Source organism: Pleurodeles waltl, chromosome 4_1, assembly GCF_031143425.1.
Source record: "Pleurodeles waltl isolate 20211129_DDA chromosome 4_1, aPleWal1.hap1.20221129, whole genome shotgun sequence".
NCBI lineage: Eukaryota > Metazoa > Chordata > Amphibia > Caudata > Salamandridae > Pleurodeles > Pleurodeles waltl.
In genome coordinates, this window is record NC_090442.1 from 470,625,254 (window position 1) to 471,778,686 (window position 1,153,433).

General features: G+C 44.1%; 2 protein-coding genes across 2 annotated transcripts; one reads left to right on the top strand and one right to left on the bottom strand.

Moving 5' to 3' along the window:
• Window positions 1-85,752: 85,752 nt before the first annotated feature.
• On the top strand, window positions 85,753-90,539 carry LOC138287846 (uncharacterized). Its single transcript, XM_069228754.1, has 2 exons — window positions 85,753-87,715; window positions 90,144-90,539. Exons 1-2 carry the CDS (start codon window positions 86,410-86,412, stop codon window positions 90,173-90,175), a joined length of 1,338 nt encoding a protein of 445 aa, XP_069084855.1. The 5' UTR covers window positions 85,753-86,409; the 3' UTR covers window positions 90,176-90,539.
• Window positions 90,540-272,632: 182,093 nt separating this feature from the next.
• TMTC2 (transmembrane O-mannosyltransferase targeting cadherins 2) lies at window positions 272,633-858,260 on the bottom strand. The gene is made up of 12 exons (XM_069228756.1): window positions 857,955-858,260; window positions 677,696-678,266; window positions 599,392-600,220; window positions 554,584-554,698; window positions 514,939-515,024; window positions 506,020-506,204; window positions 500,135-500,213; window positions 458,251-458,372; window positions 450,829-450,910; window positions 412,345-412,459; window positions 386,066-386,129; window positions 272,633-275,632 (listed from the first exon to the last, which is right to left on the bottom strand). The coding sequence occupies exons 1-12, from the start codon at window positions 858,035-858,037 to the stop codon at window positions 275,453-275,455; spliced, it is 2,511 nt and encodes an 836-aa protein (XP_069084857.1). The 5' UTR covers window positions 858,038-858,260; the 3' UTR covers window positions 272,633-275,452.
• Window positions 858,261-1,153,433: the final 295,173 nt, after the last annotated feature.

The window sequence follows — 1,153,433 nt, forward strand, 5'->3', positions numbered from 1 at the left end:
GCAGTCGCCACTAAGCCACATAGCCTCCTTTAACGATCAACTTCTTTCGGGCCCAAGGTGCCAAGAGGACGTTGAGCTGAGCCAGAGCCAGGCATCTGGCTCGAGCCCCACTCAAGCTTTCAGTGGCATGCCCACCTCTACTTCTAAGCATTAATTTACTTTTGAATAAAAGGGGGGGCAATATATCCTGTTTGTACAGTGATCCATGGCACAATAGCTACACTACAGGTAATGTGAGCTTCCTACATTTGTATTGGATTTCTGATGCACTACTTTCATACCCAGAGTTACCAATACCAGGGGCTTGAGAAATTCAGTGATGCGAAACTGTGGGCCATCATGACTTGCATCCTGAAAAATAGGGAATGACTGGTATGACATGCTAGTTTCAATGGTAGACTGCCCATTTTGGGCCTATTTACAACAAGAAAAAATGTGCAAAGATGGGAGAGCCATCATTGATGTGGTGTGCGTTGTATCACCAGTAACCCAGATGCAGCTGGCACCTCCCTCTGCCAGGTTCCAAAGAAAGCTGTAGAGATAGAATGCCTGGCGCCTCACACCTCCAGCAGCAAACAGCAATGGTGTGGTCTAAAGTTAATGTTTCTTTGAAAGGAGGTTTAATCATCAGTCATTCAATAATTTGATGCTCCATTATTATGCGCAAATCATTTCAGAATCTTGCTTTCTTTATTCCAGGATCACGTTTTCCCTTAAATCTCAGCATCTCAGTTTGTAACACCCCCATTAATTGATGACATCAGGAGTATCTTAGAAATATCATGGAACAACTGGCTCACAGAAAAGATTCTCTTCACAAGGAAACAGAATTGAGTTCTTCCCTTTTAAAAAAGGTATGACCTCGAAATGTGTTGGCCATGTTATAGTTGAGGATAATTTTTTGTCTAAAGAAAAATAAGAAATAAAAAAAGCTGATGATTAAACCTTCTTTTGAATAAGCACCTGCCGCGGTCAGCAGCATCAGCGATGCCAGGTAGCTCAGAATGAGGGCCTGAGCGATAAATGATCCTAGTTTGTTTCTGTGAGGTACTTAACGGCTATAATTAGAGGGGACAGTATATAAAATGTTTAAGCTTGTGGTATGCTTTACCTTATTGATATAGTGTATGCTACTGTGACGGAAACCACCTCACTGACAAGTCCTCTATATAAAAAAAACGGTTGAAGCACCAAATACTTATTAGGCCCTTCACTTTAGTACCTCTCGTGCTAAGGATAAGATGTTTTTTTGCCTGATTTTCATACTTGAGCCTGTCAATCAAGGCATGAAAATCGAATAAATGAGCTAAAAATATGCACTAAAATGTACTGGCTTGTTCTATATATTCATTAATTTTAATAATACATTTAGTTACACCTATAAGTACTCGTAAAACACAGCAAGACAACATTAACCCGCTAAATGCCCCCACCTAGTGTAATAGTAATTACCCCACGCCTACTCTTGTTCTAATTTTCTAATCTACCGAGACATACACAGAACCTGGAGACATACACCTCAAATGGCTTCTAAATACTCAGCAGGTCGTCAAAAGATCACGAGAGGGAAAGACACAACCTGAACCTCTGAAGGAAAACAATACAGAGAATTCCTTGGTGACTTGCTAACTGCCCAACCGTCTCCATACAATGTTGTCCCTCCACGTGTAGTGCAACCTCCATCACAGCCAGAGAGAGCGGAGGAGGGACAGACCCTGTAGAAACCGTGTGTGCACATAATTCGCAAGGACCCCAGAGGGAAGTTTACCCTTTGCCACTGCGAATCCTTCTCTAGAAGTCCCTAGTACATCTGTTGTCACTACAGCTTTAGCTTCAGTGCTACAATCTCAATCTGAAAGTCTCCCTTCATAATGATTCATGTAAAATTAAGAGCAGAATTCAAAGAGCTTGTAAAGGGAACTCTTGAATGATACTTCATTAATACACACAATGAGGTTGCACTTTTGTTTTTGAGTAGGACAGCTGGCAATTCGCTTAGAATGGCCATGCTAGACTGGAAGAGATGGCTGATGAGTCTGGGATTGATTTGACTAAAAATAAGAACTTGTAAAAGATTTTCAGGATGGTAATGAGGATAAATTAAGGAAAATGAGAACAGCATGTTTGTTAAAGAATTAGTGAAATACATTAGAGAGAGGGGAAAGTGCAGAAGTAAAAAAGCAGATGGTTGAAGCATAACGGGAATAGGATGAAAAACAAAGGGGGCACAGGAGAAAGGGTAGAGATGGCTATTGTGAGTGCCTGAAAAGCTAGGTAGTTTCCCTTGAGGTAAGTGCATGAAAGTGTGTATGTTCATGTGCGCTGGAGTCGGTCTGGTCTTTTTTCATTCACAAATCAGTTTCCAAAGTTGAGAGAGAATGCTGACAAATGGTACACTGAGGTGGATAGGATTGCGAAAATCGCAAAAGTGCTTTGGGTAGATTTGAATACATTTCAAACTGTGGGGAGAATGCAAAGTGGTCGTGGTTTGGCATGACGACGAACCAGAAAGAGATGGCCAGACATTTGTACCTTCCCCTACTTGCATGGACAAGTACATCCAGGTCATTGCTCATTTAAAAACTAAAGTCTAGCAGAAAGAGGTAGATTTTTTCAGAATAATCAGATTTACTCAACAGTGCAAAGAGTAGCTTATTGTAAGAAGCTGATGCAAGTTTTCAGAATGCATAGTGGTTTAAGAATTTTGAAAGGGACATTCTTAGTGGATTCCTTTCTCAGTTTATACTCAGCTTGCGTCCAGAAATTAGTTCCAATATACAGCAGAATGTATTTTATCACAGTCAAAGTCCTTGGACGAGGTTCTCATGTTTGCAAATATTGCAGTGATAATTTGGAAGCAAAGCTGAAGAAGAGTAAGGAGAAATTTATGTTAGCTGACTAGGTTGACTGAAAAAGTATGTCAGAACTATGGGGGTCATTCTGACCCTGGCGGTCCATGAACGCCATGGCGGAGGGCGGCGGAAGCACCGCCAACAGGCTGGCGGTGCTTCCTGGGCGATTCTGACCGCGGTGGTAAAGCCGCGGTCAGAAAAGGGGAGCCGGCGGTTTCCCGCCGGTTTCCCGCTGGCCCAGGGTATCCGCCATGGCGGCGCTGCTTGCAGCACCGCAATGGGGATTCCGACCGCCTTCCCGCCACCCTGTTTCTGGCGGTGTCCACCGCCAGTACCAGGATGGCGGGAACGGGTGCCGTGGGGACCCTGGGGGCCCCTGCACTGCCCATGCCACTGGCATGGGCAGTGCAGGGGCCCCCTAACAGGGCCCCACAAAGATTTTCACTGTCTGCTTTGCAGACAGTGAATATCGCGACGGGTGCCACTGCACCCGTCGCACCCCTGCAACTCCGCCAGCTCCATTCCGAGCCGGCTTCATTGTTGAAGGGGCTTTCCCGCTGGGCCGGCTGGCGGTCTTCTGGCGGTCGCCCGCCGGCCCAGCGGGAAAGCCAGAATGGCCGCCGCGGTCTTTCGGCGGGAACCGCTTGGCGGGCGGCGACCGCCGACCGCCGCGGTCAGAATGACCGCCTATATGTGAGCAGAGGATTCAGGGTTAAACTCTGTTCCCGGTGTCGGTGCATCAATGCAGGGAGTTGTTTACTAGATGGTGGCCAGCTAGCTCAAGTAGGGAATGTTGGTTTGCAAGGCAGAGGCCGAGAGATGGTTGACAACTGTAGGTATGAACATAAACATGTACATATGTAATCTATTAGCATCAAAGGTTTTGTCACAGTTAGAGTTCAGTTTTTCAATTAAGCAAACACACTTGCACACATTTTACATGAATTTTGCCCAGCCAGGGGCATGTCTGCAAGATGAGGCCAAATTGTGCATCTGCAGTAAAAATGTTATGAGACAAATGGTACAGATAACTTTGGTGTGGCCCTGCTAAGAGCAATGCTTGCTGCCTGGAATGTCTTCGAAGTCCTGCCCACTCTCACAGACAGGACAGGTAAACTATTTCCATTCTATTTTATTTAAGTTTTGCATTTTGACAAACAAATTTCTAATGATTATGATTTTCAAGTGAGAAAAACAACTTGAAATGTATCTTGCACAATCTCGTAAAAGTTTAAAGTACCAGTTATTCGAATGAATATATGAACTGGAAATATAATATCAAAACACACATTAAATGTAATGCACACGGTTGAACACTAATGAAAATAAATAAATCAAATATTGCAAATGAATAACTACTTATGCGGCCCAAAGCATCAATGACCAACTCAGTAAAGACACAAGATGGGGGGCTCATTATAGGCACACAATGCAAATACATATATTCAGTGAGATGGGTCTGGCAAATTATTTTGCCACAGTCCACTGTGCACAGCTGAAGACCATGCATAATTGGTCAGGTGGGGTGGGCCTGGACACAGGGCCTCATCTCATTGTTGGCTAAGATCTGTTCACACAGGCTACTGTGCATCACCAAAGGCCAGGTAAAGTTTATCTGGGGAGACAGGTCATGGGTCACTGAGTAAGGTCAAACAAACACATCAGAATTACCTATCACTTAAACTATAGGTTTTGTCAAATAATTTTCATGAAAAGAGATAAGCGTATTTTATTGTGAATCTAGTTAGCCCTTAAAAGAGGGTATAAAAGCACCATCAAACAATTGTGATTCAGTGGTACACTGTCCTCTGAAGTGACATTTCACTATTCTGTCAGCTGTAGAAGTAATAGGTTTGCAACACAGTGCCATCTATCTACTTGTAAGTATAACACAAAAAATACAAATATAACTGAAGTAAATTGCTAATCAGTAATATTAAATAAAATGAATATATGTATTTTCACAGAAATAGTTTGCAGTAGTACGCTGCACTTCCTCAAATATTTACTTTATAAAAAAGCCACAATTTATTTACATTTTTTAGTTATACATAAGTCCTATCAATTGGTATTTATTAAAAAATAAACTCTCATAATCAATATTTTTGTCCACATTAAAAAAAACATGTTTTTGTTAGAAGAATGATATCAAAACAGAAAAGGATTGTATACATCTACTTATTACTTTTTTTAAATATTCCTGGTGAGAATGTTATTAAAAAATTATCAATTAACACCTAAGTAATATACTCCTCCATCCCTCACCCTTACATCCCTCTCTTTAAAATATTTATAATTTAAATGAATATGTATATTATTTGTAATAATTAAATTAATTGTAGAAATTAATACACATGTTTTATGATTAATATCTGAGTATTAATACACTCCTCCATCTATTATCCCTACATACCTTATATCCTCCTTCAAAATTATTTGGAATATTTTACATTAATATAGATATTATTTTATATTGATCTGAATCGCACCAGAGAAATGGTAGGACTGGCTAGCCAAAATTGGGTCAGGAGGGAACACTGACGGCGAGGTGCTTAATATGCCCACTTGCGTGCCACATAGGTTTATAATAATAATTGTTAATGTTAATGCAAAAGTTATTAACAGAGGGGCTGTCCAGAAGATGAGAGTGGTGTCTGCGGTTTACAATACATTGGTTGTTCCCAGAGTAATGTAACATATGGTAATACTGTTCTACGTCATGTATCAAGATCAATGGACAAGGATATTTTAATGTACTACATACTAAACCCGTTTCTGTAGCTGCTGCAGATAATATGTTTTGAAATTAATAAAATAGATTTACAAAAAAATATATAGAGATATTATTTTTACATCTTAAAAATTTGCAATAAATTACCACACAAGTATTAAAATTAATAATTTAGCCTTAATATACTTACCCATCCATTACCCCATGCCCCTACATCTCTTACATCCCACTCCTAAAAACATAATTTTATATACTTTAAATCGATATACATTTTTATTTTAATATTAAAATGCTAAAATAAAGTAATAAACGATTTTTGATAATACCTGAAATAATATACTTTCCCTCCCTTACCGCTTTCTCCCTCACATCCACCTCCTAGAAAATTATTTTGTAGATTTTAAATATATGGAAAACATAAAATAATTTCAAAATTGGGTATTAAACCCCAAGAACTTCCATTTCTTTATTATATGTTAATATATTCATCAAGAATATTTTCAAAAGGGGTTTACCTACCCTTTCCTCCTTCTGCCCTCCCTTGCAAAATTAAAAGTGTTACAACTCAATCTCCTATACTTACCAATCCTTACTTACATGTACCATTATGCATGTTACCAGCATGCATGGTAAAAAACATGCATTGAAAAGGTCTATGCGTGGTAAACTCTGGGTGGTAAAGACTGGGTGATAGAGGGTGTTGACCCTGTATGTGGCCAAAGGGTGTGTGTACCAGATTTAGCAGGACAGGGCCTGCGCCAAAGGCCCGCTGTGCTTGGCCAAAGGTTATACATAGCTGGGTTGTTTATGAATAATAAAAAAGACACAGTGCAGCTGAGAATAGACATAAGCCATGCATAGTAAAGCTGTGGAATGTGGGCTGTGTGCAGGCAAAGCATGTATGGTCCGGATAAACATCGAAGCGGGCCATAGGCCAGCCCTTGCCCCCAGAGCTGCTGCACATGCCAAAGGTTGAAACATGGGTGCAGATAGTTGGTTGGCTGGGAATATGGTTCAACCATAAGATTGGACCAATGCTCGAGCATGTTAATTGTATCCAAAGGCTGATGGTTGCTGCGTTAGGCTGGACAGAGAATGGTACAGGGCCAAGCTTTAGGCCATTCCATGCAGTTAGTATTCAGTGGGAAGGACCTAAAAAGAGGGATTGGCCTACAGCCAAGCCCTGTCAACACAGGATATGGGTGAATGCCATCTACAGCTTGCTCCATGGGATGGGAATGAACACAAGGTCAAAGATCATGCACAGCTGTATCAGTGCAATCCATTGGGCCAAGCAACCCCTTCAGGAATTTGACTTCTATTGCTGATATATTTATGTTTACATGTCCAATGTTCAGTGAGACTTGTGTTATACCTCCAGAGGATCTATGTGACAAACTGACCTCCTCTTTTCCTTCAAGGTCCCCACAGCTGGAGCCCATGAGAACATGTAGTGCCATTAATTTGCTTATAGGTATCACTAAAAGTGAAGTCAGTAGAGCCCTTCTCTGTCTAAAATCTGAATCTCCCATGTCTGGACTCCACATTTCCTGCTTTGGCCTCAGGCGTTACCATCTATCTAGCAGAGATTATCACTCTCTCAGTAGGTTTGCATATTGACATGAGGGCATGCAAAAAAAGGAGTAATTACCCACTCCTTAGAAAGCCTGTGCTAGACTCAACTATATCTGAGCAGTTGTGCACCAAATACTGGCAAGGTTTGGACAAAAAACATGAAATAGATGTGGAGCTGCTAGTCAACCTGGATGAACTGTCGACTGAAAGGACTGAGGACAAGCATTCGGTACTCATATTGCTCTTTCCATCAGCTGCCCTTGACATGCTACTTTGAAAAGTTGTCCAAAGGCTACAGGTCTGGATGGCTCAGCTTGGAATTTGCTCATATATTTCGTGTGGGGTAATATGGAGGTAGAGTCACTTTCTCCTTTCACGGTGGTGAGCAACCTGTTAACTGTAGAGTACTTCAACAGTCTTCAAACCTATTCAACCTTTATGCACTGCCTCCATGGAAGCTTATTTGGTCCTATGGATTCAAAACTTTCTCCTATGTGAATACATCTCAGATTTTGATGAAGTTTTATCAGTCGGCTTCCATTGACAGTCTTGAAGAGAGTCGCATTGCCATAGAAAGCTAGTTAGCCTCAAACCTCTTGTAACAAGTTGGTGAGTAGACAAGGTCTTGAATTTTTATGGGAATCAGATCTACATAGCAATGAGGGTTCTCTGCCAGTCACAGTCTCTAAACAACTAAACTTGGGCATCATCTTTGAAGAAAATCTCTGATTTGATACTAAGGTGCCAGACGTCTGGCTGTTGAATTCCCTGCAGATTTGTTTGGCTGTAAAACTTCCTACCATACAGATCTTATTGTTCCTGTGTGTAACCATAATTCTACGCTCATTTGCACCACTATATTCTGCTGTTTGGACAACGGAAATGCTTTCTCTGGGGCTTCCAGAGTTTGTGATTACCAAACTACAGAGAATTTAATACATGCCCTTAAGCTTTGCTTGATTGACCCATTTAACTATGTCTTTCTGGGCCTATAAGTTACTACACTGGCTCCCAATGAAGCAAGAAATTCTCTTTAAGTTACTTTCTATGGTCTAGCCAACCACAAAATGGGCCTAAGCTGTCTATCCATTTTTGCAAACCTGTATATCTCCTAAAGATCCCTATGATCTAGTGGTTTCAACTTGTTGGTAGTCCTCTACTTCTGGTGCTTTTGTGGAGCATTCCTTGCGCTATCACAGAAAACTCAGGAATGGTCTGTCTCTTTACCTCCTTTCAGTTGCTATTCATTGGCATTTCCACTGTTGTGTTTCCTCTTTTTGATCTACTCGTTAGATCCTCCCCCTAATTTGATGCTCCAAAGTAGTTAAAGTGGTTAAAGATACATTTCTTATACCTGTTCCCTACTAGCTTGCTGTAGTTTACGGTCACTTTTCCCCAGTGTTTGGCAGTGGGATGTTCTTTTACCTTGCTGTCAGACAAGGGTTTTACAATGCCATTCCTCTAAAGTAAATACAGCTCTATGTTAATGTGGACAGGGTTCAGTCCTAGTCTGTCTATTCTTTCTTATAGAATACAACAAAGGTCATCTATTTTTCTGTCTCTGACTCCGCAGCCTTTTCTTTGCTTCAGTAATGTCACTTTCAGTTAGTTTGTACAGCTCTTATTTCCTTAACAATAAACCATTTCCACATACCATTTCCTTAGGAACCTTTCAAATTACTGAGCTATCTTGTCAACTACCTGCTATTCTGGTTGTGGAAGATAAAAGCAACTCATTGAAAATGTTTGTAAAATGTTAGAAGTGAAAAAACTAATTGATGTAAGTATTCTTATATATGTCATATCACACATGAAACACGTCCAGATTTAATTTGCATCTCAAAAGGGCATGTAAAGAATTATAATAGATGGAGTCATGTTTGGCATGAATGTGGGTGAACAAATAAAAGGCTCTAGCCAGCAACCCAAAGAACACAATAAAATAATGTGGCTCACAGAACCACAGAAGAACCCACCAAATACAGAGGAAGCAAGGTGCTGAACCACCAGACTCTACAAACGGCTCTCTGTCTGGTTCCTGAGCATCATGCTCAATGGAGAGAATTGATTACGCCTTTGTTGGTATGTGTACCGCCACGGTGGAGGTGGCGGTCTCACGGCGGCGGTCCTGGTAATAAAGACCACTGCATGTCTCCGAGGAAGAGCCGAGGCCAATGCCAGCCGCATTGACTGTGCTGACAGGGGGGGCACTGCACTGCCCACGACAAGGGCATGGGTGGTACAGTGGCACCCCTTCTGCCCCTTCTCAGCATTTCCGCCGACCTTTCCATGGTGGTGCCCCCACCATGAAAAGGTCAGCAGAAAGGCAGGTCTTGATCAGCACAGCAGTAGCAACATTGGTACCGCCATGACTGACCACAGCTTTCTGCATCGCCCCAACCATGGGATCTGAGATCCTGGCGGGTGCAGCGGTTTTGTGGTGGTCCGACAACTGAGGATGCAGTTACAAAAGTGTCTTACAAGTCATTTTTCTCAAATGTGTAAAGCATATGTGTCTAATGTTGTCGTTTAAGAAATAATAGAAACACATCTATATTAAAAAAAAAAAAATTCAAAGTTCGTCCAAGCTTCCATCAGGATAATGGGCACTTACCCAAAATTTGACGTAATCAAAATACATAATTTGTTCATACAGGTGTTCAAATATTTATCATAAACTAACCAATTAAGAACGGCTGCATTACACATTTTTTAAAATTTAAGTTCAATACAATTCAGTACTAGCACTAGACAAGGTAAAATGTTTTTCAAAATAAATGTAAAATCAATGTTATTTCTAAAATGAAATCATAACTGTAATTTCATTATGTTACATATCCCCTTGTGTAGTTCATTTACTGTATTTTATTACATTTCATTTATAATTATTTTTAAGGTGTAATGCATACGTGTTCATTTTTTCACTTATTAAGTCCAAATAAACACACCTGTGTTGACATTTGAAAATAAAAATATGAATAGTATTTTTTGGTTTAAGTGTCCATTATCATGATGAAGGCTTGCACCAAAATTTTAATGTTCATTACATTTTCAAATGTTTCTAATGTTTGGACTGCGCAAATATGTCAGAATAAAAATATTTTGTACTTACTGTTATAAATGTAAGTAAGAGCCTGTATTTCACATTTTTATCATTAAGATTTTTAATAATGAATAGTATTGGTAAGAGAAACTTTGTAAATGTAACATTTTTTATTCATAAAGGAGATAATTCTCTAATGCAAATTCTTATGAAATGAAAAAACATTTAACAGTAAAAAATGATTGTCCGACACAACAACTTGTGGTTTCCTTACCAATAAGTAGACTCCTATTCATATTCCAAGGGTGATCTCCTCAGGAAGGGGCATCTATTGGACACAGAGCAGTCAACTCAAGGTTTTTTCTTGGGAGGGGTAAGGTTAGGTTTGGTAGGGCTGAAGGCAAGGTAAGAGAAAAATTCGGAAGGAGGAGTAAGGGCAGGAAGTGTGGTAGAGGATTGGCTTGTGGAGGTAGAGGGAGCCGGAGTGGGGGATGTGTTTGTGTCTGTATGTTTGGCAGTTCCATGTGGGTCTAGTATTTGTTGTGTATGTTTGGATGTGTGTTTTTGGCTAGAGCGTGATATTCTGTTGAGTATGTGTGTTTGCTTTTGGTTCGTGTTGTTTTGTGTGCAGTTGTGATTTTGTGTGAGTGTGTTGGTTTTGATGAGTGTGTTGTGGTGGTTAGTGTGGTTGTGGTGGTTGTGGGTGTGGTGGTGGTGGTTGTGGTGCTTTTGGGTGTAGTGCCGATAGTGCGTATGTTGTTGGTGTACTCTTTGTGCTTCTTTATGTTTTTTGTGTGTTTGTATTCATGTGTGAGATTGTTCTGCTTGTGTCTGTTGGAGTGGGTACCTGCAAAGAAATGAGTGTGCATGGGACTGGGGTGGGAGTTGGGATTTGGGCTGAGGAAGGGATCTGAGTTGGGAAAGAAGGTTGGGCAGCTGGAGTGAGTGAGGAGGCTGCTATTCTTGCAAGCAATCAATGCATGCCAGCCATTAAACTGTGAATGGCATCCAGAAATGCATCCATTTGTCCCATTTGGCAGCTTAGCCCCTGGATGCCATTCACTATCACAGCCTGGCCCACGGAGATGCTGCGTAGGATGTCAATAGCCTCCTCACTCAGCACCCCTGAAGTGATAGGGGCAGGGGGTGAGGTGCCTGTGATAAAGGAGACACTAGCCCTTTTAGAAGATCAGTTTTGGCCAACTGGGAGGGAACAAGAGGGAGGGTGGAGATGTGTATATGGGTTGTGGACAAGGATTTTTATTAACAGTTCCATTAAGGTCCACCACCACTAGGGACTGGTCTGACAGAAGGCTAAAAAAAAGGCTCATTAGATATTGTATTTATAAAAATAAAAATATGTGTCAATGTGTGCTAAAATTTACAGAAATGTTGTACCAACATTTGTATAAATTGAAAAACTTTTTTACATTTTTTGGCCATCTCATAATGGAAAAACTTACTTTTAAAAAAAAGTATGTTAAAGATTTTTTTTTAAAAGATCAAATAAAATTTTTCATTTCTGTACTTAAGTTGCCTATTTATGTATCACACCCTATGTATTTACTTATGCTGTTGAAGCAATCCAAAAAATATTTTTTGTTTATTTTTAAATTAGTTCTATAGCATAGGTATATATATATATATATATATATATATATATATATATATATATATATATATATGGCTTGATACATTTTCAATCCAGTACAGATAAAAAAAAAAAAAAATTCTCTAAAATATCTTAATATAATTTTTGATTTTTTACCATTATCAAAGTTCTGCCTTTGCGGTTAGTCAAATTTTGGTACAGTATTACAATGCAATTTTACACACATTTATCCATATGGTTTAAAAAAAAAATCTAAATGCAATTTATAATTTAAAAAATGTTAACTTCACATATTTCAAAATCAGTCATTTTGTGTGCCTGGTTTTGTTTTTCGAGATGGAATACATATAAGTGACAGAACTTCCCCTTGTCAAACTCCAACTGCATTATGACCTATTGTCCTTGGAATAGGTAGGTCAAATTATCTGTTTTGTTTGTGACAGAACATTCAATCTGCAAAAGTCTCTTTAAGGAATCTATTTTTCTTCATTATTGATTTTTCATCTGGATATAACAAAGGACATGAAGTTAATGTGTTTTTGCTATGTATCACCCTGTCACTAATGCGTTCACATTCCTGTTTATTTTTTACAAAAAAAGTATGCCTATATAATAAATTTCTCTAAAAACAGGCTGGCTTACATGCACATTTGTGAATGAGTAAGACATCATGCAAAATTGTAATTTTTAACAAATTGATTTTTTTTAATTCAAAACATTTTTAATATGTTAATAATCAAATGTTTATTCATTTAATCTTATGTTTTGGTCATGTTGGCTCACATGTTTAACCCTGATTGGTTACAATATTAACTCACAAAGGTGAAGTTGGAAATATCCACTGTATCATAAGTGTATTTTATGCTATATCACTTGTCATGGGGGGGACATAACAACCTTTACAATTGTGATGGAGTATCACACCTGACACAAATAGAACATTTTGCCCATTTGGTACAACTATCCCTTATAAAATGTAACAAAATTGCATTACATTTATTTCAAGCAGGCATGTGTCTGCTCAAATCAGTCCTTTGTAAGTGGTCAAAAATATAATGGTATCGTTTTTAACAAATCATTTTAAAAACACATCATGACACACTTGTGCAAAATGTACACGTTCAAGAACACTTCTTGAGCATTGTTCATGTGTCACCCCAAATTATGAAGCCAAAACTAGTTCTTAAAAATAAAAAATAAAAAATAAAATACCCACTTCATGCCTCTGTCTGTCTTTCAACTGCTCATCAACCTGGGGATAGGCCACCTCAATATGAGGGTCATTAGTTGGGTCAGGGTGCGGTGCACACGCTTGGCATGTTTGGAGGACTAGCCAAGCCAGACTTCTGCTGATTTCTTCATCCAGCATAGTAGGTCCTCCCATCACTTTCTGCAGTGGATGCTGCACCCTTTGTTGACCCCTATGGTCTGCACCATTTTGGTGATGGTCTTCTTCTTATAGGAGTTGACATGTATGGATACAAAAAATGAAAGAACAAAACATTTAAGTGACTTATTTTTTTTAGGTAAGGTACATTTTTTTGATGTAACACAGATTTGAGAAATCAGTCACAAACATTCTTGTACATTAAAACAGCATAGCTTTTTTGCCTTTAAAAAAACACATATTCGTAGTAATCATGTCCTTTTAGTAATCCAGGCCAGTGACATGATATAGGATGAGCTATTTGTCCAAATTTCACATTTCAAAGATTTTTTTTGGTATGTAAAAATATATATGTTAATTCATATTATAAATATATATTCATTTTTATTTTATTTTGCAATAAAAATAGTATTTTTGAAAAATAAAAATCACATTTAAAAAATACATACACATATATACATATAAGAAAATACACATCATTTTTTTTAAAAAAGCTGTCAAACAAACAACACATTCTCATGTTGTGGTGTTGTATATTTAAATTGTTTTTAAAAATGCACACCATAATTTCCAGTCTATTTAAAAATAAACAGAAACTTCACTTCAATAACTACACTTCACTCAGTAACATTCTAGCCGGTGTTTAAATAAAAAATAAGAAGTTACTCATAATTAAATTGTCAATTAGAACATGTACCTGTTCCTCTGGTGAGCCATACAGCTCGCTATACAGAGACAGAACTTCATCTGCCAGCACTCCAACTAATCTGGCAAAAATATTTCTCAGTCATTGTAGCTCCCACAGGCAGGAAACAACAGCAAAAGTTGAGGAGTTGTTGTTGCCACTATTAAGAGGCAAGTGAGCTTTTTGTTAACACCGCAAACCTACACATGACATGTGAGACCATCAACAGGAATGGACACTTCCATTGGCTTTTGCATTTTCCTTTCACCCAAATTAACCTATGACTGTGTCTGTTGTGGAGTTTCATGTCCACTACCCCGTCAACTTCCACCGACTTCGGTCTACTTGCAAATGTCCTGACATTGAGGTCAGACGTCCACCGTTTCAGATTGTTAAGTAGTGTGTTTGTGAATGCTAAGTGTGTCATCACCACTAAAATTGGTGGCTAGTTTGTATAAATATGCAAAATATTAATTGTATTTATTTGTTTTGCCAAAAATTTATTATAGTGCATCACTGTGGTAAGATGCAATATATGTGCGGTCTTCTTTATACTACTGTTGACGGAATTTGGAATAAATGTTTTTTTTAAAGAATGTGCAAATAATACATTTTAAATGTCTTACACACACATTTGTTTTATAAAAAAATAGGCATGTCAAAAAGTGAAAGTAAAAAATATATTCCCAAATAAATGTTGTGTAAAATTTTGTATGCAAAAGCAACTCTTTCAAACAAAATTTGATTTTGTGGTTTGTTTAAAAAATATATTTTTTAAATTAAAACAATTTTTAGCCTTTTAAATGCAGACATATGAACCCAGGAAGAGTGAGAAAACAACTGTTTCAGGTTATGAGACCATTTGCAGACCTTGCCACCATGTAAGAATGGGATGTAACCAAAAAGGAATGATTAAATAGACAAACTATTATTGATTTATGTCATCAGCTGGAGCAAGATCTGCCTCACAATAGGAATCCCAAACCAATAATACCAATAGTGAAACTAATGGCAGTACTTCATTTGGTGGCCACATGATCATTCCAATACACTGTTACAGTGTCTGTGGACAACCAAATTCCAGTGGTGTGCTACAAGAAGCACTTTCTTCAGTGACAAGACATATCAACAGCTTCATAAAGTTCCCTAAAAACTAGGATTTTGCCTCTCTGGTCACAGACGACAGATGTAGTACTCTTCGGATCTTCTGCGCATTGAAAAAGTGTTTTGTAGTGGATGCCTGGAGATGCCCCATTTATGCCTGGCACTAGCCAGTGGGTGGCAATGATTCACAGGCTCACCTTAACCAAGGAGCTAAATGTTCTCAGGGGGACCACTTTTGCAGTAACTGCTGTTTGCCCTAGTGCAAGCAGGCCCAGAATGTGTCAGGGTCTTTTCAAGAATGTGAAATTCTTCTACCACACTCAATTTGGGCTCTGAGGGTGAGCTGTGTGTGTAGGCAGGGTACTACAGTAATCCTACTGTCCTCCCATATCTGACATTAAAATTCAGTTTGATGCAGGCACTATGCCCCCAACAAACCCAGAAACAGAAGTTTTGTAGGATAAAAACAGGGTCCAACAGCAATCATACAGTAGAATTGTCTTGGTATCCTGTTCTCTGCCTCTCAAGAGTGTCCAAAGTTTTACATCTGGCTCAACAGAGTTCTCTAGCAGGTTGTGACACTTTAGTATCAAGAAGAATGCCCACTGCCCCACCCTGCATGTTCTATTGAGTTAAGGAGTCATCAGCTGTGCCTGGTCAGGTCATCCTACTTTTTGCTCAATGGTGGCATTTCACACCTTTTTCATACATATTCAAGGCTTAGCACATGCTGAGAGCTGGCAGATATTAATCAGACTGCTGACAGTTCAGGCAGGTTAAGGGTAACTTCATAAAAGTTGCTTTTCCACAGTATTTATTAAAATCAGACTTCACAGTTTAATAGGATTTTTAATGACTATTAAAAGAGTTGTTTCATTATTTTTCTACCTGGCCTCATTCCTGAGATACGCTATTAGTATTTTAATCTGGTTGTCTACATAGGAAAGCCCAGCCTACCCCAGTGAAATAGCTTTTAGGGCCTTGTCACTGTAGGGACATGGTAATGTTACTTTTTGACATGCCCAACTTTAAATTTCATGTGCCCTACCTTGTGAGCTTCAAGTCTCACAAATGGTTGGCTTTCTAATACTCAAAGCAAAGGTTTTCTCTTGAGTCAGGCTACAGTGGTATGCCTGAAGACATGTTTTGCCCTGCTGCTACAGTGGACAGCCCTATAAATGCTGCAGTTCAGTAGTGGCATTTAACTTCCAGGCCCCAAGTACATTTTGTATCTTATATTAGAGACTTATAGGCAAGTTGAATATAACAGTAAAAATATGCAAATGAGACCATATTTAAAGAGTGAGCACAGGCACTGTCACTGCACTCCTGTTTAACAGGTGCAAAGGCCATAGAGTTCTCAAACCAACAAAAGGCAACAATTCTGTGGTGAACAAGCAGAGAAGGCAGATTTCCTACAAAAAAAGATACCAGCTTAATGACCAACAGAACAACACATCACTTGAGACAAAAATGAAAAAGTTAATGGGGTACTGATAGCAACCCATAATATACTCCCAGTTCTGATAACAGACTTCAAAGAGGTCATCAATGAGAGTAGATATGTAATTCTGAAGGGATTTTTGCAGGAGAAAGAAGCTACACTCACTGTCACATATGCTCCAAACACAAACCAGGACACATTTGAGGCTACTTGCTCACGCACTAGAAGGTTGGGGGGTTGATCTATGTTGGGGACTTCAATATGGTGTACTACTCAATAAGTGATTGATTCCCACAAGACAGATATATAGGAGGAGGAGGAACATCCACAAAATTAAGACAAACCCATACACGTATGGGGTTAAGAGATGTCTGGAGAGAATATCACCGAGTTTAGAGAAGTGCATCACCTTCTCACACTGCAACATGGAATACTCTTGAATCCGACCCCACAGCTTTTTGCAAGTTTGCGATTTGCAATTGTTCTGCGAAATCAGCGGACTTTCGCAGTGCCCGCAATTTTCTGAAAGCCTACTGCAAAAAACCAAACAAATGGTGTCCAGCTGGTGTTTGTTTATTTTTTTACGCTACCTTATAACACTGCCTGGCCACACACAAGAACGAGAATAGAAAACAAAAAAGACACGGACATTAATTTTTCTGCTTTTTGTTTAGCCTGCAACATTAATTCTGTACTGCTCATTCATTTGGCCTTCCACCCGTCCTGGACGTCCAGGGTGGCACAGATTAGCATAGCAGATATTGTCATGGAGCTGCCATGGATGACATGGACAGAATGCCCTGTAATGTACCCCTTTCGCTCTGCTGGCTGCCTCTCCCTGCATTGTGCAAATGAGAGATAGATAACCTGAAGCTTTTTGGATCCCTACAGTATATCTCGTCAACTAAGCAAGATAAGATGCACATGTTGAATCCAAGCAGCTATCAATTGTTTGTAACTGTGTGAGAGCGAGGTGATGTGGCCTAACTTTTGAACTGGTGATCAAGGTTTGAGCCCCGGAATCGGCTCATTTACTTGTGAATTTGGACAAAACACTTACTCGCCCTGTGCCTAAAAAATAATCTGATCTTGTGTAATAACATCTTGTGTTTATGTGATGCACTTCAAATGTCCTTGGGGCGAGTTTGAGCAATATAAAACAGGAGTGGACGTCTTCTGGTGTTCACCATCAGGTTTGGCCCAGAGCAGGATCAATGTGTGCAAGACTGGCACAGAGTGAAAGACAGGGGCACCTCAGCCAGGCGGGATGGAGACGGCCTGTGTGCTAGCCACCCGTGAATGTGAATAAGGACCAGAGAGGCATGAAGGGCTTCCCCCAGCCCGCACAAGTGATAGGCAGGAAACAGGGGTGGTGAAAGAACTACGCACACAAATAGAAATAAAGACCAGCCAGACTCATATTCAGGAGACCATCAGCAGGGTCCGACGACCCCCACCCCCTCCATTTCTTTATTGCTGCCTTTTTCCCCTCTTACTTCCTTTTCTTTAGTGCACATCGGCCCTGAGGGTTAAAGTACCCAAGAACAGAACCAGACCCGGCCATGCTAAGGGGTGGGTAATTAACACATTTGCCCAAAATCGTGCAGAAGACATTCACCTTACTGCATAAAATGATATCACTGCATTGACAAGTGGTACTTTTTTAACATGAACTTAGAAAAGTTTCGCCCATCTTGTCCTGATGACAGTGCCGTTAGTGAGCTAAGAAGCAGATCAGTTGTCCTGTATACCCTATATTTGACCGGAATTCTTCTTATTGATGGAGAATCATTATAATAATTAAATCTAACCCGACAATGTCTTGTACAACGCACATCCTAAATTCAAATATAATAAGTTGTTCTGATATGTGATAGAGTAGGAAAAAAGAAGACTTGGTGAAATGCAATTTTTGCCAAGGATCAAACAATTTGGACAAGCGGAATAGCTGGGATTGATAGCAGGTTTTTGGGTTTCACACTGTGCAATTCAGCCAAAATGTGGGTATCTCTTTCTCATATGAAAGGTTCTTGTTTTGTCTTTAATTCTTGGAATCTGAGGTTATGGCGTGGATAGTAGACAGAAGCTACATTTTCTTTGCAGTTCTACATAGTGTGACCTTGTCCCAAGGACCTATGAGCACTTCACAAAAGACGCAGACTATGTGAATCAAAGGAAGAGCAAGTGATTTTCCTTTGATTCACAGGATGCCAGTTGAGCAGGGCTTGGTTTTGAACCTATCCTACTTCCCAATATGGCTGTCAGCAGCTCTAACCGCTAGGCCACATATCCTCCAGTGAAAGCTTGGCTAATGTTGTGCATGAGTACATTGAGCTGATGAAGAGTGAGGCATCTGGCTTCACCTCTAGGATGCCCAGGCTGTGGTTTTGTTATTTTTACCTACGCAACATATCTCTGGGTCACGTTGTAATATGCTGTGCAGATTGAACCCGAAGGTCAGTCTCAGTTATGTTATTTAGCTGAGCTGCTCGCCATATCCTGTGGGCAGATGACTAACTTTATGCCCATGGGATTTTGTGTTTTATTCGTGCGGTCACTCTCATCCCCCAACATAGGTCAAAGTTTTTTAATTGCCAACCTGTGCATGTTGACTTCACACTGCATTTATGTTCTATTTCGCACTGAGGCTCTAAACAGCTACTGAAAGGTGCCCGAGGAAGGTGTCCAACACAGTGTTTGTCAGCAGGGATCTCGGAATGATATAGGGGGTCATTCTGACCTTGGCAGTCCATGACCGCCATGGCGGAGTGCGGCGGAAGCACCGCCAACAGGCTGGCGGTGCTTCCTGGGCGATTCTGACCGCAGCGGTAAAGCCGCGGTCGGAAAAGGGGAGCCGGCGGTTTCCCGCCGTTTGCCCGCTGGCCCAGGGAACCCGCCATGGCGGCGCTGCTTGCAGCACCGCCATGGGGATTCCGACCCCCTTCCCGCCAGCCTGTTTCTGGCGGTGTCCACCGCCAGAACCAGGATGGCGGGAACGGGTGCTGTGGGGCCCCTGGGGGCCCCTGCACTGCCCATGCCACTGGCATGGGCAGTGCAGGGGCCCCCTAACAGGGCCCCCCAAAGATTTTCACTGTCTGCTTAGCAGACAGTGAAAATCGCGACAGGTGCCACTGCACCCGTCGCACCCCTTCAACTCCGCCGGCCCCATTCCGAGCCGGCTTCATTGTTGAAGGGGCTGTCCCGCTGGGCCGGTCGGCGGTCTTCTGGCGGTCGCCCGCCGGCCCAGCGGGAAAGCCGGAATAGCCGCCGCGGTCTTTGGACTGCGGTGCGGTCTTTCGGCGGGAACCGCTTTCCTTGTTAGATCACATTCTTATCCTGAAGGGAGACTATCCACAATTTCCTAGCACAAACCAAAATTCTCTATGCCTTCAATGAACTACAAATTGTTGTGGTACGACTATCTTCGTTCAAAAGTTACAAGTATTTGGGTACTGCCCCTACTTTAGGACTTCAGAATTTTTGTTTTGGTAATATTCGTTCTTGCTTCGACTCAGTCTTGGCTCAATGTGGCTGCTGTGTGCTTCTGTCACCTGAACCCTTAGCTCAGGTCTTTTCTACGTTCAACGCATGCAGGCTGTAGCAATGGAGATGAATCAAGCCTGCAGGCTAGAGTTTTGGTAGCTAAATTACATAGGGGGTTATTCCAACTTTGGAGGAAGTGGTAATCCGTCCCAAAAGTGACGGTAAAGTGACGGATATACCACCAGCCGTATTACGAGTCCATTATATCCTATGGAACTCGTAATACGGCTGGTGGTAAATCCGTCACATTTGGGACGGATTACCACCTCCTCCAAAGTTGGAATAACCCCCATAGTGTTTATTTAGCGCTACATATTGCATGAATGTCACCTCAGAGTGCAAGTGCAAAGGTAAAGCAATATGCAAAGCTTATGTGTGGTTGGAGTGATGTTCGTCTGATCACTAAAGGAATAAATGGTCAAAAGACCAGACAATTGCAGGGAGTCATTTTTTGTGACACCCATACCATGAACTACTATGGTCCTTCTCTTCAGGTGTGAACTCAGCAGGAGCTTGTAAAGTCTATTTTTCCCATTCACCAGCTCTCATGTGACTGTAGACACTGTGCAATTTCATCACACAATGGGGGTCATTAAGAGTTTGGTGGTCTCAAGACAGCCATGTTGGTGGTGGCAGTTAAACGGCCAACAGGCTGGCGGAGAAGACCACCAAACAGAATACAGCCAAACTAGTGCCAGCACTGCCACTGTGGTGAGGCCGCCACGGACAACAGTAGCCACCTGCAGGCCGGTGGAGACCATGTTTCCTCTGGACAGATTACGAGGTTGCACACTGCCAAGGTTTCCGCTACAGTCACACCACCACTGAAACCCAGACAGAGACCAACTGTATAAAAGAAGACACTCACCTTCAGGTAGCCATACTAGTCCCGAGCCACAATGGAACCTGTACTACACACCCTCCCGCTGCTCCTGCTCCCCCAACGACTTCGAACCAGGGATGACGACGACAGCAACCGTGAGTACACACACTTACCTGTCACGGTTGTAAATTGTCAAAGTACATACGCACACACAACTTACAAATCGGGAAAAGGTGGCAAGGGCGACACTCACACATGACCCCACACTGAAGCTCACACAGCCACATGCACACCCGCACATACATGGTACACACCCTAAGGTCATCACACACACACACGTCTAAAACACACACCAAACCCCAGATACACAGCACTGGCACAATCACACACAACACACACCACCACCAAATGACACAACTACACCACAATCGCAACATCATTAAAACATTGTGAAGGACATGCAATAGACAATACCCCTTGATAAATCATACATACAATACCTAGTACCACCAGGGAAGAAACACACACAACCACACATCCAAAAAAGGCAGCACACAACATACCTCGCAAACACACTTCACAACGTACCTGACATACCAAATGTCAACCCAAACAATACACAATACCTGCACTACAACATGACCACAACATACACATGGCCATCACACAACACACTCATCACACATGGACAAATCCAAAGCACACAACCCCACATGCTGCCCAAACAAAACAAGTAGCACAACCACCACTGACAAACTAATGCTCACCCGCACACACTGTCAGCAAGACCAAAACTGCCATAAGTAAAGAAATGCAGGACAAAGAAATGATGTAGAAACCAACAACAGGTTAGTCCTAATATATATTTTCATCATAAAAAAATATCAATGTCCAAGGCCAGAGGCCAGTCTAACAAATGTGTGTGCAACATGCACAGAAAGCACATGTTAGTGCCCCCAACTTGACTCCTTACTGCCATGTAACCTCCACAGGTAGGGGCATCTAGGGGCAGGCAGGCACCTCAGGGATTGGAGGTCGGTAGGAGGGGGGTTCGGGTTTAGGATTGGGAGGGGGGTCTTTGTGTTTAGGTTTGAGAGGGAGGGATTAGGTTGAGGATTTGTGGAGGCTTGAGTACCCTGGGTAGGGGTTGATTTCCTGATGAGGAGTGGCATGGGTACTAACAGGGGGCAGGGGAGGTCTGCGAGGTGGAAGGGCCAGACTTGGGGAGTGACACAGTCCATTTAGAGGTATCACAGGGTGGGAGAGGAGTAGGGAAAAGGGAAAACTCAGCGAGGAAAGCTTTCTTTGATATACGGGGATGGTCAAAGCAGAAGGGTTTGGGTGTGGAAGGAGAAGGGAGTGGTTGTAAGAGATGTAGCTGTTTGATGTCTTGGGTGCATGTGCGTGCATGGTATTCTTGTGGATGGTGGGTGTCTGTTGGGTGGGTGAGTGTGGGCGTTTATGAGTTTTGGAAGGAGGGCTGGGAGATGCCTTGGTCTGCAGGTATGGTGGATGTGCTGCATGTAGTCGTACCTGTGGTTGTGGTATCTATGGATGTGGTGACTGGAGTGGATGTCTGAGGGTCTGCTCTCATGATGTCTGTGGATAAGATAGGTGTAGTGGCTGGATCAGTGAATGTTGGTGTTTTATCTGCAGGTGTGTCTGGTGTTGTGTATGTGATTCTGTGGGTCATGTGGTATCAAGGCAGGTTGTGACTCTTGAAGTTTCTGCAGGTGGATGTTGCTTGTGTTCATGCTGGTGGTGTGTCCTTTGGTGCTTGTTTTTGTCAGAGCTACTCTTGGATGTTGATGTAGATGCATGCTTTTCTGTCTGTGTGCTTTGGCTGGGTCAGGGAAGAGGGGTTTGGGATTGGGAAGAGGAAGGTGGAGGGGGGACGGAAGACAAATGGAGACTGGCTGCTGTCAGTGTGGAGGCCAGAGCCTGAAAGGATCTCTATTGGCCAGCCAGTGCACCGTGAATGCCCTTCAGGAACGCATTACTCTGTTGGACTTGAGTTGCCAATCCCTGGATGGCATACACAATTGTCGACTGACCCACAGAGATCAACCTGAGGAGGTCAATAGCTTCCTCACTGAGGGCAACAGGGCTGACAGAAGCAGGGGCAGAGGTTGGTGAGGCAAAGCAGACACCCACCCTCTTGGGTGAGCAGGCACGGACCACTGGGTGGGGAGCTACAGGGAGGGCAGTGGTAGAAAGAGGGTTTGGGGACAAAGATGGTTCTGGGGTGGCCCCAGATCTGTCCGTCACTGACAGGGAGTGGCCACATGAGAAGGATTCCGAAGATGATAATGTAGATCCTGTCTCCCCTATGGCCCTCACTCTCTGGTTCACTGGGTCCCTCACTGTCAGTGTTCTCAGCTCTCCAGGTCCCTTGGCTGGCAGCATCCCCACTCGCCTGTGACCTGACTCCTTCACCTAACGATGCTGATCCACACAGATAGAGAGAGGGAGGGAAAGAGAGGGTCATCACATCCTTCACATACACACATTACATCTCCTGGCAAGGAACTCACAATTTAAAATCTTCAGATCCCACATCATATCCAAATATGATACATCAAACTACAACATTTGTCAAATGTCCACCGACATCATAAGCCAAGTATTTGAACACTACTTTTCCATCAAATCACATGTAACTCAAAGACAGTATGGTCATCATGGCCTTGTCAAAGCACATATGTCATCACCATACAACACATCACTGTCCTTCAAGCAATCAGTCAAAGGTAATGCAGTTGACAGATAATATCATATAATTGCTACTCAGACTACACACCTGCCTAGTGCCTCACCAAAAGTCATGCTCCATGCAAGGAATGTCATTTCTCATCACATACGAGACTGCACCTAGCCTTACAATCACCTGCCTAGTGGATTCTTGTGCACATACTTGACACAATGGCAACATATGAATACACAACATGTGGCAGTCCCATACAGTGTCCATCTCAATTTAATTGTCTGGAGAACAGCAATGTCAATACTTGTACCAAATCTGACAGGATTGTCTGCAGTCACTATTCACAGACATTGACAAATACACCATGACTCCATGTATTGGAACTGTGGGCTACCTGGCACCTGTGATACATCCACAGACAATTACAGAGAGAATAGTTACAACAACAAACCATGGAGATCCCACAATGTTTTATGAGTGCTCATACCATTTCACCTGACATGCTGAATCAGAGCCACAACACGGCAACATGTATACACATACTTCACATACACCTGACCTCACATGTGCTACCCACGAGAAAAGTACTGACAAAACACCCCACTGAAAACCTATGTACACATGAATGACACATGCACCTAAACAACTGCAATGTAACTGACTACATATCCCACAACAACAACATGTGTTAGTGAAATGGAAGTACAGCTAAACTATAATATGTGGCTCAACATAGTTGAGCCAAGACCAAAACCTTTCCAAGCAGGGCACATCAGCTAACACAAGTGTGACAATTAATAGTCCACTGTACAGTATCAGCCACTAGGTATCCTCTGAGGCATGATGTAGGTAGGTTATACCATATGTAGCACTCTTATAGGTGTGGCATTCTAGTAAGGACAAAGCACATTGTCCAAGGGTAACACTGCATATCCACTTACCTCATGTATAACAAAGAAATTGGGACACAATGTATATGTCCACCTGTCATTGTAATTTCAAGAAATGTAAAGGGCTAAAATACAACATAAGTTCCCCAATGTTGGATGTCCTTCCGTTACAAACTCCACATACTCCATTGTATGGTGTTGAATTTACTATGGGAACACCTCCTCAAATCACATATAGACAGTACTATATTGGACATACCAATTGCCTGAATGGGATGCCTGTCTCATATGAAGTATACAACTGTTTCAGGACATAGGATAACTTGGTCCTGTAACTAATAGTTCAGGCCCAATGTTTCAAATAGAGGAGATGCATTGTAATGGGAGAGGTATAACACCCTAGAGGTACATGAGACAGTAATAGGATTATTGGACTTGGAAACACTAGATGGGAAGGATGATACTCTATCCAGCCATATATATGTCAGTAAGGTGCAGTAACACATGTGGCTCAGACACATGTGCATCTCCACATGCACTCATACAAATTGCTGGATACAGATGATCATTGTGTTTCCATGCAGAACCCTAAGGCAAGATCACCAATTTTTATAACAGCAAATGAAGTATTATGTATTCCCATTAGTCAACATACCTGTAGCACCTACGTTGTTGTCACTGCTGCTATACTGAGACAGCATACACCAAACTAGCAGAATAAAGTACATGGATTCAGTCAGTACTTACCCCCTTGTGGCTGCTGTGCTGCCCTCAAATGCCCATCCACCTCAGGGTAGGCCACTGCCAAAATGCGGGCCATTAGGGGGTTCACAGTGCGATGGGCACCCCTCCTTCAATAGGAGGACATCGCCAGCTGGGCCTCAGCAGTCTTCTGGGCCCAGAATCTCAGGTTCTCCCAGCCCTTTCTATAATGTGTGATCCGGCAGCTGTTGACCCCCAGGGTCCACACTTGCTTGGCGATGGCATGCCAAATCCCCTTCTTCTGATGGGTGTTGACCTGCATGGATGACACAGACAAAAGGAGAAAGTCACGTCCTCATGCACCATATCAATAGGAGCGGACAGAACACATCAGTCACATCAAGTTGGCACACATAATCGTCCTCTCAGCTCACATGCCTCCACAATATACCATCTGGATGCATCAACACCTTGACAAGTTGACATCAACGGTACACCGTCTGACACAACACCTATCATACATTGTTATGTCATTGGACTCACCTGTTCCTCTGGTGCTTCACATAGCTGTTCATACAGGAGTAGGACCTCCTCCACTAGCTTGTCAAGCTCTTCTGGGTTGAAGGATGGGGCTCTATCACCTGCAGAATGTGGCATGGTAGCTTCAAGAGGTAGTACATAGCCGCTCAGGTAGTAAAGGTCTTGCTGGCAGCAGTGTCAGGAGTCAAGTGAGCAAAACTGCAGAAGATGGCGGTCACGGCCACCACATACATGACCATCACCACTCGTGGACATCGCCATTGGCCCTACTCCGCCAAAGGCAGCTATGCCTTCTAAAGAGCAAGTTACACAGCTGACAACTTTCTCCAGTGGCCTTCAGTCACTTCCACCTGTCCAGTACAGTAAGTCAGGCACTTGTCATTTTGAGCACATTTCATGTATGATGCTGTTTCCAAATCTGCATCACATATTTTACCACCTTTAGTGCTGTACTTCTGTACATACTGCCCTCCAATTTGGGTAACATATTTTTTAGATGTGCAGTATAAGCTAAGTTGTGTGAGGACATGTGGTGATAGCTCTGTACAGATACTCTGGTGTTACTATTTTTCAGAATAAAACAAATAAGTCCAAACATGTGCCATGTCTGTATAAGTGCTACGTCTTTCACACATTGACAGTTACAGTAGCTACAAAAGTTCTATCCCATTGTTATGTTTGGCAATGTGCAGCAAGGAGGGTCAAATAGGATACATAGCTATGGGCGACACTGTCTATGTCAGAGGTAGTAGCTGTCCTCAATAGCTGTTCAGTGAGAGGAATGTAAATAGCTGTAATAGATGTGTGCATTCTGAATTTTTCATACTATGTTTACTTTCTTCACATAGTTATCCTGCCATGCGGAGAGTAAGACAACCACCAGTGTACCATCCAATGGTAGACATGCACACCATGGAGGAAAAGCATGTCATTCAGACATATCATCGGAATCATCATACCATCCTGGAGCAATGTGATCAATTGGAGCCATATCAGAAGCCCGGCATTCACAATCCCTATAGCATACCTCCCATCATTCAAGTTTTGTCAGTGCTACACTTCTTGGCCACAGGGTCCTTCCAGAATACAGTGGCTTTTATGGCAGGGATGTGTCAGCCCATGTTCATTCTGGTTTTGAAGGATGTACCATGTGCATTGCTGAAACACCTGAACAGCTACATCAGGTTTCCCCATCAAGTGGATTTGGCCTATGGAAGACAGACTTTTATGAGCTGGGACTCATTCCACATGTGGAGGAGCCATTGATGGCACCCATGTAACCTTGGTCCCTCGCAGTACAAATGAACAGGTGTATAGGAACAGGACAAACTACCACTCAATCAGCGTTCAGGTGGTGCGTTTGGCAGACCAGTACATTTCAGAAGTCACAGCCAAGTATCCAGGATCTCTACATAATTCCTTCATCATGAGAAACAGCAATGCCCCGCCATTAATGGCACGACTCTACACAGAGAGGGCCTGGCTGGTTGGTAAGTTACCACAGAACTGTGTATTTGTGATTTATGTCCCCTGCAATCACATTATAGCATGTCAGACATACATGTTTGTGTTGTTTACACAATGTGTTCGCAAGTTGACTCTGGATATTCAAATCTGCCTTGGCTGTTGAAACCAGTGAGGTACCCGACAATTCCAGAGGACGACTGCTACAATGAGGCCCACAGGAGGACAAGGTGTGTAGTTGAGCAGACTTTTGGGCTTCTAAAGGCAAGATTTAGGTGCCTGGACTTATTTGGAGGTGCTCTTCTTTACTTGCCCAACAAGGTATGTCAGAAAATAGCTACCTGCGGCATGCTCCACAATCTACCTCTGAGACATCAGATACCATTGATAGCAAATAAGGGGGAGGCAGCTGAAGCTGTGGCTGGTAATGCTGATATGCCAAGTGATCAAGAGCCAGAGGAAGATGGAGCTGGTGACTCTAGGGCAAACCTCAGCAATTAGTACTTCAACTGACACACAGGTATGTGAATTAGAACTATTGCAAAGTTGTTTGTGCCCAACCACATATTGATTAGTGGCATCACACATCCTTATCTGCTTCTTCTGTGGGGGTGTAATTAGCTCCAATGCCCATGTGTGAGATGTGAATACAGACTGAAAACTTGTATTGTGTACAGGACAGATTGTTCTGCATTCACATATCTTGTTGTAGCAGATACTACCCCGAAACCGGTCCCAGGATGCTTGTTTCCAGTCCAGTGAGGACCTGGCTTGGCAGTTCGGTCTGGACTGTTCCCATGAGGAACAGGGTCAAGACTGATTTGCATATGGCTGGGTCCAAACTGGGGTGGCATGGTGAGCAAAAGAACGATGGATTAAACCCAGATCTATGACTGGGGGTGAGTGTTTGACAATGTTCAGCATTCCGTCCATCACTTGTTGTTTTTGCTTTGTCGCCCTAAGTGGGAAGGGTATGCCCAGACTTGGGTCCCGTGCTTCCCATGCCACTGGATTCAAGCTAGCCTGGCTGATGAGGGGTGAAACCCCGAAACCGGTCCCAGGATGCTTGTTTCCAGTCCAGTGAGGACCTGGCTTGGCAGTTCGGTCTGGACTGTTCCCATGAGGAACAGGGTCAAGACTGATTTGCATATGGCTGGGTCCAAACTGGGGTGGCATGGTGAGCAAAAGAACGATGGATTAAACCCAGATCTATGACTGGGGGTGAGTGTTTGACAATGTTCAGCATTCCGTCCATCACTTGTTGTTTTTGCTTTGTCGCCCTAAGTGGGAAAGGTATGCCCAGACGTGGGTCCCGTGCTTCCCATGCCACTGGATTCAAGCTAGCCTGGCTGATGAGGGTTGAAACCCCGAAACCGGTCCCAGGATGCTTGTTTCCAGTCCAGTGAGGACCTGGCTTGGCAGTTCGGTCTGGACTGTTCCCATGAGGAACAGGGTCAAGACTGATTTGCATATGGCTGGGTCCAAACTGGGGTGGCATGGTGAGCAAAAGAACGATGGATTAAACCCAGATCTATGACTGGGGGTGAGTGTTTGACAATGTTCAGCATTCCGTCCATCACTTGTTGTTTTTGCTTTGTCGCCCTAAGTGGGAAGGGTATGCCCAGACGTGGGTCCCGTGCTTCCCATGCCACTGGCTTCAAGCTAGCCTGGCTGATGAGGGGTGAAACCCCGAAACCGGTCCCAGGATGCTTGTTTCCAGTCCAGTGAGGACCTGGCTTGGCAGTTCGGTCTGGACTGTTCCCATGAGGAACAGGGTCAAGACTGATTTGCATATGGCTGGGTCCAAACTGGGGTGGCATGGTGAGCAAAAGAACGATGGATTAAACCCAGATCTTTGACTGGGGGTGAGTGTTTGACAATGTTCAGCATTCCGTCCATCACTTGTTGTTTTTGCAGATACTAAGTTACACTGCTAGTACTGAATTCACAGATCTGAGGTATGTTATGTGCAATTTCCTATCCTCTTTCCCTTTCACTCATAGATATGCCTAGATTCTGTTTGGCTCTGCAAACTTGGCATGAAGAATACTGTTTCAGAAGCAGTCGGGAAATGCTGACAGACATGAGAGGTGTACCTGACAAATACCTGGTGATGTAAGTTTAGAATAAGTGGGGTGTAAGGTTATTGGTTTAACGATCATAAGACTGGGGTGGGAAATGGTTTCTCCTCTTTTTTCACCTGTGGGGTAGAGGGGGATGTAACATGGTGTATCATGTGTCTGGCACATGTATTAAGGTTGGATCATAGCCTCCCACTTCACTATAGGTGAAAGTAAATAGTGATGGCCATTGTACCTAATTTTCATTTAATTCTGACTTTGCAGTCAGAGGTGCATGTCACTGTAGATTGACATAGGCAAGTGACAAACTTGCAGGTACAGGACTAATGTTCGTGTTGGCTTTCACTAATGGGTTCCTCTGTTCTGATCTTTGTATTTTTCATGTGATATGTGAATTATAAACTATGGTATGGGTATGTGAAGAGCCTATACCAGGTCATATAGATGATCTATCAGTTAGGCCCTGCTATGTAGTTAGATAACCATGAGCCTGACTTCTGTATCCTGTGTCTATGCATTTTATGACACCATTGCATACATCCTGATGGTACTCTCTGTCTGCAAGATTGACTATACATTTGTAGTGACCTGGCCTAACATAATTTCCTGCAATGACATTGACTGCTGATGCACAGCATACCTTCGTTTTGCATACACCTCTGTGACTAGATATCCATGCTCTATGTTTGAAGTTGTTAAACTAGGATGGTACAGATTGCACTGCAGATGGGATATGTTTATTTGATTATTGACATGACTCTTCACCTCTGTTATCTGGTGATTAGTCAGGCTTACCAGATGTCACACATCAAACCTGCACAATGCACAAATGTGTCCTACTGGGAACACAGTATTTTGGTATGCAAGGGACATTGGCCCTCATTACAACATTGGCGGTAAAAGCCGCTTACCGCAGTGCAGAAGACCGCCAGCACACAGCCACGGCCTCGGAATTCCGCCACAGCTATTATGACCCACATCTCGGAATCCGCCAAAATTCAGACACCCACACAAGTCCGCCACACCAAAGGTCAGTGATAAACTGGCGATAACAAAACCTCCACCGTCACGCCAACAGAAATACGCCCACACTATCACGACACATGAATCCACTCAGCGGTCTTTCAACCGCGGTATTCCATTGGCGGTACACACCGCTGCGCTCAAAATACACACACCTGAGACACATACACACACCACTCCCACACACCCATTACAATATAAAACACACACCCACATCACCCACAAACCCCCACGACAACAAATACAGAAAGAAGGCCAGAGAGAGACACCACCAGCAAGTACAACAGCATCCACAGGCACATAACACCATCACCCACACAACTTCCACGCACCTCACACAACACACCACTACATATCACCACACTTATCACCACACACTCCAACCCACACATCACCTACACCACCCCATGGCATGGCAAAGACACCCCAGGTTCTCGGAGGGGGAGCTCAGGGTCATGGTGGAGGAAATCGTCCGGGTAGAGCCACAGCTATTCGGATCACAGGTGCAGCACACCTCAATTGCAAGGAAGATGGAGCTATGGTGATGAATAGTGGACAGGGTGAACGCAGTGAGACAACACCCAAGAAATCGGGAGGACATCAGGAAAAGGTGGAACGACCTACGGGGGAAGGTGTGTTCCGTGGTCTCAAGACACCACCTGGCGGTTCAGCGGACTGGCGGCGGACCCCCACCTCCTCCCCCAAAACTAACCACATGGGAGGAGCAGGTCTTGGCGATTCTGCATCCTGAGGGCCTCGCAGGAGTAGCTGGAGAAATGGACTCTGGTAAGTCAAAGCTTTACTATTCCATCCCCCAACCTACCTGCATGCTATCACATACCCTCACCCCTAGCACCCCAACTCCTCACAAATGTACCAACATCACAAACCACCCATCCCAACACCAAGCCCTGCATGCAACAACAAAGCATGGACACCCATCACCAAAGCATGCACACTGTACATAGCCATACACCCCCCTAAACCATCATCACACAAGCTCCCACACAGGAATGCCAGCACTGGGGTACACGGCCACCCACCCATTGCACACCATGGCACACACAGATGCAATAATCATGCCTTTCCACCCCTGCAGGACCCCTACCTAACGTCACCAGAAAGGATGGTCCAGACATGTCCACTCCACCCACAGAAGAGGCCCACAGTGATGACAGCACCTCTGTCCAACTGGATCTAGATGACCAGCCCGGACCATCGGGGACCTCTGGACAGTCGGTTCCCCTCACACAGGGCACAGGCCACCACAGACCTTCCCCCCCTCTGGAAACACCAGCGCAGCACCCACCCAGCGGGCCCATACCTCCGTCCCCAGGACACTTCAATCAGCTGTGTGTCCACCACTACAGGGAACCCAGGATACCCCACCACCCCAACAACAACAGGGACCTGGGGGCAGTGGCAGTGGGCACACAGTCCAGGGGACGGAGGCCCAGGAACACAGGGGAACTGGGAGGGCTGCCGTGCAACAGGGGGCGGACATGCCAAGGGAACCCACTCTCCACGAGGCCCTCTCCTCCATCATGGGAGCATACCACCACTCCCAGTAGACGATGGCAACGGTACTGGCCAAGTTTCAGGAGACCCAGAGCATGCAGGAGGAACAGTATTTGGGCTTCAGGGAGGAACTCAGAACCATCAGCTCCACCCTGGGCACCATCGTAGGGGTGCTGAAGGAAGTACTCAACACCAGGAGGGACAGTGTGGCACTATAAGGGGCCCCTGACACTAGCATGGATGATGAACTGCCCACTACTTCCGCCGGCGCTAGTGGACAGGACGCCCCGCCACAGGACCACCACACCAGTACCCCACCCCGTGCAGATGGAGAACCACCCCGCAAACGGTCCCTGAGATCCAGGAACAAGACAGAGAACGATGCCAAGATCCCCGCCAAGAAATGAGACCACCCTGATTGTCATCCTACTGTCCCACCTTGTCACCCTGTCCATAATTAAACTGCCCCAGCTCCACTTCCTATGCCCATATGGGCAATGCACCTGTGAGACTAATAGACTGGACTCTGCCATGGACACTCCTCCGCCATCACCCCTCACCATTTAACTTCCCCCTCCAATATTTTGTATTTAAATAAACACACCTAAAGCACAAAATGATCTGGAGTCTGTCTGTGATTTCGAAATAGTGTATTTGCAATTACAGTGACAAAATGTTTTTGAAATAGTAATGTCAACATACCTATGTCACACAGCTCTAGTCCATGAGGAATTTAAGCAGATGACACACAGTGGGACCCACATCTGTGAAACCGTAAGGGAAAGTGACAACTCAGTGACCATACACTGGGTGAAAACGACAGACAGGATAGAGGTAGTATTGTAAAAGTACATGTAGTAGGCAGGATTGTATTCTCACCTGTGTTTCACTGGAAATATTGCTGGATCTCTGAGTCCCTGTTCTGCATGTCTTCTTCCTCTGCTTCATCCTCATCACTGTCCACAGGCTCCACAGCTGCCACAGCACTGCCATCTGGACCATCCTCCTGCAGAAAAGGCACCTGTCGTCGCAAAGCCAAGTTGTGAAACATACAGCAGGCCACGATGATCTGGTACACTTTCTTTGGTGAGTAGAATAGGGATCCACCTGTCATGTGGAGGTACCTGAACCTGGCCTTCAGGAGGCCGAAGGTCCGCTCGATCACCCTCCTAGTTTGCCCATGGGCCTCATTGTAGCGTTCCTCTGCCCTGGTCCTGGGATTCCTCACTGGAGTCAGTAGCCATGACAGGTTGGGGTACCCAGAGTCACCTGCAAATGGCGAGGGACAACTGTTAGACACACACTAACCTGTAGGGATAACCCCAGACAACCATTCCCACTGTCTTGCTTCCAGGGGCTCACCTAATAGCCACACACGGTGCCTCTGGAGTTGACCCATCACATAAGGGATGCTGCTATTCCGAAGGACGTAGGCATCATGCACTGAGCCAGGGAACATGGCATTCACATGGGAGATGTACTGGTCTGCCAAACATACCATCTGTACATTCATAGAATGATAACTCTTCCGGTTTCTGTACACCTGTTCACTCCTGTGGGGGGGGTACCAAAGCCACATGTGTCCCATCAATGGCACCTATGATGTTGGGGATATGTCCCAGGGCATAGAAATCACCTTTCACTGTAGGCAAATCCTCCACCTGAGGGAAAACGATGTAGCTCCGCATGTGTTTCAGAAGGGCAGACAACACTCTGGACAATACATTGGAAAACATAGGCTGGGACATCCCTGATGCCATGGCCACAGTTGTTTGAAAAGAGCCACTTTCAAGGAAATGGAGCACTGACAGCACCTGCACTTGAGGGGGGATTCCTGTGGGATGGTGGATTGCTGACATCAGGTCTGGCTCCAACTGGGTACACAGTTCCTGGATTGTGGCACGGTCAAACCTGTAGGTGATTATCAAATGTCGCTCCTCCATTGTCGACAGGTCCACCAACGGTCAGTACACCGGAGGATGCCGCCATCTCCTCACATGTCCCAGTGGACGGTGCCTATGAAGGACAACAGCGACCACAGAGTCAAACAACTCAGAGGGACGTACCCACAGTTTACACAGAATACCAATCATACACAAAAGGTGGCCTGTATGTGTGTTGAGACTAGGCCTAGGTATGTGTGACGCAGTTGAAAATGAGGCCATGTGGGCCCCTGAAATGGCGGCTGCCTGACCTCTAAAGTGGGACAATGGGATGTGAGCTAACTGCGCTGGCGTTGTACACCGTCGCGGTAGGCAGTCGGAGACCGCGGCGCAATGCTGCATTGGTTAACATTGGACCCTATGGGTCCCAGGAGCCAATGACGATGTATGCCAGCGGTGATTGTACGCACCGCCGCGGACGTGACCGCCATTTTCTATCACTTCAATCACTCGATACCTGATCTTCGACAGGAGAGGACCTACACTGCAAGTGTTGCTGTGACCTCAGTCTGGAAGAGACAATGGCTCGTGCGTCTGGGGAAAGGGCCCCTGCCTTCACACCGGAGGAGTTGGAGAAGCTCGTTGATGGGGTCCTCCCCTAGTACACGCTACTCTACGGTCCTCCAGACAAACAGGTAAGTACACAGGGAGCATGTTATATGGGCTATGCTGGATGTAAGTAGGAAGGGGGCAGAGTGTTGCGTGCATGTAAGATGGTGAGTGCATGTGCCACATGGCAAGGGCAGGGATGGGGGCCACTCACTTTGATGGTGCAGTTGGTAATGACTTCTCTTCTTCCCCTGTACATTTCATGTAGGTCAGTGCCCAGCAGAAGAAAGATATTTGGTGTGCCATCGCCAAGGACGTCCGGACCCTGGGGGTCTACCACAGACGGAGCACCCACTGCCGGAAAAGGTGGGAGGACATTCGCTGCTGCAGCAAGAAGATGGCGGAGGCTCAGCTGGGGATGGCCTCCCAACGTGGGAGGGGTGCCCGTCGAATCATGACCCCCCTGATGTTCAGGATCCTGGCAGTGGCCTACCTGGAGTTGGATGGGCACTTGAGGGCATCACAGCAGGCACAAGGGGGTGAGTACACTCTCATTCAGCTGACTTTGCACGCAGTTGAGTTGTCTGGGTGGGGGAGGAGGGCTGTGGGTTTCCCTAGGCCAGGGCGAGTTCCGTAGGCTAGGCCCCTCCGTAATGGATGGCCCCTGTGGCCCCCACCCCACCTCTGTAGAGTGCCAAATACAGCTATTCATGCCCCTGTGTCATCTATGTGTGCAGATGACGTCCATAGCCTTGTAGGCCATTTCCCAGGAATTGCACTGTGGAGCCCAAGAGCGCGGCGTAGTGCAGGGGGCCTCTGTGTCTGTCTTGTCCGCCAACTGTAGCGGTAATCCATGCACTCAACATGTCTTTCTTCTGTCCCCCCCCTTTTTGTGGTCTCCCTGTTCTTGTGTGCATTAGCATCATCAAGTGGAGGAGCAGTGGCACCGGAGCACGAGGGAGCTGCATCCCACATGGCCCTGGAGGGCGAGACTACAGACTCGGAATTCACCAGTGGGACGGAGGGCCAGGGGAGCTCCACGGCGGGGACATGAGCTGACACTAGCGACATGGACTCGTCCTCTGATGGGAGCTCCCTTGTGGTGGCGGCAACATCTGTGCCCCCCGCATCTACAGGTACAGCCGCCACCCCACCTACCAGCACCGCCCTCCCAGCAGCCCCTCAGCCTTCGCCCCGTGCCCGTTCAACCAGGAGGGTGGGCATCACCTTCGCCCCAGGCAGCTCAGGCCCTGCCCCAGTCACCCCTGCTGCCCTCAGTGAGGAGGCCATTGACCTCCTCATGTCACTCACTGTTGGGCAGTCTATCATTTTGAATGCCATCCAGGGTGTAGAAAGGCAGTTGCAACAAACTAATGCATTCCTGGAGGCATTCATTCTGGTCAGACGGCCCTTCACCGAGCTTTTCAAACTCTGGCGTCAGCACTGATGGCAGCCATTGTCCCCGTCTCTAGCCTCCCCCCTCCAACTTCCTCCACCCAGACCCAATCCCCTGTACCTCTGCCTATCCCAAGCACACCATCAGACCAGCCTGCACACACCTCACCACACAAGGGAAGCTCAGGCAAACATAAGCACCACACATCCCACAGGCACTCACGCAAGCAACACACACATGCAGACACACCAACATCCACCGCCTCCACTGTGTCCCCCCTCGTCGTCTCCCTCCTCCCTCCCAGTCTCGTCTACACTCACACCTGCATGCACTACCTCTACAGCCACTACGTCCCTCACCAGCACACCCCGGTCACATGCAGTCCCCACCCCCACTATCATTCACACGTCCCCTGTGTCCTCTCCCAGTGTGTCTGTGACGCCCCCTCCGAAGATACACAAATGCAGGCACACACCCACCCAACAGCCATCCACCTCATGACAGCATCCAGCGCATGCACCTGCACCCAAAGTCACCAAACGTACACCTCCTACTACCACCACCTCTTCCTCCACTCCCAAACCCCTCCAGCTACCCGTCCCAGTGTGTCCAAAAGAATTTTCCTGTCCAGCCTTGACCTTTTTCCCACACCTCCCCCACCACGTCTATCTCATAGGTCCCGAAGTATCACCTCAGCCACAACATCTACGGGACCAGTGGTGCCTGTTGTCACAGGTATGTGGAGTGCACTGGCCACCAGGACAGCCACTGTGGCACGGAGCCAAAGCACAGACAGTCTCCCCTGTGAAGCATCAGAAGTTGGCCAGTGCCCGGCGGGAGAGGGGGAAGACTCCAGCAACCAAAGCCGCTCCCAGGGGTCCTGGTGGGAGCGTGGAGTCAGCTGTTACACCTCCCAAGGTGGGGAAGGGCCACAAGAAACCCGGCAAGTCTGGGAAGAGCTGCACGGCAGAGAAGACCGCCATCATCCCCGCTGCCCAGGAGGCCACCGCCAGCCCAGCTGCCCAGGAGGCCACCGCCAGCACAAGCCCCGCTGGGCCATGAAGGACCGCCAGCACAAGCACCGCTGGGCCATGAAGGACCGCCAGCACAAGCCCCACTGGGCCCTGAAGGACCGCCAGCACAAGCACCGCTGGGCCATGAAGGACAGCCAGCACAGGCACCGCTGGGCCGGGCACCGCCAAATCAAGCACTGCTGAACAGGGCACCGCCAACTCAAGCACTGCTGAACAGGGCACCGCCAACTCAAGCACCGCTGGGCCGGTCACCGCTAACTCAAGCACCGCTGAACAGGGCACCGCCAAATCAAGCACCGCTGAACAGGGCACCGCCAACTCAAGCACCGCTGGGCCGGGCACCGCCAACTCAAGCACCGCTGAACAGGGCACCGCTAAATCAAGCACCGCTGAACAGGGCACCGCCAACTCAAGCACCGCTGAACAGGGCACCACCAACTCAAGCACTGCTAGCCCATGAGCGGCAGGGGCACTGACGCAACTGGGTCCGTCACGGGGTGAGTGATGCACTCTGGGCACCAGTTCCCCTCCAGAAACAGTGGAGAGATCCATCCACTACCTCTGTCCTTCACAGGATGAAGCACTCTGGGCACCAGTCCCCCTCCAGAACCAGTGGAGAGATCCATCCACTACCTCTGTCCTTCACAGGATGAAGCACTCTGGGCACCAGTCCCCCTCCAGAACCAGTGGAGACTGTTATCCACTTGAGAGACTGTGGCTTTGCACTCCCCAGGATATGACAGTGGGCAAACCACCCACTTGTGAGACTTGAGAGACTGTGGCTTTGCACTCCCCAGGATATGACAGTGGGCAACTCACCCACTGTAGAGACTTGAGAGACTGTGGCTTTGCACTCCCCAGGATTGAACAGTGGGCATTGAGCCCCCTCGTGGATCTGGCGTCGTGCACTCATCCGGCTGAGGTACCCCTCCTTCCCTTCCCCCTGAGGTGCCTGTTGTATTTCTATCTGATGCCCCTGCAGTGTTCTCTCTGTTTTGATTGGGTATCGAGTGTGGGCCTCACCCATGCATTTTGGGCCCAGTGGTCCACGGACTATAAATGGTGCAATACCTGGACTTGTATTATTGGTGTATATATTTGTTTATAGTGTATATATATTTTTGAGTACTGGATTTTAATAGAATACAATGGTTACACTCATTTCCTTTTGTCTTTGCATTCTTCCGGGGGGTTTGGGGGGTGTAACTGTAATGTATCAACATGTATTAGTGTGTGTGTTGTAGTGGGTGAGGGTGGGGGTGTTGCGTGTGTGTGTAAATGTTTTTTGCCTCCCCCCTCCCCTGTGTCGTAGGTGCAGTACTCACCGTGGTCTGCGCCGCCGGCGTTCGTGCTCCTGGTAGAGGAGCAGGAAGACTATCGCAGGTAGAATTTGGAGTTCCAGTTCCATGGTGTCCTCGTTCCTCGTGGGGTGTGTAGAGGTGAGCGTTTTCCCTTCGGAATTCCTGTTTCCGCCGTGTTTTTATACGCAGTGAATCCTCCCCAGAAAAGGTGGCGAATTGGCCTGTCATAATAGTGTGGGCCGTACATTGTCTCCTGCATGTCTGTTGGCAGTGACCGCCAAGCTGTTTGTTTGTACCGCTGTGGCAGTCGGAGTGTTAAAGTGGCTGTCTTTGTTGGCGGTTTCCGCCACGGTCGTAATTGCAATTTTTTAACCGCCGGCCTGTTGGCGGTCTTACCCCCGCATTAACACCGTCCGCCAGGGTTGTAATGACCCCCATTGTCCTGTATAGATGTTGTGCATGTGCATCGACTCACCCATCTTCCTTTCAAAACCAGGTCAGTCTATAATTGGTTTTGGATATTGATATTTTTTTCTATGGCCAGTAGGAATGGTCACTCAGATGTAGCTGTGTTTTGCTTTGGTTGCTATTGTGAGTGTGCCATTGCATTGCTGTCATTGCCATGTACTGGTCCTCACTGGAACAATCTAGATGGTGTAGCTAGTAATTGAGTTGTGCATGCATTGCATGTGATGTGGTGTGCACATTCCAGGTTTTCACAATAATGGGTTAGTGCATTCTGGGAATCGTAGTGATATGATTAGCCTGTAGTTCACGTGCCATTTCCAAGGGCTGTTGGGCTTAGTGGAGAGGTGGCATGCTAGAGAGGGTATTCGGTGATTTGGTGAGAGGTGTAGTGGCTTTAATAGTAAAATTGGGTGGGATTGGGTAGTGTGGGAGCATGCAGGACAAGACGATTATGTAACATACACGTTGTGGGTACTTACCAGACTCCAGTCCCCCTGGTATGCCTGAGAGGCCCTGTGGGTGCAGTATGTCCAAGACCTTTGCCTCCCATCATGTAAAGGTATGGGGAGGAGGTGGGGGCCCACCTCAAGTCTTCTGTACAGCTAGCTGGTACCTGGATGCTGTGGAAAGCGCCTTCACCTGTAGGTCGTTCCACCTCTTCGTGATGACCTCCCTTGTGTGAGGATGACTTCTTACAGAATTGACACTGTTGACTATACTTTGCTACAACTCAATTTTCCTGGTAATAGATGTTTGTTGGACCTGTGCTCCGAACAGGTGTGGCTCTACCCTTACAATTTTATCCACCATAACACTCAACTCATCATCAGTGAAACATGGGTGTTTTTGTGGGGACATGGTTGTGGTTCTGTAGTCAGTGTGTGGGTTTGCTGTGAGAGTAAGGGTGCAGTGCTGGGTAATTGGTGTGGTGTGGGTGCTGAAATGTGAGTTGGACATAGTTGTAGAGGATTGTGGGGGTCATTACAACATTGGCGGTATAAGGCGCTTACCGCCGTGCAGAAGACCGCCAATACACCGCCGCGGCCGCGGTAGACCGCCACAGCCATTATGACACACATCACGGAATCCGCCGAAATTCAGACACCCACACAATACTGCCACACCAAAGGTCAGCGAGAAACTGGCGGAAACACATCCTCCACCTCCACGCCAACAGAAACACGCCCATGCCATTATGACCCATGAATCCACGCGGTGGTCTTTCAACCACGGTATTCCATTGGCGGTACACACCGCCGCGCTCAAAATACACACACATCTCCAAAACACCACCACATTTGACAATTTGAAATACACACACCTGACACACATACACACACCACTCCCACACACCCAATACTATAGAAAACACACACCCACATCACCCACAAACCCCTACTACCAAAAATTCAGAGAGAAGGCCAGAGAGACAGCACAGAACAGACAACCCCATCACACAGAGGCACACAACACCATCATCCACACAACATCCAAGCACAAAACACCACATACCACTACACTCACCACACTCATCAACACATACACCACACCACACATCACCTACACCACCCCATGTCACGCCAAAGACACCCCCGCTTCTCCCAGGAGGAGCTCAGGGTCATGGTGGAGGAAATCATCCGGGTAGAGCCACAGCTATTTGCCTCACAGGTACAGCACACATCCATAGCCAGGAAGATGGAGCTATGGCAAAGAATAGTGGACAGGGTCAACGCTGTGGGACAGCACCCAAGAAATAGGGAGGACATCAGGAAGAGGTGTAACGACCTACGGGGGAAGGTGCGTTCCACGGTATCGAGGCACCACATCGCGGTACAGCGGACTGGCGGCGGACCCCCACCTCCTCCCCCACAACTAACAACATGGGAGGAGCAAGTCTTGTCCATCTTGCATCCTGAGGGCATCAGAGGAGTCGTTGGAGGAACGGACACTGGTAAGTCTAATCTTAACCATCATACCCCCCACCCTACCTGCATGATATCACACACCCCCACCATTACACCCTCCCCTATCACCCCAAATCCTCACCTATCTATCCATGACACCAACCACCCATCCCAACCCCAAGACCTGCATGACATAACTAAGCATGGACACCCATCACCAAAGCATGCCCACTGCACAGACCCACAACACCCCCCAACCATCAGCACACAAGCCCCCACACAGGAATGCCTGCACTGGGGTTCACGAACACCCAACCATTGCACTCCATGAAACACACACATGCAATAATCATGTACTTATACCCCCGCAGGAACCCGAAGGAACGTAACCACACCAGAGGGTCCAGACAACACCACTCCACCCCCAGAAGAGGCCCACAGTGACGACAGCAGCTCTGCCCCAATGGATATTGATGACCAGGCCGGACCATCGTGGGCCTCAGGACAGTCGGTTCCCCTTGCCCAGCCACAGCCCAACACCGAGCTTACACCCTCTGGTAACACCAGCACAGCACCCACCCAGCGGGCCCAAACCTCCCTACCCAGGACAGGTCAATCAGCGGTGTGTCCACCACTACAGGGCACCCAGGCGAACCCACCACCCCAACAACAACAGGGACCTGGGGGCAGTGGTAGTGGGCACACGGTCCAGGGGACGAAGGCACAAGAACACAGGGGAACTGGGAGGGCTGCTGTGCGACAGAGGGAGGACAGGCCAAGGGAACCAACTCTCAACGAGGCCCTCTCCTCCATCATGGGAGCATACCACCACTCCCAGGAGACGATGGCCACGGTCCTGGACAAGTTGCAGGAGACCCTGCGTCTGCAGGAGGAACAATATTTGGGGTTCAGGGAGGAGCTCAGGACCATCGGCTCCGCCCTGGGCACCATCGTAGGGGTGCTGACGAACATTCAAAAGACCTTGAGGGACACCGTGGCACTCCAAGGGGCCCTTGACACTAGCCACGACGATGAAATGCCCACCACCTCTGCCGGCGCTAGTGGACAGGACGCCCCGCCACAGGACCAACACACCAGCACCCCATCCCCTGCAGACGGACAACCACCACGCAAGCGGGCCCTGAGATCCAGGAACAGGACAGAGCAAGATGGCAAGACCCCTGCCAGGAAATAAGACCACCCTGATTGTCCCCCCACTGTCCCACTTTGTTACCCTGTCCAAATCGGAACTGACCAAGCTCCACTTCCAATGCCCAGATGTGCAATGTACCTGTGAGACTAATAGACTGGACTCTGCCATGGACATTCCTCTACCATCACCCATCACCAGTTTACAACCCCCCTTCATTTTTTGAGCACTTAAATAAACACCCTTGAAACACTAAAAACAAATGGAGTCAGTCTATGATTTGTAAATCTGTATTATAAATTACAGTTTCATAATGGGTTACCCATTGGAAGGCTAACATACCTATGTCACACATCACAAGCCCTTCAAGGATGCAAACAGTTGACACGTAGGTTAACACACTTGTGAAACTGAAATGGAAGGGTACAACTCAATTAACAAATAGTGAGTGAAATGTAGGTACAGGATAGAGGTAGATGTGTGAAAGTTAATGTAATGGTAAAAAAGAAAATGTTCTCACCTGTGTGTCACTGGAAATATTGCTGTATGACTGACTCCCTGTTGTCGTTTTCGTCTTCCTCAGCTTCATCCTCATCACTGTCCACAGGCTCCACAGATTCCACAGCTGCCACAACACCGTCATCTGGATCATCCTCCTGCAGAAAAGGCACCTGGCGTCGCAATGCCAAGTTATGGAGCATGGAGCAGGCGATGATGATGTCGCACGCCTTCTTCGGTGAGTAGAATAGGGACCCACCTGTCATATGGAGGCACCGGAACCTGGCCTTAAGGAGGCCGAAGGTGCGTTCGATAACCCTCCTAGTCCGCCCATGGGCCTCATTGTAGCGTTCCTCTGCCCTGGTCCTGGGATTCCTCACTGGGGTCAATAGCCAGGAAAGGTTGGGGTAACCAGAGTCCCCCAATAGCCATACACGGTGCCTCTGGAGTTCACCCTTCATATTAGGTATGCTGCTATTCCTCAGGATGTAGGCGTCATGCACTGAGCCAGGGAACATAGCATTTACTTGCGAGATGTACTTGTCTTCCAAACAGACCATCTGGACATTCATTGAATGATAACTCTTCCTGTTCCTGTACACCTGTTCAGTCCTGCGGGGGGACCAGAGCTACATGGGTCCCGTCAATGGCACCTATGACGTTGGGGATATGTCCAAGGGCATAGAAGTCACCTTTCACTGTAGGCAAATCCTCCACCTGAGGGAATATGATGTATCTCCTTACGTGTTTCAGCAGGGCAGACAACACTCTGGACAACACGTTGGAAAACATAGGCTGGGACATCCCTGATTCCATGGCCACTGTTGTTTGAAATGACCCACTTGCAAGGAATTGGAGCACTGACAGCACCTGCACGTCAGGGGGGATTCCAGTCGGATGGCGGATTGGTGACATCAGGTCTGGCTCCTACTGGCTACATAGTTCCTGGATTGTAACACGGTCAAACCGGTAGGTCACGATTAAATGTCTCTCTTCCATTGTCAACAGGTCCACCAGCAGTCGGTACACCGGAGGATTCCGCCATCTTCTCATATGTCCCAGCTGACGGTGCCTAAGAAGGACAACAGCGAAGAAACAGTCACTATTCCTCCAGGTATGTACCCACAGTTACACACAAGACTACACCAGACACAAAACCCTTCCTGTATGTGTGTTGAGTGTAGGCCTCAGTATGTGTGACGCAGTTGAAAATGAATCCATGTGGGCCCCTGAAATGACAGCTGCCTGACCTCTAAACTGGGACAATGGGATTGTGGGGTAACAGCGCTGGCGTTGCACACCGTCGCGGTAGGCGGTCGTAGACGCGGCGCAATGCTGCATTGGTTAACATTGGACCCTATGGGTCCCAGGAGCCAATGAACAGGTGCGCCGGCGGTGATGATGCGCCCCGCCGCGGACGTCACCACCATTTTCTATCTGTTCAATCACTAGATAGCTGACCTTCGACAGGAGAGGACCTACACTGCTAGTGCTGCTGTGACCTCGGTCTGGAAGCGACGATGGCTGCTGCGTCTGGGGAAAGGGCCCCTGCCTTCACTGCACAAGAGTTGGAGAAACTTGTGGATGGGGTCCTCCCCCAGTACATGCTACTCTACGGTCCTCCAGACCAACAGGTTAGTACACAGGGAGCACGTTGTAAGGGCTAGGCCTGGGTGGACAGGGCTGGGTGGAAGAGGGAAGGGGGCAGAAGTCATACTACAGTAAAGCATGGGAATAAATGGGCCACATGGTCAGAGTAGGGAGGGGGCCACTCACATTGATGGTGCAGTTGGTAATGACTGTTCCTCTTTCCTTGTGCATTTCATGTAGGTCAGCGCCCACCAGAAGAGGGACATTTGGCGTGCCATCGCCAAGGAGGTCCGGACCCTGGGGGCCCACCAGAGACGGGGCACCCACTGCCGTAAGAGATGGGAGGACATTCGCCGCTGCAGCAAGAAGACGGTGGAGGCTCAGCTGGGGATGGCCTCCCAACGTGGGAGGGGTGCCCGTCGTACCATGACCCCCCTGATGTTCCGGATCCTGGTGGTGGCCTACCCGGAGTTGGATGAGCGCTTAAGGACATCACAGCAGACACAAGGGGGTGAGTACACTCTCATTCTGCGGACTTTGCGTGCAGTGGAGGTGTCTGGGTGGGGGAGGTGGGCTCTGGGTGTCCCTAGGCCAGGGCGAGTTAGGTAGGCAAGGCCCCTCCGTAATGTAGGCCATGTGGCACTCTACCCCACCTCAGTAAATTATCAAGTTGAGGTATAGTTGCCCCTGTGGCATCCATGTGCGCAGATTTCCACCAATGCCCTGTAGGCCATATCCCAGAAATTGCATGTGCAGAGGGCAGGAGCGCAGCATTGTGAATGGGGCTGCTGCGTCTGTCTTGTCCGCCAACGGTAGTGGTATTCCATGCACTAAAACTCTCTTTGTTCTGTCTCCCCCCCTTTTCCTGCTCTCCCTGTCCTTTTGTACATCAGCATCAACAGGCGGAGGTACAGTGGCACTGGAGCACGAGGGAGCTGCATCCCACATGGCCATGGAGGGCGACACCACAGACTCTGAATACACCAGTGGGACGGAGGGCGAGGGGAGCTTCACGTCGGCCACCGGATCACCAACCAGCGACACAGACTTGTCCGCCGATGTGTGCACCCCTGTGGTGGCGGCACCACCTGTGCACCCCACTTCTACAGGTACAGCCACCCCCCCCCTACCAGCACCGCCCTCCCAGCAGCCCCTCAGCGTTTGCCCCGTGCCCGCTCACCCAGGAGGGTGGGCATCACCTTCGCCCCAGGCACCTCAGGCCCTGCCCCAGTCACCCCTGCTGCCCTCAGTGAGGAGGCCATTGACCTCCTCAGGTCACTCACTGTTGGGCAGTCTACCATTGTGAAAGCCATCCAGGGTGTAGAAAGGGCATTGCAACACGGTAATGCATTCCTGGAGGGCATTCATTCTGGTCAGGCTGTCCTTCAGCGAACCCTGCAATCTCTGGCCTCAGCACTGATGGCAGCAATTGTCCCTGTGTCCAGCCTCCCCCCTCCAGCTTCCTCCACCCAGACCCAATCCCCTGTACCCCAGCCCATCCCAAGCACACCTACAGACCAGCATGCACACAAGTCAACACCCAAATGTAGCTCAGGCAAACATAGGCACCACACATCCCACTGGCACTCACACAAGCATCACACCCATACAGACACAGCAACATCCACTGTCTCCACTGTATCCCCCTCCTCCTCTTCTCCCTCCTCCCTCCCAGTCTCGTCTACACACACACCTGCATGCACCACATCTACAGGCACTAGGACTCGCACCAGGACACCCAGCACCACAGGCAGCTCACCTGCACTCACCACCTCCACTGCCATTTACACGTCCCCTGTGTCCTCTCCCAGTGTGTCTATGACGCCCCCTCCCAAAGTACCCAAACGGCAATCACTCACCCAACATCCATCCACCTCACGACAGCCTCCAGTACCTGCACCTGCACCCAAAACAGCTAAAGTGACACCTCCTACAACCACCTCCTCTTCCTCCACTCCCAGACCCCCTCCAGCTACCCATCCCAGTGTTCGTCAGAAACTGTCCCTCTGTCAAATTGACCTTTTTGCCCCCGCCCCTCTTCAGTTCATCAGTGCCGTCGTAGCGCCTCAGCCAAAAAGCCACCAGTACCAGTGGTGCGTGTTCCAGGTTTTTGGAGTGCACCGTCCACCAGGGCAGGCAGTAGGACCCGGAGCCAAGGCACTGGCAGCCCACCCCCTGTAAAGGCTCCGAAATTGGAGAGTGTGTCAAGACTCCTGGTGGGACAACAAGTGAAATGGGATCGAAGGCGATTGGTGAGTCAGCTGTAACTCCAAAAAAGGTGGGGAAGGTCCCGAGGAAGTCTGCCCAGCCTGTTGTGAGTGTCACGGCGGAGAAGTGCGCCATCATTTCCGGCAGTCCAGACACAACCGCCAGCACCGTCGTCACTGGTCCAGAGCCCACCGCCAGAGTCAGTGCCCAGGAGGGCCCAAGTATCGTAATGGATCCAGAGCCCACCGCCAGAGTCAGTACCCAGGAGGGCCCAAGTATCGTAATGGGTCCAGAGCCCACCGCAAGAGTCAGTGCCCAGGAGGGCCCAAGTATTGTAACGGGTCCAGAGCCCACCGCCAGAGTCAGTGCCCAGGAGGGCCCAAGTATCGTCACTGGTCCTGAGACCACCGCACAAGACACAGCCCAGGCAGGGACAGGATGCCACAGCCCCACTGGGCAATGATGGAACGTCATGCCACACACCAATGTCCAGTGTGGAAATCGTCATGCCACACACCAATGTCCAGTGTGGAGTTCGTCATGCCACACACCATTGTCCAGTGTGGAGTTCGTCATGCCACACACCAATGTCCAGTATGGAGATCGTCATGCCACACACCAATGTCCGTATCAGAACCGCCATGTCAAAGCACAGCTGAACAGTCCAGAACCGCCATGGCAAAGCACCGCTGAACAGTCCAGAGACCGCCATGGCAAAGCACCGCTGAACAGGGCAAAGACAGTCATGGCAAAGCACCGCTGAACAGTCCAGAACCGCCATGGCAAAGCACCGCTGAACAGTCCATAGACCGCCATGGCAAAACACTGCTGAACAGGGAAAAGACCGCCATGGCAAAGCACCGCTGAACAGGGCAAAGACCGCCATGGCAAAGCACTGCTGAACAGTCCAGAGACCGCCATGGCAAAGCACCGCTCAACAGGGAAAAGACCGCCATTGCAAAGCACCGCTGAACAGGGCAAAGACCGCCATGGCAAAGCACTGCTGAACAGTCTAGAACCGCCATGGCAAAGCACCGCTGAACAGTCCATAGACCGCCATGGCAAAGCACCGCTGAACAGGGAAAAGACCGCCATGGCAAAGCACCGCTGAACAGGGCAAAGACCGCCATAGCAAAGCACCGCTGAACAGTCCAGAACCGCCATGGCAAAGAACCGCTGAACAGTCCATAGACCGCCATGGCAAAGCACCGCTGAACAGGACAAAGACCGCCATGGCAAAGCACCGCTGAACAGTCCAGAGACCGCCATGGCAAAGCACCGCTGAACAGGGAAAAGACCGCCATGGCAAAGCACCACTGAACAGGGCAAAGACCGCCATGGCAAAGCACCGCTGAACAGTCCAGAACTGCCATGGCAAAGCACCGCTGAACAGTCCATAGACCGCCATGGCAAAGCACCGCTGAACAGGGCAATGCACCGGGTAGGAATGAATGGCCCACCACATCAGGCATCCTTATCCCATGTGCAGCTGGGACAGTGACAGGACACTACCTTTCATGGGGAGACTCATCCAGTCTGGGCACCAGTCACCCCCCAGTACCAGTATGGACCTGAATCGACTTGAGAGACTGTGGCTTTGCACTCCCCAGGATGGTACAGTGGGCAAGCCACCCACTGTAGAGACTTGAGAGACTGTGGCTTTGCACTCCCCAGGATTGAACAGTGGGCAAGCCACCCACTGTAGAGACTTGAGAGACTGTGGCTTTGCACTCCCCAGGATTGAACAGTGGGCAAGCCACCCACTGTAGAGACTTGAGAGACTGTGGCTTTGCACTCCCCAGGATTGAACAGTGGGCAAGCCACCCACTGTAGAGACTTGAGAGACTGTGTCTTTGCACTCCCCAGGATTGAACAGTGGGCAAGCCACCCACTGTAGGGACTTGAGAGACTGTGGCTTTGCACTCCCCAGGATGCATCAATGGGCATGGAGCCCCGTCGTGGATCTGGCTTTGCATTCATCTGGCTGAGGTGCCCCCCCTTCCCTTCCCCCTGAGGTGCCTGTAGTGATTCTATCTGATGCCCCGGTAGTGTTCTCTCGGATTTTGGTCAGGTATCTATTGTGGGCCTCGCCCATGCATTTTTGGACTGTTTGTGCACGGACATTGCTGTGCACATATCTGCAATACTTCTCAGATTATTTATGTAAATATGAGTGATTTTGGAATACATATATTTGTATATTTTTGTATGACATGTATATTGGCACATTATAATGTTTGCCCGAAATTCGCATTGTCTTTGCATTCTTCCGGGGGGATTGTGGGTTGTTACTGTTCTTTTTGTGACTGCATTGGTGTGTATGTTGTACTATGCGAGGGTGAGGGTGTTTGGTGGGTGTCCCCCTAACTTTTGCCTTCCCCCTCCCTGTGTCGTAGGTGCAGTACTCACCGGTATCTTCTGCGCCTACGTCGCTGTTGGTCGTGAAGGAGCAGAAAGACAAGGGCAGGTAGTATTTGGAGTTCCGGCTCCATGGAGTCTTCGTTCCTCGTGGGATGTGTAGAAGGTGAGCGTTTTCCCATAGCAAAAGCTGTTTCCGCCATGTTTTTATCCACGGTGAATCCGCCCCGGAAAAGGTGGCGGATTGGCCTGTTGTGAATCTGTGGGCGGTACATTGTCTCCCGCCTGTCTGTTGGAGGTGACCTCCGCGCTGCTTGTCTGTACCGCCGTGGCGGGTGGTGTGTTGGCTGTCTTTGTTGGCGGTTTCCGCCAGGGTCATAATTCCCTGTTTTTGTCCGTCTGACTGTTTGCGGTATTACCGCATCTTTAACACCAGGGTTGTAATGACCACCTGTGTGTGTTAGTGATGTGTGTATGGTGATAGTTGTACTGATGTGGGGTGTGTGCTGAGTGAAATGTGTATGTGTGCCTATAGTGTACAACCACAAAATCTTTTCTTTTAGGCTTCTTGGTGTATGTGTATGGTGTTCTGGATGCAAAGGATTCTGGGCTAGGTATGAGTGTGTTATATGGTGCTGTGAGTAAGTCTGTCTGTTGTGTGGATGTGTGTCAGGGGTGGGGTGTTCAAACTATCAATGTGGTGATGTATTCTGACTGAAGTGAGTGTTGACTGCTGTGTTTCGGACCGCCAATGGTTTGCCGTCATGGAAGAACCACTGTGGTGATTTGTGGATTGTAATTTGGTGGGTGGAATTGTGTTGGGCTGGTGGTGGGAACGCCTCTTTTCTGTCCTCCAGTGTCCTGGTGGTTTTGGAATTTTGGCTGTTTTTTGGCAGACTTCAGAATATGACTCTTAATACGGCAGTCAGATTACCGTCAACATGGCGGTCTTTTCGTGTTTTGACAAAAGTCCACCAAAGTCATAATGAGGCCCAAATTGTCTGTGCCTAAAAAGCCAGCTCTCACTGAGGGTGTCACTAATGAGCACTGGACAAGTATTTAGGCGGGAGACCATTGGTTTAAACCTAAATCAGAGCTCATAGATATGAATGACCTATGGTTGCCAAAAAATGCTGCAAAATTGCAGCAAAAATCTCAATAGTGTGCCACAACATTTAAATTGTTGTGTTGCAAATTTTCCAAATCCATGCTGCAATATCCTGGAATCGTTCAGAATTTGGGGTCATACACCATAATGGGAGCCATGAAACAAATTGAAATAGGCCTCCTTGCCATCTCACATTACACTCTGGACTGGTGGGATTTTGCACAGTAAAGAATCTTCAGCAGGGCAGCTGTATGGAGACTCAACTCTAATTTCCTTAAGAGTGCAGAACATGTGGAAGAATTATTTGCTCAAATAAAAGAGTACTTCATTCAGAACCAAAAGCCCATAATCCACCGCATTTAGTTTGGGACACATTCAAGCATGTAGTATATGGGAAATCAATAGCAATTAGACCAGTACAAAGGCACACACGAGAATGCACCAGAAACAAATTAGAGGACAGCACAGAACAGCAGGTTAATAATAATAATAAAAGCTGGAATTCCTAAGAAAACGCATCTAAATTGAAGGAGCAAATGAACCTCTAACAGAACAAGCAAAATATCTCTCCTGCATTTTTTAATACTTCATTATTGAGATTGTATTTGCACAATGACTTCCAGGGTGCATCTCACAGTTATACAATAACAAGAACAAATCACACCAATGAAGTAGCCTGCAGATGTCATTCTGACTGTCTGATGGACGGTATCACTGACAAGGGTGAGAATCTGAAAATGGTGTCACATTTATACTTGGCAACCAGCCCGACCATGACTCCTGAGAATCTAAAGCATATGTCAATATCAGCAAATCCTAGTTGATGAGTGGGTGTGCTGGTCATATCTCCCCATTTACATCATCCTGCCGCTCACCCACATCTGGAGTATATAACTGAAAATTTGTGCAGTCCAGCTTGCGGATGTAGGTGTGCAGGGAGCGCATGGGGTCACTTTTGTCATAGCCTCTTTGGAGGGCTTATCATCTGATTCAGCTTCCACGTTTGCAATATGTTAGACCTGGCATCCTTAGGGTGGACTTACCCCAGACGTTTTGCCTTTCGCCTCCTGTTTTGTTGCTGGATCTTTTTGTTGGCCTTAGGATTCTGAGCACTTTAACACTGCTTATCAGTGTTAAAATGCATGTGCTTCTCCCATTAACATGGTACCATTGGTGTATCCACAGTTGACATTTTAATTCACTTGTAAATCCCTTATAAAGTGGAATTCCACATACCCAGGGCTTGTAAAGTAAAAGCTACTAGTGGACTTGCAGCACTGATTGTGTCACCCACTCAAGTAGCTCTGTAAGCATGCCTGAGGCCTGCCCTGCAGAGCCTGTGTGTGCAGTTTCACTGCCATTTTGACTTGGCATTTAACATCTCTTTCCAAGCTTTAAACTCCCCTTTTATTGCATATGTCACCCCTAAGTCACCCCTAAGGTAGGCCCTAGGCAGCCCATGGGGGTATGTAATTAAAAACCAGGACATGTGGTTTTATATTTTACATGTCTGGTAATGAAAAACTCCCAAAGTTGTTTTTCATTACTGTGACGCCTGCTCCTATCATAGGCCTACATTGGGAATTCCTTAATATACTTTTAAGCTGTAATTTCAGATTCTAAGTTCCAAGGAACTGCTTCTCTGCATTGCTCAGCTGCCATGCTGCCTGATGATCTCTGCTCTACTGAGGTGAAGAACTGGAGCCATCTTGCTGACCAGAGAAACTCTAAGGTCTTGCTAGCTTGCCCCCTGTTCTCCTGCAGTCTCAGGGACGTCAAAGACTGCTTGCAATTTTTGTGGTGCTGCTGGAATCTGCCATCTGTGAATCCTACCCTTGTCTGAGGTGCCCCTCTCCAGTCCTGGGCCTCAGAATTGGGTTCTGCCGATGATTCTTGTAAAAAGCAACTCATCACCTCAAGTGCATGTAAAATTTCACCGCATTGCTCCATCAACTCCGATGCATTCACAGCCTGCACAGCTTGATGACGACTCTCTGTGCGGCTCAATGACGATGCATCGCATTTACTTCAACAGAGCTCGACAACGACATAGTGACCCGACTGAGTGGAAAATACCAACACATTGTGACCTCAACGTCGAGGGTTTGTTCCATCAAAGGTACTGTTTCAGCGGGCCCTGTGTGGGTTCTGTAGCCAGCCTACCCTCCATCATGGTTAGTCTGAATTTTGGATTTGCACCTGTCCCTCATGACCCCAAGTAACCTTTTAACCACTAGTGACTTCTAAGCATTATTACACATTTAGGCGGTCATTCTGACCGCGGCGGGCGGCGGTCGCCGCCCGCCATGCGGTTACTGCCGAATGACCGCCCCGCGGTCAGAAGGCCGCGGCGGCCATTCCAACTTTCCCGCTGGGCCGGCGGGCGACCGCCAAAAGGCCCCCCGCCAGCCCAGCGGGAAAGCCCCTGCAACGAGGAAGCCTGCTCCGAATGGAGCCGGCGGAGTTGCAGGGGTGCGACGGGTGCAGTGGCACCCGTCGCGATTTTCACTGTCTGCTAAGCAGACAGTGAAAATCTGTATGGGGCCCTGTGAGGGGGCCCCTGCACTGCCCAGGCCAGTGGCATGGGCAGTGCAGGGGCCCCCAGGGGCCCCACGACATCCGTTCCCGCCATCCTGGTTCTGGCGGTGAAGACCGCCAGAAACAGGCTGGCGGGAAGGGGGTCGGAATCCCCGTGGCGGTGCTGCAAGCAGTGCCACCATGGAGGATTCCCTGGGCCAGGGGAAAACCGTCGGGAAACCGCCGGTTCCCCTTTTCTGACCGCGGCTTTACCGCCGCGGTCAGAATAGCCCAGGAAGCACCGCCAGCCTGTTGGCGGTGCTTCCGCTGCCCTCCGCCATGGCGGTCATGGACCGCCAGGGTCGGAATGACCCCCTTAATCTTTAAAAATACATATCTCAACTTCTTCCAATTGGATTTTTGTTGTTTTGTTTTTGTTTTAATCAGCTAAATAATCTCCTCTATTTTGCCAAACTGGTGTGGAGTCTTTTTGTGGTGTTCTCATGGAGTTATTGTATTTTAAGTATGTTGCACAAATACTTTACCCATTGCCTCTTAAGTTAGCACAGGTGAGCACAGGTGAATTTAAGGTGTGTGTCTGACTTACCCTGGCTAGGACTGTGGTCCCTAATTGGTCAGAATGCATACCTCTGCGAACTAGAGACCCACATTTCTAACATTGGTGGCAGCAGTGAGATACTGTATAGTAATTCAGTGTACAGTACCACTCACACCTAGACCAATTTGAATCAATTGTCTCTGATCTCCATCATCGATTTTGTCCTTACCCTACTCTCTTCAGTTGGCATTTTTTACTTTTTCAGTTCTTTCTGATTAGAATTTTTTCTTTTTACTCTAAATCATGTCACTGATTGGAGGATCTGCACCTGAAAGAGTGGAGTTTAAACTGGCCAAACCTGAAGGTTACACTGTGGCCCAGCTCAAGGATTTATGCAAGGATTTTGGGCCTGTAAAAAGCAACACAAAGAAGGTGGAGCTGCAGAAGGCACTGCAAGCCTATTCGGAAGCTCATGTGGCATTAAATGAGACCTCAGGGGAGAATGAGGCTAAGGAAGACCTGGATGTGGAGGATGTACAGGGTCTGCAGGTGAGTCCAGCTACAATATCCCAAAAGATATGGTGCCCAGGTACAGTGTAGGGATGACATAGCTAAATGGTTGTCAGCCTATGAAGTGACTTTAAAAGTGTACAGGGTACCAGAGGAGTTCTGGGGGTGGGCCTGGTAGTCTTTGGCAGCACATGCCCAGAGTGGGACATTCACCTTTCACTAGAGGACCAGACAAACTACACTGCCATGAAGACAATTTTAGTCAGTATATTTGGGTTGACACCTGAGAAGTACAAGTTGCAAACTCCCTTCACAAACATGGGTGGCTTTCTCGGACTATTTTAGCAAGGCAATGAGGGTCTGGGTGAGAGGCAGCAAGGTTGATGATTTTGAAGGGCTGTACAACTGTTTTTATGGAGCACATGCTTCATAATTATTTATCAGAGCTGCACCAACACTTGGTGGATAGCAAGCTGACTGACTCCAGGAAGCTTGCTCAAGATGTGGACATCTGGATCAGCACTAGAGTGTCTAAGAAGGTATTTGGTGGGACTCCCAAAAGGGTGGTCAGGGTTCTCAATAGAAGAAAGAGAAGGGAGATGAACAGAAGGAGTTCTCTAAAGGCTTTCAAAGCACTTCATAGGGGAATGGGTCTGGTTCTCATTCTCAATCTGGCCACCAGAAAGAAAACTACCCTGACAAATGTTAGCAGCCCAAAATGCCCAAGTGCTATGAGTGTGGCGAATATGGACACTACAATTGTCTAAAAAGAGCACACTCTCCCAGTGCAGATAAAAACCCAAAGGTGGCTAGCATAGTGCTGAGGGAGGAGTTTGCCCCAGTTAATGGTGGGGGTTTAGTGGGGCTACCCTAGTGTCCCTAGGTAACAGTGAGATGGTTCCTAAGATGCATGTGCCTTCAAATACTACCCAGTATAGGCAATGGGTCACCATCAATGGGGAAAGTGTTGAAGCTCTGAGGGACACATGTGCCAGTATGACTAAGGTGAGAAGTCAGCTGGTGTCCCCATACAGTCCACCAAGTTGTGGTAGCTGACAACAGAAATGGTCAATATCCTGCTGCCCTTGTTCCATTTGAGTGAGGGGGATTCAGCACTTCTGAAGGTTGCTGTGAGTCCTTCAATGCCTGTGGACTGTTTGTTGGGTGATGAGTCCTCTATCTGGAAGGAAGTGGAACTCAAGGCTCATATGGCGATGTTGAGGCTACCTGATTGGAGCTGTGCAGCAACAAGATCCATGACTACTCAGGAGCGGAGTGAAGAAAATCTGGAGCCCTGCTAGAAAGTGAAAAGGCAATGAACGTGGGAACCCAGCCCCTGAGTGTACCCCTAGTGAGATAGATGGGGCACCTGCCGTGACTGCCCCGGAGTTCTCTGACGAGGACGCTGCTCCCCTTGATAACCTGCCAATACCTGCTGACTGGTATGTGGAATTAGGATCCACCATGGAGGAGTTCTGTAGGGCACAGAGGGAATGCCCAACCCTTGACAGCATGAGGAAACAGGCCAAAGCCCAAGCAGCCAGTGATGTCTCTAGGAGCTATCACATTTACTGAGAGGACAACCTCCTTTACAGCAAGCCTAGGGTTCCTGTGCATGGGACAGCAATGGCCCTGGTGGTCCCCCAATGCTACAGGGCCTTCCTACTAGAGCTGGCTCACAATATTCCCCTGGCAGGATACTTGGGTCAATACAAGACCTTTGCAAAGCTTGCCTCTCACTTTTATTGGCCTAAGATCAGAACTTCCTCAGACACGTTCTGCAGGACCTATGTGACCTGCCAGGCCAGTGGGAAAACAGGGAACAAGCTAAAAACGTCCTTCAAACCACTACCCATCATTAGCACCCCCTTTGAAAGGGTGGGTACCGACTTTGTTGGACCTATGGATCCCCAAACTACTTCTGGTCACAGGTTTATCCTGGTTCTGATGGATCATGCCACACGCTACTCAAGGACATCCCTCTGAGGACCATCACTGCATCTGTAGTGGCATGGGCCCTGGAGGGGATTTTTACCCAGCTTGGTTTCCTCAAAGAATTAGTATCTGATAGGGGCACCAACTCCATGTCTACATACATGCAGTCCATGTGGAAAGTGTGTTGAGTAACTTATATGTTCTACACCCTTTACCACCCCCAAACCAACAAGCTTGTTGAAAGGTTTAACAAGACCCTGAAAGGCATGATCGGAAGTCTTCCTTATGGCATTAGGAAAAAGTTGGATATCCTCTTGCCCTGTTTGTTGTTTGTCTGCAGGGGGGTACCCCAGAAGGGAGTGGGCCTCAGCCTCTTTGAGCTTCTATCCTGACACCCATTCAGAGGACCTGACAATTTGGTGAAGGAGAGGTGGGATCAAGCTCCCAAGAAAATTCCCCAGGATGTAGTGAGCTACATGCTGGTCTTCTGAAGCCAAATGGCTAGGATGTTGACACAAGCTTCTGACAACTTAGGAGCCAGCCAGGTTGTGATGAAAGAGTGGTATGACCAAAATTATACCACCGTGGAATTCCAGCCTGGGCAGAAGGTGTGGGTAATGGAACCTGTGGAACCTGGGGCCCTCCAGTACTACTGGACTGGGCCCTATGTTGTGATTGAGAAGAAGGGTAAGGCCTTCTACATGGTGGACCCGACAGGTTGCTTCAAATAAATTGCCTCAGACCACACTTAGAGAGGTCTGAGGTCACCATGCTGTTGGTGACTGATGGGGCTGAGGAGGAGGAGAGTGAACCTCTCCGTGACCTCTTAGACTCTAAGGAGAAGTATGGGTCTGTGAAAGAAGTAATCTTTTCCACCTATCTGACTACTGAACAGCAGCAGGACTGTCGCCAAGTATTGGAGCAGTATTCCTCTCTTTTCTCTCTTACTCCTGGGCTTACCTACCTGTGTACCCAGGATGTAGACACTGGGGGCAATCTCCCTGTCAAGATCAAGGGGGTTATTACAACTTTGGAGGAGGTGTTAATCCGTCCCAAAAGTGACGGTAAAGTGACGGATATACCACCAGCCGTATTACGAGTCCATTATATCCTATGAAACTCGTAATACGGCTGGTGGTATATCCGTCACTTTACCGTCACTTTTGGGACGGATTAACACCTCCTCCAAAGTTGTAATAACCCCTCAAATCTTGTTGGATAAGGTGAGGGTCAGCATCAAGAGTGAAGTCTCTAAGATGATGGTGTTGGGGATAATAGAGCCCTCCAGTAGCCCCTGGTCCAGTCCTGTAGTTCTGGTGCCAAAATCTGCCCCACCAGGCACTACACCTGAACTGAGGTTCTTTGTGGATTATACGGGGCTAAAGTCTGTAACCAAGACTAATGCTCATCCCACTCCCCGGGAGGATGAGCTCATTGACAGGTTGCAGGCTGCCAAATACTTCTGTACCTTTGATCTTCATCAGGGTGTTGGCAGATCACAGCCAATGAGAGGTCAGCCTTCTCGACTCCAGAGGGCCATTATCAGTTTAGAGTGATGCCCTTTTGATTAACCCCTTCTGTGCCCAGGACGTAATGGTTACGTCCTGAGGCACAGTGCTGCTGTGCCCAGGACGTAACCATTACGTCCTGTGCACAGAGCCCAGAGGGAGCGCTCTCGCTCCCTCTGTGGGGTTCCCCCCCACCCCCCCAAGTCAGGGATGGAAGGGGAAGCCCTTCCCCTCCCACCCCCGACCCCCCCAACCCCCCCTGTGACGTCAGCGCGCGAGTGCGCGCTGATTAGTCACAGGGTCTCCCCCATCGCGCTGGAAGCAGAGCTTCCAGCGCGATTGAAAAAGAAATGCTTTTGCATTTCTTTTTCAATCCCATGGGGGAGGCCCCGAGAGGCTTCAAAGGGAAGGAAATGTATTTCCTTCCCTTTGAAGTCTCTCACAGGTTTCAAAAGCCGGATTGCTTGCAATCCGGCTTTTGAAACCCCACTAGACACCAGGGATTTTTTTTTTCTTCTTGAAATTGGCAAAAAGGGAGCGACCCCTTGGGCAAGGGTCGCTCCCAGGGGGGCATTTTTTTGTCCCCCTGGGGGCAGATTGGCCAATTTTAGGTCAATCTGCCCCCAGGGGGCAGAAACCACTAGGCACCGGGGATTTGTTTTTTGCCGCCAATGTCACGCAGGGGGAGCGACCCCGTAGGCAAGGGTCGCTCCCGGGGGGGGGTGGGGGTTGGGGGGGCAAATTAATTTTAGGCCATTTCTGCCCCCCCGGGGGACAGATCGGCCTATTATTAGGCCGAACTGCCCCCGGGGGGGGCAGAACACTCTAGACGCCAGGGCAATTTTTTTTTTGTGTTTTTTTTTTTTGTTGTTTCTTTTTTTAGAGATGGGGAGCGACCCATCAGGCAAGGGTCGCTCCCCTGGGGGGGCAAATTGTATTTAGACCATTTCTGCCCCCCTGGGGGCAGATTGGCCAATTTTAGGTCAATCTGCCCCCAGGGGGCAGAAACCACTAGGCACCGGGGATTTGTTTTTTGGCGCCAATGTCACGCAGGGGGAGCGACCCCGTAGGCAAGGGTCGCTCCCGGGGGGGGGTGGGGGTTGGGGGGGCAAATTTATTTTAGGCCATTTCTGCCCCCCCGGGGGACAGATCGGCCTATTATTAGGCCAAACTGCCCCCGGGGGCAGAACACTCTAGGCGCCAGGGCAAATTTTTTTTGTTGTTATTTTTTTTTGTTGTTTCTTTTTTTAGAGATGGGGAGCGACCCATCAGGCAAGGGTCGCTCCCCTGGGGGGGCAAATTGTATTTAGACCATTTCTGCCCCCCTGGGGGCAGATTGGCCAATTTTAGGTCAATCTGCCCCCAAGGGGGCAGAAACCACTAGGCACCGGGGATTTGTTTTTTGGCGCCAATGTCACGCAGGGGGAGCGACCCCGTAGGCAAGGGTCGCTCCCGGGGGGGGGGGGGTGGGGGTTAGGGGGGCAAATTTATTTTAGGCCATTTCTGCCCCCCCGGGGGACAGATCGGCCTATTATTAGGCCGAACTGCCCCCGGGGGGGGCAGAACACTCTAGACGCCAGGGCAATTTTTTTTTTGTGTTTTTTTTTTTTGTTGTTTCTTTTTTTAGAGATGGGGAGCGACCCATCAGGCAAGGGTCGCTCCCCTGGGGGGGCAAATTGTATTTAGACCATTTCTGCCCCCCTGGGGGCAGATTGGCCAATTTTAGGTCAATCTGCCCCCAAGGGGGCAGAAACCACTAGGCACCGGGGATTTGTTTTTTGGCGCCAATGTCACGCAGGGGGAGCGACCCCGTAGGCAAGGGTCGCTCCCGGGGGGGGGGTGGGGGTTGGGGGGGCAAATTTATTTTAGGCCATTTCTGCCCCCCCGGGGGACAGATCGGCCTATTATTAGGCCAAACTGCCCCCGGGGGCAGAACACTCTAGGCGCCAGGGCAATTTTTTTTTTGTGTTTTTTTTTTTTTTTGTTTCTTTTTTTAGAGATGGGGAGCGACCCATCAGGCAAGGGTCGCTCCCCTGGGGGGGCAAATTGTATTTAGACCATTTCTGCCCCCCTGGGGGCAGATTGGCCAATTTTAGGTCAATCTGCCCCCAAGGGGGCAGAAACCACTAGGCACCGGGGATTTGTTTTTTGGCGCCAATGTCACGCAGGGGGAGCGACCCCGTAGGCAAGGGTCGCTCCCGGGGGGGGGGGGGTGGGGGTTGGGGGGGCAAATTTATTTTAGGCCATTTCTGCCCCCCCGGGGGACAGATCGGCCTATTATTAGGCCGAACTGCCCCCGGGGGGGGGCAGAACACTCTAGACGCCAGGGCAATTTTTTTTTTGTGTTTTTTTTTTTTGTTGTTTCTTTTTTTAGAGATGGGGAGCGACCCATCAGGCAAGGGTCGCTCCCCTGGGGGGGCAAATTGTATTTAGACCATTTCTGCCCCCCTGGGGGCAGATTGGCCAATTTTAAGTCAATCTGCCCCCAAGGGGGCAGAAACCACTAGGCACCGGGGATTTGTTTTTTGGCGCCAATGTCACGCAGGGGGAGCGACCCCGTAGGCAAGGGTCGCTCCGGGGGGGGGTGGGGGTTGGGGGGGCAAATTTATTTTAGGCCATTTCTGCCCCCCCGGGGGACAGATCGGCCTATTATTAGGCCGAACTGCCCCCGGGGGGGGCAGAACACTCTAGGCGCCAGGGCAATTTTTTTTTTGTGTTTTTTTTTTTTGTTGTTTCTTTTTTTAGAGATGGGGAGCGACCCATCAGGCAAGGGTCGCTCCCCTGGGGGGGCAAATTGTATTTAGACCATTTCTGCCCCCCTGGGGGCAGATTGGCCAATTTTAGGTCAATCTGCCCCCAAGGGGGCAGAAACCACTAGGCACCGGGGATTTGTTTTTTGGCGCCAATGTCACGCAGGGGGAGCGACCCCGTAGGCAAGGGTCGCTCCCGGGGGGGGGGGATTGTGGGGGCAAATTTATTTTAGGCCATTTCTGCCCCCCCGGGGGACAGATCGGCCTATTATTAGGCCAAACTGCCCCCGGGGGGGGGGGGCAGAACACTCAAGGCGCCAGGGCAATTTTTTTTTTGTGTTTTTTTTTTTTGTTGTTTCTTTTTTTAGAGATGGGGAGCGACCCATCAGGCAAGGGTCGCTCCCCTGGGGGGGCAAATTGTATTTAGACCATTTCTGCCCCCCTGGGGGCAGATTGGCCAATTTTAGGTCAATCTGCCCCCAAGGGGGCAGAAACCACTAGGCACCGGGGATTTGTTTTTTGGCGCCAATGTCACGCAGGGGGAGAGACCCCGTAGGCAAGGGTCGCTCCGGGGGGGGGGGGGGGTTTGGGGGGCAAATTTATTTTAGGCCATTTCTGCCCCCCCGGGGGACAGATCGGCCTATTATTAGGCCGAACTGCCCCCGGGGGGGGGTGCAGAACACTCTAGGCGCCAGGGCAATTTTTTTTGTTTGTTTTTTTTTTTTGTTGTTTCTTTTTTTAGAGATGGGGAGCGACCCATCAGGCAAGGGTCGCTCCCCTGGGGGGGCAAATTGTATTTAGACCATTTCTGCCCCCCTGGGGGCAGATTAGCCAATTTTAGGTCAATCTGCCCCCAAGGGGGCAGAAACCACTAGGCACCGGGGATTTGTTTTTTGGCGCCAATGTCACGCAGGGGGAGCGACCCCGTAGGCAAGGGTCGCTCCCGGGGGGGGGGGTGGGGGTTGGGGGGGCAAATTTATTTTAGGCCATTTCTGCCCCCCCGGGGGACAGATCGGCCTATTATTAGGCCGAACTGCCCCCGGGGGGGGCAGAACACTCTAGGCGCCAGGGCAATTTTTTTTTTGTGTTTTTTTTTTTTGTTGTTTCTTTTTTTAGAGATGGGGAGCGACCCATCAGGCAAGGGTCGCTCCCCTGGGGGGGCAAATTGTATTTAGACCATTTCTGCCCCCCTGGGGGCAGATTGGCCAATTTTAGGTCAATCTGCCCCCAAGGGGGCAGAAACCACTAGGCACCGGGGATTTGTTTTTTGGGGCCAATGTCACGCAGGGGGAGCGACCCCGTAGGCAAGGGTCGCTCCCGGCGGGGGAGGGTGGGGGTTGGGGGGGCAAATTTATTTTAGGGCATTTCTGCCCCCCCCCCCCCTGGGGCCGGCTGAGCTACAGGCTAAACACCACAGGTAGGCACCTTGCAAAAAACACCTCTGTTTTCTGTGAAAAAATATGTTGTGTCCACGTTGTGTTTTGGGCCATTTCCTTTTGTGGGCGCAAGGCCTACCCACAGAAGTGATGTACCATTTTTATCGAGAGACTTAGGGGAACGCTGGGTGGAAGGAAATTTGTGGCTCCTCTCAGATTCCAGAACTTTCTGTCACCGAAATGAGAGGAAAAAGTGTTTTTTGGGCCAAATTTGGAGGTTTGCAAAGGATTCTGGGTAACATAACCTGGTCAGAGCCCCGCAAGTCACCCCATCTTGGATTCCCCTGGGTTTCTAGTTTTCAAAAATGCACTGGTTTGCTAGGTTTCCTCAGGTGTCGGCTGAGCTACAGGCCAAAATCCACAGGTAGGCACTGCTTTTTATAAAAAAATGTGATGTGTCCACGTTGTGTTTTGGGCCCTTTCCTTTCGTGGGCGCTAGTCCTACCCACACAAGTGAGGTATCATTTTTATCGGGAGACTTGGGGGAACGCTGGGTAGAAGGAAATTTGTGGCTCCTCTCAGATTCCAGAACTTTCTGCCACAGAAATGTGAGTAACATGTGTATTTTTAGCCAAATTTTGAGGTTTGCAAAGGATTCTGGGTAACAGAACCTGGTCCGAGCCCCGCAAGTCACCCCTCCTTGGATTCCCCTAGGTCTCTAGTTTTCAGAAATGCACAGGTTTGGTAGGTTTCCCTAGGTGCCGGCTTAGCTAGAGGCCAAAATCTACAGGTAGGCACTTCGCAAAAAACACCTCTGTTTTTTTCCAACATTTAGGATGTGTCCACGTTGCGCTTTGGGGTGTTTCCTGTCGCCGGCGCAAGGCCTACCCACGCAAGTGAGGTATAATTTTTATCGGGAGACTTGGGGGAACGCTGGGTGGAAGGAAATTTGTAGCTCCTCTCAGATTCCAGAACTTTCTGCCACAGAAATGTGAGGGACATGTGTTTTTTTAGCCAAATTTTGAGGTTTGCAAAGGATTCTGGGTAACAGAACCTGGTCCGAGCCACACAAGTCACCCCTCCTTGGATTCCCCTAGGTCTCTAGTTTTCAGAAATGTACAGGTTTGGTAGGTTTCCCTATGTGGCGGCTGAGCTAGAGGCCAAAATCCCCAGGTAGTCACTTTGCTAAAAACAGCTCTGTTTTCTGTGATGTGTCCACGTTGTGTTTTGGGGCATATCCTGTCGCGGGCGCTAGGCCTACCCACACAAGTGAGGTATCATTTTTATCGGGAGACGTGGGGGAACGCTGGGTGGAAGGAAATTTGTGGCTCCTCTCAGATTCCAGAACTTTCTGCCACAGAAATGTGAGGAACATGTGTTTTTTTAGCCAAATTTTGAGGTTTGCAAAGGATTCTGGGTAACAGAACCTGGTCCGAGCCCCGCAAGTCACCCCTCCTTGGATTCCCCTAGGTCTCTAGTTTTCAGAAATGCACAGGTTTGGTAGGTTTCCCTAGGTGCCGGCTGAGCTAGAGGCCAAAATCTACAGGTAGTCACTTTGCAAAAACAGCTCTGTTTTCTGTGATGTGTCCACGTTGTGTTTTGGGGCATATCCTGTCGCGGGCGCTAGGCCTACCCACACAAGTGAGGTATCATTTTTATCGGGAGACGTGGGGGAACGCTGGGTGGAAGGAAATTTGTGGCTCCTCTCAGATTCCAGAACTTTCTGCCACAGAAATGTGAGGAACATGTGTTTTTTTAGCCAAATTTTGAGGTTTGCAAAGGATTCTGGGTAACAGAACCTGGTCCGAGCCCCGCAAGTCACCCCTCCTTGGATTCCCCTAGGTCTCTAGTTTTCAGAAATGCACAGGTTTGGTAGGTTTCCCTAGGTGCCGGCTGAGCTAGAGGCCAAAATCTACAGGTAGGCACTTCGCAAAAAACACCTCTGTTTTTTTCCAACATTTAGGATGTGTCCACGTTGCGCTTTGGGGTGTTTCCTGTCGCCGGCGCTAGGCCTACCCACGCAAGTGAGGTATAATTTTTATCGGGAGACTTGGGGGAACGCTGGGTGGAAGGAAATTTGTAACTCCTCTCAGATTCCAGAACTTTCTGCCACAGAAATGTGAGGGACATGTGTTTTTTTAGCCAAATTTTGAGGTTTGCAAAGGATTCTGGGTAACAGAACCTGGTCCGAGCCACACAAGTCACCCCTCCTTGGATTCCCCTAGGTCTCTAGTTTTCAGAAATGTACAGGTTTGGTAGGTTTCCCTATGTGGCGGCTGAGCTAGAGGCCAGAATCTCCAGGTAGTCACTTTGCAAAAACAGCTCTGTTTTCTGTGATGTGTCCACGTTGTGTTTTGGGGCATATCCTGTCGCGGGCGCTAGGCCTACCCACACAAGTGAGGTATCATTTTTATCGGGAGACGTGGGGGAACGCTGGGTGGAAGGAAATTTGTGGCTCCTCTCAGATTCCAGAACTTTCTGCCACAGAAATGTGAGGAACATGTGTTTTTTTAGCCAAATTTTGAGGTTTGCAAAGGATTCTGGGTAACAGAACCTGGTCCGAGCCCCGCAAGTCACCCCTCCTTGGATTCCCCTAGGTCTCTAGTTTTCAGAAATGCACAGGTTTGGTAGGTTTCCCTAGGTGCCGGCTGAGCTAGAGGCCAAAATCTACAGGTAGGCACTTCGCAAAAAACACCTCTGTTTTTTTCCAAAATTTAGGATGTGTCCACGTTGCGCTTTGGGGTGTTTCCTGTCGCCGGCGCTAGGCCTACCACGCAAGTGAGGTATCATTGTTATCGGGAGACTTGGGGGAACGCTGGGTGGAAGGAAATTTGTAGCTCCTCTCAGATTCCAGAACTTTCTGCCACAGAAATGTGAGGGACATGTGTTTTTTTAGCCAAATTTTGAGGTTTGCAAAGGATTCTGGGTAACAGAACCTGGTCCGAGCCCCACAAGTCACCCCTCCTTGGATTGCCCTAGGTCTCTAGTTTTCAGAAATGTACAGGTTTGGTAGGTTTCCCTAGGTGGCGGCTGAGCTAGAGGCCAAAATCTCCAGGTAGTCACTTTGCTAAAAACAGCTCTGTTTTCTGTGATGTGTCCACGTTGTGTTTTGGGGCATATCCTGTCGCGGGCGCTAGGCCTACCCACACAAGTGAGGTATCATTTTGATCGGGAGACGTGGGGGAACGCTGGGTGGTAGGAAATTTGTGGCTCCTCTCTGATTCCAGAACTTTCTGCCACAGAAATGTGAGGAACATGTGTTTTTTTAGCCAAATTTTGAGGTTTGCAAAGGATTCTGGGTAACAGAACCTGGTCCGAGCCACACAAGTCACCCCTCCTTGGATTCCCCTAGGTCTCTAGTTTTCAGAAATGCACAGGTTTGGTAGGTTTCCCTAGGTGCCGGCTGAGCTAGAGGCCAAAATCTACAGGTAGTCACTTTGCTAAAAACAGCTCTGTTTTCTGTGATATGTCCACGTTGTGTTTTGGGGCATATCCTGTCGCGGGCGCTAGGCCTACCCACACAAGTGAGGTATCATTTTTATCGGGAGACGTGGGGGAACGCTGGGTGGAAGGAAATTTGTGGCTCCTCTCAGATTCCAGAACTTTCTGCCACAGAAATGTGAGGAACATGTGTTTTTTTAGCCAAATTTTGAGATTTGCAAAGGATTCTGGGTAACAGAACCTGATCCGAGCCCCGCAAGTCACCCCTCCTTGGATTCCCCTAGGTCTCTAGTTTTCAGAAATGCACAGGTTTGGTAGGTTTCCCTAGGTGGCGGCTGAGCTAGAGGCCAAAATCTACAGGTAGTCACTTTGCTAAAAACAGCTCTGTTTTCTGTGATATGTCCACGTTGTGTTTTGGGGCATATCCTGTCGCGGGCGCTAGGCCTACCCACACAAGTGAGGTATCATTTTTATCGGGAGACGTGGGGGAACGCAGGGTGGAAGGAAATTTGTGGCTCCTCTCAGATTCCAGAACTTTCTGCCACAGAAATGTGAGGAACATGTGTTTTTTTAGCCAAATTTTGAGGTTTGCAAAGGATTCTGGGTAACAGAACCTGGTCCGAGCCCCGCAAGTCACCCCTCCTTGGATTCCCCTAGGTCTCTAGTTTTCAGAAATGCACAGGTTTGGTAGGTTTCCCTAGGTGGCGGCTGAGCTAGAGGCCAAAATCTACAGGTAGTCACTTTGCTAAAAACAGCTCTGTTTTCTGTGATATGTCCACGTTGTGTTTGGGGGCATATCCTGTCGCGGGCGCTAGGCCTACCCACACAAGTGAGGTATCATTTTTATCGGGAGACGTGGGGGAACGCTGGGTGGAAGGAAATTTGTGGCTCCTCTCAGATTCCAGAACTTTCTGCCACAGAAATGTGAGGAACATGTGTTTTTTTAGCCAAATTTTGAGGTTTGCAAAGGATTCTGGGTAACAGAACCTGGTCCGAGCCCCGCAAGTCACCCCTCCTTGGATTCCCCTAGGTCTCTAGTTTTCAGAAATGCACAGGTTTGGTAGGTTTCCCTAGGTGGCGGCTGAGCTAGAGGCCAAAATCTACAGGTAGTCACTTTGCTAAAAACAGCTCTGTTTTCTGTGATATGTCCACGTTGTGTTTTGGGGCATATCCTGTCGCGGGCGCTAGGCCTACCCACACAAGTGAGGTATCATTTTGATCGGGAGACGTGGGGGAACGCTGGGTGGAAGGAAATTTGTGGCTCCTCTCAGATTCCAGAACTTTCTGCCACAGAAATGTGAGGAACATGTGTTTTTTTAGCCAAATTTTGAGGTTTGCAAAGGATTCTGGGTAACAGAACCTGGTCCGAGCCACACAAGTCACCCCTCCTTGGATTCCCCTAGGTCTCTAGTTTTCAGAAATGGACAGGTTTGGTAGGTTTCCCTAGGTGGCGGCTGAGCTAGAGGCCAAAATCTACAGGTAGTCACTTTGCTAAAAACAGCTCTGTTTTCTGTGATATGTCCACGTTGTGTTTTGGGGCATATCCTGTCGCGGGCGCTAGGCCTACCCACACAAGTGAGGTATCATTTTTATCGGGAGACGTGGGGGAACGCTGGGTGGGAGGAAATTTGTGGCTCCTCTCAGATTCCAGAACTTTCTGCCACAGAAATGTGAGGAACATGTGTTTTGTTAGCCAAATTTGGAGGTTTGCAAAGGATTCTGGGTAACAGAACCTGGTCCGAGCCCCGCAAGTCACCCCTCCTTGGATTCCCCTAGGTCTCTAGTTTTCAGAAATGCACAGGTTTGGTAGGTTTCTCTAGGTGGCGGCTGAGCTAGAGGCCAAAATCTACAGGTAGTCACTTTGCTAAAAACAGCTCTGTTTTCTGTGATATGTCCACGTTGTGTTTTGGGGCATATCCTGTCGCGGGCGCTAGGCCTACCCACACAAGTGAGGTATCATTTTTATCGGGAGACGTGGGGGAACGCTAGCTGGAAGGAAATTTGTGGCTCCTCTCAGATTCCAGAACTTTCTGCCACAGAAATGTGAGGAATATGTGTTTTTTTAGCCAAATTTTGAGGTTTGCAAAGGATTCTGGGTAACAGAACCTGGTCCGAGCCACACAAGTCACCCCTCCTTGGATTCCCCTAGGTCTCTAGTTTTCAGAAATGCACAGGTTTGGTAGGTTTCCCTAGGTGGCGGCTAAGCTAGAGGCCAAAATCTACAGGTAGTCACTTTGCTAAAAACAGCTCTGTTTTCTGTGATGTGTCCACGTTGTGTTTTGGGGCATATCCTGTCGCGGGCGCTAGGCCTACCCACACAAGTGAGGTATCATTTTTATCGGGAGACTTGGGGGAACACTGGGTGGAAGGAAATTTGTGGCTCCTCTCAGATTCCAGAACTTTCTGCCACAGAAATGTGAGGAACATGTGTTTTTTTAGCCAAATTTTGAGGTTTGCAAAGGATTCTGGGTAACAGAACCTGGTCCGAGCCACACAAGTCACCCCTCCTTGGATTCCCCTAGGTCTCTAGTTTTCAGAAATGCACAGGTTTGGTAGGTTTCCCTAGGTGGCGGCTGAGCTAGAGGCCAAAATCTACAGGTAGTCACTTTGCTAAAAACAGCTCTGTTTTCTGTGATGTGTCCACGTTGTGTTTTGGGGCATATCCTGTCGCGGGTGCTAGGCCTACCCACACAAGTGAGGTACCATTTTTATCGGGAGACTTGGGGGAACATAGATTAGCAAAACAAGTACTATTGCCCCTTGTCTTTCTCTACATTTTTTCCTTCCAAATATAGGAGTGTGTGTAAAAAAGACATCTATTTGAGAAATTCCCTGTAATTCACGTGCTACCATGGTCACCCCGGAATTCAGAGATGTGCAAATAACCACTGCTCCTCAACACCTTATCTTGTGCCCTTTTTGGAAATGCAAAGGTTTTCTTGATAGCAATTTTTTACTCCTTATATTTCAGCAAATGAATTGCTGTATACCCGGTATAGAATGAAAACGCACTGCAGGGTGCAGCTCATTTATTGGCTCTGGGTTCCTCGGGTTCTTGATGAACCTACAAACCCTATATATCCCCGCAACCAGAGGAGTCCAGCAGACGTAACGGTATATTGCTTTCGATAATCTGACATTGCAGGGAAAAGTTACAGAGTAAAACGTAGAGAAAAATTGATGGTTTTTTCACCTCAATTTCAATATTTTCCTTTTTCAGCTGTTATTTTCTGTAGGAAACCCTTGTAGGATCTACACAAATGACCCCTTGCTGAATTCACAATTTTGTCTACTTTTCAGAAATGTTTAGGTTTCTGGGATCCAGCATTGGTTTCATGACCATTCCTGTCACTGACTGGAAGGAGGCTGAAAGCACAAAAAATTGCACAAATGGGGTATGCCCCAGTAAAATGCCAAAATTGTGTTGAAAAATTGGGTTTTCTGATTCAAGTCTGCCTGTTCCTAAAAGCTGGGAAGCTGCTGAGTTTAGCACCGCAAACCCTTTGTTGATGCCATTTTCAGGGGAAAACCCACAAGCCTTCTTCTGCAGCCACTTTTTCCAATTTTTTTGAAAAAAACGAAATTTTCACTGTATTTTGGCCAATTTCTTGGCCTCCTTCAGGGGTACCCACAAAGTCTGGGTACCTCTAGAATCCCTAGGATGTTGGAAAAAAAGGACGCAAATTTGGCTTGGTTAGCTTATGTGGACAAAAAGTTATGAGGGCCTAAGCGCGAACTGCCCCAAATAGGCAAAAAAAGGCCTGGCACAGGAGGGGGAAAAGGCCTGGCAGCGAAGGGGTTAAAGAATGCTCCTGCCACCTTCTAAAGGTTGGTGATCCAGGTCCTTGCTGAATTAGAGGCCTTTTCAGCTGCCTACATAGATGACATAGCTGTCTTCAGTAATAGCTGGGAGAACCACCTCTTTCACCTCTGGGAAGTGTTTCATGTCCTTTGACTGCAGACCTGACTATCAAGGCCAGTAAATGCCAGACAGGGCAGAGGTTGGTGATGCACTCGGGAAGCCTGGTAGGCAGGGCCAAGCTGCAGTCCCTCCAGGCCAAGACTGAAACTATCATAACCTGGAAGCTCCCCAAAACTCAGTCTGAGGTCAGAATATTCTTGTTTTTCAATGTGTACTATAAGAGGTTTGTCAAGGGATATGTCAGCACTGTTGCCCCCTTGACTGAGATGAATTTTAAGGAGCAGCCCAGAAATGTGATGTGGATAGAGGCATTCCAAAAAGCATTTGAATACCTGAAACAAGCCACATGCACAGCCCCTGTGCTCAAGGCCAATGTTCCCTGTAAGGCGCGCGCGTGAGCGTGCGCTCACCTTTCCTTCCCCAATCGCACAGGCCCCTTTGGCAATCGCGCACGTTAAAGTCAATGAAAACAGCTTTTAAATACCGCGGGGAGTGTTTTAAACATCATTTGGCGTGCTTTAGCATACAAGCGGGCAAGTGATATTTGTCTTGAAAATCAATGGTTCATGAGCTAGGAAATGCTTCAGAACAGTAGAAAATGTGCTGTTCTCAAATGTTCCACCATTCCTATACTTTGTGGTAGTTTATATGCTTTATCACTTTCTGAGCTTTAATAAGCCTTTTAGAGCGATATACATGCTCCCCTAAGGCAGATAATACTCATATTTGAATCTGGATTAAAGTCAATGAAAACAACTTTTAAATGCCGCGGGGAGTGTTTAAACAACATTTGGCGTGCTTTAGCATACAAGCGGGCAAGTGATATTTGTCTTGAAAATCAATGATTCATGAGCTAGGAAATGCTTCAGAACAGTAGAAAATGTGCTGTTCTCAAATGTTCCACCATTCCTATACTTTGTGGTAGTTTATATGCTTTATCACTTTCTGAGCTTTAATAAGCCTTTTAGAGCGATATACTTGCTCCCCTAAGGCAGATAATGCTCATATTTGAATCGGGATTAAAGTCAATGAAAACAACTTTTAAATGCCGCGGGGAGTGTTTTAAACATCATTTGGCGTGCTTTAGCATACAAGTGAGCAAGTGATATTTGAGTTGAAAATGAATGGTTAATGAGCTAGGAAATGCATAACGTTTTGCTCACTTTGGTATGACTGATTACTTCACATTTTGTTGCCTGCTGTAGGAACAGAATGGCCCATCGACAAACTGGCTCGCTGTGCTATTGTTGATTTGCTGTGCCACAACATGTTTTATATTTTCACCTCTTCCTTTAGAGGCTCCCAGGATACATTCGAAACGCATTAATGATAATACAACATATGTTTCAATTGGTGTGATGGAGCAATGATATCCCTTTTTTTGCTTTAGTGGTATGGAGAGGCTAATGCCAAAGATCTTGGCTAGTTATGTGCTGCGCGCGCGTGAATGGTCAATTTCTTGGCACACGTATCCTTGGCTGCAGGGCACAGAGACCGCACACTGCCGCACACAGTGGAAAAAAATTAGAGGGAACATTGCTCAAGGCCCCTGACTTCTCCAAGAAATTAATTGTTCAGACAGATGCTTCAGAGCATGGCATAAGGGAAGTTTTTTCACAGCTCTGTAAAGAAGGCTTGGACCAACCTGCAGCCTTCATCTCTATGAGGTTACTTCACTGGGGACAGAGGTTGAGTGATTTGCTGTCGTTTTGGCCCTGAAGAAGTTGAGGTCATACCTGTTTGGCGCTCTCTTTCTGATTCAGACTGCCCACATGCCCCTCAGGTGGCTTTTGCAAGCAAGGGGTGAAAATCAAAAACTGTTGAGGTGGTCCATTTCCCTACAGGTTATGGACTTCAGGGTGGAACACAGACCTGGGATAGACCACACCAGTGTGTATGGTCTACCTAGATTTTTCAACCCTAGTGATCAGTACTCCCTAGAGGTTAGATAACTCTCCCCACTTTCAGCTTGGAGAACATGTGTTAGACCTAACAATATAATTTGCTGCTCTAGAAATCAATGCGCAGCCACAGTCTTGTACAGAGTCCGAGTCAATTTGTGACCCTGGTATAAAATACCTGTCAGACTCCCAGGGTTGGGTGTGGGCAGGATTTGTGCCCACTGCTTTGCCTCCTGTTGCTCTGTGGCCTATTGTCGGATCTTCAAAGGTGTCACCTCCTCGATTGCTGCTAGCGCCAATCCACCACCTCTCCAAGCTTGGCAGCTGGTAAGCCTACCCCCTTCAATTGCAGCCATTCCCAAACAGTGTGTGGAGAGGTGAAAAAATGTGTTTGACTATAGTCGTTCATTTTCAACTTAGAAGGGTGCATGAGGTCATATCTGAGGTCCAATGCCTGCAGTGGTTTCTTGATTTCACTTTCGTTGAACATTGTTAGTGTAGTCATGATATATGCGGACTGTGTTCCTGTCCAGGAACCCAAGCCCCCTTGGTATGCACAATTTGTAGTATGAAGTCTCTGAAATTAAATATTCTGGCCACTATGGGGCATCACAACGACCCCAGAGGTGAGGCCGACCTGACACTTGATGGGCCATTTCACTCAATAAGAACTTTAGGATTTTGTCTTGCACAACCACTATGGTCACCCACTCTTTTATGAATAACTTGATGTTATGGTTCTCATTATGTTCTGGAATCCCAAATGATTCTCGTATTATTTCAAAATGAGCTCCCTTCTGCATCCTCATCTCTAAATTTCAAAGTATTAACCTCCTCCTGCACAGACTTTATTTGCACTTGAATTTCTACCACAGTAGGATGCTTAGTCACAAATGTGGAATCAATGCTGTCAACCCTTTCTGTTAATTTCATATGGTCGTCTCTGAAGAGGCCAACCTCTTGAACAACTGCATTAATGTTACCCCCCAGCATCTTTTTGGTACCTTGGATGACTTGAATGATGGCTTTGAGTATCTTATCAAACTTGCCTGTATGGCTGACTAAGTTGAGTTCTACATGACTCAGGGAGCCTGTACTTTGCGAGGGCAATTAGGGAGGTTATGGAGCCCTTCAGAGGATATAAGGAGCCTGCCTTGGGTTTGGGTCCTAATGAAGGACCTGCAACCCAGTTTGCATGGGGCTGCCTCGCAATCAGAGCTCCGCATGCCAGCGGGCTGATGGTGTCTGGCCACTCCAACAAGCTCAGATGGTACTGCCAGTCCAGCTGGCGCAGAAGACACGGTGTGGCAGAGCACTAAGAGGAGCCGCTGGCATTAGACCTGTACAGCACAGCCCAGAAAAAGGAACCCCGTGACTCCCGGAACTACAGATCAATGTTTTGGGGCATACCACACTTCAACAAACTAGAGACAAACTAGAACAAGAAATAACAGTGGATGTAGTAGAATGGTTCATAAATCAGCTACCTTGGAACAAAGCCCCAAATCCAGGTGGGTTGACAAATATATTCTTCAAAAAAATTGAAACAGACACTAGCTCAACATCTAGTGAATCTATATGGCTTCTTCCGTTGACAAGGTCACTGACATGATGAGAGAAGAGTGTTATCTTGGTACTGAAACAAGATAAACTGAAGGATCAATGTGCCTTATGTAGGCAAATGTCCTGACCAAATGGAGACTTGAAAATCACCACAAAGATAATTGCAAAAAGACTTGAAATTAATGCCAGAAATCATTGACCCAGATAAATCAGGTTTCATAAAAACAGGCAATCATCTGGCAATATTAGAAGAGTGCTCCTCCTGACCAAAATAAACGGATATAAATGAAGCATATCTATGGTAGTAGTATCGATGGATAAAGAGAAGGCATTTGATCGAGTTGAGTGACCCTTTCTTAGAGACGTGTTACAGTAAATGGGTTTTGATCTCATAACAGCCGCTTATATGTGCAAGCTATGTCTCTCCACAGGCACGATTTTTGATTCATGTCTCAAGATCTAAGAGATTAAACTCATAAGAGAACCAGACAGGGTGCCCATTGTCATCCCTCTTGTTTGCACTCTCCCTCGACCCCCGTCAGCAGCTAGTAGGACAACTTACAGACACAAAGGAATGCTGGTCAGGACCAGGATACATAAGATCCATTGGTTTGGAAATTACATCCCATTGACACTGACAAACCCTGACACTTCTGCCCCTAAGACAAAAGCAGCAATAAGGAAATACGAGGAGGCCTCTGAATTCAAGTTGAATTTGGGGAAATCATAGATTATGATATAAAAATAGACAAATGTACCCAGGAGCCTCTCTAGAGCTTGGCTAAACATAGCATTTAATACCTAGGGATACAAGTAGCACCTACTTTTTAGGTCCTATTTGGGGCAGTCTATCCTAGGTTAATTAGAGTAATCAAAGGGGACATGCAGCAATAGTCCCCATGCTTTATCTCATAGTTGGGGCACATTGTAACACCTAAAATGAACAACCTCCCACAACTTCAATTCCACTTCTAGACGCTTTCAATCAAAATACTCAAACAACAATTTAGGGCCTACAAAAAGCCAGTGATAATTGCATTTGGAATAATGAAAACCTGTGAGTATTGTGAGCCTTACTACAGACTCCAAAGAGACTGTGAGGCCTAGGCATGCCAGATGTAGATTTACAACACAAAGCCTCCCAAATCAGGGTAGAGTTAAAGGGTTACTGACGCATACTGTTGAAAACTGGATTCATGTAGAAATGGCTGTGACGGTGAGGGCCCCTTGGTCTGTAATATGGCTAACTAAGCACCACAGACCTAATGTGGCATTCGCCTGAGATCAGACAACCTCTTATAGACGTATGGGATGATTTCTCAAAGACTCTCACATTGCCACGTTCCCATCCTCTTTAGCCCCGAATACCAATCACCCCCACTTCAAACCAGCATATGAGGGACACAAATTTGCTTAATGGCAAATGGGGTAAATGCAGAAAATCAGACAAGTATTTTTTTCAAATCATGAGATTAAACACTTGAGGCCTGCGTAAAACGGCTTGCGGGGAATAAGGAGGAGACACCCAAGTGCTACTAATTAGGAAACTGGGTACTACGCCTCAATGATACCAATGATAAAGAAGCAGGAACCCATTTGAACAACTATTCACAGCATTCAAATCGAAAAAGGGACTAATCTCCAAGATTGTAAACTTAACAGGCGCCATGCAGGACTGGGCTCTTCAAAGAAAGTGGTCACAAGGGCTAGGAAGTGATCTAGAGATGGAGAGATGGAAAGGTTTATGGAGGCACACCGAAAAGAGTACAAAGTATACAAACAGAAACTTGGTACAAAATCATGTACGGGGGTATATAACTCCCCCAAAAAACAAGCGAATATTCCATCACATACCGAAAATGTTGGAGGGGCTGCACAGTAGATGGATCTCATAGTCACGTTTGTAGGTATTTTGGAAGGAAAGCTCAAGCCACTTAAAGGGGGGGTAGTTTTCCCTAACCCTCATAACTCAGATATAGTAATTTTGGACAAGGGGCCTCATACGCTGGATACTCTATTACAAAATGATTGGACATTTAGAGAAGGTTATGGCCCTAATGGCAATGCAAAACATACAGTGACTCTAAGAGAGAGACGAAAAAAAAATGTGCATACACATGAAATGCCATCATGACGTGCTTAATGGAAAAGAACATGAATTTGAATGTCCCAAAACCTTTAGAACCCTTAAAATGATCTGGATGCCAGAAAATGGGGCTTACTGAATAAGGGGCAGGTGGGGAAGGGGGGAGAATCTGTGGACGGGAACCCCAAGGCGACACGAAACATAATATGCATTCAAGGATACTTGAAAAAGCTCTCTCCATATAGTTTTTCAGTTATTCCGTAACAAGCCACAGAGTGTGAGGGTAGTCAGGGAGCGAAGGGGGATGAACATGAGAATTACTTTGAAATCGCTGAAACGTTTACCTCCACAACTACTCACCAAATGTAAACAAAGCACGTTCAAGAGGTTAAATGTATCCACTCACACAAATCTATGGACTCCTGGGGCCATTTTATAAACTTATTCCGCGTGTGGGTTGAATGTATCTGTGTGAGTGTTTTGAGTGACATTGAGCTGTCTAAAGTGCTTGGGCTAACTTGGTAACTGTATTTGTTAGTCTACGAGCTGCAAACACTATAGCTCAGAAACATAGGGCCTTATTTATACTTTTTGGTGCAAAACTGCACTAACTCAGTTTTGCACCAAAACGTTTTGCACCGGCTTGCACCAATTTTTAGCACCAGCTGGGCACCATATTTATGGAATTGTGCAAGCCGGTGCAAAGGGTAGGCTAGCGTATATAAAAAAATTATGTTAGGCAGGTTAGAGTCAAAATAAATGTCTCTAACCAGATTAGTGTCATTTTCTGACGCTAAGGGGCATATTTATACTCTGTTTGCACTGAATTAGAGTCTTTTTTTTTTTACTCTAATTCGGTGCAAAGCTAACTCCATATTTATACTTTGGTATTAGACCCATCTAGCACCAAATTTATGGAGTTAAAGTAATTTTTTGGAAGTGGAAACCTACCTTGCCTTAATGAAATGCAATGTAGGCGTTCCCGTGCAAAAAAATGACTCTATGGCCTTAACGCCATATTTATACTCCCATGCAAAAATGGTACGAGGGAGGAAGGGTCAAAAAATGGTGCAAAGCTTGCTTTGCCCCATTTTTTAAAGCCTGGGTCAGGGCAGGTGTTAGGAGACCTGTGGGCCTATTCCCATGGTGGAACACCATGGAATAAGCCCACAGGTGCCCTCCCCTGGCCCCAGGGGCACCCCCAACCACACCAGAGGGACTTCAGAGGATAGGGTACCCCATCCCAGGTAAGTACAGGTAAGTATTTTATTTTATTTTTGAAAGTGCCAAGGGGCCCTGAAATGGGCCCCCATACATACATGGCACAAGGTGCAATGGCCATGCCCAGGGGACCCTTGTCCTCTGTGATGGCCACTAGGGTGGTGGGCATGACTCCTGTCTTTTTTAAGGCAGGAGTCATGTGGCATGGTAAGTTTAGCACCATAAAATGGCCCTAATCTGGTTAGAGCCATTTTTTTTTACTCTAACCTGCCTAAAGTAATTTTTGGGTGCTAAACCCTCTTCTTCTATACTGCCAGCCCCACCTGACTAAAGGCATTTCTTTTTACTCTAGTCTACCCTTTGCACCGGCTTGCACCATTCCATAAATATGGTGCCCGGCTGGTGCACAGAAATGGTGAAAGCCGGTGCTAAACCTTTTGGTGCAAAACTGAGTTAGTGCAGTTCTGCAACAAAAAGTATAAATAAGGGCCAATATTTTGTACGTTTGTGCCACTTTTTCATTAATAAATGGCGTTAATGCGGCGCAAAAAAAAGTATACATCAGGGCCTTGGTGCTAGACGGGTCTAGCACCAAAGTATAAATATGGAGTTAGTTTTGCACCAAATTAGAGTTAAAAAAATGACGCTAATTTGATGCAAACAGAGTATAAATATGCTCCTAAATATGGCGTTAAGGCCATAGAGTCATCTTTTGCACGGGAACGCCTACCTTTCATCTCATTAGGGCAAGGTAGGTCTCCACTTCCAAAAATGACTTTAACTCCATAAATTTGGCAGTAGACTGGTCTAGCACCAAAGTATAAATATGGAGTTCGTTTTGCACCGAATTAGAGTAAAAAAAATGACGCTAATTTGGTGCAAACAGAGTATTAATATGCCCCATAGTGGCAAAAGTAGCTTCCCATTCTGCTGCCTGCAGCTCTTACAGTAGCTTGGACAATCACCAAATTAGTGCATGCTGCATGTGCTGTAGACAACATGATTCCACTGAAAACAGGCAGATGATCTTGTTCTGCGCCTGTACAATAGCACAGATCGAGATCAAGCTATAGCCCTTTTTTCATATTTTATTACGGTGGACATTGTCTTTGAAACGTATTCTGATCTTGGTCCCCGTGGGCATAGAAGGTTGTCCTAGTGTCATTATATTGAATTTAAATGCTAGGCATGGCCTTATGCAATTGAGGAAACATCACTGCTCCAGCACTAATTCCACATTAGAGAAACAAGCACAGGTATAAATAAGATGTCAGAAGGTGCACTGAATGTGTGCCGACCATGAAATGGTGTAGTTTATCCCCCTTTGAGAGCACAACTTAGGAGGTGACACTTTAGTCCTATGAATCCTCCATGCATCCTCCCGACAGGCAGGTATAGTTGTACAGTAGGACTACCATTTTTAGGTCAAGCGAGCAAGCAGTCTGATGTGTTGTGATCCATCTGTGGGCGTTTAACCATGCCCACCGCACGTTCATCACTATCACTCGTTCATGGGCTTGCCTTTCAAAAATACTTTGTCATCATTGGTAAATATTTATCTTTTGTCCCTCGTTGGGACTGTTTTGTTACCGCTGTGGCCATCGACCCTGTAACATGGATAATTGCGCTTTTGCCAATACGTTTCACTACAAGCAGACTTCTTTTTCCTTTTGTCTGTCTCCTTCGAGCTCATTTTAATGGCAGCTATAGTGCTTTGAATCGGTTCACTTATGTCAACTGTTTTCCTCTTCATTTTCAATTTATGTGGCAAGAAAAGTTGAGTTAGGAATTTACAACGCTAATAGCTCTAACTCGAGCAAACGCGAGACCCCATGCATTGTAAATGCTTGTTATATATAGTAGACCACATAGCCTATCAACACCTAGTACACCCTCCCCAGCATTGGTGCACACTCCCTAGTATTGCACATTTTGCATAACACAGATTAAGCGTGTACTACCAAAATGATGATGGCCCACAGCGTCAGCCCTGCCTATGTAATAGCACTTTCCGAAAAATCCGTCGTGAAACATTTTTGGAACTGTGATGGACCACTGCTGAAAGGGTATAGAGGAAAAGAAGTGAGAACTTTAAGTGCCAGTACCTCTGAAACATTATAGCAGAAACAAATCAAAACAAGAACCTTGTTTAGTCTTAAACTTTTATTGTGTCATTTCATTACAGGCAAAGAGAGGGGATGGAATTTTTATGTGGTTGGAGATGTTTTGTCACAAATATAGTAACATGCACTGTTTGACCTATCAAAGCCCACGTGAGACAACTAGGCTCCCACCATAGGATATCATATTGATGATTTATATCTTAATCCTGCTGTGGGACTGGAATATAATAATCTAGCACCTCTATTTATGCAGCAAAGGTGCACCTCATAAGGAATGTATACCTATAGTGCGTGCAAACTCTATTAATGCAGTGAGCAGAAAATATGGATGTTGATAAATTGTTTAGGAAAGCGCGGTGAAACGCTATGCCTGGTTTGAAAGGGAGGGCCTCGAATGTTTCCCTTATGTACAGGAAAAACTTTTCAATGAAGTAATTATTGTGCTTAGTTACGAAATTAAAAAAATCACAACATATTTCGAGTCTGATAAAGTCACTGAATGTAACTTCACGTCCCCGTATCACCCCCGGTGAGTATTTGTCATCCTGTCTGGATCCGGACGTTAAGCAATGGAAACGGGGCATGGAAAAGGTAAACAATCTGTTGCTCTTGGAAACTCCAGGTCCGGTCGACCGCTAAATCCTAAAACTCTGCTTGCCAGGCTCATGATTTAGGGACTGTTACTAGCAGACCCTGAAGTGGGGAGGAGTGAATCAGGCTCACGTTCGGGAGACAATTAACTACTTGAAAGAGTCATAACATCGTTTTGATTAATAATCGTGTTACTTTAAAGTAAGACTAGCAAAGAAAGCAAACTTGATAAGGAATCCAATTTGTCATGCACTTCCTTCATGAAATCTGAAACTCACTGCCCTCAGCTACTTGTAAACAATTTTTCATATTTTATTTTGCTCCATTGCTAGCTAGTGAACCAGTCAGGGTTCAAAACCGTTCTGCGGCATCGCATTTAAATTCTAATTTACTTACATTTTGTGCCAACTTCTGTCATTTTTTTATAAGCCAGCTGCAGTAAAAGAATGCAAAGGAAAACTCAGACACAGCAGATCAGACTAGCAGATATATTTAAGCTCCACTTTAGGTACTCCACATGAAGCTGAAACAACTCTTCACAGCTCTATACCAAATCTAGTGCAGGATTCCTACAGGGGACATCTTAATAAACCCCAGGGGACTTTCAACATGGAATACACCAGTCACACTTCCTTGGTCACAACACCAACACTCCTACACGTTCTTACACAAACGTGACAAAAATGAAAGCAATTCAATGTTATTAATGCCAAACAGGCATTGGATAAACAACTAAAATGAGTCCTGAAAGTATGAAGATGGATTTTCAATCAATCAATCGACAATCATTAAATTTATAAAGCGCGCTATGTACCCGTAAGGGTTTCAAGGCGCTTTGGGGCAGCTGCTATTGGTCGAAGAGCCAGGTCTTGAGGAGTCTCCTGAAGTTGAGGAGGTCCTGGGTCTGGCGCAGGGGGGTTGGGAGGGAGTTCCAGGTCTTGGCGGCGAGGTAGGAGAAGGATCTGCCGCCGGAGGTCTTGCGTTGGAATCGGGGAACAATGGCGAGGGAGAGGTTGGCAGAGCGGAGTTGGAGGGAGGGGACGTAGAAGTTGAGTCTGTTGTTCAGGTAGGAGGGTCCGGCGTTGTGTAGTGCTTTGTGCGCGTGGGTGAGGAGTTTAAAGGTGATCCTCTTGTCCACGGGGAGCCAGTGGAGGTCCTTCAGGTGGTGGGAGATGTGGCATCGGCGGGGTATGTCGAGGATCAGGCGGGCGGATGCGTTCTGGATGCGTTGGAGTCGTTGGATGTCTTTTGCTGGGATGCCTGTGTAGAGTGCATTGCCGTAGTCAAGTCTGCTACTGACGAGGGCCTGGGTCACAGTTTTTCTGGTTTCCATCGGGATCCACTTGTAGATTCTATGGAGCATGCGGAGAGTGTTGAAGCAGGAGGAGGAGACTGCGTTGACCTGTTTGGACATGGTGAGGGCGGAGTCGAGGATGAAGCCGAGGTTGCGTGCGTGGTTGGCTGGAGTAGGGGGGGGGTCCCAGCGCGGTGGGCCAACAGGAGTCGTCCCAGGCCGAGGGGGTGCGTCCGAGGATGAGGACTTCCGTCTTGTCGGAGTTTAATTTTAGACGGCTGTTTCTCATCCACTCGGCGATGGATTCCAATCCCTTGTGGAGGTTGGCTTTGGCGGTGCGTGGGTCATTGGTGAGGGAGAGGATGAGCTGTGTGTCGTCGGCGTAGGAGAGGATGCTGAGGTTGTGCTGACGGGCCAGTTGTGCGAGGGGGGCCATGTAGACGTTGAACAGTGTTGGGCTTAGCGAGGAGCCTTGGGGGAAGCCGCAGATGAGGTTGGTGGCTTCGAAGCGGAAGGGTGAGAGTCGGACTCTCTGGGTTCTGCCGGAGAGAAATGAGGAGATCCAGTTGAGGGCTTTGTCTTGTATTCCGGCTTCGTGGAGACGAGTTAGTAGGGTGCGGTGGCAGACCGTATCGAAGGCAGCGGAGAGGTCTAGGAGGATGAGTTTCGCTGTTGTCCATTTGCTGTCTGATGTCATCTGTGGCGGCGGTGCAGTCTTGGTGCTGTGATTGCGTCTGAATCCGGATTGTGAGGGGTCTAGGATGGAGTTGTCTTCGAGGTAGTGGGTGAGCTGGGCGTTGACGATCTTCTTGATGACCTTCGCTGGGAAGGGGAGGAGGGAGATCGGGCGGAAGTTTTTGAGGTCGTTGAGGTCAGCCTTGGGTTTCTTGAGGAGGGCTTGGATATCGGCGTGCTTCCAGTTGTCCGGGAAGGTCACAGTATCGAAGGATAGGTTGATGATCTTACGAAGTTGGGGGGCGATGGTGGAGTCGGCTTTGTTGTAGACGTGGTGTGGGCAGGGGTCTGAGGGGGATCCTGAGTGGATGGAGTTCATGGTCTTTCGGGTTTCGGCGTCATCTACGTGGGTCCAGGTGGTGAGGCGGTCGGCGTAGGAGGAGTTGTCAGGGGTGGGGTCTGGCGGAGGTGTGGTGTTGAGGCTGTCGTGGATGGTGGCGATTTTCTGGTAGAAGAAGGTGGAGAGTGCGTCGCAGAGTTTCTGGGATGGTGGGACGTCGTTGACGTTGGCGCTGGGGTTGGAGAGCTCCTTCACGATGCAGAAGAGCTCTTTGCTGTCGTGTGCGTTGTTGTTTAGGCGCTCTGTGAAGTGGGAGCGTTTGGCGAGTCGGATAAGTTGGTGGTGCTTGCGGGTGGCTTCCTTGTGGGTTGCCAGGCTGTCGGGTGTGCGCTCGAGAAGCCATTTTTTCTTAAGTTTCTGGCAGGTGCGTTTGGAGGTGATCAGTTCATCTGTGAACCAGGCTGCTTTTTTCTTTTCTTGGTTTACGGTGGGCCTCTTGAATGGTGCGAGGGTGTTGGCGCAGTTGAGGATCCACTGTTGGAGGTTGATGGCGGTGGAGTCCGGGTCGGTAGGGTCGGTCGGTGGGTTCTTGGCGAGGGTGCTGGTTAGTTGGTCCTCGGTGACTTTGCCCCAGCGGCGATGCGGTGGTAGTGGGGTGTGGTGGTGTTCTGTGTTTTTCTTGAATGTGAAGTGGATGCAGTGGTGGTCGGTCCAGTGGAGTTCGGTGGTGTGGCTGAAGGAGATGTGGTTGCTTGCAGTGAAGAGTGGGTCTAGGGTGTGACCGGCGATGTGGGTGGGTGTGTTGACCAGTTGTCTGAGTCCGAGGTTGGGGAGGTCGGTGGTCAGTGATGCGGTGTTGGCGTCGTTGTTGTTCTCCAGGTGGAAGTTGAGGTCTCCAAGGAGGATGTAGTCCATTGAGGCGAGGGCGTGGGTGCTTGCGAGGTCGGGGATGGTGTCACTGAAGGGGGCTCTTGGTCCTGGAGGTCGGTATATGAGAGTTCCTCTGAGGGTAGTGTTGGGGTCCGTGTGGATCTGGAAGTGAAGGTGTTCAGCTGTCTTGAGGGTGTCGTCCGTGTGGGTGTGGATCTTGAGGGTGGATTTGTGGACGATGGCTATTTCTCCGCCGATTCCGTTGGTGCGATCTCTTCTGGTGATCTTGTAGCCGTCAGGGATGGCGATGGCGATGTCTGGGGCCGAGGAGTCGTTCCACCAGGTTTCGGTCAGGAAGGCTACGTCTGGGGCGGTGGTGTCAAGCAGGTCCCAGAGCTCGATGGGGTGCTTTCGTGCAGAGCGTGTGTTGATGAGGATGCAGTGGAGGTGGTTGGTGTGGTAGTTGCAGGCTTCCTTGTTCTGTTGCAGGTGAAGTTGCAGGTGCAGCAGGAGAAGGGTCCTTTGGTGTGCTTCGGAGTGGCCTGGAAGCAGGCTGTGGAGCCTGTGTCACTTATTTCACAAGTGTAGCTCTCAATGGTGCAGTAGGTGCAGTGGCACCTTGGCCCAGCGGTGTGAGTAGCTCAATGCACCCTAATTAACACTGTCGGTTTTTTAACTACCCACCCTGGGATGCAGGGCATTTGTCCAACTTGTATTATAGCGCAAGATTTTCTTGTTTCAACACTGACATACCCTCTCGCTCCTACAAAGAACATAACTTCACGTTTCTCTTCAACCGTCCTCAATATTGCCATTCCTTTGACACACCACAATAAGGGCAACAGTTATTAAAGTGTTGTGTTGTCCTTGCATCATGCAAGGTAAAGCAACAGCAACTCAACGTTAAAGTCAGATTTACCAAGCCACACAAGGCTATCTTGCAAGGCACAGTGGTGCTTTGCCAATATGAACTAATGTGGGATGGGCAAGTCACTCCTTGTGTAACTCTCCCCCACAGAGGTGTTCCATGGGTGGAGTGTGAGTGTTCCATGCATCCACCCATGTATTTTGACTCATTCCCAGATTTACCATGGATGATAGACCTGGGAATATGTCACAATGCTACACCTTCCCAGGGGAGGCGTAACAAGGACAAATACCTTTGTTTCTCCTTATTATCTCCTCTTTCTACGTCCATTACACACCATGACTCAAGGATGCCTGAAATGGCAGTAGGCAGTCAAAAGGGCACCAGCACAAGGAGAGTACTGGAATGCACCATATAATGTTAAATATCACATTAAATATCACACATTCCGGCCCTCTCTCTTTCATGCAACACAGCAAGGTGTTTGCTGCATTGTATTGTATGAAATATTGATAAATATTCCCCTCAGTTTCTCATTTCACACCCTGCAATCCAACATTCACAAAGTTTGCCATTAACCTTGCATGTTCTCAAAGTGCTCCTCAGTTTCTTATTTTCTACTGCACCTCATCAACACCAGGCTCATACTTGAATTCAGTTTAACCTACACAAAACCTGGAAATACATTTTACCCATGTATGCATAAGAAGTTTGACAATAGTTTACTTCTACCACCTCCTACCTCCACTGCCCATTATCTGTGCTCTCTTTTCACTCTTCATGTTAGTGTAGTTCAGAGTCTCAAAAATATAATTCATTGTATGATGACAAAGTTTAGTCGTTTTATTTACAATGTTATTTTCCTTTAAAAAATCTGAAGTATTGTGGTATGTCTACTAACTCCACAGCAATATTTGCAATCCCCTCCAGCAAATAAGCAGTGAATAAACTGTATACCCTTGGCACAAGTTACACAGATAGTGAAACAAAATCAGAGTCAGGAATAATAACAATGCACCAGCAACACTAAAATATTGGTTTAATTTATCAACACAAATGGCACCCAGGGCATTCAGACCATCCCAAGCCCGCATCAGAGTGTGCAAGCTAAAAGAAACCAGCAAGGCAATGGCCTCCCTTAGATCCTTTTCACTCTGAGTACCGTTCCTCACCACAGTATCTACTACTGTGTCACCTTGGGACATTGTTAGACCTGGCAGCCATTGCGTTTTTTTCCACATAACCTTTTGCCTTCAACCCCCCTGTTTTGCTGACTTTGCTTTTGCTGGCTTTAGGACTCTGCAGACTTTACAACTGCTGTCCAGTGCTAAAGTCCTTGTGCTCTATACTTAAAACATTGGCCTGAACATAATAAGAACATTTCATTTACTTGTAAGTCCCCAGTAAAACGAGAGTTTATAAGGATGGCTTACTGATTTATGTTCCTGTTAATGTGGTACATGAAGTCAGACTGAGATAGGTGCTTTAGGAACTTAAGAGATAATGGCTTGACTTTGAAAAAGTCTGTCTGCAAATTTGATTGTGGAGAAATTGTGGATCTAAGTCACAGGATAACTAGAAAAGAGGTCAAACCAAAGGAAGAGTTGGTAAGAACTATTATGGAGTTGGCTGCACGTGAAAACAAAGAAGAGTTAGATAAGGTCCTGGGCATGACAGAGTAATAAAGTATGTTTTACTTAGATCTGCTGATCGATCAAAAATGTGAGAGCATTGTTGAAGAGAGGCACTGTATTTCACTGGTCTTCAAGCTGTAATGAAGAATTTAATTACATCAAGTTTAGCCTAACTAATGGTCCAATTGTTCAAAATTTTGATCTTAAGATAAGGTAAAGTGTAGTAACTGATGCCAGCATTAAGGGCATAGGTACCATTTTGAGACAAGCTGAGTGTGAAAAGGAAAAGACAATTATGTTTATTTACAGGAGTCTGACGGGACCAGAATTGGACTATCTAGTCTTAAAAAGAGGCACTAGGAGTTTTGTGGACAGTGAGAAAATGATGAAACTTTATGGATAAGTAAATTTGTGATTGTAATTGATCATAAGTCTCTGAGAGAGGTGTATGGTAAATAAGCCATTGATGTGATATCCAGCAAGATAAACAAGAGGGTAGCAGCTTTACTAACATTTCACGCTATGCCTTGCTGCAATGTGTTACATGAAGAGAGACATCAGATATGCACCACATTTACAAAGATAAGCCACATTATTGCTGCCTTTTTGCTTCAGGCACTCTGATTCTCAGTAAATTCACTTCTTATCCTTAAAGGCATTTTCCTTTATCTATGTGTGATGTGGAATGCATCACACATAGAAAAAGAAAGTTATGAGGAGAATCAAAGATATTTCTCCTTATCATGCCTGTGTCTGGTCAACGTACCATTTTGACGCATTCCCAGGTTTACTGTTCTTTGTAATATTGGGGAATGCGCCAAAATCCATGGGCGGATGCATGGGAAGGCCCAAACTCCACCCATGGAACGCCTCCTTGATGCTAGGTAAAACAAAGTAGCAAAATGCACTGCCTTGTGTTAACTTGGATTTCCTAACCCATGCTAGGTGGCTTTGCATGGCTCCATAATTCCCAGTTAATGGCTTGTTTTGCCTTGCCTTACACAAAGGGCAAATCAAGCCCTTAGTAAATCTGACCCTTGGTTTTAGATTGTGCATTTTCCTTTTGCAAGAAATCTGTGGCTTATTGTCTGTCTAGACTAGTGAAAAAGAAAGTGTTCTGTGCTGCAGGCTGATGGAAATCTTGGAAACTTTGAAGAGGTAAAAGTTTGTGAAGTAACAGAGGAGACATTCGGAGACGAAGAGTGAAAAGAGTTGGTATCAATAGATAAGATTTTATAGAGCGAGGGATGGAGATCAAAGGCAGATAGTGACAATGAGGACAGAAAGTATTGGAATTTCAAAGAAGAACTGTTTGAGTTTTCAAACTGTTACTCGCTATGTTCAATATTTTGAATGTGCAGAACAGTCCATCCGGGTAAGCTGCATTTTGCATGTTTCAGTTCAATGAAAATCATTTGCAAGTAGGTGTTTTAGAAATTCATGGTTTGATTTATTTCCTGTGCAAGTAACGTTTTAATACCACCTGCTTATGTAATAACATGCCATAAAACTGTGTGCAGTTTTTGTCTAAAACATTATAAAGGATCTTCAAATAATAAGTAATGCTGATTTGTTGGATGTATGCTCTTTCTTTAGATATTTAGACATTTTGCCTTAAACATTCAGGCATTTTGGACTTCAGATTTTTTTACATTTTGCCTTCAAGCAGTGCACATTTTAAAACTGCTGTGGCTGCTCACGTTGTTATTTCTACTCTGCTAGGTCTGATGAGAACAGAGAGAACTGCTTTTTATTTTAATAGATTTTTGGGCTTGCTCAAGGCTCTACTACCACTCCCTCCGTTACTCGCACTGCATTTGGTTCAGTAGTCAACGACAAAAAATTACTTACAAATATGAAAGTCACAACTGTGGGTGGTACCTGCTGGGGCTGTATCTACAACCTCCCTTTAATGTCCTTCAGTAAAGGGCCTTTGGTCCCCCGTCTATAATCACAATTTAGGAGGCAGGTTTGATAATATTTGATGCAGCAACACAACTTCTGCACTGCGTCAAATGGAGAGGTCAGGAATGAGCCATACCTACCAACATACGGCAGATGTCTGCTGCAAACATTAGGCAGATGTATGCTCGCTTTCTGGCCTGGTGCACTAGCGGTTTCCAATCACCAAAGAGGTGCAAGGTGCCTGTGTTGCAGGCAGGATTGTTTTCGAGCAGGAAGGGATACCTTCTTGCACAAAAACAATCCTTTGTGGCTGTTTCTCTTTCGATGTGTGCTGCAAAATGCATCACATGTAGAAAGAGGACAAAACTAGGAGAAATAAACATATTTCTCCTTGTCACACCTTCCCTGGGAAGGTGTAGATTTTGACGCATTCCCAGGTTTTCTATTGTTAGTAAATCTGGGAATGCACCGAAAGTCATGGGTGGCTGCATGGGAGCACCTATGCTCCAATCATGGAACAAATTCCCAGGGCAGAGTAACCAAAGGCAGCAACTGGTGCCGCCTTGCATCACTCAAGATTTACTATGACTCGCTAAGTGGCTCTGTGTGGCATAGCAAACCTCAGCTAAGGGCTGGAGTTGCCCTTGTGTGAAGCAAAGGCAATGCAAGCCCTTAGTAAATCTGGGCATAGGTGTCGACCTGGACACAAATTGGACACAAATTTAACTTTTATGTCAAGACCGGAGGCTCCTATTATGCGTTTCTTTTCTTGCTTTATTTAATGAGCAGCAGTCAAGAAACTACAAATCCCATAAGGCTTAACATCTGTAGCCAATGGGATTAAAAAGATAGTTCAAAACACACAGAACCAATAGTAATTACGATATGGCATTATGACGTCACTTGACTGCAAGCAGCCCTCTTTTCTTGCTGCTGCAGTCGAGATAAGTCGCATTTTCTTTTCTCCTTGTTAATACATTATCTGATATTTTAATGCTGTTGGTTTGTAAATAATACTGTATTTTGGCCTTTGTCATGTTAGACGGCAAGTTGCCGCATGTTTATATCCGACTCCGACCACTCGTCAACTGTATTTTTGTTGTTTGGAGCTGAGCCCGTCAGCTCTCAATTTATTTCTGAATTTCAGCACGCGTCGCGTGCGTTCCGCTTTTAGGCATTCCTTTCATGCCTTTCCAGCTCACGGCAACTGCCGTCTGTTTACATTTCTTCCGGCCCTCTCTCAGAGGGTTTCCAGCCGTGCGCTCCAGCTGACGCCGGCTTTGTTTACTTTAGACGCCCGGCGCGCGCGTTCAAAAATTCCGAACATTCTTTTGCCTCAGGCAGCAACCGTCACTCGGTTTGCTCCTGAGGCAGAGACGTCGTATATCAGAGCGCTTCTGACGGCATTCTTCTTTATTATCTAGAGCAACTTTAGTGGCTTCTTTTAGACCAGGGTTATTTTATTAACCCTTTCTAGTCCCTCTGCTTTCAAAAAGACTCCGTTTTTTCTCGCTTTTGGTCTCCTGACTTTTCAAAATTAATTTTTTCAATTCTATTTTATTTCTACATATTTTACTGTCTTTAAAGACATAATGGAACCTGGCAATTCCTCTATGGAACAGAGTGTTTCCTCTGAACTGGAAGACATGAGACATGAACTTTGTGATTTCATCAGAAGCTCTGTCCATCAGGCAGTTTCTTCCTCATTACAAAAATTATCAAAAAATCTGGAGAATAACCTTTCTAACTTAATTTCCAAATCGGCCCAGACTGCGGGGGAATGCAGTACGCGTCCACCAGCGAAGCCAGATATGGGGACGCATATGGAAAGTGAGTCCTTCTCACGTATGCCAGAGGACGCGGTTCCTCACAAGGCTCCTGCCAAGGAGTATAACAATATGGCGCCAAAATCTTCTCTAAAACGAAAATCTAAAGAACGCAATGTTCTCCCGGTTATTTCTCCAGTTATTCAAGATACAGACGAAGATATGCCTGATGTAGATTCAGATTCTTATTTATCTGACAAAGACGATGATGAGTCCTTTTCCATTCCTCCAAAGAAACCAAAAATAACCTCTGCTACCCCTTCTCTCTTTGACTCAGAGGGTTTTCCTATGTTCGATCCCTCTCAAATTCATCATCCCAATTCCACGGAGTGGTTTCCAGCGGACCATGTGGGTCGTTATGTGGCACAAAAACTATTTTCTCCACTAGACAAACAAACCAGGTCCAAATTAAAGTCTGAATGTCCTCGTCCCGTACTTTCCAACAAAGCCACTATCACTCCTACTATTGATGAACAAATGTTGACTTTCTTCACCAAACAAGGCAAGGACCCGCGCAAGGGCGTAGATAAAGCTTGGTCCTCTTGCCAAGATAAACTCTTAGATATTACTGGGCCTCTTACTAGAATTTTCGATCTTGTGGAATCAGCCAGACTAGACGGGTCCTTTCTGGACCCAGAAGAGTTATCTTTATGGATTCAGCGTTGTTTCTGCCTTTTGGGAAATGCAAATTCTTCCTTTATTCACGAGAGACGTAAAGGTCTACTTATTAAACTTGATCCCAAACTCGTCAAATTGGCAACCGTTCAACCTCAGTTCCAATCGGATGGACAGCTTTTTGGAGACTCCTTTATCAAGGACCTCGGCAAATATGTTGCTACTTTCACCTCGTTAACCAAAGCCCAACAGTCCATGAGAAAAATGTTTCACCAGCGGGTTTTTGCCAGGGCCGGTAGAGGCAGGGGTCGCTTTACCGGCCGCGGATTCACCAATCAAGGCTCCAGAGGTTATTACAGCTCATATCAGCAGGACTTTAGACCTCAGTTCTACCCCCAACGTGGCAGAGGATACCGTGCCAGGTCGACCAGACATTCCAGAGCCACCAACCCAACAGGTAAGCCTCTTTGTCGATTCTTTCCCGACAGGAGGTCGTATTTCCCATTTTCTGTCAAATTGGCATGCAATAACAAAAGATGCTTGGGTGTTAAACACAGTTCTAGGTTACAAAATAGAACTTTATTCTACTCCTGTCCAAACTTTTTTCCAACCTCCTCCCCAATTTTCTACAGAAATGGTTCATCTAATTTCCCTAGAGGTAGACACATTGTTACGCAAACAAGCGATTGCGCCCACTCTTCCCCTTCCTTCTTCTACCATCGTCAAAAATAAAATCCATAAAATCAGAAATTCTACAAATTCTCCGAAATTCCCTCATTTCCCTCCGAACTCTAGCCCGAGTTGTAGGTCTTCTCTCCTCCTCCATCCAAGCAATCTTTCCGGGTCCCCTTCATTATCGTGCCCTTCAAAGATTAAAGATTCAACACCTGAGAAAGGGGCTTTCGTATTCCGATCTCGTTCCTTTGGACATAGAGTCTCGCACGGAGCTTCAATGGTGGATAGACCATTTAGCTGCTTGGAACGGGAGAAGTATTTTTCCATCAGCCCCAGATCTTGTGTTAGAATCCGATGCAAGTCATCAAGGCTGGGGGGCCCGCTGTGGACCCATCTCGACTGGAGGTACATGGTCAAGCGAGGAGTCCAAATTGCACATCAATTGTTTAGAGATGCTTGCAGGCTCCTTTGCAATCAGAAGTCTTGCAAAGAACAAAGTACATTGTGCAATCCTGCTCAGGATGGACAACATATCTGCAGTCAGATATATAAACCATCTTGGGGGCACACGATCCAAACCTTTGGCAGATCTAGCCAAGAGCTTTTGGGAGTTTTGCCTCTCAAACCATCTTTCGGTACATGCAGAGTATCTTCCTGGGACTCTCAACACAGTGGCGGATTGGCATTCTCGTCACCTTCGAGACTCCAGCGATTGGAGACTTCATCCTTCCGTGTTTCACAGCATTCAATCCTTATGGGGCCCTTTTTCCATAGACCTTTTTGCATCCCGACTCAACACACAACTTCCCCAATTTTACAGCTGGCGCCCAGATCCCTTAGCCTTAGCATCAGATGCTTTCTCTCAAGACTGGTCGTTTTCCCTCAACTATGCCTTTCCTCCTTTCATAATGATCAACAGGGTTCTGGCTCAGGCCAGACGTCAACACGCCTCTCTCTCTCTTATCGTCCCGTTTTGGCAATCTCAAATTTGGTTCCCCACTCTTTTAGAAATGTCAATAGATTTTCCCTTGCTAATTCCATCCTTTCCAGATCTGCTGCTAGACCCTCTTCACCGTGCTCACCCCCTTATTCTGAACAATATCCTAACCTTATCCGCTTGGAAAATATCAGGAATCCCCAGTCTTCCCCTGTCATTTCGGCAGAAGCTTCCCATTACATCTCAAGCTCCTGGGCCCCAGGCACCAAAAAAGCCTATAAGGCGGCCTGGTCTCTATGGGATTGCTGGTGTGTGGGAAGACAAATTGATCCCTTTTCAGCAGATGTTATTTTTGTCGTAAATTTTCTAGCCTCGGAAGCTATCAAAGGTAAAGCATTTCGCACTATCAATCTTTACAGATCTGCTATCTCTTCCAACCATATTCATGTTCACGGGAAACCAGTAGGCGAGCACCCGTTGGTCTGTAAATTATTGAAGGGAGTAAAATTTTCTAAACCTCCGTTACCAAAATACAACCACTTGTGGGATGTTAATATTGTTTTGAAATATTTGATTGCATTACCAGATAATTCAAGTTTATCATTAAAGCTTTTATCTGCTAAATTAACAATGTTATTATGTTTAGTTTCTATTAAACGGTTATCAGATGTTAAGGCTTTGGACGTCTCCAGCCGTCAATTCACCCCGTCGGGTGTGTTGTTTTCGGTTGTAAGACGCACTAAGACGAATTTGTCATCAGTCTTTTATCCCTATTTTCCGCTTCAACCAAAATTGTGTGTAGGACAATGTCTCAAAGTCTATGAGCATAGAACCGCAGATTTGAGAACATCCTCCTCCCAACTTCTCATATCTTTCAGAAAACCCCATAACCCTGTTTCTTCTGCTACACTAGCACGTTGGGTAAGACTGATTATGTCCTTGACTGGTATTGATGTTTCCAAGTTTGGAGCTCATTCTTCTAGGGGGGCTATGGCTTCCAAAGCCTTTTGGGCGGGTTCCCGTTTGGAGGATATTCTAAAATCTGCGGATTGGTCCAATGATAATACTTTTAAAGTGTTTTATTGCAAACCAATTGATAATGCTTCTTTCAACGTGATTAATATGCTTTAAACTCGCATAATAGGAGCCTCCGGTCTTGACATAAAATGTAGATTTTCCTAGTTTATGACGGAAAGTCTTAATTTTATTAAAGACACGGAGGCGAGTATTATCCCACCTCTTGTATAACTTTGTTTTCCCTCCCTTTCTCTAGTTCCGGCTTCAACCACTCAGACAACGTCCTAATCAGATCCCGTCAGGTCATCCAAACATTTCGTTCCCTTCAGGACTTGGATCATCCCTGTCGGTTTGGCCGGACCACCCTCGCTTCTGCAAGCTCCTGGACTTTTTCTCTGATGTTTTTGCTTTCCTCATGGCTCTGTTTATTCTTTGCTTGTTGTTTCCTTTGTTCACAGTTAACTGACTTCATTTGCAAGAAAAGAGGGCTGCTTGCAGTCAAGTGACGTCATAATGCCATATCGTAATTACTATTGGTTCTGTGTGTTTTGAACTATCTTTTTAATCCCATTGGCTACAGATGTTAAGCCTTATGGGATTTGTAGTTTCTTGACTGCTGCTCATTAAATAAAGCAAGAAAAGAAACGCATAATACTCGCCTCCGTGTCTTTAATAAAATTAAGACTTTCCGTCATAAACTAGGAAAATCTACATTTTATTCATCACATCGCCAATCTCTCAAGTGTCTGGGTTTTTTCATTTACAAAGTATTGTAAACATTTTACCTTTTTTGACACTATCCACTATATCCCGGTGATAAATGCGCTTATCCAGTCTCAAGTGGATTAAGGGAATGCAATTCTCTTATGTGCCCCTCAAAAATGTTTGTCCCACTACAGCTGATTCAAAACATGGATGCCGTTTTAATATACAGAGTTCCCAAATGTAACACATTTCTCCTTCTTTAAAGCAGTTAGGTTAACTCCCAGTGCAATACTGGATAACATTTAAAGCTATGGTTATCCCTTCAGTTGACAGTGTATAAAAAAATTCCATGATTTCAAATTCAAATGGTATAAAGTGTCTTGTCATTTGCAGTCCAACAACCTATTTATTTTGAAAGTTCACAGAGCAAGAACAGTCACTTCTGGTGACCTGGCCGTTTCGTGACCGTTGCTAACTTGACATTTCTTGCGATCCGTTCGATTGACCAGTTTAAAAAAATAAAGCTATAATCCTTTCTATTTCCGAATTGACCCAGTTTTAGCATTGGCCTCGTTTAGATTATATCAGTTCCACGAAAGCTCGGTGTATGTGCGCTGCACAAGTAGCCATAGCATAACATAAATGTCTCTATTTTAACCTCCACAGTGACTGCCACTCTGGTTTGGGAACAGGTTCATAAGAGCCACACCGTACAAGGGATGTTTCATTACATATCAATCTCAACCAATGCCCAGTGGAACATTAAAACAGCATGATCCTTTAACACGTATCAAGCTGTGATGAACGCGGTCGAAGTTAATCAAGATCATTATCGTGCAATCAGAACTCTTGGCCAGGTCGGTTCAGGTCGGTTTGCACACTGTCTACAATGTGATCAATTCATTGCTCTGTCCCTTATGTGTAGATCTGGCAGAGGGCAAAGTGGCTCGTCACAAATTTGTAGAAACGGTCCTTTATCACTAAGCATGATGTCTAAAACATTGTAAAGTACCTGCAAAGTCATGTCATGTTGATTTGTGGATTTACGATTTTTCTTTAGGCATTTTACCTGAAACAGCCAGTCAAATCTTTTTACAATAGATACTTTTACATTTTGATTTCCAGAATTTCACCTTTAGAAGTGCTGTTTCGTCACAATATTTGTAGAAACCGTCCCTTATCAATACGAATGAGGAAGTTTTCCTTCTGCCACCCCTTGTGAAGAGCTGCAGATACAAGGATGGAGGTCTCTTAAAGTGCTGACACTAGTGTCTTTTATCAAGACGGGGATTGCACTGCCAAGGATGAAGCAGCACATCATGAAAATATGTCAGAGGGAGCGTGTCCTTGTGACTTCTTCTTGCTCCTCTTTATTTACTCAATAAGAGCTACCCACAAGTAACGTTTTTCAATGTTTATCAATTGATGAAGCTGTTACAAATGTTAGCAGAAGGGCAACACCTCCTTGCTCCCCATTTTCCTTGGACTTAGAAAGAATCAGAATGTTGAAATTGTGTTTCTCAAAGTTGTGATTCACAATGCCATTGTAATATATTAAAGTTTAATTTATTATAATCCTGGAGTTTTGACGTGAAAAATAAATTGAATAATCGCGCAGCTGGTCTCCACAAGATTTCTTTCAGTTCAATAAATAGTTACAGTGAGATGCGCACATGCTGACCACTTAAATCTCAATTTGGCACTAAGTAGGACTGCATACTAATAAATAAATAATCCCATCTCCTTTCAGTCATTCAGTCATCTCTGGCAGTCCTTGAATCCTACTTTCATTCATTCGATTCTTCACATCTAGGTCACCTTAACCCTTTTAATTGGTGTGCTGCTTCTCTCTTTAACAAATTATATTGTATATTTAATTCAGTTATTTTCTAGGTCAACCAATTTGGCTTTGTACAAACAATTCCAAGTAAGAGGCTTATGTGGTGGAGAAAATTAAACTTACTATAACTGTGATTGATGGGAGTGCTCGGTGCAAGTGTAGTTTAGCAAGGTGGATATGCATCACCATATCTTCAGTAAGCAGCCATCAAAGGAATTCTGAGTAAGGACCACTGTTTTATTAACGCACACAATGATCACTTTATTCATTCAAAATACTTAGGGGGTCATTCTGACCGCGGCGGACGGCGGTCGCCGCCCGCCACGCGGTTACCGCCGAAATACCGCTCTGCGGTCAAAAGACCGCGGCGGTCATTCTGGCTTTCCCACTGGGCTGGCGGGCGACCGCCGAAAGTCCGCCCGCCAGCCCAGCGGGAAACACCCTTCCCACGAGGACGCCGGCTCAGAATTGAGCCGGCGGTGTGGGAAGGTGCGACGGGTGCAGTTGCACCCGTCGCGAATTTCAGTGTCTTCTAGGCAGACACTGAAATACTTTTTGGGGCCCTCTTACGGGGGCCCCTGCAGTGCCCATGCCATTGGCATGGGCACTGCAGGGGCCCCCAGAGGCCCCGCGGCACCCCCTACCGCCATCCTGTTCCCGGCGGGAGAACCGCCAGGAACTGGATGGCAGTAGGGGGTGTCAGAATCCCCATGGCGGCGGAGCGCGCTCCGCCGCCATGGAGGATTCTCAAGGGCAGTGGAAAGTCGGCGGGACACCGCCGACTTTCCGTTTCTGGCCGCGGCTGAACCGCCGCGGTCAGAATGCCCAGCGGTGCACCGCCAGCCTGTTGGCGGTGCTACCGCCGACCTCCGCCATGGCGGTAATTACCGCCAGGGTCAGAATGACCCCCTTAATGTGGTTACAATAACCATACAAGTTACAAAATAAATTATTAAAATACATGTTGTGATCACTATAAAACATTTAAAATAAAAAAGAGTTTTAGAAGTAAAAACATGATCAAAAGTGCACATTGCAAACAAGAGCTCAAATAGAAACATGACTCATTTATAGCAGGTAGAACAATGCCACTTAATCACCCACCCTCCATCACAACATAATCCTTAGCTTAACGAGTTTCTGCATTTTATTTGTCACACCACAGCAAATATCCACAGAGTACAACAATTGCAGATATCATAGCGCTGGTCTGCATTGTGTTAACTATGTAGATTTCAAGAAAGTTTTCAGAAAACGCCTTCAAGGTGCACAGTAGAAAACACAGGAAACAAAATGAAAGGTGGTCTGGGGCGAGCTGGAATCACGGGGCAATGTAGTAGCAATGTAGTAGTAAGTCCTACTAATCACAGGGGCAATGTAGTAAATGTGCTTTGCTAAGCCTATAGCGGGTAAGAAAAAACTGTGGTGTAAATTGGAACCCATTTTAAGAAAGGTTCCTTTGCTACAGTTGTCATAGAAGGCAAAAACGCCCTTACATTGTCTTTAAGTTATTTGATACACTCACTTCCTTCTCTCTTCCTTCGCAACATAGCTTAAGAAAGTGAGCTTTTACCAAAGCCTTAATAGATTTAGAAATGCTTTCAGGGTTACTGTACAATTCAGGTAGGCCCATGCTGAAACACTGGGTTGTAAGATAATTAAGCCATGGGCTCTTGGGAGCCTTTTCTAACTTCTGGCAATCCGAGAAGACCAAATGATTAATGTGGGTTTCACATTTTCGAAATCTAGAGTAACACAGGGCTCACTTTAATCAAGTCTAAGAAATAATCTTAGCTTAGTTTAGCATTATATGTATATATATGTTGAGGCGCGAGAAGGGACTGCCAAAAGCCTTCTGGATTCCTTGGATAGCCTTTTGATCACTGTAACTCCAAAGTCTAGCTCAATATGTGGCTATAAGAACACATTTCGACCATATATGGTGGTTATTTCCTTTAAGGACTCAGCCCCCAGTCTGGTTGAGAATCCAAAAAAAGATTCAACACTCCTGGCAAATTCGACATTCTTAGTAATTCCTAAGAGCGTCCAGTGGATTGTATCCAAAGTATGGGAAAGAGAATGTTGTCCCAATACCTGAGGCTCTAACTGTATAAGATCTTGGGTTTTCTTACACAGTGACATATACCATTATATAGGTTTTACTCTGATGGATTGCCTTGAATGAAGTGAACAGATTCTACCATTTCTACTAGCTGATGGGTGCCCGGGCCATCAACAACGCATCCTCAGTGTACAGTAATGGTTGAATCTGTAGTGCGCCAATATCAGACTCTAATAGATCATTTTCAAGCCTATTGCTGCCTAACGTGAATAGAAAAGGGGCAGCCATGCAGGCCTGTCGCATTTCCCTATCCAACTTAATAGGCAGCATGGTTTCCATATTTAGACCATATCTCACACTAGCATGGACTTTGGTGTGAAAGTGTTTTAGGAAGCAAACAATGTACCTATCAAGCCCCATTTTCATTCATGATACCGAGGCGTTTTGACCTGTTACCAAGATCAAAAGGAGGACTACGGTCCGTTACTGCCAAGTACAGGTTTTCTGACTTGGCTTTGGTATATTTAGTGACCAGAAGGTACAGGTTAACTGACTATTCAACTGTGCTGAGCCCTGGCTGAAAGCTGTACAGCAAATCAGACAGAGTATTTTTTTCCTCAGCCCATTTCTCAGTTGAGGTAAAAGAATTCTACCAGCAATTTTTGAGTATAGAATCAATAAGTGAGATGGGGTGGTAACACATGCATTCTCCCTTATGTCCTATGTTATAAATAACTGTAATGATCGAGTAAGACCAAGAGTGCAGCAGGCTGCACTTTGCATTGCTTCTCAACACATTGGTCAAAAGTGAGGCCTAAATTGGCAGATTGTTCTTGATGAGATATGCTGGTACCCCATCAAAACTGAGTGCCTTGCCATTTGGACCATCAATTGATAGCTTCTACTGTGGTAGATGTCTCAAAATCGAGGATAGCAGACATATCCACTAAGGATCCCAGAGGCCCACTAATTGTCTCAGGGCTGAATGGTGTTAGAAATTGGGTTTATGGTTGGCAGAGATATGCACCCTGATCAAGTAGGAACCCTAATGCTAGTCAGGGTAAGGGCCAGGCAAGCCCTAAATTAACCTGTGCTCACCCTCTAATAGCTTGGCACGGAGTAGTGAGGCTTAACTTAGAGGCAATGTGTAAAGTATTTGTGCAAATCTTCATACAGTAAAACAATGAAAACACCACACAAAAAGATACCACAGCTGGTCAGAAAAATACAGAACTCATTTCAATAAATAAAACAAGACCAAAATGAAAACAATCCAATAAGCAGAACTTAAGTTATGAATCTTTAAAGAATGAACTGTAAAATAGCATTTAGAAACAAGAATCACCAACCAGGGATATCTGGTTGTACCAGTGCAAGACAAAGTCAAAGGTTTAGGCCATCTGCAATGGAGTGTGAGCTGGATACAAGGATGCAGTGTGGCCCGCTGAACAAAACTACCTTAATCCAAGTTGCGTTGTCAATGAAGATGCAGGATGTAGCTGAAGTGATGTGCCGGCCTGATCCCTGCAGCAGAGGTGATGCATCGATTTTCCCCAGGCAGTAGAGGGGATTCTTCGATTTTTTCCATGCAAGTGTGCAATGTGGCATTTATGAGATGTGGCGGTCTGAGGCGATGCGCCGTTTCAGTACGTGCAACAGCAGCAATGTGCATGGTCTATCCATGCAGCAGCAGCAATGCACCTGTTCCGATCCAGATTATATGGTTTCTACTAAAACAATAGGACTGCATACTAGGACAACAGAACTTCAGAATGTGGGGACTCCGTATGTCTACACCATCAGGAGCTGTCAGACTAATTCCTGGCTAGCTCACAATGCCACTCCAGAAGCCCTAAACTTGTCCGGGTTTGAAGGTGATTATGTCAACCTGAACATGATACTCTGATCCCCAAGGGAATTGTGGTACAGACCCTTTCATTGTCTCACTCATGCATGCCCAGTGAAAACACAAGAAAAATATGAGATAAGTTTTCAGTACGCTTACTGAAACAATAGCAATTTTAAATGGAGAGAATGAGCTGCAATACTTAGGCAAATGAAACAAAACAATGTTATTAGCATTATGAACAACAGTTCAACAATGGCAAATGATTTCTATAGATTGCTACCGATCACTAACCCTATACTGAGAACATAGTGAATGTACTTTCTGCCTTCACCTGATCTGAGAGGATAGCCTTAGCTCCCATACCTGGAGAACTAAATCAGAAATCGGCATGTAATACAAATGGCAATCCGTTCTGCAAACTGGAAGACCAGCACCATTGAATCAATCAACCAATCCATCAAAACTCGTTTATATAGCTTGGCTTATCAAACAGGGGGTTTCAGGCGTTACCCAACAGAAATGCATGTCAAACACAGCATTCATCCCATGATGGTCGTGGTTAGGGTGCTTCTCTACCCGCCTGGGTCAGTGCATCATTTATAGATTCAAAGCTGCACTGTGTTAGAGGCACAGCTTTGATGCAATAATATGTCTAGATGTTAGATGCCAAATGGGCAACGCAAACACTAGGATATTTATACTGTGTTCCTAGCCTTGAACACAACATACAGGCGACATGATGAGAGAGGCTAAGTAAAACAAGCAACTCGTACAATCTATTCCTACAATAATAACATGCAAGGCTAAGTGTGTAAAGTGTCAGTGCTAAAAATGAAGTCAGCTAAAATGTGTAAAGTGTAAAATATAAAACAAAGCAAAAATGGAAAACCAAGATAGGTCCAAAAGGGCCTCACTGCACAAGCAGGAACGGCGATGCATCAGGTTGACAAGGGATGCATTGGTTCTGCTGAAGCAAGCACCGTAGACCCACTTCCAATGGTCCAGGGCTGGGGTGGCACCACTTGGAAGTATAGTCTAACAGCGGGTAGAGTCCAGGTACAGAAGTAGGTTATGTCCCTGAGACTTCAGACCAGGAAGCCAGTCAGCTGGCCCTTGGAGTCACTCAGAGTTATGGGTTGTAGAGCTATTGGTCCAGTCCTTCTCACTACCAGTCAAGAGGGCAGCAGGTCAGCCTAGTAAAGCAGTAGTCAGTAGAGTTGCAGTCCAGCAGCATGGCAGCCCTTGTAGCAGTACAGACGTCCTTCTTTCTGCCAGGGAATGCACAGGTTCAGAAGTGTACTAAAGTGATAGGGCCTAAGGCCCAATTCATATACCCAGTGGTTCCTTTGAAGTGGGGGAAACTTAAAAGAAGGGTCTTTTAAATGTACAGACGCACTCCCTTCCTCACCTGGCTCCAGACTCACTACTGGGGGATGCAGCCCTTTGTATGGGGACATGACACAGCCTATCAGATGTAAGTGTGAAGCTGTGCCAGCTCCTCCCTCCTATCCTCCCAGGATGGCTCATCAGATCACACCTACGCTCCCGTTGTGTGTGGCTGTCTAGAGGGCATACACAAAGCCCAGGCGTGCAATCAGAGACAGGCTGCATGCACACAGGGCTAAGAGCAAGAAAATGCCAACCTTCTAAAAAATGTAACAATAAAAGTGCTGTTGCCATTACAGAAGAATTATCATCACAATTCCATAGGTTCTAACCATGACAGAGCTACCTCATCTCAACTAGGAATTACAGCTTCTTAAATGTAATAAGGAATCCCCAACTTTATCCTATGAGAGGGGAATGCCTCACAGTAGTGAAAAACAAAGTTGGGATTTTTCACTACAGGACATTTAAACTTACATTAAACAGCATCCTGCCCTATGAGCTACCTAGGGCCTACCTTAGGGGTGACTTATTTGTAATAAAAGGGGAGTTTAAGGCTTGGCAAGGAGTTGTAAATGCTAAGTCGACATGGCAGTGTACCACTGCATTCAGGCTGCAATGGCAGGCCTTTGACATTTTTTAGGAGGGCTACTTAAGTGGGTGGCACAATAAGTGCTGTAGACTCACTGGTAGCATTTATTATACAGAACCTGGGCATGTGCTGTACCACTCTACAAGGGACTTACAAGTAAATCAAATATGCCAATTGGGAATGTGCCATGTTTTAGGGAGAGAGCACAAACACTTTAGCTCTGGTTAGCAGTGGTAAAGTCTGAGGCCAACTAAAATGAATACAGCAAAATTGGAGGCAAGTAGGCAAAATGTTTGGGGGAAGACCACCCTAAGGCTGATAGGTCTAACAGATGGTAATTGGTATGCACCTCAGTAAAGTGGGTCGCCCATTTATTGGGGGAATTTGAGTGTTGTGGTACGGTCAGTTGAATCCCTGAAAAAAGGGAGATTAATAGCCTGCCAAAATGCACGTCTGTCCCTCTTTGTCAAGCCAAGAAAGGCCGTGACCTGAGTCTGGGTCTTGGGAGGGTCCCAGTCCTGAATGGTCTGGATCTTAGGTTGTAGAGGTTGCACTTTGCCTCCAACTCCAAAGTGGTCCAGGTACACAATAGAACTCTGCCCTATCTGGCACTTACTGGCCTTGATAGTTAGGCCTGGCTGCCTGCTGCAGGGCTTGGAACACTTCCCTTAGGTGGACTAGGTGATCCTCCCAGGTGGAGCTAAAGGCAACAATGTCATCCAGATATGCTGCACTAACGTCTTCCAGGCCTGAAAGAACTCGATTCACCAACCTTTGGAAGGTGTCAGGTGCCATTTTCAATCCAAAGAAAATAACAGTAAACTGGTAGTGGCCATCTTGGGTGGAAAATGCAGGCCTCTCGTTTGTTCCCTGGGTGACACCAATTTGCCAATATCCTGAGGTTAAGTCAAAGGTACTTAGGAATCTTGCTGCACCCAACTTATGAATCAGCTCATCTGTCCTAGAGATAGGATAAGCGTCAATTTTGGTAACTGCACTGAGGCCTCAGTAATCCACACAGAACCTCACCTCAGGTTTTCCACCTTTGGAATGAGGTTTGAAGACCACCACCACTGGGCTATTCTAGGGACTGTCAGAATGTTCAATGGCCCTAAGCTCTAACATCTTCCAGGTCTCAGCCTTTCTGCAAGCTTTAACTTGGTCTGAGAGTCTGTAAATGTTGTTTTTTACAGTGCCTCCAAGTTTCAGGACACTACTCTGCTCCCTTGGACCACAGGAAATTCTTAAAGGAATCCTGCACCTTTAACCCTACCAAGGCTTGTTGGCTGCCAGTCCAGTAACTAACCCCCACACTCAACACCGCAGGTGCAGGGCACAGCACGTTGCCTGCATCTAAATCTGCAACCCAGCCCCAGCTGAAATTGTGCATCCCTTTGTCAGTGACATTGTGTAGGCGGCAAAGTCAGAACCAGCGCAAGTCCTGGTCAGCACCATGGACAGCCAGGACAACTCTGCACTCGGACCTCATGGACTAGAGTGAAGTGAGCTGACTTCTGTGGCCTAGTCCTAGGATGTGCACAACCTTAACCCTGCAATGGTTTTCCATAGCACCACCCCCAAGTGGTGTATTTTCACCAGTGGCTCCCTGCCATTGAATTCAGCGCAAGTCCCATTCAGCTCCACAGACAGTAACAACAATTCTGCTCCTGGACACCATGGACCATGTTGAACTGCACTGACTGTTATTATCTGGTCCCAGGGACTGCACAACCTTAACTCCAAACTCACTTTCTAAGTGTGTTTTTGCAACTGGTGCCATTTCTCCCATAGACCTCAATGCAACATTTAAACACCAGATCTGCTGTAATTTAATATTGCTTCTAAAAACTATAACTTCAATTATACTTATCCAATTCTTTTCATTTTGATGTCTAAATTTATATAAAAAATAAGCTTTATTTTTATAAAGTGGTGTCAGATTTCTTTTCAGTTGTGTCACTTAGTTATTGTCCATGTTGCTGCTCTGAAATGCTTAACACATGTTCCTCTAAGCCTGACTGCTCTTTGTCACACTACCAGGACTGAGATAAGGATTTACTAGTGTGAATCCAAGGACCATCTTTGGGGCATTGTGTGAGTATTACATGGTGAGGAATAACAACCAACACTATATAATACTCAATTGTTCTACATTGGTGGGATCTTGAACTTGTGTTTCGCAGTACACTTGGTCATAAGTGTATTTTGTACAATAAGTCCACTAAATTGACTTTAGAATCAACAATTACAAAATTCTTTTGACTTTTCTAATTGGCTTGTAAGGGATCTGGGTAGACACTCATTCTATTAGACAATCAAACAGGCGTAGTGAGTTAGGATTTGTTTTCTAAAGATGTTTCTAAATTTCTTTTAATAAGATCCCAACTCTTTGGTGTAAAAGCATAATGGGTGCCAAGAGTCTCTGCTTGTCCATCCTACCAGCCCTCAGGATCAGTGACCTGAGAGTGTTGTGCAAAGCTAGAGGCATTGGCTTAAGAGCTACAGCCAGAAAGGAGGAGCTTGAGAAGGTCCTCAGCCTCTATGAAGAAGAGAGGGTAGAGAAGGAGGCTTCTTCCCCAGAAGGTGAACCTGAAGAGGTGGAGGAAGATGCTCTTGCCCCAGAAAATGAAGGGGAAGAAAGTGAGGATCATGGTTCTACGCCCTCCCCAAGACCCCCTTCACCAGTGGGAAGTGACAGAAGTCACTTTAGCAGACCCCCTCCAATGGTAAGAGGGTAGGACTCCCTGAGGATGAGTAGGACTTAATCTCCCAGGAGGAGAGAACACTCAAAGTTGAGGAGAGGAAACTACCTCTAGAAGAGAGGAAGGTTAAGCTGTGCCTTAGGCCCAAAGATGATAGCAGCAATACTAACAGGGAAAAGGAGGAATCTTTTTACCCAGAAATCCCCAAAGGGATTGTCTAGAGGTTGAGTGATGGAGGTAACACTAATGAATGGTTTGTAGCCTTTGAGAGGGCTGCTAGAAAGGGGAGGGAGGGTACCATCTCTTCACCATGGGACGTATTCCCACTTAAGGGCAGAGGGGGGCTTCTGGCCCTTCCTGAGGAGGTGGCTGAGCCCTACACACATATGAAGGAGACACTCATAGAAGAGGAGTATAGATTGAAGTTTAGGGACACCCACAATGGTCAGAATCAGACGTGGATGGACTTTGTGGGCCTTTCAGTCAAAGCACGACAGGACTGGATAAAAGACAATAAGGTGGGCACTTATGATGTGTTGTGCAGTCTAATTATGAAAGAGTACATCCTAACTAACTGCATCACGGAAATCTTGTGTCAGCAAGGGTGAATTCTGAGTTGTCTTCTCCCAGAGAGCTGGAAAATATACCTGACAAATGGGCCAGGTCCAGGGTGCCTAAAAAGACCTTCCTAGCAGTGGAAAGATAAAATTAAGGAGTTCTCTAAAGAGCCCCTAAAGACTTTTCAGGAGGGTGTGACCGAGACTTTTCACAATCTAAATGAAAGGGGTATCAGGATAAGAACTGGGACCCAAAGAAGGCGTCTGAGTTGTGCCGTGACTGTCATCAGGCAGGTCATAAAAATGGAGATGCAGCATCCTCCAAAAAGTCTCCAGTGGGGCACAATTTCAAAGGTTGACTAGCATAGGAGTGGGGATAGTAGTGCACTCTGGAGGGGCCAGTTACATTGAAGGTATCTTAGTGTTGATGGGTGGGATGGATATCGAGACCCTGGCTATCTTACCTCCAAGCACGGAGAAGTACAGACCATGGCCAAAGATCAGTGGGACTGAGGTAGAGATTCTGAGAGACAGAGGTGCCAGTGTTGCTATGGCGGTTGCTAGACTGGTCTCACCAGACAAAATGTTTCCTGGTGTCAGTCACCAGGTTACTAATGCTGACAACGAGACTAGACTAAGCTACCCAAGCTTCCCATGGCTTTGGTGAGCTTACAATGGGAAGGGGTTACTGACCCAAAACGATGCTTGTCTCCCCAGCCATCCCAGTCAAGTGTCTGTTGGTTAATGATCTGGAGACTTATGCTTGGGAAGAAGTTGGAAAGAATGCTCTTGCAGAAATGCTGGGCCTCCCTGAGTGGGTGTGTGTCTACACAAGAGCAGAGATGGCAGATCAGGGGTAGAAGGTGGGCTTGGTTTCTGAAGCAGTGGACCAAGTCACACTTAGCAAAAGAAAGGGAAAGAAGTCTGCTAAGGCCGCTTCCAAGACATCACAGGACCAGGGGATGACTTCTCCAGAGGGATATCCCCTGTTGTCTGAGGAGGGAACTGCAACTGAGGGAGTCTGTCTTGACCTGACAGAGCTTCTCAGTGCAAGGTGACATATGCCACGGACAAAGAGAATGCCCTACTCTTGAAGGCCCCAGGCAGCAAGCTGCCAGACAAGAGAAGGGTGCTGTCAGTGGTACCCCCATGGTGTACTGGGAGGATGGGCTTCTCTACACTGAGGCCAGGGGCCAGGAGAGTGGTGCTCCCCCACATTGGCCCATGACATCCCCTTAGCTAGATATTTAGGACAAACCAAAACCTGGGACGGGACAGGTTGGTTGCCCATTTTCACCGGCCCCAAATGTCTGAGAAAGTGAAGGAGTTCTGTCACTCCTGTGTGTCCTGCCAAGCCAGTGGCAAGACAGGTATACCCCCAAAGGCCCCCTTATTCCCACTCCCTGTGGTTGGGACACTTTTTGAGAGAGTGGGGATTGACATTGTTGCCCCATGGATCCTCAAACTGCCCCAGTAAATTGTTTTATCTTAGTGGTAGTGGACCACATCACTAGATATCCAGAGGCAATCCCTCTTAGGACTGCAACTGCTCCTGCAGGAGCAAAGGCCTTAATTGGTATCTTCAGCCTGTTTGGGTTTCCTAAAGAGGTAGTGTCAGATAGAGAACCTAATTTTATGTCTGCCTATCTGAAATCACTGTGGGATGCATGTGGGGTGATTTACAAGTTTACCCCCACCCCGGTCACTCCCAGACAAATGGTTGGTTGAAAGATTCAGAAATACCCTAAAAGGCATGATAATGGGACTCTCTCACAAACTCAGACGGAGGTAGGATGTCCTGTTTCCTTGCCTGCAGTTTGCCTACAGAGAGATATCACAAAAGCTAGTTGGGTTCAGCCCTTTTTAACTTTTATTTTTTGTTTGGTCATCCTGTAAGGGGTCCACTGAGTCTTGTAAGTGAAGGATGGGAGAGGCCTCTCAAAGAGCCAAAGTAGGACATTGTGGGTTATGTGCTAGGTCTGCATTCTCACATTAAAAAACAAGACCCTTGAGACTGCCAGGAGCTTATCAAGCATTGGTATGACCAGAAGTCAGCACTGGTGGAGTACCAACCTGGTCAGATGGTGTGGATGTTGGAGCTTGTAGCTTCTAGGGCCCTCCAGGACAAATGGATTGAGCCCTATCGAATATTAGAGAAAAGGGGGGAAGTCAACTATTTGGTAGACATAGCCACCCCCAGGAAGCCTCACAGAGTCCTACATGTAAATCTCCTAAAGCCCCATCAGGACCAGGCTGACATGGCCATGCTGATGATCACTGATGAGGGACAGGAAGTGGAAAGTGAATCCCTCCCTGACCTTCTGTCAAACACCCCCTCCCAAACTGGGTCAGATGAAGGTGTTGTCTTGTCTGACACCCTCACTGTCCAACAGCAGACTGACTGCAGGCAAGAACTCAGCTAGTTTACTGAGTTCTTTTCTTTAGCTCCTGATCTGACAACATGGTGTCCCCATGATGTAAATCTGTTTCCCCATTTTCCAGACATCAGCATTTAATAAGGGGCTGGATTGCCACTCCAAGAAGATACTGGACCACCTGTTTTTTTACAATCCCACGGCGGGACCAATGGATGGTGAAAATTTGGAATCTACAGGTGTTTTACCTGCAGTTTAAAGGCGACAAGAGACAATAGACAAGGGAGAATGAAGGTGCTTCTGGCTTCCACATGTGTCCCTGTGGTCGGGAGAGCAGAGTTTCAACCAAGAGTGAAGGTAATGCATGCAATTCCCAGTCTGATGCCTCAGGGACAGAGTTTCCCTCTTTTGCTTTGGAGCAGTGGGCAGAGTCCGCTTGTCGGTGATGCAGAGCTTCTGTTGCTCCCTTTTTGAAGTTGGTCAATCAGATCCAAGGTTTTGGTGTCAGGGGGGTCCCTTATATCCTGGATTCAGGGGAGTTAAGGATGTGGAGACCAGTAGCCAATGGGCAACTAGCTTGTATAGCTAATCCGCACCTGAGGGACAGGTCACCTTTAGCTACCCAGATCCCTCTGATCTGCCACTCCTAAGATGGCACAAATCAAAGTTTTCTGCACATTCCAGGCTGCTCATCCTACAGGTGTGGTCAGCTTATTGGGGGTGTGCACTGACCTACATAGCTAATTTCCTGTCTAACCATGAACAAATGGGCATGGGGCAGGGGAGGGCTGTTTCCTTGGTGGAGGACAGCACTGATAGCTATTGGGAGCACTGAATCCTTTGAAGCTCATTGTCCTAATTTCTCTACTTACTAGCCGGACTAGGAGGGGGGAGGTGTGACTTCCTTCTTGTTCCCTATTTCATATATAGACTGATTAAAGTAATGTTATAGTCTGGTGAAAATAGCAGTTTAAACTAAAAAAAAACACTGAAATTCACAGAAATTCAACCTATTTAACCAAAGTAACTATAACTTGTGCACTTGCCATGCATAGCAATGTATTTAATGATTTCATTTCAAATGTCAATGGTGGTCAATTATGTAGAAAATGTCATGAGTTATGCCAGGTCATAAACCCAACTTTTAGTTACTTCAGTTAACTGTAACTGGTGAATTTCAGTATTTTTAAAAATATATTTTTTTTCCCTCTACTATAACATCACTTTAACCTTTCTTTTTTCAGTGAATTCCTAAGTATCTTTTAATGTAAAGTAAGGTTTTACCATGCTAACTATAACATCACTTTAACCCTTGTTTTTTGTCTGTAAGTTCTCTAGGTTTTTTTTCTAATATTGGGTAAAATTTTATTAGCATTACCTCCCATAGCACATCACTCATGGCATGTTCTATAACATCATTGATAACATGACTGCAACATCTGAAATTACATCATTGATCACAGCATTGTGCATGGAAGGGGTGCAAGTTATAGTTACTTCATGGCTCGAGTTACAGTTACATGAAATAACTATAACTGGAGAATTATGTATTTTTATTCTTACGTTTTAACTGATATTTTCACCTAACTATACCATCCATTAAAAAAAAAAATCAGTAAATATCTAAGGTTTTATTAATTGAAAAGTAAGATATTGTTACTATATCTAATTATAACATCACTTTAATCTTTGTTTTTTCAGTTAATTTCTAGGGTTTTTGTTTAACATAAAGAAAAAATGTATTACCATAAGTAACAGCAACCAAACACCTCACACGGCCTTCGACCTATTGCCACAGTGTAGTTATAGTTAGGTCAGAGATGCCAGAGGAAGACCTTTGCTTGTTTTTCAATACTTTGGCACTGTGTGATGAATCTGCACAATAATTTTTTTTTTAACAAAAAGTTTCTCTAATTGGCTCCTTCATAGAAAGGTGTGTGCCAATTCGTCAAGCAGGGCTAAGAAAGAGGGGGTTCCCAAAAGTGTAATTTTCCCATATAAATTCTCACAGGCAAAATTGTTCTCTGATACAGAAAAAATACAGCAAAATTTAATTACACCAAATCTGGCAAAAAGTTAGGACTTCACTCAGAAAGCATTCTTTTTGTGATTTGATGTAATCGGTTTACCCATTTTCCAGACATTAGCATTTAATAAGGGGCTAGGTGTGGGCATGAAGAGGTAATAATGTGGGTTAAAAGTTCAAGATATCTTTGTTGTTGGTATCCAGATTTGCTCTGACTGGCCCATTTGAAGGGGATAGATGCATCCTCAATTGCTGTCCTCAACAAACAAAACGTGCTGCATTCTTTCAGTACCTCTCCCAGGGGCCCCATCTCCCCAGGGATCAAGAAGGGCATAAGATGAGCACTACTCCCACCTCCATGCCCATGTCTGACCCCGAGAGAAAAGAGTGCTTTGTCGCTGCTTCCACCTGCAGTCAACACAGGCAGGAACAGAGAAGGATGCCTGCTCTTGCAAAGTATGGAGAGAGCGAGCAAGGACTGCAAGGGTCTCCCATCCCACCCACTCCGGTGAAAAATTGACACGGTTGGTGTCCTCGGTGGAACAGTGGCATCCAGTATTAACAAAAATAAATAAATAAGCAGTTTAACCTCGGCGGCCAAACTGAACGGCCTCCACATCAAAGTGCCGCCACTATGCTCTGAACAGCTGGGGCTTGGAGTGCCTGATAAGCTCTTGTGAGGGGTTTTTCTAATTTGCATATTATATTTTTGGTTCCCAGAGAGGACAAGGGCACCACAAGCATGTTTCCAAATGTTTGTGGGGGCACCAGGAGTGTGGGAGTCCCCACAGAGTTCCTTTCAAGGGTTTTTTAAAGTCTCAGTATGCTTCCCATGGGTTAAATTTGTGACCCCCAGGAACGTTTTCTCACAGATTCAAGCACTCTTAGAGCCTGAACTTCTGCTCAGAGGAGTAGGGATTCCTGTAGTATTTTATTATCACCTCAAACGTGGTAAACAATATGTTTCAGCCATGACTTCATTTGTGAAGTATGAAAGATTGTCCCAGCTTATCATGGCCAAATGCATTATTTTGCCACCGGTAAGGTGACAATAAAATCCTTTGCACCGGCTGATTTAGAATGCAGCCTGAAATGTCACCATATATATCTTAACTTTATTTTTCATAAGGCAGCACAGTGACATTCGTTCAGCTTGTGCCTCACGGAGTTGATGAGGTAGCAGCATCTCCTCACACTTCAATCCAGAGCTCCCGCTAAATCCAGAAGGAGAGACCACACTCGGGCCAATCCTAAATATATTTTTTTGTACCAAAGCAACAAATAGGAACCAGTATGGCTAACGCCTTTTTGAACAAGTATTGTGTACATGAACCACAGAAAGCCTGTGCCCTCTGGAGTGGGAAATAGAATGCATTACATCATCCTTACTGTGCTGTGGACTTTCACGACCGCTCAGAAGTCTTAAATATGGTGAATTGCTAATTGCATCTAACAGGCTCATTTTGAAAGAGAGGAGGCATGCAGCTAGTGACTCTACCTTCACCCCTCCCCCTTTCCGCCTTGTCATGAAATATAATTAATGTAGCTTTCTCCTGCTTGGGGCACTTTCCTTTCTAGGACACAGGGAAATCCATGTTAATCTGTTCTGAAGTTAAAAGAGCTGAAAATCACTAACAATTAGTACATCATTTTTTAGATCATTTCTGTCTAAACAAGTAGTATAAAAGCAATAAATTAACACGTTGTGCTTTATAAAGAGCACCCTCACGTGATGTCTATGCCATTCAAACAGGAGCTACAAATGTTGTCGAACTTTTATAATGCAAAATGCATCTCGAAATTCCACAATGTCGGTAGCGTTGAAATAAAGAGTGGAAGGCATAGCTGCTTTAACCTGTTCACTTAACAATGCTATTTACATTTCTATATTACAACTCTGTAGTTTTCTAGGTCCTAGGCCCACTCAATTTTGGTTCTTTGAATAAAATATACAAATGCAAATAAGTTAATTGCCTCAATTAGTCGTTCTCTTCCCCTGATATATATTAACCATCATTTGCAGCTGCTTAATCAACTGAAACATTAATTTTCATAAATTAGGCCTTTACATTTAGCCTCACTTCACTGGAGAAAATGAAACTTTAAGCATGACCCCCTCCCTGATTACTTGGCTTAGTCTATCAATCATGATTATGGGCCTGGTACAGTAAGGGATTTAAGCAATTGTTAAACCACATTCCGCAGTGGACTGTGAAGAGCAGTTAATGTATAGATATTAGAGGTTAAACTGCAGGTTCCTTCAAGTAATCCCGAAAGCAGCAAGGGAGGAGAAGCGAAGAAGGGCAGCCAGTGAGGGTGCTTTATCACCAGGCGCTGACAGCGTGTCACGGGGGCATTAAAAATGCAGATACTTGCCCAGGCTTGAAAGGGAGCAGCCGGCATGCACAGACTGCAAGGAAGGGAGCGAGCCTCGCATTCACATCACAGATATCCCGAAGACAAATGTGTCCTGCCAGAAATAAACTTAAAATTCCGCTACCCAGGCTGTTGCAGTTTAATTGTGCGAATTATTTTGTAAAACTGTGGTGTTTACTCGCTGATTAGTGCTAATCCCAGATGCTGAACACAAAACAACTATATTATCCCCAGTTCGGCTACTAGATAAATAAAGGCACCGCTGACAGCATAAGCACTTCCTCTAATCTTAAATAAATACGATGCACTATTTATGTCGGGCCAGTTACTATAAAGTATAAAAAAAAGGTGCTTGCCTTGTGATTTAAGATTAAATAAAGGCCTATAGCATAAAAACACCTTTCTATGTAACTCTCAAGGCAGAACAGTTCGTAAAAAAAACATATTAGAACGTTGCAATTTTAACTGCAATTTGCAGGGGCTGAGTAAAGGTTCACGTGAAAGTGCCTCTCTTTTCCTCATCATCCGTTAAAAGATTCAAGTCCAAATACATATTATCTCATTTTCAGCCTCTAAATATCAGTTGAGTAATGAATTAGCTTATGTAAAAGGTAGTTTATGTCTCCCAATAGGAAGTACAGCATTTGTTCAGATATTTATGTATCTTCAGAGTTTTGAGAAAACATTCATCAGATCTGGCTCCAAGTGCTGTACAATGTAAAGCATTGTACTCCTCAAACCTGCACTTTGTATTACTTTTGATTTATTGATTTGAATTTTAGAAGAAGGGGTTTATATAGCTTCAAGATTGTGCAAAAGAAGGTAGGTGGCTCGAGAAAAAGGGGGATCTAATCCGTGTTGCTCGCCGCATCTTTCCCTAGTGGTATGGGGCAAACCGAACATTCTCAGTTAAAGAAACTGGACAACGAGCTCCCTGTTACAAGTGGGAGATAATTTCTGACCTCTGAAGAAATTTCGGTCCTCGCAGAGTAAATAATTCGTAGATGTTCTGTAAACCAAACACTCACGCATTTGCCCCCTTATTAATTGTGGAAGGTTAAGTCTCTAAAAATTTGCTGTAAGAAACATGCAGTGAAATTTTACATTTGTGGAATTTGGTGCAGAAAATACTGCTTTCCTGTGTAATCTTCTACTTTCAAGAGGAAAACTAAGAACAGGAGGTATTTAACATACCCAGCAAAATAACGTTATTCCAGCATCAGCATGTACTGGGTGCAATAAATACCTCACCCTTATATGCCCTCCGGTAATCACAGCCAAAGTTGAATGTGTGAGTATGTGTGTGAGTGTCTATACACACACACACACACACACACACACTCAAGTTCTGCCAAATTATATTATCAGATAGAGAACCAGGTATACAAAATCCAGAGTTGCCATTGGTTTCGAAGCCTAAACTAGCATTTACTCATGTAGATAAGTTTTCAATTCGACACAGATCAACAGTAGACAATTAATTTAGGTTAGATTAGGCATCATAGTCTTGAAGTGCCTTAGGTCCAAGTATTCTTCACTTGCTCTGCTATGAGTACGTCTGAGAGTTTCCAAAGGGAAGATAAAAGTCCCCAAAGGACAATTTCTCCTGGAATGGGATGCACAAATCTGGTTAGCTCAAACTGGAAGAACAACAGATTCAAGGCAGAAATGTTCCATGTGGGAACAGACTATGGATAAAGCTTATCAAAGGATCTAATCCAATAAAATAAGTTTTGTTGTTGAATTTGTACCCTTTCTGCAAAGTTATCTCTAAACTTTTTGCTCTAACCCTCCTGTTTTCTGAACCAGTTTTAGTTAGCTTTCAGGACTCTGCACACTTAACCACTTGAAAACCAGTGCTAATGTGTTTGTGCTCTCTCCTATAAACATGGGGACATTGGCTTACACCCAATTGGTGTGTTTAATTTACTTGTAAGTCCCTAGTAAAGTGGTATGCATGTGCCTAGGGCCTGCAAAATAAATGCTATTAGTAAACCTGTTGCACTGATTGTGCCACCCACTTAAGCAGCCTTTTTGAATATGTCCAAGCCCTGCCACTGCAGCCTGTGTGCAGTTTTAAACTGCCAATTCGACATGGCAAAATACACCTTTTGCCAGGCCTACACCTTCATTTTAAATGCATTTAAGTCACCTGTAGGGAAGGCGCTAAATGGGCTAGAGGGCATGGTGCAGTGTATTTCAAAAGTTGGGCATGTATGTTTACGTTTTACATGTCCTGGTAGTGAAAACTCTTACATTTGTTTTTTACTACTGCAAGGCCTTCCTCTCCCATAGTAAAACTTTAAGTTACCTTATTACATGCTAACTTGGATTGGGAACAGGTAAGTATTTCATGTTTGGTACAGGAAATTGTAATAAATATCCTCTTCAATGATAAAGTTTCATTTTAAGTTACATTTTGTAAAATGCAATCTTTATAAAGTTGGCATTTTCCTGCCCTGAACTATTTGGTGCCTACATTTCTCCAGGATCACTACATGAAGCTAGCAGTGGGGTTTGTTTATACCTCCCAGACAGCTACACAATAGTGGGATTGGTTGTGTCTGGATGGGCCATCAAATGGCAGAATGGAGTGGACAGAACTGGGCACAGTCCCAAGTGCAACTGACTAGGCTGTTCTCTGCCTTCACTCAAAGGACTAGTCACAACTGCATTCGGCAGGGGAGGCACAAAACATAATGGATTTTAAAGATAATTCTAGAGCAACTTTCTCTACTTCAAAGTGGGCACCAGGTATAAATACCTGAACCTTAGACGCAACTCTTCAGTACAGTCATTGACCTGTGGATGCTACAGAAAAAGGAGTGCTGTGCTCCTTTGCTGCCAACAGGACGGCCACTCTGTTGCCTGCCATTCTGATGCTCTGTTGCCTATTTCCCTGTGCGCTGAAAAGTGGAAAGCAGAACTGGACCCTTCACCTCAGGCTGAAGTGACTCCAAGGGTCAGCAGGCTGATATTCTGTTTTGAGCTACATAGAGATAACAAGCTTTAGAGACTCCCTACAACTGCCCAGATGACCTGCTGCCTGGACCTACAACTGGATCTGCAACCTGACTTGCCTGAGTCTTGCTGGCCTTTGCATGAGTGAGTTCCTGACCCCCAAAAGGTGCCCTTCAGGTCCTGGACTGTTGGTGTGACCTACTTTAAGCTCCTCCCCAAAGTAAAAAAGAGACGTTCTGGGCTCTTCGCGAATGTGACAGCTTGAGCCAATATCCTCCAATGTGAAGTTCCAGAGAACCCAACTCTTTGCTCCACAGAAACCAGCAATGATGCCCGGCAGCACGAGAACAGCACTTCTTGCTACAGCACTGACAGCTCACATTGACCACCAACGCAAAACTCCAGCAATGACCATCCATGACACCTAACAGGATCTTCACACTCCAGCAATGATTGTTGGGACACTCGTCCTGGTCTTCACGCTGCAATGAAGACCACCTGCAATGCTCTCCCTGATCCCCGCAGCCCTTTCCATCGGAACCAGCACTTATCATGCTGGACTTTGAAGGTAACTCTTTCAGGGGGACTAACCAAGTCTCTGTATCTGGCTTGTGCTCAATTGTGGGCGGTCTGAGCTTGTGACTTTCACCGAGTCTCGTACAACCAGATAACTGTAATTCATTGTATTTTAGGCACTTTACTTTTCAGAAATATTTAAAATTGCATATCTCCAGTTCTACAGAATGGATTCTTGTTGCTTTGATGTCAAGTAACTTGTGCCAGCTCCCCTGTGACAGTCTCCTATCCAGCTTGACCTCTGCGACATTCTGCTGCCTGGTTCTGCTCATTGTCAGCTCTTTTTCTCCTCTGCTTTGCTCGTTTTCTGCACCTTTTCCTCCTCTCTTGTGTGTGTTTTCTGCATCTTTTCCTCATCTTTTCTGCTCATTTTTGCCCTGCTTTTGTCTTTTCTGCTCCTTCTCCTCTCGTCACCATTTCACTCCTCCCATCGTTTCCTGACTTCCATCACCCAGCACCCCGCCCTCCCAGAGGGCCTACTTAGTGGAGGCTGCCATGCGACTCCATTGAGCAGGTCCTCGTGCCAGCTCCCCGTGACAGTCTCCTGTCCAGCTTGACCTCTGCCACGTGCTGCTGCCCAGTTCTGCTCATTGCGTGCTCCTTTTCCCCTGTGTCTTGCTCAATTTCTGCTCCTTTTCCTCCTCTATTCTGCACATTTTCCTCCTCTCTTTTGCTTGTTTTCTGCACCTTTTCCTCCTCTTTTCTGCTCATATTTCTGCACCCTTTCCTCCCCTTTTCTGCTCATTCTCTGCACCTTCCCCTCCTCTTTTATGATCATTTTCCTCACCTTTTCCTCCTGTTTACTGGACCCTTTCCTCCTCTTTTCTGGCTGTATTTGCCCTGCTCTTACCTTTTATGTTCCTTCTCCTCCCTTCCCCATTTCCCTCTGCCCACCATTTCCCGCTTCCCGCCACTCAGCACCCCTCCCTCCTCCCAGTGCCAGGAACCTTGGTCCTCAAGCTACCCACCGCTACTCCACTGAGGAGCTCAGGGCCTTAAATCTTAGATGCAACAACAACTGCTGCACCACATCCCCTGTGCTACCAAAGGACACTTTACCCACCAAAACTGCTTCTTTTCCTGTAGCACAGAGCTGCCAGCACACAGAGGACCTACACCACACCTCCCGGAAGGCCACGGACAACCCAGAACCTCACTGATGTATCCTGCTCAATGCCTGATCCCTCTACAAACAAGCCACGGAAATCTGGAACACCATCACCTCCCCCTTGCCATATGTTGCCTTCATCACTGAAACCTGGCTAAACCCCTACACGAACCACAACATCGCCACTGCAACTCCTCACGGCTTCAAGATCATGCACCGAGGCCACAACAGCAAACACGGCAGGTACATTGCCATCATATTCAAGAACACCATTTGATGCATCGCCAACAACAACAACATTTCACCCGTCATGAAACGCCTCAATTTTCAACTACAAACTGACGCCAAAACTACCCAAACTACTCATTAACAGAACCCCAGGACCGCGACCAGCCTTCTGCAATGCCATCCCCAACATCATCACACCACTAACCATCGACTCCAACCAATACATTTTACTTGCCAACCTCAATTTCCACATTGATGACCCTAACAGAACCAACTCCTTCAGCCTCCTTGAGAACATGAACAACATATGCCTCACCCAAGTAGTCAGTGTACCTACACATAAGGACAGACACACTCTCAACCCCCTTTTTATCTCCAGTGACAGAGTCAGATTCTGCCATGTCACAGAACTCTCCTGATCTGACCAGAGCATTGTCCACTTCACCATCGCAGATGCCTAACACACCACCAACAGGAACCACAAAGCTGACTACCGCAGCTGGAGCAGAGTAACTGAATCACAGTAGATGCAGGCTCTCAGCTTTTCCAAACCCAAGGCCTCATCTGACACCAACCAGTCCATCCTGAACTTCTCCTCTTGAATCACCAAATGCACCGAATCAGTTGATCCAATCAAACCAACCAGAACCAACAAAACCTTTACAAATTCCACCTGGTACACTCTGGAGCTCAGAGCCACCAAGCAGCTGCTACAAATTACAGAAACAATGGTAATCCACCAGGAACCCCTTTGATAGAACAGCCCACAAAGAAGCCCTCAGGAACTACCACCAACAACTCAAGGAGGCCAAGAGAGCGGCCATCACGACCCGCATCAACTCAACATCTAACAGCACAAAAGAACTGAACTTATCAAGATAGTTAAAGAATACTCCAACTCAGCAGCCACAGAGAACACCACCCACCCCTCACAAGAACTCTGCAATATCCTCTCAGACTGCTTCCACAGCAAGATGGCCACCATCTACAACTTCGACCCTAAACTGATGATCTCCAACCTCAGCTCTCTCGACCCCCCAGCGCACACCAACAGTACGATCTCCAAGTGGCACTGCTCAACTCTCAATCCACCTCAGCCATCATGTCATATATTCACTCCGGGGCACCCACCGACCCATGCCCCATCACCTTTCAACCTCAGAACCAACCACATCAGCACAGAACTCACCAGCATCCTCAACATTTCCATCACCTCAGTAGTTTTTCTGGACAAATGGAAACATGCGGAAATCAAACCCCTCTTGCAAAAACTCTACACTGACCACAATGATCCCAAGAATTACATCACCATCTCTCTAGCTGGTGGCCAGCGGAACTCGGACCCACACCTAAAGACCATGCTCGCAACCTTAACATCATCCTTGACAGTGATCTGACCATGAAGCAGCAGATCAATGCAGACACCTCCTCCTGTTTCGCCACCCTCTGCATGCTCCGCAGAATCGTCTGATGGATCTCAGCTAACACCAGAAAAACTGTTACCCAGGCCCTCATCACCAGTCGCCTTAACTATGGCAGTGCTCTCTACACCAACATGTCCTCCCAGCTCCGAAGAGACTCCAAACAATACAGAACACCACCACCAGAGTCATCATGGACCTTCCAAGGTGCACCAACATCACCCTCTACCTCAGAAACCTCCACTGGCTCCCTGTCCAGAAGAGATATCATTTTATGTACCTGACACATGCCTACAAAGCCCAAGATGATCAAGGACCGGTGTAAGGAAATGCCTACTTGGCATGGTTACCCCCTGACTTTTTGCCTTTGTTGATGCTAAGTTATGATTTGAAAGTGTGCTGAGACCCTGCTAACCAGGCCCCAGCACCAGTGTTCTTTCCCTAAACTGTACTTTTGTCTCCACAGTTGGCTCAACCCTGGCACCCAGGTAAGTCCATTGTGACTGGTACCCCTGGTAACAAGGGCTCTGATGCCAGGGAAGGTCTCTAAGGGCTGCAGCATGTCATATGCCACCCTAGGGACCCTTCACTCAGCACATGCACACTGCCTCTCAGCTTGTGTGTGCTGGTGGGGAGAAAATGACTAAGTCGACATGGCACTCCCCTCAGAGTGTCATGCCAACCTCACACTGCCTGTGGCATAGGTAAGTCACCACTCTAGCAGGCCTTACAGCCCTAAGGCAGGGTGCACTATACCACAGGTGAGGGCATATGTGCATGAGCACCATGCCCCTACAGTGCCTAAGCAAAACATGTAAGTGCAGGGTAGCCATAAGAATATATGGTCTGGGAGTTTGTCAAACTCGAACTCCACAGTACCATAATGGCTACACTGAAAACTGGGAAGATTGGTATCAAACTTCTCAGCACAATAAATACACACTGATGCCAGTGTACAATTAATTGTAAAATACACCCAGAGGGCATCTTAGAAATGCCCCCTGAAAACATACCCGACTTCCAGTGTAGGCTGACCAGTTTCTGCCAGCCTGCCACACACCAGACATATTGCTGGCACATGGGGAGAGTGTCTTTGTCACCCTGTGGCCAGGAACAAAGCCTGTACTGGATGGAGGAGCTTCTCACCTCCCCCTGCAGGAACTGTAACACATGGCAGTAAGCCTCAAAGGCTCACCCCTATTGTTACAGCACCCGAGGGCATCCCAGCTAGTGGAGATGCCCGCCCCTCCGGCCACTGCCCCCACTTTTGGCAGCAAAGCTGGAGGAGATAATGAGAAAAACAAGGAGGAGTCACCCACCAGTCAGGACAGCCCCTAAGGTGTCCTGAGCTGAGGTGACCCTTGCCTTGAGAAATCCTCCATCTTGAGTTTGGAGGATTCCCCCAATAGGATTAGGGATGTGCCCCCCTCCCCACAGGGAGGAGGCACAAAGAGGGTGTAGCCACCCTCAAGGACAGTAGCCATTGGCTACTGCCCTCCCAGACCTAAACACACCCCTTAATTCAGTATTTAGGGGCACCCCAGAACCTAGGAAACTAGATTCCTGCAACCTTAACAAGAAGAAGGACTGCTGACCTGAAGCCCTGCAGTGAAGACGGAGACGACAACTGCTTTGGCCCCAGCCCCACCGGCCTCTCTCCCAATTTCGAAGAAAACTGCAACAGCGATGCATTCAACAGGGACCAGTGACCTCTGAAACCTCAGAGGACTGCCCTGCACCCAAGGACCAAGACACTCCCGTGAACAGCGGCTCTGTTCAGAAACCTGCAACTTCTTTACAACAAAGAAGCAACTTTAAAGACTTCGCGTTTACTGCCGGAAGCGTGAGACTTCCCACTCTGCACCCGACGCCCCCGGCTCGACCTGCAGAAAACAAACACCTCAGGGAGGACTCCCCAGTGACTGCAAGCCCATGAGTAACCAGAGACGACCCCCCTGAGCCCCCACAGCGACGCCTGCAGAGGGAATCCAGAGGCTCCCCCTGACCGCGACTGCCTGTAACAAGGGACCCGATGCCTGGAACCAACACTGCACCCGCAGCCCCCAGGACCTGAAGGAAACAAACTCCAGTGCAGGAGCGACCCCCAGGTGACCCTCTGCCTAGCCCAGGTGGTGGCAACCCCGAGAAGCTCCCCCTGTGCCTGCCTGCATCACTGAAGTGACCCCTGGGTCCCCCCATTGTTTTCAATCTAAAACCCGACACCTGTTTGCACACTCCACCCGGCCGCCCCTATGCCGCTGAGGGTGTACTTTCTGTGCCTGCTTATGTCCCCCCTGGTGCCCTACAAAACCCCCCTGGTCTGCCCCCGAGGACGCGGGTACTTACCAGCTGGCAGACTGGAACCGGGGCACCCCTGTTCTCCATTGAAGCCTATGTGTTTTGGGCACCTCCTTGACCTCTGCACCTGACCGGCCCTGAGCTACTGGTGTGCTAACTTTGGGGTTGCCTTGAACCCCCAATGGTGGGCTACCCTGGCCCCAACTTTGAGACTTGTAAGTGTTTTATTTACCTGCAAACCTAACCTTTACTTACCTCCCCCAGGAACTGTTGATTTTTGCACTGTGTCCACTTTGAAAATAGCTTATTGCCATTTTTACAAAGACTGTATGTGATATTGCTTTTATTCAAAGTTCCTAAAGTATCTAAGTGAAGTACTTTACATTTAAAGTGTTTGATGTAAATCTTGAACCTGTGGTTCTTGAAAGAAGCTAAGAAAATATATTTTTCAATATAAAAACCTATTGGCCTGGAGTAAGTCTTTGAGTGTGTGTTCCTCATTTATGCCTGTGTGTGTACAACAAATGCTTAACACTACCCTCTGATAAGCCTACTGCTCGACCACACTACCACAAAATAGAGCGTTAGAATTATCTACTTTTGCCACTATCCTACCTCTAAGGGGAACCCTTGAACTCTGTGCATACTATTTCTCACTTTGAAATAGTATATTCAGAGCCAACTTCCTACATTGGTGGCAGCAGTGGGATCTAAGACTTTGCATTTGCTGGACTACTCAGCCAATACCTGATCACACAACTAAATTCCCAAAATTGTCATTAGAAACTGATTTTTGCAATTTGAGCTATTTTTCAAAATTTAAAAAAAAGTCCTGCTAGGGCCTTGTGTAAGTCCCTGTTAGCATTTCTTTTAGAGTTTAAAAGTTTGGATTAAGTTCTAGAGATAGTTTTAGATTCTTAAAAAGTATCCCAACTTTTAGAGAAATAGGGGGTTATTCTAACTTTGGAGGAGTGTTAATCCGTCCCAAAAGTGACGGTAAAGTGACGGATATACCACCAGCCGTATTACGAGTTCCATAGGATATAATGGACTCGTAATACGGCTGGTGGTAAATCCGTCACTTTTCCGTCACTTTTGGGACGGATTAACACCTCCTCCAAAGTTAGAATAACCCCCTTAGTGTCTAGTACAGATGAGATGGTGGTGGAACTCAACCTCACCCCTTACCTGCATCTTAGGATGTCAGAGTTAAGGACTCTCTGTAAAATAAAAAATAAAAACTGGATCAAACCCTACCAAAGTACAGCTCCAGGAGCTTTTGGCAGAGTTTGCTAGAGACCACCCCTCTGAAGACAACCTTACAGAGGGGGAAACTAGTGACCTGGAGGATAATTTCCCCCTTCCTGTCCTAGTTAGGGAGCCCAGGGTTTCTCAAACCCTGACTCCACAAATGATAGTCAGAGATCCTGCTTCTCCCACAGGGGAGTCCAACAACTCTGGAGGCATTGAGGGTACAATGAAGATGACCTCCTGTTCGCCAGGATGGCCAAAAGATTGGCTTTGGAGAGACAGCTCCAAGCCATAGAAAGGGAAAGACAAGAGATGTGCTTAGCTCCCATCAATGGTGGCAGCAACTTAAATAGGGTCAAAGAGAATACTGACATGCTAAAAATCCCCAAAAGTATTGTAACAAAGTATGAAGCTGGTGATGACATCACCAAATGGTTCACAGCTTTTGAGAGTGCCTGTGCAACCAGAAAAGTAAACAAATCTCACTGGGGTGCTCTCCTTTGGGAAATATTCACTGGAAAGTGTAGGGATAGACTCCTCACACTCTCTGGAAAAGATGCAGAATCCTATGACCTCATGAAGGCTACCCTGATTGAGGGCTTTGGATTCTCAACTGAGGAGTACAGGATTAGGTTCAGGGGAGCTCAAAAATCCTCGAGCCAGACCTGGGTTGATTTTGTTGACTTCTCAGTCAAAACACTGGATGGTTGGATTAATGGCAGTGGTGTAAATGATTATGAAGGGCTGTATAATTTGCTTATGAAGGAACACCTTTTAATTAATTGTTTCAATGATAAACTGCATCAGCATCTGGTAGACCTAGGTCCAATTTCTCCCCAAGAATTGGGAAAGAAGGCAGACCACTGGGTCAAGACAAGGGTGACCAAGCCTCCCCAGGGGAAGAGTGTTGAGACATCCAAGGGAAAAATTAAAGAGTCTTCTACAGGGCCCCAAAAACCTGCTCAAGAGGGTGGGTCCAAAGCCTCTTCACAATCCTCATTTGGGTACAAGGGTAAAAACTTTGATCCCAAAAAGGCCTTGTGTCGCAGCTGTAGTCAGCATGGACATCAAACTGGAGACAAGGCCTGTCCCAAGAAAGGTTCCACTTCAACTACTACTCCAGTTAGCACTGGAATAGCTAGTCTCCAGGTGCGATCAACAGTGTGACCAGAGCAAATCAGGGTTCATACTGAAGCTACATTAGTCTCTGAGGGTGGGGTGGACTTAGCCACACTAGCTGCCTGGCTGCCTAACATGCAAAAATACAGGCAGCAGCTCTTTATTAATGGGACTAGAGTAGAGGCCCTGAGGGATATAGGTGCCAGTGTCACTATGGTGACAAACTAGTTTCCCCAGGACAATACCTGACTGGACAAATTATCCAGTCACCAATGCTGACAATCAGACTAAAGTACATTCCATGGCTATGGTAACTTTAGAATGGGGAGGGGTCACTGACCTGAAACAGGTGGTAGTCTCTTCTGCTATACTAGTTGAATGTCTGCTGGAAATGATCTGGAGTCCTCAGCATGGGCTGAGGTAGAACTCAAAACCCATGCAGCCATGCTGGGCATCCCTGAACTGGTGTGTATCAAGACTAGGGCACAGTGCAGAGGTCAGGGTGAAAAAGAGGTGTTGGAGTCTGGAATAATGGCCCAGCCCTCCGAGAGAAAAGGAAAGAAGACTGGGGAACCAGCATCAGCACAGAAAAAGAAAAAGAACCTCTCTTCTCAGGAAGAAGTTTTATCCCCTGAGGGAACTGAGCCTTAAGAGTTGGAACCTTATCAGGTTGAGCTCTTGGGCCCAGGGGGACCCACAAGGGAACAACTGTGCAAGGGACAAGAAACGTGTCCCTCTCTTGAAGGCCTTAGGCAGCAAGCTGCTGAGGAAACCAAAGGAAATGTCAGTGGAACCCACAGGGTCTATTGGGAAGATGGACTCCTTTACACTGAGGCAAGAGATCCAAAACCTGGTGCCACTAGGAGGGTGGTAGTGCCTCAGGAGTTTAGGGAGTTCATTCTGACCTTAGCCCATGACATTCTACTTGCTGGGCATTTGGAACAAACCAAGACATGGGAGAGGTTAGTCAACCATTTCTATTGGCCCAACATGTCCCAGAAAGTAAAGGAGTTTTGTGCCTCCTGTGCCAAAGACAAGTGGCCACCCAAATGCCCCCCTCATTCCACTTCCAGTGGTGGGGGTCCCCTTTGAAAGAGTGGGAGTGGATATAGTGGGTCCACTTGAACTTCCCACAGCCTCAGGGAATCAGTATATCCTAGTAGTAGTGGATCATGCTACTAGGTACCCTGAAGCAATTCCCCTTAGGTCCACTACTGCCCCTGCAGTAGCCAAAGCACTCATTGGTATTTTTAACAGAGTGTGATTTCCTAAGGAGGTGGTTTCTGACAGAGGTACCAACTTTATGTCAGCTTACCTGAAGCACATGTGGAATGAGTGTGGGGTGACCTACAAGTTCACCACACCATACCACCCACAAACCAATGGTCTTGTTGAGAGATTTAACAAGACATTGAAGGGCATGATCATGGGGCTCCCTGAAAAACTCAAAAGGAGATGGGATATCCTCTTGCCATGCCTGCTTTTCGCCTACAGAGAGGTGCCTCAGAAGGGAGTAGGGTATTCCCCTTTGAACTTCTGTTTGGCCATCCTGTTAGGGGACCACTAGCTCTTGTGAAAGAAGGCTGGGAGAGACCTCTTCATGAGCCTAAGCAAGATATAGTGGACTATGTACTAGGCCTACGTTCCAGGATGGCAGAGTACATGGAAAAGGCAAGTAAAAACCTTGAGGCCAGCCAACAACTTCAGAAGATGTGGTATGACCAAAAGGCTGCTATGGTTGAGTTTCAGCCAGGGCAGAAAGTCTGGGTTCTGGAGCCTGTGGCTCCCAGGGCACTTCAGGACAAATGGAGTGGCCCTCACCCAGTACTAAAGAAAAAGAGTGAGGTCACCTACCTGGTGGACCTAGGCACTAGCAGGACCCCCAAGTGGGTGATCCATGTTAATCACCTAAAACTCTTCCATGACAGGGCAGATGTAAACATGTTAATGGTTACAGATAAGGACCAGGAAGCAGAGAGTAAACCTCTCCCTGATCTCCTCTCCACTGACCCTAAAAATGGAACAGTAGATGGAGTGATCTACTCAGACACCCTCTCTGGCCAACAGCAAGCTGACTGCAGGCAAGTCCTCCAGCAGTTTGCTGAGCTCCTTTCCCTAACCCCTGGTCAGACACACCTGTGTACCCATTATGTGGACACAGGGGGCAGCATGTGTGTCAAAAACAAAATATTCAGACAGTCTGACCAAGTTAAGGAAAGCATCAAAGTGGGAGTCCACAAGATGCTGGAATTGGGAGTGATTGAGCACTCTGATAGTCCTGGGCTAGCCCAGTGGTCTTGGTCCCCAAACCTCACACAAAAGATGGCAAGAGAGAGATGAGGTTCTGTGTGGACTACAGAGGGCTTAATTCTGTCACCAAGACAGATGCTCATCCCATTCCAAGGGCAGATGAGTTAATTGACAAATTGGGTGCTGCCAAATACCTGAGTACCTTTGACTTGACAGCAGGGTACTGGCAAATAAGAATGGCACCAGGAGCAAAAGAGAAAACAACATTCTCTACACCTGATGGGCACTACCAGTTTACTGTGATGCCCTTTGGCTTAAAGAATGCCCCTGCCACCTTCCAAAGGTTGGTGAATCAAGTCCTTGCTGGCTCGGAGGCCATTTAGTGCAGCTTATCTTGACGATATTGCTGTCTTTAGCTCCAGCTGGCAGGATCACCTGGTCGACCTGAAGAAGGTTTTGCAGGCCCTGCAAGCAGCAAGCCTCTCTATCAAGATCTAAATGTCAGATAGAGCAGGGTACTGTGGTTTACTTGGGACACCTTGTAGGTGGAGGCCAATTTCAGCCACTCCAACCCAAGATCCAGACTATTCTGGACTGGGTAGCTCCAAAAACCCAGACTCAAGTCAGGGCATTCCTTGGCTTGACTGGGTATTATAGGAGGTTTGTGAAGGGATATGGATCAATAGTGACACCCCTCACAGAACGTACCTCCAAGAAAATGCCCAAGAAAGTTAACTGGACCGTTGAATGTCAACAGGCCTTTGACATCCTGAAACAAGCTATGTGCACAGCACCAGTTCTAAAAGCTCCAGATTACTCTAAGCAGTTCATTGTGCAGACAGATGCCTCTGAACATGGGATAGGAGCAGTCCTGTCCCAAACAAATGATGATGGCCTTGACCAGCCTGTTGCTTTCATTAGCAGGAGGTTACTCCCCAGGGAGCAGCGTTGGAGTGCCATTGAGAGGGAGGCCTTTGCTGTGGTCTGGTCCCCGAAGAGGTTGAGACCATACCTGTTTGGTACTCACTTCATAGTTCAAACTGACCACAGACCTCTGAGATGGCTCATGCAAATGAAAGGAGAAAACCCTAAACTGTTGAGGTGGTCCATATCCCTACAGGGAATGGAGTTAATAGTGGAACACAGACCTGGGACTGCCCATGCCAATGCAGACAGCCTTTCCAGTTTCTTCCACTTAGAAAATGAAGACTCTCTTGGGAAAGGTTAGACGCATCCTCTTTCGTTTGGGGGGGGGTGTAAGGAAATGCCTCCTTGACATGGTTACCCCCTGACTTTTTGCCTTTGCTGATGCTAAGTTATGATTTGAAAGTGTGCTGGGACCCTGCTAACCAGGCCCCAGCACCAGTGTTCTTTTCCTAAACTATACTTTTGTCTCTACAATTGGCACAACCCTGGCGCCCAGGTAAGTCCCTTGTAACTGGTACCCCTGGTACCAAGGGACCTGATGCCAGGGAAGGTCTCTAAGGGCTGCAGCATGTCTCATGCCACCCTAGGGACCCCTCACTCAGCACATGCACACTGCCTCTCAGCTTGTGTGTGCTGGTGGGAAAAAATGACTACGTCGACATGGCACTCCCCTCAGAGTGCCATGCCAACCTCACAGGTCACTAGGTAAGTCACCCCTCTAGCAGGCCTTACAGCCCTAAGGCAGGGTGCACTATACCACAGGTGAGGGCATATGTGCATGAGCACTATGCCCCTACACTGCCTAAACAAAACATTAGACATTGTAAGGGTAGCCATAAGAATATATGGTCTGGGAGTTTGTCAAACACTAACTCCACAGTACCATAATGGCTACACTGAAAACTGGGAAGTTTGGTATCAAACTTCTCAGCACAATAAATACACACTGATGCCAGTGTACAATTTATTGTAAAATACAGCCAGAGGGCATCTTAGAGATGCCCCCTGAAAACATACCCGACTTCCAGTGTAGGCTGACCAGTTTCTGCCAGCCTGCCACACATCAGACATGTTGCTGGCCACATGGGGAGAGTGCCTTTGTCACTCTGTGGCCAGGAACAAAGCCTGTACTGGGTGGAGGTGCTTCTCACCTCCCCCTGCAGGAACTGTAACACCTGGCGGTGAGCCTCAAAGGCTCACCCCTTTTGTTACAGCGTCCCAGGGCATCCCAGCTAGTGGAGATGCCCGCCCCTCCGGCCACTTCCCCCACTTTTGGCGACAAGGCTGGAGGAGATAATGAGAAAAACAAGGAGGAGTCACCCACCAGTCAGGACTGCCCCTAAGGTGTCCTGAGCTGAGGTGACCCCTGCCTTGAGAAATCCTCCATCTTGAGTTTGGAGGATTCCCCCAATAGGATTAGGGATGTGCCCCCCTCCCCACAGGGAGGAGGCACAAAGAGGGTGTAGCCACCCTCAAGGACAGTAGCCATTGGCTACTGCCCTCCCAGACCTAAACACACTCCTAAATTCAGTATTTAGGGGCACCCAGAACTTAGGAAATTAGATTCCTGCAACCTTAACAAGAAGAAGGACTGCTGACCAGAAGCACTGCAGAGAAGACGGAGACGATAACTGCTTTGGCCCCAGCCCCAACGGCCTGTCTCACAACTTCGAAAAAACTGCAACAGCGACGCATCCAACAGGGACCAGTGACCTCTGAAGCTCAGAGGACTGCCCTGCACCCAAGGACTAAGAAACTCCCATGAACAGCGGCTCTGTTCAGAAACCTGCAACTTCTTTGCAACAAAGAAGCAACTTTAAAGACTTCACATTTCCCGCCGGAAGCGTGAGACTTCCCACTCTGCACCCGATGCCTCCGGCTCGACCTGCAGAGCCCATGAGTAACCAGAGACGACCCCCACTGCGCCCCCACAGCGATGCATGCAGAGGGAATCCAGAGGCTCCCCCTGACCGCGACTGCCTGTGACAAGGGACCCAACGCCTAGAACCAACACTGCACCCGCAGCCCCCAGGACCTGAAGGAACCGAACTCCAGTGCAGGAGCGACCCCCAGGCGACCCTCTGCCTAGCCCAGGTGGTGGCTACCCCGAGGAGCCCCACCTGTGCCTGCCTGCATCATTGAAGTGACCCCTGGGTCCCCCCATTGTTTTCAAACTAAAACCTAACGCCTGTTTGCACACTGCACCCGGCCGCCCCTGTGTCGCTGAGGGTGTACTTTCTGTGCCTGCTTGTGTCTCCCCCGTTGCCCTACAAAACCCTCCTGGTCTGCCCCCACCCGAGGACGGGGGTACTTACCTGCTGGCAGACTGGAACCGGGGCACCCCTGTTCTCCATTGAAGCCTATGTGTTTTGGGCACCTCCTTGACCTCTGCACCTGACAGGCCCTGAGCTGCTGGTGTGGTAACTTTGGGGTTGCCTTGAACCCCCAACGGTGGGCTACCTTGGCCCCAACTTTGAGACTTGTAAGTATTTTACTTAACTGCAAACCTAACCTTTACTTACCTTCCCCAGGAACTGTTGATTTTTGCACTCTGTCCACTTTGAAAATAGCTTATTGCCATTTTTACAAAGACTGTATGTGATATTGACCTGCAGAGCCCATGAGTAACCAGAGACGACCCTCACTGAGCCCCCACAGCGATGCATGCAGAGGGAATCCAGAGGCTCCCCCTGACCGCGACTGCCTGTGACAAGGGACCCAACGCCTAGAACCAACACTGCACCCGCAGCCCCCAGGACCTGAAGGAACCGAACTCCAGTGCAGGAGCGACCCCCAGGCGACCCTCTGCCTAGCCCAGGTGGTGGCTACCCCGAGGAGCCCCACCTGTGCCTGCCTGCATCATTGAAGTGACCCCCGGGTCCCCCCATTGTTTTCAAACTAAAACCTGATGCCTGTTTGCACACTGCACCCGACCGCCCCTGTGTCGCTGAGGGTGTACTTTCTGTGCCTGCTTGTGTCTCCCCCGTTGCCCTACAAAACCCTCCTGGTCTGCCCCCACCCGAGGACAGGGGAACTTACCTGCTGGCAGACTGGAACCGGGGCACCCCTGTTCTCCATTGAAGCCTATGTGTTTTGGGCACCTCCTTGACCTCTGCACCTGACCGGCCCTGAGCTGCTGGTGTGGTAACTTTGGGGTTGCCTTGAACCCCCAACGGTGGGCTACTTTGGCCCCAACTTTGAGACTTGTAAGTATTTTACTTAACTGCAAACCTAACCTTTACTTACCTTCCCCAGGAACTGTTGATTTTTGCACTATGTCCACTTTGAAAATAGCTTATTGCCATTTTTACAAAGACTGTATGTGATATTGCTTTTATTCAAAGTTCCTAAAGTATCTAAGTGAAGTACCTTACATTTAAAGAGTTTGATGTAAATCTTGACCCTGTGGTTCTTAAAATAAACTAAGAAAATATATTTTTCAATATAAAAACCCATTGGCCTGGAGTAAGTCTTTGAGTGTGTGTTCCTCATTTATTGCCTGTGTGTGTACAACAAATGCTTAACACTACCCTCTGATAAGCCTACTGCTTGACCACACTACCACAAAATAGAGCATTAGAATTATCTACTTTTGCCACTATCTTACATCTAAGGGGAAGCCTTGGACTCTGTGCACACTATTTCTCACTTTGAAATAGTATATACAGAGCCAACTTCCTACAACCGGACTACATCAACCATGTCTACACTTCCACCAATCCACCAGACACCTGTGATCTTCCTCTCTGGCCCTTGTACACACACCCAGAATCTGGTGCAGCCGCAGTAGCTGCAGCTCTTTTTCCTAAATCACCACCAAGACCTGGAACGACCTACCTCTCCCCCTCTAAACTGCACTCTCACTGGTAGACTTCAGAAAGAGACTCAAGACCTTGTTCTTTAACAAAGACATTGGCCCCCAATGCTCGGATGCCCCCAAGGGTACCAGGGACACACTCTACAAATGACTGATTGATTGATTGATTGATTAGAATGTACTCTATTTATCTAAGTTGGTGTGGGACTTTTCTTGTGTTGTGCTTTAATTTTACTACTGTTTGTGCACTGCATAAATATTTAACACATTACCTCTAAAGAAAGCCTGACTGCTTTGTTCAAAGCTAACAGAGATTTAAGCACAGGTTAATATAGGACTTCTTCTGGTTCATCCTGATGGGGATAGTGGCTGTTGCTTGGAGAGGAGTTACTCCCAATCAACAACCCAATTCCTCACATGTGTTATATGCAGTGAAAAATATAGGTTATGAGGGGGCTTCCTCCAATGTCATACATGGAAATCTTATAGAATTATCTGCAGTATACATTGTCGGAATAGGTATAAAGGCAATTTGTTTCTGTATATTATTTAAGGGCTCTACAAGTGCATTGTGCATGACTCACTGGTGGGGCTGATATGCACAGTTAGTGCACTGCTATTTCCCTTAGATAGCATTGTGGGCAAATATTGTGGTGGATGCTTTACAGTGTTTTGTGTTTTCAATCAAGATGTAATTAGTCCCCAACACAATAAAATAAAATTAAATAATGTTGCCACCTTCATCTGATGATGTTAGGCCTTCTTTGAGGTGTTTTGCCTGTTTTGAAAGGGTTACGTAAAGGTACAAAGGATTTATGATGACTACTGTGCTATACACATTTGAAGGTAAGTACTAGCAATAATATATAAGATATGTGCAATGAAGATATGATGTCAGGATCTTCAAAGGGTAGGAAGGGAAACAAGTGTGTATTTTTTTAAAAACTAGCCAGAAAAAGTCCAGATAATACTAATTATATCCACAAGCTTCCCAACAGCACTTTATTGTGTCAACATGATTGTCTGACCTGTAGTGTACAAAAAGGAAGTATACAGATTATGTTCATTAAAATCATTATCATGCACATGTAGGAACATCATAATTGTATATCATACTCTATGGCATATTAGTTCTCTTTATATCATTGTGAGAATATTCTTATTTAAGCATGTTCATCCCCACTTTTTGTGAATTAATACTGTTGGTTTTGTAAACTCTGCATAGTGTGACACTGCTACCTAACCCCAATTTCTGTGCTCCGACTCTTAAATCATGATAAAATTGGCTAATCCCCAACTGGCATATTTAACATTCAAGCAAGACCATATTATATTATATGGGAAATACACCTATGACAGGGAAGTCACCTGTGAACTTCAGCACATATTGTGCGGTCCACAAGGCTGCCAAGGAAAACATGGCTTCAGTCCTGCATGTGTAGCCTGACAGCTACAGCTTTCAAGTACGCAGGCAGACCTCTCAACATAACTTTGTGTGGGAGGAAAGAAATCTACTTTTAAATATTAAGTCAATCACCCATAAGAAGGTCTTGCAGTTCAGAAGATAGGGTGCCTAGTTTTTAAAAGTAGAAAGGGAAGAAATTAAGGTTGGCATTTTCTCATAGTGACTAACCCCAAACTCTATTTTTACTGTATAGGTCCTCTGACCTTTTATATGAGAAAAGCTAAAGTGCAAGTAAAGTGCTACTTTTGTATCTTTGGCTCACAAAACTACTGTCCTTTCAACCACTGGTTTAATATATATTAAAAATCCAAACCCATGGGGAAGGATTTTTGATAAATATTCAGGAAAGGTGATGTTTTAAAAGTTATACTTTTCCCATTTAAATCTCCATTAGACTAATCAGCATTAGCCTGTAGTTGCGGTCCCTCACAGTACTTCAGCCCACGAGGAGGTGTGGAACTGCTCTTAGAGCAGAGAAAATGCCTTGCACCTCTTGGCAGAGTGGCCATAGTGTGAGGTATGCTGTTCAGCTTATCAGAGCAATTGCCATTTGGAATGGTTGAGAAGCGCATTAACTCAAAATAGACCTGGGTGAGTGGTCATTAATAGTTAATTGAGAAGTGAGAGCTGGGGAAAAGGGGCCTTTTGATCTGAGGCTTGACTTCCTTTCTGAGCACACACTTGGAAGCATACAAAGCAGTAATGTGTGCTATAGCACTGCTTAGCTAAACCAGAAAAACAAACTTCAAAAGCAAACTGCAGTGGGGCTGGAAAGCCAATGTTGAAACAAACATTTTTATGCACAGCAAAGGCAGATGAGTGCAAGTTTGCGGTCAAAGTAGGCAAGCTCAAACACTGACTGGCAACTAATCAAGATAAGTGCATTATTTTCCAGAAGATGTAAATGGGTAATGACATGGAGGCCACTGCCTTACAGGAAATAGCTCAAACCTTCCCAGAGTACTACTGGAACTATATTGCCAAAATCCATGTAAACATAAACAGATGGAAAGAGATGTTGGTAGACCTACCTGTCACTCAGTTATGGAATGATGATAGCCTAGACTTAGACCAACCCCTATCAATGGAGAAACTATCTGATACCCAGTCAGCCATTCTTCATGGAAAAATTCCGGTCCTAATGGACAACCTAATGAAATGTTTAAAAAGCTTTCTCCAGTAATCACCCAATATTTCCACAAGGGAACATGTGGGATCACTTTCAGAAGATCTACAATGGACCACGATCAGGTGATACCACACCTATATCAACCTCTTGTTAGCTCTGGAGCATATCAACCAATCCCACCTATAAAAGTTGAGACCAAAATATTAGCCAAAATTCCAGACAACAGTTTAATCCTCCTTGGTTCACTTGGACGAAAATGTTTTTAGCCGAAGTGAGGGAGAAGACATGGTGTTAACGCATACTTTACCTAGACCGGCAGCAGTCAAGTTGATTGATTTTGTTATGCAGATTACTAAACCAATGTATTTAAAATATATTTGTTTTCACTTATGAACTCAACTGTGCAAGTACATGTTATCGTGTTGTCCTGATTTCCAATACAGTAAGGTACCACTATGGTAGCCCACACTCACCCTTGCTGTTTGCCCTGGCTATCAAGTCACAACTTGGATCTGGCATGTATGGGTTGGTACAGGGCTTGTACTGCGGAGGCAGTTGAGACAGCTGTGTGTCATTGTATGCTGATGATTTACTACTGTCTGTTAGATACCACAAATATTGTCCTAAACACTAGAGAAATTCAGGGACATGACCATTCTCCCAATCAACTGAGACCAATCGTGTATTTATCTACTAGAAGGAGATGAGTCTGCAGTGAATTAGCAAAGCCAGTTGCCAATAGCAATGAATGTTTTTTTTGGTACCAAGGTTGCACATCACACACAATCCACTGCGTGAAAAAAAAAAACTACCTCTCATCACTCATCAGGTCTATGAGGGCAAGATTGACACAATGGGATCTACTGCCTCTCTATCACAGGCCAAACTACCTAATACAAATGTATCTTGGTACCTGAGTATTGAACACAGTTCAAAATGATTCCTTCCAGAAACCAGAATAATTCTTCCAGAAGATTAGGAAGGAGGCAAGGGAGTTCATACAAGCACATAAATTGCTCAGAGTAGCCCAGTAAATGATACAGCATGAATGGATATTTTGGGAGAGGGAAGATCTAGCCAAAAGACAGAGTTAACTGAAACAGCTCTATGGGGTACACTCTCTGGCAGCAAAATATGTTGCAACATAATCTGCCACCTACCATCAATTACTAGCGCTGTCTTTGACAGCTGGAATAAGGCACAGAAACCGGTGAGTTAGAACAGACAACTAACAAAAGAAATGCCACTCTGGCATGGAAGCTAGCTGAAACGTGTTAGTAATACAATTTAACTACATGCATTCGGTTTTTTATACTGTGAGGGCTGGGCAGACACCTTCTATGTCGTGACCAAGGTGTCAGGCAGACAAAGGTTACTTATATCACATAACCTGAACCTGCCAAGTCATGGAAATGGACACATCTTCTACTGTAGAAACCTTAGACAAAATAATGCAACTACCAGTGACTCCCCACTCCTCCCCCCAGGAGGTAACGCTGGTGGGGATAATGAAGAAAGAATGGTTCCCAAGACAGATGAAAAATCTGAAAGCATTAGGCTATCTTGTCATACAAAGGGATATTACCAGACACTGGATGATGGCATACACACCTACTGTGTATGAACAGCACCAGTAATTATAGAGATATGGCATACTGGAGTAAACAATTTTTGAGAGTAGAGGTTGCCCACATAAACATGCATGCACTTGCGAACCACGGTACACATATTTTGGCCTTGATATTTAAAGTGGAATGCTTTTTAGGGTCAGTATTTAATTGCTAGGACAAACAAACACCTTCTTATGATTTAGACATGATGTTAAATTGTACTGCTCCAAGTGCTTTATATTGTTAATCAATGAAAAGAATAAAACACAAAACATACGTGGGTTATTACGAGTTTGGCGGTCTCAGTCAGCATGGTGGCGGCAGTGGTTGTACCGCCGCCAGCTAGCCGGTGAGGACTGCCAAATTATGACCATGGCGGTGTTCCCAACAAAAAACAGCCAAACTACTGCCAGTAAGTCAAGTGCAGTCAGACCACCGCGGACGGCGGTAGGCACCTTCAGACCAGTGGGGGCAATGTTTCCACCGGACACATTACCAGGTTGCACACCGCCAGGTTTTTTTGCCACATTCGCACCGCCACCAAAACCGTGGTGGAAACCAACTCTATAAAAGGATGTGCCCAGACCCGCAATGGAGCCTCGAAGTCCTCCCATTTCTCCTCCTCACACAATGACTTGACTCGGGAACCAGCGACGGAGACAACAACCATAAGTACACACACCTAGGACACACTGGAGGGAAAGGCATTAGTACAGACCCACATACACATCTAGGATGGCTTGTGATGGGCACACACACACGTAACCACACACTCATATGAACACACACCCACACCTACATACACCCACACATACCATACACATGTAGACATAAACAGCATACACCACTGCCAACATACATGTGCCGTACACACACCAACCTGCACACACACAGCACCACCAATGTCCAACACAATCATGCACAACTTCACCGACTCACACAACCACATCACAAAAGCGTAACTACATTAGTGCTTCGCAAAGAACTCACACTGCACACCTCCACATGACAACATATACATACAATAACACGTAAGAACACCACAATACCAATCAACACAAGCACACTGCCATTCAACGAACAATTTGACACACCACTCCTACACCACAACACAATGCAAGGGAAATAGCCAACACCACACACACGCATGCACACACAACAACCACACAAGGACACCACCACACATGCCAACAATTACTATACACATTTTGGCTACATACATGCCTGGAACAAACACAAACATATCCAACACACAAAACACAGCAATTACACAGGGGCCAACGGCAGGGCAACACACACACAGATGAAGCCCAAGCACAACCAACAAACACACACACAAACCAAAGCCCACATACACCAAACAGCCATGTCATGAAGCCCAAGCACAACCAACAAACACACACACAAACCAAAGCCCACATACACCAAACAGCCATGTCGAAAGAAAGGCAGACCAAGCATGTTAACATCGAATCCAACAGCATGTTGGGCCAGATGTATTCAGAAGGCTAAAATGGTTAAAAAATGTCCAAATGTGTACAAAAATAAGGCCATTGGCCAGCCCAAAGTCCACACCTACAAAGGCCCCTACGTGACTCCTGACTGCAAAATGACCTCCTCAGGGTAGGGGCATCAAGGAGGCAGGCTGGCACCTCAGGGACTGGGGGGTCTTTGGGCTTGGGAGGGGGTCCTTGGCCTTGGGAGGGGCAGACTTCTTGGCAGGGGGAGGGGCATGGGCTCCACCGGGGGCAGGGGAGGACTTGGAAGTGGAAGGACTGGACTTGGGGAGGGACACAGAGCACTGGGAGATCTCATGGGGTGGGAGAGGGGTAGGGAACAGGGATAACTCTGAGAGGAAATGTTTCTTTGACACACTGGGCGGTCATGGCAAAAGGGTTTGGGATTGGAGGGAGAGGGAGTGGTTGTCAGATGTGTTGTGATGGATGTCTTGGGTGCAGGTGCATGCATGGAATGCTTGTGTATGCTGGATGTCTGTTGGGTGGGTGAGTGTGGGTATTTAGGTGTTTTGGGAGGAGGTAGGGAGGAGGTGCTGGGAGATGCCGTGGTGGATGGTTGACTGTCTGTTAGGTGGTGTCTGCAGGTATGGTACATGTGCTGCATGTGGGGTGTCAGTGGTGGGTGCGGATGTGGTGACTGGGGTGGATGTCTGCGGGTCTGATATTGTGCTGACTGTAGGTAAAATGGGACTTGTGGCTGGATCCGTCAATGATGCTGTGGACACTGCAGGTATGTTTGGTGCAGTGTCTGTGATGGGGGGTGGTTGCGGAGCCAGTGCAGGGAGTGGATGTTGTTGTGTCTGCAGGTGGCTGTTGCATGTGTGCATAGTGGTGGTGGGTCTTGTAGTGCTTATGTGTGTCTGTGGAAACCTTGTCTGTTGAGGTGGATGCATGCCTGTCTGAACGTGTGCTTTTGATGGGTATGAGGAGAGGAGTTTGGGAAGAGGTAGTTGGAAAGGGGGACAGCAGACAAAGGGACATTGGCTGCCATCAGAGTGGAAGCCAGAGCCTGAAAGGATCTCTGTATGCCTGCCATGGCACTTTGAATGCCCTCCAGGAACGCATTGCTCTGTTATACCTGAGCTGCCAGTCCCTGGATGGCATTCAGAATGATCGACTGACACACAGAGATGAACCTCAGGAGGTCAATAGCCTCCTCACTGAGGACAGCAGGGCAGACTGGGACAGGGGCAGAGGTGCCTGAGGTGAAGGAGATGCCCACCCTCCTGGGTGAGAGGGCACAGGCCCCTTCTCCTTCGCCAGACGATGCTGATGCACACAAAGAGAGAGAGAAGGTTGGGGGGAGGAAAGGGGCAAAATGGCTAACATGTATCTTCCATTGACACAGGTAAACATGTACATTTGTCGCAACATATATCATGGCTAGGCAATCGCATTTGCCAATACACATAACCTACATAACATCATTACATGTCACCACTACCCACACCCGTCTGCCAACCCTCATACCTAAGTAGGACAGCACTATAACACTCATCCCCAGGATACCAACCAATGCCATTAGAAGCTGGCACAGCATGCCCTGGATGCAGTATCAATACAATGCCTGAATACACATCTTAGCTCTCCATACCCCTATCACCCATTGGATGTGCAGCTGGCACAACATAACACAACAGGCTTCTACAGTGACAACACCAGGTTAGTCCATTACAGTGAAGACAACTCCACTCACAAACCACATACCACCTACCTGTCCTCAGACGTGGCTGCCCACTCAGTATAGTGATGCCATTATGGAGGACAACTCAGATTTAGCCAGTACCAGTCAGAAATCCAAACACTTCACATCCGACGTGTACTAAGTGAATCTGTGGTATTGACATGTGAGTAGTCAGACTGTCTCACAGAGCTAGAGCTGCTGACACAAAACACATACATCACTACTCAGCATCCTGCTAAGTGCATCTACAATGGGCCATATACCCCATGTTCACCGTCCTAACACATCTACTGAGTGCCATGTCCCAACTGATGAACCTTTTGAACACACATACCACAAAATGGACCACTTCCCATGCCACCACACATGCAGCTATACCAGTTGGAATAGGCACAATGACAACCCCACCCTCAACCACACCATTCTACAAATGGCAAAACCTGTCACTGAGCCCAAACAACACACAACACATGAGTAAATACTTGCATGCATTAGGCACGCTTGGACAAACACCACTGCCAGTACTCCTGATACACATCCCACTAACACGTAAGCAGCCTGAGGAGACAGAATACAAAATCACCTTCACCTCAACATGCCATGTGTTATGCAATACCCAAACCACTACTTATCTGCCACTACCTAATAGCCAAGGCAAGCTATAAGAGTCACAGGCCATCAGAAGTGCCCCAGATATCCATGTCGACATGAAGTAGGCAGTCAGTCAGCAATGCAGCATAGGACTAGCTAGGGCTTTGTCAGCATGGTGACACATAAAGGTCTTCCCAGGGCACTTACTACCTCCAATACTAAACCATAGTTTGGAAGGCCACATCCCCAAAAGTATTGCCCCCAGGAATGCATTTTCTGTGCAATCAGACTTAATAATTTCAACATGTTTCATAATTCTATGCTGCCTACCTACACTTACCCTACAGCCAGCAGAAAACCTATATATGCCCAGACAGCCATCAGGCCAATAAACCTGTACCATGAAGGCTAGTATTGTGGTGGAACTGTTATGCCATGCCCACAATCTGTCAATATCCAGAACCAGTACATGACTTATCAAGTCCCAGTGATGAAGGAGAGTCACACAGTCGCATATGCAGGTAGGCTACACAAATGGCAGTGGACTGACACCCAGAGCCACTGATGCAGACCGCAAGAGCTGGTCATACGCAATGCTCAGGGAGATACTGACACTCACACCTATTGTATGGCCAGGAAGGAGTCACACATGTGCTTATGTCACAACATTACTGACATGGAGAGGCATGGAACAGGGAGATTTACATCCAATGACTGTTATGCATGGCGACACATCTACAAAATATACTCTGCCAGGGGGTCAATTTACCATTTCCTAATGTTGATACACATGTAGCATGTAGTTCAATGCCCCTCTGCCAGGAATGAGGCACCCAAACCCATTTCACGCCAAGCAAGTACCAGAACACAGTGATTACTCAACCTCTTGTGGCTGCTGTGCTTCCCTCAAATGCCCATCCAGCTCAGGGTAGGACAGTGCCAAACTGCGGGCCATTAGGGGGTCAGGTTTTGAAGGGCACCCCTCCCTCATTGGGAGGACATCCTCAGCTGGGCCCCCGCAGTCTTCTGTGCCCAGCATCTCAGGTCCTCCCACCGCTTGCGACAAAGAGTGATCTGCCGGGCATAGACCCGCAGGGTCCGCACTTACTTGGCGATGACATGCCATATCCCCTTCTTCTGATGGGCGTTGACCTGCATGGGTGACACAGACAGAAGGAGAAAGTCATGTAGACAGGCACCATACCAACAGCAGTGGACTATAGACATCAGACTCACCAAATGCCCACACATACCCATCCTAATGCATCACACACATTCATTCCATGCCTGCTGCATGCAGTTACCCCCTGACCGGAACACGTATGCCATTCACCCTCATACACACCCCAATCACACATGACTATGGCATTGGGCTCACCTGCTCCTCAGGTGCCCCATACAGCAGTCCATACAGGGGTAGGACCCCTTCCATCAACTTCTCAAGCTCTTCTTGGGTGAAGGCTGGGGCCCTATCACCTGCAGAATGTGGCATGATGACTCCCAGAGACAGTACACAGCAGCTCACATAGTTGAGGTCTTTCTTGCAGGAGTGTCAGTTGTCAAGTGATCAAGACTGCAGAAAATGGCAATCATGGCCGCTGAATACAGGACCGTCACTGCCTGTGGTGATCGCCATTGGCCCCAGTCCTCCATAGGCAGCATTGTTAACCAAAGAGAAGTTGCATGGCGGTTGCGACCGCCTAACGCCATGACGACATACGCCAGAAGACTTAGGTCTCTTCCATTTGTCCAGAGCTTCAGGACAAGTGGTTGCCATTTTCTGCACATTCATGCTAAATAAGTGCACCACACACTTTTAACAGCTGAATGCGGAGTAGGCCTATGTTGTGCCATCTTGGTCCAGCTCATACATGTGACATGCATGACACAGTTGGCTCATATGGCTGGTATGTCAACAGTGTTAGGTGTGTGCAACAATGATATGTAGTGCTAACATGTGTGGAGTGCATATCACATTGTACAATCTCTCCTTTCTATCCTAGATACCATGTCATGAGGATTTTGAGACATGCACCAGTGTACCATCTACTAGTGGACCTCGCAACCCTGAAGGAGAGGCTTATAATTCAGGCCTATTGTCTAAATCATCAGACCATCATGGATCTATGTACCCATTTCAAGCCTGATCTATTGTCTGCCATACGTAACCCTATGCCATCCCTACCAAAGTTCATGTCAGTGCTACACTTTGTTGCCACAAACTCCTTCCAGAGAACAGTGGGCTTGTCAGCAGGGATGTCACAGCCCATGTTCAGTCTTGTGCTGAAGGATGCACTGTGTGCTTTATTGAAACACATGGACAGCTACACCAGGTTACCCCAACGAGGGGATTTGCCCTATGTGAAGGCAGACTTATATGATGTGGGACACATCCCTCATGTGATAGGGGCCCACGTAGCCTTGGTCCCTCCCAGTGCCATTGAACAGATGTTTAGGAATAGGAAAAACTACCACTCCATCAATGTTCAGAATGTGTGTGTGGTAGACTAATACATTTCCCAGCAGACAGTCAAGTTTCCTGGATCTGTGTATGACTCCTACATTCTGAGGAAAAGCAATGTCCCCGACATGATGGCACGACTACAGAGAGAGATAGAGCTTGGCTCATTGGTATGTATGCAATTGGATATGTGTCTCTGCAATAGCACCTGTCATCACTATCTTCCCTGTGTCTGTACTGCATTGTGACATGTCCTACCATCTGTGCACACAGCTGACTCGGGCTATCCTAACCTTCCCTGGCTGTTTACACCAGTGAGGTACCATGTCACTGAAGGGGAACTCCATTTTAATGAGGCCCACAGCAGGATGAGGGTTGTAATAGAAAGAACATCTGGCCTCCTGAAGGCCAGATTTAGGTGCATGCACCTGTCTCTGGAGGTGGCCTTCTCTAAAGTCCCGAGAAGGGATGCCAGATCATAGTTTCCGGCTGCATGCTTCACAATCTAGCCCTGAAATGTCAGATACCCTTACTTGCTGATGATGAGGAGGCAGCTGGACCAGTGGCTGGTGATGCAGTAGTGGAATGTGATGAGGAGGCAGATGAGGAAGGTACAGCTGACTCCAGGGCAGAGCTCATCAATCAGCATACAGGTATGCTGTGTGTGTATTTGCATGTGTACTGTTTCAACATACTTTGCTGTCAATGGTCCTCCTGATTTGGATTATCAGTGGTGGTGTAAAGGGCCCCTATCCCTATGGGTGTGTTGTGTTAGGTGACTGATTACATGTAAGCTGCTGACTGAATATGTATCTTCTCTACAATGTGTACACTGTCTCCAGGTTGCAAGATTGACATCTCCCATGGACAGCCCTGTATTGTGGTGTGTGTCCTGCGTTCTCCTGTTCTCATGTCATTCCAGAAAGTAACTGTGTCCTGGTCATCCTTGCCACTTCAACCTATTGCTTGAACCATTCATGTTAATTGGCCTTTGGTTACTGTTCACAGAGTTCAGCTTAGCACAATACAGATGGCAGCTAGAGTGTTTTGTGATTTATTACTGGTGATGTGGAAGTAATATCTGTTGTGCCCTGTTTAAATTGCTATCTACACTGGACAGGAAAACTATGTACTGCATATGTGCTTTGTGTGGTACCTTGCCTACAATCCTGATGGTAGTCTGTCATGACCTTTTTTGCGGGTTGGATATTTGGATTCACTGTGGTGTGTGTGGCTGTAGTGGTGACTCTCTTACATCTACCCTGGGCCATTTCTGTTGTACAGTGTCTCCTGCAGAGGATGTCTCCCTCTGTAGTCCATTTCACTGCCTGTTGGATAAGAGGGCCATACTTACATGACATTTTGCAGACCAAACATTTGGACATGTGCAAATAAACACAAAAATGCAGTTGCTGTGATTTAAAGTGTTTATTGTGGGTACAGTGGCAAATAGGTGATGACTGGGGTCATGGTAGATGGTACCTCATAGTAGGTGGCACAGCTGTTGGTAGCCCAGGTCCAGTGTCCATGGGCTGTTGGAAAATGGAGTAATGTCAGTGAACAGTCAGCAGGGAGTCTCAGTGGCATGCAAGGGAGTGTAATCAGGAGAGGGTCACTTCCTGGCAGTGGGTCTGTATTGGCATCTGCTCCAGCCGGATGGCTGGTTGGACATCCACATTTGCGGGGGATTCTCCAGCTCCAGAGGGAGGGGTGTCTGAGGCCTGGGTTTGCCCTGGCAGTGCCTCCATTCCACTAGTAGCCGCAGATGGAGATGGCTCAGATCGATGTGCCCAGTGGAAGGGGCCTGCTCCTGGGTTGGAGAAACAAGCAGTGTGGCGCTGATGTCCTTTAGCACCCCTGCAATGATGGCCATTGTGGGCCTGCCATTGATGCATGACCTCCTGGTGGTATCCCCTCTGCAGCCTCTGGTTTTCCCCCATCATGGTTATTATCTGGCCCATCCTGTCCTGGGATTGATTATATGCTCCCAGGACTTGGGAGATGGCTTACTGGTCAGGTGACTGCCTTGGCTACCCTCTCTTCTAGCCCACAGGTCCCATCCCATGCCCCCTGCCCCATGTGCCCATGTCCATCCCCAGTGTCAGCAGATCCGTAATTTTCTTAGGTGTGAGGGGGTGACTCAGGTACCTGTACTATGGGGCACACAAATGATTGTACAGCCCTTGGGGCACAGGTTTAGGGACGAAGGGTTGGCTGTGATGTTGATGCCACAGGGTGGGGGGGTGATGTGGGCAGGGTGTGGCAGGGAGTGGTAGACTGACGAGGGGTCCCAGATGGGCCAAGTAGGTCATCAATGTCCAGACATCCTGCGGCATTGTCCTCACTGGGTCCTTCATCCTGAAGAGGGCTGGATGTCTCTGTCATCTTCTCCCTGGTGGCAGTGGCAGGCGTACCTGTGGATGGAGTGAGAAAGGGTTAAATGGTGGCGGTGTGATTGGTTGTCTGTTTGGCTGGTGCATACAGTGGCTTGACTAAATTCACAGCAATGGCAATAACAGGTGCAGCTGTGCTGAAAAAGTTTATGGATGGTGGATTGTGATATGTGTACCATGCTCCATAGGGGTTGTTTTGCATTGTGTAGTGCCAATGCATCACTGCATTGCCATGTCGTGGTCCTCAGTCAAAGCACCCAGTTGTTGTAGGTAGTGCAATAGTCATACATGCAAGTGATGTGATATAGAGTGCACATTGCAGGTATTGCAGTGGATGGGCTAGTGCACTCTGGAAGTGGTAGTGATGTTAATTGGCTGTGCTGTCCATGCACTTGGCAGGTAGGGTGTGGGAACTGAGGCAGGGTGGTGGTGTGGCATGCAGGAGAGGGGCATTAGGTGGTAAGGTGGGAGGTGTAGTGGGAGATGGGGTTAATTAGGGAGTGTTTGGGTGGTGAGGAAGCATGCTGGACAGGTCTTTTAGTGCCAGGGGAGTGTTAGTTACTCACGAGAGTCCAGTCCTCTGGGTATTCCAGCCAGGCCCTCAGGATGCAGTATGTCCATGATTTTCACCTCCCACAATGTGAGCTCTGGGGAAGGAGGTAGCGGCCTACCGCCAGTCTTGTGCATGGCTATCTGGTGTTGTGAAGCCATGGAACGCACCTTCTCCCATAGGTCGCTCCATGTCTTCCTAATGTCTCTTGTGCATGGATGGTTGCCCACTGAGTTGACCCTGTCAACTGTTCTCTGTCATAATTCAATTTTCCTGGCTATGGATGTTTGCTGTACCTTTGCTCCAAGCAGTTGTGGCTCATCCCTGATAATTTCATAGACCAAGACGCTTAACTCCTCATCACTGAAGCAAGGATGCTTTTGATTTCACATGGTGGTTGTGTTGTTGGTAGGGGTGGGTGTTGTGTGTGTAGGGTACAGTGTAGGGTGCTTGGTGGGGCGGGGGTGTTTTTTGTGAGTGCTGGTTGATTGTGGTGTTTGTGTATAGTTGTGATGTGTGTATAATGTTGTTTGTGCAGTTGTGTGGTGTGTGAATTGTAAGTGTGCCTATGGTGTATGTGTGCTGGGAAACAGGTTTGTGGCCTCGGTGTATGTGGTGATCATTTTAGCCACAAAGGTATGTGGGTTTTGTGTGGGGGTGTTATATAGTGCTGTGATTGGGTGTGTCTGGTGTGTGTGTGTGACAGGAGTGGGGTATTCAAACTGTCCAATGTGGTGGTGTGTTCTGTCAGGAGTGTATTCTGAGCGCAGCGGTTCAGACCGCCAATGGTTTTCTGCCACTGTAAAACAGTTGTGGTGATTTGAGGGTCTTCATCTGGTTAGTGGAAGGTTGTCGGCATGGCGGTGCTGGTGGTGGAACCGCCTCATTCCCACCCTCCTGAGTACTTGCAGTGTCAATTTCTTTGCTGTATTTTGATGGTCTTCATAGTGTGACTCTTAATTCGGCGGTCGGATTACCGCCAACATGGAGGTTTTTTTACGCCCACCACTGCGGCGGTCTTGCAATTAGACCGCCAAAGTCGTAATGAGGGAAATAGTACTGAGATACCTTTTATACCAGTATGTGCTAAAATTTTAAAACTGCTAGATGATAAAGACAGATGAAGATATTCACTTTACTCATAAGTGTAGACTTACCCATGTCCACTCCCTGAAAAAGGGGTAGAAGCTTAATTTACAACAGTTACTATTACTAGTAAGCCAAGCACCACACATGGCCAACTCCTGGTACTGCAACACTCTTCAATAGACAGGAGAGGCAGAGGAGTAAACTCCGCACATTTTTTTTTTCAACGTCATTCTGAAGTATGTTTTATAGTATTGAAAAACATACACCAAAATGCAGTTTTGAATGGGCACCAGAGTGTGTGCCGTAATTTTTCTTTGATTACATAATATGCTTTTCCTCAACCAACATTATGTCATGTACTTTTGTCAACATGGCTACATAATTTGGTCATCTTTTATCACATTATCCTTGTTAATAATGTTGCATTACACAATTTCATAAATCTTGCAAATCTGTTTTTTAGGGGATATGATGCACAGCAATATTGCATCGTAGTGCACAAAAACACTTATCTTGAACTTCTGCCATGATATCCAGGTCACAAGGTCAATCTTGCACGGTCAGCACTTACAGGTCTGTTCACAAATGTAACTTCATTTGTGAGTAATTAACATGTGTAATGTATTCTTACATTTTTTAGCAACTTTACTGTATTTAGCTATTCACAAAATCTGAGTGTAAAATTAATCCAAAATGTAGACATTCATTTCTCCACCCCCTCAAAAGGGGGAGGGGCCACATGTCCATAGTAATTAATTAGTGCCCCAAAAAATTGTAAAATGTTTAGTCCCACACATGATTAAACATTGGGACTGTGACACCCTCCCATATAGAATAATGGAGTGAGTAACTTTAAGTAAAACCCTTTAGGAAATAATGTTAAATCAAATTAAAATATTTAAAATTGGTAAAAATAAGAATACATATACTTTGATGGTAATAATATCTGAAATAAAACTTATTTTTAAAATATTTTAATAACGTTTTTGATTATTGCCAGTATTGTAACATTTATTTGAAATAAAAAATTACTGTTATTTATTTCTCCACATCACTTTTAATAAATAATGGAAAAATAACTTTACTTGAGGTGAGAATACATGTTTTTATTTGAACTTCAGAAACATGATTCCAATTTAGTTTCATGAATTTCAATTTACTAAATATTTAATTGAAAATGAAATTAATAGTACTGTCCCATTTCTTTTGTTCTACATTTAAATAAATATAAATATTCATTTTCATGAATGTTCATTGTGAAAATAATAATAGTTATTTATTATAAAGTTTAATAAACTTTTTATATTTTCCCTATATGTTATCATATTGAGTTCTCCACCCTGAAGTTTGCCTATCGTCAAATATAGGGACAAGTAAGAACGTTTATTTTTATTTAACTCAAGCAAAATTGTAAAAACACATTTGTTAAGTAATAATGGAAAATAATGGAAAATCATTTTATATATTTATTTTAAATGTGGAGCAAAATAAAAAATGCTACATCATAATTAACATAATTTTAAGTTCATTCTTTATTTTTATTACATTAAATTAAATAACTGTTTTTCTGAAGTGTAAATAAAAAAATTAAAAAAATTCCTACCTGATACCTTAAAATGAGGTAAGGAATTCACTCAAAGTAATTTAATTATAGTTTAATAAAATTAATCTTTCATTATTTATCAATTCACAATCAGGGTGATCTCATGCAAAGTTACAGCATTATCAACAAAATGCAGCACCCAACGCAGAAACAAATACCGATCATGACTCATGATTTCAGAAGATATGGCCATTGCCATCAAGAGCCTGGTAGACCAAGATGAAGACAGCAATGGCTTCTTTATCAAGCCCATCAAAGAAGTTAAACCCAACTTCTTCAACTCTTCCAGATTTGTGGGACTTCACCAGGGAACTCTAGAGAGGTGCTTAAATCTGGCACTATTGTCCTGCAAATACTGTTCAGCAAACAAATATGTCTGCCCAACAATCTCACTCAAAATACATTATCCATAAACATCTGAAAGAAATCTATGGGCAAAACGTTTTCAGTATTCACTCTACACCTTGTGACAACAGTAAAGGCAGGCAAAGCCGGCTTCATCATGTTTGGGGCAATCCAGAGTTCAGCTCTTCCAGTGGGAAGCATTGCAGCCCCAGGTTGCATTCCAGATGCCTCTTGCTGCACTATCGACACATCAGTGTCCTCAAAAACAGGCACTTCATCCACACTAATGTTTCATCATCAGATGATTCCTCTTGGACAAAAAAGTCAGTGCCAGAATCTTGCACTTCCTCATCTGCCTCAGATGCACAGTCAGTCTCATAATCATGATCAGAGGAAGATTAAAAAAACATACCAACAGCCTGCTGAGTGATTATCTTGTGGCTAGCCATGATCCTTACTAACAAAAGTAACTTTACAATTAAGGCAATAACAACCAACACTGCATAAAATGAGGATTAAAAAAGTGTGGCTTTATCAGAAAGACCTATATACTCAAAAACAGTACCATTCACTTGCCAGAGACAGCTAGACTCACCAGCACCTACTCTGTACAGACACAGCAAGTACCAACGATATCCCACTAACAAAAAAAACAAAATAAAATTATGCATAAGACAACACAATATACATCTGCACAAATCTAAGGACAGTTTCACACACAATAAAACAGAAGTTACTTAGCTGCTATTATTACACCATTTTCAAAAAATTCATTCATGCATTACAATGATACTCATTTGGAGTAAATAATACAAAACGTTTTTCTTAACAAGCACATGCAAATACGCAAACTGCAGGTCTACCACTGCCAAAACCACAATTAGGAGTTACAGCAAAGGAATCAAAAGCTTTGAACTAGAATAAAAATGAGAAATAAAACATTATGATCACAAATGCAAATAATGTGCCAGTCCACAAACACCCCGCTACCAAACATTCAGAAACTTTCCCTGGTGTCTACTTGTTTTCTGTACCCTTTGGGGCAGATGGGTCTAAAACAAATGGCTGCTCTGTCCCCAAGGCGGGAAGAAATGGCCAAAATTGGTGTTCCACCAAAGGGGGAGACCCTTCCTCAAGGGGCCTCTCTCCAAACACCAAAATAATGCTCCAATTGAAATCCCTGGTGACCACTACTGGTTTCTGCCCCTCCCTTGAGGGCAGATGGGCCTAACATAAAGAGGCTGATCTGCCTCCAAGGGGGGAAGAAACAGCCAAAATACATTCCCCCAAAGGGTAGTAACCCTTGTCCAAGGGGCCCCTCCATAAATAAACAAATAATGTGCTGCAAAAAAACCCTGGTATCTAGTGGTTTCTGCCCCCTTAGGGACAGAGACACCTCAAATAAAAAAGCCAATCTGCCCCCAAGGGGAGCAGAAATTGCCAAAATAAATTTCCCACAAAGGGGAGAGACCATATTCAATATCCTCAATCAGTTCTAAAATTTAGGAAGACGTATTTAGCATGTCAAAATGTTTATGTTTATCATATAATTACAATTCCATAATGTAATAATCCATAGTTAAAAAGCCGGAACTGGCGGGCAGTATTGCACAATATAGGAGCTAGATGACACTTAAGCATATAGATGAATGGATGGAAAACACACATTCTAAACATATTTCTGCTGATTTGATATTTAGCATTTGATTTGCTTTAAGTTCACTCTTTTAGAGTAATCTTTGCCTTTTCAGCCTGTAGTTTACATAATCAAATATATAAAAAAATTGTGGCAGAAGCACTGTTCATTTGATGAGAGATATTGAATCTCGCAGTGCAACACATTATATGTATGGTAGCCCCTACTCCTGCCTCCCTCTGAACAAGGAATCCTGGGCTCTGTAGTCCACCACACAAGTGCAATGTCATGGATACTCAAGAACCTTCGGAAACAATCCCTGAAGGAAAGAACCTAGCTGATAATGTGACATCAGAGAAATCTGCAAGTTCTCTGCTGTCATATCACTGTAGACACAACACTAAAGCTTGAACGGAGGGAGTGACTAGCTGCGGACCGTAATGGCTGCCTTAATGGCCGCCTAAAAAACTATCTCCGGCATCCACCCAAACTAATCCCCCATCCATCCAACTCAAATATCTGCCCACCGGCTAGAAGTGACATTCCCCCATGTCGGCCGATACCGAGGATACCAAGAACCTGCTTTTGGGAACGGATGACCTTCCAATGACTACATTGTATCGCCAGGCCTACTGCTGCTCCAGAAGCCGGGACCTCAATTAAGTGGCCTAGGCAGGCACATCTGCCTCCTGCACCGAAATAGAGTGCTGTTCTGTCCCACCTCGCATGAGAAGCAGTACGTGACACCTGGCGGCAAACACTACCAATTCCCCCCCACTACACATTAACACCAGTGCAGGTGGCACCTCATCTGCACAATAGGAGGACACCCCCTGTCTGGATGCAGCCACTCCACACTACTCATCACAGCCTGTTTGAGAACTGGCTCTGATCTAAGTGGGGTCTGGAGCAATATTGCCGCCCCTCCATCAAGGAAGGGAACTATAAGCGTGGCGCAAGCCAGAGGGGCCATGAGGGTGACTTTGAAAGGCCTGATATTACACGACGTGGCCCAGGGGACAGGCAAGGCCTACCTACCAACGCCTCTAAAGTCATATGAGAGGTCACATTGCAAATGATCTGTGGCCACAAGAGGACTATCTATGATTCACTGCTGCAGCTCTGTAACTTTTGTGGCCTTCGGACCACTACATTCCTATCAAAGCCTACTCAGCTCTGCCGGGGACCGCCATAGTGACGCATGCCAATCTGATTGCCACTCACACTGGGGCATACACTATGTGGGGGGACAACTGGTCTCCACTTCCCCCTTCAGCTGAAGAAGACACACTTGTCAGTGGCACTAAAGAGGAATCTCGGTAAAGAAAGTGCCACCTCTCATCCCATCTACCATCTCAAACAATCGTCAAGCCTATATCGGGGCCACACACTGACTACTTCTCCTCCACTGAAAACTTCCAGGATGGGAAACAATTCCTGTCACCAGCTGCTTATCCAAGAGACCCTCAGAAATCACCAATCTCTGGGGTGCAATATTCTACCCTCTCACTGTCGTTACAAGCAGCCAAACCCACCAAAATCGCAACTACAAAGGGAGGAAAGAGCTTGAAAAGAGGGCATTAGACAAAGTTAGACAGATTCCCCCAGCCCAAAGACAATGCTCGGGCCCCCACAGCAAAGAAACCACACTTAATTATTAACCCAGCACTCCTGGATGACGACAATGTTACTCTGAAATACATTCTCGCAGCCATACAAAATGTCCATGGCTCTCTCAAAATGAAAATTGACTGAGGTAACACTCATGAGAGCAGATATCCGTAATCTAAGGCCTACAGTTACAGAAATAGAAAATAACTTGAGGACACTGAAAGAATAATCTGCCACTCTCAAGGAGCAAGTTGGAGTGCTCAAAGCCACCACTGCCGCACTTGGGGAGAAACTCGAAGACCTAGAGGGGCGCTCACGTAGAAACAATATCCGCACTCTCGTCATTCTGGACAAAAAAAGAGTGACTGGCTGTAGACCTCTTCCTGGAAGGCCTGCAACCATGTGGACTCTTCAATTACTTTTCCATGGAAAGGGATCATCGCATACCAGCCACTCCACCTAAAACCGGTGCCCCATCCCACCCCATGATAGCACGTATCTTCAACTTTCTAGACTGTGATGTTATTCTTCAAACGGCTCGCAACACTCCAACGCTCCAAATAGGAAATCCAAATGTCATCTACCTCCCTGATTTCACTCTGCATGTACAGAGATTAAGACACAGTTTTCTTAAGGTCAAGAAAACCCACAGGTAAGGGATCAAATATTCCATGTTGTTTACAGCACAGTTATGGGTAGTGGCCAAAGGCAAAACACACTTCTTTTCCACTCCAGAAGCAGTCTGGGATTGACTGGGGGATGGCAGAAAGTCGGCGAGTCAAAATATCATGATCTGCTTAAAAAATTCCAGGAAGAGGGTCCGCACCAGACCATCGCAGGACTCCAGAGGAATGAACACAGGACAACAACACTTTCATCAAGCCCTGGCAACTGTCTTCCCCAACAGGAGAGAATCAGGAAATACAGAAAAACTGATTTGAGCCCACAGACTGAAAACACAAGTACGGTGTGGATTCTAAGGCACGCCATACTAAAAGGTGCCAGATTATCCCTATGAATGTTCACCCAAGACGTACCTGAGTTGATGAGGCCATGGAACTTTGACAGTTGACTTGGTAAAACCATTCCTATTTTGGGGATCACACAGGGTATGTCGGGGACTGCCATGCTTCCCTATTAGTATAATGTTTTGTTTGGGTGACAGGTGCTCTGCACAGTTGGGGTGGCAGGTAGTTCTAAGTCTGCATTGCAGGGATGCAGGGTGGGGGAATTTGTTGCATAGGGAATGTTGTTTGTGTTATACCGCTTTTCACACAAAGACAAGGTACACTCTGCTAAGTGCAAATGCAAAGACATACTGTTCTTATGCTACCGTAGAGTGGACCCCTCTCAAAGGCAGCCAAGCCCCCTCCCCTCACAGCACAGACTGACTGCATCTCACTATGCCCACCCAAGTAAATACAACAACACTATGCATTCTCTTCTGGAATGTTAATGGCCTAGGAGACAGAATCTAGCGAGGCATGGTTTTTCAATATATAAAGAGACATTCCCCAGACGTAGCCCTCTTGCAGGCGACTCTTCTCCTGGGCAACACATCATGTTCTCGACTGGTGGGGAAACAAAATGATTGCATGTGCAAGGTGTACCACCACCTCCAGAGGTGTAGGCATCCTAGTGAGGAAATCCCTACCACTGTCCGTTCAGCAGGTAGAACCAGACAGACATGGATGATATGTGTCTCTCATGGGATGCTGGGAGAGGGTACCAGGCAATATACTCTCAATATATATCCCGCCTAGACTACATAACTCCACGCTCCCAATTCTGACCAGCATGCTACATAATCTCCCATTAGCAGAAATGCTAATTGGGGAGGCTTAACGTGACAATAAATGACAACATGGACTGCCACCCCTCCCAAGCACACATATCCAACCCATCGGCCATTTTTCGACTTCCTCACAGGCCAGGTGTTTAAGGATTAGTGGCGTACCCTCAATCCAACTTCACACTATTATACATTTCTCTCCGGAGTACACGGTAGTCTCTCCCATATCGCCTACTTCATTAAACCTGCTTAAGAGCTTCCATGAGTGTGAGAAATTGACCTTGTCAGTGAACTGCACTGCCACCTCGCAGCTCCACCAACAAGTGAAGCCCTTCTGTCCTTTGAACCTTGACCTCTGTCAGGAGTTCGAGGCCCTCCTCCACCCACAGGCTTCTGCCTGGGCTTCATCCCTGGTGCCTAGTGGGCGAGCTCTGCTCTTTTGCTAGGCTGCCCTCTGCCTCTTTTTTCCTCTTTTTGCCTCTTTTTTACTCTCTGTGCTGTTCCTTTTTGTTCTGTTTCCTTTGGTGCTCCATCCCGGCCTCTGCTGCCCCTGCAGCCCACCCCCTTTTTTTGTGCCGTTTTCTGACCCCGAGGCAAGCCAGTCCGCGACCCAAACACGAGCAATGCCAGGACCCCTGGTCCTGCCACCCTCCGCCTCTACACAGCAGCTGAACTCATCGCACTCAACCCAGGACGCAACAACAACTGCAAACAAGCAGCTCCAGGAAACACACATGGTCTTCAGCTGCTTCTGTTGCTGTCAAACCTGCACCACCACCAAGACTCGGGATCCAGCACAACCCAACCGCAACAACTCACCGAACCCAAAACCACTGGAGTGCATCCTCCTCAACGTTCGCTCCCTCCATAAATTCGCCACCAAAATCTGAGACCTCCTCGACAGCACCACCCCAGACGTCGCATTCCTCACCGAGTCCTGGACCAACAGCACCACCCCAGACATCGCCATCCCCCAGGGATACAAGATCGCCCAGAAAGATTACCCCAGCCGCCCTAGGGGGGGGAATCAGCCTTTGCCTGAACACACACTCCGAAGACTCCAAAGAAGCCATAAACCTGAGGGAACACCTCCACTTTAAGCTACACACCAGCATGACATCCACCATCAGGGAAGCCATCATCTACCACCCCCCCTGACCTCACACATCCTTTGCTGACTCCATCATGGACTTCATCTCCGCTCAAGTCATCACAGCCACCAACTACACCCTGCTGGGAGACTTCAACTTTCACCTTGAGAATCTACAAGACCCCACTTCACTACAGGAACCTCCGCTACCTTCAGCCGCACCACTGAACTCCCATGGACAGATCACTGATGCATCCACTTCACTTTCAATACACCCACCATCACCAGACCCCAACTCCAGCCATTGCATACTGGACAAGAATAACTGACGATCAGTTCACCACCGCCCCCACCATTGCACACAACGAGGACCCAAACACCGCAGCACGCACCTTCCACAACTGGATCACCGACTGTGTCAACACCACAGCCTCCCTCAAAAAGAACAACCCCACTCACGGTAAGAGAGCCAGCTGGTCCACCTCCGAACTCCAGGAATCGAGACGCACCTGTCACCACCTTGAGAAAATCTGGAGAAACACCAAATCCCCAGAAGCCCACAGCAACTTCAGAGCCGCCACCACCACACACCACCAACTTATCAGAAGCATTAGAAAGAAGGCTATCCAAGACAGGATCTCTTCACACGCACACAACAGGAAGCAACTCTTCAGCATCATTAAGGAGTTCATCCAACCCAACAGCAAAACAACGGACATCCCACCTTCACAGGACCTATTTGACAACACCTACTTCCACCAGAAAATCAAGACCATCTGAGACAGCTTAAAGAAGGACAACCCACAAGCAGAACCCCACTTCCTAATCCCGACACCAACAAACCTACAATCTCCACCTGGACACCCCTCTCCACCGAAAATATATTGAAAACCATGAAGTCCATACACTCCAGAGCCCCCATGGACCCATGCACCCATCACGCGTTCAACAGAGAAGCAGTCACCATCGCCCCCAAGCTCCGCCTCATCATCAACTGCTCTGTAGCTGCTGCCACCTTCCCCGATGACTAGAAACATGCCGAGATCAACCCCCTCCTCAAGAAACCCTTGGCTGACCCCACCGACCTCAAAAACCTCAGGCCCATCTCCTTACTTCCATTTCTTGCGAAAGTAATTGAAAAAGCAGTCAACAGCCAACTCACCATGTTTTTAGAAAACCACAACATCCTCGACATCTCCCAACCTGGATTCAGGTCAAACCACAGCACCAAAACAGCCCTCCTGTCCGCAATAGATGACATCCACTCCCTACTGGGCAAGGGAGAGACAGCAGCACTCATCCTACTTGACCTCTCGGCAGCTTTCGACACTGTCTCCCATCATACCCTGGTAAGAAGACTCCACGAAGCTGGAGTCAGAGACAATGCCCTTGACTGGATCCAATCCTTTCTCTCGGCAGAACCCAATGAGTGACACTCGTCCCTCTTCCTCGCAGAACCCACACCCACCACCTTCAGAGTGCCCCAAGGATCCTACCTCAGCCCCACGCTGTTCAACGTCCACATGGTCCCGCTAGCCACCATTGGCAGATGCTAGAATAAACATCATCTCCTACGCCGACACCCAACTCATTCTCTCCCTCTCCAATGAACCAGGCAAGGCCAGACACAACTTCCACGAAGGCATGAATGCAGTCACCAATTGGATGAGAGACAGCTGCCTTAAACTCAACGCAAACAAGACCGAAGTACTCATCCTGGGCCCTCAACCCAACGGTTGGAGCGACTCCTGGTGGCCACCCACTCTCGGAAACCCGCCCACCCCCACCAGCCATGCCCGCAACCTCAGAATCATCCTGAACCCTGGCCTCAGCATGAACCATCATATCAACTCAGTCACCTCCACCTGCTTCCGCACCCTCCGCTTCCTACACAAGACCTTCAAATGGATCCCCCTAGAACATAGACAGACTGTCACACACGCCCTCATCATCAGCAGACTGGAGTACAGCAACTCACTCTACGCCGGAATCAACAAAAAAACTTACCTGCAAACTGCAAAACATCCAGAACACCGCCGCCAGATTGATCCTCGACCTACCCCGACACTGACACATCTCGCAACACCTACGTACTCTGCACTGGCTCCCCATAGAGAAAAGAATCACTTTCAAGATCCTCACCTTCGCACACTAAGCCCTCCACAACATGGACCAGCCTACCTTAACCAGCGACTCAACTTCCATGTATCCAACTGGGCCCTACACTCAGCCCAGCTCTCTCTCGCATAAGTACCCCACATCAGGAAAACCAGAACAGGAAGATGCTATTTCTCCTACTTCACAGCCACTGCCTGGAACACCCTACCCATCGACATCAGACAAACCACCTCCCTCCCCAGCTTCATGAAGGAACTGAAGACATGGATCTTCTAAATCCACCTCTGGTACACGCTACACTATTCCCCCCCAGCACCTTGATACCCTAACGGGTGAGTAGCTGCTCTTTAAAAACATTGATTGAAAAATCTGTCACCTGGCCAGGGGCACTTCAGATCATTCCCCCATGTGGATGATATATGGTTCGGGCAAGAAACAATGTCATGACCACATTACTTTGTACCCCTGGTACCTTAGGCTGCTGAAGGTCAAGGAGGCCATGGTGGGGGCAACAGTGCTTACTTCAAGGACAATGATTTTTCATTGGGGCAAAAGAGGGGAAAAGGGCCAAATTAGAGACACTCAAATGGGAACTATTGACACTAGAGGCTGACATACTGGAGCAAAAAGACTAAGGTACTACTCAAGCTCTAGCCTTTAAACAACGAGAATATCATGATGTCGCGCAAGTGGCCTCTAAAGTCCACTATAGAGCAGTACAACACTGCCTCAATTAAACTGGCGATAAAATTGGGAAACTCTTGGCCTGGCTAGACAGGAAGGAGATGGCAAATAGAAGGGTGGAAGACATCAAAACTGAAACTGGAGTCAGCAACAGCAAAGGAATAGCAGAGGCCTTTGCACAGTATTATGCCAGACTCTTTTCCTCAGTGGTCACTGCTACAGAAGAAGAATTTGCGGCCCTGGTGGTGGATGCCCCTACCCACAGACAACAGGGAGTCTCTAGAAAGGGAGTTTTCAGAGGAGGAAATAGTGGGAGCGATCCAGGACTTGAGGTCTGGCAAAACAATAGGCCCTTATGGGATCCTGTTAGAGCTGCATAAGCGAACAGCCATAAGACCTGCCCCCCCTTAAAAAAGATGTATGTAGCCATAAACAAGGCATGCTCCCACTAGATCAACATCTAGCCTCAATAGTGGTCATGCATAAAGAAGGAAAGCCTAAAAATGACTGTTGCTCCTACCGACACATCCCTCTCCTTAATCCTGAGGCTAAAATACTGGCCTCCCGACTTATCCCAATAATCCACATACTAGACCACCCGGACCAATCTGGCTTCATGCCATGCTGCAACATGGTGCTCAACCTTCGCAGACTACACAGTGTCCTCGACCACATTGACACAATTCAGGAAGATGCAATATTCCTATTACTTGATGGCCATATGGCCTTTGAGACTGAGAATGGCCATATCAATTTGCAGTACTGGAGAGATTGTGCTTCGATCCTTGATTCATATCTTAAGTGCGCCTTCTCGACACATCCCCACTGGCCCAAGTGGTGGTAAATCACTCTACACCGACTATATCTTACTATACATTGCAGACCCCCCTTCTGCACCCTTGACTGAATAATGCACTTAGTGACCCAATTTGGACAATATTCTGGATATACAATAAACTGGGCAAATTCCACCATTTATGTTCTCAGGAGGAAGGGCCTGACTGCCTTGTGCCTGTGAGGCACATATAGTGATAAATGGCTTCAAATACATAGGCATATTTATAACCACAACCCAACATGCTTCTATTCCCACAACCTGCTTCCCTTTTTGTCCCGACTTATGCATGACGTTCAACACTGGAGAACTCTCCCATTGTTGCATTGTTGGGGAGAGACGCTCTTTTTTTAAGATGGTGGCCCTTCCGTGCTTTTTGGCAATCCTGCCAAACACGCCCTACCCTGTCCCCTCACATTACTTCAAAGCCATGGATAGCGAGCTTAGGATTCTATTATGCGATGGGGGCTCAGTAAGAATAGCATTGACCAAACTGACCAGGGGATGGTGGGATGGGGGGGATTGCCCTTCCTGACATCCGAAAATATCACTGAGCATCACAACTCACTACCATCAAATAATGGATGAACCAGCTTACTGCATGGATAGATGGCAAATGCAACAGGGAGGCTACCTGAGAGTTATCTATGGGTCCCCTAGGTGGTGGCACATTTGCGGACCCACTGTGGTGACAATCACTGGCACACCACACTTCAAACACAAGGATGGAAAAAAACAATAACAGTGTCCAATCCTCTTTGGGATTCCGGAGCTCTGGGTACCCTGGGGACTCTTCCCAGATTTGATAAGTGGGACCTCATTGGTATCTCAAATGTGGGTAACTTCTGGCCACAGGGTTAGGTCCTTCCCTTCACGGAACTGCAGAAAGAATTTGCACTGACTCCTTTCAAGTATTTTCACAACCTCCACGTGCGACATGCCCTCCAGGCCGCTATTCCCAGGGGGACAGAACTATGCGAGTCCTGCCCCTGGAGAGTAGACTGCTTGAAGAATATCTACTCAAGAAAGCCATCTCTCTTAACTATAATAAATTGATCAATACCTCCCCAGACCTGTTAATACATCTAAAATCACAATGGTAACAGAACCTTCTTCATGATCTAGGCATCCTTGAGGATGATGAATGGTGTGAAACCCTGGTTTCCCCACAGGAATTGGGAACTAGATCCAGATTTCATTTAATACAACTGAGAATTCTCCACAAATCATACCTGACATGCTCATTCAAGGCCAACATAGGCAGGTCTTCCGACACTTGCTGTCTCAGAGGGTGTGGACGGCAGAGATCCTTTCTGCATATAATTTTGGACTGCACGGAGATAGAGGCTTATTAGGATTCTATAATCACATACATGAACAGGGTATGTGGTAGTACGTTAGAGACCTCAGTAAAATGGTGCCTGCTAAACATATGGGACAACACAGATCTCCGAAGAACTGAGATATTGTGGATGACTCTCAGAATGATAGTCGCCAAAAGAGCATAGTGAAACTTTGGGGAGCCCCACAACCATCCTTATTGACAGATTGGAAAAAGACATGGATTGGTGCATGCTGGCAGAAAGAGTGATGTACGAGAGGTGGGGATACCCACAAAAATGGGTTAAAGATTGTGGGATTTGGAACACCTGTAAAGGACACCCATGTGATACTTCCTCTTTTGTGCACAATGACTGATCTGGGGAGATCCCATTTATCTCACTTGCTTGGATTTGCAAGGGAAGGGAGTAACAACAGACCTCCACTCTTAATTTGTTTTTACGAATGTTGCACCTTTCATCATGACATAATATTCCTCCCACAATGTGTATTGATGTATGCTGTGTTCTCTTGCCTTGATGTCAATAAAAAGAGTTATACAAAAATACAATGAAGTTTGAACTGCTCAGCAAAGGTAGCAGCTTCAGGCATTTATAGATATATTCATGGCACAAAAAGACGCATTCCGAATCCGGCACAAATATAATAAATATAACCAACTTGCTTGTTATTCTGATGCAGATATTTCAATTGGGGATTCATTATGTCCTTCTCCCTATACATAAGGGAAAAATATAGGGAAGTACCTAGCCTCCATGTTTTTCTCTCGCACACTTTCAAGTTTTCCTTCTGCATATCACATATGATACATTCCAATCACATTTCCCATTGTTTGTCGTTGCAAAGGGTAGATTGTGAAGGAGCCAGTTTGGCATATTTCCTGTCTGTTTCTTTACAGTTGTCCTCTAAATTGAATTTCACTAATTCCAGCTGCAGACAACATACTCTCTATATCTATAGATGCATACTATTTCTTTTGGCCTTCAGATATTGGAGAACTGTTTTACCTTCTCTTGATTAGACCATGCCAACTTGCTTTCACCTTTTGTTGCCACTCCATTCACAAAAACAATTGGTTCCGTTACCTAGTGGCCAAGGCCTATTATTTGTATAGTTTCTTTCAAATCTAATAGCAAGAAGACCACCTTTCCATTAATGTCCTCTATTAATTCATTTGGCTGTAGTGTTGTGGCTTTTAGTTGCATCTGGATAATTGTTCGAAGGGAGTGGACTGTTTTATTATGCTTTAGTACATATTGATTTTGCTTAGCTCTAAGGCAGCGGCTCACTGTGTATTCTATTTAGGATACATCTTGTTGGCATAATAATGTATTTTAATTTGCAAAGATATAGCCACAAGGGACAATTCTAATTTAACTAGCTATCTTCATACCTTGAATCGTGTTGTTTAGATCTTTTTGTTTGTTCTTTGTAGAAGCAGTGACAGCAACAGACATGTATGGGCAATTATGCAATTTTTATTAGGAACTTACCATTGTTCTTTTGGAATCGGGGCTCATGTGAATATATAATAACATTTGCTGTTGCTTCAGTTCAGGGTTCCCAGTCTAAATGTTCATTCGCTTGTGACCTACGGAAATACAGAAGATGGATGTCTAGAGTTTACCTTTTTATGTCAGCAACATGTATATTCAGCAGGGCTTCACTGAGCTGTTCGAGAAGCATGGTACAGACGACTCATTGGTATGCACGTTTGCTTGTGTGATGTAAAGAAATAATTTGGATATTATTTGATTTTCTGACAAACATGCTAGTGAATGTGAACGCCATTTATTCAGTTTTCCTACTTTGTAGCAGTCTAACTTTTGAAAAATATTAATGTTCTGTTTAATGCCTCATCATGTGCATTTTTATTAACATAGCCTAAGCTGTTGAACACTTTTAAACTCACATTGCACAATGCTAAAATTACCATTGATGAACTGGTTTCTGGGGACATCTTTGAGCCAATGTTGGTTGAAATGCCACATTTTTGTCTGGTACAAACTTTTCCTTTGCCACTGGATTTCCATTTACAATTAAATAATTCGGACCATCTGCGTGTATGACGTACTTCAGATTACCCCCATCGTTAAACGTTTCTTATCCAAAAAAAATGCCTCAACGTTTGCGGTAGGATTCAATTTTCCTCCAAACAACTGCCAAAACGTTTTTTCTTTACTTTTGTGATTTTCTTGTATTTTGCTTAGGTCGGCCCTCAGCAAGTTTTATCAAATATTTCATTTTATTTCGTAACTGTATGAACAACTTTCTTTTATTAAGAATGTTTGTTCGATTGATTCTTCAGTCTGCTGGGTTTTCTTAAGTTGCTTTCCTGTTTGATTACATTTTTCCCTTCTTTTAAAGGTTCTCAAATACTTCACTTGGATAACATGCCCTTCATGTGTTGCATTTTGATCTTTTGTGTTTCATGTGGCAGTCCTGGTTGAATCCTATGGCGTGCAGATGGTATCCTACTCTGAAAACACACAGATTCTTCTTACCTAGGGCAGTAATACTACCAATGCCCAGAATAGATTCAAAGCATGACATTCAGGAGTATTTCAGTGGATGTGCTTTAGTAATCTTCAATGCAACACCAGTAAAACCGAAATATTAGTCTTTGGCACCCCTCCTCCATCTTGGGGAAGTAAATCTTGGTCCAGTTCTCCTCCATCTCCTCCTACCCTTGCCATGGCTGTACGCAAACTTGGGATGAAGTTCGATTATAAAGTATCCTTCAGTTCTCAGCTGGACAGTGTGGTACAAGTGTGCTTTGGCCTTCTGAGATCCCTAAAAAAGTTTTTATTTCTGCTTTCTTCTCATTGCTATGAGATGGTAATCTATGCCTTGTAACCTCACAGCGGGACTATACCAATACGCTGTACTTTGGTCTCCCAGCATACCAATTTAAGAGACGCTAGTTAGCTGCAGAACGCTGCACCCTGGCTCCTACTAAGGGGCATATTTATACTCCGTTTGCGCCGGAATTGCATCGTTTTTTTTTACACAATTCCGACGCAAAACTAACTCCATATTTATACTTTGGCGTTAGACGCGTCTAGCGCCAAAGTCCATGGAGTTTGCGTCATTTTTTAGCGTGGACACCTACTTTGCGTTAATGATATGCAAGGTAGGCGTTCACGTCTAAAAAATTGACTCCGAGGCATGTGCCCCGTATTTACACTCCCGGGCAAAATTCACACCCGGGAGTGGGTGGGTCAAAAAAAATGACGTACGGCCGCTTTTGCGCCGTTTTTTAGTGCCTGCAAAAGGCAGGCGTTTAGGGACCTGTGGGCTCTGAAGGAGCCCAGAGGTGCCCTCCCATGCCCCCAGGGACACCCCCTGTCACCCTTGCCCACCCCAGGAGGACACCCAAGGCTGGAGGGACCCATCCCAGGGACATTAAGGTAAGTTCAGGTAAGTCATTTATTTGTATTTTTTTTGTGGCATAGGGGGGCCTGATTTGTGCCCCCCTACATGCCACTATGCCCAATGACCATGCCCAGGGGACAGAAGTCCCCTGGGCATGGCCATTGGGCAAGGGGGCATGACTCCTGTCTTTGCTAAGACAGGAGTCATTTCTATGGGGGTTGGGAGTCGGAAAAAATGGCGCAAATCGGGTTGAGGCGAAAAATTTGCCTCAACCTGACTTGCCCCATTTTTTGACGCCCAAGCCCCATATCCCCCTACGCCGGCGCTGCCTGGTGTACGTCGTTTTTTTCCACGCACACCAGGCAGCGCCGGCGGCTAACGTCATTGATTAAATACGGCACCCGCATGGTGCTTCAGAATGGCGTCAGCCGGCGCTCATTTTTTTGACGCAAAACTGCGTTAGCGCAGTTTTGCGTCAAAAAGTATAAATATGGCCCTAAATCTCATGAAAAATGACCGCATTCATCAGCACCTTAAAGAACTGCACTGAACTTGCTGCCAGTCCATGAGAGAGTTCAATTGAAGAGGCTTGTACTGGACCACAAAGCCTTCTATCAGTCAGGTCCCCAATATCTGGCAATAGACGTATGCACAACCTTCCAGTAAGAACTCTGTATTACTCTGCTGCTCTGTTGGCTGCTGTGGCCGCACCTCTTTCTTGGCTCTCGCCACACCGGCTGGAATGGTCTTCCCTTCTATCTGAAGGCCACCAACGATGAAGGTTCTTTTAAACCTAGCTTAAAATCTGGTTGTTTTAACTGGTTTTCTAATAATCTCTCCTGACAAGTGGTCAATGAACCCTAGTGCCGGGACACTCATATGAGTAGCTGCACACTTTACAAATAACCATGATTGATTGTTCATTGGTATTTTCTCTTCTTGTGTCTCATCATTTATAAATGTTTGGCTTGAAGGTCTTCATTGTATTGTGCTTGCTTCTCTGCTTGTCTCTCTATTGTTCCCACATGTTTAACTTCTCTTTTCTGTTGTATATCAGAGAAAAGGGAGGTGGCTTCTGGGATAGAAAGAGTGAGGTTTGGACAGAAAGATGGGGTTACACAATAAATAAAATTAAATAAGAGAGCTAAAGCTGGGAGAAATAAAGAACAGTCATTTAAAAAGAAAGACAGTGAGTGTCTCTGATAGTTTGCAATGAAGATGGTGAATAGGAATGCAAAAAAGAAAGAGAAAATAATGGGAAGATTCATATAAAAAGAGCAAGGGAAAACACAAGGTCAGTTTGAAACAGTTTCTGGGACAGATACATAGAAACATGCGAATGGATATTGTGAGCTGAGAAGAGAACAGGAGGGGGTTTATTGTTACAGACATCTGAAAAGGGACTAATGTGTAAAGGGAGAGACAAACAGAAAAAAGGCCCTGAGACTAAGATGAGTGGTTTTGTCATTAGTGTCCCTTGAATCACTGTGTTTTTATAAGTATTACACTTTTATTTTAAGGAAGATTCAGTTAAATGATTTTAACCTTTTTTTACATAGACTTAAATATTTTAATACTAAAGCATTGTCGTAGTTGGACTCTTGCTCTAGGCAAAACTGCTGATTTAAGGATGACAGTACTTATGTTTGTAGGTGACTATGCGAATCCTAAAACAAGTCGCAACTGTCGGCCCAACCCTCCCAGCTCACAAGCAGTACCTCAGCAAAAACCCAAACAGTAAAATGCGATTTGTGGCAGCTTTTATGCATGGACTCAAGAGTGTGACATCCCGGGGAGTGTCGTGGTTAAACAGAGATTACCCCTTTCTCACATGAACAACATGTCTCCATCAAACACAGGCAATGAAGAAGATGCTGTAAAGTTTCAATATGTTTTATTTTAGCAAAACTGCAATATGCGATACGTTGCATGGGCTGCAATGATTAGGATAATGAACAGTGCAAGAAACAGAATGGTAAAGACAAGAGTCATTAATACAAAGACCCTCACCATCTTTCAATAGCATGAAATGACATGAAGTGTGAAATATGTCCTAATACCCTAATGTCATGTACCTAATCCCTAACCTAGAAGAGAGCTAGGCATGATAAACCTAATCTGCCAATGCCATGTCCATGAGAAGAGCCCCCAACCCTTGTTACCTTGAATGAGGTCTCTATCTCAGACTCCATAGGGACACTAAGACTGGGTCAGCGTCAAGGAGACGTGCAGCATCGATAGCAGCGATGGCATCTGGTCAGAATCCCTCTGACTATCTGTTTAAGTGAGGAGTATTAAAACAGATCTGCTTGGACCCCTGAAGTAGGTCTGTTCCCTAACAATAGATAACAAGACATGTTTGGGACGGTAATTTATATAAACAATTCCCTTGAAAGCGTGAAGAGGGAAAGTACCTAATGTGAACACCTACAGTTTGTTTATCTTTGTCGCTTGATATTGACGCCTTAGCACGTGGCACTGAAAACGGAAAGTAAAACATGGGCCTAACTAAAAACAAGGCAGCCATCTTAAAAGATTTATTTAAATAAATGCGCTAAAACAGAGAAAGGGTAAGTAGGGTAAAAGTCACTAGGTGACGGGGAGCACGAGTCTGCAAGCCAAAGGCTATGCTAACTCCTGTATCCCATTAAAACAAACTAGGATTCACTACACATGATTGTTGATCATGCTGTAACACAAGCTATGATTATGTTTTTTCTTCTTCAAAATGTTCACCTTTTTTAAGTCTTGCTTACAAGACAGCTTTGAGCTTAATGGGGAGATAATGGCATGGTTTCCCACCTTAAGTAATAACCACAATCTTTGTCAGAGTGAAGCAGTAATGTCACTAAATTAATTTGATCTCACATCACTGGTAGCTGCGACACAGAGCAGACAGGCTTAGCTTAGAGGAAATGCGTAAAATATTTATGTTATGTTGTCATTTGTAGAGTGCACGTACACTGGAACAGTTTCTTGGTGTTGAGGTAACAGAAGTATTGTGTGCAGCTAATCAAAACTCAGTCGTATACTTATTTAAAAAGGTGTGTTTTTAGTGAATGTCTAAAACTCGTGTAACTGGGGGTAACTCATCGCGAGTGGAATGGCGTTCCAGATATGAGGAGCCCACACGGAGAATCTGAAGCCTCCCAGTTTTTTCATAAAATTTAGGGATGCTGGGATGATTCATATTCGTGGATCTGAGATATCAATGGGGGTGTATTTTTAAACGCGAGATAGAATGGAGGCCAAGTTTCTTCCGTGGAGGGACTTGAAAATAATGCAGCCCATCTTGAAAGTTGCCCTTTGTTAGAAAGTACCAAAACAGTAATAAAATCATAACACAACACAATAAAAATCCTAAACCAAATTAGAAAAATAGAGACTATTTCAATAAATAAAATTACATAAAAATTACCAAAATCCAGTAAGGAAGCTACAAATTTGTAGAGTTTAAGGTTCAAAATAGTCAAGAAGCATTAAGCAAAGGTAATGGTCATCTGGTTGTGCTTGACCGGTACCTAGGTGCAAGCTAAGGTCAACTGTGATGGAGCATGGGTTGGATACAGAAACCAGGTTCGATACGGTCAAAGGTTTTACCTTTAGACTTGGGCCCAAATTTATGAAACCTTTGCATTGTGCTTGCTTCAAACAAGGCAATGCAGGGACAATGGACAGGCTTCAGTAAGATTTGCAAAGCCATGCATGGGGAGATTTGCTCCACATTCCAAGGCTTTGTACAGAAATGTAACACAAAGCAAACATTTGCATTTCAACTGGGAAGGTGTTCCATGCGTCAAGTATACGTGTCTTCATGCATCCATGCATGGATTTTGGTGCATTCCCAGATTTACTAAAGCTGCTAAACCTGGGAATGTGTCAAAATCCTATGCATTCTCCAGTGAGGAATAAAAAAGGAGAAATATATTTATCTCTCCTTGTTCTTAACTCCTTCCGCGTGTGCTGCATTGTGCAGCAGACATAGAAAGAGAAAAATGCCTCACTGGATTGTTTTTATGCAAGAAGGTGTCCCAGCCTCTAATGAATCTAGTGCAAGGGTGCCTGCATCGGCCCTAGCAGCACACGGTGCTCCTGCACAATGAGAGAGTAGAAATGATCAATATCTTTGCAAACATGGAGCATTTCAGATCTCTTTCTTTCATGCAACACAACACAGAAACTTTTCTTACTGTCCTGCCTTGCGTGAAAGCTGAGTAAATATTGTAGTGAATCCCATTTTGTTTTAATGGGAAGCAGGAGTTAGCTTAGCCTTCTGGCTTGTAGACTCGTGCCCCTGTCACCCAGTGACTTTTACACTACTTAGTTAGCTCTGTTTTAGCACAATTATTTAGCTATATCTTTTAAGATGGCTGAATTGTTTCCAGTTAGGCCAATGTTTTAGTTTCATGTTATCAGTGCCACTGTGCTAAGGCATCACTATCAAGCAACAAAGATAAACTGTAGGTATTAATATTAGGTACTTTACCTCTTTGCGCTTTTGAGGGAATTGTTTATATAAATTGCCACCACAAGCATGTCTTGTTATCTATTGTTTGGGAACAGACCTACGTCAGGGGTCCTATCAGATCTTTATAAATACATCTCACACAGACAGTCAGATGGATTCTGATCAGGTGGCATCGCTGCTATTGATGCTGCACGTCGCCTTGACGCTGACCTAGTCTTCGTGTCCCCACTGAGTCTGAGCTAGAGACCTCATTCCAAGGTAACGAGGGTTGGGGGGCTCTTCTCATGGACACCGCATTAGCAGATTAGGTTTATCACACCTAGCTCTCTTTAGGTTAGGGGTTAGGTTCATCATGCTAGGGTATTAGAACATACATTATATCTAATGTGATGTCATGTTATTTCAAGATGGTGGGGGTCTTTGTACTAATGACTCTAGTTTTCACAATTCTGTTCCTTGCACTGTTCATTATCCTAATCATTGCAGCCCATGCAATTTATCGAAGATTGCAGTATTGTTATCAAAAACCTATTAAGACTTTTATTGCATCTCTTTCATTGACTGTGTTTGACTGAAACATGTTGTTAATGTGAGAAAGGGGTAATCTCCGTTTAACCACAACACTCCCTGAGATGTCACATTCTTGAGTCCATGTGTAAAGGCTGCCACAAATCACCTTTTACTATTTGGATTTTTGGTGAGGTGCTGCTAATGAGCCAGGAGGGTTGGGACGACAATTGCGACCAATAAGGCTTCAATGAGGTCAGATACCCTTGCTTATCTTCGCTAATTGGATTTGCTGCTGAAGGAAAGCTCAGGGCGTTAAATGCAAAAACAATAAGGTGAAGGATGGAATGCTTGAATTAATTGCAGGCCCATATGCCCTACTGCAAACAATCCCAGACTGGCCATCTCTGCCTAAATCCAAGATGGTGAAACCTCTCTCCCTGTGTACAGGTCTGTGTGCCTACCAGAGAGGTGTGGCCAGAAAGATGCACAACCCTTCCCTCTGTGGCCACTCTGAACCAGATTTGAGGGAACAAAGGAAGGGCTTTTCCAGGTGTCATCTAAAATGTGCCTGTTGCATGGTAGGTCACTTTAAAATTAACCATGTTCCTGGGCACAGCTCAGATGGTCATTGTACCAGAGAAATATAAATACTTCCCTACACCCAAGAGTTTGTTCTGCCATGGAAGCAGGTATCACACTTCACCAAAGGGACAATTCAGCTGCCACGTGACAGTTGGAGCTCATTCAAATGGGCATCCAGAGGCTTTAGGCAGAGGAAAAAAGTAACTTTCTAAAAGTACTGTTTTCTTAATAGCTATTGAAAATGTGAGTTTGCCACTAAATTGGAATTTTAAATAACCATTAAAAGAGTCTTTGAATGATATTCCATGCTCTTTCCTAACCAGAATTAGCATTGGTAAATGTAATAATTAGCCGTGTGCTTTCTTATGGAACACCCAGCCTTGCTATAATGAAAATAGCATTTGAGTTTTTTTCACTGCAAATTCATGTTTAGCATTAAACATTTACATGTTCTATTTTTACATATCATGCACCCAGCTTTATAAGCAGTAAGAACTACTTGAGGGTGAACTATAAATATTTTTTTTAATGGCTCAAGTCTGTCAAAAACGGTTATTTTGATAGGTCAAATTTGCAGTTTAAAACTGCAATATCCAATCTACAAATGGTAGGTCTGTAGTCTTGTTTGCACTGTCACTGTAGTGGATGGCAAAATGGGTTATGCAGCCCACTAGTGACATTTATGTTATAGGCTCTAGGTACAATTTGTAGTATGTAACAAGGGCTTACAGGTAAGTCAAATATACCAATTTAGGGAAATGCCAATTCTGTCATGTTGAAAAGAGGAATACAGGCTCTTTACCACTTGTTAAAGTTCCACAGCCAGAAAAAAACAGATAGGGCAAAATTCTGTGGATACACCATATAAAATATGTTAATTTCCTACATGGACCATACTAAAAACATACAGTGGGCTTACAGCCCCCTGGTGCTTAACATATGTTGGATTTATTGTCACTCTCATTTTCTTGCTTCCTATTGAATGACTTACATGCCTCTTCTTGTTATTGGCCTTTCACTGAAGCACAGCCTCTTTACTGTTCTTTTAATTGGGTAACTTATATCCTCCCACTGGTCACATTTAGAGAACTACTTTTCTCTTTTTCATTCAGCACTTCATAAGAGTGCACGCGTTTTCTAGCTCTATTCCTCATTTGATACTTCTCCAGCATAGTTTCCTCCCGCACCATGTTGCTCCCCACCCCTGCCAGTTTGTCTGCAGATCCACAGTAACAGGTATAAATAGAGGCTCTGACTAAAGAGCAAAAACTAAAGAATGTTACACAGTCAACCGGAATATGGTACAGTCAGCACGGATTGTGGCCCGGCTTGAACTACGTGCGCAGTGAGACACCTAAGCTTATATTGCAATGTTCCATGTAAAATAGCAATGTTTCTGACACACAAGTGACCCTGTGGTCCAGTATCATGGTATATCACTGAAATATTGTGCTGAGTATCTATTCCTGGCAATTCCGTTAGTAACTGTAGGTTTTTCATACTGAAATGGTGCTCTCAGACTTTAGCACCAGGTTGATTTCAAGATGAGCCCCAGATATGGGAATAACTCCTGGCTTCCTTCTTTTTGTTTTGCTCTCCGATGTCACCGCACTCTCCTCCTTACCATGAGGGTACGACATAATGGCTACAAATAACTTATCTCCGTGCTGAATGGGATATGAAGGGGGGCATAGGGTCCAGGCGCTGGGGTGGTAATGCAGAGGTGTTGCCTTGCGATCACCACAGGGTATTGATCGTCAGTGTAGCGTATAGTTTCTGGTTCATAAATTGTTATTAACTAACACACAGAAGCAGGGGTATGGGGCGGGGACGACAGAGGAGTGTGCTGCCTAGTGACTGGCAGGCCGTGTCTGAGTTACTGCCCAAGGGGAGAGTTGTGAGCAAGTGTTGTATTGTTCTTACCATTGTTTTATGGGGGAAATGGCTGTTTGGACAAAGGTATGATGGTGCACGATAAACACAAGGGACTGTATCATTTCCTGGTCTGTAAGCTATCAACATCAGACATGACAGATGGCGGATGAGGTATTCAAATTCCTGATGTGGGACATCAGGGGATTATGATGTAGAGTATTTGCCTACCTCAAACGTTATCACTACCTGTTGCCTTACTGCAAGAAACATGTGTGGGGTGAGTGTGTCCCGTGCTTACATAAAAGATGGTGGAGACAGTTGGTTGCTACATCCTACTCTGGCTATGCACAAGGTGCCATGATTTGGATGGCTCCGAGGGTCTCTTTTCAGCACAGGGGTCACGTTTTGGACCCAGAAGGCCGCTTTGTTATCCTGTTGGGTGCACTTGATGGACGTGAGGTGTGTTTTCTGAATTTTTATGCTACCAACAATGATTGCCTGCAATTTTTTGCTGACTTATTAGCAGCTGTAGCCCCATACCTGACAACTGAGTTGATAGTGATAGGCAGCTGTAACTGTGGGCTGGATGGAGTGTTGGACCGTGAACCCCCCCATGATAAAACAAAGCCACGTATGACTGGACAGTTGAAAGAAATGATACAAAGCCTCCTGGATGTGGGGAGGGACAGACATTCAAGTTCTAGATTGTTCTCCGGCTATACCCCTGCAACTGGGGCATATACCCGCTTACACTACTATTTGATGACTCCTGGGTTGGTGCAACGGGTCCAGGAAGCATCCTATTTGGCACAATATATCTCTGAACACTCCCCACTTCTGTTGAGCCTGAGAAGGGGCTACAGCCACCCTGCTGTACCCCTATGGCACCTGCACGCTGAGGCATTGACTGACCCACCATTTGCTACCACACTCCGTGAGGAGCTGGATAGTTATTTCTGGGAAAGCTGTGGGAGCTCAAGTAGCAGAGCCCGTGATTGGATCACCAGGAAGGTGGTGATAAGAGAGGTTTTTCTGGAAACCAGTTATGGGGTGATACACCAGCTGATCCATGATCTGAATCATAATGACTCATGCCTGCGGGCTACAGAACAGGCACTTCCCTCCCAACCCCAGAAAATGGAGGAATGGCGTTGTGTCCGTGGTGATCTCCTGGGGCACTGGCAGAGATGAGAAAAGTATACCCATACAGCATGTCGTCACAGACTACATGCTTAGGGAGACAAGACAGGTGCCCTATGGCACGCCTAGTGTGACAGCAGGATTCCAAAGATCCAATATTGGTAATATGTGATAAGAACAGCACTCTGGTTTACTCCCAGATAGTCATACATTAACTGTTCAAGAATCACCTTAAGACAGTGTACACGGAAAGAGAAGGAGATCAGGAGAATGATGGGGAAGCCTTCTTAGCAGATATAGATGTCCCTAGGCTGGGTTCAGAGGGTAGGGAGGCTTTAGATGAAGACATAACAAGGAATGAGATCATTGCGGCGATACCTCACCAGAAACCAGAAAACAAAACTGGGAGGTGACGGCCTGCCGGCTGAATTCCATCACAAATACACAGATGTGATAGTTGATTGACTCCTAGGTGTATACCAGGATGCACTTCAATGTGGTAACCTACCGGACATAATGCATGAAGCACAGGTAATACTGGTTCCGAAGCAGGGCAAAGAACCTTTGGAAGTGTCATTCTAAAGGCCACTTTCACTGCTAAATGTTGATGCTAAAACACTGAGTGGTCTCTTAACTGCAAGGTTACTCTCATATTTACCGACTGATACATGAAGACCAGTGTGGCTTCATCCCCCGGAGGAGCACCATGAATAATCTGTAATGTTTGTTTCACAATGTACATTCCCCAGGCCTACCAAAAGATGCTTACGCATTAGCGTTTCTTTATATCAAACAAATGTTCAACTCAGTTTCATGGGTAAATCTCTGGAGCATCCTAGCGTGAATGGGATTCAGAGCCGAATATGTCTCCTGGGTGAGGCTATTATATGCGGAACCGAGACCTAGAGTTAAGATGAGAGGGATAATATTGCTGTGCTTTCATCTGTGTCGCAGTACCTGGCAGGGTTGTCCCCTGTCACCCCTATTATTCACACTTGAGATGGAACCACTGGTGATACTCCTTCACAGATGCCTGACGTCCTAGGAGCTCTGAGTGGAAGATACCTCACATGTGGTGTCTCCATATGCTGATGATGCCCTGATATATCTGCGTGACCCGACAGAGTTGATCCCTGTGCTGTTGAGCGCCCTGCTAGAATTTCAGGATGCGTCGGGCCTAAAAGTAAACCAACATAAATCTCGATTGTTACCACTGGGCAATTTGGCTGGAACAGACCCCAGCCTACTCCCAGAAGCTGGACTGCCATGGGGTGCTGCAGGTCATGAATATTTAGGAATTAAACTAATTTATGAGAAACAACACTTCATAGACCTTAACATCGCAGAGTGTTGGAGGGATTGCGTGCCTCAGTGTGCTTCTGGAAAGACCTCCCACTTTCTTTGCTGGGCAGAGCTTCCCTGGTTAAAATGCTAGTATTGCCAGGATGTTTGAACAGGCTACAGAACACATTATACGAGGTATTGATGACGCAGAAAAAGAGGGTCCAACATATATTAATACACATCATGTAACCAAAAGCATATAATGTAGTGTGATTTTAGTAAAGAAAATAATGTACGAGGGAAATTGTGCCCTCGGGGTGGTTTGCCATCATTATAAACGAGCTTTATTAATCATGAAGAATTGAAAAATGTAGTAATCCGTCATAATTGCAAATGTATGCCATGATTTCTTATTTTGAAACTGTTTTGCTTAGCTTAAATTTAGTAGAGGCTTTGGCCTAGTTGCCTGGTTTCAAATTCTAACTGCGTGGCTTTTCCTTGAACTAATGAAACATATATTCTTGCTTGAAGTTGTATTTTTCCAGCAGAGATGACTAATACACTTATCTTCAAGGTTTCGTACTAGGCCGGTTTCATCCCCTTTGATACAAGGTCAGTCTCTGCAGGTGCGGACAATGAAGGTACAGATAGTAAAATAATTGGCAACCCATGTTACAACTTGTGTTCCAAGGCTCCAAGGACAATGTATGCATAAATGAGCGCTAGTAAAAAGACAATTTTCATTGCACAATTTGAAGCCAACCTATGAACCCTCCAATGGAAGACCCTGCAGAATTTGGAATGTTTCTTATTTAAACCCACTGGACAAAGAGAAGTCAGCCATTTTTCCTTGATGCCAATTTGAAGCCAGATGCCAGACTCCATTTTGGACGACACCCTGATGCCCTTTTTCTCTATTCTAGAGAAAGAGACTTTAAGAATTCTCACCCTAGAGACTTTAACTTTGATTTGCCCCCGTCTTGCCCATGAAGTAATTTTGCCCCATTCTCCTTGCCACTGCAAGGAAGTTTGCCCTTAACTTTGCCCCTTTGAAACCTGCCTCATGCTGATCGAACCGGTACCTGAGGGACGAAGACTTTTCTTGAATGCTGTTTGTATTTGGTAAATATGAAAGGATAAATGTATTATGCATTGTGTTTTTCCTTTTAGGTACCAACTGCTATTTTTGATAGTGTCCTAGCTAGAAGTTTTCCAAATTTGTGTTGACTAAATTCGTTTTGCATGAAGCCCCACATGCCAATGCTAATTAGAGGTTAGTCGAGGTATTCATTCAATGTACCATGATAATTTGAAATCTTGTTATGCTGACCAATGTATGAAATTAGTCAAATACAGTTAGTCATATTAGTGATTTGCATTGCCATAACTGAGTGTATCATTATTCAGATTTTGCGTGGATTGCGTTTCTTCTGCCGTTATGGACAGCCAGTAATGTTCATATACATATATCATTTGGTTTTGAGACTTATATACATCGTGCTAGCTTTGTTAATATAGGGAAATAAATTCACTAACTTTTAATAAACTGGTGTGGTTATTCATGACTGAAAGGTCATGGTGCGCCGAAATACCAACTGTTATTGATTTCTGATGTGTTATATTGATCTATTAATTGAGTATAGATTACCGATTACAATAGTTATTGATTATTGATCAGAATGACCCGACTATTCTAGGATGAGGAGAGCCCAACTCGGCTAAAAGATTCACCGACCTCCAACGTGTCCAGGTACAGGTAATTTATAAGGGCTGGACGCGTTATCAATCCTGAGGCGATACGTTTGACAGTTAGACAGCCTAATTGTAGAACTCCTCTGGGCATATAAACGCTATTGAGTAGGATTAACCATGCTCAAACAGACATGGGAACGGGGAGGTATTGAGCTTCCTAACTTGTAACTTTATCATCTCGCATCGCATCTACAACACGCAGTATATTGGCTAGATGAAAATGATAATTAGGAAAAGCGACTTCTGGGGGGCACCCATGGGGATCATACACTCCCTGCACTGCTCATGTTACACAGCATATACCGGCAACACCGCCATTTCTGATATGACAGATGTGTTGTGTTTGGGGACAGGCAGTTATAAGCGTGATTCGTTGTACGCCTTATGCATGTAGCGTGCCGATTTGGTTATTGAAACCGCTTGCAGACATAACAAAAACCATGCAGATCCAGAGGTGGCAGGATGGGGGGTGCGAAGTACTGGGAGTTTATTACACGTGAGGAAGCAATTGACTCATTTGTGCTGGGTCCTGGACAATATTTACAATGTGCTAAGATATTTGCTACAATACGAGGCATCTGCCCATGCTTGCCAAATAAACCCTTGCCTTTACTAACGCTGACTGGCTTCTTAGATCTGTCGGGGTGTCGAAGACTGATTACACATCTGTATCGGGCCCTCAGAGAGGACCTTCCTAAAATGGCACCTGCGGTACAAAATGGATGGGAGGAAATGTTAGGTTACTCTATCCCTGATCAAGACTGGGAGAAAGTACACATGGGAACACGTCAGCTGCAATGCCCGCCTTTAAACTCACACAGTATAGATACATACACCAAATGTACCTTACACCCAAGACATTACTCGCTATTTAACCTGACCGCACAGACAGATGCCCACGGTGCGGAACTGCTCACTAATTGGGCTCCATTGGAAAGAAGTACTGCGCAACCTAATAGTGCAGCAGGTTGGGAGGTCACATATAGCCCCAGGGAGGGGGGAAAAAACGTAGCCCTAAGTATGTGATGCTTTCGATTAGTGTTAGCTAAAACACGAATTGCTGTTAAATGGATGGGTACATGTCCACCCGTGTATGAGTGGTGGCGTGATATGTCAGAATGGGCGGTGGGTGAGAAGGCCTGCATAAAACATGTGCATTACAACGACCGACTTGAAGAAGATTTAGCAGCGTGGAGACAGATGTTACGGAAATTTCAGGGTGGGTCATTAGTTGAAGCAGAAACTAATGGGGAGATATGAGACAATATGATGTTATGGAATGACAACTAGATAGAAAGGAAGTTAGCCTATCATGAGCTCAGACCGAAAAGGATCCTATACACACACACAAGACAGCCGGAAAACTGACGACTACACCCATACCACCCACAGAATGTTGTACATTATGCTACTTGCATCACATCAGCCTTGAACTGAGAATATGTGTCCAAAATACAGATTATGTTACTTTGTACGGAAATGGGGGTGGGGGTATTTGGGTAATACATACGTTCACGTGTTGTCAGATACTGAAAGCATAGTATATGCATGCTAGAATGCTTACGACATTGTACACTGTGATAAAAATGATATCTCGTGTCGATTGCTGTTGAATTGTACAGTATGTATTTTGAAAATCAATAAAAAATTATCTTTAAAAGATCTAAAGATTGTTTTGTTTTATTTCCTGATTTCCACATATCACTCAGAAGCTCAAGCATTGGCATTCAAAGGCTTTCATTACTCTGGGGGAAAGTTTGCCTGCTACACTCACTTAACTGGCCTCTGACACAGAAGGTGTAATTAGCATGGCAGAAAGGGGTGTTTTCCTACTCCTGGAGGCCTATAAATCTACTCTCGGGGACCAGTGTGTTGAAGCACGCTTCAGTTCAGAGCACTGCGCAAAATACACACAATAATAAGTGAAAACTTTCTTATTATTTTTAAATTCAGGTTTTCCTGGATAAAACGCATCTGAAAAAGAAACCATGCCATTTATAAAGCTTGCAATTACTGCATTTAGTATATAGAGTTGGCATACCTCAAGATATTCTTTTCTTTTCTTCCAGTACTACAAAATACTAAAGAAACAGAAAGGTGTAGAAAAGTCGGTTATTAGTAGGTGGTGGTATTCAACCTCAGCTAGTAATAACACCACAATCACTAAACGGTCCTGTCAAGTATCAGTGAATTAATCATTGCTTAACCTTGGCAGCTTCGCAAACAAGCAGTCAGACTTAACTTAGGAGACAGGTAGGTGTAAAGCATTTAATACCACTAAAACAGTAAATAAGTAAAATGAACAACACAATAAAAATCCAACACTACTTTATAAAAATAAAGAATATCATTATCTTCAAAACATCTCCACAACAACAAAAATCCAATGTAGGGAACTGGAGATAGAGATTTTCAACTATTAAATAAAACATTGTGCATGTTTGTGCCAAAAAAGCTTAAAGTGCCACTCGCTGCAACCTGGTCATGCTGGACCCAGACAAATCAAAGTTTTAAGCCAACTACAGGTTAGATAACTGAGGACTAGGTCCCGGTCAAAAATGTACCTTCAGACTTAGGGCCTGATTTAGAACTTGGTGGATGGAATACTCCATCACAAGTGTGATGAATAACCTGTCCACCATATTACAATCCCCATAGTCTATAAAGGGATCTTAATATAGCGCACGGGATATCCATCATGTTTGTCACAGAGTATTCCCATCCACAAAGTTTTAAATCAGGTCCACAGTCTTTTTTATGGAGCTCTCCTCTCGACGGTGAGTCCTCCGGTTCACCAAACCTCGTTTTCAATCTGATGACAGTGGCCTGCCGCAGCACGATGTGTCTGTGAGTTTCTGGAAGACTTTGTCCGCGAAGTTAATGGCGAGAAGCTCCAGAGCTTTCAGCAGTGCAAACCAGCATGGTCAGGCTGAATCATGAGCCGAGGACGGTAGCTTGACTCTTGATGTCGAGCTAGTCTCCTCCTGGTGCTATTTTGCAAAACTTTGCAGAAAGTTTCCAAAGTTTGAGATTTTAGTTTTTATAGGTTCCATTGAGGTACAAAAGGGTACAGAAGCACTAGCCATGAGTTCAGAGACTCTGGATTGCCTCTTGGGGGCTAGGGCTTAATTACTCACAATGTACCTATGCAGTTCAAGAAAATTCAGTTGCAACCGATCAGCTGGGGCAATCCTTTCTTTGGCTTTACAGGTGGCTTCTTACAGCGCTGATGTCCTGTTGCTGATCAGGGAGTCCACTCCTTTTCCTCTGAGTCAGACACAGTACTTTCTTTGCGGAGCCTTGTGCATGCAGCAGATGCAATCTTTCTTAGTTCAAGCCTTCTGTGGTGCAGACCATGGCTCAGAAGGGCTTTCTTTGTTCCAGGCAGTGTTCTGAGGAGCTCCTGCAGCACTTCTATATTTATCCTCCCTTTTGTGCTGGAAGGAGGGGCGTTTTCCTAACCAATAGGGTTAAATCTACCTCCCTCTGGTAGAACTGCTTCCTGTAAAGTATGGCACACTTGTGAATATTCTTTCAAGAATCAAAATCGAGAAAATCTGTGTGTGTCTGTGTAACCCAATTCAAAGGTGTGTCTGACAGCTGACTGCATTCCCTTTCCAGCCCCTCTCCTAATCTAATTAGGGGGAACTCCCATCTGGCTGGGATCAAGGAAGTGGGGCCTGGCTTGGCTCTGTTCTCCTGTCTTTGAAGTCCAGCTTATCTCCCCACCCCCTTCCTCTCCCTGTCTTCCCCACGAAACAAATCTACCCCTACCAAATGACTGTATAGTTGCTGCCCCAGGCCTCTTCACACCTTATTTGCTACTCTTTCACTTCCAATTTATATCATTCACTTTCACTCCTACTCTCTGACTCTAACTTAGACTCCCAGTTTTCCCTTCTTCTCAGCCCCTCTCTTTTTCTTTTCTTTTTCTCTCACACAATGAATATCTTTCTAATTCCATGCTTTACGCTTTCTCGTTTTGTCCTGTACAACTCTCACAGTGTCCCTTAGTTGCTATATATGCATGCCCCTCAACTACTCTTGGCTTTTGTTGCTCTCTGTCCTATTCCACACCCCTCTGTCTGAACCTAGTTTGCTCTTTTTTCCTTCCATGCTCTCCCTCATTCCCCCTAGTATGTGTGATTTTCTGCCTTTTATGACCACTTCGTTTTTCTTTCAACATTTAGATGCTGAGCGCTCAAATGAAGAAAACGGAGATGATCAGGCCAAACACTAGGTAGTATAGACCCTTCACTCTATAAGCCAGTTGTAGGAAAGTTATCCTTTATGCCCTGATCACCCCTGTTGTTCTACTGATGCTAGTGGTTGCTGACTCTGAAAGTGTCCTGGGCTCTGCTACCCCAGTACAGGGCCAGTGTTCTTTTTTCTTAAGGTATATGGTAATAGCTATAATTTGGATTGCCAAAGACAACCTACCTGTAAGTCCCTAGTATATGATAAAGCATGTACTTTTAGAGACCCCAGTGGACAATGCACTTAAGTGCAAACTGCTGTGGTGTCTAGTGTCTAGTGTCCTTTTAATGCCAGACCTCCTTTGCAGGCTGTTTTCTAAATAAACCTATGTCCAAATTCTACTTTGTTCCGCTTTGGAATTAAAAGTATTTCCAAAATTAGCCTTTTATTACTTATACATCACCCCTGAGTTCTGCCCTAAGTGCCCCACGGGGAGGCTGTATAGTTATTAAAAGCAAGGGTAGTATACGTTTTATATGCCCTGATAGGGAAAACAGCCAAAGTCCCTTTTACCTATTATAGTATATCTTTGCATTGAAGCTAACTAGCAATGCAAGTCAAAGTATAAAAATAATGGGCACAATAAAACTTGCTAAAGTTATATATTTATTATAACCATTACAGGAAAGAAGTTTTGCTGTGGATTTTTTCCACACTGCAAAAATGCAAGTCTTGATTTTTTGAGATGGCAAAAAACAATCTAGTGACCCCTTGTTTAGCCAATCACTTTTGTCACACCATTAAAAAAACATTGATAGGAGGGACGGATCAATGGTTCACCACTTTAAGCTGCAGAAATACCAAAGTGCTCACACTTGCAAGCCCACCCAATATAATTTTAGTACTTATACCAGACAAATGACTGAACTGATTTGCAACAAATCAACCAACTCCCACTTTCTGAGCAAAACTATGCCTTCATGTCAAGATTGGTGAAAGTCTATTGTGTGGTTTGCCTCTAGGTGCAAGCAAAATGTACTCGGGGGCTAAAATGGGAAAACATAGGGGGTTATTCTAACTTTGGAGGAGTGTTAATCCGTCCCAAAAGTGACGGTAAAGTGACGGATATACCACCAGCCGTATTACGAGTTCCATAGGATATAATGGACTCGTAATACGGCTGGTGGTAAATCCGTCACTTTTCCGTCACTTTTGGGACGGATTAACACCTCCTCCAAAGTTAGAATAACCCCCATAATCTTTTTCAAACCATCTTAACTTTTTTTCCACTCAATGCCTCGCCATGAAGCTTGACATGGAAGATCTTGGGTTATTATGCCAAGAGAATGCTAAATTTAATGCAGATGCTTTCATGGGGTCAAAACCTACAGTAATTTAAAAAAAATGATTTTTAATGGAAAGTACAACAAACCATAAAGAGGCAACTGTGTAATATATATATATATATATATTGCCACAGTTTAGTTATGGTCGGTCGCTGCATGGAACCCCCAATGCACACAGTTAAATGCTGAATGAAGCAGGGTTGGCCACCTTTGGGGGGCTGGGTGCATGACCTGCCCTGTGGTCAATCTCCGCTCCCACCACCAGCTGCTGCCCAATACCCGTGATACACACTGTCTCACTTAATCTCTTACCTTCTCACTCTCCCGTGTCATACTCATACCCTCTACCTCACTCCCGCCCTCATATCTTTCTTTACTTTCAAACACTCTCAGTCACTCCCAATCCCAATTTCACACTCAGTCCAATCACTTCTTCTCACTTACTTTTTCATGCACTCTTTCACTCAATCACCGCACCTCCTTTCCATCACTTGCTCTATTTCTCAATTGCTTTGACTCACATACAAATAAAAAAACATGTATTTATTGTTGGTTAAAACATTAATGTTGTTTCGGAAAAGAAACATTATTTGGTTTTTAGTTTTTTGTGTTTTTACTATTTTGAAGAGAAAAAAAATGCGCATGGACAATTTAAAAAGCCTAACATAATGTTCTTCGTAGCCCACAGTTGCAAAGCAGAGATCAATATTTTCTTTCACCTCCTGCATATAGCATCAAGCAACTTCATGCTGCAAGCGATAATGTGTTGCAATGCTGAAGAAAATGCACTCTACTCTTTTGTGCCCCTCTTCCTCTTCTCAGCATTGAACTGCCATTCATGTACTCTGTAGGAAATTGTTTTCAAATGCAATGGTGAAAATTTTCCAAATGATGGATTCATGTTGTGACTTGGAATCCTGAACGTGAATACCTTCCAGGTCTTCATATTCTTCTTGCTCTTCTTCCTCTGCATTTCTCCTCACATGTTCTTGTTCAGAAGCCATTACAAATGATCAAAAAGTTCTGGTTCCTCTAAAAACAAAACTATATAGACTACAGATCTCTCCTGTGGAAAGGAATGTAAATATTGGTGCAAGAAAGTCAAGGACTGTTTGAATTTTCAGGAGCAAATCAAGCCTCTTTAATGTTTCATAAGGATTCACAGATTTACGGTGGATTATTAAGAAAGGCATGGGTGGGTCCGGCATGCCCTCAGTTTGCCCTTCTAATTCCTGGTGCTGTGCAAATCAGAAGACTTACATGGGGGGGGAAGTGAAATATAACACTACATCTGTAATTTGTTTTGTTGCATTTACTAAGTCCTACTTCCAAACAACATATTACAATAGTTTTTCTACAAAACACATTTCAAAACGTTATGGGATTTGTACTCGGAACAAAGACTCACCTTTTTGTGATCAACCTAGAGTCACAAACTAAGAAAAAGTCTTACGGTCCTATAATATTGTGTCTATCAATGGACCTGCTGAGGATCTGAAGACCGTGCACAGCATGGGGTTGGCTGCATGTGAGTGGTTGGCCCACATTGTGGGTCTGTAAATGGGTGTGAGTGGCTCTATGGGTGTATGAGTGGGTGTGTGAGTAGTTGTTTAGGTGTGTAAGTGGATGTGTGGGGCTGTGGCTGGGTGTGGTACTGGTTTTGTGGGTCTGTGAGTGGGGGTGTGTCTGGCTGTAGTAATGTTTTTTTTGTGTGGGTGTGTGTGGGTGCATGAATGAGCATTTGAGTGGGTGTATATTTTTTAATTGTCCTCTGGATCTGTGGATCCGTTGCAGATTCACATAGGGGGGTCCACACTGAGCGCCTAGGAAGATCCACAGATCCTCACAAGCCCCAAACAAAATACTTTTGGGCGATTTCTTGCCCATGATGGGTCCCTCAGACACCCCTACATTAGTCCCATGGGGTCATGATACTTCTATCCTGACCCCTTCTATCCTATTTAATCTTTATCCACCCTTCTCCCCTGGACCATGTCCTGATTGATAAAATGGCAGCTGCAACTATCCTCTCAGGTTGCGCCCAGCCAACCACGGCATTGCTGCTGGTGGGTGGATCTGCAGATCCACAGTGGTGGGATTGGCTGCCTGTTAAGGGGGTTGGTAAGAGAGCTTGGCACTGAAGCCAACCTCTCGCCACACACGGCTGAAGGTCATGTGCAGCATGGAGTTGGCTTCCTGTGGGGGGTTGTTTGTACGACTCTCTACTAAAAAAGGACAACAATCCTGTATCATGTGTCTAGAGAACAGAGCACAGACTTCACCAACAATGATGAACAGTAAAGATTCTAACTAAAGTGAGTGTTATCATGCTCTGTGTCTACCACAATGCATCTGGGCTAATTGTGTGCTAGTATGCCAGGCAGTGTGCTCCTTCCTCCTTTTGTGATTAGCCAGTCATAAACTGTTGCATCATCGGCATTTAACATAGAATACAGCGACACAATATAGCACTATTTCTACCTTATTGACCTGGATCACAATGGTCAACTAACACTTATTTTTAAGTTTACCATTGTTTACTATTTATAAAGGTGGTTTACTAGTACTATCTTTATGACTGCGGAGTGTCTGCACATTACGAGATAGGACTGAAAAGTGCAGAGACTCCCCATTCATAAAAATACTACTCACAAAATACCTTTCTGAATAGCAAAAAAATCTGAAACTTACACAAAAGTATATGTTTACCTTGGTGAGTCAGGCCATATAACTATAAAGCTATTCAAACAATTTAGATGTACTACAAAAAAAGGACCCCTAAACCCCATAATCCACATTTCTGACACATTTCATCTAAATCTTTTCATCATTTTCACCTTACCTATTTTTAAACAATACTTTACAACACAACTCACCACTACAATTTACTCTACGACATGCCTCTCTACTCTACAACAACCCTGTCCACTCTATGACAGCTCCACTGTATGATATTCAATGCCACTACACTCTATGTCACTCTATGGTATACCACTGTACATCACTCAACTCCACTCCATAGTATTCCACTCCACACCACTTTTCTCTAAATCACTCCACTGTACAGTATTCCTCTCTACACCATTCTACTCTATGCCACTCCACTGTACACCACTCCATTCTATCTCACTCCACTCTGCCCCACCCCACGCTATTTCACTATACGTCACCCAACTCCACTTTACTTCACACCACTCCAGTCTACACCACTACAGTCTAAGGTATTTCCCTGTATGACACTCAACTCTATGCCACTGTATGCCACTCCACACTATTTGACTCTATGCCACTCCACTGAACAACACTGCACTGTATGCCACTCCACTATAGGCTATTCCAATGTATGCCACTCAACTCTACGCCTCTACATTCTATGCTATTTCATTGTATGCCACTCAACTCCACACCATGCCACTCCATTGTACTGTACAATATTCCATACTGCGCCACTCCACTCTATTGTAAGCAATCTAAGCTATTTCACTCCAGGCCACTCAGCTGTATGCCACTTCACTCTAAGCCATTCCAAACTATGCCACTCCAATCTACACCATTCCTCTCTAAGCCACTCCACTCTATGCTATTCCACTCTATGCCACTCCACTGTACCCCACTCCTCACCACTCCACTCTATACCATTCAACTCTACTCTACTCAAAACCATTCCTCTTTACATTATTCCACTCTGTGCCACTCAGATCTACCCAACTCTGGCCAGTCCATTCTACAGTATTCCACTCTAGACCATTCTTCTCTTCGCCACTTCACTGTACAGTTTACCCCTGTACACCACTCCACCGCATGCCACTCTACTGTACACCACTACACTGTATGCCATTCCACCTTACGCCACTGCACTCTACCCTATACCACTCTACATCATTCCACTCCACGATATGGCATTCTACGCAACTTCACTCTGTGCTTGTCCTCTATGCCACTCCATGTTACTGCACTCTACCACACTCTACTCCATGCCAGTTGATGGTGAACTAATCTACACAATTCCATTCTACACCACTCAACTTTCTGCCACTCCACCGTATGCCACTCCAGATCATTCCGCTCTATGCCACTACAGTCTATGATATTACAATCTATGCCACTGCACTCTAACCCACTCTACCTCACTCCATTGTATGCCACTCCACAGTACGTCACTCACAGTTATTACACTCTATGCCACTCCACTCAATGCTATTCTACTGTATGCCAACCATGTTATGCCACTCTACTGTATTCCACTGAACTATATGCCACTCCACTTTATGCCACTCCACACTATGTTGTTCCATGCTGCACCACTCAGCTGTATGCCACTCGATGCCACTTCCCCCTGCGGTATTCCAATTTGTGCCATTCCACTCTAGGCCAATTATCTCTATGCTATTCCACTCCACACCTCACACTCTACTCCACTCTATGTTACTCCACTGTACACTATTCCACTGTACACTTCCACTCTACACTACTCCACTCTACTTTACGCCACTCCACTGTGCACCACTCCACTCAACGACACTTCACTCAACAAATTGAAACATGTTTTCATTAAAAAATCTATTGAAATTCAACCCAAAAAAAAACATAGTTATCGGTAGGAAAACCTTCATTGTTCCTTCTATACAAACCAAACTTAAACTAGACAACTATTAGAAATTCTAAGGTTATAGTCATACCTTAAACTATTAATATATATATACATCCATATATATATATATATATATATATATATATATACACACACACATACATGTGTGCATAAAAGAAAACTGTTTTCAAAACTGAAGAAATACAAAATTAAACACAATAATTAATGCATGCTAACCACCTCAAAATTGAAAACTACAATAGTTAACAATGCTGCAGGCCTAGAGCAGTTTAATCAAAGCATTTAAATCATCTCAATCCATAAATAAACATTATTCCAGTAATCGGGTTGTGGTGTCACACAAAATAGTCGTGTGCTTTCCATATCAAATACTTTGTGCATCAAGAGAACAGCTATTCAATTTGCAGACAACATGGAAGTATTGGAAAATCATGTGTGTATTTATAATAAATGAAGTATAAAATAATGTACTGTGTCCTGTAATAAATTCATGAAAATGCCAAAGGACTGTTCAAGCAATCGATTATCCCTCAAGCATCTATACTGTCAAAAAGAATCCTACCCCCGCTAATCCCGATAATCATATGCACATTGTATAAAATCTTCTATGGGGGAAAACAGTACAAGTCAAGGTAGCTAGGCAACCTTAAGTTAGCCCTTAAAGTACTTTACTTGTGCATAACATAACACATGTCATCCCAAATGTCAGTCCTGTCATCAAAGGTGACACCACACTCAGATTTATATACTGTTTTTCAGCAAAACATAATACATACCCACACTGTTTCTCCACTGCCTACCATTATCACTTCAGATATCACGACCTTCGAAATCGCTAACTAATAGATAATTGTGGCAATAATTCAGGGGTATCTTTAAAGTCTACACTGATAGAAGTAACATATCCCGGATTTGGCAATCTGGATAGAAAGGGTGGATAATACCTTCGTTATCCTCGTCATGGTAAGTCTCCCATTGATTGTCGCCCGTAAAATGTGAACTAATAACAACTGCTGGGGCTTTCCTTGATTTTTCCACACATGACCAGTATGCACAATTTGATTCACCAATTAAATAATTTATTTGCACGAATTCTGTGCAACTTTCCCAGTATTCCGACACCCCCTGGTATTCACGCAGTAAATTGATGTATGTGCCTAGTGCCTGTTAATAGTAAGAACATTTGCATATGTAATTTTTCTGGCGTTGTGTACATTTTATGTAGAATCGAAATTGAGCCATTTTAAAACAGTGTTAGTGATTTAGGGCCATATGTACGAACACATTTTCCCATAGACACAGAATGGGCAAAACTGCTTGCTACATCTGGCCCTTAGTCACACACAGAAGTTAGTTTTCCATGCACTTTCCATGCAGTGTTATGCATTTTGTAACCTTTACTAATGCAAATTTATTGCACAAATTCTATATATGGATGCTTTATTGATAAGGGTTCGACTGTTATGGAATGCTTAATACCAGGACGAGCATGGTAGTTTAAAGTTATAGTATGGATATGTGTTCAATGGGACTGCCAAATTTATGAAAGTTAGGAGAACAATTGTTCATGCAGTTATTTACTGTCAAATCCCTAAAATCAGCAAAACACAATGACAATGCATATTCACAATTATTACATTGACTAAAAGGTTTTAATAGAAATTTAACTGTAATATGTTCTGGATCGTGAAAGGGTAACCTCATTTGTAATTTAATTGCTGGTATTATTGAAAGTTGGAGGTATTTCAATTTGTTCTGTGGTATTTTACAACACATCATATTTTTCACAGGTTGATCTTCTGTACAGGATTTTTATCCTAAGTAGAAAATATGCTTAATACAGCCATTTAAAATCACTGTCTTAATTTGATTAAGTGATACATTTTGATGTGCTGCATAAAATGCTTCCATGAAAAAGCTTAGCACCAGCTTTAAACATTTGGGAAAAAAATGAAGCTGTTTTTTTTATTTTTTTATCAAAATATAGTTTTTAAAATGGACCTGAACTTAAAATTGTGAGGCTTTTGAGGACAATTTTAAAGCTGCTATTGTGACAATGACGTTGAGATATATGACACTAGAAAATACATGTTTGACAGTTCATTATTCATTCATTAAGTGGTCGATGTTGTCATAATTAGGATCCTTTGTGTCCTATTCTGCCCATGAGGTAGCAATAGGGAGATACAGGGTTGTTCATTTCCAGTTATTTCAGGCATGAAAAAGCTAGACCTACCCCTTCCCCTGAATTTCACGGGGTTAAAGATGACTGGTTGCATACCAAAAGTGAGTTCAATCGTTTAGCAGCTTGGACAGAAAAACAGGTGCCCTGATAGTTTTCTTCTGTTAAAGTGTATAATTAACTGTGTGCTATTCTGGAATGTGGTGTCCTTTTTTGTGATATATTTTAAGCTTCATCTGCAGGAAAACAGGCTGGTTTCCATTTATTACACTTAAGTAATGCAGAGTATCTTGAAAGTAGACCACCCAGTGACAGTGAAGGGGCTTTAAGAAAAAAGAGATGTGGTCTTGTATGAGTAAATGTAAGGAATGTCTCTGAACCTTTAAAAGCATATCAGAACTGAAACTGAGACTCCATGGCACATGGCAACATTAAATTGTGATATAATGGTGGGAGTAGTTGTATGGATCTTCTGTGGAATCGCAGATGTACGTAAATATGCCATAGTGTCTGCATGGTATGAAATGTAGGTTTTGGTATTCGGTTTACTTGAGGATTCATAGGCAGGGCTAAGTCCATGCTAACTCCTTGGTTTCCTACTTCAGCTGAAGCCATTAGTGGTGCCCCTAGTTCTTTGGGCCAAGTTGTCATGCTTCATAGTTTTTAAGGTCCCTGAATGTTAGAATCTCAGTTTAGGATGCACTGAGTTTAAGGTGATTTATTATCATCCAGTGTTAAATGGAGCAGATCTAGTTACTTAGTTTTGAACATTCAAGGTCATTAAGTTTTTCCAATTTCAGGTTTCTCTAGGTATCACCCTTGTAGTTACAACATAGAAGGTGAAAGGATTTTATGAGTTCCGGGAATGTGTTCATGTTTAAGCTGAAGAGGAGTGGTTGGATGATTGAGCCTTGAGGCTCTCCTTGCCTTATGCTGTATTGCATATGGGTAATGCTTGAAATGTCCATAAAGAAGGCATTTCAGTTGAGGATGGTTCCAGCAATGGAAGGTTCTTTTAGTCTCTATAGTAGGGATTTATGTTGTATAGTGTTGAAGGTTGCTAATAGTTCAAGGTCTAATAGTATTGTTACCTCATTTTTATCTGTAGGGGTTTTCAGATCATCTGAGATATCAGAGCAAAAAGTCTGTTTCCTGGCACAAGCCTATTTGTGGGTCAGACAGTAATATGTTCTTTTAGAAGAAATTTGAGATCAGGTAGAAAGACACTTTTTCTAGGAGTTTTTGAAGGAATGGCCTGTAATTGCTGGTCTACTGGATTCAAGTTTTTGTGAGTGGTCGTATATAAAGTATCTTGAATTGTGCTGTAAAAATGACCATGGCTAATGATTTGTTGGTTACGTTAATTTCTGGTATTGCAACTGAAGTAGTTAGTAGAAGACTGTTAAAAGTTTATGGAAGCCATGAGTCTGATGTAAACTGGCTCGACCTCTGGCTTTCACCAGATCATGGAACTGCAGAGATATTTGTTGGAAGGAAAAGCAAATTCCAAAAATGTACATTTAATTTATGCAGTGAAAAAAACATAATTTGTATTGTTGAGGTAACTGCCAGGAAGGCTTTAAATCTTCACCTTTTTATGAAGTTGCAGGGGAAGAAATTAACTATGTTTCAAGCTAAAACCCACATAAACCAGTCTTTAGCCATTTGTGCCAGTACCACAGTTCACATTCAACATGCATGTTATAATCCAAAGGGAAACATTAAAAGTTGGGAATAGGAGCATGGCATTCATGTAGCATGACTACTAGTCGCTTGGCTGCAAATTTTCAGTTACTTAGCTCCTCAGAAAATATCCCTTCTAACTGTTTTTGGGACCTTCTCTGCCACCAATCCAATGTGATGTGAAGTGGAATGAAGTACAATTTGCTCCTATCCACAATGACAGCAGATTTAAAATGCTCCTCAAAAGTCTCATAAAAGTGAAATAAGGCCCATTTTAAAAAGTATATTTCAATATATAAATAACTATGTTTTTGCTATATTTTTTAAAATTGTCCTAAACAATTTATGGTGTATGCAGCATGCAAAAATGCACCACTTAATCAAATTAGGAGAGTGTTTAAAATAACTGTATCAACTCATTTTTCTTCTCAAGGTGCAAATCCTGCACAAAAAAATAAACCTGTGAAAGATATATGATATGTGTTTTAAAATAACACACACCCTTCGAGATTAGAACTCAAAGGAGAGAAGCAATTAGAGAGAACCCTTAGATATCCCATCCATCACTCACAAAGTTCTAGCATAAGCAAGTAAGTTAGATTTAAGCATATCCACACAGCAAGGTTATGTCCAATAACAAGAGTAAACTTCTTACTTTAGACACCATGTTTTGTGGGGGGTAGTGAGGTGGCAAATACTCCCATGGAAAGTTTTTTAGGAGTTCCAGTGCAGACAGGGTTCACTGGGCTTGGATTATGACAATCAGAGCATTTTACAGTTGGTGCCCTAGTATTACTGTTACTACTGAGAGCAGACCTGCACACCAATTACACTCATTTAGAACTTGAGCCTCAAGGTAGAAAAGTGTAGCAGTCTAAGGCTTGCTCAGGTGGGTAGTCTGGGTTAGACACTCGCAAATCAAAAGACTATCCAATACAAGGTAATAATTCAATGTCAAGCCAATGCATATAAAATTTCAGAAGTTTGAACCACACTATCTCAACAAACCCCTTTTCATTCCCTTCCATATGTTTTCAACATACTTTATAATTCAGCATTAATGGCTTAATTGCTCTATTTTGTCGGTATTTTCAAAGAGATATCAAATTTATCATATCTCCATTCAAAAACATCCAATAACAAATCGTGGTGGCCATATGCAGTATATATTATCCAATCGTACTAGCTCTAAGTTTAAAACCACAGAGTTGGGAGTAGTGATGTGGTTTTGAACCATCCTATGTCAATATACATTAGTAGTTTCTTCATATTTGTAGTATTATAGTCTATAATTAAGCATTAACTACATTAGTTTTTAAGTTGGTCAATGTTTTGCAGTGAAATCAAATTTATCACAGCTACATTAAAAAATCTGACACTGCAAAATGTCGGACACATTCAGTAGTTACGGATTATGCATACATACTGGCTTATTTCTGAAAGTATAGAGCTGGCTTTAGGACACTGAATGAATACATAGGCTGCCAATTCAGAGATGAGTAAACATATAGCAGGGGTTATCTATTGTCATGTAAATGTTAAGGCTCAACATTTGCATGGTTACCATGCAGATGTCATACTTTAATTAAGCCATTGGGACAGTTGAGGAGTCCTCTATACCTAATGGGTAAAAATGTTATGTGTTCCATCTTTTGACATTTGACATCTCTCTTCTAAATCAAGTTGTCAAGAATTTCTTTCCTTCTTACTGGTAGGATGTACGATTATTACAATGCAACATTTTAAAGGTAGTGCTACAAGCAAATAGTATTGAAGTATGTTCACTTAGGAGGTAAGTCAATCACATAAAGCATAATAGCAAGCATTGAAATAAATATAGCAATAGATGAGGTCATGGATCTAGTTTGTATGTACACCAAACTTATCGTTTATCATGTCTTATAATAACATTATTTTTGCTGTTGATCACTTCCATGCAGATTTCATAATAAAAAGAGTGATGCAAAAATATATTCTCAACCTCCGTAGATGGTGCATAAATAACAAGAAAATAGGGTATTTGTGAAGACTTTAGATGAATAGCATTATGACAAACTTCTCTTAATATTGGATACACCATTGTAGCACTGACAGTTTATACTGTAAAGTAAACATATCAATAGGAATGAGTATAAATTTGCCTTCAATGACTTCCATGATTTTCTTTTATTGTTCACTTTATAGTTATTCGTTTGTTAATTTGCAAACACTTTCATATTCAAAATGTAAAATAATGACGAGAGACTTGGGTGACAATGTATCTGAAGAGCCGAATAGAGGATATATTAGGTTAGAAATCTGTTTCTTATATGAGTCATTAATGTTATTATTATACCATGTGGTCTTTTATTGTTTTGCAAATAATATTTGCATACTTTTGCTCTATAGTCACACAAAGAATTATATATCTGACCCAGTTGTAGTCATACTGCATCGTCAGCTGTGTACATGTTTTCATTTTGCAGCACCTTGAAATCAATAAAAAATATTGTAATTCATATTGCTGCCTTATGTGCATTTTTGGAGGAATTGACGGTGTCATGGATGATGAGGAGCAGGTGAAGAGTTGTATCTATCTATATCTATATATATATATATATATATATATATATATATATATATATATATATATATATATATATATGCCAAAAACAAATACAAATCTGGCACTCATTGCAAATCAATGGCCTTCATTTATTTCAGAAATCCATTAGACAGAACATAGGGCAACGCGTTTCAACCTTCACGGTCTTCTTCCTTGGCCCTTCTTACAAAAAATACAACACTGTAACAATCTAATGCATTTCTGAAATAAATGAAGGCCATTGATTTGCAAGGAGTGTCAGATTTTGATTTGTTTTTGGCGTGGATTTAAAATGGGTCCTGTGCCCATTTACTGAGCACCAACCTCGATAGGCGAGCGCTGGAAGGAACACAGGATTGCCTTTTGATGATATATATATATATATATATATATATATCTTGTCAATGCATGTTAAGGATATTGGAGTATACATATGAAAACCCAAAAGCACAACTATAAACTGCAAAACACATAATGGCATAGTATGCAAAATACATGCTTGTTCGTTAATTCCATGTAAGGAAGCTGAGCAAATAAAATAAAATGAACAATTATAAATATGACAAATTTTGTGCAGTTCTAATTTATAGAAGAAAGACGTTTGGAAGCTAGATGTTGTAAGCTTTAAGGATTATGAATTGCGCTGCTTTTATTTATGTGATGGAAAATGAAATATAGAAATTATGGTGCACCCATGCAGTCTCTTGTTATGCAAATTATGTGAGTCTTGTTCAGAGGCGCATAAATCAATGTAACACTAAAGTGTCAGTCTATAATCAACCTGTCTATAATTGGCTTTTGACTGTCATTTGGATAACCACTGTGCAGAAGCCACAAATAGTCTCTATGATGCTTTAAGAGGGGTGTTAGGATCTCTACAAGTCTTTCACAGGTTCACCCCATAGATATGGGCTTTGGTTCCCTTTATCTGTTTCTCTGTCTTCTACAGTATCTTTTTGTCTGGTTGATTAGAGGGGCATTGTTAAGTGGTCCGGCCAGGCTGCTTTTCCTCATGTGGTGTGCACTGCGTGGCCAACAGAGGGCAGTGTTTTTGCATGTGAGTGGCACCTGCAGCTCTGATGCAAAGAAACAGTTAAACAGAGTAGCTCCAGCACCGATGGAGCAAGCCGGTGTTAAGCTTTGTTACTGGCAGCTTGTTGGATCTTGCAGTTTGGGTCCTTCCTCAAACCCAATCGCAAATCCCACTACCCAAACAAACTAGGTGCCTACCTCATATCACAGAGGTGAGTACTCAATTCTTGTTGCAGGGCTTTTCAATGATGTGTGATTTCCTCCGTAATAGTGTTTTTTCCTCCGGGGGCTGCTGGTTGTGGTATGTCTTCTCCAAGTGTCTTGATACTCCTAGGTACTTAGCTTCACAAGAGAATTCAGATAAAGAGACATTTTCCAGTGCATTCCTATTGCAGATGAGCACAGGTCAAGCTGTGGGACACTTGAGGATTCCTGAGCCTCATCCTCACTGAGAGTACAAGTCCTTCCTGCCGTGCTGCACGAGACATCTTTGGCCCATCCTGCCTAGGCTTCTTCACAGCAGCTCTCCTTCGCAGTAACGTCGACTTCTTGTAGAAGCATCTTCAATGTCCCTCCTGAGCTGTCAGCCAGCTCTCTTGCACAAAGAAAGGTCCAGGCAGCCTCACCTGGAAGTATGGGTTACAGTTTCCAAAGTTCCTAACCTGCTACAGCACAAAGAGTTTTTTAATCACTACATTTGTGGAGACCAGGATTCTGGATGAGAAATTTTTGCACTCTTCCTGGAAATTGCTATTACATCTTTATTCCAAATTTGTATACAGCAGTTTTGTAACCCAACAGTCAGTTGCGAGTCTGGTTCTAGGCTGTTCTGGCACTTTTCCTTTTTACAAAGAAACTGGTCCACCCAAAGTCTTTGTTATAAACTGCTAGCAAGAATGTGGGGCCGAGCTGTAAGTATCATGGCAAGAGAGACCCAAAACAAGAGCACAAGAGCACAAAAGAAATGGAGGCTGCCCCACTTACTTACCTTTTAATCTGTGAGTGAGAGGCCTCCCAGTGAACGATGGGCCATGGAAGGACAGAGGGAACACCCAATATGGTAATAGGGCTGTGCCTCTTCCCCAAATTCAACACTCTGACCCACTACAAAGGATTCTGGGAATGTTCTAGATGAGCCCTGCAATTTACAACTTATGCTGTGAGTTTATTTAACCCTCCATCTTAGGTGCCACTTGGATGTTGAAAATGCAAAATGGATTCCATTGTGGTTATGGCCACATGTGTCATACAGGTTTCACAGACATCCTCAAAACACAGCCATAATTGATTCATGGAAGATTTATGTCCCAAATGTATTGGCAAAGGACCCAGTTGCTCAGGACTGGAAGACCAATGAAAAAGGAGGGATAGGCCAGTAGATGACTTTCCCTTGGAGGAACAGCTGAAATAAACTCTTGCCTCGACATTGAGACCTTTATCAGAGCCATCACTGCCAGTTCCTTACAGATCAGTGTGATGGCAGCAGTCATGTCCGGTAAAAAGGGTGGCCCTCCAGACCTCAGTGCCCCACCCTGTGTCCCACTCCATGACATAGAAGTACATCCTCTGGAAACAGGTGATTGCCATGTGCACTGAATAGGGGGCTTAATAATCTACAGAGCTCGCTATCAAAGCATGAGCATATGCTCTCCAAGGCCAAGCAGGGAACCCCTCTACATTTCAACACATACACATTTTTCAAGAGCAGTTTTCAAAAGTTCCAGAAAAAGAATATATTATGGCCGGAGCCACTTGCAAGGAGAGTTGTAAAGAGCATTGCGGAAATCCAAACTGGAGCATCTCAGCCCTAATGGTACTTTCACTGAACATACATAAACCCATTACTGATTTCAGGAAATGTGTTTGTGCATGTCTAGTCTGGTACATTAGTTGAGTACGATGGAGTTTCTGGTCTTCGTCTGTTTGTGGGGAATGTAAATGTGTCACATACTATAAAAGAAAAATAAACAGCAACTATAAATAGCAAACACTATTGAATAAAACAACTTAAAAAGCATCTGCTTGACTTTGAAGTGACACATTCAAAATAATTCTCCTTTTTGATGTGATGGGTATGGAAAAGAAATATTGGACTTGGTTGATTCAGCCTATGCAAATGAAGAACAAAATATTTAACCCCTACGGTGCCTGGGACGAGCTTGTCTCACCCTCAGCCACGGTTGCAGTGTGCAGAGGACGATGCTAGCTCGTCCTGCACCAGGCCCAAGTGCTCATCCCATGAGCCAACCACCCTCCACCCCCCAGGGCAGGGATGGAAGGGGAATTGCTTCCCGTTTCACCCCTCGACAATCCCCGCACTCCCCCAGTGACCTCTGATGATGTCAGCGTGCAAATTGGATGCTGACCTCATCAGAGGTCACCTCCAATCCAGCGTGATCCAGGAAGAGAAATGCAAAAGCATTTCTCTTCCGACCGGGAGGTGGGGTGGGAGAGGCATCAAAGGAAAAGAAAGGCATTCGATCGGGCAGCAGAAATGCCCACTTGACACCTGGGATTTTCTTTTTTTGTATATATTTCAATAAGGGGAGCAGCCCCTTTGGTAAGGGTCACTCCCCTGGGGGCAAATTATTTTTTTATTTTAAATTATTTTTCGGCCATTTCTGCCCCCGTTGGGGGCAGATCGGCCTATTTTTATTTGGGCAATCTGCCACTAGACACCAGGGTTTCTTTTTGTATAGATATGAATAAGGGGAGCGGCCCCTTGGGCAAGAGTAGCTCCCTAGCGGGGCAGTTATTTAAGGCCTTTTCTGCCCCCCCGGGGGGAGATCGGCCTACTGTAATTAGGTTGATCTGCCCCCCCGGGGTGGGGGGGGCAAAAACCACTAGGCACCAGGGACTTTTTTATTTTATTTTTACAGATGCGGAGCAACCCCTTAGGCAAGGGTCGCTCCCCTTAGGGGGGCAATTTTATTTTGGGCCAATTCTTTCCCCCTGGGGGGCAGATCAGCCTATTTTTCTTAGGCCAATCTGCCCCCAAGGGGGACAGAAACTACTAGACACCAGGGATTTATTTTTTTCACGCAAGGGGAGCAACCCCATAGGCAAGGGTCGCTCCCCTGGGGGGCAAATTTGTATATTTGTTTTAGGCCATTTCTTCCCCCCTTGGGGGCAGATCGGCCTATTGTAATTATGTCGATCTGCCCCCGGGAGGCAGAAACCTCTAGGCACCAGGGATATATATATATATTTTTTAAACTTTTTTAGACTGGGGAGCGACCCCTTAGGCAAGGGTCGCTCTCCTGGGGGGGGGGAATCTTTTTAGGCCATTTCTGCCCCCCCCCTAGGGGGCAGACCGGCCTATTTTTATTACACAAATAAATGGGTCCAAAGTTGTTCTGCCCACCAGTAGACAGATGGGGCAATTACCCCTGATCTACTCTCCGGGGGGCAGAAAGCCTACTAGATGCCAGGGAATAGAAAAGAAAATAGTGGGGTGGTGGCTACCAACCAGTATGAGCATGGTTATGCCCCCACCCCAGCTGAAGGGGTAACAGTCTTTCAGCTCTCCCCTGCACACTAAAACATGTTATCCCACTGCAAGCAAGAGGAAATTTGATGATTTTTGGTTTTGGTTTTACATTTGTGCCATGAGAGCTTGTCTAACTCTCAAAATGGTCCCACTTGGAATGGTGAGGGCTGCACTTTTTGGATTTTAGGATGCTGCCATGTAGAAAAATCCACCAGACTTAGACACATCTGAAAACTAAACATCTGGGTGAGTCCAGGGTAGTGTGCTTCACATGCATGCCGCACCATTTTCTTACCCACAACGCCCTGCAAACCTCCAACTTTGCTAGAAATCACACATTTTTCACACATTTTTGTGATGGAACCTTCCGGAATATGCATGAATCCACAAAATTCCTTTCCACCCAGCATTGTCGCATCCATACCAAAAAAACGTCTGCCCCACTTGTCTGCCTAAAAATTTGTTTTTTCAAACTGCCCTTTTGGACTTTGGTGCCCCCTAAATTTCTACGTGTTTTTGGCTCTTCCCTGTTACAGGCACTTGGCCCACCTACACAAGTGAGGTATCAGTGTAATCATTTATCATATCATAGGCAAGACAAAAATCTAAGCGTGCAAGAAACTGAACATGTAATTTTTTTTAAATTACATATTTTATTTAAATGTGATTTTCTACTCAAACACAAAAGCGTATCAGTATTATTGCATAAATGTATGTTGCTCAGAAATAAAAAAACTATAAAATTAAAAATAAATTACATTAGTAAAAAAGTTACTTGCACAACACATTAAGGGGGTCATTCTGACTCCCGCCGGGCGCGGTCACCGCGCGCCTGGCGGGAGCCGCCAAAATACCGTACCGCGGTCGGAAGACCGCGGCGGGTATTTTGAGTTTTCCCCTGGGCTGGCGGGCGGCCTTCAAAAGGCTGCCAGCCAGCCCAGGGGAAAACGACCTTCCCACCATGAAGCCGGCTCGTAATCGAGCCGGCGGAGTGGGAAGGTGCGACGGGTGCTACTGCACCCGTCGCGTATTTTACTGTCTGCTATGCAGACAGTGAAATACAAGCGGGCCCTCTTACGGGGGCCCCTGCAGTGCCCATGCCATTGGCATGGGCACTGCAGGGGCCCCCAGGGCCCCCGCGACACCCCCTACCGCCATCCTGTTCCTGGCGGGCGAACCGCCAAGAACAGGATGGCGGTAGGGGATGTCAGAATCCCCAAGGCGGCGCAGCATGCTGCGCCGCCTTGGAGGATTCTGACGGGCAGCGGAAAACCGGCGGGAGACCGCCGGTTTTCCTGCACTGACCGCGGCCAAAGCACCGCGGTCAGAATGCCCTGCGGGGCACCGCCGGTCTGTCGGCGGTGCTCCCGCCGACCCTGGCCCCGGCGGTCTGAGACCGCTGGGGTCAGAATGACCCCCTAAGTCTTACAGTGTAAATAATAATACAAGTATATGTAATTTGTATCAAATACATTTATTCTAAGGAAAACCAGTTATACAAAGATATTTACTTAACCTTGCCATTGACCGACACTGGGGAGCTTTTTTTTTTTAACATCTGGCTCCTCAGGAAAAGCTTTCCAAGCGACCTGAATTATTTTTTTGTTTTTTTTTACTGCAGTGACAATCAGCGCACAGGATTTGCTGATGTCATTGCAGTAAAAGTGAGAGTAAAACAAGCAGATGGGCTTGTTTTACTTTCACTGAATCTATGCTCGGGGCATATCACAGCCTGCTGAGCACTGATTCTGATGGGAGTTATCAGAAAGGGGAGATTCTCTCCTTTCCAAAGGTACATCTGCCCAGTGCATCCCTGCTTGTGTATCGCCATAGGAGAGCGATTCCCAAGCAGGAATCCATCAACTCAACACCAGGGAGAGGGGAGTGGCCCCTTGGACAAGGGCCTGTGCTCCCCCTTGGCAATTTATATATCTTAGTCTTTCTGCTCTCTCTCAGGGGCAAATGGGGGCAATTACCATCTCAGTTAGGGCCAAAATCTACAGCTACCCACTTTGCAAAAAACAGGTCCAAATTAAAGTGGAAAAATGTGATGTTTCCCTGTTGCATTTTAGGCCGTTTCTTGTCATGAGCACTAGACCTACCCACACAAGTGAGGTACCATTTTTATCCGAAGACCTAAGGCGATTCTGGATGGAAGGAAGTTTGTGGTTTCCCACAGATTCCCGAACCTTCCTTTGCAGAAAGGTGTGGAAAATGTATTTTTTTAGTCAAAGCTTGAGGTTTGCAACGGATTCTGGGTAAAACAACTGTTTTCCCTGGGTGTCTAATTTAAAAAAATTAACAGTTTTGATAGATTTCCCTAAATTTCAGCTTAGCTAGGGCCCAAAATACAGTCTACCCACTTCCCAAGAAAAGGGTCAGTTTTGAGTGGAAAAATGTGATGTATCCATGTTGCATTTTGGGCTGTTTCCTGTTACGGACACTACGCCTATTCATGCAACTGAATTTGAGGAAAATGCGTTTTTAGTCAAAGTCTGAGGTTTGCAAGGGATTCTAGGTAGAACAACCTGGTGAAAACCACACAAGTTACCCACAGCTACCAACCTTGCAAAACACAGGTCAGTTTTGTGTGGAAAAATGTGATGTCTCAATTGCGTTTTGGGCAGTTTTCTGTTGCAGGCACTAGGCCTTTCCACCCAAGTGAGGTACTGTTGTAGCATAGGATATAGGATTTCACTGCATTTGTGCCTTGAAATGTAAGCCAGTGTGTAAGAAAGAAGACATTTTGAAAAATACTCTCTAAATCATATGCTCAGACAGGTAACCACAAATTCAGAGATGTACAAATAACCACTGTAAACGCTATATCTTGTGCCCACTTCAGAAATACATAGGCCCATCATGGGCGAGTACGAATAATGTATGGCACACAGTATATCAACCTCTTCAAGCAGATTTGTATATGCTGTATAGCATTGTTTATGTTTTAGATCCTGCTATGTCGGTAGGCTGGAGCAAGAACGGCCAATACTCGGAGAGAGGGTTTCAAGCAGAAAACGTGTTTGACATTTTAAATGAACCCGATACAGTATTGTATGATGACAAGACAGCCATAATAAATATTTCTTAGGATGTTCCATACTGTAACTGCACAGGAGAGATGCCAAGCCAGAAGGCTAACAAGAAATTTCTTCCACGTTAGCAAAAGTACGTTTTCTTTCAGTATAGTTTGGAAAAAAAACTAGGAACTTGCCTAATTACCTAAACCATTGCCTGGAAGTAATAAACTAAGGCTGAGCAGAGACTTACATTTAATGTTAGACAATTTCCCAGGTGAAAAGCATTACGAGGTCATATAATCACTGCATAATTCTCTCCAATTGGCAGTCTGCTCAAACAAGCTCAGAACATTCACTGCATAAACTGAGGCAATGGCCATGGGCTGAATTGCTTCCTTCCACCAAACGTGTATTTTGAAATAAATGTGGGATTGGATTCAAAGTGATGCCGATTAATTTCCAAAAAAGCGCGAGGTTGTTTACTACCTGCATGGAGCAGGTGGCAGGCTATCAAAAGACTCGAAGAAACCTTATCCCTTAGAAACTCCCACGGTGCCCTTGTGTCTGCAGGAGAAAAAGCCCCTTGGTGCATCGGGGCCTGTATGATTAATAACCTGCTGCTTTATTGCTTGCATAAATAGCCTGGTCATAGAACATGAACCGGGGCAACCCCTGAATAAATCTGCTCACAGGTGTTGCTGGCAAGAATCCTACATAAATAAAGACTGCTGTTTTGTATGGACTACAGATTGATGTGGGGGATACAGTCCCTAATTGTAGACACTTGTAACGAAACCTAAGGAATATAACCCAATAAAGTGCCCGTTAAACACACTTCCTATGATAGGATAATGTTAAAAATACCAAACCTAGAGAATTGAAAGTTAAGGCGCCACTCAATGTTAAGCAAAGCTCCCATCTTTATTGATGAAATGAGAACGAATATTACTTCTTTGCTGAGAGTGCATGCAAACTGCTAACCCTCCACCCCTCGCTACAACTCGAATAGGCATCTCTGGCCAAACGCTATGCCTGCATTAAACCTAACCTTGGGGGAAGAACTACCAGCAATTCAGGAATTCTCCTCCAGACTGAACATTAGAGTAAATAATACAGAGAGGTTGTAGTGAGTGAGAGAATACCAAATAGAGAGCTTTCACTCACATCCATGTGGGCTCCAGCTTCCCCATGTATCAGTATAGGTAGCGCACTCTATACAGTGCTCTAAAGTAAACGTTAGGTGGCACTTAGCTATAGTGAATGTTTACGTAAATAGTAGACTCCTAAATACTGATGTTAGGAAGTGCGACTGGGGTCCTGAAAATCAGGGCTGAGTACGATGTACTGACTGAGTGCTTTGTGGTGTGTCTTATGTTTGGGGAAAGTAATTCACGATAGTGGTTGCTGTCTACTCGCCAAACCTGACTTGTTTTATGTGCAAGTGAGGAGTTCATTAAGGCAGGACAAAACCGACAGATGAGTTGCTCTGTAGGAGAGAAGCAAGGCCGGAAAATAATATAGAACAGCTCAGGTTTTGACATCACCATTGTATAACTAAAAGTGATCAAGCAAACACTATAATCAGTGCAAGCTTTAGATAAAAATAGCGTACAATTCACGATCTATTCAATCAGTTCTAAAAAAAACCCTGAGAACATAGAAGAGGAAGAGTACAAGTAATTTCACAAGTGCACTGGTTTGAGTAAGAAGTGGAATGCCTTTGTCATGTGTATGTGAGGTCTTTGGATTTGATATTGTGTGGTGTGGGCGTCTGATGTCATCCAGTACTAGAAGGTTTCAATTGTAGTCGACTCAATGTATTTACATCTGAATGATTTATACACGGTTAGAGCCTGCTGCAGGAGGGCTGAGCATCCCGGAAGAGGCAGTGTGGGTCACATACCGGTACTGAGTCCAAGGAGTGTCGAGACTCTATTGTAAGGAAACCCTGACTCCACTCTGAGATGCGCTTTATCGCAGAGAAGATTATTTAAGGTATAAAAATCATTGTTTAACATCAGACATGGAGAGAGAGATCATTCATCCTTCACTTACTCCCCTATAGCAAACTGAATCAGTGTGCAAGGCATCTCAAATCATCCATGATAACCTGTGCTCTAGCATGAAATTTACTGAAAATACAATAACCATTTTTAAAAAGTTCTAATTAAGCCATTGTCGACCATGGTGCATGACCCTGGAACTACTTGACTGTACAGTACTTTCTCTTGTTTCCAGGTTTATTCCCAAACTGCTGCCCATTTCCTCTTACCATTCCAACTGCCAGGACAGGCCAGCAAATACCTCCTACAATTCTTCTCAATCCCTCTTCCTAAGGCATACAGCCCATGCATCCAAGTGGGTAGGTTATGGGTGTCTTTCCCTCTTTGGACCTGGAAGAGCTAAAATCCCTGTCCTGTCACACTCCTCCCCAAGCCATGTCTCTCTCTCTCTCTAGCTCTTCTCCTTCCTCAGTACAGGGCAGGACAAATAAGGGTTTGAGTCTGGGTTTAGTGCTAAAGCCAGTACCACTGACCTGTCTCACACCACTTTCCATTCCAATGTACAATGTTACAACTCATGACTTTACCACACAGATGCCTTAACTATGCATGTATATCTATATTCACTGAAAAAACAGAGGTTAAAGGGACATTATAATCAGGTGAAAATTTTACTAACTAAACCACCAAAAGTTATAATTATCTCAGTAACTATAGCTCGTGTCCCAAAGCAATATTAACTTGCGCCATCGCGATGCACAGTGTTGTTATCAATGATGTAATTTCAGATACCATTAGGGATGTTATCAATGCAGTCACTGACTATGTTGTGAATGGCGTAATATATGAGAGTACAAGCAGAGAAATACTTTTTTTCAGGACCTGGGCCCCCAGAGTCCTAAAATGGCTTCCACAAAATCTTAGCTGATTGTTAGACCAGACAGCCATAGGGTGGTTATCCCCCAACTTTTTGCCTGCCTCCCTCCACTTTTCTGACATTGTTTTTGCTGGGTTTAGGACTCTGCGCACTTTACAACTGTTAACCAGTACTAAAGTGCATATGCTCTCTCCCCTAAAACATGGTAACCTTGGTTCATACCCAATTGGCATATTTGATCTACTTGCAAGTCACTAGTCAAGTGCACTACATGTGCCCAGGGCCTTTAGATTGAATGCTACTAGTGGGCCTGCAGCACTGGTTGTGCCACCCACATAAGTAGCCCCTTAATCATGGCTTAGGCCTGCCATTCCAAGGTCTGTGTAAACAATTTCACTGCCATTTCAATGTGGCATTTAAAAGTACTTGCCATGCCTTAAACTCCCCTTTTTCTACACATAAATCACCCTTAAGGTAGGCCCTAGGTAACCCATAGGGCAGAGTGCTGTGTAGGTAAAAGGCAGGACATATACCTTTGTGTTTTATTTGTCCTAGTAGTGGAAAACTCCTAAATTCATTTTACAATGCTGTGAGGCCTGCTCCTTTCATAGGCTAACATTAGGGCTTCCCTCATATACTGTTTGAGTGGTAGATTCTGATCAGAAAGGTGTAAACAGGTCATATTTAGTATGACCAGAATGGTAATACAAAATACTGCCTATTGGTGAGGCTGGATTTTATATTACTATTTTAGAAATGCCACTTTTAGAAAGTGAGCATTTCTCTGCACTCAAAATCCATCTGTGCCTTACAGCTCGTCTCTAATCCACGTCTGGGCTGGGCTGGTTCACAGCTCCCTTGTGCATGTCACCCAGACAACCACAAACACAGGATACTCAGTCACACCTGCACTCATCTGCATATTGAATGGGTCTTCCTGGGCTGAAAGGGTAGAGGGGCCTGACACTTACATTTCAAAGGCTAGTGGCCTGCCCTCACACAATGGACTGTCAAACCCACTACTGGGACTTCAGCACACAGACCTGTACTGAAAGGGGACCTTGTGCACTTCAAAACCACTCTTTGAGGTCTCCCCCCCCTCCAAAGGCACTTTTAGGTATACAACCTAGGTCCCTGACCCCACCAACTCAGACACTTCCTGGGACAGACACTCTGAACCAGATCCTGCAACCTGCCAAGAAGAGCTGCCCCGCTGGCCAAAGGACTCACCTGGACTGCTTTGCTGTGAAGGACTGCTGCCTGGCTGTTGCCCTTCTGCCTTGCTGGCCTCTGACTCTGCTGAGAAGTGCTCTCCAAGTGCTTGCCTCCTGTTCTCAGGGCCAAAAAGACTTCTACTCTTTAAGAAAACTCCTTATGCGGCGAAAATCGATGCACAGCCTGCTGGAAACGATGCACAGCCTGCCCAGTGGTGAAAGAATAACCGCATTGCCAAACCGGAACGACACAGCCCGGCTCCCCAAGTGGAGATCGACACATCGCCTGCATTGCGACTGGAACCTCGACACACAGCCATACCGGAACAGTGCATCGCCAAGCCGAAACGTTGCAGCTAGGCTTCCTGCATGAGGAATCGACGCATCGCAATACCAGATCAATGCAGCACCTGTGACTTTGTCCTGCACGCCCATGATTTCCACACATCGTCCCTGGGCATCAAAAGACCCCGCATCAAAGTGAGGATCCAAGACTGCACCCCGGATAACGACACAAAGCCCTTGCCACGTGGGAAGAATCGATGCATCGTCTGTGCGCGTCAGGCAATCCGACTCACACCTTCCTTTTTCCACGCATCTCCACCTCTGCAGTCTTTGTTTGTGTAATTTTGACACATACCAGGTACTTTGTAGACACAAGAGAGAGATTTGTTGATCCGTAAAAGACTTAAGACTCTTCTTATCATTGCAAAAGTGATATTTCAACTGGTGCTCATCAAATCTTGATCGTTTTGACCTTAAATTACTCAGATAAATATCTTATATTTTTCTAAACCTGCATGTTGTATTTTCACTGTGTTATTGTATGATTTATTGCACAAATACTTTACACATTGCCTTCTAAGTTAAGCCTGACTGCTCAGTCCCATGCTACCAGAGGGTGGGCACAGGATAATTTGGATTGTTTGTGACTTACCCTAACTAGGATTGTGATCCCTACTTGGACAATGGTGTATACCTCTGCCAACTAGAGATCCCATTTCTAACATTGGTGATCAGCGGTGAGGATAGGACTTGTGTTTTGTGCAGTAACATACAATAGCTACATGTACACTACCTACCCACAGTGAAAGGTCAACTTGATTTTTTCTCCTTTTCCTGCAATTTTGTTGTTCCTGCTTGACATTTTAACCCAATCCATGTCTCTGGCTAGGTCTCAAGGAGGAGCTGGGGAGTTTGACCTAGTCAAGCTGGAGACATAAACTGTCAGCCAGCTGAAAAGGTTCTGCGAGGGGATGGTAGTACCTACCCGGGTGCCTCCAAGAAGGAAGAGTACCAAAAAGCACTGAGGGCCTGAGCAGAAGCCCGTTAACAAGGACATGTTGAATTGGGAGAGCAAGAGGAGTGCTCTCCAGAGGATTTGCCACAAACAGTGGGGAATGTCACCCCCGGAATTGTGCCCCCTGCTAAACCAGTGAGCAGTATCTCTAGTCATGGCCTGACCGCAGAGGAAATGAGGGAGTAGAGAGAGTTCCAATTGCAAATGGCAAGGTTAAACATGGAGGCAGAGGAACGGAAAGCTCAGAAAGAGGCAGAGAGGGGAGCCTTGGCTGAAAAGAAACTACTTGTGGTTCATGAACTGAGTCTAAAGAAGCGGGACCTCAAGTCTAGGCAGTCTAAGTCCAGCAGTGCTGGTGGCAGCAGACATACAGGACCCACTGGAGACAAAAAGGTTTGCATGCTCAAAAATGTGGTACCAAGTTATGTGGTGGGAGATGACATTGACAAATGCTTTGATGCCTATGTAGTTGCACCAAAGGCCCATGGGGTTTCTGAAGATCAATGGGGAGCAGGTCTGTGGAAACATATTCCAATCTTTGGGATGGGCACACTCCTCACATTACCACCAGAGCACCCTAATACATACCCACTCATGAAAGCCATTTTAATTGACAAGTTTGGGCTGACCCCTGAGAGATACCATCAGAGGTTCAGGGACAGCACCAAACTCTCCACACAAACTTGGGTACACTTTTTTGATTTTCCCAGTAAGGGACTGAATGGATGGGTACGGGGCAGTAAAGTAAATGGTTATGTGTGGTTGTATAGTTTGATCCTGAGAGAGCATATGCTCAGTGTTTTCTTTACAGAGTTGCACCAGCACCTAGTTGACTGCAAGCTGACTGATCCTAGGAAGTTTGATGAGGTGTAGACCTCTGGGTTAGCACCAGAGTGTCCAAACAGAATCTGGGGGGGGGCACCCACAAAGCTGGTCAGAGTTCCCATCAGAAGAAAGAGGGGAGGGAAAAACTTAAACATAAGAAGTTCTCAAAAGGCACCCAAAATAATTCCCAGGGACGTTGTGGTAACCAGTCCCAACGTGATTCTGAAAAGAAGCCGGGGCTCTTTGACAAACAGAAAGGGAGGTTTGTACCCCAATGTTTATAGTGCACCAAGTATCGTCACTACAAGGGTGACTCTAAGTGTCTAAAGAGGGCCAGCCCCCCACTGGAGGGCAGACACCTGGGTTGGCTAGCGTAGCGCTCGGGGAGGAGGTAGCCCCAGATAGCTTTGGGGAGCAGATAGAGGTAACCATAGTTTCCCTGGGAGATGAGGAAATGGTGCCAAAAGTACACATGCCTGCAAATACTTCCAAGTGTAGGCAGTGGGTCATCATTAATGGGCAAAGAGTGGAGGTTCTGCATGACACAGGAGCCAGCATGACTACTGTCAGGGGTCAGATGGTGTCAGCAGAGCAGGTCATCCCCAGTACATTCCACCAGGTCATAGTCGCTGACAATCGTGAGAGTCACCTACTGGTGGCTCTGGTTTCCTTTGAGTGTGGGTGGGTCTATGGTACTCTGAAAGTAGCTGTGAGTCCTGCCATGCCTATAGATTGTCTGTTTAGCAATGATATTGAGCACACTACCTGGAAGGAGGTAGAGCTCAGATCCCACCTGGAGATGTTAGGTTTACCTGAGTGGGTCTGCATGACCATCAGGTAGATAGTTGCCCGGGAAGGGAGTTAAGGGCGTCTGGAGCCTCGAAAAATGGCCCAACAGCTGCAAAGAAGAGGGTCAAGGGGCGTGGTAAACCAGCACCGAAGTTACCGCAGTGGTTGATGGTGTCCCTGAGGAGGGGGGCCCCTGAGCCAACTCGGGAGGACATTGCTGCCTTGGGTAACCTGCCAGGGCTTTCACTCAAGCTTTTATTCTCAGACACACAGATCTAACCAAGAAGTTTATTGTGGTTACTGATGGTCCACATTGTTCTGAATGAGCTCTGCTACGCCAGCTCTAGGAGTAGGACAAACTGAAGCATCATACTTTTTAACTTCCCATGTCCTCAATTCATGTGAGCAATGGTATTCAGTTCTGAAACACAAGCTGCTGCCCTTTAAGCATGCTTGCATGGAGTGATGGCATATTTTAATGAAAGGAGTCCAAACTTGTGATGGTTGAACAGACCGTGAAAATCTCCAGTTCCTGCAGAGCATTCAATGTAGAAACAGCAGACAAGCTTGCTGAGCCGATATCTTTGCTCAATGCGATTTCCATGTTACTCACATCCCTGGCATAAAGAACCTTCTTTCTTTCAAATGCCTTGTCTAGACTGGACATTTTGGTTGAGGCTTCTGAGAGCTTTGCCCTTTTACTTTCCGACAAATTTGTCTTTATAGTGTATGAAAGACGCTCATATTAAGATCTCTCTGGAACCCTCTGATGCTGTGCAGAGTCAAGTACCATTGGCCTACCATCAGAACCTATTTCGTTTACAGCAAGCCATTGTGATCCCTACTAAAATTATTTGAACTGTAATTCAAGAAATATGCCACGACACTGCAGTAGCAAGTCATCCTAGGTTTAAGTCTCAGTAAATATCCTATATACCTTATGGACTACCCTAGACAATTTGACACTCTGCTCTGTATCAATAGATTATTCCTGAATACTCTTCAGTAACATATTGCTCTGCTCTAAGAAATCTACTTCCTGGAATAGCTTCACTAATTCCAGCAAGCATACGAGCACGTGCTTTGGTCAATCTACCAGATGCTCTTGCAGATATTTCAGTGTATAGTAGTTTTGTGTCAAATATGGTGACTTTTGGAATAGCCACAAAATGTTGCTGTTATGTGAGGGAAGCATACTTTACTTAAACATTTTGAATCTGTAATTTCCTCGTTTGTAAATTGTTTTATTGTTCATGTTATTTTTGGAAAGGTAGTGGCTGTGTTTTTCCTCTCTAGGCATTGCTTTAGTAGTCACTGTATCTGGTACGCAGATGAGTAACGGTCTCTTACTAAAGCGACAGTTTTTTCCAGGAGCACTTAAATACGCTGTATGTGTACATTAATTGGCCACTGAACCGGTGGGTATATTATGCTAAAACAGCACAATACGAGTCCCCCATCTGAAAGTTGAACGAATCATTACTCAAGTGACACTTGGAATTATTCCAGCGAAATGCCTCTGAAAGTCTATTTTATAATGTACTTAAACAGTTTTTTAAAATTCTGTAAGGGGGCTAGGCGCGCTCAGTGGCATATAAACTAGAAGAATGCAAAAAGAACAATTTGTTTCATGACATTATGTTTGAGATGTGTCCTCCTCATTTCAACAGTCAGTAACAAAGCAACCAATGTCAAGGCAATATCGCTCCGACCGCTATCCCTTAAACAGTCAAAACAAGTAAAATACTAGGCAACCAACCTGTTTGAAAAACCTACAACACGCCCTGAGTGACAGTCTTGTCGGGCCTCATCTGCTGTATTTTAAGCAGAGACACATGCTGGAAGATTAGTTTCCATACCACTCCCAAACTTAGGAAGGCTAGAATTTAATTGAACTGAACGTGAGGCAGCATACATATAATTACTAATCACCAAAGAGATGAGTGTAGATTCTATACAACTGTTTAGATTCCTGGCGAGTTTTGCATTCTCAGGCAGCATGGACTTGCTGTCTGATCATGGACCTCCATGTTCAACATCTTGAACTGTTTTTCTAGAAATCAATGGCCAATCCTGAACCTACTTGACAGGAGCTAAGTCAAGGGAAGTGGAAGTGGAAGGCTACCATGGCAGAGCATTGGCATATGGCTTACTTCAAGCAGTCGAGAGAGCAGGAACGCATTGTTTCAGTTAACAGGAGTAAATTGTGTTTAAAAAGCACTATTTATGTCACCACTGTTCACTGCAGCATTAGTGGGCTCTCTTGTGTTTTTCAAAACTGAAGCTGCCTAATAAAAAGATACTTCACGTGTATCTGGTATGATTAAGTTTCATAATTATTTAATCACCACTATTTTATTTACACTCAGCCCAAGCTAATCAGTTCAATACTATCTTCCTATTTTCTTCAATAAAATTAGTATTTTAAATCATCCTCAACTATAAATTAAAGTATTTAAATGAATACTTACCCTTATCAGATGGTTGATATGCACACGATTTTACTTAAAGAAATGGCCCTTGTTGTTACGTACCATGAGTGTCATATTATTAAAACCCATTGCAGATTAGCATAGCAATAGTATGGGTCCCTTATGTTGAGTCTACAATTATATTGTACTTTGGTTACTTGTCAAACAGCTCTACATTTGTTATCAGCACAACGGGCAGCCATTTTACTAAAACATGGAGAAAGGAGAAGGCGTCTTGTGAACCATAGTTGTGTGAGCTCCTTTAAAAGTCACGTGACTTCCTGCCCATTCACATGTTGGGTAGGAATTTAATACATTCTTCTAAAAGAGCCATTGTTAGATGATCTAGTATAGGCTTCTCCACTGCGTAGCTCTCCAGCTATCTGTGAGCAGCTCCCTTATGTGTAGCCCAGCCTAGCAAATGAACAGCTTTTGTTTGGTTGAATTAAGTATGTTTCCAAATTTTAAAGGTAAAACGTGGTATTTTCAGGTATTTTGAGTGGTAAAACATGCTGATTTGAGAAGTCTTATTACTGTTTTTTTCCGTGGTTGCCAGGTTGCAATGTGTATACAATTGCTATATAATTGCTATGACGTGAATAGGGCATCACAATTGAAATTGATAAAGCTCTCATAATTGCTGATGACGTTGCCTAATGTACTGAGGTGGGCACTGTTAATAATCCTGCATGCAATAGGCTCAATGACATCTAATCTGAAGTGGTCACTGTTGTAACAGTGAATTGTGTTAGGACCATGGGATGATTTTTACTGAAAATAGCTCTTACAATATAAAAGGCAGGAGATCCCTGAAGTAATACATACCTTAAAAACTGTTGTATTCTATCATCCTGAAAAACACACCAACACATTAAAGAGCATGAAAGCAACAAGAATACAGCATTTGTTTCATACGTTATTTGTAATTGGTGGCGTTAGAAATCAGGTCTCTATTTGGCAGAGGTATGCACCCTGTCTAAGTAGGCACCACAATCCTAGTCAGGGTAAGTCAGATACAGAAGCTACATTTACCTGTGCTCACCCTCTTGCAGCTTGGCACAGAGCAGTCTGGCTTAACTTAAGAGGCAATGTGTAAAGTATTTGTGCAACACACTTAAGATACAGTAACTTAACGAAATCACCACAAAATGACTCCACACCAGTTTAGAAAAATAAAGAATATTTATTTGAGTAAAAAAGGCCAATGATATCTACTGATTGGATGATAACAATCCAGTCAGTAGAAGTTGAGATATGCAAGTTTAAAGATGAAATGTGAAAACAATGCTCAGAAGTCAATAGTGGTCAAAACGTTACTTGAGGTCGAGAGGGACCGGTGAAAATTCAAACTCCAGGCCAACCACGATGGAGGATAGGCCGGCTACAGAACCCACGCAGGGTCTACTAAAACAGTACCTTTGATGGAGCAATGCGTTGACATTGAGGGCACGATGCGTCAATATTCTTACCACACTCGAGATACTGCATCATCGCCGGGCTCCGTGAAAGTAAATGCAATTCCCCGTCATCAGGCAGCACAGAGCGCCATTGTCAGACCTTGCTGTCTGTGGATCCACTGTCATTGGGCAGTCATTGCATTGCTATTGGTGAGTGATGCGCCAATTTTCCTCCCGCACTCGGGCGCTGCATCGCTTTTTGCAGATTTCAGCTTCAGAACCCACTTCTGAGGCCCAGGACTGGAGAAGGTTACATTAGGCACCTTCTGGGTAGGACTCAAAGATGGCAGAGCTCAGCAGAATCAGGAGAGTTGCAAGCAGTCTTTGATGGTCCTGAGACTGCAGAAGAACAGGGGGCAAGCAAGCAAGCCCTTGGAAATTCTTGGGTTCAAGGATGCAGACAGCAAGTCCAGTCCTCCTCACTGCAGGCAAGAAGCATCAGGCAGTAGGCCAACACAGCAAAGCAAGTAGCAAAGTGTCAGTCCCTCCGACAGTACAGCAAGCAGTAGGCCAACACAGCAATGCAGTTGCAGAGTGGCAGTCCCTCCTGGCAGCACAGCAGTTCTTCCTCCTGGCAGAGTGTAATTGGTTCCAGTACAGATCTGATTTAGTGTGACTTGGGATCCATTAACTATACCCGAATGTGCCTTTGAAGTGAGGGAGACTTCAAAGAAGCCTTTGAAGATCACAAGTTCCCTACCCTTCCCTGGCTCCAGGCAGTCTACAGGGGGTTATGCATGCCTTTGTGTGAGGAGAGGCACAGCACTATTCAGGTGTGTCAGCTCCTCCCACCCATCTAGCCCAGGAAGGCCCATCAGCCCAGTGATGGGCCATCAGGATGCAAATGTCAAACCCAATCTCCCTTTGTGTGTGACTATCTACAGGGAACACACAAAGCCCAGGTGTCAACAACCCCAGACGAGTATTCAGGGACAAGTATGGTACAGAATGGTTAAAGTAAGACAATGTCAACTTTCTAAAAATGTATTTCACGCTACACCAATTACTGAACATCAAGATATTACAGGTTTGCATTGTCCTTCGACTTTTTATCTACCTATGAACCTCATGCCTAAAGAATTGATAACCTTTGAAAATGTAGTATTGGCTGAAGTGGAACAGGTTTTGAAACAAAATAGATATGTGGAATACAAATTCTCCAAAATACAGCAAGCTGCCTTGTTCTCTCTGGCTTGTCGAAAATATATTTGTAATAAAGCCAGCAGACAAAAGGGGTATTATTGTTGTGCAAGATATGAAGAATTATGATTCAGAAACAATGAGACATCTACTGAACCCTAGTCATTATCAGCGATTACCTGGGAATCCTAGTCCACCTATCAGAAAACAAATATTGACACTGACCTTGACAGGGTTACATGGACAGTGTTTGAGTCAGAAAGAATTTGACTACTTGAATAGAGATGATTATACTATACCAGCTCTTTATACACTCCCTAAGATTCATAAAAATGAGAAAAAAAAACTAGAAGATCTATTATGGCAGGTGGCCAATCTGTTCTACAACCTCTAGCTGAATATGTGGATTTTTTCATTAAACCATTTGTCACATCTACAAGATCTTATACACAAGATAGCTTGGCAGTCATTACAAAAATAGAGGGACTTGAGCTTCACCCTTTAAATGATATTTTGGTTACTATGGACATTGAAACCCTTTACACCAACATTCCACAAATAGAGGCTTTAGCAGTCATTGCCATAACATTAGATATGAGACCATATCTCCATAATGTGCCTACTTACTTCTTCAAAAATTGTGGTAGGGTCACTTTAGAGCATAATTTTATTATGTTCAATGGCAATTTTTTTAAATCAGATTAAGGGCGAGGCTATGGGGGCTATTTTTTCCGCAGATATTGCAAACCTGTATGCAGCCGAATTAGAAGAAAAAGATATATACAGTTAAGAACTCCTAGTTACTACCTTAATCACAATAGTGGATTTTGTGCCTTAGGCCAATGGATCGACACAACATTTATATGAGGGGATGTCAAGGATGTAGGTCATAATAAACATCAATAACCAATAATAATCTAGTCTCTACTCAATAACCACACCAGTTTATTATGAAGGATTATACATATGTTTCCCTTTATTAACAACTCTAAAGTCATGAAAATAATTCTCAAACATAAATGATAAGCATATAGAATCATCAACTGTGATTTGAATGTCTTATGTATCTGAGTTTAATCAAGACAAGTAGACAAATTAACTCAAGTATTATAACACAGCTTGGTAACACCAATATTTGTTACAGTGGAATAAAATACATTTGAGCAAAAGATCAAAGAATGTCAATATAAATCATGAGAATGTAAAGACAAATTCCCTCACTAACCACTAATTAGCATTAACATGTTGGGCTTCATGTAAAAGAATTTGGAAACACAAATTTAGAAAAATATACAAGCTCGGGTTATAGCTTAGCTAAAATAATATCATTATGCAGCGATTCATTTATGATTTGGAGCTGGTACCTGTAAAACAAAAGACAGATATAACAGTACAAATTTATACATCACCCATAGAACAATACCATACAGAACACTTCAAGCAAGGGGAAACCATCAGTAGAACGATCCCTCAAGTCTTATGACTTGAATATCACTGGAAAAGCTCGTAAGGTCTGATCTGCATCAACAGAGAAACCCACTTCACTAATCCGACTCTCCCTATGTAAAACAGGAACTCTCTCTATAAGAATAGGTGTCAGATCATTATATTATTCTCTACAAAACTCACAATTGGTCAAAACATGGGGTGTTATACAATTCAGCCAATAAAATTAAAGTTTGATAACTGGAAGTTACACGTTCATTGTACACTGAATGTTTATATGTTCATACGCCATTTATGTAATCATTACCTAGACTCAATTTATAACAATTTCTTCTTCGCTTCTGTCTCTACTGTGGATCCATTGTTCCATCTCATCAAGTCTTCACTTTTCAGGTAGAAACACCTCATATTGTAACATCTACTTACATCCTTGAAGAGGAAACCACACATTAGTGACAATTTTAAACAATAGGACAGTCAAACTCGAACAATGACCTAATAAATCTGACCTTGTAAGACATAACACAAAAGCCCACTATGGGTAGCTGTCTACAAGTCTATAAGCTATTAATCACACTCTTTTAAGTAGGCTTTGAGCAATGGGAAGCAACTACAATTTTAGCTAACATTTACCTAAGTAGAAAACAAAATGAAATATGGTGGCCATTTACAAAAGTCACCCGTTATTCACACATTAGTTCATGAATGATCAGTACATTATTAATCAATAAAATTTCAGATCCTGCACAGTGGAACCAATCCTTATTTGAACAACATGAAACTCTGGTTAAGATATGTAGATAGTGCTTTATTAATGTGGCATGGCTCTATGACCATTGTGTTGGAGTTCCATAAGTGGCTTAATGTACAGAATACTCATCTTCATTTTACAATAGAATACCATAATTGTTCTATTAATTTTCTTCACTTGAAAATCTTTCATGCAGATGGTCATTTGTTTGTAAATTTATATACAAAACCAACTTTAAGGAATACTCTTCTCAAATACACTAGCCAGCACCCTTGTAATTTGAGAAATAATTTCCCATTTGGGCAGTTTTTACGTATTAGACGTAACTGTACCAAAAACGATGATTATTTCAATGAAGCAAAAGTATTGTGTTCCAAACTGGCCACATTAGTGTATCCCTACAGATTGGTTACAGGATCATTGAGAAGGGCATGATTTTATGACTGAGAAGCCCTATTACAAGTGAAGGAGAAACAAGTTAAGTCTAAGATCACATGTGTAAAGACCTTTGGTACAGAGTCTAATATAATCAAATGAGTTATCCTAAAAAATTGGCACTTGTTAAGTACAGGTCACATTTACCATGACAGACCCTTATTTGCTTTTAAAAGAGGCAAGAATTTAAGGGATATACTGGTCCGAGTCTACAATGATCCTGAATCAGTTTCACTTCACCAATTATGATGGTTAGAACCTGTTATTGGGCATTACTCATATGGAAATTGCAATGCATGTAGTGCAACTGAAGTAGTGAAACATGCAACATTAATTATGTTAAATATCACTATGTGCTTTTTATTGGCCTGCCTTTGTTGTTATATCGTCGAAGATGGTTACGCACAATCTACCTTCAACTCTGCCTATTCTCTGTATCAGAAGTATTGCAGGCCCTTTATGTCCCACCAAATGAATTGTTCTGCTAAATAATTTTTTTACCTTTTGAAAGTGTCTTTTGAAATTGCATTAATTATATTATCTAAATCAACTTGTTAGAATTGGGGTCGGTATACTGTTTGGTTGGTCTTGTAGGTCATATATTTTATGGTTCTGTTTTTTTCCCCATAATTTATATTGTGTTTTATGTGGATCTCCATGTGCGTTCCGTATCATAAATAAATAAATTGATTGATTGATTGATTGGTTGATTATTTTATTTAGATGTTGAATTAATCAATCAGCAACTACACAGTGACCAGTTAATTCTGTAAAGAGCATCACACTGCACAGCAACACTAGTGGCAGCATTATTAGTGACATTTGATATGCATAAGCATAGAACACATTTCTTTTTGCTAAAATCTCCAAAGTATGCATCAGATGATGGATTAGTTGGGAAATGATTTAACTCTATATTTCTGTAGTAAACGTTGCAGCCACTTATTCGCATAATTCCAGTGGCCCTGCATATAGGTGGGGGTGTGTATGAGTACAGAAGAGAAACACTTGCCAAATATATCTTAGAAAGGGTTGTAACAACCAATGTATGTATGTATGTCTGCTCTTTTAATTGAATGTAGGTCACTATGGATATGGATATGAAATTGAGTTTAAAGTCCAGATGTTTGGACTACAGGGGCCAGTACAGATTGTCACATAAACTAACATCAATTTAGTGGAAATTAGTCCCAGAAATGGGTCTCTTGTGTGGTCTGGCTAAAAGCGAATCGGTAGCGAAAAGACAATAAGAAACAAACTTATCACTGACTGTTTTTTGGAAGAAAATTGAATGAGCGCTTAAGCCGCCAGCTACTAAACTGAGCCCAAGGGCACAGCACAGTAGAAGGTTGCCAATTTTCTGAGTCAAAAATTGCCAAGAGCGGTATATATAGAGCCGTGGAAGTACCTCATTGCTGTAAAATTGTGAAGAATAAAGGAATAATTATCCGGCACGGAAGAACATGAGTCTTTCCTCTATAAACAAATATCAAACATACTGAAAACAAGTTGCATTCAAAGGACAAAACTGAGCAAGAATGCAAATATGCAATGTACAATAGAAAACACACATGGTAAATAAAAGTAATAGAGGAAAACAATGAGCTATCTAACACACAAATGGACAATTATGAGAAAACAGACTATTTTTGTTAAAAATAAAAACAGAGATTCCTTTTTTTGCTAGTTCGTTCAAGCAAAAGCGGTACATTACCAATAATGAATCTTTTGAAGCCCATATAATAGGAAATCAGTGTTCCAATCTTCCATCTACTGAAGTCATTTTAAAGGGAGTTGCAGCATAGTATCCACCTGATCTCCCTCTATTTCAGGACGACTGTCTCATTACATATTCTTTATATCATATGGCTGATTTAAGTAATTTGTAATTTAAGTTCATTTTTATTATGGTTGTTTTTAGTAACATGGGACACCAGAGGGCAACTGGTGATTTTGCAGCGTTTCCTTCTCTGATGTAGGCTTTTTCTTGATTTTACCTTTTGGGTGGGTTGGCCAACCTAAATAAGACCCTTGGGCGATCATATAAACAAGATAACAATGGCAGAGCTACAATTGGAAACCTAATTCAAAGTCTGGTTAATCTCATTATGCCTCAACTATATCACAAGTCACTTTTTATGCACCAAAAGAAGGTAATGCACTCCGACATTTATCTTCACATTTAATCTACAACTAAAGTGTATGGATGCATATGCAGCAGGAAGTATAAACAACTGTAGCGAAAAGTCTAGTTGTCATGGTATTGCCTAAAATGAGAAAAGTGTACTGAAAACATTTTTTACACTGTAATAAGAAACGACAGTGTAAGAAATACTACAGTTTTTTAACATTACACATGCATTATGAGAAAAATAGTAGAATACGCTCACACAAAATAAAATGAATACATGAAATATGTCTATGCAGGATATGTTTGTGCTTAACAATACACTTCTAGGAGTAAACTATGTAAGTCAACATTTACAAGTTGTTTTTTACTACAAGCATTCTATATTTGAAAACATGTGCTCGTTGTGCTTCTGTTTATGTTGGGGGGCTGTGGTTGCAAAATAGTGGTGTACAGGCAAGCAGAAAATTAGTGTCGAACATGACACTGTTCAATAGAAAACATGGTAGCGCAAAAAACATGCGTTTTAAGTTTAATGGAACATATTGCAAGAACATTGGCAACGCAGAGAAATGATGCAATTCTATAAGGCATTCAACACCGCCCCAAAACGTATTTGATCATGCAGCTGTCTGTTCCATATGCTACCAATATCAGGTAACATTTCCTCTCATTCATGTTTCACACTATAAATTCTTGTCGCTTTGATCTTTCACATCTAAAAGTAAAGTATGCTGTGGTGGGGGACGTGAATAGCAGGTGCAACAATGCGTTGCCCAACGATAAATACAGCTTTTGAAATAAATGGTCATTAAACTGCAATGTCGACTACAGATGGATAAATGGCATGCTGGGCGTGCCTGCGTTTGTGAATATTTATTTACTTTGTGGTTTCATTTTAAAACCAGTCACATATTTCTCATAATTTTACTAAAGGGGCAGTCCAGAGAGGAGAAACAACAGTTCTCTTTACAGTTTCACATCTCTGCAATCACCAATAATAAGCAGCCCCGAAAGTTCCTTTATTTGATAATGTCTGCTTTGAATTTTGACACTTATTGTAAGGTTGTTCTCTCGATCCTCCCTTTAACATTTGCTAATGGTAGCAGAAGGGTTTGCGACTTTGCATGAACGGTGTTGCCAATACACTTTGTGACCATTATGCTTTTTATTTTATTTCTACAGTTTTGACATTTTACCTAAATTGTCACCTTCGTTTTTGTATTTTCCTTGCACGACATTCTCTTAATTTTTCGTATCAAAGTGCATGTGCACCTAATGAAACTAGCATGGTTCACAATGAAGAACAGACCTTCGGCCTCATTACGAGTTTGGCCGTCCGTCAACTGCCACTGAGCGGTCCAACCGCCGTCAGGTTGGTAGTCGGCTGACCAGATTACAAGTCAGGTGGGCCTCTGAAGCTAAGACCACCACGGTCCCACCGGCACCGCCAGGCTGCAGAGAACGCTGCAGTCACAAGTCAGCACAAACAGGCCAGAGGAGGCTGTTGCCGCCAGACACATTATGAGGTTCCACACCGCCAAAGTGATCATGGCAGTCCAACCACCATGCCTCAGCAGGCAGAAACAGACAGTATAAAGGGAGACACTCACCTGCAGGCAGCCTCAAATGTCTGCTGCTTCCATGGAACCCATCACGCACGTCCTGCCGCTGTTGTTGATCATCAATGAAGCACAAAATCCACACCACCCTGGGTGCAACTGACACACACATACCTGTGCCATTACGCTTAACAACAGATCGTTGCACCATCGTTAACTTCATCTGGGGGTCCCGATTCAGGCACCAAGTACACGTCTCATCGTGTACACAGTCAAAATTATACATAAAGATGGACACACAATCACAATAAGCCTCCTTTGGGCATGTCACACACACTGCACAGCAACACTACACAAAAACACAATGCTATTCATTTCAGCCACAGGGATACTGAAGACTAAACACCATTGTCACACACATCACACTTACAAATGCAACTCATATACTCACATTCCTCACAGGCCATGGAACGTTGTCACATATAACACACATATGTATGGATGTGACATGGAACACAAACAACACTACCAATAAACAGCCCTGCAATGGAGCCCCTCATCACATACATTACAGCACTATGGTAGGACAATGGCATGCACAATAGACAGAGAGCCAAATATACAAAGAGCACACTGCTAACCATACCTTCACAATAGGAATGGGGGCATCAGGAGCACTCGGGGAAGAAGGCTGCACTGGGACACATATCACTTTGCACACACACCTCAAATAACATTTGCACAGGAAATGGCCCTACATGTATCTCAGGGACAAACATTACTAGACACAAATGACATGCCCATCTGCACAATGTGAAAGTGCAAGTTAACAAAGCACATACAACTCCAACTTCATTGAACATTATCTACAGGGACTAGCTGCACAGGACAAACAGCTAAATGAACACATGGACTGTCAAATACAAGCCAAGCTAGCATAATTGAACACAGTCCATGTCTGCACAAATAAAACTCAAGCTGACACACATTAGATGAATCCATAACCTTTATCATGGGGACAAGTCTGACACCATACATGCTCACATTGGACAACTCAAGGTGAAATACCATATTAAACATAACACAATGCAATGACACCACAATTGCATTTACAAACACATGTCCATACACTCAACATATACCTTTTTCTTGGGGGACACCAGAACTGCCTACAAAGTCAGATACTGCAAACAACAGCAAATGGAGCAGCAAGCAGGCTGAAACACCCACAACTGTAAACTCTAATAAACTATTTGGGTTTATTAAAAAGGGGATTTAAAAAGTCCAAGGCCATTGACCAGTCCAAATATAGGTCGACAATAGCACAGTGTGGTGCCAGAACTTGACTCCTAACTGCCAGGGAACCTCCACAGGAAGGAGCATCAAGGGGACAGTCACCTCAGGGAGCATGTTTGGGGGGAGGGTCACATGTCTGGGGGCTTGGGTATGGTGGTCTTCTTTTTGGGAGGGGGGTCTTCTTCTGAGGGGAGGGTTATGGGTGCTTGCGGGGGGCAGGGGAAGCCATGGATGTGGAAGGGAGGGGCTAGGAGCTAGGTTTGGGACAAGGGTGGAGTGCACAGGGGGAAAGGTCCATGTCAAACAAAAAAAAATTCTTAGGGACACAAGGATGCAAAGGGAATGCCCACCCTCTTGGGTGACTGGGCAAGACCAACTTGATGGGGAGCAACAAAGAAAGTGGCAATAGAACGGGGGCATCATGAGCTATATGTAAGGAAGAGATGTCCCCAGAAGCCACAACACAGTAAATCAGCAAGCCCCAGGCTAATCACCACTAATGTCTGGCACTGCTTACAATGACATACTCTGAGTACCTCAGTAGAAGACATTAATCCTTTGCATGTTGAAGAGACACAGAAATTTGCAAAGCCTTGTAGTAGGCCCTCAACCATTTGCCTGATGTAAAGCTACATCACTGCCCCCATTGTGGTCAGTGATGCATGCCAAAAGTCAGGGCACAAACCTTACCCATTACACATGTGCAGTGCACTTTTCCACATGATGCCACATCAAGGGCATAGATATTCACATAGTGGCTCTAAACTCTAGGCCTACCTGTAATGTCCCTCATTGCAACTGCAGTAGTACATGCCAAATGACATGCTATGTGTCAGCCAATAAACAATGGTGGCACACTCCTGTATGTGACACAATATGAAGTGTACCCCATTGTAAATGTACTATTCCACAGTTTGCCATGTACATGTATGTAAGGGAATACAGACATCATCTGATCAGCATAGGTAGACCATGCATTAAACTGCAACCTATAATTGTTTTCTAAAGAGAAAGGACACATGCTGATATGTAGGCACAAGGAATGTTGGTAACAGTGATGGCACATAAATCATGTCAATGGGCATTCCCCACTTACTAAGGGAAAGTATTGACCCATAGCTGCATCCTAAGAACAATGTAAGCCCTGTCACATGTTTGTTGAACTTTACATTACAGACTGCAGTGAGGCACCATCACCCATCATACGATGAAGAAAACTAGCTTCTGGATGGCAGATACCTACATACACATTTACCCAGACACATGGCAGAGGACAGTGATCCATCACCTATTTATCTTTGCCCTGTAACATTTAGGAGTAGTGGTCTGTTGCATAGAAATTACACCCACTACAACAACAAACAGTACTTGATTGATCAATGTATACACAGTTGTGTCCTGGGTCCCTGGGCCAATAGTCAAGGCACATCAGTATACAACACATGACATGACTACACAAACAATCACTCATCCACTGTGTGAGACATGGCTCATCCCTAATCATCAGGGGGAGCTGTCAAAACCTGATTCAATCACTTGGCAATGGGACAGGTAGGAATAGCACAGTACTCACCCCCTTGTGGCTGCTATGTGCCCTCAAATGCCCATCAAGCTTCAGATAGGCCACCTCCAGAATACAGGCCATTAGGGGGGTTGTGGTCCAACAGACACCCCTCCCACTCTGGGAGTGTAGACCCTGCTGGGCCTCTGCCATCCTCCGGGCCCAGCTTCTCAGGTCCTCCAACCATTTTCAGTAGTGGGCGCTCCGCCGGCTGTGGACCCCCAGGGTCCGCACCTTCTTGACAATAGCTCTCAATATTCCCTTCTTTTGATGGGCGTTGACTTGCATAGATAGAAAAGACAAATCAAGAGATCGTGTTCACAAGTCTCGTCACAAATGGTTGAGTCACATACATGTCAGTAACACCAAGCTAGAACTTTCCTATTTGTCAATACTCCCCAAGTGCGACACGTACAAGCCAACAGGAGCAGGGACATGACTACACATTTCCCAATCTGAAAGCCAACCCACCACCCTGCTCAGGCCCTACAATGACTAAGCAAGATCACTGACATCATGTGGAACATGCGCTAGTAAGCTAACTGAGATGTGAGCCACTATGCGACACATCACACCTTTGTGTCTTTTGAAGGGTAGACCCCTTGGGCATGAATGGACCAACACACTCATACTCTGTGAGAAGGCCTCTCTGCACACAGTACCTACAGGCTACTGCCAGAGTACAAACTCAAACATCACACATGGGTAACAATGAAGGGACTGGCATGGCGGGTACAGAAAGTGTCTACCTTGTCCATGTGTGGACATGTGGCCTAACAAATGCAGACTCATGCCACTTTAGGGAGTGTGGTTCTGTGATACCTACCTGTACCACAGAAAACACTTTTGGATGTGTGTGTCCATCCTACACAGATGGCATCCAACAAAGGCATGCATTGTACAGTTTCTGTTATGTGACCAAGCTACTGAGTCACATATCATGGCCTTCCAGGAATCAACACACTGTCTGCACTGTGGGAATGTCATCTGTGCAATAATCCTGCACAGGACAAATATGACCTGTGTGAAGGTGACAATAGGGCTATGGGAGTAAGAGACCTGTTATGAGTCAAAGAGACACATTGACAATGATGCTAAGTGCACATGTGGACTAGATCAGTGACTCACCTCTGGACCCATTTATATTCTAATCAAAGAAATGAGGCATTCTGGGCAAGATTTGACACTAGAGGCTCATATTGCCAAAATGACAGGATCTGTTGGGGTACAGGGAGTGGGCACAATGCCACAGTTGTATAGCCACATTGACTCCACCCCAGCCTAGACCAGGATCCATGCTGGGAGATACATGTGACAGGCCATGGTCTCAACATGTACCATAGAGCTGCCCATACGGGTAGATCCTCATCAACTAGTCTCTCCCGCTTCTCTGAAGAGAAGGCTGGGCCCTATCACCTGCTGCACATGGCATGATTGCTCCTAAAGGCAGTACGCAGCAGCTCAGTAGTGGAGGTCTTGCTGGCAGCAGTGTCAGAAGTAAAGTGAGTGATTCTGCAGAACATGGCGGTCGTCACTACTGGTGGACACAGCCATTGGCCTGCAACCACCACAGGCAACAACATTAGCCTATGGCTGTGTCCACCGCGGTTGCAACTGCCTACTGCCGGCGGTTCCTAAAGTCCAGTGGAGAAGGACAGGCAGTTGCCATTTTAGAGGCCTGAAATGAGATACTGGGCTTCAAAAACTGCATAGCACATCTGAAAATGTGGTTTTGAGCACACAAACATGCTTATCCTTTCTTGTCATGTAGGTCCTACTACTCAGATACCACTGTAGTATGTTGCAGGGTACAGATGGCATCTTACAGTGGGGCACAGTCCACTCCCATCAAAAGTCATTTATGCCGTTGGGATATCCAGTCACATTTCAAGGGGCATTTGTGATGCACTTATTTGAGTTTGGTCCAGATACATGTTATGGACACGTGGCAAATCATGGGGGCCACGTGTAATCCTTGTGTTATTAGCAGGTGTGGTGTGTACTGGATGCCATGTCTTACCCTTATAAAATGACTAGTCACGTGTTATCATTGACATGCATCATATATGTAGCTGGAGACACAATGACTGATGTTAGAACTCATTAACTGTCATATAGGTACTCGGGGAGAGGGAGTATGCGTTAGCCACTTATCTACCATCCACTGCCAGACAATCAGACCATAGAGGAACACCATATTATCATGTACTGCCATCTGAATAGGCACATAATAGTGGACTTATGTCGTCAGTTGGAGCCAGACCTGATGCCAGCTATTAGTTATCTAACCAGCATACCACCCATTATACAAGTCATATCAGTATTGCACTTCCTAGCCACAGGGTCCTTCCAATATACAGTGGCCTTGTCAACTGGCATGTCCCAACCTATGTTCAGTCTGGTTTGGAAGGATATCCGCTCAGCATTCTTGAAACGCCTGGACAGATACATCCAGTTTCCCCGACATCAGGATTTAGGCCATGTGAAGGCTGACTTTTATGGTTTTGCATGCATTCCACATGTGGTGGGGGCTATTGATGGCTCACATGTTGGTTTGGTCCCACCGCATGCCGATGGGCTAGTCTATTGCAAAACAAAGAACTTGTCTGTTTGGCATCTCTCTACATTTCACAGGTCTGTGCCCATTAACTGGGTTCAGACTATGATTCATTCATTATGCGGAACAGTACTATTCCCCAGCTGATGTCACAACTGTACCCAGAGAGAGCCTGGCTAGTTGATAAGTCACATCTATCCTGTGTGTGTGTGTGTGCAATTTCTGGTGCCACAATTCTGAAAAGAGGGGCTCATTGTTGCACATATGTCCCATTCCTTAACACAACACTCTGCATATCCAAACCGTCCTTGGTTATTAACACCACTAAGGAATCCAACTACACCAGGGGAAGTCCGCTTTAATGAGGCTCATGGAGGAACAAGGCGGATAGTGGAGCAGGCCTTTGGGCTCCTCAAAGTCTGATTTAGGTGTATGGACGAGACTGGTGGAGCCCTCCTCTACTCTCCCGGAACAATTGTGTCAGATCACTATGGCATGGTGCATGCTCCACAGCATTGCCCTGCACATCCTGGAGGAGGGGCAGCCTGCAGTGCCACCGGGTGAGCCTCCTGAAATGCCAAGTGAGGATGACAGTGGCAAAGAGGAAAGAGCTGACTTGCAGGAAGATCTCATCAATACCTACTTTCCTTGAGTGTAAGTATGTCATGTGATGTAATGAATGTGACTGTACGAAGTCATGTAGTTGTTAGAATGTGTGTAATAGAGTGTTTTTGCAAAAACTTGTATGACCTGTACGTAGTGTTAGATGTGTTTCATCATTGCAGGCCACAGTGCCTGTGCCACAACACTGACATATGTTTGTGTCATACCACCAGATGTTTGGTCATTGGCTCATGATATGCCTATGATTAGGGACTGTTGTACTGCCTTTGTCTGTACCTTGGTGTAGGTGATGTATTGCTTTGATGTGGTATGTGATACGGCTCAAGCTGGTGTCACATCCACTTTTCTGTTTGCCTATTCTACAGGACAATGTCTGACAAGACCCTTCCTTCTGTGGTCTGAGGGGCTGTACCTTGGTCTGTGTACCTTCACACAGTCTGAGTCACCCATTCTTGACATTCTTGACTAAGATAGTCCAGACATTTCGACAGCCTATGTGCTGTACAGTGGAATGAAATGTTTGGTGTGACCAGATACTTGTACTAATGCATTTGTTTGCTGGTTGTAATTCTTAGCAGGACACTGTACCTGTAACACATCCCTCCTTGCACTAGTATCTTGTGTCTTCAACATTTGCTTCACATGCTCTTATATTTCTACATAGCAAAATTTGAAACAGAAGCAAGCAGACCCAAACTTTGCTATTTATTGTACGTTTGTGCATAGAATGAAAATAGGGGGCATGACGGAACAGAACAGTGAAGGGTTCAGTCATGGTGGATGAAATCATTATAGTAGATGCCACAGCATTGGAAGTCCAAAGTCCAGTGTACTCCTCCCATTGGAAATGAAAGGTGGTTGGGAAACAGTCTACAGAGTGAGCATGTGGCACACAAAGGTGGTCATTTGGGAGAATGTCACTTGCTGGCAGTGGTAGGTGTCTTGCCAGCCGCACCTCCCAGACAATTCCCTGGATGTCCCTACTTGTGTTTGTGGGTGATTTGCTGCTGCAGGGCCAGGGGTATCTGAGGTGGGTTCTTCCACTGGCAGGGCCTCCCTTCCAATGTTGAGGTGCAAAGTGTAGATATGCCAAAGGAAGGGGTGGAGTATTGCTGTTGATACCTGCTCAGGGTGGTGTTGATATCCCTCAGCACCCCTGTTAGGGAGGCCATGTTGGTATTGTGGGCCTCGCACTGTGCACGCACTTCCTGTATGAATTCCCTCTGTAAGATGTGGGTAATGGTGTCTTGGCCAGAAGCATTCCCTATGGCCTCACCCCACTGGCCCACAGCATCCCTCCCACGGCCCTTACACCCACGGGCCTGTGCCCTTGCCACAGTGTGACCTCTTCCACTGATTCCTGGATCATCATTGTCAGAGATGTTGTGGTGATACTCAGGAGCCTTGACTGGTGGGCAGAAGACGGTTGTCAGTGTTCTAGGGGCACAGGTTGGGGGGGTGCATGGTTGCCCATATTGTTAAGGCAACCTGGCTGGGAAATGTTAAGGTGGCCACAGTGAGACTCACTGATTGCGTCTGACCAGGTTCCCAGATGGGCCAGAACCATCCTCCACATCCAGAAGTCCAGGAGTGTTGTCATTATTGAGGGCTTCATCCGAGGTGTTGTGGCTGTCTTTTCAGTGCCCTCTGTGTGGTCAATGGCAGCACGACTTGTTGATGTGAAAGATACAATCTTACTGGTTGTATTGAGACACCTAATTCCAATCACTTACAGTTACGTTTCCCAGAGACCATGTACATAGTTGTTTAGCAGGTAAACTGATTGTGACAGGTACACATGGTACTGGTTGTTTTGACATGACATTCTTGGAGTGTTGGACTTTTGCGCTTATGCAGGGTCATCCCCAATCCTTTTGCCTCCTGCCTCCTATTTTTTATGACCTGTTGTTGTTGGCTTTTGAACTCTGAGCACTTAACCACTGCTAACTAGTGCAAAGTGCATATGCTCTATGAGTAAATTGTATGGTTGATTGGTTTATCCATGATTGGCATATTTGATTTACTAAGTAAGTCCCTAGTACAGTGCACTAGAAGTGCCCAGGGCCTGTAGATCAATTCCTACAAGTGGGCATGCAGCACTGGTTGTGGACCAACATCTCTGTAATTGTAATAAGCAGCTCTGTAATTGTCTCAGACCTGCCACTGCAGTGTCTGTGTGTGCAGTTTTAACTGTAAATTCGACTTGGCAAGTGCACCGGCTTGTGAGGCCTAAACCCTCCCTTTTCTTACATGTAAATCAGCCCTAAGGTAGGCCCTAGGTAGCCCCAAGGGCAGGGTGCAGTGTATGGTTAAGGCAGGGCATACAGTAATGTGTTTTATATGTCCTAACAGTGAAATATTGCTAAATTCATTTTTCACTGTTGCAAGGCCTGTCCCTCTCATAGGTTAACATGGGGGCTACCTTTAAATATGATTAAAGTGTAGATTCCCTTTGGGAGCGGATAGACATGTGGAGTTTGGAGCCTCTGAGCTCACAATTTAAAAATACATCTTTTAGTAAAGTTGATTTTGAGATTGTGTGTTTGGAAATGCCACTTTTAGAAAGTGGGCACTTTCTTGCTTAAACCATTTTTGTGACTGCCTGTTTGTGGATTCCCTGTCTGGGTCAGTTTGACAGTTGGGCTGGTTGCACCTCTCACTAGACAGTGACACAAAGGGAGATGGGGTGTAGTCTGCATTTCATGATGAGCCATCTGTGTTAGGAGGGAGAGGAGGAGTGGTCACTCACACCTGAAAGGGCTTGGCCTGCCCTCACACAATGCAGTCTCCAACCCCCTGGTGTGTGTCTGGGGCCTGGCCTGGGCAAGGCAGGATTTCACAAACAGAGAGACTTTGATTTGAAGTAGGCATACTTCAAAGGATAAAATGGGTATAAGAAGGGCACCCAAAACCACAGACTTTAGAACATTTCTGGAAACCAAGAGGAGCCTCTGCCTGGAGAAGAGCTGAGGAAGAAGAGCTGCCCTGCCTGTGAGTGTGCTCTGTGGAGCTATCCTGCAGTTGCTGCTTCTGCCTGTGCTAGAGGACAAACACTGGACTTTGTGTCGCCTTCCTTCTTGTGAAGATCTCCAAAGGCTTGATTTAGAGCTTGCCTCCTGTTGTTTGAAGTCTCAGCGACAGCAAAGACTTCTCTCTGCCAGCACCTGGAGCCTCTGGAGAGACTCCTACTCTGCCAAGTGGTGCCCATCCAGTTCCTGGGACCCTGAGAAGAGAACCTGGCAGCCCAAGAGTGAGAAATCCATGCACAGACCACCATGCGGGGAAATGATCAACGCAACTCCGATCTGCGGCTGAAAAATCGACATGCCACCGGCTTTGCAGCTGTAAATCGATGCTCGCCTGCAACACGCCCAGAAGATCGACGCCCGCGGCTGGGGAAACGACTCGCAGCATCGCTGATGGAGGCTAGTGAGATCGCAACCCGCGCTGCGTAGTTTTCGGACCATTGTGCGGCTGAATTTTTGATGCAAACACCGCTGGGTGTGTAAAAAGACGCAAGGCCTGCCCGGACCCGAGAGTGCTGACGGGATCGACGCATCGTTCTCCAGCAGAGAGGAGAAACAACTCACGCCGACCCGACTAAAGGAGAAACAACGCAGTTCTCGCTCGTGAGTGAAATTGGCGCATCGCAAGCCCTTTTTGATGCACACCCGCCCATGCGGTGTTATTTTTGACGCACCCAAGGTACATTTTCACGCTAAAAGCGTTAGCGTTGTGTTTAAGATTTCATGAAGACTCTTTTTGCATTTTTTGTGATAACTTGACTTTTGTATTGTGGATTCTTTTCCTTTTGGTCTTGTTTTGTTTAGATAAATATTTTCTATTTTTCTAAACCTTTGTTGTGTCATTTTGTAGTGTTTTCATTAAGTTACTGTGAGTGGTGGTACAAATACTTTACACCTAGCACTCTGAAGTTAAGCCTTCTGCTTTTGCTTGGACATGGGGTGACCTGACTGCCAACTAAAGACCCCATTTCTAACATGGAGCATGCCAGCTCTCCTTGCCAGTTACAGCTGCTGAGATGTACAAAACATTGTCCCTTGGGGGTATGGCCTGAGAGTGACAACTTGCTACCAGTGCAGGCTAAACAGTGGCTAGGCAAGTCAGGTTTTGGGCCATTTTGAGGCTTAGTTGAATATGATATAGGCAGACCAAGGAGTTTGTAGTATATGTGACAGAAGTCATCATGTGGTTAATGCAGTGTTTATGTGTGTGTTACTCATACCAGTCTGGTTATGCCTCTTGCGGCCTTTGGGATCATTGTTTAGCACACGGGTAAGCTGTCCTGCCTTTCCTCAATAGTTTCATCTTGGGTTAGTAGGTTAAGATGGAGCTAGGTAGCCAGACACATCTCAGAGTTGGGCATGATCTGTATGCTGCTCCCTCCCAGAGGAGTGAACCTCAAATGTGACTTATCAGGCAAGAGTATTTGATCAAGTGACCACTGGTGTGTTTTTTTTATATTTGGATAAACAGCGCCTCCTGGGAGTCAGAGTCATGTCACTGTCTCCACAGCATGCACTTGACAATTTACATCTTCCAAGGTGTGTAGAGTTCATTTGAGACTTCTCTACTAAAGGGGTTTGGGCAAGTGAACACGGATTTTGGTTTTGCAGTTTGTGAGACAGGGCCTATTGGGCTTAGATTTCGGGTCACACCCTCTACTTCGCAGCATTTCAGAAATGGTATCCTCCCAGGTGAGTACACATCAATTGGGATTTCACAGACATGGCTATTTATGCATATGGACCCTGAGCGTGTGTATGGAGTATGAGCTACATAGGATCCTGGCCTTAGCAGTCCAGTCAATCCCTCTACTACGATAAACGATATCCACATATCTGAGCAAATTGACATTGAGAGTTGGGAAATCGTGCTCTTTGATTGAATGTACACTGTTTTGGTGTTTGTAGTCCGAGTAACAGTGCCTCCTGTGAGTTGCAGTCAGGGAAATCCAGGTACTTGACACACCTAACCAATGTCACCCCCCAAGGTGAGAACACTTCATTTGTTAGTTGACAGACAGAAGTATTTGGACAAGGGTACACTGTGCTGGTGCTTGGGTTGTATAAACAGTGCCTTCTGGGATTTGCAGTCCTGTCACTCTCTTTACTACACACACACACAATACAAATGTTGTTCTCCCAGATGAGTACACTTCAATTTAGAGTTAAACAGCAAGGGCATTTGGACAGGTACACACTGGTCTGGTGGCTGAGAGTTGCAGTCAGGTCACTCATTCTACTTCACACACTATACACATAGTATCCTTCCAGGTGAGCAAAATGTATTTGAGAGTTCAAAACAAGGATATTTGGACAAGTGCACACTGGTCTGGTGGCTGGAGTTACAGACACAAGGCCTGCTAGGAGTTGCAGTCCTGTCAGTCCCTGTAGTGCATACACTATACAAATACGAACCCCCTCAGGTGAGAATACTTCACTTGAGAGATTACCAAAAGGGTCTTTAGACAAGAGAACACTGTGTTTGGAGTTACAGGTTACAGAAGCAGTGCCTGCTGGGAGTTGCAGTCCTGTCAGTTTCTATAGTACACACACTATACAAATGTGACCCTCCCCCCCCCAAGGTGAGTGCACTTAATTTGAGAGATTGCCAAAAGGATCTTTAGGCATGAGTACACTGTGCTTTGTTTGGGGTTGCAGACACAGGGCCTGCTGGGCGTTACAGTCTTGGCAGTCCCTGTAGTACACACACTATACAACTGTGAACCCCCAGGTGGGTACACTTCATTTGAGACTTGCCAAACAAGGGTATTTGTAGCGGTGAACACTGGGCTGATGGTTGGATTCACAGAAACGGGGCCTTCCTGGCCTTTGCAGTCTTGTCAGTCACTGTAGTATATACACTATGCAAATATGATCCGCCCCCCACCCCGGGTGAGTACACTTCATTTGAGACTTGCCAAACAAGGGTATTTGTAGCAGTGAACACTGGGCTGGTGGTTGGATTCACAGACACATGGCCTTCCTGGCTTTTGCAGTCTTGTCAGTCCCTGTAGTACATACACTATACAAATGTGACCCTCCCCCCAGGTTAGTAAACTTCATTTGAGGGATTACCAAAAGGGCCTTTGGACAGGAGAACACTGAGAGTTGCAGTCTTGCCAGTCCCTGTAGTACACATACTATACAAATGTGAATTACCCCAGGTGAGACCACTTCAGTTGAGAGATTACCAAAAGGGTCTTTGGACAAGAGAACACTGTTCTTGTGTTTGGAGTTACAGAAACAGTGTCTTCTAGGAGTTGCAGTTTGCCAGTCACTGTAGTACACATACAATACAAATGTGAACCCCCCAAGTGAGTACATTTCATTTGAGACTTGCCAAACAAGGGTGTGTGTAGCAGTGAACACTGAGCTTGTGGTTGGAGTTACAGTAACAGTACCTCCTGGGATTTGCAATCCTGTCACCCTCTGTACAATGCACTCTATACGTACAAGTAAACCCTAGGCCAGGTGGGTACACTTCAATTGGGAGTTCACATACAGGAGTATTTGGAGGGGGGGCACTGGGCTGGTGAGTGAAGTAACAGAAATTTAGGGAAAATGTGAGCTGTGGCATGCATGACACAGCATTTTGGTGACATTTTTAGTGTTGTGACTTACCAGACTCCGCTCTCCCAGATGTTCCTGTCAAGCCCTCAGGATGGCCAAGACCGACACCTCCCAGGGAAGGAGATGTAATGGGGCACTGGGAGGGCCACCGCCAGTCTTCTTGGCCTGCAGCTGGTGCCTGGAGACCAAGGAATGGACTTTGCCTCGGAGGTCGTTCCACCTGTTCCTGATGTCCTCCTTTGTGCACATGGTGGGGCCTACAGCATTGACTCTGTCAACTATCCTGTCCCACATTTCCATTTTCCTACTAAGAGGAGTGTGCTGGACTTGGGCTCCTAACAACTGTAGCTCTACTCTAATGATTTCATCCACCATGACTGTCAACTCATCCTCAGTAAAACGTGGGTTTTTGGAGTGTGACATGGTGGTGTACAGGATAAAATTGAGAAAAATGGATGACAGTGAGTCACTAAACTGGTGCAATGCAAAAGGGTTTGACTGGAGTGAAGTATGTGCAGTGCGTGGTATGGGATGTTAGAAACAAAAATGGACAGGATGCCTATTCTAGTTTTCTTTTTTATGTGCTCTGGCTTCTGTGTCTAGCAGTGAAGACGCAGAGGGTTACAGTGTGTGTAGGGGTTTGTTTTACTGTCTCCTTTGTAGGTGTGTCCAGTGTGGCAATGTGTGCCAGCGGTGCTATTTCCAAATCCATCAAATGTGCAGTTGTGTATTACTTAGGTGACTGTGAACCGCTGTGGTTCTGACCCCTATTGGCTGACTGCAATGGGTGCCACCACTATGACTTTGAGCTTGAAATACGGTCAGTAGTTGGTTGCGGTGCTGTCAGGGGCTGGAGGTCGGACTACCTATTTCTGGGCCTCTGAGCCAATGCTGGTGTGCCTTTTTCGGTTGGCGTTCAGCAGTCCTACCGTATGACTTGTGATAGGGTAGTCTGAAATATTTTTGGGGCTGCCAACATGGCGGTCTGACCACCAAACTCGTAAAGAGGCTCTTTATGTTCTTGAGACTAGTATTTAGATATGTCTCACAGGTGAACTTTTTCTTGAATATTATCTTCACAACTAATCCAGAACATACTTGACACCAGGAATCATTTTTGCTTTGCCTTTATATACTTAACTAGTACATCTAAGAATTCCTCATCATTTCATTTTACAGACCACTTACAATCTACATGGATTCGGAATGAAGGCAAGTAAGCAGTTCTGATATTTGGGAGCTGTCTGATAGTATATTATAGATCATTAAGTGCTATTCAGGACTCTACTAATGGATTGGATTGCCTGGTAGGGCTCTAAAGTTGATCAATGGTCCACTTCACAACTACAACTATCAAGTGTGCATCAATCAAGATCCATGGATTGATGAGTGACACGCCGCTGCAAACAGCGTTGGATCTTTCATTACACTTCATTTCTACTGTCAAACAAGTCTTGATAACCCCCTCGGGCACATCACACAAAAAAAGAGACCTGTGGGGATCATAACCAAAACAGATCAGTGACCTGTTGTTCATATAAATAAATAACAGTGTCAATGCATGAATTTATCTGTGTTCAGGAAGATAATCTCTTTACTGCAACCCAACCACCAGATAGAGCCAAAAAAACCATTTGTAATAGGCTAACTATAAATTTGACATACAATCTACAAAGATGCCCAGGAAAGCTAACAAAATGCAACATGCCTTGACACAATCAATGAGTCTGGCTGTACTGTGCCAACACAATCAAACAGAATTTGTCTATGTTGTCTGCATGCAATAGCACATTAAATCAAGACTGTGACAAGCTATCTCTTTTTCTATGGTCATCCTCAGTTTTGATAAACTGATGCTGATTTTTTTTTAAACTGTGCAGACTGGGACACTGCTGCCCAGTCCCCAGTGTATATGCTCTGACCCCTGAAACCAAGATAGAATTGGCTAACTCCTAAATGGCAAATTTATTGTTCAAGTAATGGCAAGACATATGGTCAGGAATGGTGTGGAAATGTAAATGTCACCTTGTGAGGAAGGGGAAATTGAAAGGGGGCCAGAAAAGGAGCATGAATCCTATGTATCAGCCACTCCTACACCTGTTCACACTGGTGTTTGGACAAAATATTGTTTTAAAAATATCAACTTGCAGAAATATCAAGTTTTAAATATCCTGAGACAGAAATATTGTGAGAAAAAATATTGTTGACAAAAATATTGATATTTTAAAGGTAAGAAATGTTTTTTAAGGTTTCTTTGCATGTTTAAATAATACTTTACATGTCTCTGTTTTATATTTTTGTATAATTGTTATTAAATATGGTTTGTAATTTTAAATTATTTACATTTGTAAAATAGTAATTTATAGTGTCATGGCGGGTTGTGAGGTATGTAGGAGTACAGGGTGGTAAGTTAATTAAGTATAATTAATTTCTATATTTTGTAATTCATATTATTTATTTTATTATTAAGTATGTAAATAATATTTTTAAGTTATATTTTAGGTGCAGATTGTTGGGTTTGTAGGGGCATAAGGTGGGAAATTAAATAATAAACAATAAATTATCAGTTCTTTATAAATTACTAATTAATTGTTAACTATGCAAATTGTGTAATTATTATACTTGTTCAACTTGCATTTTAGGTGCAGGTTGCTGGGTTTGTAGATGTATAGGGTGGGAAGTTAATTAAATAATAATTGATTCGTTTTAAATTATTTATTTATAATTAATTATGTAAATTGTGTAATTATCATTTTTAAATTTAGATATGTTTAATGTGCTATTATAGTGTGGGGATCTATTGAAATAATTATTAAATAACATTTTTCTTATATTAATTATTTTAAAAATGGTTAAATGTTTTAGCTGTTTTTTTTTTTAATGCATATATTTAATTTTATGTCAATAGTCATACTTTTTTAAATTAATACTTATTTTACAATAATGTATGTGCTTGAAGTGAAATACTTTCCCTACTGTTACACAGACTAGAGAGGGAATAGTAAATTGTACCCCTCCCGAGTCCAAAGCTTTCCCTACTGTTGCGCTGACTGGAGTGGGAATAGGAAATTATACCTCTTCTGAGTCCAACACTTTCCCTACTGTTGCACAGACTAGAGTGGGAATACTAAATGTTACCCCTTCTGTGTCCAACGCTTTCCCTACTGTTGCACTGACCGGAGTGGGAATAGTAAATGTTACCCCTCCTCAGTTCAAAGCTGTCTTTACTGTAGCACAGACTGGAGTGGGGATATTACATTTTACCCCTCTTGAGTCCAACGCTTTCCCTACTGTTGCATTGACTGAGTGGGAATAGTACATTTTACCCCTCCTGAGTCTAGTGCTTTCCCTACTTTTGCACAGATTGGAGTGGGAATAAGAAAGTTTTTGCCCTCCTGAATCCAACACTTTCTCTACTGCTGCACAGAGATGAGGTGGAATATTATATGTATTATTCCTAGAAATGTATAGTTTTGCTTATATTGTATAAAAGTATATTATTATGTTTATGTGTATTGTAAATTCTTTTAAATTATTTATGTTTGTAATATATAATATATTTTTTGTGAAATATATTTTTGTTATATTGTTTACTTTTTATGTGTAACTAAACTAGTACTTTTTTACATTTTTACCAGTATATATGTTATGATTTATAATTTATTCTGTGTGGAGATATATATATATACATATGTGTGTGTGTGTATGTGTGTATATATATATATATATATATATATATATATATAATATATATATATACTTGCTAGATTATTAAATTAAAAAACATATTAAATTCTAACAAACATTAAAATTATTATTTTAATAGTTTTACGTTATATGTGTAAATAAACATATACATGCATATATGTGTTTGTCTAAATAAATATATAGTTATATATTTTTATATTGTTTAAATATATTTAATTTACATTATATGACTGTTACATGTTAATATTTTTAATGTTTACTATTTATTAACTATAGATATTTAAAAAAATGATATTTGAGTCTACATTTATTTCTATTAGTGTAAAACGATATTTGTTTTTCAATATTTTTGTATTGTTAAATACAAGTATTTGAAAACTATATGTTTGTGCTCAGTATTTTTGACACAATATTTCTGTATCACAATATTTAAGGATGTGATATTTTGTCAGTGAACCGGTTCACACCATGTCCCACCCGACGCCACCTGAAAATAGACAGAGAAAAGAAATTGCATTAGAAGGGAAAAAGAGCAAGTAACCGGAGAAGGAAAAAATATGTAAACAGGCAGAAAATTGGTTATGTTTTACAGAGAATAGGACAGGAAGAAAAGGGATGGAAGTTAGGCAAAGGAGAAGAGACCGAAGATGAACATAGAGAGGAAGAGGGAGTACAAGAGGAGACAAGCGAGGAGACTGAGAAAAACAAAAGTAGTGGAAAGACGCTAAACTGGTGGCAGAGCCATGAAGATGGAGCTGTGGTAGGACAAGATGAGAAGCTCATAGAGAGACGAGGGAGGCAACCACTTGTGCCACCCTACCTCCCGGACTGCACATTGACCAGAGAAGAACCCAACTCCAGCCACACTCACTGTGAAGCCTGTCTTGACAAGGTTAGTTTCTGTGTACAGGAATGGATAGGTCACACGGGGTGAAGGGGAGGAGGGCAGCGGATTAAGAAGGGTCTCACTAACCTGAGAAAGGGAAAATACAGGAAGGGAAAAAGGTTACACACATTATACTGGTTGTTGCAGTGTTCTGGAGTCACAGGGTAAATCAGATGAGAAGCTAGGAAAAGTGCCACAAGAAGGAGAATTCCAACTTGGCAGAGTAGATTTTTTGGTTTTGTCTAATTTTGATCCCACCAAAATTATACTATTTCTTTTAAGATTTGTGTCTGGCGGGGGTAGGGGGCAAGCCCCTAGAGTAAAGAAGCTATGAGAAGAAATTGATGGCTTACGAAGTTTATATACTAAGGGCCAGATGCCCGAAGAAAGCAAATTGCGACTTGCAATTTGCGAGTCCGTGCGACTCGCAAATTGCAAGTCGCAATTTGCTATGCAGAAAGGTGTCTGACACCTTCTGCAACTCGCAATGGGGTCGCAAAGACCCACCTCATAAATATTTATGAGGTGGGTCGCAGTTTGCGACCCCATTGCGAGTATAGGCACTCGCTAACATGGAGGCCTCCATGTTAGCGACCTGCTTTTAAATAAAGCAGTTTTTTTTTTTTTTTTAAATGTAGCCCGTTTTCCCTAAGGGAAAACGAGCTGCATTTCAAAAAATCCGAAACCTTTTGTTTCGGTTTTTTCAGGGCAGGGAGTGGTCCCTTGGACCACTCCCTGCCCTGAAAAAATGTTTTGGGGTCCATTCACAAAGGGGAAGGGGTCCCATGGGGACCCCTTCCCGTTTGCGAATGGGTTACCATCCACTTCAAGTGGATGGTAACTGCGACTCCATTTGCGACCGCATACGCGGTCACAAATGGAATTGCATACCATTGCGAATCGCAAATAGGAAGGGAACACCCCTTCCTATTTGCGATTCGGAAATGCATTTTGCGAGTCGGATCCGACTCGCAAAATGCATTTCAACATAGCAAAGTGGCTTTTGCGAGTCGCAAACGGCGTTTTTCGCCGTTTGCGACTCGCAAAACCCTTGCTACATCTGGCCCTAAGTCCCCTAGAGATTGAGAAGAGAAAAGGAAAACTCAAATATTATGAGATCCCAAGAAAAGGAAGAATTAAGCAAAGAGAAGAAAATGAAATATTTAGTAAAAATAGAAGAGAATAAGAGAGGAGAGAAAAAGAATGAGTAAGGGAAGTAGTAAAAAAGGCAAAAAAGAGTATAAGAACTTACCTGTCTGTCTCTCGTCTGCCTGAGCTATCTGGTCTGGCTGAGGGAAGACTCTAGAGGAAAAAGAGAAGAGACAGTCAAGGTCATGGACCATGAAGACAAAAAAAAACAATTTATAATAGCACAAGCATTCTCAAAAATTCCAGAAAATCAAAGAACAAGAACCCAATCCTTATAATACAGAGCAGTCCTTTTACCATCCCATATCCTTACACACCTATCTACTTCATCCCATGATGTACTATCCACTATGCTAACAATGAAACCATGGCTTTAGGCCTACAACTATAGCCTAACTGTTGCAGCTTTTAAACCTGCAGGCCTACATGTCAAAATAACCCCTTTTGACAGGAAAGAATCCTACTTTTGAATATCAAAAGTCACCTCTCGGTAGGCCTTGTAGCCCACAAGATGCTAAGTATTTAAAAGTGGTCATACAAGAATTAGGGCCTGATTATGAGTTTGATGGTTGAACCACCTGAACTCCAATAAGGTGGTGGGGAGGCAGACGTTGAGCCGGTGGCCTCACCGCCTTCATCTTACGATGTGTCCACCGGGCTGACTGGCAGTAACACTGCAGCGGCATTGGCCTCGGCCCCGGCCCCCAGCACTTTTGGAATGCGCATTGTCTGCCACAGCAGACAGGACGCATTCCAGTGGTGCTGACAGGGGGGCCCTTGCACTGCCCAAGACATGGTCGTGGGCAGTGCAGGGGCCTCTTTGTAGCCCCAACCCTGCCTTTCTGCCAGCCTTTTCATGGCAGGGACCCCACCATGGAAAGGCTGGAAGAAAGGAAAGCAGTGATCAGAACAATGGTGCTGAACTCTGCACTGCCACGGCTGACCACAACTTTCACCACCACTAACCCATCTGGACCACTGATCCTGGTGGTGGTCTACTGGCGGTCCAACCTCCAGGATCATAATCTCTAGGTTGGACCGCCAAGGGTGCTGTGGTCGGACCACCACCTCAGGTACACGGTCCTGTACTCATAATCGGGCCCTTCGTTTTGACATGGTCCTACAGTGACTAGCCCTGAAAAGCTTTTTACATTGTAAAGGGTTATAGCTGATACTATGAGGGCAAAAAATTAAAGTGTAATCAAAATACTATTTTTGCCAACGTTTGTTTGGGATAAGCAATGTCAATGGTTCCACAACCATTTTCAATATGTATTAAAAATCCAATTCAATGGTGAAGTTTAACGTTTGATAAATACACAGGAAATGTAATTTGTAAAAAGACTGACTACCTTAAACATTAGCCTGCCAGCAGCTGCTCCCCCGTCATTGCTTTCCTCTTAATGATATGAACTGCTCAGCAGGCTACACGAACTTAGTTAACTTGAAAAGGACGAGGCTGAAGCCTGATCATTCATAGTTAAGTGTAAAGCAAGGCCTGCAAGAAGAGGTCTTTTGACACAGGGCACAATGTAGCTATCCTGGCACCATCTCAGTGGGAAGGGTAGCTAGTCTCAGAACCAATTTGGTTTAGTTAAGATGGAGGCAACTGCTCAGTTCCCTAGACAAACTCCTGGCTGGACCACAAGTGTCCTCCAGGTGAATAAGGATTCTGCCATGCTGGATTTTACTCAGAATCATGTGCTGTGGGGTAGTTTTCTGTATGGCCAACAGGATGTGCTTCAGAGGTTGCAAGGGTTGCCCTTAGATACCTTTTTACATTGCTTTGGGAGAGGCCAGGAGCCTCCCGTATCTACTGGTTAATGAATTGTACAAATGTGGTAGCTCACTAGCAGCTCCTCAGAACACATCTGAATGCATGGATGAACAGCAGACAATGGGCCAGCTGTCTGTGACCTCTATACAGACATGAAAAGCTGGACCCACTCCCACTTATACTCAGGGCAGGGATGTGGCCTGTAAGGGTCAGCTGGCTAACCTTCTTGTGTGACTACAGGGACACAACAAGCTGCAATGTGCCTCTTCCATGACCAAAAGCAATTGGTAGCAACTGGACATGAACTGCACCTTGAGAGTGGTTGTTACTGCAGTGAATCTTGGTCCCTAACAGCTCTTCCTAAGGTCTTGGGAGCCTTAACAGAGACCACAAGGAACTGCTCCATAAAATCTGAAAATCTGGGAAAATCTTTGGAATTCTGTAACCACAGGAGTTTCAGTGGGCCCTCATGACAATGGTATCTGATTTTGAGAGAACTTTGTTTTCCAGAGCTTCAGGCTTGTCCTGTTGAAGAATTGTGAGTTTCCAAAGAGACTAAGGCCCTAATTTATATGTTGATGGAGAAGGATCTCCTTCACAATGGTGACAGAGGTTCTTCCCCAACAAAATAGTGTTCACCCACCCAATTTAGATGCAGACAGACTAGGTTTGGCTATGGCTGTGGCTTCTCCATCATCACCATGGCCATACTTCTCCGATGACCTGACAAAGTAAAGGCCGTTGGAAAATTGACTATATGCCCACCCAATTAGTATGGGCAGACATATGACCCTTTTTTTTTTACTGTCTGTCACTGCCAGGCAAACCCTGGTGGTGATAGACAATAAAAAGGATATAACGCCCCTCTCACCTTGGGAGATGACTCCCATGGTGAGGAGGGCATTAGAGTTTTTATTTTAAAAAAGAAAATCCAGTTTCAGGACTTTGTTTAAAAGAAAAAAAGAAAATTGTTTGGTGCAAGGTTCCGTCAGGTTGACGGAGTCCTACACTAAACAGTGACATTCATCGAGAGAAACCATTGTCATGGTGGTTCATACCAATGCTAGATGAATGGCCGCCAATTTTGTGGCCAATTTTAAATCTACCAGTTAGGACATCTGCCAGGGTGATGGAAGAACTTACTCTCTCACACTGGCATCACAATGGCCCAACCACCATTACATAAATCTGGCTCTAAGTCTGAAGGTAGAAATCTTGACCTGCGAAAGCGCAAAATCATCTGACTCACAAGAGGACTTCAGCAGATGTGAAATTTGAACTGTCCCGCTCAGAGTCTTTCCCACCAAAACCAAAAAGGCTTCAGTGGGAGCTTGCCGAACAGCCATCTGCAATTAAGGGGACTTTACTAAAAACAGCCTTCAGTCTTGCCCTGCTGGAGGATTTCAACTTCCATAACAAAGTCTCCCCGCCATGAAAATGCTAGTAGAAAGCTAGTTCTGCGGGCCCCCTTGCCAGCTCCCTCGGAATGCGCACCATCTGCGGTGCAGGCAGTGCGCATTCCGAGAGTGCTGCTGTGCCATGGCATTGGCCTTGGCTCCCTTAATAAAGCCGAGGCCAATGCAGTGGCAGCTTCTCTGCCGGTCTGGCTGGTGGAAACATTGGAATACGATGTTTCCGCCAGTCAACCCAGTAGAAACATTGTAATATGACGGGGGGAGGCCACTCGTATGACAGCAGCCTCCTCCACATGGCTTTGGAGGTCGGTTAATTCTGACAGTCAAAATCGGAAGGAGGCCCTAAGTCAGAAGGTAAATGTTTTGACAAGCACAACACACTTGGTATATCCAGCCTCTGCTTCATTGCAGTCAATCTACAAGCACACCTAGTTCCCAGTCAACCATGAACAGTAACTTCTGATTGACGATTTACTTTTTCTTGGTGCTTTTTGCTTTAAAGCTTTAGAAATTCAAGTCTCTTGTTCCCCATATTTTATTTGATGCATGTTTCTAATTAAAATGGCCTCCATTTTTCGAAATTGGTTGTGAGATTTTTTATTGTCTTTAGTTTTGACCTTTTTTATTGTTTTGGTATTGCTAAATACTTTACACACCTTTCCTAAAGTTAAGCCTGTTTGGTCTTTGCCATTGGGGTTGAGCCCCCATTTATTTATTTTTTGACACATGTGAGTTGTACCTAACAAGTTACTGGGCTACTTCTTGGGAAGGACTCATGTCCCCCATACATAATAGCCTATTTTCTCACACAGACTTACTAGCTTTTGACATAGACACACACAGCAGTGCCCACATAACATATTATATACACACACCTATGAATACAGCCAAACAGGTATTTATGTGCACACTTCTGCAACATGCAGATGGGCATCTATGGAGCCATACAGTACACAGAGGAACATTACATTTACACAAAACAGATATAAATTATAGACATTCACTGTAAGGTCACAGGCCTTACTCTTGAAGGCATAAGTGTTCAGCTAATGCTACACAGCCCGGTCTTAAGCAGCACAAGGAGACTAGAGGATATACTGTGTGTGCCTAGAAGTTGGCAACATCTTGTATTAAGGAAGAAAAACGTCATGCATGTGAATTAATGGAAAACAAAAACAGAAATTTGGCTGAAGCCAAATAATGGAAAATCAATTTTAATAAAAGCCAATTTTAAGGAAATACAAATAAATCTAAAATTAAAGGAACAGTTTAAGGGAAAGATAATTTCAAGGACAAATGTGAAATTACATTAAACCTGGGAGGAGGTTAGGGGTAGTGAGGGGTTATGGGTTGAGGGATGGGTGGTGAAGGGCCTTTAGGGTTCAATGATGGGTAGAGTTTAAGGGTGGTGAAGGATTTTAGGCATCAGGAATGTGTGGGATTTAGGGGGTTTCATGGTTCATGGATGGGAGGGGATTAGGATGGAGAGGTGTTTTAGGGTTCTTGGATGAGTGGAATTTATTGGCAGAAGGTTTTAGGGCTAGGAATAGGTGGAGTTTAGCAGGGCTACGATTGAGGGAAGGTTGAGGATTAGGGGTGCTGTTGGCCTTTCAGTGGGTAGGAATAAATACGTTTTTTTTGGCATCAGGAGTGTGTGGAGTTCAGACATAGAAAGGGGTTCAGAGTTCCGGGATAGGTGGTGTTTAGGGATGGGAAGGGTTTTTCAGGGATGAGCAGTGGGTGGTGTTTAGGTGTGGTCAAGGGTTGAATTTAAGGGTAGTGAGGGATTATTAAGATTCAGGAAAGTATGGAGGAGGTTTAGGATTCAGGGATGGGTGCGGTTTAGGAGTGGAGTGGCAAGCGGGACAGCTGTGGATGGTGTTTAGGGGTTGTGAGGGGATCAGCAAATTAACAGCATCCGAAGTAATTCTTTGACAATGTCTGAGAAATAAATCCATAGTAACATCTTCTGGAGTAAAGCACTGAAATGAATACCTCAATTAAAAATGTTTCTGAAAGGGTGCATTGCTTGAACCCAAGCATGACGGCTGTCTGAGCTGACTACTCCAGTCCCGATCCTCACCTATAGGGGCCCAACAGGCACAATTTATTGTCCCATTGCTACTGAAACGGCACACAGGGTGCACAAATGTACTCCTGAAAGATGATCCACTCCTTGACTCAAAGGATGTTAATAGATATGGATTTCACCAATACTCTGAGAGAAGGAGACAAGATGGTTGCTGCCATCGACTCTGTGTTTCAAAGTACACTCAACAGCTGATATCTATAGATATATGCAGTGTTGAAAAAATTGGGTTCTTGCAAACTACACTGCTTACCGAGCAGTGGGCTGTTGTGCCGGCCAGAGCTCCAGGCACAGCGAGACAATAAATTGTAATCAGCACCGTTCTTGAGCCACGCTGCCATGTACCAGACATGATGCTCAGCGTATGTAACACTCCTGATATCTTTCAGCAGTGATTAATGGCCATGCAGCACTCCCCACATTCCACAACTCATGACATACCTTAACGCTCAATTGTAAAAGTCGCTTCAAACTCCTTCCAGGACCTTTGCTGATCCCTGTGACTGATGATATGGTGGTATAACAAAATAGTGGTCCACAACTCGCCGGCACAACTTGTAGCCCATTCATCTGGCAAGATTTGCACATCAAAAGCATAAGTTACTAAGGTGCCTCCAATTAACTCTGATATCCATATGGTGATTTTTAGTACTCTTTTTACGTCTGTGTTCCACGCTATATTGAAAGGACCATCATTTATTCCTATCGGTGCTAATAAACCATGCTGACGTCCTCCGTCGATTACACGTTTTGCAGCCCTAGCAGTAAGGAGATAAAGTGCTATTTACTGCATGCAAATGCACCTCCAGATACAATCCACTACCCAGCACCAAAGCATATCAACTTACAGAACTCAGTGATGATCCACATGTCCTGTATTCTCCTTGTACGGCAGGCCATATAATGATATCACAGGGCTTGCCAAACTGCTTCAACAAGAAGTTTGTGAGATTGCTAATCCCTTTGGCACCAGGTTGAAACTCTGTTAGTATTGTACGCATTTATCTCTTCATGTATATGTGCAAACGTCTATGCTACAGGTGGTTCTATGACCACCTATCTCGCACAGCACCTTGTGCTTACAACAAACTCTTCCATACAGAATACACCTCATCAGATCTATCTTAACATTTCCTTTCCTCACATTCAATCACATTAATGGACCAGAATAAACATCACTCAAGATTACTCTAAGGAAAGAGTGTCCATCGGAAAGGGATATTTAGCTCTATAGCCAAATTTGAGAGACCATGCTATTCCCTTTTTTTTTTTTTTTTTTACAAGTCCAGGTAGATTCTACATCGTCTTCAAGGGGAAAACAATGATCTTCACGGATCCCTCTGCTCTCCAGTCATACCTCGAATCTTAACTCTCTTCGGACATGGTAACATGAGGTGACACTGCTCTCGCCTTAAATGGAGGCATTGTTGGTCAGGTTGTTGGCATATCACATCGGAGGGGTGCAAAATATCTACACATAAAAATACACATTATAACACAATATCTTAAATATACACATAAAAAATAAATCCCTTGCCTTACACTGCAGCTCGATGTTCTGCATCATATTCTCTGGGCACAAACAGCCAACTCAAGACTCTGTTCTCATGCTGTTAAGCAGCATGAGTGAAACATCTTGATTGGTTGGAGCAGCCATGCTCTATGCTCCTAATGGCACTGTAGGCCTGTGCCTGCTCTCCAACCCAGCTGTCCAAGACAGCCGGGTTGCAAAGGTTTGAATTGCATAAGTCAGTTTGGCCGTAGCAAGGTAGCCAACCAAACCAACATGCGCATAATCATTAGCAGCAGTGACGCACTGGCCCCGTCCTGCCCTCACACTCCGTTTGTTGTCAGAAAGCATAAAAAATAAAAGGGTAATAAACATTTTTTATCACAATTCGATTTTTGATGCTTTATGCACAGCAGTGTAGGGGGCAACGCTCCTCTGCTCCCATGGAGGAACCACCGCTGTTGATGGTTATATTGTTTCTTCTGCCATGATGGATGTTAGTTGATATATTCACTGTTACCACTCCTTTGCAAAAGGTCTGTAAATCTTCATCTTTGTTACTTCTGTGCTGTCTAAGTGGCTCTATAGCATGAGTGTATCCTTATTCAATCTGGGGGTCTGACATACTTACACTCCATCTTACCACCTATGTCACTAGATGTTATTCAGTACTGATCGTCATGTCCTACACCTGCTACCAATCCAATTAGATTAGATAACATGATAGCATTTTTATTATTCAATACATCTTCCCTTTGCTTACTCCATATCGTTTTACTCTTCTTGATTGTAGACATGTTAATATCCTTATGATTAAAATGAAATGAATATGCTGTTCGATATTAGATGTTGATGATACCCACCATGATTAGAAGTCAATCCAGTATGACTGACAGTCAATTTCATCATTGGACAACATTGGATGAGAGCTAGACCGGAGAGCCTCTAGCTCAAGTTATCTGCTGCCAATGTTGACACCGACATTATTTTAAAATATTTGATTAATCTGTGCTGTTGAGTGCTGTTACATTAGTGCTTTTTCACATATGTTACTTAACTGAGAGGGTTGGGAGGATCCTTAGTTGGCTCATGCCAGGCCTGCTTAACCCAAGTGTCTCTATTAGATAAAGGATGGGGAAAAGCATCCTGGTCGCATTTCAGGGGAAGGGTGGAGGGCAGGTAGAGCTCAGGGGTTCATTTCTATGTTTGTTATACTTCTGTATCTTTGTCAGCCTTTTACATTTTCTGCCCTCTTTGTTCCTTTCCTCTCTTTAGGCTACCTGACAGGTGCATCATGTCATGCCACTCCACTTATTTATGGCACTACATTGTACAATCATAGGTCCGACTATAAGAGCGTTCATAAATAAGGCTATTGGCACTCACACTTGAGACCTCGTCTTGCTCATTCCTATCCTAGATGTCCGTCTTGTCCCTCATGACATTTCCTACCAACACCATGTATTTTCCCCTTAAGATACTCTCACATTATCACACCTTGGGATACGCACTTAAAATCCATTCAAGACGCAAAATTCAATAGCTCATGGATCGCGGACATTGGTATTTCCCCAGCTACTCAAAAAAAAGAATGGAGTCCTCACTCTAATATCAAGAAAATTTGCCATAACTTTGATATCTCGCACACACAATCAACATGGTATACAGTTCATTTCCAGAGTTAGGAAAAGGGACCTAGGGTTCTTTATTGTTAATATCTATGCACCTAATGATATTGTGGTGGCCTTGCGTAAAGACCTAGATAACAGATCTCCCCGAGAACCTGGGGTTCATTTTAGGTGGAGACTTTAAACTTCCAATGGTTAGAAATCTCGACCGAATATACGCACATAAATTTGTGAGTAACATTTCCCATAAACAAATGAACATGTTGCTACAATAACAAGGACAATACCACTAGAGATGAGATAGTGTAGGCCATTGATCAATTCTTTACAGAGAATAATACTTGAAGACACATCCCTATCCCCACCCCAATTACCCCACTAGATGGGACATTCTTAAAGCCAAGGTAAGGGGAATCATGATCCAACAAATGTTTCTCAGAAATAAATCTGTTTCTGAATGACTTACAACTCTATAGGATAGTTCAATGCTACATAAACAACAACACACTAAAGGTTCAGAGGCTCTAGCTATACTGTGTGCATTGCAATACTAATACAACCAAATTCTAAGTAAAAGAGCCCGGAAATGGGTTGTGGTCATAAATGCCGGTAAACTTTGCAGTAGAAATAGAGTCAGAAAAAACACAGGAGAACTACCTGAAATACACAAAAGCCAAGACATTTATTCCCATTATAAGAAACCCAGATGGAGAGCTCATGTTAGCCACACAGGATATCCTTGAATCCTTCAGATTATTCTACTTGAAGCTATATAATTCTAATGAGCCTGCCCCTTCCCTTGTTGGCAGTTAACAATTATCTTGACTCCTGTAATTCTCCTAGGAATTCCTCCGACAAAAGTTAACCCTTTAACAGACCTACTGGGAAGAATGAAATCATTTTGTCAATAAACACTTTCAAATCTGAGAAAGCCTCCAAGCCCAGATGGCTATACGGCCAAATTCTACAAGCTCTTTGCTGACAAAGTGGCAGCATTTCTACATGCCATTTTCCATCATTATTTTCTATAGTTGGTTCCGCCACTGAAGCTACAATTGTGGTCATTCCAAGAAGAAGGGAAAGACCATGTAGATGTTAAGAACTATAGAACGATCTTCCTTATTAACCTGGATTGCAAAATATATGCAAAGATTGTAACTCATAGACTTGAATTGGTAATACTGAAACTGGAGGCCACCTCGCAAACTGGCTTTTTAAAAGGGAGGCTTACCTCAGATAACATCATAATGTTTTGTTATGTCTTGGAAAAGGCTAAATTGACACACACTCTGGCAGTCACACTTGCACCGGACGCAGAAGGTATTCAACAAAGTCTTGAGGCCCTTCCTACAGGCAGTTTTACACAAATACCATCTGGGGTGTGAATTTATATGGATGATCATGACCTTTTATTCCAATCCAACACTAACGGTCAAGGTTAATGGCTGTTGGACCTGGCCCTTTTTGCAGGGTCATCGCCAAACTTTTTGCCTTCGTCCTCCTATTTTTTTACCTGTTTTTGTTGGCTTTAGGACTCTGGGAACTATACTACTGCTAACCAGTGCTAAAGTCCATTTGCTCTTTGTCTGGCAAATGGTTTATTCATGATTGGCAAATTTGATTTACTAGTAAGTTCATTGTAAAGTGCAGTGCGTGTGTTTAGGACCTCTTAACCAAATGCTGCTAGTGGGCCTGCAGCACTGATTGTGGCACCTACATGAGTAGCCCAGTAAACATGTCTCGGACCTGCCACTGCAGTGTCTCTGAGTGCAGTTTTAAACTGCCATTTCGACCTGGCAAGTGCAGCCACTTGCCAGGCCCAAACCTTCACTTTTACTACATGTAAGGCACCCCTAAGATAGGCCCATGGCAGCCCCATGGGCAGGGCACATTGCATTTAAAAGGTAGGACATGTACTGGTGTGTTTTACATGTCCTGATAGTGAAATACTGCCAAATTTGGTTTTCACTATTGCAAAGCCTATGTGTCCCATAGGATAACCTGGGGATTGCCTTGCAATATATTTTTAGTGTAATTTCCCATTGGGAGCAGATAGAGATCTGGAGTTCGGGATCTCTGAACTCACAGTTTAAAAATACATCTTTTGGTGAAGTTTGGTTTTGAACCCTGAGTTTGAAAATGACACTTTTATAAAGTGGTCATTTTCTTGCTTAACAATTATGTGCCTCTGCCTGCCTGCTGAATAGACATCTGGGTCAGGATGACAGCTGGGCTGTTTGTGCATTTACTTTAGACAGTCACACAAAGAGAGCTGAGGTGTCCCCTGTATATCCTGATGGCCCATCATCAGGCTGATGGGTCTTCCTGAGCTGGAGTAGTAGGAGGAGCAGACCCTTGCACCTGAATAGGGCTGTGCCAGTCCTCACACAAAGCAGTTTCGAACTCCCTGGAGTGTGGCTAGGGCCAGGGAAAGGCTGGGTCTTGTGGAATACAAAGACTTCTCTTTGATGTTTGTGAACTTTAAAAACGGGAATAGGTATACGTGCTGGACCGCTGACCCCACATAATTAGAACATTTCTGGACATTCTGCCAGGAAGAAGAGTTGGATGCTGTAGCAGGGACTGCCACTCTGGCTGTTGCTTTGTTGTTCTGGCCTGCTGCTTGCTGCTTCTGTCCGGGGAGTAAATAAACTGGACTTTGCTTTCTACATCCTGCTTTCCAAGGTTCTCCAAGGGATTGAACTGAGCTTGCCTCCTGTTAAGAAGTCTCAGGACCATCAAAGACTTTACCTGTCAGCACCTGGGCTCTCTTGCTGAGAGTCCTGACTTGCCAAGTGGTGCCAAATCCAGTTACTGGGGGCTTAGAAGTGAGCTCTGGTGCAACTAAGAAGAAATTAAGCACATTGACTCCAGAGCGACTTCAGAACCAGTGCCTGTGACACCCGACTCTGACTCAGCCACAGCACCTGTGGTGTGATCGTGACACTGCACCGTTGACCTCTTGCATCCTGACCTGCTGGGTTCATCAACCCCTCCTTGTAGTAAGGAATCAACACCTCGCCACCGACACCGAATCATCTCACCTGCAACCGTAAGGAACTGACGCCTCACTTCAGACGCCATCAAGATGCCGTGATAGCCCCAGTTGGAGCTATTGTGTTTCTAAACTTTACTATGATTTCATCTCTGAAAATTCATAACTTTACTTGTGTACATTGAATTTTTGTCATTTTCACCTTGTTTTACTCAGACAAGCATTGGCTATTTATTTAAACTGGTGTGGAGTACTTTTGTGGTATTTTCACTGTGTTACTGTGTGAATGTGTGTGTGTGTGTAACAAATACTTTACATCTTGCCTCTGAGATAAGCCTGATTTGCTCGAGCCACGATACCAAGGGGGTGAGCGCAGGGATTATTTTAGCTGTATGTCTCCCTTACCCTGACTGGATTGAGGGTGCCTACTTGGACAGGGTGCAAACCACTGACATTTAGAGACCCCTTTTGTAACAATGGACATTTGTCACATTCATTTAAACTGGCACATGGAACCCGTCACGGCTGCCCACTTTCACCTGTTCTCTTTCTATTGGTCATCAAACCGTTGATTTCCTCCTTCAGAGATAAACCTGAGATAACCGGCCTCACTTTCTAATCAGGCAGACAAGTAAGTAGTGGCGGAATATGCGGACGACATCCTTCTGTTCACTGAGGATTTACCAAACGCTTTTACAAATCATTATGAAAGAAATAGAGAGATACTCAATGGTGGCAGGATAGTCTTTAAACAGGGATAAAACTAAGGTCTTCCCCCTAAACATCCATTGCATGGCCGCAATGATTGGTACTCTGGGCCTACAGTGGCAACCAGATGCTATCAAATACCTGGACATAAGGTTTGGTAAAGACCTTAAACAATCTATTTCCATCAACGAACAAAAAAAACCCTCCCAAATAAATGAATTACTCAACACGTGGTCCCCCAAACAAATTATGTGAGAGAAAATGTGTGTGGATGGGCCTGAATGGGTGCTGCGGGTGCTCATATTCTCCAAATAGTTCTTTACAGAAAACAGGTAACCAAATTGATGTAGCTAACATGTTTCATCACTGTGGTGAACCTACCCAGCCTTCCTCAGGGCTACAGTTGGATAAAAATGTATATTCTGTTACATATGATAACCAACAAAGATTGCCTGTTTCGTGTCAAGAACTATTTGGAGAACATGAAAATTGCAAAATAAACTGATTTTGAATATATGGACTTTACACGACTTTGCAGTAGCTCGGGAAATCAAACATATTTCTTGGTGGGGCCGAGTGGATATTGTAAAAATGATCAAGCCAGACTTGAGCACAATCCAGGTTCTGGCCTATTCACAGAACTTTCTGGTATCCATTAAGATTCCACAAAATTGGTTTGTCTGTATCCAGTACTTGCTGGAGGTGTGTGGAGGAGAAGTGGGACTTACAGCATATGTTTTTCACGTGCAAGATGGTCTGTCCTCTTTAGGATAAAGTCACTAATCCGCAACATAACTGGTGAATCCCTCCAGATCAATCTTTTAACCGTCGCCTTGAACATTCATGCAAATTATCTTGCGATGGACCTGCCTGATCATACTTCAATGTTGGTTGACCTCCTCTCCCAGGGCACTAAAACAATACTCTCAGACTGGAAACTAAGTTCTGTGAGCTCTTTTGAAAAATGATTGTGCTGCGTTACAGGAGCAGATAACATTCTATATGCTAAACTACATGGTGCTTCTGGTGCCAGACATCTTTGGGATGCCTTTGAAGAATATTTACATAAAAGCAAACCCCCATAGGTACCCCACACCCCAGACCAACAAATCCTTGTTCATGGAGTGCTTCTGTTGTTTGCTACTACTCTCTCTGCGCCCTAAGGCCTTCGACTAAAAGTGCTGTTGGCCTTTTCAGCCTAACTTAGTGTAGCCGCATCTTCTCTCTTCCTTCTTCTATCCTTTGCCCCTGCTATTATGGGAGGGTTTTTTTCTTTTCCTCTTTTCTTTTTCTTCCTATGTCATTATATTAAATAATGTTAATGCTTCTGCTAAACAACTCTAGTTACCTTGGTTCCACAGAGAATCGCGGCTCACCGTTGTTAGAGATATTTATCACTTCATCCTAAACAGGTATGATTCTGAAAATGGTGTTTTAAGGATGCTGACTATCCCTGTGAGTTTCACTTTTGACTTTGTTAGCAGTTTCCTTATTTCAGAAGTGTATTGCGGATTTACTTGTCATGGCTTTGATTTCTGAAAATAATAAAAATGTCTGAAAACAAAAAAAAAATGTTTCTGAAAGTAGCACCTGCAACTATTGCAATTACACCTTAAAGAAATAAGTAGGCAAAAGCCAATTTCACAAAAAGACATTCTATGAATTGGTGTCTATGAAATGGTACATCTTATTCGTCTTCATGATTTCCAGTAAAACAATATAGATGAGATAGTTTCTCAGTAATGGCATTCAATGAAATCGTTTTCTATTAATCACACACGCCCCAAAAAGAGTTCTCAACGTGTACAATGTTGCTTTTATCATTTTGTAGAGGAAATTATGTAACATAGTTGGCCGTATCAATTTCCCAGTAAAAAGAAGAATGTGCGTGATGTTTCAATTCAATATCAAGGCTAGGTCCAAATACGCCATGATACAAGGTGAGGATATCTACAATTACTTCTCATTCTTGAATTTTTTGTTTTGTTGGGGCAGCATGCTTCACAACATGCTTTTCTTTGCAAAGCCAGGATAAAGACTGACTGAAATAGCCTACATAATGAGGATGTGATTAAAGGCCGTTGCAGGAATTTCAGATACAGAGCTAGCTTTCCGGGTTTCACACTTATTACCTGAAGTTCACAACAGATGCTAGAGTACTAGCTCTCTTAGGTGTCTTTCCAGATGTTTAACCGATTTGATCGAGAGCAAATGGGAGGCAATCATACACAATAGAGATGATTTGCATATTAGAATACAAAGGCAGTATGAAAGATGTGCATACTAAAAAGAACAAGCATCAGAGACATCACAGATGGGTGATGTGGATTTTCTTAAATGGTAAGTGCTGCTTGAGGAAGTGATAGAAAAGCAGTGGATGAGCTGCATTGCTTATGCAGTTTACTTCTGTGTATAACTACAACAGTACTAAAGGTCTGTACATAGAATTTGGTGGTGCACTACTGGGTAGAACCATGTAGGCAGAGCTCTCAAGTTTCTCGCCCAGGCTTGAGAATCTCACCCAGCCTGGTGTTTGCTGTTCACTCTAGGTCTTGCAGTTCCGTTCTTAGTCCAGTATGTAAACAGGTCTACAAGTTCCAGAATGCAAAGCAAAACCTGGACCGGTTAAGCCATTCACGCATGGACCAGAGAAAGTTGAGATTACTGAGTAGGTTGCAATTACATGGCAAAGCCACCTCCACTGGCATGCTGCAACCGAGTGGAGGAGTGAAGTACATGCTGGGCTGCCCTCCAGGGAAGCTGAGCATGTCCAGGAAGCTATGTGAACAGGTGAAAGGGAAGCACATCAACAAGCAACCAAAGTGCACTGTGGGACCCCACACTACATTTATGGGTGAGCATGTCTCCACCATGCTCCCTATGCATTTATATTGCACCTTTCACAACAGGATAGTGATGTGGTGCCTGATGTACTTGACATGGCAGGTCTATAAGACTCGTCATATACAAATAATTCAGGATTGGCACATGGATCGTACAGCTCAGCAGAGAGAAGAGGCTAGACAAAGGGTGTCAAAAGCAGACTAGCATCATGTTATGAGGCCTTTTTCTTGTGCCGTTGGGACTTGCTTCACAAAGAGTCTCACACCAATCATTGGTCCACATGTAACACTAGCAGAGGTACTTGGAACGCACAATAATAACCTCTAGGCTCGTCCAAGAGGTGGCTGACAATGTCACAATCCAATACTAAAAGTGGATGAACCAAATATGCTAATAATTCAAGTGGACTGACAAAGCAGACTATAGGTATATTATAAAAATGGTGGAAACTATATGTAATATTCACAGTTGTGCTAACTACTTTAAAACTGCAGAAACAGGTGGCCACATTTTTAGAAATGCAATCACATCAAATCAACAGTAAAAGTACGTTAATGGCTCCCAGCAGAGCTGGATATACAATTCAGGTCCTTCTGTACCATTAAAAAGTCTGTTAGAACAAAGGACCTCAACACCTGCAAAATCTGGCTTCCCACTATACCATGATGGGGCCGTGTGGTCTACCAACTTGCACCTTATTCAACAGTGAAGCAATAGATGACTTAAGCCGAGAGTAGATAAAAGGGAGTCTAGAGTCACAAAACCTGGAACACTATGAACTCCAGTTTCAGAGCAGAACCGAACATCTCAAGTTCAGAAAAGACAACTCTTGGAAATTAAACTCTTTAGGAATGTTCTGCTAATGAGATGGGACCAGGATAGCACTGAGTTGAGAATACAGGTTGGGGTACTACACCTTAAATCTACTTGAACTCTACCTATCCTATATTTTGCACCACAGCAACAGCACGAGTATTCTAATTCCTCAGCACTGGACATGAAGTAGGTGGGAAACCGGCACTCTGTTGCAGCCCCCCCACTTTTTACCTGATTTCTGGATGCAAATTGAATTGGAGTGCACTGGGATCCTGCTAACCAGGACCCCAGTGCCAGTGTTCTTTCACGACAATTGCAAAGGTATTGGTACAATTGGCAACACCTTCAGCTGCCACTATAAGTGCCTAGTAAATAGTGCATAGGTACCCAGGGCATGGGGTACTAAGGGTAGGCCCCTGAGGGCAGCATCACAGTGTGTGCCACCCTCATGGGCAATGTATCCAGATGCACCCAGCACTGCTATCACAGGCTGATGTTCTGCTGCAATCCTAAAATGAAAACTGAACATGGCACACAGCCTGTGTTCCCTGTTGACTACACACTGCATGCAGTATAGGTAAGTCACCCCTCTGGCAGGAGTTCTAGCCCTAAGGCAGAGTGCACTATACTGTATGTGTGGGAATAGATGCATGAGCAATATGCCCCTACTCTGTCTTTGCCAAACCTGGGACATAGTAAGTGAACAGAGCAGCCATTTTAAATGTGTGTGCTGGAAAGTGGTCAATACAAGTTTCACAGCTACATGATGGATATTCTGAACCCTGGGTTGTTTGGTATCTAACAACTCAGAATGATAAATTCAAACTGGTACCGGTATTGGATTTATTGCAAAATGTACTCAGGGGCCAGTTTAGGGGTGACCCCTGCAAATCCAACTAACCCTGGCATGCTTGCTGGCCTGTCACAACAGCATGCCACCACCAGACAAGTTTCTAGAACCTTATGGTGAGAGTCTCTGCTCTCTGGATCCAGAGAACAAAGCCCTTCCTAGGTAGAGGTGTTGCAGCTCCTCCCCCAGGAATGTGCACAGGCTGCCTATGAGCTTCAAAGGCCTTACTGCCCTTGGAACTCAACCCCCAGCCATGCTGCTAGCAGCAGACGGCCACCACCATTGCAAACCCTCACTTTTGGCAGGAGCAACTGTGGGAAAATGCACAAAGGACACGGGGAGTGGCCACCCCCAGCTTACACCACCCCTAAGGTGCATGCAAGTTGGCCCCTCCATTTCACTTTCCTGCATATTACATGGAAGGAAATAGCTTATCAGGGATAGGGAAGTGATCGCTGCCTACAGGAAGCGATCACTTAGAGGGTGTAGCCATCCTACAGTAGATGACCCATTGGTCACTACTAGGTACTCCCCAAAACGCTCACTAAAAACAGTATTTAGTGGGCACCCCTTGACCAGAGATCCAGATTCAAAGGACACAAGAATACCAGCAACAAAGACGACCAAAGACTCTGGAACTGAAGTCCTGCTGCATTAAGAAAAAGGAGCCAAACCCTGTCTGCTGCACCCAGGACTCGACAAGCCCCGCTGAGGGGTTGCTCGGACATTGGAAGGACTCTACAAATCCCCAGAAGACTTCCCCTCTTCTAAAAATCACTAAAGGCTTCCCTCCAGAGTGAAGGCATCACTCTCTTGCAAATAAGACTAAAAGACCAGTGAAGTCCAGTTCACTGAACGGCTGATGACCAAGGAACCGGACACCACAGCCAGATCAAATTTGACCCGACAGACCATGAGGACAAAACCTGCAAGTGTGTCAAGTTTAGTGGCACTGCGACCTCTAGTGGCTGAACCATGCAACAGCCCCTGGCACTGGTCACTCAACATCGGACACCAGGGAGGAACGTCTACTCTGGACTTAAAAAGGACCAGGAGGAAGCCCCAGTTGAGAGACTTCAGAAACCACCAGACCCACCCACCAGAGTGGTCCTGCTGACCTGCAAACAACACTCCAGGTGACTTCCCTCCTGCTTCCAAGGACACTTTTGCGCACATCTCTTGCCTTAATGATTCGCTCTGCACCTGCCCGCCCTGCACCAAAGATCCAGCTGTGCCTCCCTCCTGCTTCCAAGGGCACCTTTGCGCACATCTCTTGGCTTACCGATTCGCTCTGCACCTGCGTGCCCCGCACCAGAGATCCAGCTGTGCCCTAAGGGTTCCCCACCCTTTATGACCTCAACACTTCAAAGGGGTTCCCCTGGATTCACCTTGAAGTCCACCAGTGCAGTGCTTTTCCAAGTGGTCCCCTGCAGAGGCCTAGCACCAGCTCCAAAGACTTTCTGCAGCTGCTCCCACCGAAACCAGAAGCCGACCAAACTTCTCTGGCTGGTCTACAGGGCCCACCGACCACCCCGACCTCCACGAGAGGAGACATTGTTAAATGCATTGCCTGAATTTATATGCATATTTAAAGTATTTCTCCATTGATTCCTATGGTGCATAATTATGCACAGAACTGAGCCATTTTCTAAATTTTGAAAAAATCATAACTTAAAAAGTACTTACTCGATTTTGATGATCCTGGTCTTAAAAGTTTTGTAACAATCTGAATTATTCTGTAAATTGGTCTTGAGTTATTCTTTTAAGTATGTGTCGTACTTATTGATAATGTGAGTACAACAAATGCTTTGCACTTCTCCAAGATAAGACTCGACCACGCTACCATACAAATTAGAGCATTATGTGGTGTAGTTTTTACCTCTGTAAACCAACGTGTGGTTGCCCAGATCCTCTGCCCAGCATTCATTGTTTTGCACACTACATAGAGTGCCAGCCTCCTACAAAGTGACATTGTGCTGAAACATAAAACTCACAAATAACTCCATATATTGTATGTTGGGGTTCAACGGTGGTGGATGTATTCTCCTATGCAAAGTATTCTCAATTTGACTTTCCATAGAGAAAATTATTTGACAGTGCTTTTCTGAATAAAATAGCATATAATGCTTAAAAAAAACAATGTTCATAAAATCATCATAACAATAAAAAAGTAGTAAAAGCTATAAAGTGCCTTGTGCTGCTTGCTTTTGCTAACGTATCAGTAGTTCAAGTTTTTCAAGTTTATTGACATGATTAGTTAAACCATTGCAATGCAGACCTACATAAATACTTAGCATACCTACTATATTAAATAGAAACTCATAAAAACATATATTACTTGTTTAAAACTAAATCTTGTCATGGTAATAAATTGTGCGCGACTAAAACCTACTCCACTGATTTCAACCTTGCTCTTAAATTTAGGATTTTCTTACTCCCATGTTAAAACTACGTTGCGTCCTGGTTGCTGAAAGTGAGGCTCAAGGAATATCCTAAAGTAATTAACACTAGGTTCTACCTGTGACTAATTTCTGGCTGGAGATAACCATTTGGGAGTTTTTCTGACATAAATTGGTAAACCATGCACTCTTGGCTAGCTTGACTTTATTCTCAAAATCTTTCTGGGCCTGTACAATGAATTTGGTCCCTCGACAAGAAAACGGAATTGAGATACCACAAAGCCAACTGATAACGGCCGGACTACATGAGCGTATATTCAATGTCCTAAAGTTGTTTTTCAGATACAATGTCCTGAGGCCTAGCAAAGCCGGGCACATGCAAAAGATGTGTTCTAATGACTCCTGTCTGTACCCACACAGTCAACAGAAATGTGTTGGATCTTGCTGTCTCCATGAAGGGACCATATCTTTCGTTTCCATTAGCCGAAATCAAAAAAGCATGAACTGATGTTTCAGTGACTGGTTGAAGGATGCTGCTAGATATTCCTGGGCCCGTAATGTTTTGTATGATGTTATTACAGTCCAGGTATGCTGTCTTCTTGCCAGTTTATGTTTGTCAGAAATTAAAGATTTCATCTTAGTGACAGCATTTGCTTTCCAATAAAACTCTGTTTTGCCCACGTTCCAGCATGTAAACTAAAAGGAATATTGTGTCAAAAATATAATGGAATAGAATATTCCCCAAAAAACAAAAGAATATACATTTTTTAAAAGATATTTACAGTATTAGGTTAGCAAAAAATATAGAATTTAGATGGGTCTAATAATTAATATAAAAAATATATATTTTAAATATAAACACATTAATACAATAAATTTAAAACAATGTAAAAATTAAACATATGGTACCAAAAGAAGTATGTGATCTAATTTAAAAATTAAAATTCATATATAATAGTTTTAATTAATACTGTAAACTAAGAATACAAATAAACTGCATACAGAAATATAAAAAGTTTTAAACAACTTAAAATACTTTAATATGAACAGTTACTAAAATATGTAACCTTAAGAAAAATATAAATCACACAAATGAAATTGAAATAATTAGCAAATGAAAAGCATTATTAAACAAATATGAGCATCAAAAAATAGAAAGCAAAACAAACAAAAAAATACCAAAAATAAGAAATGACCACCTCGACATGACAGCCCAAGTAAATGCTGTGACTCCCACATGCTTCTACATCCTGAGGATGCTACTTAAGATCTTCAATTGGCAACCAGAAAAATCCAGAAAACAGTCACACAGTCCCTGATCACCAGCAGACTTGGTTATGGTAACACACTCTTTGCAGGAGACACCAAGAAATTCCTGAACAGGCATCAAACCATTAAAAAAGTCACATCAAGATTCATTCTTGACCTACATTGTCACATCACATCACTTGACACCTCAGGGAACTTCAATAGCTCTGCTCAACACGTTAGGGAACTTCAATAGCTCCCGACATACGAATGAACCCACCTCAAGCTCCTCACACCCACATATAAAGCTAGCCCTGCCTACCTCAACAGCAGTGTGCACTTCCATTTACCTCTCAGGCACCTCCGTTCAGCCAGACCTCACTAGCTCACTTAACCCACATTCAGAAAATAAAAGCCAGAGGCTGGTCTTTCTCCTACAACTCCTCCAAAGCATGGAACGATCTCCCACATCACATTAGAGCTTCCTCACAGCTTCTCGAGTTTTACAAGAAGCTGAAGACCTGGATCTTTTAATCACCTCTTCAAGAGGACACCTGCCTATCCTCTTACAAAAGCACCTGGATACCCTCATGGGTGGTTAGCACGTTACACAAATCAATAGAACTGTCTGTACATGAGGCAACAATGCACTCTAACATTAGGCTATCAGACATGGTGGGGAAAGCAGTGCTACAGATCCATGAACCTAACCATGTTTCTCTTATGTTAAATGGAGCAATCTTATAGTTAGCCTAACTGTATCTGCACTAATTGCAGTATACCATAGTAACCTTTTGGAAGTTCGGAAATTGTAGTCAATTTTCATAATCTAGGTGAGGGAATCTAATGCAGGGAAACATATTATAAAGTTTTTGTAGCATATTAATCGTAGTTTACTTTGTACAATTGTGAAATCCAATGTGCAGCACCAGCACCTAGCCTCACTACAAAACTTGGCCACATGTTAAAAACAAGGATTTCAGGTAGTTTCCAAGAACTGATCATCTTCAATTGTTCGTGGACAGTCTTCTCTGCTATAAGATGGATGCAAATACATTTCTGTTTCTGGATTTTAAAGTTGAATCATAACCTCTCTTCTACTGTGTTCAGTTTTACCACTCAGTGCTATAACTAAGGTCACTAAGGTCCAGGTACATACCTACTCATCTGTTTAACTAGCTGTGGGTGCCATCTTTGTATTGCTATTTGGACTCGCACAAAAGGACACAATATTCGCCCTACTAGCTGACGAAGATGGTGACCAGCTTCAGATCTAGAAAAGATACTTGGCATTTGCCACATCCTGGTGTAGTACTAGAAGTATTACTACACACCATTGCCAGCCTCTGACTTCTAATGTAAAGAAAGATGAGCCAGTTATACTACTGTAATGATCACAAACAGCGGCTGCAAATGTCACCTGACTTTTTGCAGACAGTAATTTATTATTACGAACAGAACTATATACTAATAAGTCGGATCGAAAAAAAAAAGGAATCTGAGGAAGTTGCAGAATGACCTGCCTAGTGAATATTTATTAGGCAAATCGCTAATTGCGACTCCCGCTGATTGGCTAGCTTTATAGACATAATGGCCTGCACGGAAAAGCAGATCACCATACCTGTGACAGCATTTCAAAATGTTTTTTAAAACAACTAGATCTTCCCAGGAAATGGGTCTGCTTTTTAACAAAAAAATCAATTTTGAGACACTAAAGTGAGAGCAAGCCATTGATACATAGGCTACCAAGTCCCAGTATGGAAATGACACCCCAAATATGCCCTTTGCAAATTGCGGATAGGTAAACATTTCTAGACTAATTTAGTGATTCTGGAAAATGTTTCCAGAACTGTAAATGGGTATAGTACAGTAGATAAAGGATTTTACCAGTCACAACCCTCTCTCTTGATTTAGCAAATCTGAGAGTTTCCAACCAGTAAAAACATTTGTACATCTGGCCCCTTGGCCATCTGGGACAGTTGGGATAAGAATATTGTAGGCACATTTTGGAAGAAGTGATGAATGATGATAACGAACGCAACATGCATGAAAAACAAAAATAGTTCCATCCGATTTCGTTTTCATGAGGGTCATGAGTGTATTTTAGGAACATTAACATTGTTATATCGCACGTTGTAAGCAGAAGCTCAAATAAAAGGAGTCTACATGTGCATAACGCGTGAGTTAAGCCAAGCTCCTCTTCAGCAGAAACGTTTTCAATGCCCTTTTTCCATGGAATCGGAGCGAGCCTTTCCAAGGCGCAATGAAACCGGGTTAACATATCTGTGGAGGAGTGCGGTGATAAATGAAGCGACGAGGTGCCAGAGACCACGTGTCAGGCTGGTGAGATGCAGAATACCCAACGTTTAGAAGATAGAAAACAGGTGCACAAATCTTCTACTGTTGATGGAGCAGTAGACTCCGCTTCAGAGGAACTCGCCGGTTTTAAATGCATTGATTACAAGGGAAAGCACAGCGTGTGTGTAAAGCAATTTCACAATAAAGGCCTTCTGCGATGGATTTCGTTGCGCTTTGTTTAGAACAATTACTGTTGCAAAATATAACAAATGAGTTAAATTCTTGATAGCTGCCTATTTTGTCAGAGACTTATGCGACAGCTTGATGTCTGCTTTTTGTCGTTTTCCAAACGTTCCCTTGCATCTAAGTGAACCAGCCTTGCTTCCCTATTCTCCGTGTAACAGAGTAATGCAGTTTAGCTACACAGGCTGTGTTTCATAGTGACAGACTGATAGATTTAAGATTCCAGTGTCTAGACTAGTGCCGCTCCATAAATTAAACAAGACTGCACACAATCCTTCAGGTGTTTTCCATTTCATTAAAGTGGCACTTAAGAGTCCATATACCTGATTGACCAACGTCTGCTGACATGTAGTAATGGAAATAGAAAAACAGTACAACTGTGAGGGCGCGCGCTCTTAATGCTGCAGGATTGGGAAGAAAATAAAACATAGGGTACTTTTCGACAGCCACACGTTGTTTGTTGACAGAGATGCAAGAGGAGCCATCATAATTCGGGCCCCTCACCGCTGTCAGGTTTCCCTAAATCACAAATTAAGAATTGGCTTCATCCTAGTTTTGCACACCATTTAATTTATTTGAAAACTCGGAGGAATCAGGTAACCTAACTGAAGATTGTAGTAACCTAGGGGGATGGCCCTCCCAATGCTCAAGTATATGCGCAGGCTAATATAATGCCACCAACAGCAATCGCTCCACAGTTACGAAAGTTTTGCCACCTAAAGAAGGGAGGTTACCCAGAGGTACTATCAGGGGACTAAACTAGGTGAACCTGGCTAAGCCCAGGACAATGGTTTACATTATCAAAAAGAAAGCAGTCTCCTGCGTTCATATGTTAACTCTTAATTAGTACTACTGCTGAAGCCAGCAACGCTCAGACACAGGTTGGAGATTCACCTGCTTTCCTTGCTCCAGGACTTCCAACGTTGAATGGGAAGCAAATGAGGATGCGTGCAGTCACGTCTTGCGCCCACCTTCATGGGCGCAGAGGTTCAATGTGTGTATACTATCATAATTAGATAATGACAGTGCCATCCTTGTAATAAAGTCAGTATCTCTATGGGGGCCCCATTATGCCTTCAAAGTCATCCATGGACAATGTCATAAGGGGGGGGTGCAGATTATGACTGCACGTTTTTTGTTGACGTGCTCTGTTGGGTCTTTGTGGCCTTCGTTACCCACTCCTACACAGCACATACAGATATGTGCTAAATGTGAGTCTCATGCTGGATGGTTCACAGTCAGTGCATTATCAAGAGGATTCTGAGACATGGCAGGGCTCATTCTCTTGGACCTTTCTGCAGCATTTGACAGTCTCACACCCCACCCTCATCAGGCACCTGCACGAAATTAGCATCCAAGGACCCGCTCTCCTCTGGGGCTGCTCCTTCTTAATGAACAGAACACAAACTGTCAGCCTGGCACTTTACTCCTCGGAAACCCACAAACTTGTCTGTGGAGTTGCCTCAAGGTTCCTCGCTTAGCCACACCCTTTTCAGCGCATTCATGATCTCTCTGGCCAATGTAATGTACTCACACTACATCAACATCCTCTCCTATGCAACAACACATAACCCACACTAAATCACTCTCTCTCGGACAAGACCCCCAATATAAGAATAATCCACCACAAGTCCCACCATCCAGAACTTGGCAGCCAGACTCATACTTAACCTCCCACACAGAAATCAGACCACACCACACCTCAGAGAGCTCCATTGACTCCTAATACACAAACACTCATTTCAAACTCCTCACACACATTCAAGGCACTACACAACCTTGGCCCCACTTACCTGAACAATTGCACCTCCTTCCACCAGCCACTTAAACAGTGCAGGACTCCTACTTTCACACATCCCATGCATACACAGAACCAGATCAGGAGAAGAGGCATTCACTTGCATAATTCTTAAAGCATGGAATGGCCTCTCACTCCACATTAGAACCTCCGCCTATGTTGTTGAGTTCCACAAGAAGCTGAAGACCTGACTTTTCAATTAACCAACAACCATAGGCAGGGCTAGCCACACACATCTGTTCAGCACCGAATACCCACACAGCTGATAGTGTGCTTTAAAAAAAACACATAATAGAACAGAGAACATGCAGTTGCATGAATGCATTGCAGAGTACCTAAAACAGAAAGAGTTGGACAAACAGATCTAGGTCTTGTTTACAAAGGGCGGCCAAAGCACAGTGCACCAGCAAAGTACGTATGCAAGTAAGGTCCCTTGCCACTTGGGATGGATTCAAGTTTTGAAGGCAAAATGTCTCCTTCCATCACCAACAGCTTGCTTTGCTGTTATTGGCACATGAATACCATGAAATTGTACTTATGAATGTTGGATGCATAACTGAATACATTATGACTAACCAACATTAGCAATATGTCTAAGGGCAGAGGTTTGCTGAATTACAATCCAATTTATGACCTTCATATGTAACTGAATCAGTTTTGCCGATCCCATAGCAATGCATTTTTCAGGCATGGGCAAAGTTAAGCCTGTTGTGGAGTTTTCAGCAGTCTTCACTGCATTGACCACTGCACCACAGCACTGCAGGTCACGACGAACACGTCTCCAGTCCTGAGCTTTCAGAGATAAATCATTGATTTCAGGTGGCTCTGCGTTATTAGTTCCATTGAAGCTGAAGACAATACCCAGAATTCATTAAACAATCACACGAAGAACCAGGACTGGAAACAGTGTCTGTAATGATATAGGGGGTGCGTGTCACCCTAGAATTATGCTATACTGCTACACTGATGCAATGGTTTTGGAGTTTGGGAACAGCACACAGCTGTATGGATTTCTTTCTAAAAGGGTGTTCACAGAAAATCAAACTCCACATTTCTTTTCTTTCAATTTATGACAATATTGACTGAAGTCATCAGGCAGTCCCAGATCTGATATCAAACACATACTGGTCTGCTAAATGACAGAACGCAGACAGTCAATGGATAGAAGATTATGACCATATGGAAGCTAAGAGACCAAAGGTTTTTAAACGCTTACTCATATTCAGTGCTCATCAAGCAGCAATCCTATGGGTGAGCCCAGAGTGGCACCTAGTGGTGCGAGCAGAGAAAGAAGCAATTCTGGTGCCACAGAGGCGCAGAGTTTCATCAAAGGGCATCAGCTGTCACCCAACTTCTACACATTGCCAACTTGCCATAGGTTCTGCTGCCCACCCTCAGGTTCAGCTCGAAGTTCTGCTGCGGGTTTCTCCAGAGGATGTTGGAGCTCGACCATCCCAGCTTGTCCATGCTGTGTGCGACGATGCCCGTGCCAGGGAAAACCCGACAAAAGCACATACAACTTGTGAAGCCTGAAGAATGGTGACAGTATAAAAGGGGTGGCATACGAGAGAACATGACAGAAACACTAAGCTGCTATCCATCAAGCTACCCTGTCCCTCATTTGGGATGACGTCACAAGAACTTGATGTGGCAGAGAAGGGAATGAAGAGCGCGCGTGGTCTGTACACATGCGCTGTTGACTGGGGTTTCAAATACAATCACAACACAAGCCTCCTCCAGCTAGTGTGAAAGCTGTTTCCAAACCAAGCCTGGTCCGCGTAAACTGCTCACATCACTTCCAGATTCGACAATCACATGAGCCGTTACAAAAGCAATTCTACAGATAAACCAGATTAACGTCTGTAATGCAAACCCAGAAGTCGTGCGCATTACCTTACAGGAGGCAGCCATCAGCCACGTCCCGTGACTTCGCTTCCCATGATGCTTACACAGACAGGGGGAAACTTTCATGCCGCTGTGCTCGCATTATTCCATTCCACTGCCTCCCAATACACGATGAGTTCAACATGCAGCGTCTACCGTAACCAGTTGGAACCTAGCAGGGTCTAGAGCGGTACTCGTGTTAGTAATGCTTCACTTGTGGCATGGCATGTATCTGTGAAACCTGTAATCTAATCAGTAATATCTGCAGGGGCAGGGTCTTATGCAAGTTAAGGTGTCCTGTGGATGCTGGTAAGCTCCGCCACGGAGCGATGGCAGAGTTTTTTGCGGAACTCTGCACTCCGAATGGCAAAACTCCTTTAAGTCCACCAGCGGAGCAGAATTTACCACCCACTCGTAATTGTAATGCAGTACTTTGGGATTTTGAAGCTACATGGATAAGGCATATTGAAACTTTATATAGAGATTTCACAGTAAGTCTGGCCTCCTGTCGTTAATCAATACTGAAATGTAGTTATCTTCTTGTGAGTTCAATAATGGAAACACAGTAAAGACCATCAAGAGCATTAGCTATAATGGGCTTCCAGTTTCTGTGTTTTAAATCAGATAACTATCTACGGGATTGGATGTTTATGCATCTCTCCAGACTGGTTTACTAGATTCCCAGGTAGGTTTAGTGCTTTAGCCTCTTTTCAAGAAGGGCCACGTGGAGGACCCAATAAATTATCTATTGACCCTAGGACAGTGTTTCTGAAGTGTATGCCAGGCTCTTAGCCTCTAATGCTCCGGTGACATCAGTACTTTCCATTTTTCATGTCTCACACAGAGGCCGATGATGATTAGGGCAGAGACAAAGAAGATCACACTAATTAATCCAAAGAATAAATATATTGCATACATCCTCAAAAGTGGGAGTTGGGGCAGCATTGAGGAATCTAAGAGCTACTGTATCTACCAGGTTACCAATCGTGTTATTAGTCAGCAGATTGTTTCAGTGAACCACTCCTAAAGCATCCTAAAGGAGGAGTTTCAGTACATCCTGCTCATCAGAAATGAATACAAGAACAAAGAAGGTCCTCACCAAACTGAGTTATGATCATTCTTCTAAAGTCAGAATATAATGCTTAGTATAGGAATGTAGTAAAGTACAACATATAGCATTGCTGATGGCTTGGATAGGGACTACCCTCAAATGAGCAGAACATGTCCCCTCTTCTAAAACCAACCCTGACCTTCAAACACCAGCTTGCCTGCAATTTCACTCAAGTGTTTCACACTAAATTTAAGCATCTGTAAAGGATTTTCTTCACACTGCTTCCACAAACAAGGAGTCTTCAAACGCACTGAAGATATTGTCAACAGATCCTAAAGGTTTAGTATTAGTTATGTGATAGTTTAGAGGTCTAATTTTCCTTGAAAGGATGAAAGTATGATAGTGATATCACCTGAGACTTCTGACACTCTGTTGATACTTTTGACAAGAACATGGTTTCACATAAAAATAAAACCTTGTCTTTTAAAATCAACTGAGAGGGCTTGTTGCACTTGTAATTAACTCATCCTTCTGGGCAATGGTTTGATTTACAGCATACTGGTGACACATTAGGGAACAATGCATGGGTTTTAACCAGATGACAATAACAGATCACGGTCTCCCAAGGCAAACCTGAAAGGGAATTGAAGGGAAGTAATTTTGCAGTGCTTTCAAGAACCGCAGAATCATTGAAAAGAGAACCATGAGCTGAGGAACAGATACAAATCAAAATAGCAGTGAGCTATGCTTTGACTAGGCCTATATTAAGGCTTTTTCAGCCATTAAATTTGTGGAATGAAAGCCACACATGCAGCAAATGAATCTAAGGATCTCCTGCAACACTAGAAGGCAAGCACTGACCACTCAGTAGGATAAATCACTCATCAATGGACATCTAACTGCTACAAGAACATCCAGAGCTTGTGATGGAAATGTATACGAGAAAAGGGATAGCCACTCAATTCCAGACATGCACATCTTCGGAGCTTAAGCCCGGATTAAAATTCCTACCCTTTCCCTAGGATAATAGATCATTCTTTGGTGGCAGAGGCCAAGAATATGAGTGACTCAACTGGAGAAGGTCTTGATACCAAAGACATGTCCCAGTCGGGAGCTATCAGAAAGATCCAAGCCTTGTGAAAAAGGTTTCTGCAGTACTTTCTTTAAAAAGGGGGAATGCAGAGTGCAGCATAAATGTCCAGGGAAACATAAAGGTAAGCAGAGAGCCTCCGATTTGTGGGTCACTAAAGAAAGTCTTTTGATGATGTCAACAGTCATGTATCCTTCCCCTACAAATGAGCTACTGATAGAACAATTAATTTTTTTAATATCGGAGCACTATAGACTCTGCATACAACTGCTTGGAATTCAAATCCTCGCTTGTTCAAATAAAATATGGTGGATGTGTTTTCTGACGTAATAAAAGATTGTTGTCCATGCAGGTGTGGAAGAAAGGCATTTAGAACTAGCTTGACTGCTTTCAGCTTTATAAGACTGATGTGGCAAGAGGGTCCCTGGTCTGATCAGCGAGTATTGAACATTAAGACCACACAGGTGACCCAACCTTGAAAAGAGGCACATGTGACAATTGTTAGCGAGGCCAAGGATTGTGACATGGTTTGCCTTTCAGTAGTTCTAAGGGGATTTCCCAATATGTCAAGGACTGCAGAAGTGCTGGTGTAAGGAGGGAGCATGGTTCTCCAACAGAAACTTCATAGATTGAGTCTTTAGAGGCTAATCATTCAAATATGGGTGGTACAGATGCTGTGATGATGTAAGTTAACAGGCAGCATAGCCATCAACTTTGTCAATAACCAGATTGGGAGTGGTGGTCCCGCACAGTGAACCACAAATGCTACTGTTAGGAGAGATTTATTTATTTCAATATGTATCTTGCAGATCAAAAGAGATTAACCAGTCAGTAAACGAGCACAAGGAATGTGCTTAACATCATATTTCTTCTTTTAATAAATCAAGAAGAGCCAGCCTCTTTCTTCGGAATCAGAAGCACCTGGAATAGCTATACTTCCCCCATTCAGAGGGAGAGAACAGCTCTTAGATAACCTTGGAAAGAGAAGAGATCTCTTCCATCAAGATGTTGATGTGGGCCATGAAGTATGCAGCATAGTGGGAGACAGAAAGTAACACAAAAATATAAGCTGAAAGGCTAACTTGTCCGAAGTTATCCTCTGCCAATGAATAAGAAACTAACACACGGCCATCTTGTGATTTCATATGAACAACCATAGCTGGCTTCAGAAGATGAGCCTGAGATGGAAAGCTCAGGAAAAGGTAAAGAAGCGGTTGGAGCCAAGAGAAAAACACAGAGCAACAAATTAACAGCATTATACAACAAGCATTTGCATTGGAATGTGTCTCGCATTTGCTTGAGTTAGAGCTATTGGCACTGTAAATTCATATAACTGGAATTTTCTTGCCACATAAATTGGTTAACCCTCCGTAATAATTTTGTCATATCCTGCCACATAATTCCAGTGGCACTGCATATAACTAAAGCACTTCCAGTTACCTTCTCCCTCTCTCTGCAGCCAAAAATGAAAATGTCATTTAGCATCCTAATTTAAATCTGCCATGCTAACTCCAAAAGAATACCACATTCACCACCCCACCATCAGAGTTGCTGCCTGGCTAACACAATTCCCAGAACTAGACAGCCACGGAGGAGGAGGAGTAACAAGAGACAAACTAGAAGGGCCACCCAAACAGATCAAGAGTGTTCAAACTGTCATAGTGTAATAAGGATGTTAAGTTGGCCCACAATGCTTACAACAGTTCAGAGCACTTGCACGCTCGACCTAAAAAGGCTGGAGTTAAAAAAAACTGAATGACGCAGAGCTCGATTAAGGCAAAGATGCATTAGCCCATGTTACAGCAAATGGAGCAGTAAATCCAGCAAAGATATCTAACATGGCTCTATGGAGGGACATTGTGAGGCAGGGGAACCTTGAGGAGGAAGTCACCTGTTTACACATAAGCTTGTAAACAGAAACAAGGTCAGAGGATCACAGTTTTTTATTAGACCCATTTATCTTTTTCATGTGGTGTAAAGAAGAGTGCTTATGCTCTTTTGCTTTTCATGTGTCTGTCAACAGACAAGATGTTTGAGAGCAGCTTTGTATTCTGGGTCTTGGTTTCCTTTTCAAAGAAGCCATACACTTTTTGTCTCACTCTAGCAAATATTTGTAAAGTGCATTTGAGAGCAGAGGTGGAGGAGACATGTGACTACCCAATGCACAATTAGGATAACCAATTTGCTCAAGATCATTGTAGACACTATACCCAAGTCCTGACCTTTTCATCTACAAATTATTGCTTTGATGTGTGTTAGTTTAATTAACTCAATGGGCAAAAATCAAGACTACAACATCCATTTAGGTGGTCATACCAAAATTCAGGCCTGGAAACAAAGTCCTTAATGACCTGGAAGGAGGTGGTCATCTTAGTCACCACATACTGGTATTGGTAAATAAAATCCGTTGATGATAGGGTAAACAAGCTTGAAATTGGTGTATTGTTGTAGGCTTTAAGACTTAAAAAAAAAAAAAAAAAAAGAATAACAATTGAAAGCTGTGAAGAAAGGAGGATAATTCCCAGGCAGCTCTGGGTGCCATGTCTGGTTTCACCGTTGTGGGTGCTCCCAACAGGGCAAGTTAACCACATTGGTTAAAAAGTCTGGTGACTGGGAAAGCATGCACTTAAAGAACATGCAATCTTTAACAGTCTTGCCCAGCCCCTGTAATGAATAGTCAAGGCCATGTGGGGTCTTGGCACAACACAAAGGCAATTGCTACTGTAATGTTAAAGCCCTCTCTAAGGTAAGATGCTGCCTTTCGGACAAACCTACAGCCACACTCTACATCAAAATTAAGCTTTGAAAATCCAGACTATCATTTTGACATATACTACAACTCCTAATTCTAAACAGTAAAGTAAACTAGATGCTTCAACTAGAAGGCAGTCCACATCAGATCAGTTATTTTCGACAGTGAAAGACACAGGAGGATTCTGATCAGACTAGAGGGAGGAGACAGGTCATCTAACAGCATATTCAAGTGTGCACTGGAGTGCCATCGTTTGCTATTAAGGTACTAGATTAGAGGGAAGAATCTTTAAATAATTCAGTCTTCCTGCCATGTGTACCCACATGCCCTGGTCCAATTCAGGTAGTCCTGAGATTGTCTCCATTCTTCAGCCTGAAGGAAACCAATCAGATGAAAACATTTCCCTTTAAGTTAGCAGTTCTAGGTAACAAACATTGAACTTTGGTACCCACGAGTTTTGACAAAAAAATCCATCACTTAGCTAAACGCTTTCAGAGTGGGACTTGGTTCTTGTTGTCAGGTCACTCAAAGAGTGTCACGTTTCCCCCTTGTGGGAGCAGTGAGCATATCCCTTTGCGGAAAGCCAGATCTCCAGAATGTCTTCGTAAGAGTGTCCAAACACCACAATTTGAAAGGGTGTGACAAATTGGTAGACCAAAGTGAGAGGTTTCTAGACTGGACATGCAGCAGAATTAGCCAAAGCCCAGTTGCTACCAATTAGATTTGCACAGAACAACACATTCTTCAGGACTGCTGAATTTGAGAGACAACGCCTTTTATTGTGCAGGAGAGCCATCGACTTTATAGTTTATGTCAGGAATTACTTCGGGTACATGCAAGCCATGTCTTCAACTCAGAGGAAGGTCTTGCCTTAAACATAGCATTTACCAAACCTCACACATTACGTAACAAACATACTTCGTCCTCCTGATGAGTGAGGTTTAGTGTGATTCCGCCAGTAATAGGGTGCCCATGTAGTTTGATGATTTCAACAAAGACCATAAGCGGGCTACTTACAGAAAAGTCATTTGAGTCACTAATATGGTATTGCATTTTCAACAATTTTACTTTGTTAAAATTAGCTGACCCGACCATTTCTTAAGGGTAATGAGAGCAATGTCAGAGCATGTAATAAAACAAATTAATTTGGGATTTTTCATATGGCTAGTCAGTTATTAAGCACCTCTAGCTGGCAGTCACAATTCTTTGAGGTGCCAATGAAGAGACATTTCCTAGTTCAAAGCAAAGATAGGTCAATACTTCTGTATTCCTCTGTTTAAATAAATCTGCAGACAGTTTTTGCAAAGTACTGGTGCCTTACATGTGGGAGGCTGGTCTCAGCTATTGAAACCTGATTTGCAGGTGACACAAATTCTTCATACCGAAGTGCCATTTAAAATAGTCTAGAACTATGAAAAGGAAGATTCCACAGCACACCTAGAAATTAGGAGATCCGGACATACTCCAAGCACCCAAAACCTTCGTCGTAGATTTTGTGAAATGAGATTACTTAAACCTCATTGTGGGGAGATTTAGACAACATTTAGCTCACTTGCAGGACAAGGACTTGCTTTCAAAATCTTCCACAAAACACCGGTCCTCTCCCAACTGATGGGGAAAATATCCTTTTTACTGGCATCGAATATGGACATCTTGCTCCACTGAAGAATGACATAAACAGGGATGCCGGACTTAAGGGGACAAAGCATTTCAACTGGATTACAATCATTCTAGACTGTTTTAACTTCTGATGCCTATTGGAATCAACACTGTAAAAGGTCCTTTGAGGAAGACACATCCATGCACCATTTAACTTTGCAGACATAATTATGATCTTGTGGCGTCTGTGGAACAGATGTAGCTTTGACATTCAGAATCTAGTTGTGTAAGTAGAAGACACACCTTCACCTGCTGAGCTCCAAGAATTGGAAACAGCATTCTGAAGATCTGACTGACACTGTCAGTCTTATAATAAGGGGGAAGGATCTCCCTTAAATTTCTATAACTAGGAATCATTTGAAGAAGGACCCTGCACCTACTCTTACCATGTGTGGCAATCTATTGCTACAGATTAGGTTTGAGCTTTGCATTTAGTAGGACCTCCCACATATATACATACAGATAAAAAGTAAGGATCTATACTTGAACGAGGATCTACAGTGAGGATATTGAAAAATCCTGAGTGGATACGCTGTTAGGCAGAGATGTCCTTCAAAACATAGTCAAAGTCTGACCCCATGCACACCATCAGTTGCATTTCTAGTGAATTATCCCCTTTCTTCTGTGAAAGATATACACTAATGCAATGTCAAAGTTCAACATTAGGCTTCTTCAAATCTACTGAAGGTACTTTTTGCCATGAAACGTGTTGAAGCAGATATGCTGATTAGAAATTATTAATGAATGTTTATGTGTTTTGATTAACAAGAAGTTGACAGAAAAATTAAATGTAGAGAAATTAATGTGCACGTTTGAAAATGTGCCCACGAAGAGTAGCTGACAACGTTCATGAATTATATTTAAAATGACAAAAAATGTGTGAAATAATGAAAGAGTAATAATAACATAGTAATATGTCATATTAAGATGTATAACCTATGTTTTGCATTATTTTGTAGAGTTAACTTAGTCGAAGTTGTGGCCTATTTGGCAGGCCTCATGCAGAAGCTGAATTACTAGCGCACTGTAGAGAAGCTGATGCGTTGAACTGACCATGAACCGCGTATGTTAATAAAGTCTACTTGGCTAGAATTTTCTGCAATGTACCGACAGACAGGAGATGATGGAACTAGACATGTAACAAATTTGGTGTAAGACAGACTCAATGTACTTTCCCAGGACTTGAACAATAGAGTCACTGACGGGAGAAGAAGATGCAACATTTTCGATACCTGATGAGTCGGATGATGAGGACCTCGTACAGTGAGCCAATCAATGAACTGAGAACGGCGTAATATTATAATTCATAGATTTGCAAAATTAATATTATTGGGTAGAGTCTTATCTGGAGACTAAGGGGGGTCATTCTGACCCTGGCGGTCCAAGACCGCCAGGGCCACGAATGACGGAAGCACCGCCAACAGGCTGACGGTGCTTCCTATCCCATTACCGCCGCGGTCAGAAAACCGGGTCCGTCGGTTTCCCGCCGGTTTACCCCCGGCTGGGCGAATCCGCCAGGGCAGCGCTGCAAGCAGCGCTGCCCTGGGGATTCTGACCCCCTTCCCGCCAGCCTGTTTCTGGCGGTTTTCACCGCCAGGAAGAGGCTGGCGGGAACGGGTGTCCTGGGGCCCCTGGGGGCCTCTGCACTGCCCATGCCACTGGCATGGGCAGTGCAGGGGCCCCCTAACATGGCCCCCAGAAGCTTTTCACTGTCTGCTTAGCAGACAGTGAAAAGCGCGACGGGTGCAACTGCACCCGTCGCACGCCCGCAACACCGCCGGCTCCATTCGGAGCCGGCTTCTGTGTTGCAGGCCTCCTTCCCGCCGGCCCAGCGGGAAGGTTGGAATGCCGGCAGCGGTCTTTTGACCGCGTAGCGGGCAAATGGCGGTTCCCGCCTAATGACCCCCTAAGTGACCAATTAGGAATTAGGGGGATGGACTGGAAAACTTTAATAAAAAAGTCATGACAAGAGGGGAAAACTTCTGATGTTCAAGGTTAGGCGTGGCTGTTCGAAGAGATTTGAGATTCTGTCATTTGGGCTCATGCTCTTGAGAGCCTGATGCTTTGCTGATCGATTGATGACCTGAAGACGAAGACTGACTTTGTCATAGCTACATATCCACAGAATGGATCAGCAACAATGTGACTGATTAACTTTTGTGCCTTTCTTTCTAGGTACCAACTGCGCTGTTTTTATAGTTCTTCTCTAAGCTAAATGTTTTTCCAAATTCATGTTCTAAATTGTTTTCGCATGAAGTCCCACATGCTGATGCTAATCTGATTTATGTAAGGTTCCCTTGGGTGACGTTGGCAGTGACAAATGGTTGACGAACTGATTGCTGAACTCTGCTATTAATGTTGATATATTCATCTTCATTAGCTTATGCTGAAGCATTAGAGCATATGTTTTCCCAAGTTCTGATTAGATTATGTTATTGGTGGACACTAATGAATTAACTCTGAGTCGATTGAATAAAGTTTGAATAAACCGGATGGTTTAGAATTGTAACTAATAGGGAAATAAAAATTGTTATAGCATATATTGAGTTGCGGTCATTCATGAAATATTGATATAATTGTCTAATGATTAATGATTCTCTTAGTGGATAGTGATTGGTTATATTAATTATTGATAACATTGGTCACTACATGGCTAGGGTACTCCACGCGATCCAAAAGGTTAATCGTCCTATACACGTCCCCTTGTAAATGTACTTACGAAGGACCAGGCGCGTTAGCACATGCATATTGTATTTTTCACTGTTTTGTTTAAATTGGCTCAACACAATTTGAGAATCAAATGCCTTCTATCAGCTGTGGCACAAAGTGAATTAGAATATGAAGTCAAAAAGATCTTGGACCCTTGCCTGTGCCACTGCCTTTGAAGGTATTTAATTGAATTGGAGATGTCTATTCCAAAGGATGACTCTTTGCAGTTTTCTGCTTAAGAATATTTTCCAGGGCTAGATAAGCCTTGCCACTGGTCTTTTTCAATGAAACGCAACAGTTTTGGGTAAGAAACATAGCAAGGTGGTGAGTCTAGTTTCCAATGTCAGTTGCAGCAGGCCATTTCTTGCAATCCCTACGATGGACCTTGCTTTGCTGCCATTGGCTGGCAACAAGTGACAGTCTGTGGATGCACGTTTATCTCACATCTTGCTTACGCATGTGCTCCTCTTGGTTTGGGGAAACTACATGCATCACGCTCAAAACGCCTAAGTCCTGATGAAGCCATTTTGTTAGCTAGGAATCTATGCATAATATAAACCTTTTCAATACTCCCTGCTAAAAGAATTATTCCTTTCAAAGAGCAGTATCATATTTTCTTTATGGCCCTGCCTAGCCCCTGATGCATCCAGCAACTCCTGGTTGTCCTAGTAGTGTGTACAATTAGAAGGATAGCATTATTTCCTACTGCACGTTTTCTCTGGAAAGCAGATTTTACAGGACGTTTCTTTGGACTTCTATTTGCCTACAAGAGGCAGTCAAGAAAAAATATTTTCCTATAGAGGTTGTATCATTAAACTGAAGGAGTCATCTTAGAACTACAATAAAAAAGAAAGTTGTGCTGCAGTAAGATCCTCAATATCAGATTAACCTAATGCTCAGGATTTGGAAATACATATTGTTTGTTTTAATTAAATGAATTGTTGGAATGCTCATTGTTATTTTGCACCATTGATGTAACAATCAAAGAGCACAGTTCTTTGGTTGTATCAGTACTGCATACTACCTGCTTCCGGAATCAATCACTTAATGGGTGTGGTGATAAGCCTCCAGAATAATTTTCTAATTCTTAGGTCCTGGTCTGTTATTGTCTAGTAAACACACCATATAAAGATTGTTCTTAGGTTTGAACCAAAAGTGCATACAGATGAATTTATACAAATTGTATTTTTGTTCTCTTGTTCTTCAATCCTACTCCCACCTGCACCCTGGCCTCTTGTATACTATGTTTCTATAACCTGATATAGGTTCATGTAAGATAGGAGCTGGGAAACCTCACATTTAAGAAGACATTAGGATCTATCACCAGGTCTGGGGTGGTGAAGGTATCCTTTCCAGTTTTTGATTTGGGGGTTGGAAACACTTTGAAGTGGATATCATTTACTATAAATAAATGATTATATCATGGGCTTTTGGAGGTGAAGGTAGGTAAGAGTGTAGGGCTTTTCAAAGGCAGCTGTCTCTGGACTAGAATTTTGGCAAATGTACAATCCAATAATGGGCTGACCAGTTTCCCCAGCAAGAATGCTAAAGAGGGCCTACAAACTTTGTACATAGTTTGAAGAAATGTGATTCAAGGCTCATCTACTATGAAAGGCAGAAGAGCAATAATTTCTTAACTTTGTCTTGGCTACATATGTAGTTCCAAAGCTGTACCATTCAGCTTTCTACTTGATCTGCCGGTGCCTGGACGTTTATTTCAATCAGGTAGCTGCACTGCACAGATAAAAGAGGAGTCAGGTGACCTTGGTAGTTTCTGAAAGACAAGAGGTGTGTGCTCCCAGCCCTGGTAAGTAGGATCTGTGAGGAAATGTTTGCATACTGCGTGGTTACCACTCCCAAGAGTTCTGGGTCTGTAGTCTAGCCTCTGAAGAAACCTGAAAAGGTATTTAGACATAACAACTGTTACCACACAGTCCTGCATAGTGGTAAAATCTGAAAAGTGTTGAGATCCACAAGGGAAGTTGAAAAACCCTCCAGTGATGGAAATATTCTACCTACAGAACTTGAAGAAGTGTGTAATTATAAGCAGAGAGCTAAGGGTCCAACATAGACGAGAAAGGTGAGACCAATGTGAAATGCCTCCCATACCAGCAGGAGGTGGTCTGACACAGTTGGCATTTCCTACCGTAGAGCTGGGATTTCCCTTTAAGGCACTTGGCGCAAGTGGCTTCAGAGGAAGACTGTGTTAAGGCAATTGGACTTTTCCTGGCTGCCATGGTGGAACTGTCATCAGAAACGTAGCTATTGAAAATGTAACTCCAGCTGAAGGTATATTTTCACTGCCCACATAACAAACATCCCTGGTGTGCTGGGAGTTTTCTCCCAGTAAAACAACAACATTTGAAATGCTTTCTGCACAAGACTACTACAGTTTATATAGCAGTCCTGCATAAAGATGATACTGCCAAAAAAGTTGGTGCGACAACATAGCTAACTTGTGCTGATGGCAGGACCCATCCTCCTGGGTCACTACAGCAGTCTTATGGTTAGTAGTAAGACTTTACACCATGAGTTACACTCAGTGGCGGTTGGTGTAGGAGGCTGGCCTGGCTTATAGTGGGTACCTGATGCTACTTACACCTTGTGCCAGGTCCAGTTATCCCTTATTAGATTAGTGGTGTTCTAGCAGCTTAGGCTGATAGAGGTAGCTATAGCAGAGCAGCTTAGGCTGAAGTAGGAGACATGCAAAGCTCCTACTATACCACTTATTTCATATAGGTACTATATCATAAGAAAGACAATACTCAGAGTTACTAAAAATAAAGGTACTTTATTTTAGTGACAATGTGCCAAAATATCTCAGAGGAAATACTCCCTTAGGAGGTAAGTAAAATACACAAAATATACACACAAACCAAAATCAGGTAAGTAAAACAGTCAAAAATAGTGCAAACCCTGTAGAATACAATAGGATGCAATAGGCCTAGGGTCAACACAAACCATATACTAAGAAAGTGGAATGCGAACCACGAATGGACCCCTAGGCTATTGTAGTGTGTAGAGTGTCGCTGGGAGTGGAAGAAAACACTAAGGGTGTCCAAGAACCCTACCCCAAGACCCTGGAAAGTAGGAGTAAAGTCCTACTATTTCCCCAGAAACATACTAAACTCGTGAGAGAGGGTTTTGCAAAGACCACAACAACCTGCAAAGCACTGAAGACGGATTCCTGGACCTGAGGACCTGCAAAGGAAGGGAACCAAGTCCAAGAGTTGTAAAAGTGTCCGGGGGGGGCAGGAGCCCACTAAACCCCGGATGAAGGTGCAAAATGACTGCTTCCGGATGGAAGAAGCTGAAGATTCTGCAACAACAAAAGATGCTAGGAACTTCTCCTTCGTGCAGAAGATTTCCCACGGAGTGCTGAGGATGCAGAGTTGTTTCTTTGGCAAAAGACCACAAACAAGCCTTGCTAGCTGCAAGAGTCGCGGATGAAGAAAAAGGGGGCTGCCCGTGCCCAGGAAGGACCAGGATGTTGCCACTTGGGAGAGGAAACAGAGTGGGCCCTCAGCAACGAAGAAAGCCCACGCACACGAAGGTAGCACCTGCAGAAGTCCTTGAACACGGGTTCAAGATGACTGAACATGGCGGTCATCTCAACACTGCAAAAGGGGGTCACACAAAGCCGGAGATCAACTCAGGGAGCTGAACATTGCAGGACAGAGTGCTGGGGACCTGGGCTTGGCTGTGCATGAAGGATTTCTTGGAAATGTGCACAGAAACCCGACTAGCTGCAGTTCACGCGGTGCACAGGATTACTGTCTGGAGAGGGGAGATAAGGACTTACCTCCTCCAAAGTTGGATCACTGGCCAGTCTGGGTCACTTGGGTCCACCACCTGTGTTCCAGGGGCCACGCTCATCAGGATGAGAGGGGTCCCAGAGTACCGGTAACACTGAAGTTTGGTGCCTGCTGAAGCAGGGGGAAGACTCTGTCAACCCACAGGAGATTTCTTTGTGGCTTCCAGTGCAGGATGAAGGCAGGCAGCCACCAAAGCATGCATCACCAGGATACAGTCAAGAAAGCTGGCAGGATTAGGCGCTACAATGTCGCTGGTAGTCTTCTTGCTACTTTGTTGCAGTTTTGCAGGCGTGCTGGAGCAGTCAGCAGTTGATCCTTGGCAGGAGCCGAAGAGAGAGTTGCAGAGGAACTCTGGTGAATTCTTGCAAGTTATTATCTGAGGAAAAGCCCACTGGAGAGATCCTAAATAGCCCTCAGAGGAGGATTGGCTACCTAGTCAGGTAAGCACGTATCAGGAGGGGTCTCTGACGTCACCTGCTGGCACTGGCCACTCAGAGGCCTCCAGAGTGCCCTCATACCTCTGGATCCAAGATGGTAGAGGTCTGGGACACACTGGAGGAGCTATGGGCACCACCCCTGGGGTGGTGATGGACAGGGGAGTGACCACTCCCCTTTCCTTTGTCCGGTTTCGTGCCAGAGCAGGGACAGGGGGTTTACTTAACCGGTGTAGACCGGCTTATGCAAGGAGGGCACCATCTGTTCCCTACAAAGCATTTCCAGAGGCTGGGAGAGGCTACCCCTCTCCATCCTTAACACCTATTTCCAAAGGGAGAGGGTGTAACACCCTCTCTCAGTGGAAATTCTTTGTTCTGCCTTCCTGGGACTGGGCTGCCCAGACCCCAGGAGGGCAGAACCCTGTCTGTGGGGTGGCAACAGCGGTAGCTGGAGAGAAAACCCCAGAGAGCTGGTTTGGCTGTACCCAGGGTCCATAGTGGAGCTCCGTGGATGCATGGGATTGGCACCCCAATACCAGATTTGGCATGGGGGACAATTCCATGACCTTAGACATGTTACATGGCCATATTCGGAGTTAACATTGTGAAGCTACATATAGGTATTGACCTATATGTAGTGCACGAGAATAATGGCGTCTCCGCACTCACAAAGTCCGGGAAAATGGCCCTGAACTATGTGGGGACTCCTTTGCTAGTGCAAGGGTGCCCTCACACTTAGTAACTTTGAACTTAACCTTCAGCAAGTGAAGGCTAGACATATAGGTGACTTATAAGTTACTTAAGTGCAGTGAAAATAGATGTGAAATAACGTGTGTGTTATTTCACTCAGGTTGCAGTGGCAGTCCTGTGTAAGATTTGTCTGAGCTCCCTATGGGTGGCAAAAGAAATGCTGCAGCCCATAGGGATCTCCTGGAACCCCAATACCCTGGGTACCTAGGTACCATATACTATGGAATTATAAGGGTGTTCCAGTGTGCCAATTAGAATTGGTAAAAATGGTCACTAGCCTATAGTGAAAATTTTAAAGGCAGAGAGAGCATAAGCACTGAGGTTCTGGTTAGCAGAGCCTCAGTAACACAGTCACTACACAGGTACACACATTCAGGCCGCAAACTATGAGCACTGGGGTCCTGGCTAGCAGGATCCCAGTGAGACAGGCAAAAATAAACTTACATACATGTAAAAATGGGGGTAACATGCCAGGCAAGATGGTACTTTCCTACAGTTGGTAACAGACAAAAACGGTGGGGCACTATATGGACATACATACAAATAAACATTTAACAAATAAACATTTTAACTTACCTTAGCCTGCAGCACATCCTCGATGTTCTCCAGTCCGTGCCTCCAGACTCCTCGGAGCGCGAGGTCCCACAGACAACTGAACAGAAAACGATGGCTCATTTACAAATGTAATTTCAATTGAAGATAGTTTTCAAGTCTTCTTTCATTTGACGCCTCAATTCAAGCCCTTCATAAGTCTTTGATGGCGGGCGCGATTAGACACTGTGAGAGCTGTTGCAGATTAGTCAGGCAGAAAGAGTAAGTTGGAATGGATGTTTTATAGAGAACGTCACAGGATACGACAGCAGATAGGTACAGAGTTGTTCCCTCAAATTACAATTATGGAATAATTTAGCACTCTTGATTCTCCTAGATTACTGTCCCTACTAACCATGCTGTCAGAAATGTAAGTGAGCAATTCATTCTGCTTTTATTCATGCCAGATATTACCACTGCACAAGAAGATAAAGACATTTGCGGTGACAGGCGCAAGGTTAAATGGTATCTTTATGACTCTGCAGCCATCAGTTTTGACTGTGCGATAAAATGAGCCGACTTGGGCACTGATTTCTTCTTTATAGGAGCCCACATTATTATGGGCCAGAGTTTATTGGTGCGTGCGCAGCGCTATCTTTTCCAATCCAGGCGTGGCGCTCTCTTTTCCAATCCAGACGCTTCTCTCATGCTGTTAAGCAGCATGAGTGAAGCGTCTGGATTGGCTGGAGCAGGCTGCCTCGGCGCACCATAAGGCACTGGAGGCCTGTACCTGCTCTCCAATCCAGCTGTCTAAGATAGCTGGGTTGAGAGGTTTGAATTGCACATGACGGGCTAGTCGTAGCTTGTTAGCCGACCAAATCTACATGTGCACTTCAGACTGAAGTGACCACTTCTCATTTCTGCCAATCAGCAGCAGTGACGCACAGGCCCTACCACGCTCTCACACTCATTTCAGCTGAAAGTAAAATAGAAAATGGTAGTAAAATTATTTTATTTTTCATGCTCCTGTAGCAGTGGGTGGGGGAGGGAATGAAACTCCGCCGCTCCAATGGAGGAACCTCAGCTGGTGACATAGCTATCCAGTGGTAAGCAGAAAGGACTGCAGCTATACCTAATACAAATCCTGTAACTGCTCATCTCCATATCGATGCTGTAGTCCAAGGGGATAACGTTTGACCAGTTCCAATCTTCCATTTAGGTCGTACGTACTCACTGAGCAAGATTCCTTTTTATATTTCTTAAAGAGTACTTGTTATGTCTGCAACACCATCGGGTAAGAGGAGTAATAGCATTGGTAACATTTTTGTTCATCTCTGGGATTCTGGATAGCCAGGACTTCAGGTGAAGCACGTAAACCACACCTAAGTCTCAGCTCTACTAGCAGGATTTCTACAGCGGTAAACAAACCATACGAACGAGACTATTTTTGCAATTGTTTCTCTTCCATTAATGCTGCTCATTTATTTACACACAAGAAAAAATCAGAAACTAGAAAATCATGAGGCTGCATAATTGTATGTTTGAAAAAAAAATACAACACTTCATCACGCCAAATTGTTATCAATTCTTTATTACTGAAACAAAATGGAAAATTATCTTTTCAGGCACATAAAACAATTATTTCTACAAAAAGGAAAGTCTACAAATTTTACAAATAGTATTTTTCTCAAAAAATAAAATTTTACTTTAGTAAACTTAGTTTGTGCTCATTTCAGCACAGTCTGAAATAATCTGCCATAATCCCTGAGCAGAGACATATATTTTAACACGTTGTTTGACATACTTTAAAAAAAGGTACTTAAGTCTGGGATGACAGGACACACTGGGATATTTTTGTCAAGGTTCATTCTTTTGCGGTTGAACAAACTCCGTTATTATTGATACTTTAAGACCATAGTAAACTATAAATCAATGGTGTCAATGAACAAAAAATAGAAGATCGGTTTGCATTAAAAGAGCAAAGGGCAGAAAAAGAGAATAGAAACAGGCACCCAGCAAATTCCAATGATTGTGCAATAGTAAAAAATCGGCATGAGATATTATGCTAATCTTAAAAATTAAGTTTGTATTTCAGACAAGTAAATGTAGAAGAAAATGCTGAAAGTCACCACCTCCTTCGCATTGTTGTTATACATATATTGATATGCAATGTTTTTAAATGTGCACTTTGTGATTAAGCGAATACCTCGAATCCAGGTTTCTCCAATACGATAGCGCTGTATGAGATTTTTACTCTTTTGATATGTAATTTATTTTCAAGATTATGAAATACATATCCAAAACCTGGGTAAGAGTGTTGCAAGAATGCTTTCTTAGTGATCACCACTGCTTACAAATAAAAACTTTAGCCCAGTTGCTGGACTCACTACCTACAGTAAAACATTTTTTTAAAGCAGCGAGGGTGACAAAAAATGCATGAAGTATCCACTGCGCCTTTAGTTGATTGGATTTCGCCAGATTTCAATGTGTAGGTTAAGACACTGCACGTCTGATCTGAACTTGTCCTACTCTGAACAATCAAAACCTTGATTTTCAGGTCTCACCATCAATCAAGCAGCCTTTTGAAACTTTCAGGTAAAAGACTGCAAAATGTAAGGTAGATAAACATGGGAAATTTAAATGGGCACATACATGTTGCATTGAGGATAGACGCTTTCAACTTGACAATGACATAGGTGGCAGAAACTGTTACACAGAGTGCTTGATCGGAGGAACTGAAAGAACAAGGGAAGTAATCCTATTTCTCAGATAGTGTCTATAGAAAAATATCATGTGCAACTCAACCTAGTTAAAATTATAAGTTGCAAAATAATTCTGTATTAAAAGAAATGTTTCCTCAAATTTGAGAAAGCAATCTTCAATAAATAAATAAATAGATTACTGTATTTTCTTCAAGGATTACACAGTAATGGAATGCTACTCCATATTTATGTAGTTCATCCCTATAAATCTGATGTCAAGAGCTTAAGAGAAACTGAATTCCATCGATAACTGGCATGTAAGTTATGCAAAGTCTTACTTCTGACGGCAAGCTAAAGCTGGACAAGACATTCAGTGACTGGCATAAAAGACGGTAGAGACTATAACTACACTGCAGCTAAAAATGTGTTATGTGTATAAGCTCTGGCACTCAGAGCAAAAACTAAAGTCAATTTAAGACCAATATCTGTAAAGTATCCCTCATATATTACACAGTTCAGTAGGACTGTGTTTGTGCATTTGAAGCTGCATGATTTTACTATTTGTTTATCTTTCAAGAAGATAATGATTTTAACACCATTGCCAATGTATAGACTCTGCCACTGATTCCATCACTAACATTGGCTTTGACTGTAACTGACGAAAGACTTCCATGTAATACAGTAGGGACTCTATTGTGTTCAAAGAAACCAAGTGATGCCTTCAGTCATGCAGCGATACTGACCATGGTAAACTATTCCCTTTTTGGCAATACTGATTTTAGCCATATTCCTACCAGGGTGCTTCTAGTTACAGTAAATTCACATCTACTATTTACTGCACATCTCACTAGAAGAAAATGTGTGTAAAACAGAAGTTGATCGTCAGAAAAAGCCTCTCATATCAATTAAAGAATGCTACATCGATTCGAGTTTGTGGTTCTCAAACTCGAAATGAGTTAGACTCAAGATTATGGCTCTCAAACTCCATATGCTCTCGCTTTCGCTTTTAAATTCAGACAAATTATTACACTAGCCTAGTGGTGATCTAGTAATGTTTGCGGTTTTTAAGGTCTACGTAAGGCATAGCCAAGGAGACAGTAAGCCAAATTTAGATAACATTAGGCTGATCTTAATTTAAGGCCAATCAATTATTTAGCACTTATCTACAGACAACCAAAATTAGTAAACAACTAAAATGGAAGTCAAACAAAATATACATATACATGGTCTATTAAACTGAAAAACAAATGATTGGATGTAGAGAAATAGGGTAGCATTTGGATAAATTGTGCACACATTGCATGTATTTGGCCAAGCATATGTTTGAAGCTAAGGTAATGGTTACTTTCAGGGGAATGTACACCATATACTTTGTTTGCTCGCTCTGTTTCATGGGCAGTGCATTTTCAATGATTGCAATGAGGCCATAAATGAATATGCTGTTGCTGAGCCTCAACAAGAAGACCTAAGTGCATAAAATGCACGACTTTGTTGCGGCCATTGCTAACACTTTTAAATCCTTCATAAGGTTCTGAAATACTAACTACCTCTCCTTTTTGGCAAAACTACAGCACCAGAAGCAGAATTATCTCCTAGCAGCAGTGGAGATCCGCAGATCTGTGCAGTTAAATTCAGTCCGATCTTGGAAAACTCAATTTTCCACAAAATACAATCTCCTTTTTCGTTCCTCGTGTCACGTTTTGGACGTTTTTAACCCTTGCTTTTCCATGATATTCCAAAGCTTGCGAAGATTTGATTGAGTGATGTTATCGTCAGGTTTGAAGTGAAGAGCCCGAAGGTAGTTAGCTTCAGCCTCTACGAGTTTACCATTGAGGTGAAGAATGGCTCCAAGGTTCATCAAGGCTGCTGGGTACTAGAATATAAAAAATAATAGTTATTGGCAAAATCTTCTTATGCTCTATAAAGACATTCTTACAATTTTCTTGCTTGCGTGAACATATATGGAAGTAAATGAACAGCTATCTACCTGTGACAAGCAAAACAAGAACATGTTGTTAAGTGGAGCTAGATGTACTGTGCTCGTTTTAGAGAATTTAAATATATTTTTGCACTGAGAAAATTCAGTACACTTAAACGTTCATTAAAATATACCAACAGAAAAATGACAAAGAAAACATATGATGAACACTGGAGAGTGAAGGCAGATTCAATGTGACATTAAAGATAGGTCATCGTGCTCTAAGCTCTCATGAGTATTCCATAGTAATACATGAACAACAATGCGGAACATCAACATTTAAGCTTGCAACTGGTTATTGTTAAACTGCAAAGCAAATGGTCAGTGGTTTGTAATACAACATACAACCAAAGGACTTCCTTACAAACCTGTTGTTTAAGATTCATCTAGTGTTCAGATTTACGGCTAGAAGAAAAAAAATACTTCTTAGGTAGTTGAATATTGCCCAAATGTGGTTATAATGTATGTCCTGCTGGGGCACAACTGTCCCACACTTAGACTCCAAATATGTTGCTTTAGCTGTCTTCAAATGTGCCGAATTTAGCTGCACAATGTCTTAGTCGCACAAACATCCAGCTATTGCACACTACCGCTTACTGGAACATGCTGGGTCTTAAATGACCTTCTCGTCCGTTCCTGTTGAGGCCAAATGAGATGTACAGCATTCTGAACCGATCTATTTGTACCCTAGGTATATGCCCAGCTGGCAGTGATCTGAACCGATGTAAATAACACAACATACCGAGAAGCATCGACCTCACATGTTATTCATGGCAAAATTCATTTGTTGGGGGGGGGGGGGGAGGGGGTGAACTGAAGTGAAGTCCACTGAGAGCAACATTTTGCTCCTTCTTCAACCTTTCCAGACAAATGGGAACGTCATCGGGAGCCACATTTCCAAGTAAGGCTTCAGGACCATTGTTTTTAAGATCTACAAAGGGTCAACTAAACCATCAAAGTGTACAGTACAGTGAAGTCTTGCGAGCATATGATAAAACAAAGTGCCAATCGTTTTTTGACATACGGTACTGTTATATATTTAGTCTGAACATGGATCGTCAGTGTTCCAAAGAATAGCCCACACTGCCAGGTACCTTCCCAAAGTGTGTAGCAAAGGTACAAACCACTGGGCTGAAAGAAAGACTTAAATCCGAGGGCGGGTCAAAAAGAAGATAAATATACATGTTCATAATTAGCTAATTTGAAAGTGTCATCCGCCTGGGGAAATCTGATAGGGTGCACACCCCATGCAGTTTTCTTCTGCACTCCTCTCAAGTTCGTGAGTCACTGCACGTCAGTAATTCACTGGTGAAAACAAAATGAACGTCTTAAATTACAAATCCCAATGCAAACAAGCAATTACAAAGTCATCTCAGAGCCTGTGAGTAACGGATTTATTCCACTGACAAACATCTCTCGAATAATTTTGGCATAAATGGAGGTAAAACACAATTAAAAGTAAACTCAGCAATAGAATCTGCAAATGAACCACTTTATTCCAGACCATTGATTTTTGGTCAGGTGGCTCTGGGTCAGGACTTGACATGAGCCAATGGTTCACTTAAAGGTAGGGCAGGTCTAACAGCACATGAGGCGATTCCACTGTACTCATTCTCATGAAGGGCTGAAACAGTTGTACTGCTAGGGCTCGGCAAACGAATTTATATAGCTCTTGAAAGGAAGACACTCAGCAAAAAGAAAGTCAAAACATTCTGTGCATTGGCTTTCTGCCAATTTAGCATTTTTTGGGGGGTAATTCTTGGATTCTATTATCAAATTACCTATAGAACAAAATCGGTTTTTTAAGTTTATTACATTGCATCACTGAGCACTGCAGATAAATTTACCTAAAGGAGACTTTCAAATAGCACATCTCTAACTTTTATATGCAAATACACCTCAGCAGTCTAAGTAGGGTGGCTGATGCCATCAATGGAACTATTCAAAGTCTCATCATACGACTAAACCAAACTTTAGCATTTGACATAAATAACCAGAAAGCCCTGCTCAACACCCTAACCTCACGAATCTTCAGTGACTAACCCCCCTACCTAACAGATTCCAGTTTATCCAAAAGAACAAGTAAAAATTACAGTGTAGCCCTGTGACCAATGATGTTCTTGAAGGCACCACTGTGTCAACTGCCATCATCAACCTCCACACATAAGTGATTAAAGGACACCTGGCCAGCAGTAATGCAAATAAAGATTCACCAACGCATGAGCAACACACAGCTCTACTGACATGGTGATATGGTAGTGATGCTGATGATGAAAAGACTGCCGCACTACCTGCGTATCGAAAGCCACCCCAAAACTAAAACCCTAATAAACAGAGTTTGCCCGGACAACTAACGACAGCACAAAAGCTCGTGTTAAGGATCAGTGGCCTCAGTGTCAAAAAGCACATTGCTAGGAAGATTCATACTGCTTGAGACTCACTTTCACTACTTTGCAGTCAAGGTCGAACACAACTTTAGAGCAATTATTCAAGCGTAGGTCCTAACACCACCTGGATGGAAGCAAGGTACTGCTCGATACCAACTCAGACGTGGCACCTTAAAAAAGGATCTCCTATGCTTCTGCGCAAGTGGCAGAGGCTGAGATGGATCAATGGGATCACACGGACTCCACTGAATGCCTCTGCACAGCTGCACAGACACCGTGATAAAGGGCCCTTCTGCCTGCATTATGAATTGGCATCGCTCTCGGTTTCCCACCAGATCTCTTGTAAAGGACAAAGCTGCTATGCGTGATGTACACACACATAGATGTATTTGTATAAGGGTTGCCCTTGGGACCTACTTGCGGGACGGACTGCCTTCTAATGGTGCACACAACTGCAACACCCTATCACAGCTGGAATTTACTTGCGAAAGGGATAACTATCGCTTCTTCTCAGGGGAAGAAAGTAAGCTGGAATCATCCATCCTGCTGGTTCTATTTCAACGGGAAGACGAGTCTCGCATGAAATTTATGATGTTGCTTTCAGAACACAGACGACGACTGACATCACTGGTATAGTTGGAAGGCTATTTCTTCCTGTAATAATAAGCATGTCAAATGCCTTCCATTGAAATAAAATTTCACCCTTGACATACAATCAAATGAGCAGCATTTATTCCTTTGAAAATGAAGTCCATGGGTTATAATCTCTTCAAAATCTGTATTCCGAATATGTTCAAGTCGTGATAATATTTTATGTTGAATGTATTCACTAAAACATCATATGGAATAGCAAACCTCACAGTATTTGATAAATCGCAAAACGTTACAAAGTACTAATTATCAAAATACCTATTTCAAATAAAACAACAGAAAAATCAACTGAAACAATCAACTACAGAAAGTTCTAGATGTAGGAATCCCAAAGGGGCTTTACCTGAGTGGCTGTAGCAACAGTCATGCAAAACTTGTTAAAGGTGTCCAGGGGTCTTTAAATGTGGCAATATAGACACATTTATAGAAAGCAGGACAGCCAACATGTTTTGTTACAGACATCTGCGCTAGGATCTTAAGGGTTGGTGACCTTTATACATTAGTCATGTTTCCGGCGTTGCTCATTAATATGAAAAGCGTGTCATTAATAATGAATGCTCACATTTTACCAATAGTATTGGAAAGTGTGATGGCTATGAAATTACATCATCAATTTGAACAAACGCAGTGGCAGAAGGCATTCGAAGTAATGTGGGCCAATATCCAGGCTGCAACACATCTGGGGTATGCATGGTTTCAAAATGAGATCTCTCAACACAGCTTGTGGGACGGGGTGCTATCAATGCTTGGAAATGAGCACAGCTATGTGCTTCTGGAATCCACACCTCCACCCTGGAATTTCTTACAAGTCAGATCACCCCTCTCCCCACATTGTAGATACATGTTTTCTTCTATGGAGAAATCATGTTGCCGTAGAAGAACGTTTCAAAAGACGTTAGGTAGACAGTCTATAAAAAGGAATCACACATGTTGGTTTCCAATGATACTAAATCAGGTTTTGTACCATAAAATATATTTTGTACCATCTGAACGGCCACACTTCTACAGGGAGTGCAGAATTATTAGGCAAATGAGTATTTTGACCACATCATCCTCTTTATGCATGTTGTCTTACTCCAAGCTGTATAGGCTCGAAAGCCTACTACCAATTCAGCATATTAGGTGATGTGCATCTCTGTAATGAGAAGGGGTGTGGTCTAATGACATCAACACCCTATATCAGGTGTGCATAATTATTAGGCAACTTCCTTTCCTTTGGCAAAATGGGTCAAAAGAAGGACTTGACAGGCTCCGAAAAGTCAAAAATAGTGAGATATCTTGCAGAGGGATGCAGCACTCTTAAAATTGCAAAGCTTCTGAAGCGTGATCATCGAACAATCAAGCGTTTCATTCAAAATAGTCAACAGGGTCGCAAGAAGCGTGTGGAAAAACCAAGGCGCAAAATAACTGCCCATGAACTGAGAAAAGTCAAGCGTGCAGCTGCCACGATGCCACTTGCCACCAGTTTGGCCATATTTCAGAGCTGCAACATCACTGGAGTGCCCAAAAGCACAAGGTGTGCAATACTCAGAGACATGGCCAAGGTAAGAAAGGCTGAAAGACGACCACCACTGAACAAGACACACAAGCTGAAACGTCAAGACTGGGCCAAGAAATATCTCAAGACTGATTTTTCTAAGGTTTTATGGACTGATGAAATGAGAGTGAGTCTTGATGGGCCAGATGGATGGGCCCGTGGCTGGATTGGTAAAGGGCAGAGAGCTCCAGTCCGACTCAGACGCCAGCAAGGTGGAGGTGGAGTACTGGTTTGGGCTGGTATCATCAAAGATGAGCTTGTGGGGCCTTTTCGGGTTGAGGATGGAGTCAAGCTCAACTCCCAGTCCTACTGCCAGTTCCTGGAAGACACCTTCTTCAAGCAGTGGTACAGGAAGAAGTCTGCATCCTTCAAGAAAAACATGATTTTCATGCAGGACAATGCTCCATCACACGCGTCCAAGTACTCCACAGCGTGGCTGGCAAGAAAGGGTATAAAAGAAGGAAATCTAATGACATGGCCTCCTTGTTCACCTGATCTGAACCCCATTGAGAACCTGTGGTCCATCATCAAATGTGAGATTTACAAGGAGGGAAAACAGTACACCTCTCTGAACAGTGTCTGGGAGGCTGTGGTTGCTGCTGCACGCAATGTTGATGGTGAACAGATCAAAACACTGACAGAATCCATGGATGGCAGGCTTTTGAGTGTCCTTGCAAAGAAAGGTGGCTATATTGGTCACTGATTTGTTTTTGTTTTTGAATGTCAGAAATGTATATTTGTGAATGTTGAGATGTTCTATTGGTTTCACTGGTAATAATAAATAATTGAAATGGGTATTTTTTTTTTTTTTGTTAAGTTGCCTAATAATTATGCACAGTAATAGTCACCTGCACACACAGATATCCCCCTAACATAGCTAAAACTAAAAACAAACTAAAAACTACTTCCAAAAATATTCAGCTTTGATATTAATGAGTTTTTTGGGTTCATTGAGAACATGGTTGTTGTTCAATAATAAAATTAATCCTCAAAAATACAACTTGCCTAATAATTCTGCACTCCCTGTATATCTGAATGCGAGATGAGTAAGCACAAATCAAATGTTGGTCTGTGATCAATGTGACCCTCAAGGATCGCATATGTAAATAATTTAGTACGGTTATAAATCATGGTTATGTAGCAGTCATTCACTTTCCAGTGGGGGCATGAAGTAATTATCACCAACAGATCCTATTTACTTACATAGGAAGATCTTTTTATGCTAGCAACATTGCATGCCTCACAGACTAAATATTCAGGTGTTCCCACCTACTTGTCTTTTGAAGGCTTAGGGAACACTAGCACTTTTTGCAACTGTGTACTGTTATGTGCCAATGTTTGTTCCAAAACCCCTGAAAGTGCCTATCTGGTGAGATTATTTTTCCATTTGTATTTAACGGTAATCAAAAATGTCTTTCTTAGCACCATCTTCCTTTGATATTGGGATGACTGACCTCTGATCACACATGGGGAGCAACTTGGATGACATTTGCCTTGGAGATGGCTTAAGCCTGCTTCCAACTGCAGTAAACCGTTCACTGCCTCAATATGTATTGTTTCAGAGAGTCAAACCTAGAACTGGGAGTTTTGAAAAGGACCTGTCACTGCCAAATCCCACTGTTGCTGGCGCTCCTTGCCTTTTGAGGAATGCTCTTGAGAATAACACAGGTGATGGTTGGGTCCCCAAAGAATTGTGAAAGCCAATGCATTTTTCCTCTTTCTTATTGTTAAAGAGAGGGTACAAGTGTCTACATGAAGTACCCAAGTTTCTATAATGCCCAAATACCTCATTTACAGACAACCGAACAGACAATCCAAGCCATTATGGTATCCGCTAGTCTCCTTTTAGGGGCTGGGCAGGCTTAAGTCTCAAAGCTCTAAGAGGTGCTGCAAATGAGGACATGTGATTCAATGCAGCACACTCAAAAACTACTACATTTAAGCACATACAAATGAATTTCCACAAATCAATAATAACTATTCCATAGGATATTACTATGTGGGAATTAAGGCAAATATGTACCATAAAGGCCTACTGAGAATTATTGCAAAAGAAATCCCTTTGTAGAAAATAACCAGTGTGGATAGAAGCCATCGTGACTGAGCTGAATCTTAAAAGCCTAGTCTGTGTACTGCTGGGGAGTCAGCTAAGAGAAGCTGTCTTCACAGTAGGTGGTTGCTGTTGTTTAGGGCTCTCTTAAGAATCTCTATTGCAATATATACTCAAACAGCAGTTTCTGATTCATACGGTGTAGGGTCTGCTGCCAGTAAGGACAATGCTGCAAAATGCAAATGACCAGATCTTTCATTGTCCTAAGGATGTGGATGATTTTCGCAAAATGTGGTTTTACACTCGATTACACGTGTACCCACTAATATAACATTGTTTAAACAAGTTTCCTACGACATACAGAAGTATGTTTCCTGAATCTTGTTAACAAGGTCTCAATTAGGGCCTAGCAGCCATCTTTTCTAAAATGGGTGCTTCCCTCTGCAAATTCCACTGTTACTTTTGCAGTACACAATCAAGAAGTCATTTTTGTTTTTTTTCCATTAACACTGTTCCTGTTGTGCTGAAGAGAAAACTTTTGATGACTACACAAAACTGTATCTGTTTCCAAAATGCATCGTTCAGCTCACTGTTCGCTATTCACTCACAATACCTTCCCTGTTGTTTAATGTCATTAGCAAATAGTGGGCAGAATCAATATTCATGTTGTGGAATAGCGTCTAGGTGCTAATGCAATATGCCTTTTAATAAAACAGTGCTCTAATTTGCTGGGAATGTCGCATTTTCGATCGCATCACAGTGATTCTGCTGTTTTAGTTGTTTAATGTGCAAAAATAGTATGTATATACAGTTCTTCGATTTCGGAGGTCAGCCATAAGAAGTTCCTAGAGATCTTTCCTTTGCTAATAGGGATGCTGTCCGTTTCTCTCTTCATTTTGCTTCCTACGTGGGACAATTTTTGAATTTGCACTTCTCTGCAATGCACTATACGCTGACAGCCTTTATGGCACTGACTCTGCATTGTCCTACTTTGAAATTTTGTACTTTAACTCTAACCATTCTGCAGATCTAGAAGTCAGTTGTCAATTACTAAGTGGGTCCCTTTACACTATCTGCTGTAATTCTGATTTTTTTTATGTGATGGTAGGTGCCATGCCTCGGGACACACTGCCTCATGAAACCAAGGTTTAACACCATCTACAATTCATTGAATTGTGGATGTTCTATGGAGGTCAATTTTAGGGCAACAATACCGCGGGTACCCGTGCCCACAAGGCCACAAGTGCTTGGTGCCAAAATTGAGCTAAATGGCCAGATAGAGCCTGTCAGGCACGTCCTCCCAGGTTTGGTACACTCATCCGTTTAATGGTTCCAAAATGGCATTGCACACCTTTTCCGGTGAACTCAAGAGATATAGAGAACATTTTCATCAGTTTCTCGCCCTTTAAAATGTCTTTAGCAAGTCAATATTTTAGCATCAAGAGGCTTTGATCAATTAATGCAAAAAGAGGCTTCCCCATCAGTCTTACTGCTTATTTGACAGGCAACAGAGAAACCCTTGCTAGAGCAAGGCACGCGGCTTAATGAAAAAGTGTTGTGACTGGGATCCTCTGGCCAAGGTCATTTTACTCAAGAATCCAGAAGGGAACCTCTCTCCCCTCTTCATCAATGCATTTATTTATTGGGTTTTTATAGAGCACATGCCTTAACTCATTAGGGGTATCCTGGCTCAAGAAACACACAAAAAACCTTCAAACTCAACGACTACAAAAACGTTGCTTGCTGCAATGAAGAGTTAAAAAAATAACCAGGTTTTTAACAAATTGCAAAATTTTGTAAAATTATCTCCTTGCACAAGGTAAACGGCAACCGATTCCACTGCGTCATTGCAGCCACTGAGTCCCACAGACTTCAAAAGAAAAGTGGGAATCTTGAGTAGAGGTTCGTCCTTAAAACAGAGATCTCTGGTTGGATGATACCATTGAAACTGCTAAGTTAGTGCAGAAAGTTGGAGGTTAAACATTGCCCTTTGACTTAGGCACATAGACTTGAAAAGTATGTGTTACAGGTAACAAGTCAACAGAAAGCAAGGCTGAAGTAATATGACTTCTTGGACACATGCGGAAAGCCGGCCTGGCCATATATCTCTGAAATAGCTGCAATATTTGAACGAGTCAAAGCTGCACTATAAAGGGAATACCTACAGGGGGGTAGATCAAAATATCTTTATACCGTTTCAATGTGATGCGGATATTAAACGACGTGCCTGAAGACAGGGGTTTAATTGACAAGGATAATTGCCAGCTTGTACCATGTTTGGAACTTTTGATACTTATATGCAGAACATGTCCTTTTGTAAAAACTACACAGCCGAGGACTCCAGAGTTCAGCTGAGCCAAGAAGAGCAGTAATCAAAATGCGAATCGGAGACAGCAAAAAGCATCCTTTATACAAATTAATTGTTTCAGCGTGTGCTTTAGCGAGGTCTCCGCGACCTGTAAACTGAGCAACATCACACAATCTGTCACTATGGAAAGCGTTCATCAAAAATCAATATTACACTGGTAAATCCGCGGGAAACTACGGTGCAAGCATAAGCCCGGAGGTGACTTCAAGCAGCTTCTTTATTATGACAGTCACCTGGAAGTATGTTATGGGCACTTGCTTTCATGCGCTGTAACACACTGTTACAGAGGGATCACCCAAACCACACAAGGGGAGGGCACCTCATGCGCGCGCAGGATTTGTTTCTATCAGGTAGTTTGCACGTGAAATGCGCGAACTCTATCTTTCTGATCTTGCGGTCCCTGTGGTGGTGAGTTGTAACTATTTCCATAACAGCATGGCCATGTTTCGTTATTAAAATCAATAAAACATATTTTATTAAAAAATAGATCTCAAAACGGGGACACCCCCATTAACATTCTAAACAATAATTTAAAAACACTCAATGTGTTTGTTCCTCCAAATCATAAGGGATCCTTAGACCGTGTTCATATCTTGAGTAATAACATCCCACACTGAGAAAAGGAAATACAACTATAATGGTACAATCTCATCATTCTTGAGGAAGGCAGAGCTTCAGAATAGTCTGGTAGCCAAATGTTTTAGGTTCGTCAATAAACAATTACGGTCAACAAATATCTCTTCACTATCACATTTATATTGAAGCAAGAAACATTACAATCTGAGTACATAAATTACTGAGAAGTGTCCGAAAATTAACAAAACTTTGAAATGAAGAAACCCCATTATGCAGTTAATACTGAAGGTAGACAAGCCAATCAATATTGGACTAACCTTTTTATTCTATTGTATGGTGTAAAGAGTAAAAAAAGAATGGAAAAACTATAATATCGGGGACCTCGTTTGAGAAAAAAATCCATAGCCACAAAGACAAACAGTTGAACAGTTAACTTCTTGGAAAAATTTCACTAACACCACAAATTACTTAGGAAGGCTAATCTAATTTCAGAAAATTACTTTAAAAGAATTTGTATCTTTAGCTGAAATTGCTGAGATTGTTCAGCCGTGAACACTAGAGTGTTGAGCAGGAGGATTATACGGAAGTGCACGGTTTTTATTACTAGAAGGGTGTTGCTGTCTTTCAAAAAGGGTGGCGCAGGTCCGCCTGAGCGACATCCCCAACCCCACTATCAGGGTTCCACCTGGATGACAGTACTCTAGTTCAGTCATCACCCTCTGCCAGACACTAGAACACTGATAGATTTGAACATGGCGGCAACGTCACTAGATTCGTCGAAATTTCAGACCACCCACTCAATACAATGAGGCAACGGCAGAATAAATGGCCACTTGCTATAAGTCCAAACATAGAAAAGTGTACTACTGTACTAGGTGTGGCGTTGGCAACAACTAAAGTTGTAGAACGTGGAAAAGAGAAATGAAATTGAAGTCATAATCTGAAGGTGCCCGACGTTGTGCTTCAACATGGCAGCAGACTACAAGGGCTGTGGAGGTTGTACATTGGCTCTTTTTACCAGTCATGACTAGGTGCTCCTTTATAGTCAATAGCTCTGGTGTAGGTGCTTTGGCACTAATAGGGGGAAAATGCAGCATTGGAATTACAGCTAAATGGCATACTGCATGCAGTTACAGTATACTTTACATTTTTCTTGCATATTAAAAAAGTGCATTGCCTACAGTCATCACTTTATCCTGTTGCATACAGATTCACATTGTTCCGTGTAATTGTTCTAGGACTCTAAATTGAGTCACTGAAACAGTAAATATTTAAGAACTGTCTTGAACAGGAAATGCCATCTTAAACAACACTATTTGTCTACTAATGGCTGAATAAAAAGACTGGGGCCATATAAGTAAGAGGGCACACTGGACCTGTTCGCCCGCAGTCCACTTTTATTTTGGTGCAACTGTCACAAACTGAAACTGTGCACCCTATTGCTGATAGTGCGCCCCTAGGACCGATGGGAACTAGTGCATTGGTGAAAGACAGAGCAGCCATTCCATCTTTCACAGAGCGCGCTGCCTGCACTTCAAGAGGAGGGCAGCATAATGGATAACTGCACCCACCTGAATGTAATGTCCATGGGACCCTATTTACCCCTTTAAGAGGACAGCCCTCATGTAATACACTTTGTGTGCCATCTTTTTGTGGCATGCAGTTAGGGTACCTCCTGAAGTCCCTCTTCCTCTTGGCCCATGGCCATAATACAGTGCGAGCACTGAGGCAAAGTCGTTCATGATCCTTGCAAATGAGATAACATTTTCTTAAGACAGCACTAGTGCTGTATGCTTGCTGTTGTTATCTCTATTACAGACTGAGTTGCACAAGACGCTGCATTTTTTCTGTAATAATACAGTGAAGTTACTGGAAATAGTGAAAGGCCCATTGACCACAAAGTGACTTCCCCTTAGGTTGACTTGTTTGTGCTTTTCGTCCTAAAATCTAAATACAATAAAAGCTCTATAATTATGTGTTTTAGCCATCATATTGGTCTTTTTTTTTTATATTGTTTTAGTTTCAGATATTTCGTTGATTCAAATTCGTAAACATGAGTAAAGCAGGTGGTAGCAGAGGACCTTTACCTCCTGGCAGAGTGTTGCTAACTACAAAATCTGAGGACTCCTTCAACAAGGAAAAATGTGTCATTTGCCAAATTATTCTGAAGGAAAAGCTAACATCAACTGTGGCTGGACAGAAGAGAGTTTGAGATGCTGGAGAAATACGGCAAGAGGAGGTTCACCGAAGACTGAATCTGATGGGTAAAGAGGATCAAATATTATATCATTAACAAGTGCTACAGGTCTTACACAATGGAAAAAAAGCCTGCGAAAAAATACTAGAAACCAGGGAATCGCAACAAGAATCCGGATCTTCCTGAAAAAGGGACGACAGCCAAAAACCATTGCCTATCCACTTAGAAGATTGATGGCTACACCTCGCCCACCTCCAACAACTGATCAGAAACCAGAGGATCTTCAATGTGTTATCTGTAGTTTAACCAGAAACAGGGCCAAAGGGATTGACTAAAGAACAAAGTAGAGTATTTGAGTCTCAAAGGGCATACATGTTTTAATCTGCACCTAGCTTCTTCCAAGATTAAGTTTTCAGTCTGATCAGCTGATCTAAACAGCAAGGTGAATGTATCTGCAGCGGATTTGGGTGCCCATCCAAACTGCATGCGTGCATACATTTGAAAATATACATTTAGAATAAACTCCCAACAGCAACGTAACCGCCAGCCTTCAGTTAAGTTTGCACTCTTTGAAAAACCAAATTAAGTTTCAAAGGTACTTGAGTGCTGGCGACGGGTTCCCATTGATCTATAATAATGAAATTTGGATTTTTCTTCTGAGAATGTACAATGAGAGAATTCGTTTTTGTCAGTCTAACAAAAAGAATGAGCCACTTATGGTGTTCTCAGCTGATACGACTCCTGGAATCCTTGTTGCCAAAATAAGATCACAGGGTGCAGTAAAATCAGCAGGAACCATTTTAAGAAATGTCCTGCAAGATTTTGATTATGACTTTGAAGATAAAGGCGAAGAAGTGTAAGACAATTCCATGAACCGACAGGCTTATGTGGTGCACATGTACTGTCTTTTCCAGATCATGCTTTATGAATTATATCACGGCAAAAAGAAAACTCTGCTACACGTGATGACTGCTCATGCAATCAATGACAAGTGCAAAAATAGAGATCTAGTCACTTCAATTGATAGGATTGGTCGATCAACAAGTTATTAAGACACAGAACAAAGCAACTTGTTAGCAGCTCATGCTGTAAAATCTTGTCAATCCGACAGCACACCACTTCCAAGTCACTTTACCAGGAAAGGATTTACAATTCCTGCTTTTGATAATTTTGGTTTTGAAGACAGCTCTTCGTCTGGAATATCCAGCACACCTGATACTGACATGGTGCTTTTTCAAGACTATGCCAATGAAGTAGCTGCTGGAAAACAAGCTGTGTCTGCTGTAGGCATAAACAAATGAAGGTGCAAACTTATAACCCAACTGCCTTGCCAATGCGTGCAAAATCACTACAAGCCATCAATATGTCCCAGTCTACCATAAAGTTCAAAAGTGGCTGAGGACATGGATCTCCTACCTGATGATGCAGGACGCAAAGCTGATTTAACTGAATTTATCATATCAATAATTCTGTGCTGACTGAAAGAGGATGAAAAGCCAGTTCCTCCATGGGCTGGAATTCATGCTCTGATCTCCTAGAATATCGTCCCACTGAAGAAAGTTGGGTTTTTACCAGAAATACCATCTCCAGACACAAACTACGCAACAGTATACACAGCTTTGAACAAATTCCAAAATGTGCATGCTCAGCTTGAAGACAAAGCCTATCCTACCAATTTTCTGCAATGAAGGTGTTTTCTGAATTGTAGTTGACATTTGTATGAGCAACCCAGTAGAATTTGGATCTATGTCCAATGATGGGTATTTTCCACATAACAAAAGTTATGTTGCGGCTTGCAGGAGGTTGTCTCAGTGGATATGGCATAGACAATGCACCTATTGAGGTTGAAATCTTTGGAAGCAAAACTGTCCAGTCAGTATTGAGCGGAACTCATTATGTTTTTTAATTGCAAGGTATGCATACCACAGCTGAGACTATGGAAACATTGCGCTGGAATGCTTTCTAGAACATGAATGCCAAATTAGGTTTTGCATATCTTATCTCAGAAGTGAACAAGGCACATGGTACACTTAATTCAAAAGGCATAATGCAAAGCCAGGCAATGTTCAGAAAACTCGGTTCAAAATTATAAAACCTGAAAATCCAAGTTTGTAGAGTTTGCCAAAGAACGTGAAGAAAAATCAGAACTTGCAAGTACTGGAGAAATATTTACACAATAGCTCTAGTAAAGAAACTTGGTACATGCTGATCAGGAAGACGATTGGCAGCTGCACATGAAGACTGTGGAGTCACTGAGTACTGTGTTTCACAAATTTGATTGCATAAACTACATGAGATAGGGGTCCTGTTATTTGGAAAGAGTGAAGAAGCTAGAGATGGAAAAACCATACCTCTACAGAAAGTTCACCAAAAGACATTTTGTGGCGAAAGTCAGAAAGGGAAGGTTCAATGCTGTGGCTCCAAATATGAAAATGGAACAGACGATCCAGAGATCACAGGAAAGCTCCTAGGAAATTGTTGGTCAGACACGTAAAAGGCAATATGTTGCTCAATCGCAGCTAGTTTACCATGAAGTCCTTTCTATTTGCAATGTTTTCAGACAGATGAGAAATTCAAAATGAATGGACCATCGTGAAACTGTTCCACACCACAAACTTGTGGGAAAGAGAGGAGAACATTTTTAATAAACATGTTGACAGCCTTCTTCATTTAATGCAGCAGCAAGGCAACCCCTTTGAAATGACTGAGTCTGTGCAATTACACAACTTTGTGACCAAACAATATATACAATATAAAGACATGTCCACTAGATGTCCTGGAACATGGATCGAAACTATACACAGAACGGAAGAAGGAGAGATTTGTATTGAAAGAGAAAAGGTTGACACAATCACTAAAGCTAAACTTCAACGCTTTAATTGGAATAGTAAGAGTTTCATCCAACCAGTCTCTACAAAAAAGGCTGACAAAAAAAAATAAAAAAATTCGCAAACACAGATAGATGGATGTAGCAAAAAGGGGTGAATTGATCAAGGACATTCTTTGCATGATATTCTTCCAAAAAACGCATTATTTGATGGACATGCTGCAACTAAACCAGTGAAGCACAAACTCATACAAGAGCTTGAAAAAAAACTTTCACCTGCAGAATTTAATTTGAAAAGGTGTCCTCACTGAAAACTGCTGTTGTTGTGGGCTATATGTCACAATTGAGAATGGTTAAGATTTTATCCATGTAAAACTTCTGAGGGGTTGTTCATACTGTTTTACAGATATCAAAGTCAGTGTGCACCTTGCAAGAACTGCACATTGTCTTTGACAGTTATCTTGAACTATCTGTCAGAGAATGTGACAGAATCAGACAAATGTATACCAGTGGAATGATTGACCTTGCCTGAATCAAAAATTCGACACCTATACCTGTGCAACCTGATAAATTCTGGTTACTAACATCGAACAAGATGAACTTGAAGATGTTAACTCGCCAAAACATTACTGATGCTTCAGTGAATACTGAATTTCCAATTATTGCAAGCAAAATGATTGTAAATGAGGAGTTGGTGCCTGCAGAGATATATTCAAAGGGTACAGGCCATACTGTTCAAGAACTTAAGAGCAAATTGAAGGAAGCTGACCTTCATGTTGTGTTGCATGTTGAGTGGGCTGTTTGAAGTGGTTCCAATCGAGTTACTGTACTATCAAATAACACAGATGTTATTACTGTGCTACATAGATTTGTTGCTATGTTAATAAGTCAAGGACTGTCAGAGTTATGGATACATTATGAAACAGGTGAGAAAAGACACTTAATTCTGCTTCATATTATGTACAAGGAACTTGACCCAGAGATGCCCAGCGTTCTTATCAAGGCACATATTCTTATGTGTGATGACACTGAGAAAAATTGGAACAAAGGTTGGAGCTTTAGCTGCAGAACCTCTGACGTTTCTAAAAGGATTTGCGGAGACAGAAGAATGAGACTTTAAAGATGTAGAAAAATACCTTGTGCATGTGTGGAAAACGAGTTCTGACTGTCATACATTTGCCAATCTTTGGTACAGTCAGTTCAAGAGATCAGTCCCGCTAAGTGACCTTCCACCGACATCATATTCTGTGCATGGACACATCAAAAGAGTGTTCTATTTGATTAGAAGATGTGTAAATGTTTTGGATCATGCATATGCAGAGAAATATCCATGTGAATTTGGTTGGGAAGATATTGATGGGGTGCTAAACATTTCTAAAGCCTCTACCCACATGTACTTGCAAAACCTGTGCTAAAAAAAGATGTCCCTGTCGATATGCTCTTCGGCAATGTTCAACATTCTGCAAATGTATCATGAGAGATTGCCGAAACAAAGTGAACTATGAAAATGTGTCTAAAACAGGAGTGATAAACTTTATTTCTTTTTCATATTATAAACATTGTTTGGTGTGTACATAAAAGGATTAAAAAACAACATTATTTGTTTCATTACTATATATGTCTCTTCTTCCTCTATTATAGCAGCCATTTGGAAAAATGGCAGAAGAGTTGCTCTGTGGAGTTATTTTCTGTCTATAAATATACTTGACCCCAAAACCTATGTTTTGACACCGAAATGAAGTATATAGATCTCATGGTTACTGAAATATTACATCATCACAGCAACACATCTGCCATTTTTAAAAATATCGTCCAGAAAAATTCGGCCAGGATCAGCAATGTCTACCCAAGCTAAATTACTTCTCTAATGATCCAGAAACAAAAATCAAAAATGAAAATCTCTCAACGTTTTTTTTTTTTTTTAACGGAGGTATTTCAGGGGGCTGGGATTACTTACAACATCCTGCAGTCAAGCCCTTTCTTTAGTGATTTGCACATAATGAGTGGTCTAGTTACAAAATAGGTAAGAAGCACGTTGCATTTAGGAGGTCAGAATGACACCCCCTCATTTATACAAACAATTACATGGATCTCTGGAATCTACAGTAAAGCGTGGGACTTTCATCCTCACACTCACATAAGGGAACTCTATTGAGTGGACAATCAGTCTGGTACTGCTGGGGCATCAAGCTACCAACAAGTTTAGGCTCGCTTTTGGGAGCCGTTAGGAACATGACATACTAGTAGCATTAGCACCTTCTCAAAATTGGCCTCTTTTAGTCTAGAGGATGGAGAGAAAATCTGGGCCTTAAATAGCTTGCACAGGTTGTGCTCGGGTGACCAACTTTGATGATGGTTTTGATTGCTATTGTGCTCTTTTGTCTTAAATGGATAACAGTAAGTACTACTCCAGCCTTTGAAATGGTGCCAAGGTCTGCTCATACATCACTGTCTGGTTTATTTGGCCGATTGTAATCGTGCTCTTTTGATTTAAGCAAACAGTGCTCTGGAGCCCAACTGGGTAGGCTGGTGCTGCCTACATACATTTAAGTAAGAGAGAAAACCAAAGACCTGCCAAAGTTAATTAATGGCTGAAACAGAGGTGCGAAGAAATACAGAAATATCCAACACTTTAAGCAGACCACCTTGTATATATCCAATTCAATACAGGGAAGCTCACTAGACAGCTATGACCATGTTCAAAACAACCCTTTCTATCATGACACACCCAGATAAAACATTCACTTGGCAGTACCCAACAGCATTCATCAGAAGAAACAACACACATCCAAACACCCCTTCACAGACACTCTACCCACATAGCCATTCACCCACCCCGATTCCCGTCAGCCTGCCAGCCACTGGGCATGATGACAGGACTAGAGAATTCACAGGTAATTTGCAGAAATCTTCGGCCTTATGAACGAAGGACCAGATGTACTAACGCAGTTTCTTGCCGCAAACACTGTGATTCGGTATCTTGTACACAGATAATAGAACTTTAAAACTGCATGATGTTATCCTTCATGATTTGCCTCTGATTAGACTGGCATGAAGCTCAGATCAAAATAAATCAAGTTAGTACAGATCTAGTGAAGGCTCTGCTGTCAAAGTTACTATTTGGTCTAAATAACTGGAGAGACCATTTCCCAGTCCAGGGTTCCTTAACAACCAAATGCATTCGTGAAGTTGTAGCCGTGGTTCACTTCAAATGAACTATTTGGATTAACACACAGAAAAACAATGGGTATTAAAACTCGACGACTACAGCATGAAGTGATTGAAAGTAAGTTCAACTGCCCTGTTTACCTGTCTGCTGGTGTGGGGTGTTGAAACATCACTGTTGATTTCCACATTCTAACGGATGCGTGAGTGCAAAAGGTTTGCAGTGGTACTGCCACTGCTGTGTGCAGGTCTACTGCACTCTGGCAGCTTACGGAGGCGCTGTGTCTGACCGACACGTGCAACTCTGCTGTGCTGAAACAATGGTTTGTGTATGGGCGCAGTAAGCGTAGATAAGGGCAGTTTGCACTGCTCATGTGATGCTTTACTCGTTCTATGGGTGAGGAAATCTTGCACTGTATGTACGTGGGTGTGTCTGTGAGAGAGACAGTGTATGTGTGATGAAAAGTTGCACTGGTACTACGCATGTCATACCCGGCCCATATTATGGAACCCTTACACTCACTACTTGTCCACGTCACACATATTTGACGTATTATGGTGAATCTTGAGGGGAAAAAATACTACACAAAAAAACGACTGGCTTTGTATTTTTTGTTGTTACTGCTAGTGCTGTTTGTCTAGGACTTCTTACAAGGCAGCAATCAGCGTGCGGTACTAGGCACAAGGCTGTCTACCAATAAAAAAAGACAAATAACTAGACACAGAAGAGTGTTATTCGTTTCTTTTTAGTGCAGATGCCAGCTCTTTTAGGATGCGCCTTTTGTTTAGAACGATGGTCGATGTTACAACAGAAAAAAAACTTGTTTGTCACTGATACTTGACAGACCTGCTGCTAAACCCCTCTAGATTAATGTCTTACAGCGTCTCTGTTGAATGTTTACATCAGATGTACACCAAATTAAATACTCCCCCTTTTCCACCTCGCTCCATCCCCCAAAGCAATCTGCATGTTTTAAGTTAGCAGTGGACTTCTCTGGCAGGGACCAGGGTTCACTGAGAGGACTACAGTAATTATTTTTCTCAGACTTCAACGAATTCCTAAAATTGAATCCTAATGCACAGTTTGAAGACACCACTCAAAGAACTACAGGGCCAAGAAGCAGAGGTAACATTTGGCGTGTCACTCATAATTATACAGCACGTATTACTGGTGGAAAAATCAAAGGTCCCCTGAAGTCATGACCTGTATCAGCCAGCTGCAAACAGCACCCCCAGAAGCGCTCTTGCAAATAAAGGCCGTACCGTGAGGAAGAGCAGCTGCTTCACGATTACGGCTCTTCCACACAATATGTGCGCCCCTGATGCATTTATTCTCATACCACATCCATGCCATGATGGCATCGAAACCAAGGAAGTATGACCACGACATTGCTTAGTGTTCGATTGCCTTTTTTTTGGCAGAGACGTGATTTCCTACTAAAACTGAAAGTGAACATGCCAGGGAGGACATTTCAGAAGGGCAGAAGAACACCACTTTATCAAACAAAGGACTGTGCAATCTAGGTGAAAATACTGGGATGTCAAGGTTAGATGGGGGAGAGCGTGGGTTGGGGGGCTGGTGGTGGGGGCGTACGGGACTGTCACGGCAAGGCCCTAACAAATCCGTAATGTGCGTGCAGAGCTTTAGCCTGGCTCAGGACTGAGGCGTGATCTGACTAGAGCTCGCCAGACTGGTGAAAACGTGTCACCGCTTTTCCCATGACAGGAGTAGGAGAAATCTTGGCCTTTAAATTGATTGTTCTTCCAAATGTTATATTTTTTGTAGTAAGTGTGGAACAGTTAGCATTTTCCCTCCCTTTAAAAAGGTCTATAGCTCCTGCTGATGTCCCCAACTGATTGCTGTACGAACTGTTCTTTTACTCATTCCATGTACTTTCAATTATTTGGCAGTATCACTGTCTTGAAAAGTTAAATAGTCATGCTGCATGTTACAATCTGAATTGCCGGCCCCGCAGGGATTATGCTTTTTGTGGACACACACAGCTCTCTGTTGCTCCTCGGGCTAGCCCGGCACTATGCCAAGTAGAATATGTGAGAAACCTAAAGCACAGGTGGCCCAGAAAATGCAGTGCATCTTCTTTGCAGGCCACCATTTCTACTACTGGCCTTTTTGGGATTCCACTGTTCCGAATGAATGCTGTAGCACAGATGGCAATAGATAAGCACACTCCAAAATAACTTACTGCAGATCACCTTGTGTAGATCCAACGCCGTACAGATGCATTATAGGTATAGGTTTGCTAGAACTGTGCTCACATCAGTGACGGCCGGCAGTTTTAGGAGGGAGGGGGGCGGGAGGGGCGCGCACACACACACACACACACACACACACACACATGCACGCACATCCATTAACAACACTCAAACCATTCAAACATGCACGCACGCACCAAACATTAATTTTAAAACATCACACACACTCATTCTTTCACACACGCACGCACATCCATTAACAACATTCATACCATTCAAACATGCACGCACGCACCAAACATTCAATTCGAAACATCACTCACACACACACACACACTTGCCTTCGGCCTCCAGGTCCTAGGATGGTTGGGACTGCTGCCTTCCCTCATTGGCTGACCTTAGGTCAGCCAATGAGGGAAGGCAGCAGTCCCAGCCTCGTCACAGAGTGGGATGGTGTCAGTGAGACTGCTGACCCCACCCCACTCTGTGACGAAGTGTCACTGATTGACAGTCGCCCTGGGCACTTCAGGGCTTAAACCTGAAGCGCCAAGGGAGAGTGTCAATTGGTGATGCTTTCCTCGTCACCAAGGGGAGGGCCTCGAGGCACCTTTGCTGGGCTGAGGCGGTCACGCCCATAGGAGCTGTGATCTCCTCAGCCCAGCAAAGTTCAGCTCAGGCAGCCAGGAGTCTGTGCAAATCGCACATGTCTGCTCCTGGCTGCCTGACCTGAATATGGAGAGTGTCTGTCAGGCTGACCTTTGTTCAGCCTGACAGACACTCTTCATGGGGGGAAAAAGGTGGGGGGGGCGTGGCCCCTCCACCCTAAAGGATGGGCCGCCACTGGCTCACATGCGACACAGTGACACAGATGCAGCAACATCGAACACAGCACAGTGGACAGAACGTCCAGCACAAGCAAGGTAAGCTAAGGAGTCTGCTGTTGTTTTACCCAGTACCAGTAGCCACTCAAATAAATCACTCCTCTTCACTCACATTTATAGATCACCTTTCTTAAACAGAACATGCTAGACGGACGGCAGATACCATCATGTGCACACTGTGCCAAAGCCATAAAGTCCCACGCCAATATTCATCTAAGGGACATTCAGATTAAGTAAATTTATCACACCATCAAGTGCTCACACAATTTAATAGCCTTTTGCATGGTTAGCGATTCTAATTATTTTCTAGTCCTGGTTTAAATAACATGGACCTGACATGAAAAAAGGCAAAACCGCAAAGCCTTCCGCAAACCCACCCAATACACCAGACACTATGACACTATCAACATATTTAGCAGGACCAAACTCAATTTAATCTCAAACCACCCACCATTACTAAACCTGACTTAACAAAGCTCCAATAAACAAACACAACCGAAGAATTTAATACCTGCACCTTGCAAAAATGGCACTAAGAGTAAGAAAGCACTGTGGGGTTATACAAGTGCTGATAACACAAATATGTGGACTATGGCACAAAACTATCTAAACTGTCATTGTTAAAAAAATCTCTATACAATTTAATGAGCATGTGACCCTTCCGTAGGTCAATACATGTAGCTAATTTTCTGGGTCTACAGGTACCTAATCTTTGTTTCATCTTCTGTGACAGTAAGAGTATCTACTAGGACTATGATCTTCTCTCCTCTAGTTCTTCAAAGCCCCATGAACTTCGTAGTTCTACTGACTTTTTGATTTAAAATGTGTGGGCCTTCTAATCGCATAAGAAACATTTCCGCATTTACTGCGCAGGATAACATTTGAGAAACCTGACCAAGTGGCTAGTTTGCTTAGAGCCACATCATAACACTGTTTGCAAGTGCTTGTTCAGGTGCATGCCCAGCAAAGATGTTTCCAAGCATACACCGGTTGGAAATACAAAGACGGTGTGACGTTACAAGCGGAGATATCAGACTAATGATTTGCTACCATTCAATGGTTCTTGGCTGTACTCATGTCAGTGTATTGCTGTAAAGTCTGTAAGATGTTTCTCCAAAGTCAGTCCTACCCTTCGTAGTATGGTGGGGTCAGAGAACTGTACATCCTACCAATTTACATCTGTGCTGCTGTGGGCTTTCCCTCCGCCATGCTCCTTCACCCCCGCCTCTTGTAAATACCACCATCAAAAAACACTACATAGTTATTAAATGCGCAAATTAACACTCTTTTTTTAAATTTATTTTAAATTTTTATTATTAGTCCTCATTTCATAATAAAAAAAACCCTAACAAGAAAGTTGACACCTGAGAGCTAGACTTCATCAACCTGAGAAAAGGAGGCATGAGGGCAAAAGATGAGAAGCAGTCCCATACCCTCCCCTCCCCTCTGTTGTGTCTTATTGTTTAATAATTGGATTCTTACCTATTCAAATATCAGGGGCACAGTCATGTTATGCATCCCCCAGACTAAGGACAGGAGAGTTATTTATATAGAAGACTAGAAAGGGTTCCCACATTTGTCTGAACCGTTACTGCAATCTAGGTCAGAGATTCTCTTCATCGACAATAGCCAGTCTGTATAAGTAGGGGAGAATTTATATATCCAATTAATACATATTTCCCAAAGATCTATTAGCACCAGGTAAAACATTAGATGAGCCTGAAGCTTCTTCAGTTTGTCATGTGAGCTCCTCTCAAACCCCTCTTGTAGCCCAAATACGATAATTGATAGGCTTATTTCTATTCATATGTTTGTAATGGTTGAAATCGTCTTACCTACTTTTTGCCAGAAAGTTTGAATTTTTGGACACTGCCACCAAATAATGTATGTCTTCAGCATCTTCCAGGGCACACTTTGGGCAGTTACTCTTCCTATGGATTCCAATTTTAGCTAACTTTCTGGGAGTCCAATAGGCCCTTTACACAGTAAATAGATGATTCCTCCTTAGGGGTTTAGATTTCGCAGCAGACCAAAGTGTGCAAATTGATACCGGCCAATGATAATGAGAGGTCAAGGGCAGGCAGATCAGATTTCCAAACATCTTTCAGTAGCTGGAGAGAAATGTCTTCTTCTTGTGTTAGTGACCAGTACCATTTTGAAACTTCTTTCTTTAATATCCAAGTGTCTATTATTGCGTTTTCCCAGTCTGTGACAAGCTCTACCTCAGGTTCTCCTTGTAGCCAACTTTTGATTTGTAGATATTTAAACCTAGATAGCCTGGCATTTGTCACGTCTGCTAGGGAATCCCATAAAATTGCAGAACTCCCCATGTCTACTTGTCCTCATCGTGAGATTCCCACCCTCTATTAATGGGGTTGCTAATGCATCTTGTAAACATATCGAATCCCAGATTGGAGCCCACTCACTGAAGTACGGGATTCCCAATTTTCTTCTCACTAGAAACCATATCCTACAGGCCGTGTTAAGAACGCTTAATCTTACTTTTTGTGTAGTACCGTGGATGACCAAATTTATAGAGAAAATAAGATCCCTGCTCCCGGAAACCTTCTGTTAAGGCCTGCAATCAGGAGGATGTATATTCCTTAGACAATAGTAGTCTGATGTTTTTCAGTTGAAAAGCCCAACAATATAACTGAAAGCCTGGGAGTGTAATTCCTCCATCTAGTTTCTTTTTCCTCAGTTTCTTCCAAGAAATTCTTGGATTTTTCTGTGACCAAACAAAACTGATTATTTGCCCCTGCAGTTTCTGTAGCCAGTCAGCTTTAAAGAATAGGGGCAAAGCATTAAACATAAAGGTAAATTTAGGTAGTACCACCATTTTTTAAAAGTTTGTTTTACCTAATATGGCGAGTTGTAAATGCAACAATTGCTGGAGAAGTCTCTTGGTTTCCCTCAAATGATTTGAAAAGTTTGCCTGAGCCATCTCTGCCAAGTTCTTGACTACCTTTGCCCCTAGAGTCGAAGGTGATAAAATCAAAGACTTGGGCATAACTTTAATTAAAGAACATATCCGTACTGTAGCCCCCACCAAACTCGACCTGGAAATACAGAGTCCATCAGATCCCTTTAGGAGGAATCCTAATAGGGATAAACCTAGGAAGGTTTTGGTCAACTTCGCTTCATATCGAGTAAAGGAGCAGATCCTCACAGAAGCTCTTAAAGTTCAGGGCTTCATGCACAAGGGCTGTTTTTTTTTTTTTAATAAGATCAGACATTTCCTGGGCAACTCAAGATCGACAAGGGGAGTTGGGGAAGTACATGCAGGAGCTTAAGTCTTTAGGTGCTATCCGCAACTGAAATTCCTCACTACCCAGAGAGTAATGTGGAGAAACAAAATGCATAATATTAGGGATCCCAAGAAGTTGTGGCATTTATTGAACAGATAAAATGGGAGAGCTAGCTGGCTTCAGAGAGGCAGGGCTCAAGTGTAGGATGGAATACCCAGTCTGGTTAAAAAGAGGGTTCTCCAGGGAGGGTTGGGGGAAGGTTAACTTAGGGGGTAGAGTGGCACAAAGTAGAATGAATACGTTCTCATGGTTAAGTTTTCACAGGGTGGGGAGCATGTGGAGGGAAAAAACCCACTAGAAACAGGAATAGGATGAAGGGGTATGGTGTGGGTCTTAAACTCAAAATCTTCATCTGGAATGTAAATGGACTAAGGGTAGGTAGCAGGAGAAGGACAATTTTAGAATTTTTAAGACTTTCAGACAATCAGATCATTTTCCTGCAAGAGACACATTTAAGACACGAGGAGTGGGCGAACATGCTCAAGGCGCAAAAGTGGATCACCCAGTTTGCCTGTACAAATCAAACCTGTAATGTGAAAGGGGTGGCAATTACTGTTAACAACATGGTCCAAGGTCACTTGACTGATGTAAGGGCAGACCCTAAGGGTAGATGGTTGATTGCGAATATACTCTGGCCTCCTAATATGGTCCGAACATGGACGACCAAAGCCCACTTACGGAACTTTATAATCAGTTCTCAGATGCTAGGAGTCTGATAATAGTTGGGGGAAGACTTTAATGTCTGCTATCAAAAGTCAGGTGCCTAATACTTAGGATGCATTATCTTGTTTCTGTTGCCTCTTTAATCCCCCATCAGACACTTCATAACTCTTTTATCTTACATCTGCACGTCTACTTTGTCCCTTTTTCAATGTTGTTTTTCTGTCTTTCCCCCCCTCCTCCTCTTACCTTTGTAATTTTCTTACTTTTTCTCTGGGCCAAAGTCTGTTGAGGAACATAAGTGCTTATCCCCAAAAATGAATGCCAATGAGACCCACCTGTAACAGACTTAAATTAAACACTGCCCACATCTTAAGAACATGAATGTGAAGTTTCTGAGATTTTGTAGATCACTTTTGTAAGTGGGTAGTCTCCAAACACACCACCAATCTCACACTGTAAAGGATGTGTGGAGAATGTGTAGAAAGCACAAACCTAGAGAGGAATAGTCAATGCACTAGTGAAGGAGTCTTCCAGAAAGATGCATTTGGCACGCAGATGGGTCAAGAAACATCTTAAATGGGCTAGTATGGCCTCAAAGAAAGTTTTTGACCACAAAATCAAAGAGAGCAATTTTTCACATACCGCCCTGCCACTCTGTAAAGCCTACCCACCAAGACCCTGATCACAAGTGGCCCAGTTACTGCGTCCATAAGATTTCCAAGTTGTTTTTTTTCACAATGAGGTTTCAGTTGCTGAAAGCAGCTGAAATCACTTTACGTACAACTAGAAGACACATGAGAGAATCTGTACAGAAGAACTGATTCTCGCATGTTATCCTCCGAAAATCTTCTACTCCCTCCTTAGTTCCCTTCCGGTATATTTACTGGGATCACTGGTAACAGTATTGTTGGAAATTGGGTCTCTAGTTGGCAGTCAGTTTGCACCCTGTCCAAGTAGGGACCCTCACTCTAGTCAGGGTAAGAGAGATACCCAGCTCAGATAACCCCTGCTCACCCCCTGGGTAGCTTAGCACAAGTAGTCAGGCTTATCTCAAAGGCAATGTGTAAAGTATTTTTACCAACACACACAGTAACATAGTGACAACACCACAAACAGACTTCACAACAGTTTATAAATATAGGCAATATTTATTTAAATCAAACAAGACCAAAACGACAAAAATCCAACATACACAGGCAAAGATATTAATTTCTAAAGAAAAAAGTCTTACTCCATAGAAATCAATGGAGGCTTTGTTTTAGCACAAAGTACCTGGAATGCGTCAAAATTCAAGCAGCGAGGGCAACAGTGCATCAGAAAAGCAAGTGATGTGTTGATTCCTTATTCACAAGTGAGGCAGTGTGTTGATTCTTTACTTGCATATTAGGCCGTGCGTCGATTCTTTACTAATAAGGGAGTCCGTGCGTTGGGTTCGGGTGCACAGCCTCAGATCTGTGCAGTGTTGTTTGCAGATCATAACACCCAGGATCTGTGCATGGAAATTTCCAATGCGCTGTGAGAAAAGTCCGTGTTGAGAACAGGCGCTGCGTCATTTCTCCAGCTACGAGGCAGGCGCTGCATTGAATTTTCAACTGTGGGATGGGCGGTGTGTCGATTTTTCTGACTTGCACGGAACAGTGCATGTATTTTCCCCCACAGGTTACCAGCTTCCACCTCCAAGGGCTCAGGGACTGGATCTGGCATCCGCTGGGTAAGTCAGGCCTCTCAGCAGAAGAGCCCAGGCACAGGCAGATGAAGTCTTTGATGTCTCGGAGACTTCAGAACAGGGACAGGCTCAGTCCAAGCCCTTGGAGAACCTTCACAAGCAGGATTTCATCAAGCAAAGTCCAGATCATTCCCTCTTCAGGCAGAAGCAGCAGCAGGCCAGCATAGCAAAGCAACAGGCAGAGTGACAGTTCCTCCTCAAGCATCAAACTCGTCTCCTTGGCAGAGGTTCCTCTCGATCCAGAAGTAATCTGAATATGTGGGGTTTTGGGTCCACGACTTAGGCAAACTTCAAAGGAAAGTCTCTGTTGTTCACAAGATCCTGGCTTGCCCAGGCCTGGCCCCAGACATACACCAGGGAGTTGGAGACTACATTGTGTGAGGATAGGCACAGCATATTCAGGTGCAAGTGTTAGCTCTTCCTTCCCCAGGAGACTCATCAGGATGTGCAGGACATTCCGCAGTTCCCTCTGTGTTACTGTCTAGAGGGAATTCACAAACAGCCCAACTGGCAGTCTGACCCAGACATGGACTGAACCGGCAGGCAGAGGCACAGAATGTCTAAGCAAGAAAATGCCCACTTTCAAACAGTGGCATTTTCAAATAGACAATCTAAAAACCAACTCAACCACAAGATGTATTTCTAAAATGTGAGTTCAGAGCCCCCCAACTCCATATCTATATCTGCTCCCAATGGGAAACTTCACTTAAAAGATATTTAAAGGCAGTCCTCAAGTTAACATATGGGATAGATAGGCCTCACAATAGTGAAAACCGAATCTGGCAGTATTTCACTATCAGGAAATGTAAAACACAGCAGTACGTGTCCTACCTTTTAAATACACTGCACCCTGCCCAGGGAGCTACCTAGGGCCTACCTTAGGGGTGACGTACATGTAGTAAAAGGGAAGGTTTGGACCTGGCAAGTGGATACACTTACCAGGTTGAACTGGCAGTGAAAAAATGCACACACAGACACAGCAGTGGCAAGTCTGAGACATCTTTACAGGGATACTCATGTGGGTGTCACAATCAGTGCTGCAGACCTACCAGTAGCCTTTGATTTACAGGCCCTGGGCACCCATAGTGCACTTTACTAGGGACTTACCAGTAAAACAAATGTGCCAATTATGGAAAATCAAGTACCAATATCTTTAAGACAGAGAGCACTTGCACTTTAGCACTGGTTAGCAGTGGTATAGGTGCCTGACGATCAAAGCCAGCAAAAGTGAATTACAGCATAGGATCCAAAACAGGGGTTCAAAAGCAAAAAAGTAGAGGGAGCTCACGCCAAGAGCTGCCAGGTCTAACAAGTATTAGGTGGATGGGGAAATAAAAGGGATATTTTCAGGAATCTCTCAATTGAGGCCCACAAAGTTAAATAAGTTAAAAGCTTGGGTTCCAGAAGCAATCCGCACACTTTTGATGCACCTGCTGTTTAACTGAAGTCACAAGGCAGCATTTGTCAGAGTCAATACCCATTCAATGTGCTCTTGTTCCTTCTGTATCAAAAGGCGAATGAAACAGAATCCCTTATACATTCACATGATAACTGATTTCCTCCAACTGAACCATCAAATGTTAGTTTAATTGTAGATTCTGACGATTAGATGGGTAAAAGTTACTCTTAGCACTGACACTGTGGATTTTCTTCAGGCTCATGGGTTTGAATTCTGGCAAGTCTACCATGAACTTCCATCCTTCCAAAATGTATAAATTGAGGGCCACTAAATAGTGTGATGGTAAGCCTTGTTATCTACCTCACTAAGAAACCGGCGAAGTGAGATACGTAATTGAAGAAAACTTAGATTGCACGCTGGAGGTAAGTAGGATAGTTTATTCATACAAGCGACCAGGAGGGAGACTAACAGCAACTGCCGTCAGCACCATTCCATGATCAAATTAGCATACGTGTGTGTAGCACGACGCTGCACACATATTCCATATTAACATTACACATCCCTCTCCATTATTTTGAACATCCCTCACCTTCCTCGTTACACAACAAACAAATATATACAATTCAAAAAAGTATCACAATACAGTACAATACAATAAATAATTATTAAATCGTTTTTACATTACAAACTCATCTAATCTCTTGGGCAATTTTATCATCACCTTATCTCGCAGATGTGGAACACGTCTTCTGTTTTCCAGAAGAAAAGATTCGAAGGGAACACCTGCAATCATTTTTGGATCAAGACACTTTGGATCAATACACTTCGAAACTTTTACCACCTTGTTACGATTCCACATGCTCCCATCACTTAACAACAATGAATATTCATACACTTTAACAACTCGAAAAGGCTCAGAAACTCTGGATTCACACTTGTTGACCCTGCCTCCTTTCAAAACAGAAACCCAATGACCAACTACGTAAACATCGTCTACACTTTCCCACCTTACTTTCTTCCTTTCCACCCCCTTTCAAAGTAAGGCCCTATGCTTTCTTCCCCTCATTGTGCGGTATGACCAAATCAGATCCTTTACCACTTTACGCCAACATACACCACTGCTCTTAGCCAACCGTAGACTATCCTTCAAAGTTCTGTTTCACCTCTCAACAAGACCATTGCTTTGAGGATAGTAACCTGATGTTCTTGACACAAATTGTGCCTCGTTATCAGACACAATAGCTTTTGGTACCCCTTCAGATTCAAATAAATCAATTAAAAAGTCCACTACCACATCAGCTGTGACACTTCACCACTGGCCATCTTGGAAAATAAATCGACCAACACTAGTGCATACTTAAGTATCTTTCCTAGAGCATAAAATGGTCCCATAACATCTATGGCTACCTTCTTCCAAGGTCCGTCAGATTTGTTCGAATGAAAAGCAGGCTTTTTCACCACCTTCTGAGACTTGTCACTCCAGGCACAAAAAACACATTCTCTGATGTGATGCTCAACATCTCTGTCAACGCCAGGCCACCAGTATTCTGACCTGATGTGCCTCTTAATTGCACTCATGCTCAAATGGCCATCATGGGCAAGTTTCAACACACGTCCACGCAGCATAACAGGAAACACAAATTGTTCCCCTCTCATCACTTTGCCACCTACCATAGATAATTCAACACTCACTTTCATGGAAGCAATTCCTCCTGTTGGCTACCCTTCCCGCACATATTTTATAACTTCCTGCAAAACCAAATCTTCCTGCATGACATTACCCACTCATCATGAGGAATTCTACCATCAGTAACACTACCTACATCCACATCAACAGCCACTACTAATTCCTCTGGTTCCTCATCCTCTTTTACTTCATTCTTTAAAGGCAACCTAGATAAGCAATCATCTAATGCATTCTTCTTATCAGGCATACACTGTAATATATAACTATACTCCAACATTCTTATCACCCAATGGGCTATCATAGGAGTGGCTCTACCAGCACCTTTAGTATAAAAAAACACTAATCTGGGGTTGATGATCAGTCGTTATCACAAAATCTGTACCCTATACATATTTCCTAAAATAATTAACACCCCCACCAACAAGCAAGAGCTTCTCTTTATATGGTGGAGTAATTTTTTTCTGCCTCCTTAAGAGCTCTTAACGCATATGCAATGGTTACTTCCTTGCCCTCCCTCACTTGTACCAATACTGTGCCTAAACCAACAGAACGTGCATTTGTGTTAATAATAATTTGATCCTTGGTGTCAAACAGTTTAAGTGCAGGTGCGGCAACAATCAATTTTTTCAGTTCCACTAATTCTGACTCACACTCCTCACTCCACACAAATCACTCTCATTTGCACTTCAACTTCCTCATGAACCTTGTTTTGTCAGCAAACATACAAATGAATCTCGAGTAATACTTGGCCAAGCCCAAAAAATATCTGAGCTGATCTTTGTTACTTGGAGAGGGTGCATTTTCAATAGCTGATACCAATTTCAGTTTTGGAGAAATACCTTTCTGGTCTATTCAATGACCTAAGTATTCTACCCCAGGTACACCAATTTTACACTTCTCTTATTTGATGGTTAGTCCGCTATCCCTCAAAATGTCAAGAACTGTCCTCATAGTATGATAATGCTCACTCTGGTCTTTCCCGAACACCAAAATATTGTCCTGAAAATATCTCACAGATGGAACTTCTTTAAAAAAGTGATGCATAGCCCTCTGGAAAACAGCTGCTGCGGAGGCTAAACTAAAAGGCATGCATTTAAATCTAAAAGCACCTTTAGGAGTAATAAAAGACATTAGTGCTCGCAAATCAGGACGTTTTACTATCTGATGATAAGCAGATGATAAATCCAGCAAGGAAAACACTTTAGCCCCCTTCAATGTAGTCAGCATTTCTCCAATATTTGGCAAAGGATGCCTATCAATCCAGATGGCTGCATTAAAGATCTCTGAGGTCCCTCCACAAACGTCACTCCCCATTATGCTTCTTCGCAATCACCACAGGTGCTAGCCATTCAGATGCTTCAATTTCTTCAATAACATTTTGATCACACAACTTTGCTAATTCTTGAAGCAACGGTCTTATAACAAGAAGAATGGGGTGAGGCTTGTGACCCTTGTGAATAGCATTCTGTTTCAGTATAATCGTATGCATGAATCCTTTCAGTCTTCCCAACCCCTTCCTAAATACCTGTGGAAATTCTTCCACAAAAGTGTGTTTCTGCATAAAATTCACATTTGTGTATGGCCCTACAACTTGTTCAGGATGATCAGGATCCAATCGTATTCCAAGATCTTTTTGTTGCGGCCAACCCAACAGACTGGCACCATCCTCAACAAAATACACCTTGGATGTCACGCCTACACCCTGGAACTCCAGCTTGGCCTCCATGAAAACCACCAAATCAATAGGTTTATTACCATCAGCTACCAAACGCACATCAGGAGGTTCGATTTCACGTTCAGGAAACCTTGATGTGTACTCTTTCCCAATCAAACTGTATTGTGCACCTGAATCAGCCATCACTCTTACATCCACGCCATCAATACTAATGACACAATAAGGGCCATCCATCTTTACACGTCCAATGTCCACAACTTGCAAAATATATTCCTGACCAAATTCTTTCATCTTGTCACATTCCACAGAATTGACCACCCCCTTGGCTTTCCTTTCCCCAAACTGTCTTCCCTTGCATACTCGTAAAAAGTGTCCCTTAGCCTAACACCTCCTAAAGATTTGACAAATTGCAGGACAATGTGAGTCAGATGCTATAGATCCCTTTAAACCACATTTAAAACATGTTAAATTCACTTCTTTCTACTAACTTTGTAGATGTACACAGCTGCCCCATTTAAAAAAAAAAAAAAAAAAAAAACAATTTATATTTGACACCATAAAGATGAACAGAATTCACTGTTCCGGTCAGGGTTGACAACTCTTTTAAACCATCATCCGCTATTTCTGCTCTTTTCATTATGCTATCGCCAATTGTAAAGTTAAATCTTTTGTGTTTAATAGCCTTCCCTGCATTTTCTTATTGTGAGCTTTCAGAACTAGCTGGTCCCTTAGCATTTCTTCCTGAGATTTTTTGTAATTATATGAGGATGCTAGGCTCTCAATCCAACCACATAACTTTCCACTGATGTGCCAGGTAGTTGAGACCTTGTGGCGATCTAAGGGCAAATAACAACGCGGGAGTCGGCCATCCCATAGGTAAGTGATGTTTATTGTTTAGTAATTGGGTTTGTGCCTGCTGGTTTTCTCTCTTGGTTCTTCCGTCTTTCTCTGCTGCGGCTACTTCGGTCCCTGGTTCTTAATCTCCTCCTTGATTCTCGTTTCTTAGGTCTCCCGGGAAGCGCATGTGGAGAAAAGGAGAATAATATTGGTAAGTGATTTGGTTTCCTCCTTATCTATCGATTTCTTGCTTTGCGTTTGTTCTGTGCTTTCCTTGTCTGATAACCTCCTCTTTTCTTTCCCTTCATGTCAGTGTGCTGCCTTAGTCTTCTCCTGTCTCCTCCTATCTTCCTGTTCTCTTTCTTCTGTGGTCCTGTCGACTGCTGTTTCTAGGTTTTCCTTCTATTTCTTAATGATGTGACCTGGTACCGGCATTCTCTAATATACGCTGGTTTTAGGCACCCCTCACCTCACCCGTGGATCTCGTGTACCCCAGTGCTTAACCCTCGTTTTCCTTTTCTCCTCCACCCCCTTTTGCACCACCCCCGTGCTTCTCTGTATCCGCTCCTCCCGTCCTCCCTTCCCTCAACTACGGCGTTTCTACACACCTGGATATGCCACGCTTCTCCTGAAGCATGGCGGGAGTTTGCGCTCCGCTTCCCGTTTCGTCGCGTTATTCCGGTCTCCATTGGCTGCTTCGTCGTCTCGATTCCCAGGTTGGGGAAAAAACATTCCTCTGTCTCCAAGGTCCTCCGGCTGGGGTTATTCTCCACGTCTTCCTCTCGTTCTCTCACTCCTCCGTCTCGTTCCTCTTCCTCGTCGACCCGCTCCTCTCCATTCTCCTCCTCCTCCTGTGGTGCCGACGCCGACCTTCATTTCCCTCCTACTTCCCGCGTCGAGCCTGCATCGCCTCTCCCATTGGTGGCTGTCCTGTGGTGTTCCGGCACATCACCGGCAGCGGCAGCACAAGTCGGTCGAGTGTGCGCGCTGGTTCCGGCCAGCCCGTCACAGACCTTTAGAAGTGTAAACCATTCCAGTACCACATTCTTTTCCCCCCCGAAATCTGCATCCAATTGTTCCATGGCAAGGCCATATTAGTCTCTTTCTACTGTCTTCATCCTCAGGATCAGGCAAATGTTTTAAAATGTGCCTGTCTTCAGCTCCCAAACAATGTTTTACCATGGCAAGTTTTCTAGATGATGTGAAAATATCACCACCCACAGCCAAAACATACGCTTCAAATCCTTCTTTCCAATCCTCCCAAGCCGTGAGTGGTTCACCTGGAGAATTAAGGAAGAACGTTGGAGCTGCAAACCCTTCCATGTTGCAATATATGACATCGGAAAGAAAAATAAAAAATATAATAATGACTGCAATAGTTATTATTGTTAATAATAATTCCCTCTTTTTTTTCCCTCGTGTTTTTGTTATAGATATAAATGTATTTTTAAAGCAGGCACATAAACACATGGGCGTGCCCGTCGCTGAGAATTGAAGCAAAAAGAGAAGAAAAAAAAAAACTGAAGGTAGCACCAAACACTAGGTTTCAGTGCAGGGAAGGTACCTTAATGGACATTGTGTTGATAGGAGTTCAGTTGCTGAGCAACAGGATTCTTGAATCTCTTGAGAGGCGCTGTTGTCAAAAGCGCTTGAGACCCGCGGTTGCTGAGCAACAAGGAAAGTGGCACCCTTGGGATTCGCTTGAGATGCACAGATACACCCAACAGCAGTCACATACCACCAAAATATATCCCGGATATCAGTGGAATTATGCCCACATGAACAAAGCGTCCCTGAAGAATTGCTGTTAACCCAAAGGATTGTTGTCACCGCCTACAGGACAAACAGCACAACACCAACCTTGGAACACGTCACTTCTCCTTGAACACCGTAACAGCCACGATCCATCTGGCCGCCTCTCCTCCCGGTTGCGAAGTCCCTCGTCGCCAGTGAAGTAAACTTATATTGCACACTGAAGGTAAGTAGGAAAGTATATTCATACAAGCGACTGGGAGGGTGAATAACAGCAACAGCTGTCAGCACTATTCCACGATCAAACCAGCATACGTGTGTGTAGCACAAGGCTGCACACACATTCCATATAAACATTACAGTAGTGCTATGTAAAAGAACTACTATCTCAGTTGCATAATGCAATAAAGTTCAGAGATGAGCATTCAGAAGGAAATCGGTTGCATGTCGCCTGTGGTTCTGGATAGCGAGAAAGGGGAAACTGAATACTAAGATTGTAGGCATTTTTGAATGCAAGTGCCTGTTTTCTGGGCCACGCTGCAGCATTAAATCTACTATTACAATGATCTAAGATAGCAATGTAATATTTATGTGGTTTTCTGCTGGTATGAGAAAGCATTCTTTGTAATTTCAATGAATCATTGCCAGAAAAACAACCTTAATTATGCCTATTAAACATATGCATATGCCTATACCTCAGCTTTACTCTCGTTTTATGGACAATGAACAATATAGAAAGCAAAAATATGCCTACCCACCCACAATCCAAACAATACTTTCTAAACTTTTATATCAAATTATATGCACAACCAGTCAATATGTTTTTTCTAGTTATGTTATTTTTTAAGATTACATTTTGAAACAATAAAATGTCCCTGAACAGGATACCCCAAATCACTACAAAGTGAAGTGTGGGTGTGCAACTTAATAATAAAGAAGAAAACCACAAAAACATGTCCTTCAGACCTCACAAAGTGCTTCTAATTAAAAGTCTTTAGCTTTTCCATTCCAAGCTTAGCTGTGTATTCCAGCTCGCACAGCATGTAATAATTATACCCAACTTTCGTAGCATTTTACTTTCCAGCTCACATGTTCACCCAAACATCTTCCAAGCCCAAGCATGTGTTTATACGACACTAAAGTAATGTGATCATGTTAATGTTAACCTTCTCTCCAACTACTTTACGCAGCCGATATTTCACTAGCCAGTTCATTTGAAGGTACTTGCACAATCTGAGGCATACAAGTGAGAAGTGTAAGGTGTGGAAGGATCAGAGACGAGAATTTCTTTTTATTCTACATTAAAGGTAAACACACAAGTCCACACAAAGATTATACTTTGGTAAACTACGGTTTATTAGCAATTGCAACCCTAGTAGGACATTAAATTTCAACACCTGTTTGTCCAGGGTTGCAATTTTAAATTGGTCAGTAAATCCTTCGCCCCTGCAAGTTTCCCCCGGTGAATTCCGTAATGTCAAACCTGCTGAAATACACCAGGTAAAAAGATGTAGTAAACTGCGATACATGAGAAATGCATTGTTTAAAGCACTGAATTCTGCGCGCGGTTTCTCATTTTTACAAGTAAAACTCAGAAAAGGAACTTGTTACTGCATCCGGTAAATACCACATCCATTGTGTAGGTGTTTTACAGGCACGTTCAAATCCTCACCCGCCTGGTCCACTTGTAATCGGGGCCAAAAGACATAGCTCGTAGGGTGTAACGATGCTCCCTGGACCACTGCAGCAATTTCAAACAGACTCCTGTTGAGAATGAGAGCAAACATCCCACCTGCCACTCGCGCTAAAGGAAAGGGATAGTTGTACTCACTATTTTATTATATATATATATATATACAGAAAAAACGTTACAAGTCTGCAAATGATACAAAGTGCAACCTTTAACCACCTTAACCAGAGAAACCTCCGTCGCTAGCCTACCCGGCTCCCTACGGCCTAGCAGGTTCGTGGTTTTAAATGGCCACAGAATAACCTCATCACTGTGAACCGTTCGGGTATCAAACAAAAGATCAGCTGCTGCATGTTCGAAATTTCAAACACCCACACATTATATCTACAGCAGCACAACATAGGTACCTCTTCCTAAAAGAAAAACAAAAAAAAAACACCACATAGCTGCATTCACGTCCAAACGAACTCTATCTGCCTATCTGCCCGCCTGGACAGAGTTCTCACCATCAATACATAGGATGGCAGGATTAGGCCAGTGATACCAATTGACTTCCTTGCACCACTGTTTAAGGAAGTCATTCTGATGTTTTTGAGCACCTTACTCTGAGCACGCATTCTTTTTCTGACTTGTCCGACTGACTCCAATGAAATACCCTTTCTATTGATTCGAAAACCTTTAATGCACACAAACCTATTCTCTCAGTGTTTGCCTATAAATACATTCTCGCATAGGTCAGTATGTAAGCTGCAACTTGGCCAGCACAGCCAAGACCTGCGCATCTTTACAGCTGACCGAGCGCACAGAGCTTAAAACAAACTGACATGCACAGTATGTAAGGTGAAGCTTGCAGAGTTAGGGCACAAGGTGTCGCCTTGGAGGGGGCGTGACCATGGACAAGGCAGGACCTTGTGCCCAGAACTAGTAAAAGGCACTTAAGTGCCCTCCCCCCACCAAATCTCCCCAGGGACCTAATCTGGTCAGTAAGACTGAGGGGTGTGAGTTTCAGATTTTCCAAACAACTGGCATATCATTACAAAATACATACATGAGAAGCAGGGTATGAGGGAGATTAAGTGGGAAGGGACAGCAGTGCGGATTGTTAGTGGCAATAAAGCACAATATTTTGTAAAGTAACAAGCATTTTTGTAAACTTCAAAACAAGCGAGAGAAAAAAGCGTGTGTCTGTTTTGGTCTGAGTGCATATAAAAATCGGAGGTGAAATCAGACAAACTTCACCGTACCCAACTGAAAGCACCTGTTCCCAACTATTTACTAGAAAATACATTTATGAGGTGGGTGTAACACTACAAACACACCCCTCCGCCACCTAATAACAAGCCTGCTGAAGCCGGTACTGATGTCCTGGGGTGTTTTCGCACCCCATGTTGGATGTCGGCTTTTAAAAGGCTCCAAAACAAACAAACAAATAAATAAATAAATAAAAAGCAGCTGGAAATTCACTCTTTGCAGTGGTTTCCAGCTAGATTTTCCTGCCACAGTGTGATATTGGCTCTTCACCAGGTGGCCGTGTAAAGGAAGCCAATAAGGTGTGACACACAGTGGCAGTGTGTGAGTTGGTGGGTCTGCAAATGTTGCCTTATAAACACCAAACTGTGTAATAATCAATAGCAGAAGCCCGCCCATATAGGCTGAGGAGCCATTCCCCACCTGTTTCACAACAAGGACATTGTCTGTCAGCCTGACAGACACTCTTCTTGTTCAAATCAGGCATCGAGGAGCCAGACATGCACTAAATACACAGATTCCTAGTTGTCTGAGCTGAACTTTGCCAGGCTGAGGATTTCACTGCCCTGTGGGTGTGACTTCCTCAGCCTGGAAAAAGTGCCTCAAGGCCCTCCACCTCATGATGAATGAAGGGTCACTGATTACATTGTGTGTGGGCACTTCAGTTTTAAGGTTTGAAGTGCCCAGGGTCGAGAGTCAATCAGTGACACTTCATCACAGATTGGGGTGGTGTCAGCAGTCTCACTGACCCCATCCCACTATGTGGCAAGTGAGGGACTGCGGCCTTTCCTCACTGGTTGTTCTTGGATCAGCCAACGAGAGAAGGCAGGAGGCACAACCCTACTGGTTCCTTCGAGGCTTCCCTCGTTTCGTTTTTTGATGCCTGTGTGTATGTGTGTGTTATTTGAGTGAGTGTTGTGAATAGATGTGTGCATGTGTGTGAGTGCATGGGTGTAAGTCAGTGTATTAGTGTACATGTGTGCCCCTGGGTGCCCTCCCTGCTAAAATTACCGTCCGCCACTGTTAACCGGGCAGAGATTTTGTAGGAGGCTGGCATGGTTTGTAGTGGGTATCTATGGTACTTACACCTTATACCAGGTCCAGTTATCCCTTATTAGTTTAGTGCAGGCAGTGTCTAGAAGCCAGGCTCTCTACAGGTAGCTGTGAATGAGTAGCTAAGGCTTATCTAGGTGACATGCAAAGCTCATGCAATACTACTGTAGTCACATAGTACTCACAAACATGAAAGAAAATACTAAGTGTTACAAAAATAAAGATACTTTATTTTGGTGACACAAATACTAAAAATACCATAGAGACTATACTCCCTTAGGAGGTACGTAATACACAAATTATATACACTAGTATGCAGAAATAGGCATAAAAACAGTTAGAAAACAGTGCAATTAGTGAAAATCACAATAGTTGGAAATGGGCCTGGGAGAGCACAAACCATATACTAAGAAAGTGGAATGCAAAAGTTGGTCTCCCACCTACACAAGTGTAGTGTGTAGAGGGGAGCTGGGAGTACTAGAAAACCCCAAGGGTAAGTAGCAGAACCGATCTTAGTGCCTAGGAAAGCAGGAGTAAAACACAGTAACTTTCCCAGAACACACACAGAAAAGAAAAGAAGGATTATGCAAGAACCAGAAGAGACTGCAAGACACCAACAGTGGATTTCTGGACCTGAGGACCTGTGGAAGAAGGCGACCAAGTCCAAGAAGCACAGCAGACTCCAGGAAGAACAGGAGCTCCTGCTAACCCGATAAAGGTGCAAAAGTAGAACCACCGGTGAGGAAAAACAGTCAGTACTGCACCCAAGAAGATGGAGTCCGGTTCCTGGTTGATGCATGTATGTCCCACGCTGGATGGAGGATTGCAGTCTGGTTTACATTGCTGGAGTCCGCCTACAAGCCTCGGCACATGCAAAGCTTGCGGTTAGTGGAAAATGGCGCTGCCCGGGACCTGGAAGGACCAGGTGGACTCTACCCAGGAGGGGGAGTCAGAACAGGCCCTTAGCAACTCGGAGAGCCCACAGAAGAGCAGGCAGCGTGCACAGGAGTCCCCACAGCATGGAGACAATGAGGTGCAAAATGAGGCACATGAAGCACTACAACAAAGGCTCCTATGTTGCTGGAGAACCACTCAGGAAGCTGTGCATCTCAGGATAGAGTTCTGAAGGTCAGAGCTGCAAGATGCACAAAGAACTTTGTGGAAGGATGCCAACAAGCCTTGGCAGGTGCAAAACACTGTGCACGGGGGCAGTGTCTTGTGTGGGAAGGCAAGCTCTTACCTCCACCAAAGTTGGACGTCAGAACCACTTCAATCCACCACCCGTGATGCAGGATCCACGCAGCTCAGCAGGAGAGGGGATCCACACAGCCAGTTGTCATTGCAGTCGGTGTCTGCTGGAGCAGGGGAGTGACTCCTCCACCCCACGGGAGATTATTTTGCTATTCTGTTGCAGGTTAAAGACGGGCTGTCCTCAGAGGATGCACGACTGGGAAACAGTTGCAGTTGCTGGCAGGAGCTGAAGATACAATGTTGCAGAAGGCGTCTTGCTTCTTTGTTGCAGTTTGTAGAGTTCCTGGAGGGTCCAGATGCAGTTATTTCAGTGAGAAGTCGAAGTGGAGGATGCAGATGATTCCTGCTGAGTCTTGCAATCCGAATCTGAAGAACCATCCAGAGGAGAGACCCTAAAAAGCCCTGAAAGAGGGATTGGTCAGCTAACCAGGTGAGCACCTATCAGGGAAGGGCTCTGACGTCACCTGCTGGCACTGGCCACTCAGATGCTCCCAGAGTTCCATGCCAACTTGGAATCCAGGATGGTAGAACCCAGGGACTCTCTGGAGGAGCTCTGAGCACCACCCCTGGGGTGGTGATGGACAGGGGAGTGGTCACTCCCCTCTCCTTTGTCCAGTTTCATGCCAGAGCCGGGACTGGGGTCCCTGAACTGGTGTAGACTGGATTATGCAAGGAGGGCACCAAAGTGTACCCTTCAAAGCATTTCCAGTGGCTTGGGGAGGCTACCCCTCCCAAGCCTGTAAAACCTATTTCCATAGGGAGAGGGTGTAGGAAATTGTTGTTTTGCGCTCCTGGGCTTGAGCTTTTTAAGCAACAGGAGGGCTTAAACCTGTATGTGAGGTGGCAGCAGCTGGGGCTGCCTGGAAAACCTCAGAAGACTGCAATGGCAGTACTGGGGATCCTCTAAGGAGCCCCCAGAGTGCATGGGATCATACAACCAATGCTTTCAAAAGCATGGGGGTATGATTCCTACATGTTTGATACCAAACATGCCTATGTTCGGAGTTACCATTATGTAGCTGGGCATAGGTCCTATGTCCTATGTCCAGTACACACACTCACAAAGTCAGGGAAAATGGTCCTGGAATTCATGGGGGCACCTCTGCTAGTGCAGAGTTGCCCTCACATACATACGTACTTTGCGCCCTGGAGGGTCTGCTGTAGGGGTGACTTATAAGTTACCTGGTGCAGTGTAAACAGCAGTGAAAGGGTGCTTGTACCTTTTCATGCAGGCTGCAACGGCAGTCTTGCAGAAGCCTTTGCATGGGCTCCCTATGAGTGGCAAAATATATGCTGCAGCCCATAGGGATCCCCTGGAACCCCATTGCCCTGGGTACCTAGGTACCATATACTAAGGACTTATAAGGGGGTGCAAGTATGCCAATTGTGGGTGAAATACTGTGTTAACAGTAACCAACAACCAAATTTAAAGGGAGAGAGGATAACTACTGGGGTCTTGGTTAGCAGGATCGATCCCAGTAGACACAGTGATGCACACTGACATCAGGCAGAAAATGGGTGTAACTTTGCCAAGAAAAGAGGGTACTTTCCTACAGATTTACATTCATATTGAGGGTAAATTTGGAGAGAAACTTCAGTTTCTGATCAATGATCAATCTGTTTGCAGAGTGAGAACAGGCCCTCATGAACTTCCTACTCCATGTAATTACAAGTAGTTAGTTGCATCTCCCCTATACCATAAGATCTTATCCTGTCCCTGAACATTTGATGACCTGGTCTCAAGAGTCCAGAAGCACAGATCCTGTCCCTAATCACCAGATGGTCCCTTCTGTAAACTCCATTAGGCAAGAGTCCAACTCCTACATCTATGAAAAACATAGCGAAGAAACATTCACACTTCAAGCATAGAAAACTAGAATGCCATGTCATCCTTTCAAGACTGTCTATTATGTGGAAGAAGATTGTGTTACTTTTCACATATTAGTTATCACATATATGAACTGCTATGTATGAATACGGCTGTATAAATGTGTACTTGTATGTAACATAAGATGGCAATTTATTGACCACCGTACACTATTAAGGGTGAAACAAAATACTTCTTTGAATTAGCTGTTGTTCTCACTTTTTAACCACTCTCGCCTCAGCCTTTATATCTGAGTGGTCATCCTCCCTAAGCTTCTAGGACTCTCAGCAAGTAGGTTACTCCAAAAAGTACTACCCCTTAGTGATGCCTCCTAGAAAGGAACAAAGTCTATCAAGTAGTACTGTGTAAAAATGGCCCTCACACACAACCATTTGACAAGTCTCCTATTATACTGAATCGCAAAATAAATACCTCCAATGGCTAAATCAAGCTTTTAGCCACATAGCTGCTTTTAAAAAATGAGGTGCACAGGCCCTTCTCCTCGTGTCACAGAGGGCTCCTTCCACATAATCAAAGGGCTCATGGATTCAGCCCACAAACAAGAAATGCATCTCTCCTTGCCCACCATATGGTATGCAACTCTTAGTTTGTGTACCAGATGCACTGCTGCCGCACACACACTGACCCACACAATCTTTCTCCAAGGCACATAAAACTCCAATATTTATGGCACGCACTGATCCATAGATTACAGGCTTAAGATAAATTAGATAATTTTGAGGAGTAGTAGTCTCAGTCGTGTGATGGACAGCCACAAAAAGGTATCATCTACATGGCTTGAATAAATAAGACTGTGAGGGTACTGTCCCGCTTACCGCAGGCTAGACTGCTAAAGCCCTGGTTTGTTTAGGCAGGGTCATGCTGGAAGGATCTTTCACTTCTAACTCTTAGTTCTCTGCTGTTAACGTGGCTCTGAGAATAGTGTCATGGAGAACGGGGCAATATTGATAGGAATATGTTGCTGGGGGGTAGAAGACAGAGGGTGAAATTGTGAGCATTTGCGTACAAAGAGAGAAATTAGTGATTGTGCATGAGTGAAAATGTGTGATTGGAAGAACGTGTCTGCGAGTCTTCGTGTGAGAGAGTGCGTATTCAAGAGAACTTGCCAGTGCATTTAAGTGCTCGGCCTTAAACCTCCAATCATTAGATGAGAAGGTGGAATTAGGGAAAAAGTAACATGATCAGAAGGGTCCCAGAAAGAAAAAGGAATATCATAAAAACAACGCAAGGTCTAGCTTCCAATCTCTACTCGCATAGCTAGCCATTCTCTCCTCTTGCAACATTTAATGTATAAACGATGCTGAAGGGACTACTGGAAACAGCTAACTGGGAGGGGTGGGTGCCGCTTCTTTAGTTGCCTCCCTCCCTTATCATGCCGGTAAGCATCGCTGAGCACTTCCAGCAGACAGCAAAAGACGGCTTCTTATCTTTATATGTTAAAGAAGATGCTTGATAGCTTCCCTTGTAGGTTTCCGGCAATGCTGCAGCAAAAAAAAAATCCTTGTCAAAGCCAAGAGAAAAACATATTTTGTATATTTACCAGCTGTGAATCTGATGACCAGTTCATGGTTCGGTTTAAGCTCAGAGTCCTAACATTATATGTTTTTATAATATGAAGAGAGGAAGTGAATCTAGCATGCAATAATCACATTCAGTTCTAGCATCGTAATTAATTCTTCCATTGTTTGTAATCCCTTCAGGAGGGTAAAAGATTGGGACCTCAGCCTGTTCTGTGCAGCCGTTTTCTGGCTGTACTTCAACCACAACAACACTTAATCATCGAGAAAACAGAGCTGCAAGCCTGGCTTCGTTAAACATCAAAACCCTTTTTTTATGGTGCAATTTGGAGAATACCCGTTTAACAGACTAGCTAAAAAAAACTATTCCCAATGCAGTTTTAAAACGCATCTTTGTTGTTGTTCACTTTGTTTTCAAATATATGTTTTTCAATCTCACTGATAATATCGCCCCCTGCTGCAGGCTATTTGTTCATACGCTGCAATGACAAGAGTGAAGTCCTTCTCCAACTGACAACACAAAAGAGGGAGTGACTAGGCGTTCCCACATAGGAAGGGTTCAGATCCCTTTGACATTGTCAGGAATTTTTACGTGGAAACATCATGCACACGAGGTGGAAAAAGTCGGTTAAGGTGATGTTATATGCTGGCTTTCATGTTTGCAACCAAAAGCCACAAGTGCTGAATGTAAGGGAGAGAAGATGTAAGAGGACTCTTCATGGAAAAGTTTAGGGCCCTTTGACCAATAGAAACCAAATCAATGCAATTATATGGCTAAACCAAACTGGTTGGCTCTTGGTGTCTGTGCTCAGTGCCCGGAATATTCCTTTAATTTCTACTACCGCAGTTAGTGGTCTAGCCTGCCATCAGCCCTATCTAATGGTGGCTGGTGCGCGGACAAGAGGGAGACTAAAGGGAGTTTGTTTCTTTATCTTCCTGCTAAAGAGCATATTTTTAGCGTTTTATTTAGTTTTCATTTTCTTTTAATACTTTTAATCTGGAGTGACTGGGATAGCCTGAATACTCATTGAGAACAATCTTTTGCATGGACGGACATTCTATCTTTGGAGGCTCTTGGATTGATAATCCTTTCTAACTTGCATGCTGCTTTTTTGACAAATCTGCACTTTAGCATAAACGTGCATAATTTCATTGGGGGGGGGGGGGGGGCAGAGTCCTTCTTTAATTTCCACTACCGTGGTTAGCGGTCTAGCCTGCCTTTCCCACACTTTTACTTTTAATGGATTACTGATCTACCGCCTTCTGGGATCAGCTTCAGAATTTGTGAGGATCATCCCAGAATATTGAATATGTATAGTCTTCAGTCAGCTAATTTTACCTTACTGGTGGACCTAAACATTCATCTGGAGGAGTCAAATGTTTCATTGCTTTTACAAGATTTAGCTGCAATTCAATTATCTCAGTTAGTTAGTTCCCCCACACATAATGAGGGACATATTTTGGGCTCAATTTTTAACAACATAGTGAATATTCCAGTGGAGTCTCCTTTCCAAACAGTCTGGATTGACCACTATATTATTCCATTCTCTATTCCAAAGCTAGTCCAACAGACTCCTACGGCTAACATCCGCATAAAGTTCTGACAACAGCTGAATCTGGATGTAGCCAATTGGGAACAGGCTCTATGCATGTCAGCTCCACTTACAACTGATCTAAACAATGTTTCCTCGTTCTATGTAAAACTAAAAATTGGGTCGACAAGGGCACTGGATGAAGTCGTCCCAGTAAAAAGTTGTAAAAAAAAACTAGACAGAGGGGAAAAAATAGGATGGCCTTCCAAGGAATTGAGAAAACTAAAAAAAGAATGTAAGGTTAGGGAAAGGAAGTACAGATTTATAAACCCTCCTTAAAAAAATATCAGCAAAGCTCGGCTAAATGAATTTGCCAATACAATGAATCTACCTCAAATTCTGTGAAAGAAATCTGTAAGATTGTAGACTCCTTTCTAAAGCTGAATCCAGTTGATGGTGGTCCATTTCCTTCTAAGGAGCAGTGTAAACTACTGGCCGATCACTTCCTTGGGAAAGTAAACAGTATATTTGACTCTCAAGTCAGATAGGAGATCTAAAATTAAGGCCTCTAAAACTGAACTTTCAAATTTTCCTCAACTGAGCAAAGAGGAGCTCACTTGTGTGGCAGGCTCGGTTAAATCAGACACACCTCTTGATCCTGCCCCAATAGGTATTTTTGTGAAGGGTGGAGATGCACTACTCTCCGCTCTGACAGACTTATACAATCTGTCACTGAAGACTGGGCCTGTCCCTTCAGAGTGGAAGCATGCTATTTGCCCTCTACTTAAGAAGGCCAGGCTGGACTTAGAGGCAGTTAAAAATGATAGTCCTATATCTCTACTGCCTGGGCCTAGATTCCTTCTTAAATTCCAGCAATATCCTCTATCCTACCCAGACAGGTTTTTGTGCCGGCTATAGTACAGAAATAGCACTCCTAAAAGCCATGGAAGATCTTAAGTTGGTCCTTGATCAGGGAGGCTCAGCAGCACTTATTCTTCTTGATTTAAGTGCTGCTTTTGATACGGACTCCCATTTCATTCTATTGCAACGTCTGGAAGAAATTGGCATAACAGGAAATGCCCTAAACTGGCCTACCTTCTTTCTGGATAAGCAAGGCTTCCATGTCAGGTATTAGGTATTCCTAAATCACAGTCAGCTAGGGAAGCTCTAAATCCCATCATTGTCTGCTGATAAGCTGTAGAGTTCCGTTTAGGTTCTTTGCCTTGTACATCTGGCTGAATACAGGGTGGGTCCCAAAGTTCATTGATTGATCACACCCAATCAACCCAAAAGGAGTCTCAGATCTAATAAGCTTCATCTTCTAGTTGTGCCCAGAATAACCAGAGCCAGATGTAGGAGATGCTCTTTTTTTTAATCTTGCTCCTAAGCTTTGGAACTCTGTGTCTCTTAATGTGAGAAGCACATATAACTTTTTGAACTTTAGGAAGCAGCTAAAAACTTCTCTCCCCATAATTTGTCTATGTTTTCTTACCTCACTGTTCGTTTCTCTAGCGCTGGGAAGCCCGGTGTCGGGTAGCCATGCACTTCACAAATATGGTGAAACAGATCAATAGAAACTGAGCTCCCTGGGGCTCTACACACCTCCCTCAACAAGAGGAGCTGCCTCGCCTATAAAAGTACACCACATTTTAATCTCTAGCTGCACCTCTCGATCATCTACTTCAGACTTTCTTCTACTGCTAATAGTAGCTGTAGGTAATTGCAGATGTATCTAAGTATCACTAAGCACCCTACAGGAGTCAGTAACAATCTACCCCCGTGGCCTGTCCTTGTACAGATAAACTGCCCTGGGCCCCGTCCTTGTGGAGATTAGACTATGGGAAACCGCTGTGAGGAACAACTAAATGAAAAACAAGAACCAAGCCTCTAAGCTTTTTCTGAAAGTAGTTTGGTCTGCCTCCTTCTCAAGAAGGGACTTACAAAGACCCAGGAGTTTAAAACCGAGATAAAACGGAGTTCCTTCTCCGGAGTTAGTGGTACTTGCTATCTGACAATGTTAATCCACTTCTAAAAGCTGCAGGAAAAAAGCGGATACAGAACTAATAGGTAATAGGCAAATGCCCTGAAGGAGAAATAAGAGAGAAGTGGAGGTAGGTACCCAGAAATTAGGAAGAAGGGACTTGAGATTGCCCTACATTGTGACACACTGGCATAAAATAAGGGGTAAAAAAAACTTCACAAAGTTAAGACTCACAAACTAATTAACTGGTGGTATAGCGGCAAACTCCCGTTTTAACTGCCATGCGATACTTCAAAGCCGCACTTTCGAGATGGGAGATGTTTCAAATCTAATGCTAAAATCAATGGCTTGAGAGACGTCAGTAAATTATTAAAAGACAAAGTCAATTCAGTTGTCAAAACTCTACAACTCAAGAAAAAAAATCCCACCCTGCAGTGGGTGTATTTTACAAATATGCACATAAGGTTATGGGGCAGTGGGTCAGAGAATGAAGCAGCTTGCCCAAACTTAGCAGGAAGCTAGGGTTTTAGTGGCCAGCTGTGGCTCTCTTTGTACCACCAGGTTTGCAGTTTCAATCTAGATGGCACTTATCTCACCGGATCAACTCATCGTGCCGCTTGCTCACGAGTGCCAGGTTTGCTGCCTACCAACGAGAGGCCGTGAACATCCGCTCTTTGTTGTGTACAAGGCGGCCACAAGATGAGAGCAGCCGGGCCTCGTTGCCTCGGGCCAGCACGTTTTGGGGCCACCCTCTCCGGTTACAACGTGTTTTTAAGAAATAAAACAGAAGGCCTCACTTGTTCCTTCCCAATGCAGCAACATAATGAGCTGCCTTTTCACTTTGCAGTACATTTGATTTGTTCTGAACTGCTGTTCGGATCAGAAAGCTAAGATAGAGTTCCCACACATTTTTTGACACCCGGTCTCACCAAAGCTTCCTAAAACCATGTCTGATTATATCTCTGTGGGGGGGAATGCTCCTTCTGCCTCTTTAAGTACACACCATCTACTCCTATACTCCACAAAAGGCCTACCAAAGGGCCAATCTGTTCGCCTAAGAAGTCTATACACCGTAGAAAGCAGAGCTAAACAATTATGGCTCCAGCTTTTGCTATATAAATATAAAATGCTGTACAATCAAAAGGTGTATAAAATGATTGGGTTTATGATTCTACCTAGTGTCGCCAGGATACGATAAGATAGCAAAATAAATACTGATGTGATTAAAAGAGGAAACCAGGGTGGATTTGGTCAGTCTCATCTCTGCAATTTATGTATGCGAACAATACAGCCCCAGAATTAACCTAAAGTACAATGCTGCATCTGCCAGGATAACTAACACCAGGAGCGTGGTTAAATAATGACCTAGTGATACAGGCCTCGCTTCAGATCTTCTGGTGTGAGGAACAACGGTAGCGATGTTCCACTGGCTCAACTAAATACTTCACCCCGGATTTCAATTTGAAGTAACTGTGAAAACAATAGGTTTTAATTGTCCACACAAATCCTTTCCGCCAATACAAAGTAGTCAGTCTGGCATATGTTCCTAAAGTTATGCTAAGAAAAGCTGCAAACTGCTGTAAAAGAAGCAGCCAAGGCCAAACATGTAAAGTCCATTAGGAAAGAGTCACATGAACAAAAAAGCACATTGCGACTCGAGAAGAACAAAAATGCCATTCGCACATTGAACACTTGTTGGCTGTACAGAGAAGAGCATCTGTACACTTCAAAACCACACAACGCCACTCTGCATTTTAAGTGTGTAGTCATTTATGCCGTAAAACCCTATGCATTGACAATGACGTTTCTCTTTAGTCTTTTAGGTCCAAAAACCATTCATTTAAAGTCAACAAAGATAGATTTTAACACATTTCAATATTTTAATTTATTTAACAAATGTATATCCCACACTTGAAGCCCAGTGAGAGCTCTGTGAGGGGGCACAGCATTAGGGAGATATCTGAAAAGGCATTGGTAAAGCCAAGAGGACTGTCCTTGGCTGCCAGCCTTTGGCTTGGTCAATGCTTTTTTAGTTTTCACATGTTTTTTCTAAAACTTATTGCCAGAGGAGCTGCAGTGCCCTGACAATATAAAAAGTGGCTAAAAGCACAAATATTTTGAAAAAAAGTCCATACTGTCATAGTAACCCATGCCACGTCAAGAGAACTACTTTGTGGGAGGATGTTCTCCTTGTGAAAGAGTGGAATGCCGTCACATACAATGAAGTTAGCCAATGGCTAAAGTAGTCTGATTCACTGTCCCACGCTGTACTGGATGAAACAAACGTGAATGCTAAACAAAAGATCAAGTGAAGAGGATGGGTGGCGTAAAACCAACGCAAGTAAGTATACCATACATATGATTTTAGTAACTTCAAAAGGTCTTGGGTAACATGAGCCCTGAAAACTACATCACTACGAATAGGAATAACATTAAGCAATATAATCAATCAACTATGGGGCTTATATAACTCTTGCTTAACAACTGCATCAACGCACTTTATGGACATAGACCTTAATACAACAGAGAGTCCAAGGATTTCTTAAAGACCAAAATATCCTCTACACATCCCATGATTACAGGAACTTTATTCTAGACAGAATATGGTGAAACTGGAATAGCCTTCCCTCTAGTCTTTTTCTTCGTGTCCTTTTAAGGGTTCTGGTGAATTGACAAAATGGTTCAAGCTTTCCATCAAAGACGGATTTTGCTTTTAATGATGTGTTACAAGCGTTATGTTTGGTCTCACCTTCAGATTAGAATGTTATGTCTTACTAACTGTGCTACTGGTTTGTATACCTGAGTTTGCCTTATATGATCTTGCATGAATCACAGTTATCTCTGGTAGAAGGACAGCATTCCGGTACAAGGGATATTAAGGAAGGCCTACCTGACTTTCCCGGACAAACAGCTAAATGCCATGATATCATTGGAAATAACCTTAAATCTGTGAAAAGTTGTTGCATATGTCAAAGTCAACCTCATTTTAAATGAATTCTCTTTCAGGCACACAGACTTCTTCAGTTAGTTGAAGACTTCCAAAAAGTATACACCATCTTAAGGATTTCTGTTATAGCACTCCAAAATGGCAGAGTTGTGAGAAGAACAGCACAGACCTAAATAGTTGCCAACACAACAGAACAGTAACATTGTATCTGTTTAATAAACAGCAAGAATCAGGACAATCTTTGGAGAAGGAGACTGTCCCGTCATCCCCAGCCTGCTATCCACTAAATGACTAGGTCACATGAGCTGTAAATCACACATCTTTATTCCTCTCCATGTACTTGTGAACTCAAACATCCTAAAGCAAGCTTTCATACATTCTATTCTAGCAAATTCGTCACATACTGATACCGAGTCCGTGGGGAGTCAGAAACATTCCGTTCTAAATCCTGTAAGACTCTACATCTTCCCCTCTGTTAAATGAAAAATTGCACATTTTCAGAAAATCATGAGACAGACACAAATATCTACATATACAGAAACACATATACAACTATATCTCTTCAATTAGTCTTATTAGCGCTTTGATCTGTGGACCCACCTGGGTACTGAAAGCTGTAAATGGTCGTCTTCAGTGTCAGAAATTAACAATGATGGTAAGGAATCATCAAAAGTCACTACATTTTCACAATGTCTTTCTTTCATCATCTCGAGTTGAAGACCGATGAAACACAGGCCTGAAGTGAGAAGAGTCTCTGGCAAGAGACTTCCCAGGTTGTAGGCGATCACCATGTGTTCTTTAGTAGACACTACTTGAAAAGGTTTAGCATCATAAGGAGCATCAGATTTTCTTTTCCTAAGCTGAACAATCACTAAATCTCCTTTTCTGAATGAGATGTCTTTTGCATGTCACCTCTTGTCTGCATAGTCTTTATGTTTTTGAACCATGTCCCTTTATGGAATTAGGTTTTCAATACTCTCTCTTTCTGTGATCCACTGGGGTATCTTGGTTGCTATTACTCTACTGAACATGAAAGTTGCAGGACTTTCACGTGTGGTTCAATGGGGTGTTGAACAATAAGTTCGTAAAGTAGAGTTCAGCACTGTTTTTAGACTGAGCTTTTCAAGACTTGCACACTGCACTGCTTTCTTTAGCATACTTATAAAAAGCTCAACAAGTCCTTTGGCCTGTGGCCACAAGGGAGTAATCTTTTAATGCTTTACATTCAGAAGTTCCAGAAACTCTTCAAATTATTTGCTGTTGAAGAGTGGACCATTGCCAGACTTCAAAATGTAAATAGTCATTTATTATCACCATTAAATTATGTCCATGGTCAAGTGGACCAAAGAAATCAATGTATATTCTCTCCTAAACATGTTTAGGGAGTTCTGACATGTTCAAAGAAACTTTAGTTGACAGACAATTGCATTTGTGACAGGTCTTGAGTTCCTTTTCAACTCTTTCATCTAGGTATGGAAACCAAACTTGGTCTTGGTGAGCTCTCTTTGTAGCACAATTTCCTTTGTGAGCCACCTATGTCACCTTTCGTCATAGACTCTCTGGAATCAGGATCCTCGATCCTCACAGTAATACGCCTTCCTGAGTTATGGACAATTCATCGTTGACATTCTTGTACTTTTGATATTCAACATCATTACTGAGAGGTTGAATGTGTGCGCCACGACTAATGTGTAATTATGTCTTTTAACTTGAGCAGGTAACTAACATGACTCATAGCAGGTACAACCTGGGGTAACAATACAGCAGCTGGTGTACTTGACTTGACAATGAAATTGATATAGGTCCAACCGTTTTAGGTGGAGTACCATGACCTTGATTAGGCACTATCGAAAAGTACTCAGCAGGATTTTGATCCTTTCCTGGTCGATGCACAATTGTATGATTGTACTCTTGCAATCGTAGTCCACATCGTTCAATTCATGGAGATCTCTTGGCTTTTTGGATTGCTGAAGATGGTCAGCAATGCTTGATGATCAGTCACCAGGGTAAAAGGATTCCTGTACAGGAATACATGGATATGTTCACAAGCCCATTCTAGAGTCAAACTTTCCTTTACAGGCTGTGAGTAAGCATGTTCTGTTTGAGATAAACGTATACAAGCATAGGCCACAATATGTTGTCTTGCATTTGGGTGTCCACTATGCTGTGCAAGTATAGCACCTAACCCAACAGGGCTAGTGCCAATTACAATCTTAGTACGGATCTTTAGACTGAAGTATGCCATTTTTGTAGCAATTTCTATGGCATGTTTGATTCTCTTGAAACTCTTTTCACATTCTTGTGACCATTTAAAAGGAAACATTTTCTTGGTTAACGATTGTAATGGAGCAATAAATAACAGTGGCAAAGTATTTTATGTATTGTGAACAGTAGCTGGCTGTTCCAAGAAAAGAGTATACTGTTGAAACATCTTGTGGGGGTTCAGCATATGTCAATGCTTGTACTTTCGCAGGATCAGGTATCATGCCCCTCATCAGAAAAGATATGGCCAAAGATTTTCAGTTTTGCCTTACTGAACTCATACTTGTCTGCGTTTAAAGTTAAGCCTGCATCATGGAGTAATTGACATATGTGAGGGCTCTATCATGCTCCTTCTATGTAGCTCCAAAAAATAATGTAATTACTTTAGTTAAATGCATTCATAACAGGTCGTATGATGAGTCGTATGACGCATTGGAAAAGAACTGCAGACAATGACACACCAAAAAAAGTCTCTTGTATCTAAACAAACCAAGATGTGTAGCAAAAGGTTGTAATATGACTGCAGTTTGCTTCTAGTTTTAACTAATGAGAATCTTTGTTCAAATCACGTCTCGAGAAAATTTTGGCACCATTCAATTGCGTGATCAAGTCTGCAATGTGCATCCCTAGAGGGTACTCTCGTTCAATTGCTTTGTTTGCTTGGTGCATGTCAACGTTTATGCGCACAGCTCCTTCATGGTCCTTTTCAGGCACTACTACTATGGGAGAAACCCATGGCATTGGACCAGTGGAATGTTTAATAATGTCAAGCTTAAGTAATCCTTTAAATTATTTTTCAACAGCTTCTTGTAAATGAAAAGCTACTTGTCTAATTCTCTGAGCAACAGGACGGACATTCTCATTAATATGTAGTTTTACTTTTATACACTTTCCTAAACCATGAAAAAATAAAGGGAATTTACATACTATATTGTGATGAGAATTCATGTTGGATTTCACTGAAATAAGTCCCATGTCAGCAGTCATGCTGAAAGTGAGCAAGAAGGCACTTGCTGCTGTGCCTTGAAGTACATGGATTTGTGCTTGGACTTTGGTTTTCTTAATTTTTATTGTCACTACATATAAACCTTTGCTCTTCATGGGTGTTGATGCGGCCCAATTGTATACTGTAGGGTTTGAAGGCGTAAGCCATGGCAATGGAGAGAGTTCATTGAACTTTTCTTCAAGCATCATATTTATAGAAGCACCACTATCAGTAATGAAAGGTATTTCCATTAATTTTCAACGTAATCTTTGGACAACGTTTGTATGATTTCATTAATTTGACACGTCAACTTTTCTCCTCACAAGCAATTAGTCCGACGTGCACATTTTACTGAAGTAAATTTTGACATGGCACAATCACTTTCTTCACTTTCACGTATTACTGAGGTAGAAGAACTGTTTGACAGTGATTTAGATGACAATCAGCTTCGTTTAGTATCAATTTGCCTGAACTGATGTCACCACTTGGCCGTATGGGCGTGCGTCGAACGTTGCTTCTGGAACATTCTGGCGGCTATTTTGTCTTTGTACCATGACACACTTCCTTTTTCTTTCACTCTACACATGGTCACGAAAGGGTTCTCCTTACCACAGCCTTTGCATATCTGACCAATGGCAGGATACTTTCCTTAGAGTGGAAACGCAAATCCGCATTGAAAACACAACATCTTGTTGGGTATAGATACCACTTTGTGTCCTTCAGTATTTTGTTTCAAATTCATTTTCACAATCATAACTGACTTGCTCTGGGCACCTCTGGCCTCCATGTCTGCAGCTTGTCTATCAGCACGTTCCTCAGCTCTGGCAGTCCTCAACACTCACTCCAGACTAAGATCTTCGCTTAGCATTTGTCATCTGAATGAATCGGACAAGCATCCATCTAGCATTCTAAACCACATAGCTTCCTCATCATTAAATTCATTGAACTTACAGTGTTGATGAGTGTCAAGCCTTTCCACAAATTCATCAATTGTTTCACCAACTCTTTGACGTTCTTTGCTAAAAACATATTCATAATTGACATTTGGTACTGGATTAAACTTGAGTTTCAATGCATTGTTAATCTGACAGAAGGTGACTTCTTTGTTAGTTCTGGGCATTTTCTTTATGACTTCTTTCACACCATCACCAGCAAGATTTTTAGATATGTGATAATCTTCTTAATATCAGTCACTTCAACTGCACCAATGAAATCGTCTCTATCCAGGCAGTCCATCTAGCACCAATGTTTTGCTTTTTGGCAGTGTTGAACGGTGGTTGTGGTTTGAGGAAGGCAACAGCATTGTAAACCTGGGTGGAACTTACTGATGTCGGGATGGGAGCTTTTCCCGGCCTCTGACTGAAAATAAGGATCATTTCTATTCATGCCTGACCCTAGCCCTGGGATGAGCCGGCCTCAGGATCGTCCTTGATGGGCTCCATCAGCACAACAGCCTTCTGGCCACTGTAAATATGGACTGTTGCTTAAGCACAACTCTTGTGCTTGTTCTTGGCCTGAGTGTCAGCCGTGATGCAGCAACTCTTTAACAGGCTCCTTTATGTTAATATTTTTTATACTTCAGTTTGTATTATTTCACACCTGGTTGATCTGCCTTTAGCTTAAACACTCCATATATTGTATAACTTTATTTTGCGTGGCAGTGCAGTACCTTTTTTGTAGGATCTTGGTCATAGTTTCTGGAGTAACAATGCATAGGCTTTCCCGTGAAGCTCTCTTCTTTCACAAGCTTCACGTCGGCTGTAGTCACGCTTTGACTCCACATACGGCAACCATTGCCTTGGCACTTCGACGAAGGCAGACGTGGAACGCACAAGCAGGAGACAACTTTCTTCTGCATGTTATTTATCCCCTATCTTGTCTTCAGTTCTAGCGTCTTTACCAGCCTGGTACCGGTTAAATGACTAGGCCACACATGGAGCTGTAAATCATGTCTTTATTCCTCAGGGTGTCTAAATAGTCAAAAGCAATCTTTCATGCTTTCTATTCTAGTGATTACATCAAACAGTGATACAGAGTCCTCAGGAGCCAGAAAAGGTTCTGTCCTAAATTATGCGCTACAGAGGCCACTGTATGATCTGACTAAGAAAGAGAGGATTCTAAACTGCCAAAAGGATGGCCAAAATGAAAGGTCTAGAGACCAGGACATAATAAAGAAAATGCACGTATGCCCTCTCTTGTGCAAATAAATTGATGAAAACTTTGAAAATAACTTGCATTTTATAGGAAGTTGGCTCTGTATATACTATTTCAAAGTGAGAAATAGTGTGCACAGAGTCCAAGGGTTCCCCTTAGAGGTAAGATAGTGGCAAAAGTAGATAATTCTAATGCTCTATTTTGTGGTAGTGTGATCGAGCAGTAGGCTTATCAGAGGGTAGTGTTAAGCATTTGTTGTACACACACAGGCAATAAATGAGGAACACACACTCAAAGACGTACTCCAGGCCAATAGGTTTTTATATTGAAAAATATATTTTCTTAGTTTATTTTAAGAATCAAAAGGTTCAAGATTTACATTAAACACTTTAAATGTAAGTTACTTCACTTAGATGCTTTAGGAACTTTGAATGAAAACAATATCATGTACAGACTTTGTAAAAATGTCAATAAGCTATTTTCAAAGTGGACACAGTGCAAAAATCAACAGTTCCTGGGGGAGGTAAGTAAAGGTTAGATTAGGAGGTAAGTAAAACACTTACAAGTCTCAGTCCTGGGACATAGGCACCCCACCGTTGGGGTTTCAAGGCAACCCCAAAGTTACCACACCAGCAGCTCAGGGCCGGTCAGGTGCGGAGGTCAAAGAGGTGCCCAAAACACATAGGCACCTATGGAGAACAGGGGTGCTCCGGTTCCAGTCTGCCAGCAGGTAAATACCTGCGTCCTCGGGGGGAAGACCAGGGGGGTTTTGTAGAGCACGGGGGCACAAGTAGGCACACAAAACACACCCTCAGCGGCACAGGGGCGGCCTGGTGCAGTGTGCAAAGCAGGAGTCGGGTTTCAGGTAGGAAACAATGGAGGGACCCGGGGGTCACTAGCGGGGCAGGCAGGCACAGGGGGGCTTCTCGGGACAGCCACCACCTGGGCTAGGCAGAGGGTCGCCTGGGGGTTACTCCTGCGTTGAAGTTCGGTACCCTCAGGTCCTGGGGGCTGCGGGTACAGTGTTGGTTCCAGGCGTCAGGTCCCTTGTTACAGGCAGTCGCGGTCAAGGGGAGCCTCTGGATTCTCTCTGCAGGCGTCGCAGTGGGGGATCAGGGGGGTCGTCTCTGGTTACTCACGGGCTCGCAGTCACCGGGGAGTCCTCCCTGAGGTGTTGGTTTTCTGCAGGTCGAGCCGGGGGCGTCGGGTGCAGAGTGTAGAGTCTCACGCTTCCGGCGGGAAACGTGAAGTCATCGGAAGTTGCTTCTTTGTTGCAAAGAAGTAGCTGGTTTTGAACAGGGCCGCTGTTCACTGGAGTTTCTTGGTCCTGTAGTCCAGGGCAGTCCTCTGAGGCTTCAGAGGTCGCTGGTCCCTGTCGGATGCGTCGCTGGAGCAGGTTTTCGAAGTTGGAGACAGGCCAGTAGGGCTGGGGCCAAATCATTAGTCGTCTTCCTCCTTCTCTGCAGGCTTGTAGGTCAGCAGTCCTTTCTTCAGGTTGCAGGAATCTGGTTTCCTGGGATCTGAGGAGCCCCTAAATACTGAATTTAGGGGTGTGTTTAGGTCTGGGAGGGCAGTAGCCAATGGCTACTGTCCTTGAGGGTGGCTACACCCTCTTTGTGCCTCCTCCCTGTGGGGAGGGGGCACATCCCTAATCCTATTGGGGGAATCCTACAAACTCAAGATGGAGGATTTCTCAAGGCAGGGGCCACCTCAGCTCAGGACACCTTAGGGGCTGTCCTGACTGGTGGGTGACTCCTCCTTGTTTTTCTCATTATCTCCTCCAGCCTTGCCGCCAAAAGTGGGGGCAGTGGCCGGAGGGGCGGGCATTTCCACTAGCTGGGATGCCCTGGGGCGCTGTAACAAAAGGGGTGAGCCTTTGAGGCTCACCGCCAGGTGTTACAGTTCATGCAGGGGGAGGTGAGAAGCACCTCCACCCAGTGCAGGCTTTGTTCCTAGCCACAGAGTGACTCTCCCCATGTGGGCAGCAACATGTCTGGTGTATGGCAGTCTGGCAGGAACTGGTCAGCCTACACTAGATGTAGGGTAGGTATTCAGGGGGCATCTCTAAGATGCCCTCCGGGTGTATGTTACAATAAATTGCACACAGGCATCAGTGTGCATTTATTGTGCTGAGAAGTTTGATACCAAACTTCCCAGTTTTCAGTGTAGCCATTATGGAACTGTGGAGTTCGTGTTTGACAAACTCCCAGACCATATACTCTTTTGGCTACCCTGCACTTACAATGTCTAAGGTTTTGCTTAGGCATTGTAGGGGCATAGTGCTCATGCACTTATGCCCTCACCTGTGGTATAGTGCACCCTGGCTTAGGGCTGTAAGGCCTACTAGAGGAGTGACTTACCTATGCCACAGGCAGTGTGAGGTTGGCATGGCACTCTGAGGGGAATGCCATGTTGACTTAGTCATTTTCTCCCCTCCAGCACACACAAGCTGTGAGGCAGTGTGCATGTGTTGAGTGAGGGGTCCCCAGGGTGGCATAAGACATGCTGCAGCCCTTAGAGACCTTCCCTGGCATCAGGGCCCTTGGTACCAGGGGTACCAGTTACAAGGGACTTACCTTGGTGCCAGGGTTGTGACAATTGTGGAGACAAAGGTACAGTTTAGGGAAAGAACACTGGTGCTGGGGCCTGGTTAGCAGGGTCCCAGCGCACTTTCAAATCATAACTTAGCATCAGCAAAGGCAAAAAGTTAGGGAGTAACCATCCCAAGGAGGCATTTCCTTACACATTTGTTACAACCCCAAGCTAGCAATGCAAACCAAAGATGGCATGGTTCCTTCTATCCAAAATACATATCTAAAAAGGGGGTTTGGATAAAAACGCAGGGTAAGGAGTGACAGGGTTTGATTCAATCAATTTTTGTAAAGCGTGGCTATTCACCCGTGAGGGGCTCAAGGATCTGGGGGGGAAGGAGCTAATTCGAAGAGCCACGTCTTGAGGTTCTTCCTGAAGATGATGAGCCATGGGCTTTGTCTGAGGTGCAGGGGGAGGTTGTTCCAGCTCTTTGCTGTGATGTAGGTTACGGATCGTTCTCTGGGGGTAGTTTTGCGAATGTGAGGGATGGTGGCTAGGGCCAGCTGGGCGGAGCGGAGAGATCTGGCGGGGGTGTGGAAGAAGATGCAGTGGTTCAGGTAGGCTGGTCCTGCATTGTGTATGGCCTTGTATGTGTGGGTGAGTAGCTTGAAGGTGATTCATTTCTCCACCTGGAACCAGTGGAGGGTCCTCAGGTGTTGGGAGATATGTCCTCGGCTTGGGAAGTCCAGGATGAGCCTGTTGGTGGCGTTCTGGATGAGTTGTAGTTTTCTGATGTTTCTAGTCGAGATGCCGGCGTAGAGGGCGTTGCCGTAGTCGAACTTGCTTGTGACTAAGGCATTTGTGACTGTCCTGCGGCAGTCTGCTGGGATCCATCTGAAGATCTTTCGAAGTTTTTAGAGTGTGTGCCAGCAGGAGGAGGCGACTGAGTTTACCTGGCGGGTCAGAGATACGGAGGAGTCTAGCATGATGCATAGGTTGTGGGCGTGCTCAGTCGGTGCAGGGGGCGCTGAGAAATGTGGTCCCCCAGGAGTCGTCCCAAGCTGAGGTGGCGTTTCCGAAGATGATGAGCTCAGGCTTGTCGGTGTTGAGCTTGAGGCAGCTTTCTCTCATCCAGGTGGCAACGGCTTTGATTCCTGAGTGGAAGTTCCTTTTGGTTGTGTCCGGGTCTTCCGTGAGAAAAATGATGAGTTGTGGGTCATCTGCATATGACACAATGGTCAAGATGTTCATACCGTGGCTTCTGACGATGGCTGCGAGAGGGGCCATGTATATGTTGAACAGTGTGGGACTCACTGAGGATCCTTGGGGGACTCTGTAGTTGACTCCTGTGGGTCTGGATGTGTAGAGCAGGAGTGTGACCCCCCCCGAGTCCTCCCGGGGAGGAAGGAGTGGATCCAATCCAGGGTTCTTCCACGGATTCTTATGTCGTGGAGTATGGTGAGTAGAGTGCTGTGGGAGACTGTCGAAGACTGCTGATGGGTGGAGGAGTATGAGCGATGCGGTGTGGCCGCGGTCTAGGAGTAATCGGATGTCGTCGGCGGCTGCCAGGAGGGCTGTCTCCGTGCTGTGGTTGTTGCAGAAACCGGACTGGGAGCTGCCCAGGGAGTTGTTGGCCTCGATGAAATTCCGTAGTTGTGGGTTGATTGCTTCCTCCAGTACTTTGGCGGTTTAGGGTAGCAGCGAGATGGGAAGGAAATTCTTTGGGTCGGCCAAAGGTTTCTTCAGGAGTGGGCGTATTTCGGTGTGTTTCCAGTCCTCGGGAAGATGCCAGTGTTGATGGAGCAGTTCATTGTGTTTCGGAGCTCAGGGGCAATGAAAGTGCTGGCTCTGACGTATATGTGGTGTGGGCAGGGGTCCGTGGGGGCTCCGGAGTGGGTGTTGTTCATGATGCTGATTGTTTCCTTCGTGGTGAGCGTGGAGCAGCTGTGGATGGTCTGGGTGGGTTCTGTGGGAGTGGGTTGGTCGCAGGTTCTGGTGCCAGGATTTTCCAGGAGGAAGTTGTTGTAGATGTCCTCGATCTTGCAGTGGAAAAAAGTGGCGAGTTTGTCACAGAGGCCCTATGACGGGGGGATGCTACTGGCTTCGGAGGGGGAAGTTGTGAACTTGTTGATGACTGAGAAGAGTTCCTTAGAGTTGTGCGTGGCCGTGTTGATGCAATCCTGAAGTGCGACATTCCTTGCGTTCTTGATGTTTCATCGGTGGGCAGCGTTTGCGGCTCTGAAGAGGGTAAGGTCTTTGCTGGTTCGGCTGTTCCTCCATTTTTTCTCTAAACGTCTGCGGGTACGCTTTGATTCTTGGAGTTCGGTGGTGAACCAGGTGGCTTTCTTAGGTACGTGTTTGGCCAATGTCAGTAGGAGGGGAGTTAGAATGTTGGCGCATTCGGTGATCCATGCGTTGAGATTGCGCACTGCTGTGTTGACGTCATCGGAGGGAGGGATTTGGTGAGCGATGAGGTGAGTTGCTCGTTGGTAATTTAGTTCCATTTCCTGTGGTGGGGGGGGGCTGGGGGTGTGGCTGCTGGGTGCGGTGATTGCGAAGTGTATGCAGCAGTGGTCGGTACAGTCTGGGGTGGAGATGCTCTCAATGGTGATCCGGTTGATGGAGGTGAAGATGGGGTCCAGGGTGTGTCATGCGATGTGTGGGTGCGGACACCAGCTGTCTGAGGCCGAGGTTGCCGAGTAGAGTGGTGGTGTTTGGGTCAGTGCAGTCCTCGAGGAGGAGATTCAGGCCGCCCAGGAGGTGGTAGTCGTCTGACGCCAGGGCCTGGGGGGTAGCGATGTCTACAACGTCATCTATGAATGGAGGACGGGGGCCATCTGCCCTGTACACCAGGGTGCCGCGGATGGAGGAGTTGTGGTTGAAGTGGACCAGGAAGTGAAGGTGTTCCATGATGGTGCATTGTTCTTCTGGGACGGCCTTGGCACATGGTGAGGACTTTGTACGATGGCGAGTCCTCAGCCCAGGTGGGAGGGCCGATCCCTCCTTAGGATGCTGTATCCAACAGGAATGGCGATGGCGATGTCTGGTCCTGAGAAGGGGTTGGTCCAGGTCTCAAGCTGACTTCAAAGAGAGGAGAACAATTGCCAGTACAGTCACTTAGTAGTGTATTTTCCAGATACCAGTATGTTAGCTTCTCTGATCAACAGCAGGAATATCCTCCCATTATCCAGAAAAAGCACTTGCCTTAAATTCCTTTTTACCTTTAAACAGGGGCCAGGGATTCCATTGTAACTAAAGTAGCAGATGCAACCACAAGAAAAGAGTCTAGGGCAGCACTGCGCAAACTCTAATGGGGAGAGTTGCTGATGTACAATTCAACTTGTGAGATATAAGTGCAAAGATTAATACAGCACCAGATCCGACACTGGGGACCACGGAGGTGATCCAGTTCAGATGCAGCAGTAGACAAGAATGAACAGGAAAAAAGCAAGACTCAGGACAAGAGTCATGAGAAGCTGCTGGGAAGTGAGCAAAGATCAGACTGCCAGGGTGAGATAGCTGCATATTGGGGTAGGGCTTGCAGGTCAGACGAGTCCTGGTTAGAATGTTCAAGTGGGAGGCTAAACCTGCACACCTACAAAGATGATATAAGAGATTCAACTTGCTGCTGCTAATTACTAGCAGGCATGTGAAAATGTCAGCAGTACCTCAGCCTGCAACAATATGGTCTACTGAAATATTGATACAGACCTGGTTTTAAGCAGCCTTTATTTCTGGGACTTCCATCATTTAGAACAAATACGGGGACAATGACAGTGTGCTGCGCCACTCTTCAAAGGAGTGTTCTTTTTTCCCTTTAGATCATTTATGCGGAAAATAATTCATCAATTAAATGAGGTCTGTTAACTCTTCCAATAGACCTCTTGCTAAAGTCAATATTTAATAAACTACCAGGGTATTTATACTGGTTCGATTTCTGTTGTCTTTGTCATAATATATCTGTCTGCCCTTTCAGCAACAGCAGTGTTACGTGCATGAAGATGTAGAAAAGACCAAGACTTGAAGAGCACTTTGAAGGTATGTTCACTTCTCCCAACGCAGTCTGCGACAGAAGGAATATTAGTTTTCCTTCTTCCAGGTCCATTTGCACAGCAACCCGTTGCTCTGTTGGTGCAGGTGGAACTCATCCTGGCAACTCTAATACCAGCAGGAATCCACTTGTAATCATAGCTCTCACATTCCCAGCATGCCTAAGAATTATGTATCCTAGCCCCAAGCAATACTTCCTTGCAAAGGATTTATAGAAGCTCCTTGAATTAATTACTACTAGGCGAAGTAAAGGTGCGTAAACAATGGTTCAGTGAATCTGTTCTAGCCATGGGGACCTTGGTCTCAGAAGTAATGACCTGATCCAAGCAGACCAAGTCATTTACGGGAATAAACTTGTTTTGTGGTAAAGGTTTCTTTCCTTCGCTGATCCAACAGGAAATAAATAAATGTGTTTAAAAACATTTGTATTACCGTTCCATTTTTAAACATCACTGATGCACAAAGTTAATTCTCTTTAACACAAATAGAATGCATACAGCTCAAATTTTGTAAAAAGCCTCTACGTTCAAAAACCACCACAACCCGGTCAAATTAATAGCTTATCGTCCTCCCTGGTGTTCCGGTTTTCTAGTTATCTTTATTTCTGAATTACATATTCACTTCTTCCCCTTGTTTTATTAACTCAGTTTTCCAATTCCACCCAGCAGTCATGTGGGTTAGTCAAATGCAGGATGTCGAGGCATTCCGGTCTGCTCGCTTCACAGCGAAATCTCTCCTGGTCGCCAAAGGAGCATCGCTCTCTCAAGTGGTCCTCTACTGTGCACTGATCCTGGCTGCCAAGTACCCTGGAATTGTAACTACGGACATCTGCTGGAACCTGTCATGACTATTGAGTGTTTACCTTCACCATAAATAACATGTATACACTTGGTTCCAGTTCCATGCGCTTTCCAATGAATAAAAAGATGTTTAAATGTGTAATGAATGAGGGGGCTGCAGCGGCGATGGGCGAGTCTATTCACGCGACCCTGCCGCCAGCACCTATAGTGTAGTACTTACAGGGACCAGGACGCGTGCCCTGCGCGAGGCCTTAGCATGTTAGTTGTGCCTCTTGGCTGATTTAGCTCTGATCCAGAGGACATGCATATCATCGATAAACCACATCCCTTAGACTGAGTGCCGTTTAGGTCTGTTTGATGAACACATTGAGAAGCGGCTTTACACAGTGGGACTCGGGTCCTGCTGTCCTTCGTGCAATCAACATAGAGGCGTCCTGATTTACGATTTTATTACAGTAATGTATAAAGTAGTCTGCACTGGACTATACGAGAACAGTAACGAAAAGGCAGTCCTCGCCACCATGGACAACAGGAAGCAGTATGGTGATGAAGGTGTTCTCAAAACTATCTTATCATTCTGAAATACAGGATGCAAGAACACCTTCGTTTTATATTTGTATAGCTCCCACATAACCGCATCACTTGTGCGGGTCTTCATTCCACTCAAACGCAGTACAAGCGATGCTCTTACGTGCTAAATATAAAAATATTATTCCGAGATTATTTTTTCACTGGTTACCAATCAGTAAAAAAAAACGTCATCCACACAGTGAAAACAGCTTTCAAACCCAATGTTGACGGTGCTCATTCACAAGTAAACATACAGATCATCCACGCGCCGACTGACTGCTTCACCGGGAAAAATAATCACGCCCCCCGCTGAGAGGAGCACAAAGCCAAGTAGGTTTCACAGAACTGGGATATGGCTGCAAGCCAAGTGTCTGCAAGAGGACAGGACTGCAAGGGAACAGAGCATCTCGCTATTCCGCTAAAGAAAGAGCTTTTCTGTATTGGACGTTCAAATACTTTTGTCATACTTTCCTCCTGAATATTACTGGGGTACTGGCAGCGCAGGCCGCCTCTTGAGTCAGAAGGGCGCCCATTCTGAGGTCATGTCAAACAAGGGAGCCTGGTGCACAACACTGGCAGCTCCTCGTGCTACAGTGACGGAGGATGCAGTAGTACCATTTGTACTGCACGAATGATACTTTTTGGCTATATAAAATTACTAGCTGCATGCATGGGGTCTAACTACAGTAACCCAACACGCAGAGGGGTTCACAAGTCACAAGCCTCTTGATTAGAAAACCGAATGTTTTTAGGATAAAAACCCTCACCCACCCTCAGGGACATGCAATACAGTTGTGATTCAGCCCATCCAGTTCAATTTTTAGCCTTTTCCACTTTCATTCACCATACAATTTGCCAAAGCTCACCCGTACTAGATAGTTCAGATTCATGCTCACCCCTAAAAAACACCCACAAGTGCTCCTCTCCATTTTCGGCGAGTTGTAGCCTGCTAGACCAGGTGTTTTAATACATTTTTTAATGAATATTCATGTATTCGGAGTAATGGATGCGCGTAGAAACTGTAGTGATCAAGAAAAATAATGCACACATTTGAATATGTGTCCACGTGAGTGGCTGCCAATGTACACAAAGTATACTTATTAGTGGCTTATTATTATGAAATATGGAGCTGATGTTTGATTAATGTAGTAGTACATCATATTAAGGGTTATGCATTATGTCAGCTTTATTAATTGTAGGCCTTAACTTAGCGGACATCCTGGCCTAGTTGCACGGCCTCATGTCAAGCTGTATTTCTGAACCGATTAATAAAATGTCTGCTCAGAGAGTTGAATTGTAGTTTTCCCTTGTTCTGACTAAATGTGCTCGTAGCTAAAAGTCTTTCTCTTCAGAACCACTTGTGAGAAGATGATGTTTTTGTAAAATGTAACAGTTTAACTGTATGTGTTTAATACTGATTTTCTCAGTAGGAGAACACTAGAGATAAAGACTGGAGTATAAGCTGCAACAATTTTGTTACCTGACGAGCCGGACGATGAGGACATTACAAGAGAAGCCAATCAGCGGCGTGTGAACTGAGTACTAGTAGAAATTATAGATTTGATATTTAAGTTTTATTAGACAAAGTATGAACTTGAGATCGCTTGACCAATAGGGACTTGGGAAATAATTTTGGGAAATCTAACTTAGCCAGACTGCATGAAGAAGAATCTGCCATTGCGACTTGCCACTCGTTTTTCTCCCTATTCTTCTTGAGGATTTACCTCTATTCTTTTGAATTGCTTAAAGACTTTGGGGTTGATTCTGAGTCTGGCGGGCGGCGGAGGCCGCCCGCCAGACTTCCCCCACCAAAATACCGCTCCGCGGTCGAAAGACCGCTGAGGGTATTTTGGGATTTGCCCTGGGCTGGCGGGCGACCGCCAAAAGGCCGCCCGCCAGCCCAGGGCAAATCATCCTTCCCACGAGGACGCCGGCTCAGAATTGAGCCGGCAGAGTGGGAAGGTGCGACGGGTGCAGTGGCACCCGTCGCGTATTTCAGTGTCTGCATAGCAGACACTGAAATACAAAGTGGGGCCCTCTTACGGGGGCCCCTGCAGTGCCCATGCCATTGGCATGGGCACTGCAGGGGCCCCCAGGGGCCCCGCGGCACCCCCTACCGCCATCCTGTTCCTGGCGGGAGACCCGCCAGGAACAGGATGGCGGTAGGGGGTGTCAGAATCCCCATGGCGGCGGAGCGCGCTCCGCCGCCATGGAGGATTCACAAGGGCAGCGGAAAACCGGCGGGAGACCGCCGGTTTTCCGCATCTGACCGCGGCCGAACCGCCGCGGTCAGAATGCCCTGCGGGGCACCGCCGGCCTGTCGGCGGTGCTCCCGCCGACCCTGGCCGCCGGGGTCAGAATGACCCCCTTTGCGTTTTCAGAACTTTGATACTGAATCCTGATGCCTTGCTGATCAAACTGATGTCCTGATGACAAAGACTATCCTAGCCCGCAGATCCAATTGAGGAGAGGTGTACTGTTACACATGTGTTTTGTGTTTTTTAGGTACCAACCACACTATTTTGATAGAGCCATAGTTAGATGTTTTCAAAATTTGTGTTGACTAAAATGTTTTGCATGAAGCCTAAAATGCTGATTCTAATCTGGTGTTAGATAAGGATCCTCACTAATGAAACTTCGCCATATGGAGTAACAATCGATGCCTTTCCTTTGCTGAATCTAAATGTATGTGATATCGTTTGCGCAATTTTTCTTGTTATCGATTTGCACCGTAACCTTAGACTGTGTAATTGTTCAAGCTTTGATTGGAATACATTTATTTAGCAGATTTGGGCAGCCAGTGATGTTTCTGTATGTTTATCACTTGATTTTGGGATTATCTTATGTGACATTAGAATTGTTAATATAGGGTAATAAATATTCTAACTTTTACTAAAAGGTGTGGTTATTCATGACCAAAAGGTCATGGTGTGTGATAATTACTAACTGATCATATACGTTATTATCATTGATGATTGATGTTATTAATTGGTTATTGATTATTGATCTGCAGGTACTGGATCTATGGTGGGAACATCTTAAATGCGAGTCAAAAGGTTCATCAACCTATTCGTGTCCCCTTGTAAGTTTACTTATTAAGGTCCGACGCGCTAACAAGCCCACAGCCTTACCCCCCTGGGAAGTAGTGTGAGACGGGGTTTAATGGTAAAGCATGCCACTTCAGGTTGGGTAAGGCTTTTCGTCTCTAAAAATATTAGAGTTTCTAATGAACACACTTGTGATCCCTTCTAGGTTTGGGGTTGCTCTTATTAGATCCTACACACTTACCTGGTGTTTTTGGATTGTAGTGGGGGTAATGCTTTATGGTTCTCTAAACACTCCCCAGTGACATTCTCTGTAATAGTAATATAAAATTACTACCAAGTGTACAAAATAAACGGCGAAAAATATCATATTGATCAACGCACTCAAACTGATGAGCAAAAAATAAAATGCCTGGTGAAAGAGAAACCAGAGTGGGCTTTGCATTCTACATTTAGGACTGTAGGAATAAAGCAGTTGCCGGTCATGCGTTCTGTAAAAATGTATTTGTTTCAGTAAAACACCAAGATCTTCACACTAATCAGACATACCAATATGAGAGAAAACTGTTATGTGCTCATTTTTTGTACTAAAAAGAGGACCATATATTCAAGGGGGTAGGACTGAAATGCTGAAAAGGTTAGCAGATGCTGGCACATTCACCATTACCGAATATGTACCACCTTGCAGGCTCGTTTACTGGAGATAACAGTGTTCAACTTGCCTGTGATATTCACAAGGGGAACTACAGAAGGGACTCAGGAGGGATCCATGAACTGCTCTATAGTAAGCAGTGGAAACACTCACGGTCACTGAGTGGGAGGAGAGAGATGCCTTCTGTTCCCCTAGCTCCTCTCTTCCTAACACATGTGCAATTCCTGTGTTCCCAAGCAGAAAACACAATTCCGCCTATGTACATTTTTTGGGTGTGTGTGATCACACTCAATCTGGAAAGAGCCACCAGGCCCCAGTGATAAAAGAATTTGCACCACGGAAGACCACATGAAAGTCTGGCGTTTTCACTCATCCCACAGACAAAAACATGCTGCTTTGCTGCTACCAGCTGCAACATGGCATCCCCTGCATCCACTGGTTGTGATAGCTTATGGGTGCATGAGGGGTTCACCAAAACTACTCTACTGTGAGTAGAGTGTGAGGAAATCAAAAGCAGGCAAGTGAGCCACGATGATGTACACACCTTTTAATCAGAGAACACTAAAGAATAACTAGGTAGCATGAGTATTTATGGGCTGTATGCATAAAAGTATGATGTACACAAACATTAAATGTTAATTTTATGTCAAGACCGGAGGCTCCTATTATGCATTCTAATCTTGCTTTATTATTACAGCAGCAATCAAGAACTATAAATCCAAAGAGGCTTAGTAACAGGCTGGCCAATGGTATAAAACGACATAACAATAGCAAGCATCAATGAGGTAATACTAAGGACCATAGAGTACACACTTGACTGCACGTAGCCCTCTTTTCTTGCTGCTTGCAGTCAAGATAAGTACTCAATTTTATTTCTCAATGCAGAAGCGTTCAACATTATGTAATATTATGGTTTCCGTTAATTATATCGTGCCTACACAATCGGAAAGCTTTCCTTTAGCTCCATCTGCTCTGTGGCCCTGCGCGCATATGTTTACTTTCCTGTTGTGCCTCACGCCCTATTTCCATCACACGGGTCTCAATCCCGCCATCTCCTTCTCTAATGGCTTGCACATCTGCAATTGTTTCAACCATCGCAGAGCCTTACCGTTGTTATTCGCCTCATTACCTTTCGCTCCAGCTGCTTCACTTCAGAGCCACGCTGCGGGCTCTCTGTTCTTTGACTCGTGAGAAGGGGCGCGGTCTCAATCTCCGCATCTCCTTTTCGTACCCACCCTTTCAAGCCTCAAGCACATGCCTCGGGGAGTGTCTTTGCTTCTTTCACCACCCTATGCCTCCAGCTCATTTTAACGCCTTATTTACTGAATATTTGTATCTAATTCCTTAAAATGGAATAAGATAGCTCCCGTTTGATGCCCGACATCAATGATGATGGGGAATCTTACAAACAAGAATTAAATGATTTCATTCAATCCTTGGTGGAACAAGCCCTTCAGTCTTCAATGGAAAAAATGTTTAAGAACATTGAGAATACTGTAATGAATATGATGTCCAATACTTTACTGGCCCAATCTGCAGGGGAAAGCAGAAAATGCAAATTAATTGCACCACTTATAAAAAAGAAATATACCTCTATTGGTGCAAAATTGATAAGTAAGGTTTCCTCACACCAGACTGAGGATTCATTTCTCCCAGGCCTCCGTGTAAGGAGGGAAATACTTCTAAAAACTCAGCCAATCTGCATTCTAAACACAAATCAAAATTAAAACATAGATGACAAGCCAAAAAGAATAATTATTTCAAATAAATTGGACACAGATGATGACATGGATGATTTGGACAAATACAATATGGCTGATGATAATTCTACATCCCCCCCCCCACCTTCTAAGAGAAGCAAATTAATCAGTTCTGATCCTTTTCTTTCCAATTCTATTATGGATAATGAAGGGGTTTCCATGTTTACCCCTTCCCTTATCCAACACCCCAATTCTACAGAATGGTTACCAACCTCCCATGTTGGAGAATATATTTCTTTTCGCCTTTATCTTTCTTTAGACAAACAAAAGTGAGCAAAATAGTATGTGAATGTCCTAGACCTTCTTTGCCTTCCAACATCACTGTTACTCCTATCGTCCAATCCCTAATAACTTTTTTCACCAAATTTGGAAAAGATCCTCAGAAAGGGGTTGATAAAGCCTGGACAAGCTGCCAGGACAAGTTACTAGATGTGGTTGGCCCGCTCGCACGTATTTTTGACCTGGCTGAATCAGATAGCCTGATAATGAAGAATTCAGTCCTTCAGACCTCTCTCTTTGGGACCAAAGGGCCTTTTGTCTTTTAGGTAATGCCAAGTCTGCTATTATCCATGAAATAAGAAAAGGTTTACTACTAAAATTGGACCCTAAATTCACTAATCTGGCCACTCTCGACCCTGGTATATAAGCAGAAGGCCAACCTTTTGGCGATTCTTTCATCAAGGATCTCAGTAGCTACGTCACAATGTTTTTGTCCATCGACAAGCCCCAGCAGTCTCTAAAAAAAGGTCTTCAACCAACGTGTTTATGCACGGACCAGTAGAGGCAGGAGCCGCTTTACCAGCCGTGCTTACCGTAACAAGGGTTCAAGAGACTCCTTTAACGCATCCTACAGTGTCCAGGAGTACAAGCCCCAGTTCTATCCACAGAGGTCCAGAGGGTATCGTGGACGTGGACAACGATACTTCAAAGCCAATACTTCCCAAGGTAAGCCCGTTTTCCGGCCCTCCCGTGGGAGGGAGTCTTCCATTTTTTCTATCAAAATGGCGAACGATTACAACAGACCCTTGGGCTTTAAATACAATTCAGGGTTATTTCATAGAACTCTACTCCCCTCCATTTCAAAATTTCTTCCCTCCCACTCCAAGGTTTTCCTTTCAAATGACCAATTTCATAACTTAAAAAAATCAGTCTCTCTTAAAGAATAATGCGATTCAACTTTCTTCCGGATTCCATGGGTTTCCTGAGTTCCCTCTTCCTTGTTCAAAAGAGAAACAAAAAGTTAAGACCTGCCATCAATCTCAAGTTGTTCAATCATTATGTGGTATACCGCCATTTCAAAATGGAAACTATAATACATCTCAGATATATTTTACTTCAATACAACTGGATGGCGAGACTGGATTTACAGGATGCTTATCTCACTATACCCATTCACCCATCTCACAGGAAATATCTCCAATTCCAATGGCAGACAAAAACCTATCAGTTTTTTCCCCTTCCTTTCGGGTTTTCTTGGGCTTCCTGGTGTTTCACAAAAGTAATGAAACCGGTAGTCACCCATCTCAGATCTCTAGGTATAAGATTCATAATCTGTCTAGATGATATCCTTCTCATGAGCCAGAATGCTCAAAACCTTTACTCCCATCTTCATCCTACAAACAATCAATTTTTATTCCCACTCAGCAAATAGAGTTCCTAGGTTTCTTCATAGATTCCTCTACAGCTACCCTTCATCTCCCTATTTCAAAGTTAAGTTTAATCAACAAAGAGCTCCTTCACACCCTCCACAAAGATCAGATCTCCCTCAGATCCCTTGCAAGAATCGTAGGCCTTCTTTCTTCCCCCATTTTAAGCCATATTTCCAGGACCCCTCCACTATCGGGCTCTACAACGCTTAAAAATTTGCCACCTTTGCAAAGCTATATATAGCCTATTTTGACCTTATAAAATGACACGGAGCGCTGTCTAGAACTTCAATGGTGGATCCACCATTTAGACACCTGAAATGGCAGGACCATCTATGCCTCAGCTCCCGATCTTGTATTAGAATCAGATGCAAGCCTGACAGGCTGAGGCGCCTGCTGTGGACATGGTCATAAGAGTCCAAATTGCACATCATTGAGTAGAGATGCTTGCAGGCTCCTTTGAAATCAAATACTTCCCAAAACACAAAGTACAATGTTTTATTGTTCTCCGCATGGACAACGTCTCTGCTGTCCAGTACATCAATCACCTCAGAGGAACCAAATCAAAACTTTTAGCTCAACTAGCAAAGAACTTTTGGAAACTCTGTCTTTCCCACAAGATTTCACTCCAAGCAGAGCATCTACCAGGTATTCAAAATTCCATACAGACTGGCACTCCTGCCATCTCAAAAACTCCAGCGATTGGAAACTCCATTCTTCAATATTCCAAATTCTGACAGACAAATGGGTTCTTTCAGCACAGATCTCTACGCGCCCCGCCTGAATTCACAGTTACCACACTTCTTCAGTTGGCGACCAGATCCCTTGGCCCTAGCAACAGCTTATTTTCTGCAAAACTGGTTTCCGACACTCAACTATGCTTTTTCACCTTTTATCATGATCAACCAGAGTATTAGCCCAAGTCAGACGTCAGAAAGCTTCCTTGGTCATAGTGGTCCCCATTTGGCAGTCTAAAGTTTGGTTTCCCCCTTTCACGAACTAACAATGGACTTCCCAGTCCTTCTTCCATCTTTTCCTTCTCTTCTTCTAGATCCATCAGGATCTCCCCACAACCTCATAATCAACAACTCCCTAACATTCTCAGTTTTGAAAGTTTCAGGTCTTCCCAACACGGCATCTTCATTTCATCAGAAGCTTCAGAATTCATTAACAAAGCCTGTGCTCCAGGAACAAGAAAGGCCTATAATTCAGCATGGTCTCTATGGTCAAGCTGGTGTGTGGGAAAATGTATCAATCCCTTTTCAACTAATACAATCTATATCATTAACTTCTTTGCTGCAGGAGCCAGTTCCATTAAGTCGTACATAACAATCAACTTATATGGATCAGCAATCTCCATGAACCATCAGTATATCAATGGCAAACCTGTCAGAGAACATCGATTAATCTGTTGCCTACTGAAGGGAGTAAAACTTTCCAAACCTCCTTCTCCAAAGTACACATATTTGTGGGATGTAACTGTAGTGTTAAATCTGTTTATTACTTGGCCTGATGACGCAGACCTTTCTTCGAAAATGCTTTCAGCAAAATTGACTATGTTATTATAACTTATTACTATAAAATGTGTGTCTGATGTCAAATCTTTAGAAGTATCTTCTTGTCAATATACTCCTACGGGGAGGGTTCTGTTTCATATTAACAAACACACTAAAACCAATTTACACACTGCTTTTTTACCCTTTCTTTCCAAATAAACCAATGTTTTGAGTGGGATTGTGTTTAAAAGAATATGAGAACCGTACGCTCAACCTCAGAATGTCCTCTCTCCACCAACTACTGATTTCCTTTTGAAAACCCCACAAACCAGTTTCTTCTACTAATCTAGCTCGTTGGGTTAAATGGGTCATGTTTTTGGCAGGTATTAACATTTCCACTTTTGGGGCTCATTCTTCCAGTGGTGCCATGACCTCTAAAGCTTTTTCGGCAGGTTGCAATCTTGAGGAAATTCTGGGGTTGGCCGACTGGTCCAACAACAACGTTCTTAGAACATTCTATTGTAAACCTGTTCAAACTTCAACTTCAATAGTGATTGATATGCTCTGAACTAGCACAATAGGAGCCTATGGCCTTGACATAAAATGTAGATTTTCCAAGTAATTTATGAAGTAAAGTCTTAATTTTATTGAAGACACGGCGATGAGTATTATCCCATGGCAATTACTATTAACATTCTTTTTTCCCCTCCCTAACAGCAAATCCAGCGTTACAACCGATTTCAACATAAAGAGACCAGTTTTCCATCTTTATCTTCCTTCTCCTCGCTTCAAAAGATTTCAGGATCTCTTGTCTTCAAGACCCCCAAGTTTTATCTAGGGATTACTGGATTGTGTACTGTTGCCAAGAACTCTTGTTTATTCTGGCAATCACTATTATTTGCTCAATCTTTCCTTTGTTTTATGACTCTCCTTAACCTTTTCCCACAAGAATAGTAGCTGTCATAATAAAGCAAGACTAAAATGCATAATACTCGTCTCGTGTCTTTAATAAAATTAAGACTTTCCTTCAAAAATTACTAGGAAAATCTACATTATGCCCAACTATGTAAGGAACCATTCTACAAAAATAACGTATTCCATTACTGGCTGTTTTGCAAGCACCAATAAGGACAAATGAAAAGCAACGTAATTACTCAGCTTAAAAACTGTACACAAAATGTATTTACTGCCCACCTTTTTTTTTTTTTAGTTTAAAAGAAAGTTTATTAAGAAATAGTACAATAATCAATGTATAAAAGTGCAATAAAAAGTTTGAAAAAAACAGTTTAACAACAGTTCAATTACATGCAATTTCATTCAATCAAATTATTCTCTCCTAAGAAACACAACTTTTATGGTAACACCATTAATTACTGTGCATCTGATGTAATACAAACGTAAGAGTCCATGTTATTTAGTTGCACTCCAGCGTTTTTGCCCATTTCTAAGGGCTGCCAAATAGTATTACTAGAAGACGGGGACGCTAGCCAAAAGACAAGCAGTTGATTTCTTCAGAGTCACACAGTTAGGGCAAGTGAGGCCTACTGGATTACTCAATAAGGGGGCAGAACACTGGAGGGGGAGGGGCTCCTGCTTGCTGCAGACACAGTTTGGAACGGACGCTGTAAGGAAATGCCTCCTTGGCATGGTTACCCCCTGACTTTTGCCTTTGCTGATGCAAAGTTATGATTTGAAAGTGTGCTGAGGCCTGCTAACCAGGCCCCAGCACCAGTGTTCTTTCCCTAAACTGTACCTTTGTCTCCACAATTGGCACAATCCAGGTAAGTCCCTTGTAACTGGTACCCCCTGGTACCAAGGGCCCTGATGCCAGGGAAGGTCTCTAAGGGCTGCAGCATGTCTTATGCCACCCTAGGGAACCTTTACTCAGAACAGACACACTGCGTGCCAGCTTGTGTGTGCTGGTGCGGAGAAAATTACTATGTCGACATGGCACTCCCCTCAGGGTGCCATGCCAACCTAACACTGCCTGTGGCATAGGTAAGTCACCCCTCTAGCAGGCCTTACAGCCCTAAGGCAGGGTGCACTATACCACAGGTGAGGGCATAGGTGCATGAGCACTATGCCCCTACAGTGACTAAGCAAAACCTCAGACATTGTAAGTGCAGGGTAGCCATAAGAGTATATGGTCTGGGAGTCTGCCATACCAGAACTCCACAGCACCATAATGGCTACAATGAAAACTGGGAAGTTTGATATCAAACTTCTCAGCACAATAAATGCACACTGATGCCAGTGTACATTTTATTGTGAAATACACCCAGAGGGCATCTTAGATACCCCCTGGAAACATACCCGACTTCCAGTGTGGGCTGACTAGTTTTTGCCAGCCTGCCACACACCAGACATGTTGCTGGCCACATGGGGAGAGTGCCTTTGTCACTCTGTGGCCAGTAACAAAGCCTGTACTGGGTGGAGGTGCTTCACACCTCCCCCTGCAGGAACTGTAACACCTGGTGGTGAGCCTCAAAGGCTCACCCCCTTTTTGTTACAGCGCCTCAGGGCATCCCAGCTAGTGCAGATGCCCGCCCCTCCGGCCACTGCCCCCACTTTTGGCGGCAAGGCTGGAGAAGATAATGAGAAAAACAAGGAGGAGTCACTGGCCAGTCAGGACAACCCCTAAGGTGTCCTGACCTGAGGTGACTCTGACTTTTAGAAATCCCCCATCTTGCAGATGGAGAATTCCCCCAATAGGATTAGGGATGTGCCCCCCTCGACACAGGGAGGAGGCACAAAGAGGGTGTAGCCACCCTCAGGGCTAGTAGCCATTGGCTACTAACCTCCCAGACCTAAACAAACCCCTAAATTGAGTATTTAGGGGCCCCCAGAACCTAGGTAGATAGATTCCTGCAACCTGAAGACGAAGAAGGACTGCTGACCTGAAGCCCTGCAGAGAAGACTGAGACACCAACTGCTTTGGCCCCAGCCCTACCGGTCTGTCTCCCCACTTCGAGAACAACTGCAACAGCGACGCGTCCCCCAGGGTCCAGCGACCTCTGAAGCCTCAGAGGACTACCCTGCATCTAAAAGGACCATGAAGCTCCCGAGGACAGCGGCCCTGTTCACCAGAAACTGCAACTTTGCAACAAAGAAGCAACTTTTAAAGACCACACGTTTCCCGCCGGAAGCGTGAGACTTTCCACTCTGCACCCGACACCCCCGGCTCGACTTGCGGAAAATGAACTCTACAGGGAGGACTCCCCCGCGACTGCAAGCCCGTGAGTAGCTAGAGTTGAGTCTCCCCTGTGCCCCCACAGCGACGCCTGCAGAGGGAATCCAGAGGCTCCCCGACCGCGACTGCTTACTTCAAGGAACCAGACGCCTGGAAAAGACACTGCATCTGCAGCCCCCCGGACCTGAAAGAACCGAACTCCAGTGCAGGAGCGACCCCCAGGCGGCCCTCTTCCTAGCCCAGGTGGTGGCTACCCCACGGAGCCCCCCCTTGCCTGCATCGCTGAAGAGACCCCCGGGTCTCCGCATTGAAACCTATTGCAAACCCGACATCTGTTTGCACTCTGCACCCGGCCGCCCCTGTGCCGCTGAGGGTGTACTTTCTGTGCCTGCTTGTGTCCCCCCCCTACAAAACTCCCCTGGTCTGCCCTCCAAAGTCACGGGGACTTACCTGCTGGCAGACTGGAACCGGGGCACCCCTATTTCCATTGAAGCCTATGTATTTTGGGCACCACTTTGACCTCTGTACCTGACCGGCCCTGAGCTGCTGATGTGGTAACTTTGGGGTTGCCTTAAACCCCCAACGGTGGGCTACCTTGGGCCCAACTTTGAACCCTGTAAGTGCTTTACTTACCTGTGAACTTAACCAATACTTACCTCCCCCAGGAACTGTTGCTTTTTGCACTGTGTCCATTTTTAAAATAGCTTATTGCCATTTTTGCCAAAACTGTACATGCTATTGTGATGATTCAAAGTTCCTAAGATATCTGAGTGAAATTCCTTTCATTTAAAGTATTGTTTGTAAATCTTGAACCTGTGGTTCTTAAAATAAACTAAGAAAATATATTTTTCTATATAAAAACCTATTGGCCTGGAATTGTCTTTGAGTGTATGTTCCTCATTTATTGCCTGTGTGTATGTACAACAAATGCTTAACACTACCCTCTGATAAGCCTACTGCTCGACCACACTACCACAAAACAGAGCATTAGAATTATCTCTTTTTGCCACTATCTTACCTCTAAGGGGAACCCTTGGACTCTGTGCACGCTATTTCTTACTTTGAAATAGTATATACAGAGCCAACTTCCTACAGATGCATTAAATAAAGGTGTCACGTCAGTACACAATGGCAGAAGAAAAAATATGTTGTACATGACTGCAGCGACACTGTGGACACTAAGTGTCAGACTTGAATGCAAAGGCCCCTGGAAACTATATCTAAAAGGGTATCACACTCCTTAAGACTCCTAGGCGGATGCTAAACGGACTACATTGAGAATCAAAACAATATAAAGGAAGGACTGTACACCAGAATTCGTTGTACACAGAACAGACATACGATTGATGCCACAAATACAATGAGAGGTGATTTAAGAACCCCCAGAGAAAAAAAGACTTTCAGGATGGACAGTGGAACATAGTTAATTAAGCACTATATGTGACAGGACCCCAAACTATTGTGCACGCTGGGAGAAGTCCACAAGTCCTAAAGGGAGCAAGAGGGAGCATGCTGAGTCCACAAGTTAGCTCTGCTAATGTGTCATGCAAGGTGACAGCACTGCTATCACGTGCCTGGGGTATGCTTCACCTCTCCATTGTCAACTTTACATGCACCATGATGCGGGTCATACAAAGTACTGAAAACCATTCAAACCTCCGGCTCTTCTCTTACACTGGTGTGGAGGTTGGTCAACCCCGCACTGACCTGCGAGGCTCTTTAGTAAGGAAAGGCAGGCTGGCCTTCTTAAGCCACGACAGCTCTTTGCGAGCCTGCCCTGTTTGACAAACCTCATCAGACCTCATTAGGCCAAAGCAGAAGTGGACACGCCCCACACTTGTCGAAAACCAAAGAAATGCAGCTGGCCACGTCGCACGCAGGGAGACAATAGGGGGACAGCTTCCTCGCTTTGCTCCCCTGCTAGGGATGCAGATGGACAAAAGGGGCCATCGTACTTAGAGAGGGTGGTCCACCCCTTGGTTTATGGGCCCTAGGTGTCAGGAGGCAGGAGTGAGGCCAGGTGGTCTCATAAGGGTTGACCTCTCAGGGCTGGGCCTCTTTGGACGAACACCGAGAAACTGGACAGCAGCGGATACCTGGCTGTGGGCACCCGGAGCGAGTCAAAACCAAGGTTAGTCAGAGGAAGTAGGGGGCCAGGGCGCTGCAAGGGCGGGGAATATAAAGGGGGATGCTCCTACTGCCTGCAATCCGGTGTTTGTCTTACTATGTTGTGTTTGAATCCCGTCTACTTTCTGCTGTGGGATACAGCAGGGACACGAGTGGGACAAAGATCCTAAACACGTTTCAGGGGGGGTGGGTCACGAATTCCTGCATGCACGGACTTGTGCAAGCTTCGTTTCGTGCAGCTTTCCATAAACTTAGTATCGACAGGGATGACCGCCGAAACCCCTACCCAAACCAACCCCCCCAAACTTTTGGTGCTGGGGATGCAGGGCCCAATATATGGAACACGTGTAAAACGCGTATGCGCCCCAAAGCCCCACCCCTCCTTCTCCCTGTTCCTCACCTTCGGCAGCGGCAGCAGTGATCACGGTGGGTCGCGGCGAGGTGCAGGCGCCCATCACCCGTCCGATGCCGGAAACGAAGGGGACGCCGGAAGGCAGGGCACGCCCAGCATCAGCCGCGCTAACAAATGCGCGAGGGTGGGACACATGTGGGCGTGCATGCAACTCCCCCGCCACACCCCCTCAAGGTAAATGTACATGCGAACCGGCGGAAAGGGAGGTCGCGCCCAGCATCAGGCGCTCTAAAAGAACGTGCATGTGGGTAAACGTACACGCGGGCGGGAAACGCACATCCAACTGACATAGCACAGCGGCAAGTCTGCTACCTTGGGTGCGGCAGGCTACCTGTGTACAGGGGTTCGAATACAGCCAATGCCACTTAAATATAATTCAGCTACCAGCGGAAAAAAGAAAAAAAAAAGAGAGAGGAATAGACAGGTGCGATGCATCGTGTGCCTAGTAGGGCAGCTGGCCGTCGAGGCAGGGTGCTGGCAGACATATGTGTAAATAAATAAATAAATGTATCTTTGCTCGAACTCGAGGATTATTGACAAGGGGTCGAACAGTGCTCAGCAGGCGACCTCCAATGGCCATGGGAAATCACACGCGTGGGTCTCAAGGCACCTGGCGGCAATCGCCCATTTTGCAAAATTGAGGGGGGAGGGAGATCCAACTGTGGGCTTCCAGTTGAGGGCAGCACTGAAAGGTTGGGCTAGACAAGAAGGAAAGACACCTGACCAGAGGGCACCCATCGATTTAGACATGCTAATGGGTTTGGTGGGGGTACTCACAGTCATTTGTAACACACAGTATGAGGAGCTGTTATTCTCAGTCACATTTTCCCTAGCCTTTTTTGGGGCATTTAGGACTTCAGAGTTAGTGGCGAAAGCGAAGAGCGACACATCCGATAGGGCACAAAGGTGGGGTGACCTCAAGATCGGTCAGGACATGGCTGAGCTGAAAGTGCGGCGCTCCAAAGCTGACCAGAAAGAGAAAGGTGTGGTGGTGCGTTTGAGAGGACTAGGGGACCCCAAATGTTGCCCAACAGAACTGCTCAGGATGTACACAGCATGCCGTCCCACACAACCAGGATACCTATTGCTTCACCAAGATGGCCAGCCTCTCACACAGTTTCAATACAGAAGGGTCTTGAAGTGGGCAATCGCAAAGGCGGGGTACCAAGGGCGCAAATCGTCAACACATTCCTTTAGAAGCGGTGCGGCCACCACGGTCTTTGAGGAGGGTTTGCATGCGGGGCTATTAAGCGGATCGGGAGGTGGCAGTCGGACAGATACAAACTGTACACATCGGTCCAGAGACTGGGAAGGGTTGTCATCGCTACTTTCCCAATGGCAGAGCAGTTAGTGAACCGGGGCATGAGACTGGCAAGGGTCCTAGATGAGAAGTGGGCATTGCGGTGGTGCTAAATGTGTTGAATGTATTGTAATGTTGTTTTTCCATAGAGTATATATGGCGATCACAGATGTCAATAAAGTGTGTGATAATGGTTACCTTCTCGTTCATCTAGGGGCTAAGACAGTATGGGTGATGGGCCACTCCTTAGTGGCTAGAGCAGAACACCGGGCCAGGGAAAGAGGCTGGAAAAATGGTTTCAGTAACGTTTGAACTCTCCTGGATGGGAAGCCCAGGAATGAGATGGGCCATGCTGGAACCTAGAGTTGGCTAGCTGGTGGGGAAGAGAGGGTTTAAGCCTGACATTCTTTTGATCCATCTGGGTGGAAACGATCTAACTACTTGTGGGAGGGGCCCACTGTTGCAGGCCATGAGGCAGGGTCTCGTCAGGATCGCCGTCCTGATGGAGGACGGGGAAATAATTTGGTCTGAGATTATCCCGCGGAGGTGGGGCAGGGAGCCAGGTCACCGGCCGCCATCTAAATGTCCAGGCGGAGAATCAACAGGTCCCTGCAAAAATTTGCAGAGCAACAGGGATTTGGCTTCATCAGACATACCCTGGTGAGTAGACACCTGAGCTGTAATTTTGCACCAGACGGGGTACACTTGTCTGACGCAGGTACGGATATTTTTCTACTAAATATTAGGGACACTCTAGAAAGAGCGGGCTGTACGTAGGGGTAAGGGATGAGCACAGGTGGGGGGGAGGGGCCTCGGTTATCGCGAGATGCCATCCCCGAGGCTTGGCGGAGTTACAGGGCGATCCTAAAGCTTTAAAATGATTAAAAGGCCTCCAGATGGTGATTCCTGGAGCCAAAAGCAATTCCTCAGGCAACTGGGAGTCTTTACGGCGGGGCCTGGGATGACGCGACGGCGCTCCTTAATCCAGCAAGGGACAGTTGGAATCCTGAGCCACTGTGGAGACTGGCCTGGGTCTCACTCTGACTTGTCAGGAGCATGACACATAAATAAAGGAGGAGAGTGGTAAACCACGATAAAGGAATGAGCTGAAAGAATCTAAGTACGCTGGTGCGGAGAACACCAGACCGAACAGCTCTAGCTTTCTCAGGATGGGTGTCAGACAATGTTAACAAACTCATCTCTGACTCCGGGATCACCCGTAAGCTAACCTAACCTGTGTAATCAATAAACTTGCGACATATTATACCCACAAATGGTGTCCTGTGCGTTTTATGATGTTGCACGCATTGTATTGTTGTAAGCTCCAGTTGCACACACCCTAAGGGGCTAGGAGTAGCAGCGCTAAGTAATCTCCCTTTACATTCCTAGCTTGCTTCTTGTCGTATAACAGTGCCTCAAGGAACGTCCAACTTAAATGTAGTGAAAACTCCAGCGTCTTTTCACTGTAGGCAGTAATGTTTTTATCAGAGAACGAGTAAACTGGAAACGGAACACATTAGTCCTTTCCGTGCTTAATTTGAGCCGGTGGGTGGCACCGGCACGTACTTTTTTCGTCATCCGGCATTTACTGTGAGCAAAAGACACATATGGGAAAGACGGAGGAAGAGAAAAACGAAAAAGTGTCACAAATGTAGAAAGCTGCAAGAGTAAACTGAAGGGGCAGAGAGTGGCTGTAAATGGTTAATGAGGCCAAAGATGGCCTCAGGATTAGGCTGCCTTTTTACTCTGTGCTCGCACATTTAATTGCAGCAGCCCCGTGTTTCAAAGGAGAGAAGGGCACCGGCACGTTTTTATTTGCAAATTAAGCACTTCGGAAGTTTACTCTCCTACCTTACTTTAGTCACGTGGAGGCACGCTGCTTTCATAAATGTCTTCTGAATGTGTTATTCTCTAGAAAAGTGACACAATGGTTGTACACAGAGTGGGCTGGCAGGGCTTCTAGGTGAATGCGCGATTGCTGCCGAGATGATTTGGAGGGCTTGATTTAAAACGTGGCAAGGCCGACTCAGCATTCCAACCTTTTGATGTTGGTGCAGTAAGTATTACTAAACTTAATGGTAATAGCGCTTCGAAACGGCACAAGAGCGGTAGGTATGAAACGCTGCATAAAATGTAAGTTACTGTTACTACACTGATAATTTTCTTTAACACTGTGGTATCCTCATGTTTACAATATGACCAACATCTGAGGGAAGTGAAAAGACATTCATTCCACTATAAATAATAAATGATTCTGTCTGCTCATACATAAACGCTGGCATTTTACATATACACAGACGACACATTTTAAAATGTCCTGCGTCGGAATGCCTCAAAGCACTTTCCTTATACACATGATTAAGCCATCAAGACGCATGCATGCTTCACTCTCCTTAAAGGTGAAACCTAACTACACGGGCGCATCAAACGGCGTGCGGGCGCGCGCGAGTCCTGGGGTCTGCTGCTTCAGGTCGACGTTTAATCAAACCTTTTTGAAGCGGCCAAATGGAAACAGCTGCCCCTAACAATGTGTGATGACAGGAGGCTTAGAGCTGTCAAAGAGTTGCAGAATCTTAGCAGCGCTAATACCGGGTGGGAGGGCACTAGCTTCCAGGTCGCGGCATCGCCCCATGGAATGCATCAGGACCAATCAGCTCAAGATGGCGGCTCAGGTCCCACAGATCTGCTCAGCTTTGCTTAATTCAGTGGTGGCGAGACATCAAAGAGCCCGCTCTCCTAGTGAAGCCCTAACCAGATGTGGGGGTGTTTTATCAGCTTTTTTAAGATCATTTCAAATTTGGTCTTCATCAAGACCGAACCACGTCGCAATATAAAAAAGATGTCCCAACAGAAAAGTAGTTGAAAAAATAAACATCAGCAGATGATTTTCTAAACAGCAATCGAAAATCAAAGCAAATAAAATGTTCCACTACAAAATTAGCTCAAAGAAAGCTCGAGGAGAGGGCGGGGGAGGAAAGGAGAGGCGGAAGGGGAGAGGCAGACGGATATTAGACAGTTTGCTTTTTATTGTCTATAAATAGGAATTCATACAACATGAAGTGCAGAAATGATAAAAAACATGTTCTTGACCTAGAATTATTCCAGCAATCGCCAAGGTTAAATGAGCAGATGACACAGGATAAGTCTAGTTTTAAATATGGCCCTGCTTTGAGTGGTGAAGTTGAATTGTTGCTAATGAAGTACATTAACTAAAAGTATTTGAAGTATCTGAACAAGAGAAAATTAAAACATGCCCTAGTGAAGAGCATCAACATGAGCTTCAGCTGCTCCTCTCAAGAAAGAGACATCTCCAGTAGTTTCTAGGCATGTTTCACATATTACTCTTGAATGCATTTTAATCCACATAAAATAGTCACGTTTGTAAGGTTAATCGGATGGCAGAACTATTTCAGAATGAACAATCCCTATGTAAGTCATGGAATGCACACTTAGCACGCTATGCTCTAGTCCATCACTTGCTGGAAGCTGACTGGAACAATGAATGGTGGTCCTGAAGTGATTCCACCCTTCGAGTGACTGCAAGCAGGCAATTGAGGCATTTATGTTGGTTTCATGTTGATGCACTGTATCCAAACCTACTGCATTGGCATTAAAATACTATTAAGCACAGTTTCATATCCAGGATATTGTTTAAAGACCTACAAAAATTGATGGAAGGAATGCCTGAGTTCATTCTAGCTGAGGGTACTCTTCGTGGCCACATTCTATTATTTTTAGCTTCTCTGTGCCATTATAGACAGGGATCAACCTGAAGTAAATCAGTCCTGGCACCATTCCAAGAGGGTCAGTCCAGCCCAAAGAGGTATGCCACACCCCTAAAAACGGTAACACTAGCAACCCCAGAATATAGTTAATTTTTCTCTAATGTTTAAAAATGACACAGACTATCCTAAACCATGAAAGGTCATAAAACTGCACTGGTAACATACCTATTTGATTCGTAAAGTAGAATTAAAACAAAAGAAAGCAAAACTTACTAAAGGGAATCGACCGATATTCAGCGGCAAATGCAACAGTAGAACTTCAGCACCTAATTACGAAACACACCAATAGCAGTGACCAAATACAGACATTTACAGTTATGTCAAAAATGAAAACAGTGGTATCAGAAAAACACAACAGTGGAACAGAATTTGAAAGATGTGAAAGAGCCCTAATAGTAGAGTTGTACTCCTTACTCTATATACTGCAGAAGGGTCCTTACATAAACGTCGAAAGGTGGGTACCAACTTCTAGGCTGCTATTTGAGCTCAAACAATAACAACCAAGAGGTATTTCAACCACTCAAATTTTAAACTCATCACCTAGGCACTCCTGAATAGGGAACATAATATACATTTATCTTCAACCATCGATCAGCTTGTCTTAAAATGGACTTTAACATAGACTCTTATTTTCTGGAACCAGTTACTTCATACCACCTCTGAAAAACGTCCCTGGCAAATCCGGAACACAGCAGCAGTGACAACTGAAAAGTCCATTACTGAACAAACCTGCATCTCACATTCACTTAAAGGACTGTACGCAGCAGGCCTTCAGTGAATAGCCCAATACAAAGGATAGCATTGACATTGACTAGGGATAGCATGAACATTGAAGGAAGCAAGCATTAATCTAGTGGTAACCAGACAGAAAACGATTTGCCCTAAAGGCAGTAAAAACAATCAGAATACCAGATGAGGTTGAAGGCGAGAAAACAATATACTTGTTTTAGTTTGTCCTGAACTATGAGGCAGGGGTACTGCTCAAAGCTTTCAGAACCAATGAAAACAAGTGTAGCAGCTGAGGCAATCAACATGATGGAATACACAAAGTCAATGCTGGTATGACAGTCCACCACACAGTACCATCCTGTGACTGGGGATTTTAAAGGTGCCCAGGGCTTGTGGATTCTCCTGGAGGGGACTGATAAAATAAGCAAAATATAGCAACATTTTGAGTTTTGTTTTAGAAAAATAGGTAAAAAGTGCTCCAGATAAAAGTGTCTGTTTTTTTCCCTAAAAATGGCATCCACAAACGGTTTGCTGTACTAAAGTCACCATCTTCCCAGATTTCAGGAACATGCAGAGCTGAATCAAGTTGAATAGTCTTTATTCCGATTATTCAAAAAAAATCCATAAAAGCTTGCAATCAAAAACATTCTTCACGAAAACAAAATCTAATGCGGTCACCAAATATAAAAGGTTGTAAAGTGCAAAAGCCTAAAGTGCAAAACGACATAAATGAATAATATATAGTAGCAATATAGCACCTTGGGGTCTTCAAATGTGCAAAAGTGCTGTAATCTTTATATTACACTTAGATCGAAATGCCATTTGATAAGTCCATATGGGAGATAAAACATGATAATAACAATAAAATTAATTTAAAATAGATAAAAAGACAGTGCGTTATTAAGGCAGTACCATTTTTGATATTGTACATTCCAGTTAGACCCAATTCACCATAGATGTTTCGGGAAGGGATACGTTAGCTGTGCAATTTTGGCAGAGGCAACAGTAAAAACCAAGGCCCAGATTAGTCTTTCTCATAGCACAGCCTTTCTAAATGGCTAAGTGCCTTCCACCTCCTGAAAGCAATTTCAATATGTCAGGGTTGCACAGCAAGTTTGAGCATCATCCAAGCTACATAAAAATTGAAAAGTCTCCTGATAATAAATCAACCTCTGTGTGACAAAGGGCACAGTATACGTAGTCTATTATCTTTTTAAAAACTGCAAAACAGCAGAAAATGGATGGTTGATTGACTAGATTTTCCATCACAAGGGAGCTTAGGTAAGTTTCCGGATGCCTCTGGTTTAGGAAAAGCAACCCTGTGATGGATTACTTGAAAGCATAGCGTGGTCTGGTAGAATCTATCCAGTGGTTTGTTTACAATTATCATGTGAGCTTGTGCCCCTTGTGTTCACGATCCCCGGCAATATCCTTCCACAGTAGGCGTGGTTCTCTCACACAGCTCTCTAACAACCTCCGATTTTCTTCATATATACTGACCTTAGCTCTTTTTTTCTATACAGCAAAATACTTGAGGGAGACAGAATACTTAGATTGTTAAAGTGCTACAATTAGCTACTTCCATACAGCAACCACAGGATTTTACCATAATGGTCAAGCTCCAGACAATTTGTAATGACATCTCTAGTGAACTTGGTTCCCTTCTTGCCCCACATGCTATGCCATTTAGTCACGGTACTAAGATGGATGGAGTCATCAATATGCACAACATCTAATTCTTTGTGAAAATAATATTCCCAAATAGCTGAAGGTGTTCATTTGTTCCAGCATCCGACCCTCTTTAAAATGGCTTCTGCCCTTCTTTCTCCCAGCTCCACAAACCATTGTATATGTTTTATTTAAGTTGAGTTGAAGACCTCTGCACTCCATAAAGGTCACAAAGTTATTTAACGAAAGTTGGAGGCCATTAGCTGTCCTAGATAGCAATTACCGCATCATCTGCATATAATAGGGAATAAAATAGGGCGCGAACAGCCTCCAGCTCCGGGTGCATCAGCTTTTACCCCCTGGAGGAAAGCCTCCACCACTCAATGTACAAAGAAGCAGGAATGGGGCAAGAACACAGCCCTGCCTAATTCCATTTGTATGGTGGAAATTATCCGTGCATTCCTCAGTTTTCCCAAACCATACTGTAGGTGAGAGGGAATCATATAGCTGAGATATAGGACATATGATATCCATTGGGGCTCCCATGTCTTTTAGGGGCTGCCACAGTTTAGCATGATTTACTAGATCAAAGGCACTACTCAAATCTGCAAAGCAGAGATGAACGTGCCCCTGCCGTGCAATGGTGTACCTACTAATTATCAGGCTTAAATTGATGCACTGTTTCACCGTACCAATATCATTTCTAAATCCAGACTGAGTCAGTTAAAACTTGGTATAGCTCGGCTCAGGTTTCTAACCTGCCTAAGAACATCCTTCCCATTGTTTTAACTGAAAAATCGAATAAAGATATTGAGTGGTAGCAATCTGCGTCCCCTCTGTCTTTTTTTTTTTTTTTTTTTTTTTAAATGGGTATGATGATACTCTCGCTTCATGTTTGGGGGAGGGGTGAAATATCCTTCAGCTATTGCATTAAAAACGTGAGGAGTTAACATGTGCTCCCAAAGCGTATGGGACTTAAAAACATCAACTGGGAACCCATCAGGTCCTGGCGAATTCCCAGTGGCAGTACTTTCTAAGGCAATTTCTTCCAAGCTTATCGTTTTTGGGGATATTAATGGCGAGGCTATCAGCACTTGGGCCAATTTCTAAGTTGTTTGGGTTGAAGATCCCTCCGAAGTGGCTAGTCCAAACTCCTGGAGTCACCATCATCTCCACAGTATGGTAGAGGTTATCCTTTAAAAAGACAGAGTTAACGGCCTTCCAGAACAGAGTGATATCTCCTGTTTCAGCACCACGTTCTAAGTTTTCCCATGCCTTTTCTTGTAGTTCTTTCTTCCTAACCATTAATGCTACTTTATAAGTCCTTCTTAGCTCCTTAATCTCATCCTTATCCTTAGGGGATTTTTTTAGGGCTTTTCTTAAGTTCTGGTTCGCTCTTTTGCAATGTTTATTGAACCATCAGTGGGCTTTACCTATACTACGTGATTCCTTATAAGGTGCTCATAGACTGTCTGCAATGGCTGCAATGATTTTTTGAAAGGCGATCAAAAGAGTTTCGTAATTCACACCCCATTTGATGCAAATGTTGAAAGCTTCTTGATTTCCCTTTACTATAATGTCTAGAAACCTTACACCACAAATACCTGCCCACTTCAGGCTGATGCCAGTTTTACCCTTGGTTTCAATAGGGAGTGATGCTTTCAAACTCTTCAGTTGGTCACACATAATGTTAAGAGTGGACTTAAGAAATGAATGATCACCAAGGGTAGATGGCTCTAGCTTAAGTGATCTATCCCAATTTGATACATTCACAGAAATAATTATGTGATCAATTATAGAATAGCGCCCATTTCTATGAAAGGTAGGTTGCAAAATGCTAGAAACCTCCTTATCCTGTTCAGTCAACTCCATTTTTAACTTGCATGGTTTAATTTGATAATTCACCATGGAGAAATGCAATAAATGCATGTGGGAATTGCAATAAATCTCTTCCATGGCAGTCTTGATAGCCACAAACGGAACTGCATGAGTGATGGCATTTACCCGTACTGAAGTCCCCAACCCAAATTACCATATTATTCACACCAGCATACTTCTCAAACTGTTCCGGATCCTTCCTTAGCCCTACCACAACTGTACTTAGCATCTTGTTAAAAAACATAGAAATTAATCAAAATCATTTCATATTTATGATGTATAAGTAAATAAACCAATTGGTAATATGGGTAGCTACTAAAGGATTTCTTCATGGTGATAGGGGCTAATGTAGAGATGAGGGCCACTAAACCTCCCTTGGCTCTACCACTATCTGACGGAATAGCAGGGGTATAAATAGCGGCAAAACCGTCTATATAAAAACCATCCATCAGCCAGGTTTCTTGTAAACAGATTAAGTGGGTGGAATTGATTATGCTTAACCAACTGCCATTCCCCAATTTCTCTCTCACTCCTGTAATCATTTCCAAAAAGCAGTTTGCTTTGCTCACTTCCACCACGCCTCCCCTCTCACAGCTTTTGCTCTCTTGGATTGCTAGAACCATGGGGCAAAAGTATAACCCTATAGATTCCTTCCGGCAATCCTGCTTGTCTAAACCAGACAAAGGGGCAAATCTGTTTGATGTCATGAGCAGGGATGGATGATGTCGATCCTGTGGCTAAATTAGTGCTTGATCCCACCCCATTGTCAGGGTGGTAGGTGAAGAAATTGAGGGTCTTCACACTATACATGGGGAAACATTTGATCGACAAAAGTACCTTAGTGGGAACTCACTTATCTTGCTCAAAGAAGGGTGTTTTACTGGGAAAGTTGCTGTAATAATTAGGCGGCAGTCCCAGGACTCCTAAAATTGATTATAACAGTACCTCGGCGACTCCTTCTGGTGTGTGCCACAACAAGCCACCCTTCTCACATGCATAACTTCCTGGGAAAAGTCCCCCTTTCAGCCAGAGTTGGATTTAAGCCAAAACAGTGACTTATTTTTCAGGGCCATGTAATCTTCCCTGTGTTATGGGGATAGCAAATCAAATCAAATCATTAGCATTTATAAAGCGCGCTACTCACCCGTGCGGGTCTCAAGGCGCTAGGGACAAAGGGGGTGGTTATCGCTGCTCGAACAGCCAGGTCTTTAGGAGTCTCCGGAAAGCGGAGTGGTCCTGGGTGGTCCTGAGGCTGGTGGGGAGGGAGTTCCAGGTCTTGGCCGCCAGGAAGGAGAAAGATCTCCCACCCGCCGTAGAGCGTCGGATGCGAGGGACGGCGGCGAGTGCGAGGCCAGAGGAGCGGAGGGGGCGGGTGGGGACGTAGAAGTTGAGCCGTCTGTTGAGGTATTCCGGTCCCTTGTCGTGGAGGGCTTTGTGTGCGTGGGTGAGAAGTCGGAAGGTGATCCTTTTGCTGACTGGGAGCCAATGCAGGTGTCTCAGGTGTGCGGAGATGTGGCTGTTGCGGGGTACGTCGAGGATGAGGCGGGCTGAGGTGTTTTGAATGCGTTGCAGGCGATTTTGGAGTTTGGCGGTGGTCCCAGCGTAGAGGGTGTTGCCGTAGTCCAGGCGGCTCGTGACGAGGGCGTGGGTCACGGTTTTTCTGGTGTCGGCGGGGATCCAGCGGAAGATCTTGCGGAGCATGCGGAGGGTGAGGAAGCAGGCGGAGGACACGGCGTTGACTTGCTTGGTCATGGTGAGAAGGGGGTCCAAGATGAAGCCGAGGTTGCGGGCGTGGTCTGCGGGGGTCGGTGCGGTGCCGAGGGCCGTGGGCCACCAGGAGTCGTCCCAGGCGGACGGGGTGTTGCCGAGGATGAGGACTTCAGTTTTTTCAGAGTTCAGCTTTAGGCGGCTGAGCCTCATCCAATCTGCGACGTCCTTCATACCCTCTTGTAGGTTGGTCTTGGCGCTGGCGGGGTCCTTGGTGAGGGAGAGTATAAGTTGGGTGTCGTCGGCGTAGGAGGTGATGATGATGTCGTGCTTGCGTACGATGTTAGCGAGGGGGCTCATGTAGACATTGAAGAGTGTCGGGCTGAGTGATGAGCCTTGAGGTACGCCGCAGATGATCTCAGTGGGTTCTGAGCGAAACGGAGGGAGGTAGACTCTTTGGGAGCGGTTTACGAGGAAGGAGGCGATCCAGTCCAGGGCCTGGTCTTGGATCCCGGTGGAGCGGAGGCGGGTGATTAGGGTACGGTGACAGACGGTGTCAAAGGCAGCCGAGAGGTCAAGAAGAATGAGGGCGACTGTTTCACCGTTGTCCATCAGGGTTCTGATGTCGTCTGTGACTGAGATGAGGGCGGTTTCAGTGCTGTGGTTGGTTCGGAATCCGGTCTGTGAGGGGTCGAGCAGGTTGTTGTCTTCCAGGAAGGTGGTCAGCTGTTTGTTGACGGTCTTCTCTAATACTTTGGCTGGGAAAGGCAGAAGGGAGATGGGGCGGAAGTTTTTCAGGTCGCTCGGGTCAGCCGTAGGTTTCTTTAGTAGGGCGTTGACTTCGGCGTGTTTCCAGCATTCGGGGAAGGTAGCAGAAGAAAAAGAAGAGTTGATGACGGTCTGGAGGTGCGGGGCGATGATGTTGTCGGCTTTGTTAAAGATGAAGTGCGGGCAGGGGTCCGAAGGGGCGCCGGAGTGGATAGAGTTCATGATGGATTTGGTTTCTTCCGTGCTGATGTGGGTCCAGTTGTTGAGGGTGATGGTCGGGGATGTGGGTTCGGTGGTGTTAGGTTGGGTCTGGTGTCCGAAGCTGTCGTGGAGGTCGCTGATCTTGCGATGGAAGAAAGTGGCGAGGGATTCGCATAGATCCTGTGAGGGCGTGACGGCGTTGGCGTTGGCGCTGGGGTTGGAGAACTCCTTGACGATGCTGAAGAGTTCTCTGCTGTTGTGGCTGTTTTTGTCCAGTCTGTCGGTGAAAAAATTCCTTTTGGCAGTGCGGATCAGGTGGTGGTGTTTGCGGGTAGCGTTCTTGAGGGCGGTCATGTTGTCAGCGGTGCGGTCCTTGCGCCAGGCTTTCTCAAGTGCGCGACAAGTTTTCTTTGATTCTTTGAGGGTGTCAGAGAACCAGAGGGGTTTCTTGGTGTTGTTCTGTCGCTGCGAGCGTTTGAGGGGAACAAGGTTGTCTGCGCAGTTGGAGATCCAGTTTGTGAGGTTGAGGGCTGCGACGTTGGGGTCGGTGGTGAGGGTGGGTTGGTTGGTGGCGAGTGCGGCGAACAGTTGCTCTTCAGGGATCTTGTTCCACTGTCGGCGAGGGATGGGTTGAGTGCGGAGGTGGCGGGTCTCGCGTCGGAATGTGAAGTGGACGCAGCTGTGGTCGGTCCAATGAAGGGCGGAGGCGTGGCTGAAGAAGACGTGTTTGCTGGCGGAGAAGATAGGGTCGAGTGTGTGTCCGGCGATGTGGGTGGCAGTGTTCACCAGTTGTTTGAGGCCGAGGTTGGCGAGGTTGTCGAGCAGGGTGGTGGTGTTGGGGTCGTTGTTTTGTTCCAGATGGAAGTTGCACAGGGGCATCCTTAAGTATAATAGTATAGGGAGCACATTCAGAAGGTAATTGAGGGTGGAGAAAGTAGGGGTGACCCGTGACATTAGGTGGATAGTTAATAATAGTGTCCCCTGTGGTATAGGCCCTGACAGGCCCGTTGTTCGGGACTCCATACCAGCTGTGGACATCCCACTTGGTTGGGCCTGTCAATTACTAGAGTCATTAGGTATAGTGGATGTATGGGGTAGGTTAGTCACATGGTCTGAGGTCTTGGAAACTTGAATATTCTGTTCCTCATGTGCTAGAATCACATCCTCCCATACATGTACTTTAGCTTTCTGTGTAATTGTCTTTGTGTTTAATGCCAAATGGTTTGCTAGCGCCACGATTTGAGCTTCCATAGTGACAAGGGGGGCCAGGAGAGGAGAAAACTCAATTATTACGGTCTTAAAATGATCAAAACAACTTTTGGCAATAGTGTTCAGGATGTGCTGGTTAACAGGTGGTAATTCCACGCCTCCTACAGCAGATGGCAGAGAATCAATAGAAATGTTTTGCGACCCTACCGCTTCTGGCACTTGCTTCTTTGTGGGCTTTAAGAGATCTTTGAGGGCCATTAACATTGTTGCTCCTGCTTGTCCCTTGAGCTTCTAATTAGGCTTTGGGCCAGGATCTGGGCCTACATTATTTGTTTCTATTACCGGGGGGCATGTAGCAGGGAGGCATGTGGGGTTGTTCAGAGTGGTGACAGGTTTAAGACTGGTCTCAGAGCAAGGGTCAATAATAGATGTATGTATGTTGTCCGTTTCCGTAATGGCATCAGGTAAAGCGGTGCCATGGTTCAATGATAATCTCTCTGACAGCTCTATTTCAGTGGTAACAAGCCCTATGGCCCTCTCAAACATACGGTCTATGGCAGTGTAATTTGCGGGGGTAGTTATTTCAATTTCAACCATAGGCATTTTCCTTTTTACCATTATGGCCCAAATATTGATATAATGGACACAAAGAGAAGAGATTTGTAGGGGATGCACACACTAGGAGCATGGACCAACCCCAGCGGGGTAAAAAAAAAAAGAAAACAGCTTCTACTTCCGCCTCCAGCATATTTTAGTCAGTTACTACCCAGGAGCTACTGGGCCAACCATAGGACAATCTCGCTTCATTACCCCGGTTTATAGGAGTTAGGAAGGTGGCCCAGCCTCAGTCGGTCTTGGACGGGTATGCCATTGACCAGGGCATGGCCTGAGCGCGTCTTGTGCTGGAGGAGGATGGGCGCGCTATAAGCATGGTGATGTTTTTGCCCCATCCCTCTCCACGCATGTTGCAGCTCCTCTGGATGCTGGTCCTTATGGTATCAGAAGTCCTGTGGAAGTAATTATAGGAAGCATTTTGTGCCACAGTTGTATTTTTCTAAGAGGTAGCCTATTTTCCCTACATTTTGTGCTTGTGAGAGAGCGTAGTTTAAATATTATATATCTAGATGTGAAATGCTTATATTAACAATGCTGCATTAATAATATTATTCATTGAAACGTATTTTAAACGTGGAGAATTATCATATGCATAAACTAATGTCGACTGTAAGAAATAATTGCTTGTATTATGATTAATCGAATATGTTAACACGTACGAAGATTGCATTTATTAGAATCCATAAGCCTTAAGTTAGAGTGAGTCGAAAACTAGCTGTGTAGCTCTTATATTAAAGCATATTTTTTTGTTTCTTCAGTGTGCTGACTCGCAAAAGGCCATGACCTAGCAATTGTTCTTTTCTCCGCTTATTGTATCATTAACAGTTATATTCCCATCCGCATGCTAGCTGCTTTAGTATAAAATTTATAAGCTTTGCAACAAAATATGGACACTTTCAAGGACATTGAACCACGGAAAAGAGAACTCTTGACCCGAAGAGTGTGCCAGAAAATGAAGTAACCCCGGATGTACCACCTACGAAAAACGTCAATTATGAAGACCAATCAAAATGTTATAAATTATCATAAAATGACAAATGCATTACTTAATGTATAATTTGATAGGTTACAGATAGTGGGGTAAAGTGACTATCCAATAGAATTTTGGGGGAATGTATTATTAAAAAGGGATAAAAACCCATGACACAGGAGACTCGAGAGCATTAGGTAGGGAATGATATCGCTCGCATCCAGAAACTCTGTCACTTTGTTTGGTGACTTGAGACTTAATAAAACCATCCTCACCCTTAGTCGCCCCATTACATTTCCTCCTTATGAGGGAAGTGTCCCCTGTCCTTAGACTAGATAGACTGACGGCGATCTAACTGATGTCCTGAAGACGAAGACTGATCCTGTATGCTGACATATTCCGAGGAGGGTAATTATGCTGCTGCTATTGAAATTCATTTATTTGCCTTTTCTTTCTAGGTACCAACTGCTGTGTATTTTTGATTAGAGACCTTAGATAGATGTTTTCCAAATTGATGTTCTAAATTGTTTTGCATGAAGCCCAACATGCTGATGCTAATTTGTGGTTAGATGAGGCATTCACCTTGACTGACGTTACTGACGTGGTGCTATGCTGAACTAAGACATATATGAGGTTCTATGCATTTTGATTTGTTTACCTTCATATTACTATCTTATGTTTGTGATCTTTGCATTGTTGAAATCTTTGCATTGTTGCCGCATTGTGACTATGCTCTTTGCTTCTTGGTTTGAGATTAATACATCTGCTATTAGATTGTAATCAATAGGGAATAAAATTCACAAAACTTAATAAGGTGTGGTTATTCATGACTGAAAGGTCATGGTTGCGCCAAAGGTTTAACAAATGTCTAAAGTGAAATATATTGTGGTGATATATGTTGACAATATTATTGATATATTGCTTGATATATTGATCAGTTACCTCGTCTTACGGTGTCTCACCACTGGGTCCAAAGATTCATCGGCCTAAAACGAGTCCTAATGTGTATAAATTAACATAGAAGGACGCGTTATCAGTTCTGGTAGCAGAGCGACGGTTTGGCCCTTGGGGGCCCTAGGACGGAGTCTCATTGTTTAATTTGTTTTTCTGTGATAATGCAATTTGGAGATATGATGGGTTGCTAAGTTCGCCATGGCTTTCCCGGGATCTCGGAGCCTGCCTAAATGAGTTGGGAATGTTCTCAGCGCCATAGTGTGCGTGGTTAGGGTCTTTGCGCTTGCCTAAGCTTATGCATCTTGCAGGTGGTTGTGAAAAGTTTGTGTGTATTTAGGCCAAATTAAGTGTTGTTTAGCAGGAGTGGACGTACTCCACAGTATGAGAGTAGGGAAGTTGGTGTACTTCATGTGAATGTAGCGCTTGTTGCTCAAAATTATCCACGTGGTTGGTTGTTGTGTACGGACCAGTCGAGGTCTAAGACTCCGGAGTATGATGATAAATGTGGTTCATGTTGTAATCTGTACGGTTTAATAGGTCAATCGGGCGTGGTTGGCAAGTCGAGTTTGAGTTGTAACGTATGAATGAAACCTTCGATGGAGATTTGACAAATTCTAAAGTGCACTAGAAGGAGTCATTGACAAGTCGAGAGTAGAATTTGCGGGTCGAATTCTGCTTGCGTATGAGGGAACTGAGAAGGAGAGAGGAGTGGCCGAGGCTTCAAGTGAAATCTCTGTAAAGTTCTGAAGCGAATGTGTTACCCTTCCTGTAGTAAACCGGCAGATTTGTGTTGTCATTTTAAGGTGCTCGCAATAATTTGCATTAGTTTGTGTGAGTTGTAAGGGTCAGTGAGGAGCGGACAAGCCGCAAGACTTTGTCAGCTGCTGTGTGTGTGTGAGTGTGACGTCAGTGGTGCCGCGCTGAGATAGGTCAGACGTCGAGAGGGGTCGCGCACGGATTGGCTGCCGTCCGTGAGAGGCAATAGGTTGAGAAAGGGTGGGTGAAGAGTGTCCTGGGAACTAAGCCATTTCTGATCAAATATAAAATAAGAGAATCGCAAAAATGAATTTTGTCAAAGCATTCAAAAGCGCTCTAAAGGGAGATGTGTATATTGTTGCAACCGATGGAGAACCCACACCACCTGAGGGTACTCCGGCTTACACGGTTATGGAAGAGAAAGTTGTTGCACCTTGTTTATGGATGAAACAGTGGCGCAAATTAACAGAAAAAGAAGGGTGTTTAGCGTTTCCAGAGCATGGGACGTTTAATCCAAAGGTACTAGAAAATCTGAGGTGGCTGTTAAGTACACAGAAGCCACCTCCGAGACCGGCACAATACGAGGCTTTGGCGATTTCGGACTTGATGGCCCTCAAACATAGACAAGAAAGGTTTCAGAGAAGGCTGAGAAGGGCAGAAAAATCATATGAAGAGGCTAGGTGGGACAACGAGAGCAAAATGTGGAGAAGGGGAATCGTAGATGGGTTGAAGTTATTCCCAGCAATAACCCAGGGAGAAGAGACACAGGGAAAGAAAGCCTCTTGTAAAACCGACAAAGATTCAGGCAAAACTAAAGAAAATAAAAGGTCCTGGGAAGAGGAAGATGATTCAGATGATTCAGATGATGAGGAATTTATGGATAGATTGTTACACGATCGCCCGCCACCGTATGCGGTGAGCGACAGCGCTCCAAGCACTAGCTTGGATCCTGGGAACCAGACGCAGGAGAAGGGAGTTACTGATATGGTACAGACTAGCGATACAGTTTTGATACAGAATGGTGTCAGTGTACCCACTGCACCAGACTTGCCGATACAGTTGCAGCCTCCACCGCAGATAAAGAGAATCTACCCTGATGTTCCAGTGCTTGAGACTACTACAAACTTGATAGTGCCGCCAGACCCGATATACACAAAGCCAAAGTTAATACAGATTGAATCGACTCCGAAGCTAATGTCTCAACCACCACAGTTGATACCAGGGTATAACCCTGTAGCGGGACCACCGTTAGTACCTGTACCGGGTACACTAGAGCAGACCTATGGTGTTGAGGCCCCAAGAAGTTTGGGTCCAGGTCAGGCACCTGCCGCCATATCATTACCCATTACTGTTGGTCCCCCCGTACCATTGTATGCACAAGGTAAATCAGGGATGTGTGATCAGGGAGTTATGACTCAGGAAGCGATAAGAGGAGGGCCTATGAGAACTCCACAGATAATGGCCCCGGGAGAACAAGTAAATGAGCCACTGAGATCCTTAATGGACCTTAGTCCAGTAGGGGCACCTCTCAAAGCGATGCGTCAAGCAGGGTTGGGAGTTTTAACTCCCCAAACCATGAGTACAAATACCTGACACTCTCCAATGATACATGCAGGGAACATTTCATTGCAGGGTTTTACAGTAAAACAGTTAAATGAGTGGTTAGAGAAAACTTGTACCTCACAAAAGACTACAGTGACCACAGTTGAACCTGAGAAAGAGAAACAAGACGAATACCTGAGCCTTGTACGATTAGGAGCAGAAGCTGCTGAGTTAGTAGAAGGGACAATGGGAGTAAATAGATTGGAGTCATACACAGAAACAGAATTAAGATACCTGTGTCCCAAAATTACTAAGGAAGTAGGCAAAGTACATCAGAGATTGACAAACCTAGCGGATAAATATAATATTGATAGCGGAAACACTAAGCATTTGAAAAGAAGTTACAGATTAGATTTTGACTCCAAAGATTTTGAACACATGAGATCTGCAGGAATGAGGGCACATCTGAGAGAACTGTTGCAAAGTGCACAAATTTGGGGTGCATTGGAGCAATGGGAAGGCAGATGGGCAAAGAAAAGAGATAAGGGAAAGGGAGACAGTCCAGGGTCTAATCAAGCTAGGACCTCACCTAATCTGGATTCAGTAAAAATACTGCCTATGAGAGAGACAGCTGGCGGTGTTTTAGTGCATGTACCATGGACTAGAGGAGACATTTTATCCTTTACGAATGATTATCCTAGGCTAAGAGAGAAGCCGATCGAGTGGTATCAACAAACGGACAGGTTTGTGAAGCTTGCAAAGTGTCTCTGGGAAGATCTGAATACTTTGTTTGAGATCATTGTTCCACCAGATTTGTGGCTCGAGTGCAAGAGAGGGGTAGATTGGCCCACGAAGGAGCCGGCAAGAGATAAGGTGACTGGAGCACCTTCAGAAGAGGTGATGAAATATTATAAAGTAATTGAGTTCTTGAAACTAAAGGTGTCGCCGAAGGTGACCGATTGGCAGAAAATCGACCGGCCCTCTCAGGAGGTTAAGGAGTCAATACATGCATATTACGAGAGATTATTGAAAGCGTTCAAACATTACAGTGGTACTGAGACTATCGAACCGAAGGACATGAATCACCTTGTGTTTAGATTCGTTGAAGGGCTGAGACCAGAGGTTAGCCAGATGATTAAGAATCATTTGATTTGTTGGCAAGCTAAACCGATTGATGAGGTGTTGAGTAGGCGAAAAACTGTAGTGATGAGATTGAGTTGAAGCAGAAAAAGTTGAAGGAAAAAGTGATGGTGATGCAGATAAGGGCTGCACAAGCTGGAATACAGGGAAATGGAGTTCAGCAAATGACACAGCAACAACCGCAAATGAATGGTGTGTTTCAGGCACAGCCGAGAGGCAGAGGTCGAGGGTTTGCGAACCGTGGTTCGGACATGAATAATGTTGTTGTTCAAAATGATGGTCAAGGAGTGAAAAAGATGTCACCATGTCCCGCGTGTGGGGGCGTGGGGCATTGGAAACGGGAGTGCCCGAATATGGTGCAGGATGGTGCAGTTCAGCAGAGCATTAATGTTGGTACATTACAAAATTCACGAGGTCCAAAAGTGAGACATCAAAACCTGAATTTTCAGAATAATTTTTTACAAATGCAAGGGGTACAGCCCATGCAACAGATGCAAATGCCATGTTTTCAGTCAGTACAAATGCAACCAGTACAACAGCAGATTCCTATGGTGCCTAGACAGCAAATGCAATTACCAATGGCTCCGATGGGACAGCAACAGGTGATGCTTCCTCAGCAGGTCACAGGCCAGGTAACCAATCAAAATAACACTGTGCAACAATTCCCATTACGAGGTGAAAATGGCATGAATAAAGATTGGTCAGATGACAGCTCAGACAGTGAAGAGTGCAGGCTTGCAGCATCTCTAGAGGTGGATCAGAGAGGCCCGTACGTAGAGGGAAAAGTAATGGGCTATAAGGTTTCATTTTTGGTCGACTCAGGAGCTACACGCTCTACAGTTCGAAGCGACGAAGTCCTGAGATTACCTCTCTCAGGGCGTACTATACGAGTGGTTGGTGTGGCAAATCAGTACCTAACTAATCCGATTACTGATCCGGTGCAGGTTGAAATTGGCAACTTTCAAGGGCTGCATAGATTTGTTGTATGCGATTCAAGTCCAGTATCCTTACTAGGAAGGGACTTGCTGTGTAAGACAAAATGCTCAATTACCTGTTCCAACGATGGAATAGAAGTACAGACAAATAGTGACGATGAGGGAGATGAGAGTCAATTTGTAGAGGAAGAAGCAGAAACAAATGAAGACTACCCTTTGATTACTTTGTTCCCAATGCATACTTTGATCGACCTACCTGTTGAACTACAAAGGACCGTAACAGAGAAAGTGTGGGATTTGACTGGGAAAGAAGTAGGATTGATAAAAGGAGTAGAACCAGTCAAGGGTCAGATAAAGCCGAATGCAGTGTTCCCACAAGTATCACAACACCACATGACCCAAGACGTCCTCATTGAGGTGTCACAAATAATTGCAGATTTTCTCAGACAGGGAGTCCTGAAAGAAGTCTTGAGCAGTCCGTGTAACTCTCCCATAATGGGTTTAAAGAAGCCCTGTGGAAAAGTTCGAATTGTGCAGGATTTGAGGAAAATAAACGAAATTGTGATAAAATGCTGCCCTGTGGTACCTAACCCAGCGGTAATAATGTTCCAGGTTCCTTGTGATGCTGAATGGTTTACTGCGGTAGACCTATCACAAGCATTCTTTTCGATACCTCTTCATGAAGACAGCCAATTTTTGTTCAGTTTCAAATTCCTGGATAAGGTGTACACTTGGTGCAGAATTCCTCAAGGGTTTTCTGAGTCACCATCCATCTTCAATAAGATATTGAAAAAGGATTTGGAACCTCTTGTGCTGCCTTTTAATTCGACTCTTGTGCAGTACATTGATGATTTGCAAATTGCATCCAAAACCAGAGACAGTTGTAAATATGATACCATTGCATTATTGAATCATTTGGGAAAGAATGGATACAAGGTGTCACCCAAAAAGTTACAATACTGTCAAAAAGAAGTGAAGTATTTGGGACATTTGATTGAGAAAGGGTCTCGGAGAATATCAAAGGAAAGAATAACAGCTGTTTTGCAGATGAATACCCCAACAACAAAAAGAGATGTCAGGATGTTTTTGGGAATGGTAGGCTACTGTCGTCAGTGGATACCCAACTTCTCAATCATCTCAAAGCCTTTAATAAAATTGACAGGAAAAGAAGTCAAGGATGAGCCATACACAATAACTTTGACAAAAGAGGAGCTTGAATCATTTGTAGAATTAAAAGAATGCATGTGCAGGGCACCAGCATTAGGAATGTCTGACTATGAAAAACCTTTTCTGTTGTTTTGTCATGAACGTGATGCTTGTTCTTTGTCTGTTTTAACACAGGTCCACGGAGATGCAAATCGCCCTGTAGCATATTTTTCAGCTACCTTGGACCCTGTCGCAGCAGCCTTACAGGGTTGTTTGCGGGCAGTTGCAGCAGTTGGTCAAAGCCTTTCACAATGTGAAGGCATAGTCATGGGATACCCTCTGACAGTAATGGTTCCACATTCAGTTGAAATTCTGTTGACACGAACTAAGACACAACACATGACAAATGCACGTCTCACTAGATATGAGACGATTATACTGGGGTCACCAAATGTCACACTAAAGAGATGCACTGTGCTGAACCCGGCAACCTTACTTCCCAATGAAAATACTGAAATCAAAGATGGGGAAGAATTTGAACATGATTGTCTTGAGGTGACTGAGCTCTGTACCAAACCTCGCCCAGACATACAGGATACCCAGTTAAAAGAAAACGATTGCATTATGTTTGTTGATGGGTCCTGTCTAAGAGATTCAGCAGGAACATTGAGAGCGGGTTACGCAGTATGTACCATAACTGGCATTGTCGAAGCCTCCTGGCTCGAGAAAGTGTTTTCTGCACAAGTGGCAGAATTAATAGCTCTTACTAAGGCCTGCCACGCAGCTGTAAATTTGAAAGTCACTATCTATACTGACAGCAGATATGGATTTGGAATTGTGCATGATTTTGGCCAACTATGGTCACAGAGGGGTTTCATGACCTCCTCTGGTTCTCCTGTGAAAAACGGTGAACAAATAAGAGATTTGTTACATGCGATTCAGTTACCTCTCGAAGTTGCCGTGGTGAAGTGCAGTGCTCACACCAGATCACAAGATTTTGTGTCTATGGGAAACAGCTATGCAGATCAAGTCGCAAGATTTTGTGCATTGAACTGTATATCGTTTAAAGAGCAGTGGGAATTGTTACCACAAACTGAAAACGACACAAGTTTAAATCTAGCATTACGAGTGGTTGATACCTTAGACGATCTGAAAACATTACAAAGTCGTGCTAGCAAAGAAGAGAAACGTTCCTGGCAGAGAATGCAATGTGTACAAAGAGCAGATGATCTATGGGTTTCAGAAGAGGGAAAATTGGTTCTGCCAAATAGTCTTTTATCTCAGTTTGCCCGGCTCTATCATGGCCAGGCACATCTGGGAAGAGATGCCATGATCAGGTCCTTTAAGATTGATTGGTTCAATCCAAAATTTAGACATGCCGTAGAAGTCACTTGCCACAGGTGCGTCATCTGTCAACAGATGAATGCTGGAAAAGGGACTGTGGTAACTTTGAGCCACATTGGGAGAGCTGGAGGTCCATTCAACAAAATGCAAATGGATTTTATCGAAATGCCTGTTTGTGGAGGATTGAAGTACGTGTTGGTGATTGTGTGTGTTTTCAGTCATTGGATTGAGGCATATCCCACACGTAGGAATGACAGTCTTACAGTTGCAAAACTACTACTCAGGGAGCTGATACCAAGATTCGGGTTTCCGGTTTCTATAGAATCAGATAGGGGGAGACACTTCGACAATGAGGTGATTAAACTTCTGTGTGCTGCACTCAACATTGAACAAAAGCTGCATTGTAGCTATCGCCCTGAAGCATCAGGACTAGTTGTACAGATGAATGGTACTTTAAAATCAAGAATGGCAAAAATGTGTGCAGCTACAAACATGAAATGGCCAGGTGCTTTACCTCTAGTACTGATGTCTATGAGAAATACCCCAGATAAGAAAACGGGACTGTCCCCCATGAAATCCTCATGGGCAGAGCAATGAGATTACCAGCGGTATCTGCAAATGCACTAGTGAATATTACAGATGATATGGTGTTGGATTACTGCAAAGGTTTGGCTGACGTGATTTGCTCTTTTTCTCACCAGGTGGAAGCTAACACGTTGCCACCAAATGGCGAACCAGGTCACTCTCTGCAAGCTGGAGATTGGGTGGTTGTCAAGAAGCACGTGAGAAAATCGGGTCTTGAGACGCGTTGGAAGGGGCCGTATCAAGTAATATTAACACCCACCACTGCTGTGAAGTGTGCCGGGGTTCCCAACTGGATACATGCCAGTCACACAAAAAGGGTAACGTGTCCTGTTGAAGAGGAACTTGAAGTTTCGGGTACAGCAACTTCAGGAAGAGAAGTCTCAGAGTCAGAGATCAGTCAAGAAGGAACTGAGACTACTGAAGAGCCCACTGAGAACAGCCTTGACCCTCAAACTGTCAATGAGTTCGAGAGAGGTGACAGAGTTCCTATCTCAGTCGAGGCAGCAGGAGAACTAAGCCAAGGAGAAGTTCTCCCAGAAGTAGACGAGTACGGGTTAGAGTCCGAACCCAACATAGAACCAGAAGATGAAAGAGAAGGAGAAACTGTAGATACAAATCAAAACGTGTCAGAGTCTCCTGAACCAGTTGCAGGTCCGTCAAGAGAAAACACCATATCACAAGAGGAGGGTGCTGTCCAACGTCCTGAAGGAAAACATCGAACCAAGACACATAGAGGCGATAATTGGCCAGACAAGTCACATCCTAAAATAAGAGAGGCATCGAATGACACAATAATAGAAGAAAGTGATACTTCACAAGCAGATGATCTGAGTGAAGGAGAACAACAAGGTGAACGAAGGTTAAAAAGAAAAAGAATAGCGAACAGAAGATATACAGGTCCTGAATGGGCATATGCTACAACCTCTGAATGGCAACAAGAATTCTTAGCATTTTGTTTTGATCGAGAAGTACCAGGCCAATACTACGGTACCTGAAGATATTCAAAGGAAAACTCGGCTAAAATTGAATTCGTGAAAGCTGAAAAGAGAAAGAGACTTTAGAAACTACTGGAAGTGACACTAAACCGAACTTGACTTTAAAAGAAGCCTGATTACGACAAGCTGCTAATCGGAATCGACAAAAGGGGGGGGTCCTGGAGTGAGTGAAGACGCTGTAATATACGCAAAGAGTTTATCATCAAGTTGATTATTGATCTGCTATTCTGATTCTATACAAACATGGCTTACAATAGAAATAGTAGCAAGGGAAGTAAAGTGTGTGGTTGGTTAGGTCTTATAATAGGTGTTGTATGTGCAGTAATGATTGTGGGAGTGATTGTGGGAATGCCATGGAGAGAGAAAGAAACTATTAATGCAACTTCAAAACCTGAGACTACCACTAAACTATCACCGTGGGAGAGATTTGAGCAAGATGCAAGGCATATGCATGAGGGAACTAATGCAAAAGGGGAACTTTCTACTAATGTCTTCTATCGCTTATTAAATGAGTATGTGGAAACTATGGATGCGAAAGATTGTTATGTTTGTACTAAAATTCCTTCATCTGTGCAGGAGGGAGTTACTTATCATAGCCTCCCTCTTACTTATGGAATTAGTTGCAGCTTGCTATTAACAAGATTCTATAATCAAGAGCATGTGCAATACTTTTATTCAAACCTGGATGTTGTGTTTTCTTTTGTGCCTGTGATTGAATTCCTAAATAGATTAGCAAAAGAGCATGATATAAAAATAGTTAGAGGATTTACATTTGGCACTGCTTATGCAAATCGCAACAATTTGACTTGCTTGCTGTCACCGGTAGAAAATAGCTTTTTAGATCACACAGATGATAGACTCAAGGCGTTGAAAGAAAGATTAGAAAAAGGATTCGAGAAACGTACATATGCAAATGATTATGCTTATACTGCAATCAAAACGCAAGGCAAACTAGCTATAGATGCATTACACGTAGGTAGGCTCTGCGTATATAGACCAAAATCTGATCAAGATAATTTGTTTGTGGGTACGAGTGAATGCAGGCATGTGTTTTTGTTTCAGAGTAAATGGACCTTTATGTTGAATGGACAAGATCCAGCGATCCCTGGAATTTATTATATCTGTGGACTAAATGCATATTACCGTCTCCCTAAGGGATGGTATGGGACATGTTATTTGGGAATAGTATTCCCAAAGATATAGCAGATTGATGACTTAAAACAAATACCTAAAACGTCCGAATTGCAACATTCTAGACAAAAACGAGAATCAGTGGCGGCTGTCATTGGTGATATATTTGGAACTATAATCCCATCAGTAGGGGTTATCTTGAATTCTATGAAAATTCAAAAGTTGTCTACTATAGTGGATAACATGCTGACATATTTTACAGGAGCCATACTCCTGATGGATACTGAACTTGCTGCAGAAAGAGCTATGACTCTTCAAAATCGGCTTGCTTTAGACATTCTTTTAGCAAAGAGTGGAGGTGTCTGAGCAACAATGACACTCATTAAGCATTTTGCATTCATACCAGATAACAGTAAGAAAATTAGAAGCATGCTTACTAGCCTTACTAGAGATAGTACAGACTTGAAGGATCTGAAAGAACCTGGTGTTTGGGAGAAATTTGGGAAAGGAATTGCCCGAGTGGGAAGCTGGTTTACCAACATTTGGAATGGGGTACTTGCAAAAATTATGATGGGTCTATTAATCATTTTGGTTTGTCTATTAGGATTATGGGGGGCATGTAAAATCAACGACAAAGTAAAAAGAAATTGGACTAAAAGAGCCCGACAAAATGAAGAAAGTGAAAGAGAGAAAATGTTCAATGAAATATGGGAAAGCTCACATAAAGGGCAAGATGTTGAAATGCGTATTATGCGCAAGGTGAAAAATTAGATCAAAGAGAAAGATTGTGTGATGACGAGCATCATCAGAGGAGGGACTGAGAGAGCGTAGTTTAAATATTATATATCTAGATGTGAAATGCTTATATTAACAATGCTGCATTAATAATATTATTCATTGAAACGTATTTTAAACGTGGAGAATTATCATATGCATAAACTAATGTCGACTGTAAGAAATAATTGCTTGTATTATGATTAATCGAATATGTTAACACGTACGAAGATTGCATTTATTAGAATCCATAAGCCTTAAGTTAGCGTGAGTCGAAAACTAGCTGTGTAGCTCTCATATTAAAGCATATTTTTTTGTTTCTTCAGTGTGCTGACTCGCAAAAGGCCATGACCTAGCAATTGTTCTTTTCTCCGCTTATTGTATCATTAACAGTTATATTCCCATCCGCATGCTAGCTGCTTTAGTATAAAATTTATAAGCTTTGCAACAAAATATGGACACTTTCAAGGACATTGAACCACGGAAAAGAGAACTCTTGACCCGAAGAGTGTGCCAGAAAATGAAGTAACCCCGGATGTACCACCTACGAAAAACGTCAATTATGAAGACCAATCAAAATGTTATAAATTATCATAAAATGACAAATGCATTACTTAATGTATAATTTGATAGGTTACAGATAGTGGGGTATAGTGACTATCCAATAGAATTTTGGGGGAATGTATTATGAAAAAGGGATAAAAACCCATGACACAGAAGACTCAAGAGCATTAGGTAGGGAATGATATCGATTGCATCCAGAAACTCTGTCACTTTGTTTGGTGACTTTGGACTTAATAAAACCATCCTCACCCTTAGTCGCCCCATTACATTTTCCTCCTTATGAGGGAAGTGTCCCCTGCCCTTAGACTAGATAGACTTACGGCGATCTAACTGATGTCCTGAAGACGAAGACTGATCCTGTATCCTGACCTATTCCGAGGAGGGTAATTATGCTACTGCTATTGAAATTCAATTATTTGCCTTTTCTTTCTAGGTACCAACTGCTGTGTATTTTTTATTAGAGACCTTAGATAGATGTTTTCCAAATTGATGTTCTAAATTGTTTTGCATGAAGCCCAACATGCTGATGCTAATTTGTGGTTAGATGAGGCATTCACCTTGACTGACGTGACTGACGTGGTGCTATGCTGAACTAAGACATATATGAGGTTCTATGCATTTTGATTTGTTTACCTTCATATTACTATCTTATGTTTGTGATCTTTGCATTGTTGAAATCTTTGCATTGTTGCCGCATTGTGACTATGCTCTTTGCTTCTTGGTTGGAGATTAATACATCTGATATTAGATTGTAATCAATAGGGAATAAAATTCACAAAACTTAATAAGGTGTGGTTATTCATGACTGCAAGGTCATGGTTGCGCCGAAGGTTAAACAAATGTCTAAAGTGAAATATATTGTGGTGATATATGTTGACAATATTATTGATATATTGCTTGATATATTGATCAGTTACCTCGTCTTACGGTGTCTCACCACTGGGTCCAAAGATTCATCGGCCTAAAACGAGTCCTAATGTGTATAAATTAACATAGAAGGACGCGTTATCACTTGCAATCCATTTTCAGTTTGTGGTGAAACCCCTGGGCTATCCAGAAAAGCTATAGAGTTCTGAAAAGTAGACAGAATTCTGAATTCAGTAAGAGGGCATATGTGTAGATCCCTCAAGGTTTTCTCATGGAAAATAGCAGTTGAAAACAAAATATATTGAAATTGACTAGGAAACAATGGGCATTTGTGACAAAATTTACATTGGTAACCTTCTGTCACAATTGCAGACTGACAAAAACAATATACCATTACATCCGCCAGACCCTTCCGGTCACAGGGATACATGGGGGTTTGTAGGTTATCCAAGAAACCAAAGTACCCAGAGCAAAAAAATGAGCTGCACCCTAAAATGGGTTTTCATTCAGTACTAAGAATAGATAATCTTATAGCGAAATAGGCAGAGTGAAAAATGTGTATTAAGGAAACGTATGTTTTTCTGAAATGGGAACAAGATATAGAGGTTAGGAGCAGTGGTTATTTCTACATCTCTGAATTTGTCGATACCCGTACTAGTGTATGATTTGGAAAGTATTTTTCAAAATGTCATCTTTCTACACACTCGCTTACATTTGAAAGGCACAAATGCAGTGAACTTCAATTGGTAATAACAACTGTTCTGATACTCTATGCTCCTATAAGTCTCCCGATAAAAATAGTACCTCACTTGTGTAGGTAGGTCTAGTACCCGTGACAAGAAATGGCCCAGAACGCAACAAGGATGCATCTCATTTTTCCACAGAAAACTAACCCTTATTCTGATGTCGGTAGCTCTAGGTTTTGGACCCTAGCTCAGCCGCCACCTAGGGGAACCTAGCCATGCTGTCCATTTTTAAAAACTAGACACCTAGGGGTATCCAGGGTGGAGTGACATGTGTGATTTGCACCTCATTTTCTTTTTTTCACAATGCCCTGCAAACCTCAAACTTTACCTGAAATCACAAATTTTCCTTACATTTCTGTGACGGAAACATCCGGAATCCACAGGAATCCACACAATTCCTACCACCCAGTTTTGTCCCACCTGTGCCGATAAAACCGCTGCCCCACTTATTTGGCTGGACCTATTGCTGCAACTGAAATGGATCAGACCAAGGACAAAGTGAGCCCTTGCGTGGTGATCCCTTTTGACCTTGGCTGGATGCGTTCCTGTCACTGGTGCTTGACCCAGCCACACAAGTGGGGCAGAGTTTTTATCTGCACAGGTGGGGCAATGCTGGGTGGCAGGATTTTTGCAGATTCCTGCAGATTCCAGATGTTTCCATCACAGAGATGTAGGGAAAATGCATGACCTCAGGCAAATTTGGAGGTTTGCTGGTCATTGTGTCTAAGAAAATGGTGTACTGTGCATGTGAAGCACAATACCCTGGAGTCTAGTTTTCAGAAGTGTCTGGCAGGTTTTTCCAGGTGGCAGCCTACACAAGCCCCAAAAGCGCAGTTGTTCACCATTGTAAGTGGGACGATACTGGGAGTTAGCAAAGCTCACCTGGCCAATATGTAAAATCAACACCCAATTGAGTCAAATGTTATCTTGCTTGCCATTGGGATGAGATGCTTTAGTCCGCAGGGGGAGCAGAAAGACTGCTGCCCCCATCAGTTGGGGTGGGGGCATAATCATGCCCATGGAGGTGGGCTGTCCCCCACCTCTATTTTGTTTTATTCCCTGGCGTCTTGTGGGCTATCTACCCCTGCTCTGCCCCCCGCCCCGGTGGGCAATCTCCTATCTGCCCTCAGAGGGGCAAAAAGACTTTGTCCTCATTTACTTGGGGAGCAACCCCTCTTTTCTAAAAAAAGAAAATGTTTCCCTGGTGTCTAGTGGGCTGCTTGTCCCCCCTTTCCTCTTAGGGGGGCAGATCAAGGGTAATAATTCCTATCTGAACCCGGAGGGCAGGAAGACTTTTTTGGAGGACGGGGGGCACATTGCCTTGCCCAGGGCTGCCCAGTCAAACTAACCCAAAAAACATAGTCCCTGGGGTCTAGTGGGCTTTCTGCCCAGCCCAAATCCCCCCCCCAAATGGGTGTAGGGGGTGGGATTAGTACCCCTATCTGCCCCCTGGTAGGACAGAAAGACTGTGGACATTTGTTTGAGGTGGGTTCATTGGCATGCCCATTTACGGCAGCCCCGCCCCTATGTATTAAAAAAAAAAAAAGAGTGCCTGATGCCTAGTGGGTAGAAAGTCTAATTTTGCCTAAATCTTAGTGGGAGCAAACACCCTTGTCTAAGGGGCCTTCCCCCCTCCCTGGTATCTAGTGGAGTGGATTCCTGCTTGGGGAAATCGCCCTCCTGCGACGATCCCCAAGCAGGGATCCATTAGGGTGGGGTGCCATTGGAAAGGTGAGAGTCTCCTCTTTCCCATTATACCTTTCACATCTGCCTTAGTGCTTGGTGGACTGAGATATCCCCAAGAGCACTGATGCAGTGAAAGTGAAATGAGGCAATCAGTGCATTTAATTTTATTTTTCAGTGAAATGACGTCAGTGCACCATGTGTGCTGATTGTCATTTCACTGAAAAGCCAAAAACATCCTTGTGTGCTGGGTAGCTCTTCCCCAGCTCCCAAGGTTGTTTTTTGAAAAAGGAAAACCCTTTGGTGCGCTCACCAGAGGGATATCCTGTGCATTGTGTTTGGATGGCTGGGAGTCATCCGATACACACGAGCACCGTGGCATCGAACGACTTCCAGCCATCCAACACACGCAACAGGTTAAGGAAATGTGAAAAGCATTTAGTAGGCCCAAAACAGATACAAAGTCGAAAACAAAACACAATAAAAATCCCACTCCAACTTATAAAAATAGAGAGTAATTTAAAGCTCAAAATGACACATAAATGACACAAATCCAATAAGGGGAATCAGAGATATTAATTGTTAAAGTTGGAAATGAAAATACCACCAATTAACGTTAAGCTCCATTCACAATCATCTGATTGTGCGAGATCACTACACAGGTGTGATTTAAAAGTGACCCCATTGAGGCACGGTTCAGATATAGGAACCAAATTTGAAATGGAGCTGTTGACTTTTGGCAGGAAAGCTCCAAGCGGTAAAAATTCAAGATTCACACCCAAGGAAGGTCCCGCAGCTGGATACTTTTGGCACCTCCTCCTAATGACATTTTGGAGCTTGGATTCCTCTATCGGGCAAGGCTGCAAGCTGTAGTCAAATAGGGCTCCAGGAGGCTGGATACTCTCTGTGCCATCTCCCATTGAAATGGATTTGATGTTGCAGAAAAGCTTGAAGCGGAAGCAACGTTAATCTCAGGCCCACCGGCAATACACCTTTGTCGGATTGACTCAGCTGCTCCGTCCTGGGCCTCTTTGGACCAAAACATTTCTAAGTCCTACATTTTTTAGGATATTAAGAAGAGTACACTTTGGCACAGCCAAGGGTCCCAGGACTTCAGGAACAGCACTCGGGGTCAAGACTCACTCCAAAAGAAGCCACCAACACGGTCCAGGGCAGGTTCAGTTAGAACTGGTCAGCTCAGTGCTTCAGGACGAGGGCTTCTTACAGCTTTCTGTGTTCCTGTAGCTTAAAAGGTAGCTTAAAAGGTCGCTTAAAAGGTCAGCCAACTGACCCCTGAACTCCACTTCTTCGACCTGGGTACAAGTAGGAGTAGGCCGAGCCCTTCAGATCCCCTCACAGGTCTTAAACAGCAAATGTAGTTCTCCTTCTGCTCTTACACAGGTCCGGAGTATTCTGAAGAAGGTATCCAGGGGTGCCACATTTATGTCTGCCACTAGCTTGTGGGTGGAGGAGACTCCTGTCCCCTCCCTGACCAATAGAGGAAAAGTTATCAGGTGTAACCCTACCCACTTTTGCAGCAATTTCTGTCTGCCTCACACAGACCAATCCCACACTGCACCTCTCTACCTACATCCAATGTGGCAGAACCCTTTTTCCTCTGCTTTGGAGCCTTTGTGTACTAATCAGAAGAGTGGCCAGGAAAATGGGCAGCCCCTTTTCTATGGCCACTTCAACCAGTTCTGGAAGGCAAATCCTCTCCCACTGGGATTGTGTCTGCCTCAGTGGAGGAATAAAGAAGGACCCTGATGAGGTGTCAGCTAACATCTGCATGTGACAAGGCAGACCTCTTTGAAGTTAATCGAGTTCCTGGACACAGCACAGAGGGTCACCCTGCCAGAGGAGCTGAAATGCCAAGGCCTTTGTCCTGCTCTGGGGGTAGTTTTTTCACCTCACTGAGGGGAGAACTGAGCTGCCAGGTGATAACTGGAGCTCATTCAACTGGGCCTCCAGATGCTTTAGAAAGAGACAATAAGGTTCTAAACGTACCTTTTCATTAACAGTTATTACAAATTTGATTTTACCATTAAATTGGATTTTGGATTTTGAATAACTATTTTAAAAAAAACTGTTTGAATTTGATTTCTGACGGTTTCCTAATCAAACTTAGCATGTTAAATATAATAACGCAACCCAGTGTTTCCCTATGGAACAGCCGAAGTTGCTGAAGTGAAAACAGCTTTTGGGCTCTTTTCCCTGTAAGGACATTTATAAAAAAAAAACATTTATATGACCTACTTTTAAATGCCTTGCACCTTGCCTTATGGGCAGTAAGTCCTACTTGGATGTAACTTATTAATATTTAAATAGAAGGTTTAGGCCTATCAAAACAAACTATTTTGACGGGTCGAATTTGAAAACTGCAACACCCAGGCTACAATTGTTGGCAGAATGGATGCTACAGTTCACTTGTGACACTTAACTTACAGGTCCTAGGTACACTTTATAGCATATGCTAGGGACTTATAGGTAAGGTAAATATGACGATGAGGGGCATAACCAATTTCAACATGTTTTAGGGGACAGAGCACATGCCCTGGGGCCTGGTTAGCTGAGACCTAGTGCACAGATTCAGTACTTCTGTCTCAGCGAGTGAAAACATTCCAAAGGTAATGGAGATTAGCAATGATCCTGTATCATTGTTCGTAAGTTCTGGTTTTAACTCATATTATGGCTATCAAAAGCTGGCACCAAAGTATTAAGAGCACTACCGAAAATCACCATCTGACAAAAACTCTTAAAATTCAGACTTCGCGCTGCCTCAATCTTTTATAAGATTTCATGCATTGAGCGATATTTGTGGTTATTTGTTGGTTAAATTGTAGCTGTTGTACTCCTCACAGACAGCCCCAAACCAGATGATGAGGATGGTAAGTGTGATTCTTTACCTGTCAGAACTCGTTCGAATTACTGCAGGCGGGTGTAAAAGGATCTTTATTTTTTACAACAATGGTAATTGTGTCGCTATCCTGATGATGTGCAGGAGGTGCCATAGTTTAAGTAAACAAAAAAAAGCAATTTAAAAATTACAGATACAGAAGGCTGTTTCACACTCCCTCCTCCCCCCACAAAGTTGAATTAATTACATGTGCAGGCTGCACATGGTGGTTCCAGCAGTCACACGATCACAGCACCCAATAGTTATTCTACACTAATATTAATCTCGTCACTATTTTTTCCAGCAGAACCATTCTCAGTTTTAGGAGCAGTTGAGCTCGTTTATGACAAGTGTTCAGTCCTACTAGCATCACTCCAATTACAAAATCAAGAAGAGAATAGTGTGATCTATAAGCTGGCAATTATTCTTTCAATGGGCTCATCAGGGAAGTCGCCAGACCTTGACAACTTTTCATGGCAACACTTTACCAAGTGCGGTTAGGCAACCTTTGACGGCGTCCCAATGGGGAGACGGCAAAGCGCTGATGGCTGTACATTTGATATAATATTTTTACCCATATTGCTTCTCATGCACTAAAGAACTGGCAACATGAATTACTTTACATTTTTTTTAAATACGCTTTTGTTTAGCCCCCACTGCCAAAGTAAGATTCCCTTTATATAAGCAGTTACCCTTTGCCAGAGAATAATTTCTACACATTAGCCATAATTGTGAATATTTGTAAATACTTACATCGGGCCTCAGTCCTGCTGCCATTTCATAATACATCTCAGCCTCTTCGTTAAGACTGGCTTGGCTGAAAAAAAGGAATAAACAAACAACACACTTTAAAAAACACAGAAGAGTCCTGAAAGGCCAGTAGCCTCACCCCCCTGTATAGTTGAGATGAAAGTCGGTTTTACCCCAAAGCTCCCCGCTTGAAATGTATCCATCACTCCCAAAAACAGACATGTAATAGTGCTTTGGAGATGGACTGTGCAAGTCATGGAGCATTACCAGACGCTCCAAAATGTAGATATGTTACTAGACCCAAAATATTGCTGCTGGTTCCTGTTTTTCTACTGGGACTTCCAGTTCAGAGCAGACTTCGCCTAGCAGTTCAGGCTGGGCTGTTCCAACTGGAGTAAGACCAAGGCTGATCTTCATTCGGCAGTATCTGGTCTGCGGTACATGGTGGGCAAAAAAACAAAGGGACTAGGATGCAATCTGCATAATCGCCAGTGGCTGGGATTAATTCAAGTATTCCACCTGTCACTTTTTGTATCCCACTGAGCGACTGGCACTGCTAGATCGCTGCATCCCGATTAGATAACTAAGTCATTGGGGATCTTAGATCTCTTTTACAAATCTCACCAAGGGGTGAGATGCTGTATGAAGGTCACATCTGTCTCCCGTCCAGTGGTGCCCCAGCCTTCAGATATTCTTTAATGGGATCCTGTGCAAGGCCAGTAAGGATTACCCACTTGTGATGGTACTTCAGTAGTGCTCTCGCATATGGTGTTACAAAGAGTACTAGCAACTCCACCTGTGCAAAGAGTACACTCTCTGCAAACAGAGAAGACAAAGTTAACCTTCAAATATGAGAACAAGCCCATGTTTGAACATACCGGTCCAGAGAAAGGCAACACATTTCTGCAAACGAAGAGAACATTAATGCACTCCGTGATTCCTACACTATTTATCAAACCGTTCAGAAAACAACAGAGGACCGAGATACAAAATTAGTGTTTGCCTTAAAGGTCGCATTAGCCAGTTCAACAGAGGGTAAGTTCCTTCTTGGTAAAATTAATTCTCCTACTTCGGCATAGATTCACAGGCTTATATATTTCTACAGAAAGCCATATGTTGATTAAAAAGAACTGGCAAAACTATGTTCCACTAATATCAGGAGTTTCCTAAAGCCCTGATCAACGGGATTAAATAAAACTGGATTATATAGACAGCAGACCAAGCTGCTGCATTCGACCTTTTTTGGGAAAGCCTGGCATGTCCTATTCATTTAGTGACCAAACCTATCCTAGGAATGTAATTTTAAATAGGTAACTTTTTTTTTACTAGAAGGTAGGATTTTCTTCAGATTTACACCACTGCTCAGAGAAGATAAATAGTATGTAAAAAGGGAACCTCAGCATACTTTTTTGTACGGGATGGATGCGGGATAAGTGCAGAAATGCCTCCCGATCTCTTCAGAACCCCCACCCCTCATCACACCATGATTTTTAGGGATGAGCGCAGCGCTCTGTCCCTGTAGGAATCGCTCGGTGGGCTTTTAACCACGCCCATGTCAAGCCCATCATTTTGTTGGTTTGTGGGCTTGCCTTTTAAAATTTGCTTGATTTCATTAGTGAAAGACATGCATACGTGATGCCTTTTCCAGTGTTTAGCCCTCCTCAAGCACACCAGTAAAGTACTGAAAACATACGAGGCTCTGTGTTTTTCATGTATTTTCTGGACTACTTTTTCTCCTTATTTCATAGGCAGCATGATCTTGCAGGGCTGCAGTGGTGCGCTTCGCATGACATTGACCCTGTTACATGGATCCTTGCACTTTTGTCGGTTACATGGATAATTGCACTGTTGCCAATAGGTTTGACTGCGAGAAAATGTCAGTTTCCTTTTGTGTGTTTGCTTCACACTCATGGCGGCTGTCGGCTCGCTTATGTGAAACTGTTTTAATTTTTATTTTCAGTTTATGTGGCAAGAAAAGTCCGGTTAGTAGTTTAGAATGCCAATAGCTCTAACTTGAACAAATGCAAGACCCACAGCATTGCAAATGCTTGTTATTTTAAGTCAATGGGTTTGCCATTGCTAAAGTAAATGTGTGCCAAAGAATGGGGTACACTCCGGGCCAGCATACGGGGGTGCGGCTGCACTGGGTGCTGACCTGCAAACGGGGGCCGGAGGGGTGCACTGACCTCTAGGGGCATGCTGAGCAATAACACACAATATAAAAGCACCTGATGCAGAGTTCCTTGTATGTCCAGTGTTATGCCTCTTGTGATTCATATGAGAGAGCGAGAGCGAGAGCAAGAGCGAGAGAGATGGGAGTTTTGCCTAGTGGCAGTTTTGACGCCATTCAGTAGCGCAGAGGGTTTATATGCCTGCTTCAAAGAACAGAACTATATGTGGAGATCTGAGTGGATTAGTAAAGCAACCTTTACTAGTGCTTTAAAACAAATGAAATGTATATGAGAAAGGGGCTATGGAGAGATGAGTGGCACTTTTGCCAGGTGGTAGTGAGGGAATCCGAGGAGGAGGTCATGGGGGAAGGGGCACCAAAAAAGACAGTCCCACCGGGCACCACCAGCGCTAAAGCCAGCCCTGGGTACATTTCTATTGTGCAAAGTAAAACCTAAGCAATGGGGACTGTTTGAAAAATCAGATATAAAGAGTTGGCCGAAAAACACAATAATAAGCATGATAAATACTCCCCCGCTTTACTCACGGGATGATCCTTTTCTAGAAAGGATTAATCTGCCATTTTGCAGTATTTGTGTTGGTCACAGTGCTTACAGCCATTTTCAATAATTTAGAGTAGGCAACCCAACCTCCTGTGCGAGTTAAAGTATACTGGACTACACTGTACTAATTATAACTGAATAAATAACTATGAACACAGATTTCTTTTAATTAAAAAGAACTCTTTTTAAAGCTATTCATTTTTTTTTTTAACAGTCAATCCGAGTTTCTTGTTGAAAACTTGTTATGAAAAACATCGGCTGTCTTGCAAAGGGATGGCTTTGAAAGTAAACGTTTAACTACTCTAACAGTGAAAGCAAACAAGTAAATACCCAATAAATGTCACTTCCTCCCACATGGTGTACAGCGTGCTTGCATTCAAAAACAACACTGTAGGAGCATCGTGTCTTCATTTCACTGGGCGCGCTGCGTTCGCCAATACACTGTATTAATTAGCGTGGGGACCTTACACCGCAGCTGCACGCAACTAGCACGCGCTCTGGATCTCAGGACTCAACAGGCCGAAGTACCTCTTCCACGAGCCACCGGATGGAAGCCATCCGGCCAGATCCAGCCCAGACGTCTTCATTCTGTCCTGAGCTACAAGGATGCTGGGGCTTCGTGGATCAGCTTCGAACCAAACAGAACATCGGGCTTACAGTTAAAAAAATAAATGAATTACATCATCATAAATAAAAACATCACCATTCACGGTACCATACTTATGTTTACGGATAACATTTCCTGTTAATTTCCTGTAAACCCTCCGTGAACCTTTTCCCAATCTACTTCCTAATTCATCTTCACAAGACAGCTATACTTAACTGCATAATGTCGCAAATGACGCGACTATGACCTTGGCCTAACATTCCACTGCGATATGAATAAAGGAACAAACGTAAAATGAGCATCGGATACCCAATATGTAGGGTGACCACCTCGCATTGAGGCAAATTCTGGACAGGACTAAAAAGTTCAAGACAAAGGGTAAAAATTCAGGACAAAAATTCAAGATCAAACGTCAGTTTTACAGACACACCCACGAGAGGCCATGCCTCACTATGTTGTCAGTGCATTTATTTACTCTTTTTTACCATAGCACTATTTATTCACTGTGGTCTTTTTGTGATTGCCTCCTGGTATGCTACATTCAGGTCTCACAGTACGTCCTTGTTTAGTAGTAAATTAATGCCCTTCAGCACTGTGTCAAGGCAATCGCCCCTACCCAAATCTACCCAATCTTTCTTGAAGAGAAAGTAACCGCAAACTTTTGATTATGTTTCTGTACATTTTAAAACCCCTGGCAAACAGTTTGGGAAACATTAAGGTAACTAACCTTATGCTAGCTTAAACAAATTGAACAAAATAATCTGGCTCACCCCAACCGCCTGTGGACTTTCAACCTAAAAAAATAAATAATGAGGCAGGACAGATGGTGTGGGTGACAATCTCGCACCTAATGTCAGGATGTGAGGTACCCACAACTCGCCTGCAGTCTCACAGCACTAGAGTGTATGTCTGGGACTCTACATTTATCTCAGAAATGGGAGTTCAAACTACCAAAGATAATAAAAGAGGAAGATGAAATTCAGACCAAATAGGAGGTCCACGGCAAGTGATTCCAAGGGTTGTTGCTAAAAACCGGATACATAAGGAAGAGAAGAGCAATGTGGGACAATTCCTAAAATCAGACAAGATGGGTCTACCAAGACTATCGGAAGGTATTGGGTACCTTGGGAGTTGTCTCTGCACACAGGAGAGAAACAGAAGAGGCACTGTAAAGTGGTTGAACAAGCAACACCCATCCTCCTTGGCAAACTCTTCTGGTGCAATGGTCTGCTGTTCGTGCTTGTGAAGAGTGAGCAGGGGCCAGACCCCTTGCAAGGTTGTGCAGGACAATTGCCCGCTTTGTCCATGTCTTTAAATGGTTTTGAAATTGAGCAAAAGCCAAACTAGTGATTTGGGTTATCCCTAAGTGGCAAGTACATATAGAATCTTCAAAATACTTGGGATGTAAATTGCACAAACAAAATGTAAAAAATGTTAAAATATACTTAGTGTTTCTTTAACATATGTACATCACTCTAATCTACTCTGCATCTCTGCACTTTATGCCACGGCACTCTACACCACTTTACTCTATGCCATCACACTCTATGCCACTCCACTCTACCCTCCACCTCACCACTCTAAGCCACTTCACTCTATTGTGAAACAATCTACTTTACGCCACTGCATTCTGTGCCACTGCATTCTATGCCACTGCACTCTATGCCACTGCACTGTGCATCACTCCACTCTCTGCAACTGCACTCTACAGCACTATACTCTACTCTGCACCACTCTACACTACTCCACTCTACACCACTGCGCTCTCTGCCACGCAAGTCTACTCTGCACTCTATGCCACCGCACCACTCTCCGCTACTGCACTCTATTGTATGCCACTTTACTCCACTGCACTCTATGCCACTCTACTCTGCCCAATGCCACTCCATGCCACTGCACTCTATGCCAATGCACTCTACGCCACTATACTCTGCACCACTCTACACTTCTCCATTCTGCACCACTCTATGCCGGTAAGCAGCCTTAACCGCGACTCATGAACAACGAAGTTGTGGACAACGAAAGCGGAACAACGCTTTCGTTAACCACGACTTCCTTGTTCAGTGCCTTAACCACGCATGTGCTTAACCACGCACATGCGTGGTTAAGGCACAGAAGAAGAGAGTCGGCTGAGGAGGACAATGTGATCAGGTAAGTGGGGTGGGACTGAGGCTGTTTTAGGGTGCGGGGGGGGGTCGGGGTATTTTTAGTTTTAGGGGGTGGGGGGTCAGGTGGTTTAGAGGCGGGGGTGGGGGTATTTTTAGTTTTAGGGGCGGGGTGGGTGGTCCAGGGTATTTTTAGTTTTTGGGTTGGGGTAGTTTAGGTTTTAGGGGTGGTGCGGGTTGGGGTGGTTTTAGGGCTGGGGTCGCAGTAATTTTAGGGGGGTTGGGGGTCAGGGTGGTTTTAGGGGCGGGGTGGGGGTTGGGTTGGTTTTAGGTTTAAGGGGTGGGGGTGGAGGGGTCGGGGTACTGTTTAAGGGTGGGGGTGGGTGGGCCAGCGGGGTCGAATGCAGGAACCATGCATGCCATTCACTAATGCCTTTACCAGGAATGCCTTTACAACGCAAAATCATTGTTTAGGCATTCGTGGTAAAGGCATTAGTGGTAACAACACGGTCATTGTTCCGACCGTGTTGTTTAGGCAAGCGTGGTTCCAGCATGGGTTGTCGCGACATACATTCCTCTATGCCACTGCACTCTATGTCATGCGAGCCTACTCTGCACTCAATGCTACTGCACCATTCTACAATACTGCACTCTCTGCCATTCTATGCCACTCTACTCTGCCCAACGCCACTCTAAACCACTGCACTCTGCACCAATGCACTCTAAACAACTGCACTGCACCCACTGCACTGTACTCTGCACCACTGGGCTCTACTCCACACCACTAGGCCACTAACTTTAGCCATGCTGAACAGCAGCCACTCTGGTGTATAACATGGCTAAAACGCATTGACAAAGCCAATAACTCTTGGTTAGACGAAACCTATTGGCTTTGCCAATGCTTGTTAGTACTATGAGGTACTGAGGTCCCTGAAAGAACTGTGAATGTGTAAATCCTTATTATAAACATGAATTTGACGTCTCGTTAGGGGTAGTAAGCGCTATATAATGAAAATGTCACTTACCCAGTGTACATCTGTTCGTGGCATCAGTCGCTGAAGATTCACATGTTGTGCATAGCCCGCCATCTGGTGTTGGGTCGGAGTGTTACAAGTTGTTTTTCTTCGAAGAAGTCTTTCGAGTCACGGGACCGAGGGACTCCTCCTCTTTGTCTCCATTGCGCATGGGCGTCGACTCCATCTTCGATTGTTTTCCCCGCAGAGGGTGAGGTAGGAGTTGTTTGTTAGTAATAGTGCCCATGCAATGGAGTGAATAAGTATGTACGTATCTAAGATTTAATATATTTACAAATGTACAAAGTTGAAGCTAACTTCCAAACGGCTACAGGCTCCCGGGGAGGTGGGTGGGCACATGTGAATCTTCAGCGACTGATGCCACGAACAGATGTACACTGGGTAAGTGACATTTTCAGTTCGATGGCATCTGTCGCTGTAGATACACATGTTGTGCATAGACTAGTAAGCAGTTATCTCCCCAAAAGCGGTGGCTCAGCCTGTAGGAGTGGAAGTAGTCTGAAATAAGGTTCTTAGTACGGCTTGACCTACTGTGGCTTGTTGTGCTGATAGCACGTCTACACAGTAGTGCTTGGTAAATGTGTGAGGCGTAGACCATGTGGCTGCCTTACATATTTCGTGCATTGGAATATTCCCTAGGAAGGCCATGGTAGCGCCTTTCTTTCTGGTTGAGTGTGCCCTTGGTGTAATGGGCAGTTGTCTTTTTGCTTTAAGGTAGAAGATCTGGATGCACTTAACTATCCATCTGGCTATACCCTGTTTCGAGATTGGGTTTCCTGCGTGAGGTTTTTGAAATGCAATAAACAGTTGTTTAGTTTTCCTGATGCTTTTAGTTCTGTCGATGTAGTACATTAGTGCTCTTTTGACGTCTAATGTATGTAGTGCCCTTTCAGCTATGGAATCTGGCTGTGGGAAGAACACTGGTAGCTCTACCGTTTGATTTAGGTGGAATGGTGAAATAACCTTTGGCAAAAATTTAGGATTGGTCCTTAGGACTACTTTATTTTTGTGTAGTTGGATAAAAGGTTCTTGTATTGTAAACGCCTGAATTTCACTTACTCTTCTTAGAGATGTGATGGCGATGAGAAATGCAACTTTCCAGGTTAGGAATTGTATTTCGCAAGAGTGCATAGGTTCAAAGGGTGGACCCATGAGCCTGGTTAAGACGATGTTAAGGTTCCATGAAGGAACGGGTGGTGTCCTTGGTGGTATAATTCTTTTGAGGCCTTCCATAAATGCTTTAATGACAGGTATCCTAAATAGTGAAGTTGAATGGGTAATCTGCAGGTATGCAGATATTGCTGCTAGGTGTATCTTAATGGAAGAGAAGGCCAGGTTCGTTTTTTGTAAGTGTAGTAAGTAACCCACTACATCTTTTGGAGATGCGTGTAATGGTTGAATTTGATTATGATGGCAATAGCAAACAAATCTTTTCCATTTGCTTGCATAGCAGTGCCTAGTGGATGGTCTTCTGGCTTGCTTTATGACTTCCATACATTCTTGTGTGAGGTTTAAGTGTCCGAATTCTAGGATTTCAGGAGCCAGATTGCTAGATTCAGCGATGCTGGCTTTGGATGCCTGATCTGTTGGTTGTGTTGCGTTAACAGATCTGGCCAGTTGGGCAACTTGACGTGGGGTACTACTGATAGGTCTAGCAGTGTTGTGTACCATGGTTGCCTTGCCCACGTTGGTGCTATCAGTATGAGTTTGAGTTTGTTTTGACTCAATTTGTTTACTAGATATGGAAGGAGAGGGAGAGGGGGAAAAGCGTACGCAAATATCCCTGACCAGTTCATCCATAGGGCATTGCCTTGAGACTGCCTGTGTGGGTATCTGGATGCGAAGTTTTGGCATTTTGCGTTCTCCTTCGTTGCAAATAAGTCTATTTGAGGTGTTCCCCAACGTTTGAAGTAAGTGTTTAGAATTTGGGGGTGAATTTCCCACTCGTGGACCTGTTGGTGATCAAGAGAGATTGTCTGCAAGCTGATTCTGGATCCCTGGAATAAACTGTGCTATTAGGCGAATGTGGTTGTGAATTGCCCATTGCCATATTTTTTGTGCCAGCAGGCACAGCTGTGTCGAGTGTGTCCCCCCCTGTTTGTTTAGATAATACATTATTGTCATGTTGTCTGTTTTGACGAGAATGTATTTGTGAGTTATGAGTGGTTGAAATGCTTTTAATGCTTGGAAAACTGCTAGTAGTTCGAGGTGATTTATATGCAGCTTTCTTTGATGTACGTCCCATTGTCCTTGTATGCTGTGGTGACTGAGGTGTGCTCCCCACCCTGTCATGGAAGCATCTGTTATCACGTATTGTGGCACTGGGTCTTGGAAAGGCCGCCCTTTGTTTAAATTTATGTTGTTCCACCATAGAAGCGAGAGGTATGTTAGGCGGTCTATCAACACCAGATCTAGAAGCTGACCCTGTGCTTGAGACCATTGTGATGCTAGGCACTGTTGTAAGGGCCGCATGTGCAACCTTGCGTGTGGGACAATGGCTATGCATGAGGACATCATGCCTAGTAGTTGTAATATCATCTTCACTTGTATTTTTTGTGTTGGATACATGCGTTGTATAATCTTTTGGAAATTTTGAACCCTTTGTGGACTTGGAGTGGCTATTCCCTTTGTTGTATCTATTGTGGCACCTAGGTATTGTTGTACCTTGCACGGCAGAATGTGTGATTTTGCATAGTTGATGGTGAAACCGAGTTTGTAGAGGGTTTGCATGACTTGATCTGTGTGGTGCGAGCACCTTGTCAGTGAGTCGGTCTTGATTAGCCAGTCGTCTAGATACGGGAATACGTGTATTTGCTGCCTTCTGATGTGTGCAGCCACTACTGCTAGGCACTTTGTGAAGACTCTTGGTGCAGTTGTTAAACCGAAGGGCAATACTTTGAATTGGTAATGTATTCCCTTGAATACGAACCTTAGGTATTTCCTGTGCGACGGATGTATTGGTATGTGGAAATACGCGTCTTTGAGATCTAAGGTTGTCATGTAGTCCTGTTGCTTTAGCAATGGTAACACTTCTTGTAGCGTGACCATGTGAAAGTGTTCTGATTTGATGTAGGTGTTTAGTGTTCTGAGGTCTAGGATTGGTCTCAGTGTTTTGTCCTTTTTTGGTATTAGGAAGTACAGGGAATAAACTCCTGTGTTTATTTGTGTCTTAGGTACTAGTTCTATTGCATTCTTTTGCAATAATGCTTGAACTTCTATTTCCAGAAGGTCTGAATGTTGTTTTGATAAATTCTGTGCTTTTGGTGGTATGTTTGGAGGGATTTGCAGAAATTCTATGCAATAACTATGTTGGATAATTGCTAGGACCCAAGTGTCTGTAGTTATTTCCTCCCATGCTTGGTAATACTGACCTATTCTTCCCCCCACTGGTGTTGTGTGGAGGGGATGAGTGACATGTGAGTCACTGTTTGGTTGTAGGGGTTTTGGGGCTTTGAAATTTTCCCCTATTCCTAGGGAATTGTCCTCTGTATTGGCCCCGAAAGCCTCCCCTTTGGTACTGTCCCTGGTAGCTGGACAGTGTGGCCTGTGAGGTGCTGGCTTGTGTGGCTTGACCCCGAAACCCCCCTCTAAAGGATGTTTTGCGGAATGTGCTGTAAGTGCCTCTGCTCTGCGGGGAGTAGAGTGCGCCCATGGCTTTAGCAGTGTCAGTGTCCTTTTTGAGTTTTTCAATCGCCGTGTCCACTTCTGGTCCGAACAGTTGTTTCTCATTGAATGGCATATTGAGCACTGCCTGCTGAATCTCTGGTTTAAAACCAGACGTTCGTAGCCATGCGTGCCTTCTGATAGTCACAGATGTGTTAATTGTTCTTGCAGCTGTGTCCGCTGCATCCATAGAGGAGCGTATCTGATAATTAGATATGTTCTGTCCTTCCTCAACCACCTGTTTCGCCCTCTTTTGTAGCTCTTTGGGTAGATGCTCAATGAGGTGTTGCATCTCGTCCCAATGGGCTCTGTCATAGCGCGCAAGTAGTGCTTGAGAGTTAGCGATGCGCCACTGGTTTGCAGCTTGTACTGCGACTCTCTTTACGGCTGCATCGAACTTGCGGCTCTCTTTATCTGGGGGCGGTGCATCCCCAGATGTGTGGGAGTTGGCTCTCTTGCGAGCTGCTCCTACTACAACGGAATCTGGTGGCAGCTGTGAGCTGATGAAAACAGGGTCTGTGGGAGGTGCTTTATATTTCTTTTCCACTCTTGGTGTTATTGCTCTACTCTTGACCGGCTCCTTGAAGATTTCCTTTGCGTGCCGAAGCATTCCTGGGAGCATAGGCAGGCTTTGGTAGGAGCTATGGGTGGAGGAGAGGGTGTTGAATAAGAAGTCATCCTCGACTGGTTCCGAGTGTAGGGACACGTTGTGGAACTCTGCTGCCCTAGCCACCACTTGTGAGTATGCTGTGCTATCTTCCAGTGGTGAGGGCTTTGTAGGGTACGCCTCTGGACTGTTGTCCGACACTGGGGCGTCGTATAAGTCCCAAGCGTCTTGGTCCTGATCACCTTGGCTCATGGTGGTGTGAGCCGGGGAATGTGATGGAGTTTGTGCCGGTTAAACGTTAGTTACAGGTGGAGGAGAGGGTGGCGGAGTTACCTTTTGAGAGGGTGGCGGAGTTACCTTTTTCACCATTTTTGTTTGTGGTGCTTGATCTGATTGAAACTCCAGTCTCCTTTTTCTCCTAATAGGGGGAAGGGTGCTTATTTTCCCTGTTCCTTCCTGTATAAAAATACGTTTCTGAGTGTGGTCCACTTCGGTGGATTGCAACTCTTCCTCAAATCTATGCTTTCGCATCTGAGAGGACAGTGATTGCTCCTCTGAATAGGAACCGGTAGGTGGGTCGGTTGCGGGTTGTTTTTGCACCGAAACCCTGTCTGTACTCTTTTTCGGCTCCGAAGTGACCTTCTTCTTTTTCGGAGTCGAACCCTCTCGGCGTCGATCTTCCTCGGTGCCGCTGTCTCTGCGTCGAGCAGTTTCGGCTCAGATATCTCGGCGTCGATGTTTTTCAGCAGCACTTTCTCGGTCCCGAGAAGGCTGTGCGCCGGTGTCTCGACCGGAGTCGGACGATCTCGGCACCATTTCGGCCTTTTTCGGTGCCGATGGTCGGTCACCGAATTTATGGGTCGAGCCATGGCCTGGTGGCAGTGGCGTCCCCTGGGCCTTGTCACTTTTCTTGTGTGCTGGCTTCGACGTCTTACTCACAGTTTTTTGGTTGTCGAATTCTTCGGAGTCCGAATCATTGATCAAGAAGGTTTCTTCTTCCTCTTGTTCCTCGAACTCTCGGTGAGCTGTCGGCGTGGACGCCATCTGCAGTCTTCTGGCTCGACGGTCACGGAGTGTTTTTCGGGACAGGAACGCACGACAGGCCTCGCAAGTCTCTTCACTGTGCTCAGGCGACAGGCACAGGTTACAGACCAAATGTTGGTCTGTATACGGGTATTTGTTGTGGCATTTAGGACAGAAACGGAACGGGGTCCGTTCCATCAGCGTTGTTTTACATGCGGTCGGGCCGACCAGGCCCCGAAGGGGGATCGAAAACTACCCCGAAGGGTACCGGAGCTCTTCACTCTTCGATTCGGTGTCGATTCTAACTAAGCCGATCCCGAACGCAACAATACCGACGTAATTTTTCCGATATTTAGCTAACTTTCCGTTCCGAAACCCGGAGCGAAAGGAACACGTCCGAACCCGATGGCGGAAAGAAAACAATTGAAGATGGAGTCGACGCCCATGCGCAATGGAGACAAAGAGGAGGAGTCCCTCGGTCCCGTGACTCGAAAGACTTCTTCGAAGAAAAACAACTTGTAACACTCCGACCCAACACCAGATGGCGGGCTATGCACAACATGTGAATCTTCAGCGACTGATGCCACGAACAGATGTACACTGGGTAAGTGACATTTTCATTATATAGCGCTTACTACCCCTAACGAGACGTCAAATTCATGTTTATAATAAGGATTTACACATTCACAGTTCTTTCAGGGACCTCAGTACCTCATAGTACTAACAAGCATTGGCAAAGCCAATAGGTTTCGTCTAACCAAGAGTTATTGGCTTTGTCAATGCGTTTTAGCCATGTTATACACCAGAGTGGCTGCTGTTCAGCATGGCTAAAGTTAGTGGCCTAGTGGTGTGGAGTAGAGCCCAGTGGTGCAGAGTACAGTGCAGTGGGTGCAGTGCAGTTGTTTAGAGTGCATTGGTGCAGAGTGCAGTGGTTTAGAGTGGCGTTGGGCAGAGTAGAGTGGCATAGAATGGCAGAGAGTGCAGTATTGTAGAATGGTGCAGTAGCATTGAGTGCAGAGTAGGCTCGCATGACATAGAGTGCAGTGGCATAGAGGAATGTATGTCGCGACAACCCATGCTGGAACCACGCTTGCCTAAACAACACGGTCGGAACAATGACCGTGTTGTTACCACTAATGCCTTTACCACGAATGCCTAAACAATGATTTTGCGTTGTAAAGGCATTCCTGGTAAAGGCATTAGTGAATGGCATGCATGGTTCCTGCATTCGACCCCGCTGGCCCACCCACCCCCACCCTTAAACAGTACCCCGACCCCTCCACCCCCACCCCTTAAACCTAAAACCACCCCAACCCCCACCCCGCCCCTAAAACCACCCTGACCCCCAACCCCCCTAAAATTACTGCGACCCCAGCCCTAAAACCACCCCAACCCGCACCACCCCTAAAACCTAAACTACCCCAACCCAAAAACTAAAAATACCCTGGACCACCCACCCCGCCCCTAAAACTAAAAATACCCCCACCCCCGCCTCTAAACCACCTGACCCCCCCACCCCCTAAAACTAAAAATACCCCGACCCCCCCGCACCCTAAAACAGCCTCAGATGTGTGGGAGTTGGCTCTCTTGCGAGCTGCTCCTACTACAACGGAATCTGGTGGCAGCTGTGAGCTGATGAAAACAGGGTCTGTGGGAGGTGCTTTATATTTCTTTTCCACTCTTGGTGTTATTGCTCTACTCTTGACCGGCTCCTTGAAGATTTCCTTTGCGTGCATAAGCATTCCTGGGAGCATAGGCAGGCTTTGGTAGGAGCTATGGGTGGAGGAGAGGGTGTTGAATAAGAAGTCATCCTCGACTGGTTCTGAGTGTAGGGACACGTTGTGGAACTCTGCTGCCCTAGCCACCACTTGTGAGTATGCTGTGCTATCTTCCGGTGGTGAGGGCTTTGTAGGGTACGCCTCTGGACTGTTGTCCGACACTGGGGCGTCGTATAAGTCCCAAGCGTCTTGGTCCTGATCACCTTGGCTCATGGTGGTGTGAGCCGGGGAACGTGATGGAGTTTGTGCCGGTAAAACGTTAGTTACCGGTGGAGGAGAGGGTGGCGGAGTTACCTTTTGAGAGGGTGGCGGAGTTACCTTTTTCACCATTTTTGTTTGTGGTGCTTGATCTGATTGAAACTCCAGTCTCCTTTTTCTCCTAATAGGCGGAAGGGTGCTTATTTTCCCTGTTCCTTCCTGTATAAAAATACGTTTCCGAGTGTGGTCCACTTCGGTGGATTGCAACTCTTCCTCAAATCTATGCTTTCGCATCTGAGAGGACAGTGATTGCTCCTCTGAATAGGAACCGGTAGGTGGGTCAGTTGCGGGTTGTTTTTGCACCGAAACCCTGTCTGTACTCTTTTTCGGCTCCGAAGTGACCTTCTTCTTTTTCGGAGTCGAACCCTCTCGGCGTCGATCTTCCTCGGTGCCGCTGTCTCTGCGTCGAGCAGTTTCGGCTCCGATATCTCGGCGTCGATGTTTTTCAGCAGCACTTTCTCGGTCCCGAGAAGGCTGTGCGCCGGTGTCTCGACCGGAGTCGGACGATCTCGGCACCATTTCGGCCTTTTTCGGTGCCGATGGTCGGTCACCGAATTTATGGGTCGAGCCATGGCCTGGTGGCAGTGGCGTCCCCTGGGCCTTGTCACTTTTCTTGTGTGCTGGCTTCGACGTCTTACTCACAGTTTTTTGGTCGTCGAATTCTTCGGAGTCCGAATCATTGATCGAGAAGGTTTCTTCTTCCTCTTGTTCCTCGAACTCTCGGTGAGCTGTCGGCGTGGACGCCATCTGCAGTCTTCTGGCTCGACGGTCACGGAGTGTTTTTCGGGACCGGAACGCACGACAGGCCTCGCAAGTCTCTTCACTGTGCTCAGGCGACAGGCACAGGTTACAGACCAAATGTTGGTCTGTATACGGGTATTTGTTGTGGCATTTAGGACAGAAACGGAACGGGGTCCGTTCCATCAGCGTTGTTTTACACGCGGTCGGGAGGAGACAAAGAGGAGGAGTCCCTCGGTCCCGTGACTCGAAAGACTTCTTCGAAGAAAAACAACTTGTAACACTCCGACCCAACACCAGATGGCGGGCTATGCACAACATGTGTATCTACAGCGACAGATGCCATCGAACATACAATTACATCATAATATAGGCTGCTACAAAATGCGCAAATACATTTTGGTTAAATAAAAAAAAGTCCTTCTAAAATACAGATTTGAATAATATACAGTTTATACCTAGTACTAACATTTTTTTAATAAAAGTCCATTAAAAGCATACACTCCACAGCGCACCTTGGAACACCATTACAGTACCTCTCTAAAAGAAAATATCTTTGTCATCAGAAAGCTTCAAGTGACTCCTTTGATTAAAGTCAATGCAGATTTTCATGCCCCTTTTGCATTTGCAGATTCACCAGTTGCCCACATTTGCATTTCTTTAGGGAAGGAGACACCCTGGCAAGAAGGTCTCTTTTTTATCTGTCTGCCCCTCCCTCCCTCCCTCAGAGCACGGGAGACACCCTGCCTTTCAATCCAGGTGGGAAACTCATCTGCCCATAATTTCGCCCTGCCTCCGTTGTCTTTTAGGTGAAAGACTAAAATGCCGTCCGTTAAGCCTTTCATCACGGACAACGGACGCAGGGCGAAATTACGGGCAGTCCGTTAAATTTACAGACGGGTGGTCACCCTACCAATATGTCCTACTGGTAGCTCATGAGAATCGTCTACAAACAGCAGATCTTCAGTTAGGTGCTTTAGGGTGGCATTTCATTGAACTGAACACGTTACCAAAGGAAACCAGATGCCCACTGGGCCACTGCGCCAGTTTTAGCACTTTGGCAAACTTTAGTATCACAGAAGCAGACGCAGATGAGCATGCAGCCCACCCAATACACCCTTGAAAGGGCACAACGTTAGTGCCCGATGAATGTGAATTAGGTGTTCCATCTGGAGGGAATGCAGGTGGTAGTGCACCAGCTCCATGTTACCAAGGTACAGTGCAGGTGCCCAAGGGTTTCGCGGCAGGTCGGGGTGATAACACCCAGCTGCGTAGTTCTGATTGCACGTCATGCCACTTTAATCCATCACCAGACACTCCCAGCCCCTTTATTTCATTCTTGCTGGTTCTTTTTCATCCCTCTTTTCTTCCTTTGTCACTGCTTTTTCATCTCTACTTTCCTCCTTCTTTCTTCCTTTTGTGTTTTTCTCTCTATTGCTCTGGAACAAGGTCTCTTGAAAAATAAGTGCCAATCCCCAAATATACTGCCAGTGGACTCATTTGTCACCACCAGCTCGAATCAAGCGCTACTAAGACAGGTGGATGAGCATGTGAGAAGTGGGTATTCGCTCATTTGCATGCAGGTACGGCCCATGCATATGTGGAAATGCCGGTATCTATGCAATAGGGTCACATAACAGAGGCAGATAGTGGCACAAAAAGAATCTGTATGGAAGTGATAACTCTGCACCAGCTTATCAGTGTCACTCCCCATTCCGCTCTACTGGGTTGTGAACAGACATTGTAGAGACTCTCCCTTGAACAAGAGCGGTTGCATTCATAGAATGATGGTCCCTTGTCCCCACCAAATGCAGGCAAGGGTGCGCCCTTCAGAGCCACTGAAAGTCACCACATTGCCTGTACTGGAGGAGGCACAAACTGTACACTGGCCCCTGAGTTGGGCATGAGTGGGGGATGTGTCACGCACGATGTGGATGCTGAAGGCCCACCATTAAGTGTCTGAAGAGCCTCCTACACAAAAACACAAACATAGGTGAGCTGCTGCTTTGTGTTTCTGTTCTGCGCTGTTTGCAGCACAGCTGCGAGCGTATACACAGCAAACTTATTTGGGGTTAGAATAAAAACAGTTGGTTTGTGAGGGATAACTAAGAATGTATATTGAATTACTAGCATCTTGTAGCTTGAAGTAGGTAAACACATAACAGACCAGCTCATTCTCTGAAAGCATGAGACTTCTCTTTGGAAAACCCATGAGATGCTTGGATAAAGTTGGTAAATATACTGGCTTTGCATGTTTAACACTTTATTTAAACACTTGGGATTAATTTTTTTTATCAGTTTACACTCTAATTTTTAATTGATTCAAGTAACCTTAGTATTTCTTATAAGGCCCCTGAGAAATGTGCATGAATATACATTTCTTGAAACGTGCCTTTAAAGAAAATCTGGATCCCATCAATGGGGCTTCGGCCGCTATGAGGTAAGGGGATATCTAAGAAGGGTGTAGCTCTTGATCTCATCGGTCTATGTCGTGGTGATGGTGGTATTGTACCCTAGCGCTTTTGGTTTTCTGATCTGCATTCCAATAAACGTGTTATTCAGTGCCAAGACACCCAAAGGTTGAACACCACTATTCAAATACACCATACATTGTTCAGCACCACAGCTTTTTGGCTACTGCTATACATGTGATACTGCTTGCAGGATCTTTCCAACTCTTTGGTTATGCATCAAAGGACAAAGTCACTGTGTTAAACATACCTGACACCTGAAACTGAACCTCTTTGTCTTGATCACTGTAGAATCCCAGCTGCTCCCCATTGTAATCTATCATCTTTGTGAAAATAATGGGATAACTGCAGGCTTCGTAGGAGATCGGCGTGCACCATAACATAAAGGATATACAACTGAATCCAAGACAGGACGCACTTTCTTAAAACAAACCTTGAGAACACTAATGCGTTGCCGCCAGCATCTCCTTCTCTGCTTATTTGGTCACTGCATACTCTAGTGGTTTGTAAAGAGTTGCTCTTTCTCAAACAGTGTTCCTACAAACCATTGGATTAATGTATTTATAGCTTGTATAATGCAGATGTACAAACCCAGTGCTCCAATAGCTCACATGAACAGCGTGAAGAGAAAAATACAGGAAAAATATGAGTTTTTGAACTAATTTAAGAACAAATGCTTGAAATGTTCTGAAGTTGGTCTTGCATAAAGAAGGTAAAGTCAAGGGGTTTACTTGAGAGTGCAGGAACGTTCTCCCAAATTATCTTTATCTATAATAATGTTGCATCAACAAGAGGTATTATGTGTGATGTGAGGTCAGCATTTATTATAGGCTTGTCTGAAGCACATTGCTATAAGGACACATTGGAGATGCTTGGAATGCCCCTTTTTGTCAAATCTTCAACCATTTTTCCTACATGTCAGAAATACTTCCTGCAAAATAATGTTTTGTTTTTAACAGCCGCGGCCGGTCCTTTAGGGCGGAGGGGCCACGCCCACCCACCTTTTGCCCCTCATGAAGAGTGTCTGTCAGGCTGAGCAAAGGTCAGCCTGACAGACACTCTTCATGTTCAGATCAGGCAGCCAGGAGCGAGATAAGCACAATTTGCGCAGACTCCTGGCTGCCTGAGCTGAACTTTGTTGAGCTGAAGAGGTCACAGCTCCTATGGGCGTGACTTCCTCGGCTCAGCAAAGGTGCATCAAGGCCCTCCCCCTCGGTGACGAGGGGAAGTGTCACTGACTGACTACAACCTGGGCGCTTTAGGTTTAAGCCCTGAAGCGCCCAGAGCGAGTGTCAATCAGTGACACCTCGTCACAGAGTGGGTTGGGTCAAAAGTCTCACTGACCCTATGCCACTCTGTGACGAAGTTGGGACTGCTGCCTTCCCTCACTGGCTGACCTTAAGTCAGCCAGTGAGGGAAGGCAGCATCAGCCAGTGAGGGAAGGCAGCAGACCCAACCCTCCTGGGACCTCCAACTTGAAAGTAAGTGTGTGGGTGTGTGTGTGTGTGTGTTTTTTTTAAATGAATGTTTGGTGTGTGCGTGTATGTTTGAATGTTGATGAGTGTTGTGAATGGATGTACGTGAATGAATAAGTGTAAAGGTGAATGTGCTTTCCACACGCCACCCTCCCCCTAAAATTACTAGCCGCCACTGTTTGTTAATACTAGAAAGACTACTTTACATGAATGCCTTTTTGGTGGGGTTACCTAGGAAAAAGTATGCAATTAGAATGCATTTAGAATTTATTTTACTAGGATGATGGGTGAGACATGGACATTGGATGATGCAATATCAGTATTTTACAATGGTCACTGGCTGCCTTCTGAGAAAAGATTAGTCTTCGTCAGATATAACAACCATTTGTATGACATGTTCTTCCTTATGGAGCTAGGAACCTGAAACTGCTGGGCCATTCCATTAAGAGATTCGAAATCAATAGACAATTTGAGCTTAATGTATTATGTTGGATTATGCTGATTGCCTTGCACAAGAGAGCAAATGAGTGGTAAAGATATTTCGACTGTCCGGGTGACAACAGCCCTCCTAACTTTCTTCATCAAACTGGCTGAAGTAAAGTATCTTTAATTATATTTGCAGACCTAAAGAAAGATAAAGAACAGTCCAGGGCAAACACTCCACATGCAGTGGCTTAACATTCCACTTTACATTCCTCAGCAAACTATGCTCTTAATCATAATTAGAATGTGACCCACAGAAGCTGACAAAGATTGCTACAGTTGCAATTACACCAGGATTGGCTGTTTCAATCACAGCGTTGCAACCTTTAAAGTCCTGTACAAAATTCAGGTGGCAAAAGGAAATGAAATACTGTGGAGTACAAGGGCATCGTCCATCAAGCAGTTTCAATAATATCATTAATCACACTTGTCGTTTTTCAAAGTCATCACAGCCCCAGAGACAGCAAAGTACGCTTATAGCCAGCGTGCTGTTCCGATTATATTTACCTTTTATATACTTGAAAATTCCAAATCTTCGCAAGCTGCAGTAAAAAAAGCGTGTCTGCTTTCATATCTGCCACCTTCAAATTTCTTTTGTGATGGACGACTTTAAAAAGGCTTACGAGGGGAAATGAAAAGAGAACAGACGATCCCACCCTTTCATGCCTGCACAGAGAGGATTACAAGCATTGTGAAATGTGCCAAGTTTGCAGTAACACTAAACAATTATTCCTATACTATACCCGCATATCCGTCTTTAAAGGGAAAGAAGGGCTTACGTTAAAACGGTGTATTGCTGAGGTTTCAACAATAATAATTAAAATAATCCCTAAATTTCACGTCACGGACACCGTTCATCTCACTCTTAAGACTCCAACACCAATAGGTTGGGAACATCACCTCCCGCTGGGACTGGAAGCTGCGTCATCCAGATGCTATTATCCATGAAAATAGACAGAATCATTACTGTCTATAGGTTGCCCCATCCTGAATATCCCTAATGCGCGAACCTCTGTTCTCCAGAATCACCACCAGTTGTAACCAGACCTTGCTGTATGCTGAGAGGAGATTATGAGTGGTTGAAGCAGTGGAAGAAAGCCACAGTGCCCTAAGTAGCAGATATGTCATCAAGTGAGCTTTGTCCAACTCTTCCATCTTCCTCATGTCCCAGAAAAGGTCCTGTATCACAGAAACATCTAGTTGATAAGGTGACAAGCCTGACGTCAAGCAAAGTCCTGGATGGATGAAGTCAGAAACACATATTTAACTGTCAAAATGGGAAGCTATATCCTCTCCAGTTGCGTTTTTTCGGCATTTTCAAAACCCACTAACACTTACTACAGGGAAGCATCAGAAAATGGTATCTTTGCTAGATGGTGGATTTGTGTATTTGTTAGTGGGGTAAGCTGCTGGTGTGTGGACGTTTGTGGCGTGGGTCTTTCTATAAATTGAACAGTGGTTTCTGCTAAACAAGTAACAAGAGAACTATATGGCCCAGAAACCAGTAGCTGATAAGAAGTATTTTTGCACTCAGGTCACCAGGACTATCAGCACTGCACAGATAACATCCACAATGAAATGAATAAACTAAGCTGTCATGCTCAAGCTAAAGCAGAAGAGAAGATCTTGCCTTCTTTCGGAATGAAAATTCTAAGCAGATGAGCAGACGTATATTTCCTTTCAGTACCAGTTGTCAGGCTTGTGCTACAGGGCTCAGTACAAAACTGTTAGACCTGCCAGCCTAGGGTGGTCATCCACCAACTTTTTGCCTGCCTCCCTCCACTTTTCTGACACTGTTTCTGCTGGTTTTAGGATTCTGTGCACTTTGCCACTGATAATCAGTGCTAAAGTGCAAATGCTCTATCCCTTAAAACATGGAAACATTGCTTCATACCCAATTGGCATATTTGATCTACTTGTAAGTCCATAGTAAAGCAAACTACATGTTCCCAGGGACTGTAGAGTGAATGCTACTAGTGGGCCTGCAGCACTGGTTGAGCCACCCACATAAGTAGCCCCATAACCATGTCTCAGGCCTGCCATTGCAAGGCCTGTGTCTCCAGTTTCACTGCCACTTCAACTTGGCATTTAAAAGTACTTGCCAAGCCTTAACCTCGCCTTTTTCTACATATAAGTCACCCCAAGGTAGGCTCTAGGTAACCCATAGGGCAGGGTGGTGTGTAGCTAAAAGGCAGGACATATACCTGTATGTTTTTATGTCCTGGTAGTGGAAAACTCCTAAATGCATTTTCCACCACTGTGAGGCATGTTCCAAACCCACTAACACTTACTACAGGGAAGCACCAGGGATACCCTCATATACTGTTTGAGTGGTAGATTCTTATCAGAAAGGGATAAACAGGTCATGTTTGGTATGGCCAGAATGGTAATACAAATCCTGCTTATTTGGGAGGTTGGATTTTATATTACTATTTTAGAAATGCCACTTTTAGAAAGCGAGCATTTCTCTGAACTTAAAATCCATCTGTGCCTTACAGCCTGTCTCCAATCCACGTCTGGGTTGGGCTGGTTGACAGCTCCCTTGTGCATTTCACCCAGACACCCACAAACACAGGACACTCAGTCACACATGCACTCATCTGCATAATGAATGGGTCTTCCTGGGCTGGAAGGGTGGAGGGCCTGACACATTTCAAAGGCTAGTGGCCTGCCCACACACAATGGACTGCCAAACCCCCAACTGGGACCCTGGCAGACAGACCTGTACTGAAAGGGGACCTAGTGCACTTCAAAACCACTCTTTGAAGTCTCCCCCACTTCAAAGGGACTTTTGGGTATATAAACTGGGTCCCCGACCCCACCAACTCAGACACTTCCTGGGACAGACACTCTGAACCAGATCCTACAACCTGTGAAGAGGCGCTGCCTGGCTACCCAAAGGACTCTCCTGGGCTGTTTTGCTCTGACTGCTGCCTTGCTGTTGCCCTGCTGCCTTGCTGGACTCTGACTGCTGAGAAGTGCTCTCCAAGGGCTTGGATTGAGCTTGCCTCCTGTTCCTGAAGTCTCAGGGCCAAAAAGACTTCTACTCTTCAAGGAAACTCCTTGTGTGGCGAAAATCGATGCACAGCCTACCGGAAACTATGCACATTCTGCCCACCCGTGAAAGAATTGCTTCATCGCCGGAACGAAACAATGCAGCCCGGCTCCCCGAGTGGAGATTGATACAGTGCCTGCGTTGCGACCTGAACTTCAACTCACAGCCATACCGGATTGAAGCATTGCCGAGCCGGAACAACGCAGCCTGACTTCCTACGTGAGGAATTGACACAGCGTCTGCCGTGCGACAGAAACTCCGACGCATCACCATACCGGATAGACGCAGCACCTGTGACTTTGTCCCACACGCCCAGGATTTCCACACATCATCCCTGGGCATCAAAAGACCCTGCATCACAGTGAGGATCCAGGGCTGCGTGCCGGAAATCAATGCAATGTCCTTGCAGCTTGGGAAGAATCGACACATCGTCTGTGCCGCGTCTGAAAATCTGACGCACATCTTCCTTTTTCACACATCTCCTTCTCTGCGGTCTTCGTGCGTGTAATTTTGACGCATACCAGGTACTTTGCGCACACAAGAGACATTTGTTGATTTCTAAAGATTTAAGACTCTTCTTATCATTGCAAAAGTGATATTTTAACTTGTGCTTTTCAAATCTTGATCGTTTTGACCTTAAATTTCTCTGAGGAAAACCAAGTGACCCCATAATAAATCATTTGAAATTCGGCTTGTGGAATACTTCTTTAAAGGCACTCATCCTTGGTAGTCTATTCTTTAGATAAGGTAGTGTATTTCAAAAAGCCCCCCCTGCTATGGGATGCTCTGCCACACCTGTGCGCCACAGCTATGGAATTCTGGGCTTTCCAAAGATCATACCAAGTTATCTGAGTTTCTAAAATTCATCTAGCTCTAAAGTTGCTTTGCTTTTTTGGTTTCTCAATTCGCCTTACTCACTCTTAGACGATTACCAGTAAACTATGAATGGAACTTGCAAGGAACCTTATAACAGGAAGAAGCTGTGAAGGTTAATCATTGATGGAAAATAATTCTGCATGTCTTGAAACAAGACTTATGTGGCACAGAGTTAATGAGGGAACATCTCCAAGATATAGTGAGGTTTTGCTATCAGAGTGGAGAAGGCACATGGGAAAAAGATACTAACTGAGCCGTGCAAAAGGAAGACCTAAGAGGTGAAATGCTTAAGGACTACAGGGAGTCTGAAAACTTCCTGTTCTGTTCACATACTTTTTAAGACACTCTGAGGCACAGTTTCCAATCTAGCCAAATGATATAAGGAATCCTATGTAGTAAAAAAACACCTTGGGCGACATGCAAAGGCAATAACAGTGATGGAAAGAAAGAGGAGAAGTCTTCATTTCCAATCTTGTCTGAAAAGGTGCAACACGCAGAGTGGAAGTCTATTTGGCAGAAAGAAAGACTCAGCAGGCTTGCTAGTGAGAGTACTCAGACGAAGCAAAGCTCGCACGTTTGGGTGACTGCATGCACTGAGCCAATTGTGACTATGAAAATTAGTTCTTCTATTGGGGTTTTAAATACTATGAATGGTGGGTTCCTCAAAGGTGCCGCAGGAGAGCAACTAGAAGAAAGATCAACATTTTACTGTCTATAAAAAAATATGATACTCTCAATCCGAAAAAGGAAAGGTTAAAAGAGACTGAAAAGATTTTGAAATTAAAATATGTTTGAACACTGTTAGCCCTATTAAGAATGTTATCTAAAGTAAAGGATATCATATACTGACGATACAAAATAGTGTGCATGAGTTAATGGGACATTTCATCACTTTTAGGTATTACTACCGTATGTTATAGTACATCCTTACATTGAAAGGAAAAACAGAGAGGAGGAGATTTGACTTCATGCATTAACTTGCATGTGTTTTCTGGTTTGTCATTGTTTGCATGGGTTATCTGTCAAGGTTATGGCTTTTTGAGGACGGTAACTTACATTGCCCCATTTTCGCTCTGATTAGGTTTTTTTGGGTAGTTCGTTTGTTAAACTACCAACAATGTGTACCTGAAAATTGATACCCAGTTTGTGCTCTTTGTTTGCTCTGCTGACACGAGGATATTTTACTTGCCGATTTATGACTAAACCGGTTACTGCCTCGAAGCCTAAGCTTGTCATAAAATGAAGGCAAAGTGCTAGTCAATAATGGCCCTTGCGCGTTCATTTGCGTTACTTTCCCCTTACAATGAAATGTTGGATTTACGGCATTATTTTTAATTCACAAGGATCTAATATGTACTATTTTGCTGTGTATGTCTTTTTAAGTTTACTCGTTTCAACACAAACTTCATCTACTGTCGCCATTTCATAACACTTATTTGAGGGCACATTGTAACTCTGACAGTGAAACCTGTTAAACAAAGGGACCCTTTCAAAATCATTAAAAAGCACCTACATGCAATTGTGATAATATAAATCATTCTTTCTAAGCGCCTCAATGACTCTACCTTCTATATGTCATGATGTGAATTGTAAGCAGGACGAATCATGTACAGTATCAATTGTAATAAGCCAATCATTTATCAGCAAAAGCATGCTTTCTCAATAAGACTATACTTATCAAGCCTACCACACCTGTCAAATCTAGCTACCATACCTATCAAGTCTGCCTACCGGAACTACCATGCCCATCTACCAAAACAGGCCTGTCTACCTAACATACCCAACCTACCACAGCTACCTACCATACCTAAACCAACATACCTAACCTACCACAGCTATACCTATCACAGCTACCTACCTTACCTAACCTAAAACAGCTACCTACCATACCTAACCTACCACAGCTACCTACCATACCTAAACCACCATACCCAACCTACCTTCAACAAGTGTATATCTTACACCCGCCACATGGTCAGTTGTCTGGAAATGGAGTAAGTTATGCCTCTGGGATGTCTAGAAAGGGCTTAAGGTAATGCAGCTTGCTACTGAAAGCTCATGCAAGTAACTCGCAGGACCTCCAGAATCGTGCTAAAGTACTGGAGCCTGCATCAAGAAAGTAGACATTGCAGCTTTTGAAGGGTATGCAAATGTGAACACTGTCGATTCTTTAAACAGAGCAATAGCTGTTGGCTTTGGTATTGCCTGTTTGGCATCTGATGTTCTAGGAACTCCAAATCAAAAACCACAAAATATTTTCCACAGTTTTTTTTTTTTTTAGTACAGCGTTGGATATGTTCATATCATCTCATTGCAGCTTCATAATTAAACCTGTGCAGACTATAATGGCGGCCATTTACATTCACGCATCTGTGTAATGTATAAAGTAAAAAAAAAAAAAAAAAATCAGTTTCTCTTAAACAGAACCAAGAAAGGTAACTTACAACCATCAGGGAAGGGTGATGCTATAAGTCAGGCACCTTAGCAATTCCGCGAAAAGTTATTCTCTACAGGGAAAATAAAATGAAAACTCAAATAACTCTCACAGTGGAGGGGGAATGGAAATCGGTGTTCTCGGATCTGCAGTATGGCTATTTATACAGCAACAAGCAAACAAGGCCTCTCTGCTCTGTGCTGAAGAACGTTTTCGAGCAGTGCTGAATGCAGAAGAGAAAACACTTACGTCATCGCGTATTTTTCCACAATTTCTTTATTTTGCGTCTGAATCATATTAAACATTGTTCTCTGTTTTGGCTCAACATCAAAATAAACGTTTTAAAAAAGGAACAAAGCAGTAAAGTAGACATGTTGTGCTCAACTGTACTGAATTTAACTGCTTTAGAAATATCTCACAAAGGAAAAAATACTCACAGGCAGAATAATCTCGGCGACCTCTTTAAAGTTCTTTGTACCAATAAAGAAGGCCAATATGTTTTACTAACTCGTTCACATACGTTTACTTTAGTGCACTCCTCCCTGAGACATTTGCATTAATTGAAAACTGAGGGATGGAGAAGGACTTTTTCTAAAATAAGGAATAAATACGTATGCTCTTCTCTGAGTACCTTTCTACGCCTGCGATCGGTGATTTAAATGGGAAGGTACCTTTTCAGAGGAAAGTGCCTATACTCCTTCACAAAGGTGCAATACTTTTAATTGAAGAGAACGTGCACCTTTCATTCGGAAAAGGGTACTCTGGGATAGTGAGTACCTACACTTTTATGTTTCCATTCCAAGCACTCCCAGTGAAACAAGAAATAATCACTATTGTATATGCTAAAATACCATCTCACTCGCACCTCTTGTGGTAAGTGGCACGAAAACAATACAAGCGCTACATTCAACCAACGTGCAGCATCGTACTGGGCCCAACCTACCGGAGCATGTGAGCTGCATTGAAGACCACGTCGAACTCCGAGCTGTCCAGTTCCGCCGCCTTCTTTGCCATTTCAGCAGCTTCGATTAGACGGGATTCTTCCAGAAGGAACTGCCCTGCAAACAGGGATGAACCGTAAGGAGAGTGGGTGAAACAATGCACGTGCGCTACCATTTTAGGATGGATGTAGCCAAAGACATGTTCACAATTTAAAGAAATCAGACGTGTGGCAGAATGCCACATATGCATCTTTCTATAAGGCTTTCTTGTATGCAGCGAGCACAGAGGCACCTGCATGGCGTAGCATTTAAACTGTGGAGCAGCCGCAGTTCTTCGACGGAGCGAGCATAAAAGGTAATTCACAGGAACTCAGGCTACACAGAGGTTGCATATCCTTAGGGTTGCGCTATTTTCATTCATCCATTCCACGCACTCCTACTGTCGCTACTCGAATGGCACTTATTCTTCATCATACCGGGGGTTTCTCCCTTTATAACCTTGGACCTGCTCTATAGTTCTCCTGGGTTTCACTCACGTAGGCCAGTTTTCTACACTAGCACGTGCTCTCCTGTCTTCTCACCCTGCATGGATTCTCTTTCTTCCTTTAGTCTCCATCTATTCTCCCTGTAGAGTCGCTCATGCACTACACAGACCGCCTTCGCACTACACAGATCGCCTTCGTACTTCAGCACCTGTCCCACCTTCATGTAGGTACACTCTTACCCTTCTTTGGTCCCCTCCTTCCAACTCAGGCACCAATTATCACTTACTCCTGATCTAGGCCAGCTTGTGTCTTCCTTTCTAGCCACATATTGACTTTTTCTACCACGGTCTTTCTCCTACAGGGGTCCTCACGTCTTCTCTTCCTCTCACCTGGGCTTATCTCCACTTGCCCGGGTCCTCCCTCTTGAACTGGACACTCATTCTTTAACACTCATGGGTTTTTCTGTCCTGTTGCATGGTCCTCCTTTCCATATTACCACCCATGTTCCTCAAGATCTAGGTCTCTCTCACTTCGCCTGGATGCTTAGTCGCTTTTTACTTGTTCCTCCGCCCCTACCCCAGAAAGCACCTCCAACCCCATAACCCACCTCCAACCCTAGCTCCAGAACCCCCTAGCTCTGAACCAGCCCGGATACTCAGCATCCCATCTATTCCTTACACACAGATCGGTCCTGCCTACTCAGACCTGTCCCCTGGATTTTTCTCCCACTGCACAGATCCTACATCTCTGTACCCTACAAGCGTATCCCTGGAGTAGAGTTTCTATTATAATTACTCTTTTTTTTTTAAAGAGGTTAGGGGTTCTTGTAAAACAAATGAGTCAGTCACAATTAAAACGCTAAATAGAAAGTCTACCATATGCAACTACAAATATGAGGTTTCACTGGAGTGTGTATGGCGATGGGGAATTCATCAAGAAAAAGTGATGAGAAGTCTATATTCAGTTTTTTTTCAAGGCTTTAAGATCTGTACCAAAATAGAAGTGCTGTGTGTAGAGTAAAAAAATGTGTACTGTGTGCATGAGGGTATACACATACATTCTCAAGTAAGCTGGTGACACTGAAAGAAAAATATATATTGCAATTGCAGGCAAACGAAAGCTACACACACACACACACTTGCTTTACTTTCACTGGGCGCTATTCAGTGGTGTCCTGCGCAAACAGGGAGGTAGGATACTATCCCGCCAGCATCCACCTGAATACATAGAGAAGCTACTCTGAGCACCCTCAACATTCAGAAAGGAAAACAAATAATTCGTCACTAAGTCCTGTTTTTAGATTCATGGCTGGTAAATTTAGAGGGTGTAGCGTTCAAGACAGTAACACAGGGGAGGGGTGCCTGAATGGCACCACAGATCATGCAAGTTTGTGTAAGTTTTTCATTCATATCGCCTAATACATCCACAATATATAACCATGCTGCGAAAGCCCACACAGCCATGGTGCGGATTGGAGGCCTTAGAGCACTAGCACTCTTTGCACAGTCTCCCCATACTCTGTCTGAAGTAGCGATAAGGCAAGCTTGACTTGCAAAAGAAGAACGATCAGCCTCCAGCTCTATTCTAGCTTCTGCTTAGAAGGCCCCCAACCAGACAAAACAGGCTTACGGACCTCCCCCCCTCTGACAATGCAAAGATTATTGGGGAAGGCCTATCTGCCGGCAGGAGGGGTGAACCTTTGTACTAGAAGGCAAAGCACTGTGCAAACCGACAATGAGTGACAAGAGCTGTCCAGGGTCACAGATCACTTCAAATAAAACTGTCTGAAAATGGCATCTACGGGACCAATCTAGCCAGCAAAGCTGCATTCCTCCCCTGCACACCTTGACAATGACGCCTCTCCTTGCATCTCAGGCCACCAGAGCTACTGCCCTCTACCGTTACTACCTCATGCACCTGCTGCCACCAAAGCCTACGACCATAGCCCTCTCTTATGCCGCATTAATGAGGCCGAAATAAAACTGGATTCAGCCCTGGCCAGCAAACACACTGTCTGCTGCTAAAGCCAGCCATGGCTATCGCCAGGTGGTTTTTAAATAAATCCTCCTGCAAGCAGAAGGAAGCAGTTAAAATAAAATGCTGACTAAACTCCCCACGGTGCTGGCGATGACTGGCCTCGGCAACAAGCAACAACTGGCTGGACTGTTCTGACCTGACTCGGGGTATATGTTGGCTCCATCCCCTTGCAGCAGAGTAGAACAGTGACTCCCAGCCCAGAGCATGGGCCAAAATGTAAAAAGGCCCTCAGTGACTGGTTGGGCGATGTCAGCGTGGGCCTTGCATGAGAGATAACAGGCGTGTGGAGCTAGGTACAGGTCTGCCTCTTTCCATTAACTCCCAGTACAGGGAATCTGTTTCTACAGCAAGTCTGAGTTCTAAGTATGTGCTGCATGTGACTATAGAAGTCATTGCTTCTTTAAAACTTCCATTGATATAGACTGAGGCAGTGGGATCAGAAGCGGTTCCTGAGACACCATTGTCAGGGTCTGGAGATTTCTTTCAGTCATTTCCATGAGTGGCACTCTTACATCTGTGAGAGAGACATAACTGCATTGGGCTACAAAATCACTATCCTGTACTAAAAGGCATCGACTTGGGCTGAGACGCACCTTCTCGGAGTTCTGATATGGTTCTGAGCATTCCCGAGAACACGACTAGGGCCGGATGCTAATGCCAGATGCTCAGATGTAAATGTGAGGTACTTACGTAACTTCTAGAACTGTGATATGGCTATCAGGGACTGTTTTAATGATGCTGTTACATCACTACCAAGGGCTGTGAAACCACATCAAGGGACTGGCATCAATACCAAAAACTAGGACAACTGTGCAATGTATAGTTATATCTGTGAGCCAAAGACTGCAACATCACTGGCCAAAACCTATAAGCGCTTGTGCGTCTCCTGACATAACTGCTCCCTCACCTGCCTCCGCAGGCCACAGCATCCCTCTCCGAGCCCAGACGGTCACCTCAGTTGCATACTCCTCAACATCTGCTCCCTCGTCACAAACACAGTAGAACTGTGGGACCGACTCGATCGCCCCTTATGTCGCCTTCCTCACAGAGACCTGGATTAACCCCACCTCAGCCAAGGACATCGCCACCGTCATTCCTGACAGCTATAAAATTGTCCACAAGGGCAGAGTCAATCGACCAGGAGGAAGCGTCGCCATAGTGTTCAGGAACACTCTCCGCCTAACGATCACCATCGAGACGCAGAGCCAGCCAACCACCTCCGAACACCTGCACTTCTAAGTTCAGACCGACCCAAACAACTCCCTCTGCGGCACTCTCATCTACAGGCCCCCCGAGTCCCAGCCTCAGTTCAGTGAAGCCATCGCCAACCTCGTGCCCCCCACACACTTGTCTCCTCTGATTACATCATCCTCGGCAACCTCAACTTTCACCTCGAAAACCACGTCGACCCAAACACAACATCCCTCCTGGACAACCTTGCCATCCTCGGTCTCAAGCATCTATTCAACCTACCCACTCACTCAGCAGGTCACACCCTCGACCCCGTCATCTTGGCAGGAAATAACAACATCCTCTCTCACACCTCCGAACTGACCACAGATGCGTCAATTTTGCTTTCACATAGACCACCATATGCTACCACGCCCCACTCTCCCCCTGTCAGAAACTGGAGCAAGGTCACTGAAGCCCAGCTCGCCAACGCATTCAGCCACTTCCCACCACCAGACGCCATGGACGGTAACGACCCGGCATGCAACCTTCACCGCTGGATGAAAGAATGCGCAAACACCGTAGCGTCCGCGAGAAAACCCACCAGAAACCACCACCTACCTGGTTCACGACAGAACTCCAAGTGTCAAAACGCACAAGCATTACGTCATAACTTTTATAATCATACATCAACATCTCTCATTCGATTACATAATTCCTGTCTAGAATCCACGTATGACCTCGAGAGTCCTAGTGCGCATGACATCAAAGACACTACATCTCCCCCCTTGTTAAATAAAAAGTACAAACAACATTAGCATCATATTTCCTCAATGAGCTGTTGAGGCGCCTACACTGATCTCTCAGATCGGGTGGTATGAGTTAGTTGAGGTGCACTGTCATAGGACATCGAGAACATAGGCTCAGGTGGGTGATATGGACATTCAGGTGTGGGTTGCTTTGCTTGCGATGTCAGGAGCTGGGAAACACTGAGGTAGTCATTAAAGTGTGACGAGTCTCATGTGATTGATTTTTTGGAACAATGGAGTGTCACCATGTGTGTTTTGCAAGTCACGACTTTCAACAAACACAGCGTTTGTTTTTCACTTATGTTTCTGTTTCACCAGTAGCAAGTCCCCTTTCTTGAAGACTGTTTCCCGGGCACGTCAGTGCTGATCGGCATACGTTTTCATTTAGCACTTTTGAGAAGTGTCCATCACACAAACCTTATTGGCATTCACCAATCAGCTTCATGTCCATTGCGGTAGTTTGGTTCCAATGGTTCTTTCAACCTAGCCATATGGCACGGTCTCTCACCAGTTGTGGAGTCGATCAATAGTACCGAAGTGCTGGGCACAGAGTTTTACTTAGATTGATTCGTTCCATCGATGCTCACTGAATTACTCTCTTGAGGATGCCTATAAATTGTTCAACAACACCGTTAGCTTGGGTTCAGAGAGGTTCACTCTTTTGATGGTTAACATTGAATTGATCAAGAAACTCCTTGAATTCTTTGCTATTAAAAGGCGAGCCATTGTCAGATTTGAGAATAGCAGGCATGCCCCATGCTGCAAAGATGTCACCAAGCCACACAATGGCTTCATCATGGATTGTCAATGATAAATCTTGCAAGGAAACCACGAGGATTCATGAATGACTACCACAAGATGATGTCCATTTTCTAAGGGCCCAAAGAAATCAACTCTCCCCAGGCATGCGCAGGGAGGACATACATCGTCACTGGATGCTGCATCACCTTGGGAGCATAAACAGTTGCAAAGATGCCATATTTTTAGCTCTTTCTCAACTCATTCGTCTAAGTAAGGGAACCACACTTGGTCTCTTTTGGTGGCTACAATGCCACAGTGTTCTTCATGGGCTAGCTCAATGAATTGCTGACTCAGGCTCTCAGGTATGACACTTCCCAAGCCTCTCAATATGACACCCTCTTGAGTGACCAATAACTCATTCTTTACCTTTTTGAGCTTTTGGAATTCAACATCAGCAAAAGGTTGAACACTTGTCTTCAAAGATTGCGTTCCAATGAGGTCTTTGAGAGCAAGCATTTCTTTATCTAGCTTGGTAGCAACAATAGGCTGTTCAATGGACAGAGCTGCTGCCGTGCTGGACCTCACAATGAAAATGAGATACTCTTCAGCCGCTCTGGATGTTGAACTGTGGCGATGTAGGGGATCTCATAAAAAGTAGTATGCAGGGTTTTTGTCCTTCCCGGCTTGTGTACAATCACGTAGTCGTACTCTTACAGTTGCAACCCCCATCTCTCAATGTGTAGGGGCATCTTAGCTTTTGGGTTTCCAGAACTAGTGAGCAAAGTCTGGTGGTCGGTGAGGATAGTGAAATGTTTTCCATATAGAAACACATGAAAATGTTTGCAGGCCCATAACTATAGCCAGACTCTACATCTCCGGCAGAGAGTAGGGACGATCTGTTTCAGACAGGCTACTACTGGCATGGCAAAAATGTGCCTCTGGTCATTCGGAAGGCCATAGTGCTGAGCAAAGACTGACCCTCAACCCCACAGGGCTCACATCTACTATGATCTCAGTATGTAAAGTGGGGTCAAAATATGGCCATTTGAATTGTATTCTCAATAGCATGTTTTATTTTACTGAAACTACAGTCACATTCAGGAGACCAATGAAATGGGACTTTCTGTTTTGTCAAGTCTCTCAGTGGGGCACTCACTGTAGCAAAGTCACATATGTACCTTGAGCAGTAACTGGCCATGCCTAAGAAGGATCACAGCATGGGGGGGGGGGGGGGGGGGGGAAGCAAGTAGATGACAGTGCTTGCACCTTATACGGGTCAGGACTCATTCCCCAATCAGAGAAGATGTGCCCAAAGAATTGAAGTTTGGTTTTGTGAAATTCCTACTTTCCTGCATTCAGAGTGAGACTCGGATCAACAAGTAATTGACATACTCACGCAAGAGTCTTGTCATGCCCCTTTTTTGTTTCTTCCAAATGCCAGTATGTCATCACTATAATTTAAAGCATTTGTAACAGGTTGAATAATTCAGCGAGAAACATCTGTAAATATTTCCGCAGCCGAAGATACCCCAAAACTCAGGGCCTGATTTAGAGTTTAGCAGATGCGTTACTTCGTCACAAATGTGACTGATATCCCGTTCGCCATTTTATGATTTCCACAAAATATTATGGAATCATAATACGGCGGACGGGATAACAGTCACGTTTGTGATGGAGTAACCCGACTTTCCAAACTCTAAATAAGGCCCTTAGTCTTTTGTATCTGAACAAACCAACATCAGTCAAAAAAGTAGTAATGTACCTACAGTTCTCTTCCCGCTTGAGTTGATAAAATCCTTTGTTCAGGTCAAGACAGTACAAGACTTTAGCTGCATTCAACAGCATGATCATGTCTTCTATATGGGAACAGGATGTCTTTTTCTCTTGATTACTTTGTTGGCCTTGTGCATATCAACACAAATGTGCACTGCACCTCCACTGTTATTTTTTGGTACCACGACTATAGGCGAAACCCACAGCGTAGGACCAGTGGAGCGTTCAATGATGATATGTTTCAACAGTGTTTCTAGTTCTTTCTTAACAGCGGCTTGTTAGTGAAAAGCGACTCTGCAACGTTTTTTGGGCAACAGGTTGAACTCTCTCATTGATATAAGTTGCACTTTTGTCTGCTTGAGTTTTCCTAGGCTATGAAACAACAACAGGAACTGACTTACAATTTCAGCCTGAGCATGGATTTTGTAGCTGGGAAATATCAGTCCCATGTCAGAAGTGGTGCCAAAGCTAAGCAAGCATGCACAAAATGATGTATCTTGAAGGATATGGATTGGTGCTTGCACAGATAGTTTTGTGTGGCAAAGTTGCTGTAAATGACCCTTGACACTGTAGTAGTTGTGATACAGCCCATGTGTATACTTTTGTGTTTTGGCATAGTCAGGCGTGGCACAGGAGACAAGCTGTTGAACTTTTCTACTGGCATGATGTTAATCGACGCACCACTGTCTTTAATGAAGGTTATGGGGCAGCTGTTCACTTTTAGTCGTATTTTAGGAAAATGTCCAAATTAATTTTGTAATGTGGTTTTATGACTTTCTTTTGATTTATAATCTTTTCAAATAGCTAACCCTACATGAGCATGTCGACCCTTAGTTGATATCATTAGCACACATCTGTCTTCTTCACTAGTGCTTGATAATGACGTTGAAAAGCCTTTATACGACGAACTTGACGATGATCGACTGAGCTTGATTTCTACTTGTCATAAATGATGTTGCTTTTTGGCCTGGTGGGTGTGCAGAGAATGCCTTTGGAACCTTCTGTCAACTATTTTCTCTACTTGCTGTGACACATTCAGTTTCTTTCACTTTACAGACCGCTATGAAGTGGTTTTCTTTCTCGCAGCCTTTGCACATCTGTCCTATGACTGGACACTTACCGTCATGGGGAAATGCAATCCTGCAACAGAAGCATATATTTTGTCTTCGGAGATGTCAACTTGCATGTATCTATTTTGTGATTCACTTGCTTTTCATGATCAAAGCCAATTCATTACTTATTGTTCCTGCTTCCATCTCAGCAGCTTGTCCATCTGCTTTTTCCTCTGCCTTGCAGCCATTAGCATTATCTCCAAAACTAAGTGGCTCTCTCAACATGCGTCTTCTGAAGGAATCTGAAAGGCAGAAAATGGCTCGGATGTGCACGGCTTCTTTATCACTTAAGTCACAGAACTTACAGTGTTTAATTAGTGTATCAAGTCTCCAAACAAATTCAACCATCATTTCACCAGCTTGCTGTTGTGCTTGGTTGAAGATGTACATTTAGTAGTTGACATTCAGCATCAGATTGAACTGAAATCCAACACTGGTATGATGCTGCATCAGCTTGTGAGACTTGCTTCAGCACTTCTTTCACTCCATTACCAGCAGGGTATTTCAAATATTGAATGATTTTCGTAGTCTTCTTCTCCTAGCGCATCTATGAAGTCATCGAATATGTTGATCCATGAAGTCCACCTGCCACCAATGTTCTGCTTCTTCGTAGTATCAAACAAAGGTCTAGGAATGTAGCCGCAACGTACCTTGCACTTTCTTTGATCGCAATTGAGAGCAACGTGCTGTTCAGGCAATGTTCACCTTGTACAGCAGGATTGACTGACAACCTCTCCATGCAACTCTCGTTGCTTGGGTCCTGGTAGTCACACCCGATTTCGAAGTCGTATAGCACTTTACTAGCCAGTGTCGGTAAGTGAGTTTCTGTTTCGTACCTAGTTCTCACTGCCTTTAGTGTGTGCTTCATATTGATGATGGGTCTGTGTTGTGGCGCTGCACAGTATTTCTTCTTTAAGCTTTGCCAATGGATTTTGGCGGGGTTTTCAAATGTGCTCCTCTGCAGGACCTTCTACTTCTTCGATGGTCATGTGTGGGTTGGAGTAGGGCGTCAACTCCACATATGCCACTCCCAGACCACTTTGCATCTATTTTGGGGTGTAGGGGGCATGCACAAGCAGTTTACTGTACTTTTGCAAATTCTCCGGGAGAGCAGCTTTCTTTCTTTGAAGCACATAGTCCCTACTCGTCGCCAGCCAGCCTAGGACCATGTAAATGAACACACAACACATGTAACAGACACCTTTATTCTTCAACATACTTCAACATATTATCACTATAACATCATAACTTTTATAACCACACCTTAACACCTCCCATACAATTACATAATTCCTGTCTGGAGTCCACTCAGGACCTTGAAGGCCCTAGCACACATGATATCAAAGAGGATGTAAATACTGAACGTGATGAGCATGATGTAAATACTGAGCGTATTTACATAAAATGAAAATGTGTTTCAAGGTGAAATGTCTATTTTTAGAAATTAGCAAACTGATGTTCTGAACATTTCTAAAGTATATTTAAAGTAAATATTTGGAAAATTCATTCAGTTACTTCATTCCACGTTTATTTCATAACCTGAATGAAGGCATTTTGTCTTCTATAAAGTTTTTATGTTATCACAACTGCCACCTATTCACAGAGCATGTAAGATAGGCGTAATGAATCCAATCTGATTCTGTGTAACTTAGCGGTAAAACTGGCCCTTTAAGTCCGGTGCAGCTCTACTGTCTACGAGACATGATTCTTAGATTTGAATTACCTTTGAATTGCCCAGACTGCCTCTGCTGTGCAGAGTCTCAGACATAACATAGGACTGAAAATCAATATGCATGCACACTTTGTGCCACGTTTTTGTTTACAGACGGACAATTTGCAGCCTGCACTGAAATGCCTAATTAAATAGCACTGAAGTTGAAGGTGGCAAAATGCCCTGGGCAGGGTGGGAAGCATCCCCCCCATTAAAAAAGAAAAGAAAAACAGTAATCACCACAGGGCAAACACCGACATTGAGAGGGTGTCGATGTTTGGCCTGTGGTGAATTGTCCGCAAATCCAGAGAATCTACGGTGAAAGGACTAGACTGAAATAAGTGAGTTAAGAAACATTTTATATACATTCTGAAAAGCGATAAACCATGTTACCTTGTATTACAAGATTTACTTCCTGCTTGTAATACAGATCTATGTAGCTTTTTTTTTTTTTTTAGCTAATATTACATCCATTGTATTCCCACTATTTTATCAAAGGTTGCTGGAGAGGCAACATCCTGGGGAAGTTATGGTCTGTCTGATATACAACAAAATTATTAAAATGCTTTTGACAAGGTTGTTTTTCCAAAAATGCCCGACCTCCTAAAGGAAGTCCGGTTGAGGCTGGGTTGGTCACTGTCACTTCGATTCAAGGTAGGTATTTACAACCAAAAACTTTCAAAGTTCATCAGCTCTTCTAAGCTGTGGTGCACTACTACCACAGTGCCTGCTTGCAACAAACAGTACTGATACAATACAGACACAAAATGCATGCTTCACTCAAACACAGGCAATGTGCCAGACAGACATGCAAACATAACTCACAAAGAACAGCTGTAGCACAGTAGGACATGCTGCATGTACAATGAAGAGTTAAAACATAGGCAGCAGGAATGCAAGTGCCACTCATGCAGATACTCACATGCAGAACTGTCTAGCTGCTGTGCAGTACTAACACAAAGGGATGGCAGAATGGCAAAATCAACAAGACAAGTTACAAACCAATGTAGTGTTAAAGGAGAGGAATTAATATAATAAGTTCAAAAGCAGTTCTGGCACGTTTGTAACATTTGCACTGGCTATTGAATATCACATGCTCCAATGTTTTTGCTGAATTCATTGGTCCAGTTTGGGCTAAGGTTTGTAATCTTTGTAATAAATGTAATGTTTTGTCAATAAACTACTCTGATTAGCACTGTTCGGAGCTAACCAAGTAAGAGATTAAGAAATCAGTTGCAGGTGTGCTCGATTGTGGTGCTATAACATTTGAGAGTGTCACAACTCAGTTTGACTCCTGTGACTGTTAGGTTATCCAGTTCAGTACATGAAGGAAAGCATTGCTAGGTATTAATACAGTGTCCTGTGTATGCAGGGGGTAGCTGCATTATACTAAAATGATTAGTAACAACTTAAGCAGATCAACCACAGTCAGCTAGAGCATCAAGAGGATTGTGACAGAAGACAGTTGGCTGGAAGGGAAATATGGACTCAACCCAACAAGGTTGGCACTACAACCAAACAGGCAGGGATAGTGGTATACAGCAAAGTGCTTTAAAATAATTAGAAGTTATCAACCTGCACTGTATTATTAAATAACCCAGTAGATGGCACCATGCATGCTCCATCCCAGAAGTTATGGCCACCCAAGTACACTGATGTCATTTTCTTTCTTGACACAGTCCGCAGCCTGAGACGTGGAGCTAAAAGAAACAATTGTTTGTGCCATTGTGCAGATCTCTGATTTGGGACTTTTGTAGTTGGAAAAGAGTCCATTCAAAAGAATGGGAAGGTAGTGAGGTATCTGCAGTTAAAGTATCCAGCAACAACTACTTAACTAGTAAAGGAAAGTAACTTCTCCTTCTGATGGATACATTAAACTGCAGATGCCTCATTTTTAGGACTGATACCACAGATGGATGTGTGTGATGGTATGGTTAATGAGCCACCCTCGGTAAGAGGCAGGACTGATGCTGAAACATCAGGATCATGGCCCGAATGGCCTGGAGTCTCTGGTCTGGAGGGAAGGCCCAGTAACGCAATATATCTAGAACGGCTCTGATGAAAGGGAGCCTTTGCGAAGGTGTCCGATGTGACTGACACCTTGATAAGGATCCTTTATGATGGCAGGACATTCTCCTTCGTCTGCAGGTGGTCCACAACCCACTGTGGTGAACTCCCTCTTCCCCTCACCCCCATTTTAACACCTCTACTGTTGAGGTGGGGGAAGGCGGGTACACCCAAATCTCCAAAAGTATGGTGCGACCACCGCATCCCCTTTATGAACACCTGATGGGCACTGTTGAGGCTGAAGGGATCACAGCAAACTGAAAGCTCACTGCCAACCTTGACCTGCAAATAGAGTCTGTGGGCCTGCACAGCAGAGACCGTGAAATAGGCTTCCTGAAGGTCAACTGCTACCATTAAATCGCCTCAATAGAGACAAATAGAAGCCAGGCCAGTGGTACCATCTTGAATCTGCCCTTTTGCAGGCAGAAATTAAGAAGTTGAAAATTTAAAATAGGACTAAGATATCTGCCATTTTTGGAACAAAGAAATAACAGGAGTAATATCCAGTTCAGGTCAAGATGGTTTCTATTTGGGGCACAAAGGGGATCAGCAATGTCATCCGCCATCATCAGCATCAATGTCAGCACCACTGGAGCAGGAACAGGCATCGGTCATGGTGCCAGACATTAAGTCAGCTCCTGAGTCAGAGTGGGATCCAAAGCAGAGTCAGGAGGCACGGACAGTGCCAAGGCTGGACCCACCAGTGGTAACCTGACTGGAGGCCTCCATAAATCCTTGGGGGAGTCAGCAATGTCCCAAAGATTAACACAGTAGGCCCACTGAAGGCCTCACTCTTGTGGCATTATAGACAGCCCAAGAAACTTTGGGTGCTTTGCGATCAGCTGTGCAACCAGCTCCTCAGTGGTAGGGGATGAGACTGAGGGGCAAATTGAAATCCTTATGACTTTTCCGAAGGAAAGTGGCCAGGCTAGGGCGAAAATGTGTCTTTTTTTATTTTTATTTACCCGAAGACTTGAACCGCAATGAAGACATTTCAGAGGAGTGGCACAGAAAGCAAGCATAGAACCGTGACCTCGACTTTGAGTAGAAACAGGACTTGGGTGCCTTCATACAGAGATGAGTGACATACGGTATGGATTTCCAGTCCTGAATAACCTTTGGGTGTATAACGGCACATTATTCACACCAGAGACTTACTTTGTGGGGATCTGTCACAGACATCTGTTTGCGACAAACATGGTCCCTTGCGCTCTGGAAAAGAATTTGGCAACAAAAAAAAAAAAAACAATTAACGAGAAAAAGTTAGGAGCTAGCTCTGAATTCACACATGAAGGTGTGGAAAAAAAGGGAACAGACATCAGTGTGCTTGGGAGGTGTTTGTACGATGCTCCAGCTATTACTTCAGGGGCACAGTGGGGTAGGTGGGGAGCCACACTATACTACCTACTGGTGCGCAGGGGCTATGCTGCTGAAAAAATGTTTTGGATCCAATCTGGCACATGGGTTATTGTAATGGTAAGGAATTTGTGGTTAGAAGTATCCCTCAAAAGCACACTGATGAGAGAGGAACATGGAGCATGGGAGTAGAGAAGCACATGGGCACCAGAGAGAGACAGATCAGCACAGACTTCGGGAGGAAGCAGACGAGGGAGACAGCTGGAAAATGTGTCAACTCTCAAGCAGCCCTTGAACGTGTGCCGCTGCAAAAAAAAAAAAAAAAAAAAGCATTTGCGATGCAATAGGTCTTGCATATTTAGAACAAGTTAATTGTCATCTTTTGACAACAACACCCACGAGCAAAAACAAAAGAAAACATGCAAGGAAACTGGGAAGAGAGGACTTGGCAAAATAAATAAGTTAGCTTAAGAAATAAAACTTTGCAAATGTTTTGTCCTGCTGGGCATGTTTTTGCCAGTCACACGCCTTCTGTTTGCGGGGCAAATAGTACCTCAATCACATCAGGATCAGTGGATGGGCACTAATTACGTTGAACCAAATTAGTGCTCGATCACTGCTCCACACAGAGAAACGGAAATGATGCATGGCGTGCCTTGTCGAATTGCCAGGCTGTAAAGAAGAGTGCCACGCAAACCAACAAATGGTGAGTGACAGACGGGATCCAAGCCTTTTACTGAACACAACATAGTCTTGCAAGCACTCACAGGCTCGACCCTAAAAAAAAAAGCTGCAAGTGTGCAGTAAGGCAGACTCAGGCTCCCCATTCTCCTAAATTCAGCACCATAAACTGGGTAATAGTCACAGGAGCTACAGCAACCAGAAACAGCAAAAGTGAAATGAGTCACTACATAAAAACAAGTCATATCTAGCGACAAAATGACTCCAGATGTACAAAGAGATAACCAAATCCTAATAACATAATCAAACCGATACAATGAAACAAACAGTGCTTTGTTTAAAAAACTACATAATTCGATGATCTGATGGTGGACCGCAGGGGAAGCTTGAAGATTCGTGGCAATCGCCCCACTAGCACAATTTGAAAATTCATACCAGTTACGGTATTCACAATTGGAGGGCTCCAAAGGGAAGCTGCCCTAAAGAAGGCGTATCCAAGTTCAAAGATGAGTAAACTTCATATGTATCCAGTAAACTAAGAGGCACAAAAATAAAACCGAAGAACAAATTGTACTGGCGAAAGCAATTTTGAAGAATCACGAGTTTAGCTTAATAACATTCACAAAATTCTGAAAATTTTGCATTAAACTGTCTGCGAAAAGGAATAAAGAGTGATGGCCAATGACTTCGGCGAGCCCCTTTAGCACACATAAAATTCACCTCGGTGTGCTATGCTAAATTAACCGAATCTGTCACAAACTTCCAGTGGAAGCGAATTAATCTGACAACTAATTTCTTCTATTCACTGCACAATTGCACCCAAGCCGCTGCAGATAGCCCAGACATTTCAGCGGAGCTCACGTCTCACCAAATGTTATAGTAAGGGTCTAAAACACTATTTTCTCAGCCATTTGCTCAGTTAAGGTTTTCAAGAAACTATATTCTGCAATTTGAACAGGAAGGGAATATAAATTACAGTAACTATGTGCAGCTGTTCTTCACCGTACTGTTTCAGAAAGAGGCAGCTAGGAGATTTGAGAAAAAGGATTCACTTGACACTTCATTGTTTCACAAGAGTTTTACGATATTTCTGAAAGAAAGGGTTCCTATTTCTTGTTTACGAAAATACACTCTGTTCTGCTCATTTTACTATTTTCATCTTGGTTGAGGGGATTAGGGGCCAGATGTAGCAAGCGTTTTGCATGGTGCAAACAGCAAATTTTGCTGTTTGCGTCACGCAAAACGCACATCGCAATGCTCATTCCCATTATGCAAATCGGTAACCTGGTTACCGACTCGCAAAATGGGAATCCGACTCGCAAATAGGAAGGGGTGTTCCCCTTCCTATTTGCGATTCGCATCGCGATGTAGAATTGCTTTGTGACTGCGAACGCGGTCTCAAAGCAATTCGCAGTTAGCACCAATTTCAAATGGGTGCTACCCATTCGCAAAAGGGACGGTGTCCCCATGGGACCCCTTCCCCTTTGTGAATGGCTCTGAAAACATTTTTTCAGAGCAACTCCTCTGAAAAAAATGAAACAAAAACGTTTCATTTTTTCGTGTGTATTGCAACTCGTTTTCCTTTAAGGAAAACGGGCTGCAATACAAAAAAAAAACTGCTTTATTAAAAAGCAGTCACAAACATGGTGGTCTGCTGTCTCCAGCAGGCCACCATCCCTGTGTGTGCTGCGAATCGCAAGGGGGTCTCAAATTGCGACCCGCCTCATTAGTATTTATGAGGTGGGTCTTTGCGACCCCCTTGCGATTCGCAGGTGGTGTCAGGGACACCATCCTGCATCTGGGTTTGCGAATTGCAAGTCGCTCAGACTCACAATTTGCAAGTCGCAAACTCTGACTTACCTACATCTGGCCCATAGTATTTAGCAGTGAACCGGGGACCACAAAGAGTTTAGGAAAATAAACAAACAAAAATCACCACAGGCTGCACTAAACGAGGATGTCACTCTCCTAATCTCTCAGCTCCTCAATAAACGATTGGGGGAGTTTTCTCCAAAGGAATACGTTATTTTCTATAGTGCGCTTTCTGGTGGCTATTCTAGCTATCCACATATTCTTCACTTCTATACTATCCCCAGGTGCTACACTGGAACCAGAGAATCCTTCAGCAACACTTGTGTGTATCAGTAGGAAGTGGTGTATTGTTCCACCCCTTCGCACAAACAACATTTTGTTGTGCCTTTTTTCATACCACATAATCAGATGGGGAATGCAGAACAAATCACAGAGTGCTCATTTTTTTACTTGAAACCAGTGCTTAATTTGAACTGGTGATTTCCAGTCCTCAGCATCTGCACTTAATTGTCAGAACCAGTGCTTATGGCAGTCTGCCACATGGTGGCACTGCCTGCCTAATTTAAGTATGAGCACAACAGCTGTTTATTCATTCAATATATATATATATTAACATATATGTTAATAAAGACTAATTCCTATGCCTATGCCATTTGTAGAGCTTTGGGGGACTGGAATAGTATGAACTGTCATGCTTGCAAGCATGTGATGGTTATTAGTTGTGCCTGTATTGTCACTGGCAACGCCGGCAGGGGCAATCGATGGCGCAAGCTGCAGCATCCTGCTGACGAGGGCCCTGGCACTTTTTTTTGTTTAAAAAATAAAATAAAATAAGCACTGCTTGGAACCTCTTTAGATGTTAAAGAGGCCACTTCACAGAACTGGCAGGTGGGAGGGTAATGAAGAGTTTGCAGGTATATCCACCAGAAAGAGCATTATTGAAAAGAAGTAACTTGTTCTTCTGATTGACAATTCTAATGGCATATTCCCCACCTTTAGAATAGACAGCCATATCAGAACCTTTAGGCAAGAAGATGGAGCCTCACTTCCTTTTTTGAGGGGCGAGGCAGGGAAAGTATGCTGACAGAGTGATCGATTAGAAAAAAACAGAAAAGGTCACAACCTTCCCCACTGGGTCCACTGAACCAATTTGTCTGGAAAAAAAGGTGGGGTTGGACGATTGCACCAGAAGCACTTGCCATTTAATCACATTAAATTTTGAAGTAAATGCGGAAGACAATTTTCAGTGTTAAGAGTCTTAGAAAACAGTTCTGCACAGGTCAAAGGGGGTACGCATGAGTAATGTCAAGACAGTTTGAAGAAGTCTGGATGCAAGGATGTCATCAACTACCTCGACCAGCAAGTCAAACTCATTTAGACGCCATAGCTCAATCTCCATGCATGGAAATGTAGGCTGTGGATGCTCAGATGCTGAGACAGGAGGTCCTCCAGAAGTGGAAGTCTGATATGATAAATGCTGAGGAGCTCTGGATAACGCACATTCCTGACCCAATCGGGGCAATGAGAATGACTTGGGTCTTGTGTGTGCCTTCCTAAGGACTCATGGCAGGATACAAAGAGGTGGGAATACGTACAGGAGTCCTTCCTTCCATTCCAGCTGGAATAGGTCTCCAAACAAGCGCATTAGGGGAGACTTCAGCATGCAGATTTGGTGACACAGTTTGATGGTGGCAGATAAATTTGGCCAGGGCATATCCCATTGCTCAATTATATCCTGCACCACCTCTGGATGAAAACCCCAATCACAGCCCACCACACAGTACCTGCTCAGTTTGCCTGCCCTGGAATTTACATACCTGGTGGTTGGCGACCAAGAAGATGCTCTGCTGCTCCAGCCACGTCCAGAGACGTAGTGCTTCCTGACACAGGATCCAGTACCGCACTTCATCTCCTTGTTGCAGTACCACATGATAGTCACATTGCTCTTAAGGACCAGCCTGCCTTTGGTGAATGGCAGGAAATCTTTTAGGGCCAGATGAATTGCCTGAAACTCCAGTAGACCTATATATAGCAGGCTCTGTGCTCGAGACCAGCAGCTTCTGGTCTCGACCTCTCCCAGGCACCCCCTCAAACCAAGCAGTAATGTGTCTGCCAAAACCCTGAATCCAGGTGAGAAATGGAGCGTGACCTGACACAGGTCAGGTTGGACTTTGCCAGCCACTACTGCACACCCTATGCAGTCTTCCTCAAGATCTAGATGGAGATAGAAAGGCATCCCTAATGCTGGGCCAACTGGGTTCTGAGGTTACACTGCACTGCCCCACTTATGCAACCTGGCATTTAGAAGGAGAAAGATGCATGAAGCCAGAAGCCCAAGAATCCTCAAAGCAATCCTCATTGAAACCCAGGATCAATATTGAAACATAGGGGTTATAACCTGAATGTTCCAGACTCGCTGCTGTGGTGGAAAGGCTATGAACACCAACGTGTCCATAATTGTTCAACTGAATGGAAGTCTATGCAAAGGGTTCAGATGGGACTTCTGCTCAATTATGGTGAAATTAAAGTTATTTGATAGCTGCTGCAATATGGGAGGAAGAAATGGAGGACTGCTATCCACTGCCTCGTTAGCTGAAACAGTTTCTGCGGGAGCCAAATCAGCAGCCTTGAAAGGCCACTGTTAGTTATACAGGTTGACAAGGCTGACGTCTGTAAGCTTGCACCATGGAACAGCGTCTAAATTTTCAGTATTCACTATTCACGGGGAAACATTTAACTGGTACCAAGAGCCCTAAAGATCACACTGTGGTGAGACTGTAGAATTTTTCAACGCTGAATCAACCTTTTCTTCAAATAACTTGGTGCTATCGAAGGACATATTCATTAAGGACTTGTATATCTTCAGAAAACGTCATTGAGCACATCCAAGCATGCCCTCTTAGCACATCCCTGGTGCCAATAGCTTCACCGGTGCAGTCTTAGAGTCCAGTCAGCACCGAGCAAATACTTGCCATCATGTTGCGCCTGCACTAAAGAGGCCCGGGGTTTCACTGGGTCAGCTAGCAAGCTGTCATTGGCCATGACCCACAGTGTATGGATGTACCTCCTCAGAAAGCAAACTGTGTTTATAAATCTGATAGCCAAACTTGCTGTAAAAAAACTTTCCATTTCCAAAGGAATCAAATGTTTTTGATTCCCTAGCTAGAGGATTTGCAGAAAAGAAATTTGGATTCATCTTGCTTGTTGAGACTTGAACATTTGTGCATTGTGTAGGGTGCTTGGTGAGGAAGTCCAGGTCACTGAGAGCCAGTCTGCCATCTAGCCACAGCTCGACTGACTGGTGGACATGAACACGACTTAGACCATGTTGCCAGAAGGGCACCAGTAAGGGCTTCATTAAACCAAAGGAAAAGCTCAGAGGAAGCCAGCCCGGGTTGAGATTCTAAGTAAATATTTTTGTTTTCATCTCTATAGTGAGCAATTACAACTCTAGTTCCTCTATTCACTTTCTCATCATCAACATCATCAGTGTCCTGAGAGACACAGGGCGTTTCTTAACAAGAGCTTTTCCTAATCAGAGCCAAAAACAGCATCAATCCTATGCAGGTACAGGCACCAGGCAGAGGAACTAGAATTGAGCCCAGCTGAAAGACTGCTTGTTAAATATTTCCAATTTCATAGGGTAACATAGGCCTGCATTTGGCTAATGTTCATTTGGGATCAGAGATCGACACCAGTGGAGTCAGTGTTGGTGCCAGTATGTAGGGAACGCCCATATACCTTGATGCCAGATTGGAAGTTGGTACCAGATAGGAAATTAGTGCCAGGGTTGGCATGGGCCTTTTAGCGGGCCCCACAGAGGCAGGCAGCAATTGGGGTCGACGGATGGCAAAAGTCAGAATGGAGACCCCAGCGGCTCCGTGGGGCCGAAGGTGCACTAGAGTGTGCATAATCACATCAAAGATCTGCATGTGGAGATTTGAAGGTGCTACCTGCTACTAGATTAACGACAGCCCAAGAAATTCGCACTGGTTCAGATGGACAAGTTACTTACCTTAAGTAACGCTTCATATGGTAGAGACAATATCTAGTTTCAGATTCCTTACCCTAGAATTTCCCCCAGGTGTCAGTCTGGATCCGAAGAGTTTTCTAAACAGTACCCATGTGCCGTTAGGTGATGTTGATCAGCTCCACATCTGTTGTCGTCTGATAGGACCCTGCAGGTCTTATATAGTGGGACACCCGGCATGCTGACGGTTTCTTTTCATGACTTTCCATGTCAGAAGTGCAGAGCATTGAAGAACAATGACCGGTGGTGCGTCACAACTTAGGCCCTAGAAATCAGTTCGCAGAGCAGGGAGGATGGGTGGGTCGGGAAAAATCTGCAACTAGATATTTTCTCTACCAGATAAGGCGTTACTGAAGTTAAGTAACTTGTCCATCTGATAGAGACATCTATTTGCAGATTCCTTAACTTAGAATAGATACCCAAGCAATACCATCCCCAGATGTGGGTCTGCAAACTAAGATCACATTACAAAGTCCTGCAGGAACGAACAGGCAAAGTGCCCTTCCCTATGGACCCGACTATCCAGGCAGTAGTGTTTCGTAAATGTGTGCAGAGATTACCACATTACTGCCTGACAGAAGTCAAGGGCTGGATCTCTGCCTGCTAACGCAGTGGTCATAGGTTCTGCTCTGGTAGAATAAGCAAACAAACCCTCATGGGGTTGCTTCTTAGTCAGTGCATAGCACATTTTAATGCAGAATAAAACCAAACTGGAGATGGTTCTCTTCTGCACTGCGCGATCTTTCTTCGCACCCACATAACCAACAAAGAGTTGATCATCCACCAAAAACTCTTTGGTACGCTCAAGGTGGAAAGCCAATGATCTTTTTGGGCTCAGACGTTGGAGTTTCTCCTCTTCCTTAGAAGGATGTAGGGGTGCATAAAAAGTAGGCAAGGTGACAGATTGGCCTACATGAAAGGGTGTGATCACTTTTAGCAAAAAGGAAGCCCTAGTGCGAAGCACCACTGTCAGAGAAAGAAAAGGGATCTTTGGTTGGTAGTCAGGTTACCCCCTGTCCAATCAAGGACCCTTAATCTAGTCAGGGTAAAGGAGAATCACCCTCAGTTAACCCCCACTCACCCCCTTGGTAGCTTGGCATGAGCTGGCAGGCTTAACTTCAGAAGCAGTGTGTTAGAAGTGGGGTCTCTACTTGGCAGAGGTATTCATCTTTTTCCAAATAGGGACCACAATCCTAGTCAGGGTAAATCACACATAATCCAAATTATCCTGTGCCCACACTCTGGTAGCTTGGCACTGAGCAGTCGGGCTTAACTTATAAGGCAATGTGTAAAGTATTTGTGCAATAAATCATACAGTAACAGTGAAAAACCACAAAAATACACCACACAGGTTTAGAAAAATATAAGATATTCATCTGATTAAATTAAGGTCAAAACAATAAAGATTCAATAAGCCCAATTTGAAATATCACTTTTGCAAGATTAAAAAGAGTCTTAGAAATCAACAATGGTCTCTTGGTTTCACAAAGTACCTGGTTTGTGTAAAAAATTACACGCATGGAGACCACAAAGGAGGAGATGCGAGGAAAAATAAGGTGTGCGTCGGATTTTCCGGCATGACACAGATGATGCGTCGTTTCTTTCCATGCTACAAGGGCTTTGCGTTGTTTCTCAGTGCACAGTCTTGGGTCCTCACTGCGTTGCGGGGTTCTTTTTGACATCCAGGGGTGATGCAGGGAAATCCCGAGCATGCTGGAAGAAGTCACAGGCATGTGGCAATGCGTAACATTTCTGTCGCAGGCACTACATCGGTTTCCACTCTGGGGAATCGGGCTGCGTCGTTCCGGTTCGGTTGTGCATCAATCAGAGGGCTGGGTGGTACATTTTCTAATGCAAGGCAGGCACTGAGTTGAATCTTCACTTGGGAAATCGGGCTGCGTCATTCTGGTTCAGCTGTGTGGCGATTTCTCGGTCGCAAAACAACTGTGTGGTGTTTACGGCAGGCTGTGTGTTGATTTTCAGTGCACAAGGAATATCCTCAAGGGGTGAAGTCTTTTTGGCTTAGAGTCTTCAGAAAACAGGAGGCAAGCTCAATCCAAGCCCTTGGAGAGCACTTCTCAGTAAATTGAGAGGGCAGCAGCGAAACAGTAGGTAAGCAGTCCTTCACAGCAAAGCAGTAAAGATGAGTCCTTTGCGCAGCCAGGCAGTTCCTCTTGACAGGTTGCAGGTTCAGGCCCAGAAGTGTCTTAATTGGTAGGGTCAGGGACCCAGTTTATGTATCTAAAAGTGCCTTCAAAGTGGGGGAGACTTCAAAGAGTGGTTCTGAAGTGCACAAGGTCCCCTTGCAGTAGAACCCTGTCTGCCAGGGACCCAGTTGGTGGTTTGACAGTCCATTGTCTGAGGGCAGGCCACTCTCCTTTCAAATGTAAGTGTCAGGCACTCCCACCCTAGGAAGACCCATTCAGTATGCAGATGTGTGCAGGGTGACGGAGCATCCTGTGCTTGTGGTTGTCTGGGTGAAATTCACAAGGGAGCTGTCAACAAGCCCAGCCCAGATGTGGATTGGAGACAGGCTGCAAGGCACAGAAGGATTTTAAGTGCAGAAAAATGCTCACTTTCTAAAAGTGGCATTTCTAAAATAGTAATATAAAATCCAACCTCACCAGTCAGCAGGAGTTTGTATTACCATTCAGGCCATACTAAATACGACCTGTCTACCCCTTTCTGATAAGAACCTACCATGTTTTAAGGGAGACAGCATATGCCCCTTAGCACTGGTTAGCAGTGGTAAAGTGTGCAGAGTCATAAAACTAGCAAAAACAGTGGAGGGAGGTAGGCAAAAAGTTGGGGGTGACCACCCTAAAGCTGTCAGGTCTAACACAATGTGTAACGTATATGTACCAACGCACACAGTAATACAGTGAAAACACTACAAAATGGACACCACCCCAGTTTAAAAAAATAGGTAATATTTATCTAATTCAAACAAGACCAAAACAACAAAAATCTAACATACAGAAGTCAAGATATGAATTTTCAAAAGAATAAGAGTCTTAATCCTTATAAAACAGTGAGAATGTTGTTGTTACACAAAGTACCTGGTTAGCGTCAAAATAAAGCCACACAGACGAGTGTGTGTCGGAAAAGTCAGCAATGCGTCGATTCCTTAATCGCAAGTCAGGCCGTGCATTGTTTCCTTCTCCGGTTGGGTCGGCGATGCGTCGTTTTTCTCCCTAGCAAGAGAGCGTTGCATCAATTTCCAGACGGGGCACCTTGGATCTGCACAGAGTCGGGTTGATTTGGATGCCCGGGGACAATGCATGGAAAAGCATGTTGCGTGGGGTTTGCGTTGTTATCAGCCCCCATAAGAAGGTGTTGCACGTCATTTCTCCAGCCACGATACGTAAATCTCCCAGCCACAATGCAGGTGGAACGTTGATTTCAGCCGCAACGCCGGCGGTGTGTCGTTTATTAGCCATGTTTCAGAAGGTGCATCATAAATTTCCCCGCACGCCGTTCTGTGCGTGGATTTTCAGTTCTTGTCTGCCAACTTCACCTTTCAAGGGCCCATGGACTAGATAGAGCGCCACCTAGCAGGACAGGAGTCATAGCAGAGAGTCCAGGTGCTGGCAGGGGAAGTCTTTGATGGCCCTGAGATTTCAACAGCAGGAGTCCATCTCAGTTCAAGCCCTTAGAGATTCTTCTCAAGCAGGAATGCACAACAAAGGCCAGTCTTTGTCCCCTTTCACAGGCAGAAGCAGCAACTGCAGGATAGCCCAACAAAGCACAGTAACAGGCTATGGTAGCACTTCTCCTCAGCTCTTCTCCTTGGCAGAGGTTCCTCTTGATTCCGGAAGTGATCTAATTCTCTGGGGTTTGGGGTCCACTACTTATACCCCTTTCTGCCTTTGAAGTAGGCAAACTTCAAAGGAAAGTCTCCCTTGTGTGTAAGATCCTGGCTTGCCCAAGGTAGGCCCCATGTACACACCAGGGTGTTGGAGACTGCATTGTGTGAGGGCAGGCATAGCCCTTTCAGGTGTCAGTGACCACTCCTCCCCTCTCTCCCAGCACAAATGGCTCATCAGGATATGCAGGCTACACCCCAGCTCCCTTTGTGTCAATGTCTAGAGGAGAGGTGCAAACAGCCCAACTGTCAAACTGACCCAGGCAGAGAATCCACAAACAGGCAGTCACAGAACGGTTTAAGAAAGAAAATGCCTACCTTCTAAAAGTGCCATTTTCAAACACACAATCTAAAAACAAACTTTACCAAAAGATGTATTTTTGAATTCTGAGTTCAGAGACCCTAAACTTCATATTTATATCTGCCAAGGGAATCTGTACTTTAATAATATTTAAAGGCAGCCCCCATGTTAATCTATGAGCGAGATAGGCCTTGCACAGTGAAAACCCAATTTGCCAATAGTTTACTGATAGGACATATAAAACACATTAGTATATGTCCTACCTTAACCATACATTGCACCCTGTCCATGGGGCTACCTAGGGCCTACCTCAGGGGTGACTTACATGTAAAAAAAAAAAAAAGGGAAGGTTTAGGCCTGGCAAGTAGGTATACTTGCCAAGTCGAACTGTCAGTTTAAAACTGCACACACAGACACTGCAGTGGCAGGTCTGAGCTATGTTTACAGAGCTACTCATGTGGGTGGCACAACCAGGGCTGCAGGCCCACTAGTAGCATTTGATTTACAGGTCCTGGGCACCTCTAGTTCACTTTACTAGAGACTTACTAGTAAATCAAATATGCCAATCATGGAAAGCCAATGACATATACATTTTACATAGGAGCACTTGCACTTTAGCACTGGAGAGCAGTGGTTAAGTGCCCAGAGCATCAAAAACAGCAAAAACAGAGTCCAGCACACATCAACAACAAGCTGGGAAACAGGAAAAATGTTATGAGAGACCACGCCAAGGATGCCAAGTTTAACAGTCAGTATACATGGAAAGATAGGGCAGTTTAGATGACAATGCCTGCAGCTCACTCTCCCTGCAGCCAGATGTAATGGCCGCAAGGAAGGTTGTTTTTAACGTTAGAAGCCTGAGCGGACAATGGTGAAGAAGCTCAAAAGGAGTGCACATCAGGAATGTCAGAACCAAATTCAAATCCTCCAGGGGTATAATGAATGGAGATGGAGGAAATATATGAGCAACGCCTTTAAGGAACCGATTTACAATCAGAGACTTAAAAAAGGAAGAATGATCAGGCAACCACAGAAAAGCAGAAATGGCAGACAGATAACCTTCGAGAGTGCCCATAGCAGAGCTTTGCTGGGTCAGAGAAAGAACTAACAAAACCTCAGAAAGAGGGTCCAAAAGGGAATCAACAGACTTGTCTATGCACCATGCCATAAATTTCTTCCAACTACAGACATACACCGCTTCGGTGGAGGGACGCCTGGCTGTCAAGATTACATTACAGGCTTCAGGTGCAAGGTCAAAATCTGTCAACTGCCGCTGCTCAAGCTCCACACAAGAAGGCTAGAGTGGACAGGTTCGGGTGGAGAACCTTCCCCCGCTGCTGCGACAGAAGATCCTCCTGAAGGGGCAGTCTGATCAGAGGATCGATGGCCATGTTCAATATCTCGGGATACCAGTCTCTCTGTGCCCAGCCTGGAGCCACAAGGATTACTTGAGCCTGGTCGTTCTTGACCTTCTTGAGAACTCTGGGGAGATAACAGGAGGCCTGAGATCCACTTGAGATGAAATGCATCATCGAGCAATTGCAGCCTTGGAAACTCCAACGTGCGAAACTGCTGATATTGCATGTTCTCTGCAGAGGTGAACCGATCTAACCAAAACTCTCCCCACTGATGAAAGAGACCTTGCGTCACATCCAGAGGGAGACACCATTCGTGATCGACTAAGCATTGTTGGCTGAATTCGTCCTCTCTGACGTTCAGAGAACTTGCCAGATGTTGAACCACCAAGAAAATTACCTGTTGTTCCAGCCATACCCAGAGGTGCACAGCCTCCTGACAAAGGGTCCACGATCTCTCCCACCCCCGTTTGTTGCAGTACCAAATGGCAGTGATGTTGTCGGGGAACACCTGCTCTACCTTCCTTTTGAGAGAGGGAAGAAATGCTTTCAATGCTAGTATGATCACTCGAAGCACCAACAGGTTGATGCATAGTGTGGACTCTGTCGGAGACCAGATGCCTCTGATTGCTGGCTCTCCCAGGTGGCCACCTCATCCAAAGAGTAATGCATCTGTCACTACTAATTGGGGAGAGGAGAGGGATAGGCCTCTGACCCAACTGCGGTTTGTTAGTCACCACTGCAGATCTTGCGCATTTCCCTCTGAGATCTGGACCATGGAGAGATTCCCCTGATGCTGCTCCCACTTGACCTTCAGGTCCCAATGCATAGCCTGCATATATCACATGCATGCGTCACCAGCAGAATGCGGGAGGCCATGAAGCCCAGCAGCCTCAGAGTCATTCTCACCAAAAACCAGGATAGAGGCTGAAATATCTGTATCTTAGCCTGAATATTCTAGATTCATCGCTCAGGAGGATAAGCCTGAAACAGCTCAGATGAAAGGGAGCATCTGAGAGGGAGTCCGGTATGACTGCGGCACATTTCTAGGGAATCCCAGTGAATGCAGGAGGTCTGCCGTAGTTTGGAGGTGGGAGACGACAGCCTGGGGCAAGCAAGCCTACAGCAGCCAGTCGTTGAGGTAGGGGAAGACAAACTTCTGACCTGCGCACATGAGCTGCAACCACCGTCATCACCTTGGTGAACACCTGAGGGGCACTGCTAAGGCCACAGGGGAGCAGAGAGACTGAGTGCTTGTGGCCTACCATGAACCGCAAGTAACGTCTGAGGGCACGCAGAACGGGAAAATGAAAAATAAGCGTCCTGCAAGGCCCACGCTACTATCCAGTCTCCTGGGTCCATGACAGATGGAGCCGAGCCAGACTGAGCATTTTGAACTTCTTCCTGAGAAAGGGATTGAGGGACCGAAAGTCAAGAATAAGGCATAGGCCCTTGTCCGTTTTGGGCACCAGAAAGTAGCAGGTATAGACCTACCTCTGGCAAAGGGACCCTCTTGAAAGGCTCCCTTTGCCAAGAGAGCCGCAACTTCCTCTCAGAGAAGTGCCAAGTGATCCTCCGTCATGCAATCGTCAGACGGTGGCATGGATGGAGGAGCAGTCTCAAAGGGGAGGGAGGGAGCAGTCCCTTCGTACTATCTGCAAAACACACCTGTCTGAAGTAGACTGCCAGCAGAGCAGGTGATGGTGGATCCTGCCTCTGACTAGTCCCTGGTGGTGACGTGTCAGACAAAGAAGGTTTGGAGAAAGCTGCATCGGGCGGTGGGTGGGGGATAAGAGGGGTGGGACTCGGGCATGGGTGTAGGCGGGCTGTCCAGACCACTGGCTTCCTGATCCATGAGGATGGTGTATCCCTCGTCCCCAGCAGAGGCTGAGGAGCATGTGCGGCACAGTGGCTGGAGGGGTACAGACATGACAGGGAGCCCCATCCGTAGCCACGAAAGGGGAATGAAACAGGCTGAAGGGGAAGAGGGGCTGCCGCGAGTCCCAAGGACCTGTCCCTAGCACGAAAATCCTTGAAGCGACTGAGCGCAGAGTCTCCTTTCTCTCCGAAGAGATGGGTGCCATCAAAGGGCATGTCCATAAGGTTAGCTTAGACATCCACTGAAAAGCCAGACATCCTCAGGCAGGAGTGGAACCTCAAGGCCACTGTTGAAGCACCCGCTCTGCCCAGTGAGTCAGTCGTGTACAGTCCATATCGGATTGTGAATTTTGCTGCGTCTCTCCCATCAGCAACTACTTCGGAAAGTACAACCCGGGCCTCCTTCCGGACCTATGGCAGCACTTGAACAATCATATCCCACAGCGTGTGGGAATAATAGCCCAAAAGGCATGCAGTGTTCACAGACCACTATGCCAGGCTGGGGGAAGAAGACATCTTCTTCCAAAGTGTGTCTAGCATCTTGGATTCCCTATCTGGCGCTGCATGATGGAACGCACCCTTGGTAGTGCAGGCTTGGATAACCAAGCTGATAGGGGTGGGGTGTTGCAGCAGGAAACCTGGGTCACTAGGTGCAGGGCAATGCAGAGGGCAGTAGTTCTGTTCACAGGAGCCCTTGTGCTGGGTTTGGACCAAGTACCCAGAAGGACATTCTAAGGTGGATCAGGGGTTTAGAGGATGAAGCACCTCTGTCAGGAGGTTAGTCCTGACTGCCACCGAAGGCAGCTCAAGTTCCAGGACCTCGGCTGCTCTCTGCACGACCACTGAAAAAGAAGCTCCCTCCTCCGTAGTCAAAGTAGAGGGAGAGAACATGCCAGTATCTGGGAATGTATCCAGTCCACTGGCTTCACCCACGTTCGTACACCAGTCCATGGGATCTCAGAGCTGGTATTCTAAAGGGTTGAGCGAACCCTACCCTCCCTCACAGTAACCTAGCTCATAGTAAGAAGGCTCTGGATTCCACACAGGGGGCAAGGCCCCTGCCGGAGTCATACGACGCCCATTTGGCTCCGTGTCTGAGTCAGCAATGAGGATGGGAACTGCGCTGCCCGGGGACACGAGCGGCACCGTGAGTGTTGATGTCGGAACCAGCATCGGGGAAGGTCAAAGTGGTATGACTCGGATCCATGAATGGATCCCTGGGTGCCCCTTGAAGTCAAGGCCAAAGCCGCCAGCGCAGAATACTAAGGGGCCCCTTCAGACTCCGTGAGGCCCGAAGACATGCCGGTGGAGTCGGACTTAGCAAAAATGAGGTGCATGGCCTCAGAAAACTTTTGAGCCTGGGCAGGGGTCACCCCAGCTCCCAGAAACTCTTAGTAAGCATGAAGTCAGCCCACATGCAGGCTCTGCAAATGGAGGCCTTGATTGGTGATGCTCCCCCATTTTGTCTCTCAACGGACAAGGTGATGTCGAAGAACATTTCGCCTCCTTCGACTTCTTATGCCTCGACTTACCCAAATGTCCCAAGGACTTGGAGTCGGATGAAGAAGATTGGGGAGGGGGGGCTCTGTGACCGATCCTGAGACCTTCCTCTTGACCAAGATCAGGACTTGCACGGACTCAAGTGCCAGGCCGCCATCAGCTTTAGGGACCTGTTCCCTCAATGTCTTCAGATTCATAGCCTGGCACTCTGAGCATGACTTTGGGCCGTGGTCCTGCTCCCGAAACCAAAGGCACATGAGGTGCAGATCCATCATGGACATTGCCCAAAGGCTTGAACCCGATGTTACGTGAAGGCATCCCTCAACCCACTAGGAACACTCAAAAAACGCTTCGACAAAAGTTGAAAAAAGACCGTTCAAAAAGTGACTACGGGATCGCTCTTTCTTCGGATCAGAGCTGGCTGGTGTTGAAAGAAAAGAACTGACGTTCGTGCGCCAGGTGGAGTCAATATAGGACCCACAGTGTCATATCTGGCACGGACAATGCCAACGGCAAACATGTAGCTGATCGACGCCACCTAACGGTGTGCAGGGGTACTGCTCAAGAAAAATCTCCAGAGCCAGACTGACGCCTAGGGGAAATTCTTAGGTAAGTAATCTGTAACTAGATGTCTCTATCAGATTCAGGGGTAGTGTGATCTTTATCTTGATGCCCTTGAACTTTCTAGCTAGACTCCGAATGCTGGAATGGGATCTTGCCCTATTTGTGTTTTTTATTTATGCTTATGTTTAGATTTTGACTTGAGCATACTGGAAGGCTTTGACCTGGAAGTGTTTTCTTTGAGTGCCTTGTGACCAGAAGCAGCACAACCATACCTCAAGGGACTCCGTGACTGACGCCTGCTTCCTGCAGTCTCAGTACAACTAGAATCCTGTTATTTTTGGTTAGGACACGTTCCCCTAGCACACGGTCTATTTTTTGGGGGTTTTTGAGTTGTCAGAAGACAGACAAGGATGGAAGAGGAGCTCCGGATACATGTTAAAGAGTGAAGGAAGAAAGGAACTGACTTATTTGCAGGGGTGGTGCTTATATGTGACTCTGCACCATCACTTCCTGGGAATGGAACATTGCTGAAAATTTTCCCACATGGAGTCTAGCTTCGGAGATCACGGTAAAGGAGAGGAATCTGCAATTAGAAGCATCAATCAGAAGAACATTTTTTCGGAAATGAAGTGCAAAATATAGTACTACAGTAAAGAAAGAGAAAAGTTATGTTTAAAAGACAATTATACAGTGCTTTACATAAAAGGGAATGTAAAGACTTGCATACCTGTTAACTTTACATACCAGGTAAGGTGGAAAAGACCCGATTTTCATGTTGCTTTCTTTCTAAAAGCACAAAGTTATGCCAATGCCCGTAGTCGAGCAACAACCAAATCCCTGTTACCTAGATCACTTGTTACAATGCATGCAGCTACGGTGCGGACTAGAGCCCTGTTGAAGAGACCTATCCTTTCTGTTTCCAACTCACTCACAATAATCAAGCAGGCAGGTGCAGTCAGGATCAGCCTGCATCTGGCACACAAGTTGTGAATTATTGGATAGAAGTATCCTTAATCTGCTCTCTAGCACTGCAAAATTTACCAATGAAACCTGCAAGAAAGCTGTGACGTCTTACGCCAGTTATTTGTGCATGGATTTTGTTTAGCACACACAGCTCTGCTATACCGCTTAGCACGTTTCTGGGAAAAATCCAACTGTGCAGGCGGCCCGATCTCCTGGGGTTTTGGCACATATAAGTAGCCAGCTTCCACACACCTGCCACCTCAGATACAAATCTACTGCCTAGCATGCCAATCTGGGCTTGTTGGCCATTATGGAAGATACAATGCCTATTCCACCTAATTCACAAGCTATCTTCTGATACCACACAAATCTTGAATTTCTACATCGAAGGTGCCACAGCCCTCCCACCAAGCCCATCAACTTTTATTTTTGCAAAATATTATTTTTCATGTATAGCAGTAATTGGGACACTGGGGCTGAAGTTTGCAGATTGGCAGCAATAGACTTCCGTTTTGAACAAATGTGTCAACTGCAGAGGTTTTGTCTACTAACCTATATGTCTAATCCTTGGGGTCCTCATCACGAAGGAATAGATGGCACTACAGTTTATATACAAATACACACTTTTGGAACCTAAAGGATTACTGCGCACAGTAAAAATCAGTTAAATTACTAAAATGGTTTCCGTGATGCAAGACACTACGGAATGTAGACTAATGTATTTCACAAATTCCAGCACAAAGTTAATTAACAGAAATGTTTTTCAGTCATTGGTATGGGCAAAGGGAAGCTACGTCTTCAAGATACATGATTACGCACGAAACAATTATTCCAATTTTTCAACTAAGCTTCTTCAATTACTGTAATTACGGTCCGTGGTACTTTAAGTGCTCTCAAAGGTAAGGTACATTCATTACAGAACGCAGTTTGCTTGAGTGCAGCTGAAGTCTGGGTAAAATGATGTGTGTAAAAGCTGTCAGGCAAATAGTGGTGTCAATTCTGTTTATGCTTATAGCAAAACAAGATTTTTGTCAATCAAGTATTATCCTACAACTATTTTCCTAACAAGTAGCACTATCTTCTGGGTCTAAATACTCCATAATAAACAGCACTACATAGAGATTTAGAATTTGCAAGAAGATTTTGATGCAAAAAAATGGTCCTTGTAAGAAAAATCGATTTTGCAGGAGTTTAGTGTGTGTAGTGCATTGCCCGTTTTGGACGAAGATCCAGACTGGCTAGTACATTAGAAAGAGGATAGGAATTAATTAAACATTTGCTATGAGAAAAATGTTCACGAAGAAGTGAGCAAAATGACTCACATACTAAAGTAATCACGAGAAGTAGCAGAGGAGGTTTAAAACCGAGTAAAAGGTAAATAATACTGATGTAAGGTGTCAAGTGAACACTAATAAAAGTGGACCACAGACACCTTTAACTTAAAACAGCACTCATTCTGCATGCAATTCTGATCTGTTCAGACATCTGACAGTAAGCTGTACATTTAAAATGTAAAGTGAGGGATCCAGTGTCTGTCTCGCTTGGCCCAAACCATGAACAGCACAGACTGAGTTCCAATGAAAGCCATTGTGCTCATACATTTATTTACAATGTTACTACAGCTTGTTTTGTTACAATGTTATCCACAAACAGGGCAATTATGCCATAAAATGAATCCCAAAGAAATTTAAAATGGATACAACTCTGAAGGCAAAGGGGAGAGGATAGAAATCAATGTTTCCACTGTTTTTGTTTTTCAATTTGTCAAAGAGCGCATGCTGCACAGCGGCCAAAGAGGGTCTGTCATCTGCACCTAAATAAATGAAGCGGCGAGAAACAGCTCGTGGAAACCATGTGAGATCAGAACATTCCCACTGATTTTAAATCTGGGTCTCGAATGACGTCAGCAAGGAAAACGTGATGTTTTCTAGGTCATTTGGAATGTTACTTTTAATACAACTGGTGATGGCATCAAAAATGACGTTAGACTTCTAGAAGTAACCGCAAGTGTGGAAGTACGCTACATTCTCCACGAGGCCCTATAGAGCCTGCATTCAATTACTGAGCTAATAGTAGCTTTCTGTGATATTACAAGCGTTTCAGATCAATAATTATACAAAATATGTATTGTACTTGTACTCTGTGCGATTCAAGGACAGGTCTTCCCTCTTTTGAGCGTGGTGCGATAAACCAAGAAAAAGAGAGGAGTGGTGGAGAGAGAAGGAAACAAAGCCAATAGCCACCACTCATTTCTTTAGCATAGGGAAGTGACTTCCCCTGTAAAATAACACGCAGAACACATTCAGCCAAACTAAGGGCCTTTAGAGTGTGGCGGCCAGGATATTCCATCACGAACATGGCCACTACATAGGGAATATGTCAATTTTTAATAACAAACAGTCCTTTTGACGTCAAAGTGTAGCAGACAAAGACTTTTTATTCCCAAACTATATTGCTATAACTGTGGGGAGGGTTTCGGATATTTGATATAACTTTTGAGTGTTTCCACAAAGCCTACACCATATGGCACAGGTTATGCCTAGTTGTCATGCTCTTCAGTCCCCAGTGGCTACTCAGAATTTTTAGCTAGGTGAAAGTCGTTGGCACAGCATACCACAGTTTGCAATTGTGACTTCACTTTTGATGGTGACCTGTTATGGGTTGGTAATTGGTACTTTGTGACTGCTCAGCAGCATTAGAGTAAGATACAAAGAGGGTCCTTTAAAGGTCATGAAGAAACCCTAGGCTTACACATTGTGTACATGAGTATGGTTGAAACGTCAACAAAATACAGACAATAAGGGCAGAACCCTGAGAATTACTTTTCACCCCACGCCCTTTTTCAGTTTTTAATCTTGGACAGGACAGGTGTGATAAGGTGAAGTAACGGAGAATTTCTTGCCTGCGAGAAATGTGTTCCACCTAGTGATTTTTGCTTTTGGGACTTCTGTTATGAGTGAATCTTACTAACTGTGTCTCACTCATTGTAGAACTGTTAAAATGGACTGGGAGTGCTAAAGGCCAAGGGCCCACCTTTCAGGATGAGGATCAGTGCTGCACACCAGGGGTAAGATGATCTAGGCTGGTTGCATATGATGAAACCTGCCCCCCTTAAGGCACAGACATGGGAGACAGGGGAAATGCTCACTGCTTCTTCCCCAGCTTTGGTCTCCCAAGGTGTGATTTCCTCTAAAGTACAGAATCACTTGTTCTGTGTTTGGTCCCTGGTTGGAAATGAATGTGTCAGCACTCACCTTTTTATATGCTTCCTTTCTTTGGTATCGGTGCCAGGGGAGATGGAGCCCCTGGAGGCAATTAAATCAGAGGCGAGGGGGCTCCACTCAAGCCCTCTCCTGGCATCAAATATGCTGACCCTTGTGGCCTATAACCCTCACCAGGGGTGTTGGGACTAGGAGGGAGCAGGATCCATGAATGGCTCTGAAGTGAGAATCTGGGAATCCTTGGAGTAGGTCTCTAGACCGATAATTCTTCTTGTCTCAATACCCCTGGTGAGGGCCAAGGGCCACGAGGGTCCACATATCAAATATTTGGTGCCAGTAGTGGGTGCATGAGTAAAGCATCCTATTTAATTTTCCCTGGGCCCCCCAATCTTCCTAGGTACCAACACCAAAGAATGGAAGCACTTAAAAAGGTGAACGCTGCTGCATTTTTTTACCAACCATATCTCCGGGGGCCTCCATCTCACTGGGGAGCGTAGAGCGAATGACTGCCACTGCACTTCAGAGGAAGCCATGCCCTGGGAGGCAAAGCCGCAATAACTGGTGTTTTCCCTACCCTGAAAGTCCATGCCTTGAAGGGGGCAGGTGCAGCAGAGTCTGGATTCATGTGCGCATGCATGGCTGCAAAGCATCTGAGATGCACGCAGGGAGCTGGCAGTGCCTGCAAGACCTACAGAAGATGAGATGCTTTCTGATCTAGAGGTTCACATCTGGATGAGTTGGTTAGCGGTTGGCAGGCTTGGAAGGCAGCTACTGCAGTCACTCAGAGAGACAAAAGCATGCTTCCCTTCTGTGGAACAATACTTAGTGGATAGCAAGCCTCAGAAGTTACCATTCTTTCCAGAGTCTTGGAAAGCCCGGAAAGTCCTACAAGGGTAAGACAGTTTGGTCAATGGAATCAAAATTAGGTTTCTTTAACAAGGGGATGTCAAATGCCCGCAGAATCCTCAACTAACAAAAAGATAAAAAACTAAAGAGGAACATACTTTTCCTAATTGCTTTCTAGCCGTGTAAATGAAGCAAAATGGACGTGTGGAAGTGGTCGGTGTAGGAAAAGAAGAATCCTTATGATGCTGGGAGATGTCAGCCTGAATCACAAGACTATTGCATAGAAAAAATAAGTTAAAATTGGAGCACAGGTCTTGAGAATCAGTAACAGCAGTCTGTTTCAACCTCGGATTGAGGGCATTTGCATGGCAGAAACAAGCTCTTGTGATTTTTTCAGGGCAATTACATGTTTGCCAGACAGAAGACACATTTTGTTTAACAGGTTAAGATGCTCCTGAGAAGCTAGGCCTTGATTTTCTTTAATTCTAGCATTCTTGTACGTGACAAAAGATTTGTTTAAGCATAATAGGTTCTGCAGTAAAGAAGCTGGGAATAAAGAACAGGCAAAATCGGTTTTCGACACAGTTCTCAGATCTGTTTTTAGAAAGTTCTGCACAACTTTGTGTCCCAAGCACTCTCATTTCCTTAATTATTTGCTTACATCATAAAAACGCTACCACAGTCAGATCTGGAAAAAAGGGAGAAGCTACCAGAGCATTTTCAATAAACAACGAGGTCAGGCAGGTATATGTACTGGCTCTAACTTTGTGTACCTTTTTTGTTGAATGGGGTAGTGGGACATTTATTCTCCTGTTCACACAGTGCACCAACGCCTGCGGGGTAAAGAAGTGACTGGTGTCTGTGAAGACACTTTATTCATCTGGAAAACAGCGAGTGGTTACAAAAGTTATGGAACCGTTTTTTTTTTTTTTTTTACCCTTTCCGCCAGATGGGTTTTTACAATAAATGTAGCAAAAACAAAATTAATGAGTTTGACTAATTAAAGCCATCTATTGCAAAAATTAGATAATTGAGGGTGTTCATTAATTTTACTCTCTAGGAATTAGGACGGCTGGCAATGCAAAATGGACAAATAAACCTGGTACAAAATACAATCACTTTAGTCCATAAAGCTAAAGCCATGTAAGCCTTTGCAGACATATACGATCCTAGATGATTTCTTCATCAATGGATGTTTGGAGAGCACAAGCTCAGACAGCAGCACTGTATGATGCATAGTTATGGGGAACTGTGGATCTGAAAAAATATTAGGGCGGAAAATGGTATCCTTAAAGCCCTCTTCATATTGCCAAGAAGTGCAGCTACTCTACCAATGCTGACAGATCAGGGAATCCAAAGTACTGATCATACTGCTAAGCTTAAGCCTTTGACTTGCTGGTGTAGGATATAGTCAAACGATGCATTACTTACACTATAGAGCAGTTCTCAGTGAGATGCTAGCAATCAGGGATTCACATTTTAAAAAAATGTCCTTGGCTAAGGTGGATTGCACCTTATTGATAAATCTAGGGCTGTCCCATTATTGGCATGAATTAGAACAGATTACACCTGCTTAGGAAATTACTGAACAGAATATATTGGACTAATGTGGACCATGAAAGGCTGCTGAATAACGACTATGGCACTTTAACTGAAAGTTTCGTATTGCTCAAGCATGTGACAAGATATGATACCTTCTAGAACTTCATACAGCGAGTCTCGCTATGACAATATATATCAAGTTCGAATGTATGATGGAACAAATAACGATGGAACCACGCATGCCTGAACAACGCAGTCGGAACGACTGCGTTGTTACCACGCATGCCTTAACAACAATTTTTGTTGTAAAAGCATGCCTAGTAAAGGCATATGTGGGAACGGCATGCATGGTTCTAGCACGCGATCCCCCCTCATCTGCCCTAAGGCCCAAAAGTACCCACACCCCTAATCCTAAAACTACCCCGAATAAGTGAGCCCTAATCTCTTCCCCAACCTCCCCCACCCGCCCTAAAAACAACCGACCCCTCACCACACCCCATAAAACAAAACTACCCCACCAACAAACTACCCCCCCACCCCAAACAACCAAACTACCTCGATCCCCCACCCCCAAAAACCAAACTAAGCTAACCCCACCACCCCCAAAAACCAAAGTACTCCGATCCCCTCATCTCCAAAAACCAAACTACCCCAAACTCCCAGCCCCAAAAAGCAAACTACTCCAATCAACCACCCCCAAAAACTACCCCACCCCACCCCTAAAACAAAACTACCCCCGAATCCCCACCCTGCCCCTAAAAACAGAAGTACAGCAACGCCCCATCTCTGCCCCTAAAAACAGAACTGCCCTGATCCTTGCCAAGTGGTTCTAGCATGTGACCCCCTCCTGATCTGCCCTAAGGCCCAGATGTACCCCACCCCTAATCCTAAAGCTACCCCAGATACCTCCCACCCACCCTGAGCCCTAAACTCTTCCCCGACCTCCCCATCCGCCCTAAAAACAACCGACCCCCCACCACACCCCATAAAACAAAACTACCCACCACCAAACTGCCTCAACCCCCACTCCCAACAACCAAACTACCCGATCCCCCACCCCCAAAAACCAAACTAAGCTAAGCTAACCCCATCACCCCCAACAAAGTACTCCGATCCCCTCATCCCCAAAAACCAAACTACCCCGAACTCCCAGCCCCAAAAAGCAAACTACTCCAATCACCCACCCCCAAAAACGACCCCACCCCAAAAACAAAAGTACCCCGACTCCCCACCCTGCCCCTAAAAACAGAAGTACTGCAACCCTCCACCCCTAAAAACAGAACTGCCCTGATCCCCCCCACCCCTAAAACCCACCCCACAACCCTGCCCCAGCTCCTCTTACCTAATGCACTCTTCCTTTCTCTCTGCCTTAACCACGCATGTGCGTTGTTCAGCACATGCATGGTTAGAGCAGACAAAGAGGGAGCTGTTAACGCAAGCGTGGTTCCGCTTGTGTTAACAACGTAATCGTTGTTCAGGAGTCATCGTTCTGGACGTTTCCCATTAAGTTCAGCTTTACCAAACTGCAGTTAGAAGGTTTTACCAGGAGCCTGGTGCAAGTTATCAGGACACCTCAAAAACTGATGAATGTCTTATTGTTCTGTCCTCTGTATGACAGAATTAGTAGTTAGTGGATATTAGCAGTTTTTCGGAACTTGGGAAACTGAAGTCACTTGACAGTTTTGAGACTAGGGAGGAATTTTAAAATCCATAATAATGGCATTTGCTGTTTCTATATTTTTAATGCATGATTGATAAGAAAAAATTATACTTTATTTGCCAATACTTAAAGGTGCTGATATGGATTACTGTTGATTGACTGTAATATTGTACAATTAATGTAGCAGTCGCAGACACATTTTGCGTTTTTTATAGTAAATTTGTAATATTTGCTCTTATTGCTCTGTTCAATGCTTAATACTATTTTATGGATCTTTGTCCCCGCAATAAACCATAAATAGGCTAAAGAACCCGATGGAAAATCAAAGTCAAAATTAAAACTTGACCAAAGCATGAACCATTTATTTCACACTGATTTAGCCCTTCCTGGAGATTTCCCTGGGCCCTAACCTCTGGAAACCAATTAAATCACAAACTTTCCGAAACTTACGCGAACAGAATATTTAAATGTACGTGCATAACGTGTTAATAGTAGTGCATTTTAAAAGTCGATCTTTCTGAATGTCTTGAAAATATAAATCAACCCAGTAATGACCCAAAGAAAGGAAAATATTGGAGAAAATACTACATGTTAAAGAGGGAAGGCTTTAGGAAGCTCAAGAAATTACAGCTCGTTTCCTTTAATACAATACTTATGTCAAGCACACATCAAAACACAATCTTCTGAAGCCCACCCATAGCCTGGGTGGAAGCCTGCGCGGCCAATGACAGGTCTATGTAACCTTCCACAGATGGGGCCTGGCTCATTGCAGCACACATGAAGCCATGTTGACTACTGACATTCCTCTCCTGAGAAGAGAGAGCTTCAAATTGCAAATATATATCCTGGACTGATTTAAAAAAATGTAAAACGGGAGGTTGTCTGCACAGAAGATTTGCTTAAGTGAGGCAGAGAGTGACAGTAGGTTATTTTCAGTCCATAATCATGCTGCATGATTAACAGAGAACCTGGAACACACGAAAAAACGAAATCTAAGCACAACTCACCATAATGCATATAACAATTTCCTTTGGCGGGATCCAGCTTTATTGCTTTCAAGAAGTACTTTTCAGCCTCGCTCTTGCGGCCCTTAAAAAAAAATACATTTTAAAAAAGAGAAACAAAACACACACACCAAACGCCCCCTCTTCATATATACAGTCAAGCCAGCTATGTAAATTTTTTGGCCAAGCTCCATTTACAACTTTCGAATTACTCCAATGAGTTCACATCTTTCAGTTCCGATTAGTCCTTATAGAATGTTTACATATTCCTTTAGGCCACCTGCGGTACTCGTGAAAGAAGCTGAAGGAAACGTTTCACTCAGGATTCGAAGTTCTGAAAATTGTCTAATTATCCGAGTGTGCACTCGTTGGGATAGATTTCAGAACCTAGCCCTACCCTGCACACAGATGCGAGTCTGCGGCCACCCACAGACTTTACTATTCAAAGAAAGGAAATGAGCGCTTTGAAGAAGCCAGGTGCCTGCGCCGTGCGCGTGACGCACGCTCCAAGCACGTGCACAAGGAAGGAAGTCATTTGCCTCTTTCGTCGTAGTCTGGCTTATTAGCCAGTGGATTCAATCATGGAGAGCACTCCGGGTCGGATTGGGAAGGCGGGCACTTGGGCATTGACCAATGGATCGGTGCCTCAGGGTCCCCCGTGGGCTGGTTTTACAGTCTTTTACGGCCCGCAGAGTCTTACTGCCTTCCCCAGTCACTGCCACGCCACTGTAACGTGGTTTAGCATCACGGGCACTCCCCTGCCATGCTGTCAAACTGAGGCTGGGGGCTTAATGTTGCTCTGACCTTTAGGGCATTTTCAACTCCGGCCCCCTGCCTTGTGTGACTGGTCCGGCCCAGAATCAGTGACATTCCCAGCCGGGCTGTCACTTTTCAGCCATGTTGTGCATTCCCACCCAAGCCCCCTGGAGCATTTGTCCTGTGCTTTTCTTGACTCCTCCCATGCCAGTTCAACGCAGAGGCTATGGCGGTCTGGGGAGGGAGTGCGTAAGATAATTGGCATCAGTAGAGGGCAGGTGGGCAGGTGTCACAATATTTTTTTTTTAGGTCTTTGTGGCGGGGTGAAGCATTATGATCAGAGCTACCCACGCTGGAACTGGGTTTGAGTTCCTCAGTCAACTGGACATCCTGTGATTGTAATCACAATCTCCCTACATAAAATAAAAAATGTATCTGATCCTGTGTAATGTAACTGGCGTTCATGTAAATTGCTCTAAAGGCTTCAGACCGAGTTCACATTATATAAAACGTAAAAAAATACAATAATAATAATGATTCGAGATTATGGGCCACTTTTTGTGGGAGTGCCCGGGCCTAATTGTGATCTCAACCCGACCCTGCACTGATTGCAATAGACACGGGGACCTACGCTTTCCTAAACGAGCTGAAATGACAAGGCCTGAACTAGAGATTTTTAAAATGAAAAACACATTATACCGGTGAAGCTAGTTGCAAATGAAGTCCAGTAAATCGTAGTCTTCACTTGGCAACCAGTGCCTAATTTGAGCCAGTGGCCATAGGTTGGGTCCATCAGTCCTCATTTTCGGGACTGGCACGTATTTCCCCTCAACAGACTAACCCCAGAGCAAGAGAGAGAAAATCATAAGGGGGAAAAGAAATATGGAAAAACAGTAACAAACAGAAAGCAGGGATGAAAAGGAACACGAACAAGGAAATAAAGTGGCACGAAGTGTCTGGTGGCATCATGCCTGTGAAGCTTAAGGACCCATCTTTTCGACCCAAAACCACAGTTATGCATTTATACAGTAGTATACACTAAAAGGAAATAAGGTATTGCAAAAGTACAGACATACACCCACATGGACCATTCCATGCAACCCTTATTTATATAAGAAATAGAAATAGTCTGACTTGTCACACCTGTAGGTGAGTGCTGGTACTGACATTGGCATTGCTGGCAGTGGCAGTGATGGTGCAAGCTGCAGTTGCCTCCTGCTGAGGGCCCTGGTATTAATTGGCTGTTTCATCACCAGGACAGAAAGCACTTATGAAGGCTTGGCACAGATGAAGAACTGTGATCAAACGTCTGTGTTTCCATCCTCAACAAGATCACTGTTGCATAAAAGGGATAGTCATCTGTTTGGGTGACAGATTTGAACCGTGGGATGCCACCAAGGGAGATCTCCTTTTCCCTGACTAGCACAAGCAGTTGAGAGCCCTGTCCACCGGCGTCCACATAGCCCTTGTCCTGGATGGGAGAAGTACACATCAGCAGAACTGTATCGTCAAGGGAATGCAGCATGAAAACAATTGCCTGGGGCAAAACCAAGTGCTGCTTCTCCCCTAGCGAGCCTCCACATCAGCACTGTGGGACACAGGATCAGCCAAGAGAACACTGCAGGAGGCGCTCTCGCCCCACAGTCTTAAAGATAAAGGCGGTCATTCCAACTTTGGCGGGTGGCCGCCCGCCAGGAGGGAACCGCCAATCGTGGCCATGCGGCCAAAAGACCGCTGCCGGCATTCCAACATTCCCGCTGGGCCGGCGGGCGCTAACCAAGTTAGCGCCCGCCGGCCCAGCGGGAATGAGGCCGCAACACAGAAGCCGGCTCCGAATGGAGCCGGCGGTGTTGCGGCCGTGCGACGGGTGCAGTTGCACCCGTCGCGCTTTTCACTGTCTGCTAGGCAGACAGTAAAAAGCTGGCCGGGGCCCTGTTAGGGGACCCCTGCACTGCCCATGCCAGTGGCATGGGCAGTGCAGGGGGCCCCAGGACACCCCTTACCGCCAGCCTCTTCCTGGTGGTGAAAACCGCCAGAAACAGGCTGGCGGTAAGGGGGTCAGAATCCCCAGGGCAGCGCTGCTTGCAGCGCTGCCCTGGCGGATTCGCCCAGCCGGGGCAAAAACGGCGGGAAACCGCCGGCCCCGGTTTTCCGACCGCGGCTTTACCGCCGCGGTCAGAATGGGCTTTGAAGCACCGCCAGCCTGTTGGCGGTGCTTCCGTCATTCTGCGCCCTGGCGGTCCAAGACCGCCAGGGTCAGAATGACCCCCCAAAGTGTGCATCTAGGAATTGGGACCACAAATAACTTGTACTGACATCGAGACAGCTATAATAATAAGCAATAGACCTAGGCAAGCATTACTTCCCAGTCCATGGCATAATTACTGCTGTGAGAGGGTGTGGGGGATGAAAGGAGACTGCACACTAACAGCCCTTAAAACCAATGGTTGTATGTCACACCAACATTGTGAAGTTACCTGGAAGAACCTGGGAGTAATCACACAAAGTAATACAGAATCTCTGGTGAGACTTGTGTCTATCTATTCTAGCCATGTACATGTTTTTTTGTGTGTAGTACATTACTGTGTACTGTGAATAAAGTACTTTTTTGTTTATAAGCAGACTAACTGGTCAGACAATGAACTGACTGTTAGTGGATGCTTAACAGTCGACACCACCTCCGTGAGAAATCGCTGGACTTCTCAACTTCTGCACCCTGAGGGGCACATGCATATATAGGGTTCAACAGTAAAGCCCCAGGACACGTGTGGTAAAAGGCTCTGACAGTCATAATTTGAGTCCAACATCCACTGATTGCCTTGCAACTCCGTTGATAAATAATAAATAGATAGAATTCTAGTTGCAGATTTATGGTTTGCGTGGCGATATATATACTCACACATATATATGTATATATATATATATATATACACACACACACACACAATGTCAGATGCGATCGATCATTTAGTGCCTTTAAACAATTTACATGTAAAGTCCCAATACTATATTTTTCGAGAGAGAATAACAGTCTGACTATTGACGTTGTTCCCTCTTACAAATACCAGAAGACTAACAACACTGTTCCATTTTAAAATGTAAACCTACACTGGTATCTCAATACATCTTAAAGGGTTAGTTACAATGTTCTTTTATGCATTGAAAAAACGCTCTTTTTAGGAGATACCTGTACTGTGCCCTAAAAGATTACAAACTGCACAATTAGGTTGTGCATCAAAACAACATCTGTTGAGATTGTCCCAGTCGTTACAATTTTACTCAGTTGGGCGCCAGTGCCACATCCCCATCCAGGAGGATGCCAACTGCTACGGGGCAGCATTCGTGGACTACCACCCCTTTTGTGCCTGCACACCCAAAAGTATGCTAAGCAAAGTATTACCTGAAGAAATCGCAACATTTATGGCGCATCCACGTCATGCACATCCAGTTCTATCTTGCCTTTCTGCAAAGGTTAAACATTCTCAATAGAAAGTTATCAACGATTGAACAGGAGAGTGACAAGAAGCTCTAACGAGAAGACGTTTTTGTGAAAAAAGTGAGGAGATCATGAGGTGGAATTACTGGAAGGGGAAAAAGTGCTGGGGGTAGGATGATACTGCGAGACTGATATGAGCATTTAGGAGACAGATTGATTAAAATCTTCAGGCAGAAATCTGATGTAATACACCCGATTGCTCTTGTTTAGGTATAGCACAATAAGGGCTGGGGACAGCAGTGCTGTCAAACCAGACCTAAAAAGGGAAGCTAAAGCAAGTTTCTCCGTTATGACGTGATAATCATGAAAATAAAATGGATTAACACCTTAGTGTAATTCTAGGCGTCTAAAACCTTTCTGGTATTTCATGTATTCATTAAGGATCAACAACAACATTAACAACACTGAAGAAAGCAAAGGAGATTTACAGTACAGATGTGTGAACAGTCAGGGCAAAGAGACAAAAACACCCACATGGTGCAGTGATTTGGGAGAGAAGATGCATAGATAGGTAAGACTCGCATGTGAGGAGAACTCATTTTCTAAAAGGCTTGCTCATGCTGTCTGCTCCAATACCGAATCTGAATTCTTTACAATGGATAATGTTCCTTAAAGAAAACTTAACACAAGGAACAACGGATATTCTACAGTTACCTCCTTATTTTATAGTTGAAGAATAAGCGTAATCACTCACCTTTTCAAATACTGTGTAAGGGGATGAAAGCAGCAGTACCTTATCCAGAGTATAGAGTTACAAAGCCACCCAAACAGCAAGGAGAATAAATGCCACAGAGACCCAGCTCTTGAATTTGTACCAAACTGCACATTTTCGTATAAGTTATAAATTATAGCACTCAGCTTGTTGAGGTGAGATCCAGCACTGCCCGAGAAACAGTGATGTACGTAATTGTTGAGCTGTTATCAAGAACGCGACAGTGAGCACTTTATATTGAGTATATCTGTTTACATAGGTCTGCTAGTTAGGGTTTATAGCATATTCTCTTTGCTCTTCCTGTGTCCTGGTTTAGGACTCTCCATGGTACCAATGAAGAGGGGATGCTGAAGGTGCGAAGAGGAGCAGGTGTAGGAACCTAAGCTTCAATTGATGGACTGCGATTGAAATGCCAAAAATTGCCCAGGAAACAGTGGGCTCCACTCAACTATGGAGTACATTAGTTTGGATGGGCTAACTAAACTAATGTGCTTAATGTAAAGTGCTTGTTCTGGCTGTCACATATTCATTGTTATGGGCCATCATATTCAATTTGCCCTTTCCTGGGTCCTAGTGGAGGACACCCTGCGCTGCGAACAAAGTGAGGATACCATTGGACAGGTGGAACAGAAAAAGGGGGGCACTTAGACCCTGAGCCCTGCTGATTGCTCAACACAGTTTTCGCAGAAAGATTTTGTTTAGGACAGATGTAACTAGAGTGATTCAACAACGTGCTCACAGTGAAGACCTATGACTGTCAGATCATGTAGCCAGAAAGCAGAAAGGCAAAGAGCAGTGAACTCTATCCTGTTTCAAGATCAAGAGGACACTTTGAGCTTAACTCAAATAAAATATTTAGAGTCTTTTCAAACCCGAAAATTAACATCAATCCTCATATTTTTAAAGGGGAGTGCCGGGTAACCGACATCACATCATCACAATTTGTCATTCGGGACAAGGACTGGGTGATTAACTCTCCCAAGGAACAATAGTATAGATAGGGAAAGCATATATAATAATGGGCTCAATAACGAAAAGTAAAAAAATATTGTCTTGGAAAACTGCACGTCATTGCTAACATTTTCAAACCGTCAATGACTGCCTTAAACAACTTTATCTGATTTTCACCTATCCTACCTCCAGGAATCCTGGTGTTTTGAAACACTGGTCCTTCAGAACTACTCAAGGTATGACGTTGTAGCAGCTTAAAGAGTGAGAGGTCATCGAAGTGGTGTCATACTACATATACAGAATAAAAAAGCTTAACATTTTTAGGGCAAGGATGTATATATGGAACCCATGTCTCTGCAGCCTTAATAGTTTAAGGCTCCTTGGTAAAATGTTAATGAAATATTTTTCGTTCTTCTAAGGCGGTAATTGATACTACTCAATTAGAGTCAGTGTCCGCTACAGTTGATCACTTTGCTGTGAATTATATAAACTGTATTTAAATTCTTTTTTTTTTGGTAATAAAAACTGCGGATGATTTGCAGTTAGAGGATATCTTTTTACCTACTCAACCATTTAAGCCACAGAGACCAACGGAAAGCTGTAACCAACACTTAGGGCCTTAGAGAAACGGTATTGTATTATGATTTGGCTAAGAGATTCAATTAGTAAGCAGTTACAGTCTCCAAGTTTCTCGAGTATGTGCATGATGTTTCTACCTAACTGTTAAAGTACAGGATTTCTATTGTGTTTCTTGTACGGCTATAGAGTGAATGGACTAACGTGGACTATAAGGTGCCAAGGAAAGCGAGAGTATCAGATGGTAGAATGAATGGAGGTTGTGAACTTAAGAGTTTGAAAATCCTTTTTTTTTTTTAAATCAGGATGGTGTATCACTGATCTACAGAATCAAAAAGTATGATCCAGGTAGGTTCTGTCTCTGAGAGGGGACAGAATAGATGAGGTATGTGAAGAAAGTTTTGTTAATTTTATCTTGGTAGCTTCAAGATCCTGCTGCGATTTTCCAAGCAAGCAACATGGAAAGAACAGAGGTACAGTCATCAACAAAATCAGTATCGTGCAAACATTTAGAAGAGGTAAGATGCACCAACACCAGTGCTTACCTCCAGCAAGTGGTTGATGGAGGGCCACACTGTCCCTCATTTTGGCACTTATTTTTACGCATTAGGCATTTGCTGGAAGCAAGAGAGAGAAAACATACAAACGGGAAAGGAGAAAGAAGTGGAGGATGGAAAAAAACGTCATCAGAGGAGAAAGCAGGAACCCCAGAAGAGTGAGATAAAAGGGCAGGGAGGGACTGGCACTGGATTAAATACTTAAACAATAAATATTCTGCACACTGGCACTTAATAGTGCAGGCTGCAGGGCTTCTGAATAGCATTTGGGCATCAGCACATATTTTACAAATTGAGCACTGACTAGCACCACTGTTTTTCCATGTCATTTCACTGCCAATTGTCTTTTTCTGGTGGAGGACATCTGGCTAACTCACCGTTAGTGTCAGAAGTTTCCCATAAGTGAGATGCGCAGGGATATGATCTGGTTTTGATCGTAGGGATTCCACGTACCAGTGCTCCGCTTCAGAAACCTTGTTCTGTCTCATGTATGCTTCTCCTACAAACATAAGAAGGTGAAGACATTTAGTTCAAAGGTGCATCATTTTTCACATGCTTGAAATTTGCAACAAATGTCCAAAGCATGTAACCACATCTCTCGATGTCTCACATTTTTCCCGTCACCTTTGGTTGACTGCAAACCGTCTAGCAGTCCTTACAATGAAATAAAATCGAGTTCCAATGACTAGATATTACAAAGTGAAGCTTTTGGGGCCTGTGGACCAAATGGGAGTAATATAGCGTGAGAAATTAATGTGTGCATTAAGAAATATAAAGAGATTACATGATTGTGAGTTATTCCTGTACAGAATTTGAGAATTGTCTGGAATTAATTTTGCTAAATCCGAACATAATCTGTAGCCTTCCTTTTAGTATTTTTTAAAATAAAATATATAACACTAATGAAGTTATTTAACTGAGTTGAGATTTCCTATCCAAAGGATTTTAAAGGTTTGGGCAATATTGTTCATGTGGTATGTGCGTGTATGTGATATGTGTGGTCTACGTGCGTGTGAGTAAAAAACACCTAGGCCAAAGAAGGACCAAAGGTTTTGGTAAAATGATGCCATTTTCACAGATTGCACTTCGCTCCAGGTGGCGCCAGGACAAAAGGTATGCTGGGGAGGTTTTGTGGTTCATCACACAGAAAACAATTGACCCATCCAAGGCACTGTTGTTCTGTCCTCGCTGAGCGGCACTTACCCATGCCTAGACATTATCGGAGTTCAGTCATTATCGCCAGGAAGCCTTCATGCTAACTGAAACAATATTGTTAGTGCAAAGGAGCATCAGTAACACTGCCAGCAATTACGTTTCCACAGTCAGAAAAATAATTAAGAACATAATTGGCACACGAGGAAATGTGTTTTTGAAGGAAATGTGAGCCGGACAGTTTGAAGGAGAGATTTGTTTTTCCAGGAGGTCACCTTAAGTGCAGGCCTTCTCTCTGTCCCACACTTCATTGTACTTTTGTATTTCTTGGTTTTATCAAAATAACAATAAAAAAACCTGGAATGCTTTGAAACAATCTTAGTGATACAACAGATTTTAAATGATTAATTAACATCGCTTAAGTAGCCGTATGTAGCTTTTGAGACCAGTATTGTGCTGCATGTTACAAGCTTGTAAAACACAAAGAATATGGAAGAAGGGGGAGTTGGGGAAATACAGTAGGGAAAGGGAAATCGAGGGGAGAAAAGCGTCACAGACAACCTATATTATAACGAAGTAAGGAGGTTGAATACCTTGCAGACTAAACTGGAATTTAATGCCAAAGGTTGTAGCTGGCACAGTACAGAGTGGAGTTCGCCAAGACGAGCTATCCAATACAATGAAATTTATTCTACCAACAGCCTTAGTGAATCCAACACAAATCTGTACATATCTTCCATACAGAATGGTGTTTAGATGATCAGAGAGATGCACTAGATACACAACGAGTGAACTCCAGCTGGTCAGAAGACATGACAAAGGATAAGGACACCAGAGGACTACATCCTCGTGGGGACAGAAATTTAAAGTATGATTGAATGCCTGCTGAAATCGGTTTCGCTTTCCACTTAAAAAAAAAAAAAAAACCTGAATAATATTTTGAACAAAAGGAGGTTATTGGGTGAAATGCTCGTACACAGACGGGGAGACTAAATCAAGCAGCGAAAGTCACATGCCCCCCTGGAAGGCAGAAATACGACTATTGAAATCCCAACTATCTGTAACTCTCAACATTACAATAGAGCTCGCCCAGAAAACTGCACTTGAACTTCTGAAAACAAGACTCACAAACTCCCCAAACAAGCCCTCATGCATAGGCTGCATCCTGAGAAAGAAAACCAAACACAGCAGGACTGATCAGTATCCGATAAAAGGTAATCAGGTTGATTAGGGAAAGAAAAAACACTTATCAAGCAATGTGACCAGAATCCCACACAAATTAGGGTAGGCAAACCTAATAAGTTTTCTGACAAACCATGAAATCTTAGTCATGTAAGAAAAATGGCTGCAGCAGCATGGGAAATCCCAGGTTTCATTAACAGCAACCTGCCTCAAGAAATAGCAGGTGCTTACTTATAGCATGCCTCAAAAAATAGTGGATGCTTACTGATAGCGTGCAGTATCAAAAACAAAGCATGGGACAATATGCACAAAAGTCTAAAGGTATGTAATATCAATTTATTAAGTAACTCCACAAGGTGAATAATAAATATTTATGCCCAGCAAGAGAGGCTAGAGGGCCTCCTCAATCTCCTTACTTGCATCAGATAAGTGATTAAGAAACCCACTGAGTCAAAAACTATTACCCTCATACGTGGTGATTTTAACGTCAAAATGGCAGAATGAATAAACTAGTACAATAAAACAGTCCAATTGAAATCATCAGTCGGTATTCCATCAAACCAATTTCACACACAAAAAAAAACAAGACACAAGAGGTAAACAAACGCCTTGCACAGTTCTTTACCAGTGACGGCATGATCTTGCCTTACAGTTTTAAAGAAAATTCGGATGCTCGGATTCTAATGTACAGTGCCTGTGGGGCAGAGTCTAGTATGGACTACAACCTCCTCTGAATTGGATGACTATCTCAGTCTTCTCCGAATTTAATTTCAGTTGATTGTTATTCATCCAATCACGGATGAATAACATCGTATTTTGAAAGGTTGTTTTGGATTCTGGTGAATTATCGATGGTGAAGATTCATTGCGTATCATCCACGTAGTTGTATATTTTTACCTTCTTCAGTGACTGCACTAGAGGGATATATATATATATATATATATATATATATATATATAGAGAGAGAGAGAGAGAGAGAGCGAGAGAGACACACAAACACACACCACTCACACACACACAGTGTGGGGACAAGGCAGATCCTTGGGGTACCCCGCAGGTAAGCTGAACCTTGGTAGAGTTGAAAGAAGATAGCTGGACTGACTGAGACCAGTCCTGCAGGAATGAGTAAATCCACTCCTGTGCAGTGCTATACAGGCCTACAGCCTCAACACAGTTCTCCAGAATCTCCTGGTCGAATGTGCTTAAGGCCACTGAAAGATCAAAAAGTACCAGCTCCCAGGTGGTACCCCCGTAGGCTTCCTCACTTAGGTCATCCATGACTAAAAGGATGACCACTTCAGTAGAGTGCAGTGGCCGAAATCCTGCTTGATGGGAGTCAAGGAAGTTGGTTTCCTCAAAAAATGAAGCCAGATTGGTGGAGCCAAATTTCACTTTGGTCAGCAGGTCCATGATCCGCGCCTTGATGATGGCGGGCAGCTAAAACAGTGACTGGGTTCTGTCCTCAATAGATATTGCTGGGAGAGGAAAACTTGAGGCTTTGATTGCCGTAATCTTGTCAATGAAGAACAAGTTAAGGGCCTCACAAAGGCTTTAAGTAAGTGGAAGTGTTGCGGTCACTCTGTCACAGTTTCATAAATTAGCCACAATTCCAAATATTTCCTTGGACTTAGTAAGTCAAGTTTATAAATTTGGCTTATATAATGAGTTTAAAAAAATATTTTTTACGAGATAAACTCCTCTTTTGTCATAATAGACAAATGTTTTTCCACATTTGCATTTGGTTCGACAGAGTTCAAGTTTTTCTAGTTTTAGATCTTCTTAAAACCATTTTGATGCATTGTGGCGCCTAGGCGGTCTAGCTTTCCAAAGGGTGGTGGTGCGGGGGCATCCGTATCTTTGGTTTCTATCAGCCACTTTGCGATTCCTTCCTAGTGTCCGTCCAATCGGACATTTGATTCAGTTAAGGTGGTTGCCAGTGAGCTAGATTGGCTCGGCCTAGATTCTGGATAGAATTCCTGCACAGAGCTGGGGTTTAGGAAGGGCCACATCAGTAAGTGAGAATTTAATTAAAGAGTGGTCCGACCACGCACAGGGCAGTACAGATATGGTTGATACTAATAGGTTCATGGACCAAGCCTGATCCAATGTTTGGCCTTTGTTATGAGTTGGTGGGAAGACGTGTTGTTTGAAACTCAGGCTACTGAGCAGGTCGGTGAGCAGGGGCATAGCTTCAGGTGGAGGGCGTTTGGGGTGTTATACCCCCTTAATAAATGTATTTTCTGTTAAATAGTTCAGTTCAAAGGCTTTCGGTCAAGTATGGCGGGGTGTCTGCCAGATTTCACCAGGGATTTTTACATATGTACAGACAAAAATGCACACAGACTTTCTCCCTCTTGGTTATGAAAGTCTCCAAAAATGTTTGTTATTTCACAAAATATTTTGTTTCTGCTGCACAGTAACCCTATCTATCCACATCCCTCCTCTTTCCCACTGCCCACTAAGCCCCTCTCATGCCATCTGCTGGCCTTCTAAGTATTTTAACATCACATCCCAGCACCACTGTTGCCGAAACTAAAGATCACACTCCCCCCCAGTCTTACTGACCAAGCTACGCCTGTGCCGGCGAGGTTCGGGGATGATTGTCCACCAGTTTCTTCATTTATCCAGAAGTTAAAATCTCCTATTATCAGTGTTTTCGCAAAGTCAATTACTACAGGGGAGATGTGTTCCACTAAGAATTGTGAAAAATCAGGCAGGTGGCCAGGGGTCTATACCCCAGGTCACGAGTTAAAGAGAAGGCAAGTTTAATTATGAGGCTATCTAACTGCTGGGATGTCAAATTATGCTAAGCTAGAGAACCTTAGATGTTTCTTGATGATAGCTGCTGCTCCTCCACCTATTTTGCCTGTGGGACAATTAGTTTGAAGTAGAAAAAAGCTTTCTGGAAGGGCGGCATGGATGTCCGGGGAAGATCTGACCGTTAGCCAGGTTTCACTATCTGGATTGTCACAGTGCAGCAAATGGAATAATGCTCTTATATTAATACTAATGCGTAACCATTGACCTGGTATTCAAATAGAAGATCCGAAGGCAGTTGGAGGGAAGAGACCTCCCAGTAGGAGCAATGGTGGGAGGAGTGGTCGGTTTCATCAGTTCGCTGGCAGAACTGTTTTTATCAAGTAACCCTTCGTCAGATAGAAGTGATACTGTAAGGGGGTGTAGCTGCAGAGTGTAGTAGTTTCAGGTCTTCAGGGGTGTGACTGGGTTTTTGGGCATAGTGACTAGCCCCTAGCTTAGACCAGCCGTGCAGACGGGCTTACCTTTGTAGCATCAGCAGCATGTCCGCTGCGTGACCGCGCCACTTGCAGCGTTTAAAGGGCTTAGGGCTCGGACACGCTCCACCCCCTACTTCCTAATTAGTTCCCCCAACAAATCAGTGCCAAGCTTAGCACGCCCTCGAGTGGCAACTTCAAGCAGGAGTGGTGACTTTAAAATGACAATAAGGTGCAAGATATTTATAAAGTGCAAAGTCTTAAAAGTTAATGATGCCAAAAAATGCAAAAGCAGCTGGTGCTGCTTCTGTTAATTGGTGCTGCGTGAAGGAAAAATCAGCCGCCTCAGCCGAATAACACACACTATTCATTATGCATTATAGATGGCTGGCTTTTAGGGTATTCTACCACTGAAATTATAATACAGTACAAGAAATAGTGAATCTTGTGTGAGACTCGAAAAGAATTATCTTCTTCCACTAATTTCTCCATTGCAAGTTTAGCACAATCGCTGAAAATTACCTATATAAAATGGGGATACTGAAGTTAAAAATATGGTTCCATTTTCTGGACCAGACATTTGACAAATTTAGAAACTTCTTTTTTTTTGGACCAGGTTCCAACATATTTGTATGGTACGTATTCTGCCTTTGGTAAGACTTCTTGCTAAGTTCGCTTTTCTTGTCAATCCATAGTTTTCTAATAACTATGTGAATTGCTCCCAAAAATCACAATGCAGGCATTTCGGATGCACACGTGTGCCGCTGCTTCAATTTGAAACTGAATGTGTTCTAGACACTCTACTTCCACTAGAGAAGGTGCACATTATTTCACTCAGACCTAGCTACCTTTCCTAAATTAATTTCCCCTCTTACGCTAATTAACGTTGTGAATATTAGCCTCCTCCAGCTGTGGCATGGACAAGATGACACTATTTATGAGCACCAGTTCGCTGAAGCCGACCCAAGGATGTTTCCACTACCCCCGGGTGTAACACATATTGAAGGACTTGCTGGTGGAATGCTTTCCTTGGGGCTATTATATCACCTGGCAGAATGTGAACTAAAACCAAACATAATTCATACCCAAAAGAAGATATCAATCCCCTCGTAAGGCATAAAACCTAAAAGAGAACAAACAATATGGTTGCGATCATTTATTTTCACATGCAGTAATCTAATTATTAAAGTAAGTTATTCATTTGGGAAAGTATTATTGAAGGACATGTGAGCTGGAGAGGGCGTGCAGGCGCTTGTCTGCGAGCCAGGCCTCTTCTCTCTCCCACTTCCCATGGGCCAGTTCCCAAGGGAGCGGTGGTGGGCTGAGCGCCTGCGAACTCAGCTGAAATCTCTTCCAAATGTGATCTCGCTTAGACATCTTCCGTGTGTGTGGCCCAGAAAAGACAATGCCTGACACTGAAATAGTTATCACAAACAAACACAATCACACATCTGTGATCCACACTGCAAGCAGTGCGATACCGCAAATCACGCAATCGCATTTTAGTAATTTAGTATTTACATGTGGAACAAAAGTGGTCACTGATGCAACATTCTTGTTCCATTGGCGACGGCCAATATCTACCATTTAATAAATCTTACTATTATCAGGTTTATATTAACATTGGGCAGTGCCAAAGCTGTAACTTTCACACACTGATTAGAATTCACGTTTGAAAAATAATCACAAAACCAAATATACATTATAAAACATAAAACCTATTTCTTTTGTGCAACAACAACGAAGACACCAGAAGTTCGTTCTGATACATGACAGCTATCTCTTGTGCAACTAAACACACTGCTGTATGGAAAAGCACCGAACGTGGCGATTCGCGACTAAACGTTTCCTAAATATTGTCCTTTGTTTCTGTGTAAAGAGCCACTCCATCTCTCTAGTTCTTCCCTGTAAAGCACACGAACACCAACCTGGTGGGGTGGCCACCCGGTTTGGAGGCAAATTCTGGACAGGACTGTAAAAAATTCAGGTCAAAGGGTCAAAATTCAGAACAAAAATTCAGGACAAAAGTCAATTGCACCAACACATCCAAGAAGAGACCACACGAGACAACTTTATCAGTACATTTACTTACTATTTTCTGCATAGCACTATTTATTCACTATGGTCTTTATGTGATTGCCTCTAGGAATGCTACATTCAAGTGGCACATTATGTCCTTGTTCAAAAGTAAATGAATGCCCTTGAGCATGGTGTCAAGGGCCTCCGCACTATCCAAATGTACCAAATCTTTCTTGGAGAGAAAGCAACAGCAACATTTTGATTATGTTTCTGAACATTTTAAAACCTATGTCATACAGTTTGGGAAACATTACTAACTGGGAGAGTGACCTAGCTAAATCTCTGCATGATGTGAACTGGGCTAAAATATTGGAGTATCCCCAGAAAATATCCAGCTCCTTCATTTAAGTATATTCAATTTACTATTCTGAACAACTGACAGAATTAGCAAAATATACCAGGGAGCCACAGCTGCATTTGTCCTTACTGTAGGTAATTAGATGTCGCTTTTCTTCATGTGCTCAGGTCTTGCCTCACACTCTTTCATACTGCCAGAGTTTTCTCGAGGTGCTGTCAACCATGATGGGCTGGGTACTAACAAATTCCCCAGTAATGATCCTATAGGACGTATTCCCCACCCTAAGTTCAAGAAACACTCTACCAAATTCCTTGATCCAGATTCTTTTCTACCAAAAATCAATATTACACTGCACTGAAAGGATTCACTTCCCCTGTCTATGGTAAGTTGGCCCAAGGTCTCTCTCTCTTGGTTTCGAACTGAGATCCCCCTGTTACACAGAGGAATGAGCAGGTCTGATAAAATATTTTATTGCACAGAAGTGGGATATTTTGGTTGAGGGCTTTAAATACTGCCCCAAGGGTGATAACTCTCCCTGCGTAAACTACCCTGATACATACACATCTAGGCAACTACACAAGGCAGTGGGTTAACAGCACCCATCTCGGACACACTGCCATGATTTCTCTGCTAGAAAACTTTCTTCTGAGCATCGCAGGGTTCATTGCATATGCTGATAGGTAAGGCAGCGTCAAATGGGCAGAGGGGTCTGGATGGATCAGTTTGTTACACAGAAACATGTAAAAATTGTGTTCTATCTTTTCATAAATGTATGTAACCCAGCACTCTTCTTCCGTAAACATACGATGGAATCTGTTGCTACTTTCCGGGATTCTATCCTGCTATGCAACCTCTTTTGGCATACAATAAAATCTTTTTAAAATATATGGTAGTGACAGTTTCTAAACATGAACTTTAAAACATTAATTAACCCACCCTCTTGACAACACCATGAGTGAACAAAGTGAGTTATCTGGTGTCCCTTACATCATGGCCAATATTATTTTTATAGATGGTGGAACAGTACAGGCTAATAAAACATACAAGTGCGTTTTTGTACACAGTCCATCTTAAACTGAATTTAACTTAGATCACATAATTTAGTCATGCAGGGAATCCGGGATTTGGACCCAGGCTTCACAGTCAACATAGTGCATGTAAGCCACTGACTAGATTAATTTCTTTTTCTCAATCCCATTAAAAATGAGAAGACAGTGTTTAGATAGAATTATTTAAACTTAATAGTACACTGTGTTAAATAAATACATGCCACAGGATATCTGACGCAATAACTAAAAAAGAACAAGCATTGGCAAGGCCAATAGGTCGCACCTATACATAAACTATTGGCAGACTGGAGTGAGAGATTGGAGTAGGGCAGATTGTTCTGGATTGTAATAGGACAGCTTGTTTTAAAGTGGTGCAGATTGTTTTGGATTTTAGAGGGGCAAAATAGAGTGGGGCAGATTAGATTTGGGTGGGTTGGAATGGTTTGGAGTGAGTGGTTTGGATTAGGATAGATTGGTGTGATGTCAGGTGGACTAGGGTGGATTGTAGTGGGGCAGATTGGAGTGGGATGGACTGGAGTGTACTGCATGATTATGTATTAGAGCATAACTTTGCAATATTTAGAACAAGTTAATTGTCATACATTGCGAACAGTGCCCAGGAGCAAAAACAAAAAAAACATGAGTGCAAAGTGAGAAAAAATGACTTGGCGAAATAAAAGAAAGTTAGCTCTAAAAAAATAAAACTTTGTAATTTTCTTTGTCCTGCTGGGCACAGTTTTGCCAAACACAAGCCTTCTGTTTGCACTGTACTAGAACTTAAAAAGAAGAAAATAGTATGTTAATCACATTAAGTTGCATCAATCAGTGCTTCGTCCCTGATCCACACAGAGGAAAGGAAAGCCAACAAATGGTAAGCAACATGCGGACTCCGAACCCTTTTCTGTACACAAAAGAGCAGTGCTTAATTTGTGAAAGAAAAAGTACTGGTGCCCGAAACTCTGCCCAGAAGCCTGCAGCCGGTGCACTTAATCATCTGTGAGGCAAATACCAAGGATGGTAGTATTTAATCCAGTACCAGACAGTTCCTAACATTTTCTCTCACTCTTGCAGGTTCCTGCTTCCTTCCTTTGCAGTGGTTTTGCCATCTATCTCAGTCTTTCCGATCTTTGTGTGTTTTCACTCTTTCACTCTGTGAATATTTGATGCTTGCAAATAAGTGCCAGCCCTCCAAAATAAGTGCTGGTGCCCCTCACAGCAACCACCAGCTCAAATTAAATACTGCAACAGAGTCTTGCAAGCGAGACACATGCACTCGCAGGGTCAACTCTAAAAAATAAAAAAATAAAAATAAAAAAATAAAAAAATAAGAAAAAAGTACATAGTGAAGATAAGGGAAGGTAGGATATCATATCCTAATATGACTGGCTTTTTTAAGCATTACAGGGCAGATTTAAGCAAGGTTTTGCTTTTTCCTTGTGCCACGCAGGGCAACGCAAACTGTAGAATGAGATTTATCATGCCACACAGAGGCATCCTGCATGGCTTGGTAACTCTGTGATAATGAAAGGCAGCACAAGTTGTTGCCTTGCGTTACATTACGTTGGAAAGGTGTTACATGGGAGGATCTTGGATGTTCCCACGCATCCACCCACGTATTCTAAGGATTCCCAGTTTTACAAACGCTGGTAGACCTGGGAATGTGTTAGAATTGTACGCCTTGTCAGGGGAGGCACAACCAAGAGAAATATCTTCATCCTGCGGCACACACAGAAAGGGAAAATGCCTTTAAGGATTGCTTTTGTGCAGGAATGTGTCCCATCTTGCACAAACATAATACTGCCTGTAACACAGGCACACTTGCACCACGGTGTAAGGTTACCTGTGTGGGCGCTAGGCTGCAGAATGTTCTTAGTGCAGGCAGAGCGCAGCAATGCGCCATAATTTATGTCATGAAACCTCTGTTGGTTAAATCAATCATTACAGATACCTATGTACGCAACCAGAGGCTCAAAAAATGTAATCATTTTAGTGCAGCAACAAAAAGTGAAATTTTTTGAAGCTATGAGCTCCCTGAGAGCACTGTGAATGTGTAAGTCATCATTTTAAACGTGCATTACACAGAATATAATATAGTCTGACACAAAATGTGCATATAAATGTAGGTTACAATTAAAAAAAAAGCGAAAGTATTTCAGTAACAAACATTACACCTTTTGCAAAACGTTTTTTTTTTTTTAATTAACTGTCCATTATAAGCATGGACTCCACAGCTCAGCTTCTAACATCCTTACAGTACTTCTCAAAAAGAAAATATATTTGTCACAGGAAGCTTTAAGTGATTCCATCAATTAAGGGCTGCCTTGGCTCCATACAGGGGCATAGCTACAATGAGGATGTTTGGAGTGTTACACCCCAGTAATAAATGTATGTTCTGGAAAATTGTTGGGTACAGGTGCTTTCTGTCACGTATGGTGAGGTATCTGATTTCACAAGACATTTTCACATACACACAGGCAAAAACACACACAAACCTTTTCACTTTTTGCTTTTGAAGTCTTCAAAAATGTTGGCTATTTTACAAAATATTCAGTTTTCTCTCAATTAATACTCCTACCAAACAGCATTTCGCTCCTTTTCCCCTGCTTCTTTATGCCCTCATGTGCTCTGCTTGTCATAATGTATTTTCACATTACATGCCAGGGTGACTGTTGGAAAATCTGAAAATCCCCCACTCTCCAATCTTACTGAGCAAGCTACGCCCCTGGCTCCAGTGGACCTCTTAGGATTGTAGATTTAACCAAATGCAGACATTTGCATTTCTTTTCTGGGAAGCAGGCACCCTGCTAAGAAATCGGTGTCTGCCCCTCCCATGTGAAGGCAGAAAAAGTGACTCCCTCCCTTCCACTACAGAAGGGGAATTCTAATTTATTTTGTATTTTGGCTGAAAGGTCAAAATTACGGACAAATGCTGCCCGTTAAAACTTTTAGAACAGACAACGGACATTACGGTGAAATTACGGGCAGTCGGTGAAAATTACAGACATGTGGTCACCCTACAACTTAGTGCAGTGGTGCACTAAAACATTCAAACTAAATAAAATAAACAAATAGACTTTGTTTAGGAATATATTGTGCAAAAGTGTCCACAAGTCTGAGGTATTTATGTCACAGAAAGGTGCAGGGTGGACTTTCAAGGGTTAATCTTTTGCTGATTTGGATTTTTAACTGGTAAATTAGTCTTAGTCGTGATTCCGGATCACAGTAAGACTGGACAATAAACATTTTGAAAACGATCGAAAACTAATTGTATAAGCAGAATACGTAATCGGATCTATGATGGTTGAAAAAAAATACAGTATACTTGATCACGGGAACTTAAAATAACCCCCTCCCCCTCAACCACAGGGAGATATGAAGGGATCACAGAAAGGATGATCCTACAGACTTTCTGTAACTTTGTAGCGAACATTTACTAGGCACTTCCCTGCCTCCCGTTTGGGAGCAATTTAATTATGGAGACAACTATACATTCATCCTCTTTGGAGGTCATTAGGGGACAGTTTCAACAGAGTTGCATTGCGTTTTTTTTTTCTACCTCCATTACACTAGCCATCTTGAGAGTGGGTTACTCGGCCTGCCCTGCAGGTGGTTCAGTTTTTTCATGTGCTGCAAGTGTAGAGCCTACACAGAGGCTGCTGTGTTCACACAAATTGCTGCAACAGGTAGTTAACGCCCTTAGGACCTTGTGTAACTTTTGCTAAGAGAATTTTCTAGGCACCATCTCTTTCCTGCCTCCCCTTTGGTAAGACCTATATTTGGGAGAATGTATTCACCCATATATGCCCCCAAGCTGCCAGCTATGCTGCCACATCATTTTAAGCACCCAACTTCGCTGACAAGACCCTCAACCACCCTATGTGAAGAATAGGATTTTCCCCCTGCCAGAGTTTGCAGATGCCATCCAGCATTTAGTATCACAGTAGTTAGCGCCTTATACCATTCTCACCTTACTACGAACAATCTGAACTATCTAAAACTGCACTAAGCAAAGATATTCTATACTGCAATGTTCCTCTCCACCAGGTCCGTTCTTACTTGCCTTCACATACAGCTACTGCTAATTCCAATTTCATTCCTGAAGCTACATTATGTAATATAAGATCATCTGCTAAATATTGCCTTGAAATAGCAGATCGTTGTGAGGGACACGACTTGGGTCCATCCACATTGCCTTACGAAATCTTAGCTGTATGACAATACAGATTAGGGAAAAAAAAGCTACTACCATCAATAGGCTTAACAGCCGGAGGAAAACCATTGGTGGCATAAGAGTTCTATATAAAGCCTATTTGCAGTACAAAACTGACGTTCTTGGAGGTATCTTTCCTAGGCAAAGTACTGGCATGTGAACGTAGTCTAGGTTCAATAAAAATAAATGTTCTTATATAACGTCCCCCTCAAACCAGCATGGAAGCTACAACTGCTCTAAATGAGAGTGTACTGGAAATTGTTCCTTCGGTAATGGACATACCATTATTCTTGGAGACTTTATTCATTTGCTAGAACAGACAGATGGTGATGCTTCTGGTATACTTAAAAACTAAGAAGCGTTAATTCTAACACTAAAAAAGGGTCCACACATCGCACAGAATATCTCCTTCATGGTCTTTTTTTTCTACAGCTCTTATAAATTGCAGGCCCAACTGGCCAATCCCTACTTGGGTATCTCATCTTTAATTTAAAAGCTCAGAAAATATAAAGTTAATGGAGAGAGAATGGAGATCCTGCTGTCCCCCATGACGCTAGTAACATATCCACCTCTTTCTCCCTAAACACCCCATTCGCCCCCAACATCAGAGCAGGATATGAATATTAACACAGCTTTAAGAAATTTCCTTCAGAATATGATAAATGTTCTTGACATAATTCTACCAAATAAAATCCCACTAGATCGTGTAAACCCTCAACCCAGAACCAAACAACGGCTTACAACTGAATTGCAGCCTACAAATTAGATACTGACAGCAGAATACTTCTAGTAATTAAAAAATAGTCCGGAATCCAGACAGCTGTATTGAATATCGCTCTACAGCTCAAAAACAAATTTACAGTGTGGCTCGTATTCCACAAACACCTAATAAAACAAAATAAAATGTTGAGTGATTGAAGAACTTACAGCCCTCGTAACAACATTCATCCCGCCCTCTCAATACTTATTGAATCAACTGTAACTTTTTGATTACAAAAGATTTAGGGGGTCATTTCGACCTCGGCGGTCTTTTGACAAGACCGCCGAGGGACCGCCATGCTAAAGACCGCCAGTGGTGGTGGTTTTCCGCTCGCCGTATTATGACTGCTGGCAGCCCTCCGTCCTTTTTCGGACAGAGAGCCGCCAGCAGCCATACTGGCGGGCGGCAGGGAAGTGGAGGTTGCTCCACCTCCACCGCCACGTCAACAGAACACCGCCCACCGAATCACGTTCTGTGATTCGGCGTGGCAGAGTTCTGTTGACGGTGTGGTGGCGGCGGAGCAGCCCCGATGGATCCCGTCCCCTCCCGGAGGATCAACGGACCAGGTAAGTTGATCGTCCGTTAGGGGAGGGGGGTGGGAGGGTGTTGTGTGCGTGCATGGGGGTGTGTGTGTGCGTGTATGCATGCAGGGGTGTTGTGTGTTTGGAAATGAGTGCGTGTCTGTCTGTATGTATGTCTGTATGGATGGATGTGCGCGTGTATGTCTGAATGTGGGTGTGTGCGTATGACTGTGTGTGTGGCTGTTGGCATGTATGTTGGTGTGTGTGCGGGTATGTGTGTTGGTGGTGCCTGCGTGCGTGTCGGGTGTGAGTGTGTAATGTACTGTTGGGGGTAGGGGTGGGGAGGGGGGTCCTGCCACCTTTGGGGGTGGCAGGGGTGGTGGGAGGTGTAGGGGAAGGACTCGGGGTGGGGGTGGGGGAGAGCCCTATCAGTGCCAGGGAAGGAATTCCCTGGCACTGATAGTACTCACCGCCATGGATTTCATGGCGGTTCCAAACCCCATGAAATCCATGGCAGTCAGCCGGGTCATGATACCGCCGGCGGTATTGTGATGACTGCCGGGCTGGAGACCCAGGTCTCCAGCCCAGCGGTCGGATCGGAGAAGTGGCGGATGACCATGGCGGTAACCGCCATGGTCATAATTCCAAAAATGTTACCGCCAGCCTGTTGGCGGTAAGACCTCCGCTTCTCCGCCGACCGCCAGGGTTGTAATGAGGGCCTTAGACTATAAGATCCTAAGACGAAAAAAAATCAAATAATGATTTAATTCTCAGGGAATCTACTTCCCTTCTACCTCGGCCAAAACCATTCTGGCATGTTTCAGAGAAATTACCTTTAAAGATATAACAGATACTCTGGACTTCAGCAAATCAATTACTTAACCCTCGGATATTTACCCTGCTAAAATCATGAAACAGGTAGTTCTGTTCAGGTCGAAAATAACGCCTTTGTGTCTAAAGTTTCCATCAAAAAGTTAAACACCAAAGGAAATGAATATAAGAAATAGTAAAACCTTTAAAAACCACCTCATGACCACAACCATCTGTCGTTACTACCTTATTATGGGAATATTAGGGAAAGCTTGTCTTCACACAATTGCATTTTGTGGAATCTAAGCAGGCTTTAGGCTTGGTCACAGTGCAGAAATAGTGGTATCTTCAGAGCTAGATGTTCATCATAGGTTGGTGGATAGTTGTAGTGTAGGGGCATGGTGTTGCTAGATCCATCAGTTACCCTAGACATGACCATCCTTTACTTTTCAACAGACGATATTTAGGACAAGTGGTCCCAGATTCGATTTCTTGCTCTAGTGATATCAGAAGAAAAACCTATGGTGTGCACAGTCATCTCTGCTTTTACATACTAAGTTCATTATGCATATGCTCCCTCTATTCCATACACTTCATTTAATGTGTGTGCAATTTTACATATTTGCACATGATAAACAACTGATCTTTGAACAGGTGGAAGTTAGACAATCTTTATGAACTGCCACATGTAACCCCACTTTTCTAGCATTTGTTCATATGTTGCTGACTTCAAAATGTCTAAAGCCAAATCTCATTAAAACTGGGCTGCTGATCAACAAAACACGATACATAGGCTCCTGATTACCAAGCAGAAACCGTGTGCCAGCCCCTTCAGGCCCACTTTAAGTTTGCACAATCTCTGGATTCATACTGATTCTGATGTGTTCCTTCAAACACAGATTTCCAAACTGGCAAGCTCTTGGTTTTTTGGCAAATAAAGCATCTGAGCAAATTTCTCTCTTATATTGGCCCAGATCAACATGTTGCTGTGATATTGGCCCTTATACAGTCCACTTGGTTACATGAACTCAATTTACTTAGATTTTCCCGACAAACTTTTATGCCATCTTTAACCTGTGCAAAACACAACAGCCTACCTGGTTGCTGGATTAAGCCATCAAGATCACATTACTCACACACCAAGGTTCCTTCATTGGCTACCCATTAGAAGAGTAGTCTTCCAATTTTAGTAATTGTGCATTGTGTTATTCATTCGGCTCTCCCTGCATTTAAAGTATCAGGACTCCAGTTTAATACCCTCCAACTAGTATTATAGTCTCCTGAAACATTTATAATGGATATACATTGGTCTCAAACGGCTTCATTTGGTGACAGTGATTGTTCAATTGCTGCAGTAAAAGAATGGAACAAGCTTCTGCTGTGTGTATGTGCGCTTCATTCTTTTCTCACTTTTTTGGTTAAAATACCTTACAACCACATTACACTTATTAATCCCTTTTGGATCTATTTCAACATTTTTTAATTTGTTTTGTTGCTCAAAAGCTCGAAGCGTTGCTGTATACGCACTGAAAAACCATAATATAACAAAGTACAAACATGTTAAATAGTTTGCCTCAATTAATAAACGGTTGGAATTCTGGATGAGTTCATCAATTTTGGGGTACGAGGAAGCACCTTGCTTGCATTAAGCCTCTGTCAGCTTAGAAGCCGCTATTCTCAGACACTGGTTGTGTGTAAGGTATGGCTTTGCAATAACTGTTACATTTTAGGGCATGTTTTAGGACCGAACCACAATCTCCTTTCTATTGAAATATTGTACAGGTTAAGTTGCACTTTAACTTTAAATTCGTTTTGTTGAACTGTGCTTCCCTTGACACATGTGCACAAATGTGACATAATAAAACTAAGCTGAATGCTAATTGTCAGTCAAATTTTAAGCAGATTTGGCAAACGCCACCAAAGTTATAAGAAAACCAAACAAGCACTGGCAAGGCCTATAGGTCTTGTCTATGTAAGTACTATTAGCTTTGGTAATGACTTTTAGCCATGTTGTAGAGCAGCATGGCTGCTATGCATCACAGCTGAAAGTTATTCAAAAAAGTGTTTTAAAAGTTTTTTTTTTAAATGACTATTGCGTGGGGGGTGTACAAAAAAAAAAAAAGTGCTATGGCGCAACCACTTTTTTTCATATGGTGGGTGGGGGTGTGGCAATACAGACAACGGGGGTGTTGGGAGGGAATAGGCAATGAGGACAATGGGAGGGTGTGAGGGGAGGGGAAACATGGACAGAAGATTGTGGGTGATAGGAGGGAAGAAGAAAACAGACAACAGAAGTGTGGGGGCTGGGAGGGACGACAAACAAGGAACGGTGGGAGGAAGAAGGGGAGACAGTGGGAGGAAGAAGGGGAGGCGGGGTCAGAAGAATAAACAGGACGGAAGAATAAAACGTAATAAAAAATATAAAGCGGCACCATGAAAAATAGTACCTCAATCAAAGTGCCAGTGACGGAAGGGCCATAAGAGCATGAATTATTATCTATCTAAAAAAGGCAAACAGTATTTTTGTTTCCATGGTGCCTGTGGTACCAGAGAATGAAAAGCACCAGTTTACAAGATGGTTGCTACAACTGGCCTCTTTTGAACGTGAGGCAACTGGTCTTTGCTATCTCAGAAAACGTCTTGTTAACTAATGGAAAGGGTAAAGAAGGAATGCGGAGTCATTTCATTTTTCAAGATATACAGCAGCGTGGTACTTACGTCACTACATTAATGTAAACACTAACGCTGTTATATAAAAATGAATATCTCAGAGACTGACGTTTTGCTAAAGAAAAGCTGGTTCCTTCATTAAGCTGTTGCAATGGAGCAGGAAAGAAAGATATTTCTAAATGGCGATCCCTTCTAGGTATTCTGATATAGTCTAATGACATACCAATTGTGATCTTAGGCAGAGTAACTGCAATGGGCATTTTGTACAAGAATCCTGGACTGCTGGAAATTTCTGAAAAAGTATGCTTAGTGATCAAAATGCACCAACTAGCAGTTAAGGTGAATGTCATGCTGAAAGCGGTCACTAAGTTTTTTGACTGCCATGTACATAATGTTGAGAGAGGTCACTATGGTGTGACTGAGTTTGCTTTGTCTCTATTTCAATAAGTGTGGTAGTCTGATGATGGCGTCCTGATGAGACCTCTAGAATTTGGTTGGGGTTGAAATGTCGACAAATATTCCCCAATGGTTGAAGTCTGGAATAAAACCAGGAGGATGGGCATATTTACTAAGGGCTCTTATTTCCAAATCTAAAGTCATAGACATCCACAGGATTGTTTCAGTGTTATTTTGTTTTTTGGTTTCCTGTTTGTTAAATGATTCACTTTACACTATGTCCTCTGCACCATAGATTCACATTGTCACACCTGATAAAGATAGATATGCATTAAGATAATACACATTTTACCTGGTCCAGCTTTGCATTGTTTCTTTCTAAATAAGCAAATTTAATTTATTGACCGTATATGTGTGATACCAAATGTGTTGAAACACCAATTGAGTTTTTGTATTCAGTAAAGTTCGGCAGTGGAGAGAGCTTTCTAATCCACAAATAAGAATTATCTCCCCTAAAGAGTCCCATGTGATGCTTTATACTCTATGATGATATATTTACCCAGGTCCTGTAGGCATATTGGGTAGTCCTTACTTTTGGTTAATTATAAAAGAGGTCACTAGGCTCCTAAAGTTTGATTTTTATGATGACCACGTTCGAATTACGATGTGGAAACAGCCCTAAGTTGAATAGGCAATGTATTTTAATACTGAAAGACATGTGCTCCTTCAGAGTTTTCGCCACTGGTATATTTATTTCTCATTGGGACTAAGGCAGTCATTATGATTTAGGCAGACGGAAAAGCCCATCCGCCGAAATCCAGACAGGGAGGTTGCCTCCACTGAGGCTGACTCCCAGCCAGGCCCATTTATGAGTTTCCTGCTGGCCCAGCAGAAATGGCCTATGGCATTGTCTTTGGCTTGTAATTGAGCCGGCGGCAATGCACTAATGCACGGTGCACCAGCACCCTTGCAATGTTCACTGAATGCAAAGCAGAAAGTTAAGAATGCAACGGTGCTGGAAGGGGCCCCTGCACTGCCCATGCCAAGTGCATTGGAAGTGCAGGGGCCCCTGTGAAATTGCTGCCAGAGAACGAAGTTGTAATCCACTGGCCAGCGACGCTCTGGCCGATTAGGACTACCAGCACCAGGAGGCTGACGAAATCTGGCGGTGCTGGCAGTCCGACCACTAAGACACTGCCGTGGTAGTAATATGGTGCTCAGACTGCCGCATTGGTGGCAGTTCAACAGGCACCGCGTACCTGGCAGTCCTGAGACCGCCAAGTTCGTAATGAGGCCCTAAGACTCACAGGCTTTTGACAGTGAGCCAACTGCCAATACTGCTCTCCCCCCCACCCCAAAAAAGAGGAAACCTGAAAAATAGTACCTCAATCACAGTGCCAGCAGCAGAAGGAGCCTTATCAAGCTAAAACTATCTGTACTCGGTCCATGCTCCCAAGGAAATAAGAGTAAGTGAATTTGGCATGCGCTGCTCAATTAACATGTTGAAAGTGAGAGTGCATGGCCTGCTGTGGGAGAGACCTAAAAAGGCCTTTTAAATGAAAAGTGCAACTAAGACAATGACTGGACAGTTGCTATAACTGACTGCATCATATGTTATGTACACACACACCACACAGTTTGTATTGCAGTCTGTTTCGGAACTTTACAAAAAGATTTATCAATGTCTATAAATGTCCCTATAGGTTTTCGTTTACTCTAAACTGCTTCAAATTCTGCAATATTACACTTCCCCATAACATTTAACTGTTACATCTGCAGATCTGCATCTACCTGGGTGCCCAAGAACTGCAGTATTTTGCAGGGTCCGGTGGTTGAGAGATGTCATATGAAGCCCACAGCTGCACCAGGGATGTCTCTCACTAGGCTGTTTCCTCTTGTTTACACTTCTAGCAAAATAATCTCTTACAAGAAATTATATATGCATAATTGCATTTAAGATCATTCTCAGACAAATCACAATTCATAAATATAACTTGTTGCTGATCACCTGTGAAAATTACAAGCCCGTCAATGCCTTCTTCAGGTCTGTACCTATCAACTTTAGGGGAGCCTGAACCCACTAAAGCCACCAGTTTCAAAATTAAATCTTGTGCTCCTGGGCTGCTGGCTGCTGCTCAATCTCTTTTCAACTCCAAAATGGCAATCAGCAGCCTGAGGTTTTGCAGCTGCCTTTTTAAGGTGAGACTGCAGCTAGTCAACTTCAGGTTTTTGTTCTCTTTTCTTTTCCTTTTCCATCATGGCAGTTCCTGCTTTGATTTGTTCCAGAACTTCCCAAACCATTGTGCTTCCCATAATGAGAAGTCTGATGTCATTTCCTATTTTTTTTCTATTTAAAGCCCTTAGTCTGGTTGGAGGGTGTCGCAACACAGGTATGTTTTCGTTGCTCCCTCTAATTGCTGACCCTGCCTCTTCACTCTCGAGATGTCCTTGCCTGGATTCTAGACTCTTGTTTTTTTCCAACCCTGTGAAAACTTCATCAGTAAGGAGTTTTTTTTTTTTACGCATTTGGCTTTTAACTCCTGAAAAGGTGGCAGCTTCTCAAGGCCATTTACCTACCACATAATCCAGTGTGAGCTGACATTGTTGCTTTCGGCAACAGTTGTTCTTACATCAGACAGCGGAAGACCTGGATCTGGATTACTGGTTAGCATCCCAAAACCATAACTATGTAGAAAGAAAAAATAGGCCATATGTTTCATGCCCCTTTTGACATAGCAGTCTGAATGACCATGTTAGAACTGCCATATATGTAGATTTGTAAAATATTCAATTCTAACCAGCTTGTGACTGGTCCCAAGTGGTTTAGTATGTTGTTCAGGTTGAAAATGTGTGGGAGGAAACACACCAGGATTAAACTGCAGAGAATTCTATGATTGAAACAAGAGCTTTATATTGCATTATAGCATATTTATGGTTTTAAATGGAAATAATTTTGCTAGCATATAATTCTTTGCAACTCAACAGCCATCATTCCAGCACTCCCAGTATTGTCTTCAACTTAATCATAAATCCGAAGAAAATGTGTATCAATTTAAGCCAAAAAATCCAACTGCCTATGGTCGAGATTGGAATGTAATACTTGGCTCATTTGCCTATCCTTAGCCTCACACTTCCAAACCAATTATTTCCCTTATTATCTCGGTCCGAGTTAGAATTTTAAGAACTCCACTGCAGTCATGGCAAAACAGAGTGTTAACCTCTTCAAAAGAATGGACAGTGAAATCCTATGGTTCAATAAGATGGAGATCTGGGTGTATGAGCATGTGACTTCTTTGATATAACCACAAATGAAGAGAACAAATGAATCCGAGAGGGGAGGTTGCTCCTGTGTGTGATTTATAACATTCTCAGTCAGCATTTGAACCGTACACAAAAAGAGAACAGAATAGTTATGCAAATAATTGATTAGACTGATAGGTGTCAAAAAGCATCCGAATTGTAGCGTTGCAGAGCGGAGAACCAGATTGTATTTTTGCACATCCAAAATATGGATATGACTAGGAAACAGTGGTTGTGCAGCCATTCCAGAGAAGGCTCAAATACCTTTAGGGATACTTAGCAAACTTGTAACACTGCTATAGCACAGCCAACTGCTATGATCCAAGCATCTTATGTTCTTACACTACACTTTACTACTACCACCAAAAACGACCACACCGATGGCAAATGGTTGCTGCTCTCCAATGTATAAATGGTATGCTACTAAAATACTGTGCAACAGACATCCACATGAGTCTGAATGCAACTGAACATGCCTTCTTGTGTTACACACATTACTTTGATTAGGGTAGGCCCTATCATGAACTGAATCCAAAGGAACAAAGGCCATTGATGGGGGTTGCCAGTGGGCTCCACCAGCACTCTTTTCTGGCACTAAGACTTTTTCATTTATACAGCAGAGTGTAGTTATTGCAGAAGAAAAAGAAAGCCTTGCTGCACTATTACTGCCTGCTCTGTCCCTTTTGGCCCCTCCCAGGTCCAGGACAAAATTATTTTCTTGGCCTGGGTGGACGTCAAAAGGGCCAGGACTGGCAGTTATAGTGCAGTGGGAATTTGTCTTTAATCCCAGTATGGTGGGCTGGAAATGTATCTTTAAACACTGTATGGTGGGCCAGGTGGAGGAGTTGATATTTTACTTTGGAATAAAATTTTACATCACTGCATGGAACTTTTTTTTACAATATGAAACTAAGTTAGATAAACAATGGGGCCACCAGTGGCTTGTCATAAACACAACAGGGACGAGCCAATACGCCCGCAGGACAGGGGTAATATATAACCAATAACACAACAAGTGTTGCATGGGACCTACTCAGTCACAACTGGCAACCACTGGAGTTTGGGAGCTTGTGTTATCAACCTTTACATTCCTTCTAGTCAACTCAATTGGAGACCATGCTACAAGAGTAGGAATCACTTGACTATTCATCAATCAAACTCCTAATAGTGCTCTTGTACGGTTGCTCTTTCTGGACACATAATCCATTTATACATATATATTTTATAGTTGATTCATAGTTCAATATACGGGCAATCAAGATAACAAGTGTGAAAAACATGAAATAATACTGCAGACGATGCAGTGCTTCCATAAAACAAAGAAAACAAATAGTACACAATAATAACACACTGTACATTCACCAATGTTTATGTCACTAGAAATACGTCCTTTGGGAAGCATGTGCACTAGGCTCAACCCTAATGTCAGAGTAAGACCTCAACCACGTGGGTTAATATTGTTGACGTTTCAACACCAAACAACTCAAGGGGTCTCATGAGGATGCCGTCATCCACCTATCACACGCATTTAAGCTGGGTCATCCAATGCCACAAGTAAATCTTGTGTCTTCCATGAAGCGTTAATCCAAAGAATGCTGTGATTGTCTCCAAGAGCCTACAATCAGTTTATAGTTTGCGTCCAAAGAATCCCATCACCTGCAGTGGTTCAAGGACCCACCTCAATTTTCTTACTCTGTGTGTCTAGCCAGCTTCTCAGTGCACAGAGTAAGAGAACAGAGGTGGATCCTTGAGAATAGATTTTCATGTTTTTGTTTCTTTATTTTACATATGAGCAACTGAAAGCCCTACCAAAGGCAAATATACAAATGTATAAAGGTACAATATACATAGTATAGCATAAAACTAAATTAGTATAGCATAAAGTAGAAGATCAACTAAGACACTAGGGCAATACGCTGAATACAAAGCAGAACAAGCCAACATATGTGATACATAAATTGCAAAAATCACTTTGAAACAAAAGGTGTACCCAGACCTTTGGAATAGGGGAGGTGCACGCCCACCAGCAACATCAAATACAAAAAGGTGACATATTATTCACCTCTACTTGTTCAAAAGCTCCCTAAAACGAGGCCACTAAACACAAAGATTAAACTATTTTAGCTAGGGAGATGTTGTCAGGTCACTCAAAACACCACATTGCTTGTCCTCGTATTTAGGTTCCTATTGCTTGTTTAAAGGGTATGGTAAAATATCTGGGAAAACTCCTCCACAGGGCATGGGATGGGGATGTTCTGAGCTTTCACTGTCGTAATTCCCAAAGAATCGTAGCTGACATCATGTCTTCTACAAGAGAGACTGGCAAAGGTAAACAAAGCAAGTAACTACCAATTTGCTCGTCCAGGAGGCCTAGTTTCACTCTACATCAATGTTGGTCCTCTGGCTTGTGTTCAGGTGTCACCTCTTCGATTACCACTGTTCTGTCCCGGGTACAGCAGGAGCATCCAAACTGACTACTTCATTTGGTTGCAGCCGTACATATTGGCCCACACTTCTTGCTGAACAAGAATATTTATGTAACTTTAAGCACCCGGACACAGCCTGCAGTGATTTGTTGCACCGCAGGAAAAAGAAAATCACATTTAAAGTTTACGCTTTAATAATGCAAATTTTAACAACACCCCGGTGTAAAGCAGCGGCCAATATCATTAAAAAAGGTTTCACTGACATTTCCTTAAACAGGGAATTGCAGACTGCCTGGACAAACTTCAAAGAATATATTTGAACGTTCTGAAATAATTCACCAGGCAGGAAGCACTTTTTAAAAAGTTCAGCATTATGTTTCTGTCCATAGTAACAATGTAGAGCAAATGTTTCCCTTTGATTTCATTTGTCTGAACACATCTGCTTTTTGGGATTTTTTGTCACCCGACTCAAACAACTGAACGAGATTCCAAGTTTAACCGGTGGAACTACATAATGTTTATAAAGTTATGCACATATTTGTGAACTGTGACTAGGAATACAATTCAAGACACGTTCAGAAAAACAGAAAGGGCGGGCCCACTCTTTGGTGTTTGGTACAGGATTTCACAAACTACATTTAACTGGCAAAACGCCCAGTTCTGCAGATAACTAGCGTATTCGTAATATAGTTCCAAATAAATGTCATGATTCGTAAAACAATACATCCACTGAGCCGGGCATGCATTTATCTGGTGCCCTTCTTATCCTGCTGGACTAGTAGTGAACCGAAGGAAAGAGCTGGCACATTAGCATGTTGAGTATACATTGTCAGAAGACACTGGATGAGGGAGGTTATGAGATTTTGTATAGAAACTATCGTTGCCTCGTACTTTGGTGCTGAGCTCGTCTGCAGCTCTGAGTCTGATCGTAAGGTGACGTCAACCTCAGGGATGATCCTCAACACATTACACGTGATGTGGGTTGTTGCTGTCTCCACAGTCTGATGGCACTGCAGGTCCGGAATATACTGTGCTCTCATGTACAGATATATATATTAAGAGGTAGACCTCGGAGAAGCTGCCCTGATAATTAAGCCTGGCACTAGCTCATTTCATTCTGAAAGACTTTTAAACCGAACAAAAACTATAGCAAGCTCTTGTTTGCACAGTGCTTTCAAAATTCAAAAGACGTAGAATGGGGTGGGCACAAAGCTTGCAATTTTAATATAAAAGTGCGTATTTCTGATTGGTAGAAAATTAAGCATTTTGAGTTAACCTATCAGCAGTCACCATGAAGCATACAATTATCTTGGGCGGATGCATGCTTGAGTTAAAACATGTTTTTTCCCATAAACACAAGAATCAAAGGGCACTGTTATCGTCTGACGTTCATCCTCACATCTTTGAGGATCTTGTGAAATGCAGACCGAGCTATACACTGCTAGCAGCTTTATGGTTTCATAGTGAACAAAAGAAAAGTAATTCTTTTGTAAGTAATGGGTTGGCATCCCCTGACTCTTCGACTCATCGAGAACAAAGCTCAAAGAAGAGAATTGGAAGAGTGCTGCCTTGGAGTTTGAACAGTACTAATATTCAGCTAAACCCCATGCGACAGCTGTCACAACAGAAAGAAACATAGATGGATGCCAGTTCTTCTAATGCTTCAGTTCCCCCCATTGCAAAAGGGAGCAACATCTATTACAGCCTGTCACCGTGGATGCACTTAAACAGGTTACATGTGCTTTGAAGTATGTCTAATCTATTTAGCACTAATGGTTTATTTAGTTCACTCTGGGGGCGAGTATAATTTGCAACCACTACAAATATTTAAGCAGGAAATATTGCGTTTGCTATTCCAAGTGCCACAGAAAAGACTATGCCTTGAAGATAGACTAAAGCTTACAAGTTACAATCAATACAACAACATTTATGACTGCTTATAGGTCCAGAGCCCGAGCAAAGTCAGGGCAGGGCTAGGCAGTGCCTGAAGGGCTGGTCTAACAGGTCACTGCACGGGCCACTTTGCGACTATTTGTGGGCCTGTTTAATGGTAAAAGCTGGGCCAGTATTTACTCTTGATTTCCCCAATATTAAAACAAGCATTGTCTGTAGCAAGCTCAAGTCCATGCCGGACTTCCATATCTTGCAAAACACTAATATATTTTGAACTTACAAGATCAAAACTGACACAATTTGAAAACATGGAGTTTTTTCTTTAAGCTATCTTGATTCAGTAAATGGGATCACCTTTATTTTGATGCCTGAACAGAGATTAAGCACAATATCAACAAGATGAGACCATCACTGAGACAACAAATGTAGTCAAGAAGGTGACAATCAACAGGCACACCCGTTTCACGGCACAAATCTGATGAACAAAAAATATTCTGTGCGTGACAAAAGGGGCGCATGACAGCTTTGCTGGTATTGCGGAAGTGAGGCGGGAAAGGAGGCACATGACTGGTGGCAGAGTTTTAGGTAGTGGAAGCATGAAAACCAGATCTGACAGCACAGGCAGGGATCCAGGGTTGCTCGGAAGAGGCAAGATATTTTAGAGGCTGGGAGGGAACTATATGGCACTAGATTGTTTGTTTTGCTAGCAACAGGGTCGATCAAGATCCATGGCACCCGATATTGTCATTTTAGCTGAGAATGAGTCTACACCAAAGGGCTGGTTTATAGGAGAGGAGGAGAAAGCATAATGAAGAAGCTCCACAGTGAACAAAGATTTTTTTTTTTTTTTTTTTTAGCGGGAGCAAAATTTGTGTAATATGCTTTTGAAAAAATAAGGCAAAATTACATGCAACTAAGCAAAATGCCAATCCGTCAGTTTGCGCTATATTTTAGCATGAAATGCATCCTTGTGTCTATTTTTGGGCTGAGGATGCAATTATTGAAAAGCACTGTTGTTTTTGTGTGTTTGAAGAAAATATTTACTGCGAATTGCATCATTTTCTGTAGATTTTTACAGCAAAAGGTGCATATTTATGTGAAGTGGCATAGTTTCAGGAATTTCGCATAATAAATGTAATACGAAATCCGCAAAAATACGCAGGCATAATTTAAATTTTGCGAGACCTAATTTTCATTATATGTATGACACTTAGCAGACAATGGTTTAGACCATTTCCTGGCGGGTAGAGGAAAGTCATTTTCTGTGGGGGGGGGTCCCTGGTGTATTCATTTAGAAGCTGTAGGGTCATAGGATGGACACAGGGCAAGACACAGGATATTTGTGGTTAAAACGTTGAGAACATGACTACCACAGGATTTGCTTTCATTCACACACATATAGCAAAAGCAATACAAGATGTTTACTTTTCTGTGACCTACATAGTATGGTGCAAAAGAGGGCCTTTAACTTTACCTCAATAGCAATTTATCTAGGCTGGGAGGCACTACCGAAACTGGTAAAACTAAAGGTGGAGATCAACACAGGATTATTTAACTGGCTAGTGAGGTGCTGAGTCACAAAGGCAAATAAGAGAGTTATTCTTTGAAGAGTGTGCTGCAGCATAGCAATGCCACATTTTCAGTGTTGAGCCTATGAGAGCACGCCCTAGTCGCTAACAATACGCTATTGTTTACAAAGCCTACCTCTTCTTTGCAGCCACCTTAATTGGCCAGTCCTGGCCAAATGTCATTTCTGATCCTTTCTGTAAAGCACGGATCAAGAAGGGACTGATTCAAGTTAATCTATGCTTGCCCATTGCTCTTGACGTGATGGTACAATTTCTCCACCACCTTGTCCTTCCCCACTGGTCCTGCCTGTTGCTCCCTCTATAGTGCCTTTTTGTTCTACATTTGATAAGCCAGAAGCCCAGCCTGTGCCACACCTTTACATTGCTTCCTTCGATCCATGCAGTAGGGCTTGCGTTTAAATATGGTGAGTTTCACTGTATGCTCACCACCTATCTCCTCTATCCTATTCTGAAACATTCTTCCGGGTGAGCTCAGATGTTGTAATGCACCTATTGCCCCTTTAATTTCCCTGATAGAGAAGATTGTTCTGATTTAAAAAAATGCTTTTTAGCTTGGCGTGCCCTCTGCCCTGATATTCTTACCAGCGTTCAGTTTGGGATTCAGTCTGCTGCAAACGTTGATAGTCGGTTCTGGACTGTTAGCATTATCCAGACTGTGTTTGGAGTAATACCTGCAGCCAAACACTCACTCTTGAGTGTCTTTGGCAGATTCCCTATACATTTGGCATTAATTAGGTGAAGTCTGATGCTGCTATTTTTGATATGCAGTGGCTGTTCTCTCTCAGCAAAACGGAGTGATGAGACTACCACCAGCCCAGCTGTGTTGTTAACACATGATGCAGTATTTAGGAGCTTCCTTATTTGGGACGCTGGAGCCTGATTGGTCTGACATTCAGACCAATCTTGACGTGTACCCAGCCAGTCTTCCATTGCATCAGGTGCCTGTTTAAATGTGCACCTGTTGTGTGCCTTGCTGTGCAGACTGCACAGCAAGCATCCTGTGGAAGGATCTGTTAAGGTTTTCGATGAGCGTTCATTCACAGACATGCCATTTGAAACTGCAGTAGATTTGTGAGGCATCCTATGAGCCACCGCTTGTCGACTTGCTAGCTCCTACGACATCTGGCACAACGGAAAGTGCTACCTATGCAGTTTAATCCGCACCGGAGGCTTCTGCTCACTATTGCTCTGTGGCTCCTTCTGCCAATACCAATATCTTGATCAACTTGCCACCTGCCGAAGTGGAGTCCTTCTTGGTCTCAATCTCCCTTGATGACATTGGAAATTTTTTGCAAGAACATGATTATTGTTAAAGTATGACCATTAGCCTTTTTTCCAAAAAGTAAAATATGACACCAAATTGCCTTTTAATTTGGCCTGTCTGTTGATCTGCATGGCTTGTCAATTTAGACATTTATTTCTTATGTATGTTTTTAGCTTTGCTTTTAGAGTTACAACACTTATTAGAGCAAAATTTCTATGAGGGGTCTTCAGCGTCCATGAAAGGCTGCCATAAATCACCTTTACCAGTTGAGTTTTGGTGAGGTATTGGTAGTGAGCCATGAGGGTTGGGCCGACAAACTGCCATCAGGCGTAGAAGTTACTCAGTTGCCTACACCTCAGAGGTGCTGCCGCCCCAAATCCAACAGTCTTGTCAGAAAACGAGCGTCCTTATGACAATATGCTATGTAGTCCTGGAGAAGTGGTGGTCCCAGGGCAGTCCGTGCCACCTGTTTCTTTTTTGATTATAGCCCCCAGGGAGATGGTTGTCCCAAGGGCTACCTAAAGCCCTAGGACGGGGGCCAGTGAGCCCCCTCCTTAATATTTTTTAGTGCACATTGCCCGGGACCTAGTCCACCCGAGGCAAAATGAATTAAAAGCACAAACGACTGAAGTTTTTTCAAAATTAATTTTCAGAAAATCCACAGACCCATCCGTGTATTTTTTCCAAAAAAAAAAAAAAGCTGAGTCCCAAAATGGTGTCAACAATTCCTGGTTGAGGTTTTGGCAGCCAATCAGATCTCAGCATGAGATCCCTGGGATCCACAAATCCTCTGCATCTCTTGATAGCTATATTTTTTAACTTTGTCTCTAAAGCTACTTAAAGGATTTACACAATCACAAAAAGCATGATCTGCGCACCAAGATCTAGCTTCCTGACAAATTTGGTGTAATTCCATTCAGGGAATGTAGTTGTGTCTAAAAACCCAAATTAACATGGGAAACACTTTTTTTGACCCCAACTTTATGGATCATCCCAAAACTTTCCATGAGCAACAAGGCCCTATAGGACACTTTTAAAAAAATGTTTAAAGCTTTTGTGAAAATTTGTCAAACGGTGCCAAAGATTTAGGCAAGTCAAAAAACGCCTTTCCTATGGAAACTAGGTCCTAACTATAGCTACCTACTGACGACCACCAATAGGTAATACACACACACCCACTTAGTTTTAGCCAGTATTTACTGGAACATGCTGATTTTGGTGCAGGAGCACTGAAATCTGTATAATAATTCCTGCATTAGCAAAGCCAATTGGTCTTGCTTGTGTAAGGGCTATTGGCTTTGCCAAAGTCTTTAAGACAAGTTGTACAGCCATGTCTCTGTAGCATGGTTAATGGTGAAGTTAGGAAAAAGTGGTATGACATTATAGCATTTTTTGTCTAACTTTACTTTTAGCCGTGCTGCACAGCCGTGCTGTTGTACAACATGGCTAAAAGAAATTGGCAAAGCCAATAGCTCTCACAGAGGCAAGGTCTACTGGCTTTGAAAATGCTTGTTAGATGTGGTTCTTGGTGTTATTATGCCTTTTTTAGGAAAGGTTAGAGGAGCATGGATTGTGGTGTTCTGCATCTTCACTCCAAGAAAGGAACAAGGGTGGGGTCAGGGAACTGATCTGGGGGGATGACGCGAGCAATATAGAAACTAGGAGAAGGGAGATGCCTAGGTTAGAGGGAAAAACAAGATAAATAATTATGCCTGCTGTGGGATAACATCTATAATAAAAGGGGGTGGAAGGTTAATGGGATGGGGAAAGTTATGTAAAGTGGCACACATTGTGAGGGACAGCACTGATGTGGGATAATGCACTGCTTTAAATTAGAGCACCGTCCGTCACTCAAACAATACAGGAAGGCAGACGACTGGACATGAACACAGATAAATGAGGTCAGCGTAAACAGAGGCGCTAATTGTAGTGTAAGGAGAGGGACAGATTAGATATAAGTGCATTAGATTCTGTGTGTTCGCCGTTGACGCAGCAATCCTCGCTCTTTTCCCACAACATATCTTAGACTGTCATTATCATCTGCATTGTGTTTAAATAGTTCTCCCTGGCTTTTCCATGAGCCATGCCAAAAGCAAGTTTTAACAATACAACAAAATGAGTTTTGAATAGAATATCCATGCAACCAGAATAGGACCTTAATTCTACAAATGAGTGTTCACATGTAGATTTGATGACTCATAATCAGAAGGAGGTGAGTGAGAACAGTGATGTTTTATTATCGAGAATGTGGCAAGTACATAGATTGTCTAGTCGGCTGGGACAAATTCTTATATTATTTCTTCTGTGGATAGGGGTTTATGAAATCATGGCTCTGTAAAATTCGGGGATTCTGCACAGAGCACTTGAATACAGTATTGCAGTGGTTACCGACTGCCAAGGAAAATATAAAGTATGGACTGAAAGTGATGTGGTCTGTGGATTTTATTGTGAAGGGCAAAGATTGATTAAAAGTCAATCACTGTTGGTCTAAAGAGTGCCTAAGGTGACACAATGTTTGATGGATGAAACATGCATATTGGTTACTTTTGTGTACTGACTGTCTGAGAGGCAGAAGTTATTGCACTGGCTGAGAAAATATTTTTGATTTGGGTCAGACCAGGGAGTTCCAGGGACACTTTTATTATCCAGGGTAGATGCGGTTTGTTTCACTGATTAATGGCACTCAAAGAGCACCAGAAGATGTTCAGGTGCTAGATCTATTGTTTTGCCCATATACTCCCAGCCAGGGAGAATTCACTATTTCTCCATTTCCCCCATTGTTCCACTCCAGTCTGAAGTCTTCTTCCATGAACAGGATGTGAAGAAGGTAAAGCTCCCATCACAAGCACTTGGTAGCAAAAGACTACCTGCAGACCGGTATGTTCAGATTGGCAAAAAGCATTTCTGTATGAGGTAACAAAAAAAAGGACCTCTCTTTTTATCTCAGACGCACTCAGTGACGTGGAGTTTTCTTCAGTGTCATTCACCCTGCGTACAATTTTCTTATCCCAAGGTTGGGGTATAATTGCCAGATTATTCCCTGTATTATGGCCCTGGAATCAAAGTTTGATTATTTATGTAGTAAGTATTCAGTGCACAGGAACATCCTTTCGAGTGTAGTTAATTGTGTTTAGTTCCCATGTTGGCTGACTTTGAAACAATGGAGAGAGTGAAGACATTCTTTCTTCCCTTATGCAACATCTGACTAGAAAGATTCTGGGGACATGAAACATACAAATGCAAGAAAGATCTAGAGGAGTTTCTTCTTGTGGAGGAAAGAGTACTGTGGCCTATCCTGTGAGCAAGTAGCACCAAACCACAACAACGGGGAACGACGTAGTGTCCTTCCCTTTCATTCTGCGCAGTCTCAAAAAAGGACTACGCAGCTAAAGTACCATGAAAACCCCTATGTGTTTTATCGGAGAAGTCAACAACAAAGGTACAGTTGTACAAGGCAGATTTTTTTACATAGATCACACTAGGTATTCTGGTGGCCTATGATGAGGTTCTTAGGGAAGAACCAGCAATCTAAAAATCAATATAGCTAAGCAAAGACTTATTTTGTCTGAGTTGTAGCAGTTTAGTGGAGCAGGACTCTAGAGGCGAATACTTTCAAACTAGACATAGGAGAAAGGAATGGCCACTACATGTTTTGGAAACAACACCAACACACTCCGTTTCATGAACTTTGTGCATCTTTTCAGCAAACACTACTTTACTTTGAAGGATGGAGAGAGGCGACTTGTGAAAAGTGTGGAAAAAAGAAGGGAGTGACAGAGAACGAGAAGGCGGGTAGATTCATAATATTTCCACTCCAAAATAATGGCTCCTTGTGAACTTATTTTGGTAAATGTGCAAAAGTAGTCAAAGGAATAAGGGTCTAGTCACTAATGGTAAGAATAATGTCTACTGATGCCTTGAGCGAGGTGCCATAACCCTGACAGCGCGTGCCCTCATGAAGCAATGGCTTGACGCCATTATTACATGTTTTAGGGTTTCAAATACACACATATATATAGATAAATATATATATATATCATTTACCGTGGAGTTTACAAAACGCAGGGATCCTCAGTGTAATGGTAAGCCAGCCTTGTTTCAGTGCTCTTTTAGGTTTAAACCTACTATCTCAAAATGGGACGTTTTTGCCAGAGTATGAAACGTGTGAAGCTGCATAAATGGTGTAGATGAAATGAAAAAAGTATAAAAACGCTTCACATCGCACAGGTTCATACATTTGAAAGAAACTGAATGAACTAAGTTTTTTTTTTTTGTTGCTAACGGGGCATATCATGGAATGCAGTAAACACTCAATATTTGTTATAATGTGCTTGGACTGCTATTTTTTAAGCCTTTCGGGTATGCACCCCAAAGAACGCTTAGTCAGGTGACAGCAATAGTTTCACTTGCTGTACCTTTTTGAATTCCGACTAGAACACTACTTTGATAGATCAAATATGACATGATACAAGAAGAAAATCCCTAGGCTTTTGTGGGCAAACTGAAAGAACCCCTTTCACATTTTTTGTGGAAACCCTAGCCCTAACCAGTAGTGCTTGCCCGGTCAGTCCTTTCACGCAGCGTTCTCCAGGTAATTCTAGCACTTTCAGACTTTGTACCTTGCCACTCGCTGAGGAATCACGAATGACTAACAGGTGGGGCTCTGTGGTTTTAGGAGCGATGGAACACAATAAACTCTATAATATCACGTTTCCAGGGAAGGAAAAGACATTTAAACTCAAATCTGCTCTTTAAGCAATCCGAATATTGTCATTAAAACTGCCAGAGTCCCATAGGGACCATTACATAGTTTGACCCCAGGTTTTAATTTAAACTTTAGACAAAATATATTAGAATTTTAATGGAATTTTGCTGCATTCTGGGTCTTGCAGAGCAAACTTCAATAACGTCCAGAAAATTAATCTCGGCAGCAACAGCTTATGGGTGATCTTTATTTAGAAGCAAAGTTAATGACATAAAAGCAGTTACAAATCAGCATCATGTTACATGTAAAATGTCATCTTGATAGTTTTCCATCGTGCGTTCAGAATATAAATGTTCTTTCCTCAAGCACAGGCATTACGAGTTTACCTTTTACCAGGGTCCAATGCGCCCACAAATATAATAATAATAATAATGGAAGCAATTGTCGATTTAATGTTCGGAACAAATTCTGGGCACCAGTGGATGTCACTGGTCAACTATGTACGACTATGGTTTAACCCTATATTCTAATGTGTACTGGTCTGGAGCAAGGTCCGTTTAACTTTTCCTGTGCCTTACAATTAACAATATTCTCTCTAGAATTCGCAGTAAAAATAAATAAATAACAAACAAAAAATTAAAAAATCAGCATAAGGTTTAAGAGCTTCTGTGAGTCAAAAATGCTCTCACTCAAAGCAAACAAGTCACTGGGATGGGAACATGTTCAGTAACATGAAAGGTAGGAGTATCTGGCAACACACAAAGTTAATCAAGTCATAATGTGGTGAACTCTCAGTGAAGCAAGAGCTAAATACTACTTGAATGTCATTGTCATTTAACATTCTGATCAGGATTTCAAGCTGTAATCCATCTGAAAGAAGGCGGCCTCTGTTCCGTTTGTGGGCATAAAAAAAGTATAGTAAAAAACTAGCTAGGTGTCACCATCATTAACAGGATGCAGTGGATCTTGCAATTGGGATTTTTTGTGTTTATTTACTGACGGTGTTATATATTGTGAATCCTATCTCCAGGGTGGATACACTAGCACAATATTACACTGACCTATTTATCCAGCTTATAAACAAAAGGATGAGCAAGCCCATGCAGCCACATGATATAAACATATACACACTGTACACAACATATAACCACATATGTTTACATGTTAAATCACAGGGACAGCGTCATGTCAGCAAGTCAGGAAACCGATGAAAGACCTAACAATTTATCGCTAGAGATGATGTAATAAGTATTTCCAATCTTTTCTTCAATGTCCTGTATGAAGGTTTGTTTATCTGGCTTTTCAGCAAGAATCGAGTTCCAGTATAAAACCTTGCTTTGAGAGGTGCAAAGAGGATTTTGGAATTCTAGACAATGAGTTCCCTAGCATGCCTAGGGAGGACTACGTATCGAATTACAGATTTGAAGTAAGATTATGAGATGTACGACTTAATTCCATGGGAAGAAACTGAGTTGGTGATGGATGCTGTGCGGATTGATGTTTTTTTTTTTTTTTAAACTAGAGTGCAGAATCTAGAAGTTTGGTGCATTCAGGAAGTGACTGTTTAAATTCCAGAATTGGGAGCAAGCATAGCCAAGACTGGGCCTAGGTATTTCTAAGTAGTCTTAAATTGTATGTTGTGTTGTTTTCCTTTAGATATCTGCCAATACCTTTCAAATGATGCCATCAAAGATCAGGGAGAGATGGATAACCACTATCTATGTACTTGGCAGTGACGCCTGTGGGAGAAAACGTGTTTACTCCGCCTGACACAATAATCACAATCTGTAACTCTTCAAAAGAAATGGCAGACTTCTCTTGTGTAGACCAATGCAGTGATACATTCCTCAAGGTGAAACCACTTTACACAAATCATGGCTAATTGTCCTTTGCCATATGTTCCAGAGACAGGTCCCATAAAACCATAGATGGGATGCTAATCATCCATTTTCAGAGCTGGGTGGCTAGCGTGGGCTTAAGAACACAGAACTGCCGCACAAGCTTCTCTTTAAGACGTGGCATCTAATGTAATAAAGAAGACATTTGCATCGCTCATCTGAAAAATGCAACCAGGCGCAGGGGTTATGTGCACGATGAGAATGTAATTAACTATGAAGCAAGATCGCACAGAAATTCGTACTATGAGGCGCGTGTTCATAACAACTTACTCCAAAGGTGGAGCAAACCAGCATCACGGTGTAAATTTACACGAGAACGTACGCTGCTTATATCTGTGTTATCTTCAGCCAGCTGGAAGGCACCCTTGCCTGGGCTGCGCTATATAAAACCTCAAAATGAATACAATCACTTCCAGCGTGGCCGCTCCTAAAATCAGACCGCCCTAATGCTATTATACACAAAAGAACCCATGCTAAGTGGTGACTGCGTCAGGCGTTTTACCTCAGACACCAGTGACAGCTGCGGAGGGACGCCACTCGCTCTGCATTACAATCCGAGAAGCAAGGCCGCCCTGGTTATAGAGAACTCTCTCTCTTTTGACAAGTTGCTTACCAATATTTACTCGCACACTTTTCTAGTAAGCACGGCTATGAAATTCCTTCGCATTTCGTCAACAGAAAATAATGAGGTGATAAAAATACCAAGTCATTTTACGGCTCAGCCCCTGGTGCTCTCGCGCGAGTGTAAATATAGAACTCCTCGCCGGGGCGGCTTGTGAGTGGCTTGCATCGGATTCAGGGGGTGGGAGCGCCAATGTACGACTCAATTCTGCACACGTCTGCGGCCGCCTGAAGGCGGTGTCTCACCGTAGATTTCCTATACACCTTTCTATTGCCTTCTAAAAACCAGTCAATCACTCTAGCTTCTCTATATTTAGATCCATCTGACAACCAATCATCGCATTCCTGTCAGAACGCAGCCTGTGCTTTTCAGTCTGATTAAAGTTCCCAAATCCTACTAAATCCAAAGGCTCAGAGGGCTAATGGGCCCGCCCAGACGTCATTGTGAAGCTCATACCTTTATTTCCCAACAGATACTCGGGCTTTTATCCTTAAAAAAACGAAGTATCACTGAGATGGATGACATTAGCACCTGTTATTTACAGTGCTCCAAAACTACCAAATATGTACCAACTAGGGTGACCACCTGGCACTGAGGCAAATTCTGGACAGGACTGTAAAAAAATCAGGACAAAGGGTCAAAATTCAGGACAAAAATTCAGGACAAAGGGTCAAAATTCAGGACAAAAATTCAAGAACAAACATCAGTTTTACAGACACACGCAAGAGAGGCCATGCCTCACTATGTTGTCAGTGCATTTATTTACTCTTTTTTAACATAGCACTATTCACTGTGGACCTTTTGTGAGTGCCTCCTGGTGTACTACATTCAGGTGTCACATTACGTCCTTGTTCAGTAGTAAATTAATGCCCTTCACAGCAAGGCCATCACCCCTACCCAAATCTACCCGATCTTTCCTGAAGAGAAAGCAACAGCAAAATTTTGATTATGTTACTGAACATTTCAAAACCCCTGGCAAACAGTTTGGGAAACATTGAGGTAATTAACCTTATGCTAGTTTAAACAAATTGAACAAAAACATCTGGCTTACCCCAACCGCCCATGGACTTTCAACCTCATTTTTTTTAAAGAGGCAGGGCAGATGGTGTGGGTGACAGTCTCACACCTAATGACAGGATGTGATGTACCCATAACTTGACTGTAGTTTCACTGCACTAGAGTGTATGTTTGGGACTCTACATTTATCTTAGAAATGGGAGCCCGGACTACCAATCAAAGATAATAAAAGAGTAGGATGAAATCGAGATCAAAAGGGGGGACCACGGCAAGTAATTCAAAGGGTTGTTGCTAACAACTGGATAAATAAAGAAGATAAGAACAAGGTGGGACGATTCCTAAAATCAGACAAGATGGGTCCACCAAGACTATTTGAAGGTATTGGGTACCTGGGGAGTTGTCTGCACACAGGAGCGAAACAGAATGGGCACTGTCAAGTGGTTGAACAATCAACACACATCCACCTTGGCAAACTGTTCTGGTGCATGGTTCGCTGTTAGTGCTTGTGAAGGGTGAGCAGGGGCCAGACCCCTTGCAAGGTTGTGCAAGGCAATTGCCCGCTTAGTCCATGTCTTTATATGGTTTTGAAATTGAGCAAAAGCCAAACTAGAGATCTGGGTTATCCATAAGTGTCAAGTACACATAGGCCCATATTTATACTTTTTGACGCAAAACTGTGCTAACAAAGAAACCCTATGCTCCTGCACTATCTTTGCTAAGCCTTCCCACTCGCACAGGATGGCTGTGCTCAGAGAAATTCCATCAGTGGCATGTTGCAGGTGTCTTAAAATTGGGGACTTTGTTTCTGAACAGTGAGCTACTAAATTTCCAAACCCTTGTGGCAGACTACCATCTTCACCCCGGTCAACTCCTTACTTACAACCACCTTAAATAATCATTAAATGCCCTATTTCATGTCTGCTACCTAGCACTAACCCTACAAGAGGTGTGCCAGAAGCTCTGCACCATAGGAAATGGTGGCAAACTGATGTAATGGGTGTACAGACCTATCCTGCAACATGGAAACCACTCCAGGTCTTCGTCCCTTCCCTTGCCAAAACCTTGTTTACAGTATCCTGCTGAGTGCTCCCTTTCTGTAAACAGGCCTGTAAATCTTGTTCTTATCTTACCATATTTGCTGTGCATTCAAAGAACAAAGTCAAATGTCAGGCTCTGTCTTCGGTGGGAACTTAGTGTTTACTTCCCTTTCTCTGACTTCAAAGTGAGAGGATTTATGCGGCAATCTTGCTGGATACTGGGGTTAGGAAATAGTTTTTTCTATCACATGACAACATTTAAATAGACTTCAGAATATATCAGAATTAGAAGTACAAATCAAGCACATTTTTGTTAATTCTGAACTGTGCTGGAAACAAATACCTTTACATGATTAAAACAAATCATTGCATTAGGTGATGCAATTTCCACACATCATCGTCCTTGCACAGTATAGTTTGATTTGAAAAACTGTATATCTGTGCAAATGTAATGGTCATTTCAATCAAAAATGTGTTGTGTGTAATGGCAGTGTGTTACCACACCAAGCATGCTCCACTCCACTCTGCTCTGCTCTGCACCACTCCACACCACTGCACCCTACTCTGTGTCACTCCACTTTACGCCACTCCATTCGGAACCACTCCACATTATGCCACTGCTCTCTATGCTACTTCACACTATGCCTCTCTACTCTACTCTAAGCCACTGCACTTTACGCCTCTCTACACCACTGCGCTCTGCTCGTCTGCACGCCATACCACTCCAGTCTAGGCAACACCAATCTAATCCGCACAACTCCACTCTCTGCCACTCTGCAAAGCTGCACTGTACGCCACTGCACTCTAAGCTAATACACTCTATGCTAATGCACTTTCCTCTGTAACACTCAACTCTATGCCCCTGCACTCTACATCAATACACTGTACATCATTCTAATCTACTCTGCACCTCTGCACTCTATGCCACGGCACTCTACACTGCTTTACTCTATGCCATCACACTCTATGCCACTTTATGCACCTCCACTCTAACCTGCACTTCTCCACTCTAAGCCACCTCACTCTATTGGTAAATAATCTACTTTATGCCACTGCACTCTGTGCCAATGCATTATATGCCACTGCACTCTACCCTGCACCTCTCCACTCTATGCAACTGCACTCTACTCTGAAACAATCTATTCTACGCCACTGTACTCTATACAACTCTGACCACTGCACTCTAGTTCAATGCACTCTACACCACTGCAAGCTGACACTCTGCAACACTGCTCTGGCAGCCACTATACTCTACACCATTCTGCTCTGTACTACTGCATTTTGCACCAGTATACTCTATTCCACTGCATTCTATGGCACTCTACTCTGCCCAATGCCACTCTATGCAACTGCACTCTACACCAGTGGACTCTAAACTACTCTGCACCACTGTACTCTATGCCACTGTTCTCTGTACCACTCTACACCACTGCACTGACACTCTACTCTGCAACTCTGCACTCTACACCACTCTACTCTATGCCACTGCACTCTAAGCACTATACTCTACTCTACACCACTCTACAATACTCCACTCTACACCACTACACTCTATGCCACATGAGTCTACTCTGCACTCTATGACATTGCACCACTCTGCATTACTGCACTCTCTGCTACTCTACTGTATGTCACTCTACTCCACTGCACTCTATGTAACTCTACCCCATGCCACTGCCCTCTGCGCCAATGCACTCTAAACTGCACTGTACGCCACTGCCCTCTACTCTGTACCACTGTACTCTATGCCACTGCTCTGTGCCACTCTACTCCACACAGCATCACTGCACTAACACTCTACTCTGCAGTGTTGCACTCTCCACCACCGTACTATACACCAATGTACTATGTACTACTGCATTCTATACCACTGCACTCTATGCCACTCTACTCTGCATCACTCCACTCTACAGCACTTTGCCCTACTTTGCACCACTCTACACTACACCAATGCACTCCCTGCAACGTGAGTCTACTCTGCAATCTATGCCACTGCACCACTCTACACTACTGCTCTCTCTGCCACTCTATTGTATGCCACTCTACTCCACTGCACTCTATGCCACTCTACTCTGTCCCATGCCACTCCATGCCACTGCACTCTAAACCACTGCACTCTACGCTAAAGCACTCTAAACAACTGCACTGTACCCCACAGCACTATACTTTGCACCACTGGGCTCTACGCCACTGCTCCTATGCTACTCTACTCCACTCCACACCACTATGCCACTAGCTTTAAGCCATGCTGAACTGCAGCTACTCTGGTGTATAACATGGCTAATGGCTAAAACACATTAGCAAAGCCAATAACTCTTTCGTAGATGAGACCTATTGCTTTGCCAATGTTTGTTAGTACTATGAGGTACCGAAGTACCTGAAAGAACTGTAAAAAATACAATTACATCATAATAAAGGCTGCTACAAAATGCGCAAATACATTTCGGTTAAAAAAAAAAAAAGTGCTTCTCAAATACAGATTTGAATAATATACAGTTTATACCTAGTGCTAAAAAAAGTATAACACTACATTAAAACCATACACTCCACAGCTCAACTTGGAACACCATTACAATACCTCTCTGAAAGAAATATCTTTGCCACCAGAAAACTTCAAGTGACTCCTTTTAGTAAAGTCAATGCAGGTTTTCAAGCCCCTTTGTATTTGCAGATTTACCAGTTGCCCACATTTGCATGTCTTTAGGGAAGGAGACCCCATGGCAAGAAGGCCTTTTCTTATCTGTCTGCCCCTCCCTCCCTCAGAGCACAGGAGACCCCCTGCCTTCCACCCAGCTGGGGAAACTCCTCTGCCCGTAATTGCACCCTGCCTCCGTTGCCCTAAAATTACGGACAAATGCCGTCCGTTAAAGCTTTCATCACGGACAACGGACAGCAGGGCGAAATTACGGACAGTCCGTGAAATTTACGGACGGGTGGTCACCCTAGTACCAACAAATGTAATGGAAAACAAGCATCGGCAAAGCCAACAGAATGCAGCTGAGAAAACCAATTGGCTTTGCCAATGTTTTATTTTTATACAAAATAGCCACTGCGCTGTCTTGACTCTGGAAGAGGAGAAAGCATAATTCAGAAATGTGAGTCTAGACAGGGACAGTCCTGACAGACATCTGATGAATAGAAAGCTATTAGTATTTGTACAAGAAACGTGTTGTGGTGCAATAAATTGCTACATATGAAGATGATCAGCTTGGGATGGCACATTTACAGGTAAAAGATACATTTAAAAGATGAGAAATGAGCAATGACAACAGTGGCAGGGGTTACAGACATAGCACACGTTGACGCCTACTGTTTGCCTCGATTGGTCAGATTGAGGGGCAGGTGGAGATGGGAGATCGGTGCGGGTTGAATTGATGAGGGGTGGTAATGCCATCATCCACCAGTTTGCCCAGGCGAGTACTGAGAAGTTTAGAGTTGTGTTGAACAGCGCGAGAAGGACAGCACTCATGAGTTATTGCAAGCAAGGGATTGGTAATCATCTAGCATGGTGCGGGCCCTAAATTACCATCAGAATACAAACACACATGAATTTTAATTTGGGCACCCAAACACATTACCCACACATATTATGCAAGAAAAAAAAATAGAATGAAATGGAAGTCCCACCTTTAACTTTGGGAACTCAGCAAATGGCTATCAGACAAAATCAGGGAAGGGAGTGAGAAAGTTACCAGCCCAGCTGACAAAAGTCCGCCATCATTGAATCAAACAGCTCATCAACTCCTGATATACCCTGCTGACATAACAAACATAAGCGACATCGCAGTGGAATCCCAGGCTGAGGTGGGGCCTCTGACCGTGCAGCTATTGGCTGAAGATGATTACAATTAGCACAGCAAGCACAAGGAAAGGCAAGGAAGAATGACAAGAGCTACTACATTCACTAGTGCATTTTACTTCTCACGCATCTCTTGGACAGAAGGAAATTAAAGATGAGCTGTGCAACTGTTGGCAATGGGTCCCAGAAGAGACTACTTATTGTGTGCAGCACTCAAGAAAGAATCTCTACCTCGTACGTATTTGCAACATCTGGTGTCAAACCCATCTGATACTTTTTATAGTACATATTTCAACCCTCCATTCGTCTTTGCCACGACATGTCAACCAAGAAGTTCTGTAAAGTTCTCACCCATCATGTTGTACAGGCTCTGTGGTGCAAACTGCCTTGGCATTTTCTGTATTGCTTCCTGGTATACAGCAAGGGCCTCCTGCCATTTGGGAAAGAGAGGCGAGTGAATGAGACCAATGGGACATCAACCCATTAAAAGACATCCATTCTCAAATTACCCCCACCTATATAACTCATATAAACCTCACAACTGTTTGAACCCGAAGACAAGGCTCCCCATGGTAATTCACAAAGTAAAAGCAGATTTCACTGACAAATGCCAAATATTTTGGGTAATTAAAGACCAACAGAGAAAATATACATCTGTACTCCATGCAGAAAACATACAGTTCTATTGCTTTTCAGAAGGAGCTACATAAAAAAATTGTAGACTGCATTACTTTAACATCTGTCACACAAAAGGCATTGAGGAAACAATATATCATTGTCTATGGAAAAGAGCAACATTTGAAAAGTAGAGTGATTAAGAAAATAGACCCTGGACCGATATTACAAAGATTTAATTTGTGTTCATTATTTTTCATGGTCTTCTACTCGGCTTCAGTTGAAGAACTTGGATCAGGTGAAAGAAGGGATGGCAAGAGCAAACGCTATCGTTATGGTAAAGTCAGAGTTTTCAACGAAAATTACTTTTTTGATTTGCTAATTATTTCGTTGCCGTTTGATTAATCTGATTACAATTTTGCTGTCACCTAATCTGTGAAGCTAAGCTTCGGCTTGCCAAGATCTATCCGTATTGCGTGTTGTGAAAGGACTTTGGAGTTGGGGGCCTAGCGAAGGGAGGGTAGAACAAAAGTTCATTTTTCTACTTCATCTGCCATAGAAGAGTTGCTACAAAATCGCCGAATTAAATTAATCCAAACTTGGCATGAAACAGGAACTTAACTTTGAATAATGCCTCGAAATGGCGAGCTGTAAATCAGATCAGTGGCCTCAGAAATTCGCAACATAAAAATGTGTTGGGTGGTACTGAAAAGGGTAATCAGTGTGAGACGCTGGTATTATACTGCACATTAGCAAACTGTTTGAAAATCTCAATTCACTAGTCTTCAGAGGAAAACAGATTTAAAATATATACAAATCTAATGGGAGATTGGGCTTTTTTTCACTTTCGCGAATTGGAAGATAACACGAGCTGCGTAATCTACGCATTTTTGCTGCAGCGTCTTTTATAGGATGCCAGGTACCACAGCTTGCACCCTCAGTGACAGACTAGGTATATGTGGGCTATCGGAGCATTCCTGATCCAGGAGGTTGTGGGAGGGATCCCATAAAAACAGATATTGTCCATTAAATGAATAAGAACGACACCATTTTCAGATTCGAACTGGGGTGCACAAATATTCAGGTGGGTCAGCAATTTATGGTCCGTGTAGCTAAAAATAACTGATGAATTGTAAAGGATTTTCGTGTTTAGACCAATAATTCCACATCAACTGTTTTTCTGTGAGGGGAATATTACTGACCATATCTACACAGCCAGGATACCATCAGATTGGAGAAGAAATGTAAAAATGAAAAAGGAGCTAATAGGCCTTCTCCATCAATGCACCAAGGATATGAAACAATATCCCTGTGTTACTCAGGGCCATCCCAAGTCTCCTATTTTTGGTAGAGAGCTGAAGGCAAACCTTTCTAAGGACTATACTCTCACAACAAATTAACAGTTCATGTTCACTCTCAGAACACAGGTATCATGCCAATGACCTCTAGACTGTATCTTTGACCCTGTACAGCAATCTGGTCCCTTTCTTTCAATACAAATACCAATATCCACACATACACATGTGCATATTCCCCCAAAAAGAAAAGATCGAAAGGGAGTTAAAATTGACGAACACATTGAGAGTGGTTATGCCACAAAAATACAGAGAAATTGAATTCAAAAGTTAAGATATAACCGAGACCTAATCTTCCACCCTTACTGCAAAATCAGCCTTTACTCCTACCCCACCATGCACTCTTAGAAACATCAAACAAGTCTGAACACGCACAGTAACAGTTAAGATTCATAAATTAGTAAACTTTGATCTGAAAAAGTAATGAGCAAAAGTGGTAGTGTGCCTAACCAGGTAGTAGACTAGACCTCTGCCTAAGCAGTTTCTGCCATTTATGCAAGTATTATCCTATACTATGTTAGGATAAGCACAAAAAGCATGCCTTGTACAGAAGAGGAGCTCTCTGGGATGATCCGGGTTGTGAATAACATCTTCTCAAATCAGTGACGCAAGGGGGCTGATCCAAAGCGCACCCTCTGAATTTATTCAAAGCAAAAATGTCTTCGATGAACCAGACACAAACAGAGGCCACAGAGAACTCCTATGTTATTATAAGGTACATGGACACGGCCCGTTTCATTCATATTCTAGATTACAAAGGTCAATTCACCTCTTTTAAATACAGGATTACATCTGTGCCACAATCTAGGAGTCCCTTCCCTACAAGAAAGGCTCATTAATCATTATATAAAAATCTTAAACTTGGCAGCAGTGTTTCCATGTGACCTGACTAAAATATCTTACTTCATTTGATCTTTATCTATATGGAGAATGGGTTATCTTGCACATATTGCTGTGTGGCAGAAAAATCATGTCAAAACAGGACCTTTAGTCATCCCCTAGTGTGTCTGGCTTTTAAATTCTGCAGCTCTTGGAGTTATCCAGAAAACAGTTGCTAATAACATCAAGATGGAAACTGTAATAATCAGTTCAAATGAATGAATAATTACTATGTTTTAACATCTTTAAAATATATAAGAGATCTTATTATGTGTAACAGTTTGATAGTTGGAGAAACCTGTAGAAACCACCAACTACATTGTCGTTCCAAGGACAAAGCATGGTACCAGACTAATTCTAAACACACAGTCCTAAAGCATTTCAGAATCTTATCGTTTAATGCTGAGAAATGAAAACGTTAACTTTGCAGAGAAGATGAGACAAAATAACTCATTTTTCATGGTGTCAAAGAAAGGTCTGGGGTCAAAACCTATAGGTTTGTTAGGAGGCAGGCGGCCTTTATTCGGTTTAAGACGTGCTCCTGGGTTACCTTCTATACATCTCTGTTGAACAGAGTTGGGTCCTTATCATAGGCAATGAAGCCGCTATTGAATATTTTAGGTGATTTCTTTATAACACGTTATCAACACAAGGAAACAATGGGGTATATTATTGTGCCATTATGCAAAAGTGAGTAGGCAAGAGTATTTCTTTCTTGAACAGAGCAGTAACATTGACTGAGAAAAGCCTAGCCCAATATGTCCAAAAATATATATAAGCAGTTCTTAGTTTGTAAAAATTAAAGTGCCAGGGCCCTCCGCAGGAGGCCACTGAAGCTTGAACCAGCCATTACTCCTGCCAATGACAATACCCACACCACTACTAACCATCACACTCTAAGAGGTGTGACAATTAATCCTATTCCAGGCCCCCAAAGCTACAAAATGGCTTGGGTGGCAGGTATTATTCATTGATAATGTATATTAAATTAATAAAGTACTGTTGTTGCGCTCACCCCTAATTAGGCTCCACCATGCCACAGGCTGTCATAAGTGCCAGTACTGACATTTAAGTGCCAATGCAGTATACCAAACACTACTGGCTCAAATTAACCACTGTGTATAAGAATCAGAAAGCAATGTTGTGAAGTTTCACACACAGACATGTTTATCTTTTTATGGACTAATTGTGCAAGCGACAGGATGCACACAAAAGCTTCTTCCAGAAACTCTCTATCACATGAACCGCCAACAACAAGTGTGTTGATAAAACGGATAAATATAACTCACACGACTGAATGAAGGCCTGACTTTGCACTGGGATGACAGACTCAATAAGATGTAGTTATCCATGCTCTTGCCTGGTCAGTTAAACACGAGGTAAGTGACTCTTATAAGGAGATATTACCCTTCTTCTGAAGAGGACTTTGTGCTTGACCTCAACAAACAGACAAAAGCCGACAGGCTCTTTTCTATCTTTTGGAACAATCGCACCAGACTTCTGTACTCACTAAAATCATCTGAGATTCATCTCTTTATACATGGTTTATATATAGCTCTGTTATATATGTGTATTAATATCGCACGGCAAAATTCCAACCTCTTTTCCTAACACATTTAACTTCGTAGCTCAACAAACTATTTGGAGATAATTTATACCAAAATCCATATGCATTGGACCCTCATATCTGGGCTTAATGTATAACAGTTATCCAAGTTACTTTATTCACGCATTCGCTTGTTAGATCAGAATTAACAATATTTTTCGCTTATAAAAGTATATTTTGTTTGTGGAGCATTAAAGTCCGTTCCTAGTTGTCCGTAGCACAGCTCTGGCGAAAGTGAACTAGGCATAAATTGCCCTCAGCAGATCTAATTGTTTCACTACCACAGATATCCGTGAATCAGTCTGCTCCTGTATAGCACGGATTTATTATAACCATTTTGTATGTATTCTCTTCACTAGGGGACCTGTGCGTCTTAGAGGGTCTCAAATGGCCTGTATTTGCCGGATGGTCCTGGATGCATATGGAAACTGCAGATGTAAGAATGTCAAGTTTACAACATTCATAGAGTATGAAGGGGCTCCTGGTGCGTTCGTCAGTAGCACTCACCCCTTACTCTGAAAGGCACCCAGTGGATGACCTTCCACAGAAGAAGAAATGCTAACTTGTGCTAAGCGGGGGAATCAATCAATTATTGATATTGTCTCCAGTTGTAAACGGGGAAGGAGATCAGGAGGTCTGAGAGATTGCAAAATCGTAACCATTTTTAAGAAGTGCTTTGAGATCACACTCATCATTTACTTTATGTGGTCTATTCTTTATACATAACAATAACTACAGTTCTTCTATTGGAACAATTACCCTAATCCCATCTATGTTACAGCTAAAGCTTGAACGACTGATAAACTATTCAAAATTCAAGATTTATTTAGTTGGTGTATCTAGAACAGTTGCGGTTTCTCCATAGGAGCGGACGAGTGTCGCTGCCCCCCACCCACCACGCACTACTGCAGAAACCATGAAAAATAAAATGGTAATTAAATAATTTTATTAACATTATATTTTTTACTCTCTACTGAACGGAGTGAGGGAGCAAAGCCAGTGCGCCATGGCTGCTGACTGGCAGCAATAAGTGTAACTTTAGCATGAAGTGTGCATGTAGGTTTGACTGGCTATCCTATTACTGCCAGTCCAACATGCGTAATTCAAACCTCTCCAATCCACCTGTACCGAACAGCTGGGTTGGAGAGCAGGCACAGGCCTCCAATGTCTGACGGAGCACTGGGCCAGGCGGAGTTAGCCAAACCAGACGCTTCACTCGTTCTGCTTAACAGCATGAAAGCAGCATCTGGATTGGACAAGATAGCTGGCTGTGGAACCTCGTGCTCGTAGGAGTCTGGAGCTAGGGACTGAAGATCATCGAGGACGTGCTGAAGCATACGGTAAGTGAAACCTTTTCTACGTTTAATGTTTATTTCTAATGTATATTTGTAGCGCCCCACCATTTTTGTATGTCACCAATCACCACTGTTCTGGAAGATGCGAAATGACGGAACTTGGACTAAAACCGCGCAGTGTTAAAAACCATACATTTTTATACTGTCGATGGCTTTATGCTCAGTTCATTTTCTTTCGGCTTACCCATTCACAGGTCTTTTTTTTTTGTACCACTATTAGTTTGGTGCTCCTTTCACGGTACTCCTTATACAAAATTCTCGTAATCAGTGACAAGCAAAACTATATGCACGTCTTAAAGTAAATCTTTATGTGGAGTTAATCTTATTTTATGGTAACTGACTGACAGAAAATACTAATGATAACACAGATTTTTTTCCCTAAAGGGCACTGCATGAAAATTAACTGAATTCAAAGACTGGGCTCACCTCGTACTGGCCTTTTTCGTGAAACAGTTTTCCCAAGTTGTAGAGACAGCTTGTTACTGAGCTCTTGTGTGCATGAGGATCTTTCAAGTTTTCATCCGGGATTTCTGAGCACTTCACAAACGTCCTTCTGGCTTCATCAGCCTTTCCCTCGTTCATTAGGATAATGCCTGTATTCAAGTATGCAGCTGGAGAAGAGCAGAACGGAGGGTTACGGCCTTTAACATTTCCACGTATATTACAGACTCCAAAATACAGTGATGACTGACTGACAGTGGTACAAGAGAGAAGAAACGTGTTTAGTCTTATTTACAATGTTAGAATTAAATATTTAAGTAATTGAAATATATTTGTGCATTTAAGTAACACTTCATTAGCTGCACTGTTTTTTTCCAAAAATTTAAATGCAAGAAGAGCTAATCTGCATTTTCCTCGTCAAAATGTTATAATGTAAAATTGATGTGCGAGTATAATTTTTATTCGAAGGGAATGGAATGTCCTTATGTTAGTAACAAACTCTTGAGAAGTAGCACAGGCCCAACTATGACTTCAGTGAGTCACCATCCCATCTAATATACTTAATTACACGTGTCTGTAACCTACAACTGTAGCTTTACCTCTGAGCCTGGGGAACAATTTCTGGAGTACTCAAATGTGTAAGATTTACGTTGGCTCAATTTACAACAGGAGTAATGAGGAGGAAATGCACTTTCGCAAGATTAACTTTTCTTTTCTCAAAATGGAAAAAGAAAACCTATGGAGTAACATCTTCCTCTCTAGTCCCTTTTCCATGGCAAAAAACGATCTTGGATTATAAATTCAAACAAACATATGCTTTGGTGGGTATCAATTTCAGTTTCGAGGGCAACCTCTGCTAATAAACGTAACTTCGCAAATGTAAACTTGGAAGATTTTCTGCGACTTAGGAACAAAAAAGCCCATCATTCTTGATTCTAAATATCAAGATATGGATTTAATGTTTTAAAATTGCTGTTTTTGTGCACCTAATCATACCTTGTATGCATGTGAATCAAGCCCTCCGATATTAGTCTCCTTAGCAGCCATTTATTTCGCACTGGTAAAGATTGCAAGCTATTAACGTACACAAGGTACAGGAAAATAAAAAATAAAACACCGTTTAATATCACTGCGGGAACAAATGCCAGAAATTCAACGCAATTCTGTTTGTCCAAATGTGATCATTTGAAAAAAAAAAAATCTATGTGTAAACTGTTACTGTGCACTGTATCTGGTACTGTGAAGGTATGAATGGAAACAAAGACTTTCAAGACTTTTCAATGAATACTGTGACAAGGGAAAAGAAGCCTGGAATCTTGAATTTTATTAGGTGTACTTTAGAATTAATCAGCTCCAAAAAGCTACTATAGAGCAGAAACTGTTAAAAAGCAGAGCCAGCATGCCTGGGTCTAATGTGCTATGACATGTAGCACTAGCACATTAGATCAAAACAGACCGGAGGGAGACAGCTGAGAGGGTATTCAAAGCCAGCACTCCAGTCGAGGTGGAAAGCTACACTCACATAGCCAACAGAATTAGGTGAGAGATGACTACTACACTGGGCTGAGCCACGATGTGATTGGCAAAGTCTGCAGCCAATGCCTAAACGAGGCTGGCTGAGGAAAGCCAATGGCTGAAAGGGCTGGATCTAATTCCTACTCTGTTACCAACAGGTGTGAATTGAGCTGTCAAAACCCAGACCTGATGTAAACTGTGCCACTGAACACTAGACATACAAGATGAACATTACTTAAATGGAGGCAAATCAACATACAATGAATGGACTCAAAGCAAACCCTCCAATTTAGGTTTTCTTGTTTAGTTACAAGTAGCAGCAAGGAAGAGTAACTAACACTTGTGCAAACGTATCTACGCTGCCACCATGGACAGATAGCTGCATCTTTCCAAATCATCAAGTCTAAGCTCTTTGCACTGATCAACAGTTTGGCATACATAATGGGCCTAAAAAGCATTAGGATTAAAAGGCCTCATTGTGATAATGCATGTGCACCCCTGCCCTGAGTGCCCCAACTGTAATGATGTCTGGAACCCTAATAATGATTATTGTTGTCACAGGCAAACACGGATCATGCGTGTGCACTGTGACATAGGCCTGTCTCACGGATTACGGTCTTGTTGCTCAAAGCGCTATTCTCACAGTGGTCAAAGGCTACTGCCTTTGCCAGGAGCTAAGCAGCACAAGTGCAGTGGTGGCAGCATAGCATGTAGTGATCAGTAAGAGTGAACGGGTGCGTTTTACCTGTGTCACTGGAGTGAGGCATACAGGCTCACTCATTTAAAGTTCTGCTACTGTGTTTTTAACTCACCCTTGGCCTACGGTGGTTTGGTGTGAAGTGCTGCTCAGTGCATGCGTGGTGTACATGCGCTGGATGTATGTGTGCCTGTGAATGGTACAACACAGAGCCAATAAAGTACTGTGCAGTGTGTGTATGTTATATGCACGTGCTGGGTATATTTCTGCCTGTGAGTGGTACAATATATGAAGGATGCAGTGCAGTGTGTGTATACTGTGTATATCTGCTGGATGTATGTGTGCCTGTGAATGGTACAATAACTAGCTGACTCTGGGTGTCATTTTGCAAGACCCAGGGCTGCATGGTGAAACATGAGAAGAGGGGGTAGAGCAATAACTCCAGAAAGATGCGTGTTTTGCTGCATTTCTGTCTGCTGGGTGGGATACACTGGGCAAGGGAAAGGCAACCCCCCAGTACACTTTGAAGGGTGTTCCTTGGTTCAGAAAGGTCACAAGGAAATGTCCTTGGAACCTCTCAGGAAAGAAACATGGCTGATTAGAGAATGATGAAAATAGGGCTGAGGCCACATATCACTGTATCTGACATCCAGGTGTGAACCCTACTCCCATTGGCCAGTGTTGTGGGGCAAGCAGCTTTGGAGTCACTCAAGCTGTGCCAGATTGCTTTCTAGAGGAAGAGAGGTCTGAAGAGTGATCACTTCAAAAAGGAAGCAGACCCAACAAACTCCAAAGACTCAAAAGCACATTTGGTGTCTGGAAATGGACTACAAGTAGGGGAGCTTGAGACTCCAAACATAGTCAAACTGTCAAGCCGTTAATTGGGATGTGCGAGGGGGAGAAGCTCTGAAAGACATTTGCCTTTGACAAGGACTAGAGACCAATGCCTGCTAGTGTCCCAGCTGGGGGAGGGGACATCATCCAGGGAATCGAAAACCTGCTGCCCTGAAGCATGAGCACCTGACTTCTTGAAAAGAATAGTGTGCCCTGTGAGGAAGAGGAGAGACTTGGAGGCAGCAAGGTCCAGTGGGGAATCCTGTCAAGTGGGCTCCATTAGCGAGGTGTGAGGAGATAGCTGCTGCATTGATCAGGATGTTGCCCTCGTATGCTAGATATGTGACGCCGTGAAGTGAGCTGTGATCGTCGCTGTGCCAAATGGGTCATCGTCTGTGTGTAGTGAGGGACCGGCGATACTGTATGGCAGGAGGGGCCTCAGTGGACTGATTGCTGTAAGAGTGGACTGTAGCTAGCGCATGCATAGTAATAAGTTGGATGACCACATATACTAGGAGGGGCAACCATGAAGTAATCTGCTGTGCTGATTAAGCCTGTGTGCAGTAGAGAGACGATGACCTTGTATACCAGAGGGAGTCCACAGAGATGAAGCAAGAAGAGTGACATGGTCGGGATTGTCACCGGAGGAGAAAAGTTGCAGTGGGGACCCCTGTGGACCTGCACCGTGATAACAGAGGATCAGTGTCAGTAACTTCACACTCCCCCCCCACCCCCCACCCACCCACCGTGGGACAGATCAAAGAACTTACCCAGCTTTGAGAAGCTACGAAGTGTGTGTGAGGAACTAAAGGATCAATGAGCACAACTGGCCTGCACTGTGAACTCACCAGGGTCAGAGCTGCTGCCACTCTGACTTTAAGTCAGAGTCAGAGTGGAACTCTTGAGATTCAGACTACTAGTGGGCTTACCTTGAGTGGTGCACATAGTGAATGGAGAATAACCACTATGCTACAGCAAGGAGGGAGTGAGAAATGGGAAACTGACTAAGAAACATTAGAGCCCTGACCTCAGGGTTACTGTGGAAGTTGTTTGTGAATGTCGTATTTTCCCTTTGCGCTGGTAGCAGTAAAATAAAAGACTTCTTTTTTCATAAACGCGATTATTCATCTGGACAATAATGTATTGCTACTGTTGTGCCTGTTTTCACCCCCAGCCCACTCGAGGAAGCCTTGGACTGCTCTAATCACAAACCACGCTATTACTGAGAGTCAAGTGCTGAAGAGATACTTGGGCCATTTCCTCAGAGTCCATAGTAGGTCAGGCCAGGGACAACTGGCGTAAAAGGCCTCAATCTCCATGGTTGGGGCGAGTAATCCCTGCTTGCCCTGTGACCCTTCAAACGGGGTTCTGACAAGGATGCTCAGCCCACTGTACAGAGCCTCAACTGTCTGTGCTAGTGAGTTCTTTGCAATTCTACCTAAAATGTTGTTGGTCTTCCCTGACAGCATGATCGCCATTCCCAATATTTGAGGGTTTCCTGCGATGAGCAGGAAAAGGTTCACACAGTAGAACCTGGAAAGATTTTGGTTCCAATATGATCTTTTTCAGCTTCTAGAACTAATATCTAACTCCATCTGACTTCAATTCCAAGCCTTTATATCAGAAAATCAACTCCTGCCAGTAGGTGTATGCCTGACAGGTTTAAGCTTTCATGGTCTGTTTTCATTTAAGGCCCTATATTAGAGTGTTACATGTGAAAGGTCCAGATTTGATGGATGCTGCCCAAGAATGAGGATGGGAAAATTAGAAATTACACAGATCTCATGATAAATAGGTAAACAGTGGAGCAATCTATCAGATAAGATAAGATTTCACAAGCTCAAGTTAGCAACGTCACAAGGTTCTGAATGAAGACATAACCAAAATGTTGCATCCATCATAGGAGGTTCTGGCCTGAGATGGCAGTTGTGAGGATGATCTAACAAGAGTTTAGAATTTAGATGAAGGCAAGTCTACAGACGATAGCAAGAAGTGCTCCTAAGCCTAAAAAATAATGTAATTAATAGTAGGAGCCCACTAACCTAGTGTGAAATATTATTCAAATATCAGGAGCAAATTTATCATGTAAAAACAAAAATGCTGTATCCAAACATCAGCTTCATATTTTCTGAAGAGGCACACATTATGTGCCCAGATAGCAGTTTTTCGTTCAGGGAAAATAAACTAATTTAACCGAAGTAGAAAGTGCCATTTCTTTGAAGGTAACTATTCAGCAAATATGGGTTTTGCACCATGAATAAAGTTTCTAATTTTCATCAAGTACGTACCTGTGCTGTCAGAAAGCATGGACAAAACCTACCTCACATGACTATTGCACATATCCCAGTGGTATCCAACAATTGTCAATGACAGCAACCTCATTTTAGGATACTCTTCAGAAGATATAAATGGCCATCATAAACCTTGGGTAGAGTGATGTCTAGGAACACAATGTATACAGTATGCCATGGAAGGTTATGTCATGGCCACTATAATGCCCACTATATGTCAAGGAAGGCCACCTTTTGACGGGTCATTATAAAGTTGATAATTTCCTCAACATGCCTACAAGGGTGACCTTACGTCATAAGTGTCATACTAAGGGCATACCAGAGCCCAGATGGTGGCAACCACTAGATTCCAAGAGTAAGGCCAGCACACTCAACAAGCAAACCTACATCCCACCTACTGATGCCAACAAACTTTGTATGCGATGGTACTCATGTTAGTGCCATCATCTCTTCCTCTGCTGTATTCTCCCTGCTTTGCTGCTTCAATTAGCTCTTCCTGATCCACTCACTGACCCGCTGTCACTGAGGGAACTGAGTCAAAGCATATTATAACACAACAGCCCAGACGGGAACTGAATAACAGTAGTATCCTCTTCCCTAGATTAGTTCCTTGCTTGGAAGCACATGAAATGCAGAGTAAGTGACACTGAAGAGCATGCAACACATAGGCCAAGCACAATGAAGCTTAATGGAAGTGGCATCATAATTGGCCAGTGTGTTGCAGGTCCATGCCACCAGATATAAGGCTGGGTATTTGAGCATGAGGGTTGTTGCAACTGTACTCTGAAACATCTGCAATCATGCTGAGGTAGAGCAGTCTAGTCAGGTACACACTTGTATGATGCCTGATTTCATGACTACATGGCAGAAGACCACATTCATGACGCCTGATTTCATGACTATATGGCAGCAGACTACATGTCGCAGCCTACTGGAAAATAGCTGGTAACAAGGAAGCCAAATTCACAATTCTAACCAATTCATATTTTGTCTCTTCAGCAGTACCCTATGAAGCTTTCAGTGCTATGTTGCACTCTGTATGTTTTCTTCACTAACCTGCCTATCCGCTTCTTCTTTCTGGAAGGTTGTCTGCATCCAAAATTATTTTTCTTAACATTCATTCTTCCCTAGGTCTCCTTCATGTACTGAATACACAGTAATACCCAACTGCAAAGTACCTAGAATCCTGGAGTACCACCCATAGTATATAATTTTCTCGAAAGTAGTCTATTTGACTCACCTTAAAATACTTCCAAACTCCCTGAAAGTTCCTTTTCCTAACTGCACTGCAAAATCCCACCTCATATTTTATATCCCTATCCGTGCTTTCCAAATAAGACTACTTGTACCACTCCCATCAACTCATCCAAAACCTTACGTTTCTTATTGTACTTTTCTATAAACCCACATCTTCCATCTCCTTCAAACTATTCACTACTCACACAATTAATCAAAACATTCATATTCGGCAGATTCTTTGTCCTACCCATTTTAATCATATTCCATCATGTGATATCTTCAGACCCCAAATTAGTCAGTGCCCTCGTCCACATCAAAGGATCTGGTACTTGCATTACAAGTGTATGCTGACAGGACACACACACATGGGTATACACATTAGTCACCACAAAACCCCAGAGGGCATCTTCAAATACACTTCTTTACTAACATGTTTCCCACCTATGTCCCCCCCAGATCTACTCCATGTTCCAAGCATAAACCCCTCTTATGACAAATTTCTGGGTATTCGTGCTCACACTGTTAGTAATCATGTTTGTGGCCTTAATGTATTCCATCTTCTCGGTTACAGTGCTACTGATCTCTCGTACATCAAGTATCTACCAGCTTCAACTTGTCAAATGTCTATTGATTCTTCATTACCCTCAGAACGATACGTAATCCTTTTCTTAAATTCACATAAAGTTATATTTTTGTTGCATGTAGGCTAATACTTGTGATTTCTTTTTTAACATCAACAACCAAGGTGTGTGTGTAAGTAGTGTTTCAAGCGTTTTCGTGTAAAACTTGTTCCACCACAGATCTTCAGTTCATCTTCACACTGTGGTCCTTTCAGCCACTGCGGTCCTTTGTCAGCTCCACATTGAGATCTTCTCAGCCACTGCATCCCAGAATTACTATCAAATTCCCCCTTTTCACTATTGACATGTTATGGTCTTCTTTCTTTGTCTTGGCTATCTGCTCTGTTTCACTTTCACAATCAAACACTTAATATTACCAATCCTGAGTGTCTCTCTTGTCCTCCTTTTGTGTACCGAATTTAATTTGCTATCTCCAATACCTGTATAACCAATGCCCTTCCTGTTTTATCATCACTAAATCCCAGGCCATGCATATCTCCTTGTTTTCAATAATCTCTCTCAACAGTAATTACTACTTTTTTTTTTTTTACTCTTTAGCCGCCCTTCACGTTTTTCAATGCCCACTTTAAATAAATGTATGCCACTATTTTCTGTAAACACATTGATGAATGCCTTTAAGTAATTTCCCTAAGCATATTTTTCTACAAAGCATGCCAGATCTTCAAAGCAACATGTGCCTGACTTCTCCAGGACCATACATTTAAGTATATTGCCTCAACCTCTACCATGTGCAAAAAAGCTTTGCCCTCTCTTTAACCATGAAGCAAAACAAAAAGAGAGCAAAGATTTCAGTGCCATAGTCAAAAAATTTCAAATGCGCCACACATAGGGCCTCATTTCAACTTTGGTGGTCCCAACACGGCACGGGACCACCAAAGCCGCTGGGAGGACGCCACCGCCATGGCACCCTCACTCCCCCCTCTGCCCTATTACAATGTTCCCACTGGTCTGACTGGCAGGAACACTGCAATAGAGCATTCCTGCTGGTCAGATTGGCAGAAACAGTGCTATGAGATAGCACTCAGCTCCCTTAAAGGAGCCGAGTGCTATATCGTAGCAGAGGGGGTTGACAAGCACCCACGGAATCCCCACAGCGCGCATTCCAAGGGTGCTGGGCAGGGGGGGACCCTGCACTGGCCATGTCATATGCTCCCCAGGGGCCCCCAGCACACCCTCACTGCCAGACTTTCCATGTTGGTGAAACCGCCAAGGAAAGGCTGGCGGTGAGGGGAGTTGTAATCAGCCAGATGGCGCCGAGTTCAGCATCACCCTGGCCGACTACAACTCTGACCACCGTTGGGAACCATGGTCCCGGCGGGGACGGCGGTCCTCTGGCAGGTCCGCCCACCAGGGTTGTAATTGGGTGGCTGGACTGCCTGGACTGTGGCGGGCCAACCATCGATGCCAATGTGGGGGTCCTTTGACCGCCACGCTTTTAATGAGGCCCTTAGAGTCTGAAGAGTGGGCTAATGGAGATCTGAATGTTAAATCGAACTACAACACACGCTTTAAAAGGCACCTTATCCACTTGCTTCTATTTCTTGCTTTCCACAAGATCAGGATTACAACTATATGTCTCTGACAAACACCAGAATAATTACCAATGTGTCTTGAGTCAATACATATAACTCAGCTGATATCACTGGAAGAAAAAAAACAAGCAAAAAAGATTTACTATGTGACTTACATGCTAATGTAGGTCTGCTACCGATTGCTAGTTTATAGTGCCGAAGAGCCTCAGAAAAGCGACTGCTTTCTTGTAGCAACAATCCCCTACAAGACAAAAAATATATTATTAAAATATGGAAGATTATCAACAGACCGTTCAGGTTCAAAAACAATGAAGCAATGATCTTCAATCACACGAAAGATAAGAAAGCAATATCACAATTTGCCCAGAGCGGAAAAAAGAAAAAGCAGTGAGGTTAGCTTGCTGAATAGCTGCTGGTCAAAACTTTCAGTGATAAATTATTTTTAAGGATCTACTTTCGCTGCATGGCGTTAATAAAGATAAATGGGACTCTTAGCATCTGGATAAAATAGCATTAACGCCAGTCTATAAAATAGTGCCTTTATTAAATAAAAGTACAAGCTGGTTGTATTTTTAAACAACTAACGTTTCCCTAATTGCTGAACCTTTTTGTATCTGTACACATTTCCATTTTCCTTCACTAGTTCATTTTTTTTGTATTGAACATATTTTCGTGCTACAAGCTCTGACATCTTTGCTCCGATTCCGATGTACTTTGATGCACCTCAAGGTTCATGAATAGTTACAGGTCTGAGTAATGTTTGCAACTGAGCTTTTAAACTAAACTAAACTATAATCTCTCTGAAGCACCCGGGCCAGCCCTGGACCTACTTCTGTAACTGGGACATGATGACATGATCATCGGTTGAATATTACAAAAACAGTACTTTTAAACATTGGGCATGATTTACAAAGAGAAGCAGCGACTTTGCACCCACTGTGCTACTCCTACAAATGGTTGCAGATTTACACATTTTGAGAATTCATGCAAATTCCAAAGAGTACGCATGGAAAGCTGCACCATGCACAGGTTTCCAGGAGTACAACTGGGAATGTCATGTGACATATTTCCCGGGATTCATTTCCCCCCAGTGGATAATTTTACATATATTACATTTACAGACTAGGGAAACGCAGCACACTGTGCAATTTACTATTTTTCACCCACGTGAAAAGCATTCCCCCACAGAGAAACCCCTACCCCAACATGCCCTTCAAATTTGGAGGTTACCAGATCCCCTCCTGTCACCCGAAATATAGTTACTCGAGCCCGGTGCTGTAGTACACTCTTGCCCTTCCTAGAAATAGTTGATCGGATATTCTGCACACAAACAAACTGATCGCTTCAAGATAAATCGCACCCTGACCCATCCACTCTTTCCCTTTCTGTGGGATTTGCTGTTATAGATTTCTCTGCATGAGTCGAAAACTCCGCAGTAGTAAAACCATTCACATGTCAGGAATCCATCTGTACATTCCTGACAGGCACAAATGAAGACATTTCAGCCGCAAACCTACAGCTACTTGTAAACCGGGCCCATGGAAATAATGAACTCTGTTCATTAACAACTACCCATGCAACCTGCCTTTGTTTAGCCAATTTAAACGCATATAAGTTCGAAAATAAACTTGCACCCTAAGGAGCCTAGTTCTTTGGCATCACTAATTTCATCTACTTGCCTGTACTTGCGTGTACGTGACATATGGGAAAGGCACAGCATGTAATTTGGTCAGATCCGCCACTTCCTAACTTACCTTTCCCAAGTAGATTTTCCATTTGTTTAGAGGTCTTCTGTGTGAAATCATTTTGAAAGTTTAAATGAAACACAAGCCAATAGGATCTACTGGTACTATGAGGCAAGAAACCCTTGTACCACCAAGGAAGAGGGGTTCTTGCCAAAACACCACATGTGTTGTGGACTCTGACGCATATTGTTTTTGCGAAGAACTGGGCAATATGTTCCTTCAAAAATGATTGCACTGACTTTCAATTCTTAAGAAAGCAATCATCATAGCTGTTAGTATGCAACCGCAACTTGTAAGAACTTTTAATATCTCAAGGTGCAGAGCTCTGCTTTGTTATGCCATAAGCAGCAAGGTTTGTTTTGTTTAACCTTTAAGATGCACCTGCCCCATATTAGGCCTTATTGTTTTTTTGATGTAGCACCTGACAAGTCCAGCTTCACAGAAGGAATAGAAATGTGGGATCTCAAGCAGACGTGTATAACTCTGGAGTGCTCTCAGCAGAAGTCAGGTAGAATACATTTCACATTCCTAAACTAGTGGAAGGATTATTGGACCTTTCAGACTAGACTGTAAATTGATTTATTTTCTCTTAAAGCACACAAATTACCAATGTAAGATTTAAAATATCTTACCCATTTAAACCATGTCACGTATTAGGCTACTGAGACAACCTGTAATATTTCCAAAATACATTTTTATATGTTGATCAGCAGTTTATCCAACTGTATCATGAAGGGGAGCAAGGTGACAAACTACTACAAGTTATAAACTAAGGCACTTCATGTGTGACACCAGTGATTACATACAGAATATGAAAAGCCTGTGGTGCACAACATGTAGAAGTAAAAGCAAAGGAACCAGTACAATAGTAGGCACCTGGACACCTTAGCCTGCCACTCGCTTGTGGCTTCCAGTTCATGCTTGTTCCAGACTGATCCAGTGATACCGCAGCTGCCTGGGCTTTCCCACCAGGGTTTTCCTGACTGGGTTTTCCCACTCACCATTCTTCCTGCCAACAGAAGCCCCACCTACACCAGGACCTACTTAATGCAGGTCGCAGCGCGACCACATCAGTAGGTGCCTGGACACCTAGTATGACACTTGCGTGTGGCTTCCATTTATGCTTGTTCCAGACTGATCCAGTGACACCGCAGCTGCCTGGGCTTTCCCACCAGGGTTTTCCTGACTGGGTTTTCCCACTCACAGTTCTTCCTGCCAACAGAAACCCCACCCACCCTAGGACCTACTTAATGCTGGCCCCAGTGTAACCGCACAGCGGATGCACGCAGCAGGTACGGTGATGGTGCACCAAAGGCAAACCCGTCTGCACCCATCCGTGCCTGAACCGCGCCCAGCACCACAACTGCTAGTCCTCCATCCCCCAGAAGATACACTATCGCTGAGCTCTACATCCTCAACCCCTGATGCCACAACAAACACTGCTACCGCACCAACCCACGCTCCCAGTTAGGACCTTTCATCTGCACCAAATGCCACTTCACCTGCCACAGCACACACACCTGCTCACCAACCAGACACACCCCAAACACACTACCTGAACAAAAACACCAACTTGCATGAAACCTTCTCAACACACTCACTGTGCAAGCATTTCAACGAATTATGGGACCTCATCGCCACCCTCGCAAACAACATCGTCTTCCTCACCGAGACCTAGCTCAACCCCATATCCGCCCCAGACATTGCCACAGCGATCCCTGGTGGATATAAAATCACTCACCCGGAGAGCACCAACAAGCCGGGAGGAGGAACAGCCATCATCCACAAAGAAACCAGACAATGCACCACCATCACAGACTACACCACCACCCCATGGAACATCTCAATTTCAAGCTCAACATAGACGACACAACAACCATCAAAGGCACCCTCCCATATCGACCCCAGGCCCACACTCCAGCTTCTGCAACACTATCGCTGACTTCATTGCACCCCTAGCCTTAGACTCCAAGGACTACATCTTCCTCTGCGACCTAAATTTCCACACAGACGACCCCAACAACAACACTGCACACCGCATCAACAGTATGATCAGCCTCTGATTGACCCAGATCGTCCACAACCCTACACACACTGCAGGACACACGCTAGACCCCATTTTCACCTCCAGCTACCACATCAAATACAGCCATGTCACAGAACTCACATGGACAGATCACTCTATCATCCACTTCATCATCTCCAGCCTGAGCACTCCCAAGATGACCACTACCCCCCACGAGAGGTGGAACAAAAGCTCAGAGACCAACTGGGCAGGCACCCGCAGCATCTCCAACCCTGTTACCGTGATTAACCTTGAACACTGAGTGAAAAACTTCAACACCTGGATCACCAATTGTGCCAACATCATTGTTCCCATCAAGAGCAACAGCCAGATAAAAACTTCCAAAAAAGCCAGCTGGTACACCAAGGACTCAGAACAGCGAAATGAGACAGCAAACAGCTGGAGCGGAGATGGCACGCCAGCAAGGATGTCTCCGACTGAGCAGCCTTCAAGACCCTCCCTCAACCTCTACCACCACCTGCTGAGGGCAACAAAGACGACAGCCCTTGCCGCACGCATCCAAACCAGCGCCAACACTATCAAGGAACTTTTCAACATTGTTAAGGAATTCTCAAAACCGGCTGCCAGCGAAAACAGCATCACACCCTCACAGGAGCTGTGGGACAACCTCGCCTACTTCTTCCACAACAAGATCACAACCATATATTGAAACTTGGAACACCAACCCACACCTACGAACTTCCTAGACAGATATGCCAACACCGTATTTGACACAAACCACAAACTGACCACCTGGAACATCCTCTCCAACCATGACATAACCTCCACCATTGAATCCATCCACTTGGAGCTCCCATAGACCCAAACCTGCATCACATCTTCAACCTTAGAAACTAAAGGATTCCACCCTGCTCAACACCTTTATCACCACTGCAACATTTTATGACACCAGGCAACATGCCGAAGTCAGACCACCTCACAAAAAACCCTCTGCCGACCCCAGCGAACCCAAAAACTACTGGCCAAACTCCTTGCTCCCAATCTCAGCGAATGTATTAGAAAAGATCATCAACAAGCAACTCATGACATACCAGGAGCAGAACCAGCTACTCAATACCTCCAAATCGGGCTTCCACAGCAATCACATCACCAAAGCTGCCCTGATCACAGCCACCAACGACATCCGAACCCTCCTCGACTGAGAAGAAACAGCAGCCCTGATCCTCCTCGACCTCTCAGCAGCCTTCAACACTGTATCCCACCACATGCTGACCTCCTTCCTTACCGGAAGAACCCAGAGGGTCCTCCTCCCACCTTTCATCTTTGAACCCAAGGAGGTCATCTGCGGGTTCCCAAGGGCTCATCCCTCAGCCCCACCATCTTCAACACATATATGACCCCGCTGGCCAACACTGTCAGATCCCACGGTCTCAACATAATTTTCTATGCAGATGACACCCAACTCATCCTCCCACTCACCAACGACCCATCCACCACCAGAACCAACTTCCACAGGTGCATGACAAGCGTTGTTGACTGGATGAAGAACAAATGCCTGCAGCTGAACACAGACAAGTTGGAAGTACTGATCTTTGGTAAGAGCAGCAACACATAGAATAACTCTTGGTGGCCATCAGACCTAGGACCTGCACCCACTTCCTCCGGACCATGCCAGAAACCTCAGAATCATCACTGACAACAAGCTCACCAAGAAATCACCGATCAACGCCGTCTCCTCCGCCCACTTTCTCACTTTGAGCATGCTATGCAAGATCTTCAAGTGGCTACTCCTACACACGAGACACACCGTGACACAGGCCCTCATCAGCCAACTGGACTACAGCAATGCCTTCTAAACAGGAATTGCAGCACACCCCCTACAGAGATTTCAGACCATACAGAATGCCACAGACAGACTCATCCTCGACGGATCTACATTACACCCCACCTTGTGCAACTCCACTGACTCCCCTTACAGAAGAGATGCCAATTCATGCTGCTGACCCATGCACACAAAGCTCTACTCAACCAAGGACCAGCGTACATCAACCTCAGCCTGAACTTCCACAACCGTCAAGAAGGCTATGCTCTGCCTCCCTTTCATTTGCACATACTCCCTGCATCTACTGCAGCAGAAGGCGAGGACACTCCTTCTCTCACATTGCAGCAAAGACCTTGAACAGCCTACCCAGAAACCTCGGGACCATCACCTCACTTCTGGAATTTCAATTGGCTCTCAAGACCTGACATATGAGTCCACGACCTGCAAGCACCTGGATGCTCTATCGGGTGATTAGACGCGATTTATAAATCCTGATTGATACCATTCCATGAGCACAAAATCAACATATGGAATAGAAATCGAAAATCCACAGTGGCTGGAAACTTCAACGAAGCACAAGACAACATAAAATCAGTTAATGTTCCTAATATTATGAATAATGCATTGAAATTAAGAATGAGACAAAATAAAACTTATTTGAGATATATTCTGGATACAAGCTACAGCTTACAAAGTGTAGAAGAGCAACTAGAATACAACTGTTTTCTGAAAATATCTCCAATGAACTTAGCTGAAAAACATTAGAGAGCAACAGACAAGACAGGTTTACGCTGGGTTTTGGGTACAAGAAAGGCTCAATCAATCAGTATTTGTAAAACACAGCTACTCACCCATGAGGGTCTCAAGGCGCTGAGGGGAGGGAGGGACCTCATCCGAAGAGCCACGTCTTGAGGTTCTTCCTGAAGATGGTGAGCGACAGGCTTTGTCTGAGTTACAAGGGGAGGTTGTTCCAGCTCTTTGCTGCAGTGTAGGTGAAGGATCGTCCTCCAGTGGTAGTTTTGCTGATGCAGGGGCTGGTGGGCAGAGCCATCTGGGCGGAGCGGAGGGATCTGGTGGGGGTGTGGAAGGAGACGCAGTGGTTCAGGTAGGCTGGTCCTGCGTTGTAAGTGTGGGTGAGAAGCTTGAAGGTGATTCGCTTCTTGACCGGCGGCCAGTGGAGGTTCCTCAGGTGTTGGAAGATGTGTTCTCGGTGAGGGAGGTCCAAAATGAGTCTGGTGGTGGCATTCTGGACGAGTTGTAGCTTTTTGATATTCCTAGTTGAGGTGTCGGCATAGAGGGTGTTACGGTAGTCAAGCTTGCTAGTGAATAAGGAATGGGTGACTGTCCTGTGACAGTCTGCTGGGATCCATCTAAAGATCTTCTGAAGTTTGCGGAGTGTGTGCCAGCAGCAGGAGGCAACAGAGTTTACCTGGTGAGTCATGGATAGGGAGGAGTCGAGGATGATTCCTGAGTTGCGGGCGTGCTCAGTCAGTGCAGGGGTGGCGCTGAGGGATGTGGGCCACCAAGAGTCATCTCAAGCTGAGGTGGCATTTCCAAAGATGATGAGCTCAGTATTGTTGGAGTTGAGCTTGAGGCAGCTTTCTCTCATTCAGGTGGCGATTGCTTCCATTCCTGAGTGGAAGTTCCTTTTGGCCATGTCTGCATCTTCAGTGAGGGAAATGATGAGATGTGTGTCCTCGGCATATGACACGATGTTCATACCATGGCTTCTGACGATGGCAGCGAGAGGGGCCATGTATATGTTGGACAGTGTGGGACTCAGTGAGGATCCTTGGGGGACTCCACAGTTGACACCTCTGGGTCTGGAAGTGTAGGGCGGGAGTCTGACTCTCTACGTCCTCCCGGAGAAGAAGGAGTGAATCCATTTGAGGGCTCTTCCGTGGATTTCTATGTCCTGGAGTCTGGTGTGCAGAGTGCTGTGGGAGACCGTGTCAATGGAGCTGAGAGGTCGACGAGTATGAGTGCTACGGTGCGGCCGGGGTCTAGGAGCAATCGGATGTCAGCGGTGGCTGCGAGAAGGCTGTCTCCATGCTGTGGAAGCCGGACTGGGAGCTATCCAGGGAGTTGTTGGCCTCTGTGAAATTCTGTAGTTGTGTGTTGATTGCTTTCTCCAGTACTTTGGCAGGGTAGGGTAGCAGCGAGATGGGCCAGCTAAGGCTAATGGTGAATAATGCATAATGGTTTGAAAAGTGGATGATGTTACTATATACAGGGTACGGCAGAACCTCTGCACAGTCTTTCAACAGATATTTCTTGGTTATGCAAGTCTGACTGTTTAACATATTGGGTATTGCTAAACTACAGACATTGTGAATATTTACTTTATTTATTGACATTTTTTAGATTGAAGTTGAAGAACAGATTAGCCAAAATGGCAAATGTATTTAAAATATTGATTCAAGAAAAGCAATTATTAACAATGAAGAAACAACCCACAACCAGTGGGATTATCTACAGAAAATACACGCTTGCCTTTAATACACTGATAAAAGATTTTTGCATTTTCTTAAAAATATTACCGGAGAAATTAGGGACTCGAGAATGTATCCATGACTTCTCTCCATCTCATTTCTATAATCTCCTAACTATACTGAGGCACTGTGCACAGACAGTGGTATCGCCGTCGTGACAATTATACAATATAGTAAAAAAAATAGTTGTCTATTTAATTGAAGCTCATATTGATGAGACCTGTTAATCAGGTCTAAGCAACACATGTTAAAATAAAACAGAGTTAATTCAGCTAAGAGATAAATTTTATTACACAGGAGAAACGCCACCATATTGCTCAGTGTTTAAATTGCCTCGGATTTAATATGCAAAGTCACCCTTTACAGGACAACTATTGTACACACACACAGACACATGAAAACAAATCAATTCCTTGAATGACTAAGATTAAGCATGGGGGAACAATTGATGGGGCTGAGTAAAGGTGCGTCATAGGAGATGATTAGCGTGTAGGTTATGGAGCCCAAAATGGATAAAAATGGAGAGGTTAACCTAAGCACAGTCAATATAGGCTTGAAGTATGGCACATCAGGTCTGTGCTGCAGTTGGAGTCTAGATTGGAAAACAAAGTACAGTTGCCAAGGGCTGGGTCTCCAAAGTTCCTACGCTGGAAGAAGGGAAGTGCACGGAGTCTTTCACGTCCCAAAATTGCATTCACAACAGCTGAGAAATTGCGCTTTCCCTGAAAATGGTCATTGGAATCAATACAAGGGGGGCAGAAAGAAATGCGACTGTAATAGTGGGATCATTGATGTTGCTGTTAGATGAACATTTTAAAATGCCATGAATTAAAAAGGAAGCAAAACTGAGGGATTGTAGAATGCTATTAGTTACAGAACAGAAGCCCACAGATATCACAACAGAGATGCCTCATGTGTGTGGGAAGTTGCCACAAATGGAGGTTCAAGTTTCTAAGGAGCCAAAGGCCTGGCTGGGTCTCCATTACATGGGAAGGGAGCATGTTTTCTTTCACCCAGATACTACAAGAACATGTATTGCTGACATAAATGAGGTTCGGAGATTCTACTAGGTCATTTGGGAGTAATATTTACCCAAATAAACACGAGGGCCCTTCTTTGAACAATGCTGTTGAATGTTTGGCTAAGTTATAATACAATCACATACTCTCCGCCCCTGGAGCACACCCCCACCGTAAGGCATTACATTAAAGATGTTGCAAGATTTTACCACTCACATATGATTGATTAAATTTTTCCTTGATGCAGTTTAACAATAGTACTTGGTATTTGGCGTTGCACAATTTTAAATTTTTCTCTCTCCGCTATTTCCACTCTTATTCTTCTGTATTGGTCAACCAGCAGGCAGGTTAAGAATTAGTGTTACGAGTACAATCCATCAAAATAGTGCTACGTTGCGGCATTGTTTCCTATAGTGTTTACTCTCCCACCCCTAATACCCCAGGCTAATCAAAGGGCTAGAACTCTAAATTGATTAAAAACGACTCCAACACAGTCCGAGCATGCATGAACTCACGGAGGGGCCACAGAACTACAACTCAACGTATTACACACAGACACGCAGACCCAACCTAGACAGAGGGCACTGACTCCATGAGGATACTGAATGATGTTCAGAGCCCCGCAGTTAATGTCTCCGTATTAAAACCCACAAAGTAACTTCCTTACACTGCACCTTTTGAGGACCGGCTCCCATAGTTCATGTTTCCTTTACAACTATGTTTGCTTGAGAGACTTTACCATCACCACGAGGCCTGGGCCGGTTCCACGGCGTCTGCCTCAATACGCTCGCTGGGGACAGCATAACCCAATCCCTACAGAACACAATAAAAGGCCATATTGCTGCTTATCATAATAGGAGGCCATTCTCTCTCGCCTCGTGTCCAGCGTGAATGCATTTTTTTGAGCCAGTGGTTGACAAGTGAACGGGCTGCGCCTTGTTGAGGTGTGAATACGTCTATATTAACACGCAAGAAGGCACACGCAATAAATAAAAAGCCGCATCTTAAAATGTAAACTATTTTTTCCAATCATTATTATCCATTATTGGGCCTAAGAGCAGCTTGCTAAGAGCCAGCAATAAAACATGCCATTATGTACTAAACTATATAACGCAGGCTTCCTGAAGTCAACAGGACGCGCAGCTAAAGCCTCTTAAAAGGGACACGGGGCCTTTTCATCTTCCATTTCCACTGGCTCCCATGACACACATCAAATCAAAATACACTTTGCCAATAATGGCAAGTGCGTCTTATCAAGGTCACCCGTTTCCCAATTACAACATTATGTGGTTGGTCTGAAAGGGCAAGGGTCAGACGGTTAAAAGGATTTTACAGAAGTGGATAATGAGGTCATGACCCAAGGGAAAACCAATTAGCTTGTTTGGGTTTTAACATCATTATTTATGTACTCTGGTTGGCATATTCCCAGTGCCTCTAAGTCGGCTTTTGAAACTTGAAAGAAATGATTACGAAACGATTTTTCAGCGAAGCCTTTATTCTGATAGCGTTTTTATGAAGGTGTCATGATTTGACACCGAGTGCAGTTTGAGTCTGCCGTACAGGCGGATGACCTGGTAATTTCCACTGCCCCTTTGCCCTCCTTGCACAGGACCACAAGCGCCATAAACTCTGCTTCTGCCTTGTTAGCGCAGCAGAATATGGACCGGTTGAACCAAATGCGATAAGGCATGGGTGTGTCCAACGTAGGCCCTAGAGGGCCCGATCCATTCCAGCTTTTCATGATAACCTCGAACTTTGTAAATGGAATCTCTACAGGTCCATTGTAGCCTGAATTATTTTATGTTGATAGTCTGAAAATTTGTGTTGGTTAAGCACCACCTGAAACTATGCTGCACACACCTTTCCAAACAGATGGTTGTGGGGTCGTAGGGATCCATCTTGAATACTTATCATGGGGATGAACAATTGATATTTAAGTATATATATGTATATATATATATGGAAAATGTCACTTACCCAGTGCACATCTGTTCGTGGCATTAGTCGCTGAAGATTCACATGCTGTGCACATCCCGCCATCTGGTGTTGGGCTCGGAGTGTTACAAGTTTTTTTTCTTCGAAGAAGTCTTTTCGAGTCACGAGACCGAGGGACTCCTCCCATTTCGACTCCATTGCGCATGGGCGTCGACTCCATCTTAGATTGTTTTGCCCGCAGAGGGTGAGGTAGGAGTTGTGTATGCTAGTAATAGTGCCCATGCAATGGAGTGAATGCGTATGTACATAATAAAGTTTTTAGTAATATATTTACAAATGTACAAATGTTTAAGATCTACTTCTAAACGGCTACAGGCTCCCGGGGAGGCGGGTGGGCGCATGTGAATCTGCAGCGACTAATGCCACGAACAGATGTACACTGGGTAAGTGACATTTTCCGTTCGATGGCATGTGTAGCTGCAGATACACATGATGTGCATAGACTAGTAAGCAGTTATCTCCCCAAAAGCGGTGGTTCAGCCTGTAGGAGTTGAAGTAGTTTGAAATAATGTTCTTAATACAGCTTGACCTACTGTTGCTTGTTGTGCAGTTAGCACATCTACACAGTAGTGTTTGGTAAATGTATGAGGCGTAGACCATGTTGCTGCCTTACATATTTCGTTCATTGGAATATTTCCTAGAAAGGCCATGGTAGCACCTTTCTTTCTGGTTGAGTGTGCCTTTGGTGTAATAGGCAGTTCTCTTTTAGCTTTAAGATAGCAGGTTTGAATGCACCTAACTATCCATCTAGCAATGCCTTGTTTTGAAATTGGATTTCCTGTATGAGGTTTTTGAAAGGCGATAAATAGTTGTTTTGTCTTTCGAATTAGTTTTGTTCTGTCAATGTAGTACATTAGTGCTCTTTTGATGTCTAATGTATGTAGTGCTCTTTCAGCTACAGAATCTGGCTGTGGGAAGAACACTGGTAATTCTACCGTTTGATTTAAGTGGAACGGTGAGATTACTTTTGGTAAAAATTTAGGATTGGTCCGTAGAACAACTTTATTTTTGTGTATTTGAATAAATGGTTCTTGAATGGTAAATGCTTGAATTTCACTCACTCTTCTTAGAGATGTGATGGCAATTAAAAATGCAACTTTCCACGTTAAGTATTGCATTTCACAAGAGTGCATGGGCTCAAAAGGTGGACCCATGAGTCGTGTCAGGACAATGTTGAGGTTCCATGAAGGAACTGGTGGTGTTCTTGGTGGTATAATTCTCTTTAGGCCTTCCATAAACGCCTTTATGACTGGTATCCTAAACAATGAAATTGAGTGCGTAATTTGTAGGTAAGCAGAAATTGCCGTAAGATGTATTTTAATGGAAGAGAAAGCTAGGTTAGATTTTTGCAAATGTAGTAAGTATCCTACTATTTCTTTTGCAGATGCGTGTAAAGGTTGAATTTGATTATTATGGCAGTAATAAACAAATTATTTACACTTATTTGCATAGCAGTGTCTAGTGGTAGGTTTTCTAGCTTGTTTTATGACCTCCATACATTCCTCTGTGAGGTCTAAGTGCCCGAATTCTAGGATTTCAGGAGCCAAATTGCTAGATTCAACGATGCTGGATTTGGATGTCTGATCTGTTGTTTGTGTTGTGTTAACAGATCTGGCCTGTTTGGCAGTTTGACATGAGGTACTACTGAAAGGTCTAGTAGTGTTGTGTACCAAGGTTGCCTTGCCCATGTTGGTGCTATTAGTATGAGTTTGAGTTTGTTTTGACTCAACTTGTTTACTAGATATGGAAGAAGTGGGAGAGGGGGAAAAGCGTACGCAAATATCCCTGACCAGTTCATCCATAGTGCATTGCCCTGAGACTGATGTTGTGGGTACCTGGATGCGAAGTTTTGGCATTTTGAGTTTTCTTTTGTTGCAAATAGATCTATTTGTGGTATTCCCCACATTTGGAAGTAAGTGTTTAGTATTTGGGGGTGAATCTCCCATTCGTGGATCTGTTGGTGATCCAGAGAGAGATTGTCTGCTAACTGGTTCTGAATTCCTGGAATAAATTGTGCTACTAGGCGAATGTGGTTGTGAATCGCCCAATGCCATATTTTCTGTGTTAGGAGACACAACTGTGTTGAGTGTGTGCCTCCCTGTTTGTTTAGGTAATACATTGTTGTCATGTTGTCTGTTTTGACAAGAATGTGTTTGTGTCTTATTATGGGTTGAAATGCTTTGAGCGCTAGAAATACCGCTAACAGTTCTAAGCAATTTATGTGAAACTGTTTTTGCTGTATGTCCCATTGTCCTTGGATGCTGTGTTGATTGAGGTGTGCTCCCCACCCTATCATGGAAGCATCTGTTGTTATCACGTATTCTGGCACTGGGTCTTGGAAAGGCCGCCCTTGGTTTAAATTTATACTGTTCCACCATTGAAGCGAGATGTATGTTTGGCGGTCTATCAACACCAGATCTAGAAGCTGACCCTGGGCTTGTGACCATTGTGATGCTAGGCACTGTTGTAAGGGCCGCATGTGCAACCTTGCGTTTGGGACAATGGCTATGCATGAAGACATCATGCCTAGTAGTTTCATCACCAGTTTGACTTGTATCTTTTGATTTGGATACATGGTCTGTATCACATTGTGAAATGTGTGAACTCTTTGTGGACTTGGAGTGGCAATCCCTTTTGCTGTGTTGATTGTTGCTCCTAAGTATTGCTGTGTTTGACACGGCAGAAGGTGTGACTTTGTGTAATTGATTGAGAAACCTAGTTTGTGGAGGATTTCTATGACATATTTTGTATGTTGTGAACACCGTCTTAGCGTGTTGGTTTTGATTAACCAATCGTCTAGGTACGGGAACACATGTATTTGCTGCCTTCTGATATGTGCAGCTACTACTGCTAGGCATTTTGTAAAAACTCTTGGTGCAGTTGTTATTCCGAATGGCAACACTTTGAATTGGTAATATATCCCTTGGAATACAAACCTTAGGTACTTTCTGTGTGAAGGATGTATTGGTATATAGAAATATGCATCCTTTAGGTCTAGTGTTGTCATGTAGTCTTGTTGTTTGAGCAGTGGGATTACGTCTTGTAATGTAACCATGTGAAAGTGATCTGATTTGATGTAGGTATTTAATGTTCTGAGATCTAGTATAGGTCTCAGACTCTTGTCTTTTTTGGGTATTAGAAAGTACAGGGAGTAAACTCCTGTGTTTATTTGTTGTTTTGGTACTAACTCTATTGCTTCTTTTTCTAGCAATGCCTGAACTTCTAGTCCTAGAAGATCTATATGTTGTTTTGACATATTGTGTGTTTTCGGTGGGATGTTTGGAGTGAATTTGATAAATTCTATGCAATAACCATGCTGCATAATTGCTAAGACCCAAGTGTCTGTTGTTATTTCCTCCCAATGTTCGTAAAACTTGGTTAGTCTCCCCCCCACAGGTGTTAAGTGTTGGGGATTTGTGACCTTGAAGTCACTGCTTGTTTGGAGGAGTTTTGGGACTTTGGAACTTTCCTCTGTTCCTTTGAAATTGTCCCTCTATATTGTCCCCGAAAACCTCCCCGCTGATACTGGCTCTGGTAAGTGGGCTTTGTTTGTGAGGTTGTGGCTTCTGTGGTTTGCCCTCGAAACCCCCCTCGAAATTGTGTCTTTCGAAATGTGCCTCTGCTTTGTGGGGAGTAGAGTGCGCCCATGGCTTTGGCCGTGCCAGTGTCTTTTTTAAGTTTTTCGATCGCAGTGTCCACCTCCGGCCCAAACAACTGCTGTCCATTGAATGGCATATTCAGCACAGCTTGCTGTATCTCTGGTTTAAATCCTGATGTACGCAGCCATGCATGTCTCCTTATTGTTACAGCTGTGTTGACAGTTCTAGCAGCTGTGTCTGCAGCATCCATTGCTGACCGTACCTGATTATTTGAGATACCCTGTCCTTCTTCTACTACTTGCTGCGCTCTTTTTTGGAACTCCTTGGGTAAATGTTCAATAAGGTGTTGCATCTCATCCCAATGGGCCCTATCATATCTGGCTAGCAAAGCTTGCGAATTTGCAATACGCCACTGGTTTGCTGCCTGTGCCGCCACCCTTTTGCCTGCAGCATCGAATTTTCGACTTTCTTTATCTGGAGGTGGTGCATCTCCTGAAGTATGAGAGTTGGCTCTTTTGCGCGCTGCTCCCACTACAACAGAGTCTGGTGTTAGCTGTTGTGTAATGTACACTAGGTCTGTTGGTGGCGGTTTATATTTTTTATCTACTCTTGGAGTAATGGCTCTCCCTTTAACAGGCTCCTCAAACACTTGTTTGGAGTGTTTTAGCATTCCGGGTAGCATAGGAAGACTCTGATATTGGCTGTGTGTGGACGACAGTGTATTAAAAACAAAGTTGTCTTCAATGGGCTCTGAATGAAGGCTGACATTATGAAATGCAGCTGCTCTTGACACCACCTGTGCGTAGCCTGTACTATCCTCTGGTGGCGATGGTTTAGCTGGATAGCATTCTGGACTATTATCTGACACTGGTGCGTCATAAAGGTCCCATGCGTCAGGGTCATCTTGACTCATTCCTGTATGAGTTGGGGATTGCATCATTGGTGGAGTGGCTACCGGTGATGGTTGCGGAGAGTGATGTGGGGATGGTGGTGGTGTTACTTGTTTAGCCACCTTTGCGTGTGGCTGTTTGTCTTTGTCTTGGAAGGCAAGCTTGCGTTTCATTTTGACTGGAGGAAGAGTGCTGATCTTCCCTGTATCTTTTTGAATAAAGAGCCGTCTTTGTGTGTGATCTGGCTCTATTGCCTGTAATTCCTGTCCAAATCTATGTGTCTTCATTTGTGTGGAACGTCCTTGTTCCTCAGTGTAGGAACTTGTTTTCGGTTCCGAAGCCGGATAATTCGGTACCGAAACCTTTTCGGCTGCTTTTTTCGGCTCCGACGAAACCTTTTTTACTTTCGGCGTCGTGCTCTCTCGGTGCCGACCCGTTTCGGTGCCGCTGTCTCGGTGCCGAATCTTCTCTGAGCCACTATCTCGGGCCCGAGATTGCTGTGTGCCGGTATCTCGACCGGAGTCGGATGACTTCGACACCAGCTCGCCCTTTTTCGGTGCCGATGAACGGTCACCTACTTTTTGGGTTAAGCCATGGCCTGCTGGCGGTGGCGTCCCCAGGGCTTTAGCGCTTTTCTCGTGAGTTCTTGTTTTCGACATCTTACTCACGGTTTTCAGCGTTTCCTCGGGATCGATCTCCTCAGAGTCCGACTCCTGGGTGGAGAATGTTTCTTCCTCCTCCTCGAAACGCTCTTGTCCTGTCGGCGCCGACGCCATTTGCAGTCTTCTTGCTCTTCGGTCCTAGAGTGTCTTCCTGGACCGAAAGGCTCGACAGGCCTCACAAGTATCCTCCTTGTGTTCTGGTGACAAACACAAGTTACAGACCAGTGTTGATCTGTATATGGATACTTGTTATGGCATTCTGGACAGAAGCGGAATGGGGTCTGTTCCATCAGCCTTGAAGAGACACGTGGCCGGGCCGACCAGGCCCCGACGGGGATGGAAGAAATCCCCGAAGGGCCACCGGAGCTCTTCTTAATTCGGTGTCGATCTGTTGTAACTAACCCGATACCGAACGCAAACAATACCGACGATTTTTCCGAGATTCTAACTAACTTTCCGACCCGAAACACGGAGTGAAAAGGAACACGTCCGAACCCGATGGCGGAAAAAAAACAATCTAAGATGGAGTCGACGCCCATGCGCAATGGAGTCGAAATGGGAGGAGTCCCTCGGTCTCGTGACTCGAAAAGACTTCTTCGAAGAAAAACAACTTGTAACACTCCGAGCCCAACACCAGATGGCGGGATGTGCACAGCATGTGTATCTGCAGCTACACATGCCATCGAACATATATATATATATATATATATATATATATATATATATATATATATATATATATATATATATATATATATATATATATATATATATATATATATATATATATATATATATATTTTTTTTTTTTAACAATGACCCGTTTTAACAGAGCCACAGAAATTAATATCAAGCATACCCTAAAGAAAGAGAGCAATTCCTTTCTAAATTCCACGGGGTAAGACTTTTGAGTGCAAGTTCAATGTCTCAGACTCTCAGGTAGACTCAGAAGCTTTCCAGTGCCATCTTTGGCAGTACGATGCACACTTTCTCTCATCTAAGAACCATGACAATGAGTCATTATTTTCACCTAAGGATTACCATTCCAAGGAACTCAAAGTCCCTAATTGTTAAAAAAAAATAACAAAAAATGGTAGGTATTCTTGGTGAACTGAAAATAATCTAATTAGTCCAAATAAATAAGTTAACCTATGAGCATGCACACGATTGAGCTTCCGGCACTAGGCTCAAGCTATAGCTTAATCTCCTCTGCCTAACGCACTTCTCTGCGCTGCTGCGCCTGTGTCTGAGCGTGTGTCCACGCATATGAAACTCTTGCCCCTGAATCCTCCTCGCTTCTATGCCAGGGCGAGCCAAGTCACACTACTCAAGTCTATTCCGTAGCACGGGGAAGTGTGCAATCCTCAGCAAAATACCTGGCAGCATAAATTAAGTATGTTAAGAAACACTTCAAGTCCACAGCTGCTCATAAGTCTATAAGGGGGGGCGTGGCCAAGATGGCGGACTGAACGGACGCGCGGGTCCGATCTCCGCTGCCCGGGCTTCTTAACTGCCTCGGATCTCCCAGCCTGGGGGGCCGCGGGGTCCGGCGTGGTTCCCGATGTGGGGGAACCCCTGGGCGCCCCACAGAGCCGAGTGCGCTCGCGGCTGGATTCCCGTGTGCGAGGTGAGGCGCGTCAGAGCTGACCCCGGCGGCCGGCACAAGGGCTGAAAGGCGCGCCCTGTCCTGACGCGTGCCTGGGACCCGGCGGCTCGGCCGCGGAAGTGGCGGCTCTCGGGACCAGGGCCTCTGAGGGAGAAATCTCCACTGGGAGACCAGGGCAACGCTAGCTGATGGTCCTGGAGATGGCGGTGCCTGTTTGCTGGGCCTATTTATAAGGGGCCCAAGAGGACAGAGGTGTCTGAGATACGGCTGAGCGCATGGCGAGGTGCTAGAGGTGCTGCCGGGCACTTGATGGGCCTGGGCCTTTAATCGGTGGTGCAGTCAGCCCGCGAAGGCCCTAGCCAAAGCAGGGCTGGACTGCTGCAGGAGGCCACACGGCCACTGGCGGTATTGGGCAGCCAGGAGCACTTGATCCCCGGGTGTGAAGTGCAGTGGTCCGACTGGCTGACCTGTCCTTCCGTGGTTTGAGGTCAGCGGTGATGGTGACCTCAAAGGCAAAGAGAGACCGGACAATGAGGGACATGTTCACGGGGGGACGTCCGTTCTTGGGTGAGGCACATAAGGAACCGCCGTCCACGAAAGGCCCTGAGATGCAGAGGGAGATGGCAGAGGATGAAGCGGCACCTGTTACAAAGGCTTTTCTTACCTCCCTGTTTGATTCCCTCCGTAGCGACTTACAGACGCTCCGCAAAGACATATCGCAGGAGGTGAAGGAGGTACGGGTTGAGCTTACCTCCCTGGGCGCACGAATAGCACAGGTTGAAGATGGGGAAACGGCCCAGAGTGAGGAGCTGGCAGACCTGCAGCAGGAGGTTATTCGCTTGCGGGAGCAGCAAGACCTCCTCCAGATGGCGGTGGAAGATCTGGAGAATCGGACCCGCAGACATAACATCTGCATTAGAGGGGTACCGACTGGGGCCGAGAAGGAGGACATTGGTGGCTTTGTGACAGCGTTGTTCCGCTCTGTCCTTGATCCGGAGGAGCCTCGGGAGATCGTCCTAGACAGAGTACACCGGGTGCGTCGCCCTGGTGGAGCGGGGGACCGCCCGCCGGATATTTTGACTTGCATCCAAAACTTTGGGCTGAAAGAAAGCATCCTACAGCGAACGCGCAACCTCCCGCAGGTCCACTTTAGAGGTCATCAGTTCCAATTATTCCAGGACCTCTCGGTTCGGACTTTGCAGCGACGGCGTGAGTTTAAGCCTATCATAGAGCACCTGCGTCAACATGGGGTGTCGTACTCGTGGGGTCACCCATTTCGCCTTGTCTTTCGCTGGGAGGAGCAGCTTCGTCAGGTGAAATCATTGGCAGAGGCGAACCGAATCCTGGGTTTGGAGGAGGATACTCAGGGCTCGGCCTTGATGCTGGGGGCGGCCAATGGGCCACGTCCGCAGTGGCGAAGGAGGGAGAAACGAAGAAATAGACGGCGTCCTACTGTGCCGGAGCAGATATCAGAACGTCAAGCGGCAGTCAGCAGTGTGGTGGCTGGGACAAGTGCCTAGGTGATGGGAGCCGGGAGCTGTTGATCGGTTGGAGGCAGCTTGGGCGAGCCTACGATCCTTCGAGCGAGGTCCGGGCAGCGGGTCAGTGGACCTGGTGGACGATACGGTGTGGTTCTACGGCCTCGTTGGGACATTTCCTCTGCGGGATGTGTGGGAGAGGACTTTGTTACTTTGAGCATTTGTTGTGTGTTATAAGTTTATGTTGGTTTGCTTCCCTGCAAGACTGGTGTATATGGGCTTCAATGGGCGGGCCATGCGACTTAGAGTGGCCGAGGTATTGTGTTAGGCCCAGGCTTTGGTCACCCTACAGATCCCTTCCTCCTCACAGCAAATTCTGCCCTGAGATGTATGGCAGTTAAGTGCTTGAGTCTGAATGTCCGAGGGCTTAACAACCCGACCAAGCGGCTTGCAATATTGTCAGCCCTAGAGAAATCTGGGAGCCATATCTGTTTATTGCAGGAGACACACCTGTTGCACAAAGACACTTTCCGCATGCACTCGCGCTGGTTTCCTAGACAACTTTGGACCTCGGCAGCTTCGAAGCATGCAGGGGTGGCAATACTGCTCTCAAGGTCCTTCCCTGGGGAAGTGGTGGGTAAGGTACATGAAGTGCAAGGCAGGTTCCTGGCTATTAGAGTAAGATTGGGGCCCTTCTTCTTCACCGTTGCCTCCCTCTACACTCCAAATGTTCAACAAGAGGCATTCTTGAGACAGGTAGTTTCCTCGACACTTAGCTCACCGGATAGCGCCATCTTGGTGGGCGGAGATTTTAATCTAGTAATGGACAACGAGCATGACCGCTCGGGCCAACGCTTTGGGTAGGGAGGGGCGCTATCAGAGGCTGGACGACAGTGGCTGGCTGAATGTGGGTTGGAGGATGTATGGAGGAAGCTTCACCCTACGCTGCAAGATTATTCCTTTTATTCTGCAGCGTCCAAGACTTACGCACGGCTTGATCTCTTCCTGGCCTCACACGAGTTTCTGCCCCGAGTTAGCGAGCCCACGATCGAACCGAGAGCCTTGACTGATCATGCTCCGGTTGCCGTAGAGCTTTCTGTGGAAGTTGGTCGAGTGGGTACACCGACTTGGTGTTTTAGGGATTCCTTGCTGCAGAGCGAGACGGTTAGATCTTGGATACAATGCGCCTATCAATACCCTAGGGCGGCGGTTCGGGTTAATGGCATGCTCTCCCTACCGTTCCCAGTTAGGCGCGGGACTAGACAGGGATGCCTGCTCTCACCCCTCTTGTTTGCGCTCTATATGGAGCCCCTCGCGCAGCATTTGCGAGACAGTCCTTCGGTCTCCGGTGTAAAATTCGGGGGGGACCACCATCTTATTACTCTTTATGCTGACGATGTTATTCTTACAGTGGCAGAGCCCATGACCTCGTTGCCTGCGCTATTGGGGATACTAGATGAGTTTAGTTATGTTTCGGGACTTAAGGTGAACATGCAGAAATCGCAGATCCTGAGCTTATCAATGAACCCGGATCACGAGGCGGACCTGAGAGCGAGATACCCCTTCCTGTGGTCATCTACACGCCTTTCTTACTTGGGTGTAGATCTGGCGAACTCGACTGAGAAGACAGCGAGCGCGAATTATACGAAGCTGGTCCGCGAGATCTGGAGTCATGGGGGAGACACAGGCTGTCATGGCTGGGTAGAGTGGCAGCGGTTAAGATGACTGTTTTACTGCTTATTCTTTATGTATTCCAAGCGCTCCCGCTGACCCCACCTCCCCGGACGATTGCCACTCTTCAATCGGCGGTCCTGAGGTTTTTGGGAGGGCCGACCGGCGCGACTTCCGCAACAAGTTTTGTATCGCCCTAAGAATGGGGGAGGATTAGCGATTCCGTGTCTCCTGCGTTACTTCCAGGCAACGCAGTTGCGTTTTCTTTTAGAGTGGAGCCGTCCGCTCACGGAGAAACACTGGTGCTTTATGGATCAAGCGGTAGCAGGCTCCCATATATGGAAGGAGCCCTGGCTCCTACGTCGGCATAGAGCTAGGGGACTTTATTCTTCTCCGGTCACGGGAGTAACCCTGCGAATATGGGACACTGTGGCTTGTCGTTTGGATTTGACGTCTTTCCCGTCCCCAATGACCCCCATTGGTGAGAATCCGGACTTCGAGTCTGGGCTTAATTTGGAGGGACTGAGACGCTGGTACGAGGGGGGTTGTAGGAGAGTGTGAAGCCTCTTCGATGAACAAGGGGTATTGTCCTTTGACCAGATGAAGGAGATGTACAGCTTACAGGAGGTTTATAGGCTGATGTATTATCAGGTCCGGCACTGGGCCCTCCTGCCGGCTAATAGAGCATTAATAGATAGGCCCCTTACACCATTCGAGAAATGGCTGCTGCTAAAGAAGGGTGATAAGAGTGCCATCTCCGAGCTGTATCGACTCCTACAGGGAGAGAAGCGACCGCCCAAGTCGAAGGGGCAGCTGAGATGGGAGAGAGAAATGGGGAGGGAATTTACAGACGACGAATGGGACAGCATATTATATAGAACACACCACACAGCCTATAATGCAGCAGGGACAGAGACATCATATAAAGTGGCCTTCTACTGGTATTATACTCCAGCGAGCATCCATGCATGGAGTCCTGATATGGCAGATCGGTGCTGGAGGGGTTGTGGAGCCACAGGTACACTGGTGCATTTACTATGGCACTGCCCCAAGCTACATCGTTATTGGGAAAGTATACTAGATGATATAGATACAGCATTTCACACTGAGATTCCAAGGTTCCCATCGTATATAGTGCTGGGATTACCCAATCCCCTTACTTTCCCCCTAAGATCGCTAAAAGGGAGGCAGATGGCTTTGGTGATTAATGCTGAGTTACAGCAGATTCTTGCTCTCTGGGGTACAGACAGAGCGCCGACGCGGATGGCATGGTTACAGAAGCTGTGGTTTATCCTGGCTATGGAAAAACTCTCTCTGGCCTCCCAGCAGCGAGTGAGTGATTTGAATGAATTATGGAAGCCATTTCTTCAGATTCTATCCTCAGAGTTTACGGAATTAACATGACCGGCCTATTTGAGGGTTTTGAGATTGACTTGATCTAGGTACAGGTTACATGGAGGGCAGACTTTGGAGAGCTGAAGTCGGGGAGGGGAGTGGTGGGGCCCGAGAGAGACACGGAGAGGACTTGGACTCTAGAGGGAAGCATTGTTCGTATGTTTTATTTATTTGTTGGGGGGATGCACATTAGCAGGATCCGCAATCTGGAAGTGTATTAGCACTGCTCGCTGACTCTCTGGGTTATGATATAGGGATGGTGGGAGGCTGCCTTCGGTGTGGCCCGGAGAGTGGGATTTCAATGGGCAGATCTCCTGCCGTCAGTGCTGTGGTCTTTGTTGGAGTGAAATATGTTATCTATTGCCCGAGTTGTATTGTGTTGTATTCTGTATGTTTATATTTGCAAAATAATAATAAACAGATTTGATCCATAAGTCTATAAGGGTGGAACTGGCAGGAACTCCAACAGGTGAACCCCTGGAGTCCTTAAACCCCTTGGAAAAGGAGGCTGTGTTTTTACTAGAAAATCTAGTGCTACTGCACCCCGACTTTCCTCTTCTCCTTGTCTGTTCCGCCTAGTACAACTCAGCTTTGCAAGTTCTGAAGGGGAGTCAGAGGCATCGAGATGTATCAAGAAGGAGAATGGAAGTAGGAAAATACCTGAAAAAGGACAACTTAGGGGAACTGTGGCTGCTATGTCTGCTTTGGCCGGAGTGTTTCTCCATGGTGAGGACCCTGGGACTTCGGCAACTTCCGGAGCAAATATAGAGTCTCTATGGATGGTCCCTCCCCGATTCTGGACGTCCGTTTATTAATGCAGAAAACCTTGAATGAACTGCTTGAATTTTCCCTTGCTACAAATGAGGCCCTGAGAGCAGAGGTGAGCGTACTCAAGGAGATTTTTGGTGACCTGAAGTCCTTCAGTTCTTGTCTACCTTCAATCATAAGGTTGTTAACCTTTCACTCCCTAGAAATTAGATGAGGTGTCTCTGGTATAAATGGGGGGAGGGGTCCAGGAAACAGTGTTTGTATCAAGAAGACTAATGCTGGTTAGAAGGTGGTATCATGGGTGGCCCAGGAACTAGTGCATGTTGCGTCGTATTGGGAGGAAAGGTTTCAGGTCAGGTAAAATCCTGAGGAAGTCCCCCAAGAATGTTAAGCCTTCTGGAGGCATAGAAAATTTAGATCAACCCAGAAATCAAGGGCAAAATAGGAAAGTATTACAAGGGGAAATGGGGGTGAGACAAGGATCAAAGGATTTGCTAAAGGCTGTTCCAGTGATCCCCTGGCCCAAACATAATGGTACTCGAAATTCATCCAACAAGGGGAATAAGGACAACATAAGATGAGGGAAAGGGGTCTATGGTCCGGGGACAAAGGCCACTCTGCAGTTAGGCAAGAGCGCTAAGATTCAGAAGTGCCAGGATAACAGTACAACTAGACAACTCGATTCTGAATGAGCCGCAGAGCAGACTCAGAGCCTCCTCCCAGAGCAAAATATCTGTACCTAGAAGGGACATGTAAGGGGAAGAGAGTAAGTAAATGGGGGCTGTTGAATACGTCAAGTCTGCTAAAGTATTTGTTGCCTGTAAGGATCTGGAGGAGAGTCTCCTTCCGGGGAGGTGGACAGGTAGACTAGGTAGTTCCCGCACCTGCCAACCTGAGAGCCCTTTTGTGGAATGTACATGGGCTGGATAAGCTCATTAGAATAAATAGATCTTACTACTATTTGGGAAGAGAATGAAGTAATCTGCTTTCAGGAGACCTGGTTGGTGGGTGAACAAACACAGGTGAGTGTGTTTAAGCAATTCGTAAAAAAGGGAACTAAAGAGAGGCCAGGGCACCTACATATTGGGCGATGACCTTGGTATCTACCAAACGTAACAAAGGAGCCAGAGTAATACCGAACAGTAGTGAATGGTTCCTGGCTTGCCTCCTGGATCTGTACTTTGTGCCTCACTGAATCAATAACTTATTAATCATCAATGTTTATGTAGACCTATGTGAATGCCAGAAGAGTAAGTGGGAGCAATTTTAAAGAGACCTGATGGATTTAAGAGAGCTTCAGGGGGGACCTCCAATCCTCTTATTAGGGGGGTTTAATCATCAGTTAGCCCCAGCTCAAGTTAAGGTCGGTGGGAGTAACATGCTTGAGAGTTATGGTATTCAAAACGCAATCTTTACAGAATGCACCAGAAAAAGTATGATTTGCAATTCATAAAATTTCTCTATGAGCTAGGCTCTGTTAGCCTAAATTGTTGGTTTAGGGGGGATTCTAAAGGTCTAGTATGCTTTAGAATATATTTTAGTGGTCTCTCATGGAACCCACTTTTAACTGCCTATCATGCGATGGTTCCCTCACAATGCCTTTTAGCTGCACTACTGTCTAAGTTCGGAGACAAGCTAGGAAGAAGGGCGAGGACAAATGTCCGAGAAAATTGTTTGGCCTGCCTATAAGCGTGGTGGGACCAGCTATAAGACTGGAAGGGGATTTGCAGGCTTGGAATTTCTTGGCCTACAAATCAACCCTGAGGTTCTGGAATAATCTGTGGACTGCGATGGTCCTAAAGGTATTGCTTCTGTGTGCAAAGGAAATTGTTAAGAGTGAGGTAAAATGGGTGGTGTATGTCAGGAACAGATTAGGGAAAATAGCTGCAACTTTACAAATGGAAAATTTCAGGCTGGCAGAGGATACCCCTTCTCCCCCACTTCTCTAAAGGTGAAATGAAAAGTGCATGCAAAAGAGTGAAGGATATCCGACTTAGGGTATGTAAAGAGTAAACCCTTGGAATCCTGGGATAACCAGAGGGCTTTTCCTTAAATGGCAGCCTTGCCCAATGCCCAGTAATGCCTAATACTTTAAAAATTTCGGGCAGCTCTGATTGTGTGCTATTTAAGACTGAGAAGTACTTCTGAATGCTGAGAATAATTGTACATGCAGTCTAGGATTCCAAAATTTTAATTTTAATTTTTTTATTGGATTGTTTGCACTTTTATAAGATACGCTGTGTAATTTAAAAAAACTTTTTTACAAAATATAATATTTTTCATCGGACTGAATCACTAACACTTTAGACCAATCTGGAATTTTTGGCATGTGCCCTTGCAAATCTCTTAAAAGCAAGTTTGAACTAAGAATACGGCGGTGCAAAATATTAGGCTCATAGTTGCATATGAGGGACTGGCTGAAGAACTACATGATGGTGAGACACGAGGAACTTTCTTGGTTGTTTATATCGGTCGTGGCAGTCCTCTATGGGTAGTAGGGTTTTGTAAGGTTTAGGGGGAGAGGGTTGGGAGTGGGTGTTATTTCAAGTCTATGCATGTATTTATTGTTTTAAAGTCTTTTGTCTAAACATAAATAACCTAGAACTGAACTATAAACAAAAAACGTTTTCATAATTATAGCTTATTTTAAACAAAAGTTGGCTAATTTATTCCACAATCCAGATTTTACTACAAATTTAAAAAGAAAAATAAGTTTTCCCTCCCTCCAACCTTCCTTTAAAAATAGTTATGGAGTTCTGTACCCTTCACAGACTCAGGCACTTGCTATTTTTGAATTCTGAAGGAAGTCAAAGACCCCTGAAGTCACTTATGGGGCACAAAGCAATCAAGTTCATGTGGCAGGCTTAGCAAAACCAAAATGCAACACAGTAATCAATTTTACGGCTAAGCCCACTGTGATGCTGAAAGACTACAACAAACAAGAAATGTAGGCATCATCCTGGAAGACAAGCTTGACGTGATCGCCCAAGTTAAAGCAGTGACCTCCACCTGCTTCCGTATCCTGAGGATGCTGCACAAGATCTTCAAGTGGCCACCAGAGAACACCATGAAAATGGTTACACAGGCCCCAAGTACCCGCAGACTGGACTACAGAAATGCATTCCATGCAGGAATCACCAAGAGACTCCTGAACAGGCTCCAAACCATCCAAAATGTTACAGCTAAATTCATCCCCAACCTACCTCACTGCACCCACATGACATCTTCACTCTAAGAACTCCACTGGCTCCCCATACACAAACACAATTAATTCAAACTACACACACAAACAAAAAAAAGCACTACACAACACTGGCCCGGCCTACCTGGACAACTGCAGACATTTCCAAATACCTCTCAGGCACCAGCATTCAGCTAGATTCTCACTAGGACATGTTCCCCCATTCACAAAACCAAAGCTTTTACATCACATCAAAGCCTCCTCATAAGCTTCTTGAAATCCACAAGAAGTGGGAGACTTTGCTCTCCAAATAAATGCACCAAGAAGACAGCAGCCTACAAATCTGCACAATGCCTGGATGCTCTCATGGGTGATTAGTGGGCTACAAAAATAAACATAACATAACATCAGTTTGTGAAATTGAGGTACAGTTTGAAAGCATTAGTTTATTGGCCTCACAGGTATAACAGCATTAAACAAAGCATCTACATTGTTCTCATGATGTGTCTGCAAAAATATCCTATGTGCATTGATGTAGGAAAAGTCCATGGCTTCACTTGAGATGTATCATAGTGTCTGTGATCACTTCAGAAGTTCGCTACCATGTGTTCTACTATTCAATCTTCTTATAGTTAATCTTCTGAACAACTATTTGGATGAGGCGCTCCAAAGGCTATCTCCTCTTTTCACAGCTGCAAAGATCTATATCAGAGTTGAAAGCTGTAGGTCCGTTTTGTTCCATTTTATAAATCTTTTTAGTGAGGTCGCCTACCCTCAACTAACACCACTGGGCCCTGCCAGAAACAAAGAACCAATATTAATATAATAAACTTGACTAAGCTCTTTTCAATACACACACTTATCCAGGACAGAACAAAGGCAGATTTGCCTTTCCAATGTAGCTTTATGGTAGCAGTCTAGACTAAACTGTGCTCCATACACCAGTAGGATATGATTGGGCAGTTCTTCAGGGGTGCAATCAGTTTAGGCTCTGATTACAGTTTTTAGCCTCTCTGTAAAGGCAAATGCAGTTGAATAGATTTCAGTTGGAGACACATCTTTGTTTCTGAATGTATGGGATGAAGTAAAGCAAAAACAGGTTTTTAAGCAGATGAAATACTGCTTGCAACAACATGATGCCTTAGTGCTAACTCTACGGATACTCACCATATCAAAGGTCTACAAATGAAGCTTTATCTAGTACGGAACAATCTATCAACTGAAGTTTTGAACCCCATTGTTTTTCAAATTTTGTTTTACCCTGAGTATAAATGTACCAAGCAGGTATGTATTACATAATTACACACACTGAATTAGAGCCAATTTAGAGTACAAGTATGTTTAGCTAGTCAATACCCCCGTAAGACAATGAACTAGACAATGCCATGACATCATAAAATCCACCAAAATGTTATGATTGAACACAATGATCTTATCCCTTTGACAAGTCGACCATCCCACCCTCAGAAGCATTCTAGAGTCCTGGATTGGATTTACCAGCAACGTCCTTCATTGGTTCCCCTTTTACCTTTCTAACCAACACCAGTTTGTTGACATGAGTACCGCCAGGTCACAAAATATCCCTATCACCTGCAGAGTTATCCAGGGTTCCATACTTACAGATAACATCACCAAAAGTCACTAATATGCCCATGATAGTCTACTTGAAAGTCTCCTCTGCATCACACATCCAATTCGTCAAATCCTAATTATACATCATCCAGACCTGGATGTCCAGTGACTACCAGAAGCTCAACCCAACCAAGACAGCAATCCTGTTATTTGCAAGGAAAACAAACAAGAAGCAGTACAACCCTGGGTCAATGACATGAACTTTGACAGTTGTGAACCCCAACTTTCATCGGATGCCAGGTCACTTAGATTCACTGTAAAGGGACACATTTCCAAAAAACACAAAGATGGTCTGGTACGAGCCCTCTCTTAAAGAAAATCAAACTGTTTCTTCTAGAAATTGATTTAGGAACTGCAGTTTAAGCCCTTGTACTCTCACAGCTGGATGGTGGTAATGCCCTACTCCATGGCCTTCCAGACTCCACACTGTCAACCCTTAAGGAAATACAACATGTGCAGCATGTCTCATCCAGGGTCTGAAGAAATATGATTACATCAATTCCATCAGAAGGAAAATCCTTCGGCTCCACTTGCTGGCCCACATCATCTTCAAAACCAGCTGCATCATTTACAGCTTATTCTGCAGACAAGCTCAGCATCTCTGGTGGTTCTCAGCGTACCCACAGCCAGGGCACCACCACACTGCACGCTAAGAAGTGTAAAACATTTAAAACAATACAGCAGGCCTTTTCTATCTATGCACCCAGGATCTGAAACAATATTCCTGCATCCATCAGGACATTCCCAATGCTGCTCTATTTTACGAAAGACTTGAAGACTTACCTCTTTAAAGAGTACTACGTCACAGTGCATTAACCATCTACAACCCACCTTGCTCTGCTATTACTTGTTGATGTTATGCTTGGTGTTGGTCACGAAGAGGGCTGCCCTGCGTTTTGGGTAGGTTTGCACTATATGAATACCATAAGCATGTATAAATCCTATGTATGGTACTGCATCTGTACACTGGAAGAAAGCAGGTTTGAATTGGTAAATGGTAATTCTGTCTGGCAAGGCTCACAGATTACATCATTCATTAGGAGAATGATTTTGTTTAAGGCAACCCCAGAGGGAAGAAAATATTTGTGTGCTTTCATACTATGTTGCAGGAAGGTTTGCTACTATCAAATTAGCCATGGGCAAACGATATTTGTAGACCTCTTCTATTTAGGAAGAGACATTTCATTCTCAAATTCTGCCTAGAGAGAAAGAGCAGGAGCGTGTGAGAGGAAACAATGCTGGAATACTTAAGAAGGGTCAACATTCCATCAAATAATGGCTTCTTTTCATTGTGCTTGTGGAATCTTAAAATATGTGGATATTCTTAATCACAAATGAAGACTGAACCCCAAATCGATTTTTTAAGTTCAGCGTCAGGATATTCTCACCTGTGATAGTGGAAATTACAAATACACAATGCATAACAGTGTGCCATTGTAGGGACACCAATCCTTACAGCAAAGGTACTAAATGGCTAATCTAGATTACTACAATGGGCAGCAGTGGGGAGAGTGGGACTGCCAAGCAGGTTTAGAGGCAACATGTTACCTCTGATGGATGTGTGACTACAGGGGCATGCTCCCCTCTCCTCCCATGCGGCATTAGTAATTCCTCAGTAGTCAGTCTAGAGCTATTAAGGCCATTTAGAGGAGGGGAATATCTCACCTTGTATGCACGAACAGCAGTGCATGTTTAGATCCTAGGCAGTGTGTTTTGTCCTGATGAAAGCCTGGGACCCCAGTGGCCATAATTAAAATGCTGAACCATGTTGATTATTAGTTAAGGGCAATAGGGCCGTTATATCCTTGCTCCCCTTTTTGGTAAGTTAATTTTACCCATACTCAAACAGCTGTTAATAAACGGATACAGAGGTTGGTTTGAGATATTTTTGTCCTTTTAGGTACCTTCGCTAGGGAAAAAATGTGCTTCTGAAAGAAGATCGAACATCCAGGTTTTTAGGGCCCAGGAGACCTGATGACGAAGCATGCCGCTAGTAGAGCAGGTGAGGGTCTACCAAGGAAATAAGGAACTTTTCCTTTTTTCTTTTTCCATCACTAGCAAGGCTTCTTTTGGTTAGTGATTTTGTACACTAGGCAGATGATACCTTTTTGTGACTGTTGGTTCAAATAGGGAGACTGTGTCCCCTTTCCTGCATTTTGAAATTCTCTCTTCCCTTCTCAGGCGTGGGATCTGGTTGGATTTTGGCACAGGTTGATTGGTTTGTACTACTTCAGACTTCAGCCTGTGGTACTTTGGCCTGCCGGGGTGGTGCAGGGGATGACCGCCTGCCAAATTTAGAGCTCTCCACCTACCTTGTGGCGATGTGTGCGCCTTCAGAGGAGCTACTGCAACTCTTCTGAAGACACTGTGCCTTTCCCGAGTGCCCACCATGTTACATATGGCACCTCAGCAAACTATTTATGTTTTTCGAAGACCACTAAAAAAAAGTGGGAATTTGCTTTCCAAAAATAGAAACTAATGGCCCTGACAGTCTGGAACTTTTTTCCCCACATAGTGTAATTTTTTTTTTTTTTCAGTTCAGGACTACCAGGCTTTTATGTGGGTTCCACTGGCAAAACCGTCAGGGGCTCCAAAGGCAAAAACATGATGGTTTGCCTGGTACACCTGGCTAAGCAGAGCAGATGAACTAAAGATTTGGCAGGCAGAGTAGGCTGCCATGTCTGTGGTGGAGTACCCCCTCAATTAAACTCTAATGAAGCCCTTACGTTCTTCAAATGGCTATCCTCAGGGCCTTCGGTGATCATTCATCATTCATTTGGTGGTGAAACTGGATAGGGTTTGGCAATTGACATTATTGATTTTTGTGTGTAGTCCATTATTACTCAAGGACAGTATATGGATGTGCCTTTAATTCAATGATTGAGAACTATTACTCTTGGTACAAAACTGTTTCCCCTTTGATGTTCTTGTGAAACATTAGTTGGCTAATAATACTGATTATCTGTGGTGAGCACTATTACTCTAAGAGGGTATTCTGACATGTGAAATGCCTTTTATGGGGGGGGGGTGGTACTTGATCACTGCAAGAGGGCATTTTGACATGTCAAATGTCTACAAACTTTCAAATTTGGATTATCCGTCTAATCAATGGGCACACAAAGAAGACGAAGAGAAGGGTGGCCAATTTGTAAAAATATTAAATTTCAATATTTGAGAACAGTGATGTTTACTAGTTATAAAACAAATTGCAGGAACAAGGTATGCATTACTTACCTTGGCTCTACCATAAGATCCCCTTGATAAGGAGAAGGAAATGAGATAAGCTGACGCTGCTGAACCGACTTTTCTATTGCCCATGACAATAGAAGGTTTTCCCGTATTTTTGTTTTTACTTGCCGCAACATGCAGGTCGTTTATTAGTCACACCTTGAGATTTATCACTCTCAGTACAAATGAGATACACTACTCTGATGGCCTGCTATCGGGGTAAGGAAGTTGACTGTCATTATCATACATCACTGTACAATGAAGTCTTTATGTGCATCTGTTGTAGTCTTAGGATAACCCAGGAGCACTGATATAAATAGAAATTAGAGAAAAGCAGAACAGGTAAAAGGGTAAGTAAACACCAGTCTATTAGGTGTTGAGAACACCTCTTGCCAAATTCTTAAAACACAAACTCCAGTTTTCCAGCAACTACATTCTTTAAAAAATTGGCTTTGAGAAGTCTCTGAATACAAGTTTCAAAACCACAGAGATTGTATGAATTGCTTGAAGTCTTTGTGGTTAAATAATCGTCACTAAGGGAAATACACCCAGACTAGGAGTGGGCCCAATGATTACCACTGGACCTTTATAGTCCTACCATGCTTTGGACTGTGTGGTTGCTGAACCTCAAACCTCTTGATAGGTCAGAGGGGCCAACATGCAGCCTGTAGTGAATTTTACATTTCTCAACTTCATTCTCTGAGCAGGCTGTGATCAGTCCATTCTACCAAAGAGAGTTGCAATCTTTGTCAAAGCACCATCCACAGATCCCACCAACCTAAATTTACGGCATCACGTCCTGCATGGATTTCAGCACCATGACATTGTAAAGGACCCATGGCAGCCAGTCCTCACTAAGCACATTGAATGGACATGAAATGGAGGCAGGTTGCCTGTCACATTGGTTTGCTCATAAGGGGCATTTATGGAACAAGGTTTCTGGAAAGGGGCTCCAGATGCAGTGCTCTGTCCCTCGCAGGAAACCAGAATCCACAAGCACCTGGGAATTGCCCCACAACTTGGTAGTCAATCCTGAGAGAGGAAAGTACTAAAAGACCTTGAAGAAGTGTTACTATTTTTTGATGTCTGCTGCCAACATCCCAACTAACACGGTGCCACTTTGTGTCACACAATATTGGCTGCCTTCACCCGGTGAGGAGCCAATATCACACGATGGTAGGGAAGACTAGTTGGAAACTGGGTTGCCGTATCGTCATTGGATCAGTTTAACAGCTAATGTCCATTAAGGGGTGAGAAAACACTCCAAGATATAAGATGCAGCCACAGCACTCTTTGTTTTATTCTTTTTTGCAGGGGAGTGGGTGGGATAGATGGGGGTCAGGGTGCCTCTTAGATGGTTTTTTGCACAAGGCCCCATCACCTCCAATGCCCCCCCCCACCCCCACACAAAGTGAAATATATTTTCAAGTTGGCTTGTCTGCTGCTGGCCAGCCAGAAAGGAAGAAACTTCAGCTGCAACACCATCCGGACCCCACGTGGGGGGAGAATCATTCTTCACTTCATCAAAGGGCACCAACTTGTGTATGCCAACAAATCCCGGAGAAAGAGGGCACTCCTGCAGTAGGGCTCACAAGCAGCACTTGCAGCACAACACAAAGGAAGGCATTCACTACAGTTTATCTGCATAATTATTTTGCTGGTTCTAAGGAGAATATCATCTCTTCTTTTGTCAAGGCTTTTCTGTCCCTTATAGTAGCACATACTGTGTGGAGAGTTGTCTCACATCAGGTCTCAAATGCCATCTGTCACCTATAACTATTATCTGTTTTGAGGTATTTATCACATTTTTAATAAACAAAGCACACTCACTTCATGCCTTACACAGCAGGGTGTAAAATCCGGTTCAAAAACATGCAAAGGCACTACATTTCTTTGAGGTCAACATTCTAAAGGTATCTGCTGTACCCTCTTTCTCCCACAAGAAAAGCAGGCATATGTTCCATCTTACCTAGCACGTACAAATTAACAGCCGACAACTGGAATGTGTGCCTTGATTCAAGAGTAAACATCCTTTGCGATGAGCTACTTGTTTTGTGCAGCATGTAGGTGACTGTGGTGTACAGTAGGAAAGCAACTTCACACTGAGAATGGCATTTAGATTGCCTTTGCTCATCAACAAATGAGGTTATTGTCCTGGAACATTAGTGTGTTCAGAATAATATTAGCAAGATCAGTCTTTTCTTTCACATAATGTTCATGAAAAAAGGACAGAACAAAACATACTATCTAAAAGAACAAAGAATTCCTGAACCAAATAGTATTCAAGAGGAACCATTTTTTGCAGAAGTACCCCTCACTCTCTCCCGCCCCACTCTGGCCTGACCACTCCTTCAACCTCTGCTGAGTTTTAATTGCAGGCATAAGAAAGGGCAAAACCTATATTTGCTGCTGTACACTACCATGTTTGTAAACTGCACTTCCATTTAAGCGTTTTGTAATAGTGGACGACACAACCCTCAGAGCCTGCCACATCATGTACAGTTCAGCAAGTGGGTAAAATGGACCGATCTTCCAGAGCAGCTACTCTAGAATACCCAATGAGAAAAAAAAAACTCAATCACAGCAGCACATAGCCCAAGCACGAAGATGGTGTCTGAAGTATTTGTGAACAACTCAGGGGTTAATGGTGCACTGATACCTCTCAAAAGAAGCAGGACCGCAATATATTTACTATAAAAGGCGATTTAAAATGTATGGTATTTAGCAGCTCCAATTCAATTGATGTCCCAAATAAGGTAGTCAACAGCAGGTCCTTCACCATAAAAGTGAATAACCACCCTTGGTATTTCTATGGGATCCATTGCTGAAACAGATCGATTCCAATTTGGGCAGATTGAGAAACTGCTTGCAGGTCGGAGACTCTCCAAAAAAGAATCAGAAAAACTAAAAAAAAAAAAAAAAGATACTCTGTTTTCGAACACCTTTGCAAAACAGTATGAAAACAATGTTTAGCAGGCACAAGAAATAAAATTCGGTGTAGGAGCAGTTTTGTCACTATCTGCAAGTATCTGGGTTTTATATAATCAGCTTCACTCTTTTTAACGACGTAACACTAACCAACAATTAAAATACACAAATGGTGAAAGGAGGATGCTTGCAATAAGTTTAACCACTGGCAATCGATTAGGGTAGGATTCCAACCCATTATACTTTTACCCACCATGCCACCCCAGATCATATCCAGCCACATAAAAAGCTGCTTTTCAGCTGAATAAAGAGTGGAGCAAGCCACTCATTATTTATTCATAAAACTGGACAAAGAGTGCCCAATAATGTCCTGAACATGCATATTTGCATATTTACTGTTCCTTGTGGTGGCCCCAAAATGCACACCAGCTCCATCATATAATATTAGTAATTTAATGAGTACTACTTAATAGAGTATGTAATAAAAAATACTTTTCCTTTTTAAAAGAAAAACACCGACTGGACAATACTTTGAGTGGTGATGTGTGTCAGGGAATTGGGGGTGCTAGCCCACGCACCACCCCTCCTGAGTAGGTCTTGGATTGCTCTGCTTCTCTACTCTGGGAAAGTAAAGTGCTAGAATGTGGTACTTGGTTCCCTGCACCGAGACCATTGAGGACTTATTAATTGAAAAGGGCGCGCATTCTTCACAACTGATGCCCAATTTCTTACATTGTTTAAATTGATATTTTATACACAAAAACTAAATATCACGGTTTTATTTTGCGCAAGAAAAAGTGACCAGCTCCCAAAATAAGCAGACTTAGTTCGGAGGGCTATGTAACTGCAAGGTAAATATCTAGAACATGTGATGCATCATTGACCGGCAGATGCAAAACAAATAGTTTTCCAAACAGTACAAAAGCTTGCGGGGCTTATTCAAATGCCATCAAAAGAAAAGATCAAATGTAATTTGTTGTCATTTTTCCACATGAACGAGCCTGTGTAATCGCCACGCACAGTTGGGCCGAACAGGCTTCTTATGAGATTACTTTAGATACATTCATACTGTGGGCAGGTGCGCATGGCGTCTTACTAAACTAAGCAGTGCTTCGGTCCTTCTGACTAATAATACACTTTTCTACTGTGACTGAAGCCTTCCAACAGCTGTAAATATTCAAGTCAGTCTACCCCATAATCTCAGGATTTATGCCAGCATTGGTTTCAGTCACGTTTTACAAAAGCATCATACAAATGTCTGAGCAAAAAAAAATAACCCCCCGCGACACCACATATGACAATGCGTATATAACTATGTATGCAGGAATGAGTGGATAGATAACCATATATGGACCGATGGATAAATGACTCAATTGATAATTGAATCAATGGATAGATGACTGCTTGAAAGAGTGGATGGATGAATGGGTGAGGGAGTGCATGGATTGTTAAATGAGTCAATTGAGTGCAAGAGCGAATCAATGGGCATGCTGGAGAATGAGTACCTGGGTGACACCTCAACAACTCCCACAAGCATTATCCTTCTTGATTCAATCAACCACTCATGTGAGCTGCTGCAAATACATGAACTTTGTTTCTATCTTCCAGGCCACAGCACAAGAAAAGTAAGGCCTGCTACTCCTGCTCTCATGCACCTAATTTAATCACATCACTGTATGCCATTATACTGACATTCTGCCATGAGTCCTGCGTGACATTTAAAACAACCAATAGCTGTAATGTGGGTGGATGCACACGTGAACGAGTCTTACAACAACCAATGTCTGGGAGGCCCTGCCCCTTTGCCATTCTTTCAGTATACTAGTTGTAGAAGCTCTTGTGAAAGAGCTACAGCTGCCTCGTTTGGGAACCATGGGTAGCTGACAAAGCCTTTGTACCCACATGTTTAGCATTTTCCAACGTTCAATGTTGTCATACTGTGCATTAAAAAGGTCTGTGTAAATATCAGGGGCTAGTGCTGGACAGCTTGCCTCTTACCTTGCTTCCGAGTAACAACACATTCCACGAAAGCATCTCACAGTTCAGGGGCACAAGCCAGGCTACATTGAGATGTCCAGGCCCACTCAAACAAGTAGATTGACTATGAACTAGGGTCTTCACTGTGACATTTTAGTGGCCCCGTATCCCCGCAAAAAGATAGTCACTATAGAGGACACATGCCACCCAATCAGGATTCCCATGCCAGCACCTCAGACATGCGCTTGTGTGTGTGCAATGTTGGGTAAGCCTGCCACGCCACAGCCCTGCTGAGCTAACAACTCACTCCTACACCAGTAACTGAACTTGCAAACTACCCAGACAACCCTATCCACTCTAAAGCTACATAGCAATGGCAGAAATTAAGGAGTACAGAAAAACTAGTCAGTCTGGCAGAGGGCCATGCATCTGGTGGAAAAGTGCACCAACTGCAGTAGGAGTGATTCAGTCAGGCGAGCCATATGGCAAAAAATAGCTCTGTCTACCACAGCTAAAGCACAGCAACTGAAGCCTGCAAACTGGCAAACAAAATAAAGCCACATCAGGAAGCATAACTCCTTTTGCTGTACAAGCAGCTGTGGAACTGGAAATGAGGGTATGGTCAAAATACAAAAGTGGGGCTTAAGGCTATCTTTCTCAAAAAAAGTGATCATAACTCTGGATTCTCAAATGTCAATCAGGAGAGCACAGAAGTGTGTAGTCATAGGAAGAGCTGTTTTGGCTAGAAAAGTGTTTGAGGCTCGAACAATGGACCAAAGAGCAAATGTTTTCATCTAACTTGTCTTATTCTGCCTTCACAAGTTCTATAGTTTCCGCCGGGAGCCTACATTTAGGGAACAGGAGATCCTGAGCAACAGTTACAAGACAAATGCACGTGTCACTACTCACAGTTGAGTGTTGAAACTGTATGTGGGCAAGAGTAAAGTTATTACTAAGGAGAGAAATGCTAAAGTTGTCACTGCATTTTTTTACTCCTTTTCTTAACAAGAAAAATTCCATAGAAGCAGTTATCTCCTTAATGAACGGGCGCCACTGGATGAAGTGCGGATAGTGCCAATCTGCCATACCACTGTTGTGCTTAACAGTGGGTATGAGGAAGTAATGCCCATCGGTTCTGCAGTGGGAAGGGCAAGGAGACAATGGAGGCTGATCATCAAATGGATGTCAGTTTTCTCTAGCATTTAGTTGCACTGCAAAATGAAAACATACAAAATAATTTTGCCCTGCAGCTTCTCTATCCAGGAATCCTACGAAGAGGTTTTTGAATTCAAAACGGGAGATTGTAAATATGCCTTGTGGCAATTCATAATTTGTGTGCTGCATTCCAGAGAGACACAAATTCAAATATCGAAAGGTGTTTTTGAAACTTACCATATATCCCAAAGCATATACATAGTCAGGTGTCTCTTACTGAGGGCACGACAAAAGTGTGTATATTTGAATTAAAAAGTGTCCGCTAAGCCGCACGACCTATGGTGTGCCCGAGAAGATGTGAGAACCCAGGGATGCATGCAGGAGAAGCCTACTTTATCTTTAGCCCATCCTGCCTTGTGATAGCAGTCTCACCTTACTCCTTTCCAGAGGAGACTACGTGCTGGCACCTACTGCAACTAGATTCCACCAGACAATTTTCAAACATTCTGGTGTGTCAGGAGAGCGACAGAGGTCAGCCATCAGGACATCCTGCCTCAAAGGCCAATAGATGTAATGGTGATTGAAGAGTCATGTCCCGACATCTGGGCACCGGGCTCATGAGCATGCTCTAATCTGTTGTGGATGCTTCACAGCTTCCTGACCTTTAAGATTTCCAATGTAGCTGCCTAGGGGACAATTCAGTGATGGCTAGGGTCTGGAGACCCCCATAAACCTGTTCTTGGACAGACTAACAAGATGTTTCGTACTGCACATGGCATTTCCCCTTCAGGTGGTTTGTTCTGGAGACGAAGCCAATGCACCACCTAAATCTAAGGGGAATATGAATTGTTGGCATGTAGGGCATTCATTCTAAAAAATAATTCACAGGGGCAGCACTCATCCTAGCCTTTAGTAACTTTGCAGGTTTTAGATAACTGCTTAGTTCATTTACTTAAAAAGCAGAAAAACACATTCAGAGGTTTGACTGCTAAACTAGAAGAAAAAAAACACAAAAATGCAAGGGCAAAGGACATTCTAAGGCAGAAAAGAGAGGACGCTGAGTTGTGGCCGTTTTATGCTGCATATCATTGTGGGTTGTGGCATGGCAGGTCTAAACTGAATAATGTGGATCCATGCTGAGCCAAACTGGCCACTGGCACAAAGGGATTCCTGAGCCCCAAAGACAGCTTTGAGGGAACAACCACAGTCTTCAGAAAGACACATAAGTAGGTCATTCTACAATTAAATAATGGTTCTGGGAACGTGAGGAAACCTTGATGCGCTATAATTTTACGAATTTCACTTCAGAACCTCCTATAACGTGTGTCTCGCTTAGCCAATTTGTTGGGGAAAATTGTGCTGCAAATACCATGGTTCAATTCCTAATTTTTATTTAAAAGCGTCCTCTGCAGCGGATCGATCATGCTCTGTAAAGTATGGTGGAAGTAATAATACATTCAAGGGTTGTTTTACACCCATCACTGTATCCACTGGGAATTTGATTAAAGACAAGTTTTTTTTCTTAAGTATGTGTTGCACCTCTTTATTTTGGCTGCACCGGGATACACAAGGGTACATCCACATAATCAAAAGTCTTACTTTCATGCTCCGCTTACCATTCATATGGTTATTGCTTACCCTCATACAGATATCTGCAGGGACAGACAGACAAGCTACAATACTAAGGCAATCCTGCATACAGTGCATTTGCATCCAATACTGCAAACATTATCCGTGGCTTACTATGCTTTTTCGCTATGTTTATTCCACTATCATATACTTACTGACATTACACAGAAATACAGACATTATTTATGCAACACGAGCAAAGATCACTAGATGATAAATACCAGCAGCCAGGCTTACATCATACACACAAAGGCCTAGCAGCACAACTGTGCCGTCAAAAAAAGGTCTGGTTTTACAAAAGACAAAAACCAGAATGCCCTAATGATGCAGCAAATATTTATTCAAAAAAACTGATTAAACATACTATGCCTTGCTGCATAGTTTAGCAGCATTTTATCATTTTATTGCTATGCCAAAAAAATGTCTGCAATGTCTGAAGAAAGGTTTTTTCCCACTCTTCCCTAACAATACTAGTATTTCAGATCAACTCATATGACCTTAGCCTTCCACACCCCGTGGAAGGCCTGACTACTGTGCCACGACTTCGCTGTATTAGTGCACTGAGTGCAGTGGCACCAGGGTCCGGAGCTATCAGGGCTCCAGGCACTCCAATTAGCACGTATTTATGATTTGCGATTTTCTATACCGCTAATGTGTTCAATGGCCGCACTTCATCCTACTGAAGCACAACCGAGATACACGGCTACCGGGTGACGGATGCGTAACCTTAAAAGCCACGTTCCGCTCTGCAGTTTAGGACGCCTGATGAATTACACGATAAAAGCAGAGACGAAAACAAGGCGACAGCGATGACACACTCCGCTTCCTGTGGACAACTCAATGCGCCCATTCACCAGACATTTCATACATGAGCCCGCTCCAGCCGAGCCGCGCATACTTACAGATTATACAGCATGTCGGCCATGTTGCTGCGGTAGTACAAGGCATTTCTATAGGCGCTTTCAGCTTCGGAAATCTTGCCCTGGCTTTTGAGAACATTTCCAAGGTTACCCCATGCTGCCAAAAAGACAAAAAAGAATTACGTTGATATGCACTCATTATAAATAATCGTCATCTTAACATGCGGACGTTTCAGGACAGCAAAGAAACACCGAGAGTGAGAGCTCAACTTCACAAGCGAGACAGCTGCAAACTGCTATACAGACGTGATGCCATAAAATGCATCACTAAACCTACAATCGCTACAGAGCTTAGTGTGAAAACCATTAGAGCATTGTTAAAGTGCTCTACATGAGTACCGCCGATTTCTTAGTCGCTGACAGACTGAAAGAGCAATGGAAGTCATAAAATAAACTCATGCCAATATCACAGATTTATTAGCAAAGGAAATACGAACAAAGACGAACACTGAGGCTAATGGTTCGTCAAACATTCACGAGAGGTGGGTGAGCAGAGCAAAAGTCAATTCAACATCTCTCCCAGGCAAGCACGCAAGATAGACACCCGACTCCCAAGATCTTAACCCAAAGGCTTGAAAGTCTGACTACTACTCGTGGGTCAAATATACACAACCTGGACAAGATGGAGAATGCAAAACAAGGCAAGGTGAAACTGCACAATACATCAGGTTACCATAAACGCGAGGAGGTAACGGCATAAAGCATCATGGCTTAGCATTGTCCTTGGTATTTATTTTTTGCAACAAGTTAGCCTTGATGGTGAGAAACAGACTTCAGGAACAGGTGAACAAATTGACCCTTATTTAAATGCGTATCTGGTGTGTTTGAACACTTATAATTATGTACATTAATACATATTGTAAAAATTAACTTGAACCTTGTTTTGGTCAGGAGAGGCTCCCCACGCTGCGCAGCTCCACCTGACTGTGCCCGTGCCCTTTACCACGCCCTCGCTGCTGCTGCGAGTTCGAGGCCCTCCACCACCCGCAGGCTCCCACCTGCGCCTCATCCCTGGTGCCTAGTGGTTGCCACAAGTATTGTGGGTTTGTCTTGTGACTGTCTGTTTATTTTTGTATTTTTAACTGCACTTTGTCTCCTTTTGTCTGCCTTTTTCTCCTTTCTCTTAAAGCCTTTTTTAGCCGTTTTCTCCCTTCCTGAACCCTTGTGCTCTGTTTCCCTCTCCCCTTCTCCAGTCCCACCGCTGCGTCCCCTGCGGCCCCACCCCCCTCATGCCCTCATTCGCCCACCACTCCCGCATCCCAGATGCTCCTCCCTCCCACCGCCCCTTCTTAATGGTGGCCGCTGCATGGCAGAGGCAAGCCCATCTGCGCCTGGAGCGTGCCCAGCGCCAGACCCTTTGGCCCCGGCGATCCCCTCGCCACCCCACGCTGCTACAGTGCCAACGCCCTCCACGCCCTCAACTCCGGCCGATCAGCCACCTGCTTCCAAAGCCACCCCGAAGCTCACCCACGGACCCTCCTCATGCCAGAACTGCAGGTTCACCAGCCACCGAGCCGCCGCCCCTCCCGCCAGAAGCAGATGCAACCACCTCAGATGCATCCTCCTCAACACCCGCTCCGTCCACAAGCACGCCATCGAACTTTGGGACCTACTCATCTCATCCTCCCCGGACGTTGCCTTCCTAACAGAAACCTGGATGAACCCCTCCTCGGAACCCGACATCGCCATAGCCATCCTGGACAGTTGTAAGATCACCCGCAGAGACCGCACCAACAGACCAGGAGGAGGGATCGCCATAGTCCACAAGAAAACCATCAGAATCTCAACCAACACCGAAGACACCCTCGACGCCACCGAACACTTACACTTCCAAATTCACATCAACGCCAACACCACCCTCAGAGGAACACTCGTCTAAAGACCCCCCGGACCCTACCTGCAGTTCATTGTCTCCATTGCCAATGTAATCAGCGCTCACGCCCTAGCTTCTACGGACTACATCCTCCTCGGCGACCTGAACTTTCACCTCGAGAACGCCAATGACAGCAACTCCACCACCCTGCTCGACACCCTCGCCAACTTCGGTCTCAAACAACTCATCACGACACCCACCCACTCCGCCGGCCACACGCTCAACCCAGTCTTCTCCGCCAGCAGCCACGTCACCTTCAGCCACACCACCGCACTACACTGGACCGACCACCGCTGCATCCACTTCAACTTCAAGAAACCCACCACGCACTACCACCCACAACAGATTCCCCACGGCAGCTGGAACAAGGTCACTGAAGGCCAATTGATCTCCACCCTCGCCCGAGCCCCGCCACCCAACACAGCCACCCACAACCTCCGACAATGGATAGACAACTGCGCCAATACCCTCGACCCGATCAAGAAACCCTCCAACAACCGCACCAGCACCAAGGCTACCTGGTTCACCGCCGACCTTCAGACCTCCTAACAGGAGTGCTGAAAAGTCGAGAAGAAGTGGAGCCACGAACAGAGACCAACCACACTGCCCTCAAGAACGCCATCCGCAGGCACCACCAGCTCATCTGGACCACCAAGAGATCCTCCTACAAGGAATGCATCGACAACAATGCACACAACAGCAAAGAGCTCTTCAACATCGTTAAGAAACTCGCCAACCCCAGGTCCTGCTCAAAAAACACCCCACCTTCGCAAGACCTCTGCAACTCCCTCTCCACCTTCTTTCACTGCAAGATCACAGACATCCACGACAGCTTTAACAACTCAATCCCCACGACAGCCGCTGTCACCACAAACTCCAATCACCAGACCCCAGCCACTCCAACCTCCTGCTCTCCTGGATCCACATCAATGACGATGATACTATCAAAACCATGAGCACCATTCACTCCGGTTCACCATCCGACCCCTGCCCTCACCACGTCTACAACAAAGCAACCTCTATCGCCACCCAACTCCGAATGATTGTCAACAGTTGAGAGTCCGCCTCCCTTCCTTCTGATATGAAGCCACCGAAACCATCTGCAGCGTTCCCCAGGGATCCTTCCTCAGCCCGACCCTCTTCAACATCTACATGGCACCGCTTGCCAACATCTTCCAATCATACAACCTCAACATCGTCTCTTATGCCGCTGACACCCAGCTGATCCTCTTACTCACCAAGGACCCCGCCACCGCCAAAACTAACCTCCACAACAGAATGAAGGCCATTGCCGACTGGATGGAGAGCAGTTGCCTGAAACTGAACTCTGACAAGACTGAGATCTTCATCCTCGGCTCCACCCCCTCCACCAGGGATGACTCCTGGTGGGCGGCCACCCTAGGAACCGCACAGACTCCTACCAACCACGCATGCAACCTGGTGTTCATCCTGGACTCATCGCTCACCATGCCCCAGCAAGTCAACGCCGTCTCATCATCCTGCTTCAACACCCTCTGCATGCTCCGCAAGATCTTCAGGTGGATCCCCACCGAAACCAGAAAGACGGTCACCCAGGCCCTCGTCAGCAGCAGACTGGACTACGGCAACTCTCTCTACGGCCAAATTCCAGAAAAGACTGCAAAGTATACAGAACGCCTCCGCAAGCCTCATCTTCAACATCCCACAACACAACCACATCTTAGCCCACCTGAGAGACCTACACTGGCTCCCCGTCACAAGAGGATCCCCTTCAAGCTCCTCACCCACACCCACAAAGCACTCCACAACACCGGCCCAGCTAACCTCAACAGACGACTCACCCTCTACACCCCCAACTGTCAACTCTGCTCTGCCAACCTCACCCTCACCACTGTTCCTCGCATCCACAGGACTACAGACTACAGCTGGTGGCAGATCGTTCTCCCACCTTGCCGCCAAGACCTGGAACTCCCTCCCCATCCACCTACGACAGACCCGGGATCTGCTTACCTTCAGGAAATGCCTCAACCTCAAGACCTGGCTGTTCGAACAGTAGCATCTCCCCCCCCCCCCAGCACCTTGAGACCCTCCGGGTGAGTAGCGGGCTCTACAAATGAATGATTGATTGACTGATTGACTTACATTCCAGAAGGGAAATACTGTGGCTGCTAACCCTAATCTTCAGCATACGTAGCCTGACTTTTCGTGCTCCCCTTAGGTTAGGGAGTGATTCCTACCTTCTAAGGAAGAACACCCACAAAAGGAAAAAAAACTTTGCAAGTGCACCAGCACCATAAAGGTGCCTCAAATTATACCACAAAAATAATCTAAAATATTCATAACAATAAGGGGTCGAACAAACATGCAAACCAAGTTGGAGGTTCCCAATGACTGGTGGCCATCACATAACTAAAGCAACTAAAGCATTGATACAATGTTCCTAGAACTGGTGCTAGTGTGTGCATACAATGAATGTCTAATAAAAATAAAGCTTCGGACCAACTCAAGTTCCATCCTAAAAACCACTATGTAAAGAAGCTACTGTGGCACCCTCAATTTTATTACCATTAAAAAAAAAGATATATAGCACTTCTTGTCAACCAAGAGAAGACATTAAAGCTCATAGCTCCAGAATTGGGCATGTTCAGTTTGTGCTGTCTAGCAACGGGTATTAGCAGAGGCTCACGCTGCAGTCTATTAGATGTCTCGAAATGCCATTTGTCCATCTAACAAAGTAGCTGCAGTTTCGCTTACACACCTGCCCTGAATATGTGAAAGCAGACCCTAAACTACAGCATATGCTAGTCCAATAATGCCTCAACACTGTGGATGCCTGCTGATCCTGTTCACAAATCTAAAAACAACTAAAGAAATTGCCATACAGCCTGAAGTAGGCTGAGCTCTCCAAGCATATGGAAACTGCCCTAAGGACATCCAGCATATGTAGATGCTCAGCTTCTAAATACGATGGCTCCATGAACAAGGCTGGGAAAAATACATCTTGGGATTTATGGAAGGCAAATTGTCCAAACTTGAGAGTAATGGCTTCCAGGAAAACAATACAAAATGGATATCTACAAAATGAAGCTCCATGCAGATGTGACTGCCTCTAGAAAGCCTGCATTTCTGGTGAGGAATATGGTGTCCACCAAGTCAAGTGTCTCAAGGGCCTGAGAGTCATGATAAACGTTTCACTATCAAATAGGCCATAAGGAATTTTGTGAGGTGTCTGGCTGCAAGAACTTCGTCTGTTCCAAAAATTACAAAATGTGTGCTTAAAGGCTTTAGCAGATGCACACTGAAACCTCAATATGGGCAAAGACAAAGTGACGAAAAAACCCATCCTGAAGTAGCCATACAACATCATGGAAAACAGATGTCAGTGGAGACAGCCTGTTATTTCCGGTTGCTAAAAAATCCAAGTGCTTCTCATATTATTATAAAGTGGAGGCATGAGTGGACAGAAGGAGTATACCATTATCCTTAGAGAAGGCCAGTCTCTGTTGACACTCCTGTTCAACCTCCTCACTATAAGTTTAACTGAAGGATGAAACTACATCCGTGTGGATAATAGAAGAAGCAAAGGTGGTATTGGTACTTTCTATGTCACAGTGGTAATTTGCCTCATTGCTGGGAACCAAGCCCTGCATGGCTGATACCATAGCACAAGAAGTACAGCTCTGTAAGTGCTTGCAATTCCATGCCCAAGACCCAGGGAGTGAAGCAAAAGAGAGAAAAAGCATACGATTAACTATACCAGCCACTTTGTTATTATGTCGACTACCAGTCTGTGCTTGATGTTCTAGACAAATGCAGAATATTAGTGGAAGATAGTTATCATAATGTGATGAAATTATGACCATGAATGGGAACCCTAACCATCAGCAGATCAGTTGGAGTGTCTCATGTAGTGTGCGAGGGACTGAAAAAAGCCACCTGACCTATTTAGTCTCCTCATACATTGGCTCTCCCCTTGATGAGAGATGCAGTTCTTGCTCTGCCATTATCCCCATCCAGCATGCAAAGTCTCCTGATACACTGGATCTTGTTTCATTATGCCACTTGATATGCATAAATGTCTACATATAGTCTCTTCCTATCAGAGCATTTTGATGCAAATCATCTTGTATGAGATGTAACACAGCTTTGAGCATCCCTGCTGGTTCTTTGCAGCTTGAGAACATTATGCTATGAACTAGTACAGATACCCTGAAAACTCCTGGATTTGTAGGGTAGCACATTAATAATCTTTCTTGAATCTGCCTTGATCACTAACAGAAAGGCAAGATTTAACTGTGCTCCCATCCGTAAGCTGTCTGCCCTGCAAGTCTCAAGAACATCTAATGTATGGGTTTATCAGTACGTTCGGTGTATTCGTATAGCGCCTGCCCCACCAAGGAGGGTATTCAGGCGCTGCTTGGCATTGCTTGATTTTAAGGATGCAGTGCTGTACACAGATGCTGATTCATGTAGAAGGTTTCTTTCAGACGCCCCATGGTTTCACTAGAAAAGGCATCCCTTTCAATTCAGCCACTGTGTACCTGTATGATTATGTTCTACTGATTGTAAAGTAATTTTTGCCTTTTACAATACAATTGCACCCTACCACAGTTGGCCACCCTAATTGTGGAAAGCATGATAGATGTTTCACACTACCATATTTGTGAAATCTTTGTAAAAATATCTGATTTTTAGTACCATCAAAGAGCACAGCCAAGAGCCAACAGATATAATACTAATATTTTTTTACGTTAGAAATCAATTATTGTTTCACAGTTACATATGTGGGATCAACAACGAAGAGGAAATGATGGCCCTAACTGTAAGACAAAAAAAAAAAAAAAAAAAATCTTACATTCTTTTATGAAAGGCTCAAAATGTGCCCAGGTCTCCTACTTATTGTGAATAATAATAATATCAGATACATTGACAAAACCGCAGCCGTGCCTTCAGGCAAACTCAGTCCTGGAAAGAAAAATCCTATTGTGAATTCATAAATTATTTAAATCTGTAGGACACACAAATCACCTGCCCCCAGGGTGTGGAAGTTATGAGAGATCCAAGCTGTGGACTCAAACTGGAAAAGGTAGATTGGTGTCTAGGAATGTTGATAATTAAAGAGTTGTATCTGCTTTGTAAACAGTTAAGAGTACACAGCTAGTTGATAGTTTGTTGGCTACGTACACAAAGATGCTTCTGTTAAAATGCACTCCAACAAACCTTGGTCAAAGACACTTCACTGTGCTGGGGACAGCGTGAAATGTCAGTCTGGGTCTCCAACTTCTTAACACCGCAGCAAATGGGCCATTAGCCATCATGCACATACAGAACTTGTATCCTGAAACTCCCCTCCAAAGAGTATAACGATTTAACACACTGATTGAATTTACATAGGATGAAACTTTCCTTTGATTAAGTCTAACTCAATGTTACAAGTCTAAAATGTATAATCACCCAAAGACTGACTTTACAAAAATGTTTGTCCTTTGGAAAATAATAAAGATATTGTTGAACGTAATGTAGTCCAGTAGGAGGCTGAATGTTTTACATTTTAAATATCCATTAAGTCCCGGTATAATTTATTTTGTCAATGAAACCTGCCTTATTTGGCATCTTGTTACAACTATTAGCCTTCACTACAAACCCTGTCCCCAATCAAGCCATTGTCTTCCGACTGTGGACTACTCTTACTCTATTGCTCTCCTGATTATCGGTGGAGCTACCTACCACGTGAAAACTTTGTACTGCCTAGTTCTCTTCTATTACCAGTAAACCGAAAGTTATCTCCAAGCCTAACACACATCAGGGGCTGGGAGGTGGGTTTTGCACCCCACACACTGATCTGTGCCACATCCAGGAAGGGTGCATTTGAGTTTACTGGAATACTGGCACATAACACAACATACATTTAGTTTGCAGTGCAGTACAGCGCAGATGGCAGATTGTTTCAATGTACCATCGTACCATGAATACATAGCCCTGCGGTAGGCAATTTCCAGTCTTACAAGTCAACATTTAATTCCACCATGCTATATTTCATGTTTTACAGCAGTGTTCCCAACCTGTGGTCCGGGGACCCCTGGGGGTCCGCGAAGCCTCCTCAGGGGGTCCGTGATTGCTTAGAAAATTAAATAATATTAAGAGATTAGGTCCCCAGCTTTCAGTAATGACTTAATGGGGGTGCCCGGATTCCAATAATGATTCAGTGGAGGTCCCCGGGTTTCAGTAATGATATAGCAGGGGTCCACAGAAGTCAAAAGGTTGGGAACCACTGTTTTACAGCATAAGACCCTCCCAGAATGCATATAATGGTGAAGCAGGTTTGCACATAGTACTCAATGTTTAACTAGCCCAGGCAAAATGGTTACAATCACACTGCTAAAAAGTATGTTTGTCTTGACAAGGTTTATTAGTTGCTGCTTTAAAATTTAACTAGCCTTAGGCTAATTGGTTTCTAAAATGCTGCTGTGCTTTCTAACTGTTTTGATTTACTTAAGATACATTTCCTTGTGAAACGGTCTCCAATATTCTTAATAATAGTAAGCTGTTTACTTTTCCTGCACAGGTTCACAACTGCATTGCTAAGCATTAGTTTCGACGATGACTGCACCAAAGTAAATGCTATATTGTCACAAGTATTCAACCTGTTTCTTCAGAGGCTTTGGCAACAAAGTTTGGTTGTACTAAAAACGCTCAAACAATATGAATGCAATAGAGTCATCAACCAGTTATCCCTGATAAGCCATGATTGTTCTTTGTAACCACTGTTGCATTTAAGGCGATTTATTGTCAAAATACTTTAATGACATTAGTGGGATTCATGGGATATCTACACAATATGTAACTTTTGGGAGACAAAAATATTTAAAGTTTAACGTTTGAAGTAGTGCAAAATTACAGGCTCAAGAATGGTCTGCTTGTTTTTGTTTGCATTTATTGATAATTAGCCCTCATTAATAATACACCAGAGCTTCTAAACTGTGTTATGACGGTAAAGTATTTGTTCCCAGGTCCTGAAGAAGGCATGGGATTCTTAGTACACATCAGCAGGGCTGAAATATGTTGAGGCCATCACAGGATAAAGAATATGTGAATTCATTTTGTGTGCCAGAATTAACACACTTGCCTTATTAAAAGTATACTCTAGTCACTTAGAACTATCTAACTAATAGTATGAGTTTTATAATTCTAAAGTAGTTTCTCATCAGCCCTATGATAAAAACCAGTGAAATCAGGTTGAGAACAACTGTCCACCTATAAGTTCTTACATTCTTTTAATAACTTTCATATGAACGCTTGTTATGATTCTTCTGCGTGTCTCTGGAGAGCGTGATTACCCTGCCTTAGGGTGATCTACAGGCAAGTCACTTAAACGTTACTGTATTGTTTCTGGATCCCTACCTTGGTGAACATGACAAACATGTATGTCCACTGAGGATCTCCATGTTTACATGGACTGAAACCCTAGAGCTTAGCTCCGAGGTTGAGGGGGAATGCATAATACACCCCTATTTCACAGAGAGTGGCTACTGCCCTCTCTAACAAGGCGGTGGTAGACTGACAGTGGTGGCAGCAATACATCTATAGTCAGGGATGCCTGTTTCCTTGTACCCTTGGTGGAGTGGGGGAGAGCTACTAGCCACCCTCCTGATCAAGTTTGTGTAGTCTTCTTTGCCTCTGGTCCTATAGCCTTTATCTACCTGGTACAGTAAATGCTAGGAGGGACCCCTCCCTTTTCTTTTTGGTGATGGTCAGTGTCTCCTGGTCTAGAGTTAATTAAAATTCCTCTCTGTGGAATAGCCCAGGTTGATACCAGAGCCTGTCCTGAAGGCCAGTAACTCATCCTATACATGCATTGAACATGCAGAGAGCATGGCACAGGTAGGTTGGAGGGGCACTCAGGATTCAAAAGTAGCAGGTCATCTGATTGGATCAGCTTATCACTCAGAGGTGATAAAAGTCTGGCTTGAGTGGTCAGTGGCTGTTCAAGACTGGTCTTTGGTTCTAACAAGCATCTAGAGAAGACAACTGTGGGCCCATGGTGTAAAGGCAAGGAAGCTTGCTCATCACGTCTGAACTTGAGTTTCCTCTGTGAGGGATGGTTTCTGCTGTGAAGGAATTTGCCAGCTGTGAAAGAGCAAAAGGATCAGTCAGCAGCCTGAATGTAGAAGCAGGGGACCAGCTGTTTTTGAGGCTTGTTAAGCAGCATCTGCTTGGAAGACAAGGAAATTGCAAACGGCTACTCAAGATAAGGTAGCCTGCAGCACATCAACAGACAGAGGGAGATGGGGAAGCTTGATTCCACCAATTCCTGAAGGTGAGATAACTTTGCCCAGACCCCTTCCCTGTGCTTTTGGAGCCTGTGATACTTAGTTACCATTTGTAGCTTGGGAAGAGTGTCCTGTGGCACAGGCCCTCTACCTTTCTCTTTGTGATACATGGGGGTACCTGGTGTACTGGCACTCTGGCAAGCTAATACTCTCCGTCAGCTAGCCAGTGGCTACTGGTCTAGTCGGACTCCAGTAAACTGTGCCGAGACATCAGGCACCTATGATCAGATCCCTGATGCCATCAGAGTGGTGTCCTTGCTAACAACTGGAGGGCACTTCTATTCTTTGGGTGGTGGGTTCTGGGGTTAATCTGGAATGTTTGACTTCACATCATATGCTGAAACTACACCACTGCCATACAAGGATTGGTATCGTAGCTCTAGCGAATGAGAGCAACCCTATGCAACATGGTGTGTAACATGCATTGCTAATTGTGTGCCTACATGCTAACTGTGTTTGTGTTTGTGTAGTGCTTAGCGTCTAGGAGCTATAATACTGTTTGGGGTCAGAACTCTGGGCAAGAGGGTTGTAGAGATGTCTGATTTCACTGTTTATCCTAGTTTTATGTGCAGTATATTTCTCTTATGTGTATTAAAGTACTTTTCTTTAAAAAAAAGTAGAGAACTGACTGGACATTAATCTTATTATCTGGTAGTACAGTGTACCCTGTATTCTGAATGTCTAAACCCACTTCACCTCCTTGAGTAAGCCTTGGACTGATTTGTCTAGCTTCCCTGAGAAGAGTCAAGTGCTGGAGAGGAGTACGTGGCTATCCAGTTTTGGGTCCACTATTACTGAGGCCCCAGGACACCAGTGGGGAACACTCCAGATGAGGCTATTGGAGTGGGGTAGTCCCCGAGTGCCCGGGGCCTAGGAAACCAGGTCTTACACACACAAAGCACCGCTACTATACAAATGCATTTGTTTACATATATATGGACTCTGTATTCAACAAATTATGATGTTGATGATGTTGAAAAACTAAAATCAGGTATATGTAGACAAATACGTTGGTATGGAATGTACAGGGGCTGTATGTGTTGGATGTCATCTTTGTTTCTATCTGAAAGATGGGATGTATGTTTTATTAAATGAATAACATTATATAAAGATTTTTTAGAAGTTTGGTGAATATTTATGAGGGCTGCGTATGTGTTTGTGTTATTGCAAGTAAAGCAGAGCCTGCTTTTACGTAAGACAGAACTACCTTGTGTCAGACTGTGCAATGCAATGCTTAGTACCGTATTAGACAACTATGGTCGTACCATAACCCTTTAAATTTAAAAGCTTGATCTAAACATAAACCAAGTCTAACAGTAGAATACGAGCAATGGAATATGCTTTCTTGGTAAAGAGGATGGCTGGGTGTTTTCTGCAGTGCCAAGTTGTGAGGTACCTTGGAAGTACTGGGTCTGAGACCCTGGAAATGTCTCTCAACAACAGGTTTGAGATCAAACTGTAACCACCTTCTCTCACAGTGAAACACTTAAGGAGGCTTGGTGTAGGTACAAAACTAAAAAAAATAGGTATGCTAGACATTAATTGCCAGGCAGATGAGTTTAAATGTGGCGTTATTTGTGCCAGCGCAATTCAATATACTGAAGGAATGCTTGAGTAAATATATTGAGATTGGAGGCAGTTGTAACAAGAACATTCGGAAGATGGTTTACTACTAAACACCTGTAAAAAAAAAAAATCTGCAATAATATTGCAACCAAATGAGGGACACTTGAACCATGTTTATAACTAGCATGGGTAGTTGCACATATACAACGTCAGTGGAATTATACAGTATTGCAGGACTAAACTAGGCAACACGGTTGAATGGATTTGGAAAGATAAAGAAAACTATCTGAAACGTTTTGTGGCAATATTTTCGGGCCCGTATATCATTTTGATACATATTAACAGTGAAACACAAATGGATCACAAGGCTGCTTTAGGAAATGCAGAGATGTTTAAAAAAAAAAAAACTAAACACATTTAGCAGATACTATGCAAAATGTTCCTAACAACTGAGCCTAGCATGGGAAGCCAATAAAATTATTGTATCAATATTGTTCTTATTACTTCTTAAAGTAAAATACTTTGTGTTCTACAGATTGTAACGCTATTATTGTTTTACACAAACATCAAGGTGCACAATCAGTGCTGCGAAAGGTGTGCTTTAAGCTGAATGCTGGCCTCTTCACAAAGTAACCAATGGTGTTAGTCCTCAGTGCTTTTGGTGTTCAACTGGGGAAACTGGGGATTAGTTCCAAACATCATGGTCATGCCTGGAAAAATATTTTAAGGAACAGTTTAATCCCACGGATCCTAAGACTGCCCCTTTGAGACATGTGTCACAGATAGACGGTCTCTTTAGTCAAAGGAGCAAACTTTTTTATGTTGCTAAGTCCCGAGTGTTTCAGAATGAGTTGTAAAGCAGAAACAGAGTGGCAGGAGTTTTACTCTGTTGAAGGGTAATTTTCTGTAACATGTATGTTATTTAAGAAAATCTTAAGCACTTCTAGGTATCTAATTGGTTTCAAAGCTGGGTATTTAGGAGTTAGTAGAATGTAACTGGAAACTGGATGGAAATATTCACTGCTAAACTGTAATTAATCACAACAGATGAAATAATTGGACTATACTTTCATTGGCGAAGTTTCTATATTTGTTTCCCTGTCAACAAATGAATACACATTTTTTAATTTTATTTACACAATTAGTTTATCATGACCTGCATCCTCTAGAGAGGACTTGTTTCCTTAGTGGTTCCCAAACTAGCAACACACGAATGTCCCCATCAATTGCACTCTACACTGCTGTCTACTTTGCACTTGCAGTAGGTAGTCAGAACAATATACTGGACTTAGAAAAGGAGATGTTTCAGGGTATGGTTTACTACATTTTGATTTGTCACACCAGAGAAAGGGACCATTATCGTGGACCTGTTTAATGGAACTGGGCAAGGGGAAAAAGAGAAGAGAGAAAGTTTTATGACAGTAGAGTGTGGCAGAACGAAAAGACAGTCAAAGACTAGCAAGAGAAGAGATGGCTTAGGGATGGATAGAAAGTGACTCAGTTGCATTAGGTACATCTCACAACTTGCCAGGCAAGACGATGTAAAGAAGTACAGTAACCCTTATTTACAAACGTACCTTCTGTGGTGTTTTTCTGAACTTTACTATTTTAGTGTGTAGGGTCACCACATCTGCAAAATTAAAAACCTGGACATGCTATAGAATTAGATCTATAAATTGGGAGTGACCATGGATATAGGACAATGATAACCGCACACAGTGATCGAGAAAGAATACTACAAAGGCAAATACTTCCATCATAGTAAACAAGTTATCATTTGTACAACGTTAACACCAAAAAGGAAGTATTATTAAAACAGACATTTCATTTATTGAAGCCACAACCTCGGACTGTATGTGGATAATCATACCAGGTGACATATGTGCATACAATAAGGCTGTTACTTCAAAACCCAATAAAACATATATTTAAGTGTGGTGATTAACCTATAAGAGGAAATAGAACATTTGTCAGTCTCCATATTTTACAACTAAGGAGCTGGAATGCTGAACAGAGGACCTGGATAGGCCGCTGCTCCACGGCATAAATGAGGATGATGCACCACAACATCTGTGAAAACATACGCAAGAGGGGGGCTAGCGGAAGTAGACATGCAGAACCTTTGAACTCTAAAGCTTGTCTTCAACTGCCCCTCACTCCAAAACTCAGGAAATCTATTTCATTTAGTTAAAAGGGTTGTGATGCCGAGACACTCCTAGTCACCCAATCACAGAATCGCACTCTTGATTCCAAAAGTCCAAACAAGCATTTGCAATACAATGGGTATTGCGTTTGCTCGAGTTAGAGCTATTAGAGTTCTAAATTCCTAACTAGACTTTTCTTGCCACATAAATTAAAAATGAAAAGTAGAACAGTTGACATAAACAAGCTGATTCAAGGTGCCACAGCTGCCATGAGCACCAAGAAGAGACACAAAAGGACAAAGAAGTTTGTTTGCATGCAAACGTATAGGCAAACGTGCAATTACTCATGTAACAGGGGCAATGGCCAAGGCGGTAACAAAACTGCCCCAAGGAGGGACAAACGTAAAGCATTTACCAATGTCAAGGGATTTTTGAAAGGCAAGCCCATGAACGAGTGAAAGTGATGGGCGAGAGGTGGGTGTGGTTGAAAGCCCACATAGATACCAACACGTCAAAAAAGCAGCGTTTGCGCGCTGCTATGCCCACCTAAAAAGGTACTCTCGGGCGTGGTTATGGCACCAACCGAGAAGGCAGTGTAATGTCGAGGCTCTGGGTACGAAGGAGGCCCTCGCATTCCACAAAGGCTGCTGGACATTTCTTTCACAGAGGAGACGAACAAGTGTCTCTTCCGGATGTATCGGTGAGTCGCAGGAGCATCTTTTTATTTATTTATATTAGCTTGTGTGGCTGGCCCTGGGGGTTTTTCTTCAAGAATGGAGACACGTCCGCCATATTAAATGCTGACAAACGTATTTTCTCCTAAGAACTGCTTCAGCTTGATTTACTTTCTGCTTTATAATTGCGGCAAATCCACTTTATCTGTTTTTCTATATTTGTATGCGAATAAGAAAAGGATTATTTTATTTATTTTTTCCTTACTCTTGGAGGTATTGTTTCTTATTTAGTCAGTAACTGTTAAGATGCGGCTGATTTCACATTAACTACTTTACTGAACTCAGTCACAAAAAATGAGGAGTCTTAAGCTTTCTAACACTCCTCAAGTTATTCCTCAGTCAGATTTAGACTCTAACTGTGACTACATGAATGACACGGCCTCGTCGAAATCTGAGCCCCTCTCAGGAACCATTCCGAAAATGACCTCTTCAAACAAATTACCAATAGGTTCAAACAAACGACCTAAAAAAGATCCTCCTTCCCCAGGGAAGTCCTCATCAACTGCCATGGATTTGATTTTAGAAGAAATCTGTGCGATGAAACCCTTTATGGCGGAGACCACAAAAACTTTGCAGAACTTAGATGATAAATGGTCTTCCTTGGAATCACTAGTTTTGCTGGTGGAACAGTAAACAGAAAATCTTCAACAAGCAGCTTCACATATTTCAAACCTGGAATTTGAAATTTCACTACTTAAGAAGCATACTGAGGATCTTGAAAATAAAATAGAAATTGAAGGAACAATCTAAGCTTATATGAAAACACAGAGGGCTCAAATCTGACTACCTATTTCAAACCGTTCTTCCAAAACTACTGGATTTGTCATCAACCAATTCCTTTAATATCCATAGGGCTCAGAGACTGGGTCCGAAAATCTCTAATAAACCACGAGGAGTCATTATTTTCTGTTTGCAATACACAGATTTACTTCAAGTCTTGTCTGTGGTAAAGGCTAAAAAAACTAATAATTTGGAACGGTCACACACTGTATTTCTCTCAAGATGTTGCCAAAGCTACAGATGATCACCACAAGAAATTTTGGGACATATGTCCTCAATTGAGAGCCATAAATGCCAGATTTAGACTTCTTTATCCATGTTTATTCAAGGTGACATACAAAGAGAAAACAACCACTTTCGGCGATTCGGACGCACTTAAACAATTCTTACAACAGCACAGGGCTGAGGAGATGGACACTTTAAAAGTCACTTCATTTGGATTTATTCTTAAGATTATTCATTGTTTCTATTGTTTTTCTCCCATTGCAATAATCTTAATTCAATATACTCTTATCTTTAATTATAGGTATAGGTCCTCCTGTCTCGTTTCCTGTTTGTCACCTTTCATGTGACATCTTCATCCAAGTTGAGGCCGCCCTTCCATTTCTGTGGACCGTGATTGGCTGTCGTTGTCATCATTTGGTGTTGCTACCCTCCCCTTCTGTTCTGTATTTTCAAAGGTATGTCTTTCAGTCGTCATTTATTTGACTTGTATTGTCTCTTTGACCTTTTCAACTTTTTACTTTATGTTTCTAACGTATCTCTTACCTTTTCTTATTTTCTTCCCCTCAGCTCTTTCCTCTTTTCCCTTTTAATCATCTTTTTAATTCTTCCCATTTTCTATCTTTTCTCGCAAATTTTTATGATACTGTAAACATAAAATATGTTCTTACTAATGTTTTTATGTTACATTCCGGATTACTACATGGAATATCAAAGAACTAGGTAATCCTATCAAGCGACAAAGGTTGTTATCTCATTTAGCCAAACTAAAAACAGATGTTGCACTTTTTCAGGAGTCGCATCTTTCTGAGACAGAAGTTATTAACTTAAAAAAGTGTTGGGTAGGTAATGTGTTTACATCTCATGCTCTGGGGAAGAACAACGGAGTAATAATTCTTTGCCATAAAAAGTTGCATCTCATATTAGTTCATCAGGAAACTGATTCTGAGGGTCGCTGGCTCATTGTTAAACTCCTGATAAATAATATACCTATTTTTTTATGTTTATGGTCCAGTAGACAATATATTTTGGTCCAATATATCAGATAAATTACATTTATGAGATGAGAAATATGTTATATTTGGTGGAGATTGTAATCAAATTCTGGATCTTATACTAGACCGAGCTCAACAGTTAAGTTTGTTCATTCCAAGATGCACTCTCAATTTAAATCTTGCATACACCTTAACTCCTTAGTTGATATTTGGAGATTAGGTCATCCAGACCCCTCTGAATATACCTTTTATTCACAACCACATCACTCACAATCTCGGATAGATGACCTCTTCTTCAGTAAATCTCATACCCAAAATGTTCTCCAATCAGACAAAGGCTTAATTTTGATTTCACATCATGCACCAGTTTATACAGATATTGACCTTGTTCCTTTTACACCTCATGCAGGCAGATGGCGTTTTAACACACTCCTTTCAAATTCTAAATTCACTTCTAAATTTGAAACCTTTTCCAATGAATTCTTTACTTTAACCACTACACTTGACACCTCTTTTGTTTCTATTAGGGACTATTTTAAAGCAGCAGCAAGAGGTTTTATAATCAAATTTGTTTCCACCAAGGAAAAACTTATAGAATCCCAAACTATGCAATTACTTAAAAAAATTAAAAAAACTTGAATATGATTATTATCCTTCTAACAGAGATGCATCATTAGGTTCTCTTATTGAAGTCAAATCTACATTTAATAGATTGACTACGAACGCGGCTTCCTTGTATCTCTTAAGAAGTAGTGCAAGATATTATGGGGGCCAAAACAAAATGGGAAAGTTACTTGCTGATTATCTAAATATCAGGAGAGAAAGGACTAAAATAGAATCCCTACAAAATACAACTGGAAATATTATTGATAAAGATATAATGCAGGAATTTGTTAACTTTTACACCAATTTATATTCTTCTGATACTCACGCATCCCAACCAGATTTATCAACATACTTTCAATCCATTGCTTCTCCCTCTTCACAACGTATTGATTTAGACTCACTTGGTTCAGATATCACACACTTAGAATTATCTCACGCAATCTCTGTTCTTCGCAGAGGGAAAGCCCCTGGTCCTGACGGGTTCACCATTGAATTTTATAGTTACTTTACGAAATCTCTTACCTAAACTTCAGTAATTATTTAGTTCTTTTGCCAAAACCGGCTCCTCCCATGGTACCTTTCAGGAGGCTATGATTTGTTTAATCCCAAAAGATAATAAGGATCCAGTACTTCGAAAAAAAGACTGGCCCATTCCTCTAGTTAATGCAGATTTTAAAATATTCGCAAAGATCTTGGCTCTACCAATAGATCCAATCTTACTTGATCTTTTTTTTACTATCCTAGCCAAGGCTTCTAAGTTAAATCACCCTATTGCAGCTATTGCCTTAGATGCTGAGAAAGCATTTGATAGGATGGAATGGAGCTTCACGTTTCAAGCGTTAAGTTGGATTGGCTTGATATCCTTATTATATTCAGGCCCTAAAGCTACCATTTTGGTAATGGTTCGCTCTGAGATTATTTACCCTTATTTAGAGGGGTGTGTCAAGGCTTCCCATTATCTCCTCTATTGTTTATCATAGCACTTGAACCTTTTTTCACTAAAATTCAACAAGATACTCATATCTCAGGTTTTTAATTAGGATCTCAACAAATTAATCCCATTATCTCTCTGCCTTCCTTTTTCCATCAGGTTAATACCTTCTCGCATCTTTCTGGTTATAAACTGAATTCTGATAAATGTGAGATATTACTTTTAAATAATTTGTGTCATAAGCAACTTTTTATTTCCACTGGATTTACTTTGCAGCCCTTTAAAATAAAATATCTAGCATTAGGGTTTTCACAAACTATTAATGACACTATAAAATTCAATTTTGAAAGCATCTTGAAAACATTAAATGACAACATCACTCATTGGCAACCACTTTTTCTCTCCTGGTGGGGTAGACTTGACTCTATTAAAATTATGCTTTTCCCCAGGGTATTACATACAATTGCGATGTTTCCAGTCCCTATTCCTCTATTTTAAAAAAATACTCATTACTTTCCAAATTTCTATGGAAAGGCAAACCCCCCATATTGCATTGTCTCTTTAAAAAAAAAAAGAAAAAAAAAAGAAGTCAAATGGAGGTCTTAGATTTCCTGACTTCAAAAAATATCATCACGCCTTTTCTTTAAAACAAACTGCTTGGTGGCTCTCCTCTGACTTGCCCATACACCCTCCGGTATGGTTAGAACTCGAGAAATCTCTTAATTCTCCTTTCGATTTTAAAGAATCTCTTGCTTTTACTGCCAATTTAGCTCTATTCCATACACCAGTTGTTTTTCACGGTCGCAAACTCCTACCACCTCTACTGCCCTCAGCCTGTCCCTCAAGTGCCAACTTTTTACATCAAACTATTTGGCATAATAAACTAATAAGAGTCAACAATTGATCTATACACTGGAAATCATGGCACTCCAGAGAGTTACATTGGTTATCACAACTTTTTACTCATAATCAGGCAATATCTTTTACAGATCTTCATAAGACATACTCTCTACCCTCAAAATGTGAACCACAGTATAAACATTTACACAACTCCACTGCTCAGTACATTTCCACTTGGTTATCTGTACCTTCTCCTCCTTCTTGGTCGACTTACCTTTTTTCTTTATTGAGCTCTAGTCCCTCGGCATCTGCTACTTAGAAGTCTCTGCATTTGGACCTCATTAGAATCAAGTCTAAAACTGAACTGGCATGGGAAAAGGATTTAGCGGAATGTTGGCCAACCACATTATGGGACAAATTATGGCTTAAAATCCATAAAACTGCACAAGCTTCTAACACTACACAAACACTTTATTTTGTCTACCACAGACTGTTATTCACTCCTACATTACTTAATTCCTTCTCCACAGGTAGCAGCCCATCGTGTTGGTCTTGTTCACACTCATACGAAGACCTAAAACACATGTTATTTGAATGTCCTCCCATTTCCCTATTCTGGAGATCAGTCTGGCAACAAATTAACAAGATTTTTTAAATCAATATTCCTTTTTCCCCTCACAAACATTTTTCTTGGTTGTTTGGCCTCACACAGCCTTGATGTAACTTTGAAGTATAAACTGATAGATCTAATGTTAGCAGTTGCACTGCATTTAATACCTTCAAACTGGAAACAAGCCAGTTGTTTAACTTTGAGCATGGTGGAATGCTGTTTGTTTCCATCACAGATTGGACACTATGTTTCTCCTGTTTCACTGGCTATAAAGAGAGATTTCTTATGGCTTCAACTGACTAATTATCTTTCCCTTATCTCCACACCCTTTAGTAAAATTATTACTTTAACAGCTGAAGTAAAAAAAATAAAAACACCCTGAACAATTGTGTTTCTACGCTTTATACTGATATCTTCAGATGTTAAAACTGCACGTTTATAGTTGATCATACTTAGCTTGTTATAATGTTTACAGTTTTTATGTATATTTTGTTACATCCTTTCAACATGATTAGATATTTTCCCGGGTTTACCCTTACCCTCACCATTTAATCTTTTTCTAAATTCCGTTATTCTTCAGCATAGATGCACTGCATATCTTTGCATATATTTAATTGTATTTTCATTTTTCTCCTATTATATTCATTGGTTACTATTTCTTGCCCTATCAATTTTTGCATTTTATCCTATGTACTCAAATGTTTTCTTTTGCTGTTTTACAATATTCACAAACTAAAAAAAAAAAGAAAAAAAGGTACTCTCCCGTAAAACTAACTGGAGCTTCCGTGCAAGAGGACAACGCACACCTCGCTCACTCAGGTGCTCATGTTCTGTCAATAGTATTCATTTGATGTGCATCCTAAAGCCCGTTGGCATTCCGTTTGTTTAATTAAAGTACTACGTTTCATGGAATAGCAGCACGGCTTAAACTTATAAAAAGCATCTAATTAAACTCAGATGCCAGTGGGCCTCTACTAGGATGTTGAAATTTTAATAGCAAATAGTCATGTGGTGTTTTTAGGCAGGAACACCTGCAGCAAATGTAAATGAAAAAAAATCTTTCAACTGCTCAAACTACCTCCCAAAGGATATTCTGCTGACTTCTTAAATACATTTTAAGTATTTCAATAGGAAAACCGGCCCTGGAGGTGCTTAATGATCCTTGTCCCGCTTTGAAAAGTGGCAAGTTTGCTTTAAATGTGTTACTTCAAGATTGATTCTTCAAACAAAGACTCGTCGTTTTTATGGAGGAAAAATATATTGAAACAGTAAAGGCAGCAGAACAGCGATTAAGGAACACAAGCGCGAATTGAAAGTCGGGTGCAATCTCAGCTACTGATGCTGGAAAACTTGTGTGCAAGCATATTTTAGGGCACATCAAGGTCAGAAGAAAAAACATTTCGAATTTCTTGCAGTGAAAATGTAGCTGGTACATGCACTATTTTGACATCCCACGCATCAAGTTGAAAAGCTCTCCATCCCAAGAATAAGCTAAACATTAGCAATTGCATGGAAATGGCACAATGGTTCCCTGGAAGAGAAGCCTCGAGGCAAGGGTGGCCATATGCTGAACTGTTCCTATAGTCTTGCGACAAACTTAACCAATCAGAAAGGGCGACACAGGACTCGAGATTTAACCAAAAAGTCCACAAAACTACTGTTCGATTTTCATGAAAGAAACATAAGCACATTCATTTTTCAAAGAGAGAGTGCTGTTGACTAATTAAAAAAACTATATATTTAAAGTGCGATTATCAGAGCATGAGGCTAGTACCACATACCTATGATATGATCAAAGCCTACTGCACTGTATAAACTAACATGTGGACGTGAGTTATGTTCCATCCACCAGACTGGTGCACCGATTTAAAACTTACAAAAGAAAACAATGTCATTGGGAACCTTAAGAAAATAGATAGTTTGGACAACAACAGAGGTATTTATTGCCTGTATTGCATTGTACCTCAGCATTCATACAGCACTTACAACCCTATGTGGGGCACTGAAGGAATTGTCTACATGGGCATCAAGCTACGCCATGGAAGGTGTGTTGATGAAGGAGGTTGTCTTTATTTTTTTTATCCCAAGTGGGAAGTGTTTTTAAGTTGTGTGTAATGACTACCAAGGTGCGGCTGTTATGGGATGCAGCACTTAGAAGGGTGGTCGATGAAGATGTGTGAGAGAGACAAGCAGTTTATGGTTTTCAGTAAGCTGGCAGCTTTCAGCAGCTCTGCATGCCCTTTTATGGTATTTCATATGTTCATGGTATTTTGTTTAAATGTTATGATCCTAAGCAGGCATGTCTGGAAAGAGAAATGGTAGGGAGAACTACTGGCATTGTCTTTGTTATCATTCTGCATCTTAATGTTACCGTGAGATGTAAAGAAACAGTCATACTGTGTAGCTATTTGGGATCTGTAGTGGTGGACTAGATTTGGGTTGACCGATTTGGCCAGGAATATGTGACAGATCTTTTCAGTTATTCCATGCCGTTCGGTCGGTGGTGGCTGGTTTATGGGCTAGTACAGTACTGGGTGACGGACAAGACCCATGGGAGATATGTATCCTGTGAATGGACGGGGATTAATAATTATATGCGTTACTTTACAGCCTGCTGCAGCCACTGAGTGTTTAACTATTATTATGGACCAGAAGGGTTATAGGCAAATTGCTATTATACAATAGCCAGGCTAAACAGAGATTAGCCCTTCTTAGCGTACCTGGGTACAGAAAGTAGTGTGCTGGCTGGGTTGTTTCATATCTGTGGGCTGTAAACAGTAGATTGTACATGAAGGTGCAATAATCTCCAGGTTTTATCCCAGGGGTGAGGAATGAACTAGTTCTCTTTGAAAAAGCCATTTTTCTTCTGTCTTAATGCTTCAAATCTTAGCTGGTAGGGAGTTCCCACAGGTTGGCAGCTTGTACTGAGAAAGCAGAGTGTCCTACCGATTTTTTTCTGGTAAGGTCGTATGAGGATCCATGGTGCAAGCCTGGAGTGCAGAGTCTTGTTTCGTTTGTAATGTGTTAATTTAACTTGAATGTCTAACAATCCTTTCCCTAGGAAGGCTCTATGCCCAATGGGGAGTGCCTGGACCACTGCTCTTCTAGATATAGGAAGCTAGTGGAGTGACTGAAGGACTGAAGTCATGACTTCTCTTGGGTGAAGATGGACATGGATTCTTGTAGCAGCATTTTGGATTAGCTGTATTTTCCTATGATGAATCTGGGTATGACAAGGTATAGGCTGTTGGCGTACTGAAGTCTGAAGAGCTGGAGTGTGTAGACAAGTTGTTTTTGTTGGCAATAAGGTATGAGAAAAATGTGAATGTTTTATTGTGTAGAAGGTGTTCTTTGTGACATTCTTAACATGTGTTACTAAGGATAGGTCTGAATCCATGGTTACCTCTAGGTTTTCAATTTATTTGATATTGTTGGAGTGTCTTGGAGTTTCTCAACCATATGGTAGGGAGGCTGGTATGTTTGCCAGTGTTCGCAGGCTATGAGGTCGTTTCTGCTATGTTGAGCTTTAGGTTACTACTCATCACTGAAGTATTTAGGACTCCGAGGCAGTCATCAAGTTTTGAGTTGTAGAGGTCATCCAGGCAACCATTTTTAGAACGATCTGCAAGTCATTTGCATTGTTATAGCAGGTGACAGTAAACAATTTAATCAGATCTGGTAAGCGGATTGGTAGATGTTGGAAAATAATAATGATAATAATAATAGTAATAATAATCATAATAATAATAATGATAATTTTGAGTGTTCATTGGGCTGCAGTGTGTCACTATTAATGAACAGCTACATGGTTATCCTTTTCTTTATCACTATCAATGAAGAAAAGGATAACCTTTAATGTAATTATGTTGGTCATTCTACTGATGCTGTTGCTCCTAAACTGAATAAAAAAATTATACATCCTCCGGTATATCAAACAGAATAACTGTCTATATTGTTGCACTTTTCCTTGCCTCTTGAACTTCATCTTGATGTCTACAAATTCGGGTTAAGCAAAAAAAAAAAAAAAAAAAAACAAGGGGGTGGGAGAACTGTGCGCATACTTAATTTAAACAGCCTCCTTTATTCGAAAAAAAAAATAGAGTGATCTCTGTTATTTACTCTACGCTTGACGACACATTTATCCCCTCAATATTTCGGTCTCGTGAAATGGCGGTTCCTTCCCCCACAATGGCTGGCCCGCCACTCTCAGCAGAGTCCGGTTCACTAATTAGAGGAGGTGATATTCTGAAGTTTTCTTGAAACCTCAACGTGCGCCTGCCTGGATGAGAGCTCTTAAATCACATGGGCAGTGTCAATGCTTTGGATCGGTTTTCACTTTTGCTACTATCGCTTCTTAGCAGACCTGCAGCTTCAAGGCACATCAATTCTCCTGCTGCACGAAAATGACAAGCACCGTTATTTGGGCATTAAAAGAAACAAGGATCTGTCAATGCATACGTTTAGGGAAACGGATAGCCGTCCGTAAAGATAACGTGCTCCGATGCTGAGCTAAACGGGTTGATTCTGTGACGAGTCCCCGGGGACCGCCTGGCAGCCCAGGGATGGAGGTGAATGACAGTCCGTGCGGCAGACCAGACTGGACGCAGCACATAAGCCTGTGACTGCAACCACGTCATTATTGCAATGCGTGGTTCCAGGATCTGCAAGGGCTTGAGCACAGTGTTAACGCCCGCTTGTATTACAACGTGTATTGGCCGGGAAGGTACTTTTCAGGGGAAACTAATAGCTCCTACTGAAAAGTTACAGAAAAGGAGAAATCATGCACATCGCATCACTAAGCCCTCTACTCCGTTTATCACGCTCTGCCACTGTTCTTGACAATATTTTGAGTGCCAGACTGGAAGCTGTTTTCCGGCACGTGCTGTTCCAGTTATGAAAGACCATTTGTAAGTGTCCAACCCCAGACTCTTGTAAAGCCCGGGGCCAGCCATGACAATTTCATATTCAGACAATTTTAATTCTACCCTCATCAACTTGCCGTAAAGTCTAAGACACCTACCATTTGTTCGTAAAGAAATTCACTGTCAGATTGTACACCCCACCCTTGGGACACACTTCATATTAGAGGGTAAATACTCAATGTTATTCTATCTAGTTATTCCTCTGCCTTCAGTTCAACTCACTCCCACCTTCGAGGCTGTCCATGAGTGTTATAAACGAACATAGCTCGTGTCGGTTTCAAATCTATTTGCTATTCAGGGTCAGTTCAAGGAAAAACCAACTTGACAGATACTTGGAACATGCCAGATTGTACCAACAACCAGCAAAGGCAAATCTAGGGATACCACAGCAAGCGAGGCGAAAAAATGATGAATTGTCACAAAAAGTGCAATAAATACATGCTCCAGCCCTAAGCCCTTCTCCTTTGTTTCAGATTCCTTCATAGTCATGTAATCAGCAAGGATGCAAAACAGCTAGCTACAAAATGCTTGACCCAACATCAGAAAACCAGTCTGCTTCAGGTTCAAGTTTAAAAGGTGTGAAGAGCTACCAACTGCTTAGTGGACTACACTGTCCTACCCTTAGTAGTTCACAACTAGCCAACAAATCAAATTGTGATACTGATGGTAGCTATGACTGGAGGAAGGAGTGACTAAAAAAAAAAAAAAAAAAAAAAACTTCAGCAAACAGCTGTGCACATCCTTGTGTCTAAATAATGCATTTGATGCCTCCCAGTCAGGATTTCAGACACTTCACAGTAACCAAATCTGCCCTGCTGCCTGTCTCAGATTAACTCTAGATCAAGGTGGCTTAAAGCTACATGGTTGCCTTCAACATCCTGCACCTCCTGGCTGCGTATGACACAATGTCTCATTCCACTGTTACTATCAGACTGCCCTCTGATGGTATTAGAGGCACTGAACTTAAAAGGCTCCATAAGAGCCATGTCTTCTGACATGCAGTTTCCAAAGTCGCTGAAAAAATGGCTCTTCTTCCAATAACCGTTATCAGCCAGATGAAGAAAAGAGCACTTATCTCCATCAACTCGCATACAATGATACACCAACCTGTGAAAAAGAATCACAATTTAGCTTTGTGAAACCGTTGGATTTCAAATGAATTGATTTTCAAAGGAAAACCTGATGTCGAGAAGGTGGGCCATTCTCGACATATACAAACTATAAATATCCTTCTGCTGCACTGTGTATCAACAAACCTTTGCCAGACCTATCCAAATTCACCAAGAACTTTATCATGGGTGTACATCACCTCAACGTTTTGCTGTGTATACCGAGTAAGTAATTGCATCTTTCGTCTAGCTTTACCACTTCTATGACAGATCTCTGGCTTCCATTTTGAAATTAATAAACAGTTTGGGAAAAAAGGCAGTAATGCTTATAATTTGATATAGTCTGCATTATGTGCCATATGGTTATTTAGAAAGCTTCTTTCTTTTATTAAGAGTTTTACTTAGAAATTAAAAAAGTACAGAGGGCACACAAGTCAGATGAGATAATGGCAGCTTAATTGGAGACCTGTGAGGGCCAGTAACTATTAGCTATATTGCTTTCTAAGGTATCCACTCAATCATTCATTATGATCCTGTTCCACGAGATTCCTTATCGATGGAACTTGCTATTTCAATTTTCACTTTTTTTTTTTCCAAAGAGCTAGGTGTGTAACGCCAGTAGGGTAAAATCTACAGGTGCTATGCACTACCAATCCTATTGTAGAAATATTTTCAAGCACTCACTAGATATTGGCCACTCAATATAAGCCCCAAACTCTCCGAACCTGGAACACCTTGTTTCGCGAATTGAGGAGGACATGGGTAATTCCATAACAACTTAATAAAATAGTAGATTCTTTTCTTGAATCAAGAGGTTAGTACGGCCTAATAATCGTTTCCTAGTTTATTTTATGTCGTATTCATTTGACTCAGGGGAGGATTTTTGATATGCAATTAAACAAATCTTTAAAAGGACTACCATTCGCAGAAGTAGTGTCAGCGTTGATGCACGTCTGTTTTATGCCGTAAACCTCACAATGGCTGGTCAAATAATTTTGAGAATATAATCTGGATTTGCATTACACCTCATATAAAGTCCCCAAACCTTGAGAAGCAATTCAGTTTCTTTGTATTTGCTAAACTGCATTGGAGGGTGGGTGGATGTGGTGTCTCCCACTGCTGACCAGCTGTGGCATTAAATTCTTAGAACCTTTTATACAGAAAAATTACATTAATGAGACAAAGGAAATTTCATAAATGAGAAGACAGGGTTACAGGCCTTAAAATGCTGTTCATAATATTCAACTCCGAGTGGTCTTGAGCAGTTTACATTTGTTTTCTATTGTTTATTTATCTGAATAATCCCTTCTGTCACTGTTTATCTTTTTGCTGAATTGTATGGTTTTTAAAAAAAGAATGTGTCCACTCAAAAATAAAAAATTATAAACGGAACTCTGCGGATAGTATTTTAATAGACAATTCTAATTGTTTCCTTTGCGGCACAGCAATTTTGATGGGGTGGCTCTGCACAGAACAGATGGTGTGGGAGGTTTTCAATGCACTCTGGATCTTCACTATGCTGTTATATTTTGTGGTTGGTTAGGAGCCAGCCTATTGACCTTGTCCTGTCCACACTCATAAGGGCAAGTACATTTTTATTTCCATTTATGACTAGTCACCAACATTAAGAATGAGCCATGGGCCCACAGGCACAATGCCAATTGAAAGACAGGCGAGATAAGCACCATAGTATGCTGCAGCAGTTACATACCAGCGTTATTGACACTACTTGTTTCTCTTGTGCAAACAGCGGAATCTGCAGACTTGCCTGTGTTCGCTAGCAAACACCACAACTAGTGCAAGCATGTGTTTCCACAAAAGTGCTTTAGTGGCTCACAAAACACAGCCTAACTACCCTATTTCCCATAATTTTGAGTTTTTTGGCACAAAAGTCCAATTTGTTTCAAACTAAAGTTTCCCAAATGTACTTTAGATACTCAGAGATCACAAACGATAGTTAAATGCATTCACACACAATTCAGCCATGAACCGGTGCTCATAGTGCTACATATTTTAAAGGGATAACAATTTACAGTCTGTCAGTGCAGTAATGTATAGCAGATGTGAGTCTGCACTGAGGAATGGCAATATTACTACACAGTAAATATGTCAGTCGTATGAAATTACTGCCACTCGATCCAACAATAGAAATCGTATTAGTAAAATGTGTTATACTGTCTTACTATTCAGCTGCTCTACTTCTTTTTGGTACGTATATTTCGTGACACAAAAAATGTAAATTAAACTATCATAAATACTCTCCACACCAGGTCTAACTAAATTGTGATTTTAGATGTACTTTATTTAGTCAAAAATAATACTTCACTAATAGTTAAATAAAGGATTGGATTGGATAATCAAGACACATCAAGTAAAAAAAAAAAAAAAAAAAAAAAAAAAGGAGGTCCATCACAAATGTTGCATTGTAAAGCTGTGGTAACTGTGGTCTCTGTAGCTGTACAAGTGCAGGCATGAAGAAGCGGTATACAAGATTCTTTTTTAGGTCGAGCCTAGGCAGGGTGCGTGCGCCGTCTGCAAGACATGTTATATTCAGTCTATGGGCTTTACCCAAGCCCACTATTGCTATTTGTTCTTTGTTGTCCTTCTCCTGTTGTGTGATGGCTTCTCCTCCAACCTGGTTTAACTTCTAGTGCCCTGCAACAGAAGGCATGTGACTGCCACTCCGGCCTTGCGCTAACCCACCTTCCCCCTTCTAAACACATTATTCTTGATCCCGCTCCCTCTCGCTCCATTGCTCTAGTTCTCATTATCTCTGGCTCATTAACCCCTTTGGTTCCAGGCCTTTTCCCCCTCAAGTGCCAGGCCTTTTTTGGGCTATTTGGGGCAGTTCGCGCTTAGACCCTCAAAACCTTATTGTCCACATAAGGTACCCACGCCAAATATGCATCCTTTTTTCCAACATCCTATGAATTCTAGAGGTACCCAGAGTTTGTGGGTTCCCCTGGAGGAGACCAAGAAATTAGCCAAAATACAGTAAAACGTTCGTTTTTTAAAAAACAAATGGAGAAAAAAGGCTGCAGAAGAAGGCTTGTGGTTTTTCCCCTGAGAATGGCAACAAAAAAGGGTTTGCGATGCTAAAATCACCATCTTCCTAGCTTTCAGGAACAGGCAGACTTGAATTGGAAAAACCAATTTTTCAACAAAATTTTGGCATTTGACTGGGACATCCCCCATTTTTACTATTGTTTGTGCTTTTAGCCTTCCAGTTAGTGACAGAAATGGGTGTGAAACCAATGCTGGATCCCGGAAAGCAAAAAAGTTCTGAAAAGTAGACAAAATTCTGAATTCACCAATGGGTCATTTGTGTAGATCCTACAAGGTTTTCCTACAGAAAATAACACCTGAAATAAAAAAAAAATGAAATTGAGGTAAAAAACAGCCACTTTTCTCCACGTTTTACTGTAACTTCTTCCTGCGATGTCAGATTTTTTAAAGCAATATACCGTTATGTTTGCTGGACTCTTCTGGTTGCAAGGATATATAGGGTTTGTATGTTCATCAAGAACCCTAAGTACCCAGAGCCAGTAAATGAGCTGCACCTTGCAATGGGTTTTCATTGTACCGGGTATACAGCAATTCATTTGGTGAAATATAAGGACTGAAAAATAGGTATCAAGGAAATCTTTGCATTTCCAAAATGGACACAAGATAAGGTGTTGAAAAGCAGTGGATATCTGCACATTTCTGAATTCTGGGGTGCCCATACTAGCAAGTGAATTACAGGGCATTTCTCAAATAGACGTCTTTTTTACACACTGTCTTACATTTGGAAGGAAATAATGTAGAGAAAGACAAGGGGCAATAACACTTGTTCTGCTAGTCTGTGTTCCCCCAAGTCTCCAGATACAAATGGTACCTCACTTGCGTGGGTAGGCCTGATGCCCGCGACAGGAAATTCAACATGGACACATCACGTTTTTACATTGAAATCTGACTTGTTTTTTGCAAAGTGCCCAGCTGTGGATTTTGGCCTCTAAGCTCAGCAGGCACCTAGGGAAATCTACCAAACCTCAGCATTTTTCTTAACTAGACACACAGGGGAATCCAAGATTGGGTGACTTGTGGGGTTCTCACCAGGTTCTGTTACCCAGAATCCTTTGCAAACCTCCAAATGTGGCATAAAAAAACTTTTTCCTCACATTTCAGTGATAGAAAGTTCTGGAATCTGAGAGGAGACACACATTTCCTTCCACCATGCATTCCCCCATGTTTCCCGATAAAAATTGTACCTCACTTGTGTGGGTAGGCCTAGTGCCCGCAAAAGGAAATGCCTTAAAACACTATGTGGACACATAAAAATTATCAAATACAAAACTACCTATTTTTGCAAGGGGGGTGGAGGGGAGAGCACCTGCGTTTTCGCAGGGAAAGGTCGTAAGTGGAGATTAAATGGGAGGTACTCTCAAGTTGGTGTGTAAACACAAAAGCTACGTTTAAAGGCCTACAGAAGTAATTTAGTACCATTACAGAACCTCTGGACCGGTGCAAAAACACAAACAATCCATAAATCACTATTTTATGATGGTGTAGTGTGGAATACGCCATTTTACTTCAGACCTTAACACAGAAAGCTTTTGGCACTAGAGCAAAATGGATGGAATTGATTGTGCAAACTCTGCTAAACATATGTAGCACTTTTTAGTTCATAAAGTTTTTTAATTTGTAGTGGAGTTTGTCAAAGAAATATTGCAAATTCTCTTCTTTACAGACACAGAAAAACGTTATGTTAAAAATTGATATATCTGCGTTAGTTTTAGTCCCTCTCTGCTTTTGAAAAGTGAAGGAAAGGTATTTTCCTACTTCCTTTCATAATAACATTGCAAACATAGGATCAAATTCATTCGATTTATATTTGCATGGGTACATGTGCGGTTTGTTCCATTCCATGTTTCAAAACTTTCAGAAAGTTGTTCAGCAAGTGAAAGGTTTCAGGTTCAGTTCTAAGCATGTGGCTTTTAAGAAGAGAAAGGTCCAGAAGCCACAAAAGTTCGAAATATTTAAAGTGACAAAATGAAAACAGAAAAGCATAGGTAGTGCAGGCATTAAACTGATCACTTTGTTTCCCGAGAAGATAGAAACAAGGTTTGCACTGCAAATAGGTGAAAGAAAGACGAGAATTGGATTGCAAGACAAGTTATGATGAGTGGACAGAAGCAAGAAATTCGAGAGCAAGGTGTGGGCAAAATTAAGAGTGAAAATGAGAAAAATCTGTGGCAAATCAGCTAAGATCAGTTAGGTCAGTATAGGTTGGACTCTATGGAGACGACACAAAGAATATAGTTCATAAATATAGACATATCTATATATTCACATATAGATATAGATATATACATATCGAGAGAGCTCTCATCATCTCCTTCTGCCATTGCCTTCTTTTGTTTAGGGTTCTTCAGCTATTGGCTTGCAACATTGAAGCACATCTTGGATCAGCAACAGAAGTATTTTAGTTCAACCGAATTCAATTAGCTGTCTGGTGTATTCTTCCACATCCAAAGGGGGAGGGGACCGCAGAGGGACTTTTTAAACCTTGAAATGTATGGTCAGTCATAAAACAGTCGATAGTTTCCTGAACAATATGGTTACTCATCACACATTCAGTACTTTAATGCTCCTCTCCACTGCTGTCGAGCTGCTACTTCCCTTCAGTGCGCCCGCCAACTCAGATTTAATCCTTGCCCAATAACTCCTCTCCAGACAGGATGCTACCCAGATAGAGTATGCTGTCAACAGCTCTTTGCCTCAGCCACCAGGCTGGCACACACAGTGGCTCTTTATCCCTTCTGCAGGGAATCTCCTCACACCGTCAGCATGCTCAATGGTGCATCTGTCCTGCCCACAGTTGTTGTTAAGCATGGCCAGTGACTTCCTTCAACAGCATACAAGAAGCCAATGGGTGTGGCCGGTAACTCACAAAGCAAAACAAACCATTTGCTTTGCTAATGCTTGTTTTTATACAAAGGAGTTGTATGATGCATGAACGTAGTCAGAGGCAATTGGGAATCTGACTGACTAAGGTAACTGTTCGTAACAACACATGCAAGTTGTAAAAAAGATAATCACTAACACAAAGGAGCAGATCAAGAGTTTTGCCACCCTAGGCAAACTGGCATTCTGTTCTACTTCTACTACAAACCAACCACAGGGGCAATGGTTGTTGCTTGCATGGCCAAGTTGGCACATTTGTAATGGTGTCACCTTGATGACAAGCTGGTCTTAATACTATATGTTCCCACTCACTTTAGGAATATTCCCAGGCTGGACCCACAACATTTTCTCCAAGCAGAAGCTCCCAAGCACTGTGAGGTGGTGTCACCAATGTAATCAGAGGCATTATCTGCAATGTATGATGCAATATAATACTTTATAAAGTGCTTACCAAGCATTAGAACAGCATATGAGATGTTGGTATACCTTTGCATTTTAATAACTGCAACACTAACAACAGGGAAGAAGGGATGGAGGTGAGGAATCTGAGGGAAAATGGATTATCACCAGAAATATCATTATAAATGTTAAGTAACTTTTTTTTCTTATGGATCCTTGCTGCAGATCCCTCACTTTATGAACCAGTTCCAAAGGAAAACCCTTGTTGGAGGTGGGATTGAGTAGTGCAGCTTAACCAAGAAAGTCAAGCAACTAAAGGCGACTTAGGCAGAGAGGGTTATTTCAGTAGGCACAGGAAAGCAGTCAACAAACTCAAATAACCTTTCACAGTGGTGATCTCTGAACCCTGTTGCACATTTGATAGCGCAAAGCACAAAACATCAGAAAGACAAGACTGGAAAGAGCTCAAGCTTTTCAACCCATATCAAGTAACAAACTTTAATTGAAGCCCACAAACACATTTTGTAGTAGGTTTCCTGGTAGCTAAAATGACAAATACTTCTGTAGGTCAAGAGAAGATTTCTAATTGTAACCGCTCAACCTCCTTGTGTGTAGCTGTAGGGTCAGAGGGGGATCCAAACATCCTGATGCATAAGGAGGTCTGCTCTGTGTGGAAGAGGACAGCAAATTAGTTGTTAAGCTTGGGCTTTTATATTGTGCAGGGCTTTCTACAGAAGGGGGTTTTATGTAAAGGTGTTAACACAGAACCAACGCTCAGTAAAATCTGAAGGCATCTGCAAGGGAATCATTTGGAGGGGAGTGTATAACAGACATCTGGGTCATGAAGAAAGTGCCATGCTTTAACATCCTAATTGATGGAATATATCTGTTACCTCTGGATGGAGTTCCCACTTGTGGGAAGATGATTTTGCACAATAAAGGGAGGACAATCCCATGCAGGGATAGAACCTCTGCCTCTAAGATTGAGGTGTGCGCTGGACAGCACAGCGTAGGAGAAGCAGGGCAGTTCAGGAGATAAGAAAGTAGCTGGTGGTTGAGGGGAGGGGTAGGGAGCAGAGTCAGAGGTATTATAAATGCCGCAGATGCCGCAGACGTTGGCAACCCTCAGGTTCACCAGTGACCCTAAAAGGGGGGCAGAGCTGCTGCATGGTCTAAACCAGCTGGGATGATTGCTGCTGCAAGAGGAAATTTTTCAGCTGGGAGGACAGACCTAGTGAGAATGCATTGTCATGATTGCTCTACACATAGTCTTAAACACTTCAGGGAATAGTCTACATTATCTGTAAAAAAAATTAAAAAAAATAAAGAAGAAAAAAAAAAACTACTTGCAGTCAAAAAGCATGACCATGAGGGCCAACGGAACATCTCTCAAAAATCCTATGAAGCGCATCAAGGTGTGCCTGCACAGAGTAACTCCTGCAGCCATGGACTGAAGCACAGTAACAGAATCAAGGCTGCAATTATAGTCTTGTTTGGAGGCATCTAGACTATCCATGACGAGAACCAAGACAAGCTTATTCATGTGTTCAAGAAGGTGAATTACAGCCATTTCCATCACTTTCCACTAAGCGAGGATTGGCTAAATCAGCTGAGAAGGCATGTAAACTTGAGTACACAGAGCAAAACTACCGGATGCAAAAACGTATTGCCTCTACTGCAGAAGCATTTTTTACTAATTCAATATTGACATAATTAACAAGTGTGATATGTTGTGAAGACCTCAAACAAATGCTGCTTAAACAAGGCTTTGCACAAAAAAAGGTGTATATAGCTCAAAACACAGAAATTATTTTTTCTCTCTTTCCTTTCTTTTGTTTTGTTTTGCTCTGACCTGTGTCATGAACAGAAGTGTATATCTTTTCATGAAGCAAATGCCTTTTTGAAATAACAGAATTAATGAAGCATAGATTGGGTTTTAGCTTTCTTACCCATTTGACCTATGTAAAATATAATAATGTATTGAAATGTTAGTTTCATCTTTAAAAGATGTTTCTTTATGAATAGGTTTTGTCAATATAGGTGAATGAGAATGGGAGTGATCTCACACAGTAATGTGCGGTACTTACCTTGACCTCTTTTGTCTTACAGAAAGAGGCGCTGAGAGAATGACACAATTGATAATTATGTTACAAGTTGTAGTCAAGTGTATGTCATGTTTTGGATGTTCTTGTTAAGGTTGCAAAATCATCGGAAGCTGTCCTGTTCCTATGAAGAAAACTGCCTCCCTATTATTGGTCCAGACGTTAAGCTATTATCATAAGTCACTACAGACTGTTGCATTTACTGATATATATTGAATAAATGTGTGCTCCCAGAGGAGACAGAAGGAGTTGTTCTTTTTAGACCTGCATAAGCGTCCCTCTCGTAGATTTCCTTGAGAGCACTTCGACTCAGATAAATTCTGACTCAGACTCTTTGCTGATGCAACTCAGATTTACTCTGTTAGATACTTTTGATTTTCTACTTAAAATTATGCTGCTCTAAGACTACTAAATTTCTTAAATTTCTCAGTATGGGATGTTCTGCAGTAGATTTTATGCATTCACCTCTCGAATTTAGAGCTCTTCATGAGTCATTTTGATACTTTTCACCACACTCCTTACATTAGAATAGGGCTAAAGTTATGGAACAAGCGTTGTGCTTTTTTCTGCTTCATGCTTTGTTCTTTGTTTATACTCATATTTATAGTGAAAACCTTATGATTTGCCAATGAATATTTTAATTATTAAAAAGACTTCTAAAAAAGTTTGGAAAATATAAGTATTGTAAGGACCTCTAAAACCTGAGTTGGTTACCCCTTTTTAGCTTCGTTTTACAGTTTATATTTTATTCGTTTTAGTAGGGTTGCTTTTTAGCGATGATTCTTAAATATTCTTTTCAACTTGTGTTTGTTCTAGGAAAACGAGGAACAAGCTGTGATCAGTGCCATCTGTCCAAGGCTAAAGAACACTGTACACAATGTGTTGGTTTGTGTTGCCCATTAAGGAGACAGCTTCTACCAGCTAGACATAGCATTGCATCAGAGATGTACTTCTACCACAGTATGGTTCATTATATAAACTATGCACTGACCCAGATAGGGAAGAGGGCATTCCAGCCATGAATATCCTGGGACGCATGCTGTAAAATATAGAGCTCAGCTGGCGCTGATCTACCAGCTTCCTGAGGGGATTGCCAGTTACCCCACCAATTAACACCGGTTTCCAAATTTGAGGTTGGGGCTAATCCCTTAGATAAGGCCAGGCAGAAGGGTACACCCGCTATGCTCTCAACGTAGACTTTAGGATCCTCTAGACCATCTACAGTTGTATGTATCATGTTTGGATTACGTTTTTAACCATGTTTATAATGCGGATTACCTTGTTATGATTAATTGATCTAATCATCGCAGCTTACTTTCTATATGCCAAATTGCTACTCTTTCAATAATGCATTGAAAACGTCTTGCATCTGTGTCTCGCCTTGGTATGCATGAGTAATAGTAGGAAAAGGGTAAGACCTGTTTCTAATGCTTCCCTGAGGAGTCAGTGTCATGTTCAGGTTGCCATAATCACCTCTCACCCTGATAGGTTTGGGGTTCAAGTGAGACAATGTGAGCTAGGCAGGAGTTAAACCAACAGTAACTAATGGTGTGGATGGACTCAGTTTCCTTCACTCTGCCGTTCTAAATATGGATTTCTATTACCCTGGTAGGAACTGCGTAATGTAACAAAATCTTATTATTGACTCCTACCAAAGTGAACTGTATTTAAATTATCAATCATTTGTAGATTAAATTGCAGCTCCTGATCAGTTTTTCAACACTTCAAAGGTTCTCCCTTTTGGGCCCAGTGCGGTACGGGAACTTCATGTGTTCAATTAAATAAACCTTTAAATATTAGAGTTCCCAATAGTCCCAGCGTTTACATACAATCAGATGTTTTTTTGCTTCCTAGTCTGAAGCAGCCATAGGTTAGCAGCATCAGTCTGATGAGGGGTGAAAGAACAAGAAGTTAGGATTAGAGGGCACTGGCTTATGGTGCTGTTCGATTTAGCTCTGTGCTGCCAGCCCTAAAAAGTATTTAACCAAGCAGCCAACACTGGCTCAAAAGACTGCTTTATTAATTGGAAACAAGGGTCCTAGAACTGCCAATGACGGTTGAAGGATTCCAAACAAGATATTGGATTTGATTCAGCAGCGGGAATGGGTAATTCCAGTGCTTCTGCCGCTTTTCATACTAGAAATTTAAAAGAACAAACCACTACTGAAGGGCGCCCAAATGTATATGGAATCTTCTTCTTTTGGGGTTGTGTAAAGACTGGCAACTGCATTTTAAGGAGGGAGGACGTGCTAAGCCTCGGAATCTTCTTCCATGTGCAAGTAATCCCAATTGAAAAATCGTCAAAGCACTGGAATCCAACCCAAAGAGTTTCTCTTTAACGGCAAATATCTGGTCCCTGGGGTAATTGTGGCAAAGGTTCATCATTAAAAGGTCTTCTGTAGGAAGGTAGCCTCTTTCTAGCCTTGTTACCCCCACTTTTGGCCTGTTTGTGAGTATATGTCAGGGTGTTTTTTGTGTCTCACTGGGATCCTGCTAGCCAGGGCCCAGTGCTCAAAGTGAAAACCCTATGTTGTCAGTGTGTTTGATATGTGTCACTGGGATCCTGCTAGCTAGGACCCCAGTGCTCATAAGTTTGTAGCCTATGTGTGTTCCATGTGTGGTGCCTAACGGTATCACTGAGACTCTGCTAATCAGAACCTCAGTGTTTATGCTCTCTCTGCTTTTAAAATTGTCACTGCAGACTAGTGACTAATTTCACCAATTATGATTGGCACACTGGAACACCCTTATAATTCCCTAGTATATGGTACCTAGGTATCCAGGGTATTGGGGTTCCAGGAGATCCATATGGGCTGCAGCATTTATTTTGCCACCCATAGGGAGCTCAGACAATTCTTACACAGGACTGCCACTGCAGCCTGAGTGAAATAACGTCCACGTTATTTCACAGACATTTTACACTTATAAGATACTTAAGTGCAGTCACCTATATGTCTAACCCTCACTTAGTGAAGGTTAGGTGCAAAGATACTTAGTGTGTGGGCACCCTGGCACTAGCCAAGGTGCCCCCACATTGTTCAGGGCAAATTCCCCGGACTTTGTGAGTGCGGGACACCATTACACACGTGCACTACATATAGGTCACTACCTATATGTAGCGCCACAATGGTAACTCCGAACATGGCCATGAAACATGTCTAGGATCATGCAATTGTCACCCCCAATACCATTCTGGTACTGGGGGTGCCAATTCCATGGATCCCCAGGTCTTCAGCATAGAGCCCAGGTACTGTCAAACTAACTTTCCGGGGTCCCCTCTGCAGCTACCGCTGCTGCCAACCCCTCAGACAGGTTTCTGCCCCCCTGGGGCTTGGGCAGCCTGGTCCCAGGAAGGCAGAACAAAGGATTTCCTCTGAGAGAGGGTGTTACACCCTCTCCCTTTGGAAATGGGTGTGAAGGGCCTGGGAGGAGTAGCCTTTCCTGACCTCTGGAAATGCTTTGAAGGGCACAGATGGTGCCCTCCTTGCATAAGCCAGTCTACACCGGTTCAGGGATCCCCCCCAGCCCTGCTCTGGCACGAAACTGAACAAAGGAAAGGGGAGTGGCCACACCCCTAATCAGCACCTCCCAGGGGAGGTGCCCAGAGCTCCTCCAGTGTGTCCCAGACCACTGCCATCTTGGACGCAGAGGTGAAAGGGCACAATGGACAGCTCTGAGTGGCTAGTGCCAGCAGGTGATGTCAGAGACCCCTCCTGATAGGTGCTTACCTTTCTCAGTAACCAATCCTCCTCTGTGGGGTATTTAGGGTCTCTCCTGTGGGTATCTCAGCAGATAACAAATGCAAGAGCTCACCAGAGTTCCTCTGCACTTCCCTCTTTGACTTTTGCCAAGGATCAACCGCTGACTGCTCCAGGACTCCTGCAAAACTGCAACAAAGTAGCAAGAAGACTACCAGCAACATTGTAGCGCCTCATCCTGCCAGCTTTCTCGACTGTTTCCTGGTGGTGCAAGCTCTGAGGGCTGTCTGCCTTCACCCCGCACTGGAAGCCAAGAAGAAATCACCCGTGGGTCGACGGAATCTTCCCCCTGCCAACGCAGGCACCAAACTTCTGCATCACCGGTCCTCTGGGTCCCCTCTCATCCTGACTAGCGTGGTCCCTGGAACACAGGAGCTGGGTCCAAGTGTCTTTGACAGTCCAGTGGCCCTTCTGTCCAAATCTGGTGGAGGTAAGTCCTTGCCTCCCCACGCCATACAGAAATCCTTTGTACTGCGTGAACTGTAGCTGCTCGGGCTTCTGTGCACTTTTGCAAGACTTCCTTCATGTGCAGCCTAGCCCAGGTCCCCAGCATTCCGTCCTGAATTGCCCAACTCGCTGAGTTCGACTTCGTCGTGGGACCCACCTTTGTGACTCTGAGTCGACAGCTGTTCTCAGATCTTCTAAGTGCCTGTTCAGGTGCTTCTGCGGGTGCTGCCTGCTTCTGCATGGGCTCTCCGTGTTGCTGAGTGCCCCCTCTGTCTCCTCCTCCAAGGGGCGACCTCCTGGTCCTTCCTGGGCCCTAGCAGCACCCAAAATCCTCAACCGCAACTCTTGCAGCTAGCAAGGCTTGTTTGCGGTCTTTCTGCATGGAAGCAACTCTGCATCCTCCAGCACGCCAAAGGACCAAAGGAGAAGTTCCTGGCACCTTCCGTTGTTGCAGAATCTTCGGCTTCTTCCACCCGGAGGCAGCCCTTTTGCACCTTCATCCGGGGTTTAGTGGGCTCCTGCCCCCCCCCTGGACATTTGCGTGACTCTTGGACTTGGTCCCCTTCCTTTACAGGTCCTCAGGGCCAAGAATCCATCTTCAGTGTTTTACATTCACTTGTTGTCCTTGCAGAATCCCCTATCTCGACTTTACTGTATTCTGGGGTAGTAGGGTAACTTTACTCCTACTTTTCAGGGTCTTGGGGTGGGGTATCTTGGACACCCTTAGCGTTTTCTTACACTGCCAGCGACCCTCTACACACTACACTAGGTCTGGGGTCCATTTGTGGTTCGCATTCCACTTTTGGAGTATATGGTTTGTGTTGCCCCTAGGCCTATTTCTCCCTATTGCATTCTATTGTGTTCTACAGTGTTTGCACTACTTTTCTAACTGTTACTTACCTGATTTTGGTTTGTGTGCATATATTTTGTGTATATTACTTACCTCTTAAGGGAGTATATCCTCTGAGATACTTTTGGCATAATGTCACTAAAATAAAGTACCTTTATTTTTAGTAACTCAGAGCATTGTGTTTTCTTATGATATAGTGCTATATGATATAAGTGGTATAGTAGGAGCTTTGCATGTCTCCTAGTTCAGCCTAAGCTGCTCTGCTACAGCTACCTCTATCAGCCTAAGCTGCTAGAACACCTCTAATCTACTAATAAGGGATAACTGGACCTGGCACAAGGTGTAAGTACCCCAAGGTACCCACTATAAGCCAGGCCACCCTCCTACATCTTCACTTTCTTATACCTCCTCCGATTATATCAGCCAACGTTTAAGGTTGGGGAGGGGATACTAAAATCTGCACTGGTGACACAGTAGGCACTTGGAATGTAGCATTTGTTGTGTACTTCTTTGTACATAGTGACAAAGCCCGGAGGCAAGGAGACCAGTGGCCTTTGGGTCAGAGTCTACAGAATGGATGTACCAGCTAAATCAGGACCAACCATGGTGGTGGCCAAGAAAGTGTAAGGCCTGGCCTGAAAATTTCAACTGTGCACAAACTGAAGACATCAACCTGACCAGGGTCAGCAAAGGGAGGCTGAAATCTGTTTTCCTCTTTTTGAGTACTTGAATCAGATTTGAAGGCAAGGATAAGCCTGTCGTCAGGAGAATGTACTGCTGAGACTCCAGACAGTCCAAACAGCAGAAATGTTTCCTTCAGGAGGAAGAGGACTACTTATGACCCTTCTTGTGCTGTTTCCAGGATGATTCCCAGAGAACCAATCCCATATTAAGTAACTCACCTGAGGGACGTGAAAAGTAAGGCAATGGGGTCTCCTTGCATGCCCTAGCCAAATAACAATGGCCTCCCGCTTCCCAATGGCCCTTGAGTGCATTAGGAACAACAGTCAGGGGCTCAGGAGTTGCAAGTAGATCCAAGAGCCACATACAGATGGCTTGTAGACCTAATAAATACATCGTCCTCCATGGTCCACAAGGTTTCAACCTAAAAGTATTAGAAGGGTACATTTAACTTCTTAGATATTCCTTTTTCAACAACAAGTTTGATGCAGCACACTGATAAGCAATTGCTCAATACTATAGCAACTGCTTCATCAACACCAACTATGAAGACTGGGAAGCATTATAAAATATCAAAAGAAAGAAGATTCCTCCACCTTTCTTTGAGGAGGAATGTAATGGCAAACCAAATCACCATGACATGATGTCTGAGATGTGTCAGTACTTCCTCCAGTCCGATTAAACAGTTACTATAGAACATTAAACCACTTTCATCAGCAGGTTTAACCTTAAATCACAGATGTGGTCTAACAGTACTGAAAGAAATAGGGGAAGCAGAAACACCAGGGACTATAACTGGTTTGTGTTACATACTAGAAAGTGCATTGGGTGATTTCTATCTATTTGCCTCAAAGACTTTACCACAGCCCCAAACTACTTTCAGGACGAAACAATGTAGGAGTCTCTTCAAAGACAGCTTCAACTTGCAAATGTACCTAAACACGCATAATCATCAACCTGACAAAAAAGTTATCCTAGCACTCACCTTCCCAGGAAGATCTCGATTTGCAAAGCTTACACCATTTTAAAACTAGACCACAAAAAAAAAATTATTTTGGGCTCCCAAAAAAAACTGATCCATGACAGTCAGCAAACAAAAAAAGCACATTAGTAGCTTCTAATCATCTGACCAAATATGCCCACTGTTCTAAAAGCACTTCATATACTCACAGTGAAATGAAGGAAGCCCTATTAGACCCTCTGTTCCCAAATACAAAGTAGTGCTGCAGAACAACCCTAAAACATTAATAAATAAAGAACTGTTTCCCTTGAAAGATCTGGCACAAACTCTGCCTCATGGTGCACACATTTTTATAAAAAAAACTACAAAAAATAGACACGATGACAACATGCATATCTCATCTAAAATGGTCCAATTTAAAGCCCGTAGATTTTTTTTTATTCCTGCTCAAATTTCACAGACTACTCAAAAAGCCTCACTTGTGTTCATCTTCCAACCAAGCTTCCTGCACCTGCTTTACATCTACGACCTCCACCTAGTACTCCTGTGGACAAGTTTAACTGTGGCCTGAAGATGTCTCAGATATACAAATGATAGCCGACTTTGTAAGTTTGCCTTTTCACATACGCTATATAAATATCTCAGGAGTACATTAAAGACCGGATATTTGTTGGACGATATTATATTTCACTCATGTAGTGACATCAGCTCTCTGGCAGCGGGAATAACCTGGTAAAACACATCTGTGAGCAGTGCTGATGCCTCAGGTATGCAACTGTGCAACTGTGTGCCAGACACAGCCAGGGAAAATCGAAGAAACTGAAATGTGTTATGTCAAGAGATGATGAAGAATGAGCACATTAGACAGAATGAAAACCAAGAGATAAGAGGATATCTGAGACTATAACAGTGTTCAAAATCAGAATACAGAGAAAACACATATTGTCACCCATACAAAATAACAATAATTAAGAAAGCAGGCATCTCATGGGCCTTAACACTTATAATAATTAATAATTGGCAACATGTCAGACAAAACAGAACTACAGTGGATGTTATGAAATTACATAAAATAAATAAAAATAAAGGAGTGGTAGAGCGTGGCCACATCACTGGTGTGTCAAGTTTTTCCATTCCTAAAACAATCTGGGAAGCATGGTCACCATTATCGTCAACATGTGAAAGAGGACATCGCAGGAACAGTCTTTGTTTTATTAACTGGATATTCACTTGAATTAAAATAAAAAGGCCAAAAGAAAAACAATATAAAAATCGGAACAAGGGTAAACAGAAAATCAGAACAAGAGGGTACACAAAAAACAGGAATGAAACCACCACAATCACTGTGGAAAACCACTGTGCTCAGGGGCGACTCCATCGCAATAGCGAAGGGTCACCCACCTGGATAAGCCAGGAGATGAAAGATAAAACGATATTTAATTATTGTTTTATCTTTCACCTGCTGGCTCAGCGAGCAGTGTGCTCAGAGCGAGGCTGGGTTGTGGGAGATGGACGGGAGGGATGCGTGGGGGGAGGGGAGGAGAGTGCACTAAGTGCACATGTGAGTTTTGCCAGCCGTCTCAGGCCGGCCAAACTTGCATGCACATTTGGGTTTCTCCAAACCGGCTTTATACACAGCCGGGCTGGAGAAACAGCACAGACCCCAGGTTTGTGTCTGAGCAGCAGTCACTGCCGCTCAGACCAATGCTACGTTTGGCATGGAAGCAGCACCAGGATTGCTAGGGAGCCTGTAATGGTGTACCAGTGAATGCTGGGACACCATAAGGCGACCAGAGGTGCAACGCAGTTGGAGGCGATGACGAGGAAAAAGGTCAATTGTTTTTCATTACTATATTTGTTTTTATCCAATGGTCTGCCCCCTCCCTATAGCCCTCCCCTTGAGATTTGCAGGAGTCACCACTGACTGTGCTTACTTGTTAAGAGTTCTTTTCATGATCTAGCTCTATTGACTTGACCTAAATGTGAAGGCTCGTTTAATACGAGGTTTGAGTAAGGGCTTTTAATATATTTACATGAAAAAAACACAATTTGATTTTGCTAATTGGGGAAGGACAGCTGGCTTAAGCACTTCAAAAATATCCGCATACACACTGGTGGCTGCTTCTTGGTGAAATGCTGGAGCTGGGAAAGGCAATGGAGACAGGCGGTTGTCCTGGTGACCACCCAGGCTCTAAGCACCATTACAACTACTGAATATCAAAAAGTGGATGTGTAACGCATGAGACTCTTATTAATTGGTTTATTTGTAGGAAACTGTAGCCTTTAGGATCAGCCGTTTTTCAGAAAAACACACACACACACAACATAACATACCTATAGTTGGTTGGACCGCACACTGAAAGTAATGAAATGCGCATTTACTATTCTAACGCCACACGCGCTTTGACAGTAAAGTAGGTTATACAGCAGACTGATGCATATAGACCTGAGCTTATGCACTCAATCAAAAGTACAGAAACACCCTTTAGTCCCATGTCTGCATTTGAAAAGAGAAGGATTTTTATACTTCCTTTCATATTAACACCGCAAACATAGGATGAAATTCATTCAGTTCATATTTGCATGGGTACATATGCAGTTTGCTCCATTCCTGTTGCAAAAGTAGCACAAAGGCGCAAATATATTTGCTAGATGTTCAGCAAGTGCAAAGTTTCAGGTTCAGTTCTACGGATGTGGATTCTAAGTAGAGAAAGGTCCAGAAGCCACAAAAGTTCGGAATAAGGCGTGCACTGCAAAGCACAAGGAGAAAACGGTGGAAAATGCCACAACGCTTGCACATCAACACAAATATTAATGCAATGTCCATATATAGCAGTCCTTTAACTAATCAAGTACTGGAAATGCGATGGGTGCCAACCCGGCCAGGCACCTATCACCCAAGGTGTCCAAAAATCCACGGTGCACTGCAATTAGGTAACATTACGTTGCAAGACAAGCTATGATGAGTGGACAGTAGCAAGAAACTCGAGAGCAAGGTGTGGGCAAAATTAAGAGTGGAAATGGGAAAAAACTGTGGTAAGTAGGCACGGATTAGTTAGCCCAGTATACGTTGGAATCTATGGAGACGACACAAAGAATATAGTTCATAAAGATAGATATATCTACATCTTTATATATATATATATATATATATATATATATATACACACACACATACATACACACACACACACACACACCCCTAGAGAGAGATAAATCTATATCTATGGATAGATATCTAGCTATAGATATAAATAATTATCTAAACATAGATATAGATATATATCTATGGATAGATAGATATCTATAGAGTGATAAAAAAAAACCTTTCATGGTGAGGGTGACAAAAAGTATGCAATAAAGAAGAGAGAACTCTGGGTAGTTCCCAAGCAAAACCCTTTCGTGGTGAGGGTGACACATAAATTATGCAAAAAAGAAGAGAGAACTGTGGGTAGTTCCCAAGTTTAGGTGGAGAGCAGCTCCAGTAAGGAGCATCCTGCAACTTCAGTGACACTTTTGATTTGCTCACCTCAAATGACATTTGGCGCTGCTCTCCACCTAAACCTGGGAACTACCCAGAGTTCTCGCTTCTTTTTTGCATCTACAGACAGATTTAGATAGATAGAGATATCTATAGATACATAGATAGCAAAAGATACAGATTTATAACTACAGATGGATGTAGATATATATGTAGATAGATATAGATATATCTATCAATATATATATATATATATATAGCGAGAGATAGATATACATCTATAGATAGATATTGAGATATACAACTATAGATATAGAGATAGATATATGTCTATAGATAGATGTAGACAGACATGTCTATAGCTAGCCATAGATATATGTATATATCTATAGATAGAGATCTAGAGAAATAGATAGAGAGTAGATAAACAGACAGACAGAATCTCTCTGTTCTGGCCAGAGCTCTCTTGGAGTGCATATACAGAAAGAATAAAAATTGAGAATGTTTACAAAACCTGATGTTACCTTTAGCTGGATTCACTTTTATTCCTGACCGGTACAGCATTTCTTCATTCTGCCAGTCACCATTGCGGACAACAGTCTTCAGCCCGTAGAAAAAAATTAAAGCAGCAGTGGCGTACAAAATCAAGTGCTTGAGAAAGTGTTTCTGGGCTTTGACGTAAAGGGCTCGAATACCCACAGTAATAAGAAGGCAGAACCCCATACTGGGAATATATAGCACACGCTCTGCTATCACAAAGCCGACATAGAAAAATAGGTTTGTGGCGGGTACAAAAGGGACTATTAACAAGGATAAGGAAAAAATGACAATATGCTCAGATGAGGGAAGTTGCGGTCTGAGCGTCGCATGGTTTTTTGTGCCATTTTCTACATTTGGAACAAAGCTTGGTTTGAGCTCCTGGTTCTTCTGCTCCACGTCTGAGTGGCAGCTGTGCCCATTAGTATGCTGCTTGCCATTTGTTACTGTTTTCCCATTGCATGCTGTGTCTGGACCGGACCTCTTCAGACTCGTGTAGACGAGGAGGAGGAGTCCAGAATAGAAGGCCACAGTGTGAAGGTTCCTCAAGTCACCAACTGTTCTGAGGAGAGGCACTGCATCCATGGACCAATCGAAGCTGAGGGTGTCTGGACAAAGCAACAACCACAGATTTTTCCCTGGCAAGTGCAGAAAAGTCAGCATGCGCACGAGAAAGCTGTCAGCATCCGCTGCTGGGTTGTCAGAGTTCGAAAAACTTGGTGGCTTGTTGCCCATCCAGTACAAGCGGGCACCCAGCAAGGTGGCACCCCAGACAGTGAGTAGTCCGATGCTGAAGAAAAGAGAGCCATTCTTCCGCTGAAATAAAAAAGGAAGAACTATTAATGGAGCAAAACTTGTGATATGCAGTTGCACAGACATCCAGATTCTACGTGCATTCGAAAGTAGCAAGATGCACTCCATTAAACCAGTAAAACACGTTTTCATTCAATTTTGTGGTTTTAGGTGGGAAAGAACAAAAATAGCACAGAACACAATTCAATAGATTGCCTCTAATCTGCAGCAATTTGGAAAAGATAAAGTGCTACTCAAGTCCTGTCCCTTATAAGAAGTAAGGCATCACCGTGGTGCTTTCATTCCATTCAAAAGTTTTGTGTGATACAGCGGCACCACAGAGCACATATTTCTGCAGATGAAGATCCTGACAGTACCGCCCACAAAAACATGGCGTGGAAGGTCGAATTCCACTCCTATCCAACTAATAGTTTTACCAAAAGTTTATAATGCAGTGCTTAACCCATCATTTACTATCTTTCACCATGAATCTTCCCCTTTGTTATGCATTTGTTCATGCTGTTGCTCACACTAACAATGTTCAGGTTTTTCAGAACGATTTTAACTCCTTTATTTGCCTTGTAATAATCAATCTCATGGTAAGCAGCGGCTGGAATACTGCTAAGGTCGGAGGGTGAGGGCGGAGAAGGAGAAAGTGAGAATAAGTGTAACTAATCACCAGACTTTGTTGGTCATATAAGGGAACATGTGGGGAACCACTGGACAGCCTCTGGATTGTTCCTGGAAGGTAATGTTCAAGTAGGTAGGTAAATCAGCATTCAGGATAGAGAATGTCTGGGGGCCCTCTGGGTAAGCATCAGCAGGATGCATCCATTACAATTACTGGGTAGCCAGTACAGGCTTACAAGTATTGGGGATACAGGGGCACACATATGGGTAGCGTTGACTACGGAGACTTCAAATCATTTTGGGAGAAAAACTCAGAGTAAAGATGTAACCACATTCACGAGGTGCCCTCATAACTCCAAAATCAAAAGTAACACCAACAAACTTAATTTTCTCCAACTGGAAAATTATCTTGCTAACTTGATGTTTTTATATACGCCTGTTTGCTGGATGATCTGATGGGCATTAACAATAAAAGCACAATTTTGCCTCCTGTACCCTAAGCCCATTGTTTCCCATTCATAGTTGAATCCCTTCAAATGCACTCGGAGTGAGAACCGTGCTCATTGGAAAGTCGTTGAAGGGTTTAAATACAATAGGAGCACTGACAAGGTGGTTATGAAATATAGGCAGAGCGGACAAAGAAGACCAGGTAAGAGCCACTGACATTTATGAAACAGTAGTTGGGATAATCATTATCTCGGGAAGGACTCCCGACGCCATTTGTCATGGATCAGTTCGATAGCCGCCCAGCTTCACTTGTTATGCTGTTATGGAGAAAAGGTGGAACCAACTCCTTCACTGCAACCGACATGCAGACCACCTCGTTGTGCATATTGAGGGGACACAGGATGGTCAAAAGTATAAAACACGGAATTATGATACATATTTTTCTTGGCATCCAGAGCCTTTTCAGGGAATCTAACGAGAATCCCAGTCCCTCGGGGAGTCCATCAAGTTCCAATAAAGGACTTTAAATAAAAATGGAATACTGAATATAGTTCTTATATATGTAGCAACTAAAGATCTCAGTGACCTATTTCCAGGAGGGGTGGTAATCTAAGCTTAATTTAACAAATCTGGAAAACCGACAGTTTAAAACAAACTATTACGCCTGCATACAGAAGCAGTGCATCTTCCACACATTCACGGAGATGTGCACGGGGTTCCCTCAAAGGATTGTACAACGCTTGTATAGCTTTGTAGTGTCCTCTAATTACAAATATCTAAACAAACTTATTTACAATGATGTCTACCCTTGCACACCACTTTTTCTCCCCTATACTGAACACCTGCACCCAACAGATGTTCCAAAAGATTGATACCAGAATATATTCAAAACACTGTCTGACAAAAATATTGAGTCCAAAATATTGTTTACAAAAATGTTGCCCTACGGAAGTAAACAGAAAATGTACACCCAAAAGTATTATATTTAGCACAAAATATTTTCTGTCAATGTTTTTAATAAAACAATATTCCGAAACACAATCCTTTTAATGCTATTTACTGACTAGTGAACAGTAGCTGTGCTTTCATAGAGCCTACGTGTACAACAATATTAAGTAAGGCGCTTCTAGAGAAAGTAAATTGAATAAAGAGAATTTAAGAATTTAAATATTTTTCTGAAACCGTGTTGAGAAGTTCCAATGTAGAAAGTTAATCCATCTTTGTTGCTGTCAGAGTGGCTAAAATCACCTCTTTGGCATTTTTCTGCTGTTGTTAAAATTTACGTTGTTGCTTTTTTGGCTTTATGAGAACTCTTAGCTTATCTTCATGTTTTTCTGCCTTCATCTTCATCTTCCACTAGGAGCTACACTACTGGTGGTGTTCAGAATTGCGTAATATTTATCCATGGTTACTGAAGATTAAACCATTCTGGGTGTTTGCTATTCGGAGGAGACTACCTCATTTGTGCATTTTTAGAGCTCTTTACTTCAGCTGCTTTTTGTTAGAGACTAAAACAGAAAAACTAATGGTCACGTCTTCAGTTCATTCCAATTTCTCAACTGAGATGGCTGTGGGATGGACATTAGTGCACAATTAGCCTATCCAAAATGTGTCCCTTATACGTGGGTGACTTTATGCTTTGGGTAAGAGCCGCAGTTGTTGAAAAGACTGTCAGAATCTCTGCAGCTATGTTAGTGAGATTTCCTTACTAAGAGTCTGCCCACTATATCAAATACAAAACGTGATGGGAGAGATTCTTACAATAAGTCTGACCGCCGCAATCGCTTGGGATAGCATTCCACTCCATCATTCTTTTGCCCACCATGCCACCTTAGATTAAACCAAACCATATGCAAATCAGCCTTACCCTCCCCAATAAGAAATGTTCAGCCCAAACTGCCAAGCCAGATGGTTTCTCAACCGGAACACAGGCAACCCAAGACCAGTTTCACCATTACTGACCACACGTGGGTTCCATGCTCTCTGTGACACTGGAACCGATCAACACCTGACTGAAGATCCCCAATCACAGTGAAACTAGTCTTGGGTTGTTTCTGTTCTGGTTCAAGAAGGACCTGGCTTGGGAGTTCAGGTGGACTGCTCGTATTGGAGCAGGGTCAAGGCTGATTTGCATATAGCTGGATCCAATGTAACATGGCATTGTGGGCAAAAGAACGATGGCTTGGAATGCTACCTGAGCTATTGCCAGTGGTTAGACTTATTGCAAGCATCCTTCCATCAACGTTTGAGTGTTTGATGTACTGCCCTAAGTTTCTCATTGTGCCACTGGAGCCAAGCTACATTTGACTGAAGAGCCACAATCAGTGTGAAACTGGTGTAGGGCTGCTTGTGTACCAGTTCAGAGAGGGTCTGGTTTGGAAGTTCAGGCTCGACTGTTCCTACTAGAGAAGGGTCAAGAATGATTTGCCTATGGCTGGGACTAATCTGAGATCTCTTGGTGGGCAAAATAATAATGGGTTGGGAATGCTACCCAGAGTGATTGCCAGTGGCTGGACCTATTGCAAGCATCTTCCCATTACCTTTCATGAGCCCCACCCCACTATAACCATTAAATATGATGAGACTGAAAGGTCAGTAGTAGACCAAAATTTTATTTTCAAAGGTTGCAGTGCTAACTGGTGGCCCGTCAGATTACAATTCAAGTGCTTCTAATGAACATTATAGCAACCCATAATGCAATTTCATTTGCAATAGGTGCAAAGGAAGCATGGTGAGTTATTTCAGCGTTGTGCCTTCAAAGATGTATTTAAGCACAAATGATGCCCCTCATTTTTCCTAGAAAAAACCCATCAAAAAAGCATTGTCAAAGCCAATACGTTTAGCCTATGAAAGAGCTATTAGCGTACTCAATGTTTTTTTAAGATATCACACATCAGCCCGGGCTGATGTGCAACATGGCTTAAAGTACGTAAAAAAAAAAGAGCGATATGGCACGACCAGTGTGAGAGCTTTTACTAATTAAGAATAATAATAATTGACCGAAAGATATGTTCTGTATGCCTAAATCAATTACTGCACATAAAAGTGGTAATCTATTCACAGTTTGCACACAGACATACAATTAACTTAAATTGCTGATCAGCACATAACTTTTTTTTTTTCTTTATCTTTTCTTTCCTCTTTGTTAGCTGTGATCTGTGTCACGGTCACAAGTGTACATTTTTTCATGATGCAAATGTTCTGTTGCAACAGTAGAATGAATAGAAAGAATGTTAAGTCTTAGCTATTTACCCATTTGGTACATGTAAAAAGCGGTGCAATGTTTGATTAATCTTAAAAGTTGTTTCTTTATGAACTGCCTCAGTTATTAAAATATTATGGGAAGAGGAGTGGCTTCATTTTTAAATTTATTGTTCTTACTTTGACTTGTTTCGCTTACAGAGTGACAACCAGAGGGAAAAGGTATAATGTCGAAAACACTGCACATAATATTCAGTTGTATCTTGTGTTTAGGACATTTTTTGTTAGAAATTGCAATATCAATGGAAGCTGTCCTATTCCCATGAAGATATTGATTTTTCATTGGCTGAAACTAGAAGTTATCCACTCGAGACACACAGCTTGTTACTTATTGAAATGCAGTAAATGTGTTTACCAAGACTAGAGATTAGACAGAGAGGAGAGCTTTGGGAGAGAGCCTTTCCCTAGACTGCTTATAGGTCCCCATTACAGACTTCTTGAGAGCACTAAGACATGTACCTTTGCCTTGATTCTATGCTAATGCATCTTGGATTCACTCTGAGAGCTGCCAAATCCTTTGCTGATTTTATGCTACTTGAGACATTAAGGAGTCTGGTGAACCTCTACATGAGGAGTTCTACTGCAGTCTTTCTGCTTTCACATCTCGAGGCTACGGCTCTTTATGGGTTCTGCTAATGTTTCCTCTAACTGAAATTGGATTAGAATAGGAATTAGATTTACTGAACATGTGTCAAGCATTGTTCAGTAATTGTACTGAATATTGATGAATTGCTAATAAAAGAACTTTATTACTAAAAGATTTAATAAAGACTTTGAAATATAATCCAACCATCATTATTGACTTCTATTCAAATGCAAATTATTTAAACGCTGATATGTTGTCCATCTGCAGGTTCTGGTTTTTCTTTGAACTGTCTCAAAAGTCCCACCTCTTGGGCCCAGCAGGGTGCAGGAACTTCATGTTCCCAAAACAGAGTGATCAGTGATAACTGGAGTTCCCAATTATCCCAGCCACCCTTTGGCACCAGCGTTGAGCGCGCCATAACGCTTTGTGTTTATTTACTTTAAGCCATGTTGTACAGCAGCCCGCGCTTGTGTGCAACATCTTTAAAAAAAAACATTAACAAAGCCAAACAGTCCTGCACAAGCTATTTGGCTTTGTTAATGTTTTTTAAAGATGGCTTAAAGTAAATAAAAGCAAAGCACTATGGTGTGGCCAGAGCTGGCCATCAGTGCTTTTTGTTCTGAGGTGGGGGCAAAAAAAGGACAAGAGAGTGTGTTGGAGGAACAACAATGAAGCGGGAGAAAGAGTGAGGGAAAGGGCACACAAGGACGGGAGAGGACTGGGAGGGATGGGTAGAGAGGGCCTGCAACCACATGCACCCTTCAGGAGTACCTGATTAAAATTGGGAAAAAAAAATTACCTGCACAACCGGCGGACAGTCGAAGGACACTGGCAGCAGAGACAGGAAACTGTACATGCTCCAAGCTCCATGGACGACCACATGACAGTTGAACAGAAGAAAAATTGGAAGCAGTAGGAGGCCTGACCAATGAGAAGCAAGGAAATGACAGCAACGTGGTAGCTAACAAATGGTATGTAAGGATAAGTATAGGGCAGGCTCTAACCCAATTTTTAAGCTTTGTTTTATTTGCACTTGCTTTTGCTGATGCGTGTGTGTTGTAGGCGAAACCTAAAAATGCAATAAGATTTTGTCTAATTACATAATTTTTGATTATCACATTGCCTCAAATTTGTTAGCATATTAGCCAGCATCAACAACAACTTTTACCATCATTTGGGACAACTATGAGCGTTATAGAAAGGTAGATCAAAATCAAAGTGGTTCTCTAAAAAAGGAGCATATCAAAACAAACGCTTAATTGTGGTCCCACAACAGATCCTTAATAATCACATTTTCAGAATGCCTTCATGCCCTTCTGGAAGTGTAATATCCAAAGTAGCTGCCTGATTACAGTATTACCACAAGTGACTGGTGATAGGACCACAGGCTTCATGTAGGACCAATTCTCTGAAAAAGTTTACAAGGTTGGTTCATAAGGCTCTTCCAGCAAGGGTGGGGAGGGATTATGCTGTACAGCATACCCATGCAGTGCCACTTGTCTGAAGAAGAGAAAAAAATACAATTTTGCATGCGCACGCACCAAGCTTGTGCACGCCTTCAAAATAATGCAAGCTTTTTTTCTTTTCATTTTGTTTACTGATGTAAATAAGATCGGGTGCAGAGAAGGAAAGAAAAGGTGAGAGAAACGTGGAGGGAAAAAGCAAATGGCAAGACATCGCATCATGGAGCTAGGGGTGAACGACGCACATGAAAAAGCAGTGTGGGGGTGAAGCATCATGGAGGAGGGTGGCGAGAAGCACACAGGCTGAGAAAGAGCAACAAAAGCGTGGGTGGGGGAGTACTCTAGGGAGACAACTGGAAAACATATGTACTCTTGTGGAGTGCTTAAACAAAAAGAAAAACGTCGCTCCTGAAAAGTGAGCAGTGGAAGGACACAATCAATGGTGGTTCATGCATCAAGGCAGGGACAAACGGACAAAGAGGGAGTAAAGCCCACACAAGGTATCAAATAGGAAGCAAGCAAATGAGGGTGTGACAAAGAAGCCAACCAATGGTAAGCAATAGGTAAGCTCTAAACCCATTACATGCTGACAATAAATCTCACAAAAGACAGTGCATTGCCTAGTATACAAGACCTACAATTTGCCATTTTCTCAAGAGAAGGGTTGGAAAGCAGCACCTAAGGCGGGCACAACAACTTTCAGTGGCTACGGGTGCATGGAAGAGTGGGAATGTTTTCCATGGGCTGATTTGTGTGCGACAAGACAATGAAAATGGATGAAGTCAGCAGAACTAGCACTTCTTTGGAAAGCGGAGTGTAACTGTTCGTACAAAGAACGGATCCGAAGGAAGGAAAGAATCCCAATAACACCAGCTTCTGGTTAAAAGGAGAAAACACTACCGTAGATATAAAGTTGATCCAGTCCAAATTATTACACGATGAAGTGACTGCATAATTCAATTACCCGAGCAGCAAGGGGTATACTACAGTCACTAGCCAATTACACTAAAAGCTACTAAATCACGTTAATCTTGTTTAGCTTAAAATGAGAAATTTAAAACATCCCACCAGGCAGGGTGAGTTGTTCAAATCAGTTCAACAGTGAAACAATCCAGGCTCTTTTTTGGAAAACGTGGAAAGAAACATCCTCGGAGGTAAAATAATGCGGTTAAAAAAAAAAAACTCAGTGCCATTATGAATGTACATTTCATTTTAAACAGCTTTTTTTGGCCACATGCAGAGCATAAATCTGAAAGGGAAGAGACCGAATGAAAAGAGCACAAAAGTAATTGAATCTGCGAAAAGAGCCAGTCCTTCATCGATCTCTTTATTCACGGGCCTGCTGCATTGCAAATGGGCCTGCAGTGCCAATGGATTAAACTGCAACGTTCTTTGGAGCCGGCGCAGCTCCTGTGTGACAGGCAGGCCATTATGACACATTCCGGCCTCGTTAATGAGTGCAGCTCGGGGAGCCCGGCGTTTTCGGCTAATATAAAGAGACAACTTATAATGAGATTTCGCTCAACTGGGGGGCCCAGGCGGCACAGCCTTCTCTCAAATTTGCCAGCATAATGGAAGGCCGTTGTAAGAGGATAGGGGCCTATTCACAGCATCACGCTATGTTACTTAGGCAAGAAAATTAGCAGGCATTAAATAATAACACTGCAAATCATTTGATATGTCCCAGGACAAATATATGGACAGAGACTGTATATTCTGAACGCCCCGACTTTTTTTTTTTTTTTTTTTTTTTTTAAACATTATCGAAACCTACTGAGGAGAAATACTGGGAGGAGAGAAAGCACACACCAGGAATGAGTCATTTCCAACTCGCGTGCAGAAATAGGAAATAATGTAAAACAAACATGGCCTCTTTTATTCGGCTGTGTCCTCAAATTTGTCTGGTGCCATCACCCCCATTTGCATGCTGTCTGCCGATTAGATAAGGAGGCATTTTGCAAGGTTTACAGAAGGACAATCGGATTCCCTCCTCCCACCACCCCCTCCGTCCATCACATTTCAAACCCACAGACATTTCTGTCTGTTCGACAAGACTTTTTCAATTTATTCTGCCGATATTCATACGACGTTACAAGGACGTCCCTTCCTATGCCTCAAGGCTTTGCAGACTGTGTATGCTACTGGACTCGCAGTGCAAGCCTTAAAGATGTGCAGACTTCGCTCATATCGCGACTCTACAGCCTCTGCCTCAATGACTTAAAGATTGTTTTAGCCTCTGCCTCAATGTTGTGTAACTATGCCACAGGACGATGTAGCCTATACTTCGAGTATCTGCACTGTATTTGGTAACCTATGCAAAGGATGTTGCAGTCTATGCTGCACGACATACAAGCCTGTGTCATAAAGCTTTACAACCTACAGTCAGAGGTTTTACATTTCAAACCACAAGAATTTAGAGGCTATGTCACAAGACAGCCTAATAGAGCAGGAGCACAATGTTTCCTACATAGAAATATTAATTATTAAATTAAAAAAGCATTTGGATGGTGAAACCCTCTATTTAAGTATTCCAATATAAACCAAAGCCCTGGATGTTAACCATGAAACAACAAAATAAAAGACAGAAAAAATATTACACTTATACAGTCAAACACATTTTTTTAAAAAGATTCAATTTTAAAGTGAAGCACTATGAAAACAGTAAAAATCAGCAAAAGAAAATAAGACGAGATCTCAACGATTAAACAATATCATTTTTGGAATAATACTAATATAGCAAATAACAGTTTAAATTTAAATACTGCTTCTTTCTGAGAGCAACTCTCAAGTATAAGGAAAGTGTCCTCCTAAGGTAAAGCGTCTGTAACGAGAAGGGGTGTACTTAGTAATATAGCATAGCACATGAAGTCGCATATCCCTTTCCATTAAGAACCAATAAAGTGGATTGTGAAATCACAAAGGAATAATTCAGAATGTTGGGTTTATTACACCAACAGTCACTGTTAATATTATGCAGAGCCCAAGTCTAGTATGCATTGGAGAATGCTATATAAATGATTTTGTGCACTCAATGGCATGCTCACCAAATATTTTGAGCAAGTAACATTCACATTTTTGTAGATAACCATACGACTTTAGCTCAGGCAAAAGGTAAAGCGAGATAGGACCCGGCTGGTGACATATATATATATTCACAGAAAATAAACAAAGGTTAAAGTGATGTTAACGTTTGGTGTTGAAAGAAGGGGAAATCTAATGTTTAAGATCACAACAAAACTCTGAAATTCACTAGTTACAGCTCAGTGAGCTTACTATAACTAGAGTCCATGCCATGCACTGCTTATGCTTTACATATTTCATCACTCATGACATGCTAAAGTACATCAGTGAAGACATCTCAAATGGCATCGCTGATGACACCATACAATCATTGTGCCACCATCCTGTAGGGTTTGTGAACTTGAAATAATCTAACACACTAACTCTGTGGACACGTTTCTATTCACCTTAATGGGATAATCTTCTTAAATTAGTTCACATGACCCAGAGTTTAAAGTAAAGGGTTTGACAGGTTTACATTAACCACTGTAAAAACACCTTCTGTCGGGCCTATGTGCAGCACTCCTTAGTTTAGTGAACTACACTACACATATTGCTGAGATGAACATAATTAAATACAACCGCAGAACCATGCTTAAAACATCAGTATGATATAAACCACCTCTAAGTGGGACACCCTTACATTCTACATTATTCAGTAATATGCAATGCCTCAAAGTCTTTACTGAAGTACTAGAAATACACAAATTTTATCAGCTGTGCATGTTTATCGCTGTCTTACAACTATTTATTATGGGAATGTGCTGCGATATCCACTGGCGCTTTAGCTTAATGCCTCTAAAAAGTGTATTGCTTGGTAGAGTGTGGCAGATCATATGAGTGATAGGGTAGGTTTGGAGTAATGAAAGAAAACTGGCAAAATTGATACAATTTAGACTATTAAAAAATGAAACTTTCATAATTGTAAATTCACATAAAAAGTAGTAAGGTCTCCAATTATGTAATCTTGTGGGCCTCCTGAACACACATTTACTCTTATACACTGTAAAGTTTTTAAAGCATTAAGAAATCAGTGCAATCCCAAGTATGTGTGCTCCGTGAAACAGACTAAACAACCTAAGACTATAATAGGGCCAGACAAGTGCCTAAAGCAGTTTCAGGCATGGCGCTCTGGACGATAACTCTAAAGCCATACAACCAATAACAAGTAAAGCAGTGACTGCCTTATGCCCATGAAGGACACTCTTGGGTCTGTTGCTTATTATCTTAAGGACAAGAAGCATCTAGGTAAGATATTGCTACCTCTTTGGAAGCAAAAATACTTCTGACAGATGCTTCGTGAAAGGATGTCTACCACAGAAGAAGAAATGATGCTCCTGGTGAACCTGACCCTGTCCAGTTACCACAGGGGATGCACATGACTAGGACTGAAGCAGCAGCCTAAGTCACCACAGAGGCCAGAAGCATCTCATTCAATATTGAGATTTCAAGCAGTTATCCAAAGCAAACTTAAAGATCAGCAGCCTCCACTACCACAAGAGCTCTCCTAACACTGTAAAGAGTCTTCATTTTTCCTGACATGGTCAGCAAGGCAACAGATTTTTTAGCCCACCTAATCCCAAATGCTATGATTCCCCCAACATATCGCCCCTTGACTACCCAGAAAAATGCAGACCATGCTGGAGCGCTTTTCTCCTGTGAACACAAAAACAGGTACTCTAATTGGCACAGCCACCCCACAATTCTGTCTCTTCTTGGGAAATTTTTAATCATAAAATATAAGGGAATGGTTGGTGATGCCTACCAAGCCACTTATTGACTCAATTCCTTATTTCTCCTAAGGGTATACCATGAATAAGATTGAAAAGTTTAAATTTTCTATAATAATGGAGGATTGAATACTGCCTTTGTTGGCAAAATTCCAAACTGTAAGATTACTAAATTAGGTTGCAGAATTGAATTGTATTGTACTGATATCTGCATTGCACTTTCTTACTCACCTGTCAGGCTCAAAGCACTCTCTACTCGGTTGGCTAAGTTGTAACCTTGATTGTTATGAAAGGCTGATACAGTTCTTTTTTTTTTTTTAAGTGCATTATGTGGGAAGGTTACATTTGTGAAGCTTAACTGTGTGTTCTACCCTTGTTGCAGTAAGGGGAGGGCGGTAAACTCCGCTCCACTGGTGGAGTTTTTGCAACTCCACTTAGAGTGTGTAAATACTTCTCATCTGTGTGAAATGAGTTTTGATCTTTAAGGGGATTTACTAATTTGGTGTTAAGTGTGGGTACAATCTGATCTAAATCATTTGCTATGGGTAAATGCAAACTGATAAGAAAGAATTTGACCATAAAGATTTTCACTATTGCTAATCTTTTGAATAAGTATTTACACTTGCTATTTCTACTGCAATTTGACCCCATGGGTTCTCTAATTTCAGACCAAAAAAATGCAGAATTCAAAAATAAAAAAAAAGTCAAAAATAGAAAAAAAAGTAATTAAAGCTGCATTTGTTTAGCACTCTTTCAGTCCTTTTCATTTGTGAACAAAGCAATCAAAAATTTCCTTTTTAAAATAAAAATGCAATTATTCACAAAGTTCCTTGATCTTGTAGAAAGTTCATCAAGTGTTTCGCTACTTGCAAATATTCAAGTAATGCTACTAAAAACTTAAATTATCTCTAATAAAGGCACAGCTCACAATCACTGAAAATTGCTTCCAAAATGTAATCTCTCTCGTCATCGACAGGCAATGATATTTCAAAGTTCAGTTGCAAAGCAATTTCACTCTCAAAAATATTGAGCTAGACTGGAGTTGTCAGAACAAAAGGTAACAAACTCCTGTTCCCAGTCATCAGCAGAATAATATTTCCATTCAAGTGCTGAGTACTTTCTAATTGGCACTCCTTTTTGACCTTCTGTTTTCTTGACTCTCGGCATCACTTTCACTCAACTCTGCAGTTTCTATAGCAATAGTTGTACAGCAGGCACAGTTTCCCCTCTAGGCCAATTGTCTCTGGGTACAACTCTTTTAGCTAGCACATCTGATCCTTCATCAGCATCTGTGATTGCATGAGTCAACCGATTCTGCCTCAACTCTTCTGTACCATCCACTGTTGTCACTGTTGTTGACTCGCTCAGAACCCCATCAGACGCAGTCTCTGCTGCAGCCACTTGTCCAGCCCCAACAGCTTGGATAACTTGTTCCTTAGCACTCACTGTAACAGACCCTTCTGGAATGTGGTTTCATCAAGGGGACCTGGAACTTTGCAAGTGTAGCTAGCATGTACCCAATTTGGGAGACCAACACACTTCACAGCTATCGTCGTCACAAGAACCACGTGGTAAGGACTTTTTCAAAACAGCTCCAATCATGTCTTCCTTACACAACCCAGTCACCAGGACTAAGGGTATGACACAGTTCCTGCTGAGGCTGTATTGTAGCCCCTTTATACTGATGAGACACAATACACCGCATCAACTAGTCCTTTGCAATAATCCAGCACCAAATCATCTGCAATGTTCACCAACACATTTACAGGCACTGCTGGCAATATCATAGCGCCCCATGATTATTTCATGAGGAGACAATCCTATTTTCCTGTTGGGTGTGCTATGCATTCTCATCAAAACAAGAGGCAATGCATCTGGCCATTCCAGTGTTGTACCTGCACATAGTTTCGCCAATCACGGCTTCAGTTTATATGTTCTGCCAGACCTGAAGCTTCTGGACGATAACTGCAGTGCAATCTTTGCTCAACATGAAATGTCACACGCAACATTTTAAGGACCTCACTGTTGAAATGAGTACCTTGGTCTGATTCTAGAGAAGAGGGAATCCATACTTAGGTATCAAATCTCTAAGCAACAGCTTTGCTACTGTGAGACTATCTTTTTTCCTAGGGGTGTAAGCCTCGACTCAGTGCGAGAAAATACAGGCAATAACCAAAGCATCTCAGTCCATTGCACACTGGCAGCTCATTAAAATCCAACAGCATTCTGTTAAACTGTCCCCCTGATCTACCTATATGATCCAGTGGGACAACTGTACGTTTCCCTACATTCATTTGTTGACAGATGACACATTGTTGACATGTGGCTTCATCAATCACTCTAAACCTAGAATTAAACCATGTTTGCCTCAATGTTTTGATCATTGCATCTCTACCCGTGTGTGCCTATCCATTCGGCTACTTGGGCTGAAAAGACTCCTCAAAGCCAAGAGGCTTCTATCACACCTGAGACTGTGCAAACTGCATAACCTATATTCATATAAGGGAACATCTTGAATATCAGGTATTGGTTTGGTGCACAATTCAGTTACATTGAAACAGTCATGCTCAACCTCATCTTTCTGGTGACTTACATTTTCAACAGAAACAGGCATCAAAGTTGTGAGGTTTAACACTGTACATCTCTTGATATTCACGTTTGATGATGCAAGGATCACTTGCTCATAATTGTTTAAACGAGCACTTCCTAGGTATTGGGTCTTTGTTCTGGTTAACAAAATCTCCACTGAGTGTGGGATAAAAAAGTTCAGTGGATGTCCCATCACAATGCTTTTGCACTGTTCTATGCTGACACTAAGCGCTGACTCAGCCTTTCAACAACCAGGCAACGCTGCAGCTACAGGATTTCCATGCAACTGTGTCAAAAGTGAAAGTGCACATCCTGCAAAAGGGGCCAAGGTGCTAGATCACAGGCACCTGAGACAGGTGTGGACCGGATCAAACTGGTCAGGTGCAGTGGACAAAGGTGGCCACATTTTGAATTTCGCTGTCTGCCACAGTGAGTAACCAATGGTTGCCCCTTCACTGGAGGGGTCGGCTGGGCAGACATCAGGGGAGACAGGACAGGTTAAATAAGGGGCAAGGTTACTTGATTACACATCGCTCCATGGTTGTCCTTGACAATTGCTGGCTCCGCCCTTGCCCTTTCAAGCACTGGAATTCTTCTTTTCCCTGCTTGGATGACTCTCTTCTTTTCGGGAATCAATGCTGCTCGGGCCTGCCTCACTTCTGGTTGAATCTCTTTGTCGGCCTGCTGGAAAGGCACCTCCAAGGGACTCTGGCAGCAGCAACTATTCAAAAACATTTTTACCACACCTCATATTCAGAGGTCTCATTTGTTGCCGCCGTCTGGGACCTTGTACAGATTCGCCCAATGCAGGAAAAGAGGTCAGGTAGGCAGGGTCCAGGCGATGGGAGTGTGGCATTACAGCTGACTGCGGGACTGAGCCGTGGCTTTTTAGGAGACAGAGCAATGTTTTTCTTGTTAGCCAGTGCTTTGTTATGCTCCATTCTTCTTAATTACAAATAATCATATAATTGCAGTTGCTTCCAAAGGGCAGTAGGCGGCCCTACTTTATAACTATTGGAGCGCTTTCCAATTGCAATTGTGTACACTAGGCAGTGGCGTGAACTGTTTTCTCTCGTAGCACGCTTCGATTGGCCTCTTGTCTTTGACTGAAAGCGACAGAAGTTCAGACAAACACAAAAAAAATTTAATCATTGTTTTGTTAGTATTTTCTGGTGAAGGCGTAATCTTCACCATGCTTTAAATGTGTGCACTGCCAGCCCCATGTCGGCATATACTGTGTGCTAAACAATTGCCAGGTCTTGGGAAGTCGTTCTTCTCTTCACCAGCTGATCAATTTCCTTTCAACCCGTAAACTTTTCGGAATGTCGCCAAAACTACAGCATGTATTCAGTGGCACAAAATCAGTGTGGAGTGTGAAGCTTGCACTTAATGCGATGACAAAGGTGCAATCAGAACAATATTGTGATATCTGCAGAAATAAGGCTTCTCTTAGTGTCCAAAGATTAGACTCCTGTTTCTAGCTGCAGTTTTTGCAGGAAAAAAAGTCTACACCCGCTTATCATGCACAAGCAGCATAATCAGTGATTTAAAAAACAGTCCGGTGGCGCTTGGCTACCTGTTTCATTAAAACATAGTCAACATCTTCTATTTATAAACAGATGTCTGGTTAAGAGTAAGAGGAACACAATGACAATTTACAGTTGTATGGGAAACGTGAAATTTGTGAAACCATCATAAAGGTGCAGAGTTTTAGCTGCAATGGTTGTTATTTCATCTCAATGACCCAAAATGTTTTTTTGTTTCATTGACACCACCACCGTAAGCTTGCGCCTATAGCACACCTTTTCAGGAAGATTGAGACAATGTTGTGACAGACTGGATCTGGATTACAGAATATGGCAAGGCACAAACCTTTCTTTTTGTTATTAGTGTTGTTCCCTGATGACTGCTGGGGCTTGACGTACGTTTTATCCCTCTAAAATGATTTAACTCAAAAGCCATCTAAGTCAAACTCTGAAATACAAGCATGTGCACTTTTAAATTGCGTGTCAGTGCAGCTTTCTATGTTTAACCATTATCTGCGATTAACATAAAACAAACTGTTACATTCTGATCACCTTTGTAATTCCCGGTGCTCTACTAACGTTAGACTACATCAGATTTCTTGTACCAGACTACATATCTTATTCTAATCCCTGTGACATATCCTTCCTTTTCCTGTGCTTGTTTGTTTTCAGTGTTCCATCATCTTTTCCTTTGCATCTTGTCTCTTTTGCGATGATCCTGGAGTCACTGGTAAACTGTCTCTTGCAGTAACTTGAGCTAGGATTTAAACCCAGTCTTTGAACGGAAGCCTTCTATTTGTCATGGGGCCAGTTTATACAAAATCAAATAACTGTTTAATTAAAACATATATGAAATTTCAAACTTGAAACTCATACTGCATACTATACTTCAGATCAAGTATGGGTTTTCCACCCCTTGACCTCAGATCCAATTAGGAACAAATTAGAGATCTATAAAAGCATTGTCAACATCTTCTATTTATAAACAGATGTCTGGAGAGAGTAAGAGGAACACAATGACAATTTACAACTGTATGCAAAAGGTGAAAGTGAAACGCAACATGTGAGAATGAAATGCTACAGCTACCCCAACATAAAAGAACACCATTTTTCTAATTCAGCTTTAAACATTAAAAAAAAAATCATAAACACTGCGATTAAAAAAACAAGCACGCAATTGCCTTAAAAAATATATATATATATCAAACTTTATACTTGCCAAATTTATTCATAGTCTTCTGAACAAATGCAATTTTAGCTGGCATGCTGTTCGGTCCCTGGGGGAAGAAAGCCTTTCACTGGATCAAACACAGCAAATAATTGTGTTTGCAATTAAAAAAATATGGCCCACACTTCTGTTATAATAGAAACATTATGGAGGGGGTGTCTACACAAATCACTGTTCATTAAATTGCTTTAACAGGTTCTTGGGCAGCGTGCATCTGCCAATGGTATGACCTCACAGAACTGAGTAGATTTGTTCATTCCTTCCCACCTGAGCTGGCTTAACTGTGGACTAAGCTGTGTGTAGCACTGTCAGGTACATCCGTTTGATTTTAAAGCACAGTGGGCATAGCTGCCAATGGCCTACTGAGAGAGAGTCGTACAGTTTGCATGTTAGAAAGCAACAATTCCCTGTGTATATTTTGGTCAGCTGTAGTTGCAAGGAAGAGTGGTAAATGCTTTGAAAATGTGCTCATGGGTTGGTGACCTGGTGAGTAACTTTTTAGTATCAGCCTTCCCTCACATCCGTTTGCTCCATCAAGCCCGACCATTTTCCCAACTTTCCAAGAAAATCACCTCCATACTAGTGGCAGTCGGACCCTGCCCAGTCTACGGCAACAGGCTCCACTCTAGTCTGCCAAACCATTCCCTTACAAAGCTGTAATGAGTCTAGAACTAGGCAGCCGGTTTACTATTTGGTCTCAAACATCATAACCATGTTACACCAGCATCGACATGCCTCCACTGGCTCATCTGCTTCATCTACAAAATTCTTCATGACCGTACATGAGACCAAGGGCCTGAATTAGAGTTTGGCGGACGGGTTACTCAGTCACCAATGTGACGGATATCCCGTCCACCGTATTGTGATCACCATAGGATATTATGGGATCGTAATACAGTGGATCGGATATTCATGTTTGTGACAGAGTAACCAGTCTGCTAAACTCTAAATCAGGCCCCAAGTTCAAGATGCCCATTATTCTGCTACTATAAACCTAGAGTTGAACTTTAAAATCCTCTGAGGCTACCACACAGTGGCTTCTAGCACTTTAGCAAATCCCCAAGTAAAAAATAAATAATTCAGTGGCAACTTATTCCTATTAAAATGCACAACTACTTGTAGACATATACTGGAGGAGTAATGAATGCCTTCATATTTAATAATGCGGACGGTAACCTGAGCAGGACTTGTGTAAACAACTTTGAAAAGGCACAGATCTCAAGTACTCCCTTCCTTGATAGAAAGAGAATAATTTGCAGCAGGAGTGAAACCATGAAACATGAAACCCCATTTAGATCTGCAAATTGGGGTGTACCAAGCAGCCTGTACAGAACACCACTTTTCAAAGGTTTCTATGCTCTGCGCCTAGTAGAGCGCCAAAATGATCTTCCTCTCACCGTGTCACGCACATTATGCACTCTTCAGTATGCAGTTTTGCACTCCTGGAATTCACTTTCTATACATCTGCAACACTGGCAGCGCATTTGGCTTCAATTTGTACAGAGCTTTTAGCGAAACAAAAAGGAGGCGAAGCAACGATTCAAGGCCTATGTGGGAGCTAAGCGTCATAATCTTTTAGGGACTAGAAAGCGAACACGTTGAGCTCTTTCTTTGCCGTGTGGAGTAGAGTGGAAGCCCCGAATACCGCAATATCCCGGCCCTACCGGAGAAGTGGCTCACTCCTAGTCTGAAATGGGCTCTCGCAATCATTACAAATTACAGGCTGGTGTTAATGGGCTGGCAATGCTGACACAGTGGCGAACATGTGCCCACTTCTCTTAGGTTTGAGATACTTTCACGAAGCCAGACTGAAATTTTAATCCTATTAGTGCGCGAAGCATATGCCTAAGGGGAATTCGGTCTCATTCAACAAACATGGCGGTCCCAGAGAGGCACTTTCATCAAGCTGTCAATCATCATCAGACCTGCCTGCAGTCAGTTGAGTCCTGGAGGGAAACACTTTGTCACGTGAGCACCGGTTACTTACAGATCGGAGAAGTATGCAGGTGACCAAAGGAGAATGCAAGCTTTTAAACCCCCCTTGAAGAGTTTTATGTCACACTATATTTGTTACAGTTTAAGTTGATGTGAATGATGTTACCGCGTACTCACCTGCTGGAACTCCAGTCACTAATCATTTTAATTTTATCTACCCTGTTAAACTATATTTTTTTATTACAATCAAGGTCGTTTATTGCCGATACGTCCTCGTCCATATCTACGTGAACAGATGATTTCAAAGGAAACCTGAAGATTAGTTTCAATTGTCAATTCATTTCTGGGTCACTCAAAGACAAAACAAACATGGAAAGCTAACAAAAGAAATCGAGAAATGTCCTAAGGGCTCTATATTGATCAATGCAACAGTTACTATAAATGTGTTGTCTTTCCCAGTACTAAAGTAGTATTTATGCAGATCAGTATAGTAGGGAATTATAAATTTAAATTGTGCACTGCTGGCATTGTGGGTCAAATATGTCCGGGCTCATACATATATATTACGGAACTTCTCTTTTACAAATTCTCCACAACCAATGGATCATCTTGGTGTATCATAAAATTCCGCTCCGGAGGATGGCCTTCCTAATAAAGCATAGATACCATTTTCAAAAGGCTGACAAATCCCCTTCTAGTTCTCTTGCGAAGGAACACATTATTAAGGAAGATGCCCCGCAAAGCCCCCCAAAAGAACTTTATGGCAGTATTTGGGGGAGCAGAAGGGGCAGGACTGAGAGCACGTGGTGGGGAGTATGAGAATTATTATGGGGTACTTTTTCTAGTTCATAAACCGCACTAAGTGTGAGACTTGTAGAAGATCAAACACATCAAAGAAAAACAGAAATTGACTAAAAACTACTCTCCATAATTGGAATGTTGTGCGCCCCTCACACCATTAGGACTCAGTAGATGGCGAGGAGCAGGTGGGTGAGCTGGCAGCCTTGTGAGACAACAGCATGTACAGTGCAGTGGACCTGCCAAACTAAAGTGAGGGACTGTATATGTGGTCTCCTATGTATTAGCAGAATGGATGGGGGTCTGAAGAATGCAACTCCAGTAAAAGACAGTTGCTGGGGTCTAGAGAAACAGCGGAAGTGACCAGAAGATTTTTCGGACTAGAAGTAAGTGCTCATACTGTTGGGATAACCAGTTCCCTGGGTACATAAGAAATAGCCATCAACAAAAGATTACCCGGAAAGCAGAAGGCCCAAATTTGGGAACCAGAAGAGGAGAGGCTGAAATATAACACCCTAGACAACCCTGTCCCCAAGATACTGAGGTGGGTGGCTTGACCCCCAACACTGTCCGATAAACGGGGCCTAAAGCCCATCAGACCAACTAACTAGACAAATGCACACTTAAGAGTGGGGCTCCAGAAGCTGCAGATCACGGAGCAGAGTGTGACAATGAACCACTGATGAACAAATTACTACTGGAAATTACGGATACAATGTCTGAATAAGAACACAAAATAGATATGGTGACAATCAAGATTATTTAATTTAATACCTACTCCTAAAAAGAAAATCACTACTAGAGTAACTACAATGGAAGCTACATAGAAAGAACACACGGAAACTTGCTGACCAAACTCAGGCACATAAAAGAGACAATGCTATGTTGACGTGTCTGGGCGGAAGACGCTATGGGTAGATCCTGGGCAACACATAAGATTGCTAGGATTCCCAGAAAAAGGGAAAGTGGAAATATGAAGCTCTTCATCGAACATTTGTGGCAACCTGTACACCCACTTTTGGTGGAGCAAGCACATCACATGCCTAACCTCCTGCCAAAACCATGGTCTAGTCTGCAACTTATCATTGTACACATATTGAACATGGACAGTGAAGCCCTCCTGAGAGCAGCTTGGCTGCAAACTCAAGTGACTTTTGAAAAACAAACAATTATGGTCTTCCCAGACTTTGCAGGGAAGTAAGAAAAAGAACAAGTACAGTGATGTACTTTCGATACAGTGAAATCTGAGCTGCATTAAAAAAGGAGCTGGGATGTGCATGACCTTCCCACCCAAACTGTGAATGCAAGAGAAGGGGAAGTTGTGGTGTTATACCTCACCAGATGAACCATAGGGATGGCTAAAGAGCTGACATACAGCCTGAAACAAGAGACACCACAGTACTCTGACGCTAGGGTCAGAGGTTTCCAACTTTGGGGAAGCAGGCTATTTTGAGCTTCAGCATGCGGTTGTGAGGAGGGAGAGAGTTGGGGGACAAAGGAGTTATGTACAAATATTGAGAAACTTAGAGCCAGCAGGGAGGACACATTCTGGGGGTTGGTGGAGACAGAATACTTTACTACGACACAAAACGATAGGTCTAAAAGTTTAGGCCTGCATATATTGACATGTAATGTTAATGGACTGGGTCACAATATTAAAAGGGGGATTTGCAGAACTTCCTTTATAGACAAGTCAGGCTTTACTATTACAGGAAACTCACCTAGAATTGTAAATTTGGTTTTATAGGAAGGGGTAAATATTAAGTTTGAGCCCACTCGGGGTTCGTCAGACTCCCGGGGCGGCTGCGTATCCTATCCTGAAGATGGTTTCCACTAACTGTGACAAAAACATGGTCTGATCTGGAGGGCTGTCATTCAGCCATATTGGGAAAATGCAATGAAGGGAAGATTCGGGGTAGTGTCCTGGTATGCCCCCCCCCCCCCAAGCACCAACAGAAAACTTTGGAACAGATGTGGAGGTAAATCTTGCATGAAAAGGACATGATGCTGATTATCTGGTGTTACATAAGAGTTACTTAAACAAATTGACTAAGACCAATTTCACGGACAGTATTTATGGCCAGAGTGTGTACATTGCTGGGCAGTGCCACTCTGAGTCCTAATAGCATCAAAAACAGGGTCAAGAAAAAAGTATGAAAAACTGGAATGACCATCGAGAAAAGGTGAATTTCTTACACCAGGTCTTGCAAATTATCAATTTATAGAAAAGGATGGCTCGCACTTACCTCACCCAATCTTACCTAACATTGGTTGATGGTGAGAATGCAGAACCACCACACCACTGCTCCACAAAGTAAAATGAAAATACCGGCCTGAGAGGCATTCCTTGGGTCAATCAGTTTGTTTTTTCATTTAGCCAAAAAGAATCCCTGGTGTCCATTGTACATTTCAGGTTTACTTCTTAACTGTGCCCATTATGAAAGGAATCCCACATTGGGATTGCAGCTGAACTGTAATCCGAACTGAAATCCTTTTAGGACACAGCTGGTGCCATCCTGAAAATAGAGGAATCCCTGCTTGGGGATTGTGGTCCTTTGGCAGTCCCAAAGCAGAAATTAGTTTGGAACTAGCACAGCCGGACTGGAAAGAAGGTTCAGCCCCAACACTGCCTCAATTTAGGAAAGGGCTGAAGACTCACTTCTTTAAAAACACCAATGTAATAACTGTCCACAACAGAGATTCCTCTCCTATTACTTGCTGACTTTTAAGCTTGACTTTGACCATATACCACCTCTCCACTGAGATGCCCAATCAACACCATGGATTTTCTTTGCAAGCAACACAAAGGAGAGGGAACATGTACTTTGCTCCAGTCTCTAACCATTTGATCTTCCCTGGGAAGATCAGGAATCAACTCACCAACGTACCAACTCTGGAGTTCTACACCGGGGTAATTTCTGGTCATTCAATAAAATAAAATAAAAGATACAGGGTAAGGAGGTTGGGGTAAACTCCCCATATACCCCAAGGGAGACAGGAAGACTGTGCTGTGAGGGTGCAAGGCTACCAAATGCAGTATGGACCAGACCCTCAACCATTTGTTTAATCATTAAAAAAATTCCTGTTGTCCAGTGGTGCTTTCTGCCTCCCTGGTGTGGGCATTCTTCCCCCAGGTAGCCCGCTAGTGCAGAAAAAAGACTATTAATGTTATGGCGGTGCAACTACTTTCACCAAATCCATGTTGTATAGTGAAGCTCAGTGGTGCCAGCCTTTTCTCCTTTATTTCTTTTGTGTATGTCTGTAAATTTACTGGTAACTACTGTTCATATTGGACCCCTGGTTGGGGTACCCTTTCGTACTAAACAAGTATCTGGTGTGTAGATTCCTTCTCTGAATCTGCTGCTCAGGCTTGTCCTCCTGTGACAATTCCCAAGCAGAAATCCACTTGGGAGAGTTTCTGTTGTACTACAGAACTTCTCTTGACTTGATTGATGCTCTTTGAAGGAAGGGAGGGCGATTGGGTGCTGCGAAGACTGGAAGTCTCTGGGTGAAGTGATGTCATCATTACTGACAGGGAGGACCTGGAGTAGGCAGAGGTGCTTCCACATCAGTCCCTGGTGGGGAGAGTAAACAGGAATTCCCCTGGTGTGAGAACCAGAGGTCAGGGCTAGCTTTATAGCAGTGTGACCGGTGCGCCCTCACCAGGTGCTGAGCTGTGTGGATGGGGCAGCCTACGGGGGGAAGGTGCTGTGTTTAAACATAAACTTATGGAGTTTAAAATCACCTGCTGCAGAGTACCTTGTGTCTCCAGCAGTTTTCAGGCAACTATTAACATGACAAGATAACTCTGGTGATTAATGTTCCTCATGAAGAGAGATCAGAGTTTTGTCTAGTAGGAGTTTTGACTCACCATAAAGTAGGGCGGGCATAATATGCCTGCTGCAAAGAACATGTGCCATGCAGATCACAGAACTATATTTTATGTAGATAGCTGCGTTGGTTACTGCTTTTGTCACAGCGATCCCTTTGTTACTTGCAGTTCATAAGTTACAATCCTAATACAGCACGATGATCTACGAACAACCATTGACGACCTGCATGCAAACTGCATGGTATAGCTAGAAAGTTATGCCCCCCCCCTCCATTCGTCCCTCCCCCCAGTCTTTCACTATCCGAATGTGGCTAAAAAAAAAAAAAAAAAAAAAGGGTCCATTTGAGAAGAAATATTACTCTTATTCATAAAACCAACCATAACAACTGTGGTACATTTAAAATCCAGAGTCTACACTTCTCCAGACCAAACACTCTTAAAACATAGTTCCTACTAGTATTGGTGACTTGTAATCCTCACCGTCTTATGTAACATTTCCTACATACTGATTTAAACGTGTGATTTATTGTCTCTGTATAACGTGTGTGTGATGTGAAGCGCTCTGACAGCCTCCTCTGGTTATATAGTGCTGTAAGAAAATCAAATACATCTGAGATGGGCTATGGAGAGAGGAGGAGCTTTGACAGAGGGGTAGTGAGGGAATTTGTAGAGAAGGTGGTTATGGGGACTGGGGAAAAAAAAAATGTTTCACCGAGCACCACCAGTGCTAAAGCCGACCCTGCTAGAGGTTGCACTTCACTGCTCCCAAGTGGGTTGGCATGATGCCCATGTCCTCTGGACTCTAAAGGTAGAGTAAATGATGTGGAGGTAATGTCCTCCAAAATAAAGGGGTTAACAGTAAAAAATACTGAGCTCTCTAGTCGCTGCTCCCAAGTGGGTTTGCATGATGCCCATGTCATCAGGAATCTAAAGGTAGAGTAAATGATGTGGAGGTAACGTCCTCCAAAATAAAGGCGTTAACAGTAAAAAATACTGAGCTCTCTAGTCTTGCTATGCACCATGAGACAATTTTATTTCTATTCATTATCGGTTCGGTGTCAAAAATATCTCTGGGTTTTCTAATGTACACCTGGCCTGTGGATCATCAAAATGTATAAATCTGGCTCTCTGCCACTGAAAAAGTGACGGGTGATTATTGTAGATGGTTTTAACTTAAAAAGGAAAGCAACTCATTGACTTACTGAAGTGGAAAAAAAACAATGATTCGGAGTGTGCTAAAAACAGACAGTGGCATCGCCAGCCTATCTTTACATGCCCTATCCATATAATTCAACAAGGAAGAGTTTCTGCTGAAAGCTCGAGAGTCAATATTTCAATTCGCTGTGCTGCTTTAGTCCATGCCTTTATTCCCTTGTAATTTTCAGTCTCTGACTCATTTCACCAAAGAAGGATCGGGAGTATTCATGTGGCCACGCAACAATATATTATTAACCACCTTTCAGGTGAGAGCCTGAGGTTCATTTGGGCGCAATAAAGCAGCTGCAGGGCACCAAAGAGAAAGGCCTCGGCTTCTTGACCGAGCATTGGTGGGGAGCAGGCACTTAATTGTATAATATGGGGAACGAGCAAATTCTCTCACCAGGTGGCAGCTACAGCCGTGCCACCGTTCCAAGATCCGTGTCACAGTCTGTGGGCTGGTGACTGGGTGGTCATCAAGAAGCATGCACGAAAAACCTTTCTGGAACCTAGGTGGAAGGGGCCATTCCAGGTCGTGCCCGTAACGACTACTGTGAAGTGTGCTGGTATCTCGAACTGGGTCCACGCCAGCCACACTCGAAAAGTGTCCTATTCTTTGGATGATAAAAAAGAGTTATTGAGAACACCAACAATTATTATTCAGTGTCAAGGAGCAAGAAGAGAGACTGCAGAGACAAACAGAGACAGTGCAAACTGGTGAAGATCCAGGTACACCCCAGATGAAATAGAGGTTCCTGAAGTTGCTCAAGCATCAGTAAACATAGCAGCAGAGTCCAGTCAGAGGAGGACTCTCCCAGAAGCAGATGATTGGGAAGATCAGCTGAAACAAATCACGTTTCGTGAATCAGCTGGAGAGGGAGCTGAGTTGAATCAAAGTCATGAAGATTTGACTTCTCCTGAATTAGCTAATGCTGCTGGTACATCACGTCAAAATCCTGCCGAACCAAGAAGAGTTTTAAGTCCAGTTTTGCAAATGACACTGTTAAGAAAAGCTGTGAAAGGAGACAAATCGTCCAAACTGCAAACAAACGAAAAGGTTCCAGATGTGCTGTCAACTATAAATGAGGAGCGAGACATAACAACAAGTGCAGATACAGATGAAGATCTGAGTGAAGGAAAAAGGAGTGTAAAACAGAGATAAAAAAATAAAATAAAGAGTAGCAGTTGAAGATACTCAGGTTCTGAGTGGGTGTGGTTTACAACAGACGAGTGGCAAAGTGAACCTTTGTCCTTTTGTTTTGATTGTGAAATTCCAGCTCAATATTTGGAACTCGAAATTGCTTTTGAACTGAGTTGTGAAAGTACATTGGTAATAGAATGAGAGACATTAAATGTTACAATTATAATTACTGAACAATAGAATATGATCTATTGAATTACTTTTAAAAACCTGATTTTGACAAGCTGCTAAACCAATTTTTGACAAAGTTCTGGAGAAAGGTCTGAAAGCTGCTGTGAATAACTGCAAAAAAAATGTAAGATTATTTTTGTTTTTGATTTTTGGCTGTATATGTTTTTCTTTTTCATCTACTTTCTAATTCTTTACAAGTCATGGACAACAATCACAACCAAAAACAATACGTGCTGCAAGTGTATGCCTGTTGGATTAGCAATTGAATGCATGTTTATAAGTTGTTATTGATTGTATGAGTGTTTCAAGCAAAGCTGAAACTAATTATACACTTTCTCCAGAGACTACTACATTTCTACTACATTTTCTAAGTTAGAAAAGTTTATCAGGGATGAGGAATACTTGCACTTAGACAACTCACAAGAAGATCTTTCTTCTAATGTTTTCTTTTGCTTGCCGTATGAATATGTTGAGAAAATGAATGTGAGAGAATGATATGTTTGCATGCAGATTCCTTCATCAGTGCAGGAAAGAATCACTTACCATAGCTTGCCATTAACATATGGAATTAATTGCAGTCTTTTACTAACAAGGCTTTATAACCAAGAGTACATAAAATATTTATATTCCAATTATGACACAGTGTTTTCTTTTGTTCTGATTAACCCACCTTTAAGAAGTATAGCTAAAGGGAGAAATATTGATATTGTGGGAGGTTTCTTTGAGCCTACACTAACATTTGGTACTTCTTACGCTCATAGAAATAATCTTGCATGCTTGCTTTCGCCAGTAGAAAAATCTTTTCTAGATCAAACTGATGACAGGAGAAAAGCATTGAAGGAGAAAATAGAAAAAGAGTTGGTGAAGCAAACATTTAGAAATAACTTTGCATATAGTGAGATTAAAACACAAGAGAAGCTTGCTTTAGATTTCCAATATGTAGGAAAGCTTTGTATTTACAGACCTCAATGCAGAACGGATACTAGGGTTGTGGGAACGAGTGAGTGCAGACAAGTATTTCTTTTAAAGAATACATGGGATTTTATGATAAATGAACAAGATCCTGAGATTCCTGGGGTATATTAAAGTGCATATTATCGCCTCCCAAGGGGATGGTATGGGAATTGTTATTTGGGAGTGGTCATCCCAAAGATTTACAAGATTGACAATATAGATGACACACATGACACAAATTAATTGCAAAGACCAAGATCAAAAAGAGCAATTTATTCTGAAATAATTGGGAATATATTTGGAGCAATTATTCCTTACCAGAATAATTAGAAAGTTGTCTACTATTGTGGATAACATGTTGACAGATTTTTCTGGAGCCATAACTTTAATGGATACTGAAATGGGTGCAGTCCGTTTAATGGTTATCCAGAATAGGCTTGTATTAGACATTCTTTTAGAGTCTGCCGGATGCTGAAAGGGAAACATTGTTGAATGTATATACCTGACAATAGTAAATTAATAAGAAGTTTTATTAAGGACCTAACAGATTCAAATTCAGAAAGATCTGAAACAGCCAGGGGTATGGGAAAATATTGGCAAAGATGTTACTAAAGTGAAAAATTGGCTGTGTAATCTTTCGCAGGGTATTGTTGCAAACATCTTGAAACCATTATTAATTGTGGTTGTATGTGTCATCTATATAATCAGATTTTACTCACTGTACATACTGATAAAAAGACAAAGGATGAAAAATGAACAGACAAGGGAAGAAATTACATTAGAAAAGATGAGAAGCAGAGACTTTCATGAATTGAGAAAAACAGAAATCTGGAGAAAACCGAGAAACAATAGATATTTTAGACAAACTCAATTTTGAGCTGACTCACAAGTATTTATACAAGAATTAATAAGTACTGTGTGCCCTGGACGAGACCAGCTAGTCCTGCACCCGGCTCACGGGGAGCGCTAGTGCTCCCCGCGTGGGCCAAGTCGAGCCCACACCACCCAGTCGAGGATGGAAGGGGAAACCCTTCCCCTTCCACCCCTGTCCTCCCCGTCAGCAATCTGATGACGCTGACGCGCTCACAGCGCCCGACGTCATCAGAAGCTGCAGAGGACGCGCTGGAAGCCTTTTGCTTCCAGCACGTCTAGAGAGAGGATGCCTTGTACCTAAGTCCTTCTCTTTTTGGGGGAAAAACAGACACAGGGGGAAAGGAAAGTGTGTTTCCTTTCCCCCTGTGCCTGTTTTCAGTGAATTCCTGCTCCAGATTTGCGGGGGGGCGATCGTGGAGCAGGAATCCCCACTAGACACCAGGGATTTTCTTTTTAGTTTTTTTTTGGGGAGCGATCCCTTGGGGAAGGGTCGCTCCCCTGGGGGGCAATTTTAAGTCCTGTTTTATCCCCCTTGGGGAGGGGGGTTGAAAACCACTAGACCACCAGGGATTTTATTTTCCTTACGTTTTTGGGCAGCAACCCCTTACGCAAGTATCGCTGCCCCGGGGGCAATATTTTTAGTTTATATGTTTAGGCCCCCCCTAGTGCTAGATCGGCCATGTTGTTGCCCGATCTCGCCCCCGGGGAGGTCGAAACCCACTAGGCCCCAGGGATTGTGTGGTGTGTGTGTGTGTGTGTTTTGTATGTTTGGGGGCACCCCTTGGGCAAGGGTCACCCGCCAAAGGGGGCAAAATTAGTATTGGCCATTTCTGCTCCCCTTGGGGGCAGATGGTCATATATTATTTTTTTTGGCCCATCTGCCCCCAAGGGGAGCAGAAATCACCAATACGCCAGGGATTTTTTTTCCCCCTTTTTTTGTTTTGTGCTGGGGGTGCCCCCTTTCGCCCCCTTTGGCAAGGGTCACCCCCTAAAGGGGGCAGATCGGCCAATTATTTTTATGCCCAGGCAGAATCCACTTAGGCACAAGGGATCCTGTTTGTGTGTTGTGTGTGGGGGGGCAGTACCTTTGGCAAGGTTCCCCCCAAAGGTTACTGATGGCCATTTCTGCCCACCTTGGAGGCACACAGAAGGCACCAAGATGTCAGATTTTTTTTTGTTCCCTTTTTTTTGTGTGCTGGGGGTGCCCCCTTTGACAAGGATTGCCTCCCCCGAAGGGGGCACAGAGCTGTTGGCCATTTCTGCACCCCCCCCTTGGGGGCAGAATCGACTTAGGCACCAGGGATCTTGTCTGTGTTTTGGGGGGGTGGGGGCGCACCCCCTTTGGCAAGGGTCGCCCGACCTATTTTGTTTAGGCCCATCTGCCTCCAAAGGGGGAAGAAGCCACTTAGGCACCAGGGACAATTTCTAAGTTCTTGGTGGCGGGGTGTTTGTCAACTGGCGAAGTATTTATATTTGTGATTATAACAGTTTGTCTCTTCTTTTTTTCTAGTTCAAAGCTTTTGCTTCGTTTGCTGTGGATCCTTGCGGTTTTGGCAGTAGTTGTCCTGAGGTTTTGCAAAGTTGCATGTTTTAGGTAAGTAAAAGCAATTTACTCCAAAGGAGTATTGTTGACATGCATGAATGACATGTTTGTAGGTGGTGTACTAAATGCAGGATTGTGTGTGAAATTGTCCTTAGATTTGAGCACAATGATATTTGTTCTGTCATATGTCTAATTTGCTTTTTTAGTGGGATATCATTGGGGACTGCTGTGTCTGTGAGTAGTTGCTGGTGAGTAGCTCTTTCAGGCAAGTGAGTGGTATAATGTTTTTGTACATATCTCTTTGTGATAAAGCTACACTTTGTTTAATACTTATTTTAGTGCTGGTTGTTGTTGGCAATCCATTTGTTGTTAGAAAGGATCATGGCTAGCCGCAGAGTGACTGCTCAGCAGGTTGTTGACATGCTTTTTGAGTAGTCTTCAGACCATGATTATGAGACTGACTCTGCATCTGAGGCAGAGGAGGAAGTGAGAGATTCTAGGAGTGAGCTTTCTGTCCGAGAGGATTCTTCTGATGAGGAAGCTACTCTCAGTGCAGATGAAGGGCCTGTTGTAGAGGAGGACATTGATGTGCTAAGAGTGCAGCAGCCTGGGGCTGAAGGGTTTCCCATTAGAAGACCTGACACCTGGATTGCCCCAAACATGGAGCAGCCACAGTTACCTGCATTTACTGGTCTCCCAGGGTGTAGAGTCAATACGGAAAACTTTTTGCCTGTCAATTTCTTTCACTTGTTTACGGACGATCTATTTTTGGAAGAGATTGTGGAGCAGACTAGTTTGTACGCGAAGCAATACTTGAGGGACAACGCTGCCAGACTTAGGCCTCAGTCTAGAGCTACTCAGTGGGTTCCCACATATCTGGAAGAGATTAAAAAGTTTTTAGGTTTGATTTTTTTGATGGGGTTGATCAGGAAGCCGTCAATGGCTTGTTATTGGTCTACTAGTCCCTTGATGGCAACGGCTATGTTTCCTGCAACAATGACACGTAATCGCTATTTGCTTCTTCGTATGCTGCATTTTGTAGACAATGCTTTAGCCTTGCCTCGAGATCACCCTGATTGTGACCGCCTTTTTAAGATTGGGCCTGTCCTTGATCATTTTGTAGATCGGTTTTCAGAGGTCTATGTTCCAGGCAAAGAGATAAGTGTGGACGAGTCTTTAGTCCTTTTCAAGAGGCGTTTAGTTTTTAAGCAGTACATTCCTTGTAAGAGGGCACGGTATGGAATTAAATTGTATATGCTGTCAGAAAGTAGTACAGGATATGTGTATAATTTCCGGGTCTACACTTGTAGGGATTCCAGTATTGACCCTCCTGGTTGTCCGACCACTTTTGGAGTTAGCAACAAAATTGTGTGGGAACTTCGTAGACGACTATTTAACAAAGGTCACCATTTGCACGTAGATAATTTCTACAGTGGAGTGCAGTTGTTCAAGGAATTGTTTAGAGTGGACACTGCTTGTGGCACAATCCATTCTAACTGGAAAGGCTATCCAAGGGAGCTTGTCTGTAAAATACTTGAGGGGACAGTGCAGTGCCTTGCGGAATAATGAGCTGCTAGCTCTGAAATTTTCAGACAGGAGGGATGTGTACATGCTATCTACCATCCATGATGAGTACTTCCCCTGTGACTGTTTGGGGTCAGGTTGCAGAAGTGCACAAACCTGCGTGCATTTTGGACTACAATAGGCACATGGGTGGTGTTGATAGAGTAGATCAGAGGTTGGAACCATACACTGCTCTTCGTAAGTCTTACGTGTGGTATAAAAAGTTGGCCCTACATTTATTTCATTTGGCAACTTTTAATGCTTTTATTGTGTTCAGGGATTGTTCACCTGAGTCAAGGATGAAATTTGTTAAATTTCAGGAGTCAGTGATAGAGAGCCTTATTGTGGAGGAACAGGCAAGAGTTCCTAGAGTAGCAGTTGTGGAGGATCTGGCTAGATTGAAAGATCGCTACTTTCCAGATCACATTCCTCCCAATTCCCAAAAAGTATTGCCCACTAAGAAATGTAGAGTATGTGCCTGAAGAGGTATCCAGAGGAAGAGCCAGATGTACTGCCCCGACTGCCCTACAAAGCCTGGGCTGCATGTGGCCGGCTGTTTCAGAAGTTACCACACAAAGAAACATTTTTGGGAAATACCGTGAGCGTAAACTGCCTATTTTATATTTCCATGTGTTCAGTTTCACGGTTGGCATTACTGTCATGTGTTTAGTTAGAGCTTTTGTGTTTGTAGTTTTGTACTTATTTTATAATTAATGGTTTCTTTGTTGTTTATAATTTTTTTTAAAGTGATGGCGGTGTGCGTGGGGTGGTGCTTGGCTGGCAGTGCCAGCCAAACGTCAGTTTCACACACTCCCATCAGCTAGTGTGACTACTGTATCAGGCATTTGGGCGTATGTAAGTGATGGGCCCTTCAGTGGCGCTGTCTGTTGATGCTAGTGTTGTAATGTGCTGGGCCCGTGGCTTGCGGCGTGAATGGTCTTGTGCATGTCCTGTATGAAAGGTGTGTCAATGGACTGTAAAACGGTTGGTGCCTTGATGCGACTTTACAGCTCACAAGCTGCGAGTCATTGGTTCAGTTTTTTGGCCTTTCAGTTATTAACAGTGCATTGTGATTTTGTGAAATCTCTTGTTAGTAAAATTTGATCTACTGAACCATCACTCACTCTCGTGCCAAATCCAACCAGTATGTGTGGTAAAAATGACAAAACCTGCTCCGCTGTCATCAGGCATCGCAGCACACTTGTGACACGCTAGGTGTCTCAGGTGGGACCCCGATGATGAAGCATGCCACCAACTTGGTTGGTGGGTGAGGGGTCTTTTTCACATAACCTAAGTGCTTTTCTTTTCACAATTTTAGTGTTTGGCACATCACCGACGTAGGATATATTACAAAACTACCTGTGTTTGGGGGAGAGGGAACCTATGTTTTTGGTCCTTGGTGCGGCCTTCATCTAGGGAAACCTACCAAACCCAGACATTTTTTAAACTAGACACCCCAAGAAGTCCAGGGAGGTGTGGCTTGAGTGGATCCCCCCAACATTTTCTTACCCAGACTCCTCTGCAAACCTCAAAAGTTGCTTAAAAAAAAGCATAGTTTCCTGACTTTTCTTTGTAGGATCACCCCTCCAGCACACAATTCCTACTCCCCACCGTTCCCCTCAGCCTCCCAAGTAAAATGACACCTCACTTGTGTGGGTCCCCAAAGCAGAGTCAGCCTAAAGATGTATAAAAGAAGAATATGTGCTTATCAACTCGCTGTGCTATCCCCTCAATCGCTACAGGTTTTTGGCCTTATTCTGTTGCAGGCACCTGGCCCACCCACACAAGTGAGGTATCATTTTTATCAGAAGACTTAGGGGAACGCTGGGTGGAAGGAAATTTGTGGCTCCTCTCAGATTCCAAAACTTTGTCACCGAAATGTGAGGAAAAAGTTTTTTTTAGCCAAATTTAGAGGTTTGCAAAAGATTCTGGGGAACAGAACATGGTGAGAGCCCCACAAGTCACCCCATCTTGGATTCCCCTAGGTCTCTAGTTTAAAAAAATGCAAAGGTGTGGTAGGTGTCCCTACGTGCCGGCTGAGCTAGAGGTCCAAATCCACAGGTAGGCACTTTGCAAAAAAACCCTCTGTTTTCTTTGGGAAAATGTGATGTATCCACGTTGTGTTTTGAGGGCATTTCCTGTCGCAGGCGCTAGGCCTACCCACACAAGTGAGGTACCATTTTTATGGGGAGACTAGGGGGAACAAAGAATAGCAAAACAAGTGTTATTTCCCCTTGTCTTTCTTTACATTTTTTCCTTCCAAATGTAAGAGTGTGTAAAAAAGACGTCTATTTGAGAAATGCCCAGTAATTCACATGCTAACATGGGCACCCCAGAATTCAGAGATGTGCAAATAACCACTGCTCCTCAACACCTTATCTTGTGCCCATTTTGGAAATACAAAGGTTTTCTTGATACCTATTTGTCACTCTTTATATTTATGTATACCCTGTATAGAATGAAAACCCTCTGCAAGGTGCAGCTCATTTGGTGGCTCTTGATACTTAGTGTTCTTGATGAACCTACAAGCCCTATATATCCTCGCAACCAAAAGAGTCCAGCAGACATAACAGTATATTGCTTTAAAAAATCTGACATCGCAGGAAACAGTTACAGAGTAAAACGTAGAGAAAAATGGCTGTTTTTTCCCACCTCCATTTCAATATTTGTTTATTTCAGTTGTTATTTTCTGCAGGAAACCCTTGTAGGATTTACACAAATTACCCATTGCTGAATTCAGAATTTTGTCTACTTTTCAGAAATGTTTAGGTTTCTGGGATCGAGCATTGGTTTCACACCCATTTCTGTCACTGACTGAAAGGAGGCTAAAAGCACAAATAAAATCGTAAAAATGGGGTGTGTCCCAGTAAAGTGCCAAAATTGTGTTGAAAAATTGGGTTTTCTGATTCAAGTCTGCCTGTTCCTGAAAGCTGGGAAGCTGTTGCTTTTAGCACCGCAAACCCTTTGTTTATGCCGTTTTCAGGGAAAAACCACAGGCTTCTTCTGCAGCCCTTTTTTCCCATTTAAAAAAAAACAAAAACAAACTTTTCACTGTATTTTGGCTAATTTCTTGGCCTCCTTCAGGGGAACCCACAATGTTGGGGTACCTCTAGAATCCCTAGGATGTTGGAAAAAAAGGATGCAAATTTGGCGTGGGTAGCTTATGTGGACAAAAAGCTCTGAGGGCCTAAGCGCGCCCTGCCCCAAATAGCCAAAAAAAGGCCTGGCACCTGAGAGGGAAAAGGCCTGGCAGCAAAGGGGTTAATAATTGTGACACTTTAACATAATGAAATACGTATTAAAATGCCTAACTGAAATCATGTATTAGTAAATATAAACGTGTAGCTATGGTGGCCACCATAAACAACATATATAAACACGAGAAAATAATGGCTAATTAAAATGTATTTTGCTTAATAATAATTAAATGTACTGAAAATTGAGTATTAATATATGCTAAAAGTATTAATGGTTTAAATTTTTAATGGAATGTTTTATTCTTCATGCTTAATACTAGCTTAAAGGCGTCAACGTTTTAGTAATTTTCCAAAGGCATGATGCTAAAATGTGTTAACTCTGCAAAATAAGGTTTCTTCAAATGTCCTGTGTTGCTTGCTCACTGTGGGAAAGTTATGTTCCTTGCATGCAGCATTTGTTTTCGGAGATGAGACAATAATATACAAACTAAGCAGTAGACTTCAGTGCTCAATGTCGTGTTTCAGGTACTTGCTAGAGTGTTAGTTTTTGGCAGGAAGCACGTTATGCTTTTTCTACACTGTTCAAATCTAATCTAATTTTCGAGAGGAAACTGGTGATCAGGAGTGAAAGAAGAAGAGCCAATTGTGGGTGCAGAAACTGAAGAAAGATACTTCTAAAACGTGGATCAGAGGTTATTGATTGAACACTAAAACACCCCACAGTCTGACCAATATAAACTTAGCTTGTTGCTTTCTAGGGTTTTAATATAGCAAAGTTTAGATGATGTACGTTCAGACTTTCTTTTTCTAACTAGTGAAATCATGCATTATGTTCCTTAGTTCTTTGCCTATGATTCGGTCAGTTCAGCTGCATTAAGGCCAAACTTTACTGAACTGTTTCCCATTCATATTACTGATGCTGTACAATGAAAATCAGATGCTCAGCTGATGAAGACATCGCTGCTTGCTGATCCATTAAGGAGAGATATTACCAAATGTGCATTTGTTTCCCTTGCAGATGTTTATGTTTTCTCTCTTTAGAAAATCCGACCACTATTTTTGGTTAGCATCATAGCTAAATGTTTACTAAATTAATTTGTGCCTTCTTTTCTTTTTTGCATTAAGCCCAAACATGCTTATCCAATTAGAGTAATAGTTAAGGATGCCAAATTCTAAATTCGACTTATATGTATATATTGATTGTAATCAATTCATCTGCAATAACTAAATGTATTCTGTTTCTATGTTTCATTTGATGTTGTTGTTATTCTGCACTGTGATTCTTGAGTTTTTAATTATCAATGTTTTAGCTAGGTTAAGATTTTCCAGACGCTTTGGACAGCCTGTGTTATTCTTGTACTTTTATCACTTGGTCTTGCACATGATTTATGTGATCTTGGCATTGTTAATCTAAAAAGCAATAAAGATTTGAACTTTACTAAACTGGTGTGGTGATTCATAGACATAGAGGTCATGGTCAGTAATTTATACACTTCAAAGATTGAAATTGATGTTTATTGATTTGATGTTGTTAATGTTGATTGTTAGGGCGTTATCACACTCCTATCCGAGTCAAAAGGTTCAGGTCGACCACTAAGGGTAATAGATGGTTACCCTATATATGTCACCTATAAATAAAATATCAAAAGAAATATAAGGCTGGCAATTCCCACAACTGCAAAACATTATTTAATGTCCCTGGTGGTAAGTTAAGGCAGTGCTTGCCACAAACGCATTTTACCACCATGTTAGGAACACAGAATTCTGGAGGTGGTAATCTGTGTTGAAAGTTTGCACATATTTATTGTTCAGAAATTTGTTGTGGCAGTGATGTGTTATATTTTTGTGCTGCTGTTCCCTTATCCTGAATTACTGCAGAGAGATTTAAGGGAAACAGCCTTTACTACGCAACTGTTACCACGCAACATGTTTACCACAATTCCATAGCAACACATATGCCTTTATCATGCAAGAATTTACCATGCATGCCTTTATAAAGAAAATGTAAATAGTTCACAGGTACAGTTAGAATATATACATTAACGGCAATAGCATTTTTAGGGTTTAGGGGTAAAGACAGCATTGAGTGGAAGTTTTTTTTTTTTTTTTTTAGGGTTTCAGGTGGTTAGGATTATTTGGGTGGCATGGATATTTTAGGGGTTAGGGTGGGTAGAAATATTTGGGTGACAAGGGTATTTTTTGATTTTAGGGTGTTTGGGGTATTTGGGTGGCAAGGGTATTTTTAGGTTTTAGGGTGGGCAGAGTTTAGGGGGAGCAGTTGAGAATATTATAATGCATTTTAACTTTGGCACATGTTACTACAATGTATATACGAATATGTAAAATCATGGAGACGATACTGTTGCTGGATAGCTAGAAGGAACATTCGAACTATTGTAATGAATAATAGGAAAATAATAACGTATTTGCCCTTCAGCACGTGGCACTAATCTATATTGTTAGAAATGGGGTCTTTGGTTGGCAGTCAGGTTAGCAAGGACCCTCAGTCTAGTCAGAGTAAAGGAGAATCACCCTCAGCTAACCCCCGCTCAACCCCCTTGGTAGCTTGGCACGAGCAGGCAGGCTTAACTTCAGGTTGCTAGGTGTAAAGTATTTGTAACAACACACACAGTAACTTAATGAAAACACTACAAAATGACACAACACAGGTTTAGAAAAATAGAAAATATTTATCTAAACAAAACAAGACCAAAACAACAAAAATTCAAAATACACAAGTCAAGTTATCAGTAAAAATGCAAAAAGAGTCTTCATGTAATTTTAAACACAATGCTAACGTTGTTAGCGTGAAAATGTACCTTGGGTGCGTCAAAAATAACCCTGCACGGGTGAGTGTGCATCACAAATGGCTTGCAAAGCGTCGATTTCACTCACAAGCGAGACCTTGAGTTGTTTCTCATTTAGTCGGGTCGGCGTGCATCCTTTCTTCTCTCCGCAGGAGAGCGATGCGTCGATCCGGTCACCACTCTCTGGTCCGGGCAGGCTTTGCGTAGTTTTTACACACCCAGCGGCGTTTGCGTCGGAAATCCAGCCGCACGATGATCCAAAAAAAACACGCAGCGCGGGATGCGGTCTCACTGGTCTCCGTCAGAGATGCTGTGCGTTATTTCTCCAGCCGCGGGCGTCAATCTTCCGGTCGTGTTGCAGGCGAGTGTAAATTTTCATCCACAAAGCCAGCGGTGCATCGTTTTTTCAGCTACAGATCGGAGTTGCATCGATCTTTTCCCCGCACAGCAGTATGTGCATGGTTTTCTCACTCTTGGCTGCCAGTTTCTCTTCTCCGGGCCCCAGGAACTGGATGGGCACCACTTGGCAGAGTAGGAGTCTCTCCAGAGTCTGAGACTGCTGTCCCGGAGACTTCAAAACAGGAGGAAGCAAGCTCTAAATCAAGCCCTTGGAGATCTTCACAAGAAGGAAGGCAACACAAAGTCCAGTCTTTGTCCTCTAGCACAGGCAAAAGCAGCAACTGGATAGGATAGCTCCACAAAGCACGGTCACAGACAGGGGCGCTCTTCTTCCTCATCTCTTCAGCTCTTCTCCAGGCAGAGGTTCCTCTTGGTTTCCAGAAGTGTTCTAAAGTCTGTGGTTTTGGGTGCCCTTCTTATACCCAATTTCCCCTTTGAAATAGGCCTACTTAAAAGCAAAACCTCTCTTGTTTGTGAAATCCTGCCTTGCCTAGGCCGGGCCCCAGACACTCACCATAGGGTTGGAGACTGCATTGTGTGAAGGCAGGCGCAATCCTTTCAGGTGTGAGTGACCACTCCTCCCCTCCCCCTTAGCATAGATGGCTCATCAGGAAAAGCAGACTACACCCCAGCTCCCTTTGTGTCACTGTCTAGTGAGAGGTGCAACCAGCCCAACTGTCAAACTGACCCAGACAGGGAATCCACAAACAGGCAGAGTCACAGAAATGGTTTAAGCAAGAACATGCTTCACTTTCTAAAAGTGTCATTTTCAAACACACAATCTTAAAATCAACTATACTACAAGATGTATTTTTAAATTGTGAGCTTAGAGACCCCAAACTCCATGTCCAACCGCTCCCAAAGGGAATCTACACTTTAATCAGATTTAAAGGTATCCCCCATGTTAAGCTATGAGAGGGACAGGCCTTGCAACAGTGAAAAACGAATTTAGCAATATTTCACTGTCAGCAGTGCTTTAAATGGGCCGGTACTCTCCGGTACTGAGTACCGGCACTTTTTTATTTTGAGAGGGAGAGTACCGGCATATCTCAAGATAAACGTAATACTTTTAATTGGAGAGTACCGGCACTTCTCGGACACAAGCAGGTACTCTATCACAGAGTACCTGCACTTCTATTTTTCCAGTTAAAGCACTGACTGTCAGGACATATAAAACACATTACTATATGTCCTACCTTAACCATACACTACACCCTGCCCTTGGGGCTAAGTAGGGCCTACCTTAGGGGTGTCGGACATGTAAGAAAGGGAAAGTTTAGGCCTGGCAAGGGGGTACACTTATCTAGTCGAATTTACAATTAAAACTGCACACACAGACACTGCAGTGGCAGGTCTGAGGCATGATTACAGAGCTACTTATGTGGGTGGCACAACCATTGCTACAAGCCCACTAGTAGCATTTGATTTAAAGGTCCTGGGCACCTCTAGTGCACGTTACTAGGGGCTTACTAGTAAATCAAATATGCCAATCATGGATAAACCAATTACATACACATTTTGTATAGGAGCACTTGCACTTTAGCACTGGTTAGCAGTGGTAAAGTGCCCAGAGTAACAAAAACAGAGTCCGGCACACATCAACAACCTGGGAAACAGAGGCAAAATGTTAAGGGAGACCACACCAAGGATGAAAAAGTCTAATAAATATATTTTATATATATATATATATATATATATATATATATACATATACACACACACACACATATACATACATACATAGATACGCACATACATACATACATACACACATATATATATATATATATATATATATATATATATAGAAAATGTCACTTACCCAGTGTACATCTGTTCGTGGCATGAGACGCTGCAGATTCACATGCTGTGCATTATCCTGCCATCTAGTGTTGGGCTTGGAGTGTTACAAGTTGTTTTTCTTCAAAGAAGTCTTTTCGAGTCATGAGATAGAGGGACTCCTCCCTTTCGGCTCCATTGCGCATGGGCGTCGACTCCATCTTAGATTGTTTTCCCCGCAGAGGGTGAGGTAGGAGTTGTGAATATAGTAAAATATGCCCATGCAATGGAGTGAGTATGTATGTACATAATGTGTATAAGAATAGTATATATTTACAAATTTAGAAATGTACAAGTTTCATCAACCTATAACGGCTACAGGCTGCCAGGGAGGCGGGAGGGCACATGTGAATCTGCAGCGTCTCATGCCACGAACAGATGTACACTGAGTAAGTGACATTTTCCGTTCAATGGCATGTGTAGCTGCAGATACACATGCTGTGCATAGACTAGTAAGCAGTTATCTCCCCAAAAGCGGTGGCTTAGCCTGTAAGAGTTGAAGTTGTCTGAAATAACGTTTGTAATACAGCCTGTCCTACTGTGGCTTGTTGTGTTGTTAACACATCTACACAGTAATGTTTTGTGAATGTGTGAGGCGTAGACCATGTGGCTGCCTTACAGATTTCTGTCATAGGTATATTTCCTAGAAAGGCCATTGTGGCGCCTTTCTACCTAGTGGAGTGCGCCTTTGGCGTAATAGGTAGATCTCTTTTTGCTTTAATATAGCAGGTCTGAATACATTTCACTATCCATCTGGCAATGCCTTGTTTGGATATTGGATTTCCTGCATGAGGTTTTTGGAAGGCTACAAACAATTGTTTTGTCTTGCGAAATTGTTTTGTTCTATCAATGTAATACATTAGTGCTCTTTTGATGTCTAACGTATGTAAGGTTCTTTCGGCTACTGAGTCTGGTTGTGGAAAAAAGACTGGGAATTCCACTGTTTGGTTTAGGTGGAACGGTGATATAACTTTTGGTAAGAATTTTGGATTTGTACGGAGAACCACTTTATGTTTATGTATTTGTATAAAGGGTTCTTGTATAGTAAATGCTTGTATTTCACTTACCCTTCTAAGAGATGTGATAGCTATTAGGAAAGCTACTTGTTTAATATCACAATCTGGAAGGCTTGTACCCTTTGTGGACTTGGAGTGGCAATCCCCTTTTGTGTGTTGATTGTTGCTCCTAAGTATTGTTGTATTTGACACGGTTGTAGATGTGATGTTTGGTAGTTTATAGAGAACCCTAGTTTGCGAAGGGTTTCTATGACCTATTTTGTGTGTAGAATACACTGTTGCTGAGTGCTGGTTTTTATTAACCAATCGTCTAAGTAAGGGAATACGTGCATGTGCTGCCTTCTGATGTGAGCGGCTACTACTGCGAGGCATTTTGTGGATACCCTTGGGGCTGTTGTTATGCCGAATGGTAACACTTTGAATTGGTAATGCACGCCTTGGATTACAAACCTCAAATATTTCCTGTGGGAAGGATGTATGGGTATGTGGAAATATGCATCTTTGAGATCTAATGTTGACATGTAGTCCTGTTGTTTGAGCAAGGGAATCACGTCTTGAAGTGTCACCATGTGAAAGTGATCTGATTTGATGTAAAGATTCAGTGTTCTGAGGTCTAATATGGGTCTCAGTGTTTTGTCCTTTTTTGGAATTAGGAAATACAGGGAGTAAACACCTGTTCCTTTTTGCTGGTTGGGTACTAGTTCTATTGCTTCTTTTTGTGACAATGCTTGGACTTCTAGTTGTAACAGATCTAAGTGTTGTTTGGACATGTTGTGTGCTCTTGGAGGCACATCTGGTGGCAAATGTAGGAATTCTATGCAATAGCCATGTTGAACAATGGCTAGGACCCATGCGTCCGTAGTTATGCGTTTCCAGTTGTGGTAATAATTTGTAAGTCTCCCCCCCACTGGTGTTATGTGGTGGGGGTTTGTGACATTGAAGTCACTGTTTGGTTTGTGGGGTTTTTGGGCTCTGGAATTTCCCTCTTGTTTTAGGGAACTGTCTACCCCTATATTGTCCTCGAAAACCTCCTCTCTGATATTGGCCCTGATATGTGGGTCTGACTTGTGAGGTGGAAGGCTCTGTGGTTTGGGCCCGAAACCCCCTCTAAAGTGCGGCTTCCTAAAAGTGCCTCTGCTCTGTGAGGAGTAGAGCGCGCCCATAGCTTTGGCCGTGTCCGTGTCTTTCTTCAGTTTTTCTATCGCAGTATCCACCTCCGGCCCAAACAATTGTTGTTCATTGAAAGGCATATTCAGCACAGCTTGCTGGATTTCTGGCTTAAATCCGGAGGTTCGTAACCATTCGTGTCTACGGATCGTTACTGCCGTGTTCACTGTCCTGGCCGCCGTGTCTGCTGAGTCCATAACCAACCTTATTTGGTTGTTGGAGATAGTTTGGCCCTCCTCGACAACCTGTTGGGCACGTTTGTGAAACTCTTTGGGAAGGTGTTGAATGAGATGTTGCATTTCATCCCAATGTGCCCTGTCGTATCTTGCCAGTAGCGCTTGCGAATTGGCAATTCGCCATTGATTGGCTGCTTATGCTGACACCCTCTTGCCTGCTGCATAGAATTTCCGACTTTCCTTGTCGGGCGGTGGTGCGTCTCCAGAAGTTTGTGAGTTTGCCCTTTTCCGGGCTGCTCCTACTACCACCGAATCAGGAGCTAACTCTTGTGTGATGTGTACAGGGTCCGTAGGGGGAGGTTTATATTTCTTCTCCACCCTAGGTGTGATGGCTCTGCCTTTGACTGGGTCCTGAAAGACTCGTTTGGCGTGTTTTAACATGCCTGGCAGCATTGGCAAACTTTGGTATTGGCTGTGCTTAGATGACAGGGTGTTGAACAAGAAGTCATCTTCTATGGGCTCTGCATGCAATGCTACATTATGAAATGTAGCTGCCCTGGAAACCACCTGCATGTAAGCAGTACTGTCCTCAGGTGGTGATGGCCTTGCCGGGTTGCAATCAGGACTATTATCTGAGACCTGTGCATCATACAAATCCCATGCATCCGGGTCATCTTGGCTCATCCCTGTGTGCGTTGGTGACTGCATCATTGGGGGTGTTGCTACTGGGGACAGAAGTGGCGAGTGCGCTGGCGATTGTTGTGGCGAAAACTGTGGTGGTGTTTTTTTCTTTAGCCACTTTCGCTTTTGGCTGCATTTCCGCCTCTTGGAATGCGAGCTTCCGTTTCATCTTTATTGGAGGAAGAGTTCTGATTTTCCCCATGTCTTTTTGTATATGGAGCCTCCTCTGGGTATGGTCTGTCTCTCCCATGCCTAGTTCTTGTTCAAATCTGTGGCCTTGTAATTGTGTGGAAAGGCCTTGTTCCTCTGTATAGGAGCTGTGTTTCAGCTCCGAGGCTCCATGTTTCGGCACCGAAATCTTTTCAGCAGTCTTTTTTGGCTGCGAGGTAACCTTTTTGGGTTTCGGGGTGCCGAACTCTCGGTGCCGAGTCTGGTCGGAGCCGGTATCTCGACCCGAGTCAGATGTCTTCGGCTGTTGCGAGGCCTTTTTCGGTGCCGATGTTTGGTCACCGTGTTTTCGGGTTAAGCCATGGCCTGTTGGCGGTGGCGTCCCCTTGGCCTTCATTATTTTGGTGTGAGTTTTCCCCGGGGCTGGTTTACTCACGGTTTGTTGCGTTTTCGTCTGCTCACTCTCTGACTCGTCCAAGTCTGAATCTCGAATGGAGAACCTCTCCTCTTCTTCGACGTCGATGTGTCCGGCCGGTGTCGACACCATCTGGAGCCTTCTAGCTCTTCGATCCCGCAGTGTTTTCTCGGATCGAAATGCCCGGGAAGCCTCGCAAGTATCCTCTGTGTTCGGGAGACAAACACAGATTACAGACCAAGGGTTGGTCTGTATAAGGATACTTTGCGTGGCAATTGGGGCAGAAGCGGAAGGGGGTAAGGTCCATGAGGTTTGAAGATGGACACGGTCGGGCCGACCAGGCCCCGCCGATGAGTGGAAGCCCCGAAGGGCCGCCGGAACGCTTCTTTCTTCGGTGTCGATGTGCTAGCACTTACCCGGTACCGAGCGCAAACAATACCGTTAAATTTTCCGATAGTCAACTAACTTTTCCGAACTGAAATACGGAGCGAAGAGGAACACGTCCAAACCCGATGGCGGAAAGAAAACAATCTAAGATGGAGTCGACGCCCATGCGCAATGGAGCCGAAAGGGAGGAGTCCCTCGATCTTGTGACTTGAAAAGACTTCTTCAAAGAAAAACAACTTGTAACACTCCGAGCCCAACACTAGATGGCAGGATAATGCACAGCATGTGTATCTGCAGCTACACATGCCTTCGAACATATATATATATATATATATATATATATATATATATATACACACACTAACACACACATATATATTTATATAAGAGTATAAGGAATTGCAGGTACTGTGTGAAATCACGGGGATGATGATGTCGTTGAGCAACTGCAAATGATATTTGAAACATTGGAAAGAGAAGCTGGAAAACAATACAATTGCACTTTAACATGTGGCACTCCTACACACCTACGAATGTATGGAATTATAGGAGACAATATTGTTGCTGAACAGCTGGAAATAACATTATGCATATGTATTTTGGCATGTGTCACATATCGTGCTGAGCAGCAAAAAACATGTTTTAAATTATTAGAACGGTAGCTGGAGGACAATAATGCATTTGCACCTTATCATGTGGCACTTTCACATTCATATGAATTTTTGGAAGTATAGGAGATGGTATTGGTGCTGAATAGTTGGAAACAACTTTATGCATTTACACTTTGGCATGTGTCACTTCCATATACATCTAGTAATGCTTTAAGTTACCCAAAGGAGTAATATACTTTTAAATCCTGTAATGCACCAATAATGTGATCAGAATTGTAGTAAAAAATTATCTTGATCCCTGATGATGCAAAGCAAAATGAAAGTATTAACTAGTAATGAAGATATACACTGTAATGGATATGAAATTAGGACACTGCGATGCAGAATTAGCCGTTCTAGTGTTTTAAGTGGGTGATTAAATAGAGAAAGGTCAATGGCAATAAAGGGAAACACTGCACGCCATGATGGTTGTTAGGCCAGGTAGAAGGCAACACGCCGAAGCGCGTCAGCCCCTAAAATTAATTTTTGGACCTCAGCATGTTTCACTTATGGAGTTCTATTTGTTAAAATAAATTAATCTGATTGCACGAAGAAAACGGCTGTGGATTTGGTTTTGGATGCTTGGTGCCGCTGCATCGCCTGACTGCAGAGTATAGACGTGTGGGAGCACATATATAAATTTACCTGCAAAATACTTATGTTTCACTGTAAAGGCATATGCATGGCAACATTTTGTGTGGTAAAACTTTGCTTGGTAAAGGCATGCCTCTGTCATCCATCTGTGATTATATTCTGCTGTTCTGCAAATGCTTTATTGAGTCCTGTTTTGCCTGACTGCAGTGTATCGACGTGTGGGAGCACATATATAAATTTACCTGCAAAATACTTATGTTTCACTGTAAAGGCATATGCATGGTAACATTTTGTGTGGTAAAACTTTGCTTGGTAAACGCATGCCTCTGTCATACAACTGTGATTATATTCTGCTGTTCTGCAAATGCTTTATTGAGTCCTGTTTTGTGTCTTTTATTGTGATATTCCATCCTATTTGTTTAACTGTTTTATATGTCGCTTCGTCTACAGTACTGAGCTACGTTATGTTGCTTAACTTTAGATATGGTAACAAATACTGCTGTATTTCCAGGCAAAAGCGGTACATGCCTTGAAATTTCCTACAACAAGCAACCATTTATCACGGTCTAAAGTGGGTAAAATAAAGTGTTGCAGCTATTCAACTATTAAGACACCAGTCAGCATAAAATTGTGACAGAAACTGGGTCATAACTTAGAGCTCACTTTATGTCATATGGCCCCATAACTTGAGTGCTAAGGTTGAACCCTTTCCACTGTGTATTTCTACATCATGAATTTGAAATAATGCTAAACTTTATTTTTTTTAAATTAACAACAACAACCTGCTGGCAGTGATTACCTAAAGCACAATGCTCCAATGTTCCACCACTATCTAGGACTCCTACTAAAGCATGAACTTAATACATCGTTCTGAGATGCTACAATCTCATAACAAATAATAAAGCCATTTCCCTCCAGTACTCAAACTGAACTCAGTGCTTTGGAGCACGCTTTGCGGGGCATAACCACTGTACAATTTGCTTACAAATAAAAATACTCACTTTCCATAAAGGAATTATGCGCCTGCATCTAGATTCCACCCCCAACGATTTAAGAAAAAGAAAAGGAAAAAAAAAATAAGAGGTAGGTCGCCTTAACTGTGGACTACAAATCAACAGCAAACTGTTTCATTAAAAGGAATGCAGCGTATTATGACTATGGACGCTTCCTGGTGACGGTTTCATTTGAATTGTGGTCATCATAAGCTGATAGCGTGTTTGTATTGAATTCATTATTTGTCAAAATCCTATGAAATGAACAGGCACTGGGTACTGATGGGGTGATATCTGCTAATGAACTAATTACCATATTTCAGTATCAACAAAACAGAGGAAATTATTGCTATTTAGTGTCAATCAGCCAGTCATTAGTGCAACAAATGGCTGATGCGTCTAATGTCCTGCGCTGATGCTTAGATAGCACATGCTGTTCCACGCCTTTGAGACGCTCACTGCAGTGGGGTTAACAAGCTTCATTAAACATAAGAAAATATCAGCTTCTGCATCACCCTAGTGGCTGCCTCTGGAGAGAGGCCGGAGGGTCTTCTTCAATGTGTGCAACCATTGCTGAGGGAGAAGCACCTCAACATTTATAAATTAACAAAAAAACAGCATGAGCCAACCCGATAAGCACCGAAGGATGCACGTGCCCATGTTTCTTGTACTGTTGTTTTCATGTATTTAGTTATTTAATTTTGTTTACTTGCTTTTTCCGTTTACAACAACAGCTGATTTTTATTTTATGTGAGCCAAACTGCAATTTCTGTAGGAAATTTTGTTAGTCGTCACAAAAACAAGGGACATAAACTAGACCAGTCTTTTTTTAACCTGTGTCCTGGGGCATCAGAGAAGCCTGCTCAGGGTGTCCATGGCTGCTAAGAAAAATGAAACAATATTAACATATAAATAAAGAAGCAAAATGAAACATTTAAAATGTTAAAACGTTCTGTAACGTGAAGGAACTGGAGGTTAAAACTTAAGTTAGTGTCACCAGATTCAGTTATAGAACAGTGGAAGTGCATCATACAGAAGCTAGTATGGACGATAAGGGGCCTCAATTGAATTTAGAAAGGCTACAAAATTTCCACTAAAAGTAAGATTTTGTATTTTTTATATTTGTTTGTGAATTAAATAAAATACTTCACCATTTGTCTATTTGTTTGATAAATGCTTGTTTCTGTATGTTGTGTTTATTGATTTGTGATATAACTCATTGAAAATACTTAATTCGGGTTCCTGTGCTTCCAGTAATGTCTCAGTAGGGGTCCCACTGATTTCATAAATGATCCAGTGGGGTCTCCAGATTCCAGTAGTGATTTAGTGGGGGTCCATAAAAGTCAAAAGTTTAAGAACCACTGAACTAGATCATCAACTAGATTTCAGCAGCAACATAGGGAAAGGGTTCCAGATCAATACTTGCTAAAAAGGGAATGGATACCAGCCAAGTATTTACCAGACATGGCATAACTGGAACACATGTACTACAGAAAAGGATTACGACGCTGAATGCAACATTGAGCAAGTGGGGAACTTGAGAACCATCCCAGAATTCTGAGGTCTTTCAGCGACAGGACGCTCCGACTATTATAAGTTATGGTAGCATTTGCTTACACTCTACTCTTATTCACTATGGTCTTTTTGCTGTACATATTGTGGACCCTTGCACAAATTAAGCAACATGCAGTTTCTGCCAAGGAAAGAGGATTCCTTTTTAGCTTAATTTCATAAATATATTTCAGCGTTTGTCTATGGTTTATTATGATGCTCACAAAAGGCACAGAAACGTATTTAAAACTATCAAACCTTCTGTAGGCTAGTCCCCGAAAACTGTGAAGCAACTGGCTTTCATCTGATGGAGTTCATCCAGTGACTTGATATTGGTCTATTCTAGCACCTGGTGTTATGCTATGATAACAGCACGTCGCCAGGTGAGTAGTGGCTTCAAAATGTGAGCAGCGAAAGACGTGACAAGGTGTTCAATTAACCTCCTGAATGAACCATTACCAGTTGTATCTGCCACGCTCAGTGCTTTTTTAAAATGCCTATTTAGGAGGCCAAGATGACATTTCAAAAGCTTAATGAAAACCGCAGAAGGACTAGTGGCGAAGCAGGTAATGCAGCAGAGAGGAGATCTTTCACAAACCTACACGTTTGGTAAGCTGCAAGGTGTACACATTTTTAAAACATATGGCTCCATTCGGGACTTACCTTAGCAGGCCGTTCAGAAAACCTGGCATATTGGCAATAATATAAATCTATTCACAATTTCAACCCAATGGAGTCCTCTGAGAGCTGCACTTGGATGAAAGGCGGACACAGGTATGACCGTAGCATTCTGGACGAGCAGGCATTGAGTATTTCCAGAGCCACAGACATCATATTATCATAGTCAACATTCTATTTAAGCAGCCAGGCAACAATTCTGTTTTGGGTCACTGGGATAGTTAAAACACTTAGGGCCAGATGTAGGAAGATTCCAAATTGCGAGTTGCAATTTGCGAGTCCCAGCGACTCGCAAATTGCAACTCGCAATTTGGAATGCAGAAAGGTGTCTCAGACACCTTCTGCGAGTCGCTATGGGGTCGCAAAGACCCACCTCATTAACATTAATGAGGTGGGTCGCAATTTGCGACCCCATAGCGATTCAGGGCACTCACGGGGATGGTGGCCTGCTGGAGATAGCAGACCACCATGTTCGTGACTGCTTTTTAATAAAGCAGTTTTTTTTTTTCTAAGTGAAACCTTTAGTTTCGGATTTTTTCAGGGCAGGTAGTGGTCCATTGGCCCACTGCCTGCTCTGAAAAAATATTTTTTTGTCCAGTCACAAAAGTGAAGGGGTCCCATGGGGACCCCTTCCCGTTTGCGACTGGGTTACCATCCACTTCAAGTGGATGGTAACTGCGATTCCATTTGCGACCGCGAATTGCATTGCGAGTCGCAAATAGGAAGGGAACACCCCTTCTTATTTGCGAGTCGGAAATGCATTTTGCGAGTCGGTTCTGACTCGCAAAATGCATTTCTACATAGCAAAGAGGCTTTTGCGGCTCGCAAACGGTGTTTTTCGCCGTTTGCGAGTCGCAAAACCCTTGCTACATCTGGCCCTTAATTACTAACAAGATCTTTTAGTCAGAAATGGAAAAGATGGATACCCAAAAGATCATTATTGCCAAAGACCGCTGTTTGCGTATAAAAAATAAATACACTTTCTGGTAAAAGGTATGAACATTTGGAAACCTACCACGGTCATATTACTCATAACTGGCGCATTGGGGTGTAAGGTATCAGTTCTATCTACTTATACCCCAGGTTCACCTCAATGCTGGTTTCAAAAATTCCTTGTTACAGGAGATCTACAAAATAGTCAGAAACAGAGTGCCAAGGAGGCAGAGTTTAAAGGTCAGGTTCTAATACACCAGTCACCACTGACTCACGAACAAAAGGGATTGACATATTTATGCATTGTGTTATTTTCCAAAGGAGCGAAATCCTGTGTCGTTTCCTGAAAGCACACCAACAATGTACACACACACACACAAGCACACACTTAAATACAGACACACCACTTTCTTGCAAGCCCTGATCAGAAACATGCATTGTTACCTTAAAATCAAGAAAAGCTTTACTGCTGACAACTGTCAGGAGAAAAACTTTTTAAAGTACAACTTTAGGGAATGTTTTCCCAAGCCTGCAGTTCTTTTAAGCAGCTAGTCTGCAGATGTTCTATGGATACAATTTCCTGGGACATGAACAGTGATTTATCAAAACCTGCCTAGTTTCTCATTTTAATTGAAATCTACTTTTTTATGACCCACAAAAAACAATCCTGAATCAAGACCGGAAGGAAGAAAGTAATAGATGAAAGGAAGGAGAGGAACACCCAGGAAACGGGGACGAGAATAATGGAAAAGTGATTTGTGAACTCGGGATAGCAGATAATGAGTTGGAAGAGAGGTATATAACAGAATTCTAAAGGAAATCCTAAGCCAGCAAATTGAACATTAATAACCGAGGCTACTCTTTCACTGTGCAACGAAGAATGTCACTGAGACATCAGACGCGGCGGCGTGTTCTTTCTAGTTCTACACAAGAATACTCTTAGATAGAAACTGTATTCAACCAAGGCACTTATTTAGAAGTGAATATTTTTAGTAAAACCATTAGATCGGTCCCCAATTACCTGCATGTCATTTTTATCGAGACCTCACAAGCACCAATTCCCCACCTACAAAGATGCAACCACATACATCCATTTATCACTACCACTTAGCAGGCCTGTCCCCGGACATCTTCAGAATTTTGGGAGCCGTAGGTCAAACATACGTTGGTGCCCCCTGCTCAGAACAATTCTGAATTTATTATCCATTTTCAGATAAGCCATACCTTCAGCAACGGTGGCCTGATCATCGACAACCTACTTTGCTGGCGACCCTAACATCTGGGTCCAACCCTGCAGTCAATTATCGTTCTGGCTGGCTAGCACTAGAGAAGCAGAAAAAAGAGCTGTCTGAATAAGTCCACCATTGAATGAGACGCAGAGGACTGGTGCCTCACCTTGTGAGCCTGTGTGTATGGAGAATGTTTTTTCTTTACTGCACTCTTGTTCCTCCTCTGTGAGGAACAGAGATGCTGAGTCAGTTGGCACAAGGTTGTGATCACACAGCCTAACAGTGGCTCCACAAGGACAGTTCAACCTTGGAGGAAGCATATAATGCCACTCTAGACTGCACATTGAGACGTGGCCTACCATAGGGCTCTACCTCAGCTCAAGGCGTCTCCTGCTCGACTGTGCGAGAAAAGCTGAAAGACTACTGGTCCGACCAAGCATTCTCTTCACAATGAGTTGTGTAATGAGTCATTTGGGCATACAGTGATGATGGGTGCTTTTGTTTATTGCACTGCCTGTGCTGCATAGGACAGGTATTCGGAGATAAGTGGCAGTAGGCTATTATCAATCTTTACTGCACAGTAAGTGGCAAATACTGCATAAAGGCAAAGGCCAGTGAAATTGGGTTGCACCTATGCTCTTTGAAAGGTTGAATCTCTTGTTGAATCTAAACACTCTTATAAATATTTCTTTTAACCCTCATAGCCCTCACTATCTTTTAAGTAGTGGCCATCCTGGCCACGCAGAAAAAAAAAATAAGTAAGCAAACTGGATATTTGAAATCAGTCTGGGACTCACCCGGATGCTTAATGAGGCCCCACGAAGGTGGAAGTCCTGGGCCAGAGCTCACTTTTCCACACACCACGTCTCTGGGCCTGTCCACAATAGGCTTAGGGTAGCCACCAAATGTTCAAATGTCCAAGACTGATTGTATGTGTGTGGTGGGTACCTAGGTGTTCTACTCTACTGTTCTTCTAGTGCCGGAGTCTGGAGTGCAAGAGACCAGTCCTTTAACTCCAGCATTCTCCTGTGGGACTCCATATAAATGCCCTGATTGGTGAAACAATAATTGGTAAAGCATCCTCCTCTTACACAGGATGAAGAAAATCAGAAGCTTTCTGACCTCAAAAAAATTCTGTACTGCATTTTATAGTGATACCCATATTCACAGGTTAGTTCGCAAATCTCAACATCCAGACTGGAGAATAGACATCCTAGGAGTGATCCAGCACGATCAATAAATGCAAAATACCTTTTATAAATTTGCACCTCAAACCTGGTAATGCAGAGAAAGTAAATCATTAACTTTACACTTTTGCATTCTGATGAAGCCCAACCTGGTTGGGTGTAACAGATTAAGACTGGAACGAACAGGTTAGGGGGCCTGATGCTAGCACTTCCCATACCAATCCTTCACGATAGGTTGCTTGAATATGCTCTTGCTACTGAATTATGAATAAGGTAAAGAATTGGTCTCATTGTTGAAGACCCTATTAGATACGATCAAGATAAGAGAACGTGTTGTTTTTTTTGTTATTATTATTTTTTTAGCAGACCTTGCTGTCTCCTGCCACAAATCCGAAGAACAACATGTAAGACACGGATTCAGACACCAGGCAGGCTGATTGAGTATGTACAGCCAGGTGCCCTCCTGAAGCAAGGCAACGATGGTGACTAGTCACCATATTAAAACAACACATTTGTAACGAGCATTTGCAAAGCCAATAGGTCTTGAGTTGGCCACCAACTTTCTGGCAATTCCTGTTTTGCTTTGTTATGGTTTTCGCAAAACCTAATTGTTTATGCTGGGCCCTAAACAATTTACAAAAAAAATTGCCTTCTCTTCTGCTCTTTCATAGGAACACTTTTATTAGATCCATAATTATTGCATATTTTCAAGCTCCCCAACTTCCACATCAGTGTTTTGGTGTTACTTAGACTTGCTTTCATGGCCATGCTGTTAGCCCATGTCACGGAGAACGAGTTAGTTGTTAAATGCCAGTCTCACCTTCTTTTTCACATATAGAAATGATGCCAGTATCATTAAACAGTGACACTCACAGAAAGGCCTTTGGAGTAGAAGTGAGTTCCAGTATTGCCATTCAAAGACTGTCAATAGATCTACTGACTTCCCAAGGTCCAACGTTATGGGCCATATGCCAAAAGCCCCCCAAGGTGTGGCTTGAAAGATGGTGGCCACTTGGAATATGAGTTTGTTACCAATGGTGTTTCACAAATGCAGCACGGTGAGTTGTTGCTGGGGTTACAGTTTGCCTTAAATACATTGACCAAAAACGTTTCTCTTTTATTGCCAAATGTTTCTCACAGCATGATTTGTCAGCATCTACCAACTGTGATTTTAATGCATTTCACCTTCAAGCCATAATATTCAAGTTAAAAGCATATATCAGGATATTTATAGCAAAGTCACCTATCCTGGGGATGGTGTTTTTGAGTCAGATAAGTTCTTTGAATGACTGCTCAGTCAGAAAAGTGAAAACATGGAGACAAACAACAGGCACCCTGGTCTAACTCCGCAAGTTTAACCAAACAACAGGCACCCTGGTCTAACTCCGCAAGTTGAACCAAACAACAGGCACCCTGGTCTAACTCCGCAAGTTGAACCAAACAACAGGCACCCTGGTCTAACTCCGCAAGTTGAACCAAACAACAGGCACCCTGGTCTAACTCCACAAGTTGAACCAGACTGCATGCTTAGTTTCCCTTTAGAATTCAGTACCACATAGGAAATCGTGAATGAGCATAGAGCAATAACAGATACATGTTCACAACCATTAATATTTTATCTAGTTTCAGCAAAAATATATAAAATGAAACGCAGGTGAAGAGTCCAGGATTCTCACACAGAGGTGCTTCTTGTTTGGAATAATCTACTTGCGCACTACATAAAAGAAAACATAAACCTGGTTGATAGTTGAAACACCTGCTCTGAAGTCTCCTTTCAGAGAATGTAACACTTTGTGCTTTTATCCCCCATCAAGTATTGCTTTCAGAAGATCTTAGCAAAGATTTTACAATCTGACCTTCTTGAACAGGTGTTTGTGATATCTGTGATCTACTAAATTCTGCCACTGATATTGTCAGAAATGGTGTTATCAATTTGGGAGGGGAGACCCTCTGCCAACCCAATAACCTCAGTCTGGTTAGGTGTAAACAATTCTGAGAGAATGTCTGCTGAACTCAGTATTTATTGCACAAGCGACAAGTAATCCCAGATAATTATATCCTAAATCCAAGCAGTACCAACAATTTTAAAGACTGAACAAAACACAATACATTTCCCAAACTAATTAAGACAGAGAAAATGTAATGAGCAATTAGACACTAAGATAATAAGGGGAACTGGAGATATAAATTCTTTAAGTTTTCGAAAAACAAAAGCCCTCAACCACTATAGACAAACAGTTCCCAGTGGACCACAATATCAGGGCAACTGCAAAAGTGTAGATGTTGAATACACAAATCGGATCCAGGGGGAAAGGATTTAAATTTAACCCTAGCCTCCAACTGGTGAGAAGTCATATTCTGGTCAGTTCTATAGTGCCTATCTCCTCCAGGCAGGCACCTGGACACAGAATCTCTCTTGAGCCAGGAATCCTGCAGGGTCTAATCCTCTTTTGTGCGCTGGGCCCTGTTGGAGTCAGAAGTCCTCCTGCTTTTTCTGCCCCTGAAGCAGTTAAACAGGAGGCCACTTGGCCCTTGGAGAGCAGTTCTAGTCTCTGGGTGACAACAGGATTCAGAGGTCCTTGAATACTTATGGGAATCGTCTACTTCTAATGGCAAGTCAAGAGTCTGAATTCTTCTTCCAGTCTTATTAAGAAGGTGTTTTCTCAGGTCCACAAACGATCTGAGAATATGGCAGTGGTGGAGAGAACTGATTTATCCGGAGCACTAGGCAGCAATTTGAGAAATTCTGTGGCTGAACCTTAAAAATTGTCCTGCAGCCCCCCCAACCTCTTTTTGCAGCACTTCCTCTTTACTGTACTGCAACATTAGCCAGAAGCACGTTTCAAGATAGTAGGACGTAGTTTCTACTAGCCATTTGTATGAAGTTGGCTCTGTATATACTATCTCAAAGTAAGAGATAGTGTGCACAGAGTCCAAGGGTTCCCCTTAGAGGTAAGATAGTGGGAAAATTAGATTATTCTAATGCTCTATTTTGTGGTAGTGTGGTCGAGCAGTAGGCTTATCAGAGGGTAGTGTTAAGAATTTGTTGTACACACACAGGCAATACATGAGGAACACACACTCAAAGACTTAACTCCAGGCCAATAGTTTTTATATAGAAAAATATTTTTTCTTTATTTTTAGAGCCACAAGTTCAAGATTTGAAGTACATACATAAAATGCAAGGTACTCCACACAGGTAAGTTAGGAACTTTGAATTGGAGCAATAACATATACAGCTTTTGTTAAAATACCAATAAGCTATTTTAAAAGTAGACAGTGCAAAAATCAACAGTTCCTGGGGGAGGTAAGTATTAGTTAGATTGTGAGGTAAGTAAGACACTTTGAAGTCTCAGTTCCTGGGCATAGGCAGCCCACCGTTGTGGGTTCAAAGCAACCCCAAAGTTACCACACCAGCAGCTCAGGGCCAGTCAGGTGCAGAGGTCAAAGGGGTACCCAAAACACATAGGTGTCCATGGAGAACAGGTGTGCTCCGGTTCCAGTCTGCCAGCAGGTAAGTACCCCCGTCCTTGGGGGGCAGACCAGGGGGGCTTTGTAGAGCACTGGGGGGATGGGGAGACACAAGTAGGCACACAAAACAAACCCTCAGCGGCACAGGGGCACCCAGGTGCAGGGTGCAAATCAGGCGTCTGGTTTTGTATTGGTTTCAATGGCGTTACCCGGGGGTCACTCTAGTGGTGCAGGCAGCGCACAGGGGGGCTTCCCGGGCCAGCCACTACCTGGGCTAGGCAGAGGGTCACCTGAGGGTCACTCCTGCACTGAAGTTCGGGTCAGTCTGGTCCTGGGGGCTGCGGGTGCAGTGCTTGGTCCAGGCGCCAGGTCCCTTGTTACAGGCAGTCGCGGTCAGGGGGAGCTTCTGAATTCTCTCTGCAGGCGTCGCTGTAGAGGTCCAGGAGGGTCGTCTCGGGCTACTCACGGGGTCGCAGTCACCTGGGAGTCCTCCCTGTGGTGTTGGTTCTCTGGATCTCGAGCCAGGGGTGTCAGGTGCAGAGTGTAAAGTCTCACGCTTCCGGTGGGAAGAGTGAGGTCTTTGAAAGTTGTAGAAAAGTTGCAAGAATGTTGCCGTTTGTTGAGCAGAGCTGCTGCTCATGGGAGTTTCTTTGTCCTGGGGTTCAGGGCTGTCCTCTGAGGCTTCAGAGGTTGCTGGTCCCTGTTGGATGCGTCGCTGTTGCAGTTTTTCGAGTCAGGAGACAGGCCGGTAGGGCTGGGGCCAAAGCAGTTGTCGTCTTCCTTCGTCTCTGCAGGCTTGTAGGTCCACAGTCCTCCTTCTTAGTTCAGGTTTCAGGAATCTGATTTCCTGGGTTCTGGGGTGCCCCTAAATGCAAAATTGAGGGGGGTGTTTAGGTCTGAGGGACAGTAGCCAATGGCTACTGTCCTGGAGGGTGTCTACAACCTCTTTGTACCTCCTCCCTGAGGGGAGGGGACACATCACTAATCCTATTAGGGGAATCCTCCAAAACCAAGATGGAGGATTTCTAAAGGCAGGGGTCACCTCAGCTCAGGGCACCTTAGGGACTGTCCTGACTGGTGGGTGACGCCTCCTTGTTTTTCTCATTATCTCCTCTGGACTTGCTGCTAAACATGGGGGCTGTGTCCAGGGGGCGGGCATCTCCACTAGCTGGAGTGCCCTGGGGCATTGTAACACGAAGCCTGAGCCTTTGAGGCTCACTGCTAGGTGTTACAGTTCCTGCAGGGGGAGGTGTGAAGCACCTCCACCCAGAGTAGGCTTTGTTTCTGGCCTCAGAGGGCACAAAGGCCCTCACCCCAGGGGGTCAGAAACTTGTCTATCAGCAGCAGGCTTGCACAGACCAGTCAGTCCTGCACTGAAGGATTGGGTAAAAATACAGGGGGCATCTTCTAAGATGCCCTCTGTGTGCATTTAGTAATAAATCCAACACTGGCATCAGTGTGGGTTTATTATTCTGAGAAGTTTGATACCAAACTTCCCAGTATTCAGCGTAGCCATTATGGAGCTGTGGAGTTTGTTTTGACAAACACCCAGACCATATACTTTATATGGCCACACTGTACTTACAATGTCTCAGAATAGACTTGAACACTGTAGGGGCATTTTGCTCATGCAGCTATGCCCCCACCTGTGGTATAGTGCACCCTGCCTTAGGACTGTAAGGCCTGCTAGAGGGGTGACCTACCTATGCCACAAGCAGTATTTTGTGGGCATAGCATCCTGAGGGGGATGCCATGTCGACTTTGACTTTTTCTCCCCACCAACACACAAAATCTGCAATGGCAATGTGCATGGTTTAGGTGAGGGGTCCCTTAGGGTGGCACAACACAAGCTGCAGCCCTTAGGGACCTTCCCTGGTCACAGGGACCTTGGTACTACTGGTACCTTTTACAAGGGACTTATCTGTGTGCCAGGGATGTGCCAATTGTGGAACACTGGCACATGTTAAAGTGAAAGAACACTGGTGCAGGGGCCTGCATAGCAGGGTCCCAGCACACTTCTCAGTCAAGTCAGCATCAATATCAGGCAAAAAGTGGGGGGTAACTGCAACAGGGAGCTATTTTCCTACACAATTCCTTTGTCCAATGTCTTGGCCACTCCCCTACCTAAGGGTCAAAACTGTTTCTCTCCTCCTGTGCCTGGAGCAGAACTGTAAAGGAGAGTCCTGTTGATGAACAGAAGTCCTCCTTGACATCTCGAAGTCAAAAGAAGTAATGTTAAAGTTGCACTTTGTTCTGTCAGTTTTCACTGATTTGAGCTAATCACTGCAATGTGGCCATCAATTAACACTCATTGGCCTTTCCTGGGCCCAGAAGCAAGTCTTAGTCCTCTGAATCAGAGTAAGGACATGTTTTAAATTATCAAAAATGTGACTCCGCCATTAAATTAAATCAGAAGCAGGAAATACCATAGAGGCATTTTCTAGCCGTTTCCTAAGTAGAGGTGAAAAATTAAGATTTTAATCTCATCTAGGTCTATAAAGTGTAACATGGCCTGCAGAACGAAATAACGTGCTTTTTCACTGTGATGGCAAACTAACTTCAATATGTAGTGTACCTTATTTTCAGAGCAACCTACCTATGACTTCAAGTCACACATAAGTGTGGCTTATGAATATTTAAAAATAAGGCATTCTAACATGGCAAAGGCATTTTCACTGCCATATGTCACTGAACTGTTCTTAAACAGTTGTGCTCTGGCAGAAACTGTTTTGTCATTATGTGAAAGGTGTAAACATAAGCTACTGCCCACATGTGACATATAACTTTCCATGCCAAATGTGCACTTAAGGCAGCATTTACAAGGGACTTAAAGAGAAGATAATTAGATAAGTTTAAATGTACAGCACGTTGAAGAGGGGAAGCAAAGCCATTGTATTAGTATTTAGCACTGGTAAAGTGCAAGGAGTTCTAGGGTCAGCAAATCCAGACATAAAAAAAATTCAGGGACAAGGGAAAAATATAGTTATTTCTCACAGAGATAGTTTGCAACATTTTTTACTACAGTTCTTGGGCATGGTTATTTGGGGAATTGATTTGAATCAGCAGTGAACATTTTGGATCTGCAGGAAACATTTACAAGCAGTGCAAAGCCCAGCTACTTATACGGCATGTTTTCGACAAGCATTTTTTATGGCTTACAAGAAAGGAGGAAAAAGCTTTTGCAAACAAATCCAAAAATAGATGCATCTTTTATCAGAGAGCCATTAAATATTTATTTGCCTCTGTGACCAGGAACATTCAAAAGAAAGCTGCTGAAAAGAATGAACCCACATGGTAGCGGCAAGTGAGTGTATCCTTCGGGGACTCATCCAAAGTGAGCATACACGATCAGATGAGCAGGGCATCATTCGGAATATTGGTAAGCTCAAACTGATAAATTACTATTTGTGTGGTCATTTGCCATGTATCGCAGGGCTCTCCCTTTAGTAGCTTCATGGCTGAGCGGATATTGCTCACTCAACGAATATGCCAGCCCTTTAATGTTACATGATGAAAGTGTAACCCCTAACACGATCCACCCCAAAGAAAGCAATTCACTATAATAACCTCTTCCAGCATCATCTTACTAGAGAACTATGGGTTAACTCAAAGTGAAATGAATGCCGGTAGCATAATTGTATTATACCTTTTTAAAACTGCAGGTCCAAAATCTTGGCAACACGTCAAACCAAGGTTGAATGTGGGCACCAAACATAAGGACCAAATACAACAGATTACACTTTTCACGCAGCCACAATGTGGCATCTACTCAGCATGTGGCACTAAAGACATTTGATCACGTGCAGAACCATCGGCCTAACAAACTGTCTAATTCCAGGAAGGAGAAAGTGCCTCGGGCTGTTAAACCAATTAACAGGCTACACCCTTGTATTCAAAACCTGCGGACTGAGAAAACAAAAACACATTGAGGCGCATTTCGGTGTCTGGACACAATAAATCCGGCATTAAGAATGGGTTCCATGTCCCAGTCAGGCGGTGTTTTGGAGATCAGTGCCAAGGTAGGTTAAACTCTAAGTAAATCGCTCAAGAGCTTCATGTTACACATACATGTCAAGGCAGACGGCCAATGCACACCGCAAGCAGTAAGTGCTCTACCGGGGTTGGGAGCCGTTTCAAGGTCCCTTATAAAACCATAAAGCTCAGCTGTGTTTATTGATGGTGAAATGGTTATTTTGGGCACACTCCCAAATCCGTTTCCAGCTTTTCTACTCAGCATTTAAATCAATCTCAAGTGTTTATTTTTGTTTTCCTAATAATTGTCTTAGACTTGCCCTGTGCGGCTCCTGCTATGTGGTCAGCGGGTTACCAAAGTCACAAACTTAACAAAGCAAGTTAGTCATTCTTACATTGACATTTTACGACTTCCAAGATGCAATTTCATATAAGCTGGGAGGAGGAGAGAAAAAAAAACATTTGCTTAAGGGAAAAACAAACACTGGAATAGACAATGGCTCTACAACGCCGAGCTATTGGGTTTGTCAATGCTTTTTTGCAGTCACATGTGCGACTATGTACACCCCCTCACCCCCCCCCCCCACACACACACGCACACACACACACAAATTGGCAAATTTGGAAAGGGTTTTGTAATAAAGAAAACACTTTTGAAAATGGCTGCTGAATCCTCCTAAAATAAAGTATTATGAAAAAAATAAAATCACAAGGTGAGCAGGTGGGAAGCAGGATAGACAGAGAGCACCAGATAACGGGGGAAGAATGACTGAAATGAGAGCAGGGACAGGGGTGGAGGTAGTCAAAAAGGAAAAACAAAATCAGGAGTTGAGGGACAGGGAACCAAAATGGACAGCAGGGAGCCATGGAGGAAGACGCAAGAAGGACAAGGTAGAGAGATCAACAGCACCAATACATTCCCACGGAGTGCTTACAGAAAAAGAAAAAAGTAGTTAGTTGAAAGCAAGATTAACAGTGGAAGGATATAGGTAGGAGTGGGTGAAAAATTCAGCTATGCCGGCAGAGTTCGCAGAGTTTTGGCCACTCCGTGATACGTGTGTAAAGCAGAGTTCCAGAAAAATGCCACACTCTGCCATATGGCAGTTTTTTCCTTGCACGTGGCTCGCCAATAGTAAGTTGGCGAGTGAGAACTGGTTCGCCCACCACGATTTACAGGCACTAGGAAGGTGCCCAGCATGGCTGGTCGTGACTGTTCACGTTGGAAAAGCTGCTGCTAACGTAGAAAATCGAGCTATGTAAGACACAAAGGGTGCTATTCTGGATCGTCTGATTGACAACTCACATCTATTAATTAGATGATGAGGGCTTTATGAATGCGGAAAAAATACGTCTGTGGATAGGACTCATAACTGGGATGCAAGATATAGCCTAACACTATTGGCAACCTATATCACCAAGTGTTACTAAATGGAAAGCTAATATAAATGTATTGTGGGCTCCAAAAACGAATATGAGACGTGTGATTGAAAGACACAGAATTATGAAGAAACTAGCCACAATATAGGGACAATGACAGCGTATTCCTAAAGGCATGCAATGCAGCTAGCTACTGATTATGGTTCTTTAAAGTGATAAGTATTGTTGTGTGAGGATGGGAGGATGAAATGATGGAATACATGGTTTGCCTATTTTTAAGTGTGATTAGCCTGGTGCACGCTGGAATGAGTTATATTATGTGTTTATTGTTAAATCATGAATATAAAATACTAATAAAAATAATTATTTTTTTAAAAACAAGAAGGTCAAATTAACATTAGGTGGGGCATGTGAAACCCTTTTAAAATTTGCTAGGAAGCAGTCTAATAATTTATTGGCAGATAAAGAAGTGACTAAACCTTTGCTTGTGGACCGACCGGACGACTTTTCGGCTCCGCATTGCGAAGCGGATGTTGTGTTTCGGGGCTTATCAGGGCCCTCTTCAGTTTTCACAGTTACTACTGGAACTCCAAGCACCTCATGTTCAAGAGATACTACCATTAACAGATTCTATCCAGATCTAAATCTACTTGCCTAACTGTAGGCACTCCAACATTACCTAGCTGGCCGGATGGTCTAGCCTTGATGAAGTCACCTGAGTGACGAAACACGTGTTGGCTGTATTATGAAGAACGCTTTATCTGTTTTGAGGCAAACTGTGCCTTCAATTAAAGACACCTTCTCCAACGAACTTGGGACATTTACGTACTCTTTCTCCAACTCAAGCGTCTTACCAGGGATACAAATCCTTGTTATTTGATTAGACTGTACATCTGTGTGCTGTAGTCGCATTGTGATTAATGTATGATTTTCTCTTAAAGTAAAACTAATAAAAAATGGTTTAAAAAAAAGGAAACCAACAACATCCCTATTTAAGATGGGAAAATGTGAATCACCCCCAAATTTGAGGGTTTATATAGGAAACCTTCAAACAGGAATACATTGGAAGTGCAGATTCATCATGGTGTGAGTAAAATAAATCTATTTCAGCAAATCAGTACATGGAAGTATTAAACGTCATTCAGGGTCACATTACCACCTAACCACTGTTCTACTACTGATTTTTAGTTCAGCTCTTTAATTACCTAATGTCATCCGGAGATGTCAGAACAAACTAGTTACAAAGCAACAATGAACTATTGTGAATGAATGCAATACTGCGTGCAATCGCAAGAAACCTTGAGAAAGAAAATACTCAGCCCATGGTACAGAGCTTCCTTTGTAAACAATGTGAATAGGAAATAAACATGACTGCTTGACTGTGCAGAGGAGAACGTACTTTAACAAGTCTTTTCCAAGGCAATAGCATCATTGTACACTTGTAAATTCAAGTAAAGAAGCACATTCTCCACGTTGTTAATAATTTACAAAAATATAAAATCCAGAAAAACTTCCACACTATATCACAGCCCGATGCCAAGAGCTATACCGGTTGTTAAAGGCCCTGAACCCAAAACACAGGCTGAGCTGCAGACGGTGTTCTATAACAGGGGAAAAGGGCCTTTAACAACCGGTACATCCAGTGGAAGAAGGGCTATAAGGCTACTAGCACATTCAACCCACTGACGGAAGAATGTTCTAAATTAAAATGGGAGAAACAGAAATACAAACATTGGAACATTGGTGCAGAAGGCTTATTTTTTTTTTAAAACATTTTTTATTGCTTTTAATAAACAACATTAGAATACTCACATTTGCCAACATGGGTAGCATCATGTGTTAGGTTCACAGTGTACATCTCTTTTTAGTGCTGGCATATCCCATCCCAATTTTCCTGCTCCCCCTCTCATCCCTTATCCCCCTACACCCTCCCCACCACCACCCATGTCTAATTTTCCCCCTCCCTCTCAAATGTGCAGTGTTACCGTCGAAATTACACGGTCACACGTCTAGCCCCAAGCCTTATCCCATAATTGCTTCTCATGCATATTCTGCCTCGCCCCAGTTCCTTCCTTCTCCCCTCCTCATTGCACCCAATCAAGAGGTACCCGATGGCGAGTTAGTCGTTGGCGTTGTCAAGTGTCTGAGTTGTTCCACTAATATCGACCACCCACTGGCCCTCTTCATTAGGCAACCTCACTTCTGCGCTTCGAGTGCCAGTACTGCTCCTTCATAATCTGCCCACTTTAAGAGTTCTTTACGCCATGCAAGTGCTCGAGGGCTCTGTGTGGCTTTCCAATTGCGGGTTATTTCCCTTTTAGCTTGTATGAAACCCAAGTCTAGAAAACTGCTTGTAACCTTAGTCTTGGCTGTATGTGGGAAGTCATTCAACAGGCAGTAAGTGGGGTCCCTGGGGATCTCCTTTTCTACTAATTTGGAGAGGGTATCTATTACATATTGCCAATATCTAGAGAGCCGCAGACAATTCCAGAACATATGGAGGAACCTAGCCCCTTCCTCTCCGGATCTAGAACATGTGACCTCTGATGTTCTGAACATCTTATTCAGCCTGTGTGGAGTGAGGTACGCCCTATGAAAGATGTAGAAGTGTATTAATTTAAACCTTGCATTGCGTGAGATTTTGGGCACCCTTTCCATCAACACTTCCCAACCTTGATCTGTAAAAGATCTGTCAATATCTGCTTCCCATTTCTGACGTAAGTGCAGTAGTGGTGGAAGTAGACTACAATGTATCCTACGATGGAGACAAGTGGCTGCTTTCCAGGTGGCCACTGATGTTGCTAGATATGTGCAGCCCGGATGTGAGGGAGGCTCAGCTCCACCCGGTACACAGTGTTGCATTATTGTGGTCAAAAGGCCCCCCATGTACCAATTAATATTACGGCCTAAGGTCAAATTTAGCCTGCAATTTGTGGAAGCGGAGCAATGTCCCATCTCTATATAGGTCTCCCAACTGGTGCATCCCTGTTTCTTTGACTTGACATAGTACCAGCTCGTGAACACTGTGGACTAGAGTGGTTGAGGAATCAAGCGGGAGTTCCGCTGAGTAAGGGTGTTTAGTCCCTGTCTTTTGGAGGCATCTATTCCAGCAGTATGCCGCCACCATTTGTTTCCTCGTCTCCCACGGTCTTTGGTTGTTAAGCCCCAGGAGGAGTTGGACAAGTTTGGACATTGGAGGTGTACCCAAACGTCTCTCATTTTGAGGGTGCTGCTGGCTCCTCATCCAATGTGTGAAATATTGCAGCTGCGCCGCCACATAGTAGTCCTCAAAGTTAGGTGCCGCCAGTCCATCTGCAGAAGTAGGACGTTGAAAGGTATTTCAAGGAGCTCAGAACATTCCAATGTTCTAATAAACTCTGCTTTGAAGGGCTATATTCTTAATGAGAGTATAAGAGTAGACTGGTACCTTCCTGGGAGCATGAACCCATATTATAGTTTGATGTCTCTCTCCCTAGAGCCATCAATTACATTTCAGCTCGGAGGACAAGACTTAACATGTCCTGTGCAGCATTTGTGTCTTCTGAAATGACTGCAACTCAGCCTTTTCCATTTCCACTTTAGTTCATATTAAAAGTTCATGGAGTTGTAATCACTGAGGGTTCAGAAGTCGAACAAAAGATTTATCAGATACAGTCCTTAACCTACAGTCTGTCTCTGAGGCATAAAATATTATGATCTCATTGTACAGGAAGACAGTAAATTCATCATCAAATCTTTCTCAAAGCACTAAAGATGAGAACAATATTTTAAAGCTTCACTAAAAGGTTCACTTGCTTACAGCAGTATTACTACCCTCTCTCACCCTGCTGTAAGAAAACAAGAGGCTATTTTCCCAGCCTATAGCCCTTTAGATCTCTTGTGGCAACGTCAGCAGAACAGGTCGAAAGGTACCACCTGAACTCTCAACCAGTAACACATTCTGCAAACACATCTTCCATAAATGGTTGATGTGATGTAGCTAACTATACTAAATAGATGCCCAGGAGTAAAATCGCCATTCAGTTTTAGAATATCAAGGTTGGAATTTATCTTATAGTTTAATCTTCATAAAAAGATTTCCTATTGACTTATGCCAGAAAATATATACAAATGTGACTGACATGGCTCTGAGACACTGTGATAAAAAATCAGAACTTGTCATCAATTACAACTGTCTGCTTTGGACCAGAGCTATAACCCCGTTATGGTATGAAGACATTTGGTTCTTGGTGCAAATTAATGCTGACAGTTGCCTAGGTGACAAAAGAGTTACTTACCTTATGTAATGCCTTATCTGGTAGAGACTATATAGCCACAGATTCCTTCACTAAGATTTCCCCAGGCATCAGACTGGACCCAAAAGATTTTTTGCGAGGAGTACTGCCCACCAGTAGGTGGCGTCCTCTGGATCCACGTGCATCGCCCCCACCAGAAGAGATGTCTGCACAACATATACAGGCGCCACCTACACACGCTGACATCAGTTTCTTGCCACGACTTTCCAAGCCAGAAGCACGGAGCCATTAAGAGCCATTAAGAACACAGACCACTGGTGTGGAAAACTAGGTGCCTGAAAGGGAACAGCCCTGACCCTAGAAATCCATTCGCAGAGCTAGAAGCATGAGTGGATTGGTATGCAATTTGCAGCTAGATAGAGTCTCTACCAGATAAGGCGCTAACCGAAGGTAAGTAACTTGTTCATCTGATGGAGACTTCTAGTCGCAGATTCCTTACATTAGAATAGCTAACCAAGCAATACCATCCCAGGAGGTGGATCTGCGGACCAATTTCACACAAGGAAGTCCTGCAGGACTGAATGGGCAAAGTTCCCATCCCTGCAGACTTTACTGTCCAAGCAGCAGTGCTTTGTAGACATGTGCAAAGAAGTCCATGCTGCTGCCCGTCAGATATCCAGGATCAGAACTCCTGCGTATTAATGCAGTGGTTGCAGCTTTAGCTCTGGTGGAAAGAATTTGCATGCCCTTTTTGGCCAAAGCGTTGCAAATCTTAATGCAGAGTACGACCCATCTGGAAATGGTCCACTTCTGCAGAGCCCACCCTTTCTTCGTTCCAACATACCCCACGAAGAGTTGGTTGTCCACCCAGAACTCTTTTCTTCGATCAAGGTAAAAAGACAATGGTCTTTTTGGGCCCAGATAGTGGAGCCGCTCTTCTTTAAAGGAATGTGGAGGAGCATAAAAAGTAGGCAAGGTGATAGACTGGCCTACGTGAAATGGAGTGGCCACTTTTGGAAGAAAGGAGGTTTTTGTGCAAATCACCAGTTTGTGAGGTATGGAGGCTTGAATGACAAGGTCTGGAGCTCATTCACTCTCCGGGCAGATGCAATCGCCAAAAGGAAGGCTGTTTTGATTGTAAAGAGCCTGAGGGGACAACTATGGAGAGGCTCAAAGGAAGCACTCATCAAGAATTGTAGCACAAGCATAAGGTCCTACTGAGACATGATAAATGGCGAAAGGGAAACAAGGGTACAAGGCCTTTGAGGAACGTATTTACAATAGGCGATGGCTGGGCAAGAAACCGCAGAAAAAAGACACAGCAGAGAGATAACCCTTGAGAGTGCCCAGAGCAGAGCCCTGCTGGGCAAGAGAAAGAACAAAAAAAGAGAACCTGAGAAAGGGGAGCACAAAGGTATCAACCTGCTGTTCTGCACACCATATCACAAATTTTCCCCACCAGCAGACATACCATTTTGGTAGAGGGACACTTGGCTGGCAAGATGACATTACAGACTTCAGGAGGAAGGTAGAAAGCTGTCAACTACCACCGGTCACACACGGAAGAAGGTGGAGACTGGACAGGTTAAGGTGGAGGACCCGCTCATGCTGCTGCGACAGAAGACCCTCCCAAATGGGCAGCCTGATTGGAGGAGCGATGGCCATACTAAGTAGCACGGGATACCAGAATCTCTGTGCCCAGTCCAGTGCCACAAGGATGACTCAGGGCCTCTTGCTCTTCATTGTCTTGAGAACTCTGACCAAGAGTGGTATGGGTGGAAAGGCATACTGGAGGCTTGAGCTCCACTCAAGACAAAAGCATCTTCTATTGAGAGTCGCCTTTGAAACTCCAGCACACAAATCTGCTGACTTGTGTGTTCTCAACATAAGCGAACAGCTCTCCCCACTACTGAAAAAGACCTTGCACAACCTCAGGGTGGATACACCATTTGTGATCCACTAGGCATCTTCGGCTGAGTTTGTCTGCCAAGGCATTCAGAGAACCCGCCATGTGTTGAACCACCAAGGATATGCCCTGATATTCCTACCATGTCTATAGATGCAGAGCCTCTTGCCAAAGGGTCCACAACCCCACCCCACCCTGTTTTTTTGCAGTACCACATAGTGGCGGTGTCCTCTGGAAACACCTGCACTAGCCTTTCCTTGATGGAGGCTAGAAAGGCTTTCAATACCAGTTGGATCAAACAGAGCTCCAGCAGGTTGATGTGGAGTCCAGATTCTGCCACCTAAAAGAGTTCTCTGATCTCCACCTCTGTCAGATTGCTGCAGCATCTGTCATTACTGTGAGATCTGGTTGAGGAAGGGAGAGGGGTTGTTGCTGACCCAATTGAGGTTCACTATCCACCTGTGAGGATCTTTCCCAGTTCCCTACTAGACCTAGACCATATCACAGAGACTCCCCTTATGCTTTGCTCATTGTAACTTCAGGTCCCATTGCAGAGCCCACACATGTCAGCGGGCATGCGTCACCAGCAGGATGCAGGAGGCCACGAGTCCTAACAACTTCAGGGTCTGGTGGCAAATCCTTCTGCCAACTGGATGCCCAAGATGGGCAGATTAGCAGGGTTTGGCGGCTGTCGGGTAGGGGGTTAGGGGTGGACTGACCCGACCGCTGGCTGCCCAATCCACGAGGTCTGTGGGTACTGCATCCTCAGACACGAAGAGGAGGCTGGGAAGCGTGTGCAGTTGCTGGGAGGGTATTGGCACAGCTGGAAGCCTCTTCCATAGTCACAAAAAGAGGTCCGTGGCCGATGTGGGCCATAGAAAGGCCCAAGGACCTGGCCGTAGCCTGACTGTCTTTAAAGCGCTCTATCACAGAATCCGCTTTGTCTCCGAAGAGATGGAAGCCATCAAAGGGCATTTCCAATAGAGATTAATGGACATCCCCTGAAAAGCCAGTCATCCTCAACCAGGACCTAGCCCACCACTGATGAAACTGCTCTGGTCATGTGGAGTCCACAACATATAGTGAACTTCGCTGCATCTCACACATCAGCAACAGCATAAGAGAACATGGTTCAGGCCTCCTCTCGGACCGTTGGCGTGTGGGAGAAGTGGCTCAAAAGGCATGTAGTGTTCACAGAACGCAATGCCAGGCTGGTGGAAGAAAATATCTTCTTCCCCAAAGTGTGTCCAGCCTCTTGAATTCACTGTCCAGGGGTGCAGTAGGGAATAGACCAGGATTTACAATGGATCTGTAGTGACTTGGACCACCAAGCTCTCTGTGGTGGGGTTTTGGGTGCCCTGGATTGGGGGGGGGGGGGGGACAGAGGGGTTGGGGATGGTGATTGGGAAGCCCCTGTGCTGGGTTTCGACCACATCCCCAGAAGGACATCAGTGAGGGTTTCACTGAACAAGAGTAGTGGTTTTAAGGGTGAAGACTCCTGTTTGTAGCACCTCAACCAAGACATTAGTCTTCACTGCCGTAGAAGGCACCTGCAGGTCAAGGTTCTTGGCCGCCCTCAGCATCACCATAGCAAACAGTCCCTCCTCTGTAGCCATGGTAGGGGAAGAAAGCATACCAATAGCAGAAATATTCAGTCCACTTCACCCAGTTTCTCACACCAATTCATATTAGGTTCTTCATAGGGCTGGGTATTTTACAGGGTCCAGTGACCCCTCCCATTCCTCCCCGAGTACTAAATGACAGGAAAAAGGCTCAGGCTCAGGCTCTGACCTGAAAGGCATAGCTCTAGATGGCGCCAGTAACTGCAGCATTCGACGCCCTTCCGGCTCTGTATCTAAGTCGGGGATCATAATGGGGGTGGTGCCAGCACACCAGGAGCGTCAGCATCAGGACCTCAAATGTCACGGAATTGCACGCCAAGCCACCAGGAGTTTGAGGGATTGCTCCCGCAAGGCCTTCGGTTTCATGGCGCAGCAGTTGGAGCACAACTTTGGGTCGCGCTCGAAACATCAAAGGCATGTAAGGTGCGGGTCCTTCACCGGCATTGGTCTTTGACATGCCTTGTAGCCGACCTTCTTTAATGACATCCCTGCCACACGAGGAGGAAAACCTAAAAAAAAAAAAAAGACTCAACAAAATGTTCAGTCAAAAAGTGAGTGAAGAGGTAACTCTTCTCCAGATAAGCGCTGGCTGGCATGTAACGAAAAGAACTGATATCAGAGAGCCTAGGTGGTGCATATATAGGTGCAGCGGATGTCACTTCCGGTGTGGACAACGAAACAATGCATGCGGAGATGAACAACACCACCTACCCACTCACAGGGGTAGTGCCCATGAACAATCTTATGGATCCAGTCTAATGCTCGGGGAAATTCTAAGGTACGAAATCTGTGGCAAGAAGTCTCTACCAAATCCCACATTTACAAAACAAAAGATGTGCCATATCTCATATGGCTAACAACCCATCTAAAACGGATTTCTGACTAATTACATTTCTCTACCTCCACAAGACCACATGCAACAAAAATGAATACTGCTTTATGAAGCAAAAACTGGTCTGTGGGACCTCCCTCTCAGACACTGCACTGGCCTCAGTCCGTGCACTAATATTTACCATGTTTCCCTGGTTACCATTTTCATTTGGTCAGTCTCAAATTGCTTGTCAAACACAGCATTTAGTTATGTTCGTCCGACTGCCACGCATCTTAGTAATTCTTCAGTCACGCTTTGAAGATGTTTCACGGTCCTCTAGACACGCCTGGACCAGACGCGTGCAAATAGGAAAATTAGCCCTATCACAGCACTCAAGAGCATTTCAATGTCTGGCAGGTGTTCAGACCAGCATCATTTGCAGGAGCCATTCAGGTAAAGATGAGATGCGGAAAGCCCAGCAGAGCAAGGGCATGTCAACCTTACAGCAGGCAGGCAATTAAACTGCTGACAGTAGGCCATTTCAGCTCTGCAGTGCCTGGCATTCCAGGCCAGCTTCTTACCCTTGCCTGGAAGGAACACTTGAGCTGATCAATGAAAACGTCAGTCCATTTTATCGAATGACAGTACCTTTATGAAAAATGTCCACCAGTGCATTCCTACTAAGGGGTGAAATGGCCCACAGAAAAAGACATCAAGAACAAATTTGTTTTTATGACCTAAACACTCACAAGAAACTTAGGGTCAATTAAGTGCATCTGTGTGGAGGCAAAAAGTCTGAAATGAAGAGCTAATTGTAAACCAGTTAACAGCCAGTTTCACTGACGCATGTAAACTAGGGGGAAAGCCAGTATTCTTTTCTTCAGACTGAAGCAAATGAGAGTAAAAAGTGGCACTTTTGTAACATGCAGGGTAACATACTGCTCAAGAAATGTCTTGTCTGGTGAGAGGTAAATCAAGGTATGAAGTATGAAACTATTCATTCAAAATGCTTGTTCTCATTGTCTGATCCTGGGTAAGGGAGTTCCTCCTTGGGGTTTGGTAAAGCACTTTTGAATGGGTTATTTAGAAACATTAACAATTCTCAAAATGTGTATTTAATTAACTAATAATCTGAAGAATAGACTGTGAAAAAAGTGTTTGACCAAGTAGGGCTTAGTTAAGAGTTTGAAAAGTGCAGCATTTGCAAACTGTGTGTAGATCAGACCATGTGAAGGCTCTGCAGCAATGAACAGCAGAAGCAGAAACCTTGGCAACGCTGCGCTCTGCTAAACAAGAGTATCTGTAGTGTTATGTTATATTGATTTACATTGCGCACTAATCACACGCGAGTGTATCCAGGCGCTTGGTCATGTGTATTGTCCCTAAGGTGCTTATATTAAGACACAGGTCTACAGCTTCTTGCAGAACTCAAGAAATGAAGAGGATGCTCTGATGTGTTGGAGGAGGTCGTTCCATGTCTTCTGTGCAATATAACAGAATAAGCGACCTCCAGTTTTGCTTCTGCAGATGTAGGGAATATGTGTGAGAGAGAGTGAGGCAGAGCGTAGGTGTCTGGTAGATTGTTAGCTCTAATGCCACCTCCCTTGTCTGAAGTAGTCCCCGTCAGATCTCCCTAGAATTGCTAAATGTTTAAGAATTAGCCCAACTAATAGCTAACTTCGTTATGACTAAGACCGAGTGCTTTCTATGTTGGCTCAGCTCCTGTCTCTTAGGGCAGTCACCCATTTCCTTACTACAATAATGTGGAGTGAGCAGAGCAGTCTCAATAAGCAGAATTAAAACTCTGTAAACTGGTAACAGAAAAGTCACAGAGCAAAAGAAAAATCACCTCCAACTCCTCATAATGTTTCTATTAGGGTCCATCAGGGGATCTACAAAAAGCTGTGTTTTGTATTCAGAGGTCTGAATAACTAAAATAGTTACTAGGGTTTTGTATTTCATTTCTTTTTCAAATAATCAGAAAACAAGCATAAGAAGGGGGGGGGTCAGCTGGAGGGGAACACTCCGTGTGGAGGATTTACTGAGACAGGCCGCATGCTCACAGATGTCATTCCAAATAAAATAAATTGTTGCCTGCAATGAATCGGTAAGGTGTGAACCACAAATGGGAAATCAATGCGAATAAATTATGTATGAAGAATATATACAGCAATGTTACAAACAAAGTCCACCTTAAATCCCCTAACAGATGAGACGATGATTCTAAGGTCAGCATTCCTAAAAGGCAATCTATAATAGAAATTAAGCTAGATAGATTTTTCCCCCCTCCCTCCATGTTCGATCCTGTTCTATATATATGCAGATACATATTAAAGTTATGCTGTAGGCAAAATAGTGCCATCAGAATTAGTTGCAGTTGAAAGGTGCTGCCAGTAATCTGAATGGGAACTGTACATAAAAGACACTAAACGGACAATGAATAACAGGGTGGTCATTTATAGCCACGGCACAGGGGTGTGGAATTCCTATAGACCAACACCCAGGACATATTGTTTGAGGTAAATCACAACAGGTTTTCATGTTTATTTTGTCCTTGGGCCAAGTAGGCACAACCCCCTGTAGCACAAATCCTTTGACTGCCAGTTTACCATACCACATTAGGGATCAGGGAAGAGGGGTCAGCAGTTAAGATAATATTTGTGTCCATAAGTTAATGCTATTCGAACTTGAATTTATAGTAAATTAATGCAAAGCTTTTATTATTAGAGTAAGCTCCCCAAATAAATGTTATAAGCTAGGACTGCACTATTGACAGTGGTTTCAGTACAAAATAAAATGGGTAAACACATTTGCGAAGTTTAACAATATGAGGCTACTCATAATGCTCCCAGAATGCTCTCTGATCAGATACAAATATCTACAGAAGTTTGAAAGCAAGAATGATGATTCTTTGCTTTCAAAATAAAATGCTCGCAAAAAATGCAAATAGAAAAAACGTTTTGCTAAATTACTGTGTAATTTTAGGTACCATTTCTTTGAAGCATCGTTTAGTAAAATGTGTTGATGTATGCTAGTATTTCCAAAAAATATTAATAAAGGAAAATCAGTGTAACCAGTTTCAACAAGTTTATGGGAAACATGAAATAAGCATTGGCAAAGTCTATAGATAATACATTGATGGTTAATCCTTTCATTTTGATAATGCGAGTCTTGTTTTGCCATGGCTTTTGTACAGCTTTATTGTTGTGGGAGCTATCAGGCCCTCACCATTGTAACAAACACTGGCAAAGAGCAAAATTAGTTTTTGGTCTCAAAATGCACACATTGCCACAGTGGTTCCTGGCAATGAACAAAACTACTTTGTGTGGTGATATGCTCCTTGTGAAACAGCCGATTGCTATCACTTGCATTGTAGTCAGCCGACAGATGCATAGAGAGGGAGACAGAATTTTAATAAAAACAAAAGGTCGTGGTTAACATTATGCCTGATTAGGGGCCCTGTTCTTAGAGAAAGTCACAAAAGTACCACCTCTGTATATGTCATTGCATTTGTGAGATTTACATATTTCATGAATGTAGTATTTTACAGAAGTAGACCAGGAAATTGTGCTCCTAGTAAAGACACAGAGAAATGCTGAACTGGAGGAGTCCATAAAGAAAAGATGTTTGAATTTGATGTGAACTATTGCAGTACAATACAACTCTTGCACATTGTACAGGGCTACAACTGATGGGCCACTGCAAAAATGCCAAACCAGAAACTGGATAATTAGTTTCATTACCTGTCAAATCAGTACTTGTAAGTCTTGGAAGGTTGAACGAGAGAGCTTCCACACTGAGTTTTGTGCCAATCTCCATCTTATACACTGAGCTCTGCTGTTGGAGCTTAAGACACTAAGTTATCTTACAGGCACTATGTTAGGTGTCAACTTGTCCACTGCTAACCCCAAAAACCAAAGGGGTAAAATAGCCCTACAATAGGCATTATCTCGCTTTGACCCAGACCTGGGTTTGCGGTTTACAACTGAGCAATTATTTTGAAAAGATCTTGTCAAGAAATAAAGGATATCTACTTCAACTACATAATTCAGTTTTAAGAGAGTGTGGCAACAAAAAGCAATAGAAAAAGCAATATCACACTTTTGAGTGAAAATGCACGACTATAGATTAAAAAAGAAACTGGAAAAATAATGAGATGCAACATAAGCCACAGTCATTAGCAAGTTTAATTACATGTTCAATGAGAAAAGACTATGCTGAATGGAAGCAGTGTGTGTTTGGCGTGTATGGTCAAGCTTATTCACTCGTTTTAGAGATATATTTCACTAAGAGGAACCATTTTAGTAACTAATAAACATTTTCCACTGTAGTTAATCTACTTTATAGCAACAGTGACAATTGGAATTAATGAATGACAAAAAAGCCAAGTAAGCATTAGTGCATTCTTGAAGGTAGAAGATGCTACAGTCATGTGATTGAAATACTGCATTTTGTATTGGGAAATTAATAAAAAAAACATATGCACTTACATATGATATATTAATCTTAGGAAATGAAGTCTATATCGCTTGTTTGAAATTAACCGAACTGTCTATAGGTCTCTAACTGATGTAGCATTGGCACTATCAGAGGGCAAGTATAACATTTTCCTATTTCCAATCAGTGTGAAAACAAAGCAGGACGCAAGAAACCACATGGTCCATGATTGGCACTTTAACTCCTAAACAACAGATTACTTCATAAAATATGCCTGACGGAATTTTCTTTAAACGCAAGGAATAGTTTGATAGTGATCATTATTCTCTAGTTTTAGAATGAACGTTTTGAGTTAGGATCGTGAGTGGACAAACTGTTGGAAAAACAGGGAGAAGGAGATGGAATGGATCAATGGGTAAGTGCACAGGAGGCTAAGAGAAAACAAAAACGATGATCACAGTTATTGAATTATTGAAGACATTAGTAATTGTGCTACAGCAAAACTTAAATCCTATGCCGGATAAAATAAATTACTAATTTTAAAATTACCAGTCATTTTATGATAACTTTCAGGGAAAATGGGATATAGTGAAGCGAATAAGGTACACAGTTTATGATCGAAAAATGAGAGTGGAGTTGATAAGGAAAGCTGAGATCAATTTGAAGAAAATCCACAAACTGGAAGTGATGTTGGCATAGGTTGAGCTTAACACTCAAAACTAACACAAAGGCATTTTAGCAGATTGAACCCTCAGGATGTAAACACAAAAATGAACAGGCTTTTTAATTAAGAAATAAAAGGAACAAATGAGCATTAATTCAATTAAACTGTAGAAGGAACAGAGACAAAAATGATGGCAGAAATAGAAGAAGGAAGAAGAAATAGAATAAAGAAATGATAAAAATGAAGGACAAATAAGGAGAAGGAAGAGCAGCACCAACATGACAAAACTAGTTTTCGAACAGAACAGGAATTATTTAGTAAATAAATATGTGCAGTAGTGTAATCAATCCTGATACCAGACTAGTATAGACCTTCTTTTAGTGTCTGACACATTGATCTGATATCTTCATTGGATAAAACTAAAACAAACGGAAATTGATATATTAATCTATCTCTTGCTGTATTATAATGCCAAAGTTGAACTGAAAAAATACAAAAATTGAGAAGTTGCAAAATAATTAAAATTTACAAATGCCTTAAGTTGAATTGCACATTGGCACATATCTTGATAATGACATACAAAGCTGACTACACAAATATCCTGTGGAGGAAGTGGTATGTCTGTTGAAAATAGGCAGAACACGGATAGACATCATATAATACGTGGACACTGCGATATAGCAGGAAAACAGGTAACAGCCCAGGAAAGGTACACAAAAGAAAAAAAGCAACAAAGAAGTCCTTCAAGTCCAAGATACCGAGTTTTGGTAATTCATACTTTTGTGTGAAGCCTAGGTCATTGCCCTAAAGAGGTGGTATCTAAAGAACATTTTTTTAAAAAAATAATTTGAATATTTGACGTATTTAGTGTACATTATTTCATTATTAAAACTAACATATATTCTGTGGGTCTTGTGGATATTTCTGGGGACAATTCTGTTAGCACACATCTTATGCGGATAACACTCAGATTATTCTCCGTCTAGGCAGCAAAAATTACATCAACAGCAAGAATTTTAGGCGTTGCCTTTCCAGCATGGCACCGCAAATGACTCAAACTGAATTAGGACAAAATCAAAGTCCTGCTTGTCGAGGGTTCACCCTCCATCTGGTCCTCCTGCTGATGGCCAGCAGAACTTGGTCTGACTCCCTTCCTTTCTAACACCAATCCTAATCTTGCTTTTCTATTCAACTACCCTCTCCCACTGTATATTGTAACCATCTTTTGAGGAAACTTCTTCCCCCTTCTTCAGGTTGAGCAGAAGAAAACTGTGATCCAGACGGTAGTTCTACCCCATATGGACTATTGAAGCTCCCACTTTCTTGGTTTTGCCCATTGGATGGCAGCATAACTACAACTGGTGCAAAAAGCTGCAGCTCGCCTCCTGCTCAGTCTTCCCTGGCACCAGTCCTGCACCAGTTAGCCGGCTTGCAATTGCAAAATGCTCCCCCGTTTCAAGTGCTTTTTGTCACCATGCCCTCCATGGTCTAAGTCCCTGGATCCTGCAGGAGAGAATTCTTCACTTGATTACTTTTTTACTTCTGTCCACCTTTTAATTGTCCCAAAGAATCATCACTCCTAGTGTGAAGGACGTACATTCTCTTACCTAGCGCACAAACAATGGAACTTACTTCCCCATTCCCTTGATATGCAACTGGATCTCCTGCATTTCGTAAAACACTTAAAACCCATCTCTCCTCTCTTTGATTCCAGTGCTATTTATGCAACCCCCTTCCTCTATTCTGTTTAGCGCCACAACACCCTTTAGAGTAATTCCACGCACTACAAATCATCATCATATTGGGACTAGGTTTAGGTACTATGGTACCTGCGGCTAGAACCAAACTTAGTTTGTTATCAGCAAACAACAAAGTTTAGGCTACACTGGGAATTTAGTTCCTAGCTAAAGAGGCAGCCACAACTGGCCATTGGTGACATGCTATGGTATGAATATTTGTATGATGTGCTTAATTAAGTGATCTGCACATGTATAAGAAAGCACTCCGTGGAAGCCCGAGGTCAGTGATTTAGTTACGCACAAGGATTACACTTTACCATGCTGTTTTTATGGCGAACCATGCACTTTGCATTAATAATCTCATAAACGAATTATGTGCAATTTTTTACATATGGACGTTACAGATGTGTGTTTTGAGTTGGGATGCTTCCCACTATAAGGAACCTTGGCAATGTATTGTACTGGCACTTATATAGCATTTTCTACTGGTAACAAGGTGCTTAAGTGCTTTGTGGATGGGTAACATGCAACTGTCTGAGATACAAGGTTAGAGACATTTGTCATGCAAATTGCGTTATACTTTGTCATATTATTTCTCACACATGTCACACAGTTTTAACTAGTTTATCATGGAATCTGCTATATAAAGCTGTGAAAAAGTGTCATGTAATCTGTTTTACTAAATCCCTTTTGGAAGGCAATGACATGTCACGCAGGAAGTCATTCGGGTGAGTGTGTCTGTGGTTAAAGAGGGATCACTGAAGATGTCATGCAAGCACACAGCTACCTTCTCGTAACAGTGATCCCAATTAAATGGGACCTGCAGTCATTCGAAAAGAGAGAGAAACGTATCTATGAAGAATACGCTGGCTGCCTATCTGATGGGGAGAACATTTACCTTAAGGCATTGGGTATATGACTAGGACAAATATGGGTCTCAAGTTTAATAGTGTATACAAAAGCCTAGAGTTGGACAATGTAAAAACAGCCAAAGGGTAAGCAAGAGCCCAGTCTCCCTAATGTTGCGTCACACAAGACCACAAATGCATATTGTGCCCATGAGATTTGTTTTTAGGATGCTTTCAAAAGCTGAGATTTGGCAAATAAGCTGCATGGAATTCTCTATTTGCCCTTGCAGTCTTGGAAGTTCCCCAGATATAGGTCATGTTTTGATTTGCTCAGGATCTTATGGCCTATGATTGCTGTTAAGACAATTTTCAAAAATACGGTAAAGGTCGGTCAGGTGATTTACAATGTGTTTTAATGTGTTAGATTTCCTGTTACGCATTTGCATTTTTAGACCGTGAAGAACTGCGCTGGTATGATGGAGATTTGTTTTTAACCTGTGATGTGCATGGTTTCAAAATAGAACTTTGGGACCCTTCTTAAAATTCTGTGACAGAGACTAACATTCTTTTAAGGTTCTGTGTACCAGGACGCCCTGCTATTCAGAGAGATTATATGTGATAGTTAAGGATCTCCACAATAACTTTATTTAACCGTGCAGTATGTGCGATTTCATTTTCTTGAGTTAATAATCGTACAACTACTAAAATATATTTTGTTTCTAGACTATTTGACTTTGAAAGTTCTCAAAGTTTGTGAATTCTTGAAGTGCAGGACTTCCTCCTTTCCACTCTGGCCATTCTCACAGACGTACCACATAAGGATTTAGGTTTTCCCTGACTAGCTTTAAAAAATATTTAAGGTTCAAAAGTTGAGCGCACATGCCAAAGACCGCAGTAGGAAGCCCCTGGCACTTACTGAGGTGAGGACATGGCATTACAATTACTATGTAAGTACAACACAAATCAATACGGATTCCCCCAAATGACTGGAGACACCTAACAGGAAACTACTCGCGTGTGTATCTGCACACAATAGTTACTTTAAATAGTAGTTAGTGGAATCTACTGATCAAGAAAATCTCCTGGTAAGCAGGAAGCTTTGTTGATGGAATGGCCTTAGCGCCTGTTACAAGAGGGAGACGGCCGGTGACAGGCAGCAGCAGAACAGGTATACCCACAAACAACCCCCACCATCCCTTGCTGGGTGCCTCCATAGCCGTCGCAAACAAACAGGTAGAGACGTCAAGCTCGGCAAAAAGCAAGCGGTGCTCAGATCTATAAATAGCTGTATACTAATTAAGCAGACCATCACGCGGCACAAACTTGATTAATGATCACGTTCTCAGCCAGAGTCTTGTAAGCAGAACTCAAATGATCGATCTGATTTTCATCTCTTGTAAAATGACAAACTGCTCTGGGCGAAAAAACCCTTGCTGTCATCCACTGCCTTAGAGGCTTCGATGAAGAAGGGTATGCGGGCTGATGAAGGTGCATGGCGCGGGCCGGTTTTGCCATCGAGGTGGAGCAGTACAGACTGACAGCTGTCCATCACATTTAAAGATACTCATTTTTTACACATTATCTTTTTCTGATAAGTACATCATGTGAAGGGAAGGGAGAATTTCTCAAGGATGCTGAAAAGAAGGCTTTCAAAATAGCAATACTTTCATTTGTGTTACTGTACTTTTTTTGAAGACCAAAAAGTCACCAACTAAGCTTACAGAAAAAACACAACCACAGGTTTGTGAAGATCACTCCACTCACCTTGCTAAACGTGGAAATGATCTGGTGCATTTTCAGTTTGTGAAACACAAACACATCATAAACCGCTGACACAGCCAACACGGTGACACCTTGCTCCTTCCACAACATGCTGCAAGCGGCACAGACACCAGTGCATAGGAACCAGCTCCACGTGCTGGTGGAGTACCCTCTTGTAGAGCAGTGCTTAATGTAACAGATCAAGGAAAGCACAAAAAAGAGACCAGCACCAACGTCTGCCCTTCCCACAATTCCAGCCACTGCCTCGGTGTGAATGGGATGAGACGCGAAGAGAAGGCCAGCGATAAGCGTCCAGTACCCGTCGCCAAAAAATATCCTGGAGAGGTTCGTAAAGAGACCTGTGACTGCAGAGTGCAGGAGTATGTTCACTAGGTGATAGCTCCACGGGTCCAGCCCTCCAAGGGCATAGTTAAGGCGGAAGGAGAGTGTGCATAATGGTCGATAAGACTTGTGACTGCCACTGTGGGTAAGAAGGGTCCCCCAAAAGTCATTGAAGAATATGTGCGTCCAGGGTGTTTCCGGGACCAGGTCCTGATTAGTCTTGATAGCACGGCTAAAAAAACAAAAAAATAAATATATTACAATAGAGAAGGAAAAGTATGCGCTGAGCAATAAAGTTCTAAATAAATCTCAAAAAACAGCAGCCAACTCTGTTGAGAGAACCTTAAGCAAATCAGTTAAAGTCAACAATTTCCCTCAATCACAGCAATTTTTGTTGTTGTGCTACAAGGCTCGTACCCTTGCTGATGTGCCTCAGTCAGGACATGACAGTCCAATTCTCACATGATTAGATTGAAAAATTCTACTATAGCTTTACCAATCAGCTCTGTTGTAGATAACCTTTTCGGTCAACTTTAGACACTATCTGGTACAAATACACATATTAGTATCAGAGCTAATCCTTGGTGGCAGACACTTATAAATCCACGTGACGACTACTGCGCAATATAACCTCTTTGTTTCACAAAGTAAAAAAAAAAAAAAAACGGACATTTACAAACGTATCCCAATGTCTAAAGACTTGCATTGTATCCTATACGAATAATCCCACTGTCAAATTAAGCAAGGTAACATCAAGGTGGAATACAAGTGTGGTCATTTGGAAGGAGGCATGGATATCAGCAGGCATGGACACCAGCACACAGCCGGCATGGACACCAGCAGACCGGAAGCATGGACACCAGCAGGCATGGACATCAGCAGACAGTAGGCATGGACATCAGCAGACAGTAGGCATGGACACCATCAGACAGTAGGCTTGGACGTCAGCAGACAGTAGGCTTGGACGTCAGCAGACAGTAGGCTTGGACGTCAGCAGACAGTAGGCTTGGACGTCAGCAGACAGTAGGCTTGGACGTCAGCAGACAGTAGGCATGGACGTCAGCAGGCTGCAAAAGCACAGACGTCAACAGGCTGCAAAAGCACAGACGTCAACAGGCTGCAAAAGCACAGACGTCAACAGGCTGCAAAAGCACAGACGTCAACAGGCTGCAAAAGCACAGACGTCAACAGGCTGCAAAAGCACAGACGTCAACAGGCTGCAAAAGCACAGACGTCAACAGGCTGCAAAAGCACAGACGTCAACAGGCTGCAAAAGCACAGACGTCAACAGGCTGCAAAAGCACAGACACTAGCAGGCTGCAAAAGCACGGACACTAGCAGGCTGCAAAAGCACGGACACTAGCAGGCTGCAAAAGCACGGACACTAGCAGGCTGCAAAAGCACGGACACTAGCAGGCTGCAAAAGCACGGACACTAGCAGGCTGCAAAAGCACGGACACTAGCAGGCAGCAAAAGCACGGACACTAGCAGGCTGCAAAAGCACGGACACTAGCAGGCTGCAAAAGCACGGACACTAGCAGGCTGCAAAAGCACAGACACTAGCAGGCTGCAAAAGCACGGACACTAGCAGGCTGCAAAAGCACGGACACTAGCAGGCTGCAAAAGCACGGACACTAGCAGGCTGCAAAAGCACGGACACTAGCAGGCTGCAAAAGCACGGACACTAGCAGGCTGCAAAAGCACGGACACTAGCAGGCTGCAAGCACGGACACTAGCAGGCTGCAAGCACGGACACTAGCAGGCTGCAAGCACGGACACTAGCAGGCTGCAAGCACGGACATTAGCAGGCTGCAAGCACGGACATTAGCAGGCTGCAAGCACGGACATCAGCATCAGTAGGCTGGAAGCACGTACATCAGCAGGCTGGACACCAACAGGCTGTAGGCATGGGCACCAGCATCAGCAAGCCGGAAGCATGGACTTCAGCAGGCTGGAAGCATGGACTTCAGCAGGCCGGAAGCATGGACTTCAGTAGGTCGGAAGCATATACACCAGCAGGCTGTAGGCATGGATATAGGCAGACCAAACCAATGGACAAAATACTTCCATTTAACCATGATACGCCTTAGAGTTGTACCGTGAAGAATTCCACATGGCATAAACCAAATAGCGTGCAGCCTATGATATGGGAGATGATAACCTGGTTAGATTATAATACCATAACAGAATATGCGGGGACAACACAGCAGTCTATTTCAGTAACAAGAAGAAGTTGTCATCATTTGATGCTGATCCCTAATATCATACACTTTTGTCAGCGTCCCTCTCTTCACTTTCTTAACCCGTCAAAGACTAACTCCACAGCGGCTACGCGAAGATGACTAACACGTTGTCTGCCAATCTCAGTTTCATTAAATGTTATTACTACTGAATGACCATGTCTAGAAAACTGGGAAATGTGTATTTGCTTACAAAAGTACACGCGCTGCACATGGAAAACCAAGTACTTTAAATAATTTACTACTATAATTCCTAATATTAACTAAAGGTATGCTGCAAGCTGCTAAACAGATTTACATTTGTAAACTAAAACACTTGAGTCGGCAGTCGAAATTGCCATTTGCACGTTTTGAGCTGTCTCTACAAGCCTTTTAAGTTGAAAGCCAAGGGCACCTCACATATGCAAATATCATCTGAATTGTTGTAACTGCAAATACCTGCACATACATGTGCTCCCTACATGGAACACAATAGTAAAACCCACTTCTACAAGTTTCAATTATGCAAGTAATCTGCTATGAGACAATGTGACTTACGAGTCTATTAAAATGTATGAATGAAAACTCCAATATTTGGAAATATTATCCAAAGATTAAGTGTCCTGTTCATCAAATGCAAAGAGAAAATTACTTCAAATTGCCTAAAAACTAATAACACAGTAATGTGGTGTTGGGGAAATTGTGTGCAGAAGTATTTCCATAAATCGACTACGAAGTGAAAGATCCCCTTCGGGCACAGAAGCGTTAAGCAGCCAGTCTGCATCGACCTGCTTCCCGGCTGAAGCAAGCACCGTTACCCCTGAAGGTACACGGACACCACAGCAAGGAGCTGCATACAACCACTGAGAATAATGCACAAATGGGTCAAGGGTTATCACGCCACAATTGTACCAATAGGTCCAAAATATGCTCCCTCGTTATAGTAATTTAAATAAGAAAATGTGTCCATGGTATCAATCTTCACATGTTTTATCTCCAGCAGAGAAAAGATAGCACGGTACCAGTACCTGCAGATCAACACTCACAAGGAGGTTTCGCGAGCCACCAGCATTTTTGAGGCTCCTCTGTGACAGCATCAAATCTAATAAGAAGAGATGCCCTCTCTCTTGCAGACTCAGTCACTTCACATGCACCGCATCAACACTCTGAGCAGGGCACTGTGTGTACACGCCATATTCAGCAAACAAAAGATTTAGGCTGTCTTCGCAATGCGCTTCACGGAACCTAAAGCCCCATGTTCACCTTCTATATACTGTCACAAAAACATACTCGCTTTAAATGCCGAAACCAGCCCGAAAGGCCAACTGCACAACGAACAGCTGCCAAAACCCAGGTGAGTTTTTCTAAAAACACTGAGAAAGCATCTCAGAGGCACTTCGGCCACCACCGACAAGTGACACTGCCTATACCATAAAGTGCATACTCTCAGTCCCTAGTACTGTTCCAATGATATGTTGTCTCCCCGCTCACTATCCTATCCCAGTTTCTACAGTGAAGTCTCAACTAACTCATACGTGTGAGAGTTCCATGTACAGGACCACAATGCTTGGAATGGTCCATTTATAATCAAAATATTCCATGTACAGGGGTTCAGTGCTCCTTGAGCTAGTCCACAATATGACGTCAATGATAGTGCGCCCCAAACTAAGGGTTGCAAGCAGATTTTTGGTGGGTCACGAAAGTCCAAGGATGATGGAAACAAAGAATTAAATAGGATCAAAACAAATCAAGAACGTTTACTTGGTGAAGCATAAATGATATTCACTGAAGCGGACTGCCACACATTATCAGTTGTGTGCAGTATAGTTTTATCTGTAAAACTGTAGGTGTAGTGACCATTTAAATGGAAAATGTGCTGTTGGTAAATGATAATGCACTACCACACAATGATTTTGTTGCATTAAAAAACTGCCCGCTGTAAGTCCATTGAAGCTAGGTAGGTCGCAGAGGATTGTCGTTCTTAAAATTGGGCCGTGTTTCTAAAAAGTTTGTGAAACACTAATCTATGTTTATAATGAATTTAATACTCTCTACGGAGCCCCTTGCAACCTACACCTCTTTAATTCTATCTAATTAAGCTTATGTTTGTGTTCCCAATTTCAACATGCCTTTTATCCATATTAATATGCTGGGATCACAAGGCTGACATACGGGATGGTGCCCACGCATCAGTATAGTTTAAGAAAGCAGGAGCAAAAATTCATTATTAGGAATACTTTACTTTCACCACCTGCAGTGTGATAGCATACTTATTCCATCATACCCCACACTGACTATGGTAATTTTACTGCAGGACGGGTCTCTAACCCCAAGCAGCTTCCTTACAACCCAAGAAGACCTCTGTGCGCTGGTGCCAAGAATCAATTAAAGTCTGCTGCACTCTACTGAAAGAAATGAAATAAACCCAGCCTAACGAACACTGCAGACAGTGATAAAAGCAGCCCCTCGACAACTGAAACATCTCAAAAGAACAATGAATGAAAAAACTATAGAGCAATCGGTTTTCATTTAGAAAACAAGGCTGGGTAATTGGAAACATGTGTGATGTATTTTTGCAAATAAACTGCAATGTCTGGAAACAAGCTTATCAGCAGTGTTGAGCGAAGCGGCCAAAATAAATGGGAACAATCACCCTATCTAAACAGCCGGAAAACATCGAATGTACTGCTCTTTACAGGACTCAAATTTACACGGTGTGATCTCCACCCAGATAAGTGCTGTACTTGTTAGACACAAGTTTTGACAGTTCAAGGAGCAGACACTTGCGTGGGTGCCGATTTTTCCACTCCTTTCATGTACAGTGTTTTGGGGATCCACCAGTCTCTCTCCCTTTCATGTTAAATGATATGGAAATTCATGACTTCAAAAGGGTAACTCTGCTTCCGCTCGAAGGAGACAATGGAATCGTTGAGAATGTTTTCCAGAGCTCAAAATAAAGTCACTTCCCCACCTCATGTTAGCTTTTGGCGGAGAGCACAAGCATTTTTTTCAAATTTTTACATGAGTTGAAAATGCTTAGAGCCATCACACAAGGTGTGTGCCAAAAGAAGCATATTGAAACATGTCTAAGTTATACTCCGAAACAACCGAGGAGCAGAACTAGTCAAACCTACTGAAGGTTTTAGCTCACCCGCTCCCGTCATCAATGCATGTTGAATGTAAGATCTAAAAAATCTTCTCGAATGAGCCAATGGCGGATTGCATATCTTCATCTGTGTTGTGCACATGCTAAGCTCGACTACCCGTCAGGTTGGCAAGGAGTGCAATAGTCACATGTCAAATAGAAGCAGGGTTCCCTAGTTTAAGAACTTTATTATACATGTCACATTAACTCCCATTGCACTTTTTTTTGCATCTAATCAATTTTGAACAGATTGTCAGGATATCCAGGAAATCAACACCAACTTGTTTTGTGTCTGTCCAAATAATGAACAGACCATGTAAAGGTACTGACAGCGGTCAAAACAGCTGGACCTTTACAATTCATTCATTTCGGAGGCTCCTAGCCAATCAGAATATATGTTGCAATGACATTCCGTCAACTGTTCTGCACATACTGGGTCTTCAGTTGCACTGTACCGATTAGTGTTTTTTCTCCCTGCTGTGCCGGTTCAAGGGACGCGTTAATGACTGCTGCTCATTTAATTATCATTTAGGGAGTTAGGATGTCACCCTGCAAATAGATAAGGAGGTCTTAAGGCTATTATTTTAAATCACAGCAGCATATCGTTTGCAACTTCACCATAAGGAATTTGACAACCCCATCCCATCAGCATCACCCAAATGCAGTGGGAAGGGCATAAAAGGAGGGGATGAAGAGAAGTTCTAAAGAGGCGAATTAGCATTAAATTGAATTAGATATCATTGTGTTTCTGAAAGAGCCGCTCGCGACAAAGCGGGGGATGATCCAAATCCCAGGGAGGCAGAGGAGACATCGCACAGTTGCGGCTTGGGCTCCTCTGCAGACAATGATTCAAGCGTACCAATACTCTTATTTGCTGCTCATTTAAGTGACTACATCCTTTCTTTCAGAACAGACCATGCTACAGGAGCAGCACGTTTCTGACATGTACTGCAACCAACATTGGAACATTTTAAAGAGGGATTTTAGGGTTCAGAAAGGAGGGCACATTGAGTGCCGTTACTGAAAGATTGCGTTTCTAATGATCTTTACACAAAAGGATTAGTAACTACAGATACATGTGGAAAACTTGACACAATCAAACAATTGCAAATTTGGCAAACCTTTCAATTCAAATAACTAGATAGGAATTGGAAGCTTGTTATCGCATCTTTCTTGTGCACAAGATCAACATTTTTGACTAATGTTAAAATGTAATAACAAATGCGCATCCAAAAGACACTCTGGGACCAAGTCTTTGAAGAGCACTCCTTGAATTGACCAGTAAGAACACCTTACTTGCACACAGCCCTCCATTCTCCATCCACGATAGCACCTTCCGAATCTATCTGCTAAATCAGGCCAAGCAACCGCGAGGTCTGCTTTAATCGGACTTTGAAGCACTTGTGCTTGAGGCAAAGCACCAGCATATTCACACTGTGCACTCCTGTAGAGTTCCCTGCCCTAAATATTTACCCTTTAGATGGACAACCTTGCAGGCCGATATTTTCTTGACATGGGCAAAATGAACACTCAATTTAAACATGTATTTTCATACTCTAGTTTAAATTCCATGTCGAGCTTCAATGTATAGATCTATAACTAAACTATTTTATCTCTTAGACTCTTTACCAGGTGGGAGGTTTAGCAATCTATTTTTCAGTTCGAATTTTCCTACGATAGATTGAGGTTAAACCAGTTGTAGGTTGCCCTTTTCGGTCATCAGTACATGGGTAGTGCTCCCAGTTCCAGGCCTGGTTTTATTAAAAGTAATGGTTTGATAGTATCAGACTAAAACTTAGTAGCTGCAACAGACGATTCAAGCTCTGCTAAGAGCCACGCTGCTCCGAGCAGCATAGAAACAGCAATGCCCCACAACAAGCCAATTATTCTTGCAAAAGTTTCACAGTGATGCGGAGTTATGACTGCCCGATACCGCCTTTTCCAGCCTTCAGAGTCACTATTAGAATTCATCTCTCAACGTGAGAAGACGTTGCCTTGGCATACACATTCCTGCAGCCCACAAACTGCCTTTAATGTTGCAAAGTATTGAGGCATTGCTCGTTGACCCTGGTTTCAGCGGGATAACAGAGGATAATGTGGCGAGTTGCGCATCCGAGATTGTTATCTGGCAGCAGAATGTCAGCTCTTCCTATTAGCGTCCGCCACGCAGATACCAGAACAGTTCTACATAATTGAGGCTAAGGCGCAACAGGTGCCCGGTTTCCGCCCTGCCACGTTACACCAGTGCGATCTTGACGGCAGCTTCTTGTTATCTCGCAGACCTAACACTTCTCATAATGCGCCTCGCGGGGAGGTACGTGTTCTGTGTGAGGATCGGGTGAGGGAGAGCTCGAGACGCACGCCGGCTCAGTCAGAAGGCTGCCACAAGACAAAAAATCTCACATTTATTTTACCAATTAGTTACCCGCTCTGACTGGTATCTTATTGGTGTCTCACAATTCTTCCTGGTTTCCAATAGAAAACAGGAGTGTTCTGTTTTTTTATTGGACACTATATATATATATTTTTTAGGTTATGCTTAAAAGTGTATGTAAAGCACACATAGACCAGAAACGATATAAATAGTAACAGCTTGCATATGGCTCAATATCATCATATAGATCATGGGTACTCTCAAACATTTTCTCGGGGGCCAAAATTGCAGTATGGTTTGCGGCCGAGGGCCGCACTGAAGTGACAGCGGGGGTGGGGGAGGGGGGGGCGGGGCTTATAGGGGGCACAACCACCCCGCCCCCTTATTCAAAACATTGCTAAACACACACAGCGCCATCTGCACACAGCGCCATCTGCTCTCACCCCTACCCCAGTATCTCACACAGCGCCATCTGCTCTCACCCCTACCCCAGTAACACACACAGCGCCATACACACACAGCGCCATCTGCACACAGCGCCATCTGCACACAGCACCATCTGCACACAGCACCATCTGCTCTCACCCCTACCCCAGTAACACACACACACAGCGCACACACACAGCGCAATCTGCTCTCACCCCTACCCCAGTAACACACACACAGCGCGCACACACACAGCGCCATCTGCTCTCACCCCTACCCCAGTAACACACACACACAGCGCCATCTGCTCTCACCCCTACCCCAGTAACACACACACAGTGCCATCTGCTCTCACCCCTACCCCAGTAACACACACAGCACCATCTGCTCTCACCCCTACCCCAGTAACACACACACACAGCGCACACACACAGCGCCATCTGCTCTCACCCCTACCCCAGTAACACACACAGCGCCATACACACACAGCGCCATCTGCACACAGTGCCATCTGCACACAGCGCCATCTGCTCTCACCCCTACCCCAGTAACACACACACACACAGCGCACACACACAGCGCAATCTGCTCTCACCCCTACCCCAGTAACAAACACACAGCGCGCACACACACAGCGCCATCTGCTCTCACCCCTACCCCAGTAACACACACAAACAGCGCCATCTGCTCTCACCCCTACCCCAGTAACACACACAGCGCCATACACACACAGCGCCATCTGCACACAGTGCCATCTGCACACAGCGCCATCTGCTCTCACCCCTACCCCAGTAACACACACACACACAGCGCACACACACAGCGCAATCTGCTCTCACCCCTACCCCAGTAACACACACACAGCGCGCACACACACAGCGCCATCTGCTCTCACCCCTACCCCAGTAACACACACACACAGCGCCATCTGCTCTCACCCTTACCCCAGTAACGCACACACAGCGCCATCTGCTCTCACCCCTACCCCAGTAACACACACAGCACCATCTGCTCTCACCCCTACCCCAGTAACACACACACACACAGCGCACACACACAGCGCAATCTGCTCTCACCCCTACCCCAGTAACACACACACTACATTAAAAACAAATAAATAAATAACCAAAGAGCCTTACCTGCCTCAATAAAGCACTGTAAAGATGCCACAAATGTAGAACGGCAGGCAGGCAGGCGGGCAGCAGACGTGGAGCCGGTGACAGGAAGCAGACGAAAAAGCCCCGTAAAACTTAGCTGCAAGCGCTAACTTTTATGGGGCTTTGGCTTCCAGGATCGTCACGGAAACGCCATAAATAATGGCCGCCGTAGGTAAACATAGAGGAGGGCAGCGGGAGCATGCGCAAAGAAGCCACGATTGCGCATGCTCCCGCGGCCCTCTTCTATGTTTATATACTGCGGCCATTATTATATGGCGTTTCCTGTACGTGTCCGCGGGCCGCCAAGGAAGGTCCGTGGGGCCGCTGGCGGCCCACGGGCCGTACTTTTGAGTAACGTCGATATAGATGATCGGTAGACGTTGTGGGTGAGCGGGAAAAATACGTCACACTCATTTGGCATACAGAGATCAAGGGATTTGTCCACACCATGGAAATGCTTGTTCAAGTGCCAAACGCGGGATTGAAACCTAAATTTTAAGATGACAATTTTATCTAATCTGCCCCTAGAGCACATTTGCTCCCTAATGTTTGTAAACATTTTATCATCTCACGTTATTCGCAAAGATGTTGCTTAGCTCCGATATCAGCCGGGCTGATGAAGCTGATCAAAGTTCAAGCAAAAAAGTAGAAGTGTTTGATTAGCACCCTTTGGCCACAAGTGTGGTCAAACTTGTTATAACGACATTCTGTAAAATCACAGAGCTCTGCTGAACTTTCTTGCAGGACACCGCCACCTCTGGCCAGTTAGTTCTAATGTTACTGGTCTTCTTATGTATAGTTGACCTTCGTAATGTACTAGAGTATTTAGGTCCTTGGGGCCAAGTAGTGTGTAGGAATTGTGTTGTGTGTGAGGTGTAAGTGTGTGTAGTATGGAATGTTGAGGGATGGAATGGTTCTGCAGTTGGTGGTTGTTGAGATCAGCTGTTATTGGGATGTTGAAGGTCTAGGATGTGTTCTTTTTCACTCTTGTAAGCATTTAAGTTAGACTTTTAAGCCAGGAGCGGACTGGCCGTAGCGGGCATCAGGCGTTTTCCTGGGAGGTGGAGGGGTGAGGGCCGGTTTGGCACCAGTCGGGGTGATTTTGTTACTGGGGGCCGATTTTGCAGCAGTGATGCAACACTGGCCCCCGGTAACAAAAGCAGCAGTGCTTCACACTTGCACTGCAAGTGTGGGTCGAGCACACCTGGGACATTTTTAAACATTTTTTCAAGTGCTTGTGATGACAGAGCACTGTTTTCCTTTATATAACATATAGCAAAACAACGTTTACATCATTCCCGTGTAATACATTTGAATGTGCAGAGAAATGAGAGCAAGAGCTACCGGAAACCAGGAAGATTCAGAACGAAAAAAATCCATCCACAGGGAGAAAATGTATTAAATAAATTGTATGATTAAGGGCATAATGAGCCTCTCATTTTGATACTGCACATTACTCGGGCATCAAAAGAAATGAAGTGAGATAGGATTTGCGTAGATTTGGCAATTTGAACTTCAGTGAGTTGAGTGGGTGGAGCCCTCTTCTGCACTGTGCCCAAGAGACAGTGGTGACATTATGCAGGTTAAGGTACTTGTCTCCCCTGATTTACCCACAGCCCACGGTCAAGGGGACTTTCAATCACAAGCTTTAAATGCATCCATTACTTCAATTCTAAAAGATTCCTTTTAGTCGTAGGTCTGCTGCCTCTAAAATTTCAGAGGCTGAAGAAGCTACTTTTCAAGTGCACTAAAAGTTGATGCCACTTTTCAGGTGCACAAATAGTCTAGAAGCTATTCTAAGAGGCTTTTTGATTCGTCAGATTTTACTAAAGGCAAAAGCATGATTTTATGGGGGTTCGATGAACAAAATTCACCGGCCGTTTATCTTTAAATGTAAAGACATTTCAATTTGTGTCACTTAAATCTAACGGGAAGACTTTCAGTTCAAGGCTGATTTGGTTAGCTACCTTACTTTGTAGTAAAGAGACTTGGGACCAGAAAATATTGAAGTCTTTTCTAGTGGTGTAAATTATAGTCCACAGTAATTGAAAAATTGATGCTGAAGTTTAATCCTTAAACTCATAGGTGAAAAACAATGCCAAATTTCAGTGAACCCAATTTGAGCGCCAGCACTGTAGATCACATTAAGGACGATCTCACATAGGTCTTAGCTTTATAAACTTCTGATAGAAGGCGTCAATCTTTGGGACAAGTCTGGTGCAGTTGGACAGGGCTTTAGTACTTTCACAGCTTGATGGAAATAAATGCTCGACATTAACACGTGCTTTGTGTTAAAAGCTTGGATCTGCATACAAATATTCTGTAATAGTTTACATTTCTGTACTGACTCAACTCAAACATGTACTTTGCACTTGAGTTGAAAGCATTTTTTTTGGAAGAGAGTTTCCATTGAAGACTGACCATAAACCTTAAATTCCCATTTTGATAGCGGAGTCTCAGCAAATCTGTAACCCAGAATGATTGCGGTTGCTATTCAATTCAAAGCATATGTATTCAGAGGATGGTACTTTACAGTAGCGCAGTGTTAATATGATGGTTCTCAAGCACCCCTACTTGTTGCTCTCTCCCCAACACTGATTTTGTTTAACTATTTTGCTGCTTGCAAATATAGCTTGCCACTCCTTTTACGTTCATCCGTTAGTCCCATTGTGAACTCCGCAAGTATTCCAAACTTCGAAGTTAACTTGGATTAATTGTGTGTTAATTTCACAGTCCACTAAGGCGGTGATGCGATTTATCTATGTGATGCTGCAGCACATCAGAAAGTAGGCACAAAATTGATGCTGACTGCCATCACTCTGACAACCAGACAGTGAGCATGGCTACAGTAACTCTGGCATTATAATCATCCTACTCTCAACACGTTCTCCTACGGTTAACTCCATCCAGACACTCGAGTCTACACCTGAAGTGAAACCATTAAGGTTTCTAATGAGCAGCAATGTGAACCTCACTCACAGCAAACATGACTTATTGAGTCAAAGGCACACTATACGCTACATATCTAAGACAGTAAGGGTACCTTTTACCTTTTAAATAAATGGGGGTGACAATTCCAGAAACAGTATTGAGTATCAATAATTGAATATTTGATTATGTCACTTAAAATATTTGATACATTAAGAGCAAACCACTTTGCAGAAGTACTGACTGGAACAATGTAGAGCAGGATGAGATAATAAAAACCCTATTAAAGAATTTTCACGGAGCACATTTAATCAACTTAATCAATGTCACTTTGAGGTTCGGCTAGGCACACTGAACGCTCAAGGTCTTTCAAGATCTAAAGCAGTTATCCACGTTTAAATAACTTTTAAAACAGTAATATTTCGAAAACACTTACCTGCATTTCAGGAGACAAAAAAGAAAGTACCAAAGATGAAACTGAATAGCTGGGGATGTGATTAAATCCCATCAAATGGCATAAGCACTTTCGCTCCCTAAAATGATTAGATTAGCATCTGACACAGTTAGGAGCAAACAGCAATTTAGTCATGGCAAAGATGTTCTCAACTTAAGAGTCACAGCCTTCAGTTTCGGGTCTGATCCCTCGGAAAATAACTACACTTCGTTGCCAGCAATTTTTACGAATAAGTCTGGACATACTGTATCCACTGGCAATTTTGTATAGCCATGGTAATCAGTTCCCTCTTCGGAGTGAGTTGACGTTCATTGCCAGCATTTTTTTTTTTTTTTTTTATAGATCCACAATACCTCTTAAAAAGTTGCTTTTTATTTTGTAAGAACCAAAGTACTTTGCGGATTTCTAAGAGACTTATACTGTAACACTACTTTCAACTTTTATTATTGCAGATGTTTCTAGAAATATTATTGAATAAAACACTAAAAAAGCTCTTTAAATGAGAACCTACAACATGTTAGTGATACAAACTAAGTCTTCAGGACTTTACCTAAATCATCAAGGCTTTCATGGAGCTTCAGCAAATTTCCCTATCACAATTGCTGTGTTGACTGTAGCTCGACAACTGGAATCCTTGAACTTATAATTTTAAAAGCTTACAAATGTATGATACTGTTAAACGCTTTGTAAAACTGCTGTTATTGTCACCCAGATGACTGCAATCAACAGCACTAGTCAAGCTGTACACTCCTCAGCCATGTGCAATCATGCTCTAGCCACCACCAGCATTGCATTGCATGTCTTTGCTTATGCCCTCCATGCTCTCGATACCACCATGAACACTCTCGGATTTACCGGTATGGATCACTCTGCGCACCCTCCACCACATCATGCACATCTTCAGCCACCCTCTCTGCAAGAAGTTATGTCCTGCCACCTGCATCAGTCACTCTACCCCCCGAACAAAGCTTAGAACCTCTTCCAGTCTGTGTGTTCCTTCTCAGATTAACCCAAACACACTGTACTCTCCTCGGCGATACTCTGTCCACCCCACCTCCCTCTACGTTCTAAACAACTGCACAACCACACCCAGACTCTGCATCCTCACAGCCACTACTCCAAACCAATCACAATGCACATGCTAAACCATGTTCAATACTCTCTCGATCGGCACACCGGCCGTCTAACTCTGCAACACCCTCAACCACACTCTGCTATTCCCCCAGCCACATCCCCTGAGGCAATCTGCTACTCTCGTCCTTTCTGAAATGGAGAGCAAACGCAGAGAAGGAGGAAACGTGGTACTACTCATGACTTTAAGAGGTGGAAAGAGATATAAAAAGCGGAAAATGGTTCTGTGGGAATTGTGCAAGCAGTTTATAAAGGACAAATACATGAAATCTGACTTTATCTCCTCGACGGCGCCTGTGGGCAGCAGGCCTTTGGGCTGCTTGATATCTGCACATCTAGATGTGCTCTTGAATGGTTGAGGAGGGGCTGCAAGGACTGGTGAGCAGTACACAGAGAAGCTCGAACGAAGGTATGGTCCTGCAAGTCTCCTTGTCCCATCAACCCGAAAAAACGTTGAAAGGCGGGTAGCCTGCCGGTTACCTGCAGAAGCACAGCAGGGAGCCAGCATTTAAGGAATGAGACAGGGGCTCTATGACTACCTCAGTTCTGCACACCGCTCCTTTCAAGTATCATGTCACCCCTTACACAGCTCATAATCTGTCTTGCTTTAAGTAGAGTCAAGTTGATCTAATGTGCAATACTGTGACTCTGACCGTACTGTTCTTTTCAGGACAACCAAAGCGTCTATAAAAGCATGCAAAAACACATTTTTGTTCAACGAACAATAAAACGTGGGCTATTTATATTTCCAGATATTTATTCCGAGACGAATTGTTACTTACAGTCTAATTTACAAGGCCCATGTGCTGTCTTGCATCTTCAAAGCCACTCCCCACGCTTAGAGCACATGGGAAGTACACGGCACATATGTAAAAAAATAAATAAAAAAAAACACCAAGACACGTGCACAGTAATCCAACAAGGTATATGTCATGATGCGTGACAGAGGATCAAAGCAAAACAAGCAAGCGAAGCAGAGAAACCAGCAGTGCTCAGGGCTGCGTTTGACATTCTGCAATGGGATTAAAGCACCTGAATAAACAGCAGTCCTTTAATTACCGACGAGAACACAGTCTGCCACATATCAGGCCTCGTCTGGAAAGAACTCGGCCCGTATCGGCACCATCTGATGTCTTCCAGCATTGCATCCAAAAGAGGCAGCCAGTGCACATAAGATGAGCATATTCAAATTGTGCATTTGGAAAGATTCGGCTCTTGCTTCTTCTGTGGTATTGTTGTGTCTATACTCGAATCCTAGATTCTGCACCTATCTGTGCAGATTCTGCACCTATCTGTGCAGGCTCATTCAAAGAACAACGAATAAAAGCAGTTGTGTTTTCCTTTCGGGGATGCTGTACAGCGTGGCTCAAAAGCATGATAAAAACTAACAGGTCTCAAAGTCACAATCCCTTGGTTTTGCCAAAGTTTGTTTTTATAAGTTCCGAATTGTAAGTACTCAGGGGCTTAGTTAACACGTTGCAACAGAGACTAGGCCCAGAGTTGAGGGGACTGATCCAACTCATTAACCAATTTGGTTAATATAGCTTTGGCACATATATGGTCGGGTGCACACATTCAGCCGCTCAAGCCCAGAGTGTGAGCCGAGAGGGAGTGCGGGTGGTTATAACGTTGGCATGTTTGGGACAAGCGCTAATCAGCCCTGGCAGAGGAAGAATGCCTCTGACACCCCCGGTGCAGCCGCCACCAACAAACACCGTTTCTGTCAGCTTGGCATCGTGCGCGTTAATCACCACTTACAACAAAGGCTGATTAAAGGGAAAACAACCCGCACTTAAAGACACGCCCTCCGCGAACAGCCCTGTCCCACGAAATGTTTACTAACATGTCCCTTGAACAAAATGGCTCCACCCGTAGTCTGAAACCTCAGAAGAAACCCAGACTGTGGCTTACTGGTACCCGCAATCATCACTTACAAAAGAAACTCACTGCTGTACCTTTTCCATAACTTGGATTTCTAAGAATTCATTAGTGAGGCGATTGTTTTGTTTCAGTATAAAAGTGGAGGGAATGAAAAAGGGAACGAGGCACGGTGGGGTGAAAAAGGCTGTCTGCGTAAATAATATTTACATGCAGGTTGTAGCTCCCAACAGTATGTTTCAGTTGTGCCCTAGTAAATGTAATAAAAAAAATACTATTTTGGAGTTTCGATCCAGGACAAACAGCGATAAAGATATAGAGCAGCAAGGGGACACTGATGCGCTACATTAGTGCCACCATGGGGCACATATAGTACCAAGCGCGCTGCTGTCAGGAGGGAAACCACAAGCTTGGTTCGGTCGTAGAAACGGACGAAGGCCATGTTGAACATGTAAATATGCACCAAGATGCTGGCTATTCACCCTTCTAAAATCACAGGTTACCTCGTGTGGAACCCTCAAACCCAAGACCTGCTTGATAAGCATCACACACTTTAATAAACAGCAATCGGCAGATATGTTAATGTGCCGAAAATAGGACATTAAAAAAATCCTGTACTCTTGTGCATTTAAGTCTAGTGTCCTGACTTTTCCACACATTGGTCGCATCCAGATAAACTAATTTCCTGCAGGAATTTTTCTCCTAAAATGTATTTATAATCTCAAAGATTTCCTATTTTTTACTATTGAGAATTTAGGGGGTCAGATTTGAAAACTAAAGAGTATTATCGTCAAACGATATGAATGCATGACATCAGGCCATTTTTAATGCTACATGGACTGACATAGGGAATGAGGGAAGGGATGCTCTGTTTGATGAGGAGACTTCCTAACAGGCCATTAAATAAAAGCCATAGAGCCAGGACCGTGGATGAAAGAGCTGATTAAAGGACCCATATGAATGGTCTGAATTGGGTCTCATCACCTCCCCAGCATGTTTCAACCTAACGCCAACAGAGATGGGCTCTCCAAAAAATATCTGTCTCCAACCAAGAACCTTGCAAACTTTGGGCCAGATGATTCATGCACTTTTGCGGTCCTTTGTGATCACAAAAGTGCATTTTGGTATGTATGAATTCCAACTTGTTACAGAATCGCAAATTTGAATTACGACTACATACCGATTCGGTATTAGGAAGGGGCGTATCAAGGGTGTCCCTTCCTAATACCGAATCACAGCGGTATGTGAGAATGTATTGTGACCCAAATGCAGTCACAAAAAAATAAGTATTTTACCACCTGCTTCAAGTAGATGGTAACTCATTTGCAAACAGGAAGGGGTCCCCTTTGTGAATGCATGCAAAAACATGTTTTAAATGCAGGCAGTGGTCCCACAGAACACTGCCTACTCTTAAAAAATGAAAAGAAAACTTTTCATTTTTCTTTTTTAAACGCATCCCTTTTTCATTTTTTTGGAAAACAGGATGCGTTTAAAACAAAAAAAAGTGCATTATTTAAAAGCAATTACAGACATGGTGGTCTGCTGAGCCCAGCAGGCCACCATCCCTGTGATCACAGCCATTCACAATGGGTCGCAAATTGCAACCTACCTCATGCATATTAATGAGGCAGTTCGATTTGCGAGCCATTGGGAGCCGCTAAATGAAACTCCTGGAGTTTCATACATTCAAATAGCAATTATGTCATTGCGATTTGCAGATAATCGCAATTAGGTAATCGCAATTCGGAAAAATGATATATCTGGCCCCTTATGCTGTGTGCCTCCTTTAAACTGTGTGAAAAGGAAAAGGAAAATACACCTGAAAACTCTGCTACCCCCGATTTGCTAAGTATAAAAAATATTCGGTTTTACAGTGTAAATGTTGTATCGCTGGCCCTCTACACGAATCCCATGTGATTCCCCATTAAACTTCAGAGTGAATTCCAGCTTCGGAGGTATCAAAGTGATACAAATATATACAAAATTACTGTAGAATAAGTAGGGTTTAGGGAAGATTACCACAATCAAAGGGCTGAACCAAGACAGTAGCAGCAATTAAAAGACCAACGAGCTCGGTACAGTTCCAACAAAAAAATGTAGAACTTGATGTTCTGAGAAATAAACTGTCAGAAATAAAGACTGAAGTTCAAGGTAGACAGAACAGATGATCAACAGCAAAACGGGAAGGAAGATGAAAAGCCTACTGCCAGGGTTTGAGCAATGCTGTTCAAACAGGGATCACCATAGAGAGAGATCAAGGCATGCTGCCACATGGAAAAAGAAAGTCAAACATGTACAAAAGGCCAGTAAAACACATACTGAAGGAAACTACAGACTCATTAACCACATTGCTAACAGCGGACACACCCTCTTCAGAACCTGGTCTGGGGGTTCAAAACAAACTCACCACTTTCTAAGAACTGTGGTGCCATGAAAGTAAGAATGAAGAAGACACGATCTGAAGAGCGATGGTTCAAATCACCTGATAGAGCAAAAACATAAAACATTATCTTTAACTCTGGAGTTAAAAACGTAGTGAGTGAGTGGCAAGGGTTCCTGACACTGATTCTTTGTGTAGACACTGCAGACTACTCCACGCAATGCAATTTTGAAGTCCAACTATAAACAAATTACTGCCTAATTGAGCTCAATATGTTGGTGTAATTTAGGTTTCTATTTAAATGTGCCAAGGTTAGGGACACTCAGCGCCAAGATAGTCTTTGAAGATTGCAAAGATTATGGCCCACGGAGGCCGAAAACATCACCACTATGAAACTTTGGCAACACAGAGTCCAACATAGCATTTGAATCAGTCCACTCCAGTGTGGGATAAAAACAAAGTATTTTCGCAGAATGGCTGATAAATGTATTAACAAAGGCACCAGTGTCTTTGCTCCAAGATAAAGGAATGTCTTTTAAAATGTAAGACCAGTTTAAAATAATGAAATACTGCCACTAGTGATTGCATGCCGTTTGCATGTTATGTTTAGCATGACATAGTTTTATGGTTTGCAGATAAATTAGAGAAAACACATCTGCGTTTGCAAATAACATTAGAAAAGTAACCCCAACAAAACACAAAAACACAAAATTAAATAAATGGGGTAATGCTAAAAAAGACTAATATTTACAAAAGCCTTTACCACCAACAACTCATTTCTCCAGAATTACGCTTACTCGGTGGTGCACTCTATATAATCTCTGTAGATAATTCAAACACCCGACATAAAACAACAAAATGTATGCTATTACTAAATAATAAAAAGTGTAAAGCTGATTGTTGGTCAAACAACTGTTATTCGTATGCAGTAGGTGTATGTTCTTGCATCTGGGGAATAAAAATACACTTCACACAAAAACGGACACATTTAAGATTTTAGAAGCGTGCTCCACAACTACTGGTTTCTAATTTAAAGTATATATATAAGTGTCCACAGTCTGCCCGGGTCATAAAGAAGTATGGATTCGAGCAGGGTCACACTGCTAAACCATCCCCCAGAATGGAGATCAGGGCACACTGCCAATCAAAGAACCCAGCAAGTGTCACCGGTGACTGCTACCCTGCCCTGACATGGCAGAACAGGACCACACATTAGTTCCCTTCACCAAGGTGAAAAGACCACTGTTCAACTCATCTGAACCCCAAGAGACAACAAAGGCCCGTTCGCGAGAGAATCAATAGCCACTGACACTTCGGTTACCGCATCTGTGATGAATGAGCAACTGTCCCCTCCCCTGCAGATCGGAGATTATAAAACGCAAGACTAAACTACCCTGGAGGACCAGAGGGAGCCCCTGGAGGGTCTGCGGCTGACGAAAGAACAATGAAACTGCTCGGGGTCCGAGGCGCATCTGCTGGGCTCTCATCGAGGGAAGGTTGCACGCACCGTCAGCACCGGCCCGAGATCTGGGATCCAAATCTAACTCTATCCAAGCTTTACAGCTCATTATATCGCACGTCATACCGAGGGCCACTAAATATGTTCATGAAATACAAGGGACTACAAACCGATGTGTGGAAACGGAGTTATACCTCAAAAGACTTCGTTTGGGCATGCGTGAACACTACGTTACAACGCCAGGGCAACAATGACGACCACATACGCCTTCTGGAAAAACAAACTATTATTAGGAACGAAATTACTCAATCGGGCAACACGTCACTTTCCTCAGCTTCAAACACGTCGGTGTAAACGACAGTAACATAACGACCAAAATAGTTGACGAGGATCTATGACAAAAACTACAGCATGTAGGAAACTGTTTTTTTCCCCAGTCTGGCGCCTCTGCTCTTCGTTGTAGCTGCAGGCAGCTAAACCCACTAAGAAGAAAACAAAACCTGCAAAGGAGTCCTACCAAGGTCACATTCCTAAAGCGGCCCTCAAGACCAACTCTGCCATGAGAAGTCCGCACCTGGTGGACATTTACCCGCCATTGTTTTACTTCTAGGTCCGCAGATCTGCCCGCCACATGGAGCCGCTTTCCGTGGCTTCTATTTCCAGGGCCTCTCCTTTCATGCACGGCGAATACAGCAGCCTGCGTTTAGGGGAGGTTCAGCCGGCTTTTCACACATTTAGAGCAAAACACAGCCTGTTGGGGATCGGCCAAAGCCACCCACAGCGCAGGCTGAGGCAGTGATAACCCACCATACAATTCACCTTTGTCCTATGACAAAATAAATGAGTTTGAACATTTATCAGTAGGTATTATGTTGTTTGAAAAACCTAAATAAAAATAAATATCTGAAGAGGAGCCAAGAGCGGCAGGACATTTATTGTTTGTGTGCAGGAACTGAAGGGAGCCTAGAAATCAGGCCCGGTCAAGTCTGTCACTGCTCATATTTAGAGCAAAGGGGGTCCGGTCCATCTTTGCTCAGCCTCCACAAACCCAAAGTGGAGCACTATAAGACAATAGTGGGAGTATTACTGGCATGGGTATGTTCAACTAAAAAAATGCAAATTTTATAGGGAATAAGACAATCCAATTCTAAGCAGTCAAAAGATGACATATTGTTATTGAGTGCAAACGATAAAAAAGAAAACGGACACTGCAACCAAACTGCAACATACCCGCAAGTGACACAGTAAGAGAGCCAGGGATGTCTATCACACGTAGGAGGCAATAAAGACAAATGACATTATGCACTTCATCTGCATAAAACAATATATTTAGATATTGGGCTATGGGTTCTTTTCTAGCACCTGGAAAAAGAATATCAAATTGAAAAGGAGTGTTGGGTACACAAAATTAACGTTTGGGTCTGACTGTCCCAAACTCACAGGGCACAGTTATTTTATGGTATGTCTTGTTTGTTAAGTGCGACATATGCTGAGACTTCCAAACACCACATAAAAATGATAAAAGCTAATGTGTGCAGAGAGCACGACTAGTGATAAAAAAATAAGTATTTAGCATTCATGCGAAGCCCAGAATATTGTGCTCAGCTCGAAGGAAGAGAGGTAAGCTATATCAACATTTGGCATTGGAGATCGAAAAGGCCCAGTCACCAAGGAGGTTGTACACACTCTAGGCAGTTCAAGGAGCCAAAGATCAGCTACCCAAATGACATACGGGGGGTGAAGCGAAGCAAACATTTGAAGGCTGTGAGAATCTGGGTGTATTATATATAGTGTATGGTTGTGCAGTTTTACCTTAAAATACTCTTGCAAAAATCGTCTTGGGTCCAGTCAGGCTTGTGTGAACAACCTTAAGCTCAACCCCGGGTAGCTACAGCTTCCAAGTAGCAAGACTTGAATAAAGGAGCTAGTGTAAAGAATTAAACAGTACCAAATGTTGGAATGAGAAAGCCATGCAACACGAGAGAAACAAAATACTAACTTATAAAAATAGATAGTATTTTTATAATTTTTTTATTTTTTTATTTTTTTTTAAAGAGTCCAAGATGAGCAAAATCCACCAGAGGGTTCAGGAGAAACAGGTTTTTAAATAAATCGTAATTTTTACTCGTACAGCAAACAAGCACTGGTAACCATAAAGTTTGAAAACATTTGGAAAGTGTGTAAAAGTTAGTTTGGTTACTCCAGCCCTACTTGGGTGACCAGATCTGACAGGGAGAAGGTCTTAGGGGGAAGGGGAGGTAGGGCCTAGGGGAGGGGCAATGGGGTAGGTTTTGACAGATACCTTGGCAACAGAGTGTTTTCTTTTCCAGTCCAGTTCTAAACCTTACAGCATGACCACCTAGACTTCAATGGAGTGGTCCTTATGCTCAAGGATGTTCTAGGTGCTGTGATGTCAATGAGGATGCCTTTGCGGTTACTGTTCGATCCACTAGTCAGATAGGGTGACTTTGGCCACAGAGGTTGGGATCCCTTGAATTTCTCCTTGAAGCAGTAGAAGGCCAGTGGTGGCTAGACTATCGGTCTTTGCACACAGCAGTCCCAGCGGTATCCTTTGGTGGAGGCTGCTGTCTGTCTTGGGTGACCAATCTGGACTCGGACGATACTCCTGGGTTTGGCTGACTCCGGTGCAACTTTTGGCTGTTGAGGATGAGTCTCTTAGGGTGGCCAGCTGCAGTCAGTGTAAATTCTGACTTACCGAGTTGGGCTACTTCAGCTTTGATGGCCCTGGTGCTGGTTCAAGGGGGGGTCAGCTTTCTGCGGCATGACTTTTCCCTGAACAAGGAACCACAGGCATGGTACACTCTTCACTAGCCCAGGGTGCAGACCATCAGATGGTGCAGCCTCTCTTACCACAGAACAGGGGTCAGCAAGGAAGTCCTTCAGTCCCTGTTCCAGTTCTGACGTGATCCGAGGTTCAGGGTGCCATATTTATTCCCAGAAAGTGCTGTGGAGGTATGATGTAGTCACTAGCCAATGGGCCATCAGGTCCCCTCCATATTGGTGATGACTTTCTGGCTATGTGTGTCATCTGACAATCTCAGAGTGCAGTGGTCTACCCACTCCCAAAACATCTGCACCCCTCCTCAGCTGTTAGGAGCTTAACAGCCCACCCTAGAGGTGTGGCTATGCACCCTCAGGAAAACTGGTTTGACACTGGTAACCCATCTCTATCCCAGTCACCAGCTCGTCTAACTGAACAAAAAGGTATCCCCTCAGGCGTGTGATGAACATTTGCCTACCAAACGTGGCTTCTTCATCTCTGAAGCTCACCTTTTGGGCTAACACCCTCAGTGGCCTCCTGCGAAGGGGAGGTAACAACTCACCCTGCAGTAAGCTGCTATTGCTCCTGAGCCTAGAAATCATTCACACTACTCCCCAGGTGGACAGAAAGCTCCCTGGTGGCCAGTGACCGGGTGAAGCCACTGGACAAACTAGAGCACAGAGTGGTAAAGTTAAAAAGGTTGTAGTTCTTTAATAGTGACATTAAATTTGACTTGGGCATCAAAATGTGTTTAATGCCACAATTAATTTGATACCTTACAGTACCCAGCCAGGTAGTACCACTCAGAAGTTATCCAGGCTGAGGGGTCAGTTGGTAAACCTGTGTTAGAAAGTGGGGCCACTAGCCTTTCCACAGCAAAATTACAATTTGGAGGTGTTGCTGTTAAGACATATATAAAAACACATGTCCTACTTAGCGTGCTACTCACCAAAAAGCGCTTTGACACCTCATCAGGGGTTTTAACCACTATATAAATACTATTACAATACAATACATTATATAGCTCCCTGCCTTAGGACTCCATAGGTATTCCTTAGGGGAGACTTACATATATTGTTAAGGGAAGTGAGGGCTTTACGGTTAGGCATTCAGTGTCTAGCGGTGGATCTTTTAACACAACATTGAAAGATTATTGGTGAAAATGATCTGGCAAAGCATTACTAGGTTAAGCAGTCAGTGTTGGATCATGCTTCTATACTTAATACTGAAACAAAGATCTTCCTCGGTCCTGAATAGAACGGGGGCAATTGGCTTTGGATCCACATTTGCTGTCTGAAAGATCTACTGCCTTTTCATACCAATTTATTTTGGTGCACTACTGCATGCTAGCCTGTGGTGGCCTCAGACCACTTAGGTTGGGGTTACTTATAAATGGAGACTAAATTCAAACCTTAAAAGTAGGAGAACAATCAATCAGCCAAGTAACAGATTCACAGAATCTGCTCATGCATGCACTCTGCCTGCAGACATGCCACAGAATTCGAAGATGCAACAATGTATTGAGATGCCTAAAACAATTGAAGGTATTGGTAACTGGAATGGCATGGCAAGCAAACAAACTATTGGATTAAACTCAGTCTGTGACTGGGGGGTGAATGTTTGATTTGCTCTGCATTCCGTCCATCATCCGTTGTTTTAGTATTTAGTCTCTCACAAGGGCAAAAAAAAGGTTCAAATGGTGGGGTGGCCGACAAATGCATTACGGTCAAAAGCACCTGGATATTGCCTTTTTGTTTGGAAAAGAAAGAGGGATAATTACATTCATACATCATTTGCTGATAAACATACAGTTCACAAAAAAAAAAGGAAAAATATGATTACATATTCCCATTAGCCTGAAAAGGAGCACATTTCCCATTTATCATCAAGATAAAACCTTAGATTGAGCCTTCGTTAATTGGCCGAAAGCCAATTCTGAAATTGTCCCCAAATTTCTTTCCCTCTTTTCCTAGCAAATCTCCCCTTCTGTTCGTACAGTGCAATTTCCAAATGATACAAAGACAATAGTCGGCCCAGCCACTGCTGCCATGACGGTGGTTGCGGGTTCAGCCATGCAGAGGAGATACATAATCGATAAACCGCCATGGCAAGAAAAATAAACGCTCTCTGTCGTCCCCTTATTTGCTCAGCAACCCCTAAGACCATGATCTCGGGGGTAAGGACCACATCATAATCCAATATTTCTTTTATCACGAGTTGCATGCCATCTCTCAATGCCGTTAGTTCCCCCCCAAGTGGCAAACATATGAACTATATCTGTTCCGTGGACCCCACACCTTGGACAGTTTGTTCCTCGTGAGCCCCTCCCCCCCCTACTTAACAAGGTGGGCCGGTGTATAGTACAGATCGAACATGGTCTTATAATGTTGTGCTTGCAGAGACGAAGAAAGTAGCATAGTGTGTCCTAATTCAAGTGATTTGAGAAAATTAGCACTTCCATCAACCAATTTGCCCTTCCACCTTTCGCTATGCTTCCCCAAATCATCAGGTTGCTCTGCCATCAATGAGGAAAAAATTAATTTGATAGTCATATTAGATTCCCCCAGGATACCTTTTAACAGCAGGTTACTTTTAAATCCCTGTGACCCCCCCCCCCCAGTTTTCTTGCCCAAGAAGTCTTGTATCTATAAATATTTGAAAAAATCCCTTTGTTCTAGACCATACTGTCCTTGAAGACTCTTAAACACCTTCATTCCAAGGTCATCGAAGAAGTCTCCTAACCTCACTATGCCTTACGAGGCCCATTTTACCATATAGCTATCCTTAAATATTTCGGTTAGCGACGGGTTGTTCTTAATTATAGTAGAATAGTTAAATCTTCCGAGCCCGTTCTTTATACGCCATGGCCGCCAGCATTTATAGGCCGCCTCTAATACCTTGTATCGAGCTTTCTTATAGTACCCAGGTTCGTGGAAGGTTAACAAACACCTGTTAGCGGCTGGTCCCACGAGCAACTCAAAAATATTGGGACTGTCCTCAACCTCATTCTCCCCTGCTCTTCCCCCCCCATAATGGGCGCATATATTGAAATGCTGCTGCCGTTTGATATAACTTTATATTTGGCAGGTCCCACCCCCCCCCTTTTCCCGAGGTAGACATATAAATTTGCCCGCTCTTCTACACTTGCCATATGCCCAAATAAATCTCACGACTACCCACTCCATATCTTCAAACCGAGAATTTGTAAAGTTCAAGGGTATGGCCCGGAATATATACAATAGTTTTGGGAGGAGAATCATTTTGACCATATTACACCTCCTCATTATAGTCATATGCAAATTGTTCCATCTATGCATATCGTTTTTAGCTTTCACAAGTATTGGATCTAAGTTTAGATTGATAATTTCTCCTACTCTTGGTGTAATATCGATGCCCAAGTAAACTGCATGATCCACCCTCCGATTGTCCTGAGAGTTCGTATATTGGTTTGCCAACAACTGTGTTTTAGTTCTATTTAACAAATACCCAGAGAACATTCCAAACTTGCTCTTCACCTCTTCGACTTCTTTCAGCACTGAATCCGGGTTAGAGGTAATAATGGCTACATCATCCGCATATCCTAGAACTTTTGTATCCCATCCATGCCTACACATCGTCAAAATCTTCCTATTCCCTTCAAGCTGTCTGAGCAGGGGATCTATGTATAAAGCGAACAGAGGCGGGGAACATGGGCATCCCTGCCCAGTGCCTCGCCCTACTTGATATATTCGGACTGCCCTCCCATTAGTTGTATTCTCACTCCCGGAGACTTATAGATAGCTTTTATTGCCAAAATGAACTTTTCCCGAAAGCCATAGTTCTCCATAACCTGCCAGAGATATTTCCAATTAACTCGATCAAATGCTTTCTCTGCATCTAGCAATGCGACAGCCATGGGCTCCTCCACGACTTCTGTTGCGTCGAAAAGTGTGATAACTCTTCGAATATGTTCTACCGTGTCTCTAGCGGGGACAAATCCATGTTGCCTAGGTGTTACCAATTTCTTGATCACCAAAGATAATCGAGTAGCGAATATTTTCGAATAGATTTTAGCATCGCTATTGATAAATGTTATCGGCCAGTATGAAGCCGGGCTCTGTGGAGCCTTCCTTTTCTTTAAAAAGACTACTATGGTGGCCATTCCCCATGAAGGCGGGATTTCTCCACCATTCTGTACCTGAATAAATAGCTCTATCATCAGGGGAAGTAGCAGTGTTTTGAAAATTTTGTAGAACTCTAGGGGGATTGCATCAGGGCCGGAAGCTTTCCCGGGGGCGAGTTCACTTAATGCCTTGTCTATTTCTAAACTATCGATCTGTCCCTCCAACTGCAAATAATCCTCCTCTAATACTTTGTTAAACTTGATGGAGCTTAAAAATTCCTGCATCTCTGTAGCTGAAAATCCAGTTGTGTTGTTATAAAGCTCAGTATAGTATCTCTGGAACACCTTCCTAATTCCATCTGCGTCTAACACTATTTGTCCCTGTTGGTCCCTAATCGCTCTGATGACCCCAGCTGCTGCTTTATGACTTGCCCTTACCGCCAACAGGTGCCCGTTTTTTTCTCCAAACTCATAGCTTTCAGAGCGTTGCGCAAGATATTTTTCCGCTATTCTTTGTGCGGTGACCTCATTTATTGATACCCTTGCTATAGCAATCCGCTCCTGGATATTATTTGTATCTTCCCCCCTTTCTATGGCTGCAATCGGCTGTCTTTCTAAGTCTCTGAGTTTTTAATGCGAGTCCCTTACTTTACTTTGAGTGCTTTTTTGTTTCTTCAGGCTGAAGCTCAAGGTTTCCCCCCATACTCCTGCTTTCAAGGCATCCCCGACTATCTCTATAGGGGCAGACCCCAAGTTAATCTCTAAGAATTCAGCTATCCAGCTCCTCATGTAATCACAATATTCCCTAAGGAGCCCTCTTTCAAAGGTCCACCTCCTGGTTTTGTACTCGAGACCATCTAACTCCAGGTCAAATACCAATGGGTTATGATCTGACATAATCCGTGGATATAATTCCATACTAGCTTGTGTTAACAATTCAGGAGATGTCAAGAAAAAATCTAGTCGAGCCAATTTCGCATGAGGGGCAGAGAAGTAAGTGTACCCAGGATCTAAATCACACAGCTTGACCCAGGCATCCACCAATCCTAACTCCCTCTGCAAACCAACCATTGCCTTAAATACACAAGGCTTCCGTCCCTGATATTGCTTAACTACGGGTGCTAAAAGATACTGCAATCCGTCCCAAGAGCCATTAAAATTGAAATCCCCACATAGAATATACGGGGGCAGCCAGCCAGTTAGTTCTACCGCCATGGTGTCCATTATAACCAGGTCACCGGTTACCGCCCCATACACAGAACATAACGTAAAACATCCTTTACCATAGGAACATTCTACAATTGTCCATCTCCCATTCCTGTCAGCCTTCTGTCTAGCAAATTGTACTCTATTACTCTGGTCCAATATCGCCACCCCTTTGGTTTTCACATCTTGTTTTGAGCACACTATCATTCTCATACCAAGTGACACTAAAATTCCACGGTTCTTATATTCCACATGTGCCTCTTGTAAGCAGTAAATATCCGCCCTAAGGGTTTTCAGATCTTCCATAGCTTTTCTTCTTTTTTGGGGATCGTTTAATCCGCAAATATTGATAGAAGCTATTCGAAGTCTAGTCATTTCTATCCCCTTTTTCTTTTTCCCTCCTCCCCCTTTTCCACCCTTTTTTCCCTCCCAATCTTTTTCGTTTGATTTCCATCCCGGCTGTATGAAATCTCAAGTATCTTAAATATACCTCCCTTCTCCTTTCCCTCTCTTGTCCTTATATTCCTCTCAGTTCTCTTTAACCCTTCCTTTCGCATTTTTCCCCCTTTCCCCTTCTCCCTCTACCACCCCTCCCCCCACCCCTCTTCCACCCTCCCACTCTCCCCCTCCCCACACCACTCCCATCCGCCCCCTCCCTCCCCACAAGGGATGGTTGGGATCCCCCTCTCCCAGCCAACCCTCCCCCTTCCTGTTGAGCAATCAGACTACCTTTGGCCCGAATAGTGGCGTTGTGTAGATATGGGGTGCCCGCCCACCACCGGATTCACTTGCCATCTTAACCCACATCATTTTAGCCCCATCAAATATTCCTCTGCTTGGATCTCTGATGTAAGCCATCTCACTTTCCCATTCATAACCGTTTTTAAGTGAGCGGGGCTATCAAATAGGCTTCCCCTCCCTTCTCCAAAAAATGGTTTAATCAACTGTCGGAGCCGCCATCTACGCTCCACAGTTGTATGACAAAAATACGGTTGAGTGAAAAAGGTAACCCCTTCCATACTACGCGGGGCATTAGGGTGAGATTTGTCAAAAATAGCCTGCCACAGCAAATAATTACCAGAAAACACCGAAATAGCTCTAGGGTATTTTGAGTCTGCTGAGTGTGCTCCCTCCCTTCGAGTTGGAGGAAATCTGTGGACACGCTGAATCTCATTATTCCAGACCCAATGACTCACTTCATGAAATGCCCCCTGTAGTAGCTTAATCATGTAAGCCCGAATGTCACTCCCTTCCAACCCTTCATTTATGCCCAAAAAGCGCAGATTATTTCTTCTCTGTCGGTTCTCGAAATCTTCCAGCTTCCACATTATGTCAGTCAGTTGGCCCTCCTGCATAGCGTTCTGTTGCTTCAGGATATCGACGTCCTCTTTGACTACTGCTATCCTCTCATCCATTGAGCCTAATTTGGCTTCAATCTCAGTACAACACTTTGCTACTTTACAAACTGCTCCTTTCAACAGCTTTGTGGCTACCCTGGCTGGGGACTTTCAATCCGAGTTTCTGTTTGAAGTTTTTTATTTGAATTGTATATCAATTGTAGCATCCCAGAATCGGTGCTCACCATGCATGCATCACTTATGATACCCCCATTACTTCCTTCCATGTTATTGTCCACCAGCTGTTGACCACCCATGGCAGATATATCTGTTGTACACGTTGTATCCGTTAGTCTGATGCCGGAGTAGTCCCATTTTAAAGTCTTACTACCACCTGATGCAGAAAATTTGGTGCCCTCCTGCGACCCTGGCCTCGTTTTTGTGCACTTACGCTGCCGTACTGTGGGTTTCCCCTCTTAGAGGATATACTGCTACCGGATTCGCTGAGGCTATGCTCACCACTGCTGAAATCGGATTCCTCTGTCAGAGAGTAAAATTTGTCCCCGCTGTCGTTTGCCCAGTCCAAAGTTCTCTTCTCTTTTTCATTTTCCTTGTCACACCCTCCTGGTTTTAGCAATGTGTTTTGCACAGCTTCGATACCCAGTATAGGATTTATATTACTTACATCCTCTGCTTGCATTAAGCTCACAGGCTGCTGCGCTAGAGGCCGCACCTGACTAGTGGGGGAATCCTTTTCCTTCCTTCTTACCACCACGCAGCTGTCTAGGCCCACTAATCCTCCGTCACCGGATTGTGCTGCTGTTATAGGGGGTTCCTTGATTTCCGTAAGAGTCTTTTCACTGAGGGCACCCAACAATACACTTTCTGTTACAGACTGACTATCTCCGTGGGGGGGGGGGGGAGGGGAGGGGGGGGAGGGGTGGGGGCTGTGTGCGTAGTACAGCTTTCTTGTGTCCCTCCTGCAAGAAAAGACGTGATAGTGGGCTGGGTTTTACTTTTTCCCCTAAACTCCAAGAGGGGGGTAATGTGAACGTTGATCTTAACGTCTTTCCTTTGACTAGTTATGTTTTTCCCAGTTTATCTGCCCGTTGTAGATATGGACCGTGTGTTCGCCCCGGCTGGGTCCCCTTTATCTTTTCCTAGCCGTGAGATTTTGGCTCCGTCTGTCTTATCTCTAGAGTTCCGAGCCATTTTAAGTGCCATACTTATTTTCAAGGAGTGAGGAAGTTCCCTCACAAATCCAGCTAGACCTACTATTACTGCTAACACGTCGTGTATCACTCTTTTAATAACACCCCTTGCAGGCTGATAGGGGGTACAAGAGAGATCGGTGGAGCTGACCTGGGTAATCAATAGCATTTGGAGTTGCCCAGCACTTGTTAAAAGTATAGCCCGTAGAACTATTAATCTTCAATTTTCTTAGTCTCAGTGTTAATGAATTATATTATGCTCCCAATACTGGTATTTTCGCTTGTTTTCTTTTATTGTAGTTCACATGCTAAAAAATTCAGTAGGGTGAGTGCCCTATATTTATCTTTAAATCCGTTAAGCTATTGTAAAAGAGAAAAAAAAGAAAAAAAAACAATCCTGCTAGTGTCTTCTTAAAATCTAGACCTAGCCGATCCAGTCATTTCCAGCCACTTTCCCCCCTTTTCTTACATGGGATTTGCAGATTCAGGAAAGAACAAGTCAGGCGGGGAGTATTTCTCCATCCAATAGTCCCTCTTCTCGTGGCTTTCCTGAGTTTTCCAAAAATTAGAGGGCGGCGTGTGCTCAACCCCGTGGCGTCGCTGTCGTCGATCAGAGCGTTCTGTTCAAGAAACAAAAAAGCAGCTCTCCTGCGCCGCTCTTATGCCCATGGGGTCGCTCCTGATGCCTCCATCCTTGCCTCCTTGAGCCGCGGCGTGAAAGAGCCGAAGCAAACCAGCCAGTGATCCGTAACAGAAGAGTGCAGCTTCTCTCCAGCCTCTCCGCATCCACGCCGTGGCGCGAGCAGGCGTCCGGTATCCGGAGTGGACGGGGCCGGCGAGCCTTCCCCTCTCTACGCAACGGCCATCTTGCTCCTGTGTAGCACCTGGATATTGCCAATGCAGTCCCGCCCAGTGCTTCTTGTCAGACCCGTTTCCCAAGGCTACTGGGCCACAAGCGTGGTATTTGGCATTTCCTGGCAACTGTGTTCTGGGTCTTACATTACTGTTGGCCATATCTGCCCCCCTTGGGGGCAGATTGACTTATTTTTGGAAGGCCCAACTGCCCCCAAGGGGGGCAGAAAGCCCACCAGAGACCAGGGAAGAGTTATTTTTCAAAATAAGAGGTTGGGGGTATGGCCATACCACCACCCCAAATAAACGGGGACAAAGTTGTTCTGCAGACCAGTGGGCAGATGGGGCAATTACCCCTGATCCACACCCTTGGGGGGGGGGGGGGGGGGGGGGGGGGAAGAAAGTCTACTAGATGCCGGGGAATTAAAAAAATAAAATAGTGGGGTGGTGGCTACCAACTAGTATGGGCCTGGTTATGCCCCCACCCCAACTGAAGGGGGTAACAGTCTTTCAGCTCTCCCCTGCACACTAAAACATCTTATCCCACGACAAGCAAGAGGACATTTGATTATTTGGGGTTTTCGTTTTACATTTGGGCCATGAGAGCTTGGCTAACTCAAAATCGTCCCACTTGGAATGGTGAGGGCTGCACTTTATGGACTTTGGGACGCTGCCATGTAGAAGTATCCACAAGACCTAGACACATTTGAAAAATGAACATCTGGGTGAGTCCAGGGTGGTGTGCTTCACATGCACCCAGCACCATTTTCTTACCCACAATGCCCTGCAAACCTCCAACTTTGCTGGAAATCACACATTTTCCCCCATTTTTGTGATGGAACCTTCCGGAATCTGCAGGAATCCACAAAATTCCTACCACCCATTATTGTCTCATCTCTACTGGTAAAAATTCTGCTGCACTTGTCAGCCTTTTTTTTCAAACTGCCCTTTTGGACCCGCTTTGGTTCCCCCTCAATTTCAACATGTTTTTGGCTCTTCCCTGTCACAAGCACTTGGACCACCCTACATAAGTGAGGTACCACTTTTATCAGGAGACTTGGGGGAACGCTGGGTGGAAGGAAATTTGTGGCTCCTCTCAGATTCCAGAACTGTCACCGAAATGTGGGAAAAAAGTGTTTTTGGCCATATTTTGAGGTTTGCAAAGGATTATGGGTAACAGAACCTGGTGAGAGCCCCAAAAGTCACCCCATTTTGGATTCCCCTAGGTGTCTAGTTTTCAAAAATGTGCAGGTTTGGTAGGTTTCCCTAGGTGCCGGCTGAGCTAGAGGCCAAAATCCACAGCTACGCGCTTTGCAAAAAACAGATCTGTTTTCTTTGGGCAAATGTGATGTGTCCACATTGTGTTTTGGGGCATCTCCTGTCGCGGGCGCTAGGCCTACCCACACAAGTGAAGTACCATTTGTATCGGGAGACTTGGGGGAATGCTGGGTGGAAGGAAATTTGTGGCTTCTCTCAGATTCCAGACCTTTCTGTCACCGAAATGTGAGGAAAAAGTGTTTTTTGGGCCACATTTTGAGGTTTGCAAAGGATTCTGGGTAAAAGAACCTGGTGAGAGCCCCACAAGTCACCCCATCTTAGATTCCCCTAGGTGTCTAGTTTTAAAAAATGCACAGGTTTGGTAGGTTTCCCTAGGTGCCGGCTGAGCTAGAGGCCAAAATCTACAGCGAGGCACTTTGCAAGAAACACATCAGATTTCAATGTAAAAATGTGATGTGTCCATGTTGCATTTCCTGTCGTGAGCATTAGGCCTACCAATGCAAATGAGGTACCATTTTTATCGGGAGACTTGGGGGAACACAGAATAGCAAAACAAGTGTTATTGCCTCTTGTCTTTCTCTACATTTTTTCCTTTCAAATGTAAAACAGTGTGTAAAAAAAGACATCTATTTGAGAAATGCCCTGTAATTCACATGCTAGTATGGGCACCCTGGAATTCAGAGATGTGCAAATAACCACTGCTTCTCAACATCTTATCTTGTGCCCATTTTGGAAATACAAAGGTTTTCTTGATACCTATTTCTCACTTTTTATATTTCACCAAATTAATTGCTGTGTGCCCGGTATACAATGAAAACCCATTGCAAGGTGCAGCTCCTTTATTGGCTCTGGGTATCTAGAGTTCTTGATGAACCTACAAGCCCTATATATCCCCACAACCAGAAGAGTCCAGCAGACGTAACGGTATATTGCTTTTGAAAATATGACATTGTAGGAAAAATTTACAGAGTAAAACGTGGAGAAAAATGGCTGTTTTTTTCACCTCAATTTCAATATTTTTTTATTTCAGCTGTTATTTTCTGTAGGAAACCCTTGTAGGAGCTACACAAATGACCCCTTGCTGAATTCAGAACTTTGTCTACTTTGCAGAACTGTTTAGATGTCTGGGATCCAGCATTGGTTTCACACCCATTTCCGTCACTAACTGGAAGGAGGATGAAAGCACAACAAATAGTAAAAATGGGGTATGTCCCAGTAGAATGACAAAATTGTGTTGAAAATGGGGTTTTGGGATTCAAGTCTGCCTGGTCCTGAAAGCTGGGAAGATGGTGATTTTAGCACAGCAAACCCTTTGTTGATGCCATTCTCAGGGAAAAAATCATAAGCCTTCTTCTGCAGCCCTTTTTTCAATTTTTAAAAAAAAAAAAACTTAATTTTCACTCTATTTTGGCTACTTTCTTGGTCTCCTTCAGGGGAACCCACAAAGTCTGGGTACCTCTAGAATCCCTAGGACGTTGGAAAAAAAGGATGCAAATGTGGCATGGGTAGCTTATGTGGAGAAAAAGTTATGAGGGCCTAAGCGTGAACTGCCCCAAATCGCCAAAAAAAGGCTCGGCACAGGAGGGGAAAAGGCCTTGCAGCGAAGGGGTTAAAATACTACTTACAAGGATGTTTCCGTTAACAGGACTGTAACCTTACCTACAAGTTCTAGTGCAACACCTACACCGTCTATGATGCCAACTCCCACCCGTTCATGCAACTCCCCAATTTCTATAGTAACTTGGGCAGATCTGGGAACAAGTACTGATTAGTCACACATGCAGATTCGTATTGGTTACCTCCATGGAGAGTTGGCAGATCAGTTCAATAGTCTTGATATCGACAGCGTTTGTGGGAATAGGTTGCACCCTTCCGTGAATTGGGCTCAGTCTCTCAGTTCATGAGAGCTCAACCCCACATCATCTGTCCAATGGAACTGTGGATAAATGGCTGGGTGGTGTGATTAGTCACAAACGAATACCACAGATAGGCAGTGACATTAGTTTTGGGTCCTGCAGCGGAAGTGCTGAAGAGCACAATGACATCATCACACATCTAAAAATAGGAAAACCACTGGAAGATCATTTCACCTCCTCACGTCTAGGGTCGACACTGACTTCACTTCCTGATAACAGTTTGCTACTCCTGGGAGTTGCACACAATGGGAACAAGCTGGGTGTCTCCCCAGGACAGTTTCTACTACCCCAGGACCAGGCATTCCCCTTGCTTAGAAGGAAGGAGGCAGGCTCAAAGGTGCTAGGGAGGCCCTCACCTTCAACAAGCTGCAGACTTCAGGTGTTGGCCCCTTCAGCTTTGGGAGACTGGCTGTCAGTCACCTGCCCAGCTCACACACCAATCCTTCGAGTTACCTGCGGAGCACTCCCACGCTTGGTCACACTAATTTACATCTCAAATACAACACATACAAACTGAACTACTCAATGGCCTTGAAAACGTGGTTCAGCCAGCAAAACACGTGCCAGCTGTAGAGCCAAGAAGAAATTTCAATTGATTTCGGAACAATGTTGAGAGCATAATGGAAAACATACAGGTTCCACTTCAGAGATGACATGGAAAGTTGCTGAAGTTACAGCAACTTACCTTTGTGAGTCAATCCAAGAAAACAAAAAACAGAAATATTGACTTAAAAATAGACTTTAGTTTACGCATGGATAAGAAATTGTATACTTTCTGCACCTAAACGGCTTGTACCTATAAACTGCAATTAAATAACAGAAGTAGGGGAGCTGATGAAAGGGTTAAACAGAGCCAGACATGTTCCTCTTATCCCCGCATTAGCGCTAAGGTTCTGGTTCACTAGCCCCTTTTTTATAACGGCTAAAAAGCTTTTTCTACTGTTCTAAGCCCATTTAGTGAGATGTAAAAGTTTTTCCAAACTGCTAAATGGGTTTAGAAATGCTTTTTAAAATCGCTATTTAAAAGGGGCAAGTTTTTGGTGTCCCTTCCAAATAGCAATTCAGACCCTAATGTAGAAATAGCTTGGAACCGTATTTCTAGTTGCAAACCATAGACCAGTTACGAGCTAAGGTGGTAACGGATTCACAAAGGCAGTGGCCCAGGGGATCACTGTCGGCTATCACTGAAGTTTTCCAAAACGGTAAACTTTTTATTCTTTTTAAAGTGAAGCAGCTCTGGTTCCTTCAAGGAACTGGGGCTGCTTTAAACTTTTAAAAAAAAAGTTTTGGAAAGCAACAACTGGAATTGTGTTCTGCAATCCCCAGCTGAACACCATCACAGACTGCAGCCAAATGCAGGCGGTCGCAATATGTGACCTGTCTAATGAATATTCTTTAAGCAGGTCGTTCAGAGACCCCTCGCAATCCAGTATTTTGTGAAATTACCTATTAGTACATAGATCTATTCGCAAAATCATCAGATGGCATACCCCAAAAGCCTATGAGAAGTTTGTGACCACTTTTTGTGAATGTAGTTTTTGTACATCAGGCCCCTGGTTCCAAGTCAGGAACAAAAGAATAAATGAGGACAAGAAGGTTCCTCCAAACCCAACAGGATTACTTATTATAGGTGTCACAAGGAGGGGCCCTCCAAAATGGATTATCAGTTGAAAAAAATCTTGTACCATCTGCACCCATCATACAGTGTGTGTTCATTACGGGTTAGGGGACTCACCGATGTGTGTGATCACTATGCATTAGGTGACTCAATACGGCATCATGACACTCACCCTAGAAGTAATGTACCTAATGAACCTAGAAGTAATTTACATTTATGGAGGTAAATCAGATGCTCTAAAACACATCTGTCCAAATACCATGGGAATTGCGTTGGATGAATTTCTATTTGTCACTGGCTCAGGGAGAACATTTAGCAGGTGACTTGGGCATTAAAAAAAATAAAAAAATACAAATCAAGGATAGGTTGGACTCTTTGTTCCATTAACCAAACATACAGAGTGACACAGATTCTGTAGAACTGGTCCTACTTGCCAAATGAGTTATAAGCCAGGAGGTAAGACCAAGGCAATCAATCCATCAATCAATCAATCAGTACACTTGTAAAGCGCGCTACTCACCCGTGAAGGTCTCAAGGCGCTGAGGGGAGGGGGATGCTGCTACTGCTCGAACAGCCAGGTCTTGAGTAGCCTCCTGAAGGTCAGCAGGTCTTGGATCTGTCGTAGAAGCAAGGGGAGGGTGTTCCAGTTCTTGGCGGCGAAGTGGGAGAAAGATCTACCGCCGGTGGTCACTCTTCAGATGCGAGGGACGGTAGCGAGGTCGGCTGAGCGGAGCTGGCGGTTCGGGTGTAGAAGGTGAGTCGTCTGTTGAGGTAGGCTGGACCGGTGTTGTGGAGTGCCTTGTGTGCATGGGTGAGGAGCTTGAAGGTTATCCTTTTGTGGACGGGGAGCCAGTGCAGATCTCTCAGGTGGGAAGTGATGTGGCAGAGTACGTTGAGGATCAGGCGTACAGAGGTGTTTTATATATGTTGCAGTTGTTTGAGGAGTTTGGCCGGGGCTCCCGCGTATAGGGCGTTTCCGTAGTCAAGTCTACTACTGACGAGGGCCTGGGTGACTGTTCTTCTTGTTTCTGTGGGGATCCACCTGTAGACATTGCGGAGCATGTGGAGGGTGTTGAAGCAGGAGGAGGAGACGGCGTTGACTTGCTTGGTCATGGAGAGGGTTGAGTCGAGGATGACTCCCAGGTTGGGTGATCGGTGGGTGTCGGGCTACTCCCAGTGCGGTCGGCCACCAGGAGTCGTCCCAGGCTGAGAGGTTGGTGCCAAGGATGAGGACCTCCGTCTTATCAGAGTTCAGCTTCAGTCTGCTGTTCTTCATCCATTCGGAGATGGCCTTCATTTCTTCGTGGAGGTTGGATTTGGCAGTGATGGGGTCCTTGGCGAGGGAGAGAATCAGTTGGGTGTCGTCAGCGTAGGAGATGCTGTTGAGGTCGTGCAGCCAGGCGACATGGGCGAGCGGGGCCATATAGACGTTGAATAGTGTGGGGTCGAGGGACGATCCTTGGGGTATGCCGCAGATGATCTTGGAGGCATCAGGACAGAATGGGGGGGGGGGGCGGACGCTCTGGGTTATGCCAGAGAGGAAGGAGGTGGTCCATTTCAGAGCTTTGTCCCGGATCCCTACGTGTGCATAGGGTGCAGTGGCAGACGGTGTTGAAGGTGGAGGCGAGGTCCAGGAGGATGAGGGGCGCGGTTTCACCGTTGTCAAGCAGGACCCTGATTGTCATTGGTGGCGGCGATGAGGGCAGTATTGGTACTGTGGTTGCTGCGGAACCCTGACTGGGATGGGTCCAGGATGTTGTTCTCTTTGAGGTACTGGGTCAGTTGTCTGTTGACAATCTTCTCGATCTTAGCCGGGAACGGGAGCAGGGAGATGGGCCGGAAATTCTTGAGGTCTCTCGGGTCCACCTTGGGTTTCTTGAGTAGGGCATTGATCTTGATGTGCTTCCAGCTCTCAGGGAAGGTCGCAGTCTCGAAAGAGATGTGGATGACTTTGCAGAGCAGGGGGGTGCAAGGGTGGCGCTGGCTTTGTTGAAGATGTGGTGCGGGCATGGGTCGGACGGAGAGCCGGAGTGGATAGTGCTCATGGTTTTGATGGTGTTGTTGACATTCACGTTGGCCCAGGCGAGCAGGGGGTTGTAGTTCATGGTGGGTAGATAGTCTGGGGTATCAGTGGTTGTCAGGGTGGTCTGGTTGTTGAAGCGGTCGTGGATGTCTGATCTTGCGGTGGAAGAAGGTGGCAAGGGAGTCACACAGGTCTTGCGACGGGGAATGTCGGTGTTGGAGCTGGGGTTGGAGAGTTCCTTCACGATGTTGAAGAGCTCCTTGGTGTTGTGTGCGTTGTTGTCGAGGCGGTCTTTGAAGGAGGTCCTCTTGGCAGATCTGATGAGGTGATGGTGTTTACGTATGGCGTTCTTGTGGGCTGCATGGCTGTCCGGTGTCTGTTCGTGGTGCCATTTCTTCTCCAGCTTCCGGCAGGTTTGCTTGGAGGTCCGAGGTGAACCAGCTGTCTCTCTTGCCAGCGCCTCTCTTGGAGGGTTTCTTGAGCGGGGCGAGAGTGTTGCCGCAGTCATCGATCCAGCGCCTTAGGTTGCAGGCTGCAAGGTCGGGGATTCGGCGGGGGCTTCGGGCGAGGCCAGTGTTTAGCTGGTCTTCGGTGACTTTGCTTCAGCTGCGGCGGGGGATCTGTTGGGTGCGGTGGTGGGTTTCCAGAAGGTGAAGTGGATGCAGCGATGGTCGGTCGAGGGGAGTTCGGTGGAGTAGCTGAAGGTGACGTGGGAGCTTGCGGAGAAGACAGGGTTCAGTGTGTGGCCGGCAGAGTGGGTTGGTGTTGTGATGAGCTGTCTGAGTTGGAGGTTGGCGAGGTTGTCGATCAGGGTGATGGAGTTGGTGGTGTTGTTGTTCTCGAGGGGAAAGTTCAGGTCTCCGAGGAGGATGTAGTCTGCGGAGGCTAGGGCATGCCTGCTGACGAAGTCGGCGCTGGAGTCGCTGAACTGAGACCGGGGGGGGGTCTGTATATGAGAGTTCCTCTGAGTGTGGTGTTGGGGTCAGTGTGGATATGGAAGTGCAGGTGTTCGGCGGCGCGGAGGGTGTCGTTGGTGCAGGTTGTGACCCTTATGGTGTTCTTGTGGACGATGGCAATTCCGCCTCCAACTCCGTTGGTGCGGTCCCTGCGGGTAATCTTGTAGCCGTCCGGAAAGGCATGGCGATGTCTGGGGCCGAGGAGGCGTTCATCCAGGTCTCCGCCAGAAAGGCGACGTCCGGGGAGGAGGTGTTAAGCAGGTCCCAGAGTTCAACGGTGTGTTTGCGTGCGGAGTGGGTGTTCAGTAGGATGCATCTCTCGGTGGGTAGTTGGCGGTTCAGAGGCTGGTGAAGCTGCAGTTCCGGCAGGTGAAGGGTCCCTTGGTGTGCTTTAGGATGGCCAGGAAGCAGGTGTGTGATCATCCGGCGTCGGTCGTCGTGGCGGTCGTGGGACCCAGGGGTCCTGGCGCTGGGCGCGGTTGGCCGCAGATGGGCTTGCCTTAGGCGCGCCTTTGGTGCACCCGCTGCGTGCAGCTGTCATATGAGGTGGGAGGGGCAGCTGGGAGGCGGGAGTGGGGCAGCAAATGGGCGAGAAGGGGGGGCGGCGTCGCAGGGACGCAGCAGCATGAAAAAACAGATGAAGAAGGCAGAGGGAACAGAAGGCAAAACAGGGCACAGAAAATAATCAGGAGGGGAAAAAAGGAATATACAATGAGAAGAAACATCCAAAACAACACACTATAGATGCAACCTAAGGCCTACCACTGGCCACCAGGGATGAGGCGCAGGTGGCAGCTTGCGGGTGGAGGAGGGCCTCGAAGTTGCGTCAGGCAGCAGCAGCGAGCTGGGGGGGCAGTCACAACAGGGTGTTGTTGCAGCGGCAAGGGGAGCGACCTGCCTGAGAGCAGGGTCAAGGGTCACTTAGTGCCACTGACAATGGTAGGTGTTCCGTTCAAGGAGGTCGGTGTTGACAATGTTAGCCAATCAGCCTCAAAGGGAGGAAGGGTCCTGCCTGAGAAATACATGTCTTTACAGGACTATGGCTGAATAGAAGCAACTCAAACTTGAGGAGATTCTTTTTGGTGCCGGTGGGGACAACATGGAGTATTGTATTGCCTGAGTGGAGGTTGAAATCAGTGGCAATGCAGCCATAGTCAAAGTAGGGAGTGAGAGAGAAAAACTGCTAGATGTCATTTGAACAATGATTTGAAAGCCCCTTCCTTAGTACCAAGACAAGAAACGTGCACAGCTTGGACCAAGTCCACTAGAGCAAAGGCTGCATGTCAGTCTTCAGAGGAGACTGGGACAATACAGATTTACAAGGACCAAAGAAGAGATGTGAGTGGATCCGGACAGACTCTGATAAGGAACAATCAGTGGTGCCCATCAGCACAAGTTAAGAACTTTGCACTTGTTACACTTTGGAAGGACACCCAAGAAACAGGTCAGCAAGCTAGTTGTAGGAAGGCATTACATTAGCTGGGAGGATAGACTGTTATACAGTGAGCCAATGGATCCTGAGCCAGGTACTAGCAAGAGAATAGAAATTGTGAGTGCACAGGAATTTCCAGTTGTCACTTGCCCAGGCAGTACATTTAGCAGGTAACTTGGGCATAAAAAAAACAAGGATAGGTTGGACTTTTGGTTTCGTTAGCCAAATACGCACTGTGACACAGAGTTTCTGTAGAACTGGTCCTACTTGTCAAATGAGTTATAAATCAGGAGGTAAGACCAAAGCACTATTGTTGTCACTGACAATAGGTAGGTGTCCAGTTCAAGTAGGACGGCATTGACAATGTTGGTCCATTTGCCTCTACCCCTAACCATATCTTAGTTGTGGAGTATCATGCCACCAATTAGCCAGAGCCAGTACCTCATAGAAGCAGGACTGCTAGGAAAATAGCTAGGGTGCTCAGAGGGATCTTTGGAAGGGTTTTATTTCCAAAGACTTATTTCTGACTAGGAAACAAATGGTATCTCCTCATTAAGCGAAAAAATGTGGAAGCAAGCTGATTTGACCAACAACGTCTCCACAGCATGCCACCTAAAGACCAATGGTTTGGTATAAATAGTTAACAAGACCCTTAAGAGCATGACCCCAACTTAGAGGAACTCAAGAGGAGGTGGGATCTTCTCCTGCCGTGCCTCATATTTGCAAACAGAGAAATTCCACAGAAAGTAGCTAGGTTCAAACCCTTGCAACTTTTATTTGAGCGCCCAATGCCTAGCCCACTCAACTTAGTCAGTAAAGAGTGCAAAGAAACTTCAGAGTCACCCGAGAAGGCTGTAGTGTGATGGACTGTGGAAGCTGATGGTGCAATATTAGGCAGACAAAGAAAAACGTTCAAGCAAGTCAAAAGCTGATGAAGGCATTGTGTGACCCAAAAGCAATGATAAGCAGGTGCCGGTGGTGAAGCTTATTTGTCCAAGACATTAGAGGATAGGCGGTGGGGCCACACAAGTTAGTACAGAAAATGTCTTAAGTGAACTATTTGTTGCCACATAGCATCAAAGAACTGTTCTCTACAGAAACCGACTGACACCCTACTTCTGTATTGGTGGAGAGATTTTGTAATTAACAACCTGGCATGACCAAGGAACTTGAGGAGGTCAGAGAACCCCTCCCTGACTTATTGCACAGTGATGAGAGAGCAGATGCTGTGGAATGGCTAACCCTTCCTCTGCACTGCCAATTAACAGCAGTAAGAGTATAGAGAGTTACAGAGGCAAACTTCCCATCTCTTCTTACTGAACCTAGGCTTGATCCCAGTCTGAGTGCCTGACAGACACAGGGTATAGATTGCCAGTGAAGAGCAATATTTACAAGAGGCCAGACAGTGCAGAGGAATGGATTCAAAGCTGAGACTGAAGATTTTGGACTTGAAAGTGATTGAGCATTGTTCTAGTCATTGGGCCCGTCTAGTCGCATTGGTGCCCAAGGAAGGATCTACAGACTTGCGCTTTTGTGTGGTGAACTACCAGCCCTTAATGAGATGACCAAGACCACTGCAAACCCCAGAGACTAATAGATAGTGGGAAGGCTTTGTGATGCTTACTTCTTGAGTACCTCTGATCTGACTAGTGACTTTTGGAATATTACATTGGTGACTGTTGTCAACGAGAAGACTGCATTCTTTAAACTAGAGGATTTGTACTAGTTTAGAATCATAATTTAGTTTCAGGAATGCTCCTTCTGCTTTTCAGCACCCAGTGAAATATGTTCTTGCAAGGTTGGAATTCTCTGTGGCTTAGCTTGACAAGACTGCCATTACTAGAAATTCATGGGAAGCCTGCAGAACCACCTGGAAAACATTTTGGTCATGCTACAAAGAGTGAAACTGACTCTCAGGGACGCCAAGTGACATATGAGGAAGTTGTCTAAAGTCTATCTTGGGCAATCAGAGAAAGATTAACCTGCTAGATGCTAGGATGCCTGCGTTGAAGTGGGAGTTTCTTATTACTCAGTCACCGGTGGCGCTTTGTTACAGGAACTTTGTGGCCATGTATGGGACCCTATTTGCACATTGACAATCTTGACATCCAAAAAAGCAGCCTATGAGTGATTGTGACTGTACAGCAGAAGCACTGGCAATGTTCCCATGTTGAAGGCACCTGGCTACATTCAGCCCTTCATTGCACAGACCAATGCCTCAGATAGCTGGCGCACTACTGGCTCATCTAGACGACAATGGCAGAGCGCACCCAGTGGCATTAATCGCTATAAGACTTCTTCCTACAGAACAGAATTGGGCTGCTACTGAAAAAGATTCCTTTGCAATTGAATGGGGCTCTAGGAGGCTCCAGTATTAAGTGTTTGATACCAAGACGGTGGTCCAGACAGATCACATACCACTCAAGAGGTGGACAGTAATGAAGTGTGAGAATACAACCTTGTTTAGCTGGTCTGTCTAATTGCAAGGCTTAGATGCCATTGTCAAGCACAAGGCTGGCATGCAACATAGGAATGTAGATGGACTTTTGCTGATCCCATATCAAACTCCTCCAATGGTGGAGTATGTTTCCATGTACCAAGACCAGGGGGGGCGGGGGTGGGGAAATCAGTATTGGTTGGGGTGGGTATATGCCTTGCATGCAAACAGGCATATACCTCTGCACTGAGTACTCAATTACAGCTGAAACTGTTATCCTTTTGGTTTCACCCTGCATTCATACTAATCCAGTATGAGTGCAGAAGACTAGGCCTATCCACAGAAATGCGAGCTCCAGATCCTTTTCTGTGACCTGTAGGGGCACATCAAGCGTGCTCTCGCAGCTGACATGGGACTACTTCCATGGCCTGGGTTGGTCACAAAAAAGCAGTAGTGGCAGACTACTGAGTTTTGTAAATCATTAGTTATGACCAGACCTTTTTTTAAATCAGTGTCAACGCAGTGCACAATCTACTGACCCCACTTGTGTAAGGTTTCCTTTTACTGTGAGAACCAGACCATTATTCTGACATTGCGTATGCATGTTGAGTGTTTGTACGTACACTGTAGCACTTGTGTGATAGGTTGACCAGAGACAAAGTCCATGTTAGTAAAAGACTGCAGATTAGTTCTTTTTGAGCACTGGCATTTGGTACATGGTAGGGGCTTGGGATGGGACTACAATTTTTGTTGTTCACAGTGACAAAGTTACTAGGAGGGCCTGCCTTTTCATCTATGCCCGATACTGCACCAGGACGTCTAATGACAGCAAGGTGGAGAGATCTTACACCTCAGTGTGCACTTGTTTTGGATACTCCTGCTAAAACTCACTGTTGCTACCTGCTACAAGAGCCATCACAATGAATAAAGTCTGTGCTTATGAGACAGTCAGAAAATGGCATCTGAAAGAGAACCACCCCAAATTGGGTCTGAAAGTGGATACACACACAGTCAGAAAAATTAGTAAAGAAAAAAAGTGGGACTGCACCAGCCCACTTTTTTCCAGTTCTCCTTAAACAAGGAAGGAAGAGCTCCGCTGAGTACTAGAAGGACAGCACTGTGATGCTGGTGTCCGCATGACAGACTCTCCCAGACGTGAGGAGACATCACCTGAAGTCTGCAAGTTGCTGCACAAGCTGAAGGTTTGGCCAGTATGCAGAGGCCTGACTAACTAGCTGCTCTGAAAGTGAAGAAGCTTGCCTGGCCCCACAGGAGTTAACCGGTCCAGGAGAGAATCCCAGTATGTTCTCAGCATATAAAGCACCCGGAAGAAGGAGTCAAATTAATTCAGGGAGTGAAGGTGGAGTTGACCTAAGTTTTCAGGGGGGCCCTAGTTTCTCATTGTAGTTCCTGTCATTAGGTACATAAAGAAGCTAAGCATCAGAACATCATAATCATGCTATGGTTTGTGGGTATTTACCTACCCCATTCACCCACCAACACAGACATCAAAATGTGCACGGTTGCTGACTGTGCAAGCAAGCAACAGCCATCCACAATGCTACTGAGCAGGTAACATAGGGCTAAGAACGCATGAATTGGGTGACTGCTCGACTCATTCTAGTGTGAATCCTACTGTGAAAATTATAAATTTTGCCTGTGTGAACTCTGTGGGCATAAAGATTATTAAACTGACCTACGAACTGTTAATTGGAGAAACCAATACTGATCTGCACCTGAGCCTAATCAATGCCTACACTAGTGTCTGTGCCTAAAATACCACATATATTAGTGACTTCTCAAAAAAAGGTAGAAGCCACCAGAGACAGGACAGTACAGTACAGTACAGACAGCAACCCAGTCACTGAACCATCCTTGAGAATGTAGTATTTCGTTTTGCTGTGACAGTTAAACACTTTTACCAAATGATCAGCCCTGGCTGACGTGGGCAAACACCCAGGCTTTAACAGAGCCCTTGGAAATGTTTGTTTTTCTGGTATTGGAAGCGACAGAGGTGAACCAAAAAAATGTGCCATGGTTAGATGGGATGAATGTACTTGGTCTTGGCTGACACACCTCAGACATTTTCTATAATGCTCTACGCTAAGACATCCACAGAGATACTTACATGCTTGATGATAGGGAACACATAACAAAAATATTATTTACCACTACATATTAAGAGAACTGGAAGCTATTAGGAGGGGAAGGCGGTTTAACCCCTTCTCAGCCAAGGACGTAACAGTTACGTCCTTGGCTGCGGCGCTGAGGCGCCAAGAACGTAACCCTTACGTCCTGGGACTGGCTCATGGGGGGCGCACTAGTGCTCTCCCTATGAGCCTCGCCTTGGCACCCCCACTGCAGGGATGGAAGGGGAATCGCTTCCCCTTCAGCCCCTACCCCCCGTGGCATCTGATGACGTCAGCACGCAATTGCTTTCACATTTCTCCTCCAATCACTTGGAGGGGCCGAGAAAGGCATCAAAGGAAAGGAAAGGCCTTTCCTTTCCTTTGATGTCTTTCTCAGCATTTCTGCTGCCCGATCGCGATGCACTCGCGCAGCAGAAATGCCCACTAGACACCAGGGAGTCTTTTTTTGTTTTGTTATTGACATATGGGGAGCGGCCCCCTGGGCAAGGGCCGCTCCCCAGGAGGCAAAATTATTTTAAGGCCATAATATAATTAGGCCGATCTGCCCCCGGGAGGGGGGGCAGAACCCCCCTAGATACCAGGGATAATGATTTTTCTGTTTATTTTTTATATGTGGGGAGTGACCCCTTAGACATGGGTCGGCCCCCGGGGGGAATTAATTTTAAGCCATTTCTGCCCCCTTTGGCGGCAGATTGGCCTATTGTTATTAGGCCAGTCTGCCCCAAGGGACGCAGAAACCACTAGACACCAGGGATTTTTTTAAAATAATATTATTGAATGAGGGGAGCGGTCCCTTGGGCAAGGATCACTTAGGCATCAGGGATTGGTGTGTGTGTTTTGTTTGGGGGGGGAAAGCCCCTTGGGCAAGGGTCGTTCCCCATTGGGGCACATTACTGGTGGCCAAATCTGCCCCTCAGCCTATTTTTGGAAGGCCCATACCCCCACCCCAAATAAATGGGGGCAATGTTGTCCTGCCCACCAGTGGGCAGATAGGGCAATTACCCCCGATCCACACCCCTGGAAGGGGGGGGGGGCGAGGAGTAGAAAGTCTACTAGATGCCAGGGAATTTTTTTTTTTTAAACAAAAAATTGTGGGGTGGTGGCTACCAACCAGTATGGACCTGGTTATGCCCCCACCCCAACTGAAAGGGGCAAGAGTCTTTCAGCCCCTCCCCCGCACACTAAAACATCTTATCCCACGGCAAGCAAGAGGACATTTGATTATTTTGGGTTTTGGTTTTACATTTGGGCGATGAGCGCTTGGCTAACTCCCAAAATCGTCCCACTTGGATTGGTGAGGTCTGCACTTTTTGGGCTTTGGGACGCTGCCATGTAGAAAAAGCCACAAGACCTAGACACATCTGAAAACTAAACATCTGGCTGAGTCCGCAGTGCTTCACATGCACCGCGCATGATTTTCTTACCCACAATGCCCTGCAAACCTCCAACTTTGCTGGAAATCACACATTTTTCCCTCATTTTTGTGATGGAACCTTCCAGAATCTGCAGGAATCCACAAAATTCCCACCACCCAGCATTGTCTCATCTCTACCAATAAAAGTTCTGCCCACTTGTCAGCATAAAAATGTTTTTTTCCCACCTGGCCTTTTGGTCCCGCTTTGGTTCCCACATGTTTTTGGCTCTTCCCTGTCACAGGCACTTGGCCCACCTACACAGGTGAGGTATCATTTTTACTGGGAGACTGAGAAGAACATTGGGCGGTAGGAAACTTGTCCCAGTGGGGTGATCCAACACAGAAATGTGGGAAAAATTTGATTTTTTAGCTACATTTGAGCTTTGCTGAGGATTCTGGGTAAGAAACACTGGGGGGATCTAACCAAGTCACACCTCTCTGGACTCCCTTCGGTGTCTAGTTTTCAGAAATGTCTGGGTTTGGTAGGTTTCCCTGTATGGCTGCTGAGCCCAGGACCAAAAACGCAGGTGCCCTCCCTGCAAAAACAGGTAGTTTTGTATTTGATAATTTTGATGTGTCCAGATAGTGTAATGGGGCATTTCCTTTTGCGGGCACTAGGCCTACCCACACAAGTGAGGTACCATTTTCATTGGGAGACTTGGGGGAACGCTAGGTGGAAGAAAATGTGTGGCTCCTTTCAGATTCCAGAACTTTATGTCACCAAAATGTGAGAGTGGTTTTTGGCCACATTATGAGGTTTGCAAAGGATTCTGGGTAACAGAACCTGGTGAGAGTCCCACAAGTCACCCCATCCTGGATTCCCCTAGGTGTCTAGTTTTCAAATATGCACAGGTTTGGTAAGTTCCCTTAGGTGTTTGCTGAGCTAGAGGCCAAAATCCACAGCTTGGCACTTTGCAAAAAACAGGTCTGTTTTCTTTGGGAAAATTTGATGTGTCCACGTTGTGTTTTGGTGCATTTCCTGTCAAGGGCATTTCCGGTTAGGCCTACCCACACAAGTGAGGTACCATTTTTATCAGGAGACTTGGGGGAACGCTAGGTCGAAGGAGATTTGTGGCTCCTTTCAGATTCCAGAACTTTCTGTCACCAAAATGTGAGGAAAAAGTGTTTTGGGGCCAAATTTTGAGGTTTGCAAAGGATTCTGGGTTCCCCTAGTTGTGCAGTTTTAAAAAATGCACAGGTTTGGTAGGTTTCCCTAGGTGCCGGTTGAGCTAGAGGCCAAAATCTACAGCTACGGACTTTGAAAAAAATACGTCAGATTTTAATGTAAAAATTTGATGTGTCCATGTTGCGTTTCCTGTCACGAGCACTAGGTCTACCCACGCAAGTGAGGTACCATTTTTATCAGGAGACTTGGGGGAACACAGAATAGCAAAAGCAGTGTTATTGCCCCTTGTCTTTCTCTACATTTTTTCCTTCCAAATTTAAGACTGTGTGGAAAAAAGATGTCTATTTGGGAAATGCCCTGTAAATCATATGCTAGTATGGGCACCCCAGAATTCAGAGATGTGCAAATAACCACCGCGTCTCATCACCTTATCTTATGCCCATTTTGGAAATATAAAGGTTTTCTTGGTACCTATTTTTCACTCTTTATATTTCAGCAAATGAATTGCTGTATCCCCGGTACAAAATGAAAACCCAGTGCACGGTGCAGCTCATTTATTGGCTCTGGGTACTCAGGGTTCTTGATGAACCTACAAGGCCTATATATCCCCGCAACCAGAAGAGTCCAGCAGACTTAACGGTATATTGCTTTAAAAAAATCTGACATCGCAGGAAAACGTTAGAGTAAAAAAGTGGAGAAAATTGCTATTTTTTCACCTCAATTTCAATTTTTTTTTATTTCAGCTGTTATTTTCTGTAGGAAAACCTTATAGGATCTACACAAATTACTCCTTGCTAAATTCAGAACTTTGACTACTTTTCAGAAATGTTTAGCTTTTTGGGATCAGCATTGGTTTCACACCCATTTCTGTCACTAACTGGAAAGAGGCTGAAAGTCTACATGTTCCTGAAAGCTGGGAAGATGGTGATTTTAGCAATGCAAACCCTTTGTTGGTGCCATTTTCAGGGGGGAACCCACAAGCTGCCTTCTGCAGCCCTTTTTTCCCCGTTTATTTTTAAAAGAAATTTTCACTGTATTTTGGCTAATTTCTTGGTCTCCTTCAGGGGAACCCACAAAGTCTGGGTACCGCTAGAATCCCTAGGATGTGGGGAAAAAAGGACACACATTTGGCGTGGGTAGATTATGTGGACAAAAAGTTATGAGGACCTACTTCTCCAAATAGCCAAAAAAAGGCTTGGCGCCTGAGGGGGAAAAGGCCTGGCAGCAAAGGGGTAAAAAGAATTTTGCACTGCTGTTTAAGGGGGTGGGTGGCACTTTTTTCCTGTTATTTCTTGTTTTGTATGTTCATCTTGCAGTGATACTGCAATTCCATTCATGGAAATATATCCAATGCTCTTCCAATATTGTGAGGAAATTCTTATCAACTTATATTCTTTGAATGTCAGAGTTATTCCTGATAGGTTTTAACCTAGATCATTTACTTTCTGATACCTGCCTCTGACGTGGATTTGTGTTCATCAACTGAAGATGCTTATGTGATGCTATTAAGATGTACCCATGTTGTATATTCTCAAATGCTAATAAAGAAACATTTTTTTTTTTTTTTTTTTTAAATAAGCCCTGGGCTAGACTACATGCTTTTGAGTATCTTGTTTGACAAATAAGTTCTGAGCTTTTGCCCTCCCCTCATGCTTACTCTCTGATAAGCCTTTGAGTACTCTCCCTTGCTATCCTGAGAGTCAAGCGAGGAAGGGGTACGCTAGGCTCAGGTGGAAAAGTGATAGTAAGATGGACCCCAGGACACCAGAGACAAACTACCTCAACCACAAAGGTAGTGGTTTTCAATTAATTGGAGATTCTACAACCTACCTACGCATAAATTAAAATTCATATGTAAGTCAATTTTGCATATTTGTATTTTGTATTATATTCTTTTTGGATCAACACACAGACTTTATGAATTGTCATACCATGAACAAATCTTCATCAATTCTTTGAAGTGCAACTCATTTTTCATTATGTTGTTAACAACAATACAAAATCAATTCTGGGTTCTTCTTAATTCAACAGCAAATATGTGTTCAAAGGGTTGAAACAAATTGCCAAGGCTCTGTAGTAATTCAAGTCGTATGTGCTTCATTTGAGGTGTAAATTAGTTCCTCATTAGGCTCACTCTTTAGGTATTTTTTATTTTTTGCAGTACGACCAAAATTGTATACTGAAAGCCACAGACTCATTTTCATGTTTCTTCATCCGCTATTCCGTATTCTGGGAATGTAGCACTTGTGGACATGGGTTAGACACCACACTGATCAAGACTGGACAAATCAGGCATCACCGCCTGCACCCTCAAAAGATACAGCCACTTAGATATTTCAGTTTGCTCAAGATAATCACATATTTGTATCAGGCTACTATACAATGTTTTGTTAAAATACTGATACTGTAATGCACCCATCACCTATAAACAGGGGAGAGGCGGGGGGATTCACATGGTTCTCAGTTTGGTCAGTCGATTGACAGATGAATATTATGGGTGATTAGAGCACAGTGAGAGAGAGAGACTGGATCAAATGACTGGTAGGGTGCAATTGCAATTTAGTATATTATAGATACCGCTTACGAGTCAATGGCATCAACACTATCAAATACTAATCTTCTCTTAGTTCTTATGTGACGTTCAAAGTGGAACACTGAGCAGTGCAAAACAAACACTTTCTTGTACTAATAAAAATGCATGGATTAAGATGCAGCAGAACAAATCAACTTAATAGTTACCCTTTTATGATTTTAATTCAATCAAGCACATTTCCCTCTGAAGAGAGGGCCAACATAATTACCACTTTGTGCTACGCTAAACGGTAGAACAAATTTGATCCTTCCAAACAGCGTGAAACAGCTCCACACTACCATCTTTAATAAAATATAACATTTGGTCTGCATAAAGGTTGTCTGTCAATATCAGAACTGCAACACAGTGATAAGAGACTAAAAGAAAATGCAAACTGAGATTAAGGTTGGGCAGTCCAACTGAACAGTATAAAATACTTGGGCTATAAATGTTCTGTAAAGATAAAGCCGGTCTTGAACGTTTTCAAGCAGCAATTTCTGTTGCATTATCATCATACAGACTCAATTAAAGCAATAGAGTTTCCTGCTCCACAAAGCAATCAGTCTGCAAACTTACTTTTAATTTCTGGAAATATATTTTTGCTTTTTTATTAATGAGCTTCCACTTTGTATGTGGAAATCTGTTTCCTTACAAGTAGCAGATTCGAAACTCCAAACAGCCAGCAAGTCATCAGTTCTCAATGTCGAATGGCACTTATCTGCCTTGTAAGGGGAGTGGAAATTCTACAGATGTGCAACACCAGATAAGCTACAGCAATCCATTTTCAACACAAAAAGGAAGTACAGGGCAAAACAAGAAAACAAACAGGCAATTCATTGTTCTGTTTTAAATTAATAATACAGGCACAAACAAGAAGAGAAGTTGGGGAGAAAAATGCATTGACCTGAAACCAAGTAGCAGCCAGAATTACTAGCCTAACAACTGAACTGTTTTGACAAAGGACTTGTGCAATGTAAGTGCTTCATTACAGGAGTACAATGTAGTGGAAAAGGCCAGAATGTCACTTAAGAGAACACAATACTTATCAAACATAGGCCAAATGAGTTCCTTTTAAAACAGACTTAATATCTCCCACTTCAATCTGGGGTATTTGGTGGCTGCAGCTGAAAGCTCCAAACGGGCAGCATGTCTAGAAGCAACGGTCCGACAAGCGTGGGTGTTTTGTACACTATTATTATAGAGTTTTGTGAGCAGCCTCACCGTATTTGGCACTTTTGTGCAAATATTATATTGCGTTAACATGTGGGTCAGACAGGTGGCAGTCAGTCGAGGTGGCGCCTGCTGATGTAAAATTTCTTGTGGATATGTTAGTGCTTTAGGAATTAACCTGGGGTGCTACTTTAGTGTGTCCTCTTAGAGTGTGTTTGATATAATTCGTGTACAGCAGTGGTAGAAACAAGCATTGGGGCCAGGCATCTCGTGAAGAAAACAGTGGTTACATTGTGCTACCTGGGAATAGTCCATTTTCTAGGGCCGCGTTAGCAAAGACCTTTTGATTTTACTAAAATCATATTGTATACAGCTTTAAAGAGGTTTTAAGACAGCTATTTTCATTAATTGGTGTACTGTTGTGTCATTCCATTTTTTACCCGCCCCGCTAAAGCTTGAGGCAGTTGGTCAGCCCTCTTCAACCATTAGTTAATTTCATTTAGAGATGTCATTCATTGTACTGTTTCACAAGGAACACTTCAAAGCACCAAGTTTTTGGCTTCTGCTAGTGAAATAATTTCGTATGGTAATGTGTGCTTTTAGGCATTTAAAAAAAATATATATACATTGGCCGGGGTCCTTCCGCTCCCCAAACAAATTTTGCAAAAGCCATGTCAAAATAAAACTAGCACTGCCAAAGACAAAAGCTGGGAACCGAGACCAGGCCTACTGACTTTGGCAATGGTTGTTGTATTTACCGTTAAACAAGCATTAAAACAGGACATCCAATATGTAAACGCTTTGTAAAATATGTAACAATAAGGAGTGTGCACATAAGGCTCAATTTTATCCATTGCTTCAATTAAGAAAAAAAGAAAATATACATTTATTTGCACGTCTATAACCTTACTCATACATGTTTCCAGAAAAAAAAAACAATGAATTTCACTGTATTTGCCTATGCTTTAATGAAACATGATCAGCCCGAGAGCATAAGCGATCATTCACCCTCCTCTTGCATTCTAAAGACACTGTACTTCGGACTCCAACTGCATTCGACTCAGCATGATATCACCCGGTGCCCCCCGCACGCATCTTAACCCCACATTTTGTTTTAAATAAACCCCCAGGTAAATAGTATGAATGGGTTGGAAGAGATGGCACCACCACACCACACGCTTAATAATGGCAATATTCAACTGAGCCCCAGCCAGTGGCGTAACAAAGACCCTCGCGGTGGGGTGGGGGGTGCAAGCTCCAGGCCCCCCCTCACTCAGCACAGCACTCTGTGCATAGGCGGCAGACCTCTGACTGGGTCCAGGGGGAGGGGAGGGGGGGCTCAAGACACTTTGCAGGTGGGCCTCCTCAAGTTTCGTTACGCCACAGACCCAGCACCGAAGTCTCTTAACCCTGAAGGCATTCTGTCCACTTTTGTTCTAAACCAGAACACGGTTACGTTCACGTTCTGTCCAAGTTGGGAAAAGGCTCCTCTCTATATGATATATAGAGGTCAAACGGTGCCGCGCTGTTATACAAATGTAGCGGCGTGAATGGTACGTGCGGATTCTGTACGAAATACAAGAAGCCTAGAAAGTGAATAGGGCTCACCCGCAAAACGAGCAATAAAAACATGTGACAAATATTTGTAGGAAACGATCACACTCTTAATTCATCTGCTAAGTGCTTACCATTCAACTGAAGAAATAAGTAATATCAAATTGAAAACAAAAGCAGGACATTTAAATCACTTACAAATTTAAATCGTTTAGTAATATAAACTTTGAAAGTGGATGAGTCACCCCTCGGCAGACTACAGGCAAGCATCACAGAAATAGCACTAGGGTACAACATGTGCCTGGTGAAAAAGGTCCGCCCCTTTCAAGGAGATGCTAGGCTTCAGAAGGCGTGCTCTAGGATGCTATGTCGGGGAACATCACTAGCAAAGCGGTCAATGTGCATTGACCACGCTATGTGTTTAGCACGCATCCCTTTACCATGCGTGGTAACGGCAGAGAGAAAAGTCCGGGCGGAACAGGAAGGAGCTGCAACCCGAGGAGAAAGAGATAAGTGAGGCAGGGTTTTTTTTGGGGGGGTGGGGGGGGAAATAGGGGTAGTTTTTAGGACAGGGAAGGTTTTATGGTTCAATGCGAGGGGGGTAGGGGTAGTTTGTAGGGCAGGGTAGATTTTAGGGCACAGGGTTGGGGTAGTTCTTAGGACAGGGTAGGGTAGGTTTTAGGTTTCAGGCCGGGAGGTTGGGGTAGTTAGTTAGGACCGAGTGGGGTAGGTTTTAGGTCAGGGCAGGTAGCTTTTAGGGTTTAGTAAGGGGGAAGGGGGAGGTTTTATATTTCAGTGCGTAGTATTTGTTAGGACAGGGTGGGGTAGTCTTTAGGACAGGGTAGGTGTTCGGGTTTGGGGTGGGGGGTCGGGGTAGTTTTAAGGGCAGGGCAGTTTTAGGACAGGGTGGGATAACTTTTAGGATTTAGGGTGGGAAAGGGGTAGTTTTTAGTATAGGGCAGAGTAGGATTTAGGACAGGGTAGATTTTAGGGTTTAGGACAGGGTGTCAGGTTAGTTTTAAGGACAGGGCGGGGTAGTTTTTAGGACAGGCCAGGTTTTAGGGTGGGGTAGTCAGGGTAGTTTTTAGGACAAAGCAGGGTAGGTTTTAGGACAGGGCAGGGTTGCTTCTAGGGTTTAAGGGGAGGGGTTGGGGTAATTTTTAGGACAGGGCAGAGTAGGTGTTAGGTTTTAGGGTGGGGGATCGGGGTGGTTTTAAGGACAGGGAGTGAAAGATTTTAGGACAGGATAGGTTTCACAGATTAGGGCAGGGGTTCGGGGTAGCTTTTACTACAGGTGTTAGGACAAGGCAGGTAGCTTCTAGGGTTTAGGGTGAGGGTCAGGGTAGTTTTTAGGTCAGGGCAGGGCAGGTTTTAGGGTTGGGTCTGGGTATTTTTTAGGACAGGGTAGGGTAGTTTTTAGGACCGGGTAGGTTTTAGGCCAGGATGGGAGGTCGTGATAGTTTATAGGGCAGGGCGGGGTGGGTCGCAGGGCAGGGTAGGGTGGGGGTTTAGGGCTCAGGGCAGGGGGTGGAAGGGGCAGTTTTAAGGGCTTGTGCAGGTGGAGTATGGTGTCAGATGCAGGGGGCAGGGCGTGCAAAAATTTACAACCTATGTTCTTTTACCAAACGTGATTTTACAAAGAAAGGCATGTGTAGTAAAGATGAGGTCGTTGTAGAGACTGCGTTGGAAAGGTATGTGTGATATACACATGCATTGTTCCATTATACATCCCTAAGCCGCTGTGCTCTACATTACCGTGTGAATGCATAACATGTTGGCAAAGATGCCTTAGCACAGAGGAGGACTCTGAGTCGCCCATTGCTCTTGGAGGAAAAAAGTCCCCAAAAGGGACCTGGGTGATTCCTGACTGTATCCACGCTCTTGTAGGCCTTATGTCTCCCCCTCAATTCATGGGTGCAGGAGTTTTCTTGCAGATTACTGGGCTGCATGGCAGACTCATTTCTCTGAAGCTCACACCTAAGGAAATAGAGGATAGCACAATGCACATCAGTCTTTTATGGTAAAGAGAGTATGTAGTGCAGCGGTCAGTGACCACCTTGGGAGCTAGAGATCCGGGTTCGAGCCTCAGCATCAGCCCAATGTTCTGTGATTCTGGGCAAATAACTTAATCTACCCCCGTCCGTGCCCAGACCACGCCCAGCGCCAGGACCCCTGGTCCCCAAGACCACCACAGCCAGCAATGCCATTACACCGCCAGCACCCTCCGTGCACTCAAAACCGGACGAGCACACGCCTGCTACCTGGCCTCCCCTAAGCACACCCAGGGACCCTTCACCTGCCGGAACTGCAGCCTCACCAGCCTCCAAATCGGCAAACCTCCTGCCGAGCCGGACCACAACTACCTCCGATGCATCCTACTTAACACCCGCTGCGCACACAAACACACTGTCGAACTCTGGGACCTGCTCGACACCTCCACCCTGGACGTCGCCTTCCTGACGGAGACCTGGATGAACGCCTAATCGGCCCCAGATATCGCCATAGCTGTAGCTTGTAGCCAGATGGCTACAAGATCACCCGCTGGAATCGCACCAACGGAGTCTGAGGCAGAATTGCCATCGTCCACAAGAACACCATCAGGGTCACAACCTGTACCGACGACACCCTCAGCACCGCCGAACACCTGCACTTTCAGATCCACACCAACCCCAACAACACCCTCAGAGGAACCCTCATCTACAGACCCCCCCAGACCACGGCCTCAGTTCTGCGACTACATCGCCGACCTTGTCAGCAGGCACGCCCTAGCCTCCGGCGACCTGAACTTTCACCTGGAGAATAACAACGACCCCAACACCACCACCCTAATCGACAACCTCGCCACCCTCAAACTCAGACAACCCGTCACCACCTCAACACACTCCGCTGGCCTCACGCTGGACCCAGTCTTCTCCGCTAGCCCCCACGTCACCTTCAGCCACACCACCGAACTCCCATGGACCGACCACCGCTGTACCATTTCACCTTCCAGAAACCCACCACGCACCACCACACCCAACATATCCCCCGTTGCAACTGGAGCAAAATCAGCCAAGACCAGCTGAACACCAGCCTTGCCCGAAAACAACCCACCAAACCCACCAATCCCGACCTCGCAGCCTGAAACCTCTGGCGCTGGATCGACGACTGTGCCAACACTCTTGCCCCGCTCAATAAACCTTCCCACAGAGGTGCCAACAAGAGAGCCAGCTGGTTCACTTCGGACCTTCAAGCCTCCAAGCAAACCAGTCGGAAACTGGAGAGAAAGTGGCTCCTCGAACAGACACCAGACAACCATGCCTCCTTCAAGAACGCCATCCGCAATCACCATCACCTCATCAGATCTGCCAAGAAAACCTCCTTCAAAGACCGCATGGACAACAACGCACACAACAGCAGGGAGCTCTTCAACATCATGAATGAACTCTCCAACCCCAGCTCCAGCACAAACGACATCCCACCTTCACAAGACCTGTGCAACACCCTCTCCGCCTTCTCCCACCACAAGATCACAGACATCCATGACAGCTTCAACAGCCAGACCATCCTGCCAATAACTGACTCCTCAGACTCTCCACCCACTTTCAACTACGATCCCCTGCTCGTCTGGGCCAACGTGAACGAAGATGACACAATCAAACTCTGGGCACCATCCACTCTGGATCTCCGTCAGACCCATGCCCGCACCACATCTTTAACAAAGCAAGCGCCACCATCGCACCCCACCTCCGTAAAGTTATCAACATCTCCTTCGAGACCGCAACCTATCCTGAGAGCTGGAAGCATGCTGAGATCAAATCCCTACTAAAGAAACCCATGGCTGACCCGAGAGACCTGAAGAACTTCCGCCCCATCTCCCTGCTCCCATTCCCGGCCAAGGTCATCGAGAAGATCATCAACAGACAACTGACCCACTACCTTGAAGAAAACAACATCCTGGACCCATCCCAGTCAGGGTTCTGCAGCAACCACAGTACTGAAACCGCCCTCATCGCCACCACCGACGACATCAGGGCTCTGCTTGACAACAGCGAAACCGTGGCCCTCATCCTCCTGGACCTCTCGGCCGCCTTCGACAAAGTCTGCCACCGCATCCTACGCACACGCCTCCACAATGCAGGGATCCTGGACAAAGCTCTGGAGTGGACCACCTCCTTCCTCTCCGGCGGAACCCAGAGCATCCGCCTCACCCCTTTCCGCTCCGAAGCCTCCAAGATCATCTGCTGTGTTCCCCAAGGTTCGTCCCTCAGCCCAACACTTTTCAACGTCAACATGGCCCCGCTCACCCGCATCGCCTGGCTGCACAACCTCAACATCATCTCCTACGCCAACGACACCCAACGGATACTCTCCCTCACCAAGGACCCCCTCACCGCCAAATCCAACCTCCACGAAGGAATGAAGGCCGTCACTGAATGGATGAGGAACAGGAAACTGAAGTTGAACTCAGATAAGATGGAGGTCCTCATCTTCGGCGCCAAGCCCTCAGCCTGGGACAGCTCCTGGTGGTCGACCGCTCTGGGAGCAGCCCCAACACCCACCAACCACGCATGCAACCTGGGTATCAGCCTAAACTCAACCTTCTCCATGACCAAGCAAGTCAGCGCCGTCTCCTCATCCTGCTTCAACACCCTCCGCATGCTCTGCAAGATCTACAGATGGATCCCCACAGATACAAGAGAACAGTCAACCAAGCCCTCGTCAGCAGCAAACTTGACTACAGAAACACCCTCTACGCAGGAGCCCCAGCCAAACTCCTCAAACGACTGCAACGCATACGAAACACCTCCACACGCCTGATCCTCGATGCCCACCGCCACAGCTACATCACTCCCCTTCTGATAGACCTACACTGGCTCCCCGTCAACAAAAGGATAACCTTCAAGCTCCTCACCCACGCACACAAGGCGCTCCACAACACTGGTCCAGCCTACCTCAACAGACGACTCCCCTTCTACACCTCGTCCCGCCAACTCCACGCAGCCGACCTCACCCTCTCCACCGTCCCCCGCATCCAAAGAGCGACTACCGGAGGCAGATCCTTCTCCCACCTCGCCGCCAAGATCTGGAACACCCTTCTCTTGCCCCTACAACAGACCGAAGACCTGCTGACTTTCAGGAAGCGGCTCAAAACCTGGCTATTTGAGCAGTAGCAGCACCATCTCCCCCCTCAGCGCCTTGAGACCCTCACAGGTGGTAGTGCGCTCTACAAATACACTGATTGATTGATTGATGATCATGGACATCGCCTTGAGATACTCACAGGTAATAAGTCGCACTATATAAATCTACATTACATATGGTTACATTCTCCACTTTCCTCCAGAACTGTATCAGGCAGAAGCATTTCCCCTAACTGGGACATGCTCTGCTCCATGTCTACTAGAATGTAGAATGTAGAGTTTGAGCTGGTCCACAGAGGACATCAGTGAGCTCACATGCTGCGGTGGACACCACCCAATTCAACATCTGCAGTATAGGCTACATCTGAACAAAGGAACATCACATTATTTAACAAAGGCAGTGATTGTTACATTTTGTTCTGTAAGGTAAAGTCCAGCTTCCCCCACTTGGGGTTCATGTTCCTTTTTAGGTTGGGCATAGCAGCACGCAAGCACTGCTTTTCCGATGTGTTGCTATGTATCTGAGTTTTTAACCACACCCACCATACGCCCATCACTATCATTCGTTTATGGGCATGCCCTTCAAAAAGCCTTTATTTTCGTTGGTAAATGCTTTACGTTAGTCCTTCCTTGGGGCGGTTTAGTTACAGCCTTGGACATCGCCCCAGTTACATGGCTAATTGCACCTTTGTCGATACGTTTGACTGTGAGCGAACTTCTTTTTCCTTTTGTGTGCTGCTTAACACTGATGCCGTGGCGCTTTGAATCAGCTTGCTTAGGTTACACTGTATTACTTTTCATTTTCAATTTATGTGGCAAGAAAAGTCCTGTTTGGAGTTTACAACGCTAATAGATCTAGAGCAAATGCGAGACCGATTGCATGGAAAATGCTTGTTTAATAAATAGAGCTGGTCAACGTTTTAATCTGATGGATGTGATTTACTTTTCCACAGTTTAATTTGTGTCCTTTGCCATTTCCCTAAGAATACAAGATGATAATTGGGCATAAAGGCATGCCCCATAAGAAAGACGATGGTCGGGGTAAAGTTGGGGTAGAGAGGAAAGGGATAGCTCTTGACAGAAAATGGAAGGACTGCAGCTATCATATCCAAGCGGAACCAAGCAAGCAGATCTTACAGCAGATTCGGTATGCAGGAGAGTGGAGGAGGGCTTAGACAGAATTACAAGGTAATGTTATCGGCACATTGTGCAATATATGAATGCCAACAAGATAGCTTAATGGTGCTTAAGGAATAGGGGTATTTTGTGAGTTAAGAAATGTTATTTTAACAGGTTCCTTTGCAGCATGTATTTGCTATTGATATGCCCTGTAGCTCTTTAAATTGGTTGGCAAGCACCTTCCCATGTGGACTGAGTTTACAATCGGTCACAACCAGATTGCAGAATTCTTGGCTGTTCTGTGAATCTGTGTACTGGGTTCAGGGAAGAACCAACTTTGCTGTCCAGTGCCCATCCCTTAGTTTCTGAGGGGTAGTCTGATCCTCGTGTAACAGGCTATGTGCAGGCTGCATGTTGAAGAGCAACATGTTGGCCCCTACTTAGTCTTTAGCAACTCTGGCACTGTGATGGTTGTGCAAAAATATGGTAACGGAGATTTAGTGTTGCGTTTATTACCTGCCATTGTCATCTTGTTGTGTTTATCAGTAGTTATTGGCCTGTGTTTCAATTGTTAGCCTGCTTATAGGCATTATGAAGTACAAGTATTGTCAGACGGGAAACGGACTGCTATATCAATACATCAAGAGGGCAGCAACGAGTATAGTTATGAAGTTATTAACATGGCCCACCCATGCAACCCTCTACATGCACTGATTTCACATACTCTCTTCCCAACTTTGAGCAAAGGTTAATGTCCGAAACTACTTTCTGGTACATGAAAGGTCAAATATAAGGGCACTGCTAACGGCACCAGAGCTAGCTTAGGCAATGCATGTGTGGGCACTATGTGGCACATGTGCAGTCACAGAACAATAAAGACTAGAGGAAAGTGGACTGAGTATGGGCCTGAGAACAACAGCCAGTTATACAGGGCTTCACTAAGGTGTGTGATAGACTGGGCTTGTTACAGTGGACATGAGGACAGAGGCTTTTGCTAAGTGAGATATCATTTGTTTAGGAATGAAAATGGGCTTGTCACCCAATTCCCTTAGGCTTTGTTCAGATGGCCGTCCCCTAGGTAGCAGGACTTGCACCCTCCCTTTTGGCCCCTAAAGTTCTCTCAGACACATATCCTGATAGTAACAACTTTCTATGAGCATTACTTCACTCTGTTGTTCCCTAATCCTTAATGCTAGCTTGTAAAAATTAAATGCTCAGGCGCCCAAAGTTTTTCTTCAGTGTCTGTCACCAGTGCTGTCCAAAGGCAGGTTAGCTTATTACAAACAAGCATTTGCAATGCAACAGGTCTCGTATTTGCGTGAGTTAGAGCTATGGGCATCGTAAATTTATAACTGGACTTTTCTTGCCCCATAAATTGATCAACCCTGCCTCATAATCTTGTCTTTTCAAGCCATATAATTCCAGGGGCCCTGCATATAAATAAAGCACTTCCATTTACCTTCTTCCTCTATCTGCAGCAAAAAATGAAAATGTTGCAGTTTAGCGTCTGAAATTAAATCTGCCATGCTAATTCCAATAGAATACAACTTTTACTACCCCACCATCAGAGTTGCTGGCTGGCTAACACAATTCCCCAAACAAAGACACAAGACAGCTACAGAGGAGAAATAAACTAGAAGGGTCACCCAAACATATTAAGAATGTTCAAACAATCATAGTGTAATAAGAATGTTAAATTGGCCTGAATTAATATCTCAATTGTAAAAAGGAGAGATTATTAAAACATTTACAACTATCATATAAACCTTTATCCGAAATAATCTTGTGGCATTAGACTGGGATGCTCAAATCAGCCCCTAGAGGGCACCATAACAAAAATATCATAAGTAAGAAACATGGTCATGTAACCATATTGTTAGCCCCTAAAGGAGATAACCCAATGAAAAAAACAAGAGAAAGTAATGCAGTGTAACCATTTACTTAGCCCGGAGAGGGCTTTTTTAAGCCTAGCACGCCTACCGCACTGCTATTACAAACAAGGCCTTTAAAACAAAACTTCTCCAGCTGTAAAAACAAAGTTGTAGCCATGAGAAAACTTAAAAGACACTGAATGGTGGGAGGGGGTTATTATTTTGGGGTCCCCACAAACCTAGTCTGGTGCCCCAGAGATTATGTAGACAGAAAGAGAATTTTGAGGGTGGTTCCATTGTCCTAGGACCACCACAGGCTGCGTTATGAGCAAAACGTTTGTAAAAGTATAGCCCTACAAAGCATTATGGGGCGGGTTTCTGTACCACAAATATTGTAATATGTTGATATGACTGTAATGCTTAGAACAGCCCCTAGAGGACACCACAATAAAAATTCAATTTGCAAGAAACATGGTCATTTGACTATATAACTAGCCCCTATAGGGCATAACCACAGAAAAATTAGCAATAAACAATGCAGTATAACTATGTATTTAGCCCCTGGAGGACACAGTGCAATACACATAGTCAGGGGTAGCAGGCCTATTACAAAGATATTACAAACAAAGAACTTAAAACACAAGCTATTCCCAGTTGTAAAACAAAAGCTCCAGCCATGAGAAAGCTTAAACAGACATGAATGGTGGGATGGGTTTTTATTTTGAGGTCCCCCACTAACAGTGTGGGGACCCAAAGATAATGTAGGCAGAACGAGCATGTCGTTGTGAATGTTTGGTGGTGGTTTCATTGTCCTAGGATCATCATATGCGGAGTTAGGAGCAAACATGTTTTGTAAAAGCAATGCCTTGCAAAGCATTATGGGTAGAGTTTTCCCGAGCACGGTAAATATTGTAGTATCGGTTCTACCGCTGTGCCGGGAGAGCTGCTTTAATTTTGAGGATATCTGTTTTACGCAAAGCATTCACCAATTTCAAGAGTTTCGGGAGGAGAGCCACAAGAATTGGCTCTGATTAGGTAACTGTGAACAATGTGACCAGCACACCAATACCACTGATCGAGTTTGCGCTGTTGTATCTGTTCGCGCTGTAAGCACCATGGATGCCATGCAGCAGGAAGGGGAGAGACAAAAGGAATAGCTCACCAACGATGAAGTATATCGGTAATCGTGCAATAATCCATGTAATAGGGGCAGTCTGCAAGGAGTGACATAAACAGCCTCAAGGCTGGACACAGACTTTACCAATGACATCAACTAATTTTTGAAAGGCAAGTCCACTAACGAGTGAAAGAGACGGGCGTAGTCAAAAGCCCACAATACTTATAACAGGTCAAATCGCTTGCGTGCTCGACCTAAAAATGCATAGCCTTTACTTCACCTCATGCCTCTTTCTTCCACCAACCTACATTTCCCTGTATCTCCTCCTTTCTCATCTCTGCTCGCCCTTATTTCACTTTTTTTCCTATCCTACTTCCTATTTCTCTGTCCTTTCTTTCTCAGGTTTTCTCTGGATTAAAGTCTGATGATGAAAAATAAGTCCTGGTCTCCAGAGATGAGAGCCGGTGCCCAAGGCCTGCAACCACTAGCACAAAATCTGCCAGGTACTCAAACGTCACATTTTTCACACAGACATTGAGCGATATCTGGGACATAAATTACTGAGATTCAAAAGCATGCAAGTTTCGCAATAACCACAATATTTTCTACCAATCCCTGCCATTTCAATTACGTGCTTAAAAATGTGAGATGCAATATGGTTGTCATATGAGAAACGACTGTTAAGGGCTCCTAGTATGAAAAGCCAATGGACAAGTGGACTAAGGGGATGTATTCACTAGATCCTGGCGAAGCCCTCCTGGAGGTCGAGAGTTTAACCCATGGCAATGATTAGCGCAGCACTGCCTTAAACCAGCTTCGAATAAAGACACAAACGGGGCTACTTAGTGGAGAACAGTTTGTAGGGTAATTACTGCGTTTCTAATCTTTTGCAGTAATGGCTTCCAAAAAAAAGAAAGTGTTGCACTGATTATTCTTTGTAAATCAGGCCTATTTTTATCGACCTTCTAATTGTACTAAAAGCTAAAAGTTGGTGCAGTAAAAACATCATTGGGCAGTCAAGAACCTGCAAACGATACTTTAAGGGGGTGGAGGGCTATGAAGCACTGCACACTCGCCCCACTCCAGGTGCTGCTCTTGTTCAGTGCTAGAACTGTACCGAACCACTGGTGAGGATGGGAACACACACGTGCGCATCATAATGTGGATATAAGCACCTCTGATCAGTCCAGGCTAGAGGGTAGTAAAACCTTCATGGGTTTCCACTGATGTTCTGCTCTAACACTGATATAAGCATCTCTTGTCAGTCCGGAGAAGAGAGTACCAAGACCTTCAGAGGTTTCACTTTTAGTCTGCTCTACGTTTGTAGATGTAGTTTTAATAATGATCCTCTTATTGAACCACTCAAGTGCAGTTGGAACAGCTCAAGGAAGCAGAGACAAAACGCACAACTCTTCCAAACACTTTCACTTATTGCGAGCACACCATTTTTGAAGAATGTCACCCTTCAGCCCCGCAGATAGCCTTACTAAATATTTGAAATAGTTTCACTTCAAACAGACAGCTCCGTACGACGCGGCCAAAATGAAGCCCATTTGTATCTTGCCCTGGATACAAAGGGTTAAGCAACTCATTGCAACTCTTAAGAAAGACACAAAGGCTCAAAGTTCAGAAGGGCGCTGACAAAAGACCATGAATGTAGAGACAAGGTCGGCTGAGCGTTCTCCCAGGCCTCTTTGCAGACATGTTTGTAAGCACCAAGCACCAGGGATACCGAGGAGGAAGCAAACAGAGAAGACCTTTGATACAGGCCTCACCAAGTATTAATTTGTTTTAAAAAAAAATTGCAACAGCTAAAAAAAAAAACTAAAAAAAACTGTATGTTATAGCCTCTTCTGATCAGCCCAGTAATGTGGCAATAGCTGCTTTCCTTTTTATCCTCTGCTTGTGAGATCGCAGGGTTCCAGTGCATGGAGGTTTACGTTGTCATTTGGAGGAAACCTAATTACTGAACTGATCATCTAGATCTTGGCATGGCTCTATCTACCATGTTACTGTACAGAAATACATTTACTGACTTCAAAGAAATAAAAAAGTAATTGACAGTGGATTGTGCACCTGCCACTTCTAAGGGAAAAAAGCCTATCTAGAAATCAGTCAGCAACTATTCTGTGTAAATGAGTGAAATAAGAAGGGCAATCTCAGCCCGGATCCTAATGTGTGTTCTCCACCTAGCTGTGTCTCTGTAAAGTCTTCAGATCATGCATTCTGAACAAATGAGCCTCTCCTCATGTGGAAGGTATGGAAAATAAGTGACTGGTGCCTTGGCAGTGAGTTTACAGAATACTAATGCACATGGAAGTATGATGAGTAGAGAACTGGGACCAGGAAAAGCAAATATCATGTGAGAAACTGCCACTAAAATCTACATGCCTTGATAACTGCACAGAGAAAACACACCAAAGAAAAAAACAGAAGGTGAATAACCAATCAAGGTGCCTCTAAGAAAAAAACATCTTCCTCCTAGTCAGAACAGCAGATTATGGATTCTTGATTTTTTTTTTCTTTCAAGGGAAAGCGAGGAGGCAATAACTCACCAGATATTTGGTTTTCCAAAATTAACTTGTGGAAATCCATATTTTTGAATATTAAAGACAGAGAAAAAGAATATTAGGTTACAATAAAATTTGGATTTAATAAGTATTATGGAAACTTCGGATGGAAATTGGCAATCCAACCAACGGTTTATTGTAGGGTAGATGGACTGCAGCCATGAACTCTGATAGCAGAGCAAATAAATTATTGAAATATCAAATGATTGGTCTTTACCCCTTAATATAATAACGGGCTGCTACATCCAATAGCTACTAGCGAATTAAAGATTTCACCCCTCGTTTAATGCATAAGAGGCGCTTTATAACGAGCTACATAGGTCTCATAATACTTTCTCTAGGGCATCTAGTTTTCTTCCAAAACAAATACTCTGATTCACAGTAAAAGTGTTAACATAAATCTTAATGATCTGTATAGGGAAAGGACCCATGTACAATAGGGAATGCTACTATTTGAGAAAAAAAAAAAGTTAACAGGAGTAGCTTAACTGCAGAATATTCCAAATGGGCCCTTGCAGTTTGTTTTCAAATCCTCTTCTCTGCTAGCTCTGCAGGGCCAAGCAGAGCAATGGAGGGGTCCTGTGGATATATCACCCATTTGCTGGGGTTAAGAGTTATCTATTCGAAGCAGAAAGCAGCAGTGTCCTATTTAGAGAAAAATAAGGCCAACATCAAGATGTGGTGCCCATGAGCACGGTAAAGCTTTTTATTCAGGGAAACTGTTATTACCACTTTACGGATAATCAAAAAATAGTGGAGCGCAAAGGATACAGCCAATTCAGTGGAGTGGGATTCCCCCAACAACCCACTCTGTTTCCAATGTGCCTCTGCTCAACATTCATTTAAATAGTTCCCCATATGCAGAAATCACCATGATTCGGTTGTTGCTGGAATAGATCGCGGGGTCCCCCAATATAATTTTACACCAGGGCAAGTCAAGATACAATTAAAAGGATAAATATACACAATATACAAAACTATCACTAGTTTTTCACAGAATAAGCCACTTTGTAACATTACATTTCATTCTATATTAATTATAAGAGAAACAAAATCAAAAGTAAAAACGTGCTGAGGGACATGAAGACGCCACACAATCTTAACTAATGGAAATATTTACCTACACGCACTATTCCCAAGTAGAAATTAAACAATAGTACACGTCTATTATCTAAAGCACAGAATCACAATAGTCCCTATGGAAGCCCAATTGAGATCTCCCTTAATAGTTTCCACTTCCTCTGACTCTCTGTATCTCCAGGTTTCGTATCTAATTAAACAATCATTCTCATGATGAATTTCCATAATCACGTGGTAATTTCATACAATGATAAAATTGCACAGCAGGCCTACCAGAGTGAATAGACTAGAAATTAGCCCTAATGTTAGAAGGTTTATTTATAATCGAAATTGAAATAAATAACATTTTATACAAAATATTTCAGAACAGTTTTACTCTTGCACAACACCATAATTAAGAAGTCAAACTACCGTCATTCATCCAACAAGTACAGCATAATGCATTAGGTAGCAAAGCTAATGTATGCAGTTTTAGAGATAGGAAATACATTTTTAAACAACATTTGACTATGAGAGTCAGTTCATCTTATATTCCCTAAAAGTACTCTCATAATTTTATCTCAATTGAAACATTAAAAAACCTAATGCAATATACGTAAAACAATTTTTCGAATAATTTCTATCAACAGCATTATCAAGCAAAAAAGAGTGCAAATAGTAATTGGAACAATGCAGGTGATATTCTGTGTTGCATAGGTTTTATTTACAAGGTCAGTTCCACATCTTACTGCTTGCTATATAGTCATGTGTAATGGCTGCATCAGTGGAGGCTGGTAATGTGCCAATTGATTACTGGCAATCTTCATTGACATAAAGGTTAATCTTCGTGATTCTCCGAACACCACTTCTCCCCTTGCCAGGCTCTTACCTGGGTGGGTCACTGCCAGGTAGGTAACAGCGAAAGAGAAAAAAACAACAATTGAAAAAAGGGGAGAGGGGCTGGATGCAGGTGATAATACAAACTTGAAGCTATTCCAGCCGGCTCTAGGAAATGACATGAAGCTCACTTGATTCTATTTCAAGGTTCACTTTCGCACAAGGTGTACTTAGGAGTTGCGTATTCTATGGTGTGATCCTCCAGCTGAAGGAACAGAACCTCAATTCATGTATTAAATCCCAAAATCACATCTTAGGATGGGAAGGGTTCCAATTGGTGCAGCACGGACAATAGTTTCAATAGATTAACGTATGAGGAGATGAAACTGTACAGTCTATGTGGGAACTTTTTCAGGAGTACATTGGCATACGGGGTTACTGCATGCCTTTTACCACTGCTGATACTTTAACGTCATGGCAATCAACAGGGCATGGGGCGGGGATGACAAGGTCAGACAATACATGTGGCAGCATACATTCTTTCCCAGGTTGCAGCGAGGTGTGCTACAAAACCTCCACCTCCAGCCTCAGCTACTAGCCGTCCTTCTATTCAAGGCAGTGTCTTCTTTGTGCAAGGGTACCTGCAGCATCCCTTCTCAGCAGTCACCCAGCTTCTAAGCTCCTCCCTCAAGGCAGGCCGCAGACTGCTCTTCATCAATAAACTGGTGAAGGGAAGTTGGCAGTGAAAGATCCCAACCGTGGCACAGAAAAATGTCTTGTTGCTACTGTTGCAGTTGCAGGAATTCTAGTGGAGAAATCTTGGCGCCGACTTGTAGTGTTGGTCTCATCTTTATACTGAGTTTGCTGACAGAGTCTTTCTTTCCAATGGTACAGTTGTAGGCCCCGTTTTGAATAATTCTTGACTTTTGCTCATTCATCCTTGACTGGTTTAGCCATAGATTTTGTCTCCATCTTTTTGCAGGAAGGTGGGGTGGAGTAGGAGAGTCTGCAATCAGGTGAAACCCAAACCAAGGGCACAAAGGAGGGAGATGATGCCCCACATATCCTCCTGTTAACTCTGGGGACAGCGCATTTAGGGTAACATGAGGCAGAAAGAGCCGAGGAAAGTTCAAAGGATACTTTCTCACCTACTCTACAAAATCTAAATTGTGGTTTACTACATCAGACTTCGGGAGGTCTAGGAGAAGACATCAAACTAACATTGCTGTCTGGGGTTCTCTCCAACCTCTCTTTCATACCACTTTGGTCCATGAAGTCAAACTGGATTATATTGTAGCCACAGCTACATTTACCAGACACTCCATGTACAGCATTCTGTATACACACACGGGTTACTGACATGCGTCATATGAACTGAGTGAAGGATCCTGTTACAGAGGAGTGACAGAACACTAAAGAGGCAAGAAGATGACTTACAAGTTGACAAGTAAAATGAATGTCCTGCTACTACAGTAAATTGCTACCATAACTATAATGCGTCAGTTGACTTTATTCTTGGTAAAGGAGGGTGCTCTTGGTTTCCTGTCCCCCCCTCTACCCAGTAATAAAAAAAAAAAAACAGAGCCTGGCTATTCTGTGTGACAGGAAGCTCCGAGTGCACACACACGCAGTTGCTGCTAGAGTTGGAAAGAGATCTCCAGAACTTGCTTTGTGGAACTAAGATCAGTGCCATGCAGTGAAACGTTCCTCTTCTAAGAGTGTGCAAATTTTGAATTTTTAAATAACTGAATCTTAAAGGGAGCTAAAGGTTCTGCTAGCATATAGTATGTTTTAATTGTCTATTGGTTTGAACTATTCACTTTACAAAGAATGAAAATGTTTTTATGATATATTTCAAAATCTGCTGGATCTACATTTTCTTCGAAATATTCTTCTTGCTTCATATACCTGGTTGGTGAATGAAGGGGGGGGGGGCGGAGTTCAAATGAAAACAGGATTTTTCAGTGAGGAGGAGAACTTCTCCATCAATGTTTACCAAATAAATTTCTTGGAAGAGATCAGGTAGCAACAAGGAGGGGCTGAGGCTGAAAACAAAGAATGTCATTGACTTGGACAAAAGTATATTTGCAGGGACCATGTTGGTATTTATAGGAGATGCAAAAACCTGAAGTAGAGGCATCATAATAAAGGAGCCCAACAGAATTTCCCTTTCCACAAACACACTGCACTTCTGGGCACACCGGTTTAGTGAGGAGAGTGAGTGACTAATGGAATATATATAGCACAACGACTTCTCCCTGCTGTAAGTGAAATGAAAAGAACAAAGACTAGTGCTCAACTTTCCACTGATAGAGCACTGGGGCCTCTTAACATAAGAGCTTTATATAAATGATCACCTGCATTTTCCGATGGTGGAATCTGGTTGGCCACATATGTATGTCCTTTATAGCGATATCTTCATCAAAGGTAAACCTGAAACATTTATGACATTGCACTCCAAGGTCTACTGGGAGCCAAATGGAGGCATGGCTGCCGAGGCCATCTGTGTGCAATGAACTATTCGGACCTTAAGAGGCAAACTCACAGGGTCCTGGTTTGATGGAAAAAGCAAACTTTACTCTCAGTGTAGCAGCGGCTACATAATCATTCACCAGCCACGTTACTGCTCATCCTCCGCTTGACGGGCCAGTTTCAACAGGATAAGCTAGTTCAATCTTCTTGCCATGAATTACCCTAAAAGAGTTATGCATTCTGTGGTTTCCTGAGGTTTACCAATGGAAGCACTGTAATCTTGTATGAAGGCATAGGACTCTGACTTCATCAGTTGGATTGTCTTCTAGATACTGTATGGAATTCCCCCGAGCCTGGTCAACTACAAAACCCCAGTGACTATTTGTGGAGTTGACATGTATGGTAAAATCAGCACTTCAAGAAGGTGCCAGCCGGCTAAACCACTGGCAACACACCCTAGGATACCTATTATCCCAAGCTTCTTAGCTGAGAATCTAAGAACAAACGTTTGAGTTTCATACAAACACATGAAAATAGAAAAGTAAACATCACACACACAAGCTTTAAAACCACCTACTCCACATCCGTGTAATTTAATAATCAGACATTTGAATTTACACATTTAAAAAGTATAAGCATACTTAAACTTCACCAGACGTCAAAAATAAAACAAACCCAATTGCTAGTGACAGTGTGTGGTCACGTTTTTTCACCAGACACATACACACCCCTGCAAAAAGGATCTATTTCTCACCACGACCTGCCAATAATTGTAGCATCACAGAATTTAATATTGCACTCAATTGCTAAAGAAATAATGAAAAAGCAGAAATCAAAGGACTCCTAAGTGTGACGCACTGATGGAACCGATTGGCTGCAGATGTGCATTTTAAATCCAGACCCTCAATTTCCTTGTCGGAAATACCACCTAATAAACGGACTCTCGGCAGAGACACAATATGAACTCGGTAACACTGGCTTTCAAGATCCGCTTCAGGAAAGGGGCCGAGCGAACGGTAGGAAGCCGGCACTGCTTTGAAACATTTACTTGAAGACAGCGAGCGTTCGGGGCACGAGTTTCAATAACAAACTGCCAACCCCCAGTGGGTAGCGAGGCGCGTAAGAAACCTCCAACGACTTCCAGGGCTGGAGAGTCAGTCATCAATACTGAAAAAACACTCGAAAAACAACCGAAGCTCGTGGGATTTTCCCTTCCAGTGACCTTCGCTCACTGTTCACTGTTTGAAAGAAGGTCACAGAAACAGGCAAAAGGGAAAACGTTAGCATAAGTTTCTACGACAAACACAGAGTTAATATGAATTTACTTTGCCTTGTCTTTTTAAACCAATTTAAAAAAAGCGTTACATTCGACCCCAAGCGCCTTGCGCCACGCTGTTCCAAAGTAAAACCCAGCTTTATTTAACTGTATTTAAGTAGACATTTAAAAGAAACGCATTCCACTCTAAACCATAAAAAATTGCAATTATGACAGGCTCATTATCCAGGAATGAAAAACAAAAGATTTTCCGAGCAGGATGTTGTGCAAATACATTTTAAAAAGATGCTGTTATTTAGGATCTGGCCTACAACATGTCTTTCTGCTCTAATTTTCATTATCCCTGCTCAAACAAATTCAGCCTTCAGCCTCAGTTAAGGTATTTTTACTTCTGTGTGCCCGGCCTTGCGCATTTAAATGTACTTTATCCCTGTGGTTTCCAAAGGCACGCAGCTGTACACAACAAATCAGCTTGAGTCCTAATTAGCATCAGACAGGCTATTCATGAACAAGACCAACTCATGGGTCAGTGGAGGGAAATGCAATATAAACTAGAAGAGTCCCACTGGCCCTTACACAAGGCGTCCTATGCACATTCAGTAAACAGGCACATAAGAGACATTCTGGCCACAACATCAAAACTTTCAACCCTTTGCAGATTCATGGCCACTTCCATGAAAAACATAAAAAGCTCAATCCTTTGGGTGAATAGGATCATAGCCTGCAACATACTGGTTGCCGATGAAGACAATGCGAAGAGAATCCGGTCATCTCCATGGAAAAAATGGGAACGTTATAAACCACCCCGCCCCCTTTATGCTTGATCATCACTTACCCCTCACCCCTAATGCCTCAGACTCACTTCCCCTGACCAAATGGTGTCTAAATCAACTACAGAACTATATAAATGCATCACTGGGCATGCACTATAATAAAATATGCGAATGCTCGCCTGCTTCATTGTGAAAGTACAAGTCTAAAAACTATTTTTCAAAACCAATGTTGATCGATGCATATTTTGAAATGAGAATCTCACTTTCCTACAGAATACGCAGTCAATAAAAGGCCCAAGAGCATTTGATTAAGACTATTTAAAGGGGTCTTAATGGCTGAACCTGATGCCAGAGAGGGGGCTGAAATTAATGGTTGAATATTTACTTAGTATTTTCACCTATGTTGCAGCATGGGATATGCAAGACCAGCTATTGATGCACAATGAAACTAAACTGTGGGAAATCGGGGATCCCTCCTGTTCTGAACTTTTTTTTATAGCGCTACAGGATATTACTGGAAATAACATCTTGATGAATTGATGTTAATATTTACATCAAGGCAGGTAGAATGAGGCTTAACATAACTCGCTTTGCTTCCTGTTTTGCAAGATGGAAATAGTTTAAAGTTAGTTTATTTCCGTTTTCTCACTCTCTGGGTCCCAGCTCAGCTCAACTGAGGTGTCTGCTTTCTTTCCTGCTAGGTCCCAGTAGACAGTGGTAAAAAGCATAACTTGAGATGGTTATTTCAAAGAGGATGTGCAAGGAATGCTGCAATGCTGCCAGCATAGATTAATTTGTAATTTAACAAACATGTTGCACAAGTATAGTCATTTTAATACAATACATCCTTCGTGTTTACATGCTTCGTTTCACACATTAAAGGGATGTCACTAATAATTAGTGCCAGTTTGCTATAATAGCTTTTGCCACAACCACTAGCCTTTGAAGCGCTTATCTGATGTCACTTGAGTACTCCAGTAGAGCTACTCTCCTGCTATGATTTGTAGAGACACACACCGCCTATGTGCTCTGGATGAAAGGAGGATGGCGGCAGGTGATCAGGGGAGGAGGAGTTGTAGGGAGAAACAGCTCTCCTCCTCCACATTAAAACGGGACGTGTGAATTGCATTAGCCACTACTACTGTGGAAAAATCTTGGGTCATAATTATTACAAGTGAAAAACCCACAGACCATCTACAAACTACTTTCGGATTAGTATTTCATTCTCAGGATAATTCACTACACAACTGATCCCTGTGCCAGATGTCCCACAATATTAAAGAAAATAACGGCATCGAAATGTGTGTATAGGGGGTCGCTGTTGGGATACCGCCAATCTTAGACCCACTGCTTTTATCGGTCTCTTGCTACCCCATGGACCTTTAAGGCTCACCAAAGGTGAGTGATTGAACAGGGCACCATTCCCAGTGAAGAGACCAACATTTACAGCCCACACCTCTGGAAAAATTATTAGAGTTTTTAAGGGGGGGGGGACAATACTGCCCTACAAAACCTACCACTCTAAACAAGGCACCAAAACATTTTTGCAGTTGAATACTCACCCTGTCAACCAAATAAGTAACAATCCAAATAACGCAATTCTGTATATCTGAACCCATTTAAAAATACAAATGTTTACGTCCCCTCTTCCCCAACCCCCAATAACCCACATCCAACCCACCCATGCAACACAAAGACCAAACTCATAACTCTTCAGTTCTTTCTATTCCCACATTTCTTGATCCTGGAGCATGAGCAAAACCACTTGCCTGACGACTACCACTTCACTAAAACACTGGGCAGCTGACAGCAAAGTCACAGCTAAAGCTATCATCTTGGCCCGAAAAAATATTTGCTTTCTTCAAAGCCTTGTTTAAGAAGGAAAAAAAGGACTCCCTGTCCAGAGAACACCCTGTAGAAAGCAAGAATAAAGATAACAGTCCCAAAAGTAAAATGAAACACAATTCAAACTCTGTTCTCTTGCCTTCACCGATGATGTCACACATAAGTAAGGTACACAAGTGTTGACTACCCTAGTCACATAAGTATACGTCTGCAGTAAATAAAAGGGCTTGAGAGCACACAATAGGTCATGCTGCTTCTACCAGCAGCAATGTGGACTCGGAGGCACAGGTGAATACTAAGTGGGCTGAGAAATGAGACAATGTAATGGGCGCCACAGCTGCTATGCACCTACAATTGTCGTTCGTAATAAAGCGAAGTATAATGAATTAAGGATGTAGAGCTTACTATTTACATTTCAGAATATTTAGAAATAAAATAATTATTAAGGTTACAATAACTATGAATTATTTTCACTTAAAATCTGTAACAGAACAAGAAACAAATAATTGTCACAGGTCGATGCGTCCACTAATACAAAGCACGGTTCATCATTCTTCAATTACTTTTTTACAGAATCTTGGTGAACTAGGCCATACTCTGAAATAAAAGAAAAATCTAACTTTGATCAGCCAGGCTTTCTCACTCATAAGGGGGCTGATTTACAACTTGTCAGGAATCAACAAATGGTTTCAATTCTGAGCTGTAACCCTGCAACATTTGACACTTTCCAAGGACCCTAAGCAAGTTTTGTTTATCTATTTTGCAAAATGACGTACATGCCTCTCTCTCCAAAAAAGTAAACTAGACATCCTGTCCCCACTGAATTCTCAACTCTTGGTCAATGCTCCAAATGTTTATGGCACAAAATAGTTGGAATGATTGCTTGTAATGCTACCATATTTCCACACCATAGAGCATCTAAAGATCAAGTTACTTACCTTCGGTATCCCTCTTTCTAGCGGATACTCTATCCAACTGCAGATTCCACACCTTTAGAGTATTCCCCAGGTGCATGACTGAATCCAGAAGTAAAAAAAAAATAAATAAAATACAGCCTCCAGAAAGACTCAGGACCCATTCCACCAGGACAGAGGCTGTCACCACTGCATTGGTGAGCGGAGTTCCTGGTCTTGATATCGGTCAGGCTGTGATGTGGGTGTCCGTGCACATGGTCACAAAGCACTACTGCCTTCAGAGCCAGGTTCGACGACAAGGGTATTTTGCCCATTCTGTCACGCAGGACCTTTTGTTCGGAGTCCACACCACATACTCTCTAGGTTGGGAAGTATTGCTTTGGTGTCTATTCTAACAGTGAAGGAACTGAAATTAGAAGTATCCATTCACTGCCCTCCTTCCTTCCTATTCTGTAGAGTATGCTCTTTTTACCATCTAAAAGGGTTATGAATTAGATATCTGCACAGTGGTACCTCAAATTGTTTTGTGCTTAATCCATGTGTGGTAGTCGTGTGTTAATCTAAAAATATTTTGAGTGACATCCTCACACAAACCCAGTTTTTAATCCTGCAGCTGCTGGTCTTGCTACTGGGAGATCTAGGTGAGAACTGTGCCTTATCTCTCACCATACCACTGGGAAAATGGATTTCACATCTTTTGCTTGCAACCAGGTTGTCAGTGTTGCAAATGTAGAAACTATTAATGGGTCCCTCAAAAACTTTGAGGTGGGCAATTTTTGCAATAGAAAAATTATTAGCTATAGCACATGATAACGTCTACAAATTCAATAAGGTATGGTCCCTGTTTATCACCCACATGAAACAAACCTAGATAATAGGTGGAGACCAAACAGAAATGTTAGATTATACTTTGACGGTCTGAACTCTGCAACCTCTCCTCACCACGGGAGTAGTGGGTGGGTTCACCCCGGGACAAAGACGTGACCTCCCCCACAAACAGTGCCTGGCTATATCCATTATACACCCTTCTCTCCAGTAACATCAATTTGATTAAGCTAGTGGTCAAGGAGTCAAAGGACCACCTGCTCACAATACAACGGTCGGACGTAATTTGGTACACTGTATTATTTATGTGCAGTCAATGTCAATCCAATTAAAAGAAAATAAACTTGTTAAAAACTGTTTTCTGCTCCACATCAAGAGTCAAGCAAGACACTAACAACGGTGCACAGAGTGGCCACTATATTCAGCTCTGCTCAGTCTGTTCCGAGGAGAAACAAAACCCAATGTGGATCGCATGACGCCACCTAGAGAGCATTGATGTGCAAATCTTCTGGATCCAGTCTGGGGCTTATTCTAAAGCTGAGGAATCTGAAGTCCGAAATATCAGTCTGAAAACAAATTTACATCTCACCATCTTGAAATATATAGGCAAAGTTAGCATTTTTGTAATTCTTCTACAATTGCTGCATGACGATTTAAAAATCCTAATGCCCTTTCAAACTGCCGAATGTACTTTGTTCTTGCAACAACAAAAAATTGTATGTAGATGTACTGCTAGATGCACCTATTTGTGAGTAATACACAGCCATTTATATACCCAACTTTTACATGGATCATGCTGTTCCACAATCCTTTAATTAATCTTCTGTAGTGGATTATTAGGTACGGCAACTCAACTTGGTCGTCATTACAGTCAAATGGAGCAAAACAGAGAAACACAAATATCACTTAGTTCTGTGAGTCACTTAACTGGAGATCTAGAATAATTTATCTGAATGTAGACCAAGCAAAATAACACACTACATCCTCTTTCTTTTGGGTCAGAGAAAGCACTTAGTTTTATGCCTTGTTTTATTAGTAGCTGAATAAGCATGTAATTTGTATGGATGAAGAAAGTGCATCAAAATGTAATTCTGCAATTGACTCATCACTAGCACAAATGCCCTAACGTTATTTTAATACAATGTTTTCTATAATTTGTGAAGGTGGAGATTGGTGCAAAAATACATTCAACGAAAGAAACATTCATAACTGTGACAATTTCAGAACAAAACATATTCCTCATTTAAGAGCGATATGTTATAGAAAGGAGTGGAAGATTGTTTAAGAACTATAGATTAGGATAGAATATGCAAGATCAGGAACTACTATAGAAAATATGTATTTTTCTAAAAAGGCTAAAGAATGTCTGTAAGGCCACGGCGTTAAAGAGAAACATGAGTAAAAAGAAAACATGCCTCTGGCAGTCACAGAGAAGTAACATTATTAAGTAGGAAACCATGAATTCTAATAATATGCTGCATCAGGGTGTGACGAGAAGACATGAAGTGGGCAAGCTGGGATATCTTGGTCAAAGTTGTGGGTCATCACATTCTAGTTTTTACTTATGATCTGAACATTCAAATATAACAAAATCTCGGGCGTTTGGCAACTTATCAAACATGATTTCCAATATAGCTTTAGAAACCTTTTTAAAATGTAATTATTAAGTCTCAAGATGTAATTCCCACAACATGACCGTAGCTTGCCTCTTCCCATTTAATTTAATAATTTCAGAAATAATTTTATAAATGTTCTCACAATTTAGAAACTTTCAAAAATATTTTCGTAATAATCCATGTTTAATGGGATATCAAAACAAGAAAGTACATGTACCCTCGAAGCTGCTTTGGACATCTCAGCTTTACAATTTACTTATATTTAAGGACGATGTCTCATCATGCAGTTTCTCTTTGCATATCACCAACTGAAATGGCAATGCTAGATAAATCGAAATGAATGAATTAATCTCGAGTACATCTGATGTGTTAGCAAAAGCTGGGATTAGACTGCATGCAGAACGTGCGATCCGTGTAACATAATTAACAGCCATATGGATTTTTCCCTTTCAAATGGCTATATTATTTTTTCTGAATTTACACAGTAAGTACATGCTCTAATTCAGTCGTTCCCAACCTGTGGGCTGGCGCCCCTGGGGGTCCACAAAGCCTCCTCAGGGGGTCCGCGACTGCTTAAAAAATTTCATAATATTAGGTCCCAGCTATCAGTAATGACTGAGTGGGAGTCCCCTGGGTTCCAATAATGATTCAGTGGGGGTCCCCTGGGCTCCAGTATTGATGAAATGGGGGTCCACAGAACTCAAAAGGTTGGGAACCACTGCTCTAATTTTTATCAAAGGCATAACTAAGAAAGTTTTTTGTTCTTTTTTCGATCTTTTGTGTAAACCACACATGACCAAAGGCGCGGCCTTGCATCTTAACCGAAATAAACATGAGATTACAGATAAAAATAAAAAGGAGTTAGGAGGTGGTTAACATGATTGACAAACTAATAAAATCTTCCTCGCGAGAAATGTTTCAAATCTTTTTTTTTTTCCAACACATCTAAACGGCCAAACTAAATTTGAAAAAAAAAAAAAAGGAATTCATATAAAAGGGCGCATACACTCAGATTCACAATTTGCCCATGAAGTTAACTGTTGATTTGTACAGTTGATATACGATAAGTATGCAGTATTCGTTTATTAGAGGAGAATACTTATGTTTCACACGTGCATTTTTAAACGAAGAAAAGTGAAAAACGTAAATTACAGCTGGGATAACGTTTTTCCGTTTTTTTACAAAAATGGGTTCTCTATCCATGAATATCGGGCACCTTAACATTGCATTACAGTGTACCATTCTCCTTGGTTGATATATTTAATTTCTGGAGCCTCTTATGACACACATTTATCAATTGTCCCTTGCAGGTTGACAGAGGTTTTCTTTTCGGTTACACATCTGATGTCAAGGCAATAAAAAAGTGAGCATCCCCTGGAAGGGAATAACATTAGTTTGATGTATAAACGGAGATTCGCCTAAAAGAAACTCTCAGTACAACCAGTAATTACGGACCCACGTGCCAAGCTCTGATTATAAAGGATTGCCTTGTGTCCACACACTTCATTTTCTGAAAACACACAATTATCAAATCACAGCGAGCCAACTGTCAGAAAGTATATGCTGTCAAAGAATCATTTCTTAAGCAGGCCCCTACTACCGAAACCTTCCTTAATACCCTGGGGCAGTAACGTGGAAAATGTAGCTCATGGTATTAACTCAAAGTGTAAGCACATGCACTACCACCAGTAACCTCCAACTGGAACTTAAAGATGCTGATGCCGCAAGTAGCCAACTTCAGCTGCTAATCATTTCCTTCTAGATTGGCAGCACATATTGCTGTACTGGTACAGCTGCTTTCTCAGTGGATTCGCTTCCTACTTCAAGTCTTTTTGGACTCCCACCTTACTAACAGGCTGGTCACTTTGGCTCCATACGTACAGTAAGCAAAAGTTTCTCAAGTGCTAAAGTAAACAATCGTGCACATGGGACCCAGTCGGCATGCACAAAAGGTTTGCATCCCACGTCTAGAAGACACCTTGTGAAAATACGTGTTGGATCATACGCTGTGAGTGCCAGTGGGAACTACACAACCTTTTCCAAACCACTACAGGGCATTCTGTAATCCGTTGCTGAACAATGTAGCAACTGGTTATTAATATACACACTGCTAGTGGCACAGCCTCCCTGAAGGATGCCTGCTCCTGACTGCAAGCAGTCTGATTGGTCAGATTAAAAAGATCGAAGTATACTGGTAATTAATCTGCATTTCCAGTGTGCATTACTTCTATTTGACTGGCACCCTTTGCTCCGTCACAACGACAGGCACTGGGGGAAAAGCAAAAGCACTGACAGACACTGTGCTGAAGAAGAGTGGGTCGGTGCTCACACTTCAGTCACTTCTTTGTCCTACACCCTGTGGGGACCTGTATCAGGGGCAGAGTAGAAAAGCTACCATCTCCAGTACAATCTCTACTCAGTATCCACCAGACATTGGCACTGGCCTGCAGCTAGGAATAGAGACTGTCACATCACCACATGGGGATAACGGGAAGTTTGAGGAATCCAACGTGAACGCTGAAGGAAAGTAACATTTTGTGAAGCACCTGGTCAAGTTTCTGTGATACTTAAGAGAGACAGCTTTGACACAGGAGGGGCATCACACAACTACAATTATGCAAATACATAAGAGAAAGTAAACTCCGATTTTGGAGCAATTTAAGGCGTGATTGAGCAAATTCACAGAGATTATGGCAGACGTTCAAATATATTCATGGAAACGATTCCCTCCCAGGCTACTATTGATACACGTGTGCCTTTGATAAGAGTACAACTCCAACCTCATGCAGTATGGCAACAAGACTCACAAAAGCCGCACATTTTGGAAAGATCATCTACTTTCCAAATAATTCTAGATCCCGAATCACCATCTGATCATGTAGGGAGATTTACTCAGAGGTAAAATGACAACATTGCGGAGACAATTTGGGACTAAGGAAATGTATTTACAAGTGTAAAGCAAACCGTAACCCCATGATTGACTTCTGGATACTTTATCTTTTAAAGAGAATGCAACCTTCAAAAAGCTGTACAAAATTATTTCCTAGGTATTTCACTCAAGGCATCATATTTATAAGAAATCCACTACCTCATATTTCCAGTCACATATCTGACAGTCCAGAGGTTCAGCAGGCTGCGCAATTAATCCTTAAAGTGTGTCAGGGATACAAAGTAACATCATTCATTACCACAACTGTTAGGAATGGGGTCTCTACTTGGCAGTGGTTTACACCCTGTCCAAGTAGGAACCCTCACTCTAGTCAGGGTAAGAGTCACACCTAAACTAACCCCTGCTCAACCCCCCTTAGGAGCTTGGCACAAGCAGTCAGGCTTATCTCAGAGACAATGCTGAAAGTATTTGTAGACACACACACACACACACACACACACACACACACACACACACACACACACACACACACACAAACACACACACACACACACACACACACACACACAGTGAAAACACCACAAAAGTACTCCCAACAGTTTAGAAAAAGTCAATATTTGTCTGAGTGAAACAAGACCAAAACGACAAAACCCCAACATACACAAGCAAAGATAAGAATTTTTAAAGATTAAAACTTAGTATAGCGCTTAGAAACACAATAGCTCCAACTGCGGTTATCACAACGTCTTGACTGTCTACAACAGTTTGACCTCATTCGCAAGCGAGTGAGGGATGGTCACGGAGTTGCACGGACCCAGTTTACTGTATCTTTGAAAACGATAAGGAAACAAAGACGCTGCACAGAGTCGGAGAGGTGAGGCATCGATGGAGCAGGTGTGACGATGGTTCCTTACTGCCACCGGGGAGGTGAGGTGTCGGGTCCTTACTGCGAAGCAGGGGAGGTGAGGCGTCCATTCCTCACTGTTGCAGGGGAGGTGATGCGGCATTGGCTTCTTACAACAAGGAGGGGGTTGACGAATCCAGCAGGTCAAGACGTGAGGAGTCTACTTCGCGGTGTCGCGCTCACACCATGGGGCCACAGGTGCTGCGGCAGAGTTGGGTGCAACGGACATCATCAGTGACACAGCACTCTGGACTTTCGCTGTGGTGGGACTTCAGAGGCGCTGTGGTTACGTTGAGCCTGCAGCGTCAGTCACGTTAGTTGCATTCATCGGGGACCACATCTCTGGTGCAGGCAGCGGTGTTGGGTCATAGAACGGTGCCAGTTCCAAAGTTGTTCTAGAGGTCGATGCACTTGTTTATTCTTGGTATACTAGAACTTACTCCCAAGGGCAGAGGAATTGGATTTGGCAGTACTTGGCAAGTCAGGACTCTCAGCAAGAGAGCCTAGGTGAAGGTCGGTGAAGTCTTTAAATGTCCCTGAGACTACCTAACAGGAGGCAAGCTCAGTCCAAGCCCTTGGAGAACCTTTGGAAGCAGAATGTAGAAAGCAAAGTCCAGTCCTTTCACTCCCAGACCAGAAGCAGCAAGCTGCAGGCCAGCAAAGCAACAGGCAGAGTGGCAGTCTCTCCTACAGCATCAAGCTCTTCTTCCTGGCAGAATGGCCTCAGTCCAGAACGATTCTAACCATGTGGTGTCAGAGGTCCAGTACTTCTATCCTATTCTGGCTTTGAAGTTAGCAAACTTCAAAGATTAGTCTTTGTAGTGCACAAGACCCTGCCTTTCCTTGTCCTGGCCCCAGTCACACTCCAGGGGGTCAGAGGCTGCTTTGTGCGAGGACAGGCACAGCCCTATTAAGGTGCAAGTGTCAGCCCCTCCCACCATTCTAGCTCAGGAAGACCCCTCAGCCTAGTGATGCACCATCAGCATATGCAGGGCACACCTCACCTCCCTTTGTGTGACTGTGCAGAGTGAATACACAAACAGCCCAACTGTCATCCTGCCCCAGACATGTATTCAGCAGACAGGCAGAGGCACAGAATGGTTTAGCATGAAAATGCCCACTTTCTGAAAGTGGCATTTTAAAACTTACAATTCAAAACCCAACTTCACCAAAAGATGTATTTTTCTATTGTGAGTTCAGAGACCCCCCCCAAACTCCATATCCCTACCTGCTCCCAATGGGAAATTGCACATAAAAGATATTTCAAGGCAATCCCCATGTTATCCTGTGGGAGAGATAGGCCTTGCAATAGCAAAAACCACATTTATCAGTATTTCACTATCAGGACATGTAAAGCACACCAATACATGTCCTTTAAATACACTGCACCTTGCCCACGGGGCTGCCTTGGCCCTACTGTAGTGGTTTGGGCCTGGCAAGTAGGTGCACTTGTCAGGTCAAAATGGCAGTGTACAGCTACACACACACACACACACACACACACACACACACACACACACACACACACTGCAGTGGTAATTCTGAGACACGTTTACAGTGCTACCCGTGTTGTTGGCACAATCAGTGCTGCAGGCCCACTAGTAGCATTTGATTTACACACCCTGGGCACACAGTGCACTTTACTAGGGACTTACTAGTAAATCAAATATGCCAATCATGGATAAACCAAGCACCAGTAAAATGTACACAGGAAGCATATGCACTGGTTAGCAGTGGTAAAGTGCCCACAGTCCTAACACCAAAAACACAGGTCAGAAAAAATAGGAGGAAAAGGCAGAAAGTCTGGAGATAACCCTGCAAAAAGGACCAGGTCCAACAAAGATGGACAGGATGAGTGAGTGAATTAGTACCAGCCAATAACCTGTGCCATCAACATTATTGTTTAAAAAAATAAAATAAAAAAAATGAACTGATGGATGGAATGCTGGAATTAATTTCAGCTACTGGCAATTGCTCGGGTACGCATTACAGTCCATTGTTTTTTTGCCTACTATGCCACTTCTGTTTGCACTTATATGCAAATCAGTCTTGATCCTGCCCCTCACAGAAACACTCTAGCCCGAACTGCCAGGCCCGGTCCTCCCTGAAATGGTATATAGGCAACGTAGGACTGGGTTCTCCCTAGTTAGTGCTCTTCAGCTTTATCGTGGCAGTCTGCACTAGAAAAACATCTCAACCAAATACAACATTTAAAGCACATAACGACACAGAGTAGCTACTTACTTGATCACCCAGAAAGAACCTTTGGCCTTGAAAGGGGTGATTGCTAACTAAACTATATACAACTTTATAAAAAAATAAGAATCCATGGACACTCCTAAATCCTACTACCCACAAACCATTATTGAAACACAAAAGGCAACACTATAATTAGCTGCACATTCCTTAAGTTTTAAATAAATCTTATATGCGTTATTGGCGCTCAAACACTAAAATACATCTGCTGTCAACATGTGCATACTGGAATCAACAAAGCAAAACCAGTTAATCACAAAAAACAAAAAAATTGTGGAGCACACCATAATTTCCTTGTAAAGCATATGATAAAAGAGACAAGAGATACCATCAAATCATATCAATATATAAGAAATTCAATTCGGAATCAATCGCATGAGTGTCTGGGTGTTGGTTACCCTAGACAGTTGATAACCACAAACATAATATATAAATCATAATTTATTTATAAATACACATACGTATAAATATACAATCCAGTACAGATGAAAAACACAAACATTATACCAAAACATATACACAAAAAATGTTGCATTTCATTCCATAAAATAATTTTTTTTATATCACAGATGTTCCAACTTGTGTAAGACCTCAGCCAATGAATATGAACTTCAGCCGACACGTGTTTTGTCCTATCAAGGACTTTTTCAAGGCTTATTGACAGTGTCTATTGTGGATCGAAAATCACAGAGCTTCCACATTCTTCCACAACAGTTATAACAGAATGCCCAAATCAAACCAGGTCCAATTTTGAATTCTCAATTCTCACAACAAAGTCCTCAAGGTTTCAAGAAGATATGAACCATAACCATAAGAGTGGTACACGCCTGGACCAAGTCAACAGCGGAAAAGTTCCAATCTATATTGTTTAGTTTCCAGTTAGGGTCCTGTATCACTTGCTTCATACATCCGAACCACACACAAACCATTACTGACTTGTTTGAGACCATTTCTGAAAGCATTTCGAGCCTGCATCACAAGTTCTGAAGTGTGGGTCAACATATTCATGAACTATACTCTACCTCTTGATGAATGATTATATCGCGCAGCACAGAAAATTATTTTGCTTCTTAAATAATATGTATCATTACATATGGAAAGACATTTCACAATAATCAGTACAACCACTGTCAAATTGATTTTTCATTAAAGTTTGTAAAGCCCTATGGACAGAACACAAGTTTGCTGTTTGTGTCATAGAAAACACAAATATTAATGAAGAAAGCTAAAAGTACGATAAAATATCACCAGTTCACGTTTATTACAAAAATGGTTTGAGAAGCAATTCTATTCTACTTCGCTGCAAAAATCCAATAAAAACATTGTTGGGAAGGGAACATCCCTGCATCGTGAACAAATATGTACCACTGCCTTGAGTACCCAACTGCATGTTAAACTGGTATCCTGATTTATTTTGGCCCAGGTGTCACACTAACGTAGTGTGTGTACAGAGGCCTAGGTCTGCCTCCGAAAACAAAGTAGAGGATCTGTCATGTGACCTACAGGGGCACACCAAGCATGCCCTCATTGTAGGCAGTGGACTACAGTGCCTGCCCTGGGTGCATCTCGTTAAGCGGCACTGGCAGTGTAGCATGGTCTATGACTCTGTAGCGTGACCAGACCTTTTCCTCTGTGTCAGTTAAAGTGCAATTTACTGACCCCTCTCATGTAAATTTACGCTGTTAGTTCAATTCCAGATCCTTGTGCCGAAATCCTTATGCATGTCAAGTATGTGGCGTGTGTGTATGTGTATGTGTGTGTGTATATATATATATATATATATATATATATATATACACACATATACACACACATACAGTGCACTGGTAGCACACGTTTGGTAATAGGACTTTATGTCTTGTGATAGTTGGAGTAATGTGGCCAGAAGAATCAATTTTTGTGGCCCCTGGTTGTACACTGCAGAAGACAGAGACAGAGGGTGAGGGAAGCTTTCTCAGACAGTAGGAATGTATTACCTTTATTCCTGAAGCTGAATGGTGCAGACTCAGACACTTAAACAAGGGGGATGGATACAGAACTCATTTTATCGTTTTTTACTGTGCACTACAGTTTGGTGGATGATAAGGATGAGAGATGGGACTGCAGTTTCTGCTGTAGAAGGGGAGGTTTCGATGCAGGTTCAGCCTTTTTGTCTGTCTAAAATTACTGCTTCAGAAAGGCTGATGACAACCAGGTACAGATACCTCATACTTCATCATGCTTCTTATATGGGTACTCATGCTTTGAGCCTGTCCCATTGCCACTGCTCGACAAGGGTGTGGTTTAACGCCTTGAGCTGCAGACTTCAGAGCTGGGGAAACCAGATTCGAGTCTCGGCGTTGGGTCAACATCCTGTGATTCTGGGCCAATCAATTCATCTCCCTGTGCCTACAATTCAATGCTTTGAGACTCTCACAGGTGATTGGCCACGCTTTACAAATCCTGGTTTTATCACTCTGCACAAAGGATGTATCTGGAGAGCAGCATCGAAATAACATCTGAAAGGGAACCAAACCTAACTGGTTCTAATGTACCAGACAGTAGATCCACAATGCTTGCTTGTAAAGAGTATAAAGGAGGGTCCATACCACTTCGCTTTCTTTCTTGACCAACACAGGGAGTGCATGCAGAGTACTTGAAGTGCTGCTGTGCATTGAGAGCTGGACTCGGTCTTGCAGCCATGCTCTGAGAGTTGAGGGAACATTGCTTAAAGTCTGCACTTTCTGCTGTAGGGTCTCCCTAGAGGGCACAGAAGCATGCCTGCTGAAAAAGGAAAGAGCGTGCCTTACCCTGAAGAATGAGATACTGTCCATGATGAGAGGCCCAGCATGCTCACGGCATGACGAGCCCCAGAGGAAGCAGACACTCCCAGAGAGATCCAGGAACGACCTGTGCTGGAAGGGGGCTTCCTGGGCTCTCTGCACCATTCAGTAGTGAGCTGACCAAGCCTATACCAAAGCATGTTAGCCAGCAGCCTGCCACAGGCCGGATAAACAGATATTAACACCCCTGACAAGGAGAAGGTTGTAGAGTTGCCGCTGCAGCAGAGAATCTTGCGTAACCTAAAAGCTGAAACAGTCCCCATGATCATCATTGCAAGAACTTAGCCCAAAAGCTGGAACGGTCATCGCCTAGCGCAGAACTGCAGCCAACCCAGAGGGCCATGCTGACGATGTCAGAAGCTGCCATGCACCACCCATGCCCCATCCCCACAGACAGACCTGCAAAACGTGCTCTGAAGTGAAGCTGCTACCACAGCTTCACCTGCAAAAAAACAGTGAGATTGTATGTTTAATCTGTGCCCTCCACACAGCCTGCATCACTGTTAATTAACATGGCTGTAGTGTACCCAAAGAGATAAAACCCTAAGGCATGCAAGTGTATCTGATGCACACGCCTGAGACTACTGTGGAAAGAAATAAGACGAGTTGCTCCTCAAAATAGTGAGAACGTTTTAAACCATCTGCACCTGAGCCAAATTTTGCCTATTCCTACAGGGGGCCATGGTGCTAATAGCGGGAAACATGCCCCTAGCAAAAGGGGGATATGATTACAGGGAAGGAGGGGGTGTGTAGTGCCTTACTGTTTAGATGCAGTTCTGATAATCTTATAAAGGGTACTTATTGAATCGCGTACTATTTAGTCCTGCTGTGAAAATAAACTACTACCTTTTTCAATAAAATATAGTCACCGGGCTGGCCATCATGTATGTTGGTTGACTGTTGACTTCTGAGCATTTGCTCCTCACAACATCCCTGAGAAACCTAGGACTGCTCGCCCTCTCTTCCAGCCATGGTAGGATGGGCCTCAGGCCACTAGTGGCAGAAGACCTCAACTACACAGTTGGGGCCCAGTCATTTTGTCTGACCTGTGCCAACCTATTCCACACCCTTTCCCGTCGACAGGATCTGCCAAGAGTAATCTTTGTTTAGAATTTGCACTGCCAGGCAACCCACAACCACTCACTAAAAGTAGGCACACCCAACAAACCAGTCCAAAAGTGCTTTAAGAATACACCACCTGGCTTTCGTTTTTCTGAAACTTTTTCAACCAACCACTTTTGATGAAACTGTTCCTTCGTCTGCCATTGCTGTGAAACAATGCATAATATTTCTTCACAGCTATCGCCCAAGCTCTAGTCTTATTTTATGATATTTAAGAGTATTCTGCAACTGTGAAATGCACAACCGAGGCACAATTATTTACATTTTCCAAAGTGAAGGTCTCCATTAAATCCCTTGCATCCTTCTTACAATGAATATATTTTACGTCCCGGTGGCTCTCCTGAGGGGTCATAGTTTAATCGAATCACCATTTTTTGAGTTCCTCTACTGAGACGTATGTGATCACCATTTATTCTTCCAGATGTGGTTTCATGAATTCAGCACAATAACGCACACCGGTCACCCCAGTGATATGTTCTGTGTTTGCCTTGCACTCAAGCACTGGCCATGTTGTAGTCAAGGAACAGGTCATATTCTTTAGCCACATGGAGGCCACTGGATTTAACAACACTGACTGCTCTCTACTCATTCAAGACCCAAGTTAGGGAATTCGCCATTGACTAACCTAAATATTAAACCTTCAAAATCTTTTTAAACTATTTTTTTTAAACTTAATTTTTGCTAAGCCTTTTAGTATCATTCCTATGCCCATATCATATGCAAAAACAAGCATGCATTTGCTTTACCATCGTTGCTGAAATATCACTTTTCAATGAATGGAGGAGAACAGATCTCCGCATTAAACTTATTACACTCATTCAGCAGACCTCAATTATGAATGGACGACGTGTTAGCATGCAGTCCCAGTTCCTAACACACTTTACTAATGTTCCTCAAACACCATTGCTGCTCAACTTGTTCAGCCAACTTATGTTGCTGGCAAGTATGCAAGGGCTTCAACTTAACTTGAGGAAGAAGTCAGCATCTCCTTGCAAAATTGGCACATTTTCCACAGTGGATTCTGCATTCAACAGTCTGTGAGAAGAGCCATCTTAAGGATTTCGGCGGCCCTCAGCCATGCCTGTTTTGGGGGCCCCTGATCCCAATATCTTTGCATTGAATATCCATTTTCAGCTAAATCATTACAATTGATCTTTCCTAAAAAGTTGATCAATAGTAAATGAAAGAAGAAAATTATTAACAATTCATTATTTAAAATCAGCGCCCATATCGTTTATCTTCCCTCCTTTTCTTGATTTGCCCTTGGACTGCCTGGATCCACATACAGAAAACATATTGGCACGGAAGTGGACCATGGGGGTAGGCACATATGAGGCTGTGGTATACTTGCCAACCATCAATTACCAAAAGAGAAAGAGGTAGTTATTACAGCTTGAATATTCAGATAAACTAATGAGGGGTCCTGTCCAGACAAAAATATCAAGGGGCCCTCTTGAAAGGTAGGGCCCTAGGCCAAAGACCACTTTCCCCAATACCTTAAAATGTCTGTCTGTGTACACGCAAGCTCATTGCAGACCATCTTTTACATCCAAAGCTAATCTGATCTGGCCTCTGCAGAGAACGTTGCGAACCTGGCTCTCATAATTGTACATTTTATACTGCATCACAAGACGCCATCTGATTTCTCATATTAGCCCTGCTCATTAAGCATACCATGAAAAAATGTCTCTGACATGAAAGCTACCCATATTAACTGTACTTGAGCTTGCAGCAAAACGAATACATGGTTTTAGAATTTAGTGTAACTAATTGTCATAACACAAGAAACTGATTCGGTCTGATTTCAGTTATCAGGACATCAAAACCATAAAAAAACAATAGAAGCGGCGAGTGAAAAAAGCAAGTCTATAGTGGTGGAAGCCTAAAAATTACACATGGTTTTAATAAATTTCTAGCTTTTAAAGGTACTGTAAAGTGTGCCCACACAAATCTGGGAACTTGTTTCAATGATGTGTCTTGTTGATATACAAAACAAAAAATTTCACTGGGGGAACCAGATTACTTGTTTTGCAGTTAAGGACATACATTAGTCTGCCATACATGGCAACATTTTAGAAGAGGAAACTGGGAGCGTTTAGAGGAAAAAATAAAAAGAAATGGGAGAATGTATTTCCCCAGTTCACTTAAACTGGGAGTCTCCCACCTGAATTGGGACCATAAACCTGCAATATGGATTCCGAATATCACTGGGCTGCATACATTTGATTAACAGAATCTAAAGTGAATTAGAGTCAACAGTATGTTGACATAATTCGATGATAATTCTTAATGATTAACTGTTTCTTTATATTTTTACCATGATTATGAAGGGCGGGAAGGGGAAGGGATATCTATAATTCACCACGACAAACACAGAATACTGTGACAGTGGAAATCACCAATGACTAAATCATCAGTGTTGCCAAACTAACTTTGTGTATTTTTTTGAAAAAAGTTAGAGATATTGATATCTCGCTACACACCAACAAATCACCAGAAAAAGAGTTTCCCCACACAAGGCCCTGCGTTCGTGGTCTTCTTTCTCCCCAATTTCTGAACAGGGCCCACAGTGAACAATCTTAAAAGTGAAACCCTCAACCACCTTCAAGACACCACTGCAGGTTCTATTACCAAATCTCTCGCCACACTCTTACTTCCCCATATGGCCCAACTTGGTCACCTTCTCTCTCCAACAGGGCCTATTTCCAGAATAACTAAAAGTTGACCAAGACTATCCTCATCTCTCGATACAGTGAACATGAACACCTACCGCCCCGTCTCCACACTTCCATTTTTAGGGAAAGTCATTGAAAGTTGCGTAGTGTCCCAACTCACTTTACATATTTGAACAAAACCTCGTAAACACTCTTCAATCAGGTTTCCGCCAGGGCCACAGTACAGAAAGTGAAATCCTCCAAATAGTAAACGACTCCCTTAGAATCCTTCTCTCCGGTAACTCCTACCTCCTAGTCTTTCTGGACTTGTCTGCTGCATTCAACCCACTCAACCTCCTTCACACTCTTGAACAATGCATGGGATGTGGAGGCACAGAATGGATGTATAACTTTCCCCCCTGGATGGCTGCCCTGCCATAGTTCAGAGCGCTAGATCACTTAGGGCCAGATGTACCAAAGGATTTTACCCATTCTGTGTCTATGGGAAAAAGCTTTCGTACATATGGCCCTTGGTATCACCCTTGGCAAACATCTCAATCTTCACAGCCACATGACAGCCATGGCCAAAAGTGCACAACACTAACTTAAGCAGCTTTAGGGCATCAGAAAATTGATCCCAGAACAAGACCGTAAAACAGTGGTGCAGTCTCTCGTCCTCTCCAGCACTACAAGCAGCACTACAAGCAGCAGCGCACTTCGTTTTAGGTCGTAAGAAATTTGACCACATTTTCTCTGCCCTGCTAACTTTGCAATGGCTTCCCCCTGAAGCGCAGGCCCAATTCATAACCCACAGACGGCTGCACTTCTCCTCACCCTCCTATCTAAATGAGAAACTGAAAATATTTGGAGCAAATAGGGGTTACAGAAATGCCCAATCCCTGTTCCTGGAATTCCCCCTCCCCTCCAGTCATGAACGGTACATGGTCAGCCATTCTCTGGTAATGCCACAAGAATCTGGAACTCCTTACCTTCCTCTCTCCCTCCCCCTATCTGCCCAGTCACCTTCTGAAAGGACCTTAAGCTCTTCCTATTTGACAGAAACATTGGTTAATCACCCTCAACCATACTTAACTACTTTCGCCATCAGGATACGAACTACCTTACCTATGTGGCCCCACCACGTTAATCTATGCTTGAACTGTATACGACGTTTGACCAATTGCTCCAATTTTCCTGGTTGCATCTACCAATGCAAATGGCTGAACTTAATTACTGTAACTGTAACTCAATGTACCATTTTACCCTGCTACTGTTGTAAAGCGCTCTGATGCGTTCATGCCATGTCCGAGCTATATAAAATTGCACAAAAAAAAAAAAACAATCCTCATCTCCACAGAGTTCACTTGCCTTAAAAACGCTCATAGGCGTTCCAAGCAGCACATTTTCCCACCTTAGTAGTTTTAGCTAAGGGCAAAGGTGCAAGTAAAAATTGATAAGTCATGACTTTCAGCCAGAGAAGTTCCATCCTATCACTGTGCTTAAAACACTTTCTTCTCACAGAACAATTAAAGCAGCAAACAAGGTTTTGCCGATCAGAAACTGTATGATGCACCTTTTTATCAGACAACTAAAAGTACCTCTTTTGACACTGCATTAAGACTAATTACATTTCTAAGGCCTTCTCCTAGCTCATTTCTCAAAATAATAGCAATTAAATGAATGATAATGTTCTGTAAAACAATCACGAAAATAAACACAGGAAGGAAAAACCAAACAGCAGAAGTAACATTTTCCTAAGAAGTAAAATGTATTCAAAAGGCTCCACCCTTATTTAATGAGTAACAATTACAGAATGACTGCTGCCTGATATAACGCAACATTGCAAGAATGTTGTGGAGACCAGGAAATGTAAATCATCATTGCTCCAAAAGCCACACCTGCACCAACCTTAGTCTCTCTCACCTTCCCTTTGAAGGGGAAGAATGTTGTCAACCAACCTAGGTAATTGTAACTGATGAATGATAAGAGGTATTCATTAACTTTTTACTTCAGAGCTACTTCAAGGCTTTTAATCTGGGTGGCACCTACAAGATGAACTTCCAAGACATTATGTTCACCTTTAAGAACTGTGAGAAAGCTCCCCCTTTTGCTGAATGTATTAATGATTTTTAGACTCTAAACATAATGGTGGGGGGGACTGCTGATGTTCAGTGCACAGTCTAGGTGCTTTGAACCCCCACAAAAAGTAGACGTTGGCTAATCCCAGATTGGTTTATTTAACTCTATAAAGCCATACTACATGGTACAGAAACTGCACCCATTGCATGGAAAGTGAAATGCCACTTGTGGACTGCAGCGCTTATTGTGCGATCCACCAGGGGGACAAGGTAAACATGGTTTCAGCCCTGCCAGTGCAGCCTGACTGTTGTAGTCTAAACCTGGAGTGAAAACTGTAAAAATAACCCTTCTGACGGGGAAAAAACTCCCCTTTAAGTAACAACAAATCACCCATATGTAGGCCTTGTAATCCACAATGTTAATTTTTCCTTACAATGACAAGGCTCCAAACACAATTTTCACTGTAGCAGAGCTAGATGTCCTATGTAGAACTTCAGAGTACAGAATACAATTCTAATACCATACCATTGAGACGGAGACCAGCTCGAAAAATAATGAAGCAACTATTTTTGATAGATATTAAAAATCCAATTCATTAGTGAATTCAGAGTTTAAATAATCATTAAGGAAAAGTTTATTTTGCAAAGTTACCTTTTCCATGTTTGGATCTCAGAGACTAATTTGCACAACTCTCCAGCTTCTCCTGTACTTGGCCTGAATGGCGTGTGAAATTCCTCCCATAAGCTACGCAACAGGTGACTGTGATTAACAGGTTGACCTGAATGGACAGTGATGTTTCCTTTGAACTCCGCTGAAAGGCGGGCCCTATGCCCCTCCCATTGACACCGCCTTGTCAAATCCTGCATGACAGGTCTGTCTGAGAGACAAGTAAAAGGTCTGTACCCTTCAAATGGAGCAAACCGGATGCCAGCACAATTCTTGTGTATTTCTTGTGCGGCTGCTGAAGGATCCTGTTTTGTCCTTCAAAACTTCAGTCTCCTAGTATGTTGCGAGTACAGGGCCCGCTTCAAACTGGAAATAAGTGTCAGTTGTGGGTGGCCACAGGTGATCTCCACACTCCACTCCCCTATGCACCCCCAGCATTCAAAGCCTACATTTAGTGAGGCTGAAGACTATGGTCACCTTAGATTTTCCCTGATACACTGCATTTTGGGTGTGTTTCTAGTAAAGCAAACCGCAAATACTGGAAAACTAAGTGGGCCTGGGAAACTTCACTCCATTTTTCAGGGAGTAGCTAGGAGTGTCTTACAGAGTCCCCACCCAGATCCTGGTGAACTGCGGCACCTACTGTTTCAGATAAGTGAGGAGTCCTAAAGGGCTGAACCTGCTCCCATTTGTACCAAGTACAAAGAAGAAGACTCCAAGGGTCAGTCGGTTGGCTTCCTGTATGGCTTCCGAGGCACAGAAAGGTTCAAGAGTGCCCAGCCGACAGTAGCAACCAGGCCTGGATCCTGCTGTTGGGCCTTGCCTGGCACCTTGTGTTAGAGGTATGTGAGCCAGCAAATTAACCGGGAGAGCTGAATCATAACAGCAAAAAGTCAGCTCCGGCTCTACTAACCCATGCACAAATCAATCCTGGAAAATATGTGCCATGTAAAAGGTAATCTACAGTGCACATTCTGAACTCACATACTTGAAGGTGCTTGCCTATGTGATGAACAAAAAAAAGGCTTGATGAAATCAAGTATTTTTCAAGGCTCCCACATTTTGGTGAAGCAAATCAAGCCTGGATTCATCCTAGATATTCCAGTTTCACACTTTGCAATTCAGCCATTAAATGGGTATCTCTTTCTGACATCAAAGTTCAGTGTTTTGTCTTGAATGCTTGGGGGATGAGGTTACTGTGTGGGTCACAGGCAGACCTAGATTTTATTTTTGGCAACAACCCAGACCAAGGACATACAAATGCTTCACATACATAGACTATGTCACCTTTTCTTTTTTCAGCACAGGGTGGTTTACAGAATGCCGAGTTGAGGCAGGGATTCAAACCTGGCTCCCCAATGTGTACGGTCAGCAACTGTAACCACTAAGCCACATAGTCTTCCGTAAAATCTCTGCTCATTTTGGGCTCAGTTACAGGTGGACCTTGAGCTGAGCCAGAACCCAGTTTGAGCTTTCTGAGGTCACCCACCTCTACCATGTGATTATTCAAGTGCCTTCCCTGGTGTCCTGTGAACCTTAGCACTGTACTCCGGTTGTTGTTTATACACCAGAAGAAAGCGTGGAAAATGTTCCTTCTGTGGGACTTACACATTTTTTCAAATAATATGACTTCCAGACTTTCACTGGGATTAATCCACATGGTGTATTCAACTAAGGCTTTTTTCACCTTAATCTTTATAAATTCATATATATATATATATGTATATATATTTATAAATTGTTCTCACCCAATCGGAAAGAAATTCAAGACACCAGTCGGTCAGTTTCAAAATATATTAAAGAAAGTAAAAAAATGAGATTTGGCTCTAGAAATACCAAGTATGATAATCTTACTAAAAACCAAAAAATAGCTCTGCTAAGTCTGAGCAAGGACCCTAATATTGTCATCCGTGAATCCGATAAAGGGGGCAATGGAATACGCCAGCTGAGTGACCGTAATTGTTATGTTGATGCTAACCAGGCAGAGTTAAAAATGTCCAGCCTCAAATATCATGAAAAATTGGTTGATTGGAGGGACAAGGGTTTATTGGAGTGGGATGAATAGCGTTTTTTGAAATGTCATCACCCAAGAATCCCAGTACTATACCTCCTGCCCAAAGTGCACAAAGATAAACTAAATCCACCGGGCAAGACCGATTGTGTCAGCAATGGATTCATTATTGGAAAATACTTCACGATATATAGATTTCTATCTGAGACCCTTTGTGGAGTGTTTACCCTCCTATGTCAAGGATACGACACAATTTGTAAGAATGATGGATGGCTTGGGCTGGGAAGATGATTTTCTATTTTTGACCTTAGATGTCACCAGCCTTTATACCTGCATCCAACACGAATTGGGTCTCAAAGCAGTTAGACACTACTTAAGAGCCAGATCTTTATCATATCTTATGCATACTGAAATGATTTGCGATATGATTTGGTACTGTCTCACAAACAACTATTTTCTATTTGATGGTCAAATATACAAGCAGACCCAGGGAACCGCAGCTATGCGAATCTATTTATGGGCTGGTGGGAGGAGCAAGTATCCTCCAATATAACTAACTATGAGGATAATGTAGTGTTATGGTGTCGGTATATAGATGATATTTTTATCATCTGGAAAGGTGATGTAGATTCGGCACTTAGCTTTGTGACAACTTTGAACAATAATCAGTGCAATCTTAAACTTAGTGAACAACACAGCAGTACTTCTATTCAGTTTCTAGATGTTGAACTAAATATTGAAAATAACCTGGTACATACCAGGCTTTACAGGAAAACAACAGCAGGGAACAGCCTGTTGAATCCCAAGAGTGCTCATCCCCCTAATCTGATTAAGAGTATACCATATGGGGAACTCTTAAGAGCAAGACGAATATGTAGTACAGATGAAAAATATCAGCAAGAGTGCAAGATTATGTGTTCAAGCTTCACCGAGAGGGGATACAGTACCAATATTATCAGGCAGGCTGTCAAGAAAGTTGAGGGTACTACAAGGTCAGAACTATTGTATCGTATGCACCAACACCCTACTACCGATGAGAAGACTAGGTTTATTACGACCTACTCCAACCAAACGTTCAATCTGAGACAAGCACTTACTAGGAGCTGGCACATCCTTCAGACAGATCCAAATTTACAGGATTTTGTTTGCAACACCCCGGCATTAACCTTCCGGAAGGGTAGGTCGCTCAGAGATAATCTCAGCCCCAATATGGTGCTGAGCAGCACCAATCTTGAGAATAAAAGATCTGGTATCTCAGGGTTTTTCTGTTGTCATCAGTGCAAGGCCTGTAGACACAGTAAAGATTGCAAAACTGTAGTATGGGGCGCTGGCCAAAATGAATACATCATAAAGGGATTTTTTACATGCAATACTGATTTTTGTGTGTACTGTTTACAATGCCCTTGTGATAAGATATACGTGGGAAGTACGATTCATAAAGCAAAAAAGAGAATGCTAGAACATGTGAGAGCCATTCGTAATTTTGATCGTAACTACCCGGTGGCACGACATTTTCATGAAGTACATCAAGGTGATGAAAAACAACTTTCATATGTGGTTTGTGATCAAATTAGACTCAATGTACGAGGTGGAGACAGACAGAGAATGTTACGTGTTCTCGAATCTAAATATATTATCAAATTTATGACTCTGTTTCCGAATGGGTTAAACTTGAGTAAAGAAATGAATACTCACCTTGGCAGCTAATTGATTATTGTTTTGGAACCTTCGAGCTTCTATGATTAGAGGTTGAAAAATTTTCATAAATCTCTATTGGATTTTTTTAATTATACTGCTCTTTGGGTTTTTTTTCAGATGTATAGCACTTCATCTTGATAAAGGTATTGAATTAATGGGTAATATTAACATGCAATAGAAGGCTACCTGCTCAAGTGTTGAATATGCAATTTGCAATATATTGTCATACATTTATAAATAAATAATGATGTTGAGATAAATATAGGAGGTAAACTGATAATTAGACAGCAAAGAAACTACATATATTTATGGTATCCTCCTTGAGACATGTTGCTCTATATACCTTTACAAGATGTCACTTATGTTTTTTAGGGTGATATATACTAGCACTGTGGCATGAGTCCTTTGTTTATGTTTGCGTATTTGTAAAGGGTATTTATTCCTGTTGTGTGTAATATACCCCCATCCGTGAACAAGGCTATGGCTGAAACGTGTTGGGAGGAAGTACATTTTTTCCACTTTCTTTAATATATTTTGAAACTGACCGACTGGTGTCTTGAATTTCTTTCCGACCTTTTTTTGGAGATATATATATATATATATATATATATATATAATGTCACTTACCAAGTGTACATCTGTTCGTGGCATGAGTCGCTGCAGATTCACATGCTGTGCACAGTCCGCCGTCTGGTGTTGGGCTCGGAGTGTTACAAGTTGTTTTTCTTCGAAGAAGTCTTTTCGAGTCACGAGACCGAGGGACTCCTCCCACTTCAATTCCATTGCGCATGGGCGTCGACTCCATCTTAGATTGTTTTCCCCGCAGAGGGTGAGGTAGGAGTTGTGTAGTAATAGTGCCCATGCAATGGAATGAATACGTATGTACATAATAAAAGTTAAAGTAATATATTTACAAATGTACAAATGTTGAAGATCTACTTCTAAACGGCTACAGGCTCCCGGGGAGGCGGGTGGGCGCATGTGAATCTGCAGCGACTCATGCCACGAACAGATGTACACTGGGTAAGTGACATTTTCCGTTCGATGGCATGTGTAGCTGCAGATACACATGCTGTGCACCGACTAGTAAGCAGTTATCTCCCCAAAAGCGGTGGTTCAGCCTGTAGGAGTTGAAGTAGTTTGAAATAATGTTCTTAGTACAGCCTGACCTACTGTGGCTTGTTGTGCAGTTAACACATCTACACAGTAGTGCTTGGTAAATGTATGAGGCGTAGACCATGTTGCTGCTTTACATATTTCGTTCATTGGAATATTTCCTAGAAAGGCCATGGTAGCCCCTTTCTTTCTGGTTGAGTGTGCCTTTGGTGTAATAGGCAGCTCTCTCTTTGCTTTAAGATAGCAGGTTTGAATACACTTAACTATCCACCTAGCAATGCCTTGTTTTGAAATTGGATTTCCTGTATGAGGTTTTTGAAAGGCAATAAATAGTTGTTTTGTTTTTCTAATTAGTTTCGTTCTGTCAATGTAGTACATTAGTGCTCTTTTGATGTCTAATGTATGTAGTGCTCTTTCAGCTACAGAATCTGGTTGTGGGAAGAACACTGGTAATTTCACTGTTTGATTTAAGTGGAACGGTGAGATAACCTTTGGTAAAAATTTAGGATTTGTTCTTAGAACTACTTTATTTTTATGTATCTGAATAAATGGTTCTTGTATGGTAAATGCTTGAATCTCGCTCACTCTTCTTAGAGATGTGATGGCAATCAAAAATGCAACTTTCCACGTTAAGTATTGCATTTCACAGGAATGCATGGGCTCGAAAGGTGGACCCATGAGTCTTGTTAAGACAATGTTGAGGTTCCATGAAGTAACAGGTGGTGTTCTTGGTGGTATGATTCTCTTTAAGCCTTCCATAAACGCTTTAATGACTGGTATTCTAAATAGTGAAATTGAATGAGTAATTTGTAGGTAAGCTGATATTGCGGTGAGATGTATTTTTATGGAAGAGAAAGCTAGATTTGATTTTTGCAAATGTAGTAAATATCCTACTATATCCTTTGGAGATGCGTGTAATGGCTGAATTTGATTATTGTGGCAGTAATACACAAATCTTTTCCACTTGTTTGCGTAGCAGTGTCTAGTGGTAGGTTTCCTAGCTTGTTTTATGACCTCCATAAATTCTTGTGTGAGGTGCAAGTGTCCGAATTCTAGGATTTCAGGAGCCAAATTGCTAGATTCAAAGATGCTGGATTTGGATGTCTGATCTGTTGTTTGTGTTGTGTTAACAGATCTGGATTGTTGGGTAGTTTGATATGAGGTACTACTGACAGGTCTAGTAGTGTTGTGTACCAAGGTTGCCTCGCCCATGTTGGTGCTATTAGTAGGAGTTTGAGTTTGTTTTGACTCAACCTGTTTACTACATATGGAATGAGAGGGAGAGGGGGAAAAGCGTATGCAAAGATCCCTGACCAGTTCATCCATAGAGCATTGCCTTGGGATTGATCTTGTGGGTACCTGGATGCGAAGTTTTGGCATTTTGAGTTTTCCTTTGTTGCAAATAGATCTATTTGAGGCGTTCCCCAAATTTGAAAGTAATTGTTTAGTATTTGGGGGTGAATTTCCCATTTGTGGGTTTGTTGGTGATCTCGAGAGAGATTGTCTGCCAACTGGTTCTGAATCCCTGGAATAAATTGTGCTATTAGGCGAATGTGGTTGTGAATCGCCCAATGCCATATTTTCTGTGTTAGGAGGCACAACTGTGTTGAGTGTGTCCCTCCTTGTTTGTTTAGATAATACATTGTGGTCATGTTGTCTGTTTTGACAAGAATGTATTTTTGTGTTATTATGGGTTGAAATGCTTTCAGCGCTAGAAATACTGCTAACATTGCCAAGTGATTTATGTGAAACTGTCTCTGATGTATGTCCCATTGTCCTTGGATGCTGTGTTGATTGAGGTGTGCTCCCCACCCTGTCATGGAAGCATCTGTTGTTATGACGTATTGTGGCACTGGGTCTTGGAAAGGCCGCCCTCGGTTTAAATTTGTACTGTTCCACCATAGAAGTGAGATGTATGTTTGGCGGTCTATCAACACCAGATCTAGAAGTTGACCCTGTGCTTGTGACCATTGTGATGCTAGGCACTGTTGTAAGGGTCGCATGTGCAATCTTGCGTTTGGGACAATGGCTATGCATGAAGACATCATGCCTAGTAGTTTCATTACCATTCTGACTTGTATCTTTTGTGTTGGATACATGGCCTGTATTACCTTGTGAAATGTTTGAACCCGTTGTGGACTTGAAGTGGCAATCCCTTTTGTTGTGTTGATTGTCGCTCCTAAGTATTGCTGTGTTTGACACGGCAAAAGGTGTGACTTCGCGTAGTTGATGGAGAAACCTAGCCTGTGAAGGGTTTGTATGACATATTTTGTGTGCTGTGAACACTGTTTTAGCGTGTTGGTTTTGATTAACCAGTCGTCTAAGTACGGGAACACATGTATTTGCTGCCTTCTGATATGTGCAGCTACTACTGCCAGGCATTTTGTAAAAACTCTTGGCGCAGTTGTTATTCCGAATGGCAATACTTTGAATTGGTAATGTATTCCTTGGAATACGAACCTTAGGTATTTCCTGTGTGAAGGATGTATTGGTATATGGAAATACGCATCTTTTAGATCTAATGTTGTCATGTAGTCTTGCTGTTTGAGCAGTGGGATTACGTCTTGTAATGTGACCATGTGAAAGTGGTCTGATTTTATGTAGGTATTTAGTGTTCTGAGATCTAGTATTGGTCTCAGAGTTTTGTCCTTTTTGGGTATTAGAAAGTACAGTGAGTAAACTCCTGTGTTTTTTTGTTGAATTGGTACTAATTCTATTGCGTCCTTTTGTAGCAATGCTTGAACTTCTAGTCCTAAAAGATCTATATGTTGTTTTGACATATTGTGTGTTTTCGGTGGGACGTTTGGAGGGAATTGGCGAAATTCTATGCAATAACCATGCTGGATAATTGCTAAGACCCAAGTGTCTGTTGTTATTTCCTCCCAAAGTTTGTAAAATTGGCTTAGTCTTCCCCCCACAGGTGTTATGTGATAGGGTTGTGTGACTTGTGAGTCACTGCTTATTTTGAGGGGTTTTGGGGCCTTGGAATTTTCCTCTATTTTTTGGGAATTGGCCCCCTCTAAATTGCCCCCGAAAACCTCCCCTCTGATATTGACCCTGGTAGGTAGGCCTTGTTTGTGAGGTTGTGGTTTCTGTGGGTTGACCTCGAAACCCTCCCCTAAAAGGTGTATTCCGAAATGTGCCTCTGCTCTGCGGGGAGTAGAGTGCGCCCCTGGCTTTGGCTGTATCGGTGTCCTTTTTGAGTTTTTCGATGGCAGTGTCTACCTCCGGCCCAAACAATTGCTGTTCATTAAACTGCATATTGAGCACAGCCTGCTGGATTTCCGGTTTGAACCCAGAAGTGCGCAGCCATGCGTGCCTTCGTATTGTGACTGCAGTGTTTATTGTCCTTGCAGCTGTATCTGCTGCATCCATGGAAGACCGTATCTGATTATTTGAGATACTTTGTCCCTCTTCCACCACCTGTTGCGCTCTTTTTTGGAACTCCTTGGGTAAGTGTTCGATGAAATGTTGCATTTCATCCCAATGAGCCCTGTCGTATCTTGCCAAAAGTGCTTGTGAATTGGCAATACGCCACTGATTTGCTGCTTGTGCTGCAACTCTTTTTCCCGCAGCATCAAATTTGCGGCTCTCCTTGTCTGGAGGTGGTGCGTCGCCTGAGGTATGAGAGTTGGCTCTCTTACGAGCTGCCCCCACAACTACTAAGTCTGGTGTTAGATGTGTTGTAATATATATTGGATCGGTGGGCAGTGGCTTATATTTTTTCTCCACCCTCGGAGTTATGGCTCTGCCTTTAACTGGATCCAATTTGTTTTGAATGTCTTAGCATTCCTGGGAGCATGGGAAGGCATTGATACTGGCTATGGGTGGAGGATAGGGTGTTAAAGAGAAAGTCATCCTCAATTGGTTCCGAATGTAAGGAGACGGTGGTGGGGTTGTTTTCCTTGCCACCTTTGCCTGTGGTTGCTTGTCCTTTTGTTGAAAGGCAAGTTTCCTTTTTATTTTGATTGGGGGAAGAGTGGTTATCTTCCCTGTGTCCTCATGAATATGAAGCCTTCTTTGTGTGTAGTCAGGCTCTACAGCTTGAAGCTCCTCTCCAAATCTATGTAATTGGGAGGTTAATCCTTGTTCCTCTGTATAGGAACTACTTTTCGGCTCCGAGGCTGGCTGTTTCGGAACCGAAACCTTTTCGGAAGTCTTTTTAGGCTCTGAAGAAACCTTCTTTGTTTTCGGCGTGGTGTCTCTGTGGCGAAATTCTTCGGTGCCGCTGTCTCTGCGCTGAAGTTTCTCGGAGCCGCTGTCTCGGCTCCGAGGTTGCTGTGTGGCGGTATCTCGACCGGAGTCGGATGACTTCGACACCAACATGCCCTTTTTCGGTGCCTTGGATAGGTCACCTATTTTTCGGGTTAAGCCATGGCCTGTTGGCGGTGGCGTCCCCTGGGCTTTTGTAGACTTCTCGCGAGTCTTGATTTTCGACGTCTTACTCACGGTTTTGGTTGTTTCTTCGGCGTCGAGTTCTTCCAAATCCGACTCGTGGACGGAGAAAGCTTCTTCTTCCTCCTCGAAACGATCTTGACCTGTCGACGTGGACGCCATTTGTAGTCTCCTGGCTCTTCGGTCTCTCAGCGTCTTCCTCGACCGAAACGCTCGACAGGCTTCACAAGTATCCTCCTTGTGCTCGGGGTACAAGCACAAGTTACAGACCAGATGGTGATCCGTATACGGATACTTGTGATGGCATTTTGGGCAGAAACGGAATGGGGTCTGTTCCATGAGCCTTGAAGTCGCACGTGGCCGGGCCGACCAGGCCCAGACGGGGGATCGAAAAAAACCCAAAGGGCCACCGGAGCTCTTCAAAATTCGGTGTCTATTTGTTCTAACTAACCCGATACCGAACGCAAACAATACCGACGATTTTTTCCGAGATTCTAACTAACTTTCCGACCCGAAACACGGAGCGAAAAGGAACACGTCCGAACCCGATGGCGGAAAAAAAACAATCTAAGATGGAGTCGACGCCCATGCGCAATGGAATCGAAGTGGGAGGAGTCCCTCGGTCTCGTGACTCGAAAAGACTTCTTCGAAGAAAAACAACTTGTAACACTCCGAGCCCAACACCAGACGGCGGACTGTGCACAGCATGTGTATCTGCAGCTACACATGCCATCGAACATATATATATATATATATATATATGGTTTCCTTTATTAGAATGTTGCAGTTTACTTTAAAAAACACACGCACTGCCTCGGTGTTTTCCAGTGGAAAAAACTCCCTATTCGAAAACATGTGTGATGTTACCTACCAGAGTACTTTTAAATCTCTTTTTCTGTCAGTAAAAGGCACCTGTCTCCAGTTTTTACAATGGCTGAAAAAGGTTAACAGTTTGCAGCAGAGACTGAGAATCTGCTGGCATTTTATAAGACATGTTCAGAAATAAATTTACTTACAGTTCAAAAAATTAATTTTCAATTTCACAAAACATCTAGACATACACATCACATGCATGGACACAACATAGATATTTTGTACTTGTTTTGTGAAATAGGGCATAGATGTCACTTGGATCTAAAAAGTTGGATTTGCCCTTGGGCTGCATATCGACTGATGCTAAGAATAACTGTGTCAAGGAACCACTCATCGTAAATATGTCTGCTCTGGGGTAACTATTTCGTGGACAAAGGCAAGGTTTCTTTCAGCCAGTGTGAAGCAAGGTTTAACTAGAAATATTTCACACGTTACATTATGGGTTCTTAGAGTAACTAAAAGAACAAGACGTCTGAAGATTTAATTATTTCATAAATCAAACCCTCATTGCGTCTCAGTTTTTTTACTTTTATAACAGACATAAAAGTGGTCTTCAAACATGAAAGCCAAGTTTTAGCTCTGAAACACTCTAGGACTAAAACTAAAAACAGAAAGACAAAAGGGCAAATACTTCAAGATCGCCTACAAGAGTAAACTGTAAAGGACAACTCCAAATAATTCCTTTGGCATGCATCAAGAGGGACAGTACACAAATATACTGTCTCAATAATATTGAATTCTGCCTGTTTGTACACTTTTCTATCTTTTCTCTTTCCCATTCTCATCACCCACATTGCACTGATTCTACGTTTGTCCTGCAACAAGGATGTTTATGAAGAAAATCTATGATCTATACAGCAAAAGTTTTAAGGTAGATCAAGAAAAATTAACTGTATGGTCAGCTTTAACTTACTACTAAGTACAAGAAATATTACCTACAACTGTGTATTCAAAGCCTCACATAGAGCCCATAAATGCTGCCCAACTAGTAACACCTGTGCATTCATGTCCACTTCCCACCTGTAGAAAACTGCAACCAGTTGTTGTTCGCAACATCATAAATACACTATGCTGTCTTGCACAAGGGATCAACGTGGTGCAAGTGGGCTCCTCCGTTGTATGAGGCCTCGTAGATGATATGATGGAGAAGCACTACTGAAGCTGGCCAGGAATACCGAGGGTGGTGAAGTCTTAGGGGTACTTCGTCACATTTTACAAAAAGCTTGGGGGTTCCATACAGAGTTGAGGCACTGCTTGCAAAAATAATAAATAAAAAGTCAGAAAATACATGCTAAAGTTAAATCCATGGGCCATCTAGCCATGAATGATAAAATGGAAACCTCTTGCAGCTGAATGGATCTAAAGCAACAAAAATGGTGCAAAAACAACATGTATGTACAAACCTTTCTATTATCTTAAAAGCATAAAAGGCACTAATATTCCAAAATCAATATGATGCTATATATAAGTGATATAGTGTTGTCTTTAAGTTTGGCGGGTCCCACCAGGACTCGGAACCTGAAGTAATTAAAAACTGACACTGAAGCGGGCCCCCTCTCAGAACCTATACTGACATCCTTACTAGTAAAAGCAAAACACGGATCAATTTCTCAACAATATCTGTAAAAAATATTAAGTTAATCCATGTCAATAAGGTGGCTTCTGTTAGCATTTCACAAGTTTTGCTTTAACTTCCACTCCAAGAAAGTCTTAGCGTTTTCCATGATGTTGTGTTTCTGTATTTTTTATGCAACCTATTACTTTTGAACAGTGCAAACTACGAACAGTGTTCCCTCTTGTTGTCTTAGAAAGTTCAGGTTATGGATGGGTGTTTAAAACGGGCCTCGATTGACAGTTCTGGAGTTTCAGGTGAAGGCAGCTCAAAATTTCTCATGGAAATAATTCAAGAAACAGTGTTCCTATGTTCCAACTCTCAACCTTTCAAATGCCCTATTAAACCAATTGTAGGTTATCAAATGGAGTATTGACCGAACTACCCTCAAACAAAGTCTTGAAGCTATGAGATGATTGATAAACCCACTGAATATCCAATAAGTAGAGATCCAATGTTATCACATTTGTTGATTTGATTTGTAGAATTGACACTTCGAGTCACAGTGATGAATCCAAACTATGTTTATTATTGTGCATATGCTTATGGAGCCACTGAAAGCAGACACGTGTTTCGCCCCCTACGGTGTATCAACCTGGGGCTTTTTCAAGGCAGTTAATAATCACCAAGGTAATCCATAAAATCTGGTCAATATTTTCAGTCAGTTCTGCGAGTGCTGTACCCTCATATGCCGGCAAGGGTCATCCTGGACTAATCATTCTTGTGTTCTGATTCGCTAAAGGAATGACACGTTTGCTCCCACCATGATGGTTTTTCAGCATGACTAATTTCTTATGCACAAATTATGTATCAGAATCCCTTGATTCTAGGGTGAGCCAGAAAGTGCCCCCGACACTATTCTGCTACGGACGTTGCCAATTTTCTTCAGATTTTGCTGCTCATTTGGGACTTGGAATATTTCCTGATTTTTACACACTCTTTTTAACTTTTCATCTGAGAGCCTTCATGACATTGACTGTACCACTTATTTTGAATTTCTGTAATTAAATTAATGTTTCATGGATCTAGAATAGTGGTTCCCAACCTGTGGTCCGGGGACCTCTAGGGATCCATTAAACATCCTGAGGGGGTCCACGACTGCTTAGAAAATTGAATATTATTAACCGATTAATAAAGTGTATATAAATATAGTGGCTAAATGTACAACTGGAGATCAGTGGCGGCTAGCAGCTTTAGGAAGGAGGGGGGCTGGGCAGGACACACACAAACACACACACATTCTTTCACACACAGGCACGCACACACATCCATTAACAACACTCATACCATTCAAACATGCACGCACGCACCAAACTTTCATTTTAAAAGATCGCACACACTCATTCTTTCACACACACACACTTACGCACTCATGCGCATCCATTAACAACACTCACAACACTCAAACATGCACGCACGCACCAAACTTTCATTTTAAAAGATCGCACACACTAATTCTTTCACACACACACACTTACGCACTCATGCGCATCCATTAACAACACTCACAACACTCAAACATGCACGCGCGCACCAAACATTCAATTTAAAACCTCTCACACACACACACACACACACACACACACACACACACACACACACACACACCTTCAGCCTCCAGGTCCCAGGAGGGTTGGGACTGTTGCCTTCCCTCACTGGCTGATCTTAGGTCAGCCAGTGAGGGAAGGCAGCAGACCCAGCCTCGTCACAGAGTGGGATGGGGTCAGCGAGACTACTGACCCCACCCCACTCTGTGACGAAGTGTCACTGATTGACACTCGCCCTGAGCATTTCAGGGCTTAAACCTGAAGTGCCCATGGAGAGTGTCAATTGGTGACGCTTTCCTCGTCACTCAGGGGAGGGCCTCAAGGCACCTTTGCTGAGCCGAGGAGGTCATGCCCATAGGAGCTGTGACCTCCTCAGCCCAGCAAAGTTCAGCTCAGGCAGCCAGGAGTGTGCGAGAATCGCGCATTGTCTGCTCCTGGCTGCCTGAGCTGAACATGGAGAGTGTCTGTCAGGCTGACCTTTGTTGAGCCTGACAGACACTCTTCATGAGGGGCAAAAGGTGGGGGGCGTGGCCCCTCTGCCCTAAAGGACAGGCCGCCACTGCTGGAGATTTAAAAACATACTGTAAATGTAACAGAATTTGAAACTGGAGGTTAAAAATTTAATTAGTATACTCAGATTGATTAGTGGGGGCAGTGCGGGTGCATCAAACAGAATATAGTATGGAAAATGTATGGCTTCAATTGATTTAGAAAAGCTCCAACATTCCTATCAAAATTACATTGTTTATTTTTTTTAATTGATATTTGTTTGCAAATTAAATAAATGTGTTATCACTTGTGTATGTGTTTGATCAATGCTTATTTCTGCTTTTCTGTACTGGCTTGCGTTTCAAATCATCAACAATATTTGACGTCAGGGTCACTGGCTTCCTGTAATGATTCAGTGGGGGTCTCCGGGTTCCAGTAATGATAAATTGGGGGTCGTCAAAAGGTTGGGAACCACTGATCTAGAACACGATTATTGAGAGGACCCATTATTTATTGAACTGTTTTACAGAGGTAATTTGATGTTCACGAAGGTGTCAATGCGGGGACATGTTGCCTCTTAAAATTGGGGTTTAACAGTCTCTTATCCAGTAAAACCTGGGAGAAATGAATGAGTTAACTTTTGGGGTGTCCAACTTTTAGGGTACAGTTCTGCTCCCACACATTCAAGCATTTGTCTAGGTCAGATTCCAAAGGGTATGAATAATATCCCATTTGGCTAGAGCACACACAATTCCAGTTTTCCAGTCAGAGACAGTAAAAGCTATGAGAAAATCGATCCGCTTTCTAACCATGTTGTGTATCAATGCAAATCTCTGCGGGTCGCCGTCCAAAGGGCTGAAAGGCCGTGTTCATTTACTCAGCAACTGGCCAAATGATTCACTCTTTCAACTCATGCTGAGAAGAAATCTGCTCGCAGTTCATGCCAGGGGGCTAGGCCAACCCCACAGAGGTGCAATATGTGCATGCTGTTACCAAAGGCTGCGCTGCTTTGAAGATGACAGATTTACATGTTTTCCGAGAGCTACAAAGGTCCACTTATTTTTTACAACTTACTAAGGCATAACTAACTAGATAACTGCCATTGGATTGAAAAAACATCTGGTATCAGCATTCTTGAAAAATAACGCGTTCTCGCTTCAGTTTTTATTATGTATGTTGGTGCAAGCAGGAAAACATATTTACAAAATAACCTTCACGCATGCCGAGGTACCATCCTTGTTAATAATACTTCATTCCTTGTCCGTTCTTCCATGGATGGACGAGCTGGACATCAGAAAACGTCCACTTCCGGCAAACACCGTGTCCTGGCCACTGTATGACGCCAAACTCTGCAAGTCTATCTGTGAGGGAATGCTGCCGCGACTACAATGCATTACAATAAACCAGTCATTAGTATGGGAATTATTTCAGCTCCAGGGGACCCTCAAACATTGTCCACAACCTGGACGTAAAGAAGGTATCTTTTTCAATGTATTCGGTGCAAAGTATAAAGTGCAGCTGGTCCGGAGAAGAAAACTGGTAGAATAGCAGAACAATTGCAGGCAGTCCAGGGCATTTCTCTTGCATCCCACATTTGTTCGCAGTCTACCTCAGCATCTGACACTGTGAACATGTGTTCTGTACATGAGTCCAGCACTGCTCTGCATCAAGAGTGCCCCAAGGATGAAAGGTCAAGCGATGGGCCTTCAGCTTTGTGAGGTGCCATGTCGCAGAATGCAGGCTTTTAAACCCGACATAAACCTGGGATTCGCACAGTCATTTTCAAGGTTAATATTTTGAGCAGAAGGGGAGTTCTTATTTACTTTTTACCCACCCATTTGAGTCTGGTGTATTTCTGGGTCTGGGCTCAGGTCAACGGAACCAGAACCGCACATCCTCTTTTAACCTGGAAAACCAGGTTTCTTTTTGTCAGGAGAGGGGTCAGACAACAGGTTGTACTCCCCGCCAGCACTCCCAGTTACAGCAGTGATATCTAAAACACACAATATGTGTTTAAAATAATTAAGATGTAAATACAGCACAAGAAATCCAGACTTCCTTCCACTTCCAAAGATGAAGCGAAGCCAGAAGCACTATATGTGAGAGTGACCCCTGCAGCGTTGGCACATCCCGCTACGAAATGAGCAAGAGGTTGTTTTTTATTGTCCGTGCCTTTTACATCCCTAATACCTGAACAGGGTTCTTCACTTTTAGAGTTTCTGGATCAGTATATTCTGTGGCCAGCAGTTGTCAACATTCGAATAGCAAGTTTTCCCAGTAGAAAGTGCCAGCATTGAACCACAACTTTGTATCGCCTTGATGACCTCGTCCTTTATGCCTTGCACCAAGAGCTTGTCCAGACTGTTTGCGATGCCTGAAGTTAATGCAGGGAACAATCAGCGTACTCCTTAGAATGGGGGTCTCTGACCTTTTCTGTAAGAAAAGCTACTTATGTTCAATGAAAATCATGCAGAGCTACTAATTTTATGAGTGCTGTATAGACAACATTGCGTTAGTGGCCACCCCATGCAAGACTACCAGCCGCGACTACCTCAGTACATCAGGCTGGGTTGCCAGGAGTAACAAAAGAAAGGTATAATCACCTTGGAATTTAGATATAGTTTGGAAATTCAATAATTTTTCTCCCAACATCGTCTTGTGAGTTGTGAAAATGCACATGGGTTTGTACGGAGTACACATTTGTCAATTTTCGGATACATATGTTAATTCATCCACGCATTAGCCTCGTATTTAGTAGGCTGGGCTGCACAGAGGAGAGCTAGACACCTGCCTTAGATGGTCAGTGGGAACAGATTGAGTTTGCTTCTAGTGATGTTGGAGCTGTGGCTTAGGTCCATCAGCTGGATGCCCCCTAGCAGTCCTAGGGAAAAATCATCCTTTACCTATCTATGAATACAGTACCGGTTAAGAGGGCTGTAAGCCAGTAAGGTAGGTCATCGTTTAAACACATTTAGACATTATCCTTAACATCTTAGAATCAGTACTTCAAGGAAACGAAGGAAACAACTGGAAACAGGGCACACGCTGGGGCTTTGGAATTTGGCAACAAATGTGTTACCTCCGGTGGCCAGGAGGGCAAAGGCCTTCATCTACAGCAATTTAGCAAAAAGTGAGAGAGAACTTCCATCTTTGGAACAACTAAAAAAATAAAAATAAAAAAAATAAAGACTTCTTTATTCATCTTCTATTGCACAAAGTATATAGAGGATTTGTATGTATGATATGCATTTGTAATCCGTATAGAAACGGTACATAACGATCAGCCAGTTACTGTGGTGATGAGCTCATTCACCATAACGTTATGCAGAAAAATTACATTATGCTTGAATGGAAAACTTAATCTCCACTGCACGACTTTAAACAAACCACTCGGAGCTACTAAACATCGTGGCTAAAGATCACACAGATCAGTCTCTGACAAGTTTTCAGGAAGTGGATATATAAAATGAGTGGCATAATAGTAACTGCTTTCAAACCACTGACCACTATGGTACGCAAAAAACGCCTGGACAGAGAAATGTATTGTGTACCAAGCAAGCTTACTCGAACTTGCAACACTGAACTATAAATTGCTTTCTATGAAGACTGGTGACGAATCTGTGACTAACTAGAGAACAGGAGACATGTACGATTAATGTGATTTTCATGTAGGAGCTCAGAGGAAACATATTGTTTAATTTACTAACTGCTGTTTTTACAACCACCTAGCACTTTTTTCAAGGTCCGAGGTCTATGCTCACTACTCAATGCGTACTAAAATAGTTTTTATGCTGAAGAATTAACAAGTTATAAACATATGCAATCACTTTTCTTCGGTTTAACAGTACAAAATAGTTTAGCAGGAGACACCTTTAACACAACAGAGCCCTGAGCAGTTAAAGCAGCAGAAACAAATATGCATATGACAAATGAAATGAGCCTTCGTGATTAGTGTCTCCAAGCTGGATCTTGTTTTAGCATAAATTCAATGACAAACATGAACTCCGTTCCCTAAAACGAACTAGTCATCCAAGTGCTCTGCATAACAGGCAGCAGGAGGATAGAGTATTTCAACTATCCATGTCCAGGGCATGTTGTTTTAGCATTAGACCTCGTGTCTTTGGACTTTAGTTTCAACCTAATGTTGTTGGACCTCCTACATTCATGATCTGCCACAGACACGTTCACGTTTTTGGTGATTTAGCACTGCTTTCACCACACCAACCAACCTAAGGTCCACAGCTTGTGGTGGACACATTTTTATAATGGAGATCATGTGTCAATGTTACCACCTCGCCGTGAAGGTGCTTAGCTCAGGTTTGACTGACGGAAAATGTATCAACCTCCTCTATTTAGATAAGCTCAGCATCTCCACTTAAGCTCATGAGGTCATGCTCTGAAGCTGCTCCTTATATTGCACTAGGGAGAATTGACTGGCAGTTCAAATCTGGCTTTTGGAACAAGATAAACTGATTTCCATATGGCTGGTCTTCAGTTACACTATGGACACTCTAAAATGATGGAAAGCTGCTCTGGGGGAAGGTTGTAGCTTAAGTCTCTATGAAACACTGGCCCAAGTACGTTCCACCTCATTTACTGCTGTCTAACCTACTAGACTACCAAATGACCTCTCTCCACGTTATGCAGGCACTGCTGTATTCACGTTGACAACTGTGTTGCACAAATTATTTACTGAATTTTACATTGGTTAATTCTAAACACGAATCATGCCTGAATTCCAAATAAAATAGGGCAAGAATATTTGCCGAGTGAAATAATAAGTCTTCATTTTTAGGGGAAAAACAAAAACGTGAACTACAGAGCTGACAACTGTGCATATCTGTCATTTCCTAAAGTAATACTAAAAGTCCACCGTTAGGAACCGAACTCTCTGCTACTAGTAACATACACTTTGCATGTAATTGTGAAATACATCTTAGTGTCTCTGTAGTGACCCAGAAAATTACCAGTTAGTCATCAGTCTCTCCAAAGACATTCCATCATAGTGAAAAGGCAGAAAACAGGGCTCGAGTGAAGTGCAACGCCACACTTTGGGAGGTAACTGCAGAAGAGTTATCAAGGTCAAACTGCAATTCCGAAACCAGGAGCATGGCACCCACTAACGGCTTTTCTTCTGTTATATTTGAGAAGCACTTAATTTTATTAATTAACAACGTTCAGTACCAGATGCTTCAGCAATAGCTAGAATCATCACTGAACCAAAATGAAGATGTAGATAGAGGAAGCAGCCTTCTGATGGAACAAACATTTTAAGCTGAGTCACAATTGTGGAGATAGATGTTTTCGGATTACTCTGAGGGGCATAAGATAAAGGTAACAATAAGCAAAATAAAATATTTTTCCTCAAAACTACAGTCAGTACCACCTTCCAAAAGAACTACTGGAAACAACTTTTCAGGTTTTGGTAAAGTCTGAAACCTAGTACTGTCTGTGCGGTTTAAGTAAAGAGGAGCTCCCTGCTACCAAACTGCACATTTCTCGGTTAATAATGCGGGTCAGTGGTGCAGCGGGTGCTGAAGCTTTCCTAAATACTGCTCCTTGGTGCCTGGTAAGGTCGATGGATAACTCGGGGCAAGAACTGCCACAAGCAAATCAAGTGTGTTGGACCACAAGCAAATCAAGTTTGTTGGAGTGGCTGTACCTCAAGACTTTGAAAAAGTTTTTTTGTAAGGTTCCCACAGAGCCATGTATTTTTAATCACGCCTTCCATTTTAAGGGTATACCTTTAAAAGGTAGCCATCGGCATATGCTTCAGTGAGATTGTGAAATTATTCTTCCTAAACTTGTTGGCATACACACCTGCCGTAGTTGGACTCTTGCCTCTAGGCAAGACTGATGGTTTAGGGATGATAGCACTTTTGTTTGTAGGCGACTAGGCCAATCCTACAACAAGTCAAAACTGTTGGCCTAGCCCTCCTGGCTCACAAGCAGTACCTCATCAATAACCCAAACAGTAAAAGGTGATTTATGGCAGCCTTACACATGGACATCTCAGGGGAGTCGTGGTGGAACAGAGATAACCCTTCTCAGGTTAGCAATAATTCTCAGTCAAACACAGGCAATAAAAGGGATGCAGGAAAGTTTTTAAAAGGTTTAATAAAAAGACTGCAATCTACTGTAAAATGCACAAGCTGCAACAATTAGAATAATGAACAATGCAAGAAGCACCATGGTAAGGATGAGTTGTGAATACGACTCCAACCATCTTGCAATAAACATAGAAACTTCAGTAACACTATGGACACTCTAAAGTGATGGAATCCCTAACCTAAAGAAGCTAATCCCTAACCTAACGAAAGCTAGGAGTGGTAAACCTAATCTGCCAGCACCAGGTCCATGAGAAATGCCCCCAAACCCTTGTTACCTTGGAATGAGGTCTAAGTCAGACTGCGTGGTGACACAAAAGGCTGGATCTGCATCAAGGCGACGTGCAGCATAGATGGCGTCAACAGCATCTGGTAGGAATCCCACTGATAACCTTGTCTGTGTGAGCTGTATTTATACAGCTCTTGAGGGACCCCTGACGCAGGTATGTTCCCAAAACAATAGCTAAGGGGCAGGCTTGTGGTAGCAATTATGTAAACAATTCCCTCCAAAAGTACATTATTATACTGTCACACTTAAGTAGGAAAGAGACCGGATGTGAATACCTACGTACATCACTTGACTGACGCTGATAGTGACACCTTCACAGAGTGGCACTGATAAAGTAAAATAAAAACATTTCTCAAACTATAAACATGGCAGTCATTTTAAAATAAATAATAAAATAAATAGGCTAAGACCGAGCAAGCTAAGTAGGTTAAAAGTCACTACATGACTGGGGCACAAGCCTGCAAGCCAGAAGGCTAAGCTAAGCTCCTGAGACCCATTCAAATTGAACAGGATTCACTACACACCTGGATCATGGTATTATTCTGCAAGCCAGCTCCATAACTGCTACAAAATGCTTTACAAAAAAAAGAACGGATTAATAGAATTTTGCACAATAAGCCTTGCGTGGTTGTCTAAAATTGCAGAACAGTTACCTGTTATATTAAACAATATAATCTACTCTCCAATAAAGAATCATTAATCATTTGAACAGTACTGATGCTTCTCAAAAACCCTACAGCTTATTGTCAGACGCTTTAAAAATATGCACCTACACTATGAATTTCTTCCAAAAGATCTACAAAGAGCATTTGTTTCAAGCCAGAATTTTATCAATGGCAAGTAAAATACTGATCGGTCAGCCTGTGAATATGCAGGTGAATAAGAACAAAACTCACACACAACACACCTCAAGTCGTCTGTGTTACCCATCAGTCATTTACTCTAAGCAATTTTCCTAATGACAACGTTGCCTCACTCAGTTTAATATTCTATTGCTGATTTGCAAACTAATTCTCTACTAGTGCATGGCAAGAGCACACCAATGGATAACAGGAATACTTTTTCTGTTTAAAAACACTTATGAGATATATTGACAGCGCTTGGATACAAGGCCTACACAGAAGTGATATCGAGCACAAATTGCAATCAGATATGTGAACATTTAAAATACTGAATGCCAAACACAGAGCAACAAGTTACATAGGTCCAATTTCATCTGTGTTAGCCAGGCCTTCCTCTGTGTGTTTTGAGATCCAGCGCACAAGGGGTCTGAACTGTTGTTAGTATTGTGGCCTTTTAACCACGCCCATCACCATCACTCGTTTGTGGTCTTGCCTTTCGAAAATTCCTTGTTATCATTAGTAAATGCTTTAGGTTTGCCCCTCCTTGAGGAAGTTTTGTTCCCGCCTTGCAGACTGACCCTGTTATATGGATAACTTCACCACTGCCAATATGTTTGACTGTGAGTGAACTTTTTCCTTTGGTGTCTCTCCTTCCAGCTCATGGCGGCCATGGCACTTTGAACAGACTCACTTTTGTCAACTAATATTTTACTTTTCATTTTCAATTTTTGTGGCAAGAAAAGTCCAGTTAGGCATTTACAATGCAAATAGCTCTAACTGGATCAAATACGAGACAGATTGTATTGCAAATGCTTGTTTCTGATGTGCTTACAGAGGGCGAAAGGTACTGTGCAAAATTGGAAGGCAGGACACAAAACTGTTGTTTTAATATAAGATGTGCAAATACAGGAAAACATGTATTTTCTAACCATAAAAAAACTAGGCCCACCTAACGTTTCAAAGGTGAACTGTCTACTTTGGAAACAGCTCAAACTAAACAAGAAAAGGGTCATTGGAGTATTAGAGCTACAGATTACTTCCTGCAAAGGCAGCTGGCTTGCAGTATTCCTTTACAAACGTGGGCATCTGAGAAAGCGTCAACAACACACCAACCACAAGCACTATTGGATTTCACCCACCCTATTTCAGTCTGTGACAAAATGGTTTCCAGTCATGGTATGTTTCCTATCATCTGCAATTACTGTCCCAAATCTCTTTAAATTGAAGTATCTGGAAAAGTACTTCAGCTCTTCATGGTCTGTGATGCAGGCAGCAACCTTTGGGGGAATTGCTAGAAATTTTCCAAAACCCGCACGACTAATCAATCAACCGAGAGTGCCAGCCTGACCACACTTGCTTACATGGTGGTCATGAAACCACAAAGTGTATTTTTGTAAATGGCATCCAGTGACTTCAACCACCAACTCTTCGGACTGGGTCGAAGCATGTGGCATCTGGCTGTGTGCTACATGCCTCAGCTGCTCAGTGCAACAAGACACTTCAGGCATCCTAGCAGAAGGTCCATTTAAAAGGCAGATCTGGATAGACGCAAAACTACAGAGGATGGTCAACTATAATTTTGTGATTGCCGGCAGACCACAATACATTTATTTAGCGGCTCCACTTCTGCTCAAGGACATACCGACACTGAACAGAAAAATGCGTACCCTGCTGTGCTGCTACCCGAACATGGAGCGGAGTGACTCACATTTCTTCTTGACAGGGGACAAGCTTGAAGTCAGGGGTGTAGTTTGAAGTTCTGCTGAAGCTTTTGTGGCCTCCTTGGCTGCTGCTTGTGTAGAAACCTGCTGACTGTATTAAGAGTCGAGATGCAGACACTGCACATACAAAGTTTTTGAGGAACACTGTCACAGGCATAGTAGCGGGAACTAGAATGCTAGTTAGTGGAACTAGCATTCTCTCCTTTCATACTGGCAGGATCAGGGGAAAGAACTTGACCATCAAAATAATTAGGAAGGAGTGATTGACATTTAAAATGAAATGTGAAGGTCCATTTAATGAAGTGGGAGGAAAAAGGTTTGAAAATGTACAGACCTGGGGTTAGTTTCACATTTGGAGCTAATTTCCTATTTCTGTGATTCTTCATGAATCCTGCAAGTACTCAAAAATATTTGGGCAAGTCATGCACTTTCTGAAGCATTCACATACATGACATATATGACTGTGGATTTACAGCAGGGGGATTTGTGCATTTGAAGTGTCACACAAGGGTACATTCGCACATTTACATTGTTTTATTTTCTTCACAGGGAAAACACATTTTCCATACACAAACCCTTTGCTCAGAAACAACATTACATTTGGTGTTTCTACCACTCTACTCCCACACTGAAAACATTACTCCTACATCAAAGAGACCAAACTACAATCTCTAGACTATCACACGTGTGTATGCAAGGGAGTTGGGGGGGGGGGGTGTCACAGCTACTGTTGCAAACAGGACCATTAAGGACGGCCCACAAACTGTCCCTAGTCATTTTGGGACTGCGGGAATTCCACCATAATGGTAGAGTATCAATATTCTCCAGTGCCATTTGCGATGGTAAAATTACCTTAGTCTTAATTCAGAAATCAAACCTAAAAATATGCCTTTGCAAATGGATTTTCTGAACTTATGTTACATGTAGGATGTGCGTAAACGTTTACAAATGAGCAGAAAATACAGGGCTTCTTTCAAAATCATATTGCTTTAACGGAAAATAATTCTCTTGTGGATTTAGTGTCAAAAGGTAGGAATTTATGTGTGAGATTTGCTTGTACATGCTATGGTATGCCAATAACCGATGGTGCTCGCTTCTACTGTATGTGGCCTCTTAATTTAGAACACAGCATTTACTAATCTAACAGATTGCAGCACGTTTGGCATAATTGGAACAAACGAACTGTACTCAAGTACATAAAAAGGAGAAAACAATGCCTACTAGACCACGCCGGTAACATTTACAGGTGTAAAATAAACATTTTGCTTTCCCTGAATTTGCACCAGAGATAGAGATAGATAGAGATAGATAGAGATAGATAGAGAGAGATAGAGAGAGATAGAGAGAGATAGAGAGAGATAGAGAGAGATAGATAGATAGATAGATAGATAGATAGATAGATAGATAGATAGATGTTGAGCATGTGGAAGGCTCATAAGAGCTAGATACAAAAGTACAAAAGTCTCCACAGCTTCAGGCATCTAAATACTCACACTGCATGCACATCATCCAGATCGGGATGGCCAGCACCTACCTGAATCACAACTAAACCAAGACAAAATTCTGGGTATTTATCAAAAACAATAAGAAAACAGAACAAACCTGCCTCAATGAAATGAAACTTAACTGCTTCAAACTCCAAGTTTCGAAAACTCAACTGAGGGGAATAAAAGTGGGAGTGAGCTCCGGATCTGCCTACGAAGGAGCGAAAGAAAAGAACTGACACTGGCACTTAAAGGTGGCACTAATACGCAGCTGCTTTTGTCGCTTCCATGGTGGAACAAAGTCAAGACAGAGTCACAGGGTGCCACTTACCAGCGTGCAGGAGCAATGATGTTTTAAATCTTCTGGACCCACTATGGCACCTGGGAATATTCTATGAGAAATATGTAGACAGCAGTAACCATAAGTAATAGGAAAGTGCACATTAATGCACAGTCATCAACACTTGTATCAATAGCATAAAAACAGCCAATTCTCTCACCAACTCAGCTATGCTACAACCAGTAATTCCTCGACCTATACATGGAACTTCTTGCCTTCGTTCTATACCACTTTAACATCCCATATCACTTATACTAGGATGACACAGCTCTTAATAATGTCATCCTTAGAGATCTGGATTTATGGCTAACTTCTAGGAAATATCTAAAGATGAATGGCACCATTGTGGGCTAAACTCATTCTGAACAGAGTTCATCATAATGCCTCAGTACAGCTGCAACATCCTAATTCAAACCAGCCTCCACACACTCAAATGTTCTTGTCCGCGGATGTTCCATTGTGAAATTAAATACAACTTAAAACACCTTCATTACAGATTTGGATTTTAAACACTTCGATCACTCCTCCATGCTACCAAGACTGGACAATCTCAACTCTCTTTATATATGGATTCAAAATCTAAATGTTTATCATCAAAGCAGCCCTAATGCAGACAGGTAGATCACATCATCCTAATACTAATCTATGACCCTTGGTTATCTATAGAAGTTGTGTCTAATTTCAAATTGGCATGCATCACGTATAGCGACTACTCCAGATTATCATCCTACCATCTCAGCAGGTCAAAACCACCTACGGAGCCTTACTACATTTGGGGCCAGATGTAGCAACCCGTTTGCGAGTCGCAAACGGCGAAAATCGCCGTTTGCGAGTCGCAAACGTGGGTTTGGCATGCAGAAATGCATATTGCGAGTCGTTACCGACTCGCAATATGCATTTCCGACTCGCAAATAGGAAGGGATGTTCCCTTCCTATTTGCGAGTCGCTGTGGGATGCAATACCATTTGCATGGCATCGCAGTTACCATCCACTTCAAGTGGATGGTAACCCACTCGCAAATTGGAAGGGGTCCCCATGGGACCCCTTCCAGTTTGTGACTGGACCCCAAAATATTTTTTCAGGGCAGGGAGTGGTCCAAGGGACCACTCCCTGCCCTGAAAAAATACCGAAACAAAAGGTTTCGGTTTTTTTTGCAGTGCAGCTCGTTTTCCTGTCAGGAAAACGGGCTACACTTCAAAAAGAAAAAACTGCTTTATTTAAAATCAGGTCGCGAACATGGAGGCCTCCATGTTAGCGAGTGCCCATACTCGCTATGGGGCCGCAATTTGCGACCCACCTCATGAATATTCATGAGGTGGGTCACTGCGACCCCATAGCGAGTTGCAGTCGGTGTCTGAGACACCGTACTGCATTGGGAATTGCGACTTGCAATTTGCGAGTCGCTCCGACTCGCAAATTGCAAGTCGCAATTCCCAACTTTCGTACATCTGGCCCTTGATCACTAAGCATTCGCTTTAAAAACAACAGAAAGCACACCAAAGCTTGGAACTCTATTACATCCGCTATTAGGACTCAAAGCCCAGTCAAATGAAACATTTGTAAGAGAGTGGAAGCGCCGGCTGTTTCACCGCATGTATGTTTGGGTTACTTGTATAGTACAAACCTACCTAAAATGCAACAGAGGACTCTAGGTGCTCAAAGGCACCGACACAGCGAGAGTGACAGAAGAGGAAGCCAGGTTCCGAAGGTGGAGGTGGACTGTTACTTTGTTATGATGTAATGTTCTTTAAAGAGGTGCATCTTCAGCTCTTTCCTAAGTTGGAGCAGGGTTTGGGTGGTAGCCATGATAAATACAAGGATATTTCTCAGGATCCTGGATACATTACTGGAGGTCTGTTGCTTTATCACATCCACATGTAAGTGACAATAAACTGCGGCTTGTTTCGTCTTTTACCAAATTTGTTTCTACATGTACTATTCCATTTTGCAAATATTACCTACCCACCAGATAAGATTACTTGTGCCGTTTTCTTCCTTTGTACATTATATGATACTGCAGCCTTTTCATGACCCACGAGGTTCACCGGATGCAAACGTTTTAATTTTGAATGCTCTTGGGAAACAGTTGGTATGTAAAACACTCCACTACCTTCGGCTCTTGTGCACCAACAAAACTGACAAATAATTTATTAAGCAGAACACGGTTATAAAGAAGCATCTATTTTTATTGGCAATTCAGTGTCTCGTTTTTAGATTCTGACAACCTAGAGACAATTCAATTTGTCGTTTGCACCACACAAGACAATATTTCTTACTAAGCAATCACAGAAAAAAAACACACACATACCTCTATGATGGAAATAAATCTTGGAACTTGCATTTTAAAAACATATAATTTACACTTAAAACACTGGACTATAAGATGGAATAGTCAAAAGTAAGAGTTACAAGGAAAATAAATGGAGAAAGAACATGAAACTAACTTGAGACATAGAAAAGGGCACGAGAAAGAGCAATAAAAGTGAAATCTATAAAGCTCTCCCTCCAAGAACCAACTTTGGAGTGGTGGTTCACCTGGATCTAATGTAAAAAACATTTCAAATTTAAATCTGCTTGGCCAGCATATTAAATATAATTTTTCCAAAATGCATAAACTGCCCTAAAGTCTAATCTTGCTTTCTCCCACTAATAGCCGCCTATAACTGCTCTGTTCGAACAATGCATCCGTCAGCTTTTTAACTAGGAACACGTTTAGTAATGAGAGGGCTGTTCCTCGTCAACACATAAATAAACATCCACTGAACGGACTATTTACGTACAGTTTGGGGTATACAAATAGCCATCAGTTGTTTACAGAGAAACATAATAAAAGCAAGTGGCCCGTTTAGTCACGTCTGTGGTTTGTGTGTGCGCCTCTGGCTAACAGTACAATCACCATCCTTGGCAGTCTCCCCTCAGACTTGATTATCATCCAGAAAAAAGTCATGATGACAAACTGGGATCAGGGGAACGCAGCGGCTGCAGCACAGGCCTCGGGGGAACTCACACACACGTTTGTTTTTGTTATGGTGAATGAACTGCTGAGTGGTCTTTGCTTGGTGCTCTGGGCTAGACACGCACCTTCCTTTAGTGACAGCCGTTTGTGTTTCTGTAACATCACAAACTTGAGCAGGGACATGTTTGACCTGTTCGATCACTTATGACACAGTTTCTTCTCCAGGACCGTCGCTCGAATAAGCACTCTTGAAAACAGAAAATGGGTAAAACAGGATTTCAGAAATCCGTCTTACAGTGTGGGAGTACCCACAGTGACAGAGATACATTAAGAAGAATGTATCATAACTACGTTTTGGCGCAACATTTAACACACAGGAATATAGAGTTCGGGTGGAACATTCTCTGTACAAGTGTATACACAAATAATGGGCAATGAAATCAATGGCTCGGTGTGATAAGAGAGAAAAGCACACATACCCATCGGTGATATTCTTTGGGATTTCTCTTTAGAGAAAATCCATTTTAGGGGCACAGGGATTCTTCTATACCCAACAATTAATTGCTGTTCTACATTATAGTACAGCCAATTTTCCATCGTGTGCATAGATGACTGTATAACAAAATCCAGTAGCCCAGAGGAGTCCAATATCCTACTTTTCACAGCTGGTTTATTTTCTTTGTTCTAATCATAAACCTATGGTAACTAACCTGCCTTTGCCCTGAAAAACCTGTAAAATATACATCGACTGCAGTAATATAATTTTGAAGAAAACTGTGTTTAACTAATGATTATAACAGGGGAAACAAACCATCTGTAAATAAAGGAAAATATTGGACACCGTCTGTAAATAAAAGGAAAATATTGGACACATATATACAGTAGTAGACGCCCATATATAGTTAAAAGGGTACCCATGAAACAGACTTTATGCAAAGTTTATACATGCACTAGTAAAGCTATTAACCATCTGAATTTAAATTAAGTGTCAAGTCAATACATTCGAAATATAAGAACAACTTAATAGGAGAAGAAACTCGCTAAAACACAAAATCATTATTTGGAGGATTTGGATAAGTCAAAACAATTGCAAACCCAACTAGCTACCTTTACATTAACAAATCTAGTTAACTCAAATGGGGTCCCGCCCATTTGGAATGATGCTTCCCTTGAGGGAACTATCCCCAAATGCAAAGGCACATTGTATAGTAGAAAAAGGATTTGATTTAGAAGTAGAAAGATTTGTGGGTGGTTTGGCTTTAGTGTACTTAGTCACATGCTAATAGACTCACCCGTAACTTTTACTGCTTCTTCAGCTCTGGCACATGTGTGTACTTATTGCCCGGAGACATCTGTTTCAAAGATACATAAATACCTTAATGAAGCTAGGTAGAGTTGATTAAAAATACATGACTTCACTCATCATGATGGAGGGGATTGGTTTAGAAAAATGCTTTTGTTAGCCTTTCTTTTTAATGTATCAAATAGTTTTTTTTCTCCAGCAAATACTATTTACATTGCAAACAGGGAACAGCAAAATCAAGAAAGCAGCACACGTGCGTACGCCACTCTCTCAAGAGTTCTGCAACAAGTTAGCTATATATTACCTCACTAAGATGAATTTTACTGGATTCAAACTAAGTAACTAAAAAAAACAAATCGCCCTCAGCTTTCAATCAAAAACTGCAACAGAAAAATTGTCATTCACCTCATCCTTTCAAGAAATTAAGTTTAGGATTTTGTAAAAGTCAGTAGTTCTGCTGGCTCTTGCTTGCATACGTGCTCTCCGAATATTTTCAACAACATTCTTCCATCATCATCATCTGCATCTACCCATTTAAGACACAAACCTAACAACTCCTTCACCACAACAATCTTCCCAGAAGAACTAAAGAAGACATATTTTGACTGTTAGACTTGGCCCTCTCTGTAGGGTCATCCCTAAAGTTCCTGTCTTACACCAAAAAAGTACCCAGTAAAGTGGTACTACATTTACCCAGGACCTGTAAATTAAACGCCACTAGTGGGCCTGCAGCACTTATTGTACCATTCACTCAAGTAGGCCTTTTAAACATGTCTCAGGCCTGTCATGACAGCCTGTGTTCAGGTGCCATTTCAACCTAGCAAAATAACTTTTTGCCAGGCCTCAACCTTCCTTTTTAATAAGCATATGTCACCCCTAGTGTGGGTCCCAAACAGCCCTTATGGCATGATGCAGTGCATTTAATACGTTTAGCACGCTTACATTCATTTTTTTACTACTACAAGACCTACTTCTACCATAGGGTATCCTTATCAGACTTTACAATTGATCACTTTTGCTTGGGAAAAGTAGAAGAGTCATGCCTGGTCTCTAATGAATGTTCTTTTAAAGATATCTTTAATGGTAAAGTCAGTTTTCATGTCACAACTCAGAAAATGACATTTTAGAATGTTGACATTTTCTTGTCCTAACCATTTGGTACCTGCGGCCTGTATTCTGGGTCGCGTGCCTAGGTTTAGCTGGCAGTTGGCCTTGGTTTCTCCCTGACAGCGATACAAAAGGGGGACTAGGTGGTGTCAGGATGGGAGGGGTGGAGCTGTGCTCAGTCCCACTTACATTGCAAAGCTGCTGCCTCAGCGCACTCAAAGGACTTCACATTAGTCTAATGTCACCCCCAGACCCTTCTGAGCCAAGCAAGAGAAGGAAGGACATTTCAGAACCAGATAAGAGGGGGCTGGTGGAGAAGTCTAGATGTTTCTCCAGTTTCAAAGCTGACCCCATGTATGAATATTGGACACTCAGACCACCTCTTCAGTACACTCAAGGAACTATGGATCCTACAGAAGTAGGACTGCCCCAATGTCTGAGAAGGAAGACTGTACCTGCTCCGTTCATCCCAGGCTACCTCAAGTGACTTCATTCACAGCTACAGGAAGGTAACAAACACCAGAGGCCTCCCTGCAGCTGACCTGCTGCACCTGGAACTTCCTGAGCCCTACTGATCTCTGCCGGGTTGAGTCTCCAACCCCCAAGAGGCGACTTCCCAGGTCCTAGCTCCTTGGTTGGCACCACAGTGCACTCCTCTGGACACAAAGGAGAAATCCTGAAGATTTGAGCTCTTCACGAACACGAACAGTCCCGTTCGTGCTGAGATGATGTTGCCCGCAAACTTGAAGCTCCAGTGAACCCAACTCTTACAACCGCCAGCGCCGATGGGTAACAAGAGATCGGCACTTCATGGACAGCCCACAATGCCCACCAATGCAAAGCTCCAACAATACCACCTACGATGCTCTGCCTGCTCCTCGTGGCATCCTCCACAGCAAACTTGTCTCTAACACTGGACTTTGAGAAGGTAACTCTTTCAACTGGAGTAACTTGATCTCTGCATTTGGCCCGCCATGCGTTTCTGACGGCCTGAACTTGTGAAATTCACCCAGTCTCGTACAACCAGATAACCACAAGTGGCACTTTATGCTTTTAGGCACTATACTTACCTTATTTCTTACACCAGTTCTTTGAAATTGCACACATCTGGTTCTACTAACTGGATTTCTGTTGTTTTTGTGTCAATTCGTTAGAATTTACTCTTTTTTTCAAAATTGGTGCAGGGTTTTTCTTGTGTTGTGTTTTCAGTTTATTACAGTTTGTGTGCTAAATAAATACTTAACACATTGCCTCCAAGTTGATTCAGACTCATTTTGTGCCAATCTATCATAGGGTTAAGCACAGGTTAATTTAATGACTTTTGCGGTGCATCCTCATGAGGACTGTGGTTGCTGCTTGGGAAGGGTTAACACCCACTCAACCAATAACCCACTTTCTCACATCAACCATCAAATCAGAAGAACAATCTGGGCTCACAAGACCCTACCAATTAGGTTCATTTCACCACTGAACCGTCCTTTAGCAAACTTATGAAAAGGGTGTCCTTTCTCTGAATAACACAAAACATAATAAATAATTGCAGACTTCCAGGTTACCAAACAAGATTCCAACCAAGAAGAGTTACTAAATCAGCCCTAATCATTATGGGGCAGTCTAAACAATTGTGGTGACAAAAACAGTGGAGCAGCATTACTACTCATTGATCCAATAGCAGATTTAAACTTAGTTCACAGTGATATCTTAAATATTAAATGTAAATAATCAGGTGCAGAGAGCAACATCCTTGCTTGAATGTTCCTTTTACAATAGATTCTGATTGATCCATACACCCCTTTTCTCATCGAAACATCATACCATAAAAAACAGCACCTTGCTTTTCAACATATGCATGAAGGACGGAGAAGAATCAAAAATCAAGAACTGCTTCAAAGTCACAGACCAACGGATGACGCGGAGTCACCTCAACTTAAGCTCCTCAAAAACCAAAACATTGTCTTGCAGTGATTGGAAAGGTCTTGATCCCGATCATTCTGGCAAGATGAAAAATCACATCACCAATAACTGCTAAAAAGTTTAGAAATCTAGGAAGATTTATAACTTGCACTCCGACTGGATGCCCAAATGGACAAGTTGCCTAAACCAATTTTCCACACAATGAAATTGTTGGATGTATTTTCCCACATCTCATTTGGGATTTACTAAAGAAATCTAAGCAACTACTTAAATTATCACTTCAGAGTTGTATTACGTTAACAAATTATATCACTGCATGCACTTTAAACAATGAGAACACTGCAGAGAATTGGGAATTCAATAATAATAGAAGTAGTCCCATGACAATGAATTTGCCTGATGAATTTGAATAAAGGAACTGGAAAGGTCTGTGCCCCTTTAAGAATGAATAATATATTACCCAAACTCAGTATCAGTATTCTTATCCAAACAACACGTTTTACATAGACATAGATATTAAGTACATTTGCCAGGGTTGAAGTTACCCTACTGTTCCTAAATAACGACCCGCCCCCCTTTATGAGAATTCAAACTTCAGTAGCAAGACTATTTCTATATTTAAAGATAAAAAATGACAACTTATGTTCTGAAGGCGCTCCGTGGTTTCCACCTGTAGGAAATCGGTCATGCATCACGCAGAAGGCACTAAGCAGTAAAGGACAAATTAATATAAACAAAAAACACCTAATACTGTCAAACCTTACGTTTCAGGCTGGCACCACATAGAATTATTACATCTTACAGGAATAAACAGTTGGTGACTCCTCTGTCTCGTTCAAGTCCTCAGTCTACGGCAGTTGTTCCCAACCTGTGGTCTGGGGACCCCTGGGGGTCCACAAAGACTCCTCAGGTGGTCCGTGATTGCTTAGAAAATGAATTACTCTGAACAGATTAATAAAGTGTACATAAATTAAGAGGCTAAATGTATTACTGTAAACTTTAGAACATACTGTATCTTTCAAGGAATTCAATTAGTATCCTCAGAATGATCCATGGGAGCAGTGCAGGTGCATTAAATAGAATACAGTATGTACGATGTGTGGCTTCAATTGAATTTAGAAAAGCTCCAACCTTCCTAGTAGTATTACAATTTTTATTTTTCATTTTGTTTCTATACAAATTAAATCAAATGTGTTATCATTTGTGTAGGTGTTGATAGAATGCTTGTTTCTGTATTTTTATATATTGTTTTGAGGTTCAAACATTGATCATGTTTAGGCACAGGTCCTCAGCTTCCAGGAATGACTTGGGGGGGGGGGTGTCTGGATTCCAATAATGATTTTGGGGGTCCCCAGGTTCAACTAATAATAAAGTGGAGGTCCACAGAAATCAAAAGGTTGGGAACCACTGGTCTATGAAATTCAATTCCTGCAATGATTAGAGCTATTGAGAATCACTCCCAATTCAAAAGACTGGTAGGCACATTTCTATTCTCAACATGAATCTACATAGATTTCCTTAACGTTTTCTGCATATAAGGATAAATTGTCAATACTAATCTGCCTCTCTGGCTACCAACAGAGACACACAAGACTCTTGCCTTTCTCTGGGCCTACCAAAATACATTGCCTGGAATTATCTCTATGATCCAAGTACTATCATTTACAAGGCCTTTAAAGGAGTAATTTTTGCCCAGACAGTTTTTCATATGAAACATGAACATAATAAAAAATATTCTTAAACTTAAGTGGCAAAATGGCATGCTAATAAATATGTAAATTTATCTCTTGAAAATCCAAGGGTCATCCAATACAACTTTTTATTCAAATGACTCTGTTTGACCTGCTCACACAAGAAAAGAGGGCTGCTTGCAGTCAAGGGTGTACTCTATGGTCTGTGATGACTCCTTATTGGTCCAGTGTTTGACTACTCTTTTTCTCCCATTGGCTAGCCTGTTGCTAAGCCTTTAGGGAGTTGTAGTTCTTGACTGCTGCTGTTAAAAATAAAGTAAGAAAATAATGCATAACAGAGCCTCCGGTCTTGACATAAAATTGTAGGCTCTGTCATTTCTTGTAGACGGGAAATTAAGCAACAAAACACCACAGTGATGATGGCCTCCTATTTGTATTTGGAAAGTGCACTATCACCTAGCAGGGCATCCTGGGGCTTATCTTTTATCAGAGATAAGAATCAACAAAAACAAAAAGGCTGAACGTGGCCACACAAAGCTCCTAACTCTCAAGCTTTAGAGCCTAAAAAAGCTGGGCAGTTTATGCAGTGATGCTAGTGCAATGTGTTTTGATATCTATTCACTTCAGGGCAAGTCTAAATGGCTAACTTGAAGTTTTTCTACTGTATGAACTAGACCCTATGTAGGGAGATGTAGCGAGGAATAGGTACCTATGGCGTGGGACTACTCGCAGAGCCAGAACAGCCTCTCTTTTCTGTATGAAACCATGGCATAACGTTAGAACATTCACTAAAGCAGTCCTTTTACCCATCCGCATATTGACAGGGCTACGGGGGCTGGCTGGGAAACAACCAAATGAGCCACTCGCACTGTAAAAAGGAACAATGGAGCTTTATGGTTCGAAATACTTGCCTTTTGATAAACTGCCTACAGTAAGGCTGAGATACAGTCACTCTATGGACACTATCACTCTGAAAGCTCTACAACATGAGCAGACTCCATCTACAATATGATTTTGTTGACAAACATCACAAGAAACAAAGTCACAATTCTGAACCGGGAACGCCAAAATTCTACCGTAGACATCCTAACTAGAGGAACTGATCATGAGCGGAGCTCTATTTGAAAATGAAAACCCACAGCATTTGTGGAAGCATGAGCACACATGCCGCGTTTGAAGGCAAGTGCGTTACAGCTTCAGAAGCCAGCTGAACATACATATCACATTTATTTTAGCCGTTACTGGCTGAAAAAGGGAGAAAGCACACAGGGCATGACCAAGTCTTTCTCCAATACAAGGAAAGAGAAGAAATGAAGTACAGAATGAGGGAAGAGTAAAGTTAGAGGTGAGTGGGGTAAGTGGTCTTACTTTATCTTTTAGCACCTTTTTTTGAAGGGCTGCGGGGCTTGAAGTCGAAAGTGCAGGACTCCGGTGCGAGGATCTATTTCAAGGTAACCAATTATAGAACAGTGTATATGTTACAGATTACTCAGTTCTTTGTCACTTGCATTGTAGGCATAAATGTTACACTATATAACACATGGCTGGACTAAGAGATTCTCAAATCACCAAGAGCCCTCTGGACTCTGAAGTGAGACATCGTTCATTATTTAGTACATGTGGAACCTGCCTGAATGCAACACACTCGTGCAACAGAAACAAACTAACTAGCAAGGCTGCTCAGGAGGGCTTTGATATGCCAGCTCGTCTATTTCTTTTGTAGACACCGAAAAAGCTTAAAACTATAAAAACATAATTTAAAAGACTATAACAGTACAACTGCTTTTTAAAAGTAAATGAAAAAAATATTACTGCTGTTATAAAAATATAAAAAACACACACACACGATACAGCCAACACAATCCACTATGCAATTCTGCAAGCAGAAGGCTTGCACAGTTGTATTTCAGGAGTATGCATTTAGGCTACAGCAACAAATATTTGTTTTACTCATTTTCTGAAAAACTAAAAGTTTCAGCCACGGTTCTAAGTGAAATGGTTCCATGCTGGAGCTCACGTCGTTTTAAAAATATCAGTGGATCAACAGTTATGCAGAACTGGCCGACTCCAGCCCTACCAAACACATAAATAGAGGGGTGTTTCTCAGGCGGTAGGGCCCCTGAGACCAATTATGAAACATGGCTCGAGGGTCTTACTTAGGTTGGCAGTGAGTTCAACAGACTTGGAACAGTTCTGAATTAATACAAGTGAAATTACTGCCTTCTTGATTCCACTGCAAAATCCCTCTTGAGGTGCATTACATGCATTTTTATTGAATGTCATATTGTGCGGAGTTTATTTTTGTTGCAAGAGAGCCCTGCAGTGGCCTTCATTACAAATAAGCTATGCATTACAAGCATCAAATACTGCCTGAAAGTATTCTCGATATAGTGATTTTACTTTAAAATGTTCTGATTCCAAACAACCACCTGATACCTAGTCGGTTTGAGCTCCATTTTAAGAATTTGCTTTTGTTTGTAATCACGGTCACAGCAGGCCTTAAGGTATTTGCTCGAACCCTGTGCTTCTGGGGTGAGAGGGTGTTGCAGCTCCCATGCCTTAATTCAGCGAACGATATTAACAATAGGTCTGCCTAGCTAGTATCATTCAGCAGGAACATTCTGGAATGGCTATTGTTGGTCATTGTCAAAACGTCACCCCAACCCCTCAAATCACACTCTACAGAGACCAAGAGACCAAACTTCGTAAAAACAAAACAAAAAACAAAACTATATATATGTATTTCTATAAACTGAGTTGCCACTCATGCAACTTCACTTTTGACCAGTCCCAAGTTTCCCCAGATGAACTGCATACACCAGAACAAAAAGAAACAGGCTTAAGTATGGGGCACGGAACAATAAAACCAAGGAGTACATGCTGCGCAATGATACCTACTTATCCGTTTTAGCACGCAGGGCAACCATGTATGACGAAAATCACTCATTGCAATGTGTCTCCCTTGCCATAGAACCGTACCTAAACATACTGCCAAATTAATAATTGCTGGCAGTCACATATAGATCCAAAAACCACTTGGACGTTTCAGTGGCTTAAACAATTAAGTAATATCAGTAAACACCACACTTTTTATAGGGTATTTCTGTACTGCATAGTTTGCCAATGACGTGGCTTCAGTTCCGCATACCTAAATTGGTACGTTTGATGTGGTTTGAAGTGTGTAGCTTAACCCCGCAGAGAGGCTTTTATTTGAGGTATGTGGAGAGTGAGGGGCTTTGCAACCTTTCATACTAACGCTTGTGGTGTCAGTAATGTAATGTCTGTGCATTGGTTCACTGAAAGGCTTCAGGTCATTCAACCCTACACCTCACTCATGTTAGCTTTTGTTTTCTGGCAACAAGTTGGAATTGCTGGACTGCTTTATATGCAGAAAAGATGGTGTACTCGACTACGATGAGGGGGTGAAATGGAGATGACTTACTGTGGTAGTTAAGTAGCTGTTCTGGTTTTGAATTTTACAATCCTGACTTTGGAGCCAATGTATGCCAGTGCTAGTTATGAAGACCTGGGTTTGTTTGTTGGCCCCAGGGTTTACTTCAAAATTGATGATTTTAGTGCATGTGGTCTATTGTTCTTGTGTTGGGGGTCCCATTCCTCTGTCACTGTCCCAGTGTCTTCCTGCTCTGTCCCGGAGTTACATGACCTACATATCCCAATAAAGACTGTGTTGTCTACCCGAGATCCAAGCTTAAAGGTTCTTGTTTTTGGTTCTCTGTTGTCTTTCTGCATTGAATGTTGGTATATTTAAGTGTTGCTGGTTTAGCTCTGATGTCCTACCCATTACTGGAGACATTCAAATAACAGATAATGTAAGTTATCTGCTCACACCACAAATGTGATAAAAACTGGAAGTAGAATTTCCTTGCTGACAATTCTGCTACAAGATAATTTCTTCAAGAATACAGATGTTTTCCCAGTGTTCACAAATAAGGTATTTATACATGAAGAAGAAACTTAGAAAACTACTGTCCAATTCTACAGATTTTAAAATTAGTATTTCACAAATCTGCGGTTCTGTTTGTGTTGGCTTTACCTATTCTGTTGGAAAGCGATATACAAGAAGTAGACAGTTAACAACTGTCTTATCTAACAAATTAAAAAGAAAGAAAAACATCTAGAGTTGGAACAGTGGCAATACTGTCTTGTAAACCGATACAAAGATTAGAACAGAGTTGTCTCCATTACTGAAAATCCTTCCAGCAAAGCCACTCTTCAAAGAGTCACTGTATTGGTTCCCTTCCCTTCAGCCTTGGAAAGATATATGAAATGAACAGACCCCCAGATAAAAACTCCAGTCTCTGGTGTTCATAAAGCAAGAATCCCCACTCCAATTCCATCTATGTTTGGGTGACCACATGGCTTCATACCACTAAGGCAGCAGGTATTGGGTTCGACCCTTTATTTAACAAACTAACACACGCTGGGAGTTGGAGTTCTGGTTCACTTCAACTGAAATAAAGTTAATAGCTCAAGAAAGTTTGTAAAAGGAAGGAGGAGAGCTGTGAACATGCTTCCCTGGTGACATGCAGCCATCTGGCCACCATACCAAAGAAGCAATTTAGACTGGAGCGTGCGCCACACACCAAAACACAGATCACTCATTTCCAAGCGTCTTTTGAACTCTTCCTCTAGTTAGTAACTTCGCTCGGAAATACTGTTTTTTTCTTTATTTTGATCATTTTTATTAGCATTCATAAAGGCCACTCTGGAAAAAAATGTGCGTTTGGAAGCACTCACCGGCAAACATGAGTTGACTCATGTCCCTTTAAGAGGAGCAGCCGGGGTCTACCAGGAGTTACATTCTTGCATATTCACGAAGAACTGCAAGGGTGGATTACTCGAAGGACAAGGAATCTGGCAGAAACTGGGGAGGGTGGCCACTAAACTGAGATCCCGTTGCCTCAACACAGCCTAAGGGTGGAGGGGTGGGGCACTACCATGTTCTGCGACTGAGCCCACTAGGGTGCTCCCTCACCCAGGGAGCCACTCAGCCGCATCTCACTGGTGCGTAAAATCGATGAAACAGAAGTAAGATTGTGTTAAAGTGGCAATCTGGGCAGGAGCAAAGTACAAAGCAGGCTTCGGGTGATCTAGGGAGGCAGAAAGAGATAGGACACTGAACGAGGAGCGAATCAATCACCCGAGAGCTTTGCCTGGCGAGGAAAAAGCCTCGCAGGGCCAGAAAAGATGAGCTGTGATTCACACAGGATTTTTCCAAACGCCTCAACATCCTGGACAGCAGGGCACAAGTACTTTGAACAGCCATTGCTCTGAAAGTACTCCGTGGCTCCCCCTGTACCAGGAAGCCGGAACAACCAAGTCAGAGAACACTCGTCAAAACGAGTACTTATCCCACTTACTTAATACTGGCTTCAGAATAATGGCCGTGAATTAATGATGGAAATAAAAACAAGTAATGTCAGTGAAATAAAAAAATGGTTCATTTCACTTCGAGGAAAACAAACATTTTGTCCCCGCACACATCTGGGTAGCGTTAACGGAAACGTCAGACAAGGCTGGACGATGTCCCCTTATACAGACAACATGTCTTCAGGCACCTGAAAGCTGAAAAAAGACATTTCCAGAAATCGGGGGGAGTGGAGACAGACACACGGGAACTTTAACCAGTGCAACGAAAAGGCATCGCTACACGTTTGCTTAAACGTCACACGGGATTGCTGGGGTAGGAACAGACGACCGAGACACGAATTTATTTATAATCGAAGACAGCTGGAGAGCAAAATCTTTATTTATTCTGAAACTGAGTGAGAGGAAGACGGTCTAAATTAGCAAAAGCTACATAACAATGCAGCATTACCCGCGATATTTTAAATACAACTGCGAGATGTGATTCGGCACTAACTATACCAGAAAACTCCCCAGAAACTACGGTATTTAACTACTTTCTGTGACTAATTAACAACCTATCTCATAATTAAGAACGTAAACACCAGTTATGGAAGCCGAAATAAAGAACTGCCACTGAGAGCATATGTTTTGCTCAGTAAAACACGAACATGACGCTTCCAGCATAGACTCTAGCACATGCCATGGGGGTTGGGATGAAAGGTTGTTTCCTTAGTTACGCGTCGCGATAAAAAAAAAAAAATAATGCTTTAACAAATGGAAATGAACACACCAATTGCACGTTAGCCCTAGAGTCGCCCTCCAAACCGAGGTCCTAAAACGAGTACATACTCCCCGGCGGACAATAAATAATGCATAACAGCCATCGAGGATCTCAACTTCTAACCACACGTAATATTTGCTACTTCCCAACAGTTGACTGAACTTCAGAAATACCTACATAGGCCGGGATACGGGGCCCAGTCAACGCCAGTGCTTGTTTTTTTTTTTTAAATATTTTTTATTACAGCGAGGACCAGTCCGATTTCTTAAAACGATTCCTAAACACGGTAATAAACCGGAAATGTTCTTTTGTATTGAGCGACACGCATTTAAATGCCCCAAATTACGTGTGTCTTGCTCATCCTGTCAGACAAGTGACTGAGCACTACAGTGTTTCTTATAAAACCGAGGACAGGGGAAAGGGTGGTCGAATGCCACCCAGGCACGCTCCTTAATGAAACGGGGCGGAAGCTCGGGGTTTGGGGAACGTGCTCTTTCCTGAAAAGGATGGTCTCAGCAAAGGTTGCACATTTCTCTTGTGTTTTTGTGAAGCAACACAAAGCGTCTAGCGCCCAGGGAGTGCGCACCACAAGTCACCAGCAGACATGACTAATTAGCATCCATGCTAACTAACAGATGGCTGAGTAGGCCTGCGGGTTAAACTAGGTTTCAAGAGTTTCCTTCAGCATCTGCTCACGTTTCTTTAAATGATCAAATGAAACAGAACCTAAAGATGTTCAAGGACTTAACGACCCCTACCAGGAAACACTTCAGAATATATGACTGAGTGGCAAGTGCAGGCAGTGCACATGTAGATCAGATACATAGTCTGGAATCCACCCTGGACCCATGGGTCAGCTCTTATGGGAAGGATTGCTTCATTCTAAGAGTGGATTACAAAAGCTGTTCTGCATCATCTCACGCAAAGACAGCAGGGTCCAGTTCGTACCATCCTGAAATTAAAAACCTCAACTTGACCTACGTGGAGCCATTGACTCCACCCAAGCAAACATCTCACCACCACCACCCCAGCAGTCTCCTACTGAAGCAGACAATTCTTCTTCCCACATAATGAGAATGGTGGGCCCCAAGTTCACATCAGCAAAACTTTAAAAATGCATCCATGTCGATGTCCCCCATCAATCTGATGGCCTTAGAACGCCAACAAGTGAAACGCAGAGAAAGATGTAGGAAAAAAAGAATTACCCGGAGCTCATTTTCTCCATGCAGTTCATGTACAGATTGACAAGAGTAAACCCCACGAATTCCGAAAGGCAGTGTAACAAGTTAAACCATCTCAAGAGGGCATAAACACCTTGTGGAAAAAAGAAATCCAGGTTATTCCTCACCAGTATATCGACTAATGCTAACGGGGAGAAATGAAAAGGGGAAAAAAGCGCTCACAACAGTACCAAGCTAAAGTAGATAAAGATCTGAATATTACAATGTTGGTGCTCCTGGCCTCAGAGGAATCTCCCCCACCCCCATGAACTGTGTAGAACACAGATAAACATACTAAATATTGGAGACCTAGGCACTCAATATTGTATAACAATATAGTATTATATGAAACTATAACAAACAAAATAAAGTATTTCAATGATTAGTAGATCAATCACTGAGAAACTGTAAATTGACTCAGTCCAACAGACATCAAGTTGATTGACGAATCCATCCTTTAATGAAACAATGAAACAGCCACCAGCCAACACGTGTTTCGTCTTGGGAGTGGGTACTCCCCGTGACTTTGTCAAGGCTGTAACGAACCCAGAATACAGAATATATATAAAAATTATAAAGTAACGATAACAAAAACATATTAACAAGTATGTGTTCTTGAAATTAGTTAACATAGCAAAAGATGCAGCAAATCAACTAACAATAGTTGTCAACTCTTCATTACTATAAAATTAAGATCTAAATCCATATGTTAATTATATAATAGATATTATAACAATAAATCTTTGATAAAGTTTACATCCATCACAACCCAGTGTGACAAGAGAGAAGAGAAGACCAAGGCAACACCCACAATTAACCAAATGCCAGTGACAAAAAATATAATGAACTAAACCAAAATTATAATAGGTGTAGACAACATGTATAAGTGATCCTTCCCAGTGTCACCCAAATTCAATATATACTAAAAACCAATGTGCAATATCTCAAGAGCATAAAAGCCCCAGTGAAAAAAATTGTCATACCTCAATTATAATGAGAAAAAAGCTCTGTGTCGCTAATTCATAATAAACATGTACCACGTCTTCTGAAATTAAAATAAAATATGAGGTATAACAAGTAATTGGCTGCTTATAATAATAGTAATAATATTGTACCAATTAATGTCACCTACAAACACCTACCCACTTACGGCCATCTGGCCATGTCGACGTGAAGTAGTGAGAAAGTGTCTGCGACGTCTCTAATAACGAAAGTAATGCCGAAAAAACGATCAGCTCAAAGAAACATTTTACAGCAAGTTTAAAAACTTGTATGTGCTCCCCATGTTACTACCAATATAAACAATCTATTACCTGATCCTTGTATAACTTCTTAAGATGGACCGGAGCCGCGAATTAGCAACTCCGTATTCCTCACCAGTAACACAACTATGCGCACCAATCACACAACACTGCAAGGGAACTGTAGGAATAACCATTGTGACCCATGGTGCATGAATGATTGGAATTCAGTTTCCCACTCTCAAAGCTCAGTCTGTGGGTTTTGACCCCTATTTTCAGACTGCACATGTGCCAGTAGGGAAACCCTGCTTGAAATCCACCAAACTGCAAGTCTGCTTCTAATACACACTTTCTAGATGCTACATTGTCTCAGCCCCCAAACCACGTCCTCACAATCAGTTGTTCTGCCTTTGGCTCAGAGCATCTTTGTGCAGTCAGCTTTTCCAAGTTCCTTCGCTGGCTCACCATTGTATACAAACCTGTGGGTTCTATTAGAGCACTGTGTTGTAAATAAATAGTTTTAGGATACATCAAAACCCTTTAGAACTCTGCAGTTAAGTGGCCCTGTTCATGTGGGCAGAAGCTGGTTAAATGCGTTTGATATACAGCAGTTCTTTATTACTCTCAAGTAAAGGCTTCATGGTTCTGTAAGAAGCGGGAAACATCCCAGGGCGTAGATCTACAGACAGCATGACTCACAGAGAAAACACCCATTACTAGTGAAGTAACCCATGTTTTACCCAACAAAGTCTAATCATAACAAATGAGCAAAAGAATGAAATATGCAATAACTCATTTTTCACAGGTTAATATCACTCTAAATCGTTGCACTGTGACTAAAAACAATCTAATTAACTAATAATGATGATGATTTCCACATTATGTTTTGTCTGGCTACTTGCCTGCTAAATCGAAGTGTAAAGGTTCTGAAAATCTTTGGCAAAACATGTGCACTGCTTTTGATAAAATACCCACGCATCAAGAGGACAGACTTCCATGCATTATCACATGCAATGCACCATTGTGATGCCTGAGAATTGGCCCTGAAGAATATGGTCAAATTAAGCCTTCAGTCCAGTAGTATCAAGCAAATCATTTTCCGAGAGTGAAGTCTTTTCTGATATTAAAAGTTCAATAAAATTGCAACACCGTGGATACAGCATTTAATCTAGCCAAAGAACACTGATGAAGAGATAACAATCACAACTGCAAGTTCACAAAGGATTCAGTGATCTAGCTAAGCGCTTAGTGGGCCAGTAATCCTCAAACATGGTCCTGAAACTCACGAGGCTCAGAGTAAATTTGCTTAGCTTCCTGCTTGTGATCAACTCAGTATGGAAGACTTTATTTGAAGCAATCAGTTCTTCGACTACTGTGTTGGGTGTTCCTAATGATAGAGAAATGAAGGAAATAAAGAATATTTTTCTCTTTATCTGAACACAAAAAATTGTCCCTGGTCTCACAAGAGGTTGCCTCATATCAGGAACCCAAGGAACCAGAGGGTTGTGGTAGGTCTTATAACAAACCATACCAGAAACTGTCCAGATGGGAGATGGCTACAAAAGAGGTGGAGCCCAAACACGGTTGAAAGCTGCTTTTCTGAAATCCCAGAGAGGATATAATTTGCCTGAATAGGTATTAGTCCCAGCAGCTAAATGCCATAATACTTTACATGGAAAGGTGTGATGGTCCTTGTAGGATCTACATAAGCTGCACCAGAGTAACTGCATATGGGAAATGTACACAGTCAGTAACACCCTAATTCTCAGGGCAAGGGTGACCTAAATTTAATGCCTTCTTTCTGACACATGAGGAACAGCAAGGTAGGAACTGTTAAGAGGTGAAAGTGACTGAGCAGTCACAATCAAAAATATACTGTTTCAGTTGCAGACACGCTCATGACTATACCTCAACAAACAGAGATCTACTGAAGAGGGGCTAACTGAAGCACTTCATAGTTAACGAGCTGCACAGAAGTCTTGCACGTGCTAGATTTCATGCCCTGCTGCTCAAAGTCCTGTTTTTTTTTTAAAGTTTAGTATTCTTATTTCAAATAGTCTTGACCACAAACACAGGTCTAGGACTTTGGAAAGCTGGATACAGCCCAACCCTACTCAAATCCGAAGGAGATAACTGGTCAAATGAGTGGGCTTACCAAAGTAAATGGAAGACATCACTTTTTGATGACTCGCACTAAGTACTGCCTAGAAATAAAAGTTCCACAGTGAAAGAACTGAATTCTACGTTGGGCACTGTTTCTATCTTGGTACAGAAAGATGCTTAGTTTAGTTTAGATCATTTGTAAAGCGCATGGCTACCCGAAGGCCTCCCAGCGCTAAAAGGTAAGTGACAACTCAAAAACAGGAAGCCACAAGAGAAAAGCTATGGTGAAAATAAAAAGGTCTTAAATTTTTTTTTAGAAAGGTAGTTCCAAAGGGTCTTGTTGGAGCTCTAGGGGTAGGGAAATCCAAAGGTGAGCAGCCTTAACTAAAAAAGAGTTACCTCCCCATGAAGATCTCTTGAATCGAGAGATATGAACTAACTGGGCGGTGGAAGATCTCAAAGTCCTTGTAAGAGCGTAAAGTGAAATGTTTTGCCTAAGAAATTTATGGCCCTTATTATGAAGGGCTTTGTGTGTTGTGCATAGGGCCTTAAAACTGATCCGATGTCTAATGGGTAGCCAGTGAAGGGACACTAAGGCGGGTTTGGCTGATAGATGTCTAGGCATATTCATAAGTAATCTTGCAGCCGCATTTTGTACAACCAGGAGTCTCCTTATCACATAGCGGGGGAAGCCAAAAAAAAAAAAAAAAAAAAAAAAAAGGGGGAATTACCATAGTACAGTCGTGACAATATCAGGGCCTGGATAAGAATTCTTCTGGAAAGAGGAGGTAAGAGGTTAAGAAATTTCCTTAAGGTTCTTAAGAGGCAAAAGCAAGATGAGGCAATCTTCTTAGATTGCTGCTCCATCGTAAGGCGACAGTCTAGCCAGAAGCCTAGACCTTTAAATGATCCTTAGGGGGTGGAAGATTATTACGAGCCTCTGGCAATAGTGCAGGGAAGTTAGAGGGGCACAACTGCCCAAAATTATTACTTCTGACTTTCCATCATTAAACTTTGGAAAGCTGGATACAGCCCAACTCTACTCAAATCCTAAGGAGATAACTGTTGTCAAATGAATGGGCTTCCCAAAGTAAATAGAAAACATCACCTTTTGATGACTCACACTAAGTACTGCCTAGAAATAAAAGTTCCACAGTGAAAGAACTAAAATTCTACATTGGGCACTGCTTCTATCTTGGTACAGCAAGATGCCAAGTGCAATTCGAAAGTTTAAGGTCTGAGCCAAAATTAGCAGATGAGCTTTCCTCAACTGGACTCTGCAGAAAAATGCACAAAATAGGGTGGCTCACATTTCGGTAGGAGGTGACCTTTTGTAGAGCAGAGCAGGGCCAATCCAATGCTTGTTTTGAAAACATCAATTTGCACTTTTTTTCTGAAATCAAAAGATAACTAAAACGGAAAAAAGTTTGCCGGAAGGGCTAAAACCATCTATGAAATTCTATATTAAAAAACAGCTTTGGCGGTTGAGCTGCTTTGAAGTTAGAGTAGCTATCAAAACCTACCAGCTTAGTGCAGAAAAAAAGAAATCTAATTATTTGTGATGTACATTTACAGCAGATCAAAAAACATAAGTCTGGTACATATGAAAGCATGTCTCAGGAGGCAGCGGCGTGCAAATCAAAGCGCAGGGGATACAAATCAAGTCAATTAAAAATAAACAGTCATGCTCACAGTTTGAAGAAATGCTATATATCATGATTGGACGTCCTCTGCAGTTCAGGCTCCTAGGCAGGTGCATCTTCAGAAAAGCCCCCTTCAGTATGACAAAGGGGCTTTATTGTAACAAGTGATAAATGTTTTGGAAAATGAGCGGGAAGCAATGATTTTGCTGCATATCTCGCAAGATTTCAGAAAAGGTTTTTGAAGTAGTCTGTTGGACCATTTTTGTGGACATGTGTAAAGCACCGGAAATTTGTGAGGGGCACCTTGTACAGCTTGACTGCCACAAAGGCCACCTCCACACCATCTGAAAGAACAGACCGACAGACTGGAGAAGCCGTGACCCTAATACGGGCAACCCCACAGAAGCATCATTTCATATCGTGGTGAAGATTTCATATGCTCTGGACTAATCATGCAAATCCAGTGTCATCGTAGGCCAGGGCAGTGACCTACACTACACCACTTGGAAACACATGGATTTATGCTGCAGTAGGAAGCATCACTTAAAACCAAATTACTGTGAATTATTAATACTCTCATTTTACATGTATTTATTGGTTTTAGAAAACAATGTTTCAAGCATATCAATTAACTACATCCATTTTTGTTTCTCAAATCGATAAATCCACAAGTTTAAAAATAGTAAGAACAGTAAATTGAAAAACTGTTTCATAACCTGGAAATGGAGAGGCCATTTTGATGCGTCATGTCGAAGGGGATCACATTCACATTGCTTTTAGCTATTTTGTTCTTGTAGGAGGCTGGACTGGCTTGTAGTGAGTACCAAGGGGTACTTGCACCTTGCACCAGGCCCAGTTATCCCTTATTACTGTATAGGGTGTCTAGCAGCTTAGGCTGATAGATAATGGTAGCTTAGCAGAGCAGCTTAGGCTGAACTAGGAGACGTGTGAAGCTACTACAGTACCACAAGTGTCACTTGCACAATACCATAAGAAAACACAATACACAGTTATACTAAAAATAAAGGTACTTTATTTTTATGACAATATGCCAAAGTATCTTAGAGTGTACCCTCAGTGAGAGGATAGGAAATATACACAAGATATATATACACAATAGCAAAAATATGCAGTATAGCCTTAGAAAACAGTGCAAACAATGTATATTTACAATAGGATGCAATGGGGAAACATAGGGATAGGGGCAACACAAACCATATACTCCAAAAGTGGAATGCGAACCACGAATGGACCTCAAACCTCTGTGACCTTGTAGAGGGTCGCTGGGACTATTAGAAAATAGTGAGAGTTAGAAAATTAGCCCTCCCCAAGACCCTGAAAAGTGAGTGCAAAGTGCACTAAAGTTCCCCAAAAGACAAAGAAGTCGTGATAGAGGAATAATGCAGGAAAGACACAAACCAACAATGCAACAACTGTGGATTTCCAATCTAGGGTACCTGTGGAACAAGGGGACCAAGTCCAAAAGTCACAAGCAAGTCGGAGATGGGCATATGCCCAGGAAATGCCAGCTGTGGATGCAAAGAAGCTTCTACTGGACAGAAGAAGCTGAGGTTTCTGCAGGAACGAAAAGGGCTAGAGACTTCCCCTTTGGTGGACGGATCCCTCTTGCCGTGGAGAGTCGTGCAGAAGTGTTTTCCCGCCGAAAGAACGCCAACAAGCCTTGCTAGCTGCAAATCGTGCGGTTAGCGTTTTTGGACGCTGCTGTGGCCCTGGAGGGACCAAGAGGTCGCAAATTGGACCAGGAGAGAGAGGGGACGTCGAGCAAGACAAGGAGCCCTCTCAGCAGCAGGTAGCACCCGGAGAAGTGCCAGAAACAGGCACTACGAGGATGCGTGAAACAGTGCTCACCCGAAGTCGCATAAAGGAGTCCCACGTCGCCGGAGACCAACTTAGAAAGTCGTGCAATGCAGGTTAGAGTGCCGTGGACCCAGGCTTGGCTGTGCACAAAGGATTTCCGCCGGAAGTGCACAGGGGCCGGAGTAGCTGCAAAAGTCGCGGTTCCCAGCAATGCAGCCCAGCGAGGTGAGGCAAGGACTTACCTCCACCAAACTTGGACTGAAGAGTCACTGGACTGTGGGGGTCACTTGGACAGAGTCGCTGGATTCGAGGGACCTCGCTCGTCGTGCTGAGAGGAGACCCAAGGGACCGGTAATGCAGCTTTTTGGTGCCTGCGGTTGCAGGGGGAAGATTCCGTCGACCCACGGGAGATTTCTTCGGAGCTTCTGGTGCAGAGAGGAGGCAGACTACCCCCCCACAGCATGCACAAGCAGGAAAACAGTCGAGAAGGCGGCAGGATCAGCGTTACAGAGTTGCAGTAGTCGTCTTTGCTACTATGTTGCAGGTTTGCAGGCTTCCAGCGCGGTCAGTAGTCGATTCCTTGGCAGAAGGTGAAGAGAGAGATGCAGAGGAACACGGATGAGCTCTTGCATTCGTTATCTAAAGTTTCCCCAGAGACAGAGACCCTAAATAGCCAGAAAAGAGGGTTTGGCTACCTAGGAGAGAGGATAGGCTACTAACACCTGAAGGAGCCTATCAGAAGGAGTCTTTGACGTCACCTGGTGGCACTGGCCACTCAGAGCAGTCCAGTGTGCCAGCAGCACCTCTGTTTCCAAGATGGCAGAGGTCTGGAGCACACTGGAGGAGCTCTGGACACCTCCCAGGGGAGGTGCAGGTCAGGGGAGTGGTCACTCCCCTTTCCTTTGTCCAGTTTCGCGCCAGAGCAGGGCTAAGGGGTCCCCTGAACCGGTGTAGACTGGCTTATGCAGAATTGGGCACATCTGTGCCCAAGAAAGCATTTCCAGAGGCTGGGGGAGGCTACTCCTCCCCTGCCTTCACACCATTTTCCAAAGGGAGAGGGTGTCACACCCCCTCTCAGAGGAAGTTCTTTGTTCTGTCATCCTGGGCCAGGCCTGGCTGGACCCCAGGAGGGCAGATGCCTGTCTGAGAGGTTGGCAGCAGCAGCAGCTGCAGTGAAACCCCAGGAAGGGCAGTTTGGCAGTACCAGGGTCTGTGCTACAGACCACTGGGATCATGGGATTGTGCCAACTATGCCAGGATGGCATAGAGGGGGCAATTCCATGATCATAGACATGTTACATGGCCATATTCGGAGTTACCATTGTGAAGCTACATATAGGTAGTGACCTATATGTAGTGCACGCGTGTAATGGTGTCCCCGCACTCACAAAGTTCAGGGAATTGGCTCTGAACAATGTGGGGGCACCTTGGTTAGTGCCAGGGTGCCCTCACACTAAGTAACTTTGCACCTAACCTTTACCAGGTAAAGGTTAGACATATAGGTGACTTATAAGTTACTTAAGTGCAGTGTAAAATGGCTGTGAAATAACGTGGACGTTATTTCACTCAGGCTGCAGTGGCAGGCCTGTGTAATAATTGTCAGAGCTCCCTATGGGTGGCAAAAGAAATGCTGCAGCCCATAGGGATCTCCTGGAACCCCAATACCCTGGGTACCTCAGTACCATATACTAGGGAATTATAAGAGTGTTCCAGTAAGCCAATGTAAATTGGTAAAATTGGTCACTAGCCTGTTAGTGACAATTTGAAAGAGATGAGAGAGCATAACCACTGAGGTTCTGATTAGCAGAGCCTCAGTGAGACAGTTAGGCACTACACAGGGAACACATACATATAGGCCACAAACTTATGAGCACTGGGGTCCTGACTAGCAGGGTCCCAGTGACACATAACAAACATACTGAAAACATAGGGTTTTCACTATGAGCACTGGGCCCTGGCTAGCAGGATCCCAGTGAGACAGTGAAAACACCCTGACATACACTCACAAACAGGCCAAAAGTGGGGGTAACAAGGCTAGAAAGAGGCTACTTTCTCACACAACCCCCCCCAAACGAAGGACAATAAGGCTAACCTTGGCCAGTTGAGACTTTATTGTCTAAGTGGTGATAAGTAGAGAGTAGCTCTGCAATAGACTGGTTACTCCCTTTATCATCCACTATATGGTTACTTCCCCGTGGGGATGTAAACCACCCTGTTTGAAGTTTTTTAGCTAAGCAACAATGTGAAGATGTATTTTCAGAGTTTCTATCAATAAGTTTTAGTTTAGAGCAGTGGGAATTGTCCACTGAACCTATTTGTAGTGATGGAAATGCCAGACAGGGATGCTGTCTCAATAAAGCCATAGCTGGGCAAAAACTTTGTCCATATGGCTGGAAGAGAGAACAGGGATGCTGTTTCTCTTGAGTTGGAGCAGGGCAGGGATGCTGTCCTATCAGCTCCACACTAGGGCAGTGATGCTGTCCTAAGTGTTGTGAGGCAGTGCAGAGTTTCTGCACTAAAGTTTCTCTGGGAGGGTTGGAGGGATGCTCCATGTTAACTAAAAGGGTGCTCTTTTTGTCACCAATGTTAGTTATCCCACAGAGAGGTACTTCTACCTCAGGGAGTACAGTTTTGCCAACTGATGATTCCCTTGGAACAGGTGCCACCCCAGGAGAGGTTTCTCCCACCACAGGAATGGTATCCTGAATGGTAGGGTGGTTAGGGGATACTGTGATACCCCTTTTACCTGTTGTTGGAGAGGGATCCTGAGTTTTCAGGCCTTCTCTCCTTTGCTTTTTCATTTCTGTAGAAATGAGAGGGAACAATTCCTCTGGGATGCCCAGCATGGCTGCATGGGCATAAAACTCTACATCAGCCCAACCTGAGGCCTCTATGTCATTACCTAAGAGACAGTCTACAGGTAAGCTAGGTGATACCACCACCTGCTTAGGGCCAGTAACTCCACCCCAACTAAACTGAATTATAGCTAAGAGAAGAAACTTAGTGGAGTTATGGACATCAATAATCTTATACTGTTGTCCAATGATGTGTTGATCAGGGTGCACTAGGTTTTCAGTCACCAAAGTGATACTGGCACCTGTGTCCCTGTAGGCCAAGGCCTCAACACCATTTATTGAAACTGTCTGCCTGTACTTATCCATTGTAAGGGGACAAGCAGGCAGTGTGGGAAGGCCAATGCCACTAGGTGTGACAGAAACTGTCTTGGGACTGACTACCCCAGTTTCTATGATGGACCCATAAGTGAACCCAACTACACCCTTTGCTTGACTGTTGCCAGCAGTCCCACCACTAGTACCACTACTGCTAGGGGCACTAGAGCTTGATGTATTAGTGGTGGTAGGCTCAGGGGGTTTACCTGGACAGGACTTATCCCCTGGCCTATGGCCTCTATTTTTACACACAAAGCACCAATTATTTTTAATGTGTGTGGGTTGAGAAGAAGAGGAAGAATTAGTTTTATCCCCACCCTCTGAAGAGTGTTTAAGATTTGAAGTGGGATCTTTGGTTTTACCCTTATCCCCATGCTTATCTTGAGATTTTTCACCATCTTTCTTCTTATTGCCATCTTTGTCACCCCCTTTATGAACTTTTCTGTTCACCCTTGTTCTGACCCATTTGTCTGCCTTCTTTCCCAATTCTTGTGGAGAGGTCAGATCAGAGTCTACCAGGTACTGGTGCAACAAATCAGACACACAATTATTAAGTATATGCTCTCTCAGGATCAAGTTATACAGGCTGTCATAATCAGTAACTTTACTGCCATGTAACCACCCCTCCAAGGCCTTCACTGAATGGTCAATGAAATCAACCCAGTCTTGTGAAGACTCCTTTTTGGTCTCTCTGAACTTTATCCTGTATTGTTCAGTGGTTAAGCCATAACCGTCCAGGAGTGCATTCTTAAGAACTTTGTAATCATTAGCTTCATTTTCTTTTACAGTAAGGAGCCTATCCCTACCTTTTCCACTAAATGATAGCCATAGGATAGCAGCCCACTGCCTTTGAGGGACATCCTGTACAGCACAGGCCCTCTCAAGTGCAGCAAACCACTTGTTAATGTCATCCTCCTCCTTATAAGGGGGAACTATCTTGTGCAGATTCCTGGAATCATGCTCTTTTGCAGGATGACTATGGGGAATACTGCTGCTGCCACCATGGGTTTCTAAACCCAGTTTCTGCCTCTCCTTCTCTACTTCTAAAGTCTGTCTATCCAAATCCAGCTGTTGCTTCTTGAGCTTCAGTCTGGTTTGTTCCACTCTCAATCTATTGAGCTCCCTTTCTAACAATCTGTCATCAGGGTGGGTGGGAGGGACATGCCTTGAAACAGAAGTATGGTGAGAATGGACAGAAGGAGACCTGTCCCTTACAGAAGCCACCCTAACAGCTTGGCTAACAGAAACATCACTACCAGTATGGTGAGAATAAATGCTTTTGCTATGATGTGAGACAACACTATTTATATGGTGTGGCTCATCATCATTACCAACTATGCTAGACTGTCTAGTAATGGGCAGGCTAGGAAGTTTATTTCCTGAATCTTTTCCTGGGGGAGTCCCTGGATCAGATTGAGAACCATTAGCTACTTTTTCAACAGATGGGGCACTTCTAGCCTTATCCTGTTCTCTAAGCATGTTAAGTAACAGTTCCAAGGAAGGATTCTTCCCTACACTCAAACCTCTCTCTACACAGAGACTCCTTGCTCCTTTCCAGCTAAGGTGGTCATATGCAAGTTTGGACAGATCAACATTTTGGCCTGTGCCAGACATTTTTAGAGAGAGTTAAAGTGATAGTAAAAGATAAAAAGTTTGTCAGAGCTTTTAGAAAGACAGAGAAAAAAAACTTTAAAAACTTTTTAGAAAGTTAGAAGTACTTTTCAGCACTTAGAAAAGAGTGAAAAGAGGAAATGCAAAACTTTTTGGCTATGTGTATATACACTGACCTTGTTTTGTATATTTTTCTCTTATGAAAAGTACAATGACAAGAGTGGTAAGTAGTCTCAAAGCACTTATCCCACCGCTGCACAACCAATGTAGGAGGCTGGACTGGCTTGTAGTGAGTACCAAGGGGTACTTGCACCTTGCACCAGGCCCAGTTATCCCTTATTAGTGTATAGGGTGTCTAGCAGCTTAGGCTGATAGATAATGGTAGCTTAGCAGAGCAGCTTAGGCTGAACTAGGAGACGTGTGAAGCTACTACAGTACCACAAGTGTCACTTGCACAATACCATAAGAAAACACAATACACAGTTATACTAAAAATAAAGGTACTTTATTCTTATGACAATATGCCAAAGTATCTTAGAGTGTACCCTCAGTGAGAGGATAGGAAATATACACAAGATATATATACACAATAGCAAAAATATGCAGTATAGCCTTAGAAAACAGTGCAAACAATGTATAGTTACAATAGGATGCAATGGGGAAACATAGGGATAGGGGCAACACAAACCATATACTCCAAAAGTGAAATGCGAACCACGAATGGACCCCAAACCTATGTGACCTTGTAGAGGGTCGCTGGGACTATTAGAAAATAGTGAGAGTTAGAAAATTAGCCCTCCCCAAGACCCTGAAAAGTGAGTGCAAAGTGCACTAAAGCTCCCCAAAAGACAAATAAGTCGTGATAGAGGAATAATGCAGGAAAGACACAAACCAACAATGCAACAACTGTGGATTTCCAATCTAGGGTACCTGTGGAACAAGGGGACCAAGTCCAAAAGTCACAAGCAAGTCGGAGATGGGCATATGCCCAGGAATTGCCAGCTGTGGATGCAAAGAAGCTTCTACTGGACAGAAGAAGCTGAGGTTTCTGCAGGAACGAAAAGGGCTAGAGACTTCCCCTTTGGTGGACGGATCCCTCTTGCCGTGGAGAGTCGTGCAGAAGTGTTTTCCCGCCAAAAGAACTCCAACAAGCCTTGCTAGCTGCAAATCGTGCGGTTAGCGTTTTTGGACGCTGCTGTGGCCCTGGAGGGACCAGGAGGTCGCAAATTGGACCAGGAGAGAGAGGGGACGTCGAGCAAGACAAGGAGCCCTCTCAGCAGCAGGTAGCACCCGGAGAAGTGCCAGAAACAGGCACTACGAGGATGCGTGAAACGGTGCTCACCCGAAGTCGCACAAAGGAGTCCCACGTCGCCGGAGACCAACTTAGAAAGTCGTGCAATGCAGGTTAGAGTGCCGTGGACCCAGGATTGGCTGTGCACAAAGGATTTCTGCCGGAAGTGCACAGGGGCCGGAGTAGCTGCAAAAGTCGCGGTTCCCAGCAATGCAGCCCAGCGAGGTGAGGCAAGGACTTACCTCCACCAAACTTGGACTGAAGAGTCACTGGACTGTGGGGGTCACTTGGACAGAGTCGCTGGATTCGAGGGACCTCGCTCGTCGTGCTGAGAGGAGACCCAAGGGACCGGTAATGCAGCTTTTTGGTGCCTGCGGTTGCAGGGGGAAGATTCCGTCGACCCACGGGAGATTTCTTCGGAGCTTCTGGTGCAGAGAGGAGGCAGACTACCCCCACAGCATGCACAAGCAGGAAAACAGTCGAGAAGGCGGCAGGATCAGCGTTACAGAGTTGCAGTAGTCGTCTTTGCTACTATGTTGCAGGTTTGCAGGCTTCCAGCGCGGTCAGCAGTCGATTCCTTGGCAGAAGGTGAAGAGAGAGATGCAGAGGAACTCGGATGAGCTCTTGCATTCGTTATCTAAAGTTTCCCCAGAGACAGAGACCCTAAATAGCCAGAAAAGAGGGTTTGGCTACCTAGGAGAGAGGATGGGCTACTAACACCTGAAGGAGCCTATCAGAAGGAGTCTCTGACGTCACCTGGTGGCACTGGCCACTCAGAGCAGTCCAGTGTGCCAGCAGCACCTCTGTTTCCAAGATGGCAGAGGTCTGGAGCACACTGGAGGAGCTCTGGACACCTCCCAGGGGAGGTGCAGGTCAGGGGAGTGGTCACTCCCCTTTCCTTTGTCCAGTTTCGCGCCAGAGCAGGGCTAAGGGGTCCCCTGAACCGGTGTAGACTGGCTTATGCAGAATTGGGCACATCTGTGCCCAAGAAAGCATTTCCAGAGGCTGGGGGAGGCTACTCCTCCCCTGCCTTCACACCATTTTCCAAAGGGAGAGGGTGTCACACCCCCTCTCAGAGGAAGTTCTTTGTTCTGTCATCCTGGGCCAGGCCTGGCTGGACCCCAGGAGGGCAGATGCCTGTCTGAGGGGTTGGCAGCAGCAGCAGCTGCAGTGAAACCCCAGGAAGGGCAGTTTGGCAGTACCAGGGTCTGTGCTACAGACCACTGGGATCATGGGATTGTGCCAACTATGCCAGGATGGCATAGAGGGGGCAATTCCATGATCATAGACATGTTACATGGCCATATTCGGAGTTACCATTGTGAAGCTACATATAGGTAGTGACCTATATGTAGTGCACGCGTGTAATGGTGTCCCCGCACTCACAAAGTTCAGGGAATTGGCTCTGAACAATGTGGGGGCACCTTGGTTAGTGCCAGGGTGCCCTCACACTAAGTAACTTTGCACCTAACCTTTACCAGGTAAAGGTTAGACATATAGGTGACTTATAAGTTACTTAAGTGCAGTGTAAAATGGCTGTGAAATAACGTGGATGTTATTTCACTCAGGCTGCAGTGGCAGGCCTGTGTAAGAATTGTCAGAGCTCCCTATGGGTGGCAAAAGAAATGCTGCAGCCCATAGGGATCTCCTGGAACCCCAATACCCTGGGTACCTCAGTACCATATACTAGGGAATTATAAGGGTGTTCCAGTAAGCCAATGTAAATTGGTAAAATTGGTCACTAGCCTGTTAGTGACAATTTGAAAGAGATGAGAGAGCATAACCACTGAGGTTCTGATTAGCAGAGCCTCAGTGAGACAGTTAGGCACTACACAGGGAACACATACATATAGGCCACAAACTTATGAGCACTGGGGTCCTGACTAGCAGGGTCCCAGTGACACATAACAAACATACTGAAAACATAGGGTTTTCACTACGAGCACTGGGCCCTGGCTAGCAGGATCCCAGTGAGACAGTGAAAACACCCTGACATACACTCACAAACAGGCCAAAAGTGGGGGTAACAAGGCTAGAAAGAGGCTACTTTCTCACAGTTCTTGAGGGAGATCTGTCTGCCCGGGTACAGATAGAGGAATTCACCACCTAAATGCTGTCTCTTCTGATTTAGCACACTTTTTGTGCCACTCACTAGAGTAGAAATTATATTTAAGTGTTCGCTAACCCCTATCCTCCTCCCTCTCCTGTTGGTTTCCTGATGAGGCCTTTGGCTTCACCAGATCTAAAAAGCAAACAACTGGAAAGGCAAAATGTAGATATTTCTCACTCATACCTTCTTGTGACTGTTGTGCATCATTAACAAATTACTAATGTTACTAATTAGAATTATAAATGTGTTAACAGGGCAACAGAAATGAAGAATTGATAGTTAATTGCAAGTAAGTGAGCTGGGTCATCTAGTGGGCCCCTTTTATAGAGGAATACATGCCAAGGAATCAAATTATTACACAGCACACCAACGCGGAGAAAGACTAGGTATGAGAGCAAACATGCTGTGCTGCAAAACAGACCAGAGAACACACAGTGCTTCCTGGAGAAAGTAAGGGGCTTGAAGGGAGGGACTGAATATATTACATTGATTTAAATATGCTTGAAGGTGTTAGATTGTGTGGGAGACAAAAGCCTATGATGGATGCATGAGGGAGAGAAAATAAAAGAAAAAAAGTCAGAGTGTTGGGGGAGGAGGGCACATTTGAAACCAGGAGGGTACTGCAAGTCTGTGTGTAAAGAAGTGGTGAGAGGGTGGCAATAAAACAGGCTACGAGGGAGCAGGAGGGGGGCGTGGCCAAGATGGCAGCCGCATAGGAGGTTCATAAACGAGCTCCGGGCGGGGCCCGAGCAATATCCTGTAAATGTAACCATCAAGGGAGCTCCATATACACATGGAGTCCCTGTGAACACGCGGATCGAGGTGGGATAGACCGGTGGTGCCCGCGAGGGTGTGAATTGATGCGCCGTCCCTCGCACGGCATCCGTAACCGGCACCTGTGGAAATGAAGATGGCGGCCTGACCAGTGGAGCAGCCGATCCCGCGTTGAGTCTCCGGCCGGACTTCCACCGGTGTTTTAGCTGCCAGCCTGCCCAGGGTAAAAAGCGAAAGTGCATAAGAAGCGCACTGGCGTGTGCGCGATCCATCGATCCGCCGCTGGACGGCAACCCCCCGTTGCCTCGAACCTCAGGGGAGAGAGACCGCAGCACTATTAAGGCCTGGAGCACTGCGGTAGGTGCGCTGCAGCTGTGGGGAGGGCGACGCACGTGCCGCAGGGCAGCCCGCTCCGCATAATTTTCATATAGAAAGGCTCCTCGCCTTTCCTCCTCTCTACTCTGCCTACAAGAACACTGTGAATTGCGCAGCAGAAAGTAAAATAAATTATGGAAGCGCTACAACTACATTCTCAAACCATCCTTTAAATACATTATAAGTACAGAGATTAGCACTCTTCTGCCTACCTAAAAGATATCCTATTAAATACCCCTGGCACTACATAACACTGGGTACTGCCAGTGCACAACATTTGGATACCCTCCTGCGCGGAAGCAGCTGGGTGTTTATTGATGCACCTTTTAAAGAACTGAATGACACAGCGGCACGCCCAAGGAGTTCCACAAAATTATTAGTCACTACATCATATATAAAACAGTGCTATAACGAGACAATCACTCGTAGTGGATCAACAACAAAGGTCATAGCACGCAGATACAACTTTCTCGCTCACTGCCATCATGAGGAAATCTCGACCCAATAAAACCGCCAGTGAAACCATGGCCACAATTGACAATAACTCTTCGGAACTTTTATCACAAACTGGACAGTTTCGCCAATTGGAAAATACACTACAGCAGCATTCTGAAAAATTTGAGACAATTCTGCATGCAATATTAGACACCAAAACCTCACTGGAAACCAAGATTGATACAGTCTCATTAGAAGTTAATCTGTTGAGGGTGGATCATCGTAAACTTGCAGAGCGAGTTACTCTGGCGGAAGCAATCACTCAGACTGTACTACCAACTTTTCAATCGCTACAAACGCAAGTAGCATCCATGCAAGAAGAACTCAATGTCCTTCACCGCAGAGCTGAAGATGCGGAAGGCCGCGGGAGACGAAACAACATCCGTTTCATTGGATTTCCCGAACGCTCTGAACAACCTAACGCAGAAGTATTTCTGGAAAAGTGGCTCAAATCCACGGTACTTCATGAAGATGTCCCACCCCTGTTCCCCATCGAGAGGGCCCACCGAATTCCGGGTCGACCACCTAAAGCAGGTGCCCCTCCACACCCTCTCATAGCTCGCCTCTTGAACTTTCGCGATCAGGACTTGATCCTACAATTATTCCACACCAAAGGGCCTTGACACTTTGAAAATACATCAATAACGGCATACCCAGATTACACTATGGAAGTGCAACGGAAATGGCGGTCATTCATGGCGGTTAAACAGTGCCTCCACGCTCTACAAATCGAATATTCTCTTCTTTATCCAGTAAAACTTAAAATCATAGACCAAGAGACAACACATCTTTCAATCACCCGAGGACGTATGGACCTGGCTTCACGCCAAGGGCCTGGTGACAGCGGCAGAGGAGGAGAAGGAGGTGGACACATGGATCACCCCGAAGCCGAGACCTCGTCGCTGAAAACCAGCTAGAGCTCGTCCAAATCAAGAACAGGTGGCGGCGGAACGTGAGCAAGCAGTAGCGGCAGCCATACGCTGCTGTAAGAACCCCTTTCACACTCTTCGCTCGGAGCACGAACAAACATCAGGATCGGACACTGGCTCTGAGATCTCAGAGACTGGCAGCAATAAAGCCCCACATACCACGCCTGACTCAGTGGATGACATTATTTGACAGACAATAGCAAGCCATGCGAACATTGTACTTTACCGCCATCTATATATCCCACCATAGAACACATGGACACCCTCGTGGACATTGCTTAACTTGATCCTCTCTCCTTTATTGCATTAGTTATCAAGGGCCCCGTAACGGGGTATGTTTTCACTAAAACTTGTCACTACCCCACCATGATGTACCTTTGGACACGTTGTTCATTGAGACACAGAGACACTTGTTATTTGTTACTGGTTAACACACATTGGGCGGCACAACACATAGTTGCGGCCCGGGAGGGATTGTTTTCACTGTTGGGGTTTTTCCCTCTTATTTTTTTATGTGTTTCACCATGCTCCTTAATATGCAATTTTGTACACCATCGTAGCTCGAAATATTGGGTCACATCCTCACAGCTGCTCATACACATGCATGCCCTTGAAAGTGTAATGTGCAAATGTGATACATGGCCTGTAGTACTTTGCTTAAAAATTATTGAATGATGCCTCACACACAACGACGAACTCAAGCCCAACAATATAGAGTCATGACCTGGAATGTCTGAGGTTTGGCAACATACATTAAACAATATAAAATACACTCCTATCTCAAACGTCACAGGGTACATATTGCACTGCTCCAAGAAACGCATCTTACGAAAGCTAAATTGGCAAAGGTAAGATCTCGCTGGCGAGGTCAAATATATGGCACTGTTACGTCAGCATTCACCAAAGGTGTCCTAGTATGGCTAGCTCCTAGTGTTCCTTTTGCCCTCACCTCCCAGACAGTAGATAAAGAGGGTAGATGTGTGATACCAGAGGGAAGGTTAGACGGCACACCCATCAACCTTGCGGCTGTCTATGCTCAAAATACTAATCAGATCCCCTTTCTAGATTCCCTCACACCAGCCCTGTTCAATGACCTATTTGCCCCTACGATCTGGGGTGGAGATTTTAATTGCATTATGGATGCAAAACTAGACCGATCTCACCCCCCAATATCGTCAGCCCCAGGTCTAACAAACACTTGTTTCCGAACCTGGAGTACACACATAGGATTAGTCGATGTATGGCGATTGAATCACCCACAAGATCGTGAATACTCATTTTATTCTCCGGTACACGACCTCCACACCAGGATAGATATTTTATTTAGTACCACCAATACTGGCCCCCTTTTGAACCACATAGAATATCTCGCAAAAACACATTCTGACCACAACCCGCTAACAGCACTTACGTCTTGGGGTATACCCACCTGGCGCCTGCAAACAGAGGCCTTACTAGATCCCCCGCTCCATGAATCATTGTCAGACACTATTCGGCAATATTTCTTAACAAACGCTGACACTGCTTCCTCCCGTGCAACGGAATGGGAAACACAAAGTGGTAATTCGTGGGCACTGTATGACCACAACTTGGGGAGTAAGACAGCAATTAACTTGTGATCTTATTAAGATTGAACATGACTTACATCAAGAAGAAATACATGCTGCGGAATCCTCCGGGTCCCCTACACAATTACGTCAATTCAGATGACGTAGACATGAAACAGAATCCACTTTAAGTTGCTATGATTATTGCACATGCATGGCCTTACAACACGCTCAGGGAGACCGATCGTGTAAGGTGCTTGCCTGGCTCCTCCGAGAGGCAAACCACAGAATGCCAGCAATGGCCATCCTGTTGCCAGATGGACGTATTGCCACGTCACAGCTCGCAATAAATGATGCTTTTCGTACTTACTACCAACGGCTTTATGAACGCCCAGCTGATTTGAACACGGAAAGAGCATGCAGCTTTTTAGATGGGGTACACCTTCCTAAATTGACGGATACACAACACAATATTATAGAAGAACCCATACAATTAGATGAACTTGCGGCCGCGGTCAAGCAAATGGCGCGTGGTAAGACTCCAGGCACTGATGGCTTGCCCATTGAATATTATGCCACATATCCAACCACTCTCTACCCACGATTGTTAGAAGTCTACCAAGAGGCATTTCAACAGGGCTCCCTACCATGCTCCATGAGAGAGGCTCTTATCATAGTGCTACCTAAACCAGGGCGCGATACGACTGATGTAAAATCCTACCACCCTTTATCACTACTTAATCCTACCACCCTTTATCACTACTTAACCTAGACTGCAAAATTCTGGGTAAGATACTTGCTAACCGCCTGTTACCTGTAATGCATTCTTTGGTGCACTACGATCAGTCAGGCTTTATACCAGACCGCACCACATTCATAAATATCAGACGTCTCTTACGTTTAATACACAATACACAGACGGAGGATATGTATCGTGTGGCGGTCTCTTTGGATATAGAGAAGGCCTTTGATACATTAGGATGGGACTTCTTATTTGCTTGTCTGGAAAAAATGGGATTTGGTCCTCGCCTATTGCGCTGGGTTAGGACGCGCTATATGAAGAGCCACTAGCAAGAGTAAAAACAGGGAGAGTAATATAGAACTGCTTTAATATACAACGCAGCACATGGCAGGGCTGCCCGCTATGGCCGCTGTTATTTGCTTTAGCAATGGAGCCCCTAGCATGCTATCTACGCTCCAAAGCTGAAGCCTGGGGCATATGGGATTCCCAGAGATTCCATGTGGTGTCCTTATATGCGGACGATGCCTATATATATATATATATATATATATATATATATATATATATATATATATATATATATATATATGATGTGCACTCCACGCTTCCTGAACTTGAACACTTACTTTCATTTTTTGGGACAGCATCAGGACTCCAGGTTAACTGGCCTAAATCATGTGTCTTCCCACTAGTACTATATCCTCCCACTAAACGCCTTACCGCGAATAACACACGATTACAGTGGCAATACAATACTTTCAAATATTTAGGAGTATACATAAATCATTCAATTAAAAATCTCCTAGATGGCAATCTGACTAAAGCGCTAACGTCTGCCCGCACACCCCTCACTTTCTGGCAATCGCTACCTTTATCCCCAATGGGCAAAATAGCAATATCTAAGATGTTAATTCTACCCCGGTTGTTGTACTACTTCTCAGCTCTACCTGTTGTAGTGCCACAAACCTTTTTCAAAGCGCTAAACTGTTTATTATTGGACTAAATATATGGGGAGACAAACGTCGCAGAGTAGCACTATCTGTACTCCAGAGACCGCTCCATGAAGGGGGCCTAGGCACCCCACACTTTGAGTCTTATTACGCAGCAGCGCAACTACAATGGCCAACCACATGGCTGATTTCTCCACTACACCCGGAGACACGTGATATAATAGACCAACTGGGTACCACAACACCATACACGTGGTTGACCAGTACCAGGATGGGTGGCTCTACCATGACTCCATTACTAAAAACAGCACATACATCCTGGCATCATTACTTATATCCCAAACACTCACCCACTCCATATTCTCCAGCAAGAACACTGTGGGATATACCTGGAATACCACAGAATATACCAACCCAGACACAAGCACTATAGGTAGATAAGGGCATCACACGAATGGAACACCTTTTTTCCGATGGTGTACCTAAATCCTTCCAAGATATGATTGCTGAATATAACATTGCACCAGGACAGTTTATCATCTACTACACTATAATATAAGGCATGCGTCACATGTGGGGTCCAGGGAATACCGAACCACCCACCTCTCATGTCTTACATGCCATACTGTCAGCAACGACAACTAAACGCATCATCTCCTCTCTATACTCGGCACTTCATGCACACACTGATACCCCACTACAAACAAGATGAAAAATGGAATCCCGTGCTACCAAACCAACTGACAACACCAGAGTGGAATCTAGCACTGCGCTCAGTAAAGGAGATCTCTCGTAATGCCAGATTTAGATTCACTCATTTTAACTATATACACCAAGCATACTTAGACCCCCAACGTCTCCACCGTATGTACCCAACACATGAACCCGTTTGCCCGAGATGTGCTACATCCCCAGTGGGATTTTATCACATGGTATGGGATTGCCCGAATTTACAGACTGTCTGGCACACAATCATTGTAACAATTACTGAAATAACAGATTATACTCTACCTGTGACACCGTCCTTCTGCCTGTTAAGTATTCGAAACAAAAAAAAAGAAGACAAATACCTCCACAAGTTCATAGATTTAGCACTTGTGCTATTTACGCGCAGGATAGCCATGGCATGGAAATCCCAAGCACCCCCGTCAGTATCGCAATGGTTGAAAGACCTTTTGTTATTGTCTAAAGCAGACGCTCGTCATTTACAGTGGCTCCGGGTACAGGGCATAACAAGCTCAGGGGTGGAATATTGGGAATCATTAGTTCTGAAGGTGGAAGCAAAAAACGACCTACATCCACCATGAACAGAGCCCCTCCCCCGGTAAATACACACAACCACTATATATTTACACACACATGTCCAGATAACAGAACGCAAATGGAAATGGGCCCGACTTTCAACACTTGATACTCACGCTACGATCTGATTTTTGCAGTACACATGGCATAACATGACAAATATATAATGCAATATATGCATGGTGACTGTTAATTTTCTCTTTTCTCTTTATATTTTATTTTTGTATATATGCCATTAATAATTTTTTGGGATTTGCTGAAACAGTTTACAGCTTTGTTAACACAAAAAATGTATGTTCATATATTCACCAATACACCACGGCAACATGTGAACCTATTGGATTCCTTTACCTCTTGCTTTATACGTCAAGACAAAAAACGTATATCTCGATAAGAAGTAACAACGTAACACTATATTGTATTGTAGTACTTGAATTTAAGTATGTGAAAATCATTAAATAAATATTTAAAAAAAATAAAAAAAGAGGGAGCAAGAGAGTGGGAATGCGAATTAAAAGCAGCCCTATCAAATCAGTGGGAGGGTAAGGCGGAGGAGGGCAAAAAGTGGCTAAGAAAGAAGGGCCACACTGGGAATTAAAAGCAGTGCTGTCAAAGGTAATTATACCAGCCCCATACTGCGTGGAATAAGTGCGGCAAGGGAGTCCAATTATAGGGGTTCTCTTCACAAGGTATTTTTAATAGGGAAAATGATGCATTTTAATGAGTTCTTTGGACTTTCTTCAAAGTGGTATCTTATTTGAGTGTCCGCAAGCAAATGATAACCGACTGTGCTGAGATCTCCTTTGCTCTAACCAAAACCTACCTTTAGGAGTTTATACAACTCTTTTAAACGCTTTCCGAGAGGAAACGTGCCCACGAATTACGTACAGTTGACAAAACCTTTGAAAATGTTATGACTGGGCAGTAAAATGATTTTTGCAAAACTTTGCATGAAAAAATAAACTACACAAACATCTCTTGTAAACTAGGCCTTCGTGAACATTTTACACAACAGAAGCCCATGTCTGAAAGTCTTGCTTTGAAGGATCTCTTTGCCAAACTTCATAACATACGGTTCATACCATGACTTCAAGGAAGAATGGATGGATTAGGTTGGAGAAGAGGCTGAAAAAAGGAAAGTATTAGAAGAAAACCAAGAGGTGAAAACTACAAAATGCGGATGAGTACACCATCACATGAAGCCTCACAGGAAACATCTACTGCAATGAAACAGTAATGAGCACAGTGGTCCTTTCTTTATTTTTGTGCCCAATTTAAAAGTTGGTGGCACCTTCGTAATGTCTTTCCAATACAATGCTAAGGCGCAAATACATTCTGCAAGGTCCAGTGACAGTTTGCGAAGTGGTGTGGCAAGCGGCACTGTGATTTCTTCCTTTACGGGACAGAGGGTGAAATGTTGGCCAATTCTGAAATTGAAAGGGGGAGAAGGGGATGCTGCCGCTAGCAGGCCCATGTCAATGATGAGGGAGTTCTGGTCAATGGCGCATAAAACCAAACCCCACCGTATCCACATTAATCAGGGAGCCTGATTACTTAATCAAGCAGAAAGCGAAGCCTGGCTCAGCCACAACTCTCACTGGGCACCGCCAGCCTGTACATTTGGTGCTGTGCCGTTACGGTAAGCCTGTCGGAAGCATTAAAGACAATCTGGCACCTAAAATATGTGAGTAATGGGTTTAACATATACCAAGCACATCCAGTTCTAAATTTAAATGTAAATAGTGCAAAAAACTAGAGTATTTTTTAGCACACCGGGGTAACATGGGAGGGTGCAACACACTTCTGGACAAAACCTTTGCTAAAGTCGTCAAACACTCCTTAAGCAGCCAGTTGTCCAAATAGCGTTCAGGAGGCGTTCTACTGATTGTCAAAGAGAACACAGTTTCATCGATATAGGGGCACTGTTCTTCAGGAGGCCTATAGGGACCCACAAAAAGGCACCACGATGCTCATTGTAATCAAGAGTAGAGGCTTCGGTAGGGTTTACAATCACGCGTCGCCCTTCAGCCCCTGCTGCGCATGCGTGCGCTCGCGCCCTCTGTCCTCCCGTGGCCAGGCTAGCATTACAAAGCAAATGGAAAAGAGACAGCAAAGCCAAGGCGGAGTCGCTCACATCCTTTTCAATAAAGGAGAACCGGATTTATAAACACATCTGCAACATCACCAGCCTCCAGGGAAGGAAGTGTGACCTTTTCCCACACATCCTGCATCGCATTTTGTCAACAGAGTTCCTTTTCTCTCTTTTAACACTCGAAAAGGCAACAAATTGCGGCCTGAATCCCAAGTGCAGGGCTGCAGCCCACAACAAACAGCCTGATTAGCATATGCATGAGGCCAGCTGCTGAAGACAGAGGGCGTTGCACAGAGAGCCTCGTCTCCTGTGAAATGAAACAGCAAGCCTCTGTGAGCAGGGGGTCATGGACTCGGAATCAGACCCGGAGCTGCTAAACTGGTGTGTCAAACATCATACCTCCCCCACTACCGAGAACGGAGAAAGTCCAAAAAATGCTCTTGTATACAAAAAATAAAGAGAAAAAAATACTGCAATACGTATTTTTTCCATCGTGGCCATAGACATGTTAAGTGTTGTTACACAAGATCAGAAAAATGTCAATTTCAACTATAAAATGCACGCACTCACTATGCAGACGGACTTCTACGTGCACTGATTTACCATCATACACCAGGAATTTTATAATACTTCTATTATTAAATGGCCACGAATTCTTGTCCGATTTATCTTGAAACAGAAGACCATCACAGCAACTACATTTTCGCTTCATATTCTTCTCACCAAAACCATGAACGCTAAATGGTTTTTAATAATGTCAAAGGTAATTTGAAGGCATGTTGCTTTTCAGATGCTTCATAATGTATGTGTGCCAATTGAGGCACTGTGGATTAGTAGGGCCAACTGTAGCAACCAATGGCAGTTCGCAGGGTGCAAAAGGTGCGGGGAGGGGTCCGGAATAAAAATGAAATAAAAAAATTAAGAGGGGGGGGAAACAAAAAAAAAAAAAAAAAAAAAACGTACCTCCTCTGTCATGCAGCTCCTCTGCCTCCTCCCGTCTCACTGGTGCTGCAGGCACAGGTTCCCAGCCTGCCCTGCGACCAATCCTGATGCTTCAGATTGTCTGGGAGCGCCTAACCAGGGTGCTCCTAGGCCGACTGAGAGCCTGTGCAGGCTCTGTCCAACCCAGCAACAGTGTTGCTGGGCTGGAGAGAGCCCTGTGCGCATGTGTGTTTGGCCAGCTCAAGAAGGCCGGCCAAACATACATGCACAGTGAGGGGGAAGTGCTGTGCACTCCCCCTAAGTGCACGTCACCCCTGTGGCCCCGTCCATTTCAAAGAAAAGGATAATAAACAATGTGATGCCCTAATGGAGGAGCCCCCCTGGTAGCAAACACTGGAGGGTTTTTGTTCAAAGGAGAGAAAAGAAAATAGAAGCTATATAACAGTGCAAAGCCTACAATGGTCGGTGTGGCCAAGGACAGTTATCCTAAGGTAAATTATTGTTTGATCGGTTTGGTTGTCAGGTTTCTTGGGAACCGAGCTGCTTCAGAATGGGAGAAGACATGGAAGTGTCAGTACCTTGTGTGGTTATCACTTGCCATTAGGTGAGTGAGTTAAAGATGGCTGAGGGAACCAACAGTGACATCCTGACAGCAGGTTGGGAGAGCAAGCCATCTCACTTCAGGAAGAATGTCAGAAGCTGCAGTGAACAGACTTCCAGAAGCGTCCACAGTTGCAGGGCAGATGGGTCTTGGGTTCTCCATTGCTGAACCACTAGAGTAAACAGGGCATGGAACGGGCTGCACAAAGGGCACTACCACTGCACATCGCATAGTGAGAATAGAAGTAAAAGGGAAATGATGGGCCTCCATATGTGGGAAATGGGGTTGTAAGGTGCAGGGGTATGGAATTACTATAACCCGACTCCCAGGACTTATTACGTAAGGGTCAAGGACAAATAGTTTTTATGTTTACCTTGTCCTCCAGACAAGTAGGCTCAACCCCCTGCAGCACCAACCCTTTGGCTGCCAGTTTACAGTGCAGATGAAGAAAGGGTATTGTGTCTGCAGTTAAAATATTATTTGTGTACATACTTGTATTTATGGTTCATTAATACAAATCCTAGGGAAATGTTGCAAGCTCAGACGGCACTACGGACAGTGGTCGCAGTATAAAAATGTGTACACACCTTTGCAAAGTTTAACAATATGAGGGCACCTACAATGCTCACAAAATGCTCTCTGATAAGATGCAAATATTTCCAGAAGCTTGAAAGCAGTATTATGAGTCTTTGCTTTTAAATTAAATGTCCACAAAAATCCAGCTAGGGAAAAAAGTTTAGCTAGACTATTGTGAAGTTTTAGGTATCATTTCTTTGAAGTATCATCTACTAAAATGTGCTAATGCATGCTAGTATTCCCATAAAATATTTATAATGGGAAATCAGTGCAACCAGCTTCAACAAGATTATGGAAAACATGAAAAACAATCATTGACAAAGTCAACAGGTCTGGCATTGGTGGTCAGCGTTTTGGTTTTGTCAAAGTGTGCCTTGTTTTGACATGGTTTTCGTAAAACTTTGTTGTGGGAGCTGCCAGAGCCTCGCGGTTCTAACAAACATTGGCAAAAAAGCTCTATTATTTTTTGGTTCCATTTTTTTTTTTTTAACACATTGCAACCATGGTCTCTAGCACTCACAAAACTACTTTGTGTGCTGGAATGCTCCTTTTGAAAGAGCAGAATAATGCCACTCACAATGAAGCCAGTCCATACATTGATAGAAACAGAATTATAATAAAAACAAAAGGTTTTGGTTAACTCAAACTCTAATTAGAGGCCCAAGTCACAAAAGTGCTCATGTAATTTATAGTCTTGCGTTAGTGCAGATTTACAGGTTTCATGAATTCACAATAATTTACAAAAGTAGGCCAGGAAATCATTCTCATAGAAAATATTTGTGAACTGCATTTTTGGATGTGCACATATGCATGTGTAGATTTGCTCATGTGAACATTTGAGCATGTACAGGTTCACTTTCCCTCCACTTTTTTCCCCCAATCTCAGAAGAAGTTTTACTTCTGTCCTTGTCAGGAGTAAATTTCCAACCTTTCTCAGTATGGGAAAAGGTTAGAGAAAATCTGGTGAAAACACCTAAAACATGCAAGTTAGTAGGTTTGCACAGACTCCAAAGAACATTCCAACCCCAGAACTATTCCTTAACTCTACCTCCAGTCCCAGTATGTAGATCTGTGAAAAGGTGGCAAAAAGAGGGAATTGCTAGAATTCAAACCCTACTATGGTATGAGCCCTGGCATACTTTGAGAGGCTATTATTAGACTTCTTACATAATGAGATTGCTGCCATAATGTATCACCGCAATACGTAGGCTCAAAGGGACAAGTTTTTTTTTTTACAGGACAAGTAGATTTATGAAGCAACCTGTCTCATGGACAAGTAGATATTTGATTAAACTCCACATCCCCGGAACGGAAAAGGATTTTGACAGTTAATGGCTTAGGAACACATAGGTACAGGACCTGGCCATCGTGAGCTAACGGGACCAATCCTATCCATTCAAGACGAGCAGACCAAGATAGGGTAGAAGGGGATAAAAGAGGGAAACTGTGAAGAAGTAGTACTGGAGGGTGGGCTATTGATGTAATCATTTTCTGTTCCTCAAGCACGTTTTATCCAGCGAACTCTGGGAGTGGATCTTTAGGCAGTGGTGTTTGAATGAGGAAACAGGGAAAAGCAGGCCCTGATGGTGGACTCCTAATGGTATATCCTTCTCTACCCTACTGTGATCTGGACCAGTACACTGACACCATGTTAAGATATTGTAGCTGTATTCTGAATCCTTTGCGAGATTGAGACTGAGAAACCAATTGCGTGGTGATACTACATACACTTAATACTATATGCTTCACAAATACGTAGGAAAAAAAACTGAACATCAGCATTGTGTCTCAAATCTCGGATCAGACTCTGGGCCACTTCTCCAGCAGGTTTACACATAATGAACAAGACTAGAATGTAATCATAGACTTCCCTGAGAGCCAATGAGTTAGCTTGAAGACGGACTTGGAATTTTTGCATTTTTTCTAGTTAAGGCACTTTAAGATGGCACTTTCACCAATCCTTTGAAGATGTTTTTTACCTGGAGAATTTGCTGCAGAATACTTTGTGATAGTCAAGGCACGCCACTACCAGGGCTCTACTCAGTGCTACGCCAGTGGACTTCACCCCAGCAGACTTGGAGGAGATGTATGGGTTTAAAGAGCACGTGCAGTTTTCTGCTGGTGCCTAACAACAATACTATTATTGGAATGCTGTTGAAATGAGAAGTTTAAATTAGTTTCAAAGAGCATAACTAGATTCATCATTTTCTGTACTGAATCTTGGTAATAAAGTAAGTGATTTAGCCTTGACTTATACATAATAAAATGACAGCTTTAGAGACATGAGGTCAGAGGTAGAATCTTTTTTATTCAGTATAATACATGGTTGAAAAACTTTGTGATTTATTCCTCAGGTCCATTTTTCACAGAGGTGAGTGATCTGGATGGCCTCAGTGTTCATCTTAAGTCAAAGCTGGTGCACTTGTATTCCAATGCAAGGGTATACAGATGTCACAGGACAAAGATGAAGGCGGGGCGGGGGAAAGATTGCAGTGGATCGAACCCAACCCTACTTAGGTCAGCTTTCCCATTAGAATGCCATCAGAGGCTGCAGGTAGGTCAAGGATTTTACAATAATAAATTGTTACATTTTCCAAGACCCACCCCTTAAGAAAATAACCTTTGAATATTTTATTTTGTACATCAATTGGGACAGATTTTTAACTGTTTCATCACTTCAAGACAGACAGCTGCTTTCAGTGGATAGCATTTAATGTACAGGTCACTGCCGGGATACAACTGAAGAAATGGCAGAATGAAAAGGTCACAGTGCAAGACTTTCCGGTCTACTTACCCAAAGAAAGGAACACAGTCCCCACTGACATCCAAAATGTTCAAACCCTCTGCAATTCAGAAAGAAACCTTCTTGGTGAGGACTATCCACAAAAATCCTGAACATAATTTGTTTTATGGACGCTGGAGTTTTTCTTTCTATGCTCATGGTTAAGATATTAACTTGAGATTCAAAAAAGTCCATGGAACACTTTTACATCAGGATACACGACTACAGAAAACTTTAGCTCTGCTCTAGTTGTTTATGACATTTAATGGTGTCCTATGTGGTAACAGGCCTATTTCAGATGAAAAACAATGTTCTACAGTAACAGTTAAGTATTTCTATTAATGTCTTTCAGGGCAAGAAGGTTTTTAAGTGTGCCAAAACACCCACGAGATTAACAAAATCAGAAGAACAAAAAAAAAAGGGACATCAACCCAGAACTAAATTTCCTAAGCATGTGCCTCTTCAAAGCATGCGCCCCCAACAACATAGACACACTTATCCCTCTGCACCAAAACTGCTATGAAGCTTGCATATAGTCTCTCATTTTTCGCCGTTCTAATATTTCCTCGTTCTCCTTTATGTTTGGAAATTTTCCACTCTAACCAGGAAAAGTCGAAGGGCAGCTAAATATTTAATTCTTAACAACCAGATTTCTTCATATTTAGAACAGACACATTTGCATTAACGGTATTCACCATCGGTTTTTTGGCCATTTAACAGACACAGACAAAAGCATGCACTTATATCAGCGATTCTTAACCTGGAGTCTGAGACCTCTGGTTGCCTACTCAGAGGGGTTAGAAAATGTAATAATTTAAACAAATGTATAAATTACACAAACGTAAAAATAAAATTGAACACTTAAAAAAAAACACTCTGTAAATATGAAGGAACTCGAATTTGGAAGCTAAAATTAAGTTTGTATTCTTAGCTTGATTTGCAGAAGCAATGCCAGTACGGAGTCTAGCATGGGCGGCTGGTGGCCTTGTTAAGTGCTGTACTCTGAAGACCCCCGGCCCTTCCATGACTAGTGCTCAGAATATAACGGAGTCGAGCATGGATGGCGGGTGGCCTTAAGTGCTGGTAAACTGAAGACCTCCGGTCCTTCCATGACTAGTGCCCAGAATATAACAGAGTCAAGCATGGATGGTGGGTGGCCTTAAGTGCTGCACTCTGAAGACCTCCGGCCCTTCCATGACTAGTGCTCAGAATATAACAGAGTCAAGCATGGATGGTGGGTGGCCTTAAGTGCTGCACTCTGAAGACCTCCGGCCCTTCCATGACTACAGCTCAGAATATAACAGAGTCGAGCATGGATGGCGGGTGGCCTTAAGTGCTGGTAAACTGAAGACCTCCAGCCCTTCCATGACTAGTGCTCAGAATATAACAAGAGTCTAGCATGGATGGCGGGTGGCCTTAAGTGCTGGTACTCTGATGAGCTCTAGCGCTCCCATGCTTAGTCTTCAGAACGTAACTCACTGATGGAGAAGCAAACCATGTGTGGCTGGAGATGAGACATTACGAAATACCCTGCAATCTGCTAAAGACACACTTTCGGTACAGGACGGCCCCGTTTCAAAACGTCAGAAGGCATGCTCGACTTAAAGTTTTTAAAATGTGATTCCAGGAGTGACAAACACCAGAAGCAATTCAGAGCCCAAGGAGCCGGTCAGAAAAGGAGCCTACGAAGGAGGTGTCTGCAACAAGTGAGCGTTTAAGTGAATGTGACTTCTACCCTTGCACACAGACTCTATTACGCTAGCACTGTGCTCATTTTTTCTTGAGGCAACGGGGTGCAGAGGCTTTGCGTCTTGAAAACCAATTAAGCTTCATCTGACTCCAATGTGGTGTGTAAAGAACTTGACCTCGGTACCCCAACTGCACTTCCTGAAATAAGGATAAAATTCCAGCCCTCTACATTACTGGACCTCCAACCTTTGCAGCTGGGAAACAATGAGCGCCAGGATAATATTTCCTACACAAGTATTTTCGAATTCCAAAGTAGAGACATGGAGCCTTGGCTTCGTGTCAGGTTATTTACCAGCATAACAATTGTTTGCCGACACATTCTTAAAGCTAGAGTCAATCTGGACTTCCATATCCCCAAGCAAAACAAGATCTAATGGAATCCCTGTCATAATACCGATTCGAACTTACTTATCTTTCCATGGGCCATGTCTCCCAATCAGTCTTATTTTGATCTAGTCCCTACACTACAAACAATACAGAAAATAAGCCACCCTGCACCTTACTAAAAAAAAAAAAAATACATTTTAAAATATCAAGACACTGATTTCCTTCCCCATTTTATCTACGATTTACTTGACGTACAAAAAAAATCATCTTTATTTCTTTAGTTATCTTTCATTTGGTGTGCAACCAACAAGTTGCATCTCCTGTTGTGCTACGTGTATTTCTGCTACAAATGCAAACAAACCAATTCCTTACAACCTAATAAAAACGTATAGTCTAATGTACTGGAAACATCAGCATTCACTTTTCAATATCAAAGAAAAATCCATGCATTAGTTAAAAATGTATGACAACACGCACGAATAACCCTTACACATGTCAACTCTCTGGAAAATGTGTATTTAGGGTATAGGTATATTTTGCAAGACAAACTATATACCTTTTGGGAGAGCTTTGAAAAAACACTACAAAGCACATTTGTGACACGCAAATGTGCTGGCAACTGCTGGATAGTGGAAGTGACATCATGTACCCTCTAACCCAATAAAATCGCAAGACTGATTCATTATCCCAGCCTTTGCCCCTCAGTAGCCTCCTTTTTTCTGATGCGGAGCAGGGCGAAAGGCAAGTATAGCAAACTGTAGAACACAGTGAGAGATGTAGGAGCTATATTCACTTTGTTCCTGTAGCCACCTTCGTGTTCACCAAGACCAATGGTAGGCAGTAAGGTGCAGGCCCAGATAGGCCAAGGAAAGGCCAGGTGTGCTATCCTGGGTACCCCTCATTTACCTCTCTATACACAAAGCAGGCAAGTATTAAAGATCAATGCAAATGAGGCGGATTCGGGCAAAAAAAATACTAGGAAAAGCATCTCCACAGTTAAATAGGTAAACTATGGGATTTAACAACAGTGTTAACTTTCCACCAGTAGGAGAATGCCTATGCAGAAAAACACATCAACGGCTCTTCATGCATATTGTCCTCGTGTTGCGCAATGTTGTACCGTGAGAAGATAACATACAATATATTTTATCCGACAGATTAAATATTCTGAATCAATAAGTAATTAAACATGTAAAACTACTCTCGTTACACGTTAAACATTTCTATTCATAGTCTGTAGTGCCGTGAGGAAAAACACTTTCTTAATCCAATCAGCTAAAAGGATTTACAACATTTTAAAGCGTTGTCAGATTTCCAATCGTATCTGAACAAGTAGTAGTGCGCCCTCTACCGGCTCAAAAAAACAGTCTTGCTCGAGCAAACGGCCGAACAAGAAAAACATTAGGAAAATACACCATATGCAAAGGCCAGATGTGGTAGCTACGTACTCGTTTAATTTATTTTATTAAGCTCCCTTTAATTAAGCTGCTTTCGATATTTAAAGAAAACATTTAGGAGCGGACTCGAGTGGCACTGGATAAATAGTGAAAGCCGTAGACTCATGAACAGGGGGGTGTGTGGTTTCTTTTTTTGCAGCAGTAGTAATTTGCCGGAAAAGAAGTGTGCCCTATGTATTAATATGGCCTCTCTCATGCTGGTGCAACACGGATCTCCTGAAGAGCAGTGCAGGCGTCTGCGCTGAAAAACATATGGCTCAGTTAAAAAATGTGTTGCATCTACTGCGTTGAGCTGCCTGATGAACAAGAGATACAAAACGGAATAGGTGGATGTTTGAAGTAAACCAAACGCACATATAATATATACACACACACACACACACACACACACACACACTTCTGTATGAAAAACATGGAAATGAGAACTGCATGTTTACATTCAGCTTGATTACCAAAGCTTAATCCAGCTCCAACTATTACTGTTAGTGCCACTAAGTAGGGTGCCATTATTGACTTCAGAAAGATGAAATGCTGAGTTTATTCTCTTGTAAGCTATAGCTTGCCCACATATTTTTAAAGAAGGTGTACTAATCTACTAACTAATCTTACTGGCAATGAACATATGAACCATGCAAAATTAACCTCAGGAGAAGATTTTGGTTTACACTGGAAAACTACTTACTTGCGGGTCCAGCCCTCCTTGAATGCAAGTACAGTGCCCTCTAAAAATACTGACAGTATTGCAATCAGCATAGGCAAGACATTCTAATACACCCACTGTAGAAGACAATATATTTTTTCCAGTGGTCTGCAGTGAAGAGTTCAGGGTACCAATACAGATTGACGTGCTAAATCTAAATATGTGAACTATTGGAAATAGCCCTCTCTAAAGGGTCAACCCAAACCTTTTACCTTCCTCCACCTACTTTTTCCTGCATTTTTGCTCTGTTGGCCCTAGGACTTTGTACTTCACCAGTGCTAACCAGTTCTAAAGTGCACATGCTAACTCTCCTAAACACGGTTTGATTGGCATATGCCTGACTGGCACATTTAATTTATATGCAAGTCCCTTTTAGAGTTGTATACCATCTAACCACGGCCTGCAAATTAAATGCTACCAGTGGGCGTGCAGCATTATTTGTGCCACTCACTTAAGTAGCACCTTAAAACGTGTCTCTGGCCAGCCACTGCAGCCTAAAGGCAGTGTACCACTGCCATCTTTACTTAAACACCCCTTTTATTACATATAAGTCACCCCTAAGGTAGGCCCTAGATAGCCCATAGGGCAGAGTGCTGTGTAATTAAAAGGTGGGACATGTACTTTTTAGTTTTACATGTCCTAGTTGCGAAAAACTCCCAAAGTTGTTTTCTCACTACCGAGAGGCCTATCCCACCCAAAGGGTAACATTAGGGATTCCTTATTAAAATAAGGAAGTTGAAATTCCTTAACCAGAGGTGGTAGATATGTCATTTTTGGTACCTATGAACACATAACGATAAACCCTCTTTAATGGTAAAGTCATATTTATCATCAAGTTTGAAAATGCCATTTTTATAAAGTTGGCATTCTCCTGCCCTTAGCCCCCTGTGCCTGGAGCCTGCCTTGGGTCACACGACTGGATGTAACTGACAGTCGAGACTTTGTGAATTCACCCCCAAACAGATAAAGCTCTGGGCCATTAACTGACTTGATTAAAGGGTGAGGGGGGTGCTAAGCACAGCCCCACTTGCAGCTGAATAGGACGGGCTCTGCCCCCACACAGTAGGCTTAATGACCCTGCATTCTCAGTGGAACCAGCAGGGAGCCATGGCAGGGGAGGCAGGAAATTCCTGGAACTTCAGAGAACCCTTCTGGAAAGTTCTAGAAGCCGGTATCTCAGGCCCACTCTTCAGTTCTCTCCTGGAACTGCAGAAAGACTCTCAGAGGACTGATACTGCTGAGACCAGCTGTGCACTATGCCAGACTGCTGCTGTACCTGGAAGGACTGTTTTGCTGCATGGAGCCTGCTTAAAACCTTCAGAGGCCAGCCCTGCTGTAGAACCCTGCATCACCACCTGCACCCGGGACTTCAGAAGTAACTTCAAAGGCTAGTTCCGCTGGTCTCCTGTTCTGAGCCACTGGGATGTAACAGGCTCTCATCTTAAATCTACACCTGGACCCAGCCTGTGTGAGTCCTGAACCCCTAAGAGGTCAGCCCCCACTCCTGGACCCTTGGGTTTGGTGTTAAAGGTGCCTAGATGACCCATTTTTACAAGTGAGGACTTGGACAAAATTTAGTTCAAAAGTCATTTGATTACCCAGGAGGAGGCCGGGACCAACCTGCTCACCTATCCCCACCTGAGGTGCATCGCCAGTCGGACTGACTTTGCAGCTTCTCCCGCTACGTTCTTCTTCGCAACAGCAAATCCTCTTCAGTTGCTCCAACGAAAGGGGTATCCGGCCCTGGGGAAATGACTTGGGCTACAACCTTCTAACTCGTCCCACTGGGGATTTTCAACTTCCATCTCAACAGCTATTTCGGACAGTAAAAATCTTCACTGTGGCTTCGCTCCACAGCTATCCGACAACATTGCTCCCTCATTGAACACTCCTGTAGCCTTGCCCCGCTAACTTATACCTTCTAAGAAACGTTTTCTTCACAAATGTTTTAAGTCCGAAGATAAGTGCTGACCGGGCCTAATCCACTTTGTGTATCCGACCCGCGGTCCATCGTGGTGGGCCTTACCTTTTGACTTTGTCCCAGTCTAACTCAACCAGATGTCCCTGGTTGGCACTTTATTTGTTTTTAAGCCCTATTTTGAACTTTAAACATTTAAAATTCATAACTCTGGTTGTACTTACAGGGAGTGCAGAATTATTAGGCAAGTTGTATTTTTGAGGATTAATTTTATTATTGAACAACAACCATGTTCTCAATGAACCCAAAAAACTCATTAATATCAAAGCTGAATATTTTTGGAAGTAGTTTTTAGTTTGTTTTTAGTTTTAGCTATGTTAGGGGGATATCTGTGTGTGCAGGTGACTATTACTGTGCATAATTATTAGGCAACTTAACAAAAAACAAATATATACCCATTTCAATTATTTATTATTACCAGTGAAACCAATATAACATCTCAACATTCACAAATATACATTTCTGACATTCAAAAACAAAACAAAAACAAATCAGTGACCAATATAGCCACCTTTCTTTGCAAGGACACTCAAAAGCCTGCCATCCATGGATTCTGTCAGTGTTTTGATCTGTTCACCATCAACATTGCGTGCAGTAGCAACCACAGCCTCCCAGACACTGTTCAGAGAGGTGTACTGTTATCCCTCCTTGTAAATCTCACATTTGATGATGGACCACAGGTTCTCAATGGGGTTCAGATCAGGTGAACAAGGAGTCCATGTCATTAGATTTCCTTCTTTTATACCCTTTCTTGCCAGCCACGCTGTGGAGTACTTGGACGCGTGTGATGGAGCATTGTCCTGCATGAAAATCATGTTTTTCTTGAAGGATGCAGACTTCTTCCTGTACCACTGCTTGAAGAAGGTGTCTTCCAGGAACTGGCAGTAGGACTGGGAGTTGAGCTTGACTCCATCCTCAACCCGAAAAGGCCCCACAAGCTCATCTTTGATGATACCAGCCCAAACCAGTACTCCACCTCCACCTTGCTGGCGTCTGAGTCGGACTGGAGCTCTCTGCCCTTTACCAATCCAGCCACGGGCCCATCCATCTGGCCCATCAAGACTCACTCTCATTTCATCAGTCCATAAAACCTTAGAAAAATCAGTCTTGAGATATTTCTTGGCCCAGTCTTGACGTTTCAGCTTGTGTGTCTTGTTCAGTGGTGGTCGTCTTTCAGCCTTTCTTACCTTGGCCATGTCTCGGAGTATTGCACACCTTGTGCTTTTGGGCACTCCAGTGATGTTGCAGCTCTGAAATATGGCCAAACTGGTGGCAAGTGGCATCGTGGCAGCTGCACGCTTGACTTTTCTCAGTTCATGGGCAGTTATTTTGCGCCTTGGTTTTTCCACACGCTTCTTGCGACCCTGTTGACTATTTTGAATGAAACGCTTGATTGTTCGATGATCACGCTTCAGAAGCTTTGCAATTTTAAGAGTGCTGCATCCCTCTGCAAGATATCTCACTATTTTTGACTTTTCTGAGCCTGTTAAGTCCTTCTTTTGACCCATTTTGCCAAAGGAAAGGAAGTTGCCTAATAATTATGCACACCTGATATAGGGTGTTGATGTCATTAGACCACACCCCTTCTCATTACAGAGATGCACATCACCTAATATGCTTAATTGGTAGTAGGCTTTCGAGCCTATACAGCTTGGAGTAAGACAACATGCATAAAGAGGATGATGTGGTCAAAATACTCATTTGCCTAATAATTCTGCACTCCCTGTATTTTATTTTAATGGTTTGGTGTCAAATTTATTAAAATGGTCTTTATTTTTCTATTTTATTGTGTTGTGTTTTTACAGTGTTATTTGTGTACTGCATAAATACTTAGCACATTGCCTCTAAGTTTAGCCTGATTGCTTTTTGTGCCCAGCTACCCAGAGTTAACCACAGGTTAAATTAGTAACTTTCTGTGGTTCACCCTGCAAGGAATTGTGGCTAATGCTTGACCAGGGCTCACACCCCAGTCAACCAACAACCCAATTTCTCACATGAACCTATTACTGTTAAGGAGCACTGTCCTTGTTTGTGCCATGGTGCACATTTAAACAGGTAGGTATAACAGGCACAAACAGGGACAGTGCACCCTATTATGATAAAATGTGCTGTCCTCGAGGGCAGCGTACTCGGGTAACATGGAGCGGTTGCTTTAAAACAGCTTCATGTTTCATAATGCAGGCGGCAAGCTGCATGCAATTTAACAAAGGGTTAGAGATCCCTCTGCAGGCAGGTGCAGTGAGTGACTGCATTCGTCTGCAGAGGATGTCTCAGGGCTCCATGGGACACGCTGTTCCCCTTTAAAAAGGCTGTCAGCAAGCCCCCTAAGGGCATGTTTCACTCTGCACCAGCATCCATAATATGCAGCAGTCACACAGTGGAACTGACCCCTTCATTTGTCATACGGTGTGTGGTGTATATTCCTTGTCTGCTTGATTAGAAACAATAAAGGTTATTGCCAGTTGAACATTTACATTGTAAAACAACCGTATTTAGGGTAACGTTCCCTACTTCCTCTCAAGCACTCAGCCATCTCAAATGCCAGTTACAGGTAGAGTTGTTAGAAATGGCACTAAAAAGTCATTCTAGAAAAATGCTATCTCTGGTCCTCAAACCTCTGCAAAGTCAATCATAATATGATGGAAAACCAGAGAAAATAATAATCACTGGAAGACGACGGACCATTATAACAGCTGCATTCTGGAATTGTTCTACCAAGTGATTTCGTTTTTTTTAAATATGGTTAAACTGTAGAGAAGAACAAGATCTGAGATCTCAGTTCTAGACCACCATTGGTTTACACATAGATTTTATCTTTGAAGAACCAGTGCTGATGCGAGAGCTATCAAGTTAATTAGCTAAGGCCTCAAACTCTTTACATGTAGCTCGTTTTGGATAATACGAACAAGTAACCCCATGCCGCGAGGCGTGGTCGGTCAAGCACAGTCAGGCACCTACAAAACAATGGGTACCATATTATTATATTATATATCTAAGAGCTTCTGCACATATGCATACATGTAAAACTAAGAAGTGAAGGGCCCTCCAGAGTTACAGGAACATTCCTAAATGTCTGATCAACAATAATACAGGACTACCTAAACCAGGAACATGGCCAAATCGCAATACAACTCCAAATAATTTTGATACCTTAACTGTGGGCCATGTTCCAGTTTGTGGATGGCACCTCAAAACGAGTTTAATAAAAAAAAAAATAATAATAAAGAAAAAGAAAAAAGAAAAAAAAAAAAACTCCAGATCATTCCCCACCCCACCACAACTACCAAAGGAGAGCAGCTACAACTATGACTTTGACATAAAATCACCAAAGAAACAGCAATATGAGATGCTTTGAACAGGCAGGGGAAACAGCTGCCCACCCTGACAAATGAATGCTGAAGCTGAGAAGGTGAGGGCGTGGATTCTCATCCTAAGCACGAAAACACAACAGGCGAGTTGCCTTCAAATGAAACAGTAACCGTGCTTTCTGGTCAACATTATTTTCATGTCAGAATGTAAATTATATCGTTTTTGTTATAGGTGCTTTATAACATAGTCTGGCCATATCCAGGTGCTTCTAACTGGTGTTTTTAAGCCAAATAAACCTCATGGATATGAACCTCACCTCTAAGTTTGTAATACTGGCTAGCAAAGTATGTGGCAACAATGTACAGTATGAATGCAAACAATTCCCACAATGGTATGTTTGGCCCACATCGCCTTCCCATTATACATATCACTTGCTCAAAGGATCGGAGTAATCAGAATAGCAGAATAGCTACTGAGTGGGACTGTGCTACAATCTACAGAAGCTGTGCCTTTTGTTCATACGAATCAAAATATTCTAGCATTCACCACAAACTAAGAGGCCTGCACGCGCCCAAACAACAGGCGGGATTAGCCCACTGTACAGCGCTCCTTCCATGACCCCCATGAAGAGACAGGGATTGGTCTACCCTGCTGGACCCAATCAGTAGCCTGCATGTGACCCATGAGGTAGCTCAAGACACGCCGATATCAAACAAATGGCAATTTTATAAAAACTACCAGAAAGAACTATCAGTTTTATTTCTCTTCATTTTCAAAGGCCTAATTTTGGAAAGCACACGAAGAATGTACCCCCACCTCACCCAGAGAGCTTATGCATGGTAGCCTACCACCTGCTTCCAAACCAGTCACTTAGCACACTGCTTGCGCCACGCACCGCCACTGCAACCGTGACCCACAAAGCACCGAGGCGTAGCTTCACCATAACTATAAGGTGACACACACAAACACATAAATCAGAGAATAGAAATAATATTTGCTATGAAGTGTTTTAGTTGAAGTCGTTGTAATCATAAGTCGTTTTTGTCTATTTTGTAATGCACATTAACTCAGGACGTTAAACTGGTTTGAGATTCGTCCGTTCTTCCATTTTCCAATGGTCCTTTCGTCACGATTTCAAAAAAAAAAAAAAGTGATTGTTTACAACGAATTGAAGAAAAAAAAAAAACTGAAAAAGATGTCCCGCTCTGGCAGGAATTTTAAAAGTCTTCTTAAGTATATATGGCAACCAAGATTACTCATTCGCCCCAGAGACACATTAACAACGATTGTAAAAAAAAGAGAACATGACAAATGTAACAGCCCAGCACAAAGACAGCAGGCACATACACCTACTAAGAAGCAGATGGCAGATAATTTTCCTGCAGTTATATATAAACCACAGCGCGCATTTGGGTCACTTGCGGGATTATCTCATACAATCTCCAAGCTATTGCGTTGGACGCGTGGCCTACTTTCAATTCGTTGAAGATTTCAGCAGTTGCCTATGATTTAAAATATGTTAGACAGCCTTTTCATTGTCCATTTAAAAACAAGATCAAAAAGCTAAATTATAAAAAACAAATCACCACCGTTCGGCAAAGGAAACGGAAACACAAGATGGCCCCTTCAGTGAGGTCATCTGGTAACCACAGTTCGGAGACGCAGCGCTGAATAAAACCATAACAGAGTACAGGCCTTTCCAGGCAATCAAACCAATGTGGAACGTAGAATATTTAGGTAACCGTTATTTCACAAAGTCGTACCCCAAAAACATGTTAGAAAATCCAAAAGAATTACTGGATAGGTGACAGCAAACCTAGGACTGTCCCCAATAGAGAATGGCGAACAGTTACTTATGGATTAAATGAAATCGACTGACATATACTAAGTAAAGATAAAAAAAAACAGCCCGAGTTGAAGCGTTTTGAAAAGTTTCAAAGAAAAAGCAATATTTACAAGACCAACGTTTTACTTTCGCAACAATAGTAAAGAAAATAAGCACATCTCAAACTAATGTAGCCATTTCAAAACAACATTCTGTATTGGCAGGTGTTAATTTGGCAGCAAAGTTTTATCGAAAACAAACCCAAACGGTCCCTATAAATACAAGCCAAAATAATCAGAATAATTTGTCAACACTGATAAGGACTAAAGCTTCCCAGGCTGCACAGAGTAAGGTCTATACTCGGAAAGAAAGTTAGCGTGGTGTTGGCAATCCGCGAACGGGCTTCTGTTAGCAGGTCAGAGAGGTCGAAGGGCTTTCCTAATGCTATCATTACACGTGCAGGCTCAACCATCTGGGAGCAGAAGAGTAAATATTTGAAGTAAGCTGCGAATGGGGAGTGCTCGGAGTGTCACCGTGACCTTACGCAACCCACGCACTAAATCCTTCCCAGCGCCATCTTTTGTCAAAGCAGGTCACAATCGGAGATGTGTGTTTTTAGCATGTTCTTCGCTAGAAAGTACATCAGGCAAGCAGGTGCCGGGTGACAAACTTACATCGACAGGGCATCCATTTATTCATTCATTCTTGGTCTAACACCCGAATGAAGTCCAACTCTAGGTCAGTTTCTCTATGTTAATGGGAGGGTAGCGTTGCGGCCAAACAGTAAAATGCCTTCAGTATTCTTTTATAAAAAAAAAAAAAATGACTACCTCAACCACCACACACAGTAATGTCAACTGGAAAAGTTAAACAAAGATTGGATATGCGTCTAAATAATGGGTTTTAGCGGTAATATAGCAAATGTTTATTAATATTTAATCGACTCACACTCGTATGGAACAATCTACTTACTGACGGCCAGTGTCATTACCTACATCGATGTTTTTCATGTTATCGACCTGAGAACGATGAGAGACTGCGTGGGACTGTGCCACTCAGCTTGCACACAGAGCTCTCTATGGGTATTTACTAGTTCACCCACCTTCTATGTTTGTACAGGACTGCCACCGACCGACATTAAACTGTCCCATGACACCCAGAAAATACGTGTCTTATTGGGAAATACATTCCTAGCTTAAGGCAGCAATGTAACCAACACAATGGAGGATATGGAGCGCAACATATTATCTAATAAGTCACCCATTGAGCGTTTCATAAATATATAACATTCCCCTCCAAAGTTCCTTTCTTGAGACAGCCGCACCACATGTAATTATTATTATATATATATGTATATGTATGTGTATGTGTATGTGTATATATATATATATATACACACACACACACACACACACACACACACCCCATGATCCAGTATATCAAAGGGTGTGTGAAACTTCCTATCTGCAATCAACTTTGCAAATTATATTCTAGATTTTCATCATGGTGGTGTTACGTACAAGGAGTTTAATGTATTAAACATTGCTCTGTCCGGAAACCAAGTGGAAGAAAAATAATGGAAGCCGAAATGTCATTAGAAATATATTTCAGGGCCTAAAGTCTGCAACATGTGGTCTGTCATGAAACGTAGGTCTCCGTATTACTTCAAATGGCCCACTGGTGCAAACACTGCATCAAAACCGGAAAAAGATGGAGCCCCAAGTACACTAACTATTCGATGGCACTTTAAGAAATAAAACGCAGTCAAGAGACTGTCAATCGCACCACCCGATAGTAATATGTTAAACGATACTCGATCTTTGCCCTTCCCATAAATTAATATCTCATGCATTATTTACGTTTTTCATCAAAAGAGCGGTTTTAATTCAGTGTGTGCCACCTGTCTGTTGTCATACTTTGCAGTGCATATGCTGGAATCCAAACTAAAGATCCCACACCTGCTTCACTTACATAAAACAATAAGGCAGGACTAAATGAAAACATCCCAAAGGAAGATTTCACTCAAAGACAAAATAGACACACAGCACTGGAAAAAAATGAAAAACATTCCAAAATGTGGGCCCCCGATGCATTTGTGCCATTTTATATTGATTGAAAAAAAAAAAAAAAAAGGTGTTTCTTTTGTTTTCACAGATTCCTCGTATTTGTAACATTATCAATGCACTGCCTGAACTCAGCTCACTTCATATAATAATGTGGGTGGAAAGGGTTAGGAAGATGCCCAAATGGCGGGCATTCGCGAATTCTATGATCAACTGACAATGACATAATGGCACATATATCCATTCCATTTCAACCACAGCAGTCAGCCTATATTAGAGTAGACATTAGTTGGCTATGTTTACATTAAAATACAGAGCTTCCAGCATATTCCGTACAGGCAAGGGAGAAACAGGACAAAAACAAAGTTCTCTCCGGAGACAAAATATCTACCCTCCAGATGCCTCTGCTCATTCCCTGGTCATGATAATTTTACGAGAAAACATTTCATGGGATTACAGGTAATTTGTAGCTTTGGTTTCTCTCAAAACAAAAGCTGTTTTTCCAAGTGTGATGTGCCTGAGTGATAAGTCAAAACGACGGTGCCACTTGCAGAAGGGACATGCATAAAATCTCTGACGAGTTTCACTTACGGGGGCACTTTCCGCAGATGATGAAACTTCAAATCATTAAAAAAAAAATGTTTTAAAAAGTTTGCTGTGCCACCAATAGGGAGGTTAGTGTGTTCTATGACAAACTATCACTCTTTAGCTATCAGATCTGAACTCAAAATACTACGACATAATACATCCACATTAGACAGTACTCCACAAATTGAGCCGCTGATAACCATGTTGGCTTGAATAACAAATCAAAAACAACACTAAGTCCATTTTTGAATCAATGTCACCATAAAACACAGACATGAAAATACCGTGGCACATCACGATGACCTAATGATGAACAATGGCAAAAATGAATACTGATGGGAAAAAATGTCCCCAGCAAAGGTAATTCGGCCATTTGAGAGAACAGCAGGCCTCTTAAAAGAGCACTGCCGCTGGGTGGTCTGGGAATAAGCACTCACATATCAGGTATACAACTCCTGACATGAGATGGTCTGAACACCAGGCTTTCCAGCCTTTGGGAGGCACATATGTTGAGAAATCATCCAAATCCTTGCAGGAGAGCATCTGGTTCCCAATTACATTATATATTTTTTTATCACATTCATTCACAGCAAGTCTCTGTACAGCTGCCCTCGACAATCTTGTATACCATGCCAATCCACCAGGTCAGGGCCCATCAACGTGTTTAAATAAAAGTGTCACATAATCAAGCGCTCTCCGCTTTGTACTGAACAATAGTTCCGTAACTCAGTCTCCAGTGTCTTGTCGTATTATTTATTCAGCAGGTTGCTAAAGGGGAAGGAGAAAGTACATGTGTGCGTCAGAGTGTGGATCAGTGAGCAAGACGACGAGTTAAACAAGCATCACCTATGAGCAATAGCCTCCCAGTGTTACTGACATACAGGGAAGCTCCAAGGCTGCTTGTGGAGGTATCAAGTGGAGATATTTGGTAATTTAAACCGCAAGATGGTCCTTCTGGCAACCACAACTCAAGGTTCACAAAGTAAATCTTGACAAAGTCAGAACTGAGGAGCATTGATCTCCACATCGGTAGTCCACATCGACTACAAGGGAATACAGATGGCTTCAAGCCCAAGAACAAATTGACTTTTTGAAAAGATAGTTGTTTGTCTTGGGAAATGGCCTATCTGCAAGTTCTACTAATCTGTGTGCCTTTCTCTTAGGTGCTTCAGAGCCGATTTTCAGTTTTTGTCCATGTAATTGATACATTAGGAGATTAATTTAAGAACTCCAATGCGTTATTTCACCCACAGTGCCAATCCTTGGTGCTTACCGGAAGTCTATTTGACGTTTGCCCTCCCATGTCTCTCTGTGATTTCTGTATCCAGCGTGTGCAGTTTACCACACTTCCTGACAAAATCAATGAGGCTCAACTTCCTACAAATATGTATCGGTGACTTTTACAACTATTATTTTACCCCCGAGTTGTAAAACGTTTTATAGGTCCACCTGTCCAAATAAAGAATGAGGAAAGACTGCTTTGGGACCGTGTTGCTTCGCTGCTCTGATGTACAGCGCAGGCACTGGCGTCTTCTACACACGGTAGCCAGTTTCAGTGCCTCCCGAGCGCCAGCTGATGCCCACCCAGGGGATGCGTTCCGGCACCAAAGCACAGAGGGGCCGGTGGGGGGACGTCATGAAAATCTCTGCTCACTCTTCAGGGCGGCTCGGCTCCAACGGAGCACATAACACGGCGGGAGCGTCAATAGGCCCAGTCAGGCGTGCTCTTCCCCTCCGATACATATTTAATTATGCATCAGCTTTAATTATGATGAGATTAAGTCACTGGAAAAGGCGCAAATTGGGTTTGTCGCTAATGAACAACAGACTTCCACATGAGTTTGGGCACGGTGGCACACCGGGCTGTGTCAGGCTGGGAGACAGGAAGAATATGGTCTCGTTTCACAGAAATCTGTTACTTTGACAATTCCGGGCTTAGTGCACAACGGAAGTGAAACTAAATGCAATACGAGGACACTGTGGGGCAGAGGGGGGCGTCTTCAAATTCCACAAACAATGAATTCTGGCTTGGCAACAACACTGCCCTACATATCTGTGAAACCAATTACTTCCACGGTAAACAAGAAGACATTTACTCATGTACATTTTCAGTATTTTAAAATGTATGTCAATGGCTCGAAAAACTCAACAGGCGTTATGGATTTGCAAAGCTTGCTCTACCAAAACTCTGAATAATAATTTAAAAACAAACTTGCACCGTCACATGAAGCAGACCCCAGCGCACGGATATTGGAAAGGGCTTAGACAGGTTTAAGTCAAACATACAGAGCTTGCACCTGAAGGAGTACTGCGCAAAGAAGGCGCTGCTTCCACGCACACCCGATGGAACAGGCTTTTGTGAACGGATGAGCTCTCGTGAGGAACAGCGGAGACAGACGCTATGTTACTTGCAAGTGACGAACATGCGATTCTGATTTTGCTAATGGATTCTGAAATCTGGTCGCCCTTGTACAGTGAAAATAAAAATAGTGAGAATGCCGCAGGGGTGTCAAGAGTCCTTTCTAGGAAGACGCGAAGGAGCAGGTCTCCTTAGTTAGGGTGTTGTGTACCATGCTGCCAACTCAAAGCACTGATAGCCAAAATAGCACTACATTTTTTTTTTTAAAGCAGACAGTTGACGCAAAATAGAAACCTTGTCAACGTAGACTGTTTTAAAGAAAATAATATATACAACTGGACAATCTGTGCATGTGCAATATCACATTTGGTAAGAAAGAAACACACACCCAAAGTGGCATTTTGCTTAAGTCTCAATTAGAGTTCACTTTTTGCCACGTAAAGCAGCTTGACAAAGACAATATTTGCAACAGTAGACTGCTGTACACTAGCCACTACCCTCTACTGTCTGCCCTATTGGACACGTTTCTAGGATCTCTCCCATGCCCCTCCATTCACTGGGATAAAGGCAGGGCCCCCTCACATACTAAAACTGTAGTCCTACATAACAACTCCCCACTGCCTAGAGAGCGACGGCGCAGTTGTCCACAATAGCATCACTACATTAGTGACAGTGCAGTTCCCAATAAAATGTTTAATGCAGATCTACGAAGGGACCTTATAATGTTAGAAGTCGATGCTCCTCCATGAGTTTGAATAGTAAAGCGAATATCAATGGAGGTTAACGGGTTCCAGGTCTTCATTGGACCTCACTCATTTTTAAAATGTTTGCAATTGGGAACATAGCAAAGATGACCAACCTGCTACGTAAATAGGAAAACACACTTAATTGACTGCTTTATGGAAACGATCAACTTAACATGCCACAAAGTGCTAAGTTATTCTCATAGCCCTACAAACTGAGAAGACTTGCTTTTCCTTTGAGTTAGAGGATCTTTGTTTAGAAATGTAAAGGCGTAGAGAACAGAGAAGTACCACTAGGCCTTTCCGCTCATCCACCTAATCATTTGAAACGCCCAGACCTTGCTTAGTCTTCAGCTTTCTTAGCTTCCATCTATAATTCTGGTGTGTCTGGTTCATGTTAGGGAAGTACGCCCAGCTTTGAAACAGTGACCGATCTCCATGCACTTTGGCAATCGAGCCGTGCAGCGGTGTACATTGGACTAGACACATATTATGGAGTCCCAATGGAGCCCACGTTCCTTATGTGACTGAAAATGTTACTCAGAACTTCACTAAAGAGCAGGCTCCACTGTGAAGGTAGCATACAGAGGGAATAACAACGATGATCTATGACGGAGGGAGTAGCTCCTAACTCATCTCTATACACAGAACCTCTCCATCTATATTGTCTGCCTCGCGATCACTTTTCGTTCATTATCAACTAAATTAGGAATTTTTTTTGACAAAAACTATGAAAAAAAATCGTTAAAAAAATTATAATTTAGTGAAGCCAATTTACTTTATAAAGCAGAAATTTCCATGGTAGTTTTGGGATACAGTAATGCTCATACACTTAATGTGTCCTTCTTTTACAGACGTGTACATTTTAGTGGAGGACAAAGTGAATTAAAAAAGAAAATTAGGATTGCCGAGGGCTAAGCTCAATTAAAAAAAGTCTCCTAATGACGGTAAAAAGTTAAACTACCTCACGAAGAAGACCTCTTGTTTCTTAGTAAACGATGCAAGTTTAGGAAACTGTCTATTGGTCCATAGGTGGTTTCGGGGTATTTCCCTACTTGCACGCCGATTTACCCTAACACTTGGTGACATTATACACATCCGAATGCATTCAGGGAGATCTGTAGCCACCCGTGCGACTTCAGGGAGCGCTGGGATAAAACAAAAAAAATCACCATGAAATGCCGCTGTCCGATCAAGAGAGGGGCTGCAGATCAGCCAGACTCGGGATGCGGCCAGTGCAGAGGTAGGATGAGCCCGCAGATGTGCATCACCGATGATGCTGAAAGCTGCCCTTCGGCAGTCAGGTCAGAGCCTTGTCCGGTCGCAGGGTGCACCTCTGCGCGGGTTGCCTGTGCCAGAACTCACCTGTCATCATAGCAGAAGTCTGCGCCCAGCGTGTTGAGGTAGAGGGCGAGCCCCAAGGCGCTGCACAGCAGCTCCGCGATCATCTCTGCTCTCTTGCTCCGGTGACCAGCTGCCGATTCCCGCAGCCACGCTGAGGAGCAAATCCAACCAGTATGTGAGCGCTGCGCCCCCTCCAGACACTGCCGTCCTCCGTGCTGCAGGGTAGAGCCGCTGCTCAAACCCCCATTCCGCTGACCCTAAGCGCCAGTGCCGCCACCGCTCGCGGGCTGCTGTGCCCTAACCCATGCTAGCGTGCGCCGCGCGACCAGAGTGCTGAGAGGGCGGGGCCGCGCGACGGGCCAACAACGCGTCGACGTCACGCGGCACGAGTGCGCCTGCTCCAGCTCCAGCTGCCTCGCCTCGCTGTACGGTGTGCGGCAGCGCCGGGGTCCGAGAGGAGCCCGCAAAGCGAGAAGAACCCTTGAGCGATGATTTGCAGTGTGCTCGCTGTTGAAGAAGGCCCACAGTCACCTTTCTCCAACGCAGATCCGTGAACTGAGCACTGCAAGTTCTTTGTGGCTGGAGTAAATGAAACCTTCATGAGGGGCAATACCATGTGTACCAACCCTATTCAGGCTAGAGACTTATGATTTTTGAAGCCACACATGCCTTTAGTTTGGCTGTCTCCCGCCTGAAGTTGTCTGACTTCTTTGCTTTAATAGAATTCGTGGCGCAGAATGATTCTAAATATATAAAATCTCTGCAACTCTTAGAGTACCTAATGGGCGCTGTTTGAGACAAGCAAGGCAAATAAACTATAAACATTAATACACAAGTGAAGCTATCAAACCCATAAAGAGTAAAGTATCAGCCTCTTTGCAAGAGAGAGCAAGTTTGAGAAATCTGTGAGCAAGTTCACTCTGAGCGATTTCTCACAGTTTTTTGACTGGGACACTTTTATATGAAAATACAGTAACATGCAGATGTTACCATTTTCTTCAGATAAAGTATTAGCTCAGCCAATCAGTGAACAAGAACAGCATGAGACAGAAACAGTTTCTTTTGAGATGGCATGTTTAAACAAAGAGAGTTCTAAACATAAGATACATTTTGGAAACAATCAATGTCCTCAGCCACAGTTTCTGAAGAAAAGAATACTCATGTAAGTTTTAGGCATAATCATAATAAATCACCTTCGTTCACACATCTCTTCACATTTGGAACCTTTTCATAAAGAAGCAAGTTTAAGATTAGTTTAGCAAGTTTTAAGCTTCCAATGAGGGTCAAGTGGTTATAAAGAACAGAAGAATATAACTTTCTGTGTTAGTACAGGAAGTTTGAGTAATGAAAGGCCGTGCAAAAGTGTGGGTCATGCAAGGTTTAGAAAGATAAATGCACATTGAAAATGCAACATTTGGTTAGGACTTCATTTCACTCATACAAGTTATTAATTAAATGGAATTATTTTTATTGAAATCTCTGGCAGAAGTCAATGAGGTAAATACATTCCTCCATTTCTAAAATGTTGATATAAGCTTGCTCCCTTCTGTTCAAGTCAGGCCTCAGTGATGCAATAGTATATTTTTTTTTAAACTGCATGCTTTAGGCATCGATGGATGTAGTGTGCTCACTAAGATGGAAAGATTTTATCCAGATTTGAACTAGGATTGCCACCTTTCCAAGGCAGAAATACCAGCCATTTGTTTTAGGAGTCTGCAAAGTTCTGGACTTGACACTATATAGGACTTTAACAAAATCATAGGCATTCATTTGTAACATTACTTTTCTGCCTTTATTTACTTTTAATTATTAGTCAGGGACCACTGACCTTTCACTGCTAGGCCTTTTATTCACCCAGTGCTACGCTTTTTTTTGGCTATTTGGGGTAGTTTGTTCTTAGGCCTCTGTACCTTTTTGCCCACATAAGCTGTCCGTGCCATATTTGTGTCCTTTTTTTCCAACATCCTGGTAATTCTAAAGGTACCCTGGTGTGTGGATTCTTCTGGAGGGGAACAAGAAAATAGCCAAAATGTAGCTACATTTTTAATTTTTAGGGAAAAATAGGAAAAATGTACTACGGATAAAAATGTCAGTATTTTCCATAAAAATGGCATCAACGAATGGTTTGTTGTGCTAAAGTCACTGTTTTCCTAGTTTTCATGAACATACAGATCTGAATAATAAAAAGCAAATTTTTCTCCAAGAGAATTTACATTTTTCAAGGAGGTAGCCCATTTTTCTGTGCCCATTTTTGTGCTTTCGACCTACTTCCAGTTGGTGGTGAAACCACTGTGAAACCCATTGGTGATCCACAAAAGTTATAGATTTCTGACTAGTAGACACAATTCCAAATACAACAAAGGACCCTATGTGTAGATTCCTCAAGGTTTTCCCAAAGAAACGTACTGTAGAAATAAAGAAATACTGAAAATGAGTAGGGAGACAAACAGCCATGTATGACAATGTTTTCATCTGTAACCTTTTGTAAAAATGTCTATTTTACAAAACCAATATACCATTATGACCGCTAGGCCCTCTGGTTGTGGTGATATGTAGGGTTTGTAGGCTTTTCAAGAACTCAAGTTACCCATAGCCAACAACTGAGCTGCACCATAAAATGGTTTTTCATTGTGTACTGAGTATAGGTAAATTCATACAGTGACATATAGAGTGAAACATGGATATCAAGGAAACCAATGTATTTCTTATATGGGCACAAGATATGGAGTTTAGGAGCAGTGGTTATTTGTGTATTTCTAAATGTGTGGGTACCGGTACTAGCATATGATTTAAAAAGTATTTTTCAAAATGTCTTCTTTCTTACACACCGGATTACCTTTGGAAGAAACAAATGTAGTGAAATCCAATTGGTAATAATAAATATCCTACTAGTCCATACCCCCACATGCCTTCTGATTAAAATGGTACAACACTTGCGTGGATAGGCCTAGTGCCAACAACATGAAACCGCTCAAAACAAAACATGAATACATTGTAATTGTAATAGTATTTATATAGTGCTTACTACCCCTGACTTGGCATCGAAATGCTATTCGGCGAGTAGCATGCTACTCTGGAACCCAAGAGGAATTAATGGTGGATTAGTACAGGGAAATATGAGTGCAGTTTTAGTATTATTATGAGTTAATTTGAGCAGAAGATATTTGAGTTTGTTTGTTGGATTGACTAGAGTAATGGAGGGATAGCGGAGGGAAGAATCCAGGAGTGTTAATTGGGAGTTTATAGTAATAGGTTGAGGCTTGGGATGAGTTAAGGAGAGATGGAGGAGGGAAAAGTCTGTGGAAAGGGTTAGGGAGATCATGGTAGCAGGAGGGGTTTGGGATGAGTCAAAGGTGAGATAAATGACGGAGAGTTTAGTAGGGTTGTTTGGTAGATAATGGTAGTAAACTGAGGTTTGGGGTGAGCTAGATGTGGAAAAGGAGGGAAGAGCTTAGGCAGGGTTATTTTGGAGATGAAAGTAGTATAATGAATTTGGGATGAGTCAGAGTGGGGATGGACGATAGATTGATAGAGACATGATATAGGGTGATGGGTAGACAAAGTAAAGCTTACAAGAGAGTACATTTATATAATTTATATTTATTTATAATTTTATTTATATATATACTTTTTTTAAATCATTGTCATTTTAATTTTTCTTTAATTTATTTATTCATTATTATAGTTATTTATTACTTAAATTTACTTATTTATAATTGTAATTTTATTTATAGATTTTATTTTATTTATTTTTATTTAATTTTCTCTAGTACAGTAGGACTAGAGTAATACAAAAATAGACATTTAAATACATAGTAAAGGAATATATGTTCAAGGAATATAATAATGGGTATAATAATATGAGAAGAAAAATAGTATTCTATAAACACAGACTTTCAAGATTTGCAATATTTGAAGTTAATTAATAAGTGTACTTTTCTAACATTTATTTATCTTTAATCAATTTTTGAATAGCGAAATGCTTATGATAATAAAACATTTGATCAGTGTAATATAAAACGAGAACATGAATTCATAAGTATGTAATAGAACAACTTATCTAGGAGCTGTGCAATGACCTATGAACATGTTAAGCATAGAACAGCATACACAATTATATATGCATACACACATGGATATACACACACATATACACACACACACACATATATACATACACACATGCATACACACACATATATATATATATATATGTATATATATATATATATATATAGTATATCTAGCCATGAGTAAACACACATTTGTTAAAGAGGTTTAAAGATTATGGCGCTCATTGCAACCCTGGCGGTAAATGCCGCCTACCGCCGTGCTGAAAGCCGCCAACATATCGTGACCACGGCGGTATTCCGCTACGGGTATTATGACCCACACTGAGAAATCCTCCACAATACAGACACCCACACAAGTCCGCCACACCAAAGGTCAGTGATAAACTGGCGATAGCAAAACCCACACCGTTACCCCAACAGGAATACGCCCACAGTATCACGACCCACAAATCACTGCAGCGGTCTTTCAAACGCGGTAAACCATTGGCAGTACACACCGCTGCGCTCAAAATACACACACATTTACAAAACACCACCACATTGGACAATTCAAACTACACATACCTGACACACATACACACACCACACACTCACACCACTATAAAACACACACCCACATTACCCACAACCCTTTACAGCAAAAAAAACGATAGCACACAGAGAGACACAAGACAGGAGCACCCACTCAATCAGAGGCACAGAACACCATCACCCATACACCATCCCCGCACATCACAGCATACACCACAACACATCACCCCACACATCACCCCACACATCCTCACACATTTCATGTACACCACATCCATGGCACCCCAAAGACACCCCAGGTTCTCAGAGGAGGAGGTAAGGGTCATGGTGGAGGAAATCCTCCGGGTAGAGCCACAGCTTTTCGGATCACAGGTGCAGCAGACGTCCATAGCTAGGAAGATGGAGCTATGGCGGAGAATAGTGGACAGGGTCAACGCCGTGGGACATCACCCCAGAACAAGGGATGACATCAGGAAGAGGTGGAACGACCTACGGGGGAAGGTGCGTTCCGTGGTTGTAAGACGCCAGGTAGCCGTACAGAGGACTGACGGTGGACCATCACCTCCTCCCCCTCAACTAACAACACGGGAGGAGCAAGTCTTGGTGCTAATGCATCCTGAGGGCCTCGCAGGAGTAGCAGGAGGACTGGACTCTGGTAAGTCATATCTTTACTATTATATCCCCCACCCTACCTGCATGCCATCACATACGCCCACACTTACCTTCACTCCCATCACTCCATCACCTCACATATACCCCACCATCACAACCCACCCATCCCAATACCAAGACCTGCATGCAAGACCAATGCATGGAACCCCATCACAGACCTGCATGGACACCCATCACCAAGGTATGCCCAGTAAATCACCACTCACACAAGGCCAAGCTGACAGGGAAATCACAATCATAGAGGGAAACACACCCATGCACAATATGGCCCACGCAGATACACTAACACTGCATTTGCATCCCCACAGGACCCACAGTCAACGTCACCGGAGAGGAGGTGCCAGCTACATCCAGTCCCCCAACAGAAGAAGCCCACAGTGACGACAGCAGCTCTGCACGCCTGAATCTCAATGACCAACCTGGCCCATCCAGGACCTCTGGACAGTCGGGTACCCAGGCACAGTTCCAACCCACCACAGAGCCTCCCCCCTCAGGAAACACCACCACAGCACCCACCCAGCGGGCCCATGCCACTGTCCCCAGGACACATCAATCAACAGTGTGTCCACCACTACAGGGACCCCAAGCAACCCCACAAACCCAGGACGACCATGGACCTGGGGTCAGTGGGCACACGGTTCAGGGGGCAGAAGCACAGGACAACAGGGAATCTGGGAGGACTGCTGTGTGAGGGGGAGGACAGGCCCAGGGAACCCACTTTCCACGAGGCACTCTCCAACATCCTAGGAGCATACCACCATTCCTAGGAGACGATGAGCAGATACTGGCCAAGCTGCAGGAGACCCAGCGGCTGCAGGAGGGACAGTACCGGATATAGGCATCATGCACAAAGCCAGTAAATTTGGCATTCACATGGGAGATGTACTGGTCCGCCAAACACACCATCTGCATATTCATTGAGTGATAGCTTTTACTTTTCCTGTAAACTTGTTCATTTCTCCGGGGGCGGGGGGGGACAAATACCACATGTGTACCATCAATGGCACCAATGATGTTGGAGATATGTCCCAGGGCATAAAAGTCATCTTTCATTGTGGCCAAATCCTCCACCTGGGGAAACACGATGTAGCTGTGCATGTGTTTCAACAGGGCAGACAACACTCTGGTCAACACGGTGGGGAACATTGGCTGAGACATCCCTGATGCCATGGCCACTGTTGTTTGGAAGGAACCACTTGCCAGGAAATGGATCACTGACAGGACCTGCACTAGAGGGGGTATTCCTGTGGGCCGGCGGACAGCTGACATCAGGTCTGGCTCCAATTGGGCACACAGTTCTTGGATTGTGGCACAATCAAGTCTGTATGTGATGATAATGTGTCTGTCCTCCATTGTCGACAGGTCCACCAAGAGTCTGTACACCGGAGGATGCTGCCATCTCATAATCTGCCTCAGCGGTTGAAGCCTATGGAAGAGAACGGTGAGCAGAGGGTCATATTCACACTTATATTGCACTAATAATGAATTGTTGACTTTACAGAAACAGTATGTGAACTCGAGAGTCCATTACCCCAGCCTCTCATGGCTACTGACCCCAGTGAGGAATCCCAGGACAAGGGCAGAGGAACGTTACAACGAGGCACATGGGCGAACAAGGCGGATTATTGAGAGGACCTTCGGCCTCCTGAAGTCCAGTTTCCGGTGCCTCCATCTGACTGGTGGATCCCTGTACTACTCACCCAAGAAGGTGTGCCAGATAATTGTGGCATGCTGTTTGTTGCACAACCTGGCCTTGAGACACCAGGTGCCTTTTCTGCTGGAGGATGAGCCTGGTGATGGTCTGGTGGCAGCGGTGGAGCCTGTGGACAGTGAAGAAGAGGAGGACAATGTGGAGGACGAAGAAGATGTGGACAACAGAACAAACTTTATACAGCAGTACTTCCAGTGACAAACAGGTAAGAGACTGTAACTCCTCTTCACATTTCAGTATAGTTTTGGACATTGTACATGGCAGCCTCTTACCCTCTGTCTATGGCCACTGACTGTTCCCTTTGGATTCCCTTTTTTGCAGATCTGTGTGCCCCATTCTGGCTCCTGCTATGTGTACTGCTGCCCACCAATTGTCACACATTGGTAGAATTCAATGAACATAGACGTTGCAATGCTTTGAGAATGTTGTAAGAATACATCTTTCCAATCATTACACTGACTCCAGTATGGTTTATATTTCAATGGTGTTTATTTTTTGTGCTAAATAGTATGGGGGTACGGGCAAGGGGCTGGGGTGATGGTGGAGGAAAGTCCAGGGTAGAGTCCAGTCTCTTGGTATCACAGATGCATTTTCCAATGGGGCATAGGAAGGGGAGTAATGGCAGTTCAGGGTGGACAGGATGACAGAGTCGGACAGAAGGGTGACAATCAGGAGAGTCTTATTTCCTGGCAGGGGTTTTGGCAATGTTCTCTGTCTTCTGCCTGGATCGCAGGGACCGTTTGCAGGGTGGTTCTCCTTCTGCAGGGGTGGGGTGCTGGTGGCCTGTTGGTACTGTGGTGGGGCCTCCTGTCCACTAGCGCCGGCGGAGGTGGAAGGCTGTTCCTCGGTTTGGCTAGTGTCAGGGTCCCTTTGTTGTGCCACTGCCTTCATCATGGTCTTGCCCATGTCAGCCAGCACCCCTGCTATGGTGCCCAGGATGGTGTAGATGTTTGTGAGGTCCTCCCTGATCCCCAGGTACTGTCCCTCCTGCAGCCGCTGGGTCTCCTGTAACTTGGCCAGTACAGTGCCCATGGTCTCCTGGGAATGGTGGTATGCTCTCATGATGTTGGAGAGTGCCTCGTGGAGGGTCGGTTCCCTGGGCCTGTCCACCCCCTGTCGCACATCAGTCCTCCCAGCTTCCCTGGTGTCCTGTGCCTCTGTCCCCTGAACCGTGTGCACACTGCCACTGACCCCAGGTCCCTGATCGTCCTGTGTTAGTGGGGTTGCCTGGGGTTCCTGTAGTGGTGGACACACTGCTGATTGATGTGTCCTGGGGGCAGAGGTATGGGCCCACTGTGTGGGTGCTGTGCTGGTGTTTCCTGAGGGGGGGAGGCTCTGTGGTGGGTTGGGACTGTGGCAGGGGAACCGACTGTCCAGAGGTCCCTGATGGGCCAGGATGGTCATCGTCATCCACGCGTGCAGAGCTACTGTCATCACTGTGGGCCGCTTCTCGGGGGGGACTGGATGTTGGTGGCACATCCTCTCGGGTGACGTTAGGTAGGGGGTCCTGTTGGGATGCAAATGCATTGTATTGTATCTGTGTGTGCCATCTTTTGCAATGGGTGTGTTTCCCTGTATAATTGTGCTTTCCCTGTCGCCTTGGCATGTGTGATTGCTGATTGTGTGGGCTGGGTGAGTCTCTCTACTGGGCATGCTGTGGTGATGGGTGTCCATGCAGGGCTGTGATGGGTGTCCATGCATTGGTGTTGCATGCAGGAGTTGGTATTGGGATGTGTGGGTTGTGATGGTGGGGTATATGTAAGGTGATGGAGTGATGGGAATGAGGGTACGGGTGGGGGTATGTGATGGCATGCAGGTAGGGTGGGGGGGTTGAAGTAGTTAAAATTTGCCTTACCTGAGTCCAGTCCTCCTGCTACTCCTGCGAGACCCTCAGGATGCATGATCGCCAAGACTTGCTCCTCCCATGTTGTTAGCTGTGGGGGAGGAGGTGGGAGGTCCACCACCAGTCCTGTGTACAGCAATCTGGTGTCTTGAAACCACGGAATGCACCTTACCCCGTAGGTCATTCCACCTCTTCCTGATGTCATCCCTGGTACTTGGATGCTGTCTCACGGCATTGACCCTGTCCACGACTCTCCGTCATAGCTCCATCTTCCTTGTAATGGACGTCTGCTGCACCTGTGATCCGAATAGCTGTGGCTCTACCCGGATAATTTCCTCCACCTTGACCCTTAGCTCCTCCTCAGAACACCTGGGGTGTCTTTGGGGTGCCATGGATGTGGTGTGAGTGATATATGTGAGGTGATGTGTGGGGTGATGTGTTGGGGTGTATACTGTGATGTGCGTGGATGGTGTATGAGTGATGATGTTCTGTGCCTCTGATTGAGTGTGTGCTCATTGCTTGTCTCTCTGTGCTTGGTCTCTTTTTGTTGTTGTAAGGGGTTGTGGGTAGTGTAGGTGTGTGTTTTATAGTGGTGTGAGTGTGTGGGTGTGGTGTGTGTATGTATGTCAGGTGTGTGTATTTTGAATTGTCCAATGTGGTGTGGTTTTGTAAGTGTGTGTGTATTTTGAGCGCAGCGGTGTGTACAGCCAATGGTTTACCGCGGTTGAAAGACCGGCGCGTTGATTAATTGGTCGTGATACTGTGGGTGTATTCCTGTTGGCGTGATGGTGTGGGTTTTGATATCGCCAGTTTATCACTGACCTTTGGTCTTGCGGACTTGTGTGGGTGTCTGTATTGTGGCGGTATTCTCTGTGTGGGTCATAATACCCGTGGCGGATTACCGCCACGGGCATGGTATGTTGGCAACCGTCTGCACCGCGGTAAGCAGGATATACCGCCAGGGTTGTAATGAGGGCCTTAGTGTCTAGTTCTTCAGTAGAGAAGAGTGTTGCAAGGCAGGGCCCTTTGTGTTGATCCAGTCCCAAGCCTCCATGAAGAAATATGACTTCCTGTCCATCAGTACCCTAAGTTTTGCCAGGAATAGGAGAGAATAATTCACTTCAAGTGCATGTAAATGGTGTTTAACACTGCCAAAGTGTAGTCCAGGAAAAGCATTACACGGGTAGTGTCAATAGTATGGTCAGTCTTCTTGAGAGCCTCCTGAGGATGAGGTCGCAATCTCGGTAATGCAGCTCTCTGCATGTATGTATGAATACATGCTTTTGGTGAAGTTGGTTTTTAAATTGTAAGTTTGTAAGTTTAAAAGCCCCAATTTTAGAAAGTGCTTGCTTAACCATTCCGTGCCTCTGCCTGTCTTGGAATACACGTCTGGGTCAGGATGACAGTTGGGCTGTTTGTGAATTCACTCTAGAGTGTCAAACAAAGGGAGCTGAGGTGTGCCATGCATATCCTGATGGGTCTTCCTGGGCTACAGTAGTGGGAGGAACTGACATCTGCTTCTCAATAGGGCTGTACCTGTCCTTATAGAAAGCAATATTCATCCCCCTGAAGTGTGTCTGGGGCCAGGGCAAGAAAGGCAGGGTCTTGTGCATTACAGAGACTTTTCTTTGAAGGTTGCCTACTTCAAAGACAGAAATGGGTATACATACTGGACCTTTGACCCACAAAGTTAAAACGCTTCTGGACTGAGGACATTCTGCCAGGAAGAAGAGCTGGATGATGTAGGACGAGGAGGGACTACCACTCTGCCTATTGCTTTATTGTGCTGGCTAGCTGCTTCTGTCCTGGGAGTGAAAGGACTTAACTCTGCTTTCTACATCCTCCTTTCCAAGGTTCCCCAAGGGCTTAAACTGACCTTGCCTCCTGTTAAGAAGTCTCAGGGCTATCAAAGACTTAACCTGCCAGCACATAGGATCTCTTGCTGAGAGTTCTGACTTGCCAAGTGGTGCCAAATCCAGTCCCCCGGGCCCTTGGAAATGAGCTCTCATGCATCTAAGAAGAAACCAAGCACATTGACTCCAGAGTGAGTTCGGAACAGGCGCTGCTGTCTGACTCCGCACAGCTGCCTGCACCGGAGTCAAGGTCCCCGCTGAGTGCTTTAACCGCAGCCTGCAACACAGGCCCGACCACACCGCAGCACCTCCTATGTCCTGCCACAGTGTGAGTTCTGAGTGCTGTGTCACCGACGTCCATGACACCCGACTCCGCCACAGCACCTGTGATGTGATTGCGACACCGCAAAGTCAACACATCGCATTTTGACCTCTGGACTTATCCACCCGATGGGTCGTAATGAACCAATGCCTCGCCACTGACGCCACATCACCTATCCTGCAACTGTAAGGAGCCAACTCCTCACCTCCCCTCTCAGCTGTAAGGAACCGAAGTCTCTCCTCCCCGGTAGCAGTAAGGAACCAACACCGGAACGACTCCAGCGACGCCTCACCTCCCTGACTCCGTGCAACGTCTTTGTATCCTCATCGTTTTCTAAGATACTGTGCCTGGGGTCCATGCGAGACAGTGACTGGCACGCTCTCCCTCGCGAGTGGCATCGGACTGTTGTGAACAACTCTGTCAAGATGCTGTGATCACCCCAGCTGGAACTATTGTGTTTCTAAGTGTTTTTACTAAGATTTAATCTTTGAAAATTCATACCTTTGCTCGTGTATGTTGATTTTTTGTCTTTTTGGTCCTGTTTTGCTCAGATTCGTATTGGCTATTTTTCTAAACTGGTGTGGAGTTTATTTGTGGTTTTTTCACTGTGTTACTGTGTGTGGGTACAAATTCTTTACACTTTACACATTGCCTCTTAGATAAGCCCAACTGTTCATGCCAAGCTTCCAAGGGTGTTAGCAGGTATTATCTGTGTGACTCCCTTATCCTGACTAGATTGAGGGTTCCTACTTGGACAGGGCACAAACCACTGCGAATTGGAGGCCACATTTCTAACAGTCAATGTCCAGGGAGTAGGCCCAGGTTTACTGTCTGCATTGATCTGATATGGGATACTGGAGGGCTTGGGGAGAAGATCTGCGATGCAAGGCAGTGATATGGGCGTGGGCTGAGGCATGCACCTAGGTCCATATGTAATGTGAGCAGGTTGGGGTGGTACTTGTATACAATTGGCCAGTGTGTGGCCGGAGGCATTGGCAGCTATTTGGAAGGAAGCGCAGCGTGTATTGTTAGTTAGCCGGTACTACAATGTTTGGCTCCAGGAGATGAGCGTGAGGTAATTCCTGTAAGGGCATTCTAGCTGACCGTATATGCCCTCGCAGTGGTTAATGTGTAGATCATGATTGTACACAGCACATACTATGGTGTGGGGGACAATCAAATGATACATGTCGGTCCACATGTGAAACAAATATCTGGGGCAAAGCAATGAAGGTGATTTGCTGAGTGCTTCAGCGCCTTGCCTAGCCCAGGCATTAGGAAGCTCAGGTGTGGGGGACCTGATCGCCATGAGGCCGTCACAGGTGATCAGCAGAGCACCAGGAGTGGGCAGTCGGACAGCACACTAGGCCATTCATTTCAACCCGCCTCCAGCAGATTGTCAGGTTGATGCGGAGGCCTCTGGGTCAGTAAGCACAGCAAGGTGGCACAGAGGTTGTGGGAATGGGCCAGTCTGTAGGCCCAGTGGTGCCCAATTATTTTCTGTTCTTGCAGCATCCATGGCCACCAGGCCAGCTGAAGGCGTCGGTCCCCGGCTAGCCACTCCACAGGTACGCAGGCGCCCAGTTCTGATCAGGGTTCTGGAGCACCGAAGTCTGACAGGGTATTATTTAGGATGAAATGGAGGCCTGGTTTACCTTGCGGCGAGATCAGACCTCCCTCAGGCTGCCCCCTGTGCACTCAAGGTTCGGACAGGTGAGGCAGCCTGTTAAGTGTTGTCATGGGGTCCTCGGTCAAGTTACACTGGGAGGAGAGGAGAGACAGTGGGCATGTTGCCCTACCTGAGGCCAGGGCAATAATTTGAGCCGGTGAATTCTGGTGCTCGGCACCAGCACTTTATTTGCAACACCAGCACTTATGACAGTCTGCCACATGGTGGAATGTCTGTCTAATTTAGAAATGAACAATACAACTGTCATTTAGTAATTCAGTTTACATTAAAAATGACAAATACCTGCTGCCCAAGCCATCCTTATAGTGTTGGACGATGGAATGGTGTGAATTCTCACACTTATAGGAGTGTGATAGTTAGTGGTTCTGTTGGTACAGCCATTAGCAGTCCTCTCGGGGGCAATGGGTGGTGCAAACTGTAGTGGATTCACGACGAGGACCCTATCACTTAACGTATTACAAATTAAGCACTTAGTAGCACTCGCCCAGCAGGAAGATCCCAGCTGCTATGTGGCCTTCTGGCCCAAGTGGTATGGGCTGACTTCGTAGGTGGCAGCAAACTGGCTTCTGGATAGTTAGGGAGCTCGAAAGTCGGCAAATGCAGCTTCACTGCCCCTTGCAGGGCAGTCACACCTCACCACCGATTCCGACTGCAGCAGATGCATCGGATAAATGCAAGATGAAAGAGGTACGACGCAGAACTACTTTAGAGAGTGTCCCTCATCTTGGCCTCCGAAGCTACTGCCACTTCCCCTTCATGGCTATTGTTGTTTCCTCTGCACTTCTTTTATTACTAATACTTGTATAGTAAGTTCTTGGTGTAGTCTTTTCTGTTAATTGTTCAATAAGAATTCTAGCCCCAAAGGAGTATAATCCTTGACATTACTTCATGTCAATCCCAAACTAGACAATGTGTGCACAACAGCTGTGACTCTTTAGTACTCTGTATCTTTCACGATAAATGTGTTCTGTATTTCTTCAAAGGTTTGCAGCCTATACCCTTCTATCAGTGTGCCTAATGTTGGCATTCCAATAAGGTGCTAAGAATGATACCCATAGAGTGAATACTCCCCTCAGTCTTACTGGAGACCAAAGAGGCATAATACCATTTCAGCCTGTGAATTGTGTTACAGCTTTTAGTGCAGTGGGCGTTGCTGTTGCGGACAGCAGACAATCATGGCTATTTCCACCCTTCATAGAGTGTCTGTGGGTTAAATTTCATATGGTGTATTGTCTAGTCTAATTGCGTGCTCATCTATAGTGAAAAGTACCATTCAGTTTCTGATTCCAATTTGAAAGTCCAGTGGAAAGCTCTCAGGAAAGGTAGACATATACACCCCTCGTCTGTCTGTAGATATAAATTAAGTAAAGCAATTTGAGAGTTTTTGAACCTCATGATACGATATGCAAAGAAGTATTTACATAACCCAGTGAGGAGCATTTTTGAGGATGTAGAGAAATATCAGTAGAAAGATGATTTCATACAAATTTGCGATAACCAAACGTAAAGAAGGGAGAATTCCTATGTGATGGACATCATCTCTGAAACAATCTTGAAGAGCATTTATATTTTCATCCTTATAGTATTTTATACTTAAATACCTGATTTTTGCGTTTTGAACTTGAAGAGCATACTTAGCGAATTTCAGCACAGATGGGCCTGTGATCAGAAATGTGGAAGACTTTTTCCATTTAATATCAAATCCGGAATAAGAGCTGAAAATCTAAAATGGTCCCCTTTCTTTAATTACCTGCATAACTGCTTGATACTGTGCTTATTTCCACTCAGACGTTTGATACTAAGATAAGATCATGTCTAATCCAGCAAGAAAGTGGTTAAATAGCTAGAGTGAAGAAAATTGGAGATACCTTTTCTCGTCCCATCCTGTAATTTGAAGGCACCATATAGTGCTCCATTGACCCTGACCTCTACTGTTGATTATGTGAAACAGTTCATCCATGACAGAAACACTGATTCTAAGGTGAATGTGTCTATATCTTTTAAAAGGAAGTGCCATTCTCTCCAGGCATACGACTTCCCCGTGTCCAGCCACTAATAGCCCTCTAATATGCATGACAGATTTGCAGATGGGCTAATTCTAGTCTACAGGACTATGTGGGCCTAATTTAGTCAAGTGGATCTTGTGGTATGAAGGTTGACTGGTCTGGGTGTGCCCCCTTGGCCACTAATGGTAACATCCAGCTTGCAAGTAGTTTGGCCAGGATCTTGCTTTCAACGCTAAGTAGTGAAATGGTTCTTATGACTGGCAAGCTGTTATTGGTTTGCCTGTTTTGTGTGTTATTGTTGTTGTGGTAATTTTCATGTAATGTTATAGGGAACCTTTCAGGTGATTTTCCCCTGGGAAGATGTTATCCAGGCCTAGCATGAATTTCTCCACTTTTATTGGTGAGATAATCTCCACTGAGGTGAATAAAAATTCTCATCCATCGCAATTGAACCTAAAAGACCTAAACAAGTATAATGTGACCAGCTCCCGTAGTCCCCTAAGTAGCTCAAACCTCTGTTGGTGATCTAGTTGGCTGTCATTGTTGTAGACTGACATGTAAGTCATTCTTGTGAGTGGCATGGCTTAATATAGGGATTATGTTTTATCTCTGACGTCTGTGGCCTTCGTGTGCCAGTTCATTGAGTGATCTCCTCAAGCGCTTGGGTTGACTGTGCACCCCCTCCCCCAGAGTCGTGTCTGCGGAGGATGACAGAAATTTAGCACCCTCAAATTCTTGAATGCTACTGTTGCAGTCCACATCCTGGCCTTCTAATCTGATGTTTTTTATGTCTCCATCGTTGCTTTAAGGTGTTTCAAAATACAAGTACAAATGAGGCCACATGTATGTTGAAATTTAGGCGTTTTCTGCTGTCAAAGTAAGTTTGTTTGTTCCTGGGAGTTATGTGATAAGTGTATTCTGCTAGTGTTTATTCTTTTCCCTTTTATAGATTGTGAATTAATCGTATTTTTCTAGTCAAATGCCGCGATTTTAATACTTACCAATAGTTTTGCTTTCGGATTTCCAAACACTTGCTTGTAACCTGTAAAACTTGTGAATTGAAATGAAACCACTATAGTCGAATATCTCTTGTGAAGAAATAAAGAAACCAAGAAAATTGGGAGTACTGTATGAGGCTAAGGGCCTGATTTAGAGTTGGGTGTATAGGTACTTTGTCACAAATGTGACGTCTATCCCACCTACCTTACTACAAGTGCAATACAATATAATGTGCCTGTAATACAATGGATAATATATCCATCACCTTTGTGACAAAGTAACCCGTTCGTCAGAGTTTAAATCACACTCTAAATCCTCTATAGATCGTCAGCTACAGAAGGCAATTATATAAAAGAATTTGAACATTTGCAAATAGCCGAAGAGTTATATAGTGTATATTCAGATACACCCACATTTGCTTTTCCAAGAACATTAAATGTAATGCTTATGGTTTCGTCATTGAAGGTCTGAAAAGTCACTTGAACAAACTGTGTACACAAGGCAAATTAAGAGAAACTCACATAGACTGAAACAATGTTAAAGACTCATGTTGCACATCCCTGGCAAATAGGAAAAAATATCAAACCCTGGACATTGTACAACTTGTGACAACCAATTTTGTGGTTATATAGTTAAAAGTCCATGTGGACCTATTTATGTCTGTACAACGAAGAAGACCTGTAAACGTACTTCAGGGGAAAGATAACGCTAATGTTCAGAATTACTATTTAAAATGTCCTTACATAACATGACAATTACTTGAAAGGTAGACATAATTTGAATCGTGTGATTTCAGGCCCTACACGTATGTCTGCAAGGCCGAGATTGTGAAATATACCTTTTCAACAGACATCTTGGTAAGCTGAGGAATTGGTCCCAAAAGTGGCATTTATTATTTTAATTCCCATAGGAATCTCTGCTCTCTGACACAGAAAAATACAGCTGAACAGAATTGCACCAAATTTAGCATGAAGATAGAACTTTACTAAAGGAAGTGCCTTTGCTTAGTTTGGTATGAATTCCTTCGTTAGTTATTGATAAAAAAAAACTGCTCAGGTTGGCCACTAAGAGGTTTAATTCGCTGAGGTCACCCGAGACCGCCATCCTGCACACCTCTAAAAATTTAAAACAATAATACTTGGATCAGATTGGCCAAGGGAGCATCCAAAGACTGATCCGTGTTGCCAGAAACATCCGATTGGCTGTCAGCAACATCAGAAAAAGATGTTGTGGCTCCCAATACACTGTGAGGGCACTAATTGGCCGCATCCAGAAACAGAAAATTTAAGAACATATAAGGGGGCAGAGTGAGGACGTTCTAATCCCCAGGTCCCTGTGTAAAGGGGGCAGCATTGTAGTAAAAAAGCATTTTTCCCCTGAAATCTGCAGATCCTCTGTGATTACACGTGCGACTACCCAGCTAGTGTAGCAATAGTGCTGGTTCTGCTGTATCTTCAAGCTTCGGTATATGACACCCATCACAGTACTAGGGCATGCTTCACGGAACAATGTTAGCCTGTTGTGAATCCACAGACTTGGTTCCAGAAGCATATATTTCATTTAGGTCCTTGAAGCTTGATAAAGATTATAACCTTTGACGACTTTGGTTAAAGGCCATGTGAAGCAGGGAATGGAGTCTGGCATAGTAGGATCCTTTGACCCACTCCTCTGGCAGACATGTGAAGGCCATGGTCTGCATGAGCTAAAAGCCAATAAAGGGTGGGACCTACCCAGAGGCCAGTGTCTGTGGCGCACCCTTGCTGCACATTGCTGAAGTCTGTGAACTGCAGGATTGTATACCCATGGGTGGGGAAGTGTGGGGCATGTTTGGATGCCAAACCATGCATCCCAACTATGCTGCCCACAGCCAAAAGCTGTGTATAAAGGGATACAGATGCACGACAAGGGTGAGGTGCAGAACTAGCTCCAGAACAGGCCATGTGCCGTAACGTTTCTACTTATAGGATTAACAGCAAATTACTTTATTTTTTGTTTTTTTTTAGGGTATGCAGATCCTTTGCAAACCAGTTGTTGGAGCTGTTGAAAAAACATGCAGCGAAATAGGCATATTCTTGCAACTGTGGAGCATGTGCGGCTCTAAATGATTCCAATTTTATTTTTTACAAAAACAGAAAATATGTATAAATAGAATAGGCTATGCAGGAACCATACACCTGCAAGTGTTGCAGTGCAGTGTCTGGCAGGAAGCCAGGTACTGTGCCCCACACCCACTGTACATAGCCGGATGCGCAGAGGGTGGAGTGCAGGTCCTGACCGAAGGCAATGCTTGCACCTTACCATATGTGTAGAGAGCTTGGATGCCCATTGAGGGTTTAACATAGGGCCTGGGCGGAGGCACGCACGCAGTAATATGCCATGTGTAGCAGGTGCAGAGGAGGGTGCGGAGCAGGGCATCCTAACACCCACTGCACAGGGCAGGATGCTTGCAGAAAGTGGGATGCAGCCCCTGTGCCCCACACACACGAGGCCAATGGCCATGTGTGGTGAGGTCAGACGCCTGCAAAAGGTGTGGCTTAGGGCCTGGCCACTGACCAGGACCTCTAGCCCATCTCACTGCACATAGAGAGTGGCCATGTGCAGCAGGGGTTGGCCAACCTTGAAGGTGAAGTAGAGAGTCTGGTCAAGCATCACCTGCTGTGCAAGGCAATAAGCTATGCTCATCAAGCATTGTACACCTGTGGTGGGTTGGATGCAAGGTCTGGATGAAGACCAACAACCCATGCAGTACAATCCTTCTCAATTGCTTGCTTTTATTCAATCTGTTATTGACTCTTTTACAAACAGTTTCACTCACTCATGTCTCCTCATGTATGTCACTTTTACTAACATTCAACATTTTATCTTTTTGAAAACCAATAAAGTCGATTAGTAAAAGAAAGTTAAAAAAAAAAAAGTTTTGGGACATAAAAACAAATATAGCTGGAACAGTGGAACAGGAACTTGGTTGGAAAAATATTGTTTGCATGTTTTGTGATGCAAAAGGGCTTGATCTATTCTTTTGTGCACTCTGCTCTCCAAAGGAGATCATCTTCCCATAAACAAGGGAGCTCAGGCCATTAGTAATCAAGCATGCAATAGTCATCTGTTTCCTTTCCTCTCCATCAGGGATACTGAAGAATTGCCAAATGGTATCCTTAGGTGGAGACCTGGTGTCTTCTGCCTGATCTGCCCTACTATCCTAGGCAGCTTCTTCTAAATTTCTTATGTGCTGGCCATCTGCCCAGAAGCCGTTGCTGAACTTAGGAAAAGATTTGTACCTCTAAAAAAAAGAAGCAACACCAAACCCCTTCTTTCAGTGGATGTCTCCTAGAGCAAAGCACATAAATATATGCCTTAAAAAGACAATAGCTACTTGAATGTGGAATAATAAAGTCACAAGAACCAATGAAATCTTGCAAGTGATGTCCATGAATTTACAAATCCTATGTCATATCATTGGCATGCTGTCAAGTTGTGGTCCTCGTGCCTGGTCTGGCGATTCCAAAAAGTCTTAAAACATGGAAATTCTGAAATGTACCAACACTACATACTAACCTCTAGTCTCAAACATAAAAAAAGTTTGTTTTCTTATCAAACTGACCTTTGTATATGTTTTGGGCTCTGCAGACTTATTTTTGGAGTTGTGAACCCAGGAGCGGAAGATGCGCGATCCCTAATTAGCCATAGTACGGCAACACCATAGAATTTTTTGTACGAGAGCCGTGGGGAATCCACAGATTTTTAAACACCAAAAAAGATAAAAGTAGCCATCTGATTAGCTAAACAATCTACAATATCTGAGAAAGAATCCCACAGCCTGTTAAGATAAGGAGCCCACCCTTTAAAGGACACCATTTTCCCTTTGTCTTCCGAGATAAACACAGATCGAAATTGAATCTCTCACCTTCATGGCATTTCTGGTCACCAGATAAAGCCATGGAGCAGCCAGGAGTACAGATGGACCATCATCTGCACAGTCACAGCAGAATATTGATGATGTTGTTGCTTCAGGTTCCTGGCTCCTGTTACTAAACTCTCAAAGGAGGAGTCACTGGTGTCACAAATCTTTCCCTACCATGCAGGCCGAAAAAAGTTAATTCCTAGAACGTTTCTTTTAACCCCTATGGGGTTAAGGGGCATCCAAGAATGTACTCATTCGAGACCAGCGGCAATAGGAAACATATATAGGTCATGCAACCAAGTTATTTCTCCAATGTGGTGATGCAGAGGGAGCAGCAAGAAGAAGAAACCTTGCTGCAAGTCATCCAACAGAAGGCAGAAGAGGACAAACACCACCAACCCAAGTTTGTTACAACATTTTGCAAGTGCTGCAACATAATAGTTTGTGCAAGGGACATGAATAAAAATGTGTCCTCCTGGGCAGTTAATGTTCATCTTAAAAAATGTCAGAAAGATTTTAACAAATTGAGAAATAAAAAATGCAAAAAAGTTTACCCAAAAAAACACACAAAAATTAAAACATAAAAAAAAAAAAACACAAACAAGGATCCAAAATAAAACTGTACAAAACCCACAAACAAAGCAACAATTAAAAAGGCTCCATGTCTTGCTTATGGTCAGGACCCAGCTACAAGCTGAGCCCTGTAGCCCAACCAAAAGTAGCCAAAAGTAGTGTGCAGTGGTGGGTTACCCACCTGAGGTGGTTGGGTTGCAGGGCATGCCCAGAGTCCTGGCTCAGCTGCCCACTCGTGTTGCACACAGCTAAAGGCTGTGCTAAGTGGGGGTCTGCTGCCTGTGGGAGGTAGGGCACAGAGCCACACTGCATGCCCTGTGTTCCACTCTCAATTGCATACGGGCCTAGGCAGGGCACAGCAAGGATCCACCACCAGTGGAGAATGGAGTACAGGGCCTGGCCAAATGGTAGACACTGTGGCTCACCCCTGCTGCAAACGGCCAATGGCTTTCCGTTTGTGCCAACGGATGATGGCCGTATCCCACTGCATATGAACAAACACCGTGGAGTTGATTGACCATGGACAACAAGGAATAGGGCCACTCCCGCTGCACATAGCAGATGTCTGTACAGGAGTTTAGCCATCAGCTGATGTTTGGGAACAGGTTCCACCTACGTAACCCCAGTACAAGTTGTGTACAGCGTTTTTAACATAGGTCATGATCTGCAGTCCGTTTCTGCTTTGCATGACTAAAGACCGTTTGCTGTAAGAATAAAGGGCCAGATGTAGCAACGGGTTTACGCGTCTCACTGTTTGCGACATCCTACATCGCGATGCACTATTCCCGTTTTGCCAGGCGGTAGCCTGGTTACCGACTCGCAAAACTGGACTGTAAGTCGCAAATAGGAAGGGGTATTCCCCTTCCTATTTGCGAGTCGCAGCGCGATGCAGGATTGCTTTGTGAGCGCAAATGCGGTCGCAAAGCAATAGCAGTAACCACCAGTGTCACAGTGGTGGTAACCCATTCGCAAAAGGGAAGGGGTCCCCATGGGACCCCTTCCCCTTTGTGAATGGCATGGAAAAATTTGTTTCAGAGCAAGCAGTGGTCCTATGGACCACTGCCTGCTCTGAAAAAATGAAACTGACACGTTTCATTTTTTCATTTTGTAATGCATCTCGTTTTCCTTTAAGGAAAACGGGCTGCATTACAAAAAAAAAAAACTGCTTTATTTAAAAGTAGTCACAAAAATGGAGTCCTGCAAGTCGCAAGGGGGTCGCAAATTGCGACCCACCTCATTAATATTAATGAGGTGGGCCTTTGCGACCCCCTTGCGAGTCGCAGATGGTGTCAGGGACAACGGGCCAGATGTAGAAACGAAACATTTTGCGACTTGCAAATAGCGAGTCATAGCGACTCGCTATTTGCAACTCGCAAAATGTTATGCAGTACGGTGTCTCAGACACCGACTCGCTATGGGGTCGCAATGACCCACCTCATGAACATTCATGAGGTGGGTCGCAAATTGCGGCCCCATAGTGAGTCAAGGCACTCGCAAACATGGAGGGCTGCTGTAGTCAGCAGACCTCCGTGTTCGTGACTGCTTTAAATAAAGCAGTTTTTTTTTTTTTAAGTGTAGCCCGTTTTCCTTAAAAAACGAGCTGCACTTAAAAAAAAAACCGAAACCTTTAGTTTCGTTTTTTTTCAGGGCAGGCAGTGGTCCCTTGGACCACTCCCTGCCCTGAAAAAAATGTTTGGGGTCCATTCACAAACTGGAAGGGGTCCCATGGGGACCCCTTCCAATTTGCGAGTGGGTTACCATCCACTTGAAGTGGATGGTAACTGCGATACGATTTGCGACCGCGTACGCGGTCGCAAATGGTATTGCATCCCACTCAGACTCGCAAATAGGAAGGGAACACCCCTTCCTATTTGCGAGTCGGAAATGCATTTTGCGAGTCGGTCCCGACTCGCAAAATGCATTTCTGAATAGGAAACTGCGATTTGCGACTCGCAAACGGCAAATTTTGCCGTTTGCGAGTCGCAAACAGTTTCCTACATCTGGCCCAACATCCTGCATCCTGAATTGCAACTCGCAAATTGTGAGTCGCTCAGACTTGCAATTTGCGAGTTCCAATTCAGGATTTTCCTGCATCTGGCCCAAAGTGCCTACGACAAGTTGTGCGCAGAGCTAGCAGTGACTCGCTAGTAGGCACAGCCAAAGCCTGTGTGCAGTGAAGGTTAGCCATAGACAGAAGTCGAGGTACAAAAAACTGCCCCCCCTGGAATACTAAAAATACCCCACAAATGTACTAAAAACTAAGACCAACACGAATTTATAGTTAGGTTTGGTTATAACACTATAAAATGTGTTTCAAAAATCAGAAATCAACTGAAAAACACAGTCACTGTGTAGTCATGGTTACAAAACAACCCCAAAAACCACTGAAATTTGCTATTTATGATGCAGTGTACTATAGCTAAATTGCGCTCTGATCATACACTTTTTAAGATCTCACATATTGCATTATGTTAAATGGCATCATTAAGGATATGACTCATGACATCTCGCATAACATGCTTCTGGTTTATGATATTTAGAAAGAGCCTAGAGTGGACTTTTATTGCTTCTACTGTAGAACCTACCATATTCTTCGTCGACTTTTGACAACACGAGAACTCGTAACATGATTTGTTTAGAGAGTATCTAATGTGATTTGTGAGAAAGGATGACAGCATGTTTCCTTATGACACTTTAGGCAGCATTGACCACACTGTAAGGATAAATGGACTTGACTCTAAATTCTGCTAGATACCTTTTGAAATAAATGTTTTTGTGTTGTACTGAACTTACAAAATATGGTGAATAATTAAAACATTTCCAAAGAATAATTAAACAAAATTCACAGATTAAACAAAAACTATGTGGTAGTGTTACCAATAGCATGAAGCTTTTCCACACAAGTGATGTGTGCATTAACAAGCGCTATGCATGTATATTATAACACAACCATTGTGAAGTCACACTCAAATTATACAGTGCACTCTTCCCGGCAGTTCTCATATTATTAGGCATGGAAACAAAACACAAATCAGTGTGTTTTCTACCTCCCTGTGGGCTCAGCAGGGTCCATCTCGGGAGAAGGCGGATCTCCATCAATGCCCACAGGTCATATATTCCCTTGGGTCATATATTAACAGAACGGATCCCATTTTATCTGTAGGTTTCACCCTATGCACTTGTAGTGGTGCATAATTTTCAGCTCTCTCAATACAATATACAACATCGGTCAGCGATCCTTTTAACTAGGAGCTGAGCCCTTCATCCCTGCATGTGCCACCTGACTTAGGGCAAGCATTGACAACAAGGCCACCAGTTTCCTTCGTGAGCGGGGTACACCTACTAGATAGTTGAATAGTAATCTAAGTAGTTTCAGTTTAGATGAGTGGCCACCATGTCAGTTATGGTTTGCAACCAGATATTGTATATTGGGGTACAGTCCCAGGCCAGATGTGTGAAGCCTGCTGGCTCTAAGGAGCATCTGCCGCAGTTTGAGGCAGATGTAGGATCAATCCAAAAGATATGAGCAATATTGAATATATATATTACTGTTTTGTTTTTGCTTTATCTACAGGGTCAAGAGTTCTTATTTAATGAAGTGTAACAAAGGGGTTTATTCTGAAAATGCTTTGAGCAAGGATTGAATTCTAGATGTAGTTACCTAATTGAATTTTGAATAATTGAAGCCATGAATTAAAATTTACATTTATTTTGAAAACCTTTGATTGATTACTTTTCAAGAATTGTGTTGGCATTATAAAGTATAGACAAACAATTATAAATTTGAAACCCATATAAAGGAACATGATAATGTCCAGGTCCTCATACCACTGCTAGGCTTTGCTTCTTTAGTTGTATTTCTGCTTCAACCACTTCTGATATTCTCCTCTTGGCATACCACATAAGGTTTTGAGAAAGGTCTAGGTACCCATACAATAGAGCAACAGTGCCTCCCTGGCCTACTGATTTACCATGTGATGTTGGATCAGCGTATAACTGTGAGTCACAGTAAACCATAGGGTCTTGATTTGCAATTTTTTGGTTAATGTTAATAAATGCCTTTTCACAACTACATGACTAGGAAATTGGATTATTATTTGTGGTGGGTAACTACCCAGCTCAAGAAATGATCGCAACTGTTGTCCAAGTGACCCCTCAAAGTCACTAAATTAATCTTGGCTCATCCCCCTAGTAGCTATAGCAGAGAGCTGACAGCCTGATCTTAGACCAACATGTAAATTATTTATGCAGCTCCAAATAGTAATAAAGTAAAAATACAAAACAATAAAAAAAATGACAATAATATGGGGGGAAGGAGATATGTATTTTTAAAGTTTTGAGAAGGAATAGGGCTAAAGAAGCATAATAAAGTGCAATGTTGGTCCATGGTCATGGTAGACCGGGACCTAGGCGTAATATGAGGCTGACCATGATGGAGCACAGATTGGATACATCAGGTTCATCCTGGTCAAAGCTTTTACTTTCTGACTTAGGGCTTGAGTTAGAGTTTGACAGATGGGTTACTCCATTATAAACATGATGGATATCACATCCGTTGTATTACGATTCCCACAGGAAATAATGGGAATCGTAGGTCCCTTTGGCCTTTTAGGTTTTCTGCGGTCCCTTTGGCCTTTTAGGTTTCTCAGAGTGGGAGGCTACAACTCATTCCACTTTTACCACCACCATCTAAGAGGTAACCCCCTGAGACTTGCCTCTTAGCTGAGGGATTTTACCCGGGGTCTGAATATGTGCCTAACAGCCCAGATCTTCCTGGGTAGATACGTAATTGCCCCCTCAAGGGTGACACTGTTTGGTGGTGTTACGTAGGGGTCTGCCCGATGCTGGTCTCCTGCCCTCTGTCTCTGAGACAGTGCAGGAGGCACCTCCAAGACAGAAGTGGCCTCACCAGGGTCAGTCTGGGGCTGCACTCCTCTCAGAGCAGGTAAGCCTGGCCCTCAGGTCCTCCCACTGTGGATGGCATCCACCTGCTACCCCTTACTTTTTGTCTTGGCATCCGAACCCTCTGTTTATGGGCGGTACCCTCAGAAATCAGTGCTACTGGGGCACCCTCAGTTCCAAAGCTCCTGACTCTTTCTCACAAGTGAGGGCTCACTGCCAAGGATGCTCTGGAATAGTACCCCCTCCCATTTTAAGTATACGATCACCATAGGGCTGTCATACTCCTGCCAGGACCCACAGGCCATGTTACCATCATGGTCTGACTGGCACAGGAATCCTGCAGAGCAGTGACAGGGATCCCATTCATTGCAACCTCCTGGAAGTGATGTCTAACACACCAGCTTACCTTCATTGTCATGCTCAACTCTATCCTCCTGAGAACCTCTCTGAATTATCCTGCCCTTCCCCTTACCTCTGCGGAGGAGAACCTGAACCACTCTTCTAATGGTCACTTCTGGATACCTTTTTGGAACTGTGGTTCTGATCCAGAGAGCAGCTTATTTCCCAAGCCTTGGGTGCAGTGTGCTTGGAACCTATCAGGTGCTGGCGTATTTCTGTAAAGCAATTAATCAAAATGTGCTCCTTCATAAACAAATTGTATGTACCCCGTAATAATTCTTTACTGCTCTTCACTCAATCTTCCAGGGCCTTGCCAGAAGTGTCTACAGATTCCTCCCAAGACTGGTATACGTGCTTCTTGCTATCCTGAACTTCAGGCAATACTTCTCTGGGATTAGATCAAATTTGGCTATGAGGGCCTCTTTTATGGGGCCATATATATCCTGTTTTTTTGCATCTAGAACAATAGGATATCCCTCTCAATAATGGGCATGTGCCTCCACAGGCTACCACTGAACCCCCCAGTCCTCCTCTGGGGGTCTATGAACCTGCAAAGCCACGTATCTGTGTCATCACCCATCAACTAGGCACCAGGTCTCCTGGGATGTGAACCTTGTATTTACCCCTCATATACATGGCAGTATTGTTGCCACCTCTGAGACCTCAAGCCCATCTTGCACTTCTCCTGGGCAAGCAGTGCTTTCTTCTCTTCTAAGGTCATGGTTAACTTTTTCTCTTGCGCTGCAAGGGTTGCTGCTGCCTTTCTCTTTTGTGCAGCCAGGGCTACAGCCTTCTCCTCAGCAACTAACTTTTTCTCCTCAAGGGCAAGACTAGCCACCTGCAACTTCAAGGCCCTTTCTGGGGCCTCCTCAGTGCCATCCCCCTTTTCCTCTTCCACTTCATCTTCATGAGGAGGACTGTAGCCAACAGACTTCCTTCCAGGCTCTGAGGGCAATGTGAGGACCCTCCTTACTGCAGGTTTAGCTTCAGTGCTTGTTGCCTGCACAAGCTCCTCAGCTCTGTCACGTGGTCTTCCCACATTAGCAACATTCACCTCAATGTTCCCAAAGACTTATGGTCCAAAAATTGAGTGCAGGAAGAGCCCAAATAAAGGTTGGTTTGACCCAACTTGCAGGCGGGCACACAAAAAACAAGAGATGCCTTGTACCCTCTTCCTAGAGATAGAGGATTAGTCTAATCAAATAGGATAAGATATAAACGGACTCTCAAAGATAGGTTAAGGCATGTAACACCAAAGATATGTCACTTTTCTGGAAAACCATTAAACCCTCCATATCTCCAAGATTCAGCAAAACCTGTTATAAACACTGTAGTTTCAGATGTAGACTGGGTCAGTCATTTTACCACAATTTTTAATCTGGAAAATGATCCCCTAAATAAATTAACACCTCAATATACAGTAACACTTGTACGAAGTGTGCAGTTTTTGATCACTGTTACTGAAGTTCAATTTACTTTTAATAAAAGTTGTAGGGTGAAGGCAGCTGGGCCGGATAGGGTACCAAACAATATGTATAAGGATAATTCAAATCTTTGGGCTCCTTTGGTAAATAATGATTTCACATAAGTGAGGAAGAGGGTTTTACACATTTCATAAAATTCATTAAAATGTGAAGCAAATGGATCCCCAGTGCTGTTGACCAATCCCCTTATTTGATTATTATGCAGAAATTGGAATAATGGGTGAAAGACAATTCTATTCTGTCTGATATACAATTTGAATTCGGAAAGGGCTTGGGCAGACCAGTGCTTGAATTTAGAAAACCTCATTAGTAAATATACTAAGGCCAAGATGGGCTTTTTACATATAGGGTTTGTGGTCCAAACCTGTGCATTGAATTGTTTTAACTATGCCAAATTATGGCTGATCATGAGCTCTTCGGGGGCTGATGAAGTGAGTATGCATCTACTAAAGCCACACATATCAGAATGCTACTGCAAGTTCTGATATAGCCCAAATGGGGAATGCACAGTGCTGACGCTAAACATGGGCAGTGTGGGCAGCTGCCCAGGGCCACGCGCATACTCATAACTAAGGGGCCTCACACCACCTTTTAAAAACCTTCAGTGTTACGAGGCTCAAGGAGCAGCAGTGGTTCAGCACTGCGAGACCCGAGGGGGGGCCTTCCCTGGGCCTCGCAACCATGGGCTGAAAGGGCATTAGAAATCTAATAGCTGCATCTGCATGATAACAGCGATTAGATTGGCCCTTAGGTGTGAAGTAAGTAAGCCCTGCCCTTGTGTGAATGAAAAGCATGGTGTCTGGCAGGGCACACAGTAACATAAATAAAAATGCTCATTACCTAGGATGGAGGAAAGAAAGTCAGGCATCATCAACATTTAAAAAAAAAACACACTTATTTAACACACTCAAGTGTTTTACCTTGGTACATGGGATTATATCACTGCACTGAGATGTAGTTAGTAAAAGTGAGAGTTATGAAACTTGAACTGAGAAATATTGCTGGCCCTGCCCCGATGATAATGGTATTAGTGAACTAAGAGCAGTGCCAGTGGAATGATGTGGCAGGAAAGTACCAAATTAGGTGGCTGGGTTTACTAATTTATGCAGCAAGAAAAGGCAAATTATGTGACAAAATGCAGCACATTTTGTGATTGTATTACCTCATTATTTTGTCATTCATCCAAATACAGCAATAAGCAATATAAAGGTGACCAGTTAACCTTCGTGAAGGTGTTGCAGTGTTTTTAGTAACGTTTGATCCATTTGAGATAGAAATAAAAATATATTTTTAATAAAAATAGCTACAGATTATGGAGCAGATGGCTTATGCAGCAAATGCGACAAATCCATAATTATGTGGAAAAAGCAGCGACCATAAAATCAAATAGTTCCAGTGGCACTGACTAAGAGGCATGTCAGAGTTCACGTGTACTCTGTATGTGAGCTACATTCTTATTAAACATGCAGCAAACTTACACTGTATTATATCAAACAAATGAAGTGTTGAACACCACACACTCAGACTGCATGTATTTGAATGTGTTCTCATGTGTGATAATGTACAAAATAGAGGTTGGCGAAATAAAGCAGTTGCCTAGGATCACACAATTTGGTCAAGCAGGGAAGCCGGGATCAATCGTGGATTTTCCAGTTTCTCACTGTGCAAATCAAGCACTACATAGGTATCTTTTTATGGCATTATAGGTTAATGCTTCATCTTTAATTCTTGGAGGATGAGACTAGAGTCTGGATGACAGGCAGGGTCCACATTGTATTTGTGGCAGCTTACATAGCACAAACGTTGGCCATGGACATAAGAGCTCTTCACAACAGACACAGACTTCAGTTATATTTATACCAGCACAGAGATTTGCCAGCATTCACAGGATGCTTAGCTGAGGTAGGGATTTAAGCTTTGCCCCCACCCCTTGATGCACAGTGGGCAGCTGTAGGCATTAGGCCACACCACCTCCTGTGACAGCTCAGCTCATTTTGGGCCTGGGTTGCAAGAGCACCTTGAACTGAGCAGAGCCAGGCCTCTGGCTCAAGTTTTCAGCGGCTTGCCCACCTATAAATGCATGCAAAAGAGAGTAATTTAAGGAAAGGCTGAATCCATGCAAAAATTTAAAAAAAAAACATTCAGAGAGTGTGATGGTTGAGAGGGAGAGATGGATGCAAAGGAAGAGAACACCTTAAATAAGGTAAGAGTATGGGGAGGGGAAGAGTGTTAAAAAGCATAAAATGAAGAGAAGATGTGGATGTAAGAGAGACAGAACCAGCAAAAAGAGTCTGGAGAAAAGGAGCAATTGATGTAGAGGGGGCAGAACCAGCAAAACACTTTGAGGCAAGAGAAGGTGAGAGGTTAAGAGGAAAGATCAGAGGAGAGGACTAGAGCATTGAGGGGGAAGATGGTTGCAAGAGTGACAGAATCAAAGAGAGAATGTAAGATGCTTATGGAGAGATACATGAACAGGAGATAATGTAGGGGTGAAGTGGATATAAGAGGGGACTGAAGCAGCAAGAATTGGTAATAGGCTAGGCAAGAGATGATGTGAAAAGTAGAGCATGGATGGGTGAGGTGGATGTAAGTGGGCAGAATCAGCAAAAAGTGGGAGGCTGGAGAAGAATTTTAAAAACTCTTTATTTTCCTGTTAAAAATGTAAACAAAAGTCTTAGTTTTGAGATGCATGTGTTATCCTTCACAAAGGGTTGGTTGTGATCTTGAACCATCCTCAATGTGTATTCTAATTTTCAGTCATCTCTCTGTCTACTCTATTACTCCTCTTGACTTTTCTATTAAATCTCACTCCCATTGTGACCCCTTCCTGCACATGTCCTGACTGGAGATCTAGAGATCATAGCTCCTGCCATCACCTCCCTTTGCAATATCTTGCTTGCCTTGTCATACATTCCTATCAATGGAAAAATTAAACAAGCTGTGGTTGATTCTCTGCTCAAAAAGCCGTCAGCTGGCTCAAAACATCTTTGTTGTCTGACATTTCTTTGCTTCCTTTTTCTCAAATGTCCCACAATATTTTTCTGTAAAAGGAAAAAAGCTGAAGTATATTGTGAGACCTTTTTTAGGTCAAGGGCAATAAGTGAACTTAAAACTATTTGTTTTCATATGTTTAAGAGTTAGTCCTTTTGGAAACTTGTTTCTCCAATGGTGGCAATAATGATCAGTCAAAGCTTACTCCAGGAGGTGATAAAGGCATTGGAACTCAAATATGTATCTCATATTTATCATAATAAATTAGCACCTTATTGAGCCAGCCTAGCTATGAATTTTAAAAAGGACTGATTTAAAGCAGGTGGTAATGGAATGAAACAACAAGGCGTGTTCTGTGACTAATAGTCCCCCCGTACCAAACAAATGTCTTACAGTATCTCTGTGCGTGCACTTTGTCCTGAAAAGTGATAAAGGACAGCAGTCACCCTGCAACACTTAAGTGCTGTAAGGCCCAAAGAAGGGGCTAGATTCACAGAGGAAAGGCAGAGAATTCACAGTTGACTGACAGGCCTATGATCAGGCCACTTGGTGAGATGTTTTTATTACTGTGGATAAACTCCTTGCTTGGGCTGGCTTGGCCACTGGTGCACAACCCAAAAGGATGCAACAGCTGAAAAGTTGATGTGCATAGAAGCAGTCTGACTGTGCTTACAAAGACACCTGGCTCATTGTCATGTGCAGAATGACAATGGACCGGTCTGGGCAAGCACAGTATGATGTGCCCTTATTCCCTCACCAAATAATCCCAAACCTCATGGAGTGACTGCGAGGCCTGTGGAAATGACTGCTTTTCAGGAACACAGTTAGAATTGGCCTCCTGTGAGATGTGTGGGGAAGGAGGAGCAGTGTACACATGATGGGGGCTGTAGGGAAGGAAAGCAGCTGAGTAGCAAGGGGGCATTCCATAGAGTACTTCATTGTACACTGATTGATCTGCCAAACACTGATCCTATGCAAGTAGGTAGCCAGTAGGTTCAGGAACACAGATCTTTTATTGGAGGCCCAAAGCGTTTGGTTAGGTACCTGGAGAATGACTGGATTGACTTGTGGATAATGGAAATTGTCTTGCATTCAATTATCTCTTTAACCAAGAGCTCATGGAATTACCTGAGAGCAGGCACACGTTTGTTTTTACTGCCAAGGCTAAGTATGAGTTGAGTGGCATGGTTTTGTCCCTTTGGAGTCGGCAGATGTCTTCTCAGATATTAAGGACATGTGGCTTAATTCTTTTTAAACTGTAAGTCTCTGGTAGTATTTTAGTGTTAGTATGCAAGTTACACACCACCTCCCCCAACCTATCTATTCCACATTGCTACATTTCCTTTTCAGTTAGCTGTAAACTGTCTATAGTCTTGTTTTGTTGCTTTAATGTTTCTCCTTAGTGACCAGCTCCCACTATAGCTTTGGCAGTATTTTTGTCCAAGGTCACAAACAGTTTTCCCTTTAAGCTATCCATTACATATATATATATATATATATATATATATATATATATATATATATATATATATATATATATATATATATATATATGTAGATTTAAGTTATTTCAGTTCTTTGCATCTTTTAAAAATGGAGTTTGAAAGTAATTGCTATGTTTAAGTGAGCAGGTATAGGCCAGCATTTGTTGCTTCTTCCTGCCAATATATCTTATATTCTGCTTGCATCAGCTCTTGCAGGTGGCTTACCCCATCTGGCATGTAGCTGTTTGTATTGATCCACCACGCCTGCTGAAACCCAAAGGCCTTATTTTGAACTTCACTAGCATAAAGGGGTGACTCGGGAGCCACTTGAAGTCCCGCTGTGTAGTTCAGGGACAATCTGATTTAGAATATTGATCATGCCCTAATCTAGAAACAATTAGTAACATTGTAGCAGTCATATCAGTTTTGGAAAGATTAGCTTTTTCAGACAGTTTCATTAATGTTATGTATTTCCACGTGATACAGCTTTAAAAAAATATACTTTTCAAATTAGGATTATTATTTATATTTTAACTATTTTAGTGACTTCCACACTAGGTAGGTAGTTTCTTGCAAAGCTGCTTCAACAATTTCAGACCATTAATGTTCAATTGATATCCCTTTCTATGATGTCACTTCCTGTGATGTCACATATTACAGGGGACTCGCATGTTCCTATTCTGCCCGCAGCCCCACAAACCCTAGGTCCAGTCCTGGGAGTGCACCAAATCTTTTAAGGTCAGGAGAGGTGTCAGACAAGGATGTGTTCTTGCTTCTTTCGTACTTATCTCATAGTTTAAAAATCTTGAACAGGTGCTTGTAAAGGAAGCTTAAGATCTGTCAAAAATAGGTATCCACCAAATCCTTGCCCTGTTTTACACAGATGATGCCATCCTTATGGCCACAACAGCAAAAGCTGTTAGATTCTTTAACATGCTATATAGACGAACAAAACTTAAATGTGAACCTTGAAAAATCCTTCACCATAATATGTGGCAAAGACACACCTAAGTATTGAAAAGTTTCAATAAAAGATGCAAACATACCAAGAGTCAACACCTTCTCGTACTTATGGATACAATTCAATCACTTCAATATTGTGTTCACCGCAAGGAGGTAAAGACTCAACCTTATAATAAAACTTTAGTAGTTGTTCTCTGATTTGCCAGCAAATTAGGTTTTCTGGTCTTCAAGGAAATGTGTACAGTATATAATAGTAAATGTGATACAGCTGCCATTTATGGAGCTGGTGTATGGGGATACACTTCATGTGAACAGTTCCAGTTAGCAGAGAACACCTATGCTAGGAGATTGCTTGCTGTCCCTAAGTGCAATTCCTCTTTTATTTGCCACACATAATTATTTCCTTCATAGAAAGCATTATGTGACCAATGCAGTTGTGGCATACAATCTGGACTAAGCCAGAAAAAAAGTTTTAATAAAACATTTATTGAAGATTGTTTATCTTTTGCTCATGTTTTTAATATACCTTTGCATGATTTTATTAGAATTTTGCATCGGTTCTTAGGAGTTACAATGGACTATAATGATTTAAATTGCATTAGCACCTTGCCAAACTTGTAGGCGAAATGCTAGCTGAACAAGCAATTATGAAAATCAGGGAGAACTGAGGATTACTATGGTTGTTGCACATGCTCTGGTTTTATCAGGAGAGGCCATTCAGCCTTATCGCCTGTCTGTCCTAAACCATCACCATCAGTAGCAGCTAGTATCAGGGGAAAGCAGTGGGGCAGCGTGGGGGAGCAATAATAAAACAAAAAAATAAAGAACTTACCTGCCACTCATCTGCTGCGTGTGCACAGGCTGGGGTTCCCAGACTCCCCTACGGCCAATCCTGGGATTGCTCTCATGCAGGTAATACCCAGGACAGCAGCGTTGGGACTGGGTGGAGCGGGCTGGTTGTGCGTCCATTGGGTACTGGGAGCCTGTGCTAGCTGTTGTTCTCCACCCAGCAATGCAGATGGGTTGGAGAGATGTCAATGTGCCTGTCGGTGTGGCCTTCGAAAGACATGCGCACTGACAGCATTGCCCACTCCTGCACCACCATTCTGAATATGGCCCGCCCCACAAAGACTCAGCTCCTAACAAAAAATAAAATGATAATAAACCTGTCATTATCATATTATATTTCATTTGCCTGTGCTGGCAGGGGGGGAGACTCTCCCCTGCCATATTAGAGGAGCCACCACTGATCACCACTGATGTTTTTGACTCGCTTTCAGTTGGTTTGGATAGCAATATATTCAGCAATGTTACATATTGTGTAAACAAAGCCTAATTTCTAATAAATTGGTAAAACCTTTTAGGCATTTTTACCTCATCATCTATCCATGCAACTTGAAATAAACAACATCGGAAAATATCTAACTTTAAATTAATAAACTTGCAAAAGCTAGTAACATAGAACATTATTAATAATTAATGTGGTATACATTTCCAATTTATAAACTTATGAATTGCAGCAGTAGTCTAAAAGTAAGGACAAACATAAAAGCAGTCAGTAAAATGTACTCACCCAGTTAGTGCACTGCCAGATTGGTTGAAGAAGCAAAGCAGGAAGTCCACACCTATCGTATAACATCTAGAGTAGCTGCCCATCCGATTTCAAAGTTAGTTTCCTGCAGTATACCTGACATGTACAGTTGGCACATCATAGCTCACTACAGTTAGCAACAAATAATGAGTTTTTGTTGTGCTTGAACTCCCATGTAGGTGTTCCAGTCTAGGGACCATTAGTGCAGTTTGGTGAGGAGGTGACAGTCGATGCATCACCTGTAACTATTAAGAGATTAAAGAAGAATTTACCTCAACATTTATCAAGCAGTTTTCTTTTCATTGGTGATGAACGGGTGTTGAGTCCCGAGTCCTGTTGCGACCGCTAACCAGCCACCTGTTTCTCCAATGACAATGCCATGACAGGTAGGCCTTCACCTCCAGCAAGACCTGTGATGTGGTCTTTCAGGCTGGGTGATACATGGAATTTAACCTCTGACCCAGTCTGACACAAGGGAAAACCCACTCTTACTTTTAGGCTACTGTTATATCCACAACTCTGTGGCTAACGCGTTGTGATGCATCACCCGGCTGCCATTTTAAGATCAGGCTACATTTTAGATATATTTAGAAATAGTATATGCTGCCATTTTGAAAGCAGGCACTTCCTGTCCAGGCAACCAGTTCACTACACCATATATAAACCAGGCAATTATATTGGATAGTGATAGTTGGTTATTTAGTGACTGCCACTGTTGTCTGCACATTTAGCACGTTTACAGTAAAATTATGGAAGGTATAGTTGTACCTCCACCTGTTGTGCCAGCTCTAGCAAAGTCCCTCCAGAATGGTTACAAAGGAAAGATATTTTTAAAGCCTATCTTGATGCAATGAATGGTGACATTTTTAAACATAAGAAGTAAAAAGTGCTATTTAGACACAATTTAGGCTTGGAAGGCAGGGTAATTAAAAAAATTGATTGATTGAAATAAGGGTAGAAAGTCACTAGGAGGAAGCCTGAGAAACTACGTATGTGGTGAACGAGAATGAAACCATACATATGGCACTGGATAAGGATTTCTCTCCATGCTGAAATGTGGTATTGGAGTGCCTTAAATTGGTTAAAAAGGTCTCAACTATCACATGAATTGGTGGACAATTTTGTTTAAGCCTTGAGAACCTTGGCAATCACATGCAACTATTGCAATATGCACAATTAGATCATCTATGACCAATTAATTGAAAAAACATCCAATAGAAAAAAACGCTTGCTATCTACTTACAATCTGGATTTGAATACAGCGTGGGCATCACTAGAGCCATAGATAATTTCAAGGCTTATTTCTATGAATTACCATCACCCATTGTTCTCAATTCCTTGCAATGCAGTGCATTAACAATTGTCAACAAAGGGAACCAATGAAGGACAGAGGGAATAATCCTGAGACCAAGCTTCAGTTGAAACCTGATGATCAGCTTGATGATCCTCAGAAGAATAATGTATCATGTGTTACACGTGTGGCAGGAAAAATCATGCATCATCAGCAAAGCATTGTCCAGATGTGTCCCAAACGTGTTTTAAATGTAACAAGAAGGGGCACATTGCAAGAGTATATTGCATGTAACAGAAGTCATTAGTGTTGAAGTTGGATGAATGTGGTAGTGATGATGATGACAGTGGTGTAGTGCTTAGTCTAAGAAGCGTTAGTACACAATATTGAGATGATGGGAAGATAATGGTAATAAGGGTTGTAAATATCTAATAAACTCTTTAGGTCACAGTAGGAGGAACCCCGACATATTGCAACATCGGTCTCAGTGGCACAAATATTCCAGTGATGGCAAGTTTTGGGTCACCATTCACCATAATAGGTTTAGAGATGTTTGAAAAATTGTAACTCATGAATTTAACACTTTCTAGTATACAAAGTTTTGCATATGGTAGGGCAAAGATTGACGTTGAGGGTGAATTTGGTGCACAACATTAATTTGAGAATAAAACTAAAATGATCTAATTTGTTGGGGTGGGAATTTCAAGATGAATTAAACATTATTTTACATCCCAATCATCCTGATCAGGTTATATCCAAGTCAAAGTTATTTAATATAAAATATGAGGGTTGCATGAGTCTATCCTCCAATAATCGGTGGACACAGGAGTTTCCTGGAGTATTTGAAGCTACATTAGGCAAGTTGATTGGGTTCCAACACAAGATCATACTCAAAAATGGTAATATACCTGTATTCCATAAAGTTATCAAGATACCTCTGTGTTTAAGAAAAGAGTTACAAAAAGAACTAGATCATTTATGTGAAAATGAAGTTACAGAACCTATTGAAGGATCTGAGTGGTGGACTTCCATAGTCCTTGCTCATAAAAGTGAGATATCTTTAAGGCTGTGTGTAGATTTACATGATCTCAATCAGAACATTTGGGTAGATCATGAACCACAACTAAATATAAATGAGATGTTGTATACTCTAAAAGGAGATGTTATTTTTACCAATCTAGATATGTCAACAGCAAATCATCAGATAGTCTTAGCTGATGATTCCAGATGATTTACTTCAATTGTCCACTGGGCGTATTTCATTACAAATTAATGCCTTTTAGTCTTGTATCATCCTCCTCAGTTTTTCAAAGACTTCTGAGGATAATGTTCACAAAACAGTTTTACAAATGCACATTTAAAGCAAGTGGCATGGCTTCGGACATCACATAAGTGCCAAGGATGTGCAACCAAAAATTAAAGTTTTGGAAGCTATAGTGGAGTCATCTTGGGTCTTACTTTGGTCGCATTGAATACCATTCAAAATGTGTTCCCCATTTTGCCCATATGAAAGCGCCCTTGAGGAATTTGCTAAAGAGGGAACATACATTTGTATAGAGTGACAATTGCCAGTGAGGTGAGAAAAGTAAATTGCACATTGTAGGTGCCCTGTCCTTGAAACCTTTCAACCCTTGTGATGGCAGTTTTATTGCCACTGATGCCTGCAAAAGTGGCCTAGCGGTGGTATTGTTTCAAAAGAGGAGTAACAGAAGGGAAGACGTAACTGTGTGTGCTTTTAAGCATTATGGGGCTCTGAATTGACTTATTCCACATTGAAAAAGATGCAATGGTATTGTGGTAGACTAGTCAGTACTTCAGAAAATTTGTATGCGGTGTCCCAGTTGTGTTATGCACAGACCACAAACCACTTATAAATTTGTTTAGTACAAAAGGAGGTGGGAGCACTATTCCCAAAATAGCTAAGTCGCAGTATTGCTTGCACCTGCATCATTATCCAGTGGAATATGTGTTTGGCTAGAGAAATATTGTGAAACATTTTCCATCAAGAATACCATTGGCTAGTACTGGCGATGAAACTACTGAAGAAGATATTGTAGTGTGTGACACAAGCCAAAGTTTGGGAGTGTCTAATGGTGCCATTATGGAACAAGAATGGAGAGATGCCCTTGAGCAGGGCACCAGTCTATTCCAAGTCAAGGTTTGGGTGGAGAGTGAATGGTATAAGGTGAAGAATGAATCTTCAGATTTGGTTCCTCATGTGCATGTTGCATCTCAATTGATGTGTGTAAAAGGGCTGCTGCATAGAATTGGACAGTGAATTGGACCTATGAGCTTGGGAAAGAGGGTTCCCAAATTGACCCACTAAGAGCACTATGTCATTCAAGCAATGAAACACAGTCAGAGAAGACTTCTGGTGGACATAGGCTAATAAATCAGTGGAATGTTTTACATGTGACTATTAGAGTTGTATCATAATTTACCCAAGTTACCAAACCATCCCCTGTGGTTCCAGGGGACAGTGCCATGAAACTATGGTACAGATTGGCATTTCATTTTTATGGGCCTCTCATGATCAAAGGTCTGGTTGAAAGTTTCAACCGAACATAGAAGGACCAGCTACAATTAGAATTAATCAAATTTGATTGGCTGTGGGCTTTCCCGACGTCACCTAGTGTATCTACCAGTTTTGTTAAGGGTGTGTGTTTCTGGATTCAAGCTGAATGGAGATTGAATGGGTCTTAAACATACTTAAAACAGTTCATGCCTCTCAGTTGAGCTAAGTTGTGGATGCAAATGTTCAAGTTGGGTATCATACTGTAAAGGTTTATAAGAGGATGATGTGAAAGATGGAAGTCGGGTCACAGTAAAGAATCCTGGCCATGTTATGAAAGGCATGTCCAAATACTCTCCTCCTATACGGTGGGCCAAGTAGCCTCTCATCCTGTGCACACGAGTGATGGACATGTATGTAATAAGAACAGGGTGGTGTTGGTTCGGAATTATAAAATGGAGCTGGTGCGAAATCGTAAGGGTTGTAGTGAACAGAAAAAAGAGATTGGAGCTTCTGGTCCCACTTGATCATCATTATGTAATCGTTTATCAGAGTTTTTTAAGGATTATAGCACTAATTGAGTTTCATGTACTAGCTAGTTCTTCCTTTATGTTTTAAGTTACCAGACTATTGTAAGGATCACAGCACTAATGAGTTTCCTGTACTTGCTTATTCTTTCTTCATGTTTTAGGTAAATTATCCTTTATATTGATCTCAATTTTATTGTGTAGTGTATCTGTTAATTTTCTTTGAATAGATGTTTTTAAAAAGTTAGAGGGGTTGGGATATGTTGCGCCTGGAACTCCTGTGTAATTGCATGATGTCATAAAATACCCAAGAGTTCCCATCTGGGGACTGTTAGTGCAGTTTGGCGAGGAGCTGACAGCTGCTGCATCACCTGCACCTGTCAACCATTCAGGGGCTTTTTTTACCCTAAATGAAACTGAACAACCTTCTACTCAGATTATCAGACTAACTGCCCCTATACTAGTGAAGGCCAGTGTATTAAATACAAAGGATCGAAATGTTGTTTTTCTACAAATGGATTACTACTTATATGGATTATTGACAGCGACTGCTAGATCCACTAAAATTGTTGGAACCTTTTTTACTGAAGCTAAAACTACAGTCTACTATAATGTATGTATATTTGTATATGGTATTTCTGTAGGGGAACTTAGTCAAAAGGCAGTGATACACTGTATAAGGTCAAAGGCAAGCTTAAAGTTGGTGAGTAATAGAAGAAGAAGCTGAGTTGTGGATTTTTTATGCATTCTGATGTAGTGTTCTTTGATGTGAGACTTCAGCTCTTTCCTAAATTGGACCAGTGTTGGGGCTTCCCTGATGGATGCGATGATGTTCTTCCCGATCTTTTCTATACTTCTTAGTGTATGCAGTCTGACGGTGTCCTGGCCATAGGTATACCAAGAACCACCAGAGATGGTGAGCTTGTCTGCAAGATATTGGGGGTTCTGGTTGTGATGGCCTGTCTGATCGCTTTGCTGCATTGAAACTGCATTGCTGTAAGCAGAAAGCAAGCAATATGAACACTCACTGAGCACTGCGCCACTTTCACTAATTATTTAAGGTTGTTGAGAATTAATGAATTTTCTATTCAAGGTCATTTCTGGAATAATATTGTTAAAATTGAAGCTTATTCTCAATAGAGACATACAGTAGATTTTGCTATTCACAATTCCTTATTGTTTGCTCAAATTAATACAGTAGCCATTGATGATATGAAGTTCTTTTCAAGGACGTGGTTTGGATGCAGCAGAAAATCACAATTTTCCCATTAGGCTCTCCTACTACTTCAGTGGCTTTTACTTTCACGAGTGGGCTCACAGTCGTAACCTACTCCGTATTGATGACAAGCAAGGACTTAAACGTGAGGCAAACCTTAACAAGTTTTTTCCTTGGCTAATTTAGTTATTTATGGACATTCCTGATGTTTCATCTGTTTACCCTTGCTGGCACCCTCCATTTTCTTCACAGCACTTCTGTCACAATGACAGTTTGAGATGTACTTTTTCTAAATTCAGTGGATTTGTTTAAAAATGGGTACTAATGTAAAACTTTTCTTACTCTGCCCTGTGAGTTGTAAATACAATTTGTTTTTGCTATTTTGATGGAAGTATTCATATTAATTGTAATGTGCATCTAAGTCTATGATATAAAGGAATTGGCTACAAGTGGTATTATATCTCAATGCAGAGACTATATTTGGCACAGGTAGTGACTTCAAGTCATATTAGATGTTTTGTTCTGTCTGTGCCATGTTGTTGGCACACTTACTAATAGTCTAATTCTTTTTTAGTTAAACAATATTAGTAACCATACAACTACACTAGCATGATAGATGTGATTAATCTTTCTGGTCAGTGCTCATTTTATGATTACTATTGGTATTTTTCTAGTTAGTCCAGTGAATACATGCTCAGATTTAAAGACTATAATGAAAATTAAATAGGCCTTACATAGTCTCTGTTACTTTGCTACTACTAACTGCAGTTCAGCTTTCTCTTATTTAATCTGTGGCTTTCAGTAATTCGCCTTTGCTTCTTATCAGAAAGCTGTCCAATATATGAAGATCTGTTGTATACTCTCCCTTGTTGCCTGAATGGGCAGAGCAAATAGAGAGAAATACTTCATTAAGGCTGCATCTTTCTCATTTAAGTTTCAGTTAAATCTGTTAATCTTCATCTTAAAAAGCAACAGATGAATATTGGAACAACTAATTAATGAAATACATTGGAAACTAGGGACACAATGCATGAGTGTCATAGCTAAGTTCAATCTTCAGGAGCAATTTCCTGTACAATGCTTCAAGCTCTGTCAAGAGAGTGAAAAAGGATGTGGATTTTCTTATGTCTCCACCTCCACTGACACTGAAAGATCTCATGGAGGAATTAAGGCCTTTGAAACCTACTGTTGTAGAAAGCAAGAGCAATTTGCAAAGAATGGAGGAGAAGTGTATTTTACTTGATAAAATACTTTCCACTGTTGAGCAAAGAATTAGAAATGTTGAGTCCCCCCTGTTACTCTTGTGGTAAATGAGATTGAGATGCCCAAAAAACAACTTAAGATTTAGAAAATAGAAATCAAAGAAATAACGTACAACTTTATGGAATAGCAGAGAGCTCTGAGGGTTCAGATATAGTCTGTTTCAATCAGAAGTTAACACTGGCAATGATTAGCATGTTCAAATGTCCTACTCTTTCTATACAGAGAGTCCATCGTTTAGACCTACAGTCCTAATTACCATCCAGATCCAGACCTGGGGGTATCCTTATTGTCTTTTTGCATTTCACTGACTTAGTGGAAGTTGTCTCTGCAACCACACTCAAAAAGAATCTTCAGTGGTCTGGTAATTACATGTTGTTCTCAAAGGATGTTTAAGTGCAGCTGCTACTCATAGGAAACTATTTTTTGCTTTAAGGCCACAACTTAAAGCCATGGATGCCCATTATTGCTTAAGACACACTTGTTACTTTAGAGTTACCTACAAAGAGAAAATCCTCATGTTCGGAGATCCCAGCATTTCTAAAGAATGTATTCAAAATCATAGAACAGCGGATATGGACTTAATATTGAGTGTTGTTAAGTCATTTATGGTTGTTCCTTCTGTTGTTTATCTCTTTCATTGCTATTGGCATTGCATAATTATTTGACTAAGGTTTTCTTACTCCCCTTAGAAGTAATTTGACATTATCAATTGTACTTGGTCTTATCATACGTCTTTCTCCTATGGTGTTCATCCCTTCGTCTTGACTACCACTTTTTATTGCCTTTGTTGAGTTCTTTTGTTATATCTTCATAGTCTGTGGCTTCCAGATTGCTGTTGTTTACCTAGACCTTGCCAGATCCACTCTATTTTCTCTTTAGATAAGTTGCATTATTCTGAATACTTTTTTTTCACTCTTTAATGTTGCGCTAGTATGTTAGTGATCGCTAAAGCATAAGTGTTCTCTCCGAAGGAATTAATATCACCCTTCTTTTTTCTAAATTGTATGAGTTTCCAACTCCGCCACTCCAGGACATGTCACAGTGATCATATATATTTCATGCATTATGCTGGGGATTGCTTCTCTTCAAACTTTGTTGTATGTGTACTTCTATATATCCTATTCACTTTCTTTTATAAGTATTATTATTGTGTTGTTATTTAATGAGCTCATTGTTATCTTTCATCACTTCAATTTAATGAATATTAGAATTACAGCATGGAATGTTAAGGGCTTAAAAAACCTTGTGAAACGCAGAAAGTTTTAACTCATCCCGCTAAACTTAAAGCCTACTTAGTATTATTACTAGAAACCAATTCATTTGATAGTGATATAGGTTGGCTAAAATGACAGTGGGCTGGAGATATATTATATTCACCGTGTACTGGTAATAAAAATGGTGTTGCTATTTTATGTTATAAAAATCTATGCATATTTTTTATTTTTCAAGAACAAGAACCTGACGATAGATGACTGATTGTTAATTGGAATTTGATGGTACTTCTCCATGTATCATGAATGATTATGGTCCTAATCATCCTGAACTAAGCTTTTGTAAAACTGTGTCTGATAAAATAATGGCCCATCCTAAAGACAATTTTATTGTTGAGGGGCATTGCAATCAATTAGTGTGCTCTTTTTTTTACACAGACACTCTTCAACTAAGTTTACTGCCATTAACACTCACAAAGCTTTTAAAAAATGTTTTTCAGAGGGTTCTGACAGACTTTTGGAGACTGTCTGATCCGCGTCTTATGGAATACTAATTTAATTCACCTTATTCAGCTTATCAATCCCTCTTTAGAATTGATTATTGTATAGCTGGAATGTGATCCACAATTTTGTAAATTCTGAAATTTGCTCTATTCTGATCTTATAGTTTGCACTTGTACGGTGTAATTTTGGTACACTTTATCCTACACCCAAAACTCCAAGATGGAGATTTGACAACTTTTGACTCTTCCCTTATTACTGGATATGAGCACATTTCTAAATAAAACTTTGAGATAAATGTGCAAGAAGATACACCCTTTCAGTTTGTCTGGGATTTCTTCAAAGTTGATTTAAAAAGATATGTAAATGATTATGTCTCCTTGAAAAAAAGAGAAGCCAAACACAATTCTTTAGCCATTCTAGATAAGATCAAAAGTCTTGAATACAAATGTTATACATATAAAAATAATAATGGCTGACTCAGAGGAATTAGTAATAGTCAAAATACAAGTTAACACATCTTCCACTGAGAAAGCCTGCTGTTATCTGCTTAAAATCAGAGCAAGGTATTATGTGGGAAGAACAGATCTAATTCTACATTAGCAAACTACTTAAAGTTTGAAAAAGATAAATCAGTAATGAAACCCATAATTAATAAAGCAGGCGAAAGAGTTTTCAGCAACATAGACATTGCCTTGCATTGAAAGATTTTATAAAACTTTATATTCTCCAGAAATACCTCCCTCAGAGGAATCTTTCAACACCTATTTCAGTAATTTACAAAGAGAAAAATAATTTAATACTGACTTATCCTCCTTAGAAGATGCTGCGAAAATAGAAGAACTAATTACTGCATTAAAAACACTCCTACTTGGTAAGACACCTGGCCCCAACTGTTTCACAGTTTAATTTTACCTACAATTTTCTAAAATATTTATTCCCAGATTTTGTGTGCTTGTTAATTACTTTTCTTCCATGCACACATCTGTAGGCTCTTTTACAGAGGCAATGTTTTGTCTTATTACTGAAAAAGATAAAGATCCCTCTCTTTGACAAAATTATAGGCCCTTAGTTCTAATAAATATCGATTGTGAGATTTTTTTCTAAGGACTTGAATCACCAATTGAATTTATTATTGTCAGACCTAATTGATTGAGAGCAAACTTGATTTGTCAGGGGAAGGAATATTGCTGATAATTCTAGAATGTTTCTCAATATCATAATCTTTATTTCAGCAATCTGCCATAAAAGAACAGATAAAAACAGTAAAAGTACACTAAAACAGTTAAAATAGAAAAAGCCTTCTAAAATACATTCATTAAGAACAATCAATTTTTGATAAAAAAAAAGAAAACACTTCAATATACTTTACATATAATCCCATGGCCAAGTGAAAGCATGCTATAGGCTATGCCCCTAGGCCAGATTGGAGCTAAGGAAAAAATATATAATAAATACATTCTTGCCCCACCATAAGATGCAATGCAAGCTAAAAAAGGGCAATTTGTAGACAGTGTAATATTATCCTCAACTTCATAATGTGCGATGCAAGCTAAAGGAAAACAGATCAGATGCATCACAATAACTTAATAAAAAAAGTGGATACAAATATCTATCTCTGAATCGGCATGAAATGCGTAATGAGCTAATTAAAATATACAATTAGCAGTGTAATGGCTCAGTGTTACCAGGGGTAACATTTGGAGAACTGTTGCCACATAGTGTATAAATACCTTGAAACAGCATATACTATGAGTTGGCTAGTGTCAGATTTCAGAATTCTATAGGCTTCCATATGCTGCTCAGTTCTTAAATTCCTACATAGTGGAATTAGCCATTTTGACCTGGCCTTATTGTATTCTAGACCAAAAAGAGGGCATGTACACTGATTCTGTGGCTGTTCCACAGGACAGACATGCCTGCTCTGTTGGTCCAACAGAGTGGCCCCAGTTAGCTATAAATGGGCACAGGGGCAAGGCCCTATATCTAAATTTCATGTAGAGCTTCCTAGCCAATGCAGGTTCTATTTCATCTAGATATTCCTCTGCTTTGTATTCGTCCTTCAGCTGGAGGAAAGAATCTGTCAAGGAGCCTAGGGTGGGCCTAGACAAAAGTGTACTTAGTTTGTGCCGTTTGAGGTTTCTCTAAAGGGACACTTTAGAAATTAGAAATTAACCCCCCTCCACCTCTCCCCTCCCACCCAAGGGTCCTCTCACAACCTTCCATTCCCCATCTTTCTCAAGGTCTCTCTAACATATTTTATCCTGGGAAGATCACCAGACTGAATATCTCCTCCAACACTTGGAGGTAAGAATGCAACCCAGGGGTGACCCAGACTGTTCTTCAGTATAGGATTAGCCTAACACCAACCCCCTCAGAGATAGGCCTAAGCCACACATGTAACCTTAGGGGAAGCAGTGGGGTACTGACTAGAAGTCTCAGCAGCTGCCTCAGGAATCTGTTCTCTGAGATCTCCAAGGCATTTACAACTTTGTTCCCATAGCTCTGCACTATAAAGAGCCGCGCCAAAGGCTTGATGAGTATACATTTGGATAACTGGGGAGATTGGTCTGAAATACGAGCCCCAATGGACTTTTGTCAGCCCCCCATATGATGTTCCACTTTGGGTCTCTGCCTAGAAATATGTGCGGCCCATTCCAATGGCTCATTGAGAGTAATCCCAAGATATTCAAAGGTATGGACCCGCTCAAGGGGTGTCCCCTTTATAGTAGGGTTGGGTCTAGTTGTGGCACAGATTAAACACCACATATTTGTTTTTTGCCTCATTAATTTCCACCCCCCTCTGCCTGCAGAAGCTACTGAATTCATGGAAAATATTTTCAGTATCCCCATAGGTGATTTAGACACGAGGAGTGTGTCATCAGCAAACATTAGGGTGGGAAACTTCATGTAGGCTAATATTTGGGTATCACTCTCACACCTGTTCACGTGGGCAACCAGATTGTTAACATACAACGTGAAAAGGGCTGGGGGGAGACTGCAATCCTGTTTACCACCTCTTTTAACTGGGAATTGCTCAGTCACTTCTCCCATCCGGCCACATCTGACCTGGGTAAAATTGATCTCACATAGCCTTACAATAATTGCAAGAGGGTACGGTGTAACCCCCATATCAGCTAACACTTGCACATTGGGTGCCTGGGGACTAGGTTGAAGACAAAACACAGGTCCTCAAACACCACATGTAGTCGGCCACCATCTAGAGCACTGGTCTTCAAACTTTTTTATGCTGCGCCCCCCCAGTTGAAAAATAAAAATCATTGGGCCCCCCCCTCAGAATTTTTCACAATTATTTTAGAAAGATGGCAATGTTTAAATATGTTTAAACCTATTTAAACATTGCAGTTAAGTACTGTTACCTTTTTAAAACTGCAATAACATGCTTCTGCTTAAAACAAAGGCATGTTACCTGTGTAATATTTCTTTTGGCCAGTGTTTGGCGCCCCCCCTGGGATCATTTGAGGCCCCCTAGGGGAGCCTGCCCCCCAGTTTGAAGACCTCTGCTCTAGAGCAACAGTTTTCCAGAACAGTCACTGGATCCTAAACACTTGGTCAATGGTGGAGGTGCTGTTGCGAAAGCCCATCTGTAGGGGGATGAATATATCATTAGCCACCATCCACTCCTGCAATCTATGTAAGATGATTCTGCTAAACGTTTTTTGTGTGCTGTCAATAAGACTTATGGGTCTATAATTTCTTGGCTGTGGGAGGGAACCCTTTTTGTAAATTGGTATGATTTCGGCCCCTGCCCAGGATGAAGGAATAGGCATCCCTTTCATAATAGCTTTAAAAAACAACTCAATGTATGGGCCCCAAACCTCAGACTAAGTCAGGACAGATCACCGAGGACCTTGTCTATCCCTGGCACTTTGTTGGAGATATTCTTCTTACTTGCCAAGCTCACTTCCTGACTCTAGATGGTTGGGTACGCCACACTACCAGTCACATCTCATAAGCCAGAAGAGGACCCATATCAACTGCCAATGGAGCACTGGCTCCTATTGGAGAGTACAGATCAGAAAAATGTGTGGTCAACACAGCAGCAGCAATGCTTTCAGTAGGGCAGCATCTCTCCTTACTCCCAGTGGCCACTTGATTCCAAAAAGTGCGATGGTCGCCCGCTTTTGCAGAAGCCAATAAACCTTCCCATTTCCCTTGGTCCCATTCCTTTTTTTGATTAACTGACATCATCTTTATATGCTGCCCTTCTCACCTGTATTAATCTTCTATCCCGTAGGTTATTGGAGGCGATTAAAGCAAGCTTGGCATCTCTACAGGAACGATTGAACCAGAAAGGGAACTTTTCTTGTCTACCACAATTGTGGTTTCCATAAAGAAGTAGTTCTTGAGGACTTCAAGCATTTGCTTATGAATTTCCCTAATATTCACAAGGGATGCGTCATGATCCAGAGCCATATCCTGGTTAAGCAGTTTCCCTGTGCTTCCCTCTACCAATTTGTATATTGAACCAACCTGCCCCTGGGAGTGTACCATAGTGTTCCATTTTACTCTATGCTGGTTTGATGTTTATCAGTGCCTATAGTCAAAGGGTTCGGGACGGCTAACTAATCCCCTGTAAACTGGGGGAGCTATGGCAAGAGCTAAGGCGTTATGGTCTCTATTGTGTTTAAGATTAACTGCCATATCAATAAGACGCAACCATAGTCTCAAATCTACCAATATGTAATCTATTAAACTGTTGCTTTGAATGTGGTTAAAGGTGTGCTTCTAAACCCTGTTTGATGGTGTTCTCCCACTGCATCCACGAATACCATGGTTTAAGAATAGAGCATTTATTTGTTGGGCCAACGGGGACCATTTTCTAATGGGGGGAATTGGCAAATCAGGGAGAGACCAGACTCGGGTTCTCATTCCGAGTTTGGCGGTCATTTCCGAAGCCCGCCATGCAAAAGGCAACCAATACACCGCCAGCGATGGCGGAGTGAAGCCCGCCGCATTACGAGTGACCAACACAACACACCCAAATTTTGACCGAAAAAACAACACCGTTGGCCCAAATGACGGAATGAAGGAGGCGGCTGCACCACCACCACAGCCACACCAAGAAAATGCCACCCACCAAATTCCGATTCACAAATCAGCATTGTGGAAACCAACACAGCGGTAATCCATTGGCGCTCCAAACCACCACAGGAAAGTAAGTAGCCATCACCACTGCAACACTGCACCAGAAAGGATATCACCAATATGAACACCTGAAACACACACACCTGTCTACAGCACTACATGACACCCCCCACACATACCCAGAACCCTTTGCAAATAGAACCCTGACAGAGCAAGAGAAGAGAACACTGAAAGGAGGCACAGCACCTAGATAACACAGGTACCATCATACTGAGAACGTATCACACAATACACCACTGCCCACAAAAAACCACAGAGCACACGCACATACCATTATACATATTCACAACTGCAAACAGCACACACAGAATCCCTGCACACCATACACCCCCACCCACAACACAACCACCATGACACCACAAAAAAAAACAAATTCACAGAAGAGGAGCTCAGGGTAATAGTCGAAGAAATAGTCAAAGTGGAGCCAAGACTGTTTGGAGCACTGGTCCAGCAGACATCCATAGCCCGGGAGAACGACTTATGGCAGAAGATAGTCAACATGGTGAATGCAGTGGGGAACCATCCACGCACAAGGGAGGACATTAGGAAGAGGTGGAACTACCTTAGGGGGAAGGTACGGGCCATGGCTTCCAGGCACCAAGTGGCCGCCATGAGGAATGGTGGCGGACCCCCACAACCTCCCTCAGAAATGGCACAGTGGGAGGAGATGGTCCTGGCCATACTCCATCCGGAAGGGCTGACAGGAATTGCTACTGGACTGGACACTGGTAAGTCCACTGTACACACTGGCCACCATGTCCCTGTGCACAGCATCTACCCCCACCACCTTCTCACCCCCTCAATCCACCCGAACGTGCACAATCCCATCATTGGCCCTATACCCACACTTGCATGTCACATATTCGCACTGACACCATTCCCTCAGCCCAACCTAGTGCATGTATGCCTCACACAGTAGAAAGTACCTCAATTACCACAATGCAACACTCCCACCCTTGCCTGACTGCTACGTCCAGATCACATCTCTGCAATTGCACGTTAAACCATGTCACTCCCCATCACCAATATGTGGTAGGAATGCACATCAGTACTTGGCAATGACAGTAGCAAGACAAATGTAGACTGTACTGCAAATTAGGGCCATTGCAACCTTCCACTGGTGCGAACACAAGCAGTGGACTGCAAACTGTCAATGCCATTACTGCCCTGCAAATACAATGAATGAGGGAATGCAACAATGTGTGTCACTGCAAAAATAACATCATCTGACACAATACCTCTCATATCACAGGTCTCCCAAGTACTGACACACAGCAGAGGAGCCCAGTGACAGGAAGCCCAGGCATGGATGCAGCACCAATAGGGGAGGATTTGCATGCAAGTCTGGATTCGGACAATGAACCTGGCCCATCAGGCATGAGTGGTCAGTCCACCACCACCAGCCTCATCCTGCCCACAACTCAAACTGTAGTGTGGTTAGTTTTACGTATTCATTGCGCTTTAGCTTCAGGCTTAAGGCCTTTGTGCACTTTGCCCTGAATATATTTTATTCATTTGCTGACAGCTTAGAGCCTCTGTGCACTTTGCTCTACATGCTTTTTATTAGGCTTCGTACTGTTATTTTTCAAATAGCCAGTTCTACGGTGTTGTTTTTTTATTCATATCACACTGTTTTGCCTACTTCAGCACTGGAGTTCTCCATAACATATTTACTCTGTGCTTCAGTCAAGGATACAGTACATTGCCGATAGACGTGGTAAGAGTTTAGACTTGGCATTCCTGCGTAGGGACATTTTGTGATCACGATGACATGTTAGTTATAAAATCACTTCCTTGTCCCAATACACGCAAGAGGGAGATTCCGACCAGTGAACCACAACTAGACGCTGACTGCCTCGTTGCAGATGCTGAACCAAGATCACAGGTCTTTGCTCAGGTATGAGGGCTGATGTCTCCACAGTGATTCTAATAGGCAAGCTAGAAGCTTAACATGCTGTGCTCTAAATAGAACAAGCAGAGGGAGAGTAGAAACTGTTAGACAATATGATAGCTTTGTTTTTATGTTTTACTCTCCTGGTGACTATTTCAATCCTACTGTGTTGTATCGTTCTGGTTATTGCGGCTCACGCCTTAATAGCTAAAATACAGTCGTTTTATTAAAACATTATATAAAACTTATACTGTCTTTGTCATTTGTATATGAGATCATATTGGAAATAAGAGAGTTGGTTTGGATCTGAGTAACCACGACTTCCCTGAGAAGTTCCAAAGATGTCATGTGCTCGGCTGCCAAATCATTCCTTCCACATGGGAGAAATGAGGCACTGCTAGTTAGCCGGAGCAAAAACCGGATTTAGGGTGACAGAGTTTTTTACACGTGGGTCAGACTCAATCCCCCACACAGTTATAGATCCTGCTACCCAGAAATCCAGTAGTCTCATTTAGAATAATGAGAGCCCACGCGACATGGCGCCGCCAACGTTTGGTCTGGCTCTAATGATTAGGTACGACTGACTCTCTTGGTCTCATATATATTTTGACTCCTCGGTTCCGTATACGGAGACGTCCATGGGGCTGAGGGTTTCCGCCGCCACGGCATAGGTGCTTCCTGTTGCTTAATGGTTGGTTGTTCAAGCTTGAACTTTGAAAAGGAAAACCCCGATATAGGTGTGCCTTCTCTGACCTGAAGCTATTTTTTATATAAAATGGCGAATCCTAATGTAGTGAATATAGCAATTAATATGCGTCACCCGCTCACGGGACATCTGTTGACACATGGACTGACAGTCCAGGGGGGTCCAGTCACTTTTGTGGTGGACGCCCATGCAGCCTATAGAACGGAACTTTTTTATTCTTGGGTCGGATTTCCAGCAGTGGATGGGGGAACAAATACTTTTCACGAATACACTGTTGCGAATGTCCCTGGACAATACAGGGCTTACGCTTATTTAGAAATACCTCTATCTTATCAAGAACACCATAATTGGCTTGATGGCACCCTCCCACACACAGTAGCACAAGTTAGGTTAGGTCCACTGAGTAATGATGGTCCTACCTGGCCTTTATTGGCTACATATACACCACATCCTGCGGTTGCTCAATTGGCAGTGGTTGAAGTTCGTCGTTTATATACAGAATTAACAGCTACATATAGACGATTAGTTCAGTTTGTCATGCAGACACTAAATACGAATGCAGCGCGTGCTGCTCCAGCGCACCCACAGGCTGTGGTTCCGGGTATTAATCCGGCCACTGTGCACTCGGTTATGGGTAAAGCACCGGCTAAACGAGAGGAGACTCCATTTTGGCTGGCGCAAAAAATTAATACGCTGGAAGCAGTATTTCCCCATACGGGACCTCAGGATAAACATAGAATTTTGACGATGTGTTTGCCGTACGGGATGGTTCCTCCGGTGGACCTTTGTAATACCTGGGGCACGGTATTTGCCGCGCTCTACACTACGGCACACGGTACACCGACATTAGCTAATTTACCGGACGTACTTAAACAGATTCAGGATGAATATGGGGCTGCCCCTGCCTTGGATTTGGGCATGCAGTTGCTGGGCAATTTTGCCACAGTTTCTTCTATTATTTTGAGTAATCTCAAAGGAGAGGCAGTAGCACTAGCAGTGCGAATGCGTCTTCGGGATGTTCCGCTGCTTAATCAGGAGCGGGAGCTTCCGAGAATAATAGCGGAAACATATTCTAGTATTGGTCGTGATAGCCTGGTGGCTAGGCCACAAAAACCCCAGTTACAGGGTAAAAATAATAAAGACAATGCTAAACAGCAACAACCTGAGGGTTCGAAAAAGCGCTGGGAAAAGAAACAGCAAACACCTAAGAAAGATGGTGGGCAGTCTCCGCAACCGGAGACCCCACAGAATAAGTATAATCTCAGGAATAGGGATACTTTGAAGACGCCTGATAGATATCAATATACTGATACACGCCAATCTCGTTCCTTTCAGGACTCCTCGGAAAAGAGAAGTGAGAGAGGTGGGCGGTCAGAGCGGAGGACGGAGTACGTGAAACCGAGACAGGATTCACAACGCTCAGCGGAGGTTTCTATTAAACAAGAAGAGAAACCGCTGCAATAGAAACAGCAATTTAAAAAGAAGAAAGTGGCGGCTGTCTCAGTCAGACATGCCGCTCAAGAAGAGAGTTCTCTTGACGAACAACACATGGGCGTTAGCACTATTAGACAGCGCGGCAGAGGTCACAATAGTTCGCCGGAGTTTTCTAGAACATCTGGAGGTGAAAGCAACTGATGACTTCATACAAGTCGAGACGGCGGATATGCGAGTCTCTGATCCTGATAGAGTATATGAAGTGACTCTGCGATTGGAAGGGGACATTGACCGTATTATAAACGCCATTTTTTGGGACCATGTGGTAAAATCATATGATGTTCTGCTAGCCGAACAAGATTGGCCACCTGACTTTGTTCGCAACTGTCCGGTTGGGGAGGAGGTTATTACACCTTCCTTCTCGCCACTTGTTCCGAGAGAACTCGCGGAGTCCTATAGTAAATCATGGGCTCTAGCACAAGCTCCCGCCTTGTATAGAAATAATGTGGGGTGGGACAGACAATCACCTTATCATGTAATTCCAATAAAGGGCGACCCTCAGGCACAACCACAGTATCCTATCAAATTTGAAGCAAGGGCATCGGTTAGGAACATTCTTACACAATTGGAGTACCAGGGTGTAATTGAGCCCTGTGTCTCGCCGATGAATAATCCCTTGTTTCCGGTTGCTAAACCGGACCATTCCTATAGGATAGTGGTGGATTACCGACATTTGAATAGTCATACACGCACATATGCAATACAAAATTCACACAGCGCAGCGCTTATGAATAATATAGTGCGTAAAAAATACAAGACAACATTGGATATCTCGAATGGATTTTTCTGCCAGAATATAGCGCCCGAGAGTCGGGACTATACCTGTTTCAGTGCGTTTGGCTCTCAGAATTTTTTTTGTCGTTTGCCTCAGGGGTATAAGAATAGCCCAGGACTGTTTTCGGCTCGTGTAACTGAAATGCTGCATGAGTTCGACCCTGAAGCATTATCATATGTTGATGACATATATCTGACAGATGATGAGATTCTGCAACATCTGAGGCGTGTTTCGCGCATTGTTGTGGGGTTTGCTGATATTGGCTATAAGTTTAATTTTAAGAAATCAAAGATTGCCTTCCTCAGCGTCATTTTCCTGGGATATGAGTTGTCGAGTGAGGGCAAGAGCCTAGCGCCACATTTTTTGGAGAAATGTGCTTTATTGCAGCCTCCTAATACGGTTCGGAAGCTCCAGTCATTGTTGGGGTTTCTGAATTTTGGCAGAACTTACATTCCTGAATATGCGATGCGTATAAAGCCCTTATACGAGTTGATTCGCCCACATTTTTCGAGTAGATTTTGGACGATTGAACACACACACATACTGCGAGAGTTACAGAGTGATCTCTTAGCAGTTAAACACTTACATACACGGGACAATAAGACACATTTAGTCATCAGGGTGATACCTGGGGCTGTTGGGTTTACTTATGTCACCTTTAATGAAGGGGAGACAGTCCCGATTGCATACAAGTCTCACTTGTATTCTGCTGCAGAGCAACGTTTTGCACAAACTGAGAAAATTCTCACTGCAGTACAGATGGCTATTAAAGAAAGACCGCTGGCCCAGGGTCAATGCATCGTTGTCGTTTCCCCGATTCCGGCCTTAGAGGCTGTTACAAAAGCGAGTGTTCCTAATTCGAAAGCTTTACACCCGCGATGGATACAATGGGCTACGTCTTTGACAGCCACTGATGTAGATTATGTATTTGACCCTAAACTGCAGACTCAAGAATTTCTTCAATATGAAATGGAATACCCTGTTCCTGCTGGTACGTTGCTGTTAGGGTTTGTGCACAGCAAAGAGCATGTCCCCTCTCACTGCACTAGTGGGTTCTGTAATAGCTCCCTTTTAAACTTACTATTGAAAGCCTTTCTTGTTATCTCACCTTCCCCCCCCCCTAGGCTTCTGTGTATGTTGTTTAATGTGCTGTTTTGTTTACACATTGGGCCTTGCTTTTACCAAGGATTCTTTAAAACACTCCTCTCTAGGCCATGTGTTAATTTAACTCATTTGCATAATAACTGAAACTCTGCACACCTTTCAAGAACATGTGCAGCATGTGAGGACCACACCTAGCTCTTCAAACCACACCCAGCTCTGCACACCTTTCAAGAACATGTGCAGCATGTGAGGACCACACCCAGCCCTGTCTATAAAAGGCAGCCCCCGAGCCTCACCCAGTGCTTGTGTTAGTGTACCTCCCGCTTACCTGAGGACAGATCCCTCGGCGCTGGCACTCCTGCTCTCTACAGACTTTCATTGGCTTCAATGGGCGCAGCTGCTGGCTCTTCCTTCTTCCGGTTTCCGGTTCCTCCTTGCCTCAGCCTCTCTCCTACAAGCAACCTGCAAAAGAGAAAGAAGACAAGGTTAGACTGATCAGTATCTCTTGCCAGCAACAAGTAAGTGCAAAACTTTTATTACCTCAAAGAACTTTGACTACAATTTCTGGATTCGTGTATAGACAATTTGAAACAAGATACCTTCCACGAACATTGTGATTCAAACTCTTTGTTACAACAATACTTTGCGGAAATTTGTGAAGCAAACATTTTTTTATGGAACTTTTAAGAATCGAACCGTGGAAACCATTAACAGCAAGGCAAACAGTAAATCAAGGACTTGCACAAATTACATGCTGTATTTTGACGTAAAAGTACAGTATTTGTTTTATAAAAGATTCTGGAAATATGGGAAAAGTGAGTCTGCTATTGGCAATTTAGGCTTTAGTTATATTAAGATGAATGGTTGATATTGATAATTCTGATAACGGTATTTGTTTAATGTTTTAGAAGCTTTAGAGTAATAGAAAGCACATCCCAGAGCAGTAACACATTCCAAACCTGGAAACTAGAGACCAGGATCCAAGAGGTACTTTTAGAAGAAAATTTCTAATAAATAAAGGGATAGTCAGGAACCCAGTTAGGAATAGGATGTACTTATCTGTTCTTTGTTTATGTTTCATTAGGCACCAGTTTCTACAGAAGTCAGAGAGGGCCGCAGATTTGTGCAGCACTTCAACAGTGGAAACGCAAGAACGCTGTTGTCTCTTTATTTTATTTTATCCACTTCCCCCCTTCCCTTGAGCTTCTGTTCTTAGTGCACTGTTTTAAAAACTAGTGTGCTGGAACAAGCAGTTTCAGGGTGGGGTCGGATTGTCTTCAACCTCCATCAGAACTGAACAAGGACTCAGGTGAGCTGGGCTTTGACAGAAGCACAAGCCTTAAATAAAAAAAAAATTTCAGTTCTGGTGGACGATGAATATCGGGGAAGAAATAGAGGGCATTGACGTCACGGATATGGCGCAGGCCCTAAATGAGGACTTGGCTCATAATGAATCAGTGTCTGGCATCTTGCAACATATGCAAGAGGAAATAGAGAGATTAAAGATGGAGAATACCTCTTTAAAACAGGATTTAAGCAGGTATAAATTTAGGGTATCTCAGTGGAACACAGCTTTTACGCCTTTGTTTAAAACCTCCTCAGAGACAGGGGCGCCATCAAAACATACAACTTTGCCTCCCCCAGTTGAGGTCACTGTTAATGTTCCTAATGCTGTGCCCTTAGCAGCACCTGAACGTTTTCATGGAGATAGTAACAAATTCCATGTTTTTATCAATCAATGTCAATTACACTTCGTTTGTAAGCCACAACAGTTCCCTACTGATGCTACGAAAGTGGCATTCGTCTTGTCTTATTTGGGTGGCACAGCAGCCAATTGGTCAATTCCTTTCGTGGAGAGAGATGATCCCATCCTCCATAATTGGAATCAATTTAAACGTACCATGACCAGCCTTTTTGCAAAACACACTTTCATGCAGGCAAGTGATAATGAGCTTTTAAATCTTAAACAAGGTAACAAGGATTTATCGACCTATCTCACTAGTTTTAATCGTTTACTCACCGAGACACACTGGCCAGAAGAAAAGCGTGTCTCCCTTTTCTATAAAGGTTTGAGAGACGAGTTAAAAGACGCACTGGCTCATATTGTTGATTTGCCAGAAGACTATTCGGACTTTGTAGATTTAGTTGTGAAATTAGAACATAGACTAGGAGAAAGAAAGGGAGATAAATACAAACTGGAATCACGGTTAACTTTTATTAAACACGAGAAGAAAGACCCAGATAATAAACTCCCTGAACCTGAGCCTATGCAAGTAGGGACACTCAGAGGTTCACTCACATCAGAGGAAAAAGAAAGAAGGAGAAAACTTCAATTATGTTTATATTGTGGAAGGGCAGGTCACTTTGCCAGAGAATGTCCAGTAAAGCCTAAAAATCCACAAAAGGGTGCTGTTTCCTCCACCTCCTCAACTGAATCGGGAAACGATTAAGCTCGACAAGGGGAGAGGTTACTTGTTTGAGAAAACATCTTAATCAAACCTCTAATGCTGCAGCCTTCATGGTACCGCACATACCTAGACATTTCATAATTCAGGTCGTTTTAATTGTTACTACCCAAGTGAGGCATTCTCTCCCTGTCCTACTGGACTCAGGCGCGACAGGAAATTTTGTGGATAATAAGTTAGCTGAAAACTTAGGACTTCCTATGTGCCTAAAGCCTTGTCCAGAAGCAGTATGTGCAGTGGATGGGTCAGAATTGACCTCTGGATTAATCACAAAACAAACAAGTCCACTTGTTATGGTCTGTCAGAACGGGCACACAGAGGTGATTAGCTTTGATCTGATAGATACTCCTAATTTTGGTTTGATTCTCGGGGTACCCTGGTTAACAACTCATAACCCAAAAATTGATTGGGTGAATAGAAATGTTACTTTGGATTCCTCTTTCTGTAGAACCAATTGCTATCAAGAAGCAGGTACAGAACAGAGCACAGTATTACACTGTGCTAGTGTTATACAAGATGAACCAAGTCTCCCTCCTGAATATTCTGACTTTAAAGACGTCTTTGATCCAGTAAAGGCTAGTGTGCTGCCCCCACATAGGTCTTATGACTGTCATATAGATCTTATCCCAGGGGCACCTTTACCTAATAACAGAGTATATGCTTTGACTGACGAAGAAACCAAATACTTAAGAACCTACCTAGATGACCTACTACAGTCTGGGTTCATCCGTCATTCCACATCTCCGGTGTCATCTCCACTCTTTTTTATCCCGAAGCCGGATCAATCCCTGCGCGCGTGTATCGATTATAGAGGACTAAATAAGGCTACAATAAAGAATAAATATCCTCTTCCTCTAATACCTGTGTTGTTGGATCAGTTAAGATATTCTACTGTATACACTAAACTAGATCTGCGGGGAGCTTACCACCTGGTCCGAGTAAAAGAGGGGGATGAGTGGAAGACAGCTTTCAAGACAAAGTTTGGTTTATTTGAGTACACAGTAATGCCCTTTGGGTTATGTAATGCCCCTGCGGCCTTTCAGTTCTTTAAAAATGAGGTCCTACACAAATTCCTGGACGTTTGTGTCATAGTATACATAGACGACATCCTCATTTACTCTAAGAACTCAGAAGAACATACCCAACATGTTCGTGCAGTATTATCAAAGTTAAAAGAAAATCATCTTTTTGCTAAGTTAGAAAAGTGTACTTTTAATGTCAGCAAGGTGGACTTTTTAGGATACTGCCTGTCACCTCAAGGAATAACTATGGATGTAAAGAAAATCAGTGCTATTGCTGATTGGCCAGAACCATCCTCTGTAAAAGATATTCAGAAATTTCTGGGTTTCGCCAATTTTTATAGGAGGTTTATTGCACATTTTGCAGACATTGCGGCCCCAATAACTACCTTGTTGCGGAAAGGGCAACGATTTCTTTGGACTGATGAGGCGGCACACGCCTTTCAACTCCTAAAACAAAAGTTCACTTCAGCCCCAATTCTGAAACATCCTGATCCTGACTTGCCTTTTTTTGTTGAAGCGGATGCTTCACAAGTAGCTTTAGGAGGAGTTCTCTCTCAACGAGATGCAGTAGATGGCCAGTTACATCCTATAGCCTTCTATTCCAAAAAGTTATTACCAGCTGAACAAAATTACACTGTGGCTGAAAGGGAACTACTAGCTATCAAAGTAGCCTTTTCAGAATGGAGGCACCATTTAATGGGAGCCAAGTACCCAGTTACAATCTTTTCTGACCATAGGAACCTACAGTTTTTTGGATCACTTAAAGCACTAACACCACGTCAGATGCGCTGGTTAAATTTTTTTAGCACATTTGACTTTGTAATAACCTATAGACCAGGTGCACAACAAATTCAATCTGATGTGTTATCTAGATACGGACATACTTCAGACATGAAACAAGATAAAATAGGAGAACCCATTATTCCTCCCCAAAAGTTTTTGGCACCAGTACAACAGAAGGATTTCATCACAGATCTATATAATGCACACATGCAAATAGCACCTCAGGATTGGTTAAAGGATTCCCATAACACAATACAACAAGGTTTATTGTATCACGACAACATGCTGTTAGTGCCCACCTCTGAATTACAAACACAGGTGATAATTTGGCATCACGCCTCACCGTTGGCAGGTCATCCTGGTTGGGTAAAAACCCTGGAAAATGTGCAAAAACACTTTTGGTGGGACACTATAAGAAAGGACATTAAGCAATTTGTCACTACCTGTCCAATTTGTGCAAGACATAAATCTTCTCATAAGGCCCCTGACGGTTTGTTAATACCAATGCCAACACCCAAGCAACCTTGGCACACTGTGAGCGTAGACTTTATTGTAGGTTTACCACCTGTAAAATCTTTCACAACAGTGTTGGTTATAGTGGATTTTTTATCTAAAATGGCACATTTTGTACCATTACGGAAATTACCCACGGCGGCAGAATTTGCCGATATTTTTATAAGGGAAATTGTGCGTTTACATGGTTTGCCAAGCAAAGTGGTGTCAGACCGAGGGAGCCAGTTCAACTCTAAATTTTGGAAAAAATTATGTAAAAAACTGAAAATAGATGTGGCATTATCCACTGCTTTCCACCCAGAGACAGATGGACAGACTGAACGACTGAACCAAACCTTACTTCAAACGCTACGTTGTTTATTGGCTGATTATTCGAGTGAATGGTTGGAAGCTCTCCCTGTAGCGGAGTTTGTTTATAATAATACTGAGCATTCAGCTCTACTTTGCTCACCATTCTATTTCTTGCAGGGGTATCATCCAAGAGCTATACCCATTTTGTTAGAAGATTCTCTGTTACCTACAGTAACGGATAGACTAACAAGGTTAGGTGACATACAAGACAAAGCCAGGAAACATTTATTAAAGTACAAGGAAAGCATGAAAAGACAAGCAGACAAACACAGATCTGAGGCCCCAATGTATAAAATCGGTGACAAGGTATGGCTCTCCACAAAGAACCTAAACATAGAGGGATCCCGAAAGCTGCAACCACTTTTCATTGGACCCTTTAGTATAACTGCCATAGTAAACCCGGTAACAGTAAAATTAGATTTACCAAAAGAATATCCAGTACATACTACATTGCATGTGTCCTTGCTTAAGCCGTACAATCCAAAAACCCGACCTGAACCACCACCTCCACCCATACCAATTAAGGGAAATCTAGAATATGAAGTGAAAAGAATAAAAGACTCAAAAAGAATTAGTGGACGTCTGTTTTATTTAGTAGAATGGAAAGGATATGATGAATCTGAGAATTCATGGGAACCAGCATCATATGTACATGCCCCACAGCTGATTAGACGGTTTTATTTAAAAAATCCAGGAAAACCCCGTCCTGTAGGAGGGCCTTTGAGGGGGGCAACTGTTAGGGTTTGTGCACAGCAAAGAGCATGTCCCCTCTCACTGCACTAGTGGGTTCTGTAATAGCTCCCTTTTAAACTTACTATTGAAAGCCTTTCTTGTTATCTCACCTTCCCCCCCCCCCAGGCTTCTGTGTATGTTGTTTAATGTGCTGTTTTGTTTACACATTGGGCCTTGCTTTTACCAAGGCTTCTTTAAAACACTCCTCTCTAGGCCATGTGTTAATTTAACTCATTTGCATAATAACTGAAACTCTGCACACCTTTCAAGAACATGTGCAGCATGTGAGGACCACACCCAGCTCTTCAAACCACACCCAGCTCTGCACACCTTTCAAGAACATGTGCAGCATGTGAGGACCACACCCAGCCCTGTCTATAAAAGGCAGCCCCCGAGCCTCGCCCAGTGCTTGTGCTCGTCTACCTCCCGCTTACCTGAGGACAGATCCCTCGGCGCTGGCACTCCTGCTCTCTACAGACTTTCATTGGCTTCAATGGGCGCAGCTGCTGGCTCTTCCTTCTTCCGGTTTCCGGTTCCTCCTTGCCTCAGCCTCTCTCGTACAAGCAACCTGCAAAAGAGAAAGAAGACAAGGTTAGACTGATCAGTATCTCTTGCCAGCAACAAGTAAGTGCAAAACTTTTATTACCTGAAAGAACTTTGACTACAATTTCTGGATTCGTGTATAGACAATTTGAAACAAGATACCTTCCACGAACATTGTGATTCAAACTCTTTGTTACAACAATACTTTGCGGAACTTTGTGAAGCAAACATTTTTTTATGGAACTTTTAAGAATCGAACCGTGGAAACCATTAACAGCAAGGCAAACAGTAAATCAAGGACTTGCACAAATTACATGCTCTATTTTGACGTAAAAGTACAGTATTTGTTTTATAAAAGATTCTGGAAATATGGGAAAAGTGAGTCTGCTATTGGCAATTTAGGCTTTAGTTATATTAAGATGAATGGTTGATATTGATAATTCTGATAACGGTATTTGTTTAATGTTTTAGAAGCTTTAGAGTAATAGAAAGCACATCCCAGAGCAGTAACACATTCCAAACCTGGAAACTAGAGACCAGGATCCAAGAGGTACTTTTAGAAGAAAATTTCTAATAAATAAAGGGATAGTCAGGAACCCAGTTAGGAATAGGATGTACTTATCTGTTCTTTGTTTATGTTTCATTAGGCACCAGTTTCTACAGAAGTCAGAGAGGGCCGCAGATTTGTGCAGCACTTCAACAGTGGAAACGCAAGAACGCTGTTGTCTCTTTATTTTATTTTATCCACTTCCCCCTTCCCTTGAGCTTCTGTTCTTAGTGCACTGTTTTAAAAACTAGTGTGCTGGAACAAGCAGTTTCAGGGTGGGGTCGGATTGTCTTCAACCTCCACCAGAACTGAACAAGGACTCAGGTGAGCTGGGCTTTGACAGTTGCCTATTAACCAATATCAAGTGGTCATGTATACCGATGGCTCTGCGCAACCAGCGGTTGGAACTAAACAACAGTATTCTGCTGCATGTGCGGTGGTGAGCGGCACTATGGAGGGGGAAGTGTTCTGCCCCCAACATACTTATACTAAAACCTTGGGAGATTGCACGGCACAGCTGGCTGAGCTCAAAGCTCTATTGTTAGCGTTGGAGCACGCGGATCCGGCGCTTTTAACCTTGCTGGTCTGTGACTCCTACTACTGTGTGCAGTCTTTCAACGAATATCTACACTATTGGAAGATGAATGGGTTCAGAGATTTTAAAGGCAACACCATTAAACATAAAATGTTGTGGGGTAAGGTTGCGGATCTGAAGGAAACGCTTCCTAACGTCCATGTTGTGCATACACTTGGACACCAGCGCGTTGGAATACACGTTGCTGGGAATACTTTGGCTGATGAAGCCGCAAAATCGGCAATGGCTGTCGCCACTGTGGCCGCAGTGACTCGTTCGAGTTCCAAACCAGACACTGAAATTTCGGCTGCCATAAAGGCTACGGCTGCTGGCACGCCCTTTCCTAAAGGATTTCCTTCAAAATATAGTTACTGGTTGAATGGTGCGCTGAATGCTACTGTTACAATTCCAGGCATTGGTGTACGTGAAATTCCCAATGAAATTGTGAGACCTCGATTGATTTCTGCAGCACATGAGGGGGTGGCTTCTGCACATGCTGGGGTGGCTGCCACGATTTCACTTTTACAGGCTCGTTACTGGTGGCCTGTTCTCTATAAAGAGATGAAGCAATATGTCCTTTGTTGTGACGTTTGTCAACAAATTAAAGCATCGTCGGCTAGACGCCCGCAGCAGTCGCCCCTTCTGATTTCAAATAAACCATTACAGTGTGTGTACTTGGATCATTGTGGTCCGCTGACACCAGATAGTGCATACAAATATATATTGGTTGCTGTAGATTCGTGCTCCAGATTTGTATGGGTATGACCACAACGCTCGGCTGACGCTCGAACTGTTATTAAAGATTTGCGCATCTTTGTCGATATATTTGCAGTTGCGGCTTTTCATTCGGACCAGGGCCCTGCTTTTGCCTCTAAGGCATTCAGGGACACCATGGCTTCGTTGGGGGTCCAACTCCAATTCTCGTCTCCATTTCATCCCGAGGGAAATTCTGTCGTGGAGCGTTTAAATCGTGATTTAAAGCAGTCCTTAACAGCCAGAGTTATAGGTACGGGTCGTGGTTGGCTAGCCCACCTATATGGAGTACAGAGAGCACTTAATAACTTGCCTAGAAGGTCACTGGGGGGTCGTACTTCATATGAGTGCCTGTTTGGAACACAAATGTATGTTCCTGATCTAGATGGTCCTGGTGTGGAGGCGGCAGATACGCCCTTTGACATAAATGATCGTGTCACTGTTTTGCAGGATTTACAACAATTCCGTGAAGATAACTATTCTGCCAGTGCTGCCTCCTCAGGAATTAAGGATGAGCCAGTAACATCTACTGGTTGGATACCCAGGATTGGGGATCTAGTGCGTGAAAAGGTCGCAGTTAAAAAAGAATTTGGTCCTTCTTATCGAGAACCTGTCCCTGTGTTGGGGGTGTGCGGCACGAGAACTGTGATTTTACCGCCGCTGCGAGGGGTCAAAGGAAATCGCTTTGTTTCCATTGATAATGTCAAGTTACAACATGTGGCCGATTCTGCACAGCAGACCAAGAGGGACACCCAGTAGTTCCGGAATCCCTCTCACTACTGGGGAGGAAGTCCCACTGCAGGTGATTTTCACCGACACTGTTTCCTCTCCGAGCTTGGGGAGGGTGGATGATGATCTTGCGATTGTTCCACCGACGGCGATTAATATGGAATCTTGTGATCAAATTGCTGTACGTTCTACTGACGTTTCTGAACATGTGGTTTATAGCGTGCCACGGCGAGAGCCTCCATCTGCTTCTTCGTTCACAGTTGCACCTTTTGCTAGAACTGCTTCTGGCTGCTTCAACGATGCTGATAATGATGGGTCCAGCTCCTCGTCCTCGATGTCTTCTGTCCACGGTCCACGACGGCTGCTGTGTTGTCTTAAACGCACATATTTTGTGTTTCCTTGGAACTATTTTTGGCTGTTTTTGGCCGTGATGACTATTTTATTATGGTTGGGATTTGTGGTTACTTTTTTTCTGATCATACATGGTCATTTTCTTCCGGAGACTGTGTTAAAACCGCATTTTTCGTCTCATATGGTTCGAAGAGACTTGTCCACAGTAAACATTTCTGCTATACCAGTTCCGGATGGAATTGTGTGGGATAAAGTAATGTTTGATATATATGGTCCCACTGAATTGATTCAAATACCGTATATCCTCAAATTATCAATGAATGATATTGTTATACCTGGCATTGTTTCTGATGATTGGGATGTGAAGACAGTAGATTCTATGCTAACGGATTTGCAATATTATACTGTCTATGACGATGAAGATGCTTACCAGTTTAGAGATAATCATGGTGACATGTTTTGTTACAACTATTATGGACACCACTTTATTCATAAAGCTAGTAGCCCTAAGCCCATGTTTACTTATGTGCAATGGGAACATTGCTCGACTCCTCCACAAGGGAGTTCGAAAACGTATTATGATAAATTTGCAGATTTTTCTGGGCATGATCAACGAAATGCTAAGTCCTACTATTTTAAAGTTGCACCGTATTCTAATAAGCAAATGTTATTGACCGATACTAAATTACTGTATTCCAATTTGTTTGTATCTAAACTTTCGGTCGAGGGATATGAATACTGGTTTAAAACTGTTGACTTGAAAAGTGTTTGGGGTTCGAAAAATTGGCACATGCAAGGCAGGGACACGCTATTTAGAGCATGCATTATCCCTGTGCAGATGATTTTCCTCAATGACACAGTACAACAGACTAGCTGTTTGGGCTTAGCGACAATTAGGGAGTTGACTTTGCCTAGTATACCTGTCCCTTCTAAATTAAAAAATTGGCAGCACTATGTGACTTTACACATTGGGTCCAGAATGGTACGCTTAACACTTCATCGTTACATCCAGGCGGGCGGTTATTATGGCCTGTGGACACTAATATGTGTCATCAACGTTTTGTCACCTCTTCAGGGGGGTTCAGGACTAGTAGGGCAGACCCTCGTTACGTTTCACCAGAACATGCTGATATTATAACTACATACAGTGTGGGGAAGCTTTGTCAGCAATGGTTGAAGTCATCCACGCTGGATGCAGTTAAGTCACATCTCACGGTACTGTCTAATGATACTGATTTACAAGATTTTTTGTCAGGTCCCAAAGTACCACGAAAGAAAAGGTTCTTATACGTGGTTTATAATGAGATTTGGAAGCTTTCACAACAGGAGGCTGCAGCCCGGTTGAGGCAGATTGATCAAGAAAATCTGATGCAGACTTTGGCGGTCATTCTGACCCTGGCGGTCAAAGACCGCCAGGGCGGAGGACCGCGGGAGCACCGCCGACAGGCCGGCGGTGCTCCAATGGGGATTCCGACCGCGGCGGTAAAGCTGCGGTCGGACCGGCACCACTGGCGGGCTCCCGCCAGTGTACCGCCGCCCCATTGAATCCTCCAAGGCGGCGCAGCTTGCTGCGCCGCCGAGGGGATTCCGACCCCCCCTACCGCCATCCAGATCCCGGCGGTCCGACCGCCGGGATCCGGATGGCGGTAGGGGGGGTCGCGGGGCCCCTGGGGGCCCCTGCAGTGCCCATGCCACTGGCATGGGCATTGCAGGGGCCCCCGTAAGAGGGCCCCTAAATGTATTTCACTGTCTGCTGCGCAGACAGTGAAATACGCGACGGGTGCAACTGCACCCGTCGCACAGCTTCCACTCCGCCGGCTCGATTCCGAGCTGGCTTCATCGTGGAAGCCTCTTTCCCGCTGGACTGGCGGGCGGCCTGAAGGCGACCGCCCGCCAGCCCAGCGGGAAAGTCAGAATTACCGCCGCGGTCTTTCGACCGCGGAACGGTAACCTGACGGCGGGACTTTGGCGGGCGGCCTCCGCCGCCCGCCAAGGTCAGAATGAGGGCCTTTGTCTGTTGTTGATAATGGCATGCATACCCTTTCTGACCGTGTTTACACGATTGACAGCATTGTTTCCTCTGCCATTGACATTATTAAATCGGACATGTCTTCTTTATATCATGGGCAGAGTCAGACGCGGTCCATCATGCAGCTGGGTTGGACTCTTCAGACCTTGAAGGCGGGTCGCGTTCCATGGCAGCACGTTCGTGCCAGAGAGATCTTTATCTCTTTTAATTTGACTCGTCAACAACAACTGATGGCTAAAAAGGAAGCGACATATGTTATGTTAAATATTGAGAAATTAGAGAAACTGCCTTTCACGGTAGCTGAGATTCCGTCAGCTGAATGGTTGATTCATGGGGTTATTAATTTGCCTATCTCTACTTTGCAATTTACTTCGTGTTTGAAACACATTCCGGTGGGAAGATATGAACTATTGGGAGACAGTTACATACACGAGGTGTGGGACCTTCCCTTTCAGTACAGATGTGTTAATGGTTTGAAGGAGGTTTTTCTTAGCGGCAGCGAATGCGAAGCTTCTGTCAGCCATTCAATGGTTTGTAAACAGCTGTCCTTGCACGGGGCGTGTAACGCTTCGATTGCTAACTTAGCTTGTTATCTGAATGGAGTTCCAGTCCCGGTTATTAAAAACACTTTCCAGGTGCTTTCTAACGGCAGTTACATTGTCCTTAACAGCGAACGCTGCTGTGGCATGCGTGCCGGAATAGTTTACATCATCGTTGTCAACAAGGCCGTTGCGTGCTGTGGGAATGTGTTGTTTCCCCCCACTCAAATTAGGGAGGTAGCAGACATCTGGCCTCATATTGCTACTTCCAAGGTTGATTTTGACAAATTGAGTCGGCTAAAAGCTTTATTGTTTCAAAAGCATGTGGCCCTTACATCTGCTAGCGAGACCTACGCACTTCAGGTGGCAAGGTCATCGGCGGAGATACAGTCCCTTTTGAATACTAACTTTCCGAATCACTTCGGTGAACTTGTGGGACGTATATTTAATGCATCCAGCACTGCTGGTATTGCACATTTTTTCAAAGTCGTTGGTGTTGGTTTCGCTCACACCTTCTCTTCCATATTCGGTTTGATACCTTCAGCTATACATTCTATTTTCGGAAGCATTTTTGGGGGTTTCCCGATTACTTTGGCTTTATTGGCTGGAGTCTTGCTGTTGTTGCTATTTTTTCGCAATGGCTGTCCCGTCACAACGAGATCCTGTATTGCTGCTCCCGTCAGCGCAGCTGTGTCGTGAACGCATGATGCAGCATTTTGGAGCGACACTCCTGGGACATTTGGAGTGTGACTGGTCTCTGTCATTCAGACCGGTTTTGGATTGTGTGCAACCCGTGTTTCGGTGCCTTTGGTGCTCGTTTGAACATGCACTGGCTCTCTGTCTCTCATTGCAGCGCCCTCCAATGGTCGATACTGATCTGTTGATGTTCCCGATTAGGGCTCATTCCCAGACTTGTGCACTACGGATGCGCTTGCTTCGTGAGGCAGTTTATGAGATTCCCTTCCTGGAGGAAGATGGTATTGTCTCTTTCATAGTCCCTGCACGGGGTGCCGCCCTGAATGGTTTTGGGGCTTTGGATCACACCTGCTCCATGGTGCTTTGTGGCGTGGATCTTCCGATATTGACATATATCGAAGTGGAGGAACTCCTGAGTTCTATTGCTTCTATCTGACGATTGGATTTTTACGAAATTGACACTATATTGAATTTGGCTTTATGGTCACGTGTTACCTAAATTTATGACTTTGTTGTCTTCTCACTTTGTCGAAATAATTGTTTTAGGTATTGTTTATATTTGGGGCATCCTTTTATATTATTGGAACCACTTGCTACCGACAAGGGGAGGGTGTAGTGTGGTTAGTTTTACGTATTCATTGCGCTTTAGCTTCAGGCTTTAGGCCTTTGTGCACTTTGCCCTGAATATATTTTATTCATTTGCTGACAGCTTAGAGCCTCTGTACACTTTGCTCTACATGCTTTTTATTAGGCTTTGTACTGTTATTTTTCAAATAGCCAGTTCTACGGTGTTGTTTTTTTATTCATATCACACTGTTTTGCCTACTTCAGCACTGGAGTTCTCCATAACATATTTACTCTGTGCTTCAGTCAAGGATGCAGTACATTGCCGATAGACGTGGTAAGAGTTTAGACTTGGCATTCCTGCGTAGGGACATTTTGTGATCACGATGACATGTTAGTTATAAAATCACTTCCTTGTCCCAATACACGCAAGAGGGAGATTCCGACCAGTGAACCACAACTAGACGCTGACTGCCTCGTTGCAGATGCTGAACCAAGATCACAGGTCTTTGCTCAGGTATGAGGGCTGATGTCTCCACAGTGATTCTAATAGGCAAGCTAGAAGCTTAACATGCTGTGCTCTAAATAGAACAAGCAGAGGGAGAGTAGAAACTGTTAGACAATATGATAGCTTTGTTTTTATGTTTTACTCTCCTGGTGACTATTTCAATCCTACTGTGTTGTATCGTTCTGGTTATTGCGGCTCACGCCTTAATATCTAAAATACAGTCGTTTTATTAAAACATTATATAAAACGTATACTGTCTTTGTCATTTGTATATGAGATCATATTGGAAATAAGAGAGTTGGTTTGGATCTGAGTAACCACGACTTCCCTGAGAAGTTCCAAAGATGTCATGCGCTCGGCTGCCAAATCATTCCTTCCACATGGGAGAAATGAGGCACTGCTAGTTAGCCGGAGCAAAAAACTGATTTAGGGTGACAGAGTTCTTTACACGTGGGTCAGACTCAGTCCCCCACACAGTTATAGATCCTGCTACCCAGAAATCCAGTAGTCTCATTTAGAATAATGAGAGCCCACGCGACAAAACCACCTCCCCTGGGGCAGCCAGTGCACAGCAGAGCCCACCTTCCCGTACCTGTGTCCCAAGGTCACAACAATCATCAGTGTTCCCCAGAGGACAGGGACAGGAGTCAACGGTGCAAACCCAAGACAATGACAGTCCTGGTGGCAGTCAGAGGGAGCACACTGCACCAAGGGCACATGCACACAGGGCAAGGGCCAGTGGGAGGACAATCGTGGGACAAGGGACGAGGCAGGTACAGGACACGACTGGCCAGGAGGCCGTCTCCAGGGTCCTGGGAGCCTTCCAGCAAACCCAGGACCAGTTGGGCCAGATACTCACCACCTTGCAAGACACTCAAAGGGAGCAGGAGGAATACCACCAGGAGGCCAGGCAGCAGTGGCAGGCACACAATGCCACCATGGCCTCCATATTAGGGGAGTTCAAGGAACTCAACTGCATCCTGCGGACATTCTCCACCCAACTGCAGGCCCCATCCAGTAGTCAGTCAACACCACTGCCCTCAACATCAGCACCTGCTACTGGAATGGAGGCACAGCAGGAGGACCCACAGGACAAGAGCATCCCTACCCCTGCAGCTGAGGAACCCTCCACGTAAAAAAGGTCACCCATCCAGATATCCTGCAGGACCCCGGGCCAAGACCAATCCCCCCACCATGAAGTGATCCCTCATCTGAATTTTCACCCTTGTGTGCCACTGTTACACCCTGTTGGCTGTCCAATACCAAGGTCACACCATTCCGAGGCAAATGGACACAGGACCTATGAACCTAACAGCTGGCTCACCCACTCTGTTCATCACCTAGAGCACTACCCCACTCCTCTGGACTGTGAAATTCTACACTAAATAAACACCTAATATCACAAGTCATGGTGCATGTCTCTTTATTGTTAGTATTGCCAAATATGTTGAAGAACAACAAAAGAATACACAGGTCTACACAACCTAAATGTCCACGTTACAGATGTAGTGGGATACTCCAGCAGTTGTGTAAGTACATCTATTTTGTTTTAACATCCATTGTCAACTATGCCAACAGGCAAATCAGCAAGCAGACTGCAAACAGAGATGCCACCTGAATACGTATAAATAAATGGAATGAGGTACAAGGTGGTAAGGACTGTAATCCACAGTCATACATCAATAGCAGTTGAACACAAACACAGGATAAATGTCGCAGCAGCTATGTTACACCATAAGTAAGGGACTGCATTGGCATTCACACATGTGTGGGACAGGAAAGATGATACATAGGTAACATCCTCAATTGCACAACTCTCTGAGTAGTCATGAACAGGTACCTGACACCCAGATGTCAAAGCATGATCTGCCTACGCAGCAGGACAAGACTGATAAGTCCCCCTAACATATCCCCAAATAGGCAGCCTGAGGACCCTAAACCTTTACACCAACTTGAAGGCTGTACTGCAATGGCACCAGCATTCCACAAATGAACTTAGCAGCTATGCATTTCCACTACCTCTCATGGTGAGTCACATACCCTTTAAGGTCGTTACCTAATGTCTAAGGTTCCAGTCCCCACACATACATTGATGCATGCAAATACTGACTATAGATTGTCTTCAACAATACATCTCCCATGCGCAGATGAAATGTAATGCAGACATACCGGTACATCAAGGAAAGTAGTGACAAATCATGTCAGTCCTGTTGGCATGTGCCTCCCCCTCAGCATCAGAGTCCCCGGCCACAAACACAGCACCAGCATTAACGTCCCCCTCCTCCAACAGTGGAACGTGCCTTCTTAGGGCCAGATTATGGAGCATGCAGCATGCAACAGTGATCTTACAGACTTTCCCTGAATTGTACTGTAGTGCACCACCAGACACATGGAGACAACGAAATCTGGCTTTCAAGAGACCGAAAGTACGTTCAGTCACACGCCTCGTCCAGCAATGTGCCTCATTGTACCTGTTCTCACCTGATGTAGTTGGATGCCCCACAGGTGTCAGGAGCCAGTGCAGGTTGGGGTATCTGGAGTCACCTGTGTGGGAAAGGAAACATGGCAATGGGTAACCTTGCTAGGTGGAGTGCTGGTTGTGTCATGAGGGGTATAGACGTCTGACATGGAGAGCAGTACACATACCTATGAGCCAGGCCCTTTCTCCCTGTAGCTGTGACATCATTGCAGGGACACTGCTGTTCCTCAGGATGTAGGAATCATGTACTGATCCTGGGAATGTAGCGTTCACAAGTGTAATGTATTGCTCTGCCAGATACACCACTTGTACATTGAGTGAATATTTACTCTTCCTGTTCCTGTAGACCTGTTCATTGATCCTCGGAGGAAGCAGGGCAATGTGAGTCCCATCAATGGCCCCAGTTACATGTGGGACATTTGAGATGTTGTAGAAGGCTGCTTTCACAGTGAGAAAATCTGGACGTAGTGGGAACCTAATGTACCTGTGCACATGCTTGAGTAGGGTATCCAATACATCCTGCAACACCTTACAGAACTTAGGCTGCGAAAAGCCTGTAGCCAGTCCCACTGTTCTCTGAAATAAGCCACTCGCCAGGAAATGCAGGACTGACAACACCTGGACTGTTGGAGGGATGGCATAGGGATACCTTAAACCTGGCAGGAGGTCTGCCTTCAACTGGGCGACCAGTTCCCTGATGCACAAATTGTTCAGTCGATAGGTCACGATGATGTGGCACTCTTCCATGGTTTCAAGATCTACAAGTGGCTGGTAAATTGGTGCATTCCTCATCACTCTATTGTGGCAAAATCTGTGCGGGGATACAAACACCAATCAGGATATCTGTCACAATGTAGGCTATACAGTATGACACACGACAGACATTATGTAATAGTCATGCAAGTTGCCTGTAATGTGTGAGTTCACATTACTCTACCCTCCATACCTAACCAGACGATGGCGCATGATTCCTGTGTGAATGGACATATAGAGGACATGTACACCTTCCCTGTGTTTTACCATACTGATCAAATATGCTGACAATTGTTGTGACAAGTCTGTAAATTTCACTAGTCACACACTACATGTGTCTATATTCACCATGTCAGACATGAAGTATGTATTTGTGAGGACAGGCAGGTCTTTACACTGTGTAACCTCAGGACAGTAATGTCACAAACTAAAATGGCATCAGCACGTGACCTCGTTCCACCGGCGGAAGTCGTCATGGCAGAGTGCGGTCAGAACCACTGTGTAACTCCTCATTGGTTAACATTGATGTCAATGGGAGACTGAGACTAATGACAATTACCGCCGACCATGACGGTCATGACCGCTGCGGCCGTAACTGCCATTTTGTGTGGGACACCTCGCTTGACTCCTGCCATTTGGGTGAGACAGACCTCCACTTTGTGTACTGCTGTGTCCTGTCTCTTGGAGCAACGATAGCACGCACTGCAGGGGAAAGGGCCCCAGCCTTCTCAACAAAGGAGCGGGAAAAACTGGTGGAAGGGGTCCTACCCCTGTATGGGCGGTTGTACCAAGCTCCAGGACAACAGGTCAGTACAATGTTCCTGGTCCCACAAGTTGGGTGTTGTTTGACGATGTTTGTGTGTGCACATTGACATGTCATGACTGATCAGGTGTGTAGCATGCACATGATATGTGGGGGATATTGCCAGTGTGCATGAGCAGTGTTCGCTGTGTTTCGCCTAAGCTCACTGCTAGATTGGTATCAATTACATCTTGTCCCCCCTTTTCTCATTGTTTTCAAATCAGGTCAGCGCCCACCAGAAGAAAGGGTTGTGGCGAGCCATCGCCAAGGAAGTGCAGACCCCCAAGGTCCATTGCCGGAGGAGGACCCACTGCAGGAAGCGGTGGGAGAACCTGCGTCGCAAGGCCCAGAAGACTGCAGAGGCCCATCTGGGGACGGCCTCCCAACGTGGGAGGGGTTCACATCGAACCCTGACCCCCTAATGGCCCGCATACTGGCAGTGGTGTACCCTGATTTGAATGGGAGCTTGATGGCAGCACAGCAGCCACAAGGGGGTGAGTGTTGACTGTCAGGTCACTACTGCATGGTTGCGCACTGTCACCCTCCTTGGATTTGGAATGAACGTAGTCAGATGTGATTCAGGGAATGTATAGTCCTGGTTGCCACACCCATCAAGTAGGAGTGTGTGATGGTCCCTATGTTGAGCCATGTAGGATCAGAAGTGGTGGTGCAGTGACACATGTTCAGCTGTAGGTATGGGTCTCTCAAGTCTGCTATCATGTCAATGGCTGCATCCTCCATCTCTGCGTGTACTGTAGTAGTTTGAAGTGGTCATGATGGCAGTGTATATGGGTAATGACAGGCATGTTATGTGAAGGTTGTAGTTGCAACACTTCCTATATCAATGGATCCTCTTTACCATATGTACTCCTCACATTCCTATCAGTTAGTTATTGTCCTGAGTCCCTCTCTGCTTAGATTGGTATCATCCTGTAATGGATGACATGTGATTGGGTATAGTCATGGGCTTGATTCTAGGAGTAGTCATTTTGGCATTGATGGACATGTAGTTGTCTTCATGCAGGAGTTTGGTCTGCAGGGTTGGTATGGGTTTGCATGACTCTTTTTGGGAAAGACTGCTAATTGGTCTATTGTTTCGCAGGCAAGGACTGTTATTTGCATTGTATGTGAAGTGGATGTGTGGGTTCTAATATTTTCCTCCCTTTCCGCTTCTGCCACCCTCCTTTTCTCTCTCCTCCTCTGTCTATGTGTGCATTAGCATCATCTGGCGAGGGAGGAAGGGCACCAGCGAGTGGGGATGCTGCAGCTCACGGGACCCAGGAGGCGGCCAGCAGTGAAGCCGAGGGGACCAGTGGGACGGAGGGCGAGGGGAGCACCATGGGGGAGACTGGAGCTACCACAACATCTGACTCAGATTCCTCCTCCAATGGTGGCTCCCTGGCAGTGGTGGACCCTTCTGGTACCACACCAACACCATTGTTGTCCGCCAACCCACTTTCCATCACCGCCCTCCCTGTAGCACCCCACCCAGTTGCCCGTGCCCACTCACCTCTGCCCCTGCCCCAGTCAGCCCTGCTGCCCTCAATGAGGAGGCTATTGACCTCCTGAGGTCCATCTCTGCGGGGCAGACAACGATCGTGAATGCCATCCAGGGACTGGCATCCCAGATGCAGCAGACCAATGCATTCCTGGGAGGCATTGGTGCCTTGTCTGGCCTCAAGAGATCATTTCAGGCTCTGGCCTCCTCGTTGAAGGCAGCCAGTGTCCCTTCATCTTCCGTCCTCCCTCCAGCTACCTGTTCCCAATCCACAAGCCCTCTCCAGACACCCGTCCATGGCACACCAACACACATGCATACACCCAGTACAAGGGCCCTCATTACAACATCGGCGGTAAAAGCCGCTTACCGCCGTGCTGAAGACCGCCAATACACCGCCGAGGCTGCTGAATTCCGCCACAGCTATTATGACCCACATCTCGTAATCCGCCGAAATTCAGACACCCACACAACTCCGCCACACCAAAGGTCAGTGATAAACTGGCGAAAACAAAACCTCCACCGTCACGACAACAGAAACACGCCCATGCTATTACGACACACGAATCCATGTGGCGGTCTTTCAACCGCGGCATTCCATTGGCGGTACACACCACCGTGCTCAAAATACACACACATCTCCAAAACACCGCCACATTGGACAATTCGAAATACACACACCTGATACACATACAAACAACACTCCCACACACCCAACACAATATAAAACACACACCCACATCACCCACAAACCCCTACGACCAAAAAATAGAGACAAAGGCGACAGAGAGAGCACAGCAATAGACAACCCCACCACACAGAGGCACACACCATCACCCACACAACATCCACACACAAAACACCACACACCACTACACATCACCACACTCCTCACCACATACACCACCCCACACATCACCTACACCACCCCATGGCATGACAAAGACACCCCAGGTTTTCGGAGGAGGAGCTCAGGGTTATGGTGGAGGAAATCGTACGGGTAGAGCCACAGCTATTTGGATCACAGGTGCAGCACACCTCTATAGCTAGGAAGATGGAGCTATGGCGAAGAATCGTCGACAGGGTCAACGCAGTAGGACAGCACCCAAGAAATCGGGAGGACATCAGGAAGAGGTGTAACGACCTACGGGGGAAGGTGCGTTCCGTGGTCTCCAGGCACAACATCGCGATTCAGCGGACTGGCGGCAGACCCCCACCTCCTCCCCCACAACTAACAACATGGGAGGAGCAGGTCTTGACCATTATGCATCCAGAGGGCCTCGGAGGAGTCGGTGGAAGAATGGACACTGGTAAGTCTAATCTTAACTATCATATCCCCCACCCTACCTGCATGCTATCACACACCCCCACCCTCACCCCCTCCCCTATCACTCCAACTCCTCACTAATGTACTAATAACACAAACCACACATCCCAACACCAAGCCCTGCATGACACAACAAAGCATGGACACCCATCACTAAAGCATGCCCACTGCACATACTCATAACAACCCCTAACCATCATCACACAAGCCCCCACACAGGAAAGCTAGCACTGAGGTACACGCTCACCCACCCATTGCACACCATGACACACACACATGCAATAATCATGCTTTCATACCCCTGCAGGACCACTACCTAACGTCACCAGACAGGAGGGTCCAAACATCTCTACCCCACCCGCAGAAGAGGCCCACAGTGATGACAGCAGCTCTGGCCAACTGGATCCAGATGACCAGCCCGGACCATCGTGGGCCTCGGGACAGTCGGTTCCCCTCACACAGGCACAGCCCAACACTGACCTTCCACCCTCTGGTAACACCAGCACAGCACCCACCCAGCGGGCCCATACCTCCGTTCCCAGGACACGTCAATCAGCTGTGTGTCCACCACTACAGGGAACCCAGGATAACCCACCACCCCAACAACAACAGGGACCTGGGGGCAGTGGCAGTGGGCACACGGTCCAGGGGATGGAGGCACAGGAACACAGGGGAACTGGGAGGGTGGCTGTGCGACAATGGCGGACAGGCCAAGGGAACCCACTCTCCACGAGGCCCTCTCCTCCATCATGGGAGCATACCACCACTCCCAGGAAACTATGGCGACGGTCCTGGCCAAGTTTCAGGAGACCCAGCGCATGCAGGACGAACTGTATTTGGGGTTCAGGGAGGAGCTCAGTACCATCAGCTCGGCCCTGGGCCCTATAGTAGGGGTGCTGAAGGATATACAGAAGACCATGAGGGACACCGTGGCACTCCAAGGGGCCCCTGACACTAGCCTGGACGATGAACTGCCCACCACCTCCGCCGGCGCTAGTGGACAGGACGCCCCGCCACAGGACCACCACACCAGCACCCCACCCCCCTGCAGACAGAGAACCACCCCGCAAGCGGTCCCTGAGATCCAGGAACAGGACAGAGCAAGATGGCAAGACCCCCGCCAGGAAATGAGACAACCCTGATTGTCATCCCACTGTCCCACTTTGTCACCCTGTCCAGATTGGAACTGTTCCAGCTTCACTTCCTATGTCCATATGGGCACCTGTGAGACTAATAGACTGGAGTCTGCCATGGACATTCCTCCACCATCACCCCTCACCATTTTACCACCCCCTCCAATAATTAGCACTTCAATAAACACCCTTGAACCACAAAACAATCTGGAGTCAGTCAGTGATTTATAAAATGTGTATTAGCTATGACAATGACAAAATCCGTTAGAAAATGTAATGTCAACATACCTATGTCACACATCACAAGCCCATGAAGGATGCAAGCAGATGACACACGTTGGTAACCACACCTGTGAAACCGTATTGGAAATGTACCACTCAGTTAGCATATACTGCTTCAAATTGACAGACAGGATAGAGGTAGAAGTGTGAAAGTAAATGTAATAGTAAAAAATTTGTTCTCACCTGTGTGTCACTGGAAATATTGCTGTATGACAGAGTCCCTGTTATCAATATCTTCTTCCTCTGCTTCCTCCTCATCACTGTCCACAGGCTCCACAGCTGCCACAACACCGTCATCTGGACCATCCTCCTGCAGAAAAGGCACCTGGCGTTGCAAAGCAAGATTGTGAAGCATAGAGCAGGCAATGATGATCTGGCACACCTTCCTTGGTGAGTAGAATAAGGAACCACCTGTCATATGGAGGCACCTGAACCTGGCCTTCAGGAGGCCGAAGGTGCGTTCGATCACCCTCCTAGTCCTCCCATGGGCCTCATTGTAGCGTTCCTCTGCCCTGGTCCTGGGATTCCTCACTGGGGTCAGTAGCCATGACAGGTTGGGGTAACCAGAGTCCCCTAATAGCCACACCCGGTGCCTCTGGAGTTGACCATCACATACGGGATGCTGCTATTCCGCAGGATGTAGGCGTCATGCACTGAGCCAGGGAACATAGCATTTACCTGCAAGATGTACTGGTCTGCCTAACATACCATCTGTACATTCATAGAATGATAACTCTTCCGGTTCCTGTACACCTGTTCACTCCTGTGGGGGGGGGACCAAAGCCACATGGGTCCCATCAATGGCACCTATGATGTTAGGGATATGTCCCAGGGCATAGAAGTCACCTTTAACTGTAGCCAAATCCTCCACCTGAGGGAAAACGATGTAGCTCCTCACGTGTTTCAGCAGGGCAGACAACACTCTGGACAACACGTTGCAAAACATAGGCTGGGACATCCCTGATGCCATGGCCACTGTTGTTTGAAATGACCCACTTGCAAGAAATGGAGTACTGACAGCACCTACACTTGAGGGGGGATTCCTGTGGGATGGCGGATTGGTGATATCAGATCTGTCTCCCACTGGGTACACAGTTCCTGGATAGTGGCACGGTCAAACTTGTAGGTGATGATTAAATGTCGCTCCTCCATTGTCAACAGGTCCCACAGCGGTCGGTACACCGGAGGATTCCGCCATCTCCTCACATGTCCCAGCTGACGGTGCCTAGGAAGGACAACAGCGACCACAGAGTCAAGCAACTCAGAGGTATGTACCCACAGCTACACAGTACATGAAACATAATCCAAAAAGTTGGCTGTAAGTGTGTTGAGTCCAGGCCTAGGTATGTGTGACACAATTGTAAATGAAGCCATGTGGGCCCCTGAAATGGCGGCTGCCTGACCTCTAAACTGGGACAATTGGATGTGAGGTAACTGCGCTGGCGTTGTACACCGTCGTGGTAGGCGGTCGAAGACCGCGGCGCAATACTGCATTGGTTAACATTGGACCCTGTGGGTCCTAGGAGCCAATGACTAAGTGCGCCGGAGGTGCTGATACGCACCGCCGTGGACGTCACCGCCACGGACGTGACCGCCATTTTCTATCTGTTCAATCACTCAATACCTGATCTTCGACAGGAGAGGACCTACATTGCAAGTGCTGCTGTGACCTCGGTCTGGAAGAGACAATGGCATGTGCGTCTGGGGAAAGGGCCCCTGCCTTCACTGCACAGGAGTTGGAGAAGCTCGTGGCCGGGGTCCTCCCCCAGTACACGCTACTCTACTGTCCTCCAGATCAACAGGTGAGTGCATAGGGTGCAAGTTGTATGGGCTATGCCTGGGTGGAGAGGGCTGGATGTAAGTAGGAAGGGGGCAGAGTTATGCGAGCATGAAGGAGTGTGAATGCATGCGCCACATGGCAAGGGCAGGGATGTGGGCCAATCACTTCGACGGTGCTGTTGCTAATGACTTCTCTTCTTCTCCTGTACATGTCATGTAGGTCAGCGCCCACCAGAAGAAGGATATTTGGCGTGCCATCGCCAAGGACGTCCGGACCCTGGGGGTCCACCAGAGACAGAGCACCCACTGGCGTAAAAGATGGGAGGACATTCGCCGCTGGAGCAAGAAGAGGTCGGAGGCTCAGCTGGGGATGGCCTCCCAACGTGGGAGGGGTGCCCATCGCACCATGACCCCCCTGATGTTCCGGATCCTGGCGGTGGCCTACCCTGACTTGGATGGGCACTTGAGGGCATCACAGCAGCCACAAGGGGGTGAGTACACTCTCATTCTGTTGACTTTGCGCGCAGTGGAGGGGTCTGGGCGGGGGAGGAGGGCTGTGGGTTTCCCTAGGCCAGGGCGAGTTCCGTAGGCTAGGCCCCTCCGTAATGCAGGCCATGTGCCACTCCACCCCACCTCTGTAGAGTGCCAAGTACAGGTATACATGCCCCTGTGTCATCTATTTGGACAGATGACACTCATAGCCATGTAGGCCATATCCCAGGAACTGCATCTGTAGAGGCCAAGAGCACGACGTAGTGCAGGGGGCTGCTGTGTCTGTATTGTCCACCAACGGTAGCGGTAAGCCATGCACTCAACCTGTCTTTCTTCTGTTTCCCCACCCCTTTTTGTGCTCTCCCTGTTCTTTTGTGCATCAGCATCATCAGGCGGAGGGACAGTGGCACTGGAGCACGAGGGAGCTGCATCCCACATGGCCATGGAGGGCCACACCACAAACTCCGAATACACCAGTGGGACGGATGGCGAGGGGAGCTTCACGTCGGTCACCGGATCAGCAGACAGCGACACGGACTCATCCTCCGATGGGAGCTCCCTTGTGGTGGCGGCACCATCTGTGCCCCCCACTTCTACAGGTAGAGCCGCCCCCCCTTCCAGCACCGCCCTCCCAGCAGCCCCTCAGCCTTCGCTCCATGCCCGCTCACCCAGGAGGGTGGGCATCACCTTCACCCCAGGCACCTCAGCCCCTGCCACCCCTGCTGCCCTCAGTGAGGAGGCCATTGACCTCCTCAGGTCACTCACTGTTGGGCAGTCTACCATTGTGAATGCCATCCAGAGTGTAGAAAGGGAGTTGCAACACAGTAATGCATTCCTGGAGGGCATTCATTCTGGTCAGGCTGCCCTTCATCGAACCCTGCAATCTCTGGCCTCAGCACTGATGGCAGCCATTGTCCCTGTGTCTAGCCTCACCCCCTCCAACATCCTCCACCCAGACCCAATCCCCTGTACCCCAGCCTATCCCAACCACACCATCAGACCAGCATGCACACACCTCAACACACAAAAGTGGCTCTGGCAAACATAGGCACCACACATCCCACAGGCACTCACACAAGCATCACCCACATACAGGCACAGCAACATCCACTGCCTCGACTGTGTCCCCCTCCTCGTCGTCTCCCTCCTCCCTCCCAGTGTCGTCTACACTCTCACCTGCATGCACTACATCTACAGCCACTAGGACTCGCACCAGAACACCCAGCACCACACCCGCTCACCTGCACTCACCACCCCACTACCATTTACACGTCCCCTGTGTCCTCTCCCAGTGTGTGTGTGACGCCCCCTCCCAAAGTACACAAACGCGGGCACCCACACACCCAACATCCATCCACCTCACAACAGCCTCTAGAATATGCACCTTCACCCAAATCATCTAAAGTTACACCTCCTACAACCACCTCCTCTTCCTCCACTCCCAGACCCCCTCCAGCTACCCATCCCAGTGTTCGTCAGAAACTTTTCCTGAGCAACGTTGACCTCTTTCCCACCACCCCCCCCTCCAATTCATCGGTCCCGTACTGGCACCTCAGCCAAAAAAAGTCTGGTTCCAGTGGTGCGTGTTAGAGGTATATGGAGTGCACCAGGCACCAGGGCAGCCAGTGTGACACGTAGCCAAAGCACTGCCAGTCCACCCCCTGTAAAGCACCAGAAGTTGGACAGTGGCCTACGGGAGAGGGTGAAGACTCCTGCCGGCAAAGCCGCTCACAAGGGTCCCGGGGGGAGTGCCGAGTCATCTGTGACTCCTCACAAGGTGGTGAAGGGGCAGAAGAAGTCTCCAAAGTCTGGGAAGAGCAGCACGGCGGAGAAGGCCGCCATCCTCCCCGCAGGCCAGGACGCCACCGCCAGCACAATCGTCACTGGTCCGGAGAGCACCGCCAGAGTCAGTGCCCAGGAGGGCAGCACAATTGTCACTGGTCAGGAGACCACCGCCAGAGTCAGTGCCCAGGAGGGCAGCACAATCGTCACTGGTCAGGAGACCACCGCCAGAGTCAGTGCCCAGGAGGGCAGCACAATCGTCACTGGTCAGGAGACCACCGTCAGAGTCAGTGCCCAGGAGGGCAGCACAATCGTCACTGGTCCGGAGACCACCGCCAGAGTCAGTGCCCAGGAGGGCAGCACAATCGTCACTGGTCAGGAGACCACCGCCAGAGTCAGTGCCCAGGAGGGCAGCACAATCGTCACTGGTCAGGAGACCACCGCCAGAGTCAGTGCCCAGGAGGGCAGCACAATCGTCACTGGTCCGGAGACCACCGCCAGAGTCAGTGCCCAGGAGGGCAGCACAATCGTCACTGGTCAGGAGACCACCGTCAGAGTCAGTGCCCAGGAGGGCAGCACAATCGTCACTGGTCCGGAGACCACCGCCAGAGGTCTCCGGACCAGTGACGATTGTGCTGTCCTCCTGGGCACCGCCAGAGTCAGTGCCCAGGAGGGCAGCACAATCGTCACTGGTCCAGAGACCACTGCCAGCGTCAGTGCCCTGGAGGGCCCTAGCAGCCACAGCCCCGCTGGGCACTGAGGGACCGTCATGCCACACACCGCTGCACAGGTCAGAGACAGCAACGTCGAGCACCGCTGAACAGGGCAAAGACCGCCATGGCAAAGCACCGCTGAACAGGACAAAGACCGCCGTGGCAAAGCACCGCTGAACAGGTCAGAAACTGCAAAGTCAAGCACCGCTGAACAGGGCAAAGACCGCCATGGCAAAGCACCGCTGAACAGGGCAAAGACCGCCATGGCAAAGCACCGCTGAACAGGACAAAGACCGCCATGGCAAAGCACTGCTGAACAGGTCAGAAACTGCAAAGTCAAGCACCGCTGAACAGGGCAAAGACCGCCATGGCAAAGCACCGCTGAACAGGTCAGAAACTGTAAAGTCAAGCACCGCTGAACAGGGCAAAGACCGCCATGGCAAAGCACTGCTGAACAGGACAAAGACCGCCATGGCAAAGCACCGCTGAACAGGTCAGAGACAGCAAAGTCAAGCACCGCTGAACAGGGCAAAGACCGCCATGGCAAAGCACCGCTGAACAGGGCAAAGACCGCCAACTCAAGCATCGTTAGCCCATGTGCAGCTGGGACAGTGACGGAACTGGGACCGTCACGGGGAGCGTGTTGCACTCTGGGCACCAGTCCCCCTCCAGAACCAGTGGAGAACTGCATCCACTACCTGAATCCTTCACAGGATGAAGCACTCTGGGCACCAGTCCCCCTCCAGAACCAGTGGAGAACTGCATCCACTACCTGAATCCTTCACAGGATGAAGCACTCTGGGCACCGTCCCCCTCCAGAACCAGTGTAGACATGCATCGACTTGAGAGACTGTGGCTTTGCACTCCCCAGGATGGTACAGTGGGCAAACCAACCACCGTAGAGACTTGAGAGACTGTGGCCTTGCACTCCCCAGGATGGTACAGTGGGCAAACCAACCACTGTAGAGACTTGAGAGACTGTGGCTTTGCACTCCCCAGGATGGTACAGTGGGCAAACCAACCACCGTAGAGACTTGAGAGACTGTGGCTTTGCACTCCCCAGGATGGTACAGTGGGCAAACCAACCACCGTAGAGACTTGAGAGACTGTGGCTTTGCACTCCCCAGGATGGTACAGTGGGCAAACCAACCACCGTAGAGACTTGAGAGACTGTGGCTTTGCACTCCCCAGGATGGTACAGTGGGCAAACCACCCACTGTAGAGACTTGAGACTGTGGCTTTGCACTCCCCAGGATACATCAATGGGCATGGAGCCCCGTCGTGGATCTGGCATGGTGCACTCATCCAGCTGAGGTGCCCCCCTTCCTTTCCCCCTCAGGTGCCTGTTGTATTTCTATCTGATGCCCCTGCAGTGTTCTCTCCGTTAGTGGACAGGTATCCAGTGTGGGCCTCGCCCATGCATTGTGGGCCCAGTGGTCCACGGACATTGAAATGTGCATACCTGCACTACCAATCGTGATGTACATATTTGGAATGTGTATATATTTCTGTATATATGAGCTTACTGTATTTGGATACATTACAATGGTTCAAGTAATTTGGTTTTGTCTTTGCATTCTTCCGGGGGGGTTGTGGGTTGTTCCTGTGATGTTTGGAAATGCATTGGTGTGTGTTGTAGTGTGCGAGGGTCGGGTTGAGGGTGGGGGTGTTGCGTGTGTGTGTCCGTGACTTTTGCCTCCCCCCTCTCCTATGTCGTAGGTGCAGTACTCACCGTTGTCTTCGGCGCCGCCGTTGCTGGTGTTCGTAGAGGAGCAGGAAGACAAGCGCAGGGAGTATTTGGAGTTCGGGGTCCATGGTGGCCTCCTTCCTCGTGGAGTGTGTTCAGGTGAGCGTTTTCCCATTGCAAAAGCTGTTTCCACCATGTTTTTATCCACAGTGAATCCGCCCCGGAAAAGGTGGCGTATTGGTGTGTTGTAATACTGTGGGCGGTACTTTGTCTTCCGCCTGTCTGTTGGCGGTGACCGCTGCGCTGCTTGTCTGTACCGGTGTGGCGGTAGGTGTGTTAAAGTGGCTGTCTATGTTGGCGGTTTCCGCCACGGTCATAATTCCCTTTTTTTTTCCGCCGGCCTGTTTGCGGTATTACCGCCACTTTAACACCGTCCCCCAGGGTTGTAATGACCCCCAAGGTGTGCAAAGACAGACATGGGCATCACAAACGTTCACACAGACATGCTCACACACAACACACATCTGCAGACACAACAACAGACACTTCTCCCCCCACCTCCTCCCGTACAGTCACATCTCCACTCATACCTGCTAGCACAGCATCATCACACACTGGTCCTGCTGTCATTCCTGTCATCCCCTCAATCACCATAACAGCAGACTCACAGTCACACACCATACACACCACATCCACACTCACCACGACTACCGTCTCTGCCACCTGCAGCACATCCAGCTCACTTGCACACACCACCTCAACATTCACTCACACATCACCCATTCCCTCTCCCTGCATCTCTGCCACCCTCCCAAGAAATGCATACGTACCCACTCACCCACTCAACATTCAGCCACCACACACATCCAGACACTGCACACACCAGCATCCACGTACAGCACACAGACACGTCAGACGAGCACTCCCTCTACCTCCACTCCTCACCCTCAATCATGTGACCACCCCGTGTACCTAAAAAAGTTTTACTTGCCGCCCTTGACCTCTTCCCTACTCCTCTCCCACCCCGTCTTCCTCGTAAACAGCGTGTCCCCCTGCCCCTTTCAGGCTCTTCCACCTCCCATTCCCTGGGTCCCCCTCTGGTGTTTTCCCTGCTCCTCCACCCAGCAACAAATCCACCCCTCACAGTGCCAGGGTCACCCCTCCCAAGCCCTCACCAAAACATGCCCCTTCCACATCTAAACCTCCCCCACCACCCCCACACCCCTGAGGTGCCTGCCTGTCCCATTGCTGTCCCTATGAAGTGGAGGCCTAGCTTCAATCAGGAGTCAAGTTGGACCCATACTAATGGACAATGTGTCCTGCTGAATTGGACATTTGGACTTGCCATTGGCACTTTTTGTTGCCAAGGTCACAAGTCCCCCTGAAGGTCTACCCTTACTCCTTTTGTGTCGCTTTCTTGCTATGATTTGCATAATGTGCATGATAAACCTGCGTGGTTAGCCAAATATCTTTGAAGAGGCAAAGATCATGCAGGGCTATAAAACCCCCCGAATCAGTGCAATCCATTTTGGAACCCAGTCCTTCAGCATTCAACAAGAGTATCTTGATGGGAAGTAGAAGTTGGATTGCACCTGGCACCTCAAGGTCCCTTTCTCATAATGTCACCCCCTTGTCAATGGGCGGGTTGGATTCTGGGGACGGGTTCCTAACTTGATACTACCCCCTACTAATATTACTGAAACTGGGCCTATCAGGGGACATTTGAAAGTGGACAGCTGACTGGGCAGGGTCAGTGAACCCACTGACTGCTGAACTTGAGCTGGGACAAGCCACATTTGTGAAATGATGAGATGGACCTAGTAGCTCTGGTTCTATCCTAGCACCAATCACAGAACTGGCCTGATGATCAGTGTGATCATCTTGTATCCTGTCTCCAGCATCCCGATGAGCTAAGCTTTTCTCCCCACCACCTGACAGTGCCATATCTACAACACCCTTAACTATATACCACAGGTGGGGCGGTACATTCAGCACCTGTTAAAACAAGTCAACCAACTCCTTCTAAAATATCAAATCAATTGGTAATGGGAATTCTGTATGCCACATTGTTGTGTTGTGGACCAGTGGGAGTTGGCTGTATTGCAGGAGGGGGTTATAGCTTTGGTAAAGATCGTTCATGCCTCGTATATAAACAGGGTTTGTAAAAATAGCCTTGGTGCTTTATAGCAATTTTCGACCCTCCTTCCTGATTTCTCACATGAATAAAGAGAAGCCTTTGTACCAGATGTGGCTCTTTTAAGTTAATTATTACACAGTTCCCTGGGCAATCCATTGGCCCTGGCCCAATCCACCCCACCCTGTGAGTAAAAAGTATATTATTTGCCATTGCAAGCCAGTTCAGCAATTTATTTACAAGCTCATCATGTGATTCTTTCCGATCCTCACACAGCTGTGGAACTCCTGTCAAAATTGCCACCTAGAGACAAGATGTAATGTTAAATTGATCACAGGGAGATTCCGACTTCTGGAGGGGCTATAAGCCCATGAGTCGCAATGATTCTTTCCTTTTGGCATATTGGTTCCCCTTGAAGGCTGTTATTAGTATATTGTCCTGATAACTGCGGGTTGGCTCTGTGTTGTAATGAGAGTGCAACAGTAGGTTCTGTGTTACCCCTGTGTAAGGCATTACTTGTAAGGGGCCCCAAGATATTGGGATGGCTAGCCACACCACCTACCACTCTTGTAGAGACAGCCCAGATGCCTATGGGGGTTGGGCTGTGTTTTGAAGATGTCTTTAAGCCCTTTCTGCATCACCGAACGATGTGTCAGGATTGGGGCAACCTCTGTGCACATGATGCCCCTAACGTTGGAAATGAGTTCATCCACTATTTGGGCCATCCAAGGCGGCTGGCAGTACCCCTTCTAGATGTAGTGCTGGGAGTCTGTGCATCCAAAGTGGAAGTCATGGTAAAGTCACCTTGGATGCCAGTCTCAGTGCATTTATTCTGTGCCAACTTTCTAGTCCTCTTGACTGCTGCCGGGCACTGGTGACACCTCAGGGAGTGTGCTACATTAGATGTGCATGAAAGTTGGACTAGGTCCCTATTTGCTTCACAGTGGGCAACACTGGAACAGTTGATGACTGTAATTGCATCAGTTGTGCTAGGTAATTTTGGTGAAATCAAGCCTGAGCCGAAAGACAACCTCTGCTCTGTCAGTTCTATCGGCGTTCTAATAACCCCCATTGCCCTTTGTAACATCCGGTTTATCAAGATGGCTTTTGGAGGTGGGTTGTGGCCATAGACCCTCCAGCACATTTTTGTTTCCTATGAAGCCTAGATTGGGCGAGCTGAGAAAGCTTGAACACACAAAAATTGAAGACCTCGAAAGTACTAGTACTGTGTCAGGTCTGTGATCCAGAGAGCCTACTTGCTACATTTGGACAGCTTCACCTCACAGAAACATACCCGCATTGCGGAAGCAGGATGGGACACTTTAGTGACACAACACTAAAGCCCAGATGGCAATGAGAAAGACAAAGTTTATAGGTGTATATGAAGAGCCATTCATCCCAATTTCAGGACAGATGTTAGGAAGGTGGACCAGCCCAGCCGCGGACAGGTGCAGGCTAATCCGTCTTTTCCCGGTCTTGGCCCAGGTGCACACCCTGGTGCATCCCACACACGTCTTGCTCTGCGGGACTCCTCTAGCGCTTTTGAGCGCATCGCCTCCTGTGCTTCCCAGGCCCCACCTTGCAGGTCATTTGGGGGGCATATTCCCACCCCAGACCATGCAGTGGAAGAGAGTTTAGGGAGGCAGGGAACAGCACAACACAACCAGTGCTGCAGGACTCCTCTGGCGCTTTTGAGCATGACACCTCCTGGGCTTCTGGGCCCAGCCTTGCCTCAAGGTAGTCTGGCGGGCGTGGTCCCTCCCCTGACCACACAGCAAAAGAGAGTTCAGGGAAGCAGGAAACAGCACAACATAACCTGCGTTGTGGGACTCCTCTAGCACTTTTGAATGCATTGCCTTCTCGGTTTCGCAGGCCCCGTCTTGCCTCAAGGTAGTCTAGGGGATGTAGTCCCACCTCAGATCATGCAGCAAAAGAGAGTTGATGGGGGCAGGGAACAGCACAATACAACTTGTGCTTGGGGACTGCTCTATCGCTTTGGAGTGAATTGCCTCCTGGGCTTTCCAGGACCCACCTTGCCTCAAGGTAGTCTGAGGGACGTAGTCCCTCCCCAGAAGGTGCAGTGAAAGAGAGTTCAGGGACGCATGGAACAGCACACCTCTTGGGCTTCCCGAGCCCTGCCTTTCCTCAGTGTAGTCTGGGGGATGTAGTCCCGCCCCAGACCATGCAGTGAAAGAAATTTCAGGGAGGCACGGAACAGCACACCTCCTGGGCTTCCAGGGCCCCGCCTTGCCTCAATGTAGTTTGGGGGATGTAGTCATACCCCAGACCGTGCGGTGAAAGAGGGCTTAGGGAGGCACGGTAAAGAAGAACACAACCCCAATAGCCTTAATGAAGCATCTAGGTTAAAAGTTTCTATTGCAGCAAAAACACTTGATGCAGAAATAGCATTTGATAGAGTTAATGACTTTTTTCATGAACACCTTAGAATGGCATAGTGAGGACATTTCTTGAATTAATTTCCTTGCTATATTCTTCTCCTAAGTTTTCATTTATAGTTCATGGTGCCCAATTTCCTTATTTCATTTTGCAAAGAGTCATTAGACAAAGTTATCCCTTATTTGCTTTACTTAATTTTGCAATAGAACTCTTTTTGGTCCAGCTTAAAAAGTCTGAGAAGTTCTGTTTTTTTCAATAATGATCAAAATAGTAGGTTTGCTGCTCATGCTAATGATATGTCATTATTCAGGTCAAATCCCAAACTCTTTACCGTTTTTTTTTTTTATGAACTAAAGATTTTTTTCAGCAATCTCAGAGTACAAATTAAATAGCTCAAAGTCAGAGGTTCTACCCCTTAATACGTATTGCAACAAGACACTAGCTGGTTCGTCTTGGAAAAGGTCTGAGATCAAAAGTTTATGCACCCGGTAAAGCACTTTAATAGTGAACTCCTTGGGCGTCACAGCTCACCTAAGATGCACTCAGGATCTTGGATGGGAACCCAGTGATGAAGCATGCCACAAACTAGGTTCGTGGGTCAGGAGGGTTCTTTTTAAAAAACTAATGATTTTTCCTGAGACAACAGTTAATTGACATGAGTGACAGTAGAATGGCATGGTAACACGCTTCTTCTTTTTGTAGGACATATAAAGTAAAGGAAGAGGGCCGGGCTTTTCTTTCTCTTTTCACTCTCTCTGTTTTTTAGAGTATGTTTTAGTAAGGCCTCTATCTAGTAAGTATCTGTTTTACTTGTTGAACTGAAGAATCTGTGGGAAAGGCAGGACGTTTGTTCATGGAGAATGACCATTATATGTACAGAGATATGAATATGTAGTAAAGTGTCAAACAAAATCCTGGTGGCAATCCAGATGTCTTCTTCACTTTGCCAAATCACACTCAAACAAGGTGGTTTGGGGTTTGGTGGTCCAGACATCATTTTAAACCCCTTTCTAAAACATCTCATGATACAGGAGCCAGAGGTAGTATTTTATTCTAATACACTCCATTATGCTTACCATCACAAGTAACTGATGGATAAATGAGGAGAGACACCGATCTCTCATTCACATAAACAGAGTTGAACAAGTAAGTTGGATTTGTATCCCCAACATAAAATTAAGGAAAAATCAATCTAATTCCATAATCCACTGCTCACCACTTCACAGTCATGCAGAGGAGGGACCATTTTATAAAACAAAATTCATTCAAACTTTGTGATGCCTACACAAAGTGGCAAGAAGTAACCTAATCACCTACTACAGAATGCCATTGTGTAAAAACCAGTGAAAGCAAACCAGTTCAATTGCTCCTTGTGCATCAAACTGAAACCTTATGTAGTAAATATTCATTATAATCTCAACATCACATGCATGAAATGCATAACCAACAATATATCATTTTACTAAGCTCTCCACCATAACCCTGAAGGCAGTCGATGCTGTAGAACGTTGTTCACCCTGGGAAGAGGAGAGTATACAGTGAGTGCCTTAGATATTATTCACATGCCCATTTTTATAATATCATAATAAGGGACATTGCAAAGCAGGCTTGAAAAGAAGGTGCCTTTTGGCCAAAGTTTGCGGGTTCTGCAAAACATCCTGTATTCTAGAGGAAGTAGAAAGAGAGAACTGATTTTAGAAATCATGACAATCATTTGAGGCCTGGTGAATAAAGGTCAATGCATGCAATTCTTAAGGCATACTTTCATGCTCTTGTTGAGATAGAATCATCAAGGAACAATAAATGATGTATGAGAAGGTATTTGAAACCATCAAGGGATCTGGCTTTTTTTAAACAACAGAATCAACATTTCCAAACATTGTGGAAAGGCATTAGAAATACTGAGGAGAACAACATGATGTATACCCAATAGGGAAGCATTAAGTTATATTTTTAATTTATAGATCCTTAGTGATGTCCCACATGCAGTGTGCAGTCCTTCCGCAAGATAGGCAACGGAACGAAGATAGATTGGAAGCATTTTATAAAAGAGCTGTCATGAGGGTGCATAGCTTAAATATTTAAATATGTATAGGCTGGATGAGAGGTGGGGAATTTGTATGCCTTCACTAGTAATAATGGTGGGGAAGAGGATGTGGCTTTATAGCCAGGGCTGCCGACTTTGGAACCAGGTTAAATCTCGTTGAATCTCGGCTCAACATCCCGTCATTCTGGGCAAATCTCTTAATCTCCCGTGCCCAAAAAAAAGGTGGCCTTGAATAATGTTACAGGTGTACATGTAAAGTGCACCAATTCCTTCCAGTCAAGTTTGCACTATACAAAACTGTGACTTAAATGTTAAGGGTGAATAAACTAAGAGAGGTACATTTCAAGAGTAAGGATTATTGATGTAAGACATATCTAAAGCACATACTCAGGAGTAATTTGTTTTACTACAAGACTGTAAAATGCTTTTAATCCCTCTTCCAGTCGGAATACAGTGGGGTAGTTGTTAATAGAATTTAAAGACTCATGAGGCAGATACAGGAGAATAACCTTTAAGCGCATGGCAGAGTGGAAGATTTGTGAGGCTTCAGTGTTAAGGTAAGTGGGCAAATAGGTGTGTGCCAAGATTTTGTTGCTGATTTGCCATCAATATCTTGCCTGGAAAACAAAGAGATACAGGGCCTGATTTATACATTTTCCATTCACATAAAGAGGTAGCAAATTCCTCGTCTATGTTTTAGGAATGGAAAGGAATTTTTCAAACCAACCTATATACTAATAAGGTCAGTTCACAGAATTCTAAATCATAGTGAGATGCAATATGACTTCTCTACTATATTCATGAGCTATGTTGTAATTTGCTTTTCACTATGATTTGATGCCCTCACAGGGATGATGGCCTGCTAAGGTCAGCAGACCACCATGGTTGTGATCACATTTTAAATAAAGTCAACTATTTTTAATGCAGTCCATTTTCCGTAAAAGAAATAGGGCTGCATTTTAAAAGAGAGTTTTATTTTGTTTGATTGTTAGAGAGTTAGCAGTGGTCACGTGGACCACTGCCTACTTTCCAACAAACAATTTTTTAACTTTCACAAACATTCACTTTTGCAATTGGTTTAAAACCTCCTTTAAGGAGCTGGTAAAATTTAAGAGTTTTACAAACAGATTTTAGTTGCAAAATATTGATATATACCAGAATGAATTGCTATTTGGAATAGTCACCCTAAACATGCCCTTTCTAAATCCCGATTCGTTATGGGCTTCAGACTCATTTTGCAATTTTATAATGTGTCACAGAATTGGTAAATGGGTTTAGTACATGAATGAAATCATCTTGAGGTCACAAACCTTGTCATTTTGTGAATGTCAGGCTTCGCAAATGTTGTGATGTTATTTTAGCATTTTACATGTGCACTTTATTTTGCTTGTGGCCTGAGGCCTGTTCCCTTTCACCTAGTTATATTTCCTTTTTGTTCCTTTATTATTCTAGCAAAGTTTCATTTTAGTGGAGATGTTTTTTCTTCCTTTTATCAGTTGTCCTTCCGTGCAGAATCTGTTTCTTATTTATTTGCATGACAATTTCATCCTGTGCTCAACCCAAGGCTGTACACGAAGTTTGATGGGTATTGCCGATCCAAAGGGAACATTTTCTATCCTACACAGAAAAATATGTGTTGTCATGTCAGGGCAGTTCTTAGAACAAGAGATATGTTATTACAAAACATCACACTGCCTCCATCATCTTAGAGGGGACACTCTAGCCAGTTTGCCATCTTATGCTGCACGTTGTTGCAGTATCTTCCAAAACCTTTTGGTTCCTCTTCATTTATGTGGGAGGACTCTTAACAGACTTATTTTTTACCTTTGCACAGGTATGGGAGTTGGGCTTCCTTCCCGGGACCGGAAAGGCTGATTAGGCCTACCAGTGCTACTTGCTCTCATGTAGAAACTTAGTAGTGTAGGTAGGAATGTTAGGCACACTATTTTGACAATATGGTGGGACTCTTCTTGTGTTTCACTTTCTTGGCCTCTGTTGTAATAATGCTGTGTATTATTACCCTCATAATTGCAATTCATGCCTTTCTACTTAGAACGCAGTTGCTTCAATAAAACCTACTGAACCAAGATCTTGCTTCTGTTTTGTCTTTGCATGTATGAGACTTGTATAACTGAGAGTAAGGGGTAAGATCTGTTCCACCACAACTTCCCTGAGGAGTCTGAGTGTCATGCAATAGGCTGCCACAAATCACTTCTACTTCTGGTACTTGTGAGGTGCTGTTAGGATTAGACTCGGTCCCCCACGCTCAGTGGTGCTGCAGCCAGAATCCAGCAGTACTGTTACCATAATGGGAGTTTAGGACATGGCACCACCAACTTTGGTAAGGCACTGACTTTGCAGATCTCCAAGTATCTCTGTCTCATTATGTGCAAGATACTCCCTAATCACCTCATAAGGAGACAACCGCGGTATTAGGAAATATCCTCCTCAGCTAGATACGTAGTGCCTATTTGATGCTATAGGTTGTTCAAGCTAAAACCTTTAAAATGAATCCCCAATTGGTGTTTCTATCTCTGACCATTTTTAATTCCATTTTAAGAAATGGAGGGCCAAAACAGGGTTGTAGTTTCAGAAAACATGAGACTTCCCCTCACCGCACACGTAAGAAATAATGGCCTCACAGATGAGGGAGGAGAGGTTACATTCGTTGTTGAGGTACACCCAGCTTACAGAACTGAAATGTTTTACTCTTTGGCCACCTTTCCAGCAGCAGATGGGAACACACACACATTTCACCATCACACTCTAGCAAATGCACCAGCACAATATAGACCTTAATCATATTTAATATACCACTTTCTTATCAAGAACATAAAAATTGGCTTGATGGTGCCTGCCACATGTTCCACAGAATGTTAGAATAGGTTCTTTAAGTAATGATGGACCTACATGGCCTGAATTGGCAATCTATACACCAACCCCTAATGTAGGTACAATGGCTGTATCCAGTAGAGGAGTGCAAAAACTGATGGAATCACCTAGTTGGCAGATTTGCATATGTCCAAGAGGGTGGCCCCATGTGTCTAAGCATTTAAAGCACCAATCTTGTGGTTAACCTACCCTGTTCCATGCCTCGGAGCGCCTTCTGAAATAAATTGTTGACCATGAAAATCACCATGCAAATCCATCCGCATAGAGTGGCTGTGGTGTGTCTTGTGCCATACCTAGCATGCACTTGTACTTGCAGATATCAAACTTCAGAAACAAACGTGACAGGGTTATCTGTATGGCTAATGTTTGAAACGGATCCTTAGAAGATACGGTTGTAAAGAAAAAGGGGATCGCTTTATATTGATCATAGCAAACAGCTGTGGACACTTCACTATGAATATGGGACCATGCCAGACTAAAATCTTGTTGCTAATAACATGGCGCTAGGGAGAATTTTACAGGCCTGCGGGCAGAGGGGATGGCTAACATTAAGGGGCTTATTTGCAAGCCCCTGTGCGCTGTGGGTGTGTCACTTTTTAAATGGGAAAAAGTGACACACCAATGGCACAAGGGGCTTGTAAATAAGCTCCTAAGTGTTAAGGTTGGGGTTTAGGATGTCAAGGAACCCTCTTATTAAATGTGAATGGCAATCCAGAACATTTCAGAAATGAGCTCACTGTAGAAGAGTAGAATGCAATGTTTTCTTCTGGAAACAACTACATTTATTAATGGGTGTACTTGAACTTTAACAGTGGGATGAGAGAGCTCTGAAATAACTCCTTTATAAACTGAAATGCCCCGGTGGTCTCACTGTGCCAAGACTGCAGCTCCCTAGTTCTGCTTGATTGTGCAGTGATGGCTGCAAGCCTTGAAGAGATGGTTTGCTTGAGGACATGAGGGTAAACCCTCAAAACACTGGTATGCCTTTAGTCAAAGGAATAATGAAGTGCCTCTGCTGAGATTGAAAACACAAAGGGGCTTATTTACAAGCCCCTTACGCCGCCAGTGCGTCACTTTTTCACGTAGAAAAAGTGACGCACCGGCGGTGCAAGGGGCTTGTAAATAATCCCCAAAGTCTTATGCCATGGCCATCTTCTAAAAGGGAAGGTAAATGGACACTTATTTCCATCTCAACACTGTCAACACCCTTACTGCATACTCCCTTTTGACTCAAGTAAAAAAAGTAGTTGTGATAGACCTAAGCAAAGAACGCAGCCTTTTCTACATATTCTTGTATCCACCAGTGACTTCTCCCTCTGGGAACTAGAAGAAACTTTGGAAGGACAGCATTGGTCTGATTGGATCCACCACTTGAGTTCTGAATCTCCTGCCCTTTTTAAAAGACCTCATAAAAAAGACAAAAGTGTTGTAAAGATGGAAATCTATTGCTCACCTGTGTACCACTGGGTTGTTCGCATTTCTGAAATGTACCTGATAGAGAGACAGAGAAGACGAAGTTCTACCCACACTCTCAAAACCCTCCAAATGAGATGTCAGTTGAGTGCCCCATATTGTTTGTATACAGGAGGAAAGGCTCATTTTAGAGACTGCAGCACTGCTAACTGCTAAATCTTTTAATAGGACCCCGTGGGCCCTACACTCAGCTGGTTCCCACGGTGACTTTTCACTTAAAAGCAGAAAGATCATCTGTTAGATTCAAGCTTGAGGGAGGAGACAGTGAAAATTCGGGTACTGTGTTCGATGTGACTGACCTTTATTACACCATGTCCCGATTCTCAGCTGACATCGGGTCAAAGTCTAACATTCTAGACAGGTTGGTTTCCAGTGCTGAGTTCAGCGGTAGGTACGGTGTTAAAATTAAAGGAGAACACGGGGAGTAAAGAAATGGCAGCATAAGCTGTGTACAAGAGGTCAGCACCGCAGAATGCTTTTAACCGCCACGAGTAACGTTCACCACATTCCAACATTCCAAAGGCCGTGCCATTGTTCAGGATACCTTGACTGAATGATCCGGATTAAATTAAAAGGCTGTTTTAGTTGACTAAAACGAAGGTGGGGACGCGAAGGGACACCTTTAAAGCTGGTCCATCAGGGGTGGAGGTAGGTCTGGTGAATAAGCTAATAATGTTTACAGTGCACAGCAGGGTTCCCTTCTAAAGGTGCGAACAGACCTCAATACTTGTAAAGAATAGGCGCGAGAAAGTGACATAGAGGAACTGATGTAATGCCTTCAGTTTGATACTAGCAAAGATTTCCATGGCAATCGGTTAGTGAATAAGACATCACTGAAATGACTGGGAATATTATTTTTTCTGATTTACTTTTCTTAGTTTGCATTTAAATTATTCATACTTCTTTTTATCTAAGACTCTAAAGTGATACATATATAATCTTAATTACAAATGGAAGCCAAAGATACAGCAGAATTAACAAACAAACTCTCTGAGGGAAAAGTTTTTACTGGTGTGACTCTTAGAAGTGAAAAACTTGTTCAGCAGTAACATTTTGTGGAGTTTTGCAGTTGCAGAATTCGGTCCAATGCTGGTTCAAAAATCAGATCAAAACCTGCCATTGAAAGTAAATTGAGATAACCTGACGTGGTTACCCACAACGAAACTAACTCTAGCTACCCGAATTCTGAGCCGGTTTTCACTGTCCGTATTACATTCACAAAACGATATCACTGACATACTAGAACACGCTCCATATTGGCTTGCTGTGTTTTCTATGTCACGGCACATTCACAATTATTGTTTGCAATAATAGGTAAACGGTTTAAGAGAACTAGCACCACAAGTTTGATCGACGAATGTCATAGCTGTAAGGATGCCATCAGTCTGCACCAGAAAAACACTTCCTGGTTACAGCATTTTTCACTTTCAGCTGCTCTCTGATAAATCATGTCTCTAGGGCCTTTAAAGGCTGTGCTGTCTGTAGGCAATAATCCAATTTAAAGTCTTGACCTTACTCAAAAGGGTAGGTGTTTTTTCCTTTCCACTCTCAGTAAGTAAACATATTTTCGCACAATTTTCAACAAAACCCAGACATATGTCTTTACCTTTTCAAAATACATAACACTGCTGCTCATTATACTAAACGTAGCTCACTCGGATAAACATTTACTGCAGGCCAGGCATTTTCATTTAACAAATTGCAATGAACCCAACGCTTGCAGTTAATTTGCTATTTTCTACCGTGAATTCTTTCATTACACATGTTGGCTAGTGAAAACTAAAGGACTAATAAACCATTCAATTGAAAAGACCTGTATTGACAGGCCAGTTAAGCTTTTGCAGCATGCAACATTGAAGAAGTGATTGTCCTTGAACAATTTTCTCCTTTGAATTGATGGCTCCGTCTTTACCGTTTATAGAACAGTGACATGCAAGAGGTACTTTGTTTCTCAAAGATGTTTATGTGTACTGCTTAGCGGATGAATTGCGCTTTATAATAATGTAAAATAAAATAAAAACGTGTATAACAGTACCGTTCTCCGGTGACAATGCCATTCACTTACTTGATGCATTTAATTTTCACGAGTTGATGTGGCAGTCTATTTTTGTTGGTTTCCCTTGGAGCCCAAGTCAGTATGTTATGTTTTGTAACGAGTACTGATCTTGGGCGTAGACAACCCGTGTAGATTTGGCCTAGAGACAGTCCCTCTAGCCTCATGTAATACATGGAGTAGCTTTGAGACAGCCATCCTCATCGAGTGATCTGTTCAGCTTTCATTCATATTTTGTTTCCACCCACCACCTACAGCATTGGGCTGTGGGTCAGCCGACTTCAACAATTGGCTCTCTTGCATTGTGAGTGATGGCATTTTGTCTAATCACAAGTGCACATCTACCTTAAAAAGTACACTTCAGTACAAGGGCTAATGGTTCAATACTTTACTTTCCTAATGAATTTTTCTTTCTATTCGTTATCATGTTTTTTTTCGCAATCCTTGTGGTTTTAATCTATACCTTCATGTTAAGTAATTTAAAGCTAAAGTTCCCTTGCTTTGTACTTTTAAGAATAATATTTTGCTATGATGTACTTTTAAACAAAAAAAGGTTTTATTCCTGTTTGAATTAGACTTGCTTGCGAGGAAGTTCCCATACTGCGCTATTTAAAGTATATGTGATGGTTATTTTTTTACAATAAAATTTTTCTAAACAAGTGCAAGTCTAAGAAAGTGGATTATTAATTGGTGTGGATATGAGTCCACTGAAGAAATAAGACCACAAAACTGACAGGATGAAAGACAGCACCCACTATTTTTTTGGGATCTTTTTATTGAACTTCTGAAACTTACAGAAAAATTCAATGTATGTGAGCCTATATAGTACAGATATTTTACATGCATGGAATGACATTGAATGCAATTGTTCTTTGCACCAATGCATCATGTATGCAGTCAGTGGTCGTATTATACATATATTTTCTACTGGTAATCGCATGGTGGAGACATTACAAGGTATGCGTTTCATTCGGTTATGCTGATGCGTTTTAAAGGACACCAGTATCAGATTCGGGTAACAATCAGGCTGTCTTATGTACTAGTAAAGGGTGGAACCAGAGGGTGTACGATAATAGGGGAGAGAGAGGGTGGAACCAGAAGGTGTAAGATAATAGGGGAGAGAGGGAGAGAGGAGGAAGCTATCAAGAGGAAGAGTCTACAGTTTCCGACCAGGTCAATTCTATTACATTTACATACAATGGTATACAATTTTCACAGTAGAAGGGGCATGTAGTCAATCAAGGTGAGTATGGTTACTGTTAGGCCTGGCATCCTTGGCGTGGTCTCCCCTTTACTTTTTGCCTCTACTTCCCAGGTTGTTGATGTGTGCTGGACTCTGTTTTTGCTGTTTCATTTACTCTGGGCACTTTACCACTGCTGACCAGTGCTAAAGTGCAAGTGCTCCCTATGTGAAATTGTATGTGTAATTGGCTTTTCCATAATTGGTATATTTGATTTACTAGTAGGTCCCTAGTCAAGTGCACTAGAGGTGCCTAGGGCCTGTAAATCAAATGCTACTAGTGGGCCTGCACCACTGATTGTGCCACCCACATGAGTAGCACTATAAACATGGCTCAGAACCTCCACTGTGTGTGCAGTTTTAAACTACCAATTCGACCTGGCAAGTGTACCCACATGCCAAGCCAAAACCTTCCCTTTTTATACATGTAAGGCACCTTTGAGGTAGGCCCTAGGTAGCCCCATGGGCAGGATGCAGTGAATGTTAAAGGTGGGACATGTACTGGTGTGTTTTACATGTCCTAACAGTGAAATACTGCTAAATTTGATTTTCACTGTTGCAAGGCCTATCTCTCTCATAGATTAACATCGGGCTGCCTTTAAATATCCTCAAAGTGCAGTTTCCCTTTGAGAGCAGATAGAAATGTGGAGTTTGCAGTCTCTGAATTCACACTTTAAAAATACATCTTTTAGTGGAGGTAGTTTTTAGATGGTTTGTTTGAAAATGCCACTTTTAGAAAGTAGGCATTTTCTTGCTTAAACCATTCTGTGACTCTGCCTGTTTGTGGATTCCTTGTCTGGATCAGGCTGACAGTTGGGCTGTTTGTGCATCTCCACTAGACAGTGACACAAAGGGTGTTGGGGTGTAACCTGCAAATACTGATGGGCCATCTGGGCTAGGTTGGAGGCAGGAGTGGTCACTTACACCTGAAAAGGCTGTGCCTGCCTCACACAAAGCAGTCTCCAACCCTCTGGTGTGTGTCTGGATCCAGGGCTGGGCAAGGCAGGATCTTGGAACAACAGAGACTTTTTCTTTGAAGTTGGGCAACTTCAAAGGCAGAAAGGGGTAAAAGTATTGGACCCAAAACCCCAAACTTTAGATTACTTCAAAGATTCAAGAGGAACCTCTCTCAGGAGAAGAGTTAAAGAGCTGAGGAGAAGTGCTGCCCCTGCGTGTAGCTGTGCTTTGTTGGGCTATCATGCAGTTGCTGCTTCTGCCTGTGAAAGGGGACAAAGACTGAACTTTGTTGGGCATTCCTGCTTGAAAGGTATCTCCAAGGGCTTGGACTGAGCTTGCCTCCTGTTTTTGAAGCCTCAGGGACAGCAAAGGCTTCACCAACCAGTCCTTGAGTCTGCATGCTGTAGACTCTAGCTTGCCACAGGGTGCCATTCCAGTTCCTGGGTCGCTGGAAGTGAATTTCTGGTGAAAATCCTGAGAAACAATGCCGGATGACTCCGTACGACTTCGCTAAGGATGCCGCTGCACAAAGCCTTTGACAAAGCCTACACCCGGATCCGTGGACCTTGCTGAGGTGCGATGACCCCTCTGTCAATGTAGGCCCAATGTCACTGAAGCCACTGACATCCACACAAACTTGTGAGTTAGAGTGTTGTACACCCGACGTCTGTGACACCCGACTCCATTGCAGCGCCTGTGACCCTGTAACATGATCGCAACATCATCAGGTCGACTCACAGTATCGTGAGTTTGCCAGACTTCGACTATGCCGGAGGTGCCTCGGGACCAACTCCTCGCCACCCAGGTCGCCTCTCCTCCACCACTTGGCAGTAAGGAACCGGCGCTTCTTCGTGATGCCTCCGCTCTTTCGCCCCATAGCACTGGAACCAACGCCGCATTGGATACAGCAACACCTCGCTCCCCGAATCTGGGCACTGGCCTGTGTTCTACCCATTTTGCTAAGGTACTGCACCTGGGGGTTGGTGTGACTCTGTAAATGCTGCCAGTGGCGATTGCATTGTGGGTAACTACTCTGTCACGACACTGCTTTAACATCAGATTGCAGCATTTGTGTCTGTATGCACTATTTTGGTGTTTGTAAGAGCTAAAGTCACATTTTTAATTGAGTATGGTGAATTTTATTTAGATAAATATTTACTATTTTTCTAAACCTGTGTGGTGTCCATTTTGTGGTGTTTCACTATATTACTGTTTGTGTTGGTACAAATACTTAACACATTGCCTCTGGGTTAAGCTTTTCTACTCGGGCCAAGCTACCAAGGGGGTGAGCAGGGTTAATGGGGTGGGTTTCTCCTTTGCCCTGACTAGAGAGTGAGGGTCCTTGCGTGGACAGGGGGCAATCTGACTGATGACCAAAGACCACATTTCAAACAGTTACTAGACATTTAGGCGTTGTGTGGGGGCTCCTTCAACAGTCATTTCAGTGCAAGTAGCGGTGTCATGTGTTTCCACATTGTGTTGTATGTAAGTATGGATTTTGGTTAGTCTGGTGTCCAAATGGGCTGAAATAGGTTATTTACAGAGTCCTAGAATATCCTCCCAGTGCAATGCCACCCCTTCAACACTTGCCATTGTAGAGATGGATTGATACCAAGCTTCCAGTGTTGGAAGCTCAGGGGACTACCATCGGTATGAGATGAGGCGTTTTGTCACAAAAAATCCCAGATCTAAGAATCGTGTAGTGGCTCTATGTTTTTTTTGTCTCTGTGAAGTAGACCTATCATGCAGCTTTTCCAGGTATGTAGCGCTGGTCTCCCTGTGCACCGGAACAAGTGTTTCATCACTTCATGCCAGTAGTGTTGGATGATGGGACAGGCCCACAGCATGTGTATGAGGTCGGCATCTACGTGCTTACATCAAGGGCAGGCTGCATCTGTTCTATTTAAATTTTGGTTCACTTTAGATGGGTAAAGTATGCTTTATGCACGATATAGTACTATATGAGCCAAAACCTGGCATTTTGGGGCAGGTATGTTGGGCTTGGTAGTAGTGTAGCCCATTCTTTATCCGTGTATTGCCTAGTCAAGTCTGTCTCCCAGCGTTGGCGAATGGGTGTGAGTGATGGTGCTTTGTGATGCCTCAGTGAGTCTTTTAGCCAGCGTGTGATATGATGACCAGTGCCCATCACATGCAGCTACTGCATGGAGGGGTGCATTTGGGGTTCGGCTGATATGTTGTACAGCTACGCCCCAGGGCTCCAATCTAGGTGTTGCATATAAGGAAATGTCTGGAGGGTAAGCCTACATCAACCATGAGCAATTTGTAGGTGAGAGGAGATCCATCACTATAGAGGTTGCCTAGTGTGTGGAGGCTAGCCTTGTGCCATGCAGAAAACTCAGCCGTAGTGGTTAGAACTCTTCATCTGGATATTCCTAGTAATGTCATAGCTGGTGCATATGGTATGGTCGATCTAGTGGGATAGAGGCAGCGGCGGAAGCAGCAGTGGGCCACTAGGATTAATTTGGGGTTTGGAAGTGTTGGGCTAGTGCATGGGTGGAATACATGGAGAATATCACTCCAGAGAGGTAGGAGAACAACCCTACAGACCCCACTCACCTCCAATTTATAACTCAAACACACAAAATGTGGGGCGGGATTCTGTTCTACTTCTGACACTTTTCTAATTCTTGCTGCATACCAAGTACCTGGACCTCCAGAAAGATGTATCCCTTTTGTGGATGGAAAGGCCTCACCCACTTAGTAGTGGCATGCTTCATCATAGGCCAGTCCACCCCGCCGAGTTAAGATAGTAGTAACCTGGCGGTCACAACTATAGTCCCAAAAGAGAGCTAGCTCCTTTTGGGACAGGGAGATAAGAATAAAGAACTTCTGGCCAGCAGGGCATCAGTATCAGTAAAAAGAATAATTCAAACTACCTCTGTATGTTTGCAAAGACACTGCTTTATTCAGGATTAAGCAGAGCAGGGTTAAAAATTGCTAGTCCCTTCTGTGATTCTGAGGGGCTGCTAATAGGTGTGCTAATGATCTGCATTGGATCTCTATACCTTCTCAAATGCCAACATGTTTCGGCCTACTTAGATACCTTCTGGATTTCTTATCCTCAGACCTAAGGTCCTTTGGCTTTCTTCAGTGCAGAAGTATTGTCCGAGACTCTAATGTCAGTCACATGTAATACAAATAATATCAGGAATTGCAAGATAGAATACGTTTATATTTCTGTATAAAAACTCCAAAACTTTACTTAAACATCTCACATTCCCTTCTCCACTGTTCTCAGCTTCTATACTTTTGCACTATAAATTAAGTGCATATAGATACTCATCCCTGAGCACTGAGAGGAAAACAGTCACATTGAGTTAAAAAAATGATAAGTACATAACATGTAATTTAAAATTAACATTACTACGTATAATATACATACATTTAATATCCCTGCTTGAGAAAACAAAGTCTATGCCAGATATGTGGAGTGCCCTCCATGTCAAAAATACCTTTCTAAAGGCACAGAGAAAAAGTACAGGTTTGGCACTTGCACTATGTGGAACCATTTTAAAACATACCATGAGTGAACATATGTCTGCTTACATGACGAAGAAAGTTGCTGACCCTTCTGTGCTAGGTAAAGTTTTTCTTTGGGTGTTCCAGCGCTTCAAAATACATCTATTTCAGCAGTCTGCAATGAGCTCAAGCAGATGGTGATCCATTGTAGCAAGTGCCAACAACTTGTTCTTTAAAAAAAGCAGATATCATCAATATGCTTGAAAAAGTGAACAGCCACCTCTGTTAACTCATTTTACTTATGTTTCAGTTACCAAAACAAGTTTTCCAATGATACCATTACTATATATGACACTCACTACATATATAAATGGAATTATATTTGATCTACTTGTCAAATTTTATAAAGTATATTCTACCTTTGTAATATAATTAGCGTGTATGAATAATACTAGTACTAAAACTAAAAAAGGTGCTTAAAGACATCACCCTTGGTAGGCCATATGATGTCACAAAGTACAGTAATCCATTCAACAGCAGAACGGTATATCTCTAGTGTTCTTCTTTTAATTATTTTGCAGCTATTCTTGAATCAGAGGTTCAGCAGCCATGCTTTGTATCTTTTGTAGATGTTTGTTCTTGTTGAAAGTTTCTAATCTCCATTTCCAGTTTACTATAATAACTGGGTTTCCATCCAAGAGTAAAAACATTTGAACATTTACAATTAAAACATCACCCTAGTTAGGCCATATGATGCCTTATTTTGTCATATAAAAAGTGCCACACATGTACTATTGCATTTCTCCAGTAAGGAAATCCTCCTTAGAACTTTGGTTGAAGAAACAGAAGGTATGAATTTTTTAGTTTATAGGGTAATCTCTGTTTAAATGTGAGTTTAATAGCATAGCACTCTGTCCATCCAGTTGTGTTTTTATATAGATGGTGCAATGTCCAGATGTAACACTTATACCTTCATGGAAAATAATGTCTATACAGCTATATGTTTTACAAGAATTTGAAATTTGTCCTGCTTTAAAATTTGTAATTAGAGTTCCCATCTCAGTTCCATATGCATTGCATCACTGTAGCATTAAAATGATAAACTTGCCAGTTCTTGTTATCTTCAGAGTTGATAGCAGATCTGACTTGCATTTTCTGCAGGTATTATTCTGTGATGCATCTTTAAATGATTTGTCAAAACTGACAGTTTTACAGGCTGGTAGGCTTAACTAGATAATACGTTCTAATTCTATGTCTATTTTTGAAGAAAAGGAACAACTTTCACAGTCATGCTGCTGTGAGTAACTTAGTCCAAAAATGTTCGTAATAGGTACCATCTCTTCCTCTAAGATACCGAGTAAAACCATTAAAAGTCTTGTACATCTTCTTGAGTATTTTGTGTGAAATGTATAGATCCAGTGCACACATCAACAAGGTCTCTAATATGAGATGCAGAATATGTTCTAGTTCTATCACTAGACAAGCATTTCAACAGTGTAAAGAGTGCAGAGCATAATCTTTTATCCTTATTCTGTTTAATTGCATGAACCAGAGCAGGTAAAGAGAACAGTGCATTGAGGGCTACATTGGCATAGCAGTTGACTCCAGATACGTTTAAAAAATGATAACCTACAACTGCACCAACTTTGTTACTTTTGTTTTTCTACAATACTTCTTTGTTCAGTTTTTGTTTCTTTCTCTCAGGAATATCACTGTTTTCCTTCAAAATCTTTTGTTTTGGTAATAATCTAGATTTTTTATAGACTGGGTACTGTCCTAAGTGAGGTGCATACAGCTTTCTCAAATGGTTATACTCTATCACACAACTGGAATCAGCATTAACTTTATTGCCATCAAAGTCTATTAGATGCAAACCAGACAAAGTTCTAACCCGTGATAAAGCTACACATAACGTCCCTTCCTTTAATACAGTACTACCAATTATAATAAATGAAGTGTCTACACTAAGGCATTGAGACCTATGAATTGTTACAGCATATGCTAAACACATTGTAAACTGCTTTCTTCAAACATACAGATCTTTAACAAGCAAGAAACATGAAACAGACCTTCATAGCTGTTTTACACCTTAGACATCATCAAATTTAATTGCTAAAAATGTAACCTCATTTCTATTTGAATACAAAATGAAATCATTAACATTAACTAGTCTCTCTTCAACATTTACATTTCGAAGCAAAATCACCCTGCACTGTTTATAAACACATAGGGAGTTATTGCAATGTTGGTGGTTCCATCTCCGCCGTGTTGGTGGTCGTACCACCAACAGGCTGGCAGAGAAGACCGCCAAATTATGACCATGGCGATATTCATAACAGAATACAGACAGTTCACCGCCAGCACCGCTAGTGCGATCAGACCGCAATGGACAGCGGGAGGCACCTTCAGGCCGGCAGAGACCATGTTACAGCCAGACAGATTCCAAAGTAGCCCACCCCAAGGTTTCCACCGCGGTCACACCACCACAGAAACCCCGGTGGAAACCAACAGTATAAAAGGAGACACCCACCTTCAGGAAGCCATACCTGGATGGAGGTACCTGAACTATACATCTTCCTGCTGCTCCTGCTCGCCCAACGACTCCAGAACCAGCGACGATGGCAGCAACCATGAGTACACACATTTATCTGTCACTGTTGCATAATGCCAAGGTCACAACTCACATACAACATACACATCGGGACCGAGTGGCGAGGGCAACACATACAAGTACTCCTACACTGAAACACACATTCACAAATAGCCGTATACACATATGCACACACTCAGGACACTCACCACGGCCAACACACACTACCAAAACACATACTGAGCCGCAGACACACAGCATCGGCCCTGTCAAACACAACAACACACAACACCAACAAAGTACACAACAACTACAAAACCTCAAATGCACCATCAAGACTCCACAACACAAACCCCACCTGACAATACATATATACAACACAACATAACAACACCATTGTTTCAAGACACACAGTCACACAGCCATATAACAAGGCATATGTCACATCACGCAAGCACACCACACAGCGTTTTAGACATACCAATCACCTCACACATGCACGCACACCGTACATCCACACAAGGGCATACCACACTCCAAATAACAATAGCCAACACAATCAATGCACGCAATATCAACCTTAATGTATGCCCCACACACATACATACCCAACACACCATACCCAGCCATCACTGCGGGAGAAATGCTGAAAGGGCTGAGAACACTTTGGAGGGGTCAATTTCTTGGTGAGGGAGGGCATGGGAACTTGCAGGGGGGACAGTGGAGGGCTTGGACGTGGTAGGGCTGGCCTTGGGGAGGGAAAGGGATCTTTTGGGGTCATACAGGCTGGGAGGGGAGTAGGGAAAGGTTCAACTCAGAGAGAAAAAACTTCGGAGACACACAGGGACGGTCATGGAGAAAGGGGTTGGGAGTGGAGGGAGAGGGAGCGATTGTAAAAGATGTTTTGATGGATGTTTTGGGTGCAGGTGTGTGCAAAGAATGCTTCTATGTGCTGGGTGTCTGTTGGGTGGGTGAGTGTGGGTGTTTATGTGCCTTGGGAGGAAGGGGGTGGAGGAGCTGGGAGATACTGTGCTGGACGGGTGAGTGTCGGTTGGGGTGGTGACTGCAGGTAAGGTGGATGTGCTGCATGTGGGTGTGCCTGTGGTTGTGGTGGCTGTGGATGTGGTGACTGTGGTGGATGTCTGTGGGTCTGCTATTGTGCTGACTGTGGGTAAGATTGAAGTTGTGGCTGGATCAGTGAATGTTGGTGTGGTCTCTGCTGGTATGCCAGGTGTAGTGTCTGTGAAGGTTGTGGTGGTGGGGGAGTATGTGCTGGTAATGGGTGTTGGGGTGTCTGCAGGTCGGTGTTGTCTTTGTGAATGCCAATGGTGGGTCTTGTGGTGCTTTTGTTTGATTGAGGTACCTTGGCTGTTGAGATGGATACATGCATGTCTGTCTTTGTGCTCTGGCTGGGACGAAGAAGAGGGGTGTGGGATTGGATAGAGGAAGATGGAGGGGGATCAATGACAAATCGTGACTGGCTGCTGTCAGTGTGGAGGCCAGAGCCTGAAATGATCTCTGTAGGCCAACCAATGCACTGTGAATGCCCTCAAGGAACGCATTGCTCTGTTGGACTTGGGTTGCAAGACCCTGGATGGCATTCACGATGGTCGACTGACCCACAGAGATGGACCTCAGGAGGTCAATAGCCTCCTCGCTGAGGGCAGAAGGGCTGAGTGGGACAGAGGGGCAAGGGCAGAGGTGCCTGCGGCACATGAGATGCCCAGCCTCCTGGGTGAATGGACACGGAAAACCGGGAGGGGAGTTACAGGTAGGGTGGTGATAGTAAGGGGGGTGGTGGACAAAGATGGTGCTGGGGTGGTCGAAGATGGGTATGCCACCACCAGGGACTGTCTACTGGAGAAGGATTCCAAAGATGATGATACAGAAGATCCAGTCTCCCCTGCGGCACTCCTCTTGCCCTCCAGGCCACTGGGTCCCTCGCTGTCACTGGTCATAGCACTCCGGTCCCGTGGCCAGCAGCATCCCCACTCGCCTGTGCCCCATCTCCTTCGTCTGCCGATGCTCATGCACACAAATAGAGAGAGAAGGAGGGAGAGACAGAGAGGAAGAGAAAGGGTCATCACGTTCCTCACATACACACATATAAACTTGCACAAGTGAAGGTAAACATGTCCAGGCTAGGCTACCTCCATTGGCATTACACATATCCTACATCATGGCACATCATATTAATAATATCCCTCACACCCACATCACATTCTGAGTAAATTGTCACGATTGGAGTAATCTACCTGGACACTGTAAAGCCAGGTCAGCATGCCACTCATGCCCTGGCAGAAGTAGATATATCATGCATAATCCATACTCCTATCATCTATTGGAAGAGCAGGTGAGTGATCACAACACATCATGCATGCCCTGAAACAACACCTGACTAGTCCATCTCAAATATTAATGTCCCTTGAAAGTGTAGACTACCCAATTCACATCGCACACAGTACCTGCCATACATATCACATTGCTGGCTGACCCCCTATACCTATATGCCAACATGCGTACCTGAACAGAGGAAGCCAAAACAAGTGACACTCCCATACAGGTGACAACTGATGTGTACAATACATGTCTGGAGAACAGGCATTGCATGACATTCACACAATCACAGAGGAAAATCTGCACACACTGAACACAGATACACCACATCACTTCATCATTGCATGTGCAACTACAATGGCCTCATATCACCCATTACACATCCATAGGCAATCACTAAGTGCAGTGTTACAACAACTACACTACATGCAGCTACTATAGACATCATAGGCTACCTACCATTCCACCTGACATGCAGTTACAGATCCAGGACTTGACAACATGAGTAAACCAACATCACTCACACCATACCTTACATGTGATTACCTGTACCTAACTCCAGACTACACAAATGTCACATGGAAAAGACATGTACACATGATTTACACATGGACCTATATGACTGCTAGTGAATTAAAAACATTTTCCATTACAACAAATACCTGCTTTTGACATTGTGGTACCACAAGACCATCACTTCAGGAACGCATAAGTGATGCAATACCTAATCCTCACCTGACTGGACACATCAGCTAGACCAAGGGTAGCAGAGATTGTCCTACTCCACATGGTGTGCCCCCAAATAACCATTGAGACATGATATAGCAGCATATTACCAAGGTTGCAAAGGAAATGGTAGGGTATTTGCACACATACCATTGACATCACATACTGTATAAGGCTGGCTCTGCCAAGACACTTATCTTCTCTATAACCCATCCATTGGGACAGAGATAAAATGCCCACATGTCAATCCCATGGAAAAGCATTCTGATTTCGAATACACAAATCAGACCCCCAAAGTAGAATGTTCCTTCGATGCTACCTTCACATACCCCATTGATTGGAGATGAACAGACAATGGAGTTACAATGACAAACACATAGATGTACTGTCCTAGACTGGCCATATCCGTGTTGCACATGAGATGGTAGCCTCATATGGAGTCCATACCTGTACCAGTACACGTTATGTTTGGAGCCTGTACCAAATAAGCGACTCAACCTGTTGCTACAACAGGTAATCAGCACAGATGGGAGTGGCCAGACACCTTAGAGCCACTGACACACATATGCAGAGGGATGGACTGGGATAGAGTAAATGGGTGGGTTGAAACACCAGCTCACATGCATAGGAATGGCAGGATGTGCAACACATGTGCCACTTACAATAGTGCATCTCCACATGCAGTCAGAATGATGTCTTGATACAGGAGTCCAAAACGTACACATTGCAAACCATGAAGCAAGTTCCACATCTCAAACACTGGCAAGGTGGTACCAACTGATTACCACTAGTCTAGATACATTTGTCAGCTACTACATCGTCATAAAAGGTACAGTGAGACAGCAAACTGCATACAACCAGAGCCAAGTACCAGGAAATAGTCAGTACCCACCCCCTTGTGGCTGCTGTGCTGCCCTCAAATGCTCGTCCACTTCAGGACAGGCCACTGCCAAAATGCTGGCCATTAGGGAGGTCAGGGTCCGACACCCCTCCCTTGTTGGGCGGACATCCCCAGCTGGGCCTCTTCAGTCGTCTGGGCCAAGCATCTCGGGTCCTCCCACCACTTTCGACAATGGGTGCTCCTCTGGTTGAGTCAAGTGAGCAAGACTCCAGAAAATGGCAGTCACGGCCACACATACAGGACCATCACCACCGATGGTCATCGCCATTGGCCTGAGGCCACCATAGGCAGCAATGTTAACCTATGGCACGTTGCATGGTGGTTGCGACCGCCTACCGCCATGACATCTTCCGCCAGCAGACTTAGGTCACTTCCAACTGCCAAGAACAGTAGGTCAGGCATCTGCCATTTTGGGCACATATACTCTCTGCATGTGCTTAAATAAGTGCGTCAGACACCTGATTGACCAGAAATCTATGTCACCCAATGTTGTGACTTCATGGTTGTGCTGTATAATAGGACAATCATGAGAATATGATGTGTTGAGCCTGTATATATGTGGATAGTTCTGTGTAGCTACTCTGAGGTCCAAAGGCATCGGATAACTATAGGTAGATTTAGTTACATATGTGTCATCAGGGCGGACTGCACAGTCATCCACACATTTTCACATACATTTGTGTCATATGTCCTATTCAACTGACATTCCAGCCAATGTGCTGCAATGATGGTGCATAATGTGCATTCCTATGGTCTGTAATGTTTATGTCAGCACTGCTACGCATCCCCTACACATTTTAGGTGTCTGCAAGTATTCCATGTGCTGCTGATGTGTACCAACTGCATGACCTATTGTGCATTCTCTCCTCTCAACATAGATACCCTGCCATGAGGGAAATTAGACAAGCACCAGTGTACCATTCACTGGTAGACCTGGCAGCCATGGAGGATAGGCATGTCATTCAGACCTACAGTCTGAATCACCGGACCATCATGGATCTATGTAGACAGTTGGAGCCAGATCTGATGCCAGGCAATCGCAATCCCTATTGCATACCTCCCATCTTTCAAGTATTGTCTGTGCTACATTCCTGGCCACAGGGTCATTCCAGAATACTGTCACCTTAACAGCAGGGATGTCTCAGCCCATGTTCAGTCAGGCGTTGAGGTATGCACTGTGTGCTTTCTTGCAACACCTGGACAGCTACATTAGGTTTCGCCAAAGAGCTGATACGGATAATGTGAAGGGTGACTTTCATCAGATGGGACTGACTCCTCATGCGGTAGGGGCCATTGATGGCACCCATGTATGCACCCATGTATCCCTGGTCCCTCCCAGTGTCAATGAACAGGTGTATGTGAACAGGAAGAACTACCACTCTATCAATGTGCAGGTGGTGTGTCTGGCAGACCAGTATATCTCACAAGTTACAGCCATGTTTCCTGGATTAGTGCATGAGTCCTACATTACGAAGAACAGCAATGATCCAGCCGTGATGGCACAACAACACACAGAGAGGGCCTGGCTGGTTGGTGAGTATGCATTGTTATGTGTTTGTATGTAATGTGACCTGTCATCATAATCAGCACACTCTCAGTACATTCAATTGAATTTGTTCTGCAATTGTGTTCACAGGTGACTCTGGCTATCCAAACCTTCCTTGGCTGTAGACAGCTGTGAGGCACCCAGCCACACCAGGGGAACTCCATTTCAATGAGGCCCACGGGAGGACAAGGCGTGTAATCGAGCATACTTTCAGCCTCCTGAAGGCAAGATTCAGGTGCCTGGAACTATCTGGAGGTGCTCTCCTCTAATTGCCCCACAAGGTTTGCCTGCTGCATGCTCCATAATCTCGCCCTGACGCGTCGGATAGCATTGCTAGCTGATAAGGGTAGGGCAGCGGTACCTGTGCCTGCAAATGGTGATATGGAAAGTGATGAAGAGAAAGAAGACAGAGAAAGATGACAGTGAAAGAAGGAACAGCTGACTGTAGGACTGAGCTCATCAAGCAGTACTTCCAGTGACATACAGCTATGTGAGATGGACCTTTTCTTGTCTTGTCAGTGCACAATCAGAAGTGGATAGCTAACATTGCACCTCCTGATCTTTAGCATATATGATGGTGTAATGATGTTCAATTCCTGTGTGTGAGTTGTGGTAGAATACAGATGGAATATAAGGTGTACAGTATTAGTGGTTCACCCCCAACATGTATTGTAGCAACTGATTCCAACATTCACTTCTTTCAAGGACTGACCAGTTTAGAGCTTGATTTCCTGTATTCTCCTATTGCCATCTCCTCCCACCGACAGGATGTGAATATCATCTGTGGGTCTGTTACCTAGGGCCTGGGGTATGCATTGTCAGTAGTCAATGGTGAAAGAGTACAATTCTGAGAGGTGTACATGACAGATAGCTTGCTACATGGATATTAAGAAGGCCCTGAACCTTGTGCTGTATAGGTCCTATCTGGGTGCCCATGATTTGGAGTCATACTACAATAGGCACGCAGTCGATTACCTGTATATGTGCTTACTGTTTCATTATGCCTTCCATCCTGATGGTGCTCTCGGTCTTGGTCTAATTGCAGGTGGCTCAACGGACTATACACCGGTGCTACTGTGGTTTTTAAAATCATACTGTGACATCTGTCCAGTGACATTACTATTGTCATGTGTGTCCTGCTGAGGGGGCCTCTGTCTGATGGCCATTACACTGCCAGTTTGAATCAAGGGGGCATTACCAGACCACATTTGGGTAGAAGGACAATTGTTGTATCATTAAACGCACATTTACAGTGGCTGTGTCTATCAGTGATTTATTGTGCATATCAGTTTTGTGAGAAGTTAAATAAAAATGAACAACATAAGCAGGTGATGAGTTGAGTCATTGTAGATGGATTGATCAGAGTAGCTGCTACAACATTTGGTCACACAGGTCCTGTGTACTTGTACCATGGGAAAATGGGGTTAGGTTTCAGAACAGTCAACATGGTGGCTCAGTGGCACACGAGGGTGACAACGCAGGAGAAGTTCACTTCCAAGCAGTGGGTGCGGTCTTGGCATCTACTCCAGCCTGATGTCTGGATGGATGTTCACATTTGCGGGGGAGGGGAGTTTCTTCAGCAACATAGGGAGGGGTGTCTAAGGCTTGCAGTTCCCCTGGGAAGGCCACCATTCAGCTATCTGCTGCTGATGTAGAGGGGGCAGATGTAACATTGCTAGTGGAAGGGGCCTGATGGTAGCTATATCACTCACGATGTTGTTGATGTCCCTCAGCACACCTGCTATGGAGGCCATGGTGGCATTGTGTGCCTGCCACTGCTGCATGGCTGTCTGGTGGTATTCCCTCTACACCCTTTGATTTTCCTCCAACATGGCGATGATCTGGTCCATCCTGTCCGGGGAAGTTTGGTATGCTGACAGGGCTTGGGAGATGGTTTCCTGGTTAGTGGAGTCCCTTTGAGGCCACGTCCTCTGGCCCACAGCATCCCTCCCACGCCCCCTGTGGCTAGGTGCCTGTGCCCCACTCCCAGTGTTAGCAGGACCATCATTGTCTGTGGTGTGAAGGTCCGACTCTGGTCCCTCTACTGTGGGGCACACACTAGATTGAACAGTCCTTGAGACACAGGTTTGGGGGCGCCTGCTTGGCTGGGATGTCTGAGCAACTGAGATGGGGGGTATTGATGTGGGCAGGGTGAAGCTGGGAGTCGTCGACTGACCAGGTGTCCCGGATGGGCCAGGTATGTTGTCACTGTCCAGGCATTCAGGCATGTTATCCTCACTGGGGCTTTCATTCTCAGGAGACATCCACACAAACTTGTGAGTTGGAGTGTTGTACACCCGACGTCTGTGACACCCGACTCCATTGGAGCGCCTGTGACCCTGTAACATGATCGCAACATCATCAGGTTGCCCCGCAGTATCGTGAGTTTGCCAGACTTCGACTATGCCGGAGGTGCCTCAGGACCAACTCCTCGCCACCCAGGTCGCCTCACCTCCACCACTTGGCAGTACGGAACCGGCGCTTCTTCGTGATGCCTCCGCTCTTTCGCCCCGTAGCACTGGAACCGACGCCGCATTGGATACAGCAACACCTCGCTCCCCGACTCTGGGCACTGGCCTGTTTTCCACCCATTTTGCTAAGGTACTGCACCTGGGGGTTGGTGTGACTCTGTAAATGCTGCCAGTGGCGATTGCATTGTGGGTAACTACTCTGTCACAACACTGCTTTAACATCAGATTGCAGCATTTGTGTCTGTATGCACTATTTTGGTGTTTGTAAGTGCTAAAGTCATATTTTTAATTGAGTATGGTGAATTTTATTTAGATAAATATTTACTATTTTTCTAAACCTGTGTGGTGTCCATTTTGTGGTGTTTCACTATATTACTGTTTGTGTTGGTACAAATACTTTACACATTGCCTCTGGGTTAAGCTTTTCTACTCGGGCCAAGCTACCAAAGGGGTGAGCAGGGTTAATGGGGTGGGTTTCTCCTTTGCCCTGACTAGAGAGTGAGGGTCCTTGCGTGGACAGGGGGCAATCTGACTGATGACCAAAGACCACATTTCAAACAGTTACTAGACATTTAGGCGTTGTGTGGGGGCTCCTTCAACAGTCATTTCAGTGCAAGTAGCGTTGTCATGTGTTGCCACATTGTGTTGTATGTAAGTATGGAGTTTGGTTAGTCTGGTGTCCAAATGGGCTGAAATAGGTTATTTACAGAGTACTAGAATATCCTCCCAGTGCAATGCCACCCCTTCAACCCTTGCCATTGTAGAGATGGATCGATACCAAGCTTCCAGTGTTGGAAGCTCAGGGGACTACCATCGGTATGAGATGAGGCGTTTTGTCACAAAAAATCCCAGATCTAAGAATCGTGTAGTGGCTCTATATTTTTTTTGTCTCTGTGAAGTAGACCTATCATGCAGCTTTGCCAGGTATGTAGCGCTGGTCTCCCTGTGCACCGGAACAAGTGTTTCATCACTTCATGCCAGTAGTGTTGGATGATTGGACAGGCCCACAGCATGTGTATGAGGTCGACATCTACGTGCTTACATCAAGGGCAGGCTGCATCTGTTCTATTTAAATTTTGGTTCACTTTAGATGGGGTAAAGTATGCTTTATGCACGATATAGTACTATATGAGCCAAAACCTGGCATTTTGGGGCAGGTATGTTGGGCTTGGTAGTAGTGTAGCCCATTCTTTATCCGTGTATTGCCTAGTCAAGTCTGTCTCCCAGCGTTGGCAAAGGGGTGTGAGTGATGGTGCTGTGTGATGCCTCAGTGAGTCTTTTAGCCAGCATGTGATATGATGACCAGTGCCCATCACATGCAGCTACTGCATGGAGGGGTGCATTTGTGGTTCGGCTGATATGTTGTACAGCTACGACCCAGGGCTCCAATCTAGGTGTTGCATATAAGGAAATGTCTGGAGGGTAAGCCTACATCAACCATGAGCAATTTGTAGGTGAGAGGAGATCCATCACTATAGAGGTTGCCTAGTGTGTGGAGGCTAGCCTTGTGCCATGCAGAAAACTCAGCCGTAGTGGTTAGAACTCTTCATCTGGATATTCCTAGTAATGTCATAGCTGGTGCATATGGTATGGTCGATCTAGTGGGATAGAGGCAGCGGCGGAAGCAGCAGTGGGCCACTAGGATTAATTTGGGGTTTGGAAGTGTTGGGCTAGTGCATGGGTGGAATACATGGAGAATATTACTCCAGAGAGGTAGGAGAACAACCCTACAGACCCCACTCACCTCCAATTTATAACTCAAACACACAAAATGTGGGTCGGGATTCTGTTCTACTTCCGACACTTTTCTAATTCTTGCTGCATACCAAGTACCTGGTCCTCCAGAAAGATGTATCCCTTTTGTGGATGGAAAGGACTCACCCACTTAGTAGTGGCATGCTTCATCATAGGCCAGTCCATCCCGCTGAGTTAAGATAGTAGTAACCTGGCGGTCACAACTATAGTCCCAAAGGAGAGCTAGCTCCTTTTGGGACAGGGAGATAAGAATAAAGAATCTTCTGGCCTGCAGGGCACCAGTATCAGTAAAAAGAATAATTAAAACTACCTCTGTATGTTTCCAAAGACACTGCTTTATTCAGGATTAAGCAGAGCAGGGTTAAAAAATTGCTAGTCCCTTCTGTGGTTCTGAGGGGCTGCTAATAGGTGTGCTAATGATCTGAATTGGATCTCTATACCTTCTCAAATGCCAACATGTTTCGGCCTACTTAGATACCTGTCTGGATTTCTTATCCTCAGACCTAAGGTCCTCCGTCTTTCTTCAGTGCAGAAGTATTGTCCGAGTCCCTAATGTCAGTCACATGTAATACAAATAATATCAGGAATTGCAAGATAGAATACTTTTATATTTCTGTATAAAAACTACAAAAACTTTACTTAAACATCTCACATTCCCTTCTCCACTGTTCTCAGCCTCTATACTTTTGCACTATAAATTAAGTGCATATAGATACTCATCCTTGAGCACTGGGGGGAAAACAGTCAGATTGACTTAAAAAAATGATAAGTACATAACATGTAATTTAAAATTAACATTACTACGTATAATATACATACATTTAATATCCCTGCTTGTGAAAACAAAGTCTATGCCAGATATGTGGAGTGCCCTCCATGTCAAAAATACCTTTCCAAAGGCACAGAGAAAAAGTACAGGTTTGGCACTTGCACTATGTAGAACCATTTTAAAACATACCATGAGTGAACATATGTTTGCTTACATGACGAAGAAAGTTGCTGACCCTTCTGTGCTAGGTAAATTTTTTTTTTGGGTGTTCCAGCGCTTCAAAATACATCTGTTTCAGCAGTCTGCAATGAGCTCAAGCAGATGGTGATCCATTGTAGCAAGTGCCAACAACTTGTTCTTTTAAAAAAAGCAGATATCATCAATATGCTTGAAAAAGTGAACAGCCACCACTGTTAACTCATTTTACTTATGTTTCAGTTACCAAAAACAGTTTTCCAATGATACCATTACTATATATGACACTCACTACAAATATAAATGGAATTATATTTGATGTACTTGTCAAATTCAATAAAGTATATTCTACCTTTGTAATATAATTAGCGTGTATGAATAATACTAGTACTAAAACTAAAAAAGGTGCTTAAAGACATCACCCTTGGTAGGCCATATGATGTCACAAAGTACAGTAATCCATTCAACAGCGGAACAGTATATCTCTAGTGTTCTTCTTTTAATTATTTTGCAGCTATTCTTGAATCAGAGGTTTAGCAGCCATGCTTTGTATCTTTTGTAGATGTTTGTTCTTGTTGAAAGTTTCTAATCTCCATTTCCAGTTTACTATAATAACTGGGTTTCCATCCAAGAGTAAAAACATTTGAACATTTACAATTCTTTAAAAAAACATCACCCTAGTTAGGCCATATGATGCCTTATTTTGTCATATAAAAAGTGCCACACATGTACTATTGCATTTCTCCAGTAGTAATCCTCCTTAGAACTTTGGTTGAAGAAACAGAAGGTATGAATTTTGTAGTTTATAGGGTAATCTCTGTTTAAATGTGAGTTTAATAGCATTGCACTCTGTCCATCCAGTTGTGTTTTTATATAGATGGTGCAATGTCCAGATGTAACACTTATACCTTCATGGAAAATAATGTCTATACAGCTATATGTTTTACAAGAATTTGAAATTTGTCCTGCTTTAAAATTTGTAATTCGAGTTCCCATCTCAGTTCCATATGCATTGCATCACTGTAGCATTAAAATGATAAACTTGCCAGTTGTTGTTATCTTCAGAGTTGATAGCAGATCTGACTTGCATTTTCTGCAGGTATTATTCTGTGATGCATCTTTAAATGATTTGTCAAAACTGACAGTTTTACAGGCTGGTAGGCTTAACTAGATAAAATTCTATGTCTATTTTTGAAGAAAAGGAACAACTTTCACAGTCATGCTGCTGTGAGTAACTTAGTCCAAAAATGTCATTTATAGGTACCATCTCTTCCTCTAAGATAACAAGTAAAACCATTAAAAGTCTTGTACATCTTCTTGAGTATTTTGTGTGAAATGTATAGATCCAGTGCACACATCAACAAGGTCTCTAATATGAGATGCAGAATATGTTCTAGTTCTATCACTAGACAAGCATTTCAACAGTGTAAAGAGTGCAGAGCATAATCTTTTATCCTTATTCTGTTTAATTGCATGAACCAGAGCAGGTAAAGAGAACAGTGCATTGAGGGCTACATTGGCATAGCAGTTGACTCCAGATACGTTTAAAAAATGATAACCTACAACTGCACCAACTTTGTTACTTTTGTTTTTCTACAATACTTCTTCGTTCAGTTTTCGTTTCTTTCTCTCAGGAATATCACTGTTTTCCTTCAAAATCTTTTGTTTTGGTAATAATCTAGATTTTATATAGACTGGGTTCTGTCCTAAGTGAGGTGCATACAGCTTTCTCAAATGGTTATACTCTATCACACAACTGGAATCAGCATTAACTTTATTGCCATCAAAGTCTATTAGATACAAACCAGACAAAGTTCTAACCAGTGATAAAGCTACATATGACGTCCCTTCCTTTAATACAGTACTACCAATTATAATAAATGAAGTGTCTACACTAAGGCATTGAGACCTATGAATTGTTACAGCATATGCTAAACACATTGTAAACTGCTTTCTTCAAACATACAGATCTTTAACAAGCAAGAAACATGAAACAGACCTTCCTAGCTGTTTTACACCTTAAACATCATCAAATTTAATTGCTAAAAATTGAACCTCATTTCTATTTGAATACAAAATGAAATCATTAACATTAACTAGTCTCTCTTCAACATTTACATTTCGAAGCAAAATCACCCTGCACTGTTTATAAACACATAAGGAGTTATTGCAATGTTGGTGGTTCCATCTCCGCCGTGTTGGTGGTCGTACCACCAAGAGGCTGGCACAGAAGACTGCCAAATTATGACCATGGCGATATTCATAACAGAATACAGACAGTTCACCGCCAGCACCGCTAGTGCGGTCAGACCACCATGGACAGCGGGAGGCACCTTCAGGCCGGCAGAGACCATGTTACAGCCAGACAGATTCCAAAGTAGCCCACCCCAAGGTTTCCACCGCGGTCACACCACCACAGAAACCCCAGTGGAAACCAACAGTATAAAAGGAGACACCCACCTTCAGGAAACCATACCTGTCTGGAGGCACCATGGAACCTGAACTATACATCTTCCTGCTGCTCCTGCTCGCTCAACGACTCCAGAACCAGCGACGACGGCAGCAACCATGAGTACACACATTTATCTGTCACTGTTGCATAATGCCAAGGTCACAACTCACATACAACATACACATCGGGACCGAGTGGCAAGGGCAACACATACAAGTACTCCTACACTGAAACACACATTCACAAATAGCCATATACACATACGCACACACTCAGGACACTCACCACGGCCAACACACACTACCAAAACACATACCGAGCCACAGACACACAGCACCGGCCCTGTCAAACACAACAACACACAACACCAACAAAGTACACAACAACTACAAAACCTCAAATGCACCATCAAGACTCCACAACACAAACCCCACCTGACAATACATATATACAACACAACATAACAACACCATTGTATCAAGACACACAGTCACACAGCCATATAACGAGGCATATGTCACATCACGCAAACACACCACACAGCGTTTTAGACATACCAATCACCTCACACATGCACGCACACCGTACATCCACACAAGGGCACACCACACTCCAAATAACAATAGCCAACACAATCAATGCACGCAATATCAACCTTAATGTATGCCCCACACACACACATACCCAACACACCATACCCAGCCATCACTGCGGGAGAAATGCTGAAAGGGCTGAGAACACTTTGGAGGGGTCAACTTCTTGGTGAGGGAGGGCATGGGAACTTGCAGGGGGGACAGTGGAGGGCTTGGACGTGGTAGGGCTGGCCTTGGGGAGGGAAAGGGATCTTTTGGGGTCATACAGGCTGGGAGGGGAGTAGGGAAAGGTTCAACTCAGAGAGAAAAAACTTCGGAGACACACAGGGACGGTCATGGAGAAAGGGGTTGGGAGTGGAGGGAGAGGGAGCGATTGTAAAAGATGTTTTGATGGATGTTTTGGGTGCAGGTGTGTGCGAAGAATGCTTCTATGTGCTGGGTGTCTGTTGGGTGGGTGAGTGTGGGTGTTTATGTGCCTTGGGAGGAAGGGGGTGGAGGAGCTGGGAAATACTGTGCTGGACGGGTGAGTGTCTGTTGGGGTGGTGACTGCAGGTAAGGTGGATGTGCTGCATGTGGGTGTGCCTGTGGTTGTGGTGGCTGTGGATGTGGTGACTGTGGTGGATGTCTGTGGGTCTGCTATTGTGCTGACTGTGGGTAAGATTGAAGTTGTGGCTGGATCGGTGAATGTTGGTGTGGTGTCTGCTGGTATGTCAGGTGTAGTGTCTGTGAAGGTTGTGGTGGTGGGGGAGTATGTGCTGGTAATGGGTGTTGGGGTGTCTGCAGGTCGGTGTTGTCTTTGTGAATGCCAATGGTGGGTCTTGTGTTTGACTGAGGTACCTTGGCTGTTGAGATGGATACATGCATGTCTGTCTTTGTGCTCTGGCTGGGACGAAGAAGAGGGGTGTGGGATTGGATAGAGGAAGATGGAGGGGGATCAATGACAAATCGTGACTGGCTGCTGTCAGTGCGGAGGCCAGAGCCTGAAAGGATCTCTGTAGGCCAACCAATGCACTGTGAATGCCCTCAAGGAACGCATTGCTCTGTTGGACTTGGGTTGCAAGACCCTGGATGGCATTCACTATGGTCGACTGACCCACAGAGATGGACCTCAGGAGGTCAATAGCCTCCTCGCTGAGGGCAGAAGGGCTGAGTGGGACAGAGGGGCAAGGGCAGAGGTGCCTGCGGCACAAGAAATGCCCACCCTCCTGGGTGAATGGACACGGAAAACCGGGAGGGGAGTTACAGGTAGGGTGGTGATAATAAGGGGGGTGGTGGACAAAGATGGTGCTGGGTTGGTCGAAGATGGGTATGCCACCACCAGGGCCTGTCTACTGGAGAAGGATTCCAAAGATGATGATACAGAAGATCCAGTCTCCCCTGTGGCACTCCTCTTGCCCTCCAGGCCACTGGGTCCCTCGCTGTCACTGGTCATAGCACTCCAGTCCCGTGGCCAGCAGCATCCCCACTCGCCTGTGCCCCATCTCCTTCGTCTGCCGATGCTCATGCACACAAATAGAGAGAGAAGGAGGGCGAGACAGAGAGGGAGAGAAAGGGTCATCACGTTCCTCACATACACACATATAAACTTGCACAAGTGAAGGTAAACATGTCCAGGCTAGGCTACCTCCATTGGCATTACACATATCCTACATCATGTCACATCATATTACTACTATCCCTCACACCCACATCACATTCTGAGTAAATTGTCACGATTGGAGTAATCTACCTGGACACTGTATAGCCAGGTCAGCATGCTACTCATGCCCTGGCAGAAGTAGATATATCATGCATAATCCATACTCCTATCATCTATTGGAAGAGCAGGTGAGTGATCACAACACATCATGCATGTCCTGAAACAACACCTGACTAGTCCATCTCAATTATTAATGTCCCTTGAAAGTGTAGACTACCCAATTCACATCGCACACAGTACCTGCCATACATATCACATTGCTGGCTGACCCCCTATATCTATATGCCAACATGCGTACCTGAACAGAGGAAGCCAAAACAAGTGGCACTCCCATACAGGTGACAACTGAAGTGTACAATACATGTCTGGAGAACAGGCATTGCATGACATTCACACAATCACAGAGGAAAATCTGCACACACTGAACACAGATACACCACATCACTTCATCATTGCATGTGCAACTACAATGGCCTCATATCACCCATTACACATCCATAGGCAATCACTAAGTGCAGTGTTACAACAACTACACTACATGCAGCTACTATAGACATCATAGGCTACCTACCATTCCACCTGACATGCAGTTACAGTTCCAGGACTTGACAACATGAGTAAACCAACATCACTCACACCATACCTTACATGTGATTACCTGTACCTAACTCCAGACTACACAAATGTCACACGGAAAAGACATGTACACATGATTTACACATGGACCTACATGACTGCTAGTGAATTAAAAACATTTTCCATTACAACAAATACCTGCTTTTGACATTGTGGTACCACAAGACCATCACTTCAGGAACACATAAGTGATGCAATACCTAATCCTCACCTGACTGGACACATCAGCTAGACCAAGGGTAGCAGAGATTGTCCTACTCCACATGGTGTGCCCCCAAATAACCATTGAGACATCATATAGCAGCATATTACCAAGGTTGCAAAGGAAATGGTAGGGTATTTGCACACATACCATTGACATCACATACTGTATAAGGCTGGCTCTGCCAAGACACTTATCTTCTCTATAACCCATCCATTGGGACAGAGATGAAATGCCCAGATGTCAATCAAATGGAAAAGCATTCTGATTTCGAATACACAAATCAGACCCCCAAAGTAGAATGTTCCTTCGATGCTACCTTCACATACCCCATTGATTGGAGATGAACAGACAATGGAGTTACAATGACAAACACATAGATGTACTGTCCTAGACTGGCCATATCCGTGTTGCACATGAGATGGTAGCCTCATATGGAGTCCATACCTGTACCAGTACACGTTATGTTTGGAGCCTGTACCAAATAAGCGACTCGACCTGTTGCTACAACAGGTAATCAGCACAGATGGGAGTGGCCAGACACCTTAGAGCCACTGACACACATATGCAGAGGGATGGACTGGGATAGAGTAAATGGGTGGGTTGAAACACCAGCTCACATGCATAGGAATGGCAGGATGTGCAACACATGTGCCACTGACATTAGTGCATCTCCACATGCAGTCAGAATGATGTCTTGATACAGGAGTCCAAAACGTACACATTGCAAACCAGGAAGCAAGTTCCACATCTCAAACACTGGCAAGGTGGTACCAACTGATTACCAGTAGTCTAGATACATTTGTCAGCTACTACATTGTCATAAAAGGTACAGTGAGACAGCAAACAGCATACAACCAGAGCCAAGTACCAGGAAATAGTCAGTACCCACTCCCTTGTGGCTGCTGTGCTGCCCTCAAATGCTCGTCCACTTCAGGACAGGCCACTGCCAAAATGCTGGCCATTAGGGAGGTCAGGGTCCGACGCCCCTCCCTTGTTGGGCGGACATCCCCAGCTGGGCCTCTTCAGTCGTCTGGGCCAAGCATCTCGGGTCCTCCCACCACTTTTGACAATGGGTGCTCCTCTGGTTGAGTCAAGTGAGCAAGACTCCAGAAAATGTCAGTCACGGCCGCACATACAGGACCATCACCGCCGGCGGTCGTCGCCATTGGCCTGAGGCCACCATAGGCAGCAATGTTAACCTATGGCACGTTGCATGGTGGTTGCGACCGCCTACCGCCATGACATCTTCCGCCAGCAGACTTAGGTCACTTCCAACTGCCAAGAACAGTAGGTCAGGCATCTGCCATTTTGGGCACATATACTCTCTGCATGTGCTTAAATAAGTGCGTCAGACACCTGATTGACCAGAAATCTATGTCACCCAATGTTGTGACTTCATGGTTGTGCTGTATAATAGGACAATCATGAGAATATGATGTGTTGAGCCTGTATATATGTGGATAGTTCTGTGTAGCTACTCTGAGGTCCATAGGCATTGGATAACTATAGGTAGATTTAATTACATATGTGTCATCAGGGCGGACTGCACAGTCATCCACACATTTTCACATACATTTGTGTCATATGTCCTATTCAACTGACATTCCAACCAATGTGCTGTAATGATGGTGCATAATGTGCATTCCTATGGTCTGTAATGTTTATGTCAGCACTGCTACGCATCCCCTACACATTTTAGGTGTCTGCAAGTATTCCATGTGCTGCTGATGTGTACCAACTGCATGACTTATTGTGCATTCTCTCCTCTCAACATAGATACCCTGCCATGAGGGAAATTAGACAAGCACCAGTGTACCATTCACTGGTAGACCTGGCAGCCATGGAGGATAGGCATGTCATTCAGACCTACAGTCTGAATCACCAGACCATCATGGATCTATGTAGACAGTCGGAGCCAGATCTGATGCCAGGCAATCGCAATCCCTATTGCATACCTCCCATCTTTCAAGTATTGTCTGTGCTACATTCCTGGCCACAGGGTCATTCCAGAATACTGTCACCTTAACAGCAGGGATGTCTCAGCCCATGTTCAGTCAGGCGTTGAGGTATGTACTGTGTGCTTTCTTGCAACACCTGGACAGCTACATTAGGTTTCGCCAAAGAGCTGATACGGATAATGTGAAGGGCGACTTTCATCAGATGGGACTGACTCCTCATGCGGTAGGGGCCATTGATGGCACCCATGTATGCACCCATGTATGCACCCATGTGTCCCTGGTCCCTCCCAGTGTCAATAAACAGGTGTATGTGAACAGGAAGAACTACCACTCTATCAACGTGCATGTGGTGTGTCTGGCAGACCAGTATATCTCCCAAGTGACAGCCATGTTTCCTGGATTAGTGCATGAGTCCTACATTACGAAGAACAGCAATGATCCAGCCTTGAGGGCACAACAACACACAGAGAGGGCCTGGCTGGTTGGTGAGTATGCATTGTTATGTGTTTGTATGTAATGTGACCTGTCATCACAATCAGCACACTCTCAGTACATTCAATTGAATTTGTTCTGCAATTGTGTTCACAGGTGACTCTGGCTATCCAAACCTTCCTTGGCTGTAGACAGCTGTGAGGCACCCAGCCACACCAGGGGAACTCCATTTCAATGAGGCCCAGGGGAGGACAAGGTGTGTAATCGAGTATACTTTCAGCCTCCTGAAGGCAAGATTCAGGTGCCTGGAACTATCTGGAGGTGCTCTCCTCTAATTGCCCCACAAGGTTTGCCTGCTGCATGCTCCATAATCTCACCCTGACGCGTCGGATAGCATTGCTAGCTGATAAGGGTAGGGCAGCAGTACCTGTGCCTGCAAATGGTGATAAGGAAAGTGATGAAGAGAAAGAAGACAGAGAAAGAAGACAGTGAAAGAAGGAGCAGCTGACTGTAGGACTGAGCTCATCAAGCAGTACTTCCAGTGACATACAGCTATGTGAGATGGACCTTTTCTTGTCTTGTCAGTGCACAATCAGAAGTGGATAGCTAACATTGCACCTCCTGATCTTTAGCATATGTGATGGTGTAACGATGTTCAATTCCTGTGTGTGAGTTGTGGTAGAATACAGATGGAATATAAGGTGTACAGTATTAGTGGTTCACCCCCAACATGTATTGTAGCAACTGATTCCAACATTCACTTCTCTCAAGGACTGACCAGTTTAGAGCTGGATTTCCTGTATTCTCCTATTGCCATCTCCTCCCACCCACAGGATGTGAATATCATCTGTGGGTCTGTTACCTAGGGCCTGGGGTATACATTGTCAGTAGTCAATGGTGAAAGAGTACAATTCTGAGAGGTGTACATGACAGATAGCTTGCTACATGGATATTAAGAAGGCCCTGAACCTTGTGCTGTATAGGTCCTATCTGGGTGCCCATGATTTGGAGTCATACTACAATAGGCACGCAGTCGATTTCCTGTATATATGTTTCATTATGCCTTCCATCCTGATGGTGCTCTCGGTCTTGGTCTAATTGCAGACCGCATTTGGGTAGAAGGACAATTGTTGTACCATTAAACACACGTGTCTATAAGTGATTTATTGTGCATATCAGTTTTGTGAGAAGTGAAATAAAAATGAACAACATAAGCAGGTGATGAGTTGAGTCATTGTAGATGGATTGATCAGAGTAGCTGCTACAACACTTGGTCACACAGGTCCTGTTCCTTGTACCATGGGAAAATGGGGTTAGGTTTCAGAACAGTCAACAGGGTGGCTCAGTGGCACACAAGGGTGACAACGCAGGAGAAGTTCACTTCCAAGCAGTGGGTGCGGTCTTGGCATCTACTCCAGCCTGATGTCTGGATGGATGTTCACATTTGCGGGGGAGGGGAGTTTCTTCAGCAACATAGGGAGGGGTGTCTAAGGCTTGCAGTTCCCCTGGCAGGGCCACCATTCAGCTATCTGCTGCTGATGTAGAGGGGGCAGATGTAACATTGCTAGTGGAAGGGGCCTGATGGTAGATATATCACTCATGGTGCTGTTGATGTCCCTCAGCACACCTGCTATGGAGGTCATGGTGGCATTGTGTGCCTGCCACTGCTGCATGGCTGTCTGGTGGTATTCCCTCTGCACCCTTTGATTTTCCTCCAACATGGTGATGATCTGGCCCATCCTGTCCGGGGAAGTTTGGTATGCTGACAGGGCTACGGAGATGGTTTCCTGGTTAGTGGAGTCCCTTTGAGGCCACGTCCTCTGGCCCACAGCATCCCTCCCACGCCCCCTGTGGCTAGGTGCCTGTGCCCCACTCCCAGTGTTAGCAGGACCCTCATTGTCTGTGGTGTGAAGGTCCGACCCTGGTCCCTCTACTGTGGGGCACACAATAGATTGAACAGTCCTTGAGACACAGGTTTGGGGGCGCCTGCTTGGCTGGGATGTCTGAGCAACTGAGATGGGGGGTATTGATGTGGGCAGGGTGAAGCTGGGAGTCGTCGACTGACCAGGTGTCCCGGATGGGCCAGGTAGGTCGTCACTGTCCAGGCATTCAGGCATGTTATCCTCACTGGGGCTTTCATTCTCAGGAGGATTGGCAGTGTCTGGCATCCTCTCCATGGTGGCAATGGCAGAGTTACCTGTGGATGGAGTGAGACACAGATTACAGTTTAGAAAGTGTGTTTGGTACCTTCCTTGTGTGATACAAACACTGGCTTAGCATGATTCCCTGCAATGACAATGACAGATGGTGCACAGCATGGCTTGGTGGTACACACAAATCTGTGACAGGAGTGCCATACTCCATGTTGTGTGCGGTCATCAATTATTTGTACATATGGCACTGCTGATGGGTTTCTGTTACTACCTGATACTTGACATGACTAATCGACTCTGCTACCTGGTGAGCAGTAAGGTTTTGTAGTTCTCACATGATATGGATGCACATTGCAGCATGATGTCCCATTGGGAACAGAGTATGTGGGCATGCAAGGCTAATACTCCTGTCTCTGGATCTTGTTCATGTACATGGATTATGGCCTCTTACTTTCCTACCCATGGTCAGTCCATTACAGGCTTGGGGATATGGATAAATGTCCATTTAGAATAGTTGCAGAGCTGTAGCTGTGTTTTGTCTTGCTTGCCATTGTGGTGTGCCATTGCATTGCTGTCATTGCCATGTACTGGTCCTCAGTCAGACATTTTAGTTGGTGTAGGTAGTATAATAGTAATACATGCATATAAATGTGACGTTATATGCACATTGCAGGTTTTCGCATTAATAGGTTGGTGCATTGTGGGAGCCATATTGATAGGATTAGCCTGTGGTATCCGTGCCCTTGCCAAGGGCTGTGTGGGGAGCAGGGCTGTAGGGGAATGGTGGCATGCAGGAGAGGGGCATTGGGTGATTGTCAGGTAGGTGTAGTGGGATATTCAGTAAATTATGGGGTATTTGGGTGGTGAGGAAGCATGCAGGACTTGACAATTGTGTAACATGGATGTAGTGGGAACTTACCAGACTCCAGTCCCCCAGGTATTCCAGTCAGGCCCTCAGGATGCAGTATATCCAAGACCTTCTCCTCCCAAGATGTGAACTGTGGGGGAGGAGGCAGAGGCCCACCACCAGTCTTCTGCACAGCTATTTTCGGTCTCCATTCCATGGATTGCACCTTTCCCCTAATGTCGTTTCAAGTCTTCCTGATGTCATCCCTTGTGTGTGGATAGCTGCCTACTGAGTTGACCCTGGCGACTATTCTTTGTCATAACTCCATTTTCCTGGCAATTGATGTTTGCTGGTCCTGTGCTCCAAACAGTTGTGACTCTAACCTGACAATTTCATCCACCATGACCCACAACTCATCGTCAGTGAATCGTGGATGCTTTTGTGTGGACATGGTTGAGATTGTGTTAATGTGTGTGGGGTGTTGTGTAAGAAAGGTTGCAGTGTTGGGTGAATGATGGGGTGTGGGTGGTGCGTTGTGAGGGATGGAAGGTTTAGCGGAATGTGTGTGCTCATTATGTGTGTATTGTGTTTGTTTAGTTGATGGGTGATGCATGTGATGTGTGTGTGACTATAGTGTTCTGATGCCCTCTATGTGTATGTTCCTGCCCTCAGTGTCTCTGTATGGCATTTTATTTGCAAAGGATTGAGGGTTGTGTGGGGGTGTGTTATGTAGTGGTGTGTAGGTGTGTGTGGTGTTGTGTTCTGTCAGTGGTGGTTTCTGACTGTGGCGGCTCGCAGCACCAATGTTTTGCCACTACGGAAGAACCACTTTGCTGATTTGTGAGTCGTAATCGGGTGGGTGGATTTGTGTCGGGCTGGCGGTGATGGTGGTGGAACTGCCTCTTTCCCGCCCGCCAGTGTCCTGGTGGTTTCAGAAATTTGGCTGTTTTTTGGCAGTCTTCATGGTATGGGTTGTAATACAGTGGTTGGATGACTACCAACATGGCGGTCTTTTGGCAGCCACTGCTGTGGAACTCTTGCCAAAAGACCGCCAAGATCGCAATGAGGGCCATTGACACTTATCTAATCCTGCAGTTTTTGAAACATATTTTTCTAAAGAATCCAATTTGGACTGCAGTTTTTCATTCAAGACTATTGTTACTCCTTGATGTTCCATTTTATCAACTGCTATAAGATTTAGTATTTGTTATTTCTCCAGATGATGCAGTTTTTCATCAACCCCTTCGGTGCCAGGCCTTTTCCTCTCAGGTGCCTGGCCTTCTTTTGGCTATTTGGGCAGACTTTGTGGGTTTCCCTGAAGGAGACCAACAAATTAGCCAAAATACAGCAAAAATTTCATTTTTTTTCAAAAAAATTGGAAAAAAGGGCTGCAGAAGAAGGCCTGTGGTTTCTTTCCCTGAAAATGACATCAACAAAGGGTTTGTGGTACTAAAATCACCAGCTTCCCAGCTTTCAGGAACAGGCAGACTTGAATCAGAAACCCCAATTTTTCAACACAGTTTTGGCATTTTACTGTGACATACCCCATTTTTACTATTTTTTGTGCTTTCAGCCTCCTTCCAGTTAGTGACAGAAATGGGTGTGAAACTGGATCCTAGGAAGCTAAACATTTCTGAAAAGTAGACAATTTTCTGAATTCAGCAAGGGGTAATTTGTGTAGATCCTACAAGGTTTTCCTACAGAAAATAACAGCTGAAATAAAAAAATATTGAAATTGAGGTGAACAAAAGCCATTTTTTTCAACGTTTTACTCTGTAACTTTTTCCTGCAATCTCAGATTTTTGAAAGCAATATACTGTTACGTCTACTGGACTCCTCTGGTTGCGGGCATGTATAGGGCTTTTAGGTTCATCAACAACCCTAGGTACCCAGAGCCAATAAATGAGCTGCACCTTGCAATGGGTTTTCATTCTCTATGGGGTATACAGCAATTAATTTGCTGAAATATAAAGAGTGAAAAATAGGTATCAAGAAAACCTTTGTATTTCCAAAATGGGCACAATATAAGGTGTTGAGAAGCAGTGGTTATTTGCACATCTCTGAATTCCAGGGTGCCCATAATAGCCTGTGAATTACAGGGCATTTCTCAAATAGACGTCTTTTTTACATACTGTCTTACATTTGGAAGGAAAAAATGTACAGAAAGACAAGGGCAATAACACTTGTTTTACTATTTTATGTTCCCCCACATCTGCTGATAGAAATGGTACCTCACTTGCATGTGTAGGCCTAATTTTCGTGACAGGAAACACAACATGGACACATCACATTTTTACATTGAAATCTGACGTGTTTTTTGCAAAGTGCCTAGCTGTAGAGTTGGGCCTCTAGCTCATCCGGCACCTAGGGAGACCTACCAATCCTGTGCATTTTCGAAAACTAGACAACTAGGGGAATCCAGGATGGGGTGACTTGTGGGGCTCTCACCAGGTTCTGTAACCCAGAATCGTTTGCAAACCTCAAACTTTGGCCACAAAAACACCTTGTCCTTACATCTTGGTGACAGAAAGTTCTGGAATCTGAAAGGAGCCACAAATTTCCTTCCACCCACCGTTCCCCAAAGTCTCCCGATAGAAAATGGCACCTCACTTGTGCGGGGAGGCCTAACGCCCGCAACAGGAAATGCCCCAAAACACAATGTGAACACATCACATTTTCCCAAACAAAACAGAGCTGTTTTTTGGAAAGTGCCTAGCTGTGGATTTTGGCCTCAAGCTCAGCCGGCACCTAAGGAAACCTACCAAACTTGTGCATTTAAAAAAAATTAGACACCTAGGGGAATCCAAGATGGGGTGACTTGTCGGGCTCCCACCAGGTTCTGTTACCCAGAATCCTTTGCAAACCTCAAAATTTGGCCCAAAAAATCATTTTTTCTCACATTTTGGTGATCAAATCAAATCAAATCATAAACATTTATAAAGCGCGCTACTCACCCGTGCGGGTCTCAAGGTGCTAGGGGGAGGGGGTTACTGCTGCTCGAAGAGCCAGGTCTTGAGTAGTCTCCGGAAAGCGGAGTGGTCCTGGGTGGTCCTGAGGATGGTGGGGAGGGAGTTCCATGTCTTGGCCACCAGGTAGGAGAAGGACCTCCCACCCGCCGTGGTGCGGCGGATGCGAGGGACGGCGGCGAGAGCGAGGTTGGCGGAGCGAAGAGGACGGGTGGGTGTGTAGAAGCTGAGGCGGCGGTTGAGGTATTCGGGTCCCTTGTTGTGGAGGGCTTTGTGTGCGTGGGTGAGGAGTCGGAAGGTGATCCTTTTGTTGATGGGAAGCCAGTGCAGGTGTCTCAGGTGGGCGGAGATGTGGCTGTTGCGGGGTATGTTGAGGATGAGGCGGGCGGAGGCATTTTGAATTCGTTGCAGACGTTTCTGGAGTTTAGCTGTGGTTCCTGCGTATAGGGTGTTGCCGTAGTCCAGGCGGCTCGTGACGAGGGCGTGGGTCACGGTCTTTCTGGTGTCGGCGGGGATCCAACGGAAGATCTTTCGGAGCATGCGGAGGGTGAGGAAGCAGGAGGATGATACTGCGTTGACTTGTTTGGTCATGGTGAGAAGTGGGTCCAGGATGAAACCGAGGTTGCGTGCGTGGTCTGAGGGGGTCGGTGCGGTGCCAAGGGCCGTGGGCCACCAGGAGACGTCCCAGGCGGTCGGGGTGTTTCCAAGGATGAGGACTTCCGTTTTGTCTGAGTTCAGTTTCAGACGGCTGAGTTTCATCCAATCTGCGACGTCTTTTATTCCATCTTGCAGGTTGGTCTTGGCGCTGGTGGGGACCTTGGTGAGGGAAAGTATCAGTTGAGTGTCGTCGGCGTAGGAGGTGATGATGATGATGCTGTGTTTGCGTACGATGTCGGCGAGGGGGCTCATGTAGACATTGAAGAGAGTCGGGCTGAGCGAGGAGCCTTGTGGGATGCCGCAGATGATCTCGGTGGGGTCTGAGCGGAAAGGTGGGAGGTAGACTCTTTGGGAGCGGTTGGAGAGGTAGGAGGTGATCCAGTCCAGGGCCTGTCCTTGGATCCCGGTGGAGCGGAGGCGGGTTATTAGGGTGCGGTGACAGACGGTGTCGAAGGCAGCCGAGAGGTCGAGGAGGATGAGGGCGACTGTTTCTCCGTTGTCCATCAGGGTTCTGATGTCGTCTGTGACTGAGATGAGGGCGGTTTCTGCGCTGTGATTGGCTCGGAATCCGGACTGAGAGGGGTCGAGTAGGCTGTTGTCTTCAAGGAAGTTGGTAAGTTGCTTGTTGATGGTCTTCTCTATGACTTTGGCAGGGAAGGGGAGGAGCGAGATGGGGCGGAAGTTCTTCAGGTCGCTTGGGTCCGCCGTAGGTTTTTTCAGTAGGGCGTTGACTTCAGCGTGTTTCCAGCTCTCTGGGAAGGTAACAGACGAAAACGAGCTGTTGCTGATGGTCTGGAGGTGCAGGGCGATGATGTCGTCGGCTTTGTTGAAGATGAAGTGTGGGCAGGGGTCCGAGGGGGCACCGGAGTGGATGGAGTTCATGGTGGCTTTGGTCTCTTCCGTGTTGATGTGAGTCCAGGCGTTGAGGGTGATGGCTGGGGTTGTAGGTTCTGTGGTGGTTGGCTGGGTCTGGTGTCCGAAGCTGTCGTGTAGGTCGGTGATCTTACGATGGAAGAAGGTGGCGAGGGAGTTGCAGAGGTCTTGTGAGGGCGTGATGGCGTTGGCGTTAGGGTTGGAGAGCTCTTTTACGACGTTGAAGAGTTCTCTGCTGTTGTGGCTGTTTTTGTCCAGTCTGTCTGTGAAGAAATTTCTTTTGGCAGCGCGGATCAGTTGGTGGTGTCCGCGGGTAGCGTTCTTGAGGGCAGTCATGTTCTCTGCGGTGTGGTCCTTGCGCCAGGCTTTCTCAAGGGTGCGGCAGGTTTTCTTTGATTCCTTAAGGGTGTTGGTGAGCCAGCGAGTTTTTTTGGTGTTGGTCTGTCTTGGGAGGCGTCTGAGGGGAGCAAGGTTGTGGACACATCTGTGGTCGGTCCAGTGTATAGCGGAGGAGTGGCTGAAGGATACGTGGTTGCTGGCGGAGAAGATGGGGTCGAGCGTGTGTCCGGTGATGTGGGTGGGGGTGTTCACCAGTTGCTTGAGGCCGAGGTTGGCGAGGTTGTCGAGCAGCACGGTGGTGTTGGGGTCATTGTTCTGTTCCAGGTGGAAGTTGAGGTCCCCGAGGAGGATGTAGTTCGGCGAGGCAAGGGCGTGCGGGGAGATGAAGTCGGAGATAGAGTCGCTGAAGAGGGCGCGGGGTCCAGGGGGTCGGTAGTTGAGAGTTCCTCTGAGGGTGGTCCTGGGGTCTGTGTAGATCTGGAAGTGCAGGTGTTCGGCGGCGAGGGGGGTGTCTTCGGTGGAGGTGGTGACGTTGATGGAGTCCTTGAAGACGATGGCGATTCCTCCTCCTACTTGGTTGGTGCAGTCTTTCCTGGAAATCTTGTAGCCTTCGGGGATGGCTATGGCGATGTCGGGGGCCGAGGAAGCGTTCATCCAGGTCTCAGTGATGAAGGCGACGTCCGGTGCGGTGGAGTCCAGGAGGTCCCAAAGTTCAACGGCGTGCTTGTGGACCGAGCGTGCATTGATCAGGATGCATTTGAGGTGGTTGTTAGCGCGTGGGCTGGCGGGCGTGGTGTTTTCACGGTGGAAGGTGAGTTTGCAGGTGTGACATACGAAGGGTCTGTGGGTAAGTTTCGGGTTGGTTTAGAAGCAGGTACTGGAGCGCCCCGGGTTGAGGGCGTGGAGGGTGGCGGGGTCGTAGTGGTGCTGCGGGGTTTGGGAGTGCTGGTGGCCAGGGGTCGTGGTGCTGGGTGCGGTCCAGGCGCGGACGGGCGCAGACGGGCTTTCCTCTGGTGCGCCAGCGGCGCGGCCGCGCAGCGGCCGCCATAAGAGGGAGGAGGTGGGGAGGAGGGGTCAGCTGGGGGAAGGGGGCGGGAGTGGGGTGACGAATGGGAGCGGGGGGAGCAGGAGGTGGCGGCGGGAAAGCGGGGGGGTCAGGTAGAGGGGAGAAAAGATAGGGGAGGGGGGTTAAAGGTGGCGGGGTGTTAGGAAGAAAAGATAGGAAGATAGGGTAGGGGGGTTACAGAGGTGGAGGGGAGTGAGGAAGGTCAGAGAGAAGAGTCAGGAGCAGAAGAGCAGAAGAGAGAAGAGAGAAGGGAGAAGAGCCCAGAAGAGGGTAAAGAAGAAGAGGAGCGAGGAGCAGAAGAACAGAAGAGAGAAGAGCCAAGAAGAAGGTAAAGAAGAAGAGGAGCAGAAGAACAGAAGAGCCCAGAAGAAGGTAAAGAAGAAGAGGAGCAGAAGAGAGAAGAGCCAGGGAGAAGGTAAAGAAGAAGAGGAGCGAGGAGTCCAGAGCAGAAGAACAGAGGAGAGAAGATCCAAGAGGAAGGGTAAAGAAGAGGAGGAGAGAAGAGTCAAGGAAGAGGAGTCCGGCAGAAGAGGAGAGCCCTGAGAAGCAGAGGATACAAAGTACACAGAAGAAGAACACAGATGAAGTACCAAGAAGAAGAGTACAGATGAAGAACACAGAAGAAGGACAAAGAATAAGAAAGCACACGCAGGTCGCGGTGCAGAAGAGAAGGAAGAAACACAGATGAAGTACAAAGAAGAAGAGTACAGATGAAGAACACAGAAGAAGGACAAAGAAGAAGAAAGCACACGCAGGTTGCGGTGCAGAAGAGAAGGAAGAAGCACAGATGAAGTATACAGAAGAAGAACACAGATGAAGACAGAAGAAAGAACACGCAGGACGGGGTGCAGGGAAGAAAAAAAGAACACAGATGAAGAATACAGATGAAGAGCACAGAAGAAGATCAAAGATGAAGAAAGAAGCAGGAGAGGAGGTGAGTAGCGCAGGGCAGGGCGAGGGGCTGGCCGGGGGGGGTACTTACTGTATTTTCGCAGGACTTGCTTGGAGGTTTCAGGAGCCTGGGCTGGTGGAGCTGCAGCGGCAGGGGGAGCGACCTACCCTCGGGTGACAGAAAGTTCTGGAATCTGAGAGGAGCCACAAATTTCCTTCCACCAAGTGCTCCCCCTAGTCTCTCAATAAAAATGGTACCTCACTTGTGTGGGTAGGCCTAGTGCCGGCGAAAGGAAATGCACCATAACACTGTGTGGACACATTACATTCTTCCAAAGAAAACAGACCTGTTTTATTTTAAAAGTGCCTAGCTGTGGATTTTGGCCTCTAGCTCAGCTGGCACCTAGGGAAATGTAACAAACCTGTGCATTTTCTAAAACAAGATACCTAGGGGAATCCAGGGTGGGGTGACTTGTGGGGCTCTCACCAGGTTCTGTTACCCAGAATCCTCTGCAAACCTGACAATTTGGCCCCAAAAATACTTTTCCTCACATTTCGGTGACAGAAAGTTCTGGAATCTGAGAGGAGCCACAAATTTTCTTCCCCCAGCGTTCCCCCAAGTCTCCCGATACAAATGCTACCTCACTTGTGACTCCCTCTGGTGTCTAGTTCTAAAAACTAGACACCAGAGGGAGTTCAGGGAGGTGTGACTTGCGTGGATCCCCCAATGTTTTCTTACCCAGAATCCTCAGCAAACCTCAAATTTAGCTAAAAAATCAAATTTTCACACCTTTCTGTGTGGGATCACTGCACCGGGACAAATTTCCTACCACCCAACGTTCCCCTCAGTCTCCCGGTAAAAACGATACCTCACATGTGTAGGTGGGCCAAGTGTCTGTGACAGGGAAGAGCCAAAAACATGTTGAAATTGAGGGGAAACCAAAGCGGGTCCAAAAGGGCAGACTGAAAAAAAAAATGTTTAGGCTGACAAGTGGGGCAGACGTTTTATCAGTATAGATGAGACAATGCTGGGTGGTAGGAATTTTGTGGTTTACTGCAGATTCTGGAAGGTTCCATCACAAAAATATGGGAAAAATGTGTGATTTCCAACAAAGTTGGAGGTTTGCCGGGCATTGTGGGTAAGAAAATGGTGCGGGTGCATGTGAAGCACACCACCCTGGAATCACCCAGATATTTTGTTTTCAGATGTGTCTAGGTCTTGTTAATTTTCTACATGGCAGCATCCCAAACTCCAAAAAGTGCAGCCCTCACCATTCCAAGTGGGACGATTTTGAGAATTAGCCAAGCTCTCACAGCCAAAATGTAAAACCAAAACCCAAAATAATCAAATGTCCTCTTGCTTGCCGTGGGATAAGATGTTTTAGTGTGTGGGGGAGAGCTGAAAGACTGTTACCTCCTTCAGTTGGGGTGGGGGCATAACCAGGCCCATACTGGTTGGTAGCCACCATCCCACTATTTTTATTTTATTTATTCCCTGGCATCTAGTAAACTTTCTGCCCCCGGGGTGTGGATCGGGGGTTATTGCCTCATCTGCCCACTAGTGGGCAGAACAACTTTGGCCTTATTTATTTGGGGTGAGGGTATAGCCATACCCCCACCCTCTTATTTTGGAGAAAAAAATCTTCCCTGGTCTCTGGTGGGCTTTATGCCCCCTTTGGGGGCAGATGGGCCTTCCAAAAATAGGCCGATCTGCCCCCAAGGGGGACAGATATGGCCAACAGTAATGTGCCCCCACGGGGAGCAACCCTTGCCAAGGGGCTGCCCCCCCAAACAAAACACACAGATACACACACACCAATCCCTGGTGCCTAAGTGGTTTCTGCCTCCCGGGTGCAGATCGGCCTAATAGAAATAGGCCGTGTTGCCCCCAAGGGGAGCAGAAATGGCCTAAGATAAAATTGCCAGCCCAAGGGAGCAATCCTTGCCTAAGGGGTTGCTCCCCTTGCGTGAAATTGGCACAAAAAATATCCTTGATGCCTAGTGGTTTCTGCCCCCCTTGTGAGCAGAAATGACCCAAAGACAATTTGTCCCCAGGGGAGCGACCTTTGCCTAAGGTGTCGCCCCCCACATATAAAAAAAATAAATAAACAAAAAAAAAAAAACAGGTGTCTGGAGTTTTATTCCCCCTTGGGGCAGAAATGGCCTAAATACAATTTGCTCCCCATATATAAACAAAAGTAAACATAAAAAAATATGTATTCCTGGTGACTAGGGGTTTCTGTCCCCCCGGGGGCAGATCGGCCTAATTATAATAGGCCGATCTGAGGCCCAAAAATAAATTGACCCCCTGGGGAGCAGCCCTCGCCCAAGGGGCTGCTCCCCTCATTTAATAAAAACAAAAAATCCCTGGTGTCTAGTGGGCATTTCTGCTGCCCAATCGCATCATGATCGGGCAGCAGAAATGCAGCGAGAGACATGAAAGGAGAGGAAAGGCCTTTCCTCTCCTTTCATGCCTCTCTCTGCCCCTCTACGTGATCAGAGGAGAAATGCTTCTGCATTTCTCCTCCGATCCTCGCTGGAAGCTGAGGGCAGGCCTCTGATGAGGTCACCACGCGATTGCGCGCTGACTTCATCAGACCCCACGGGGGGTCGGGGAGGGCATGGGTGGAAGGGGAAGCAATTCACCTTCCATCCCTGCCCAGGGGAGGGGGGTGCCATGCCCCCAGGGTGAGCCCTAGCGCTTCCCCCGTGGGTCCCTATCTGGACTTAACGGTTATGTCCTGGCACCTGAGTGGTGCTGCCCAGGACGTAACTGATACGCCCAGTGCACTCAAGGGATTAAAAGAGATACATTCTTAAGATTTGGCATTAAAGACACAATAGATATTTCTTGTTGAATAAATTCCAACTCTAGCTGTGCTGCAGGTTTCTTGCAAGTAAATATATTCTTTGTAAGTTGTGTTTCCAAACGTTTCCCTTCTACTGACAACTTCCTACTCTGATATCCTTCAGAATATTTTCATATTGTATATCAGAGGCTTGATGCATATTTCTAATTAATTATTTCTATTGGAAATTCAACCAAATGTTTACATTTCCAATGCTCCCTAAGGAATTGCGGGTTTCGTCATGTAAGAGTGTCCTAAATACAGTCTGTCCTTTCACAGGAGTAAGTTGTAATAAATTACCAAAAACAATTAAAGGCTTTCCTCCAAAAAGTAGGTCATACGCTGTCTTCAATATTTGTTGCATTCTGAAATACACAAAGGCAGACATTAAGTTTGACACCATGCTCACCTCATCAATGGTTAAAAGCTTTAATTTATTCGACACTCAGGAAACTTTGTGACAAGCCTCACCAGATAACTTGTGATATTCCAGTTTATTATTGTGTTCAACAGGTAGCATAAGTAGATGATGCAAGGTAACTCCTTTGATGTTGTAAGCAGCTAATCCAGTAGGGGCGGTTACAGCACATGACAAAATAGAGTCTGTCGTCTTCTGTATATATCTGCTTAGAGTTTGAATTAAAAAGCATTTTCCAGTGCCAACTTGTACACTAATATATATAACAGAATTGGCTTAAAACATGAACAGTTACATTCACTGTTTTCATGCAGGACTCCATGTTCTGTTTTTTCTTTGACTTCTACATATATTTCTTTCTTTTTTATCATTCAGTTGTGCTACTAGCTGTTCAAAGTCAACATTTTCTTCTGGTGCTTGCATAGTTTTCTCCTCCTCCTTCATTGATATAGTCACTTCATTCTCAATAATTGGCTGACCAAGAGGATCTTGACTGCTTTGTGAGCTATCTTTTGCTATCACAGCAGCAATTGTCTCCTCTTGTTCAACATTTTTAGATAGCTTGGAAATATTGGACACTCAATGTTGTCTTTTATAGCATTGAAAGAGTCTTCATAGGAGTCATAGGGGGTCATTCCTAACCTGACGGAGGAAGCACCGCCAACAGGCTGGTGGTACTTCCGGGGGCATTCTGACCGCGGCGGTAAAGCCGCGGTCAGAAAAGGGAAGCCGGTGGTTTCCCGCCGGCTTCCCGCTGCCCCAGGGAATCCTCCACGGTGGCGCTGCAAGCAGCGCCGCCAAGGGGATTCCGACCCCCTTCCCGCCAGCCTGGTTCTGGCGTTTTTCACCGCCAGAACCTGGCTGGCGGGAACGGGTGTCGTGGGGCCCCTGGGGGCCCCTGCAGTGCCCATGCCACTGGCATGGGCACTGCAGGGGCCCCCTAACAGGCCCCACATTGATTTTCAGTGTCTGCGTGGCTGACACTGAAAATCGCGACGGGTGCAACTGCACCCGTCGCACACCTGCAACTCCGCTGGCTCCATTCGGAGCCGGCTTCCTTGTTGCTGGTGCTTTCCCGCTGGGCAGGCGGGTGGCCTTTTGGCGGTCGCCCGCCCAGCGGGAAAGTCAGAATCACCGCGGCGGTCATTTGACCGCGCTGCGGTGTTCTGGCGGGGAACTTTGGCGGGCGGCCTTCGCCGCCCGCCGAAGTTAGAATGACCCCCATAATCTCTAAGTAAGTGTGTCTCAGAACATCAAGGTTTGAAGAGTTGAATGAGCGCTAAGTAGAAATGTTTTCTTTCTCAGTAGTTTGACAAGTACATTTTCTATGGTTAATTAAGTTACCTTTTGCACGCCATCTTAAATAACCGTCACAGCCAGCAACTGCATACCTGCGTTCATCAATACTTTCTGACACATTATTTCTGTACGTATAATGTTGTAGAATTTCATAAAGACAAACATTTTCAAAATGTGGACTTCTTCTTGGATAGTAGGTGTCCAACATGTCTGTTTTCACAATATCTGTACTCTCTGGATCAAACTCTGCCAGATGCTGAATTTCCGGGAAAGATTTCAAAACTCTATTTCTTTTGTTTGCAAGTCCTGGACTAACCCAAACAATTGCTCTAGGCTTTCAGTAAAAGCTCGTTGAACTCAACCTATCACAGCATTCAAATGAGTTGATCTTCCTGTGTGAGAGCATTTTCAACCTGAAACTGTCTTCTTTGAGAGGGATTTTTCTGCAGAAATCTCCTCCCAGGCTTCCTTCATCTTTGTTTTCTCTGATTTTGTGATGTGTGAAGTGACATAGCGGGCAACAGCAATCAAATTATCTGCAACAAACTGTATGTCCATATTTGCATTCCATAATTTCAGAATAACAGGATTATAATGATTAATATATTTTGAAACCTCTGATCTTTTCAGATTATATGTATTCTGTGGAGATTTTCTTGTCAGAGTATGCCTCACTGCAGATAAAAAAGCTGTTCACTTTCCCCTTAGAAATGATAGGCCTTGGCAATCCAAAATGACTTCTTATATAAAACTTTCCTTTGCAGCCATATCTCTGGCTGCAGTACTTGCCACATCTATGTGATTGGAAGTGTATAACTTGCTGACATAGGAATTTGTTCTAATTGTAATTTGGAATGTTGCATGTAATTTACTGTTCTATGAAAGATAGTATGGACTCAACAGTATCAGTTACAAATTTCGATGCATCCTTTATCCATAATAGCTTGTGAATATGCGGAGCACCTCTTGCGTGATATTCTTTCCTCCAAAAGAAATCTGTGACTTCGCCAAAAGGAGGATTTGTTTTGTTGCATATAAAACCAGGCATTGCTTGAAACTTGTGATTTAAATAGCGACGTACATTAGAGGGGTACAAAGTGTAAAGTTTGCCTGCTGTTTTTAAATTGATATCTTTTACATTACAGTTTGCTTCTCTTAGAAATTCTAGTAGATCATCCCAAGCATACTCTGCACAACTAAGTGTTACACACCAAGTAGGAGGACCTAAGTTCCTGAGCACACATTTAAGTTGTCCATGATGACGGTACCAGTATTCATTAGTCCCACGTTGACAAGCCATCAAATTAATTAAGTTATACTCAAGATTTTCATCTTTACCTTGTATTTTATCAACCAACTCCATAGCAGAAAGATTTTGAAGATTGACGCCTGTCTTTAGCATATGGTTCACAGCTTAAGAGAGTCCTGGCAGGTCACTCTCAAATAAGAAATGCAATATGTACGGAATACATTGCCGAAACATAGGGACTTCAGAATATACAGTAGTCTTGTTAACCTGCATTCAGCTTCTGGTATTTGCACAGGTTGGTTATCATTGCGGCCTCCGCTCCTGTGGGAAATAGCTGTGAAAAACAACGAGCCTCTAAACCTTTTTCCCACACACTTATTGGAGATATTCTTGCTTGTTTCATTTGAAAGAGAGCAATAGCATCCCCAGCAACTTCTTTAGAGTGATGTGGATGAATACTATAGTGTTCATATATTTCTTCTGGGTTCTCCTTACCTACTTTTTCAATTGTCCACTTGATTGTAGTAGTTCATCATCAATACAAGTCCCATTTCCATTCATGTCGACATTCTTGTAATTTGTTTGATTTTCTTTCTTATAATGTGGCTTTTTTACTTTATTCACATCAACTAACTCTTGCCAGAATGTTTTTACTTTTGGTAGGAAATCTATTTACTTTAATAATCAGTGGTTCATCTACATCTTTTTTAATACCCACAGTATCAACATTTAAAAAAAAACTAATACTAGATATACAACTCTTCCTTTAAGTACTCTCTGAAGCTCTGTTGGTAGGAGCTTACCTGTCTTTGGCGCCATTTGAATTATCGCTTGAAATGGATGAACAGTTTGTACTAAAATTGCTTCATACCCATTGAATTGCTCAAGTTCTTCTGAAATTAGTACCAATTCTAATATGTTATGAATTGCTCTAGCTGGCATTTTATTATCTTCTAATTTGGCATAACAGTACTTACACATTGTTTACTTTGTGCCTCAATCAAAGCGTTCTTCTACAAATAGATATGCACCAAATTCCTGCCACTTATCATTGCTATCTTCTTCAGTTTAGAAAATACAACTACATTACAAATTTGATTTTTATAGTGAGTGCGGTGACAACTAATACACACATACTCTGGGTTCTGAGAATATAGAGCATTAAACCTATCTCTTTTCCAAATTTTTCAACACCAATCCCTGTGTCCAGTTTCTCTACGCCTCCAATCACTACCTCCTCATTCTCCCTACTGTCTTCTTCAGGGCCAAAGAAACCATACTGAATGTCATCACAAACAGTACCATTTAAGAGAGCTCTATTCAAATCTCACAAACACAAAGCTGGACTTTCTACAAAATAAAGACTCCTTACTAAATTTCACATTTTTGAATGATGCACAGCAAACCTTCTAAAGTGATGAAAAGTGCTTCTACACACTTTGTTTGAAAGACATGCCAATGAATGGGCTTGTAAATTTGTGTATTTTCTGACTTTGTATGAATCTAATTCTTGAAGCATTCTAATTTTTAGTTTCAGACTTCTCCATGAAATTATCTTAAAATGTTCAGTTTATCAATATTACAAATGCTACTACACTTCCACTTGTACACAGGAGCCTCTTTAGTCATTCCTTCTACTTCCTCAGCTATCAATTCTTCTACCTTCCTAGGAACTATTTCTTCTTTTTCTATGGGAGCACCATCTTTTACTTCATAACAACAACCAGTTTTGTCAACTGCATGCACTAATGTACTCTCTTGTAAATAACTATCTTCATTAAAAACGGTTCTGTACTAGATGTGTGCATCCATTCACCTTTAAACAGTTTACAAAAATTAGTTTTGTTAGTAATTTTTTTTCTCAACGTTCTTTTTCTCATGCATGTGGTTTTATCTAGTGCCTTCATTCTGTTTAATATTAAGATAAAAGTTTCCTCTTCACAACAACTGCTTTCTCAGTTACAATCTCAATATGATGCTTTTGCATTAAAACAGCAGTTCTTCTCTCATACTTCTTTACCTTCTTTCATAAATTTCGAACTATTCTGCCTCAAAACATTTTTATTCCCAATTCCTTTAACAGTTTTTGTCTAAAAGTTTCAGATTTTTTCTTAGATTTCCTAATTTTCATAACATCAATGTGTTCCTCTTTCTCATTATGTCAAGCTTCTCCTCTTAATTGATGTCTTTGTCTCTTGTCGCATTTTACGGCATATTTTTTCAAAACGTCCTTAGTACTTTTACCAATGAGTGTTTTCTTTCTCTTGCCATTTTCCACCTAATCTTCTTTTTCAATCTTAGGTTTAGACAGGTATTATTGTTGTTTCTGCTTTCTTCTTCTTTCTGTTTTGTTAGGCATTTTGAATATTTTTAAATATGTGGAAATATATATCTGAAAAACAAAGAAGCAATACTTTTAGCTTTACAGAAAAAATGTAAATAGAATATTTTCTAATACAAAATTAAATTCATAGTAAATATACACGTATGCACTGCATCAGTATCTACCTGAGTGTGTCATCCTGTGCATCAATGCGTGCCTCCATGCATCAGGATATCCATCACTTTGTCCTGGGTGTATGGATTTATATACAACTGTCTCTCTTCATATGTCAATGTATGCATGTGTGTGTACCTCTATGCGTCACTGTATGCATCACTGTGTTCCTGGGTATGATAATGTATGCTTCACTGTCCCCTGAGAATGCCACTGTATGCAGCTGTATACGACTGTGTGTCTCACTCATTACTATGCCTCAGGTTATATTACACTATCCATTTTTTCTGTAATTGGGTGTGTCAGTGTGTGTATCAGTGTGTGCCTGGATGTGTCAGTATGTGCATCAGTGTGTCCATGGGTGTCCATGGGTGTATCAGTGTATGCATCAGTGAGTGCCTACCTGTCTTATTGTATGCAACAATGTGTCCCTAGATGTAACAGTGTATACGTTAGTGTGTGCCTAAATATGTCAGTGAATGTATCAGTGTGTGCCTAGGTATATAACTGTATCCATCAGTGTGGGCTGAATGTGTTAGTGTATCCATAGGAATCCCCCTGGATATGTCACATAATGCATCATTGTGTCCCTAGGTGTATCAGTCAGTATATGCCTGAGTGTGTGAATAGGTGTGTCAGTGTGTGTATCAGTGTCTATCTAGCTGTCTCAATCTATGCATCAGTGTCTGCTTGGGTGTGTCAGCGTCTGCCTATGTGTATATATCTATACTTTAGAGTGTACTGGAGTGTATCAGTGTATGTATAAGTGTGTGCCTGGCCGTGGTAGTGTATGCATTAGTGCATCCTCACTTGTGTTACTTTATGTATCTATCTAAGCCAGCATGTCTCATTGTATACATTAGTGTGCACCTGGGTGTGACAGACTATGGATTAGTACGTGGCTTGATGTGTCAGTGTGTGCCTAGGTGTCACAGTGTGTGCATTACTCTCTACCTAGATCTGTTACTGTACGCATCAATAGTTGCCTGGGTCTGTTAGTGAATATATCAGTTTTGGTGTAGATGTAGTCATGTATCCATCAATTGTTTACTAGTGCTACTGGCTCCATTCTCTATTTAGCTACATAAGTAGTGTGTCTTTACTATAGTGTATCTATACCTTGGTATAGGATTGTTCAAGCTAATATCTTACTTAAACTCAGAAAATAGTTTCATGATCTAATAAGAGAGCATTCACATTTGTCAGCTACTTCCATCTCACTTAAAGGTTCAGTTATCTGTACTAAATGGGCTATATGAAGCTTCTTAAACACATTGTGTAGTACCAAGTCTACTTAAACATAAAACTATGTATCTATGCTCATCATTACACAAGAACATTTTAAAACTTTGAAAGCATCTTTTTTAATGCTATCTGAAAATAACAGTAAACATTCATAGTTACACTTATTAGGAGGATTATTCACTTATGTTTGTCTAACCGCTAGTGAACCAATATCTGTAATGTCTCAATATATATGTAATTCTATATGAGTTGTCCATTGCTTTTAGAAATATCCATATTAGTATCGGCAAAGACATTTCACTTTTTAATACCAAGTACAACATTTGTAATGTTTGAATAAGTAATCACTGCATTCTGTATACTTCAACGTAGCTCAGAGCTCAGTTAAATATACTGGAGCAACATAGAAATGCCCATTAAGCACCTCCTTCAATTTCTACAAAATCCTTTTAGTCATTTATTTGCTGGCTTGTATAATTTCTTTATATCAATTACACCTATATTTCTGATGACATTTTGGTACCAAACTACTGAGATGCAGTCACCTACTATTAATTCATTCCTTTACTAATACTTTCTAACTTAAAGTCCATTTTAGTACACATACCCAATAAGTGCGCTTGTTGCAGTGTGTATTTGGCTTGTAGTATCAGTTAGAATTTCTTCTCACTGTAAAATGTACAGAAAACCAACCACAAGAATGGAAATCCACTCTCACAGCAGGCAACCATGAAATGGCAACCTTTTCACCTTTGCTTTCAAGGTTAGTCAATCAGAAAACCAATCACAATCTCCCTTTCATCTGAAACGTATGTTCCACCACTTATGACTGCCTTCTATACTTAAGCCTTTCCTACACTCCTGAAAAGATATCCCAATGCAGAAGAAGTTTTCGCCGGATCCGTGGATCTAACACGGAGCTCAGCACAGCCCCTATGTAAATCTGCGGATGGATCCCACACATTCAGTAAAACTGTTTTTTACAGCATGTCTCTAGCTGTGAGACGGCTGTGACAGTGTCTCTCCTGCTGTGAGAGTGAATGTGAATGTGTATGTGTGTCAGAATGTGTCTCTGAGTGTGAGACTGTGTCACAATCTCTATATTAGTGTGAGACTGAATACGAGACTCTCTGTCTGGGTGTGAGAGGGAGTGTGACAGTGTCTCCCTCGATGTGAGAGTAGGTGCAAGAGTGTCTCTCTAAGTGTGATGGTGAGCAGGAGAGTGCCTGTGTGTGTGTGGCAGTTAGAGTGTATCTCTGGGTGTGAGACTATGGCCCTCATTACAACCCTGGCGGACGGTGGTAAAGCAGCGGTAATACTGCCAACAGGCCGGCAGAAACAAAAATGGAATCATGACCATGGCAGAAACCGCCAACATAGACAGCCACTTTAACACTCTGACCGCCACAGCCGTAGAAACAAACACCCCGGCGGTATCCGCCAAACAGACAGGCGGAGGACAAAGTACCGCCCATCGTATAACAACAGGCCTATCCACCACCTTTTCCGGGGCGGAACCAACGCTATCAAAAGCACAGCAGAAACAGTACACAGAAGGGAAACCACTCATCTCTCGACACCCAACGAGGAACCAGGACGCCATGGAGCCCGAACTATACGTCCTGCCCAAGCTGGTCTTCCTCCTGCGCTATCAGGAGCAGGACAGACGCCGTCGATGACTACGGTGAGTACTGCACCTACAACACAGGGGAGGGGTGAGGGAAAAGAGAGTGACACACACACGCAACACGCAATACCCCCACCCTCACCCACAACACCATACACACAAATACATGCAGCAACATTACATATTCACCTCCCTGCCCCCTGGAAGAACGCAAGGACAAAATTAAATGATTGTAATGATTGTAATCATGAAAAATATGATAGTGAAAGTTCAAAGTTCAGTATATACAAATATGTACACTAACTACACAAGTCGGGATAATGTACCAATCATTGTCCGTGGACCAGTGGTCCCAAAATGCATGGACAAAGCACACACAAGATACCTGATTCGAAACAGAGAGAACACTGCAGGGGCATCAGATCGAAAATAAACAGGCACCTCAGGGGGAGGGGGGGCACCTCAGCCTGATGAACGCACAACGCCACTGCTCCACGAGGGGGCTCCATGCCCATTGCTGTATCCTGGGGAGTGCAAAGCCACAGTCTCTCAAGTCTTTCCAGTGGGTGGTTTGCCCACTGCTTTATCCTGGGGAGTCCAAAGCCACAGTCTCTCAAGTCTTTCCAGTGAGTGGTTTGCCCACTGCTTTATCCTGGGGAGTGCAAAACCACAGTCTCTCAAGTGGATACCTTTCTCCACTGGTTCTGGAGGGGGCATTGTGCCAGAGTGATTCATCCTGCCAAGGACTGAGGTAGTGGATGCGATTCTCCACTGGTTCTGGAGAGGGCATTGTGCCCAGAGTGCTTCATCCTGCCAAGGACTGAGGTCGTGGATGCGATTCTCCACTGGTTCTGGAGGGGGCATTGTGCCCAGAGTGCTTCGTCCTGCCAAGGACTGAGGTCATGGATGTGAATCTCCACTGGTTCTGGAGGGGGCATTGTGCCCAGAGTGCTCCACATGCAGTGTGGCTGGTCCCATTCCCTCACCTGGGTGTGTGTGCCACAAGATTGCCTAGGAACAGGTAGCATGATACACCATGGAGGCAGAGACATACCCCACACTGCTGCGGCTTCGCCTTCCACCTGCAGGTGCAAACAGTGATGGAAGTCATGCCTCATGGAAGATGGGCAGGGTCCCGGAAGTCTCCACCAGCCTCGGACGACTGACCACTGGGGGTGGTAGCCATGTCAGCGGTGGTGCCACTGCCTGAGCACGTCGCAGGGCTGGTGGAGGTGCTTGCGGCGGGCGGTGTCTGTGGTGGGGGTGCTGGCGGTGGTGAATGTGTCAGCACCTGTTGAGGGACACAGCAGGATGCCTCCTGCAGCCTCGGACGGCTGCCCACTGGGGAAGATGCTGGGGACTGTTGCTGAGGCTGCAGACGTGCCGGTGGCGGTGCAGGTGGCTGTGCAGGTGGCAGTGCTGGTGGCGGTGCAGGTGGCGGGGCAGGTTGCGGTGTTCGCCGCCGTACAGGTTGGTGTAGTCGTAGACAGAAAGTGCAACACTAGTCCCTCAGTCGGTGCCACCGTGCCCTGTCCTGACCTGCTCTTCTGCTTTTGTCCCTTCCCCACCTTTGATGGTGCCGCAGGTGTCTTGCCACTGTCCCCTTTTGTTTTGGCGGAGCCTTTGGTGGCTGGTAGGTGCGGCTTCTCCCTCCGGGATGTGGGCACCTTCTTCACCTTGGTGGAATGTCCTTGCCCTCGCTACGTGGCACACTGGCAGCCCTGATGGGTGGCGCACTCGATGACCCCACAGTTGCTGGCACCACTGTGCCTGGGGATTTGGTGGCTGAGGTGCTGGGCTGAGACCTGGAAAGCCTGGCCCTAGGGGAAGGACGGGGGGGAGGTGAAGGGAAGAGGTCAAAGTTTGCCTTGAAAAGTTTTTTCGATACACTGGGATGGGAAGATGGAGGGGGTTTGGGAGTGGAGGAAGAGGTAGTGGTTGTAGGAGGTGTACGTTTGCTGAATTTGGGTGAAGGTGCACGGGCCGGAGGCTGTTGTGAAGTGGATGGTTGTTGGGTGGGTGTGTGCCTGCGTTTGTGTACTTTGTGAGGAGGGCTCACAGACACACTGGGAGAGGACACTGGGGATGTGTGCATGGTAGTGGGGGTGGTGATTGCACGTGAGCGCTGTGTGGTGATGGGGTTGCTGGTGATGGAGGTAGTGGCTGAGGATGTAGTGTATGCAGGTGTGAGTGGAGACGAGACAGGGAGGGAGGAGGAGGACGTGGAGGAGGGGGACCCAGTGGATGCAGTGGATGTTGCTGTGTCTGCATAGGTATGGTGCTTGTGGGATGTGTGGTGCATATGTTTGCCATGTCCACTCTTGTGTGTTGATGAGTGTGCATGCTAGTCTGATGGTGTGCTTGGGATAGGCTGAGGTACAGGGGATTGGGTCGGGGTGGAGGAAGTTGGAGGGGGGCTGGACACGGGGACAATGGCTGCCATCAGTGCTGAGGCCAGATCCTGAAATGCTCTCTGTTAGGCCACCTGGCCAGAATGAATGCCCTCCAGGTATGCATTTGTTTGTTGCAAATGCCTCTCAACACCCTGGATGGCATTCAAAATGGTAGATTGCCCAACAGTGAGGGATCTCAGGAGGTCAATAGCCTCCTCACTGAGGGCAGCAGGGCTGACTGGGGCAGGGGCTGAGGTGCCTGAGGCAAAGGAGATGCCCACCCTCCTGGGTGAGCGGGCACGGGACACACGCGTAGGGGCTGCTGGGAGGGCGGAGGTAGGGGGTGGCGACTGTATCTGTTGATGTGGTGGGCACAGAGGTGCCCGCCACCGCAAGGGAGCTCCCATCAGAGGAGGAGTCGCTGTCACTGGTGTATGCTCCTGTCCCCATCTTGGAGCTCCCCTCGCCCTCCGTCCCACTGGTTGCTTCAGACTCCGTTGCTTCCCCCTCCAGGGCCAAGTGGGTTGCCGCTCCCTCCTGCTCCGGTGCCACTGCTCCTCCGCCAGATGATGCTATTGCACACAAGAACAGGGAGACAAAACAAAAAGGGGGGGGAAGACAGAAGAAAAACATGTTCAGTGCATGCAACACCACCACCGTTGGCGGACACAACACACAGGGAGCAGCCCTCTGCACTAAGCCATGCACTTCAGTTCCTAGCAAATTCACATGCCCATGGGGTATGAGGCCTAAGCCCAATTGCTGCACACCTGGAAGTCACAGGGGCCTGACTAGGTATAGATGGCTATTACCACCAGTGGGGTTTGGGTGCCACAGAGCCTGCCTAACAAGGGACCTTGCCTACTAAGTTCGCCCTGGCCTAGGGGAAACCACAGCCCACCTCCCCCACCCAGACACCTCGTAATGTGTGCAAAGTCAGCTGAATGAGAGTGTACTCACCCCCTTGTGGCTGCTGTGATGCCCTCAAGCACCCATCCAACTGTGGATAGGCCACCGCCAGGATCCGGAACATGAGGGGAGTCATGGTGAGACGGGCATCCCTTCCACGTTGGGAGGCCATCTCCAGCTGGGCCTCCGCCATCTTCTTGCTCCAGCAGCGCAGGTCCTCCCATCTTTTATGGCAGTGGGTGCTCCGTCTATGGTAGAACCCCAGGGTCCAGACGTCCTTGGCGATGGCACGCCAAATACCCTTCTTCTGGTGGGCGCTGAACTAGAGGAAAGGTACAGGAGGAAAGGAAATTACTCACCCGTCCGCATCGTCATACTCATTGCCCACCAGTTCCCACCCGTGCCCTGACGCACATACACTCACCATCCTCACATGCAGGCCTCAGCCTCCCCATGTATCTTCCATCCACACCACTCAAAACAGGCATTGCCCACGCAGCATGCTCACAGTGTACTCACCTGTTTGTCTGGAGGACCGTACAGTTGCATGTACTGGGGGAGGACCCCATCCACCAGTTTCTCCAACTCCTCTGAAGTGAAGGCAGGGGCCCTTTCCCCAGACACTGTAGCCATCATCGCTTCCAGACACAAGTCACAGCAGCACTTGCAGTGTAGGTCCTCTCCTGTTGAAGGTCAGGTATCAAGTGAGTGAACAGATAGAAAATGGCGGTCACGTCCGCGGCGGTGAGTACCATCACCTCTGGCGTACATCGTCATTGGCTCCTGGGACCCATAGGGCCCAATGCTAACCAAAGCTAAATTGCGCCGTGGTCTTCGACCGCCCACTGCGACAGTGTACAACGCCAGCGCAGTTACCTCATTTCCCCTTGTCCCACCTTACAGGTCAGGCAGCCGCCATTTCAGGGGGCCACATGGGATGGATAAAAACTGCGTCACACCTATCTAGCCGGGAATACAGACAGATACCGGCACATTGCGAATTACCAACGTTTTAGCAAATAACACATTGTGAAACCTCAGTGTTGGATGACCCTCTGCTTACTGTTCTCCTTGTGCACATCTGCTGGGGCAGGTGATGAGATGGCGGCATCCGCCGGTGTACAGACCCCTGGTGGACCTGTCGACAATGGAAGAGAGACACATCATAATCACATACAGACTTGATTGTGCAACAATTATGGAACTGTGTGCCCAGTTGGAGCCAGACCTGATTTCAGCTATCCGCCATCCCACAGTGCAGGTTCTGTCTGTACTCCATTTCCTGGCCAGTGGGTCTTTTCAAACAACAGTGGCCATGGCATCAGGGATGTCCCAGCCAATGTTCTCTTACGTGTTGTCCAGAGTCAATCAATCAATCAAGGCATTTATAGATCACGCTACTCACCCGTGGGGGTCTCAAGGCGCTGGGGGGGGGGGTACTGCTGCTCAAAGAGCCAAGTCTTGAGGCGCTTCTTGAAGGCGAGGTGGTCCTGGGTGGTTCTTAGGTGAGCGGGAAGGGAGTTCCACGTCTTGGATGCCAGGTAAGAGAAGGATTTACCTCCAGCGGTGGGTCTGCGGATACGAGGGACGGTGGCGAGAGCGAGGCTGGCTGAGCGAAGCTGACGGGTGGGCGTGTAGAACGAGAGGCGTCTGTTGAGGTATTCGGGGCCCTTTTTGTGGAGGGCTTTGTGTGCATGGGTGAGGAGCCTGAAGGTGATCCTTTTGTTGACGGGGAGCCAGTGCAGGTGTTTCAGGTGGGCGGATATGTGGCTGTGGCGCTGTATGTCGAGGATGAGGCGTGCGGAGGCGTTCTGTATGCGCTGAAGACGATTCTGTAGCTTTGCGGGGGTTCCTGCGTATAGGGTGTTTCCGTAGTCCAGGCGGCTTGTGACGAGGGCGCGGGTAACAGTTTTTCTGGTTTCGGCAGGAATCCAGCGGAAGATTTTTCGGAGCATGCGAAGGGTGTGGAAGCAGGAAGACGAGACGGCGTTGACTTGCTTGGTCATGGTGAGGAGGGGGTCCAGGATGAATCCAAGGTTGCGTGCGTGGCCTGAGGGGGTTGGTGCGGTGCCCAGGGCCGTGGGCCACCAAGAGTCGTTCCAGGCGGACGGGGAGTGTCCGAGGATGAGGACCTCCATCTTGTCAGAGTTCAGCTTCAGGCGGCTGACCTTCATCCATTCTGCGACGTCTTTCATTCCATCCTGCAGGTTGGCTTTGGTGGTGGCTTGGTCTTTGGTGAGGGAGAGTATCAGCTGGGTGTCGTCGGCGTAGGAGATGATGTTGATGTTGTGTTTGCGAGCGATGTTGGCGATGGGGCTCATGTAGATATTGAAGAGGGTAGGGCTGAGCGAAGAGCCTTGTGGAACGCTGCAGATGATCTTGGTGGGTTCTGAGCGGAAGGGCGGGAGGTAGACTGTTTGGGTTCGGTCAGCGAGGAACAAGATGATCCAGTCCATGGATTCCAGTGGAGCGGAGGCAGGTTATTAGGGTGCGGTGGCACACGGTGTTGAAGGCAGCCGAGAGGTCCAGGAGGATGAGGGCGGTTGTTTCTCCGTCGTCCATCAGGGTTCTGATGTCGTTGGTGACTGCGATGAGGGCGGTCTCCGTGCTGTGGTTGGCACAAAAACCAGATTGGGAGGGGTCGAGCAGGTTGTTATCTTCAAGGAAGGTGGTCAGTTGCTTGTTGACGGCCTTCTCGATGACCTTGGCCGGGAAGGGGAGAAGAAAGATGGGGCGGAAGTTCTTCAGGTCGTTGGGGTCAGCCGTGGGTTTTTTCAGGAGAGCGTTGACTTTCGCGTGTTTCCAGTTCTCGGGGAAGGTGGCAGATGCGAACGAGCTGTTGATGATGCTCTGGAGATTGGGGGCGATGATGGCGTCGGCTTTGTTGAAGATTTGATGGGGGCACAGGTCCGAGGGGGAGCCGGAGTGGATGTGTTCATGGTGGTTCTGGTCTCTTCGGAGCTGATGGGGGTCCAGACGTTGAGGGTAGTGGCTGGGGCTGTAGGTTCAGTGGTGGGCGGCGGGATTTGGGGTCCGAAGCTGTTGTGTAGGTCGGTGATCTTTCGATGGAAGAAAGTAGCGAGGGAGTTGCAGAGTTCTTGTGAGGGCGTGATGGTGTTGGAGCTGGCGTTGGGGTTGGAGAGCTCTTTGACGGTGTTGAAGAGTTCTTTGCTGTTGTGGGTGTTGTTGTCAAGTCTCTCTTTGAAAGATGCCCTTTTGGTGGAGCGGATCAGCTGGTGGTGTTCACGGGTGGCGATCTTGAGGGCTGACATGTTTTCTGCGGTTTGTTCTTTGCGGCAGGTTTTTTCGAGGGTACGGCAGGATTTCTTGGATTCTTTGATGGCGTCTGTGAACCACGGGGTTTCCTGATGTTGGTCTCTCTTGGGTGGCTTCTGAGAGGGGCGAGGTTGTCGGCACAGTTGGTGATCCACTGTGTGAGCCTGAGTGCTGCGTTGTTGGCGTCGGTCGTTATGGCTGGTTGGTAATGGTTTAGAGTTGAGAGTAGCTGCTCTGTGGAGATTTTGTTCCAGGGTCTGCAGGGGATTTGTTGTGTGCGAAGGTGGTGGGTCTCACGTTTGAAGGTGAAGTGGACACATCTGTGGTTGGTCCAGTGTAGCTCAGAGGAGTGGCTGAAGGATATGTGGTTGCTGGCGGGGAAGATGGGGTCGAGCGTGTGGCCAGCGGTGTGGGTGGGGGTGTTCACCAGTTGCTTGAGTCCGAGGTTGGCAAGGTTGTCGAGCAGGGTGGCAGTGTTGGTGTCGTTGTTCTTCTCCAGGTGGAAGTTCAGGTCCCCGAGGAGAATGTAGTCTGGCGAGGCTAGGGCGTGCAGGGTGATGAAGTCGGTGATGGATTCGCTGATTAGGGCGCGTGGGCCAGGGGGCTTGTAGACGAGGGTACCTCTGAGGGTGGTCCTGGGGTCGGTGTGGATCTGGAAGTGCAAGTGTTCGGCGGTGAGGGGGGTGTCTCCGGTGGAGGTCGTGATGTTGATGGAGTTCTTGTAGATGATGGTGATTCCTCCCCTGATTTGGTTGGCGCGGTCTTTCCGGGTGATCTTGTAGCCGTCGGGGATGGCTATGGCGATGTTGGGAGCCGAGGAGGCGTTCATCCAGGTTTCTGTGATGAAGGCGACATCAGGTGCTGTGGTGTCCAGGAGGTCCCATAATTCGATGGCGTGCTTGTGGACGGAGCGTGTGTTGAGGAGGATGCACTTGGGGTGGTTGTTGGCGCGTGGGCCGGTGGATAGACTGCAGGCTCGGTGGAAGGTGTACTTGCAGGCTTGACAGGCGAAGGGTCCATGAGTGCTTTTGGGGCTGGCTTGGTAGCAGTTGGTTGTTTGTCTGGGGTTGAGTGCGTTGAGGGAAGCGGCGTCGTATCAAAGATGGGGGTTTTGGGTGCGCTGGGGGCCAGGGGTTCTGGCGCTGGGCGCGGTCCAGGCTCGGACGGGCACAGACGGGCTTACCTTTGGCGCGCCCGCTGCACGCGTCCGCTGCGCGGCCGCCATAAGAGGAAAGGGGGGGAGGAGGGGTCAGCTGGGAGGCGGGAGGGGGGACAACAAATGGGAGCGGGGCGGGGCCACAAGGGGGCAGCGGCGGGAAAGCGGGATGCGGGGGAGCGGGGAGGCGGGAAGGCGAGAGAGAAAAAGGCAAAAGAGCGATAAAGGCAAAAGAGCGATAAAGTTAAAAGAGAGAAAAAGGCAAAAAAGAGAGAAAAAGGCAAAAGAGTGCTAAAGGCAAAGGAGCGAGAAAGGCAAAGGAGCAAGAATGGCAAGGGAGCGAGAAAGGCGAAAGAGCGCTAAAGGCAAAGGAGCGAGAAAGGCAAAAGAGCGCTAAAGGCAAAGGAGCGAGAAAGGCGAAAGAGCGCTAAAGGCAAAGGAGCGAGAAAGGCAAAAGAGCGGTAAAGGTAAAAGAGCGAGAAAGGCAAAAGGGCGATAAGGGCAAGGGAGCGAGAAAGGCAAAAGAGCGATAAAGGCAGAAAAGAGAAAAAGGCAAGCGATAAAGGCAGAAAAGAGAAAAAGGCAACAAGAGAGAAGGAAGGCAACTTAGTAGCAAGCGCAGGAGTGGAGTCTGAGATCTACACACAGGTGGCAGGGGCCTGGGCAGGTGGAGCTGCAGCGGCGGGGGAGCGACCTACCCTAGGGTCAAGGGTCGCTGTCTCTGCCGCGCAGCGGCCGCCATAAGAGGAAAGGGAGGGAGGAGGGGTCAGCTGGGAGGCGGGAGGGTGGACAACGAATGGGAGCAGGGGGGTGGGGCCACAAGGGGGCAGCAGCGGGGAAAGCGGGATGCTGGGGGGCGGGGAGGCGGGAAGGCGGGAGAGAAAAAGGCAAAAGAGCGATAAAGGCAAAAGAGCAATAAAGTTAAGAGAGAAAAAGGCAAAAAAGAGAGAAAAAGGCAAAAGAGAGAAAAGGGCAAAAGAGAGAAAAAGGCAAAAGAGTGCTAAAGGCAAAGGAGCGAGAAAGGCAAAGGAGCCAGAATGGCAAGGGAGCGAGAAAGGCGAAAGAGCGCTAAAGGCAAAGGAGCGAGAAAGGCAAAAGAGCACTAAAGGCAAAGGAGCGAGAAAGGCAAAAGAGTGGTAAAGGTAAAAGAGCGAGAAAGGCAAAAGGGCGATAAGGGCAAAGGAGCGAGAAAGGCAAAGAGCGATAAAGGCAGAAAAGAGAAAAAGGCAACAAGAGAGAAGGAAGGCAACTTAGTAGCAAGCGCAGGAGTGGAGTCTAAGATCTACACACAGGTGGCAGGGGCCTGGGCAGGTGGATCTGCAGCGGCAGGGGAGCGACCTACCCTAGAGTGTTATCTACCCTGCTGAAACAAATGCTCAGCTACATTGTTTTCCCTCAGGTGGAGGATTTGCCCACAGTGAAAGGTGACTTCTATGCCCTGGGACATATCCCCAACATCATTGGTGCCATTGATGGTACACATGTGGCATTTGTACCCCCCCTGCAGGAATGAACAGGTGTACAGAAACCGGAAAAGCTACCATTCGATGAATGTACAGATGGTGTGTTTGGCAGACCAGTACATCTCCCATGTGAATGCCAAGTATCCTGGCTCAGTGCATGAAGCTTACATTTTGAGGAATAGCAGCAGCCCTTATGTGATGGGGCAACTCCTGAGGCACCGTGTGTGGCTAATAGGTGAGGCCAAGGTCCCAACACAGTTGACATAGGTGTCTGGGTATGGGGTTGTCCCTAAGGGTTAGTGTGTGTGTAACAGTTGTCCCTCGACATTTGCAGGTGACTCTGGTTACCCCAACCTGTCATGGCTACTGACCCCAGTGAGGAATCCCAGGACAAGGGCAAAGGAACGCTACAATGAGGCACATGGGTGAACTAGGAGGATTATAGAACGCACCTTCAGCCTCCTGAAGGCCAGCTTCCGGTGCCTCCATCTGACAGGTGGCTCCCTTTACTACTCATCAAAGAAGGTGTGCCAGATAATCGTGGCCTGCTGTATGCTGCACAACCTGGCTTTGTGACGCCAGGTGCCTTTTCTGCAGGAGGATGGGCCAGATGGTGGTCTTGTGGCAGCTGTGGAGCCTGTGGACAGTGAAGAAGAGAAGGCAGAAGAAGAAGATGTCGACAACCGAAACAACATCATCATGCAATACTTCCAGTGAGACACAGGTAAGAAGATGTAACTGCTTCCCACATCCCATACTATTGTTGGAGCTGGCATAAGTCTGTCATTTTCACTCAGTGTATGGACCCTGACTTGTTACTTTGCCTTTCCATTTCACAGATCTAGGTCCCACTTTGTGCCCTCTGCTATGTATGTTTACTGCTGGCCTACAGCTGTGTTACATTGGTATGTGAACAAGTACATTGACATTGCTATATTCCAGAGATTTTGCAATTACACATTTGTGAAAGCACAGACTGTCTCCAGATTGTTTTGTAATTCAAGTGTGTTTATTTCTGTGCAAATAAGTGGAGGGGAAAATAAAATGGGCTGGGGTGATGGTGGAGGAATGTCCATGGGAGAGTCCAGTCTATTTGTTTCACAGGTGCATTGTCCAATGGGGCATAGGAAGTGGAGCAATGGCAATTTAAGGTGGACAGGGTGTCAAAGTGGGACAGAAGGGTCACATTCAGGGGGGTCTTATTTCCTGGCAGGGGTCTTGGCAATGTTCTCTGTCTTGTTCCTGGATCTCAGGGACCGTTTACGAGGTGGTTCTCTATCTGCAGGGGGTGGGGTGCTGGTGGCCTGTTGTTCCTGTGGCAGTGCCTCCTGTCCACTAGCGCCGGCGGAGGTGGAGGGCTGTTCATCATCCAGGCTAGTGTCAGGGGCCCGTTGGTGTGCCACTTTGTCCCTCCTGGAGTTGAGAAGGTCTTCCAGCACCCCTGCAATGGTGACCAGGGTGGAGTTGATGGACTTCAAGTCCTTCCTGATCCCCAGGTAGTGTTCCTCCTGCAGCCGCTGGGTCTCCTGAAACTTGGCCAGTACCGTGCCCATGGTCTCCTGGGAATGGTGGTAAGCTCCCATGATGTTGGAGAGTGCCTTGTGGAGAGTGGGTTCCCTGGGCCTGTCCTCCCCCGTCGCACAGCAGTCCTCCCAGCTTCTCTGTTATCCTGTGCTTCTGTCCCCTGAACCGTGTGCCCACTGCCCCCAGGTCCCTGATTGTCCTGTGTTAGTGGGGTTGCCTGGGTTCCCTGTAGTGGTGGACACACTGCTGATTGACGTGTCCTGGGGACAGAGGTATGGGCCCGCTGGGTGGGTGCTGTGGTGGTGTTTCCTGAGGGGGGAGGTTCAGTGGTGGTTTGTGACTGTGTCAGGGGAACCAACTGTCCTGAGGTCCCTTATGGGCCGGGCTGGTCATCTTGATCCAGGCGTGCAGAGCTGCTGTCGTCACTGTGGGCCTCTTCTGTGGAGGGACTGGATATGTCTGGCACCTCCTGTCCGGTGAAGTTGGGTGACGTTGGGTAGGGGTCCTGTTGGGGTGTAAATGCATAGTTATTGTATTTGTGTGTGCCATCTTGTGCAATGGGTGAGTGACCCTCTACTCCTGTGCTTGCATTATTACATTATTGTGTGATTGGTGATTTTGGGGCATGGGTGAGTCTCTCTACTGGACATGCTTTGGTGATGGGTGTCCATGCATTGGTGTTACATGCAGGGCTTGATTTTGGGATGTGTGGGTTGTGTTAGTGGGGTATCTGTGGGTTGTTGGGGTGATGGGTGTGAGGGTGAGGGTGGGAGTATGTGATGGCATGCAGGTGGGGTTGGGGGGATAAAGTAGCAAAGTGTGCCTTACCAGGGGCACGGTCCTCCGGCTACTCCTGCGAGGCCCTCAGGATGCATGATCGCCAAGACTTGCTCCTCCCATGTTGTTAGTTGTGGGGGTGGAGGTGGGGGTCCACCGCCAGTCCTCTGTACAGCAATCTGGTGTCTGGATACCACGGAACGTAACTTCCCCCGTAGGTCGTTCCACCTCGTCCTGATGTCATCCCATGTTCTTGGATGCTGTCCCACTGCGTTAACCCTGTCGACAATTCTGCGCCATAGCTCCATCTTCCTTGCAATGGATGTCTGCTGCACCTGTGATCCGAATAACTGTGGCTCTACCCGGACGATTTCCTCCACCATGACCCTGAGCTCCTCAGAGAACCTGGGGTGTCTTTGAGGTGCCATGATGTGGTGTGGGTGATGTGTGAGGTGCTGTCTGTTGTGATGTGTGAGGGGATATGTTGGTGTGTGTTGTTTGAGGTGCGTGGATGTTGTATGAGTGATGGTGTTGTGTGTCTGTGGATGCTGGTGTTGTGTTAGATAGACTCTCTCTCTGGCCTTCTTTCAGAATTTTGGATGTAAGGGTTTGTGGGTGATGTGGGTGTGTGTTTTATATCGGAAAGAGTGTGTGGGTGTGGTGTGTGTATGTGTGTCAGGTGTGTGTATTTTGAATTGTCCAATACGGTTATGTTTTGTAAATGTGTGTGTGTATTCTGAGCGTGGCGGTGTGTACGCCAATGGTTTACCGCGGTTGAAAGACTGCCTCGTTGATTAGTGGGTCGTGACACTGTAGGCGTATTCCTGTTGGCGTGACGGTGTAGGTTTTGGTATCGCCAGTTTATCACTGACCTTTGGTGTGGCGGACTTGTGTGGGTGTCTGTATTGTGGCAGATTCCGAGCTGTGAGTCGTAATACCTGTAGCGGAAGTCCGCTGCCACAACGGTATGTTGGCGGTCTTCTGCACGGCAGAAAGCGGGATTTACCGCCAGGGTTGTAATTAGGTCCTATGTGTGAAAGTGTCTGTCTAGGTGTGAGACTAAGTGTGACAGTCTCGATCTTGGTGTGAGAGGGAGTGTGACAGTCTTTGCCTCAATTTGAGAGTGTGTAGTGGATCCTGTTTAATTTTAATGGAAATAAGGAGTTTAGCTTAGCTTCCTGGATTGCATGCCTGTACCCCCATCACCTAGTGACTTTTAACCTAAATGTCCTGCTCTGTCTTAGCCTATTTATTTTATTAGTTCTTTTGAGATGGCTGCTTTTGTTTAGAGTTAGAGTAATGTTTTGATTTGCGTTATCAGTGGCACGTTGTGAAGGCATCCTTATCAGTGTCAAAAGTAAGTGATGTACGTAGGTATTCAGATCATGCACCATGCCCACTTAGGAACATGATGTACTTTTGGTGGGAATTGTTTACATAATTGCCTCCACAAGCCTGACCCTTATCTGTTGTTTGGGAACATACCTGCGTCAGGGGTCCTACAAGATCTGCATAAATACATCTAATGCAGACAAGGTTATCAGAGGGATTTCTACCAGATGCTATCAACGCCATCTATGCTGCACGGTGCCTTGATGCAGACCCAGTCTTTGTGTCACCACGAAATCTGATCTAGAGACCTCATTCCAAGGTAACAAGGTTTGGGGGGCGCTTCTCATGGACTTGGTGCTGGCAGATTAGGTTTAGCACACCTAGCTTTCATTAGGTTAGGTTAGAGATTAGTTTCTACATGCTAGAGGTTTAGGGATTTTACATTTCATGTTTATTACAAGATGGTGGGGGTCTTTGTATTCACAACTTTCATCTGTACCATTCTGCTTCTTGCATCGTTCATTATTCTAATTATTGCAGCTCATGCATTTGACAGTAGTTTGCACTATTTTTAATAAATCAATTGAAAACTTTCATGTATCTCCTTTATTGCCTGTGTGTGACTGAGACTTTTTGCTAACATGAGAAAAGGGTAACTTCCATTCCACCACGACTCCCCCGAGATGTCGCATCCTAGAGTCCACGCGTAAAGGCTGCCAGTTTCGCGAAAACCCCGGATCCACCCACGGATTTACACCAGGGACCGCACTGAGCCCTGAGGATCCATCAGGATTTTGGAAACCATGAACAAAATATGTTTTAAGGCAATTGAAGACCATTTTTACTTATTTACCACAAGTATATACCACCCATGGGGTCAGGGAACCTCTACCTCAACCCCATCATCTACATTCAGCCAAGATTTCAGCCCCGGGGACCATTTCCTGATGAAATAAAACGGCGGCTGCAACATTCCTGTGAGGTTGTGGCAAGCCAATCAAATCTTCCCTGTGGCACATGAATCTGTGGATCAATCTGCAAAAATCCGCAGAGAATCTGTGTGGCTGGATAGCTATATTTTGTGGCCTTAAATTACTCCATAACTACTGAACAGATTTACACCAAACCAAAAAGAGAGTGATGTGCAGAGCAGAATCTAGATTTGCGCCAAATTTGTTGTAATTTCATTCAGCAGTTCGGGCTGTAGGCATGTCTAAAAAATTGGAAATCCCCACAGACCCAGAATGGAGAAAAAGTGTTTTGGGACCCCCCTTTAGTTCAGTCCCCATTTCACAGATCACCCCAAAACTTTCAAGACAGCAGCTGAACTGATCAAAGTATACACTTTCTTTGAAAATTTTGTGAAGATTTGTCAAGCGGTGCCAAAGTTATTGGCAAAAATATATATATATATGTTTTATATATATATATATATATATATATATATATATATATATATATATATATATATACCAAATGGTCACACTCAAGCCTGCGCGCTCTTACTGTTGGTGCAAACGTGGGGTTTGTGACCAAACCCCTGTCATATATACAAACAACAAAATGCAAAAACTTTGCACTCCAGGAAGCATTAATCAGCAAAAAATATTTATTTTAGCAAAAGTGAGTGCCTCCACCACTGTCGCATTTCGACCACCACGGTCTTGAGCACTGACAACCCAGTCCCTTTTCTCTTTCACTTCATATAGTCCAATGCCTTATGACAGTGGTCTCCAAACCTTTTAATGCCGTACCCCCCCAGTTGAAAAATAAAAATTATTGGGCCCCCCTCAGAATTTTTCACAATTATTTTATAAAGATGGCAACGTTTAAATATGTCTAGACCTATTTAAACATTGTAGTTGAGTACTGTTACCTTTTTAAAAGGGCAATTACATGCTTCTGCTTAAAGCAAAGGCCTTTTATCTGTATAATGCTTCTTTTGGCCAGAGTCTGCCGCCCCCACTGGGACCACTTGAGACCCCCATAGGGGGGCCCGCCCCCCAGTTTTAAGACATCTGCCTTATGGTCATTCTTAGGGCATGCTGGATACCGTAGTTTATACATAACTTTGCTATATTTGCAAGTTTTTTCTCCACATGTTACCATTAGTGATTCGTACAGTCCCCTATGATTCTTCTCCATGTTATGGTGTTACAAACTAAATTGGGACATTTTTCTCCATCTTCACATAATTTCACACATTACCATTAATGATTCATTCAGTTCTCTATTTTTTCCCCCTGTTGTATTGTTACAAAACATGATGAGTTCTATTCCATCTTCTCTTTTAGCCTAGTGGTCCTGATGAGATAACATCCCCATCAGTTTCCCATAAACTTTCCTGAAACCTCAGCATCCATCACTTTTTAAGTACTGAGGGAAGGAAAATGTGGTTATTGATAGACAACAATAACATCTTATTGTTTAATTTATTCCCTATTTTGTCATATTATTCTGAGCTAAGTGCTTGTGTTGCATACATTATTATATAAGTTAGCCTTAACCGTATCGAGTTAATCCTGATGATCAACTTGTGTCTTACAATCACCAACAGTAACAACAATACTCTCAAAACAAGGGAATGAAGCTACTGAAAACACATACTGTGTGTTAAAAACAATGACTAATCACTTAGGTTGGAGAAACAAAGCTAATTGTTAATGTACATTTAAACTTTAAGTTGACACAGTTCTGACTGAGCTTATCATGTATTCTCACAGATGTATATGCAGTTCTTCATTGGTGTTCAACCCAAAGGGGATCTTTGTCTTGAGTTTTATCAAACAGCTAGACTCCAAACTGCGAAGTTTTAGGGTTCTATTTTCTCCTCTCTCACTTTCTGGAACCTGGGCTATCCCAAAGTACTGCATTGTTTTCCAATTATTATCATGACACTTTGCATAGTACTTCGCCATTGCATAACTCAAATCTTTCCTGTTAGCTGCTATTATATGTTCCAGTATTTGTTTTTTAACTTACAAGTTGTACTGCCTACATATTTCATGCCGCATTCACATTTTAAAACATAAACTACATGAGTTGTTTCACATGTTATTTTCTGATTAATCTTGAAAGCTCAACCTAAGGTGTCTTTCACTTCTTTTCTATTTTCTCCAATAACGAATGCTTCACACTTCAGATATTTGACAAAGCCTATGGACCTCATTTTAACCCTGGCGGTCACTGACCGCCAGGGTTAATGTGGCGTTCGTACCGCCAACAGGCTGGTGGTACAAAATGCCACATTTTGACTGCACCGGTACCGCCGCGGTCACACCGCCGGGACCGGCGGTTTACCACCATGGCGGTCCCGGCGGTTTACCGCCATGGCAGTCCCGGCGGTCGCAATCCGCCAGGGCAGCGCTGCAAGCAGCGCTGCCCTGGGGATTTTGACTTCCCTTACCGCCAGCCTGTCCATGGCGGTAGACACCACCATGGAAAGGCTAGCGGTAAGGGGACTTGGCATGGGCAGTGCAGGGGCCCCCAGGCACAGCCCCATTGCGATTTCCGCTGTCTGCTTGGCAGACAGTGGAAAGCGTGACGGGTGCTGCTGCACCTGCTGCACCGTCACATTGCCGCTGGCTCCATTAGGAGCCGGCTGCAATGTTACGGCCCACATCCCTGCTGCCCACATCCGGCCCAGCAGGGATGTTGAAATGCGGCCGGTGGGTTTGCGGCTGCATAGGCGGCCGTTTGGCGGGTCAACCTTGGCAGGCGGTTGAAATGAGGGCCTCTGTTCTCTTTGTCTAACCAAGTTCATTGTATCTCAGTGAAATGTCTCTTCACAAGTTTCTCTTTAATGGAAGGAGCCTTCCTATAGGTGATGTTCGGTCTTGTCACTACCATTGGATTTATATCTGGATCATTCATTACATTTCATAAACAATCTCACTAATAGATTGATTAGGAGTTCCCTATTACATTTAGCCATACGAGAGGACAATTTTGACATTCAATAGCCATACGAGAAGACAATTTTGACATTCAATAACTAATAATAATTATCATCTAGTGTCGCCATAAAAAGCAATGGAAGCGAGAGTAGCCAAGAGGAGACAAAAAGAGGAACACATTTTCAATAAAGAGAGTGCAACATCAGGACACAAAAACTAATAAAAAAGAAAGTACACAAACATTGAAGCAGTTATTTTGGCAATTGGGAAAACTTTTAAAGAAGGAAATTACCAAAAGCTGGGAATCATTATACTTGAAAAATACATTGAAGTGGGTAGGATACCTGAGGCCAAGAACAGTCTCTTTTCCTTCTTCTTCTTAATCATCCTCCCTCTTTCCAACTGGTATGCTTCTTCTCTTGACTTATTTTGTGCCCTCATCTTGGCCTCTAATAGTACACTTCGAGGATATCCTTGCTGTCCAAATCTCTCTATCATTTTTGTCATTCAGACTCAAATTCCTCATCTGTAGATCATATTCTTTTCACTTGTAACATCTGTCCATACAGGATGCTTGATTTTAGAACAGGAGGATGGCCACTATTTGCATGCAGAATTGAATTGGCAACTGTAGCATTCCTGTGTATCGTTGTTATCAGTCCGCCATCTATGACATTCAGTTCCACATCAAGGAATTCACAATGTGTCTTACTTAGTGTCGTAGCTAGTTGGATATTCACATCATTGCAATTCAACTTGTTAATGAACTCCTCCAAGTGTGGCCTTTCTCCTTCCCACAATATGAACAAGTTGTCAATTAAGTGAGTCCATAAGACCACATTCCAGATATATGTGTCATTATTTTATGCCCTAGACACCTCATTCTCCCACCACCCATGAATAAAGTTGAATAGGTGGGTGCGAAGGAGGTGCCCACAGCAGTCCCTTGTTTCTGTAGATAGTGTTGGTCATTGAGCATAAACACATTATGGGCCTGATTCTAACTTTGGAGGACGGTGTTAAACCGTCCCAAAAGTGGCGGATATACCACCTACCATATTACGAGTTCCATAGGATATAATGGACTCGTAATACGGTAGGTGGTATATCCGCCACTTTTGGGACGGTTTAACACCGTCCTCCAAAGTTAGAATCAGGCCCTATATGTTAAGCTGCATCCTAACATCTCCAAAACCATTTTTGTGTGTTGAAGATATTCCAGTGGTCTATCTCTGAGGAAATATTCACATGCTCGTATACCGTTCTCGTGGTTGATAGAGGTATAAAGGGATACCTCATCTAATGTCACCATATTATACTCTGGCTACCACACAACCCAATCCATTTTTTTCAAGAAGTCAGTTGAATTTCTAAGATATGAGGGTAAAGCCGTTACATAAGATTGGAGAAAAAGGTCTAAATATTGTGAGCAATTGTCAGACAATTGACCTGATATAGCTGAATACTAAAATCTTAATGGGCAAACTAGAAGATCATAAAGCTGCTACTCCTAGCATCAATCCATAATGTGGCTAAGATACATTAATAATATATTTAAAATATGGAGCACATCCATCCCTACCGTAAAAAGTACCAGCAGTAATTCGAAACACATGACTTGTCTCTCTTTTCTTAATGTGTTTTCTTGCCACTCATGAACAGAAAATTGTAGCCTAGCTGTACAACAAACATGCTCATTTGTTTTTAAGCAGGACCATCATTCATGCCACTCCAAACTCAAAATAATGTATAGCTAAGCACTTCGAATCAGATACAGCTGCAGCAATAAGGACATTTGAAAAGTCTTTGCACTTACCCAGAGAAACACCTATTTGGAACACCAACAGGGGAACTCAAAAGTTAGAGAATCCCGTTAGTGGTACACTATCATTCATCAACTCTTAAGTACAAAAACATAATTCAAAAACATTTGCCTTGAAGTACACCTGTGAAAAACTGCAAAACATTTTTCCAAAACTGTCACTCACCACTTAGAGCAGAGCTCTCAATTTATGAGCTCTCATTATGAGAGCTGAAATCAAACAAGCTATAGCAAATACAGTGATCCTTTTTTGCAATTCTAAAAGCATCATATTGGAATACCTTTTACAAACATCGCCAGTGACAAATTCTGTAGCATGAAAAACCCATGGAATAATACTACACTTTACATGTTGTTCATCTTGTATTTTTGGTTTCAATTAATTTGATTTTGGCCATCCACTCTCACAAACACTAGGGGTCTTCACTGTGATGATTCCTGGTAGGCCTTGTTGAAAGGGGTTGTATATTGTTTTGCAAGCTGTATTTTTCTACATACTTGTAATTCTGTAACTGTATTCATGAAGACTGTCAGGTTATATGCACTTGAACAGACCGATGTTGGGTAAGGTGTAATGGTAAATGGAATGGGCTTCATTGATTCGCTCGGAAAAGCCATGCTAGATTTCATTGGTTTGATCAGTTTATGATGACATTTTGTGACAAAGCCAAAAGGCCTAACCTTATTGTGAAAAGCATATGTTAAAGATGGTAGGCTTTTAAGGACTGATTGTTAAGCCTGGAGGCAGGTGTTTCATTACATTGAATTTCACAGATTACCATAGTAAGCAAGGGTTTGGTGATCGTGATCCACCTGAACAAACTGTGGCAGTAAAAGATATGCACTACAATAGTCCTTGTTAGGTTTCCTCAAGAGAAATAGTATTTTTACTGACTGTAATTTTGTATACATTGGTACTTTTATGACTATATACCTGATGGTTGTCTTGTGTAAAGAATATGCTCAGTATAGTACACTGAGTTCTTGAGAAGCCAGTAATAAAGGCTATAGACTTCATTATTTATTAGGAAACATTACGATAAAGGCAGTAGGCCTGGCATACTGTTGTGAAAAACATATATTAAAGTCAATAAGCATTTATGGGTAGGTTACTAGTAATATGAATAAACACCTACATATTTTATTTGTAACATGGAATCTCGCTAATTACCTTAGTTAATGGTTTTGTTGTTGGTGAACCCCTCTGACATAACACGGGTATAGATGATTTGTACTGTGAAAGTCCTTGTTAAGCCCTATTGGGAGAGAGAGTATTTTGTTTTGCCAACTGTAATTATGTAAGCATTTGCAATATATGACTCTATGCCTAAGAGTTGCCTTGTGGGAAAACGTACGCTCAGTACAGTAGGCCCAAGTTGGTTATGGCAGCAAGACAACCATAACAGCCATGTTCATTGAAATGTTATGTCACATACTATTGATCATGTTTATTATGAACAGTTATTATAAAGACAGTAGGCCTGGCTTATTTATTGTGAAATGCATAAGATAAAGCCAATTGGCCTCTAACAGTAGATTGTGATTGTATTAAGTTAAATACTGTATAAAGCTATTTGGTTACATGTAATCTCACAGATTATCATTGCAGACAAGGGTTTCAGAGTTGCTTACCCACTTTGACAAAGCCTGGAAGTAGAATTTTAAAGATTATTGTTAGGCCCAATTGAGAGGGATTGTATAATGTTTATCCAACAGTGATTTTTATATATTTGTAATTGCATACATGTATGCCTAATGGTTGCCATTTATTCACACTGCAGTAGGCCTGCGATGTATATGGTGTCAACAAAGACACAAAAAGTGATAGGAGGAATGCTTCCAATAAAACTAACCACAAGCAACTGCTTGTGGATTTAATCCAACTCATCCTCCTTTTGCCTACCATTCCACTGCAGTTTGGACCCAGCCTTATGTAAATCAGTCCAGTCCTGCTCCAATGGGAACAATCCAGCCTGAACTATAAGGCCTAGTCCTCCCTGAGTTGAAATACAAACAACTCAAGACCAGTTTCAATTGGGGCTCGCCAGTTAAGTGTAGCATGGTTCTAGTGGTGCAATGACCATGGGACCCAAGTCTGGGCATACTCTTGCCATTTAGGGAGTTAAATCATACACACAAAAGGTGATGGGAGGAATAATTGCAATATGTCTAACTGACTGGAAACTGCTTGGGGTAGCATTCCAACCCAACATTCTTTTTCCTCCATGCCACCTCAGTTGGGACCAAGCATATGCAAATCAGTCTTGACCCTGCTCCAACTGGAACAGTCCATACTGAACTGCCAAGTCACATCCTCCCTGAATGGAACATAAGCAACCCAAGACCAATTTTACCCTGATTGGGGATCAGGTGTAGTATGCTTCGAGTGGCACAGTGACCACTTTGTATTGTGTGAGGAATCATGATTATATATAGACATGACCTACATTCTACCTCAGTGTTCCCATGTCTCCATATGGGAGCAACAACAACAATATGGTTTATGGTTGTATTCCTCCATCACCCAGTATTCATGTTTAACCCCCCATCTCTTAGTGAGAATGCAGGACACTACAATGTATGCCTTTCCCTTGCACAACTTTATTTTATTGTATTTGTGTATTTTAGCATGCATGTCTTTATCACACATTTGCATAGAATAACATAGTAACTACATTTACCACATATATTTACATGCTTACATTTACCAATCTACAATGCAATGCATACCCGCCAGCTCACTTATACACTCTATATAGTATACACTGTAGGCAGTGTGTACCCCTCAATGCCCTACGTACTTATGTAAGGTAACCAAGGGGTATGCAGTGGACTGCAGTGCAGTTCATAACCTTTGGTGCCCTTACATAAGCATGTAAGGGCACCAAGGGGTATACACTCCAGTGCATACCCCTCAGTGCCCTCACATATTTATGTAAGCTCACCAAGGGGTATGCACTGCACTACAGGTCAGAGCAAATCCCTTGGTGCCCTTACATACTTATGTAAGGGCACCTAGGGGTGGTAGGGGTGGAAGAGGGAGCAGTCCCTCTATGTTTAAAATCACCAATAAATAACATTTAATCTGCAGTGTCTTTTAAACATAAAGGGACTACTTCCTCTTCCAGCACTGTTTAAAACCAAACACTGCTGATTTAATTCTGTTGGTGGAATTAAGTAGTAATTCTGCATTCTGTGAGTAACACAGAATTACTAAATCACTCCAATTCTGCTGGCCGAATTAAAAATTCCACCCCCCCACATTAAAGACAACATTTTTAAAAAAATGCATATTACAAATCTTTATTTTTTTTAAACAGTATATAACCATAGTGTCAAATTTCATATATTGTTACAAAACTACAAACAAAAATAAGCAAAACTATTAATAACTCCTTGTGCCATGCAGGCAATCCAAAGCTGCTCAAAGGTTTCCCTTTACAGTGTCCTTGGGTTACACAAAATAACTCAAAACACTACACGGTAAAACAAAGGCTTCTCTTTGCATTGTTCTTGAGTTGCACAATAAAACACAAGACAGCACAAAAGCTGTAAAAGTATTTGCAAACCCTTGAAATGTTAAAGAAACACGAGGGAGTCTGCTCATATGTCCCCAACCAAGATGACCGACAGCCATGTTAAAGAAGGGCACAAAATATGTTGCATAATATTCTTAACAAACAAATATGAGTTTAGCCACATACCTTTTCCCTCAAAAAACAAGAATTCCAACAAGTATTTTCTTGTAAATGAAGGTAAACTCTTCATATTATGATAAAAAAAGGTTGTACACCATTTGTGCTCAGTGGTACAATGCCCTCTGCGGTGTCCACACGCACTTCTGACATTAGGAGAGACACAGACAGCGAGGGCGATACACTGTGCAACATATGTATTACTGTAAAAATTGACTCTTTTGAAGGTATTACATGTTAGCAATTAAATATACATTTAGTACATTTCTGTTTATCTTACAGACACTTTAATTGAGGAAATTTAGAATTTTCTCTGCTGGCATGCATTTATTTCATAGAAAGTAAAAACAGTACTGAATAAGTAAGCATATTAAAGTGTACCATTTATTTTCCTCACTAAACTAAACTCTGGCAACAGCAACTCGCAGAAGGTGCTGCACAAACATCACCCTAGACTTCTTCAATCAGTCCATTTTACAAGATTAATACGTTCTCCATTTGTTTGTTACTCATAACATGTGTTACAATACCACAAAGGAACGTAGCACCCAGAGCTCAACATAGGTGGTCACATGTAAATATACAAAGGAAGTTACAGATCATAGCTGTGAAAAACAGTTCTACCGAGGGTGTAATTTGTCTATGCTACACCAAGGGCGAGAAAAACAAAAGTTGAAAGGGTGTTGGGGGTCATGCCTATCTATTAAAATGGTAATACATATTAGGGCACCGTGAAGCAAGAAACTCTTCATGCTAAAAGAATCTAAATTAATTGGAACGATCCTCAGAGCGCAGTAGTTCGCACGACGAAAGGAATCAATCCAAACCTGGGGAAAATATCAGTAGATGAATCTGAGGACAAAGAATACCTGGGCAAGTAGGGATGCCTACAAAACAGGAACAGAGTCTGCTGACTCCTATTACTTGGTGGCCTTACCACTCATCTCTTGTGACTCACCCCTGTGCCGCATCTCTACCAGGGGACGGCATAGACATGTGGCGCATATTGCCCGTTAGAGATGGTGAACTGGCTTTGTCATGATGTTTCATCAGAAGCAGACCCGACCTATGGCACTGAACACAGTGTTCCATTCCTATTTGATTGATGTCACTGGTAAAGAATACCTCTTTTCATAGATAGGCACACCTCCAACCCTCTCCAGTCCCCTACTGGTTTATATGTGTATTCATTTGTGAACTCAACTTAATGGGCATATATTTGACCTGGAACAGTAAGATCTTGTTTCCACTTGTTTTCTTCAAGACATTTATAAGATTTATATGAATATACAAACATATAACAAACTAAACATGGATCGATCACAGTTGACATCCACACAAGTCATTGTTAATGGATTGTTAAGGTGTCTCCTAATTTGTTCACAGAAAAGAGTCCACCTAGTTGGCAGTTCCTCTAATTAGTCAATCCAATTCATTCTGGGCAATGCAATCTAGTCAAAAAGGTTTGGGTGTGAGAAGAGGCCTCTTTTGACATGGTAGCCCCCACTTCTGCCTCAAAAGTGATGTGGTTTCAAACTGTAAGTGATGTGGGCCCCTGCTAAAGAGATTCCTGTGGCCAGATCTCTTTCCCCAAAGCTGTACTATGTTTGGCACTTCAGCTACCTTTGTAAGTCCTTAGTAAAGAGTACTCCTGTTACCTAGGGCTGGGGACTGAAGAGGCCCACCCCTAGAATTGCAGCACCAATTGTGCCACTCTAAAATGCCCCTCATCAGCCTCATGCAGAATGTCATTGCAAGTGCGTGACAAGGTGAATCTAAAAATTGCAAATTGATATGGCACTCACCCAGAGTGCCATGCCCACTAACACTGCATGCAGTATAGGTAAGTCACCCCTCTGGCAGGCCTTACAGCCCTAAGCCAGGGCAAACTATAATACATGTGAGGGCCTATGTTTGCATGTGCACCAATGCCCTTACTGTGTTTTTGCTAAACTTTAAGACTTAGTAAGTATACAGGGGTGCCATAGCAAAGAATGTGCTGGACGCTGGTCATTACGAGCTACATGATGGCCTCTCTGAACAATGGGTTGTTTGGTATCACTCAACTCAGAATAATAAGCCCACACTAATGCCAGTGTTGGATTTACTAATGGCATTGTTGGAGGTGCCCCCTACAAAACTAACAGCCCTGGCATGGTTGCTGACTGGTTCTGACCAGCCTGTCACCAGACATGATTCTGGAATCCTGGGATGAGAGCCTTTTCCTCTCAGAAACCAGAACACTAAGCCATTGATGAGTGGACATGCTACAGATCCTCCCCAGGTAGGCACTCTGCACCAGTGGTCAGCATCGAAGGCTTTAACGTCTTTGAAATCTGACCTCCATCTCTTTTGCTAGCAGCAGGTGACTTCCCAATGGGTTTCCCCCCAATTTGGGTGGGAAAACCGGTAGGAAACATAGCAAGGGTAGAAGGAGTGGCCATCCGCAGCCTGCGCCCCCCAACAGGTGTGGCAGGTGAGATGACCACTCCATTTCATTTTCCTCCATCTTTGATGGCAGGAAAATAGTCAATTAGGTTTAGGGATGTGACCCCTTCCCACAGAAAGAGGTCACCTAGTGGGTGTAGCCAACCTAAAGTAGGTGGCCCTTTGGCCCCTACCAGGTACTCCCCCTAGTGCCCCCAAAATGCAGTATTTTGTGGGCATCCCTAGACACGCAGATCAGATTCAATGGACACAGGAAAACAAGGAACAAAGAAGATCCGAAGCACGAGAAAAGAAGTCCTGCTGCAACAAGAAAAAGACACCAAACCCTGCCTGCTGCTCCAAGGACTCAATCATCGCTGCTGAGGTGACGCCTGGAAGTTGGAAGGACTCTAAACACCCCAAGAGGACCTCCAGCTGTGACGCCCCAAAGACCGGCGGCGTCCCCCTTGCGGGCCGCAGTCAGATCGGCGGTCCGCATCTCGGACGGCCGTTTCTGCCATGGGCCGCTTTTCGGGTCGCAACCTGTTTTTTGGGCCGCAGCGCGATCTGAAACATTCCCTTTGGGCTCTATTTTACGCTGCACTCACCTTTTACTCCCCTAGCTTTTCTTACCTGTTTTTTTACAGTTTTTCTCCTTTTCTTTTTTCTTTTTTCTCTTTTTCTTTTTTGTTTCTTCTTGGCCATATTTTCTCTTTCCCAGCAGCCTGTGTTTCCTTCCCTGAATGTCTTGCTCCCTACTTTTTATACTACGGCTATTTTTCCATTTACTTTCATGTGGCTTTTTCCAATCCAGGATGGTGTCTTCATTACTTCCTGCATGTCACTTCCTGTTTGTCAGTATATAAGCACAGTTGGTCTGCTGTTCTTTGCGTTGCAAGCACTTCTGTTCCGGTTGTGCTCCTCTCTCCTGTTTCCTGTGATTTTGGACTTCACCTGCTCTTCCCTGTCTGAAGTTTTTGTTCCAGACTTTTTGAGCCTTACTTTTTCTTTTCTTTTTATCTTTTTCAGGAGTTCCTTGATCTGAAGTTTCTCTCAAGTTTTTTCCTCTGAGACTCCTTCTGGAGGTTACGGCCTGCTTGGTTTCTATTATAAGCAGCACCCTGGCTACTGGAAAGGGTTGCCCCTACCTTGGTCAGTCCAGAACAAGCAAAAACCTGGTAGTGCCCAGAGACTGGCAGATTACAGCAGTAAGAAGTGTGCAGGTCGTGACACTAGCCTTCCAAAAATCACCAAGAACCTCCTTCAGAGTGAAGGTATCACACTCCTGCACCCCTCAGGCAAGGACCCAGTAAAGTCCAGTTCACTGACCGGCGGCTGACAATAAACCAGACCCAGAAGGCCAACCAAAATTCACACAACCAAAATTCACACAGCAGACCTGAAGGACAAAACCCATCTGTGTGCCAAGTTTGGTAGCACTGGATCTTTCAGGGCCTGAGACGTACCAATACCTGGGGTACTGGGGTACTGGGGTACTGGATAGCCAACACTGGACACTCTGGAATCCAAAAAGCCCAGAAGCAAGCACCATTCGAGGGACTTCTGGACACCCAAGAGCCACCCCCCAGAGTGGCTCTGCTGACCTGCAAACTACCCTCAAAGTGACCTGCTCCTGGCTCCAAGGACTCTAAGACGCACAACAGTTGGCTGGCCTATCTGCGCTGCACCCGGCTTCCCTAACTCCTGACCCCTGCATCAACAAACCATCTGTACTCTAGAGGTCCCCCACTTCTTGCCACCTCCACCCTTCAAGGGGGCCCATCAGACTTACCTTTAATTCCACCTGTGCAGTGAGTTTCCAAATGGTCCCCTTCCCCGTTGTGCACGAGCTCCAAGACTTTCAGCTGCTAATCCTACTTGAACCAGGTCCTGCCCAAACTTCATCGGCTGACCCACAGGACATCTTGATGACCTCAACCTAAAAATAGAAGGTGACACTTGTGAGAGGATTGCGTGATTTTACATGCATTTTTTAAGTTTTTCCCATTGATTCTGTGGTGCATATTTACGCACAAAAACTGAACATTTTCTAAACTTTGAAAAATCATAACTAAAGAAGTACCTGCCGTAATCTTGGTCTTAAAAATTGTTATAAAATCTGAAGTATTTTTGTAAATTGGTCTTGAGTTATTCTTCCGAGTGTGTGTCCACATTTATTGATACAGCCTCCTATGTGGGATTAATGGGGTCCATACACAAAATTCTAAATCAAAGAACTCCAAAAACATAAGTCAACACATATTTGCCCCTCCTTTGGACCTCCTCAGGACATTGAAACAATGACTCCCTGTGTAAAATAAAACAAAAATATGCATTAACACACACACAGACACACACATACACTCATGCATGCACTCACAGATCCACTAAGACACTCATACACCCACTCACATACCCTCTCACACACTCATTTACCCACTCACAGACCTACTCACACTCATACACCCATTTACAGATCCACTCACACACTCATGCACTCATTCACAGATCCCCTAAGTCACTCATACACCTCACAGAGCCACTCACACACTCATGCACCCACTCAGAGACGCAGTCACACTAACACACCCACTGACAGACCCATATAGACACTTGTACCCACTTAGACACTAACACACCCACTCACAGACTCAGACACACAGAGATTCATACACCCACTGTGACACAAAGCCACTCACAAACACGCTCCCACTCACATACCCATGCACACTGACACACCCACTCAGAGACCCAGTCAGACACTCACACACCCTCTCACAGACACATTCACACACTCATGCACCCCGTAACAGACCAACTCACACTTACACACCCACACAGATACTTGCACACTTACTCACAGACCCCCTCAGACACTCACACACCCACTCATAGACCAATACAGAAAGACATACACCCAATCACATACCAACTGACAGTACAACAGCCACTCACCGACTCAATCAATCAATCATTCATTTGTAGAGTGCACTACTCACCCACGAGGGTCTCAAAGCGCTGAGAGGGAGGGGTGGGGGAGATGCTACTGCTCGAACAGCCAGGTCTTGAGGTGTTTCCTGAAGGTCAGCAGGTCCCGGGTCTGCTGTAGGTGGATCAAGAGGGTGTTCCAGGTCTTGGAGGCGAGGTGGGAGAACGATCTGCCGCCGGCTGTAGTCCTGTGGATGCAAGGAACGGTGGCGAGGCGAGGTTGGCGGAGCGGAGTTGACAGTTGGGGGTGTTGAAGGTGATTCGTTCGTTGAGGCAAGCTGGGCCGGCGTTGTGGAGTGCTTTGTTGGCGTGTGTGAGGAGCTTGAAGGTGACCCTCTTGTTGATGGGGAGCCAGTGTAGGTCTCTCAGGTGGGCTGAGATGTGGTTGCGGCGTGGGATGTCGAGGATGAGGCGTGCGGAGGTGTTCTGTATACGTTGCAGTCTTTTTTGGAGTTTGGAAGTGGTTCCCGCGTAGAGAGCGTTGCCATAGTTCAGTCTGCTGCTGACGAGGGCCTTGGTGACCGTCTTTCTGGTATCGGTGGGGATCCACCTGAAGATCTTGCGGAGCATGCAAAGGGTGTTGAAGCAGGATGATGAGACGGTGTTGACTTACTGGGTCCCGGTGAGCGATGAGTCCAGGATGAATCCCAGGTTGCGTGCATGGTTGGTGGGCGTCGGTGCGGTTCCTAGGGTGACCGGCCATCAGAAGTCATCCCAAGTGGAGGGGGTGGAGCAGAGGACGAGGATCTCCGTCTTGTCTGAGTTCGGCTTCGAGCGACTGCTCTCCATCCAGTCGGCGATGGCCTTCATTCCGTTGTGGAGGTTGATTTTGGCGATGGAGGGGTCCTTGGTGAGTGAGAGGATCAGCTGGGTGTCGGCGGCTGAGGCTGATGTTGAGGTTGTGTGATCGGACGTTGTTGGTGAGCAGTGCCAATGTAGATGCTGAAGAGGTTCAGGCTGAGGGAGGGAGGCGGACTCTCTGGGTTCTGCCGGTGAGGAAGGATGTGCTCCAGTCCAGGGCTTTGTGGCAGATCCATGCGTCGTGGAGGCATGTGCGTGCACGTCTGACTCATTCAGACACTGATGCACCCACTCGCAGACCCACTCAGACTCATGCACCCAGTCACAGATCTACTTAAACACTCATGCACCTATTCACAGACCCACCCAGAGACTCATGCACCCACTCAGAGACCCACTCACACACTCTTGCACACACTCACAGACCCACTCAGACAGTCATGCACCAACTCAGACCCCCTAAGACACTCACACACCTACTCACCGACCCATTCACACAATCATGCCTCATCACAGACCAACTCACACATACAGACTTACTCACAGATCCACACAGACACTTTTACACTCACTCACAGACCCACTTAGACACTCACACACCCACTCACGGACCCACAGAGAAAGTCATATACCCACTCACATACCAACTGAAACAGCCACACAGCCACTCACAGACTCACTCAGAGACTCATGCATCCACTCACATATCCACTGAAACACACATGCACCTACTCCCAGACCCACTCCGAGACTCATGCACCACTCACAGACCCACTCATTATAGAGCTTGGAGACCGGGTGGGCACATCTGATCCCTGGGCCTCTAGGTAGAAATATTTTGTTTCGTGGGTAGTTTTGTACAGCACCTGGCACCATGGTACCCAGTGAGGTATCCCCCTTATACCTTGGTGCGAAAAAGAAAAATGGGAAGGGTCTGATCATGGAGCAGATACTAGGCCAAATGCAATTGTGCAGGCTGTACACAGTGCACAGTCAGGATTCACCCTTGCAGTGGTTTAGGTGCAGAGCCATCACATCCCGGGACATGGCTGAAGGGTGTGCGAGGCAAGGAGGGGTTAAGCACCTGTGGAGTTGGGTGAATGGCCTGGTCAGAGGCAAGTGGCCTATGGACACCTCAGCGGTGCATGGCCACTGGGAGTTGGGTGACCCTGGGGAATTGGACACAGTGCCTCGCAGTGCACAGATGGGGGTGCAGGTAGAGCCTGACTTTAGGCCATTCCCTGCAACCAGCCCCTTGCTGCTCATAGCTAGAGGCCAGGGGCAGTGGTGGATTGGGCATCCATGGGGAGTTGAGAGCAGGAGACAAAATAAGAAGGGTCTAGCCATAGACTAGACTCAGACCTTGCAGCCAAGTGCCACTGAGTACACCGTAGGCTGTGTGCAGTGGGGTTCGGCTGCCTGCAGCGGTTTGGGTGGTGGGCCAGGCCAAATCAATGGTGTGCATGACAGGGATTGAGCACCTGCATGTGTTAGTTGCAGGCCTGGCTGGGGATTGGGCACAGGGCATGACGGAAGGCCATGCTCATTGGGGGTACAAGTTGACTGAAGCGTTTAGGTATATACCTAACTTAGAATATGATACAAAAACACAGAAATTCACTGAAAAAAACAAACATTAATGTGATATTAAAATTACGTATAGTAAAAGGATTCTAGCTTAAGTTAAGAACTAACATTTAAAAACTGTGAAAAACCTGGAAATTCATCAGTTATAGTTTAGTGAATTAACTATAACTTGAAGCCCTGTCAATTGCTGCTTATAAGCTCATCTATTACATCACTCCTGACATGTTAAACAACATCATGTATGACCTCACTGATAACATCTCAAATTACATCATTAATGACATCACTGATGACATAAATCAATCAATCAATCAATCACAGTATTTATAGAGTGCACTATGTACCCGTTAGGGTTTCAAGGCGCTGAGGGGGGGCTGCTGCTATTGGTCGAAGAGCCAGGTCTTGAGGAGTCTCCTGAAGGTGAGAAGGTCCTGGGTCTGTCGCAGGGAGGCTGGGAGGGCGTTCCAGGTCTTGGCGGCGAGATAGGAGAAGGATCTGCCGCCGGCGGTCTTGTGTTGGAAGCGGGGTACGAGGGCGAGGTTGGCGGAGCGGAGTTGCCGGGAGGGGACGTAGAAGTTGAGTCTGTTGTTCATGTAGATTGGTCCGGCGTTGTGGAGTGCCTTGTGAGCGTGGGTGAGGAGTTTGAAGGTGATCCTCTTGTCCACGGGGAGCCAGTGGAGGTCTTTCAGGTGGTGGGAGATGTGGCATCGGCGGGGGACGTCAAGGACCAGTCGGGCGGAGGCGTTTTGGATACGTTGGAGGCGGCGGATGCCTTTTGCTGGGATGCCTGTGTAGAGTGCGTTGCCGTAGTCTCGTCTACTGCTGACGAGGGCCTGGGTCACCGTTTTTCTGGTTTCCGTTGGGATCCATTTGTAGATTCTACGGAGCATGCGGAGGGTGTTGTAGCAGGAGGAGGAAACTGCGTTAACCTGCTTGGACATGGTGAGGGCGGAGTCGAGGACGAAGCCCAGGTTGCGTGCGTGGTTGGTTGATGTTGGAGGGGGTCCCAGTGCGGTGGGCCACCAGTAGTCGTCCCAGGCCGAGGGGGTGCGTCCAAGGATGAGGACCTCCGTCTTGTCGGAGTTCAACTTCAGGCGGCTTTTTCGCATCCATTCGGCGATGGACTTCATTCCCTCGTGGAGGTTGGCTTTGGCGGTGTGTGGGTCGTTGGTGAGGGAGAGGATGAGCTGGTTGTCGGCGTAGGAGAGAATTTTGAGGCTGTGCTGACGGGCCAGTTGAGCGAGGGGGGCCATGTAGACGTTGAACAGCGTCGGGCTTAGGGAGGAGCCTTGGGGTACGCCACAGATGATGCTGGTGGCTTCGGAGCGGAAGGGAGGGAGTCGGACTCTCTGGATTCTGCCGGAGAGAAAAGAGGAAATCCAGTTGAGGGCTTTCTCTTGTATTCCGGCTTCGTGGAGACGTGTTAGTAGGGTGCGGTGGCAGACCATGTCGAAGGCTGTGGAGAGGTCCAGGAGAATGAGGGCTGATGTTTTGCCGTTGTCCATTTGCTGTCTGATGTCGTCTGTGGCAGCAAGGAGAGCAGTCTCAGTGCTGTGGTTGCGTCTGAAACCGGACTGAAAGGGGTCCAGGATGGAATTGTCCTCGAGGTGGTGGGTGAGCTGAGCATTGACGATCTTCTCGATGACCTTCGCCGGGAAGGGGAGGAGGGAGATTGGGCGGAAGTTTTTGAGGTCGTTGGGGTCTGCCTTGGGTTTCTTGAGGAGGGCGTGGATTTCGGCGTGCTTCCAGTTTTCCGGGAAGGTTGCGGTTTCGAAAGACAAGTTGATGATCTTTCGATTGACATCACTGATTACCCCATCCATGATTATGCTATTCACATTACTCCATAAACACTTGCATCATTTTAAAGAAACAAATTTGTTATTTAATGGCTTATAGTCATGTACAGCAAAGGGCTTGTGTGTATTCACATGTAGGTGCATAAAATGGAAATAAGCTAAGCCCTGGAGGCAGCTGTGTATGTTAAACGTTTTATGATGCACCATTTACCTGTAAGGTTTGGGGTGCAACTCCCTGTTAATCAAGGTAAAGGTTCAATGCATCAGATGCTGGTTGTTTTCAGACGCATGTTTCATAGTAGGTTGTGGCTTAAAGCCAACACCTGTTGCAAAAACTATATGAGGAACACCAAAACTTCTGTTGACAATAGATGATCCTCTAATGGATATCTGGGCATGTGCCCATGGTAAGCAAGGACATTTATAAGGTATTCATATTTATTTTCAGAACTTTGCTGAAACATTTGACCCATTACTTATTGTTGAATAATTTAGAATGTAGGGGTGATCACTTAGACGTGGTTCAACTCTCACTGGGGTCGAAATGATGTTTTCCATTCCCCTCTTCTCAGGAAAATGCATGCTGTATTCAAGCAAGCTACAAAGAGTTTTCCATCAGGCCTGGCAGAAGGTATATTTCCAGGGGCAAATGAATGGCTGTCAACCTCTTGACATAAAATTGCAGGCCATGTGAAGTCTTTACGAGGGTGATACAGCTATGGTGAATAGAGCAAAACTCTTTTTTGAAGGGTGTTCAAAGTTCAAAAAGGACATGGTCCAATTAAAATGGGTGCATTTTATTATTAGATGGATGAGTACCAGTGAAAAGAAAGTAGCATCTGCTGAATATCAGAGACTTGACAGACATGCTATGCCTGGAGAATGTGGTCATAGTTTAAGTATATCCTCACTTTATTGGTGATTTTAAAATGGAGACAGGTGTAGTTTGTAGAAAACCCTAAGGGGCACTGTCACAATGACTGCATGATGTCATCAGTGACGTCTTCAATGATGTAATTTGTGATGTCATCAATGATGTCATCATTGATGTCAATTAGCACATCATGAATAATGTAGTATGTGAGGTTGTAAGCAGATCATGACAAGGGAGCAACTTATAATTAATTCACCTAATTGCCTTAATAACACTGGCACCATTTGACAAACCCCCACAAACTAGCTAAAGATATCTGCACCATTAGTCCATGACCAGTCATTGACCCCAGATTTGAGAGCAGCCCATGGTAAAAATAAAAACAAAGTAGACGGATCGTATTGGCAAGGCATCTTATTTCATGCCATCCAGTTTGGATGCTTGTACTCAACAGAGACTGCATATTTAAAGACGCTAATTGGCTAGCTGCAACTGCAAGAGCCCATTTTTGGTGTGATGAGCCTGCTGCTTTAAAACATAGGGCCAGATGTAGCAAGGCTTTTGCGCCTCGCAAATGGCGAAAAACGCCGTTTGCGAGGCGCAAAAGCCCTCACGCTCTGCAGAAATGCATTTTGCGAGTCGGAACCGACTCGCAAAATGCGTTTCCGACTCGCAAATAGGAAGGGGTGTTCCCTTCCTATTTGCGACTCTCAACGCGATGTAAGTTGATTCGCTGTCGCAAATCAACTCGCAGTTACCATCCACTTGAAGTGGATGGTAACTCATTCGCAAACGGGAAGGGGTCCCTTGGGACCCCTTCCCCTTTGTGAATGATCACAAAAATATTTTTTCAGAGCAGGCAGTGGTCCTATGGACCACAGCCTGCTCTGAAAAAAACCGAAACTAAAGGTTTCGGTATTTTTTTCTAAGTGCAGCTCGTTTTCCTTTAAGGAAAACGGGCTGCAGATAGAAAAAAAACACTGCTTTATTGAAAAGCAGTCACGGACATGGTGGTTTGCTGTCTCCAGCAGGCCACCATCCCCGTGAGGGCCCAGACTCGCAATGGGGTCGCAAACTGCGACCCACCTCATTAATATTAATGAGGTGGGTCTTTGCGACCCCATTGCGAGTCGCAGAAGGTGTCTGAGACACCTTTCTGCATAGCAAATTGCGAGTTGCAATTTGTGAGTCTCTCGGACTCGCAAATTGCAAGTCGCAATTTGCAACGTACCTACATCTGGCCCATAGTCCGTAGAGTATTGACACATTTGGGCACTGTTAAAGATGCAAAAAGTTTCATTAAAATGTCCACTTAAGATTATACAATCACCAGAGTAAATTTTGGATGAGGAAGGTAGTGAAAGAGCAACACAGTGAACTAAAGATTTTTCTACTGCACCAAGCCCCTCATTACGAGTTTGGGGGTCTTTACTGAAGACCGCAGTGGTGGCAGCTGCCAAAAGAACACAATGGAGGTGGTAATCCAACCACCATATTACGAGTCACACACTGCACACTGCCAAAGTACAGCCGCAAATCTGAGACCGCCAGGACGACTGAGGGTGGGAGAGAGGCGGTTTCACCACCAGCACTGCCACACCGACCACATTCCGCCCTCCAGATTATGACCCATAAATCAGCACAGTGGTCCCTGCACGGCAGAAACCATTGACGGTGCGAACTGCTACATTCTAAAACACACCTCCTCCAGAACCAAGCACCACATTGGAAAAATCGAATACCCCCCACCTGACACACTTACACACATCCGACACACCTACATACACCACTATAAAGCACACCCCCACACAACCCACAATCCTTTGCAACATAAACGGCAATCACTGACAGCGAGGATCACAGAAACTAGACACTGCACTTGTATACCATACGCACACAAAACACTCAGCATACGCCACACAACTGTTCCTTTGACTCAATATACACATTGTCACAACACAAAAACACCACAAACAACCAGCACACACAACCAAGTACCCCACACCACCAAGCACCCTACACTGTACACCTGCACACTACACACCCCCACGCAACATAACCACTATGTCCCCTCAAAAGCACCCAAGCTTCACAGACGATGAGTTGAGGGTCATGGTCAATGAAATTGTCTGGGTAGAGCCACATATGCTTGGAGCACAGGTCCAGCAAACATCCATAGCCAGGAAAATTGAGTTATGGCAGAGAATCGTCGACAGGGTCAACTCAGAGGGCAACCATTCATGCACAAGGGAGGACATCCGGAAGAGGTGGAAAGACTTATGGGGGAAGGTGTGTTCCATGGCATCCAGGCACCAACTTGCCATGCTGAAGACTGGCGGTGAGCCCCCACCTCCCCCTCCAGAGTTTGCATTGTGGGAGGAGAAGGTCTTGGACATCTTGCATCCCTAGGGCCTGACTGTATACCTGGAGGTCTAGAATCTGGTTAGTCACTAACACTCCCCTAGCACTAATTCGTCCGGTCCTGCATGCTACCCCACCACCCTATCACTCCCCAAGTCACCCTATCTTCCACTACTCCTCCCACACAATCACCTAAAGCACCTCCCCTGCATGCCACACCACCACCCAGCCACAATGCCCAAACAGTCCCTGCCCAGTGCAAGGATAGACATGCCAATATCCATCGCTACAACTCTCACAATGCACCTGCGCATCTACATGAAAAGCTGATATGTCTACGTCACAGTGCAACATTTGCATGTACAACCATGGCACCTGCAACACCAACAGGATGCTACAACTCAGGACCTATACATGTCAATGACAGCAATGGAATCCTCATTCATCAACACTCAATGAAACATGGTACCCATTTCACTATCCAGTACCCACAAACAATGTCTGCAGTGCTGCATCTGTCATTGCCATAACTGGTAATCAAGTCTAGCCACTGTATACATCAAACAAAGAGACCAACATTCACACCTCCACTGTGTGACACTCTCCCACCTCATTCACAGGTACCCCTGTTACTGTCACCATGGAGAAGATGCCAGAGACAGCCAGACCTCTCCAGGATGTCTGGGCATTGACGACTTACCTGGCCCATCTAGGACACCTGTCAGTTCATCACTCCTAGCCTCACCCTGCCCACAACTAACCCCCCAACCTGTGGCATCAACATCCCAGCCAAACCCTTGCCCCCAAACCTGTGTCCCAAGGATTGGTCAATCAGTAGTGTGCCCCACAGTACAGGGGCCTGAGTTGACCCCTCACACCCAAGACAATGAAGATCCTGGTGTAAGTGGGAGTGGGCACACCATGCCAGTGGCACAGGCACAGGGGGCCAGGGGAAGTGGGAGGGCAACTGTGGGCCAGGAGATGGGGACCCCAAGGGACTTGACTGGCCAGGAAACCATCTCCTGGGAGCATACCAGCAATCCCAGGGCAACATAGGCCAAATACTCACCATTCCAGAGGAAAATCAAAGACTGCAGAGGGAATACCACCAGGAGGCCATGCAGCAGTGGCAGGTGCACAATGCCACCATGGCCTCTATTGAAGGGATGCTCAAGGAGCTCACCACCATCCTGTGTGCCTCCTCCACCCATCAGCAGGCCCCTTCCACTAGCCAGATACCAAAATAGCCATCAACATCAGTCTCAGCTAGTGGAATGGAGGCCCTGCCAGAGGAACCACAGGCACTGACACCCTTCCCTCTGTAGCTGAGGAACACCCCCCGCAAACGTGGTCATCCATCCAGACATCCTGCAGGAGCAGATGCCAAGACCAAACTCACTTCCAGGAAGTGACCCCCTCCTGAACATTCTCCCTTGTGTGCCACTGAGACACCCTGTTGACGTTCAGTGTCATGTCTCTATTTTCACATGGCCCTTGAATACTACCTACAACTAGGCCACCTACTCTGATGATTACTCCAAACCATGACCCCACTCATCAACTGTTCTACACATTGTGCACAATAAACACCATGGAACACAGGAACTGCCTTCGTGTCTTTATTGTTACATGTTTGAATTTACTTTTTACCAAAATGTAATGTGTGTTTATTCCCCTTCACCAAAAGTCTGTTACATGGACAGCTGGGGGAGGCTTTCCTGCAGGTGACACAGTACATCAGACATGTTCCAAAATACAGTTGCAAGGGAGTGACCAGTCCAGCTAGAACACCAGAGTAGATCCACAAATCCAACCTGCAAATAGACCAAGACAGGGACTCACATCAAGATAGGCATGGTAGCAGTCACAGCACATATGTGGTACATTGTTGTCGTGCCAAGGGTGGATTGGCAACAACACAGGGGAAAACAGGAGACAATGCCACATCCACATTCTCAGGAATCACATGACTAATATGCAGTAGCTCATAGCTGACATGGAGTAAAAACTACACTTACTACTGTTAGGAAAGGTCAGTGTCCCTGAATGCCACAGCCAACAGTTAGGATAGGGAGTGATACACACTACACACTCTATATGTTGTAAAACATCTGCACAAGATATTGCAGGACACATGACACACCACATTCCTGAACATACAAAATGTCTACCTAACAACCTGCATTGCCAACACATGTCAGAGAGATTACATCATAAACACATCTCCTGATAGGCACTCTGCCTCCCACCACAAGCCACACCGAGTGATAGGTACACTGAACATCTCCACTGATGTACCTGACCAGGAGGAGCACTGTCATAAGGCAATTTGGAAATAAAAGACCTGACAATACACACACAAAAAAACCTGTATGTTACTGAAAGTAATGATTGATCAGCCCAGTCCTATAATCAGCTGCACCTTCCTCATCAGCCTCCTCATCACTTTGCATGTCACCATCATCAGCCACTGGTCCAGCTGCCTCCTCCTCATCAGCCAGTAATGGAATGTGATATCTAATGGCTATATTGTGTAGCATGCAGCAGGCAACTATGATCTGGCATACCTTTTGTGGAGTGTGGAGGAGGGCACCTACAGAGACGTGGAGGCACCTGAATCTGGTCTTCAGTAGGCCAAAAGTTCTTTCAATAACACATCTCTTCCTGCTGTGGGCTTCATTGAAATGGTCATCCCCATCTGTGGTAGGGTACCTCACTGGTGCCAGTAGCCAGGGAAGGTTAGGGTAGCCAGAGTCACCTGTGTGCACAAAGGTAGGACCTGTCACAATACCGATAGAGGCACAGGGCAGAATGAGATGACAGTTGACATTACAGTGACACACATCCTTATGCATACATACCAATGAGCCAAGCCCTCTCTCTGTAGTTGTGCCATCATGTGGGGTACATTGCTGTTACTCAGAATGAAGGAGTCATGCACAGATCCTGGAAACTTGGCTGTCACTTGGGAGATGTATTATGTATTTGTCAGCGAGACACACCACCTGTACATTGATGGAGTAGTAGTTTTTCCCGTACCTACAGACCTGTTCATTAGGCCTGGGAGGGATCAAAGCAATGTGGGTGCCATCAATGGTCCCTCTCACTTGAGGGATGCGTCCAACATGATAGAAGTCAGCCTTAACAGTAGGCAAATCCACAGATTGAGGGAACCTGATGTAGCTGTCCAGGTCTATCAGTAAAGCATACATTACATATTTCAACACTGCCAAGCCCACTCTATTCTGGACTGAGCCTGGGGCAAGGACGTGTAGCACAGACAAAACCTGTACTGTGGAAGGGATGGTAGAGGGATTACATGTGGCAGTCAATAGATCTGACTTCAACTGGATACATAGATCCATTATGGTCTGGCGATTCAGACGTTAGGTCTGGATTATGTGTCTCTCCTCCAGGGTAGCAAGGCATACTAGGATGCAGTACACTGGTGCATGTCTCATTCTCATTCTCATTACAGGGTATCTAGGATAGAGAGGAGAGAATGTACAATTTGATGAGAACTCTACACATGCTAGCTGGTGTGGATATCCTAGTTGCACATAACAAACAGAGATGCCCCAACAATTGTCACATACCATATTAGCCATGTAGATGCATCATGTAAACCATCCTTGTTGCCCACTGCAGGCCCTGGCCAACAGCATGTCACACACATAACATGTGTAATGTTCCATGTATAAACTGCACATTGCCCCAGCACTGACAATGTTTTTACTAATGCCAATGTCCTACATGGTAACACTACCTATGAGGCACTGAGTCGCTGGACATGCACTGGAATTTACATCCGCCCATCGAACAGTACTGTGGCATGAATGGCACATGTATGGGCCCAGCCCTGATGGCAGAAAAAGGCCTATACAGCATACTGAACATATGTCTATCGTGACACACTTATTTTTTGTTTACAATCCATTAAATGTGCCTAAAATGGCAGCCTCCTGTCCTGCGTGCACTGGACAGATGGAAGTGACCTAATTCCACTGACGTATGTCGCGTCATGGCAGTAGGCAGTTGCAACCACCGTGCAACTACTAATTGGATAACATTGTTGCCTATGGGAGACTGGGGCCAATGATGATCACCGCTGGTGGTGATGGTCATATATGTGGCAGCGGTGACCGCCATTTTCTGCCACCTAGCTGACTTGACTCCTGACACTCCTGCAAGTAAGACCTCCATGACGTGAGCTGCTGTGTACTGTCTCTGGGAGACCCCATACCACGTCCTGCAGTTGATAGGGCCCAAGCCTTCACCCAGGAGGAGCTTGTGGACGGGGTCCTGCCCCTGTATGGATAGCTGTGTGGGCACCAGAGGAGCAGGTGAGCCCAGTGCCATTACCCTGTGTGATAGGGTTGTGTGTGAGGGTGAAAGGCGTTGACACATCAGACAGGGTGTGGATACATGCAGGGTGCATGGAATACCAGCGTCTGTACCGTGACAATAGGTTTGTGTGGGCATGTGGTGTGTTTTATGTGTGTAGTCCACTGCTGTTTCTGTGGTGCCACTCTACATGACTTTCTCCTTCTATCTGTGTCATCCATGCAGGTCAGTGCCCATCAGAAGAAGGGGATTTGGTGTGCCATTGCCAAGCAAGTGCGGATGCTGGGGGTCCATATCTGGCAGAACACTAACTGTCGCAAGTGTTAGGAAGACCTGAGATGCTGGGCCCGGAAGACTGCGGAGGCCCACCTAGGGATGTCCTCCCAACGAGGGAGGGGTGCCCGCCTGACCATGACCCCACTAATGGCCCACATTTTGGCACTGGCCTACCTTGAGGTGGATGGCTGCTTGAGGGCAGCACAGCAGCCATAAGGGGGTAAGTACTGAGTGACAGGCCTTGGTTGGGATTGGGTGGCTTACTAGTGGCAACATGTGCTTGTGATCAATGGTACATCCAATTCGACAATGGGTATCAGTCACCCTGGCAGGCTCACTATCGTTGATGTGTGACAATACTATGTTGTCAGTGGATGTACTATTCAGACTTTCCAAGGTTGGGTGGGTTTGGACACCCTAAGCATTGTGTCTGACCAGCTCTATCCATCTGCATCAGTGTATCAGAGGTGTAAGTGCCAACCCATCGATAGTTGTCTTCTGCAATAACTGAAACAATCTGGATATTGTACTTTAGCTGCCATTGACTGATTGTGGGGCTGCCATCACAGTTCCACCACATGAAGTGCCTCAATGGGACAGGAGTATTGCCATGATAGCTGACTATGCAGTCATATATTAACTTCAGAGTGTAGCAAATGTGCAGGGAACCAACAATGGGATACTGCTACATGTGAATCTATGAGAGCAGATTGCACGTCAACATCTGTTTTTCAACCCATCATTGTCTGGACTTGTTATTTCAACAATGGGATGGTACTAGATGTGGTAAGTCCCCTGGGACGTCGCTGATGGGTCACCATTGTGTTTACATGTCACGTACGTCATAGCCCTGACAATTACAATGCTGCTATGCAGAGTCACAGCCTTCATCATGTCACTGTGTCAACTTGTGTGCACATCTGTTGTTCAGTTACCATTACAGCTTGCCTTGGCAAATAGGGAGTAGCAGACTTGGAGTGCAATTGTAATGGCATGGCCAGCCATGATGTGTTATGTCAGAGATGTACATGTTGATATGTGTATATGGGAGGCTCCCTCCCTCTCTTTCTCTCTCTTTGTGTGCATCAGCATCCTCAGGCAGAGGAGAAGGGGCACAGGCGAGTGGGGAAGCAGCAGCCCATGGGACCCAGGAGGCTGATACCTGCGAGGCCAAGGGACCCAGGGGGACGTAGGGCGTGGGGAGTGCCATAGGGGACACAGGATCGACCACATCATCTTCAGATTCCTCCTCCAATGGACACTCCCTGGCGGTGGCAGACCCATCTGGGACCACCTCAGCAACATCGTTGTCTGTCCCCCGCCTTACTAGCAACACCCTCCCTATAGCTCCCTCCTGAGTTGCCCGTGCCTGTTCCCCAGGAGGGTGGGCATCTTCTTCGCCGCAGGCACCTCTGCCCGAGCCCCAGTCAGCCCTGCTGCCCTCAGTGAGGAGGTCCATCTCTGTGGGTCAGTCCACCATTTTGAATGCCATTCAGGGACTGGCAGCTCAAGTCCAACAGAGCAATGCATTCCTGGAAGGCATTCACTGTGCCCTGGCTGGCTTGCAGAGATCCTTTCAGGCTCTGGCCTCCTCACCAACGGCAACCAGTGTCCCTTTGTCTTCCGTCCCCCCACCACCTACCTCTTCCCATTTCCAAACCCCTCTCCCCACTCCCATCCAGAGCACACATTTACACAGGCATTCATCCACCTCAACAGACATGGTTCGCAGTGACAGACTCAGCCACTACAAGACCCACCACCGGCATGCACACAGACAACACCCACCTGCACGCACAACAACATCCACTCCCTGCACCAACTCCCTCCATCACCCCCTCCATCACAGGCTCTACACCACTCACACCTGCTGGCACATCACCAACACTCCCTGGTCCAGCCACATGTCCCATCATACCCACAGTCAGCACAATAACAGACCCGCATACATCCACCCCATTCCCACATGTGTACTCACCACAACCACAGACACCCCCACATGCAGCACATGTACCATACCTGCAGACACCACCCCAACAGACAGTCAACTATCCAGCATGGCATCTTCCAGCACCTCCTCCCCATTCCTCTCAAGACACCTAAACTCCCGCACTCACCAACCCAACAGACACTCAGCACACACATTCAATCCACGCACGCACCTCCATCCAAGACACTGACAAGAACAAACTTGCAACCACTCCCTCTTCCTCCACTCCCAAATGCTTTACCCATGACTGCCCTTGTGTCCCTAAGAAACATTTCCTTTATGAGCTTTCTCTGCTCCCTCCCCCTCCCCATGGTTCACCGAAGCGCCCTGTGTCCCTCCCCAAGTCCAGCCCTTCCACCTCCCAGTTCTCCCCTGTCACCCCTGGTGCTGCTCATGCTCTTCCCCCTGCTAAGAGGTCGACCCACCACCTGGGGTACCCCTCCCAAGGCAGAAGCTAAGGGCCCTCCTACTAAACCCAAAGCCAAGGCCCCTTCGCCCAAACCGAAGGAGCCCTCCTCCAAACCCAGACCCAAACCCAATACCCCCCTCTCCAGCCCAGACCCCACCACCACCAACCTCCAAACACCCCTGAGGTGCCTGCCTGCCCCCTTGATGCCCTCTCACTGTGGAGGTCACTTTACAGTCTGGAGTCAAGTTGGGGCACTGTGTTGTGCCATATGTGCCATGGGCACAATTGATTATGGACTGGCCAATGGCCTAATTTTGTGAGTAGTTTTCTGTTTCCATGGCGGCTCTGGATGTGTCTGTGTTCCCGAAGGTGAGTGTCTCCTTTTATTGCCTTCGGTTCTGCCAGGGTTTTGGTGGTGGTGTGCAACCTCGTAATATGTTTGATGGGAACATGGTCCCTGCAGACCTGGAGATGCCTACTGATATCGCGGCGACCCTTCCGCTCTAGTGTTACTAGCAGTGTATTGGCTGTGTTCCATTGGGATGACCGCCATGGTCATAATATGGCGGTCTACATTGCCAGCCTGGCGGCGGTGCCACCACTGCCATGGCGGTACTCAGACTGTCAAATTCATAATGAGGGCCCAAGTCTTTAGTTCCTATTGTGAGATCGAGGGTTGAACGTCCTCCACAGTCCCCAGAATTCATGTTTAGCCTGCATACTAGCTTTCATTTTAAAGTGCATTCTCAGTTTCTTTCTGACTGAGAGCTAAAGTATCCTACCTTCACATGAAAAAGTACCTTTTCCTTGGAAATATCTGGCACATCCATCATTTTGTGTAGAGCAAGCGACCTAAAAAGTTGATACTGTTCCACACAGCTCCATTCAGCAGCACTGTGGTGCAGTAAGATAAATGAGACAATCCAAGACCATCCATGTTTGCCAGAGAAGGAACAAGAAGTATACTACCTTGGGAGAGTGGTAATTCAGAAAAACAGTTGTACAGGTGGGAACGTTATAGGTTGATTAATTTACTGGATGTGGGTAAAAAACTACTCACTAAAATCGTACCGGGTAGTTTTAGGGAATGGGCAGAATTCAATGATATTGTACCACCGGAACAAGGGGGGTTTAAAGAAGTCCATTCCACAATTGACCACTGCTTCAGCTTATGGTCCCTAGCACAGAAATCAGTAGAACAAAGGGGTATCTTATGTTGCTGCTTTCTTGACCTCTGTGCAGATTTTGAATTGGTGGATCACAACTGTTTGTGGGAAACCTTGGAGAAGCAGGGCATTCCCAAGGGACTCCTGGAATTGGCACCTGAATTACACTCACACACTTGGGCACAAGTAATCACTGATATGGAGGGGACGCTGACCTGGAAAATCCCAATTATAAATGGGCTGAGACAGGGATGTGTGTCAGTCCCCTTATTATTTTCCCTGTTTATTGTAGATTTACCGGTGGCTCTTGCAGCAGCTAAGGGTTTCAGCCCCAAAATGAATGGCATCATATAGCATGTCTTCTTTACGCAGATGACCCTGTGATTCTGGACTTAACAGAGATTGGTCTGCAAGGGAAATTGGATGTGTTTTTGGAATATTGTGCTTGTAAAAGTCTGGTGGTAAATATAGAAAAGACTAAAGTCCTGGATTTTGGTAAAAAATCTGTAAAGTTTAGGTGGCATTTAGGCCTAAATTATTTGGTCTATAAATTGAAAAGAAAGACAAGGGACACCCATAACCAATATTAAACAATTAAGAAAAACAGACATAATAAATATATAACAAAAATAGACAATTGGTATTTACCCATTACAAGTATTAAGAACAAACAACCACATATAATATACACCCACCCAATTACACATACACTTTACACAGAAAGCACTTGCACTTTAGCACTGGTCAGCAGTGGTAAAGTGCCCAGAGTACCAAAAACAGCAAAAACAAAGTCCAGCACACAGTCAAAACATAGGAAGCAGAGGCAAAAAGACAGGTGAGACCATGCTAAGGATGCTAGGTCTAACAGGTACTCACGCTTCTGTGTTTACTATTAACATTACCCCACCTTTGTTGTTTTTTCACTTCACCTTTTGACGTTTTTATTCTGCAGGGCTGTGACCTCGCAGCCTTCAAGGCTGATGATTCCACTTTGCCATACATGCTACTGCCACCTGTTCTACTGGTCTCGGAGAGGGTCTTCTGGTACTGTGGGTTTTGTCAATGGTCCAGTATGTGGAGCATGAGGTAAGCATGTTTATCGTTTGCGACCAGTGATCTGTGGTTACCCAAGTAGCTATTAAATGTAAACATCTTGACAAACTGTATTCCAGTGTGACCTCAAAAAGAAGTCATTTTTCTATAAGTCGGAGCCAATACATAGAGTGAGTGATCCATGAAGGTTCCTTGCGAAAGCATCCACAGAACGTCCAGTTCTGCTAAATGATTGTTTTTTCACTTAGCTCTTTCAGGTTTATATTCTGCAGATCCGGTTGAATAACGCTTGTTCTGACAAATCACCAAACATCGATCGAAGTTAAATTGCTACATTTTCTATACATCAAATAGCATATATGCATAATGTATTAAAAAACAGTATATTCAATATAAAAACTCACGGTGTAGTGCACTGCTTAATAATGTTCCATAAAAATGTTTCTGTCCTCCATCCAATGGTTACATTTTCGTTTGTGTAATGTGGTTTCAAACATACTCACAGAGAAAACAATGTTGTTCTGTGTATAGTACCTCGAACTTGGATGTCCTCGCTGACCTGAAAGTGCCCTCTGCAAAGCTCTCGTGTATCTCTTTCAGCAGAATAGTTTAAATGCTGGCACCTTACACGAAAGAGCAAAAACACAAAGGAAGCTAAACAAAGGAGGAGAGAGGGAAGGAAAAGTAAAGGCAGATTTAAAAGAGGAATAATTAGGGGTACAATATTAGGGAAAGAGACCTCATATACTTTACGCTAAGGTTGTAATGTCAGCACAGAAATCAAAAGATGACAGTTATGTATGCAGAGCAATAAAAGCACATTTCAGAATACTGTATTTTATTGAGCTTTTTATGAGAAAGGGTACAACACAAAAACAAAAGAATGAAAAGAGGGGGTGGAAATGGGAGTACAAAATAGAAGTCAATATAGGACATTCTGATAATGCGTACTGGAATACAAAATCCAACACTGAGCTTATGCTAAAACTAAAAAGAAGAATAAAGTATATGATTACAATCGAACAACAACCGTGATAATACAGAATACGTACAAATGCATAGCATGTCTATAATGAGGTATCTCGTCTAAGAGTCCAGAAAGATAAAAAAGTGGGGGAGGATGACGTAGGTTTCATAGAGACAAGATATTCAGCAGTAATGTCAGTGCGAAAAGGATATATACTTTATGAGAGTGTTACTTGGGAGATTCCCTCATACTGATATTGTTCGGGCAAAGAGGTCCAGAGTTTCCCAAATACGGGGTGAAGGTTAAGAATGACCTTTTATTTGTACAAGATGAACACTATTTAAATACTTAACCCCAGGCCCACCATGTGTGGTAAGACACATTTTTGTTGGATTTCCAATCAATTAATATTACTTTGATCGCAATAGTAAGTAAGAGAGATCAATGGGAGGTTCCATCAGAAGTGGGTTCAATGTCACCATTGAGAATGATAGATGTGTTTGGCACTGGAAAATCGTTTCCAATTGTAAGGATATGTCTCGCCAGTAATCGCGTAGATTGGGGCATGTGAAGAACATGTATTCCTCGTCACCATTATCAGATTCACATGACTAGCATGTATTAGTGTCTCTAAGCTTCAGGTGAGCTAGTTTAGCCGGAGTCCAATATAGAAAAAGTATTTCAAAAACTTTTGTCTAAAGAATATAAGAGGTGGGTTTATGCTTAAACATTAGTGGGCCCCAGGTTTTCCAAAAATGTTAACCCGGGGTTAAGCATTTAGAGGAGAAATATGCAGTCCATTTCTGCTTCAGACGGGTAGTACGTGGTAGTTTGGTGGTGTTAGTGAGTTTGTATAGTTTAGAGTCTGTGTGGCCTCCATTTAGTGTTCGAAGTTTAGGAATTATTTGGGAGTGATGAAGGAGTTTCGAGATTTTTGCTTTGATGGAAAGAAAGGCATAGAAATCCAAGTCTGATAGGTTATGTGTAACTTTAAACTGGAAAAAACAAGCTTGGATTTTCATAAAACAATTTCCCAAAATCATTATGCTACAAGTTTGCGCCCCTCGATACTTAGTGCCATAGTTATGGCCAGGTTTGTGTCGCTCTTACAGTAATATTTATGGGGCCACGCAAGGCCACCTTGCCTGGCCCTGAGTTGCTTCATAAATCTCGATTAATGTAACACAACGAAAATTGCTGCATTGCATTACCTTGTGGCAGGGAAGCATTTCCATTGGTGTTGTATTGGTGTTCATACATTACATTCATGGATTATGATGCATTCCCAGATTTACAAGAATTTATAATCCTGGGAATGTAATAAAAAGCTACACCTCCCCAGAAGAGGTGTAACGAGGAGAAATATGCTTATTTCTCCTCGTGTTGTCCTCTTTCTATGTGTGCTGCATCCTGTGGCACACATAGAAAGAGGAAAAAGTCTCTCTTGATCTCCCTTTCTGCAAAACAAAATCCTGCATGCAACACAGCAATGCAAGCATCCTTGCGCCATGGTGAAAGGGTGCCTGGATTGGAGCCAGGCTGCCAAAAGAGCGCCACCACAGGGGGAAAGGAAAGGAATACACCGTATTGGAAAAAAGTGGCCCATCCCTTCCATTTCCCTATGATGCCGGGCTGCGCTGCAAGGTGACTTGCTGTGCTGACCTGCTACACAGAGCCCAGAAGTAGGGGGCTTTGCCTTTTTCCCCACAGACAAAGTTTAGAACTTCCTGGTGACTGGACATGCTCCACACATTTCATAATTCTTTGCTAAAACCCGTAAAGCATGATCGGTTTCATAACACTTTTCACCACATACCCTATCAATTGTTGTAAGTGTACTAGGTCCAAGACATATACGGATCTCAGTTCTTTATGGGTTTCTGCAATTGTTCGTATACTGGAACAGTTACCCTCTGTATAACTAATCTTGAGGATGTTCATGCTCCATTTGTGGTTCTTACTGTCTGGGGTCCACAGCCCCTGATGTGCCTGCACAATGTGCACTCCTACTTTATAAGGGCCCTATCTGCCTTATTCATTATCCCTGCACTGTTGCCTCCTACCCAGGCAGTGCCATCCTCCAAAAGGCTGGATCCACACAAGAGAGAACAACACCTTGGTACAAACTTCCTATTGTCACAAAAAAATACTAACAATGTCAAGGTAATTTGAAACAAAACTTTTCAAGGGAACCTACAGGAATCCACAAGATTTTGGGGAAGATGCCTCACCCGCAACTTCTCCTGGTATACTTTATCATTGATGGTTCCCTCACCTCTATAGGTAAATACCACCACGGCGGACTCAACCACTGCTGGGAGTTTTTTATATAAATGCTTGCTGGATTAGCTGCAGGGATTCAGATAAACAATAGCAATACCTAGAGGTAAACTCAAGGATTATCCTTTATTGTTTGGTATATTTGGTATGGTTTAAAGATAATACGTTTGGGCATACAAAGATATTTCATGACTTTTCTAGCTGTTCATTTATGCCAACATGTTTCAACCACTTAAGTTGGCCAGCATGGTATTCATAGTCCTTTTTCTCACTGCAGTTTTTGTCAAAGCCAGAAGAAATGGCCAATGGGTAAATTGTCCTGCAAGGCTCTCAGGTGAAAGCTCTCATATCGCAAAAGGTTTTTTGGATCAGTTGACGTGTAGAAGACCTTGCATCTTAAGCCCAAATAAAGAGCCTGTATGTGTAAATCCAAGAAAGAAATGTTCCAATAACCTTGAAAGTCATGAAAATGAAAAGTTGTCATTGGTAAGGAGATAATACTATGTATTAACCAAATAATTGGTGGCATGTCACTGACTGAAAATGGTGCCTCTTCAACTTGTTCTACACTTAATAAAGTATATGTGGATTCTTTCTTGGCCATTCTTTTTGATTGAGTGTCAAATTACATGGTTCAAATAAAACTGTTTTGTGAAGGAGTTTCCAAGGCACAACACCTGATCAAAGTGTTTGAAATACCCACTTTAGTTGTATAATAGCTCTTAACTCAGCCTGCCCATGTTAAAACAATTTCAGATCTCCTTTCATGAGGTCTAATGCTGAGGACAAAATGTGATTTTTTGAGTACACTGTTTTAGAAAGTGTGTGCATTCCATTGTTAATAACTTTAAAAACTGTTTGCATTTTTTCTTGATCTATTTGCCTAATTCTTTGTGCAGCTTCTTTTTCAGAATATTTCATTAATTAATTGTACATTGCATATATTCCTATAGCAAGGAAACTTTTATTTCTTTGAAGTCATGGTCCCACAAGAAAGTCAGAAAAATACATATTTTCATTAGAGAAGGAGAAGTGTTCCTTCACAGCTGAGAGACTAGAATATTCTACCCACTGTTGTTGTAATTTGTATCTGAGTTAGATAAATTATTTGAAATTGTCAATTATTAAATATAGTCAGCTTGACTTTTGGATTATAAAGTCTCTTTAGATTGTTCATTGTTCCAAATCCCAGACAAGTAATCTGCTGGATAATTGTATTTAGAAAGATCAGTTTTGTGGTATTATACAGGCTCAAAATAAGCCTTATTTACCTTGAATCTGCCAGAATTTGGTTCCCCAAATGCTTTTCTCATCAACATTTGCTTTCCAATACTTATATCCTTGAGAAGCCAGGTATTGACAAAAATCAGTGGAGTAAATTAGCTTCTCAGTAGCAATGAGATTTTTCAGAAGCTATTGTGGCTTCTGTGTAAAATAACAGGCTGAAGGGTGTGACCTGTCAGCACTCTGAGTAAAGGAATTTCTTTAAAAATTAAAATGGCTCTCGGGAGGCGGAGCCTCACAATTTTTCCATTGTATGTAGTTGTGAATTTCTCTAGGATGTATGAAATAATGTACATAGCGATGATAGCAATACATTTCTTTGTAATTTGCTCAATTCAAATAAGGGTCTTCATTATTCAAAGTAGCATATGCCTGTAAATCAGACATCATTCTTTCAACAGTCTCAATATGCAAATAATCTGAAAAAGGACAAGTTATAACATCATCCATTGAAACGTTTATCACATAAGGCAATTTGAATGTCTCAGTGGGTCCCTTAATCTGATATAAAACCTTTTCCCAAGCTGTGCCTTTGGTCACAGTATGAGCTGTAATATTTGCAGCATAGAAACCTGTTCAGGTTTTGTGGGATGAAGAATGAATTTGTGATTCACAAACCATGGGTGATGCAATTGTTTTTGCAGTTGCAAAATGTCCATTACAGTAGAAAGACGAATATCATTGACAACCACATGATAAGAAGAAACGTTCCTAAATTGATCCAGGCATAGGACCACAAAGGAATCATATACTTATTATGAAATTACTGACAAGCGCGAAGCAGTCTCTGGCAATGAGTGACTGGGAAAGGGGTTGAAAATCTTCTGAGAAACATCCAGAGTCTCTTTCAGCACCTCTGGTCTCTCTGGACTCTCAACATTAATAACTTTGCGTCAGGTGGAATTTCATAGAAGACCATGGAATTATGTTGGACAGTAGCCAGTGTCATTTCAGCAGCATCAGCTGTATTCTGCATAGAGTGTTACGCTCAAACATCCCCGGTTGGGAACTTGAGCTAGGAATGTTACTGCTTTGTTCAGGAGGCAGGGTAGTCAGAGTAGGGAGAGGCTGGGAAGCACTACTCTGAATCCTTCTTGGTGTCTGCGCTGTCCGGCTGTAGAAGACTGACCACATAATGGGGGTCATTCTGACTTTGGCGGGCGGCGGAGGCCGCCCGCCAAAGTCCAGCCGTCAGAATACCGCTGCGCGGTCAAAAGACCGCCGCGGTAATTCTGAGTTTTCCGCTGGGCTGGTGGGCGACCGCCAGAAGGCCGCCCGCCAGCCCAGCGGGAAACCCCCTTCCATGAGGATGCCGGCTCCGAATGGAGCCGGCGGAGTGGAAGGGGTGCGACGGGTGCAGTTGCACCCGTCGCGATTTTCAGTGTCTGCTTGGTAGACCCTGAAAATCTTGGTGGGGCCCTGTTAGGGCATGGGCACTGCAGGGGCCCCCAGGGGCCCCACGACACCCGTTACCGCCAGCCAGGTTCTGGCGGTCAAAACCGCCAGAGCCAGGCTGGCGGTAAGGGGGTCGGAATCCCCATGGCGGCGCTGCCTGCAGCGCCGCCATGGAGGATTCCCTAGGGCGGCGGGAAACCGGCGGGATACCGCCGGTTTCCCGTTTCTGACCGCGGCTGTACCGCCACGGTCAGAATTCCCAAGGATGCACCGCCAGCCTGTTGGCGGTGCATCCGCGGTCCCCGGCCCTGGCGGTTTTTACCGCCAGGGTCGGAATGACCCCCAATGTCTTTTAACATGGTCGACAGCTACCTGTCTGTTTTTTCTTGATCCAGGTAAAAGAGGCAGAATAACAGTTCTGTTGTCTTTCACCCCAAGAACAGTGAAAGATGGTCTGTAGTATGGTTCAAAAGCTTGCTTGACGTGAATTTTCTCCTCAACTAGGTCCCCAACATTGAGAACCCACGCATCAGAAGCAGTAATAACCTTCTCTTCACGGGTGGTTTGTGTTAAACATCTTATCTCTGACTTCTTTTATCATGTATGAAAGTTATTCAATGCTCTCTGAACTCCATACAGATTATGCTACCTAACTAAGAACCGAATTTAACATCCTAGCAGTCAACGCTTCTTTAATCATGAGATTGGCCCTCTCTACAATGCTGTTAAATTCAGCTTTGAATGGCTTGTTGAACTGCAGACAAACTCCCAGAGCAGACATTGAATCCCTGTAAGCCTTGGATGGCTATCTGAATGAATTGAATGATGTGCCACTATTAGCATTAGGCAAAACAGATCTTTTATGACTGCTGAAATGTTCGTGACCAAAACCATATGAATCTAGAACATGAATCAATACCTAACAATATGTCCTTATATTGGTTACCAGAATTTAAGGGAGTGATGTGGTCCAAATAAATCACCCAGAAGGGGATATTCGAGATCACGAAGGGAGCTGGCAAGAGTCTTTTAACAGTGGAGGGCTTAATCTGCTGACAACTGCCACACTGTCTAACACAGTCCCTAGTCTGTTTACATAAACTAGGTCACCAGTAGCGTTGCTGTAGAATTGCTACAGTTGCATTTATTCCTGAATGTTCAGAGGCCAACCCCTTGTGTGCTTCTTTGATGAATTCTAATCTGACAAATTGCTAGGTGTTATTCTGACTCCCACTCCTGGTACTGTAAGTACCGGAATGTAGGAGTATTTGGGAGGGAATGCTTTCCCAGTTTTCTTGGTTGCATTGCATTGTAGCTGTGAAAATATCTGTGTTGATCTTTGCTTGAGATCTAGTTAGGACTGCTACTCAGACAGTCTGAATTGCAGCTTTTGCGGCTTGGTCAGCAGCACAGTTCCCTTTAGCGTGAATACCACTACGCTGATGGCCCAAAGTGTGCCTCACCTGGACCAATGGAAGCATGCCTTATAAGACAGCTACCTTCCCAAAAGCTGTTTATTTTGTATAGGCTTTCCCTTTGATTCCTTGAATCCATTCAACTGCCAATGGTGCAAATCAGCATTGTAACGTTGCACACAGAAAGCTGAGGCAGACACAATAAGTGTGGGAACTGATGAGTCAGCCTTTTGTAATGCAAGTAGCAAGGCATATAATTCTGCATGTTGTGAAGTGCTGTCATCTGAGAATTTGGTGGGGGTGCGTTGTGGGATGAACTCACCATCCTTCACTACACCTTGCACTGCAGAGTACTCAAATTTGGTTCTTACCGCAAGTTGGGTAGAGCCATCTGTGTAAAAGCTGCTCAAATAATACTAAAGAGGTAGAGTGTTTGGCATCAGAATAGTGTCCTGTTCATATTGGAAGAAAGATCTTGTAAGAAGAGAGGGATCATACTGAAACTTTACATCCACTGCTCTCAAAGAAGAGGCCCCCTGTACACATCATGGGTGTAGGGCAAAAGCTTTAAGAATGCTTGCCTTGGTGGCCTCCTCTATGCTGGTATGGGAGAAACAATAATAGTATGTTTTCCTTGCGCCAAAGGACACTCCTTCAGAATAGCTGTTTGCACAGCCATCAGGATTTTTTCAATAGAAGCAAATTGTGTTTCAGCCAGGGAATGCAAGTGACACTTGCAGGTAATGGGGACAGCCTATCCTTCATTGAAGGAAGTATGAAGTAGGAAGTATCACAACCCTGCATACCGCCATGGATTTTGTGGGGCTTTGTACCACCACGAAATCCATGGCGGTAGGCACCATCAGTGCCAGGGAATTCCTTCCCTGACACTGATAGGGGTTTCCCCCAACCCCCTCTCCCACCCCGTTTCCTCCCCCCACTACCCCGACCCCCCTACCACCCACCAAAGGTGGCAGGACCCCCATCCCCACCCACCCCCAACATCGACACCCCCCCCCCACTTCATGCACACAGACACCACAACCACAAATACACGCACACATACTAACAAACATTCCAGCAGACACACACAGTCATACATGTACACATACATGCAGACATACACGCACACATACTCACAAACATGCAGACAAACACGCACTCATTACCAAACACGTAACATCCTCCTGCATGCATACACACACTCACACCCCCCCTCTACACACTCACATGCACACCCCCATGCACGCACACAACACACAACACCCCCCACCCTCCTCCCCTAACGGACGATCACCTTACCTGGTCCGGTGATCCTCTGGGAGGGGACGGGATGCATCGGGGCTGCTCCGCCGCCAGCACCCCGTCAGCAGAACACCGCCACACCGAATCCTGGGACGTGATTCGGTGGGCGGTGTTCTGATGATGTGGCGGTGCCGGTGGAGGTGGAGCAGCCTCCACTTCCCCGCCGACCGCCAGTATGGCTGCTGGCAGCTCTCCGTCCGAAAAAGGATGGAGGCCTGCCAGCAGTCATAATACGTTGCACGGAAAACCGCCTGCACTGGCGGTCTTCAGCGCAGCAGTACCTCAGCAGTCTTTCCAAAAGACCACCGATGTCGAAATGAGGGCCTATATATATACGTCATTGTCATTCCATATGTGCACTGATCATGGTGCCTGCTGCCATAGTGCCAGCCTAAGAGGGATTACAAATGTCAAATATTTTGATAGTGCACCACCAGTACTAATATATCAAAGATGTCCAGACATAATGGCCCTCATTCCTACTTTGGCGGGCGGTGGTCGCCGCCCGCCAAGCGGGAACCGCCAGAAGACCGTACCGTGGTCAAAAGACCACGGCGGTCATTCTGACTTTCCCGCTGGGCTGGCGGGCGACTGCCAAAAGGCCGCCCGCCCGCCAAGCGGGAAAGCACCAGCAACGAGGAGTTGCTGGTGTGCGACGGGTGCAGTTGCACCCATCGTGATTTTCAGTGTCTGCCAAGCAGACACTGAAAATCAATGTGGGGCCCTGTTAGGGGGCCCCTGCAGTGCCCATGCCAGTGGCCATGCCAGTGGCCCCAGGGGCCCCACGACACCCGTTCCCGCCAGCCTGGTTCTGGCGGGAAGGGGGTCGGAATCCCCATGGCGGTGCTGCTTGCAGCGCCGCCGTGGAGGATTCACAGGGGCAGCGGGAAACCGGCGGGAAACCGCCGGCTTCCCTTTTCTGACTGCGGTGGTCAGAATAGCCCCAGAAGCACCGCCAGCCTGTTGGCGGTGCTTCCTCCATCCAATACCCTGGCGGTCTCGGACCGCCAGGGTAGGAATGACCCCCAATGTATTGTCACTTTTGTTCACTTTGTTGTCTTCATTTTATTCAACTTCATTTTTAGGAATAGATCATAAAAACATCAGCCAACGCGTTTCGTCCTCAACATAGGACTTCTTCAGGGCTGCAATACAATTAGAATGATATCCTAAATACAATCTAACATGTAATTTTATTTTATTTTAAGAATTTATTTTAACAATCTAACATGTATTAAATAGTAGACAAAACACCCTCTTTATAAAAATGTAAAAAATAATAAATAACACCCCCCTGTCCGTGTAAAGCAACTGACACATAAACACTAACAGTAATGCAAAGAAAAAAATTACAAAAAGAAAAAAAAGAGAAAACAGCAAGGGACAAATACATTCAATATACCGCAAAAGACCCCACAAATATGCAAAATGTATCTACAGCGGGGAGGGCAAAGATTTTTAACCTTCACCACATATCTAATTATGAATTTGTACATAAAACTATATCCAAAAAGAGTGTCAATTATATGTGCATAGTGAAGAGACAAACATCCTATGTATACACTAAACATAACACTAACGTAAAATTATATATACATACATTTAACCTACATATATATAAAAACATTAAACACTGACTATATACCCACTTATAAGCAATAAATTAACAAATTTGTCAATAGGCAGATATGCCATACAGGCCAATATTAATTTCATACCTAATTGGAACCAGATCCTAATCCCAATTACATAGTATAGGTTGATCCAAAACATAATAATGCCAAACCCACCCATGTTATATAAAAACATCGTACCTCGTAAATACTTGATATTCAAGCTTGTCATCTCTAGTAAATTTTAAGGCAGATGTGATTGGTATGGTGTCAATGAGGAATAGGCCAACCTGTCGCAAAAAGTAATCAAGAAAACATAACTAATAGCAAGTGGGAACAGCAAAAATTGAATTGCAGAAGCTATATGTGCCAGCACCGCATAACGCTAATATGTGTGGTTAATATATTGCACAAACACTCAGAGCAAATCTGCTCATAAACAAAACCTGCAGGGCACAGCCTGCTGATAACTGCAGTCTGTATGCCTGCACACATATTACAACAAAAATGCCTGATGGCCATTCCTTTACAGACTGCGACTGCCACTCACCTATACTGTTATGCATCCGTACGGGAGCACGCTGAGTTCCACGAGTTGAACTGGCAGGGGAAACTGAGCTCGTGCTCCCTATGCCTCCAGATTCAAGCTAGCCTGGCTGAAGAGGGGTGATAACCCGAAACCGGTCCCAGGATGCTTGTTTCTGGTCCAGGGAGGACCTGGTCTGGCAGTTCGGGATGGATGGTTGCCATGGGGAACAGGGTCAAGACTGATTTGCATATGGCTGGGTCCAAACTGGAAAGGCATGTTGAGTAAAAAAAATGATGGATTAAACCCAGATCTGTGACTGGAGGTGAATGTTTGATTTGTTCTGCATTCCGTCCATCAACTGTTCTTTTTGCGTTTGTCGCCCCAAATGGGAAGGGTATGCCCAGACGTGGGTCCCGTGCTCACTATGCCACCAGATTCAAGCTAGCCTGGCTGACGAGGGGTGATACCCCAAAACCGGTCCCAGGATGCTTGTTTCTGGTCCAGGGAGGACCTGGTCTGGCAGTTCGGGCTGGACTGTTCCCATGGGAACAGGGTCAAGACTGATTTGCATATGGCTGGGTCCAAGCTGGAATGGCATGGTGAGCAAAAAAACTGATGGATTAAACCCAGATCTGTGACTGGGGTGAATGTTTGATTTGTTCTGCATTCCGTCCATAACTGTTCTTTTTGCATTTGTCGCCCCAAGTGGAAAGGGTGTGCCCAGACGTGGGTCCCGTGCTCACTCTGCCACCAGATTCAAGCTAGCCTGGCTGAAGAGGGGTGATAACCCGAAACCAGTCCCAGGATGCTTGTTTCTGGTCCAGGGAGGACCTGGTCTGGCAGTTCGTGCTGGACTGTTCCCATGGGGAACAGGGTCAAGACTGATTTGCATATGGCTGGGTCCAAACTGGAATGGCTTGGTGAGCAAAAAAACTGATGGATTAAACCTAGATCTGTGACTGGGGGTGAATGTTTGATTTGTTCTGCATTCCGTTCATCAACTGTTCTTTTTGCATTTGTCACCCCAAGTGGGAAGGGTATGCCCAGACGTGGGTCCCATGCTCACTATGCCACCAGATTGAAGCTAGCCTGGATGAAGAGAGGTGATACCCCAAAACCAGTCCCAGGATGCTTGTTTCTGGTCCAGGGAGGACCTGGTCTGGCACTTCGGGCTGGACTGTTCCCATGGGGAACAGTGTCAAGACTGATTTGCATATGGCTGGGTCCAAACTGGAATGGCATGGTGAGCAAAAGAACTGATGGATTAAACCCAGATCTGTGACTGGGGGTTAATGTTTGATTTGTTCTTCATTCCGTCCATCAACTGTTCTTTTTGCATTTGTCGCCCCAAGTGGAAAGGGTGTGCCGAGACGTGGGTCCCGTGCTCACTCTGCCACCAGATTCAAGCTAGCCTGGCTGAAGAGGGGTGATAACCCGAAACCAGTCCCAGGATGCTTGTTTCTGGTCCAGGGAGGACCTGGTCTGGCAGTTCGAGCTGGACTGTTCCCATGGGGAACAGGGTCAAGACTGATTTGCATATGGCTGGGTCCAAACTGGAATGGCATGGTGAGCAAAAAAACGGATGAATTAAACCTAGATCTGTGACTGGGGGTGAATGTTTGATTTGTTCTGCATTCCGCTCATCAACTGTTCTTTTTGCATTTGTCACCCCAAGTGGGAAGGGTATGCCCAGACGTGGGTCCCGTGCTCACTATGCCACCAGATTCAAGCTAGCCTGGATGAAGAGAGGTGATACCCCAAAACCAGTCCCAGGATGCTTGTTTCTGGTCCAGGGAGGACCTGGCCTGGCAGTTCGGGCTGGACTGTTCCCATGGGGAACAGAGTCAAGACTGATTTGCATATGGCTGGGTCCAAATTGGAATGGCATGGTGAGCAAAAAAACTGATGGATTAAACCCAGATCTGTGACTGGGGATGAATGTTTGATTTGTTCTGCATTCCGTCCATCAACTGTTCTTTTTGCATTTGTCGCCCCAAGTGGAAAGGGTGAGACCAGACATGGGTCCCGTGCTCACTCTGCCACCAGATTCAAGCTAGCCTGGCTGAAGAGGGGTGATAACCCGAAACCAGTCCCAGGATGCTTGTTTCTGGTCCAGGGAGGACCTGGTCTGGCAGTTCGTGCTGGACTGTTCCCATGGGGAACAGGGTCAAGACTGATTTGCATATGGCTGGGTCCAAACTGGAATGGCATGGTGAGCCAAAAAACTGATGGTTTAAACCTAGATCTGTGACTGGGGGTGAATGTTTGATTTGTTCTGCATTCCGTTCATCAACTGTTCTTTTTGCATTTGTCACCCCAAGTGGGAAGGGTATGCCCAGATGTCGGTCCCGTGCTCACTATGCCACCAGATTGAAGCTAGCCTGGATGAAGAGAGGTGATACCCCAAAACCAGTCCCAGGATGCTTGTTTCTGGTCCAGGGAGGACCTGGTCTGGCAGTTCGGGCTGGACTGTTCCCATGGGGAACAGGGTCAAGACTGATTTGCATATGGCTGGGTCCAAACTGGAATGGCATGGTGAGCAAAAAAACTGATGGAATAAACCCAGACCTGTGACTGGGGGTGAATGTTTGATTTGTTCTGCATTCCGTCCATCAACTGTTCTTTTTGCATTTGAAACTGAGCTTGCCTCCACACCCTAATTATACCTTAGTCATTGCTCCCTGATTGGCTTACTAAAAAGTATGTTACCATAACAACCAGAATGCCTCTACACACAGGTATGCCGGCATGACAAGCGTGGTGGCCATTTTGTAAGACACAATGTCAACAACAACAAATGCCGTCTGATGTGCATTTGATAAGACAATGGCATTTGTTAGTCGCACATCCGGGTAAAACAGACATTAGCTTGTATTATAAACAAGTCAACTAAGAATATTATAACTAGCTGCCGCAAGCTAGTTTAGACACAGATCATTGCTCCTTGATTGATATAAACTGTACACATATTCCCACGGAAAAAAGTGGCTTCCAATTCATAAATCATAACTCACTGATAATAAGAGTATGGAAGGGTTTCTTGTGATAACCAAAATGCTTCCAAAATCAGAAGTAAGACCGCAGCACAGTGCTTATAAATGCAGAAATAAGACCATAACAAATGATGCAGCCATATGTAAGCGACAATAGCTTATGTACTATAACAGGCAGCCCAAAAATATAGGAGCTATCAAACAAAAAGGACCACGTGAGATAATGTCAAATAACGAAAAAGAGGGAGGTAGTGAAAGGGGAAGTTGTCCATCTGATAAACATATGAAGTATACAAAATATAGCTTGAAATATTCGAACATAGGAAAAAGGAGACAATAGCTATTTGTTATATGACGACTACTTGTTGTGCTGATGGCTATAAGAAGTAGTGAAATTCATCATCAGTATTAAGACCCATATCCACAGCTCTGAGGCGACAGATCCATGCTGCCTCTTTGCGCAGAAGGGTCAATTCTCTGTCATCACCTCTTAAATTAGGTGGTACCCAGTCAACCCCATGGAACCAGACCCCACATCCTCAGGGTGAGATTCCAACATGTGAAGTGCCAGTGGGTATCTCTCATCCCTGTTTTTTATGGCCCAGATATGCTCCTCTATCCGAAGTTTCAAGGGCCTGATAGTACTACCCACATATATCTTGCCACAATTACAGACAATAATGTAGACAGGATACTTAGTTTTGAAATTGATAAAATATCTGATGTTATGTTTCTTGCCAGTATTATAACAGAAATCTTTTAGCTTGTCAACACCCAAACTGCAAATGTTGCATCTGTGACAAACAAAGAATCCCTTAGGGGCCGTTGGTAACCAGGTCTTCATACTACTTGTGGTAATATAGCTGGGACATAATTGATCTCTAAGTGTGCGTCCTCTTCGGTAAGTTATACTCGGCCTCCCGGTCAGACACTTGCCCATACTCAGTATTTCCATCAATAAATGCCAGTGTCTACGGAGAATCTTGTAACTCTCATTGCTCAATGTAGAATATTGAGTGATAAATGACAAATGTTTACGTTTACAGTTCCTTATGTTCCTATTCATTTCAAGTGTTGTCCTTCGCTCTACTTTGCTGATACGTGTTTCTGCTTTACTTAGTATGTTGTCATGATATCCCCCGAACTCTAAATCTCTCTTACGCCTGCGCAACCTGAGCGGAAAAGGCAGCATCAGTGCTGCAGTTGCGTCTTATACGGACCATTTCACCAAAAGGTATATTATTAATCACTGATTTGGGATGGGCACTACTAGCATGGAGAACAATATTACATGCTGTGGACTTTCTAAATAATGTACTATGTATCTTTTCATTTTCAATATAAAATTGAATATCAAGAAAATCAATCCCTTGCTTGGTGTATTGTATACTCAACTGTACATTATAAGGATTATCATTGAGGAAACCATGTTATGTCAAGAGTTCTTCCTCAGTTCCCTTCCACAGAATGACAATATCATCAATATATCTGCCCCAAAATACCAATGAATCTGTCCTTTGTGATGCATGTCTGCCCCATGCATGCTCTCTCTCGTACCAGCCCATAAATAGGCAGGCATACGATGGAGCAAACCTGGAACCCATTGCAGTCCTTGTATCTGGTGATACCACACACCATCATGCAGGATTTTTTTTGACAAAATGATTTCAATCATGCCCTTTAGCATGTTGTTATGTTGCCAGTGATCAGCCGTTCTAGTACGTAAGAATGATTCACTCACTCTGGTAACAAATTCTTTGAGTATACATGTGTGTAAACTTGTTACATCCATAGCAACAAACATCAGGTCCTCTGACCATTATAGATCTTCAAATTTATTAAGTATATCTTTACTATCCTGTATAAAGGAAGGCAAGTTGTGTACAAAGGGTTGTAAACAAAGACAACATACTCCGACATCCTTTCAGTAGGTGAGGCATTTCCAGATATAATAGGCCTCCCCCAGGGGAATTCATCCCCTTTATGTATCTTGGGCATGGTATTTATCCTGGGAAAACTGGATTAGAAACTTTAATGTAGTTGTATTCGCCCACCGTAATCAAACCACTTTTACTTGGGTGGGCAAATTTGGAAGATCCAGAGATAAATAACCAGAGATTTCAACACCCCCTCAAATTGCAGGAGATGGCCATCTATACTATACTCAAGCGTTCCATTCCTCAAATTGTCTAAAGTTGATGGTGCCTTTATGTGCTTAATTCCTCTTTCACTGTAATACTGTAACAACCTTCACAGCACTGTCATACCAGGTGACAATCTGATCTGGACATATTCCTTTATCCAGGAACTCTCAGATATAACAGCATGACATCTGGATCCAAAGGAAGAAGATATCCTTGTATTCCCTTTAATGCGTACTCTGTGCCATCCCAGAACTTTGTATTCCAGAGGCAATACCAACAAATGGAACATAATGCCTCTCCCACCACAACCTCTTCAAAATTCCCTTTCTATCAGAGGGATACATGTGTTACAGTCTCACTGGCATTTAATGACAATGATGTATCAATTTGAAATACCTCTCATAGTTTTTCAACATTTTTCAACACTTTTGGCACTTGGCACTCGGACCATAGATGTTCTCTCATCCCAACGCTCCACAGATACAGCTCCAATCCAGGTTTCTCTCTTTCCTCTAAAGAATGCAATCCATCATTGGGTCCTTTTCAAATCTAAGTAAAATCATCAACTTTAAATGAGCTTAGAACACTCAAAATGCTTTGGTTAGTCCGTAGAGCTTGTATTCTGATTACTAAATATAGTTAGAATCATGCAATCTAGAGATGAGTAAAGCAAGGGCTGCAAGTGAACAAGAGTATTTAATCTATGTTGAAACCAAGGAGTCTGATGCTGACAAAATGCATGAATTCCCCATTTATACATGACTGAATTAAGTTTACCAGCTATGTCCTTCATCAGGATCAATAGTGTCAGATTTTACTAGCCTTTATTTTCCCAACACAAGTGTAATGCATTTTGACGAGTTGATAGGTCTCACACCTCCTAGAACCATAATTAGTTATGAGAGTGAGGACTCTGTGGAATGCGGACCTTGAAAATCATAATCCATCTCCTCGAATAAAAGACATGCAATAAAATCACTAAGACTAAAAATAAATTAGACCTTTTAAGAAACATTGTCTTCAAAATTATACATCTGAATGTTAGTCCTGTTGCATAACAATACTTTGGTTCTGGCTGATATATGCTTTAGAGAAATACCTTATGTTAATTATTGTGCCTTATTTGATTTTGACTTCTTATGATTGCTGATTCCACATGACTGTGCACTCTATAAGTGAAAAGGCTACAAATTCCAAACTATGATGGCTGGGGATTGTGGAGGGTGCAATTTTTTATATCCTCAGTGACATCAGTTGAAAGTTTACTGGTGAATATCAGAGTGACTGATTCTGCTTCATAACAAACATCAAAATTATTTAACATAGAATGTGAAACAGGGGAAGCGCCACTTTGTGAATCTCTCAAATGAATCAAAGCTGCATTTACTGTGCTTTGGCACCAGAGAGTGCAAAAACAGTATATAAGAAGTGTTTTACAGTTTCACCGATATGTGGATATTGATTTTGTTGGCGGTGTCTCAGTCAATACCAGTTATGAACTTAAAGGACAAACAGAGGATACACATAACCTGCCTGCTTTTTCTGTATAAAAGTAGAAGCTGTTGACCCACTTGTTCTTGCAGTTCCAAGTTCTCCTTGACAGAGGAAGGGGTGTTACATAGAGTGTGCGGAAGATTGCTATGCAACCAAAGCCGGTGTCTTGCTCATAGCCAACTTCCCAGGGATGAGGGAGATCAACTGGAGTCTGACCTGGAAGGAAGACCTGTGTGGTTGCAAAGCTGAAATGTGTCTGAAGGGATGGCCCCACTTTGATTGGTTTGCTTTGGGACTCAAAGTTCACAAACCACTGTGTCACCATAGAGATTGGGGTCGGAACCCCCTGCTGCTTGAGAAGTTCTGTTGCTCTAAATAACAAACGTCTTTATAAATCTCATTTGATACTAAATCATTTTTCTGTTGGTAATAACTCAACAGATCATAAATTCACAAGTAAATATAAACATAAATGTAAGGAGACTTCAGCTTATTATTGTAATCCTTTTTCTATACAAAATCTTTATGTAGAGATCTAAATTTGCATTCAACTGTGCTCTGTGAACAGGTAATCACACAGTGCAAGTGGACAGTGATGTGATCTTAAGAAGGCAACAGACCATGAGGAGGTCAATCATGGAACATCTATAGGCACAGCCAAGCTACAGGCTACAGCGGATGAAGGCTTCAGGAAGTTGTATACCCTTCCAAAAAGGAGCCACTGAACACAACTTGCTGCTGTTGAAAAAAATGTATTAGGAGCTACTGCAAATTCAGACCAACTGGCGATGCACCTTGGGTGGATTGGCAAGCAGGAAGTTCATGGTTCCTTTAAGTTCTCAGAGCAATTTTTGAGGGAACAATTTCTAAATCCCAAGCTTTGTTTTTTGCCTCTTTGTGCACCTTTAGCACCACATCCAATTGCCTAGGATTGGGTGCGCACCACTTGGAGGGCAGGACTCATTTCATGCAGGCCCCAGGTGATGATTCAAGGTTGTTAGTGCTTTTTATGTCCCTGTAGCTCAGCAGAGGAGGCCAGCCAACTAGACTTTGGAGTCACTCTGTACGTCCTGGGATTAAGCAGCAAGGAAGGCTTTGAGCAGTAGGGCAGTTCTCTGAGAGGACAAGGCAGGCTTCAAATAGCACGGCAGTCCTCTTAAATATAAGGGAGTCCTTCTAGGGATTCTCTGCAGGTCCAGGAGTGAACTGGAGAGTGGGTACGAGGGTCATATTTGTACATCTAGTGGTTTTCCACCATAGATGATTCTGGAATTTTTGAATTTTCTCCCTCTCTGCCCAGGCTCCAAAAGGTCTGGAGTGGCAAAAAGCTAGTGTGCTGTTATTTGTGAGTATGTTGAGGAAGCTCCTTTGAAATGTAAGTGGGGAAGAGAACATCTGCACCCCACACATTCTAGCAGGATGGCCTATCCTGACAACACTTAGCCCCCCCTTTCTCACTGTCTGGGAGGAATACACAGAGGCCAACTGCCATGCTAAACACAGGCATGTGACCCAGGACACGAGCTGCAGGCCCCAAACGTTTAGGACAAGAAATTGCCAACTTTCTAAAAGTACTGTAATGGAAAAGGGGTATGGCCTCTAAAACAGTGGGGCTAGGCCAATCAAAATACATAAAAGAAACAAGAGCCAAAACTGTAAAGTACTTGAAACTAATTATTATTCACAATGAGAAGGCAACACCAATTACCTCTCACTGGCATCAATTCATAACATTTATCAAGAAAAACAATTTTAATTGAAAAACATTTGTTGCCCACAGAAAAACAAAAACAGAAATTAACAATTACCTCATATAAAGAATTGGCACTATGCAAACATTGCTTACATCAAAAACACATGACAATAATACAAAATTCAAAAACAAGCAATAACTCATCACATTAAAAATGAAATTCAGGTCCTACACCAATTTGAAAAAGAGGGAAATGAGAGCCCAACTCATTTGCAAACATTTTTGGCTACTCCTTGAAGAGCAAAATGGCATGGAGGTGCTGATTATAAGTCTTTGTATAGCTCAATCAGGAATGATGTGCATTACAACACAAACATTGTAATTCTCCCTGAAGCCCTAATCTTCTTTGAAAGTGCTCACTGCTCGTCCCTATTGTCGACGAGTTTCGAACACGCTGTATTCAAGGGTTCTCTTCAGGACACAGAAAACCTAAACACAACTGCTTACAAAAAACAAAGAATTAAATATACTACTAAAAGAAAGAGTGCCAAAAGATCTCATCACTATGCCCTTAACACATTCTGTTATAAATACCTGATCAGTAGGAACTGCCATCTTGTGAATAGTTTACCACCAACGCAGGGGTCTCTCGATTCTGTGCAAAAAAATGGATGGCCTCACTGTTTCACTTTTTCTTTTAGTAGTATATGTGATTACATTCTGTAAGGGCTATTTAAGGTGGTGTCACAATAAGTGCTGCAAGCCCACTTGTAGCATTTAATTTACAGGCCCTGGGTACATGTTGTACCACTTTACTAGAGACCTATAAGTAAAGTAAGTTTGCCAACGGGATGTGAGCCAATTTACAATGTTTAGAGGAGTGAGCACAAGCACTTTAATGCTGGTTAGCAATGGTAAAGTGCATAGAGTCCTAAGGCCAACAAAAACAAATTTAAGAAAACAGGAGGGGAGAAAGCAAAAGGTTTGGGGGAAGACCACCCTAAAGGCTGTCAGGTCCAACACCTCCACAGTCGGCTGCAGTGTATAACTGTACCAGCCTTGAGGGGTCCTTGGGACACCCGTGGCCACCTTAGAGGGGGTGTACTGTTGTGTCAGTTAGTGTACCTTACATCCAGATTTCAAAGAGGGGAGGACAGGGGTGGCATGATGTGCCCATACGTTTTTGCTTGCATGCAGCATCACAGTTTCCATGTCTTTTTTACTGCACTTCGACCGCTGCTTACAACAGTCTCTGCAGTGCAGATGCTGACTCAAATGCCCTCATTTGCACATGCCTCCTTACAAATGAGGAACTGCTCACTTGGGATCGTACCAGCCTAAATGTTCTGTAAACTATTTCTACTTTATCGAAGGGGCCACGCAAGCACGTGCAACCCCTTCTGTCATACGAATGTTTCCTTCTCAAGAGCATTATGTACATTATGCTCTCTGGGCTGTTTTGCCCATAATTGATCCCCGCCTCATCTTAAAAATGTAGATGCGTCCCCTGGCAGTGAAGGACGAAGCTGTGGCTCCGTTTTTCTCTGCTGGACTTTCCCCTGACAGAGTTTACATCTGCGATGGGACAGAGCAATTGAACTGTAGTTGGCACTCTGCCCTATGCGTTGAGTGCATCCAATAAAAGATCCACCGCATGCAGACTGGGACAGTGCGCCAGACGGGTAGTGCACACACCACATCCACTTTCCCAAAACAAGCAAACCTGCGCATCGTCTCATTTTTAACAAAAATAAATAGTGTGACACAAATATGGAGTGTTTACAGTGCTTTTTTAAAGTGTCCTTATGATGCTTAGGACGTTAACTACTCTACTATAAAAATATTTGTGACCGACACCGCAGGAGTTTGTCGCAGTGTTGCACAGTGCTAATGGAACGGGAGATGAGAAGCCAGAATGTGATTTTCAAATACTTTCTCTAAAAATATTCTAGGGCGAGATCATTTGCTTTTCTACTCGCTCTATTACATGTAGGGCATCGAGGCTGACACAAGGACCCTGCCCCTTTAGACCCCGCACCCCACATCTGACCCACTCAACCACACCCCTAAGGTTGCTGAAACCAGACACCCGATCCACGGTGCAAGTGAAGAGACGTGCGGGGCTCTATGGCAAGGTGATTGTTTCAAACAGTAAAGTCTTGGTGGGTGAAGCCCTCCACCTGTTCTCCTGGCTTATCATTCCCATGAACAGCAGAGGATGTTCTGCCTCCCTCTCCCGAAGGGGCCAATCACTTTCTCCTGCGATGGGGCTTTTGTGCCTCATAAAGCAGCCTGCCATACTGTGACTCTACTGCACATTTAGGTATATCAAAAGAAAGCTCCTGTGTGAACTCTGATTTTTTTTCAATTTATTTGAAAAAGCCCTGAGGTGCAATTGCATCAAACATTTAAGGCAATTGCATAAGTCTACTCGCACATCAAATGAATACATAATATCCTATGAATCTAAGATATACTAAGGGGCATATTTATACTCCGTTTACGCCGATTGTGAGTCAAAAAATTTGACGCACAATCAGTGCAAACTTTGCCCCATATTTAAACTCTGACGCCCGAGCCCGCGGACGACAAAATTCCGCCGTGTGTGTCATTTCTTGGATGCGGCAACCCGCCCTGCGTTAATGATATGCAGGGTAGGCGTTCCCGTCCAAAAAATGACGCAAACGGCCGTGCGTCGTATTTATGCTTCCGGGCAAAAATGACGCACAGCCGGGAGGCGGAGCCAGAAAATGACGCACAGCCCGATTTGCGTCAAAATTTAACGCCTGGGTCAGGGCAGGCGTTAAAATGGGGCAAACACACCTGTATTTAATCAGAACACACAGAACAAACAGCAGAGCAGCAGAGCATCAGAGCAGCAACAGGGAGCCATGGAGGTGATTCTTATCCAGCGTGCACGCAGACGCAGAGCCCAGCAGCAACAACAGCAGCTACCACAACACCAGCAGGGACCCCAAAGGCAGCGCAGAAGGCAGGAGAGGATATTCCGCCCAAGAACAACCCTTCAGGGCCTCAGGGAACACGACATCATACAGAGGTACCGGTTGAACTGGCAGGCCATTCAGCAGCTGCTGCAAAACATTGAACAGCAGTTGGCCCCCACTTTGCTGACACCCTGCACCATACCAACAGAAACAAAGCTGCTTGCCGTACTTCACATGCTGGCAAGTGGCTCATTTCAAACAACTGGTGCCCTGGTTGGCGGAATATCACAACCATCATTCTCCACATTTCTGCCAAAAGTACTGGATGCCATCATTCGCCTGACACCCTGCCACATCTGCTTCTCTAACACACTGCAGAAGCAGCAGGAAACTAAACAGGGGTTCTACTCAATCAGTGGCTTCCCACACGTCCTTGGTGCAATCGACTGCACACATGTACGCCTTGTGCCACCTGCTGCAACTGAACACCTCTACCGCAACAGGAAGCACACACATTCAATCAACGTGCAGGCCATAGTTGATCACCAAGGAATGTTCACAAATATCGTGGCTAAATATCCTGGGAGTGTCCATGACTCATTCATCTTCCGTCACTGCACCATCAACCAACACTTCCAGGATGGACGGTATGGCAATGGACTACTTGTTGGTAAGCACTAAAACCTACTTATTCACACACTGCACAGCAACCCTCTAGAACACACAACACATACACCACAACAGCAACATCTAGACAGGAACACACTGAGGCCCTGACATCACTAGCCATGTTTCGTATGTCACCATTGAACCTGTCACACATTGGAATTTACTGTACAGCCTAATGTGAAGACATTAATTAGTGTGGTAGCCGAAATGTCACCTTGCAAATTGTAAGTGTCACAATGACCTTTACATTAATACACTGCCTAAGTCTAAAGGTATGGGATGTCCAGGGTACTTTCATATGAACGTGCTAACAACACTTATAAATTAAACTCTACATTGAACTATCTACTCACCCCAAGTGAAGACACAAGGACACCTGTATCACAAGTCACAATGTTAGGGAGGGCACACTGCACTGAAAATCACGAAACATACTGATGACAAACTGTTAGCAGACAAACACATGCTCAGCCAAGGTTAAAACACAATGCAGATGGTATAGCCTACAAGTATAGGATGTCACATCAGTACACAAAAGAGTCACAGACAACACAAGACGACTACTGCCATGAACGGTATTTTCAATAATGCAAGCTACATCAACATGATCCCATTGTTTTTTTTTCTTTCAGCTGATCAGGGGTATGGCATCCAGCCATGGCTAATGACACCATTTGGGAACCCGAGTACTGCTGCAGAGCGGGCATACAACGACGCCCATAAGAGGACACGCAGCATTGTCGAGCGGACCTTCGGCATCCTCAAGTCAAGGTTCCGCTGCCTCGACATCACTGGTGGTAGCCTACTATATTCCCCCGAGATGGTCTGTAGGATCATACTAACATGTGCAATATTGCACAACATTTGTGTCAAAAGGAACATTCCCCTCCTCGAACCAGACCCATACATGTCTGAAGATGAGGAAGAGGAGGATGCTGGCCTGCAACAGGAGGGGGAACAACCAAACACGGCTGCTGGAGTGCGTAGGCGCCAACAGATTGTAAATAATTTATTTTCATAATTATCACCATCACCACTTAATGCACTATTGTAAATAGACACTGATAACAAACACCACATCATGGTTTGGCCTATTCATTTCTGCCCACCTTTAGCTTTAAATATCAGAAGAAGAATGTCGTCTCATGGAGCAATAATGATATAACAATCAGGACACAGAAAAACACACAACAAATGTAATGCCCATCATACAATGGTCACATACACACACAATGTAAATGACTGACATCCTGTACAGTTCACCTTTGAAGGGCAATAGCTGAGGACCACACATATGACACACATACATGTAGGAAACATGGTTCATCGCAGCAGATGGCACACAACTAAAACACCATCACTCAACTAGGGGAAAACAGGCCTCATACATCAGGCAGTTGACATGCTTATGCTACAGGAACAGGAATGTATTACCAGACTCTTGGCAGCAGTAATTCCAACTACTTACAATCTTTGCAATGACTATCTGTCACTAGAGTTACACATAAGCAGAACATACACAGCACAAGTGCCACACATATGACAATCATCCAGCACATCACTACCCATCTACATGTCAGCCTTTTTCTAAAAACATTACACACACATGCGGCTGGTCACACCCCACCTGTCTGAAGAGGTCCCTGGAATGCTGATAAGTGTACACTGAGATTCCCTCATCTACACACACACACACACACACTCACAAGAGTCATCCAGTGTGCCACACCCTTTCCTATGCCTACCATTGTCATAGTACCATCCCACTGCATGGAACTCAGCTCATACAATACACTGGCTTGGAGTTTTTAAGGCCTGGTATCACCTGTAGATTGATTCTCGTGTGAAAGGTACTGAAGGCTAATTTTCAGCAAATCTCATCCGACAGGACTAGTGAGACACTGATGGAGGCCACACCAGTGATCCCCTCCATGCACACCACCCAAATGTACATGCCCGTCCCTGCTGATGCCTCCTACAGCATAGATGTTGGCATTTGGGCAATTACATCATTAAGCATTGCTACTAATGTTGCCGTGTAACACTTTATCAGGGTTCATGTGTCACCTTCAAGACAACACAGGACATACACAGTGTGACATGTCAACTGTCTACTCCTCCCTCTGACCAGTCCTGGTCAGACCACTGATCATGTAATTTGTGAAACAGCTGGCTCCTGATTGACTCAGCATCCTGTCAGCCTGACTGGCACCTGTCCGTGGGTCACCCTAAAGATACCTGGGGTCCACCTATGGACCACACGTGCTGTCCAAAACCTCTTTTACCTCAGAGACTAATTTTTCATTTGCCTCATCAATGTATACTCAAATACATAGTATAGCATCATCTGACTGTTATTTGTATCATATTTGTGACAGTGTCCTTGAATAGCTAAATCATGGCCCTTCCGTTGTCTGGGCCTCATTAATGCCTAAAGTACAAAGTGTGACAGTGTACCTGGACCATAGCGTTTGATGGTGTACGTGGCCTCCAGCCGAACCAGCAACCTCAGATAATGTGCATGAAAAGTCAACACATATGAGGACCCAGACAGTTCACACGCTGAGTTACATTGTTCAAATAATAGAGATGAGTTGTGTGTGCTGAATACCAGCCATTTACTTCTGCACAGAGGCTATGATGTTTCCTGATACATTGCCATCCACAGAGGCCAACTTGAGTACAAATGTTGCAATGACACATGCCGGATCCAGACACCTGAGACATTCTCTCACTCAGCACACCAAGGTTGCCCAGTTGAAAGTCTCATTACACGTCTTCAGTGACAGGGTGGGACCATCCACGTGTAGGTTACCATATCCTCAATGACTTTTCTCACATTTAGCTACAAACGATACTCATTAGATACACGATTAGCTGCCACTAACTCATGAGGAGACGTGGACGTTACAGTGACAACATACACCTTAACAGTTGATACTGGATCAAATATGGAGCACACACATGTACATGTACCATCCAATCAACAAAATGGTTGCAAGCAGCCTATCACAGTAGTGTCCCAGTTGTAACCTAGCAGGAAGAATGAAACATGCCACTAAACCAGGTAATGCATAAAGGGCCACATACATCAACAACCTATTTGCTATCATGACATAAGGAACGTAGAGAATTTGCTATTAAATCAATGCTAATTGGTATGTCAGAATACTCCAAAGAATCAATAGGGCAAACATCAAATGGGATTACAGATTGGCAAACAGGGAATCATACCCAATTTGCTTCCATGGGCCTGCTGCCAATGGTTTTGCATTACTGAATTTGGGAAAACCTTGGATAAAGTTGCAAGTCAGGAACAGCAAACCCCAGGGTGCTGGGGGCTTAAGTCCCCCTCTGCTGCACCCCAAATATACATTTTCTATGCACATGTGAAGCACACACATGCATAAGGCGCATGTGTGCCCTACATGTCAATAGTGAAACACATTTTAGATACATTAACTCGTAATTAGGACGTGGTTACCCCCAAAAAAGGTTTAGGCGACAATTGCACTACCTAATTGGCCTTTATGCAATTTGGAATAGCTTGATACATGTGGACACAATTTTGCTAAGGAAGACATCCTGTTATCTCTTTCACATTTTGAAATTAGCAATCAAAAATTACCTACATATGTGCACAATTATGAGTAATATCCATTCTGGCCAATCATTACTATTGCACTGTGAATACCTTCTATACATCCTATAAGGGACATTTGCTATAGCTAACCCCAAAGTTTATCACTTAGCACCGTTTGGTCATGCCAAAATTATTTTCTCATTTGGACCAATGAAATACATATTTGTCATAATGCGTCATATTTTCATGCATACAGCTTGTGCGTCATAATTTTTGACGCACAGGAGTGCAGATAATGCAGAGTCAAAAATATATTTCATAAATAGATATCATAATATCCTGTATAACATGGCCGCCGGTTTTTTTCCATTATGCGTCATATTTCCACGCAAACAGCTTGTGCGTCAGATTTTTTGACGCACAGGAGTGCAGATAATGCTGAGTCAAAAATATTTTTCATAAATAGATATCATAATTTGCTGCGGCTTAATTTTCACCTCTAGAACTGTAAAATATGCCTCAAACAATTATTATATCCCAATTATGAAAAATATTTTGACTCTGCATTATTTGCACTCCTGTGCGTCAAAAAATATGACGCACAAGCTGTATGCGTGAAAATATGACGCATAATGGAAAAAAATGGCGGCCATTTTATGCAGGATGTGATGTAATAGGATATCCTGTTTACAGAATCTGTACAGTGGGTGTACTTTCCCTTTCACTTTGCAGTCTCTGATTATTCTAGACTGTGTGGCTGTGTGCAAAGTGTTGTCCTGTGTATTAGTGCTTTTGTGTCCAGTGTGCCATTTCACTTGTTCTTTTGTCATCATTATCTTGTTGTAGAATACTGTCTGAGTCTGTGTTGTATAAATGTGTCAAGTCCAGTATTGTATATATTGTCTGTGGGAGTCTGTTGTGGGTACTGTGATATAGGGGATAGTTGGGCTCTTCTTTCTGTTAAGTTTTCTTTGTATTTCCCCACTCTAACTTTCCCCATTTCCTCCTTTTCCTTTTTTCTACTACTTTTTCCCCTTTTTCAGTGCTGAAATGTCTGGTAGGCCATGGCTTTCCAGGATGGGTGAGGAGGAATTGGGGGGGGGGGTTATATGGCTTCTTTGCCATTTCCTCCCACTTATGCTGGAGGCTGGGGGTAGGGTGATACAGGGGCATCACACGGAGGCCCGAAAAGTCCGGTGGGGGAAGGTGCGCCATCACTTGGTGCGTCTATATGGTGGCCAACGGAATGACCATCAATTCAAGCACCGCTGGGCTGATCTGATCTCCAGGGAGCAAGATCTGCTGGACCACCTGGGAATCAGGATTGGTGGCCATGTTGGTGAGTACAGATCATGTAAATGTGCACAATTTAAAGCTGTGTTGTGACATGTGATGATTGTTACCCAATCTGCCAGATAAGTAGCTGACTGTGTGTAATGGTAGGGAAACATACAGGGTAATTGATGCACTATGTGAAGGATGACAAATGCTAGCAGTCAGGTAGCTCATGTTTTCAACACATACAGGTTGCTTGTAGCAGAATGTAATGTAGTGCCGCCTTTGTGTCAGACAAGCAACACATTAATGACGCAATCAGGACTCTACAGGTCACAATAGCCAGTGAAGTATGGATGTAGAAACATCATACCTACATATGTTGACGCTATAGTTAGACTGACATTTGGAAACCCTACATGATGCTGAAAATTAGTGCTGCCTTCACGTCAATTGAAGTTAGCAATGTGGCCCACACATATGTCACATGTGTGTCTGGTTTGTGTGTAGGGAAAATGTTAACGGAAGTGCCATGCCTTGTCGTGATAAATGTGCTCCTTCAAATTTAATTGTTGCATGCCAGATCTGAGCATGAACCATAATTATAAAGGACTCAGGTGCCCTCAATTAACATATTAGACAGGTATTTATTGTCACTTGTGCCCAAATCAGAATAGGGATGGCAGTCCAAAGGTATGGACTAGGGTACAAACATCTATGTTTGGTGCCAATCACCATTGTTTGGACACATAAATGTATGAAACTGTAACAACATGAGGTATTGCCAAAGTACCTGGCTCTCTGTACCATGTACCTATCTGTCACATATGTGTCATGACCACATAGGCTGTTTGACAGGTCAGGCAGTCCTCAAGTAACCAGCTTTTGGATGTCTCTCTTGGATGCACATGATGAGATGAATGCACACCTATATTGTTGCTGCATACTAATGGAGGTGCATCTTTGCCACCACATGACAGTCCGGACCACTGCATATGTGTAGAACTGTGTGTAACTGTAGCAGGAGACTCATCCGATGTAAATGTTGCGAATGAATAATTCCATGCAGTATGAGCATGTGTGAAAGTGTTTCATTACTCATGTCATATTATCACATTGTGTTTGCATTTGCAATTGTTTGTCAGTGCACGGATTCTGAGTATATTCTTCCTTCCATACTTTACAGGTGGACCTGCACCGTACACAGTGGGAGAGGTGGCTAATTTTGAGGACCCCGACACCTACAGTGAGTGTTGCATGTGTGGTATGTTTTGTGTTTGCTGGTGATGCGTGATGAACTACTGTGTGTTGAACACATTGCAAGGTTTGATGCGCTGCCCAATCATTAGTCTTGTTCCATTAGTGGGATTTCAGTTATCACTTCATTTTGAGTTGACCTATGCTTATCCATTTGTCTGAATTTGGGTCTGTAGGCCATTCCTGTAGGGCCCGCTATGGGAAATGGGGTGAGTCATGTGGAATACACTAATTAATGTAAGAGTTGCACTGGGACTCGTCTCGGACTGAGTCTGCATGTCAGACTGACATTCTCCCAGATAGCTTCTGCAAATGGCTTGTCTGAAATCTGCTGCTTCCCTAGTAACCGATGTACTGAGTACACTGTAGGCTGGATCTTCCGGGAGCATGTACTTCCACAAGTTGTACTAGAAGTGTGTGGGACTAGAGTGCAACGGCCTAGATGTGCATGCTATTCATGATCATGGGTGTTCTTGCTCCTCTGTGTCTGTAGAAAAATATGCCTCACTGGAAGTATGTGATGTTGGCCTAGGTCAGTACATTTTGACATGTGTGGACGTTGGATAGGACAAGGTTTAGCTGACTCCAATTTGTTGATAGCCCTTCACTGGTGGTGTGTGTGTTGAGGCAAAAACATGTTGAGCTTTCTATTCACTCCTGGGTGTGCATCTATTTTGGGATTGTTGGTTGTTCTTCCCACCCCCCCCTCAAAGACAGGCATGTGTTTGGATATAGGGTATCTAGGACTGAAGCAACCAGTATGTTACACATACTTGTGACCATTTGAAACTTTGTTTTGAACCTAGTGTACACACTCGGTTATGGCACATGAGTTCTCTACTTGCAAATCCCATTACAAATTGCAGATCTTGAGGTTTGTGATTGTTATCACATACACTGACATATGTGGTCCAGGCAATAAGCGGAGGAGGTGCAGCATGATTGTTGGCTGCATTTGTAATTTTCATGATGACAAGTTTTGGCTGATGTAACCCATCATGTAGATTATTGTATATGCTATGTGTGAGATGACCTTTGTAGGCAGGCTTCCCATGTACTTCCTCTGAGACTTTCAATGATCTATATGGTGATATGAGCTGCTACAACTACAGTAAATGTAATTTCCGATTGACCACTTGTGCTATTCCACACAATGCAGTTCCTATGGTAAATAGTTGCCCTTTCTCTTCACAGCTGCAAACATGAGTGCCGCACAGAGGCATGAATTTGAGAGGCGGGCCATGAGGTACCGACACATCCTGCAGGTGCAGTCGGGGTTCCGACGGATGGCCCGAAAATACCAGGCGGATCGGGCCTCGGGAGCATGGTGGGCTTCACCACAGGGTGGCCCAACGTTGCCCACTACAGCCACCACCACCACAACCACCGGTTCTCCCCAAGTGGCCCCAGCCACGGCGGGGACAGTTGTCCCTGCCTCTGCAGCAAAACCAGGACCCAGCATGATGAGAGCTGCAGGACAGTCCAGTGGGCTAGGCTCAACACCCACACAGAGCACCTCTGCCGGGACCCAGACAGCAGCAGCACCTCCAATTGACCCTGCGCCATTCCAGGCTTTGGAACGCAAAATGGACAAATTTATAAGGAAGGTGGACAAGCTGAGCCAGGATGTGGCCTACATCAAGAAGCGGGTCAGGTCCATCAGGCGGACCCTCCGGAGGGCCAACCTCTAGGACTGATATGGTCAATTTACATTAATCCCTCCCCTCCCTCCTCTTTCCTTTTTATCATGATTAGTGGGTTTGGGGGATTAGTGTTAGGTTAGTATAGGTTGTTAGCTTAGTTAGTGTTAGGGATGATGGTGGGGGGTCCTTATTCTTTCTACTTTTCATTATTAAGTGTGTGGGTGGGTGGGTGGTGGTCAATGTTGGGGTTCCTGTGTGTTTAGAAAAAACAAAAATAAAGAAAAAAAAAATTGAAAAAAAAATATACAAAAAAATATATGATTGTTTAGGATAGTATAGTATGTGTGTAGGTTAGTATGTGTTGTCCTGCATGTGTCCTGTCTCATAATGGTGGGTGGGGGGGTTGATGTTTAGATCGATTCGTTATATGTGTAGAGTAAGTTTAGCTTACGTTAGTTAGGGACAGTTGTGGGTAATGAGTAGTCAGGTTAGATTAGTGTAGGTATGACGTTTCCCTTAGTTGCCTCTGGTGTGATTACTTATGAATAAATATATTGTTAACCCTTTGCATTATGTGTTAACTGGTACTTGATCATGGCCTTGCCATCAGTGTAGGTGATTGTTGTTCTATGACATTTGTGTCCTATGCTACAAACCAAAGAAAAAAGAGGTTTAAAATGGCAGCTACCCCTGTGCTAACTTGGTAAGTATCCACCATTTGATAGAACCACCATTTGGAGATAACAGGGATCACAAAGGATTTGTGTTGATGAGTATGTTTTCTACATCACAAAGTGTGCTTCCAGACTTGGTATTGTGGGGAATTGTTTAGGTCAGACTGCAGTGTGATGTTCAGGGACATCTTTGAAGATGAGGTGTTGTTAACACTCCTGTCTTCTTGTCTACATTACTGACATAGATCATGTGTGCAAAAAATCAGCATGATTACCTATTTGGAAGTTTACTCAGAAAGGTTGATTGATGCTGTGTTTGGTTGTGTTTGCTTAGATTAGACTGCATAATTCAAAGTATTAGTATTGCATGGTGACAACATTTATCAGCCACCATTAGTTGACTTTGATTTATCTTGATGAAGCATTATTCTGTCCAACACAGCATGATTGTGTGTGGTTTCTCCCTTCATCAGTTATTCTCCTCAGGATGGGCAGGCTATGATACAATCCTGGCCACTGCACAGATGTATCTGACTACATGATGTCCGGACAGTTGTATTGACAAGCTACATGGTTGTCACACAGGCACTTTTGTGTTATCTACTGCACAGTTGATGTGTCAAATTACACAGAGACATATTAGGTGTGCAAGTGCTAGTTCTTGATAGGTGCTGTAGTGCAATATGTACATTGTCCATGTTTGCTGAGTCCGTTCTAGTGAAATCTTACATGGTGATCCTACAGAAGGGGTGTGGATAATGCTCCTGACATGCTTGGGTGATGTTACCGACAGTGCAGAGGGACAGGATTTGCCAATTAGTAGGAGAGAGACATTCACTGGCAATGCTGACAAGTTATACATTGATTAGCAGAACAGTCATTGAGTATAGTTGTAGTGAGACTGGATTTGACAATACGTAGGACCTTGGTCGAAGTAGGCCATGGTGCAGGGACTAGTGCTTCCGGGTACTCTTCCTTGTGAATGTGGTCTGTTCCATGTCTTCATCCTCTGATGTGTGTGTTGCCTGCTTCGTCCTTGTTGTTGTTGGTTGTGAAGGGGCAACACACACCTCAGTGTTAGAAGACGTGTAGTCAGACATTCCGGTGGCTGCTCCGTGTGAAGTTCTTAAGGGCAGTACTGCAGCAAGGAGGGCCTGCTGTTTTTTGAGAATAGCAGCCACATCACGATGGTAGGCAGCCAGGTCGGCCCTGAGGGAGTCATGATTGCATTCGTGCATGCAGTGGAAAGTTTGGGGTGCGAGGTGTTGTGGCAACTCCCTTACTGCAGTGGTGAATTCTTTGACAGTTTCTTGTAGTCCTTGCAGTATGGATGTTAGGGCTTGCATAGCTGCTGCCTGATCTGCAGATGACATCATGCACGAGCGCACCCCCTCAAGGCTGGCTGCCATAGTTTGCATCCCCACCCGCACCTCCTTGGCCAGCTCCCGCTGTACTCCAACTACAGTTCTTTCAAAGCTGGTGCCAGTGTCGTCAGAGTCCTCAGCTGTATAGGAGCTGGCAGGTCTTGCAATTGGGGTGGTGGGTGAGTCTTCTGTGATGGCTGCTTGTTCTGTGCTCCTCCTTGTGACTGAAGGTGGGGTCTGGAGGGTTTCTAGGACCTTTTGGATGGTCTCCTGGGGAATGTTTATGGGCTCCTCATCCATGTCGTCAGGGAAATCTGGGACAGGCATATCGGCAGGAGATCCGTCTTCCTCTGCAATGAAACAGGGTACAATTAGTGTGTCTGTGTTGTGACAATTTTGACGTAACATGCCTGCCTTTTGATTAATTCACTTTGTGATCTTGTTTGGTATTGGTATCTGCTGTCCTTCATATGGGCATTGTTATAGGCCTATGGCCCACCTGTGTGTCACATGTATGATATTGAGTTATCAGACTTGTCTGCCTACTTGCCTCTAGGTGTTGCTTTATACCAAATAGAGAATAGCCACCTTTTTGTCCTACTCGCCCCTCCGTGTATATCCATTCTCATAGTGAGACCTTTTACTGGCTGTGGGTGTTCTGATGGTCCTGGCAGCACAATTGCCTCTCAGGACCTACCCCAATCCCTGATTGTTCACATTGACTTAAATGTAATTGACATGTAGCATATCCTATGCATAGCAATGTTATGATGTGATATGGATGTTGATATTGTTAATGTGTCCTGCTGATGTTGGGTAATGTGTGTTACATTGGATTGCCCTGATAATCGTATCAGTGTCCTATTTCCCCATCTGACTGTGCAGGTGTATTTCAGTGACCAGTTCCATGTGTCCCCTCCTTAATGCTGTTGTCTGAGCAGTATGACTTTTGTGATGTTGCCTTGTTTGCCAGGCACAGGATGGACCCTGACATATGCAGCATGGGTGTGTCCTTAGTGCTGTGTCGCTCCTATTGCTGTTTACATTGGCTGATGTTTGCGGCAACTATGGGCATTGACATTTGAGTGTACTGGGGGCTTTGTCTTGTTTCAGGAGATTGTTGCAGATGTCATCCTCACCCCCTAATTTAGGTATGTATTTTCCATGGGGAGGTTACTGCCATTGGCTACTATAGCTTCACAGAGATCAGAGGTGGTAGTGTCAACTGTTGTTGCAGTTACATTGCAGTTGTTGTTTTGGCTAGAGGATTGCTGATAGGGCCCTAGTTAATGTAGGAGATATGTTGGCTGACGAGTGCCAGGATGTAAGTTTGACGTAGTGGCCTTCCCTCCTGTCGAGGCTTTCCCTTTGTTCCATTGTTGGCATGACAGGATGCCCCCATGGGACTGTTGTTGGTGTAGTGTAATGTTGTGCCCCAGCTTCTGTTTGTGCAGGCCATGCCCCCCTGCAGTACCCCTTTACTCATGCCACTCCATGTATATGATGACTTACAGGCAATGTGTAGTAGGTATTTCCCACCCCTGCTCACAGTTGACATTATTGCATTTTAAATCCCCATGCGACTTACCCTGCATGTGTGTTGTCTCGTGGTAGTCTGCGCTGTCCTGTCCTTGAATCCCTGTGACGATCTCCTCTGGGATGACGGCTGCGACCATCTCCTCCATGTGGTCCAGGGCCTCCTGGTGTGCTGGACTCCCACCTCCAGTCTGCAGTGCTGCCTTCCTGTTCCTGCCCATTTTTTCCTTTGCCCTACGTTTGCAGTCATGCCAGCGTTTCTTACACTCGGTGACTGTCCTGCGTACTTCTGCCACACTGTTGATCTTGTCAACAATTTGTTGCCATATGGCCTCTCTCCTACTGATTGGCAACTTAGAGGTGATAAACAATTGGTGCTGGTGTTCCGTCACCTCTTTAACCAGAATTTCCTGCTCCTCTGCACTGAAGCGACACTTTCTTTTTTTTCTATATATGTCCTGGTTCTTGTATGGATCGTCCTGGCTGGTTCCTGGTCTGTTGTCATCTTCCTGGGGTCTGTAGTGGCATCTGGGATACATTTTGGCTCTCCTCTGCTGAAATGGCAGTGTTCGCGGGTATTTTTGATGCTATTGCGTCAAAAAAAACGGCGCATATCCGGTTTGCGGTGTCATAAATCGACCCACAGTCATTTACGCCGCATTAGCGTTGTTTTCCTTTATGACTTGACGCCGCGATGTGCGTAAAAAAAAATGACTCCCACCTGTTGATTGCGCTGCCGTGCGTCAAAGTATAAATTTGACGCCCGCACGGCGCTACGAAATGGCGTTTGCCGGCAGTAAAATTTTTGATGCAAAACTGCGGCGGCGCAGTTTTGCGTCAAAAAGTATAAATATGGCCCTAAGTGGTTTAATAGTGAACTTTTAGAGTTCAATACAGGTAACTTACTATCCTCATCTTCTTCAAAGATCTGCCGTCTAATTTATACTGTTAGTTGCAGTTTACAGCTGTTAATTCAGAGGCATTGGTTTACTCTGATCATTTTTACACTTCACAGCAAGTGTCCTGTTAAGTCTTTCTGACATCTTTTAGTGCATAGAGGATAGATAGTTGTTGGAAAAGGGAGCATCTCTCTATATAAATCTCAGCAGTTTAACTCCATTTAAAAATTATACTCACTTTAGATATAATATTACATGTTCCTATTTATGACTGTCAGATTTGTTACAGTACAATTTTACAGCGCACCATGTTTCTTCAGCTTCAGGCATGTCTGCCTTTTAGACCGATTTTACAACTAGTTTACAGAATGCTATGTGTAATGGGTCCTTGGGCTTCAGGAGGTATTACAGGATAACTGAATGATAAGATTGATGGTAGTGCCAACTAGAATTGGCATCTTGGGTTTTGTGGGGGAGAAAACTGATCTAATTATTCTGTACATAAGAGGCACTTTGACAGTCTTGGTTCACCTTTACACCGAGAACAGGATCTAAAACATGTCCACGCTCTATCACCTCTGTTAAGAGCAATCTGCTAGCATCAATACAAATAACCTTCCCTAAATTACCTAGGACCTTATCACATACTACTACATCCCTTATTCTGATGAAACTGATATTTGTTACCCTTGCCCAGTTCCTGTATCGTTCATTATTTCTCTACTTACAATTAGAACATGATGTTTGCATTTCTTGTGACCTCCAGTTTCCTTTATGAGAATTTTACCTTGTCTTGCTTTTGTGATAATTATACCCTTCTGACTTATCTCTGCCTTTGCTTTAGGCCGGCCAAACACACATGCGCACTTAGGTGCGCTCTCTCCTCCTCCCCCTACTCTCTCCCCTCTCCTGTGGTCCAGCCCCGTCCCTCCCTTCACATGCTGCTGGCTGAGCTAGCAGCTGAAAAATAAAACGATAGCGAGCTATCATTTTATTTTTCTACGGCTGGCACAGCCGGGGGGGTAGGAGGCGATGCTCCCTCACCATTGTGAAGGAGCCACTCCTGCTATGAAGAATTAACAGGGGAAACCAGTACGCACCTGGCAGGAATGAAATATACAAATATGCAGAATGACTAGGGAAAACAGACTTGTGATTACCACCTGGGAAGTTGGCTTAACCATGCCTTTGTTGTAGTCCCATTCATTTGTGTTTTGTGGCTCCCTGTAGCTCTAAATGTTTGGCTGTAGCTGCAATGTGCACACTGAGGGGCGAGAGGGCTCCATTTTGGTGCTCAGTCAAAAGACCTACGAAATAGTGTCACTATAATGGCTCACTTCTTTGGGGTTGACACCTGTTTTCTGATGCCTCCACTAGTATGTGCCTTCTGTGAGAGGTAGAGTTCCATAGCTCGCAAAGCTGGCATGGTTTATGAATGACTCGCTCAATGTGTTTAGAGAAGCAGACAATGCAATACTGGAAGAAAGCTACAGTTAATATGCACATTTTATCATATTACACCACAAACATCAGCCCTTTCCTCTCCTCTGGAAACGGACTGTCAGGGGTTTGTAGGTGCACCTGGGGTAACGTTGCTTGGTAACTTGGGATTGTCAAACTTTTGGAATTGTTTAAAAAGTGAATTACTTTATCCGAACAAGTGAAACAAAGCTTAATCAGGTATGATGTTAGAGCAAAATAAACAGAATCATGTTTGGTCAGTCCCCCTACACACAAATGCCACACTATCCCTAATAGTGGCACATGGTCTGCAATTTCTTTTTGAGGCAAGACTAGAGGCGGGAAGAATTTTGCTGAGTTGGAATCAGAGGAAGCATGAGGAATTATATTAAAATTCTTTCAGATTCTGTGGAACTGTGCAATAGGGAAGATTGGCCATTTTGCGCTATTTTCTTAGCGCAAAATGCACCCTTGTGTCCAAAAAATGATGAGAGGATGCATTCTGCCTAAGAAAATAGCGCACCCAAATACCACTCTGCGCCTACCCTGCAGTGATTAAAGGATTTAATTACTGCAGGTTATGCAAGGGCACCAAATGGTATTCAGTAGTTCCTAAACTTTAGAAACCACTGCATAATTTTAATTCCACCAGCGGAGCGATTGAATTTTTATTTATCAGTAATTCCGTGTTACCAGAATAATGCAGGATTGTCAAAATTCCTCCGAGTCTGCCAGCTAAATAAAAAATCCTGCCCCGGCCTAGTCAAGACGTACTTGCAAGCACCTGCATGTTCACATGTTTCATGCCAAGCACAGGTGTTCAATGTTCAGGCCAGTAAGTGAATCCTTCCTATTCGGCCAAGCCTACAAAACACCCTCCATAGTCCACACCAGTTACCATATTTCGGAGGTAGGCTCTACTCCTACATACTGCTTTTTCTGCCATCATACGCCTATTATTAAATGTGGGAAGCATCGAGGCACCACACAATCTAGCGATGTCTCACTTAGACCTTTGTCATGAGTAGCCCGTTTTATTTCAGTATGCAGTCACTGCGCATATCACAATCAAGAATATTGAGATATGTAATTGAAGTTCAAACCTGTCGATATTTATCAGTGGAAAATTGCTACCCCGAATATGTGGATTTTGGAGTGATAAACACAATATTCCCATGCTGTTTCCCGGAACTCGTAGATGGGTGGTGATTACCACACCAGGTAAATTCCGGCTTAGCATAGCCAGATTATATCATTCGTCATCAGGGCCCTAGCCACCACCATGTCTGCATTACCAAAGATTCTAGCATACATAGGAACCAACTCTTTACCCCATAGATCCAGCAATGCCGGTATCAGTTTCATTTCAAGAGGGGACTCTATCACTTTGGATAGACAGTCTTTAATATTTTTCTAGAATGGGTGGATCCTTGGGCAGCCCCACATTGTGTAGGAAAACAATTATGGCTAGCCACACACACCTCAGGCAGTAATCGTTTGTGGACAATTCTATTTTAGACACCTGTTCTCTTGTATAGCAAATGGTATGCAGTGTTATAAATTGCATTATTCTAAACTCTTATCTTGTAGCCTGTGCTAAGACCCAGTCTCTGTCCTTCAATTCCCTCACATCCACCTCCCACCTGCCTCCCAAAGCATACAGTGTTCCCTAGGAGTCATTTATTAGAGTTTTATATGTCATGGGTACTGCATGTTCAACAGACGTGCTGACAGGACCCTGTACTCTATATCCTACTAATCCTGTCACTCAGCTAATAATCTCTTGAGTGCATGTAGGAAAGTAGCCTCTTTCTAGGTGGTTACCCCCACTTTTGGCCTGTTTGTCAGTGTGTTTGACTGTGTTCACTGGGATCCTGCTAACCAGGATCCCAGTGACTGTGCTCTCTCCTCTAAATTTGGTTGCTGGGCACATCACATTTTTACATTGAATTCTGACGTGTTTTTTGCAAAGTGCCTAGCTATAGATTTTGGCCTCTAGCTCAGCCGGCACTTAGGGAAACCTACCAAGCCTGTGCATTTTGGAAAACTAGACACCTAGGAGAATCCAGGATAGGGTGACTTGTGGGGCTCTCACCAGGTTTTGTGACCCACAATCCTTTGTAAACCTCAAAATTGGACCAAAAAACACTTTTTCCTCACATTTCAGTGACATAAAGTTCTGGAATCTGTGAGGAGCCACAAATATCCTTCCACCCAGTGTTCCCCCAAGTCTCCTGATAAAAATTGTACCTCACTTGTGTGTGGGTAGACCTAGCGCTAGTGACAGGAAATGCCCCAAAACACAATGTAAACACATCACATTTTCCCAAAGAAAAAAGACCTGTTTTTTGCAATGTGCGTAGCTGTGGATTTTGGCCTCTAGCTCAGCCGGCAACTAGGGAAACCTACCAATCCTGCATATTTTTGAAAACTAGACACCTAGGAAAATCCAAGATGGGGTGACTTCTGGGGCTCTCACCAGGTTCTGTTACCCAGAATCCTTCACAAACCTCATAATTTGGCTGAAAAAACACTTTTTCCTCACATTTCTGTGACAGAAAGTTCTGGAATCTGAGAGGAGACACAAATTTCCTTCCACCCAGCGTTCCCCCAAGTCTCCCGATACAAATGGTACCACACTTGTGTGGGTAGATCTAGTGCCAGTGACAGGAAATGCCTCAAAACACTATGTGGATACATCAAAATTATCAAATACTAATCTACCCGTTTGGGGGGGCACCTGCGTTGTTTGGTCCTGGGCTCAGCAGCCATATAGGGAAACCTACCAAACCCAAAAATTTGTGAAAGCTTTACACCCGAGGGAATCCAGGGAGGTGCGACTTGCGTGAATCCCCCAATGCTTTCTTAGCCAGAACCCTCAGCAAACCTCAAATTTAGCAAAAAAATCTAATTTTTCCCACATTTCTGTGGTATCACCGCACTGGGACAAATTTCCTACCACTCAACGTTCCTCTCCGTGTCTGGGTAAAAATGATACCTCACTTGTGTAGGTGGGCCAAGTGCCTGTGACAGGGAAGAGCCAAAAAAATGTCGAAATTGAGGGGAACCAAAGCGGGTCCAAAAGGGCAGATTGAAAAAAATCATTTTTGGGCTGAGAAGTGGGGCAGAATTTTTATTGGTAGATGAGACAATGCTGGGTGATAGGAATTTTGTGGATTCCTGCAGATTCCAGAAGGTTCCATCACAAAAATGTGAAAAACAAATTGTGATTTCCAGCAAAGTTGAAGATTTCTAGGGCATTGTAGGTAAGAAAATGGTGCGGGGTGCATGTGAAGCACACTACTCTGGACTCACCCAGATGTTTCGTTTTCAGACGTGTGTAGGTCTTGTGGATTTTTCTGCATGGCAGCGTCCCAAAGTCCAAAAAGTGCAGCCCTCACATTCTAAGTGGGACGATTTTGAGAGTTAGCCAAGCTCTCATGGCCCAAATGTAAAACCAAAGCCCAAAATAATCAAATGTCCTCTTGCTTGCTGTGGGATAAGATGCTTTAGTGTGTGGGGGAGGTGAAAGACTGTTACCCCCTTCAGTTGGGGTGGGGGCATAACCATGCCCATACTGGTTGGTAGCTACCATCACACTATTTTTTGTTTCTTTTAAATTCCCTGGCATCTAGTAGACTTTCTGCCCCCCAGGTGTGGATTGGGGGTAATTGCCCCATCTGCCCACTGGTGGCCATACCCCCACCCTCTTATTTAGAAAAATGAATCTTCCCTGGTCTCTGGTGAGCTTTTTCCCGCCCCAGGGGGCAGATGGGCCTTCCAAAAATAGGCAGATATGGCCAATAGTAATGCCCCCCCACGGGGAGAGACCCTTGCCCAAGGGGCTGCCCCCCAAACAAAACACACTTACACACACACACCAATCCCTGGTGCCTAAGCAGTTTCTGCCCTCCCAGGGGCAGATCGGCCTAATAGAAATAGGCCGATCTGCCTCCAAGGGAGGCAGAAATGGGCTAAAAACTATTTGCCCCCCCCCTGGGGAGCGACCCATGCCTAAGGGTTTGCTCCCCTTATCAATATCAATAAAAAAAAAAAATCCCTGGTGTCTAGTGGCTTCTGCCCATCGGCCTAATTAATATAGGCCTATCTGCCCACAGAGGGGGCAGAAAAGGCCTAGTAAAAAAATTGACCCCTGGGGAGCGACCCTTGCCTAAGGGGTCACTCCCCTTATCAATATAAATAAATAATTTAAAAAATCCCTGATTCCTAATGGCTTCTGCCCCCCCGGGGGCAGATCGGCCTAATTAATATAGGCCGATCCGCCTCAAGGGGGAGCAGAAAAGGCCTAGTAAAAAAAAGTGACCCCCAGGGAGCGACCCTTGCCTAAGTGGTCACCCCCCTTATCAATATAAATAAAAATAAAAATTAATTCCTGGTGTCTAGTGGCTTCTGCCCCCCAGGTGCAAATTGGCCTAATTAATATAGGCCGATCTGCCCCCAGGGGTGGCAGAAAAGACCTTATTAAAAAATTACCCCCCTGGGAGTGACCCTTGCCTAAGGGGTCGCTCACCTTATCAGTATAGAAAAAAAACACATCCCAGGTGCCAATGGCTTCTTAATATAGGCCGGTCTGCCACCAGGGGGGCAGAAATGGCCTTATAATAAATTGCCCCCTTAGGGAGCGACCCTTGCCCAAGCGTCCGCTCCCCTTCTTGCTTTACCTCAAGTAAACAAACTCCCTGGTGTCTAGTAGGCATTCCTGCAGCACGATTGCTATATGATCGTGCTGCAGGAATGCACAGAGAGACATGAAAAGTGAAGGAAAAACCATTCTTTGCCTCTGCCTGCCAGTGGAACACACGTCTGGGTCAGACTGACAGTTGAGCTGTATGTGAATTCCCTCTACACAGTAACACAAAGGGAGCTGTGGTGTGTCCTGCATATCCTGATGAGTCTTCCTGGGCTAGAGTGGGGAGTGTGGAGCGGACACCTGCCCCTGAAAGGGTTATGCCTGTCCACACACAGTGCAGTGTCCAACCCCATGGAGTGTGTCTGGGCCAGGCCCGGGCAAGGCAGCATCTTGTAAACAACAGAGACTTTTCTTTGAAGTTTGCCTACTTCAAAGGCAGAAATGAGTATAAGTAGTGGACCTAAAACCCCAGACTTTTAGAACACTTCTGGATCAAGAGAAACCTCTGCCAAGGAGAAGAGCTGAAGAGCTGGAGGAGGAGTACTGCCCCTTTGATGTGTGTGCTTTGCAAGGTTGGTCTGCAGTTGCTTCTTCTGCCTTAAAGAGGACAAAGACTGGACTTTGCTATGTATCGTGCTTGTGAAAACTCTCCAAGGGCTTGGACTGAGCTTGCCTTCCATTAAGAAGTCTCAGGGACATCAAAGACTTCATCTGCCAGAACTTAGACTCTCTTGCTGAGACCTCCTGACTTTCCAAGTGGTGCCACATTTAGTCCCTGGGCCCCTGGAAGGAGATGTTGGCACAACCAGAGAGAAAATCCATGCACCGGAGCCGAGCCGCAGAAAAATCAATGCAGCTCCTGCTCCGTGGCCGAAAGATCGACACAACGTCTGTGAAATTGACGCATCGTCAGCTCAGCACGGATTCAACGCTGCCCTGCATCTGGATTTTCCCCGCACAGACCTGAGGCTGCTGGTCCGGAAACTGACACATCGCTTACCTGGCGGAGAAAGAATCTATGCACAGCCTCACTTGTGAGCAAGGAATCGACAAATTGCTTGCTTTTCCAACACACTCTCACCGCTATGGCTTTATTTTTCACACATACCTGGTACTTTCTGCTAGAACCAACCATGCATCTATTGATTTCTGTGGATTAAGACTCTTTTTAATTTAAAAAATGTATATCTTTGCTTGTGTATGTTGGATTTTTGTTATTTTGGTCTTGTTTGATTTAGATACATATTGGCTATTGTTCTATACTGGTGTGGAGTCCTTTTGTGGTATGTTCACTGTGGTACTGTGTATGTTGGTACAAATACTTTAGACAGTGTCTCCAAGATAGGCTTGACTGCTTGTACCAAGCTACCAAGGTGTTGAGCAGGGGTTATCTGAGCTGTGTATCTCTCTTACCCTGACTAGAGTGAGGGTCCCTACTTGACAGGGTGTAAACTGGCTGTCAACTAGACAGCCCATTTTTAACAACTACAGTAAGGTAGAGAAGTGAGGAAAGAGAAGGGCATTGTTAAGGATCCTCAGGTTGTAAACATGTAAAGCCCGACATGATCAAGAATCCTAGGAGTGCAGATTCGTGGCTTACATTGCATGTGACCAATTTTATTAAGGTATGGTTTAAGAGGCCAGTAGAAAAAGAACCAAGAGCCGTAATGAGAGCTGAATGCTCTTGTTGTGTGGTAAAATATATAACTTGTGGATCAGAACCTTATGAGTTTCCTCTTTAAATTGAGTTGCAATCCCCGGGAGGGTCTGACGAGGGCACTAAACAGCGTCAAAAAAGGGTACTGGACATAATAGGACCTTTAACAAGGAAACTAGATATGGCTAAGGAAGCCAAATCAAAGTCGGTCCATATGGATACAGAGTTATTACGTGGATTGTCGCAGAGCAGGATATGTTTCCTTGGAAACACCAGTGCGGCTATAATGACTAAAGGAGGAAAGCTGTACTAATGTGAATTAGTCCTAAATTAGGAGACTTTGCAATAAAAGAACTGTCAGAAGACCACAAAGGGTGTTTGCTTGGAGATGGTCTGGCGAACAGTGTTGGGAAAGTATGTTTTCACTTTTACCAGTCTAGATAATGCACAGTCATTGTTGAGGAGAGTTTTGGGGGGCTGAATTTTTGACAGGGCTGAAACAAGGGGACGATTCTTCGACTGATCATTTACAAGGTCCCAATATCAATCTCAAGGGTGCGGCTCATTTATAGGGTTTCAGTCCACTACCGGATTCTACCCTCAGGGAGGAAGAGATGGCAGAGGACACCAGTCCACAGGAAGTGCGCAGTTTCCCAAAGGGTCACAAGGTAAGTATGAAGACATCTTTTGGTTCTTCCCTAGGAAAAGGGTTGCTATCAAACGTTTTGCACAACTGGAAAGTTTTAATAAAGGACCAATGGGTCCTAGATGCTTTACTGGTTTGCACAACTGAGTTCAGAGACTTTCCTGTTTAATCAGTGGAACCAAGGCAGTTGGTATTTCAGAAGGACCCGCAGAAGTTGGTGATATCCGAGGTTTAAGAGATGTTGAAAAGGGAGCAATAGGGAAGGTGTCAGAGGAAGAAGTGACATTTGTAAGCATGATCTTTTTAGTCAGGAAAAAGGACAACGGTTGGCGGCCTGTGATAAATTTGAGAAACTTGAATTGGTATTTGGTGTACAGAAATTGCAAGATGCAGGGTATCCATCTGTTAAGAGATGTATTTGAACAGAACAACTGGTTGGTAAAACTAGGTCTGAAAGATACTTAGTTTACAGTATCAATAGCGAAGGAGAGTCACAGATATCTTCAATTCAGGTGGTTATGGGACCTTTATCAGTTCACTTACCTGCCCTTCAGACTGGTGTCAGCTCCTTGATGTTTTACAAAGGTGTTGAGGCAAGTAGCAGCATTCCTCAGAGAAAGGGGGATACAAATGATAATGTATCTGGATGATTTTCTGATTATGTTGCAGGATCAAGAGGTGTTGAAGGCACAACTTCATTTAGGGCCTGATTTGGATCTTGGTGGAGGGGGTTACTCCATCACAAACGTGATAGGTATCCCGTCCGGCATTTTGGCCTATGGAGACTGTAATACGGTGGACGGGATATCCGTCACATTGGTGACGGAGTAACCCCCTCCATAAAGCTCTAAATCAGTGCCTTAGTCTTGAGTCTCATAGAACCCATGGGGTTCTTTGTCAATATGAAGAAGTCATTTTTGGTACCCTGTCAGGAGATGGATTTTGTTGGGTTTCAGTAGAACATAGTGTTTACAACCTTAAGTTTCCCGGAGGAAAGAGTAGTGAAAATAAAATGAGAAGTGAGGCAAATTTTGAAGAAGCAGTATATTACATTGAGGACTATGGCAATGATTATAAGTTTGTACTCTTCTTCAGTTCAGATGGTTTACCCGGGACCACTTCATTACAGAGCTTTCCAGAGATTGAAGGTGGAAGGCGTAAAAAGGGGTTTATGTTATTGGAACCAAGTACAAATTTCAGCAGAAGCTCCAGGGTAGCTGATTTGGTAGATAAATAATTTGGATGCTTGGAATGGCTGAGCGATTTTTGAGATATGTCCACACTACGTATTGGAGACAGATGCAAGCTTTTTTAGTTGGGGAGCTAGTTTAGATCAACAGGAGACAGGTGGCAGATGGTCGTGGGATGAGATCTGTAACCATATAAATGGTTTGGAGATGTGAGCAGGACTTTTTGAGTTACAAAGTCTTGGGAAAACATTAAAGAAATGCAATGTTTTATTGAAGATGGACAATGTTTCAGCAGTACTGACCATAAATCGATTAGGTGGCAGCAAGTTGAGCAACTGGACTCAAATTGTGAAGGAGATTTGGAATTATTATCTGGAACAGAGGATAGGGTTACAAGCAGAGTATTTTTCAGCTTTGTACAATACAGTGGCAGACTGAAATTCAAGGTACTACAGAGACTACAGCGATTGGAAGCTGAATGTACATCTACTCGAGAGATTACAGAATGTTTGAGGTCCCTTAGAGGTGGATTTGTTTGTGTCAAGGATTACAGTTGGAGATCCGATCCCCAGGCGGAAGCAGTGGATGCATTTCAACAGGGTTGGAAGGGATTTTGAGGGTCTGCATTCCCTGTTTTTGCGATAATACAGAGAGTGTATTTGATGGTGAGGAGGCAGAATGTCAGATAGTTCTGGTCTCTCCTTTTTGGACAGCTCAAGCATGGTTTCCAGGGTTATTGGAGTTAGTGCTGGAGGTGTCATATTTTATTCTGGATTCAGAAGAAATGTTGCCAGGATGTGGAACAGCCTCGACCCTTTTACCCCATCTACCTGCTGAAACCACCATATCACCTCACCTGTTTCCCTTGCACTACCGTCAGCACCTAGAGGATAAACAAAGAAGGACATCAGCATAGGGAAGGCTCCACGTCATACAAAACTGCTATGAACAGTGAAGGACTTTTTATTTCAGGCATCAAGGGGAGAGTGAGGACATTGAAAAAGATGAACGGCCAGGAAAAGGACTTTCAGAGACCAGAAAGTAGTTGGGAGGAGTTGGAGGACGTTGAAAGTGCAAAGGAAGACACCACCGAGGCAAATCTGGGACCAACCAACTGGGAGACTGTGGAAAACAGCTCAGGAGGAGGTAGAGAGTGCCTTAGAGAAGGCAGTTCAGCCTAAGACCCTCCTGGAAACATGGTGTGAGGACTGGTGGGCACCACCAGAGTACATGTACAAGCCAGCCACAACTCAGGAGAGTTGTGGCAGTGCGGTGAGTGATACATAAAGGGGTTCAGGGGAGTCACACAGGTGGTGACTGTGGTATTCTTTTTGAGTTAAAGTTTTTGTGTATTTCTTTGGGTGTCTTCTATTTCACTGTGTGTTGCCTATAACTCACAGTTGTTCTTGAGTATGATGTTAATATCCCTCGCAACTCTACGAGAGAGGACCTGTCCAGGCATCCTCTCCTTGACTCAGGGCACACATAACTAACACCCCTGGCATTAAAGTGAATGCTATGCTCTATCTGGAGAAGAGAAAATAGAACCTATCTTCCTACTACTCCCTTTCAAGTAAAACCCAGCCCTAGGTATGAGCACCTCCCTCACATAGGAATTGCTCCCCAATTATAGTAGGATCTCACTGGTGTATGGTGAAGGCTGGGAGAACCAGCTCAGTAGCTCCGCTCAAACCTTTCCTGTTTCCTTGAGGGTGCTGGCAGCGGCAAACCCCTCCCAGGACCTAGAGAGAGAGAGAGAGAGAGAGAGAGAAGGAGAAGAACTGCTTTACCACCCATTGTCATGTCTAGATGACCACAACGTTGTAACCATGCTTTACTCCTGCTGGAACATTTCTCTATCCTCAGTTCCGTGACTACGTGTAATCAATAAAAGTCAAAATTCAAAAATCAGATAAGCCTCCTAAGCTGTATTTCCACCTGACCCTCCTACACAGGGCTAGAAGGAGGAGTGCATCCTTTGGTTGTGGAAGGAGCATTGAGTCTTCTTGATTAGACGATTTCAGGGAAAGAAAGCATTTTGCAGGTCTTTCACAACAGGCTCAGGACTTGCTCAGGAACTAGGAAATGTTATGTTGGAGCATGGAGAAGATGAGTTTGTTGGCACGTTATAGGTTGTTATGTGGCAGCGGTTGCCGCAGGTCATGCTCCTGCAGGTTGGTTTTCTATAGGAAAAGGTTCTTTCATTTGTAGAGCTATGAAAGGTATTAAGTTACAGAGACCACCCAGGTCTAACAGCTTCTGGGATGTAAATCTGATATTTCAGAAATTAGAGAGTTGGCTTTCTAGTAACAGTTATCTTTTAAATTGGCAACTTTACTATGTTTCATTTATTCTAGGAGGGTTTGAAATGTGAAATCTTGAAGTTTTGAAGTGAGTAATCATCTTTACAGCCCAGACGAAGTAATATTTCAAATTGCAAAATGGACTAAGACTGTCTTCATGAATATTTTATCTGAGATTTGATGAGCATCCAAAGTTAAGCATAGTGCGCTTTTTGAGACACTATGAGAGTAAGATGGATGTGTTTAGAAGGGGTAAAGTGACTTAGTTGTTGATCTTCTATGTGAGACCTTCAATCCAGTGAGTTCAGTGACTATGGCACCTTAAGTAAGAACTTGTATGCTCGAGGCAGGAGTTAGTATGCAAAGGTTTGGTGCACATTCAATTAGAGGTGCGATGGCGAGTAAGGTATTTTCCTCAGGAGTCGACTGGAGGAGATTTTGAAAGTGGCAGATTGGTCTAACGCTGATGTGTTTGCCAGGTTTATTTGAAACCATGGAACATGTTTTTCACAGCTTTGAACATGCATAATCCTAGCCTCCTGTCTTGACATGAAATGTAGATTTTCCAAATTTGTGAAGAGAGAATCTGGATTTCATTAAAAACATGGAGGATAGCATAATCCCATCCTACCTTCACAGGTAAAGATAATTTCAGAGGGACAGTGGACTTAAAAATATTTGTAAAGTTTTAAATGGATGCTTTATGTACAAAGAGTTTCAAGGGTTCGGTTTACATTTTCGCCTATGTTATTGTTTTCAGAAAGTCAATAAGGATGTAGAATTTCAGTATAGGAGGATGCAACATTTGGATATTAATGTTAAATTGGTACAGGATGTATTAGCATCAGAGCACCTATAAAGATGAAGATGGCTGCTGAATTTAGACTATTATAGACTGTAGTGTGATTCCAGTTCTGGAATTTTAAGTGTGGTTAAAGTTTTCTTTGAAGTGCTCCAATGGAGTGGCAATAAAAGATGTATGCATAATGCTAGTCTCCATGTCTTTAATGAAATCTCTTCACAAACTTGGAGAATCAACATTCTCCCCATATGCATCCATGATGTTCAGCAGTCTACATATCAAAGGTTTAACTGACGGGAATAGAAATGCAGCTCATGTAAATCAGTGTTGATAAGTTTTTGTGTTTTTGCCTGTTTGGCTCTTGCTAGCAAAGAGAGAGCACGTGGATAAAAATTAGAGGACACATCGATTGTGTGAGTGATGACTGTAATGCCAACAATGGTCAAAGCTGCTTGATTTCTGCAGGTATCAACGAGTATCGGACAGTACCTGGCAAAGAACCTTGATGGCATGGCTTCAGGCATTCACACTGAAGTTCAACCTTCCAAATGTGGGAAATAAATGAACTGTTAAACAAGGTCTGACGTTTTAAGAATTCAGAGAGCATATCCAAATGGATAAAGCCGCCTTAGATTTCAGTGACTGCGGGCATCAATTATTTATGCATTTTAAAACATTTATAAATCCCCTTATGAGAGTTGAGTGTCTCATCCGTGAAAGGGACAAGATTTATTAAAGAAATTCTGACGAGAATTCTTGGCGGCTTTTGACGCTATAATGTCAGTTTGAGAATTGTAAAATACATAAACGTTTATCAAAGCTAGGTGAAACAATACAACTTAAATCACAGGTTAAAGAAAATAAAACGCTAGCCGTGGCCGAAGGTATGAACAAAAGATAGGCAGTAGAGCTCTGGGCCAGGTTTTTTCTCAAAGTGCAGGCTCAGAGCGCCGGTAGGCATCATACTAAATAGTCTTGCTGATGACACCTATGGAAATAAGCATTTTCAATGCAACGGTTCTCGTATTTGCTCGAGTTAGAACTATAAGCTTTGTAAAGAAAAAAAAACGCAGCGCGATCGCTTTATGTAAAATGTAGTGCAATCACGCTGCGTGGAAAATAAACAGATAAAGAAGTCCGGACCCCAGGCTGAAAACATCGAGCCTCGTATGTTTTTAGTAGTTTGCCGGTGCTGTGTAGGTGGGCTAAACACTGGAAAAAGCATGATGTATGCATGCCTTTCACAAATGAAAGCAAGCTGATTTTAAAAGGCAAGCCCACGAACCAATGTAAGTAACTGACGTGACACAGGCGTGGTTTGAAGCCGAAGAGAGATTACAGAATGGAGGAGCGCTTTGCGCTCGCCCATAAAAAACTACATATACTAAGCCCCCGAAACAGATAAGCATTGCTTTTAAGGCTTTTATTTAAATTGTGTTTTAAATTACTTTTTGCGAAGGTAAAGTACAGTACAAACTGCTTAAAAAAATGTGTTTCTTTATTTTTTAAATTTACTCAAAGCAAGACTTATGGTTTTGGCTGTATTCTTTTCAAGAGCACATCTATGCCGTAGAACGCCCCTTGACTGTTTTGTTGGCATGAAGAAGGTGTCGGACCTTAACTTCATGCATCTTCCGTGAAAAAAACGGAAAAAGTCTGACTCTCAAACATATCAACCCAAGTCTAAAGTACTAAAAACTAAAAAGCATCATGGGTACACAACAGTGTAGGTGAAGAGTAGTAACATGTAATGAAGTCTGGTTACCTGCCAAGGACTGAGGTAGTGGATGTATCTCTCCACTGGTTCTGGAGGCGTCTTGGTGCCCAGAGTGCTTCATCCTGCCAAGGACTGAGGTAGTCGATGTATCTCTCCACTGGTTCTGGAGGGGGCTTTGTGCCCAGAGTGCTTCATCCTGCCAAGGACTGAGGTAGTGGATGTATCTCTCCACTGGTTCTGGAGGGGGCTTGGTGCCCAGAATGCTTCACATGCAGTGTGGCTGGTCCCATTACCTCACATGGGTGTGTGTGCCACGAGATTGCCTAGGAACAGGTAGCATGATACGCCATGGAGGCAGAGACATACCACACCCTGCTGCGGCTTCACCTGTCACCTGCAGGTGCAAACAGTGATGAGAGTCATGCCTCATGGAAGATGGGCAGGGTCCAAGAAGTCTCCTCCAGCCTCGGACGGCTGCCCACTTGGGATGGTAGCCATGTCAGATGTGTTGGCACTGTCTGAGTATGTCGCGGGGCTGGTGGTGGTGCTTGCGGCGGTGTCGGTGGCGGAGGTGCTGGTGGTGGTGCATGTATCAGCACCTGTTGAGGGATACAGCATGACGTCTCCTGCAGCTTCGGACGGCTGCCCACTGGGGAAGATGCTGGGGACTGTTGCTGAGGCTGCAGACGTGCAGGTGGTGGTGCAGATGGCAGTGCAGGTGGCGGTGCAGGTGGCGGTGCAGGTGGCGGTGTCCGGCGCCGTACAGGTTGGTGTAGTGGTTGACTCAGTCGGAGCCACTGTGCCCTGTCCTGCTCTTCGGCTTGTGTCCCTTCCCCACCTTTGATGTTGCCGCAGGTGTCTTGCCACTGTCCCCTTTTGGTTTGGAGGAGCCCTTGGTGGCTGGTAGGTGTGGCTTCTCCCCCTGGGATGTGGGCACCTTCTTCACCTTGGCAGGTGGCGGAATGTCCTTGGCCTTGCTAGGTGGCACACTGGCAGCCCTGATGGGTGGCACACTCAATGACACCGCAGTCACTGGCACCACTGTGCCTGGGGCTGAGGTGCTGGGCTGGGACCTGGAAAGCCTGGCCCTAGGGGAAGTACGGGGGGAGGTGTAGGGAAGATGTCAATGTTAGCGAGGAAACGTTTTTTAGACACACTGGGACGGGAAGATGGAGGGCGTTTGGGAGGGGAGGAAGAGGTAGTGGTTGTAGGAGATGTATGTTTGTTGTGGATGTACGAGACGAGACAGGACGTGGAGGAGGGGGACACAGTGGAGACAGTGGATGCTGTTGTGTCTGCATTGGCATGGTGCATGTGTGAGTGCTTGTGGGATGTGTGGTGCTTATGTTTGTCATGTCCACTCTTGTGTGTTGATGATTGTGCATGCTGGTCTGATGGTGTGCTCGGGATAGGCTGAGGTACAGGGGATTGGGTCTGGGTGGAGGAAGTTGGAGGGGGGAGGCTGGACACAAGGACAATGGCTGCCATCAGTGCTGAGGCCAGAGCCTGAAATGCTCTCTGTTGGGCCGCCTGCCCAGAATGAATGCCCTCCAGGTATGCATTTGTTTGTTGCAAATGCCTCTCAACACCCTGGATGGCATTCAAAATGGTAGATTGCCCAACAGTGAGGGATCTCAGGAGGTCAATAGCCTCCTTACTGAGGGCAGCGGGCTGACTGGGGCAGGGCCTGAGGTGCCTGGGGCAAAGGAGATTCCCACCCTCCTGGGTGAGCGGGCACGGGATACATGCTGAGGGGCTGCTGGGAGGGAGGTGCTGGTAGGGGTGGTGGTGGCTGTACCTGTTGATGCAGTGGGCACAGAGGTGCCCGCCACCGCAAGGGAGCTTCCATCAGAGGAGGAGTCGCTGTCGCTGGTGTATGCTCCTGCCCCCGTCGTGGAGCTCCCCACGCCCTCCCTTCCACTGGTGGCTTCAGACTCCATTACTTCACCCTCCAGGGCCATGGGGGATGCAGCTCCCTCCTACTCTGGTGCCACTGCTCCTCCACGAGATGATGCTAATGCACGCAAGAACAGGGAGACAAAACAAAAAGGGGGGGGAGACAGAAGAAACACATGTTCAGTACATGCAACACCACTACCGTTGGCAGACACAACACACAGGGAGCAGCCCTATGCACTAAGCCAGGCACTAACAGTTCTTAGCAAATTCACATGCCCATGGAGAGGCCTAAGCCCAATTGCTGCACACCTGGAAGCCACAGGAGACTGACTAGGTGTAGATGGCTATTACCAGTAGTGGGGTTGGGGTGCCACAGAGGCTGCCTAACAAGAGTCCTGGCCTACCAAGTTTGCCCTGGCCTAGGGTAACCCACAGCCCACTTCCCCCACCCAGACACCTCGTAAAGCGTGCTGAATCAGCTGAATTAGAGTGTACCCACCCCCTTGTGTCTGCTGTGATGCCCTCAAGCGCATTTCCAACCCGGATAGGCCACCGCCAGGATCCGGTACATCAGGTGGGTCATGGTGCGACGGGCACCCCTTCCACGTTGGGAGGCCATTCCCAGCTGGGCCTCCGCCGTCTTCTCGCTCTAGCGGCACAGGTCCTCCCATCTTTTCCGGCAGTGGGTGCTCCGTCTATGGTAGACCCCCAGGGTCCGGACGTCGTTGGCGATGGCACGCCAAATACCCTTCTTCTGGTGGGCGCTGACCTAGAGGAAAAGTGAAGTTAGAATGGATGTTTCTATCCCGTACATTTCATCTCACGCTTTGCCAAACACCTCTCACCCTGGCCCAGACATACATACACACACAATCCTGACATGCTGGCCTGTCCCCCTCCCCACCCTCTTCCATCCACGACACTCCATACAATCATGTGCCATCCAACATGCTCACAGTGTACTCACCTGTTTGTCTGGAGGACCGTACGGTTGCGTGTACTGGGGGAGGACCCCATCCATCAGTTTCTCCAACTCCCCTGAAGTGAAGGCAGGGGCCCTTTCACCAGATACTGAAGCCATCGTCGCTTCCAGACACAGGTCACAGCAGCACTTGCAGTGTAGGTCCTCTCCTGTTGAAGGTCAGGTATCAAGTGAGGGAACAGTTAGAAAATGGTGGCCACGTCCGCGGCGGTGCGTACCGTCACCGCCGGCACACATCGTCATTGGCTCCTGTGACCCATAGGGCCCACTGTCAACCAATGCTGAATTGTACCGCGTTCTTCCACCGCCTACCGCGACGGTGTACTACTCCAGCGCAGTTACCTCATTTCCCCTTGTCCCACCTTACAGGTCAGGCAGCCGCCATTTCAGGGGGCCACATGGCAGGGGAAAAAACTGTGTCACACCTATTTCGGCCTGGAATATGGACAGATAAAGGCACATTGCGAATTTCCAACGTTTTAGCAAATAACACATTGTGATACCTAAGTGTTGGATGACCCTCTGCTCACTGTTCTCCTCCATAGAGCACGTCTGCTGGGGCAGGTGATGAGACAGCGGCATCCTCTGGTGTACAGACCCCTGTTGGACCTGTCGACAATGGAAGAGAGAAACATCATTATCACTTACAAACTTGATCGTGCAACAATCCTGGAACTGTGTGCCCAGTTGGAGCCAGACCTGATGTCAGCTATCCGCCAACCCACAGGAATCCCCCCTCTTGTGCAGGTTCTGTCTGTACTCCATTTCCTGGCCGGTGTGTCTTTTCAAACAACAGTGGCCATGACATCAGGGATGTCCCAGCCAATGTTCTCTAACGGGTTGTTCAGAGTGTTGTCTGCCCTGCTGAAACACATGCGCAGCTACATCGTTTTCCCTCAGGTGGAGGATTTGCCCACAGTGAAAGGTGACTTCTATGCCCTGGAACATATCCCCAACATCATTGGTGCCATTGATGGTACACATGTGGCATTTGTCCCCCCCGCAGAAATGAACAGGTGTACAGAAACTGGAAAAGCTACCATTCAATGAATGTGCAGATGGTGTGTTTGGCAGACCAGTACATCTCCCATGTGAATGCCAAGTATCCTGGCTCAGTGCATAACGCTTACATTTTGAGGAATAGCAGCATCTCTTATTTGATGGGGCAACTCCAGTGGCACCGTGTGTGGCTAATAGGTGAGCTCCAGGTCCCAACACAGTTGACATAGGTGTCTGGGTATGGGGTTGTTCCTCAGGGTTAGTGTGTGTCTAACAGTTGTCCCTCGACATTTGCAGGTGAGTCTGGTTACCCCAACCTGTCATGGCTACTGACCCCAGTGAGGAATCCCAGGACAAGGGCAGAGGAATGCTACAATGAGGCACATGGGCGTACTAGGAGGATTATAGAACTCACCTTCGGCCTCCTGAAGCCCAGATTCCAGTGCCTCCATCTTACAGGTGGCTCCCTATACTACTCACAGAAGAAGGTGTGCCAGATAATCGTGGCCTGCTGTATGTTGCACAACCTGTCTTTGCGACACCAGGTGCCTTTTCTGCAGGAGGATGGGCAAGATGGTGGTCTTGTGGCAACTGTGGAGCCTGTGGACAGTGAAGAAGAGGAGGCAGAAGAAGAAGATGTAGACAACCGAAACAACATCATCATGCAATACTTCCAGTGAGACACAGGTAAGAAGATGTAACTGCTTCCCACATCTCATACTATTGTTGGAGCTAGCATAAGTCTGCCATTTTCACTCAGTGTATGGACCCTGACTTGAAATGATTGCCTTTCCATTTCACAGATCTGGGTCCCACTTTGTGCCCTCTGCTATGTTTCCTGCTGGCCTACAGCTGTGTTACATTGGTGTTTGAACAAGTACATTGACATTGCTATGTTCCAGAGGTTTTGCAATTATACATTTGTGAAAGCACAGACTGATTCAGATTATTTTGTGATTCAAGGGTGTTTATTTCTGTGCAATAAGTGGAGGGGGTTGTGAAATGGGCTGGGGTGATGGTGGAGGAATGTAAATGGAGTCCAGTCTATTTGTTTCACAGGTGCATTGTCCAATGGGGCATAGGAAGTGGAGCAATGGCAGTTTAAGCTGGACAGGGTGTCAAAGTGGGACAGAAGGGGGACATTCAGGGGGGTCTTATTTCCTGGCGGGGGTCTTGGCAATGTTCTCTGTCTTGTTCCTGGATCTCAGGGACAGTTTGCGAGCTGGTTCTCCTTCTGCAGGGGGTGGGGTGCTGGTGGCCTGTTGTTCCTGTGGAGGTGCCTCCTGTCCACTAGCGCCTGTGGAGGTGGAGGGCTGTTCATCGTCCAGGCTAGTGTCAGGCGCCCGTTGGTGTGCCACTGTGTCCCTCCTGTTGTTGACAAGGTCTGCCAGCACCCCTGCAATGGTGACCAGGGTGGTGTTGATGGACTTCAAGTCCTCCCTGATCCCCAGGTAGTGTTCCTCCTGCAGCTACTGGGTCTCCTGAAACTTGCCCAGTACCGTGCCTATGGTGTTGGAGAGTGCCTCGTGGAGAGTGGGTTCCCTGGGCCTGTCCTCCCCCTGTCGCACAGCAGTCCTCCCAGCTTCCCTGTTATCCTGTGCCTCTGTCCCCTGAACCGTGTGCCCATTGCCACTGCCCCCAGGTCCCTGATCGTCCTCTGTTTGTGGGGTTGCCTGGGTTCCCTGTAGTGGTGGACACACTGCTGATTGACGTGTCCTGGGGACAGAGGGATGGGCCCGCTGGGTGGGTGTTGTGGCGGTGTTTCATGAGGGGGGAGGTTCAGTGGTGGTTTGTGACTGTGTCAGAGGAACCGACTGTCCTGAGGTCCCTGTTGGGCCGGACTGGTCATCTTGATCCAGGTGTGCACAGCTGCTGTCATCACTGTGGGCCTCTTCTGTGGGGGGACTGGATATGTCTGGCACCTCCTGTCCGGTGACGTTGGGTATGGGTCCTGTTGGGGTGTGAATGCATAATCTTAGTATCTGTGTCTGCCATCTTGTGGAATGGGTGAGTTAACCTCTACTCCTGTGCTTGCATTATTGCCGTGGCCCTTGTGTGATTGGTGATTTTGGGGCATGAGTGAGTCTCTCTACTGGACATGCTTTGGTGATGGGTGTCCATGTATTGGTGTTACATGCAGGGCTTGGTTTTGGGATGTGTGGGTCGTGGTAGTGGGGTATCTGTGGGGTGTTGGGGTGATGGGTGTGAGGGTGAGGGTGGGAGTATGTGATGGCATGCAGGTAGGGTGGGGATATAGTAGTAAAGCTTTGCCTTACCAGAGTCCAGTCCTCCTGCTACTCCTGCGAGGCCCTCAGGATTTAGTATTGCCAAGACTTGCTCCTCCCATGTTGTTAGTTGTGGGGGAGGAGGTGGGGGTCCACCGCCAGTCCTCTGTACAGCAATCTGGTGTCTGGATACCATGGAACGTACCTTCCCCTGTGGGTCGTTCAACCTCTTTCTGATGTCATCCCGTGTTCTTTGATGCTGTCCCACTGCGTTGACCTTGTTGACGATTCTCCGCCATAGCTCCATCTTCCTAGCAATGGATGTCTGCTGCACCTGTGATCCGAATAGCTGTGGCTCTACCCAGATGATTTCCTCCACCATGACCCTGAGCTCCTCCTCAGAAAACCTGGGGTGTCTTTGAGGTGCCATGATGTGGTGTGGGTGATGTGTGAGGTGCTGTCTGTTGTGATGTGTGAGGGGATGTTCTGGTGTGTGTTATTTGAGGTGCGTGGACTTTGTATAAGTGATGGTGTTGTGTGTCTGTGGATGCTAATGTTGTGTTAACTAATCTCTCTCTCTGGCCTTCTTTCAAAATTTTGGTTGTAAGGGTTTGTTGTGTGATGTGGGTGTGTGCTTTATATTGGATTGGGGTGTGGGTGTGGTGTGTGTATGTGTATCAGGTGTGTGTATTTGGAATTGTCCAATGTGGTTGTGTTTTGTAAAAGTGTGTGTATTTTGAGCGCGGCGGTGTGTACCGCCAATGGATTACTGCGGTTGATTGACCGCTGCGTTGATTCATGGGTCGTGATAGTGTGGGCGTATTCTTGTTGGCGTGATGGTGTGGGTTTTGGTATTGCCAGTTTATCACTGACCTCTGGTGTGGCGTACTTGTGTGGGTGTCTGTATTTTGGCGGATTCCGAGCTGTGACTCGTAATACCTGTAGAGGAATTCCGCCGCTGCCACGGTATGTTGGCAGTCTTCAGCATGGCAGAAAGCGGGATTTACCGCCAGGGTTGTAATAAGTTGAGCAAATGCAAGACCCATTGAATTGCAAATGCTTGTTTATATGGTTCCTGTATTTGTGGTAACTACACTCACCCTAATCTCTTTTGTACATAGATTTATTGAGGAGATGCAGTGACAACTCATCCCATCTGTCTTCAAACTCTGTTATCAGTTTGTGGCTGGGGTTTTTACCACTACATCTGCACCATTACTGTAACCAGTAAGAGAGGATCCTGCTCGCGTTGCATGGTTACATGTGTATGAATTACTAAATGTTGCCATGAGCAAAACATATGATATTTCACAATTTGTTTGGGGCACCACCTAGTGCCTTTCTTTTCGCTAGTTTTACAATCATCCACACTCAGGCTGAATGGCAACTTGATGGTACATCTGACTTTGATGTGCCTATGTTTTTTTATCTTTCCTCTGGAGGGATTTCGGCTACTGCAGTGGGGTCAGTTGCTGGGTACTTCATCGATAAGCATTATCATGTACATGCAGGGGCAGCTCCTCCATTAGGGTGGAGGAGTGTGGCCCCCCACCAGCAGCAGAAGCTGCAAAACTTTCACAACGAGGGGATAATAAAATCTTGTTGTGAAAGGGGTGGGGCATCTGGGATGAGGAGCAGTGAGGCGAACTGCACAGCAATCCCCCTTACTGTGCACGTATGTTTGGCCAGCCATCTTGAGGGGCCAAACACACATGCACAGTAGGCTCTCTCCAGCCCAGCAGCACTGTTACTGGGCTGGAGAGAGCCTGCACAGGCTCCCAGTCTGCCTGGGAGCGTCCTGGCTGAGCCCTCCCAGCCGATCCTGATGCTGCTTTGACTAGCATCAGGCTTGGCCGCATGGCAGGCTGGGATCCTTGGCCTGCCTGCAGCCAGCAGAGGAGAGAAGCGGAGCGAGGCCTGGCGGCGAAAGGGTAAGTGTTCATTTAAAAAAAAAAAAAAAAATACATTTTGGACCCCCCCCACACGCTGCACCTGCCCCACTCCTTATAAGTGAAGCGAGCCACAACTGTATGCATGGCTTGTTAAAGTAGATAATATTCGTGTAGCTTGTGATGTTACTTTACTGCATGCCAGGGAGCCTTATCCTGTCTGGAAGATGTGTTGCTATTTTGTGTGGTATACTGCTACTCCAAAATACTGTAAACACAATTGAAAAAAAAAAATAGACGTAACAATGCAGGGTAAGTTTGGTTTGCAGATGTCCATATGTGGATACTAGGGTCGTTTTGCTATTCTCCTTTCTAAATCTGTGTGCAATCTGTCAGCCAGGAATTTATAAATGCTGGAATTGAATTTCTCTTTTTATAGCATTTATCACTCTATAAACTTCTGACATCTGAATCTAGAAATAGAGATGTGTCCCATCTCAGCCTGACCATGTGCTCCTGTTACAAACTAAGGGAGAAGGTTCAAAGGGTCATGTATTTTGAAATGTCAATTGTGGTTTAGGAGGATCCACTGATGCCGAAATCTGGACAGCAGTTTGACCAGGTGCAACGTGGCAGCTTATGTTATGCATCAACATTAGGATTCGAGAGCTTGCAATACATCCCTGAACATTCTGGTTGCGCTAATTTAGTATTGGCCTTACACGTGGTTTACTGTGTAAGGCTTGAATGCAGTCTGGATAATCCTAAATGTTCAAGGTAAGTTGCGAGAGCTACCCAAAACGAGAATGACTAGCACCTCAAATATATAGGGCAGCAGCAATAATTACAAATGGTCACCGGAAAATGAAAACTTTTACTAGATCATTCCTAGATAATTTCACATTGTAGTGAGTCAGAGCAGTTATCTACACGCTAACTGGTTCATACTAAGCAAGGATCTTCTCTGCACATGGTGGCAAATTGCTGTCATGGGTATAGCATGCAGAAATGTATGCCTACTGGATGGACTGCAGTCATGTCTGTTCCTCTCAGGCATCTTGATTTTTGTGGTCAATAATATCTAGTGTTATCCATTACAGGGGAGAGTGAATGACGAAGTGCAGTGGCGTAACAAATCTTGAGACCCCCACAAAGTAAATGGAGGGCCCGCCTACAAAATCATTCATGAGCTCTCAGGCCAGGGCACTGTGTTGAGGGGGACTCCTGGAGCTCGGATGCCTCCACGCATTGCTGGGGCTGCAGGGGCATTTGTTACGTCACTGACTAAATGAGCAACTGACTAAATGAGTGACATTATGTAAATAGTGCACAGTCCCTATATTGGTGAGTTAGGTTTGGGTGTGCTAGTAGACATGTTGCTTTTATTCTTGCTTTTTCATTTCTCATTTGTCTTCTCACGTGCTGGCAGCCTCTGGAGAAATGAACTGAATACCTTTGCTCCTGTATAGCTCCACACCAATAATTTCTTTCTCAAACTATAGGACCAGATCTGTATTCTTCTCCAAACTTCACTTTGCATTTTCTTTTAGGCATGCAGATGCAGTAGTTGGCTAAAATATGGATAATTTACTACCTTTTTTGTCTTTTCTGCATAATGTAGTGGTCCTCAGTAGTGCCCTGTGGCACTCTGACATGAACAATAGTAATAGACATTGCTGTTGTAAGAAACTGTAGGAGTGAGTGAGTCAGTGAAAATCCCATGAGTCAGTAAAGATGCCAATATTTGCTTTTATGTGAGCTTGCACAACTGATGGAGGCAGGCCAAAAACGTAATTGAAGAGTCACGGAGTCAACTTAGAAGTACTGTGTACTATCAGGAATTGAAAAAGCAATACAGTTAAAATAATTAAGAATTTAAGGACCATACCTTAGGTAAATGAAAGTAGTAAAATACTGTATGGGCATTTGGGCATTCATAAAGAAGACGGGGGAAACCAGAACAGAGAATAAAGATACACAGACAAACTTAACCTCTTATCATTATTGACTTGGGGACACTATAGAGAAAATCTGTCATGACCCATGTAAGACTATGGTAAAGGTCAAACTGTCAGAAAAGCTTTAAAGTGTCACTATAGGTTTTTTCAGCAAGGTTGGGTAGAAAAAATATATCTGGTCACACATGCACAAGACTGATCTGGCACTGGCGACTGCGACAGTTGTAAGAAAGCTGCCTTCATATTTTGATTTTTCTTGGTGCTCTGATCTCACCAGAAGTTGGTGTCTGCATAGGAGTTGCAGTTCCACTGAGTCAGCTAATGGGTGCCAGAATTTGTGGTGGACAGTTTGCAAAATAAGGAAGCAGCTCCTAGTGAAACAGAGTAACTGTAGTGGATGGAGCAGGATTTAGGATTTTACCCCATCCATTATAGCTTTGGTGGATCTAACATTTCTTTAGTAGCAATGACCTCACAGGGAGACTGGCTGGGGTAGGAGGATCTGGGTTGGGCTTGTACCAAGGACTTAGTTAAGAATTTCTGCCTAATATAAAATCTTGACCAAGACCCTAAAAGCTTCAAAGTCGAAAGAGGCTGAAGTCACTGCACTGGAAGAAGGTCTTGTCCACGCTGAGTAAGGTAAACTTTGATACTTATATTTGGGTTTAGCGTGTTTTGGATGCCACAAAAGAAGAACCAGAAAGAAAACAAATTTCCACATTTTTTTCAATTAGGGTATATCTTTGGACTGCCTATTGTCTTAGCAAGTCTACAACATAAGACTAAGCTGGTCATAACAGAAAAGAACAATTGCACACCTTCTCCTGTCCTAGTTCGAAACAGGACTTTCAGCTGCTACTCATGTCTCTGCTTCTAGAACTTAATTCTTCTTGCCCTTCTGGCACCCTATGTATTTCTAGACTTGACATCTATCAAGTCCAATACTCAGGTTTAATGGTAAGTTTGACTTCAAACAGCCAGGCCTTTTGCAACTCTAGGTGCACATAATGAGTACCAGGCAAATGAGAACTGAGCTTCTGTGTCCTTTTTGGGAAGTATAGAAAAGATATATGCCCACTTTAATATGTGAAGTATTGAATGATTCCACTATCTATTTTCTCACTGACATAGGTTTACTCTATTTCTCATTATAAAAACATCCGAATAGATGGAAATAGATTTAGCCTGCGTTAGAAATGGGGGTCTCTGGTTGGCAGTCAGTTTGCTCTCTGTCCAAGCAGGGACCCTCACTCTTGACAGGGTAAGGGAGTTACACTCCTAAGAAAACTACTGCTCACCCCCTGGTAGCTTGGCACAAGCAGTCAGGCTTATCTCAAAGGCAATATGTGAAGTATTTGTACCAACACACACAGTAATTCAGTGAAAACACCACAAAATGGACATCACACCAGTTTAGGAAAATAGCCAATATTTGTCTAAATCAAACAAGACCAAAACGACAAAAATCCAACATACACAAGTCAAGTTATGAATTTATAAAGATTGAACTTCAATAGAGCGCTTGGAAACACAAACGCTTCAAATTGGTGATATCACAGCATCATGATGGAGTGGTTCCCAACAATCCAATGCTAATGGTGCCGGTCATGGAGTCACACCGACTCCCAGGTACAGTACCTTGTGAAAATGAAGAAACAAGCCAGTGCCCGAAGTCAGGGATTGAGGCATCACTGGATCCAATGCATCGCCGGTTCCGGGGCTGCGGAGCGAAGGAGTGGAGGCGTCGGTGTGAGGTGTTGGTTCCTTGATGCAGAGCTGTGGAGATGAGGTGGCATTGGTGCGAAACGTTGGATCCACGCACTTCAGGCAGGGTCGCTATCTGACGGTCACGGCATGGTGCAGCAAAGTCAGGTGTCACAGCACTTCAGGACTCATGGAGTCGTGGACTTCAGCGAGGCTGCAGCCGTGTCGGGCTTGTGGGTTCGTTGCATTCCAGCAAGGACCACAGCTTCAGTTGCAGGCAGCAGTGTGGAATCTGGCAGCGGCGTCGGTCTGGAGTTGTCTGAAGTCAGTTCACTTGATTCTTCTTGGTCTTTCACCAGCTTCTCCTTTCAAGGGCCCAGGGACTGGATTAGGCACCACTTGGAAGGGTAGGAGTCTCAGCAGAGAGTCCAGGTGCTGGCATAGGAGGTCTTTGATGGCCCTGAGACTTCAGAAAAGAGGCAAGCTCAATCCAAGCCCTTGGAGACACTTCACAAGCATGAATATACCACAAAGTCCAGTCGTTGTCCTCTTTCAGGCAGAAGCAGCATCTGCAGGCCAAACTAGCAAAGCATAGGCAAAGGGGCAGTACTCCTCTTACAGCTCTTCAACTCTTCTTTGGCAGAGGTTCCTCTTGATTCCAGAGTGATTTGAAAATCTGGGGTTTTGGGTCCACTACTTATACTCCTTTCTGCTTTTTAAGTTGGCAAACTTCATAGGAAGGTCTTTGTTGTTCACATGATCCTGCCTTGCCCAGGCCTGGTTCCATACACAAACCAGGGGGTTGGAGACTGCATTGTGTGAGGCAGCACAGCCGATTCAGATATAAGTGTCAGCTCCTCCCTCCGCTCTAGCCCAGATGACCCATCAATAGATGCAGACTACACCTGAGTTCCCTTTGTCTCACTGTCTAGTGGAAATTCACAAATAGTCCAACTGTCACTCTGACCCAGACAGGGAATACACAAGCAGGCAGAGTCACAGAATGGTTTAAGCAAGAAAATGCCCACTTTCTAAAATTAGCATTTTCAAACTGACAATCTAAAAAACAACTTTATCAAAAGACGTATTTTTAAATTGTGAATTCAGAGACCCCAAACTCGACATCTCTATCTGATCTTAAAGGGAAACTCCACTTAAAAGATGTTTAAAAGCAGTCCCCATGTTAACCTATGAGAGAGATAGGCCTTGCAACAGTGAAACCAAATTTGGCAGAATTTCACTGTTAGGACATGGAAAACACATCAGCACATGCACCACCTTTAAAATACACTGCACCCTGCCCATGGGGCTTCCTAGGGCCTAACTTAGGGGTGCCTCACATGTATAAAAAGAAAAGGTTTGGACCTGGCAAGTGGGTACACTTGCCAGGTTGAATTGACAATTTAAAACTGCACACACAGACACTGCAGTGACAGGTCTGAGCCATGTTTAAAGGGTCACTCGTGTGGGTGGCACAATCAGTGCTGCAGGCCCACTAGTAGCATTCGGTTTACAGGCCCTGGGCACCTCTAGTGCACTTTTCTAGGGGCTTACTAGTAAATCAAATGTGCCAGTCATGGAAAAGCCAATTACACAAGCAAGTTACACAGGGAGCACTTCCACTTTAGCACTGAAACCAGCAAAAACATAGTCAGCACACAGTCAAAAACATAGGAAGCAGAGGCAAAAATATATTGGAGTCTATGCCGAGGATGCCAGGTCTAACAGCCTGTGGTTTAAATTTCTGCACTACATTAACCTTCCACAGATACCCCCTCATTATGAAGTCATCATGGAGGTCTCTTGTCAAAGTACTTGTAACTGGTCTTGGGGCAGAGAACGCATTTTATTGGACAGTCTCTTTCATGATTTGGTACATTTTTCAAGCCTTTTAGGCAGCAGTCCTAACTTTGTTCATAACTTTCTTTATACCCCCCTCTTTTAAGAAAGTGGCTTTCCAATATCTCCTAAGGTTTTGCTTGATACTACCATCATCCTCATACTACTCTGCCTTTCAATTCTAAAACTCTCACCTTATACCCAACTATGGATTCTCACGTTTCAGCTGCCAGAATCATTTCCTTCATGGGTTTTATACCTTAGTCAAGATATGAGAATCCCCATTTGACATGATAGATAGAAAGCCGTTGCTAAAAATAGAGTCACACAATTTATTAGCACAGGTGGGTGCTTCCTCAGTGGGTTATGAACCGTTCAAGCCGTTCAAGTTACTGTGGGCTACAGACTGCTATTGCATTCCAGAGATGTGCCACTTACACAATGTAAGATGGTGGAAAGGCCAATGCATGTCAGTTGTAGGCAATTAACAATTCCACATAGTATAAAACAGCATCTTCAACAGTCTTTACAACTTTTGTGTTTAGTTATTGTGATAAAACATCAGTAGTACAGTTGCATCCCCTCTTCTAAATGTATTTCCTGTTCAATGTGCATGCCAGGTTCTAATGATCGAAGATTAACCATTTTGTGAACTTTTACACCATTTTGTCTTCAGAAAAAATAGATTGTCTTTGTGGACTATGTACTTTTGTTTTTTTAGGTCATAGAGGAATTACATCATTTTTCACAGCCTGGCCTTTGGATGGTAGGTTTCAGGAGGCCATTCTGCTTGCAGAGCCTTCCCTGTTGCATATCATGCACTCACCTGGTCCCAACACCGGATACAACACTGTAGCAGATGCTGGACCTCCAATCTCTCCAAGGGTGATGCAAGATCAAGCAATGGAACTCCTAGATCCCGCACCATCCAGAAGGAGAATGGCCAAAAAAAAGAAACTTGCAGTCCAGGATGTGTTCGGTGACAGTACCACACTGCTTAACACAATGCCTCGCTCTTGAAACCTTCTGGGTATTCAGAGGTGGATGTTTACGGGACCAGCACTTCTGGTTTTGTGGAGACACAATACACTGGGTACAACAAGAAGAGGCAATTTCCATTAATACACTAGCAAGTCTCATAATTAACAATGCATTGCTTCAGTAAACAACACTTGCAGATTTCTTCAAAATCATGACATGAGAGTAGAATAACCAAGTTCTTGAATAAGAATCTCTGAGGTTCTTGAGGAAGAACTTGAAATACTGATTGTAGTCTCCGGCACTCCTGGGGTAAACTAGGAACGTAGTTTGGCGTTACTTACATCCCTTAGGTTACTCTCGGTGCACAGGCTGAAGTTTGATATAATCACTGGGTATGCTAGAAACAAGAGTGCACTCAAAACAAAGGTTGAAGTTACTATCACTCCCAAAGTAACACTTGGTACATAGATTGGAGTTACTGGTACTCCGAGGATTACCCTCGGAACAAAGGTTGGAATTTAGAAGGTTACAAATATCAATCATTCTAAAAGTACATTCTTCTTGACACCATTGTTCATCAAAGAAACACAGATTGAAGTGTCTAGTACTTGAGTAAAAGCAGTTCAGGTGCCAAGGTAGGCGGGGAGGTCTGAAGTAAGAAAAAGCAAGGAGCATTGGAGGAAAGTCTATAGTCTTGAAGCTGCTGATACTCAGGCCTGCTTACTACTAGAAGAGGATTAGTGCGCACTAACCTGAAGGAACAATACTTAGCCTTCTCTGAAACTGGAATCCAAAGACAACAGGAGGCTCCATGCAAGAAGCTCAAGAGGAGGCAGAATCATAGCTCATGAAGGAAGACACTCAAAGCATCACAGAAGCCAGGATCAGGGTCATCAGGAAGGCTTGGAAAACTAGAGCGCTGGAAGTTCCAGGCGACTCAAAAGATAAGTGCAGGGACGATGCTTGCGCAGGACTGGAATGCTGGAGGTTCTGGGAAATTCAGGAGGTGAGTGCAGGGATGATGCATTGCATGTGTAAAACGGGGGCGAGGCCAAGCCCCAATGCAGGTTCAGAGGGGGGATTTACACTGGAAGAAAAGAATGTTCCAGAAGGCATGTGTCTCACGTGGAAGCATGGAATATTCCTTTTTTTATTTTTATTTGTTATATCCCAAAATATCATGTGTAGTTATTGCATTGTTATTGTAAAACTTACAGCTCAATTAATTTTACAATAAATATTAATATAAAAAATAAAAATGTGTTCTTACCAATTCATTCCTTTCTTTAATACTATATGTCAGGTGTGAAAACAGATAAAATACATTAGATTCCAACACAAAAGAGCAGAGTCATCTTACCCTAGTATAGCACCACCTAGCTGAGAATCCAGAAAGCAGCGTTGCCCGCCACCAATCGCCCTGTTAAGCCTATTCAGAATCTAGTCAGTCATCATAGTACGAGTGATCAGTCATCCACTTAATCGTGGGAAAGCAAAACACTTTATTGAGACCTGCTTTCCCTTACCATTATATACTGATCTCTCTAGATTGCAGATATCCAACAGGTGCCCAAACCATAATTGCGTAGTGAGGGGGAAGAGGTTCAGCATTCTTCCATACTGTAACAATTAGGAGATGAGTTAAAGTCATTGAATAAAAATGAGAAATATCTGGCCCTGATCTCCTTCACATTGATGAGCATACCTAAAAAGCATTTTGACGGGTGATATGGATCTCTTTCCTAAACATCTTCTTTCAAAATAGTTCTATTCCTTTCTTAAATGCCTGCAGTTTCACGCAACTATAAAACATATGTACCATGTCGGAGGGACCTTCCCCACACTTATCGTCCTCCCTCTTACCCCACCCAAACAGCTTAGTAGGGGTGCAATAAAGCCTAAACAATCTTTTATAATGCTCAGCTCTCAGGCTAGAGCAGAGGAGAACTTTCATATCGCTCCCAATTAAAGTCCATAAACCTACACCCGCCTCCCCTAGCTTCCTTGCCCAACTTGCCTCATGCTGTTTTAATTCATCTGGAGCCGTTCATTACGTTTTTTTTTAATTTGAGCAATATTACAGCCTGCCAGCTGAATTGTATCTAAAAGGGGGATTCTTTCCAGGAAAAGTATACATCTGTTTGATTTTACTCAGCAAATATCTCACCTTTAAGTACTTATAAAAAGAGTCTGGTCCCCTAGCCCATAATCGTACTGCAATTCAGTGATTGAACATAGCTGGTTAACCGAATAGAGATCCCCTAGTTTGTTAAGACCAGATTTCTCCCATTGCCTGCAAATCACATCATGGGTTAGTGTCGGGAACAGCACAAGGGGGTATATCAGTTATGTCTTTTAACTGCCAGCAATTTTTGAATCTTGTTCCACTCTCTCCAGGCCGTGATCAAGATCTAGAACCTCACTTTTTTATAATAACTTGGCTCAACCTGTTGTAGAAGACAACCCAGTGCTGAGCTCCCAAGTGCTAACTCAAGGATAGTAAAGGGCTCTACATCATCCCTCAGATTAACTCTGTTGCCCCTTTTTCCTGAGAACAAGACCTCCATCTGTTGGAGGATGGCTGCCCAATAATAAAACAAAAAGTTGGGAACAGCCCACTCTCTTGTGGAAAAGTAAAACATGTAATAGCCCGCCTAGTCTTCTTATATTGCCATTCAAAATGTACACGTATGGAAACAACTTCCCTAACCAGAGGCTGATCCAATTCAAGGAGTATAGTTCAGAACAAATAAAGTACCTTAGGAAAAACAGACATTTTAAGCACATTACACCTTCCGACCAGGGTTAGATGTAAAACATTAATCCGTCTCAACTCGGAGCTAAGCTTATTTATTAAATGGTCCAAACTAATCTGGTATATAGTCTAAACTTGGGTGTTATCTTTATGCCAAGATATGTGGTGACATCCATCCTACGGGTGTCTCTCAAATCAATGTTGTCTGTGCACAAAATCTGGGTTCTTTCCCCTATTAGGAAGATAACCTGATCTTCTCCCTAATTTCCTGGCCAGTTTCTCAACCTCATGTAGTACGCTATGAGGATCTGAAGTTATTATTGCAATATCATCTGCGTTTGGTAATACCTTGGTATCAAACAGTGTATTTGCACTGGCTTTATAATCTGATTTTGGACATTTTGCCCTACAAATGAGTCAATATAGAGAGCACGCAAACTTGGGCATCCCTTCCTAGTTCCTCTAGTGATAGCTATCCTCCCAAATTCAAGGCCCATAATTTGGAGTTTGGCAAAAGGAATATAATACATAACCTTCACTGCCATAACCAACCATGGGCCAAACCCCTTCAGTTTCAAAACTGCCCAGAGATAACTCCATGACACTCTGTTGAATGCTTTTTCTGCATCAAGGAGGATCTGAGCCGTCTGGGCACCCGTAATGTCTGCTATATCAAATAAGGTGATAACACATCTGATGTGGTCCGATGTTCCTCTGCAAGTATAAACCCATGTTGCCACAGCGAGACCAAATGAGTTATGACCTTCCCCAAATGAACCGCATAGATTTTAGCATGTAGTTTAGAATCAGAGTTAATCAAGGAGATAGGCCTATAAGAGCCTGGGTTGTCTGGAGGCTTCTTTTTCAGGAAAATCACCATGTCTGTGCCCTGCCAAGATGGAGGTGGAAACCCATTCTGCTGAACCCCTAAAAGTATATCCAGTATATACTGAGCTAGTTCTGAATACAGCACCTTGTAGACCTCGAGGGGAATTGTGTCAGAGCCTGCCACTTTCCATGAAGCCAGGGACTTTAGCGCGCTAGTGACTTCTTTTAAAGTAATATCTGCTTTTAATTCCCTACTTAACTATGAATTTAACTGTCCCTCCCCCTCTTCTAATTCTCTGTCTTCTGCTAAAACAGACATTTGTGGGGTATCTTTGCAGTATAAAGCCCTATAATAATCTTCAAAAATATTAATATTATCTGTTAGTTAAATGGCAAATGCCCCAATATTCTTGTTAATGCACTCAATAGTTCTATTATCTTCTCTTTGCCTAATACTTAGGGCTAAAAGTCTTCCTACTGTCTCCCCATTTTCATAGGTTTCATTGTTATATGATTTAAATTTTTCCCCTGCTACCTTAGTATGGTGGCTTTTGATCATAGCTTTTCCCACCCCAATTTCTTGTTGAATTTGTGTAATATCCTGTCCTCATCTATCACCTTTTCCAGTGTAGCTAGCTGTCTATCTACCCCTTTGATTTCTGCCTCTTGATGCTTCTTCTGGTTTGTAACATTGCTGATGGTCCTCTACTGTCTCCCCATATTAAAAGGTTTAATTTTTATGATTGAAATTTTTCTGCCACTACTCTAGTATGGTGGCTATTAATCATATCTTTTACCACCACAATTTCTTGTTGAATTGGTGTAACATCCTGTACCAATCTGTCCCCTCAATATGACTCTTTTCCAGTGTAGCTAGCTGTCCATATAGCCCCTCGATCTCAGCCTCTTGATGCTTCCTCTGGTGTGGAACATAACTAATGGGCTCACCTCTCACCTCTGCTTTTAAAGCATCCCAAACCATCTTGGGTGAGGTGCTATATTTGTTCAATATATGAGAGATTTAGGAGAAATTTTCTGTCAAATGCCCACTTAGCCTGAGGCCTAAACCCTCCCAGCCCCAGTACTTCTAAAATTAGCTGATTATGATAAGAAAAAATCACTAAACCAGCGGAGGCCAAACAGTAATCTAGCCTGACATACATTCTGTGTGGACATAAGAAATAAGTGAAGCCGGGGTCCGACATCTTCTTTTTGTGCCAAATATCCACCAACCCATGACTGGCCATTAGGGACACCAAAGCCTTTTGTACCTGAGGCTTTTTCCCATAGTATTTGGTGGTCCGTTTCCATTCAACATATAGATGTAAGTTTACGGGGTGGGCCAAGTGGCTAATTCAACTTCTAGATCTTCAAAGAGTCTGGGATCATCCTGTGTGGTGCGATAGATTGAGCAGATAATAAAGCTGACCCCTGCAAAGTGACACTCAATGATGGTCCCATCGTTCCAACTTGTCCGCTAACTTCCATTTAGCAGGCCCGATAAGGATTTTAGCCAATATAGCCACCCCTGATCATAGAACTCTGAGTAGTACATGCTAGCAGAATATATCTCCTTATTAAAATCATCTCTCTCTTGCCCCACCGAATATGTGTTTCCTATAGACAAATGACGTCAGATGAGAAGGATCTGAGTTTCTCTGCCAGTCTTTGCTGCTTCAGTTTGTCATTTAGGTCAGCTATGTTAAGTGAGCAGATCGATAATTTTCCCATTCAACCTGAAATAAAGCGGGAAGGATACACTAGTGCCCAACTCTTGATAACGTATTCCCATCATATCAACAAACCGAGGAGCTGGGGATGTGACCAACCGCCAAAGATGGCAGACGTCTAAATACAGTGCTCCTGTCCCAGCCCTGCCGATCAAAAAATTATCTAACTCTCAATGGACCACCTGCGCTGTTAGAACACCCTGTGGGCTGCATCATGATGACCGGCCATGATGATTGGCCATGCTCATAATGTGCAGCAGCTGTATCGCCACAGCCAAAGTAGAAGACAGAGGGGCTGGCACAGAAAGTTTGGAGACAGGCAGAGACCGCTCCCTGCTGGAGGCCATGCTGCAGACTCTGACGGAGGCTCTGGGGGGAGGCTCTGGGGTGCCTGAAGGAGCTCAGCGACATGACCCGCTTGGGACTGCTAGGCCCGGCTGTGGGGACAAGATTGAGCCTGGTCTGCGGAGCTGCCGTTAGGCCATTGAGAGGAGGAACCCGTGGTGGCATCCTGTTTGGCTCACAATATCTTAGCATCGATATGAAGCCAACCTACCTGCAGTGTTGCCTGCCGAAGAGGACTCGCAGTGAGTATCAGTACTGCAGCGGACCCCCCAGTATACCCTTGCTGTGGCTTCTCACTTTCTCTGTCATGAGCAGTGTCCCCTTGCTTGTTGAATGGCTGGTGTCTCCTAGGGACATCGCATTCTCGGCCTCCCGCTGTACCTCTGCTGGGCCTTGCCAGTGCACTGATGTCGTGCAATGGGTGTGCCCCTCCAACGCTGATGACTTGAGTGTTGCACCCGCTTGAAATTTGGTGACAGAGGTGCGAGATGTGCGCGGTTGTCCAGCTCTCTCCCGCCTTCATAAACACCTACCACACCCCTGAACTGTGGTCTCACCAACTTTGCTCTCACTAGCCTGTCCAGTCAAGGGTCATACAAAAGGGATACACCTGCACCCTAAAGGCAATAGCCCGCAGTCTACACAATCAGAGAGTTACCTGGTATCCATGTCTGACAACTACATACCACCCACGCTCGCTGACCCCCCGTGGTTAAACTAGATGTTATTTTGAAAGAAATCTGAGCGTCATGATCTGCAATAGAGCAATGACTGGGGTCCACTACTACTGAGTTCTTCCTCCTTAAAGAGAAACATAGAAAAGTGTCGGACAAGGTGAAGCCCGCTAAGGCTGACATTGCTAACCTCGTACCCTGGCATAAAGACAGTGAGACCGCTATAGCACAGCTATGGAAACAGGTGGAAACCCTAAAGGAGAGAGTGGGGAATGCAGAGGGGAGGTCACGCTGCAACAACATCCTCATAATTGGACTGCCAGAAGGCTCAGAGGGGGCAAGACTCCATGCAATATGTGGAAACCTGGCTGAGGAACATGGCGTAGACTGGCCTCTCTGCCTTGTTTCCGGTGGAGAGGGCCCACTGACTTCCAACAAAGAAGCCTCCGCCAGGAGCACCACCCCACTCGATGGTAGCCCAGATACTGAATTACAGAGACCGCGATGCTCTCCTGTGCAAGGCGCAAGAGGCAGATCCTATCATCATTGACAATGCCCGAGTACCTCTCTATCCAGAATATATGTTTGCGGTGCAAAAATTGAGAGCCTCCTTACAAATTATAAAGCAAAGACTGTGTGGAGGGCCTACCCTATGTGTTACCATTTTCTGCTTGGTTGAGGATCATGAATAATAAAAAAAACATTTTGTTGACACACCGGAGGCTGCAGGAGACTGGCTTGAGCAGACCTTCCTCCACTCAAGCCACTAGGACCTCTCCCACTCATTGCAGTCAAAGAAACAGCATCTGCTGCAAAGGGACCAGCTGTCCTTGCGCTGTCCATCCCAGGGTGGTACTGGACCTACACCTATGCAGGCTCTGGTGAACCAGAGAGCAGCAATTAAATTGGCATATTGCATTCAACCAGCCCGTTCGTTGTTATTGTTATGCCCCAAACTGCCCATGACCTATAATACTGGAGGAGCTACGCCATAAATATTACTTAGAGGTGCTGAGGGAGCCAGGCGGGGAAGTGCACTGATTGGCAATGACCGCCTGCTGCAGCTCCTCTTATGGTAGGAATACAAAGCTACTTTGGACCTTGACCAATTGCGGTATATGTTATGTGCCAAAATATTCTTGCTAGTGTCTGTCTTGCTTGAGAAGTCTTATGCTTACATGCCTACTGCCCCACTAGCGATTGCACATGTTACTTTGTGATTTAATGGGTCCGTTTTTTTAACAGGTTTGGCCAAGTAGGTTTTATGCTTAGCCTTATGTTGGAAATTGTTGAAGAAAATGTTTATTATGTTACTTGTTGGGCATCTACACGTTTAACACAAGACTTGTATAATACTCATTGCAGGTGCATGTATGCCACCCCATATTGTTACATACTAAGGGCCTATACTGATGTCTATATGTAGCTATAACATTATCACCTGGAATGTACGTGGAATGGTCTCCATTCATAAATGGCACAGAATACTGGCTCAGTTAGACCGCCCCAAAGCACACATAGTGTACTTACAAAGAAGCGAGGTGAACAAATAGGAGGGTCCCTGTAATAATGAAGTAGCTAATCCAGGGAAATTGACAATTAGCAAATAAATATAGCTACTCTTCAATCTTACTTCTTAGATATACAATACATAACAACAATTAATGAACATAATCTTGATAAGTATGTCGAAAAATGATAATATCACAAATCCTAACATAGACTTAGATGTCACTTGTTTTATATCAATAATACCATTACGAATGGCACACAACATATACCCATTGATAAACTGGAACAAATATTTTATTTATAGTCATTTACACTAATAAATGCATCCAAAAAGCAATTATATACACTATTGATAAAGCTAATACAAAGTAATATCAACCCCCCAATTAATAACAGACAGAAATACAGAATCAAATCTATGCCACATTCACACTCATTCATACCCAGACTTAACCATCAAGTCATAAAATCTATACAATAAAAAAACCTAAGACTAATACAGGTGATTTCTACTATACATAGATGACAACAGAACATTTAACAAAATACCCAGTTGATGAAAACAGGAAAACAGAAAAAATCGAATTAATACTAAAGAATTCTCTTGATTAACCTTTCATATAACAACAAGAATTCATTTGCGATATCTCTATCTATAGGGGTCGTATACCCTTTCTCATTGACTGTATAGAGATATTGTAAAGAATTTATACCATATCATGAATTATGCAGGAAACAAGTACCCCTGGGCCAGTTGTCTTTCCCTAGACCTTGATACACTACACTGGGACTATGTCTTTGCGATTGTTGAGCAATTTGTACTCCCCTAGCCTATATATGTTGGGTGTGGCTACTTTACGCCTCCCCTATGGCAAGGGCTGGCACTGGACAATGCATATCGGACTCATTCCCCATATATTGTGGCAGTAGGTAGGGATGCCCACTTTCTCTCTTGCTGTTTGTACTAGCACTGGAACCCTTTGTGCAGCACCTTAAACAGTGTGCTACAAGTTGGGATATCGCGATAGGAGACATGACCTACTCAAATTCATTATATGCTGCAAACATTGTTTTGTTTCCAAAAGACCTGGAGCAGAACCTGAAGAAGACAGCCCAGATATATACGGACTTTGCGTCCTTATTTCGACTTGAAACAAACCATAGTAAATCTTCTGCACTCTCATTCAGGAGGGTCAATGTTAGGAATGCCACCTTATTTGGTATCAAGTCTTTGCAAGTTGCATCTGACACTTTTTGATATCTAGGAATACAGATATACAGAAATCCCTTGGATCTTCTGGATGGGAACTTACAGAGAGCGATCACTTCCCTCAGATCGTAAATCTGCTTTTGGATCACACTATCATTGTCCGTTGCGGGCCGACTGGTACAAGCCAAGATAGTGATGTTGCCAGGCAAATTGTATTACTTCGTAAACCTGCAAATTATTATTCCACCTACTTATTTTAAGACACTACAAATCCCTCCCTCCTGACTGATATGGGTGATAGTAGACAAAAGGTAAGTTTAAAGAAATTGTAGATGCCAGTGGACCAAAGACGAATGGGAGCACCAGATTTTAAGGCTTACTGCATAGGGGGACAGCTACAGTGGCTAGCATATTGGATGCCTGGACGAAAATTACAGGAAATAGCATATACGCAATCCATGTTACTTAGGGACCAACTCCATTATTTGATCTGTCTGGAGTCTCGCCCCCCCAGATAATTTACTACTGTTACGGGTGGCCCTCCTATACTGGAAGATGACCCTGCAACATACATCTGCTATGGTGCCTTACGCACCAAATATACCACTACTTGGACTTCCTACAAACATTGGGACCCTGACACAAACTAGGATACAATTGTGGGCAAAGATGGGATGGTAGCAATTGGATCGCTATTCAATGATCTAACATTGCTCATACACACTGACTTTGCCCATGGGCCCAACATGCCTAACTTTCTGTTTCTACTACATGCTAATATATTCCATTATATCCAACATTATTGAACACCCAAAGGAACTGAACCCCCAAAACACAAAGTTATTCAGGCAGTTGATATCATGGGACACAGGAAGCATTTGATAACATGGCTCTATAGAGGTGTCTGGGTGCATCTGTTACCACCCTTGATGCCGCTGATGACCAAATGGAAGGAAGACAAAGGAAGGGACCTTCTAGATAAATATTGGTCCCTATACTGTCATACCCTAAGAGGGTATCACAAAATTCCAGATTTAAATGTATACAATATTCAATACTGCACAGAGCATATTTTATGTCACAGAGATTACACATATACTCAACAGCGTCTCCAGCACGCCCTCGGTGCAAAACAGATGAAGCGACGCTATTGCATATGCATTGGAATTGCCCTCGTATAGTCTCTTACTGGTCCCACATTGGAGCAATACTCGTGGAGGTAACTGAGAGAGATGAATGGCAAACGGCAGACTCCTGCCTCTTAGGGCTTTTCTCCTATACTAAGAGAACAAAGGCGACAGCACAATTTGCTGACCTAGCTTTAATATTAGCAAAGCAATTAATAACTAAGCGCTGGAAAACCACCACAGCACCTTCAATAGTACAGTGGATGGCAGAAGTGGGGGAGTAGGGCCTAACTGAAAGTATAGCACTTCGCAGGGAAGAATACAGAGGCCTTTGGAGATGCCCAGTAGTGTTAGAATAAGATGCCCTTTTGGAATCCTTTAAAGCAGTAACTGGAGATGGAGACTGGGTAACCCTGCTTCTACTGCCGGCCTCATGAGCTCAGGCTCTCCTGCTACGATCCCAACGTTATTGACTTTAAAACAGAAGGAACGAGACAGTAGACCTCACATAGTGATCAGGATCCAGTAGTCATGGGTTAATGCTGGAGGCCATTTCATGTTAGTCTTATTCAATAACCGGCTGCTACACTACAAGTTCAGGGTGTTGGAGCATACAACCACAATACAATTAGCATAGAGAGTAGATGTCAAGTTGCAAGGGGTGGGAGGTAAATTGTTCAGTATTGGTTTTGTGCCACAAATAAGCAGATTGGAGACAATTGCAATATGTTCTTCCTATTTGATAATGTTGTTGCTCACCCTTGAGCACAGAATGTAGCTTTGCACTTTCAGTTATACACTGTAGGTCATACATGAGTAATATGATATGTGTTGTCTGTTGACAAACTGTAATTACACGTGACGTTATGAGACCCACTTATGTTATAAAAAAATTGCAATAAAATGTATTTTACTTTTTTTTTTTAAAACACAAACCCGAGCAGCCAGCACACCTAAATCACCCTATGATACATTCTTTTCCCTTGCCTTGCCTCCAATTCTTGCATTTTGTGGGGTATTTTTCACTCTTCCACTCTCCTTCCTACCACAAGTGCAGTCACCCAGCCACTATAGTCAGGGCAAGGGAGTTACACGACCAAGATAACCCCTGCTCACCACCTTGGTAGCTTGGCACCAGCAGTCAGGCCTATCCCAGAGGCAATGTGTAAAGCATTTGCACAACCCACACACCACACGTGATACACTATCCCCATCACAAAGGAAACACAAAATAAACTGCATTGTACACAACATTATTAGACGAAACACAACATGTCAGTAATACCCGGCTGGCCAAGCAGTTGTCACAACATTACACCATAGTTACTCTGCAGAAATCAGCAGTAATCACACATAACACCTAAGTTACTTATTATTCTGCAACATAAACAGTAGTCAGAAATCACATTACTAAAGAAATGCACTTGTCATAAAAATATCATGAATGCCCATATCAGAAACATTTAAAAGCATGTCACAAGTCATAAAAACATATCAGCATGGCATGCCCATAAAAGGAACCTCAGCAAAGCTATGACACATCATAAGAGAAAACAGATTAACATACCAGTCCATCATGCCCATACCAGGAACATAAGAAAAGTGTGTTTCTGTTGCCAGTACCTGTCTTTAAGATGAAAAGGCACTTCCAGTGCCAAGAGGTGGAATAAGTGGGCCCCCGGCACTCCTCTGCGCCAAGCGAGTGCGGCTCTGGTGATGTGAGGAAACGGGGGGGCACGCACTCCCTCTGATTTTGTATATGGGCCCCTCCTGGGGGCCCGCGATTTCTGGTGCCTCGCCCCGGACCACGACCTGCCCTCCAAGGGGAGGGCAAAACCCAAAACAGCAACACAGGGACTATGCATCCGGCCTGGTGTGCGAGTCAGCTGCAGCCTGCTCGGGCCGCAGCGGTGAACAGGCACCAAAGTGGTTGCCTGACTGTGCCCCGGGGGCACTCCTCAAAGCGTGCTTCACACCGGGACACGCTAGGAGCATGCTCGTTACTGTCTTTGCTTCAGTGGTGCCCCAGGGGTCCCAGGGGCTGCACGTCTCACGCGTGCTTCAAATTGATAAAGCCAGGGTCGCGGCTGTGATTCGGACAGCGGCAAGCGCTTACAAAGTGTAAAATGTTTCAAGACTAAAGCACTCTCCAGGTGCTTTTAACAAATAAAGTGGGGTGCTCACCAGACACCCAGACAGCAGGTTGAGTGCTTCTTAAGGAGCTATGCCAGGAGAAAAGAAGGAGTACTTGTGCGCTTCAGGCAGGTCGTGGCAGGGGTCCAAAGCCACAGTACCCAGCCCCTGGGGGCACAACAGAGGTAGCACAGTGTGGCAGGGCCCAGCAGCAGGCCAGCACAAAGTGTTGCAGGCAGTTAGCAGTTCCTCCAAGTGACCAAGCAGGTCACAGTTCAGCACAGCAGCATTTCTCACTACCATTACAACAATACCAAACATGCCTGCGCTACCCCTCATAAATCAGACAACACCCCCTTGTTAGACTTTTCAGCCTTGGCGTGGTCTCCCTTAACATTTTGCCTCTGTTCCCCAGGTTGTTGATGTGTGTGTATTTTTACACTGTAAATTCGACTTGGCAAGTGTACCCACTTGCCAGGCCTAAACCTTCCCTTTTCTTACATGTAAGGCACCCCTAAGCTAGGCCCTAGGTAGCCCCAAGGGCAGGGTGCAGGGTATGGATAAGGTAGGACATATAGTAATGTGATTTATATGTCCTAGCAGTGAAATACTGCCAATTTCGTTTTTCACTGTTGCAAGGCCTGTCTCTCTCATAGGATAATATGGGGGCTACCTTTAAATATGATTAAAGTGTAGATTCCCCTAGAGAGTAGGTGGACATGTGGAGTTTGGGGTCCCTGAACTCACAATTAAAAAATACATCTTTTAGTAGTAAGATTGTGCGTTTGAAAATGCCACTTTTAGAAAGTGAGCATTTTCTTGCTTAAACCATTCTGTGACTCTGCCTTGTTTGTGGGTTCCCTGTCTGGGTCAGTTTGACAGTTGGGTTGTTTTTCACCTCGCACTAGACAGTGACACAAAGGGGGATGGGGTGTAACCTGCATTTCCTGATTAGCCATCTCTGCTAGGAGGGAGGGGTGGAGTGGTCACTCTCATCTGAAAGGACTGTGCCTGCCTCTGACAATGCCGGCTCCAACCCCCTGGTGTGTCTGAGGCCTTGCCTGGGCAAGGCAGGATTTCACAAGTAGGTGTGAGTCCCCTTTGAAGAAAGGTGACTTCAAAGACTAAAATGGGTATAAGAAGGGCACCCAAATCTACAGACTTGAGAAACACTTCTGGAACCAAGAGGAACCTCTGCCTGGAGAAGAGCTGATAGCTGAGGAAGAAGTGCTGCCCTGCCTGTGACTGTGCTTTGTGGAGCTTTCCTGCAGTGCTGCTTCTGCCAGAGTAAGAGGGCAAAGACTGGACTTTGTATGCCTTCCATCTTGTGAAGAAATCTCCAAGGGCTTGAGTTAGAGCTTGCCTCCTGTTGTTTGAAGTCTCAGGGACAGCAAAAACTTCTCTCTGCCAGCACCTGGAGTTTCTGGAGAGACTCCTGCTCTGACAAGTGGTGCCCTATCCAATTCCTGGGCCCTTGAAAGGAAAGCTGGTGGAAATCCAAGGAAATCGACTTCGGACGACTCCGGACCGACGCCACTGCTGAATCCGGTGACGCCGCCTGCACCCGACGCCGTGACCCTCACTGGAACGCGCCGCTCTTCGCAGGCCTGACGCCGCTGCAGCCCCGCTGAAGTCCGCGACTCCGTGGAAGTCACCGCACCACGTCGTGACCGACGCCGCTCGAAGTGCACGGACTCAATGTTTCGCACAGACGCCGTGAACCCCGACTTCGCGCATCGGCTTGTTTTCACTCTTCACCAAAGGTACTGTACTTGGGGGTCTACACGACTCCGTGTCCGGCGCCGCTGGTGTCGACTTGTTGGGAACGACTCCGTCACAACGTCGTGTTAACATCTCATCGAAGCATTTTTGCTTCTAAGCGCTATTTTTGAGTTTAATCTTTAAAAATTCATAACTTGACTGATTTATGTTGGATTTTTGTCGTTTTGGTCTTGTTTTGTTTAGATAAATAATTCCTATTTTTCTAAACCGGTGTTGTGTCATTTTGTAGTGTTTTCATTAAGTTACTGTGTGTGTTGGTACAAATACTTTACACCTAGCGCTCTGAAGTTAAGCCAACTGCTCTGCCAAGCTACCAAGGGGGTAAGCAGGGGTTAGCTGAGGGTGACTCTCTTTTACCCTGACTAGAGTGAGAGTCCTTGCTTGAACAGGGGGTAACCTGACTGTCAACCAAAGACCCCATTTCTAACACCCCTACCATAAGGCAGGGCATTTCCAATGCAATCCTATGAGAAGGCAACACTCACAGCAGTGAGAAACCAAATAGGATGTTTGTCACTACCAGGACAGGTCACGCTACTGGGCACATGTCCTGCCTTCTACATACATATCACCTTCCCCATAGGGCTAGCTAGGGCCTACCTTGGGGTGACTTATATGTAGTAAAAGGGGAGTTCTGGGTCTGACCAGTAAATTTAGGTGCCAGGTCCCTGTGGCAGAAAACTGCACGCAAGCCCTGCGCTAGCAGGCCTGAGACATGTTTGAAAGGCTATGTCAGTGGTGGCATAAGCAGCTCTACAGACCCACTAATAGCATTTAATATACAGGCCCTGGGTATAGGCATACCACTGTACAAGATACTTACAGGTATACTAAATATGCCAATTAGGTATAAGCCAATCATACCAACTTTAGAAGGGAGAGCACCTGCACTTTAGCACTGAGCAGCAGTGATTAAGTGCTCAGAGTCCTGGAGCCAACAATGAAAGTTCAGAAAAAAATAGAAGGAAGGAGGCAAAAAGTCAGGGAATGAACCTGCCTAAAGGGCCAGGTCCAACACCTAACCTGCCCTCCCTCTTGACCCCTCACACCTCCCGTTCTGCCTCCCACAACAGATGCTTGCCCTACTCAACCCTCCTCCACTAGTCCACACCCTCCATGAGAAGCAAGCAGACCACACATAGGTCTGAGAAGATGCGAGCAGCCTCTCCACACAGTACCGTGGAGCAAGCACATTCTTTACTTCTGCCTTTACCACCAGATAGGTGCATCCCTCATATACCATTGCATGAACCCCATCCACTTATCAAATTCCCCAATAATATTCAAGTCCAATCCACCAGGTATTAGTATTACTGGTACATTATATATCAACCATATACTAACTGCAGCCCCCGCTAAACTGACAAGCTCACAGGTGTTATTTATACATGTCCCCCATGTATTTCTTAGCCTTAACTTCAGATGTGAACACCTGCTTACTTTTGTTCCAGACCAACTACAAATGTGCACTGTTCAATAGAAAACCCTTTGTCCTGAAATGGATTGATTAATTGCTGGAGATGCCACTGTAACTCCACTGTAATGTGTCAGAAGTCAGGTTTAACAAAGAGAGCGATGTCCGGGCAGTTTCCTTGTCAACAGGTCTTGCTTTCTCATAGATTGCCTGTCTTAATAAAGAGTTTGCATTATAGACCAGAAATTTCCCTAGGTTTGTCTCTGGTTATTTTAGCCTGCTTCTGAACCAGGGGAATTCTACTTACTCATTGAATCTCTTGGGTTAAATTCTAACCTACCAATTCAGGGAAGGTTTTTTGGAACAGCTCCACAAAAAATAGTCTAATATCAGCGCCTTCTTTGCCGTCTGCCACCCTAAAACCTGCACATTTTTTTGATCTTCTAGTTTGCACTGGATATCTATTCGCTGGACCTCAAGTGCCTCCACCTGCCCATGTACCCCTGCCATATCAAACTCGAGAACCGAAGTCTTTGTTTCCAAGTCCAAAATCTGACAGTCGTCGAGTATAGTGGTGCAAGGCTGGACAATTTTACGAACTGCGAATTGCAGCTTGAGTCCTACAACTGTCAATCCTGGTTTCCTCTCTGTGGGACATATTGCATTGGTTTATGGCTTTCAGCGTTGGAGAGCTTAAATTAAGGGCCAGATGTAAGAAAAATCCAAATTGCGACTTGCAGTTTGCGAGTCCCTGCGACTCGCAAATTGCAAGTCGCAATTTGGAATGCAGAAAGGTGTTTCAGACACCTTCTGCAACTCGCAATGGGGTCGCAAAGACCCACCTCATTAATATTAATGAGGTGGGTCCCAATTTGCAACCCCATTGCGAGTCTGGGCACTCACGGGGATGGTGGCCTGCTGGAGACAGCAGACCACCATGTCCGTGACTGCTTTTAAATAAAGCAGTTGTTTTTTTTCAAAGTGCAGCCCGTTTTCCTTAAAGGAAAAAGAGCTGCACTTTGAAAAAATAACCGAAACCTTTAGTTTCGGATTTTTTCAGGGCAGGTAGTGGTCCTGCCTGCTCTGAAAAAATATTTTTGTTTCCAGTCACAAAGGGGAAGGGGTCCCATGGGGACCCCTTCCCGTTTGCGACTGGGTTACCATCCACTTCAAGTGGATGGTAACTGCGATTCCATTTGCGACCGCGTCGCAAATAGGAAGGGAACACCCCTTCCTATTTGCGAGTCGGAAATGCATTTTGCGAGTCGGATCCGACTCGCAAAATGCATTTGCTACATCTGGCCCTAAGTGTCTAATAGAAGGCTTCAGACATGCCTTCTACAAGCTGATCTGTTGGAGAGAAGTCCCACTTCAAACCTTCCCCAGTGCTCGCCATCCTTGTATTCTTTTCGACAATTTTATAGATGTTTAGCACTGTGTCCTGATCCACATCACTTAAGGCATTATTGCTAGAGTCAGTGATCAAATCTGAGTCCCACACAGACCATTCCATATCATCAGACAAGGAGAAAAAACGCTAATTTCCATCCAAATCTGAACAGGTTCTTTTGCTGTTATTATGGGGACTTCTACCAAGTCTGTTAACCTTGCGGGGCCAGGGAGAGGGCACAGTTTCTTGACTGCCACCTCTATTAACTGGCCCTTCATTCCGCGAGGATCGAACCAAGTTTACCACCCCAGAATTTCCCATGACACTTGCTTGCGCCACTTTCTCACCGTGTAGGATGAATGCTTGGAAGGATGTTGTCCTAGTTTTTAACCTCTGTGGGAAGTGTTTCCATGTCATGATTGATGACTTCTGAGGTGCGGTTATGGTGTTATGGGATGCAGCGCGTAACACTATGATGGATGATGAAATGTGAGAGTCAGACATGCAGTTTTATGGTTTTCATTATACTGATAGTTTTGAACAGTTCTGCATGTCCCTCAATGGTATTTCTTATAATATAGTCTGCTGAACTGGTTACTTCACTGAGTTGTCTAGTCTGATATTTTGTGTTTAGTGATGACCCTGAGCTGGCATAGTTGGAGGAAGAAAGAAGTAGAGAGATCTATTGGAATGGGTATTTTTACTATCTAATGTTGGAGTGTCTTTGTGAGATGTGACGAGGCGGTCAAATTGTATGGATAGTGGGAACCTGCAGTGCTGGACTATATTCAAATCCTCCAAATTGCCCTGCAGTGTGTCACAGACCTCTTCAGATATGCCATGCCTTTTCCTTTGGTGATGTTTAGTGTATTGGCAGGCTAGTGCTGGTGACGGACAACTCTCATAGACGATATGTCTTATGCGAATTAAAGAGGAATAAGTTGCAAATTTGCTGCTGACCACTGACTATTATGATCTTAGTATTATTGTGGGCCATAACTGTTATACACATGAGTGCATAACTATATAATGCCACAACAAGCCATTGTTCAGGCCTTTCTAACTTACCTGCAAATCAAAAGCAGTTTGCTGGTCAAGCCTTTTTCCAATTTGTCAGTTATAAACGAAGGATTGTGCTTGATACCACAAATGTTTTCTAGGCTTTGTTGCTGGGATGTGGGTTGTACAGTTACCTAGAAAATAGCCATGTTTTCAACTGTATTCAGAAGAGTATATACCCCGTGGTGCTTCTAATGAGGGCTGGTAGTGAGTTCCAGAGCTTGCCTTGTACACATTTCTTATGGTGAGGTGGTATGATAAATGGTGAAAGCCTATAGCTCAGTGTTCTATTTGGTTTGTATTGCTTGAATTTAACTTGTACGTATAGTGGTCCTTTTCCTTGGGAGATTTTGTGGACAATGCAAAGTGCTTTGAACACTGTCGTTGTAGCTATAGATAGCCAGTGCAACGTTTGTAGAACTGGAGTGGCAGCATTTAGGATGAGTTATGTTTTGCATCTGATGAATGTGGGTGCGCCAAGGTAAAGGCTGTTGGCATAGTCAAGATTAGAGATTACGAGTATGAGGACGGCATGTAGTTTAAGTTTGTATGCAAGATATGGGAAGATGAGACTTAGGCCCTCATTATGACATTGGCGGTGAATGCTGCTTACTGCTGTGGTGACAGATACCAACATACTGTTGCAGTGGCAAATATCAGTTTGCCATATTATGACACACACACACACCAAACCAACAGAATACTGCCACATGCACAAATCTGCCAGCCCAAAGGTCAGTGCTAAAGTGGCGGTATGAACACCCATACTGTTACGCCAACAAAACAATGCCCACCACATTACGACTCACTAATCACCATGGCGGACATTCAATGGTAGTAAACCATTGGCGGTACACACCGGCGTGCTCAGAATGGCCACCCAAATACAAAACAACACAGTATTGGTCAAAACAAAAATCACACACCTGACACTTATACACACACACCAAACCTGCCCACCCATAACAATATAAAATACCCCCCCACATCACACACCACCCTTTACAAATACCAATAAGCGCCACAAGACTTACACGAAGACCACTGAGACAACTACACACACCACAAACACCCATACATCCATCACACACCCCACATCCCACACCCCACCATATCACTTAACACCCTCTGCACAACACACACCACACAACACTCATGTCCCCACTAAGGCACCCCCGTTTCACAGATGAGGAGTTGCGGGTCATGGTTGAGGAAATAGTCAGGGTAGAGCCACAGCTGTTTGGAGCACAGGTACAGCAAATATCCATTGCCAGGAAGATAGAGCTCTGGAGGAGGATCGTGGACAGGGTCCAAAAGCAAGGGACAACATCAGGAAGAGGTGGAATGACCTACGGGGGAAGGTATGTTTGTGGCTGAAAAGTACTCACAGCATGGGAGGAGCAAGTCTTGGCAATCCTGCAATCCTGAGGGACTCATTGAATTAGCCGGAGGACTGGACACTGGTGAGAAAATATTTGATACCTATCATCCCCATACCTGCATGACATCTCACCCCCTCACTGACTCCCATCACTCCACTCCATCCCACACACTGCGCTTACACATCTGACTAACTCCAATGCCAAGCCCTGCATGCTGTACCAATGCATGGACGGCCCTCCCAGCCCTGCATAGAGACCATCACCAAAGCATGCACAGCATGGAGTACTAGCAATCACACAATACATCACCATACACAAACAAAAGTGGCAAGGCAACAGCAACAAAAGTGGGGAAGCAAGGGATGTACAATATGTCACAGACATGAAGTATAATACACCACTTATATCCCCACAGGTGCCTCAGCCAATCTCAGCAGTGAGGAGGTGCCACAACTTACCAGTCCCCCAACAGAAGATGCCCCCAGTGATGACAGTGACTCTGGACTTCTGGATCTGGATGAACTATGTGGCCTATCAGGGACTACTGGTCAGTCGGCCACCCCAGCCCTTTCCCAGTCCACCACAGAGCCTCCCCCATCAGTATCCAACACCACAGCAACCCACCCAACGTCCCCACACCTCTGTCCCCAGGAGATATCAATCAGCAGTGTGCCCACCTGTACAGGGACATCAGTCCACACCTCACCCCCAAGTCAATCCGGGACCTGGAGTCAGTGGCAGTGGACACACTGTTCAGGGGACACAGGCACATGGGAACAGGGACACTGGGAGGACCGCTGTGCGCCGTGGGAGGACAGGCCCAGGGAACCGTCTCTCCCTCCTTTGTGTGCTACGTGGTTGTACTCACCGCCGTCTTCATCGGTGTTAGTGTTCCAGGTGGAGCATGGCATAGAAGAGCATCGGGAAGACTTGAAGTTCCAGTTCCATGGCGGCCTTGATCTTCTCTGTGTCTCTGTTGGTGAGCCTTTCGTTTTCTGCAATTTGTTTCCACCAGGCTTTTGATGGTGTTTGTACCGCCCTGGAAATCCTGGTGGTTTGCTATGTCATAATATGGTGGACAGTACCTTGTCTTCCACTTGGCTGTTGATGGCTACGGCTGTGGTCATTGGTGTTTACACCCTGGCGTTTGGTGTGGTACATTGGTAATGGGTGTTATCACCGCCATGGTCATAATTTGGCGGTAATTACCACCAGCCTGTTGGCGGTATTACCACCACTTTAACAGTCACCGCCAATGTCATAATGACCACCATAGTGTTTTCAGTGTGTAGAAGGCCCTCCTTGTGACATTGTTAACATGGAGTGTCAAGGATAGGTCTGAATCCATAGTAACTCCTAAGTTTCTAACTTCTCTTATTGGGGAGGCTTCAAGTTCCTTAGGCCATGTGGCAGTTGGCTGATACTTTTGCAATTGTCTGCAGATCACAATCTCTGTTTCTGCAGTATTGAGCTTTAGGGAGTTATTCATCAACCATGTGTTAATGGCAACGAGGCAGTAACTAGGTGTGAATTTAGAGGTTGTTAGAAATTAGATTTCTGGTTGGCTGAGGTATGCAACCAAGCCAGGAAGAACCCACCACTCTAGTCAGGGTAAGTGAGATACATAATGGAGAAAACCTGTGCTCACCCTCTGGTAGCTTGGCACAGAGCAGGCAGGCTTACCTAAAGAGGCAATGTGTAAAGTATTTGTGCAGCACACTCACAGAGTAACACAATGGAAACATCACGAAAAGACTCATACAGATTTAGAAAAATAGGAATTTTTTATCTGAATAAAATAATGCCAAGCTGACAAACATCAAATCAGTAATTCATGAGATATCAATTTTTAAAGTAAGAAATGCAAAGCAGTGCTTTAAAAGTCATTAATGGTTTGGTTCAGCTTATCGTTGCTACTGTAGTAAGCGCAAGCCACTACGTGTGTTGGTTCAGCTTATAATTGCTCCCACAGTAGTTGTGACAGCTACTGCTGCTCTCTTGTGCAGGACTGGTCAATAGACTGAGTTTGTTTGGCAAATATGGTTGTGTGAGGGTGTGCAGGCCGGTAGAAATACTTGCATGGCCCCACAACACTCAGTACCTCTGCTGGGCGGATGTTGACATTGTGCTAGGGCTCCTTCTGTCTGCTGCTTTTGATTGGCCTTGGCTCCACCCAGCATTCTGCTAGCAACTGCATTGTTGGGGGGTGCACTTAGGGATTCTCATGGTGCGGTGGTGATTCCCAAAAGGAGAAAGGTGGTCTCTCCGTTCAACACGTAGACTCCAAGTGCTGGTCGTCACATCTCCCTTTCTGGAGGGGTTGTGCCGGCCGGGATTCTCCTTTGTGCAGTGGTTGCCTCATGCAATGACTCCGATCAGCATGCAGAGTTCCAGTGCTGGTCATTATATCTCGAGGAGGAATATTGGCATGTGCAGGAAGATCTGCCAAGCAGGGTCTCAGATGAGTTAAACACAGCGCGATGAGCCCAGCGCAGTCTTTCCCAACACAACGATAATTGCTCTCAAAGAGCCAAGCGCAAGTTTTTGAAGGACAGCTTCTGCAGTAGTGTAGTAGACAAAAAGCAGATAGCAAGGTCTTTGACGTCCCTGAGACCTCAGAGAACAGGGGGCAAGCCAGCAAGCCCTTGGAGTCACTCTGGGCTTTAGTCCTTGGTCCTCTCGCGGGGCAGAGGTCAGCAGGCAGCAAGGCAGCTCCACAAAGCAGGGAAGCAGTTCCTCAGAACAATCAGGCACACCAGAGTGGCAATCCTTCAGCACAGCAGCCTTTGTTCCAGGAGAGTTATTTCCAGGTCCTGTAGAGCACTCATTTCAGGGGGTCAGAGCCCCTGTACTTATACAAAAAGAGCCTTTGCAGTGGGGGTGACTTCAAAGCAGCTCCTTGAAATGCACAGATTCCCTTTCATCCCAGCCCTGGCTCCAGACTACCAGTTGGGGGTCAGGCCACTACCCTTTGATGTGTAAGTGTGAGCCCTTTCCATCCCTCCTGCCCAGAAAGTCCCACCAGTATGGAGATGAATGTGGATGCGGTTGAGTGTGCTGAGTTGTGGCTATCTGGAGGGAATGCACAAAGTGTAGCTGTCACGTACCCAGAACAGACATTTTGTTGGAGACAGGCTGTCAGGCACACAGAGCAGTTAGAGCAGAGAAATGCCCACTTTCTAAAAGTGGCATTTCTAAAATAGTAATGTTAAATCTGACTTTCCAGTAAAGAGGATTTTTATCATTACCATTGCAATGATATGAAACATAACAAAGCTACACATCTCTGCTCAGAAATTGAAGCTTAAAGGTATATTGAGGAACACCCAATGCTGGCCTATGAGAGGAGTAGGCCTCACAGTAATAAAAAATGACTTTGGGAGTTTTTATTACAAGGACATGTAAAGCTTAAACGTACATGTCCTGACTTATGCTTACATAGCACCCGGCCCAGTGGGCTACTTAGGGACACCCTTAGGTGTGACATATATGTAATAAAAAGGTAGTTTAAGGCTTGACAAGAGATTCTGAATGCCAAGTCGAAGTGGCAGTGAAACTGCAGACACAGGCCCTGCAATTGCAGGCCCTAGAGACGTTTAAGGGCTACTGAAGTGGGTGGTACAATCAGTGCTGCAGGCTCACTAGTAGCATTTAATTCACAGGCCCTGGGTATATGGTGTACGACTATTCAAGGGACTTACAAGTAAATTAAATATGACAAACATGTGTAAACCAATGTTACCATGTTTAGAGTAGAGAGCACACACATGTTTGCCTTGGTTAGCACTGATAAAGTGCTCAGAGTCCTAAAGCCAACAAGAACAGAGTCAGAAAAAGAGGAAGGCAAAAAGATTGGGGTAACTTGCAAAAAGTCAATTTCCACAGCGGTTTTGGGAATATCATTTTTTAAAATGCTTTGGGGGTCATCTGCATAGTTGTAACAAGTGAGGTTGTATAATTTAATCAGATTTGGTACGGGGTTAGGTAGATGTTCAATAATAAGAAGGTTATGATGGACCCCTGGGAAATGCCACAGTGTTGTGTGGGAGGAGGTGATGTAAAATATGGTAGACAGACTACACTTTGGGCCTCATTATGAGTTCAGCGCATGGTTTAGGCCGTCCGCCAAACTTCTGACGAAGAGGTTGCCACCACAGTGTCTACCTCTCCACTGGACCCATTAAGAGTTTCCTGCTAGGTCAGCAGGTGGAAACTCCCTAAAGCATTGTCTCTGGCTTGTAATCGAGCCGGTGGCGATGCTGCAATGCTGTAGGATGCAGGGTGCACCAGCACCCTTGCAATGTTCACTGTCTGCATTGCAAGGGTGCTGGTTAGGGGGACCCCTGCACTGTGCATGCCAAGTGCATGAACAGTGTACGGACCCCCCTAGGGTCCCCTGCTCCCGTTCTCCACCAGCCTTTTCATGGCGGTGCTACCTCCATGAAATCGTTGGTGGAGAATGAGGTCGTAAGCCCCAGGGCAGCACTGCTGCCTTGGACCCCAACTGCCAGACCATCAGGATCTCTGTTCTTGGTGGTGCTGGCGGTCCGACTGCGGCATGACTGCCGTGGTCATAATGTAACGTTCAGACCCTGCATTTGTGGCAGCCCGACCGCCAGACTCGTAATGACCCCTTTTGTCTGGTTGTGACATAAGAAGCAATTCATTTCAGAGCACTTTCACAGATTCCAAGATTGTAGAGTCTTAGTAGTAGCATGTGGTGGAGGACATTGTTAAATGCAGGTGATAAATCTAGAAGCAATAAAGCAGCTACTCTGTTCTTGTCCACTGTGATGACTGTAGTTGTGTATGGTTGTGCATGTATGGGACAGTGAGAGGGTAGATGGTCACACATACTGAAAGATGTAGTTTGTTTATCAATTCTTGCTCCTGCGCATATAGTAATGGTTCGTGGCATGGGTAGGGGAGTATGCATGATAATTCTTCTGGTGGGGCCTGAGTTATCATGGTTCCGATTTCTTGTCCCATGGTTCTTATATTGCTGGGCCTGTGATCTTGCAGTGACCATTTGTTTAAAGATTTTGCTTTCCTAAATTTTACCTAACATTGAGTTACCCGGTTCTTTCAGCGTTTGAATTCAACACACAAATTGCTAATCTGTGAGGAGAAAGTTGCACTGGGGTGCATACCATCACTGTCAATCGACAGCATTGTCTACAGCAAATAAAAGGCAAATCCAAACCAAAATGAGCGCTAAGCATGACTGTACATTAGGCTTTATGATAGATTCCCAAAAGGTACTGTTTAAGGAACCCTTTCTATCTGATAAACGTGCTAAAAGTTCAACTATTATAGTCTGCAACTTTTATAATACTCTTGTTGCATCCTTCAAATGACAATAAATGTTTCAGTATGCCAGAGTAATTTTCAATCTTTTGATCGCCACCCCTAAAACCTAGACAAGTGGAATACCCAGTTGATATATTAATCCATAAATAAATAAACAAAATACATAATCACTATCTGTTGCCTTTTTCTTTTGCCTGACTAAGTCCAGTGTGTCTGCAATTTGCATTTTAGAGTATGTCCTCCTGGAAAGTTATTGTTACTCTATTATATATCTATTATTATATATAAGCATTACGCGTGATAGAAAAAGCATGAACTGCTTTCACTCTCAGGTTATTTGAAAATGAGATGAAGTCGTTTTCTGAGTAGAAAATAAATACATAATATGTACGAATCAATATAAGTGCTAACATACCCATGGGCGTAGGAAGTGTGGGGGACGCGGGGATGTATCCCCCCCAGATTTTGGAGGGTGGGGGACACGGGGGACGAAGGTGGGGGGGACACGGGGACACAATAATTTCCCCTTTCACATCTATTATTCAGAGGGCCATTAGCGCACAAAAGCGCTACTTATAACAGCCCTGTACCGACCATCCTCCAATCTGATGGTAACAGAATGAAGGTGAGTCAGGAGGCCCCCTGCGCCCTCTGCTCTTTTGTTTGTCCTGTTCACACCTGTGGGCATTAAGGGTGCTCATAAGAACAAAGGGCACGAGGAGGAGAAAAGAGTTTTGGATGATTACTGTTTGCATCACCTGCTGCCTTGAAGAGGAGCACTGCAGGATGCCTTCAAGAGGAGCTGCAAGACATTGAGCAAGATCTAAAGAGATAACAGAGTCCCACTCAGCCCGACACCTGCAGGCTAGAAAGGAGACTCTATGAAACACAATGGGCCATATTTATACTTTTTGACGCAAAACTGCGCTAACGCAGTTTTGCGCCAAATAAATTAGCGCTGGCTAACGCCATTCTGAAGCGCCATGCGGGCGCCGTATTTATTCAATGACGTTAGCCGGCGTTAGCCGCCGGCGCTGTCTGGTGTGCGTTTAAAAAAACGACGTACACCAGGCAGCAGCGGCGTAGGGGGAAAATGGCGTATGGGCGTCCACAAATGGTGCAAGTCAGGCTGAGGCAAAAAAATCGCCACAACCCGATTTGCGCCATTTTTTTACGACGCCCATCCCCCATTGAAATTACTCCTGTCTTAGCAAAGACAGGAGTCATGCCCCCTTGCCCAATGGCCATGCCCAGGGGACTTCTGTCCCCTGGGCATGGTCATTGGGCATAGTGGCATGTAGGGGGGCACAAATCAGGCCCCCCTATGCCACAAAAAAAAATAAAAAAAAATACTTACCTGGACTTACCTTAATGTCCCTGGGGTGGGTCCCTCCATCCTTGGGTGTCCTCCTGGGGTGGGCAAGGGTGGCAGGGGGTGTCCCTGGGGGCAGGGGAGGGCACCTCTGGGCTCATTCTGAGCCCACAGGTCCCTTAACGCCTGCCCTGACCCAGGCGCTAAAATCCGGCGCTAATGCGGTTTTTTTAGACCCGCCCGCTCCCGGGCGTCATTTTTGCCCGGGAGTATAAATACGACGCATATGTATCGGAGTCATTTTTTAAGACGGGAACGCCTACCTTGCATATCATTAACGCAAGGGAGGTGTTCACGCAAAAAAAAATGACGCTAACTCCATGAACTTTGGCGCTAGACGCGTCTAACGCCAAAGTATAAATATGGAGTTAGTTTTGCGTCGAATTTGCGTCGAAAAAAACGACGCAAATTCGGCGCAAACGGAGTATAAATATGCCCCAATGTTTGTATTTGCCTAAGATCACACCAGTTAGTGAAACAGTGAAGTGGAGATTGGGCCCAGATTTTACCTTTTCACACAACAATTTAGCTATTAAAAGGGTATATTTTTCTAACATTTATGTTTAATGTTTTGTTATCTAGGTAATGAAGGGCTTGATTATAGAGTGGCTAACAGGGAGAAGCCATATTTCATTTTGGGCCGTTATGTCTAGCGTTATTATTTATGTTGTTATCGTAACATACTTGAGCATATTGAAGTATATTATCTTTTCTCTATCTTTTCTTCACTGTACTCTGAAACAACCTACCCTATGCCACTGCACCCTACACCACTTTTCTCCACTCTGTGCTACTCGACGCCACTGCAATCTATGCTGTACCACTCTACTCTACACCACTCTACTCTGCAGCACTCTACACTACGCCACTGCAATCTATGCTATTCTACTCTAACCATTGCACAATACACCCCTACACTCTTCACCACTTTACTCAAATCCAGTGCACTCTATGCCACTGCACTCTATGCCAATCTACTCTGCACCGCAGCACTCTATTCCACTGCTTTCAATGCCACTGTACTCTGTGCCACAGCACTCTAGGCGACTGCACTCTATGCCACTCTACAATACACCACTGTACTCTGCGACCCTCTAATCTGCAACATTGCACTCTGCCACTGAACTCCACGCCACTCTACTCTGCACCACTGCATTCAATGCCACTGTACTCTGTCCCACTGCACTCTTTTCTGCACCACTGCACTCTAATCTACTCTATTCTACAACACTCCACTGTAGGCCCTTCACTCTACTTTGAAATCATCTCCTCTATGCGACTGCAATCTACGCAACTCCACTCTATGCTATGCCAGTCTAATCTACCCTGCGCCACTCCAATGTACCCTGCGCCACTCCAATCTGCTCTGCACTGCTCTATGCTACTGCACTCTACGTCACTATGCTCCACTCTGCAACAATCTACTCTTCACAACTATATTGTACTCTGCAGCAATCTACTCCATGGCACTCTATGCCACTCTATTCTACTCAGCACCACTGTACTCTAAGCCACACTTCTCTACTCTGTATCACTCTACATGACTGCACTCTACACCAATGCACTCTATGCCACTCTACTCTACACCAATGCATTCTATGAGACTCTACTCTACACCACTGCCCTTTATGACACTCTACTCTGCAACACTGCACTCTGCCACTGAACTATACTCCTCTCTACTCTGCACCACTGCACTCTACTCTGCACCACTCAACTATATGCCACTCTACTGCACTCTACACAAATGTACTATATGCCACTACACTCTATGCCACTCTACTCTGCATCACTGCACCCCACCATTGCACTCTACACCAGTCTACTCTACCTGGCACCACTCCACTCTACCATGCACCGCATCACTCTATGACACAGCACTCTGAACAACTGCAATCTATGCAGTGCCACTCCACTCTGCTCCCCTCTACTCTTCACCACTCTACGCTACTGCACTGTACGCTAAACCAGTGCTGTCTTCGTCAATGCACTCTACACCACTTTACTCAAAACCAACGCAGTCTATACCACCACACTCTACGCCAATCTACTTTGCACCACTGTACTCTATGCCATTTCACTCTAGACCACCCAACTCCACTCTATGACACTTCACTCTGACATTACACTCCATGTTACTAGACGCTGACACTCTATTCCATTAAACTCTAACACTTTCTCCACTCTGTAACTCCCTACACAACTCCCTGTACGCCACTCAATTCCACTTTACTCCACTTTATGCCACTCCACACCACTCTATGCCACTTCAATCTACGATACTCTACTCAACGCCACTGCACAGCCCTCTATGCCACTCCACTATTCAACAATGTACTATTCTCAACAACACTCTACCCAACTTTCTCTATGCTAGTTCATGTTACTTTACTTCACTATACTCCAGTTCACTCTTATTTATGCCTTTCCACTCTACGACACTCTGCCACTCCACTCTATTACACAGTGACACTACTCCACTCTACTACTACTTTATAGCATTGGCGCTTGATTAGAGATTCAGATCTCCATTGATTGCCTTGTCACTCATATGAGACGTGAGTCAGATTTATCTTCGCCGTTTTGGTTACAAGCACTATGTAACCCTTTTAACTCAAGCTTAACGAAGGCTTAGGATGATCCTGATACCTGTCTAGGGGATCGAAATATCGTCGGCCAAAGTACCTTGACTTGAATTTGTCATATTGTACATAAGTTGGGATAAGCATAGGTACTATGAGCTCATGACTTCTTGATTCACTATTTAAGTCATTCATGTAAAAGTGGGTGTATAACAGCGTGTAAATCACTATTGTGGATGCTAACCTTGTAGGAAAGTAGCCTCTTTCTAGCTTGGTTACCCCCACATTTGGCCTGTTTACCAGTGTGTTTGAGTGTGTCTACTGGGATCCTGCGAATCAGGACCCCAGTAGTTATGCTCTCTCCCATAAATTATGGTTGTTGCATACTGGTAACCCAGTATTTCACCCAAGATTGGCATACTGGTGCCCCCTTATAAGTCCCTAGTATATGGTACTTAGGTACCCAGGGCACTGGGGTTCCAGGAGATCCCTAGGGGCTGCAGCATTTTTTTTACCACCCATAGGGAGCCCATGCAATGGCTTCTACAGAACTGCCATTGCAGCCTGCGTGAAAAGTTGCATGCACCCTTTCACTGCCAGTTACACCGCACCAGGTCACTTATAAGTCACCCCTATAGCAGGCCCTCCAGCCCTGAGGGCAGGGTGCAGAGTACCTGTGTGTGAGGGCACGCCTGCACTAGCAGAGGTGCCCCCACGACCTCCAGGACCATTTTCCCAGACTTCAGGAGTGTGGGGATGCCATTTTACATGTGTACTGGAAATAGGTGACTACCTATTCCCAGCTACATAATGGTAACTCCGAACATAGGTATGTTTGGTATCAAACATGTTGGAATCATACCCCAAGGCTTTTGCAAGCATTGGTTGTATGATTCCATGCACTCTGGGGGCTCCTTAGAGGACCCCCAGTATTGCCATTCCAGCCTTCTGAGGTTTTCCAGGCAGTCCCAGCTGCTGCCACCTCTCAGACAGGTTTCTGCCCTCCTGTTGGTTGAGAAGCTCAAGCCCAGGAAGGCAGAATAAAGGATTTCCTTTGATAGAGGGGTGTTACACCCTCTCCCTTTGGAAAATAGGTTTGGAACGGGTAGCTTCCTTCCCCAGGCCACTGGAAATGCTTTGAAGGGCACATTTGGTGTCCTCCTTACATAATCCAGTGTACACCGGTTCAGGTACCCCCAGTCCCTGCTCTGGCACGAAACTGGACCACCACCCCAGGTGTGCTGCTCAGAGCTCCTCCAGAGGGACCCTGGGTTTTGCCATCTTGAATTCCAAGTTGGCAGCAAACTCTGGGAGCATCTGAGTGGCCAGTGCCAGCAGGTGGTGTCAGAGCCATCCCCTGATAGGTGCTTACCTGTTTAGCTGACCAATCCCCCTTTCAGGGCTATTTAGGGTCTCTCCTTTGAGAGGTTCTTCAGATTCAGATTGCAAGACTCTGCATCCTTTACTTCACTTTCTCACCTAAGAACCTGCATCTGGACCCTCCAGGAACTCCACAAACTGCAACAACGAAGCAAAGACGACTTCTGCAACATTGTATCTCCAGCTCTTGCCAGCAAATGCAACTGTTTCCCGGTTGTGCATCCTCAGAGGACAGCCTGTCTTCAGTCTGCACCAGAAGAATGAACGAATCTCCCTTGGAGTGAAGGAGTCACTCCCCTGCTTCAGCAGGCACCTCTCTGCAACGATGACCATCTGCATGGGTCCCCTCTCCTGACGAGTTGCATGGATCCTGTATCACGGGTGGCGGACTGAAGTGGTCCTGATGGTCCTGACGTCCTACTGTCCAACTTTGGTGGAGGTAAGAGCTTGCCTTCCCACGCAAGACAGTACTCCTGTGCACCACATGTTTTTCAGTTGCCAAGGCTTGTTGGCATCCTTCTATGAAATTCTTTGTGTACAATGTAGCTTCGGCCCCCAGCACTCCTTCCTGAGATGCACCGCTTCCTGAGTGGTTCTCTGGTGGCGTGGGATTCTTTGTTTTTCTGCTGCGTGCGCCTCCTTTTGCAACTCCTTTGTCCCCATGCTGGGGACTCCTATGTGTGCTGCCTGGTATTCTGTGGGCTCTCTGAGTTGCTGAGAGCCCCCTCTGACTCCTCCTCCTGGGTGGCCATTTTCCGCTAACCATGAGCTTTGCCTGTGCCAAAGCTTGTTGGTGGAATCCAGCGATGCAAACCAGTCTGCAATCATCTATCCGGTGTGGGATATCATCTGCACCCACCACGAACCCGCATCCATCTTCTTGGGTGCAGTACTGACTGTTGTTCTTCACCAGTGGTTCTTCTTTTGCACCTTGGTTCGGGTTAGCAGGGGCTCCTGTCCTCCCTGGACTCTTCTGTGCTTCTTGGACTTAGTCCCATTCTTCCACAGGTCTTTAGGTCCAGGAATCCACCCTTTGTGTCTTGAAGTATCTTCTGGTTCTTGCATTATCTTCTTTCTCGTGTTCTTGTGTGTTCTAGGAAAGTTACTGTGATTTACTTCTGCTTTCCTGGGCTCTGAGGTGGGTTCTATTACTTACCTTTGGTATTTTCTAATACTCCCAGCGCCCCTGTACACACCACACTTGCCTAGGTGGGAAACCGACATTCGCATTCCACTTTCTTAGTATATGGTTTGTGTTTCCCCAAGGCCCATTTCTAACCATTGTGATTTTCACTAATTGCACTGATTTCTAACTGTTTGTATTGCTATTGCTGCATACTAGTGTATATAATTGGTGTATTACTTACCTTCTAAGGGAGTATAGTCTCTATGGTATTTTTGAAGTATTTTTGGCATTTGTGTCACTAAAATAAAGTACCTTTATTTTTGTAACACTTAGTATTTTCTTTCATGTGTGTGAGTACTGTGTGACTACAGTGGTATTGCATGAGCTTTGCATGTCTCCTAGATAAGCCTTGGCTACAGCTATCCCTAGAGAGTCTGGTGCCTAGACACTGCCTACATGTCACTAATAAGGGATAAATGGACATGGTATATGGTGTAAGTACCATAGGTACCCACTACAAACCAGGCCAGCCTCCTCCAAACCACTGTACTATATAGGTAATTTTTAACATTTTTCTTGTAATTGGTGACATTGGGCCATCCAGATAACTTGTGTAATGCCCGAATACCAGTCTTTCTCGATTTCCCCTGTTGATGTTTTCCCACTACATTTGATCTTTTATATTTTGATTGAATAAATGCATAAAACATTCCATTTGCATACTACTTTAATATCATTGTTTATGGGAGTGGTGTTGCATTTTATTCAAGGGACCCCTGTTCCTTTAAAGTTAGTATACTGCTCCATTCTAGGACACTCTACTTACTCCATGATACTACGCCACACCAGTCGGTGACACATCATTCTCCTTTATGCCATTAACTTTCAGCCATGCTGAATAGTAGTCTCACTAGTGTACAGCATGGCTAAAACACATTTGCAAAGGCAATATAACTTGCATAGGCGAGAACTATTGGCTATGCCAATGCTTGTTGATAAGGTATGAACTTTAAGGTGACTTGCAATATCCTTATGTACACAGGGGGTATTTTACCCCATATAATACATGGTCACACCACCAACTTTCCCACAAACCACTTAAAACCCTAGTGCATAGCTTCTGTCATTCCAAGCTATTAAAGTAGAGCAGAAGAAAGGAAAGCAACATTAAATTGTTTTGCTTTAAACAGCTGCATTAATTATGCTCTGTGACCTGATCTGCCTTTTACCTTGGCTGCTAGCTCTGGCAGAAGACAATGTAATGTCAGAATTCGACTGTAATAACCCTATCATAGTCATATTCTGATGTCTTTTCTTTATAATCAGTGAATGTCTTTTCTTTACATGCAGTGACTTGGTGCATCACAAACAGCCGTTTCTAAAGAAATTAGTGACTGTAGTTTATACAGAGATTAGAGAATCCATGTTTATATAGCCTGTAACTCCAAGAGCTTCTTCAGTTGAAATGCTCCTAGTTATGATTGATGTGGAGCTGAGCTTCCCAAGATCACACAAAGGAGCAGAAGTGTTATTAGAACTATGGTTTCCGAGCACAGTTTACAACTGTTGTAACTAATCGCTTTTGATCTCTCCAGTGCAGATCCAATTTGCATGAGGCGAAGGGCATGATGGGTGTGGGGCGCAAAGAGTATGTTCTTCCTTTTTACCCTCCTACCTTTATTTGCTTGGTGCATGAAGATGCAAGGTTAATCAACATGTTATTTTCACATTTGAGATAATTACTTTGTGAATGTAAATAACAATAAAAGATACTTTCAGACTGTGAAAACATGCCTTCCTTTCTCCCTATTTCACTTCCAATATATATATATATATATATATATATATGTATATATATATAATTGTGTATATTTACACTGCAGTTCGTAAACAACGAGCGATTTGTATAGGGTTGATTGAAAGTCCCCCAAGGCTGTCCCTGTCCCCCCCAGAAATGTATTGTCTCCTACACCCCTGAACATACCCTGGTCTCATGAATGCAACGAATGACGTTCAGATATATTTTCACCAGTCTGTACTGATGCTGCGTTGGGGAGTTTACTGGTAAGACGCTTACATGCACCACAGTGTACGGAAATGTACAGGCAGCGTGTTCCAAACCTCAGATGCGTTCCTTGGGGAGATTGTATTATGTTCATTATCGTCTTGCCTGGAACTGCTGTTTTCATAGGGGAACTCCAGCTTTGAATCGAGCCTTGTTAGAAAACGTTACCTCTCCATGCGTGTTTTTGGCACTCGTGTAGTTTGCTACGCCTAATTTGAAGTCTATGGAAGGTTTTGCTACATTTTGGTCTCGAAAATACATTTAAATGCAAACCACTAAACTGTAATCTTATCAAGTATTTAACTTGAAAAACGGTAAGTAAAAAATAGGATATATATGGAAAGAACCAAATCTTGAAAAGCAACCTGAACTGGTAAGTATTTGCCAATTATTTCCTTCAGCGAGATTCCTAAAACATGACTTTGAGCGCACAATTATTTTCTGGAAGAAATGTGAACACAGTACAAAAAAATATAAGTGGACCATTAGAAATTTCTCTCTGTTTATTAGCCCAGAATGCAATGTCGCTTCCAAACCTTCGCGTATAAAGCTATACTTTCTAAAATAAAATGTAATTGTTTTACCGAGCCCAGGGACCTACACGTTAGTCTGAAACTCAATGCGTGAGTCAAAACGGTCTTTGCTTCCCAGAATAATTATACACAAAGGACTCGATTATCTTGCCCTTCCCAGTACCTGGCTGAGAAAGACACAGCGTGCGTGAATTCCCCACTGATGAAATGTGTACATATGTAAATACGCGGCCTTTGTGATGAAGTGTCGTCCTGTTATGCGAAACCGAGCCCAGGACGCGTCCCCAAACACAGACCTACTTAAAGCAAAAATGTGTTCCGCATTACTAACGTTTTAGGAAACATTCATTGAGCTTAAAAAAACTTTTGGACTGTAAAATATTATGTGTAAGATGCAGATGTAGCTACATAAGGGGGTAAAATGATGGAAACGCGTATTGCACTTATTACGGTCATCACGTTTAAGATTAATTAAAAGCAATTCAGATCTTTCCAATAAACGCCTTAAAAAAACTCCTGCTCCTGAAACTGCTGGCCCACTCCTTAAATGCTTCTTGTATTCCCTAGTCAAGAATGACAGCTACCTTTTGTGACTAGATAAAACTCCCAGCTCCTCAGAAACCATTAAATTATGTTCTTAAACAGCAAAGCCAATAGGTCTGTGTTAAAAATGGTAACATACTTAGTATAAACACAATAAACGAAGCTAATGGAAGGTCGACTATATCAAAATCTCACTTGCCTTCGATATTGTCCTGTTTTTGTTCAATTTCAAATAAAAATCAGATCACAAAGAGATCTTTGTCTCAGTCCTTCATTAGTTTCTATGACATACAAAGACAGGAAGGAGTACAAGGTAGGCTCCCTTGGCACCATATATGTTTTTTTTAAATAAAAAAGAACATAGTGGAGCTTAGCTCGCCTTTTGTTCTCATGAAACGAAATGAAAAATTAGAAAGTACTCATGAGAAGCAACAGCGGGCAAGGGTACAGTAAGTATATAGGGGAGGGAAGAAAGGGAGGGCGTTACAAAGTTGATTTGCGGGAGGAACGAGGAGCACACAGAGAATGGAGGTTGCTTCAGAAGGGTGGTATGCAGGGAACAAAGAACATATGGGGCAGGAGGGATGAGCACAATGGAGAAACTAGAGGGTGGCTATCCGGTGCAATGAGGAGTGCAGAGGCACATGAGGGATAGGCCGGAGGGAAGAGAGAAGAAGAGCAGAGTGAGACAACTTGGAGGTACCTAGAGATAGCAGACAGAGAGCTATAGTTGTAAAGTAGTCCATCATTCAGTTCCATGTAAGCACTCTAGTGGAGGCAGAAGGGTACACTCAGCCATGAGAATTAGGTGGGAGACTAATGCTCCACTGGGTGAGCCAAGACATGGCTGATAAAGTCTTAAGACAATGGCTGAAAGATGTTGTCCAGAGAAAGCCAGTGATTAGAAGGGTTGGACCCAAAGAAGGATGGTCAAGCTTGTTAGCGCGTCGGACCTTAATAAGTAAACTTACATGGGGACGCTTTTAGATCGATGAACCTTTTGACTCGTTTAAGATGTTCTTACCATAGTTCCAGAGCAGAAACAATCATCAATACACAATAATCAATAATCATAAGTCAAATCAATAATCAATGGAGTCAGTAAATTTCGCACACCATGACTTTTCAGCAATGAATAACCACACCTTTAGTTAAAGTTTAGCAAGTTTATTTCCCTATTATTAACAATCATGTAGATTAATCTTCAATTCAAATCAAAACGCAATTATTATCAATAATTCTTAACGAAAAGACGCAAAAAACATGATCTAATCAAAGCTTGGATCAAAAGGCATTCCAAAGCATCAGCACAAATCATTAGTAAAATCAATTTCAATAATACTACAAAATCCATAGAGTTCAGCAAAATAGTTCGTCAACCATTTGTCCCTGCAATTTGTCAGTCATCATGTGAATAACCTCAACTAACCCAGATTGGCATAAGCATGTGGGGCTTCATGCAAAACAATTTAGAACATACATTTGGAAAACATCCAGCTAAGAAAAATGATTAAGACAGCGCAGTTGGTACCTAGAAAGAAAAAGTACAAAAATGCAATTCATTCACATTGTCATGCCTACCTATCCATTGTATGGGTCAGCAAGCAGAATTAGTCTTCGTCCTCAGGCTATCAATCGATCAGCAAAACATCATGCTCTCAGTCAGAGAGTATGAGCCCAATGACAGAATCTCAAATCTCTTCTAAGTCTTTTCTTCTCTGCAGCGGTCTGCCTAAAAATCTCCTCAAGTATGTCTGTGTTCTCCTCTGTCACGTTGTAATATCAAAGTCACCCAAACTATCCCCTTATTTCCAATTGGTCAATTAATCGTACGTTATTACTCTGTTCAGTAATTTTCTTATTTCAAATCTATGAATTCTAATATTTCACACTTCACACGTCGTTGATTGGTCTTCCTTACGATGTTCTCATCTTCCGGCTCTTCAGGTATCAAATTTGTTGCATCTTCGTCTCCAGTCAGTGTCTTCATTGTTCGCATCCTGGGAAAGAACCTCTTGCACACATTACACACAGTTGTTACACTTTTCTCCAGTTAGTTGGTTCTCATGGAAAGCTTCTACTAAGTATTTTAACAAGACAATGAGCATTTCACAGTTAGTTCACTCTGTCAGCATTTTTTATTAAATGCTAAGAAATACAGCTTCTGCTTGAAGCCTGGCAAAACTAGGCCAAGACACTCGCTAATTTAATGCCTTAAATTAATAAGCTAGAACATACTTTATACCCCTTAATATGACATATTACTACATTAATATAATATATTTTCAATATTTCATGTGTATTAATAAATATTTAGTACAATTCATGAACACTGGTGGCCATTCTTCAAAGTCATAAATTTCAAACGTGCACATTATTTTTCTACGTTATTCATTTTTCTACATACGTTATTATTCAAAATACGTAAACACTCAATAATTTCTAATTAAAGCATCTGCTTCAGCAATCCCTGCTTTGATGACTAAATATGTCATCACACCAAATTTACTACCCACAGTTTTACAATTCTATTTCTTCAACATTTTGGGGGTCATTCTGACCCTGGCGGCCGGTGACCGCCAGGGTCACCGACCACGGGAGCACCGCCAACAGGCTGGCGGTGCTCCCTCGAGCATTCTGACCGCGGCGGTTCAGCCGCGGTCAGAAACGGAAAGTCGGCGGTGTCCCGCCGACTTTCCGCTGCTCGGGGGAATCCTCCATGGCGGTTCTGACACCCCCTACCGCCATCCTGTTCCTGGCGGGACTCCCGCCAGGAACAGGATGGCGGTAGGGGGTGCCGCGGGGCCCCTGGGGGCCCCTGCAGTGCCCATGCCAATGGCATGGGCACTGCAGGGGCCCCCATAAGAGGGCCCCACTTAGTATTTCAGTGTCTGCTTTGCAGACACTTAAATACGCGACGGGTGCAACAGCACCCGTCGCACCTTCCCACTCCGCCGGCTCAATTCTGAGCCGGCGTCCTAGTGGGAAGGTTGATTTGCCCTGGGCTGGCGGGCGGCCTTTTGGCGGCCGCCCGCCAGCCCAGGGCAAATCCCAAAATACCCTCAGCGGTCTTGCGACCGCGGAGCGGTATTTTGGAGGGGGAACATTGGCGGGCGGCCTCCGCCGCCCGCCAATGTTAGAATGACCCCCTTTGTCTTCTCCTTGAATTTTTCTCATAAATTCTTTCACTTTTCTTTTCTTCCCTCCTCTGATTCTTTTTAGGCATTTTCAATGTAATTCTTTTACCTAATTTGCACAATCCCCATATTCCTAATAGGCAACATATGACAACTAATGTTCCCTGTATAATTTTCAATAGCACCCCATTTCAAAAACTACTAAGCCAATTTCCCACTGAAGCAAACCCCTTACCAACCTTTTCCCAACACCTGGTTCTTTCAATTCTTTCAAATCACTACTTGCATTAGTCAGATTAGTAAGTAAGTCTCTTATCTCTTTACTATTGTTAGGAATGCAAAAACAGCAATGCCTAGAGTTAATCATTTTACAGATTGCGCCATCCTTCGCTAAAAGAATGTCTAAAGCAAGACGATTTTGAAGAGTCATAGCTCTATCCGCAGCCAATTCAGTATCTATCAGGAGTATAGCCCTTGAAAAACGTGTCAGTATGTTATCCACAATAGTAGGCAACTTTCGAATCTTGATCGTATTTGAGATGACTCCCACTGAAGGAATCACCACACTAAATATATCTCCCACTATCGCAGAAGAAGACTCCCTCCTCTGTCTCTTGTGATGTAATTATGTCATTTTCATAAACTTTTTCAAATCCTCCATCTGATAAATCTTTGGGAAAACTATCCCCAAATAACATGTCCCATACCATCCTCTTGGAAGACGGTAATAAGCATTAAGTCCACAAATACAATATATCCCTGGAATCACAGGGTCCTGCCCATTCAACATAAATGTCCATTTACTCTGAAACAAAAACACATGCCTACATTCACTTGTACCCACAAATAAAGTGTCAGTGTGCGATTTTGGCCTATATACACAAAGCTTCCCTACGTGTAATGCATCTAAAGCTAATTTTCCTTGTATTTTAATTGCAGAGTTAGCATAATCATTCTTGTAAGTCTCTTTCTCTAAGCCTTTCTCAAATTTCTCCTTCAAACCCTCTCTCCTGTCATCAGTATGATCTAAGAAGCTTTTCTCTAAAGGTGTAAGCAAGCATGTGAGGTTATTTCTGTGCGACATTAGTGTACAGTCAAAGAATCCTCTAACTCATACTATGTCATTATCCTTAGCTACTCTACTGAAATACCTAATAATAGGGACAAACGAAAACACAAGGTCATGATTCGAGTACAAATACTGAATGTACTTCTGGTTATAAAACCTTGTTAGTAACAGACTACAACTTATCCCCTATGTTAGTGGAAGACTATGATAAGTGACTCCTTCCTCGACTGATGAAGGAATCTGAGTATACACAAGTCAATCCTTTGCACCCATTGTCTCAACATACTCACTCAACAAGCGATAGAGAACATTAGAAGAAAGTTCTTCTTGAGCATTAGTAAAATCTAGCAAATACTTCTCATCTAACTTAAATCTCTCTAAAGCCGTTAGTGTAGTAGTCTCAAAAGCAGAAGTATGGTTGGCTCCTCTCGCATCAAGAACAGACATTCCCACAATCAATACTATAAACAAAATCCGACACACAATTGCCAAACCAATGCTCATCTATTTACAGCGCCTAGCATCCCTAATTTGCTTATCTATGTCAGCCATAATCTGTAAAGAATGAGAAAGCAGAAGTAACTTCAAAAACTTGCAGCAAAAATAGACAAATCTTTTAGCAGTTCAATTTCACTTCCAGGAACCCTTCTTTGTCAAAATCGGTTAGCAGCTTGTCAATTCAGGTTTCAAAAGTCAAATCAGGTTATCAATGTCTTTTCCGGTTACTTTCATCAGTCTCTTTTCCAAAAATATTTCTCAGATTGTTTCAACAGTTCAGTTCATTGATCTTTCTTCGTGTGACTTGCGTGAATCCAATTCGGGATCCCAGCACAGTTCACAGCTGTCGTAGTCATTAGGATAACTTGATACGGTCCCTTCCAATGAGGCTCGAAACACGTTTTGTGCACTTGCTCCCAGGCAACAACCAAGTCACCAGCTCTCAGGTTGTGCCCTGGATCATGGATGGGTGGCAGTGTGGTGGCCTCCACCTACTGAAAGAAAGAGTGGACTACATCAGCCAGACCCTTGCAGTAATCCAACACCATTTCATCTGTAATGTTCACAAGTGCATTTGCTGGAACTGCTGGCAACCTCATTGCTCTTCCCACGAGAATCTCTACGGGCGACAATCCTGTCTTCTTGTCAGGTGTGTTTCTCATTGACATCAACACCAGAGGCAATGCATCAGGCCATTTCAAATTCGTAGCTGCACACACTTTTGCAATTCTTGACTTCAAGGTACCATTCATCTGCTCCACTAGATGCTTCAGGGCGGTAACTACAATGCAACTTCTGCTCGATGTTCAATGCTGCACATAATAGTTTAATCACTTCATTATTGAAGTGCGTTCCCTATCTGATTCTAAAGAGATTGGAAATCCGAAGCGAGGTATCAGTTCCCTAAGCAGCAGTTTCGCTACTGTGAGGCTATTGTTTTTCACTGTAGGGTACAATTCAACTCAATGACTAAAGATGCACACAATCACCAACACATATCTCAAACCTCCACATACAGGCATCTCAATGAAATCCAATTGCATTCTGCTGAATGGACCTCCTGCTCTTCCAATGTGGCTCAAATTAACCACTGTCTCTTTCCCCGCATTTAACTGCTGACAAATGACACATCGAAGGCAAACTGCTTCAGCTGCTTGTCTAAACTTGGGGTTAAACCAATCAATTTTGAACAGACGAACCATGGCATCCCTCCCAATGTGTGCCTAACCATGATAGTACCTCGCCATTTGAGACAACAGGCTATTTGGTCAAACCCACTGACCCTCTTCTGAAACCCACAACTCACCCTGTCTCTGAATAAATTTAATTTTGCTCCATGAACGTTTCTCCTGTTTGTCAACATTACTCTGCAATGATTTTAACTCTTCTAAAGTTTCAACTACCTTTTATGCAAAACTTGTACATGTTGTGTCTTCTTCAGGTAACAAGTCCCACTTGTCTTTGATTGATATACAGTTCAATGTGGAAAACCTTATGACTTGATCTGCATATCCATTTCCCAAGGGCACACAGTCCTGTGACTTTAGATGTGCACTGCAGTTCACCACAGCAATTTCTTCAGGTAGTTGAATTGCATATAACAACTCCATTATTCTCTCACCATTTCTCACTGGCAATCCAGTAGAGGTCATAAAAGCTCTCTGTGATCACAACTGTCCAAAATCGTGAACTATTCCGAATCATGTATAGATAGTGACTCTCAATCGCGGAGAAACATGGCACACTCTAGTAAGAGCAACCAATTCCGCTACCTGGGCTGAATACACTCCTCGAAGGCAGGAAGCTTCTAAGGTACCTGTAATTGTGCGCACAGAATATCCTGCTCTCAGTTTCCCTGTACTGTCTCTCAGACAAGAACCATCAACATTAACAATTTGGTCATTTTTTTCCAATAGGGTATCTCTAATGTCCGGTCTCAGCTTTGTACACAACTCAGTTACACAGAGACAGTCATGTTCAACATCTTCCTCCTTCTCAATTTCAGTAGTATCATTTGGAAGTAAAGTTGCTGGGTTCAGCACTGTACATCTTTTCAGTGTCACATTTGGTGCACCCAAAATACTTGTCTCATACCTAGTCAACCTAGCACCAGTCAAGCATTGGGTTTTCGTTCTTGTCAGTAAAATCTCAATCGAGTGAGGGACCATTACAGTCAGGGGATATCCCATCACTACTCCTTCACATTGTGAAAGACTTTGACCAACTGTGGAAACTGCACGCAAACAACCTGGTAAGGCTGCTGCAACTGGGTCCAAAGTAGCTGAAAAATATGCTACTGGGTGATGAGGACCTCCATGGACCTGAGTCAAGACAGACAATGAACATGCATCACACTCATGACGAAACAATGTGAAAGGCTTTGTGTAATCAGGCATGCCCAACACTGGAGCTCTGCACAAACTCTCTCTCAACTCAGTGAACGCTTTCATCGCATCCTCATCTAGCACTATGGGATCTGTGACATCCTTTTGGGTCAACTTCTGCAATGGCTTTGAAATTACCAAAAAATTCAGAATCCATTGGTGACAATAGCTTACCATTCCGAGGAACATCCTGACATTTCTCTGTGAGGTTGGGAGACTTATCTGCAGTATCATTGTAATCCTCTCTCTGGATATTTTCCTCAACCCTTTCTCAATTTGGTTACCCAAATACTTCACTACCTTCTGACAGTAGTGAAATTCCAGTGGTGACATTTTATGACCATACTTTCCCAAATGATTCAAAAGGGCAATTGAGTCATACTTACACTCATCCCTTGTCTTGGATGCAATCAATAAGTCATCAATGTATTGTACCAGAGTCAATTGAAAAGGTAACTCTAACTATTCCAAATTCTTTTTCAAGATCTGATTAAACCAAGAAGGTGACTCTGTGTACCCTTGAGGAAGTCTACACCAGCAGTAGACTCTATCTAAGAATGTGAAACTGAAGAGAAATTTACTATCCTCATGAAGAGGCACAGAAAAGAATGCTTGTGACAAATCAACCACTGCGAACCACTCTGCATCACATGGAATCTAGAACATTATTACAGCTGGGTTGGGCACTACGGGACAACATTTGACCACAATGTCATTTATTTTTCTCAAATCCTGAACAATTCAAACCTTTCCCCATGGCTTCTTCAAACCAATTATTGGTGCATTACAAGGACTGCTCAATACCTCCTTCAAAACCTCCTGCTTCACAAAATCCGCAATTATCTGAGCCACTTTCATCAGGACATCTTGAGGCATGTTATACTGCGGACCACGGAAACACTGCATTCTTCTTCAAGGTAACCTTAATCTGCTCCACTCCCTTGATCAAACCCACTTCTTTCCCTGTCAAATCCCACACGTTCGCTTGTACTGTTCCCTGCAAATCAGAATGAAGCTCTCTCACTGTGAACATCGGGAAAAACTCAATCAAAGGGTACTCCTCATTTGTAGTTTCGCACTAAGTTTCTGGGGCTGGATCTTCCTCATCATCACTATTTGTCTGGATCTCAATTCCATCGTTTGGACAAGTAATCAGACACCTTGTCTTACACAGCAAGTCCCTTCCCAGTAGGGATACTGGACTCGAATCACAGACTACAAACTTCTGCAATCCCTGAAAATTGCCAATCTCAACTTGCACTGGGTCTGTAATTGGATTTGTCAAAAATTGATTCGCTACTCTCACAACCTGACCTGTTCGACCTGAAAGGGACAAATTCGAAACTTCTGCACTTTTCACTGTAGGGCGTGTAGCTCCCGTGTCCACCAAAAATGAGACTCTCTGACCCACTACCTTTCCCCTCACATAGGGTCCTCTCTGATGTACCTCTAGAGAAGTTGCAAGCACACATGGCTCCTCATCGGAACTATCACTCATCCATTCACCATTTATTTCATTCTCACTGTGTAACGGGAATTGGTGCACTGTGTTACTACTTCTGTCTTGTCTCTGACCTGTGACCTGTTGAGAAAGCATCATCTGTTGTTGCTCCATCAGGGCTTGAGGTATCTGCATTTGTTGTCTAGGTACCAGGGGAACCTGCTGCTGCACTGGCTGCAACTGTTTTACTTGTGCACAAGGCATTTGTGCCTGTTGCATGGGCTGAAAATTTTGCACTTTATTCAAATTATTCTGAAAATTTGGATTTGGATTTGGACCTCTCATTCTTGGTCCTCTCACATTTTGAAATGTATTGACGTTGTTACCTTGGTGAACAACACTCTCTTGCACCATCATCGGACACTCCCCCTTCCAGTGTCCCACAGCTCTGCAAATGTGACACAGCAATAGCTTCTTCATCACCTGCACATCATTCTGAACCACTACAGTATTCAAATCTGGACCACGGTTCATATTGCCTCCATGACCCCAACCTCTTATCTGAGGCTGAAACATGACCTTTCCTTGCTGCTGCAGTATCTGTTGCACAAAATTTCCTTGCACTCCTGTTTGAGCTGCCTTAATCTGCATCACTAATGCCTTCTCTTTCCACTTTTTCTGCTTCAGCTCAATCTCGTCACTACAGTTTTTCGCATACTGCAACACCTCATCAATTGCCTTCGCTTGCCAGCAAATCAAATCATCTGACCTATCTCAGGTCTCAGTCCTTCTACAAATCTGAGCACAAAATGCAGCATGTGTTTCGGATCAATCGTTTCTTTGCCACTGTACTCCTTGAACGCCTTCAACAATCTCTCATAGTATGTATATATTGACTCCTTGACCTCCTGCACTGTCCTATCAATCCTCTGCCGATCAATGTTTTGGGGCGAAATTCTCGTCTTCAGGAACTCAATCACATTATAGTAATATTTTGTTACCTCAGGAGACGGTGCACCTGTACTTTTATCTCTCTCCGGTTAACTTGTTGGCCAATCTACAGCTCTCTTACACTCAACCCACAAGTCGGCTGGAACCACTATCTCCAGTAATGTGTTAAAATCTTCCCACAAACATTTAGCAAGTTTCACGAACCTATCTATCTGCTGATACCCCTCTACTGACTTCTCTCTCAATTTTGGGTATTCATTTGTAAATGATAGAATATCGCTCCTACTCAAAGGAACATGAACAAGAATTTCCCCTGGAATTTCTCTCATTGGTAAAATATTTACCGGATCCTTGTCCTGGTGTACAATTTTGGTCACTTCTAGAGAATCTCTTTTTCTTTTGTCTCTTTTCTTCACCCATCTGCCTTCCCACTTCTCCAATGCTCCCCAAACCTGAGCACTCTGCAGCAATTCTTTAAGGTGCGCCTTCATTCTGGCTGACCTCATGTGTTCAAAATCCTTTGCCTCAAAATCTAGTCTGTAGCTTCTCTTCAAATGCTTTGTTTTCTTGATCTCTATGCCATGCTTTTCTGCCAAATCTGT

Coding starts and splice junctions, on each gene's coding strand:
- TMTC2 (XM_069228756.1), bottom strand. CDS start 858,037: ATGATCGCGGAGCTGCTGTGCAGCGCCTTGGGGCTCGCCCTCTACCTC. Junction 600,221..677,695: donor TCATTTCCACGTTTAGCAAG/GTGAGTGGAGTG, acceptor TTTTTATTTCAG/CGGAAGAATGGCTCTCTTTT. Junction 515,025..554,583: donor GCCGACATGCTGTATAATCT/GTAAGTATGCGC, acceptor TTTGTCTTGTAG/GGGATTGTTGCTACAAGAAA.
- LOC138287846 (XM_069228754.1), top strand. CDS start 86,410: ATGGAACCTGGCAATTCCTCTATGGAACAGAGTGTTTCCTCTGAACTG. Junction 87,716..90,143: donor CAGAGCCACCAACCCAACAG/GTAAGCCTCTTT, acceptor CCCTTTCTCTAG/TTCCGGCTTCAACCACTCAG.